We start from the raw sequence: 1153433 nt of genomic DNA on the forward strand, positions 1-1153433 counted from the left end.
GGGAGTTTTCATGAATGCTAAACTCTACCATTTTTCAAAGAGAGTAAATAGAATATGGTATATTTCATTAAGCCATTTATCAGTTCAATAATGTTCCAGGAATCCTAATAACAGAATCCTCCTCCTGCTGCCCTTCCCATAAGAAGTAATGCAAAAGGATACACAACACTTTGTTAAGAACTCAGGTATTGGGAGCATCTGGGTAGCTCAGTGAATTGAAAACCAGGTCTAGAGACAGGAGATCATAAGTTCAACTTTGTCCTCAGACACTTCCTAGCTGTGTGACCCTAGACAAGTCACTTAACCCCCATTTTCTAGCCTTTATCACTCTTCTGCTTTGGAATCAATACACAGTATTGATTCTAAGATGAAAGGTAAGGTTAAAAAAAAAATCTCAGTTATTACTTAACCTTAGAACACAGATCTAATACCAACGGCCAGTGTTTCCAAGCTCTTTGTTCTTCAGGCAATTTAGACCATACCTTGATGTATAAAGTAGTGAAGGGCATTTGAGGGGTGGTAATGCACATGTACGTACACACACATGCAAATGGGGGCATAGAAAAAGATACCAAAGATACCAGAAAAATCATCTTTAGAATCTAGTCTGCTAGAGATGTGCTGCTCTGCTGTAAAGAGACTGTCTTGCTCTCACACTGTTCTTTCCTTCATTTATCCACAGAGTAATTGCAATAATAAAGGTAATCAATATTTTAGAAATGTCCTACCCCAACTCTATCATTTTATAATCAAGAAAATTGATGCTGGGAGAGGAAAAGTGATTTGCCTTTGGTCACAAAGGTAAACCTTAGCAGAGCTCTGACCAGAGCTCAGGCTGGTTTCTGGTTCCTTGCTCATTAAACCATGTTAGAGTCTCTGGGTCCTATTTCTCCCTTGTGAATTTTAGATGTACTCCACCCTGCTTAGTCTTTATAATTTTACACCCCCACTTAAGGATTAAGTGTGGGGGAGGATGGTCTGTGACATGTGTGTTCTAGCAAGTGACAAATCAGAAACAACTGACTGACTCCCTGGGCTGTCCTAAGTCAAGTTTAAGCCACCATTGGTACATGTGAGACACAGGAAGTGATACAATGAATGGCCTTTATATTTCACATCACTTCCTGTGAGAGGGGCTTTTGCGGACTTTGGAGGTGGATCTTGACTTGGTGGAGCATGGGTCCTCAGCCTACTTCCCTGTACAACTACATGGTGAGAGATGAGACTGACTCCCCTTTCCCTGACCTTTCTGAAGGCACCAGCCTCCAAGGATGCCCCTCATATTGGAGGAGGCCCCATGGCCAGAAGCTGAGCTAGATTTAATCTTCTGGTAAGGCCCCTTGGCTGAGGCCTCTGAATTCCCTCTGGTTCAGGCCAGGCCAGAGGAGAAATCTTCCCCTTTCTCTCTCTCTCTCCCTCATTCTTAATTTCTACCTTCTATTGTAAATAAACCACCATAAAATTCTATTCTGACTTGAGTATTTCATTGGGACTTAGAATTTAACTCCCTGGTGACCATTAAATAATATATTCAGTCTCAACCCTAAATTTTACCCTTAAAATCCTAAATATAAAATTATTATACTACAAATAAAGTAAAATCCTAATTATTTGAAAAACATTTTATAGAATCCTAAATGAACCTTTGGAAAAAAATTATAAATTTCAAAATAGAATAATTACATTATATATGTAAAAGGAAATACCCATTTTCAATCTGAAAAACTTTAATGTGTTTTTCCCTCTCTTTTTCATGGAATCTACACAAATAGCATATGTTAACCAGCTCAATTCTGAGAGGCCTAACAAAAGAGAAACCTCTCATAATACATGCCCAGATGACTTCTGTGAGCATTCTCATGGATATCAACTTCCTTTGGGTGGACCTCACCTTGTTTATTAGGACCATATTGTACCATGGAACTGGCTTTATGCCTTTACTAGCTGTTTTCATGCAGGCAGTTAGGCTGAAAACATCTAATTCCTTTGTTATCCTCTCTCCTGCTTTCCCTTTATAACCAATTAATACCCAGCCTCACTGACATGGAGCTGCTGCAGGGATACAGTGTAAGAGATTTGTGTAATAGCCAACAAGTCCTTTATTTATAAGATTTGTGGAAATATAGATGAGTACCAGTGTCCAGGATTGGTGTCAATGTCTAGAGCTGCTCCATTATCCTTACACACACACACACACACACACACACACACACACACACACACACACACACACACACACTACTTGATTTCTTTCTTGGATAATTGGAAAGTAAAGTCTGCCTCCAAAAACATTAATAACTAGCTTGCAAGGACCTAATTTTAATGTCTAGATACCTTTAAAAGTGCTTAATGTTCTTAACTATTTTTCTTATGGTAATGACCTATAGCTTGAAGGATAGTCAGAAAGGATGAATTTGAAAGTTCTGATATCTTCTAAACTAAAAGAGAGGTGAATATTCTTGTTATAATATAGATAATAGATAAGTATATAGAGATAATAGATAATAAAATCATATAGGTAAATGGCACAATAAAATAAAATGAACACTTGACCATTTATAAAGGGTTTGTTGTTCAGTTGTGTTTGACTCTTTATGACCCTATGGACCATAGCTATCCACGGGGTTTTCTTAGTAAGGATATTTGAGTGATTTTTCATTTCCTTCTCCAGTGGATCTAATGAACACTTAATTTTGTGAGTCAATTGGAGATTAAATGATTTGCCCCAAATCACAGAGCTAGGAAGTGTCTAAGGCAGGATTTGAACTCAGGTCTTTTTGACTCCAGGTTCAGTGTCCTTAACCACTGAGCAACAGTTTTATTTCAAATATATTCTCTATTATTCCATAAGGAATGGTGATTACTGGAAACCAGCTTGAATTCACTGTAAGCATGATATACCTAGTATCTCATTTTTGTCTATGATAGGGTATTTAAAGATGGTAGATGAGGATCAGAATGAAATCTATGAGAACAAGAACCACATCTGGGTTAATTATGTTTTCACTCTTGCATCTAGTAAGATGCTTTTGAGCTGGCAGATTTACAGGATGAAAATATAAAATAATATTATTATGGACTCCTTTAGAGCATAGACTTGCCTTTGTATCACCTATGTCTATCACCATACCTGGCCCTTAATAGTAAGTAGCAGTTGCTTAATAAATGCTCACTGATTGATAACATACTAAGTTTTCAGCAAGGGGATTTGACAAAGATTCAAATAACATAGATCATAAGATTTGAGGTTGGAAGGAACTCTGGAAGTAGTGTAGAGTAGCTAGAGAGTTGACCAATGGCATATGACCAATAAGAATAATTGATGGTATTTATGTAACTTTCCCTCTCTCCAACCTCTCTTAATACCCCTAAATGCACCAACTTTTTAATTGTGGAACCACAACAAGATGAACTCTGCCATTATTCTTGGATGGGGTATGGCACTGTTATCCTCTATAGCTTATTGTAACTTTCTAAACTGAAAAATGACTCCTCTGCATATTATTTCCCAGTTAAAATGAGGCAGGCACTGTTTTGAGTTTTGTCTTTGTGTCCCCAATAATTGGTCAAATTCTTGAAACATGAGGAATGATTTCCCTTTAATTTATTCATTTAAGGTTTTCAAAATGCTTTATGAAGGCTCTTACTGGAGCTTCTCAATAACTTAATGAGGTTTGGATATTGCAGCTATGATTGTCCTTGTTCCACTCATTAGGAAACTAGAGATGTCTCAAAGTGGGTGTGTGCATTTCCTATTGTCATATACCTAATGTTACAAGCAGGATTTGAACTTTGGCTGCCCTAATTTTATTTGGAAGTCAACATTGTACCCATTATTCAATGTTCCTTCTTACAGGTATAGCCAGGAATAGGATCCCGGTCTCATGCCTCTCTATTCCATGATCAATCTAATCAAATTTAAGTAAATAAGCATCTCTCCAAAGGTATAGGTATTCTAAATCTTCCTGGGACTATTAGGCAGAGAACAGTTAGTAAACCTTAACATGCTACAGAAATATGAGTTATCAATGAAATCAAATTGTATTGCATCATCATCATCAATATCATTTTCAGCTTCATCAATCCTCATGAATTTGCTCTTTCCATGTCTTTAAAAGCTTACAAAGTACCTTTCACTACACTTAGTCTATAGGAATGGTAGTTAATGATAGGAAGTGAAGCTTCTTATACTGCTTGACAGATAACAAAATGGAAGCCCATGGAGAGGAAATGATTTGTCTAAGGTCACAAAACTCACAAATCTTACTGCTGGGATTTGTACCTTGGTCTTCTCTTTCCAACACCATCACTCTATACTGTACTACACTATCTTTTTGCAAAAGGAAAGGTTTTGTCCCTTAGCAAAGTAATTTCAGGCACTAGTGAAGCAGGTAGGAAAAAGATCTGATTGGTCTGAAATAATAAGATATATATAGGTTGCCACCTACTACACTGATGGCCAAAGTCAGATTTGTAGGAAACTATATTAGTTCCAGATCAAAATGCAAAGATCCCATCACTGTTGTCATGACTTTTCATGGAAAAGTTTCTCTCCCTAAGCTTTGAAATGGCCTCATTCCACTTCCTAATGAATTACTCTTCACACCACTGAGCACCCACCCAAGAGAAATAACAGGTAACCTTTCAGCAGGGACCCTCTAATAGATTGGCAATGGCTGTTGGACAGCCCTTCTTTCACAGCATTCAGGTCTTCCCAACCCACAAATGAGGTAGACTGTTGACACTAACAGGAAAATTACTAACTCTCCATCTTGGTTTACACCTATTTGTGGCTAAAGTGAAGACCATCACTTCAGTAGATTGTCTTTCCCCAATCAAATCTATGTCTGAGCAAAAAGGTTCATTTTAATTCTTTTGTTACATAGGAATACTTGGATATTACTGTTGCCCAAGAAAATTAAGACACCAAATTGTCTGTTCTTCTACCATTAAAAAGCACTTGGATCAATTTCAAGAATTAGTGAATTGTAGTGAGAATAACATTAGAATAGGACTCGAGAAACTCAGATTCAAGTAACAGAAATACCACCCATTTACTAGCTCAATAAAATTGGAGAATGGATAAATGAAAGGGGTAATTGTTATTCAGTCATCTGGGTAAAATATGCAAACTCATCTTAGAGGACTGTATATGAAAGAAAAGTGAAATTCCAAATGTTTTCAGTTGTCTCATGTTGGACCAAATCTAAAAGTATAAAACCATAAAAAATTAAATGTACCATTTTATTAATGAACTCAAAATAAATACCTAACAACAAATATAAGGGGAAACATATTTTAGATAGACTATCCACCTAGAAAGTTGCTTATTTTCAACCAGTTATTTACTAAAATACTTAAGAACAATGAGATTGCTTTTAATTATCAGGTTTAAGAAACAAAAACAACAACAAAAAACAACAACTGTATTTTAAAGTTATAAATTAAAAAGTAAAATGCAAAATGTGAACTTTGGGGAGACATTTGGGTTTATCTGAGTAAACCCAAAGCACACTGCCTAAAAAAGTATTAGTATTGAATGGAGGAGCCATATCTTAAAAAATCAATTCAAAGTTTTAATGAATGGAAACCTTAATATGGGACAACAATGACATTACAGACAAATCTGCTAGTATGATCTTAGTTTTCACTGAGGGGCATAACTCTAAGAAATAGGATGTTTTAGAAGTAATATACTATCCTGTATGCAAATCATGACCAAATATTGTATTCATGGTTGTCACATGATGGAAAGAAGAGGGAACAGCATGGTGATGTGAATAGAGACTATTCCATGTGAATAACAATAGACAAGACAGGACTTATTTAACCTAGGGAATGGAAAGCTTAGGGGACATGATAACTTGAGGGAATTTCATGTGAAAGATGGATAATATTTATTTTCTTGGTTCTTAGGGAGCAGAACTAGAGTGATCGATATCATAGGACTATCTTTGACATGTGTAGAGATTGCTAACAAATGATGCTATTAAAGAAGGGGATGTTCTCTGAGGTAGGTAAAGGTTTTTCTTCCTACTATTTATTAGTCTTCTATAACATATATATATATATATATATATATGATTTGATTTATTTGATTCAGAAAGACTAGCCACCATGGCTTTCTGAATCAAAGACTAGTTTCCTAGGAAGACAGATCAGAGTCACTATGGGTAAGATGTTTGAATGGAGCAAGTTATAAAAATTCTTGGTCACAACATGCTTACCAAGGAGAATGGCCTGGAGAGGCATCAGCTTGTATTCTTGCAATGACATTGATTCATATTTAGTAGTAGATTTAGGTACATATTTAAATATAACCTATCATAGTCTCAACATTTTGTATATTTTTAAAAAACAACTAAACTCAAAGAGAGAAAGCTCTTACTCTTACAAGTTAAGGGTTCTGTCCTCCAAATTTCAGTGCCACCTCATCATCAACCTCCAACATCAGACAGCTGTTGCTTAAGCTACTCTCCCAAAACACAATCCAATGGTATCTTATTATAAACCATGATATTGATGAGGCAGTAGAAGCCAGGCAGAGCTCACCATAAGCATAATAGATGATTTTTTTTTTCCTTTCACTCTCTAGCCAAAGACTTCATATCCTATTTAATTACTTAGAAAAGTGGCAAGCAGAGAGTAAGAGGCGGAGTCAAGATGGTGGTATAGAGGCAGAGAAAGTTCAGACCTCTGAAAACCCTTCCTCACTGCTTAAAAATAAAATTCTCCTTCTGGACTGAAAACCAAATCTAACAACAGGACAGAGCCAAAAAAAAAAAAAACCCTCCTGCTGGTCTCAACTTAAAAGTTAAGCCCCCCCAAAAGCCTGAATTCAAGAACACTCAGGTTTAAGGGGAAGGAAGATGGAAGTTCCCAGGACCCCTTCCCCCAGCCACAGTACTGAGCCTCCAGTAGTGGCTGGAATCTCTGGGCAGGCAAGGGTGCTACTCTGGAGGGAGTAACTTGTGGGCAGAGCTCTGCCAGGTTCAGGGCTCTGAATACGGGTGGCAGGGAGACAGCTCAAGGGGAAGCATAGAGGATGCAGCCTAGTTGCAGCAGCAGATACACTCCATATTGCCACCCCCCCTTCCCAAGGTTTTGGCCTCAGGGCACATCCAGCTCTGAAAATTCAACTCAGCTGGGCTTAATCTAATCAAGCCTTCTGAGGGTGGGGAAGCTCAAGCTCGAACACCCTTCCCCCAAAGACTGCTCTGAGTGCATTGCTAAGCTCCAAGGGTGAAGGCTGACAGAAAAGCTCAAATCCACAGATCCAGCACAAAATTTGAAGATCAAGACTGCAGGCAACTACAGGGTGGAAAGAAGGGACAAATATGAGCAAACAACAGAAAAAGAAAAAAGAAATTACAATTGACAGCTTCTATCCAGGCAATAAACAAAGAGCAAATGTAACAGAGGAAGATCAAGGAACATAAAGCAAAAACACAGAAACTCCAGCAAATTGGACGCAGATTTTGGAAGAACTTAAAATGCAACTCAAAACAAAAGAGAGGCTGAAGACAACCGGGAAAAGAACATAAAAAGCAAGATAAGTCATCTGGAAACAGACACACTTGAACTAAAATGAGAAAATAGTGTTTTGAAAGACAAAATTAATCAGCTTGAAAATGAGGCAAAGAAGATGAAAGATGAGCTTCAAAGAAAATTAGACCAGAAGGAGAAAGATGACCAAAAAGTCAGGGATGAAATTCAGTCTTTAAAAACCAGAATACAACAACTAGAAGCAAGTGACCTCACAAGGCAGCAGGAAACTATAAAGCAAAACCAAAAGAATGAAAAAATGGAGGAAAATATGTAACATCTCATTCACAAAACAGAAGATCTAGAAAATCATTCCAGGAGAGACAACTTAAGAATCATTGGTCTCCCAGAACACCATGACAAAAGAAAAAGCCTGGACATCATCTTATAGGAAATTATTGAAAAAAAACTGACCTGATAATTCTACAATATGAGGGAAAAGTGGAGATTGAAAGAATCCACAGATCACCTCCTGTACTTAATCCCTAACTGACAACACCCAGGAATGTTATAGCTAAATTAAAAAACTACCAGACCAAGGAAAAAATATTACAAGCTGCCAAGAAGAAGCCATGCAGAAATCATGGAACTATAATGAAGATAACACAGGATCTGGCTACATCTTCACTGAAGGATGGAAAGGCATGGAATATGATATTCTGGAAAGCAAGGGAAATAGGTCTACAACCAACAATAAAATACACAGAAAAACTGACTATATTCTTAAAGGGGAATGCATAGTCATTTAATAAAATAGAAGAATTCCAAGCATTTGTAAAGAAAAGACTAGATTTGAACAGAAAATTTGATGGCCCAACAGAGAACTCAAGAGAATCATCAAAAGGTAATTAAGAAAGAGAGAACAAACAAAAACAAAAGAAAACAATAAACAAACAAACTTTTCTTAAGGGACCAATAAGTTAAAATGATATGTATCCCTACAATAAAAGAAGATATTGATAACTCTTAAAAATTGTTATTGTCACCTGGGTAGCTAGAAGAATTATAGTTAGAGGGAAAAGTGACAAATAATATAGAATAAAATTCCAAGACATAAATATGTATATAGATATATATATATGTGCATAAATATATGTGTATATATATATGCATATATATATACACAACTAGAGTTTTAAAAAAGAGGGTAATACAAAGAGAAATGGGGAAAGAAACAAAATGACATAAATTTATGTAAATTTACAGCAATTACAGAATTTTATAGCAAATTAAAGAGGCAAATGGCAGGAAGGGAGAGAACATCAATACACTGGAAGGGTAAAGAGATTGGAGATAGGAAATATTCACCTCTTATGAGCATTGAAATTGATTCAGAGGGAAGAACAATCAAATACATTGGGGCAGAGAAATGATTTCTGCTCTATAGGGAAGTAGTAGTAGTCTCTCGGTAACCAAGGATGACAATTATCTTTGTGTGCTTTCATCTGTGATGTAGATGAGTGTGCACAAAAACACTTGTGCGTGAAAGAGATTTAAGTGGAAAAGTCGATGCACAGAGACAGTCCCACTCTCTTAGCATTGGAAGCCTGGGTCCATTGGCACGAAAAGTTGTTACACCTGGAGACTTCCTCAGCTGCATTGGATGGCCGTGTTGTCTTTTGTGCTCCAACACACCCTAAGTACTCCACAGTACTTTGCTGTGTCGCCCTCTCAGCTGTTGAACCTTCTTATTGGTTTCTTCTGTCTGTTCGGCCCAAGCAGTCTTCACGTGCTGGGTAAGCAAAGCCCTAGTTCACCAGGGGTCGATGACCCGATGGCTACCCTCACAAGGTTTAGCCGGCCTGTCGAAGCCGTTGCCTGGGGTGTGGCCGCTGCCGCATGCTAGCAGCTACTGGGAGCCACAAATGAGAGCTTGGTGTCAGGTGAGGATCAGAGGCTGGAGAGCTGCCCTAAGAGGGCACAACAAGCCCTCCATTCCAAAGATATTACTCCTCCCTGAGCACCCCATACACTTGGGCATATATGCCCTGCTTATACTGCTATTTTTCCATAAAATGTTAAGCTCCTTTAGGGAAGGATCTGTTTTTTCTGTCATATTCCAGGACCTAGTATAGTGACTGACAAATAGTGAACTCAATATATGATAGTTAATTTCAACAATACATTTAAAGCATGGGAGAGACGGAGCTCAAGGATGCCATAGATAGAAAAACTATACTAGTGGGGAACCTGAACATTCCTCTATCAGTGAGAGATCAAACCAAAAAATAAATAAGAAAGAGATAAGAGAAATGAATGAAATCTTAGAAAAATTAGAGTTTGTAGATATGTGGAGAATAATAAGTAGGAACAATAAGGAATACAACTTCTTTTCAGCAGCACATGGTACATTCACAAAGATTGACCATGTACTAAGGCATAAAAACATTGCAAAGAGACTTCCAGGTAAACATGGCAGCAGTCTAAACATAAGACTCGTCCTCTCCTCAGCACCCACCGATATAGACTACCACAAAAGACAAAAAAAAAAACAAATTTATAAGAACAAAGGCACTCTACAGTAGGGAGCAGCATTGAAAGTAGGTGGGATTTAGGAATTTCCACACTAAAAGCGGGTGAAAAAGCTCCCACCAAAACACAAGCTGATCTACCCTCATCCACCCCACCTATGGAGCCAGAGTTAGAGCCAGCATGTGCCAGAATCAGAGAGTGAGTGAGGGGCACTTCTAGAGTGACTAAGGGGCACCTCTAGGTCCTTGGGAGCTGACTAAGACCACCAAAGACCTACCAGTGAGAGCAGCTACACCTGAAACCCCAGTAGGCTGAAGATCGCAGACTGTGGGTGCTTGTGGGAAGATAGCACAGACAAGGGCAGCAAATAGTAGAAGCTGTGGAGATTTGAGAGCTTGTGTCAGGCAAATTCCTTGTTCCTTAACTTCATACACAGAGAGCCTGCCTATCTCACTTATATTTCTGAGAAAAAAGGAAGGAAAAACCTCCACAGTGATGGCAAATTATGCCCAGGAGCAACAACCTCCCTCCAGGAAAAAAAAAAAAACAAGAAGAGGGGATTTATCTTGGAAAATTTTTACACAGGAAAAACCCAAGCTACAGTGGAAATACAGGAGGAAATTCAAATAAATGCACCAAAACATTCCCTCCAAAATGGAAATTGTCCACAAACTCTTGAAGAATTTAAATTTCAGCTTATCAAAAAGATGAAATCCTTCTGGCAAGAAAAGTGGGAAATGGTTCAAAGAGAAAATAACAATTTAAAGGACAAGAATTCCCAATTGGAGAAACAGCCTGAAGCCATAAAAAGCAGGATAGACCAAATAAAAAAGGAAAACCAGTCTTTAAAGACCAGAAATAGGCAACTGGAAGAAAATAATCTTGCAAAACAGCAAGAATTAATAAAGCAAAGTCAAAAGACTGACGAAATAGAAGAAAACATAAAATATCTCACTGAGAAAATGACAGATCAGAAAAACAGGTCATGATGAGACAATTTGAGAATCATTAGTCTACCTGAAAAGCAAGAAATAAACAGAAATCTTGGCATCATACTATGAGAAATTATCCAAGAAAAATAAACAGGGATAAAAATGAATAGACCTTCTTTTCAGCATCACATAGAACATTAACAAAAATTGACCATGTATTAGGGCATAAAAACATTACAAACAAGTGCAAAAGAAGAAATAATAAATGCAACCTTCTCAGATAACAATGCAATGAAAATAATAATTAGTAAGGGTACATGGAGAGGTAAATCAAAAATTAATTGGAAGTTAAAGAATACAATTCTCCAAAACCGGTTAGTTAAAGAACAAATCATAGAAACAATTAATAACTTCATTGAAGAAAATGACAATGATGAGACATCCTTTCAAAACCTATGGGATGCAGCCAAAGCAGTACTCAGAAGGAAATTTATATCCTGGAGTTCATATATTATCAAATTAGGTAGGGCAGAGGTCAATGAATTGGGCATGCAAATTAAAAAAAAATAAATTGGGAAGTGAACAAATTAAAAATCCTCAGATGAAGACTAAGTTAGAGATCCTAAAAACCAAAGCAAAAAAGAAATTAATAAAATTGAAAGTCAAAGAACTATTGATTTAATAAATAAGACTAGAAGCTGGTTATTGATTATTGTAATCAAGAAATAATGTTCTAAATTGACTAAATAAACTAAAATGGGAAAAAATATTTGGAAGTCTTCTATTTTGTTGAATGCCCATGCTTTCCCCTGGATGTATTTAGTCAGTTTTGATTGGTTGTAGACCCAATTCTCTTGCCTTGGAATATCGTATTCCAAGCCTTGCTGTCTTTTAGTGTGGAGGCTGCCAGATCCTGTGTAATCCTGATAGGTGCTCCTTGATATCTGAATTGTCTCTTTCTAGCTCCTTGTTATATTTTCTCCTTAGCTTGGAAGCTCTTGAATATGGCAATTACATTCCTGGGAGTTGTCTTTTGAGCATTTAGTGTAGCAGGTGATCTATCGACTCTTTAAATGTCTATTTTGCCCCCTTGTTGCAGAACCACAGGAAAGTTTTCTGGATAATTTCTTGTAGTGTGGTATGAATGTTTCTATTTGTTTCCAAGGTTTCAGATAGTCCTATGATTCTCAAATTGTCTCTCTGAGATCCATTTTCCAGGTCAACTACCCTCTCAATGAGATATTTGTGTTGCCTTCTAATCTGTCATTCTTTTGACTTTGCTTTATTATTTCTTGTTGTCTTGTGAGATCATTGCCTTCTATTTGTCTAATTCTAGTTTTTTTGGTTTTTTTTTTTTTTGGTTTGGAAATGATTTTTTTAATTAAATTTTATAATATTTTATTTGATCATTTCCAAGCATTATTCATTAAAGACAAAGATCATTTTCTTTTCCTCCCCCCCACCCCCATAGCAACGCATGATTCCACTGAGTATCACATGTGTTCTTGATTCGAACCCATTGCCATGTTGTTAATATTTGCATTAGAGTGTTCATTTAGAGTCTCTCCTCTGTCATGTCCCCTCAACCACTATAGTCAAGCAGTTGCTTTTCCTTGGTGTTTCTACTCCCATAGTTTATCCTCTGCTTATGAATAGTGTTTTTTCTCCTAGATCCCTGCAGATTGTTCAGGAACATTACACCGCCACTAATGGAGAAGTCCATTACGTTTGATTATACCACAGTGTATTAGTCTCTGTGTATAATGTTCTCCTGGTTCTGCTCCTCTCGCTCTGCATCACTTCCTGGAGGTTGTTCCAGTCTCCATGGAACTCCTCCACTTTATTATTCCTTTTAGCACAATAGTATTCCATCACCAACATATACCACAATTTGTTCAGCCATTCCCCAATTGATGGGCATCCCCTCATTTTCCAATTTTTGGCCACCACAAAGAGCACAGCTATGAATATTCTTGTACAAGTCTTTTTCTCCATTATCTCTTTGGGGGTACAGAACCAGCAGTGCTATGGCTGGATCAAAGGGTAGACATTCTTTTGTCATACATTGGGCATAGTTCCAAATTGCCCTCCAGAATGGCTGGATCAGTTCACAACTCCACCAGCAATGAATTAATGTCCCTACTTTGCCACATCCCCTTCAGCATTCATCACTTTCCTCTGCTATCATGTTAGCCAATCTGCTAGGTGTGAGGTGATACCTCAGAGTTGTTTTGATTTGCATCTCTCTGATTATAAGAGATTTAGAACACTTCTTCATGTGCTTATTAATAGTTTTGATTTCTTTATCTGAGAACTGCCTATCCATGTCCCTTGCCCATTTATCAATTGGAGAATGGCTTGATTTTTTGTACAATTGATTTAGCTCTTTATAAATTTGAGTAATTAAACCTTTGTCAGAGGTTTCTATGAAGATTTTTTCCCCCAATTTGATGTTTTCCCTTTTGATTTTAGTTACATTGGTTTTGTTTCTACAAAAGCTTTTTAATTTGATGTAGTTGAAATTATTTATTTTACATTTTGTGATTCTTTCTATGTCTTTCTTGGTTTTAAAGTCTTTCCCCTCCCAAAGGTCTGACATGTATACTATTCTGTGTTTACCCAATTTACTTATGGTTTCCTTCTTTATGTTTAAGTCATTCACCCATTTTGAATTTATCTTGGTGTAGAGTGTGAGGTGTTGATCTATTCCTAGTCTCTCCCACACTGTCTTCCAATTTTCCCAGCAGTTTTTATCGAATAGTGGATTTTTGTCCCAAAAGCTGGGATCTTTGGGTTTGTCGTATACTGTCTTGCTGAGGTCACTTGCCCCCAGTCTATTCCACTGATCCTCCTTTCTGTCTCTTAGCCAGTACCAAATTGTTTTGATGACTGCTGCTTTGTAATATAGTTTGAGGTCTGGGACTGCAAGGCCCCCATCATTTGTGTTTCTTTTTTCATTAATTCCCTGGAAATCCTTGATTTTTTGTTATTCCAAATGAACTTTGTTATGGTTTTTTCTAAATCAGTAAAGAATTTTTTTGGGAGTTCAATGGGTATGGCACTAAATAGATAAAAAAGTTTGGGTAGGATGGTCATTTTTATTATATTGGCTCTTCCTATCCATGAGCAGTTAATGTTTTTCCAATTGCTCAAGTCTAGTTTTAGTTGTGTGGAGAGTGTTTTGTAGTGGTGTTCATATAGTTCCTGTGTTTGTCTCGGGAGATAGATTCCTAGGTATTTTATTTTGTCTAAGGTGATTTTGAATGTGATTTCTCTTTCTAGTTTTGGCTGCTGAGCTGTGTTGGAGATATATAGAAATGCTGATGACTTATTGGGTTTATTTTGTATCCTGCAACTTTGCTAAAGTTGTTGATTATTACAATTAGCTTTTTGGTTGAATCTCTAGGATTCTTTCAGTAGACCATCATGTCATCTGCAAAGAGCAATAACTTGGTCTCCTCCTTGCCTATTTTGATGCCTTCAATTTCTTTTTCTTCTCTAATTGCTACTGCTAGTGTTTCTAGTACAATGTCAAATAGTAGGGGTGATAATGGGCATCCTTGTTTCACTCCTGATCTTATTGGGAATGCATCTAGTTTATCCCCATTGCAGATGATATTAGCTGATGGTTTTAGATATATACTGTTTATTGTTTTTAGGAACGACCCTTCTATTCCTATGCTTTCTAGTGTTTTCAATAGGAATGGATGTTGTATTTTATCAAAAACTTTTTCTGCATCTATTGAGATAATCATGTGGTTCTTGTTGGTTTGCTTGTTGATGTGGTCAATTATGTGGATGGTTTTCCTAATATTGAACCAGCCCTGCATCGCTGGTAAAAATCCTACTTGATCATGGTGAATGACCCTTCTGATCACTTGCTGGAGTCTTTTTGCTAGTATCCTATTTAAGATTTTTGCATCTATATTCATTAGGGAGATTAGTCTATAGTTTTCTATCTCTGTTTTTGACTGCCTGGCTTTGGGATCAGTACCATGTTTGTGTCATAAAAGGAGTTTGGTAGAACTCCCTCTTTGCTTATTATGTCAAATAGTTTGTATAGTATTGGGATTAACTGTTCTCTGAATGTTTGATAGAATTCACTGGTGAATCCATCAGGCCCTGGGGATTTTTTCTTAGGAAGTTCTTTGATGACTTGTTGGATTTCATTTTCTAATATGGGATTATTTAAGAATTATATTTCTTCTGTTAGTCTAGGCAGTTTGTATTTTTGTATATATTCGTCCCTATCACCTAAATTGGTGTATTTATTGCCATATAATTGGGCAAAGTAATTTTTAATGATTGCCTTAATTTCCTCTTAATCGGAGGTGATGTCCCCCTTTTCATCTTTGATGCTGTTAATTTGCTTTTCTTCCTTCCTTTTTTTAATTAGATTGACCAGTACTTTGTCAATTTTGTTTATTTTTCAAAGTACCAGCTTCTTGGCTTATTTATTAAATCAATAGTTCTACCACTTTCAATTTTATTAATTTCTCCCTTAATTTTTAGGATTTCTGCTGGGGTTTTTAATTTGATCCCTTTTGAGTTTTTTTATTTGCATTTCCAATTGATTGATCTCTGCTTTCCCTAGTTTGTTAATATATGCACTCAGGGATATGAATTTACCTCTGATTACCACTTTGGCTGCATCCCAAAAGGTTTGAAAGGATGTCTCACCATTGTCATTTTCCTCAATGAAATTATTAATTGTTTCTATGATTTCTTCCCTAACTAAACGATTTTGGAGTATCATATTGTTTAATTTCCAATTAGTTTTTGATTTGGTTTTCCATGTACCATTACTGATCATTATTTTTATTGCCTTGTGATCTGAGAAGGCTGCATTCATTATTTCTGCTTTTCTGCATTTGTGTGCTATGTTTCTGTGACCTAATGTATGGTCAATTTTTGTGAATGTGCCATGTGGTGCTGAGAAGAAGGTGTATTCCTTTTTATCCCTATTTATTTTTCTCCATATGTCTATTAATTCTAATTTTTCTAAGATTTCATTCACTTCTTTTACCTCTTTCTTATTTATTTTTTTATTTAAAATTTCTAAATTTGATAATGGTTGGTTTAAGTCTCCCACTAATATGGTTTTACTGTCTATTTCTTCCTTCAATTCTCCTAGTTTCTCCATTAGAAATTTGTGTGCTATATTATTTGGTGCATACATGTTGATTAGTGATATTTCCTCATTATCTAAAGTCCCTTTTAACAAAATATAATTACCTTCCCTATCCCTTTTGATCAGGTCTATTTTTGCTTTGGCTTTATCAGATATCATGATTACCACTCCAGCCTTCTTTCTGTCAGTTGAGGCCCAGAAGGTCTTACTTCATCCTTTAATTATGACCTTGTGGGTATCTACCCTCCTCATGTATGTTTCTTGAAGACAACATATGGTAGGGTTTGGGATTCTAATCCATTCTGCTATTCGTCTACGTTTTATGGGTGAGTTTATCCCATTCATGTTCAAAGTTATGACTGTCACTGGTGGACTCCGACATTTTGATATCCTTCCCTAATTCTAACCTTTCTTCTTCAGCTCTACCTTTTAGTCCAGTGATTTACTTTAAATCAGTCCCCCTTGTCCCCTCCTTTGATATGTTTCCCTTTCTAGTTCCTCCCTTTTTGTTCCCTCCCCCTCTCCCCTCTTCTTCCCTCCCTTTTTTATGTTCCCTCCCCACTACCCACCTTGGTTTTCCCTTCTCCCTTCCCTTGTTGGGTAAGATGGAATTCAAGATCCCAATGGATCTGGATGTTCTTTCCTCTCAGATTTGATTTCCCTGAGAGTAAGGTTCAAGTAAAAACTCTCTTCCTCTCCTTCTTATAGGAGTTTTCTTCCCCTCCCCTTCCCATGTGAATCTTTGTGTGAGAAAGATTATTCTATTTGGTCTTTCTTTTCCCCCTATTTACACATTACATTTCCCCCACATGTTAGTATACATAGATTGATATAAATGTAGTCCTTATAGAAGAGAGTTTGAGTAAAAGAAAAAAATAACATTTTTCTCCTTTTCCCTTTCTTTCATATTTACCTTTTCAGGTATTCCATGCTCTTTGTTTTTTTGATAGTGAAGTTTCCACAGAGCTCTGGTCTTTTCATTGCAAAAAGTTGGAAATCTTCTATTTTGTTGAATGCCCATACTTTCCCTTGGAAGTATATAGTCACTTTTGCTGGATAGCTGATTCTTGGTTGAAGACCCAGCTCTCTTGCCTTTCTGAAGATCATGTTCCATGCCTTACGATCATTCAGAGTGGAATTTGCAACGTCTTGTGTGACCCTGATTGGCATTCCTTTAGATCTAAATTGTCTTTTTCTGGCTTCTTGTAGGATTTTTTCTTTTGTTTGAAAGCTTTGGAATTTGGCAATTACATTCCTGGGAGTTGTCTTTTGGGGATTTAGTGTAGAGGGTGTTCTGTGAGCTCTGTCAGTGGCTGTATTGCCCCCTTGTTCTAGAATCTCTGGGCAATTTTCTTTGATTATATCTTGTATTACAATGTCGAGTTTGCTGTTTATTTCTGGCTTTTCTGGAAATCCAATTATTCTTAAATTATCTCTTCTTCTATTTTCCAAGTCTGTCACCTTGTCAGTGAGATATTTTATGTTCTCTTCTAATTTCTTGGTCTTTTGGCTTTGCTTTATTAATTCTTGCTCATTGTCTTCGAGTTGCCTGATTCTGACTTTTAAAGCCTGGTTTTCCTTTTCACTTTGGTCAAACTGGTTTTGTAGATGCGTGAATTTCTTTTGCATTATTTCCCACTTTTCCTGCCAGAAGGCTTCCATCTTTTTTATCCTTTCTGATTCAAATGCTTCAGTGGTTTGTGGAGAGTTTCCATTTCTTTTGGAAGGTTTCAGAGCATTTGCTTGTGTTTCCTCTTCTATCTCCTCTGTATTTTGTATTTTTGCTCCATAAAATGTGTCCAAAGTTGCCCCCTTCTTCTTGTTTTTTTTGGAATTTGGGGGCTTTTGTGCTTCTGTGGAGTTTGCCATCTCTATCTGAGTGGGGAGGACTAGCTTTTCTTATCTCTGTCTGGTGTTCCGAGGTTTTAGCCCTAGGCAGATTGTCCATTCTATGCAATTGTCATTCTATCTTCCCAGGAAAGCCAGGAATTGCTGGTGTTTCCATGTTACTGCCCTCCTTAGTTCCCTCCCGATGCTTCTCCGTTGCCTTACTTCCATGCTCTAAGCCTGGCTTGGCCCTTTCCACGGGGTGTTTGTTTCTGTGCCTTAGCTGGCCAGGAGAGCCAGCACTCTGAGGGGGGAGGGGCCACGGCTTCCCGGAGCTCTGAGGCCTCCTGATAAGATTAACTTTCTCTGGGTTGAACTGAGTATGCTTTGAGGCAGGGACCCTTCCGTGAGACTTGAATGGAAGGATCCAGCCAGGGGGCTGCAGGCTTCCCCCATCTCTCTCTGTTTCCCTGCTGTCTGGGTGCCCCCGCCACTGGGTCAGGTTGTTTTCAGGATATGGCCTTCAGAATAGCTGGCCCTGAGGCCCTTTTGCCAGCCCTGGGGGATACTGTTGTTTCAGATGACCCTGCTCTCTGAGGGGGGGAGGGGCCGTGGCTTCCCAGAGCTCTGAGGGCTGGTGATAGGATTAACCTCAGACTGAGTATGCCCTGAGGCAGGGACCTTCTGTGAGACTCAGATGGAAGGATCTGGTCAGGGGGCTACAGGCTCACCCCATCTCTCTCTGTTTCCCTGCTATCTGAGTGCCCCCTCGACTGGGTAAGGTTGTTTTCGGGAAGCGGCCTTCAGGATAGCCGGCCCTGAGGCTCTGAGGTTCCCTCTGCTGCCTTGGACTCAGCGCTCTGGGTTGGGGGGATGGGTCCTGGGACCTTCCTTCTGCCTACCCCTTAGGTCCGAGTGATCTCATGTTCTGGCTTTTGGGGGGGGTACCTTTTGATCCAGGTCCAGGTCCAGGAGGACGATTCCTGGGGTCTATGCTGTTGTTCATTTTGAATTTCAGTGCCTTAGGAGCATATAGTTTGAGTTTGGTAGGGAAGGGTTTCCAGAGATCTGAACTTTAGCTTTCTCTAAGCCACCATCTTGACTGGAAGTCCCAATTCTAGTTTTTAATGACTAGTTTTCAGCTAAGATTTTTTTATTTTTCCTCTTTGGTTTGATCTATTCTGCTTTTCATGACTTCCAGCAGCTCATTTCTGGTCTTTAATTTTTTTATTATTTCATTTGATTTCTGGGCTTCAGTTTCCAAGTTGGAGATTCTGTCTTTTAAAATGTTATTTTCTTTTTGGACCATTTTCCACTTTTCTTGCCACATCTCTCCCATTTTTCCCTGACAATCTTGGAATTAAAGTGTTCAAGAACTTGTGACCAATTTCCATTTCTTTCCCCCCCCCAAAGGTTTGGGTATGTTTAATTGTCATCTTCTGCTATCTTTTCTTTAGTCTGGGTTTTGGTTTTTTTTTTGAATAAAAATTATCAAGGGTCAATGTTTTCTTCTTGTGTGTGTTGTTGTGTGTGTGTGTATGTGTGTGTGTGTGTGTGTGTGTGTGTGTGTGTTTGTGGATTTTAGTTCCTTGTAATTGGTGGCCATTACCTTGTTCCTTCCTGGTCAGTTGTCTAAGTGAGGAATGTGGGTGATCTTTGTATTGGGCTCTGGAGAGCTTTTTGCCCTGATGATATTTTTCCCAGTCCTCAGCAGTGTCCAGCTGCTCTTAGTGGCAGGTCCAGCCCTTAAGAACTTATAGATTGCCTCCTAGAGGTCTGGGTGTGGAGTGTAAGAAAGACCATATTGAGTGCTTGAGAGGTTTTTACCCACAGGCTATTTTTTAGGTCACTGTGGCATTTTGCTTTGAGCCACCTCTTTCTGCCAAAGCTCCACAGCCTAGCCCTACTTTTTCTCTGCCTCCTGGAGTCCCTAGACTTGCTATTCTTGGTGTTCTTATGTGCCGGTCCAACCCTTGAGAACTTAAAGATTGCCTGGGAAGAGGTTTGGGTGTGAAGTGTAGGAAAGTCTCTGTGTTGAAAGCTGGAGAGGTTTTAGCCTGAGGGATTTTTTATTTTTTTGGTTTTCTGTTTGCTGTGAGCTGCCCCCTCTCCTCAAGCTCTGTAGCCTATCCCAATGTTTCCCAGCCTCTCAGTGTTCCAAGTCTAGTTTCTCTTAGGGATAAGTCTGTGTTGACCTCAGCCATCCTCCCTTCTAGAACTTAGAATTTTGTCCTGTCCTCACTTGTACTGTGGAAAGATAGGTGAAGTAGGTGAGCTAACCCTTGGTGGGGGAAATTTTGCCACCTTTTAGTGTGAAAATGCCCTAACTTTGCCTACCTTCTGTGCTGTGCCCTATCATGGAACTCCTTTACTCATTTGATTTCAGTTTTGTCATTTTGAGGTACTCTGTCTCAACTGGTGGAGAGGAGAGGTAGAGCTTTGCTTCTACTCTGGAGCCATCTTGACCCAGAAGTCTCTCACTGACTTCTTGATTACTTCTCCAGAGCATGGATAGTCCATTAAGGAAGGAACTAGAAGAAAACATGATGAAGACTCAACAACAGAATAAAATCTATTGGCTATAGAACTCCTAGACAGTTGTAGATAGAATAACTAGGAGGTATTCCATTCAACTGACTGTATGGGAGAATAAAATCCTGGCTACATCTGATTAGTGGGACTGCATTCTGATCTGCATCTGACATTTATTTTGACTTGTGAAAGTCACTTATGCAAGTTGGTGTCTTAGTTTCCTTATCTGTAAAGTGAAGGATTTACACTAGATATCCTTGGAAGTCTCTTCAATCACTAAATCAATGATTTTATGGTCCTAAGTTATTTCCCCTCTCTAGATCTCAGTTTCTTCATCAATAGCACAACGAATAAAGCATTCAATCTTGAATCAAGAATTAAGTTTAAATAAAACCTTAGATATTTACTACCTGTGTGACACTGGGAAAGTCATTTAATCAATCTGCCTGCCTCAGTTTCCTAATCTTTAAAATAATGACAATAAGACCATCTACTTCACAGGTTTGTTGTGACAATAAAAATGAAGTAATATTTGTAAAGCATGTTGCAAACATTAAGAGGTTTTTTAAAAAATATTAGCAATAATAATAATAAAAGAAGAAAGATGAGTATTATTAGAATGGATATATTAGACAATATTTCCTCTGAGATACATTCCAGCTTTAAATCAAAGATTCTGGTGATATTTCCACTAAATTATACTACTTCAACAATTTCTGCTCAGATACAGATCAGACTAGGTGACCTCTGGGTGGCCTTCCACTTCTAAGATCCTATGATGTCTTAGTATGAAGAGAGCTGTTCAATTTATGTTATATAGCATTCATATGAGGGTTGTATGTATCCATTTCAAGAACATCCTCCTTGACTAGGTTAAGATATTTCTCCCTCCAGTAGCATTTGCCTCTGAAGCCTATGTACCACTGTTCTTTAGGGTTGAAACATGGCTGACTATTTCAGATGGAAAAGATTCAATACCTCTGCAGAAAGATCAGACATCTCCTTATTACAAAGCATTCCAACAATATTAAGATTAGAATCTTATGAAAAACAAACTCATAAATCACAAAGTCAGATAAAAAAAGAATCCATATTGAATAATGGCAGTAAATAGGCATATTTGGTGTGGTATATATTTCAAGATTTGTGGAAAAATACCCTTATAAAACTCCAATAAATTACTTTGGTTTAATCACCAGACTATAAATAAAATTTATCCTGTCACAAAAGAGGCATCTTTTAAAACTGAGCACATTGATCTCTATGCTGTGACAGTTTCAGATAAAGATGGTATCATTTCTTCTCTAGGCCCTTAATTTATTTGTGAAATTAATAGATCATTATTCCCCTCCTATGAAGGTTTTTCTGAGTCAGTCTCTTGGATTCTTTGGCTGTTCAATGTCAACATTTTTTTTAACTGAATTTCCTATATCCTATCAATATGTTGCATAGATGTCAAATTGATATCTTCAAACCCAGGACTGATTATGTCAATTGCCTGAACATAAGTAGTGACTTCTTTCCCTTCCTCAAACCTCCCCCTAATCTTCTCCTATTTGTGTAAGCTCCTGGAGGGCCACAAACACCTTGATTCCTTCAATATGCCATATTAATCACTTCACAAGTATTTTTTCCCCTTCTTTCTTCCTTTCTTCCAATCCTTCCCTCCACTCCCTCCTATACTTTCCTTAGTTCCTTCTTTCATTCATTCCTTCATTACTTCCTTACTCCTTCCCTCCTTTTCTTTTCCTTCCTTTCTTCCTCCTTTATCTCTCTTCACTTCTTTCCTCTTTCCCATTCCTTCTTGAATAGTTTTCTCATTTATTTTTCAGAGGAAGGTAAGGAAATCTCTCAGAGTGAAATGTTTCATCCAAGGACTGTCACCCAAGTGGTGGAACTGGGTTCCAAAGCATGGTTTTCTGCTACAAACCTAGTTTGCTTTCCACCATGCCACGTGGAATGGTTCTTTATTTTTTAGCATGACCAACTTCAAATCAGCTTTCTAAAAAAGAGTCTTTGTCCTTTCTGAATGGCTTCTGAAAAATATTTTGTTCTTAGAAATTCATGTCAAAAGTTAGTAGAGCAGAGGGAAGCTAGATGACTCAGTGGATTGAGAGCCAGGACTAGAGATGGGAGATCCTAGGGTCAAATATGGCCTCAGGTACTTCCTAGATGGGTCACCCTGGGCAAGTCACTTAGCCCCCATTATCTAGTCCTTATTGCTCTTCTGCCTCAGAATCAATATTGGTTCTAAGACAGAAGTTAAGGTTTTTTTTTTTAAGTTAAAAGAACATTGTCCAAAAGGAATTCATGTCTTTACTATTCCCTTCATGGTCAGTCCTTTTGTTCCTCTACTTTTCAGAAATAGAAATGGATGTGGAGAATGGTTGGCCACTAGTCACTATAATATTCCCTTCCCATATTTGACTGAGTTTACTCTTAATGAATTTGTCTCTCATCACCTTTTGGTCAGTTTGTCAAAGCATAGCCATGCCATTTTTCAACCAAGAAATCTCTTACACAATGGATAGGATTATGAAGAAAATCTTTGTTCATCTCATAGAATCATGGAATCTCAAGGTTATGGAGAGGAGCTTGGAACATCTTCTAGCCCATGCCATGAAGCAGGAATCTTCTCAGTTGTGTTCCAAATGTTCATTCAATATCAATTTAAACTTTAAAATGATAGTGAGCTCTATACCAAACAGAGGTAGTCCATTTATGCTGGTTTTATTATTTGTGTTTCATAGGTGAAGAGACAAAGAGCCAGGTAGATGAAATGAGCCATGCAAAGTCATAGAAGTATTAGGTGGCAGAAACATGATTCAAAGCCATGCTCTTGATTCCAATTTAAATGTCTTTCTACTAATTCCTCCTTTGTCTTTGAGGGGCAAGGTTTCAAGCCTTCACAATCTTTTGGGCACTCTCCTTCTTATGTTCCAGATTGTGCAATCCTATACACTATGCCTTTCTTCATGTTACTTCATGCTACTGTTGTCTTTGATGTCATCCCTCCCCCAAAATGCACACTCACTCACTCACACACACACACACACACACACACACACACAAACTCATAGAGTCTCAGGGGCATTTGAAAGCTACCATCATGTCAGCTCTAAGACTTCTCCTTCTGAGTTCCTACAAGCAATTCTTTTATGTATTCATCACTTGTTTTTTTCAAAGACAATGTGCGTAGCCACAAAAAGTCACAACCAATGGTTTCTTACTCAGTCAGGGTATACCAACTTCTGCCTCTTCTAGAATCATTGATACTTTTTTAAAAAATTAGACATATACAATACTTTGGATCCACAGCCATTGTTTTGAATGGGAAGACTTTTTTACTTTTGTCATAAGTCTTTGATTTTTTACAACTTTGAATAGAAATTCAGTCCAGGGAAGGAGCCAACCTAGTCATAGGCTGGTGGAGTCATCCAGGGGGATCATTGCTAAATATATAAGCAGGCTTCTGCTTGTTACTTTTCTTTCTTTTTTTATTTGGTTAATTTAGAACATTATTCCTTGGTTACAAGAATCATATTATTTCCCTCACTCCCCTCCCCCACCCTTCCCATAGCCAAAAATTAATTTCACTGGGTATTACATGTGTCCTTGATTAGGACTTATTTCCATGTTGTTGATGTTTGCACCAAGTGGTTCACCCAGTCTACATTCCAATCATATTCCCCTCACCCCATGTAATCAAGCAATTGTTTTTCTTCTATGTTTCTACTCCTACAGTTTTTTTCTTTGAATGTGGATTGTGTTCTTTCTCAAAGATCCCTCCAAGTTGTTCAGGATCACTGCATTGCCATGAACGGAGAAGTCCATTACATTCTATTGTACCACTGTGAATCAGTATCTGTATATAATATTTTCCTGGTTCTGCTCCTCTCACTCTGCATCAATTCCTGAAGGTTATTCCAGTTCTGATGGAATTCCTCCACTTTATTATTCCTTTGAGCACAATAGTATTCCATCAACAACATTTACCACAATTTGTTCAGTCATTCCCAAACTGAAGGGCATCCCTTCATTTTTTTTTTTTGCTACCACAAAGAGTGCAGCTAAGAATATTATTGTACAAGTCTTTTTCCTTATTATCTCTTTGGGGTACAAATCCAGCAGTGCTATGACTGGATCAAATGATAGACAATCTTTTAGCACCCTTTGGGCATATTTCCAACTTGCCCTCCAGAATGGTTGGGCCAATTCACAACTCCACCAGAAATGCATTAATGTCCCAACTTTGCCACATCCCCTCCAGCATTCATTACTTTCCTTTGCTGTGATTTTAGCTAATCTGCTAGGCTTGAGGTGATACCTCAGAGGTATTTTAATTTGCATCTCTCTGATTATAAGATATTTAGAACACTTTTTCATGTGCTTATTAATAGTTTTAATTTCTTTTATTGAAAAATTGCCTATCCCTTGCCCATTTATCAATTGGAGAATGGCTTGATTTTTTTTTTGTACAATTGGTTGAGCTCTTTATAAATTTGAGTAATTAGACCTTCATCAGAGGTTTTTGTTATGAAGATTGTTTCCCAATTTGTTGCTTCCCTTCTCATTTTGGTTGCATTAGTCTTCTTTGTACAAAGCCTTTATAATTTGATGTAATAAAAATTATTGATTTTGTCTTTTGTGATGGTTTTCTAGCTCTTGCTTGGTTTTAAAGTCTTTCCTATCCAAAAGATCTGACAGGTATATTATTCTGTGCTCACTTAATTTACTTATAGTTTTCCTCTTTATATTCAAGTCATTCACCCATTCTGAGTTTATCTTGGTGTAGGGTGTGAGATGCTGATACAAACCTAATCTCTCCCATACTGTCTTCCAATTTTCCTAGCACTTTTTTTTTTATCAAATAGTGGTTTGGGGTCCCAAAAGCTGGGATTTGGGGGTTTATCATAGACTGTCTTGCTGAGGTCACTTACCCCAAGTCTTTTCCAATGATCCTCCTTACTGTCTCTTAGCCAGTACCAAATTATTTTGATAACCACTGCTTTATAGTATAGTTTGAAATCTGGGACTTCCTTCGAATTTTTTTCATGAATTCCCTGGATATCCTTGACTTTTTATTCTTCCAAATGAACTTTGTTATGTTTTTTTTCTAATTCAATAAAAAAAAAGTTTTTTGATAGTTCAATGGGTATGGCACTAAATAAGTAAATTAATTTGGGTAGGATGGTCATTTTTTTAAGTTAGCTCATCCTATCCAGGAGCAGTCAATTTTTTTCCAATTGTTTAGATCTAGTTTTAATTATGTGTAGAGTGTTTTGTAGTTGTGTTCATATAGTGACTGTGTTTATCTCCGCAGATAGATTCCTAAGTATTTTATATTGTCTAGGGAGATTTTAAATGGAATTTCTCTTTCCAATTTTTGCTGCTGAGATGTGTTGGAGATATATAGAAATGCTGATGACTTCTGTAGATTTATATTGTACCCTGCAAATTTGCTAAAGTTATTGATTACTTCCACTAGCTTTTTGGTTGTTTCTCTGGGGTTCTTTAAGAAGATCATCACATCATCTGCAAAGTGTGATATCTTAGACTCCTCATTGCCTATTTTAATACCTTCAATTTTTTTTTCTCTAATTGTTACAGCTAGTGTTTCTAATACAATGGTAAATAATAGAGATGATAATGGGCATCCTTGTTTAACTCCTGATCTTATTGGGAAGGCTTCTAGTTTGTCCTCATTGGAGATGATGTTTGCTTATGGTTTTAGATATATACTGTTTATTATTTTTAGGAAAGGCCCTTCTATTCCTATGCTTTCTAATGTTTTCAATAGGAATGAGTGTTGTATTTTGTCAAAGGTTTTTTCTGCTTCTATTGAGATAATCATGTGGTGTTTGTTAGTTTTCTTCTTAATATGGTCAATTATGTGGACAGTTTTCCTAATATTGAACCATCCTTGCATTCCTGGTATGAATCCTACCTGGTCATACGGAATAACCCTTCTGATGACTTGCTGGAGTCCTTTTGCTAGTATCCTATTTAAGATTTTTGCATCTATATTCATTAGGGAGATTTGTCTATAGTTTTCTTTCTCTGTTTTTGACCTGCCTGGCTTTGGAATCAGTACCATATTTGCGTCATAAAAGGAATTTGGAGGAAATCCTTCTTTACTTATTCTGTCAAATAGTTTATATAATATTGGGATTAATTGTTCTTTGAATGTTTGATAGAATTCACTTTTGAATCCATCTGGACCTGGGTTGTTTTTTTTCTTAGAGAGTTCTTTGATGGCTTGCTCAATTTCTTTTTTCTGATATGGGGTTGTTTAGATAGTCTACTTCTTCCTCTGTTAGTCTAGGCAATTTATATTTTCGTAAATATTCATCCATATCACCTAGATTGGTATATTTATTGCCATTTAGTTGGGCAAAATAATTTTTAATGATTGCCTTAATTTCCTCTTCATTAGAGGTGAGATCTCTCTTTTCATCTTGGATACTATCAGTTTGGTTTTCTTCTTTCCTTTTTTAAATTAGATTGACCAGTATGTTGTCTATTTTATTTGTTTTTTTTTTCAATGTACCAGCTTCTATTCTTATGTATTAAATCAATAGTTCTTTCAATTTCAATTTTATTAATTTCTCCTTTGATTATTAGGATCTCTAATTTAGTCTACATCTGAGGATTTTTAATTTGTTCACTTTCTAGTTTATTTTATAATTTGCATGCCCAATTCATTGACCTCTGCCCTCTCTAATTTGTTAATACATTAATGAAATGATATGAATTTCCTTCTGAGCACTGCTTTGGCTGCATCCCATAGAATTTGAAAGAATGTCTCATCGTTGTCATTTTCTTCAATGAAGTTATTAATTGTTGAATCATATTGTTTAATTTACAATTAATTTTTTATTTGCCTCTCCATGTGCCCTTACAAATGACCATTTTCATTGCATTGTGCTCTGAAAAGTTTGCATTTATTATTTCTGCTCTTTTGTACTTGTTTGCAATTTTTTAATATCCAGTACATGGGCAATCTTTGTGAATGTACCATGGGCTACTGAAAATAAGGTGTATTTCTTTTTGTCCCTATTTATTTTTCTCCACATATGTACTAACTCTAATTTTTCTAGGATTTCATTCTTCTCTTACCTCTTTCTTATTTATTTTTTGCTTTGATTTATCTAGTGCTGATAAAGGAAGTTTTCAGGTCTCTCACTAATATAGTTTTTCTATCTATTTCATACTTGAGCTCCCCCAGTTACTCCTTTAGAAATCTGGATGCTTTGCCATTTGGTGCATACATGTTGAGTACGGATATTTACTCATTATCTATACTGCCTTGTATCAGGATAACTTCCCTATCTCTTTTAACTAAATTTATTTTTACTTTGGCTTTGTCAGATATCATGATTGCTACTCCTGCCTTCTTTTTATTGGTTGATGCCCAATAGATTTTGCTCCATCCTCTTACTTTTACCCTATGAGTATCTACCTTCCTCATGTGTGTTTCTTGTAGACAGCATATGGTAGGGTTTTGGATTCTAATCCATTCTGCTATTTGCTTGCAGTTTATCAGTGAGTTCATTCCATTCACATTCAGAGTTATGATTACTAGCTGTGTATTTCCCAGCATTTTGATTTCTACTCCTGGTCATGCCTTTTCTTCTTTCACTATTTCCTTCTACACCAATGTTTGTTTATAATCATTCCCCCTAGTTCTCACCATTATTTTACTTCCCTTTCTATCCCCCTCCCTTCTTATCCCCCCTTTATTTCCTCTGTAGTCTTTCTAAAATTTCCCCCCATCCTCTCCCTCCCTTGTACTGCTTCCCTCCCCACCAGTCCGTTTGTTTCCCTTCTACTCCCCTATAAGGCTCAATTGTATTGGATTGTTCTTCCCTCTTTGGGTCAGTTTCAAAGCATGTAAAAGTTGAGTATTTCCTATCTCCAACCTCTTTACCCTTCCAGTGTAATGATGTTCTTCCCCCTCCCTCCATGAACTTCTTTGTGACATATAAATTTACCCCCTTTTGTTTCTTTTCCCATTTCTTTTAGTATTAACCTCTTTTTTTAGCTCTAGTTGTATATATATATATATACACACATGTATATGCATTTATGCATACATATATCTATATACCTATTTATGTCTTGTCATTTCATCCTATACAGTTTGTCACTGCTCCCTCTAAGTGTAATTCTTCTAGCTGCCCAGTGGAAAATAACATTTTTTAAGATTTACCAATGACCTCTTTTCTTATAGGGATACATACCATTTTAACTCATTGAATCTCTTTTAAAAAGTATTGGGTTTTTGTTTGTTTTCTTTTCTTTTCTTTTTCCCTCTTTTTTAGTTACCTCTTGATGATTTTCTTGAGTTCTGTGCTTGGGCATCAAATTTTGTGTTCAGGTCTGGTCTTTTCTTTACAAATTCTTGGAATTCTTCTATTTTGTTGAATGAACACACTGTCCTCTTTAAGAATATAGTCAGTTTTGCTGGGTAGTTGATTCTTGGTTGTAGTTCCCTTGCTTTCCGAAATACCATATTCCATGCCTTTCGGTCCTTCAGTTTGGATGAAGCCAGATCCTGCGTTATCCTCACTGTGCTTCGATGGTATCTGAATGACTTCTTCTTGGCAGCTTGTAATATCTTTTCTTTGGTCTTACACTTCTTGAATTTGGCTATAACATTGCTGAGTGTTGTCAGTTGGGGATTAAGTACAGGAGGTGATCTGTGGATTCTTTCAATCTCTACTTTTTCCTCTTGTTCTAGAATATTGGGGAAGTTTTCTTGGGTAATTTCCCATAGTATGATGTCCAGGCTTTTTCGTTTGTCATGGTCTTCTGATAGACCAGTGATTCTTAAGTTGTCTCTCCTGGAACAATTTCCTAGATCTTTTGTTTTGTGAATAAGGTGCTTCATATTTTCCTCAATTTTTTCATTCTTTTGATTTTGTTTTATAGTGTCCTGCTGCCTTGTGAGGTCACTTAATTCTAGTTGTTGTGTTCTGGTTCATAATGTTTGGATTTCATCCCTGATTTTTTGGTCATCCATCTCCTTCTGGTCTGATTTTCTTTAGAATTCATCTTTCATTCTTTTTACCTCATCTCTCATCTCCTTTGCCTCATCTTTCATCTTATTTTCCTCATGTTTCATCTTCCTTGCCTCAACTTTCTTCTCCTTTGCCTCATTTTCAAGCTGGTTGATTTTGGCTTTCAAGATACTATTTTCTGTTTCCAGATGACTTATCTTAGTTTTTAAATTCTTATCTCAATTGTCTTCAGACTCTCTTAATTGTGTTTTGAATTGCATTTTGAGGCTTCTAAAGCCTGTATCAAATTCACTTGGATTTCTGTTTTATTACTTGTCTCCTTCTGTGTTGCATTTGTTCTTGGTTCATTGCCTGTGAAGAAGCTCTCAATTATAATTTCTTTCTTCTTCTTCTGTTGTTTGCTCATATTTACACCTTCTTTGCTCCCCATACTTGTCTGTGCTCTTGGTCCTCTTGTTTTTTTTTGTTTGGTTGGTTTTTTTTTTGGTTTGGGGGCTTTCTGTCAGTCTCCCCTATTGGAGTTTTGTCAGATCTCTCAGTGCAGTCTCTGGGGGAGGGTTGTTGGAGTTTGAGCTTCCCTGTCCTCTGGAGGCTTTTTATTGGATTAAAGTCCAGCACTCAGTGAGGGAGGGGTTTTGGAATTCGGGTTCCCCTGAGCTCTGAAGCCATTTGATGGGATTAAGTTCAGCTGAATTGGGCTGGTTGTGCTCTGAGGCCAAAACCTCCTGGAAGGCAGGAGAAATATGGAGTGTCTCAGCTGTTCTGACCAGTTTGTCAGCTCCCTCTCCAGCAGCTTCCCCACCACTTGTGTTCAACACTTTGACCCTGGTACAGCCCTGCCCACAATGTACACCCTCTAGAGCAGTGCCTTTGCCCACCCAGAGTTTCCCACTCCCACTGGAGGCTTAGCACTCTAGGTGGGGGGGAGGGGTCCTGGCTTCCCTGAGCTCTGAAGACTTTTGATGGGATTAAGTTGAGCTTGTTTGGGCTGGAGGTGCTCTGAGACCAAAACCTCCTGGAAGGCTGGAGCAATATGGAATGTCTCAGCCCTTCTGACCAGGCTGCATATCTTTGCTCCCTCTCCTGCTGCTTCCCTGCCACTTGTGTTCAATGCTCTGAGCCTGGCACAGCCCTGCCCTCAAGGTATTCCCTCTAGACCAGTGCTTTTGCCCACCCAGATGTTCCCGCTGCCACTGGAATCTTAGCACTCTAGGTGGATAGGGGAAGGGGTCCTGGGACCTTCCCTCTGTCTTCTCCCTAAACGCAGAGTGTTCTCATATTCTGTCTTTTGGGGGGCATACCTTTTGAATTGAGTCTAGCAGGAGGGTTCCTTGGCTCTGTCCTGTTGTTAGGCTTGATTTTTAGTCTCCTAGGAGTATTTAGTTTGTGATAGGTAAGGAAGGGTTTTCAGAGGTCTGAACTATTGCTGCTCCTAAGCCACCATCTTGACTCTGACTCCCAAATTCGACTTCCAAATATTTGTAAAGAAAAGACCAGAAGTATACAGAAAATTTGACATCAAAATACAAAAACCAAGAGAAACATAAATAGATAAATAAGAAAGAGAGGGATCTTAATTTTTTTGTTCTCTAAGGTCCTAAATTAGGCAAAATTGTTTATATACTAAGTGGAAAAATGTTATTTGTAACTGTCAAAAATTATAACCATTATTATAGTACTTAGAAGAATTATTCATAGGTAAAGAATTGGGGTACTAAGAGTTTAAAATCATTTATAAAAAAAGAAGAAGAAATAAAGGTAGGGAGATGGCACCAAGAGAAACTTGAAGGAATAATAAAATTAGGATAATCTATACTACATAGCAAGGCACATGGGAGTAGGAGGGGAAGAATACAGCTATAAAAAGGAGATAATAAGGAAAAAGACATGTACAAAATTATTCATATATTTTCCTGTGGGGACTGGAACAACCTCCACGAATTGATGCAGAGTGAGAAGAGCAAAACCAGGAAAACATTGTACACAGAGACTGATACACTGTGGTACAATCTAATGTAATGGACTTCTCCATTAGTGGCAATGCAATGACTCTGAACAACTTGGAAGAATCTATGAGAAAAACCACTATTCACATTCAGAGGAAACACTGTGGGAGTAAAAACTGAAGGAAAAGAACTGCTTGCATACATGAATCGAAGAGATACAGTTGGGGATGTAGACTCTAAATGAATATCCTCGTGCAAACATCAACAACATGGAAATAGGTTCTGATTAAGGACACAAGTAATACCCAATGGAGTTTTGCATTGGCTGCAGGAAGGAGGGGTGGAAGGGAGGGAGGGAAATAATGTGATTATTGTAACCAAAGAATAATGTTCTAAATTGACTAAATAAACTAATTCAAATGAAAAAAAAAATAAAATTTCTTCCAGCAGAAAAGACAGTCAAGACCAATTTATTCCAATAGCCATGAAGGTGGTAGAAGTAAGCATTGTGGAGTGCTTAGAGCTTGGTTAAGACATAAAAGATAAAAGGAGCCAGGGTTACCCACTGCATCCCAAACTATCACCAGTCATCCTGGCTTATGTTGTACTGCAGGATTTTGATGACTATGGAAGAGAAAATGAGACTGATGACTTTGTGCAACTCAGTGTCACTTAAATTCAATTTATGTGTGTGTCAAAAGACATCAACAAGAGATGTGTTCTTTGAGTACAAGGGGCAAAAATCATCCAGTATAACTCAAGAAGAAGGGCACTTCATGAGTTTTGGCAGTGCTGTGAGCCACATCAATAAAGGGAGTTCTGCCATTATTGAAGCAATAGAGTCAGTAGCAGTGATGGTTTTATTATAACTACTCTCTCATCTTAAATAACCATTAATCTGGACAATTTAGAATGGTGGAAAGTTGGAGCATAAGCTGACCAAAGATGAAGGTAAAAAAATACCTTTAACTCTGTAGCTCTCCCCAAATACCAAAGCATAAGGAAATCAGTGAAACTATGGGTGTTGAATTCTTGTGTGATGTTCAATCTACTAAGAAGAGACTGCTGCTTCATTGTTGCCTAGATTAACCTTGAAAATGGGTAGTTACCCACATAGCAGATGAGTGACAAGATGAATGCAGCAAATATTGACTCCATACTTCAGAGAAGACCAAGAACTGCTCTCCTTTGAGGTGAGCACTGACCTTGTTCTTTTCTTAATCAATAACCAAGTCTTAGGTCAATAAATCTTAATGTTCCTTTTCAACAAAAAATCGATACCTTTCTATTGTTATCTGAGTCCAAAGGGATTGGAGGAAGAAAAAAATACACATCTCCTTGATGATTTTACAACCTGGCTTTACTCTGATTCTCCTTGTTGAGAAATCCATGGACCCCTCCGGAGAAATTAGAAGGAAAATCATAATTGTTTGTGTCCAAATAGGCTCTTTTCTCCTGCTTAGTAGATGCAAATTCCATACAGAGCTATGGTGAGAAGCTGGAACCATCAATATAGCTGACATTGAAGAATCTCTTTCACTAACTCATCAATGAAATAGATATAGGCTCAAAAGTATTTGGACTATATGTAGATATATATTCAGTTGGCCAAGAAGATGTTCAGCTTAATCAAATAAATCAAGGTCATGCTGACATTTGAGAAGAAATACAAATTTTATATTGTTTACCCTGCTTAGAAGGTTTCTCTCTGTCTTCATATAACAGTATCATTCTTTCAAGTTCATGCTCAAGTCCAATCATTTCCATGTAAGTAATATGTTGTGGTGGGGAGAACTCTAGAAGAATCAGGAGTATAGAGTTCCAGTTCTAGTCCTGCTATTGTCTACCTATGATGTCTAGTTAAATCACTTCTCCACCCTGAATCTCAGTTTCTTCCTCTGTAAAATGAAGAGGTCAAATGAGATGATTAGTTAAGATCTCTTCATGCCATGACATTTTCAAAATTTCATTCTCAGTTTGCCTATATATCTCCCAAACAACAATGCCCAAAAGAAGTGAACACAGGATTTCAGACCCGATAAGGACTGAGAACAGAAGAGCTCTCAGATCTCTCATTCTGTACATTGAAGTTCTTCCATCCACTTTGGCATTAACCATGATGCTGAATTCACTAAAATAAGTGGATTCCTTCTTCATTTCCATGGCCACTCTTCCAGCTTGAGCCTTCATCATTTCACACCTGAGTTACTATACTCACTTACTAATTGGACTCTCTCCATAAGTACAATTTGTTCTCTTTTCCAATTATCCTGCACAAGCTTCTAGTGTTATATTCTTCAAACCCAGTTTTCTTATTGTCTTTCTATTGCTCAGAAGTCTTCAGTGACTCTGCATTGCTGATAACTTCTTACCTTACTCTCCTTTTCCCTCTCTCCTTTTTCCTTCCTCCATTTCTTCTTTCTTCCTTCCTTTGCTTATTTCTTTCATCCTTCCTTACTTCTTTCTATATCTTCTCCTTTCCCCTGTCCCTACTTCTCTCCTTTCTTCACTCCCTTCTTCCCTTGCTCTCTACCTCCCTATCTCTCCTGGAAGATGAAAGGAAAAGTTATTTGAGCCAGTCACAGGTCATATCCATCTCACAGACAATACCCACAATGGCTTGCATCAACATCATGCTTTAAGGTTATAAAAATAACTTGTCCCCCACAAAAAAAAAAAAGGCTTTTGATTTTAAAACTCAAAACAGTTCAATTTTAGGACTGATGCTTAAACTGTTCCTCCCCAAGATTATGTTGGGTCCCCCCTTCTTTTGATTAGATATAAAAACTGACAGAGTGGCTACCTGTTCTTTGTTCATCTGTAAACAAGAAGTTGCTTGGATAGTGCCATGATGGTAGTCCCATGTAGCCACATGTCAGAGTTACTTAGAAACCTGAAGTTCCATATTACACTCTTCTTTTCTTACATTCTTCATTTCCTATGTGGCTGTTGTCCAATGAGAAAGCTCTTAGGATGTGCTGGGGAGGGGTTGAATAATTACATCATGAGAAGTATTTATCGGCTTTCACAATAGAAATTGGGGCTTCCCCCACCTTTTTCTCCCTAATCCTAAATACTCAGCCAATCTTGCTCCCATTTCTCTTAGGGTCACTTACATTATTTTAGCTTCTCTTTGGACTATATAGGGAGTTAGCTGACTAGTTTAAGAATCTTGAGTGGTCTTTTAAATAAAATAATAAAATAAAATTTAAAAATTCAACTTCCAAAGAATTTCATTCCTCATAAAACTGAAGTCTCTTGACCTCTTGAAGGAAAATAACTTGTCCAAGACCATATATTTTGTATTATCAGAACTGGGGAGACCCTTTGCCAGAATAACCATACAGTTCATCCTTTTTCATCTTTATCAGAGAGGCAGGATATTGTAATGAGAATATCCTAGATTTTCAGTGAGACAATATGACCTTAATTCCCTGTTCTGCTGCTTAATCGTTATATGATCTTGAGGATATATTTTCCATTCTCTCAAGCTCAATTCTTCCTCCATAAAATGGAGATTTTGACTTAGAGACTAAGATCTCATCCCACTTTCATTGCTGTGATCTTCTTTCATTTGGCAAGTTATGGGAGTGTGTGAAGTAAAATAGCATTTCATAAGCTAGTGTCTCCTGTCTTCCCCTGGTTTCAGTGTCAGCATAAGTGACAATGTGGCAGAGCTAGTTTCACTGTGGGTGTCCCTATTGAATGGGGAAGAGGCAGCAGAATGTCACCAACGAAGAGAGATGGCATGACGTTTGAAAGTCAGTGCACAAGAAGCATTCTTAAACCCAGGTAGGAAGTGCTCTGGGCTCTCAGCTTCCAGAGCAACCTGGATTTGGGGCTCTCTGGGGCTCTCTGAGCTATCCAGGCTTATTTTAGCCCTTGAGCTAATGCTCAAGTGTGTGCTTTGTGACTGTCTTGAGTTTGCATCCAACAGGGGGTAGTGTAGTAGTAGCTTTTGGTTTATAGGCTTAATGTCAAAAGATGTAAACAAGATTTTATACCACCTTAAACTATAACTTTCTTAGTTAATCCCTAAAATTTTATGAAGCAAACTGTATCACTTTGACTATTAACTCAAAACTAATCATTATGTTATTAAAATAATCATACAGGCTAATACTATTGTAATCATAAAAGGAGTAGAGTGTTTCACATTCACATTATCCCTCCTCTGATCCAAAGAAAGATCAGGGCATGTTTTATTAGATCATTCACAATCTAGGGGCAACATAGATGTTTCAGCGCAACAATCAATTTGCGAGTGGGTACACTTGTGTTAATACAAAGACATTGATCAAAGTTAGTTGTTACCTTAATTGCTAATACAATGAAGTACTAATATATATCTTGGCAACATGGAATCTAGAAACCCCAAACTTTTAGCCTAGTGAGATTTAATGACCCTCAAGTCTAGTTAGCTAAAGGTGAAAACTTCAAGCGTTATCTTCTCTCTAAAGGAAAACTTAACTTCAGAGTCTCAGACTAACAATAGACCTTAAAGTAGTTTAAGTAGATGACTAATCCCATCAGGTGTTCAGTATCTCTTTTTGTCCCTATGGTTTATCCCTTTTGGCCAAAGTCTTTTGGGTCCATTGTAAAGCATCCTCCTCTCACTGTTATTCCTATCTAGGATTCCTCCTTTTCTTTGTTACTATTTTAAAGTCAATCAACTAAACTCTCTCAACCTCAGTCCTCAGTTCCCCTAAAAGGGTCTGGGGACTCTGCATGGATTTATAGTGCACAGATCTGCAAGAAGTCCTAATTTTAGCACTAAACTTCTTTCCTTAACTAAAGAGTGATTTTACTGGCTATTTAATAGTTCTGTGATTTTTCAAGTTTAACTATCTCTATAATGTGTAGGCATAGTTGAAAGCAAACATGAGAATGAAAATATTTGGCAAGGTTACATAGTAGTGTGACTAGGAATATAATCCCCACAGTCTAATCTTTAGGTACTTCTTGCAACTGCCTTACTTCTTCTAGGGCAATACATGTAGCTCAACCTCCATTGTTGTGAATCCAGTCCAAAAGTTTTAATCTCTAGATAGGTAACCATTCTGTCATCCACCTATTCTACTAGTGGCTCCATATTTTTGTTGATACTGTAGATACAAAGTTCTGCTCCAAAGAAAAAGAATCCTACCAAAGGACTCCAGTTGAAAAAGGGATTCAAATTTGTCTCCAGTAGCATGCGGAGCCTGATGCAGGGGGTTATATGCAGGACTCTCCCTGAGTGTGTTTCACAATCATAGCCCTTCTGCTTTAGCTTGTAATTCATAAAATTTACTATTGAGGCTAGCTTATCTGAAGCTGGGACTGGAGGTGCCATGTTAGTGAATAACCATTTTGTCTTTGTCTTCTTTATCTTCATTGATGTCTCCATGGGTGATGATTGACCATATGTCTTTTCCACCTCCTGCCTCAGTGTCCCCCACAGTACTTTCAGTGGATTTCATTGCCCAAGTATGCCTTCTTCTGCTGCAAGCTGAAACCAGTTCTTTTTCTTGGTAGAGAGCTGTCTGGGCATTAAGATTAGGCATAAGAGAAACTAGACCATGAAAATCATGGCAGCTTTGGCACCCCTTTCCCCCCTTCTCATTCAGGAATGTTGAGGGGACACATCTATGAGATTTTGTCAGTTCAATCAAGTCTTCTGCCAAAATGAAGATTTAAGGAAGCCTACATTCAGTGGTCACTGGGTATTGGGGAAAAGTTTCAGACCATGAGAGCTCGAGTGATTTTCTGAGAGAAGCCTTAGTGAGCACAGTTAAGTAGCTTCACAGTCTCTCCACAGGTCAGAGCCATGACAGATAGCCAGCTGCCCCTGATATGGCACATACCTGTTTCCTACAAAACACTTTTCACACAATTAAAACTAGATCTAAATAACTGGAAAAAACATAAATTGTTCATGGGTAGGATGAGCTAACATGATAAAAATGTGCTATTTTACCCAAATTAATCTACAGTGTCATACCTATCAAACTACCAAAAAGCATTTTTTATGGAATTAGAAAAAAAAAAATATATATATATATATATATATATATATATATATATATAATGTTCATCTGGAAGAATAAGAGATCAAGAATATCAAGGAAAATAATGAAAAAAAAATTTGAAGGAAGGTGGCCTAGTAGTACCAGATCTTCAAATGTAATATAAAGCAGTGGTCATCAAAACAATATTGTACTAGCTAAGAAACAGAAGAGGGGATCAATGAAATAAACTAGGGGTAAAAGACCTCAGTAAGCTTGTGTTTGATGAACCCCAAGACCAAGGCTTCTGGGACAAGAACTGACTATTTGATAAAAACTACTAGGAAAAATTGGAAAACAGAATGGGAAAAACTAGATTGGTGATCAACATCTTATACCCTATGCCAAGATAAATTCAAAATGGTTATATGACTTAAATATAAAAAGTGAAATCATACATAAATTAGGTGAACATAGGAGGTAGAGTCAAGATGGTAACATAGAGGCAGAAAACACTCCATATTGACCCCCCTTCCCGAGGTTTTGGCCTCAAGATACATCCAGCAACCCAGCCAGACTTAATCACATCAAAGCCTTCCCTCAAGCTCCAAAACCTCTCCCCCACAGACTGTTGGAATTCATCACATCAAAGCCTCAAGAGGGCAGAGCTCAAGCTCCAACACCCCTCCCCCACGGACTGCACTGAGAGATTTAATGACAAAACTCCAAGGGTGAAGGTGGAAAGAAAAGCCCAAAACCACCAAAAAAAATTAAAGTAGTAAGAGCTCAGGCAACTGCAGATAGTAAAGAAGGGGTAAATATGAGCAAACAACAGAAAAAGAAAAAACAAATTACAATTGACAGATTCTATACAGGCAATGAACAAAGAGCAAATGGAACAGAGACGGATGAGGGAACATCAAGCAAAAAAAAAAAAAAACAGAAAACCCAACAAATTGGATACAGGCTCTGGAAGAACTCAAAATACAATTCAAAACACAACTAAGAGAGGCTGAAGACAACCAGGAAAAGAATGTAAAAAGCAAGATAAGTCATCTGGAAACAGAAAACAGTGTCTTGAAAGCCAAAATTAATCAGCTTGAAAATGAGGCAAAGGAGGTGAAAGATGAGGAAAAGAAAATGAAAGATGAGGCAGAGAAGATGAAAGATGACCTCCAAAGAAAATCAGACCAGAAGAAGAAGGATGACCAAAAAACCAGGGAAGAAATTCAGTTTTTTAAATCCAGAATACAACAACTAGAAGCAAGTGACTTCACAAGGCAGCAGGACACTATAAAACAAAATCAAAAGAATGAAAAAATTGAGGAAAATATGAAGCACCTTATTCACAAAACAAAAGATCTAGGAAATTGTTCCAGGAGAGACAACTTAAGAATCATTGGTGTACCAGAAGACCATGACAAACGAAAAAGCCTGGACATCATACTACGGGAAATTACCCAAGAAAACTTCCCCAATATTCTAGAACAAGAGGAAAAAGTAGAGATTGAAAGAATCCACAGATCACCTCCTGTACTTAATCCCCAACTGACAACACTCAGCAATGTTATAGCCAAATTCAAAAACTATCAGACAAAGGAAAAAATATTACAAGCTGCTAAGAAGAAGTCATTCAGATACCATCGAAGCACCGTGAGGATAACACAGGATCTGGCTGCATCTACACTGTAGGACCAAAAGGCATGGAATATGATATTCCAGAAAGCAAGGGAACTAGGTCTATAACCAAGAATCAACTACCCAGCAAAACTGACTATATTCGTACAGGGGAAAGTATGGTCATTTAATTAAATAGGAGAATTCGAAGCATTTGTAAAGAAAAGACCAGACCTGAACAGAAAATGTGATGCCCAAACACAGAACTCAAGAGAATCATCAAAAGTTAATTAAGAAAGGGGGAGCAAACAAAAACATAACAAAACAATAAACAAACAAACTTTTCTTAAGGGATCCAATAAGTTAAAATGATATGTATCCCTACAATAAAAGAGGATATTGATGACTCTTAAAAATTGGTGAAAGGAGCAGAACCAGGAGAACATTGTACACAGAGATCGATACATTGTGGTACAATTGAATGTAATGGACTTCTCCATCAGTGGCAATGCAGTGATCCTGAACAACTTGGAGGAATCTACAAGGGAAAAAAAAACATTATCCACATTCAGAGGAAAAACTGTGGGAGTAGAAACACAGAAGAAAAACAATTGCATGAATACATGGGTCAAGGGAATATGGCTGGGGATGTAGACTCTAAATGAACACCCCTATGCAAACACCAACAACATGGAAATAGGTTCTGATCAAGGACACATGTAATACTGAATGAAATTGCGCATCGGCTACAGAAAGGGGAGGGGTGGGAGGAATGGAGGGAAATAATGTGATTCTTATAACCACGGAATAATGTTCTAATGTAAAAATTAAATTAGTCTCTAATAATAAAAAGATTATATTTCATGAGGTTTATTTAGTAATATTAGAAATCAAGGATACAAAATAAATAACATGTGCCCATGACTGATTAGCCCATTCAAAATCCCCACACTTAGCTTACTTCCTACATCATTGTAAAAAGGAATGGAAGAGAAGAGTGCATGGGAGGCATTACTGCCAGTTAAATACTAATTGAGATCTCACCCAGGTGGAGACTCAGGTGAGATTATAGGGAATTCTGGGAAATACTAAGGACTTCTGGAGATTGAAGTCTAGGGTTCAAAATATCCATTTTTACGTCCCCTCCTCCTCCCCGAGAGTCAAGGAGGACTAGTCTCTCCGATGGGTCTTGTAAATATACCAACTTTGAAATTACAATAATTTGAGGATAAGATGAAAAGAGAATAAAACCAAAGAATGCTAGGCGCATTGCCAAAAAGCCAGTTAGGGGGCATAAGAGTATACATACATACATACATACAAAACAAATGCATCCAAATACCACACAGTTCAAATCATCACATCCCAAAGTTTACTCTGGATCTTCTGGTGTAGCTGGTGGTCCGTGGAGGCATCTTCATGGTGTCTTCTCCAAACAGTTCATTTTCTGAATTCGGAGAGGTAGCATGTTTCTTATTCTAAAATTGCTCTCAAAAGGAACTTAAACTTTGCAATTTAAAATAATAATATTGTATACATATCCCCCTGAAGAGGGTAATTGAAAAACACAGGGATCATTTAGGGATGTATGGCTGAGTCATGAGGTATATGAATCAATTTGCAAGAGAAATCAAAAACATCAAAAAAAAATCCAAATAAAAAAAGATAATTTCTGGATGAAATATAGACTATCAGTGTCTTATGTGTAAAAATTCTAAGTAAAGGAAAAATAAATCCATAACAGGTCCTTGAATCAGGGCCCAATTAAAATAATTTAAGCAATTGTGCATTTAATCAATCAGTAGCCAGGACTATAGAAAATTTCCACATTATGAAATAAAGAAAAGGGACTACATTATAGGAGCCAGGTAAGAGCCAAATTTGAGATACTTGATAGAATGGAAGACCTGCCTTTAACACATGTTAAACAGCCACAACCTCGAACCCCAAACAAGTTCAAGTCCTCTTGTCATGGCTCAAAATTACATCAATTCCACCAGGATTGGTTGTTCTCTTTGACATTGTGCTAGATTGGCATTATGAAGTTTAGCTTTGTGCTTCTTTGGTACTGTGCAATGGCTCTTTTGTCTTGTCCTGGAATCACACAGAATCATTAAGCAAAGTCCCATAATTTTTTAAAACAATTAATGGCATTATTTTTTATAGTCTCAAGCTTTGGGGGTATGCATTGACATTATAACAAATATATTTTAAACTTATATAACTGCTAAATCAGGGTGTATGGGGTGCTCAGGGAGGGGCAATATCTCTGGTATGGAGGGCTTGTCGTGCCCTTCTAGGGCAGCTCTCCAGCCTCTGACCCTCACCTGACACCCAGCTCTCACGTGTGGCTCCTAGTAGCTGCTAGCATGTGGCAGCGGCCACACCCCGGGCAACGGCTTCGACAGGCCGGCTAAACCTTGTGAAGGTAGCCATCGGGTCGACGTCGACCCCTGGTGAACCAGGGCTTTGCTCACCCAGCACGTGAAGACTGCTTTGGCGGAACAGGTGGTAGAAACCAACAAGAAGGTCCAAAGGCTGAGATGGTGATGCAGCAAAGCAATGTGGAGTGCTTAGGGTGTGTTGGAGCACAAAAGACAACACGGCCATCCAATGCAGCTGAGGAAGTCTCCAGGTGTAACAACTTTTCGTGCCAATGGACCCAGGCTTCCAACACCGAGAGAGTGGGACTGTCTCTGTGCATCGACTTTTCCACTTACATCTTCATGCGCAGGTGTCTTTGTGCACAAAAACGCACAAAGACAATCGTCATCCTCGGTTTGAGAGACAACCAACAACAAACATAACAACTGCTAAATCAAAAAAGTTAAAGAAAATCTTAATACTGGTGACATGTGAATCATAAATAAAAAGGAGAGAAAAAATAAAAAAAACTGAAATAGTATATTGCACATGCAAGAAAAATATAATAATAAAAGAATTTTAAAATTCAAAAATACAGCTTATAATTATTGCCATTCTGTGTCAGCTTAGGAAATGTAGAATACAAGGTTTCTCACCAAAAATAAGATCCATTTTCTCTTCATATCTGGCCATGATCCACTGTGCATATAAGCAAATGAATTTCACAAGGTAACAGTTTTTTTTTTTAATATAAAGAACAGTAGTACAACAGGTAATGCATATTCAAAAGGTATCAAAATCCCCGCAATTTGCAATAGCCCAGTTAATTACAACAGCAAACAAAACTACTATCATATTTCACATAAGTTGCTGTATGACATTTAAAGAAAATGGATACTTGTCACAAGTTTTTCAGGTGTAGCAAATCTTTCAACCTTGGCAAATACATTTTTAAACAAAGTAAAACTTATTTGGATTTAGAACATCATCAAAAAATCTAGATATCATTACAAAAATGTGGCAGAGGAGTCTAAGGAAAAAAAAGTGAGCTGAAGAGTTATAAATGAGAGATGCTCCTCTTTTGGGAGCCATCCAGGGTTACCATGTCCTGGGATTAACTTCCCAGCTCCTTTGGTATGATACTATGATGTCCCATCTGTTTACATTTTTATAAATGTGGGAGGTGGTGATTATAATTGCATTTCACTTCAGCTACTAAAATGGAACTTACCTCCTATTAGAGGCAGGCAAAATGATCAGAGTTGTTGAAAAAAATCTAAAAATCATGTCTAAAGATGCCTTAAATCAATTTGAGATATTTAACTCATTAAATTTTCCAAAGGTTGTTATAAAGTTGTAAACAGTTTTGATGGAGTCCATCCATCTTCTATGTGACAATTTACAAAGTCAAAAATGGAAAAAAGGCTTTTTTTTTTTAACATGGTGTTATTCAATAATATTTGTTCAGTATAGTTATAGGGGAAAAGCAACAGAATTTAACAGTAGTTAAAACCCAGTACATTAGGGACTTCCGGGTAATCATGGCTGCAATCTAGATGCCACACGCTTCCTCTCCCCGGCACCGAACGAAATAGACTACATCAAAGGAGCATAAAATCACCTTTGGAGGAACAGAAGGACTCCCCAGTACCCCACAGAGGCAAAGGTACGTGGGGCTTGAACATTTCCACACTAAAATAAGAAGGAAAAGCTTGCACAGAAAAGTGAACTGAGCCGCCCATCCCCCACCCCACCTCCCCCACTAAACCAGAGTGAGCTACCTGAGCGCTCACCGGGACAGCGAGTGAGTGGGGAGCGTCTCTGTCTGGGGGGGCACTCCAGGGTCCTTGGGATCTGGGGACTGCCAGGAAAAAACGTCTCAGGGCGATTTCACTGGAGAACCCAGCAGCTGTACTTGGGGCGGGCTGCGCTGAACACCGCTGCGCTGATTATCTGGGCGGAGCTGAATACCTGGGCTCAGAGGCTGGGAAGAACTAGTCTGAAGCAACCTAAATTCACAGAAAAACCGCTCATATAACCCAGACCCCAGACCAAAAAGGAAAGGGGAATAAAACCACCAAAGGGATGGCTCACATGGCCCAAAATCAAGCCTCCAGGAAGAAAGGGAAAAAAGTGACTATTGAAAACGTTTATGGTGGAAGTACCCAAGGAAAAGAGGAGAATGAGGAGGAAATCCAAAAAAATTCAGAACACGCCTCCCAAAATAGAAACTATCAACAAGCTCTGGAAGATCTCAAACTGGAACTTATCCAAAAGATGGAAACCTGGAAAGAAAAATGGGAGAAAGAGATCAGCTGTCTGACAGATAAGAATGCTCAATTGGAAAAAGAACTCGAAGCATCTAATAGAAGGGCAGACAAGGCTGAAAAGCAAAACCAGTCCCTAATGACCAGAATTAAGCACCTCGAAGAAAGTGAGATGATAAAACAGCAAGAATCAATAAAGCAATCCCAAATAATTAATGAATTGGAAGAAAACATAAAATATCTCACTGAGAAGGTCACAGACCTGGAGAACAGAGGAAGACGAGAAAATCTCCGTATTATCGGTCTCCCAGAAAAACCAGAGGTAAACAACAAATTGGATATTATTCTACAGGAGATTATAAAAGAAAATTGCCCCCACTTTCTGGAGCAAGGGGGCAAAATAGAAATAGAAAGGATTCATAGAACACCTTCTATACTAAATCCCCAAAAGACAACGCCTAGGAATGTAATTGCCAAATTCAAGAGCTTCCAAGTAAAGGAGAAAATCCTACAAGAAGCCAAGAAGAAGAGCTTCAGATATAAGGGGGCTCCCATAAGGATCACACACGACTTAGCGGCTAACACACTAAGAGACCACAAAGCATGGAACACGATATTTAGAAAGGCAAGAGAGCTGGGTCTCCAACCAAGAATCAACTACCCAGCAAAACTGACTATATACTTCCAGGGGAAAGTATGGGCATTCAACAAAATAGAAGATTTCCAAGCATTTGCTAAGAAAAGACCAGAGCTCTGTGGAAAGTTCGATATCCAAGCACAGAAAGCAAGAGAAACATGAAAAGGTAAATATGAAAGAAAGGGAAAAGGAGATAAATCTTATCTTTTTCTTTAAGTCAAACTCTCTTCTATAAGGACTACATTTACATCAAATTATATATATTAATATGTGGGGAAAATGTTTTGTGTAACTCTCATAAATTGTATCATCATAAGAGTAGTTAGAAGAAACATGCATAGGGAAAGATTGGGGCATTAAGAAGATTTGGGGAAAGTTGGGGCAAAGAAAGGAAAAGGGAGGGGGGAACCGTGATAATACTAAGATTAACTTCAAGAAATAGGGGGGGAATCAATAGAATAATCTTTCCCATATAAAGATACACATGGGAAGGGGAGGGGAAGAACTCTCATATGAGAATAAGAGGAAGAGAGCGTGAAGTGGAATTACTTAAACCTTACTCTCAGTGAAATCAAATCTGAGAGGGAAGAACATCTAGATCCAGTGGGATCCTGAATTCTATCTTATCCATTAGGGCAAGAAAGAAAGGAAAATCAAGGAGGGGGAGGGGGGAGGGAGTACAAAAAGGAGGGAAGGAGAGGGGGGAGGGGAAGGGAGCATAAAAAGGGAGGGGATAGAAAGGGAAGCATCTCAAGGGAGGGGACTAGGGGGACTGACCTAAAGTAAATCACTGGTTCAAAAGGAGAAAGCTAAAGAAGAAAGGTCAGAACTAGGGGAAGATATGAAAATGCCAGCGAATCCACAAATAACAATCATAACTTTGAACGTGAATGGGATGAACTCACCCATAAAATGTAGACAAATAGCAGATTGGATTAGAACCCCAAACCCTACCATATGTTGTCTTCAAGAAACACATATGAGACGGGTTGACACTCACAAGGTTAGAATTAAAGGTTGGAGTAAGACATTTTGGGCCTCAACCGATAGAAAGAAGGCAGGAGTTGCAATCATGATATCTGACAAAGCCAAAGTACAAATAGACCTGATCAAAAAGGATAGGGAAGGTAAATATATTCTGCTAAAAGGAAGTATAGACAATGAGGAAATATCACTAATCAACATGTATGCACCAAATGGAATAGCATCCAAATTTTTAATAGAGAAACTAGGAGAATTGAAGGAGGAAATAGACAGTAAAACCATATTAGTGGGAGACTTGAACCAACCACTATCAAATTTAGACAAATCAAACCAAAAAATAAATAAGAGGTAAAAGAGGTGAATGAAATCTTAGAAAAATTAGAATTAATAGACATATGGAGAAAAATAAATAGGGACAAAAAAGAATACACCTTCTTTTCAGCACCACATGGCACATTCACAAAAATACATCATACACTAGGTCATAGAAACATGGCACTCAAATGCAGAAAAGCAGAAATATTAACTGCAGCCTTTTCAGATCACAAGGCAATTAAAATATTGATCGGCAAGGGTACATGGAGACCCAATTCAAAAATTAATTGGAAATTAAATAACATGATACTCCAAAATCGGATAGTTAGAGAAGAAATCATAGAAACAATTAACAATTTCGTTGAAGAAAATGACAACGGCGAAACATCCTTTCAAACCTTATGGGATGCAGCCAAGGCAGTACTTAGAGGAAAATTCATATCCCTGAGTGCATATATTAACAAATTAGGGAGGACAGAGACCAAGGAATTGGAAATGCAAATCAAAAAACTTGAGAATGAACAAATTAAAAACCCCCAGAAGAAAAACATACTAGAGATCCTAAAAATTAAGGGAGAAATTAATAAAATAGAAAGTGACAGAACTATTGAGCTAATAAACAAGACTAGAAGCTGGTACTTTGAAAAAAACAGACAAAATAGACAAAGTACTGGTTAATTTAATTAAAAAAAGGAAAGAAGAAAGGCAAATTAATAGCATCAAGGATGAAAAGGGGGATCTCACCTCCAATGAAGAGGAAATTAAGGCAATCATTAAAAACTACTTTGCCCAACTATATGGCAATAAATATACCAACCTAGGTGATATGGACGAATATTTACAAAAATATAAATTGCCTAGACTAACAGAAGAAGAAATAGTTTTCTTAAATAATCCCATATCAGAAAAAGAAATCCAACAGGCCATCACAGAACTTCCTAAGAAAAAATCCCCAGGGCCTGATGGATTCACCAGCGAATTCTATCAAACATTCAGAGAACAGTTAATCCCAATACTATATAAACTATTTGACATAATAAGCAAAGAGGGAGTCCTACCAAACTCCTCTTATGACACAAGCATGGTACTGATTCCAAAACCAGGCAGGCCAAAAACAGAGAAAGAAAACTATAGACCAATCTCCCTAATGAATATAGATGCAAAAATCTTAAATAGGATACTAGCAAAAAGACTCCAGCAAGTGATTAGAAGGGTCATCCACCATGATCAAGTAGGATTTATACCAGGGATGCAGGGCTGGTTCAACATAAGGAAAACTATCCACATAATTGACCACATCAACAAGCAAACCAACAAGAACCACATGATTATCTCAATAGATGTAGAAAAAGCATTTGATAAAATACAACACCCATTCCTACTAAAAACACTAGAAAGCATAGGAATAGAAGGGTCATTCCTAAAAATAATAAACAGTATATATCTAAAACCATCAGCTAATATCATCTGCAATGGGGACAAACTAAATCCATTCCCATTAAGATCAGGAGTGAAACAAGGATGCCCATTATCACCTCTATTATTTGACATTGTATTAGAAACACTAGCAGTAGCAATTAGAGAAGAAAAAGAAATTGAAGGCATCAAAATAGGCAAGGAGGAGACCAAATTATCGCTCTTTGCAGATGACATGATGGTCTACTGAAAGAATCCTAGAGACTCAACCAAAAAGCTAATTGAAATAATCAACAACTTTAGCAAAGTTGCAGGATACAAAATAAACCCACACAAGTCATCAGCATTTCTATATAATTCCAACACAGCTCAGCAGCAAGAACTAGAAAGAGAAATCCCATTCAAAATTACCCAAGACAAAATAAAATACTTAGGAATCTATCTCCCGAGACAAATACAGGATCTATATGAACACAACTACAAAACACTTTCCACACAACTAAAACTAGACTTGAACAATTGGAAGAACATTAACTGCTCATGGGTAGGACGAGCCAATATAATAAAAATGACCATCCTACCCAAACTCATCTATCTATTTAGTGCCATACCCATGGAACTTCCAAAAAATTTTTTTACTGATTTAGAAAAAAACATAACAAAGTTCATTTGGAAGAACAAAAGATCAAGGATATCCAGGGAATTAATGAAAAAAAAAATACAAAGGAAGGGGGTCTTGCAGTCCCAGATCTCAGACTATATTACAAAGCATCGGTCATCAAAACAATTTGGTACTGGCTAAGAGACAGAAAGCAGGATCAGTGGAATAGACTGGGGGCAAGCAACCTCAGCAAGACAGTATATGACAAACCCAAAGATCCCAGCTTTTAGGACAAAAATCCACTGTTTCATAAAAACTGCTGGGAAAATTGGAGGACAGTGTGGGAAAGATTAGGCTTAGATCAACACCTCACACCCTACACCAAGATAAATTCAAAATGGATGAATGACTTGAACATAAAGAAGGAAACTATAAGAAAATTAGGCGAACACAGAATAGTATACATGTCAGACCTTTGGGAAGGGAAATACTTCAAAACCAAGCAAGAATTAGAAAGAGTTACAAAATGCAAAATAAATAATCTGGATTACATCAAATTAAAAAGTTTTTGTACAAACAAAACCAATGTAACCAAAATCAGAAGGGTAGCAACAAATTGGGAAACAATCTTCATAAAAACCTCTGACAAAGGTTTAATTACTAAAATTTATAAAAAACTAAATCAATTGTACAAAAAATCAAGCCATTCTCCAATTGACAAATGGGCAAGGGACATGAACAGGCAATTCTCAGCCAAAGAAATCAAAACTATTAATAAGCACATGAAAAAGTGCTCTACATCTCTTATAATCAGAGAGATGCAAATCAAAACAACTCTGAGGTATCATCTCACACCTAGCAGATTGGCTAACATGACAGCTATGCAAAGTAATGAATGCTGGAGGGGATGTGGCAAAGTGGGGACATTAATTCATTGCTGGTGGAGTTGTGAACTGATCCAACCATTATGAACGGCAATTTGGAACTATGCCCAATATATGACAAAAGAATGTCTACCCTTTGATCCAGCCATAGCACTGCTGGTTCTGTACCCCCAAAGAGATAATGGAGAAAAAGACTTGTACAAGAATATTCATAGCTGTGCTCTTTGTGGTGGCCAAAAATTGGAAAATGAGGGGATGCCCATCAATTGGGGAATGGCTGAACAAATTGTGGTATATGTTGGTGATGGAATACTATTGTGCTAAAAGGAATAATAAAGTGGAGGAGTTCCATGGAGACTGGAACAACCTCCAGGAAGTGATGCAGAGCGAGAGGAGCAGAACCAGGCGAACATTGTACACAGAGACTGATACATTGTGGTACAATCGAAGGTGATGGACTTCTCCATTAGTATCAATGCAATTACCCTGAACAATCTGCAGGGATCTAAAAAAAAATACTACCCACAAGCAGAGGATAAACTGTGGGAGTAAAAACACCGCTGAAAAGCAACTGCTTGACTACAGGGTTGGAGGAGATAAGACTGAGGAGAGACTCTAAATGAACACTATAATGCAAACTCCAACAACAGGGAAATGGGTTCGAGTCAAGAACACATGTGATAACCAGTGGAATCATGCGTCGGCTATGGGAGAGGGAAAGGCGGGGGGGGGGGGGGGGGGGGAAGGGGAGGGGAGGAAAAGAAAACGATCTTTGTTTCCAGTGAATAATGTATGAAAACGACCAAATAAAATAATATTAAAAAAAACCCAGTACATTAAAATGATTCAGTGAACAGAATAGTATTGAATACATTAATAAATGAACTTAAAACCAACAAAATTAAGTCTTAAACAAAACAATCAGCAAAATGCAATAAAATACAGAGATTTTTATAAAACATTAGAGTCTGAAAAACCTTAAAAATATCACCTCCAGTCTCCTTAAAGTTTGTTTTTGTGTTGTTTTGTCTTTGTTTTGTTATTTTCCTCCTTTGAGATTCCTTTTGTCAGTACACTGGTGGCATTTTCCATAGCAAGGAAGAACATGGGTTTTAGGAATCTCAAATTGGGCAGGCCCAAATGGCAAAGAGTTGCAGGGAGATGAACTTCTCCCCTGAATCTCAGTTAAGATAAGTAAAAGTATCAGTGAACTCAAAAAATATCCTTTAAAATATGACATGTTTGTAATCAACTTCCTGTTTGGAAAAGTCTCTTCCTTCTCCTCATTTTCCCCCTCCCAAGTTCCCCTGCCACGTGGAGGCTAATTTTTGCCTAAGGAAAGAACACACCAGTTTTTACTAGTTGGTTTGTGATTCTGAAGACACAGTGATAGCTACCAGAAGCCTGGGTCTTGGGGCAATCTGGCTTGGAGGCTGGAGAGTTGCTGGGGCTGGGGCTGGGGCTGGCATCCGGGTTGGGGCCAGGAGAGAGATCTGGGTCAAGCAGGTCCAAAGCGGATGCCTGGAGGCAAGTGTAGGTGGCTGGAGGTGCCAGCAGGCAGCAGGAGCAAGCTGAATCAAGAGAGCCTTGGCAGGAGAAACATGGCTTTAAAAAATTATCTAGGCTAGCTTTAAAAAAAAAAATTGAGAAGTTCTCATCCCTTAGTGGTTGCCATTAACTGTAAAAATTAAATTGGTCTCTAATAATAAAATTGCATTTTATGAGGTTTATTTAGTGATATTAGAAATCAAGGATACAAAATAAGGACAACATGCCCATGACTGATTAGTCCATTCAAAATCTCCACACTTAGCTTTCTTCCTACATCATTGTAAAAAGGAATGGAAGAGAAGAGAGCATGGGAGGTGTTGCTGCCAATTAAATACTAATTGAGATCTCACCCAGGTAGAGACTCAGGTGAGATAACAGGGAATTCTGGGAAATATCAAGAACTTCTGGGAATTGAAGCCTAGGGTTCAAAAATCTCCATTTTTACACTAAATTGACTAAATAAATAAATTCAAATACTGTAATAAATAAGTAAATAAATAAATTAGGTGAACATAGAATAGTATACCTGGCAGATCTGGGAGAAAGGAAGGAATTTAAAACCAAGCATGAGATAGAAAATATTGTAAAATGTAAAATTAATTACTCTGATTATATCAAATTAAAAAGGTTTTATACAGGCAAAACCAAGGCAACAAAAATTAAAAGAGAAGCACCAAACTAGAACTTTTTTATAACAAAACTCTCTGACAAAGTTTGATTTCCAAAATATAAAAGGAGTTAAGTAAAATTTACAAAATATCATGCCATTCCCCAATCAACATTTGTTCAAGGGATATGAATAGGCACTTTTCCCATGATGAAATCAAAACTATAAATAAAACGAAAAAGTGTTCAAAATCCCTACTAACTAGAGAAATGCAAATTAAAATAACTCTGGAGTACCACCTTACACCTAGCAGACTGACCAATATGGCAGCAAAGAAAAGTGATAAATGTTGGATGGGATGGGTAAAATTGGGACATTAATACACTGCTGGTGGAGTAGTGAGTTGGTCCAACCACTCTGGAGGGAAATTTGGAACTATGTACAAAAGGCTTTTTAAAAAAATGCCTACCCTTTAATCCAGCAATACCACTGCTGGGTTTGTACCCCAAAGAGATAATAAGGAAAACATCTTGTACAAAAATATTTATAGCCACACCCTTTGTGGTGTCAAAAAATTGAAAAATGAGAGGGGGTGAGCCTCAAATGGGGAATGGCTGAACAAATTGTGCTGAAAGGAATAATAAAGTGGAAGAATTCCAGGAATTGATACAGAGTGAGAGGAGCAGAACCAGGAAAACATTGTACACAGAGACTGATATATTATGGCACAGTCTAATGTAATAGACTTTTCTATACTTTTCTACTAGCAGCAATGCACCCAGGACAATCCAGAGGAATTTAGGAGAAAGAACGCTATTCACAACTAGAGAAAGAACTGTGGAAACAGAAACACAAAAGAAAAACATATGATCTATCACATGGTTTGATAGGGATTTGATTAGGGTTTTGATGTTTAAAGATCACTCTAGTCACTATGAACTTTAGATTTTCTCCACCCTGCTTAGTCTTAGAAATTGAGAAACCAAGAAATGTCTACACCCCCACTTAAGGATTAACTGTGAAAACATGGCCTATGACCGACATAGAATCCTTATTCTACCACTTACTAACTCTATGATACCCTTGCCTTTCTTTGGTTTCCTCACATCTAAAATGTGAAAGTTAAATGATATGACCTACAGGGTCCCTTACACCTCTAAACTTATCATCTGATCTGCTTATGACTCTTCTAAGATTCAGTTTCTTAATTTGTGAGATAGAAGTAATTATCAATGTCCACTCTCTTTATAGACTTATTTGAAGAATTCAGCTGGCTAACATATTTGAAAGCTCACCTTTTGAAAATAGAAGATCATGTCCTTATTCTCCATGTTTCCTCCTAGAAAACCTAGAAAAGCAATAACCAGCAAAAGATTTACAGAATCTTGGATCTGCAGGGATTTCAGAATCTATCTAGATCACTTCAAACACAAAAGGAACCATCATCACATCCTGCCTCTGCCTGAAGCCCTCCATTGTTAGGAAACTCACTACTTCACAGGGCAACCATTCCATTTTGGAATATTTAAAATATTAGGATTTTTGCCCTTTACTAACATTGATTTGCAATTTTTTTCATTGTCCCTCTCATGCTATACTTGTAACAGCACAAGTAAAATCTCTTATATATGATAATCCCTCATATACTTTAGTCATTCAGTCTAAACATTTCTACTTTTTGCCTTGTCCCCATGAAAAGGACACAAGGCCCTTTATCATTCTGATTGCCACTCCTCTGTCTTTTTAAAGCTATGGTGCCCAGAACAGAGCACGATCTGCCAGATGCTGGGGGTCTCACCAAGGCAAAGAACAAAGGCACTATTTCCTCCCTCTTCCTGAAAGCTATACCTCTTGATGTCCACTTGTAATCCACTAAAAACCCCCAATTCTTTCTCAAACTGCCTTCTCTACTTACCTCCACTCATCACATTGAGTTTTATAACCTGATTATATGATTCATTTTATCTCAAAAGAATTTCATCTTCTCAGGTTTTGCCCAGGACCTTAGCCAATGAAAGCCTTTGTAGGTGATGAGTGTCCCCTGGCAGGCTTGCTCTACCTACCAATTTGATGTCATCTAAAAATGGAGGTGGGGTGGGGAGTCTGTCCTGTATGCCTTTATAAAAGTGATTGATGAAAATTTTCAGGAATACAGGGCTGAAACAGATTTTCCAATGGGAGGCTACATTGTTGGCCAAAGCTCCAGAAGGCTGCTTTTGATAAGATGTGAGCTTCGTTCCCACAGGTTTCACCTTGCTGAAAGATCCTGGTCTGGTTTCATGCTGACCCATCAGGAACAAGTGAAATGAAAACACATAGCAGGAATCCACGTTCTGTCCACATTTACAACACGATGTTAGGAAACATCTGGACTTTGCAGCAGTTGTTGTGAGTTTTCATTTACATATTTGGGGCGCCGTAGGGAGAAGCAGACCCAAGCACTGCCTTAGGTGGCTAATAGCTCTTGAAATCTTCCCCATTTCAAGCACTGAGTGCTGTGGTTACAGGGAAACTCACCAGGAGCTCTGTCAGATACAAAAGCCCATTTCTGTGATTGAAAAAAGATGGAGGGGCCATGTTAGACAGCCCTTTCCCCTCCTCATCCTTCAGTTCTGAGCTACTCACTCCTTAAACAATGCCTGGTATGCTTAATGGGACCCATTCAGAGACACTTACGTCTCTGATAAAGGACATTTTCATTCTAGTGACAGTTATAATACACAGTGTTTAAATTCCTTGAAGAGAAGAAAAACATCTCTTTCAACTCAATCTCACCAGAAATTAAGATAGCATACTGTTTAAATATCCTTTCCTGTGAAAGATGGAGGAACAAAAAGGATGAGGAAATTATTTTGGGCTCAGATGCTTAGAATTAGGCTTGGAAAGGACTTTAAGGATTATCTCATCCAAATTCCTCTTTTGAACAGAGGAGGATATAGAGACTCCAGGAGTTAAGTGACATAACCAAGATGGCAGGGCTGCCTAGTGCTCTAAAGTTTTGTGGTCATGTATGCCTCATGTACCTGCTCATGGAGTTTAATTTCCTCATCTGAAAACGGAGGGCAATAATTCTGTGCCCAACACATGTGATGAGGAAAGTTGTTGTTTTTTTTAATTGCCAAATACTATAGAGACATTCCTTGCTCTTATGGCTTTTTTAATTGTTGTGCTGGTGGTAATGGCCATTGTTAAATAGCTCAGTGATGCAGGATAGAGTTGTGAATCAGGAAGACCAGAGTTCAAATTCTATTATAGACAATTATTAGCTGTAAGACCCTGGGCAAGTCACTATTTGCCTCAATTTTCTCATCTATATAATGGGAATAATAATTGTACCTAACTTGCAGGGTTTTTGTGAGGACCAAATACAGTAATATTTGTAAAGTTCTTAACACAATGCCTGGCACATAGTAGGTGTTTTATAAATGTTAGTTATTAATTTTACTACCAATTTGAAGGAATATCTATATGTACATACATATATATAGGCAAATACTAAGTACTATTTGCTAGAGTGAAATTACCATTTATTCTTCTTTCTCTAACCCTGCTCATCTTCATTAGTAAAAATCATGGCCCTCAGATCCAACAGAGAACCTTGACTCACTCTACAGCATTAACCATGCCATCTGTCAGTTATTTGCACATGTATCTTATAAGACTATGAACCCCGTAAGGACAAATCGTCTTTGAACTCTCTATATCCTTCCCACAGTAGACAGCCTGGGGATCTGCACACAGTAGGTGATTAATCAATGCCTGTGTGCATTGCAACACTTCACTGGTGCTGTGCTATTGATTTCTGTGCTTAGTCCAGCCCTTGGAAATAGAAAATCTCTTTTCTCTAACCCACAAAACAAATATGTGCTGATTGTGTGGAGAGGGCATAACCCGCTGACCACAAGGAAAGGGAAGCAAATTATCAGGGTAGGCTCTGATATCCAGTCCAAGGACAAGTAGCTTACATGAAGAGCAGAGACAAGATGGATTCTGGAGTCGGGCCACCTGTCTTTGGATTCGGTGGTCCTGGAGTTGTTGGGAGCCTAAAATCTTGAGAATAGGGGTCTACCGTGAACATTGAGTCACTTTACACTGGAAGCCAAGAGACCTCATTGTCTCCCCTGTTAGAGCACAAGCTCAGTGTGAGTAGAGATTGCTTCATGAGTTGCATTTTCATCCTCAGTGCCTAAAGCAGGATATGGTACTTAGAGAGTGCTTAATAAATGCTTACTGATGAATTGATAATCCTGACCCTGTCACAGATTTGCCTTTGATTTTGGATTAGTCTCATCCCCTCTCTGGAACTCCCTTTGGCATATATGAGATCAGGGGGCTGGACTAGATTACCTTATATTTGTTAACCAAATCTGGGGTTCTGAAGACCATGAGAGATAGTCATCTGCTCCTCATCCCTAGGCCTGTACATTTGAATCTCCGGTGACCCCACTCTCCCTCATCTTCACAAACACAATAATTTGTCTAGTATCCCAATAACCCACACAATTTAACCATTAAGACAAAAATTAGGGATGGGAGTCATAGGAAAGAGACAATTGATGGGGATATAAGATATAAGGATTTTATTTTTAACCAATAAAGTAACATCAAGAAGATGCATTTGGTAGAGGGAAGATTTTGCTCTCTCTACATCCCAAGTTCACTTAGAGAGCTCATTCACTGGGTAAACATGGATTTGAGGTCAGATTTTAGCTTGGGCCTGCAAAATGACCAAGGTCCAGAGAGGTTATTCAAGCTAGCTTTCAAGAAACTAAGTGAAGAGTTGAGTAAACAAAGACTCAGGGGGCCAAGTAAAGAGGTCAAGAAACAAAAATTCTGTGACTATTCTTGGAATACTTACTTATAGTTTAAGTCAGGTAGGAGGTGCAATGATAGCGTTGAATATGGAGTCAGAAAGACAAAGTCAATTCATGACTCAACGTCTTAGCAGTGATGTGATCCTGGATAAGACACTAAACCTCCTTCAACTCCAATGTCCTGTGATCAAATGACAACTAGCTCCTAGGGTTATTGTAAGAAGCCCATGAAATAATAGATGCAAAATGCTTTGTAAACTCTAAAATGTTATAGAAAACTTAATTATTATGATAACTACTATGGCTACTACTAGTACAACTACTACAATAACAATGATGATTATGATGATGATGACTAACATGACAACAATGATTACTACCACTAAAATGACGATGATAATAGATTATATAATAAAGTCCTTGAGGACAGGATTGTAGTTTGCCTTTCTTTGTATTCTGAGCTCTTAGCACAGTGTAGGCAAGTGTAGGTAGTGTCTACTAAATCTATATTGACTTCTTACCTGCCTCCTACTGTAGTTACCCCTTCATACTTGACCACCTTGTCATTGGTTCTCCTGCCTCTAGTCTTTTCTTTCTCTTTCAATCAATCCAAACAGCTGCAAACATCTCTCTCTCTCTCTCTCTCTCTCTCTCTCTCTCTCTCTCTCTCTCTCTCTCTCTCTCTCTCTCTCTCTCACACACACACACACACACACACACACACACAGGTCTGACTGTATCACTTCCTTTCTTAAAATTTTAAGTGGAGCTCCAGTGATGCTAAGAAAAGACAGAAACACCGCCACCAATAACAACAACCTGGCACTTGCTGACATTCACACCCAAATCCATCTCTTTCCTCAAAGACTAGTCACTTAGTCAACTTTTATTAAGTGTCTACTCTGTGCTAGGCAGGGTGCTAGATGCTGGTGATACAAAGATGAAAACAAAGTAGTCTTTTCCCTGAAAGGCATTGTGTCTGTTGGGGAAACTGAATAGATAAAATATCCATTGAAGGTACATACATGTCTCCACCAATTGCCAAACAAGTGCCACTTACAAGGCAGGAAATTCAGTCCAGCTTAAGCAACAAGACACCCAGAGCAAGAGGCAGGAAGGAGCATGTTCTAGGAAAATGATACCATCATTAACCATCACCTTAAACACAAAATCCATTTTAATCACCAAATGGACACACCTAAAGACCCTGAACACAAGAGCTTTACGAAGAGCCATATACCCCCAAACCATCAGTCCTGCTTCCACCTAGGGTCATGCCACCACCAATTGCTCATCAACTGCCATCAGTGGGCAACTAGATCCAAGAACTCTGGGAGTGGCAACACTGCTCCCCTCCAAACTTTCAACCCTGTGGTGAATCCAGACCCCAAGGCTATCATCACAGGAAGAAACCCTCATGGAGATGTGTCCATTTGACTTTAAACAGAAACATTGTACATGTTTTTTTCTCCCTGGTTAAGAGGTAAACTCCTTGAGAAAAGTGATTGCTTTACTTTTCCACATATATGCCTGGCACTTAGCACAGTGCTTCTCACATAATAAGAATTTAATAAACATTTTTTTCATTCATTCATAGAATGGGAGGTCACCAGGAGGTGGGGATTCAGGGGAAGCTACCAATGAAATTGGTGCATAAATTGCATCTTAGAGGAAGAGGTGAGTTGGGAGACTTGAGGATTTCTGAGCAAAATAGTCATGGGCAGAACTGTGTTTAGGAAAGATCTGTATGGCAGAGATATGAAGGGAGGAAGGAGGTGGAGAGGAAAGGTGATTTGTTAGGAGACAACTGCAGTAATTTAGGGAAGAATCAGAGTTTGTACAAAGGGGAAGCAGCAGGAATAATAAAGAAGGAAAGGATGAGAGATATTGTGGAGGAAGAATGAATAGAACCTGTGGTCCAGTCAGGTATAAAAAGAAATAGATGAAGTTTGAGATATAGATAGTAAAATATATGATGTTCTCATAGCTTGAGCATTGAGAATTTTTTCACTGAATTTAAATAAGAACAATATTGATGCAGAGCCATAAAGGTGTTAAGATTAAAATTAGTTTCTCTCCTAAAAGTATTATATTTTTAGAGGTTTATTAAAGATTAAGAAATAAAGAAAATACAAATATAGAAAGCCTAGGAGGGCCGAAAGGCCCATTCAATTTCACTTACACTACATCTTGAGAGACGCGTGTGCTTGGAAGCGGAAGCAGGGAGAGAGAGCAAGTAGGCGGTACAGTCAGTTTAAATAGCCATTGTGTTCTCGCACTCAGGTGAGGACTCAAGGAGATTATAGTGCAATATGGGAACTAGCAAGGACTTCTGGGGATTGAAGTCTGGGGTTCAAGTCTCCATTTTTGCAAAGGACCTCAGGGATCATTTAATATAAGCCCTTTTATGGGTAAGGAAACAGACAGGAGATGGAGTAACTTTCTTAAAACCACAAAGCTGAGATGTTAACCAAGTTCACTGACTCAAAAGTTAGTTGAGCCTTTTTTTTTTCACTGTACTATGCTACATCTCTACTTCATAGATGAGGAAACTGGGGCCCATGACTTGACCAAAGTCCCACATACAATCCACATCAGAGTAGAGATTTAAGCCCAGCTTATAGAATCATAGATCTATAACTGGAAGAAACTTCACAAGATGTTCTACTTCAGAAGACGTACAAACTTCCAATTTACAGATGTGGAAACTGAGGTCCAGGGAGGTAAAGTAATTTGCCCAAGGTCACACAAATAGAAAATATCCGAAGCAGAAACTGAACCTAGATCCTCTGAATTAAAAGTCAATTGCTCCAGGCCTGTAAGTGGGAGATCTTTGGTTCAATTTGGCCTCAGACATTTCCTGGCTGTGTGATCCTGGGCAAGTCACTTAACCCCACTTGCCTAAGTGTTACCACTCTTCTGCCTTGGAATGGATACTTGTATCAATTCTAAAACAATAAGGAAAGGTTTTTTCTTAAAAAGTGAGTGACTATTGTTAAGCTTTACTGAGCTGCTACCCTATTTTACAAATATCAAGATAGTCATCAGGAACTCATGGAGGCTAAATGATTCACCCAAGGTCATACAACCAGTAAACAGGGAAGGGGGAATGGATTTGAACAAAGGTCCTCAGCTTGCTTTCTGTGTTAAGTTCCCACTTTTCCAGACCTGTTATTTGGTGTTTAATCCCTTGTTCTTTCTGGTACCCTGTTTACTAATCTGTTAAACAAAGGGATTTTATTACGTTATGTCCAAGAATCAAGAATACATCTAGCTCTAAAATTCAGGACCTTCTGTTGTACTTAACTGTGTACAATTATTTTTACATTGATTAGACTATAAGCTACCAAAAGGTAAAGACTATTTTCTTGTTGTTTTTATTGGGGGGGGGGCTTGTTTGTTTTTCCCCTCTGTACTCCCAATTACCAATATAGGATCTTGCACCAAAAAAAAATGGCCTTTAATAAGAGATTGTTGAATTGTATTGATGGATGAAGATGTTGTTTTAGCAAATGACCTCGGACACACAGACTGGCTGCTTTGGGGAGTGGTTCAGCTCCCTTTGCAAGTGGCATCATTAGCGGTGGCAGGGAGTAATGCAATACCCCTTCTCTAATTCAGAGAGGGTTTTTCTTAGTAGAAACAACAATTTCCAAACAGTCTCTGGAATGCAAAATATCAATACCTTTGGGCTAAGTGAAGCCACAGCATCCTCTTTATCACAAACATGTGCTTATAGGTAGAAACATGAATTTTAACTAGGCATTCAGCTGCTTCATCTAATGAAAGTCAGAGTTTAGTATATGCTCTTTTATTAATGTACACCATATTTTTAAAATTCAAATAAAAGGGAAAACTGAAAAGTGATACATCCAAAGGCATTTCCTGACAATGTCTTCACGATTACATTGTTGGCAGGTGGGACATTAAGCTCTGTGATGAGTCTATATCAGCCCCCATCTAGGTATTTCTTGAAGAATGATCCAGGGGAGTACTGAGATAATTAAATCAGTATTAACTGGATTAGTTGGTCAGATTCCTAAGCTCTGCAAGTGTTTTCCCTACAAAAGACGCTAAGCTGAATAGAAAATCACCCCTGTTACATTCAGCCTAGGGGGGCTTGTGTGCAGGTGGTATGGTTCTTTATTGGTTTTCTCTCTGCAATTGTGGGAGTTTTCACGATTAATCACCTTCTGTTTTTTTCCAAGTACATAAAGTGGGGCTTTTTACCCATGACCTGAGAATGTTGGTGGGAGAAGTATAGAAAAATAGAATGGGATGACTGGGAATGATGAAGACTCTTTCGCTGAGCTCATAGTTTATATTTCTAAAGTAACTTTTGTGTTTATTAAGTATTTAGGGAACCCCCAAACCAGGCCAATCCCAGAAAGATTCAACACAGGAATCACAGAGTCAAGTGCCTGGGCTGCCAACAGGACCACTCAAAAGTCTTGTTAGCCAAAGGATCCAGGGGAGGAGCTCAGATGAGGTTTGAAAAACCAGTGTGGGAAGCTTGTGGCTCCCTTGGTTTTCCTCCAGTTCCTAGGACCCAGGTCTTGCTCTTTCCCTGAGCAGTCCTGGTGGCTCTTATCTTTGTTGCCATCTTTGATAAGCAGCACCATGGAGGGAACCACACAGGGCTGGAATTGGGAACCTGATCTTACTTTAAGTTAGAAAGACTGAAAACTTCCTTTCTCTCTTTCTTTCTCTTTACAAATAGGCTTATAACTTTAGTATAAAGCCTCCAAGATTAATTTTTATTCATTATACATTAAAGTCTTGGGTATATGGGGTATACATGGAGGACTAACTCCTCCAGATAAGATCCCTTTTCAGGGTTGGTCATCTACCTTTTGTCATTATCCTGTCACCCAATGATCATCAGTGGCTTCAAGAAGCTATTGCATGCACATAAGCCACACCTTAGTAAAACCATCTTAGCAGATGGACTAAACCAAGTTTAAAGTAACCAACAGGTCTCAAATGTATTGGTAAGTTAGGGAGATGTCTGCTCCTAGCAAATATGAATTTCTCTCAGTGGGAATGGGCGAATTCACATGTCAGGCACTACAGTTATTTTCTTCAGTTTGCTCCTACTTGTAAGTGTGACAGTAGTGCTTATCAGAGGGTGGTTTCATATGGAGCTGTATTGCTTTTCCAATGATAGTTTGGGTCTTACATATGATTGCTTGGGGATCTTTGGGTACAAAGAAACTTTCAATATTAACTGAAAGGGGGAGCAGCTGGATGGCTCAGTGGATTGATAGCCAGACCCAGAGATGGGAAGTCCTGGGTTCAAATCTGGCCTCAGACACTTCTTAGCTGTATGACTCTGGGCAAGTCACTTGACCCCATTGTCTAGCCCTTAAAAAAATATTAACTGAAAGGGGTTTTAGCAAAAGATAGGCTCTTCTAAGATTACTTTGACTTTTCACATGTTTTGATCACTCATTGCATTTTCCATCTAATTTTTTAAAACCCTTACCTTCCATCTTAGAATCAATATCATGTATTGGTTCCAAGGCAGAAGATCAGTAAGGGGTAGGCAATGGGGGTTAAATGACTTAGCCACGGTCACACAGCTAGGAAGTGTCTGAGGTAAAATTTGAACTTAAGACCTCCTGTCTCTAGTCCTGGCTCTCAATGCACTGAGCCACCCATTTACCCCTTCTATCGAGTTTTAATTGATAATTTTTTAAAATAAAAACTAACCTCATTGAAGAATCAAATAAATTTAATAGCAATGATTCTTCTTACTAACTTTTAAAAGAATTTCATCCTTCCAAGTGAAGCCAATGTGATAAAAAAATAACAATTAAAATAATAATAATAATATCTGTTGTGGGGGTGAAGAGGTGCACCCCTGGGGTTTGGGAAGGATACCTTTTGCAAGAATGCAAGACTCCAAAACTTAGCTTAAAAATAAAAAGAGGAATTTATTAATTTAGAGAGTAATGTTGAGAATGGCCAGGGGGATGGTACAGCTGGAACAGCAAGATGGAAGGCTGCTCCTTGGGAGGACAGCATGGATAGAAAAGCTGTCCCCCTGACAACATCAGTTCTGGGGATTTTATACTCTTTACAATAGATGCTGTGCTATGGTGTGGATGTGACTCTAGAGTGGTAAACCCTTAGGCATTCAGTTAGGGGTTTGGTTATCTGACTGTGGTCTGCCTGGAGACAGAGGGAATGACCCTCATAAAATAGTCTTTGATTTTAGGGAACAGACAGATATCTGAGATGTAGCCTGATAGAATTGAGGTACAGCCTAGAGGTGCATCTCTCTGTCCATCTTAAATCTAAAGGAGGATCAAAGGAGGACAATCCTCTCAGGGTCCTATAGGGGTCATTAGATGTTTTAGGCTAGGAGTCACAAGGATGTAAGGGAGCAAAGGAATTTCCCTGATAATAGTTTGCCGGAGTTTCTGGGAGTACAACGCCCATGTCAGTATCAATATTGGGGAAGCAGGCTGGAGTAGTAAATAAAGGAGCAACTAGGAAGTACAGAGGATAGAGTACTGGGCTGGGAGGCAGGAAGATCAGAGTTCAAATCCAGCCTCAGGCATGACACCAGCTGTGTGTCCCTGGGTAAGTCATTTAATTCAGTTTGCCTCTGTTTGCTCATCTGTAAAATGAGCTAGAGAATGTAATGGCAAACCACTCCCATATTTCTGCCAAGAAAACCCAAAAAGGGGACATAGAGAGTCAGAAATGACTGAAATAACTAAACAACAAATAGTGAGTAAAGGACCTATCTAAAAATCAGGGAGACCTGGGTAATCCCAGGAATACAATTTAACTTCATAGTATTCTAGACTTCAGTGGCCAAGAAGTGGTCTTCCTGAGGAGTTCCTTACTCTGTTGAAGCTGAAGAAGGAGAGGAAGAGAAAGAAGACAATGATATGGCAACAAAAATGTCCAAGCATGCTTTACAAAGGGTAGGGTTGAAATTAGTTTTCTCACCTGCAAAGTGAGATACTGGCCTATAAGTTCTCCAATGTTGCTATCAATTTACAACACAAATAGCACATATCCAAATTTTTAAAATTTCCTTTGTCAAAAATGGATCAGCTTTTGCCTAACAACCTAAAGAGAACTCAACCAAACCAAGGAGACCTATGTTCAGCCACAAATCATTTTGTAACTTTGAGGAAGTGACAGCCCTCTTTGGCACGTTTCTGAACCATGAAAGTGGGTAATCTTCCATTATCTAGAATGCCAGGATCAACTCTGAAACTCTACATTCTATGGTTCTATAAATTACCCCCATCAGTGGTCTTTGGCAAATCCTCAGTGCTGGTGGTCATGCCTCAGGCTGCAAGCTCTAACAGCTCACCTTGGGGCTGTGTAAACCAATATGAAGCCTGATTAATTGCTTGGAGCCACAAATCACCCTGAGGGTGAACAGAGTCAAACAAGCCCACTGGAATCCAGCAGGGAAGAGAAAAGTGTAGCCAATTCTTTCTGAGACCTAGAAAAGTCCTCTTTTAGTGATGTGAGCTAATTTCTCTTCCTAGAGTAGGGAATAGCTGGGAGGGAGCAGCCCCTGAGTTAATGTTCAACACACACCAAGTAAGCCCCTTCTTGGTGTAAGAGCCTGTTTAGGGACACTGGGGACAATGTTTTCAGGAGCATTGGAAGTGACCATCTTTATCTAGAACAGTGGAAAGCCTCTCCTCTGTCCCACTGAGGCCATCTCTGGAGCATGGTTCTCAAGTTGGGAAGCCCCAGGTAAGGAACAGAAAGAAGGTAGAGAACAGGCAGAGGGAAGTAACTGGGTGGGCTGATAAGGGAGGTGCCTGGATGCCATGGCATGAAAACCTGATGAAAATGAACAAACATAGAGGTGATTTTATCCTAGAAAAGAGAATGGTGGGGTGGGGGACGTAAGGAATCTCTTTTGGAACTAGAATTGCTATCATGGGGAACAGGAATTCATCTGGTTTGGATTGAAGCCAGAAGATAGAATTGGGAACAATGTGGGGGAGAGACATAGCCAACTTGACCAGATAGGAGCTTCAGAGGAACACACACAGGAACTCAGTCTAGTCTCCACCAAATGGCACGGTTCCTATCCTCTATGCAGTGAGGGTTAGACTCGGTACACTTACAGGATCTCCAAGGATGTTCCTTCCCCTTCACAGCGTTTTAGGCTTTTCAGAATCATTTTCCAATTTATTGTTATATGACCATCTTTCCCTGCAAGCTTGTGAGGCATGCAGGATAAGGATTATTATTCTCATTTCTAATAGGAGGAAACTGAGGCCTAGGGGGTCAGTCAGGTGATAGACCAAGCAGCTTATCAGTGGCAGAGTCAAATAATTGTAGAGCCAGAAGATATTTGAATAATTCATCAGGCAAGCAGAAATGGGATTGGTCACAGTTCAAAATTAACTGAAGTCCTGTTAAACCATTAGAGGATCAAAGTTCTTTATGCTTTTCTTCTTACAGGGAACTGAAGCAATTTTCTTTAATTGGTGACATCGCATGGTCTGTTTTTCCTGAGGGTTTCTTCTACTTTGGCATGGATTTTAGTATATATTCATTCATGCCATGACTAAGACAGAGACTGCTTCAAATGGGGTCCTCCTAATTCTTTGAGGGTCTCTGGCTTTGGTGGTGAATCTATGGCATGTGTGTCAGAGGGGACACTTTCTGTGGGCACACATACCATCACCCCAGTACAAAGTTCACCAGAGTTTGTTACTAGAAAGTCAGAGGGATGCGGGACCAGGCTGCTCCTATCCCCTTCTCCATGGTGTCTGAGGACATCTCTCATATGACCTGCCCCTCTAGAAGTTTTGCCACCACTAGTCTATGGTCACATACCTGATATGGAGGAGAAGGTGGCGTTGGGCTTGGAATCAGAGGAATAAAGTCTAAAAGGGAATCCATCCCCTCCTCATTTCACAGATGAAGAATTTGAGGCTCGGAGACAGGGTTGCCCAGGTCAAAAGGTACACAGTATCTGGCAACCAGGTAGGACCTTAATAAATAATTAAAGCTCATAAGGGTAGTTAGGATAGCAGGTCCAGGACTAGAAAAGATCTCTCCTGAAGGTTTCCACTATCCCACCACCACCATTCAGGTTCTCACAGATTTCAGATATTATCTAGTTCAGGGATCTGAGGTCCATGAACTGCACCTCAGTTAATTTAGTTGTTCTGATTTTAGATATTTTAATATATATTTCAATATTACTGGTTTCTTTGTAACTATACATTTTATTATGCACATTTAACACCTTTCTTTGAAAAAGTCTCATCAGCTAACAAAAGGGTCAAAGGCACAACAAAGGTTAAGAAATATTGATTTATCCAAAGACTATACATACAGTATCTCAATATCATGATTTCTGATTGAATTCACCAAAGGCATGTTGTTCATCCATGTTTTTTACTAGAGAAGTTGATATCTTTTTTTTAAATTTCAATTTATTTATTTAGAATATTTTTCTTTGGTTACATGATTCATGTTCTTTCCCTCTCTTCTTTCCTCCCCCCTTCCAGAGCTGACAAGCAACTGGGTTATACATGTATCATCGTCAACATATCTTTAATTACCAAAAAAGAAAATCAAGGCTCCTAAATCTCCAATTGATACTCCACTCTACCCCCTGTCTCCCTGCTGGAGCAGTAGGGAAGGTCTAAACAGATTTTATATAGCTCTAGCTACATTCTAGATAGATAAAAAGATATAGATGTAAAGAGCTTTATAGGTCTATGTCTATATGTCTCTCTAGAGATGAGAGAGAGAGATTGAGAAAGAGATAGTTAAATACACGGACATATATGAACATACATATTCCATCTCAGTGACCAATTGTCACATACTCTCTTCTTTTCCTGAGTGGCTGAGCCAGGCTCCACCCAGAGGGGCTTTGGCATATGGCAGTCTGTGAGGACTATTGTGGAAGGCAGAAACCCTTGATTCTGTCCTGTAGGATGAGTCACTCGGTTGCTGTTGGCTGTTGGCTAGTAATGAGTGAATCATCATAAATAAACATGGTCTGATAAACTACTCAACTAGGCATACATGTCAGTAAATATTCAACACAAAAAATGTCTCACGATTCAATCAGGAGCCATTGATTCTCTGACTCAGTTAAACTGCTGGACAGAAGCAGCTTTTCACCGCACTGTCAATTCAGAACAAGACTTCCAGGCTGACCAATGACATGGAGAAGAGAGTGACTTGAGAAGCAGCAACCTAAGACCTTAGTTCAACTCCAAACCCTGCCAGTCACTAGCTGAGTGATCTTTGATATCTCAGTTTCCCTCTCATTCTTCTCATTCACCAAATAAGGATATTTGGACTAGATGATCACCAGGACCCTTTCCAGCTTTAGATATATTATCTATGATCTTGTGGATCCCTGTCCAGTCCAAGAGCCTTAGCCACTGATAGAGTGACTTGAGGTGGGGGATGGAGGGAGAAAGAACAGATAGAATCTTGTAGTGGAGGATTCTATCTGCTCTCTTGAGTTCTTCTTTGCATTTCATCTCTTCTGTCTTTTGCCCATTTCTTTCCATCACAAAATCTTCTAAATATTACAAGCCTCATTAGTCAGGATCTGTTGAATCTTGACTGTGGATCCACCCCTCAATTCTAGTACACTTAAACTCAGCTCAACAGCCCCTCCCTCACCTGAACAGAGCCAACGGTAAGCTTTACTATACCAATTAGAGGCAAAGACAGTCCTTGCCATGGATTCGGAGACTAATTTTAAAAACATCATAAAGCAATCTCTCCCAGGCAGGAAACCAATAGTCCTTTTTATAGCCAAAAGGATACGAGTGGATGAATTAATTCCATTCTACAGGGATGACTGAGTCTGTGTGGTGGACGTTCAGGCTGAGATTTCCTTGTTTCTTTATCCTTTTTAAAGTTTTTATCTCTGTCTTAATCTTTCCTCGATCTTTGCTTTACCACCAATTCCAACCACCTACCAAGAGCCACCAATGGGCAGATCTGGCCAAGTTCCTTATGAAGAGGAGTACCCAACCCACCCATCCTACAGCACAGGTCCTGCTTCCACCCCAGCCCTTTCAGACATCATTCAAGGAAACAATCCACTGAAGTCTTTGCAACTGTTTCTGCAGTCCTCATCACCTCATTAGCTGTAGCTATGAATTTACTGAAAGAAGATCTTGCCACCAAAGTCCACTGGCAATTCAACATTATAAAAGAATATAGTTTTATCTGTGTAAATGTCATGAAAGAATACATATCATTGTTCTCTGCCTTGCTCCCAAATCCAAGGGACCATAAGACCTCTCCATTTGCCTGTAGCTAAAGCTTTCTGTTTCTCCCTACTAGAGTGGAAACTCCTTGAGGACCAGGACTATCATGATTTTCTATTTGACTTCCTAGTACTGATCTCAGTGCTTAATCAGTATTAAATAAATGCTTTTTCGTTCATTTTTTTCCAAGTCTGACAAGACTAATTCCACCTCCTAATACCTGAAAGGATATAGCTCGGAGAAAGACAGCCAATCCCAAACATGTCAAAATAGTACTAATAGACTAAAAGCAAGTCTCTGGGGGGGTAATTCCTATATTCACTACAAGTAACCTCACATGGCTATATCAGACTCTTTGAATGGGAAGGGACCTTTAAGTTCATATATTTCAATCCATAATAAAGCAGAGATCCTGTCCACAATATGCTCAATGAGTTAGCCATCCAGTGCCTGCTTGAAAAGCAGGCTACCTCCTTTGAATCTCCCTTCAATGGAGATAGATATAACCAGACCTTCCACTGTTCTTCCTCTAACCCTCAGAAGTCAAAGACACAAAATTCTAATCAATGAGCCCAGAAATGATAAAAACCTCAAAGGTCATCAGTCTATTGGTGGGAATGATAATGTTAATGCTAACAATGACATCAGGGTTACTCAGTTGTCCCAAATATGCTTTCAATCGACAGATGAAGATGAGTTTATATCCCAGTAATTTAATTAAATTACCAAACCCAGTTATTTTAAGTACCTGTGAAATAGTCTGATAAACACCAAACATATAAGAATCTTAAAAGAATGGCAAATTGTCCTTAGCACTATTTGTCTCCCAAATCTGTCACATAAAAGATGAGAAGAACCAGGGAAAAGCAGAAATAATCAGGGACCTTCATTTGGGTGAGCACTCTGACCAGTGTGATGAAATGACTTTTATGCACCCAAGAAAAAGATGAGCTGGCTCAACTCTAAAAAGGGGCAATGGTCAGTATGACATGGATAGAGGAACGAGGAGCATGCAATCAGTCAAATAGCACTGTGCCAGGTACTATGTTAAGCTCTGAGGATACCAAAAAAAAAGGCAAAAAATAAACCCTGCTCTTATATAAAATGTAAATATATTTATTATAACAAAACTGGAAACATATCTCAACCACTATAGGAAAGGTTTTCAAATTGGGTTTTTTTTTATGTCATTAGTAGCCTCAGCTCTAAGTCACAGGACAATGGGTATAAAGAAACAATAAAATTAAATTCATCTCCAAACCGAGATTAGAGAAAATAAAAGATGGATTCAAGAAGTTACTAAAGTCTGAAGAGGATAATGTTGAACATCCTGATGTCACTGTCATGCAAATTACAGAAATTATAACTAACAATCACACACAAAACCAAAGTAACATTGATATTTCAAATGATTTCAAAGATGGGTATGCTTAGACTGGAATTCATAAAAAAGTTGGGTTTTGTTTGTTTGTTGGCATAAAGCCAGCTAGCTGACCAAAACAGAAAAATTTCCCAAATCTGACATCTGGTATAATAATCAAGATTCAACACATTATTCAAAGTATCTGACATTGTAAAAATATTTCAGGACCTGCCTACAGCAGTATATGCCACATGCTAAGACCACAGACACACAATTATCAATTATCATCAATTATCAAACAATATCCTCATGGCAAGCATCAAACATCACTATGGCAGAAGAATATTGAGATTAGTATATTTATGAATTACAGAAAGATGTTGGATGATTAAATCCATATCTATGTGGCATGTGCATGGGCTATTTTGCAAACCATATTCCCTAATAAAAGACACCCAAAAAGGATACTGGGAAAGGAGTCTAGAAAACAAATGCAAATCTGAAATTCTATATTCACTTAAAATGACAATTGAAAGGAAAAAAGTCAGAACATTATTGCCTTATATGGGGAGTTTAAAGATCAAAGAATAAAATAAACAATTCAACTCCAATCAAAATTTAATTGAGACTTGAAAAGTAAACATATAAGTAAAATCAAAGCTGAGAAGGCAAATTCAGAATATTCCTGATCAATCCAAATGATCTAATGAAGTTAAACACAATAAAAATGTATTGTGAATCAATTAAGAAAGAGAATGCTTGTCTACCCCTAATGAAAAGCAAAACCCAACACCAAGGTCTATGACTGAAACTGAAGCCTTTAAGCTTCTTTGAATGGTGGATCAAGATAAGATCCATTATCACTGGCTCGAATGTATAGAGCCTGGCATTTAGGAGGTACTTAATAAATGTTTATTGATTGATTCCATCACAGTGATATATAAAATACCTTAACCAGCTTCTTTTCAGATGCAAGCTTGATTCCATTTTTCTCTACCAAAAGGAGATAACGACTTTAGCAACTCTTCCCCTTACATGTATTCACATAATTTATATGAAATATTCTTAATTTGTAGCACTAAAAAGAAATAACTTACAAACATAAGAAAAATTTTTTTCCTGAGGAATAAAGAGTATACTAGCAATTATGAAACAAGTTGTACAAAATATTAACATTTAAAGTGTCTCTGATGATTATCATGAAATTTTTGACTTATTCCTGTATTCATGGTTTATTCCTATGATGCAAATATAGAAAATAGACAGAATTATAGTGTAAATGTTAAAGCATTTGAGGACCACTTAAAAATGTCTTCTATTTTTAAGAACACACCACCAAAACAATAGTGACAAGAAGAGTTGTGATTAAAATTTGGGTTTTTAGGAGAAATAGTATAAGACCCTTATGGTTCTGCCTAGTATTAAATTCATTAGCAACTCTCTTTGAGTTGAATTAAGTGTAGTTTCCAAAGTAAAAATGCCTATCAAAAATATCTGGTAAATCCTTTCATGTAATATTTTTTCCCTGATGATATCAAAATGTTATTTGGTCTCATAAAGTGCAGAATTTGTAACTGATGCCAAGGATAAGTAGATAGCATCAAGCTAATCTGGAGGTCACATTGAACCAATGGGTGAAGGTAATATCAGCAAATACCTTAGTTTCCTTGAGAAAAAACCCATTAAACATACAAATGCAAATAAGATGATTATGGCTTACTATGTGAAGACACTGGTACTAAAATTAAAGCTGAATAGGAAGAACTGATAAAGAGGAATTGACATCTACTTAATATCCATCTCAATGTGAAATTGAAATTAAAAGTGTACCATAAGAGATTTGGAAAATATCCTTTAAAATGCAATTTTAATGAAACATAGGATCCCTCAACCTTAGGCATGAATCAGAAGTGGGATCAAAAGACCTTCCTTAGGAAATATCGTTATGAAGTCAGCAAAAAATATGTCAACTGGGGAATTTCAAATAAATGATGGAGTCGTGTAGATTTCTTTATGGAAATGGATTTTATGGCAATTCAGGACCAGGTGATGATCAATAGAACTTGCTATATAACCTGATATCCAGGTCATTGTTAGGAAGGTTTTCTTTATGCTCTGAAGCTTGCAAAGTCTAAGGAGAGCACAACTCAAATTCATGTTCCCTAAGACATGTAGGGGAAGTGAGCTGTTGCACCAACCCAAAATCTTGTCTTTTCCATGAGGAAATCATGTCTATTCCCAGTTCCTTCATCCAATGCTCACATATCATGGCATCTATTGTCCTCACCATCATCATTGGCCACATTAGGAGATGCTCTAGTTTGTCACAAAATGTTTTTCTAAAAGTTTAGGGCCCATAACAAAACACACAACACTTGTTATGTGTCTGAGCAAGGAAGAAGGCATTCAAACATGGGCCTTTTCATAAACCTCATCCTGACTCCCATGCTTCTATCTACATTAATGGAATTGAAACATAATTGGTACTATGAAATCCCTTTCAAGGAGATGGAAATGGGAAAAGAAAGAAATCCAATAAACATTTTTAAAGAAAGTTCATGCACAACTCACTGTCAGAGCCAAGTCACTACAGAGCACAAATTCATATCAAACATTGTCTTTGCTCTTAAGGAGCTCATAGTCTTGTAGATACACACACATACACACACACACACACACATATGTGTATCCACAAATATGTAGAAAATAAGAACATATTTGCTATGTTATACATATGTATATTTAGAAAGCAATGTGTTAATGAGATGAGTATACAGAGTGAAAGGGGAAAAAATGGTTATAAAAAGAATGAGGGCTGACAAGACCATTGGCTTTGTCCAACATGGCGGGGCCAGGTTCTGTAGGGCAGTGAAGCCAGCTTGCCTGGGATCAGTGATGGAATTAGTGGTGAGGACATGTATGCAATGGGCAAATATGATTCCTAGGTCATTTTATAATGAAAAGGAAGTGAGATAGGACACTAGCTAGAGGGAGGGGCAGAATCAAAATAATTTTCTTTTGGGATAGAGAATATTTAAGCATGTCTATAGAAAGAGGGCTGGGAGACATGACCAGATAAGGAGAGAAAGATTAAAAAAAAAAAAGAGGTCCTAGGGTAGATAGGAAGGGAAGTAATCCTTGAGTGAATCACTTCCCATCTCTGGGCCAAAGCTTTCTCCTTTTGTAAAGATGGAATTGAACTAGATGGCTTCCAGCTCTGACATTCCATGATTCTGTCTCTGAAATTGTCACAGAACAAAAAGGGGATGGGAAATGAGATACATACAGTCACTTACCTTGAATATAGATTCTTACTTTCTGCAAACCTGGTATTTGAAAATACAAATTTATTAGAAAGGCAAATTAGAGAGAAATTATTCCAATTACAATGTATTCTTCACTTAAAAGAAGATTCCCTCCCACCACTAACCCCTGGGTTCTTTCCTATTGTAAGACAGTCTAGTGAATTTTTTTTAATAATAATAAATGTACAAAAAAAAGAAGTTTTACATTCCATTTCTGCAGAATTATTTTCCCCTTCTAAACTCCCCAATATTATCCTAGTCAAGGAGGCAGGCCAAGTTGATATGTAGGAAAAGGGAGTTAGGGCTGCTGCCAAGAGTCCTAAGAAGGATATTGGCCTCTCAAACACTGTTCGTTCAGCTACCTGAATCCAGCAGGTAAGCCTGGGCCTCTGGTTAGTACCCCATTTATTGATCCTCAGTCTGGCTCCAGAGCTGACCTTTTTAACAAGATGGATAGCAGAAAAATGAGAATTGACCTCTTTCTGGAAGAACAATGTTCTCTGGGAGCTTTGTTACCTAGGCAGGCCCTTCATTTATGGTGCATGTATCTCTGGAAAACCTCATACATCAGACAAGCCACAAGAGGTTTTATACACAAAGAACACAAAAAGTTGAGTGACAAAGATTCTGTTTCAAAAAGCCAATTTCATCTGTGTCCCTGACAATATCTTTTAAAGCCTTTGCCCTCTCCCATCTCTAGTATATGCAGTCCTGACAGCAATGAACTTCTGGCTTCTACTCTTCACTTTGGTAGATTTCTTGTGCTATCTTTTTTCTCATCTTTTCCTACATGCATAACTTAATATCATCCAGTCTCAGAGATGGAAAAGATCTTTAACTAGAGAAGGCAAATCCTAGGAGGGCTCTTAGAACAGAAAATGTCAGAACCAGGAGGGACTTTTGAAAAGAGAATGTCATAGAGACCAAGAACCTAGGAACAAACAATTTTAAAGGTAGGATGCACCTTAGAACATGTATTGTCAAACCTAGGAAAGTCCTTATAACACAGCACCTAGAAAGACAAAAGTAGATGGGACCTTAAAGACCATCTAGCTTTATTTTAGAAACGAGGAAACTATGATATAGACTGCAATGATGATTTTCTTTTAGCATTCTCTAAAGTGAGAGACAGTGGCAATCAAGAAACATGGTCCAGGTCTGGACTTCCCATATGTCTAAGACTCCATGGAGGTCTCCAGTCTGACAAGGAAAAATTGTTGTTTACTGCTCCCTCAAGACATCCCTTCGCCTTCTCCCAAAATATCCTTACCCCCATTTTAAGGGCATGGGCTAGAGATCTCTCAGCCAATCAGAAGTCATGGTTTATAAATAGTAGAGGAAAATTGCTCCAGGTTTGGAAAGAAAATAGGATTACTTTTGTCTCCCTGGTGCCTAGAGCCCTTTCTAGCACATAGCAAATGTATAATAAATACTTCTTCATTGATTCATTCATTGATTGACAAGTATCCATGTCTTTTGGTTCCTAGGACCAGACTCCGCTTTCATTTTTGCTTTCCAAACTAGATAAGAATCTCATTAATCCATCAAAAAATAAAATTCTTATGTCAGGGACTGTTTCAATTTAGTCTTTATATTCTTAGCCCCTAGCATAGTGTCCAGGATATGGTTGGATTTAATTGATTGCCAGGAACCATGTTTTGTTCTTTGTAACCCTCATATTGACTAGTCTTCAACTAGAAAAGTAATACAATCTCTAAAAATGTGTTAATTAATCAGAAAGTTTCTTTTAAGATTAAATGACTTGAACTAAGTCAAAGAGATAGTAGAGGATTAAACTAGGCTTCTCCCCTAAAGCTCTTAATTCAAAGCCCAGTGTCTTTCCCACTAGACTAAGCTGCAATGGGCTAACAAGAATTTTCCTCATGTGATGTACTCCACTGCTCCATCGATATTCATCTCCTTATTCTTTCTCTCCTCACACAGAATTTCATGATTCCTGACATCATTTGAAGTAGAAATTAAAAGCTCTAGCAGCTCTTGGTTGTCCCTTTCCATTAACAAAGGGCAAGCATTTGGGCTGAGAGCTTCTCTATTATTCTTGGCTTTCCTTGTTTCATCTTGCTTTCAACTCAAAGCCTTTGCTTGGTTTAAAAATTCCAAGTTCACAATCAGAAGAAATAAGAGAAACAGGATAGATGCTGTTTTAAAGTATTTGGGGTATGAAGAATTTCCAGAGAGTCTTTGGGTGCACATCAGAGATGTACGATTCAAGGACCTTTACATCCATTTAGATTATTTGCTCAGGCAGTTCTCCTTATCTAAGTGTGCTCTCATTCCCAGCCCAGACTTTCAAAAATTCTAAACATTCTTTGAAGCTCCTTCTAAAGTGCTTCATCCTTGATCCTGATACACTCTGTGTCCACCCAAGGCCAGGGTTCATTATGCTTTAGAACACAGTTAAGTTCCATGTTGCTGAGCAATATCTTCCTTCTCTGATATACTGAAAGAGTATCACAGTTTGATTTAAGTGGTGGCTGCAATATTTGCTTTGTGTGTAATTGTAAGTTATTTTGCCTCCCTGGAACTCAATTTCCTCTTCTATAAAATGAGGGATGGTCAGAGAACCCCATTCCTAATAACATTTCATTATTTGGAGGAACAGGGGTAAAGGGTTGAGAGTTTGTACCTGAGAAATTCCTGCAAAAGCAGTAGACTTTACAGTATTGTAAATCTCACTAGATTCATCTGGGATCCTGATTCCTCACTAGGGAATGAATGGATCAAGGTCTCAAATGCCATCTTCCTGGTAAGGAATGCATTTCTTTCTATCATAGAAATCCTTTCAGATAGCTTCCAGAAAAATGGAAAATGTACACAAGCATACATCAGAAGACATGCGAAGAACTTCCTGGTACTCCAAACTGAACAACAACAACAACAAAAAACCATTTTCCCATCAAAACAATTTTCCCATCAAATATTCTTCCTAAGATTAAGATTCAGAATAGCCACTCTACCAGACTTTAGAAAAAAATAATCTTAATTTTGCATCCAGAGAACTTAGTCTTACAAAATGCTAGAGAGAGAGAGAGAGAGAGAGAGAGAGAGAGAGAGAGAGAGAGAGAGAGAGAGAGAGAGAGAGATCATAATTTGCTTAGAATTCTTTTTTAAATTATCTTCTCATAAGAATGTGTAAGGCTTACTTTTCTTCCGAAGATGCTTGACATTTTTTGTTTTGTTGTTTTTCAGTCATGCTGGACTCTCATGACTCCTTTGAGGGTTTTTTGGAAAAAAAATATTGGGGTGGTTTGTCATTTTCTTCTTCTGTTCATTTTATAGATGAGGAAACTGAGGTGAATAAAGTTAAGTGACTTGCCCAGGGTCATGTAGCTAATAAAGGACAGATGCTGAATTTAAATTCAGGAAAAGGAGTCTTTCTGATTCTAGGTTCAGCACTCACTGAATTACATAGCTGTCCCTACTTGCATATGGTAGGCACTTTGTAAGTATTTATTGACTGATTTAAGGCTGAGGGCATTAAAATACTTGTTTCTTTTTTTTTTAATAATATTTTATTTGGTCATTTTCACACATTATTCATTGGAAACAAAGATCATTTTCTTTTCCTCCCCCCCCACCACCCCTCCCATAGCTGATGCACGATTCCACTGGGTATCACATGTGTCCTTGATTCGAACCCATTTTCATCAAATACTTGTTTCTTAAGAATCGTAAAATAATTGTTTCTTAAGATTCGTAAGACTCTAGGAAGGGACAGCTGGGTAGCTAAATGGATTGATAGCCAAGCCTAGAGATAGGAAGTCCTAGGTTCGAAAATGGCCTCAGACATTTCCTAACTGTGCCATCCTGAACAAGTTATTTAACCTCCATTGCCTAGCCTTTATTACTTTTCTGCCTTGTAACCAATACATAGTATTGATTCTAAGGCAGATGGTAAAGGTTAAAAAAAAAAGAATCCTAGACAGGAAAGTTATAATTCTTGGAATCTAGGCTAGTCTGTTAACGGAAACACATGTTGAATTTTGCACTTGAAAAAAAAAAAAGAACAATGTCAGACATACATGCTGGAAATCAAAACAACTCTGAGATACTACCAGATGCCTAGCAGATTGACCAATATGAAAGTAAAGAAAAATAATAAATGTTAGAAGGGATGTGGCAAAATTAGGACACTAATACATGGATGGTGGAGTTGTGAATTGATCCAAACATTCTGGAAGGCAACTTGGAACTATGCCTAAAGAGCTTTAAAAGACTGCTTACCCTTCAATCCAGCCACACCACTACTAGGTTTGCACTCCAAAGAAATAATGAAAAATGTTTGTACAAAAATATTCATGGCCACACTTTTTGTGGTGGCAAAAATTTGGAAAATGGGGGGTCTCTCAATTGGAGAATGGCCGAATAAATTGTGGTATATGATGGTGATGGCATACTACTGAGCAATAAGGAACAATAAACTGCTTGATTTCCATATAAGCTGGAAAGAACTCCATGAACTGATGTGAAGTGAAATGTCAGAACCAGGAGAACAATGTACACATTGTAGGGCAATCATATGTAATTGATTTTGCTACTGATAAAAAACCAATACAATGATCCTGGACAATCCCAAAGATCTTATGAGAAAGAATATGATCCACATCAAGAGAAAGAACTGTGGGAGTAGGAATGCAGAAGGAAAACATTTGATTTTTCACTTCTTTATATGGGTCTTGGATGCGGGGTTTTGGTTTTCAAAGGATTATTACAAAATGAATAATATAGAAATAGGTATTGAGTTATAATTCATGTATAACCAAGTGGAATTGCTTGTCAGCTCTGGGAGGAGAGAGGGAAAAAGGGAGGGAAAGAACCTGAAGCATGTAACCATGGAAAAATACTTAAATTTTTTAAAAAATTATAAAAAGAAGTACATGCTGTACAAAACAGGACCAGACAAGATACTAGTCCATATAGAAATGATCTAGGGGATTCAGAAGACTAAAAGCCAAAAGATCAATAGTATTGGAGCATCTAGGTAGCTTAGGAAATGAGAGCCAGGCCTGAAGATAGGAGGTTCTAGGTTCAAATTTGGCTTCAAAGACTTCTGAGCTGTGTGACCCTGAACAAATCATTTAGCCCTAATTGCCTACCTCTTACCACTCTTCTGCCTTGGAACCGATACTCACTATTGATTCAAAGTAGGAATGTAAGTCTAAGATGGGAGGTAAACAGTCTTTTGTTTTTTTTTTAACACAAGATGTCTAATTTAGAGGGAGGATTGTCCTATTTTTCCTATGCAGCAATTTTACTACATCTGAAATATTGATTTCTTTTTTGAGTGCCTGCACATAATTTTGATAAGGTGTAGAGTGTTCAGAGAAGGGCTTCAAAGATGGTGAGAGGGATGAAGATCATAGTATATGGAGAAAGGTTGAAGTACCTTAGAATGCTTTTCTTGGGGAAAAAAAAAAGGAGAATGGGGAGAAGGACTGGTTGGATATGATAACTGTCTTCCATAATGAAAAAGGTCCCTAGAGATAAGAAGTCCTGGGTTCAAATCTGGATGCAGACACTTCCTAGTAATGTGACTGTGGGCAAGTCAATTAAACTTCCATTGCCTAGCCCTTACTACTCTGCTGCCTTGGAACCAATACACATTATTGATTCTAAGACTAAAGGCAAGGATTTTTTAAAAAAGAAGAAAAGAAAACAGATGGTCATCAGTTGGAGGAGACATTAAACATCTTCAGTTTTGTCCCAAAGGTGAAAGTTCAGGAAACTAAACTATATGACGTCTGGGACCAGTTCTAGCTTGAAATCCATCATTCTCATGGCACCTTCATGAAGAGAAGAGGAGACGCAAGAAGCAGGTGGAATATATATATATATCGATTGTAGCTTTAATAAAGATCCAAGAATGAGAACTAACCTGAGGAAACAGAAAATGCTCAAGAGTGCTGAAGAGGGGACTTCTACTCAGAAAAAGGCTGGACTATGTATGACAGACTAGATGGCCTCTGTGGTCCCTTTCAGTTCAGAGATACTATGATTCTTCATAAGTGAAAGCCTGTAGAAATTGCAGTTTCTGTGTTATCCACAAAGACATGCCCAGGAACCTCAGAAAGAAGGATTAATTCTCCATTAATTTTTTTTAAACTAAAGCCTTTGATTTTTTTATACCACAGACATATTACTATATACATATATATATATATATATTTATACTCCTTGAACCTTATCCAACACACATAATCACGAACATCAATAGAACTCTGCATTGTAACAAAGAAAAGCAACATTAAACAAAAGAACCTAATTCATTATCCATGACTGACAATATATGTAAAATTTTTCACCCATGATTTCCTACCTTTCTACAGAGAGGAAGCAAATGCTATTCTTCATCTCTTCTCTGGATCCAAAATTGGTAATTCATTTAATCTGAGTTCAACTCCTTTTTAGTATTATTACATATTCTCATACATAATGATTCAGGCTAGAATATGTGATTGATTTCATGAGTCTAGGAAATCCCTACTACCAATACAGGTTGACACCCCCTTTATAACTTTTAAAATGTCAAAGAATAGTCTAGATCTCTTAAAAGTTACATGCTTTACCCAAGGTATCAAAACCAACATGTGTCAGAGATTAAACTTCAACCTAGGTGCAACCTCCCGGCCCGCGAGTGGTTACAAGGAGAGAAGATAGAAACAGGATAGAAGTTTTGGATCCCGCGAAGGGCGTGAATGAGCCGACTTTAGAGATGTAAATAATCGAGTCAGTAATCAATTATTGATTTTTTCGGGAGCCACAGCCTGCTCCGACCACTGGTGGTTACTAATTCAGGCTATTCCCATCCAATGATCTCAATTTAACACTGCACTGGTCAGAGGATAATGCTAGCTCAGAAGGAAAGGAGATCAGAAACTAAAGGCGGTAGATAATGCTAGATATTAGCATTAGAAAAGAGAGAGAGGGGGCAGCTGGGTAGCTCAGTGGATTGAGAACCAAGCCTAGAGACGGGAGGTCCTAGGTTCAAATCTGGCCTCAGCCACTTCCTAGCTGTGTGACCCTGGGCAAGTCACTTGACCCTCATTGCCTAGCCCTTACCACTCTTCTGCCTTGGAGTCAAAATTGACTCCAAGATGGAAGGTAAGGGTTTAAAAAAAAAAGAAAAGAAAAGAAAAGAGAGAGAAACAGTGAGGCCTGGCTCAGGGAGAAAGATAGAGAGGAGAGAGAGAAAGGGGAGAAGTTGCTCCATTGCAAACCTGTCGGTGTCCTCCCAGTGGGCGGGCTGGCTGTGTCACGTCCCTTATATTCTCTTTGATATACAAATGAGCTCAATACATATTGATCAGTTACATGATACCTCAATACATATGGATGAGTTACCTGGCGTATTGCCATTGGATAATTGCAACTTATGACAAGGTGAAGGTGGGGTTATTATCCTCGGGCGAGTGAGACAAAGGGAAGCAAGGTTTCGCGCCTAAACTTCAGCCACGCTGGGAATAGAGCCCATTGCCATGCGCAGGATGGCCATGTGCTCACTCACAATCCTTGTCTCTCCATAATACCTATGGGCTGGACTGCTACATCAGGTATTCTTAGCTCCAAAGCCACCTCTCCAACCATTACTCTGAGACTACCTTTCATATACATATGTCTGACTCACAGAGCTGTCACCTACTTGACACTAAGTGCTTAAGTGATGCTTTCTGAATGAAAACTTTTATTCTTTACTAAAGCTATTTAGGATATTATTTCCCTGCTTCTGTTTTTTTTTTTTTTCACTCTGCATCAGTTTATATGAGTTTCTTCATGTTTCTAAGAATTTAGAAAAATTATAAATAATCCAATTTATATTTTGATTTGTGATCCATTTACCTACCAGATTATTCAGCCAGACTTCAATAGATGTGTCCTAACTTTGATTCTTCTTTGATATAATACTGCTATAAATATTTTAGATCATAGATCTTTATTTCTCTCTTTGACCTCATAGAATATATACCTAGTTGCTTGACTGTTCATCTAAAGAATATCAATCATTTAATAGGTTCTTCAGGAATTTGAAAGGAATTTTTTTTCTAGACTTTGATTTCCTTTGTATCTAATACCATGGAATTAGTACTTTGTTCTCATCTTGGTCAACTATTGTGAAAAATGATGGCCTCTGTGAAGACTAAATTTAACTTTTCCCTGATTATAACAATGAAAATGAATTAACTCTCCCCTGATTATGAAGATTAAATTGTAACCCCTGACTATTTTTAAAACACCTTACTTACAGTTGAATATGGAGATGTGCCCATTTTTAGATCGATTCACCAAAAGTGTAAACATCCCACTTAATCATTGAGTGGGAGGTATGTGACCCACATGTGTGATAGTAAGTGATAAATCAGAATCAACTGACTGCCTTCTGGGCAGTCCTAGAGCAGAGCATCAACTGTGATTGGTAGATATAAAATTAGGGGAAGACACAGGAAGTGATGCAAGAGAAAATGTCTTTAAAAGGGAGTGACAACTTCCTCAAATAATTCAATTCTACATGCTTTCGAGTTGAGGCTGGTGAAGAGGGGCAGAATGATCTGCTGACTGGACCTGAGACCCTGTCTATTAGACTGACACATGGTGAGTGAAAAGCTGACTCTTAATTGCTAGATTTTTCTGAAGAGACTTCCCCAGGTCCTGTGCTACAAGGACCAAAGCCTATCTGGTTGAGGTCTAAACTTCCTTGTCTGAGTTGAGCCAGGGGGGTGGAGATAAATGACTTTCTGTTTAGGCTAGATATCTTACCTCGTCCTCTCTCTGATTTATTATTCCACTCTTTCTACAATTTGTAAATAAATTGTAAATAAATCTCTTTGGAATTAATTAAATTCCTGGTGATCACACTCTTAAATAATCCAGTCCAACCCTTTTATGAATAATCCATTTTCCCCTTTACCTACTAATATTTCCATGCCATAAAGACTCATGAATCCCCTTCACTGAGTCAGTTGCTTTGTTTTTTAGGGTTCTTTACAAGTTGTTGTGGTCAGGAAAAAAATGTGTCCTTTCTAGTCATCCCTCTGCTGATAACTTTAATTTCTTATCAAGGCTTTTCCTTGATTTCAATTCCATATCCAAAGCCTAAGTCAGTGGGCCTTGGCAGATCTTTTGCTGAGTTAATAGAGCATCCCAAAGGCCTGGATCATCTCTATCCCCAAACAAGACCTGGCAGTAAGATCTTAGTATCCAAGGTTTAAAAATCCAAGGGGAAGGGCATCCCAGCTCCACCTCCTCTTCTGAGTCTTGTGGAAAGAGCAGTTGTCATGGAAACCTTACCGTTGTCTGACTAAATTTGGGGACTGGGAATATTTTAGTCAATCAAGAAATTCAATTAGCTAAGCAGCATTTCGTAATTCATAGCTCTACACTAATAACTCCTGCTTTCTGATAGATAATTGGTATATTTGTAAAGAGTTGCGATTCAATATTTATCAACTGCTGGTTTGCAGAAAATGAATAATCGGCTCAAACATGCTCCTTAGAAATGCTATTTCTTAGTCAAACCTGCATAATGAATATATTTTCACACTATGCTGGACACAGTGGGATTAATTCAGGCTGCTCAGTCCTCAGCTGTATCCCTTCTTATGAGTCCTATCTATAATTGGAACCTTAGAACAAGAGAACCCAAGGAGCCCTTAGAGGCCAGCTATATTCCCCCAAAGGCATAAAGATATCTAGGTTGGAATCTCTTTTCAGTTATTTACTGCTATTGTCACCTTGAGCAACTCACTTTGTCTCTCTAGAACTCAGCTTCTCTAACTGGAAAAATAGAAATGACTTGTAAAAAGGCATAAGTGGCATGATTTAAACATTTTCAGATGAATGCAGCCAAGTAGAATGGCTAACCTGTTGAGTGACAGGCTTTCTCTTCAAGAAGATCCATATATTGTTTTACAATTGAGTTAAAAAAACTAACTTCAAGTACAAGATAGAGAAGGGATGATTAGAGTCCAGTTCATCTGGAAGGCAAAGGGGAAAGGATCTGAGATTTTTAGTGGACTATAATATAAGTTCAATGTAAGTCAGAAGTATGATATGGCAGCCAAGGAGTGCAATGCAAATTTAAACTACAGCAAGATAGAACCAGTCTAGAATGACTAGAACTAGAAATAGGGGTTGGGGATACTATTTCTTTTGTAGGCTACCCAATTGACATCACATCTTGGGTGTTGTGTTAAATTAATCCTTGATACCACCTCTAAGGAAACATATTAATAAAATTGAAAACATCCAGAAGAAGGAAACCAATGCAGCGCAGAGCCTTGAGATCATGCCATCTGAGTGTCCAATGAAGAAACTGGCCATATTTGATCCAGAAAGTTTTAGGAAAGGCGTGATAATTGCCTTCCTATATTTAGACATTTCACATGGAAGAAGGATGTCAAATTTTTCTCCTTTCCCTCAGATAGCAAAAGTAGTAAAAGCAAAGTAAAGTTTTAGAGGTATGAACTGTGGTACATTCAAGTTTTCCAGAAGTGGAACTCTGGAAGTCAAGCTTGGTTCAATACCTGCTGGGTTTTCTGTAGGAGGAATGTTTAGTTTTATTCATTTGTTTCTTAATCCATTTGCCTTCAAAGGTTCCTTCCTATCCCCAGAGTCTATAAACATGAAAGCAGTGGATCAATTGTTTTCTAGGATCCTTATCCAGTTCAAAAAATCTTATGATCCAGCTCCTTCATTTTCCAAATATGGAGCCCAAATCTCAGATTAGGGAAATGCTAGCCCAGTAATGGAGTATGATCACAACGCAAATCTCTTTGTTTCTAATCTAGTGATTTGTTACCATGGTCTAGATGTGGATACTTTATGTACCATGTGGCATGGACATTGTACTCCTAGAAACTCAGGCAAAGTATTATCAGGGAAATTCCTTTGTTCCCTTACACCCTCTGATTCCCAACCCAAAACATCTGACCCTGAGAGGATTATCCTCCTTTTATGTCCCATTGATTTTGAGATGGAGGAAGAGATACATCTCATCCATCTGTCCTCCAAATCTGAGAACCACCCCATGCCTTTTGGCAAACCTCCTCCCCAATCCCTTGTCCCAAAGTCATGTTCTCACTGCTGTAAAAGAATATAAAAACCCCAGAACTGAGACATCCTGAGAGCAACCCTCCAGGTTGCTCCACTCATGCTGTCTTGCTGTTCTCCTGAGGAGCAGCTCTTCCACCCATGCTGTTCCACCTAGGAGATAGGCTTCCACCTATGCTGCCAGTCCGATTCAACATTACTTTGCAAATTAATAAATTTCTCTTTATTTTTAAGCAGTTTCAGTCTTGCATTCTTGCAAAAGGTATTCTTCCCTAGCTCTGAGGGTTCACCTCTGAACCCCACACCACAACGCACCAATAAATATGTGAAGAATCTCTCATTTCATCCTGTGAGAGATATCCCAGTTACCTTCTTGTTAGTGACTGCTCCTTCTAGAAAAAAAATCTGGGTAGTCTCAGGTATGATTTACTTCACTCCTTCTCCAGTCATCTCTTCTCCAGTAAGTGCCTTGTCATCCAGAAATACCTTCCTCATTCCCACTCCCCAACCAATTCTGGAACCAGTAACAGATAAATTCTGCTATTATTCCTGGAGGATGTGTCAGTCTATTTCCCTAAGACTCTTCTCATTATTCCAAGGTATTTCCAGACCAAAGTGCCCCTCCATGACTACTTCTCTCATAAGTGTTCATCACATCCTTCATGAATAATAATGATAATGTAGATAATGATGATGAGGATTATGATATAGCTAGAATTGTTATAGTACTTTAAATTTTGCAAAGTACAGTACAAACATTATTTTATTCTCACAACAACCTTGGGAGGGGTATTGTTATTATCCCTATTTTACAGATGGGAAAACAGAAGCAGGATCTCACAGGATCTCAGGATCTCACAGTATTTAATGATGAACTTGTATCCAGGTCTTCCCGTCTTTAGGTCCAATATTCTTTTGAGTGAGTGACTAGTTTAATGTAATTACATAACATTGTATTACATTATAGTACATCATGTTATTTGCATTACATTACATGCTTCCTGAAGGCAGGTACTATTTGTTTTTACATTTGAATAAACAATACTTAGTATAGTATTTGCATATGCTAAGGGTTTTAAAAGTGCTTTTTTTTATTCATTCATTCATTTATTCTCAGTGTGGAAACCTTCCTATTAACATATAAAAGTCTCTCTTTGATTAAGTAGATAAATCCTAAGGCATTGCCTAGGGTTCAGAGTTTAAGTGACTTGTTAAAATTCATTCAATTAATAAGTGTCAGATATGACATTTGAAGCCAAATCTGACAGATGTCAAATTATCAATTACTATTTTTCAACCGACTAATTTAACAAAATAGGTTATATTGTGATGTATGAAAGTAAAGCAGAAAGAGGGCAAAACTTGGAGCCATAAAACCTGAATTTGAATCTTAGCTTTTACATTTATGAAAAGGCCTAAATTAATATTACCTCCAATTCCTTCTATATTGATTTCTATTGTGTTTATTCTATAACGTAACTGATTCTATGCTAAATTGATCTTATAATTGGGTCATCTAGTTGAGCTAATGTAAAGCTAACTTAAAGCTAGTTTAAAAGAAAGGTTTTGATTTTTCATGCTGGTGGTATCCCATAAGACAATTCATGGATAACTGTTTGTTTAGCCACACAAAATTATCATCCCCAAAAGGTTTATTGTTCATCTTTATCTACCTTTGTGAAACCCTTCAAGAAACCAGGAAGACTGCTAACTCAGGTCTAAGAAGTGCTGATGCATCCCATAAAACAGTTAATATTCCTTAATTACCAGAAAACAATGGTCATTAACCCCATTTGGGTATGCTAGCCCATCTTCTTTAAAATAACCAATCATGTTGTTCCCATCCCCACAATGCTCTCTACCCTGTCACCAAGTGTATTATCTTCTTGGCCTACCCGATTCTGTATTCCCCTAAATTATATTAAGGTTGATATGCTCTATCTTGGAGTCTTTTGGTCACAGAGAGAAACTATTGACCCAATTTATTGGTTATTGCTAGCCCAAGTAATAAATTGATCATACTCAGAGCATTCATCTGATCTCATAGTTAAATACACCCTTTCCTTCAAGCAGTTCTCATACAGCTTATACTCAAGGCTCTTCTCTATCCTGATTGCCTTTCTCTATACTCTCCAGTTTATCAATGTCTTTCTTCAATAGTGGTGATCAGAACAGAGCCCAGGATTCCAGATGAGGTCTGAAGAGTGATATATAAATCTAGTTATGAAATTTAAGAATTAGAAAATATTGTATAGATCATTAAATGTGGTCACTGAATTGCAAGAAGGTAAAGATGCTTGCCTAATGTCACACAATAGGTAGCAAAGATTAGATTTGAACAAAAGTATTATGACTCAAAATCTAATGTTCTTTCCACCCCAAATTACCACCATCTTATATTCAGTGGCTATTTTAATTTCCTAGTGGAAATTTGCCTAGCCTCCTCCCAACCCCACCATTGTCAATGAGAATACTAAGGGATCATTGGAATATGCTATGGCCATGCCCATTTGAAGGTGACCTTCTTCAAGATAATGAGCTGAAAACAACACTGAGATCACATGGAGATGAATTTGATGAGGGATTGACCTCATTTTCATCTGAGATGATGAACAGAATCTATAAAGTAACCCTACCCTTTGTGACCATGAAAATGTGGGTTTCAAGACTGTGAATTGCTAAAACTGTAAAGATAATTTTTAGTGTCTTGATTTTAAATTAAAAAAAAAAAGTGGTCACCATGGGAAAATTTCCCAATTGTGAAATACCCAAGTCAGCTGGGTTTTATAGAAATTTTAATTAATATGAATGAAGAAATTAAGGGAAGGGAGAGAGACAGAGTAAGAGGAAATAGTAGGAAAAGGCCTAGGACATGGCCTAAGCCTTAAGAAAGACTAGTCAGTCTTTTATCCACTCACCACAAGATTTTGTCCCAAGCAAAACTCTAATGTTCAGAGAGACCCTCCAATTCAGCTTCCAAGCTCAACTAAGTTCAGAGAGACCAGCTCCTTTTAAAGAGAAATTTCTCTTATGTCACCTCTCCTAAATTTTCACATCTATCAATCACAGTAGACGTTTTCCACAGGACTGACCATTCTTAATTCACATCTTCTTTTGTTATCACCTTCTCTGAGTAGACTAAAACTTCACACCTCTTTTGTTAAGCTTGCCTTTTGTAAGTTGCTTGACCTTTTAGTGATTAATTTAACCTTTATAGGTACTTAGTACCCTTTTGTATTACATCTAAAAATAGACCTAGCTTAAGGTTTTGGCCTCACTATAAGTATGAGTTAGGGACCTTTTCATTGTTCAGTAAGGACTTTTACAACTTTATCTTCCCCTAAAGTATGCCTAAGTATGGGTGGAGTAATGTTAAAATTTCCAATACATTCCTGACTAAGTACCTCCATTGTTTAAATGGGGAATAGCCTTAACCAAATGTTCTGAAGTAGAGTCTGAGAAATTTTAATATTCACACCTTCCCTTTAATTGTCCCCACATAAAATAAATGAAGTGATTAAGAACCCAATGATGTTCAACTTCACAATTTCAGGAAAAAAGTTTCAGTGACTTAATCCCTCATTAATTCTTTCTTTTATTATGGATAGTGTTGGTAATATTGCTATCATGTACACATTCATGAAAATGTGTTCCTTTTGGAACTCTTTGTATCTAAATCTGTCTTTCTCCTCTCTCCTCTCCTCTTTTTTATTGCCAATGACTCTAGTCTTGTTTATTGTTGCTCATTCATTTCCAGAACTTCATGAACTTATTTTAGGATTTTTTTGGATAAAGAAGAGATTTGTCATTTCCTTCTCCAGATCATTTTATAGATGAGAAAATTAAGGAAAGAAGGCTTAAGCAGCTTTCCCAGTATCACACAGCGAGTAAGAGTCTGAGACTGGATCTGAACTCATGAAGATGAGTCTTCTCAAGTCCAAGTTCAGTGCTCTATTCACTGAATTATCTAGCTGCCATTTATACTTAAGTACAAAAAATCAGACTCACAATTAGAAAACCACAGAGGAAGAGCAAGGCAGCCATTCCTCTGAAAGAGATCTGAGCTTTTAGTCTATGTAATGTCAATATGAATCAAAGATGTGATGTGACAGGCAAGAAAGTTTATATGATCAGGAGTAATATTAGGAGAGACTCATTGTCTAGGACTATAGACTCTCATCAGTCTATATCTGGAATATTATGTGCAGTTTTAAGTAGCTCCCTTTAGAAAAGACACTGATTTTTGGCAGAGCATTTAAAGAAAGGCATCAAGGCCATGTTACAAGACAACTACTTGAAAGTGTTGAGGCTGTTTAATCTGCAGAAGAAAATACCTGGGCCAAAAGGGACCTAATAGATTTCTTCAAGTATTTGAAAGTGTATTATATAGAAGAGATATTATTCTTGTTTCACTTGACCCTGTGGGTTGTTGGAGTTATGAGTATAATTTGGAGAGGCAAAATTAACCATATTCATTGGGGGGAAATCCTAATAAGTAGACCTAACAAAAGGTGAAATGAATTGTGTCTTGGGTGATCATGAATTTTCTCTTACTGGTGGGGTCTTTAAGGAAAGAAAAGGTGATCACATATGGATATGCTACAAAGGAAATTCTTTTTCAGAATAAGGGCAAATTAGAAAAGTACTAAAGAGGCACTACTTAGATCCCATAATTATAGGACCTTACCTCATTCTCAATTGCATTAATACTTTATCTCTGCATATGACACATTGCCCTTAGTAAAATGTAAGAACACTGATGACAGGATCATATCAGTATTCACACTGGTGTCCAGCACAGTGCTCTTCATAGTAAGAGTTACTTAAAGTTTGAAGACAAATTGTCAAAGTCAAAGAATACTTATTCCTTTAAAATGAGCTGTTTTCTAATTCCCTTCACTTTTAGTAGGCGTTATGCATAATATGGAACAGGGCCACTTCACTTTTCATGCTAACTATAACTCTAGGGTATGGGGAAGGATTCTAGGAGCATAGAGATATGAATACAATTGTTTTCAACCAACTTCACAAACACTAATTGCTATTGTTTCTAGTCTAAGAGCATAACATGACTAACAAGCTTATAAAACCAAAGAGATTTAAATTCTAATTCCATTTTGTTTTCATTTCAAAGTAAGAAAAACAATTGGAAGAGTAATTCTAATGAGATAGGAAGGATACATTCATCTGGATCCCCATTGGACGAGGAATATGTGTGTCAGATGGTGCCCAATTCTCTTCCAACCAGAAAGAGGCCCAGTCCCCAAACACAATTCCCAGTCTTTCAGGCTGAAGGGATTGCTATGAATGGAAGACTAGTCACATTGTTAATCAAGCAAAGGAATTTTGACTTTCTATTTTACAGATACAAATGTTTTACTCGATTCAATTGATTTCAGCAAACATTTATTAAATGCCTATATGAACCCCAGAATCTCAAAATGGTATGGTACTTCAGAGGTCAGATAGGTTAACATATCCTTGACCAAGAACCCTCCTACACAGTATCACTACCAAGATATCATCCAGGCTCTGATGAAGACAACTGCTGATGGAGGATCTAAAATGCCTGTCCGGCAGCTGCTCATTGTACTATTGAACAGCTCCCAAGATTAAGACATTTTCCTGACATCAAACCTAAATCTGACCCATTGAAACTCTTGGATCTGCTTTCTGGTACTCAGTAAAATCTATCTAATCAATCTTTGAAGCTCATGGCTAACAGATCCCTCCTAACTCTCCTTTTTTTTTTCCCCTCCATGCTAAACATTTTCAAATGATAAGATTGTGAATATATACTTTTAGAAATAAATGGGATGTTAGATATCGTGTAGTCTAATCTCTTCAAATTTCAGACAAGAAAACAAAATCTGTGAAGGGAAAAGATAAGTTCAAGCTTAGTAATTATCAGGAACCAGATCAATACCTACGTCCTATTACTTCAAATTAGGATAGTCCATAATCTTCTTGAGGACATATATCACCTCCTTTTTATCTTTGTGCCACCACTAATGAACTGCATGATTAGCATTTAATCCCTGTTTTAAAAAAAATAATTAAATTGAATTATCATTCTCATTTCACAGATGAGGAAAGTAAGGCTAAGGAAATAAATTGTTTGAAGATCAAGCATACTTGGTCCTCTGATAACTCTTCAATATCCCTCTTGATGTCATAGGATCATATGATTTAGCTGTAAAATATCTAAGTTAAACCAATCTAAACACCTCCTTTCACATACGAAAAACAAACAAGCAAACAAACAAACAGAGCCAGAGAATCTCCTCTATGGGGGGAAAAAGGAAAAGGAAAAAAAAAAGAAACAAATTCAATGGTCCCAGAGAATGGGTAGTTGGGGGATAGGGAAAGTTATCTGAGCTGTGAGTTAGGAACTAAAGGAAGTATGAGACATTAGAAATAACACTGTTATCTGCAGTCAAAGTATACAAGTTCACATCAGCTCTTTGACTTGCTAATTGTGTGTCTATGGGCCTGTCATTTCTGCTGGAAATATGACTTTTATTTACCTATTTATACAATAAGAGGGCCAAACTCTGAGCTTTAAAATCCTTTCTAATTCTGAAGCTTATGATCATGTGACATATTCCTCAGGGGATCCAGGAACCATGAATGCTGTCCAGGCTCAGACTGCCATAACTTCCCTCCATCCTTAGTGCTCAGTATTGGTGATTACTTTCTCCAACATGTAGCAAATACTAGACCCTCAGAATCATAGTATTTCAATTTGTACACTTCCATTAATGAGATCTTGACTACATCATAGAATCTTTATTCCTTATAAATCCTACAGTATTTATGTACTATAGGATTTGAACAGATATGATAAAGATATTAAGGATATGAAACAGCTTCAAAGAACTTAGAAACTAGAAGAGATCTGAGAGACATGATCATACCATAAATAGTGATGAATTTTTGCATGGGTTTTCTCTCTCTTTCTGGACTATGAGCTCCATGAGGTCAGGAGCTAGGTGTTATTCACCTCTAAACAAAAATTTGCCATTTCCGGCTCTGGAAAAGGGTAGAAAAATAAGAAATTCTGGAGGAATATGGATCATTACCTTTTCTACCTAGAAATTTCTCTTTGGCTCCATTCATCCAGAGGCAGGTTCAGAGAACTTCTAAGAATAAAAATGGATCATATGGGATATTGGAAAGAAAGGTTTAGAACTGACTATTAAAGAGGGCTTGCAAGATGTAATGCATTGTTTTCAAATTCAAATAGAAATTGGGACTATTAAATCATACATAAGGATCCCTTTGGGCAGCATAGTGTCTTAGAAAACCACAAAGTGGAAGCAGAGCCAAGATGGCAGAGTAGAAGCAAGGAAGCTCAAAACCTCCATAAGAGTCCTTTCTAACCAATCTTAAAAAACTCCTACCACAAAACATATATAGGAGTGAAAGAACTAACAAGGAGACAGAATGGAGTGGTTTTTATGCAAAGAACAGCTTGAAAGATAGGCAGAGAGCATCTGGGGGTCCTGGGGTGAGAAGGGAGCAAAGCCAGCAGGAAGCTACAGTAAGGAGTAAGGAACAAGCCAACAGCAATCGCCTGCATCTACTGTTCCAGGTCCTGAACTTGGGCTCAAGCAAACATCCATACTCTGATAACCTGCCTGGGCCAAAAGTAGTGTAACCTAAAGCATACCCTTTAATGTTTCAAGAAAACCTGCAGTAAGATCAGGAATTCCAGGGTGAGGCTGTCTATATGTTGCATGCCTAATTTGTGTGAACCCAGAGTGAGACCAGGAATTACAGCCTGGGCTTGTGGCGAGAACCAGAATCACAGTTTGGGGCAGTCAGTAGACAAAGAGCTGGGCCCCTGATCACTGGCAGGGGCAGTCTCCAGGGTGATTGTTTGTGAAAGCCTGGCTGTCCTGTGCTATAAATCAAGGTGGAGCCACAACACAGGGCAGCCTAAAGTATATAGTGTGTACCTGACCCAGAGAAAGACCAAAAAACTATGCTTACATCTGAAGCTAGAATTTGAGCCATTAGTAGTTTCAGGAGGAAACTGAATCAGCAGTGCGAGGTGACTCTCAGAGCTCTCAACCCATAGACCATCATACCACCTTGGAAGAACTGAAACTTGCAAAAACTCTGAATTAAGGCTAAGAGTAGCATCAAGGAAGTATTGAAGGTTAATAGAGTGCCCTATCCTCCTGGAAAACTGTGCTTACCTTTAAAATAAAGGTGAAATTGAAGAAAAATCCTGGGGAAATGTGCAAATATTTTTTAAAAAGTAACCATAGAAAATCATTTATGGTGATAAACAGCAAGGCACAGACACAGAAGAAGAGAGTGAATCCAAAGCAAACACATAAAACTCCAAAGAAAAATATCAAATGAACTCCGATTCTGAGGGATCAGAAAAAGGATTTTAAAATTCAGTAAAGAGAAGCAGAGGAAAAATGGGGGAAATAATTGGAAAAAAATGCCAGAAGAAATGGGCCAAATGAAAAAGGAGGCTCAAAAGCTGATGGAAGAAAATAGAATTGGGCAACTAGAAGCTAATGACTTCATGAGACATCAAGAAACAATAAAACAAAATCAAAAGTGGTTTTTTTTAAGCAAACATGAAATATCACCTTGAAAAAACAAGTGACCTGGAAAATAGGTCCAAGAGAGACAATTTAAGGAGCACTGGACTACCTGAAAGCCATTATCCAAAAAAAAAAAAGGCCTGGACATCATTATCCAAGAAATAATCAAAGAAAACTGCCCAGACATTCATAAACAAGTGAATAATAGAAATTGAAAGAATGCAGAGATCACCTCTAAAAAGAAATCTCTAACAACTCCCAAGAATATAATAGCTACATTCAAGAGCCCTCAAGACAATAAGAAAATAGTGGAAGTAGCCAGAAAGAAAGAATTCAAATACCATGGAGCTATACACGGGGCTTATCATTATCCACACAAAAGAATTAGAAAGTGTAGAATATGATTTTGCAGAAGGTGAAACATCAAAATCATCTATCCAACAAAATTGAGTATATTATATAATGGGGAAAATGGTGATTCAACAAAATAGGAGATTTCCAAGCTTTTCTGATGAAAATAAGAGACCTAAACAGAAAATTTGAAGTCCAAACATGAGACCCAAGATAAGCCTAAAAAGGTAAAAAAGAAAAAGAAAATTTAAGAGACTCACTAAGGTCAAACTGTAGAAAGAGGATATTTATAATTCTTAAAAATTCTTAATAGTATGGTCTACTTAAAGAATCCTAGAGATTCAACCAAAAAGCTAATTGAAATAATCAACAACTTTAGCAAAGTTGCAGGATACAAAATAAACCCACATAAATCATCAGCTTTTCTATATATCTCCAACACAGCTCAGCAGCAAGAACTAGAAAGAGAAATCCCATTCAAAATCACCTTAGACAAAATAAAATACCTAGGAATCTATCTCCCAAGACAAACACAGGAACTATATGAACACAACTACAAAACACTCGCCACACAACTAAAACTAGACTTGAACAATTGGAAAAACATTAACTGCTCATGGATAGGACGAGCCAATATAATAAAAATGACCATCCTACCCAAACTTATTTATCTATTTAGTGCCATACCCATTGAACTACCAAAATACTTCCTCACTGATTTAGAAAAAACCATAACAAAGTTCATTTGGAAGAACAAAAGATCAAGGATATCCAGGGAAATAATGAAAAAAAACACATATGATGGGGGCCTTGCAGTCCCAGACCTCAAACTATATTACAAAGCAGCAGTCATCAAAACAATTTGGTACTGGCTAAGAAACAGAAAGGAAGATCAGTGGAATAGACTGAGGGAAAACGACCTCAGCAAGACAGTATACGATAAACCCAAAGATCCCAGCTTTTGGGACAAAAATCCACTATTCGATAAAAACTGCTGGGAAAATTGGAAGACAGTGTGGAAGAGACTAGGAATAGATCAACACCTCACACCCTACACCAAGATAAATTCAAAATGGGTGAGTGACTTAAACATAAAGAAGGAAACCATAAGTAAATTGGGTAAACACAGAATAGTATACATGTCAGACCTTTGGGAGGGGAAAGGCTTTAAAACCAAGCAAGATATAGAAAGAATCACAAAATGTAAAATAAATAATTTTGACTACATCAAACTAAAAAGCTTTTGTACAAACAAAACCAATATAACTAAAATCAGAAGGGAAACAACAAATTGGGAAAAAATCTTCATAGAAACCTCTGACAAAGGTTTAATTACTCATATTTATAATGAGCTAAATCAATTGTACAAAAAATCAAGCCATTCTCCAAGTGATAAATGGGCAAGGGAAATGGATAGGCAGTTCTCAGATAAAGAAATCAAAACTATTAACAAGCACATGAAGAAGTGTTCTACATCTCTTATAATCAGAGAGATGCAAATCAAAACAACTCTGAGGTATCACCTCACACCTAGCAGATTGGCTAACATAACAGCAAAGGAAAGTAATGAATGCTGGAGGGGATGTGGCAAAGTAGGGACATTAATTCATTGCTGGTGGAGTTGTGAACTGATCCAACCATTCTGGAGGGCAATTTGGAACTATGCCCAAAGGGCGACAAAAGAATATCTACCCTTTGACCCAGCCATAGCACTGCTGGGTCTGTACCCCAAAGAGATAATGGACACAAAGACTTGTACAAAAATATTCATAGCTGCGCTCTTTGTGGTGGCCCAAAACTGGAAAACGAGGGGATGCCCATCAATTGGGGAATGGCTGAACAAACTGTGGTATATGTTGGTGATGGAGTACTATTGTGCTCAAAGGAATAATAAAGTGGAGAAGTTCCATGGAGACTGGAACAACCTCCAGGAAGTGATGCAGAGCGAGAGGAGCAGAACCAGGAGAACATTGTACACAGAGACTGATACACTGTGGTATAATCGAACGTAATGGACTTCTCCATTAGGGGCGGTGTAATGTCCCTGAACAACTTTCAGGGATCCAGGAGAAAAAAAAAACACCATTCATAAGCAAAGGATAAACTATGGGAGTGGAAACACCGAGAAAAAGCAACTGCCTGAATACAGAGGTTGAGGGGACATGACAGAGGATAGACTTTAAATGAACACTCTAATGCAAATACTATCAACAAAGCAATGGGTTCAAATCAAGAAAACATCTAATGCCCAGTGGACTTACGCGTCGGCTATGGGGGGTGGGGGGGAGGAAAAGAAAATGATCTATGTCTTTAACGAATAATGCTTGGAAATGATCAAATAAAATATATTTTAAAAAAATATATATTTAAAAAAAATAAAAAAAAAAGAAAAGAAAAAAAAATTCTTAATAGTATTAGAGCAGTTAGAAGGAGTAAACACTGACAGAGGGTGGAGAAATAAGTTGATTCTGATGATATGCAAAAAAAAATCAAGGATTAAAAAAGAGGATTGCACTGAGAGAAAAGGGAAGGGAGAGATGAAATGGGGTGAATTATTTCACCTGTAATATATGGCCAGTAAGAGGGTCACATACACATACACTGGGGAACTGGAGAGAGGGAGAGAAAGAGTTGAGAGAATGGAGAGAGGGAAGAGATTGATCTTCCCCTCTCTTCCTCTTGGGGAAGGTAACCCCAGCTAATGTCTCCTCAGAGAGTGGTTCTGGGAGGTGGAGGTTAAAACTAGAGGCAAGAGCTTTAGTGAAATGGCACACAGCTTCTCTTCTTGGTCTCAGCTATAGTTGAGAGACCAGATGGACCTTCTTCTCTCTGGGTCTTTCAAGTATACCAACTGCCACTTCTCCTCCCCTGACCCCAAACCCTGGAGTTACTCCTCTGCCCAGAGGAGAGGATCACTACTTTGGATCTAGTTATTTGGATCTCTAGGATCCTGAGATCCTCTTTTTGGGGGAGAGATATGGTTCTCCTCAAATCTGCAGCCCCCTTTCTTAGTAGCGGATCAACTAAAAAACTAGTTGAAAAAGTTATTTTCTTTAGTAAAGTTGAAAGATACAAAATAAATCCACACTAGTATTTCTAAGTATTACTAACAAAGTCCAGCAGCAAGAGTTAGAAATAGAAATTCCATTTAATATCACTCTAACCAATGTAAAATGTCTGGGAATCTCCTTGTCATGACAAACATAGGAATTATATGAACACAATTAATTTTTCACACAAATAAAGTCAGATCTAAATAACTGAAAAAAAATTTAATTTCTCATGGGTAGGCCAGGCTAATATAATAAAAATGACAATTCTACTTAAATTTATTTATTTATTCAGTGCCATACCAATCAAGCTACCAAATAATTATTTTTAGAACTAGAAAAAAGAATAACAAATTTCCTCCAGGAAAACAAAAGATCAAGAATACCAAGGGAACTAATTTAAAAAATGTGAAGGAATGAGGCCTAGCAGTATCAGATCTCAAACTGTACTATAAAGCAACAATCATCAAAACAAGCTGGCACTGGCTAAGAAATGGAATAATAGATCAATGGAGTAGATTAGACATACAATATAAAAAAGTAAATGACCTTAGTAACCTAGTGCTCTACAAACCCAAAGATATCAGCTTTTGGAATAAGAACTCACTCTTTAACAAAAACTGCTGGGAAAATTAAAAAACAATGTGGCAGAGTATAGAACAATATTTCACACCCTATAACAAGAGAAGATAAAAAGGTATGTATGATTTAGGTATAAAGATTGATATCCTCACTAAATTAATGAAACACAGAATAGTTTACTTGGCAGATCTTTGGAGAAGGAAATAATTTATGACCAAACAAGAGATAGGGAGTATTTTAAGATGTAAAATGAATAATTTTGATTATGTTAAATCAAAAAGCTTTTGTACAAACAAAACTAACCTAACCAAGATTAGAAGGGAAATAACAAACTGGAGAGAAAAAAAAATTAGAACAAATGTCTCAGATAAAAAAACCTAATTTCTCAAATTTGTTGAAAACTAGGTCAAATTTATAAGAAAATAAACCATTCCCCAATAGACAAATAGTCAAAGAATATGAACAAACAATTTTCAGATAAAGAAATAGAGACCATCAATAATCATATGAAAAATTATTCTAAATCACTCTGGATTAGAGAAATGCAAATTAAAATAATGCCAAGATACTACCTCACTAATATGGCAGTAAAGGAAAGTGATAAATGTTGGAGGGGATGTGGCAAAATTACCACAAAAATGCATTGTTGTTAGAATTGTGAATTGATCCAACTATTCTGGAGGACTATTTGGAACTATGTCCAAATGGTTATAAAACTGTGCTTGCCCTTTGATCTGATAATATTACTACTAGGTTTATATCTACTAGGTGATAATAAAAAGGGGGAAAGGGCCTACTTGTACAAGAATATTTATAGCATTTCTTTTTGTAGTGGTAAAGAATGGGGGAATGGCTGAAGACATTGTGATATATATTGGTAATGTGTTATAAGAAATGATAAGCAAGATGATTTCAGAAAAAGCAGGAAAGATCTGCAGGAACTGAAGCAGAGTGAAATGAGAAGAACTGGGACAACATTGTACACAATAACAGCAATATTGGATGATGATTATCTGTGAAAACTTGGCTACTCTCAGCAACGCAATAATCTGGGACAATCCTGAATGACTTATGACAGGCAATGCTATCCAACTCCAGACAAAATATTTTTGGAGTCATCTTTCACATCAGGATATGGTGTTATTTTGGTGTTTTGATTATGCATGATTTTGCTCTTAAAGCAATTATCAATATGACCGTGTATTTTGCAAGACAACAAAAATAAAATTAAAAAATAAAGTGGATGAACACACACACACACACACACACACACACAAAACAATTAAAAAAGAAAGCCACAAAGTAACATTATGTTCTATTTTATTGTCATTTATTTTGGTAAATATTTCCCACTTACATTTTAATCTGATTGTAGCCTCATTCCAGAGTGCTATTATGGGCCACAGATTCTGTAATGGATAGGACACTGGATATGGAGTTAAAGAGCTTTTGACTTTGAATTGTATTTTCTTCTATAAAATGGGGGCCCTTGCAGCTCCAAATATCAGTGAATTTTAAGACTGGTTATCACTGAGATCCCTTCAGACTCTGAATAATAAAGTCTTCCTAGCACTTTGGTGAAGGGGCTTGCTGAATGCTTTTCAGTACTATTCATTGTCTTTGCATGTCCACTTGACTCTAAGTTTTCATCTGTGGCCCCAACAAGCTTTAGCATGTGCAATGATCACACTCCAGTATAAACATCTCTCAGACAGGTTAAACCAGGTTGGATGTGTGTAATTAGAATCTGTTCCCCAGGACTCTCTCTCCCAGCGTCCATGTTCCTTCTCACATTATATGCTAATGTAAGGAGGATATAAGTTTTGTGTAGCCCTGCCTCTCTCTCTCTCTCTTTTTCCCTGATCAGAGCTGTGGAAGTGGATTTTTTTGAGTAGGCAGGAGAACTTACTCAAGTGGTTTTATTTTTGTTAGATAATTAAGTTTGAACTTCTATTTATTTTAGTTTATTTACTTTTTAAGTGATTATTAATACACTTTATAAAATAGAATACTTGGAGTTACTGAATATTAATTTAAATCTTACAGGTATATGTGTGTCTACTCCATGCATCGGAATATATCCCCTGGCAGGAGGTGCAGATGAGAAGAATTTGTTACAACATTGATGAAGGCAGTGGAATCAAGTTCTGTGCAATGCTTAGTGGTTGGTTAGACATCAAAGAAGCCAAGGTTGTTCACTGCATCTTGGGCCATCACTGGTAATTTACCTTTTATCTTGCCATCAGACTTTGATGGCTCTGAAAGAAAAAGTGAGAGTGATGGTTTTGTATAACTCTGCCTCATTCAAATTCAACTTATTTGTGAGTCAAAATGCATCACCGTGATGACATTTTGGTCTATCTTGCATACAACAGACAATGACCAACTGAAGACCTTTCTATAGCATGGACATAGGAATAGAGTTTAGAATTAACCATCAAGCTTATGTATTCTGTGTTCTGCCAGTTATATGACAGGGTAATGCAGGGGGAGGGTCCTGACTTGGAATTAGATGGGCCAGATGATGCCTCCTTCCAGCTTTAAGAGTCCAGATTCCATAAGTCACTTAGATTCTTTCTCAAAGTTCTGACTCATTGGAAATTCAAATCAACAAGCATTTATCAGGTACTCTCTATGTGCCAAGCACTGTGGTAAGTGCTGAGGATAAAAAACATAATAATAAAGTGGAAAAAATGTGACTCCTAGTCTCAGGTAGTTCAGAATTTAGTGAGGGAAACAACATGCAAACAACTACATTTAAAGAAAAAAAGCTAAATAAATGGATAGTCTGGAGGTAATAAACAGAGATGAGGCACAAGCATCAAGGGGCATCTGACAAGGATTCTTGTAGATGAGATTTTTACCTGGGACTTGAAGGAAACCAGTGAAACCAAGAGATTCAAATAAGGGGAGAATGAATTCCAGGCATAGAGGTCATTCAGGGAAAATTCTGAGCCTCAGGAGGTAGAGTTTTGCATTTGGAGAACAGCAAGGAGGTCTGCTACTGAGAAGGGAAAGTAGAAAACTAGAGGAGGTGGGATGGAAGTTATGAAAGATTCTGACTATCAAGAGAAGATTTTATATTTGGTTCTGTGGGTGATAAAGAGCCATTGAAATCTATTGCATAGGGAGGTGAGATGGTAAGAACTTTAATTCAGGAAGATCAGTTTGATTGGAAGATGCACTGGGGTAAGAAGAGACTTGAAGCAGCAAAATTCCCCAGGAGGTACTGCAATAATCCAGGCATAAGGTGAGGAGAGCCTGCATCAGTGTGGGGGCAGTATGGGAGAAAAGATGTGGCCTTACCTAAAATATATTACAAATATAGAATTGAAAGGAAAGTAATCCTTAAGAATGAGTAAGGACATGGGAATGGAGCTGAGAGAGTAAACCTGACACATTTCCCTTCCTGACCTTCCAATGACTGACCTGATTTTCCATACTGCCCCAAGGGGAGCCAGAGGGCTTCTCTTCCAGAAGACTTAAAAATCAAGTCAGCTGGGGGGCTTTCTGGATGACAGATTTTAAACCATTATGTTTTTGTGCATTTAAAAATAGAGTGAACTACAGGAGGACATCATAAAAAACTGCATAAAATAGTTGCTTTTCTTTTTTTTTCACCCCCCCCAACTTAGAAACAATGTGGTATGTAGTTGTCTGATATTAGGCAATTCACTCCCCTCTTGGCACCTCAATTTACTCAAGAAAATGAGAATAATGGAAAATTTCTAGTCTCTCTGTTCTGGGGTGGATTCCTTGAATCCACCCCATCAAAAATACTGTTTTCAAATTTTAATTTAATTCAACAAATATTTACTAAGTCCCTGTGCCAAAGGGGGATGTGCCAAGTTTAAATAAAGTATAGATCCTTACTCTCAAGGAATTCAGTCTGTGAAATGGATACAAAACATAGCCAAAGAGCATGTATTCTACATAGCTTAATTGAAGTCAAACATAGGGCTAAGGGGAAGGCATCCTCGATTGGGGGAATCAGAGAGGAACCCCTAGAGAAGATGCTATTGAACTGGCATATCTTCCAGATGGAGCCAAACAGGATCTTGTCTTGCCCCAGAGAAAATATTTTCAAGGGATGGAGAGACTTGTCTGGAGCAGAGGGTTTCCAAAAGAAGTTTGCAAAAAAGGAAACTAGATTGTAAAATAAGTCTCATTCTTATGTCCAGGGTCCAGAAATACCATCCTGCTTTCAAATATATAAAACTAAGGGGATGCCTGTAGTTTGACCATTTATGCACCATCCACCTATCTTCAGATTGGTAACTCACTACAGATAAGCTCATTAGACGTGACAAATCACTCAATAGACATGTATTAACAGCCTACCATGTGCCAGGTACTGTGTTGGTTAGTGGGGATATAAATATCTGAGGGAGAGTCATTACCCCAACAAGGAGCTTATATTCCATCATGAGGAGATGAGACATATTTATTGAAAATTATATAGATACATTAAATACAGGATGATGGGTGGGGCACTAAAACTTTAGGGGAGAAGGAAATGTTTCTCAAGAGAGAACTTGAGTTCCCTTGAGTTGAACACCTGATAGGAGAAAGAAATTCCATAGGACATTCCAGGCAAAAACTCAAAGAGATGATATAGACTGTTGTGTACAGGAGAAAAGTCAATAGGATTATGTGGCTAGAATGAAGTATATGAAGGTGACAGGTATCATCAAATTAGGCAAGTCTCTGTCATTGATTAGAGAACTTAAGTTTCAGTAAAGGGGTCTTGGAGCTCTTTCTTTTTGAAGAGGAAACTCCTGACAGCAGTGGAAATGGGGACTACAGAGGGGGAAAGAGGAAGAAACAGGAGTCAAGTGAAAAGGAGGCTGAAGACTATCTCTACAAGCTTTATACTCTCTTCAAATATCAGAAATATAAGGGGCTTTAGTGCCTTTGAATCCCAAATAGATCTGAAAAAGAAAAAGGTGAGGAAAGAGGTCTAAGAGAGAGTCAGTGTTGGACCAAAATGTGATTCTCAGATGGAGGAAGTATACTTTCATGTTTCTGAAGTGTTCAGACAGGACTATGGCTATATCATCATCAACCCTCACTCCTGCCTCAATACTGACAGAATGTGAAGTCAGTCCTCAGTTGGGATAGATAGATGATAATAACAACACCCACAGGATAGCAATTCTAGCATTCTGAGGTTTACAGAGGACTTTCCTGACAACAATCCTGTGAGAGGACTAGTGAAAGTCAATATCAAGGTGAAAATGAGGAAACTAGAGATGAGAGGGAGAAAATATCTTCACTGAGATTCCCTGTGCTAAATATTGGAGGCAGGATCCCAACTGCATTGGGCCAATGCCAAGCGAAGCTGCCTTCCACTATCACATTGCCACTCCAAGATGGTACATCTAAAGGAGGTTTCCAGATAGCATGAACATAATCATCTAAACTGCTAGAAATGGTAGAAGACTCCTTGTGGCTGTTCATAAAGTCACTCTGAGAGGGGAAATGAGTCAGAGGACCTGGGCTGAAATCTTAGATTTGCCACTTAGTACTAGGTGTCGGGTCCCTCAACTAAAAAATGAAAGGTTTTGGCTAGATGACCTCAAAGGTCATTCCCAGCCCTGGAAGCTTTATTATGCTGCATATTTTGAGAGCCATTTGAAGACAAGAAGATTCAATTCAGTTGAACATGAAGTACCCACTATGTAGAAGGCAATGTATACTAGGTTCTCTAGATACAGGAAGACAAAAATTCCAAAGTCCTTGACCTCAAGAAGCTTACATTCTACTAGGCAAAACAAGAAGCACTCAGAAAAAGTAACTACAAACTATTATAATGCAATAAAAATAATTTCAAGAGGTAGACAGTGCTAATATATGGGTGAGATTAGTAATGGTGCTATGTGGGAGATGGCACTTGATCTTGGTTTTAAAAGCTTGGAATTGTGAGAAGAAAGAGGAAGAAAAAACATTCCAGACACAGTGAATTACTTGTGCAAAAGCTTGGAGGCAGGAAATGAAATAGCATGCTCCAAGAATAGCTACCAGGCCAGCTTGACTGGAACAAAGGAAATATGCAGTAGAAAATAATTTATTTATTATATTATATGATATGATGATAGGAAGAACTAGATGGTACAGCTTACCAACATCAGGAAGAAGATTTTACTGGATGTGATTCTCATATAATGAATAGTGTAGTCCATAAATATTGCTGAGCTTCAGACAAAATCAAGTCATAGGTTTCTGGGAAGATCCCTGAAGGTGGTGGTGCCACTGGATCATATATGAAGTCCTAGAAGACTTTTTAGTCCTTAGAAAAGTCCTTATAAGTCCATATAAGCTTGAAGCCCTGAGAAACAATTTAGTCAAAGTAATAATTATCCAAAGGATGAAATGGAGAAGAAAAATGATTCCCCTACGATTATAGCCCTAATAATGACCGAAAGAGTCAGATTTTCTGATTTGGGTATCTAGTACATATCTAGAGCATCTGGATCATGAAAACCTTTTAATTGCTTACCAATGAATTTCAATGCTGAGGTCCTATTCTTGTAATATAGTTGCTTCCTCAACACAATGCATTTAGAACATTTTAGAAAAGGACAGTTGTTCATAAGGCTGGGAAGTCTTGGGATCCATTGTGCTCAGTATGAGTCTGAGCTTTCTCTTGTAGAACTTTGGGAGCTATGAAAGGCACTTGAGGGTTGGCATGGTCATGGAATCCCAGGATCTCAGAATTTCAGAATTAGAAGAGGCATCCAAAATGCACAAACTGTACCTGAGTAGCAAGCCTTTTTATAATATCTCTTTCAAATGACCCTCCAGCCTTACTTAAAGACCTCTAAGTGCACCTACTTGGTCCCATGACAACCTATTCAACTGTGAGTCATCTCGAATCACATCATAGCACTCACAAGGTTAGTGCAAATCTCAGAGATCGTTTAGTCTAACCTCCTTATTTTACAAAAGAGAGAGGGAACTGAAAGGCAAGAAAGTCAAATCACAAGAATGAGGTAAAACAGCTAATAAAGAGCACAGTCATGTCTTCTGATTGTAAAGGATGGAGAATTTCCGCTATTCCATGGTGCTTCTCATTTATTTTTAGGAAGATGTAAATCTCAGGTGTTTGTGAGTAATTTGAAATGATGAGGGACCTGATAATGGGAACCTAATTAGGAGACTATTGAAATAGTCCAGGCAAGAGTTAATGAGAGAATGGTTATAATAATAGAGGGGAGGGGATGAATACAGTAGATGTTGTCAAATAGGAAAGATCAATGATAGCATCATAGAGTTATTATTGTAAGGAATTTTAGTGACCATCACATCTGACTACCTCTTTTTTGCAGCTAAAAAAAAAAAAGAGGTACTAATGGGTGAATTAGCCATGGTAAAATAATTAGTAGGTGTCTGAGATGCAGTCAAAAACCATGTCTTCCTAACTCTAAGCAGTTCTTTAACCATAAAACCATAAAATGGAGGGAGAAGTCAAAGATGAATGTTGAGCTTGAAGCCTGAGTTAGAGGGAGAATGTCAGGATCATCAGCAAAAAGAAATGAGAGAAGGGTGAATAGCTGACATTGAAAGAAAGACCATATGTTTGGTTCTACCTATTAAATCAGAGGTAAAATGGAATTGAACACCCTGAAGAGAGGAGGAGCCTGGTCCTTAGCTGGTAAAGCTTAGGGTTATCCAAACTCTCTATTTTTCCTAGGACCTTCCTCCTCTTGGACTCCACCTGAATGTCTTACTCTAGGGGGAAAAAAAGCCAGGGAATCAACATATATCATTAATCAATTATGAATTTAAAAAATTAAGTAAAATCTTGACAAAAATATTAAAACAAATTTTGACAACAAATTATTCACTGTGAATAAATGAGATTTATAGAAGGGAGGCAAGAATGATTCAACCCTGGGAACATAATTTATACAATCATTTAACATTTTAAAAAAATCAAAAATCATCTGATTTATCCATTTAGGCAGAAAACCCTTTTGAGATTACACAACAATCATTTTTGTTTAAAACCTCCTATAAAACAAAGCATAAACATATATAATTATAATAAGCCATAGCTATGTAAAACCAAAATCTAACATTTAGTGTGATCAGGAAATATTAGAAGCTTCCTTAAAAATACAAAGGTAAAGCAAAGATGTTCTGTTTCCCTGCAGTTATAAGTCATAATTCTAGCAATACCAATAACAGTCATATAATAAGAGAAGGGAATTAAGCCAATAAGCATAGGCAAACAAAAAGACAAAACAATTCCTCCTGGATGATGGCATGATTGCCTACTTAGAAAACCTAATAAAATCAATAAAAAAAATTAAGAGATAATTAATAACTTTAATATTATAATAAGTTATAAAATATATCTATACACATCAGCAATATAACAAAAAAAATTCAAGAATTGATCTAATAAAGTATTCCTAATGCCTATAAAGATACTATTCTGAAACATTCCTTAAGGAAATTATTAAAATTAAATCTAAAATTAAAAGGAAATTCCTTAAGGAAATTTAAAAAAATAGGGATAGTCCATGTTTGTCCCTGAGAAAAACCACTATCCACATTCAGAGGAAACAGTGTGGAGTAAAAACACCAAAGAAAAACAACTGCTTGAATACATGGGTGGAGGGGATATGATTGGGGATGTAGACCCTAAATGAATGTCCTAATACAAACACCAACAACACGGAAATAGGTTCTGATGAAGGACACAAGTAATACCCAATAAAATTGCGCTTTGGCTGTGGGAAGGGTGCATGGAGGGGAGGGAGGAAAATAATGTGATTATTGTAACCAAGGAACAATGTTCTAAATTGACTAAATAAATTAATTAAAAAAAAAAGAAGAGCATAGAATAGTCTATCTGTCAAATCAATGAAAAGGGAAGAATTTATGACAAGGCAAAAGACAGAAAACATTAGAGAAATGTAATATGGTTAACTCTGATTTTATTAAATTAAAAAGGTTTTGAACAAACAAAACCAATGCAACCAAGATTTGAAGAAAATGAAAAAGCTGGGGAAAAACTTTATTTACACAAAGTATCTCTGATAAAGCCTTTACTTCTTAAATATATAAATAATTAAATCAAATTTATAAAAACACAAATCATTCCTCAATTGATAAATGATCAAAGCTTATGAGTAGGCATTTCAGATAATAAAATTTATATATAATCACATAAAAATGTTCTAAATCTCTCTTGAGTAGAGAAATACAAATTTAAACAATTTTGAGGTACTACCCCAAGCCTAACAGGTTAGATAATATGACATAAAAGAAAAAAAAATACTGGAGGTTATGTGGGAAAATCAAGACACTAATACACTGTTGGTGAAATTGTAAAGTGATCCAATCATTCTGAAAAGTGATTTGTAACTATGCCCAAAGAGCTTTAAAACTGTGCATACACTTTAATCCATCAATATCTTTACTGAGTTTATATCCCAAAGAGATCATTTTTAAGGGAAAAAATGCCTCTTTGTACAAAATTATTCATAGAAGCTCATTTGTCGTTGTGTGCCAAAGAATTGGAAACTCAGGGAATGTCTATCAATTGAGGAATGGCTGAACAAAGTCATTGTATGTTACTGTAAAAGAATACAACTGTGCTATAAAAAATGATGAGAAAGTTGATTTAAGAAAAACCTGGAAAGTCCTACATGAACTGATGTAAGGTGAAGTGCACAGAACCAGAATGATGTACAAAGTAAAAGGAATATTACATGATGAATATTTATGAATGACTTAGCCATTCTTAGCAGTACAGAGATCTAAGAAAATTCTCAAGGACTCATGATGACAAATACAATCCACCTCCAGAGAAAGAACTAATAGAATATGCATACAGAACAAGGCAAACTATATTTCACTTTATTTCTTTACTTTTGTTCGTTTGAGTTCTTTTTCACAAAATGACTAATAGGTAAAGATGGTTAACACTATTACACATGTAAAATCTATATCTGATTACTTGCCACCTCAAGGAGGGGAGGATGAAACAGGGAGTGTGGAAATTTGGTTCAAACTTAGAAAAAAAAGTTTTAAAATTGTTTTTTCATGTAATTGAATTTTAAAAATTAAAAAATATATATATTTGTTTTTGCAAACTATTTTCCATTCTTTTTTCATATAAAGGATCATATTATTCTCTGGAGTCAGGCAAAGTTATGGGGATGGATATACCGGCAAATAGGGATGATATAAGAGCAAAAGATATTAATCAAGAGTATTAAAAAAGAAGGAAATGAGATCTATGAACAAGACTGCTGAAAATTGAGCCAAGCCTGAGCATTCCAGTAAGTTCTTTTCCATGATAGGTTGTGAATCCATCAATAATTGATAGGAAACACTCTGCATTAAGAAAGCAAAGCGTCTCAAATAAAAAATTAATAAAAAGGTAGAATAAAACCCAGTCATAGTTCTTACTGAGTTTTAATCTAGCAGTAAAATAAAACAAAAATGCAGATAATCTCACTACTTACCATAACATGCCAACTGAATCTGAGGGAGAAAAAGTGCTATCTGGGGTACAGAGAGGTAGCTCAGTGGATGGAGAACCAGCTTAAAGACAGAACGTCCTGGGTTTGAATTTGATCTCAAACACTTCCTAGCTGGGTCACCCTGGGAAAGTCACTTAACCCCCATTGCTCAACTCTTTTCACTTTTCTGCCTTGGAATCAATATACAGTTTTAATTCTAAGATGGAAAGTTTTTGTTTTTTTTTAAGTGATATCTAGGTGGAGGTAAAAGGTCAAAGTCTTTGTCAATAAGAGAAGGCTTCCTGGATAGGGTAACCAAGGTAACAAAGCAAAGAATTTGTTTTGGGTTGTAAAGGAAAAGAAGGGATTAAACTGGCTTGGTTGAGAAAGTGAGGGTATCTTGCGTTTTGGGGGGGAGTGTAAGCACAAGCCCTGAGTTTGAAAACTGCACGGTATTTCATGGGCAAGTTGGGGGGTGAGTGGCAAAGGCAAGGGAGTTGGAGTACATCCGCTTTGGCTAGAGAATGGAGAGCAGAGAAGAGACAGAACATCCTGTCCCCTGCCTGGGAGCTGCACATCTTCTCTTGAAATTCTGATGTTTCCTACAGCTCAACAGAAGCCTGGCCACTAATTGGCAGTTCTATTTGTCCCCATGTTTCTGATGAGAACTTAAATGATCCTAACGATGTGGAGAGATGCTAGATACACTTCTTCCTTTATTATCTAAATGGAGCGACTTTGATTTGGGAGCCCATTGAATCTGTGGTTCCAGCTTGTGCCTGACTTAGCATGCTGAGATGTGTCCCTCACAGGAAGCTGTCCTGTATCAACTTCTAATTACCAGGGAAGGCTGGAGAAAACATTTTTCAAACCATTAAGCACTCTCTTTCCAGATGCCTGGGCCACAGAAGCAGTTCTCCTACATTTTTCCCCAAATCTATTCTTTTTCTCATCTCAAGGAAACTTAGCGAGCACAGTGAATTGAAACTTGGGATCTGGAAGATGTGAATTCAAATTTGACCTCAGACACTTACTAACTGTGGGATCCAGGGCAAGTCACTCTGTTTCTGTCTACATTAGTTTCCTCATCTATCATCCAGGGTTATTATGAGGCCTAAATGAGACAATATTTGTAAAATATTTAGCAGAGTGCCTGGCTCATTTTTAGGTGTTTTTAAATACTTGTTTCCTTTTTCCTCCCCTTTTTCCTCTTCCCTGATCCTGGCTTTCATTTCTTCTCCACCCACTTATAGAACAATCTTTCTTTATTTCCTCATAACTTTTTAGTTGATCTGAATGGTGATTATGAAGTTCAAACTCTTCAATTGACATTCAAGGCCTTTCATCATCTGGAATTACCCTATCCTAGTCCCATTGGTCTTCCCCTTTCCTTCCCAAAATTGCATACCTTATTAATACACATTTTATATAATATGTGTTATTACAAGTTGGTGCTTTCCCCCATACTAGACTGTGAGCACCATGAGTACAGAGATTCTTGCTTTTATTTGTAATTGTATCTTTTTTTTTTCTCCCAGAGATACCCTCTTTATATAAGGGGTCCAGGTACAATGTAGACTACTTCTTAATCTATATTTGTCCTATACTTTGATGACCTAGGAAATTCAATATCTCCCATCCATTAAGGCGGTCACCATTTCCATTTGTAAGCACATGATTTCAAAAGAAAAACAAAACAAAAAACACACAAACAGTAACCTGACAGGACTCACTGGAGACCATAGAAATTAATGACAGTCAACAATTAGTAAACCCTCCTCCATTGTTCTGTACAGTCTGAGTCACTTTGAATCCTGGCCTGTGCTTAGTTCCAGTGGGTACCCTGGAATTATTTCTCTGCTCAATCAGATCTCTTTATACACTCCCTCATAGTTCTTACTACCAGCCAGTCTTAGGAGACATCACAGGCACATTTGTTATACTATGTCTCTCTCTCTCTCTCTCTCTCTCTCTCTCTCTCTCTCTCTCTCCCTCCCCCCTCCTTTGAGCCCTCTCTTGCCATAAGCAACAGAAATCTGTCTAATCAGGGTACCATATTGATCATTCCTCTACCTGTACTTCTCTTCAGCTACCAGCTGATGGCAACCACTCCCTTTCCCAGGGGACCTGGGAATATTAAAAAAAAATTTTTTTTCTTATGCCTTCTGCAATAGAAGAAAACCCTTTAGGAAAAGAGCACTCCAGAGTCACTGTCATGGTGGATATATTTTCAACTGAAATCAAACCTCAAAATGATTGAAGTGGCTCCATTCCTATGCCTGTGCCTGTGCTGTAGTCCCAAGCCTCACAAATGAGGGTTTCTAGAATGCTTCTTCCTTTACAATTTATAGGCAGTTTGTTATAAAAAGGGAATATTTGAGCTAAACTCTGAAGGAAGCTAGAGATTTTAGAGACAAGAGGTAAGGAGCTAAGATATTCCAGGCATGGAGCAGAGCCTAGGTATGGAAAGAAAAAGAAAAGTGCTGTTTTAGGGGACTGGCAAATAGTCCAATTTAGCCAAAAGAGCAAATAGAGAAAGGATGGTCATATTTAGTCATTCTGAAAAGACAGGATGGAGAGGTTTCATTTATGCTAGAGCAGTGATGGTGAACCTATGGCATGGGTGCCAAAGATGGCACACAGAGTGCTGTCTATGGGCACACAGCCATCCTCCTCCCACTTATAGTTTGTTACTAGAAAGGCAGAGGGACTCAGGCAGAACTGCTCCCTTTCCCCTCTCCACCATGCTTGATGACATTTTTTGCATCACTTGCCCTTCTGCCCAGCAGTCCAATGGGAATACCAGGGGGTAAGGTGGGCATCTTACAGGTAGCAGAGCTAGAGGGGAGGGGAGTGCTTTGGCCACTCCCCTGCACCTTTCTATACTTGCTGAAGACATTCCTCACATCACCTATTCCTCTGCTCAACAGCCCAATGGGATCACTTTCTCCCTTCCTTGTGTGGGATCAGGGGGGTAAAGGGATGCCTGACACTTAGTGGGGGGTCAGCATGTAGTCTCTGGTGGAGGGTCAGCATGGCACTAAGTCTGGGGGGGGTGGGATGAGGGCTATAAGGGTTAAATTTAATGGTTGGACTTAAAATTATATGAAATAAAATGGTTGCCAGAATTATACCTCAAGTCAGAAGTTTATTTACCAAAACAATAAAACAGAAATGTGAAAGAGGTTAGAGAAAATACCTATATTAGTCCTCAACCAGGAGGGCCAGTGGTGAGTAATCACCTCAGATAGAAACTAGTCTTTCTGGAATCTAGGAAAAGAGTCAGCCCTTTTCACTCACCCACAAAACAGTCCAGGAGTCTGAACCAAGTTGAAGCTGAGATCCAAACCAAAGTCTTCAGTGACGCTCCCTCAAAGACTATCTTCAGAAGACAATCTTCACAAGACTGTCTCCACCAGACAGCCTCCACAAGACCAGCTGAAGGATTCCATGGCTTTTATGGTGACCTCTTGTCCCATCCCTTCTTCACTGGGGCCAATCATAGTTTCCAAATTGTCTAGCACTGCCCAAAGGGCAGTGTCTGTAAGATTGACTACTCATCTTCTGGAGGTGTAAATTCTTATCAAAAGGATTCATAGATTCCTGGCTAATTGAGTTTCTGAGGGTGTGAATTCTCATTTCCTGGCTGATTGAGTTGAAAGGGTGGAGCTCTCTAAGTGACTTGCTAGCTCCTCCACCTAGTGCCAAGTAGAGTGTTCAAGCTTTTGTTGATTCAATTCAAAAGTAGACAAAGGAGAGTTAATCCTTTCTTCACAATCTGGTGAGGTAGTAAGTAGGGGTACTTAAGTTATTGTTAAGCAAGTGTTAACTCAAAATAGACAAAGGGAATAAAGAATTCCCTTTCATAAATGTAAACTCAGAATAGAGAAAGAGAACAAAAAATTCCTTTTTCACAGGGCAGTGCTCAGTATTCCATCTCTAAAAGGTTTGCCATCACTATCCTAGGAGTAAGAAGAAGTCAATGAAGTTCTCTGAGCAAGAGAGTGATAAACAAATATATTCTTTAGAAATACCATTTTGTGAATGGTATTCATCTTAGCAGTATTATTCAGAATGAATAAGAGTGAAAAATGAGGATCATGTGGGGGAAAGATGGTGCAATAGATGCTATTCCTGGCTTGAAATCAGAAGAGAACAGGGCTTGAATACAGCACTAACATTGGCTTGATAAAGTCACTGGCCCTCAGAAGAATGGGAAAAAAAAATTGATTTCAAGGGTGAATGATCTGTTTAAAGGTTAAGAAACTGTGTGGAAGGTGCTGTATAGAAGTCTGGTTATTGAATGGTGAAGGATGGCCAGGTACGTTACCCAGCTTAGACCTCTGGCTGGGCACTAGGCTAAGATTTGGAAGACTTCTAGGGTCCTATGAGTCTTTCTACTCTTAATAATGCTTATGATCTCCTATCCAAGCAGTGAATTCTTGTAGCCTTATTCACAAAGTCTCCCTCTATTTTTTTTTCCAGCTCCAGACACTTCTCCATATAACCAACAAACAAGAACAGTCAAAAGGAAATGGATGTAGGGATTAGTGCTTTATTTTTTTAAAATCTTTCTTTTTTGCATAATCACCTTGCACTGCCTAGCCTGGTGCTGGCAGCAGGGTTCAGACCATCCATTCTTTCCACTCAATTGGGACCAAAGCAAAACTATGAATCCAGGGCATCATAGCTATTGTCCCACTGAGCTAAATGCTAAATATGCTGTCCCTGGCTACATGGAGTGGCTTTGAGTGAATAAGGACGACAAATTGGAAGCCAAGTGTGTTAGAAAGCAAGAAATCCCCTAGGTAAGGTAATGGATGGGATTAGAATACAATATTAAATCATACTGAGCCTTGTGAGCAAATCCTCAGGGTTCAGAGGCAGCCTGCTGGTCACTTCCCCCTCTAGTCTGCTCACTCCATGCTCTCACCCCATCCAAAGGGAAATATTTGTCAATGCTGTTTTGCCTTGAATTTTTAGCAGAAGGACAAAGGATATTAAAGAAGGGTCTCTAAATGATTAAATGATTTGTCTACAGAGCACTGCAGTCTGGAACTTGGCCTTTGACCTGACTACCCCAAGGTTGATTGTGGATCTCAATAGTGGGCAGTGTGCAAGTGGGTCCTGATGAAGTGATTCGGTTTCCAAATTAAGGAGGCCGTTTAATACAATGAAAAGCCATAGAAAATAAAATTAAAACTAAGGTTGCTCTTAGAATCAGAAGACTTTGCTTCACATTCTGCTCCTGTGTCATACTCTCTATGCACCCTTGGGTAATTAACTTCACCTCATTTTATTCCTCTGTTAAATGAAGAAGTTCAACAAAATGTCAATAAGATTCTCTCCAAAAATAAACTGGGAACAGGTTGAAGTGGCCAAGAGAATTCTCAATGGAGTTCCTAGAAGGGCCTGGTTCAAATACCATCCCAGTGACATGATATTAGGGAGAGTACTTGCTCTATGTGGACCTCAGTTTCTTCCTCTTTAAAATGAAGGGATCAGAGTAAAGGTAATTTACAGTTTTCTATAGCTCTAATTCCTATAAAAAGGGAAGCAATGAAACGATACCAGGGACATTTACATATGGCTACTTCAGGTTCACCAAGAAGGAAATCATGTAGCCATTGTGTAGCTATCAAAGATATGGAGGAGGTATCATGGTGGAAGACAAGCAAAACACTGAGCTTGACTATGCCTATCTCTTTCCATGACATCCAAGGCTGAACTTAGAGCCATGGATTCTCAGAAGGTCAGGGCAGCCTGACTTAGGAGAAGGACAATCATTTAAAGAAAGAGAAGGAGGAGGTGCCATCGGATAAGATGGAGAAGAATGAGGCAAAAGCAGACAAAGGAAAATGTCCAGGAGGAGGGGATGGGACACAGAAGCAGCAGGTACAGAGATATTAGGAAGGGGACAGAGAAAGAATAAATGGATCAACCATTAACTTGATCATGGGTAACCTAGGATGTCCATAAAATACTGAGAAAGGTAGGAAGGAGACAAAGTGTTTGGGTTTAATGTCTTCATCTGTAAAATGGGCATTGTCACACCTGCAATACTATACCTACTTGTTTTGCCCACTGGGGTGAGGAGCCATGGAAGCAGCATCTTTGAGTGATGGATGGTGAGGAAGATTCTGTCAGTAAGATGCCTAAAATGATTTCATTGTAAGTCCCTGGCAGGACAGAAATATGAAGCAAAATGGGCCTGCCACGAAAAAGCAGCTAAAATGGAATGAAAAAATGGAAATAACAATTCAGGCACGGATTGTGTGTTTCTAATAAATGGGAATGTCGGAGATTCATCAATCTCTGGCATCCCAAGCCATGGAGGATCACCCGGGAAAAGTCTATACTCAGAAGGGGGGGGAATTTGATTTGCAGAGAGTATTTCTTTTTAAGCAAAGAGTCCAAATGTTAAAAATATATGACAAATGATACTGAGGGGAAAGCAGATGAATTGGCAGCATTACAGGGCAAGTGAAATAAATAACTGGCTGCTTTAGAGCCCCTCATACTTGCTTTGCCAGGTGATATTTCAAAAACACACCCTGAGGCCACCCACAGGCAGGGTAGGACTACCTACCATGAGAGAAGTGAGTTCTTTGTGAAATTACAAGTCTCATCCTACCCCCCTCCCCCATTAGTGTCCCCCAGAACTCTATCCTGGACCTCCCTTTCTCCCTCTCTCTATTCTTTCCTTTGATGATCTCAGAGGATGTTATAGTCTCCATATTTGTCCCTATGAAGCCAAGTCCCAAATATCCAGTGTGAATTCCTCTCTCATATCGGTGATTGCATGCTGATTACTTAGGTCCACTGGGACATCCTATAAACATATTAAATACAGAATGTCCAAAAACTGAACTCATTATCTTTCCTTTGCCCCGAAGCTCTGGTCTCTTTAAGTGCCTTATTTCTGTGGAAGGTACTGCCATTCTCCCAGTCACCAGACTCTCAACTTTGGTCTCATCCTCAACTCTTCCATTTCACATATTCTCCAGAACATGGGTTCTCACATAACATCTTTTTTTTAAAAAAACATTATTTAATTTGGTCATTTTCATACATCGTTCATTGGAAACAGATCATTTTCTTTTCCTCCCCCCCAAACCCCACCACCCCTTCCCTAGCCGACGCGTGATTCCTCTGGGTATCACATGTGTCCTTGCTCTGACCCCATTTCCTTGTTGTTGGTATTTGCATTAGGGCGCTCATTTAGCGTCTCTCCTCCATCATGTCCCCTCAACCTCTAGTCAATCAGTTGCTTTTCCTCCGTGTTTTTACTCCCTCAGTTTGTCCTCTGCTTGAGGATAGTTTTGTTTTTTGTTTTTTTCTCGTAGATTGCTGCAGGTTGTTCAGGGACATTGTAAAGCCATTACTGGAGAAGTCCATTACGTTCTCTTGTACCACAATGTGTCAGTCTCTGTGTACAATGGATGTTCTCCTGGTCCTCTCACTCTGCATCACTTCCTGGAGGTCGTTCCAGTCTCCATGGAATTCCTCCACTTTATTATTCCTTTTAGCACAATAGTATTCCATCACCAACATATACCACAATTTTTTCAGCCATTCCCCAATTGAAGGGCATCCCCTCATTTTCCAATTTTTGGCTACCACAAAGAGCGCAGCTATGAATATTCTTGTACAACTCTTTTTCCTTATTATCTCTTTGGGGTACAAACCCAGCAGTGCTATGGCTGGATCAAAGGGCAGACAGTCTTTTAGCGCCTTTTGGGCATAGTTCCAAATTGCTCTCCAGAATGGTTGGATCAATTCACAACTCCACCAGCAATGAATTAGTGTCCCCACTTTGCCTCATCCCCTCCAGCATTCATTACATTCCATAGCTGTCATGTTAGCCAATCTGCTAGGTGTGAGGTGATACCTCAGAGTTGTTTTGATTTGCATCTCTCTGATTATAAGAGATCTAGAACACTTTTTCATGTGCTTATTAATAGCTTTGCTTTCTTTGGCTGAGAACTGCCTGTTCATGTCCCTTGCCCATTTTTCAATTGGAGAATGGCTTGATTTTTTGTACAACTGGTTTAGCTCTTTATAGATTTGAGTAATTAGACCTTTGTCAGAGGTTTTTGTTATGAAGATTGTTTCCCAATTTGTTGCTTTCCTTCTAATTTTAGTTACATTGGTTTTGTTCGTACAAAAACTTTTTAATTTGATGTAGTCAAAATTATTTATTTTGCATTTTGTGACTCTTTCTAAGTCTTGCTTGTTTTTAAAATCTTTCCCTTCCCAAAGTTCTGACATGTATACTATTCTGTGTTCACCTAATTTACTTATAGTTTCCTTCTTTATATTCAAGTCATTCGTCCATTCTGAGTTTATCTTGGTGTAGGGTGTGAGGTGTTGATCTAAACCTAATCTCTCCCACACTGTCTTCCAATTTTCCCAGAAGTTTTTATCAAATAATGGATTTTTGTCCCAAAAGCTAGGGTCTTTGGGTTTGTCAAAGACTGTCTTACTGAGGTCATTTACCCCAAGTCTATTCCACTGATCCTCCTTTCTGTCTCTTAGCCAGTACCAAATTGTTTTGATGACCGCTGCTTTGTAATATAGTTTGAGATCTGGGACTGCAAGACCACCTTCCTTTGTATTTTTTTTCATTATTTCCCTGGATATCCTTGATCCTTTATTCTTCCAAATGAACTTTGTTATGGTTTTCTCTAATTCAGTAAAATAGTTTTTTGGTAGTTCAATGGGTATGGCACTAAATAGATATATAAGTTTGGGTAGGATGGTCATTTTTATTATGTTAGCTCATCCCACCCATGAGCAATCAATGTTTTTCCAGTTGTTTAGATCTAGTTTTAATTGTGTGGAGAGTGTTTTGTAGTTGTGTTATATAGTTCCTGTGTTTGTCTCGACAGATAGATTCCTAAGTATTTTATATTGTCTCGGGTGACTTTAAATGGAATTTCTCTTTCTAATTCTTGCTGCTGAACTGGGTTGGAGATATATAAAAATGCTGATGACTTATGTGGGTTTATTTTGTATCCTGAAACTTTGCTAAAGTTGTTGATTATTTCGATTAGCTTTTTGGTTGATTCCCTGGGATTATTTAAGTAAATCATCATATCATCCGCAAAGAGTGACAGCTTGGTCTCCTCATTGCCAATTTTAATATCTTCAATTTCTTTTTCTTCTCTAATAGCTACTGCTAGTGTTTCTAGTACAATATTATATAATAAAGGTGATAATGGGCATCCTTGTTTGACTCCTAATCAAGGGAGGGGACTAGAAAAGGTGTCCCAAACATTGCCTGCCCTACAAACACCCGGTCAGCACACTGCGGTTGGCGGGTCATCCCCTTTAAGCGGTCTAAATCAAAGAAAAAATATAAAGAAACTCCTACTAGGAGCATGGAACATCAGGACATTACTTGATAGAGAGAATACCCCAAGACCTGAGAGAAGAACAGCTCTAATCGGTAAAGAACTGGCTCAATATAAAATCGACATCGCAGCCTTAAGCGAAACACGCTTACCAGAAGAGAGATCACTCAGCGAACCCACCATTGGATACACCTTCTTCTGGAAAGGTAGAGCCTCAAATGAAGACAGAATCCACAGTGTTGGCCTGGCCATCAAGACCAGTTTGCTCAAAGAGCTGCCAGACTTTCCTGTGGGCATCAGTGAGAGGCTCATGAAGATCCGTTTGCCTTTCAGCAAAGACTGGTATGCCACAATTATCAGCTCATATGCACCAACACTGACCAGCACAGAGGAGACCATCGAGCAGTTCTACTCTGACCTGAGTGCCATCCTGCACTCAGTGCCCACAAATGACAAGGTGATACTACTGGGAGACTTCAATGCCCGCGTTGGCCAGGACCATGAACGATGGAACGGAGTGCTCGGCAAACACGGTGTGGGCAAAATGAACAACGGCCTACTCAGCAAATGAGCCCTAATGCAAAAAACCTCCAATTCCACAATCTGTGTTGAATGCCTGGAGACTGGCCCAGGTTGCTTTCAAGGTAAGCCCTTTGCCGGCCCTGTTTCTGTTCTTTCAGAAGCTCTGAGGGCTCCTGATAGGATTAGGTTCAGCTGGTGTGGGCCGAATGATCTCCGAGCCAAAAAAAAAAAGAAAGAAAAGAAAAAAAAGAACCTCCTCCTCCACAATCTGTGTTGAATGCCCAGAGACTGGCCCAGGTTACTTTCAAGGTAAGCTCTTTGGAGCAACCCCTTTGCTGGCCCTAAGGTTTCTCTCCTTTCAGTAGCTCTGAGGGCTCCTGATGGGATTGGGTTCAGCTGGTGCCCTAAAGCTGGGACCTCCCTTGAGACTCAGTTGGAAGAACCCAGCCAGGAGGCTACAGGCTTCCCCCTTCTCTCTATGTTTCCCTGCCGTCTGTGTTGGGCATCCCAGAGACTGACTCAGGTTGCTTTCAAGGTGAGTCCTTCAAAATAGCCAGCCCTGGGGCCCTTTTCCCGACCCTGAAGTTCCCGCTGCTGCCTTGGGCTCAGCACTCTGGGTTGGGGGGGATGGGTCCTGGGACCTTCCTTCTGCCTGCCCCTTAGATCCGAGTGATCTAGGGTTTTGGCTTTTGGGGGGCTGTACCTTTTGATCCAGGTCCGGGAGGAGGGTTCCCCGGGTCTATCCTGTTGTTCAGCTTGAATTTCAGTGTCCTAGGAGCTCTCAGTTTGTGATAGGTAAGGAAGGGTTTCTGAGGTCTGAACTTTCGCAGCTTCTAAGCCGCCATCTTGACCGGGCTCACATAACATCTTTTACTTCATCTGCTCTCTCAATTCACATATTCACCACCCTATTTGAAGCCCTGTTCATTTCTCATTGGACTGTTGTAATTACCTTCTCACTGGTGTATCTGCTTCAAACCTCTCCCCTCTCTAGCCTCCACTCCCTTCCGAATTGAGCTTCCTAGTGCTTCAATCTCCTGAAGTCACTTCTCTGCTCCTTTCAATGAACCTCCATCACCTAACAAATAAAGAGCAAAACCCCTTGCCTGACCCTTTGGGCCCTTAGAAATCTAAGTCCAATTTACCTTTCTAGTTCACCTCATGTCTCCTCCATCTTTGTTCCCACTGTATCCTCTTCCTAAGGCATCCTTCCTCTGCACAAGTCAAAAAGCCAAAATAAGCATTTTTAAGCCTCCGCTAAAGAGTTCTAGGCACTGTTGGAAATTTTGACTCCCCACTCTTTGCCCGCTAATCCCAACTGTAAAATGGAGATTTGAACCCCAGACTTCAATCCCCAGAAGTCCTTGGTACTTCCCAGAATTCCCTATAATCTCACCTGAGTCCCCACCTGGGTGAGATCACAATTTGTATTTAAACTGGCTGTAACGCCTACTATGGGCTCTCTCTTCCTCTACTCGCACATTGTAAGATGTAATGAGTAGGCTGTGAATGGGCTAATCAGCCGAGCCACATGGTTTATTATTCTGTATCCTTGAATTCTAATCATCTTTAATAAACCTCATAAAATATAATACTTTTATTACTACAAACTAATTTAATTTTTACACAACTCAAAGTCTGTCTGTCCCAGGAAGGCAGCCCTTAGCTAACAGGGGGACAAACTGAATGCTCCCTGAGGCCTGAGGCCTTGTCTCAGCTAAACTTTGTATCTCCCCCAGCTGTCATCATATGATTCTACATCATATTTGGGGGGCAGCTAGGTAGCTTAGTAGATTGAGAGCCAGGACTAGAGACAGGAGATCCTGGGATCAAATGATCAAATATTGTCTTCCTAACTGTGTAACCTTGGGCAAGTCACTTAGCCCCCATTCCCTAGCCCTTACATTGATTCTAAGTCAGACGGTAAGGTTTTTTTTTTTTTTAAGATTGTATTTGTCCCTTACTAACCATATATGTCCCACCATCATTTGGGCTAAGGAGGATGTCCAAATCTTTTCCCCAAATATTTTGGACATGTGACAAAATCCCATCTAAATAGTTTTATAAAATGGGCCATTGAGTGTTTAGAGAAGATGAAGGAAGTCAATGGACTCACTTGATGTAAATTACATCCTTTCCACTGTTGTTTTAGCACAAGGAAAAATGGAGGCAGGAATAATAGTGCAACAAAACACCAAGCCATTAAAGTTATGAGATTTAAAACTGAATGAAACCTTAAGGATCATCTAGCCTTAACCTTCCCATTTTACAGAGGAGGACAATTTAGTCACAGAAAAGTGATTTGCCCCAGGCTTCCCCGATAAGGAGCAATAGAGACGTAATGTTGTATCAGATGGGCAGGTAAGTTTGTGTGATATGGAGTATTTGAGGACCTTGAGAACCCAGGCCCTGTCACCTATATACTCCTCTACAATGCCTGTCCTGCTAGCCCCCTGGAGCAGACCAGAGTGAAATGAACTCTCTCAAAGATCCTTTCATGTCTCTGAGTCATATCAGAAAAAAATGAGGGTGTCAAGGAAAGGCCTTTGAAGAAAACTAAAGGGAGGGTCCCCTGGAGGCAGCTTGTTTTTCCTCATGCTGGATGCTCTGAGTACTTGGTTCTCTAAGCTAAGAAATCAAGGAAGTGACTTCAAGGAAACTCTCTTGGCCCTAGGAGGACTGATGGTATATTCTAGGCAGTGATGGCAAACCTTATAGAGGGGCAGGTGATGTGAGAAATATCTTCAGGTGCACATGGAGAGGGACAGGCTGTGGCAGCATGTCCCTCTGGCTTTCTAGTAACAAACTCTGTGCTAGAGAAATGGTGCATGTGCCAACAGAGAGGATTCTGAGTGTCCCCTCTGGCACGCATGCTATTGGTTCACTATCACAGTTCTAGAAAAAGAAAGGATCTAGATCCATCTCTGAGCTATGCCTTCTGTCTCTCTGGAGAAGTATGATGGACTAGTGTCCAAAAGAGAGATGAAATGAGGCGTATAGTAGCACATTTGGCCAATATTTTTTAAAAAGTAGGGGACTTTTGTTGGGAACTAACAGTGACAAAAAATAAATTATATGGTTATATAGTTATTTAACAAGAAGAGAGAAAGGGGAAAAAAGGAAAAATGAGAAAGAGAGGAGAGAAGAGATAGGGGAGGGATTTTATATAAAAATAAGATTTTTGGTGCCTTTTGTCTTCTCACTGTTTAGATTTTTCCTGCAGGCATCCCTACCTCCAAGAGCCAACCCTTATAATTCCTCTCATTCTTGAGTCCCACACTCACCTACCTCTGCAGAGAGTTTCTGAGGGTGGGGAAGATGGATGGCCTCTAATTTCTGCTGAAACATCAGTAAGGAGCAGAGGACTGAGCAGGGCAGGGCACCTGAATGCTTACTAATGTACCATATGCTGTCAATATTTGTCCTCCTAGATGGACTTCCTCAAGCCTCTGAGTCTCCAAGTTTAGGGCAATGGTCCTTAGGGGAGTCACTAAGCCCTTTTGAGCCCCTGGCAATATGAATGAAAATAGGTGTAATCATAATTATGACCCCAATGGTGGAAAAAAGAAATGTATATGAGAGAAGAGTGCAAAGAACACATTTTCTTAAAGAGTTTTAAAGACTGGAGAAAGCTTTCCTCACAACAGCCAGGTAGAGAAGCCAGTGAGAGATATCACAAGATGAACAACAATCTAGACTCATTCAGAAAGGCTCAATTTCTCATTCAACTGGAGAAATACCTGTTCTCAGGACTCAGTGTTCCTGAGTTAGTCAAGTCTCTGAGCCTCGTTTTCCTCTTCTCTATTCCAGAGATCACAACATCATCAACCTGTCCTCCCCTTGTCTCCCAGTGATGCTTTTGAGAATCAAAATCAAATTCAGAATATCCCAAAATTCTTACAGAAGTTTAAACTATTAGCTTAAAATAAGGAAACATATCATTCTTAAAGTGCTTTGCAAAATCTATTTAATGTAACTGGCATGTGGTTTCATCTCATAATTGTTTGTTATTTGTTTACTTGTTCCTGGCAATCACAAACATGCTGTTCGAGGACAAGGTCTCAGGTACCTTCTTCCTCCTAAGACCTTTCCTGATGTCCCAGGTATTTCTCTTCCTCAGAAAATTCCTTTGTAAATGCTTTGTAATTTCTTTCTTGGGTACACTATATCCTCTCCCCCCAGGAGATTGTAAGCTCCTTGAAGGGATGTGGAGAAAATGGATAGTCAGATTTGGAGAATGGGCCAAGAGGAAGAAGGGACCACCCAATGGTCACAGAACTTTTATATGGTGTGTATTCTCAGGATCAGAAAGTTCTGACCCATGAAATGGGAAAAGGAAACAATGGATAGAATCAGGAGGTCAGGAAACCTATGCTCTGCCGTGGAGAAGCATGCTCCATTCCATGTTGATATAGGGGACAAAAGTCCTAGCTGCCTCATGCTAGTTCACAGATTTGGCCAACTTAAGGCAGAGACATTTTACCTTGATCTACTACTGAAGTAATAATCCGCAGACCTGGGTTTGAATCCTGATTTTGATTGACTATCTAATTTGGTATCAGTTTCTCCTAATGTCAGTTTCCTCCTCCTTAAAAAGGGGGAGAGGAAGGGAGGGACTAGAGTCCTATGATCTATGAGTAGATGCACTGTCATCCAAAATAGAAAGTGGGCTTTGGAGGTCAAGTCAAAGACAGGCTAAGAGAATTGATAAGGTGATTAATAAACACAGCATCGGGAAACAACCGAGCTCCAGCAAGGGCTGAGCGCCTGATCGATGGAGGCAGCAAGGAGAGCTGCGTGACCTCCTCAGCCCCTGGCAGCCCTGAAGTTCTGGGAATGACAACTCTGATAATTACAGGAATTAGAATAATTGCCTAATGAAGAGCAAGCTAATGGAAGAAAAGAGGGGTTGAAAACCACAAGCCACGTCCTGGTGCAAGGGGGTGGTACAGAAATGAGCAGGATGCATCACAGGAAAATGCTCCCTTCAACACAAAAGAGAACCCCCCCCCAGCAGTAAGAAGGTGGCAGAATGCCCTCTCCAGAGCTGTTGCCTTCTCATTTCTATCTCTTTTCACCCAACATGTAGTTTTATGTGGTATTAAGAAGATTGAAATTTAACTAAAGTTATTAGTCTCCCCTTAAAATGGTCCTCAACCAGCCATCTATCCTAGAGTGTCAGAAGAAATTTTGTATTTCAGTGTTTGAATTGATCAGCTCGCGAGATTCTCTCCATCTCCCTAAAGGAGTAGGGGAATCCGAGGATTCAGACGGGGAAGGGACTGTGGAAATCTAATTGCAGTCCTTTTACAAATGGAGAAAATGAGGCCCAAATAATTAAAGTCACAATAATAGCTTACATTCTATAAACCAAAAGGTACAAAAGCAGTCAGGTGGCACCATGGACAGAGACCTGGGGTTAGGAAATCCTGAGTTCACATCCAAACTTAAACACCTACAAGCTGGGTGACACTGAACAAGGCATATAACCAAAGCTCTGCCTCAGTTTCCTCATGTGTAAAAAAAAAGACTAATAATAGGAACTATTCCCAGGGTTGTTGGTTGTAAGGTCAAAGGAAATCATATTTGTAAAGCACATTCCAAGCCTTAAAGTGTTATAGAAATGTTAGCTATTATTATCAATATGAATATAAAGCATTTATATTATGATATATTGTAACAATATGTTACATCATGATATTTATATATTCTATATTTTTAAAAATATATATATAAATATAATAGTTATATAATATATTTAATATTTATAGTTATTACTAAAGCCAAAGGGCTTTATTGCTGATGGAGTTGTGAATTGATCCAACCATTTTGGAAGGCAATTTGGAATAATGCCCAAAGAGCTTTAAAAGAATACATACCCTTTGATTCAGCAATTCCACTACCAGGTTTGTACAGCAAAGAGATTAAAAAAAATTCTGTACAAAAATATTTTTTGTGGTGGCAGAAATTGGAAAATGAGGAGGTGCCCCTCGATTGGGGAATGGCTGAACAAACTGTGGTATATGTTGGTGATGAAATACTACTGTGCTGTAAGGAATGATGAACTGCTTGATTTCTGTAAAAACTCGGATGACCTTCATAAATGCAGAATGAAATGAGCAGAACCAGGAAAACATTGTACACAGTAATTTGATCATCATGGGATGATCAAATGTAATTGACTTTGCTATTAATAATAATGCGATGATCCAGGACAAATCCTGAGGGACTTATGAGAAAGAATGCTATCCATATCTAGACAAAGAACTATGGGAGTAAAAATGCAGAAGAAAGACATGTAATTTATCACTTGTTTATGTGGGCATATGATTTGGGGTTTTGGCTTTAAAGAATTACTGTTTTACAAAAATGAATAACATAGAAATGTGTATCAAGTGATAATGTGTGTATAACCCAGTGGAATCGCTTGTCAGCTCTGGGATGGGGGAGAGAGCATGAATCATGTATCCTTGGAAAATTACTTTTTAAATTAATTAATTTTAAAAGCTAAAGGATTTTAAAAATTTCCTCATTATACTCTAAAATTGGAGGAACAATTTTTCTTAGTCCCATTTCCTAAATATGGATATTGAGGCCCAAAGAGCAGAATCAAATTACCCAGAGTTATGTTCAGCTAGTAACCAGAGCAAAAGCAGAACCCATAGATTCTGAGTTCAAGTTCAAGGACCTTGACATTCCAAAGAGTGGATGAAAATACATTTGAACCATAGGCTTGTTTGCAAGCAAGCTTGGAGACAAGCTAACCTGAGAACTAGCAGTTCAAGGTAAGATAGGGAGCCCAGGGGGAAGTGGGGTGAGGCAACTTTATTTTCTTGAACCATATAGTGAGATACAAGGGCTGAAATTATATGCTCTAAGTCATACAGAAATTTAGCTTTGAAGCCAGCGGTCTTACTCAGGCTGCAGCAGATTCCTTCCTTCCCTACAACTTCTCACAGGAGTCTGAAGTTCAGTTCTTTTCAGCAAAGTTTCAACTTTTGGCATGTTATCTCTCCCATTAGAATGTCTGCCCCTTGAAGACAAGAACTGTTTATTTTTACTTTTATTTTTGCCTTTATTTTGTATCCCAAGCACAGTGGTGGGCACATTATAGAAGGTTAACAGATTATTGTTGACTGATCAACTAATCTTAAAATAGAATAGAGAATAAGACAATTAGAGGTCATTTGGTGTCATGAAAAGTACAATAAATAGATGGAGGATCCAAGAATCTGGGTCCAATTTCCCAGATGCAGCTAGGAGGTATAATGAACAGTATACTGGACTCACTCAGGAAGACTGGGTATGTCTGAATGCTGCTTCATTTACTAGATGTCTGCTCAAGCACAAGCCACTCAGGCATCTTTCAATGTCAATTTTCTCAACTGTAAAACAGAGAAGATAATATCACCTACCTCCTGGAGTTGTTGCGCTGAGCAAATACAGCAATACAGGGTGTCCCCAAAATCTTAGTACAGTTAAAAGCTTTGATACTATATTATACAAGCTTTTAAGTAACATCGCACAAGCTTGGGTCAATAAAGTCTGATAATGTATCATTGCACTAAGTCTTTGGGGATGCGTTGTGTATGTCCAGCCCTTCTCCTTCCTTAAAGCACTGTGTCAACATGCTAGAGAACTGTTACTCCAGCTCTCATACTTGGGATTTCACAACCAGTAGTCCTTGGTCTCTACTGCACCACATTGCACCTCCAGTCGAGCTAAGCTAAGCTAAGCTGACCTGGTGCTGCAAGCAAAGTGTAAGGATAGTCTACTGACTTTGGAGTCAGAGGTCCAGTGTGCAATCCTGCTTCTGTCACTACTTATGTGACCTTATATGACTCCAAACCTCTCACAGAATCTTAGGTGGTAGAGATGGAAGGGGAGATCAGGGGGAAGCAGGAGTAGCTTACCTGATCCCCTCAGGATCCTCTCCCAGATCCTTCCACCTTTGCCACTAGCTCACTGCATGATCTTGGGGGACATCATCCTTTCAGTCCTAAAATATCTGCTCTGGTAAATAAGTGGATTATATTAGATGGTCTGCAAGGTCCTTCATTCATTCATTCATTCATTCATTCTTCCCACAAAATCCACATTCATCCATTCATTCATTCATTCTGCAAGATCACACATTTGTTCAACAAGCGTTGATTACATGCTAATGGTATGCAAGATTGTACTGTGTTGCCCAGAGAATATGACTTTGCAGCTGGCAGTTATAATGCTCCAAATCCCTGGTTTACCTTAATGCAACAGCAAAATACATAGAGGATTCACAGACACAGCGGCCCAAGGCTAAAGGATGCTTATTTGACTTCCTAATCCATCCTTTTTCATGCTCCCCAGGGAGCACAATTTCTCCAGGCCTGTGTAGTCCCCTGCTGCCACAAAGTACAGACACATATGGGAAACAATGACCCTGCCCAAGGTGGCTCAGCCTGTGAGCATTTACACTGTAGAGGCTCCACTTTTCCGGGATGATGTTTTAAGGGGTCTGGATGTTACAGTCTTGCAATAACAAAATTAGGAAATGCTTGAAAGAATCAAAGAATAGATAGATAAGATAGACACAAACAGATATATATAGACAAATAGACAGACAGACAGACAGACAGACAGACAGACAGATAGATAGATAGATAGATAGATAGATAGATAGATAGATAGATAGATGAACAGACAGATAGATGGACATACAGACAGATAGATAGATGGACAGACAGACAGACAGACAGATAGATAGATAGATAGATAGATAGATAGATAGATAGATAGATAGATAGATAGATAGATGGACAGATAGATAGATAGATGATAGATAGATAGATAGATAGATAGATAGATAGATAGATAGATAGATAGATAGATGAGTATGTATCTGTATATGATCAGAATTCATGGTATCCTTAATACCTTAATACTCTTGTGAGCTATTGTCTTGCTCCCCATACAAATGTCACTGGTGACAGACAGATACCACACAGACCCTCCTCTTGAAGAGTTTGCTGTTTAATGGGGCAAGGGGAAGACTGCATGTACACTGGGCACATAATATAGTCCTTGGGGAACATTTGTAAGCCCTCATTCTTACTACATGAAGGAGTCTTCTGTTATTTTGGTTATATGTGTCCTCACTAATGGTTTCTACACTCTGTTTCCAATGTACCATCATATTAGCAACCTATCAGTCATTTTCTCCTTATCCTTTGAGTTGTCCCAAGAAATTCTTCTAATATCAAGATCCTCTATGATTCATAACCAGATAATATAATTGGAAGAATTTGATCATTAGACAAATGGAGCATCCCAAAATCAAAGAAAACCCTATTTAGTCTCACAACTATAATTGAGCCCATTCTTCCCCTCCTAAAAAAAATGTTGAGCCTTCTTTATGAGTTTCTTGCAGTGCCCATCTAAAACATACATACTATATAATATGTTGAAGGCCTTCCATGTGTAAATATAGGAGAAAATAGTACCCATTCCAAATTAAACCTTTTTTAATGACCAAAAACACACCATGGCCCAGATTGAAACCAATCCCAAAACTGGGACAATATCAAGAAGAAACATTTAAAATCCATCAAACAAAATTTCAGGTTTGAAAGTGCCAGGAATCTTCTAAATAAGGGTATGCCTGGCTCTGAATGAGGTCTCATCCTAAGTCATTAAGTCTTGTCTTCTGAGTTTTTAATGCACACATATGGAGTTGAGAGTCGTTGTGGTCTTACTGCAGAGTCAGGAGAGATAAAATTAGGCAGCATTTGCCAGGAGGCCCAGAAGGGTAGAGCCCAGAGTTTGAACAGGTGGAAGGAGGTTCATGAGAGAAAAAAGGATTGTTGACAAGATAAGAACTATAGAGCTTTTCTTCTACTTCCAGCCTTCTCTGACACCTCATTAAGAAAAGCCCACAAGAGGTTACATTCACACATTCTGTCCAGACATCTCCCTGATTCCTGGAATTTCCATTAAGACATTCAAATATTCCAGCAAGAGCCTTCTAATGGGCTTGTTTCCAGGAATGTCTCTCAGGCCATTGCCAAGGAAGCAGAACTCAGTGGAAGGAGCATTGCATTCCTTGTCAAAGGACCTAAACTCAAACCCAACTCTGATATGTGCCATGCGCCAGCTAAATGATCTTAGACATGATGAAGAGTCAGAGATTCTCAGAGCTGGCAGGAACTGCAGAAGGCATTTCATACAACCTGGAGCCTGAACAGGGATCTCTTAAAAAAACACTGATAAATACTTATTCAATTTTCCCTTCCAATCCTCCCATGACTAAAAACTTCTCAAGATCTAAACCTAAATCTATTTCTCTGTCACTTTTATCATTTGACTCCACCTTGGCACTCTGTGGTCAAGTAGAACATGGTAGATAGAGCATGGAATTTGGAGTAAAAAAGACGAGCTGGAATCTTGCTTCTGACATGTTCTCTATGACTTTGAGCAAATTAACATTCTCTCATTTGTAAAATAAAGATGTTAGTCTCCAAGGTCCTTTCTAGTTTAAAAAAAATTGATCCCAGGAGCTTTCACATAACAGTTCTTTACACATCAATAATAGTAGCTAATATTTTGCTTACTATGTGTCAGGCATTGTGATAAGTGATTTACAATCATTATCTTATCTGATCCTCTCAACAATCCTGTGAGGTAGGTGCTATTATTATCCAATTTTTACAGATGAGGAAACTGAGGCAAACAGAGGTTAAGTCACTTGTCCAGCATCACCCAACTGAAATTTGAACTTGGTTCTTCCTGACTATAGTCCTGACCCTCTGTGAATTATAGCACCATCTAGCTATCCCCAGGATTGAAGAAGGTCATCACACAACCCCCATATAGCACCTCTCTCTCTCTCTCTCTCTCTCTCTCTCTCTCTCTCTCTCTCTCTCTCTCTCTCTCTCTCTCTCTCTCTCTCTCTCTCTTTCTGTCTCTCTCTCTCCCTGTCTCCCTCTCTCTCTGTCTCTCTGTCTCTTTCTCTCTGTCTCTCTCTGTGTCTCTGTCTCTGTCTCTGTCTCTGTCTCTCTCTCTCATTTTTAAAACCCTATCAGTTCTAAGATTGAGGAGTGGAAAGGGCTCGGCTACGGGGTTAAGTGGTTTGCCCAGGGTCAAAGAGCTAAGAAGTGTCTAAGGCTAGATATGAACCCAAGTCCTCCCAACTCCAGATCTGGTGCTCTAAGACTCTCTCATTTTAAAGTATACACTTCTGACACCTTCCACTGATCTTTGTATGACCTGGTCTCAAGACTTATCTTTCTGGTCAGAAACTAGAAAGTGAATATTTGAGTTTCTCACTCACTCACTCTAATCTTCAGTTTCCTCTTTTATAAAATGGGGGGAGGGGGCTGGTAATAATATTTGCACAAACTCCCTTAGAGCTCTATTTTAAGGAAAGTGCTCTTCAGACTTTAAAGTCCTACAAACGAATCCCCTAGCCATTGCATGCTCCTACCTCAGGGAGAACCCCAGGAGGAAGATAGAAACATCCCCTTTCCGGGCTAGAAATCATAATAGAGCACACCCCCTTTCCTCCACAGTAGGGTATCAACCAATTAATTAACAGTGATTAAATGTGTACTTTGAGCCTAATGCTGGACTTCATGCTGGGGTTACAGGGACAAAAAGGACACAATGCTGCTCTGAAGGAGCATATGCATATGTATACAGATCAATATGAAATGCCTTTCAATTTCCACCTATTTGGTAGAGTGGTCTCCCTTTCCTGCTGAGGCAGAGTGTTGAATGTTGAGTCTGCACCACTGGATTTTTGTGCCTCCATCTGTCTTTGCTCCCATACCAAAAGGCCATCTCCAAGTGTGGTGAATTTTATTCAGGGAGACATGTGCATACTCAACTACATGCATGTAAGTTCTCAAGGAGGAACTGCCTTTTAAAAAATTTTATCTTTGGGTACAAGTGAACTGTCAGTGTTTAAAGGAATTTGACCTGGCTACACTGGAAAGACCAAGTGGAACAAGAATATTAATTGCCCAAATCACCAAGTATATTTGATGGGACATCCTAATGAGCATGTCATCATTATGCATGCTGGGAGAGATAGTGAGTTGGTAATGATTTGGGCTCAGGGTTGGACAAGAGGATGAGCTGGAACCTTAGGAGACTGTCAAGCTCTTTTGCTATCCCCAAGTTTCTAATAGAACCCAAGATTCACCTTTTTATACCAGCATGAGAAGAGGGTTTCTCTAAAAGACATTCTTACCTTCAGAAAACACAAAATAAGTAACATACAGAAAAAGATGGAGAAACACAGAGAGTATTGGGCTACAGTATGGAACCATTAAGAGTTCTAAAGAACAGGAATAAAATATGGTATCAAGGAATTGATGAGGGGAAGCAGTGACAAGTTGGCATTGGTATACTTATGATGTTGGGAGAAAGTGAGGAAGACTTCAACACATTGGATGGGTATATTTTGGTGAACTGATGGGAATAAATCATGTAAGATGGGTGGGTAGGCAGAGATTAATTTTAATCAATATCATTAAAGGAAACTTTCAAACCAATGAAACCACATATGATTCAAGGGAATATTTGAGAATCCCCACACAGAGGAACCTGGGTGACTCAGTGGATAAATTGCTGGGCCTAGAGTCAGGTAGTCCAGAGTTCAAATTCAGCCTCAGATATTTACCAGTTTTGTGACTCTGGGCAAGTTACCTAACCCTGTTTGTCTCAGTTTCCTCATCTGTAAAATGAGCTAGAGAAGGAAATGGCAAATGTTCTACTGTCTTTGTCAAGAAAATTCCAAAATGAGGTCATGGAGAGATGGGCATGAATGAACAAGTGATTAGTACAAGGTTTTTCAAATAGGAGGTATTTAATAAATATTTGTTGGACTAGACTACATTCAATGGGTTTGTATTGCTTTTTGAGAGAGAAGGTTGTTTCATTCTTTGTACTTATATACTTATATACTGGCGGAAGAAACCAACAAGAAGGTTCAACAGCTGAGATGGCGATGCAGCAAGGCACTGTGGAGTGCTTAGGGTGTGTTGGAGCACAAAGGACAACATGGCCATCCAATGCAGCTGAGGAAGTCTCCAGATGTAACGACTTTTCGTGCCACTGGACCCAGGCTTCCAATGCCGAGAGAGTGGGACTGTCTCTGTGCATCGACTTTTCCACTTAAATCTTCATGCACAAGTGTCTTTGTGCACAAAAACGCACAAAGACAATTGTCATCCTCAGTTACCGAGAGACTACTACCACCACCACTTATATACTTAACAGAAAGCCTGCCTATATTAGGGTCTAAATATATTCTTGGCATTCACTGATGGACAGATCTCTTTGGTGGTACTGGTTGCCTTGTGTTAGTCTTCAGAGACCATTTTATCCATTCCTAATTCAGACACATGAATCATCCCTCAGTCTTTACATAAGTATATGCATCTGTATACAGATCAATATGAAATGACTTTCAATTTCCATCCATTTGGTAGAGTGATCTCCTCTTCCTGTTGAGGCAGAGTATTGAATGTTGAGCCCACACTGTTGGATTTTTGTGCTTCCATCTGTCTTCTCTTCTATATCAAAAGGTGACTCCAAGTGTGGTGAATTCAGTCTGCAGTGATCACCCAAGCTAGAGTCTTGCCAAAAAGTTACATTAGATGAAATCTGTGTTCCACCATCACCTCCCATCACTGCCTGTCATTAATGATTCCCCATGAAAGGCTTAATCTGCCACATTAAGAAATCACGACTAATGTTGTCAGGTTTCATAAAAGAGCTATTTTATTCAATAATTAATGGGAACATGGGTGTGGGATTTGTCCATATTTTCATGGAGGACTTGGATTCATTTTCCAGACTAGGAGGTCTGTGCATTTCTCCTTTTTTCTGAGAGGCACTGATGACTGTTTGATTCCTGTAAAATTGGACAGCACTAAAGATGCCTCCCAGTTGGGAGTAGAGCTGCTTGGGGTGTGTTCAGTGTCACAAGGGTCTGGTGGCTGCCAACAGCAGAATGAGCCCTGGAATGGAGCATGAAATCATGGAAGACTTTCTCAACTTCCTTTTTTCTGAGTTACTTTTCTCCTCACTCTTCTTAGGATTCATACCCTTTCCTTTCAGAATCCTTGTCTCCCTACCTAACCCTATTATCCCTGTCTCCCTCATATCCCCAAATAACAGCAACCAGAAAATCTGCTCCTGAGATCTGTCCTTGGCCCCTCAGTGAAAATTTCAGTTCCCAGCTCCTTCTGAAAGATTTATATTTGTAACCAAGCTTTCCCCTGGGGAACTGAAAGATCTGTTCATTGGAAAGAATCCTTCAGAGAAGAGTGTCATATAATAGGGAGTGTGTTGAGCTTGGCATCAGAGAAAGGGTAAAGCTGGGGTTTGCCACCACCAAGAATACACTTAATCTTTTTGTCACAGTATAGGAGAGGGGTGGCTAGGTCTTCTTAGTGCTATCCTTTGTTTCTAGAGCTCAAGGGAAATAGCCCATAATCACCTGAATTGCCCTGCCCACATAGCCTCAAAGTGCCTTGGTTATCCAAAGAGCCAAGGGTCTGCCAAGCTTTTAGTCTTGGGATGAATATTAATGTAGTCGGGTAACCCTGTGGTGGAGGGGAAGAGGAAAGTGGATCTCAGGGTTCAAGATTCACTGACCCAACTTGGCTACAGAAACCTAGACACAATCCAATGATGTTCTTAGCTGTCCAGTCTGTTACCTTGAGACTAGAGACCAGAAGAATGGTAGGGAAATAGCAGAGCCTTTTGTCTGCCACTAATTTAAGAGATAGGCGTGGAGGTTACTCAGTGGATTAAGAACCAGATCTAGAGATGAGAAGTCTTTGGTTCACATCTGACCTCAGATACTTCTTAGCTATGTGACCCTGGACAGGACACTCAACCCCCATTGCCTACCCCGTATTGCTTTTCTGCCATGGAACCAATGGAGAGTATTGATTCTAAGATGGAAAATAAGGGATCAAAAAAACAAATGCAGACAGAAACTTATACAAGGTCACTTAGGTATTAAGCAACAGATGACCATGGGACACTTAACTGATCTCGAGCTTGAAGTTCATCAAGTCTAATCTGTCTCACAAGTCTAGGACTAGAACCCAGTTGCACATTTTTTCCAGTCTAAGAATTTTGCTGCTAGTCTGTGCAGACCTCCTCGATTGCTTGGCTAGGATGGTAATTCCCTCCTTGAAATGAATTAGAAGATGGCCTTATTATCATCATTGTTGTCAAAGGTCATTCCTCCCAGGAGCTATGGAAAAACAGATTGGAGGAGGCCTACTGATATAGAAACTTGTCCAGAGTAACCCAATGAACTAGTTACTGAACTGAGATTAGGTTTTCAGTTTTTGGATTTCAAGTTGTCCGTTGCTGCTATCACTTTGTAAAGGTTTCCATAATTCTTGAATCATTCAAACACCCTTGCTTTCTACAAATCAAAAATAAAGTCAAACAAAAACACAGAAGAAATGTGAGCTGGGCTTCTGAATTGTAAACAACTCTTAATACTTTTTGATAATGGAAAGAGGATAGATGGCCAGAGGATCCCTGTAGCAAAAGACTAGAGGCAAGACAAAAACAAGGTCATCAATAGGACTAACCAATTTAATTAACTCGAAATACCTTTAGGTGGCAGAATGGGTATAGTTAGGGAAGGTACAATAATATTTTGGGGATATCACTAAAGATCATTCAATATCCAACCTTGGAATCTGAACTTCACTGGATTTCTCCACCCAATCCTTGAATTCAGAGATGGATGCTTATCAATATTTTAATATCCTCTTAAAAATTTCATGTTTGATACTAAATTAATTATAATTTAATTAATTTAATATAATATAATTAAAAAATTAAAATAATAAACCTGTTTGTATGGTGTAAACCACCATTCCTGTAGAATGTCAACTCCATGAAGGCAAATTTTAAAATTTTATATTTCTATCCATAATGCCTTCAACAAAATAGGTGATTAACAAATGTTTACTGGATTTGAGTGGAATTCCCTTAGTGATGAGCATAATACCTAGCATACAGTAAGAGCTCAATTGATATTTAGAGAATGATTATAATGTTTAAGTCTCATGGAGAAATGGCTTCCTAAGGGTGAATTAAATAGAATGGACAAATAAATGAATAAGTACAAGAAAGGAATGTATCAAAGGAATAATTTACATGAATTGATGGAGTGAAAAAAGAAATTAATCACTTAGTGAACTTGACTTTAAAAATATGGAGTAGAATGGATAAATTAAATTAATGAATGGTAAGTAGTCAGGATGTCTTAAATGTGGCATCAGAAAGGTTTACAGTTTTTGTAACATGGGGACCCAGAACTCTATAGGCTGTATCAATAAGAGTTATCCTGGGGCACAGCTAGGTGGCTTAGTGGATTGAGAGACAGGACCAGAGATGGGAGGTCCTGGGTTCAAATCTGGACTCAGACATATCCCAGCTGTGTGACCCTGGGCAAGTCACTCAACCCTCATTGCCAACACTTGCAACTCTTCTGCCCTAGAACCAATACACAGCATTGGTTCTAACATGGAAGGTAAGGGTTTAAAAAAAAGAGTTGTTCCCCTCATTCATCCCTGCCCACATGCTCCCCTCAAATAAGAAATGTCAAAAAATAACAGGCTAGACGGAACTTGAACTGGCCACAGTCAAAAACAATTAGACCTGGCTCTTGGAGTAGTATATAAAGATACACAGTCTAAAAGGGGGCCTTGATATCCCAATGGTTATCACAGGTTCTGTAGACAGGAACTTGACACCCTCCAAATGGGGTGGGGTGGAGCAACAGAGCTTTGGGAAACAAGGATGAAGTCAAGGGTGAGTTGGAGAGAGAAGGCTCTATGGAATCAATAGTCAAATGGATAGACTTTGGGGACAGAGACTAGAGAACTGGAGAGAACATCACCTCATCCTCCTCTCAGGAGAGCTGAGATGATCTGAGAAAATATTGACTTAAACCCCAGGACTCTTATGACACTTTTTTTCCATTACCCCATGGATCTAAGCCTCTCTTTGGGCCCCCTGGCTCTGAGCAAAGAACACAATGAAGGCAGAAGAAAAATCTTCTCTATTGCCTTACCCAGCACACTAACACAGATAAAGAGCCAAGGGGCTTTCTGGATAATGACTACAAATACAAAGATAGATATTATGAAAAACAGATCTACTCTTCTAATTCCTCTGTGTTCTTAAAGGGCCTCTCAGGGCAGGCTCCCATTCAGTGCTTAATAATTCACTCAGACACCAAAAAACAACACTCACTTCAGTATCCACAGTCTTCAAAGGACAGAAGAGAGAGAGAGAGAGAGAGAGAGAGCTATATTTGAAGAAAACGGGACTAGACATGGTTTTCTAGTTATTCACTAGCTGCTGGGTGCCTGAGAAACCCAGGGAGCTAGGATGTACTGCTCCTCTTAGAGTCATCTTCATCCTCTCTCTCTCTTCCTTTCCCTTCCCTTTCCTCCTTCCTTTATTTTTCCTATATTAATTTCCTTTCTTTCTTTTGGTTTTCTTTAGTTCATTCCTTACATCCCTGTGTTATTTCCTATCTGCCTTCCTTCTCTCTCTATCCTTCTCTTCCTTCCTCCCTCCCTCCCTCCCTCCTTTCTTCTCTTTCTCTCTCTCTCATCCCCCTTTCTCTCTCCCTCCTTTTCTTCCTTCCTTCTTTGCTTATGGACCTTACCTTCAAGGAACTCTGTCCCATGAGGCAGAATAGCAGAGCCAGTCTCTGTAATACTAGAATACAAGGCCAAATTGGGAAGCCCCCTGAGAAATACACAGATCCATGGCATTCAGAGGCTAGCCACCTTACTCCTGGCTAATGGGAATAGGTGAAGAGGCATTGGGTGTGTAAGGGATTAGAGAAGACTTTCTGAAAAAAAAGTAATTTAATTCCCTATATCACTAAGCATAAAGAGAAGCTCCTTTGACGTTTTCCCTTTACTGTAAGATTGGTGAAAAGGGTAAAATGATCTAATTAGTAAATTTTTGGAAAGTGTTTCATCTGCATGGTAGTGGTGGAAAGATAACTGCATTTGGTGCCTGAAGACATGGTTTCTTGCTTTAACACAACATTTTTAGGAAAGTCATAAGCCTGTTTTGAGCCTTAGTTTCTTCATCTATAAAATGTAATATAAATGTCATAACCTCTAAGGATCCTATCACCTCTGATCTTAGAGATTTAGGTACTGAAGGCATCATAGACTCAGAAAGCTGGAATAAACCTTAGCAATCATCTCATCCCTCATACCTCTGCTTTTATAAATGATGACACTGAGGCACACAAAAAGGAAATGTGATCTGTTCCAAAATAAAAGCAAGTTAGTGACACATAGTGAACCAGAGTCCCGAGTTTCACTCTAGTTCTATGCCCATCATTTACTTCCCAACCCTATCCCTATTTAACATGAAATATACCCAGAACTTCATCAATATGTCCTATAGTTATAGGCAGTGGAAGATGGTCATAGACACTGAGAGCCTGAATAACTTGCCTAGGGTCACAAAACTCTATATGTTAGAGGCTGTACTTAATTCCATCTTCATCACTCAGACCCCAGGCCACTAAACTATCAAAATCAGTGATAAATAGAAATAATCCTAGGAGATAAATCCCAAAAGGGTAATAATAACCTGGTCCCACCGGAAAAGGTAAATGGTATTCTCCCAACAGACCAAAGACATGACATCCATTGTACTCTTTTGTAACACAGTGAGAAGAGAACTGATTCTAGAGTCTAAGTACCTGGGTTTAAATTGTCCCTCTGAGGATTTCTACCAGCATGATCATCAACCACTCACTTCAGTTCCCTTCATTGTAAAATAAAGGAGTTGAACTAAACAGCTTTTGAGATCCCCTCTAGCTTCATGTTCTGATAGTTAAGATTCAAAGATCCCAGGATCTGGGGGTAACCAAGGCAAGAAAATAAATAAGAGGAAAAGGAGAAGGCACCAGGAAGGAGTGGTCATCCTCTAGGTAGGTTTATAGACCTGGTTAGGGAATAATTAGACTTACTTTAATTTATTGATGCCATCATTGGATTTACAAAGTACTCTCCCCCACAAGATCCTTGTGAAAGAAATATTATAGGGATTCTTATCCCCATTTTATAGATAAGAAAAATTAAGTTTCCTGAAGTCACAAAATCAGGAAGTGTCAAAAGTAGGTTTTGAACTTAGGAATTCTGAAATATTAGACTAATAATGTTCCAACTACGCCCCACAGATCCCAAAAGGTGACCTAATTGTAGCAGCAAAGCCAAGGAATGTTATTTGCCTGAGCCATATTCTCACTTGGGTTGACCCAACACTCTCTTCCTTTTATCCAAAAGGAGAAGAATGATCCCACTCCTTGCCTTTCATTTAGTCCTTACTTTGACATTCTGTTCTAATAGGGACATTTACCTATTGGATTCCATGGTGTATTGGAAAGAGTGAATTAGTTAGAATCAAGAAAGGTGTGTGCTGAGAGTTTGACGCTCATGAACCTTCTGAGTAAAAAGGAAGAATGAGACCTATAATTTCTACCTCTCAGGAATGTGGCCAGGATGAAATGAGATAATGGAGGTAGTGCTCTGTAGATCCTAAAGGACTTTAGAAATACCAGCTATTTTTATTCCTAGCTAAGCCTGAGACCTCAGGCTTCGCAGAGTGCTAGAGTCCAGGGAAGCTCTCGAGGTTAGAGGATTTAATGAAGCAGACGAGTTGTCCAGTCATGCTTTAGGTAACGAATTTGGCTAACATTGCGTATGCTTTCCTCCACTGAAAAAATATATTGCAACTTTTCTCTTTCTCTTGTCAATAGGCTCTTCCTTCTGTCACCTGCTCTAAAATCTGAGGAATGGGGAGATCCAAGGGAAAAGAAGAGGTGGATATTTAGAATCATATTCACTGAATGGCAACTATCCTTTGAAAGATAGGATGCTGTGTCACTAAAAGAGAAGTCATCTGACCAGGTGTGTTAGGCATGAAGATTCAGATGAGTGGGATGAGTCAAACTCTGAGCCCACAGGCCACACATGCAGTCCTCAAAACTCCGGAGGGGAGCAGAAACAAAATTAAAATCTAAGTGGAAAATGTTTAATGAAAAAAATTCAAAATATAATACAACATTGATAATGAAATCAGCTTTGGATGCAGTTTGAGCCTAAATTCAGGAAGAATTTGTCTTTGAATTTGATCTCAGACAATAATTCATTGTATAAGCCTAGATAAAACATTTAACCTCTCTGGGCTTCAGATTCCTCAACTGTATGTAATGAAATGGAATTTGACTTCATGGTCCCTTCCAACTCTATATCTGGTGACGATCCTATTAAGTCCAACCCATATTCTTAGTCTCTTATACTATGTACTTGACACTAGGCAAGATTTAAAGTTCAAATTGTTCTGAACTCCTGCCCTCTGGAGCCAAGCCAAGCCAAGTCAAAAAAAGTTAAACTCTTCCACATGTTGGCCCTTTAAAGAACTAAAGATAGTCCTCATATTCCACTTCTCTAGGTTGCCCATCTTGTTTCTTCACTCCAGCTCCTTTGGGAGAGTCACTGACCAATATTTCAGAAAGGGTGTCGATCTCTTTCTGTTCCCTGATCAAGAATCAGTAAACATGGAAAGTGAGCAAGCATTTGTTACCAAAGGAATACTTTTTGGTGTTTGTTTTTTTTTTTGTTAGATCTCAAATTCCCAGTGCATATTTCTGAATGTTTGAGGCAAGGTTTACCCCCTGTCTACTAAGGCTCTGAAAGCCAACATGATCACAGGTAATCATTAGTTCCAGTCATTAAATGAGGGATTTATTTAGTTCTAATTCAAGGAAAAACTGACCTGGATCTGGGACCAGTGCCAGGGCCAGGAGAAGGGGTAACTCAATGAAAACCAGTGCATCCCTGGATGATAATACAGTAGGTCTATCTTTATATCTCTTCTCTGACAGCCCAACATCCTCATCATCATATAGACAGCTCTCAGGGAAGCAAATCCAAGGCCAGTTCCATGAAATCTTCATCCCATTTCTGACACGCATTGTACTGCACGCAGCTAATCACTGATGGTTCGTTGGCTGCTCGGAGATAATATTTCTAATACGTAATGCAATTTACTGAGGATGAAAGTGCTTACAATACAGAGCTGTTATTAGGGGTCCCTGACCTATATAGAGATTGATGAGGAAGGCTGTGTCCCCTGGCCTAGGTGGCACTGGAACTTGACGTGCCAACAATACCAATGGGTCCTGTTTATCTGTGCAGAAGGCAGACTTGTAAATCAAGGAGGAGGGGAAATCAATGCATTTGCATCTTTTCTCTCTCCAAAGCCCATTAGCTAGAGTTTATTTAATGCTCGGACTCTTTGGTGTCCATCACTTGGAGGAACGCAGAGATGGTCAGGACCTCCCCATCATTCCAATCTCCTGAAAGCACATTTCTATGCTAATTTTTAATTATAATTAGTGCCAATGTCAGCGGTTACCTTTGGTGGCCAACTTAATTCTGCGTCTGCCATCCACCTCAAATGGGAGCTACAAATAGAGAGAGTGCTAGAGGGCAAACAACATCTCGTCTGTGAGTAAAGTCAGTTTTGACTCATTTTAAGTGAACACCCTGTCTATGTGTTGTTGAATACTAAGACAAAACTAAGGCAAAGGAATCAGTCCTTTGTTCCAGGGCACCAACATTTAGAAGGTGCTGCTCCAGGGACAGATAGAAATAACTGAGCTGGCTAGTGAATTTACAAAGATGCTGAGGTAATATCTTCCTTCGTTATAAATGAGGATTATTAGGGATGAGGGAAATCATGAAATGTCTGGCAGAAAAAGCCAAAAGTATGAATGAAACAAAATAAAAGAATATTCTGAATTGGAAACTACAAAGGTAGGAGACCTTAGGAATGGAACATTATTACACATGATATCAAGTGTGGTCAAGGTGGTTAGTTTTATTGAGTTTCTTCCCCTTGCCTGTTTTTATAACTGTTTTAAGGGATGACTTTTTTGGTAGGAAAAATATATTGGGAAATAAAAGGTATAAATAAAATATTTGTCTCTATATTATATGTTTATACATCTATATGTTATATATATGAAGCTACTTGAAGAAGTTACCCCTTTCCCCCAAAAGATACATCCCAACTGAGCTTCTCATTGGAAGAACACACCTTGAGCTGTTAGGGGAGTAGTATCCCTCTACAGGGATCTCTGTCTCTTTTCCTTGGGGAGAGTCTTTCTCCACCATGGGACCTTGTGTTTTTTGGTCCAAATCTTTTATTTATCTCCATTCTATCTCTATCCCCTCTGCCTTGCCTCTACAATCCTGGGAATGCCATCTGGTGCCGATTGAGAGCTTCAGAATGACCAATTATTATTCTATAAGAAAGAATCCATTCCATATAGTTCAAAGAACTGACTCAAATCTCTGCTGAGGGTTGTGTGTCACTGAGTATAACTTCCTGAAATATAGCCTAGGTCATTATGGGTAGGAGAAAAGAAAGAAAGGGGCAGGGGAGATGGAGGGAGCAGAGTCTTTCTACAAGATATTTTTTCCCTCAAGGAAAGATTTGTGTCCTTATTCCGTATGTCTTGTCTGATATCCTCATGTGATAACATTGTCTTTCCTCCTAGAAGAAAGAAAGGCAATGCCTCTCTTCCTGTCCAGTGCGAAGGGGCAGGACTAATGCTTTGCTGCTTTCTACACACTGTTCCTGCAAATAGGATCTCCATTCATGCAGGACTTCTGGTAACTCAGTTTGCCTGTGGCAGGATTAGTGCTGGTTCAGGGCTCTCCATAATAGACTTTCCTTTCCTCTCCTTCTACCCCAATCCTACCTCTGCTATAAATCTGGGCTCAAATATAGCCTTTCCCAATTTCTTTAATCCACATAGGCTTCTTCTTTCTTCTTAAAACCTATTTATTTCTTTTTCTTAGAGTTTTCCCTTGACTAGAACCTAAAATCTTCCTCCTTGAAATATTCCTCCATTGAACCTATTCCTAGTCTCTGGGACCAAGTAGGATAAAACTAATCCTTTCTCAATATATCAGCCATTTCAAGACTTTAGGTTGATCACTCCCAATTCCTTCAATGGAACCCGAAATTATTTGTTCTTGGGTCAATCTCCTCAGCAATACCCTTCCAAGAAAGGAGCCTGTGGCTATGAGATTCTATATAAGCTCTGGCTAGAGTAGAAGATAGCAGGGCAAAACCTCTCCTTCACTATACATAGAAGGTTTCTCTTAGATCAAAATTTTCCATTAACAGAATGGAATTCCGATATAGAATTCTGTTATGGCCCTTCCAATCTTTCATTCAGGAGACTGACAAAGAACACCAAGAGATACCAAGAGCTGGAAGGTCTCATGCAAACAAGGTTTTCATTAAAGATTTACCATGTTTGACTTTCAGGAATCAACCTGTCTAATCTGCAAAGGATTGTTGGCCAGAGGCCACAACTTTCACAGCACATCACAAAGCAATATATGAAGTTACAGCGGGAGTTGTAATCTGAGTTTGTGAAAGAAACTCCCATTAGTGAAATCATGGCTCAAGGAAGTATTATGGTCTGGAAGGTTCCATTAACTTTTTATCTAATTTGGCTGATTCACACAGTCAACTCTAACTGAGTTCAATTGTAATCCATTAACCCTTTCAGGTTGTTGTTGTTTTCTGCCTAGCTAGTTATTAGCTGGTCCTGCAGCCCAGATCCAACAGTTGGGCAATGGATTCCTTGAATATGACTTCACATTAATTCTGATCACATTTAATCTTCTTAGATATGGCCCAGCTTTTTAAACTACTGAGGCCTTTTTGCATCCCTATTCTATAATCCATGGACCTATTCCTCCTAAATTTTAGGAGTTTACAAATGTGAATTTCTGCCCATCTCTTCCTTTCTAAAAATCTATGTTTCTCAATAAACATTTTTTAAGCATTTACTTCATGCCAAGCACTTGTACTAGGTGCTGGATTTAAAAAAGAAAAAGAAAAGGGAACAGAACGAAGAAGAATTAATTTCTGCCCTTGAAAAGCAACTTGCCCAGATATCATAGGACCCCAAATCCTTCATCTAGTGCTAGAAAAGGCAGCAGAAGCTAGTTGGTTCAAGTCTCTCCTTTATTGGAAGGATTATATGGAAACAAGTCCAGTAAGGTTATTATATAAACACACACATATTCATTAAATATGGAAACAGAACCAGGAAGGCTATCAAATAAACAAAAAATATATGCATATCTAGAAATATACATTAATATACTATATGTATTTTAAATACAAATATATATATATATGTATATTTGTGTTTATTTAATTACCTTCCTGGTTCTGTTTCCATATCTAGTAAATGTGTGTATGCAGTACATATACATACACATATACTTATTAACACAAATGAATTTGCAGGGTTATTACCTGGGGGAATTAGGTCTGGCTTCTTAAAGTAGTTGAGTCTGAAGGTGAGTTAAGGGCTCCAAAAGGTGAAAGAGAAAATAGATTAAATCCTAAACATGGGGGCCAGAGTGATCAAAGGTATGGAGTTGTGAGATGAAATTTTGTGTATTCAGAGCATCAAGGTTGGTCTGAATTTTTTTTAGCTAAACAGAAGAGTCTTCTGCTCCCACTAGAAACCTTGACCAGATGACTAAATGGACACTTTAGGTTTCCTTAGGCCTCTCACTTTTCTTTGAAATAGCCAGATGTTGCTTAGTTGACATTATCAAACTGTAAAATCAAATTCTCAATCATCACAGTCTTCACTGAGATCATACCCTGCCTAAAGTGTGCATCAATTCAATCCATAACAAATGGTCACCAAGCTACCAATTGAAAACCTACAGTGATAGAAAACTCATTACCCACTAAGATAGCCCATTCTTCTTCAGGATAACTAATCATTAGTGAGAGTTTCCCCCCTTTTATTGAGTTGAGATCTCCCTGTTGGAGTCAGCTCTGGGGACTTGGGCTTGAAATCAGTTCTAAGCCCTCATCCCCATCTGTGCTTCCAGCATACAGGACTCTACATTGCCTATATTTTGTTGTGTTGGTAAGCAGATTCGGAATGGCCAGCCTGCACCTGACTCCGCACATATTTCCTTCAATATCCACTGGTCCCATCCCTAATGGAAGCTGACAGAATGTAAATGGGTTTCTAAAGGATCGGCAATTGTTCCTGCTTAATCTTCAGATGAGCTGTCTGTCTTCCAGCCGCCGAGCTGCATTAGGATTCTGAAGCTAATTTCACCTATCAGGACATGATGATTGGGCTGAGGAACGGCTGGGGGACTCACAAGTGAGATCAAACTCCAATGTAGCTATTCCCCAAAGAGAGGAAACTGTAAGCCTTTGGAGTGTCCCACTCCTTCCATGCCAGTTACTGAAATTATCCCTGGAGCTCTCTGCCAGGCACTTTACTTTGGGCAGGATTCCATCTCAAAGGTTCAGTGGAGCTACTATGCTAAGAAGAGATGGTCATTGTTTACTCCAAGACTGGGATGTTAGAAGAAAAGGCAACAGTTCCCTCTTTACAATTGCCTCTACCCCTCACCCCAATTCCAACTGATGGGGCCAAGCAGAAAAAAATCTCTGTGCTTCATACATTTTCTAATATAGAGTCCTTCAGACATGAAGTCAGCTATCCTGCTCCTGATCTGCCCCTCAAATCTAGCCTTCTCTAAGGTAAAAACGAAAAGTTCCTCCCACTAATCCTTAAATGTCAAGAACCTTTCACCATCCTTATTACCATCCACTGGACACTTCACAGTCAGTCATTGTTCTTGAAATGGGATCTCTGCCCCCCAGATTGGTTTAATATGTATTCTCTCACATCCTCTCCATTCCAATCAAATTGGCCCCCCTAAAATAATTGACTATTAAGTCCCTAGTCTAAACTGATGAGGGGAGTCCAGCCATGTTGCCTTCACTCCTAACCCAACTCACTCTCCAGATTTCATTTCCTCACCATCCATCTTTCAACTACCTGCCCTCCCCTGCCTTCCACCTCCACTTTATATGTGGTCATTAGAATAAAAGGCTAAGGATTGTCTTGTTTTCTTGTATGTATCTCCAGCACTTAACACAGTCCTTGAAACATAATAATCACTTGATATTCTGTCTTTCTGACTAATCCCTTAAACAACAGTCTATCTCCTACCTTAGTTGCTTTTGCACAGGCTATCTGCCATGCCTGGAATACTTCTTTATCTCTATTTCAAGGAACCCATAGCTCAGTGATGGCAAACCTTTTAGAGATGGAGTGCTGGGCCCCACTCCCATCTCCACCCCCCATACAGAGTGCTGTGCCTACCCTCTCCCCAAGACCACATATCAAGCTTTACCCCCCACAAGTTGAGTACAACACTGGGGAAGTAGGAAGTACCCCCATTGGTCTACTGGACAGAGGGGTAGGTGAAGTGAGGAATGTTCTTAATGAGTGTAAAGAAGGGGAGGAGCATGGCCCAAGTGCTCCTGTGGGCTCCCATGGGACTACTGGACAGAGGGGCAGGAGATTCAGAAAAATGTCAGGCACAGTGGAGAGGGGGAAGGGAGTAGCTCCACCTGAATCCCTCTGCCTTTCTAGTAATGAACTCTGGGGTCAGGGGTGGGAGGATCGCCAAATGCCCAGAAAGGGCTCTGTGTGCCATCTTTGGCACCTGTGCCATAGGTTCACCATCATTGCCCCAGCTAATTTCAAGACTCTACTCAATTACCATTTCCTTCTGGGGTCCTTTCCTGATCCCCTACTTGTTAAATAGCCCTTAAAAACTTTTTTGTATGTACTTTGTCTTTATTTAATTGTAACTATACAGTTTTCCAGAAGAAGTAAGTTCCTTAAGGGCAGGAACTGTTTCTTGATTGAATTCTACACACAGAATCTAGTAAAGTGTCAAGTACATAGTAAATTTTAATGTTTGATTGACTCTTGGGAGCTTTTGGTAGCTCACACTGTGAAAAATCATGGATTTGTTATACATCAGAAGTGGAAGAGAATTAAAAATTAACAGCATTGAATGACAAAATTTGAGATCATAAAATGTCAGAGAGCAGAAGGGATTTTAAAACACAGAATGTTCAAACTGGTAAAGATATTAGAATATAAAATATAGAATATCTGATCTGGAAGTTAATTAAATGGTTAGCAAGTCAGCTTTTAGTCCTGAAAGAGATGATAACCCAACAATAAATTAACATGTTTTTGGCAATCCAAGATGAGAAGTCCATCTCTTTAGAGGAGGAAAGAAGGAAATAGGAATGTATTAATTGCCTACAGGTATTGTGTGGCAAAGCACATTTGTATTGTGTCAATTGCTTTATAAATATCTCCTTTGATCCTTGTACCAACTCTACAAGTTGGATAGAGAGTGAAGAATAACCTTATGATGTTATCCAGGAATATCATACAACTCCTTATTTCCTGACAGAATTCCCCTTCCCCTATGATTCCTTCCAAAATTGACTGTGTTCCCTGAACAGACTTTGCTGTTAGGAAGAAAAGTCTCTCCATTTGCGCTAGCTCAGTACTTCTACTAATAAAATTGGGTCATAGATTTATCACTTTAATTCTGTAAACCAGTGAATTCTATCCCAAGTAGAATGGGATTCCCTTGGAATGTAGGGAGTACTTCTCCATCACATCCCTCCAAGTCTATGGAAGAAAGGAATTGTAGGGGAGATGTCTGTTCATTTATGAATTCTACTAGATGTTCTCTGAAAACTTTCAAATCTGAAATTCTGTGGTTCTGTGAAGGCTTTCACAACTCTCATCTTTATCTCAAAGAATCTATGATATTCCTTTAGCTTCTATTGCTTTCCCTCCCTTTGTCCCTTAGTATTTATTTGGGATTCATCCTATATATTTGAATTTGTACATATTGTTGTCCCCATTCCAAGGCTCATAGTAGGCTTTTAATAATGCCCAATGATTGATCAATTAATTGAATCTATAAAAATAGGCAAATAAGTTGTGAATGTACTGGAAAAAGGAATGCCATAGGTTTCCCATGGGGCAAATGTTGAGAAATAGTGGTGGATTAAGTCCTGATGCCTGAAGTTAATTAACTAGTTAGTCTTCAAATGAATCACCTCCACTTAGTCTATTCCAGCATACTTATTTAGCCCCATGCAATAGTAAGAATGTGACAGGAAAACCAAAAAAGCAAATTCTACCTTAAACTATACTAAGCGAGTCATGAGGTCTATAATGATGGAAGAGATCATCTTGGCATGCTCCCTAATTTTTTGATGATGCCCTCTCTAGAGTCTTATGTTCAGTTATACTCACAATATCTTTAAAAACCCTTACCTTTCATCTTATAATTATTATATATTGGTTGTAAAGCAGAAGAGCACTAAGGGCTAAGCAATAGGGGTTGAGGAACTTGCCCAGAGTTACACAGCTAGGAAATGTCTGAAACTTTATTTGAACCCAGGATCTCCCATCCCTAGGCCTGACTCTCTATAGTGAATCCCCCTGCTCACTATATTTAAAGGAAGACATTGACTGGTAAGCCTCCTGAGGAGAATAGCCATAAAAGTAATAATCCTGGACACTATACTATATGAGGACTGACTGAAAGAATAAGAGATATTCATACACAATGACTTCAGGGAGGCAGACTAGCTGTCTTCAAGCATCAGGAAGGCTGACTCGTAGAATAAGATGTATATATATATATATATATATATATATATATATATATATATAATATATATATATATATATATATATATATATATACTCTCTTTGGTCCCAGAGAATAGAATAAAAAGCAAAAGGAGGAGATTGAAAAAGAGGCCAGTTTAGACTTCATGTAGGGGAGGGATGGAGAGAACTTTCTAAAAATTAGAGATATCATGTGTAAAAATGGAGATTTGAACCCCAGACTTCAAACCCCAGAAGTCCTTGGTACTTCCCAGAATTCCCTATAATCTCACCTGAGATCCCCACCTGGACAAAATCATAATTTGTGTTTAAACTGGCTATAACGCCTACTTCTTGCTCTTCCTCTACTCAGAGATTAAAACAAGATGTAAGTGAATTGTGAATGTGCTAATCAGCCCTAGGCACATGCTTTTCTTATTTTGTATTTTCTTAATTCCTTGATTTCTAATAATCTTACTAAACTGCATAAAATATAATACTTTTATTACAAGAAATTGTTACAGTTAATGGCAACCACAAAGGGATGAGAACTTCTCAAATTTTTTTTAAAAAAAGATAGCATAGATAATGATTTCTAAGCCACATTTCTCCAAGGCTTTTTAGCAAAGCCTCTTGACTCAGCTTGCTCCTGCCTGCTTGCCTGATTGCCTGTGCTCCTGCCTGCAGCCATCCGCTTTGGACCTTCTTGACCAAGATAGCTCACCTGGTCCCAGCCCTGCCCAACATGGCTCCTGCTCCTGGCCTCTCTCTTTCTCACTTGGCCCAGCTGATCCCCAGCCCCAGCAATTCTGGCCTCCAACCCAGATCAAAGATCGCCCCAGGCTGCTGGTAGCAGACCCAATTTCTTCAGGATCAAAAACCAGCTGGTAAAACCAAGGGGGTGATTTTTTCCTTAGGCTACAATTAGCCTCCACATGGCAAGGGGCAGGGGACCACAGAGGGGGAGAAAGAGGAGAGGGAAGAGACTTTTCCAAACAGGAAATTGATTACAAGCATGGGATATTTCAAAGGATATCCTGGGAGTACACTGATTCTGTTACATCAGGGGAAAAATTCAGCTCCCTGCAATTCTTTGGCCCAATTTGAGATTCCTAAACCCCACCCTCACTATGGGGGAGCAGCTCAGTGGCTCAGTGGATAGAGCCAGGCCTGGAGACTGAAGAACTTAGGTTCAAATCTGACCTCAGACTTCCTAGCTGTGTGGCCCTGGGCAGGTCACTTGACCCCCATCAGCTAGCCTTAGCAATTTTCTGCCTTCCGACAATAGGCATCCAAATGGATAATTTTTTTAAAAAAAGGAACTTTAAAGAGGCTGGAGGTTATATTTTAAGACATTTCAGGCCAATGTTTTATAAAAATCTCTGTATTTTATTGCATTTTGCTGATTGTTTTGTTTAAGACTTAATTTTGTTGTTTTTAAGTTCATATATTAATGCATTCAATACTATTCTGTTACACTGAATCAGTTTAACATACGGGATCTTAACTACTGTTATATTCTGTTGCTTTTCCCCCTATAACTACACTGAACAAATGTTATTGAATAATCCCATATATAAAAACAGCCTTTTTCTGTTTAGACTTTGTAAATTGTCACACAGAGGATAGATAGACTCTATCAGAACATTGCTACAATTGTATAACAACCTTTGGAAAATTTAATGAGCTATATACCTCAAATTGATTTTAAGGGGTCTTTAGACATTACTTTTAGATTTTTTTTAACAATCTATGGTCATTTTGCCTGCCCCTAACAGGAGGTAAGGTCCATTTTAGTAGTTGAAGTGAAATAAAAATTTAATCCCCACCTCCCACATTTATAAAAATGTGAATGCATGAGACATCACAGTCTCATACCAAGGAGCTGGGAAGTTAATCCCAGGGCATATAATACCCCTGGAGCACTCCCAAAAGAGGAGCATCTATCATTTATAACTCTTCATCTCACTTTACCCAACAGCAAGAGTACAGGGGTTTGGGTTTTTCCTAGACTCCTCTGCCATATTTTTTGTAATGATATCTAGATTTCTTGATGATGTTCTAGACCCAAAATGAGTTTTACTTTGTTTTAATATGTTTACCAAGGTTGAAAGATTTTCTAAGTCTGTAAAAACTTGTGACAAGTATCCATTTCTTTAAATGTCATACAGCAGACTCATGTAAAAAAAATGATAGTAGTGTTTGTTTGCTATTGTAATTAATTGGGTTATTGCAAATTTTGGGGATTTTGAGACTTTTTGAATGTGCATTACATGTTATACCACTGTTCTTTATAAAAAACTGCTACCTTGTGAAATTCATTTGCTCATACTCACAGTGGATCATGGCCAGATATGAAGAGGAAATGGATCTCACTTTTGGTGAAAAAGCCTTGTATTCTATATTTCCTTAGCTGACACAGTGTGTCAATGATTGTAAGCTACATTTTTGAATTTTAAAACTCTTTTATTATATTTTTCTTGCATGTGCAATATACTATTTCAATTTTTTTATTTTTCTCTCCTTTTTATATTTGAAGCACATGTCACCAGTATTAAGATTTTCTTTAACTTTTTTTTATTTAGCAGTAATATAAGTTTAAAATACATTTGCCATAATGTCTATACATACCCCAAAAGCTTGAGACTATAAAATGATGCCATTGATTGTTTTAAAAATTATGGAACTTTGCTTAATGATTCTGTCTGATTCCAGGACAAAGATATACAAAAGAGCCATTGCACAGGGCCAAAGAAGCACAAAGCAAAACCTGAATTGTGCCAAGAGAGCACACAGGTCAAAAAAAAAAAGAAAAAGAAAAAAGAAACAAATCCAGGAAGGATTGATGAAAATTCTAAGTCAATACAAAGGTCTTAAACCTAGTGTGAAGACTCAAGGTTGTGATGCTTAACATATGTTAAGACATAGGCCTTCCTTGTATCCACACTCTATGTGAAAATACTTACAGACGAGTATCTCAAATTTGGCTCCTATAATCTAGTCCCTTTTCTGTCTTTTCTAGAGTGTCAACTTTCTGTAGTCCTGGCTACTGACTGGGTAAATGCTTACTTGCTTAGATCATTTTAATTGGGCCCTGATTCAAGGACCTGTTATAGATTTATTTTCCTTTACTTGGAATTTTTACGCATACGACTTTGATAGTCTATATTTTCATCCAGAAATTATCTTTTTTTATTTGGATTTTTCTGATGTCTTTATAATTTATCTTGCCAATTGATTCATATACCTCATAACTCAGCCATGCATCCTTAAATGATCCCTGTTTTTTTTCAATCATCCTCTTCAAGGGGGGAATGTAAAAATACTATTATTTTACATTGCAAAGTTTAAATTCCTTTTGAGAAGAATTTTAGGTTAAGATACATGCTACCTCTCGGAATCCAGAAAACTGAACTGTTTGGAGAAGACACCATAAAGGTGCCTCCAGACCACAAGCTCACGAGAAGATCAAGAATGAACTTTGGGTGTGGTTGATTGAACATTTATTTATATATATACTTTCATGCCAAAGGGGACTGCCCCCAACTGGTTTTTTGTCAATGCGTCTAGCAATTATTAATTCTGTTCTTTTTTCCTCTTAGTCTCAAATTATTGCAATCTTTAAGTTGATTATGTTTTCATGATTCTTTTGAGGAAACTGGTCCCAATAACAATCAAAGAGGGGGAATGTAAAAATGGAGATTTGAACCCCAGACTTCAATCCCCAGAAGTCCTTGGTACTTCCCAGAATTCCCTATAATCTCACCTAAGATCCCCACCTGGATGAGATCACAATTTGTATTTAAACTGGCTGTAATGCCTACTTCTTGCTCTTCCTCTACTCAGAGACTGCAACAAGATGTGAGTGAATTGTGAATGTGCTAATCAGCCCTAGGCACATGCTTTTTTTATTTTGTATTTTCTTATTTCCTTGATTTCTAATAATCTTAATAAACCCCATAAAAATATAATAATTTTATTACAAGAAACTAATTTAACTGTTACACATGAAATGGAATGGTGACATTTTGGAGTAAAAGTTGGAGATTCAGAATTCTTGTTGGAATCCAGATTAGAGGAGATGACTTCTGAGGCTCATTCCAGTTACAGCATTATGGCATTCTGTGATTCTGTGACTCAAGAGTTAGATGTAGACAGACTTTGACTGATGGACTGACTGGCTAGCTATTACCAGAATGAAGATCTGATCTGATCCAAATTTGTAATTTCCCAGGTACTTTGACTAAGTTAGCACCTGCATTAACTCCATAAATCAATGCAAACATATTAATCACTGAAGGAGAGAGTTTCACAGGACCATTTTTATTCTGTGTGTTTATAGAATCTGTGTACTTAATAACCCGTTAACTAACTTTACAGTCAATTTGACTTGTCTGAAAATTCTATTTGGTGGCCATAGAATATGAGCCCTCCGCTCTTGTTATCTTAGCTCTAGCATCTTGGTGAGGAGTTTTGAAAGACGTTAATGGGCATCTTGAGGAGTGGATAATCTTTTAATGTTTTCTGAGAGGTTGCAATTCTCTATTAATATACCTGGAAACAGGAGGCTTTTAGGGAGAATCTCTGATTATTCTTAATCTAATATCAACACTGAATTAGACTTGTAGAGTTCCCATAGTCTCATTTTGATTGAGGTGAGAGTTGTGAAGAATGGCATGCAGATGAACAGGTCAGTGCTCTCCGTATTTGGTCCAGTAGGCTTGGTCTTGCAGTATGTTTACTGGGGTCCCTTTTCAGCTCATTCTTCTAGTTCACTGTCAACAAGGTCTTTAACCTTCAGGAATGCCTGAAAAGAAATGACATGGCAACATAGCTCCATGGGAAGGTACCTGGAAGAAATAAGAGAAATATGATCCAGAAAAAAGAAAAAAGTACACATAGGAAGAGTTAGCACACTGGATGACTAAGGCCAAAATGATCCTGATAGCACAGAATAGGGACCATACTGATATAAATAGAAGGTTCTGCACTTGAGCTTTTAAAAACCAAAGTCATCAGGACAGAGTAGGGAAAGCAAGAACACAGCTTAGCCAACAGAAAGCTCACCATCCGTCAGTAGTAAAACATTAATAACTAGAATTTATAAGGCACTTCAACATTTGGAAACCCTTTTACAAACACAATTTCATTTTATCAATACAACACTGGGAGATAGATGTTAACGTTGTATTCATTTTATAGATGAGAAATTGAAGTGGGCAGAGGCTAAGTGATTTGCCCAGGATTACCAATACATAATATTGTGTCTATGGCTAGTTTTGAACTCAGGCTTTCATCTTGTTCAGTTGTGTAGAAAGGATATCCATGAGAGAAAACATCCAGAATAATAAAGGGATTGGAGATCTCACCACACAAGAAGCAGTTGAAGTAACTGGAAATGTTTCACTTGGAGAAGAAAAAATTCAGGAGGAACATGATCATTGGTTTTGATGGCCTGTCAATGGAAAGAAGAATTAGACATGCCCTATTTAGAATGAATTAGAACCAGAAGAAGGGCTCAGTTGCAAAAAGGAAGACTTGGGATTAATTGGGGGGGGGGGAGTTTTTATACAATCAGAGTACAAGAAACAATGGACAGAGGAGAAGCCTATTGGTTGGGGAATGGCTAAGCCATTTGTGGTACATGAATGTCATGGTTCATTGCTGCAATGCAAGAAAAAAGAAATGTGAAGACTTCTATGAGCTGAGACAAAGTAAGCAAAACAGAGAATACAACACATGCAATGATTACAGCAACAATTTTTTTTAAATAAGGAGAAGAAACACTAAAATTGGAGGTTGCAAATATGAAGCTTGACTCCAAAGAAGGGGAAGAGGTTGCATTTATTCCCCACTCGAATTCCTTTGTTAATTATTTAAAGTTAATTGGTATGTTTTGTCTTTATATTATATCTTATCACTCCAAATTTGTAGTAAAGAAAAAAATAAGAAAAAAATACAATGACCTTATCTGATCATATTGACAATACCACTTCACATCTATCATACTGACTCACATGACAGAAGAGGAAAATAACAAATGATGGGGGAGATGATTTTGAACTGTACCCAAAGACCTTTAAAATTGTGCATATCCTTTTATCCAGCAATTAAGCCTATATCCCAAAGTGATCTTAGGAAAAGGAAAAGGGATCCATTAAAAAAAAAAAAAACACCTTACCTTCCAAGGCAGAAGAGCAGTAAGAGCTAGACAGTGGAGGTTAAGTGACTTTCTCAGGGTCACACAGCTAGGAAACATCTGGGGCCAGTATTTGATCCCAGGATCTCCCATCTCCAAATCTGACTCTCAATCTACTGAGCCACCTAGATGCCCTTGAAAGGACCCATTTGTATAAAAAATATTTATAGCAATTCTTGTGGTGGCAAAGATTTGGAAACTCAGGAGATATGGTTAAACAAGTTGTAATATTTGATTGTTATGGAATACTATTGTGATAAAAGAAATGATTGGGATGATTTAAGAATAACTTGGAAAGTCTACATAAACTGTTGCAAAGTGAGCAGAACCAGGAAAATGTTGTATACAGTAACAGCAATATTATATGATAAAAATTTATAAATTATTTAGCTATTTTTCACACCCTTACCTACCATATTAGGATCAATAGTGTATATTGGATCTTATGCAGTAGTAAGCTAAGGAAAATGAGGGTTAAATGGCTTGCCTAGGATTACACAGCTATGAAATATCTGAGGTCAAATTTGAACCCAGGACCTCCCATCTCTCTGGCTCTCAATTCATTTGAGCCACCCAGTTGCCCCTTAACTATTCTTAGTAATACAGAGATCCAAGAAATTGATGATGAAAAATGCCATCATCCTCCAGAGAAAGAATTGATGGAATCTGAATGCAGACTGAGATGTATTATATTTCACTTTACAGCGATCCCTCATCGATCATGACAATTACATTCCAGAGACCCCTGCAACAGTGAAAATTTGTGAAGTAGTGACATTATATTTATTTTGTTATTTATTTACATTTTAAGGCTTTATAAACCCTTCCTACTTTCCTATAAACCTTTTCCACACTCTTATTAACTTTTCCCACACTCATAAATACTCCATATGCTCTTATACACTTTCTGAATGTATGGGCACAGTGCAGGAAAGCAGACAGATGCTACAATCACTGAGCCAATCAGCGCTCAGGATACAGAACACAGTGCTGTGGTTGGTTGCCTTTCATTCCATCAACCGTGGAACCATGTGTGTGTACAATCTCATGTTGGGAACTTGTGCAAGCCGTAGTGGTATACTGCATTTCCATTGTGTACAGTATGGGACTCATCTGCAAAATCCTGTGATATAGTGAAAACTGTGATACAGAATTTGATAGTTTTTTTTTAACCTTCAATACAGTGAAGCCATGATAAGTGAACTGCAATATGGGATGACTGCATTTCTTTGCTTTTGTTCATTTGTGTTCTCTTTCACAAAATGACTATAACAGACAGATATTATACAGTTAAAAATCTATGTCAGATTGCTTGCCACATCAGGGAAAGGGGAGAGGAGGGAGGAAAGGAGAGTGGGAATTTGACTGAACTTTTAAAAGAAGCCAAAAGATTTTTTAAAATGTAATTAAGGGAAAAATAAAATATTATTTTAAAATAAATATAATTAACTGAACCTAAAACAAACAATTGTACAGTAGTACACTCCCCTCATTCAGGGTCTAAAAGGGGAGGATACATAACATGGGAAGGGATAATGTTAAAGGGAAGAGATTCTTGTCCAGATAAATGTTGTACTATGCACCCTCTGAGGTTCAATAATCTCATATGGTGGTGATGTGATAATGAGCAGTTGGGTGGCAATTAGAGTGAGGTCAAAAAAGGAGATCAATGAGAAGAATTTTCTCCTAACAAACTCTTGTACTTGGATAACTCTGGGCAATTCTAAGCAGGACCATGGTTGTGATCTCACTTCATTCTCTCAACATTATTAAAGAAGGTCAGAGGTGATTTGTCATCATTTTACAGAGGGGGGAAATACTGAGGTCCCAAAGAGAAGGGCTATCTCAGCTCAGTAGCTAGTTTTTGCCTACTTTTCCACTGTTCCAACAAAAGCCAGGGGAAGACTCAAAGGCACCCCACAAATATCATTAAAGGGGGAAGACTATTCATCCAGAAAAAAATTACATATTTTCATAAGCAAAGAGTTCCTGGGAGGAAGGTAAGACAGTAGTTACCTCAATGGTGAAAATACTTGAGAACACTTAGAAGAACATGAGGAATAGTAGAAGAGAATCCAAGGATCTTATATCCTTTCTTGGGGACTTAATGATATGCTTGCTCTGCATGCATTTTTCACTCCCTTATTGAAAAGGGAACACATTCTTCAAGTACATATGATCAATTCATACACATCTTTCTCTTGATACTACACCAAGTGTCTAGAACAGTATTATGAATGTCAGAAATAATATGTTATTGCAAATTGATTTCTAGGTCTAGAATCAGGAATATTTAGGTTCAAAAAGCATCCTCAGATCCTTACTTGCTGTGTGACCCTAGGTAACTTCAGCTCTCTAAACCTCATTTTTCTCATATATAAAATGGGGACAACAGTAGTAGGCATCACAGAGTTGTCATGGAGATTAAATGAGATGATATATTGAATATTATATTTGTAAACTTTAAATCACTATAGAAATTCCAGCTCTTAATATAGGAATTCCAGAGATAGAAAATTAATGCTTGAATGTATGAATGAATCTGTTCTCTCAAGGAAAGAGCCCTTAGAGAAGACTATAGAAGGCATTCCTTTTGTTTACCCAGTTTCTTTTCTCCCTCTTCCTCTTCCACTTTCTTCTTTTCCTATTTTCTTCCTCTTTATTTGGCCTTTCCTCTCTCTTATCTTACCTATCCTCTTCCTTCTTTTCCTATATCTTCTGGTGCACATGGTGATGTGCATGGATCATTGAATTTAGAATCAGAGTACCTGGCTCCACTAACTTTTTTTTATTATAAATCACTTGACCTTCTGGGTCTCAATTTTATCATCAGAAAATGATAACTTTCAAAGCCCTTTGTAACTCGGAAGCTCTGATCCCACACCCATTGCACTTTCTCCCAGTTCTACACATATTCCTGCTGAATGTAAAATGGAACAGACCCAGACAAAGTGGTCAATATATTGGAGTATCCAATCCTTTTGGCTACCTTAACATGAGCCAATTTGGTCCCATTGAGTGATTAGATTCCCAACCCCCCACCCTGCCACATCCACATAGTCATACTTTGTACAAATCTATCCTTTTGTTTGTTTGTTTTTGAGACATGTCTAAAGGTTAGAGCTTCTATGGCCACACCTCGGACCTGCTCCTGGCTGAGTTCCCCTCAAGCTTTTTTATGGCTGATGAATGGCATTCCCAACAGTGGCCCATGGTGATCTGTCTCCTTAATTACTTCATTTGTCAAATGGATGCATTCCATTGTTCAGGGAGCTGATTAAATGGCTTCCTATTCTGTGTGCTGGGGAAAGTCCAGCTGTGCTACAAGTTGGTTTTTCCAGCATTGGCTCAAACCATCAAAACACCAGGCCAGACTAGAATGGGGGAGGTGGGGAAAGGAGGGGAATTGACCAGGCTCTCTGGCTGGCTGGGACAATGCTAATAGGAAAGGAGGAATCACCCCTTCTTCTAGAAGCATTGGAGCTTCCCATGTTTGTTGATAGAAAGACTGTCATGGTCCTAGCAATAATACCTGGTCTAGAATCCTAATCCCATTTTCTCATTAGCATCTGAGAGGTAACATCTGCTATCTTCCAACCAACACGATCCTATTGTCCTTAGAGTGGACAGCTCCAGGGTCTGTGGTAGGAAATATAAAAAAAAAATCTTTTCAGATGGATGGGAAGCAGGAAGACCAGAGTCAAAAGTCTGATAGTTTTAAGTTCAAGGAGGTCAAAATGGGACCCATGCCTAAGCTGAAGCAATCACAGAATATGCCAACTATTTCTTCAATGACAATGGTCTCTGATCTTCTAGGCTCTTTTATCCTTGAGTCCCTGAGAATGATCTTATGGAATCTCAAAGCCTTGGGAAACCTGGATGCCATGTTGCCCAACCCACACTCTGAATCAGGAATCATCTGGTTGGCACTTATGTATTCCAAAAGCCTCAGATTTAGAATCCGAGAACAGAGATTCAAATATTGACTCTAACTTGAATGATCTTTAGTGATTCACTTTTCATTTCTGGGAATCAGTTTGTTCATTTTATAGTCAAGAGAGAATTTTGAGAAGGGATTTGTAGACTTGACAAGACAGCAAAAGAGGACTATTACATGCATGCTCACATGCGGGCACATACACACATAAGCAAGCAACCAATCATGCACCTACACCATTAAGAAGTCCTAGTCCAAATGGTCTATAAAGCTCTAGAAAAGGCAACTCTGATTTGCCCTGGTCTGGTGCTCACTCAGACCTGAAAATCACATCTTGGGTTCCAAGATCTCTCCTAACTCTGATATTCCATGTTTCATATCTAAAATGCTGCCCAACTTTGACATGATATGTTCTAAATTCCATCCCAAACCTAATTTTTCATCTTGAAGTCTTTCCAATATCTATCATTCTATGTACTATGGTGCCTCCAAGTTCATTACTAAGAAGAAATATTGGATAAGGGTTGCTGGATGGGACTGGCTATGGCTTATCTTCCTTTTGTATACATCTTAAAATGATGCACAGCATTCTCTCAGAACACGATAATAATTTAATAATTGTATGTCTAATTGGATTAATTTGGGGTAGATTGTATGGTTGGGGACACTGGGAAGGACTCTAGAAATATAGTGCCTCACCAAGGTAAGCTCCCTGAGAAGTCAGCAAGTTTTCTCAAAGGACAGAGTCTCCCCATCCAAGGTCTCTACCTCTCAGCCAAAGAGCTCAGTGAGAATAAGAATTGTACTTTGTTGAAAAAAGAATTGGGAATTTGAGGTGGGTACAAGATAGAACTTATAAATTGAACTCATAGGATTTGAGATCTGTAGCCAAAAGAGACCTCAGCAGTCATAAATTCCAACCCCAGAGGGAAGTGAAAAACTCATGAAGACAGTGACTAGGCAGAGTCCTATAGGCAGTAAATGACAGCATGAAAATAGATTCCAAGTATGGTACTCTTTTCAGCGTGTCTATCAGTCTGAAAGACCACCACCACAGTAGGAATGCTTCCCTTCTTTTCAGCCTCTGAATCCCTTGTCAGGAGTAGTGAAGGAAAGAGCCACCCAGGCTCCCAGTGGGAAACTAAGCTTTACTTTTTAACACTCATTTGATTTTTTTGAATTGGATCTATCCTTAAACTGTTTTTTTTCCTTTTGCTTTCTCCAAAAATAAATATCATGGGAAGCTAATTGTGGATGATTGATTACAAGTAGCAAAGCAGAGAAAGGATGATGACATAAACATCTGGGATGATACTGGCCTTTCTGCAAAAGTTACATTCTTGTTAGTTCTCTGAACAAAAAATGAGACCATAAATGAGTCCTTTTGGACAGAGTATCTCCTCATTATAGGGCCATAGGAGCATGCATGAATGTAGGGCTAGACTTCAGAAGTTGTCTAGTTCTATCTCTTCCTTTTACAAATGAAGAAACTGAGGCTCAAAGAAGATATGTCTAGTCTGAGGTCATGCAGGTACAGTAATCAATACATATTTTTTACTAACTGATTGACATAGGTAGGCAGTGAAAGGGCCTGGATTTGAATCCAGGTCCTTTGATCCAAGTCCATTTCCACTCTACCAGTCATTACTCTTTGTAGAAATGAAATAATGTCTCAGATCCTATTAGCTGTTCAGTAGAATGATCAAAAGGTCAGGGATTCAGAGCTGGAAGGCTGAGAAGTCATTGAGTATAACCTCATTTTACAGATGAGGATCTGAGACCCAAAGTCATTAAGTAACTTGCCCAAAGACCCACGGGCAGTACATGACAGTTAATATTTGAACCTTGATCCTTTGAATCTACATCTAGCTCTCTTTCTGTTGCACTGAGATGAACTCTCAAGACTGAAAACTCTGAGATATATCAGCTTTTGAAGAATATTTAATTCCAACTTCTTGTGTCACTACTTAAGAACTTCCAGGGGATAGCTTCCAGGGGCTCAGTGGGTTGAAAGACAGGCCTAGAGATGGATCCTGGGTTCAAATCAGATACTTCCTAACTGGGTGACCCTGGACAAGTCACTTAAATTCCACTGCTCCAATGCCCTTACTGCTCTTCTGCCTTGGAATCAGTATATAGTATAGCTTCTAAAATGAAAGATAAGAGTTTATTTTTTTTAATCCATTGATTCTCTATTGTCAATCAAGACAATTTTATTAATCTCTTTATGGGATTCAAAACTTTCAACTATTTGGGTCCATTTGCTGCTACCCTAACTTTTAAGCCCTATTTTAGAAGGGAAAAAAGTGTATGGAACTTGCAGAGAGGTAGATTCAGATTTAACCTAGGGGGGAAAAAACAGCCTAACAATGAGTCAGCAAGAGAAAAGAATCTCTCAACAGATAGTAAGTCCCCCATTGCAGAATGGGGTACTAGTAATTATGTGGTAAGGATTGCTGTTTAAATATATTCTGAATGAAATACTTTGAATTTCCTTTAGGAAATTATTAAGTGCTTTTAATCAACTCAAGTCTTTGATCCTGCAACCTTCTCAAATTTGTGAGTTACTTCCTAGAACCTCCTATATAAGAAAGTCATGCTCATTCCTCTTTTAGCTCCATTCCTCACTCTCCAAACTTCTCTGCCTCGGCTTCATTAGCCTTCTCAGAGATAGCTCTTCCTCAATAGCTTACTGTCTTTGTAATATGCCTCCTGTTCTGTGACACCATCTTTTAATTGGTCAGGTCCTCTTCAGAATATCCATTTGAAGAAATGTTTAAGACAGCCATGCCCAGTCTTTTCCTAGTTTGGGTACTAATTATCTTGGCTTCTCCACCCTTCCATTTTATCTACCTTTCCAACCTTTTTTATGTGTCTTCCTTCCTTAGCATATAAGGTACTTGAGACTTGTATTTTAATTCCTAAAACTTAACAGATTGCCAGTCACACAGTAAGCTGTGAAATAGCAAATGCTTTATCCATTCATATATCTATTTCTTTATCCATCCATTTATTTATCTATCCAAACTTCGCCTTGAAAAGAAATTAACTTCAAGATTCTTCCAGTGGTAAGTAGTCATGAGACACTTCAAGAACTAGGGTTGAGAAAGACCCAAAGTTATGGAGAGCTGCTTGGTAGATGTAATACATCACATTAGGGCTAAATTTGACCCACTGCAGCCCTGATCCTTTGGTCCTAACTCTGCCTTTTGAGATCAAGAAGAAAAAGGTTAATAACTCTTACATGTTATGGACCTCTAAGTACTCAGAGAAAACTAAACCTCTCCACATCTTCAGTGATGCTCATGTAGCAGAGGCCCTAGTCCTCTCACCATCCTAGTCTACCTCCTCTCCATTCTGGGTCCTAAAAATGTAGTGTTTCAGACAGAAAAATTCTCTTTATATGGAGTGTTCAGCACCCATTTCTTGAGCAAATGGAACAAGAATGTCACCACTACTTACTAAAAAGGAGTCATGTAAATCTCAACAATCCTGAATTAGCCTTTCAAAAGTACATTTTACGGGGCAGCTGGGTAGCTCAGTGGATGGAGAGCCAGGTCTAGAAATGGGAGGTCCTAGGTTCAAATCTGACCTCTGACATTTCCCAGCTGTGTGACTCTGGACAAGTTACTTGGCCCCCATTGCCTAGCCCTTATCACTCTTCTGCCTTGGAGCCAATACCCAGTATTGAGGTTAAATGGAGAAAAGAGGAGAAGTCCTGGGTTCAAATCTGGCCTCAGACATTTCCCAGCTGTGTGACTCTGGACAAGTTACTTGGCCCCCATTGCCTAATCCTTCCCACTCTTCTGCCTTGGAGCCAACACCTGTGTATTGATTCTGAGGAAGGTGAGGGTTTAAAAAATAGTACATTTTACTTTGCAGTCATAGAAAACCAGAATTAGTCACAAATTGAAGATGACTTAAGAGCTGCGAAGGATTCACAACCAGGCTTAACCTTGCTAAATAAACTTCTCCTCAGGACAGCTCTATGAGTCTCTGTTAAGCTGTCACTTGGAGAGAACTTGCTTTTCTTCCTTTGTTGGCTCCCAGCCTTCTAATGATTTTTAACTTGGCCAGTGTATTGATTGACCCACAGAAAATACAACTCCTTGACGGTACTCATTTTGATGTGTTTGCCATTCAGACACTTGAGTGAATTTTGAGAATTCTGAAGATCTGGTGTGTTAAGAGGGATGTGTGTTATATATTGAAATGATAAATAAAACCAAGTGAGCCAAACACATCTGAACAGTGTCCATGGTAGGGTGCTAAGGATGTCTGGGAGTGTCTGCAGAGGGAGAAGGCCAAATGGAAAAGAGGATATATATTATCCTAGGTAGCAGTAGGGAGTCACTGGAGCACAATTAGCAGGGGAATAAAATGGTCAAACCTATGGCTGAGATATACACTTGGCAGCGGTGCAGAGTATGAATTAGAGAAAAGAGAAATTACAGGCAGGAAGCGGTAGCAGGGCTAGATAGCAATTAGGAAAGTATCTGAATAGCTTAGGGAAGAGATGAGTAGCACCTGAACTGTAAGGGGAGAAAAGACAGAAATGAGAGATGATGCAGAAATAGAATCAGCAAGATTTCTTGTCTCTTGGTCTCAGTGGTCTCATCTGTAAAATGGATCTAAAAGATTTCTATTGTCTCCTTTCTAGGGCTGTTTTAAGGATCAAATGAGGCAATAGACACAAATTGCTTTATTGTAAGAATGGTTTACCATTAGAATAGAAAGTTCCTTTAGTGTCCTCATAGTACAAAATATACCTAACCTTAAAAATTCGTATAAATACGAATTATTTTATTTCTTTTTTGGCAGAAGAAACTCCTAAAACTTTAATCACCCTAAAATTAACACTGAATAACAGATTCAATATGTAAAAGGGACCTCAGAGGTCACTGATCAGACCCACCCCTGAAAGAAATCCTTACTAATACATATCTGACAAATAATCATCTAGCCTCTGCTCAAAACCTTCCAAGGATTGGAATTTCCTCAACCCCTGAGTCAGTCCATTCTACTTTGGAACAGCTGCCAATTTTAGGAAGATTTTCCTGACATCTGACATATTCCCCACTTTGCAGAATGAGACTCGCCCTTCCTCCACAGGACAGCCTTTCACATAAAATCACAACTATCCTGTTCTACCCAGGTGGATCCTCATAGAACATAGACTAAAGACCCTTCATTATCCAGGTTGTCCTCCTATGTTCTCCAGCTTTTAAATATCCTCAAAAAGTGGTGACCAGAATTAAATACAGTCATGAAGATGTATGACTGGTCTTGGGTACAATGATACTCCTTTTCCCTAGAATTTCCATCTCTCTTAATAAGACATTTATTAACTTTCTGACTACCACATAGTTTTATATAGGATAATACTGAGATTTCAGTCCACTTAAACCTCTAAAGATTTTTTTTAAACCCTTACCTTCTATCTTGGAATCAATATTGATTCCAAGGCAGAAGAGCGGTAAGGACTAGGCAATGGGGTTTAAGTGACTTGCCCAGGGTGACACAGCTGGGAAGTGTCTGAGGCTAGATTTGAACCCAGGACCTCTAGGCCTGACTCTCAATCCAGTGAGCTACCCAGCTCCCCCCTAGAGATTTTTAAAAAAGAAAAACAATTTAAAAAACTGTTATCTAACCATGGCACCCATCTTATTCTCGTGAAATTGTTTGTACCCAAGTGACAAACTTTACATTTACAAACGTAGAGGGGATTGACTAAATGTTACCTTCTGCAGTTTTCAAGAGTCATATAGTAAAGGTCTAATGGTAAAGGGATGGTAGAATCATAATTTAGAGTTGGAAGAGACAATAGAGGCTATCGATTCCAGGCCCCTTAGTGTACAGATGAGAAAAGTGAGACTGAAAGAAATTATATTACTTGTTCAGGGTCACATAGTTATTAGGTATCTAAGAGAGAATTTAATTCAAGTTTTCCTGATTCCAAGCCTAGCCACTGTGCTACCTATATGTCTTTCTAGAAACCACAAGTCTAAAATTACCATTTGAAACAAAACCACAGGGAAATATTATAGGCCTGAAGAACTCTTCTCAAGGGAAGAAAAGATGGTCACAGGAGGGTGAGTTCTCTTCTATCTATTAACTTCAAATGTATTTTGCTTCTGAAGCAGGGAAGAGTTCAACCTTGGGATTACAGAATGAATCTGAAAGATTCTATAGGTCCCTGGTAGGAAGGAGGAACTTACTGGAGAAAGATAGTTATCTTTATTGTTTATAGATTCTTCCAAGTCCTTTGTGGTTTTTAAAAATTCCTTCTGTGGGATGAAAAAAAGCTCTCCTGTATCCAATCTTTTTTTTTGTCTGAGTGGAAGGTAAGGATTTCTTTTTTAAAACTCACCTTCATAGTTAAATACATGTAAGATATATCCTTATCTTCAAGAATTAAAGAGTGATGTTTGGTGAGCTCCCAAGATTGAACTCAGTGCTTGTGAATCCAAAGCTTGAGGATCTGGGCCATGTGTTATAATTGACTCTAGAATCATTCATTGAAGAGCTATTATATGCAACAAACCATAACAAATATTGCATAGTAGACAGAGATTCATTTTTTCCACAGTTTCAGAGTAGGGAATGAATCTTGCATTTGTTTATGCATTTAATTACTTAGCTATTAGTATATTTACCATTGATTTAGCACTTGAAGGTTAAACACATCCAATATAGACTTTCTCTTGGAGATCTTCAAAGAAAGAGTCTGGATGACCACTTGGAAATGTATTAGTAGTGATTCCTTTGGTGTATAGGTTGGGTTAGACACCTGCAGAGGTCCCTTCCAATTATGAAGTTCTGTGAAGCTGTGATCCCATCAACAAAGCACTTTCCCTCCACTAGTTCATTTGCTCTTCCCGGTACTGCAGTGCAAAAATTCTCCCCATTTGACAGTTGAGGGAAATTGAGATTCATAGAAACAAAGAGAGTGCCTGCCTGCTGCTATGAATGAAGCAACATCTTTATGGCTAGATATTCTTGGCTGAAACCCCAGTTGAAACAATGACTTTGTGTGTCAATTCATGAATCCTTATTTGGAACCCCAATTTACCCATCAAATGATGAAGATTTGGCTCTAGAATTATTTTAGATCTGAATCCTGTGATTTTATAACTCATCACAAGTCACCCTGAGACAGTGACAAAACTGTGTCTTTAGACCCATCAATGATCATGAGCACAACAATATCTAAAGTGGCATAATAACTTAACAGTTAAATAACTTTTTAAAGCCCTTTCTTTTTACAAAGCCCTTTCCTCAAAAAAATACCATGAGGTAAAGACAGAAAGGAATTTTATTCTCCTTAAATAGAAGTAGAAACTGAGGTTCTGAATAGTGTAATTTGCAAATCTAAGAGAAGGTTCGAGGACATTGAAGCTCCCTTCTTCTTTCATCCTCTGTCTCTCTACTTCACTCCCTTCCCCATAATGGCTTTCCTTTCCCTCTCAAAGAAATAGAAAATTCAAACAAAACATCTCAAAAAACAGAAAAGTCTGTTATTACACAAGTTTTAGCCATGACCCTAAAACATCTGAAGTTGGGATTTAAAACTGTAAACTTCTAGGAAAACAGTCTGTAACGCTTTTTATTAATTGTATCCCCAGCACCCAGTACAATGCCTGACATATTACTGGGTGCTTCATAAATGTTTATTAGCTTATGTTGAATTAGATTTCATCCTCTGGTAGGCTCATCCTAATGAAGTCCTTGAGTTGAGAGCCAGGTAAGTGTAATAGAAAATGTGCCAAATCTGAAAAAAAAGTTACTCCTATGCGCTTCCCACACTTGAGACATAGTTGAATGAATGCTAAATTTGGAGTCAGGTTCAAAGTCTACTTGTGACACTTACTAGCCATCTGACAATGGGAAATTGATCTTTCTTAACCTGTTTCCTCATTCATAAAATGACCATTAAAATAATTCTAGAATTCATCCCAAACCTAATATAAGGATCAAATATGATAATGTCTGTAAATCCATTTGCAAACATCAAGTTGCTTTAGAAATGCCAATTATTAACATGATTGTTTCAGAACCCTAAGAGACAGATGGGCTAAAGCCCAGGGGCTCCTGTAAAACTACAGTGTGTTGAGTCCCAAAGGAGAAGGTCTATTAAATGGTCCATTGATGAAATAAAGGGTACTCAGTGTTTTCACTAAAGAGAAGGCTTAATCTGTTTTTGTAGTCTTTGCTTCATGAAGTATGGAGAATGTTTATTTTTCTTCCTTGTGAAATCTACTGATATATTAAGGAGAGTCTTATGATGAGTAATTTATTTAGGTCAGGATTTTGTTTTGATTACCAACTTAGAATCAGCCCATCTTAGAATCTCTGGTTTTTGAAAATATCCATTAGCTCCTTTTTGTCCAGTGTCCACCTGAAGCATGAATCCCATCTATTTTATCCCTAACAAATTGCTGTCTATGTACTGCTCAGAGCCTGACAAATAGGTGCTATGGTATAATAGAGAAATTGAGAGTCAAAAGCCTAGATTCCAATCCTGAATCTACTACTTAATATCTGTTTAGTCTTAAGGAAGTTATGTAAAGTCTCTGGTACTCCTTTACTTCATTTACAAAATAAGGGAAGAGAAATAAATTTTAGAGATTAGAGCTAGAAGGAAGTAGTAGGAGTCATACAGAGTCATATTTAATTCATAACAAATAAGACAGTCCAACTGTAAGTGGGTGACCTCAGGAAGTCATGTGCTTCATCTTCCCTAAAATTCTTCAAGCAGAGACTGAATGGCCACTTTTCAAGGATATTATTGAAAATTCTTATGAAGATGGAGGTTGGACTGGATGTAGCCTTTAAAGTCCATCTCAGTTTTGAGAATCTTTCACCTGATGTTCACATAAGTTTCCTTTAAAGTAGAAATATTTTGAAACTTTTTGTGAGTAGTTGTAAACTTATTCCTCTGTTCTTCTAGGATCTGTGATTTTAGGGACTAGAGACTCCTTCTAACCCAGATTGCTATCTCCTATGCCTTCTTAGATGGTTTCTGACATATACTGTAGTACCAAAAGGCCTTACTCTGAAATCAAACTGTTTTAAGAATCTCAGAATTCTAAGATGAAGCTTTGATCATGATTGAACCCTTGGTAGAATCTTAAAAACACACAAAAAAGTGAAACTAAAAGAAAAGGGGAAAATATGGAGGAAAAAATATAGAGTTGTAATGAAAACAAATTTAATCTAAAAAGCAATTCACATTGAAAAGGGGAATGGATGGAGGAGAAGATATTGGCATGGATTATTGAAAAAATCATAAAATTATTCAACTGATATAAATGCATTTCCATAATAAGGAGACTAAAATAACCTAAAATGTTTCAGGCAATAAAGATTTGATCCTCTTCCCATGAGATCTATGGAAGCTAAAGGAAAGGTCAGTTTAGAATATATACTTCTTTGTGAAATACCACTAATACTAGTATATTATTAGAAGTGTGTATGGTGGAGACTTCTGGGGTGGAGCCAAGATAGTGGAGTAATACTTAGCAGTTCTATACAACCATGAGAATACTCTCTAGCCAATGATTAAAATTTTGCCATAAAATAAATACAAGATTGAAAGAACCAACAAGGAGACAGAGCAAAATAACTTTTAAGAAAAGAAAAACTCAAAAGGTAGGCAATGAACATCTGGGGCACTGGGGTAAGAGGATAGGAGACCCAGCAAGAAGTAGTAGCAAGGAGGGAAGAGCAATCCAAGGGAAAGTCACATACTCCCACCCTATATATGCTGTCCACAGTTCAGGAACCTATGCCAAAGTCAACATCCAGATCCTGAAATCCTACCTGAGCAAAGAGAGGTACAAGCCAACCCATACCCCTTGAAATTTCAAACCTGTGGAAAAGTCAGGAGCCCCAGCCCAGGGAATTCTAGTCTGGACTTGGGACAAGGATTTAATTCAAATTTGGGGGTGGATGATAGCATTAAGTACTCAGGGCAGAGCTCCAAGACAGGACAATCAAGGGTGTACCTGATTGGATCAAGTATACAGTGAAACCAAAAAATTGAGACTAAGTCTGAGACTAGAATCTGATCAGTCCCTGACCTGATTAAGAAGTAAGTAAGTTCATGTAAAGTAAGATCATGTAAAACCCAGTGGAATTGCATGTCAACTATGGGAAGGTGTGGGGGAGAGGAGGGAAAGAATATGATTCTTGTAACCAAGGAATAATGTTCTAAATTGACTAATTAAATCAAATTTAAAAAAAAACAAAAGAACATAGTAATATCAAAGGTTTACACATAAGTCTGAGACAAGTCTTTAAGCTATCAGCATCACAAGTCAATTTCATCAACAGGGGGAGAGGCCTCCCAGAGTTTTCAACCCTCAAACCATCACATCACACACACCCCAAGCCTACCTATAATTAGATAGGAAAAACTAGCAAACAACAAAAAAAGGACCTAAGTCTAAAGAATTTTTATAGAGACAAAGAGCAAGGTACAGACACAGAAGGGGTATGAAATAAAAGGAAACACATTGAAAGTAGAAAAGAAAAATACGAATTGGTCACAGATTCTGGAAGAACTCAAAAAGGACTTAAAAAAACCGTTAAGAGAGGCAGAGGAAAAGTGGGAAAGAGAAATGAAAGTGATGCAAAGAGAATGGAAAGTGGTACAAGAAGAAATGGACCAATTGAAAAAGGAGAACCAAAAATGGATAGAGGAAAATGAGGCCTTAAAAATCAGAATCAACCACCTAAAACCTAATGATTTCATGAGAAATCAAGAAACAATAAAGCAGAATCAAAGGAATGAAAAAATAGAGGAAAACATGAAATATCTTATTGAACAAACAACTGACCTAGATCTAGGAGAGACAATTTGAGAATTATTGGACTACTGAAAGTCATGATCAATTAAAAAAAAATCTTGGATATCATATTACAAGGAATTATCAAAGATAATTGCCCAGAAATCCTTGAATAAGAAAATAAAATTGAAATTGAAAGAATTCACAGATCACTTCCAGAAAGAAATCCTCAAATGATAACTTCCAGGAATATAATAGCTAAATTCAAGAACCACAAACCAAGGGAAAAAAATGCTTCAAGCTGCCAGAAAGAAAACATTCAAATACCATGGAGCTACAATCAGGATCATACAGGACCTAGCAGCTTCTATATTAAAGGATCAAAAGGCATGGAATATAGTCTTAAAGAAGGCAAAAGATTTGGGTTTACAACCCAGAGTTACCTATTCAAGGGAAAAAAATGGATATTCAATAAGATAGAAGATTTTCAAGCATTCCTGAGGAATAAGCTAGACCTAAACAAAAATTCTGAATTCCAAATACGAGACACAAGAGAAGCTTAAAAAGGTAAATAAGAAAGAGAAAATTTAAGGAACTCATTAAGGTAAATATATTTTTAGGTATACATGGAAAGAGGATTTCTGTAATTCTCAAAAACTACTCTTAGCAGTAGAGAAGATAGAAGGAATTTACTCAGAAAGAGAGTGGAGAAGTAAGCTAATTATGATGATATGATGTATATGTAAATGTGATGAAATGGAATGATATGTATGATATGATATGCATGCATATGAACAATATGTTAAGATCAATCAAGGGCTGAAAGAGAGAGTTGCACCAAGAGAAAAGGGAAGGGAGAGATAGAAAGGAATAAATTATGTAATATAAAGAGGAGTGAAAAATCATTCTAGAGAGGGGAGGATAAGGGTGGTAAGGAGCAAAGTTTAAACTTTACTCTCATCATAAGGGCTCAGAGAAGGTAAAACAAGTATAATCAGTGAATTATAGAAATCTACCTTACCCTACAGAGAAATAGAAGGGGAATAAGACAAGGGAAGAGGGTAGTAATTGGAGGTAGAGAGAAATAAGGGGGTAACAAAAAGCAAAACACTTGTGAGGAGGAACAGAGAAAGGGAATAGAGCAAGATTTAAAAGGGATAATATGATGAAGAGTAATGCACAATTAGTAATCATAAGGCTGAATGTGAATGGGATGAACTCACCCATTAAATGGAAGCACTTAGTGGAATGGATTAAAAACCAGAATCCTACTATATGTTGTTTATAAGAAACACATTTGAGGCAGGGTGACACACATAGTTTCAAGGTAAAAGGCTAGAGAAGAATGTATTCTGCATCATCTAAAGTAAAAAAAAATAAAAAAATAAAAAAATAAGAGTACCAATCAAGATGCCAGACAAAGCCAAAGTAGAAATTATTCTGATTAAAAGAGATAAGGAAGGAAATCACATTTTGCTAAAATATACCATAAACAATGAAGTAATATCATTACTAAACATTTATGTACCAAATAGATTTTTAAAGAAAAAATTAAAGGAGCTCAAGGAGGAAATAGATAACAATACCATACTAGTGGGGGATCTCAATCTTCCCCTTTCAGAACTAGAAAAATTGAACCAAAACATAAATAAGAGAGAAATAATGGAAGTAAATTAAATACTAGAAAGTTTAGAGTTAATAGATATCTGGAGAAAAGTGAACAGGGATAAAAAGAAATATACCTTCTTTTTAGCAGTACATGTTAGATATACAAAGATTGACCATGTACTAGGGCATGGAAATGTTGCAAACAGATGCAGAAAAGCAGAAATAACAAATTCCACTTTTTCAGATCATAATGCAATAAAATTATCATTAACAAGGGTCCATGGAAGAACATTGTACACAGAGACTAATACACTGTGGTATAATCGAACGTAATGGACTTCTCCATTAGGGGCAGTGTAATGTCCCTGAACAACTTTCAGGGATCCAGGAGAAAAAAAACACCATTCATAAGCAAAGGATAAACTATGGGAGTGGAAACACCGAGAAAAAGCAACTGCCTGAATACAGAGGTTGAGGGGACATGACAGAGGACAGACTTTAAATGAACACTCTAATGCAAATACTATCAACAAAGCAATGGGTTCAAATCAAGAAAACATCTAATGCCCAGTGGACTTACGCGTCGGCTATGGGGGGTGGGGGGGAGGAAAAGAAAATGATCTATGTCTTTAACGAATAATGCTTGGAAATGATCAAATAAAATATATTTAAAAAAAAAAAACAAGGGTCCATGGAAAGTCAAATTTAAAATTAATTAGAAATTAAATAATCTAATTCTTCAAAACTGGTGGGTCAAAGAAGAAATCATAGAAACAGTTATGGACTTCATTAAAGAGAATGACAATGAGGAGACATCATAATAAAACCTATGGAATACAGACAAGGCATTACTCAAAGGAAAATTTATATCACTGAATGCCTATACCAATAAAACAGAGAGGGAGGAGATCAGTGAATTGGGCTCACTATTTAAAAAATTAGAAAAAGAACAAATTAAAAATCTCTACATAAAAACTAAATTGGAAAGCCTAAAAATTAAAGTAGAAATTTTAAAAATTGAAAGTAAAAGAACTATTGAACTAATAAATAAGACTAGGAACTGGTACTTTGAAAGAACAAATAAAATGGATAAAATATTGGTTAATCTAATAAAAAAATGAAAGAAGAGAATCAAATTAACAGTATCAAAAATGAAAAGGATTATCTCACCTCAAATGGAAAGGAAATTAAGGTAATTATTAGGAACTATTTTGACCAATTATATGGCAATAAATATGACAATCTAGGTGAAAGGGTGAATATTTACAATAATATAAATTGGCTAGATTAATAAAAGAAAAGAATCTCATTTAAGAAATAAAGAAATTAAACAAGTCATCTAGGAGCTTCTTAAGAAAAAATCCCCAGGGCCAGATGGATTCACAAGTGAATTCTATCAAAATATTTAAAGGACAACTAATTCCAATACTATACAAACTATTTGACAAAATAAGCAAAGAAGAAGTTTTACCAAATTCATTTTATGACAAAAAATATGGTATTGATTCCAAAGCCAGGCAGACCAAAAACAGAGAAAGAAAACTACAGACCAATCTCTTTAATGATCATACATGCAAAAATCTTAAATAAAATCCTAGCAAAAAGACTACAGGGGGCAGTTGGATACCCCAGTGGATTTAGAGCCAAGCCTAGAGATGGGAGGTCTGTCCTGAGACACATCCCAGCTGTGTGACCCTTCATAAGCCACTTAACCCCCATTGCCTAGTCCTTACTGCTCTTTTGTCTTGGAACCTATACAAAGTATTGATTCCAAGACAGAAGGTAAGGGTTAAAAAAAAAACACAAGACTAAAACAAGTTATCACAGATGGGATTTATACCAGGAATGAAAGGATGGTTTAACATTTGGAAAAACATCCACATAATTGACCATATCAATAATGAAACCAAAAGAGATTACACAATTATCACAATAGATGCTGAAAAAGCCTTTGACAAAATATAACACCCATTCCTATTGGAAACACTAGAAATATAGGAATAGAAGGGCCATTCCTAAAAATAATAAACAGTATATATTTAAAAACTTCAGCAAGTATCATCTGCAATGGGGACAAGTTTGAAGCTTTTCCAATAAGATCAGGAATAAAGCAAAGATAAACATTATCACCTCTATTATTTAATATTGTACTAGAAACGCGAGTAGTAACAATTAGAGAAGAAAAAGAAATTGAAGGGATCAAAGTAGGCAAGAAGAAACTAAATTATCACTCTTTGCAGATGATATGATGGCATACTTCCAGAATCCTAGAAAATCAATTAAAAGACTAGTGAAAATAATTAATAACTTTTGCAAGACTGCAGAATAAAAGATAAACCCACATAAATCATCAGCATTTCTTTATATTTCCAACAAAATTCAGCAGCAGGAGTTAGAAAAAAAAACTCCACTTAAAATCACTCTAGACAATATAAAATATTTAGGAATCTATCTACCAAGACAAACACAGGAATTATATGAACACAACTCCAAAACACTTTTTCACACTATTAAAACTAGATCTAAATAATTGGAAAAACATTAATTAATCATGGGTAGGATGAGCTAACATAAAAAAAGACAATCCTATACAAATTAATCTACATATTCAGTGCCATACCTATCAAACCACAAAAAAAAAAAAACTTTTTTATAGAATTAGAAAAAATATATAACAACGTTCATCTGGAAGAACAAAATATCAAGAATATCAAGGGAAATAATGAAAAAAAATGAGAAGAATGGGGGCCTAGCAATACCAGGTCTTAAACTGTACTATAGAGTAGTGGTCATCAAAACAATATGGTACTGGCTAAGGGTGGATCATTGGAATAGACTAGGGGTAAATGACCTCAGCAAGCTAGTGTTCAATAAATCCAAAGATCCTAGTTTTGGGGACAAGAACTCAGTATTTAAGAAAAACTGCTTGAATAATGCTTGGAAATGATCAAATAAAATGTATTTTAAAAAAAAGAAAAAAGAAAAACTGCTGAAAAAATTGGAAAACAGTATGGAAAAAATTGGGTTAGGATAAACATCATAAACCCTATACCAAGATAAATTCAAAATAGGTAAGTGACAAATATAAAGAATGAAATCATGAAGAAATTAGTTGAACATAGAACAATATACCTGTCAGATTTTTGGGAAAGGAAGGAATTTAAGACCAAGCAAGAGATAGAGAACATTACAAAATGTAAAATGAATGACTTTGAATATATCAAATTAAATTGTTTTTGTACAACAAAACCAATGCAACCAAAATTAAAAGGAAAGAAAAACTTTCTGATAAGGATTTAATCTCCAAAATATATAAGAAACAAAGTCAAATTAAAAAAAAATACAAGCCATTCCTCAATTGAGAAATGGATAAGGGATATGAATAGGCAGTTTTCTGATAAAGAAATAAAAAATATCAATAAGCACATGATTCTAAATCCCTCCTGAATAGAGCAATGGAAATATTAAAAACTCTGAGGTACCACCTAACACCTAGCAGATTGGTCAATATGAAAGTAAAGGAAAATAATAAATGTTGGAGGAGATGTGGCAAAATTGGGACATTAATGCATTATTAGTGGAGTTGTGAATTGATCAAACAATTCTGGAAGGCAATTTGGTATTATACCCAAAGGGCTTTAAAAAACTGCCTGTCCTTTGATCCAGCCATACCTCTGCTACATATGTACCCCAAAGAGATAATAAGGAAAAATACTTATACAAAAATATTTATAGCTTTGTTCTCTGTGGTGGCCAAAAAAATTGGAAAATGAGAGGGTGTCCATCAATTGGTGAATGGCTGAACAAATTGTGGTATCTAATGTTAATAGAATACTATCGAAAGGAATAATGAACTGGAGGAATTCCATGTGAACTGGAAAGACCTCCAAGAATTGATGCAGAGCGAAATGAGCAGAACCAGAACATTATACACAGAGACTGATACACTATGGCACAATAGAATGTGCTACAACAGAATAGAATAGAATAGAATTTCACCCAATTTAATAGACTTCTCTACTAGCAGCAATGCAATGATTCAGGACAATCCAAAGGAATTTATGAGAAAGAATGCTGTCCACATCCAAAGAACTGTGGGAACAGAAAGGCAGAAGAAAAACATGTGATTGATCACATGTTCAATGGGAATATGTTTGGGGTTTTGATGTTAAAAGATCACTTTACTGCAAATATGAATAACATGGAAATGGGTTTTGAACAACAATACTTGTATACCCAGTAGAACTGCTTGTCAACTCCAGGAGTGGGGTAATTAAAGGGGGAAATCAAGAATCATGTAACCATGGAAAAATATTCTAAATTAAAAAAAAAGAAAAAAGAAGAAGTGTGTATGGCTTTGCTAAATTAAAGAATGGAATAAAAAAATGTGGAAAAAAGTTTAGTGAAAGACTCAACTGAATGAAATCTTTCCCAGGGATAGTTTAATCCCAAGGATTAAACTAGAAAACAAGAAGAAACCAAAAATTTTTTAAAAGGAAAATATTTATAAATATTTTAATAACAAACTTTTCACATTCAAGGTCAGTGGGGCTCCCACATACAGTCACAGTCACAGATGTGCTTCTTAAGGAAGTAGATTTGGCATTGAATAAAACAAAGATGGAGAAAGCAGCTGGACTGGATGAATCATATACAGAGGAGGTCCACAATGGAGGTCATGCCATCTTCAAAGGAATAGTCAGGCATTCACACAAAATTGCCAACAATAAGTAACATTATTATCATTATACAATTGACTTAAAACAACAAAGGAATACAAGATGTTTGCCACGTTCATTCGTGGCTGCTTTTAACAAAGCACTCAATTTGTGATAGTGTATACTGTCATAAAGACTTGCTTCCAACAAGGTATACCCTATGCATATGTCAAAATAATTCAAGATTCCTTGAAAAATGTAGTAGAGATAACTTTGTTCATTGACTCTCTGATTATTAATATAAGTATATATGAATCAGGGCACCACCATTGGTCCAGGCAAGTCCAATTCAGAGACCAAGCTGGAAATGAAAGCTCTACATATGTAAAGTTCTCCCAGATGGTCCCATTTGGTTAAGCTATTGGTTGCCCCAAGCTCCATTGTAGTGCAAAACTCACTAAATTAGATCTATAAAATTTCTGTTACCCAACCACATAGGGAAAAAAAAAAAGCAAAATTCATTCTCCAGTTTACAATATATTTTAGATTATTGGCCTATAGGGCTTCTCCATTAGAACCCATATTTTCCAGAGACACTGTAGAAGAATAATTAAACAAAAAATTAAAGCAGGTTGGATTGTCTTTGGAAAATTCCAAAGTTTATTTAATTATTGTAAGTTTGTCCTTGAGACACCCCAAAGACTGATCTTTTTTTAACAACAATGTTCTCCCAATAACTGCATATTTGTGAGTCATGGAACATAGCAGATTCTGAATCCATGAAGTTAAGGACTTCCCAAGCAGCAATTGTGTAAAGTAAAAGCAACACATTGCAAACCAAAAGTGTCACAGGAAGAATGAGGAAGAGGATGTCACCAAAATATCATTTTATTTTGTTTTTATTTTTATTTTTGTAATTTTCAATATAATTGAAAATGAAGACTGAAGGCTAATAACATGCAATGAGAGTGAGAGATTGCTGATGAACAGCCCATGTGTTCCATTGGCAAACTCATGAGAGAATCAAGAGAACCTGAGAAAAATCCTAATGGCAGGCTTATGGGGGGAGACATGGCCATGAATAAATGAGGATGGGCAGGTGTGGATGGGCTCTGTTGTGATTAGTGTCACTAGAGGGAGCAACCTTCTAGATGGGATTATTGTTCCCTTGTCACACTTGAGCAGTAGCAGACTTTGCAGAGGCAGAACTCTACTGGCACAGATTGCACCTAGCCCACCATCACCCCATGTCATAATGAGGCCCCAGGGAAAGACTTTGTCACAGACCCTAACTATGCACAGCCTTTAAGGGTGGATTATTTAGTTCCCTTGTGGACTTCAGGGTACATACAAATTTTCTGTTTCAGGTCTCCTAATCACATGGTGAAGAGACTGACTTCTGAATATCTGCTCTTCTGGAACTAGGAATGCATACGAAATATTTCCTTCAGGACAACTCAGCCCTTAATTTTCCTTCTCAGGTGGAAAGCAAGGGGAATAAATGCTAGTGGCATTTTCTGGGTAGGAGAGGAGAGGCTGGCTTTCTCATCTGAAGCCACCATGAAGCTAAGAATAAGAGAGATGGGAGCAGCAGAAGCATCCACACTGGCTCCCCAGTTTGGTCAATAAGGGATCTCTGAAGATCTGTTGGTCTCCCTTTGTATTTGTTCTTCCTTGCATTTTGATGAAGGAGAGCCCAACTTGACTTGCCACCTTGTGCCAGCCACCAACCATATAGGAGATACAGTCTGAGTCTGATTTTGCAAACAGTCAAACCTAATAGGGAGCAAATTCCCGAGGGAGTTGCTCCCTGAAGTAACGCAGTGGATCCAAGGTAACCAAGAGGGAGAGACAGCAACTCATCCATGAACTATGCCATATTTGGAGAAGAAAAAAAAAAACAAAAAACAACCTTTGCAAGGCAAATGCAGCGGATTTGTAAAAAGCAACTGATTTGAGGTTGAGTGCATTCTCTCTAGGGACCGAGGTAGAACTGGGGAGAATGGGTCCCCAGGCGTGTGTGCAGGTGATATTTATACTTTTATTCAAACTGTTTGCTTTATCTTCTTAGTAAATATCTTAAAAGCTAATTGATGCCAACTGGTTGTTATATTGGGGTACTAATGCCTGCCAAAAGAAATATGGGAGAACACACTGAAATGGGGTTTCAATCTTATATAGCTTTCAAATATGACAGTCTCACTCAAGACTCGCCTTAGACTTTTGTGAAAGAAGCCATCGGTCCTTAAACACTTCCTAACTATGTGATTCTAGCCAAATCCCTTAACCCCCATTGCCTAGCCCTCACCACTCTTCTGCCTTAGAGCCAATACACAGTGATCCTAAGACAGAAATAATTCTAAAGGAAAGAGAGACTTTGCTTAAGGAACCAGCTCAAGTATGAGAATCAGAATTGGGATAAGAATCCTCAGAGCTTAGAAGGACAGTCCTTTAAGAGATTTGAGCCATCTCCTGTCCTAGACAGTCTATTCACCCACAGAGAACTCAGAGAGATATCTTGAGGGAAGGAAGCGAACATTTGATCTGGAGTCAGAAGGTCTGGATTCCATTCTCAGCTTTGCAAGCTCCTAGCTATGTAATGGAACAAGGTCCTCTCTAAACTTCAGTTTCCTGGGCTGTTTGATATGCATCATAGCATTTAGAATAAGCCCTAACTCACAAGAATATTGTGAAGAAAGTGCTATGAAAAGCCGTTGGGACTGCAAGGTATCATTATTATCATTTGTCTCTCTGCTTACACCTTTTTATTTCATCTCTTTCCACTTGGAGATGCTGAACAAATGGGCAAAGGAGGATGAATAGCAATTATGGGACAGAGATGCAGGTGGAAGCCAAGGCTTGGAGTTCATTGCCCCCTGCCAACCCCTGTCTCTGAGATTGGTTTCAGTGAATTTGAAGACTAAATTTAAAGAGACCTCATTGCTATGAGCCATTTCTAACTTATTTTGCCCCTAATCTCCTGCTGTATTAATAGTGTTGTAAAAATTCCATTGGTGAAAGACAAAAGGGGACTCTGCTTTGGGGATCAGCCTTATAAACAGTGTGTGCTTCCCCAGACATAGGATGAATATCATTCTTGGGCCCTTTGAATGTAGGGGAATTGCAAGTCTTGGAAAATCCATTGAAACTGCTGATTGTCATTCTGTGGCCATTGGAAACCCACTGGGTTCCAGACAATATCAGGATTAAGGACTGGCTATGGTCAATTATGAGTTGGCCACATAATTGCCGGCAGATTACACAAGGACAAAGCCTGGTTCACATGGCCTTGTAATAATGGTGGGTTTATGGTCTTTCCCTCATAAAAGCCCATCATGCTGCTTTGTGAAACTGTAGTAAAGAGAAGGCTCCTGGTGCCAGCTTGGGCAGTAGCCATATCCAGCACCCCTATTAAATTGTCCTACTAAATAGCCCAGGGAGGTAGATGATGGTTCTCAGTGGTTTCCTATTTTCAGGGCACAAACCATCTATCATTTCTCAATTTTCAAAAAATCAGATTTCCCAAATCCCAAATTTCCACTATAAATTCAACTCATGTAATTCATTCATATGGAAAATGCTGTACCAGAATGAATTGGATAATATGGGTTCAAATTCTGGATCTGCTCACTATCTGACTGGCTAAGTTACTTTCTTATCAGGTCTCATTTTCCTATTCTGTCCAAAAAATACAATAATATTAGTTGTTTTCTAAAGTTCCTTCCAACTTTAAATCCTATGATTTTCTGATTTAGATAAGTGATTCATTGGATAGCTAATATATGGTACCACCCTCTACTAGAAAAGTCAACCAACCATACTCCCTCCTTTCCATGTTGTTTTCTTTCATATGGTACCAACTTTATGGTCCTGAAGCAGAGCTCTTATCTTGTCCCTTAGTTGCTTAAAACCTTTCTTGATTCCTAACTCCCTATAGAACAGACACAATACACTCATTCAATTACAGAACTGTTTTCATTAATGAGATATAATGATGTCAACAGACACTGGATCTTTGAGTTTAAGCTTAATGTCTAGCAGTTTTGGATGAACTCCAAATTCCTCAGTTCAGTATTTGAGGAACCCCACAACTTAGGTCCAACCTACTTTTTCAGGTATCCCTACTCTCCTCCATTTTAAACAAAATCACTTGTCATTGCATGAACATTTCTTTTAGCCATTTCCCAACTATCCCCTGATGAAATCCTACTTACCCTTCAAATCTGAGTTCAAACATCACACAATACTTTTTTAGGCTTCCCCTGAAGTCCCCCAAACTCAACATACTCATCCCTCCTCTGAAATCTCAAACCATCCTATATTTGTCTTATTTGCTCATCACATGTTTAAAATTTCCCACACTAATCATGTCAGAAAAGATGGAAGGATATTAGATGATTGTATAAGGTAGCTTTGGAACCAGAGAAATATCATTATGGTATAATGTCATCTTGGAAGAAGGATCTAGTCAAAGTATTCTAGGGATCTGCATTTGGTTCTGTGCTAACATTGTTAGCAAAAATGAATAAAGATCCATATAGGTTTTGCCTAATTCAAGCTCATCTTTGTATATGCGAAATGGTGACCCACTCATTTACCACCTCTTCCCACATTCACTCTCTCTCCCAGGGACTCATTTATGGAACTCAACCTGCCTCCATATTTTAAAAAGAAGGGAGTTTCCTCAGTGAGGTTATCTGTTACATTTAATACTCCCAGGGTCCTAGATAACTATTCCTTCTAATGCATCAGCTCATGAAACCTCACAGATCTATTTCCCATTGGAAAATCAATTACCAATAATTAATATTTTAAAAAATACTGAAAATGCAAACATAAAATTTACATGACATTCCACTGATAAAACTCACTCTCTTCCACCAATGGATATAGTCGAGACTTCCATATAGGGAATACATGTAGTCAAGTCAACTTGTAATTCTGAAATCATAGACCAGTATCATGTGTCTATCTCAGGAACTGTCCATAAATATTCCTTGATAATCATGGATTCCATTTAGAACAAATGCTTCCCAGAAAATACTTGAAAACATTGTTAATCTGGGTACATCCAGGATGCACTTGACTAATTTAGTCTCAAAAAGCATAGTGATTCAGTTTGATAAATTTATCCAATTGACTTGCTTGCCTGATCTTCTGCATCTAAGCTCTTTCTCTGCTCAGGTGGGTTTGCTTCTCACCAAAAGAGCTGTGGTGTCCATCACTTCGAGATCCAGATTTAGCTGATGCTTTCAGTTGAGGTAATGTCATTCTCTTTTGAGAAAAGGTAGCAGTCCTTAGACTAATATTGGCAAAAAGCTTCTCCAACTCTGCTCCTCCAACAAGATTCTTCATTTTGCTTCTCAACAACAGGTTCAATGCTAAAAGTGTTGTTTTGTATTCTTTTCTCTTCTCAACAGCAAGTGGCAGCACAGAGCAAATTATATACTCTCCTCCCCTGCCCCCATTGTTTTTTTAGCAGCAAGTACAGAGCAAAATCTACCCTCTCCAAACTCTGATACACAAATCACTTAGAACACTCAACACCTATTTTTTTTTTAGATTCATATGTTAAACAAGAGAACTGTCAAGGGTGACCCTGCCTACCTGTCCTTTATACATAGATGGTATGCTCATCTGATTTACAAATGACAAGGAGCTGGGACTGATGGCTAACGCAATAGAGGATTGAGTCAATATCCAAAAAGACCTCAGCAGATCAGAATGCAGGACAGACTTGAATTCAATGAAATTTAAGGTTGGTTGATAGGTGTCTGATTACAGGAAAACCAACAGATGCAGTTATTTGACTACAGGTTCAGTATGAGTCAGCAGGGTGATATGCCATCCAGAAAGCTCAAGTAATGTTAGTAGGCATGACTGGGGAGATCTTAACCTAGCTGAATTGGGCTCCAATGAAGCCTTTTCCATATGAGTCACTGGGCTCCATTGCAGCTATCATGTTTTAAGAAACACATGTGGAACCTAAATTATGTCCCATCATTGAAATTTACCTCCTATTTTTTTAACTCTTATTTTCTGAATCAAGAACAGATTTAAGAGTCTGACAAGGGCTAGACAATCAGAGTTAAATGACTTACCCAGGGTCACAGAGCTAGGAAGGCCAGATTGGAGCCCATATCTTCCTACTCTAGGCCTGGCTCACTATCCACTATGCCACCTGGCTGTTCCCCATCTTCTCCTATACTCTTTGTTACTTATTGATTGATCCAGAGTAGCCTTTTGACTCTTTGGAATGAGGAACAAGAATGTCCCCCTAAACTCAACTCTTCTCTGCAAACCAGAGGTTTCTGACATAAACCAGGTGGTTGGCTTGAAAAGGCTCAAAGTGTTGGGATTTGTGGATTCAAAACTTTCCTGTTACTTAAAACAGGGGAGCTCCTGTGCCCTGTCATGGCCCTCATGACGCAAGCATAATTATTAGAATTTAGAACCTGTGATTTTGACTCCTGCCCTCTGAGTAGCTGAATAGCAGCAGACTGTGCAGATGCCAAGTCACGCATCCTAAGGCCTACTATATGGTGGACACTTTGCTGAGGGATAGGATACAATGAAAGGCAAAGACAGCCCTGCTCTCAAGGAGCTCACTATCTAATGGGAGACAAGCAAACAACAAGCAAAAGCTATAGACAGGATGACTTGGAAATTATCCAGAGAAGGAAGGTACTAGAATTAAGGGAGATGAGGAAAGGCTTCCGCTAGAATGTAGGGTTTTAGCTGGGACTGGAAGAAAGCCAGGGGAGCCAGGAGGTGGAGGTGAGGAAGAGGTTGGTGGTAAAAGGATTTAGCATTTGTGTAATACTAATTAAGTCCTTGGAGCGGACTTAACTAACTTATGACATGGGTGACAAAGATGGCACACAAAGTGTTCTCTGTGGGCACTTGGCTACCCTCCTTCCCCACCCCTTACCCCAGTCTTTGTTCTTAGAAAGGCAGAGGGACTCCAGTGGAGCTCCCTTCCTCCTCTCTACCCCCCCAGGCCTGATGACATTTTTTCACATCCCCCACCCCTCTAGCCAGCACCCCATTGGGAGCATAGGGGGTTAAGGTGGTTGGCTCACAGGTGGCAGAGCAGGAGGGGAGCAGAGCACTGAATCCTCTTCTCCTTCTCTACACTTGCTGAGGACATTCCTTACTTCACACACCCCTCCACCCAGCCCAATGGGAGCACTTCCCTTCCCTATGTGTAGTAAGTGGGGGCACACCCCACATTCAGTGGGAGGAGGGGCACAGCATATGGTCTCTGGTGGGGGACAGGCAGGGGGTGGGGTGAGGGTGGGGCCTAGTATTCTGACTCTAAAAGGCTCCCCATCCTTGCCCTAGAATTATGTTAAGGTCTAGGTAGTGCAACAGATAGAACTCTGGGAGAGGAGTCTGGAAGAACTGAATTCAAATGCAGTCTGAGATACCAGTTGTATTACCCTGGACAAGTATTTCAACCTCTACTTGCCTCAGTTTCTTCAACTATAAAATGGGGCTAATTACAGCATCCAGCTCTCAGGATTGGTATAAGGATCAATGAGATAAGATAAGAAAGGAGTTTACCCAGAAGGACAGACCAGGACCTTGTGACCCTTCTCTTTCTTTTTGGGGGGATTGTCAGAAGAATGTTAGAACTGTCTCTCTGTCTCTGTCTCTCTGTGTCTCTGTATTTCCCTCTGTCTTTCTCTATTTTTCTCTATCTCTGACTTTCTATTTCTGCCTCCTTTTTCTTACCTCTTCCTAGCACCATCCCTAAGGACACAGGACAACTTGTAATCTAATTTCATCTCTTTGCAAGAATGTATCCTTAGGTGTTAATGATTCTCAATTTTATTGGAATCATTTTTGATGGATTTGCACATTTTTATTGAGCCAGAAGTTCCCTGAAATACCAGGTGCTTTCAAGTACTTATTAGCAATACTTCTTAGTTGCTCAATAGCAAAATCTCTTTTTTGTTTGATGGGGGCGGGGGGGGGGGGACCTGACAGCTGGGAAGAGGCCGTCAGACTTGTCCTCATATCCCTTTCTGGAATGTTGGTAATATGCCATATGGACAAGTTTGTCCACCTTGCCCTGCCTGCTTCTATGGCCTCCCAACCACTTGGGCTCTAAAGTCTAGACTTGAGAGGTTCACCCTTTTGGCTCTAGAATTCCCAGTGCAGAGTGAGTATGTCATATGACTTCCTCTGTTTGGCCAAGTTTTCCATTCTACCCCAGCTGTCTTCCTGCCATCTTCTCTGGGAACACCTTCTACCCAATCTATATCCAGTTCTAGAAGCATAATCAAATATATCCTGCCATTGCCACTAGGCAGGGTGTGTCAAACAACTTCCCATAGCAGGCTTACTCTCTGGGTAGGTTCCCAGAGCAAAATACCCCTCTTTGGTCAGCCCTATATGATTGCTATTAGAATGTAAGCCTCTTGGGGCAAGGACTGAATTACTTTTGCATTTAAGCCCTTAGCACTCACATCAGCACATGTATACATACATCTATGTATGTATGCACCTATATAGACACATATGTAATAGATACGTATGCATTACCATATGTGTGTGTATTTGTGTATACATATATTTCACTAAAAATCACTTAGGACGTGTCTAGCATGTACTAGGCACTTAGGATGCAAACACAAATTTCTGGCCATCTGTAGCAGAAAAAGGAAGATGGTCCGTGATATTCCCATGAAGGTCTCCTCTCAGACAGGATTCAGTCAGTTTATGCCATCTGCTCTTCCTTTCACCAAGCTGGGTGGATACAATGGCATTTTATCTAACCGGGAAAACTCTTGGCTTCAGCCATGACATCTATTGGGAATGTCCGTTTTCCATCTCTGACCTCCCAGGTGAAAGACGCTTCCCATAGGTCAGGACAGATGGATGACAAAGGAGAATGCAGTCTGTGGAAGACAGCTCGCTAAACAGACAGAACAAAAATATACATTTGGGTTCTATAGATATGGATGGACAGATATGGGGTATCTATAGCCATTATCGTTCTTCATCGCTAGATAAATATATATGTAACACACACACACACACACCTGTATGTATACATGTATATATTTAAGGATATGCATATGTGTATACATGTGTATGCAGACATCAAAGGTCAAGGAATGGGGAATAAATCCCATAGCCTCACAAACCAAATCAATAAATGGAACTGTTTCAGCCCAGGTTATTTAGCTCAGGATTCAAGGACTGAGGAAAAGAAGGGATCCCCTCTCAAACAGTGTTTTGTCACTAGATGATTCAGGGCTACTCCAACATTCTCTAGGCTAATCTCAAATGGGATAAAGTACCTTCTGTAGAATGCTATGTTAAATTAATTATATAAATCTTCTTGGTCTTTTCTCCTCCTCTGGCAGCTCCAAGTCTTCTGGGGTTTGTTGCTAGCCAGGTATGCAAAACAAAGACAGGAATTCAAACCAAAGGTTTGAAGTAGATGGCAATGACTCCATTGGCTCCAGCTAAGTGCTTTTTTAATAATTTTTTTTTTGGTTTTTCATTTCCCCCTTTCATTTGCAAGGGAGACAGAAAGAATCTTAGAGTGATGGAAAATTGAGTTGCCCAACACTCACATAGTGAAATTTCTTGTCAGAACTCTTTCCCTCAACCTTCAGTGGATTTAAGAGACTTATAAGGGTTTTCCAAAGCAGAGATTATGTGGCCCTTCTAACCCTCAGTCTGACGGAGTCTTGGAGCAGGGAAGTTTTTCATGTTAAACAAGGACAAATTTTTGAAAGATAGGTTAAGAGACTTTGAGTTTGACACCGTTAGCTGGTGTCCTAGGTTCCAAAAGGAGATTAGGTCCTGAGTTCAAAGAGTCTCCTTTGGGAGAAGAAAAGCCTCCCACAGCTATCTCTGGGTGAAATATCTTTCAATTGAAAAGAACAATTACTTAAACATTTTATTTAATCTAATATGGGATATACAAAGGACCAATCTCCCCAAACTCACTTCTGAACTCTTATGGGGAAGAGCTGGTACCTCAGTTGAAGACTCACTGTATCAAAAATCTGAAGGCAAGAAGAAGCTCCTAGCCAAATGCCTGGAACAGACACCTCTAGAGATACTCATGAAAAGAAGTACCAATACATGTCACATGAGGACAGTTGAGTAGTAGATCCAACATCAACCACCCATTGTCATTACTAGAAGCCCTCAATGCTCCTGAGACATCAGAGTGGCTCTCCTGTGCATTTTATTTATATATATCCTCAACTCACTCAAAATGCTTTGGCCAAGTGTTCCATCTTCCAGAGCTTGGGAAATTTCCAATTTATGATGTGTGCATTGGTGAGAAAGTATTTTTCAGATTTATGGGGGAAATAATATATTACTTTTTCTCTTAGTGCTATTTCATTAAATGCTTTTTCTCCGTCCACGAGTATTGCTAGTTGTATCTGCTGGGCTTTGGCTGGGAGCTTCTTCCTATTTTCAGCTTTTTCTTACAGTGAGCCTTCAAATGATCTGCTATCTCTTCTCCAAGAGTTTAAAAGTGAGTTTGGGGAGATGGGTCCTTTATATATCCTGCATTAACTAAAAAAACCTTTAGCTAGTTTTTACTGACAATATAAAAATGGACATATCAGTGGGGGCATATGAAGTATGATGTTAGAAAGGATATAAACATATAGAGCTCCTGGAGCCAAGGACCACTTTTTCTGTGAGAACTGGCATTTCACAGATACAGTATTAGTTCATATTTCCTAGTTAGAGACTCCCCCCCCCCCCTTTTTTGATAGCTTAAATGGGACTTCCTACAGGAAATCCTTCTATCCTGTACTTGGCATTCATATTGACTTTCCTGGCTTGCAGTATGGTAGTACAGAGAGAATGATAGATTTAAAATGAGTTATAATCTCAGCTCAGCCAATAGTTTATGGATGTCTTTGGACAAATCTCTTCTCCATTCTGTAACTCAGTTTCTCCAAGTAGATGAGTTCCTTCTAAGGTTCCTTCCAGCTCTAAAATTCATGATTTTATATTTCCTGCATAAATGAATTACTTTCCAAATTTTGTCCTCTCCTTTCTCCCCAAAGTACTGAAGACACAAAACAAACAATTTATAGCCACTCCATTGGACAGCCTAGAGATTAGCAAGGGAAATGATTCTTCTCCTTTATTTTCCTGGCACAGAGGAAATGATTTTCTACACAGGTACTTTATGCATGTGTTTTATTTCTTTTCTCTTACAGATTTTTTTTTTGGTGTGTGTTCTGTTAAAATATAAAAAAATCTTCCCTACCCCCTTCCAAGACACCCAGCATAAAAATCACACCCAGGAAGCAAGTGTGTCAGCCCGGTGCCTTCATGAAACACATTTTGTTCTAAGTTATTGTCTCAGCTGCTAAAAATAAGAATCTGTCATGGAAATCACAGATGATTTGTAACCACTGCCCATGAGGTATTTGTTATAGGTGAACAGAACAAAGAAGGGATCAATACTTGATCACCTCCTGTGACCAGAATGTTTTTCTATGTGCTCTTCTGGGCATGTGCTTGGCTATTCCTGAATTCCTGAGCTTTGGCCTATAGGAGTTATTGTTTCAGTTCTAGAGGGGTGGGTCTAGAGTGAATTTTGAATTCTGATTCAGCTCTGTCCCCAACCTCCTGCTGCCCATTCCATTCCAACTTAATCAATACATATTTACTAAGTCTACATTCTACAAAGGGATACAACACACACAGAGAGAAGGGAAATAATAATTTTTGGAAGAGAGAGAGGGCTCCAAGAAGTGAATGGATTGGGAAAGGAGCCAATAGACTACAATAGTATCTGAGCCAAGTCTTGAAGAAAGATGCAGGTTCTAAAAGGTGGAGATGATGCCAACCCATATGGAGCTGGAAGAAAGTTCAAAGAAGTCATTGATACCTAACTTGCATCAGCAATGTAGGAACAATGCAGGATTGTCATTGTCTCTTCATTTCATTTGGACCCTTCTGTACCAGTTGCCTTTTCCTATCAGTGTGTAAGTTTAAGAATAGGACTGAAGACTTTCTAAAATCCCCAAATCTTAACAAAATCCTAGGCACATAATAAATGCTTAATGAATATTATTCGTTCATTCAACCTAGTTCAAAACTTTCATTTTTCTAGAGGAAAAAAACTGAGTCCTGGAGAGCAGAAATGACTTCTAAAAATTAATTTAATTCAACAAACATTAAGTACCCAAGATATACAAAGGATTCATTAAGCTCTAGAGAACTGAGATAAAAACAATATATGCTTTGCTCTTATGGAGCTCATGTTGTACTGAGGGAAGTCAACATATATACAAGTAGAGTGTTCGGCTGGCTGGTAGGAAGTATTTATTAAGTGCTTGCGAATTGAAAGGTAAATACAAAGCATGTAAAAGTAGATCCAAGAGGGAAAGGTCTCTGCAGCATTAGACCCATTTCCTGGGCTGTGAAGGAAATTTAAGTTTCAATGTGGTAGAGGGTAAGAAAGGAAGGCATCCTAGCCATGCCTAGGTGCCAAGGTAGGAGAGGAACCAGAGAGCAAGCCACTCTAATGAAATGGAGTATGAAGAAGGGCATAATTTAAAATAAGACACAAAAGTAGATGGGAATTATAATAGGAAGAAGGTTAGATGCTAGGCTGAAGATTTTTAACCTTACCCTTATAAGCAAAAGAGAGCATCTGCACATTTTTGAATGAAGGACTAACCATGTCAAATCTTCATCACAACCCACACAGCAAAACAAGAATAGAGCCCAGATCTTTTAATTCCCCAAACACTGGTCTTTCCCTAGCACATAGAACTCAGTGATGGGAAGAACCTCAACAATCACTGAGGTCAACATCTTAACTTTACAGCTGAGCAAACTAAGGCACAGTGAGGGACCTTATGTAAATTCAAAGCACAAAAAAGGAATCATATGGAAATAGGTAACAAGTGATAACATCTGTACAACCTAGTGGAATTGCTTGTTGGCTCTGGGAGGGGGAAGGAAAGAGGAGAGGGAAAGGAAATGAATCATGTTAACATGGAAAAATATTTTAAAATAAATAAAAAAGTAAAATCAAAGCAATAGCTCAGGAAATGGAAGGAATGACCTTCTAATGATCAGAGCTGCTTCAAAATGGAAGAAACTACAGAAAGTAGGGCAACAGGAGAGGTTGCTAAAATGTGTCAACTTGGAATCTAGAAACCCCAATCTTGAGATCTTGAGAATCCCAAATTAGTCACCTTTGACCTTATCATGTGAGAATTTAACCCAACCTGGAGTCTCAGATTAACAATAGACCTTAAAGTAGTTTAGGTAGAGCCAGCCAATTCAATCAGGTGTTAACTATCCTTTTTGTCCTTGTAGTTTCTCCCTTAGTGTCAAAGTCCTTTTCCAAGGTAGCCCATCTGTGGGCTGGATCTTTCCCTTTTGTGTCTATTGCAAAGCATCAGCCTCTCCCTGGTAATCCTGTCTAGGACTCCTCATCTTCTTTGTAGTCATTGTGAAGCCAATCAACTATACTCAGTTCCTCAGTTCCCCTAAAAATATTTAAGTTTCCTAAATTCTTGTATTCTTTGGAGCTGCCAGTCTAGCAAGGTTGACCCTCCCAGGAGTCAAGAATAGCCAGAGTCTCACCTTGAGGAATCATGCAGAAGCCCTCTCCTTACAGCTCTGGGCACCTGTGGCACATACTCTCCATCCAAAGAAGGGTGTTCGGCAGGCAGAAAATGGGAATCTTATGAAAGATTAATGCTGCCAGATATATATAGACATGAGAATCAGACGGGGTACCTCAGAGGTCATGTAATCCAACTCCATTGTGTTATAGAAGAAATGGGGGTCCAAGAAGAAAAGAGGCCTATCAAGACTACACGGCTAGCGAGTGTCCATGGCAGAATTTGAACCTGGGCTCTTTCCACTGGATCTCACATCTTGATCCTCTGAAGAGTCATATTGTATTTCTCCTCAAGAAGGTGAGAGGGCAATGAGAGCATTGTTCATAATCACATTGTAAACAGATGTCAAGGGCAGTGCCTGGCTCCTGGGAGATGCTAAATAAATGGGTTTGCTTTGGACTGGATTGGATTCACTTAAAAGGCATTGAACTGGAGGGTCACTAACCCTGCTCTGGGAGCCAGAAAAACTTAAAGCTGGTCTTGTGTATCTTGATGTGTAGTTTGGGGCAAGTCACTGTCCTTCTCTGAGCCTCAGTTTCCTCACTTGCAATCTGAGGTCCTTAGATGAGCTTTGAGGTCCCTTTCATCTCTCTCTATGTTTCTACGCCTCAGGGAGAATGTTCCTGGGCTTCCTTCTTCCCAGCCTGAAGACTGCAGGACCTCTCTCCCTCAGCAGAGTCCTTTTTCCCCTGGGCTCAGGTCCCAGTGGCAGGGAGAACTCGTCCAATCCTCTCTCCCACCCGCCACCCCCTCCCACTGAACAGGAGCGGGCCCTTTGATTAGGGAGTTGGGAAACTATTAAACACAGTTAATTTATACAGGCCATTTAAGATGTTAAATGAACCATAAAGGCAAGATGACAGAGACAAATTGTCCTTCTTCCTCCCTGGTGCACATTTTCAGGGCTGGGGTCTCTCTGACCCATCGATTGGCTGGTGGAAGCACTGGAGGCCGGGGACTGGCTTTCTATAAATGGTTTCTCCTTCAGTTCGACACAAGAGGGCTCGTCCTGACGACTTACAATTAAGGAAAATCTATATCTGGCACTTTTATTCGGAAAATGAAGCGTTTCCATCGCTGGTAAATAATTAGGGGAGATCGGCTCCGGGCCATAATTAACCAAGCTCCACCTCTGGGGGAAGCTGGCCTGGCCACTTAGCACACTATGGTCCAGGATCATCAGATGTCTTTGAGGTCTGTGCAGCAGCTCAGCTGGTCTTGAGAATTCACAGCATCTGAACAGGTGTTCTTCCTTGTCCTTGGAGTGAAGGACCAAGAGCTGGCAGAGACCTTGGAGATCGTGGAGATCATTTCACAGATGAAGTTACTGGCGGGAGGGGAAACCACCTTGCCCAAGGACACAACGAGTAGGCAGCACAATGGGAATTCGAATTCGTGTCCTCTGAGTCAAGATTCGGTCCCTGACATATCACAAGTCACATATTGCCTCCTTTGTGGAGTCGGCTAAGCCACTTCGCTGCATATGCCCAAGCCCTGTGCAGGGTAAGGGGAAGAGAAACTGGGTGTGCCAAGCTCAGGGAGAAGTAGGGGGTGCTACAGCCCCTGCCCTCCAGCAACTCATAGTCCAAGAGGACTGATGAGACTGACTCTGGAGCCTTCAGAACTTGTACTGCTCAAGTCTATCATCCATATGGGCAGATCCTTTGCACAGCTGACTCTAGCCCATTGCTACATTGCCATTCTATATGACTATTGCCTATTCAGTCCTTATAGCCTCTCTTTATGTCTTTTAAAATCTCCATGATTTTATTTTAATGAAATTATTTTTGTTTAATATTATTAATATATTAATATAACAGATAATAAATTAATAAATAATTTGATTATTATTTGATAAAACCATAATAATACATTAATTTTAATTTAATGGAGCATTCTGTTCTCCCTCTCTTGTTCTCACCTCAGGACCAGCCCACCTGTCCTTTACTCTTCTCACGTGTAGCCCAGATGTGGTAACATGACCTTTCCTTCCTACAAGGTGCCCTTCCATCAGCCTTTCTGGTCTTGCACAAGTGGGGCAGGCTCTTGGCGGTCCCTTCATCCTATCCCCTCATTGGATCATTTACCATGTCCAGAGAGGTCATGTTACTTGCTCCAGATCCCACAGGGAACACAGAGATGGAGCCACGATTTGAACCGAGGTCCTCTGACAGCAAAACCAGATCCCTTTCTACTCCTCTGTACTGTAGAACACCATCAGGAAGCTAGATTGGATTTTTGCTAGAGGGAGCAGGTTGGTATTGCTGGAAGACAATTCTCTTCCTACTTAAATCTCCGCCAAGTTCAAGACAGCCACATCTGGCAGACGGGGGACATGGGATGCCCAACTGGCCAGAAGACCTCACTTGGCATTGGGTAGCTCAAAATGAACGTTTGCCGTTCTGTGTCAGTCACTCTACGAAGCTCTGGGGATTCAAAGATGAAAATAGCCATGCCCCAAGATGAGAGATGGAATGGTGAGTCTGGATTCCAAGGCTGGCGGAGAGAAGGAATTTGCACGAAGGCTACAAAGGCATGTTGGATTCAATTCATGAGGAATCAATATGTTACCCTGGATGCATTTGGCAGCTTCTGACTTGGGGGTTCTGATCAAAAGAGTCATGTGATCAGTCCTCTGCCTCAGCAAAAGGATTTTTGCAGCTATGTGGAAAATGAGCAGGAGAGGGGAATAAGGAGGACACTGTAGAAATGGACAGATTCAAGAGAGCTGGGATGGACGTCAAATTGACAAGACTTGACAATTTCCCTAGGTGGCAAAATGGAGAGAAAAGGAGACAGACATGGAAACAGGGAAACCTGAATTTGATTTCTCAGACTCTACTAACTGTATGACCCTGGATAAGTCACTTAATTTCTATCTGTCTCTATTTCCAAATCTGTAAAATAGGGACAAGAAGAGCACCAACTTCCTAAGGTTATCATAAAGGTATTATCAGATAATGTTTGTAAAGTGCTTCTCAAACCTTAATTGCTTTACAAATTATAGCTATTAACATAATATTTATGCCAATGTAATATAAGACTCAGACTCTGCCCTCATGGAATCTAGTGTGACTGATGAGAATGGATGTTAGGCCTTTAATAGATAATTGTGTTCATCAAAGCCACATTATTGCTATGAACACTCCTTTCACATGTGGCTCTTCTCTGAGTTGTATCCATATTTCCCCACAGATCTTCCAAAGAGTGGCTGCCTGACAATCTTTGAAGTCAAAGACTCTTTTATTTTTCTTTGTGTCTTCAATGGCTATCCCAGTGTCTTCCATAGAATAGGTGCATAATAAAAGCCTGTTAACTTCACTGACTGACCCTAGACCCTGGACCTTTGTGCCTCAGTTTCTTTCTCTGTAAAGGGGTAAGAGTAATGGCTTATAAGTTTCCTTTTATTTCCCAATTTGTGATCTCATGATCCCATGAACTTGTCAGATCTACCCCCTATTGTCAGTCACAGGAATGTTGATTTTTAGTTTCATGTCCTGGGAGTTGGTCCGTCCCTCATTGTTAAGGGACTCAGGAACCATTCATCCCTGGCATCAGCTTCCCACCAACTTATCAACTTTAGACACTTGATGAATTTCATGAGCAGAAAAAAGACTTTTTATCTCTCCAGTTCAGATTTTTTTTAATTCAGAAATTAATAATCCAAGATTCCTTTACATATTTCATGGAAAAATATATTATCCATTTAATGGCCTTGATATTAATAATCAGGAAATCAAATCTGAAAGTCCAATGATTTAGCTTATAAAATGAGGGATGGTCCTATGGGACATGAGCAATCACCCAATGAATGAAAATAGGAAAAACTTTGTGGCCACTTGACCTTGGGACAGTCTCAATGAGAAGAATATTTTTGAGGATGTGCTTTGAGATGAGAAGGATAGGAAAGGGGAGCCTATAGGTACTCGGAGTCTAGGAGCTTGGAAACGTGTGTGTGTGTGTGTGTGTGTGTGTGTGTGTGTGTGTGTGTGTGTGTTGGGGGGATTCAGACTGCTGGTGTCTGACTGCTGCTGCTCCTATAGCCCAGGTAATCCCAGTCTAGATGGACTGGAGACTAGTGTGGTTGAAAATATAGAATTGGGAAGGACTGAAGTCGGTTTCAAGAGCCCAGTGCAGAAAGACCACTAGGCTTAGAGACAGAAAATGAAGGCTTGTGTCTGACTAGCTATCTGGCACTGAGGGAAGCTATCTCTTCTTGGTAGAGCTCTCTTTCTTCCCCTGTAAATGTCAATAGCAATCTGGTATTTCTCCATCATGGGGTTAATATATGTCTCAAATAAAATGCATTTGGGGGTATTAACATTACAATGTGCCATGCATATCTTAGAAGGAAAATTTGGTCTATGAGCAAGGAATCACAGAACTAACAACAAAAATAATTAACATTCATAGAGAACTTTACAGTATGCAAAAATACTTTAGCAATGTTGTCTCATTTTAGCCTCACGATAACTCTGAGAGGTCGATGTCATGATGACGCCCATTTTATGGATGAGATTAAAGCTGAGTGGCTAAGTAATTTTCCTTTGAGGTCACTATGTGACACAGTAGACAGAGCACTGAACTTGGAGTCAGGAAGACTCAGGTTCAAATCTAGCCTCAGACATGTTATCTTTGGCAGATCACTTAAATCTGTGTTAGCCTCAGTTTCCTCAATTATAAAATGTAATAACAGTATCTGCCTCACAAAGTTGTTGTGAGGATCGATTGAGATAATATTGTAAAGTATTCAGCATAATGTCTGACACATAGTAGAAAAGACTGAAATGCTTGTTTATTATAAATATTATTATTACCATTATTCTCCCTGGTTGTATGCTGTACAATCTGTACATGTCAATTAACCTTGTTAGGCCTCACTATTCCTGTTTATAAAAGGAACAGATTGGACTACATGGTCTCTGAAGGCCCTTCTTGCTGCATAACTAGGATTCCGATTTCTATTCTGTCCAAAATGGAGTTTTAGAGACCCTCCTGGTGCCACCTCACACACATACACAAGTCTATCCAAAGTGCTGGTCTCTGTCCTTCATGACTCTATTTATTTCCCTTTTCTGCAGGAGTTCAGGGGTCTGACACTCTCCTAATCAGCCAACAGCTCCCCCCCTCCGCAGAGCATAAGCAGAGATTCTCTGCTTCCTCTGGCCCAAATCAAAGATAGGTGAAGAGTTACAGGACACATCTTCAATTGTCAGTGAAAGGCACTCAGACGAGCACTTTGCTGATATTCAGTTAAGTTTCCCAATAAGTTTGCAAAGTCCAAGGTTATTAGAAAATAAAGTCCAATGGTCCATTTTATGATTCCCCATCAGCTACAATCTCTTGGGTAAATGGGACCCTCACAAGGAGCGGGCCTGATTAATTTCCATCCATGCAGTCTTCCCTTCTCCTCTCATGGATCAATCCCCTCATTTTCAGGTGCCTTTCATGTGGATCATCCCCACACCAAGGAGAAGCCTGGAATGGAGCCTACAAGGTTGGACCTGTGGCTGCAGAGTTTGAGCATGACCTCATTTATCTGGGAAGTGTACCCACTCGAGAAAGGAAGTAGGATATCACAGCTAACACCACCTCTAGAGTCCAGAGATACCTATCCTCAATCCTGCTTTCTGGCCCCGACTGGCTCTATACCCAGAATCAACTTCTCTGGGGCTCAGTTTCCCAATCTGAAAATGTATGGAAGCATACTTTCAGTATCTAGTAAAGCTTAAAACGATCTACAAAGGTCAATTATTATCATTTGTAGAGTATAGTGAGGGCACCTGGGAAGGTACCACTTCTCATCTGAGTATCCCAGAGCAGATACACTGATGGAAGGGGATGTATAGAAGTTCAATGGGGACTGGGACCTTAAAGTTAGAGGGATTTTATTTTGGGTAGGCCAAATGGAGGGGAGAGTACATTAAGTTAGAAAGGGGGAGAAGAAGAGAATTCCTTCAGAAGCTCACAGAGCCTGTCCAGTTAGGAGGAGCCTGGGAACCTGATGGGTATTGTCTATAGTCTCTGGGACTCTTGTTCCTATTTCTCTAATATAGATGGTATTAATCTCCCCATTTTCTGAGATGAGGGCACTGAAGATGAAAGAGGAGACTTGCCCAGAGTCACACAGCTTGTCAGGATCCAAGGAAGGGCTCTAGACCCCAAGTCTAATCCTCATATACTGCCCAAAGAGGAAATCACTTGCCCAAAGTCACAGAGGCAGCAAAGAGAAGAATTGGGAATCAAACTCAATCTTTGTGTCTCCACATCCAGCATTATTCACTGCTAAATACAAAATTTCTTATAATAATCCCTTTACATGGGAGGGCCATTGGTAGTCAGTGTCAGGACCTTCTAAACATATCCCTTCATGGCTGATCCATTTACTCTTGGGGACCTAAGCAAGCCCATACATGATGTGGCATTACGTGCTTTCCCACCCAAGTTAGGCAGAGCAAGAAGCAGCTGGAAAAAACATATTAGGTATTGATTTCTTGCTCACTCCGGAGAAGTCCTTAATTAGGTCTAGGCTGTAAACAACATTGTCTTACAGTAACTATGGGCCACTTTACTGCCTTAACTATGTCTACACATGCTCTGGAGTATTTGCAGGACTGACATGATTGTATTCCTGTCATGCTCTAGCTTTACCAGCAGCTCCTGGGGAGTGGGTGTTCAACGGGAACTCATAAACCTCAGGACTGGTTTGCCCTGGAAGTTCCTCATAAAGTCAGTGGCAATTGGGAGTAAAGAGTGAGTGATACTAAGCAGGAAACCCAATGGGCCATGACCTAGCTCAGACCAAGATTCTTGGGCAGGATTCAGCTTTTTTCAGGTGATGGAGTACTGTATACAACTGCTTTGCTGGGCTAAGACCAAGTGATTCTGGGAGAGTTGTTTACTGAGCAGAGACAAGGAACAAGTTACTTTTGCTGGATAGTGGGGATATATTGGCTTTTTCATTGAATATGATCCATGCCAGGATAAGAATCCTCAACTGTTGCTGAAAGTTGCTGGGGACTTCTGGGGTAGTACAATACCATCCCTCTGTGCAAATGCAACAGGGTAGACTGGAATGAGAATGTAGATTGACATTCAGAAGTACCAAGGTCAAAACCAAGTGCTGCTGCTCATATCCTCTACAATCTTATGTGTACATTCTTTTTTCTTCTCAGGATTTAAATTTCCTCAGTCTTCAGACCACATAGACTCTCTTTTCAGCTCTAACATTTTATAATCTTCATATTAATCATGCTTAGAAATAAATGGGGGAACTGCACAAAATGCCCATTCACTAAGAAGTTGCAGAATCACATAATCTCAGAATTGGAATAGATGTTAGAAGCTATCTATACAACCCATATCTGGACAAGAAACCTTCCCAACAACACAAATCTTGTCTCTCTTCAAAGTGACATCTTTTCAGATGCCTCAAGATAGCTATCATGTCCTTCCCTTGTCCTTTCCAATCAATCCTCTTTCCTAAATCTTCTCCAGTCTAAACAACTCCAGTTCCCACAAGTCACTCTTATGTATCCCAGGCTTCAACCCTTTTAGTTAGTCTGTATTGACTGGGCAATCTGACCAAGGCTCACACAGAAATCAGAGAAGGAACAAGATAAGATACAAATTTCTATGATTTTCCTGAGATGGAGTTGTGAATTGATCCAACCATTCTGGAGGGCAATTTGGAACTATGCCCAAAGGGCGCTAAAAGACTGCCTTCCCTTTGACCCAGCCATAGCACTGCTGGGTTTGTACCCCAAAGAGATCATAAGGAAAAAGACTTGTACAAGAATATTCATAGCTGCGCTCTTTGTGGTGGCCAAAAATTGGAAAATGAAGGGATGCCCTTCCATTGGGGAATGGCTGAACAAATTGTGGTATATGATGGCAATGGAATATTGTGCTGTAAGGACTTATGATCTGGAAACTTTCCATATGAACTGGTAGCAACTCAATGAACTGACGCAGAATGAAATTAGCAGAACCAGAAGAACACTGTACACAGAAAGTAAAGCACTGTGGAAAAACCCAGTGTCATAGACTTTGCTAGTAGTAGCAATACAACAAGCCAGGATACTCTTGAAGGACTTACTTAAAAGAATGCTATCCACCAGGAAAGAAGGAACTATGGGAGTAGAAATGCAAAAACAAAACATATGACATCACTTATCACATGTATATATAGGTATGTGATTTGAGGTGTAGATCTTAAACAAATTGCTCTATAGCAAAAATGAATAATATAGAAATAGATATCAAGTGACAACATTTGTACAACCCAGTGGAATTGCTTGTCAGTTGGGGGTGGGGGAGGAAGGGAAGAGGGGAGAGGAAGAAAATGAATCATGGAAAAATATTTTTTTAAATGAATAAATTTTTAAAAAAGGAAAAAAATGTTTTTGCCTGAGATACATAGTTATGGTGAAGAAAGACATTTCTTCTCTTCAGAGTAATCCCTTGTTACTGGGGGGAAAGGAAAGAGAAAAGGAAAACAATTTGTGAGGGAAATGGGGTTCATTATATTGATTCTTTATAGGGAATCATGCTTATGTACTTTGAGGAGACAGAGAGAGGGGGAGAGATGGAACAAAGAGACAGAAATGGACAGGGTCAGAAAGAGTAGGAAAGTCAAAGACAAAGGCAAAACCAGAAAGATGGGAAAAGAGAGAAATAGAAACAGGAGGGAAACAGAAAGAGATATAGTGCCGGAAAAGTCTAAGACAATAAGGGAGAAGTTAAGAAATTAAATCATTCAGCTAATAGTCTCATAAGTTAAAAAAAAAAAAGCATTTATGTCCCTAAGGGTAAAAAATGGAGAATGAGGGTAGGTCAGCTCCCTAGACAGTGTAATTCAGAGGGTTCCCCTGAGATAACAGGGACTCATGGGGACACACATCCTTCAGGGATTTTTTTTGTCTTAATTTATCTCTACAAACAGCTCAAATGCATCAGATTCCATAAATTTATGTCACTTTTTTCCCTTTTGGTTTACATAGATAAGAAAAAGAATAGAACCATTTCTTTCAGCACATCAGGGAGGCCAGATTTCCTCCCTGTGACCATTCCCTCCCCTGGAAAATGAAGTCCCTGACTGTCCAGTGTTCAGTCTCCAAGTTTCTGGAACCCGTTCAGTGTATTCCAACTTCTGGTGACCCTCCTCTTCTCCCTGAGCCAGTCTGGTCCTGAGGGGAGAGAGAAGTCATTCACAAGCAGTCATTGGAACTTTACAGGGTATTTCTCAGCTGCCACTCCTCCTCTGGGAGAGCATCTAAGAGCCCCTAAGCTACAAGGAGTCTCTTAAGGGAGGAACAATAAGTATAATTATCAGAATAGTGATAACAAGAAACCCAAACAGATGTAAAGCACCTTCCAGTATCCACAAAGTGTTCACTGGCATTCTCCAACTTGATCTTTATGATCTAAGCAAGTAAAGAAGAAGAAAAATTGTCCTTTTCTTTCTAGAGATGAGGAAATTAAGGCTTTGGAAAGGGAAAGAATCTGACTCAGGTCGGGAATTTAGATTCTGGTCATCTGACAATAGCTCAAAGATATTCTTTTGTTGTTATTTTTGAACTAGAGCTAATTTATTGTATTTTAAATTGATGTCTTTTTTTTTCTTTCTCACAGTCCCAATGAGTTATCCATCCCTGCACTCCTGTCCAGTGAATTTTCCCTTGTAACGAAGAAAAAGAGTTCAGTGAAACTAAGAGAAACATCTCTGACCAGGCAAACATTTGGTACCAGTAGTCATTCACTTCTCTTATGAAATGAAGATAGACATTCATTTCCTCTTCTCTTCTCTTGCTCTAAGATTAGTCTAATAGAGTTCAGGAATTTTTTAATCTAGGAGACTATGAACTTATTTAAATATTTAGATAGCAATGTGTCAGTATATTTGCTTTCCTTTGTATTCCATTATGTTTCATTTTACACATTTAAAACCATGATTCTGAGATAGAGTTCATAGGCAGCATCAGACAGAAAAAGAGGTCCATCACACATAGAAGGGTGTGAACTCCAGCTATAATTAGGCAGTGTTGACTTTCAGCTTTATTGTTCTTTTCATAGATGCCATCGTCATTATTATAGAATTCTTGTATTTCCAGTTGGCCTTACCTCACTCTTGAACAGTACAAACACATTGACCAGTCCTTGTTTCTTTGACTTCCTTGTATGTGCCATTCTTCTTGGCACAGTAATATCCCTTTAAAGAGCTATCAAACATGCCACACACCTGAGCATGGCCAGAGCCAAATTAAAATACAATTGGGAAATATTTAACAACATAAATAAAAATACAATAAGAGATGAATAATATAGTATTTTAAAGCTAAGTCAACATATAGCCTTCAGGATTCCATCTGATTTCTAGTTGAATTTGATACCACTGTTTTATATTCATGTATCACAACTTGTTTAACCACCCTCTAATTAATGATTATTTGATATTTTAGTGAATGTAGATTCTTTCCATCTTGGATCTTTTTTATTGTATTGGGTTTTCTTGCATAATACAAAATTGTTATCCAGACTAGTCAGATCATTTTGCAAATCTACCAAGAATGCATCAGTCACCCTAAAGTAGTTTGAGAAAGTCTTGGTATCGTCCACTAAATCAGATAAAAGGGACACTATATACCACTTACTGAGTAACCCCAGGAAATTCCAATTGCTCTATTCCTGAGATGTGGTGTGGTGCAGTGGAAAGAATTTTGGAATCTAAGTTCAAAATCTGGCTTTGTTCTTTGCCACTTGTATGACCTTGAATAAGCCACCTGGATTTCAGTTCCTCGTGTATAAAATGAATAGGGCTTCACTTAATGGTCTTTGGGTTCTCTTACTCTAAATTTAAGATCAATTAGTGTTCAAAACTGCTAACTGCTTTTTAAGAAGAGAAAATTTAGGGGTGTCCTCAAAGAATATAAATCCTTTGTTGTCTTCATTAGTCAAATATCATCCCTATATTGATTTTTCAAAAGATTCCTTGGGGCTGTAGCTGTTTTTGCAAAGATATGTTCATGTCATATTGTCTTGTACCTAAAGATGGCTGAATAATTTTATTCATTTTGAGGGAGTATTGTGCCCATTTTACAGATAAGGAAACAGGATTAGAAATGGAAAGGAACAAATCCTGGACTTAAACACAGCTCCATCAACCAAGAAGATTAGAGAACATATTGTGTTCAAGAGAGCCTGCCATTTAAGCCCTCCAAAGTCTGGCCCTCTGATCTTTCCCAACTAGCATCATCTTCCTCCATTTCACATACTCTGTGGATTACAGGATGTACTTTAAAACTCTTCATTGTCTTTCTCCTTTGGGTATCTGGGGGCACCACAGAGCACAGAGTCCTGGGACTGGGTTTAGAAAGAGCTCAAATCCAGCATCAGAAATGTATAAGCTGGTATCCTTGGGCAAATCATTTCACCTTAGTTTCCTCATTAGTAAAATGGAAAAATAATAATACCTCAAAAGATTGTTGTGATGATCCAGTGACATAATATTTGTAAAGTTCTTAGTGCAATGGTAGGCACTATATAAATGCTTATTTCCTCCTCTCCCCTCTGCCTCTTTGTCTTTACCTAGACTATCTGTCCTTGGTGCCTAGATCACTTCAGTCCCAGCTTCATGTTTCAGAGTCCTTCATTTTCCTCAGGGTTCAGCTGAGGAGCTCCCTTTTATGGGAAGTCTTTCTTTAGCTCCTTAATTATTTGTGCTCTTTCTCCCTTCAAACTGCCATCTATATAATTATTTTTGTAGAGGAAAGTTTGTATTTGCCCCCAGTAGAATAAGCTTCACAAAGGCAAGCAAAGCTTCATTTTGCCTTGGTATCCTCAGACCCCAGAAAACAGTAAATGATAAATAAATGCTTTCTAATTGCCTTGAGTATAATGCATCTACTTAATGAATAAAAACATGCTATGAATAAATAATAAAATCACTTGATAAGTCCTTATCAAATGAATAAATGAACTGAAAACTCCAGTTTTTAAATTTATACCATCTATCGACATGTAGGTGAGTGACTTCTGCCCAGATAAGTTCTTCCATCTTTTCCAAGATAACAAGTATTTCAGAGCATTCACTTCATCAAGTTTGTGCATTCCTGTAGGACTGAAGCCAGTGGAGCCTGCCTTGTGCCAGGTTTTGCCCGTTGATCCGGTAGCAACATGCCAGGCAATTTGTACCATCTGCCACCCAAATACTCATTGACAGGAGGGCTATGAGCATGTAAGGGATTTGGAGTGAAAATAATATTGAAAATAATAATTAATAATAACAAGAACTAGCACTTAAACATAACTTTAAGGTTTATAAAATGCTTTTCCAAATATGATTTTATTTCATCCTCATTATAACCTTTTAGGGAAAATAAATTGTAGTGCTTCAATTATATATTTGCCCATAAAAAGAATGTCCTTTCTGGTAGCCCTGGTTTCTAGTCACTTGGTTTCAATGTGATACAGTCTTGTAAAAGAAAAAGAAAAACCCTTATCTTCCATCTTAGAATCAATACTGTGTAATGGTACCAAGGCAAAAGAACCATCAGGGTTAGGCAATGAGGATTAAGGATCACACAGCTAGGAAGTGCCTGAAGCCAGATTTGAACCTAGGACCTTCCATCTGCAGGACTGGCTCTCTGTCCACTGAGCCACCTACATGTCCTTGTGATTTACTCCTGAGAAGGGGAATTCATGACATGGAGGAAAGAATTAAACTTCATTTAGCATCAGAGGACCTGGTTTGAAACTTTAGTTCTTCTGCCTAGTAGGCATGTGGATTTGTTCTTTCTGGGCCTCCAATGAGAAGGTTGGGTTAGACGATCAGGAATACTGGGTCAGACTCAGTAGGAATCCTGAGGTTACTCAGTACAACTTAAGGGAAACAAACCCCCCTATAGTTTATCACACACTCATGAATGAGTAAGCTTTGGGTCCAGTGTCCAGTCAACCAAGTCCAAGTCTATATGAATAGAATTTTATCCAATCCATATTTTCCCATCTTTGGTCCTAGATCTAGAACTACAATTTTGTTGAGAAAGGAGCAGAAGGTCCAATGACTTGCCAAGGTCAAACAAGAAGTAAGCATCATGGCCATCAGTTAGTTCTGATGCCTTGTTTGAATTGTAAGGTAATAGAGTGAGGTAAAGAGACTTACCTAAAATCCTATTGGAGATTGCCAAAGCCAGAATTTGAACCCAAGTCCTCTGATTCCAAAGTCTCATTCTTCCTCCTTCATCACATTGACTCATTCATCTTTATATTCTATCTGATCCCAATAACTAGAATAAAACCTTGGACAGAATAGCAAGTAAGGAAGATTAATTGGATGAATGATATTATAGCATTAGATGCATAGGTTTAATTGCCAAGGATCTGTTTCATTTGTGCCCTAGGGCATTTGTATTCCTCCACCTTTGCTAAAAAAGAAAAGAAAAGAAAAAGAAAGCTGAAACATGCATTTCTCATTATTGCATCTTCCCCATTCCTTGTTGGAGGATATTAAGATGCCTGAGCTTGGTTGGCTAATGTTCAGGGTAAACATCCTTCTTATTCATCTTTATTCAATTTGTTTCAACTTTAAAACTCAACAAACTTTAAAAATAAATTAGATCCTTACCTTTTGTCTTGGAATTAATGAGAAGGACTAGAAGGGCTAGGCAATGGGGGTTAAGTGACTTGCCCAGGATCACACAGCTGGGAAGTGTCTGAGGCCAGATTTGAACCTAGGACCTCCCCTCTCTAGGTCTGGCTCTCCATCCATTGAGTCACCTAACTGCCCTCACAAACATTTTTTAAAGCACTTACTACATGGTAGGCACTGGGCTAGGCACTCAGAAAAATAAGACAAAACCTAAAAGTGCTGATCCCAAGGACATTGAATTCTATTAGAGGGATTTGACATGAACAGGGACAATATATTCAAAGTATATATAAAGAAACTTCAAAGTGAAGGGCACTCAGAACTAGAGGTGGGAGGGGGGAGACTCAAGAAAGAACTCCTGCAGAGGGTGGCCCCTGAGCTGTGCTTTGATCACAGTTAGTGGTTATATGTAGGGGAAATAAGAAGGCATCGCACACCAGACATGAGGGCCAGTCCATGCAAATGCACCAGGATGGAATATTGTGGACAGAGAACATATGAAAGGGAGTAACAAGAAATAAGATGAACTGGGCATTGATGCCAGCATGATGAAAAGACTGGCTACTCCAGGTTCTCAGTAGAACAGCTCAATAAATAGAAGTGCCTCAGCCCTAAACTCCAAGATCACTGGAAAATCACTTGACTCCCCATTCCTGAGGGGGGACAGGGAGGTGGAAAGTCATCTGGCTTCTACCAAGCTCTCATCAGAAACATACTGAAGAGCCTTTCATTAGCTTTGGTTTGACTTAGAAGCGACATCTTCGTTCTCAAGCCTATTAACTCATAACAATAGAAATAATCGCGGTGCAGACAGGTGCAGGGAGTTTAATCTGGGAGATGTGAGCTCAGAATGTTAAAAACCTATCCCAACCCCAGGATGGAAAAGGGTATTAAAATTCATGAATGCCAATGTAATATAATTTGGATCTGCCCAGTTTTTCAAGGTTTGTTGTCAGTTTCCATTCTACTGTCCGCCATCATTAACAGCAAATATGACAGATTCACTAATGAAATCGATTTGGTCAAGTTATCAATTTAATTCCAAAAATGTAACCTCATCTTGTGATCATAGAAGCTCCAAAGGCTTGGCGGCTAAATAGGCCATCACTTCCAAATAATTATACTCACTTTTCTATGACTTTTGAGTCATAAGGTTTCTGATCATCATTATCTCTCCTCTGACTCCCTGCAATTCTCCTTAGCTCTGATCTGGGCCATTGGATGGACCATGACGGTCTTTTAGTAGACATTCAGAGAAGGGAACACAGAAAATAGGTCTTCTACTCACAGACATTTTGAATGTGACCCGAAAAGCAGGGGATGCAAAAAACCACTTTAAGAGTTTTGCATGAAGGGCTGATCAGCTTCCTAGAATGATTACAGCTGTCTTAATAAAGTGGCACGTGAAATGAATTACACCAATCAGTCTTCTGCCTGGAAAAGGGAGAAGGGAGTAACCAAACTTTTAAAACTCACTTGCATGGAGAGAGTTGGAAGTGTTTTCATCCAACTGTTCTTGTGAATCAGATAGGAACAGGAATGTCCCCATTGGACAAGAAGAAAAGAGACTCAGGGGCCTGAAGTGAATTTCCCAAGAGGACATAGCTGGCAAAAAGGTAGAATGACTCTGTGAAGTCTCTAATGTCCCCACTTCCCTAAAGGGGAAAATCATGGAGATTTTGCACCTGGACTCTAAATCTAGTCTTTCTCCTCCTTTTCTTCTCATCATACTATCACCACTGTTACTAACACAAATAGCATATATATATATATATATATATATATATATATATATATATATATATATACATATATATGTACATATACATATATATTGCCTTACATCTTTCTCTTTTCATTTAAATCACCACCTTTTGTTTTTACCTTAAATTCATGTGCCCCTTCTTCCCTTATCTAGTGAGAAATCCATTGTAACAAAGAATAAAAAAAGAGGGAAAAAGTCCAGCAAATCTGACCAACACATGAACCGAATGTGACAGTATATCCAATATTTCACTACCATAATCCCCCACCTTTGCAAGAAAAGGGAAAGAGGTAATGCTGCTGGATTTACAAAGTGCTGATCTCACAATAATGTGTTTTAAAATGTTTTGTGTCCCTACTTCTGATACTCAATAGCAATGAGATCTTGAGCAAGTCTCTTTATCTCACAGATTTCCCCTTTCCTCATCTATAAAATGGGGATATCAATATACCTCCTGCCTAGACAAGAAAGTTGTTGCAGGGAAAAGTCCTTTGCAAACCTCAAAGCTGTGGATTGATGATGCTGGAAATAACATTTATATGGAACATTGAATTTTGCAAAATGCTTTACAATATTTTAATTCTGGGAGGCAAGTGCTGTTGTTATTCCCAAGTCATGCAAGAAGAAACTGAGGTGGACAGAAGTTAAGGGACTTGTCCAGAGCTGCGCAGCTAGAAAATGTCTGAAGTTGTATTTGAATTCAGAGTCTTTCTGACTCCAGATCCAGCACTGTATACATTGAACCATCAAGTTTCCTCTTAGTAGAGAGTCTAGATGATTTTTACAAAGTTCCTTCTGAGTTGTTAGTTGTTGTTTAAAGAGGTTCCCAGGCAATCCAGGTTTGCTTAAACATTTCCTGTATTCCATCTTTCATGATACACTGGATAGAGTACAAAAAGGAGGAGAAAACAGCTTTTATTTGTGGGACAGGGTCCAGCTGAGGACACAAGTTCTGTTATTTCACCCATGTAAAATAATATAAGGAATGAAGGAAATGATTCTACTTTTCTGAAGTGGGCCCTACTATCCATCCAATTATCCATCTACCATCTACTCATTCACTCATCCATTCTTCCATTAAACCATCCACCCAACCACTCACCTACCCATTCACCCAAGAAAAAACTCCCTAATAGTGAGAGCTGTCCACAAACGGGAAAAACTGCCATTAGAGTTGGTGGGTTTCTTTCAGTAGTGGTCTTCTTAAAGCTGGATGACCACAAACTGGATGTTGTAGATGTTGTAGAAGAGAGTCATTTATAGATGCCCTCCCTGTGAACTTCTTTCTTGCTCTGAGATCAAGAATTTATTTTTCACGATTTTTTCTTTATGGGTAGGCTTCAACAAGACTTGAGACAACTTTCAAGTAGTAGACTTTGTCCTAAATTTTCAAACAGGAATCTGCCATAGTGGAATGAACACCCACATCCATGAAATTATGCATCCACCAAAATATTGTAGGGCACACATATTATCTTTAGGATGTGTTTATTAAGGTCCCTCCTATTTTTTCATCTACAAAATTGGTACTCTGCCCTGCTAAAGGGTGTCAGATTGGTTAAGGTAAGGTATAGTTTTTAGGGCCAAGAGAGATACTGCATAGTACAGCACTATGGAGGTAGCCTTCCTATCTCTTATTCTCTACTACTTATTTCATGTTCCAACAAAAACCTAAACAAATGCCCCCCTCTCTTGCCTCTGCTTTTACTCATGCAATTCCTTGTGCCTAGGACACCCTCCAACTCCCTACTGAATTTTTACTTATTCTTTAAAGTCTAACTAAAATGCCACCTCCTCTAAGAAGCCCTTTGTGGTCTTTTTTATGTAATAACTTCCCTCTCTAAGGGAAGCACATTTTGGGGGCAGTTCCAACAAGACTTAAACAGTTCAGAAAGGCTTGCCTGAAGGGAGACATAATAACTCACTAAAATTATCTAAAGAATCATGAAGAGGCTATAATCCACAATAGTGGAAGGACTCCTCATGAGGCTGAAACCACAAAGCCTTTTGGTACGGGGATATGATGAAAATAATCATGACTTCTTTTGTTATGGATCTTTAAAGAAGACCACATATAGCAGCCTGTAAAAGATGGAATATGAAAGTAAATATCCCCATTTCACAGGTATAGTAGTAACTCAGGTTGGGGGAAGAGAACATGACTTGGTTATTTTCTTGTCATGTTATCAGAGCCAATCAGATTTGGACAAAAGTCTCTTGATCCTAAGTACAAATTTATAAGCTGGTTTCCTCACATCATCCCTGGGAGGTAGGTAATAAAAGCTGTCGACAGTTACAAATTTCTTTAATGTTCATAGAGTGTTTTCATTACATGATTTCTTTTGATTTTCATAGCTAGCCAGAGAATCACAGACTCTGAGAGCTGCAGGGGCTTCAGAGGTCACCTCAATCACCCATCCCTGATCAGAGCATCCCTTCTACAAACAATCTCCCTGATGAGTGGTCCTGCAGCCTTGTTTTGAAGACCTTCAGGGGCTGGCCACAAAAACACGTGAGATTTACATCATGCTTTAAGGAAAGCCAATTGTTTTACATGCATGGTTGTTTTCCAGCCTCATGATGACCCTGTGAAGTCAGCACTAGAAATATCATTAGTATCTCACAGAAAAAAAAATTAAAGCTCCCAAGGGGGAATGACTTGCCAACATCACCCTTTTAATAACCATGAGAGTAAGGACTAGAGTCCAGGTCTCCTAACTCCACATCTGGTGTCCTTTTTAATCTACTCAATGGGAATTCTCTACCTCTGAAATCACAAGATCATTTTCTACACCATTTTTCTCAAGACTCTTCTTGGGTGAAGCAGAAATCTGCCTTCTTCTAACTAACTCATCTCTAAGGCAAAGCAGAATACAAGAAGTCCCTCTTCACGATGACAGCTTTTCATATACTTCATTTTTTAAAAATTCACTTCTATTTTCAGTTCTAAATACTCTTCCTCCCTCCAACCCTTCATGCCATTTTGAATGGTCTTTCCTCTACCTCTTGCTGCTAACCTTTTTATCCTGGGGTCTCTTGTCACTGTACTCGCCTAGACATCCACTCTCCTCTGTATTCTTTCCAGTCTTTCCATTTATATCCAGGAACCCATAGTTTCCATCATGGAGGTCTCATCATACTACAGAGAGAAACTGGCTGGTAGATTTAATGTGGGAATTGCAGTGGTATGATGAGGAAGTCAAGTCTATCTAGTGTTCCAGATCTCTATGGTTGGGGTCTGTCATGAAATCTTGACTAAATTTTACTGAAGTGGCCACTTTCAGAGACTCCGAGGTCATGGGCATCTGGAGAGTTATTGACCTGGATTTCTTTGAGCTCCAGACTTGTTCTGGGGACAAAACAACTAAGTGCTCAGCCTCAGAGAACAGAGATATATTCCAAGCATTACTGCCCCCCAGTTAAAAATCTCTCTCTCTCTCTCTCTCTCTCTCTCTCTCTCTCTCTCTCTCTCTCTCTCTCTCTCTCTCTGTGTATTTACACAAACATATATTTATGTGTATTTATATATAAATAACATGAATATATTAAAACATACTATATAAATATCAACATATTCATATGTAAAATATAGATGTATGTGTATCTTATATAGCTAGATATAGATAATGCTAACTACTTGCCAAGTCCTGGAGATACAATATAAAAGCAAGACAGTTCCTGCCCTCAAGGAACTTATATTCTGAAAGGAACAGATGACATCTATTGGGGAATTTATGGCTAAAGAGCGTTTTGAATTGGAAAATCACAGGGATGGTGTTGGAGACAAAGGGGAATCCATGAATGCACTTTCCTTAAGTGGTGGTAGTAGTGATTTTATTTTGATTTCTAAGGAAGAGGTAGAAAAGTCAGTGGTGGTAGTGAAGGCACTTGGCTGGGCAAATGACAAGTAGATGATGAAGATGAAATGAAAAGCATCATCTAGGATCTCAGGTCTGGTGAATAGGGTGGGCTTTGTGCACTGGTAATACCCATCAGAACTCGAATCCAGGGTAGTCATCCAGGGCCCGGGTTAAGAAGTCAGGTAATCTAGAGGGTGTGTGGCCAGAATATCAGGTCAGATGTGATGACATGCTTGAGGTGAGATGGAGTCTGTATCTAGCAGGAGAAAATACACCATAGCCAAATCTCAATTATACTCAATACTACATATATATCTTCATTAGATTTGCTTAGGAGAGGGAGTCCCATTAATCTCACTTTTAAAAGCAGCGGTCAATGAAGAAGTGGAAGATACTGGATCACTGAAAATTATTTCTTCTAAGATGAACTCAGATAATTGGCTCTACTTGGCCCAAAGAAGACTATGCCCAGGGGGACAATGTTGTCTTCCAAGTATTTAAAAGATTATTTGCAGAAAAGGGATTATTTACCTGGTTCTGCTTGGACTTCTGGGGTAGAACTAGGAACCAGGATATAAAGATATCATTGCTCATTGGGAGAGTAATACCCAATTTGGACAGGTTGTCTCTGGAGGGAGACAATCTTCTCTCTCTATCCTTCAAGTCAAGCCTGGAGGACTCTTCATTGACAAGGTAGCAGAGAAAAATTCTGTTCAGGCTTGGGGTGAGACTTGTGGCCTCTGAGATCCCAGCTAGGATATATGCAGCATTATAGCCTCTTTGGCCCAAAGGCAGCAATACCAATGTTTTGACGTCTGTTTTGTCCCTCTTGATGAAGTCTGACTTCCCTTCTCCTCTCCTATCATCTCCTTTTCACCCCTTTTCTGAACATGGCTAACGTGAAATGTTTTGTATCACTACAGATTTGTAATGAGTTTTGTTTGTCTTGCTTTCTCAAATGGGAAGGGAGAGGGGAGAGAATTTGAAACTGAGATTAAAATGAAATGGAATTTAAAAATAAATTTACCTTGCCTGAAGGCCCCATTCCCTCTCATTCCAGGAAAACATTGACAAAAAGAACCTCGACAATAGAGGCCATCCTCTCCTCCTTCCTCTTAACCTTGGCTTCCATGGAATCCCTGACACAGAGTCCTGGGACTTCTGCTTGAAGACCTTCAGGTACATGGGATGGAAAAGCTGATGGTCAAGGGAGGACATTTTTTAAATATCTCAGTCACAACTAGAAGTTTGCCACCCTGAACAACAGAAATTCCTTGTGAACAAAAGAAAAACAAACAAACAAACAAACAAACACACAAAACCAAAAGAAAAGTGGTGATGTTGTTTTGGGGCCAATCATCTCCCCTATTGAAGCCTCTGTTCCCTCATCTGTATCCTGGGAATAACACTCATTCTGCTGACTTATGTGGTAAACATATTAGAATGTTCTAGTGTTGTATGAATAGCATGTGAGATTAAAAAAATAGTCAGAATCTATTACTGACTAGCAAGGAAATTCTGCACAACTTACATTATTAGAGCTATCTGGAAGTGCTGAGATGTAAATGGCACTCTCAGAGTCACACAGACAGTATTTATCAGAGGCAGGACTTGAACTCAAGTCTTTCTGAATCCAATACTGCCTCTTTATTCATCATATTTCATTGTCGTGACATTAATAGCATTGCAATTGCTAATTTGGAAGCGGTACGTATGTAGCTTCATCATTTGTGTTGTCCCAGGGACAATGAGAAGTAGTGGATAGAATGTTGGACTTGGAATCTGAAAGACCTCAATTTAAATTTAGCCTCTGGCACCTGTTAGCTTTGTAACCCTGGGAGAGTCAATCAAACATTGTGTGCCTGTTTCCTCAACTGTAAAATGAGAATCAAAATAGCACTTTGATGAAATAATATTTGTAAAGGACTGTGTACATTTTAAAACATTTAAATGTTATTATTGATATTAATTAGTTATCTTAATAAACAATAATAATGAATGGGAAAAGGCTTAACAATGAAAAGTTGTCCCAAAGTGGAATGTTTGTCTTACAGGGTAATATATCCACCACTCCATAGTGATCTTCAAGCAAAGACCCCCTTACTTGGGGCTTGGCAAAGAGAATCTTAGTCATAAATGGTTCAAGATAGAATACATTGGGAGAGGTGTTTTGGGATTGGAGATGGATGAAGGTCCTGATTGACCAGAAAAAAAAGAAGGAAAGAACATGGTCTCCAATCTCTAGGTCAATGAGTCTAATTTCTGGGAAAATTTTAGCATAACACATTAAAGGTTCAGTCAGTGATGATCAGTGAATATCTTGAAAAGGAAATAGTGGTAAGCAAGAGCAAGTTGGTATTCATTAATGAATAGATTAAACCAAATTAACCTGCTGTTTTTGATAGGATTATTGACTTGGGAGACTGGCAGGATTGAGAAGCTATAGTTCACCTCAATTTCAGGAAACCTTTTGCTAAAGTATATGATGCTATTCTTTTGCAGAAGACAGAGCGTTATGGATTAGACATTGATACAAATGAACAGACTCAGAAATGGATGAATAGTTGGACTCTAAGATTAGCCTTGAAATTAATGTGATAGGAGGTATCTAGTAGGGCACCCAGGGGATCTGAGCTCAGCCCTGTGATGTTTAACATGTTTATCAGTGACTTGTGTAAAGGCACATATAACATATTCAGAAAATTTGGAGATGTCACTATGGTAGGCTTGGCTACTGGAAGACAATTACGATTTCAAATTATCTTGACAGCTAGACTATTAGACTGTATCTAGTAAGATGAAACTCAATAGAAATACATTTAGGAATTGAGCTAAAACAAACTTGACGATTTTTGATAGACTGAACTCAGTCTGAAAGAGAAGCTTCATGTGGAAGCCAGGAAAAGTGAATGGGATCTTCCATGGTATCAAGAAAGACAAGGATATCAGGAATGTGAAAATGATGTCAGGTGCAAGTTAGTAGAGGGCTTCCGAGTTCCTCTTCCAGCTCGGAGACAGTGACAGTTCCACTGTCCTCAGCCTCAGATGGATGGCATGTGGAGAGTGTGGTGTGCAGTTCTGGGAAGTATAGTTTAAAGAGGGCATTGACATGATGGAGAACATTCAGAGGAAATATATTAGACTAGTGAAGGGCCAGAAGTGCATGTCATAAAGGAATCAATTGAAGGAAATGACAATGTTTAGATAAAGAATATTTAGGCAAACATGGTAACTCTCTCCAAGTATTCAAGAAGAAAGAGTTGTTCTCAGAGTCGACAGGCAACAGAACTGGCAGGTTCATTTTAGGTAGAACTGGAAGGAAGTTGAGTTTAGGCTTGATGTCAGGAAAATATTCCCTATAATTTAGAGCTTTCCAAAAGTAGCCTGGACTGCCTTGAGAGATGGTGGATCCATTTCTTTGGAGGGTTTCATGTAGAGGATAGATAATCACTTGTCTTATATGTTAGAATGCGGATTCAATTTGGGTAAAGGTTGAACCAGGGTAGAGGTTAAACCAGAGGTTGAATCTGTCCAGGTCTGGATATTTTTTTACATGAATATTTATCACGTAAACTAAATTACAATAGGTCTCTTTTCCAACTTTTAGACTATTATCTCCATACCACACAGGCCATTAAAAAAATAATTACCTTTAATTTAAAACCAGCTGCCCTCCTCTTATGGTCATTTTTCTTTTCTTTTTTAATTCTTAATTACATGCAACAACCCTATGCCCATTTTTTCAAGTACTAGTTTGAAACCATTATCCAAAAATCTCTCACTCTGGCTAAGTGCTCCTTCTGCTACCATTTATGATCTCCAGAGATATTTCTCCTGTGGTGAGAAGATTGGTACAGGGGGGCAACTAGGTGGCTTAGTAGATTGAGAGCCAGGCCCACAGCCTGGAGGTTCTGGGTTCAAAACTGTCCTCAGATACTTCCTGTGTGACCCTGGGCAAATCACTTAATTCCCATTGCCTGGTCCTTACTGTTCTTCTGCCTTAGAATCAATACCCAGTACTGATTCTAAGACACAAGGTAAGGGTTTTAATAATTTAAAAAAAAGAGTGGTACAGGAAGGCAATTAGCATCATCTCCTAATTCAGGGATGAATGACCCCAAAGGAACATATACAGTCTGGGGCGGGAGGAGAAGGACCTGGGTTCAAATCCAGAGTTTGCCATTTCTAGTCATTTGCCCCTGAGCAACCTGGAGCAAATTCTCAACTCTATTGGGTCTCAGTTTCCTCCTCTAAAAAAACAGATAGTTGGATTAGTTGGCTGAGATTCCTTCTTTCTAGCTCTAGATCAATGATTCTTTGAAAAACTAAATAGGAATGAAAGAGAAAAGGGGGCTGGATAGCCCAGTGAACTGAGAGTCAGGCCTAGAGATGGGAGGTCCTGCTGGGTTCAAATCTGGCCTCAGACACTTCCCAGCTGTGTGATCCTGGGCAAGTCACTTGACCCCCATTGCCTAGCCCTTACCACTCTTCTGCCTTGGAGCCAATACACAATATTGATTCCAAGTCGGAAGGTAGGGGTTTAAAAAAAAAAGAAATGAAAGCGAAGAAACAAAGAGCTTCAGAGCTGAGAAAATCATATTTGATTGCTTTATATCAACTTGGTTCTGTGGAAATTTGATATTCTACTCAATATGCCAGCATCTGAGGAGAAAATCATAATAACAACACATTTACAGTATTAGAGGAATCAGAGCTGGGAGGGGCCTTAGAACAGGGAATCTCAGAGTAGAAGAGGGGATGTTGGAGCCAGGAGGTGTCTTAAAATATAAAATGTCTAAGTTAGTATAAGAGTGGAGTAAAAAGGCATAAATGTAATGGAATATGACTATGTTATAAGAAATGACATGTGCGATGACCACAGAGAAGCATAGCGATACTATGTGTCTATTAATCTATTAGATACTATTAGTGATACTAACTGATGCTGAGTGAAGTCAGCAGAGCCAAGAAAACGATGTATACAGCACCTATAACAAGGTAAATGAAAAAGAATAACCTCTTAAAAAAAACAACTGGAAATGAATGTTGAAGAATTACAAAGAATGAATGTGGCTCTCAAAGAAAATAAGTAAAAGAAAATCCTTCCAGTCCTTTGAAGTGGGAGATGCACCAGTGTGGAACTGAATAGATTTCCAGATTTTATTCATGTATTGATTGTTTTTGCTGATTTTTCTCCTTCCATATAGATGTATGTACCTATGATGTCTACTTGTATCCATGTGTGCTCCCATTATCCCTCATCTATCCTATATACAAAGATATATATAGAAGGGATTAAGGGGGAGGAAGAGAGATGCTAGACAAAGGCAGGTGGAGCAAAGAAAGAAAAGGTATCACTTACAATTCATCTTTCCAAAGAGAACACCAGAGGTCAGAGCAGGAAAGAGCTATGTCCCCCCTCTCCCACCACGCTACCCTACTCAGCCCAGGATTCAACAGAACATCACAGAGTCTGCATTTCAAGTGTTTGGACATTTAGTCCAGTTGGGAAATCAAGGCACCCGTACCTGTGAAAGAGAGCAGAGACCCCAGGCAACAATGCAGTTGAATTTCCCCCTTCCCTCAGCATGGAGCATCCACCTCATCCAGTCCTTGGATACAAATAGAACTCAAGGCAAACACTTACATAAGGAACCAATGTGGGGAGACACTCATGGAACCTGTGCTGGTTCTAGGCTGAGTCCAGTTGGGGGAGCTCCTTCTTTCCCCGCAGGGCCTGTTCAAGGTGTCCTCTTGCTTGGTCAAAGAAAGTCCAAGATTTGCAGCTGTCACCACAAGTTGGCATTGAACAAGCTCACACTGGCTCTTTCCCAGAGGCCCCTTTCCAGGTCCTCCTTCTCCACTACCCCCAGACTCTACCGCCGTTCCCTCCGTGTGCACGTCAAGGCTAGGGAACAAAACGCTCGCTTATAAAAGGATTTTTTGTCTTTATTTCCATAATTTAGCGGAATCAACACAAAAACTGAATATTGTAAAGCAACAGAAAATGTTGTAACATCTTAAATGTTCTCGGTCTTTGCTAAATAAGGCGACTACACTCTCTTCGGAAAGAAACAACCAGAGGTGAGAGGAAGGAGGAGACAGCCTGGGTGGGGGGACCTGTGGGTCAGCGCATCTCCCAGGACTCTCGGTTACGGGAAACCCATCATGGGTCCTTTGTGGGGCAGGAGGGCCGTCCTGCATTACACGGCATAGAGCACACGGCGAGGGATGGTGCTAACCACTATTCGGATACAGGTCAGACCTGTTATACAATTTGAGAAAGGGAAAAAGAAAACATCCTATACATTGGGTTGCCTCAGAGATACCCCTAAATTCATGATTACGGCCTGTTTAAATGAAGTCCCCGAGGCGGATCGTGGGAACAGGCTTGAATCAAATTGGGCTTTAGTCTATGGTTTCTTGACCATCCTCTAAATGCTTTCTCTTCATAGCATAGATCTAAGATAATCCTAATGTTAATTGGACTAATAGGTAGTATACTACAGTGGGGACTCAGAAAGGGCTTGGGGATTGGGTTATAATTCATTGCCAGGGAGAAGGGGATCCAGAGCCAGAGATCCATCAGCTCTTGTGATCTCATCACATACCCAATGTGATCAGAGAGAGGGACAGGAGCTCAGAATTCATCTGGCTCTCCACTTCTTTCCCCAGCCTCAATTCTTCCCTACAGGATAATACGAAGGCTAAATACTTTGGAAGATGGGGGCGTAGGAATCAAGCTGCCGACCAGCATGAAAGTATACTCTTGGGCCAAGGTGGGCAAGAAAAGGGGTGGGAAGTAACTTAGTTATGATTCAAGTATTTTACACCCAAATTTGACCGTACAGAGAGCCCTCCCCCCCAGATTCCAAAGACAAACCTAAAAAAAGCCCCATCTTCCACCAGTGTGTGAAGGTTGGATGCCTTAAAGCGATTGATATAAACGACAGGATTGGTGACTTTCCGAAAGTATCCTCCCTGGCCATGCTTCACGAAATCCCGTGTGGTGTGGTCACTCCCTGGCCTGTCGGGTTTAGAAAGCCCAGGGGAGTCGGACTGTTCATCAGGCCTGCGACAGCTACCACGTTAATTGTTAAATAGTATTCTCTACAAATATACAACATATAAAAACTGTTAAATATATAACTTTAGGATTTTCAAAATACATTTAATGATCTCTTTCAAACAAGTGTTACTTTTTTTTTCCTTTAATTTGCTTTCTGGTGCTAAATGGTGCATCGGATGAGACAGAGGTCACAGGAGACCAAACATGCTCTTTGCAAATACTGGATTATCCAACTATCAAAAATGGAACGGTAGAAGAGGCATGTTTAACTGGTTAAAACGGAAAATGATTTTTAGTACGATAAAGTCAATCTAAGTACAGAGGGATAAAGGGGCCACCGCCGCGGCGCGGCGGCCAGTCTGTGTTCTACGGAAGTCTGTCTGCGTGTGTCTAGGACGTCGGCTCCGGACTCTCCATGCTCTGTCTGCATTCTTCAGAGGCGCGTCTCTTCCTCGGGAGCAGTTCCTTGGACTCCGGACCGCAGCGTTCCCTCGGCAGAGACAGACGCCCCATCCTCCGGACGGCCACGTCCGTCCGGCTCCCGACCACAGGATTCATTCACGTCTGTGCTCCCTCCCCCCACCCCGACCTCCCCTCTACAATTTAACCCCGATAACTTTAACAATAAGATTGTGTCCTCTTTAAAATAGATTTTGCTCTTTGGTCTATTGTATATACTGAAAGTATAAGAAAATAAAAGCGACTCAGACAGTCCAGGGCAGGAGGAGAGACTCTCTCTTGCGCCCGAGTGTCCCCCCATTGACAAAACAGTCTTCTCTAAGGCTGATCGGACTCTTCTCTGCAGGCGACTCCTCGCGTGAAACCACGTGGGTCCCAGGGAGTCCAGCGGCTGAGTGGACCCGGGGATGGGCGCTCACCACGGACTTGGTATGGCTAAAGCCCGAGCATCGCTGTGCTCCCTCCGCTCCCTAGTTCAGTGCTCCGTGGACGGCCGGACAGACTGGAGCGCATGGCGGCAGTCGAAGAATGAGGCTGTTTTGGATGAGATACAGAGAAACAGACGGTGGCGGGAAGGGAAGTACAACGGGCGAGGATCCACGGTGGAAGAAACTTGACTAAGGTAAGGAGCTCATGCGGAGCCTAAAGCCGTCGTCCCAGGGAGATCACGCGCTTGCTCATGCTGCGGCTGTCAGGAGACCTGCGGAGGGACAAAAAGAAAGCACATCAGCCGAGCTGAGGCCACTCTGGGGCTTAGGACGCTGCGGGGCCAGCGGAGGGCGGATCTACCTCCATAGCATCACGCCAACTTAAGGGAAGGAAACAGAGACCTGGAGGGACGAGAGAAGGCGTCTGTTCTAGCTGTCCCTGCAAATGGGTAAACTGAGGCTCAGAGGACGGAAAGGACTTACCTGAAATCACACAGAGTAAATGGTGGTATGACCTGCCCACTTTGCTGAGAAGGCATCGGCGGTTCAAAGTCACGTGGAGCCAGTGAATAGCAAAATCAATAACAATTATAACAATAAGTAGTAATAGAAAAAAAGGCAATTAAAAAAAAAAGGAAATAGGCGTTTCAATAGCTCCTTCTATGTGCCAGGCACTGTAAAAACATCTCATTGGACCCTCACCACAATCCTGGGAGATAAGTGCTTTTGTTATTCCTCATTTTACAGATGAAGAAACTGAGGCTCTCTCTGTCTATCTTGCTAACTGCTATACAGATGTGGTTTATTATTATTGTTATTGTTAGTGTTGTTATTATTATTGTATTATTAGTAATATTGTATTATTATTATTTATTTTTATCATTTTATTATCATTATTTATTATTATTGTATTTTATTATTAGTGTTATTGTCAATATATAACATATATCATTACCAGCATTATTTATTAGTGCTTTGCTTAGAATATATTCATTATAGTAATCATAATAATGACCAATGAGGAGGAGAGTGGCCAGCAGAGGGGAGAGGTGGCCTCAAAGCCTTGAAGACTGAGATTCCAGGCTCTGTCACCCTGAAAAACCCACTGGGGCCCTCAGGACTCTGGGCAGCAAATTGACGCGCTGGATTGCCCAAAAGTATTTCTTTGTGGAGCCAGTCCACAGAGAGTGAAGGGATGAGTGACGCTGTTTGAACAAATAAAACCCTGGTCTTCAAGCTCCTCGTCCATCAAGATAAGGACGGCATCCATGAGGATGCTAAAAGTGGCTCCCAATTAAAAGGGAACGTTAGGCAGCAAAGAGATCTGTTTGGAATTCTCAAAACGTCATAGAAGCAAGACCTACTATTGATATTATCGCCTATTGCAAGGCTCCTCTCAACTCTCGACAGTCCCTATTCCCTTACCCGCTCTGAGACCCTGTTTTCTAAGGTCTTTTCTGTTCTGTGTTATAAGACATCCCCTTTCCAAAATCTCTACTCACTTTGTGTTTCAAGATCACCAATGGCACTTCTGAATATCTGATGCTACAAAGATGGAATTACACATAGTTAAATTCCCACTTCAGGAATCCATGAAAATCCAAGAATTCGTTCCAAAGTGACCACTGTGTGCATCAGAGAAGGCAGAGAGCCCAGAAAAGCACAGGGCTTCCACTTCTCAGTCGGCTGGACGTTCATCCTCGTCCCTCCGAGGTCTGGATCCTCTGAGATCTCATCTCCCACCGAACAGGGAACAAGTCTGTGAGCTTGGCCTCTCCATGATGCCTTTCCAGCCGGCGCGTCAGGACCCGGGAAGACCTCATGAATGTAGGACTTCGGAAAGGGCCATTGCCTGCTTCATTGGACTTTCCCTCTATTATTTTATTGGATTTTCACCACAGCCTGGTGAGGAGGCCACAGAGCTGCTCTATCAGATAAGGAAACTGAGGCACAACAACTCTGTCACTTGACCCCAAGTCCTTCACTCTTGTCATTCTACCAACCTGCCTCCATGTGGCCTCTGGGTCAGGGGAGCACCCTTACAGCAAGGAATTGTCATTCACTGGAAGGAGCACCAAGCCTGGCATCAAGTGATCTGGGCACTGTGGATTCTTTGTGTCACTTTGGGCAAGTACCTCAGTTTACTCCTTTGTCAAAGCCACACAGTGTAGAAAGGGCTCGGCTTGACGTCAGGAAGGCTCATTTCCTTGAGTCCAAAGACACTAACTGTGTGACCCTGGGCAAGTCCCTTTACCTTGTTTGTCTCAGTTTCCAAATCTGTAAAATGAACAGAAGGAAATGGCAAACCACTCCAAGTTATCTGTCAAGAAAACCCAAAATGGGGTCAGGAAGAGTTAGACTAGTTAAAACAGTCCATACAAGCTTATAATTAGGTGCTGTCTGTGTACAGAGGTGATAAAATAAAATGAATTATAATATACAGCTTTACATAAGGGTTTCAGAGTAGGGCAAAGTGTTCTGGGAAGTCTAAGAGGGAGGGTCTTCATGAACTTTGGGGAATCCAAGAATGCTTCTTGGAGGAGGTGGCATTTAAATTGGGCCTCAAAGGATGAACAGGAACGAGAGCTGGGGTGGGGACATAAAGTCATTCTGTGTGTGTGGAGCAAATAATGACTACAAGGCAGTTAGGGAAAATAAGGCTGGAGAGGTAGATGGTGCCAGATGGAGGTGGGCCTTGAATGTCTAGTAAAAGTGTTCCAACTAAATTAGAAACACAAAAGGGAGCCCTTTCTTCTTCTGTTCCTTAGAGGAGAAAAAAGAGGCAGCAGTCATTCCTGTAAGTAGCTTCATCTCAGAATTCCTGTGATATTAAACTGAAATAATGCAGGTAAATCACTTTGCCGCCTTGACAGTGTCCCATAAATGCCAGGTATTGTTACTATTATCATTATTATTGTTTTATTGTTCAAAATTGTTCCAGTCACATAATGAACGGTGAGGGTCCAACTTCAGCTTCCCCAGAAACCCAAAGGCACACTGCAAATCCGAGGCTCAAACCCCCAGACACAACACCTTTGAATGCTATCATGCGTAGAAAACATTGACAAGTATTGGGTCCTGGGAGATTTCAATGAAGAAGGAGGAGGAGGGGAGAGGGGCGGATGGGAAGAGGGTGAGGGAGGGGGAGACCAAGCTATGAAAGGGCCGGACACTTAGAGTATGAGGGATGTAAGCCAGGAGCAAGCCTTGATTTCATCTGTAAAATTAGGCTATCGATATTTGTACTATACACCTCACAGGGTTCTTTTGGATCCGATCTAGAGCTAGAAGAACATTCAAGGGGCCCATGGCAAGCTGGTGCCCTCCTTCCTGCCCCCCATGGCAACCTGGTGCCCTCCTTCCTGCCTCCCATGGCAACCTGGTGCCCTCCTTCCTGCCTCCCATGGCAACCTGGTGCTCTCCTTCCTGCCACCCATGGCAACCTGGTGCCCTCCTTCCTGCCACCCATGGCAACCTGGTGCCCTCTTTCCTGCCACCCATGGCAACCTGGTGCCCTCCTTCCTGCCTCCCATGGCAACCTGATGCCCTCCTTCCTGCCACCCATGGCAACCTGGTGCCCTCCTTCCTGCCACCCATGGCAACCTGGTGCCCTCCTTCCTGCCACCCATGGCAACCTGGTGCCCTCCTTCCTGCCTCCCATGGCAACCTGGTGCCCTCCTTCCTGCCACCCATGGCAACCTGGTGCCCTCCTTCCTGCCACCCATGGCAACCTGGTGCCCTCCTTCCTGCCACCCATGGCAACCTGGTGCCCTCCTTCCTGCCTCCCATGGCAACCTGGTGCCCTCCTTCCTGCCACCCATGGCAACCTGGTGCCCTCCTTCCTGCCTCCCCCTTCCAATTTTACAGATGACAAAACTGAGGACCAGAGAGCGGTCCTGAGACACTGCTGGTAAGAGGTGAAACTGGGATGTGACACAGTCCAGCTCTTCAGTGAGGGTGGTCATGGGGTCTCTCATCCTGTTTGAAGATCTCCAGGGTTGGACACCTTCCTGAATCATTTTTCACCCATGTAGAAGGCAAATACTGCAGGGAGTTTTATAATTATTATTATATTTTGCAGGAGGAAAGAATTTTCCAGAGTCCCATAATTAGGAAGTGCAGTGAGGATGTCTTCCAATCTCCTGTCTCCATTCTTGGTCAAGTAACCCCCCACCATGGGCTTTAGCTCCCATTGCCTTCCCAGCTCCCTTCTAGCAAATGGGATAGCTCAATCCTGGGCTGTTCACATCCAAAAGATGTATCGAGGAGTCCAGGAGCTTGGGATGATCCTTGGCCAAGAAAGCAGGGCCAGGTCTCTTCCTCCCCAGGCATATGAGGATTTCTGGTTTACTGACAAAGAAACAGGCTCTCAGAAGTCAAAGGGTGTGCTCAAGGCAGGGCCCTGGTCTCCTGAGTCCGAGCTCCAGGATTCTCTGCTGCGCACGGCAGATCCTTTCCTGGGATGGTGCCACGCAAGGATAAAGAACAGACAAGCTTAGGTACATCTCTGACACGGCAGGGCATGGCACTGACATCATGAATCTGAAGTGTGACCACCTTCTTGTGACTTAATGTTGTCATCTATAAAATGAGAAATGTAAAAGCTCTGTCAGCTCTGACATTTCTATGAGGGTCTCTCTGGCTTCGATATCCATTCTTCTAGTGTGTCCCTCCCCTAGAGTCCCTGTTCGGAGGCCCTTTCTAGCGCTGAGATTCTTTATTCTGAGTGTCCCCAAAGAATGTGAGCATTGGAGCCAGCCTCTGTCCCTGGCTCCTGACTGTGCCGTCTCATAATCAGAAAATCAGAAGTCTCCCTCCTGGGCGCCTTCAGTGCTCACCTCCGTTCCTGAAATCCTGCCTGTCGTATCCTGGAGGAAGGCTGGACTGCAGATCCTTCAGCCTGGTTGGTTCGCCAGTCTTGCCTACCGCAGTGACACCACCCTGCTTCGTGGTTTAAGCCAGGCAGCCTGGCATCTGTAATGCGCTGGGCAAGAGCCCTCTAGAGCCAGAGCAGAGTCTGCCAAGGGTGGCTGCTAGCCCAGGTGCTGCTGGACACTGTTCTGATCCTTTGCCAGATGAAGCAAAGAGCACAGGATTCTGCCCATGACCCAGATCGACCTTAGCAAGGGTACCGTCATCCCCTGGCTTATCCTGAGGAATTGAGGCTCTGCCTACTGACCTCCCAAACTCCTGCAGGATGTGCAGTGAATGGGGGCTTCCTCAGTGTACAGTGATCTCCCCATCACAGCCATGCTGAGAGCTTTGGATGACAGGGACTTTGGAATTTAAAACTAGAAGGAAGCTCAGGGATCACTTTTATTTTGTAGAATAACAAACTAAGACCCAGGTAGGGAAATGATGTCTGAGGTCACACAGGGAGCAAGTGGCAAAGGCAGAATTTGAATCTAGTCTTCTCATTCTGAATGCCCAGCTCATGCCACCAGACCCCACTGCCCAAGTATTATAGAGGATATTTTTGACTAGTTGTGGGTCAAAGGAGATTTTTGTTTTTTATATTTATACTCCCATCATGTAGAATAGTGCCTGGCACATAGTAGGTGCTTAATAAGTATTGATAAAATGATTAACCATCAAGAGAAAGAACAGGATTGAACTTAGGTCATTATTACTGCCCTGCTAAGTACTCGAGGTAAAGTTACATACAGCCATTTGATCTTGCCCTGGGTATGCTATACTAGAGCCATTAGGCATTCTCAGATCTAATTCTCATTTATTAAAGCACCCACGGAGTGCCAAGTCCAGGGCCAAGGTATGCTAGTTAAGATTTAAGATAAAAAAATATACACGATACATTTCTAAGTCTAATCTGCATTGTTAACGCCTAAAAAATGTCTAGACCATCTGTTTGTGACCATTTGCTGATTTATAAGTTGTAGATGCTCCCAATGACAATTAAACAGTTGGGTCTCATGAGCATTTGGAGCTGTCTCCAGAACTCCCTGAGTTGGGATCCCATGATAATTCCCACCCCAGCAGCACATTAATGCTTATAACTACCTCATCGAGTCAGTGGAATGTGGATTATTATTTTTATTTCACAGAGGAGGAAACTGGATATCAGAGAACTTAAATGGTTTGCCCAGGTCACATAGCAATGGAAGGCTATTGGCTGGACTTGGGAATGACAGGTCTAAAGCTAGAAGGGACCTTGGGGAGTATCTGGTAGAAAGATTTCATTTTAAGAGAATTACAAGGTTGTCAAGGGTCAAGTACTTTGGAAGACTTAAAATGTCACCAAAAAATTAGCTGACAAGAATAATAATAGAGGCAGCTCAGTGTGGTGGATAGAGGGCAACTTGGGGGTCAGGAAGAATGGGGTTCCCCTAACTATTGGCTATGGGTTTAGGAGTAAATTGCTTAAATCCCACATGGCCCAAGGCAACTCTCTAGGATAAGCTATGGAGGTCAATTTGTATAGGGATAGAGAATTTCATCATGGGGAGCCTCATACTCATACCTCATTCCACTTTGGGACCACATTATCATCACCACCACCAATCACATTTTCCCAAAGTTAGTCAGATACAAATAAGCAATGGAGCCTGGGTTCCTTGGGGGGAAAACAACAACAACAACAAAAAAAAACACTCCCAGTATACCCTTAAACCATGTGTCCTGAAAAGAAATTTCTTTCCAAGTAAAATCTATGAAAGGGTCTCAAGATTTTCTTCTGTGAGGACCCCCTTTCAGACTTGAGGCTAGGTGAGGCGCTCAAATGAGGATGACCACTGGAAAGAATCCAGTCCCTGACAGGTAACAACTCGTCTCCACAATGACCAAGATGCCAAACCTTGGGAAGCAGAGCCAAGATGGCAGAAGAGAGGCACAGAATGCTCAAACCTCTCTGAGAATCTTTTCAAAACAAAGCTTCAAAATGAATACTGGGGTTAAAGAACCCAAAAGGGAATGAAGAGAAGCAAGTTTCCTACAGAAGACAAGTTGGAAGGTAAGCACACAGAGTTTGGTTCACTGGGGTGAGAGGGCAGTGCAGCCCACAGCAAGGCTAAACCAAAGAGTATCAGGGCAAGCCAATAGCAAGCTTCCACACCCCACATCTTCTTTTCCAGGTTCTGAATCTGGGCCCAAGCCAACTTCAAGACCCTGAGACTCTACCTAAGACAACAGTAGAGCGCCCCATACTTACACCTTGAAGTTCCCAGCCCTAGCAAAAGTCTTCAGTGAGGCCCTAAGCCCTAGCATAAAGCAGTCCACAGTGTGCATTATGGGTATAGGCATAGAGTAAGACTCTTAGCCTATGCTCAAGTTCAAGGTGCACCAAGCCCCAGTGGAAGGCAGCCCAAAAGGCACATGGCAAATATAAGCCAAAAGTGAGGGCCTGAGTCCCGATACAAGGAAGAGCATAGTGTTCTAAGCCCTACGAGTCATTAGCAGTCCCTGGGGAAGACTGAGTCAGCAGTAGAAGGTGGCTTTCTTAGCTTCCAGACCATAGGCCATCATACTACCTTGTAAGAACTGAAACTTGCAGGAATCAGGAACTAGAGCTGAGGGTAGCAGCAAAAAAAAAAAAATAAGAAGTTTAATAGTGTACCCTCTCTACCCTGAAAATAGAGTCTACCTTTAAGATAAAATAAAAGCTGAAGAAAAAGGCTAGGAAAATGAACAAATATAAAAAATAACACTTAACCATAGAAAATTACTATGGTGACAGAAAAGAACATGGCACAGCCTCAGAAGGGGACAAGGAAATCAAAGCAGCTAAATGCAAAACTTCAAAAAATGGTAATTGGTCTCAGGCTCTAGAAAGAGATCAAAAATGATTTCAAAAATCAAAGAAATGCAGAGGAAAAATATGGAAGATAAATGATAACAATGGAAAGCAGAACTGGCCAAATGGAGAAAAGTTCAGAAGCTCAAAGGAGAAAATAATTTTTTAAAAATTAAAATTTGGCAAGTAGAAGCTTTATGAAACATCAAGAAACAAAACAAAATCAAAAGAATGACAAAAAAAGAAATGTGAAATGACATAAATGTAAAGGTTAAAATTAATGGTTGGATGATGATTATATGAAATTATGTGATCAGCAGTATTATATCTCAATTACAAATTTATTTATAAATATTTACAAAATGGAGAGGAAACAAAAAAGTAGAGAAATGTGAGGAAGTTAAAGATCTATCCTATCAACCTAAATGTTTACTCTGGGTCTGCTTAATCTTGACAGAGATTAATTAGCTCTCAACCAGGAAGGCAGGTGGTGAGTAACCATGTGGCCTCCTCAAAGATGGAAGCTAGTCTCTTAGGAAACTAGGAAAGGAGTCAGTCTTTCACTCACTCAACAAAGTAGTCCAGCAGTCAGTTTAAATTGAAGTTGAGCTCCAAGTTGCAGTCTCCAGCAAAATCCCTTGAAGATTCTCCCCAGTCAGAATATGATCTCTAAAAGACAATTTCTTCATACTATCTTTTCAAAGATAATCTTCTCTGAGGGAGTTTGGGGTTTGCTTTTATAGTGACTTCTTGTCCCTGCTCTTCTTCATAGGGGCCAATCAGAGTTTCCAAATTGTCTAGCACTGCCCAGGGGGGCAGTGTCTGTGGGATTCACACCACACATCCTCTGAAGATGTCAACTCTTATCAAAGACCTCTGAAAGTGTCAACTCTGATTATAGGATTCACAAGTTTGGGATCCATGCCTCTCATTCACTGAAGGTGTAAACTCTTATTAAAGGATTCACAAGTTCCTAAAAGGGTGGAGCTCTCCAAGTAAGTGACTGTGAACTCCTTTATTTAGTGTTAAGTAGGGGTGTTTTTAAGTTTTGGGTTGATTAACTCAACATAGGCAAATAAAATAAAGACAATTGTCTTTTACAACAATAAAACATCTAACCTGTAAAAGAGATCCAGGAGACAATTGAAGAATTATTGGACTATCAGAAAACCTTGAATAGAAACAAACACTTAGATACCATATTACAAGAAACAATAAAAGAAAACTGACCTGTTATTCTTAAACAAGAAGGTAAAACAGAAATTAAAAGAGTTCACTGATCTCCTCCTGAAATAAATCCCTAAATGAAAATTTCCTGGAATATTAAAATCCAATTTGAGAGTTTTCAGATCAATGAGAAAATACTGTACACAGCCAGAAAGAAACAATTCAAATATCACAAAGCTACAGACAGATTACAAGGGATTTAGCAGCTTCCATATTAAAGGATTGGAAGGCTTAGAATATGATATTCTAGAAAGTAAAGGAAGTAGGTCTACAACCCAGAACCATCTACCCAGCAAAACTAAGTCTATTTTTTCAGTGGGAAAATGGTCATTTAATAAAACAGAAGATTTCCAAGCATTCCTGATTAAAAGACCAGACAAAATGATGTTCAAATGCAAGACTCAAAAGAAGCATAAAAAGGTGCCAAGGCAGAAGAGTAGTAAGGGCTAGGCCATGGGGGTTAAGTGACATACCCAGGGTCACACAGCTAGGAAGATTCAGAGGCCAGATTTGAACCTATGACCTCCCCTCCCTAGGCCTGGCTTTAAATCCATTGAGCCACCCAGCTGCTCCTCAAGATGTAGAAAATTTAAGGGATTCATTAAAGTAAAAAGAAGAGAGGGGAAAGTAGAGTTTGATGATTAAAAGCAAAAGTGACAGGACAGAGAGGAAGGAGAAAGAACTGCATCATAAGGGAAGGAGAATACAGAGTTGATAATCATAACGTGAATGGATGAACTCACTCATAAAAAAAGAAGTAGAAAGTTGAGGGAATTTAAAACCAGAATCCTATGATATCTTGTTAACAAGAAACATATTTGAGATAGGTAGTGAAGATGACAGTTTAGAAGCAGCAAAGGTTGATTCCTCTGTGAAAATCCTGCCATATCAATCAAAATCAGGGTTCTTTGAGGGGGACAAAAAACCAAATACAGAAGCAGGACAGAGCCAGGGGACATTCCAGTGGGATTCAAGTTAAAAGGTATGCAGAGAAGATTGAATTCTCAGGTTTAAGGAAACGAAAGAAGGAAAGTCCCAGGACCCTTCCTCCAGCTACTGGACTGAGTCTCAAGTGGTTGGTGGGATCTTGGAGTTAGGACTCCAACCCAGAAGGAGTGCCTTGTTTGAGGAGGAGGGTAACTACCTTCAGCATCACAGCTATTCAAGGCTCAGGGTTCTCACCATAACTGGAGGAGAGGGGCAGAGAGGAGGGTAGCCTGGTTGCAGCTTTCTGCCACTACTCCTCTATCTTGAGCCTTTGACTCTGGAACCCTGGAACCTTTGGTCTCATGGCACATTTGGCTCTGCAAATCAGCTCAACTGGCTTAATCCAGTCTATCAATAGTGCAGATAAGAAGTCTCCAGAGGGCAGAAAAACTCAATCTCCAATACCTCTCCCCCACTTACTGCACTGAGACCCAAGGTAAGAATCTGACTAACTGGGATTCAAGGGTGAAGGCTGAAGCCATGACAGAATACCTTGGTCCCACTAGGAGAAGCTCAAGTCTCTGACTGGGCAGCTGGCAGGGAGGCAGCTGACATAGAGGAAGAGAGGAAGATGAGGGTGACTACCTTCAGTCTCTACACCTTCACTTGCACCTTTAGCTTCTGCTGGAAGCTGGGGAAGATCTGGCCTCAGGGCACATTAATACAACAGGTCAGCTCCATCAGTCTAATCCAGCTAATCAACAGAGCAGAGAAGAAGCCACTTTAGGGCAGAAAAGCCCAAACTCACAGATCCAGAAAATAAACAGAGGGTCAAGAATATAGCCAATAAGGAGGGAGAAAGAAAGGAAAAATGAGTAAACAACTGAAAAAAAATTACTATTGACAGCTTCTATTCAGGTGATGAACAAAGAACAAATAGAACAGAGGAGGACCAAGGAACACCAAGAAAAGTCCATTAAATTGGACTGAGGCTTTGGAACAAGTCAAAACAGAAAATTAAGAGAGGCTGAAGAAAATTAGGGAAAGAACTTAAAAAGCAAAATAGGTCATCTGGAAACAGAGGCACATGAACTAAAACACAAAAATAGTGTCATAAAAGCCATAATTGACCAGCTAGAAAACCAGGCAAAGAAAGTGAAAGATGACCTGAAAAGAAAAATAGATCAAAAAGAAAAGGATCAAAAAAACCAAAACAGGATGAAATAAAGTCTTTTAAAAAATTAGAATAGAACAAGTAGAAGCAAATTATTTTACAAGGCAGGAAAAGTCTATAAAATAAAATCAAAAGAATAAAAAAAATTGAGGAAAATAGATCCAGGAAAGACAATTTAAGAATTATTGGACTACTGGAAAATCATGACAAAAGAAAAATCCTGGACATCATTCTACAGGAAATTATCCAAGAAAACCGACCTGATATTCTTAAACAAGAGGGTAAACTAGAGATTGAAAGAATCCTCCGATCACTTCCTGCATTAAATCCCTAATTGACAATGCCCAGGAATGCTATAGCCAAGTTCAGGAACTTTCAGACCAAGGAAAAGCTATTATAAGCTGCTAAAAATAAATAATTCAGATACCACGGAGCCACAGTCAGGATAAGACAGGACTTGGCTACACCCACACTGAAGGACCAAAAGGCATGGAATATAATATTTCAGAAAGCAAGGGAATTGGGTCTGCAAACAAGAATCAACTCCCCAGAAAAATTGACTATATTCTTGTAGGGGAAAGCATTATCATCTAATAAAATAGAAGCTTTCCAAGCATTCCTGAAGAAAAGACCAGACTTAAACAGAAAATTTGATGCCCAAATACTGAACTCAAGAGAATATCCAAAAGGTAATTAAGAAAGGAAAAAAAATTCAGCAACCCAGTAAGTTCAAATGATTTGTATTTGTATATGAAAAGATAAAATTGGTAACTCAAAAATTGTTATCATTGGAGTAAAAGAAGAAGAGCTAAAGCAATTGTACAAAAAAATCAAGCCATTCCCCAATTGATAAATGGCAAAGGACATGAATAGGCAATTTTCAGATAAAGAAATAAATAAGCAAATGAAAAAGTGTTCTAAATCTCTCATAATTAGAGAAAAGAAAATCAAAACAACTCTGAGGTGCCACTTAACAAATAGCAGATTTGCCAATATGACAGCAAAGGAAAGTAATAAATGTTGGAGAGGGTGTGGCAAAATTAGAACACTTATGCATTGCTAGTGGATTTGTGAATTGATTCAACCATTTTGAAAGGCAATTTGGAACTATGCCCAAAGGGTGCCAAAAGACTGCCTGCCCTATGATACCACTGCTGGGTTTGTACCCCAAAGAGATAACAAGGAAAAATACATGAACAAAAATATTTATAGCCATGCTCTATGTAGTGGCAAAAAAAAAAATGTAAAATGAGGGCGTGTCCATCGATTGGGGAATGACTGAACAAATTCTGCTCTCTGATGGTGATGGAATACTGTTGTGCTGAAAGGAATGAACTGGAGGAATTCCATGCGAACTGTAACAGACTTCAGGAATGGATGCAGAGTGAAAGGAGCAGAACCAGGAGAACATTGTAAACAGAGACTGATATACTGTGGTAAATCAAATGTAATGGACTTCTCTACTAGCAGCAATGCAATGATCCAGGACAATCCAGAGGAACTTATGAGAAAGAAGGCAATCCACATTCAGAGAAAGAATTGTGGGAGTAGAAGCGCAGAAGAAAAACATGATTGATCACATGGTTCGATGGGGATATGACTAGGGATGGTGACTTTAAATGATCCCCCTAACAACTTTAGCAAAGTTGCAGGATACAAAATAAACCCACATAAGTCATCAGCATCTCTATATATTTCCAACACAGCTGAGCAGCAAGAACTAGAAAGGGAAATCCCATTCAAAATCACCTTAGACAAAATGAAATACCTAGGAATCTATCTCCAGAGACAAACACAGGAACTATATGAACACAACTACAAAACACTCTCCACACAACTAAAACTAGACTTGAGCAATTGGAAAAACATTAACTTCTCATGGTTAGGACAAGCCAATATAATAAAAATGACCATCCTACCCAAACACATTTATCTATTTAGTGCCATACCCATGGAACTCCCAAAAATTTTTTTTACTGATTTAGAAAAAAAACATAACAAAGTTCATTTGGAAAAATAAAGGATCAAGGATATCCAGGGAAACAATGAAAAAAAATACAAAGGAATATCTCAGACTATATTATAAAGCAGCGGTCATCAAAACAATTTGGTACTGGCTAAGAGACAGGAAGTCTCAGTGGAATAGACTCGGGGTAAGTGACCTCAGCAGGACAGTATATGACAAACCCAAAGATCCCAGCTTTTGGGACAAAAATCCACTATTTCATAAAAACTGCTGGGAAAATTGGAGGACAGTGTGGGAAAGGTTAGGTTTAGATCAACACCTCACACCCTACACCAAGATGAACTCAGAATGGGTGAATGACTTGAACATAAAGAAGGAAACTATAAGAAAATTAGGTGAACACAGACTAGTATACATGTCAGACCTTTGGGAAGGGAAAGATTTTAGAACCAAGCAAGACTTAGAAAGAGTCACAAAATGCAAAATAAATATTTTGGAATACATCAAATTAAAAAGTTTTTGTACAAACAAAACCAATGTAACTAAAATCAGAAGGAAAGCAACAAATTGGGAAGCAATCTTCATAAAAACCTCTGACAAAGGTTTAATTACTCAAATTTACAAAGAGCTAAATCAATTGTACAAAAAATCAAGCCATTCTCCAATTGACAAATGGGCAAGGGACATGAACAGGCAGTTCTCAGCCAAAGAAAGCAAAACTATTAATAAGCACATGAAAAAGTGTTCTACATCTCTTATAATCAGAGAGATGCAAATCAAAATAACTCTGAGGTATCACCTCACACCTAGCAGATTGGCTAACAGGCCAGCAAAGGAAAGTAATGAATGCTGGAGGGGATGTGGCAAAGTGGGGACATTAATTCATTGCTGGTGGAGTTGTGAATTGATCCAACCATTCTGGAGGGCAATTTGGAACTATGCCCAAAGGGCGATAAAAGACTGTTTGCCCTTTGATCCAGCCATAGCACTACTGGGCTTGTACCCCAAAGAGATAATAAGGAAAAAGACTTGTACAAGAATATTCCTAGCTGCGCTCTTTGTGGTCGCCAAAAATTGGAAAATGAGGGGATGCCCTTTAGTTGGGGAATGGCTGAACACATTGTTGTATATGTTGGTGATGGAATACTATTGTGCTCAAAGGAATCATGAACTGGAGGGATTCCATGGAGACTGGAACAACCTCCAGGAAGTGATGCAGAGTGAAAGGAGCAGAACCAGGAGAACATTGTACACAGAGACTAATACACTATGGTATAATCGAATGTAATGGACTTCTCCATTAGGGTCAATGCAATGTCCCTGAACAATCTGCAGGGATCTAAAAAACACTATCCACAAGCAGAGGATAAACTGTGGGAGGAAAAACACTGAGGAAAAGCAACTGCTTGACTACAGGGGTGGAGGGGATATGACTGAGGAGAGACTCTGAATGAACACTCTAATGCAAATACCAACAACATGGAAATGGGTTCGAATCAAGAACACATGTGATACCCAGTGGAAGCATGCATCAGCTATGGGAGAGGTGGGGGGGGGGGAGAAAATTATATTTGTTTCCAATGAATAATGTTTGGAAATGACCAAATAAAATAATGTTTAAAAAAATAGAAAAGAAAAAAATAAATGATCCCCCGACTGCAAATATTAATAATATGGAAATAGATTTGGAACAATGATACATGTAAAACCCAGTGGAATTGCTCGTCGGCTCTGGGAGCAGGGAGGGAAAGACCATGAATGATGTCACCATGGAAAAATATTCCAAATTAAATAAATCAATAAATCAAAAAAACATTATTTGAGGCAGGGAGACACACATAGAGTAAAGGTAAGGGTATGGAGCAGAATTTATCATGTATCATCTGAAGTAACTAAAGCAGGACTAGTAATCATGATCTCAGACAAAGCAAAAATACATCTAATTAAAAGAGATAAGGAAGGAAATTATACCATAGACAATGAAGTAATATCACTACTATATATATATATATATATATATATATACATATATATATTATATATCTCCTCCAAATTTTTAAAGGAAAAATTAAATAAGCTTCAGGAGGAAATAGTAAAATTGTACTAGTAGAGGACCTCAATTTTCCTCTCTCAGATCTAGATAAATTAAACTAAAAGATAATGTTAGAATAATTAGACTTAATAGATCTCTGGAGAAAACTAAATGGGAATAGAGAGGAATATCCCTTCTTTTCAGCTATACATGCCACATACACAAAAATTGACCATGTATTAGCTTAAAAACTTCGCAACCAAATTGTGGAAAAGCAGAAATAATAAATGCATCTTTTTTCAGATCATAATGCAATAAAAATTATTATCAATAAGGGTCCATGGAAAGACAAATCAAAATTTTAATTGGAAATGAAATAATCTAATTAAAAAAAAAAGGATTGTCAAAAAACAAATGATAGAAACAATTAGTAATTTCATTACAGAGAATGATAATGATGAGAGAAAATATCACAATTCATGGGATATAGCCAAACCAGTACTTAGGGGAAAATTTATATCTCTAAATTCCTTTTTTTTTAGAGAAAGTGCAATTTAATGAACTGGGCATGCAACAAGAACAACAACAACAAATAAAACTAGAAAATGAACACATTTAAAATTACCAATTAGATATTAAGCTGCAAATCCTAAAATCAAAGGAGAAATTAATAAAATTGAAAGTAAGAGATTTAACTAATAAATAAGAATAAGAGTTAGTTTTATGGGAAAAATAAAAAAGAACATTGGTTAAAAGAAAAGAAGAAATTCAAATTACCAGTGTCAAAAATGAATAGGGTGAATTCACCATAAATGAAGAGGAAATTAAGGCAATCATTAGGAGCTATTTTGCTTAATTATATGCCAATAAATCTGACAACCTAAGTGAAATGGATGAATGCTTATTAAAATATAAATTGACTAGATTGACCAAAGAAGAAATAAAATATTTAAATAATTCCATCAGAAAAAAAAAAGGGATTGAACAACCTATGAATGAACTCCCTAAGAAAAAAATCTCCAGGACCAGATGGATTCAAACACTTAAAGAACAAATAACCCTGATATATTCTATATATCATAAACTATTTGGGAAATTGGGCAAAGAAGGAGTTCTACCAGTTCCTTTTTATGATACAAATATGGTGCTGATACCTAAGCCAGGAAGAGCAAAAACGAGAGAAAGAAAATTCTAGGTCAATTTCATTAATGAATTTAAATTTTAAACAAAATACTAGCAAGGAGACTACAGCAATATACCACATGGATCACTCACTATAACCAGGAAGAATATATACTAGTAATCCATGCCTGGTTAAATATGAGAAAAAATATTAGCATAATTTATCGTATTGATAAGATGAACAGAAATCACAAGATGAATTCCATAGATACAGAAAAGGCCTTTGAGAAAATACAACACCCATTCCTATTAAAAACATTAGAAAGTATAAGAATAAATGAACCTTTCCTTAAAATTATAAGAAACATTTCTCTAAAGCTCTCAGTAAATATCATTTGCAATGAGGATGTTAGACGCATTCCCAATAAGATCAGGAGTGAAGCAAAGATGCCCATTATCACCATTATTATTTAATATTGTTCTAGAAATGCTAGCTTTAGCAGTGAGAGGATAAAGAAATTGAAGGAATTAAAGTAAGCAATTAGGAAACTACACTGTCACTCTTTGCAGATGATATGAAGGCATACTTAAAGAATCTTAGAGAATCAACTAAAAAAACAGCTGAAATTATTAATAACTTTAGCAAAGTAGCAGGATACAAAATAAACCCACATAAATCATAAGCATTTTAATATTACCAAGTTCAGCAGCAAGAGACAGGAAGGGAAATGCCATTTAAAATAACTCTAGACAATATAAAAGACCTGGAAATAAACTTGCCAAGATGAACACGGGAATTTTATGAACACAATTACAAAACACTTTTCACACAAATAAAGTCGGATTTAAACAACTTATAAAGATATTAATTACTCATGGGTTGACTAAGCTAATATGATAAAAATGAGAATTCTAACCAAATTAATTTACATATTCAGTACTATACCAATAAAACTACCAAAAATATTTATAGAATTAGAAAAAATAACAATATTCATATGAAAGAACAGAAGTTTAAGAATATCAAGGGAATTGATGGAAAGAAAATGTCAAGGAAGTTGACCTACCAGTACCAGATCTGTAACTATTCTATAAAGAAGTAATCATCAAAATAATCTGGTACTGGCTAAGAAATAGAATGGTGGATCAGTGGAATATAATAGATACATAATATAGAGGGATACATTTTGATCCTAATAAACCTAGGATGTAATGTGCCCCATTTCCATGGCAAGGAAACTGAGGCTACGAGAAGTTTCATGATTTGCCCAAGACCATAACATCTAGTAAGTGCTGGAAGTTGGATATGAACTCAGGTCTTCATGTTTCCAGGTAAAGTGCTTTACTCACTCTGCCACCTAGCTGACTACTCTCTCCAGTGTTTTGTGCTTAACACTTGGGGTGCAAAGGTGGAAAACAGCACTTGTTCTAATAAGGAAGAATCCATGCAAATTCACTACACCTGCACAAAACTCTTTCTTTACTTACTTTTCATGCACTCATATATTCATTTCATGTGAGTATTTGTCTGTATCACATTATCCTGATTATACTGGAAGATCTATGAAGGCAGGGAAGACATCACCTTCAGAATCTGACCCAGGATGCTGTACACATTCTTTTGGAGGCCATTCAGTGAATGTGCTGCCTGAAATGTCCTCCTGGATGTTCCATAAACCAGATATTCCATCTCTAGGTTCAGTCATTCTCTCTGTCTCCCATGCCTGGACTGCTCTTTCTTCTCTGCCCAGACTACTGACCTCCCTGCTTTCCTTTCAGTCCCTACAAAAAATTCTACCTTCTGCAGGAAGCCTTCCCCAGCTCCTCTTAATTCCACTGTCCCACCTCTTTTTAGAAATTAAATGAAATTTAATTATTATTTTTATTTTAATAAAAAATGTCCACATAAGTTTTCCAAGGTTATATGATCCATTTCCTCCCTTCTTTCCTACCCCCTCCTGGAGCTTACAAGCAACACAGTCTGGGTTACACAAATATTAGCATGCAAAACATATTTCCATATTATTCATTTTTATATGTGAATGCCCCCTCTCTTTTAATTGTTTCCTATTTATCCAGCATGTAGCTTATTTTGTATATGTATTTGCTTGAATGTAGTCTCTCGCAGTCCATTGCAAGTTCCTAGAGGATAGAACTGACTCTTTGCTCTTTGTATCTCTAGTATGTTGCACTGTCTGGCACAGTAGCAAGTGCTTAATAAATGTTTACTGAATAAACTTCCAGTGCTAAATCTCCCCTCTTCCTGATTCTCTTCCTCTAGTCTTGCCAATGGCTCCAGGCATTCCCCCAGCACCTACAACATCAGAATCCAAGTGCCTAATCATTATTTGCTGAAGTGAATGATCCTATTCCACAGAGGAAGGACTTCCCAAGTAGGTGGAGGTCCATCCAGGTGACCTCTGGAATTTTTGTCAGCTCTGATGAGTGAGTCGTCAAATCCCAGGGCACTGAAAGCTATTAATTCCAAATTAGAGAGATTCTAAGTACCTTCTTGACCCTGAAGATCAGTTTATAGTGGCCAGGACACACCTCCATGCCCTTTGGAGCCTCTCCGCTGTACTTGATCTCCTAGAGATTATTTCTCTTATGCTCAACACTAAGCTATTTAGCTTACTGTACCTCTCCTCTAACACATTTATAATTCCAGAAAATGGGCTCTGATGACAGGAGCCCCAGGAACAAGGCTAACAAGGAACTATGGAATGACAACGGAAAAGAGTGATGAAGAGACTAGGTGAGGTTCAAGAATGAATATGAACTTTACTGGTTTCCAGGATACCAGCCTAAGGAGATCTACAGTGATAAATGAGAAAACTCCTCCTACTTGCACACCATTCACCTAATCCTATACTGGTACACACATGGCACACACACACACACACACACACACACACACACACACACACACACACACACACAGTCTTGATTCTGGGCTCCAGGAAGCCCAACATATTCTGATTCATCTTAGTCAGAAAACTCCCAGGACCTGTCCTCCAGTGGATATTGCAGTCTTCAACACAATTCTTTAATAAATCAGAGTGCTGTAGCCAGGCACCAATGGGGAGCACTTAGTAGCTCTTGGAGCTTTTGATGTCCAAAGCAGAATCAGTTAAAGACCTGCTCATGCTTCATGGACAACTTTAAAACACATCCTTTTTGGAGGCTATTCTGTGAATGAGCTGCCTGATCCCTTCAGGTGCTTAATCTTTCCCTCTTCTCTATTCTTCTCTTTACATTCATGTTCAATGATTTGTCCTTTGAACACACACCCAAGTAGGAAGGGCTAGAGAGAGGGAGAAAGAAGAGAGGATTGAATGGGATACAGAAGGAGGGAAGCATAAGAGAAAGGGAAGGAGAAAAGAAGAAGGAAATGAGGGAAGGAAGAAATAAAACAGAGGAAGAGAAAGAAGAAATAAAGATGAAAGATAAAAAATAAAGAAGGGAAGATCAGAAGGAAAAGACTGGAGGGAAGAAGGAAGAAGAAAAGGAAGAAGACTGAGGGAAGAGAAAATGAAGTAATATAGGTATGGAGATGGGAAGGAGGGAAGGAAGAAAGTGAATAAAGGAAGAAGGTGAGAATGGAAGAAAGAAGGGAAGGTGAGAGGGAAGAAAAGAGGTATATAGGGAAAACATATATACACAAATTTTTGCTCCTGGGGTAGGGGCTGCAGTAGGTAACAGTTTTGTCTCTTCTCTTTGTCTCTTCTCCTTTTCATGTGACTTGTGCTTTCTTGAGGACTATTGGGACTTCAGGGTTAAACTCAAGGCCTGATTCTAGGCTTTGGTCCAGGAACACCTGGTACTGGCCACTTTAGCTTCCAGCTAGAACTAAGAATTCTTTACAAATTTACTGACTTCACCCAGGATTTGTCTCTTTCCTTTTTTCCTTCTGTTGTTCCTTCTATTATTCTGTTGCTATACACATTCCCATTATTGCTGCCCCTTTCCCTGCTTCTGGGCATTGTATCTCTGATATTAGAAGACAATAGTAGCCTTGACCAATTTGTGCATGGAACTTTTGTTTCTCAATCAGATAGATCCTCCTGGTTAGCACAAAAAAAAAAAATTAAAAAGTCAGCTGAAAAAAACCAAACACTTTTCTTTGCCCATCTCAAGCAAATGTCCACAGTACTTAGCTCCAGCTGAGTTAGAGAGGCTGAATTCCATTCATCTTTACCCTAGCCACCTCCACCCCCAACAAAAAGTCCTTTGAAAATAGGGGAAAATAAGAACAAAAAGCACCTCTTCCTATTTTCCTTATTGGTTCTCATCATTCCACATAGCCTAGTTCAATCCACCCCTAAAGAGAAATCCCTTCTACACCATCCCTAGTAAATAGTTATTTGTTTTTTTTTTTAGTATTTTATTTGATCATTTCCAAGCATTATTCATTAAAGACATAGATCATTTTCTCCCCCCCCCCCCAAAGCCGACACGTAAAATCCACTGGGCATTACATGTTTTCTTGATTTGAACCCATTGCTATGTTGATAGTATTTGCATTAGAGTGTTCATTTAGAGTCTCTCCAGTTATTTGTTTTTGTGTGAAGACCTTCAGCGATGGAGAACCAACATTGGCCATTTCACTTTTTGGATAACTTTAATTACAAGTTCTTTCCTCATCTCAGGCCAATCTCTGCAGAATCTGTGGAACTGAGAAACAAAAGAGCTGGACATATGTAAATCATCCCAGGCTACCCCTGTCTCTTATGAAAGGGCTGTGACACTTGTATAGGAAGCAGGAAATGGGGGCAGTAACAATGGGAAGCTGATGGAGGAATAGCAGAGTTCTTTGGGAACAATAATGTATGTAGTGTGAGGAATAAATGAGATTTGAATACTGGCCTTGAGTCTTCATTGCTGAGTGACACTCAGCAAGCAGGCTACCTTTTTAGAGCCTTGGATTCCCCTTCTGTAAAATGAGAAATTAATTCTAGTCAACAAGCAATTCTTAAGTACCTACTATGTGCTAATCCCTGTGCTACATGCTGGAGCTACAAAGCCCAAACCACTCGCACTCCTTACCAAAGAATTCTTCTCATTAAAATAAACCTTGAGGAATCATTATAAAAATAAGAACTCTATATAAAATTGACACAGAATCAATGTGCTTTAGCAGATTTGGGGGCAAGTTGAATTTCAATAATATCCTTTTTGTTTTCTCAAAGATCCTTCTTCTGAAATCAGGGATGGATTTCCAGATTTCACGTTTCCTGTTTCATGGAGATGAGTTTTACACAGGATTGATATGGAGGTCAGCCTGTGGGGAGGTGCTGGCCTCACCTGAAAGTTCATTTTTCTCTTTTTCTCACTGAAGGAACTCCAAGTAGAGTTGACATTCCCTCTACATCCCAAGGAAGCTGACTTTAATCCCATTTTGACAGTATTGCAGGCTTGCAAAGGGCTTCTTTTTCCACACCAACCCTGGGCAGCAAGCAGGGAAAAGAACCAATGTATTATGCTATGAGCACCATTTTACAGAGCATTTAAGTCAATGGAGGAAGAAGCAGCTGGTTAACAGCACCCCCCAACTGTAAGGGGGGAAGCCAAGACAGGAATCCATTCATTAAATCTAGCCCTACTCAGCCATGCCACATGACTCATCATCAGGAGATGATTGTCTTATAAGTCCTTACTGTCTAGCATAGTGCCTTGGCAGAGAGCAGGAGGGCACTAAATAAATGCTTGTAGATTGATTACTAAAACCCAAATGGTTAGTTTGGTTCTCTTAATCCCTTGGTTAGGCTGCCTGTACTCCAGCCTCCTCTTCCCACCTAGAACTCAATCTGATGCCTTGGGGATGCTGGACTCTTACCTGGTGCCATGTCCACCAGGTATCTTACTGTCATAGCATCACACAAAATATCTACATTTTCCCACTTTCAAATGATAATTTTTTAATGAAATCATCCCAGCCATTCCTGCAAAGGATGTATGAAAGAAATGACTGTCCATTGATTTGTGTTGGCATTCCCTCTGACATCCATATCAAACCTTCTCCTCTCTGCCCATCACTCTCAGATTGGCCTTGTCTTTCCCTATTAGAATGCAGATTCTGGGGGCATGGACAATCCTGTTTTCTTGCATTTTTATCCTCAACACAGCACAATGCAAGGCATACAGTCAATACTTAATAAATGCTTTTTCAAACATTCATTTTCAGGTTCCTAGAGTATTTAGTATCCCCCCACTCTGAGCTTGCTGTTTATGTCTCTGTGTTATGGATGTCCAATTCAGTGCTCCACATGGAGTAGTTTCTTATTAATTTTTCTAAGTGATTGAATCAATAGGCATGGTTGCTGAGTGCCTCAGGCAGGAAGACAAACATAACACAAACCTATCAAATCCCTGATTTGTTTTCCTTAATTTTCAGACCTGGGGCATGGAGAGGATAAGGAGAGTATCCTGGTTAAAGGAGGACACTATATTGTAGTTACATGGGAGCACTCCCACTGCTACACAGAGGAACAATGAGAGAATGAGATTGCTTGGGGGCAAGGGATGCAATTTTAACAGATGGCAGAGAGAAAGGAGAACTACTCAATTTTGGCTTTGCTGTAGTCTTCTGTCAAGAAGAATGATTTTTCAACTGGAAAGAGGAGAACAAAATGGCTAAGAGGGAACCAAAGACCCAGAGAGGAAAGCAGACACTAGGAATGCACCTTGCTGATCTCAACAAGATTCACTCCTGGCCTGAGTGAATTATATCCCAGGGTGCTGAAAGAATTTGTTGCCATTGGTGACTTTGGTGGAATGGAGAATAAGGGAGAGGTGCTGAAAGCCACAGGCACAATTTACAAAAAGGGGAAAAAAAGTTTAATTTCTCTTAATACCGACTGAATGTCAATAATTCTTAGAATACATTATTATTATGGAAATAATAAATAAACAGAAAGAGATGAGATGAGGGGACTGAACTAGATGGTCTTTAAACTTTAAAACTCTTCAAGTCCCATAAGCTCGGTGATCACTAAGAACCAATACTGGTTCTCCAAGACCAATTCACACCATAGGAAGAAGGAGCTTAGACAACATTTAGTTTAACCTCCAGATTTTACAGAAGAGAAAATGAAAGCTCAGAGAAGTTAGCAACTTGCCCAAGGTTACAATGATAACAACTTATTCCAATTAATTTTTAGGCAGAGTGAAAAAAATTGGAAGGTCTGAGGACTATCACAGAGAGAATAGATCTGTATTATTGCAAGGCATCTGTCAAGGTATTTCATAGTCTCCTCATGGGAGAGATAATGCTAGAGTTAGGTGGTTTTGAAACTAGTGAAACCCAAAGAGTAATGATTAATGGATCGATATCAGCCTGGAGAGAGATCTCTAGCAGGATGCCTCTAGGGACCTGTCCTTGGTTCTGTGCTATTCAACATTTTTTATCAATGACTCGCATGAAGGCATAGATGACATGCTTATCACATTTGCAGATGGCAGAAAGCTGCTAGGGATAACAAATATAGTGGATGACAGAAGCAGGATCTAAAAATAGGTTGGCAAGCAGGAATGATGGGTTGAATTTAACAAAATCAAATTTAAGGGGAATAAATGTGAAATCTTACTTAAGAATTATAGGGGCAGGAGAAAGTTTAGTGAGCATGGAGAAGAGAGGATTATTACATTCAGTTTAAAAATAAGAAAGGGATTAGACTTAGAATCTGAGGCTAGTGTTTCTTTTCCAACTTGGCTGCTACCCAGAGTGGTCAAAGTTTTATCTGGAAAATTTCCCCCAAAGTGGTTTGAGCCATTTCAATTAAATAGGCATCTAATAAATGCACAAGGAACTGTACTCATCACCAGAAGCACAAAGACAAAGAAAAACTGTCCTGAATGGTGAATTGGGCATGATTCTACTTACTAACCTGTGGGACCAATGGCTCTTGGCCTCAGTTTCCTTATCTGCAAAATGAGAAGATAGGACTGGATGGTCTCCCCCAATTCTAAATGAGTGATGACTTCTGAAAATCCCTCCCAATCTGAGATTTCTGGGAGAAAAGCTCCTTTCTGACCCAGGGCAGAGAAGGCATCCTGAAGTAGAGAATGGAAGGAATTAGCATGTATATAGTACTAATCATATGCCAGGCACTGTGCTAAGTGCTTTACAAATATCATTTTATTTACCTTTCAAAAGGACTCTGAGAAGAAGGTACTATTATAATCCCTCTTTTTTGCAGTTGAGGAAACTGAGACAAACAGACTAACTGACTTGCCCAGGGCCACACAGCTAGTGGCTAAAATGAGATATGAACTTATGTACACCATTCCAATCCATCTTCCATGCAGCCAAAGTGATTTTCCTAAAGTGAGAGTTCAATCATGTCAGTCATCTACTTGTGGCTCCCAATTACCTCCAGGAGCAAATAAAAATGATGTTTGGCAATCTAAGCACTTCCAAAACCAACCTCCTTATATCTTTCTGGTCTTTCTACTCCATATTCCCAACACATATTCTTTAATCCAGTGACACTTGTCTCCTGGCTCTTCCATAAACAAGACCCTCTATCTCTTAGGTGTAGACCTTCTCTCCAGCTATCTCCGACATGTGGAATGTTCTCCCTTTTCTCATCCATCTACTAAGCTCTTTGTCTTCCTTTCAGTCCCAATGAAAATCCCACCTTATATAGGAAGTCTTCCCTAACACTTCTTAATTCTAGTGTCTGCCCTCAGATAATTATTTTCTATTTATCCTATGCATCATTTGCTTTCTATATATTTATTTATATGTGATCTCTTCCATTAGACTGTAACCTCCTTGAGGGAAGAGTCTTTTGTTTCTTTTTTGCATCCTTAGCACTTAGGACAGTGCCTGACATGATAAACAGACTTTCTAAAGCCAGGAATTAAAGTGAGAACTTTCCAGGCAGAGGCATCTGAGTGAACCCAAGTGGAAAAGGTTTGCACATGAATGCTGGCCATAACCAGCAGGCCAGCTGAATACATCTGATGACTTGATGACAGGTTCGTTACTTTGTGCATCATGGATCCCTTTGATAGTATGGCAGAGTCTTTAAGTCCCTTCCCAGAATCATCCTTTAATGCAGAGGACCACAAAAGAATTCAACTGCATTTAAATAATTATCAACATATTTTTTTAAAAAGTTCTTGAACTCCAGGTTAAGAATTCCTTGATAAGAAGGTCCCTTTACCTGGTGGTAAAATGTAATGCAACTATTTAAATGATCTTACCGTGATGCTACTGGGTTTGAACTAGACATACTTCATGAACTATTTGGTCTCTAGAAACAATATATCTGGGGTATTATTAAGGGCCATCAAGGTCCACCCCCTGCTTTGTGACAATATTAGAAATAACCACATGATTCACGACATTTATCTTTTTTTTTTTAAATGGAATTCCCAGAAAAGCAATCTTAGTTTGCTTCTGTGCATTTATAGGATATTTTTACATAGATAAGTCTCTTAAATACCTCCATCTATAAAAATGGCTGATATTCTCTAAGATTCTTTACTATCCCAACAGTTTCTCAAATCTAGATTAATTGTTGCTTCCAATTATCTTTAGCTCATCTCCTTTGTGCACATATTTTAATTATCAATCAAGATTTAAATAATGCAGAAAATCTCAAAACATGAAGTAGAGCTCACATGTTCAGCTTTGTTCATGCCTCGTATGGGAAGTTCGCTCATCTCCATTTGGGGAATAATGATGCCCAACTCTGAGAATTTGAAAAGAGTGGCACAGGTGGGCAGAAGAGGCTGTGCCTCCATCTGATTAGCTCTGTATGTGGGCAGGGCAGGCCATCTGTATCCCCTGGTAGAATGAGAAAAGTTTACCATTGGTATAAGGATAAAGATGGTCAATATGAATTTTGCAACCAGTCTCCTAGAACCCCTCAGTGAAAGATCCTGAAGTCCTTAGAGATTTGAGTTCCAATTCATGGGATAATTTGTTTGGAAAAGGAATCCCAAGTTCAACCTTTCTTCTTTAAGATCAAAATTGTTTTGCTGGCTTCTCAATGATCAGATCTCAAGAATCACAGGCCTGGAAGCAGCCCAGAAGTCATAAGAATAACTTATTTTTATAGGGATTTGAGGTTTATCAAGAGCTTTCCTGATCTCTGATCTATAAGAAACATAATGTATCATTTATCTACAGATATGAGGTAACAAGGTCAGAGAACAAAAGTGCACTGAGGCTGCTTCTCCAGGTTCTAAGTCCCACATTCTTGGCATCATTTACCTCTTTTATTGTATTCTACTTATCCACACTGAGTAGAGAGGCCACTGATTATGTGCCCAACAAATGGTCATCTAACTTCTGCTGACTATGTCCTAGTTCTAGACACAGAAGACCTTGGTTCAAATCCCACCAGGATAATATAAATTATTATTAAACCTTATTAATTAAAATGTATTATATGCTAATGTGTATCAATAATAATTATTATATGTGTATATATAAAAAGAATACAAAATAAAATGAAAGAGTTAGACTAGAGTATCTCTAGGGTCCCTTGTACCTCTTGATTTGGACCAACTCTGGGAATTATATTCTGCAAGCATATCCCACTATTTTATAGAAACTGAAACCCAGAGAGATTAAGTGAATTGCTAATTAGTGTAATAAATGGCATTTGAACTCAAGTTTTTTTGAATTTTATATCCGGTACTCTATCTATAATGCCACATACAATAAAAGGAGTAGGAGGCATGTTAGCAAGAGCAGAGGGGCCTAAAGAAAGAAGGCCGGGGGTGGGGAGGTGGGGAAATGGGGATTTCTCTGTGCCAAACATGGAATCAACGCAGAAGTACCTCAACTGAAGCATCTGCCTTGTTTCTGTTCTATTTTCATGCCAAGCCTATAGAGGGAAATCACCCCCCTTAGAGTTAGCTTGGTAGTTACAGCTAAGTAGGTTTTTCCTATTAAAGAGTGTATTGGGAGGCAATTTCAGAACTGTAGATGATGGTGGGCTTGGTATTCAGTATTTAGTGGGCCATAATGCTGGGTTTAATTCCCTGCCTTGGGAGCTCCCTCAATGAAGAGAACCTCTTGGGAGCCAGGGTTGCCCTAAACTCTCTCCCTGAAAACAATGTGCATTTTCCAACTATGTCTGGCTTCCAGAGGTCAGGGATATGCTGCCTTCAATTCGTTATAGAAATGGAGGCCCGGACGAGTATGCCCCATGTGCTGGAGGGGAGACGGCAGCCTGAACTAGTAGTAAAACCAGACATCTTTACTCATCTAGAGAGAGCTGTTCGGTTTTCCCTTCAATACAAAGCACGGATGGAGACCCTGCCCACAGGTGAGTGAACCTCTGCTAGAAAAGCCCCAAAAGGGCGCTAAAAGAGTGTCTGCCCTTCGATCCAGCCATAGCACTGCTGGGTTTGTACCTCAAAGAGATCATAAGGCAAAAGACTTGTACAAGAATATTCATAGCTGTGCTCTTTGTGGTGGCAAAAAATTGGAAAATGAGGGGATGCCCTTCAATTGGAGAATGGCTGAACAAATTGTGGTATCTGTTGGTGATGGAATACTATTGTGGTAAAAGGAATAATAAACTGGAGGGATTCCATGTGAACTGGAACGACCTCCAGGAAGTGATGCAGAGCGAGAGGAGCAGAAGCAGGAAAACATTGTACACAGAGACTGATACATTGTAGCACAATCGAATGTCATGGACTTCTCCATTAGTGACAATGCAGTGATCCTGAATAATTCAGAGGAATATAGGAGAAAGAACACTATCCACAATTAGAGGAAATCTGTGGGAGTAAAAACACAGAAGAAAAACAACTGCTTGATCACATGGGTTAAGGGGATATGACTGGGGACGTAAACTCTAAGTGAACATCCTAGTGCAAACATCAACAACATGGAAGTAGGTTCTGATCAAGGACACATGTAAAATCCAGTGGAATTGAGCATCACCTACAGGAAGGGGTGGGGGAGGGGAAGGAAAGAATAGTATTCTTGTAACCAAGGAATAATGTTCTAAATTGACTAAAGAAAATTTTCAAATACATGAAATAAAATAAAATAAAATCTTATCCACCTTGGTGCCTAAAAAATTTTTTTTTAAACCCTTACTTTCTGTCCTTTAATAGATACTGCCTTGGTTCCAAGGCAGAAGATCTTTAAGGACTAGGCAATAGGGTTTAAGTGACTTCTCCAGGAAAACAGCTAGGAAGTACCTGAGGCCAACTTTGAACCCAAGTCTTCCTGACTCTAGGCCTGGTCCTAGTTCAAATATTTATAAATGAGAACACTGTACCCCTTCTTCAGGAGGCCTCAGAACCATACCTCCATATTTGAAAGCACTCTTTTGATATCTAGGCTTGGATTCAACATTTTCAGGAAAGTTCTACAAGTTAGGGAGACCTAGGGTGAGCCAGTATTTCTCTCTGAGCCTCAGTCTCCCCACCTGAGATATTGATATTTGATTGATGTTAGAGATAATAATATTTGCACAGTAATGATTAATAGGATTATCTGTGGAAAGTCCTTTTCAAAACTTAAACTTCTTCTGAGACTAGAGGGGTCATCTATTAGGGATGATGATGCTCCATTGCCTTGCATAGGTCATTGAACATAGTTACTAACAGTCTAGGATAATTGGAATCAAAGCCCACTTTTAACTCTTTTAGCAATGGAGGGCTGTGCTTTAAATCAGACTCTATCATGAAGGCAATACAATAACTCAGAAAAGACAGTGGCTCAAATGTCAAAGGATCTAGGTTCAAATCTATCTGTGTAAACTTGGACAATTCCACTTCACTGGGTCTCTGTTTCCTTCTTTGTAAAATAAAAGAGTTGGACTAGGTGGCACCTGAGGTTCCTTCCAGGTTTGGATCTAGATCCCTGTCACTTGTTATGAGCCATGAAAATATGTGGTTTGGACAAGCTGATGTCCAAAATCCCTCTCGACATTAAATCTAGAGATTCTTTCATCATACTTAGAGAGACCCAGTTTTTCAATGGATCAAGACATCATAGGTTTGAGTACTCCCACCGTCCATGCAGACCCTCACTGATCTACTTGTGCTAAACCTGGGACACTTATGTCCCTGTCTTGCCATAAGTCTGGCAGGTTAAGTGGATGAGTCCACCTTAAAACAAGAGAGTCAGTTAAATGAAGCCTGGGCTGGGAGGTGATTAGTTACAAGGAAGAGGAAGCAAAAAGTAAATGCAGCCCTTCCACATTTTGACTTTCTGCATCACAGTTTTGATATAGTGAGGACTGATATAAGAAATTAAATGGCAATTTTAAGGGAGTTTTGCAGAAGCCACAGATAACATTCTAAGCCAAACAGATGACACACAAAAATTTAGAAACTCAGAAATGCATAAAATATATGTATAGCATTATAGAATATCAACATATTTTATCTTTTAGTACCATAAATATACCCAATTTATTTTACTGTAAATACCCATAAAATAAAATGAAAAATTTCAGACTTCTTCTCTGGTACAAAGGGAGGGCCAATCAATTGTCTGTATTCCAGATCGCAGGGGCCCCGGACCCCTAGTTCCCCAAGAGGCAGAATGGAGACCCCTAAATAATAAGCATTATAGGAGGCAATCTGAGTTCATGAAGGGCTTTACTGGACTTCGGCAGTGACCTCTGACAGGCAATGCAGGACTGGGCTGGGGATACTTGAGATACACATGAATAATTTTGGTCTCCATGTTAAGCTGTGACACCAGAATGGGAGAACTCAGCTAGGACACGGAAGTGAAGCCTAAGAGAGATGTGTTTCATTCTTCTTTCTCTCCTGCTACACAATTCAGTCCAATAAGCATCTCTTAGGTCACCATTATGTCAAACCACCCTGTCCTGCTCTCAGAGCTTTCTATTGGGAAGAACCAACCTGTGCAAAACAAGACAAACTAATTAAAAATATTATTTTGGAGGTTGTAGGGGGACACTAAGCATCTGGGTCATTGAGAAAGATTCCAGGCTAGGCATGCCAACTGTTGGCCAGTATCTGAGTTTCTCCTAGGTCTGCCCCAGCCCCAATCCCCTAGAGAATTCAATGGCATGGCATTATTCCTGCTAAATGACCAGAAATGCAAGTAGGCAGTCTTCAGGTACCATGACAGTGGAAGTCACTACAATTCTGACCATTAAAATCATTTCTGCACAGGTCTGCTACTTTCTCTTTCTTTCTCCTTGAGTTCTCATACAGCCATAATTCTCTCCTTGCCTTGGGCTTAACAGATATACTAGTGGACGAGGTTGGGGGAGGTGAGCTTTGGGACTCCCTCACATGGGTTATGGGTTTGGAATAAACTCCATCCACAAAAGAATCTTATAAGGATCCAGCTGTGAAATGCCTCAACAGCTGCCCGTTCATGCTACTTGAGCTTCTGAAATAGTATGGCACATTCACTCTCAAAGATAGAAGATAATTAATTTAATATTTATTAAGCACATTTTAGGAGCCAAGCTTTGGGCTGACACAGTGTCTGCCCCCCCCCCCCCCAATGGAGGAGACAATAAGCAAACAACTAGCTACTTACAGAGAACTGAGAAAGGCCTGTTGCAGAAAGTCAGATTCAAGTTGGGTTCAAATATGAACTTGGACACACTTCAAGAGAAATGAAAGATAGATTGGTTTGGTATGCTTTGGTCCATAAGGTCACAAAGAGTTGGACATGACTGAATGACTGAACAATAACTTGGGATCTACTAGTTAACAATCCTACAATACCCCCCCAAGTGGATATTCACCTTTGTCTTAAATATATTACACAATTAAGAACTCACTACAGACCGAGGTACCTTGTTCCATTTTTAAACAGATCTAATTCTTAAAATTTTTTCCCTTAAAATGAGCTAAAAATGTGCCCCCTATAATTTTCCAGAAACTAGTCTTAATATTATCAAAATTTACTAATCACAGAGAGAACAGTATTCTGTATTATATGGTACACTGACTAGTCCTAATTTTGCCTTTTGAATCCTAAAGGAACAAGCTTAATCCCTTTATTCAATAAACCCCAAGATGGTCAGAAATGCAGGGTAGATGAATGAAAAGTGTCAACTACAGAAAACTGGCTTCAAATTCCTACCACAGAAACTGAGTATATATGAGCAAATCAATTCACTGGAATTTATTGTCCTCTTTTGAAAATAAAAGGGATGGACTTGATCCCTTCAAAGTTTCCTTCCATCTCAAAATCGAAAACCAGAGGATCCAAACTCTGATACTCTGGTTTCAGATCTAATTATCTTTCCAATTTAACATGCATTTTGAAGGAAGCATTGTATAAGCCTTGAAGTACTACCTAGATTTTAGATCATTATTATTATTTATTGTTGGTGTTTTTATATTATCTATTTAATCCAGTACTCTATCATCCATAAACACAGGCATTTCATTATGCAAAGATCAGAAAAGAAGATTGCACATAAAAGTATGAACTCTTAGTAGTTGTTTTACAGCATATATCAAATATGCCAAGTTTAGTAACAACATTGCTCTGTTTCTCTGTGTCCCCTTTGGATTCTGATCTCATCTTTCATTTGTTTCTCCCCAGGGCTAAACATAGAGTCCTGAACACAACAGAAGGATGAAGAAAAGGGAGAGGATGTGGATTAAGGACTAGAGGCTTGGAGTCCCCAGATACAAGGGATGGATGACCTTTGTAGGTCAGAGGGCAGTGCCTGACATCTCTCCAGTGCCTACAGGATTCCATCCCAGGTCCAGGTTTCTCTTGATCAAATTCACAGAATAGGACTAAGCCTAGGACCCTCCAGAAGGACGTGAGTGAGGAAGTGGGGTTGATGGCTGTTCAAACCATAAAACTCTATTTATCTCCTGACCATTTCAGCTTTGCCCTTAGGTGGCTCCTATAATTAGAAAAAATAGGGAAGAAAAAGCCATTCCCAGCCCCTTTCCACAGCAGAAACTGGGCATTACAGACAGGCAGCCCTTGAAAGAGACCCTGGACAGGAGTGATATGGAGGAGAGGGAAGCCCTATTCTCCTTGACCCTAGAGGGGAAAATCAGAAGCACTGGGTTGGGGAGGGAATTTGCAGTGACAAATGAAGGCTTGCTATCAGGGGAAAAAGGAAAACAGCTTTCCTGCCCCTATGATCTGTCCCAAAGTGAGTTGTCTCAAGAGAACCTTAAGCAAAGAATTGAAATCACGCATCACATAGATTCCACTGAAGATTCCTTCATCTATACATTGAAATAAAGGCTGCTGGAGTCTTCTTTGGTTCTCTAATTCTATAATTTTCTGTCTTCTTCCCAGAAGGAGTTATTGAGATTCGGAAGTTTTCTCTAGTTTTCCAGGCCTCAAGCTCTTGCCACCTTCTCCTCTCTTCCATTCATACCTTCCATACTTTAGTCTAGTCAATCTGGATGACTTGCCAACCTCCCGGGCTATTCCCTGTCATTCAATCAACAAATACCAATGGTGTGCCTTCTTTGTACTAAGTCCCTGAGGTTGGGCTAGGTATGGAGGATAGAAAGGCTGCAAGGAAAGAGCTTCTGCCATCAAAAGCCTTCCCTCTATGAGGGGAAACTTCACGTACACCTAAGAATAGATAACTAAGGATATATAAAATATATGAGCAGGAATCGGCTCCATTTCATCGGTGTGGTCCCAAACTACAATGAGTTAAAAGTCAACAATTAACTAAAAGCATTTTGCAAACTTAAAATGTTACAGGATTGCATGCGAATGACCTGGATTTTGTCATCTAAAAAAAAATCACTTTTCTTTCTGTGTGCATCGTCTCAGCTTCACTCTGCTGCAGAATCCAGGGAACATTACATGAGGCTTTTCCCCTCTGACCTGCAGGCTGTGCCTAGTCTCGCTCCCCTCTCCCAAACTGGCAGATAAAGCCTCGCCTTCTCCAGTCTGACATTTAGTTCCTTTCTTTTCCATTCTCCTTTACAAAAAACAACAGTGCTAGATTCCATAGGCCGATGATAAGAAACTCACCAGTCATGGGGTATTCAGTCTAAATACTTTAAAACTTAATCTACAGAGAGGTGTAACAGCTGAATCTGCCAATGCATTAAATCTTATGAGTTCTGATGCTACTCATTCAGAATGTGTGATCATGGGGCAATTAGGTGGCTCAGTGGCTAGAGAGCCAGAGTCAGGAGATCCTAGGTCCAAATTTGGCCTCAGAAACTCCCTACCAGTGTGACTCTGGGCAAGTTACTTAACCCAATTGCCTGCTCCTTATGGCTCATCTGCCTTGGAAAGGATGCTTAGTATTGATTCTAAAATGGAAGATAAGGGTTTAAAAAATGTGGATCATTTAAGGGGGCAGTTGGGTGGCTCAGTCGATGGAGAGCCAGGTCTAGAGATGGGAGGTCCTGGGTTCCAATCTGGCCTCAGACACTTCCCAGCTGTGTGATCCTGGGCAAGTCACTTGACCCCCATTGCCTACCCTTACCACTCTTCTGCCTTGGAACCAATACATAGTATTGATTCCAAGACAGAAGGTGAGGGTTTTATTTTTTTTAAATGTGGATCATTTAGATGGGGTTAGGTGGATGAAAGTAGGGCCACAGACTCTGAGATGGAAGGGACTGTCATCCAACCCAAACCTGGATGAGAATTCCCACTACAACAAATACGTGGTCCTTCAGTCTTTCCTTGGAGACTTCCAATGACAAAGGACTTAATGCTGTCATTCAAGTTTTCCCATTCCATTTCTGGACATTCCTAATCAACAGAGGGGTAGAACCTTGTCCCTGCTAACTACCTTCCATTGTTCCAGATGCTATTTTCTGGGCCAAGAAGAACAAGACTAATCCCTCTCCCCCATGGGAGCCCTCTTGAAGACTATCATCATAGAGTCCCCAAATCTTCTCTTTTCCAGATCCTATTAAAAAAATAAAACAGTGCTGGTGGTCTTGACAGCATTAACTATGTTAATGAGGACACACTATGTCAATGAACTAACAGGAGTTCTTTGGTAGAGGCAGATCAGGAGGAAAAGGATTCTTATCTCTTCATCATGCCTTGAATGAAGGGTCCTGTGCCAGCTGCCTACAAAGGTCTTCCACCTCTTACAAAAGTCTTCCTGAGAGAACAGGTAAGAGTGAAGGCAGTCCAGGACCCAAAAGTCAGTCACTCCCTACTTTAAAGGCTTCTGAGAGGAAGTCTCTGAGAGAGATGAGGCTCGTGTACTCCTCTGGGCTTCTGGCTTCACCCCTCTACTCCCCTGCCTTCTCAACGGAGCCCATGAGTGGGGCCTGGATCATGTGGTCAATATTTTGCTGGTTCTTCTATGAGATGACATTTACTTTGGCAGTAATAAAACTTTAAAAACATTTTATAACAGTGCCTTGACTTCTCAGATATTCAGACTAGTCTCTGTCCCTCTCTAAGCAAAGTTGGCCAAATTAGTGACATTTTATTACGCTATTAGACATTCACAAATGTTAAGGTCAGTGTCAAGTTTCCCAAAGTAAGGCACATGTTCCGAATGGATAACGGTGTTCTCTCGCAACATTTGTGTCACAGGAAATGAATGAATGTTCCCTGAGGCTTTGGTGAGAAGAAACATCCTGACTGCAGAAGAGCAGGAGATGAGCTAGGCTTCCTGGGTTCACGTGTAGAATGTTACAGTGGGAAGGATCCTTTAGGAACATTTAGAGGAACAAGCCCTGCCTTGAGGGTTTTACAGCTGAGGGAGACTGAGGCTCAGAGGGGTTAGATTTGGGATTCTGTCGTGTGACTAATTATATTTAAAAAGGACACAGGTTGAGATTGAGATATTTTCAGTGAACGGGTTGGGTTCCTTGCTTTTACTGACTTCTATTTGTCCCTTGAACTCATGTATCATTATTCAAATATTTAATTAATCTACCTAAAGAGAGAACTAACATGGAGACTAAGATCCCTAGGAATAGCAACCCCATGGACTCTGCTTGTAGTCATCAATCAATCAAGATTTGTGAAGCACCTATTATGTGCCAGACACTAGGCTAAGTGCTGGAGATAGAAAGAGAGGCAAAAGTTAGACCCTATCCTCAAGCAGCTTATAATCTAGTGGGGGGAGATAAAATACAAACAAATATATACAAAATAAACTATATGCACAATAGAGAGAAAATACTGACCACAGGAATAGCATTTGAATTAAAGGAAGCTTTTGGAGGCTGGCATGGGCACTGTACCCCCAGAAACCCAGGGGAACTGTTACCAGGGAAACTCCCTTGCCTTTGCATCCTTGTGACTCTTAACCTAGAAACACCCAGTGACCCCACCCAGGGTCCTGAGATGTTTACCCTCTTTTGTCCTCTAGATTTAAGGTGGACAAAGAAATGAATCTTTATGCCTCCAGGCAGACCCCAGTCAGATGACCATCTCACCCCACCAACTGCCTGAGGGACTAACATTCTGGTCATGTCCACACCAGGACATAGCATCTAAAGAGTATTATAAACCCCAGAACTGATGTCTGGGGGACAGCCTCTCCATCCATGCTATCCCCATGGAAGAGGAACAGCCTCTCCATTCATGCTGTCCTCCCAGGAAATGCTCCCCATCTTGCTGTTCTTCCTTGCTATCCTTCTGGCCACTCTCAACATTACTCTCTAAATTAATAAGTCTCTTTTTGTTTTTAAGCTAAGTTTTGGAGTCATTGCATGTTTGCAAAAGGCATCCTTCCCGAACCCCAAAGGGTATCCTTCCTGCCCATAACAGAGGCTACCTATAGAAAGTGGGATTTTAGCTGGGATTTGGGGGAAACAAGCCCTGTGGGGATGCAACCAAGGAACAGCTTGTCTCCCAAGCATCAACAGCTACTGAAGGAAAAGAAACTTTAACCCCTAAGTCCCTGGTGCTGTCAAATGATTGAAGAGCAGACATGGGAAATGTCTTGAAAGAAGTCAATGGGATCTTTCTATCCAGTTTGCACCTGGAAACTCCTCTATGAGTTGTCTCCCTCATCCAAATAGAATAATAGCTAAAAAGCTAGTCCTTGGATACCACTTTGAGCTTTACTAAGCTCTTTACATTGACTCTCTTTTTTATCCTCACAATAAGCTTGTGAGGTAAGTGCTTTTCATTTTTATTTTGCATATGAGGAAACTAAGGCACAGAGTAATTAAAGGACTTGCCCAGGGTCACATAGTCAGTAAACTTGAAGCTGGATTTGAACACTCAGCTCTTTCTGATTCTAGTTCCAGTGATTTCTGCCCTGGGCTGCCTTGAGGCTGTAGGAGGAGCTGTCTCAGTTTTTGCATGTATCTCTTGTAACTTAACACATGCCTTGGCACATATGAAGCACTTAAAAACATTTTTTTTTTCCATTCAGAAGGAAAGCATCAACCACTGGTCTTGACAACTTGATGACAGAATTGACTAAATGATCCTTGTATATTATTTAAATCTGCCCAATTAGTATTATAGACTGGGAGGTATGAACTCCTGTACAATCCTGGTTGATATTCTGCACTGTAGCAAATTAACCCTCTGACCTAAGCTTGTCACTGAGCTGCTAGGAAGATCTTTCCCCACTTCTGTATCAGAAAAACTCAGGTAAGCCTGGATTTGGAAAGAAGGATGAGGGCTGATGGTCCTCATCCATGAGTTCCAACCACTCATCCCCTTGTTTACTCTAGAAATGTTTATTACTCTGTTGCTTACTCCAGGTGTTGGACCCCTAGCTGGGGTCTCCCATTCTCTTGCAAATTTGCAAAAGAATGGAATCTAGAGCTATAGAAGTGTGGGCATCAACAAAGTTAGCCTGGCTTGATCAGAGAGTGCACGGAGGAGAGACATGTCCAAGAGGGCTGGAAAGGCAAGTAGGGGTCCTATAGTGAAGGGCTTTAAATGTCAGAGAGAGCTGCATATGGTGCCAGGGAGATTCGCTTCGGTCCATCCAGTATACATTTCTCAAGTGTGTTCTCATGTGTATCCTTTCCCTGTCTAGACAAAACAGATAAAAATGTCATGAATCAATTGTCTTTGCTCCAAAGGACCTCACACTCTATTCGACTTGGGAGTGTGAAGAGGATACTGTGAACACTCAAACCTGTGAATATAAAGTACATATAAAATATATACAAAATACTTTTGAAGAAGAGCCCTGGCAACTCAGGGCATGGGGAAGGATTCCTGAGGGAGGGGGCACCTGGGCTGAGCTTTGAAGGGAAAAGGAAGGAGGACCCAGGTATGAAGTGAGGAAAGTCTGATCCCATCCAGCGTACTACTATCCAGCAGTCATTGCTTATTAATAAACCTTCATTAAGCACTTATCATGTGCCAGAAAGAAAAGAAAACATCCCCTGCCTTTGAGGAACTGACATTCTCCCTACCAGAGCCATATTGTCATTAAATCCTTCCCAATACTATGATGATGCTAGAGTGGAGCCTCCAACATTGAAGGGAAGTAATGTGGAATGGAGAAATTCTAAACCTCCAAGAAAAGGTCTGAAGGGAGAAGATTCTGGCCAGGGGGGAGAAGTACCAGGCCTGGAGTTAGGGAGACTTATCTCCAGACCTGGCCTCAGATACTTACAAGTTGTGTGACCCTGGGCAAGTTACTTAACCCTCTTAGCCTCAGTTTCCTCATCTGGAAAATGAGCTGGAGAAGGAAATGGCCAACCACTCCAGTGTCTTTGCTAAGAAAATTTCAAAATGGGATTACAAGAATTTGACATGACTGAAATGACTGAATAACGACATACCCCGAATGAAGAAAACTTACTAGGCTCTTCATGAATTGGGCCCATGTTTACAAATGTTTTGCCAATTCAACTCTTACTGGTGAGCTCCTGAGTTTATTGTAGCTACTGATTCCAGTGAGGGAGAGAGATTATATTTGTATTTCAAAAGAGTATCTCAATGACCTAATTGAGGCAACACACAGAGGTTGGAGATCTAAGGAATATACAATGTGATTTAAAGTAATAAATACCAAAATATGCACCATACTCACAAAGTCTATACAGATAGCCAACCATCCCCCACCTCCCCAATGCCAAAGAAGCTGGGAAGTAAGAGCAAGCTAAACAGGTAGCCTAGGTTTTTCACCTTATAGGTCACATAATTTTCCTTTTTCTAGCTAATGGGAATCTAGTTTGGAAATGGGAAAATCTGAACAGGAGTCCTGTACTCTTCCTTGACAATAGAACTTGGAACCCATCAATATAAACTCCAGGTGAGAGACAACTGAGCACATAGGGCCCTCAGAGGCCAGAAATAAAGCTCACCCCACACTTGAATGTCATCTACAACCTCCAGAAGGTGAATATCCTTCTCCAGCCTTTTCCTGAAGATTTCAAGGGAGGGAGTCTGCCTTCTAGGAAATTGTGTTTCATCAATGGATGGCTGCAACCAGTAGGATATCTTAGACAGAATTTGCTTTTTTGGTAGCTTTTTCAGATTTCTTCAAGTTCTGCCCTCTTGAGGTCAGAGAAACAAGAAAGACTTCTTCTGTGGGACAGCTCTTCAGATATCTAAAAACAGCTCTCAGGCATCCCCCCTATGTCTTTGCTTCTCTGGCCTAGACATTTCCAGTTCCTTCCACTGTTTCTTGTGAGGTATGGTTTCCAGACTATTAAATATATTCTTTGCTTTACTCTCCTCTGTGTCCCAGTCTATCCATGTCCTAGAGAAAGTGGGTTGCCCAGAACCAAACATAATGCTCCAGTGCTGGGGTTCTTGTCATTTTTTGTGTCATCAACTCCTTCAGAAGTCTGGTGAAATCCATGGATTCCTACTCAGAATGAAGTTTTTTCAATTCCAAAAATAAAATATGCAGGAAAATGCAAAGGAAAATAATTACAACAAAAGAGTCTTCGAAATATATGCTGGTTTGTTTTTTAAGTTCACAGGTGATGCTAAAAATCCACCCCAGTAAATGCAGGACCTTGATCAGAACCAAGGACAGCAGTGCAGTCCCTTTATTTGTCTCAGGCCTTCAGATACTAGGACCAGTAGACACCAAAGTGGAAGAGATGTTTAAACAAAAACAGGGCATTCTCCCCTTTCCCCACTCCAACAACAATCACTTTTCTTCGGCCCCAAGACACTTCTGGTAACTTTCTACAAGAGAGAGAGAGAGAGATCTCTGTCTCACCGTCCATGCAGGGAATTCAACCAAGAATGATTGGAAAAGAAGAAGGGAAGAGGGCAGAGGCACCATCCCAGGTTCATTCCCTACAGGGCCAGTTAGTTTCACACAGAGAAGCAAAGAACTGAATCATATTTTATTCAGAGCATGAAGGAGGAAAAACAAAATTAGGAGTTAGTCTGGACTGAATTCTTGGAACGATACTGGAAAATTATCTGAAAGCGTCTCTCTTATCAATGCAGAACCTGTTCCCTAGAATAATTTTATTTTAAAATCTAATCTCAATACTTCAATTTTGCAAGGTTAGCTGTTAGCCAAGTTGCCAGCAGTCCTTGCTGGAAAAAAAGTCTCCATTTTCCAGCCCAGGGTCAGTCCCTGGAGGAAAAGTTGGGGAGAAAGGGAGGGAGAGGGAAGAGGAGGGAGGGAAGGGGCCAGGGGCCAAGAGAGTAGGCACCTCAGGGAGCCTCAATCTGCCCCTGAAAAGGATCAGTGATTATCTTTGACAATAGGATTTTTAAATGAGCCTTAATGAATGAATTTGATAATTGCAGGCCCTGTTTAAGGACATTAGCTAAAAAGAATCTTGAACATTTGATGAATATGTATGCATTTTAAAAGTATTTCCATTAACTCCACATTCACAGGCCAATCTGTAGGATCCATGGCCAAGTGGAGGCCTCTTCAGAACTGGAGATTCACTCCAGTAATTTCCCAAACACCTGCACCTGCCTCCAAAGTGGAGGTAAACCAATATTTAGTCAAGCATGCAGGTGCCTGCCCAAAGGCCCCTGGGGCCTGCAGCACACCTGGAGCTGAGCAGAGAGGAACCAGATGTGAGCTGATTAGCTCAGGCTCTCAGAAATCAACAAGGCTACTGCCCCAGCCCATGTTCCTGGCAAAACCCATCAAAAGTCTGACCAGAGTTTGAGTAGAGTCTTCTAAGCTCCCAGGAAAGACACTGATTTTCTCTTACCAAGATACAGAGGAATTCCCTCACTTACTGGGAGACCCTCCTCTGGTCTTAGGGGCCCAGTTTCCTTCTCTGCATCAACTAATATCTAGAGTTCCTTCCAGTTCTAAAAATTTAACTCTAATATCCCCAATCTTACATTCTCCCAACTCTGACATTTCCAGTTCTAAGGTCCCTCCCAGTCCTGACATTCCCTGCCCTCTTCCCCCAGCTCTGATATTCTCTCTTCGAAGGGGCCAGCCACTGGCCTCAGCCATCCTAAGCTCGATGTCGCCTTCCATTTTTGAAATATTAGGTTCAAAGATCGAATCCTCCCTCTTATGTTCTGTATTATTTTCTCTCCATTCCAGTCCTGTTTTTCCCCCAAAGGCTAAATACTGCAGAACCTTCACCCCACCATCCTAGAGGGCATAAACTCAACTGCATTCACCATCCTGGCTGCCCTTCCCTAGTTCTCCAGCTAAAGGAGGAAGAGAATCAATTACTTTTTTAAATTTAAAATTAATTTAAACATTTTTCCCTGGTTCCCCTCATCTTCCATCCTCCTCCCAGAGTTCACAAGCAGGAATCAATGACTTTTCACATTCTCTCCATTTCTAAATTGATAAACTGAGTTCAAATTATGGCTCTGAGCACACCGTAGTTTGGTGATTCCATGATTCCATAAATATGGGATCATATTATCCTCCCTCTCACTTTTTTTCACCAGGAGTGATTCTAATTCATGTTTTCCCAGAAATCTGCCTTAGAAGATTTATCCATCATGACACAGAAGTGTGCTCTGGTTCTTCCATTGTCTAAGCCTCTCCCTGAGCACCAAATGACTGGTGGAAGAGAATTCCTGCTCCCCCTTATTACCTCATCTGAAAATCAGGTACATAGAATATGTGCCCGACCTATTTTGCAATTAGAGGAAAGCATGTTGTAAATGGCAAAAGGCTATTTAATAACACAATCAGAATCACAGAAAAATTGTTGTGGCTTTTCTGTTCATCCTATGTTCATTCCACATGTTAATTGCACACATTCATTCCAAAGTCATTACCTTCATTCATTACCCAGAATTACACAGCTTTACCTCATTCCATTTCCCAAACAGACACAGTCTGATTCAAGATACTCCCATTGTCCCATTCCCAGACTCTGATTCTAAGACAAAGGGCTGAGATAAGGAGGACTCCATAACTCATCACCAAAGGTCATCAGCCATTACTGATAATAGCAAGTAACAGATACAGAGTGTTTCTAACTCACCATCTCCTTGGACACAGAGAAGGATCATTAAGAAGGAAACCTGGAGATCTTTCCCACCCCCACACACCTCCCCCCAAGGGCCAATGCTTTTTCCATCACCCAGGAAGCTGCATTCTGGGAAGAGAGCCAAAATGATAAACTTGCTTTCTGTCTAAACTGAAAAGTTCATCTAGTATTTTTGAGGGGGAAAAATAGCCTCCAGCATGTGTAGTTCAAAGGTGGTAAAGTCAGAGAACGCAAAGCCTGTAAAATATGTCTATTCAGAACAATTAGCAAGTGAAATCCCCTCAAACTAATCAATGTCAGGATGCATCTCCTGAGCATGATATTGGGTGAGGAGATACACAGCAGCCCACACTCCCTTTAAGAGGCTTGGAGGAAGGCAGTGATCTTCTTGGCTGATGAAGCAGCCTCCAGGATAATTATTCAGGCTTTCATTTCTTTATTCAAACCAACTGAGAAAATGAAAGAGGAAGGGAGGGTGTGAACTCCACAGAGAAAGGAGCAGAGGCAGCCACAGGCCCTGGCTGCCTCCCTGGCTCCCACAGGAGGGAGGAAGGAAAGAAAGACACAGTAGTGAACCCTGATACCAAAGTGGACTTTGATATTTCTCAGTTGATCGCTGTTCATATCAGTTTCTTGCTCAAAAGCCTTCAATGACTCCCCATTAGACATCAAATGAAGTCTCATCCTTTTTACTCTGAGAAAACAAGATTTTGTCAGTCACTAGAATACAGGCAACCATGGCATGCTCATACAATTCTGTAGGTGACTCATAGATGTGAAGGCTATTGATGTCTGGGGGGGGGGGGGGTGGACAGAGTATTGGGCCTTCAGGCAAGAGATGCCTGTTGAGTGAAATTGTCTCATTCTTTGCATTTTTATCTCCAGCACCTAGACCAGGATCTGGGACATAGTAGGAACTTAATCTCCATTGAATCCTGCCTGGGATGCTTGTTAGTTGTGTGAACCTGAGACTTGGTTTCTACAGTTCTGATAAATGAAGAATGCACTTCACAGAGCTATTACAAAGCACCTGTCATTTTGCAGACTTCAAAGTGCTAAGGAAAGAGAACATGACTTCTGAGGTTCCTTCAAACTCTTGAGACATGAGTTCAAATCCCAGCTCTATGATTAACCAAGTACCAGACAACAGGTTTGCTCAGCCATGAGCAAGTCTCTGGGGTTTGTTTTCCTCATCTTGGAAGGGGGAATAAAGCTTGAAACACATAGTTCATTGGCCAAGCCCGAAGAGCAAAGGAGCTGCTTTAAATATCTCTCTGTCTCTGCCTATCTCTCCAAAGGAAATTCAGTTGAGTGGCAAAACAAATAAGATGAAATTTAATTGGTATGACTATAAAGTCCTACACGGATTTAGGAAAAAAGTCCGTATTTGTGGAAGGAGACTGCACTAATAGGTCGTTAACTTAGCATAAGGCAATGGAGAGACATGGATAAAATAATAATAACAACAACAATAATAATAAAATCGATCCAATCCAAGGCTGCATTAAGGAAAAAATATGTGGAACAGCGGAGGCTCAGAGTTCGTAATGCTGGTCTCATTCATTCTTCCTCCAGATCAGTTTAGTCCTTGGCTGAAACCTCTCTGAAAGCCACCATGAGGCTTCTCTGGCAACTGATAATGGATCAATCAGAAAGTCTAAGCAAAAAGCTATAATCTATCTCACAACTAAAGCATTAGTGTCCGAATAGTAATTTAAATGGAATTTCCTGTAACTGGCTGGATCAGGATTTGGTTTATCCTGCTGGATTACAGGACTGACATGTATAAGGGTCTTGGATATTACTCAGATCATCTCACCCAAAAGAACCTTCAAGGTGGAGTGGACTTCAGGGTCACCTAGTTCAAAGATTTTGAGTTGTTCAATTGTGTCCTATTCTGTGTGATCCCATTTGGAGTTTTCTTGGCAGATACAAGGAGGGGATCAGTTTCTTCTCCAGCTTGTTTGTTCTGAGGCAAACGGGATTAAGTGACTTACCTAGAATCACATAGCCAGTGTCTATAGCCCAATTTGAACTCATGAAGGCTCCTGAGTTCAAGCCCAGCACTTTATCTACTGTGCCATCTAGCATGTAGTCAATGCTTGAACATCCAGGGTAGCCCTTTCCATTGTTAAACTAATAATTGCCAAATGTGAGCCCAAAACTGTGCTAAGCTTTTTATAAATATTATCTCATTTTATGCTTATAGCAATCATAAAAGTTAGATGCTATTGTCATTCCCCCTTTACAAAAGATGAAACTGAGTCAGAGATTGGGTCACTTTTCCAGGGTCAGATAGCTTATGCCTGATGTTAGATTTGAACTAAGGTTTGTGGTAGGCAATCAGTGAGGTGGGCAACCAGAAGAAGACTAAATTGCTATAAGAAACACCCCCTTGAAACATTATTTGGACATCCCAGTTTATTGACCAATAATCAAAGAACCTAGCAAGAGAAAGATAGCTCTTTCTGTGAATTCCCACTGCCTTTAAAGGGTGAAGTTGCCCAGGGGTGAAATGAAGAGGGTGAAGGTAGTATAATGGGACTGACACACCTGGATCCATTCATTTTGTCTTGGGCCTTTCAACTCTGTGATCCTAACTCTATAGAACTCTAGGAGAGTTTTCCTGACACCCAATATGACATGGGTGACCTGAAAAACAATGAAATGTTTGATGATAGTAGCAATGTAGAGTGGAAGGAAAAGAATCAATTTGGAGACCAGAAGACTCAGGTTCAAATCCCACACATATTGATTGTTTGATCCTGAGCAAACTTTTCAGGACCTCTCCAAGATATCAAGTGGGAAGCCAGATGCCAATTTGCATTAGGAGGCTTGGCTTGTGGTTATGGGAGTTCCCTACACCAAGGAATGCATAGGCTGAGACCATAAACAAATGAATGAATAAATAATTAAGCAAATACACAAATTAAAAAATCTAGACTTGACACAGGAAGACCTCTAGTCTCATCTCTGCCACTTTTTAGCTTTGGACAAGGCAACTACCTTGCTTTAATCTCAGTTTCTTTGTGGGTAAAACAAGAGACAGTATCTTCTAATCAATCGAGGGAGTCTTTGGTGACCCTTAGAGGTGACTTGTTTGGATTTCCAGGAATCTCAGGTTGGAGACACTGCTATATGTTTTCTATGTTCAGAAAGCAATTCCTCCTGATCTCTGACTCTACCTCTATTGTGTCAAAGTTCAGCTCAAGGTTGCTTCCCACAGGACTCCATGTCTGGTCTCACACCCATGCAGCCCCCAAATGCTACTTCCAACATCACTTAGAAAGCAAAACAAAATCCTTTGTGTTTATGTGTCTACTTATGTTTCTCGGAAGAAAAATCCTTTTAAATTGTTAAAGGAATAAATTCTGGATGTACCTTTTTTCTTTATTCTGGATTTAGAAGAGAAGGGAGGTGTTGGAAATTAAGGGATGACAAAGGAACTTGGGCAGACTCCTATAGAATCATCGTATAATCTGGAGGTTTCTTTCCTAGGTAAGGACATGACTGAGACTAGAGAAAAGTGTTGGAAGTAGGAGAGTAAACTCAAGCCAGATATTTCAGGTAGGCAAATCTCTCATCAGCAATTAAGTAGCTTTTAGAATGGTAGACATGATTCTCTCTGGGGGACAGATACTATAACTTCAGGTACAATCGAGGGTGGGAGTGGGCTTAAGTAAACAGAAGAGTTTAGGCAGGGGAGAGACCAGTCAATCTGGGGCTGAATTGATTCATTCTTCCTTTCTTCCTTCTTTCTTTTATATTAGGAATCAGAAAATCTTTGTCTCAATTCTGCCTTTGACCTTTAACATCTTTCTTGCCATGAATAAGTCATATTAAGTTTGCTAAATCTTAGTTTAAAAGGGAGTATGACCATGTCACCTGACTCAAAGCTGGCTTGGAGGTTACATCATGATGATCAACTATCCATCTGTATTAGGAAAAAAAACAGGCATAAATCAAAAGGTCTATTATTTTTTTCCAAATAAAAGAAGACTAAATAGAAAGGTCCAAATGGAAGTCTAAAATTCCCAACTATTTTCCATTTTTTTTTGCTACCACAAAGAGCCGTGGCTATAAATATTTTTGTACACATATTTTTCCTTATTATCTCATTGGGGTACAAACCCAGCAGTAGTATGGCTGGATCAAAGGGCAGGCAGTCTTTTAAAGCCCTTTGGGAATAGTTACAAATTGCCTTCCAGAATGGCTAGATCAATTCACAATTCCACCAGCAATGCATTAGTGTCCCAATTTTGCCACATCCCCTCCAACATTTATTACTTTCCTTTGCTGTCATATTGGCCAATCTGCTAGATGTGAGGTGATACCTCAGAGTTGTTTTGATTTCCATTTCTCTAATTATGAGAGATTTAGAACACTTTTTCATGTGCTTATTGATAGTTTTAATATCTTTATCTGAAAATTGCCTATTCATGTCCCTTAACCATTTATTGATTGGGGAATGGCTGAACAAGTTGTGGTATCTGTTGGTGATGGAATACTATTGTGCTCAAAGGAATAATGAAATGGAGGGATTCCATGTGAACTGGAACGACCTCCAGGAATTGATGAAAAGTGAGAGGAGCAGAACCAGAAGAACAGTGTACACAGAGATGGATACACTGTGGTACAATAGAACGTAATGGACTTCTCTGCTAGCAGCAATGCAACGATCCAAGACAATCCTGAGGGATTTATGAGAAAGAACACTGTCCACATCCAGAGGAAGAACTGTGGGAGTGGAAACACAGAAGAAAAACAACTGCTTGATAACATGGTTTGATGGGGATATGATTGGGGATGTAGACTTTAAACAATCACTCTAATGCAAATATCAGTAATATGGAAATAAGTAGGGGAGAGAGTTGGGAGGAAGAGAGGAAAAGAACATGAATCATGTAACCATGGAAAAAGAGTCTAAAACAAATAAACAAACAAACAAATAAATAAATAAACTTTAAAACATTTTCCCAACTAAAGGAAATGGTCTCAGGTATATATGTATGACTTGATCCAGTTTCCCAGAAAACTAGTGTCCCCAATTTTCTCCAAGGAGGTCCTCTTTGGTCTTGATCTTCCCACATCTGGCTCACATACCTACCTAGCCTCCAGAACACTGGATTTAGCAGAGCTCCCTCCATCAGGGCTCTGGAGAAAGAATACCTTGTCCTTCATTTCTCCCTGTCTTGCTTTGGTCTCCTGGGCATGAGCAGATCAAACAGCTGGCAAGTGTATCCCCAGCAGTTTGATTCCTTTCCAAATCTGTTTCCCTTATTTTCCCTTTATCCCCTGCTGTGTGTTCCCAGGTGAGCTGGCCACTGGCACTCTGCTGCCTGCCTTTGATCCCTAAAGGCAGGATCCTGATGGTTTTGGATGCCTTTTTCTAAGAGTTCCCACAGTCCCTCTTGAGCTGAGCAGACAGGCATCTTCAGACACTGAATGCCACACAAGGGGTGAGGAGAGATGACAAGATACTCCTTCCTCCCGCTACATTCCCATTTTGCTAAACTGTGAGGGGAGACTCAGCAGGTTTCTTCAAACCTTGGAAGACAACAACTCTACAACAAGTGTCAGAACTGGGAGATGTCTTGGGTCCCAAACAATCTGAGATGGAATCAACGAATGACTGAATTGGAAGGGATTCAGCAGAGAATGAAGTATAATTTCTACCTGACCTAGACTCCCTTTAACAATATTCTCAGAATGCAGTCTTTAGTTTCTCCTTGGAAATCTCTGGATGTTGGAGGCAGCTGGGTGGCTTCGTAGATAGAGAGACAGGCCTAGAGATGGGAGGTCCTGGGTTCAAATCTGGTCTCAGACACTTCCTAGCTGTGTGACCCTGGGTAAGTCACTTGACCCCCTGTTGCCTAGCCCTTACCACTCTTCTGCCTTGGAGCCAATACCCAGTATTGATTCCAAGATGGAAGGTAAAGGTTTAAAAAAAGAAAAAGAAAAGAAATCCCCTGATGTGCCCCTTCCCTTTCTCAGGCTTCCCTAATCCATACTGAGACAGCTCTGATCACTAGGAAACATTTCCTTCTTTAAAGCAAATCTAAATCTCTGGCATAGTTAGTAGGATATAAATTTGTGTTTAGAATAGAATTCTAGGTCTGCCACTTCTCTTTCTGTGTGTCCATTCCACCTCCTTCCTGGATAACAACTGTGGAGAGATCCCTCAGTGCCCTTTGACTCTGCCTAGCTTGTTCTTCCAAATGTTTATACTGACTAGAAGCTAGGCACTGTTGATTTTTTAAACAATCTCAGCATACTTTTTAGGCAGGATGACAAAGGAGGACATGAAAAATGAAAATCTAAAGGGGGAATCCCGTAAGTATATGCAAAGGACATCAAAGTTAATTTATATAGAAATTATTGACAGCTGAGAAGACCAGGGAGGACCTTATACTGTAGGGGACACTCAAACTGAAATATGGAAGAAAGTAGAGATTTTCAGAGCAGATGAGGAGGAAGAAGGCACGCTAGGTACGGGGGATGAGAATGTCAAAGGCATGGGATGAGAGACAGAGCACTATGCATGAGCAACAGGAAGAAAAGATAATTGAGCTGTTTGAAAATGAAGCAGTATAGTGAGATTGTATCAGTAAGAGATGTGGAGATAACGGAAGAAAATCAGATCATTTAAGATGCGAATGGCTACTAAGGATGGGGGAACCACACCTGGGCCTTAATGGGAAGGAAGATTCAGCAAAGATGAGGAGAGAAGAAATCCAAAGGAGTGAAGATAGTGGATCACTGTGAGGAAGAGGCAAATGATGGTTGTCTCCAAATAACTGGAGGGCTATCAAGGTATTGGATGTCTTTTATTATATGTAACTCTGGAGGGCAGAACTCTTCCTGGAAGATGAGATGGAAGTAAGAGGTCAGGAAGAACTTTATATCCATTATCCCACATGGGAAGGGACCAGCTGGAGAGGTGATGAGGTTGCCATCTCTGGAGGTTATCAGATAGTGGCTGAATAGAGGGGCTCCCTATGTTGGCTGAGAGTTGAACTCAAGGATTTTGGCAATTCATCCCATCTCTGACATTGCATGTTCTAAGCTCCCCTCTTCTGGGCCTCCTTCCAGCTCTTATGGTCTCTGATCTCTGGCTACCCTGATCAGACAGAGCCAATTTGCAGCATGACTAGGACAAGCCTAGGTTGAAGGCATGGGACCAAGAAGCCTCCACCTGTCCTCAGCTGTGTGACTTTCATTCATTTACATCTATCTGTAGCCAACTCCAGGGTGGATTTTCTGTCTCTACTTTTGCAAGGAACTATGTGTGATCTGATGCCCATCCCTTAGGCAGGACCTCTCATGCTCTCCAGCTAATCACTAGAGGAGACAAACCCCCAAACTGCCAAACTCCCCCACCAGGACCCCACACTATGTGTGTCTACGAGAGGGAAGGCTCAGCTTTGGCCCCCAGGGATGCCTGCCCGACCATGGCATGGCCTGGAAAATGCCACTGTTTGCAGGTGGCAGGGAGCTCATTCCGGCTGGCAGGGTCGCTGGCTCAGGTCTTTGCTCTCAAAGTGGTCTGGGAGACTTCCAGCAGGGGCTTTGATTTTCATCAAACTATTAAAGCCTCCCAAGAGGGCGAGATGGATTTGACTTTTAGGAAAGATGGGAGACTCCCTGCCTTCCCTGGCCCAGGAACAAGCCCTGAGATGGCCTGTGTGCCAACATTCATTCCTGAAGTCAGAACCACTGAGGTCTGATTATGGGGAACTCATCGATTCATCCCTAAATTGTTGACACCCGAGCCAAGGGAAAGGGCAGAGGTAAGGGCAGATGGAGGAGCTGTATGAAATCACAGGGGTCACCCACGTCCTCTTGCTGAGCCTCAGCCCTCCCTGGTGTTAGATGGAGGGTTTGACGATCTTAGATCAGATTGTTCAGGCTCTTTCTGATCTTTTAGTCTATGAATTGTCTGGCCAAACTCAGGCCAGGAACAAAATCAGAGAGCAGGCAAAGTATGAAGAGGATGCATGCTTGTAACCCATTCAGAGAACACATTGGAGATCAGGAGGATGCTGAGGCAGAGAGGAAAGAGCCCTAGACAAACCAGGGGGAGGTCTGGGTTTCCTCTTATCTTTGCAGATATGAGGCAATTCTTTTCTCTCTTCTACTATTTAGCCTGGCTTTGGCCAGGTCACTTAATCTATCTGGCCTTCATTTTTTTTCTTAAAAAAAAAAAAAGAAAAAAACAACCCTTTCTTTACATCATATTAACAGCTCTAAGACAGAAGAGTAGGGGTTAAGAATCAGGGTTAAGTGACTTGCCTAGGGTCACACAGCTAGGAAGTGTCTGAGGCCAGAGTCCTCCTGACTCCAGGCTTGGTGCTCAATCCACTGAGCCATCTGGGTGCCCCTCCAGGCTTTATTTTCAAAGAGAATTGATTGCAGTGCCTGACCCCTCAGCTCTCTCTAGTTATAAATCCTGCCTCAGTTTGCTCATTTGTCAGATGAGGAACAAGAAAAGGTATCATGTAAAGTCAAGAAATTCCTGCTTTTTGCAGGGTGTGGAGAGGAGGGCAAGGGGAACTTCATGAAGAAAGTAACAACAATTGAGGTGGAGTCCAAAGGATGGACAGCAATTTGACAAATGAAGGAATTTAATTTAAGACTTGGGAGAGAATAAAGTTGTCAAGTTCCACTGGGTTAGGGAGAGAGTATAAAGAAAGAGGTGAATGATCCAAATTGTCTCCCTCCCTCCCTCGTTTTCCTCCCCATTCCTGGAGATGGTAAGCAATTTAACCTGGGTGAAACATAAATTGGTCATTGTTGTAAGAGAATACTCACATAAATCCAAACCCCCCAAATAAAAATATAAATAAACGGCTTTGAGTTGTATCTGACTCCACCAGTTCTTTCTCTGGGGGTGGATAGTTTTCTTTGTCAGGAGTCCTTCAGAACAGTCCTGGATCATTGTATTGCTGACAGTAGTTAAGTCGTTCACACTTGATCATTGTACAATATTGCTGTGACTGTGCCATAATACTATATTAAGAGATGTGGAGGAGACTAAAGAGTCTGCAGGGACATAGAAGAAGTGGCCTGAGAGGTTGGAGGCAAACAAGCAGTCTAAGACACCCCTGAAAGCCAGCACACATAATATAGGGAATTGGGGGGGTGAGGAAAGTAAGTAGTTAATTGCAGGAACTGAGTGGACCACACTGAATTCATCTTAGCAAGCTTAGTTCCCTTTCGATTCAATACAAGTTTTGTCTTGTGGGAAAAGGCTTTTCTAATGTGGGAATTGGAAGAAAACGTTATTGTATTATTTGACCCAAGCCCTGGGTGGCTGGGAAACTGGACCACCTGCACCAGCTACTTAGAGATCCTTAACCAAGGACCTTATATACATATATGTGTATATATACAATTTTATTTTATTTTTAAATTTTTTCCATGGTTACATGATTTATTTTCTCTCCCTCTCTTCTTCCCTCCTCCCTCCCGGAGCTGACAAGCAATTCCTCTGGGTTATACATATATTATCACTCAAAACCATTTCTCCATTATTCATTTTTGTAATAGAGTCATCTTTTAAAACCAAAACCCCACCTCATATACCCATATAAACAGGTATGTTTTCTTCTGGATTTCTACCCCCAGTTCTTTCTCTAGATGTGGATAGCATCTTTCTCATCCGAATTGAGGGGCCTTAATGTAGTCAGTCCCAAAATGGATGTACGGAGTTTTCTCACAATTGTATGTCTCACACAACGCATATGATTTATTTGAAAGCTGGCCCCGTACGGATGAATCAGTTATTGTTTGTGTGCTTACAGATATTTGGGGAGGACTCTTCTCATTCATTCAGGGAATCGTTCCCCCTCCTCACTTGAAAATCCCTATCTTTCATCCAATTAGAAATCAGATTACCTCATGTTGTCTGGTTCCCTTTTAATTAATTGGTCCTATTTGATCAATTGCTGTATTTGGGGTCCATCCCCAAGTGGCGGATGGGTCTTGGTCCCAACCTGTTAGGCAATGGGAAGGCCTTGCTTAAAAATCAACACGCTCAGAAGATCAAACCTTTGTTTGCTCAGTCGTTTCATCTTTTGCTCATTATAGGAATGGACCTTCTGAGGGACACGGCGGGTAAACTGCAGAGCGGCCGAAGAGCAATGAAAAGGAGAAGTCATTTAGCATTCTCGGGCTCTGCTAGTTCATCTCTCCCTCGGCCTCAGAGGTAGAAGCCTCCTTCTGGGACCCTGGAGGAGGAGCACGATGCTCGGCCCTTTCTCATTAGTGCCTGGACTGAGAAGGCCCTGGAGGCCTTCAGGTGATGGCTCCGGAAGCCCCCATATTTGGGTTTCGTTTGTCTTTCAAGGCCTTGAGCGGGGAGTAATTGCCAAAGTTTGGGAGCAGACTGTTAAACTTTCATGGACTTCCTACCCCAGGCTCTTCAAAGGCAACAGAACAAGGGAAGGCCCAGGCCTTGGATGGCCGCTCACATCCTCCTCCTTTGTGCTTGGCCGGCGGGTGGGACAGTTCTTCCCTTCCACCTGGACAAACGTGACCCAACATGGAGGGCTGGGCCATGGCCCAGTTCAGAACCCCAGAGACTGAGAGTACTTGCACCGGGATGAGGCTGAAGCAGGCGCCTTCAGACGGTGAGACTGGGGAGGGAGGAGTGGATGGGGAGTGACTAACAATAGCTCCAACTCTATGGGCGGTGAAGATCCAATTGAGACCGTGGTGCTTGGGGTCCATCCCCAAGCTGAGGATGGGTCTGGGTCCCAATTTGTTAGGCAATTGGAATGTTTTGCTTAAAAAATCAACTTAAGCAACTTAAATATTTTTAGGAATCTCAGTCGTCCTCATTGTGGCCTCCTCCTTTGCATCCATCATGGCGGAATGTAGATTCAGAACTGGAAGTCGCTGTCATAATCAACTTCAGTTCTCTCATTTGGCCGCTTTGCCCACAGAACTAGTAAGTATAGGACACGGGAATGGAATCTGGGTCTCCCCGATTCACATTTCAGCATTCTATGGACTTCTTCAAGTTGTCCTAGTGATCGCCGCCATGTTGCTATGGGGTGAGGGGAGGGTCCTTGAGGAAACGCCTCCCTCCCATCAAATTGGGTGTTATTTGACAGCTTTTCGAGTTGCCTGGGTCCCTGAGATAGGAAGCAATATGAACGTGCCCCAGATTAAGCAGTCAGTGTGGGTCCGAGGCAGCCTGGAACCCAGGTGCGCTGGCTCTGTGCTTCCTTGTCTATCCACTACACCAGCCCAAAGAGAAATGGGCCATATATCTGAAAAGCACAAATGAACAACATTGGCGTTGCATCATATTTTTATTTATGTCTTTAAACATTTCCCAGCTCCACTTTTATCTGCCTCTGGTCTCACTCAAGTCTTACATTGGCAGCAGCTTGTGAAACTGAGTCACGCCAGGCTGCCTCTCCCAATTACAATGATCATGCCATCTTAAGTCCGGTCTAACCTCCTCCTCCAACCAGCCCCTGCTCCAGCAGACCAGTTACCAATTGGATATGGACGAACCAATGTGGACTGGTTTTAAGGTTGCCTCCTGCCATTGGGGTCTAAGTTCCCTGAGGCTATGGGCTGTTTTTGCCTCTCTTCCCCCCATGACTTAGCACAGTGCCTGGCACTGTTAGGCAAGCCACAGCAATTAAGCAACAAACTGGTATGGATGCCTCCCCTCATGCTAAGCTGTGATGACACCAAGGAAAGGACAAAATCATGGCAGCCCGTCCTGTTGGAGGCAACGACAGGACGTACCCGGGACACACAAATGAAGCTAAAGCTCGTGTTGGGGTGGAGGCAGTGGTGGCTGGGAGGACCAGGCCAGATGTGGGTTGGTCATCTTATTGAAGGGGGAAGTAAGTGTCCTAGTGGGGCTCGCCAGGAAATGCCTGGTTTTAACTCTGCTTACCCGATTCCAGATCTGTCACTCCTGCTGCTACATCACAACTCCTTTATAAGTCAGGGGCTTTCCGGATGCAGAGATCAGCTTTCTCGCTCTCCTCCTCACCCTCCATTGCTCTGATATCCATCCCTCCATCCCATTAACTGCTCAGCCCGACCGTTGTGAGCCTGGACAGAGGAGCCTGCGACTCTGGGAGAGGCGTTTGTGGAAGAAGAGCTTCCAGGCACCTCTGCGCCCAGCATGCCAGGGACCAGCCATACAAACAGCCCTTGGTCTCACAGGCCCCGAGCGCTGCTCACACTCATTAAGGGGCAGCCGGTCCCCCGACTGGTAAATCAAGAAAAATGATGTTGCTACAAAATGGGGAGCTCTCTGGAGGTTCCTACCCTATTTTCCTCAGGAAAGTTATTGGAAAATAGAACATTATACTTACTTCCAGGAATAATGAGGTGATTCCAAGCTAAGCCAAGCTGGAGGACCCCTGAATGCCACCAACCTGTCATGTAGGTTCTCCTTCTCCACTAAACACTCATTCCTGGTACAAACAGTGCTGGATGGCCATGGGAGGAGGGGAGGGCTTTGCCAATCGCACTGCCATTGGATTTCTAGTGGAAGCCTGTATTCCTGACGCCTGGACATCGCGGTGTGCGCCATGTGGCTTTACCGGGTGGTCTCTCCTAAAGGAGGGGGGCGCTAAATGACTGACTTCCTGGACTTCAACATGGAAGCTGGTTGTCATAGCTGGGGATTACTAGCTAGAGATAGGCCTTCTCTGTTTTCACTCAGTTCCCAGGTTCCGAGAGTCTAATGAGAATAGATCAAAGGTGCTCGTGTATATTCTGGGCTGGGAGGCATTCCCTATGGATCTGAGTATGATTGGAGTGTTTCGGTTGAAAGGGATGCTAGGGATACTCAACGCTGCTTGGTCTCCGAGGACAGAACAAGGAGAAACGAGTAGATGCTACAGAGGCCACTGGGTAGCACAGTGGAGTGTCCTGAAGACATGAATACAAGAATGAAATAACATGTATGTATAAAACACTTTGCATACTGTAAAATGTTATACAAATGACAGCAATAATAATGAGGAAAATAACAATTATTATAATTATGTGTAGATGAAAAGGGCAAAAGAAAACTTAGGAGGATTAACTCATGAGGTAATAAGTTGTTCCTCATTAGAACTCTTCAAGAAATTGGGGAATGGCTGAACAAATTGTGGTATCTGTTGGTGATGGAATACTATTGTGCTCAAAGGAATAATAAAGTGGAGGAATTCCATGGAGACTGGAATGACCTCCAGGAAGTGATGCAGAGTGAAAGGAGCAGAACCAGGAGAACATTGTACACAGAGACTGATACACTGTGGTACAATCAAATATAATGGACTTCTCCATTAGTGGCAATGCAGCGATCCTGAACAACCCGGAGGGATCTATGAGAAAAATCACTATCCACATCTAGAGGAAACACTGTGGGAGTAAAAACACAGAAGAAAGACTTCCGTTCAAGATGTCAGCATAGAAGCAGTGAAAGTTCAGACCTCAGAAACCCTTCCTTACCGATTGCAAACAGAGTGCTCCTAGGACACCGAAATTCAAGCTGAACAACAGGATACACCTGGGAAACCCTCCTCCTGGACATGGATCAAAAGGTACAGCACCCCAAAAGCCAGAACCCTAGATCACTCGAATCTAAGCAGTAGACAGAAGGAAGGTTCCAGGACCCATCCCCCCCAACCCAGAGTGCTGAGCCCACAGCAGCAGCGGGAACCTCAGGGCTCTGAGGACTCACCTTGAAAGCAACCTGAGCCAGTCTCCTGGGGCGCCCAACACAGACAGCAGGGAAACATAGAGAGAAGGAGGAAGCCTGTAGCCTCCTGGCTGGGTCCTTCCATCTGAGTCTCAAGGGAGGTCCCAGCTTTAGGGCACCAGCTGAACCTAATCCCATCAGGAGCCCTCAGAACTACTGAAAGGACAGAAAACTCAGGGCTAGCAAAGGGGTTGCTCCGAAGAGCTTACCTTGAAAGTAACCCGGGCCAGTCTCCGGGCATTCAACACAGACTGTGGAGGAGGAGGAGGTTGGTTTTTTTTCTTCCTTTTTTGGGGGATCATTCGGCCCACACCACCTGAACTTAATCCCATCAGGAGCCCTCAAAGCTTCTGAAAGAACAAAAACCTCAGTGCTGGTGAAGGGCTTACCTTGAAAACAACCCCGGGCCAGTCTCCAGGCATTCAACACAGATTGTGGAGGAGGAGGTTTTTTGCTTCAGGGCTCATTCAGCCCAAACCAGGTGAACCTAATCCCATCAGGAGCCCTCAGAGCCCAGGGAGGCCACACACATCCCCCCTTAGAGAGCAGGGTCTTCTGAAAAAACAGAAACCTAGAGGCGAAGTCAAGATGGCAGCCTAGAAGGAGCATAGACCTGACAGCCTGGCCAGAGCTTTGGAAATCCTCCATATTTGCTCCAGCGGACCAGGAAGTTTAAAACTCAGAGTAAATACAGCCCAACTAAGCTGAACTCAATCCCATCAAAAGTCTCCAGAACGCAGGGAAGCCCAGGCTCCCCATCCATCCTCATTGACTGCTGAACTTTAAGCCAATCAAAAGCCTCCAGAGGACAGGAAAGCTCAAACCCCCAACAACCTCCCCCAGAGATTACACCAAGAGATCTTCTGTTAAAGCTCCAAGAGGGGAGACTGATAGAAGTCCCCAAAAAAACAAAAAAAGGAGAGGAACAAGAGCACAGACAAATATGGGGAGTAAAGAAGGGGTGAATTTGAACAAACAACAGAAACAGAAGAAAGAAACTACAATAGACAGCTACTACTCAGCAAATGGAACAGAGGGGGAGAGATCAGCAAACGATAAACCAGAAATCCCAGCGAATTGGATACAGGCTGTGGAAGAACTCAAAACACAACTAAGAGAGGCTGAAGACAATTGGGAAAAGAACTTAAAAATTAAGATAAGTCATCTGGAAACAGAGGCACTTGAACTAAAACAAGAAAATAGTGTCCTGAAAGCCAAAATCATCCAGCTGGAAAATGAGGCAAAGGAGATGAAAGATGAGGTAAAGAGGATGAAAGACGATCTTCAAAGAAAATCAAACCAGAAGGAAAAAGACGACCAAAAAGCCATAGATGAAATCCAATCTTTAAGAACCCGAGTAAAACAACTAGAATCAAGTGACCTCACAAGGCAGAAGGACACTATAAAACAAAACAAAAAGAATGAAAAAATTGAGGAAAATGTGAAGCATCTCATTCACAAAACAGACGATTTAGAAAATCGTTCACGAAGAGACAATTTAAGAATAATTGGACTACCAGAAGACCACGACAAAAGAAAAATCCTGGACATAATACTAGAGGAAATTATCCAGGAAAACTGTCCCAAGATCCTAGAACAAGAGGGTAAAGTGGAGATTGAAAGAATCCACAGATCACCCCCTGTATTTAATCCTCAACGGACAACACCAAGAAATGTTATAGCCAAATTAAAAAACAATCAGATGAAAGAACAGATATTACAAGCTGCCAAGAAGAAGCCATTCAGATACCATGGAAACACAGTGAGGATAACACAGGATCTGTCTGCATCCACACTGAAGGACCGAAAGGTACGGAATATGATATTCAGAAAAGCAAGGGAACTAAGTCTACAGCCAAGAATAAAATATCCATCAAAACTGACTATATTCTTACAGGGGAAAGTATGGTCATTTAACACAAGAGAAGAGTTCCAAGCATTCATAAATAAAAGACCAGACCTGAACAGAAAATTTGAAGTCCAACCACAGAACTCAAGAGAATCATCAAAAGGTAATTAAAAAAAGAGGGGGAAAAACAACAAAAACAACAACAACAAAAAAATTTTAAGAGACTCAATAAGTTAAAGTGATATGTATACCTATAAGAAAAGAGGTCATTGGCAAACTTAAAAACTGTTGCTATCACCTGAGCAGCTAGAAGAACTACACTCAGAAGGAACAGTGACAAACTATATAGGATGAAAGGACAAGACATAAATAGGTATATAGATATATGCATGCATAAATACATATACATGTGTATGTGTATATATATATATATATATATATACACACACACATGACTAAAGCTAAAAAATAAAAGAGGTTATGACTAAAAGAAATGGGAAAAGAAACAAATGGGGGTAAATTTATATGTCACAAAGAAGTTCATGGCGGGAGGGGGGAGAACATCGATACACTGGAAGGGTAAAGAGGTTGGAGATAGGAAATACTCAACTCTTACGTACTTTGAAACTGACCCAAAGAGGGAAGAACAATCCAATCCATTGGGGAAGAGAATAGATTTGCACCCTATAGGGGAGTAGAAGGGTAAAAAACAGACTGGTGGGGAGGGAAGCAGTACAAGGGAGGAAGAGGGTGGGGGGGATTTTTAAAAGACTACAGGGGAAAATAAGGGAGGGAATAAGAAGGGAGGGGGATAGAAAGGGAAGTACAAGGGGGACTGATTTAAAGTAAATCCCTGGACTAAAAGGTAGAGCTGAAGAAGAAAGGTTAGAATTAGGGAAGGATATCAAAATGCCAGGGAGTCCACAAGTGACAGTCATAACTTTGAATGTGAATGGGATGAACTCACCCATAAAACATAGACGAATAGCAGAATGGATTAGAATCCAAAACCCTACCATATGTTGTCTTCAAGAAACACACATGAGGCGGGTAAAGGATGGAGTAAGACCTTCTGGGCCTCAACTGACAGAAAGAAGGCAGGAGTGGCAATCATGATATCTAATAAAGCCAAAGCAAAAATAGACCTGATCAAAAGGGATAGGGAGGGTAATTATATGTTGTTAAAAGGGACTTTGGATAATGAGGAAATATCACTAATCAACATGTATGCACCAAATAATATAGCATCCAAATTTCTAATGGAGAAACTAGGAGAATTAAAGGAAGAAATAGACAGTAAAACCATATTAGTGGGAGACTTGAACCAACCATTATCAAATTTAGATAAATCAAATCAAAAAATAAATAAGAAAGAGGTAAAAGAAGTGAATGAAATCTTAGAAAAATTAGAATTAATAGACATATGGAGAAAAATAAATAGGGATAAAAAGGAATACACCTTCTTCTCAGCACCACATGACACATTCACAAAGATTGACCATACATTAGGTCACAGAAACATGGCACACAAATGCAAAAAAGCAGAAATAAAAAAGGCAGCCTTTTCAGACCACAAGGCAATAAAAATAATGATCAGTAATGGTACATGGAAAACCAAATCAAAAACTAATTGGAAATTAAATAATATGATACTCCAAAATCGTTTAGTTAGGGAAGAAATCATAGAAACAATTAATAATTTCATCGAGGAAAATGACAATGGCGAGACATCCTTTCAAACCTTTTGGGATGCAGCCAAACCGGTAATCAGAGGTAAATTCATATCCCTGAGTGCATATATGAACAAACTAGGGAGAGCAGAGATCAATCAATTGGAAATGCAAATTAAAAAACTCGAAAGCGACCAAATTAAAAACCCCCAGCAGAAAACCAAACTAGAAATCCTAAAAATTAAGGGAGAAATTAATAAAATCGAAAGTGATAGAACTATTGATTTAATAAATAAGACAAGAAGCTGGTACTTTGAAAAAACAAACAAAATAGACAAAGTACTGGTCAATCTAATTTAAAAAAGGAAGGAAGAAAAGCAAATTAACAACATCAAAGATGAAAAGGGGGACATCACCTCTGATGAAGAGGACATTAAGGCAATCATTAAGAATTACTTTGCCCAATTATATGGCAATAAATACACCAATTTAGGTGATATGGATGAATATATACAAAAATACATACTGCCTAGACTAACAGAAGAAGAAATAGAATTCTTAAATAATCCCATATCAGAAAATGAAATCCAACAGGCCATCAAAGAACTTCCTAAGAAAAAATCCCCAGGACCTGATGGATTCACTAGTGAATTCTATCAAACATTCAGAGAACAGTTAATCCCAATACTATATAAACTATTTGACATAATAAGCAAAGAGGGAGTTCTACCAAACTCCTTTTACGACACAAACATGGTACTGATTCCAAAACCAGGCAGGTCAAAAACAGAGAAAGAAAACTATAGACCAATCTCCCTAATGAATATAGATGCAAAAATCTTAAATAGGATACTAGCAAAAAGACTCCAGCAAGTGATCAGAAGGGTCATCCACCATGATCAAGTAGGATTTATACCAGGGATGCAGGGCTGGTTCAATATTAGGAAAACCATCCACATAATTGACCACATCAACAAGCAAACCAACAAGAACCACATGATTATCTCAATAGATGCAGAAAAAGCCTTTGATAAAATACAACATCCATTCCTATTAAAAACACTAGAAAGCATAGGAATAGAAGGGTCATTTCTAAAAATAATAAACAGTATATATCTAAAACCATCAGCTAATATCATCTGCAATGGGGATAAACTAGATGCATTCCCAATAAGATCAAGAGTGAAACAAGGATGCCCATTATCACCTCTACTATTTGACATTGTACTAGAAACACTAGCAGTAGCAATTAGAGAAGAAAAAGAAATTGAAGGCATCAAAATAGGCAAGGAGGAGACCAAGTTATCACTCTTTGCAGATGACATGATGGTCTACTTAAAGAATCCTAGAGATTCAACCAAAAAGCTAATTGAAATAATCAACAACTTCAGCAAAGTTGTAGGATACAAAATAAACCCACATAAGTCATCAGCATTTCTGTATATCTCCAACACAGCTCAGCAGCAAAAACTAGAAAGAGAAATCCCATTCAAAATTACCTTAGACAAAATAAAATACTTAGGAATCTATCTCCCGAGACAAACACAGGAACTATATGAACACAACTACAAAACACTCTCCACACAACTAAAACTAGACTTGAGCAATTGGAAAAACATTAACTGCTCATGGATAGGATGAGCCAATATAATAAAAATGACCATCCTACCCAAACTTATTTATCTATTTAGTGCTATACCCATGGAATTCCCAAAAAATTTCTTTACTGATTTAGAAAATACCATAACAAATTCATTTGGAAGAACAAAAGATCAAGGATATCCAGGGAAATAATGAAAAAAAAAACACAAATGAAGGGGGCCTTGCAGTCCCAGACCTCAAACTATATTACAAAGCAGCAGTCATCAAAACAATTTGGTACTGGCTAAGAGACAGAAAGGAGGATCAGTGGAATAGACTAGGGGCAAGCGACCTCAGCAAGACAGTATACGATACACCCAAAGATCCCAGCTTTTGGGACAAAAATCCACTATTCGATAAAAACTGCTGGGAAAATTAGAAGACAGTGTGGGAGAGATTAGGAATTGATCAACAAGGTTTGAACAGAGGAAAGATAAGTTCAACTGATTCCAGAGCTGGCTGGTAGTATAGTGCCATTTTTACATATAAGGAAACTGAGGCTGAGAGGTTAAGTAACTTGTCCAGGGCCACAGAGATAGTAAATACCCAAGGTGAGATTCAAACTCAGGTCTTTCTGACCTGACATTGTGGTGTAAGGTGGAAGAAGAAGAAGGATCTTTGTGTGTGACCTGGTATTTCAGGGAGGTGGGGAGGGAAGGTGGTCCTTGCATGGAAATTTCTCTTTTGCCAGGTAGTTCCTAGGCAGAACTTTAGGTTCTGTTGTGAGATGCTTGAGGTCTTCGACACGGAGTATATCAAAAGGGTGGTGGCTCCTCCTTGGCACTACCTTTTGAGACCTTCCCTATTTACCCCTGGGAGGAGGAAAAGGGATGGTTTTAGCCCCTCACAATATCACTGGAGAATTCTGAGACAGATCAAAGCCTCACTGTGGGGACCTCAGCAGGAAGTATGCTCCACTTAGGAACCTAGGAATAGCATTTTTTTTTTTCAGAGAAATGAGAGAGGGGGACTAAAAGGGCCAGGGCCTGGTCCTGGATGCCTCAGGGCCACAAAGAATCCAGAGCACCCATCTGTCTTCCCTGCTCCTTCTTATACCATTAGTGCTACATCTGGGGGAGACCCACTTGAGAGCGGGACGGGCAATGATGTATGGCCCTGCTCTGGCTGGCTAATATGAGCAGTGCCACTGGGCCACTCGCATGCTGCCAATGCAGAGAGATGGAAAGCTTATTACTGACACTCGGGAATCTGAATCCAGGGTCATTCCATAAAACCAAAATGAATGCAGAACACAAGCAACATTAGATAGCCTCCTTTAGGAGCTCCATTGCATCCCTCCTGCCTGCTTTGGCTTCTCGTGTACAAGCAGATGGAGGGGAAGGTGCCTGGACTCTGCTTGACGCTGTGGAATTTTCACTGGGAAACCCCTGGGAAGACATGCCTTCAGTGTGTTTAGAAAGAGGATGCCTGGTCAGCTCTGTGTCCACAGGAACTAGGGGCAGTGTGGTACAGTAGGTAAGTAAGGGGACCTCTCTTGGAAGCCTGCCTTCACTCCCTGTGATCTAAAAAGGTGTGAGCAAGCTCCTTCCTCACTCTAGGTCACAGGTATCCCTGTGGATAGCCCAGAAGACCTTCAGACCCAAATCTTATGAATACCTCTCATGGTACCAAGGGTCGTGAAATTCAGATCCTACAAATGCTTGATGGATGGGCCTGACAACCTCACTAATTTATGGCATCATAGGTTTGAGGCTGGAAGGAACCTTAGAGGTCATCAGGCCCAACCGTGAATCACCCAAAATTGCAGAGGTTACAAATGGCAGATCCTTTGACTAAAATATTTCCTTAAAAATGGATCACTTTAATAGATGTTCTCATGAATGGCAAAGATGGCACCTCAGCTAAGCCTTCTCTTTTTTAGCCCACTGCTTCTCCGACTACATCACTGTGGCTTTTGGTTCCATCACCATCACCCAAACTCTCATTCTTGGATTATGTCATTTGGCAGGACCCCCTCCTCACCACCCCTTCCCCAAGGAGCACATCTGTGGTGGCCTGGCCTACTACTACTACAGAACGAACTCCTCACCTCTTTGTGCTAGGGCCGACCTATAACTATTTCAGCAATTGCTCATTTGTGTATTTAAAATGACTCCAAGAACACTTCCTTTGAGGAAAATTGAGACGAATGCCGCTCAATTACAGTAAATAGCTACCAGCATTGTAATAGGGATGCCTTTCATTACCGACTTGTCCAAGAAGGCCACCTGAAATAATGCAGGCTGGGCATTTCTCGGCCCCCATGCTTGCTTCTGCCCTGAAAATGAAGAATATCATTGCTCGGAGTATCGCTGGGGATATGGCGGCTGTATGACTTTTTGTTTACACTCTGAATCTATTAAAAAGTCCATGTTATTATGGTGGTGATAAATAGAGAGAGGAGATCCGAGGAAACACAGCCATGGATTGTAGTTGGGATTCGGAAAGAAAAGCTCATTGATTGAAGAAAAAGGCAGCAGCTCCAAAGAAAGTTTGGAGTTTGTGAGGGTGGGTGGGGTGGGTGAAAAGCCTTGGCAGAAGAAATGTGGCTTAAAAAAATTTTATCTAGGCTGTCTTAAAAATTGAGAGGTTCTTCTCTGACTAGTGGTTGTCATCAATGTAAAAGTTAAAATTAAATCTCAATAATAAAAATATATTTTAAGAGATTTATTAATGATCATTAGAAATCAAGGAATAAAGAAGATACAAAATAAAGACCACATGCCCATGGCTGATCAGCCAGTTCAAACACCCACCTTACCATCACCAAGCTTGGGACAGGAAGTAAAGGGACAGGATCCTTCACATCCTTGCCTAATATCCCCGTCTACAGGAAGTACATAACAACAGGAAGTCAATGGGCTCCTGGGAAATGCAGTTCTTTTTTTAGGGTAACAGATTTTCAGTTATACAGGAGGAAGGCCAGTCTTGAGGACTATCTTGTTAACATCTTATCCAGATGTTTCAAAGGAGAACTTTACCTCCCTGATTAGGATCCTCTTTATCCTCTTGGGGATATTTCAAGGTATAGCATTCAGGGTCAGTGACTGCAAGGGGGAGGAGGTCCAAACTCTTGTTTTATAGAGTTGGAAATAAGTTTAGAGATTAAGTAAGATGGCAAAATTCACAGGAAAAATGAGAAGTAGAACTGGGATTTGAAACTGGTTTTGTACCCCAGATCCACTACTCCTTCCATTCTATTCTTTGCTCTACTGTATCTGATTGCTTGGTCATGAGAAGCACTATGGAGACCCATCATGGGCAGGGACTCCCTTTCTTTCAGACTCCATTGTTATTCCCAGACTTTAGTGCAAGGCTACACAACCAGGCATTTTATTCTCTCCTACTAGAAAATTGTATTTATTTATTTTTTGAATCAGTTAAGAGTACTTTATTGAACAAATCAAGAAATTGTACAATAAAATTTAAAGCAAATGCAAAATGGTTAAAAAATTTTAAAGTTTTTGTGCCTATAAATTAATTCTTCCACTGCTCACAAAATACAGCTGTCCAGAACAACTTATTCCCTAAGGGTTCTAGGCAGTCAAAATATTATTCCATTTCCATTTAACCTCCCCCTTTCTCTTGCAGTTTAACAAGACAAAGTTTCTCATAAATTCTTTTTTGTTTGTTTATTTGTTTTTTTTTTACTTTTAAACATTATTTTATTTGGTCATTTTCAAATATTATTCATTGGAAACAAAGATCATTTTCTTTTCCTCCCACCCTCCCTCGCCACCCTCCAATAGCCAACACGTGATTGATTCCACTGGGTATCACGTGTGTTCTTGATCCGAACCCATTTCCATGTTGTTGGTATTTGCATTAGGGTGTTCATTTAGAGTCTCTCCTCAATCATATCCCCTCAACCCCTGTAGTCAAGCAGTTGCCTTTTCTTGGTGTTTTTACTCCCACAGTTTGACCTCTGCTTGTGGATAGTGTTTTTTCTCCTAGATCCCTGCAGATCGTTCAGGGACATTGCATTGACACTAATGGATAATTACGTTTGATTGTACCACAGTGTATCAGTCTCTGTGTACAATGTTTTCCGGGTTCTGCTCCTTTCCCTCTGCATCACTTCCTGGAGGTTGTTCCAGTCTCCATGGAATTCCTCCACTTTATTATTCCTTTGAGCACAATAGTATTTCATCACCAACATATACCACAATTTGTTGTGTCATTTTCCAATTTTTGGCCACCACAAAGAGTGCAGCTATGAATATTCTTGTACAAGTCTTTTTCCTTATGATCTCTTTGGGGTACAAACCCAGCAGTGCTATGGCTGGATCAAAGGGCAGACAGTCTTTTAGTGCCTTTTGAGCATAGTTTAGAAATTTGTATTTAGAAAGATCTTTTATCCTTAGTGACTCACTCAGTGTCTGGCCAGAGTAAGCAATGCTTTTTGATTGGCTGATTTTATATAGTTTTGTAATCCCAGCCACCAAGAATATAGATTCCTTGATGGTGGAACTATTTTTTTATTTTACTTTTTGTCTTTGTATCTCCAGCATCTGGTACTTAACATTCCTTGATTGGCTATGTATATAATACAAGAATGTTTTTATATATTCATTAATTTTCTGAACTTTTATTTTCTTCTTTCTTTTCTTGTCTTTTTTATCATAAAGGTTAGTTCTCTAGAAAGGGGTCTGTAATTTTTACAGAACACTTTACTCTCAAGAACCTGCAAGGTGCTATTATCATCTCCATTTTATTATTATCATTACTATCACTTATACAGTATTTGAGGTTTGCAAATACTATACAAACATATTATATTATCCTCCCAACAAACCTGGAAAATATATGCTATTATTTTCTTCATTTTATAGGTGGGGAAACTGAGGCAGTTAACTGATGTGCCCGTGTGTCACATTCCTAGATTCAAATTCAGATCTTCTTGATTCCAGCACCCTAACTCTGTGACACCTCGCTTCCATTGGATTTAAAAATAAAATATGACTGAATCAAAGAAAGAAATGTTTATTGGTCTGACCCTCATATTCCATGAGAAGGAGTATGAGATTCCCTCCAACTTCACTTCTGAAGCTGGTATTCTACGACTCACCTGCTGATGAGACCACTCTCTTTGACCTCCATTTTGGAAAAAGAAAAGTAGCTTCAGATCTGGGATAGGTGATCTCCAAAGCTCTTTACACCTGCCAATGTTAGAATGTTCCCACAGAGGTTTACCAAGCTCCAACTATGTGAGTGCAGGAATGGGGGTGGGGAGAAGCATTTATTAAGCATCAACTATATGCTAGGTTCTAAGCTAAGTGCAAAAGTGAGACGGCCCCTGCTCTCAAACAACTCACATCCTAAAATTCGAAGGTGTTTTTGCAAACCACAAGGGACAAAAAGAGAAATAAATCCTTCTGTCCTTGGTGGTCCCACTATATGCTCCTCTTCTCTTCATGTCATTGTCTTATGAAATGGGCACCAACTGGGACTGCCAATGGCCAGGGAGTTAGACGCTTGAGGGCTAGAGCCCTGCACTTGGAGCCAGAAAGACTTGAGTTAATCCTATATCATTTAGGATCCTAGCTGTGGGATTTGGGGCAAATTACTCTTTCAGTCTTAGTTCTACATACGTAAAATGGGGATAATGTTGTACACATTTATTATTATGTGGATAAAATAAGTAAATATTCATAGCAAACCTTAAAATGTTATACAAAGGACAACTTTCTATTATAATTATTATTAATTATATTTATAATATTCTTGCTTTAATTAAAATGTAAATGGAAAGGAAAAAATGACAAATGCTACCAAATTATAGTGACTAAACTTGGGCTAAAGAAGAGATGAGAAGAGGCCACCCCTGTCTCCTATCCCATTTCCTTCCAGAGGTGTTGGACTGTCGGGGCAGAGCTCATCACAGGTTGTCAAAATTCTTTGATATGCTGCTTAGTTTTATTGAACTTCTCATTGTTTTAATGGATGGCTCTCTGGGAAGTGGAGGAAGGGAAGGGGGGATACACAGGGAAATGTAGGTGACACAAGAACATGCAACATTAATAACATCTTTTAAGGGTGAGTAAAAATGGCATAGACAAAGTGCGGATGGGAGGGAATTAGAGGAGGAGAGCACTGTATGTGAATTGTCCCAGAGCCTGTAAGTGAGTTCATTCATTCTGCCTGAGATGTGGTCCTCATAGAGAGAAGTTAGATGAGGTAAGCCTGAGAAGTTGGGGGTGAAAATGAATGGCAGAGGGCCTGGGACATCAGACGTGGCACCCTGAACCCTCTGGAGCCCTAAGAGCATTTGAGAAGAAGAAGGGCATACTAATGTGTGAGGCCATTGCCCTGGAACTCGAAGAAGTCTCAGAGATCATCAAGGTCAATCCTCTCAGCGAGATGCAGAGTGGTCAAGGGATTAAGCCAGTTACACACAGGCAGTAAGTGTCTAAGGCATAATTTGAATAATTGATCACTTGGGCACTTATTAATCACCAGCTATGTGCCTAGCATAAAGCTCAGAGCTGGAAAAACAAAGATAATGACAATCTTGGCCCTAGAGGGTAGCAGAAAGCCAGGGAATTGCAGATTCTGAGAACTGAGAGTGTCCTGGAGGACCTGGGTTCAGTGGCTTCATTTGGATGGGTAAGTTGAGTCCCACTGAGAGGGGGGACTTGCCTAAAATCCCTCAATCCTGCAAGGGTTCAGGCTCTGCCTCGTGGCTCTCCATTGGCTCGTAGGATCTTGGTACTAGAGGAGACCTCAACCATCATCATCTCATCCTGCTCCCTCGTTTTCTACTAGACAGTCACTGGCTGATAAAATAATTTTTCCAGAGCCTGGAAATAACACGAGGGTGAATATGAGGCCTGCCCTAAGATATCTAGACAATTTGAATAGGAAATGGGATTTCAAATGCACTTTCTATTCTGGGAAGCACCAGGAGAGCTGGTGAGTGGGAGCGGGCAGCGTGGGTGCAGAGAGGGAAGGCTTACAATGAAGTCCCATTAATCTCAAGGGGATATTCAGGCTAAACAATCCCGACGGTAGGTTATAAATATCAAAATTCTATTAATCCAAGGAAGGGAGAAATCTTTCAGCAAAATAAGAGGATTAATGGTGAGGAAGAAGTCCTGGCCACAAGGGCTAAGAGGGGCTTAGAACTATCCAGGACGGCAAGTGGGAGCCTGTTTGGGAGAAGGGGACCCAGGGATAACCTGAGGGATGGCAGGAGAGGGAGGGAGGGAGGGAGGAAGGTCATCTCTCATCCAGATGGAGAGGTGCTGCATCTTCTGAACAACTGACTTCACAAATAAACTTTCTATAAAGGCTCCATCCATTGGCTTGGATGAAGTAGAAGGAAGATAATTAAGTGATAAATTAGCAGATCCAGACTCTTAGGGCTGAGGGGAGCTCAAGAGGAGGGAGATCGATGATGGCAAGAATCAAAGCAGAATTCTGGAAGATATGGACAAACTCCTCAAAACTAAGCCCATATTTTATAGAGGAGGTAACCCAGGACCACATGAGGGAAAGATTTACCCCAAGCCTACAGGTATTTTTAAAAAAAAAATCCTTACCTTAGAATTAAATCCCTATTAAGTTAAATTAATTTAAATCCCTTTCTTAGATCTGACACTGCAATCTGAGCTCCGAGGCAGAAGAGTGGTAAGGGCTAGACAATGGGAGTTAAGTGACTTGCCTAGGGTCACACAGCTAGGAAGTGTCTGGGGCCAGATTTGAAGGGTTCCTGATTCCTGGTCCAGCACTCTATCCACCAAATCTTCTATGTAAGTACGAGCTATATATAAATACATACACTTAAATACACAGTTATTTGTATGGGTGTAGAGATGTATATACACCATGTCAATAGGATCAATCCCAGGTCGTCAGTGGAAGGAGGAAACTGGCTGCTGGGATTGGGGTGGGGAGAGGCAGGGAAGGCTTCCTAGAGAAGATGGCCTTCTAGCTGACTCTGGAAGGAAAACGAATGCTCTTCGAGGCAGAGGTAGGAAGGGAGAGCGTTCTAGGCATGGGGCACAGTCAGGGCAGCCGCCCTGGGGACGGAATGTCCGGTGGACTTTGTGGAAGAGCAGAAACGCATGAGGAGGAGCTGGATGGGTAAGGGGACGGGAACAGGAGAAAGGCTGGGGGTGAGTGGATCGCCACATCCACTCCCGGCATGCACCAAGCTGGAGGGGCTGGGCAAAGGCATCCTGGCTGTAGGGCTGGCCCAAGGCTCTCTGCGCTCCGGACACACTCCACAGCTCCTCAGGACCGTCTGAGGAGAGCTACAGATAACGAGGCCCATTTCCACTGCTTTGTAAGGTTTCCAAAGCACTTTCCTCCAAATGACCTGGGAGGGGGAGGGAAAGCTTCCATTCCCCAGGTCTTATTGGTTGAAACCCAATTGGCGATTTCATCTCCCATGATGCACAGGGGCCATCTGCATCCGAGGGTGGGAGAGCCACTTGGGCTACCCAGGCTCACATCATTTGCAGGAGTTGGCAGAGGAAGGACTCGAACACCCATGAGGCCCGCACTAGGTGGAGAAAGCTGACCAAGACTGATTGGTCAGAGGAGGGGGAAAAGGGAGACCCAGGAGGGCCTCAGGGGAAGGGATTAGGAGGCGGGAAGGGAGACAGTAAAAGAGCTTCTAGAAATTTGGAAAAGGGACTTTCTGGACTCCCTTCATGTTGGGGCTGATGGGCAAACATGCCAATTAATCTGCAGATGGAAAGCACAGACCCCCATACCGGGAAGGCAAAGAGGCACCATCGGTTAAAGTGGGGGCCCTGCCTGGCCTCCACTCTGACCCCACCAAGCAGAGGCCTTCAGGAACCCCAGCAGCCCATGATGCTTCTCCTGAATATCAGTGCCATCCTCCTCCGCCCAGGCCTGTGGAACATCCCTGCTGGAGAGGCCATCTGGCAGCTGCCCAGACCTCGGAGCGGCTGGCCCCTGTGCCTGGACACCTCCAACGCTCCCGCCACAGAGCCTGGCAGCCGATTGCCAGGAGGTTTTGTGGAGCCAGGACGTGGGATGTTCGCGCTTGGAGGGCTCTTTGACTCTCAAATACAGAATGTCAGACAGAACAATGGGAGAGGCTGCAGAGGCCGTTGCAACTGATGACACAGAGTGTCTAGACCAGGAGGAATCCCAGGACCCCCGAATACCACTATGTGACATGCCTCAGTTTCCTCATCTACAAAATGAGCACAGTCGATGAGATCATCTTTCATCTCCCTCTCTAGCACCCACGAACACGCAAGAGCTGAGGTCCTGACTGAGGTGGCTGTACAAAAGAGCAGAGCACTCTGGCGGAAACCCGTCCCGAGGAGGAACGGGGCCAGTGATGCTGACGGAATTGACCATGATGATAATGACGAGGAGGACAGCATCTCTATGGCAGCCTAAGGATGCTAGTGCCAGATTACAGATCTACTTGTGATTGGGGTCTCCTCCCTGCCCGCCCTGGTCCCCCTTACATAAATAGGGAGGACACTGTGAGGTGACAGATCCTACAGAATTCTCCCACGTCCCTGGGGGGAGGGTGCCTCGATCTGGTACTGGATGGCATCCCTGTTCCCTTGGAACAGGAAAATCCATCTCATTGGGCTGGTGTGCTCTGGGAGCTGCCCACAGCTCCCTGCCAAGCCACAGAAACAGAAGAATCACGTGGCAGAATAAACTGTGCGGGGAGCGCTTCTGAGGCCAGCCCCAGGCTTCTGTGTGGGCACAGCACCCGTGGGCAGCGGCAGCTGTGAACAAGGGCACTTTTCCCTCTAAATCCCAGAATCTCCGAGGGAGCAAGAGAGGAGGGAGCTCAAAGCGCAGCGTGGGCATGCCTGAGTACTCCCCCCACCCCAATGGAAGAGCAACAGCTTGGGAAGCTTTGCGGTTCTGTCCATGACCCTTTTAGAAGTTTAGAGCTGGAAGGGACTTCAGATGTCTCATTTTACAGATGAGGGAACTCTGGTCTGGGGACTGGCCTAAGGGGACACTCTAAGAGTCAGAGGCAGGATTTGAATTCACATCTTTTCACTTAATCCAGGGTTCTTTCTATTGGCCAAGCAGGTAAGTAGCACCACTGGATGAAGTGCTGGAGTCGGGAGACCTGAGATCAATTCCTGCTTCAGAAATCTGCTAGCTTTGGGACCCTGGTCAATTCACAACCTCTGTTTGCTCAGTGTCTTAATTATAATAATAATAACGATAAGTTACAGCTTTAAGTCTATGATCCCATGTATCATGAGAATTGTGTGGAGGAGAAGGTAGGGATAATTTATGATCTGTATTAATAAACGAATTCAGTGAGGTATTCAAATGATTTCTTAATCACATGGGAAGCTTTTAAATAAAATGGTGGTAGATAAATAAATAATAATATATAATAAATTATATATATATATATATATAAATAAAATGTATATACAACATATAACAATATAGGAAACCTTAGTAGCACCAACCTCTTAGGATCATGGTAAGGATACAATGAGATAATATTTGTAAGGCGCTTTGCAAATACTAGCTAATATTATTATTAGTAGTAGTAGTGGTAATGTTGTTCATTCTCAACCCTCCTGAACTAGTATGAGCTGCCTGCCTCTCATCACAGCTTTCTACCTCCCCCATCTGCATGCATTTCATTGGGCATGACTGAGGAGACACTTCAAAATGTCAAAAGAATTTAAAGCAGTAACAAGTGCGCCAAAAATAATTTATTTTAATCTTATTTTGTAAAAATGCATTTTTCAGATGGTTAATGTTTTAAATCATTTATATATTTAGTTCTAATTTAGGCATATAAACAATCCCAGATTATCATTTTGGAATAGGGATTTTGTACCTTTTTTTTTAAGCTCTCACCTTCTGTCTTAGACTCCATACTTGGAACTAATGTTCCAAGGCAGAAGTACATTAAGGGGTAGGCAATTAGGGTTAAGTGACAGCTTCACACAGCTCAGAAGTGTCTGAGGCCAAATCTGAACCCAGGACCTCCTGTCTCTAAGCCTGGCTCTCTATCCACTGAGTCACTTAGCTGTCCTGATTTTGTAAATTCTGATGAAATAGAACTAAAGTAATTCATATAAACTTTGTCTAAAACTTTTGTTACTGAGGTTCTGGTAGGTGCATTTCGTGAAGATCTCAGAAGATTCTCCAGATAACTGAAGAGACTAAAGAAAATCTCTGGCACTCTAGAGGCCACAGGCTTAGACAATTTAGAAGAATATGGAAAATGTTTAAACCAACACATGGATAGGTGAGTTTTGGGTCCTAATGGGCAGCAAAAGAAAGTCTTTTTCCATGTGCCTGGGAACTATCCAAATGGAATTGGGAAACATTGCTATAGTTTGGGGAAGTCTACCCAGATGACCATTTCACCTAAACAGCATGATTTCTGTCACAGGGACTCTACCCCAGGAAAAAGCAGAAAGACTTCCCCAATTCTTTGGAGTCAATTAGATCACTTAACAAGAGTCAATAAGTGTCTACCATAAGGGCAATGTGCTGGGTGAAAAAAGAGTAAAAATAAGCCCTTCCCTCAAGGAGCTTACATTGCAATGGGAAGAAAATAAGTTTAGTCATTGGTACATCCAAAACACCTGCAGGGTAGATGGAAGGTAATCTCAGAAGGGAAGTTACTAGGAGCTGGAAATACTAGCAAAGGATGCCTACTTGAAATACTCGTTATATCTTGTGTCATGGAACCAGAGTTTACTCAGTCTCCACTAGCCCCTGGCCATCTTGATAATCTCTGGTTGATACAGTCGATAAACTTCAGCACTAATCAATTCTGGCAGATTGAACCAAGGTGGGAAACCTTTAATCAGTCAATGAACATATAAGCACCTGTATGTGCCAGGCACTGTGCTAAACATTGGAAATAAAGTAATAGACCAAACAATCCCTAACTGCAAGGAGCCCACGTCCCGGTGACCAGACCTGGATGGCAGTGGGCTGCTGGAGGAGAGGAGATGGAAGTTTTGGCCATGGCAACGTTGGAATGCCTATTTTACATGAGACTCCCCCTGCATACTCAGTGCTGCAAGAACAATGGCTTCCTTGCCATTCCCTCACAAGATTCTCCATCTGCAAGAGCCCTGATAGCCACTGGCTTTCTCCCATAGCTGGAAAGTTGTCCCTTCCCATCTCCACTTCTTAACTTCCTTTGCTTCCTTCGAGTCTCAGCTAAAAATCTCATCTTCTACAAAAAGCCATTCTCATTTCTCCATAATGCTAGTGCCTTCCTTTCCTCTAAGATCATCTCCCCTTTATCTTGTCTATAGCTGTCTTCACAAAGTCGTTCGTATGTGGTCTCTCCCAATTTGGATTGTAAGAATCTAGAGAGCATAAACTGGCGTTTCTCTCTCTCTCTCTCTCTCTCTGAGACTCTCTCTTTCTCTGTCTCTGTGTGTGTGTGTGTGTGTGTGTGTGTGTGTGTGTGTGTCTCTCTCTCTCTCTGTCTCTCTCTCTTTCTCTCTCTGTCTCTGTCTCTCTCTCTCCCTCTCTCTCTGTCTCTCTCTCTCCCTCTCTCTGTCTCTGTCTCTCCCTCTCTCTCTCTCTCTCTCTCTCTCTCTCTCTGAGACTCTCTCTGTCTCTCTGTCTGTGTGTGTGTCTGTCTGTCTGTCTGTCTCTCTGTCTGTCTGTCTGTCTGTCTGTCTCCCCTCCCTTCAGAGCACTTAGCATAGCACCTGGTCCAGAGAAGGCTCTTGGGAAATGTTTGATTGACTCACTGGGGTCTGTGTTGGAAGATCAAGGGGCTTGAATGGATGAAGTCAGGAGTGTTTGAATACCAGAGACAGAATGGGAAGAGCATGGCATGTGGGGAGTGGCACTAGGAGATTGTGCAGGGGAATCCCAAGCTGCCCAGGGCTGCCAGTATTGAGTGCTTTGACCCCATTTTTTTTTCTTTTCATCACCGAACATCACAGTCTCTGGAGACTTACCAACGTAAATGACCCAAGAGGCCATGAAAAGAGGCAGGCTGGGGATGAGCAGGCTATAGCGCGCCTCTATACAAGATGTGCACATGTCAAGAGACAGAAGTTATCGCTGAAGCCATATGGAACTAGGAGATGAGGAGAGCTGGAGAGAGCTCCCTCTCTGTCCTCCTCTGTCTCTGCACGCACACACTCTCTCTGACATCAGAGAAGGACTTCAGAGTCTCACACAGCTCCTCTAAGGCAGCCTGATGGAAATTCATGGATGAGAATCAGAAAGGATATGGGTGGATGGTGACAGGCACTGGCGAAGAGAGGCGCGCTTGGACGAGACCGGCACGGCTTTGTGCTCTTCCAGGGAGGTCGGTAAGGTGCGCGCTTCTATTCCTCTCTGAGTTGTTCCACGTTTCTGACTCTCATCTCCCTTGGGTGCAGGAGCCCAGCTGCCTTCACGTCCCTTTTCCTTCACAGTGCCCAGGACTGGGGCTGGGCAGGCTTCAGGCATGAATCCATCACGGCACGTGCCAGCATCTCAGGAGAGAGGCCAGATTCTATACACAAGGAGGGGTGGTGGATGTCTGTGTGTCAGCCTGACTCAGGGAGACACAAGTGCAGAATTTAGTCCTCATTTTTCCTCCCAGCAACCCACCGGAGTCCTGTTTCTTTAATGATTTCAGGAGTTTTGTGAAAGCCTGGAGTTGTCTCTGGGGCAGCCTCCCATCATTCTGTTCTCTCTAATTTGGAGGAGTCCTCACCACCTCCGTGTCCCTATGGGCCACACCAGAGAGGGACAGAATGCTGGAGTCCAGGGGAGCCTCAAAGGTAAGAACTTCTACGGGCCCATTCTACAGAGGGCATTGAGGCTCAGAGGCGATGACCTAACTTCACCTATGGCTTCAGCCATTTGCCAACACAAAAAGACTCAATGCCTTCCTTCACTCCCCAGCAGAGGAGGGAATCTTCGTGCTTAGGGAAGTTGCAGAGAGACTTTGAGGGCTGAGTTAACTGCCTCCCACAGTGCTGTACTTTCATTATTTTGAGACCAGGGAATCCTAGGATGCCAGCACTGAATACATCATTGATTCTGACCTCTATATGCCCAAGAACCCCCAAACCAAGATGTCCAGGATGTAAGTCATCGAGCCTTTGCTTGAGGATGTTAAAGCTCACTAGGTTTTTTCCTTTCTTTTCTTTTAAAAAAATTTATTTATTTATTTATTTATTTATTTGTTATTATAGATTGTATATATAATGATATATTATTATTATTAATAAATATATTATTAAATAAATACATTTTTATTTTATATTTTTATTTTTAAAAATATTTTGTATGTTTCCATGATTCATTTTCTTTCCCTGCCCTCTTTCCTCCCCATCAGAGCTGACAAGCAATTCCACTGGGTTGTATAAATGTTATCACCTCATATCTATTTCCATTATTTATTTTTGCTAGAGAGCGATCTTTTAAAGCCTGAACCCCAAATCGCACACCCATATATACATGTACTAAGTGATATCATTTTCTTTTGCATCTCCACTCTCCCTTTGTTCTCCTAACTCCTAGCACACAGTAGGTACTTTATGAAAACATACTGAATTGAATTAACTTCCTCTCTTCATTGCAAGGTAAGATTCTGGGAGGAGAGGGAAGGCCACTGGAAATAAAGGAAGCATTGGCAAAACAGTTGTTTATAAGGTGACCCCCGAGGATGAGTCAAAGTCCAAGTTCTTGAAGCCAGTGGATTTTTCTAAAACGAAAAGTCATGGACCATTGAGAGGAAAGTATTAGCTCTATTAGGAACATTGGGTCTCCCAGAATGGCATGATGGGCGGAAGGTTAGTCATCCCGGCATCAGGACGCCTTGACTCTGCTCACCACCTTTCAAGGCAGCTCATTGACGTTGCTAGAATTATAACCGAGGCCTCCTCTGTCTTTCTCCTTACACATCCCAGAAGAACCTCATGGAGCCTCATGCTAGACATACTGAATCAGAGTCTTGGCCTCATAAGGGACCATCGTCCCTGAATGTGAATAAGAGTTCTCTCTATGAGATTACACACAGTGTGTGATCCAGAATCTAATTACAATACCAGCTAAACCTCTCTCGTGCCAAAAACAATGCAAAATGAAACAAAATAAAAACATGCCACTTCTGGTAGCTTGGAGAGCTGGAAAGTGGTTATTGTGTACATGATCATGTCTGGGTATTATGTCAGACCACTGTAACTTCCAGCCACTGATCCCCATTCTGCCCTGTGGGGCCCAGAAGAGCAGGGCTAATCCCTCTTAAACACAACAGTCCTTCAGATACTTGAAGGCAGCTCTCTCATTCCTCTGAGTGCTCCTTTCTCAGCCTTTCTCTTTTCTGTTCAATAATTCACGCTATAAGGAACTCTTCTGTGTTTATCAGTGCGGCATCATGTGTTCTCCAAATTTCCTTCATTAGGAGAATTCAGACATTTGAAAATTTTGCCTGTTCTAAACACTGAAATGATTTTAGGTTGCTTTAATAACAGCAATAGAGTATGGTGTCCAGGGCCAGGGAAGTGGGTGTCATGATATCCTATGGTTTTTATGCTATATTTGGTTTATTGGGTCTACTGCTAGGTACCACATGATGGGAGATGGCTTTGAGGTGGATGGTCTGTTTTGGATAAATTGAAAGGATGGCCAGGAGAAGATGTGAAAATTATTGGGGAGCAAGGGGGATAGCCAAGGACATTGGGTCTGATTGCCTTACTTCACAGACGAAGAAAGAGAGAAATATGTTAAATGATTATAATGATAATGGCCCATATGGAAGACTTATTTCCTAATTAAAAGAGTGAGAGATTTTTGGTGTCATACAATCCTTTTTTCTATTATATGAGGAAATGCTCATACCTTTTGACATTTGTCAAGTTCATATCATATTTAAAATAATGGAAAACATATTCCTTGAGATCCTTTGGGGGGTTGCACAAGTATTATTACACTCATTTTATAGATGAAGAATCTGGGGTTTGATGATGGGAAGTATTTATCTGTGTGTGTGCTTGGCCTTAGAAAGTGGAAACAAGAACAAAGGGTGGATGGTCAAGTGAATCAGATTTAGGGCTTAATATCAGAAAAAGCTTCCTAAAAATTCAAGCTCTTCCAAAATGAAATTGTATTGCTCAGTAGGAGGAAGTAGATTCTCCATCATTGGAGATCTCAAAATACTCAATGGGCATTTGTTGGGGATACTGAAAAGAGGCTCTCTGCCCAGTTATAGGCTAGACCAAATGATGGTTATTTCCCAGCCTGGAGATTCCATGACTTCTCCAAAGCACATGGAAGAGATAGTGGCAGCCTTCAAACCCAGGTTCCTGAGCATCCTTTCCATAACATCAACCTGTAGTCTAGCCATTAGATAAGAACCTAGCTGATGGAGTAAAAGCTATAGGAGGGGAATGGAGAAGAATATAAGACATTGTGAGGTCAAGGGAGAAAGACAGGACTTAAGAACTCAAGTGCTCCTGGAATATGAGAGAGAGGGAAAAAGGAAAGAAGAGAGAGAGAGAGAGACAGACAGACAGACAGACAGACAGAGACAGAGAAACTGAGAGACAGAGGCAGAGAGAGAGACAGAGGAAGAGGAAGATGGGGGTGGGGGAAGGAAAAAGAATACTGGGAAAGAGAAAGGTTCAAGGAGAAATAGAGAGGTGAACACAGAGAGGGAGGGGGAAAAAGATGAAAGATGAAGGAAGGAGGTGGAGGGAGGGAGGGAGAAAAAAAACTAAGAGGAAAAGAAAATATGAAGTTTTTTTTTTGGGGGGGGGCGGGGTGGTTCAGTTCTATAGACAAGTCTGTAATCACTTTCAGTTGGGTTTAGTCTAATTCTTGCTTTCCAGTCACCCTCCAAACACTCTCCATTCCAATCTGAAAAAAAGACCAGTCGTTTCCCGAACAAAGTAATCCATCTCTCACCAATCTCACACCAATCTCACACCTTTAGCTGTTTCCCCCAATCTGGAATGCCCTCTCTTGTGACTTCTGTGCTTACACAAGACCTTCCTTGATCTAGCCATTAGTACTCTCCCCTTTTTGTACATATTTTGTATTTTCTTAACCCATGTAAATGGGGTATCTTGCTGGTAAAATCTAAACACCTTTAATTCAGGTATTGTTTTACCTCTGTTTCCCAGGGTGGCAGTACAGAGTCAGAGAAGAAGAGCTGTTCTGGAAGGCTGGACGATCTGGGCTTAAATCCTACCCCAGATATCTACAGTGTGAATGACCCAGAACAAGTCACTTTCTCTAGCTAAGGGAACATTCTCCAAGAATGGAAGTGGTAGAAAAGATTCTAAGGTGGAGAGGGTTCCTTCACGTGGGAGCTCCCTTAGACCAGTCAAATGATAGATCCATTTCCTGTCCCTCTCCTAGCCCCATGGCACCTTGCTTATATTAGGAATTTCACCAACATGGGTTGGACTGAACTCTGTTGACTTGGACCTGATTCCCTGAACCCTGGGTCTCCTCGTAGCCTCACAGTGACTCTCTTAGGCAATGTCTTCCCAGGTAACCAATAATCAAATTGTAGGAACCTGCTCTCCACCATGATCTTTAATTGTACATTGGTGATGATGGGAGAGGAATGAAAAGTTTTCATTGAAATTCCAGCCACACTTTCAAGTATGGACCCAATGATTGTTCTGATTCAGGCCATGTGTCACCTGCACTAATGGTGAGGAATGCTGAGTTCAGACATGAGTAAGGGAACTCGATTAAGGAAGTCGTATCCCTGGGCGAGGCTCAAGACTTAGTAAATTTTACTAGCTAAGCAGTGAGCCCTGTGTCAGAGTAATTACACCTTTTATCCACTCTGAGCTCTCTCTTAGCATCTTCAGGCGCCTTAATTTCCTACTTCAGCTAATTTAGAAGTAAAACCACAGAGGTTTAGAAAGGTTAGTTCCCAAAGAACTCAGCTCAGCTCAGCTCTGGGCAATGGCAGTACATCATGGAGGAGAAGAAATTCATTAAGCAACAATTATGGAGTGATGGATCATTGATTTCATATATATATGTGTGTGTGTGTGTGTGTGCATAATATTATATATATATACATGTGTGTGTATATAATATATATATTTTATACATATGAAGTTTTGTAGGAAAAAAAATCTCTTCTGAACATCTAAGAAGCATCTTCTCATTTCTTTGGTGATGAGTTTCCTCTTAAACAACAACAAACTCAGGTCTGAATTTTGGGTGACCTATAATAAGCTAATGGTTCAACTCAAGGGGATTGGGGAAACCACTTGCCACAATTTCTTCAGGAAGCCCTCAGAGGTTATACTATTTTGTAAAAACCTTTGGTTTTAGCCATTATGGAGCACCTGGCTTAGGCATCTCTGGTATAGTTATCATTGAAGTCTGCCATGATTCAAGAGGAGAGATAATCTCTTGGGTTCTGGAATGCCAGCTCAGGAGAAACTTAGCTCTGTTAGCCTAGATCTATAAATGGAGGAGGGGAATTAGATGATCTCAAAGTTATATCAGGCTGGAAAGATTTCCAAAAGACTTTAGCAAAGGGATAATCAAGCTGAGTTCAAGGAGAATGATCAACAGTTGGGCTAAATGTTTGGTCAATTAAGCGCCAAGCATTTATCAAGCACCTATTATGTACCAGGCATCAATACAATATAAAGAAAGAATGAGGGGACATCGTCTCACTAGGATCTTACATTCAGAAAACTGCGTGTGTAAATTTTAAATAAAAATGTTTGTGAATGTTCATGAGGCTACATAACAAGTATAACGAGAATAAATGTATATATAGAGAAAACATCTAAGTACAAGGTATTTTGTAAGAGAAGACACTTCTGGTTAAAGGGGTCAAAATAGCTTAATTTAGAATAGGAAGTTTTCACCTGAAAGAGGGTAGGGGGAGAGAGAACACTATTTCCATAAACCTGGAATGACAGTTTGGGGACGGGTTATAAAGGTCTTTAAAAACCTAAATACAGAAATTCATATTTTGTCCTTGAAGCAATAGGAAGCAACTGGAATTTGCTGAGTAAAGGAGTGAGGCAATCTTATCTGTACTTTACAAAATTCTGCATCTGGATCTAATCCCTTGACCTCTCGATTCTCTCCCAAGTTATCTCTCCTACACTGTCTACTCTCCTCATTTCTCCATCTTGACTCCTTGGCAAACTAACTCTACACTTTTCCTCTTCTCTTACATCTCTATCTTGCTTCTATTGGTGATTATGCTCTGCTAAGCCACAACTTTGGAGGAATCTCACCATTCACCACCTTCACCACTCCACACATACTGCTGAAGAAAGGTGGAGACAATGAGGCAACTATGTTAGCTACAAAACCCTCAACTACAACCTCACTGTTGCTAGGCAATCCTATCATACCTCCATTATCAACTTTCTATCCTACATTCCATAGCAGCTCATCCAAACTTTTTCATCTGTCCTCTCCTAGACCTCTCAGTTGTGATCCTTGCTTTATATTTTACAGAAAAACATATGACAATTCACTGTGACATCTCGCTTCTCCCTTCTTCCTCATCTATCACTTGGGTACCTTCTAACACTATCTTCTCATTCCCCTCTATTTCATATAAAGAAGTGTCCTTATTCAATATCAATACTAAAGCCTCTCCCTGCACACATGACCCCATTCTATTGCATCTTCAGATTGCCCCTCCTCTTATCTCTATTCTATTACTTATTTCCAACCTCTCCTTACCTACTGTCTCATTCCCTACACTCTACAAACATAGCCATGTTTCCTACATCTTGAAACAATTTTCTCTTGACATTTTCTCTATTTTCCAATCCCTGCTATTATCATTCTGTATCTCTGCTCTTTTGTAGATAAACAGCATCTACAATAGGTGTATCCACTTTATCTCCTTTCATTCTCTTCTAAACTCTTTAAAATTCAGCTTCCAATCTAATCATCACTCCAGAAAATGTGCCCTTTCCAAAGTAACCAATGATTTCTCAATTGGCAAATTCAATGATCTTTCTCAATCCTCCTTCTCCTGGATGTGTCTGTAGGTTTTGATACTCTTGATCATCACTCTCTCCTCCTTGCCACTTTCTTCTAAGTTTTCAGGACTTATTATCATCCTCTCAATCAGACCATTCCTTTACTACTTCCTTTGCTGGATTCTTACCAGATCACGTCCTCAAACTGTAGATTTCCCTCAGAGTTCTGTCCTATGTCCCCTTTTCTTCTCCCTCAGTACCATTTGGTGATCTCATTAGCTTCTATGGATTTAATAACCATCCCCAGGCTGAAGATTTTCAAATCTACCTATCCTGCGTCAACCTCTCCATTGAACTCCAATCTTGCATCTCCAATTGCCTTTCAGACATCTCAAGCTGAATGTTCATTAGACATCTTAAACTAAACATAGCTAAAACAGAACTCATTATGCTCCTCCTCTAACCCATCCCCTTCTTACCGCTTTCAAAAGAGACACCAGCTTCCATGTCTCCCAGGCTTACAATCCTAGGGTCCTCACTTTCATTCACCCATTCCTCAAGATGCAATGTGCTGCCAAGGTCTTTAGATTTTGCCTCTGCTACAGCTTTCCAATATGCCCCCTTATTTCCTTGGACTCTGCTATGACTCTAGTTCAACCTGGTCTCTTGCAAGAACCTGATGGTGGGTCTACCTGTTTCAAGTCTCTCTTCATCCTACTTCATTCTCCATTCAGCCACCAAAATGATTTTCCTAAAGCAGAGGTTTGACTATGTCTCTCCCATGCTCAATAAACTCTAGTGGCTCCCTATTGTCTTCCAGAACCAATACAAAATGCTCTGTTTGGCAACCAAAGCCCCTCAAAACCTAGTCCTTTCCTATCTTTCCAAACTTTAAATGAAGTCAATTGGGGCCAGGCTGAGTTTGATTTGGTGACAGTATCTTCAATTTGAAATATATTGACAGTATATTCAGTAAATGTCCAAAAAGCATGTGGATTGAGATCTGTATTGAAATGATAATTAAACTCTTGGCAATTAATGAGGTCAAAAAGAGAGAAAGAATAGGAGAGGAGGCTGTGGGGAAGAGTTACAGGGAATGCAAAAGAGGTGCAATAAGTAGCCATTCTCAAATCATGCTGCCTGTACTCCAGTCATGATCCTCCATTTTCTTTGCTTTTTCCATCTTTTTCTCCTTCCTTCCTCTCTCCCTCCCTCTTTCTTCCCCTCCTTCCTTCCTTCCTTCCTTCCTTCACAACAAAGGAACCTAACGAAAATTAAGAGGAGAGTCTAGAGAGAAGAACAATGTCATAAAAACTAGAGAAGAAAGAGTACTTGGGATATGAGCGTCATCATTGTACAAATGCAGCAGTGCAGTCAAGGACTAAGAGAAGACCTACTAGAGCCACTTTTTGGAGTCTGGGCTGAACGATGGAGGCAGTGCTAACAGTATGTATGTATGGGAGCTACATCCTTTCTAATGAAATCCAAGATTCCAGGATGACTGATGCATTTTGGATGAGTTTTCTTCTTGATTTTCTACTAAACTGTGATCTCCCTGAGGACTTTTCTATGCTCTGAATTGGTCCCAGAACCAGGTGAATGCCCTGTCCATTCCAGATGATTATCAGTTTTTCTCTTGAAGGAACAAAATAATACCAATTCTATTTATTCCTTAAGGAGGAGCTGGAGGGGGGGGGTGCATTAAGTTGGACTGTGAATATTTGGCATATGCTCCAAGGAGAATTTCAAAACCTGGCCTTAGAGCCTATCAAACCAATGTTCCATTGTCAAGATTCTTTATAAGTTTTCAAAGCTGTCAAAGGAATTTTCTTCACTGAGCACCAAGTACTGGGCTTTTCAGGCTGGCCCTATGTGCTAGGTTTCACACCAAATGAGAAGGAAATTCTGGATTCTTTTTATACTTGTGGGAAAAGATGGTGGCATTTAGCCAGGTGGCTTAATGGATAGAGTGCCAGGTCTGGAGATGGGAAGCTCTGGGTTCAATCAAATCTGGTCTCAGACACTTTGTAGCTGTGTGACACCAGGCAAGTCACTTAACCCCAATTGCTTAGCCCTGACAACACTTCTGCCTAGGATCCATTACTCAGTATCAACTCAAAGACAATAGGTTTAAAAAAAAAAGAAAAGACGGTGCAAGATAAGTGTCCCTGTTACAATGTCATCACCGAAAAGTTTTCTATAGATTGAAGTATTCAGGCTGCCAAAATTATTTGTCATCACCAAGTTGTATAAATTGTTCTGATTCTGTTCACTCATTACATATCAATTCATTCAAATCTTCATGGATTTTTTTCTGTATACATCCCTTTTTTATTACTTATTGCACAATATTATTCTATTAATTCATGTACCATCATTTATTCAGTCACTCCCAAGGTGGTGGGCACATTCTTATCTTTCTTTTCTTTGCCACAACAAATAAAGTACACCCCCAAATGACAGTTTATGCGTATTTGCCCTTTATATCTTTTTACAGAATCTCTTTAAAGTACAGGCCACTGGGTCAAATGATATATATATGGCTTATTGATTTTGGATCAGGGTTCCAAACTGATATCTTGAATGCATGGCCTAAGTGACATTTCTGTTAATGGCACATTAGTGTGCCCCTTTCCTCACATCTCCTCCAGCATCTGTCATTTCTCTTTGACATATTTGTTATTCTGAGGTCTGTGACAGAACTTCAGAGTTACTTTAATTTGCATTTTTCTTATTTTTAGAGATATGGGGTATCTTTTCAGATGCTTGTGGATAGCTTGCTTTTCTTCTTTTGAGAACTGATTGTTCATAACCTTTGATCATCTGTCACCTGAGGAATGGTTCCTATTTTTGTAATTTTGAATCAGTTCCCAATATATCTTGCATAATGGAATTTTATCAGAGGCACTAAAAATATTTTTCTGCATATGAATCCATTCCTAAGGAGGATTCCCTGCTGTCTTATAAATCTCAGATATCACCATTCTTCCAATAATGCCCAACTTCCTCCAAGCAGTTTCTATAAAACTGAAATTGGACTTACATGTGTCAATGATCTTATCAAGGTTGCCCAAACAAGCAATTTAGTCTGCTCAAAAGGCAGACTCTTTTTTGTGGCAATTTAACTTTCTAATGGCATTGGCACAGCCATCATACAGCACAGGTTAGCAATGAGTTCTATACCTAAAATCTCAGTAGAACTTTCTCAGAAGCTACTAAAGGATGAGACGAAGTACTTTAAAAATGCTGGGCAATCTTAGATTGAGACATGGAACAGTGGAATCACTCCCATGAAAAGCATCGTCATATCCTCAGTTTAACACATCTTAATGGTTCCATGCCAGTTCCTAACACACATGAGTGGAGTCTACCTGTCTAGCTGAGGCTAGAGTTCTGAGTATTCATCATGTTGCCTTTCATATGCAACATGAAGGAAGAGAAGGCTAGAGGGAGATGGAAAGAGGAAAACAACAGGGAAGAGAAATCAAGGGAAAAGAAGGAGGAATGGGACAGAAGAGGGAATAGGAAAAAAAAGCAGGTGAAGAAAAAACAATGAGTGCTCCCAGTCTTTAAAGATATACTGACAATTTTTGGTTGTTGGTGTTTTTTTAGAACTTCCATTTCACTGTGGGAAAGGAGGGAAATAAAGTGAGTATTGTAACCAAAAAAAATTTAAATTAAAAAATTGTTATCTATTAAAAAAAAACAAACCCTTCCATTTCAGTTCAGACTGAAATCCTAGGAGGGTGGTTGAGCCCTCTGGCTCCCTCCTCTTCAGAAAATGATGGTGGCTATATGACCAACATGCTTTGCAAAAGGTGGATGCTTTGGCCTTGAAAAAGACATTTTAGCAAAACAAACAAACAAACAAACAAAACATAATGAAAAATGATATAAAACTTCCTGACACTTTTTTGTCTCTAATTTAATAAGATGAAGCACAGCTAGTTAGTTAGCCTCTATGGTGCCCAAACTAATATATTCGATTCACACAGAGAAGTCTTGTTTAGGTGTGAAAATCTGAGCCTTGAAACCATACCAAAGAAAAGGACAAATTCTAGTTTAAATGACTCCAGCTTAAAAGCTTCATGGAAGGGAGGAATGATCGTGGACAAGCCAACTTAATAGCCCATCCCTGTTTTTCTCCACTCCGACCCCTTCTTAGACTTTCCCATTGGCCTGAGGTTAGGCTGCAGAGTTCTACAGGTTCTGGGAACCTGTCCTAGCAGCTGCATCTGAATATGAGAAAGGAGAGAGGATGGCTAGAACAGAGGCCAAAAGAGGTGAAGGAGTTTTATTTGTAGAGCCCCAAATGCGGTACAAGATACTTTCAGATTATCTTCCTCTGGCACTTCTGAATTGACCCAATGTTTTGGTAAAATACATTTCTATTTCCACGCTAGAGAGGAAGGAGATTTTTCAGTTCAAGAAAAGTGAATCAAACAGCATTATGAGAGTTTTGTATATGTATATACACACATGACGAGTACAGCCTTGTGGAAGGAATAGAACAGATGCCAGTGAGGTCACTACAGAGAAAACAAACATCTATATTGTCCCCAAGGATGACATTCAGTGTCTCATATCAGCACCTGCCCTCTTGGCCATGACAGTTGAAGAAGGCCCCATTGGATCCCTCTTGGCTAGAAGCACGGTTGGGACAGAAGGCAGCAAGAGAAGAGTGAGAGAGTCTAACTCACCGTGGTTGTCTTTATCCGTCCTCCAGGCTGGGTGCACGTCCAGCCTGATCTATTGATTAACAAGTCGCAGCCTTCTCCTTCTAAACAGGGAAGCATGTCACACCACTGCTTGGTTTTTATGATTCGTGCTGTGAAAGAGAAAACAGAATTGTTGGTAAATGTCCTTTTTCAACTTGAACCTGTGGCTATTTTTTTTCATGTCGTCTTCTCAAAGAAATCAGCCAACTAACCATGGAGGGTTCTTTGGAGATACGGAGTCAGCATTCAGGGAATGTTTTCTCAGTGTTCTGAGACATGTGAAAGAAAGTGGAGAGAGGACAGGGTTCTGAGTGGAAGCCCTCAGTTTAGATGTTTGATATTAATCTGGATCTCCATGGGGAAGTCACTTCCTCTCTCTGTACCCCAGCTTCCTCATCTCTAACACGGAGAGGGAAAGCTCTGATTTTGAGTCCTTTTCTAACATTAGCTCTACAATCCCAAGACCCTTCTCAGTGGCTCTTTGGGATCAATTCAATTTAGGGAACATTTATTAAATACCTTTGATATGTAAGTCATTGGAGATCAAAAGTAGTTCTTGCCCTCAAGGAGCTTCCATTTTACTAAAGAGATGATGTCCAAGATCCCTGCCAGCTCTTAAAGGCTCATTCTAGTTTGTTCTCCTAACTGGTCTTTTTCTCTCCAGTAAACCACAAGTCCAATTTATCTTTTACACTGCTGCCCAAGTGTGATAGGGATCAGAACTGTAACTTATTAGTATAGAAAACTCTTAGAAGAAACCCTCTCTGAAAGTTCAAATTGCTATCTTCTCTGCAATTTATAATCTCAGAGAAGAAAAAAATGTAGAAATAGCCCAGAATATTCACTTATTATCTTCATAACATCCTGAAAGGTTCAATAATATGTCAGGGACAAGACTTGAATCTAGGCATTCTCAGCTTTGAGGTCAGATTTCTATCTATCCTATGTTGTTGTCCAAATCTTCATGACCCCATTTTGGATTATTTTGGCAAATATATAAGCAAATGTTACCATTTCTTTTTCTAGCTCATTTTACAAAGGAAAAAACTGAGACAAATGGGGTTAAATGACTTGTCCAGGATCACCCTGATATTAAGTGTCTGAGGCCAGATTTGAACTCAGGAAGATGAATCTTCTTGACTCCAAGCCTGGCACTCTCCAATGATAAACATCATGTGCCTTTTTCTACCCAGTATGCCCTTAGTAAATTTTTCCACTCATCAATCATCTGTTCTCTCCCCCAAATTCCATATACATCTTGGTTTTATTTCTCCTACTAGCTGGAGGGATAGGACTTGTGTATCATACATATGTCAGAAGAATGGGACAAGAAGGGCTTTGAGTATGGGCTAGGCAGTTTTTTTTTTTTCCTAAAAGAAGAAAAAATTTTTTTCTAAAAGAAGAAAATTAGGCAGTGTTGTATACATGGGGAAGCCTGGAGCCTTCTGGGATACTTTCACTGGTTGTGGAGATGGGTCAGAGATTGAGCTGAGTGGAACTAAAAGAGGAGGCTGGCTAGAGCCAAGCTTTTTATTTTCAATACTTTTCTAAATGCCACATTTTCTAAAATCTGTCCCATCTTTCAATCTTCCTTATTCAGTGTCTTCCCTTTCTTTTGTCCCTCTTTTCTAGGAAGTCAGAAAAACACAGCACTGATGAACTGGACTAGACCTTAGACTACATTCTCCTCATTTGACAAGTGGGGAGGCTGGAGCTTAGACTGGGGAAAACACCAATTTGAGGGGCCCACAGAGAGTCAGTCCTGGAGGCAGCCTCAGGCTTTTTCTACTCCAGAAGACATGTTCCAAAGGAAGCATTGCATATCCCCTGGAATCCTGCTAGTAGAGATATTCATGAATATGAAACTTCCTACTGAGACAAGAAGTGTGTGTGTGTGTGTGTGTGTGTGTGTGTGTGTGTGTGTGTGTGTGTGTGTGTGTGTGTGTGTTAGGAGCATAGATTTAGAGTTAGGAGGGACTTTAAAGGTTAACAAGTTAAACTACTCCCTTATTTAATGCATGAGGAAACTGAGCAAAGAGTAGTTAACTGATTTGGCTTAGGATCTCAAAGCTAGCAAGGCAAGATTTGAACTCAGATATATTACAATCCATGGCAGGCTCTTTATTCGCTGCACCATCTTAGAAGAATTGGAATCAGATGGATGTAAAACGCTGAATGAAATATTCATATATACCCACATATTCATATACATCCAGATACAGCTACAAATGAAAGTATAGCCAATGAAGGAATTTGCTTCACTTGGCTGGGTATATTGCTAAGAGGATTTGATTTTTCTTTCATTTTCTTTCAGTTTTTCAATTGAAGGTGGGTAGATATGGTTGGAAGGGGGAGAAAAAATACTTGTTAATTAATAAAATAAGATCAGTTTTAAATGGGGATCACAATTCTCAGGGTGATGAGGAAAGTGCTTTTTTAAGCCTACATAATTGGGATGCTTAAACTTACCCAGGATTAGTTCTTGAAAAAAATGACAAAAATGAGGCAAAAGGAAGATTTTAAGAAAATCAGGTTTGGACAGCAGGGAAAGGTGATGCATGCCATTTGTAGATCATTTTGGTAGCAGAATACACCTAGACTCCACTCCATGGCAAAACCACTATGTGTATAGATGCCAGATAATGTCTTCCCAGGATGGGAAAGAAGGACTCTGAGATCAGGATGAAGGTCTTCGTTTCCAGGTCAGAGAGAGATATTCGGGCCAGGCAAAGGCAGAATTCTTTGTAGTACTCAGTCCCTTTGCTGGTGCCAAAGCAAATTTAAGACTGTCCACGTTAGGCTGAGCCTGCCTTCCAGCCTTCTCTGGCAGTCCCATTTCACTGGTCCTGCCTGCTACTGGCAGAATCCCATCCCAGCGAAGGAAATGCCCCCTCTCAGCAGAGGCAACAACGCAGAAGCCCAGTTTGGGGCAAAGAGTGGGTATTGGGGAGTCCTGACAAACAAGGTTGGAAAGGCAAGAGAGAGGGGATGGTGAGCTGCCCTGTGTGGCCCCTGAAATGGCAGCCTGTGCAATGGGCATTGCGAGCAACTTAAAGATGCTTCACTAGGGTGGGGGGATGGTGGTAGACCCAGGCATTAGCACGATGAAGATGACAGTTTCACGGAGGACGCATTTGAAATGGAAATAGAATAGGGGAAGGGAGACACTTCAAACCCCCATCCATTCACCAAACACACCCTTGTCAAGCATCTCACTCACACACACACACACACACACACACACACACACACACACACACACACACACATATCCCCTCCCCATCACAGGGTTAAATACCCCAGAGATCTGGAAATCTGTTCCACATATTTTGGTCCTCCCATCATACCAGAGAACTCTGAATTTCTTCTTTTGTTTTGATGGCATGTTTACAGTACCTTATTTGCATATGTCAGTGAAGTATTTGGTTACATGCATGTAGTCCAATGTTAACATTTCTAGCCTTTGTGCATCCTCTGCAACTTCCACAAAGTCCCACGAAATGACCACTTAATTTATGATGTCGACTCAGGATATAGCAAAACCACCGTGCATAAAGTTGTAATGTGTGTATGTGTGTGTAAACACAAATACAGACATGTATATGTATGCATGTATGTATACATGCACATATATGAACACACACATATATAAAGAATGTATTAAGCATTTACTATGTGCTGGGCTCTACGCTAAGTCGTTCACACGTCTCTTCTCATCTGATCCTTACAGTAAGCTGGGACAGGCAGGGGCTATCATTATTCCCATTTTGTAGCAAGAGAAACTAAGGTGGACAAAGGTTAAGCCTAGGGTCACACGGCTAAAAAGTATCTGAGGCTAGATTCGAATTCAGGCTTTTCAGGGGCAGAGACCAGGGACACAAGGGGCTTGATTTAATTCAGTCAGCTTTTATGAAAAGATCTCTAATGTGCCAGGTGATCTGAAAGGGGCAAACGACACATGGAGGGGTAACTTTGACTCCCCCAAAGGGAATGTCATATGTGCAAAGGAGGAGAACAGACAAAGGGCTGGAGGGACTCTGGAGTCAAGGTCCATGTAGGAGGTGATGAGGACATGACAGCAGGGGAGACTAGCATCGAACCAATCTGGGTCTGGACATGTTTGCGCTCGAGTCCTCTGGGACAACGAGCACTGATTGAAGATTCATTTTTCCTGGTACCTACAAAGAGAGAACATGGGGCTCTTCCAATGGAGGACAAATTTCCTCTTCAATTCTCGTGCCACTTTTGGACCTAAAAGGCAGCTTGTCATTTGGAGAGTCAGAGAAGCCTCTTGAGGGCAGGACAGAGGCTGCACCTTCCTCCTCTGTGTCCCAACTCCCACACCTAAGACACTTTGCTGAAAACCCTCTACATAGTCAGCTCTTCAAATAAAAGTTGGTTGATTTAACTGGAAAATGTGATTATAAACACCCACCCCACCTCCAACAATTTCATCTGTTTCTGAAGATTCTTTCCTTTGATCTCTGACTTGGCTAGTCATTAGCGGATGGCTGGAGAGTTCTTTTGCTTGGACATTCATTATTCCTTCAGAAAGATTCCAGCAGATGCTTCCTCCAGTCCAAATGTATCATTTTGGGTGGCAGCAAAAAAAAAATGGAAAGAAAGTCTTGCTCTACATTAATAAATACAAAAAATTTAAACCCATGAAAAAGATTCAGGATTAAAATAGATAGACTCACAAATCCCTGGAAATCCTATTTGCAGTGGCTGAGAAAGGAATTTTATAAATAAGAAAAAAGGATTTGACTGTAGCATCCATCTCCCTGGGATCCAGACAAGAGGAAATGAAGAGGTAGGAACTTGGTTTAGAGAGTCATGTGATGGATGCCCATCCCAGGGAAGAATTCGGGACACAAATGGACAGGCTGGCCAACACAAACGGATAGGCTGGCCAACTACAGCTTCTATTGGTTAAAAGGCACTAGTGCTGACAGGATGCCACCTGGGTCACAGTGATTTCATAACCAGCCACAGTGTGTCTTCAGAGAAGTGATTTGTTGGGCTGGCCCAGTGGCCCAGGGCATTAATCTCCTTTACTGCTCAATGAGGAACAATCACCGTCTGGGACTGTCTTTTAGGGCAGACACAAGTGCTTGGACAAAGCTCAAAGAAAATCTGAAATAGGGCTAATTCACAGAGGGCTGGATGGACTTAATTACAGGCAAATGCATCACTGCACAGAAGGGATTCTGGGGCAGAAACCCCAGGAGGAGGAACACTTAGAATAAATGACGATGTACGAGAAACAGTACTGGAAATGAAGTTGGAGGACCTGGGTTTAAATTCCAGATCTGCAACGTACTTCTTGGGTCCCCTTGAGCAAGAAACTGATACTCTCTGAATCTGTGAGAGGGTCAGTCCCTAAAGGACCCTTCTGGGTCCAAGTCTGCTCGGAGGCCAATCCTTTTATTAGATCTTTTGTCTCCATTCTATACAGTCCAGAGGGATCAAAGTTCCTTGAGGGCAGGACTAGTTTGTTTTTTTTTAATGTGTCCTTTTATTTTGAGTGCCTAGAACATGCTTTCAACTAGTAGGTACACAATAAATAATAGCTGAACTGAACTGCAATGAGCCTTAAGACTTCTTTTACTCAGTAAGAGGGCTCAGATGTCATCTAGTCCACACTTGTCATTTTATAGATGAGTATCCACTCATTCCACAAACATTTCCAGAATATTTATGACTTTCAAAGTTAAAATGTGGTCCCTGTGCTCATGAAGATTACAACCTCCTAGGCAATCCACACGACTTTATTTGAAGCACGACTAGGGGTCAGGTTCTGTCCTAGGCTTCAGACAAGTGACATTCCCTATGTTCGAAGAACTTCCACTCCAGCTGGGTGAGAACGTGGGAATCTTTTCACATATGGCACATCGATCTTACACACCAAACACTACCCTGCAGAGATATAGGTATATTGAGGACATACCTGTCCTCACCTAGTTACTAGTCTACTTGGGGAGATTGAACTAATTAAATGAACTATTTATGAGCTAATTAAATCAACATGTTGCATACAAGACACTGGGTTTACGTTGGGGGCATAAAAAGACAGAAATCCATTAGATCCTAACCTTGACTTAAAATAGTCCCTGTCTTTTGGAGATTTAGAAGTACAGAGGTTTGGAAACAGATAAGCAAATGAGAGTGAACTGAAGTGTGACAGACCTTTAAACATGGAGAGAGTAGAAAGGTTTTATGGGAAAACTGGAACCTGATCTAAGTCTGGAAGGAAAACAATGACTTTGAGAAGCCAAAAAGAACAGAGAGAGCACTCCAGACGTGGCAGATAGTTTAAGTAAAGTCATGGATATGGAAGGTGAGGAAGGTTCTTTCACTCATTCAATAAATGTTAGCCAAGAATGTATTATATAGAGAAGTTCTAATGATGGGACTCTCAAGGAGTGCTTAGCAGCTTAAGACCCCAAATTCGCCCCCCCCCCCATCCATACTGATTGCCCACATCATCAGCTAGCTTGGGTGAGTGCTACTGGAGAAACACAAATATAAATCTCTAACTTGCAAGGGTATCTACTTGTGTGGATTTGTGGGGTGTCGAGAACACAAATATGTATGATAGAAGTTAGATCATGGATGCTGTAAAAGAAGAGTTCTAAAGACTATGAGAAGAAATTAGGGAATGAGGCAAACTCATGGTAGTGAGCAGGACAGGTGGTAAGGGCTGACATAAAATAACAAAATATAAAACTAAAGGGAATGTCATGGGGCACTTATATGATTAATCACCAAATGAATTAATCAACAAAATGATAAACTTTCAGAATTAAGTGAAGATTTGGATTCTGAAGACCTGTATTCTAAATCTGCCTGTCATTTTCTATCCATTTAATTTTATGCTAGTTACCTCCCATTCCTGGGCCTCAGTTTCTTCATCTGTAAAATAAAGAGATTGGCTGTGATAGTCTATCTAACTATGATATGTTATCCTCTGAGACAGCACATAGAAGCGAGGTATTGGAGGAGTGTGGAGAAGGTCAGGAAATCCCTTTTGAAAAAGGAAGTAGTTGAAATGGATAGGAATTAGGAATTAAATGCTAGAGGAAGATTTCTGCTGGGAAAGGGGGGAAAGTTAATGAAACTTGGAAGGGTCTGATCTAAGTAGGGCATCCGCCAAGAGGAAGAACAGGAGTCAGAGCTGACACAACTATGTAGTACATTGAATGTCAAAAGCAGGAGAGTCCAGTCTTCCAAATGTCTTGCAGATTGTACTGCTCTTCTTCTAGCTTCCTCCCACCCTGGGGTTTCTGATGGTTAGTTCTAACTAGGTTCTAACCCACTTTTCTCGCTCTATACTATCCCCTCTTGGATGTTGTTGGAGGGAGAAATAAGTCACAAGTGATGGAATTTCTTGTATTTGACTACATGTATTTATTACAAGGTTCTAGGTATTTTTTCCCCCTCCAAGGAAGGGAGAGTAAATAGCATTAATTAATTGAATAAAATTTAAATTAAATTTAAGGAATGGAAAAGAAAAAGTTCAGAAAGAGCTGAAACAATCAATCAATCAAAAAGGATTTATTATCTCTTCAGTATGCAAAGGCTGAAAGAGTGGGAGTGGTGATTAGGTACAGAGCCTAGCACAAGCTTGTTTTGCATGACTATAAATACAGGATGGAGGACGAGGAAGACCAGTGGTCATGCTGGCATTGACTTTTGCCAGCCCACTTCTGAAGTGGGCTAGTCATTCCTCCAGGAGACATTTTGGGAAGAATTTGACAAGGTCGAGTATATTCAGAGAAGGGCAACCAAGATGGTGAAAGGACTGGGAACTCAGCACAGGAGAGGACTCTGCAGATGGAACTAGGAATGCTGAGAAAAGAGAAGCCAAGAAGATTTGGACTGCACACAAGGTGAAGGCTAGAGCCAGGCAAGGAAGGGCTAGTCTGTTCAGGGGAAATCCAGGTATCATGCTTGAGGATGGTCATTGTGAAGAGAAGCTGTATGGCAGATATGATGGGCATCTTCAAGTGTTTCAAGGGTTGTCACACAGAAGTGGAATCAAGTTTACCTTGTATTTATCTCCTATGTGCCTTTGTTGACTTTATATTTTAACTTATATTATATTATGTGATTAACTTAATATTAATGCTTATGAATATTTGTATAGGAAGGCATTTTCTTCCCTATTACAATGTCAGCTCCCTTTAAGTAGGAATTAAACCTAGGCAAATAGGAGACTCTTAGACTCTTGGTGCCAATCAACTGATTAGTCAGAGGGCAAAGTTTTGAGCTAAATATATAAGAATTTGGACTAACCAAGAAGAGGAATGAGCTGCCTCGAGCCTTCCCCTCATATGATGCTTTCTAGAAATGATCAGGAACCATTCCTAGGGTTTTCTAGAAAGGTAATTATCAGTCTAGAACTTTATAAAAAATGCATGTAGTTAGGATTAACTAGAGGATCTTTGGGATCACTTTGAATTCTGAGAGTCTGCCATGAAATAGGAAACCACTGTAGACAACTAGATGGTACTGTGGCTAAGGTGCTGTGCCTGTAGTCAGGAACACTTGAGTTCAAATCCAGTCTTAAGCACTCACTAACTGTGTGAGTAGGCAAGTTATTTTGCCTCTCTGTTAGGTTTCAGGTGTGTGCTGCTTCTTATCACCAAGCCATGTTTATCAACAGTGCCTGAAACAAACAAACAAACAAACCAAACAAAAAAAAACACTAACTAAATAAATGCCAGTTGACTGACTAACTGCCCTCCCTGGTGAGAAAGTGTGACTCAGATTTAACGGTATATTCTGTCATATTCTGATATTCTTGTTTTTACCTTCTGCTGAGTAAATGCTATATTATGATAATTCCTAAATTTTGCCTTCTAATAAGTAAAAGCTATGACGATTCTTTCTTTTGCCTTCCAGTTTAACAAATAATTTATATTTAAGAGTTAATGGTGTCATGGTAACTGATTTTGCATAAGAGGGTAGCACACTGGTGGGGGCTCAGGAGGTACAATGTTAAAGAGTTGGAGTGAATACCTGCTCTAAACACTGGCTCTGCCAAGAAAAGCACAAATGGGGCCACAGAAAGTCAGACATCACTGAATCGACTGACCAATGACAACAGTGCTCTTATGAAAACCAAACATCGACATGTACACATTGTTACTGTTGTTGCTATTGTAATTAACAGATGCTAGTATGGGTCTATTTCCTAGAGGGGGAGATCGAGGAGGACACGGGCTATTTCTTACCCATTGATAGCTTGTCACTTACAACAACTGGTGCCTCAGTCCATAGCAAGTGTGGAGAAAACAGTGGCTCAGTCAATAGCAAGTGGAGAGAGGAGAATGCTGGACCTGTGATCATGAAGACCTGAATTCACATCCTGCCTCCAATGCTTACTAGCTAATATTGATTTAACCTTTTTTCCTTGGTTCCCTTCTCTTTAAAACAGGGCTAATGGCTCTAGATGATCATCCTAGTGCAAACGCCAACAATATGGAAATAGGTTCTGATCAAGGACACAAGTAATACCCAATGAAATTGCACGTCGGCTATGGAAGGGGAGAGGGAGGAATAGAAAATGATTTTTGTAACCAAGGAATAATGTGCGAAATTGACCAAATAAAAAAAGAAAGAAAGAAAATAAAAGTAAAGAAAAATAAAAATAAAACAGGGCTAACACTAGTACCCATGTCTCAAGGGTGAGGATAAAATGCTATATTTGTATAGTGCTTTGCAAACCTAAAAGTGCCATATAAATGCTAGCTCTAATTATTGTTGTTATCAGTAGCAACAGTACTAATAAAACTTGTGCAGAGGTTCAGCTGTTTGCTTACAGGCTGGTTCCTCGTTTTTCTGAACTCGTTTCCTCATTTGTAAAGTGGTTCCCAGAATGCCTGCCTTCCTTTGCTCACAGGGTAGAAGGAAGAGCGGGCGAGGAGGATAAGTGTGAAGGCTGCTTTGTCTCTTCAAAGGGCTGCCCATTGGAGAGGGGCTGGTCATCAAGGAGAGCAGGGCTGCTCTGGGTGCCCCATCAGCAGGGGTGGCACTGACGGATGCGCCCCCTTCATACTAAATCCACCCCAAATCCCAGACCAGCGCCACACTGCCCATCCATAAAAAGCCTGGCCGATCAGGGGGAAGGGAACAAGGAGATGCCTTTCCCTTCCATTCCAGTGGTTGGGAAAGAGGCCACTGGGCTGAGCGATGGGCTTCTCCTTCTGGGCAGACATGAGCAGTCTGGGAGTTCCTTCCTGAGCACCCACTGCCCTGGGGCATGTTGGCAATGCCTGGCACCATGATGGCACAGAGCCGTAGTGCAGCCATCTTGCAGAATTGCCCCTCACACGAGCCAGGGAATACAGAACCAGACATTTGGAGATGAAAGCGATCCTAGGGAGATGCTGTCTGGTTCCAGCCTCTCCTTTTATAGATGAAGACACTGAGTCTCAGGGTGGCTAAGGAGCTTCCCCAAGAGGAGGCAGTGCAGTGAGCTGCAAAGATAAGAGGTAAAACTCAGTCCCTGGACTCTGGAATGAGCGTCCCATCCCTGCTGTGGACGAGGACACTTAAGTTATTAGCCTGGGGCTTTTTCCATGGTCTATTTGGACTGACCCCCCACAGGAGGGGGAGTAGACCTGTGGGCACCTCCCTTGGACAGTCACAGAGAAACGCTGAATCAATGGAAAAGGTGTGGGGGGATGGAAAAGAAGGATAGGAATTTATTAAGCACCTATTCTCTGCCAGGCATTTTTTAAGTAAGAGCTTTCCAATGATGATCACATTTGATCCTCACAGCAATCCTGGGCGGTAGGTGCTCTCTAGATGTCCATTTTACAGTTGTGGAAACTGAGGCAGGTAGAAATTATGGGATTTTCCCAGAGTTATACAGGGATGAGTGTCCAAGGCTGGATCTGAATTCAGGACTTGCTGACTCCAGACTCAGAGCTCTACCCACTGAGTCAACCAGCTGTCTCACAATATGACCATATTAAGGTGGGGATTTTACATATAATACACACACACACACACACACACACACAATATATATATATATATCATCTACCATAGCAAAATAGAAAAGGATAGAATTATAACCTCTGTTTGTCTTAATCCATCGCAGAAGGAAATGGCAAACCACTCGGTTATCTTTGCCAGGAAAACCCCATATGGGCTCATGAAGAGTCAGACACGACTGAGCAACAAGAATTAATAAACTGAATATACATTCTAAAAATGATACATCCAATAAGCCAACCCAATATAAGCACAAAGGAAAAAAAACTAAAAAAAAAAGAAATAAGAGAAATAACTAAGATAGAAACAAACAAAAAAACTTATTCAAATATTAAAAAAAAAGCTGGTTCTTTGAAAAGATGAACAAAGTGGATAAACTTTTGACCAATGTGATTTAAAGAAATGGGTAGAAAATAGAAAAAAAATCTACAAGAGGATGTTGCCTCTAAAATACTATTTTAAAGGACTAAAATGTTAAAACAAGAGAGAAATACTGCTTTAAGATACTTGTGAACTCATGGGTCAGTTGTGACAAAACAGTGGAAAGAGCCCTGGCTTTAGAGTCAGAGGACCTAAATTCAAATCCAGCCCTGGGAGCTAAGACCTATCTGAATCTTGGCACATTATTGATTTTCCCAGAGGCTCTTTCTTCATCTTAAAAATGAGGAATGAGGATCTTTTATCAGCCTGGCCTCTCTCTCTCTTAAAAAAAAAAATTTTTTTAAACCCTCACCTTCCATCTTGGAATCAATACTGTATATTGGTTCCAAGGCAGAAGAGTGGTAAGGGTTAGGCAATGGGGGTTAAGTGACTTGCCCAGGGTCACACAGCTGGGAAGTATCTGAGGTCAGATTTGAACCCAGGACCTCCTGTCTCTAAACCTGGCTCTTAGTCCACTGAGCTACCCAGCTACCCCCAGTCTGGCCTCTCTTGGAGCAGAAGGAAGACTGAGTAGGTGCTCTGGCTCAGAAATTAGCAATGACTGATATGATATAAGAGATTTCCTCCCTCTGGGCATTACCAAGTACATGGGGAGCCCACAAAGTTAGTGAAGCAAAAAGGAAAACTTCCTGGCCTGCTCCTCCTATCCCCAACCTGCAGTCTAACCACTGTGGTCCTGATCCCAAAAAACTAGGAGGGATCTAATCTCACCAAGAACACAGCTGCCCTGGGATTGTGACTAATAACCTTCCTTTATACCTAAGGAAGGAAGGATAAAAAGGAAATAAATATTGAATAAGCATCGAGGCTATGCCAGGGATTTTACAAATATTACTTCATTTGATCCTCACGGTGAATCTAAGAGTTAACGGCTATGAAGAACATAAGTCAACAGGGGTGGCTAGATAGCTCAGTGAATGGAGAGCGAGCCCTGGAGATAGGAGGTCCTGGGTTCAACTCTGGCCTCAGAACTTCATCGCTGTGTGACCCTGAGCAAGTCACTAAATCTCCAGTGCCTAGCCTTTAATGCTTTGCTGTGGAACTAATATATAGTATTGATTCTAGGAAGTAGGTAAAGGTTTAAAATATATATAGAGAGAGACCCAGTGGTGAACCTTTTAGAGATAGAGTGCTGGTCCCCCTCCCCCAGAATGAGTTCTGCGCCCCTCCCTGCCACATGCTGAATGGGTCCCACCGTTCCCCTTATCCCAGACAGGGGAAGGAGAAAGTGCTTCCATTGGGTTCCTGGGCAGAGGGGTGGGTGAAGTGAGGAATGTCCTCAGGTAGTATAGAGAGGGGGAGGGGAGTGGTTCATGCTCTGCTCTCCTCCAGCTCTGCTGCCAGTGAGTCACCCACTTTACCTCTTGTGCACTCTCACTGGGCAGAGGGGTGGGGGATGTGAAAAATTACCATCAGATGCAGTTGAGAGGGAGAGGAGAGCAGCTCTACCCGAGTCTCTCTGCCTTTCTAGTAATGAACTCTGGGAGTAGGGTGGGGAGGGAGGGCAGCCAAGTGCCCACAGAGAGCACTCTGTGTGCTATCTTTGGCACCTGTGCCACAGGCTCACCATCACTGATGTAGTCTAATGAACAGAATAACCAAGAGGAATATCCATGCAGATAAGAAAGGAGACATAGGGCAGGAGAGCAGCCTCTCCAGAGCCACACTGCTTAGGAACAAAGGGGTCAAATCTGTCTCTTTCCAATACATATAGTTCAATCAGGACTCTTTCGGGGGTCATTTTCAAGCATGCCAGAGGCCTGGACTCTCTGCTTTTTTGTCTTGCTTGTAGGTGGCTGGATGATGTGGGAGACAGACGGGAGTCCTTGCTAGAGCCCTTGGCAGCAGCTGTTCCCTTCTGCTCTAACAGATCCCTGACCCTGCCATCATGACTAAAGTAATAATTTTCCAACTTGGACAGATGTAGGCCTGGACAAGTGAAAGGGGGACAACCCAACCTTCTTCCCTCTCAGAAGGAAGTCATGGGTAAAATGAGTTCCTTTCTGCCAGCAGACCAAGCTTCCACATGATAGAAGACTCCTTTAGGAAGGAGAAGGTATAGAGGCACCAATGTTTTGGTCATTTACCTTAATGAGAAAAGGATTCTGAGATCATGTTCAAAAGATGCCTCTAGACCTAACCCTGTAGGCTCCTATACAAACAAGGGGCACAGAGAGCTTAGCTCAGCTCAGGTCACTGGGATAATGCAGGAGAGAAGGTTGGCCCTACTTTCAACAAAATCAAATAAAAAAAGTCCTTATTTATAAAACAGATGAAGCTTAGGGAGATTTCTTGTACTTGGCTTTCTAACGGATTGCTTTAGGATTTCTTGATGACACTTTCACCTGATTTCTCTCCCAAGTCACAAGAATATTTATTGAGTCACCAGGATTTGATCCCAGAGCATTAGATTCCAAATGGAGTGACCTTTCCAATGGACCACATTTCCCCTCTAGTATCTTGGCTTCCAGTATCTCATGCTTGAAATCAGTTTGCATACTTCCAATGCTAATGGAAGCTCTAATCAAATTACTTTCAAGCTCAATCTCTCTCAGAATGGCATCCAAGTCTCTGGACAATATGACTCCCCAAGTGTACCATCTTTTCATTCGTAGTCTGTACAACTCTCCTTGTGTTCTCTGTTACCTTCCAACTACTAGACCTCTTATTTGCCTTCCCCTAAAATTCCTCCTGCTCTTTTCATACTCTTGGACTTGTTCTCCATCCTCCCTAGAATGGAATATCTACCAGATTCATTCCTGCCTGTTGAAATCCTCCCCTTCCTTCTAAGCCCAACTCAGATGCCATCTCCTCCAAGTCTTCATTTCTCTCCAACATTTGTCCTTTCTTTAAATGAAATCTTGTATTTCTCACTCCTCTATTTAAATCTCTCCAGTGTACCTGAATGAAAATTATAAACCTATTTGTTTATAAATGCTGTGTTAGAGCCATTCCCCAATTGGTCAAGGGACATGAATAGAATAGGCAGTTTTCAGAAAAAGAAATCAAAACTATTAATAAGCACATGAAAATGTTCTAAATCTCTGATAATCAGAGATGCAAAACAAAACAACTCTGAGGTATCACCTCACACATATTGTCTAACATGACAGCAAAGGAAAGTAATGAATGTTGGAGGAGAGGTGGCAAAGTAGGGACATTAATGCAGTGTTGGAGGAGTTGTGAATGGATCCAACCATTCTGGAGGGCAATTTGGAACTATGCCCAAAGGGTGATAAAAGACTGTCTTCCCTTTGATCCAGCCATAGCACTGCTGGATTTGTACCCCAAAGAGATAATAAGGAAAAAGACTTGTACAAGAATATTCATAGCTGCACTCTTTGTGGTGGCCAAAAATTGGAAAACGAGGGGATGCCCATCAATTGGAGAATGGCTAAACAAATTGTGATATGTGTTGGTGATGGAATACTATTGTGCTCAAAGGAATAATGAACTGGAGGAATTCCATGGAGACTGGAACGACCTCCAGGAAGTGATGCAGAGTGAGAGGAGCAGAACCAGGAGAACATTGTACACAGAGAGTAATACACTGTGGTATAATCGAACGTAATGGACTTCTCCATTAGTGGCAATGCAGTGATTCTGAACAACTCAGAGGAATATAGGAGAAATAACACAATCAGAGGAAATCTGTGGGAATAGAAACACAGAAGAAAAACAACTGCTTGAATGCATGGGTCGAGGGGATATGACTGAAGAGAGACTCTAAATGAACATCCTAATGCAAACACGAACAACATGGAAATGGGTTCTGATCAAGGACACATGTAAAACTCTGTGGAATTGTGCAAGTTGGCTATGGGAGGGGTGGGAGGAGGGGAGAGAGGGAAAGAAAATAATTCTTGTAACCAAGGAATAATATTCTAAATTGACTAAATAAAATTTAAAAAATTATCACCCTAGTGCAAATATCAACAACATGGAAATAGGTTTTTATCAAGGACACATGTAAAACCCAGTGGGCTATGGGAGGGGGGAGGAGGAGGGGAAGGAAGGAACATGATTCTTATAACCAGGAGAAAATGTTCTAAATTGTCTAATTAAATAAAATAAGGGGCAGCTGGATGGCTCAGTGAATTGAGAGCCAGGCCTAGAGATGGGAGGTCCTGAGTTCAAATCTGAATGCAGACACTTCTTAGCTGTGTGACCCTGGGCAAGTCACTTAACCTCCATTGCCTAGCCCTTACTACTCTTCTGCCTTGGAACAAAAACACAGTATTGACTCCAAGAAGGAAGGTAAGGGTTAAAAAATAAATAAACAAAATAAAATAAATGCTTTGTTAGACTGTAAGCTCCTTGAAGGTAGGGAATGTGTTGTTATATCATTATTTCTGCAATTCAAAGGGTCTTACACATACATTAGAGACATTCTACTGAATGATATTGGAACTAGGAGAGATCTCAGGTCCCTTAGTCTGAGCCCATCGCTTCACACTTAGGGAAGCTGAGACCCAGAAAGATGAAAGTCTGCAGAGCTAGCATGTGGCAAAAGGGAGCCTCTGACTCTAAGGCACTCCACAACTGATAGGAGGGAATAAAGGGATATAGCAGACATGCTCCCGGTCCTCCAGGACCTTAAGGACTATTAAGGGTTAGAAGACGGGCAGACTGGATGTATTTGGTGTCTCTACCATTCGAGAGCTACTCATTTGCTTATTTGTTTGTTTTTCATGAACGCAGAATTCCACAAAAGTAGTAGGCAGTGAGCACTCATGCAGCCACAGAGCCTCTATAAAGAGTACATTTCAATTGACAGCAATTAACTCTGATAGTCATTTTTCTCCGTGGCAGTTTGAACTAGATTCTCAAGGCACAGACCATTTCCTCTGACTACAACAAAAAGATAGTAAAGAGTCTCATCTTAGAAAGCTGAAACCAGACAGATCCAGGCTTCTGTGCATAAATCAGTCCTTCATTTGCTCCTGATAGCAGCTTTGTTTGACAAAGAAAATGGCAGTCACTTTGCACCAGGACTCCTAAATTGTCACTGTAAACTCAGTTCGATTTTGCATCATCGGAACATCCAAAGCTGCTGTGACATTTGCTGCTAAATTATTCAAGCAAGTATATGCTGGAGTTGAGCTGACTGATCAGCGGTGAAAAAATCCTGGGCAGAGGGCCTTGGTGGATCCTGAGCTCAATATAGGTCAATGGAGCTCAAAGAAATAATAAGAGATTATGCTACAGAAAGAGCAGCAAGGTTTCCAGAATGGCACGGGAGTGGAGTGGAGTGGAGCATCAATTGTCCCTTTAAACTCAATTAATTAATTAAAAAATGTTAAATGCTTACTATGTGCCAAGAACTTGCATACAAAGACAAAAATTAAACAGTTCTTGCCTTCACGGAGCTTATGTTCTGGGTAAAACAACAACATGTACAACTAAAAAACCTACAATGTATAGAAAGTAAAGGCTTTTTTGGAAAGGAAGGTGGAAGCTTTAGCAAAGGAGACAGGGTAGAGATTAGAAAAGTCCAAGGGACCCTGGAATTGAGCTTTGAAGGAAGCTGAGGCCTCTAAGGGGAAGCAGTAAAGATTGGGGCAGGGGAAATGTCTGAAATGAGATACCACTGGAGTAAAGGTAGAGAAGGCAGATGAAGAGCCTGGTGCAAGGAAAAATAAGACGCTCAATTTGGGTAAACCAAAAAGTACACGAAGGGGAGAGCTATGAAATAAGGGTAGAAAGTAGACCAATGTTAGAAGAGGAAAGGTTTTTTTTTTTTTTACTTTTTAAACATTATTTTATTTGGTTATTTACAAACATTATTCATTGGAAACAAAGATCATTTTCTTTTCTTCTCTCCCCCCCTCACACCACCTCTCCCATAGCCCACGCGCGATTCCACTGGGTATCACATGTGTTCTTGATTCAAACCCATTTCCATGTTGTTGGTATTTGCATTAGAGTGTTCATTTAGAGTCTCTCCTCAGTCATATCCCCTCCACCCCTGTAGTCAAGCAGTTGCTTTTCCTCAGTGCTTTTACTCCTACAGTTTATCCTCTGCTTGTGGATAGTGTTTTTTAGATCCCTGCAGATTGTTCAGGGACATTACACCGCCACTAATGGAGAAGTCCATTACGTTTGATTGTACCACAGTGTATCAGTCTCTGTGTACAATGTTCTCCTGGTTCTGCTCCTTTCACTCTGCATCACTTCCTGGAGGTTGTTCCAGTCTCCATGGAATTCCTCCACTTTATTATTCCTTTGAGCACAATAGTGTTCCATCACCAACAGATACCAATACCACAGTTTGTTCAGCCATTTTCCAATGGAAGGGCATCCCTCATTTTCCAATTTTTGGCCACCACAAAGAGCGCAGCTATGAATATTCTTGTACAGGTCTTTTTCCTTATTATCTAGAAGAGGAAAGTTTTTAAACGCCCAGTGGTGGAGTTTATATTCAAGGTAATAGGGAGCATCTGAAATTTATTGAGCAGAGGAGTGATCAGGAAAATTTACTTGGACAGATCTATGGAGAGTTGACTGAGAGGAGACACTAAGGCAGGGAGACCAAAAAGAGGACATTATATTAGGCCAGGATTTAATTAGGACTGTTGTGAGGGCATCCTTTTCAGCAATGGGTTAGACTCGATAACTTCTGAGTATCCTTACAGCTCTGAGATTTTATGATCCTGAGAACCAGTCATTTATTATATCTCTACTTTAGCTATGAGCAATAAAATACAAGCTCTTTGAGAGCAAGGCATGTTTCTTTTTGTCTTTTCATCACCAGCATTTGGTATAGGATCTAGTCCATATTAGAAACTTACTAAATGCTTGATGGATTTCCTTGGTTCGATGGATATATTACTCAATCATACTTAGAATAGCTGTTACTCCAAATGTAACATCTCTACTGGACCCCAAAAAGCCGATTTCCCTGTCTCTCCTTTATAGTGACAGAGATTTCTCCTTCCCTGCCATCTCTGGGGACCAGTTGAATGCACACACATTTTGTACTCAGAGCAGGAGGGGTTTGGCTCCTCCTACGTTCTCAACATCTCAATGATGAAGCTCATGTTGATAAAAATCACTTAAGCTATAAAATTTCTCTCTGAAGAAAATAGACTTAACGTTATTACTCAGGGAAGCCATTAACTCATGGCTTTGTTAAGGAATGTTCAAAACAGCATCCCTTACCTCCCTTCATGAATATAAATTCTCAACATAAAACCCATCCCCAGGCTTTGTGCCATCTCGCTCATCGGCAGATGGGGAGCCTGCATCGTCAGCAGGACTGAGGTCCTTAGGTGTGGGGGCAGGGGACTGATCTGGGCAGCAAACACAACATGGGGTAATTAGGCAGAAGTAATGGGGTGTAACTTACAAAGGCCCACTGGGCATGTGTGTGTGCCTGTGCACGTGAATATATGTATGTGTGTGTGTGTGTGTATTTGTGAGTGAAAGAGAAGGAAAGAGACAGTGAGGGAGAGACAGACAGAGGCAGAAGCAGAGAGAGATGAGGGAGGGAGAGGGAGAGGGAGAGGGAGAGAGGGAGAGGGAGGGAGGGAGAGAGAGAGAGAGAGAGAGAGAGAGAGAGAGAGAGAGAGAGAGAGAGAGAGAGAGAGAGAGAGAGAGAGAGAGAGAGAGAGAGAGAGAGAAGTATCCCTAGTCTCATAGTCTCATCCAAAATGCCTGGAAGGAGAGATGGGCCAAACAGTGGCATAGAAAGCCCTGAGACCTGAAGATTCTGAGTTGAGAAGGTCAAGGTAGAATTCCAGCTTTGCTCTTTCAAAATGCTATGACCTCAGGTGTGCTAATTCTCCTCTCTGGGCCAGTTTCCTTCTCTAAGAAATGAGAGGCATTGACTTGATGACTTCTATGGTCCCTTCTGCTTGGAATCTCTGAGCCAATAAAATTTTAAAACTGGGTGCAGGGTCAGTGGGGAGTTTATAGGATCAGAAACTTTGAAATGTATGTGACCAAAGCACTCCCCTCACCCCTCATTTTATAAGACCAATCAATGAACTGATCCCCAGAAGAAGATTAGGAAACTGAGGCAGACACAGCAAGAAGATATTGATAAGGTTACATTGCCACTAAACATAAGGGAGCTAGTACTGAAAATTCAGCCTTTATTCCCCTTTCAAATATAGTTTACCCTGGCCTGAGCAACTGAGGACCTGGATCTGGGGAGAAGACAGGAGAACTGAGGAATCTTTGCCAGAGGCATAGCAGTTACAGGAACCACCAGATATACTCATCCCTATCTAAAGTATGAAAACCCCCCACAAAATAATTAGCAATCATATCAAGGTTATGATGAAATGTGAGATTACATACATCCTCTGAAAAGTTCAGACTGATATTACAGTAAAGATATAAAAATTCATTTCATAAAGTCAGAAGAAGTAAATAATGCTGATATTAAATTCACTTGGTTTCTTTTTTTTTTCTAATTTAAGCCTTACATTTCAAGGAGAGAGGAACAGGATACCTGGGGTCTCTTTCTACAACACTAATAGCTACTAAATTTTATGCTCAGTCACTAGGCTAAAAAACCTGAATCTTGGAAGGACATGCTACTTTATAGACTATTTTTAGAAACTCTTGGTTTAAAAGCTCATATATTTTATGGCAATACAGTTCTGGTGGAGCTGAGGATTGGTACAGACATTTTGAAAAGTAATTTGGGATGACAGTAAAGAAAGTGACTGTAATGCCAACTCCCTTTGGCTTGAAGACATCACTGTTAGGCACTCATCTCAAGGAAATCACAGACAGAAAAAGGACACACTTATAGCAAGATTTTCATAGCTATTTAAGTACTTGCTCTGTGCTGGTCACTATGCTATAAAAGAAGGCAAAAAAAAATCTGTCTTGGATACAAAGAAGATGCCTATCCATTGGGGAATTGCTAAATAAATCATGGTATATGTATTTCTTTGTCTCAAGGAACAATGGATGTGATGGAATCAGAGAAGCATCAAGAGACATCTGAATTGTCTGTTTATGGTGACTATATAACAGAATTTTCTCCCACTAAAATATATTGTTAGTTTTTTTTTTACATTATCTCCTGTCCAAATATATCCCCCACTGTCGTCTATCCATCTTTTTTATTCTTATTTATTATTGTTCATGAACAAAAGTTCATGAAAATGATGGGCACATTGACTGTAGCAATATCTGTGGGTACAACTTCGCAAATTCTGAAAACTCTATGGTTCTAATGACCAAGTTTGGGCTCAAAGGAAAGATGTGAAAATTGACCATTCTCCCTTTTTTATAGAGGAGGGTAAAAATGAACACCAAATCCACTGCATGAATTGTTTGATTGATGGATTAACTTAGAGAACTTTTTTTCCTCTTTCTTTTTTTTCTCTTGTTATAAAAAAGATGGATAGATGAGAGTGGGGGGTATATTTGGACAGGAGATAATGTAAAAAAAAAAACTAACAATATATTTTAGTGGGAGAAAATTCTGTTATATAGTTACCATAAACAGGTACATGGACAAAAGATATTTTGGAGTCCTGGGCATGATCCTATTTAACTTTTTTAGGCAATTCCAAATTCTGTCATTTCCAAATTCTCTGATTGCATGCAAAAAAATAAAAGCTCACTTGAGGGCTTTTGCATGAAATGATTTCAATATGGTAGGAATGTTGAAAAAACAAATTTAAGACATGGAGAAGTAGGAGAAAAGCATTGCACTTGTAATAAGGGGGTCTGGGTTCAAATACTGACACAAATCCCATAATGGTTATGTGATTTGGTCCTGGATCTGACCTTCTTAAAGCTCTTAAAGTTCTAGGACCTCAATTTCCTCTGTTGAAGGAGTGTTGGGCTGGATGATGTTTGAAGTCTTGCCCAACTATGATATACTATGTTCTTTGTTGGAAAATCCCTTCTAGTAATGACATTCTATTATTCATGCCCAGCCAGTTGTCCTACTTTCTTTAGATCTGTATAGGATTTGCGATGTGTTGTATAGGAGTATGTCTTTGATATGTGAATCTCATAAAGGAGAAAGAAGATTGGGTTTAGAGGCAGGGGAGCTCTGGGTCAGACTACTGACCCTCTTATTTACTAGCTGTGGGACCCTGGAAACATCACTAGTTCCCTTGACCTCATTTTTCTCCTTTGTAAAATGGGAATAATGATTTGTGTGTCATTCACTTTACCAGGCTGTTGCAGGGAACACGACTTTTAAAAGCCCCAGTCAACTGGGTTGATGTCACTACTGTTGTTGTTAGGAGCATTCATATTAGTATTAGCACTCAAAACACATTTTATTATCTTATTTGATTCCAAATTAAATCCAGGGAGGTCGGAAGAAAAATTTTGATTGCTTTTCTTTCAGATGAGGAAACGGAGATCTTGCCAACGTGCACCCTAAACCAGGGCTCCAACACATGTCTTTTGACCTCATAATTTTGCTCTAACACCAGGATCTCTCTTGCTCCACCACCAGGTGAAAAGGGGTTCATTTCCCCTAAGGCATTGCTTTAGAACAGCAGCCCTGAAGTACAGAGGCCATATTTTATATTTTAGAGCTAATGCCATTCCCCCATTTGTTAGCAGAAAGTAATGAGCAGAGAGAAAAGATTCTACAAAGAAGCCTCGTCCTATCTTAAGCTGTGACTTGAGGCAGTGTGAGGCTGGGTGCTTACATTGGAATGGAAAGAAATCAATAGAAATCTAGCTTTGGGGAAGCACAGATTGTTACTGAACAAGCTAAAGAAATGAAGAGTCATACTAACTAAGTGTAAGAGCTTATTGGAGTTCCAGCTTCTTGGCAAGGAGACAAAGACACCCTAGAAGGAATAGCCCTCGTGGGAAGAAGCTGGGAAAGGGGGATCGTTTAACCCTGAGCTTTAGAATCCAGAAAGATTAGGGATGGCTAAGATACTGGGCTGGATTCAATAAAGTGACATGGACCAGAGATGGATAGAGGCAGGACAGAGAAAGGGATGTCTCACTGAAAGGGGACCCACTAGAGGGGAGGGAGAAAGGCAAGAGGAAGGAGTAGTGTCTCTTAATGAAGAGCTCAGGTGGCTCTGGTGACAATGAACCCTTGCTAAACCTCATAACAGTCTCCTTAGGAATATGCAGGCTCTGATTCAATGTAGAGCAGTAACAGGGGAGCAGGGACAGTCTTCAGGAGGAACACCTTCTACTAGGATTCCTCCAGGTGTCTCATGGAAGGCATGGAGGGAGGCAGGTGTGAAGGGTCCTTCCCACACCAGAAAGATCAAGTACAGACCCTGAGATGAGCAGATTTCGGCCAGGCACCTGTATGGAGGAAATCACCTAGAAGGACACGTATGATCAGAAAGGGAAACAAGTTGGTCACATAGGCAGAATGAAAGACAACAGAATTTTATTTGACAACACTTAAAAGAAAATAGAGGGAAATCCTCCCCCTACATTGGACAGATGTTCCATGTGGGACTGATGGACAGATCAAGAGCCTTAAAGGATGAAGAGGAGAAAATCTCTACCAGTGGAGAGAGTGAACTCATCAAGGAAACAAACATACATGGAATTACTGACACACCAACTTGTGAGGAAGCACTGAATTGTGAGGGCAAGCTGAAATCTGTCTCTGTGCAACACTGTGACCTCCTTTCACTTCCTTCCTTCAAGGCTCATTCTGTCCAGTGAGGCCAAGCAGAAAGAGCCCAGACATCCCCCCTCTTTTTAACTCCAGGGATATCTGGGGCTTTACTCCCCCTCATTCTGGAGTATCCAGGTGAATTGGCCATCTGGCTCAGTGCACCACAGACAAGGCTTCTTTTGTTGCTCCTGCTCTCTCCCCTCTCCAATCCATCCTCTGCAATCTGTCAAAGAATGACTAAATACTGTGTCTGACCATGACCTTCTCCTGCTCAAAGGCCTCCAAGGGGCTCCCCCATGCCTTGGGATTCTAAAATTAAATCCTCGGCTTGGCACTGAAGCCCCTCCACAGGCTGAAAATAACATGCAATAATTGCTTTATTTCATAATATCCCCCTTCATACCAGGTACACTGAAAGCAAGTGAAAACTGAGGTGCTCCCAAACTCAACTTCTCATCTGGACCTCCGGGAAAGGGCCCCTCTTGGAGTGCACGTAATTCATCTCCCCATGCCTGGAGTCTTCTCCTTCAGCCCTCGGTCTCCAAAATTCCTCTTTCTTTCTTTCTGATATGACCTTTTCCACAAAGCCCTGTACTACCCTCACCTCTAGGGAGTGGACCCCTGAATGGCCTCCAACAAAGCAGTTGAGATAAGACTCTTCTCTTTCATGTGTGGTCAAGGAAAAGTCCACGGCATCTAATTCGTTACTGTTTGTCCATATTCTTACATTTCTAGCCATCCCTATGGTTTCATCCTCACCTTCTGCCAGTCTCACTACCACCCCCAGACTAGCAAGGGACCTCAGAGAACTGGAGCATCAAATGTCTGCTAATGCACACCAATCCAATGAAAACTGCCATGTTAAACACACACACACACACATGCATGCACACACATTCCGCTGATGTCTAGACAGATGGACAAAGACAAAAAAGTGTGATTTCTCCCATTTAAAAAGATTTATATAGACCTCAACACAAACACTGAGACTGTTTATCCACTTAGCAGGCCCCCTCACAAGCCACATGGCCTCCATTTCCATTCACACACGGTCCTGTAAGATTGGCCCACCAGCTTGGAAAGATGAGTCATGGACGGGCCAACCTGGGGGACTCGGTACGTCTCAGAACACACTGACACTCGTTGTCCATTCAGCCGGCCGGAGGCCAGTCAGCCATTCCCAATAGCCAGTGCTGGCCCTGAAGAGCCGATATCCAAGCAATCTAGGTCCCACCTGAGAACGTCAAAGGCCAGGCCAATCCCATTTGGATGGGAGAGCAGATTTGATCTTTTAACCCAAGAGAAAGGCAGGGTGAAGAGAAGGCCTTGAGGGTCAGCCTTAGCAAGACACAACTCCAGACTACCCCCACTGATGTTTACTGCCTATAGCTGACTTGGGGCAAGTCACTTCCCCTTCTTCAGGCCTCAGTTTCCTCATCTGTAAAATGAGGCATTTTAATGGGGTGGGTGGTGCCTTCCAGGTACATAGCTCTGATCCTACTGATATTTATTTTTTAAAATTTATTTAGGCAATTTAGAACATTATTCCTTGGTTACAATAATCGCATTATTTCCCTCCCTCCCCTCCACCCACCTTTCCTGCAGCCAAGGCACAATTTCATTGGGTATTACTTGTGTCCTTGACCTACTGATAGATTATTGATGACAGGGCTCTGGCTCTGGAAGACTGTGAAAAGTATGACAAAGACGCTAAAATTAAGTGTTCAAGTGCCACCCACACCACATGTGGCCTCATTTGCTCTTCACAACCAAGCTGAAGTGAGCATGAGAAGAGTTATCACTCTCAGTATCCAGATGGAGAAACTGAGGCTCAGAGAAAATAAATGAACAGTCTGAACTCACATGGTGAGTTAGTAGCAGAAATAGGACTGGCCCCTAGGAATGTCCTGACTCGGGGCCTGGGCTCCCCCCCCCTGTATTTGCACCCAAAAAGAAGGGAAATAGCTTTAATCACAAATGAGGTCATTCTTTCATAGACGGGGTGCAAAGAAGAAGAGTGGAAAGGGGCTGTATTGAGGTGGTATGACACGGATTTCAAACAGCCTCGTATTTGATCTGGAGTCTGAAACCAGCACGACTTTCGCCGAGGACTGTGCTCCCCAGTACCAACGCCCGTGGAAGGTTTGTTTGCTCCCTAGCTTCCTAGGAGATTCCTAGTAGAGATTCCCAATAGAGCCCGGGGTTCCTTGCCTGGGGAAGGGGAGCTTGTTTTTCCTCTATATTTTGATCATTATAATTCAGTATAATTAACTTGCTTTGCCCTCCTATGTTCATTTGTTCATTTAACACAATTCTGAGAACTCTACAGACTTCTCCTGTTGAACCTGACAGGCCAAAGGGTTCAGGATGCAAACAACCTGAAGGACCCTTGCTTTAAGGAAACACTAATTCCCTTTCACAAACATTTACCAAGCACTTATTACATGTAAGGCCCCAGGGTGAGCACTAGGATGACAAAATTGGGAAAATACAAATGCACATCTATGTACACAAACACACAAGCACAGAGAAAGACACATTCTGCCTTCAAGGTGCACAATGTCTCATAGGAAAAAGATGAGTATGGTGGGGAAAACATGAAAAAGAAGGCTTTGGGAAGACCCAAATAGCAAGATCTAGCTACTCTTTCCTCCTTCCTTCCTTCCTTCCTTCCTTCCTTCCTTCCTTCCTTCCTTCCTTCCTTCCTTCCTTCCTTCCTTCCTTCTTTCTTCCTTCTTTCCTTCCTTTCTCTTTCTCTCTCTCTTTCTTTCTTTCTTTCTTTCTTTCTTTCTTTCTTTCTTTCTTTCTTTCTTTCTTTCTTTCTTTCTTTCTTTCTTTCTTTCTTTCTTTCTTTCTTTCTTTCTTTCTTTCTTTCTTTCTTTCTTTCTTTCTTTCTTTCTTTCTTTCTTTCTTTCTTTTTCTTCCTTCATTCCTTCCTTCCATGCCCCAGAGTGCACCAACTTCATTGAAAGGAGTTCATTTGGGAGTTACCATGACTCATACCAGTGATGGTATCAATAGTATCAAAATCATACAATTTAATGGAAAAGAAATTGGTTTTCCTTCCCATTAAGTGGCCACCCTCCTTTATGCCTTGAAGTTTGCTCAGGGCTGAGCCTCCTTATTTGAGGAGTGTCCATACAGGGTGCCTAGGTATCTTGTCTCAGTGCAGCCCTTGAGCAGATGGTTGTGGGTGAGGGCCAGGAGGCACTCAGGCCACAGCAAGCAAAGCCAGCCCTTCCCATGGCTGAGCTGAAGAGGTAGCCAGCCAGACAGGTCATCCTGCTGACACTTCATAGAGAGAACCCATCTGGGGCACCATGCATGGCAAGGCTTGATTGGCTAACAAGGAAAGGCCCTTGAAAAACAACAGGAAAGAGTCGTTGCCATGGGGGTGGGAAGGGCAAGTTGGAGGCAATTTCAGGGCCCCAGGTCTTTCCCCAGCTGACCCTGAATAGGATTCTCAGCTTTAGCACTGCCATTTAGCTAGGCATAGGACTTAGAACTGGAATGGACCACAGTTATTTTCATCTTAGTCCTTTCCCCTAACCCTTTAATTCACAGAGGGGAAAACTGGGGTTCTGAGGGAGTAAGTCAAAATTAAATGATGTTATGTGCCATTACCTAGGGCTAAGGCTCAGAGAGCTTTAGTTTGCCTAAGATCCCATGGCAAGTAAGTATTCAAAACTAGATTCACTCAATCTTCAAGCCAGATTGAAGGCTTCCAGGGATCCAGGTCAACCTCATGCCTCAACAAGGATCCTCTCCCTAAAATCTCTCAAAAGTGGCCAACTAGCCTTCATGTGAATGCCTCAAGTGATGGGGAACTCATTACTTCCCTTCTTACCTTTCAATATAAACCCTGAAACAGTTTAAATGTATAAATCTGCTAGGATGTGCAAGATGAGGAGAAAAATCAATGTCTTATTTCACTTTTAAATGACCAGAAAGGTAAAGACACCACACTAACTTGGATACCATGGACAGACCCAAGTCCATTTCTGGAGCTACAAGCCTGGCCAAAAAAAGATAAACTAAAACAAAAAAATATGACAGTACAAGACTTCTCTCTTTTATCCAATGTCTTAAATGCAAAGAGGTTTCCACCCATCTTCCCCTCCCTCTCTGCTTGATGCTAAATATGGGCATGGTTGTGCAGGAAGATCTTTGTTCTCCCTGACCAAGTGCAGCTTCTTTCCAAAATTGGCTATAGCCTAGGCCTGGGGCATTCCATCTGAGGATTTCCATATACTATGACCCACTATTTCTTCAAGGCCCAACAAGGTTAGGTGCTACCTGTTCCATGAAGCTTCCATGAGTCCTACAAACTGGAAGTCTTATCTCCCACCTCAATTGTCCATAGATCACATTGAGAAATCTTTGGAATTAGATTTTGGTACAAATCTGTGTCACATAAATCCAATTCACAGGAGAGTCAAGATGTCAACCCATGATGCCATTGGACCTTTTCAAAACAAAGGACAAACAACAAAAAGATATTTGGGAGCTTGGGATCCTAGTCGAGAGCTGAGAGGGATCTCAGGAGCCATCTGGGCCAGATGCTTCATTTTAAAGAGTAGGAAACAGAAGTTTACACTGGTGAAGTCAGTTGACCAATGACCTCTGACCATAAAGGTAGAGGCAGGATTTGAACATGGGTCATCTGACAATGATGTATGTGCCAATCCTGCTGGCTCATGGGTCTCTTGACCTAATCCTGCTCTGCTTTTCTGTATTCAAATCAGGTTCCCCCCATGGATCATACATTTTTTTATCTGTGTCTCTCCACTGCTTGGTAACATGTCCAGGCATTTAATAGATGAGAGGGAGCATGGAAAGGTGCAAAACCCTGGACGTGGAGATGGAGGGAAGGGCTTCTAGGTTTGCCACTAAGGAGCAGAAGTTCCTTCACTGTCCTGGGTACCATTTTCCTTTTCCATAATAACTGGCAGTTGGATAAGATGACCTCTAGGGTCTTGTACAGCTCCACGTCCTTGGATCCTCAGAAATGTTCAGGTGAATGGGACTGAATTGTTATCAGAAAGGAAAGGAAAGTTCAGAAATGATAAGAGGTGGTTTGTGGGGACAAAATCTCTAAGTTGGCTCTCATTTGAGTAGCCAAACTCTCATGTGAGATGGATCCCAATGCATGTACCAGTATAGCTGCTTGGGAAAACTGCTTCTAGCTTAATGATGCTTCCTCTTCATAGCACACTGATAATGGTGATGGCAACAGAGAAGGCAGTGACCTTGGGGTACACTGCCTGTGAGAGCTTGGGCCAGTCACTTCCTCTGTCCAAGGTGAGATGTTTCATATGTAAAATAAGAGTGTCGGATGAGCTACATCTTGAGGTTCCTTCCAGCTGTTTCTGTGACTATGTTCTGATAAAGCACTCCATGGTGCTGGAGCAGGCATATGGCAGAGAGGAGAGTATGCCTCTAGTCTTCAGTAATTCAGGAAGAAGCTAACCCTGGATCAGGTGCATGTTCCAAGTTCATTGTCTGCCATCCATCACATATATCTTGGAGTTGTCTGACTGTCTTCCAAGCTAGCCATTACCTATTCTGCCAAGGCCAAGGCCTACAGAAGGCTTTGTACCCAGGAAGTATTTACTAAATGCCCACTGGATGCTTGTCAAAGGGCTGAATGAGAAGAAGACAAGCCAGTGCTTTGAAAAAGCTCTGGCTTTTCTTCATGCACAAATCAGCATTTATTAAGTGTCTGCTTTGTGCCAGGGATGCCAACACTGCCCATCAGTATCCAAGCATGACAGAGGGTGATAGCTGGCTGGAGGTCTGGGTACCCTGGTTTTGTTTGTAACTTGTCAAATGGCTTTGTAAATACATGGATGTGTGGCCAGGGGAGGAGGAGAGTTTCCTGTCTGTCAACTAGACATTGTCAAAAGGTGAAAGAGGAAGCAAGGGTCTAAAAAAATACAGTCTGACTCTTAGGTCCAGGAACCCTCAAGAAATCTGGAGAAAGATTCCAGTGGGTCTATGAATGTAAAGAGGGAAACACTTTTGTGATGTTAGCTAAGATATTATAATTATTAACATCATCCATATCTTTATTTCACTAGCCTCTAATTGGAATTTAATTATAAATTTAAATAAATTCATAATTACATATATATAATTTTGAGAAGAGGTCCATTGTATTCATTACCAAAGAAACCAGCACACAAAAATGAACTTGTTTAGAGAATATATCTAGGTTTAGAGAAAAGAACTTGTTATCTTGCTCTAATTTGAAGATTGACCCCAACATAGCTTCTGATCCCTCGGTTACTTTTTCATGAAGGTATCTGGGATTTAAGGGCTTGGATCTGAATCTTGAGTGTAATTTGTCTCATGAAGAAGATCTAGAAATTTTCCTGCTGCTAGAAATTAACAACCAGAGCTCTGTTATCTTTAGGGTGTAAGAGCAGCAGAACCTGGGGAGAAAATGGGCTTTCTTATGTTCCCAATGAATTCATTTATTTTTTTCTCCCATGTCTACCCTATATAGCCACCAATCCAAATCTAAAAGCCTTCTTTTGCAACTGTATTTTAACATGTCTGATTAATAGGACTTAAAAGAGCAGTGGGCTGCAGTAGACTTCATCAAAGAGGACCTGAAGATGATCAAATTCATGAAATGGGGTGAGAAGATACTTTATCCAGTCCCTGAAGGTCATGGCTAATCCTGGGACGTTTGAGGTCTAGATTGATTAAGTCTAACACACACTCTCTCTCTCTCTCTCTTTTTCTCTCTCTCTCTCTCTCTCTCTCTCTCTCTCTCTCTCTCTCTAAGGTGTTTAGCAATCACCTCCATGCTTTGTTCATCACTATTAATGACCAAACTAATCTTGCTGCTTGCAGAAAAGCCACTTTTAATTCAGATGATAATCAGATCCCAATGGGATGCTCTGTTACCTGCGGTCACAAACACCCTGCTTCTCCCTGGGATTTACTGGAACAAACACAGACAACACTTACCCAAATGGGGATGAAAGGCTTTGTTGTTCTTGTTGTTGTTGTTGCTAAATGGGCTTTAACAACACAGGGAAAAGGGAAAAATGCCTCCTGTTCTTAAATTGGAGGATTGAGGTCACATACTAGTCAGGGCTCATCTTCCAGGGCAATTGTACTGGTTTGGGAAGTCTCTTGAGGCTTAGAGAATGTCTGGATATAGCACAAGGATTTTCTCTACCTTAAAATGTCCCAAGGATTATAGAATTTGAGTGGTTAGGGTCTTTAGACATCACCTTTCCCAATTCCATCATTTTACCAAATGGGAAAACTAAGGATAATGAAATCGACTTTCTTAAGGTCATCCAGGTAGCCAATGAAAGAGCCATAATTCCAACCTAGATGACAGGACCACAGGACCATGAACTGTCAGGGGTAGGGGTGGGAGTGAGAGAGAGAGTGAGCAAGAGAACAAGTAGTTATTAAATGCCTACTATGTGCCAGGCACAAAGTTCTAACTACTTTGCCAATATTAACTCACAAGATTCTAAAAACAACCCTGGAAGAAAGGCAATGATTCTTATTTTACAATTGAGAAAACTGAAGCAGAGAGATATCAAATGACTTGTCCAAGATCACATAATTATTAAGTATCGGAGGCTGGATTTGAACTGATTTCCTGATTTCCTAACTTCAGGCTGTACCACTTTGGAGTCTCAGAGGGCTCTTAGTGTAACACTTTCATTAAATAAATAAGGAGGCAGGTTTATCAAGTTAAGTGACTGCTTAGGGTCACACAAATGGCAAAATATAGATATGAAATTTAAACCCATGACCCAGAACAATAGGATGAGCATGGGCAAGGGCTTTAGAACAAGAAAGACCTTCGAGACCATTTAGTCCAACTTCCATACATTATAGATGAGGAAACTGGGGCCCAGAGAAGGGGCTTGATGTTCTTAATGTCATAGACTAGAAGTGACAGCAGTAGGATCCAGCCATAGACCCTCCAATGCCAAATTTAGTCCTCTGGCCATGTCACTATTGCTGACACGTTGATATTGTCAATGAAGACGGAGTTGCCCATGAAAGTTTTAGGAATCCCTTCCTTAAGTCAGATCCAAGGATTCATTGAAGCCTTCCTGTTTTTTTTTTCCAACCAAATTCCATGAAGACCATCTCTAATTAGATTGAAATTTTTTGAAGTGACAACTATACATTCAAACATCTTTGAACCCACCAGGATGGGTTTGTCGTAATTGAGGCTTGGGGGAAGGGGAATGAACATAACCAGTACCAGCCAGACCTATCCCCATCCATCAGTTTCCATTCAGGTGAAGGGGAACTGAGAGTCTGTTCTTGACATACTCACTAAGTAATCCTTGAGATAGCCTTTATAGGACATGCTGCACAGTAAGATAGCAGCAGCAAAGTCAAACAGCATTGAAAAACTTGGGAACTTTAGATCCTTAGAACTTTGACCCATACAACCATCAACCACAATTCCGAGGGACTCATGATGAAACCTTTTTCACCTTCCCAGAAGGTAGACAGGTGACGAATTCAGAGGGAGATTTACTCTGTGTGTAAGTATAGATACCTATGTATATGTGCACCAAATATATATATATATATAAAGTATGTATACGCACATATAAAATTACATATATGTTTGTGTGTCCATGAACACGTTTTTGTTTGGGCATGGTCAATGGGGGAAGGGCTTGACTACATATTTAGGATGTGAAAAAGAAAATGCCATTTAGTTTCTCCAGGAATATTTCCTCTTCTGTACAACAGAAATAATTTTCTGTGTCATGTCTGCCCTACTGAGATTTCTAGAGGTCAGTCACATCACAGTCATAAAATCCCTTCATCAGAAGCTATGTCAAAAGTTATCTGGCCCCATCCCACAATTCCATCTACAACATTACTGGCATCACAGAGACATACCTAGGTTGTATATGAACACAAGTACAAAACATTTCATTGAAATAAAGTGAAAGAAATGTCCACAGGAAGTTCATGGACTAAAGGGGGGAATGGGGTGAGGGAGACATATGGAAATCACTTACTATGTACAAGCCACATACAAGGTAGGTGATATAGTTCAGTATAATGAGCCCTATGTATACATCTTTTAATCACACTTTGTGCCATATGCCCTTTCTGATTGGGTCATTCTGGTGCTGATTTGAGCATCCTTTCAGGGATAGAAAATTCACTTCTCCATACTGTTGTGGTTTAATGGGTTAGTTGTGTTTGACTGTGTGACCCATTTTGGAGTTTCTTTAGCAAAGATATTGAAGTGGTTTGCCCTTTTCTTCTTCAGTTCATTATATAAATGAAGAAACTGAGGCAAACAGGGTTTAGTGACTTGTTTAGGGTCACATCGTTGTTAAATGGCTTGAGCTGGATTTGAATTCAGGTCTTCCTGACTCCAGACTCTACACACTGTTCTACATGGTTTCCATCCTTTTAGGGCACCTGGGCCAGTTCAGATCAGGTCATGAGTATTCCCATGAGAAAATAAATACTCTCAGGGTCTCTGAAGAAAGGCTTTAGGTCTCTGGCCCCAAGTATCCCTGCCATTATGGCAAGACCTCCTTAATTAACTTTGGATGGCAAATAATTTTAAAATCCTCAAAGCCAAGAATTAAGATGTACTGTGCATAGAAAATCCAATTCAGGTAATAGTTACCATTTAAAACTGAACTGGGAGTGCATTTTAAAGGTTTTCAAAGTCTTCAGTATACATTATCTCATTTGATCTTACCAAAATACACTTTGAGCAAAGGTTCTACTATGATCCCATTTTACAGGCAAGGAAACTGAAGACTTCCTCCATGTCTCATAGTTGTAAAGGTCAAAGGTGGAATTTGAACCCATGACACTCTTGATTTTATATCTAGCACTCTTCTTCCTACTATGTGTAAGGCATTTTTCAACATGAATGACCCAGTCTGTAGGGTGGAAGAAACTAGCCTATAAATAGCATTTGAAAGCAAATTAATTCAAGACCAGGACCATGGCATTTCATAATTGGACATAATATATTCTTATATCACAGCCTGTGACAAACACGGCATGTTTCCCAGAGACCAGGGGGTAAATGTTTGCTGAATTTGTCAAAGCTGTATCCTCTGGCTGGCAGTGGGGAAGTCAGCATCAGCTGTGAGGAATCCAATTGGCCTTCAAAAGCTGTCTGGCAATGGCTTTTCTGAGACCCCAAATCTGAGTTATTAAAAGTTCAGAAGTTTCTCTCTCTCTCTCTCTCTCTTCCTCTCTCTCTCCCTCTTCCTCTCCCTCTCCCTCTCCCTCTCCCCCCAAACCTAATCTTATCCAGATGGGCTGCAGTGGAAAAGAGAACCTTGAAAAAGGAGATGAATTCCAATATTGGCTCTGCCAGGAAATGAGGAAATGCTCGTGTGACCTTACAGTCAGTGTCATTCTCTATCCAAGGCTCAGTTTCCTGATCAGGACAATCTGGGGTGCTGGGGCAGATGCTTTCTAAAGGCATGCTTGTCGGGCTCCAGTCAATGGATCTCTGAACTAAATGACAAGTGTTTGGGAAGCAAATAAAGGTATTAAATTCCTTTGCAGTGATCACAGAAGACTTCATGGGTTTTTTGTGTGAAAGATTCTATGGGAGCTGGGAAGGGCCTTAGAACAAGAGCTGGCAGAGCTGGAAGGAGCCTTGGCATGTCACAGGAGGAAGGGACCTTAGAATAGAGGGTATAGAGCTAGGAGGGTCCTTAGACTAAAGAATGTCACTGCTGGGAAGGACACAAGAATGAAAAATGTCACAGTTGGAGGGGGCCTTGGAATAGGGAAGCTCAGAACAGAGAGGAAACATACAATTTACACTATTATAGCTGGATTTTCTTGACAATCATTGGGTCCACTTCCCTCATTTTACAGGGAAAATAATATCGAAAAAGGAAAAGTAACTTTGCTTGTGTGGATGAACGGATCAAGTCCACATTCTCTAAGTCCCCATACCAGTGGTTCAAGTACAAAATGATCATGTAGGATTCCCTGTCCCTGTCACCTCTCCAGACAAAATATTCTCTGTTTCTTTCATTTTTCTCCATGTGAAATAGACTCAAGAGCCTTTTCCATCCTGGCTGTCCCCTCTGAACATTCTCCAGCTTATCAGCATCCTCTCAGGGCAAGTCCCACAACTGAACCAGACTCTTGCTAGGTCTGAGCAGAGCTGAGAATGTGCGAATGGTCCACCGCCCACATTCAAAATCTGAATGCTTCCTCACCTTCTCTCCCCCATGACAGAGGTGTCACTGGCCTCTGTGAGCCCGAACCTTGTATTCTCATCGCCTCATAGGAACATATCCCACAATGACTCATCTACCTCAAGGGCAGAGGGGAAAACGTGTCATGGAGAGGGAGGAGGAGGTCCAAACCTCCCACTCTGAGAGGACAGGACCATCAGCCTGCATTAGATCTCTCTGTGAGTGGGGAGAGGGAGAAAGGAGGCTGGGAGCAGGCATGAGGGGCTTGAAAGCTCTCACATAGCAGTGAGTGAAATTTCAAGGCAGAAAAGTCATTGCTCAATCCATGATGGGGGACAGAGAAGAGACAGGAAGGAGATAAGCATTTATACAGAACCTTCTGTGGACCAGCACTGGGTTACCCAAATGACTTCACAAAAACTCTGTGAGGTAGAGGCTATCATCTCAATTTCACCATTATGGAAACTGAGACAGATAGAGGTTAAGCAATTTGCTCCAGGTTCAAATTATTAAGTGTCTGAGGCAGACTCCAAACTCAGATCTCTCTTCACTGTATAGTTATCACTCAATTCACTGTGCCAATGAGTTGCCTCCATGACCAGAGACAGAATTGTTTATAAGTTCTGTAGTTCCTCCCTATTGTGTCTTTTCTCTCATGACTGGGCTGGGTTTAGGTAGTCTTTTACTTTAGTTATTATTAATAAAACTTTAAAATATAATAGTTATTGACTATTAATTTTCATCTTTACAAGTGGTAAGGGCTAGGCAACTTGGAGTGAAGTGACTTGCCCAGGGTCACAAAGCTAAGAAGTGCCTAATATCATATTTGAACCTATGAACCCTGTTCCTGGCTCTCTATCCAGTAGCCCCAGGAATTTAGATTTATAGAGTTTCCTTTTGAGTCCAACATCCTGAGATTCTGTGTGGCTTCTGGGATTCAACTAGCTGTGTGGCTCTGGGAAAATGAAGTCCCTTCTCTGGGCAATGTAATTACACCGTATTCTTGACCATTACCCAGCAAAATAAATATATAACAATAATCACTAGTCATGTATTATTTCTCTAGGAAAATAAATAATAATATATTTCTTAAGAAATCTTCTAACTACAGAAAATGCCATTTAATATTAAACAGAGAATTTGTTTGAAATGTAACGAGTGTATTTCTCCTCACCCTCATGGTGCACCCCACTGATACTTCCTGGGTAATTTCTATAATTGATTCCATTTACTTAGCTCTCATCTTAAGTGTCAGCTTGTGATGGACTCCTGTTTGGAAAATGAAGTAAACAGTCCTTCTTAGAACAGGGCACAAAGATGGCTCATGTCGCCACTGCTCACAGATGTAATAATTAAAGGCATTGAATACCTGCTACTCTTGATTACTCCTGACAACTGGGCAAGGAGGTGTCATGATTGGGTCTTCACTGGGAATTACAGTGGCTCCCACCCTTCCTGGGGTGATTTTTCAGAGTTCCTTCATCCGCTGCCGAGTGGGGCTTGAGAAAGGGGGTGCAAGCATCAGTGTGGTAAGCTGGAGGGTGGTCCAGGGACTGCTGGGGAGGCCTGAGCAGCTGGAGTAAGTGATGTGTGGGAAAGGTTTTCATCTCCAAAGTCATGCTCAGGCAGGACCTGGTGAGTCTAAGAGGAAATTGTGAGGGCATGGAGTGAGTCATAGAATGGCAGAGTGGAGGGACCTTCAAGAAGGGAAGATCTAACAATGAATCCAACCCTAATTAGAGTGGGGGTGGCAGAAAGATGGTTGGCCTAGCAAACAGAAGCCCTTGTACTGATCCTGGCTTCCTAACGGCACTACCTTGGGCAAACCCCATTTCCTTTCAAGGTCACAAAAGCTTCAAGCCAAAAATGTGGGGTCCAGACTGAGGTTTCTTCTAGCTCAGAATCTCTCTACCTCTGTGAGCTATGATATTATGTCTCTGGTTAGTAACAGTGGCCACAGAGTCCAGTTCAAGTGACTTGCTGAGCTTTCATTTACACAAAAATAGCATCTTAACTTACAAGGACAATTCATATAATTTAAAGCTAGATGGGGCTCTAAGGCCATTTGATTTAATCCTCCCATTTCACAGAAGAAGAAACTGAGTCCTAAAGAATCATGATGTAAGGACTCTAATAGAGAAGAGAGAACAGGAGAGAGACAGAGACACAGAGAAACAGAGAGACTACTAAGCATTTACTATGTGCCTACCATTGCAAAATGTGCAAGGGATGCAAAGACAAAAAATGTGACTATATATTCTAAGATGGGAGATGATATTAACAGAGGAAAACTAGACAAGGAAGGGTATTTTTGGCCTGAGAAATAAAAAGAAATGGTGAACTTTTCCAAAGGACAGTCCATTGGCACATTTTTTTCTTCTTTTTTAAGGTAAGGTGTTTTGTTGTTGTTCTTTTTTTTTTCACTTACATGGAAAACAAATTTTTTTGAACATTCATTTTCTGACATTGAGTTCCACATTCTCTCCCTTCCTCCTCACTCCCTGAGATGGTAAGCAATTTGCTATTGGTTATTCATGGGCTATCATAGAAAACTTGTCTATACTGACATCCATTTCTATAAAAAGTGGTCAGGTTTATTTTATTCATGTGTATAGAATAGAAGTAAGTAAGTAGTGAGGTAGGGAAGAAGGGAGGAATGGGGAAAAACTGGATGGAAGGTCTAAGGTTTCTGGTTGAGGGGTAGAGCTGGGCCACCAACCCATATATACTCTTCCAAACTTAGCCAACTAACCACTTTATGTTGCTTGTATATAAGAGAATGAATCCCTTTTCATCTTTTTAGTTCTTGATTCCATATACAAAAATAATATCAGAGTTAGAAGAGTAGACACAGAGAGCTCTAATGTAAGCTCCATCCTTTTTAGGAATGAATCCCTTTTGCATTACTCTGGCCTGGGTCATACATAGATTCTGGATGAATAACTCCAACAATGGGAAGATTACTATCTGCCCAGGCACATTATTCCATTGCTGGATAGCCCTGATTGTTAGAGTCCTTCCTAAGATTAAGCAGAAATGCCCCTCCTCCTTGTTCTCTTCAATTCAATCCAATTCAATTCCACATTCACTGAGCACACACAGGGGGTTGTTCAGATGCTTATGAAACATCAGTACCATGGACAGCTCATGTCTGTATTATTTCCTTATCTCACAGTGTAGCGTTCTACCCTCCACATAAACAATCATATATATATATATATATATATATATATATATATATATGTATGTATGTATATATATATATATATATATTCTCATTCTTAAGCTAGAAAAGGAGTACAAAGTTTTGAGGAAGTAGGGAGGAAGGAGAAGAAGCATTGAAGGCAAGGGAAAAATGCACACAGGACACAGGTACAGACCCTATCTTGGGTACAGTGAAGAAGATGTATTTGCTTGAATGGAAAATGAATGCTGAGAGATATGATATTATCATTATTGTGAGACCATACAAAAAAGGTCTTGAATATAAGGACAGAGTTGAATTACAGAATATATATATATTTTTTAAATCCTTACCTTCAGTATTAGAATCAATACAGTGTCTTGGTTCTAAGGCAGAAGAGTGATAAGGGCTAGACAATGGGGGTTAAATGACTTGCCCAGGGTTATCCAGCTCAGAAGTGTCTGTGACCATATTTTAACCCAGGAACTCCTGTCTCTGGGACTGATTCTCAATCCACTGAGCCACCCAGCTGCCCCCAGAATTTTCTATTTGGAAGCGATGTCCAGGAATTGAAATTCTAATCCTCTATTTAAAAACCTCCACACTACATCTGTTTGCAGACTTCTAGTTATGGGGCTCACTACCTTATGAAGAAGATTGTCTTGGTGTTGGTCAGCTCTAATTATTAAACATCTGGAACCCAAATTCACCAAAATCCACCTCCTTGTAATTTCCTAATTCTGGAATCTACAGCCAAATAAAACAAGTTTAAATTCCACTTCTGTATGACAGATCTTCAGATAGTTAAAAAAGCTAATACACCCTACTTCCTCCCCAGATCTTTTTCCCGGGGCCAATTATTCCCAGTTCCTATATTTTAGCCTCACTTGGCAGTCTTCAGGCCTGGGACTATTCTGACCAAAGTGATACAAACTCCAGTCATCTTTCTTATAATGTGGGACTCATAACTAACCATGATACTGTTGATGGAGGTCTCACTCGGATGTAGGCATTTCTCTCTCAGGACACTAGAATTCTATTAATGACATCTAAGATCCAAAGATAGTGTGGCATAATGGATAAAGAGCCAGACTCAATCAGGAAGACCTGAGTTCAGATCCCACCACAAGCTATATCAGTATTGCACTGGGTAGATCACTTAATCTTTTAATGGCCTGGGGAACTCATCAAAACATTAAGGAACAGAGTATATGCTAGTTAGCATGATAAGAGGGAACTTTCTCAAGGAGTCCTTTATATTAATAAATAGGTCTCAATACCCTCTGAGCCACGACAATCCTCTTTCCTTTCCAAAAGATTATGCTCTCAATAAACACAGATGATTTTATGTAACTTTGCTTAATCATTTCAAGGAAAAATCCACCAAACCCTTAAATGTTTTGTCACATAAATTATTTTAGAGCCATAATTTAACATTAATTTATAAGGTAAACTTTTTGAACCCAAATATAAGTATTTACATTTACCTTCACTTAAATTACAATTTGTTTGCTGTCATTCTAGACCACTGAGAACATTTTGAATCCAGTCTACCACTTCCTTACTTTTCATCTCCCACAAATCTGATAAGCTTGCTCTTTTTCATCCTTATCCAATTAAAAGTTTAAAAAAATTGAATCACCAAATATCTCTGCCATCAACACAATAATAGGTACGCTTTGGGTCAAATGATTCTGCCAGTTCTTAACATTGTGGCTCTAAAACCAATGATATAGTCCTTTTCCCCCTCCTCTAGAAGGATAGAGAATCACCATCAAAGTATCAGGCAAAAATGTATGTATGCTGTGTAGAACCATCCCTTAGATCTGTCAGACTTGTAATCATGTAAAATAAAATGGGAAGGAAATAGAATTGAAATCATTGTTTGGTTTTTCAGGGAATGAGCAGCAGGGAGCTGGCCAAGATCCCTGAGGCATACACAAAGCTCCCCAGCCCAGGGGATAAATGGGCAAAATGTTCACCTGGCTTCCTAGAGCTTACTCAGGATATTCATTGAGCTTCTATCGGGTTGTCAAAGTAAATCCTAACACAATGGATTTGTAAATGGAATGGTTTTTGTTGTTGTTGTTTTGCTACCTCTTTCTGTCTCTGAGTCAATGAGTCCAGAGATGTCTTCCTCATTCCCACAGAGAGACACTCACTGGCTTGAGATTAGTTGTCTAATCTGCTAGTCTGCTAATCATTTTGTGCCTAGGAAATAAGAATGCTTAAAATACTGGCACCACAAAGGTGTCCAAAGATTAAGAATAGGGAGGATAGCCATGAAGATATTTAGCATGAGGGGGAAGATGGCTGATGGGAGCTACTATCTATTCTATTCCTCAAGTCTCTATCCAATCTTTTTTTGAAGCGCAGAAGCAGAGAATCCAAAAGAATCCCTTTCCAGTGTCTCGGTAAGAACATATTTGGAGAATGCATTCATATTCCATCACCACATCTAAGTCACTAATCCCTGATGAACTGGAGAGTAGGGGATAGTAGAGGATAAGAAATAAGGGCAGAATGAGATCCTTTGAGAGAAATGGGAAACTTTATCCCAGAAAAAAGAAGATTTGGGGCAGGGAAGAGCAATGGATTTTTTTTTAAGGAGCATGTCTTTGGAAGACATGAGTTCTCTTCCACTGGGGATCATAATGATCTAAAACTTATATATATATATTTAGTTAGTTAGTTAGTTAGTTGAGCCTCCCTTGATGGAGAGTGAGGTCTAGACTAAGAGTCTGATGGCCATATGAATTTAAAAACGACCTCTGATATTGATGATATGTATGATGCCAAGAAAGTCATCTTTCAGAGTTTCTGATTCTTATCTCTAAAATGAATAAAATTATATATAGCTCAATATCCCTGCCTTCAAACATCTTGCAATCTCATAAGGGAAAAGAACATCTTATAAGAAGAAGCACATGAGGTAAAATGTGATGAGAACATTGAGAGACCCATATAACATGCTACAAGAAATCCGAAGGTAGAGAAATGTGAGAAGCGTAGATTTGGAGAGGAGAGGATATTAAACAGCATTTTATTCATTCTTCAGAAGAGGAATCAGAGGCTGTGAAAGATGACTTTCTGGGCATCATGCATGTCATCAGTATCAGAGGCAGTTTTTAAATCTTACTGTAGACCTCCCTCCCTCCATCCAGGGAGCTCAGCCAAGGTGCCTTCTTTTCTGGGAAGTCTTCCCTCCTTGTGTCTGATAGCAGTATGTGTGTGGGGACCTCTGCTGGACACTGCCTTTCCTCTCCCATGAAATCATATTTATTCACTGCTGTGTCTTTCTCCCCTACTTGACTGTGACATCCTAGAAAGCAGGCAGGATTTTGTATCCATAGCATGGAGTACAGAGTGGGTCACTCATAAAAGTCTGTCCAATGAATGAATGAATGACAGCAGTTATGCCAGTTATCATGAAGACTCAGCCCAGGCGCCACGGATACAAAAGGATCCCATGCCTACTGCCAACTCCACCTGCTGCACAGTGGGCTGTTGTCCAGGAGGGGCACATACAGAATGGTGGCTTGCAAGATTGACAGTTCCTCTTATGAGCAGAATGGTAACTGCATGGAGGTTGGGTGGGGAGAGGGTTCCCACTGCCCACCCCTATTCTCCCTTGCCTAAGGCCCATTAAAAAAACAATGGGGGCACCAAGCACTGTGGCTCAGGGGATAGAGAGCCTGGCCTGGAGATGGGAGTTTGATCTGGCCTCAGTTACTTCCTAGCTGTGTGACCCTGGGCAAGTCATATAACCCAAATTGCCCAGCCCTTTACCTTTCTTCTGCCTTGGAACCAATATATAGTACTGATTCTAAGATAGAAGGTAAAGACTTTTTTTTAAAAAAGCAATGACGTGTGTGTTGGGGGTGGGATTTGGAGAGGAGAAAAAGAGACTATCAAGTTAGGGCACATCTTTTGAAAGACAAAAGGTTTAGCCCTGGATAGCATTGGGGCAGAAAAAGATGGCCTGTACTTAAAGTAAATCTCTATCATGATACAGTAATGTGACTTAAAAAAAAAAAAATATATATATATATATATATATGGTGGTAGAATGGATGGAGGGTTGGGCCTATTGTCAGGAAGTACTGAGTGCAAATATAGCCTCAGACATTTACTAGTTGTGTAACCCTGGACAAGTCTGCCTCAATTTATTTCACTCAAAATTGAAATAATAATAGTAGCTAACTTCACAAGGTTGTGGTGAGGATTAAATGAAATCATATTCTGAAGATCTTTGCAAATGGTAAAATGCTATGTAAATGCCTTATTATTATTCTTGTTAGTACATGATAAATCTTTTTTTAAAATCCCATCCCATGTAATATATTTTCTTGCTATCTTCAGTTGTGTCCAATTCTTCTGGATCCCATTCAGGGTTTTCTAGGCAAAAGATACTGGATTGGTTTGCCATTTCACTCTTCAGCTCATTTTACAGATGAGAAAATTGAGGCAAACAGGTCTAAGGGATTTGCCCAAGGTTAAAGCTAGTGTCTGAGGCCAGGAACGCAGGAAGGTGAAGCTTCCTGATTCAAGGCTGAGTGCTCTATCCACTGCCCTCCCTTGCAACTCTGTTGTTATTCGAGACACGATACAACACTACACTATATTATACTATGTTACTATGCCTGATCCTTATGCTCTATATAACACTATAGCATGATAAATAATACTACACAGAACAACAGCACAGCACAATATAGCACAGCACAGTACAGTAGAAGAGGAGCTCAAAGAGGAGTCCACAGCTCTATGTCCTACTGTTCATATCTCAGAGAAAAAAAGAAACCAGGTGTTTTCTGGAGCCCTGGAGGTTGTGGATATCACTGTCCCTCACAGAAGCCTATGGAAATGGATATTGCAGAGTATATAAGCTGATTTTTACAGATGGGGAAACTAATTCTCAACAAAGGAAAATCTCTCTCTCTCTCATACACACACACACACACACACACACACACACACACACACACACACACACACACAGATCAGCATCTTTTCCATGACTTAGAGTTGCCCAGAATCCCTAGAAGTTAAGTGACTTGCTTAGGAAGATCCAGTAATTGGAAGTAGGACTTGAAAATCAGGTTTCCTGGGTTCTATGCCAAGTTTCTACCTACTAAGCAATACTGCTTCTCATTTGATCATGTAATTGAAGAGTTATAAAGAGGAAGGAGGTGGCATTAGATGGGTTTAGCTTAGTCCCAAATAGCAAACCCAGAGAGAATGGGTCAGTTTTGCAGAAAGGCAGAGTGTGGATTAATATAAGGTAAAGCAACAATTTTAACAAATGAAGAAGACTAAATCAAACAACAAACAAACAAAATTATTTATTTATTTTTAATTCCTTCCTTTCTGCCTTAGAATCAATACTTTGTATTGGGTCCAAAGCAGAAGAGTGGTAAGGGCTAGGCAATGGGGATTAAGTGACTTGCCCAGGGTCACACAGCTGGAGAAGTGTCTGAGGTCAAATTTGAACCCAGGACCTCCCATCTCTAGGCCTGACTCTCAAACAATTGAGCCACTGAGCTATCCCTGCAATAATCATTTATTAAGCACATTATTATGCTTAGAGTTTGGGAGCATGAGTGTAATGAATGAGAACATTCCTGCCACTGATATAAGTTCTTTTGGAGTAGATAAGTGCACATACAAATCCCTATTCCCTAAATATAAAATAGCAAATTCACCACCACAAGAAATTACTAAGGAAAAGTGGGATGACCCCTAGTCATGGATGTGGCGATGGAAATTCTTGCTCAGGTTTTGTCATCTGCGATCTCTGGGTGTGATGACTTTCTGGATGATCTTCTCAAGCCAGATATTAAATTTAACTGTGAAAAGTATATTTCACTGTAGTATGTCACTGGAGAAATATTGAACCAATCTCAGCTAAATGCTCATTGAGACATGGTATTTTCCTTTAGCACTAGACGCGGCCTCTGATGGAAGGGAGCTGTGATTTTCAGAGGAGAGTGTGAAGGAAAGGAGATCTGAGCTTGGTTCCACTTCTCGTCTCAGTGCTGCCATCGTCGCAGTCCAGTAGGCCTTTCTACAAAAGATGCTTGTTCCCTGGAAGGAAAGCTATGGCAAGTCTGGAGAGTATGCTGAAAACAGACATCACCTCGCTGACAAACGGTATGGTCAAAGCTATGGATTTTCTAGTAACAATGTACGACAGAGAGGAAAACTGGGTGCCACAGAGTCAACATTTTCTAATTATGGTGCTGGAGAAGATTTTGAGAGTTCTTTGGACTGGAAGGAATTCAAGTCAGTCAATACTTAAAGAAATTAATTTAGACTATTCACTGGAAGGTCAAATACTGAAGCTGAAGCTTAAATACTTTGATCACCTAATGAGAACAGGACTTATTGGAGAAGACGCTGATGTTGGGGAAAATTGAAGGCAAAAGGAAAAGGGGATAGAAGAGGATGGTATAGATAGATAGTGTCATAGAAACAACCAACATGAGCTTGGACAGAGAGATAGTGCAGGATAGAAGAGGCTGGCATGCTCTGGTCCATAGGGCCATGAAGAGTCAGATAAGACTGAATGATCACAACAATAACTGGAGTCTGCTCCAAGAAACCATTATCTACAAATGCATTGAAACATCTATCCCACTGAAAGCAGCCCCTGGCTTCTTGATGTCTACCTCCACAGAAAGCATCTTTAACTTGGTTCTATTTGGAGATCCCTCAGCAAGAAAATGTCACTTCCCTTCTACATCCTGATGGAGAGCCAATGGGATTTCTATAATGGGTAAATGAGCTGAAACAGCATTGAATGCAAAACTATCTCAAACTAAAAGACCAATCAAACTATAGACCCTTGTTCCAAGGAGGAAACCTGAGGAAACCTGAGCACTCCCACAAGTAATCTAACTCCAAAAACTAATGGAGCTTCGGCTCAAGTACTCCCATCAACACTACCAAGCAAAATGGAAACCTGCCAGTACTTTTAGGATACCTGCTCAGCGGATGTATTTTTTCTATATGATTAATTACTTTTTACTTTTACATTACTTTTTAAAACTTTTTTACTAATTATATTAGTTTTAAAAATTATTTAAAAAAACTTTTTACTAATTATATTACTTTTAAAAACTTTTGCCTGCCACTTGGATTTGACACTAATTATAAGTTCCAAGGCATGAATGGAAAGAGCAAGGGAATTTGAGGTAGGTGACTTGCTGAGGGTTGCACAGGTAGGGAAGCGTCTGAGGTTGGATTTGAACCCAGGTGCTCTCAACTCCAGGTCTGGCTCTGTATGCTCTGAGTCACCTAGGTACCTCTCAACAATTACATTATTGTTATTGTTTCTGAATAAGTTGATGCCTTTCCTCATACTTTTTTTCAGTAGTGTTATCATCTTCCACCATGTTCAGGACCCTGTTTCCAAAAGGGTATAGCGCAACAATGTCAACTCTAGATCAGAAGTTCTCAACTATGAAATTTTTTTCTTCCAAATATTTAATAATTGCATTTAAATACAATTGATTGACTTTATGACTTTTTATGGATTTAAAATCTTATTCTAAGGAGGGGTCTGAAGTCTTCAAAAGACTTCTAAGAAGGGTCTGGGGAAGAAAATAAAAAGTTAAGAACCCTTGAGTGAGAGGATCCCTCCCACACGGTGAGTGAGAAGACCTTTCAGGTAATCCTGGGAATGGATAATCCATCCCTTTTCTGAGGTGTGGGTGGCCTTGGGATTGATCCTTGGTATTACAATCACCCAGACTTTCAGTTTCAGGGTACATCCTTCAAAAGGGCCTCAGAGGATCTGAGTCCAGCCTTAGGAGATGGAAGTGCCTGTAGGGCAAGTCATCTTTTATCTTTCTATCCACAGTGGAATGTGCTAAATAAATGCTTATTGATTGACTGGTAGATGGATGTCTCTTCTGAAGTAGAGAAGTCCATTATGACAATGGGCTTGAAAACTTCTCTCCATCTTAGAATCAATACAGTGTATCGGTTCCTAGACAGAGGAACAGAAACAGCTAGTGCCTTGGTCAGGTCACAAAGCTAGCCAGGGTCTGAGGCCAGATGTAAAGGCACTAAGCCACTTGGCTTCCCCCTCTATGAACTTAAAAATAAGACACATTTTAGAACAATTGGTTTCCTTTCTAATCATCTGTGCTTTATTTGGGGCATTTAAACATCTTCAGAGAAGGTTTACAGAGGTTTCCCTCCACTCTCAATGGAATCCCTGGTCAGTAAGAGAACAAACATCAGGAAGTCCCAAGTAGAGGCAATCTTTGTGCTAAAGTCAGTGAAAACAAATTCAGGCAAACAGAAGACAATCTTTACCCTCAGGCAGCTACTTGTAGGAGAAGATAGCACAGAAAGGGAAGCAAATTCCTTTCTCTATGGCACAACAACAGCTGAGAAGATCTGAATGAGAAGAAAGTAGGCTGACAATGGGCAGAGGGGAGGAAAGGGGGCCTTTGGATGAAGGCAGCAGCTTCTATCTATGGGACCATCTAGGCAGGTTTGAACTACTGTAGGGCCACAAGCTATCTATCTGGTGGCAGCGGTGGCGATGTCTAGACTTGAACCCAGGTCTTGACTGCAAGCCTGGACCCCCTTCTACAGTGTCCCACTGCCCCTTCATTGGGGGAGGGGGCAATTCTATAATATAATTCCTCTAATTGATCTTATTCTATAATACAAACAAATCTTTAATACAAAAACTAGCTCCTGGTCATTGCTCAGGCTAAGCCCAATTAGCCAGTCCAGTCCCTCTCTCTGCTTAGGGTTGTGATAAAGAGAAAAGACAAGGAAGATTACCTTCAAGAGTCCCGGGGATGTTTGTTCCACAATACTCCGCATACATCAATGAAGCATCCTCCTCCTTCCCAAGAGTTGTTGCAGCTGGGAGGGCCTTTGAAATGTTCTTGTCGTTATGAGGTATTATACAGGTGTATAACCCATCCTTGGGTCTCTGTTCTAACGGGCCAATAGACGCCAAAGGGAGAGACCTTGCTGTTCTGAGTGACCACAAAGAGTCACAAACAAAGAATAAAGTCCCGAGGTTTCATTGAGATGGCAGAATTCCCGAAGCCCTGGCCCCAGAAAAGGTGGCATGAGAACACCTCCTTGTCTTTTTTGTGGTCCATTCAGTACTGAATAAATGCCTGCTGTATGCAAAGCACCTGCGATGAGCACTGGGCTATCCTGCCTTCAGGACGACCATGATCATATGGGAGGGGATGACCCATACAAAGGGCAATACGTCATTACGTGAAGGGGAACTGAGTGCATGAATGAAGTTGGAGGATGAAGAGTGCTTGGAAACTCCTGTGGGAGGTGAGAGAATTGGAAGAAGCTCTCTACCCCAGAGTTCTTTATCTTGTTTCTGCTGCAGGTGCCCTCTGACAGCAAGCTGGTGAAGTCTGAAGCCCTTCCCAGAATCATGTTGTGAAACACATGAAATAAGATGTATGGGATGATGACAAAGGAAACTAATTACATTGAAATGCAGCTCATATAATGTGTTTTTATAAAGTTTATGGACTCCATGTGAAGAAGCAGAGATCTAGACAGCTCTGGAAATAGTCTTATCAGGTTTGCAATGCAGTTACAAAGCAAGACCAGAGTTTATCAAACCTAGATGGAAAGCAAGTCAATGATGCCCTAGGAATGTTAGATCATCACAGTCAGTAGCAATGGCTTCAAGGGTTCCATCCAAGCCAAGATGAGATGAAAATACAGCAAGTTATAAAAATTCAAATAACTGTGAATTATAAGAACAAGCCCAGCTGTATTTAAGGACATCACAAAAAATTGTTTTGATCCTCTGTATCTTGTAGTATCCACTGACATTTAGCTGGCAACAATAACCAGTGGCTCCCGCTAGAGATTAAGTGAATTGGGCTAAGCATTAGGTCTTACTAAAATACTACTGTCAAATTGAACATCCCGGTGGTTTCCTTCCACACTCCCATTGTTTCTGAAAAGGCACGTCCCTCAACTGCTCTGATTCCTCTTTCCATCCCTGTGATAGCACAGATTCAAGCTTCCCTTGCTACTGTCTGCGAACCCCTTCCCAGAACCCCCTTCCCTTCCAGCTTCCATCTCTCTCATGAGATGGTAAGCTTCTGGGCACGGAGGGGTAATGACACCTTTGCATGTCTATCTTCATGTCTTAACAGTGTCTAGCACAGAGAAAACACTTAATGTGTGCTCTTTCCCTTTTCCCCTTTTGATTGATGAAATAAAGTTCAGTGAACAGTTTGTGAAGAATGGACCAAAAGAGGTCAGGTGGAGTAAAAATGCAGGGTTTTTCCTGAATTCTACCCCTACCACATTGGGACCCACTGTGGAAACATAGCTAGTGAGGCAAGTTTCATACTTCCCTCTTTTCTGATTCCTTTCCCAGGGCACACAGTAGAGTTCATCTGTATTTGACAAGTCAAGAAACGGGGTCTCTGATTTCTTCAGTGCCATCCAGAAACCCTGAGTTGGAAGGACCTCCATAAACAATGGAATCTAAACCAAACCAAGCAGGAATCTTCATTTATTTGCCCCCCCCCCCCAGGATGTCTCTTTGTTTTAAGACTGCACTATGACCAAATTCAGAATTCCATCCACCAGCTTTAGGCTGTATTAGCGGGTTAATGAAGAAGCAGGATTTCCCCGAACATCTATATTAGCGGCACAAAGGGGTGTTCAGATTGCCAGCTTATCTTATGTTTCCATGCAGCCTGGCTCCTAATCTACAGAGAGGAAGCTCACCAGAATTCTAGCCAAGGAGACGGCTGTCCTCACTGGGGATTTGATCAAGATAAAAACATGGCCCAGCCAAGAGAGAAGGTAAGAAGAAAAAAAAAAGAAAGAAAGAAATCCAAAAGTGCTTTATGCAAACAACAGCGTGTGAGTAGGGAAACATTTGAAAATCTCATTTCTTATTCAAGAAATCCATATGGAGTCAGTTAATGCGTTGCTGTCTGGGTAACACAGCTGTCCTCGCCAGGCAAGATGCAGCTTGGATGAGCCCAGCTTTGTCCCTGGATCTGGGACTGCCTCTTCTGGGGGTCTGTACCTGGGCAGGTGTTGAGCTGCCCTCCCTCAACCTGACAAAGAAGCAGGAACTAAGGCAGAGAATGGTCAGTGGTTCCTTCCCTGGGCTCAGCAAGGGCTGTCAGATCATCCATCTGTGTGGTGGCCTCAAGGACCACAAGGCTGAGACACCAATTGAAACCCCTGCCTTAGGCTTATCTGTGGTTCTCACAGAAGCCACTCATGTTCTCCATGGGAATTCCCTGAAGACCAATCTCTAATTGACTATTTCTCCTACCATAGAAATAATATTTAGAGAGTCTTATACCCATCTGGGTACCAATGAGGACTGCAAGATGATGCACCATGATCCCACTCCACTGATGCTCTTGGATGGAAAATCTTCATGGTAGCCCCACTGTCTGTCTAGCACAGTTCAATCCTTAGCCTGGCATTAAAGGTTTATTAAATCTAGCCTCAGTCTACCTTGCCCAACCTTCTTTTGTGTCCCTTCTCTACCCCAAGCCCTCATGCATGGGCTGTTTCTTTACCTGGGTTTCCTCATCCTATTTGCTAGCTACAGGTGTCCATTTTCAACACATCTATGAAGGCTCAGCAACATGTCCTTCATCAAATCCACACACACATACATATATATGTGTACATATATATATATATATACATATATATATATATATATATGCCTGTGCATATACACCATAACATGACAATAAATACTACCAACAATGACTGATGTGGCTCTGGCACTTTCTCTGTCTTTTGTCTAAGAAGTGCCTCAAAACAAGACTTTAAAGTTGGTACTACAGATAACATCACCTTCATTTTGCAGATGAGGAAACTGAGGCTAAAAAACGTACCCAGGGTCATGCAGCTAGCAAATGGCAGGTTTTGCATCTTATTTTCTCATTAATTTCAACTTGGCAAACCCTCATTAAATATAGACTATGTTCAGGGAATTGTACTGGGCACCCAGGTGGAATAAGACAATGTCCTTGGACCTAAGAAATGTATAATCTCTCTTGGGCTGTGACCCTGTACTGGAACTATTTCTGCACATGGATCATTGCCCCTGGCAGCCCAGGGAAGGCATTCTGGGTTCTTGTTTGTTCTTCCCTGGCTATTTCCCAGGGGTTGTACATAGTAGGAGGTTAAAAAAGAAAAGATGATGTGAAGTCAGAAGAGGCCATGGCAGTCTCTAAATTAAAAATTCACCGCTAAGTGAAATACCTAGGAAATTATATCTTCTACAGGGAGAAGTTGCTTGCCTGAAAGTATAAGGTAGTAGGAAAACCCAGGAGCAATCGTAGTCTTCTGACGCAAACTGCAATGACTTTCCCACTATTCCCTGGCACTGGACCATGCATGAAGGGGTCTCCTTTGGGTCTCCTCCCCATAAAGCAGTGTGGATGCAGCTTGAGGGTCCAGAACTCACCTCCTTAGGAAAGGATGCCATCTTAGAGTAAGATGCTACAGTGGGGAGGGATGCTCTCCTCTGGCATCTAGTATCATTCTCTCTATTGTATGTCTTCACCTAGCTGGAGCCATGATCACGGATCTGGAGCCCCCAAAATAGACACCAAGTCTTCCTTCTACACAGTAGAGCCTCCCCTGATGGCTTCCCCTAGCCCCATAGCTGCGGTACAAAGGGTTCCAAACATGATGCTTTCTAATCTCATTTTGTTGGTGAGGAAATGGGCCCAGAGATGACTGATGGCCTGCAGGAGGTCACAGAAGACACTGGGTCAAGGATTCAAGCATGGGTCTTTTTTAATACCATTCTGTGAGCCTTCCAACAGCATCTGGTCTGTAGCTGCCTCATTCTAGCCTCCAACTCAACATGAACCCAGTCCATGCACAGCTATCACAATCTAGTGGGTAATATAATGGTTTGTCTTCAAGTTTTATCTGCCTGGCGAGACAAAAAGGAACGTGAAAAGTGACTGACTTGAGCTTCTTTTTGTCACCCTCACAATCTCTCTTCTCAATTTTTCTTCGGACATTTATTTTCTCCAGGACTTTTTCTTGAACTCTACTCCACCGACCTTCTTTTAAACTTGTCTATATTCACATCTAATCTACCAAGATCCCTTACAGCCACCCGTCCAGCATTTCAGAGGAATTGTGCCACTTCTCATCTTCTTTTCCACGGCCCTCCAGAAAGGATCAGGTCTATAACTGGAGCTACAATGATGTCTGCCCCACTGACTTAACTGAGTTGTGCACAGCACGAGGATGGATAGATAGTAGGAGTTTAATGCAGGCTTGGAATGCATGGAATCCAATTACATACACTTTAGCATGGATTTCTTGTTAGTGGGCAATGTCATATTAGCATTACCAATTATACTTTACATTTGATATCTTCCCTTTATAATTGTCCTCCCCTGATGTCACGAAAGCATCCCTTTGCCTCTGCTGTTACTGCTACCTCTAGCTGTGATCTTTGTGGCAACCTGGTAGGTCCCTGGGGGAGAGCCCTTTGGGTTCTTAGTGGCAGGGTGCGAGTTTGTGCCTGGAAGAGGACAGGGACAAAGAGTCTGGAAGCGGTTCCACATGCCACTTCTCTAACCATAAGCTTTGAGGCTTCTGTAACAATCCCTTTCTATCACCCTTCACACTCAGTCAACTTTCAGGTCTTATACATTGACTATACACAGCGTCTCTCACATGGAAACCACCCTAGTTAAGGCCCTAATCCTCTTGCCAGGATTATTCTAATAGATTCCTAGTTGTTCACTTAGCTTTAAAGAATTGTATATAAGGAGAAAGACAGAGACAGAGACAGAGACAGAGAGAGACAGAGACAGAGGGACAGAGAGATAGACAGAGAGAGAAAGACAGATAGACAAAGAGAGAGGCAGAAAGCCAGAGACAGTGACAGAGAGAGACAGAGGCAGAGGGACAAAGAGACAGAGAGAGACAGAGGGACAGAGAGAGACACAGAGACAGAGAGACAAAGAGAGAGGCAGAAAGACAGAGACAATGACAGAGAGAGACAGAGAGAGACAGAGAGAGAGACAGAGACAGGCAGAACGACAGAGAGAGATAGACAGACAGAGATAGACAGAGAGACAGAGACACAGAAAGAAACCGAGAGAGACAGAGACAGAGGGACAAAGAGACAGAGAGAGACAGAGGGACAGAGAGAGACACAGAGACAGATAGACAGAGAGAGGCAGAAAGACAGAGACAATGACAGAGAGAGGCAGACAGACAGAGAGACAGAGAGAGAGAGACAGAGACAGGCAGAAAGACAGAGAGATACATAGACAGAGATAGACAGAGAAACAGTGGAACAGAGACAAAGAGACAGAGAGAGGTGTTTTCTCTACATGGGGAGAAGTTGCTTAAAAAATGATTAGAGTAAAAGTATCTGAGTTCACAACTCCTAGTTCTGCCACAACTAGCTATGTAAATAGAAAAGTCATTACACCAGACTAGATATTATTTTCTTTATCTACAAAATGGAAATAATGTCACCTGGACCATCTAGTTTAGGTTGTTTTGAATGAAATGATTGTGTAAACTTTAAAAAGGTTTAGACTTGGGAATCATTATGGTGGTGACCAGGAGGAAGATAAAGGAGGGAGGGAGTAATTTTCAATGTTCTATTACCTTGAGTGGCATCATGAAAAGAGCACTGATTGGGAAATGAGGGACTGAAGTGCCAAACCCATCTCTGTTACTTACTACTTGGTGATATTGGGCAGGCTATTGAGCTTCTCTGGGCCTCAGTTTTCTCATCTATAAAATAGAAAGGTAGCCACTAATTGACTTCAAATTGACTCCTCCTCCTCCTCCTTGGTTTCAGATCACTTTATTTAAGAAGCCTTTCCTGTTGGCCTTCACTACAAGTATTTGCCCTCTGAGATAATCTCCAACTACACACACAAACACACATATGTGTACATTTGCATTCATACATACATATAAATACATATATCTTTATTTTTTATGCCCATAGCTATAGTCTCTTCTACTTAATTGGGAGCTACTTGAGAAGAGAGATTGGATTTCTACTTTTGTATGTCTAGTGGTCAGTACAATGCCTAGCACACAGTCGGTGCTAATAAGTGCTTGTTCATTTACTTACTTTCAAATCTTCCATCTATTATCACCCTCTGATAAGATCTCTGTACATTCCCAAACAGATTATCCAAGCCGGGAGCCTCATGCACAGTTGGACATGCACCAAATGCAAATAGAAACTGTGAGAATATGACTGGCCTGCCTCTACAGACAAAAGGAATGCTGCAAACTGGTGCTTTCTGCAAGGAGAGTATAATGAGGCTGAGAAAGGCCAACATTGTGTGTGGGGGGGGGGGAAGGGAGAGAGAGAGGGAGAGACAGAGAGACAGAGAGAGAGAGAGAGAGAGAGAGAGAGAGAGAGAGAGAGAGAGAGAGAGAGAGAGAGAGAGAGAGAGAGACAGCGAGAGAGAGAGAGAGAGGGAGGGAGGGAGAGAGGGAGAGAGGGAGGGAGAGGGAGAGAGAGAGAGAGAGAGAGAGGGAGGGAGGGAGAGAGAGAGAGAGGGAGGGAGAGGGAGAGAGAGAGAGAGAGAGAGAGAGAGAGAGAGAGAGAGAGAGAGAGAGAGGGAGAGAGAGAGGGAGAGGGGGGAAGAGAGGGAGAGAGGGAGAGGGAGAAGGAGGGAGGGCGGATAGGTCATAGGAAGAAAATATCACAATAACATTAATTTCTCTTTGGTTTCAAACACTCCAAAGTCAAAGAGAAACAAAGCAGACAAAAAGAGAAAAGCAGCAGCCCACTTGGGCAGCCCGCTCACATGGTATCCATCTCCTTGGGGCCCAGCTGTTTGGAGAGGCTCAGCCTCCACTCTACTTTCACAGAGAAGCAGAGAGAGTTGTGTAAAGCCAGCTGCTGCTTTGGGCTAGGGAAGGCTCTGGTGATCCCAGTTCCCATTTGTACAAAGGGACCCAGACAACAAGATGAAGATCTCCAGGAAATCACAGGATGTAGAGCTGAAAGAACTACAGAAATCATGGATCTATCCCTACCCATCCCATATTTTTTCAGAAAAAAAGAGGAAGAAGTGAGACTTAGTCAAGGCCAGACCTCTAGAAAGTATTTGGAACACGATTAGGAAAAAAAAATGATTTTTACTCCAAATCTAATCTTCCTCCCATGAGCTGCTGCAAATGTGGAAATTATATTTCTGGGGCAGAGAAGAAGATTTAGAGGAGGTCACAAAGAATAGAATACATAAAAAAGGTGGATTGGATTAATGACTCAGTTACCAACTACTTATCGTGTGCCACTTACTGCTTTCTTTAAGTGCTGAAGATTCAAAGAAAAAGCAGCAAGAGTACCTGACCTCAAAGAGTTTCCATTTGAATGTGAGAATAAAGTGAGGAGCTTTTGATAATTATATATAAATAAAAGCCAGAAAGCCATGAGGACTAACCACTGTGGAATGACAGAATGGAGAGCACAAGAGACCAGTGCTGTACACCAGTCAGTTGGAACTTCATTCAAGAGACTAAAATCTGGAAACTTCTAAGCCTGGTGTTAAATATGAGCACTCTAACATGGAATATAAAAACCACATCCATCTTGGCTTCCTGATTGACATAAGGGCCATAAAGGGAAATGTAGTCAATAATGGAATATTCCCCATTCGCAGGTAGCATCTTGACAGAGAATCATGTTCGTTTTTATCTAACATATCCTCAGTGTCATCTCCCCATGTTTCAGTCTTGGGTTGGACAATGACAATGGTCACCTATCAAAGGAATTTTCTGTGTAAACTGAGGCTATGGAAATTAATTCTGTTCAATGGCCAACTTCCGAGGCTGCAGGAGAGAACTCCACAGGGGAAGTCAGAAGGTAAATAAATTTAGATATTACTTCTCCAAAGTGTTGGCATAAGTCTGAAAAAGACTCATTGACATTTTCCCCCCACAATGGATGCAAGAAAATACCCTGCATTATTTTAATATTAGGCCAGTTATGACGAACTTGGTTGAGAAGAAGCATATATGATATTATGTTGGTTCTCTATAAGTGAAGGAATTTCTACCAATCAAAATATAACTACAGCAGAATGGTCTACCAGAGTTGGTTTCCCATGGCTAAAAGTCTTCAAGTGGAGACAGGATGATGATTTATTGAAAGACTTTATGTTCTTTATGTTAATGGACCAGAAGGAGGTTCCTTCCAGCTTTGAGATCCTACGATGCTGTAACTTTGAATCAATTAGAACATTTAAAAATCCTTACTGTGTGAATTCCATATACTTTTCTGTATATGCATCACTATATTATGTAAAAAAAAAAAAGAACAAAAAAGAAAACTCCATGTTTTAAACAACTTCATGGAAAACAATTAAGAAAAAGTGAACTTTTTCTTACTTTCAAACATGATCTTGCAATTATGCAAGAAAGGGGAAAAAATTAAAAACTCGGCAACAGAAGATTATAGCTCAACGAGACAAGGTTGTCTTTGTGCCACAATTCCCCGACAGTGTAATTGAGTGAGAACAGTCCTGATAATTATTTTTTCTTTAAATAGTTACAGTGAAATGTATTAATTTTCAAGAAGGCCTTCAATGTGGGTTTATGATTAGATTGATTCATTAGCTGCCTACAGCAATCCTAGCCCTGCTCAGCGATGAAGAGAGCCTAGCTTTATGATTACTGTACCAGAACGCACTACCATAAAACACTTGAGATTTGAGTAATCAAATTAGATTGAAGAAACAACAGTTTGTCATGTTCTACCTGTTTCATTATTCCGCTAGGATTAAGAACGGTGAGTAGAGGATGAAAAAAATATATAACTCCAATCATTTTTCTTGGGCAAATTTCCACAAATTGACAGCAGTAGTTTAAGAGAGGAGAAAAAGAAGGAAGTACCTTTTTTATTCTAATTTATAGAGCTGCAATCTTCTCTATATCTATTTCCACAAGAGACCTGGAGGATATTGGTAAGCAGAGCAACAGCAGCTATAGGGAAGAGTGAGTGGGTAGCTAGGTATAATGCCAAATCTCACTTGTCTGTGGCAAATTCATTCTTTCTGCATATATTTAGTAAGCTCTGTTCCAAAGCTTGGGGGCCTGTTCAGTGGAGACTGTGAGTAGAATGGGGTCAGAGCATGGGCAGAGTGAAGAAGAGATCTGGACAGAAATGTGGACAAGAGACAGAGGTCAGAGATGGAGGCTGGGAGTAATCAAGGCTGACCAAGACTGGCTTCATGAGGGGGTAAGAGAGTAGCAGATGAGTGGACTGTAATCAGGAATCTGAAGGGAAGCATGAGATAGGTCAAAAAGGAAACAGCAATCAATCACTTGTTAAGGACCTACTATGTGACAATCACTGTGCTGTAGTCCAAGACCAGAAGCACAGATGGTGTTAGACAACCTGAAACCAATAATTCAGACACCTCTAAGGAGACAAAAGGTTCAAGGCTTATATAAATTATTTCAAGGACATACCTAGATCTGACAGCACCATGATGCTGAATCAGACAGAACCTGAGACCAAAGCTAGAAGGTAGGATTTGAAAGCACCACCACAGATAGCTTCAAATATATTGATCGAATAGCACCATGGAGGAGAGACTTGAAGGAGCAGATCTAGGAGGTATAGGAGACAGTTAAGGAGTAAGGCTCCATGGGTAGCACCAAGGACAGCTTCAGGAAAACTCCAGCTCTAAGAGCTGGAGAGTGCACAAGGTCCTGAGAAAAAGAAACTGCTTAAATCATGCTGTTCAATCTGTGAAGTCCCAAGTTAACTGGCCTAGTTATTCTCACAGAGATCTCTTTATTAGTCCTGAATAACAATAACAATTCTGACCACAACTATATACTATTCTAAAGTGTCCTTTTGACCCAGAAGCCCTGAGGATTCTTGAATGTGGTACCAGTGGTTTACCAGCTCTAATAAATCATAGAATTATAGATCTTCAGAGCTCTAAGAGATTTGAAAGGTCCTCTAGTCCAACTTTTACCTGATAATCTTATACACCTGAGAAACGATCCAGCCTTTGCCTGTGAGGAATTCAACACCACATTCCTGGATAATCCTAATAGTTAAATAACATCAAACTTAAATTTTCTTCCCTGCAACTTCCACTCATGCTTGCTAGTTCTTCCCCCAAGGGACAAGTAATATAAATCTATAACTTCTTTGACATAATAATTCTTCAAATGTTTGAAAACAGGCATCTTGTTTGCTCCAGATCTTCCCTTTCCAAGGAAGTTCCTTTAACCAATCCTTCTAAGGCTAAATCTCTAGGATCTTTAGGGTTTTGTCCACCCTTCTCTGGATGTTCTTCACCACCCTTCCTAAAAGGTGGCACCCAAGATTGCATCTGCTTTGGCTGGATAGAATTTGACCTGCAGCACTAGGGCTTCCCTATTGTAGACATTATGGCTCTCTTCATTCACCCTCAGTTCCTGTTAGCTTTTTCAGCATTAGATTGTTGACTCCTATTGGGCAGAGAGTCCACTGAAATCCTCACTCTTTTTCAAAAGGAACAACTTTGATTTATCAAGGTAGAAAAAAGCTTTACAAATGAGCCCAGGAATGAACTGTAAACCTTAACTTCATAGTCTTAGAGCTAGCAGAAACATTGAATGTCTCAATCTAAGACCCTCTTTTTACATACAAAGAAACTGAAGGACATGGGTTGAGTGATTTGTCCATAGCCACACAGTTATTGGGAAGGAGAATTATACTCATTTGTCTACTGGGTAAACTCACAGCCTTCCACAATTTGAAACCACCCTGCCTTCCTGGACTCATACTGCTTTACCTTATATGCCACTCTATGTCCCAGCGAAACTGTACCGCTCTGTCCATAATACAGCTTGTGTATTCTTCAACTTTTTGACTTCGTTCAAGTTGTTACTTATTGTTTCTTTCATTAGAACATAAGGACTTGGAGGCATACATTTTCTTTTTCTTTTCTGTTTGTTCTCCCAGGAGAAGCATACATTAGATACCTGATAAATACTTCTTCATTGACTAGAATTTCTAGACTTCCTTCAAATCTAAATTCAATGCTATCTCCCCCAGGAAGCTTTCATGATTTCCCTGGACAGTAACAACTTTTCTGTTCCTACCCTCACATAAACCTTTGCCTTTTCCTTGTGAATTGATCATATAATAAGAACCTTATTGCTTTTTGAGATTATGAGATCTGAGTTTAAGGATGGTCCCTTGGCTTCAACTTTGATTTCTTTGACATTTAGCATGATATTATGCAAACAGGGGGTGTTCAGTTAATGATGCTTGGATGGATGGTTGTATGCATGGATGGATAGATAGATAGATAGATAGATAGATAGATAGATAGATAGATAAGATAGAGACAGATGAACGGAAAGTTGTTTCTATGAATAGATAGATGGATAGTCAATCTAAAATAGATATAGACAGATGAATGAATGGTTGTTTGGGAGAACAGATAGATGGAAAGCCAGTCTAACTAATTGTAGGGAAGGTCACATAATCATCTGGCACATTGTCATGATATCTAACACTTACATGGTGATTGAAGGCTTATAAAGTGCTTTATACACATCCTTTGTAGCTCCAAGCAACTTTTGGAGGGTATTTTGACATTATTTTGCCCTTTGGCAGATGAGGAAACTTAAATTCAGTAAGACAGTGACTAAGCCCCACACTCACAAAGTTAAAGCCAACCAGATGGTGTCATAAAGTGCTAGATGTGGGAATCAGGAAGACCTGAGTTTGAAAACTGATTCACATGCATATTAGTTGTTCAACTCCTGTGCAAATTGTTTCACTTCTCAGATCCTCAGTTTCTTCATCTGTAAAATACATTCCTCATAGGGTTATTGTGAGGATCAATTGCTATAATATTTGTAAAGAGCATCTGCTAAAGGAGAGGGCTGTCTTGAGCCTAACTTGAAAATGATGGGATACAAGGTGTTACTGGTTGCCAATAGCCTTATAGGTAGCCACAAATAGCTAACTCCAGACAGAATTAGACAAAGAGTGAGCTAAAAAGACAAGTCACTTGGTTGGAGGAGGAGTATAGGTCACTGAGTTTTGTATCAAATTTAGAGTGCCATTAAAGCCAAAGTCAGTAAAACAAATAAAGCAGTGACAAGGTGAGGTGAAATCCCTAACAAAGGGGAGATGGTGAGGCTAAGAACATAAGAAAACACTACCAAGAATCAAACGCATCATGTGTAAGGAATTTAGGGAAGGTGGGCTTGGGAAGGCACTGCATTTTGAGACAGGTTTGAATTCCAGAAGACACTTCATCTCAGGTTCATCAGAATTAGCTTGGAAGGGAACCTGATTATCATCCACTCTGGTTCCTTTGATTTACAGACAAGAATGATGTCCAAAGAAGTGTAGAGACTTAATTAAGATCACTTTGATCTTAATTTGGGAATCAAAAGTAAATCCTTTGACCACAAATTTTATGTTCTCTCCAGATTATTCCTCCAATGTCCTTGCTTAACAGAAAAGAGCCCCAGTACATCCTTCATAGGAATTTGACTGGATAGGGGCACATTCCTTGGATATTTTAAAGGCTTCCCTGGGAGAATAAATCAATTTATTGTTACCATCATTACCACAGATAATGATGAGAACAATGGAATCATGGGTGAGGTGCCTTAGGAGTTGAAGGAAAACTCTTCCTCATAAATAACCCTTTTTAGTATCTGGTAACTGATTTGTTTTCTTCCTTTGACATATGAGGAAACCAAGGCTCAGAGGGTAGTTGTATTGGGAAAAGTCCCATGGTAGGCGTCACATCCAGGAATCTATTCTTGGTCTCTTGAGTTGAAATCCAATAATGGGTGCTTTAAAAATGTTTATTGAAAGGATAGATGGAAAACCAAATGACTTTATTTTATGTTGTGAGATTTCTTAACTCCACATAAACTACAAGGTTTCCTAGAATCCTAATTAATTTCAGAAATACCAGAATTAAATCAGAAGTAAGAAAAACATCTATTAATATTGATAGCAAATGTAACTTCAGGTTGTATCTCCTCAGAATATACAAGGAAGATGATTTAACAAGGATAAATGAAATGTCCTGCACTTAGACTAAAAATCAATACTATAAATACAAGATGAGGCAAACATTTCATGTGAAAAAGGAATTAAAGTTTTGGTAGGCAGCAAGTTTGATGTGTCAGCAGTATCCATATGGTGAACTTGGATTGTTTTAAAAGAGGTATAATAATGTCTAAGATAAAGGGATGAGAGTCCTTGAATGAATAAATGGAAAGACTAGATTTAAGTTAAGTGCTTGGTATAATAAAACATGAAGAGGTAGTTCCTGTCCTCAAGGAGCTCATCTTCAGAAATGAAGACAATATATTGAAGGAACAGTAGCCATTGGAGAGTTGGTTTTCTGTTTTATTTTGTTTGGCAAGTCACAGGGATGGCAAGTGAAAAGTTTATTGATCTATATTTTCTAATACCAATGATGTAGATTTTAGGAAAAGACAAGGAAAAGGGACACAGAGTACAAAATGATGTAGCTGGCTTGCAGGATGAGTGGAATATAAAAATGGCACATATGTGGTCTGGGGTTGGGAGCCACGTAGTAGATATAGTCAACTTTGTGGACCGGTTTGAACTCATTTGGTTACCAAGCCAGGGGCCTGGGCTTCAAGCTCAGCGCCCCAAAGATATATTAACTTTCCCAATGAATAGAGACATGGATTTCTTTTAAAACCCTGACCTTCTACCTTAGAGTCAATACTGTATATTGATTCCAAGGCAAAAGAATGAAAAGGGCTAGGCAATAGGGGTTAAGTGACTTGCCCAGGGTCACACAGTGAGGAGTGTCTGAGGCCAGATATGAAAGCAGGATCTCAGGTCTGGCTCTCAATCCACTGAGCAATCTATCTGCCCCCAGAGACATGAATTCTTAAAGTCTAGCTGCCTTTTTTAGGAGGGACACTAAAAAACAAAAGCAAAAAGCAAAAACAAACAAACAAGAATGTGTCAAGAAGAGAAGTAAGGTAGGGAGTAGATTAGAAACTAAGTCCTATGGAGACTGGATAAGGGAATGAGGATACAGCTTAGAGAAAGTAAAACTGATGCCTTCAAGCATCTGAAGGGCTGTAAGGGAAAAGCAGATAAAGATTTATTCCAATTGGGTTGAGGTTAGAAGTGAGAACAAGAGAGGAGGGTGCATAGAAGAGGCTGATGCTCCAGTATTACCTCACAATCTCCTTTAATTCCTCCAAATGCTTCATGGTCAGTCAGTAAGTAAGCACTAAGTACTAAAAAAAAGTTATATAAGGAGGAGAGAGACCCAAAGTAGATAGTGGTAGTTTCCACTTAGGGATCCCCTGAATACCCAGCCATGATCTCTGGGTATTCTAACCTCTGGTCATGCCGCTTTTCCTCCTCCCTTCCAGACAAGAAGACCCCTACCTCCTACAGGAAGTCACTCAGTACTCTAGCAGTTGTCACTTCCAAACTGTTCCTGCTCTGCCTACTGCTTACTCAAATCCTTTCCCTCGAGTTCCTGGGCTGTGCCTTAGACAGCCTTCCACTTGTCTTAAAGGTTATCCTATTTCTCTATTCTTTTCCCATTACAGCACCTGTACTGATCACTGGAGATTAAAAAGCAGTCTCTGCCCTTGAGGACCTTGACATGTAATGACGGAGATCTCAATCTGATGGTGGTACGGGACATACCTATGCCTGGGTCTCAGTCTACACCAGTGGAGTGAGAACTTTGGCAGGCCATTCTAAGGAGAACTGACAGTCTGCACAGTGAGGACAAGGACCAGACTAGAGGATATCACTGGATAGTTTCCACCAAGAAATATTTTTTTTACCTTTAGTCACTCCACTGCCTGTGAAGATTTGGCATGCTCAATATGGATATTAGCAGTGAGAGTGGCTACACCAAGAGAATCATGGCTCCTTTAAATATTGAAGTATAATGTCTCTGATTTCAGTTTCTACTTAAATAAAATGAGGGACGGACTCAATAAATGCCTGAGATTCCCTTAGCTTTGACATATGAAGATCCTATAGTTCTTTTTTTTAATTTTTAATTTTTAATTTAAAATTTTTTATTAAATTAATTTATTTAGTCAATTTAGAACACTATTCCTTGGTTACAATAATCACATTATTTCCCTCCCTCCCCTCCACCCACCCATTTCCATAGCCAACGCACAATTCTACTGGGTTTTACATGTGTCCTCGATCAAATCCGATTTCCACATTGTTGATGTTTGCACCAGGGGGATCTATATCCCCAATCATATCCCCAGCGACCCATGCATTCAAGCAGTTGTTTTTCTTCTGTGTTTCTACTCCCTCAGTTTTTCCTTTTAATGTGAATAGTGCTTTTTCTCATAGATTCCTTCAAGTTGTTCAGGATCACTGCATTGCCACTAATGGAGAAGTCCATGACATTTGATTGTACCACAGTGTATCAGTCTGTGTACAATGTTCTCCTGGTTCTGCTCTTCTCACTCTGCATCAATTCCTAGAGGTCCTTCCAGTTCTTCATTCCTTTGAGCACAATAGTATTCCATCACCAACATATACCACAATTTGTTCAGCCATTCCCCAATTGAAGGGCATCCCCTCGTTTTCCAATTTTTGGCCACCACAAAGAGTATATTCTTGTACAGGTCTTTTTCCTTATTATCTCTTTGGGGGTACAAACACAGCAGTGCTATGGCCAGATCAAAGGGCAGGCAGTTGAAGATTCTATAGTTCTAAAGATGTGCTTTTGAAGAATGATGTACCAATGGGCCACCATACAGAGCATCTCCACACATACAGAACTCCATCAGAAGTAAGGGGATGATAATCAGGGAGGTTCTTGAGGGGAAGGTAGGGTTACCTTCTTTGAGAAGCATCCTAGAACAGAGGAGCCTAAGGGGTCCAGCCAACACTAAGAATCTGCTTTTTGAAATCAAAGCTCAAGTCCTTAGCTAATCCGGTGTATAAGGCCAGAAAACTGATATTTGGATTCTGGGATATGAGAATGCAATGTCCAGTTGTTTTGTGGGTAGGTAGAACTGAAATGTCACCTTTAGGCTGCTGCTCAAGATCAAAACCTAACTGGGGACATCAATACAACATAGATAATGTCAAATTTGTGGTTTTTGAAGTAGACATGCTTTCCACAGAGATCTTTCTGTATTTAGGTTTGACACCACTGTGTAGATCACAATCAAGTGAGTTAATGTGTTATTTTGGTGAAATGAGGCATTTGGGAATACATTATAGTGCCCGTTTTTATAGCACTGTAAGAGTGGAAGAGCACTTTCCTTCTAATGAAAGATTCTTGAGGTGTTCAGTTAAAGTATTGTATCCATTTTATAGGCCAGATATCTGTGGCTCTGAGACATTCCCAAACACACAGTAAGAGGAAGAGCTGAAATGGGAAGTCAGATTTACTGATTCTGTGCCTAGTCTAGGGCTCTTTGCCCTACAATACTGGCCTCTCTCAATGGAAAGTTATGGACTGAGAGGTTTGGTTATCTTGTTGGTGAGTGAGATAATGCTAGAAAATATGCATCATAATGACCCATGGTAAGGGATACAGGTGAAGTATCAGTCTTGGGATCTGTGGACATGTCCTTAATTCACTTGAGATTCTGTCACCAGGTTCCTCCCCAGACACAGCAGGCAATGGACACCAAACCATGGATAAAGACAATTGGTATTTGACTGTAATGGTCCAGAAGCTCTTAGATGCCTCGGGAACAACTGTGATTACGTGATAACCATGTCCCATTATATCATATTAGTTATCCAATCTATTTGCTCCACCATTATTTTACAGAGTGTTCAACTAGAGGGCCAAGGAGATTAATTATTTAGAGAGAAAGAGCTATCTGCCATGGAGAGATGTCACATAAAATGCTCAACTGAGGGAGACAGTGGGATGGAGGAGAAATACACTGATCTGGATATTAGGAGACTTGGTCTTTTCCACTTATGCACTGTGTGACTTGGGACAATTCATTTCCCCACTCTAGATTTTAGTGAAGGCTCAAGTACAATGAATGGATTTTCTCTAAGGTTCAGACCTTGTGAGCTCTGACATCATCTCATCTTCTTTTTAAGACTTGTTTTTAACTTTAATATTCTTGATCCTCAATTTTCTTGTTAGAACCCTCAGAATTCTATGTTCTGAGGTCCCTCTCCACTCTGACATTTTTAGTTCTAAAGGGCCATCCCAGCTCTGATATTCTATGTTGTGTATTCTAAGGCACTCCTCCCCTCTGATATTCTATGTCCTAAAACACCCCTATTCAACTTTTGATAATCTAAATTATCCCTGCCCTCTGAATTCTAAATTATGTACCCCTTCCTTTCTCATCCACTTTATCTTAGCTATGGTATTCTCAATACTGAAGACCTTTCTGACTCATATTTTCTAGTCTAATGACCTTTCTAACTCTAATATTCATTATTCTCAGGACCTTCCTGACTGACTTTCTCTGCTTTCATTTCTCTGTCCATTCTAGTTTTGAATATCTCCTTTCTATAGAATCCCTCTTAGTTCTGATATTCTTTGTTCTAAGTTCCTCTTAACACTGACATTCCCTGTTCTAAGGACCTTGTTGACTGATGATTTTCTCTGTACTGAAATCCATTCTAGTTCTAACATTCTAAAATAGGTAAGAAAATGAGTGTGGTCCAAAAGGTTCTGTATAATAAGTTTCACATAATGGATGTTCAAATCACACCTTAATAACCTCTACTGACACGTGGGCTAAAATTCTGAGAGGAGTCAGTCTCCCTTCTCTGTGCCAAGAATGGCATCTAAAGCCTGGGACTGGCCAAAACTCTGGGACAAAGACTGATTTAGGGTATGATCATAATCTTCAAACAGACCTCAGCAGATGACTTTAGTTAGACCCATTCCAATGAAAAGTTCCTTTTCTTAGAGAGTTTCCTTATATCAATGAATTTAAAATGATTTTTAAGGGGAAAAAGTCATTCAGCATCCTTCTGCTAATCACAATATGACCCCAATGGACCACTGGGCTGACCTAGAAAATCCAAAGGACACAGTGCTGATTCCCAGGCATCTGAGTCTTAGTGGTTCAGCTTTGAAAATAGTCCCAGTAGAATCAAAGCTCTATTGGACTGTAGAATGAAACTGGAAGGAGACCTAGGGATCATGAAATTCCTTTTCTGCACAATACAGAGAAAGAATCTGAGTCTTAGAAATAAAGAATCTCACAATTGGAAGAGCCTTCAAAGCAACTAATCCAAAAAATGACCAAATAGTAATCTTTCCTACAATATACGTCACAAACACTCACTCAGGATCCATTTGAAAAAGCTTCAGAAATGGTGAATTCATGAACCAAATAGTACTGTTGGACAGCCCGAAATCTGAAGAGGTTGCTTCTGGACTTTACCTGAAATTGAATTCTATTCAAAGTCAACCTCTTTCATTTGCTCCTACGTCTAGCCTGCATGCCCCCCCCCAAAAAAAAAACACAACAAAAAACCCAAAGTCCTTGAATGATTCCAAGAAAGGCAGTGGAATAGAACACTGAATTTGTAGTCAACAAGTTCTGAGATCAAATCCATCCTCAAACACTTACTCCAAGTCATGTTTCTTCATCTATAAAATGGGGTTAATAATAGAAGTCACTTAGTTGGGTTATTATGAGTGTCAAATAAGAAAAGATATGTAAAGGGCTTTGAAAACCTTAAGGTCCTATATAAATGTTGATCATTATTATTTTAATATAAAGAAAGCCATCATGTCTTCTCTTTGAAAAAAAAAAAAGACACATTTTTGCTGGGATAATACTGTAACTTTTCCCCACCATAGCATTAACTCAACTGGCAAGGTACTGATCAGTTGTGATTGATAGGATGGGGGGGAACCTGTGAACATGGATCCACCCAAGTGTGGAAGCAGACTACAAAACGCCATGCTCAGGGTCAGGTCATCCACAAAGCTGTGCTTAAAAGGCGCCATCCTCACCTTCAAAGAGCTAAAGAGAAGGGAGAGGTGATGGAGTGTGGGGGGGTGCAATTTAGATACAGAAAACTCAATTACAAAATGGATTTTTCCATTCCTCTTTCATTCTTCTTGAGCATTAAAAATTAAAAATTGGGAGAAGAAAGGAGCCCTGTGAGATGTGAAGAGAAAGATTATTAACTGGGTTAGGGGTATGAGAGCTTTCTTACAAGAGATCTTTGAATTTGGCTTTAAAAGATGAGTAAGAGGGGGCAGCTGGGTCACTTAGGGGACAGAGACAGGAGGTCCTGGGTTCAAACTTTGCCTCAGACACTTCCTAGCTGTATGACCCTGGGAAAGTCACTTAACCCCCATTGCCTAGCCCTTACCACTCTTCTGCCTTAGAAACAATACACAGTATTGATTCCAAGATGGAAGGTAACGGTTTTAAAAAAAAAAGTTGAGTAAGAATTCAGAATTAGAAAAAGAGGATTGCCCATTAGCTCCTAAAAGTTCTGAAGGGAGCTGACTGTGACATTGGTCAAATCTCTTTTCTTTCATTGACTTCCATTTCCTCAGACATAACATAAGGGCCTGCATGAGTTGGCTCTTCTCATAACCCCTTTTCAATTCTCCATCTAGGATCCTATCAACTTTAAATGATGATTTGGAGGTTTGAGAAGTAATTTCAATAATCATCCTTGATTTCCCAGAAAGCTAAACTAACTTGCATTCCTACCTCCCTTAATATTCTTTCCCTGAGCAGGCAATATAATTTCTCACTGGCCTCTCTTGTTAAGGAATCATGTTTAAGTCAAGAACACAATGGCTCCAGAGATAAGACCTATGACTTGTGTGACTCTGGGCAAGGAGGACCTCTCTCTCTTGACTTCATTTTTCTCTTCTGTAAAGGAAGGCATTGGATTAGACCAGATATTCTTTAACCAGGGTTCTACAAACTTGTTTTTTTTTAATTAATAATGATACTTAACATAGTTTCTCTTTATAATATTATGCATGTTATTTTGTTTTTATCAATATCATTCTGAGAAGGGATCTATAGCTTTCCCCAGCATGATTGGCAATGGGGTCCAGGACACAAAGAAGGCTAAGAATCCCTGCTCGAGGGGCTTTCTTCATCTCTCCCAAAATGACAGTCTCTGATCTAAGTGGCACCCCTAGTTTTGAACATTCCCATTCATTTCACGGTTTCCCTAACAACTCCCAGGAGGTTCCAATGACCCAAGGAGACGAGAACTGGTTGAAGAAGTCATTTCATCCCGATCAATTTTATTTCCAATGGCACTCTTTTGTTTTACTTAATGACCTCTGTCAAGATAAGTGTGGGGGGGGGTAGTAATAGCATTTTGAAAATTATAAATTATAATTTATATATTATATATTATATATATATTATAAATTATATATTATATAATATAAATTATAAATTATAAAACTTCTGAAAAGTTCAAGTATTTTTAATGATTTCACAGGCATTCAGTGAAATAAGATTGCAGATAAAAATTACCAATCCTACCAAGGGGAAGAAGATGAGTCCAAGGTGGGAAACGAGGTATGCTATGGAAATGAATCCACAGGTGACAGTGAGAATCGGAGGATGCTTTCATCAGTCAGGGGGTCCCTCAAGAGCCAGATATGGGCACAGCCTTGTCCTCAGAGCTCAGGGCAGGGGCTACTGCAAGAGGGAGTCAGCTCCTCCTTCAACAAGAGGGTCTACACTCCAGCCCTTCCAGCTGTAAAGCCTATGCCTTGCCCAAGGTCAATCAGGTATTGCATGTGCCCAGGCTGCCTGATTTGAAATGAAATCTTTCAATGAGTTCATCAAAGAGGCTTTTGGATAGAAGAATATGAGTTATTAATATGTAGAAATGTAAGTATACTGATAAGTTATTTGTATTTGCAAAGAAACCAGACCAGGCTGTAGGCATTTATTTCTTGTACAAGACAAGCCTTCTTCCTTAATTTTTTCATAGCTCTATTTAATGCCATCAATAAGCACAGATGGGAATTTCAGGTGGAAGCACAAACGAGATGCAAGAAAAAAATAGCATCGAGTTTATCAGAAAGAGAACAAGCCGCTGTCGGAGTAATCTCGTGGGCAGTCTAGTTAGCTGGCTGCTATTCAAAGGTTACCTGTAATGAGAATCAATGGGCCAGGCCAGCAGCTCCGTAATAGAATGCCTTTGAATGTGAAACACAAATCAATTTGAAAGAATCAAGAACAACAGCCATTGATCAGCACGGTATCTCTTGGCTTTGGCAGAACAATGGGGCGCAGACGTGTTTGCAGGTTTGCTATTATTCCAGGGCGCCTTCTCCATTCTGCCTATGGGGATGATGGGGGCTCAGCCAGATCCATTTAGATAGGTATGATCCCCCAGTGGTCAAGCTTCAGAATACCGATAAGGCAGCAAAGGCCGGAACACAGCCTTGAAGGCAGAGCCCTTTGCCTTTTCCCCCAAGGGTCACCTTTGGGAGACCTTCTTGTTTTCCACAATACTCAGTGCAGGTTTATTGTCCTTGTTTCCCCGGGTTCCTTGCAATGCTTTTGGGAGGATTCATTGGCCATTTATAGTTTGGACCTGCTGCTAAAGAACTTCTCTGATGGATTGCAGAGGTGATGCTTTTGAAGCCTGGATTAGGGAGCCACCAGCTCCGGCCAGTCCTACCATGCTGGTGTGTCCTCCTCTGGGTAAGCAGCAAACTAGATCACTCCCATTCCAGGACCAGCCTAGGGACCAAGTCTAGAAAGTCTAATCTTCAGACGGTTGACCACTAGGAATGGATCCTGGAAGCTAAAACCCGATGAAACATCTCTGCTCCTGCTACAGAATGAACCCAATCTCCTGCCTCAGGGATGCTGCTCATGGTACTCTGCCTCTCTGGAGCGCTTCTCCTTTCTCCTTTGTCTACTAAAGTACTATCTCTTGCCTTGCTCAGATCCTGCCTCCTTCAAGAGGGTCTCTTACCATCACTGGGTCAGTCACAAAGCCCCATTATTGTCTGTGACCCACTCCCCTCCTAGACTGAATTCGTCCTGTATTAACCAAAAGTTTATCATTTATTATTATTAACCATTATTATGATGTATATAATATAATAATCAATATTAATATTAACCAAATAGTACACAGTAACTATTTGATGAAAGTTGCTAATACTGCAGTATTATTACCTGGAAAAACAGGGAGAGGCTCTGTTCTACATCAGAGAAGAGAATATATTCCTCTTAGTGGAGGTAATTTTCCTTACACTGGAATGGCCCCCATGTATGATGACCTGGCTCAAGGTTCAGATTTTGGTGTTGCTACTACCTCTGTGACTTTGGACAAATTGTTTAATATCTCTGGGTTTCTCATCTATAAATGAGAGGGCTGGATTAGATAGAAGGTTTCTCCCTTCCTCATTCCAGATCCCCATTTTTAAGATTTTACATTTACTCTAGCTCTGAAATAATAGAAAAGTCAGAAGCATTGAGAAATGCTTATGTGTCTGAAAGTGCAAATTGATGACCTGATGTCAACAAGGGAGGAACTCTCTAGTGAGGTAATGCTGGGGTCTTCCTTGGTCCCAGAACAGTCTTCATATTTAACAATGATTTTAGAAAGAGAAGAGGAGGCTTCTGAATTAGAATAGACTTCTGTGATATCCATTAGGCCACCCAGCCCAAAGACCCAGACATCCTCTTTGGTGAATATCCCTCTGAATACTTCTGTAACTTGGGACTTTTCTTTTGTCCTCTCCCCACTCTATGCCTTGCACTAAACCAATCCATGTACCAGTTGAATTTGTCCTCATTAAAGAGGAAGCTCCTTCTGGATGAAGGTTGGTTTGCTTTTAGAAAAACAAAACAAAACACAAGCCCTTACCTTTTTTCTTAGAATCAATAATATTAATTGGTTCTAAGGCAGAAGAGCAGTAAAGGCAAAGCAGTGGGGGTTCAGTAACTTTCCCAGGGTCATACAGTTAGGAAGTGTCTGAGGCCAGGACCTCCCATCTCTAAGCCTTCATCTCTCAATCCACTGAGACACCCAGCTACTCCCACTGGTTCACTTTTGCCTTTGCACACCCAAGACCTTGCATGTTCCTGGCATACAATAGAAGCTTTCCACATGTTTGTTAAACTGAATACTGAATTGCCCAACACTGGTTGGGTCCAAGAAAAAGCTGAAGGATTATTGTAGAAAGACTAGAGTCTTTGAAAAAGTTAATCATGTAATTCTAAGAAATTCACAAAATGGAATCCTTAGATTAGATTAGATTAGATTAGAATCCCTCAGATTCACAACAGAGAATACTTAGAAAGTTCCACCCTCTAGAATCAGGTCCCTCATCATCCATTAGACTTCCTACAGCAGAGGGCTGTGTTCTTCTAGTGATGGAGACAGTCCTTCAGAGTGATGGGTGCTCTCTGACATTGCCATCCCCAAGGGCTCCTCAGCTTGCCCATTTCCTTTGTCCACAGGCATATGCTAGCAGTTCTGCTAAAAATATGGGGTCTTAACAGGCTTTCTGCATACTGGGGAGGGAAGAAAGATGAGGAGTTAAGAAAGAGTATCCACTGAAGGGACAGTATACAATAGGTCACAAGGCAAATCTCTTCTTCTTATCCTGTCCTCTTCTTCCTTCCAATTAATTCCCTGCTTCCTATATTTTATTTTCTTCTCCATCCTCCACCTCCCTCCTTCCATCTTCTCCCTTCACCATAAGGAAAGCGATGCACCTTGAGCAAAGCACAATTATATCCTAGTATATTCAATACCCTAATTTGTTTAGCCATTTGAAAACATAAGGTTCCTTGTCATTTGCTACAGCTATGTTTGAGTATATGGGTAGAGGCAGTTTCATTATTTGGGGGGACCTGTTCCAAATCAATTTCCCAAGAGATTGGTGTGTCCATTTCCTGACATTTGCTGTTTTCCAACAATTATCATTTTCCTCTGTTGCCATCTTTGTCAATCTGACAGGTATGTGGTAGGATATGAATAGAGGCTTTGTGCTCAAGGGGAAGAAAGTCCCAGTCCTTCTGTCTTCTTTCTTGCAGCGAAACTGAGTTTTCTGTCAAAAGACACATGTAAAACCCAGTGGAATTATGCGTTGTATATGTGTGGGGTTGGGGGGAGGGGAGGGAAAGAACATGATTTTTGTAATCCTGGAAAAATGCTCTAAATTAATTAATTAAATAAAACTTTTAAAAAAAGAAGGAATCAAGGGGAAGGTTGATGGAGATGTAGCGAAGAGAGGACTGGAAGAAAGGAAGAAAGGAACTGGATTTCTCCTGGGAGCTCTTCTAGTCTCTATTATTCAGTAAAGTTTGGAAAGTCTGATCAGAGCTGTCAGCAGATTTGGGAACAACTAAGGTCCAGGTTCCCTGGGAAATTCAGAAGAGTGAGTGGTTCAGGGCATGTGCTCCTAGGTCGCAGCAGGGAAGGGCACTGAGTTGACGTGGACTCAGAAAAAGGCGAGCCAGCTCTCAGTCCACCTGAAAGAGGTCTGGATAGATTCCACATCCAACTTGACCTGGCACCAGCAATCACACCACACTAAGACGGATAGTCAACTGGAAGCACCCCAGGGACCCCCACCTTTCTGTCTTGAGGACACTATGGCCAAAAGGCCTGAGAGGGAGCATGAGGAAATAAAAGTATTAGTCCAGCCCAGAACGGGCAGGACAGGGTTTTCTTTTCCAAGGTCCTTGGGAGAAAGATGCCAATAGCGCCGGGGACTGCCAAGTAAATGAAGTGGTCTCAGTCCATCAGCATTCCCAAGGGGAGCTCAGGAGGCGACTACATTAGCCGCGGCCTGATTGGCACAGGAAACAGTTTTACGTCCAGAACACGGGAGAAAATGTTCAAGACAAATTTATCTTAATACAGATTTATTGATGTCAATGCAGTCTGCACTGGAATTCTAAGTTCATAACAACTGAGAAGAGGAGATAAATCTATCAGAGAGTGAATTAATAAAGCATGGGGTGATGGAAAAAGCACCAAACAGGGAGGCACAAGACCGGAAGACCTCCCAGTGACTAAGCACGGGATGGTGGCCAAGTCTCTACCCTCCTGGGGCCTCAGTTTCCCTATATGTACAACAAGAGGGGCTCCTCTAAGGCTCCCAGAATTCCCTGTTCCAACCCCCCCCCCCCCCCTGCAGCTCTGACCTTCCTCACCAGGCCTGCCGAAGAAATGCCAAACCTCCTCCAGGGGCACCTTTGTTCGGTGGTTCAGCATCCTGCCTCCCTCCAGTGCCTTCCTATCTGACACATCTCCAGGTACCCAGACTAATACGTTCTGATGGTTCTCTACTGCAATGCCTTTTCTCTGCCAATCAGGCCCCACACCCAGAAGCAGCAACTCGGGCAGAGGCTGCCAAGACTCTTCCTGGCTGCCGGGGCCTTGCCGATGACTTTGCCATGCGGCCCTACGATTGATCTGTAATTAAAAGGCACTGCGAGGGTGGCTAATTGCATTAGCATGGATCCCCACAGATCCCGGCGCAGACGAACGTGCGGCGGGCAGAGGGACGGTCCTGCCGCCACCATCCACCTCCAGCTCCCCAGCACCGAGGCGGCGATGCGGAGAGGCGCCGGCCAGGAAAGACGCCGGAGGCCGGCTCTGACGCCCTGGACGATGGGGAATGGCCTGAATCAAGCGTGAGAACGCCGGACACGAGGAGGACGCGGCTTCTCGGCCTGCCCCTTACACAGAAGGGCTCCGGCCGGGTCGCCGCAAGGCTGCCAGTCCCATATCGGGGCGTCTGCGTTGTCCGAGCGCGGCTTCGCCCCAGGAGTTCTCCACACCCACAAAATCACTGGTTCAAACGATTTTTTTAATCCTTTAGGATAACGATTATAAAGAAAAGTCTCCGGACAGTGGCTTGACCGCACTCCACAGAAATGTCTTTCCGTCGGTTCCCCCCTCCTAGGATGCTCCAACGCCTCTGGCCGGTTAAGAGAAAGATTCATGACTGCCATGTTCTCTACCTCCCCGGGGAAGAGAGGCAGGACACCGGGAGGAGGCCGACTAGGACTTAATAAGCGGGGTCAAGGAGCCTGTCCTCGCCCACCAGTGCTGCCGGCCTTCTGCAAGGCTCCATTCCATTGGGAGGCTTTCTGATACGTACCTGGGGGAGGCGATGGGGCCCCCTAATTTACGTGTAACGAGCGCTGACAGCTTGACTTAACAAGGTGGAGGATGTTCAGACCAGTAGATAAGTTAGTACCAGCTGTCAAGGCCTTTGGATGGAGAGTTTCAAAGTCTTATTTATGATATGGAACACGGTCACCAGAGACCAATAAAAGCCGCTGCCGCGAAGTTATTGTTAATAATAGCCTCCATCATGTAAAATCGCCCTCATACAACTTCGGAGGTGCTTTCAGGTCGTCGGCATCATGATGAAGGAGCTCCGACCCAGCCTTCCTCCTCACACATCCTGATGAGACAGCACGATGGCGGGAGCAGGGCCCACGGCCTTCCCTCGCCGCCCCCCAGCCCCGAAGAAAAGCTGCCACCTGAGCGGGACCTGCTACGCTCTGTGGTTGATGTCGCTGGTGGTCCTTTGGGCAACAGAAACCTCGGTGTTTCTAACCACCTGTATTTATAGGGGTTCTCCTTCCTGTTTGAAAGTCCTGGCAAGGCTCAGCTCAGGTGCCGCTTCCCTAGGGGACTGATCCCCCCTAGCTCCAGGCTGTGTTCCCCTCCCCCTCCCTCTCCTAATGACTTTCTAGCTCCAGGCTGTGCTCCCCTCCCCCTCCCTCTCCTAATGACTTTCTGCTTCTTTTGTTCCCATTCATCATTTCTTTCTTACTGCAGAGACTGTATCCCCCAGGAGAACAGAAGTTTCTTGAGGGAAGGGATTATTTCACTTCATGCCTTTGGTATCTGGCACGCAGCAGTCATTTATATGTTGGATGAGAGAAAAGCTTACTCTGGGTGAAGCATTAAGATTGATTCTATAGATACAAATATTAAAAAAAAACTGAGATCATCCTGACCTTGACCAGCCCACACTTTAATTGTGGGGAAAAACACATAAAAAATTTTAGCTGCAAAGTCCCTGAGGTTCAGTAGAGGGGGATGGCAAGGACCAGACCAAGATCACAAGGCGATGACAGAATGGGGTTTGGGGAAAGGTCTGTAGGCAAGACAGATGAAGGGTCTAGGGCAGTGATGGCGAACCTTTTATAGACTGAATGCCCAAATTGCAACTTCCACACCATATGCAAGCCTCTGCCTTACCCCAGACAGGAGGGAAGAAGCACTCTCATTGGGCTCTTGGGCAGAGGGGTGATGAGAAAAATGTCCTCAGGCACTTTGAGAAAGGGAAAGGAGCAGCCCCCTCCGGCACATGTGCCACAGGCTCAGCAGCATGGGGAAGAATAAAATGAAAGAAAGAACAAATGAATGAAACTTTGGTTGTTTGGGGCTTTGGAAATGCACCATGAAAAGTGGTGCCCAGAGACAGCAACTGGTGTATCTTCACTAATACCAGCCCTGCAAAAATCAGCTTTGCAGCACCTTAGAAATATTCTGGACCATGAGTACACCCACCATTCCCCACCCTAACCTCCTTTAAGGGCTGATCATTAAAAGAGTTAACATCTCAACCTTGGTCCACTGCATCCGCCATAATAGCCTCTTTGGAGGGAATTGCCAGCCAGATAAAGGGAGCATAACAAATATACCATTTATTTACCATAAAAGCCATAATTAAGTAGAGCCAACTTGCAAAACAGAGAGGGTGTTAGTAGGAAATTACAAGATTATGGGTAATAATGGAAATCAAATGAACACAAGGGAAGCGAGGGACCGGAACGTCACCCTTTCAGAAGCCCACCTGACAAGACCCACTGCTTGCCTGGGAACAGCGAGCTGACATATCCCCTCACTAAAGGCCTTTTCCTCTTGGCCTTCTCATGGAAGCAAAGTCTCACAGCTACAAGCAGGCTGTTGGTAATCAGCCATGCCCACTGCCTTAATCCCTGTGGATGATGATAAAAGAAAAAATCATTATGCTCCATGTCTCCCTTTTTCTGCTACTTCCTGGAAATTCCACTGCCTTCAGGAAGCCTTCTGGGATTCCTCCCAATGGATAATCATACTTGAACCTTAGATCTCACTTAGTTTAATCAGAGTTATGGGAATAATGACTAACAAGACATCATCAGAGAAGGGCATGACTAGAAAAGGAAGTTGGAGCACATCCTGTGAGAATTAAGAATTACAGATTTGTAAGTGGAAAGGACTCTAGAGGTCAGAAAGTACAGCATTTCCTTTTTTTTTAAAACCTTATCCTCCATCTTAGAATCAATACTGTGTATTGGTTCCAAGGCAGAAGACTAGTAAGGGCTAGGCTATGAGGTTAAAGGATTTGCCCAGGGTCACACAACTAGGAAGTGTCTAAGACCGGATTTGAATCCAGGTCCTCACATCTATAGGCCTGGCTGTCAATCCACTGAGCCATCTAGCTGCCACCTTACAATGCTTTTTTTTTCTGTCTCTAAAAGGCAGAAATTGAGTCCTTCAGAGGGGCAGTGACAGAGGTCATATTAGGACAAAATAATCTACCCCAAATTAGGACAAATAGTCTGCCTAGCTGAGTCCAAAGGGAATGGGAGCTCCCTAACCCAAGAGAAAGAGGAAACTTGGTGCAGTGGTTAGAGTACTGGACCTAGAGCTAGGGTCTAAGACTGGGGTTGGGGTTCTACCTTGGCTATGTGTTATCTATATGATCCTGTACTTTGTCCATCTGCAAGAGGAATAGATAATAATAGCCTTACAGGGTAAGTGTAAAGTCCAGTCACTCCAACCAAAAATATTTATTAGGAACATATTATATACCAGACCTTGTGCTGGGATCCAGTGAGAAAACGGCTCTCCCTAAAAGACAATAGCCCTTTGGGTGTCATCTAAATGGCATTTACAATTACTAAGAAGTTGCAAGATACAACTAGAGAGAAGGAGAGGTGTTTCGCTCTCCCGATATGGCGAATCCCTTCTCAGATAAAGTCTATCATCACTTGGGGTGGGGGTGGGGGGAGAAGGCATATAAAGCTGGGGCCTCAGGTGCCTGAGCCCTCTTGGGGCTCCATGGCTTGCATGATAACGATGGAGAGAGTGAGGGAAGGGGAGGGGGTGCCAATCCTTGATACTGAGAGTTGGTCATAGAAACTATTGAAGGGAAAAGTAATGAATCCAATCTGCCCTTCCAGAAATGACTTTGAAGCCAGTTGTTCAAGGAACACATCTAATTGGGTCTGAAAATGGAGTCGGCCCCACTAATCTCAGAAGGTATTTTTCCGAATGAATCCGTCTCAGGTTTTACATAATGATAAAGCCTCATTCTGGGAGCTCCTGGTCACCTCTCATTTCTAAGTGTTTGGGCTCCGAATCGATGAGCATTTGCCCATATCAGCCTCCCTCTCCTTCATTTTGATTAATCCATTACAGTTAATGCTTCAGACCTCATCTGCAGCCTCAGCTCCTGAAGGAGCCCAGGAAAGGGAGTTAATCATGGGCGCCGGGTGATGCCCGAATCACACAGCCTGAAACTCCCATCCTGATAACCTGATTAGAGGACCTTCAACACTGGGGAATTATTTTTTAAGCCTACAGATCTGAGCTCACAATTTAAACTTTGCATTACAGGAGCCCAGAAGCAGATTACTTTTGTCAGCAAAGTCAGAAGAGGAGAGGAACAGAATTAAACAAGTGGAGAGTTATAATGTGGACGGAGCCATCCACGTTCACTGAAACCTCGGGATTAATAAATATCAATAGGATACGGCGATACACAAACAGAGGAGTATTCATGCTGAAGACTTCTGCAAATATGCAGTACTGTGTCACAAGCAATAAGGTAGTAAATAGATCAGCCCCCAAGCTTTGCTTATTTCAGGAAATCAGGTAATTTGATTAGAAATTTTCCAGTTCTTCCGCTCTTCTTCCTAGCACCCTTCTTCCTACACTAGGACTCGGGGGCAGGCTTTGGCTGCACTGGGATTCCATCTAAGAGCCTGGAGATCCAGACACAGATCAACAATTCGGTAATCAGAACACTGTGATTTCCCCCTAAAATGGGAGTATTACTTGTATCCTCCGGGCCCTGGCAATGTTGTTCAGTTGTTTCAGTAGTGTCCAGCTCCTCATGGCCTCATTTGGGGTTTTCTTGACAAGGAGATTGGAGTGGTTCGCCATTTCCTTCTCCAGCTCCTTTTATACATGAGAAAATGGAGGCAAACAGAACTAAATGACTTGTCCAGGATCACCCCGCTAATGTCTAAAGGCAGATTTGAACTCAGAAAGACGAGTCTTCATGACTCCAAGCCTGGCACTTGATCCCCTGCACCACCTGGCAAGAGGTTGGGAAAAAGATTCCATCTGTGCCCTCCTGGCCAAGGCTGCCCTCTTTATGAAAGTTTATCTATCCTTTTCCTTCACAATATCCCTAAGATGTGGGATAGGAAGTGGGAGTTCTGTTGACCTGGATTGTCTTCGAGGACACCGAAAGAGTGTCTTACCTCTTGCCATAAACATCCATGACTCAGAGAAATACTATCTTTCTTCAGCAATGCCATAGCCAGTCTAACAACTAATCGTCCTGCTTAATTTAGGGTTGCCTGAATTTTCCTTCCTCTCCCCAAGTAAGAAGTGGGGTGCCCACAAGCTTTGTTGGAAGAACAGACACCAACTAGAGGGTACAGAGTGCTGGTGGCTAGCTTCTTCCTCTCTTGGGACCTCAGAGTTGTAAAAATTTGACTTGAATTTTGGGAGGTAAATGGGATCTCAAAGGCCATTCTCTCCATACATTACTATAATGAGCAGAATTATAATACTTATATAGCATCTACTATGTGCCAGGCACTGTGCTAAGGGCTTTAAAATTGTTATCTCATTTGATCTTCCCAACAGCTCTGGGAGGCAGGTGCTATTATGATCCTCATTTTACAGATAAGGAAACAGAGGCAAACAAGGTTAAGTGCCTTGCCAAGGGCCATGCTGCTATTATCTGAGACGAGATTCAAACTCAGGTCTTCCCGACTCCAGGCCTGGAGCCCATTGGACTACTCCCTGTACAAAGCCCAGCAAAAGCCCATTCTCTGACCTCCACTCTCCTAATGCCTTTACTCTGAGATTATTCCTGTTATCTTTCAAACACACACATTTTCCCCATCAGAATATGAGTTCTTTGATTAATGCACTGCTAGTGGAGTTGTGAACGGATCCAACCATTCTGGAGGGCAATTTGGAACTCTGCCCAACGGGCGATAAAAGACTGTCTGCCCTTTGACCCAGCCATAGCACTGCTGGATTTGTACCCCAAAGAGATAATAAGGAAAAAGACTTGTACAAGAATATTCATAGCTGTGCTTTTTGTGGTAGCAAAAAATTGGAAAATGAGGGGATGCCCATCAATTGGGGAATGGCTGAACAAATTGTGATATATTTTGGTGATGGAATACTATTGTGCTAAAAGGAATAATAAAGTGGAGGAATTCCATGTGAATTGGAACAACCTCCAGGAAGTGATATAAAGTGAAAGGAGCAGAACCAGGAGAACATTATACACAGAGACTGATACACTGTGGTACAATCGAATGAAATGGACTTCTCCATTAGTGTCATTGCAGTGATCCTGAACAACCTGGAGTGATCTACGAGAAAGAACACTATCCACATTCAGAGGAAACACTGTGGGAGTAGAAACACAGAAGAAAAACAACTGCTTGATTGCATGGGTCGAGGGGATATGGTTGGGAATGAAGACTCTAAATGATCGATCACCCTAGTGCAAACACCAACAACATGGAAATAGGTTCTGATCAAGGACAGAAGTAATACCCAGTGGAATTGCATGTCAGCTATGTTAAGGGTAGGGGGAGGGGAGGGAGGGAAAGAATATGATTCTTATAACCACGGAATAATGTTCTAAATTGACTAAATGATTTTTTCTAAAAAAAAAACAAAAAGCATATGAGTTCTGTGAGGGCAGAGACTTTATTTTTTCTCTCTTTGCATCCCTAAGGGCACAGTCATACTGGCCCAGATCTCTTAAAACTCTCTACCTGGGTCCTAAGATAGACTGCATATGACTGCTAAAAATGACACCTTAATTATCAGTCAATTATGTTGTCTGTTAGCCCCTGTAGCTGGATGGGGCAATGAATAGAGCAATGAGCTTGGTGGCAGAAAGAGCTGAAGCCTCAGACACTGACTAGCTGAATGAATCTGTCTGCCTCAGTTTCCTCAACTCTGCAATTGGAGATAATAACTGCACCAGCTCATGGGCTTGTTGTGAAGATCAAATTAGAAAATCACTGTAAAACACTTGGTGGGATGCCTAGTCAATAGTAAGTGCTTAATAAATGTTTTCCCACACCAATTTTCCTGCTTCCAGGACTTCTGATAACCAAGAAATGTGGATTGGGGGTTCCTATGACTCACATAATTTTACTAACTATAGATGGCCCCAGAGTCTTGCTCTCGGATATGTTTGACAAAAAAGAGCTAATAAAGGCTAAGTACATGGCACTAGAATTTATAAAATAAGCCTCTTTGACCTCATTTCCTACAGTCCTAATTTTTGGCTTAAAAGGTATCTCAGAGGTCAATGAGGCCAATTTCTACCACCTAAAGAATCTCCATTCAAGTATCCTTGAGAAGAAGTTATCAAGCTTCTGCTTACATATTTCCAGTCACAGGCAGCTCACCCTCTACCAAGTACCCTCAACAGTTGAATGGTTCTGATTGCTCAGATGGTTTCCCTTTTATTCCTGGTCCAAAAGCAAGAACCACCTCATGCAATCGCCTTGTTTCACAGAGGAGGAATTCAAGGTCCAGAAAGAAGTCCAATGGCTTGCCCAAGCACCAGAGGCGGGATTTAAACTCAAGTTCCTCTGACTGCAGAGCCAGGCCTTCAACCACTGCCCCATTCTTTGGGAAACCCTGCGAGGGAGACTCGTGAAGCAGCATCGTTCCCATTACCACAGAGGAAACTGAGGTTTCCAGCTTGGAGTTTCTCAAAGTCATGCAGTTGGGAAGGGTCAGAAAGAACTCTAAAAGCCAAGCTGCTTGAAGGTCCATGTTCTTTGTCCATTTTGGTACCCCATGCCTCTATTATCAACAGTCAATCAACAAACAACTGTTCAACTGTTCTGTGGCAGCCCTGAGCCATGGTAGGGTTCATCTCACTCACAAGCTATATCCCAAGCACTGGGAAGTCCTATCTCCCAGCGTTCCCCCATCTGGCACTTCCCTGACCTTGTCAGAGAAAGAAATGAAGCTAGCTTGAGATGATTTGCTTTTGACAAATACAGGATGATTGCTGCTTAACACTTTGCTCTCCCTCCAGGTGTTTGCAGGGCGATTTTTAAACATAAATTGCCCTCTAAGCTTTCGAGATAGACCAGGGAAGCTGACTCAGCCAGGCTGCTGCTACCCAGCCTTCATTATTAGGTTTTGAAAACAGTTATGGGGGAGACTCGGAACACTCCATCTCTCACATCTGCAAACATGTCCAATCTGTACTGGGTTCCTCTCCCACGTCCCATAATTCCTAGGAAATAGAGATGGGAATGGCAAGGAGGAAGACCGCAGCTCATCTCTACTGGACACTCTGTATGGTAAGTGCTAAGATTATCCTCCTCAGGAGAGGTCTTTATGGCAGGATCCAGGATGCTTCCCATTCCTTCCATCCAGCAGGAAAAAGGGTGCCTTCCCTTGCTGTCCCTCCTCCATATCCCGAAGGATCATCTACATCACCTAACGTGATTTGCAAAACTTAAAATGCTGTATAAATGTAAGTTGCTCGTTCATTTTTTATGTAACTGATCATTCATTCATTCATTCATGCATGCATCGTGCCTTTATAAGGACAACAGAATGCTGGGTTCTTGAAGGCAAGACCTCCTGTCTTCGTATGCCCAACCACGGCAGCCACTCAGTTCATGCTTGCTAGTCAACTGGTGGTGGTGCTGTTTTCTTAAGTTTATGAGTCTAAAACTTTCCAACACACTGGCTCCTCTTCGACTTCTTGAGCCAGTCATGCCATCAGCACTCAAATGTCAACGTATCTCAACGTTCACTCTTCTTCTCACCTCCAAAGCCTCTTCTTCCTCCTAAGCACCATGGCAGAAAAGCGTTCTTTAAGGCCAGTCCCCTAGAGGATGCCAACAAGGATAACAACAACCAGAATTCGTATAGAACTTTAAGATGGAAAAGCATTTTAATTGATCCTCCCAACCACCCTGCATGGCAGATGCTATTAAGATCCCATTTTACAGTTAAAAAAACTAAGTCTGAAAGAGATTTACTAATTAACCAGTGATCCAAAGCAAGTATCTGGGACTGAATTTTTAACTTGGTTCTTTCTGATTACAAGTCTGGTACTCTGCACCAGACTACCTCGCTGCCCATCTCACATCCTGTCTGAATCACTGCACTAACCTCCTCCTGGGTCTTCCTGACTCCAGCCACCGTCTACCCGGTACATGTCTACATCTGCCCCAATAATCATCTTTGTGGGGGTGGTGTTGGGGCTCACACACATGCACACCCCACTTCAGAGCTTCCCTAATACAATTAAACCACAGCTGCTGTGGAGCTCTCATGAGGCCACCCTACCCCCCATCTTCCAAGGCAAAGCCACATTGAGTGGAAAATTCCTCTCATCAGTCCCATGGCAACAGAAGTTGGTCCACGGTCTCCTGACAAATCCATTGGCTTTTCTTCTTTTCCATCTGAATGCAGAGGCCAGCGAGGATGGGTGAGAACCCTACACACATGACAGTGTGGGGAAAAGGAAGATGGGAGTCAGGCTCATGCTTTGTGCCAAGAGTCACTGAACAGTCTAAAGGGGAAAGACGGTGAAGCTCGTTATGGGTTGCCCGTATTGGAGACCCAAACCTCAGCTGGGAGGCCAGCTAATCTTTCACACACTGAAGCAGTACTCGCAGCCACAGTATCCCTGACAAGTGGTCATCTTTCAAACCATGGTTTTATGACCTCTGATGATAGGGATCTCTATGTCTTCTGATGCCCTCCAGCCCATTTTACATAGCCTTAAACGTTAGAAATAGCCATGATGGTGCAGAGACACGGGGGGGGGGGGGGGGGGCGGCTTGTGTATAAATGGACAACCTCAAATTCAGGAAGACCTGGGCTCAAATTCTGCCTCTCCTAGCTCTAGACCAGCAGAACATTACTGAACCTTTTAGAGCCTTTCGTCTGTTGTCTATGACAAGAAAAGGGATGCAGCAAACACAGCAGAACGTTTATTAGATTTTGCATCAGAGGACCTGAGTTCAAATCTAGTTCTGGATGACTTTAGGTTAGTCTCCATGCCTCAGTTTACTCAGCTGTAACATGATGGCATTTAACTACATGCCCTTGAAGGTGTGTGTGTGTGTTTGAAATTCCAAGTGTGGAAGATCATCATAGTAGTAATAATAGTAAGCTTCTGGAAATTTGGTAATGGGCTATGGAAAGAGCATCTAAGGCAGGTCAGTGGATTGAGAGCCAGGTGTAGAGATGGGAGGTCCCTGGGTTCAAATCTGACTTACACTAGCTGTGTACACCTGAGTAAGTCACTTAATCCCACTGTCTTTGCCATTAATGCTTTTCTCTCTTGGATCCAATACAAAGTAATGATTCTAAGAGGGAAACTAAGGATTTTTTTTTTTTTAACATGGAAAGGCCTGTGTTCTAACATTATTATTTCCCCATCCCAAAGCCAAATCTCAGAGAATTTAAATAATGTGTTCACATAGTCACATCATTAGGAAATGGAGGCCTCTGAGCTCCAAGTCCAACAGGAACGTATGCTAAGTCACGTTAGTTATATCACTGGCATATTTCTTTATATGGATCAAAAATGGAACTGATCTCTTAGCATATACCCTGCCCTTAACTCTTCGTTGTTCTACCTTCTTCAGAAGAGCAAAATGAGCCTGCCATGTTTGATAGCAGGATGCTCTGAGTTCCTTAAAGACACAGGTCCTGGCCCTCTCTCCCCCTGCCATGGCTTCTCCAGGGAAAACAACCCCATTTCCTTTGGTGGCTCCTCTGATGTCCCCGATAGACAGTAGGCCAGAAGGAGTGAGAATCTGCCTTTGATTTGGAAAGACACTCAGCTAAGGAAAGTGTTAGATTGCTTCTTAATGCCTGCTGTGACTGGTCTCCTTTCTTGCCCTTTCTCTGGGCACATCCCATGTTCTGCTGGCTTGATGGGTCACTGGTTGCAGGCCAGATGTTGAGAATCAGATCCAATCCTGAGCCCTCTCTCGAGTCCTTGTTCATCACTGTTTACCATCTGTTCTGTTGGCTCCACCGCCTCCTTGTTCTTTTAAGGCCACCTCTGTAGAGGATGGATGCAGAGGTGTTCTGTCAGCCAGTGACCATGAGCAACCCCATCATATGCTCTTCTCCTTGACTGATCAGAGAAGATTTCTTCAGTGCTACCTCATCAATCACTGCCAGGCTCTCTCTAGACCAAAGGTCCTTCATTTGGGACCCAAAAACTTTAAAACATACAAACCTGGACGTTAGTATTTAAATATTTTGATGACTTTATTAACATAGTTATAATCCCATATGTTTTAAGCATTTGAAAATGGCTTTGAGAAGGGGTCCATCAGCATCACCAGATGCTTAAAAATCTCTGTTCTAGGTGGTCTGAGAGACCCAGCTAGGCATGACTCCAAGACCTACATGGCCAAGAAAACCAACCTCTCTTTTTGGTTTGTGGGGAATCTGGTATATCAGATGAATTGTACAAGCATGAATTTGGATTTTTTTTTTACCTCCTTGCCTTTTCGACCTTGGGCAAGTCACTTAATGAAGTGTTCCTCAGTTCTAAAATGAAGAATTTGTAATAAATAATCTTCGTGGTCCATTTCAGATCCAAACCATGTGATCCTAGAAGGGCTTTTATAAGATACAAGATATTGGGTTAAGGAGGGACAATTCAATAAAATGCTAAGATTATATACTAGACTGAAGGAGGGTGGTGTAAGCAGGGTTGGCCAGTAATATGACCTCTATGAATATCTGCTGTGCTTGATTATACCTGCAATATTCAGCCTAATTCTGTGTGTCTTGTTTTAATAACTGCATGGGCATGCTTTAATAGAATCAGAAGAAGGTAATCCAAATGGCTAAACTGTGCATGAAAACAGGTCATAAAAGTGGAAGGATCTTGGGGTATTTATGACAAAGAAGATTCTGGGGAGACATGATATCTACCTTCATGTATTTAGAGGTCTGTAATGAGGAAGAGGTATTAAACTTGTTCTACTTAGCCCCAGGGACAGAAGTAGAAGCAACAGGGTCTATTGGACAAAGAGGTAGATCTAGGTTCAACATAAAATAAAGGGAAAATCAGCAAACCTCCAATACCAACACATTGGTTCATCTCAGAAAAAGCTCTTTCTTCTCTGAGCCTCAATTCTATTTTGTAAAATATTCAGGTTGGGTTAGACACATTCCAAAATCCTTTTCCAATTCAGGATTCCCTGTGTAAAGAATGACCTCCCTGCTACTCCTTCATCTGATAATTCCCCACTTTACTAATTTTTAAAATTGTTATAGACCTGACAAATATCATCAAACATGGATATTCCCTCATACAAAAAAAAAGGTCAAAGAATATGGTCTATGACACTATGAATCCCTCTTCCTCCAGCCTGTTTCTGTTGGTAGTGTTTCTGTTTTTAATGTCTATATTTAATATAATGTGGTAGACCCAACATTGCCCTCATTAGATTTCTCTTTCTGAATGTCCTTCTTTTCTCTCATGTAAATTTTTCATTGACACAATTTTTGTATATTTTAAACCATGTCAGGACAGACACATCCTTCAGAAAATCTTCCCTCCTCCTACATACTGGGAAATCTCTGCTGCACTGCTCAGAGCTTGCTGAGTCCTGGGGTTGCTTCTCACATGACCTTATGATGTAATATTAGGACTCTTACATGGGTGGGTTTCCTTTCCAAAGTGTGTGTTACATAAAGACAGGGACTATATTTATCTAGATTCTGCATTTCTCTTAGTGCCTGCTACAGAGCCCTGTATGCAGATGATGGCTAATACATGCTTTGTTTATTGATTATGTTGTCGTAGAAGGATGGCTCTGGGATTGAAGCCAACTCACATCTTCAAAGCACATACAAATACCATGTTACCAATGGTGACAAAAGGTGTGGACTGAGGTTTCCAACTGGGTATTTATTAAGACCCTACAAATGAAGTCTGGCATTCATATCTAGATTCATGATTTTCAAAGACCTCTAAGTACACTAATTCATTTGATCTCACAATAACCCTATCCCTGAGGAAATATTATTAGTATCTACACTTTACAGAGAAGGAGAGGTTAAGTGACTACTCTACTATCACACAGCTATCCAGCAGCTCAGCTGGGATAGAAAAGCCCAGACCCAACCTCAGATCTCTCTCTCTCCTCTGCCAACAAAAGGGTCTAGATAGTAGGAATGCAAAGATGAAACACAAAACTGTACTGATGACAAAGAGCTCTCGGACTAATAGAAGGACACGCTGAACAAAAATAGTTCTAATACATTGTGGAGGAGAGAAATTATAAGGCATGCAAAAGGACAAAAAGCAAGACAAGAAGCTGAAGACTGATCAGCTGTCAATCAAAGGAAAATTCCACTTGGAATGTGACTGGGAAAGGCAAATGCCAACAGTGACTGTTTTTCTGGATTTTAACTGATGGTGGTGACTTTGAAGGAAGAAGCTGGGTTTATCTCTGGGACTTGGGATAATCAAGTTGTAGGTGGCCTGGCTGATTTGAAGGCAGAAGAAGAAGGACAATAGTCCATGTCTCTCTCTCTCTGACTAGCTCTGTTTCATGCTAGTGACTGAATTGCCATTTCTCTCAATATCCTCCAACCGAAGGCTCACTGTAGATAATAGGGAAATCCCATCCCTCTTCCCTCCATCCTTCATCTTTTCCTCTTTTCTCTAATAAACCCTTACTTGATAGAAAGAAGATAAAGAGTATTTCCTCTGAAATATCACAGCTCACCCTGAGTGACTTAGAAGGAGACTGAAGAAGAAGAGAGAAGGGGAAACTGAAGGGAAGAAGAGGGGAGAAAGGGAGATTGGAAGAGGGAGGAAGGGGGGTATAAAAAGGAGGAGGGCAGGAAAAGAAGATAACTACCTGATCTATTAGTTATCAAGTATCCATCAAATATACCCTCCATGATTATCTATTACAACATGCTGTAGGAAAGATTCAAGGTGAGAGAAGTGAGAAAGAAGGGCTCCAGTTTGGGGAGCATTCAGGCCTTGAATCAACCATTTAAAATACTTATCAAGTCCTGATTGTTTGAGGAGCCTGTGCTGGACTCTTGGAGTTCACAGTCTAAGCTCAGGGGAGTAAGAAGATCAAGATGGATAACTAAAATACAAGAAGAAGAAAATGGATAGATATCTGGCCTCAGATGGGAAGACCTGGATCAAGTCCTACATTGGACACAAGAATCAAGAATTTACACCATGCAAAGTCTTGAGGGTACAAAGAGGATGTCTGAACAGGCCCTGCTTGCCTGAAAGGAGATCATATTCTAAAAAAGAGAGGGCAAGACAAATAGAGTCAGTGTATCATGAAGATAGAGATGGAGTAGATAGAAGAGCACCAGAGAGGGTTATGGTACTAGTACCTTGGGCTTTGGGTACAAAGCCAGGCCTGATATGCTCATAATTCATTTTGCAAAGGAAATATCTAGATATCTATATTTATCTGAAGGAAATATATATTATATCTATATAATATATTCCTATACAATATATAATATATTTCTATATATGTAATATATAGAAATATAGTACACATCTATATATTATATAAAATCTATACATTATATCATATAAATATGTCAGTATTAATAAAGATTTTAAAGATGAGTTGGACTGGATGACCTCTGAGAGTACTTCAAAATCTAAGATTCTTTGAGTCCCCCCATCACCAGAGTTATTTATGAATAGATCTTACTCTGTTCATTGGACGATAATCTCCTTGAAAATGGGGTTTACATAGTGTCAACTTTCATTACTGAACCTCAGGCCTCTTATCTATGAAATGAGGGTACCAAATAGAATGCCACTCAAATTCCTTCCAGCACAAGATTTGGGATCCTATAACTTCTTCAGGTACCATTTTTGTCCTCTGAAAAATAAGGGGATTTGGCTAAATATACACTGACGTCCTTTTCAACTCCAGATCTGTGATCCTGTGGGTCTGTGAGCTCTTGTACAGTAGGTGCCTTCAAAGGTCTGCTGAATTAAACAGTGAAATGTCTGGAAAGACTGTGGCAAGACAAATCAGATGATTTTGACTACATCAAATTAAAAAGTTTCTGTACAAACAAAACCAATGTAACTAAAATTAGAAGGGAGGCAACAAATTGGGAAACAATCTTCATAACAAAAACTTCTGACAAAGGTCTAATTACTCAAATTTATGAAGAGTTAAACCAGTTGTACAAAAAATCAAGCCATTCTCCAATTGAAAAATGGGCAAGGGACATGAATAGGCAGTTTTCAGTTAAAGAAATAAAAACTATTAATAAGCACATGAAAAAATGTTCTAAATTTCTTATAATCAGAGATGCAAATCAAAACAACTCTGAGGTATCACCTCATACATAGCAGATTGGCCAACATGACAGCAAAGGAAAGTTCTGAATGCTGGAGGGGATGTGGCAAAGTGGGAATACTAATTCATTGCTGGTAGAGTTGTGAATGGATCCAACCATTCTGGAGGGCAATTTGGAACTATGCCCAAAGGGCGATAAAAGACTATCTGCCCTTTGATCCAGCCATAGCACTGCTGGGTTTGTACCCCAAAGAGATAATAAGGAAAAAGACTTGTACAAGAATATTCATAGCTGCGCTCTCTGTGGTGGCAAAAAATTGGACAATGAAGGGATGCCCTTTCATTGATTGGGGAATGTCTGAACAAATTGTGGCATATGTTGGTGATGGAATACTATTGTGCTCAAAGAAATAATAAAGTGGAGGAATTCCATGGAGACTGGAACGACCTCCAGGAAGTGATGCAGAGTGAAAGGAGCAGAACCAGGAGAACATTGTACACAGAGACTGATGGATACACTGTGATTCAATCGAACATAATGGATTTCTCCATTAATGGCTTTACAATGTCCCCAAACAATGTGCAGGGATCTATGAGGGGAAAAAAAAACTATCCTCAAGCAGAGGACAAACTGTGGGAGTAAAAACACCGAGGAAAAGCAACTGTTTGACTACAGGGGTGGAGGGGATATGATTGAGGAGAGACGCTAAATGAGAACCCTAATACAAATGCCAACAACAAGGAAATGGATTCGGCGCAAGGATACATGTGATACCCAGTGGAATCGAGCGTCGGCTAAGGGAGGGGTGGCGGGAGGGGGGGGGGAAGAAAATGATCTATGTTTCCAATGAATAATGTATGAAAATGACCAAATAAAATTATGTTAAAAAAAAAAAAGACAAATCAGATGTTGACATGAAAGACCATTAAAATGATAACTGGGGTAAGCCACCTTAGAGAAAGAAGCCATAGGAATTTAAGAAATACTCCTGGGAGGGGAGGAGGGGGACAATTGTTTTGTAGGGAGAAAAGCCTCAGAGAACTCCCACTTCTCTCTGCTAAGGCTGTCCTCCCTGGAAATGAAAAAAAAAATGAAGGAAAACTCTATGGGCTGACATACCACAGTAAAACTCAACTGGTGTACAATGCATTCTTTACATTATCTTAACCCAAACTTTGAGCTGATTAGAAAGTAAGAGATGATGAGCTAATTAAACATACTGTAATCAGGGATTAAAAACTGTCATTGCCATCCCCCACTCAAGGAAAGAGTTGCTTCAGAACTTTGGAAGAAATCATTGAGGGTGAAATATTATAGATCTGTGTCTTCATTCCAAATACTCAAAAAGGGTGGAACTTCCAAGATCACAGAATTTACAAATTTCCACTTAAAGATGTATAAACACAAGCCAGAGAAGGAAAGAGACTAGTAGTGTATTACACAGCTTTCTTTCCAAGACTCAAAGCTTATCAAGATGAATTTTCCACAGTACAAATAAACAAATGAATTCTAAATGAACGAATCAATTAAATAATGAATGAATAAGGGGGCAGCTAGGTGGTACAATGGATTGAGTACAGGACTTAGAGTCAGGTAGACCTGAATGCAAATCTGCCCTCAGAGTCTTACTGGGACAAGTTGTTTCTCCCAATTGGCCTTAGTTTCCTCATCCATAAAATGAACTGGAGATGGAAATGGCAAACTACCTCATAGTATCTTTGCCATGAAAACCTAAATTGGGGTTGCAGAGAGTCAAACTGAAACAACGGAAAACATCCACAATAAGTAAATAAGTAATTGGTGATCCTTGGTTGAATTTGATGATGATAGCTTTTTGAAGACAATATTTTAGGTAGAGGTCCTCAATCTCTTTTATGTCATGGACCTCCTTTTGGCATTCTGGTGAAGGTTTGTGATGCCTTCTCAGAATCATGTTCATAAATGCATAAAAGAAAATACATGAAATACAGTTATTGAAAAATAATAACAGTTCATGGAACCCATGTTAAGGACCTTTGTTTTATAGCAATGTTTAAATAAATAACCAGGAGATACAATCCTATGTACCTCTTATCTTTACTTAACTTCATCTCTATCAAAGGAATAAAATTATACTGAGAAAATCCAAGAATATAAAAATTGGTAACACACTCAGTAAACATCTAGTCTACCTTCTCCACTAAAATTGAATTCCCAATATGATAGACTTGACAAATGAACTTATATTGTCTTCTTTAAGACCCTAGAGCACTCAATTTCAGGAGAATTCTAATTAATAGGACACTTTACTTCAAATAGATATTTGCCTCTTTGCAACATCTATCCATTACCTGGGCAAATTTGATAAACATGTTATAAATCCATGAATTTCCCTAAATCCTTGTTCGTGAACTGATCTAAAACTTTGTGGAATACCACTGAGTCAAGCCCAGATCCCTGGGGCACGATGCTGGAGCACACTTTCCCTGTTGACACAGCATAATTAATGACTCCTTTTTGAGTCCGACCATGTATCCAGTTCTGAATCGTTTTACTTGGATACCGTCTGGACTACACCTTTCCATCTTTTATACAAGAGCAGCATGGGATACCTGAGCAAATATTTATATGAATCTAAGTAAACTCTATCAGACACTCATGCTATGCAGGCTCATGTGCATCCAATTGGCCTCAATTGGGGACGGTCCAGAAGCCAGGTCTTGCTAGTCAACAAACAAATCTAGGGTGTTTGAGAATTTAAAGAAAAAATCCAAATGGCCAAGTGCATGAATACAAGAACAGAGTCTAGCTGAAATATTATTGAACTAGGGACAGCAAGGTGGCTCAGTGGATTGAGAGCCAGTGATATTTCCAAGGATGCATTGGCTTTGCCCCTCATTTGACATTTTGGTTTACATGCTTACTTCTCTGTAGCTTGTGCATGTGTGTGCATGTGTGTGCTTGTGTGTGTGTGTATGTGTGATTCTCATGGCACTGAAGAGATACAATCCTCCCTATTCTCCTGCTGCTAATACACTTTTCCCAATACACAAGGGTACCTCCACATCATATCACCATTCACTGAGGACATATCACTTCACAGAGGACATGAACACCTATGTTTCCTCTCTATCATGGCAGGACTTTTTTTCAATTAAAATTCATGTCTTCTACAGATAAGTAGTCACAGTTTACAAAATAGGCAATTCTTGGCACCATCTTGGCCCCATAGGAGTTTGAGATGGGAAGGTCACTGCCAAGATAGAGAAAAAGAGAGTACTGGAAAGCAAGTGGCAAGGTTCAGATGATAATGCTAAACTGGGAAGAGAGATATCTAGTGGAAAGAATATTGCATTTAGGGGTAAAAGACTTCAGCATCAAAATAAATTTTTAGAGGTTACTTATACTCAGTGGCCCACTGTTTCCATATATGGGGAAATTAAGAAGATACATTATAAGATCTCTAAGGTTCCTTCTAAGAAGGGATCTGTGAACTGTGGAAGTATCTTTGGGTCATGTGGAAGAAGGGAAAAAAACAACAACATATATTTTCTTTTTTCTAGGGTTGAAACAGAGGCTATTGTTTGAAACTAGACACTAGTAAATATGTAATTAATCAGATATACTTCCCTGTTATTGTTAGAGTTCCTGCTTTAAGAAGAGAATTAGACTATGTAATTTTTTCTCATATTCCCAAAGCTGAAATTCTTGAAAACTATATGGGGGGTGGGGACAGAGCAAGGGAGACTTAATGGTATGGGAATGACTTTTTTCTTTAAAGGAACATTGCTAGAAGTTTTCACAGTAATTATCAGAATAAAGGAAAGGTGGCCTTTTCTCTTGTTATGTATTATAAATACAATAAAACAAGAGAATCAAATTAAACCATTAAAAATAGAGAAGAAAAAAACTATCTCTGCATGCTTTTGACATGATTTGCTTATATAATCCTTGAGAACTTGAAAATAAACCAATTAATCACAGCTTTAGTAAAGTAGTAGGATGCAAATGAGATCTTTAAAATAGGTGGTTAATTCTAATTGAACATGGAAATGCAGCTGGCAGGAGCAGAGTAAAGGGACTCTGAAGAACTGTCAGTGTTGGAGAAGACCAGACTATGACTAAAGAAACATAAATAGAAGTACTAGAGCTGTCACTTGACAGCTTTCTGACCTTGGGGAATTCCCCTTGCTTGCCAGTCCTTAGATTCCTCCATCTTTAAAATGATGGCAAGATTACATAGGAGAAAGAATACTGGATTTTGAGATAGAGACCTTATTGTACTAAATCCTTCCTGTGTGAACCTGAGTATGGTGTTAAGACATGCATTCCCACATCTAGGAAATGTCCAAGTGGCACTATGATCCCTTCATGCCCTAATTCTGATTATGCTATGCTAAGTGGTCTCTGAGAGATCTGACTTCTCTACTTGGTGGTTGTTGATAGTTTCTTACAAGGGCTTCTGGGAAAAGCACAAAGTCCTTTGACTTTGTCTCACTTGTGGTCTGTCCATAGTTTTTGAAATCAATGCAGTGGTCTCTGAAATGTAGAGTCTGTACCTAACCCCACTGAGGGTACCATCTTGCTTAGCATACCATGTCTTGTCTGACTCCAGGAAAAACAAACAAACAAAACAAAAACTCACATCCTTAACACTCAAGAAGACTCAAACCAAAATAAGCAGACTACAAAGAAGTGAGTTTGGACTGAAAAAAAAAAATGTATCACAGTCTTCTTTGAGCAGCAGTAGAAATATTTGACCATAGGAATTAGACTAAAAGAAAGTAATTCAATTCAGACAAAAATGAACAGAGAGAAAGGTGTTTTTCAAGTTTTATTGATGCCTTTTATTTTTGCATCACAATCATTTCCAGATAAAACCACCCAATGAACCTTCTCCAACAGCAAAGAAATTAAAAGTTAAGTCAAACAGTCCAATGCATTGACCAAACCAAAGATGACATCTTACAGCTGTAATCTTAGGGAAACAGCAAATATTTATTAAGAATCTACTCTAGACTCCCATTGCCTAGCCCTTACCACTCTTCTGCCTTGGAGCCAATACACAGTTTGACTCCAAGACAGAAGGTGAGGGTTTAAAAAAAAAAAAGAACCTACTCTGTTCTAGCCAGTGAGGATAAAAGAACCAACAAATCTTTGCCCTGTAGAAGTTTACATTCTACAGAGGGCCATCACAGATTCATAGACCAGTAAAATACAGGAAAAGAAAAACCTTATGGAAAACCAAATGGGGACAGACTTAGGATACATGAATGCTTAATAAACACTTAAAATATTAATAGATACAGGGATATTTTAACACTAGGAAAAACAGGTAGGGACAGTGAACATTTTGGAGTTAGGAAAAAATACGTATTGGGGGAAAGTGTGCCAAACCGTGTGTTTGGCTACCTAGAAACCCTCGTTACATCTCCCCAATGTAAATAGGGGAAAGTTTGTTCTGTAGTTAAAAGTCAACTGTCATTGCAATGGAAATTGTTGGAGAGTTAAGACAACCTTCAATTAACCCATATATTCAATAGATTAGTCAACTGAGCATTTATTACATGTCTGGCAACATGCTTACATGCTAGAGACACAAGTACAAAGATTGAACACTCAAACGAAATTTACATTCTATTGGGGGAGATGAATACTGAAAAATGTAGACAGGAAAAAGGGAAGCAATGCCCATGTATTTGAAGTAGTTAAATGCAAGGTATTTTGGAAGGAGTGGTGGGGCTTGAGAAGCCAACAAGGGAACCAAGCAAGACTTTAGAAAGAAGAGGATACATGAGTTGGAACTTAAATGAAGACAGAGTCTCACTCCTCTATGAGGCTCAATGCACAAGACCAGAAAGAATCACATACAGGCAGGGCAGCTTTCAAGTTACATATTGAGTTTATTATATATTATTAAAATAAAAGTTACTTTTTATACATAATAAAGATGAGAAGATCCATGATGGATTTTTTTCTGCTCTACGGTGTGCATGGAAGTGTTGATTTTATTTACTGTTTAAGTTTACAATTAAAAAAATAAAATAAGTCCAATGTTTCTAACAATAAAATGAGTACATAATAGAATGAGTTTCATGCCCAATCCTCTTTTTATTCTCTGCTATGTATATGAAAGTGATATTATTTGTTTTTATTTTTAATTCAGAATGAAACAAATAAATTTAGGGAAAATTAGACCTTATAATCCTTTCAAATTATCCTCCTTCACTGCTTTTCTTCTCAGCCAAACTTCTTGAGAAATTTCTCTTGGCCTTCACCTCCTTTACTCTCATGCATTCCTTAAGCTTCTGCCTTAGGGCTTCGGATCTCATCACACAAGTACTCCTGCTCAAGTCCAGTGATCTTTTATTTGCCATACCTAATAGCCTTTCTTCTCTTTCTTTAAGTAGAGCTCTTTCTTCTTTCTTTGCCATATCAGATTGCCTTTCTTTTCCAACTAGATACTCTACTTCACACTGTTGATCACAATTTCCTCCCAGATATATTCTCTTCTGAGTTTTCATGACAATATCCTCTCCTAGTTAGGTAAGCTGTCCTCATACTTATCTAACTGCTGCTTCTCCTTCCAGCTCAGCATCCATATCATATACCTTCAGAGTAGATATTCCCCAAGGCGATCTGCTGAGTCCTTTTCTCTCTTCCCTCTATAACATCTCTCAGAGACTTCTCATCTCCCATAGACTAAGTTATCATTTCTGCAAACAGAACTCCTAAAGCTATATATCCAACTATAGTGTTGCCCCTTAAACTTTAGTGCCCCATCACCAATCGTTTAGTGGACATTTCAAACTGGACATGCTGGAGACATCAGAAACTCTACATATCCAAAAGAAATCCTCATTCTTTATCCCACACCACGTTTGCTCCAAAACTGCCCCATTTCTGTTAAAGGCACTACCATCCATCTGCTCACCTAAATTGGTACACTTGCTATTTTTATCCTTTTCTTGAACCCCAAATATCCAATCAGTTGTCAAATTCTAACATTCCAGCTTTCACAATCTCTCTCACATCTGAACCCTTCTCTCTGCTGACACAATGGCTGCTTTTGTTCAGGATTTCATTATCTCTCACCTAAATTATTGCAACATTTTTCTCATGGGTTTTCCTGCCTCAAGTCTTTGGCCATTTCCAAACTGTGAAGTAGCACAGATCTTCTATCCCCTCCCCAATCAACTTAAGTGGTTCCCCATTGCCTCAAGGATAAAACAAGCTTTTTAAGCCTGGTCCCAACCTATATTTCCACTCATTGGACATTACTCCCTATCTTGTACTCTGTGATCCAGCCGAAATGGCCATCTCTCTGTTCCTTATTTACAATCCTCTCTTCTATCTTTGAGACAGAAATCCTCCTTGTTTGGATTAGGTCTTAGTAATGGCTTGTAAAGTCCCTCTTTGAGGTGCAGCTCAACCACCACCTTTTGCATTAAGTGCTTCTTTGTTCTACCAGTTGCTTTTTTCCTCCCTCTCTTTCCTACATTCTGATGTTTATCTTTTTTTTACTTATTAATATTTATTTACTTCTTTATTATTTTTACTTTTTATGGCTTTTTTATGTGTTTTACTTTATATGTATACGGAATATATTTGTATTGCATTCCTCACTGGAATCTAAGTAGCTGGTCATGAGAAAGGACAGTTTCATCCCTTGTCTAGGTATCTCAAGGACCTAGTACAAGTGCCTGCCATATAACAAGTGCTGCATAAATGTTGTATGGGTAAAAACTGAAATACAAGAGCTAGAATTCAAAAGCAAAATCTTGATTCAAAATTGAGGATTCATTCTACTGTACCCAGACACCCCAGTGGGAAAGATCTCTTCCAGCTGGGGGGTGTCATTCACTGAGAAGATGACCTCTGACTTAAGCTTTGAAAAAAGCTTTCAAAAAGTAGCAAAGAGATGGGAATATCCTTGGTCCAAGGAATCAATGTGTGCCCACAGAAAAGGGCACGCTGGGACTAGGAAATTTCCAGGCTTTCACTCTGCCTGAGCATTGGATGGAGAAGAGGAGTAAGCCACTTCCAAAGATGTCCAAGGTAGAAGAAAGCAGATGTTCCAGGTCCCAAATTCATCAGGGACAGCTGGGTGGGAGTGTTCCTCCCACAACACAAGATCTCTTAAGAAGATGCTATTTTCACAAAGCAGGTACCCTGGGGAACCTCAGCTCAAATTTCCTTTACAGAGGAGTGAATTACTTAAGGGTCCAGGCTTCACAGAGAGTAGTGGATTTTGGATAATGTAATCACTCAATAGTCTGAATGGATTTCCCCTAAATCTCTGACAATATTTCTGGATGAAAGGATGTCTATGTGCCTGTCAGCTACTGTGAAGGGGATCCTAGATGGTCTTCAAATCCAAGTTTCAATGAGGACTGAGATTTTAATAAGCAGATTCTTCATTTCCCTAGAAATCAAGATGAATAAAACTGTCTGAATGGGTGAGAGAACAGGGGCAGAGCTTCAGATCTATACCAGTGGTTTTCCAATTATATCCCAAAGCCTGGCATGGGTACTCTGGGATTGCTCACCACCTTCCTACCCATCCCATCAGCTCTTTGAAATGCTCCAGTTGAGAGGAAAAGAGCTGCCTGAGCTGAACCCTCTAAAATGTCTTGTCAATGGTGTTAATCAGTGGAAGGAGACTTTGCAGTGAGAAATTTAGGTTCTATACTCACACAAGAGTATAGAGGTCCAGGGGAAAGAGCTCTGGCATCAAATCCTGCTTTTGATGCTGAGAGTCAAGGTGATCACAGGTGAGTCGGTAAACTCGGCTGGGATGGAGTCTCTGCATCCATTAAATGAGGGGGTTTGGAACAGATATCTGTGAGGTTCGTCCCAGCTCAAGTAGAAAATACCTTGACATTATGACTGATCTAACCTTGGGCAAGGCAATAAACATCTTGGAATTTTAACTTCCTCATGGGCAAGATGGAGATAATAATCTGGGTGCAATCTACCTCTGAAGTGCCATTTTATTTTAAATCTTAAAGGAATAAAGAGGGAGATATGACAACCATTATAATTGTTCTCCAGAATATGAATGCAGCCAGAATGGGACTAGAGCGATGGAGCAGCCTTAGAGAGCAAAGAGGCCACCATACCAGTTCTGCTGCTTGCTACCTGTGAGATCTTTAACAAGTTTGCTCCCTATTCTAGATCTATTCCCTCATATGGAAAAAGAAATATGGAGGTGGTCCATGTGTTCGAGTTTTCTAATACTGATGACTTTCCCTGTTTGAAGACGCCCTTCAGCTCTGATATATCCAGTTCTAAGGTTCCTCCCAGTACTAACATTGCCTGTTCTCAGACCCACCAACAAAATAAGCAACTGAAGTTTGTGACACAACATTGAGGCTATTCAGTTCATCTGCTACGTAAAGAACAAGAACCTTCCCTCATTCCTTTTGGTCAGACTCAGATAATTCCATGGCAAACAATGAGTTTCTCCAAGCATAAAATTATGGTAATCAGGTCAAAATCCTCCCTAAACAGGAATGTTCACAAATATGTTTGTGTCGGGGAAATGAGATAAAATGAAATCATTCTGTTGATCAGAAGCTGGCCTACATTACCTCCCACCAAACAATATGTAGGAATGTATCTTTTAAAGGCTCCAATCTCAGTGTACAAAGGGATCACTCCATGGAGGCACATGAGGACTCTACTTAGTGTGGACGGTTACTCCAGCTTCCTTCTCCCCTGCCAACCAGATAGATATTTCTTTCGTGGATGACTGGCCAACACGGATTGAGATGTCTGAGACAGGTCTGAGCTTTATAAGCCTTCTGAATAATTAGGCAAGAAACCAGACTGGGAGGAGGGCCACTGTGGCTAAAAGAACTCAGAAAAGAGAACTGTTCAATAACTGCATAGGGGATACAGAGGGAAAAAGTGTCCCCTTCCTCATCCCTGGGACCTCTAATAAGCTACTTTTTCAGGGCCCGAGCTGAAAGGGAATCATTAATGGTTTCAAGTTCACAGACCGATTCATACAGTGCTACTCATAAATTAAAGTTAAGAATAACCTTAGCCTTGATGGGTGACGGATTGCCATGGGCTGTTATCTCCAGTAATGAGTGGTTGAGGAAAAAATGGGGGCTCATTGAATGATGGAAGAAAGAAAAACACTGGTTCTTCTACTCAGGGCCTATTCAAAGCTTGGCCACCTGAATATAAGCTCACCAAAGGCAGGGGCATTTTTGGCTTGTTTTGTTTCCTTCTGTAGATGTATCTCCAGTGGGAAGCAGAGAACCTGCCACAGAGTAGGCATTTAATAACTGTTTGCTCAATGACCACCATCCTGACTGAGGCCAGAGTGAGTTTATTTTTTGTACAAAGCCTCCTTATTCTTCAGTGGCCTATTTTTCCACTGGAGTATGTACCTGGAGTCCAATCATTCTCCACCATCTTGCCGCACCCCAACCATATATTAAGAATTTCTTAGAGTCAACCCAAGGGTTATGAAGCAGAAAAGAAAACAATCTTTCCCCTTAATAAGTAAATTATCTGATGTCTGGGGGTTGGGAAGAAATAGACTATTCATATGTACACAAATTAGTATGATACAATATAAAACGAGAGAGATACCAATGCAGCATCCGAATGAAGACATCAGGGAGGACATTATGGAGAAGGCAATTTTCCCACACTGATTGTTGACAGAGAAAGGTAGAAAGATAGCAACAAGCACATATGAGGAGTCTATTCTAGAAACGAATAATGACTTGCCCCAAAGTGGAGATTGGGGAGAAGCTACTACTGAGTGGACAGTCAATGAAAATGCATAGATTCCTGCGTCCCAGAGGGTCTGGCATCAATTGAATTAAATATATACATAATTAATATTAAGTATGTTTAGGAAAGTGTACTTCTTGCTCAGAAGATAGAGGGGAAAAAATGATAGTGCCTGACCTCAGGGAGCTTACAGTCTGATGAAATATATATCTGAGAAAAATGGATGTACAAGCATTGGTTTGCTGTAGATTGTGAGGGTCAAGACATTAGAAAAGAAGAGATCTCATTGGGACAATAAAGAATGTCTTCCCAGATGTGAGCTTTAGATTATTCCACCCTACTTAGTCTAACAAAAACAGGAATGTCTACACCCATACTTGATTAAGTATTTAGGAGGATGGCCTATGACAGACATGCTAGCAAATGACAAATTAGAAACAGGTGACAGAACCCTGGGCTGTCCTAAGTCAAGCTTAAGCTACCATTGGTACATGTGAGATGCAGGAAAGTGATGTAAAGACCGTCTTTATATTTCGCGTCACTTCCTCTCTCTGGCCTCTTTGGCAGAGGAGAGGTGGTTGGCCACAGCTTGCCAAGTGGTGGCAGCTATTGTCTGGTTTATCAGTGAGTTTCCCTTGATACCATACCAGAGGAAGCCTAATAACCTAGTTCAGGTAAGGCGTCTTCTCTGAGCTGTCTCAGAGTTTAGGCTGATTTTTCCTGCTTTATCTTCCAAACACTATACACTTAGAAGCCTCCAATCTTCAGAAACCTTGTGGTGGAGGACTTTGAAACTCCCCCTAGCACAGGCCAGGTGGGTGAAATCCTATACCCTTTGCCTCTCTCTTCTCCTTGATTTCTTCCCTCTATATTGATTAAACCACCATAAATTTCCAAACTGACTTGGGTATTTTATTTGGGATATCCGCTGGTGACTAAAAATGAAACTTAGATTAAGTCACAAGCCTAAATTATCCTTACATAGAAGAGGGTATATCTGGCCTTAGCCTTGAAGGAAGAGGCAAAGAAGCAGGACCAAGGCTAATTCATTCACAGAAGATGAACCCATAAATGCACTGAGTGGGGTGAAAGCACTGTTTTCTTCTCTTGCCAGTGACTAACTCTGAGAATAAGCCTTCTTTCCTGTGCTAGACGGACAGTCATTCTTTATATTTCTTCTCATTTAAGGACAACCAAAAAGATGAGGGAGGTCATCTTTAGGACACCTCAGTCAATCACCAGAAGAACATGTTAGGAAGTCTCTGTCTTCTCCCTGGGTACACAACTGGCTATCCCAAAGGCAAGTGGTTGGCCAGTGTTGAACTCTGCATGGCTGTGTTTTTGTTTATGTGTTATGGTCCTTGCTAAGGATGACTGGGGAAAGACTCATATATTTATATATATATATATATATATATATATATAAGGATGCACTACCCTATGTTCCAGCTGATGCTTTTCTATGCCTAGGCTTACATAAAAAATATGGAATAAAGCCTGATAGGTTTTCTTACTAGACTAAATGGGAGAGGGAAGTGCAAGAATGGGTAATGACGAATTGAATTGGGTTGCTTTTTAAAAGGAAAAATGGGGAATGTAGTAAAAAAAATAGAGAGCAGGATTGGAGTAAGGATATGAGGAGACTTTACTGACCAAAAAAAAGTGTCTATTTTATACTGGAGCTCACAGGAGCCTATGAAAGATTTTGGAACAGGAGGTTAATATGGTTAGGCTTAAAGCTGTAACTAAAGTAGGGCAACCTGGATTATGTTTCAGAGTGCCAACATGTTGAAGGGGTAGATAATATTTGAAATCCTTCAGAAGGCAGATACCAAAAATGAAATCACGCCACAATGCCAGTCCCACCTTACTCAATCTATTCTCCTGTGGGCTTTTCCATAGCCTCCTTGAAGCTCCATGTGTTTTCCTAGTGTGCCTAAGGAAACGTTGCCATGGGTTTATGTCTTCTCTTTTGGGACAGTTTACTACTTCTTCACCTGGAGGCCTTGAGTTCCTCATAAGCAACTATATCTGTTGCAAGGGCAGGTCTGATAGTCAAGAGGAGTATGTTTATCGCATTAGAAAGATTAGGTGAGAGGAGATCTAAAAGAGGGAATAGAGATTTGGAAACTAGACAGAGGGCTGATTTAAATAAAATACCATATATATAATATACAGGAATATATTATACATATATACATTATAATATGTTATAAAGACATAGAGGTGAGAGAGAAACAGAGAGACAGAGAACATGTTTATTTTATAATTTTATGTTCACTTATAATATACATGTGCTGCTGGCTCTTGCAATGAAACTGAAGCTTCTTGTCAGTAGGAATCATTCCATTCTTTGTATTTCTATCCCCAGCCATGAGCACAGGAGCTGGCATGCAGAAGGTCCTTAATGAATACTAAATAACTGAGTGAATGATTGAAGATCATGTGGTTGGATACAAGCAGCCAGGGTAAAAAGGCAAGGAGGGTGCAGTGGCAATACTTCAGGACTGATGGCAAATGGGGCAGAGAGAGGGAAGAGTCAAGGAGGACACTGAGGTTTCAGGCTTGGCTGGCTGGGAAAGTGAGGGTACCATGAATAGAGATATGGAAGTCAGGAGCTGGGGTGGGAGAGATGACTAATTGAATTTGAAGTGCCTTTAGGAGATCTGGTTGGAGAAGTCCAGAAGGCAGGAGGAAATTCAGGGCTGAGACGCTAGACAGAGGGATTTAGAAATCATCTGTATAAAGGAAACAACATGAAGGGAAGGGGACAGAGAGGAAGAAAAGGAAAAGAAGGCACTGAGAAGGGAAGAGGAAAGAAGGAAAAGGAAGAAATGAGATGAGGGATAAAGGAAGAGATGAGGAACATCAACAAAAAGAGAGCAAGAGAAAGATGAGCTATAAATGTAAACTAAAATAAGAGAAGTGTGACGAATGAAGAAATGAGGAGCAACGTCAAATGTGGTGAAAATGGCAAATAGCATGAAAATCAAGAAAAGGTCATGCTAAGAAGGCAGGTTTTTTATTCATTCAATTAAAATTAATTATTTATTATGTGCCAGGAAATCTTCTTGGTTTGAGGAAATAAAACCAAAAACTGTAACAACAACAACAAAAGCATCCTGCTACTAAACTCTTTCCTCAAGAAGCTTATACTCTCCTAATAGAATTTGGAGAGACCTTAAACAGAGACTTAAATGTTCATATCTTCTGGCCCAGCCCCTTAGAATTGCTATTAGTTCTAGGCACCTCAGGATGTGGAAATGGCATTTTTTAAAAGTGGGGTACAGCTCAATTTGATTTAATCAGAGGTCTTTGGTGATCTTGAAGGGAGAAATTGAAGGAAACGAGAGGTTGTTCTGGAACTGCTTGAGGTCATGTGGTTAGTAAGGGAAGTAAATAGGATTCCAAATCCAGCATTCCTGCGGATGAGGGATGATGGAAAGCTGGGGGCACAGGCTACTCTTTCTAAAAGTTTGGCGGTGATGAGGATGAGAGATGGAATGAGAGAATCAAGAAAAGGATGTTAAGGTTTAGAAAGAGCTGAACCCATAGCAAGGCTCATGGGAAAGGGTCAGTAGAGTAAAAGACACTGAATTTCATTCAGCATCATCAAGCATTAAGGACTTGTGCTATGAAAGGTATGGTCTTAAGCACTGTGATGCAAAGCCAAAAACCCAATGATGTCCATCTCTGCCCTCAAGGAGCTTACATTCTATTAGAGATAAATATGAAGGAGAAAAGGAATGATTAAAAGAGCCATTTCCTGAGGCAGGGAAAGGACTTAGAGCAGAGGGTTCAGCCTTCCCAGGAACACTTCACAGGGAGAACAGAGACAGCTCAACGCAGACCTGTTCTGTTCTGAGGATCCTCCCCAAGGTTCTCGGCAGGCTTCTGATAATGCCATCTCAAACTCCGCTTCTTCTCCCACATACAGAAGAGGGGCTGCTGGCTTATCAGGCTTCCAGGAGATGTCACTGGAGGTGGAGCACTGGCCTGAAGGGTAGGTTCTGCCACAGATGTCCGGCACCCCCTTGGGAATGTCTCTGCCACCCTGGCTCTGGGTTTCCTCACTTGTAAAAGAGGGAAGAATGTTCTCTTCCTCCTGAGGGTGGTTGAGAGGATCCCGGGAGCTCACGGACAAGCCGGAGCTTAGGGAAGTGCACGTGGATCCATGGCAGAACAGTTGGTGCCCTGGGAACACCGGCGGTGGGTTGTACCACTGCTGCTGCTACTACTACTACTACTAAGAATGAGAAACATCACATTAGTAACAGTAGTAATAGTAGTAGTAGTAGTAATGTTGGGAGATGAAGATGCCCCTTTGACCATGCAGGAGTGCTCAGTTCCAGATGGTGGTAGTTTCACGATATCAAACATCTTCTGAGTAGCCGATGACCCTGGCTGTCCATTAAGCACAGAGCTTTGGCAGGGGACATGTACAAATGGGATTCCTTCAACTGAAGCCCATGTAGTCATAGGTTTTCTTTTTTGTGCAAGGGACATTTTACCCATTTGACAGAGAAGGACATTTTGTCTCAGAAAAGGGAAATGACTTGCTCAAGGTCACATAGCTATCAAGGGAAGGAAACAGGATTCCAATTGCAATGTTCTGATTTTCAATACAAGCCTCCAGTACCATTCTGATAACAATGGCAAGACTTATAACCTGAGGGAGCTCAGATGGGGCTCAGCAACTGTGTGGTCTTGAGCAAGTCATTCCCCTTCTCTGAGACTCAGTCTCCTTTACTGGAAAATGGGTTTGAAGAGTTGATTCCCACAGTGGTAGCATTCTGGGACTTCTTCCTTGATGATATTACCCATTTACTCTATGAAGGTCTCTATGATTACCTGAGCTTGAAGGGGTTTTTCCTGCTCTGACATCCATGGGCACTCACTCCATGGTTCGCTTATGATTCCTAGCATAGAGTTCTGGGCAACGGTGTTTATATATTGACTTTGAGATATTTCTAGAAGTTCTCATTTTTCATAGGTTCATGCCTTATTTCCACAACTGGTTGATATGCTATGTTAAAGTATTCTTGAAGTGATCATTCACCTAGCAGGTCCCATGTTACTTAATTTCATCCCTTCATTCATTTATTTATCTAATATGTAATAATCAAGTGCCTGGTATGAACCAGTCTTTATGCATAGTATTGAGGACAGAAAGGGGAGAAATGACTTGGGTCCCTGCCCTCAATGAGCTTATAATCTACTAATAGGGATGGAACTTTGACATAGGTGCATGAGATAGAAAATAGAGGGTGAGAAACCCAAGAAGTGATCCAGATAGTCTTTTCAGAAAACTTAAGGAAGAAGAAAATGTGATGAGCTGGACAAACAGGGAAATTTTCCTGGAGGAAGCAGCACCTGAGCTGAGCCTTGAAGGAAGAGAAGGAGTTCAGTATCAATGCATAAGGATTAGAACATTTCTATAGGGCCATCCCTCCCACTCTTTCCTTCTAATCTCTCCTTCACTGTCAATTTATCTACTTAAACTCTAAAGGAAGCACTGGATAACTTCCATTTTCAATGACAAATAACTTCTGGAGAAATACTGTCAATACTGTCAGAGTCTCAGGGACTCCTGAGTCCATTTACTCCAACCCCTATGTGAGCAAGAATGTCCTTGACAAGACCCATGGCAAGGGACCTTCCAGTTTCTGCCTAAAAACTTCCAGGGAGAACCCACTACTTCTGAAGGAATCCCATCCTACCCCTGGACAGCTCTCATCATTCGGACTGTTATTTAAACATCGAGACTAAAACATCCTCTTTGCTCTTCCCTCTCCATTTTTCCTAGTTCTGCTTTAGGGGTGCAAAGTATGACTCAAATCACTATTAACCATAAATTATATTTATAATGATATCAGATCTTTTACTATTGGTCCATTTGGAGAGAGGGACAAAATGGTGGCCTTGGAACCAAAAAGTCCTATCAAGTTTGGCCTTACACACTTAGTAGCAGCATGTAGCAAGTCACTGTCCTTCACTCTCAGCTTCCTCATCTGTAAAATGAAGATTCATAAGAGCTATTTTACCACACAGAGGTAATTTACAGATCAAAGATGAGATAATATAATAGAAAGCACTTTGTAAGACTGAAAGTGCTTAATAACTTATTGTCATCATTGGTGTTTTTCTTTATATGCATGAGACTCTCTATTTAAAAGGTTCTACCACAGGATTCAATTTTACTGCATATCTCAGCCTACAAGAATATTATGTATCTTTCTCATCTATCATCGTGAAACGTTATGCTTATTTTAAGGTTTGGGGGAAAAAAAATCAGATTGCATTCAGAAGACGTGGGTTCAAATTCCATCTCTGCAAATCATTCTCTCTCTCTCTCTCTCTCTCTCTCTCTCTCTCTCTCTCTCTCTCTCTCTCTCTCTCTCTCTCTGTCTCCCCCTCACTCCCATTTTATCATTTCCCTGATGACAATTTGGTCCCTTAGCCTCTTCCTGCTGAAAAGAATTTGCCTTGGCCCAGTGAGCCCCCAGCTGGCTCAGCACCCAACTATCAGTTCACTTTGGGTCATCTACTGCCTTTGGGATACATTTTTCCCTATGGGAAAAGAAGTCCAAGGAAGAAATAGGGAGAGAGAGAGAGAGAGAGAGAGAGAGAGAGAGAGAGAGAGAGAGAGAGAGAGAGAGAGAGAGAGAGAGAGAGAGAGATGAATGAGTAAAAGAGAAGGACTAGGAAAGAGATGGGGAAAGGAGGATGGGATAAAAGGAAAAAGAGAAGAAAGGGAAAGAAAGAAGAGAGGATGGGGAGAGACAGACAAAGAGAGATAAATGCACAAATGAGGGGGAGAGGGAAGGAGAGGAAGAAAGTCAATTAAAAAATGAATGCCATAGGTAATAGGTAATCAAGTTTGGAGAAACAGGCAGGATCAGAACAGCTGTAAAAGCTGGATGCAGTCAACTGGGAAGGAGCAATTCCTCTTCCCTGTCTGCGTTGAAGACCATGGGACATCAGAAGCTGACCACATGCTCCTTCTGCCCCTACCCCTACCCTTAGCCCTATTCCAGAAGAGGATAAAGGAGAGCTGTAGATGCCAGATAAGTAAAGAGAAAGAGGCTCCTTGTAATGGAAAACCCAGGTCACTGGATGAATGTAGGGATGTGGCAAGAATACTAGGTTTGACCTGGATTCAAATTCTGCCTCTGCCATTTATTGGAGGTATTTCCTAAGGCTAGAAACTAGATGTTCTCAAGGTTCCTTTCAGCACCAATATTGTTTCAATGGTGCGCGCACGCGCGCACACACACACACACACACACACACACACACACACACACACACACACACACACCATACTTTACCACATGATGAGAAAGTGGGAGGGAGGAATAAAACCCAGAAAAGAAGACCTGCGGAGCCTCGGGGGCCCTGACCTTGGCTGGGATGCTGCTGCTGCTTCTGCTGCAGAAGGGGCAGTCCTCGGATGGCGCTCTCTCACTCCTAGCGCCCTGGGCCCAGCAAGGCTGCTGTGTCAAATGGATGGGTTACTTCCTGCCTACTCCCAGCATCTGTCTCTAAGCAAACCTTTTACATAAGGCCTGCGTGTGGGCAGTCACAGGCAGGCAAACATCTCACAGCACACAGGCAGGCTCCTCGGTCAGCTGATCACCTGTGAGGGCCTGCATAGGGATCAATTAAAAGTTTAACCCTCTCCTGCCCATCCTGCCTGGAAGCCTGCAGGGAGGCCGAAGGCCCCTTGCAGCTGGCTGGGCCAATGTCTAAGGCATTAAGAGGCCACTATGGGCTGCTTGTGTTCCCTCAATGACCCGTCGAGAGACAGACCACCTCTTCTGAACATGCTCCTACCATTTTCAGGACCTGGACGAGGCTGGGGAGGGCAGGGCAGGGCAGGAGCTCCATAAATGCTCAAGGCTAGAAGGGAGATCGGTGCCGACCAACCCACTTCTGAGAATGGGAATCATCTACCCAAAGTCACCTAGAGGTGTGAGATCCAGATCTTCTGGAGTCCTGCCTCAGGGCTGGTCCCAAGATGCAGCAAGAGTATGCATAACGTATGCTCTGGTCCATTTCCTTCCTCTCCGGAGAAGCTCGACTCATGTCTTGGCTTATGAAGGCCTACCTCAATCCCTCCTTCTCAAGGGTTTAGTTTCAAACATCTAATGAAGTCACTCAACAGTGAAATACCAAGTTGTCCAGGAAACACTTAAAACCCCCCAGCCTACCTATTGTCCAGAACTTCCCTTCATACACTCTAGAGTCCAGCTATTCCCTCTTTGCTTGTGTGCTGTGAGGACACAACTCTCAATCTCTCTCTCCATGACTTTGTATAAAGTAATCCCCATGCTTAGTTAGAATACTTTCCCTTCTCTCCTCTATTTCTTGCAATGTCTTGTTTCCTCTGAAGCCCAGCACAAATGCCTCCTTCCTGCTTATATTTATTTTGGCAGGCCACATGAAGACAGGGACGTCATCAATGTTACTTTTTGTAAGACTTGTACAAAAACACTTATAGTCACGCTCTTTGTGGTGGCAAAAAAATGGACAATGAGGGGATGCTCTTCAATTGGGGAATGGCCGAACCAATTGTGGTATATGTTGGTGATGGAATACTATAGTGCTCAAAGGAATGATAAAGTGGAGGGATTCCATGTGAACTGGGACGACCTCCAGGAATCTCCAGGAATTGATGCAGAGTGAAAGGAGCAGAACCAGGAGAACATTGTACACAGAGACTGATACACTGTGGCACAATCAAATGTAACTGACTTTGCTACTAGCAGCAATGCAATAAGCCAGGACAACTCTGAGGGGCTTAGGAGAAAGGATGTGTCCACATCCAGAGAAAGAACTGTGGGAGCAGAAACAGAAGAAAAACAACTGCTTGATCACATGGTTCGATGGGGTTATGATGGGGGATGTAGACTCTGAACGATCACCCTAGTGTAAATGTCAATAATATGAAAATAGGTCTTGATCAATGACACATGTAAAACCCAGTGGAATTGCTTGTTGGCTATGGGAGGGGGAGGGGGAAAAAGATGGAAAGAACATGAATCATGTAACCATAGGAAAATATTCTAAATCAATTAATTAAATAAAAAATTTCAAATAAAAAAGTTACCTTTTATTATCCCCTGGACTTAGCAGACACATTAGTAGGAGTTTAGTGACAGAGGTCCAAAAACACTAGAGAGAAGTCCCCAATCTTTAGGGTCAGAGTGATGGAGCCCCAGGATGTGAAATAAATGCATGCATAACCTCTGACACAATAAACATACAGTAAGATGACTAGCAGTGAACAAAGTGTGGAATATGATTCCAGGAGAGGGGAAGGTAGAACAATCATTTCTGACAGAGATGATCAGGAAAAAGTTTTCTTTTTCTCCCAGTTCAACTCAATATTTGTTATGCAGCAGCCCAAACACTGCAGAGCCTGTGCCCTTGGGAGCTTACAGGGGATAGGGGACTGGGAAGTCAAACATGTGCCTTTAATAGACTGAACTGAGTATACATAGAAACAGTGTAAGAGGCTAGAGCAACATGGCGGGCAGCAGGCACGAGTCAAATCCTGCCTCTCGTACTTACTAGCTATGGAGCTGTGCGTAAGTCACTTAACCTCTTGGCACCACAGAAAACTCTTCAGATTGGTCTCCTAATTAGTGGCTCCATCACAAAATGTGTGTTTGTGTGTGTGTGTGTGTGTGTGTATGTGTGTAATATATAGATAAATATAGATATAGATAAAGATATGTATATAATTAATATAATTTATCCATAAGCATCCTAGTCCTTCCCCCCTCCCCACATCACAGAAGGCATAATGCAGAAGAGAGACATGCTCATACAAATAATGTGCACAAAGTATATATTAAACATCAACTACATTCTTACCACTGCACTATGTGCATGCTGGGAATACAATGAACACTTCTGTCACCAAGGAGTTTCGATGCTATGGAGGAAAATAACATATGTTCATGAATGTAAGTAGAGAGAATAAATGCAAGAAAGTGATGGATCAGGCTCTCCATGAGTGGACTGAATCCTCATGCCATGAGGTATGCTTTCACAAATTAGTCTTGTCTTAGCATAGGAGAACATGGGAGATGCTAAAATCATCCTTAAAAAATAAAATGGTCCAAGAGCTTCAATGAAGAAAAAAAATCCCCTTTTGGAGAAGGTAGAACTTTAGCTCAGTATGAAAGATGGATAGGAGCTCAACAAAGAAAGATTCCAGGAACAGAGAAAGATGTGAACAAAACAGGAAAAGGAAAGGGGCTTTAAATAGTCTAGCTTTGTTAGAGCAAACCAGATCCAGAGGGCACTGAGAGGATTCTGGGGGAAGCCTAAAAGGGACACCATCTCCAGGCAGATTCCAGAAGGTCTTGAATATCTATCAGGTCACAGAGTTTGAACTTTATTTCAGGGGAAATAGGGAAACACTGAAGATTTGGAGCAGAGGAGTGATGGATCTTTGTATAAGAGAAAGTAATGGAAGAAGACCTAGAGAGAAAGTGGAAAATGGAGGCATGGTGGTAGCAGTCTGTGACCAGAGCCCAGGCACATGGTCAGGATGGTTTGTCCTAGGGGTAGAAAAAAAAAAAGATATCAAAAAGAAACTTGTCAATCATTCACAAAGCTAAGTACTTGGCATACAAAGACAAAAGTGAAGCAAACTGTGCTATCATGGGGATTAAGGACATGAGATAACCTTATCATTTCAATCCCATTTTTGCCAAAAACCCACAGGATTTGGTAACTAACTCAATAAGAGGTAAGAGAAGACAAAGTCAAAGAAGACTTCAAAATTTAGGAACTGAGCAATTGGGAGGATGGGGCAGCCACAGGATGGGATGGGTTGAAAGAGAAGAGGCTATCTTCCATCTGGATTCCTGGGCTTTCTTACCTCCAAAAATTCAGACAGTTTTGGCAGAAGCATAAAATATCTAGAGGAGAAGTGCACAAGAGAAAGCTGGAAAAAATAGGATGATGTCAGATTGGGGACAGAATTGGATACCAGGAAGAAGAATATGATCATTATTCAATAATAATAACAAAAATAATAATTACAAAATGTAGAGATCCTTGAAAAGTTAGTGAACCACTTTCCATGCCTTATCTTATTCATTCTTGGCAGCTTCCTTCCTTCCTCCAGCCTCAGCGTTGGAAGCAGTTATTGTGAATTATTATTTCTATTACTGTAGAGAAGAGAAAGGGGAGGCTATTAGAGATAAAGGGACTTGCCCATGGCCATCCAATCAGGATCTGCAGTGTGAGTCAATCCCAAGGCTTTCTGATTCCACATCCAAAACCCTGGCAACTTGTCCAAACTGGTTTCTGAGAAGGAGTGATAGGGCCAAATCCAAGGGGGAAGAATGTTCATCTAGCAGGAATGGGGAAGATGGGTTTTTGGTGGGGAAGTAAGTGATGCTGGAGAAGCCCGATGGCAGACTGGAACACCGTCCAGGCATTTGGTAATGAGGTCTTCCTAAAGGAGTCAGACATAGGAAAAGGAGATGGAGAAGAGGGGAGCATTGACGTGATGCGCAATAAAGCTGATTTGGCTTCTGAATGTAAGAGAAAGGAGAGGAAATGGGCAGTGTTCAAGATGACCTCAAGGTTTGAACATGGGACTAGGAAGGACTCACAGACAGAAATGTTTATAATATGTGAGGCTCTGAGCACTGAGTGCTCAGGAAAAAAAGGGAAAAAATGTCTATCCTCAAGGAGCTCATATTCTATCGAAGAAGATTATGTGTACTACACTTCATACAAGACTTTTTTAGATATTAATATCTCTAATATTGATGTCTATATCTCAAACAGCTTAAAAGAGAGGGAGGGAGGGAGGGAGAGAGAGAGAGAGAGAGAGAGAGAGACAGAGAGAGAGAGAGACAGAGAGAGAGACAGAGACAGAGACAGAGAGACAGAGAGACAGAGAGACAGAGAGAGAGACAGAGAGAGAGAGAGAGAGAGACAGAGGGAGGGAGGGGGAGAGAAGAGAGAGAGAGAGAGAGAGAGAGAGAGAGAGAGAGAGAGAGAGAGAGAGAGAGAGAGAGAGAGAGAGAGAGAGAGATTTTAATCTGAGAAGAAAGGCACTAACACTAGTGAGGACCAGGAAAAAAAGCTTCTTAAAGCAGGTAGAATGTGAAAGGAACCTGGAAATCAGAAGGAGCAGGTTTAGGGAGAAATATATTCCAGTGAGGTCACTCTAAGCTAGAATTCCAGAATCTCGAAGCTGAGAAGCTTCTCAGAGATGATCTAGTCCAACCTATAGATGACCCCTTCTATTGCATTGCTAAAATGTCACGGTGGAGATCTTTGTTTAGAAGCAGAGATTATAATCCATAGCAAGGCAGGCAAGAAGCATCAGCTAAGCACTACTATTCCAGGCACTGTGCTATCACTGAGGATGCAAAGAAGGGCAAAGATAGTTCTTACCCTCGAGTAGTTCACAATCTAAAGCAAGAATCAACAAGCATAAAGGTACAAACTAGAGCTATAGAAGGGATATATTGGGCATGGTTTCAGAGGAAAGGCATTAGCTTTAGGGGGCATCTGGAAAGGCTTCCTGCAGAAGGCAGGATTTTAGCTGGGACCTGAAGAAGGCCAGGAGGTGGATGTGAAGCGGCAGAAGAAAATTCCAGGTCCTGGGAATATCCAGTTCCCTCCAGAAGGGACTAGATTCAGATTCTCTTGCCTAAAAATGGTAATACACTGAAGGGGGGTGAGGAATGGAAGCCTCAAAAAGCCAAGAGAAAATGTAGTGAATGAAAGAACCTTAAGAAGCAGCAGCCCTTGAGAGTCTAAAGAAGGTGCCTGTTGTCACCGGAATCCAGAGATTAAGGAGGCAAATGAGGGGGAGGGAGAGATTTGATCTGCTGCCCAGAGAAATGAGGTCACTGTGAGTCACTGCTGAGCTGGTGCCGGGAAGGCAATGGGGCCTGAGCTCCAAATGTCAAAGAGCCATCCCCAGGCTGTTTTCTCCTGCACAATTAAAACCTGCATGGGCAGAAAGGTGACAGATTGGGAGAAGTTTCCTTTCCTGAGCCCGGGCCCAGAAATGACCCGGGGAAGTCACAGCCGACAGCATGTGTGTGCAGGTAATGACGGAGGCCACCAGCCCCAGCTGAGTCTCTGGGAATGAGGACTTGCTTTGAGAGCTTCCTCCACTTACTAAAAATGCCTCGAGCCATGGGCCTCGCCAGAGGGCAGAGCCATTATCCATCTGTGGGGTACACTCTGAGAGACTCCAGGATCTGGCTCAGACACACGGAAGGCTCCACCAGGTTAGGGGACAAACCAGTGGCTACATCTGAGCCAGAATTCGGACCACTGAAGAAGACCCTCTGCATTCCCTTCCCCTCCTGTCTCCGTTAGAACCCGCACGCAGGTGCACACAACTAATAATGGACCGAACTCCTCACCGACGGCATTGGGAGCACCTCTCCATCCTAGATGACGGGAAGAAATGACGGATGGCGGCTGCGGAACGCCAGGCTCTCTGGGCACTCTCCGCTCCTTCCGCAGCTCGTCTCGGAGGCTATCAGACACCGCCAGCCTCTTGCACTAATTCAGCAGCGAGGCCTGAAGCAGGCAGCAACTTACTGTGAAAAATAGGAGTGTCATAACAGTTCTCCCAGTGATCGGATCAGCCAACAGGCTTTTGAGCCTTCACCAGCCAGGCGGAGGCTCCTCTCTTTCTTCTCCAAATATCATGTAACCCTGTCCCTGCTGGGAGGTGTTTGATGAGCCAGAAATGAAGAAGGGGGAGGGGTGCAGAGAGGGGACCCGTCGCAGCTAGGAGGTATATGTGAATCCCTACAGCTCTTCCCCTCCACTGAGCACAAAGTAGGAATTGGGGAAGCCTGAAAGGGGATGCACTCAATGAGGCCCTGCTGAGGACGCAGCCAACCAAGGAAAGGGCACTCTACCTCAGTGGGCCGAGGGATTCTTGCTGCTGCTAGAATCCAAAGCCAGCTTGCTTCAGAGCAGGCACCCCCTACTGGAATCATGTCACTCTATTCAAAGCCCACCTTACTCACTCACTGTGTGAGCCTGGATAAGTCACTGAATTCCCCCATACCTCAGTTTACCCATTTGTAAACTAAGTAGGCTGTACTTAAGGTCGATATGTAGGACACCTGCCTGGCTTCAAAGCCCCTAAGCCAGGCCAGCCTGCTGATGCTCAAAGGTGCTCCACCATCTTTACCTACATCATTGACGACCCAGCCAATCCACTCTTCACTATTCAGCTTTACCACCACATTAGATACTCTCATTCTAACCTCACGCCTTAGTTCGCCTTGGAAGTGTGCCAACATTAAGGCCCAGGACATCACTACAAAGGAGGTATATTCTCAAGGGATAAGTAGAATATACATAATTTCAACATTACATTAGCAGGAACAGACCCTCTAACAGAAAATATGGAGTCATGGTCTCCCTCAGACCGTGGGTCATTTTTTAAATTTTCTCCCTCCTTGAAGGGCAAGAACTGTCTACTGCCAAGGTGAGAGCCTGAGACTGGTAATACTTGGATACTGGTTTGAGTTAGATTCAAATGAATTTTAGTTTTTACCACTTTTAATTTATTTAAATCAATATGCATTTATTTTCTCTCCCTGCTTCTGTAAGGTAAAAAAGTGATTCGTTAAACTAATTAATGCACACATTGATCATGTGTACAAATATGTCTCCTTTTGCATACTGAATAAATCATCTCTCAGCCAGGAGACAAAGGACAGGGTTCAATATGAGAAAGGAAAGCAATGGTGGAAGGCATTAACAGAGAAGAGCCAATAAGCAAGTTCTGAAGGAAGGGATACTCTCAATGTCCCTTGCCCTGGTCAGGCCTCATTTAGAGTACCACAGTTAGTTCTGTGGACCCACTGAAAGGGGTAGAGCTTCCACAAGCAAATCAGGATAGTAGGGCACCAGAGACCTTACCATGTGGAGATCACTTGATAATACTAGGAATGCTTATCCTAGAGAAGGCTGGGTGTATTTGGAGGTGGAAAGGGATGGAGAACTGTCTTTGTGTACTGGAAAGGCTCTTCTCTCAGGCAGGTGTTTGATTGGTCTGGTTGAACCCCAAAGAATAGAACTGGAAAGGTAATTGGCTCAAGAGGTCAAAGGGCTAGGCTGTAAGGTGAGATGCCTGGGAGATCAAGGAGAAACCATGGGACCTTTCAGACCCTCAGTTTCCTCATCCAAAAATTGGAGTGATAATATATGTAACCAACCTACATGACAGCTGACCTCACTACCAACCTTACTAACCTACCTTGTGTTGATGAGCAAGGTGCTTTGCAATTCCTACGTTCTGGCTCTGTGACCCGGGCAATCATGCAAATTCACAGTGTTCTAGGTAATGCTCTAAGGCCACACACTACAAACAAGGCAGCCTGTCTAGGTAAAGGGACTTTCTTCAACTGTGAGATATCAATACCAATAAAAATATAGCTCTGGCCCCAACCCCTCTATTCTACAGAGCAAAAACTAACGTCTCCTTTCCTCCTAGTAAGATATGTGTGATTTCCACAAGCATCATCATTCTATGTCTCCAGGTTTGCTCATTTGAGCATATTTATAACTATAATCACTAGCCAAACCTAGATGATATGGAGAGTCTAAGAAAATGTCAGATGTTGACAGGAGCCTCTAGGCCAAGTTGCATCTGAACAGCATTACCCCTGAGGAATTGGAAGATCTCCAGTGAAGGGATAACCAGCTACCTCCCAGGGCACTCTGTGCCTGGATAACCCAAATTCTTCAGCATTGTTTCCTAATATGGCAACATTTGTCTTTCAGATGCTTCTCTTTAGATCTTCCTTCCTTTGCGATGGTCTGTGTACCACGAGGAATTAACTCTCAAGCTCTTCCTCCATCTTGCACTCTTCAGGCTAAGCAGCCCAGTTCCTTGTAGCAGTTCTCCTAAAGTATGATCTTCAACTTCACTGCACTCTTGGTCTCACTCCTGTAGGGACAAATCCAAGAGGACACTGGCAAAGAATACTGGGTGTATATGAAGGCTTACATCTACTAGCCTTTTAGCTTGAGGGGAAAGAAGGAAGGAAGGAAGAAAGGAAGGAAGGAAGGAAGGAAGGAAGGAAGGAAGGAAGGAAGGAAGGAAGGAAGGAAGGAAGGAAGGGAGGAAGGAAGGAAGGAAGGAAGGAAGGAAGGAAGGAAGGAAGGAAGGAAGGAAGGAAGGAAGGAAGGAAGGAAGGAAGGAAGGAAGGAAGGAAGGAAGGAAGGAAGGAAGGAAGGGAGGGAGGGAGGGAGGGAGGGAGGGAGGAAGGGAGGGAGGGAGGGAGTGGGGAAGAAAAAAAATTGGTTTATGGTCTGCCTCTAACCCATGGTACCTGAAGGATGCTGGTTGAGTGATGTCACTCACTGGCTTCTGTTCATTCCTTTACTTCTGTAGGCCGATGCATTGCTACTCTCACAGCTATGGGTACCACCACTTCATCAGGGCAGATTAAAACCCCTTCATGTCTTCAAATCCTAAGTGGTCCATCAAAGATCTTCAAGAATCTGGAAGGCAACTCACTGGGCAAACTGCAATGGGAGATTGTTTTGAGGATAGACTTTAGGGAATGGTGATGAAGGTGAGAGCACTAAAGAGACAGTCAGGACTCATCTTTCTTGCCATGTCCACTGATGAAATCCAATCTGATTCTGAAGTTGATTCATTGGACAGTAACCAGTGCACTGGCCTTATGCTCTGAGTTTAGCACAGTGCTAGTCTGTATAGTTATAAATCAGCATTTACAAAGCACTTACTGCCACACACTGGGCTAAGTCCTGAGTATAGACAGACCATATGTCCTCTAACGACCCTCCCAGGTCAGAATATTATTATCTTCTTTCTCGTCCTCTCTCCTGGCCTCAGTTTCCTGTTCTGGAAAATGAGAAGCCAATGCTTACACACGGTGCCACCCAGAGTCACAGGGAAAGTGCTTCCTTCGTTACCAGTATGAAGCTAAAGTGATGGAAGCTGCTTTTCTCTTTATTATTCTCATCATCATTACATTCTTCACTAAAGAGCAGTCAGTGCTGCCGAGCCACACAAGTGGACCAATGATAAATAAAAAAGAAAGGCTGCAAAAGCAAAGAAATTGCAGCTATTTAAGGAGTAAAACAGTCCTCTTAGAAAACACATAAAAGCATAAAGGACTCGATTCAATAGCTCCCAAAATCTCCCTGAGAAGAGGCTGGAGCTCCGGAGGGGTGAGACCTGCTTTCCCACAGCATGGTAGAGCTTTTATAATGTTGGCCTCCGATGAGTTCCAAGGTGTATGAGCTTATTCACTTGGTCTGCTTGTGCAGGAAGATGAGTGACAAGTGGGACTTAAAGGACAGAGTTGGGACTGTTCCTGGCAGCACGGGGGCCCAAGGACTGTTGCTGTAGGAATACTTTCTGAATCAGAGACCAGTTTTCCAGATGCTGTCCATCCATCTCACTAGTACAGCCAAATGCATACGAGCACTAGGCAAAGGAGTTTAGCCAAGCTGGAAAAAGGGAACTTTAGAGGGAAGTGAGGGAATGAGGAAGGTTCACTTTAGGACAATAAAGGAGTTCCTGAACTAAGAGTTTTACTATTATTCTTTATTATTTTATAGCTTACTTCCATGGAGATCCATGCTACGGATAGCACCAATAGAGAATGTGTTGAAACGAAGCAGAAATGACTATCCACTATCATCCAGGTTGGCTTGTAGTGAGACGGTTTGGGTTTGAATCCCACCTCTAACACTGACTAAATATCTGACCTTGGGCAAATAAGTCGAGTGCTATGAACCTTAGTTGCCTCATCTGTAAGATGAGGATATAATAATGTGCAATCTGGCTCACAGAGTTGCTCTAAGGAAGTTTTTAAGGTGGGAAGCTAGGTGGCACAGCAAATAGAATGCAAGGTCTGGAGTCAAGAAGACTCATCTTCTTGAGCTCAAATCTGGACTCAGACTTGTATTAACTGTGTGTTCCTGGGCAAGTCACTTAACCATGCTTGCCTCAGTTTCCTCATTTATAAAATGACATGGAGAAGGCAATAGCAAACCACCCTAGGATCTCTGCCAAGAAAACCCCAAATGGGGTCATGATGAATCGGACATGACTGAAAAAATTAATGACCAAAAAAAGTCCTGGGTTTAGGTATAAGTAATCAGAATAATCCCTTCTTAAATGCTCACTCATTCTTTCATTCATGATACTGTTATGGGGAATACAACTACTAGGACCACCCAGAGTTTTTCCTGTTGGTTGTAGCCTCTACCACTTCAGATACAAATCTTGCTGCTGCTGCTGCTGCCATGCCTGCTCTTCCATTACTGCTGATGGTAATGCAGATTGGGAAGAAGCAATTTGTTTCATCTGTCTAGTTCGGTAAGGACCGCATGGGAGAGGGAGCTCCTGATGGAAACCTTGAGTAAAGAGAGGGAAGTCAACAAACTCAGCTTTCCATGGATGGAGCCATGAGAGGCAAGAATAAGACTTGGTATTTGAACCAGTTGCTTTGATATTTTTGTTATTACCGAGTCGTGTATGATTCTTTATAACCCCTAGCACATCAGGCCCCTCTACCTTTCTATCAGACTCATCTCCATTTCCATGATAAATCTAAACCCTCCTTTAAAAACAAGGATGGCCAAATAAATCCTAAATATTGCCTTTTCTAGGTAAGGTACTTGTTGGCTTCTTCGGTGGGTCCCAACGTACCCTGGTCTCCAATCCTCTCAGGTTCCTGATCACTGCTGTGGTGATCCAGCTTGTCCTAGCAATAGTATAATGCCTAGAAGCTAACCCAGCATTGAAGTTCAGTCCCAATGTGGAAGAGGTGTAAGGGTTGGGCCATTGTAGTTAAGTGACTTGTCCAAAGTCACACACGTACTTCTTAGACCAAATTTGAACCCAGAGCTTCCCATCTCCAGGTCTGGCTTTCAATCCACTGAACCACCTAGCTAGCTACATCCTCAGTCTTTACTTCAAAGAATATTTCCTCATAGGGTCATTTGAGTCATGTCCAACTCTTTGTGACCCCATTTAAGGATTTTTGGCACAGATGCTGGATTGGCTTATCATTTCCTTCCCAAGTTTATTTTACAGGTGAGGAAACTGAAGCAAATGGGATTAAGTGACTTGCTCAGGGTTGTATATTTAGTAAGTAGCTGAGGCCAGATTTGAACTCATACAGTTGAATCTTCCTGACTCCAGACCTGGTACTCTATCCACTGTACTACCTTGCTGCCTATATAGTTCCCGACTTTGCTGAATTCACATTTCTACTTCCTTTCTCAAAATTCACTGTGCCAGATGCTAGAAATGAAAAAATGGGAGAGCAGGGGAGGAGGAAACAGCCCCTGCCCTCAAGGAACTTACAGACTATTGATGGGACACATGCCCAAATCACAAGGCTTATATGGAAAAATAGACAAGAAACTGGTTCTTAGTACCAAGGGACAATGGATAGGGAGTTGCTAAAGGTTTCTGAGCAGGGGAGTGACCAGAGTCAGTGAGGATGGAATGCTGAAGGAGTGCTGTGGGAAGGGGAGAATGGAGTGATGAAGACAAACTTTGCCACCTGCTGAATTTTTGTTGGGCAGACTAAAGAGTATGGTGGACACTCTCCTGGCCTCCAAGGAGTTAGGGCCATCCATGAGGGTTTTGCCTGCAAGAACAAAAGAAGATGGGGGAGATGGGGATTCTCTTGCAAATGTTTTGTTGTAGCTTCGATTTTTAAAAAGGGAGCTCAGTGGAGCTCAAGAAACAAGAGGCAAGGAAAAAAGAAAAGCTTCATCTTCACAGGGAAAGAACCAAAATCTTTTCATTTTGGAAAATATGTTGGCAATTACTGAAACAAATTCGATGCAACTAGGGTAATGAATATTCCATTTTTGAACATGTGATATTCTGATATTCACACACAATACCAGAGCTGGGAGAGGCCTTAGAACAGGGGGTGTCAGCCTGAAGGACTTGGGATCAGGGCATGGCAGGGCCAGAGGGGGCCTTAGAACATGGCATGTCAGAGCTGGGAGGGGCCTCAGAGACCATCTAATCCAAACCTCTTCCTTGGAACAGAAGCGAACTGATGCTCAGGGAGGAGGAAGAAGTTGCTGGAGGCCAAATGTAATTGCTACAAACTCCAACTTTTACTTTTTCCTTTTATACAAAGTGATTCCTAAAAGCAGCACAACCAGGGATGCTCAGAAGAACAGACATTTCTGCAGCCTTTTAACCAGTAAATCCAGACAACATACCCTGGGATGCTCACAGCAAGCAGAAGTACACACATTTGTGCCCTCTTTGACCAGGGAGGAAAAGAAGAATGTAGACTGGGCCGGACTAAAGTTAGGTAGCTAATACCACAGGGTCAGTGGGCCTTCTAAGCCCCAGCTTGGGAATCAATTTACGGCATATTTGCTCCACTTACTCGGCTGTCCCAGCCCCTCACTCCAGGGTCAAGGTTTGGGGATCAGGTTGCTTTGTGCACTTTTCCATTCCCAGATTGCCTGGAAAGAGCACGGGACCAATTCCTCCTTCAAGTCTATAGCAAAGGCAGTTCTCCATGGGTAGATCCCTGCCCATTTCCAGGAACAGAGGCCCGTCCATGCTACCTACAGAATCATGGAGATGGGCCCCCAAAGGATTCTTTCCATGAAGCTCCACCCACTTTGTAGGTTCCCCCAAAGCCCTGGAAGTCCTCCTTGGGGACTATGGCTCAGGCCAAGAAAAGGAAGGCACAAATCCACACACAGCAAGGATGCCTCTTAGATCTTGAGCTCCCAGATAGAACTATATCTGTCACTGTTTCCAGGATCCCTGCCTCCACAGGTAACTTGGGATGGAAACTCGGAAGATGTGTCCTTCCTCAGTTTTGCTATTGGAAACCTAATCCTCATCCTGATGGAGGCTACATGATTATCAAAATAAATGGGCTGATGGGCTATGAATGTTTGCCATTCATAGATGTTCTCCTCTGATGCCTCTCTGAAGTACAAGAACTCCTGAGATCCCAGACACTACCAAAGGGGTATGAGCTCTGATGGGTGACACTCAGTGAGGAAAGCTGTCCCTTCCCTGCTCAAGAAGTTCCCATGGCTCCCAAATGTTTCATAATAAAATCAAACGTGGCTTTGGAGTCCTTCCCTACCAATCTCCAGCCACCTTTCCAGGCTCACTGAACATTATTCTATTTTACTCTAGCCACCAATGGTCCACCTGTTCTTCTCTGTACCTTGAATGTAACCTTCCACTTCTCTGTCCCTGCACAGGCAAGCTCTCATACTTGGGACATCCTCCCTCCTTCCCTCAGCTTCATGGAATACATGACATCCTTCATGGCTCAGCTAAAGTGCTACCTCCTATAAGATAGCTAGTCTGACCCTCCTCACTACTAGGATCCTCCTTCCACTGCCAAGAAATGGTATTAAAATGCATATATATATATATATATATATATATATATATATATATATTTCCAGAAATATGAATTTATAGTTAGTTGCATAGTATAATTAAATGCAACTCCTCCATTTTACAAAGGAAGGAAGGAAGGAAGGAAGGAAGGAAGGAAGGAAGGAAGGAAGGAAGGAAGGAAGGAAGGAAGGAAGGAAGGAAGGAAGGAAGGAAGGAAGGAAGGAAGGAAGGAAGGAAGGAAGGAAGTAGATGGGAAGGGGTAGGGGAAGAAAGGAGAGAGGTTCCATTTGCACAAGAAAACATGTCAGGGAAGTCTAATGTGTGTATCAATATTTACGCTTTTAATTATTTGAAAACAGCAGATTGTATGTTTCTCTTTTCACATCAGAGAGGAAAGACAATTAAAAAGCAATTCTCCCCCATCTCTCACCACAGAGTTATAAAGTTTAGAGTCAGATCTTAAGAGGTCTAAATTGCTGGGCCATTTACACTATGGGCCACTCATCATTTGTCATACTTGCTCTCCACTTTTTCCTTTCCTTGATAGAGAACCTGCAGAATCATATTGCTCATTCTTAGTATGCAACAATGGGACAGCACGGATGAGAGATTGGGGGATCAAAGAGAGTCACTCAAATACAAATTGCTTTAGGGCAACCAGAGAAGGAATCAATAAATCGAGGCCCCATACATGCCGACCATTGGGATACAGCGTCCCTATCAAATGCCAAGTGAATGATATTATGGGATGTTAGGAACTCATTCCCAGGCACCCAATGGGATTTCTCTGTGGACCCTAGCACTTAGGAAAAGCCCCTTCCCTCCATGCATGTCAGTAGCAGTCAACTAATTTTTGTATATGGTTTTATCCACAGGCATTTATTAAGCACTTACTATTTTTATATTTATTTTATTTTTTTTGAAAAATTTATTTAATTAGTCAGTTAGAACATTATTCTTTGATTACAAGAATCATATTCTTTCCCTCCCCTCCCCACACCCCTTCCCACAGCTGATGCACAATTCCACTGGGTTTTACATGTGTCCTTGATCAAATCCTATTTTCATGTTGTTGGTGTTTGCACTAGGGTGATCATCTAGAGTCTCCATCCCCAGTCATATCCCCTCGACCCATGTAATCAAGCAGTTGTTTTTCTTCTGTGTTTCTGCTCCCACAGGTTTTCCTCTGAATGTGGGTAGTGTTCTTTCTCATAGATTCCTCTAGGTTGTTCCAGATCACTTCATTGACACTAATGGAGAAGCCCATTACATTTGATTGTACCACAGTGTATCAGTCTCTGTGTACAATGTTTTCCTGGTTCTGCTCCTCTCACTCTGGAGGTTGTTCCAGTCCCCATGGAATTCCTCCATTATTATTCCTTTTAGCACAATAGTATTCCATCACCAACATATACCACAATTTGTTCAGCCATTCCCCAATTGAAGGGCATCCCCTCATTTTTCATTTTCTTTTTGCCACCACAAAGAGTGCAGCTATGAATATTCTTGTACAAGTCTTTTCCCTTATTACTGAAGAAATTTTTTAAAGGGAGAAAAAGATATATTTGTGCAAAAATATTTAATGCATCTCTTTTTATGGTGGCAAAGAATTAGAAATTGTGAAGATATTCATTGACTGGGGAATGGCTGAACAAATTTGGTATATGATTGTAATGATTGTTATAAGAAATAATGTGGGGGGCAACTGGGTAGCTCAGTGGATTGAGAACCAGGCCTAGAGATGGGAGGTCCTAGGTTCAAATCTGGCCTCAGACACTTCCCAGCTGTGTGACCCTGGGCAAGTCACTTGACCCCCATTGCCTAGCCCTTACCTTCTGCCTTGGAGCCAATACACAGTATTGACTTCAAGATGGAAGGTAAGGGTTTAAAAAAAAAAAGAAATAATGTGAAGGATGATAACTGAAAAAAGATCTGGAAGGACCCACATGAACTGATACAAAGTGAAGTGAGCAGAACCAGGAGAACATTATACACAGTAGCAACAATATTATATGATGATCATTTATGAATGACTTAGCTTTTTTTAGCAATACAGTGATCCAAGAAAATCCTCAAAGACTCAAGATGAAAAATGCCATCTGCCTTCAGAGAAAGAACTGATGGACTGGGAAATATTGTATTTCACTTTATTTCTTCACTTTTCTTTCATTTGTTCAAGTTCTCTTTCCTCAAAGGATTAATATGGAAAGATGTTTTACATTATTACACATGTAAAATCTATATCAGATTGCTTGTCATCTTGGGGAGAGGAGAAGGGAGAGAGGGAGGAAGGGAGGATGAAAATTTGAGTCAAACCTAAAGAAAATGAAGGTTAAAATGCTTTTTTTCATGTAACTGAGTTAAAAATAAAATATCATTACATTTTTTAAAGATACGAGTAAGAGAAAGTCATAAGAAATATAGGAATTTATGTAGAAAATGATCAAGAATCATATAAATAGAATGAAGGGAACAGTACATAAGACTAAAATAATGTACACAAAAGAACATCAAAAGGCAATTGATCGTAAGCTAATTTCAATGAACAATCTTGGTAGGCAATAACATAGGATGAAAGGCATTGCCTCTTTCTCAGCAAGAAGGTGGGTGACTACAGGTGCAGAATGTGGCAAACTCAGATAGATATGATTGTTTTCTGGTCTAATCTCACTGGTTTTTCTGTTAGAAGGGAGGGTTCCACAGAGGAATACATTAAGAAATCAGTATGTGTATGTGTAAGGAACATATATATATATATATATATATATATATATATATATATATATATATATATATATAAATGTAAGGAAATAGCTAATGTATGTTTAAAGGAACACAAATTTACCATGAGAAAATAACTCTTTAAAAGGTCAGTTTTTTGTACAGGAAATGGGTCTAATAAGCAACAACTTCCTCTCTGCTGCTGAGTCAACGACAAGGAGATATTTCTGGGCTGACGGCCAGCTCCAGATTCTCTAGAAGACTGGGCTAGGCCCAGGTCTCAACCAGGCTGATGAAAACAACTTTCTAGACACAGTCCCGACCACAGGACTCCTCCTGTCCCAAGCCCCAGGGCCCTCAGAATAAATCTAGAAAATATAGGACAGATATGAAAGTCAGCTGTTCATGTCTCCATACAGGTGGAGAGGGACCACATTGTTTGGGATGTCCTCTCTGCATTGGGAAGTCTGAGGAGACACTTGGGCCGATCACAGGAATGCTTACTGGTTTTTATCAGCTTTGTGGAAGAGAGAAAAATGAATTTACAATTATGAGGTAAAGATCCTGGCAGACAGAAGGAAGAACATCTTGTCTGAAAGGATGATTAGACAGGGGGATTCTATGGAAGGAGGCTGAGGCGCTCTCCGTGGTGATGTTTGTAAATAGGACAAGCAGTCACATGGTATGTACCCCTACCCCTCAGGGTTAGGGACCTGCTTGGAGGTAGGGGACTGGACCAGAAGACCTTTCTTTTGATCTTACTATTCCCCTTGAGCAGCCTTGGGCAATGAATCCTGGAGAGACAGACCAACAGAGAGGGGGAGAGACAGAGACAGACAGAGACAGAGACAGAGACAGACAGACAGAGAGGCAGGGAGGGAGAGAGACAGAGACAGAGACAGAGGGGGGGAAGAGGGAGAGGGAGAAGAGACAGAGAAACAGAGGGGGTAAAAAGACAGACAGACAGATAGACAGAGACAGAGAGAGATAGACAGAGGCAGAGAGAGAGATAAAGGGAGAGAGAGAGAGAGAGAGAGAGAGAGAGAGAGAGAGAGAGAGAGAGAGAGAGAGAGAGAGAGAGAGAGAGAGAGAGAGAGAGGCAGGTCATTGCTGAAAAAGAATTTCTCATGGCAAGGCTAAGTTTAATTGAAACTAATTTCAAATTGAGGGGGGAGGGGTTGGGCAGAATGGCCTTGGCACATAGTACTTGTCTGCATTGTGGAGAATGAAGGATTGTGGGTCCCAGACTCCTTGCTACTAAATTTACATTCATCAGGGACATAAACCTCTCTTCGGGGAAACATTTAGTAGTTAAGACTCTACCATCAGTGTTGGCAAGCCCTGTTCTTAAGAGTTTCCTGTCTAAGAGGGCTGGTCCAACATATCCATCATCCAAGTAGACAATGATGAGGGAAGAGGAGAGATTCAGGTGAACTGAACTGAGGATATGGAGCAAGGAGAGGTCACTATTAGGTGGGAAATGAGGGCATGAGACAGATTCAAATAATGTGCAATAGGAATACTGGAAAATGGAGAAGTCACTTTTAACTTGGGAATGGATGAAACAAGGCTTCATGCAGGAAGAGAACCTTAGTTCACATTTGAAGAGGAGTTTATAAACTTTGATGAAGTCACAAGGAAAGGCAGGCACAATTGGGAAAAAAAACAAAAATTTTTATTTAGCAAGGTTTAACTCATCAGAAATGAAAGTATACTCAATGACTTGGATATTATATGGGTTGTTCGGTCTTTTCAGTCATGTTTGACTCTTCATGCCCCCATGTGGTGTTTTCTTGGCAAAACTAATGGAATGGTTTGCCATTGCCTTCTCCAGCTCATTTTACAGATAAGGAAATGGAGGCAAACAAGTTGAAATGACTTGTTCAGGGTCACATAGCCAGTAAATATCTGAGACCATATTTGAACTTGGGAAGATACAATAAAAAAAATAAGATCATCTATTCAGAAATAGGTTGAAAGGCATGGGACAATGGGGCTTTGTGGTCAGAACATATCATAAATATTATGTTCCAGTTGGGATGATGCATTTCAAAAAGAATATTGAGAAAGTGGATCATTTCCTGAGGGATCAGGAAAGTGAGTGAAGGCAACAAACCTTGCCATATGGGATAAGATGAAGGAAGAGGGGATGTTTAACTTGGAGATCATAGAGGGAGAAAATAACAAATGCTTTCAAGTGTTTGAAGGGAAATCTCCAGCACCAGCCTGACCAAAAACACCTTCTCTGGCCTTACTTACAAAAGTACATCTGGGTTCAACTTGAAGACCACCAAGGAGGGTTGGTCCTTATCTCCTGAGCCAGCCTAATAAAATTCTAGTCAACTCTGATTTTTATCAAGTTACTTCTTACATTGATCTTATGCCTTTGACCCCCTAACCCCAGCTCTGTTCACTGGGACCAATAAGTACATGTAGTTCCTCTTTCCCCATGGCAAAACACTTGCCAGAAGCCAATCAACATGCCTTTCATGTTCTCCCCCACACTGGCAAAGTTTTGTGCACTCCAAGCAAAATAATCCCAATTCTATTAATGGATATTCATAAATTGTGGGAGGCAAAGCCTGAGACCCCATCAAGCAAAGCTCTGGGGAACTGGAAGGCACAGCCCTGGGCCATAATGCAACTGAAGTTTGTCATGCATCTCACTTTTTCACCCTGAGGCCTGTAGCACAAAATCACTGATGTATGTTTGTCCTTGAGAATCTAAGTTAGGCTGTTACATGTTGATTTATTATCCTATAGAAATCATTGTGGAGACTTGATGAGGTAAACAGATTACATTCTATCACTTTACCAATCATTTAACTTTATTGTGTATGTGGAAATGTAAAAAATCTCTAGCTTGTTTGGCTCTCTCTAAATATATATATATAATAGTAGTTATTCTCAAAAAACTTTGCCTCTGATAGCTATCAGCTTCAGTGGTTCTCCTGATCCCCATTTGTGTTGGCATCATTTTCTTACCGCCTTCTGAAAACCCCTGATTGTTTTCTGTTGAGTCAGACTTGATGCTGTTTCTAATACTCTTACCTTCTCTGCCACCCTTCCTTAGGCATAGTTCTATTTGCCAATCATACTCTTTCACTGTGTTATCTATAACAAGGGCAAATATTCCGGTCAGACCAGGGAAGACCGACAGGACAATTACCTCCTTCATTCTTGGAAAGTTGAACCCTCTCAATGCAGAAGTACTTCAGCCATAGCACAGATTCTTCTCCTAGCTCTGATTCTGACTCATCAGACTTAACCACCATACTTCAACTGCCTTCTCACTCTGGAATATCCCTCTAATCCTGTAGCCTCCTCATCCTGAAATATCTCTTTACCCCAAGGCCTCTTTCTCCCATTAGAGAGTTCCTATTTTGAGGATGGCCCCAAGACAGGTATCCTACATTCTTCTCCCAACTCATCTTCTGACTCTCTTGGCTTTGCTGCCATGCCTCATGCAGGTTCCTTCCCCTCTTTCCCTATTCTTAGCTTGTCAAATCTGTTTCATGTGCTATCTTTGCTGGTCAAATGTAAGCACTTTGAGATAAAACAATATATATATTTTTTTATTTTTGCTTGTATTTGTAAACACACACACACACCCCTCAGTGTTTAGCACAGTGCCTGGCACATGGTAGGTATTTAATAAATGCTTGATGATTTAACTTACACTGATGTCTAATATTAAGCTTGCATTTGATAAAATAGACATATTTGTTTCTAACACAAACCACTAAGACATGCCTCTCCCAATTCAAACTTGGTGCTGATTTTTTTGAATCCACGTATAGTATTTTACATTTCTCTCTTCTCTTCTTCTTTATATTTTATCTTGATTCAATGCCTCATTCTAGCCTGCCAAGATTGTTTTTGGATCCTGATTCTGTCATCCAATGTATCCATTACTGCTAAGTTTGAAAGCAGTGATTCTTTGCAGATGGGTGGCACCCATCAATCCACCCATACTAGTCTGGTCTCAAAGGATTTAATAAAATAATTCCCAAAGTGACCGATTCAAAAACAATCTCTTGGCCCCTCAGTAAGTTTCTCTGTTCGGCTCAGACACATCACTCCCTAGATGGGCTTTGCCAAACCCCATTAAAATCCACATTATCATGCTATAGTTATAGTTTGTCTTTGCAAGGCAACAGGTGACTGATGTCACTGGTCATCTCTCAAAGCTCTACCTGTCCGTCACCTTCAATGAGAGAAGAAGATGACAGGAATGAACCACTGCAAGAGAAAAACACATCAGGATATTTCCCACCATCTCTTGGTATTGAGAAATATCTTAAAAAGAAAAATAAAAAGCTGTCTCTTCTTGACCTCTAGCCCCATGCCTTGTTCTTTGCCACAGGACCTCTGATTTCTACATTATTTTACAAAATAAGGAAGGATAATCAGAGAACATTGATAATTCCACTGTCCTTGGTCCTGAAGAGAGTCCAGGTGGAAGGCTATATCCAATTCAGAGGCCATAATTCAACAAGGAAATTGACAAGCTGAGAAGAAGTGAGTGTCACATAAGAGATAGAAAATCTGCCTTGAAATCATCAAGACTTGGATTCAAGTCCCACTTGTGACACAAATTGACTACATTCCACTAGGCAAATCTCTAAAACTCTAAGTGCCTTCTAGGAAATTTTGAGATTAAATACAGAACAAGTTAAAAATTAGAAGTTTTTCCCCCCCACTGGAAATCCTCTATACTAATGAAATCACAAGTCTAATTAAAAAAACAACATACAAAAATAACAACAACAACAAAAAAGTCAGAGGAGGGCAACCAGGAAGATCAAGGACTTTAAGGTCATAACACACAAGCATCAGCTCAAAGTAAATGAAAATATTTGTTTTTATTGTTTGTTGGTGTGTGTGTGTGTGTGTGTGTGTGTGTGTGTGTGTGTTTGTGTGTGTGTGTGTTTGAAAAAGAGAAAATAAGGAGTGGAAAGTAGAAAAGGTGGCTATTTTCAAGTCCTGGAGGGACATGTGAAAGTATGTGAAAGCATAGGAAAGATGGATTAGGATTCATCTAATGCCATTGCTCCCCACCCCATTACCCTAGAAAACAAAAACAAAACATGTCATAAGGGACAGACCAAAGGAGGAGCAATATTTCAGAGAGAACTCAAATTCAGTTTCATGCAATGGCAATGATGGTGATGATGACAGTAGTCAGGATTCACACTATGCTCAAAAAATTGTAAAGGGTTATTCATGTTACCTCATTTGATTTTAATGTCAATCCTACAATCAATATCTTTATAGTTGCTATTGCTATTTTATAGATGGCTCATAATTGAGACAACTTGCCCAGTATCCCAGAGCTAAAACAAGGGTCTAAGGCAGGATTTGAACTCAGGTCTCATTGACTAGACATCCAGTGTTTGAGTCACTAGCTTATAACAATGAGAGTTCACCAAAAAGTAGAATGGTCTGCCTAAGGCACTGAGTTCCCCTTCATTGGAAGTCTTCAAGCAAAGGATACCATGTATTTGAGATATTATAAAACTCATTCATGACTTTAATAGCACTAGTATTAGAAGATAAATTATGATAATTCCATGATTCAATGAATAAGGTTAAATTAAAATTTACTTTTCTATAAATAGAAAAGATATAATGAAATAGTGAGTACGGTGCCATATAATATGGACGCTTTTACAGAGAAGATGACCAGACACTTAAGAGACAGAGACACTGAGGGGCCAAGTCCCACTTCTAATGCTTTAGCTCTCTTTATTATTCAATTCAGTGGTCTTAGTTGCTTCAGCTATAAAAGAACTGTTTTGTATTTGATGGCCTTTTAGGTCTCTTTTGCTTAAATGAGATAATATTTGTAAAATACCTTTCACGGTGCCTGCCATATATTATTGTTATTCAGTCATGCTTCAGTCCTATCCTACTTTTTGTGACCCCATTTAGTGTTTTCTTAGCAAAGATACTGGAGTCGTTTGCTATTTCTTTTCTAGTTCATTTTACAGGTGAGGAAACTGAGGTAAATAAGGTTAAGTGACTTGTCAGGGTCACATAGCTAGTGTTTGAAGCCAGATTTAAACTCATGCATGACCCTAGGCAAGTCACTCCACCCCATCATGAGACATTTCTGCCTTGGAGCTGATATACAGTCCTGATTCTAAGATGGAAGGTAAGGGTTTAAAAAAAAGGAAAAAAACAGTTCTCATTTCTTTAGCATATTAGAACACACAAAGGTCTTTGTTCACAGAGACCCTATGATGGAAGCCATCAAGATCAGCTTAGATCTGGAATTTCATTAAAAGATGGAGTCCTCAGATACCAAAAGTCCTTCTACCAGTAAAAGTCGGCAACCCTGCTGCAACTTAGAATTGCTTAGAACAGGGAGAGAGGGAAGAGACTTGTCCAGGGTCACCAAGGCATTGTGGACCAGAGGCAGGATTTGAATCTAGGTCTCACTGGCAGGGATGTGTCTCATCTCTACTGTTTTTTGCCAAAAACTCTGCAGAGTAGATGGGTCACAACTGATTATTACTAAGAATTAATCATGTGCCACAAAGGTCCTTGGTATACAGTGACCAATCTCCCCAAACATGAGGAACACTCACTGTCCCCCTCCTCATCCATCTGTGTTTCAGATGCATAGTCCAGAGGAGAGCCCACTATGAATACTTCCTTCATTCCAATCCCTGTCACTGATTTCTGCCTGGCATGTGCAGGCACAGAAATTAGTCCAGGACAAAACGTTCTTCAGGAGACTCATGAGGGGAAGGGGCACAAGCCTCGGGAGACCTCGGATCAGGCCCCACCTTGGCCAATAACTACATCCTTAGGAAACATTTCGGAGTTTCTATTTTCCCCTCTGAAAAACGAGGAAGTTAAACTAGCTCATCTTTCCGGTCTCTCATTTCTAGGGTTTCTTGTGCTTTCTTGGTTCCAGAAGCCCTGGTTGACTGGGTAATAGCACTCATAAGGGCTCTCAAACCTGGCTTTCCTGCCCCAAAGAGGGATCGTGTGTAGCCTAAACCAATTGTGATAATCACAGAAGGTAGCTCCTGCACTAAATGCTCTCCTCCAAGGGGAAGGGAACCCTCAAGTTCCCTTTTCCACATTCTCCAATGACTAGCTCTGAGAAACACAATTAGATAGGCTCCGACCCTCTCAGCAAAGCCCAGAAAAGAAAGCTGCAATCATCAAGACACCCACCGGCTTCTTTGTCCTCAGATTCCCTCCACTAGACCTAATTTTTTCCCCTCACTTGGAACCTAGAGGTGAGACCACTGCCAGCTGGTTGTGAGTTTGGGTGCCCTCCAAGCCCCTAGACTCCTGTTCCCACCCATTTCCTCCCGTTAAACTCTACAGAGGCACTCATTGAAGGATGGGCTCCTGACCAGACAACAATGGCTTTAGGATCCTAAAGGCAGAGATCAAAAGGGGAATGCAATGTAGCAGGACATCAGTTCTAATCTCTCACCTAGTGCAAGAAAGCTTAATAGAAGCCAAATTTATAGTGATGATTAGTTATAATTCTAGTGGGAAGAGGGAAGTAGACCTTTAAGGTCACTGAGTCTAAATCCTTCATTTTTCAGGTGAGGAAACTGAGGCTGAGAAAACTGATGTGACTTGTCCAAGGTAACAAGATAGTTATGTGATTGAGGCAGGATTTGAACTCAGGTTGCCCTAAACTTCCAAATCAGATTTCCATCCATTCTGCCCCTAGCCAGTAGCTGCCTCATTCTTACAGAAAATTTCCGGTGGAGAAAACTTCCTCAGTGAAATCTATTTGGAATCTTCTGGGTAACTAAGTGTCTTAAAGAGATCCTTGAGTGTTGTAGGTGGGACTTACACTCAGATCTTTCTAGCTTAAAGCTCCATTTTCCATGGACTACACAAAGAATCAAGTCAAAAAGCTCATCGTGTATCAGGAATTAGATAATTCACTGTCCTTGGTCCTGAAGAGAGAGTCCAGGTGGCAGGCCATAATTCAATAAGGGAATTGACAAGCTGAGAAGTATTGAGTGTCAGATAAGAGGTATCAGACAAAGTCTGGTGCTAAATACTAGGGAATTTGACAACATAGAGGCAGCTGGGTAGTCCAGTGGATACAGCATTAGATCTGGAGTTAGGAAGATCTTAGGAAGTTCCAATGCAGCCTGAAACACATACTAGCTGTCCCTCAATGTCTATTTGCCTCAGTTTGCTCGACTGTAAAAAGGAGGTCCTCCTAGCATCTCCCTCTCAGAGCTTTGATGAGGCTCCAATGAAATAATCATGGTGAAGCTCTCAAGGACAGAGTCCAGCAAACCCTAAATGCTTGCTCCTCCTTTCCTCTCCTTTTCTCCTTCCCCCTTCACTTCCTTTCTAGCACGGTGACTTTAAATGTGTGTATCCTAGTTACAACAGTGGTTGCAGTTTCATAGAAATAATGGTACCTGGCGGAAGCAATCTGAGCAGTGACAGGAGACCAGAAACAAAGCTGCTCGTACCAAGCAGAGCCCAGGGGATGGCTGGCTCAATGATGGCACAGCTACTAGTGGGACTTGGACGGTGTGTGTACCCAGGGCATGGACTCAGGGACTCTGGCTCTGAAGGCCCAGGCCTTGCCCAAGGAGAGCAGACTCTCTCCATGGGCACAGATACATACGAAAGCACTCAAATGAGGTTAGGGCTCAAGGAGAGTAACACAAAGTTTGGGAATTCCAGGAAAGGTGAGATCAGCCAGAATGATGAAATCAGGGAAGACTTCCCAGAGAAGGTGCCCATGGGTCTGAGCCACAGAGGATAAGCAGGCTTTTGACAGACAGGTGTTGAGGAGAGGAAGGGGTCTATTATGGCCAAGTACCAGGGCATGTAGAGGCCTCTAACCCTAGAGCCTCGGGGATCATGACTGCAGTAATTACACTATGCAAGGTGGAAGTGCTCAGCAATTGCAAACCTGACTCAGCATGAATGTTCTCTCCTGAGGCAGTTCATCAGACCCAAATGCACTGAAAGCTAATTTTTCCACACGATTTATGGAGTGCAGAGCCTGCCAGGGCCTCTCTGTGCTCTGACCAAAGATCTGAAGGGCTCTGGGAATCACAGAGTCCCCAAGCTGGAGGGCAACTTGGGCCATTCCTGCTGGATTCATGGATCCACCAATGGCCAGCAGATGGCCACTGACCCTCTTTCTGGAGATGCCAACCCTATAAATATGTTCTTGTTTTTAATCTGTGGAGAGACAATGTGAGGTTGTGGACAGAAAGACAACTTCACAACCAAGAAGAACTGGGTTCCAGTCCTGATCCTGATGAGGACTGACAGCTTTAAAATCTTAGAAACACTTTTAAATTCTTTTTATTAAATGGTGCTTTTTGATCTTATGCTTTTTTTTGCCAGTTAGCAGCTATTAGACGCTGTGCTTTCCCAGCTACTCCCAGTTGATGAGAGTTGGTGAGGTCAAGCCTGAAAGAGGACGGGGCACCTGTGCTGTGCTATGATTTTATCCCCTTTGATAAGACTTTGCAAGACTGAGAAAGGACACTCAAGTATGGGAGGGAACATCACCCAGGTACATTTGGAACTCCTTCCCTACATCTACCCCTGGAACACCCACGAGAGGAATAATTAGAGGGTGGATTTCCCAGGAGGGAAGGAGGGTAATGCCCCAGAACCATAATGAAAAGTCCAGAAACCCTAAATCCCCACTATGGCTTTCTCATCACTCTGGCTACATTATCTTTAACATTCTTGAATAAATACTTCATACCTTAGGATGAAGGCATCTGAGCCACAATTCTTTGTATTTGCATTTGCTCTCCTACAACAATCCTAGCTCTGGGACTGTCTAATACTTAAAGTTTCAGAGAAGTTCCAGATTCCAAGAAGTTCTCAGTTCATTGTTTAATACTCTATAAGTTTCATCCCAATGACAACTGGCAGAAAGAATCCCCTCATCATGTAAGGCCCCTCTATAGTCCTCCCAGCTTGGAGAATCTGTGGTGAGAACCTGAACTCTAGGCAAAAGAAAGGAAATCCGCTTCCTAGCCACCCAAGACAAAGCTGAAGGGTGCTGGAGTGGACATCCACATTTGGCAGGCACAATTCCTTCTAGTCCATCTTCAGCCCCATCCCTGACCCTTCAAAGTCACAATGTCGGCTCCTTAAAGGAAGGGGCTGCTTCATTTCTGCCTTTGAATTCCTTGGGCTAGCACAGTGCTTGACAAAACAGCAGGTGCCTAATAAGTGCATGGCAATGGTATAATTGAGGACACTTGGGCTGCTATGTAGGTGACCTCTGTCAGAGCCACAGAACAAGTCAGAGAGTTTGATAAGGCTTTACTTCTTCATTCTCCTGCCTCTCTCTTTACTCTCTCAATAGCCAGTAATTCTGGGAGCCCCAACTGTTATCCATTCTCAGGCTCAAGAAAAGGCCAATTTACCATAAAGCATCCTCTTCCAAAGAAGGGCTTTTTTCCCCTTAATAGAAGGAGCCATATGATGTATAACCCTCCTCTTAACTGCCTGGCAAATCTTTATCTCCTTAATGAAATCCACTGGTCGGGAGCTTTAATCCCAATGCCCAGAGAGCCAACAGCAAATCTCCTATTTTAAATCACAGAGATGAGGGCCCTCTGATTCTCTCCTCTGTCAACAACCAAGAAGAAAAAAAAGTTTGGTGCAGCCCTCACTCCTTTCCAATCAAGACCACTTATGGCTTGCTCACTGGGTTGTTCTCTTTGATCCGATGGGCTTGAAAGATAAGACTGAAGTTTCAATGGTCCAGTCCTTAAGCTCTTCTATTTTCTTAAAGGTCAGAGAGGAATGGGTTCACTGGAGATGAATACGGCGAACTGTGTCTGGTAATTGAGTGACTCAGCTGACATCCATCAGTAGCCATGGGGATGAAATACAAATTCTGAATTCTGGAGACCTTGAGAGGCTATGGAGATGGGATAGGAGAGATACTGTCCTGTGTGTGTGTACAGAAACGCTGAAGCCACTGAGAGGTAAGAGTAGCTAATGTGGCTACACCTCCAGGGAGAGGATTCTGGGGAAGTGAACAATGATGCTGGGACCAGGCTCTCTCCGGTGGGGCAGGGATAGTGGAAGAGACAGCAAGAATGGCCACTTTAACTGTATACAGCTGATGCAGGGAATCTTTTGATTTTCTGAACTGCTAGTGTAATCCATCACAAACTATCTATATTTAGTAATGGTCTTACCTTCCATTTTAGAATCAGTGCTGTGCATTGGTTTCAAGTAAGTTAATTGTCCAGAGTAATGCAGCTAGGAAGTGTCTGAGTCCTAAATTGAACCCAGGACCTCCTACCTTTAGGCCTGGCTCTCAATCCACTGAGCTACCTATCTGTCCCCTACTTCATCTATTTTTATATGAACTTGTTCTTTCATTAATACATTATTAACTCCTGGTGAGTAGACATAATTTTATTCTTTGTACTGGTATCCCATGCTTAGAACTCTCTGGTACACAGATGCTTAATAAGTGCTTGTTGATTAGCAGATGGATTGAACACTTGCTCACTGGGTCTCCACAACCTCTTTCCTAGGCCCATACCTCCTCCCCCAAACTTCAGAAAAGATTGTCCTTCTAGAGCATCAGTTCCACCTGCCTTTCTCTCCAGCTTCTTAGCATCCCTACCTACATAGTGCCTTGGAAGACTGATGCTAGAAAATAGGGTTACAGTGAGGGAGGTGGTGAGCAGGAGACCAGCAGCTTCCCCTCTGGAGAATGAAGATGGGAGTGGAATGGGAGATGAAGGAGTAGAACTTTCTATGAGGGTCACCTGAAGGACCTACGGATGCTTAGCCCTAAAAGACTTGGGGGCAGGGAGAAGGCATGCTAGTGGTGGCATCTGATAAGCTACCATGAAAAAGAGCAAATTGACTGACTTTTCTTGGTCCTAAAGGAAAGCCCTGAGGGGTGAAGCAGATACACGGAGACAGATTGAGGCCTGATATGGAAAAGCTTCCCAAGAATGAGAGTTGCCTCAAAGCAGAAGAAAGAGCTCTTTCCAGAGATGGCGGGTTAGTCCTCCACAGAAATACTGTCTGATCTTTTTTTTTGGGGGGGGGGGGGAGGTGATGTTCTAAAGAGAAATCTTATTCGGCTGCACCATGGGTTTTTAATTATTTTGGTGGGGGAGGTTCATGAACATATACAATTTACATATATACATATATTTTAGATATAAATGTTTATATATTTGTAACTGATTTCTTTTGTCATTCTATACATTTTATTTTATGACTTGGAGGAGCAATTCACAGGCTTTGTCCATCTGTCAGAGGGGCCAATGACATCACCTGGGACTAAATAACCTCAAGAGTCCCCTACAACCCCAAGATTCTGAGATTCTGTGCATGATTGTGTGAAGAGTGAATCAAACGTTCTCTGTCCATCAATCAGCAACTTTTAAATTAATCAACCAAAAACTTAAACATCCCTACTCAACACTAAGTAAGAAAGTTCTCAAGTCATTTACTAAAAGTTGGTGACAACCTCAGAGGTGACTGCCCTGTCCCTGGGCAGGGCTGGGCAAATTTAAAGACTGGTTCCTGTAAAGTGGAGGAAGGGACAGGAAGGGATGTGGAAAAAGGACTAGAAAAAGTCCTGAACTTCCTGTCCAAGGGGTCTTTGGCTTGGAGCTTTGGCTGGTGACTTGCCTCTTGGAGGTGGCTTTGGACTTGGACCTCGGCTTCAACTTGGGAACTTGGATCTTCTCCTTTGGATTTCATCTTGAGTGAGTGAATAGCTGGTCTTCCCTTCCTGGCTTCTGGAGAGATTAGTTCTAAAGAGGCCTCCTTCTACTGGAGGAGGCTGCATTGCTGGAACCTTTGTATAAGACATCACTGGGTCCTCTGTCTGAGGGTTAACGAGCCCTGCTGGGGCTGAGTGGACACCAGAGCAACATTTGGTGTGAAAGGTTAGACATTTTTTCTACTCTCTTCTTACATTTCTTTACTTTCACTCTTTCCACCTGTGTAAATAAAATTTATTAAAAGTCATTTTGGCACGGCTGGTGGAGTTGTGAATTGATCCAACCATTCTGGAGGGCAATTTGGAACTATGCCCAAAGGGTGTTAAAAGACTGCCTGCCCTTTGATCCAGGCATAGTACTGCTGAGTTTGTACCCCAAAGAGATAAGGAAAAAAGACTTGTACAAAAATATTCATAGCTGAGCTCTTTGTGGTGGCAAAAAATTGGAAAATGAGGGGATGCCCTTCTATTGGAGAATGGCTGAACAAATTGTGGTATCTGTTGGTGATGGAATACTATTGTGCTAAAAGGAATAATAAACTGGAGGAATTCCATGGGAACTGGAACAACCTCCAGGAAGTGATGCAGAGCGAAAGAGCAGAACCAGGAAAACATTGTACACAGAGACTGATACATTGTGGTACAATCGAAGGTAATGGACTTCTCCATTAGTGGCAATGCAGTGATCCAGAACAACTCAGAGGGATCTATGAGAAAGAACACTATCCATATTTAGGGGGAAAACTATAGGAGTAGAAACACGGAAGAAAAACTACTGCTAGAATACATGGGTCGAGGGGATATGATTGGGGATGTAGACTCTAAATGATCATCCCAGTGCAAACAACAACATGGAAATAGGTTCTAATCAAGGAAACATGTAAAACCCAGTGGAATTGCATGTCAGCTACAGGAAGGATTGGGGGAGGGGAGGGAAAGAATATGATTCTTGTATCCAAGGAATAATGTTCTAAACTGACGAAATAAAATTTTCAAAAAAATAATTTTAAAAAGTCATTTTGACTTGAGCTATAATATTTTTTTTAATCAGCAACCACAATATTGCTTTAGAAGTCTCATATTTAGTAAAATCCCTAAATTTAATTCCTTACATTTCCTTTCTAATCTTGAACTCCAACCTGTCTCCCAATACTAACCCTAAGTGATTGCTCTGCTCCCATGTATTGAAACCCTTTGTATGGGTAAACTGTATAAAAACTGGGTCTCTGCTATGAGACACAAAGATTCCTATATTCACCCCAAGAAACGTCCCTGTCTAGGGGATATACAAATGCATGTACTGATAAATAGTGCAAAAACTGGCATTCCATGATGAATTTCAACTGTCCCTCTCCCATAAAAACCTTCACCCATAGAAACATCTTTTCTACATGAAAAGTTCATGAAGATTTTGTCCTCTTCCTATAGTGAAAGAACTTTTTGGCTGATCGAATGTTAAATAGCTTTGCAGAGCCACCTTTTCCATTCTCTCTTCTAATGCAAGGCAGAATTTGTTTCTCAAAGAAACATCCCCCTATAAATGAATCTTCTGTTCCTTTTCCCACCAAAGTAAGAATCAACACATTCAAAATTCATTCACAACAGAGCTTCCATGGTCACCATCATGGGCACTCATAGATCAGCTGAGATTATCCCACTGGGGTCCACCGGCCAAATGCACGAGATATGCCATCGGTCTACACTGCATATTTATAAGCGGTGCATTAGTGTCCCTGCCCTTGGGGGTGGGGAACCCCTTTACTTCTAGCCATGAGCCACATCACATGGCCATTCCAGAGAAAGTCAAGACTCCACGAACCTCACATGAGTGGCATGTTCAGCAATCTATCCAAAACAACAACCCTCTTAGTGCCTTTTTTCCCCTTTCCAACAACATTAACTTTCACGCCGGAGAAGTCAGATTAGCCTCCAAGTACCACTAAACCTTTGATTACATATTGCAGTGAGCGAATGTTTTGCTAAGAATAAAGATCTCAGAAATCATTACTCCACCTGTCTTGTCTTCAAGACATTTCTCACAATGGGTTATCCTTTGCATTAGGGCAGCACACAGCCAGACGTTGGCATTTCAAGTCCCGTGACAATACCCGAAATACCAAGGCTGATGCTACACGGAGTCGATTGATTGTTTTGTGGGAAAGGGATACGTAGGTGAGGGGAGAGGTCTGCCCTGGGTCACTAGAATCCTTTTATCAGCGATGCCAGGCTAAGTCACCTAAATCCATCCACTCCCTGACCTTTACGGTCATGGATAATTGGGAGCTCCTCTTCTGATCCCAGACAACCGGCAAGGGGCCGCTTACCGTCCACGCAGGCTGGCCGGGCTCTCGTTGTGCCAGCGATCTGTCCTCTTTTACAAGCACATCGAGCAGTTTGCCGTGCAATAGTCCTTCGAGGCTGGCTACTATCTCTGTCCAGTGTTACAATCTCACAGGTACCAGCAGCCAACTGACCTGAGAAAGGAGAACAAACAACAGAGACTCGGGTTAGTGAATGAGATAGCTGGGGGGGATACCCAGCATGGAATTGCAAATGGTGCTGTTTGGCCAGAGGTTGAGACTATCTAGGAGCTAGGACAGACCCCAGAGCCCAGAGGAAAGGGGACATCTCCTCCTTCTTGGTGGTAAGCTCAGGAAGGTCACAAAAACCAGGAAATGGTTATTGCCTCATAAACAACAACAAGTTAGCATCAGTCTGCTGACCTTTCTAGTTTATGTAGCTTTGTTTAAAGGACCAACCCTGTTTAGATGGAGCAAACACTAAACCCTAAGCAGTCTGGGAATATTTCCATCTGAGGCGCTGCCATTTACCCAGGAATGAACCAAACCTGGGTGAAACCCACCCTGTCAACTAGGGAGGGAAATAGCCCAGAGAGAAGAGCTAGAATGAAGTCAGCTTTTTTTCCCCCAATGCCCAAACCTTGAAGCATTTATTGTAAAAAATAAAATACCATCTTGGGAAAGATTCAATTTATGGAACCAAGCATTATACCCCCTCTTTGTGATTATAGGCCTGTTAATGACAACAACTTCCATACTATAAAATAGGAAAATAGGTCAAATCCTTCTTTTAAAGCTGTTAAAGGTGGCATTTTCCAAACTACCCAGTTAAGAAATCATGCAATTATCCCAGAGCCCCAGACAGCAGTAAAGAAATGATTCTGGATTAAATCAGGCTTGTTACTAGTGGAATAGAGGGCACTGTGTACCCACATCTATGCCTGCTCCCTCTCTTGTAAACCAGACATCCTCCCTGCCCTCCCCCATCCCACCTCCTCCTACAAGGGCTAACAAGTACAGGGTGGGCTACCATCAATCAATGACGCAATTAGCATTTATTAAAGCATTAATGATAGCAAGACAATTGCTGCCCCCAAGAAGAATACATTTCGGTGGAGGAAACCAACCGTGAGAGCCAGCTTAAATAAGTATACAGAGAATACACACAAAATGAAAACAAGGACATGTGGGGAAGAGGGGCAGAAAGTGTCAGAGAGGCAGACCCCATTGAGCAGAGAATGGAACTGCTTAGGAAAGATTTGAGAATCCAAAGCTGGGAATTCAAATCCATACTCAGCCACTCTGAGGGAGGAAAAGGAAATTACTTCCCCTAAGACAATGTGGTTTTGAAGGTCTCTTAAGATCTGTCAGCACATGTTCATGTTCATGGATGTTTTTGATGGCAAATAACCTTTTTTATTGGTTTTCCTGATCTACAGGCTTTGTTATAAATCCAGGCAAAGAAACTCAGTTACCGAAAACTGCTGATTGGAAGGGAATTAAGAGGAAGGATGAGAGCTGCCTGGTGAAATTCATCCACCAATAAACCACTTTTTTTTTTTTTAATTCGAAATGCTGCCTTTCTCTAAAGAGCAGAAAGAAACCCAGGCTGCTCATGGCAAAACATTACACCTGACTAATAAATCTAGCAGCTGTTTTCTACAATAAGACTAGGCAGAGGAAACTCTCCTAAAAGGACAGGTGCTATCACTCTCCTGAGCCCTAAAATAAAACATAACTTCCCTTGATTGGTGTCAGTAAGAAAAACTAATAAGAAGTATCTTGGTAGATAATGAGCACCCTGTCTATAGAGTGTATCACAGAGAGGAAGAATGATTACTTTAGCTCCATGACCTCTAAGGTTCATTCCAAGTCAGAGTGATACCAAAGCATTTTTATTTCCATTTTATAGAGGGAGGATAAATGATCTGAGAACATATGTTAAGTTCATAAATCTTAGGCTAGAAGACACACCTGAGAACATCTAATCTAATTCCCCTCTTCAATGGATAAGGAAACTGAGGCTTGGGTTTCACAATGAACAAATAATAGAACCTGGCCTGGGTTATGGTCTTCTATTTCCATTGAGGAATCCAGAGATATTCTGAGAAGGTATCATCAGGTCCTTTAGGGATGGACCTGGATTGTATTTACCTTTGTAGCAAAATGACCTGTGCCCAGGATACCAGTTTTGTCATGTTCATGGAATATCAGTCTTTGGAGCTGACACAGGTCTTGGACATGACTGGGGCCAATGTTCTTCCAGGGAAGGAAGCCCAAAGTAAAAGACAGGCATAGATTGGAAGTGACTAGGACTGAAGAGGGCTGGGATTAGATGCGTGAAGAGAGATAACGATGAGTCTGAATCAATGGCCATCAAGTAGGAGAGGCCAGTGAGCTCCTCTCTATTCAGGGACCCTATTTTTAGTCTTCCTAGTAAGAGAGGGCCTCTGCCTTCATATTGGTGGCTACTCTCTATCTTGCCTCTCTCCTTGAGGAGAAAGGCCTTTTCGGTCTTTTCCCACAATCTTACAGGACAAAAGGGGACAAAAGGGCTGTAGGTACCTAGTTGGACAGACTCACATCTCTGGGATTCAGATAATGCACATATTGACAGGAAGGTGAAATTATATAATTGAAAATCTGTTACCCTAAAAAAAAAAAGAAAAGAACTACAAATCCCAGGAGCCCACTGACTTCCTATCATTAGAAACTTCCTGTAGACAGGGAATAAATATCCAGTGAGAAGTCCTACCTGTCTCTTCTTTGGGCATGCAGTCAGTGGTGATGGTGGTGAGTGGGGATTTTGAAAATGGCTAACCAGTCATGGGCATGTGGTTTTTATTTTGTATCTTCTTTATTTCTTGATTCCTAATGATCATTTAATAAACCTCCTAAAATATATTTTTTATTATTTGATATTTAATTTTAATTTTTACAGAATGGCCCTTGCCTCTGAACCTTCATATCAGGGATAGATCCCAGGTGTCAACTTGAAATCTGGAGACCCCAATTCTGTCCCTGTCCCTTGAGAATTCAGCCTGAGGGTAGTCCCAGATTTAGCCATTTCAGACTGAATAGTAGACCTTAAGGTACATAACAGTGCTAGTTGGGTGAAACTAGTAGATCTTAATCAAATGTTAAGCACCCTTTTATCCTGTTTCTCCCATTGTATCAAAGTCTTCTCCCAGGTAGCCCAGCCCTTGGCTGGAATATTTCCCTTTGAGTATCTATTATAAGTAGAACACACCCTGATACCCCAATCTCTGGCTATGGTTTCTTTCCCAAACGTGTTTGTACCTTGTCTATGTGGTTTGGACCTTTCCTTTCCTTGTAGCCAAGGTAATGTCAATCAATCATACTTCCCTGTCCTTAGTTCCCCAAATGGCATATAAGTTCCCAAATTCTATTGTTCTTCAGAGAATCTTCTAGCGTGGCAATCCTCTCAGAGATATTGTTGCCAGAGTGCCAGAGCCTTTGGCTCTGTGTGGTTTTGTGGCACTTGACTCTGTGTGGTGGTTGAATATTGAACACTATCTCTTTCCTGATTAAAGACTTGGTTTTGCTGACTATTTTGGTAGTTCTGCGTTTTTCTCAGGTTAACACAGATTTGACCTATCCTATGTTAGAAAAGTCTTAGCCATTCTCAGAGCCATTTTTCCTCATCTATAACATGGAGATGATATTTTTGCTATCAGAGGCTGGGGAGAAAAGTTAATGAGATCATCTCTATAAAGTTGAGAGTTCATGTGGTGGGGTAGAGAGAAAACTGGTCTTTCTGTCAGAAGCAACTGGAATGTAAATGTTGCTCATGACAAATACTATTGTTAGTGATTCTATTTCACTCAAAGGTGTCAAACATGAGGCCCAGGCCACAGTGAAACCAATACTCTCCAGTGTGGTCTGAACTATTCATAAAAATGTAATTGGGAAACATTTATCAAAATAAATACAACCCCAGTTAAACATAGGTGATGTTAATTTATGGTGTTCTAAGTCAATATGAAGTCTCAATATATGAGGTGGGACCCTTATGTATGGTTGAGTGGCCCCACTTCCACTGGAATTTGACACCACTCAATTAATCTCCATGAACCTTAGTCATACTGTCACACGGAATCAGAGCTAGAGGACCTCAGTTCAAAACTCAGCACTACTATTTCACACGTGTGACTTTGGACAATTCATTAAGTCACTAAACACTCCTTTTTCTCATCTGTTTAAAAAAAAAGAGGAAGAATTTGACAAGTCAGCTTCTGAGATCCTTTCTGTCTCTAGAGGACAGCTATGTGGTGTGGTGGATAGAGGGATAGTCCAAGAGTCAGGAAGACTAATCTTCCCGAGTTCAAATCTGGCCTCTGATACCTAATTGTTGTGTAACCCTGAGTAAATCATTTAACCCTGTTGGTCTCAGTTTCCTCATATGTAAAATGAGCTAGAGAAGGAAATGGCAAACCATTCCAGGATCTTTACCTAAAACACCAAATGGAGTCACAGAGAGTTAGACATTACTGAAAGACTGAACAATAACCACTATCTATCAAGGAGCCAATGAGTCAATTATGGGTTAACACTATCCCTACCTCACCTTGTAAATTTTGAAATTTCTCAGACTTGTGAATGTTAAAAATTTCCACATTGAGGAATCCTCCATTAGAACAAATTCCCTACTGGAAACAGTCCCCATTTTGATGTGAGAACTTGCCAGGATCAGAAATGGGAGGACCTCTACTCCACCCATACTTAAGACTGCTTTAGGGGAGAAAACTCCTTACTAAACAATGAAAGTACTTGGACCCATGTTTATAATAAGGCAAGGAGTTCTTTGAGCCATGCCTGTTTTTTAGAATTGATACAATGGGATGCTAGGTACCTAAAAGGGTCGGGCAAGTTTTCTCTTAATGAGATTAGTTGATTCAGCTGTGTTTTCTCTGGTTAAGACATACTGAGGGGATTAGTCGACTTAGCAGGAATTCAGATGGGCAGTCCTTTGGAAAACATCTACAGTGATTGGTAGATGTAAGGACTTAGGGGAGGTGACATAGGAAAAAAAAAACCCTATATAAGAAAAAGTAGAATCTCTTGAGGGAGACAATCCTTTTGGAGAAAGCTGTTACGAGGATCGCTTGGGAAGAATCTCTTGAGAGAGGCTCTGGAGAAGGGAAGCTCTTGGAGGACAATCTCTAAGGAGGTCTCGCTGGAGCTCCTCTGAGGGGACTCTGTCCCTCTGGAGGCTCTGGAGAGAGGCCCTTTGAAACAGTCTCTGGCTGGATCTCTCTTTGAGGAGGACTCTGGCTGGAACTCTCTCTGGTGAAATCAGCTGAGAAGGAGCTGGCCTGGTGTCCCTAGAATCCTTGCTTAGACAGACCTTGTGGTGAGTGATAAAAGACTAACTGACTGATCTCTCTCTTAAGACTCAGGTCTAGACCATGTTGGCTTAAGGCTCTTTATACTTATTTCCTTTCTCTCTCTCTCTCTCTTTCTTTGATTACTCATTGTATTATTAATTAAATTCTCTATAAAACCCAGCTGACTTGGGCATATTGAATAATTGAGAATATATTCCCTGGCGACCACCTTATATTTGATTTAAAAACCAAGACACTGTAGTGAAACATATTTTCTGCAGTCACAATTTACTCATCCTCTCATATCTATCACAATTTATATCTTCCACCATTTTAACTCACTACAGTTTACAACATCAACCATTTTAATTATTACAGTTTAAGCCAAACAACTATTTTAAATCTTACAAACTTCAACTTAATCATGATGTTTCCCCAACTGCAAAATTAGATAGTTAGGCTAACATCCCTCCCAACTCTCAATCTAGACCTCTGCATTCATTTAAAAAATTCCATTAAAGTGGATGGATAGTACTGGGACCCCTGGACCATTTTCACCCGGGGCAATCAGCCGCCTGACCTCCTCCTATTGTCCACAAGGACAGGAAAGCCTTCAGAGGCAGAGAAAAGAATGCCATCCAAGGGCAATGACAAGGGGATAGGATGGAAAGCCATGGGCTTAAAATAGAGAAACCAAGAGAAATCTGATCGACCCTGGGGCTTCACCAACAAGGCTGAAGAGACAGGCTCAAGGTTCTTCAAAGGCTGACTTTTCCTTTTTTAGATCAAGTTTGAGCCTTCTTGGGTCAGACCAAAAACAAAATACCATGCTGAAGCCAGTGGTGACAGGCTACTGGCAGGGAGGGGAGTGGTTTATTCTTACAAAAATCCTTTGACAAGGAGGTGAAAATGAGTGAAGAACCTGGCAAAGACAAAGCTGGATTTGGGGGATATTGAAAGAAATAGCAACCCAACAGATGATTTAGATCAGGGTTGGATTTTTTTGTTGTTGTTGTTCATTTTAATATCATGGACCCATTTGGAAGTTTGATGAAGCTTCTAGATCCCTTCTCTGAAAAAGTTATTTAAATGTATGAAATAAATACAGAGGATTACAAAGGAAATCAATTCTGCTGAGATATAGTTATGAGAGAATCCCGGTGGAGGCTTCATTGTGTCTTTTCTAAGCTTCAGGATGTTGCTCCATCTACAAAGCACATTGATTACAATAAACCGAGCTAGATGCTGGGTACCCCATCACCCCACCCTACCTGTGGCTTCTCTCTCTAGTACCTACCAACCTGTAACTTAGAAATCTGCTCCCATATCAACAGATTTGGACAAGTTTTCCTAAAATTATTTTAGACTGATATTGGATGCTCAACAAGACCAAGGAACGTCAACTGCATCCTGTCTAAAAGTCAACAACTACCAGGTCTCTCCATTTGCAGTGGCCACTGTGAAGGTCAATGTCAGGGCAGCAGAGTGTGGGGATGTTGTGTGGTCAATCCCATCTCTCCCCAGTATACCCAGACCCCAATAAATTCTGTGGAGCCAAAGGGCCTGAGTTTACATCCATGCCACCTTCACTAATTCCAGCTCAGCCAAATCTAGTAGATCAAGTCATATCTCTCTGGATCTTTGGTTTCCTTAGCTGTTCATTAGACTAAATGATCTGTTAGGCCCTTCCAAGTTCTAAATCTTTCTCAAATTATTCATGCCCTCCCCCTAAATGGAAGAAATGCTAGAGATCACAATGAATCCTGCATCCTTTACCCTCATTTGACTGAGGAGGAAAATGAGGCCTAGACCTCTAAATGACTTGCCTGAGGCCCAAAAGGGAATGAAAAGCAAAGCTGGGATTTGAACCCTGGTCTTTGGATCTCTTTCCAGGGCAGAGAATAATAAAGATAAAATACTATGGTTTGCTTACAGAGGCAGTTTAATTCAGAATGATAAAGCCCAGATGTGCATGCAAAGTCCACCTCCACATTCTATCCCCCAGGACTGCAGGGGCTGATATGGGGCCTAAACAAAGCAATCAGGCTGGGTGGGAAGACTTGGCTCAGTCCCCAGGTGGCTCCCTCCCACCTTCAGCCCAGGGCTTCCCTAGTAAATGGCACACCCAGGCCCAAGGCATCATTTCAAGGAAAAACTCTCCTTGCAGCTCCAACCCAATGCCTAGCAACCCTGGCTCCCTCTCCCCAAAAAATCTGAGAGGGAGGGAGGAGTGTTGCCTAAAGCCTCCTCCTGGAGCTGCATTTACTGCCTCTGATGAGACACAGAGGAGCCAGTATATCTAAAACAGAGCATGAGCTATAATAAACCTTGGCATTATTTTGTACTGAAATGTGAAGGGTCAACAGGCAGGACCCCAAGTATCAAACATGGGGAGATGGGCAGTTAGCTGGGTAGAGAGGGAGACACTGGGGAAGAAAGTGAGCATGCCAAACTGCAATCATTGGATTAACAAGCATTTATTAAAGCCTACCAAAAGGCCAGTGCCTCAGTTTCCCCACATGTAAAATAAAGAGGGCAGAGAAGTTCTGAGGTCCCTTCTACCATGAGAGTCCTTCCAGATCTGACATTCTAAACTATCTAGCTAAGATGATTAGGGACAAGATAGAGAAGAGGGTAGGGGAAAGATAAAGGATGATACAACTATGGGTGACTGAAGTGCCAAAGACATTTGGTGGATCCTGAGGTACAGAAGAAGGCAACCAAGGGTATATTTCCCAAACTGTCATCCCTAGGCATGCCACAATGGGGACCTCTCCCTCAGAAATGCCTTGCAGCTTGAGTAGATATGTGACAAATACTGATGTGTTCATAAAAGATGGCAGTCATAGCCAGAATTGGAAGAGGATCAAAGGCCATGGAGCCCAACTAACCTCATTTGGCATATGAGGAACCTGAGGCTCAAGTAGGTTAAATGAAATCTTCCCCAAATCATGGCAGCTCCTTGAAGGTATGGATGGATTCTTTATTGAGTTATTCCCAGTGCCTACCATGGCCACTGCACCCAGTGGGCATTCAGTGATTGATTGACTGGCTAACTCTTCCCACTACCTCATTTTGTATCATCTAGGGGAGGCCCAAGCTCTCTTGGGGAGCATCAGGGACAGGTCCCTGTCCTATTGCCTTGCTTCTTGGTCAGCACATCTGCTGAGCAAAGGTATCCAGAGTTCCTATGGGAGTCTTTCATTCCCCCAAACCAACTTAGTGGTTCTAAAAAACAAGGATGAGGACAGAATGTTTGTCAGGAAGTATTCTAGCCCTTGGGACATGGCTGGGCTAGGAACTTAAAAGCCAGTCAAGGGAGAGATATGGGAGCAAGAACACTCAAGCATTCCTAGGCTACCCAGGGAGGTTGGTGTCCTGGCTGAGAAGGGGGCACATCTTACAAAAGCCCAGAGGTCCTGAGTTCCAGGTCCAAATAAAAGCATATAAACACAAGGAGGAGCATGTGGTCAAGGGAATTCTCTTTTTTATGAGGATCAGCCAAAGATATTGAAGTATTTATTCAACCTACCTAGAAAGGAAGACTTGGGCAGAAGGATGCTCTTTTTTAAGTAATAAAAAAGGAGAAAAGATTAGACTTATAGAAGAACAAAAAACAGTCAACAGAAACTGCATGAGCTCACTTTAAAAAAAGCTGAGGGTTCTTCAATCTCAGGTTCCTGGGTTCAAGCCTCCTGGTATATTGGAACCTTTTGGAAAGGCAGCATAGGTGAGTGATATGCTCTCTGGACTTGGATGCAAGGGGACTTGAGTGTGAATACTGCCTCAAAGCTGACTGATTCCCCCCATTCTCCTTAAGCCTCAATTATCATCATCTATTCAAAGAGGAGCTTGGACTCAATGACCACTAAGATCCCTTCTCACTCTGAATCCATGTTCCCATGAAGTGGCAGAGGTGTCAGTTCCAAGCCAATATGAGAATTCTCCACAAATGGAACTAAAGGGGAACCCTCTCCCCCGAATGGAACTGAAGGGGAACCCTCTCCCCCATTAACTGAACTAGTCAGTCTTGGAGACGCGTAATAAAAGATTCTTGCCTTGGCTGGAAGTTGGACCATTGGCCCTCAGAGACGTGAAGTCCATCATTGGAGAAAGGATTCCTTGGACTCTGGAACCCAGGCTACTGAGGGGCCCGGGGGCTTCTGGAATCCACTTCTCTGTGGAGATCTCTTCCTGCCCTTGAAAGTGATCATGAATTCTCAAGACTTAGCAATAGAGCATTAAGCCCTGGGAGAACCTGCTGGGCTGGAAAGCTTTGTACCTATCCAGAGATTATCAGCACAGTTCTGGACACAGACTCCTGGGGATCTGCATTGAATTCAGACCCAGTCACTTCAGCCAGTCCCTAACCTCATAGTTTCTGGATTTGAAGAAGAGGGTAAGAGCAGGATCATCAGCAAATGTTGGTAAAATCCTTCAAGTGCCACAAAAATATCAATGATTTTTTCTAATATTTCCTCCAAGAAAGATTCTCTTCAATAGCAACTAATGAAAAAACGTACAAAGACTTGAGGGAGGGAGAGGGGAGGAGAACCTACATGCGCTAGGATGTGCCTGATATCAGGAAGTCCCTTCCCACTCCATCCATCCTTCTGAACTCCAGAGCCCTTTCCAAGGCTGACAGTGCCTGTCTAAGGGGGCCAGAGGTTCTCTGCTCAGGAATCCCAGGTGGGGAACGAAAAGCAGAAAGGGAGGCCCGACAAGTTGCAGCTCCCCGTCTGGGAGGGCAGTTGGGAGAGCCACCAAGCATTTGCAGCAGCCTTTCTGACGGTGACAGTAGCTGAGATGCAGAAACACGCACGCTCTCCCGCAGTGGCCAGGTCGTCTGTCACTGTCGCCAGGGTGGCTTTGAAAAAGGAAGGCATCAGAGGACAAAATGGCACCATTAGAAACAATCGCTGCCTAATCATGGCCATTCACACAAGCCTGTCAAGGCCTGACAGAGAGCTCGCCCTCGCTGTTCCCACAGCCCCAAAGGAGGCCTGAGCTGAAGACCTGTGGGGTGCTGTGGAGAGGAGTGGGGGGCCCGGTGTGTGCCCAGGAAGGTGGCTGTGTTTGTAGGTGGAAGGATAGAAACAAAGGAACTATTAGGCAGTTCCAAGCACTGATCTTTCCTGTGTGCCTCGCTCCGTGCTGTATACCACAAACAAAACATTCTTCTGAAGTCCCAAGAGGGACAACACTCTCAGCTGGAACAGAGCAGCAGGCAAAGAACCCAGGAGAGAGAGCATTGAACAATGCACTGCATTCTGAGAGGGTCAGCGTCCAGGATGGGGAGGAGAGCTCCTTGTGACAATGAGGCCCTGAGCCATGGATCAAACATTAGAACTTGGACCTCCAAAGAGGGCAATCTGGAATGATACCCAAAGGGCCACAAAAGAATCTTTTGATCCAGTACTACCGCTAGGGGGTTTGGATCCCAAAGAGATTAAAAAAATGGGGAAGGACCTGCTGTGCAAAAATATTTATAGCTGCACTTTGTGGTGGTAAAGAATTGTACGATGAGGAGACATCCCTCAACTAAGGAATGGCTGAACAAATGGTGGCATGGGAAGGTGACGGAATACTCCTGTGCTGTGAGGAGTGATGAACAGGACGGCTTCAGAAAGACCCACACGAAGTGATGCAAGTCAAAGAGGCAGAACCGGGAGGGCCTTGTACACAGTAACTGAAAGTTCATCTGTGATAGACAGCAATACAATGACCCAGGACACTCCTGAGGGACTGATGAAAAAGAAAGCCATCCACCTCGAGAGAAAGAATGGTGGCAGTCAGAATGCAATGGAAAATATAGAATTATAGAGGATGTATCACTTGATTATTTGGGTATATGATTGGGGCTTTTGGTTTTATGTGATAATACATGTATAAGCCAGACTGAATTGCTTGTCAGCTCTGAGAGGGGGAAAGGAAGAAGGGAGAGAGACAACATGGATTATATGAAAACTTATTTGAAAATTTGTTATCAAAAATAATTTAAAAAGCTAGCATCTGTAGAGTGAAGCCTGGGCGTAAAAAAGATGACTTGTATTTTTTCATTAGGTCCACACAGCACTGGGCACACTACTAGTATTCCCATTTCATAGATGAGAAAATGGAGGCAAAGGAGTAGGAGGTGTCTGAGGCAGTATCCAGGTCTTTCTGAATCCAGGTCTGGGGCTCCAGCCATTGAAGGGATTCATGATACAAACCAGGTTAAGAACCTCATGGAATCAAATGTTCCTCCCAACTCTAATATTCTATAATTCAGTGAAGGACTATAGAAATTTTCTACATGAGAAGATGGGCATTGAGGACCTCCAGTATGTTTCAAGTAGGGCTGCAACAATGAGAGAAGCCTTGGACCCTAGGCTTGATATGGAGGAGTTCAAGAACTTGGAGATGGTTCATGATTGGTCAAGTAAAACTATGGGGGGATGGCAATCATCTGAAGATGTAATTATACAGAAAACTATGCCAAGCTTATTTCTATCTGTCAGGTCTTTCTCTGGAGGTAGACATCTGCAAGTCATTCTTCAAACAATAATGTTCTTTTTTCTGTGTAGTGTTCTGCTCCTTTCATTCATAATTTCACACAAGTCTTTCTATGTGTTTCTAAAATTAACTTGCTCATCATTTCTTACAGCACAGTATATGCCATCACAATCTTAGCTCAACACCACAACTTGTTTGGCCATTTCCCCAATTGGACATCCCCATAATTTCCAGTTTTTTGTCATCACAAAGAGAGCTGCTGTCAATATCTTAGAATATATATCCAATGATGCCTTCTCCAGTGGGGGAGGAAAAGAAGGGAGTTACCTGGGTATTTTAAGGTAATGAACAAACAAATAAATAAGTAAATTTAAAAAAATAAATAAATAGTTGATGGACCTATAGTGGCTAGGGATCCGACTTGGATTATCTGAGCAAAAAGGGAGGAATTAGGGTTAATGGGGACAAGCTTCAGAAAGTCTGATTTCAGCTACACAAAAAGGAAAGGAGGAAAATCCTGAGCATCAGCTAAAAGTACTGGGGGAGGGATCAGGGAGTCTCCCTTCAGTGGAAGGCTACAAACGAAGGTTGAACTGTGACCGTGGAGATCATCTGGTTCATTTTATAGATAGGGAAACTGAACCTCAAAGACGGAGAACAATTCATTCCAGGTAGCAAAGCCTTTCTGCCTGTTTCATTTTTAACCAGTTTGAAAAACACTGAAAGGGGAGCACTGAGTGTTTGAAAAGTATGTGATAATGGACATGGGACTCTAACTGGAGGTAGACCAAGAAGGACTTTAAATGTCCAATAAACAAATTTATTTTTTAACCAAGGGGTAGTAGGGGGCCGTTCACAGTTCCTGAGCAGAGGACAGGAAGTCATCTCTGAGCTTTAGGAGTCTTAAATTGGCAACTTAGAGATTGAGAAAACATAGAGAGGAGAACATGGAGGCCTGGGTGCCCACTGGGTGGTTTTTGTTATAATTCAGGTGTGAGGTAGTGAGGCCTTGGACTCTAGTCCTGGAATGTTCTCCCTCCTCATCTCCATCTCCTGGCTTCCTTCAAGTCTCAGATAAGACCTCCCTTTCTGTGGAAAGCCCTTCTGACCTCTCTGAATTCAGTGCCTTCCTCTACCAATCTCCAATTTATCTTCTCCATATTTGTTTTTACACAGGTTTTTGCATATCACCTCCCTCGTTAAATTGCAAGCTCCTTAAGGCCAATGACTGTCTTTTGCTTTTCTTCATATCTCTAGGGCTTAGACACAGTGGTCTTAACAAGTGCTTATTGACTGACCGAGTCAACTACGGTGGTCATTGCAAGAATAGAGAGAAGGTGACCAGTGCAAGAGATGTTAAGACAAATATGATTTGATGTGGTACCTGGGTGTGGAGGCAAGCGGAATATAACGGGTTGAAATGGACTGAAAAATGGCTCAAATTATAGGCATCCTTCCTTCCTGACTCTTGGCAACATTCTAAAGAGGAGCATTTGGGACCAAGCTGGGTCGCTGGTAGGTGAGACATCCCTGATCTTCTTTGTTTCCTCAGTCCTTGGCATGGTACCAGGAAGGCCAAACAATGGACGACAGATGAAAAAATGTCCTGTGTACAAGGGCCTGGTTTTAGCACCAGCCATAAACATGATTAAATATAGAAATATATCATTAATCAGTGACATATATTATTAATTATTGCCCAGCAAACATGTGCTGGAGGAGATCATTAGAGTTCAATTAGCAAAAGAAGCGGTAGCAAAGTTTTTTAGACTTAGTGCCCTTCCCCAAGGAGGCATGAGGCCTTGATGGAGAGACCCTCCTGGAACAGGATATGTGCTGAGGAAAGATGCTGCCTAGAATCAGAGACCCTTACAAATGGTAAGGACCTCACAGGACATCCAGTTCAACCCACGCCAAGACAATACCCATGCATCATACCTGGCAAGTGGACACTCGGCTTCAGCTAGGAGACCTCTAAAGATGAAGAACTCACTACCTTACAAGGGTAGCCTATTTTTATTCTAGGACAACTCTGGTGAGAAAGCAACTACTGTCCCCATTCCTCCACGCACACACCTAAAGTTGCCTCCACTGACCCTAATTCAGCCCTCTGGGTCTAAGCAGAACAAGAGTCAGCACCCTTCCCCATCACAGTCATTCAAATAAGCAGGTTATCATTGCCTTTCACCCCAAGCCTTCTCTTCTCCATGATAATAATGCCCTGTTGCTCCAAAAGACCTTCATCTTGTATGGATCCAAGGCCCTTCACCATCCTAGTCACCGTGTTTCTTCCCAGGAGGCTCTCCTGATTATCAAATCCTTCCAAATTGTGAGATTCCAAATGAGACAGAAGGCGAAGGAAGGTGGCCTTGTAGTCCCAGATCTCAAATTATACTATAAAGCAGTGGTCATCAAAACAATATGGTACTGGTACAAGATAGAAAGGAGGATCAGTGGAATAGATTCGGGGTAAGTGACCTCAGCAAGACAGGCTATGACAAGCCCAAAGATATCAACTTTGGGGACAAAAATCCACTATTTGATAAAAACAGCTGGGAAAATCGGAAGACAGTGTGGGAGAGATTAGGTTTTGATCAACATCTCACACCCTACAGCAAGATAAACTTAGAATGGGTGAAATAAAGAAGGAAACTATAAGTAAATTAGGTGAACACATAATAGTATACATGTCAGATTTTTGGGAAAGATTTTTAAGACCAAGCAAGAGTTAGGAAAAACAAATCACAAAATGTAAAATAAATAGTTTCGATTACATTAAATTAAAAAGGTTTTGTACAATCAAAACCAATGCAACCAAAATTAGAAGGAAATCAACAAATTGGGAAAAATCTTCATAACTAAAACCTCTGACAAAGATCTAATTACTCAAATTTATAAAGAGCTAAATCAATTGTACAAAAAATCAAGCCATTCTCCAATTGATAAATGGGCAAGGGATATGAATAGGCAATTAATTTTCAGTTAAAGAAATCCAAACTATTAATAAGCACATGAAAAAGTGTTCTAAATCACTTATAATCAGAGAGATGCAAATCAAAACAACTCTGAGGTATCACCTCACACCTAACAGATTGGCTAACATGACAGCAAAGGAAAGTAATGAATGCTGGAGGGGGTGTGGCAAAGTAGGGACATCAATGCATTGCTGGTGGAGTTGTGAATTGATCCAACCATTCTGGAGGGCAATTTGGAACTATGCCTAAAAGGCGCTAAAAAACTATCTGCCCTTTGATCCAGCCATAGCACTGCTGGGTTTATACCCAAGAGATAAAGAAAAATATTTGTACAAGAATATTCATAGCTGCGCTCTTTGTGGTGGCCAAAAATTAGAAAATGAGGGGATGCCCTCCAACTGTGGAACAGCTGAACAAATTGTGGTATCTGTTGGTGATGGAATACTATTGTGCTCAAAGGAATAATAAAGTGGAGGAATTCCATGGAGACTGGAACAACCTCCAGGAAGTGATGCAGAGTGAGAGGAGCAGAACCAGGAAAACATTGTACACAGAGACTGATACACTGTGGTACAATCGAATGTAATGGACTTCTCCATTAGTGGCGGTGTAATGTCCCTGAACAACTTGGAGGGATCTATGAGAAAGAACATTATCCACATCCAGAGAAAGAACTGTGGAAGTAGAAACACAGAAGAAAAACAACTGCTTGATCACATGGGTCAGGGGGTATATGACTGGGGATGTAGACTATAAATGATCACCCTAAAGCAAACATCAACAACATAGAAATAGCTTCTGATCAAGGACACATGTAATACCCAGTAGAAATGCATGTCAGCTATGGGAAAGGGGTGGGGGGAGGAGAGGGAAAGAATAGGATTCTTGTAACCAAGGAATAATGTTCTAAATTGACTAAATAAAATTAAAATAATAATAATAAGATGGAAGACTCTAGATGTGGTCTAACAAAGGCGAAGAACAAAGGAGATCACCAAGGTTTTTGGACCTTGCACTACCACTTAACTTAGCATCAAGTTTTCCAGGTGCCTAAAGACCTGATTGGTGAATTCATCTTGAGGTTGGGGGATCTACTAAAACCTTCAGATATTTATCCTTTTTTACCTTTTTTAAATTAAGAAGTATTTATTTTCTCTAACCCACTCCACAAACCTCTCCCAATGTTTTCTTCAGATGAACTGTTGTGTCGAGTTCTAAGCACACATGCACTCACAGTTACTAAGATCTCCTAATAAGTAAATGATATTTAAATATACCAAAAACACTGATTCCATCAGTATGAGCATTCCCTTCTCCCTCAACCAACAGAAATCCCTGCCTAGAATAAAAATGTGATTCTGATGAGCTACTGTGGCCAAAATAATTAATGGCTAGCATCCTGAGGATAAGAAGAACTTACTGCTAACAATAGTAATAGTAACAGAAGTAACAATAAAAATGAGGTAGTGGCGTGTGGTTGTATTTGGAGTCAGGCAGGTCTGGGCTCACATCTTCTCTCAGACATTAACTCTGTTACCTTGAGAAACTTGGGTAATCTTCAGTCTCAATTTCCTCATCCATAAAGTGATTGTGAGATTCAAATGAAGTAACATGGAAGTGGGGCATCTAGGTGGTTCAGTAGATTGAGAGCCAGGCCTACAAGTTAAAATCTGGCCTCAGACATTTCCTAGCTGCGTGACTCTGGGCAAGTCATTTAACCCCCATTTTCTTAGCCCTTACCATTCTTTTGCTTTGGAATCGAAATACATTATTGATTCTAAGATGGAAGGTAAGGACTTTTCAAAAAATAAGAAATAACATGGATGTGCTTTGCAGACCTTAAAACTACTCTTAAAGTGTTAGCTGATATTATTATTATTAATGACTGCATGATTCCTTATAAATTAATATTTATCATTCATTGGATTTTTAGCAAAGTATTATAAAGATGGAGAAACTTGGGGTTCAAAAGTAGAATGATTTGCCCAAGAGCAATGTCTTGACCTTGGGTCTCTTGTTTCTTGCCTGGTTCCACACTGCTCCAAATGTAGCCAGACTGTATTCTCCTTGTCTTCTCTTATCTTCTCCTTTCATTCTAAGCAGGAATGTTAACTGTCTCCTGAGCCAAACTACAACCAGAATAACCAGTGAATGTTTGCCATTAGCAATGCTCTGAGAAGAAAGTGGCACATGGTAGGCCCTTAATAACAGCTGGTTAAATTGAAGTCAGGAGAGGTTCCTCCACACTGACTCTACTCTTGATTAGTTACTACCTCTGTGACCTTGGTCAAGACCTCTTCTCTCTTTGGACACATCTTCTAAATCCTCTCCTTGTCCTGACATGCTAGGCTCCAGACCTTAGCTCAGGAATGGAAGAACCCAACCAAGGATCAAACTACAGTGAAGGGTCTTTAGGAAGGCAACACCAGTAAAACCCATGAGTTTAAAGAAAAGAAAATTATAATGAAGGTCCTTCCTGTCTAATTAATTCCTCATTGATTGGCTAGATTGGGACAAGGTCTCCAATAGTGTTGTGGGTCAATGAGAACAAGCCAAGTGAACTCGAGTTTTCCAAGAATGACTCTTCTAATGATTTGGGTCTCTCCATTTATATTGTGATTTCCTAATGTATTTGGTGACAGTATCAGGACATACATTTTACTTTGCCTAATATGGGGATAACAATAAAGGTGAATAATTAGCTTAAAACCACAGTCTCAGAGATGGGCTTAGATTTCTGATGACTGTTAGAGCAACAGGTGCCCTGCCAGGCCAGGTACTCTATTTGTATGTATATCTTCTCCCATACACATATATGCATAGACGTGTCTATGAAACAAAAGGCATTCCTTCCCCCAACTTCCTTTGCTTCTGCTCTCTTCTGGTGTCCAAAATTAGCATAAGTTGACCATTAGTCCATTCTGCCCCCTAGTAAGTGTGTCCTCAAATATTGGCAGTAATCGTTCCAAGAAAACCATTTTGGTTTGCTTTGCTTTGTGTTTATTTCCTGCTATTTGGAAACTCATCTCTTAACCTCAAACACAGGAATTGAGTCTATAATTACAAAGGGTCTTGGGCTTTTGAATGTAGTAGTGATTATCTTGTCTGAGGTCATTAATGTTCATGTCACTGACCCACTTTGGAAGTCCAGCGAAGCCTATGAACCCTTGCAAGAGTTAGGCTTTTGGCCTTTCACTTATAAGGGAAGTAAATGCTAAATCTCAGTGAAAGGTTAGTCACAATAATGATGTGATTCTTCAGTCAAGACCATGGACACCTTGGGGAGTTAAGAACCCCTGATCCATCTGTGCACTTTTCCAGATGAGACCACTAAAATGCTGAGGTGAGTGAGAGAAAAAGAAAGGACTGGAATCTGGGTCACTTGACTCCAGATCCAGGATGTCAAGAGCGGTAGATACCATGAAATTGCATCCAGTGCTCTAAAAACAGTGCCAGGAAGAAGGCAGGGGTGCGCATGGACTCTAGACAAGGCCCTCTGAGCTGAGTGACCTGGATAGCTCACTCCCTTCATTCTGCCTCAGTTTGAACATTTAGGATTGATTTAGGTCCCCCAAATTCACTTCTCCAGTAACCACTTGGCAGCTCTGCCTCTTGAGCTTCTTTGTTTCCTCCATCTGAGGATGGGTGAAACCAGAGTGAGAGCACAGAAGCAAACCCAGGAGAGCTCCAAGAATGGGGAGCAAGCCTGGATCTGAGAATGAAATGAAACAAAACAAAACAAAGGCAAAGCCTGGTCAGCCAGCAGGGTAGCAGCCCCTCTCTTGGCCCTTCTCTTGGCCTTGCTATTCTCCATGGTCCTGTCAGGAGAAAAGAGCTGCTGAGAAGCACATGGGCCCTATCCTTAAAGTCCCACTTGTCTCTGTCCGAGGCGTCCATTTGGGAGCCGAGTCTGGGCAGCAGAGGGGGTGAGAAGCCTGGGCCTCCTTCTGTTGCTAAGCAAGGCTCACCCCCTCACTCTTCGGAGTCCAAGCCCAGCCCCGCTGATCAGGATGCGCTGGCCAGTGAGAGGCCCAGCACATTCAGGGGACTCCATCAGCATGCAGGCGGCACACAGCCTGACTGCCAGGCTTGAATGCCAGCTCAGATTCAGGCTTTCATCTCCAGCTCACTCATTCAGCCCCTGAGCTGACAGCATGGCCCAGCTGGCGGATAAACACTCATACATTCTTCCTGGGCCGGCCCCCAAGGAAGCCCTGACCTGCTGGGGACCAAGGGAGGAAAGGACGTCCAAACTGGGATGAGTTAGAGTGCATGAAGGGGAAAGAATATGAGTCCTTCCAAACCCAGGAAAGGACTGTGAGCTGATGGTAAAGCACTTCTGGCCTGGCAACTTGGGTCATAACTCAGGCTGTTTTAGGGGGACAGTAGCTTCCAGAACCTACGGGGTGGCTGGGATTTCCAAGGACATTCGGATCAAACTGCACAGGGGGCAGAAAATCCCCTGTATACACACTGCAAATATGACAAAGTGAAGAAATTGCTTTCTCAAGAAAACACTCCTTTGTAAAAACTCATGAACTGGATCATGCACTTGTTAGGGCAGCCGGTACATCTTTGGTCCTGGCTCTTTTGTGCTCAGGATCATTTTTCTGGGCCTCAGTATCCCTGGCATTAAATTGGGGAAAAACTAGACGATTCCTAGTATTTCTGCTTGGAATCCTTGGACCTTGAAGGCCTGGAAAAAACAGAGCTCAAGGTCACAGAAGGAGGAGAGATTTAAACCCTAATCTCCTCTGTCCCAAGTCATGCCATTCTCTCTTCCATATGCTCCCATCCTGGGGAGCCAAACTTGACTTTTACGCTATTCTCTCCCACCACTCTGCCTGTTCCTCACAGATGGAATGATCTCCTTCATCATCTCTCAACATCCTGACCTTCTTGCCAGGATCACAGGATCCTAGAATGTTAGAAATGCAAGGAAAATTCGAGGTCACTGAAGTCCAGAGGAAGAGAAAAGATTTGCCCAAGATTACCTTGGCTTCCAGGTGGTTTCCAGGAAAAGACCTATGAAGAGGAAGGAACCAAGAAACCTCTGACCCTTGCTTGAGTGCTGCCTCTCCTGGGAAGGCTTTGGTGGTTCTTCCCAGCTATTAATGCTCTCTAACTCCTCAAATTGCCCCATCTTTACCCTTCTGTATACCTAATATATCCCATAGTAAAATGTAATCTTGACAATGAGGCTGGAATTACTTTTATTTTTGTGATTAGCATCCAGAAAAGGTTTTGGCCTGACAATTACTGTTTGGAAATGAATTCAATTGACAAGGAACAATCTGAGTCACCCAAGCACTTCATGTTTCCGAGAACGGCCAACTGGACCTGTGGACCATCTGGGTATGCTGAAGTTGCAGCACACACAATTTTAGAGCTGAAAGGGACTTTTCTCACCCAGTGCCCTCATTTCACAGAGGAAGAAACCTATTTGTAGACATATGGCTGGCTGAGTACGTGAAGATGTTGCCCATGGAGGGCTTTTTGATTCCACTTTTGGCTCTTAACAGTTTCATGGGTGCCATCTGGAAAGAAGCCACTTTGGGACACAACAATGGTAGTGGTGTGAATCTGTTATCAGCTTTTCCTAGTGCCTGGTGAAGCCATGTCTATTCAGCGAGGGAGATCTCATTCTCAGTTTGGGGGGTGAGCTTCAACGAGAAAGGGTACTAGGACAAATCACTCTTTAACTTTATTCGTCTATGTGTAATGTTCCCTATTAATATTATTTCCTTCTCTCAAAGGGAAGAAGGGACAATATCGGATTTATAACTTATAGCTAGAGTCAAACATAGTACAATTCAGATACAAAGATCACAAAGAAACATTCCTGTCCACAGCATCCTAGATCTAGTCAAATGTCATCATTTTATCAGAGAAGAAATCAAACTCCAGGGAGGCAGACTTGGGTAACACAATAGAGGGCTAGAAGTCCTTCTAAGGGGTGTTTAGGTTTTAAGATAATAAGACATTAGGATGGATTCTATATGCCTATATTTTCTTTACATGTAACACTCTCAATAACTCATCTCTGTTCAACAGGGCTCATTCAGACCAGAAAATGTAATATACTCCCAGATTGTCTCCAAATGTGTAGACCCATTAAGAAGAGGCACATACTATATATATAGTTGTTTCATAAACACTGAGGACTAGGAGGAGGTCAAAATTCATAAATATAAAACTGATATGAGTCTTAGAGGCCCAACTAGTCCAACTCCCTCATTTTGAAGAGAAGGAAACTTAGGGAATGTAGGTTAAGTGTTTTCTCCAAGATCACAGTGGCAGATCAAGGATACAAAACTCAGCCATCTAACTCCAAATTCAACAGTCTTTTCTCATGGGTGACCTTTGATGGGTTCACTTATTTGTCAGTACTAATAAAAACGGAAATGGAGGTTGTCTTTCAAATATCAAATGCCTAGAGTTATTCAGGCCAGAGGAGAGAACAAATGATAGAAGTGCAAAAGTGAGGGTATCATTCAAACATTGCTTCAAGCATTTACAAAGTTAGCACATGCTTGAACCCAGGATGCACCACCAGAGGCAATGGGATGGAGGTGAAAAAAAGACAGACAGATTTGATATCATTTCCTAATCACAATGCCTGATGCTGCCTCAAAAAGGTGATAATTCCCATTCCATGGAAGTCTTCAATAAGAAGTTAGATGATCCAAAAGTGGGCATGTTAGAGATATCATTCTTGTGCAGAAAGTAGATGGACTATAGATTTCTGAGATCCTTTCAGACTCCTAACATCTGTGTCACGACTTAATTGCCTTCATAATTTAGTGGTGAAAATGTGAGGAGGCAGGAAGGGAAGACAGATAGGGTTTGTATAGAATATTATTTCTTAGTATTTGATTTCTATTAAAGCCTATTTTAGTATGAATGTTTACTATCAAACTCTCTATCAGACTTAGAATTAAAGAGAGACAATTAACACTCACTATAGATCACTAAAACCAATCCTCTAGTGAGGTTATTACTGAGATTAGCTGAGTATTATTGTTGCATGAATGCCTGAGAATTGGAAGAAGGAAAAGAGTGTAAAAACAATGTGTTCTATTGGTACTACAGCAAGAGAGAATTTAACATGGCCCAGATTGGAAATTACCAAGGAAATAGGAACATCCTAAGTTTGACAGTAAGGGAGCTGTGCTAGAAAGATTATGACCTTAATCTCACTTCTCAGCTTAAAAATTCTGTGGCTCACCATTGCCTAAAGAGTCACTCTCTAAACTCTTTTGTCCAGCACTCAAGGCTTTTCACAATCAGTCACTACACCCCCTTTTCATCCATATCTCTGATGACTATCCATGTTCTCTCTGCTCCTGCCAAAACAGTCTGTTTTCATCCTGTACATGAGCACATGAGCCATGAGCCTTGAAACTGTTGTGCCATGTTTGGAAGTCATTTGTCCTCTTTATCTTCTGGATTCTTTCAAGTCCACCCACCCTCCAAAGCCATAGCTTTAGGAAGTCTTCCTGGATCCTCCTAAGATCTCCCATCCATTAACCCTGAACTGTTCTGATGCTCTTATTCTAGACCATCTACAATGGACTGATGGATAAGGATGCTTCATCCTACTCCTTGACAGTGCCTTGGGACCAAGAACCCTGCCACCATCTTACCAATGAAAACAATATGGTAAGGTCTAGGATACAGGATTAAAACTGAGGCAGATCTGGTATCCATAACTGCTTCTAACACCTCTTATCTGAGCAACCCTGAGCAAATCACTGAATCTTTGCATGCCTCAGTTTCCTCATTGTAAAAATGAGATGATTGGATTCTACAGCCTCTCGGATCCATTCCAGCTCTAAACCTATGATCCCAAGTCTTTTTAAGAAACTATATTATGGTTTCTCTTTTGTCTCATTCACACTCAATATCCTATCATACTTATGCATATGCTGCATTTCCCCTAGTAGGTCTATTAGTTCCTTGAGAACTAATATGTATTATTAGTATAGAACAAGTATGTAATTTTTCACTTACATATACTTGGAGCCAAGGCTTGAGCACTACATTAAAAAAAAAAAAAAAGGTTTACTGAATTGAATTAAATTTGAGCTGGAAAGGACTTCAGAGAGTACCAAAGCCCATCTGCTTATTTTACATCTGAGGAAAGCAAGGCATAGAGAAGGGGAACAATTAGTCCAAGGTCACCCAGACAGTAAAGTATATACAAAATATATAATACATTGTACATACCAAATGAATACAAGGGAGTTTGAGAAGGGAGTAGGTGGCAGGAGGGAAATCTAAAATGACTTGATATATAAAATTATGCTTGAAACGAGGGATTCCAAGGAGCATCCAGATTTAGGAATAAGAGGGTACCAGGTGAGGGGTGCAGGCAATTCAAAGGCACAGAGATAAGAGATAAGGAATCTTTAGAGATACATAATAAAATCAAGGAATGCCCCATCATGGGCACTAGAATTAGCTGCAGATGACATTTGGCCATGGCCAAAAATAAAGTCCCCACTCAAAAGGCAACAAGGAGTCTTACTAAGGATCATGGGACTGCCAGAACAGAAAAAGCAAGCACAGTCCCTCTCACTCTAACTCCAAATATTTAGGGAAGAAACTGAGGCTCAAAGAGGGGAAGGGTTGGATCCAAAGCCACATATGATGACAGTGACAGGATCTGGGAGAAGGTTCTGCAATTCCAAATCCAGCATGCTTTCCTCCACAGTAGGAGATGACAAGAAAATGCTATGAGCTCCAGAGGAAAAGCTGAAATACTCTGAACAATGTCAGTTTCTGAAGAAAGTTCTGGGCGATGCAAAGACAATGAGAATAGGGGGGATTCGAAAGACGTATTGATGGGCAGCCGCAGAAGCTTGCTCTGCCTCTGACATTCATTAGCTGTGTAACCCTGGGCAAGTCACTTACCTGCTGTCTGCCTCAGTTTCCTCAACTGTAAAGTGGGACAATAATAGTACCTACCTCCAAGAGTTGTTGTGAGGACTAGACAACATTTATCAAGCATTTAGTACAATGACTGCAGCATAGTAGGAGTTGAATAAATGTTTGTTTTCCTTCCCTCCCTTCTTTCTTCCTTTTATGGGTCCCATGCTTCTCATAATTAAAACTGCTGTAGTAGCAAAGGAAGTTTTGAGAAAAGGGTTTTGCATTCATCTTTTAATAAGTGGGCTTTACTTTTCTGCAGAGGGTCAAAAAACAGAAGGGCATCATACAAGTAGTGCGCTAAAGCCAGTTCAAATGAGCTCAATGGCCAAATTTTCTGTGTGAACATTTCCACAAAAGAAACCATCAAACATTGCATATCAGAGTTTAATTATTATTATTATTTTTTTTTGGTTCTCCAGACTTAAGCAAGAGCTAGAAGAAAAAGAGCTGAGCTTCTACACATTTTTTAGAGAGTTAAACATTTACCTGTACGCCCTGGTCTAGTGGTTTTTCACCATTCTTTCAAAGACAATACAAGTGTTTGCTTAAGAATGATTGAAACTCAGTTTGAAATATGCTTTGAAGCTTTGGAGGCCTTTGTTTGGGGCCAATCATTGGAGACTGGCTCCCTCTTCCTATTTTTCCTCTCTGGTCTTTCTTCTTTCCTCTTCCCTGCTAAACTGTATTATTCATCTTCAAGAATATGTTGACAAAGGCTTCTCCAATTAATGGAGGGGGTTGGTAAACTCTCCTTTCTCTCAATTCACTAACAGGATATAATAAAAATTTACTATAAAAAGACAAGAAAAGAAATGGGATTTACCCCAATCTAGTGACAGCCCAGGTACTAAGCTAAAGGTATTGTGAATCCCCATGTTTAGGAATACTAGGAAGATTTCATAAGGATTATGTCTTATGGGATAATGGAATATCAGGCAACTACTGACTCCTCCTGGGATTTCCTTGATCTAGCCTCAGGTGCCTATCACAATGTTCTGTGCAAACACCTATTTTATAAGCACTAGAATAAAATCTTTTAGAGATGATTTGTAGACATAGCTGATAAGAGTCCCCATTTACACACACAAAAAAGCTCACAATAGCATTTTTTGTGCTTATAAAAAAAAGGAAACAAAGTAGATGCCCATTGATTGGGATGGGGCTAACCAAACTGAGATTTATGAAGGGAATGGACTATTACTGGGCTGTAAGAAAAGAAAAATATAATGAATACAGAGAAGATCCATCTGAACTGATGCAAAGTCCAAAGAAAATGACAGAGACAATGACTACAGCAATGGCCATGGAAGAGCAACCCCAAATCAGAAATGAATGGGATAAAATGATAAAGAACAAGCTTGTTCCCAAAGACTTAAGAGAAGACTCATCTCTCCAGTGCTTTAAAAGGTCAAGGTCTATGGGAGTGGAATATTGGATGTGACGTTGAACTCCATTTTTCCGATTCATGCATTCAATTTTTCCATCTACTTATTTCTTCCTTCATTTCTTCATTTGTTTGTTTTCTCTTCTTCCCATCAAGAAATTCTTTGTTGTAAAGAATGGCTATCTGGAAGGGAAATTTTAATGATATAAAAATAAAAGATGGCAATAGGAAACATGTGTGTATGTAATCTGTACACAGGTATATGCATACATACGTATGTGCATATAGATATACATACGTGACTCTCTTGGGGTTGTAGGTGGGGTTTGGGTTTTTTAAAATGTGTTTATAACACCTAAGACAATCTCTGGCACCTAGAAAGTACTTGATGGATGTTTGTTGACTGATTAATTTTTTGTCAGGTGTCATGTTTAATTAAGGGCTCATAAAGGAATTAAACTTGGTCGGCTTGACTCCAGAGAGGAGGGAGGGACTGGTAGCATTTGATAAGAATTTCAAAGAAGCAAATTGAGGTACATTTGAAAAATGAGAAAAAGACTCAGAAAAAAAAATGCTAACAATGAAAGAGGGAGGAACTTTATCCCTGCTCTACTGGTACAGGAGATTCTAGGATAAAGAAAATACCTCAACCAGTAGGGGTTGGCACCTCTGCCTGGAGCAGTGAGAAGGGAGATGGTTCGTGTAAGAGATACTGGATGTCAGTCCTCCTGACAGGAAGGCCAGGTAGGTCATGTTGTCCAGCACAAATTGGCAGGCAATGGTGCCCCTTTTTTGGAGGTCTTTAAACCAAGGCTGGTCAGGCATGATGCAGACATTCTTGGTAAATCAGTGGTCGCTGAGATCCCTCTAGCCCCAACCATTTGGGCTGGATTGATTCAGACAATGATAGCCCTCCCCTGATTAGGTTCAGTATTTCCCATTAGGAGAGAAAAGAAACACAGAAGAGTAGGAAGTGACCCCAGAAAGTGTTCTTTGCCAGCTCTTGGTCACTCTCTCTCTAAGGCCCTGGACCCCCAGAGCAGGGGACTGAGGAAATGAAGCAGTAGGAACTGAATGAAAAGCTGGAAACAAAATTGCATTAGGCCAAAACCAACTTTCTTGGTGCCTCAAAATGAGGCCATTGGATCTAGCCCTGCCTCAAAATACCGATGGTGAGCCAGTTAACTCCATCTCACTATATAATTTCATCCCAGTTCCTCAGCCTTTTTCTGCTAACATCACTGTAAAATATAATTATAGCTTCTCCAAAAAAGTTAAAAATCTAGAATTGGCCAAAACTCAAAACAGTTAAAGATTCTGAGGATAAAAATCTAGAATTGACCAAAACTCAAAAAAGTTAAAGATTCTGAAGATGAAAACCTAGAAATGATCAAAACTCAATTACCGATAAAATGGCACCCACTATATTCTGGAAAATCAGACTCCCCAGCAATGAGCCTCTACTGATGGGCCTTGGCCCACCCCAGCAAGGGCTTTGGAACTGATACCTGGGGCCTAAGGATGGGGCAGCAAGATTGAGAGAGTCTGGAATTGGAGAGATAGTCCTCACCTCTAGCCCACCTTCTCTGGGTTCGAGCCAAGTCAGGGAGGGAATGAGCCCCTTAGATAGTGATTTGTCCATAACAGATGCATTCGAATAAAACTTCTCATGAGTAGAATTTACACCTTGTTTGGAGTTGTATTCCCAGAACCTGGCACAGGGACTCTTGTTGACTGATTGATGGATAAATAGGTTGGTTTACTGAACTCACAAGCGAGACTGTCTTGAAATGTTCCTACATTTATTAAAGTAATTTGATTGATGCCCAAAGGGTCACTAAACTGTGGGTACCTTTTGATCCAGATCTACCAGAATTAGGCAAATAATCCAAACTGGTCAAAGACAGGAGAGAGGGGACCCATGTCTACAGAAATTTAGAGCAGCATTTTTGTTTTAGGCAAAGAATTGACAAAAAGGAGGAGAGGTGAGAGAATGAGCTGAGTCACCCACAGTAAGTGCTAAGACCAGAATTTGAACCCAGGTGGCTTGACTAATACTAGTGCCTTTTACACTGCTATGCCCCTGGATGTATACTTCCTGCCCATCTCTAAGCTGATAGATCTTCTTCAGCCCATGATAGCCCAGTGCATTTCCTCTTACACTAACTCAATGTGACTTTGATGCTTTTTACCTCTAGCTTCTTCAATCCTTTTCAAAAGGGCATCAGCTGCAGACGCATTGTTCCTCCAAGGTGCCCAAAGCATATTTCTGACTAGAGTGATGGATGGCAGTAGACATGTCAAGTACCATCCCCCACACCCCCCTGCAGTCCTTTAGTGAGGATCCTAAAGGGCTAGATGATGTCCTGAGAGCACTTCCTCTGACTGGTAGTTGTTTTGGGAACACCGATGGGGGCCTTTCCCCAACCTTCCCTATAAACCTGACACTGTTAGCTATAACTTGTAAGCTATTGTCCCATTCTGTGAAGTCACTTCAGGAACAGATAGGATGCAAAAGAACTTGACAAGATCAAAGATACATGAGACCAGACTCCCTGCGAGAGCTGGGGAAGGTAACTGAAGGCAACTCTATGTGTAAAGACAGGGTTCAAAAACTTTTCTTTGAACTAAAAAGCAGTGGGATTTCTTCTAGGACCTTGAAACTGCACCTACCTCTCCTGTTTTCCTTGTCTCTCTCTCCCTACCCTCTTTTCTTTTCTCTCTCCCTACTTCTCTCTTTTCTCTTTCCCTCTTTTCCTTTTCCCCCCTTCTCTCCATTACACAATTCTTCCTTTACAGTCTCTTCTTATTCTATCTTTGACTTTTTTTTTTCCTCCTATGGCAAACCATCTCTTTGTGTCTATCTGCTTGTCTGTCTCTGCCTCTCTCTATCGGTGAGAGAGAACCTACCCCCTTTTCTTCCCCCCCCTCCCAATAATTTGCATTTATCTTTAGATTTAGTTCCATGTCTTAAGAACAAGGATAGCATAAGTCTGTGGAAAGGACTCTGCCTCCATAGTCAGGAAGAGATTGGGGTTTAAATTTCAATCTTGACACTTACTAGTGATGCCTTGTATACAGTAATCCCTCAATCAATGCTTGCTGAATTCATTCACAAAGAGGTCACACCCACAACATGGACATCCTCAATGGATCCAATGCCTCTTAAACAAAAATCACAGCTAGTAGAGTTTCCAATAGCTTTCCTCAAAATAAAAACAATGTTGTTTTTTAACATTTTCCCCCTCTAGACCTCTGGCCCAGGCTTGGGTTCAAGTCCCAATTCTCTGATGTGACCTTGGGAGGCTCCTTGACCTCTCTTTGTCTCCACTTTCTCATCTGTATGATGAATGTTTTCTGCCAGACCATTTCCAAGTTCCTGCCTACTCTGGGTCCATGATGGAGATGCAGATGCAGTGACATCCTGCCTCTCCTGCTTCCTGGGTGACCCTGGACCTGTGCCTTCACCAACGAGAACAGATGTAAAATCGTACAAGGCACGGGACGGGGCAACACATGCTCTTTGTCTCTCATCATAGAGAACATGGACGGTGAAGCCCAACTGGAAACAGAATTTCCGACCCAAAAAGGGGCCCTGAGGGTGCCCTTTATTATTCAGGATTCATTTCCAGAAATGAGGTGCCCAGAGCCGAGTGTGTCTGGCCACGTCCCTGGGTCGTGGCGGCAGAACATCAGCTGGATCTGCGAGGCTCATGGAGAGGGTCTGGTCCAGCCTCTTCCTCTCACAGATGAAGAAAGTGAGGCCTGAGCAGGGTCCGTGCCTAGTAAGAGGAAATGAGGCAGAGGGAGAACCAAGAGCTCCTGGCACCAGGGTGCAGTTACACAGCTAAAGAAACCCAAAATATGGCTTCCCTAAACCCAATGAAATCAGGGACAGTATGTAGAAAGTGCTTGTGAACTCTAAAATCCCATAGCCGTGGCCGCTTTTATCAACTCCCCACTTCCTAGAAGAACCATGAGACATCCTGCAGGCACATCATCAAATCACAAATTCAGGTCTGGAAGGGATTTCTGAGGCATCAAGTTCAGATTCCTCATTTTAGAGATATGGAAACACTCAGAGAAATGGCTTGACCAAGGTCTCCTCAGTGAGTGAAAAAGGCACGGTCCTAGAGTCACCCATGTGTAGAGGAAAGGGATTTCAAAGGCCATTTATTTAGTCTGACTCCGTTTTGTCGAGGAGGCTATGGAGGCTCAGAGAAGAGGTGTCTCCCCCAGCTCCAGGACCCTCCTGCTCCCCGCTCTCCTCACTCAGTGACCTCACGTCCACTTGGCATGGTTGTGTGGATGCTTCTTTTGAGCGCGTGCAAGGGGCCAGTTCTTAAGAGGCTTTAAGGCCAAATGAAATTATCTATGGGATTCTATGGGGAGCACCAATTCCAACACATACCCCCAGAGGACTAATGTCTAGAATACCCTGTCAGTTTGGTCAACCACTCTCTGCTTAAAGACCCCTCCGCACAGGGAACTCACTCCCTACACACAGGACAAGGTCCATTAGCAGGAAATGTTTCTTTCTACCCACTGGCCCCGATTCTTCCCTCTGACAGAGGGTGATTTAAATCCTGCCTCCGTGTGACGGGCATTTGGATATTCAAGGAGGACATCCCTGTCCCTTCTTCTCCACGCTGCTCTTCCTCAGTTTCTGTCCAAGTGACTTCCATGAATGTCCCTTCTCTTGCCACCCTGCTCCTACTCTTCAAGATGCCCTCCAGCTTCTTCTCAGCATCTCCTTCAACTGTGAAATACAGAAGCGAAGACCACAGTGCCAATCCTGGGACACGACCATTTGTTATAGAACCATCCTGTGGGACAATGAGGCAAGCTCTGCCCGTTAAAGGGAGGAAATTGGCAGATGGCAAGCAATAGCCTGGTGTGAGGGAGGAAGGCATTGACTGACGGGCTTGGAGGAGGGCAGCTTCTGGCTCTGAGGGACGTTTTGAGCTGAGCCCATGGGGTGAGAGGAGTTTGGATTCACAATGGGGAGGGCTCTCCAGGTCAGGCTGCTCATTGGACAGAGAAGGAAACTGAGGCCCAAAAAGGGGAAAGGCCAGTGTCCAGTTGACTTCTTGGGCTTCGATGTCTCCAGCTCTAGAATGAGAGGATCAGACCGGAGATTTCTCTCTGCCTCTCTCAGTTTTGGTTTCTATGCATGTGTGTTATACCCAGGCCCTGGTTAATGGATAGCCCAGATCAAAGCAAGGCTTGGATAACAGGAAGCAGGCAAGCTTTTGGACAAGGCCATCGGTCAAAATCATAGCTGCCACTCCACAGAAAGATAAAACGCATTTGTCCACTGTTTCTAAGATGAGAATCCTGATGATGGAGCCATTTCCCCTGATGAGAAGGCTGTAAACAGTGAGGGGGTATTTATCTGATGCTGCCAGAATGTAAATGTTCACCTGGTGTTCCAGGATGCTTCCTCCAATGTCAGAGAAAACGTTCCCCACGTGGTCAATGAGGCCGACGGCCTGAGGCTGTGGTGGGTGGGGTAGGTGGTTACTAACGGTCAGTATCCAAAGGCTTCATTCCCACAAAGACTTATTCCTGGGCAAATTAATCAGGATTCAATCCAAGTAAAAAGAGAAAATCAAAGAATCGGTCTCCAAGGCAGAAGAATCTGTCCAACGCAGAAGACCCTCCAACCCAGAGACACCAACACAGAAGTCCTCCCTCCACAAGAGTCACCAAGGCAGTCGAAGAAGGAAGAAAACCCTCAGCTGGCTTTTATAAGCAGTTTTCTCTTCTTTCTCAGTCACTTCCTGTCTTTCTGGTTTCCCCTTCCTTTCCCTGTGGGCTGGTCTATCACAACTCAGGAACCAATCAAAGTCTTTTAATTTGCCTAGGACTGCCCAGGGTGGGGCAGTACTTGTGGTCTTTTAGGTCTAACTGTTAATGACTAAGTAAGTGCTCTCTCTCTCTCTCTCTCTCTCTCTCTCTCTCTCTCTCTCTCTCTCTCTCTCTCTCTCTCTCTCTCTCTCTCTTTCTCTCTCTCTCTCTTTCTCTCTCCCCCTCTCCCTCTCTGTCTCTCTCTCTCTCTCTCTCTGTCTCTCTCTCCCTCTCTCTGTCTCTCTGTCTCTCTCTGTCTCTCTCTCTCCCTCTCTCTCTCTCTCCCTCCCTCTCTCTCTCTCTCTCCCTCCCTCCCTCCCTCTCTCTCTCTCCCCCTCTCCCTCTCTGTCTCTCTCTCTCTCTCTCTCTCTCTCCCTCTCTCTCTCTCTGTCTCTCTCCCTCTCTCCCTCTCTTTCTCTCTCTGTCTCTCTCTCCCTCTCTCTCCCTCTCTCTCCGTCTCTGTCTCTGTCTTTCTCTCTGTCTCTGTCTCTCTCCCTCTCTCAATAAAAACCCTTACCTTATGTCTTGGAATCAATACTGGGTATCGGCTCCAAGGCAGAAGAGTGTTAAGGGATAGGCAATGGGGTCAAGTGACTTGCCCAGGGTCACCCAGTTGGGAAGTGTCTGAGGCCAGATTTGAACCCAGGACCTCCCATCTCTAGTCCTGACTCTCAATCCACTGAGCTACCCAGCTGGCCCCAGTGTGAACTCTCTTGGTTACTGACTGACTAAGGGTTAAATAGGGGTACTTCAAGTTCCTGGTTGATTAATTTAAAATAGACACAAACGGAATAAAAAATTCCTTTCACAGTAGCCATAACAAGCCCATGTCTCCCATCTGGTCCCCAAGTCCCTGAGCAAAGAAGCGATGTTTCACAGCTGAGACCCATTCCTGCTATCATGGCAGGACACCAGAATGGAAGCCAGAATGTCTGAGCTTCACATCCTTAGTCTCTGGGGTCCCCAGCCGAGCCATGCCCCCCTCAAGACCACACGTTCCTCACTGGCATTCAGACACATGATGGAGTGTGAAAGGGGCTCCATTTGGAGCCAGGGAGACCTGATTTTAACTCCCACCTCATACACTTCCTAGCTATATGACCCTGGGTATTATCAGCCTCAGATTCCTTATCTATAATTATGGGGATAACAACAGCAGCAAATTCATAGGGGGGTTAACAAGGATCAAATGAGATAATATCTATGAAACACTTGGCAAACTTCAAAGCGTAGGAAGAGGTCAGCATTTATTATTATCAATATTGTTGTTATTCAAACTTACATCTAGCTGAATTTTACTTCCTTGAAGTGCCCTCCCTCCCATCCCTGCTTCTAGACCTGCTCCCTGCAGCCAAATATAACAGACTGAACCTGATGCCATCGTGTGCAGCCATCCCTTGACTCTCTACCATCAGACAGACTGTCAAGAGCTAGAAGAGAGGAGTTTGACCAGTGGGGAGCCATTGAAGGTTTCTGAGCTGGGGGTGACATGAACAGAAATAGCGATCTATGAGGAAGAATCCCGAGTCAATGCAATGATCAAGGATGACTGGATTGGAGAAGAAAGAGAATCAGAGCTGGAGAGTACACACCACGAGGTCAGCCAACACATTGGCTGTGGGGCTTCCTATTTGGCAAAGTGGTGCCTGTGCACAGCTCAGGGGCGAGGAGTGCCCATGCATACCATAGCCAGGCACCCTGACGGGGGAAGAATTAATCGCCTCTGCTAAAGTGACAAGATGAAAAGCCGTGTAAATATGCCTCTGCTCTCAGAAGGATATTCTGCAATCTCATCAATTAATTCAAGGACAGAACCTGCTCTTTCTGCCTCTTTAAGGGGCTTTGAGATCACAGGCAGGCAACAGTGAACCATATCCCTTCCTCCCCTCCTTCCATTCAATTATACAAGATACAAATGGCTTTTTGTAGCTACCCCATCTTTCTTGCTGCTCAGAAATAACGGGCTAAACTAAATTTGCCTTTCAAATGTGACTTTGGCCTCAAGCAGCTAAACTCAGCCAATGTGCAACTGTACAGGACAGGCCCAAGTAAGACTGGGCAAAGGAAGGAGGTTGCCCTGGCACTGCAAGACGTGAGAGCTGAAGCTCAGACTCAAGGCCCAGCAAAAGGACAGAGGACTATGGAAGCCCTTGGGGGATACTGGAGCAGGTTACACCCATTACCTTTCTCCCATCATTGCCCAAACCCCTATAGCCAAGCTTTGCCAACATGTAACTTCTTAGAGCAAAGTGTCTGGACCAGAGCCTCGAAATTGGTGGAAAAAAATAACTGATATGAGAATTTAATTCCAACATTTAGCACGTTGGTGGCCAGAGAAAACTCCCTTCCCCTGTTGGAACCATGTTTTCCTCATCTGTCAAAGAGAGATAACAAACACTCCCATGACCTAGCTCACAAGACTGCTGTGGGGATGGAGCTGGGGAGACAACAGGGGAATGTGGAGATATATGCTGTTCAGCTTAGATTCAGACTATGTTATAGATCTGTCAATGCAATGGGTAGGGAACTCCTCATATGGAAATTTCCTCCACCAGTGTAGATCAGCAACTCATTGGTAACATGCTCCCAAGTTAAGAACATCTAGATCAATATCTCATATTAAAAATGGGGTAACCAACCCTAGTCTGCCCCTCTACATGATAGTATGCTTATTTTAATATATGCATATGTGTATGTGTACACATATATGTATGTACACTAATCTATAAATGTATAAACATAGAAATACACACATACAGTGATGAGAGACTTAGGGGTCTTCTAACCCAAAAGTCATGGCTCTTCCCCCCTCCAGCCTCTCAGATGCTTTTTCTTTTAAAGATGCCATTTAGGACATTAGAAGGGTGAGTGACCTGTCCATGGTGACCGAGCTAATATGTGTCAGAGGCAAGACTTTCAACCATCAAAGTCAGTCCTCTACTCTGACTACTTTAATTTACTGTTCTAGAAGTCTTATTATTACATATTTAAAGTCCAGTTCTATGCCCAGATGTCCCATATCAGTATTGCTTGGCCACCAGAGAACTGAACATTTAAAAAGAAAAGAAAAATGGAAACAATGACAAGGAAATTTGGTTTTGTGAATGTGCAAACTTACAAAGGCATCCCGCCCAGTGAGGGATGATTAACAACCCAAAGGATTCTTGTCTTCAGAAGAGAGTTCACTAAAAGCACTGGCTTCCCTAGTGTGTTTCAACTACATTATGATTTTTTTTTAAGTCTATGTATGTGCAAATTTTGATGGTGCTCTCATGAGGCCCGCCTCCGACACTGACCAGGGGACTCCCTCTCCAACCTCTGAACTTCCAGGGCACATGCTTTGCACATCTCTTGCCTCCCTATCAGATGCTATGCTGTATGAAGATAATTCTGTAGCCACCTAACTTAAAATGCCACCCAAATAATGTCTGCTGTCTAATGATATTGGTCAGTGCTGAAAGTCCCATCAGTACTTGGACAGAGAAACTCACAAAGGCCAAATTCTTATTAGTGGAAAGGGTTAAAATGGATGAGAGAAGACTCAAACACATATGTATTTAGCACTTACAATGCACCAGGCATGTGCTAGGGATATAAATGCAATGCAGGAAAAACATTCTAAGACATTCTAAGATTCTTTGTTCTAAGACTCCTTCCAGCTCTGAAATTCTGTCATCTAATATTTCTCCCAGTTCTGATATGCTTTCAGTGTTCTAAAGTCCCTTTCCATCTTTGACACTCTTCAGCTCTGATGCTGTAATAGTAGTATCTCTGTCTCTTTCTACCTCCCTCTCTTTCCTTTCCTCCCTCCCCTTCTACCTCTCCCCCTTTCTCTTGTCAGGCATGCACAGAGGTCAGTCACTTTTCTTGCATTCAGTACGGCAGAGTCGATAAAAAATTTCATCTTTTCCTGAAAGCTTCTTCCATATATTCTTGTTAACTTGATACCTGCCCCAGTCACATTACTGCTGCTATTAGGGACAGGCTCAAAGCACATTACTGACTGGCGCTTAATTAATGATTTCAAATTAATGATGGATCCCTAGGCATCAATGTCACAGGGAACATTGTCACAAGGTGAAGGCGGCACTGGCTGCTGGGTGGATGCTGAAAGCAAGCAGACTGGCTAATTCAAGGCTCCATTTCCAATCGGACAGGTTGGGAGGAGCAAGGAAGACCTTTTTGGAGATCTCGCACTATCCCAAGGTCTGTGGGATTCACTTAGTATTATCCACAAGGAAATAATCACAGATGCACTCCTGAAAGTATTCAAAGTCACGTGGAATAACAGAATCTGAGTTTGAAAGGATTGGGGTACCACTTAGACCAATATAAAGACAGAAGAAATCCTCTCTACAATACAATCCACAAATATGATCATCTCCATTGATGGGGAAGCTCCCATTTCCCACTTGGATATCTCTAATTCTTAGAATGTCTTGTGCATATAACACGTTATAACATGCAAAGTACTCTCACTGGATCTTCACAGAAGCCAGGAGAGTGGAAGAGGGCAGGGTAATTATCCCTACTTCTGAATCAATGCAGAAAAAGGAAAAATTCTAGAGGCAAAGGAGCTGTCCAAGGTACCTGGGATTGGAGAAAGGACAGAGCTGCTATTTAAACACAGGTTTCCTGACTCAAAGTCCAGTTCTCTTTGGACTCAAGTGCCTTTCCTCAGGCTTTGAACAAGGAACCTCTTAATCAGTATTTGTTGAAATTGAACTGCAAGTAGCTTCAAGGACACGTCTCCACTTCTGATAAAAATGAGTTTCTAGATGAGGAGAGGAGAGCAGAGAGAGGCATAAATAAGAGTCAACTCAAGACATGAATATGTTCCTCCATGGACTTTTCTAACATCATTAACTCATGCATACATTCATTCATTCATAAACAAAGCACTTATAATAAAGCTAGTGCACACAGAACACTACCTGACCTAGCATGGGGGATGGGGGAGGGGGAGGGAGCACAGTGCCATGTAGGCACAGATGAAGCAGGATATGATTTAAAAAAATAAACTGGACTCCCATGTCAGAGGGCATGGGTTCAAGGCCTAGTTCTGAGGCAATCACATGTGGCTTTAGGCTTGTGCAAGGGAATTCTTTATTCTCTTCTGTCTATTTTAAATTAATCAACCAAAAACTTAAAAACACCCCTACTTAATACTAAGTAAGGAAGTTCATAGTTACTTACTTGGAGAGCTCCACCCTTTTCACTCAATCAGTCAGAAATTTGTGAAACCTTTGATAAGAGTTGACTCCTTAAAAGAATGAGAGGGGGATCCCACAAACACTTCCCCTCCCCCCCATCAGTGCTAGGCAATTTGGAAGCTGTGATTGGTCCCTATGAAGAATGGGAGGGACAGGAAAGGACATAGAAAAAGGACCATAAAAGTCTTGAACTTCCTGTCCAAAGGATCCTCAGCTGGTGACTTGACCCTTGGAGGTGGCTTGGGACTTCTCCTTTGAGCTTTGCCTGGGACTGCTCCTGGGATCTTTGGCTTGGATCTTCTCCTGGTGAGTTGGCTTGGACTGGGACTTTGGTGCCTGGACTGTTTCTGGGAGGACTGCTTTTGGATCTTCTCCTGGTGAGTGAGTAGCTAGCCTTCCCTTCCTAGCTTCTGGAGAGATTGGTCCCAGAGAGGGCGTGTGGGTGGAACCTTTGTTTAATTCACCAGTGGGTCCTCTGGTTGAGGGTTAACAAGCCCTGCTGGGCTTAGCCGGGCACCAGAGCAACATTTAGTATGATAGGCTAGACATTTTCTCTACTCTCTTCTTATATTTACTCTACTTTCACTCTTTCCACCTCTTTGTAAATAAAGCTACTAAAAGTCAATTTGGCTTGAGCTATAATATTTTTAAATTGGCGACTACTATATTACTCTAGGACTCTCATTATTTAATCAAACCCTAAATTTAATTCCTTACAGGTGCAACAATTTTACCTGTAAGCCTCAGTTTCTATAAATTTGAAATAAGAAATTTGACCTCTTATGATCATGCTTACAATGATCTGCTCTCATCATGTGTGTCTTATGCCCTAAAGTCCCTTTTAGTTCCGACATCCTCTGGTTCTCAGAAGCTTATTATCTGCTTGTAAGAAACTAAGAACCTTAAGACTAGAAGACAACTTTAGGGGAAAAAAATAGGGATACTGTTAGGGAAGGCTTCTTAGAGAAGAGGATTATTAAACTCAACCTGTTAGGACATGCAGGCATTGAGCTGATGGAAAGAGTAGAGTAGATCCATTAGGATAGAGATTAAAAAGTCTAAAAGCCTTGGTTTCCTAATCTGGAACATGAGGGGGTTGGACTCCATAACCTCTATGTATCAAATCTATGACTCTGTGATCCAAAGGCAGAAAGATAGGGGACTAGGGCAGGTAATGTGGTGGTGGGAGCTGTTAGAACAAACTATTCTATTTCTTAAACCCTTTGGGGTCAGACCCATTATTAGATTAGAGGATGTTAAGCTATAAAACACTCTGAATTTGTGATCCCCTGTTGAATCAATACTCTACTCCACAACAACTCCTTCTTGACTCTTTCCCTTCCCAAACAGTCTAGTTATGCCAAGAAATCAAGGCAGTCCCACAGCTTATCTCTTCAAAGGACATCAAGTTCACAGATCTAGAGTAAGAAGGAACCTCAGAGGCCCACCCTCTCAGCTTAGGCCTAGAGAAGTTGAAAACTTGTTCAAGGTTACACAACTAGTCAGAGCAACTAGGTGGCACAGTGGAGAGAGGTGAGACATTTTCTAGTTATGTAACCCTGTGCAAGTCACTTAACTCTGTTTGCCTCAGTTTTCTCATCTGTAAAATGACCTGAAGAAGGAAATGTCAAACCACTCCAATATTTCTGCCAAAAATTCATCAAATGGGTCCATAAAAAGTCAGACATGTCTGAAAAGCAACTAAGCAACAACATGCAGTTAGTCAGTTGCAGAATTAGGACTGGAATACAAGTCCTCTGATTCCAAACCCAGAGCTCTCTCCACTGCTGCATGCTGTCTCTTAAACTAGGTCATTTCCATCACTTTATCTTACTGATGATAAAGAGTAATTTAAGAAAATTCATAAAAATGCTCAGTGAGGACAAAGCAGTATTTTTTTTTGCATCCATTTTTGCATTCCTATGGGTTGAGGATTAAAGCAAGTAAACCCATGCCTAGAATGTAGTAAGCACTGAATAAATATCGGTGGATTGAATTAAATATGCAATAGTTGACCTCAGTTCAAAACACCATCATTCTTCTGAATAACCAACCAAATTAAGAACATGTTAGGGCAAGAAATGATGGTTGTACACAATGCACTAGAATTTGATGCTCAACATATCTCTTGCACTGAAAATAGTCAACCTTCTTTGCTTGCACATTTTCCCTAGATCCCCCTTCTAAGCTTAGTTTGGACCTATTCCTTCTCCAGAAGGCTAGTCTCAAATAGGCAGACATTGCCCATCACATATTATTCTAAGTCTGTTAACATCTCTGACACTCAATATTTTTTTTTCCTGTACTAAAGCCATAAAATACTTTGTCTCCTCATTTTGCCTGAATCCAACTCTGCTTATTTATTTTGGTTTGGTTTGGGGGAAGGGGGTGGTAATGATTAGGTCATATCAAGTCAACAATATTTTAATGGAATTGAATTCAAAATTGAATTTGAAATTTATCTAACACCTGTCATGACATGGAAACAACAACAAAACAATCACAACTAAATTCTGAGCAATTCAACTATTATAAAATAAGTTGAACAAAAATATCCATTCCCTTTGACCCAGAGATCCCTGATGAATATATATATATATGTGTGTGTGTGTGTGTATATGTGTGTGTGTGTGTGTGTGTGTGTGTGTGTGTGTGTGTGTGTATTCTAGCTGGTTTACTGATAAAAAATAAAAGACCCAAAATATTCACAGCAGCACATTTTGAAGAAGCAAAGAACTAGAAACAAAGTGCATACCCATCAAGTAGGAAATGGCTGAGCAAATGGTGGTACATAAATGTCACAGAATATTGTAGTGCTATTTATTTTTAGATATGCCAGTATAGGAATGTATTTTGCTTAACAATACATATTTGTTATAAGGGTTTTGTTTTTCTTTTCTTTTTTATTTCCTCCCCAAGGAGAGGGGTATGGAAGGAAAATAAATGTTTGTTAACTAGAAAAAATAATATGAAATTGTGATATGTTTTATAAGACAATTAAAATGATGAAGAGAAGTATGGAAAGATATATATGAACTGATTCAAAATAAAATAATCAGAATTAGGAAAACGTTATACATAAGGACTACAATGGTGTAATTTGGCAACTACAACAATAAGATAATTGAAACAGCCTGCTACAGATGTCATAGAAAGACCAAAAGAATACAGACAAAGCAGTTCTGAAAAGAAATTGTGTTAACTACTGACAGAATGCTACAATTTACACATCATAAGACAAAAGAAAATCAAAACCCTGAGGTTTTATCTCATGCCCAGAAAACTTGTAAAGATGGAAATACTCAGTGTTGGAGAACTTGGGAAAAGACAAGCACTCTAATCAATTGTTGGCTGGAGCTGCGAATTGGTCAAATTATTCTGGAAAGTTTTTTGGAATTATAAAAATAAAGTGACCGAAGCACTCATTCTATTTGACTCAGAGACCCTACTTCAAGGCATGTATCCCCAAAGAGGTCTTTGATTAGAAATAAGGGGGTCATATTTATGAAAATAGTCGTAGCAATGCTTTCTTTTGTAGCAGAAAGAACTGGAAATAAATACACCCATCAACTGGTTATAGAAATTGTGGCACATGAATGCATTCTATTATTACTATTCTGTAGAAAATAATGGATATAATAATTACAGAGAAACATGGGAAGACTTATTAATATGAACTGATTCAAAGTGCCATAAGCAGAACAAGAAAATATACACAATAATGACAACTACATGAATGGAATTATTACCACAAAACAAATTAAACTCAATGATGTGAAGTTATGACTGCTGTTAGTTCACAAATTCTGTCTCCTTTCTGTCTTTGTAAAAGTACAAGACCATAGATATAAAACCCTGCAGATGAGGTTAAGCTTTTTTTTAAGATACTGATTAGTTTTGCTAAATTTTTTTTTTTGCTTTTTGATTCTTTCTTTGAAGGGATGACTCTTTGAGGAAGTATGCAATAGGAAATGTGTATGATGTTAAAACAAATGGTCAATAAAAGTATTTTAAGAAAATATCTATTATGTATTTAATAAAAAGGAGGAGCAGGAAGAGGATGGAAAGGAGGAAGAGTTACTGAAGTAATATACAGTATTTTATGATGAGAGCTTAAAATTATTTATATCAAAAGTTCATGTTTCATATAAATATTTAATATATCATTTTGTGTTCTTTTTACATTGCATATTTGTACACTGAGGTATTTCTATATTTAAAGAATAAGTCTAAAGAAAAATATCTATAATAAAATAGCTTTCTACATAAGACTAGAATGCTCAGCTTAGCATTAAGAAGATATAAATTTCAATTCCACTCTTGACACTTGCTAGCTTAATGACCCAAGGCAAGTTGATTAACCTCTCACTAAGCCTCAGTTTCCTCATTTGTACAATGAGTCTATTAATGGCACCTGCCTCCCTAGGCCATTAGATAAGCAAATTAAACAATCAATATATGTAAAGTTCTCTGAAAATCTTGATGTCTACATAGCTACTGTCTTAGACCCTCATGGAGTTTACAATCCAGAATGCCTTTCTTCTGTAAGCCAAGAGCTAGAGGAGATGGCTCACAAAAGGGAGTCTGTGCTCATGTCCTCATGGACACTTGATACCTGCACTCAGACAGACTGATTATAGACACACAGAACCAAACAGATGGGCTTGCCAAATGTGGCATCCAAAGAGCTGGGGCGGGGGATGTTTACACCTTCACAAATTAATGGTTTGAGAATTCATGTCTTCCTTGAGCAGATGCTAACTCTTCTGAATTGACATTCCTTCCATCCTTCACTTCCTGAGTGCTAAGGACTAGGCAGTCTGAAAGGATATCCATCTTTCTAAGAGGCACAGGTAAGGTGAAATTTCTTTAACCATTAATTCCTCCAAATGGTTGCCTGTGGATCCATATTGATCTTGGAATTTTCAGAGTGGAAGGGTTTAAAAAAAGACTGGAAGCCCAAAGATCCATTGGTGCTGAGATTCAAGTTCTGATGACCTCTGAAAGCAGTTCCAACTGTAGGAGTCAATGGTCTCCACTTGGGTTCTAATTCTGCCTCTGTAAATGAACTGCTGTGACCTTGGGCAAGTCCTGTTTCCTCCCTCCAATCCAGGGGGCTTATATGTAAAATGAGAGTGTGGAATTGGATGATCCCCAAAACCGTTCCAGTCCTATAAGTTTGTGAAAGATATCCAGGTCATCCTTCCAGAAGTGGGTCTGGAAGAGGCATGGCGAGTCGATTTCCACACCCTTCTGTCAATGACTCCCTGTGTCACTCTGGACAAGTTCCATCAATTCTTGGGTCTCCGCTTCCTCATCTTAAAAATAGCCTCTGAGGATTCTTTGTTGTTGTTGTTGAGCATTACGCTCAATCATTTCAGTCCTGACTGATTCTTTGTGACCCCATTTGGAGTTTTCTTGGCAGAGAGACTGCAGTGGTTTGCCATTTCCCACTCCAATTTATTTTACAAAAGAGGAAACTGTGGCAAAGAGTTAAGTAACTTAAGTAATAGCTCATTAATGTCTGAGGCTGGGTTTGAACTCATGAAGCTGAGCATTGTGGACTTGAAGCCCAGAACCACTGGGCCACTTAGCTGGACTTCAAAGGTTTCTCCCAACCTCAAATCTGTAATGATAATGTGCACTGGATCCATTATGGCATAAAAATAAATCAGCTGAAATAGACCAGTATCCATCATCAGACAGAAGTAGAAAGTCAGAAATTGTAATTGGCTAAAGTAAATAAATACATGCAGTTGGAGATTCTCTGTTATGTTTACTATCCTGGCTTTAAAAATAACATGTCAGGGAAGTCTGAATACCCACGACCTCTTCGACCCTCACAAGAACCCTAGCCAGGGACAGGGCAGCTAATACCGCCTATCCTACAGACGGAGACGCAGAGGGAGGTCATCCCCCAGCCAGGGATCCATGGCCACTCAGTGGCAGCCCCAGGATGGGAACTCGCCTCTGCCCGCTTGGGGAGCCCAGGGCCAATTCCATTAGAGCACACTCACTGGCTCTGCCCGCGGCCCAAGGCTTTGCCCTCCTCCTGTTCATGTGACCCGCTCCATTTCAATTAGCACATTTCTCAAATGGGGATGAGAAGGTCCAAAGGCAGATAAAAGCCGCAGAGGTAGGAGGCCAGTGCTCTGCCCAACGTCTAACCAAGTTTCAGAGGCCCCGTGGTTAAAGGTCTCTGTGCAGATAGCCGCTTCATAAAGGCTTTTAAAGAGGAGCTTGAGGATGGAGCGGGGTTTATTTAATCTGGACAAGAGCAGGCAGAGGGACGATAATGAAAAAGAGAAGAATGGCTGTATTGGCTGCAATGAACTGGTCCTTGTAGGAGCCCTAAGAAGAGAAGCCAAACCACTCAGAGTCAAGCTCCCTCTGGTGGCTGCACAGCAAGAGCTGGATCCCAAGGCAAGTCAACTTGCAAGGATCGGGGAGCTGCCACGAGGGCCTCTGGGGCCCCTCTCCAGTTTTCAGGGGGTCTGTGACCTCATAGCTGGGGCCACCCCATACTCTGGGAAGTGCCATAAGTCACACAAAACTCAAGTTTTCCCATAAGTCCTTCACTGAGGATCCATCCAAAATGCAACAAGCCTTCCTCTCCATCTCCAAAGACTAAGGGATCGGCCAAACCATCAAGTCCAAATGGAGGTCCAAAGGGGTTATGAGAATTGCCCAAGGTCACACTGCTGGAAAGCATTTAAGGGAAGATTTGAACCCCAAACTGACTTCAAGTCCAGTGCTCTCGCTCGCTCGCTCGCTCTCTCTCTCTCTCTCTCTCTCTCTCTCTCTCTCTCTCTCTCTCTCCCCCCCCTCTGTCTCTCTGTCTCTCCTTTTCTCTCTTTCTTTGCCTCTGTCTCTCTCTCTCTCTCTCTGTGTCTCTCTCTCCCTCTCTCTTTCTCTATCTCTCCCTGTCTGGCTGTCTCTCTTTCCCTCTGTCTTTGTCTCTGTCTGTCTATCTCTCTCTCCCTTTCTCCCTCTCCCTCTCTGCCTCTGTCTCTCTCTCCCCCTCTCTCTCTGTCTCTCCTTTTCTCTCTTTCTTTGCCTCTGTCTCTCTCTCTCTCTCTCTGTGTCTCTCTCTCTCCCTCTCTCTTTCTCTATCTCTCCCTGTCTGGCTGTCTCTCTTTCCATCTGTCTTTGTCTCTCTCTGTCTGTCTGTTTCTCTCTCTCTCCCCTCCCCCCCTCACACACACCTCGTAATGGACACTCAGATATGAATTTCTATTTATGGATATACTCTTTTAGAAGCAGTAAAAAACAATAACTAAAAGTAAAGGAAACATGGGAAGATGAACATGTACTGATGTGGTTTGATGTAAGCAAGAGGAAAAGCACCCTATAGAGAAAGATTATAATAGTGCCAACTAAAACACCACTGGAGGGAAACTGGGTTCTGACAGTGACTCATTTCTGCCCCAGAGAAGATAGAATGGATTATGACACTCAGTCTAGGGATCACAAGTACAGGTCATTGCATAGGGGATGACTACTTTGGTAAAGTATTTTTCTTTGTGAGAAAAGCCAGCTCAAGGGATGAGTTATTTCAGGAAAAGAAAACTAGTGGAAAAATAAAAAGTCACTAAAACTTAAAAATAAAAATATTGGTGGAGGTATTCCCAGAGGAGTTATGAACCAGGTTAATGATCTGGGAACTAATACAGTACTCACTACAGGCCCAGACAAAACCCATTTCCACTGTACTCTGAATTTAGTATAAAGAGAATAAAGTTTTTGTGACAATTTGTTCTAGATTATAACTCATTTCTAAAGTGTTTTGACGTTTACAAATGGTCTTCTATGAAACTACCCTATGAAATATTAGTATTGTTATCCCTCATTACACAGATGACAAAATTGAGGCTCAGAATAGCCAAATGATTTGCTCAAGGTTAAACGGCATGGAAATGCCAAAACTTGGATCTGAATTCATGTCTCCTGATTCCCAGGGCAGTCATCCCACCACATCCTTGCCTAACTGTAAACAAATCCTGAGGTTAAACAAAATCTCAATGCAAACACAGCTCTTTCTGGTTATGCAGCAGAAGTCAAAGGGAAGGTATCATTTGACTCACTTTCTAGTCAATTCTCTGAAAATCTACTCTTCCCTCCTGAAAAGCCAGGAGCAGCCAGAAGTCCTTTCCCCAATCACTGCAAAGTTAATTCATAGCACATCAGAGGAAGACCACTCCCTTCGCTTTGAGCCCAATCAATAGAGGAGCCAAGGAAGAATTTGAAAAGAGTGGCCTGGTGGGGAGGGAAGTCCTCAATATGAATGGAGTCAGGGCCTCATCTGGGGAGTCTTTGGATAAGAATCTTTGATAAGCCTTTTGATTTTAACAAAGGGAAAATTGTCTTAAATTCAGAATACATGCCATTGCAAAAATGACTTGTCACTTATCTTGTGCACAACTGGGCATCACCAAGGACAAATGCTCATAAATCTGGGAGGAGAAGAGAAAAGGAGGATTTTTTAATGTCTCATCCTGGCTCTGTTCTAGCTAACTATGTATCATCCGTCAAGTGAACCTCTGTTGGCCTGAGTTTTCCCATCTGAAAAGGGAGGTCCTTAGGCGAGGGATTATTGAGGGTCCTTCTGGCTCTGAAATCCTGTATCCTAAGACTCTCCTGCGCTCTGAAGTTCAGAATCCTGGGTTCGAGGGCCCTCCCCGTCCCCCATCATTATTCATGAAGACAGTGGTACTTCCTAGCTTTGACATTCTCTCTTCTATTTTGTAACGCACCAACTAGCTGTAATCATGCCCCTTCCCACTCTGGCATTCTTTGTTCTATATCCGAATAGTCCTTGATATTGTCCTAAAAGTCCCGTCCATCTCCAGCATTCTACAAACATCCCGAACCTTGAGAAAAGGACCGTTCATGAATGTCTCTGTGTGCACACACACACGCGCACGCGCGCACACACACACACACACACACACACACGCAGATTCTCCATGATCCTCCGTGATGCCTCCATGTAGAGCAGATCCTAAGTTTGCGCCTCTTCTCCCTCTCCACAAGCATCCACGGAAGCGCTGGGGGATGCTCTGAGAGGCTCTCCATTAACAAACATGGATGAAGCAGTTGTGCCTTTATTATTGGCCATGCATTGATCACAAGTTCTGGGGATACAAAGAAAGGTAAAAGCCATTCCCTGTCCTCTGGGAGCCCACAGTCTAATGGAGGAAACAGCATACAAACAAGTATGAGTAAAATGGGGATCATCTCAGAGGGCTGGGATTACCACTAAGCGAGGCTGGAAAAGGCTCCTAGCGGAGACTTCAAGGAAGGCAGTGGAACAACATGGAAGAGATGAGGTTTAGTGACTCGGCCAGGGTCACTTAGCCAAGATAAGGTCAAGTGGCTGGCGTGAAAATCAGGCCAACCTCTCCATTCCCAACACCGTTCTCCATCCATGTTCCAAGTACCTACATGCATGACTCATTGTTAAAATTACTAGAGAGCTCAGTGCTCATCCCTGTAGGCAGGCAGTGCTTAATAAATGTCTATGGAAATGGATTTAACTCCTCTTCTAACCTTGTCATTGCTGAGGAAACACTAAGAGGATCTGGCAAAGAGAATTTTCCCCAAATGCCTCCTTTTGGGGGGAGGATGTGGAGAGCTGAATCCACACTCACAATAAATAGCTCTTGGCAGTCCCAAGCCCTTCCTTCCATCCCAGCTTCCAAATAGATTTTGAAAATTAAAGCCTGCTCTAAGGCCAACCTACCCCTTTCTGACCACCAGAAAAACCAACAGGTACCGTGGAAAGACAGGGAAATATCTCAGTATCCTTCTTCCGCCACAGCCCCCTGCCCTGCGCTGTTATTTTTAAGTTAAGAAAAAGTCAAGAAATTTTATGCCAAAGGACTGATCCGATCATGAAGGAAGGAGAAAAGGAGCATGGAATATTGAGAAAACAACTGGCCCAATAGCACTGTTCTCCCTTGATGACTCACTAACCCGCCAAGTCACATTACTTCCCAAGGGGCTAAGAAAAACAGTAACAACCAAAATAATAATCTGATTTTAAATTATGGAGGGCATCAATGGATTTCATTCATGGGGTCACACCCTCCACTGATATATATCCCAATCCCATGTGCCTTAGGGGACTGTTTTAAAGACAAGCTATAATCCCCAAATAAATAAATTAAAATAAATTAAAAAGGATTCTTCAATGGGCCCTAAGCCATTAGTGTGGGGTCTCTCCTGCTTTAACTGGGCTGGTCCTCAGAGAGTAGGCAGAGTCCAATACCAGATCTATGCTCCCTGTCCTGCTTGACAAAGCTTTCCACTTGAGTCAGTCAGTTAATAAGCATTTATTAAATGCCTACTGTGTGTCAGGCACAGGGCTATACCCTGGAAGAGCCCTGGGCCACCATCAAGCCATCAAAAAACGCCAGAGAATGACACCCATAAAAGAAGTCCTGCGAGCAAGAATAAATTCCTACCATTCTGCATTTTCCACTCTTTGCACCCTAAGTCCCCTGCACCTCTCAGGCTCTCCCACCCTTCTCACCGCTCCCTTTCAAAATCAGAGCAAGCTCAAAAGCCATTTCCTTCAGAAAACCTTTCCTGATACCCCTTAATGTCAACTGATTCTTCGGGATTCCTCCATGGTCCTTTAACTGTCATCTCCCCCACTGGAGTGTAAGCGCCTCGAGGGTGGCGCCTCTTTTACCTCTGAATCTCCAGCCCCTAATTAGCCAGAGAAAGGAGGTGCTTAAGAAGGGTTTCACAGGTACAGAGGAGTCGCCCTTGGATCCCCTGCCGCCATTGTGAATACTCTTAAGGTGAAATGACTTTCTATCCTGTTCCATTAAACTATCTCGCTAGGTGTCTGTGTCTCTTGTGTTCATTCATAATGTAAAATAATAATATTTGTCTAATGGTACTATAAGCCATTCCATCAGAGTATTGTGGGCCCAAGATGAAAGCCCCTCAGCAGTCACCTCTGGAGAACTCAGTGGCCCCTCCGAATCCCTTGGAATAACACTAGGAATCAGGACATGCTCATTTCATCTCAACTCTGCTGCTATCTTGATAGGTGGCCTGGGGGCATCGCATCTCTCTGTGTCAAATGCCCTCATTTAGATAATGGAGATGATCATATTTTCCTATTTCCCAAGGGTGTGTGTGTGTGTGTGTGACAGAGACTGAACACAGCCTAGAACACAGTCCAAGACTATCTCAAGAGGAAAAAGTCACGGTCCCCCCAACTGTAACCCCCTAGAAAAGGCTCAGAGAACAAGGAGCCAGGCTGCACGCTCACGTCCCTCATCCCCCATCCCTTTTTTCATGAAGACTTCCTTAAAAAAGACTTGAGGCTGATCATCTCCATAGCATTCAGGACAGAATTATACTCAGGCAATCCTCTTCCTTATTTGAAGTTGTGAGGAAATAGAAAGAAAATGGAGCCCAGATCTGAGTCCTGGGATCAACACATTTTAACTGGGAAGTGATTGTCCTAGAAAGGGGTCTGGTCTTCCAGAGCAGAGATGCAAAGGCAAGAGGACCAGGCCCTACCCTCCAGCAGAATGCCTTCTCTGGAGGAAAAGAGCAGAGACATAAATAATCTATGCAAGATACAGGAAAATGCGCATGGACATAACCAAGTACACATTAGACACATAAATCATAAAGTAAAGGTAATTAGCAGCAAAGGATGGGGAAGAAAACCCAAAGATGGAGGGCAGCCAGCAAAGGTTTTATGTATAAGGAAGTGATTGAGTGTCCTATTGAAGGACCTAGAACCCTCAAAGGCGGTTCCTGAGCCTGGACAAGTTCTCTTCTCTCCTCTCCTCTTCTCTCTCCTTCTCCCTCGCCCTCTTCTTCTCCCTCCGCCTCTCTCAGAAACTTAGCGCTTGAGGTGCGAATGCCACTCCACCTTGTTGAGAACTGAAGAGTTTTGATTCACTGGATGAAAACCCAGAAGTAACTGTTGTTTTCTCTGACCTGGAATGGAGTTTTCTGTGAAGAATCACGCACAACCCAAGCCCTGTTCAGGAGCTGCAGACATGCCTTGCTGCAAGTGTCCAGACAACTGCTTGGCATTAATTATCCTAATGAGGAGGGAAGAGCGGCTGCTGTTTACTCTGCCTTTATAATTTCCATGTTTGCTGTTTGGATTCAGGAAAAGCACAAAAGGGGGTGAGATTCATAGCCCTGACAAAGTGTTTGCTCTCTTTTGTTCGGGAGTGCCCACAGCCTGGGAATTTATCACCTCTTTGATTTAGGGAAGCCTTGTCCTGAGAGCTCACACACGACAGCCCAGTTTGGCTTGCTAATACACCTGCATACACAGCGATTGTTCTCCTTGAAGCTGCAGAGGCTGCCTTGAGATGGTTCCTATTAGACTTTCTGACACTATCCAACTGGCAGCCAGTCAATTATAGTCAGTGAATGTGAATATTAATGAAGGGCCTGACATGCCGTGGTGATCACGCCTTGCCAGCTCCCTGCCCACCATCCAGGCCCAATTGGTATGTGGCTCGCATAACAGCAGCAATGACAGTCAACTAATTCTCAGGTTTATGACTCCACAAAGGTCAACAAAAGACACTGGCCCAGGCATTTTACTGGTAAGACAATCTTTGTTTGTGTTGTAACAAAAATAATAATAATTAAAGCACGAACCCAATCATGTCACTCAGCTACTCAATAAAGTCCAGTGGTGCCCTGGCACCCTCAGAATCAAACAGAAAATTCTCTATTGGGTTTTCAAAGTCCTTTAGGATCCAGTCTGCCTCACCTCTCTAGACTCCTTACACACTGCCCAGAGGGGCACTGGCCTCCTTCCTTTTACACAAGCAAGGTCCATCTCTCATGTCTGAGCATTTTCTCTGGCTGTCCTCCCACCCCATCCACAGCCCTTGGCTTTCTTGACTTCTGTCAAGCCCCAGCTCAACTCTCACCTTTTCCAGGAAGCTTTTCCCAGTCCCTCTTCTTTCCAGTGGCTTGTTTGCCCATAGGTGCATATTTGGTGTCTCCCCTATTCGATTGTGAGGTTCTTGAGGGCAGGGACTGTCTTTTGCCTCTTTTTGTATTCTTAGCCCTTGGCACAGTGCCTGATACAGCAGGTGCTTAATCAATGTTTATTGACTAAGCAGTAATTAAATGGCACTGCAGATAATAGCAATGCTAGGAGAATTAATAATAATACAAGACAGAAGGAAGAACATAATTCTAGGAAACTATTGATTTTTTTTCTTTTGGCTCTTTCTCCTTCTTCCTTTATTAAGAATGGGACTTAAAACACAGGAAGCCAAACATACAGTGAAAGGAAGTTAAGCATAGTCAGAGCCAAGTGGCACCATAAAGAAGATATCAGAGAATTTTAAACCAACTAAACTAAACTAAAGGGTTCTCAAATAGGAATGTCAAAGTTGAATTGGATGAGACCTTAGAACACAAGTTAGAGAAGATCCAAGCTGGAAGAAATGAATGTCATAGACCATTTGGCCTTTCACCTCTGAAAAAAATGGGAAATGGCTTGTCCAAGGTCAAACAACAGTTTAGTGGTATGGTTTTGGCTAGAAAATGAGTCTCTCTCCATCCTTCAAGGCCCAGCAAAAAGCCCCTTCTTTCCGGATGGGCTGTCCAACCTGAGGATCCTCACATAGTTGCCAAATCTTCTGCTGATGAATAAAATACTTCTGGTCTACCTTGGTATACTTGACTCTGGGGGTTACAGGATGGATCACATATTTCCAACTGATCTGCATTTTCCAAAGAGAGGGGAAGAAAAAATACACCCTCAACAAGCGCCATTGTTATCCATGTATGAAGACCCATTTTTTTCAGAGAATTACATAATGTTCAGCTAGAAAGTATCTGGGAGACCATTCAGACTTCACCTCCATTGTCTTAATTTTAAGAAAGGGAAAGGGAGGGGGCAGGGAGGAAAAAAAATCCAGAGAGGGAAAAACAATGACCAGTGTCACAAACAGAATTAGTGAAGGAGAGAGACTTGTCTACAGGACTTTATCATTCCATTTGGGCCTTGTGGAAAGTCTGTAGAATGAACTGGTCATCACAGGAGTCATTTTGAAGTTGAAGAAACAGAGCTTCAGAGAGTACCCCACCTTCCCTTAGGCCTCAAGGAGAGTAAGTGCTGGAGGGAAGATTTGCACATAGTCCTTTCTGAAGGTCCATCCAGTACTCTATTCTGTGTGCCCTGCTACTCCCCTCATAACTACTCCATCCTTCACCAGGGATGCTGGAGAAGTGATGCCATAACTGGGTAGAAATGAACACCCAATGTCAAGATTCTCCCAGCACTATCCCTGGCTCTCTGCTTTCATTCTCTGTGGCTTTGTAAACTGTAAACATGCCATTTCCCCCCATTAGAATATTATCTCCTCAAAGGCAAGGACAGGTTTATTTTTCCTCTATGCCTCTCCAGTGCCAAACATATCGGCTTACCCACCCATGTCAATGAAACTAGATTGACTGACTCAGAAAGAGGGGTGGGTTAAATGATGTCTAAGATCTCTTCTTGCTCTAAGATTTAATTCCACAAAATTAAATTCTAATTACTTCACAAGTCTTTTTTTTTCTTTCCCCCAAGTTGCCAACACCAGAATGCTGACCAGAGAAAGAAGACAGCAACTTTAAAAATTAATAAAATAAATAAACAAACAGGCATATTCAAGAGAGCCAAGTCTACTCCGAAATTCAAAACAGCCTCATGAACATACCCTGCCTGCCAGACAAAGGTGCCAGTGGTTTGTCTAGTGAGGGGCTGGACTGGATGGCCCAGTCTCAACATGGACTCCTGGATTTCAAGGAAGTCTGGCCAAAATCAGAAGAGTCTAGATAGCTTGGTCACAGGAACCAAGATTGAGAACTGAAGGAAATCTCAGAGCTCATCTAGGACAAGCTCCTTATCTTCTAGATAAGGAAACCAAAGCCTAAAGAGATAATCAATTGCTCAAATCCTGCAGGTAAATAAACTTTCAAAGTTAAACCTATCCCAGAAATCCAAGGGAAAGGGACCCAGAGGGGAAAGAATAACAAATTTGTTGAACTGAGTTCAGGAAGGACCTGGAAGACTTCTTCCTTCCGGCTTCCCGCTTCCGGTGTTTCTGGTAACAAGGTCAAGGAGAAGAAAAGTATGCATTGGGTCCCAGAAAAGGGTACTGGCCCAAGACTGGTCCCCTACTGACTCTGGAGACTTTAGGCAAACTACCTCCCACTTTGCTCCTCCCTAACCTCATTCATAAAGACAGAGTTAAAACAAGTTGAACCCACCATGCCTTTCACCTTGAACAATCATTATTCGATTTACTATTTGGAGGTCTGCCATTTGGAGAAGGGAGTAAATAAATCCAGCTTTACCCCAGGAGGCAGGCTTGGGTATATTTAGAGGGGGGAAATGGGAAGAGGGCAGGATAGGAATAGTTACCGAGACTCATTTCGGCTAAAAATAGCATCCTATCAATTGGTCCATTCAAGAAGCATCTATTATATGCTAGGCACTGGAAAGGCAAAATAAAAATAATAATAATAAAGTCTGCTTTCAAAAGTTCACAGTCTAATGGAGAAGATAATATACAAACATTTTATGCCAGAAGAGGGGGAGCCATTGTAGATGTTTGAGCAAGAGAGTTTAATTCATGAGTTTAATTTAAGATTTGTGCCTTTGGACTTAGGAGAAAGAACACTATCCACATCCAGAGAAAGAACTGCGGGAGTGGAAACACAGAAGAAAAACAACTGCTTGATCACATGGGTTGATGGGGATACAATTGGGGATGGAGACTAGTGCAAACATCAACAACATGGAAATAGGTCTTGATCAATGACATGTAAAACCCAGTGGAATTATGGGTTGGATACAGGAGGGGGTTGGGGGGAGGTAGGGAAATAACATGATTTTTGTAATCCTGGAAAAATGCTCTAAATTAATCAATTAAATAAAATTTTAAAAAGAAAAAGATTTGTGCCTTTGGAAAACCTTTCCGGCAATTGAGTGTTGGGGGACTGAAGAAGGGAGAGACTGAAGTTAGGAAGTCAATGAGGAATGGAGAGCAATAGCTCAGGTGAGATGTGATGGAAGACTAAGCTCAGCTTGTGGGGGCATGAGGAGCAAAGGCATCCAATGCCACAGACTTGGAGGAGGAGGAGGAACTGTCAAGATTGGCAAGGGTCTAGAGAAGGAAAAAGAGGCAGTGCTCTCTCCAGCCCTCTCCCTCTCCTACGGAAACCTTACTTTGCGTTGTTCCAGCAGGCAGTCATATTGCTGTCCCTGGAAATGTCTGGAACAGGAGCTGGATGAGCCCCGGTCAAGGCGACTGCAGAAAGGGATACCCTGCGAAGCCCCTTCAGATCCTGGCATCCCCTGTTTCCTGAGAAGTGATGCTTTCTAGAGTTGGCACTTAGCAGGAAGGAAGGAGAATTAAGCCTCCCGACCTCATCTTTTCTATCCCATTCCCCCTTTTTTCCTGAGCCCAGTTAAAAGGAGGGGGTTCTCCAAAGCTGGGTTCCCCCACCCCTAGATAGCCCTGGGGCTCCCATCCCTCGAGCTCCACCAGAGCACGTTGACACACACAGCAGGCCTTTCTGACAGCCCCGCGTAGCGATCTGTAGCAACAGATGCACTCATTAATAGAGAAAGGAATTTGCAGTATTTTTAGAAAAATAGGTTGGCATGCACTCTCTTCCCAGGCCCTGAATTCGCTTGAATTTAGTTAGTTCCTTTGCATTCCGAGTCCTACAAAACCTGCCGTCCCCAGGCTGCTGAATTTCTACCCGCTCCAAACTCCACTTGTTTTCTAGGGAAAGGAAGCTCACCCTCCTGAAGGGTCCGCTCCACTGGGGGACAACATCGAGCCCAAATCCACCTCCCAATGACTGCCTAGCGCTCTGACTATCCCCTCTGGAAAGAGGCGGGCCATTCTGGCTCTCTCTTCTCTCGCATGGGCACACGTGGGGGAGTTCTGCACTTTTCCCAGCTCTCACACACGTAGAATGTGCCTCGTCTGGGTGGCGTCTATGCAGCACCCAACTCTGTGCCCAGGCAGGACTAAATTGAAGCTCCATGACTCAATGTCTACTGTTGGAGGGGGGAGAAGGCATTTCTCGGAAAGCATTTGGATGTATCTCCTGGAGACCAGCAGAGGAAAGGGGCCACCGGTCCTGGGAGGAAGGCCCACGATGTAGACCCTGAAAGGGGAACGGCTACCACATATCAAACCAGTCTCTTCCCCAGAAAAGAAATGACTGGCCCAAAGTCACAGAAGCAAGAATGGAACCAGAATTTGAACTCATCTCATGTGACTCCCCATGAAGACCTCTTTCCAGCACAGGCTATTTCTTCTCCCTGAATGGATTCCCCTTAGTGTGGCCGGGTCACTGGTTCTGCTAGAAGGGCCTGAGCTCCAGTAGACACGGCCATGGCACTGAGCTTGCTCCTTCTCGTCAGGCCGTGTTGTACTTGAGGCTTCAGACATCTATAGAAATAGGCCTGAGGGATGAGGAGGATGGTCGTCTCCAAACTCAGAGCAGCCGCATTCAGGCCTTCCTGCTATGCCTTTTTTTTAAACCCTGATCTTCCATCTTAGAATCAATACTGTATTGGTTCCAAGACAGAAGAGTGGTAAGGGCTAGGCAATGGGGGTCAAGTGACTTGCCCAGGGTCACACAGCTGGGAAGTGTCTAAGGACAGATTTGAACCCAGGACCTCCCATCTCTGGGCTGCTCCCTCAGTGTCCTTTTGTATAAAATGATGTACTTGGTTTGGATGATCTCTAAAGGCTCTTGGAGTGCTGGAATTCCACAAAATTTGAGACAGTAAACTAGGTGGGAAGGGCAGGAGGCTATGATTTCTGTTAATTAATATAACGAGAAGCATGTGACAATACTGTGCATTTCTTTGGTTATCAATAAGCTTATCCATCCATCTTTAAAGGCCATCCATGCTTCCCTGCTCTGGTACAACAACAAAAAGCAGATTTGCGTTCCACGGGCCCTAGTTTGCAAAGCACTGAGCGCCGTCTGATTATTTCTCCTAATTAATTTAACTCACTCAACCTTGTGAGATCAGCAACAATATAGAATGTTTGGCAAAAGTTCCAGCGTCTCTCCTATTTCCTGGAAGTGCTGGCAGGGGCTCCTCTCTGGAGCAGTGGCTATTTATCTTAGAAAGCAGCGTCCCTCCCACTGACCCTGAGCCACAAACGCTTGTCATTGCCTGTATCAGCTCTCGCTAAAATAGACCCTATCACCATGGCAGGCCCAACCTAGCCAGAGGCTGCAGTCCCAAAGTTTGTTTGTGTGTAGGCTGAGTGGAAGCAAGAGAACATTTCCCCAGGGAAAGCATCCGAGTGGGGACAGTGTGGTTGCCAGGACAACCCACACAAGCCCTGCAGCTTCCCCTCCATACCAGGAGAACACTGGAATGTGGAAGGCAGAGCTTTTAGGCCAGATGAGTTTTAGAGGCCTTAAAACCGGGGATCGTTACCTCGTTTTCATTTGGGACCCCTCGAACAGTGAGTCCAGGAAGCCTTTGGAGCCCTTCTCAGAATCAAGATTTTAAAAGGAGAAAATATAGAGGATTACAAAGAAAAGCAATCATATTGAAATATAATGAAGGGGGCAGCTAGGTGGTTCGGTGGATTGGGAGATCCTGGAGATCTTTGCTGTGTGACCCTGGGTAGGTCACTTAACTCCCATTGCCTAGACCCTACCGCTCCTTCACCTTGGAACCAATACACCTAAGAGAGAAGGTAAGAGTTTCCAAAAAATAAAGAAAGAAAAAGAAAAAATGCATTAAAAATGTAATGGACCCAAAGTTAAGAATCCCCCTAGTCTGGGGGAATGGCTCTGAATTCTAACTGGAGATAAAATGATCACTCCCAACAATTTGTACTTGACCAAAGTTCCACCCAAAAAATTCCTCCGGGCATGTAGTCAGGTGCTCATAAGTTCTGGGGACTCACCCAGTCTGAGATCCCTGATGGACCGTCATGTCTCTTACATGAGCAATCTCAAGGATGGCCCAGCACACAGGAAGCCACAAACAACTGCTCGAAGATGGCAGGAAAGGCCTGAAAACCTTGCCCCACCTCACCTCTCTTGTTCCTGATCCCATGAAATGGGGCCTCTGGCCAGCTCATGTCCTTTCCCCAAGCCTAGCCCACGCCTCTATCCAACTTAACCAAGAGTGAAAGCTGCTGAGAGCCAGCAATTTCATCTCCACAACTCGCTGCTGACTCCCCAATATGGCACCTTCCATTACATGCACCTGCTAAACAGTTAATAAGCTGGTTAATGCAACAACGTGTCATGAGCTGATGACTAACACGCATTTATGGAAAGAGATAAAATCACAAATTAATTTAAGGTGAAGCACCAGGGAAAAGATAGATCAATACTTCGGGCACTTCTCTTGCCATAAAATATAAGAAAATATGCCATTGCATGAATCTTTCGTGAAGCACTTCCTGTCCCACCTGGGAAGAGGATGCTTCCTTTCTCCAGTCTCCCACGACACTCTCCACACTGATCTGCCCAGTTTGACTGATGTCGGGGCTAGGCGTGTGATGGCATCAGGAATGAGAACTCCTGGGTGACAAACTCCCTCTCCCAAGGCTGCCTGGCACCTTCTCCACAATTTGCTATCCGAGAAAGGTGAATGGATCACTCAAAGGGTGAGTGGCTAGAGCGAGGCGTCAGAGGTGAGATGGGAACTCAGGTCTCTACCTAGGACCAGCTTTCCAAAGGGACATTGGCCAGATTGTACCTGCAGTCCATTTCCCTATCACTTGTGCATCAATAAATCTGCAGCGTGTATCAAGCACCGTGTGTGGGTGCTTGTGCATTTGGCCCCGAGGAGAGAGACAAAAATGAAGCAGGGCTACCCTCAGGAAAGTCACTCCCACTCAAGAGAAAACAACATTCTGAAGGAAGCCAATAGTGATGGGAAAGCAAGAAAGAAGAGTGCAAAGAAGGGGGGAGGAAAGGGGAAGGACAGGGATGGCTTGAGCTTTTCCAGAATTCATAATATAAAAAGAGCCAGAGGGAAGCGGTCTCCTGTGTGTCAGATATTTGGGGATTTTGAAGAATTTACAGACAGATATAACGAAGCTCCACAATAGAAGAGATGGAAAGTCACTTAGATCTGCCCCAAGGAGAAGAGCAGCTACACAGATGAGAGAAAAGACTCAGGGAAGGGCCCCAAGTGCGTAATAGTCCTTCTTCATCTCTGCAAGAGGATCACAAGCTATGCTTTATTCCCATGTGTATTCTGCCCTGCCTAGATGCCTGGAATGTGCATTTCATGCAGTCAGAATTGAGAAAATATTGGCCAACGTCCCCCGCTTGGCTACTGAGACCAGCAGCAAGAATGTGGTTAGATGTGGGAACAACTGAAGCCCTGCCTGATGGCCAAGTCATAAACATTCCCATTGGGTTGGGGGTCACGGATGTTTCATCACTGGGAAAAGCAGGAAAGAGAAAGAAGAGCCATAAGGAGACGGTTGGCCAAGGGAACCCAGGCCAAAGAAAGAGCCAACTAACTGACTCCTTTGGAGCTCTGGACCAAGTCCCGGCTCAGCTTTGGCACATCAAAGAAGGGAAGTTTTCTGGGCACCCTTAGACCCAGGGGCATTAACTGTTGCATTCTGAGAATCCCCAAAGGTGTCTTCTCCATGCTTCTCTGAAGCATCTCCATCAGAAGGTCAACCCACTTTCACATCCAGTTTCCCACATGATGACAAATATTAGAGCATGAATGTTTTCTATCTAAACTCAACACAAGCTCATTTGTTTTTATCATCAGTTATATGGCAAATGACTATTGAACCAATAGGAATTCAGATAGGGAGCAATTTGGGAGTGCTATTCAGATGTCAGGCTGTGCTAAGAGCGACTGAGTCCTCCAAACAAGGGAGATAACAGCCCAATTTCCCTGTGTTCTCGTTGGAAAATATCTGGTTCAGTTCTGAGAGTCATGTTCCAGGGAGGAAGGCTCTTGACCAACCAGATCATATTTTGAACAGGAAACTAGAAGACGCTGAGAAGAATGGCAACCATACCCCAAAGGGAGCAGATGAAATACCTGGAGATATACCCTGCTGAAGGGTAGACGCAGGAAGAACGTGATGGTCATGTTGACATTTCAAACATTTTATCATGGGGAAGAGGAGTTATTTTTTTTTTCTTCTTGGCCCCAAGAGGGCAGAAATAGTTGGCAATGGCTAGGATTTCAGAGAGAGTGGGCTCAACATAAGATAAACTTTCCTACCAATTAAAATTCGCCAAAATTAGATAGGCTGCTTCAGCAGAAAGTGAGGTCCCCATTATGGGACAGCTTCAAGGGGAGACTGGGTAAAATTGTGTAATAGTTGATATTGCAGAAATGCAAATATGGATAGGAGGAGGGCTAGAGGGCCTGGGAGAGCCTAGCCATCTTTGAGATTCTATGATTAGAAGGGGATGAGCTGGCACAATCCAAGCCGAGCATAGACGAGGCAGGACTTGAGATATGCCTGGAATGATTTGGACTGACAAAGATTTTAAGAGAATAGAAATTGTAGGTAAGGAAGAAAGAAACCTCAGGGAAGACGCTGACCTTAACTAAGCTTTCTCTCTTCCACCAACTCTCAACCAAGAGTGAATCACATTTGTTCTCTTGGGTGATGTCTCTTTATAAATGAAATAAAAGGGTGAGATTAAATGGGTCTCTTCCAGTTGTAGGATTCTCAGTCTGGCCTAAGTCTTCAAAGGCCCAGGTAACCCCTAGTATGTCTCTGTTATCATAGGCAGACTTTCAGGACTGGACAGATGGCAACTGGGCCACTGCCACTACAATGATCTTCCCTTTCAGAAAAGTGAAAACACCCAAAGGATGATGCAAAGGGGACAGAGAGCTCTGGCAAGTGGGTTTCCCTTCCCAGTTCATTCCCTGGTTCCTGAGATTTGGAATTCTCCTTTCCTTGGTTCCTTCCTTCTTATGTCACCACCTTAATCTAGTCCCCTACTCCAGGATTCCCATTTCTGGTGTTCTGATTGTGGGCTGTGATTCCTATTTCTACACCCCTAAATAGTCTAATTTTATCAGCAAACCAGGCCCCCGACTTCTCTTCTTCACACAAGTGGACAGAGACAGAGAGAGACAGAGAGAATTTCCAACTGACCAGCTCAGGACTTATACCCAAAGACAGTCATAGTATCCCCCTGCAGAGCTCCATCTGCAACGCTTCCCTCACTCCTGCCATAATCTCAGCCAAAGAAACTTGGCTGCAGGAGTAGAAATTCCAGACTGTTCCACTGCACACTGATTGGAGGACCTACTACAAAAGGAGCAAGGACCTGTGCTTGTGGATGAGGATGAGAGAGAAGGGAGGGCAGCTAGGTGGCTCAGTGGATAGAGGGCCAGGCTTGGAGAGAGGAGGTCTTGGGTTCAAATCTGTGTGTCCCTGGGCAAGTACTTGACTCTTATTGCCTAGCATTTACTGTTCATGTACCTTAGAATCAATACTTAGCATCAATTCTAAAAGAGAAAGTAAGGGTTTAAAAAAAATAAAAAGAGCCTACTAGTGAGTCAAACAAGGGCTAAATGACTTGCCCAGGGTCACACAGCTAGTAATGTCTGAAGTCACATTTGAATTCAGCTCTTCTTGACTTTAGGCTTAGAGCTTTAACCACTGTACCACCTCGGTGCCCGATACTAAGCCACTTGATGATGTCTGAGGATGGAATGATAGGAGTGTGGATATGCAGGGGAAAGGAGTCAGGGAGGCAAGGCGTGAGGCTAGAGGCCAGAGATGATGAGGGTCTAAGCTCAGATCAGAGAGAAGGGACAAACCTGTATAACGGAGGCAGGATGGACAGGATGCCTGCCCCACATCAATGAAAAAGATTCAAAGACAAGGACGAGATTTCAAGCCTGGCAGACTCATCCAGGCAAATAATCCCAACGTGCGCCCAGTCCATGGGGTGAATCTGTGAAGTCAGAGCCTGGAACAAGGGCGAGTCCCCTCCCGAGAAAGGGTGAGGGAGAGCAGCCCTGAGCCATCCTCAGCCCTCCTCGGAGGCAGCCTGGCGCTGTTTGCAGGGAGCGCCTGGATCCTCATTTCCCCAACACTGGCAATTACCAGCCTCGCTTCCTAATTGCTCACTGCAAACAGAGACATCTATTTTTCCGTGATATGTTCATTGCTGGGACAAATCATCCCTCATCTTTGAAGACAACAAACATCGCTGGTTAAAAGCACATTTGTTAACGATAATGCAGAGAATCCTGGGATTAGAGGCTTCTCAATATGGAGCTGGAAAGAACTTCGGAGATCCTGTAATCCAAGTTCCTCCCTCATCTTACACAGGAACAAATGGAGTGGTAGACGCCTACCCATTGTAAGTGGCTTTAGCCAAGGCCATGCAAGGTGTAGAACCATGATTTGAACTCATGACCTTTGATTCCATGTCTGCCTTATTGCTCAATCCTAAAGATGTCAGGGTTCTTCTGTTTGTTTTGTCTGACTTTCTTTGCCTTTTAGAATGTGGACAGTTAGGGGGTGCTGTGCCAAGCCTGAATTCAGCCACAATCATCTTCCTGAGTTCAAATCTGGCCCCAGACCCTTGCTAGCTGGGTGACACTTAACACTGTTTGTCTCAGTTTCTTCATCTATAAAATGTGCTGGAAGGAAATAGAAAACCCTTCCAGGGTCTTTGTCAAGAAAACCCCAAAAGGGGCCAGAAAGAGTTGAATATGACTGAAAGGACTGAACAACAAAATTAGAATGTGGGGTCCTTGAGAGTAGGGATTGTCTTGCTTTTCTGCTCATATTCCTAGTTTTTGCACATAGTAGGAGGTTAAGAAATGAGTTTTTTCATTCATTCATTCATCTATTACACTTCATACACGTAGGCAGTAGAGAAATGGCAACTGGGGTTGACCCCTGTTCCACTCCAGACTCAGTCCTCTTAAAGATGATTGAGAATAGTCAGGTCACTCCCTCCCCTCCCCAGGCCTTATTTTCTTCATCTTTAAAATGGGTCCCACAATCCCTGCCCAGCCTCTCTATAAAGGCTGCTGTTGGGATGCTTGAACAAAATAAGAACAGAGAGAACAGAAACGTAAGGCATAATGGTTGTGATCAGCACTACTCACCAATGGGAAATAAAGGATACACAGAGAGGAGAAGGACAAAGGATGCCTCGTGTTCATGCTTGAATTTTGCAACTCTTATTTGAGAGATAAAATGAAATTGTCCTCAGCAATAAAAAAGCATCATTTTTCAAAGGCATGAGCAGAACTAACTGATTAAAAATGGTCTCCCAGATTCCAGGGACATCAAAAGACTCAGACCCCAAATTGGACAATTTCCATATAATGAACTCCAAATATGTGGATGCATTTACAACATATCAGAATAAAAACAGCAAAAAGCATTCTTGGCTCAGTGAATCGAGAGGAAGGCGCATAGGCAATTACAGAGTTCCAGAAGAGAAGGCAAACCCCACAAGTGGTAAGTGGTAGGGATTAAAGTCAAGGCCAGAAAGCAATTAGCTACCATTCTCTGATGAACCTGGATAGAGAAATGACTGCCAAAGGCAGTGGGACAACAGTGGCCCAAGTAACACCATCACCTGCCTAACAACACTACAGAGAGCTCAAGGAGCTCATTGATGGAAGCAATAACTGAGGCCCATGTTTGGGGGAGACTGCTCCCTTTCCCTCTCCACCACATCTGAGGATATTTCTCACATCACCTGCCCCTCAACCCAATAGCCCAATGGAAATACTTCCTCCTTACCCTGTGTGGAGTGAGGTGGGGGCTCACATGCAGCGTGAGAAGGCAATTTGGGCACTCAGTCTCTAAAAGGTTCACCATCTCTGTTCTAGGCCAACCCCATGGCTCAAGAGAAGGTCCCTCCACAGTAACAATAACAACAGCAGCAGTAGCAACAATACCACTACCAAAAACAACAACTAAGCTTTCTGTAGCACTATGATTTTCAAAGGACTTTACATGTATTACCTCAAGTGATATCAATATCCACAAGTGATACGGAGGGAAAACTCACTACCTTCCAAGGCAGTCCATTCTGCTATGGGAGAGCTCTAATCCTTGAGAATGTTTTCTATATCTGGGACCAAAATCTGCTTCTGAAACTCCTTCCCCTGCTCCTTAGTTCTGGTTCTTTAGGGACAAGAAGAATAAGTCTAATCTCATTCTCTACACTGCTTTTAAATACTTAGAAATGCTCTCATCCATAGCTAATTGGTAATAATAGCTAGAATGCTGGACCTGGGGTCAGAAAACCCGAGTTCATGTCCAGACTAAGACACTTACTAGATGTGTGACCTTAGGCTTCACCTCTGTCTACCTCAATTTCCTCTTGCTTTCTTTCATCCATCCATCCATCCATTCTTTCCTTCCTTCCTTCCTTCCTTCCTTCCTTCCTTCCTTCCTTCCTTCCTTCCTTCCTTCCTTCCTTCCTTCCTTCCCTTCTTCCTTCCTGGTTAGAGGTTATGGAAGAAGAGATTAGACCACATAATCATCCTTCTATAATCCCTCCAACAAGTAATGGGAGACTTGTGGTGGGAGAATGAAATAGACCCTTCCCTTGATCCCAGAAAGAAACTAGCCAGCTGACCTGATCAAAAAAGAATAAAACAGAGGAAAAAATTATACTTATTTCCTAGGCTAGTGTACACTAATGGGTATACATGTTTTACAAGATTTACTCCTCAAAAACCCCTCCCAGGGGGAAAGAAATAAATTTCTCCCCTAAAGCAAAACCTGGTGCAGCAGAAAAATTCAAGCAAACTCTGTTAACTCTTGACATTAGCAGGCCAAAGAGATTGCTACTGCTTTCTGCTACTGGTTCCTTCTTTGTCGCCATTATAAAAGATTAAAAAACAAAACAAAACAAAATTATTCTATGGTGCTTGGGCAGGACTGGAGTGGGAAGGAGGAGAGTAGCTCTAGAGACAGTGAACTAAGAACCAATCAGGTTAAAGGTTCTTGACTTGGGATCCATGAACTTTTCAAATATATATGTGTGTGTGTGTGTGTGTGTGTGTGCAAATATATTTCACTAACTGCATTTCCAGATAATTGGCTTGTTTTGCACTCATTTGTATTATATTCATTGAAAAGCGTTATTTTGAGTAAGAGAGTCCACAGGCATCACCAACTACCAAAGGGATCCATGCTACACAGAAAAGCTAAGACTCCCTGCATTCAGTTGAGGGAATTAGATGGCAGATCTGAGGAAATGGGAAACAGTTCAATGGGCAGGCAGCAAAAAGTCTTGGCCCAGGCATCTCATCAGGAAATGGGGTGGGAGGAGAACTCTCTCTTCAGATTTTCGTTTAATTTGTTACTTATCTAATAAGTTAAATAGAAATCGCTACCTTGCTAATCACCCCAAACCAAATGCTTTGAGAAATCCCTGTGGGGGAAGGGTGGCGTGTGCAAAGCTACTGTGTATGAGTAATTATGACAATGGCTGGGACATTTCTCTGCAGAGATGGAGCCTGAAAACAGGCAGGTTGGATTTATGACTGTTAAATGGCTTAGCCAATGGCACCGATTCAGAATGGCGACCTAGGACAGCAGAACTGGAAAGGGCTTTAGAACAAAGAAAATTAGAATTGGGAGAAGTCTTGGAATTTAGGACGTAAGGCTTGGGAATGGCCTCAGAAGAGGCACTATGAGATCTGGGAGGGTCTTAGAGAACAGGGAAACATCAGAATTGAGAGGAGCCTTGGAACATGGAATAGCAGTCTGGAGGGAATGTCAGAGATGGGAAGGTACAAGTGCCAAGGGCTTGAAGGGATCTCAGAGATCATCAGGGTCCTAAGTGGACAAGAAGGAATGTCTGCGGTCACTCTCTTATTTTAAAGGAAGAACCCTAGGCCCAAAGAGAAATTGATGGCCTAATCCCTAAGAGTCTGGTCCATGGCGATAACACCCAAGCCTGAGTCAAAGCTTTTAACTTCTCCAGGGAAGGTGCCATGAAGTCTCTGATGGTCCTCCTTTTTAGTCTCGGGGGCACGTGGCATCCAGTACCAATCTGAGTAGGGGCTGGGGAGCACCTTAAGCCTACAGAAATCCTCAAAACTGTGGAGGCTATTTGGCTTCCAATTCTTTCTAGGACCCAGAACCACAGAACTGGAGGGGTGGAAAGAATCTCAGCATCCATGCAATCCAGTTCATAAATCAAAGGAATCCTGACAATCCCAGACCCAGCTGGTGGTTGCCCGGCTTCCATCTGAAGATCTCTCAAGAAAATTTCTTTCTCTCCTCTCCCCATTCTCAACCTAGAGACCAAGTTCTGGGAAGCTCAGCCCTCTCGGGAATGGGTGCCTTCTAAAAGATTGTTGGACTTGCTTGAATAACAAAGGTGAAAGATATCTTAAATCAAAGCTTAGAGAGAAGGGTTGGATAACAGTCCTCACCCTGACCAAGGCTGTGGCTTGTCCCTTTTCCCTTGCTGGATTCTCCCCCCACAAATGGAGAGCTCATGTCTCATTTCCTTTATTGCTGGGTGTTTATATGCAAAGTACAGCCAGGCTAAAGTCTGAACAGAATTGATTATACCCTGCAGGGCATCACAATTAGCAAATTCATTCATTAAGGGCCTGCTTACATCCTCCTTGCTAGGAATTGAGTCATTACTAGAGGCCAATCATAGCATGTTTGCAGTCCCACCTGTATTCCTTTTCTCACAGGATTCCCTGTTTTGCAAGAGGCCTTTTGCACTCAGAGAGATGGAGGTTTGGGGGAAGGGAGAATATTTAAGATACAACCTTTCTTAAGCTAATAAATGATTATGCTTCACATCCAGCGAATGGGCCCATGCCCAGAGTTGGCCAATCCTTCAGTATAATTAGGAATATTAGTGAGGATGGCATTGCTATCAGAGAATCGCAGATATTCAGACCTAGTCTCAATCTATGCACAAACATTATTCAGGACCATCTACTCCAACCTAGACCTAACCAAGACTCTCCTGGAAGAGTAACTGCCTTCTCCTGAGTCAAGGGAAGAAAGGCTAACCCAGCAGCTTGGGGACAACTTAAATAGCTAGGAAATTCTTTTCTTCTAGCAAGATGAAATCAGCCTAGATGCAAGTCCTTCTTCTTGCTCCTAGATCTGCCTAATGGAGCCAAGTAGAATGAGGCTAATCCCTCTTCTATATGACATGCCTTCAAATGGTTTTTACACCTTAAATCTGCTCTGCTCCAGCCTAAACTTTCCCAGTTCCTTCGAAAGCTCCTCACAAACATAATCCTCAGGTCCTTCATCCTCATGATAGTTCACCTCTGGAGATGTCTGATGCCTAGAAGTGAATGCAGCCCCTGGGATTGGATCATACCAGGGCAAAGAAAAGCAGGATGATCCTGGACCTCCCTAGCCCTGGACACAGGAGCCTCACTCTCCATGAAACCCAGGAGTGCTTTGGTTGGCTGCCCCATTACCCAGTGGATTCATTTGGATCTAGTGGTCCATAAACCCTGAAGTCAGGAAGACCTGAGATCAAATCCAGCTTCAGACATGTACCAGCTGTGTGACCTTGGGCAAATCCTCAATATTCCTAGACAAAGAGGTATCTTCAAGTGTCTTTCCCATCTTAGGACATGCAAAGTTGATTGCTGGGCTTATGTATAAAATATTAATTTTCCCTAATTCAATTCTCCTGAGAGATTGTGCCAGAAGTTCTAGCCTGTCAAATTCTTTAGGGATTCTGATTGTGTCAGTCAGCATTATCTATTCCCCTTACATGTCTTCTGTAAATTGGATAATTCTTCCATCTATGCCTTTGGCCAAGTCGTTTTTAATCATGGACCCCATGGTTGTAATCTGGCTCATCATGGGGCTGACAGGTTGCTGGTCTGGCTTGGAGGGAGACACCCTCCATCTCATCCCTAGCCTTCTAGCTGTGTGACTTTTCTAGGTTTCCCTCTTCTTTTTCAGGTTTTTTTTTCCCCTTGTCCCACAATGTGGGACTAACAATGCTTCCACTGGCCATGTTTAGGTCCCTCGATCAGTAATTGATTACTCTTGTATCCACCTAAACACTCTACTCACAGGGGTGTTGTCACAAAGTCGCTTTGCATAACTTAAATTACTATAGTAAAAAAAATAATTATTACCTAAGCCTAGACACAGCTAGATGGTACAGAGGATGGAGGGCTGAGTCGAGAGTCATCCACACTTCCTTGTTGTGTGACTCTGGGTAAGTCACTTAGCCCTGTTTGCCTTAGTTTCCTCATCTGTCAAGTGAGCTGGATAATGAAATGGTGAGCCACTATAATATGAATATATTAAATAATATAATATGTAAAATATATAATATATAAAACCCCAAATGAGGCCATGAAGTATTGGAGACAACTGAAGCACAACAACAAAGGACTCAGGTTTGTAGACGAGTCTAACAGGACTTTTCCTCTTTAAAAGGTTTAATTTTCCCCCATATTTAGGTCTTCTATATATGAAGACTTGAGATAATTCTGCCCAGCAAAATTAAACCTCAATTAATGTTTAAAGAAAGAGGAGAAAAGAACACAGCTCACAGGGCTATACATCAGACCTCTGCCTTGTGTGCTGTGGGGCTTTGGACAGGCCATGTCAGCACTCTGGGCTTCTGGGGAATGAGGGGGTTGGACTAGATCGGCACTATCAGTCACATGGAGCCTAGACAACTTCCAACCAATTGTTCACCAAAACCAGGTTAAAATATAGCAGGAAAATGTTTGCCAAAATAATAAAAAAAAACAAACAATGATGTGAGTTTGTGGTTTTCTAAGTCAATATGTGGCCCACAGTGGGTCTGAGTCTATTTGAGTTTGACCTGGTTGGTGTCTGAGGTTTCTCCTTGCTTAAACAAGAATTCTAGGGGGCAGCTGGGTAGCTCAGTGGATTGAGAGCCAGGCCTAGAGATGGGAGGTTCTAGGTTCAAATCTGACCTCAGACACTTCCCAGCTGTGTGACCCTGGGCAAGTCACTTGACCCCCATTGCCTAGCCCTTACCACTCTTCTGCCTTGGAGCCAATACACAGTATTGACTCCAAGACGGAAGGTAAGGGTTTAAAAAAAAAAAAAAGAATTCTAAATGCTCTTTTATGGCAGACCTGTGATTTAATTGGGAACAATAAGGCCGTTTTGTTTAGGTATCTGCCCGATTGTGAGTAAATGATCATGCCCAGTCACACTGGCAAACATTCCAAAAAGAACTGGCATCTTCACAAGGTAAGCCCAATACAAGAATCAGAGGTCCTAGAGCTGGGAGGGCCACCAAAATTCCCATTTTCCAGATGATGTCAATGAGTCTCGGAGAGGTTAGCTGGCTTCCCTAAGGAATTCCTTCTCCTTAGCACCATGTCATGTCATCATGGCTTCAGAGAGACCAGAGATCCCTTTTGCCCCAAGTCCAGACATCAAGGAAAACACGGATCTAGTCCTTCAGCCAAAGCAATCTACAGAAAGTCTATGACACATAGGACTCTCTCCCCATCCCCCACATACTTCGGGGTGGGGGTTCCCCTTGTTACAAAGGCTGAGAGAGCAGGAAGGATGCAGCCCTGGCCAGCTCCAGTGCTCTCAGTGTGCACCTCTAGAAGGCATCGAGACAACAAGGAAAAGGAGTCGAGTTTACTAGGGATATTGTACCTCTAGACAAGGGGACAAGGTGTGGGTGTGGACAGGGTTCCCTCTTGTGCCTCTCTTCTACAATTGGGTCTTCTTATTTTATAACGCCAGCTCCTTGGAACGACATTTACTTCATTCTTTATATTTGTACGTCTGGCACATAGTAGGCACTTAATCAATGTTGGTCGACTCACTGGGTAGCTGTTTTACATCAGATGTAGCTCTTTGCTGCCTGAGGTCTTAAACACAGCACTCACCAAAGGGCTACCCACTGGGGACTCTACATTCCTGTCAGCACCCTGCAAGTCCCTCCTTGTCCTCTCTGGCATGCCACAGGGCCCCATCCATCGCCTCGCTTCGTTTGGAGTCCGTGCCCGTGGAGCAAGGAGATGCCCGTGCTGTCACTGACGCAGCACGGGAAACAGAAATGAGCAAAGGGAAACTCACCAGAAGGAGGTAGCCCGAAGCTCCACGATTCTGTGGAGGGCTGCTTAATCGACTCGGAGAGGATGTGCCACTTCCGAGAACTTCCTAACCTCACCTAGCTACTTGAGAGGGGCACGGAAGCCCATGGAGGGAACGTAGGGGACAGGCAGCCAAGCGCAGCAATGGCTGAGCAAGAAAAGGCAGATGGCAGGAGATACAAGAAGATGGGAGGCAGTGAGGACTCTGCCATCTCAGAGATGGAGACGAGCCTGACCCCTACCTAAATCGTGAGAATCCAACTCAAAGAATTGGAGTTGCCTGGCTGACTTTGGAGGTAGTGAGCTCCCCATCCAAGTTTGTATGGTTGTTTGTAGGGAGGTTGTTGGAGAGATTCAGACATGGGCCACAAGGTGGGCCCTATCCCCCCTTCCCAATGCTCAGTGTAACATGCCCAGATTCTTGGAGCTCCAGTATGCCAGGTCACTTCTCTGAGAATGTTGTTCCAATAACCCTCCCCTAAAAGGTCTGATATTTACGGCTGCTAAGAACATAGAGCTCAGGAGCCTATTTCAATGACAGGCAATCCATCCATTAGGTCCCCAACTGGAGATGCCTCCATTTCAGGGCTTCGGGCAGAGGCTGCCAAATCGAGCTCCCACCTTCATTCGCCACAAATGTTGGAGACTGACCCCTTATTCCCAGCCCCCATTTCTCCAGCCTCTCCAAGGCTCCAAAGTCCTCTTTTATATATATATTTTTTAATATATTTATTATTAAAATATATAAATATATATTATATATATAAATATATAAAAATATAAAAATTTTTTAATAACCATGAAATTTAATAACCAGAAGTGGTGCAGGGATGATTAGGTCCATTTTACAGATGAAGAGATGGTAAGCAATCTGCCCAGGGTCATCCAGCTAGCCCGTGATGCTAGCTCTCCTCCTGACTCCAAATCCTACATTCTGCTGGGTTTCAAGAGCTTTGTCGAATGTAGCATCTCTTGTCAGCTTCTTAGACCCTCCCCTGTAAAAGGACCCAGTGAGGCAGAGGCACCAGAGATCCCTGGCTTTGTTTTACAGCTGAGGAGCCTGAAGGGAGCTGTTCATGGTAGGGATGGGGCTAGAAGAAGCCTCCTGCCCAGAAAACAGCTGCCCTTTCCACCCTGGGAATCACTGGGATGGGATAAGGAATGTCTGTCCCCAGGATGCCCTTTCTGCACAAATCCATCTCAGGCCCTTTAACCTCCTTCCTCCCAAATTTGCCATAACCCAGAAAGCCTTTCTTCTAAGGAGTTCGCAGAATGTCAGCCATGGTGGCCAAGGCCACCTGGGAGCTTTCTGGGAGTCAGAGCCATCATTCCCATTTTGTCAGGGTCAAGGAAGAGCATGAAGAGAGCAGTAATTCATTCATCCAATAGGTGCCTGGAGCCTGGCAGCCTGACCCAGAGGCTCATGGCCACAGTGGTCAGGATAGAGGGCATCAAAAGGGGAGGGAGAAGGAGGGGACTTCTCTGAGCTTCCCCTGAGAGGCACGAGGACCAGTCTGCACAAAGGCAAGCTGATGGATTCCTAACCTTGGATTTGCACACTGGCTCAAATCCTAAATTAGGGTGGTACAGTGGCTAGAGTGCTGGGCTGGAGACCCGAGTTCAAATCTGACCTCAGATATGTACTAGTTGAGTGATTTTACTTCAGTTTCCTCAACCATAAAATAAGGATAATCATATCTATATATGATTATCTATACTTTGTATAAAATATATATAGATATAAATATAGATATAGATATAAAAATAATATTTATTTATTAAAAGTCCTTACCATGGTGCCTGGCACCCAATAGGTGCTATATAAATGTTTATTCTCCTTCCTCCTTCCCTCCCTATGTCTGAGATCCTGTGTTCCTTCTGCATGAGGAGTACTTCTCTCCATCTGTTAGGAGAGGAAAATGTCAGAGACAAAACTGGTCTGGTCCATTGCAACCGTCTCACCAATGGGGAAACCAAGGTGTAGGGAGGGAAAGATACCCACCCCAGGGTGTGCAGCACTTAGGGACAAAGCAAGAATTCTCCCATCAGCACCCATATTCCTGTAACATCTTGGAAAAAAAGGAAATGGGGAAGACTCCATGTTCCTGAAAAGCTTCATGGAAATCACATTTCATCAGTCAAATGAGAAGAGCCCTAAAGACCAGCGAGTTCAGTCCCCTAATTGTACAAAAGAGAAAACGGAGGCTCAGAGAAATTCAGGGATGTCCCCATGAGCACCAAGGAGGCCAGCACCAGACTCCACACTCAGTGCCTCTTCCATTTGGCGTGATTCACAAATTCCCATTTTAAAAGAGCCGGGGGAGCTGCCTCCTTAAAGACCAAGCCAGGAAAGGCCAGTCCATCCCAGGAAAGGCCAGGCCATCCCAGGAAAGGCCAGTCCATCCCAGGAAAGGCCAGTCCAAGCCAGGAAAGGCCAGTCCATCCCAGGAAAGGCCAGTCCATCCCAGGAAAGGCCAGTCCATCCCAAGAAAGGCCAGTCCATCCCAGGAAAGGTCAGTCCATCCCAGGAAAGACCAGTCCATCCCAGGAAAGGCCAGTCCATCTCAGGAAAGGTCAGTCCATCCCAGGAAAGACCAGTCCATCCCAGGAAAGGCCAGTCCATCTCAGGAAAGGCCAGTCCATGCCAGGAAAGGCCAGTCCATCCCAGGAAAGGCCAGTCCATCTCAGGAAAGGCCAGTCCAAGCCAGGAAAGGCCAGTCCATCCCAGGAAAGGCCAGCCCAGGGCAAAGGGTTGACAAGGGCAGGCTTGGGGTAGGAAATGCTGAGGTTGTCCAAGGACCAACCCAGCTCAGTGTGGGAAGATGAATCACTGGATGTTGGATTCTGGAGGCTGTTGACAGCTCAGTCAGGTTAACATGTGTCCTGGGGCCAAGGGTACCCAGGCCAATCAAATCAGGAATTCATTTCAACCTTTTAAAGATGTTTAAAAAGAAGCCATAATTCCATAATTTAGTTACATTAAAGGCCCTTCTAGAACTACTATGTACATCCATACCAGTAAACCAGCCGTGGAAAGAGGCGTGGAAGAGGGGGATCAAAGAGATGCTAGAGATGGGGGGAGGGGGGTTGGGGGAGGAAGTCACAGAAAGATGGGAAAATAGGTCTACTTTAACACTGGAAACAGATGCCAGCTCCCCCACGTGCCCACCAGCCCAGAAGCTCCTGGCTCAGCTTCATTTCAAACCCCCTCTCCCTTATTCAGCAGCAAAGGGAGTTGGGTTGGGAGAACTCATCTGCAAGAAGGCTTGGCAGTCTCTTTCTGACAGTTGCTGTCCTTCATTTTAGTGAGAAAAATTGGCTCCAGAAAGTCTGAGAACCACATGGGGGTAAGGAGTAAGTAAGGAAAGGAGAAAGGAACTTGGCCCAGAAAGAGAAAAAGGAAGGGGGGCTGGGAAGGGGGTCCTGCAGGGACAGAAAAGCAAGGAAGGGGAAAAATATCTCTAAAGACTCCTGTGTTCAGCTCTCGATTTCCACAAAGCTGCTTCCCACCTCCACGCACTTGCCCCGACAATCTCCTGTGCGTTCTCTTCTCCTCTCTGCCAAATTAAATCAAGGGGCTTTCTTGAAAGTCCACCTCCTGGTCCTCCTCGGGGAGGTGTTCCGGTCTGGATATCCCTATGCCCCAGGGACGTCCTACCTCCCATCTTGCTTCTTTTCACGTGTGCAGAGCCTGCATTCGATCTTATTCTATCTTAGCTTCATCCCTATAGTAGCACTAGCACCAGCAGCGGCAGCAATAGTAGCAATAATGGCAACAACTTACACTTACAAAGCTCTGTCTGGTTTCCAAAGAGGTTTATCTATAAACCATGTTATCCTTACCTAGAAGGGAAGGGCCATTATTAGTCCCATTTTGTTTTATTTTATCTTTGGGAAAAATGTTTATTAAATTAATTGATTTGGAATAATTTTCCGTGGTTACAAGACTCATGTTCTTTCCCTCCCCTCCCGTAGCTGGGTCGTACGTAGGTCGTTGTATTATCCCCATTTTACAGATGCAGAAAGTGAGGCAGATAGAGCTAAAGTGACTTGCCCCAGTGGTACCCAAACAGCTCCAAGGCTCGCTCAGTCGGACTCAGCCGGGCACCTTTTCCCGAGGGGTGACCCGTCCTCCCCCACCCTGGGAGGAAGCTCAGTGATGAAAAGGGAAAGCAGAAGCCCGCTAGCAGGGGTCCCTCCAGCTGTGGCTGACTGCAGGGGATGTCAGCACGCTGTGGGCAGGAGGAAGCCCGGCAGGCTCTGGGGGGGGGGGGGGGGGCTCTGGACCCCTCGTTCCCTCAGTCTGTGCCAGACGACCGCTTTGTCTGTCTCTTCGGGGGTGCCCCCTCCGTGCAGGCAGAGCCAGGCTGCCATCCGCCCGCCCGCGCCCACGGCTCCCCGATCTCTGCATCTCCACTTTTTTCAGTTGAGGTTTCACACTCGCTTTTAATTTGCTAAAATCACTTCACAAAGTCTACCTCCTAAGTGCAGTGTTTGTGCTCATTTCGAATGTCAGTCCACACAGCTCCTGATGGGGGAAGAGGAGCATTACGTGTGGGTGAGCCTGGATCTCCCGCCGGTGTGACCTTACGCAAGTCCCTTCCCTTGGCTCGCTGCACTTTCTTCCCGAGATGGCGTAGTTTGAGTTTCTAATGACAAAAGTCACGTCTGACCATGGCACGAGGCAAGAGAAGCGCCTCCCTCCTTGGCCTGTATCCAGCCGCCAGAGGCCTTCTCTTGCCTGTGAGCCTTTGATGGCCAAAAGAAGGATGCTGGAGGCATCCCAAGAGCCACAGGACAAGGGCTCTCTGCCACGGCTGCCCCCCGAATCGGTCATCCCCACAGATGCCATCTCCCACCAGACAAACTCCCAGGATCCAGTGCAGGAGCCAGGCTCCCACTTTGTTACTGTTGGGGCTGCCATCTCCATTCTCCCAACTGCCAAGGCCAGGCCTTCAGGGCCATCTTGAATTCCTTTTGGCCATGTGCTGCTGGGACGACCATCGTCATTTTAGGCTCCTCATGGCTCACCCGATTCCTTAAAAAGACCCAAAACTTTCTGGAAAAAGAAAACGGGGCCCAAAAATAGGTCTAGGCTCCTGCCCTGGGATCTCTCTTTTCTAGACGTGTGCTCATAAGGGGATGCCAAGGGGCCACAGGGAGGGGAGGGGGCAGGAAGTAAGAGTATCCTCTGGCTTTCAGGTCAGGTTTGAAAGACATACATCCGGCAAGACTCGAGGAAGCTACTTCCTGGGGCAAAGGCACCCGGAACAATTCGAGGTGGTCAATACCTGCCTCCTGGCAGATAAATTTCATGGAACTACTTCAGGAAAGTGAGCAACCCCAAATGGAGGGAGGGACGGAATCCTCTGCTAGGAAATCGTCTAGGAAATCGTTGGATCCTCTTGGCGTCATACAGGAAAGCCTCTGCTAGGAAATCATCAGATCCTCTTGGCATCATACAGGAAATCCTCTGATAGGAAATCGTCGGATCCTCTTGGCATCATACAGGGAATCCTCTGCTAGGAAATCATCTAGGAAATCGTCGGGTCCTCTTGGCATCATACAGGAAATCCTCTGCTAGGAAATCATCAGATCCTCTTGGCATCATACAGGAAATCCTCTGCTAGGAAATCATCAGATCCTCTTGGCATCATACAGGAAATCCTCTGCTAGGAAATCGTCTAGGAAATCGTCAGATCCTCTTGGCATTATACAGGGAATCCTCTGCTAGGAAATCGTCTAGGAAATCGTTGGATCCTCTTGGCATCATACAGATCCTCGGGGCTGTCTAGAGCAGCATCTTCAGGACCTGAACAATGGCTGGTCCAGTCTTCCCATAAAGACTTCCAAAGAAGGTGCTGGAGACACCTGTTCCACTCTGGAATGACTCAGGATGATCAAGTCCTCCATGACACCAAGCTTCATTTCCTAGCTTTGCCATTTCCACCCAGTTCTGCCCCTTGGGGCCAAGCAGAATGAGCTGGATGCCTCTTCCACCTGACAGGCCTCCAGACACACTTGCTCTCACGTTTGCCTTTTCTTCTCCAGGCTAAACCTCCCCAGTTCCTCCCAGAGCAATTCCCCTGGACCTGTTCCAGCACTTCAGGGTTGATTTAAATGCACCAACCACTTTACATCCATTAACTCATTGGATCTTCACTTAGCCCTGGGAGGTGGGAGGTGCAGGTGGGATTGACCTCATTTAAGAGGTAGAGACAAATGAGCCTCTTTCAGAGAGGTGATGTCACTTGCCCAAGGTCACACAGCTGCTAATAGCCAAGCCAGAACTTGAAACTCATGTTTGTTTGTTTTTTTCATTTCAAATTCAGGTCTCTTTCTGTGGCATCACAGTGATGATGGTGGTGGTGGTGGTGGTGGTGGTGATGATCATGATGATGGCGGTGATGACCAAAACAACCCAAGAAGTTAAATGTTTTTCCAACATGTAAGGAAATCAAGTTTGGGGACCCTGGTTTGTGTCATGTAGTCACTGCATCATTCCCCATCCCTTTGTACCCATCTCTGAGGCGGGGTACAGTAGGCATTTAGGAATGCCAAGCTTTAATGGAAAATACTCTATTTCTTCCATAGTAACCCACCACAAAACAGATGAATTCAGTTGGTGATTATTCATCCCCGAATCTGGCAGGACCCCAGATTAATATCCCTCCTCTTCTTACAAATCTGCTCTGGAAATTTTAATGACCAAGAATGGGAATGAATTCCAATTAGCCCAGCAAATCTATGTAGTCAACCAAAAATACTGGGGTTATGGCCTCCCTTTTTATAATCATGACTCCCTCATTCCCCCCCTTCCTCAGCTTCCCACCATCTCCAGGAGAGAAAGTGACATTCTAGGAGAGGCAGCCTGGTATTGTGGACAAACTATGGACCCTGAGGGACCAAGGCTCGAGTCCCAAATCTGCAATCAACCAATTAAAATACTTAAAGATGGAGGTAAGGAAGTATACAATCTTCAAGCTGAAAGGGACCCCCAAGGTGAGTGCAGGCCTGGACAGTGTTCTCTAACTTAATGTTCCTGGGTTGATTTACATTTCAGTCATTGAAACCATTATTTTAAGAAATATCCTTGAAATCAGGAAGACCTGAGTTCAGATCCAGACAGTTTTGTGATTCTTAGTAAGTTCCAAACATCTCAGTGCCCAGACAACAGTCTGACTGTTTTTTTGTAGAGAAGAATGTCCATTGTCATGGATACAAGGAGTTATTCTCATCAGGAATACCTCATACCAATAAATTATACCTCTATTCCAAAAAAAATTTAAGGGAATTACAGGATTGTAGTGTATTACTTGCAAGGGCACATTAAAAGTTACTTAGTCCAACTGCTTCATTTTTTTTTTAATGAGAAAACTGAAACCAAGGGAAGATGACTTTTCCAAGGTCACCTAAGTTGTGATGGAGGCAGGATTATCTGGCTTCAACATCAAAGCTCTTACATATGTATCACATACACTTCTCTTCCTTTGACTTATACTCATAAGAAAAGTTAGTGTGGTGCCCACTCACCCTGATCCTCACACCTGAATGTGACTTTGGGCAAGGGACTTTTTCTTTCTGAGAAATACAGATGACAAGAGGAATGGGGCAGAGCAAAGAGAGGCCCTCCTGAACTCCCTGGGGAGTCTGTTCAAAAATCAAATGAGATCATGGACTCTACAGAAACTTTGAAAGCTGGGGAAATGCCCCCACCCAGAACTGGAAGGCTACAATGACGAGGTTCTCCATATCGTAGGTACATAATTCATATCTGTTGAGTGCCCATAAAAAGGGCGCATGCACATTTCTACACAAACATTTCTCTGTATTTCTGCAAAAACACCCCCTCATGTCTATGTGGTGACACCCTCTCCTCCAGGGTTTCACTGCTGATTTTCATCTCCAATATTTACTCTTATGGCTCCTCTGCCCAAGAAGAGTCCCAGACCGCCAGTCTCTCTTTCTCTACAACTCTAGGTCCCATCCATCCTTGAAATCCTACAGCCTCCACCGCCTCCACTCCCCCACCGAAGGTTGGCCCAGGCTCTTTTCTCAACGATCTCTTCTAATACAAATCCTTGAGATCCCAGCGGTTAGTCATTCATTCATGAGCTGGGTCCCTCATCAAGCCCATTAGAAGTAAAGGCTGGCCACTGAAGACGTTCTCTCTGGGTGACATGGAACAGAGGAGACGTGTCTCCCCAGTGAGGATGCCTCCAAGCCCTTTCTAAGGGAACACACCAGACAGAACCCTCCCCTCCTCTGTCTCGGAGCTTACAACCTAGGACAGGACTGCACCTGGACTAAGGAGAGAATGGTGTCCCCTGGTAAGAATCCCAGCCCACAAGTGGGCACATCACAAAAGCTCATGATCTGAAAAACGTGAAAACCCTTGTGGGTGCCTTCTCTGGTGCACTGAGCCTTCTCTACCCAGTCCAAATGGTGCCCAGGAATTTTCACCCTGAAGTTTCCTCTGATAACCCTCCAGCCTCAGCCCTTCCATTGGAGTTTGGCTTTTTTTTTATATCCCTAGAGATTAATACAGTATTTGGCACATAGCATGCAATTAATGAATATGGCGGCCTTGTTTGCGACCCATTTGAATGTAAGCTACTTGAGGGTAGGGACAGACATTTTTGCATTTTGTCTCCCCACTGTCTGACACACAGGAAGTATCCAATGGAGGTTTGTTTAATATGATTGAATTCCAGCTCTAAATTGATGATCCTCTGGCAACCACTTGATAGAGGGAAAGGTGAGCTCTGGGAAGGGATGGGACCTGCCCACAGTCACAGACTTACCTCCACACTATCTATCCCTCCCTGTGGAGGGAGCTCCCTCCTCCTGAAGGGTTGACTCGCTTCTGATGCTTGTGGAGACAGAAGTGCCATGAGGGCAAAGCCATCCATTCCCCCCACCTCCAGAGACACTTTCATCTCCTCTTCATCCTTACAGCTCTGTCCCTCAGCATACAGTCGATAGATTCTGTTCCACTCAAGTGCTAGGAGCCCAGGCTTATCTAAGCTGAACATGTGCTCCAATGGAGAACACCATGTAGAACTCTGCACACAAGTTCTTTAGTCAATGGCTGTTGCATGAATGAGTGTATGGATGATAAAAGGAGACTGGATCTACCTGAGAAGGCTCTTGGGCTTGATGCCCTCAGCATAATAGTCTATGCAAATAAGAGTACCTAGAGGACCTCATTACGCACAGGGAATCCCACTTCAACTAGACTTTGGGCAAGATATCCCCATTTGGGGTCTAGTAATAACTAGAAGGTCATCTACAGAAGTTATCTCTACTGTTACATTGATCTTAGAACTTCATGATGTTCATATACACATAGGAAACATTTCCCCATGGCCAAAAAAAAAAAAGGAATAAGTTGTCCCCTATCCCAAGAAAGAAGTAGAAACAAAAGCCCTGAAGCTCAAGAGATGGCCCTGAAGGGGGTGCATGGCCACACAATAAAGAAAAGTCAAACATCCCCTATTTCCAGGAACCTAGTAGGATACTGAAGCTTTGAAGACATTCCAGAGGCTCCAAAGATGAACAACTGTGGATTACTATGACTGAGGACACGACCAACTCACCACCCACCCCATGCACTGGGCAAGTCATCTGATGTGCAATGACAACATTGGATGAGGTCAATAAAATTGTAATCATCCTAGCCAGAAGGATCAAACATGGGACCCATAGATCGCATGAAGCCCTGAACACTCCCAAGTCCAAAAATATATTGAAATGGCAAAAATAACAAATAAAAAATAAAAAAATGACAAAAATGTTAAAAACACAAATAATATTAAAATGTGATTTTCTAAGTTAATATACAGCCTACAGAGATCCTTATTTACAGATCATTGGTCCTCATTCCTATATGAGTTTAACATCAGTGCTCTAAACAACACTCAGCCAGCCTGGCTCCTCTTAAGTTTTCTAGAAGTAAAACACACACACACACACACACACACACACACACACACACACACACACCTTTGAAAAATTTTCTCCTATAGTTAGATTTTTTGTTGTTGTGTAAAATCAAAATTTATTTTTGGGTTATGTACAGAGCTCCAGGGCTTCATAAAAATTTCTATTAGTAGCAGTGAGTTCATGATAAGTATAGTTAGATTTAAAAAAAAAAACAAAAACAAAAAAATAATGACATTTTGCATTCTGTAACACTCTAGGTTTATTTCTGACCAAAGGTTTTCTTACAGAAAAGAGCTTTGAAGAGCTGGCTACACTGATCTCATATCTTTATGAGTTAAAAGGTTCATTAACATAAAAATTTTACATGGAAGAGAAAGATATTCTCTATCATCTTCCCTGGGAAAGAATAAGGTTGGTCATGTTGTATCACTACATGTTTCCTTCCCTTTTTCAGCTCCCTGAAAAATCAACCCCCTCAAGCCTTCCAAAATCATATTAATGGAAGCCTGGGTCTCTTCTGTTTAGATTTCACCTGGTCTCACCATTCCTCGTGCTTTTGTTATCTCTTTTAGGATCATTTTCACATCTTCACTTAACCTACCATGGACTGAAGCCAAGCATGGTCATTCCCTTGTCACTACTAATGAAAACAATCTGTCATTAAAATGCCCATTAATCTGTTATATATTTTGTCACGGTTGCTCTCCCTCCAATTTTATCCTAAAATGTTCCTAGGTCATCTGGGTCTCTTCTCAAGGTTTTTGAAAAAATGCTTTCACCTCCAGTCCACTTTGTTCTCTGAGGCAATACTTCTCTTAATCACTCAGTATCTGCCCATATAATATTTTACAAGGCTGTCTTTGGCTGACCTCTAGCAAGAGCATCTCGCATTTGATGGCAGAGACATCTGAGGTAGATGGTGGCAAAGGCAGACAGCTGAGACAAAAGAGGCATTTTAGGCCTCTTTGGGGCAAATACTTCACATCAATAAAAATTGGATAGGAAATTACGACAGCCACTTTTGACATCATCTTTTTATCCATTTCCCATATTGCAACATTAATAGGTCATTTGGATAGGCCAGGTTATGGCTCCCTTGTGTATCTTCTTTTTTATCTTTAGACCTTCAATTTATGGTCATTCCAGCTCTGTCTGTGTGAAAAAAGCACTTGTCATATTCATGTGTGTAAGTTTTATGAAATTCAAAAGCTTTGGGCATTTTTTATTCTTATTTCTTATTTATTCTTATTCTTTTTATTTATATCTTTATTCTCGTTGTTTTATTTATCCTGAACCATATTTTCAACATATAATTCTCACCAAGCTCCTATAGGTCCAACTTTGTATTAAATCCACTGACTATCAATATAGGTGTTGGCTTGGAGAGTTGTTGCCTTCCTTGTCTTTTTATTTTTTCCTTCTCATTCACCACCAAAGCTATGGTGGTGCACAAGGTGTGGCCATTCTCATGGTGCCATTTTTGTTCCTGCTCCTGGAAGGTAAGATGGACAAATCCCCTATGAAATATTTCCTGTTAGCTTTGAGTGCCAAATACATCCTTCTCTGTCAACATCTTTCTTTGACTCTCCGAGTAGAAGCCATAAGCCACCTTTCCATTTATCCCCGACTTCCTTATGTCTTTTGGTTTCACTGACAGACGAAATGCCAATATTGACACAGCTCCACTCCCTAGAATGTCAACTCAAACGTTGTCAGACAAGGGTCTTACACTTAAAATGTGAATTTTAATATTTGTAAAGGGTCAAAACAAAAAGGCTGCCCCATTTGTGCCACTTGGACACACTGAATGGGGACCGTGATGTCTGCTACGCCATCTGGAAGTTGTTATTGTGGTAGGGGTGATGCTGTTTTTGTTTCATGGGTGACCATAGGCAAAGGATTCCTCACCTACTGACCAACTTGAAGGTGATAGGGTTCTCCACATTTAGCCCTCACAGAGTAGGCAGATTATATGGCTTATGCTCTGAAAGCACAGCTTGCTTTTTAAACCTTACTTTCTGTCTTAGAATCAATTCTGTGTGTTGGTTCCAAGGCAAAAGAGAGGTAAGGACTAGGGAGTGGGGGTGAAGTGACTTGCCCAGGGTCACACAGCTAGGAAGTATCTGAGGTCAGATTTGAATCCAGGACTCTCATCTCACCTTACTGCTCCCTAGCATAGCTTTCAAGAGCATAGGAGGCACTTCCATGGCAAGATGAGGCATCGAAAAAAGCCATGGAGCAAATCCCCGATAATTTGCCTCAACCCTACATTTAAAGTTAAAACAACTAGAGAAAGATACAAGTCTCGATCATTCCTCATCCGTGACATCAAACGTTATAAAAATAGGATGGATAAAAATTCATGTTGTTCCAACCAGACCAGCAGTCCATCAGAGTCACGACTGGCCTCGGGTCCTCGGATTTCAGACTCTGTAGTTGAGGCAGACCAGTTCTAAATTCAGGACTCTCTCTTTTTTCCCCACCAATTATTAGAATGATGCCAAGATAACTTGCAGCAATGAAAATTAAAGTATTTAACAGCTTGTCTACAGCTAATGAAGTGTAATAAAATATTATCCTAATGACATTCCCACTCCATACACAGCTAGGATGTCAGCGCTGTTCAAGGAGCGTCTGCCAGGCAAATGGAGAATTCGTCAAATGGATACAAATTCTCTCGACGGCTCTGGGACTCCACCAATGAGACGCGGCAAGTTGAGATGATCCATCTTTTTCTCAACAAGCAAAGGGAAGATATTTGGGGGAAGAGTTTTCTTTGTTCTGTAAATCACATCCAAATATCTTCTGCTTATGACAGATAAGGCACAAATTGTCTCTCAGGAAAAGGTCCCTTGGATCAGCTCCCATTTTCCTGTCTCTAGTAGAATGCAAAATTATAACTTACCAGAGTAGGTTTTCTCATGGGTCAGCACCCCAGCACTGACTGACCAGGGACCCCTCTCTGCCCATCCTAATAACTGAGGACTGGTTCACTGAGTACCCACAGAACTGAGCTTACACCTGACTCCGGGGAGAGGGCATCACTTCCCTGCAAGAGATCAATCCTATGATTGATCAATGAGTTAATGGATGGATTAATTAATGAAACTAAAGCTCATCCATCTTCTCTCTCCATTAGAGGACAGGGCCAGTTCAGCCAGCTCCTTGACCACGGGTCACCCTGCTACGGCAACAAGGTGTGGGCAACATCCCCATTAGAGAGAAGGAAGGGGGAGGGGACTCCTGCCAACCTGTCCCCATGCCAACTCCAGAGGCAGCCAAACGCTAGCACACTGTGCTGCCCAGAGAGCCGCAGCCTGAGCAGAGGCCCCTGCTCATTGGCATTCTGAAGGGCTAGGAAGCCTGCTCGACAATTTGCAATCCTGTCTCAGGCGGACACTGTAAAACATGGTTCCCAGGGTCTTCCGAGGGCTCTTCTCCCTCACTGAAGCCTCTACTATCTCCTGCCATTCTGCCCAGCCAGGCTTTGGGGACTGGGGCAGCTCCAGTTCTCACCGTATCTTGGGCCTCCCCAAGGATTCAGCCTCGCCGGGAGACTTCATCTTTGGTATATGAGCCCTCCTAGAACAAAGGGAGGTTTTCTTCCTCTCCGGTCTACAGTACAGAACAGATAGGGCTTGGGCAGAAACTATTTGGGAGCTTGGGACTCAAAATGCCTGCCCTGGTCACTCCCATGCCAAGCCAGTTTTTTTCCCAAGTTTTGGAAAATTTTGTTTAATTAATTAATTAAGAATATTTTCCCACGGTTACAAGATTCATGTTCTTTCCCTCCTCTCTTCCTTCCCCCTCCCATAGCTAACGAGCAATTTAACTAGGTTTTACTTGTATCATTCATCAAGAATTATCTCCATATTATTAATATTTGCATTAGAGTCTCCATCCCCATCATATCCCCATCAGCTCATGTGATCAAGCAGTTGTTTTTCTTCTGCATTTCTGCTCCCACAGTTCTTCCTCTGGATGCAGATAGCTTCTTTCTCATCAGTTCCTCTGAATTGTCCTGGGTCATTACATTGCCACTAATGGAGAAGTCCATTACATTCGATTGTGCTACAATGTATCAGTCTCTATGTACATTGTTCTCCTGGTTCTGCTCCTCCCACTCTGCATCCATTCCTGGAGGTCCTTCCAGTTCACACCACATGCCAAATTTTTGTTTTTCCAAAGGAATAAGAAATCCTCTCCCAGCTGAGGCCCAGGCTCCAAGGAGCAGATCTTCTCTCTAACAACTCGGAATTTTACCATGGCCTTCATTCCAACTATTTTAGTCCCTTTAGAAACATTGTAGTATAGACTATTAGAAGGTCTGGAGCTACTAAAATAAGATGTTGGACCAATAAGGGCTATCCCCCATTTGATAGAAGCCCAGGAAGATGAACTCAACTTCCCCATCTGCTTCTGTCTCAAACTCTCAAATTATTGGTTTTTTTTTTAATTTGGAAAATTTTATTTAATTAATTAATTTAGACTACTTTTCCATGGTTACAAGATTCATGTCCTTTCCCTCCCCTCTCCCCGGCCCCCTCCCATAGCCAACACGCAAATCCACTGGGTTTGAAGAAGGCTCAGATCTACCTATATTTGTATGTGTTATCTCTCCCTAGTAGAATTCCTGGAGGGCAGGGACTCTAGATTTTCTTCCATATCCCCAGTGCCAAGCATACTATTTAGCACATAGTGGGCACATAATAAATGCTTGCCAGTTCATTGATCTTCCCAATAGCCTGGACTACAGGACCAAAAGTATTGGGTTAGAGAGGGAGAAATTGAAGCCTAGAGAAGGAAAGACTTGCCTAAGATCACGAGCACACTCCGAGGGGAACCCAAGTCCAGAGGTCCAGTGTGTTTGGGGGCGGGCCTGACCTCTTTCTTTCTTTTGCTCTTCCTCTAATGTGAAATGCAGCCTTCAAGTCTGGGTTAATCAAGGGTTTGTATTAATTGGGTTCTGGTTCACCAAGATCTTCTCCAGATGACCTCAATGAGATTTTTGAAATCTATATTATTCAATGTCCACGATCTTATAATTCTTTGTCCGCTACTAGCAGAGAAAATTGAGAGCTCAGGAAATTGCCCAATTATCCTTGTCAAATTAGAGCTGTCCAACAATGGAATGGGCTGCCTTCTAGGTGGTGAGCTCTCCACTCCCTTGAGGTCACCCAGAAGAAACTGTCTGACCACTTGTTGTAAGTGTCAGGAGTAAGATTCACCCCTCAAAAAAGAGACTTGAACAGGCTGAGCTCTGAGGTCCCTTGTAGCTCTGAAATTCCATCAACCTAAATAGCTGAATCCCTTTGAGAAGGAAAAGGAGTTGGGAGAGAATTTACAAGTTGAACGGAGTGCCAGACTAGCTGGATGGGGGATCACCTTCTAATATGATGGAAAGTATTTATGACTGCTATCCGTGAAAATCATGAAAAGCAATGATTACCTTCAAAGCCAAGGACAGGACCTGCCTCCCTCTGAGCTCCCCCAATGCCTAGCCACCTCCCTAAAATGGCATTTCCAAAGGCTCTGAGCAGCTGATTACTCCCTAATCCGGTGTGTGGGTTTCCAGCCAGGATTTCTGCCCATTGTCTAAAGTCCTTGCATGGCTTATCACTTGGTCTGGTACACTCTGCTGTGAGCTGGTCTCTTAGGACTAAGCCCTTTGCCTGTCGCTGCATTCAAATAAAAGTAATTTTAATTAGTTCTGTTGGCACTAATTTATAGCCCGTAGATTCTTGCTAATTAAGAACTCTAATCACTGTTTCAATCTTTCCCATGGCACCTCTGTCACCTGTGGTGATTCATACCTGCTGAGTCCCTTCAGGCATTGAAGCCCCTTTTTTTGTAGGAAGATGGCATTCTTCTAAGAATAAAAAAAAAATTAAAAATTTAAATATAGCCTCAACTCCTTCCTAAATACAGCCTTTGGGGGCTTTCATCCCTCGTGGGTGTCTATACATTTTGGTATACTCTTTAAGTTGTGTCACTCAGTAATTCCAGACTACCTCCTCAGAGATTCCTGCATGAAACGGTGAAGCCAATAGGTGGGATAATGGTTTGGCTAGTGTAGACACAGTCGTTTGGTGCCTTCTCATCCAGACATTCTTATATCTTCGCAGAGAGCCTACACAGGAGAGTCCACAGTGCATTCTGGAGATTTGCTTTTGGATGTTTTGAGAGCCCTGCGCTATCTGGGTAGCACTGGGGTGCTCTTGGAGGTGAGAATGATCTAAAAGCAACTCCCCTAAGCAGGGAAATGAGGTGACCATACACCGGGACCGTGTATGGACTCGCATTTTGGCTATCTCTACCACAAAGCAGGTTGGGCTCCCCTTTTGAGATCCCAGCTAGCTCTGACATCCCCTGATCCAGAATTCCTAAATCCATCTTCAAAGGCCTGTTGTTAGACTCTGATAAGATACAAGATTCAGAAACATGATGAAAATTCTCAAGTTCTAGAAAAACGTAGGCAATGATTTATTATTATTCATTTTATTTAATTAAGTAAGTCCGGCATACGTTGTAAGACTACAGAATGTAACCAAGGCTGGCAAGCCTCCCCTTGCAAGAATATAGGGGCAGCTGGGTTGCTCAGTGGATGGAGAGCCAGGCCAAGAGATGGGAGGTCCTTGGTTCAAATCTGGCCTCAGCCACTTCCTAGCTGTGTGACCCTGGGTAAGTCACTTGACCCCCATGGCCTAGCCCTTACCACTCTTCTGCCTTGGAGCCAATACACAGTACTGATTCCAAGACGGAAGGTAAGGGTTTAAAAAAAAAACCTGAAAATTTCACATTCAAATTTAAAAATTAAAAGGGGGAAGTAAGAGAGGGGAAAAATGCTGGATGATCAAAACATTTTTAAATTTAAAAATACAAATAAAATGGAGATAATAATCTCTGCCCAGCTTCTCTCACAAGGAGATTGAGAGGATTCCACGAAAGAAGTTTACAACCATAAAACAATGTACATGTGCACGATGCTTATTAATACATCTGAGGCCGTTTGGAAATGTTCAAATGAATATTTAACGCAAGAACTTGATGTTGATCATTTCAAAGAGTGAAGATCCCAGCAGGATAGAAACTATTTGCTTTGATTTGAATAAGCAATCCGCAGCTGATTTTTTTTTAAAGGGCAAGAAAAACTTATCTGATCACTCAGAATTAGAAACTGTACTGGATCCTCCCAATTGTCTTTTAGGACTTTGTCCTGGCCCTTCCCCGCTTTTCCCCTCTCTGTAAAGGGTCTCTGGGTCTTCCCTTGAGACTGCAAGTTTCCTGAGGGCAATTCTGTATGCCCCTGTCCACAGCAGTGAGTGTTTTCAAAATCACGAGATTCCCGTTAGCTAGCGTACTACAGCAAAGAATTCTATACTGTGTCGAAGTTCTGCTCGTTCTTTTCTTTCAACATCAAATCCCAAGGAGAGACTGGTGAGGAGACGGCTACTCTCCAAAGGCTAAAGAGGGACAAAGAAGCCAATGAGACCCCAGGCTCCTCCTCCAACAAGGACCCACAAGCCGGGTCCTCCTCCTTGCCAACACAGGCGTTAATTATCGGCTGTCCTGCTGCTTGGCAAAGGAAGATTCTGAAATTGATTCATTTAATCGCCCAACAAATCCATTAATTACATCTACCTACCTTGTTTATGACTTTCCACTAATTAATGTGCCAGGTGCTACCCACAGACTTTGAGGAGAACGATGAAGAGAAGACAAATGTGGCCCTAAGACACGTTCCCTCTTCTTCCTCCCGTGGGAGCCCAGAAACTCAAAGTCACTGCTGTGCCATGCGCTTAATTCAATGCCCAAACTTTGACACACAGTGTGATCTGGCACAGATCCAGTCTCCTCTCTAGATTTCAGTACATACATTACCAATTGAATGGAGAGGACAGAACTCAATCTCTCAAAAATGTTCCCTCCTCTGACATTCCCTGTTTTAAGGCTTCTCCCAGCTCTGACATCGTCTATTCCTGATTCCTTCTGGGCTCAAATTTGCTAGGTTCTGTGTCCCAGCTCCAGAGGAGCTTCCAAAATCAGACCCTCCCTATTCTAAAGCCCTTCCAAACTCTGGCATTCCATGCTCTCATTACCTAGTGTTAACCACAGGAGTATTTGCCAAACTTTTCCTTTAATCCTTTCCTTTAATTCCTTTAATAAGATTCATTTCAACCGTGGTGGTACTTGGATGAGTGGAACAAGATGATTTCCTATTCCATCCCATCTGGTGGAATTTTGTGGATCACTGACAGGAAAAACTCTCTGCCCTGTCCTGAAGGAGTCGCTGTTCTAATACTCCAAGGCTGGAAGGAACTTGATAGACTGGAGTCCAGGGGTTCATCATTCAAGGTCAATGAGCTTTTTAAATCTTCTTTAACCGTCTGGTAACTAAATGTTGATCTAAGCAGCTTCCCTTATGCTTTTATATATTTTATTTTGTGCATTTTAAAATGTGATTCTGAGAACAAAAATCTCATCAGCTCTTCCAGACTATCAGAGTACAATATAGTCTCCAAAAACAAAATAAGTGAAGAAGTCCTGAGCCAATCTGACGTGGACCCGAGCAAGAATCTCCTCTAATATTGTGAATGAGAGTTCATCCAACTTCCATCTTGAGGCTGCCAGTGCCAAGGAAGCCATCTCATCCCCTAATCTTTGGATGGATCATTCCCACTCTTAGGGTTTGGCCCTTGACAGCAACCTTCAGTCTGTTTCTCTGGAATATCCCCCCATTGTTCTGCCCTCTGGGGTCAAAAAGGAATCTCTTTCCTCTTCTCATGGGGTTGGGTCAAGCAAAGATCAAACTTTGATAAGAATCCAAGGTAATAAAGTCCATAAGCTGTGACATATCCAATGGCATTACCAACTTATAATTATCATAAGAGAGAATGCTTTTAATTCATATTATAATTAATGCAAATTAAATAATTGCTTACTAAGGCAAAGAAAAAAAAAAACCACACACAGTCAAGCTGCATGGTGAGCCTCCTGCATTGAGCCCAAAAATACTCCTAGCTGATTCCTGAATGGAAATAACTTCAAAGCTTATCTAAGAATCCATATGAGAAAAAAAAAACAAATAGATAACAAAATTCCCATTTTCTATGTTATGGCATATACTTGGCTGAGTAGCCCAATAAGTTGATACACTGGATCATATACATTATAGGTGGACAAAGAAATGGTCTCATAAAGTGAATGGGAGAAAGAAACCAGACTTCATTGACAGGGAATGGCAGAACAACATGTGGTATATAATGCAATGGGATATTACAGCACGAGAGAAGAGATGATTTGATGAATACAGAGAAGTATGTGAAGACTTATATAAACTGATGCATGGTGAAGCAATTCCAACTCAGAAAACTCTATTCATACCTGATAAAAATAAGGTCAAAGGAAAGAAAAGTAACTAAAGCTGAAAGATTATAATGTTTAGACTTGGCTGAAAAGGAAAGATAGAAAAAAAGTTTTTCCCACTTTGAAGAGATGGAGAACAGGTATGAAATGCTGTGCAGGCCAAACTTTTTGATCTGCTTCCTTTTTTTTGGTTATTTTTTATCATCAGGGACTTTCTATCAATAACAACCTTCTAAAAACCTCATATAAACTGTGGATTATACACCTCCAACACAGATATCAAGGAAAATTTCATTTGCATTTTTTCTGAGTGAATGCTATCGCCTTTCTAGACAATGAGCTCCCTGAGAACAGGAATGGGTTTTTTTCTAAATGTTTTGTCTCCTTACAACACCTCACACTGTATTCTGCTCAAAGCAAGAAATGTTTTTCAACTCCATCACAGGAGATGGTGAGCACAAATTAGGAAGTCCAATTAATTGCTGTGTCCTCTGGAGGCAATGAGGCTGACTACTGGTTAAGTTAATGTTTGTCATCAAGAGAATTCCTACTACAAAATAAGGTTAGATTAGCCAACCTCAAAGGTCCTATTCAACTCAGAAATTCTAATGTTCAACACCATAATGAGTTTATATGATGAAAAAACAAAATTAAATAAGGTAAAGCATCTGGTTTCATTAATTGGATATTGTCAAATAAAGAGCCATTAATTTCATCAGAACAATTGTAGTTATCAGGAAGAAACATGAATAAAGGAAGGCTACTTTTAAAAGACAGAACAAAAAATCAGAGCTGGGAAGAACCTTACAGTCTCATTTCTATTCCAATGTTTCCATTGTGCATAAAAGTAAACCGAGGCCATGGAAGCGAGATGTTTTGCCCATTATCAAAAACTAACAAGTATCAGGGCCAAAAGGTGAGCTTAGCCCCTCAGGCTCCAAATGGAGTGCATTTTCCATCATGCTACTTGGCATAATGAGAGGAAGATGAGGAAAAAAGATAGAACTCAAAGCTAAAGGAGGCACACATTACAGGGAAGGGGTTCCATAACCAAAGACTTCCCAGACAACAAGGTGCCAGCACTTGGCCTTTACCCTGCTTTGTATGCCCCAGGATTTATGTCATCTGTAAAACATTATGGGCTCACAATGAATTTCATACTTTTTCTTTTGATTATACATCAAGACATAAATAAGTACAATCTTCTTGTTTCTAAATCAATTGCCTCATTATTTTGATAGGTCATTCACTTCACAAGAAGGTCCAAGGGCAGCTGGTGGTAAAATGGATACAAGCAGGACCCATGTGTCTAGAAATAGATCAAAAGGTCCAGAAGCAGTTAACTGTCTGCCCCTCTCCTCTTCATCCATCCTGACCATCCCTGGCTCCTCTGTTCACAGTTCAGTCTTACTTCATTTGAGCTCAGGAATATGCAGCTCTCTACATGTGCCCTATTGTACCCAGGCTCAGTCTCCCCAATTAGACAGTAACCTCAGTGTCTCCTATTATTCTGCTCCTCCTCCCAGAGCTTCCCCCACAGTTCTCCACTATGGTATGGTTTCCTCCACTCACTGACTGATGCAGCTTCCAACAACTGAAATATTTCCCCATCAGTTCAATTCAAAGAATAATTGCTGAACACCTTGGAATGGTGCCCAGCCACTGTGGTCAGCAGTGGGGAGCTGCTGACCATCACTCATTTCTCTCTGTATCACCTCTGCCTCTGGGAATCCTTAGCTTCTTTTAGTTCCTAATAAGATCTGCTCTAATCCCTTCCTCTCCTCCAGACTGTCTGTCCAAGGCACTGATGTCTGTTGGTAGAAGGACTTTCCTACTTGGGAGCTTACTCTGCCAAAAAGTCTTGGTTCCAATATCTGTCCATATCTGTATCTCTATCCCTGTATTTTATATTTACTTATCCATTTATACCTCTCATCCTGTGAATTTTAAAACTACTCTACCCTAGTCAGATCTTACTTTAGAAGATTTGATTTAGCTATCTCCTGAGTGTAACAATGAAGACACTCTCTTTAACAGAATCAGGAATGTCTTGAAGTACTTTATATTACTCCACCCTACTTAGACATACTTTAGGTCAGTGGTTCTCAACCTTTCTAATGCCGTGACCCCACAATACAGTTCCTCATGTTGCAGTGACCCCAAACCAAAAAATTATTTTGGCAGCTACTTCAAAACTGTAATTTTGCTACAGTTATGATCCGGAATGTAAATACCTGATATACTTTGTGTATTCTCATTGCTACAAATTGAGAGGTTGAGAATCTCTGCTTTAGGGGAAGATAAAGTTGTAATCTCCTAATTGAGCAATTAAGGTACTTAGTTCTCTCCTTATAGTGAAGCTAGAACATTAAGCTAAGTCTGTTTTTAGACCTTAATACAAAAAGGTGTTAAGTAACTATAAAGGTTAAATTAATCACAAAAAGGTCAAGTAACTAACAAAAGGTGAACTTAACAAAGAAGTGAGAAGTAGTTCAAAAGATATAAACTAATCAAAGAAGGTGAGAACTAAAAGTATGAGCAGTCCTGGAGAAAGCCTTTGATGTGATTGGTAGACGTGAAAATTTAGAGGTGGCGACATAAAGTTGAAAGGTTTATATATATGGGATTTTTTCACCTCTCAAAATCTCTTTCCCCAGAAAGTTGGATCTGGCTGATCACTTCCTGTGAGCAGCCTGGGCGCCAGTTCCATTCTGAAACTCGGCCTGGAAGAGCTCACTCAAACAGCTTCCTTGAAACTGTCTCGTAGTGAGTGATAAGATTGACTTCCTTTTCCCTTGGGCTCAGGGAAGCCCCTTTGGCCAAGGCCTTTAACTCCTACCAGGCTCAGCCTGAGCAGGAGCAGTTTAAATTAACTCTTTTTTTCCTCTCCCTCTCTCTTCTTAAATTCCTTCCCTCTATATTAATTAAATTACCATAAATTTCCAGACTGACTTGGGAATTTTATTTATCGACCATTTAAATCTAGATTTAAAGTCACAACTCTAAATTCATCTTTATAATCCCAAAAAAGAACATAAACTCCTTGAAGGCAAGCGCTAGTATTTTTTCTTTGTTTGTTTGTTTCCTGAGGGTCTAGCAATGTCGGGCATATAGCAAGTACAGAATTAATACTAAATTTATCAAGGACTTTTCTTGATGGATCAGAAGATAAGAAATGGACAATGCAGTGCTGGGTGATGATCTTCAGAGAACCATAGAAATCCCCATGACTTTGGACAAACCTGCCTTGATGGATTTACAAGGAGAAGATTTTGGATCTACGAGAAAGACCCATTTTGCATAGGCAAAAGGAAGTCCCATGTAGACGGGGCAATGCTTCATCCTTGGGATTCTGAGCACCATTCATTACTTTTTTTCATCATAAAATCACATGTTTTTCCAAATAATGAGCATTTATTCTCCCTCCATAAAGGAAAAAGAGAGAAAAATAATTTTTTTGTTCAAATATGTAGTCAAGCAAATGAAATTTCCATTTTGGCCTTGTCCAAAAATGTGCTTCTCTTTCTGCAACTTGAGTCCATCACTTCTCTCTACCAGGAGGAGATGAAAAATGCTACCCACTTTTAATTGATGGTGTCAGTTATTATAGCTAAACAATGTGGTGCTCCAATGGAAAGCTGCAGAGATAACTGTCTCATATGGCACCTGGTTGCTCCTCTGAGCTCCTCCCACAGGGCGGAACATGCCCAGACTTGGAGTCCTATTGGGATGCTGTGTGGCCCAGATCAACTCCATGTCACGTCAAGGTCTCGCCGCCACACTATGGCAGATGCTCTGAAGACTGCACACGGGCAAGTGCCATCAATATGAAATACCCAGACCAGTTAACCAGCCAGTGCCATGGGAACTAGGAAGCGAGTGCCCGAGACTCGTCTCTTCTGAAACAGATTCTTTCAGACATATTTCTCTTCAAACCCCACAGCAATCAGGCAATGCCACCCAGGCTCATAATCCCTGTCACTCTTCCCATCAGCCTCCTGACAGGCTTTTGACAGGATCCAGAGGGTCACTTATGCTCAGTGACACTCTGTTTTCCCTTCAGCCTAGTTAAGAGTTTATTAATTTCGTCCATGAGAATCTGCCTCTAGGCCAGGGATGTCCACACTCTCTGCCACAACAGCAATTATCCCTTTCTCACCATGACCCCCAATTCAGTTGCCTCTATTTGGATACAAATAGTAATAGGAAGACTTTTTTTTTTTAATCTAGGCAATTATAAGCCTTGGGTTCTAGTCCTAACTCAGTCATCCTGAGCTCTGCATCTGCTCTTACTTTCTCTGAGCCTCAGTTTCTCCCCCTATCCAATGAGGATTTGGACAAGAAAACATCTAAAGCACTTTCTGACTCTCCACTGTAGGATCCTATCTTCTCTACTGTCCTGCATTACTCTCGATAGCTCTTGGGTGAGTCATTTACATTCTCTGAGCCTCAGTGTTCTCCTCTGTTCAATGTGGCAAGTAGAGTAAATCAGAAAGTCTTGCCTTGAACTTATCCTACATGCATGCTCCTTTGCAAGCCTGTGTATTTTGTGGGGTGTAAGCCTATTCACTGGCTGCCTCCTCTTAGTTCTGGCGCTTCATCTCTGATGATGATCTCCAATTTATCCTGTCTACAGTTGCTCGAAGAGAGTGTGAGCTCCTTGAGGGCAGGCAGAGCCTTTTCTGCCTTTCTTTGCATCCTCAGCCTGTGCCTGGTACACAGTGCATTCACAATAAATGCTTGTTAGCTTGATTTGACTTTACCTGGGCAGGGCTCCATCCCCAGATTGGTAATCAACACATCTGGGGTACACACGCATGCACACACACACGGAGAAGAATTTCCCTCTGCTAGACCCCCTCTAACATCCTTCCTCCCAGCTCCAGCATGAAGGCCCTTCAACTCTAAAGAACTGTAGTCTCTACTATAGGACGTTTTTGTTTTGTCGATGAAAGCTCTCTTCAAATGGCAATGCCCTTTGCAAATATGATCCATTAGGAATAATTGTTGGCACGACCATCAATCAGCCCATAAGGAGACACTGAGCACTGCCTATGTGGCAGGTATTGTGTGTGCAACTGTCTTCCGCAGGACATGCCAAGCTGCCTCTCTGAACGGTCCAAGTCAGAATCTCCCCCCTTGCAGGACTTGGCTGGTTGGAATTAATGGAATGATGGCTGGATTTGGAGTCAGAATCAGGGGGTTTCTGTTACTCCCTGGCTGACCTTCTCTGAGCCTCAGTTTCCTCATCTGGAAAATTGGGAGAAGCCTCAGACTAGTTACTTCACAGGGGTGTTATGAGGCTGCAGCAAGATAATGGATGGGGAAGTGCTTTGTAATTGGTATTTAAATGTAAGCTGTTATTATTATTATTGCAAACACCAAAACAGTTTACTCAGTTAATACTCCATTAACTGCATTCCTTTCAAGATGCCTTCCTATAAATTAGAACTGGCAGATTCAGGTCAGAGTTAACCTCATGCTGCCGGGACCCGTCTATTTCTTTACTAGGGCGAGCCAGGGCTGCCGTCTCCAGGCTGCACCATCAAAGGGCCTAAAGGCTCACCTGGGTACCCCAAAAGATGGAGGGGTGTTCCAGTCTTTCAGAGACCAAGCAACCTTCCTTTCCCCCCCTTTAAATGCCAGAGAGCGGCAGGGCTGCTATTTATAACGAGGCTCAGAACATCAGAGATAGAAGGGTAGAAACCACTTGACCCCATTATTTTACACGTGAGAGAATAGAGCCACAGCCCTAGACACGGTGCCTTTTTTTAGGGTCACACAATAAGTAGGTGACTAAGGCAGGCCTCTCCAGATCTCTCACAGTTGTTGGAGGCCTCCTTCAATCTCCAGAAATTATTTGGGATTGATTTGACTGTGATTTCATCATTTTCCCTGACAGAAGGTAGGCATCTGGACAGCAGGGACCATTTCCCTTTTTGGTCTTTGTATCCCCATAGCTTCAGGCAGCAGCAAACACAAGGTGCTTAATAAATGATTATTGCGTAATTAAACGAGTGAATAAATATTGTCAGAGTACAGCAGTGAAAAATGACTCAAGAGTCTGACACAGTGGCCCCAGAAACTACCACTGCCCTAGGTTGCATTTAGAATCCAACTGAGAGCATCCAAGACTTGGGATCCTCCCAACATCCTCTGTTGCCCTGTTCCAATGCCATTTGGAGAGTTGGGATCATGTCTGGCTACCATGTTAGGGGAAACCATTGTCAGGCTAGAGCTTGTCCATGGAAAGACAACAAGAATGGGAAAGGGATACCAGATCTTGTATGTCAGGGACATCTGTAAGGGGCAAAGGGAAGGGTCCTATTAAGAGCACCCACCTCCCAGGCTTGTCATAAGGAGCTAAAAAAAAAATACCATGAGACAAGGGCTTTTTGAACCTCAATGTGCTACCAGCATGCAAGCTATTATTCTCATTGGTGTTCTTGTTGCAGGAGGATGAGCAGAAGGAAACGGGGATGTTTTTCTACAGAAAGATGTGCAGATTTAGAGGAAACAGGAGAGTTAAGTGTGTGGACTTCAATTTTTCTGTTTGGCCCCAAAGAGCACACCATTGCATTCTAGAATTAGAAGGGGCTTTAGAGATCCCCTGGTCCCATCCTGTCACCTTCCAGTGGGGGAAACCTATCGATACAAGTTACAGAAAGAAATGTTTCAATGTGACGGAAAGAAAAACTCTAACAACCGGAGGGTCCAAAACAGGATGTGTCGTCTTGGGAAATACAAAGGAGATACCCCACATTCTATAAAGTTACCAAAATAGAGTCTGGATGAACTTGCTGGGAAGAGTGGAAAAGGAATTCCTGTCTGTACAAAAGGGAAAGAGTACAATCTCTGAGGTCTCCTCCAAAGCTAAGATGCTATGATTCTGTGTATTAACTGTGCAAAGATGCCCCCAACAAAACCACGTCATGACTAAGCATTCATTACAAGAATGGCATTTATAGCACTCAGTGGACAGAGAGCCAGACATGGAGACAGAAGGACCTGGTGTCAGATACATCCTCACTGTGGGACCCTGGGCAAGTCACTTAATCCCAATGGCCTCGTCTTTACCATTCTGTGTTGGAACCAATACTTGCATTAATTCTAAACCAGAGGAAAATGGCTTATAAAAAAGAACCACATTAAAAATAATTGAGATCTCTAGCACAATTTAAAGTTTCCAAGATGTTTTCCATCTATAATCACACTCAACAAAGCAGGGAGGTGCTCCAGGAGTTTGTTGTCTTTGTTTTACAAGGGAAGAAAGTGAAGGGAATAGAGGGTTGACTTGGGGGACATGAAACAACCCCAAGATCAGAGGAAGGAGGCCCCATGAGGTGAAGACGATCCAGCCACTGAGTCCCAAGTCTCTTTGCCTCCATATGAACAGAATGAGCTGTCCACCTAACCCACTACAAAACTTCTGAAATGCTACAGTGAAGGTGCCCCATGAGGACAATTCAACAAAATTCCTTGACAGGAACTTCTTGGGTTTTTAACCATGCATTTTTCCCGCAGGAAGGAAAGGCAATGGACCCAACTGGGGGAATAATTGTGTGAACCAAAGAGAGCTGTTGATCTTATGAGCTAATTTCTTTGTTAGTTTTGGAAAGATAGCAGAATAGTGTTCCTGGGAGGATCCCTGCTACAGAGTTCTGTGACTATGGAAACATTTGATGATTTTCCATTTAGTCCAATGCCATAACATGGAGAAGCACTTAAGCCTCCCCCTTGTAAACTCCCAAGAAAAGACTAGTGGAGGAATGATTCTGGGACTAAAACACTGTGACTTCATTGCCTCCTCTCCCTCCATCCCCCATAAAGCTGGGGTAGGATAAAGACACTGATCATACAGAGCCAAACACTCACCTAGACATCTATTCACTCCCCTGTGCCAGATGTTAGACCTGTGGAACTCAGAAAGCTCCTTCTGGGCTATACATGTCCAGGGCTGTTCCTCACAAAATGAACTTTTCTAAAAATGGTCTTTTAAAAAATCACAGAGAAGACATGTTTAAATGTGCATGGAAGGAAGGAAGGAAGGAAGGAAGGAAGGAAGGAAGGAAGGAAGGAAGGAAGGAAGGAAGAACAAAACAGGGAGGAGTCACAGTAACTCTAGAATCTGAAGGGAATCTCAGGAATCATCTATTCTAATCCATTTTCCTTATTTTACACATGAAGAAATTGAAGCCTGGGGAGGTTAACTCACTTTTCTAAGGGGTATACTCAATAAGATAGCAGATATGAAAACAGAAGATATTAAAGAAAATGAGATTTTAAAATGAATAGTAATGAGCTTGGCACCCTCAAACCTTACACATAGTACTTTGTACTATCACAGTGAATAGAGAGCTGGTCCTGAAGTCAGGAAGACTCATCTTCATGACTTTAAATCTGGCCTTAGGTGTTGACTAGCTGTGTTGACCCTGGACAACCAACTTTACTGTTTTATCTCAGTTTCCTCATCTGCAAAATGAGTTGGAGAAGGAAACCACTCCAGTATCTCTACCCCCTCCCAAAGTCCAAAATGGGGTCACAAAGAGTTGGACATGACTATAAAATGACTCAAAGATGACAAGAACAACACATACTTCTTTCACGTTCTTGAAGTCAGCCACCACATCCTCCCTCACTTTCTTTTCTCCCAGGTAAACATCACATAATAGTCTGCATTAGTTTTGGTGGTCTTTTCCTCTACTAGATAGTAAGCCCAGTGAAGGTAAGGAGTGTATCTTATATAAACTATCTTCTCCTTTCCACACTCCTCCTCAAGACTCTGTATACAGCAGGTGATTAATCAAAGTCCAGTGCTCCAATTTGGGCCCTCACATAACCATTACCCTTAGTTATTCCTGCAGAAAACCGCATCAATATTTCTCCTGCACTTCCTTCCCCACTTTAATTCCAGGTCTTGAGGAGCTCCAAATTCACAATGCTTAAGAGGTATCAAGTCCAAGACTACACAAAAGATGTATTCATTTTTTTTTAACTGTGGAAAAAGCCATTCCTTCAGAAGAATTTTGCAGTGACTTACAACAGAAGTGAGGTCTCAGAAAGAAATTAAAAACCAACTCACTCTTCCAGTTGGAGACATTATGATATTGATGTTTACACACTGACAGTGTTCATGGTTTAATCCCCATTCTTTATAAACATCAATGTGGGCATCACTGAAATGAGTTTCAGACCCCAAGAGGTAAGGGACAAAAGAATGACATTCATTTTTACTCAGTACAGTACACTCCAGATGGAAAATCGAATCACCACTAATAGCTTCTACTAAAGGAGAAGGGTCACTGTCCTTAGATTTCTCCTTAAAGCAACTCCAACTGCCCATTTCTGAGTACCATTTTGCATGTGGGCTCATCTCCAGGATCAAATTCTAGTGAGCTCTGATCTTAACCAACTGGACAGCAGAGATCACAATTTAGCCACATGCCTATCCTACATGGATCTTTTCTATACAGTTCCATTAAGCTGACCAGAGAGTTAGAGGCATCTTTCCTCTTGTGTCTCACTGAGGGATAAACGTAACCCTAGGTTCTCAAAGGGTATGGCAATAGAAATGGGTTCTTGGGGGGGGGGGGGGTATCAAACTATAAAACCATAACCCACCATTCTTGCACCTTGATAAGTTTTTCAAGTACAAGCCTAGAAGGAGGTTGATCATTTTCCTAGAGAACTTTTTGGTAACCTTAGAAATATGCAAACAATACTTCAATGCTTGATAGATCTCTCCAAGTAGAAATTATCAGTCCTTCTCTTGGCTCCCCAATGGACTCTACCTGTTTTTCTTCTATGCATTTATCCAAAAGTTTTGGAACCACAGAATGACAGACAGAGCAGGGAGGGACTTCGCAGGGCATCGATTCCAACCAGTAACTAAAGGAGAAATATGTACCAAGATACAGTCCAAGTAGCTTTTATGGAAGATCCTTGAGAGTTTGGACTGGCTTATCTTTGGTTTTATATTTCTAGAACCTAGCAGAGAGCCCAGGACAGAGTAGACTAATAAAGAAATGTGTGTTGACTGACTGATCAACCAGCATCTGCCTAAAATCGTTCTAGTGAGGACAAGGTGGATTACCCTTGTGACCAGTTTCCTTAGAGCAAGCCAAACTAAACTCCTCCTTCTCTGAGTTCACTGACCACTCTTTGGAGGATGACTTTAGCTTCTCCAAACACTGAGGAGAAAAGTATAATCCCTCCTTTCCCTTGAAGGTCATGATTATAATAGTCCCCCAAAACCTCCTCTCCTATCGGTCAAGCATATGCAGTTCCTTCAGCCAATATACATGTGACATAATTCCATCACTATCCAGTTTCCATTCAACATTCAATGTACATGCATTTGTAAATGACTGAACACATCTTTTCTCTTACTAGTCCAAAAGTTCCTCATTATTTGGGGGTATGTGTAATGTCACAGATGTCTATGTACCCTTTCTCAGAATGATTTCTAAATATACTAAATATATCAGATCACAAAGAAAACCAATTATTCAAATTATTGAATTTTAAGCCCCAAATCAAGAACCTAATCATGTGTGTGTGTGGGGGGGGGGTGTATTCTATCAGCTCCTACCACACTTTTCCAAGAGCTTCACAAATGTTTTAAAGAAGAGTCACAAATGTTTTCTTGAAAGAATTCATGAGCATTGAAAGTATATGAATTCAGAACCTACTATTGTCTATCACAGGAAGCAGAGGCCATAGAAGTCTACAGTCTTGACCAGAGGGATGCAGAGGAGGACCATTGCCCCTTCCAGTCCTTACAAAAATTGTTATTAGCTCATACTGAAAGCTGCCATGCTACAGAATCACCTATTCGTCATGATCAAGCGTCCTTGGAAAAGGAGAAAAGAATCAATTCAAATCTAATAATATATCATATAATCAAAAGAAGATGTGCTGTAGGCACATGCTCCAAAATTCAATAACTGTCAGGATGTCCCTCCTATGCCAATATTTCAATAGGACAAATTTGGATTTTAAAAAACACAGATTTCTTCCATCCAATATGCTTCCCGTTAAACTAGCCCTGAAATATACAGCAACGTTAACAGAGTTGGATGGAGCCCTAAGTGTGGTTCTAAAAAATGGGTAATGGGGTGGGATATTTTCCCTAAAAAGACAGGGAACTACATTCCCTGTACAACTACATTCAGGGAACATGGAATGAGCCGTAGGTGCCCCAATAGGTCAGCATCACTCTAGTAGGGCTGTCAACATTCAAGGATCCCCCAACTGGCCAGACAAATACACACTCCATTGCAGCAAAAAATGGAAACTGCCAAAGTGGAAATGTGTCCTCATGACCACAACAGCTTCCAAACGCAGAACGCAGATGGGCCTATTCATCCTAGGGGCACGGCTTTTCTCCGCCAGCCGTTCAATTTAACATGAGTTTTATTTTGATTATCTCTGGATTCAAAAGGCAAGTTATGGAACTTAGTCGATAATCTCTATCGATTGATATATATTCATAAGCCATCAGGCACCAGGTTTTGGCAGGTTCTAATAACTTTTCAGTAGGGCATTATTAGCAAAAGAACAGGAAAGGCCTTGGGTCCCTTATGAGAAAAATTAAGAAAAATGACTTCAAAGGAAAGGCATTGTTTTCGAAGTGGGCAGGCCAAATTATGGAAGCACTATTGGCCTTGGTGACTGACCTTCTTTTCCCTTAAGAAAAGTGGCAGCTCCTCCATGGAAACGCCAACACAACCTCGTGGCTGTGCCACCCACAAAGGCCGACTCCATACATTGCAATAACAACAGATTACATACTCCTGATAAGTCAGCTAATGAACAGGAGATGCCAGCCACTGCTGAAAAGCATCCAAACTCATACAGAAAACCCAGCGGCATCCAGCTGCCTCCAAAACACTCTGCAGATTAATGAAAGATATTGCCAACGTTCTATGCTTCAAAATTAGATTTCCTAATTAATGGCAAACAAAACCAATTTTCTTCCTCTGCATAATATTGCATATGTATACTGTCTCAAAAAACCAGTTTCTCTTTGACATAAAGGGGAATCATCATAATGTTTTCATTGCAGGAAGTTTATGATCTAACCTATGATGGGCATGGACTCATAACTCTGGAGGTAGAGAAACCAAGATTTGCACGATCCAAGATGGTGGGAGAAGAAAGGAAGCTGGAAACATTTTGTGGAAGCTCCAGCTATCATAGAGAAAAAGAAACAATACACAGGACTCAGGAGATCTGGCTTTGGATCTTCCATCTTTGCTCCCTTAGACAGGTCCCCCACCTCTCTGGGCCTCCCACTTTCTCCTCTGTGCTAGCATGTGGGTTCAGAGTTTTCTTTCTATTGTATGCTAAAATATAAAAGCACAAAATCCACCAGTAACCATCAAAGGTGGGCCATGTTGGAAATAGAAATGCTCTTCTTTCTATGGCATTTTGTAATGAAAAAGTGAATCCCCACAACTGGGAGAAGCATCAATGGCAAGTAGAATATTCCTTTTCTTAAATTAAGGATCTGAAGATCAAAGAGATTCACTATTTCCCCAAGGTCAAACAATGAAATGGTAATGCTAAAACATGGACCAAGAGTCTCCAAAATCAGATGCAAGTACTCTTCATTCATTACCCCTCGATAAGTCAGGGGATGTTTAATATCGAGCAGACTTTGGAATCCTGTTAAAATCTTCCTTTTAAGATACAAGATAGACCTGAAGGGCAGGTGGTTATGCCACTGGCATGAAATGCCACCTTCTGATCCTACCAACGTCCCTTCACGTGTTAAGGCTGAAGAAGCCTAAGATGATTGGCCTTTGGAACAGAGAGCTAAACAGAAGTATAATTCATGAACTTGCTGATGGCTCTTGAATCACTGATGGCCATTAACCTGAGTTCGGTCTTTAGTACAGACAGGGCCATTACAGAAAATGAGGATCGGAAAAGGGAAGGGATAATATTTCATTACTGAGCAAGACCTCCTAGACTCAGCATCTACGGTAGTCTGTACATGCCTTTCCAAATGTCAAAGTACTGGGGGAACAGAAGGGATTCTTTTTTATCAAATGAACTGAAATTTACCTATCCAATCCCACAAAAAAGAGGATGAGGAAGATGGAAATATTTGTAATGAGTGCAACTATCTTTTTTCTGACATCTAGAATTTACAAAGAACTTCCCAACTTTTGTCTCATACTCTCATAACCCTCCAATGAAGGCACTGAAGGCATTTTCATCTCCATTTTACAGATGGGTGAAATGAAGCTTGCCCATGAACCCAAAACTACTGAGTGTCTGAGATTCAAAACGGTGTAATTCCTGCCTTGAGGTCCAGCACTCTACCCAGTATTCTACCCCGGACTCTAAGTAAATTCTCAGAACTAATGAAAGTTAAATTTCCTAAAGAGAATGAATGGCAAACACTTCAAGGAGCACCCATTTGGATGCAATTAGTATGTTCATCACAAATGATTCTCATTGATGTCACAGGAGACACAGACAAGATGGGAGAGGATGGAAGGACAAGATGGAAGAACAGCAAGTTTTCTCCCATACACCACCACCATAACTCCTCCAAACATACCTAGAAAACATACCCAACCAAATCTGATTGGGAAGTCCAAGAGAAATCACACTGAGTCCTATTTCCCATCCCAGGTTGGCAAAGGAAGCTAGACAGAGCTATCTACAGAACCTGGGGACAGGCTCAATTCAAGAATGACCAACCACAGCATCCTAGCAAAAGGCTAGGAAGGGATTCCAGAGAGAACATGAAGGGGCTAAGACTTGAACAAGACCCTCAATCTCTCATCTCTGAGTATTTTCTTTTTTACTTTTTAAACATTATTTTATTTGGTTATTTACAAACAATATTCATTGGAAACAATGATCATTATCTTTTCCTCCCCCAACCCCCTCCCACCACTTCTCCCATAGCCGGCACACAATTCCACTGGGTTTCACATGTGTTCTTGGTTCGAACAAATTTCCATGTTGTTGGTATTTGCACTAGAGTGTTCATTTAGAGTCTCTCCTCAGTCATTTCCTGTCAGCCCCTGTAGTCAAGCAGTTGCTTTTCATCAGTGTTTTTACTCCTAGAATTTATCCTCTGCTTATGGATAGTGTTTTTTAGATCCCTGCAGATTGTTCAGACACATTGCATTGTCCCTAGTGGAGGAGTCCATTACCTTCGATTGTACTACAGTGTATCAGTTTCTGTGTACAATGTTTTCCTGGTTCTGCTCCTTTCACTCTGCATCACTTCCTAGACGTTGTTCCAGTCTCCGTGAAATTCCTCCACTTTATTATTCCTTTTAGCACAATACTATTCCATCACCAACATATACCACAATTTGTTCAGCCATTCCCCAATCAAAGGGCATCCCCTCATTTTCCAGTTGTTGGCCACCACAAAGAGCGCAGCTATGAATATTCTTGTACAAGTCTTTTTGTCCATTATCTCTTTGGGGTACAGACCCAGCAGTGCTATGGCTGGATCAAAGGGTAGATATTCCTTTGTCGCCCTTTGGGCATAGTTCCAAATTGCCCTCCAGAATGGTTGGATCAACTCACAACTCCACCAGCAATGAATTAATGTCCCAACTTTGCCACATCCCCTCCAGCATTCATTACTTTCCATAGCTGTCATGATAGCCAATCTGCTAGGTGTGAGGTGATACCTCAGAGTTGCTTTGATTTGCATCTCTCTGATTATAAGAGATTTAGAACACTTCTTCATGTGCTTATTAATAGTTTTGATTTCTTTGGCTGAGAACTGCCTGTTCATGTCCCTTGCCCATTTATCAATTGAAGAATGGCTTGATTTTTTTGTACAATTGATTTAGCTCTTTGTACATTTGAGCAATTAAACCTTTGTCAGAGGATTTTATGAAGATTGCTTCCCAATTTGTTGCTTTCCTTCTGATTTTAGTTATATTGGTTTTGTTTGTACAAAACCTTTTTAATTTGATGTAGTCAAAATTACTTATTTTACATTTTGTGACTCTATGTCTTGCTTGGTTTTAAAGTCTTTCCCTTCCCAAAGGTCTGACATGTATACTATTCTGTGTTTACCTAATTTACTTATAGTTTCCTTCTTTATGTTCGGGTCAGTAACCCATTTTGAATTTATCTTGGTGTAGGGTGTGAGGTGTTGATCTAATCCTAATCTCTCCCACACTGTCTTCCAGTTTTCCCAGCAGTTTTTATCTAATAGTGGATTTTTGACCCAAAAGCTGGGATCTTTGGGTTTATCGTATATTGTCTTGCTGAGGTCACGTATCCCAAGTCTATTCCACTGATCCTCCTTTCTGTCTCTAAGCCAGTACCAAATTGTTTTGATGACTGCTGCTTTGTAATATAGTTTGAGATCTGGGACTGCAAGACCCCCTTCCTTTGTATTTTTTTTTTCATTATTTCCCTGGATATCCTTGATCCTTTGTTATTCCAAATGAACTTTGTTATGTTTTTTTCTAAATCAGTAGACATTTTTTGGAAGTTCTATGGGTACGGCACTAAATAGATAAGTTTGGGTAGGATGGTCATTTTTACTATATTGGCTCATCTTACCCATGAGCAGTTAATGTTTTTCCAATTGCTCAAGTCTAGTTTTAGTCGTGTGGAGATTGTTTTATAGTTGTGTTCATATAGTTCCTGTGTTTGTCTCAGGAGATAGATTCCTAGGTATTTTATTTTGTCTAAGGTGATTTTGAATGGGATTTCTCTTTCTAGTTTTTGCTGCTGAACTATGTTGGAGATATATAGAAATGCTGATGACTTATGTGGGTTTATTTTGTATCCTGCAACTTTGCTAAAGTTGTTGATTATTTCAATTAGCTTTTTGGTTGAATCTCTAGGATTCTTTAAGTAGACCATCATGTCATTTGCAAAGAGCGATACCTTAGTCTCCTCCTTGCCTATTTTGATGCCTTTAATTTCTTTTTCTTCTCTAATTGCTACTGCTAGTGTTTCTAATACAATGTCAAATAGTAGAGGTGATAATGGGCATCCTTGTTTCACTCCTGATCTTATTGGGAATGCATCTAGTTTATCCCCATTACAGATGATATTAGCTGATGGTTTTAGATATATACTGTTTATTATTTTTAGGAATGACCCTTCTATTCCTATGCTTTCTAGTGTTTTTAATAGGAATGGGTGTTGTATTTTATCAAAGGCTTTTTCTGCATCTATTGAGATAATCATGTGGTTCTTGTTGGTTTGCTTGTTGATGTGGTCAATTATGTGGATGGTTTTCCTAATATTGAACCAGCCCTGCATCCCTGGTATAAATCCTACTTGATCATGGTGGATGACCCTTCTGATCACTTGCTGGAGTCTTTTTGCTAGTATCCTATTTAAGATTTTTGCATCTATATTCATTAGGGAGATTGGTCTATAGTTTTCTTTCTCTGTTTTTGACCTGCCTGGTTTTGGAATCAGTACCATGTTTGTGTCGTAAAAGGAGTTTGGTAGAACTCCCTCTTTGCTTATTATGTCAAATAGTTTGTATAGTATTGGGATTAACTGTTCTCTGAATGTTTGATAGAATTCACTAGTGAATCTATCAGGCCCTGGGGATTTTTTCTTAGGAAGTTCTTTGATGGCTTCTTGGATTTCATTTTCTGATATGGGATTATTTAAGAATTCTATTTCTTCTTCTGTTAGTCTAGGCAGTTTGTATTTTTGTATATATTCATCCATATCATCTACATTGGTGTATTTATTGCCATATAATTGGGCAAAGTAATTTCTAATGATTGCCTTAATTTCCTCTTCATCGGAGGTGCTGTCCCCCTTTTCATCTTTGATGCTGTTAATTTGCTTTTCTTCCTTCCTTTATATCTTTATACCTTTATACTTTTATATATATATATATATATATATATATATATATATAAAATCATTATTTTTATTGCCTTGTGATCTGAAAAGGCTGCATTTATTATTTCTGCTTTTCTGCATTTGTATGCCATGTTTCTGTGTCCTAGTGTATGGTCAATCTTTGTGAATGTGCAATGTGGTGCCGAGAAGAAGGTGTATACCTTTTTGTCCCTATTTATTTTTCTCCATATGTCTATTAATTCTAATTTTTCTAAGATTTCATTCACTTCTTTTACCTCTTTCTTATTTATTTTTTGATTTGATTTATCTAAATTTGATAATGCTTGGTTCAAATCTCCCACTAATATTGTTTTACTGTCTATTTCTTCCTTCAATTCTCCTAGTTTCTCCATTAGAAATTTGAGCGCTATATTATTTGGTGCATACATGTTGATTAGTGATATTTCCTCATTTTCTAAAGTCCCTTTTAACAAAATATAATTACCTTCCCTATCCCTTTTAATCAGGTCTATTTTTGCTTTGGCTTTATCAGATATCATGATTGCAACTCCTGCCTTCTTTCTATCAGTTGAGGTCCAGAAGGTCTTACTCCATCCTTTAATTCTGACCTTGTGGGTGTCTACCCGCCTCATGTCTGTTTCTTGAAGACAACATATGGTAGGGTTTTGGATTTTAACCCATTCTGCGATTCATCTACGTTTTATGGGTGAGTTCATCCCATTCACGTTCAAAGTTATGATTGTCACTTGTGAATTCTCTGGCATTTTGATATCCTTCCCTAATTCTAACCTTTCTTCTTTAGCTCTACCTTTTAATCCAGTGATTTACTTAAAATCAGTCCCCCTTGTCCCCTCCCTTGATATGTTTCCCTTTCTAGCCCCTCCCTTTATGTTCCCTCCCCCTCCCCCCTCTCCTTCCCTCCCCTTTTGTTTTCCTTCCCCCCCTTCCCCCCTTGGTTTTCCCTTCTCCCTACCCTTGTTGGGTAAGATAGAATTCAAGATCCCAATGGATCTGGATGTTCTTTCCTCTCAGATTTGTTTTCCCTAAGAGTAAGGTTTAAGTAAAAACTCTCTTCCTCTCCTTCTTATAGGAGTTTTCTTCCCCTCCCCTTCCCGTGTGAATCTTTGTGTGAGAAAGATTATTCTATTTGATTTTTCTTTTCCCCCTATTTACACATTACATTTTCCATATATTAATATATATATATATATATATTGATATAAATGTAGTCCTTATAGAAGAGAGTTTGAATAAATGAAAAGGTAACAATTTTCTCCTTTTCCCTTTCCATCATATTTACCTTTTCAGGTATTCCATGCTCTTTGTTTTTCGATATTGAACTTTCCACAGAGCTCTGGTCTTTTCTTTGCAAAAACTTGGAAATCTATTTTGTTGAATGCCCATACTTTCCCTTAGAAGTATATAGTCAGTTTTGCTAGATAGCTGATTCTTGGTTGAAGACCCAGCTCTCTTGCCTTTCTGAAAATCATGTTCCATACTTTACGATCATTCAGAGTAGAACTTGCAAGGTCTTGTGTGACCCTGATTGGCATTCTTTTATATCTAAATTGTCTTTTTCTGGCTTCTTGTAGGATTTTTCCTTTTGCTTGAAAGCTTTGGAATTTGGCAATTACATTCCTAGGAGTTGTCTTTTGGGGATTTAGTGTAGAGGGTGTTCTGTTAGCTCTTTCAGTGGCTGTATTGCCCCCTTGTTCTAGAATCTCTGGGCAATTTTCTTTGATTATATCTTGTATTACGATGTCAAGTTTGCTGTTTATTTCTGGCTTTTCTGGAAGTCCAATTATTTTTAAATTATCTCTTCTTCCTCTATTTTCCAAGTCTGTAACCTTCTCAGTGAGGTATTTTATGTTCTCTTCTAATTTCTTGATCTTTTGGCTTTGCTTTATTGATTCTTGCTCTTTTACCTGCTCGTTGTCTTCCAGTTGCCTAATTCTGACCTTTAAAGCCTGGTTTTCCTTTTCAGTTTGGTCAAACCGGTTTTGTAGTTGCATGAAATTCTTTTGCATTAATTCCCACTTTTCCTGACGGAAGGCTTCCATCTTTTTGATCATTTTCTATTCAAATTCTTCAGAAGTTTGTGAAGAGTTTCCATTTCCTTTGGAAGGTTTTGGCGCATTTGCTTGTGTTTCCTCTTCTATCTCCTCTGTATTTTGTATTTTTGCTCCATAAAATGTGTCCAAAGTTGCCCCCTTGTTTTTCTTGTTGTTTTGAGGCTTTTTTGCTTCTGTGCTGTTTGCCATCTGTATCTGAGTGAGGGGGGCTGGCTCTTCTGTCATCTGTCTGGTGTTCAGTGGCTTTAGCCCCAGGCAAATTGTCTGTCTTCCCCAGGAAGCCAGGAATTGCTGGTGCTTCGGTGTTTCGGTATTACTGCCCTCCTCAGTTCCCTCCCGATGCTTCTCTGTTGCCTTACTTCTATGCTCTGCGCCTGGCTTGACACTCTCAGATGTATTTCAATGCCCTTGCTGGCCAGAGGAGCCTGCACTCTGAGGGGGAGGGGCCGTGGCTTCCTGGAGCTCCAAGGACTGGTGATAGGATTAACCTCAGACTGAGTATGCCCTGAGGCAGGGACCTTTGGTGAGACTCAGATGGAAGGATCTGGTCAGGGGGCCACAGGCTCCTCCTGTCTCTCTCTGTTTCCCTGCTGTCTGGGTGCCCCCTCGACTGGCTCAGGTCGTTTTCAGGGCGTGGCCCTCAGAACAGGCAGCTCCCGAGGCCCCCCTGCCTGCCCTGAGGTTCCTGCTGCTGCCTCAGACTCAGCGCTCTGGGTTGGGGGGGATGGGTCCTGGGACCTTCCCTTTGCCTACCCCTTAGATCCGAGTGATCTAGGGCTCCGACTCTTAGGGGGCCGTACCGGGGTTTCTGGAACTCCAAACTTTAGCTTTCTCTAAGCTGCCATCTTGACCGGAAGTCCCTCTGAGTATTTTCTATGGCTCACCCCAATCTTGGAATACTCTCTCTTATTTGCTTCTGTAAATCTTGAAATTTCTCAGACTTGTGAATGTTAAAAATTTCCCCATTGGGGAATTCTCAATTGGAACAATTCCCTACTGGGAACATTCCACATTTGGATGTGAGAACTCTATTTAGATTAGAAATGTGAAGACCTCCACTCCACCTGTACTTAAGGACTGCTTTAGGGGAAAAAACTCCTTGCTAAACAATGAGGGTACTTCGGCCCATACTTATAGTGAGGCAAAAAGTTCTTTAAGCCATGCCTATTTTTAGAAGTAATACAAAGGGGTGCTAAGTATCTATTTAAGGTCAGGCAACTTGTAAACTTGCCAGGAGCAAAGAGGTGAAAACTTATTCAGAAGTTTTTCTGGTTCAAATGTACTAAAGGGATTAGTCGACCCAGCAGTAATGGGTTGTTCTTTAGAAAACGTCTACTGTGATTGGTAGATGTAAGGACTTAGGGGAGGTGACATAGGAGAAAACCCCCTATATAAGAAAAAGCAGAATCGCTTGAAAGAGATGGCTTGAGAAGAATCCTTTTGGAGAAGCTCTTGAGAGAGGCTCTGGAGAAGGGAAGCTCTTGGAGGACAATCTCTAAGGAGGTCTCGCTGGAGCTCCTCTGAGGGGACTCTATCCCTCTGGAGGCTCTTGAGAGAGGCCCTTTGAAACAGTCTCTGGCTGGATCTCTCTTTGAGGAGGACTCTGGCTGGAACTCTCTCTGAGGAAACTCTGTCACTAGAATCCTTGCTTAGACAGACCTTGTGGTGAGTGATAAAAGACTGACTGACTGATCTCTCTCTCTTAAGACTCAGGTCTAGGCCATGTTGGCTTAAGGCCCTTCATACTTATTTCCTTTTACTCTCCTTCTCTCCTTCTTTAATTCCTCGTTGTATTATTAATTAAAATCTCTATAAAACCCAGTTGACTTGGGTATATTCATAATTGGGAATATTTCCCTGGTGACCACCTATTGATTTAAAACAAGACACTGTAGTGAAACATATTTTCTGCGGTCACAATTTACTCACCCACTCTTATATCTACTACAATTTATATCTTCCACTATTTTAATTCTTACACTTCCTAGCTTCCTCCAAGTCTCAACTAAAATCCCTGCTTCTGAAGGAAGCCTTTCCCAACCCCTCTTTCTGTTGATTATTTCCTTTTTATCCTGAAAACAGCTTGCTTTGGATAAATGTGTTTCCTTGTTAGATGGTGAACTCCTGAATCAAAGGGTCTTCTTCTGGGCCTTCATACTCCCAGAACTTGGCACAGGGATTGGCACACAGTAGGTACTTCATAAATGCTCATTCACTGATCTATCTAGAAGAGGTAAAAAATGATAAGCACTATCACACAAACTCTTTAAGCTCTGCCAACCTCCTTTCTAAGGCCTCTCCCAGCCTTCACGTTCTATATTCAAAGTTCCCCCAGCTTTGCCTTTCCACTGACACGACCCAGTATCTCACCTCCCACAGATGAGAAGCCAGAGAGAACACAGGCCATTTTCTTCCAATGGGGAAACTCCAATCCAATAGAATGCTAAAAATCCTGCAAAGTTCCCCCTTCTAATGGAGCTCAAGTCTCCCTCCTCATTAAGGCCCATCACTCTGTCTGAATTGATATATTTAGAGCCAGAGTTACTTGAGTCATGCAAGCAGAGGAAAGGTCAGAGTGCATCCCCTGGAGATGGAAAAAAATATATTCCGTTCTGTGCATAATTAAAAATGGCTTGATTGACTTTTCCACCCCCCACCCCCCAAAAGGAGGCCAGCCTTCATCTCAGGGCTCCATCCCACGCTGCTGAGTCCCCAGAACTCCCCTCTGCACTGCCCCCCAGCTCCAGAGCGAGGAAGGGGCTTCGCCCAGAGGCTGCCCACCCCCTTCCCTTCCAGTCCACAGGAAAAACAAATGCATCTCCTCAGCCTGGCAGCTGGGAGACGCAGCACCTCATTTGTATTCAAGAAGACATCTGGCTGGCCACTGTCTCTTATTTATCTCCAGCTAAATATCCCTTCCTTAGTCAAAGCACAGATCCCATCGGGCTGCCCATCAGCGAGGATCGAGGGGTGCTGAGTGCCGGGCACAGCCCGGGGCCAGGGTCTGCTGGGAGGCACGAGGAGGCCTGGACGAGGCCCCGTCCTCAGAGAGCTAACAGTGCGCAGGAAGAGGCCAGAGGACCCAGGCCGGCAGAAAGGGCTCTGAAGAGGGAATGCTAGGAAGGGAGGCCCCGGCCTGCCACCTCATCTCTGGCTGAGTGCAAGCACTCTGCCTCCCGGGCCTCAGTGTCTCCATCTTTCAAAGGAGAGGTTTGGAGTAGGAGAGCTCTATGGAGTCGCCCTAGTCAAGTCAAGGAGCATCTAACAAGGTCCTACGACGTGCTGGGCCCTGCGCTAAGGGTGGGGGGCAGAAATAATGCCGAAATGATCAATAATATGGAAATAGCTCTGGATCAATGACACAAGTAAAACACAAGGGAATTGCACGTTGGCTCGGGGGAGGGGGGGGAGGGGAAGGAAAGATCATGAATTGTGTCACTGGGGAAATAGTCTAAATTAATTAATTAAATAAAATTGTTCAATTCAAAAAAAAAGAAAGAAAGAATGCCAATGACAGCCTCCTCTCCCCTCTGCCATCCTCTCTGAGGAAGGGATCAGGGTGGGAAGTGCCACATCCGGATGATACCATGTCCTCACCTCTATCATCTAAGGTTACAGGGAAGACCCAATGAGACAATCATCATCAAGCAGAGCCTGGCCCCTAGGAGGTGCTAGACAAATACTAGCCAGAGTCACAATGTAACATGCCCATTTTGCAGATGAGGAAAATTAAGGCTCAGAGAATTCAAAATTTCCTGACATATTCAGGCAGGAAAAATGACAGAGCTCTACCCCAAAGCCCTTTCTTACTGCGTCAGAATGGACATCTCCTGCTCCACTTCCCTCTGGCCAACCGCAAGGAGCCAGAGCACTCAACAGTTTGAAAAGATCCGCCTGGATCTCTGCACATGAGGACCTGGGAGGGAGACAGCAACCAGCAAATGTCACTTTTAGGAAAACAGGAACTTGGGTAGGAAAGGAAGTCCCAGAGTGAATTTCACTGCATTCCCCTTCACCAACGATCTCTGCCAGTGTGGACAGCAGAACGTGAACCCCAATCCACCCCTGGGCCTTTAGAAGAGCCGCCCTTCCCCCAAAGGGGGCAACATGAGAGGGAACGGTGCCCCCATGTCTGTCATGGAAGGAGGCACCCCTGAAATGAAGGGGGAAGAGCATCCCAGAGGGCTGGGGTCTTCTCCCCAAAGGGCCCTTCTTTTCTGAGGCCAGGCACTTCCAGAAGAGGCCATACAAGGCTGGGCTCCAGCCTAGGGAATCCCTCTGAGATTCAGAAAGGAGCCCTTTGACTGAATCTGAGGGAACTCTTGCCCAACCCTCTCAAGGTGCGCAGTGACCGAAGTGCTCTTGGTTTAACCCTTCCTGGAACAGCTGAGAGCCTCCTTGATATGATGCTTGCCTCGTGCCAGGCTGCCAGGGAGGCGCTCCGTTCCCTGTCCCTACACGGGGCTCCCCTCAGCCCTCTGGCACGCATGAGGAGGGCATCATCCTCTCTCCTCCACCATCAGCACGACAGCTGGGTCCCTGTAGGTCAGCCCTGATCCAAGGAGCCCGACCGAGGATTCTCTGACGGCAGCTTCTTGCTGATAGATGGGGGGCTCCCCCAAAGTGGGCTTCTGTGGACAAAGCCAGGCCCTTCCTCCCTGCAGCCAGGGGCAGCCTCCAAAGCAGGCCAGGGATCGCCATCATCCTTGCTTGGAAGGGCACCTCACAGCCCTGCTCATTTCCGCAGCCCAAAGAGACCTGAGCAGGGCGCCGGATATCGGACTCCGCAGGACACAGTGTGCAGTCAGAGCCGGACACCGGACAGAGCAGAAGACAACTCAAATGGAATTCTAATGGAATCACAGATGACCAGCCACCAAGGGAGGGTCCAGCTCACGAGACATCATGAATGTATTCTTTTAAAAAATTTTTTATCTTGAGAAAATGTTATTTAATTAGTTAATTGAGAGTATTTTTCCATGGTTACAAGATTCATGTTCTTCCCCTCCTCTTGTACCAACCCCCTCCCGTAGCTGACCCCCCTGGGGTTTACAGGAAAACATCAGGAATTTAAAGAGGACCCAATGAAGACAAAGTTTGGGACCTCTTCCCGTGAGGAAATGAAGGAAACCCCTTGGTGGCTTTTGAGTAGGAGGGGCACAGGTAAGTGGGGAGCTCCCAATGCTGGGGATTATTAGCAGGAATGGAAGAGCAGAGGACAAGGAAGTCAGTGGTACTGAAGCTGGTGCCCCGTGGAAAGGACAAATGAGATGATGGAGGGCAAGAAGAGGTGCAGTCCTAGGAGACAGCGACATCCACACTGGAAATCCTGTCCCACTCTATTTGTTTTCCTCCTGTCTGGATATATTCTACAGAATCAATAACTTGGAAGGAATCAAGCCAGGGGTTCCGAGAGGGGGTATTCAGTGTCTCTGAGCAGAGAATCCATCACTCTGATGCAATCTCTAAAAAAAGTTGAAGGAGTCTAAAATAGCGATTTTAAGAGCAGCAGTTACTATGGTTATGGAAGCCCATTTCCATTTATTCAGAGGATGTTAATGCCGTCTAAACTGTAATCGACACCAGGAAAAGCACATCCTCCCCTTTCCCCCCAGTGAGCCCCTTGAGTCTGTGCAGACTCTCAGATGAAAGCCAGGCTCATCACAGGAGGTGGCTGGTTCAGAGCAGGCTCCATAGTAGGGGATGCCGCCCAGGGACAAACTCTGCATCCTGGTTCTTATTCCACCGCCGGACGTGGGACGTTGGTCCCACCGCATCGCTTCCCTTCTCTGGACCTGGGGAGGCCCATCAGGAGATGACAGGAGGTTCCAGTTCTCTTTCTGGTCAAGCCTTGGGCCGCACAACACTTAATGACTGGAGCAGAGAACCCCAGGGCTTGGGCGCCTCAGAGATCCGCAGAGGCGAACCTTATTTCTCAGGAGAGCCAACTGCAGGCACCGGCGAGAGCAGCATCTTGTTCAAGGTCACCCAGCAAGGTCGTGGCTGAGCCCTGCCCAAAGGTCCCATATATATATATATATATACATATAATCCAATGTTCCTCCTTCTCCATTACCTTCCCTAGGATACAGCCCACAGTGACAACAATGTCAAAAACAGGAAGAAAGGACCCAAAAATAGAACCCAAAATAAAATTATAGTCTATAATTCCACCAATTAGGGGGAAAATAGAAACATTTTCACACAAAGCAGGTTTGAATTATTCTGGGAAGGAAAAAAAAAACACATCTGTTCTTTGGTGTTCATTAAGGCCCAGCTCCTGCCTGCCTGCAAGTCCCTGGGCACTGATTGGAACTCAAAACTCTTCTGACTTCCAATCAAACACCCCCGCTTAAGCGGCTCTCTGGAGCCACACAGGAGATGAGAAAGAGCCTTCCGTGTCCCAACACATCAGAATTTCAAGGGCTAAGTTGGGTTCCCTTCAGAACACAGTCAGTTCTCTACAACTAACTACTCCTTTGGTATCTGGGTTCCTGAAAGCAAACCTCACTTTATGGGCCTCCCCATCCACACACACCCCCAATGATCCAATTAAGATGGCTAGTCTTGATTAAGTTTCCATACAAGAAAGCTGTCTTTCCTCATTAACATCCATAGAGGTATCTGGAGATAAGAAGCCCACAGAGGCACCCAGGAAGTAGTGTGGGTACACCCTCTCACTGCAGGCCCCTTAGACAGGTACCATGGGGTCCACTTGGAAAAGCCAATTGCTGGGTCGAGGCCCCTTCTCTCCCAAGGAGCCATTTCCCTACTTTCTATTTCTGTAGCCATTATCCCAACAATCCGGCCAAGACCTCGGACTACAAGTACGTTATTACATCCACATGAGTCAAATGGGGCTTTTATTTCACACGATCAACTTCCCTGTTGTAGGCACCAGATAAACCTATTTACTGAATGCACAAAAAAGGGTACCTCATCTCGCAGCCCTAGTTTGAGGAAGAAGGACAGGAGCTCAACGCAAGGAGGAGCAAAGTAGACAACCACGTAACCCAAGAGCACCTGGCTGTCATGGTAAGCCCCCAGAATATAAGAAGAGCAAGTCCTGCTCCCAAAGCCCTTCCATGCCAACAAGAGGGACAGCACACACAGGGGCTCGGTGGCCAGAGAAAGGGGAAGTGATCAGCCCAATGAGTGTTTCCATAGAGTGGGCCATCCAGAAGGAGCAGGTTATGAATTCAATCACTGGTCATAAGGCAAAGAGGATGGGAAATGATGGCAGGAATACAGACAGATCTGACCATGTCTCTCTCCTACTGAAAAATCATCACTGGATCCCTATTGCCCAGAAGAGAATTCAAAATCTTCCCTTTCAATGAACCCACTATTCCTTAGCACATGACATTTCTCCCTTCTGCCTCTCTGGTTCTGGGCATGCTGTGTATCTAAAATGTTCTCCCTTCTCCCTTCAAAGCTGTAGAATGCCTCATGTCCTTCTGGGCTCAGCTTAGGCACCCCCTTACCCCTGCCATAGGAGGGAGGCATTTCCTGACCCTGTTCATTCTCCCAGAATTCTAGTCTGGCTAAAAGAGGAGCCTCAGAACCCCAGTGATATCTATGCATCTTCCCCAGCAGCCTTCCTTCCCAACCTAAGATGACCAGACAGGTCACTAACTCTTCGGGTGAAGCACTCCACTTTTGAAAGGAGTGTAGTCTCATGGAGAGAGCCTTGAGTTTGGGGTCAAAGAATCTGGGTGTAATCATGGGAAAGTAATTGAACTTCTGGGCCTCAATAAGATAACCATAATGATAGCTAAATTCCTATGGCACTTTAAGGTCTGAAAAGCTCTATATTAAATCTATAGCTGTATAGAATGTACCCTTGATTCTACTCCTTTCACTCTTCGCTGTCTCATAGTTCTTTCCAAGTTTTTAAAAAGTCAATCTGCTCATTGTTACTGATGGCACAATAGTTAGTATTCCATCACCATCAGGTACCACAATTTATCTAGCTATACTTTATGTATTCTCTCATTGAATCCTTACAACAGCTCTGCAAGGAAGGTGCTGTAATTATCCCTATTTTGCAGAAGAGAAAATTAAGGTGATGAAATGTTAAATGACTGACCCAAGTGCACTAAAGCAGTGTTTGAGGTAGAATTTGAATTCAGGTCTTCCAAATCTAGATAGCTACCAACTATGCCATGGAGCTGCCTACTCTAAGACCTCCTTTATCTCTTCATCCACAATATCCTAAAGCCGTTTCTGATTACTATAAAGATATTATTTACAGATAAATAGATAGATTGCTAGATGACATTTATCATTGCATAATCATATATTCTATTAGGATATAAAGATTATTATAAAGATAATATGATCGATTTTTGTGGCCCTGAGCCTTCCCATAATTCCCAGTCACTGCCTCCTGTTCTGCCCTCCGGAGGCCAAGCTGAGTCTCTCTTCACCTCTATCCTTCAGTAGAACAACACGAACAGTTGGAATTCCAGGCAAAGGAGAATGCTGGCTTTTTTTTTCCTCCCTGTAATTAGAGAAGAAAATCTACTCACACAACTCCAGTCCTTTCTAAAGATTAACTATGCTTTAAGATTTCTCGCATTCGCCCCTTGTTAAACCTGTTCAAATCCGTGCATTGCTTTCAAGATACGTCGAGGGAGCTCCAAAACACGCTTCCTTGACAAAAAAAAGTGAAGAATCCCGCAGTAATGCCACTAATTCCTTTGGAATGGAGCTTAACGAGAGCAAAGAGAAGAAAATGAGCACCCCGCGTTGAAATTCTCATTATCATACCTAACTATTTCTGCATAATCTCACCCCTTATTAAGTCTACCCAGATATCCATAGACCCAAAGTTTGGATGTATTCACTGCCGAAGTCATCTGTCGCCTTGGTCCGTAAGGGATTAAGGCACACTATCGTTCGGTGGGGCTGCAGATACTAATTAAACAGGGCATCGCTTCTCTTCCCAACAGGCTGGGCTGGCGTGGAAGGATGCTCGCCTCTGCCCCCGTCCTTGTGGCTGAATGGGGAAGGGTGCCTGCACGCCTGCCCCTGCCCAGGGGAAGGAATTACTTTTCCACAGCTTCAAGACCGATTCACTGATCCCATCTCAAGACTCATCCAGGCAGCATTTGGACAGATCCTCTGGTTCCCAAAGAACCCAATTTGGCTTTGTTGGCAGCCCAGATTTCAGTTCCATTAAACAGCAAGTATCTCATCACTGCTGGCAGCCTCCACATTCATCTATCTAACAAAATGCATCTATTTTCTCCGAGCCTGTCGATATGACAAGAACATAGTCCAGAAGCTCGTAAGCAGGATTCACTCCAGGCAGTGGGGGGAGAAGCCTCGAGTGGGGGAAAGGGGGCGTGCAATAGCTCTAGATTATTGGTGGGATGCTCTATGGCCTCCCTGGCTAAGGCAGTGCTAAGGCAGTGAGGGGTAGTAGGAAGCGCCCAAGGTCAAGAGTTAAGGAGAGCAAAGTTCCAGTTGGGTGGAATAGGTAAGTCACTCCTCCAGAAGGAAAGATAGGATGGTCCTCGGAGGCCATCTCTAAGTCCAACCCACTCATCTGACGGGAGGAAACAGAAGAAGTGCAGAGGGGTGACTTGCCCAAGATCATCCAGTTGGTAAGCCTCAGGGGCAAGATCCACTATCGCCATCGGCATGCTCAGAGCAAAAGTTTCCATGAGTCCTGTCTAGATTTAAAGACTTGACTTATGGGACTGTTTTATCAAGGTTCTCACTCACTGCTAGGCTGCAAAAGGAAGGTGTATTTTTCAGCTAGAGAAGTTTTCAAAGATTAACTAAAGGAGTCACCATCAGTGGAAGGAATGCGCATATTAACACAATCCCAGGTAGGTGAAGAAGCTGCCCCCCAAAAATATTAATATCTATTTCTACCTGTTGTTTAGTCCAGTCTGAGAGGTCAATAGAGCCAAAGCTATGGTTTTTCCAACAATGATGTATGACTGTGACAGCTGGACTCAGGAAAGCAGAGTGCCACAGAATTGACACTTTCAAATGAGAAGACTTTTGAGAATCCCTTGAATAGTGAGAAAATCAAATCTGTTAATTCTTAAAGAAATTAGTTCAGATGATTCATCAGGAAAGTTGAACACTGAAGACGAAGCTTAAATACTTTGGCCACTTAATGAGAAGACAGGAGTCAAATGGAAAAGACTCAAATATTGAGAAAGATTGAAGGTAAAAGGAACAGGGGGTGACAGATTATAAGAGGGATAGAGTGTCCTGGAAACAACGAGCATGAACTTGGACATATTTCAAGAGATAGTGTAGTATGGAAGAGCCTGGTGTGCTATAGACCAAAGACCAAAGGTCACAAAGAGTGAGTCACATCTGAATGAATGAACAAAAACATTTCTGCCTTATTTCAAACCACAATAATCATGGATCATAATATTTAGTGATAAAAGGAATCTTGAAAATAATCTAGCCCAAGAGTCCTCAACCTAGAATACACGAATTCATTTTTTAAATATTTGACTCTTCTATTTAATGTAGATAGATATCACATTGGTTTATGTATATCACTATAATTTGGTCTCCTTTTTAAAGCCAAGTATTTTATTTGATGGATTTAAAAACAGTATCTTGAAAAAGATGGTCAAAGGGGACCAGCACACACACAAAAAAGGAACAATCCTTGATCTAGACCAAATCACTGATTTTACCAAGTAAGAATGTGGGGCACAGAGTGAGGTTAACAGGCTCAGGTTTATGCAGAAAATACCACATAAGACAAAAGTCAAATAGGGTCTGAAAAGAGGTATTTTGTTTCCATTCTGCCATACACCCAAGCAAAGAGAACTAGAGGGGTCTAGTTTTCATGGACACATCATTCTAAATATTCTTTCTTAACTAACCATTCTTAGCGAATGTCATCTATCACCAAGCCATCTCTGTTTGGGACCACACCATGAACCTCTGTGGCTCCAAATGCCAATCCAAAGCCTTGTGAATCTTCCTGATGTGCCAGAACCCTGAATCTTCTTCCCATTTGCTCAGCTGTTGGGCTCTGAATGTGTGTGCATGTGGGTGTGTTTAATTCTGGGAACAGACACAAAGACTTCAGCAGCAGGGAAGTCCTCCTCCCCCTCCCTAACACCCCAGCTTCACTTTTCAGTCTTGACTGGGCCAAAGTTTCCCAGGGTTTTCTGGAGAATTTGGTGCCTGATGAGCTTCTGAATCCTGATGAGAGATTGTCACAAGTCCTGGTGCTAAAAACAGCTACAAGCAATCACATACACCCCTTGCCTGTTTCCCTCCTTCCTGTTAACCTCTCCTAAATTAGTCTGGTTGAGGCAGAGGAGGTTGTGCATACATCATATCTCATGGAACTAGCTCAAGCCCAAATCTTCATTAAGAGACAGGCAGATGTTTTGTGGATGGCCGACAAGTCCTCCTTGTCATGACCTAAGACATTTCCTAATCCCAATTCCAGCTCATCCTGGACTAATACCCTCCAAGGCCAGGTTCTACTTAAAGATGTCCAAGAACTCTTTTGGTTGAACAGAGTGGAATCATCATCGCATGCCAACGAGTTCTTTGTCTTCATTAGCTCACATAGCTCCAATAATAAGCATCCTACGAATCACTTTAATTATAATTTCCTCCCAAGGTCCTTAAGGTAAGCCCAAGATTTTTCACAGAAGATGCCTGGAGGGCACAAGAGCTCCCCAGGATGAGCGTAGGACATCAATGCCAAGGGAGAGAGTCTACAATATAAATATCAGGAACCCATTACATCATGCAAGCAAAGGCACTAGCTAGCTATCTTCCCCCAATGCCTCAGAGGGCTTCAGGGGAGATATGGGACCTGCAAAGACTAGAGAAGGGAACGAGGTCTGACAGATGTTCACAACTTGCACCAGAGGCAATGCCTGTGTCCATCATCCTAGAACAGCATGTGAGGAAGGATCTAAAAATCAGTCACATCAGTCTAATTTAAGGAATGTTGCTCTATGGCTGGGGGAAAAGAAGACTTAGAGAGATCATTCTAGTGGCCCTCAGATGTTTCAAAAGCTCCCCCACAGAAGAGGATTGAATTTGTTCTTAAAGTTGTTGTCAAGAGACTAATTTAGGCTAGAGAACAAGAAAAACTTCTTCTCCATTAAAATTATCCCAGTGTGGAATGGGTTGCCTAGAAAAGTGAGCTGTCCTCCTGGGAGGTCTTCAGGCAGAAGATGGAGGGCCTGTTGTTGTATATTTTGGAGAAGAGATGTGTTTTCAGTTAGGGAGTGAAATACACAGCCACCGAGGTCACTCCTGACTCCCATATTCTGTGACTCTGAGTATATCAGAGGTTCTTACTCTGTGCGTATGGCAAAACCTTTTAGCAATCTGGTAGAATCAATAAATTCCACTCTCAGAATAAACTTATTCACTACATAAAATAAAATAACAGGGATTATAAAAGCAATGAAAGGTTAATGGAAAAGATATATATTTTTCCCATCCAAGTTCATGAAGCTTTGAAGAGCCTGTGGGTCCCAGATTAAGACTATCTGGTAGAGATTCACTTCTTTTTTAAGTACAAATTGGACCGGTTGCCCTCTGAAATCCTATCCATCTCAGACAGTCCATCACTAGACTAACACTATTATCAACAACAGCATCACAGTGACTACATAGCACATTACTATTTGCTTTAAAATATCATCTCATTTGATCTTCATGACAACCCTGAGAGGTAGGTATTATTATCCCTATTTTACAGTTGAGGAAACTGAGGTGAAGTGACTTGGACAGAGTCACACTGCTAAGAAACCGCTGGGTTACATTTGAACTCCAGCCCCAATGCTATGTGCATTCTGGCACCACTTTGTGGCCAAATGGGGAAAGACTTATTTCTTGAAGGTCAGCCAACTAACTAGGGCAAATAATTGGGTTCCATATTAGGGAAAGGACTATTCAGAATAAGAATCAAAGGTAGCAGAATTGTTAGAAGGAAACACAGAGGTTATCTGGGTCAAGAGTCTAGACAAACAGAGGAGGGAAATTGTACTCAAAGGGGGAAGTGTTTCAGCCAAGGTCTCACAGAAGGGAAGTAATATCTTTAAAAGGAATGTCATGTCTTCACAAGCCTATGAGCTAATGATATTATGGTTGTATTACAGATGAGGAAACTGAGGCTCTGAGAAGCTAAGAGGACATGTTAAAGGTCACACAGCTAATAAATACCCAAGCCACCAATCAAATTAGTTCCTCAGACAGAAGTCAAGATCCCTCTCCTCATAACCCCAAGCCTGGTTCACTGGCTACCCAGTCATCAGAAGCAACTTCCTCTAAGTCTATCTCTAGAGTATGGAGGGAGGGAGGGAAGGAAGGAAGGAAGGAAGGAAGGAAGGAAGGAAGGAAGGAAGGGAGGAAGGAAGGAAGGAAGGAAGGAAGGAGAGAGAAGGAAGGAAAGAAGGAAGGAAGGAAGGAAGGAAGGAAGGAAGGAAGGAAGGAAGGAAGGAAGGAAGGAAGGAAGGAAGGAGAGAGAAGGAAGGAAAGAAGGAAGGAAGGAAGGAAGGAAGGAAGGAAGGAAGGAAGGAAGGAAGGAAGGAAGGAAGGAAGGGAAGGAAGGAAGGGAAGGAAGGAAGGGAAGGAAGGAGGGAGGAAAAGGAGGGAAGAAGGGAAAGAGAGAAGGGAAGCTTTTATATATAGCAATAGAGAAAAATTTAAAGAACTGATTCAAATTTACATTTAGGCAGCATACACACACGTTTCTTTCTTGCTAATTATTTAAGAAAATTGTTTTACAATATGGGTTCTCACTCAACACATACTCTCCACCCCCTCAATCCTGCTGCTGGGTGCTTGTGTTCAGAACACCTCCCTTAAATTAAATGAACGACCCTGTGAGGTCAGGAACTCCCTGGGTGAGTGAGTGATCCCAATCAAGCTGGAGCAATGAGATGGCCAAGGAGGGAGAAAAAGACACATACATGATGCAAACAAGAAAAATCGTATCTGTGTTCACATTGCTTGTTGTGAAATCCTTCAATCCAAGTCAGTAAAAAAAGGGAGTGTGATTTGCAGGAGGTGGAGAGAAGAACCCTGGCTCAGGGTTTTGGCAGCCGGCTGGAAACTCAGGCTGCCGAATTCTAACACCAGCAATTCCTAGGCATTCCGTAAACGTTTCTTAAATGAATGAATGAACAAGTGGCTTCCCTGTGGCACAATCTTCTCCTTCTGAAAAGCCAGCTAAAGAAGGGTTCAAATTCTGGGTATTTTCCTAACTAGTTATGTAACACGGGTTGGTTTCTCCACTACAAAATGAGGGGATTGGATTAGATGATCTCTGAGGTCCTTCTCAGCCCTCAATTGTTGTCGATTGCCCTAGTGACGATGATGGCAGTCCTTGCAACTGACCTGCGCAAATTCTGATCTTGCCACTCTTCTACCCATGTGACCTTGGGTAATGTCACCTCCCTGTACCTTCCCTTTCAACTATAAATCCTGTGATTCGGCCATATTAGATGATTCTAAACTAATCTGGATCAAGGTATGCCACAGTCCCGAGTACCAACATTCTTGTAACAGCAATCTATAAAATGGGGTCATAATACAGATGTACTGCACTGACCTCACAGGTTAGTATGAAGAAGGCGCTTTGCCCATCAGAAAGTAAGTCCTCTAGCAATGCCCATTTCTTGATTCTTTCAAGGCTCTGACCCTCCTCCCTTTCCTTTTCCAGTCATGAAGTCTGAGGCTCAGAGAGCAAGGAAGACTTGCCCCGACTCACCCAGGCTTCCAGGGAATGAGCTCAGGCTTGAGCTCCTGTCTTCTGAAATCAGATTCTGGACTCCTCCCAGGGCTGGTTCATCCTGGCTGAGGAGGAAGTCTCCAGCCAGAGCCATGGCCATTTCCCGCCGCTCATCTTCTTCCACTAGTTCCCAAGGCCCAATGGAAACAGGGGCTTCTCTCTAGCCCCCAGGCTTCACCCTCCTTCCTGGCATATGACCACATTCCCGCCCCCTTAAAGCCCTTTCCTTATGGTTAATTAGGGAAATCTACACATCTCCGTCTGCTGTGTCCCTATTAGCTTGGACAGCGCTGAGCACAATGTCAATCAATAATCAATAAATGCTAAGTAAGTCCCACTCCCTCTCTCGCCCCTTCATTAAAGGTCACACTTGCCAGCCTCGCTTCACCTACTCTGCAGTTTGCAAATTCCCAAATTCCCACAGCCCCAATGGGGAGAGGGGACCCACCGCCATCTCTCGCCTCCCCCTCCCCACCCAAGTCCCTAAAACCTCAGAGAATGCATTACCATCACCAGCCTCCAGCTGATGCTCAAGAGGCCCACAAGTCACTCGCCCCAGCCTCTCCTACGGCACTGGTCCAGTCTGAGAAAGGTCTCGAGGACCTCAGCACTTTTTGAGCGCCACATCCGCCCTCTGGCCGACGGCCAGATCTCAGAGTTGAGCTGGACGGAGCCTAGACAGTCAGCCAAAGCTCAGTGGCTGCGGACAGGACCCCACCTCGGCCCCCCTCGGCCCCAGGATCAGGTCAGCCACCCTGGCTTGGAGACCCCATGGGGAGAGCCCACTCCCTCTTCCAGTCTCCATCCTGGTTGCCCTCATTCGGGGGTGACTCTCATCAAGGTCCAGCCAAGACCCAGGAGAGTGAAACACCCACCCCTTACTCCATCTGAAGGCCTCTGTTTGCTTTATCTTTTCCTTCTGCCTTTTTTTAATCTGCCACATCATAGTGCTGACTCATGGTAAGCTTTGGGTCAACAAAGGCATCACGGACAACTCCTTTGAGAAGACACTCGGCTTCACGGGGACTGAGGCTCAAGGGACTCGTTTTCTGACCTCTTCCCCACTCGGAGGGGGCCTGACACTCACCCACTCCACCATCCCCCACCAACTTCTGGATTACCTGCTGTAAAGATTAAAACTTGAGGTGGGGAGCATGTGGAAGGGGCCAGACCGCTATGTGGGCTGCGGCATGAAGGGGGGAGGGCTGCCATGTCCGACCCATCCCCCAGAATCCTCCAGGATGGCTACAGCTCATCCTGTCTACACCCAGCCCGGGTCCAGTGGGGGGAATTCCAGGAAATCGGAAAATGGCTCCCAGAATCAAGCTGGGCAAGTGTGGCCGCCTTCGGCTCAGCCAGGGGCTTGGCAGGCTTGGCAGCTCGTTTTGGGAGCAAAGAAGGCAGAGAGAAGGATCCAGGGAAAAGTAGGCGGCAATTCCAGCCTCCCTGAGAGTCCTGTCATCCCCCAATCCCAGATCTTCTCACATCCACACTAGCTTTTACTACAAATACTTTCCACGGCCTAGTAAACACATTCAATTTTGAGTGAATCTGTTTTGGAAAATTATCATTAACTCATCGTTACTGTTGATAACATCCTAGCAACAAAGGGAGGAAAAACCAACAAACAAAATTCTCCTCTGCATTTTAGCACTAATCACTTAAGCAGTAAAACTAATGGAAAACAGAAAGAAGTGAGCTCGCAGTACCAGAATTATTGCGGGAGTGAGAAGATGCATATTTTAATAACCCACCAGATAACTGTCAAATTTCAAACAGCAGCATCTTAGAATCAAATCAGAACTTACATGGCCCTTCAAGCATCCTCCCAGCCACATTCGGGCATTTACAAAATATTCTCTGAGGGGCTTGAGCTCAAAGTCCCCAAAAGCATGAAATCTCTCAACAATACTCCCAACGGGTCATTCAGGCCACACCTGGATACCTGCGCTAACGAGGAGCTCACTATCTACCAAGCCACCTTGGTATTATTAAATATTAGAAATTAAAATATTAGAGCTCCTAACGCATCGATTTCTATCCTTCTCCCCCTTTTTCTCTCCGTCCATCCCCCTTCTCTCTCTTTCTCTCTCACACAAATACACATATCCACACACACAAAATCAATAGGCGTTATTATCATCATCATCCTATTTCACAGATGATGACTCTGGAGTAGAAACAGACTAAGGGACCTACACAGGGTCACACAGCAATTGAGTGTCTAAGGTCAAATTCGAACTCAGGTCTTCTTGACTCCAAGCTTCACATTTTGTTCATCATGTACCCTGACGAGAGATCAGAGTTTTAAACCAGCCCTCCCATTCCTGGATATCTAACTGACCAGGGACAAATGACTGGATCTCCCTGAGCCTCCTTGTGACAATAGAGTGAATCAACTGAATTCATGCATGGACACACACAGAACAAGGTAGGAATTTTCTTCTTTGTGTCCTTTGTAACTGGCTGGGTAGGTCCAGCATAGATGGATACCCCAAATAGGAGTGGATTGCTTTGTAAACCTAAAAATGCCATTTCGTGCTTAGCAAGGGAGATGCTAGCTTCCTCCTCATCACCTCTGCCCAGGAGCTTGTACCTAGGAGATGCTCTGGTGGAATCCACCCAGGAAGGAGGCAGGTACAGTAGGGCCATCACTAGGACAACTGCCTAGATGATGAGAAAAGGGTTGTTATTTTGAAGCTGCTCCTTTCTGGGCAAGAAGGCGAACTATAGGGGTTTGCAAAGCATCCAATTATTTATAAGCAAGGTCTCTGGTTCTTTCCATCACTGAAGTAGCTCGGAAAGCCTGGACCGCTTGGCTGCCTCCATAATTGGTGAAAGATGGAGATTGGTTAATATAATCATTTGACAGCTAGCCAAAAATTGATAAAGAAAGGCTGGCATTACCTCTCCTAGTGAGACTTGGGTGGAAAAGGATGAGCTATGTGCTCTCGGAAGAAAAGAATGCCTGTACCTGGGAAAAGGAAGAAATGCCAAGGAGTGGTTTGGGCCATAGGCATTGAGACTTTGGGGGAGACTAGGCGAATCAGGAGCCGGTGAGAGCAATAATGACATGCCTCCCTTTGTACCAAGGAAAAGGTCAAGGAGACACGGACTCACCCTACTGGAGAAGGGAAAGAAAAAGCATCATCCATTTTATATTGCCAATAATTCCTCATTGGGACTTTGAGGCATTCAGTAGATGGAGTACCGCACCTCAAGAGAGGAACTGAGTTCGAGTCATTCCAGGGATGTTGTTTAATACCTGGATGACTCCAGGCAAAATGACAGCTTCAGCTCCCTCATTTTTCAAACGGAGACACTATTAGCACCTTGTAGATTTATTCTGAGGATGAAATGAGAGAAAGTTTCTAAATTAAGTTGCAAATGTTAAAGAGCTTTTTAAGTTTGTTGGGGTCTCAATGTGCTGAAACAAGTCATTTAAGAAAAAAACAAAAAAACTACCTCAGATCAGGTGGCCTGGGAAAACAGTCCATTTCTACAAAATTACAAATTAGGAAGCAAACTGATAAACAGCTGAAATACTGAAAACAAACTAACAAGGCTGGTTGAGCCTGTGAACACGCCGGGCTCCTCAATATAAAAATGGACTTTTTATCTGTGACAACAGATACAGAACGGGGTGGAGATGAGGGGGCTTTGCCACAGCTTTGGGAACAGGGGATTTTTTTTTTCAAACAGAGGAGGGGAGAGGGGTCATTGAAGATTGAGCACTTTTCACTCAATTTTTAATGTTTGGGGGCAATCAAAATAAATAGAACTAGAATAAGAGAAATGGTCAGTGGAGTGGAGGGTAGCTTCATAGTCTATCTCTTGAGGTTCTGCTACCCAAGACTTAGAGAACTGAGATACACATGTAAGAACAAGAGCCATCATTCACCAACTGATCAGTGGACAGGAAGTGGAAGTTTTCAAAACCAGAAGCATGAGCTTTCAAACAGCCAAACAGCAAAAAAGAAAGCCCTGAATCCTTCATAATAAGAGAAATGACAAATCCAAGCTGAGGTCTCTCTCTCTTCTCTTTTGAAGCTTGCCAAATCTAGATAATACACATGAAGGGGCTGTGGGAAGAAGATGAGCCCCTCATCACTGCTAGGGAGGGATTCGGGTGCTCTGGGAAGCCATTGGAACCATCCTAAAAAAGAGCATCCCTCATCCATGCACAGGCTGCGATTCAAGAACACATAGGCAAGGAGGTGAACGAGACTGAAGGAATGACAGCATGTGAACAAGCTAGCTGGGCAAACATGGGTCTCCATTCACCGAGGAGGGGCTTAAACCAACTGTGAGAGCAATTAAGAATCCAAGAACCTGGAGATGGGAGGAATTTGGAGGAAGCGGGCACATCTTACCACTTGCTGCAGAACAGCAACAAATGAACAAAATACTGTAAAGATTCTAGGGAGACAGGGTATGTGCAGTGCTTTGAGATTGTACTTTAGGAAGGATGCTCTGGAAGAGACCTCACAGCTATGAGGACTGGCTATTTCTAAGAAACTGTGCAATTACAGGTAACTAGGGGGGGCCACAGTGGACAGAGCACTGAACCTGGAATCCAGGAGACCTGAGTTCAAATCCTATCTCAGACATTTACTGCCCAGTTGCTTAACTTTTTTGGCTCAGAGTCTTTGTAAGGATAACATTGTAAAGTACTTTGTAAACCTTCAAGTGCCACACAAATGTTTGCTACTATTACTATAACATCATTGTTACTATTATTCTATAAAGAGAATCTGGAACAGAATGTCCCCAAACCCAGGCTCCTTCCCCAGCTACTAAGCACAACCTCAGTGAGCAATTACATTTTTCTGGAACTTCACTGGAACAAAAGCCACCAAGCAAGACGAGGAGGTGTCACAACCTGCCACCCGCGCCATGTGGTTAGAGATCAGAAGGTTTTCGGATGAAAGGCGTTGAGTAAATCCAAAAGGGATCAGAGTTACTTGTTAATGGAGCATGTTCGTTGGCCATATCTGGATTCTGCATTCTCGAAATGACAATTAGCCTAAGAACAAGTGTGGCTTTTCCAACACCCCACAAGGACTCTCTAGGTGGAAGCATCAGAGCACAGGGGAAGGGGCAAAGGAAGCTGCGGCCACCACACTGATTTGCTGCTAAACCATCAGCAAGTCCCTTCAACGTTCCAAGTCTCACCTTCTCTATATGTAAATCAGAAGCAATAACAGTACTCCCTACCCAAAGGGCTGTTAGGAGATCAGGGTTTTAGGGAATTTTAATAGCCAGCAAGATATGGATAGAGGACCTGAATTGTGTTATTTTTCCCCATCCAAGTTCACCTGGACCAGATGGAGGACCTGAATCATGGCATGAATCTCCCACTAATCATGCTCTACCCCTAGGTAACAATCTGGACATGAGTTAAAAGCTCAGGAGTCAGGAGAAGCTCAGTGGATTGAGAGGCAGCCCTAGAAATGGTAAATCCTGGGTTCAAATTTGATCTCAGATGCTTCCTAGTTGTGTGACCCTGGGCAAGTCACTTAACCCCCATTGTCTAGTCCTTATTGTTCTTCTGTCTTAGGACTAATTGACATTAAGAAAGAAGATAAGGGTTTAAAAAATGCTCACAAACCTCATAAATTCTGCATCATGGGCACCCTCTTCTCATCCAGGGACAAGGGCTGGCCAGCCACAGATGCTTCCTCCCCTGCTATGATGCCCATTTTAGGACCAACAAGTGATCTCACCTTATCTCTTGTCAAATGGCATCCCTTGCTCTGGCCCAGTTGCTCATTCCACAGCCTCTATCAGAGCTGGTACCTAGGAGCCTTCTTCCTGGACCCAGTCCTGCTCATCCCAAATTCAGTTTGTGATAGCTTGGGCTCGAGCTAGAGTTCTTTGTCAAGTATCCGGGAACATTTCTTCCTTCTTTGGTTTCTGTGAAATTGGTGGCAGAAGGCTCTTGGAGCCCACATCCCCAGAAACCAAATTTGGGGAGTAGCAGAAGAGGGTCTGTTCTCCCCTGGGCCTGGTGCAAAGGGCCAGTTTTCTTGCTGATATCATCTTTGCCATTTGCAGACTTCTTGTCAGCACTTAGTAGCTTAGTAACCACCTGGAGGATGGAGATGGGCTCCCCTCATATACAGTGATGATGTTGGAGCTATCCAAACAGATCTGCATGGTTGGAAAATCTCAGTGACTTTCCAGTACACCCATTTAATTTAGAATAAGAGAGTCTAGGAGCTGCAATCAGATTGGGGGGGGGGGGGGAATGAGCCTCAGATTCATGTCATGCTGGAAATCATCAGAGCATCTTCTCTCAACAAGGAAGGGACAGAAAGACCTGTATGTAGAGAGCTTGTAACAAGGGGTTCGAGAAGCCAGTGGGACCCCTTCTTAGGTTAGGGCTTTGTTTTTACTGAATCATCAGTGGAAATGCTTCAAATGTTCAGTTATAGTTACATAAAGATGTTATTTTCCCCCATCCAAGTCTGCAAATTTTCCTGAAACCTATCCGCAGAGCCATTCCTCGTCCACAGATCCAAGGTTCCAGTTCTAAAATGACTCCATATTACTGTGAAGATGGGATTAACTCTCCCTGCCCATTTTTAGATTTAATCACCAGAAGTGTATACATCGCACTTATCCTTAAGTATGGGGAGGTCTGTGACCCACAGGTGCTATGAGTGATGAATCAGAATCAACTGACTGCCCCGCCCCCAGCAGTCCTAAGCAAAGCTATAGCTGCAATTGGTCTCCGTAAAGTGGAAGGAAGGCACAGGAAGTGATGAAAGGAAGTGACTTTAAAAGTGGCAAGAACTTCCTGTGACCAGCTCTTTTGCCTTGTGACTTGACCTTGAAGGAGCTCCAGCTTGGGACCTCAGATTGCTCTTGGATCTTCCCTTAGAATTATCACATGGGTGAGTGGAAAGGCTGACTCCTCTTTCCTGGCTCTTCTGGAAGGACTAGCCTTTGGGAGAGGCCCCTCATCTTAGAGGAGGCCTCATGGCAAGAACCCTTGTTTAAGTTACCTCTGGACCCTCTTTGCTGGGGCCTCTGAAGCCCTGCCTGGTTTCGACCTGGATGGAACCTACTCTCTCTCCTTTCCTCACTTTCACTCTTTCTCCTTTTGAAAATAAACTACCATAAAATTCATTCTGACTTGAGTAATAATTTTGGTGACCACATTTTATATATTTAGTACAACCGTTTCATTTTTAACCCTTACATTACCTTGTCATACAGTTTCCATTCCAACCAAAAATAAAAAAAGACAAATTAATTTTCCTGAGTACAACACTAAATCTCTTCCATCTCTCTGTCAACAAGCTTGTGAGGTAGGCATGATCACTGTCCCCATTTTACAGATGAAGGAACTGAGAAGTTAAATTGACCTGCCAGACATCACTAAACTAATAAGTGTCTCAGGCAAGACTCAAACTCCGGTATTCTTTCTTCCACACTTGACACTGTATTAATTCTGACAACAATGGACTTCGGGAACTTCTTTTTCCAAAGATTTTTTTTTCTACTGATAATGTCTATAGCTTTTCCACAATACCCTATGTCCTATGTCAGAACCTTTTCTTGTCCTACAAGAGACCTTGATTACACAGACATCCTGCTCAATGAGAACCACCCTGGGATATGGGTCCTGGACCAACATGGAAAGGACTAGAGTGCAGAGCCAGGGATACCTAAAGATCTGTCTGTGGTCCTCAGACCAGCCCAGTTCTCTCTCTCTCTCTCTCTCTCTCTCTCTCTCTCTCTCTCTCTCTCTCTCTCTCTGTGTGTGTGTGTGTGTGTGTGTGTCTCTGTCTGTCTCCTTCTCTCTCTCTCCCTCTGTCTCTCTGTCCCTCTGTCTCTCTCTGTCTCTCTCTGTCTCTCTCTCTCTCTCTCTCTGTCTCCCTCTTTCTCTCTCTATGTCTCTCTCTCTCTCTGTCTCCCTCTTCTCTCCCTCTGTCTCTCTCTGTCCCTCTCTGTCTCTGTCTCTTTCTCTCTCTCTCTCTCTCTCTCTCTCTCTCTGTCTCTCTCTCTCTCTCTCTCTCTCTCTCTCTGTCTCTCTCTCTCTCTGTCTCTCTCTCTCTCTGTCTCTCTCTCTCTCTCTCTCTCTCTCTCTCTCTGTCTGTCTCCCTCTTTCTCTCTCTATGTCTCTCTCTCTCCTCTGTCTCTATCTCTTTCTGCCTCTTTCTCTTTCTCTTTCTCTTTCTCCCCCTTCTCTTCTCCTATAACAACCCCTGAAGGCCATTGATACAGGCATGGGAGGATCACCAGACTCAATCACTGGAACCTCAAATGATCGTCTCTGAATATAGGGGGAAAGGAATGATATCTCCACATCACAAAAAGGCGATATCCTGATACTGGTTCTCATGTGGCTTGAGGACTAGTTCAGTTCCACTCCATATGCCTTGTCCTGCCCTTTCTCAATATTCACAAATGGAAGGCAATGAGTGAGGCTGACATGAAAGAGGGGAAAAGCTAGATCTCTGCACCCAAAGGAAAGAGCCCGAGTTCTCTACTCCACATGTTCTTAATCTTCTGGATGTCCTAAACCCCTTTGGAAGTCTAGCGAAGAAAGTCTATGGACTTCTCAGTCATGTTTTTAAATTCATGAAATGAATAGGATTATAAAGGAAACAATTATATTAAAATAGTCATCTATCTATATTATATAGCTCTCTATCTAGAATATATGTATCCACACATACGAATTATGTACATAGATACATGTATTGTGTAGATAGATATAAATATAGAATGGGCAGCTAAATGATACCATGGAGTGTCAGGCTTGGATTCAATTTGAGTTCAAATTTGCCTCCAATGATAACTATGTGACCCTGGACAAGTCACTTTGCCTCAGTTTTCTCATCTATAAAATAAGCTGGAGAAGGAAATGGCCAACCATCACAGTATGCCAAGGCAACCCCAAATGAAGTCTTGAAGAGTCAGGCACAACCATAAATGAATAAACAACAAAATACATCATAAACATATATTATACATTGTTTCTAAAGTTCATGGTTTTTCTATTGCTCTAATTTCTGGAAATATCTCCTTGCCCCCTACCCCCACTCAAAACAAAAACAAAGTAAAAAACAAAACCAAACAAATAACAAAGCTCCCCTTAAACAACAACCAATTTAGCAAAAGCATGTGCTTCTCATACGTCGATAACATACAGATGCTGTTGTTGTACCTGACACCACATATCCAATTGTTCCCTTCTAGATCCCCATTTCTCTGTTGTGAGGAAGAAACTTTATTTAGATTTGTCCTCAGGGTCTGTTAATGGTTTCTCAACTCCATGCATATTAGCAAAAAGTTAATTTTATCACCCAGATTTTTTTTCCCCCCAAGTTAGTTGGAGGCGAGGTAGAGAGGTCTGATGGGTAAGGTCGTTACTGAAAAGGATAGGATGGGACAATAGAGAGAGTGGTGGATTTTGGCTGGGGTCTTTCTGGGGGGAAAGGTATCTCATTGATCTTTGAAGAATGGGTAAAGAGGCACTCTGGGAATAGGTGAGATCTGGGAGGCTCTGACAGAGAAGGGCAACTGATTTCCTTCAGTAGGAAGTTGTTTGCTTTTTTAATATGATTTTTATAGATGTGGAAGTGGAGGTCATTAAATCCACAAGCATTTAATGATGCTTTCTCTATATCAGGCATCTAAACTGAGGAAGTCTAGGCATTGGGAGTCAAGTGACTTACCTAGGATCATACAGTGGGGGTGATTCTTGAAGGAAGCCAAGGATATTAGAGAAGTGGACGTAAGGAGAACCCATACATCTCTTTGAATGACAGTCTTATTAGTGCCAAATCAAATAATAAGCACAATGCAGGGACATTAGGCACAGAGTTCCAAATTGCTTCCCAGATTGTCTCAAACAATGGCGCGTTGGTATGCCTGAATCCTCACAGCCCTTCTAATATTTGTCATTTTTCTTTTCATCAAATTTTTCAATCTTAAGATGATGCAGTGATTCTCAGAGTTGATTAGTTTTCATTTCTCTTACTGGAATTAGTTTTTGTTGTTTTTTTTCAATAACTTAGATATCTTCTCTAAAATAACTGCCTGTATACTTCCTTTGACCAATCAGTTGCAGAATTTTAACCTCTTACACTGGAATCAATTCCTTATATATTCTGTAAAGAGGACCTTTATCCAAGGAACTTGCTATGAAAGTCCCTTCCCCATACATTATCCTATTGCCTGCTTCCTTCATAATTTTGGTTGCATTGGTTTTATTCATGCAGAATCTTGTAAATTTTAATCTATCCACTTTATTTTGGAATCTAGGAAAAATCTTTATTTTTATAATTCTTTTCATCATTAGTCAGCTTATTAAGAGGTAGTTATTTTTGCTATTGTTGCTGTGATAGTTGTTATTCAGGAACAGCCAATGCAGGGATTTTTCCTAAACTATGCATACCGATAACAAAGCTCTTCTCTTTTTTTCTAATAGAAAGGTTGAGTATTTAACAAAATCAATTTTAGTTCATAAAAATAATTTAAACAAAAGATATCATTAAGGGCCTACCTACCAAGTAATGATAGGTAGGCATTATGGTAACTATTAAGAGAAGGGGAAGATCAAGTCCTTTCCCAAGGAATGCAGTATAGTTAGTTGGTAGGCTTCAGATTCTGGAGAAAGGAGAGATAAAGGTTGGGGAAGAACAGGCTTACCATGGGCCCACAGGCACAAGTCCAGGTACTTGGGGAAAAAGGTGGCTGGACATTGGGAAGTACTTCAAATATTAAGAGCTATTTCAAAAGTGGAATGGACTTCCTCTGGGGCTAGTAGAGTATGGCTCCCTGGAGGTCTTCAGCCAGAGGCTGGATGACATTGGCTACTAGTATATAGCAGAGTTTGTGTTGTCGAGGTCTAGGTTTGACTAGAGTGTGGTTATAGTTAGAGTTCTCAACTTGGGGACAAATAAAGTGTATTTTAAATAAAAGTTATAGAGATTATGTCATTTTTACAATTTTTCTGATAAAATAATACAGGTAAAGGACAATATGGAAAAAAAATCTACCTATGTCTTAGCTCAAAGAAATATATACTAATATACCAAGAAGTTTATCCTGATAAACCAGAAATGAGACTTGTTTAGAAGGTTTTTTTGTTTGGTTGGTTTTGTTTTATTGGAGAGAGAGGTGATAAGACTCAATCATCCCCAACACTGGGGGGAGGGTCCTCAAATTTGTATAGAAATGAGATGGGAGAGGGAGAAACGATTATTTGGTTCCAAAATAATCATTATTGGCTAAATTATGACCTTGGCCCCCTCACAGGACTAACTGATGTGCCAGAGCTTAGGAAAGTCTTGGTCAGAGCTCAGAACCAATCCCAACAGCAATAACTAACCTGGCCCTTTGGGAATCCTTTGCTATCTTTCGAAAATACCCCTCATTCTTTCCTGATTCCTAGATGAAACTCCATTGAAGAAAGTGCCAGGCAGCTCCCCGGCACCACCATCTGCCCAAGAATACAGACTCCAAGGCAATATCGTGGCTCCTTTGTCAAAGAGGAGGTGGAAAATATTTGCACAAATTCTAAGCTGAAATACGGTTGCCAAAACACAGGACAGTTCTTCTCGGGTCCCACTGGAGCCCATCATTGCCCAGGCCCACTTACACGCTAATTAGGCCCCACTAATTTATCTGCTTAAGGCTCCCCACTGCCCCCATCACCACCACCAAAACCCCATAGTTTAACTGTTCTCCAAGAATGCATCAAGTTTGAATGGTGGATCTCTATTGAGCAGTGAAAGGGACATTTCCTTCACGGAAAAGGTCAAGAGATTCAGTAAGCAGCATCTCTGAGCATCTCTAAGCTGGGAGCCAAATGGGATCAGTTATCACAGGAGGCACCCCCTCCTGCCTGCCTCTCCAAGGACCAGACCATCGCCTATTTTCCAATCCTCTGCTTACATCTGACAACATCCTCAGCATTTCTTAAACATTTCTATTTTCCACGGAGTCTTGCGAGGGCTCCGTTCAAACCGTTTTGTACCGAGATCAGACAAGCATGGGACTGCAATTACAGATCACAATGCTCGGTGCTGAATTCACAGCTCTATTCATCTCTTAGAAACCCTGAAAGACAGATTGGCCACAGGGGGACAGATTAGCCAAAGGATGACCTGTATTTCCCCACAAAAGGCTAAGTGTGGAGAAATAGCACCCTGTGTCACCCGTTCTTTACAGTCTGAAAAAAAATCCTTCATGAAAATCACCCTCTGAGCAGCCCTTTCCCACTCAGGGCCGAACAAGTCTCGATTGTTCTCCACTCCCCCAGATCACCCACCAATGTGTGGCCATGGCCGAGTTGGCTTGATTTTCTAAGCTGTCACCAAATAACTCTGTCCATGTCTGTCCAAACCGGAAACAGGGAGGAGAGGGGAGAAGAGGAGGAAGAAGAACAAAAAAGATTGGAGGGAAGCTCCTGTTAGGTAGATAGAGCCTGTGTCCAGACACTTCAGCCCAAGAAGCCCTCAGTTGCCCAGCTAAGAATCCAGCTTCTTTATCCTACACTAAATGGTCTCTTTCTCCTGACACAAGGAGACCTCCTTGAACTGGGGAAACATGGCCCTCTCCCCAGGCTCAGCCAGGGAAGGGGGTGAGGTGCCTGTGGAATTCTCATGCCATGTAGGGGTTTGCTACAAGTCCCTCGTTATCATTTAGTCCACAACTCTCCCTGCAGGGCCAGGCACTGCACACTGGCTTCCGCTGGCTGCTGCTTCAAGGGAAAAACAAAACTGAAAACATGGTTGCGGAGCTGGAAGGCTCGGGAAGCAGAGTTGCTACCAGAATGATTCCTTCACAGCCATTTCCAGGCAGACATTCTGTTTTCTGACGTGGGCTGCCGAATGTCGGCTCGGGTCCTAACCCTTCCTCCTAACTCCGCTTGGGGCTCGGAGGGCCCCCGAGCCTGGCTGGAAGAAGGGGGGGGCGCCTGCATCTCCTCAAGTCAAACCATTCCCTGGCACTGGGAACATCTGCAGACTGGCTGCCCCAAGAACACACCAGAGGTGCCTCTGGTCCCTTTTTCCTGGGCCTCCCAGGGCTTAACTGTGTTTTAAGAAACCTCCACAAAGAAAGCAGAGAAACAGGCAAAAGAAAAGCCCTCCACAGTCAATGAAAGACAAAGACAACTGCCTCGGTGGCCTGAAATTCCCAAAGAAAAGGGGCTAAAGGGAGTCTGTGCCCTCCGCAAAGAGAAGCACTGGGAAGGGAAGTTACAGACGACTGGGGTGGGCAGAGGGTGGACGGGAATATTGCCACTGCCTTCCTTGGGTGCCTGCCTTTGTGGAGAAAAAGTGTGGCCAGGCATGTCCCCTTTTAAGTCGGAAAAGCTGAGCAAACCAAGGGGCTCTGGCTAAGGGAAGGTGACCCCGGTGGGCATTAGCCCCACAAAAAAGTACTGCCTTCCCCTGGAATTAACCCACACACTCGCACACACAGAGGGCACTACACCGGCTCCCTACCCACCTGAAGTCAGGGGAAGATCCAGTCCAACCGTGTGGGGGGAAGCAGCTCCCCACCTCATCCCCAAACACCCTTTCTATCCCGTCTGCTCCCAGGCTCCCCGCCTCCGCTTACCCAGCTCTCCTTTTCACTCTTGTACCCAGACTCAATAAGAGTCATCAAAATGAAAGTAGCCAAGAAGTCCTTCCACCTGAGGGCACCTCCGAAGAAGCCCGGAGCCCTCCCAAAGGAGGGCCACACCTCAGCTCGTCCTCCAAGCCCGACTCCCCACAGCTTGTCAAGTCATTAGGCAGAACAGCTAAATGTGGCCGATGTTTTTTATGAACCTGAAGCTAATGAGGATCTGGGAAGCCTTCTCCTTCAGTCAGAGCCGAGCTCCGGAACTCTCCAAAGCAAGCAGGACACTCAGCCTCCTAGAGCTGGGTCCCGGCTTGGACCCAAAGCTTTCCTTCGGGCTAAGGGGAGACGGAGTTCGGAGCCCTGGACGGACTGAGGAAGTCCAGAGACCACTTCTCTCTCTCAGAAACAAGTTTTTAAAAGCACAAAACAAAGTACAGAAGACTGCGTGGAGGAACCAAATAAATATACTGAAATGCTGATATCAACATTCTTTAAAAAAAAAAAGTCTCAGAGCCCAGGCTAAGGTCTATCTGGCCAGTGACGTGCCCCGGAAAACCAGTGCACGACCAGACCGTCCTCCCCAAACTGGCCGGGGGAGAAGGGAGGGGAATGACGGCTGTATTTGCTGCCGGAGACTCTGCAGATGGCCAGGAATAGGGCAAACTTTGATGTGGTTCCCAAGAAGTTTCTGGGTGTCTCTCCCTAGCTGTCCTGGCTCTGCGGTGCCAGGAAAGCTGCGTCTGAACTTACCTAAAACTCCGGCCAGCCTACTCCCCGCCCCCCACACACACACACCTCGCACCCACCCGGGAGAAATAACCCTAAAGAGCTCAAACACCCCGAGGAGAAACACGCTTTTTCCGGGAAGGGTCTTTGGCACTTTCGGGAACTAGCCAAGGAAATACTAGTTGGAAATTAAAGCGAGCACTGGCCAAGTTGGCTGGAGCTGCCCCAGCACTAAGTAACTCCAGAAGGAGCAGGAGAGGTAGGAGGGGGCTGGAAAGGAAAGAAAGGGCTTTACCCAAAGGGAGCCCCGTATCGCGCTGCGCTGCTCGCTGCCTGAGAACCCTGGAAGGCCAGCCACTTTCCTGGCTCTGCCCAGGGACGAGCCCCTCCACGTGGACCTTCCTGCCTCCAGCTAGGTCCTAGGTGGATCACCCTGGGGAGCTGGATGCTCCACGGAGGTTAGAAGACCGCCCAACCCAAGCCAAGCTCCAGGCAGCTTTGCTAGCGTTGTTGGAAGAGGGTGAGGAGGCTGGGGCCGGGGAGCCGGGGCCCAGCGCGGGCCCGGCTGCCCTCCGCCGGCTCTAACAGAGGCCACCCTGCCCTTTGCATAGAACTGGAGTGCCATCTATTGAGAACTTGCTGAATAGAAAGGGGGGGGGGGGGGTGAGGGCACCGGCGGATCCGCTGTTTCTTGGAGCCGAAAGAAAAAGGAAAGAAGGCAAGCGAGGGAGCCCCAGGAGCCGCGGGGACCTGCGGCTGGGTGCCAAGCCCAGCACCCCGGGGGACAGCCGGGCAAGGGCCAGGAGCGTCCCCACCGGGCTAACCTCCGCGGGACACACACATCCCCAGACAAGCACGGGAGGCTCTGCAGGGGAGGATGGAGACGGGAGGAGGGGATCCAGGCGAGCCCCCTCCCCAGGGGTGCGCCCCCAGCCCCGGCCCCTCGGGCTCACCTTCCCGGCGCAGGTGTGCGTGGAGAGCCGAGAGCAGCAGGCAGCAGAGCGCCGTCCCGGCCAGCGCCCAGAGCGCCCGGGGCAGCTGCATCGCGGGGGCCGCCCGGGCTCCGCATCCGCGCCTCCAGCCCGCCCGCCGCTGGGGCTCCGACCGACCGAACGACCGACCGTCTGTACGCCCGCCAGTCAGTCCGTCAGTCCGCGGCTCCCACTCCTGCTCCGGCTCCGGCTCTGCCTCCAGCCCCGCCGCGCGCGCACACTCGCGCACACACACTCACACACACACACTCACGCACACACTCACAAGCATACACACACACTCTCTCACGCCACTGGAGGGATGAGATCGGGCAGGCTCCGGCGGCGGCGGCGGCGGCGGCGGCGGCTGTTCCCGTGCCGCCTCCTCCTTCTCCTCTTCCTCGTCTTCTTTTGGGAGGGGGGGGGGGGGGAAGGGGAGCTGGGGGGAGGGGCGGCTAGCGCCGACTCTGGGGCTGCGGCTGCGGCAGGGGCGGCGTGGGCAGCGGCTCAGGCAGCGGCAGCAGCGGGGGCAGCCTGGGGCTAGCGGCCCCAGGAGAGGAGGAGGAAGAAGAGGAGGAGGAGGGTGGGGGGGGCCTGGGGCTCCATGAATCAGCCTTCCCCGCCCCCAGCCCCCGGAGCCGGGCCGCCCGGGGCGGGGGCGGGGGGCCGGATTGCGCAGGAGCTCTCCCCCCGCCCCGGGCCTCCGCTCTAGCCCCCTCCTCCTCTTCCTCCTCCTTTACCACCACCACCACCACCACTACCTCCTCCTCCTCCTCCTCCTCCTCCTCCCGCCAGTGCCGCTGCCTGGGCTGCCGAGCCGGGCCGGGCCCCCTCCTCCTCCTCCTCTTCCTCCACCTCCTCCTTGCCGCGGGCCCCGCTGATGCTGGTGCTGTAGCTACCGCCTCTGATACTGCCGGGCCGGGGACAAGGACCCGGACTCGGGCTGGAGCGGGAGTGGGAACGGGGTTGCACCCACGGGCCGCGCAGAAACCGGGGCGGGGGCTGCGAACCCAATGAGGGTATAACTTCTCGCGGGGCCGACAGCCCCCCCCCCACACACACACACACTACACCCCTCCCGCAGGCGGCTGCTCCCCCATGCGTCCGAGGAAGCGCTAGGCACTGGGGGAGGGGGGGAGCGCCCCACAGGTGCAGGGGGCTGGGCTGCAGGAGTGGGGGCGGGGGACCAGGAGTAGGGGGCGGTGGCGATTCCTGGAGCGACCCACCCTTTTATTTATTTATTTTTATTTTGGCAGTTAGAAGGAGGTGGAAGAGACGGAGGCAAATGGGGAAGAGGCTAAATAGAGGGATGGGGACGAGAAAGGGAGGGGGAGGGGAGACGAAGGGGGTGAAGGCAGAGGGATAGGAGGAAGAGAAGAGGAGGGGGAAGGCGGAGAGGAGGAAAAGAGGGAGGGGGACGTGGAGGAGCGGGAGGGGGACGAGGAGAGGGAGAGGGAGGAGCATTGGATACTGGGGGAAGAAAAGGGCTGCAGGTTGCAGGGTTCTGGGAGGCCGGGGGGCGGCAGTGCAGGTGCTGGTGCCCGGGCCTCCTTCTCCCCTCGATCCTTTCCTCCCTTCTTTTCCCTTCCTTGCCCGCGCCACCGCCGCTGGGAAGCCCGTCAGGCTTGGCCCAAGCTGACCCGGTCCCCCGCCAGGTTCCGTCTGCGCCGCAGTCGGGCGGCAATGAGTGCCTGGAGGCCGCCTGGGGCAGCCGGGCCTCCTCAGGCCATCCTCTAGGGTAAGGAATTGGAAGGGGAAGGGGGGATCGTTGCTTCACTGCCCTCCCCTCCCCTACCAACTGTTGCCCCTGGGACCAGGAGGTTTCGGTTTTTGCAGTAGTTAAAGAGGCCAGGCACTGTGCCCAGGGCTGGGATGAAGCCGCTTGTTTGCCCCCACCCACCCACCCAAGGAATGGGGGCAGGAGAAAGCCCCCACCCCTGAGGCCTGGGACCTGAGCATGCCCAGATCTCGCGGAAGAGCCAGGAAAGAATTTCCCGAGAGTGGCTGGATCGCAGCGGAGCACGATCCAGGGTCTGGGCACGATCCTGGAGAGGAGCGGACCGGGTGGGAGACACGGGCCAGAGCAACAAGTATCGAGACGCGGTGGTCTGAAAAGGAAAAACCAGCCGCCCACCTTGTGGCAGCCCAGTCTGCTCCCTCTGAGCCCCACAGCTTTGGGTCTCAAGGAAGAGGATCGAGGTGGTACCACGGGCCAGCGGTTTGGGAAGGACACCTGGCCCCTGAGAAGCGCGCCATGACCTTGGCGCGCGTCCCTGAGGGAGGACCCAGGGGTTCGGGGCCCCGAGGTCAGCCAGAGGAAGGCCACTGCCTTTTATCATTTACAACTATAAACAGCGCGGGCAAACGGGAGGGAGGGGGCCCTGCGCCTTCCCCAAGGTCATAAGGAAGGGCCCCCAGAACTTGAACTCGGGGTGTTTAATTTCAGACCTAATGCCCCTGCACTCCTGCACTTTCGCCTGGTTAGTTTGTAACCAGAGAATAAAGTGGGCTGCCATTCCCTAAGAAGGTATTAAGCTCTGCCACTGCCGAGATGCCTGCCCCAGGGGTACACACTCCCAACCCCCAAGGAGCTTAGAGGCTGGCCCAGGGACATCAGAAATGCAATCAATGGCAGCCTCTCTCCGGGTAGGAAGGCGCCTCCGAGGTAGGCAGCCTCTACCTGAGCAGTCATCCTTCTAGAAGAGCCCCAGCTAGTGGTCATTTCGCCTGTTTTCACTTGGTGTTAGCCAGGGATGAGGAACCGGTGGTTAACTTAAAAATAATCTAGCCCCAAGCCCTCATTTTATGAGCGAGGAAACTGAGATCCAGCCAAGGGAAGGGTCCAGCCCGAGATCACTCAAACTGCAAACCGGAGCAAGGGCAACCAAGGTCTCCTCACAGGCTGTCACCTCCACGGAGCCTCACCAGATCCCAGAGGAAGCGCCACCACCCAAACTTTCTGAGCACACCTGGCAGCCTTCCCCAGAGGCTCTCCAAAGGCCTGGGTTCAGAGCCCGGATGACTTACCCCCTACCCATTTGTAAAGCAGAGACGATGCAATTGGTCCTGGGGGAGTTGGGGGTCATCAGGAAAAGTGCACAAGCTTTTAAAGCCATCAAAAGGGTGCTTCGGAGCCAACAGTTAATAGGGTTCTTTAAGTGACTCCGCTCTCCTCCCTGTTGCTTCAGGACAATCCCACACACTCAGGGTCTAGTCCCAAAGAGGGTCACTGGATCATTAGCCTTTCCCCATCCTTGGCCTCAGTTTCCTCATCTCCTCAATTGCTGGGCTAGAATTGTGTCAGCTACACAAGACATAGGGAGTCAAGGGAGAGGAAAGGGTGTATTAAGTATCTATGCTGGATACCTAGCGTAGATGTCCCTCTAACTGTGCCATCCCATTAATCTATGCCCAATGATGCCTGGCACAGATGGGAAGACTGAGAGGTGTAGTCACCAACTTTGATGGGCTATATCCTTTGGGGGAGGGATGACTTACTCTGTTTGGCCCCAGGAGCACTGGAACAGCTCAAAGAAATCACTTCAACTTCACTCCAGCAGTTCAAAGAATAAATGTATTCCCTTTGTCCTTAGACAGGATAAAGATGATGACTTGACCTATGATTTCACTGGTCCAAAAAAAGGTGGATACATTCCCTCTGCTGATGCAGATCTCAGACAATCACAACTGACTTCTAGAGCTGACTGAATCCCTTGGTTATTCATTGACTTTCCTTGGGTCATGGCCAAGAGAAGATGATCCAGTTGAGACTGGAACCCAAGTCTTTGCTAATTGCCTGACCATTTTGACATATCCTTTCCATACATGGGGAGCTCTAAACCTGAACTCTTGGAACTTGTTTTCATTTTTATGTTCATAAACATCTTTCAGAATAATTCAATAATCCTATACATTTTTTTGTCTTACACTTACATACATAGTCCTGATGACTCTATGGGCTTCACTAGCCTGACTGCTAGATTGGTACAGAGGAGAAAAGGGCCAAGAACCCTGGCCTTAGATGGAAGCAGGCCAGAGTCTTCACTGATTCCCCAGGCAATCATCACCTTCTATCTGGGACTTTATGAAGCACTGGAAGTGCCATTACCCAAACAGGCACTTAGCCCAGGAATGTTGGGCATGGCAAATTGTCTGGTCCCTCCAACCTCATTGTATAACATCAGGGATAGAGGTCAATAGAAACTCAATTCAAATATTGCCTCAGACAATTTGTGGGACCATGAACAGGTCATTGAACCACTCAGCCAGTTTCTCCATCTCTAAGATGAGGATAATAATACCGACCTCCCACCTTTGACATTTTCTATTCTAAGGCTCCTCTCAGGTCTGATATCCTATGTTCTGTGTTAGCTTTCAGATTTTACATTCCATGTTCTATATTCCAAGGTCTCTCCTACATCGGACAATTTGTTCCAGGACCTTTTTCTAGTTCTTCTATTCCATAGGATTTGTCAGTAGAAGGGACCCTTGGGGATCATTTATTCCAAGATCCTCACATATCCTGGACCACCCTGAGAAAAATGATCTTTTGTTCCTGATTATATTCTATCATACTCCATTCTGGATCTTTTCACTGGTGTTCATGCCTATAATGTCCTCCCTTTCTGACTTTTACTTTCAAACTTATCTCTAGCATCACCATCCATGTGAAGCTCCCCCCTTTTTAAACACCAATCGTCATCCCACCCCATAATCTGAATTACTTGTATTTCTTTTGTATGTACTCCAAACCACATATAAGCATCCCTTCCACATCTTGGGAGTTAGGGGAATGGTGGTCCCCCTCTTCTGAAAATCTATGTAAATTTTTTTGGCTTTTGCATTCTTTTTCCCAACTGTAGCTTTTTACTTATGTTAACTTTAGAAAAGAAATTGCGTATACCATAGTATTAAAAATAAAATATGTTGCTATTATACAATACTCTGTGTATATTTTATGTGTTTCTGAACTGTCTTCTGCTGGCCAATGTGTGTTGTCTGCAGTTTCCACAAAACTCGCCTCTAAATTTCCATTTAGTTTCTTATGCCAAACGGCAATACATCCAAATCGTGATGAGGAAAGTCGTGATGTGGAAGGGAGATATATAAATATATATATAATCCCAGAACCTGGAATAGTGCCTGGCCTACAATTGCAGCAGGTGCTTGATAAATGGTTGTTGATTAATTGATGTATGGGTAAATGGTATTTCTGAGGGCAATTCCAGTATCCGGGGGCAATAGTCTGTTCTATGATCTATAATCCCCAGCATACAGAGACTGGGGAAACCTGGTCAAAGTCCTCCAGAATGAGGCAGCAGAGCACAGTGGACAATGATGAACTTGGAGTGAGGAAACCCTGTGTTCCAATCCTGTCTCCATCACCTATTAGCTATGTGACTCTGAACAAGTCACCTCACCTGTCCATGATGCAGTTTCCCCATCTATAAAATGAGATGGCTGGGACTCTAAGGTCCCTTCTAGTTCCAATCCTATGAAAAATAGGATCTCAATTGGTTGAGAATGGGGCAGAACACTCAAGTCTCATCTAATATCCCCTTTCCAGTCCTCCTTAAAGCTAGTGACTTCTGTCTTGATTATTAGCAATTGATCTGATCTCTATCTATGTTTGTAGAGGGTTGGTTGTATGTTATCATCTTCATTTGATTATGACCTCCTGAGAATGGGGATGTTACCCCTTCTTGCATCCTCAGCATTTAGTATGGTAGGCGCTTAATAAATGCTTTTTGACTCACTGCTCAGAGGTAAGAACAGGAATCTAGCAGTCTTTGTTTGGAAATGGACCAATTGTCTTTGCTCCAAGCCTACATGCTATATCTTCTTTTTTGGGGCTTCTAATCACTGTTGCACAATGCTTTCTTGCTTTTTTTTTTTGGTAGACCTTGCCCACAGTACAGAAACACATTACCTAGAGCATGACCTGGAAGGTTTTATGTGCTCAGTGTCCTGAGCATGGGCCAAAGGAACAAGGAGAGGACCTGAAAACACACAGATGACTCATTTAAAGCTCTGAAAGGAGTGAGGGTCCTGGACCCAGGGGAGGAGGAAGAATCTCTGAGAAGTGTGGGAAGTTCCTGAGATGTGAGCCCAGGCTCAAAGAATCATAGACTTAAGACACCAGCAACAAAGTAGAGGTCATCTCATCCAACAAAACTTGCCTCCTAACACACTCACAAATTATCCTCTACTTTCAAATCAATGGTAATGCCTTTCTTACATTGAATAAAAGATTGAGCTCCCAGTATCCTGTTTCTGTACTTCCAAGTCTTGCCTTGGGCTGCACACAGTAGGTACTTAATAAATGGTGAATGGTTGAAAGAATGAACACATCCTCTGAGAACCTCCAGAATCCACCCAATCCTTCTTGCATATGCAAATCTTTCAAATAAATGAGATACTGTCCCCTCAAGTCCTTTACATACCTTCTCTAGGCTAAACATTACTAATTCTCCCATGAAATGATTGTGAAACACATCCTCCTCCTCTTCCTCTTAGCAATGCTGGGGGCTACAACCCCTCTACCACATGCCTCTGCCCACTGGGCAAACATGTCAAAACATGAATTAGGGTTATTAGGATTATGACCTAGTTCCTTTCCTTAACTATTCCTGTGGGAGACAATGAAACATGGATGTTGAAATGGAATTGAATTCTTTCTCTCTGCCTAAGATGTAGGCCCTCTTGTGAGTTGTCTCCTTCTTAGGCCCTCACTTCTTATCATTCCCACCCATGAAGAAAACTGCCTTTTGTGAGAGGCAAGGCACCAAACTCTGAACTGTTGCACAGGAATCTTCCCTGACTCCCTATCGCCTAGGAATTAAGGCTCTGATTGCTTTACCGTTCTCTCATGTTCCTTGGCAATTCATCCCATTTTTCCAGTCTTATCAGTCAGACAAGTTTCTCATATATGGCAGGTACTGGGATAGGCAAAGAGAATACAGAGACAAAAAGACTGTTCTCCATGAGCATCCATTCCATAGGAAAGAGAGAATTCCCTAGAAGCTCAAAGTCTTTTCTCCAATGAACAAGTTATTCTTCACCCTGGCCCAGGACCTAATATGCTGCAGGCTCAGGACGATAAAGACAAAAACAAGAAACTACTATTCTCCTGGAGGAAACCACATCAGTGGGTCAGTGATCACTTATTAAAAACCTAGTAAGTTTCAAGTACTGTGCTGAGGTCTGGGGATACAAACAGAAGCAAAACAACATGGTAGCCCCATTGGCGTCTCCAAAAGAGGGACACAGTAAAGACACAATAGCGGAGGATATAGAGTCACTGCCATCTAAGGAAATCAGGGGATGGAGTCAAAAGCAATATCCCAGGACCATTTGCCTCATCGACTCAGAGAATGTAGTTGGGGGGGGGGGGAATAGGAAATTTGTAACCAGATCACTGGGGTTCAAACCCTGACTTCCATTTATGAAGACATGACCTTGGCTAAATTTCTTTCCCTCTTTGCATCTCAATTTCCCCATCTCTACAGTAAGGGCCCTGGACTGTCTGGCCTCTGTGCTCCCTTCCAGCTTTAAATCCAGTGATTCTATGAAGCTGTCAGAAGAGAAACCATGGGGGAATAATATCCCGAGTGACCTTCATCTGAGGAAAATGGCTAAGAAGCTGTTCCCATAAAGGTTTTTGATTCCACCAATATTTACAAACTCATCTCCTTACAAACTGCCAAGTGAGCAGCCCAGAAGCTCCCAGGAGAAGGGAGGGAAAGAGAGAGGGAAGGAAGGAGGGAGGTGGAGGCTGACTCCTTGATGCACACACAGGGCTGGGTTTAACTCAAGCTGCTTGAAAAGCCAAGGAGGAATGTTTGAGGCTAAAGATCACTGTCAGAGTGTCATCCTCTGTCTACTCACACACACACACACACACACACACACACACACACACACACACACACACACACACACATCCCTGCCTCCTCCTGCTGAGATACTTCCAAGTCACAGGATACACTTTTCATCCTAGAGAGAATTTAAAACATGCTAAAAGCATGACTTCTCTCCCCCCAATACATGATAAAAACAAAAACAAAACTCAGCACTCATCTCATAAGGACAAGAAATACTGTGTCTCCCTTGTCATGAGCACAATATCCTGCATGCAACATGATCTTAATTTAACTTAGTTTAGCACAATTCAACAAACTCCTAAAATGTGTCAGAACTATGCTAGATGCTATAGAAATTTACAGAAAACAAATGAACTAGTCCCAGTGTTCTATGAATTTACAATCTAATGGGACAGACAAGATGGTCTGCTATGATAGAATCATAGCATCTCAGAGGGCATCTGATTCAAGTTGGGTAAAACCCAGAATCTCCTCTATTGCCTCTTCTGACAAATATTCATTCAGACTTTTCTTGAAGACCACTGACCCAGGGGCAGCTGGGTAGCTCAGTGGATTGAGAGTCAGGTCTAGAGATAGGAGGTCCTAGGTTCAAATTTGACTTGAGATTCTTCCTAGTTGTGTGACCCTAGGCAAGTCACTTGACCTCCATTGCCTAGCCCTTACCACTATTCTGCCTTGGAACCAATACACAATACTGATTCTAAGTTGGAAGGTAAGGGTTTAAAAAAAAAAACCCAACCATCCCCCAACCCCCTCCAAATGAGGGGGGCTTCACTATCTTCCAAGGCTGTTCAGTCCAGTGCTAGAAAACTCTCTTAGGAAGTACTTTCTTCCCTTCTTCCCTTCCTTCTTTCTTCCTTCCTTCTTCCTTCCTTCCTTCCTTCCTTCCTTCCTTCCTTCCTTCCTTCCTTCCTTCCTTCCTCCCTCCCTCCCTCCCTCCCTTCCTCTCTTCCTTCCTTCCTTCCTTCCTCCCTCCCTCCCTCCCTCCCTCTCTCCCTCTCTTCCTTCCTTCCTTCCTTCCTTCCTCCCTCCCTCCCTCCCTCCCTCTCTCTCTCTCTCTCTCTTTCTTTCTTTCTTTCCTTCTTTCTTTCTTTCTTTCTTTCTTTCCTTCCTTCCTTCCTTCACTTTACTTTCTTTCTTTCTTTCTTTCTTTCTTTCTTTCTTTCTTTCTTTCTTTCTTTCTTTCTTTCTTTCTTTCTTTCTTTCTTTCCTTCTTTCTTTCTTTCTTTCTTTCTTTCTTTCTTTCTTTCTTTCTTTCTTTCTTTCTTTCTTTCTTTCTTTCTTTCTTTCTTTCTTTCTTTCTTTCTTTCTTTCTTTCTTTCTTTCTTTCTTTCTTTCTTTCTTTCTTTCTTTCTTTCTTTCCTTTCTTTTCCTTTCTTTCCAACTTTATGTGAAGCCTAATTCAGCTTCTCTGGGGCTTCCCCTATTGGTCAGGATTCTGCCCTCTGGAGTCTGATATCATCTTGCACATGAAAAACCCTTTCCACTTGAAACCATCTCTCATTTCACCCCCAATCTTCTCTTAGTCAGTCTAATCATCCCCATTTCCTTTAATGGACACTCTAATGGCCTGGTCTTTAATTTCATTACTTCCTGCCTTTGGGTACACCCCAAATGGTGATGGCTTTTCTAAAAAGAGTCAGCCTATCTGAAGCAGCCTATAGAGAGGAGAGCAGTCCTAGTTCCAGCCTGATCTAAACACTAGGTTTCTTTCTACTGAAGTAGCTCAAGATCCCTCTCTTCTACCTGTTGGTGGAGCAGCAAACCCAGGATTTTCAGCAAATCTCATGAGTGACATTGGGGAAATCTCTCTATTGACTATATGATAGGAGGTGCCAATGAGCAGAAGAGGTGCTTTGCTGCACTGGAGATTACCAGATGGGGTGAGCTCCCCATCAGTGGAAGGATGCAATCAGAGACTAGAGGACCATTTGTCAAGGATTCCTCAGAGGGTGGGAAATTGCTCCAGAACTCTTAAAAAGTGCTATGATCTTGAAATTCTATCATTTAAAGATTCTAATACTTAGTATTAGAATATACAAGCTTAGTATTCTATTTCATGAGAAGTCTCATCAGTGTTAGCCTTTAACATTTCTCTTTAATTCGCTCTTACTCTGCCTCTCTATACCCAACCACTCTACCCAAATTCAGAACCTCATGTCAGGACCTCTGAACTAATCACTCCACCCCAAGCCACATCACACCTGCTATTAGATTCCCCTTTATGTTGCACCAGATTTCTTTTTAGAGCTCTGTATTCATTTTGCCACTATCATATTCCAGAACTTAAAATACCTTCCTATTGCCCTTCAAATCCAGTGCAAATAAATGTATTCTTCAGTTTAAGAAACAACTAACGATTTCCATCTTCTTATACTTTATTTCATGACTTATCTAATTCTTTTCTCTTTGGAACTCAGTTCTTTCACAAAATGAAGACTGTAAAGTTGATATTCTCTAAGTTCTCTTCCATCTTTGACATTCTGTGATAATACGATTGGATGTGAGGAGACTTGAAGAGTTCACAGCATCCATCCACCTGCCTCAAAACTGTCTCTGGTCTCTGCCTCCATCTCTTCCTCCTCAGCATCCTTTTCTTTTTCTTTTCCTTTATTTCTGTTTTCTTAGAGGAAGGAATACAGTTGCCAGTGTGTATGGGAGGAGATGGGGGGAGGCTACCCCCAAGCCATCTGAAAGCAAAGCTCTCAGCAGAGAGGGCTCCCATCTCAGTGGGGGCTGAACTGGATTTCTCATTATTTTTATAACTAAAATTCCTCACAAATAGAGGATGATCGATGAGTTGCCTAGAGCTATCTCAGCTGGGACTGAGCATTCCAGGGCTGTTTTCAGAAAGCCTTACGGGGTCATGGCGGGGAGGAGAAAAGGGAATCAGGCACACAGAGTGGGTACCTCCTCCTTCCAACAAACCCTCACTAGTAGCACCACAGATTGAGTCAGAAATCAAAGTTTCCAGAATCACTGCTGGATGAAGTGCCCAAGTCCAAATCTATTCAATCCTACAAATGTCTTTGGGCTAACTGTCCACCCTCAGTGTATGGAGTCCTGGGTTCAGGAATGAGAGGGATACAAAGGGAGAATGGCAGGAAGGAGGTTGTATGGCTACAACCTCAATCAGTCAACATACAGTAAGCACTTACTGTGTGCTAGAGACAGCAAGTGATTCTAGGGATGCAAAGACTAAAAAGAAATAGTTCAGGTCTGCAAAGAGCTTACATTCTATCAGAGAAAACCATGTGTACAATGAAAATAAATGTGTAAGTACATACAAAAGAAAATAGGAGTAAGGAGAGGCAATGGCAGCTAAGGAAATCAGGACAGGCTTCAAGTATCCATCCACATAGACTCAGTGGCAGGAGGTAGAGAGGAAGGAGAAAGAACCCTGGTTTTCAAGTCAGAGAATCAAATGTTGTTATACCCAAATGACTAATCAATAGAGGATCTAAGAATACGTCCAATTTATTGTGTTTTTAACTTGTTTATCCTGTTGTTTCCTTATGTAACAATTAGTTGTTTGCATTTAGTCTCATTGCTTTTAGACCATGAGCTCCTTGAGAGAAAGAACTTCCTCCCTTTGTCTCCTCATGACTCAGCACAAGATGGCACATAAAAAGTACTTAATACATACTCATTGACATTAAGTCACTAGGGACCTTGGAAAACATGGGATCTGACTGGCTCAAATTTGAGATGAAGCCAGAGAAGTGACCAAGTGGAAATATCATTGGACTGGCAACAAAGGGAGCTGTATTCTAATCCCAGCTCAAATTCTTTCCATTGTGTGACCATGGGCAAGACACCCTGCTTGTATTGACATCTATTTCTTCATTTCTAAAATATGATACATGAACCTGCCTAAAATGATTTTATTTAGCAAATGCTCTGTAAACTTCCATAAAACACAAAGTTCATTGTTAAATTGTTGTTACATTACACAACAGAATGGGGACCAGCCAATGGAATTCCCTCATCATTGGTGTTCTGGTTTTAGTTGAATATGTGGGAGCTCTGGAACCTACTTTCATCAATTCCTGAACCAATGTGGAAAGTACTTTTCACTTTGATAGATCATGATAAAGCCCTTAGTCAAACTCATGCACCAGGGATAGAAGCATCAATTAAAGACCCATTTTCAACTGAGCCTCTGGACTTCAAGTCCCTCAAGTGACTAGTAGTGAATTCCAGAAGAGGAGGGAGAAGGAGGATAGTCTATGATAGAGGAGAAGATGATGGTCTCCTCACCTCTGCTTCAACTGGAGGAACCAGTGCCTGAATGCCAGGCGGCTTTTTCTGATTTCGATTTGATCTCTGAAGTAGATGACTAAATGTGTTTTTGAGTTGGGCATGCCCCAAACTGGAGGTAACCTGGTGAGCTGGAGACGCTTGGTAAGCTTCTGAAAGTGGGTGAGCTACTTGGTAACAAGGGGAGTTTCTTTAGCAGAGAATATGACCACTGACAAGAGGATTGGTCCAAATCTGGCTGTTTTACCAACAAACATTGTAGGAGTTGTTTGAACAGGACCAATTCAAGGTGAAATGTAAAACATATAATTCTCAAAAAGTCCTGCTTTATGTTCTGATGAGGACTAAATATTAGCCTCCCAGCAGATTGCCATTATAAGCTACTGATTCTAGTACTGCTCATTGTGAATTTTTTCATGATTCACATTTCTTGGGAATGTACAAATAAATTACCTGTCCCATACCTGATTCACATTGTACTCTGGGTATCTTTGTTACTCATCCTTTTAGCAGAAACCCTAGATGAGATCCAGAAGTTAATTCATCCTGAGGCACCAGGATGGGAGACTTAATGAGCCAAAGATTGTGAAAATAGAGAGATTGACCCCCTTTTCGCTAAAGGGAGGTTCCATGGGACTCAACCTGGTCTAAAATACATGCCTGGATATAGAATATGGAAAGACACAACACTGGATCCTCAAGATTAGAATGACACCAAATGTACCAAAAGTGTCAGTGCAGTTTGGGATTATGGAACACTAAAAGTACAAGAAGATTTTGGGGATACACACTATTATACTTTATGACATATTGCAAAATTTGAATATGATGTACAAACAAACTGATCTATTTAAGGTAGTGAAGAATGCTCTGGACCTGGAATCAGGAAAGTAGTTGTGTGACCCTGGGCAAGTCACTTGGCTTCTCTCTGCCTCAGTTTCTTCACTTGTATAGCAACCCCCTCATAAAGTTGTAGTGAGAATTAAATACAGTATTTGTAAAGTGCTTTAGTACAGTGCCTGGAACCTAGGAGGTGCTAAGTAAATTCTAATTCCTTTCTCTTCTCTTTTCTTGCCTTTACTACCTCTGAGACTCTGGACAGGTCTCTTAACCTTCAAACTTTAGGTTCTTCATCTATAAAATAGGGATAATCAAATTTTTAATGCTTACCTCAAAGAATTGTTGTAAGAGAAGTACTTTGTTAATCTTAAGGCCCTATGGAAATGTGAATATTATTTTACTATTATTATTATAGCTATTGCTATTTATAAAAGTGAAGTATTTCTATTTGGGGCAAAGTGGTAAGATTTCAAGGAGGGGGTAGCTTTGAGCTGAGTCTTGTAGGTTCAGTAGAAAATGGACAGGGACATGCAATTGATTCCAGTATCAACAAAGCTATGGATTTGGGAAATGGCCAGGTCATGCTCAGCATCAGTCATCAAATGGCAGGACTAAAGGGGACTTTGTCCAAGCACTCTAATCTACAGATGCTGAATCCAAGGTTTAGAGAAAGGAATTTGCTGAAAGTCACTTGAAAAAATAGCTGGGATTTGAACCTGTGTCTTAGATCCCAGGACTTAACTACCTTTCTGTATGGAGAGAATCCTATGCAGTCCAAGATGGCCAGGTGAATGTGTGGGGATAACTCCTGACACTGTTTTTAAGTGGCAGACCACCTTCATCTGTTGTGACAAGAGGCATTTAAGGACCTAACGAACAGGACCAGGTACAGAAAGGAGAAAGGGAAGAGTTGTCATGGAAACTGATTCCAAATGACTGGACTAAGGAGGGCAGGGATGGAGAACATCAACCTGAGGGAAGTCTGAGCCCCAAGCTCCTCTCTGTAGTTCAAAGCTGGTTCACTCCCTTCCTTTCATTTGTGCATTCAGGCCCTGTGCTCTGGCACATCACTTCCAGCTACATCACCTCCAGTGGCCACAGGACTTGAAACAGCCTGGCTTTAGCTGTCACAATGGGAGACCAATAAGCAAAAGGAAGGGAAATGTTTCCTCTCATCCTAACAAGGCCTTCTTGTGGACTAATTACACCCCATGGACAGTGGCCCTCCCCTTGCTTCTAAATCCAAGAGGAGTGGAATCAAAGTGTCCTTGTTTAATGCTATGGGGTGTTGGGCCCCTGCAGCCCTGAGATTTATCCATCCAAAAGGTTCTACTGACATCAAGTGGGCATTAGAGTCTCTGTGCACGCTCGCGTGTGCATACACACACACACAAGTGTGTGTGAAGGTTGGCTTGTTTCCAAAGGCTTCCTGTGTCATCTTCCTCCACAGAGTTGTTAGGTTTTGTCCATCACCCCCTTCTTTACTTCCCACATCTCATACATATTCCTCGCCATAGAAATAGAGATTCTGGAAGGGATCTTAGAACATGGACTATCAAAGATAGAAGAATTTTCAGTACACAAAATTCCAGAAGAAAAATACCAGATCTGGGAAAGACCTTAGAAAAGAGAACACTGAATGCTAGAACTAGGAGGGATCTAATAAAAAAGAACATGGAATTCCAAAACTCAAAGCAACTTCAAACCATAAGAAATGAAATGCCAGAGCAAAAATGAGAACCCAGAGCACAGAATATCAGAGCTGGGAAGAACCTCCGAATATACAATACACAATTTCTGAGCTTAAAGAGAATTTAAAATGTAGAACATAAACCATCAGTCTGTAGAGAGATCTTAACATATAATGGGAAAAAGAATATCACAGCTGGAAGGAAACTTAGAACTCAGAACCCAGAAGGTCCCTGGCAGAAGGGCACACAGAACATAGATTATGGAGTTCAGATCTGGAAGGGAACATTAGAGCATCAGAGCCAAACTTTAATAGAAACAGAAGCCACCAAAGCATACATGAGGACCCCTAAGGGTTGTATACTCACTTAATATAAAAATGCACTGTTTTGTTACGCATTTATTCATTTTTCTAAATATTTTGGAACTGTATTTTAACATGGTTTAGGCTGCACTCCTGTGGTATTGTGGGCTGTGTATTTGAAACCTTTGCCTTGGAACACAGAATTTTAGAGCTGCAAGGGAACTTAGAGGTTACTAGCCTAGTCATCTCATTTCACAGGTGAGGAAACTAAATCCAAGAGAGAGAAAAATACTTGCCCAGGAACTTACAGCAAAAGAGTGAGCTTTAGAGGAGTTGAGTTAATGGACTTCAATTGGAGAACTATAATTTAAGAAATAATTTCCTTTAGAGAAATGTCAGGTTTTCTTCCAGATTAGATGATCTGATAGGCTAGCTGATTCCCTTCAAATTGTTGCTGACAGTGATTTTGTGGGCCTTCTCTTTCGATTTCTTTGTTACTGTTTGTCTGCCATTCCCTCTTCCCAAGATCCCCAGTTCTTCCTTCCTACAACCTGTTCACTCTCAGAGGACCAGGCAAGCTGACACCCTTCATCTTTTTCCAAATCTCCCCTCCATTTATTGAGATCCTGCCATCTTTTCCCCCTCCTTTTCAGCATGGAGGCCAGCCACACTGCTAGAACTGCTCCCTTCCTCTTTGTTCCTCCAAGGGTTACAGGCTACTATAACCTAGATGGAGAAAGAACCCTGAGCATGGCGACTTAAGAACTGGGTTCTACGTAATGGACTTCTCCATTAGTGGTGGTGTAATGTCCCTGCACAATCTGCAGGGATCAAGGAGAAAAAAACACTATCCAAAAGCAGAGGACAAACTGAGGGAATAGAAACACCAAGGAAAAGCAACTGCCTGACTACAATGGCTGAGGGGACATGACAGAGGAAAGACTCGGAGCGAACACTCTGATGCAAATACTAACAACATGGCAATGGGTTCAAGTCAAGAACACATATGATACCAGTGGAATCACACGTCGGCCACGGGGGGTGGGAGGGAGGAAAAGAAAATGATCTTTGTCTTTAATGAAAAATGCATGGAAATGATCAAATAAAATACTATAAAAAAAAGAAAAAAAAAGAACTGGGTTCTAATCTTGACTGTAACTGACTTGACTATCTATGGGACCTTAGAGGTTGAGATGAATAACTTTTGTTCTGATTCTGACTCCTTTCTTAAAGGTGCTATGCTTTTTCTAATCAAATATTCTAGTCTAGTAATTTGAAGGGATGCAGATATGTGTGTAATTTACAGGCACATCATTAGTTTGAGTAAATAGGCTACATATCATGAGACATGGGGGATCTGGAATGTAGAGTAACAGGAATCATTAGATGTATAGAAGAAACAATGGGTTGTCATCTGGTCAAACTGAGGATGAATGGATTGACAACTCATGGCCATAACTGGCATAATTCCAATGTCAAGTAAGAATAGGGAATATCAGTGGATGGAGAGCCAGGCCTAGAGATGGGAGGTCCTGGGTTCAAATCTGGCCTCAGACACTTCCCATCTGTGTGACCCTGGGCAAGTCACTTGACCCCCATTGCCTATCCCTTACCACTCTTCTGCCTCGGAATCAATACATAGTATTGATTCCAAGACAGATGGTAAGGATTTAAAATAAATTAAAAAAAGAATAGGGAATATTGTTCAGCCTATTGACTCCTCCTCCACCGTGTGTCTGAGTTATGAGAGAACATAGACAAGAAAGAGTTCCTCAGGCTTGGCAGTTAGAGTTGGGTGACAACCTTTATTTTTTGAAGGAGTGACCATTAATGAGCTCATGTATCACCTCAGAGGAGACTTCTTAATTTTAGATTGTAATAAGGAGACTGAACTGAGGAGACCAGGAAGCTGGTCTTGGAGACTCTATGTATTTCTCCCAGTGGCAAGCATGCGTGCTACACACAGTAGGTGCTTCATAAATATTCTTTGAATTAAAATGGCTGAAGTTTACCTTGCTCATTCTATGGATGACCTGCATTAGACCTCACCATATTCTTAGAGAAGCACTCCAGAAATAGTTACCTCTCTTTTGCTGATGAGGAAACTGAGGTCTGGGAAAGTTAAGGACTGTCCAAGGTCACAAACTGGTCAAGCATCCAACCCCCTGATCTCACTTGGCTGAAAATTCAATGCTCTCCCCACTTCAAACCACTGCCTCATGCTGAACAAAACCAATCAAACATCCATTTATAACTACACCAACTTCAATCAGGATGTCAGAGCATGGAAATAACTATAACTGCATGAATAAGATCTTCAGTGTCCCCACCCTCTCCAGCACAGGTTCATCCCTTTGATCCCTGTCTCTGGGCAAATTCAGTCCTTTCTCCTCAGTGGCTGGTCTCTCCCACTTTTCAGATTTCTTCTCATTTCTCCTGTTTATCATTTAAATGACATATTAAGGGCTGAGAACAACAGAACACTGAGATCTTAGAAGAATCCTAATTAGTAGTGACCAAAAGGGCAGTGGAAATGTTGGTACAATTGTATTGAATCCAGAAAGACTTGTAGTCCTTGTCATCAGGCTGTAGCATACTGCCAACAAAGAAGTTAGCAGGGGTAGGGAGGAAGCAAAAAGGAGTCATACAAGGATCCAGAGTCTGTAACATCTATTGTAGGCAAGGGCTGGACCACATAAACTTCCAGACCACTGGGTGGTTTTTTCATGGCTACATGGAAGCAAGGGCTTGGAGTAAGGAAGACCTGAGCTCAAATACTGGGCAAGTCAATATTTCTAAGCGTTTTAATTTGCTCATTTTTAAAATGAGAACAATGGCATCTCTTTCCAAGGGTAACTGTGAGGAGCAAATGAGTTTATGTGAAAAGTACTATGCCAATTTTAAAGCCCTACATAACTACTAGATCTGTTGTTGTTGTTGTTGTTCTTGATGATGATGTTGATGATGATGATGATGATGTTGTTGTTGGCAGCTGCCATCTTCAATTCTGACATTCCTTGTTTTTAGGTCTCTCTCATCTCCAAAAGCCCTTGGTCTAAGTTCCCTCCACTCTAATAGTCTCTTCTAAGGTCCCTCCCAGCTCTAAAAGTCTGTTTCTATACTTACTTGCTTCTCAACAGGTACCTGGCCTGGCAAATTATTCTAGCTGGTGATTTTCCAGCCAAGTTCTGGAGGGTCTCCATAGCAATGACCAGTGACTGGGGTCTCCTTTTGAAGTTCTCCCCTGCCTTGTTTCTCCTTCTTTATTCACATTTCCTGGCAGTTTTACCCCTGAAGGATGGGGTTGGTAGAATTAGCTCTCATCACTATACAAAGCAGACTTCTTTGGCTTTCTTTCCTCTCTGATCCATTAGTACCAAGCATTAAGAGGTTCTTGGGTTAGACTTAATGCCTTTCTTCTATTCTAAGCTGTGTTTGTCTTTTAAAAATGTAAATGAAGCTTGCTGTTTCTGAAGAAATCCCCAGTGAAACTGCAAGCGGCTGTTTCAGGCCTCTCCTAATTGTCTGTCCTTCACCCCAGGAATCCTTGGCACTCACACAAAGACTGCTGAGGAAAGAACTCAGGGAAGTAGGTCCTTCTACCACCTTGTTCTATCAGATCAAAGGGGAGAGCCCAACTACTCTTTAGGCTGCTTGACATCCCCTGCCTGGCTTAGACTGTGGTAGAAACCAAGTTGGAGTCCAGGCCCTTCACAGTATGATGCGATGCTCCATCCTCATTCTCCAACCTCATCTCACAGTATCCCTCCCCAATTTTCCGCGTACACCATCCTGTGTAGACAGTAAAGGGAAGGAGATTTCCTAGCAGTGCTAACGCCACCCAAATGGATAGCCATTATTCCCTTCACAGATAACGTTCTCCCTGGTAGAGTGAAGTGAGCTGAGAATGAATTGGCCACTGGCCTCCTGATAGCAAAACGTGGGAAGCTGCTCACTCCATATGACTCATCTACCTTCTGCTCTGCTTCATTCATTATTCCTATTCTTTTCAGAGAAGGTAGTGTTCAGGAAGACTTTTGCTTCCTTTGAAGTAAGCCGAGATCTGCCCCAGCATCCTGTCCTTGAACAAAGGGAGAGTGAAGATAAATAACTCCACATAAATGGATGAACCCACTAGACTGCTGGACCTGGGACTGTCTGCAGGAGGCCAACAGTTCAAAGTTGTGCTAGTGGATGGAGTCATAATGTACACTTAAAAATTATTTCCATTTCTAGAGCTGCTTGAGAGGTGGTATACGTAGCCTTGTCCAAACGGCATCAATGAGGATCCAGGTTCCGAAAGGATGTCTTCCTACTACGTGCCACAGTGCATGTATTGCTGTAACCCAGGCATGGAATGTGTCTGTGCGATTTAAATGGGAGTCACTAGGCACCATTTGAAAGCACAGATAAATATGCTGTGATATCTCCTGCTTGATTTGCTGGGGACAGCAAACATTGAACTAGTGGGAGAATATGGAGGGCTGGCCCTTGAGAGTACTCTGCTGATGTAATCACGGAAAAAAGGGTCATATAATGAGGTGTTCAACTAACTGAAAACGGAGCCACTCCAGGTGATCCTTTTATGAGGTTCAAATTAGTTCTTTGAATGAATCAAAGGGCCAGCCTCAGGGTGACCTTTAAAAGGCAGTTCGCTGAATCCAGGAGACAGCTTGGAAAAGAGAACCACGAAAATGGACTCAATTAATAGAAGGCACGTGGGCCTAGAGAGGAATCCATAAGATGTAACCAAAAGCTAAGAAAGTGGAAGCAGGCACAGGTGTGGAGCACAATTGGGATGGAAGCTGCAAGGGCAAATGGGGATGGATGATGCACAGCCAGATGCCCTGTTGCTGAAACTACTGGGACTCTAGAGCTTAAGAAGGGAATCTGGTATTCCCTTTCCTCTCCCAGACATCTTTCATGAAAGGTGGCCTGACACACCTCTTGTCCTGTGGCCAGGGATGGGAAAGGAGAGGGAGTTTGTTTATTTTAAATGTTTACTTCAGGAGAAAATAAAGAGTACCCTCCACTTAGCAAACACTAATTTGGATTATACTTATTGATAATACATTTGGGAGAAAGTAATTGAGGAAATATATTCAGAAGAGAGAGGTAGATCTCACAGTAAAGTATTTTGTCAGAAGTTCTATCTCTAGTTGGGGGCTCAAAGACAATAAAAATATAAAGAGAATTATATGCCTTTTTGAGACAGCTTCCTAAAGTAGAAAAGGATCCATTAAATGGGGAGAATCCATCTGAATAACAAGTTCTTAGTAGGGCAATGGGCATTATCCCCTTTATTTAGAACATTATGTTCTCACCAGGGATGTCCCTCCATTGGGGAACAGCTGGACAAATTGGGGTACACGATGGTGATGGAATACTATTGTGCTATAAGGAATGAAGAACTGCTTGATTTCTATATGAACTGAAAAGACTTCCATGAACTGATGTGGAGTGAAATAAGCAGAACCAGGAGAATGTTGTACACAGTAACTGATACATCGTGGGACAATCAAATGTAATCGAATAGATTAGTCTTACAAATGTAATATTAATAGCAATGCAATGATCAAGAACAATCCAGGGAAACTTATGAAAAAGGATGTTATCGGCATCTAGAGAAAGAATTCTGGGAGTAGAAAGGCAGAAGAAAAACATGATTTATCCCTTGGTTATATGGGTATATGATTAGGGTGGTGGTGTTAAAAGATTATTATTTTACAAATATGAATAATATGGAAATAAGCTTTGAGGAATAAGACATGTATAAACCAGTAGAATTGCTTGTCAGCTCTGGGAGGGGGAAGGGGAAAAGGGAGGGAGAAAACATGAATTTTGTAACCATGGAAAAATATTCTTAAAAAAATAAAATAAAATCCCTCTCATCTTCATGCTCTGTTTTAAAATCCCTCCCAAATATGGCATTCCAAGTTCTAGACTCTGTCATCCATGTTCTAAGGCTTTCCCTGCCTTTTGTTTCCCTGTTCAAAGGTACCCCTAGATCTAACATTCTCGACAGCTTTGTCTAGTTTTGACATTTTCTTTTCTGAAACCATTTCTATTTCCAATTTCTATTGTAAATTCCCTCCCAGCTCTGATGATCTCTGTTCTAAGACCCTTCCAAGCTCTGACATTTTGCGATTCCGACAAGTGGCGTAAGTCACAATCTTTTGTTCATAGCCGTTCATGGAAAAGGTTTCCATTCAGTATCTCACTTTTTCTAAGCAACACCCCTGTGAGCCTGATCGGTGGAGATGGGGCGGTGGAGATTGTTGTACCATTTAAGGGGAAAAATAAGGCTTCAAGAACCAACTCTCAGAACAGCTACCAAGTGACAGAGGAAGGAGTTTCAGTCTTCTGTTTCTAAAATCAGAGCTTTTTTGGACACAACACTAAGCTGGTAGAGTGGAGATGGGGGGGAATGTGTCCTCTCTTCACAAAACTGGCATTTTATTGGGCTAAGAGACACAGAAGTTGAAAATCCCCAGTGATACAGAGCAACCAGAGGTTGGTCCAGTCCTTATTATATGGAGTGGAGGCTTACTACAGTTGCTTTTAAGCATAGTCTTCTGTCTAAGTAGTTTTCAGATATCCCAAGATTGGACCTAATTGATGAACACCATTGGAGGAAGTTTTACGCTCAGTCAGTGAGTCATCAAGCATTTATTAAGCACTTTCTACGTTCCAGGTTTAGAATTGTTCCCTAAATAGTATCTTACTCAATGTCACTGGGGTACACTAGGAGGGGTAAAAGACCTTCTCAAAGGGTCCACCTGACTTACCAAGACCAGTTTAGTCATTTTCAGTATCTGGCTCATCTCATTCGAGCATGTTACCAGAATAAGAAATACTTAGCATCTCCTCTTTATATACAGTTTCTTAAAGGGGAAAATGGTGCATTAAATAGGATTCCAAGTTTCACTTTGAGCGCAAATCCTGCCCAGGCCTCCTTTCATGGGCACCAGGCAGTTTACTCAATGCACAGGGGACTCTTTATTTCTCTTTTTAACAGGCATGAACCTCTCACTCTGCCCCCTGGAAAAATGCACATAATAAAACCAACAGGATGTGAGGAGGATCATTTATTTGTATCTGCAGGACTTGGAAGAACACTGGTCCCAGAGCCCAAGAATGAGTCTAAGCCTGAGCCTGGAGTAAAAAGGGGGATGAGGGGAGTATGGGCAAAGCAAGGAGCTTTGTCTGTTCCTAAATACTAGGAAAAAATGTTTGAAGGTCAAGATATTCAGGTCGGTTTGAGTGAGAGGGAAAGGACAAGGGGAGATTGGAAATGCGGCTGCTTCCCCCAAACCCACAGGGAATTCTACCAGGGAACAATCAAGGCTGCTGCTCCTTAATCCAGACAGCCCCAAGCAGCCAGTGAAGGCTGAGTGTATCCCACATTCCTTCTGAATGCAGCCATGAACTCAGGGATCTCCACCAACCTATGAGAAGATAGAATTATTGTAAAGGATAAAAGTAGGGGAGGAAGACAAAATAAACAGTGAAGAAGGAACAGAGGGAGGGAGAGAAGAACTAAAAAAGAATGGAGGGAGGAAAGAAAGAAGAAAGGTGGGAAGAAAGGAGGGTGGAAAGGAGGATGAGGTAGAAGGAAGAATGGAAAAGGCATGAAGGGAGGGAAAGTGGAAATAATAGAGGGGAAGAAAGGGAAAGGAATAGAAGAAGGAAAGGAGAGATGGGAAGGGTGCTTTTAAAAAAATAACAGATTGCTGGAAGATGGGAAATGTATCAGTCCCAGGCTTTTATTTTTATTTAAAAAAATTTTTTTAAACCCTTGCCTTCCATCTTGGAATCAATATTGGTTCCTAGGCAGAAGAGTGGTAAGGGCTAGGTAATGGGGGTCAAGTGACTTGCCCAGGGTCACACAGCTGGGAAGTGTCTGAGGCTAGATTTGAACCCAGGACCTCCCATCTCTGGGCTTGACTCTCAATCCACTGAGCTACCCAGTTGCCCCCAGTCCCAGGTTTTTAAAGAAAAACAAGTTAAAGCTTTTAAGAGACTAAATTTATGCTACATATTACAGTGGAAAAGCCACTGGATCTGGGATCAGTGGAAGTGGGTTTAAATCATGGCTCTGTTATGTATTTTCTATATTAATAACCTCCAATTTACCCATTTCTAGCTTTACATACTTGTTTGCCCGGTGTCTCCCCTAATAGGATATGAGCCTCTTGGAAGCAGGGATTGTCTTCTTTCTTTGAATCCCCAGCACTTGGCACAGAGCCTGGCATATAGTAGGTACTCAATAAATACTTGTTAACTAACTGTAGCATTGAACAAGTCATTTTGTTTATTTGGAACCCCATTTCCTCCTCTGTAAAAGGAGGGGGCTAGATTAGATGACTTCAGAGATTCTTAACAGCTTTTAACCTCTGGTCCTACGAATGACTTGCTCACAGTCCATTAATGTCAAGGACAGGGCTTTGACTCTGAGACTGGAGCTCTTTTCAGTATGGCATGTTGCCTTGCCATTATACAGATGAGGAAACTGAGGCCCAGAGGGTGACGCCACTGATCCTGCAGCTGGTGGATGGAATAGTTAGAACTCCAACCCCTATCCTTCCACACCTGCTTTTCTACCACACCATTCTCCTCATTCTACAGGACTGTTGTGAGGATCAGAGAGATAATCATGTGATTCATTCTATTCCCGTATCTTAATCCAGGCTTTTAAAAGTATGAAGCCCTGCACCAGAGGAAGGGATTACTGGATTATTATCCATCCATTCAACTAACATTTATTCAACAAACATTTAATGAGTCCAAACCATCGAGAGTCCTGGTAGCAGAAAGAACATGGCCAAAATGAATGGGGGATTATAAAAAGGTATTCCCCTCCCACTGATATTGAGAATTAGGATTTCCTGCTTGAGCTACTGAAGTCTGGGCTTCCACTGTCAGATGCAGGCTCAGGGTGCTTCTAGGCATTCCATTGGCCCTCTGATGCTTCACCTTGGCTTGAGGCTGACTCAGGGTCCATTGGCAGAGCACGAGCTCTGATCAATCCTATGAGCCTGGAGAGGCACCCAGTCAAGAGCCCCAGAAATGGACTGTTAGCCATCCAAGGATCAGGCTGGCTAAGAGCAGAGATTCAGCCCCAGAGCAATCATCAATAGGGGAGGAGATTGCTCTTTTCCAGGCACAGTAACCCATCAAGACTGTCCAGTGGGGCATAGAGGAGTTGAGATTCGTGTCCCTGGGGTCCAGTCACAGAATAAAAAAAGGCAATCATTTAGATGAGGTCCAGAAAGGACCTCAGAGACCCTGTAGACCAACGACTGCTGAAAACAAAACTTTGTTGCTTTGTGACTCAGTTTCTCTCTTTGTCTTTCTACATCTCTGTCTCTGCCTCTTTCAGCCTCAGGTCTCTATCTCTATCTTTCCCTCTCTATCACTATCTCTGGGTGTTTCTCTGTGGCTTTATCTCTTTTTGAGTCTGTCTTTTGTTTCTCTTACTCATTTACTCATCCCTCTTTCCTTCTCCCAATTCTTCCTTTTTAATTTCCAGGTAGGACACCGATGAAGGAATTTGAATAGAACCCACAAGCTGAGCCTGACTTAAATCTCTAGAACTACCACAGGTTGGCTCTAATGTTTCCATCTAGCGATAGGAAACAAGAGGAGATAAAGGGATCTGCCAAAGAGAAATAGGCACCTCTCAGAAGGGGTTGCATGAGATGACCTCTGAGCTCCCTTACAACTCTGCTACTCCATGTCTCGGAGGAAAGAAAAATAATTAAAAGCAATTTGTCTTTTTTTTTCCCTAAAATGAAAATGGCCACAGGCAATTACTATATTGAGCCTTAAAGATTATTATTCATGAAATGCATTATTTATTTTACACACACACACATACACACACCAGACATCAAATAGAGACAATCTTTCCATATTATTATGTTCCTAAAGTATGAAAGCTCCTTGAGGGCAAGGATATGTCTTCGTTTTGTCTCTTGATCCCCAGCACCCTTCATAGTTGCTACCACAAAGTAGGTGCTTATTGAGGGAATCTGAGAACCATTCTGGAACTCCTCTATGTCTTACTTACTTCAGCATTTGAAGCTTGTGATTAGATAGGACAGATTCTCCCTCCACATAGGCAAATTCTCACTTCTCTGGTCCTTAGCAAACAAAGTATGAGTCCAGTTGGGGACACAAGAAGGATAAAAGAATGATGATCATATAAAACACATATTGCAGAGGGGCAGCTAGGTAGCACAATGGATAGAGCACAAAGCCTGGAATCGAGAGGATCTGACACTTCCTAGCTGTGAGACCCTGGGCAAGTCACTTAATCTTGACTTTCTGCCTTAAAATTGTCCCTGAGACAGGAAGTGAGAGGTTTGAAAAAAAAGTACATGAGGGCTCAAGAAAGGTACAATGACTGAGAAGAAGTAAAAGGAAGAACAGTCACCTCCGTCTTGACGAATCAGGGCAAGCTTCTAAGATGGACCAAAGAAGACAGGTGGGGTTTGAATAGCTTCCCAGACTTATGGAGCCACACATCTCTGGGACCCAGCTAGAACAGGGCATCATTGATTTAGACCAAATCCTCCTGCATCTCCATCTGGTTCTGAACTTTACTGTCCATGTGGCCTATGGAAAAGGCATTATTTTGTTTGTTGGCCAAAACCATCAGCCATAGGAAGTGGTGCGTGTAGTCAGGAATGGGTTGTGGATCACAAGCTTGGGAACTGAAAATATTACAGCTCTTAGTGAAATAAAGGAGATAATTCATGATAGCAATTTCATAAAATGGAGGCATCCATCTAGTATGGGATACAAAGGACCAAATCAGGATCCATTCCATTAGAATATAACTTCTTGAGAGCACAGGCTGGTTTTTTTTCTTCCCTTTTCTCTGTATTCCCCATACTTGGCAGAATTCTGGTCACACAGGCGTTAGCTTAAATGCTTGCTTCCTTTCATAAGGCTGCTGTAACTTCTTGATGTCTATCCTTCCAAAGGGTTAGGATATAAGGCGAGAGTCTAGTCAGGGGAGAAAATAGGGTTAAAGTTGTTGGTTTTTTTTAAGTGACTATTTGCCTAAAGCAGAGGATCTTAACTTGGGCCCTTTAAGCTTGTTTTTGTTTTTTAAAATCAGTAATTGCATTTCAATGTAATTACTTTCCTTAGTAATCCTACTTACTTTATTTTATGCATTTAACAACAACATTATTCTGAGAAGGCATCCGTAGGCTTCTGGAGATTGCCAAACAAGAATAAGAACTATTGTCCTGAAGGATCTCCTAGTATAATTAAGTTATTGATTAAATAAGCAGGGGATTCTAAGCTCTGAGATACTGAATGTTAAGATGAAAAGTAAAGCATAACAAGTCAGTTTTAAAGATGGGCATATTCTAATTCCAGATTTTCTTCTTTTGAGTTATCAAATAGGAAGGAAGGAAGGAAGGAAGGAAGGAAGGAAGGAAGGAAGGAAGGAAGGAAGGAAGGAAGGAAGGAAGGAAGGAAGGAAGGAAGGAAGGAAAGAAGGAAGGAAGGAAGGAAGGAAGGAAGGAAGGAAGGAAGGAAGGAAGGAAGGAAGGAAGGAAGGAAGGAAGGAAGGAAGGAAGGAAGGAAAGGAAAGGAAAGAGGGAAGGAAGGAAGGGACGAAGGAAGGGACAAAGGAAGGAAAGTAGGAAGGGAGAAGAGAAGGAAGGGAGGGAGGAAAGAGAGAAAGAAAAGGAGGGAGGAAGGAAACCAGTTGGAAAGAAAGAAGGAAAGAAGGAAAGAAGGAAGGAAGGAAAGAAGGAAGGAAGGAAGGAAGGAAGGAAGGAAGGAAGGAAGGAAGGAAGGAAGGAAGGAAGGAAGGAAGGAAGGAAGGAAGGAAGGAAGGAAGGAAGGAAAGGAAAGGAAAGAGGGAAGGAAGGAAGGGATGAAGGAAGGGATAAAGGAAGGAAAGTAGGAAGGGAGAAGAGAACGAAGGGAGGGAGGAAAGAGAGAAAGAAAAGGAGGGAGGAAGGAAACCAGTTAGCCAAGGCCAACCAGAAAGAGTTAGTGTCTTGTAAAGGGGTGGGGACTGATTTGTACTACAAACAAATAGATCACAAGCTCTTTAAAGGCTGTGGTGATACACAACATAGTCCTGACAATGTTTAACTCATTCAGCATCTGGGATTTCCTATATAATCTTCCCATTCCCAGGGACTTGGTGCTGAGCCTCCTATTGGGGAGAAGCAAGCAGGGACTTGGGGATGGCACTAGAACCTGACCCTCATCCCCTGCCATAAGGCTCCTGAGATCTTTCTAACTCTTGCCTAGGGAAAGGGTTGGTTCAACATAATGCTTCAGATCAATCCTATTCATTTCCCCCAAACAATTACTCTGACACTGCTGCCTGTCAAGTCCTAGGCTAAGAGCTGGGGAAGATTGAGTCTGTAAATGATGATGGAGTCATGGACTGACAGCTTCAAAGGTCCTTAGGAATCAGATAATCATAGATTTATAGATAGAAGAGACCTCTCTGTTCTTCAGATTTTTTTTGACATTTTACTGATGAGGAAACTGAGGCCTATAGAAAATATTGTTTATTTCTTTTCATGGATGATTAAACTAAGATCTAGTGAAGGGAGGAGGGAAAGAAATTTATTCAAGGTCCCCAGGATAGGAAATGACAGAAAAGAAATTCAAAACCAGATCTTCTGATGCCAAATCCTAAACCACAGAATATAGTCTGTGTCCTCACAGAGTTCAGTGTGAAAGAAAGATATCATCTTGAATATACAACATTACAACATGGGGAAATAGAAATCTAGGGGACCTCTGAGGGGGAAGATCCATTACTCATGGGGAATCAGGGAAGACTTCTGGGAGGATGTGGTATTCAAGTTGGGCTTTCAAAACTTGGTAAAGAGGGAGAAGGAGAAACTCTAAAGCACACAAAATAGCCCGAACAAAGGTGCAAAGGCTACAGAGTACAGAGACAACTTCAAGGAAGTAGAGAGGGATCCAGTTTGGCTGGTATCAAGGAGAATGGCCTTGCAGGAGAGTTAGCAATTTGGAGTGCTGAAATATCAGTCAGAAGTGTTTGAACTTGATTCTGACCATCATTGGAAGGGTTTTGTTGTTGTTTTAACAAAGCAATATGTAGGAGAATCACAGGGCATCGGAAGTGGGAGAGATTCTGGAAATCCAACTTATTCATTCCTACAGATGAGGAAAAAGGCCAAGAATGAATTGATGACCTGATCTGAGTCACATGGTTTCTATAGATGATTGCTTAGGGCACTGAAAGACAAATTTCTCTCTGGCTTCTGGATATTCACTCTCTAAACTGACCAGACACTGTTTACCCCGGTCATCTGTTTCCTCTCCCTCGTCCATCAGCACCTGATTCTGCAGCCCCAAAGTCTTGCACCATTCTCCACAATGAAATGATCAAAGGCTGAGCCAGCACTAGTGCCCAAGGCAAGACTCTCAACTAGGCTTCTTTCCATGTGTTTGGGGACATTGTCTTTGTTCTTTCTGCTTCAAATGCCCATTCCTATACCCCAGAGTCTTTGCAAATGCTGACATTCCTTTCTTCCCTAATGTGACCAAGACACCACCATTTTCCAACACTTAACTCCATTCTTACATCTCTCTCTTTTCTGACTTTTTTCAGTTAAATTCTATTCCTCCTCAATGAACACTTGTTTTTCCTCTAATTTAATGAATGTAAAGTTTGTAGATGAGCTCAGCAAAACTCTAAGTTCCTTGAAAGAAGGAACCAAGTCTTCTCTATCTAATGCCACTCTTCAGTCACTCTCACAAGACTGAAAAGGACAGATGGGTCATTTGGACTGACCACTTGATACCTTCGGAGGTCCCTTCCAACTCTGACATTCTTTGATCTAAGGTCCTTTCCATTTCTGAAAAAAAATTCTTTATTCTAAATTCTTCTCTCCTTTCTACATTCTATGCCCCCTAATTTTTCGACCTGCTCTGGTTCTAGGCTTTCCCTAAATATTATAACTGGGCTTCCCTCTGAAGAACCTTTCTATTACTTTCACACATCTCTTTGGATTTTCTGTGTTTTCTTATTCCAGACCCCCAGCACTGCAGATTAAGTCCCGATTACTGAACAAGACGATACATGAACTAAATCAGCTCTTTTCTCTGGGAGGCAACATTAGTATTCCATATCCTGTGTCGAAAGCAATGTCAACAGAGCACAATTATCAAATATCCCTCCTAATATGAAGTTGCAGACACATTTTATTAAAGATTAAATCATTCATGCCCTCGGTTCAACAGCAAAAAGAAGACTTGTCATTTTTCCATGCACGGAGGCACCTTCCTTCACAGCACAGCCGTGTTCCTGGAAAAAAATGCATGTTAATCGAATTCTTGTAAAATATATTCAAATTAAGCAGAGAGGCGATGTGATCTTTAGTAGAAAGAGAATTGGATGTGGAGTAAAATGGCATGAATTCCAGTCTAAGCTTCGCCATTGAGTCACTTGCATTTAATGTTGGCTAAATAGTTTCCCTTCTCTGAGCTCACATCATTTGATGGGGGCTGAACTGGATGTCCTCTGAACTTCTCCTCAGCTCTGATATTCTGTGGTTCATTTTCCAAACGAGAAGTCAGAATAGTCAGTCTTTCATACGTGTAGAATCAGTGGCCCACTTTGGTGAAATCCAGATCTTAGATGTTGGATTGCTTACCAACAGGCTAGAAAATGCTAGTACAGTGACCCATGATATTTCCATGGCCTGACTGCTTCAAATAAAAGCAATTATAAGCTGGATCATAACCTTCTTTTCTTTGAGGTCTTTTCCAAATCTTTCCAGTTTAAGTTTGACTCACCCTCTCTTAGAACAGGTAGTTAGTCCAAAATAGTGTAAATGACCGGGAATTTGAGGAAATGAGTGGTGGGTGCCTCAGCCCTCCATGAAAAGTCTGGGACCCTCTCCATCACTTACCTAAAGTGGGGAGGATGAGGGAAAAACTATAGCTGGAAGAAACTGAGTCAAGATCCCATCCCATTTGTTAACAAGATAGAGATGGCAAGTGTAGGTTGATGGTGAAACTAAAGCTTTCTCTCAACCCTCTATTTTGATCATATGCCTTACTCCAAAAGTTGTTTCAATGTTGGGCCGACATCATGGTTTTTAGGATTGTCCTTGGCCACAACCCTTGTGGAGTGCCTGGACTATTGGAAGGACTTGGTGGGAAGACCAGCTTTTGAAACCTTGGACTGCCTGTTGGCATCACCTTTCCTGTTCTAACTGGAAAATGTTGGAAAGGCTCTTTAACTGGCAAGGAAAATTTACCAACTTAACAAAATCATCAAAGATTAAAGCAAGATTGGACATCTACACCAACTTTCTCAGTTTATAGAAGCCAGTGACTTGGTCAGAAAGATGATAACAGATTTCAAACTAATCTTATCACCAAATCCTAGGGCTAGGGGCTGCACCTTGGATGTCACTGCCATAGGGAACTCTAAGATGAGAAAAGTCCCTCTGTGGATGCAGGTTAGCAACTTGTTTGCACTATCTAGTCTGAAGGAATTCTCTCAGGCATTGAAATGAGGCTATCATTTGCCCAGGATCACACAGTTAAAATGAGCCAGAGTGAGACTTCAACTTAGATACATAATTCAAAGTCATCTTTCTACCTGTTATGCCACACTACCTCCAGAGGTTCACAGAGTATCAGGACTGAAAGGGACTTTCATTGTCTGGTAGAGGGACTTTTAACCTGGGACCCCTGCATTTGGACCTCAAGAGTATGTGGATTTGGCTGGGAATAAATATATTTTTACTAATGAAGCAGTCAGGTAGCACAGTGGCTATAATTTTGGATTCAGAGTCAGTAAGGTCTGAGTTCAAATTCTGATGCCAAATAACTCTAGGACCTTGGACAAATTCACTTCTCTGTCTTCATTTCTTCAGCAGCAAAATGAGGATCATAGTAACACATACTTTCCAGGGGTGTTGTGAGAATCAAATGAAATAACATCCATTAAAAGCCTTGCAGATATTAAATTGATATATAAACACCTGCTAATATCATTACTAAAAATTGTTCTGAAATTGAGAATTTCCTTCCATTATTGAAAACATGTTTCTGACTGAGAAGTGGGGGCAACTGGAGGCTTCTCCAGGCTGCTCAAGGAGTCTGTTACACACAAAAAGATCAAGAACCAATGAATTCTAGCTCAACTGCCCATTTTAGATAGGGAAACTGAAATTGACCAATGGAAATGACCACAGCAAGAAGACTTGAACTTACAATGAAACAGGAGAGACATGTTGGATAAAAGAAAGAACTGTTGATGGTTACAGAGGAAGGCTAAGAGTCTTTCCTTCCCTACAACTGTCTCTCTGGAGTTATTTATTTGAAAAAGGAGACTGGAGTAAATGATTCTTTAGATCCTTTGGAATCTTACAAATACATGATTTTGGGACTTCAAAAACATTAAAGTCTTTCCTCAAGAGAATCTTGCCTGGTAATCAAGGTCATCTAAAAACTGGAACCCATTGGACTCTTCCCAACCTCTTATCCAATACTTCTTAACATTCTTCCTTTCCCAAGGTACATGTGTCTATTTGTCATCTCCAAGAATCTCCTTGAAGACCTCTGACCTTGAAGACCTCTACCTTTGGGTAGATACATCCCAGCTCTTCTTGATTACCACAGACTATCACAACCTCCCTCTCCTGGTGGTATTACTGGGTCATAGGTTATACACCCTTTTATAGCCTTTTAGGTGTAGGTTCAAATTTTTTTTCCTGAATGGTTACACCAATTCACAGTTCCGCCAATAGTGTTCCAGTATTCCCATATTCCTTCCAGCATTTGTCCATCTCCTTTTCAGCCATATTAGCCAATCTGACAGAGAGTTGTTTTAATTTGAATTTCTCTAATCAGTACTAACTTTGTACATTTTTATTTGACTATTAATAGTTTTGATTTCTTCCTCGGAAATCTGCTCAGGACAGTTAGGTGCTATGATCCTTACTTTACAGTTGAGAAAATTGAAGCAAAAGTGAAATGACATGCAGGGTGACACAGCTAGTGTTTGAAATTTAATTTGAGTTCAGCTCTTCCTGAATCTAGTCATCCTCTACCCACTGAGCTACCTATTTGCCTCAGTAAAATTCCATCCCAGAGAAATGAGCTCTGTCCAAGGTCATACAATTAATTGTTGGCAGAGAAAAGATTTGAACCCATGTCTCTTGACTTATTGTCCAAAGTTCCCAGATGGTAGAGAGGTCTTAAGGAGTTATTGAGGAGCCTGACCTTGAGGAATTCTCCAGGGGACAGTGGTTTGTATTTAATATTCATGACCTAGAGAATACACATCCCTTTACTAGCCACTGGTTCTTATCCAAGCCAAGCTTTGAACTGCTGCTGCCTTTCTTGCTCCTCAGTCCAAAATGATACCTTCACCCCTTCCAAAAAATATTCTCCCCCTGAAAAGTAACCCATTAATAACAAAATTTTAAAACTGGAGTTGAAAGTGTTCCCCTGATGAATGATTTAAATAAACCTATTAATTATCTGAGGCTTATCGTGCCTGTGTGTGTCAGTGGCAGCCTCTAAATAATGTAAGTTTGGAAGCCTCAGCATCTATTACGTTTAATTACTTTTCCCCTGTGGCGTGCATGATAAAGACGCAGCAATAAACAAGCTCGGGTCCCCCCGAAACCCATATACCAAAGGTGACTCTCAGCGCCTGGTCTGGGAAGGAGCATGAGCCTCCACTGGCTGGGAGTGATTCAGCAGGGCTGCCGCTGAGCAGGGACAGTGGGAGGGCAGGTCTGGCAGCCAGTGGGAGAAGAGAGCCGGGGTCAGAGAGATGATGGCCAGAGAGCCCTGGACAGTGATGACTGCCTTCAGAAGCTGCGATATCAACTTGGGGCTTCCTCAAAGTATCTTTTTCTTCTTTCATAACCTTCAATCCAAGGGACATCTGAGGGCAGCTGGGTCCCTTGGCTGTGCTTGTGGGTTTCTCAGGGGCCACATCCATCCTCCTGGACTTTCACAAGTCTTTCACTGAGACATTTACATTCCTATTTCCACCGTAATGGGAAAAGTTATAGAATCAATTAATTAATCAACTTCTTTTGCACTTTTTCCATTATCTCTGCCAGTTAAGTATAAAACTCAGAAAGTCCTACTCCCGGAACTCCAAGGAGCATCAATTCCCCCACTGCCTTCTGAAGGAATGCAAAGTTGTCAGCCTCTGTTGTCTCTTAGCTCACTCCCCATCATTTTAAATTCACCAGCTCCATCCATTTGCCTCTCAGACTGGACCATTTAGCCTCCATTCACCTGTCCTACACACTCCCACAAAATGACTTCTTGTCCATCCCCTCAAAATGACTTTGTACTTTCTCCCTATTTATTTTGTATCACTTCTCTATCTGTGTATGGTATATCTTCACTGATAGATGGTATAAGGTCCTTGGGGTCAAGGAGAATTTCATTTTCATATTGATATTTTTTCCTGACCAATGGGAGCTACTTTCAACAATGCTTGTTAGCTTGAATTAAATCCTGCCTCTGCCACTTACTCTGTGACCTTGGGCAAAGCAGATTCTCTATCTGTAAAACGAGAGCATTGGACTAGATGGCCTCTCAGGTCCCTTCCAAGTATGAATCTACCAATTTTGTAATTAGTGAGTGACTCTGCCACTTATACTTGGGAACAAGTTACTTATAATCTCTGGACTTTTTTCTTCATCCAGAAGTGAGGAGCAGGTTGCATGTTGATTTAGAATACCACAAATCAACATTATCTATGCTATGTAGTATATTTATTTATTTTGTTAAATATTTCCCACTTGTATAAAAAAAAAAAAACCCTTACCGCTTACCTTCTGTCTTGGAATAGATTCAAAAAATTGGTTCCAAGGCAGAAGAGTAATAAGGGCTAGCTAAGCAATTGAGGTTAAATGATTTGCCCAGGGTTCCACAGCTAGGAATTCTAATTACATTTTAATCTGGATCTGGCCACTGGGCTCTTTGGAAGCTTGACATTTCTGGAGCAGAAACCTTCTGAAGTCCCTTGGACAACTCTGTAACTCACAAGAGCCCCCACCTCTGTCCCTAATAGACAAGAGATTCCTGAGGAATCAGGAGAATTAATTTCTCTCCGAAAGTCTCCAAGCAGAGGTGGGATAATTATTTGTCTGAGACTCTGCAGTCCTCTTGAATAAGATGCCCCTAGAAGGCTCTTTTCATTCCAAAGTTCCAAGACTCTGTGGGAGCACAAGATGCTAGAATGGGGGTCGGAAGAGCCTTTGAGATTGGCTAGTTCAGTGCTCTCAATTTTGATAGGAGACAGCTTTTTAGAGCTTTTAGACTGGAGACCTTAGAGTCAAGAAGACTTCATGTCGAGTCTTTCCTCAGACACCTACTAGCTGTGGGACCCTGGGGCAAATCTCTAAACCTCCTTCAGCCTCAACTTCTTCACCTTTAATTATACCCACAAACTTCTCAGGGTTGTGGTAAGGAGCAAAAGAGGTGACTGGAAAGTGCTTTGCTAATTTTAGAGTGATAGATAAATGCTAGCTATTCTTATAATTGTTACAAAGGGGGAAACTGAGGCTTAGAGAGATTAAAGGGGCTTTCTTAGCATCACCCAACAGAGCTAGTAAATATATGATAGGATTTGAATTCAAGTTCTTCTCCTCTGCTGTCAGGGCTTGTCCCATTCTGCCATGCTCCCCAGTGTCCAACCATAGCTCTGCTTTGACTCCAACATGAGCATTCAGAAGAGGTGTCTTCAGACAGCTTCCCTCCTCTTTCTGCCCTCCATGGATCTCCCCCTCTGGTAGTTACCACAACACTTATTGTGGGAACTCCTCAGAGAGGTGCCTGCCCTTCTTGCCCACTCTGGGCTAGGTTACTTCCCACAGGAGGTGATGATCTTCCCCTAGGTGACCCATGAGGGGTCTCAGGAACCCCAAGTAATTCCTTGACTCACAGCCCACCAGGACACTTGGGCCTCGATATTTCTACTGAGCTTCAATTTTCCTTTTCCTCCCCATGAAAATGTATTGCTTAAAAAACCACACACACACACACACACACACACACACACACACACACACACACACACACACACACACCTACGGACTTGCTTGAATATATATCGTATAAAAAGGATGGATGTCAGGGGAAAGCTGTCGGGAGGAATGGAAATGCATCGCCCCTGACAGAGGAGCTGGGATCGCAGCTGAAGCCCTGGCAGACGCTGGGCCCCCAGCCCCCACACCCCTCCTCAGAAAACTAGGGGGACAGATGGAAAGGATTTGGAGATCTAATGCATGAGAAATGAAATTACTGAGAAGGGGAGAGGGAGAGTGGGGATCAATGGGGAGTGTCTGGGGAAAACAACAGCGACAGCTTTATGTATATTTAGAAGGAAAGCAAGAGGAAAAATCCAGAATGGCCCTGCGCCCAACAAAGTGCTGGGAGATGCTTTAATGAATAGCAAAAAAGCCACAGTGGTGAAAATATTCAAATGTGGGCCCCTTCCCAGGGAAGACAGTGGGCAAAGAAAGAGGAAAATATTTGGAAAAGGCGACTTTAACATCTCTCTGGTCTCTTTTAAATGTTTCTTAGATCCCTCAAGATAAGGATTCCATCCCTCTGATTATCTGTCCTTCCTTCCTTCCATGAGTAGGAGGCAGCTGATGGGGAATGCTGAGTGAGACGGGAGTGGTTCAAGGCTCTTTGCTTGGGCAAATGGGGCATATAAAAGGAACTGAACACAGAGGCCATGGTGGCAAATGGTGGACCTAAGCCTGAACAAAGACCTGGACACCATTCCAAGGCAGGACTGATTCACTGTGTGACGGTGGGCAATTGATTTCCTTTCTCTGCACCTCAGTTTCCTCATATAGAAAATGAAGGGAATACTTGCATGAGTTTTCTCACAGGGGCCTTAGGAGACAAAGGGCTTTGTGAGCCCTGAAGAAGCTTAGGAACTGTGAGCTATAATTGTTATTATCAACTGTATCTCAACCATAAGGCAGGGAAAGAAGCCCCAGCTTAGGAGACTTAGAGGAGCAGGGATGCAGAGGTGAAACAGACCTTGGGAATCATCAAGCCTAATCCCTTCGACTTGCAGAGGCCCAGATGAATCAAAAGAATTTTTCCAAGGTCATAGCATCATCAATTTAGAGCTGAAAAGGTCAGAGAGCAGAAACTAGGCCAACCTTCTAGAGTTACAGTTGAGGAAACTGAGGCTCAGAGCTAAAAGTGGCAGAGCCACTGAGCTAGAGATCTCAGGGATCATCTAGCCTGACCCCTCTCTTTACAGATGATCAAATGGAGAGCCACAAAGTTGAAGGGACTTTCCCCAGATTTCACATCAGTGGTTGGATCTGGATCCAACTTCTGATGGGCACTGCTTCTCTATGTAGTCATTTATGCTCAATGAAAGAAAACCTGACTCTGCTCCAGATTTGTAGAGTCACTTTGGGAAAAGAATTCCTCTTTCTGGCCCTCAGTGTCTTCTTTAGAAAGTGAGGACTCTGGAATAAGTGACCCTGTCAGTCCCTTGGAGATTTGCCATAATTCTCCACCCTGCTTTGATGTAACAGCCTTGTGGTGATCTTTCTCCTCTTGCTGGGAGTCTTTAAACTTTCTGGATGGTGATTTGCCTGGTTTAAACATCTTCATAGGGATGGAAGGAACTTGGCTTTGGAGTCAGAAAACCTATATTCAAACTCTGTTTCTATTACCAACACCAACCGACTACCTGTGTGGTCTTGGGCAGGTCTTTGCTCTTCAGTGAGAACTCTAAGGTCCCTTTTAGTTCTTGATCAATCCAGAAACATTTTCTTAGTTTTCTTTTTTTCTTTCCTTTTTAATAACAGTATCTTAGATCCTGAGTTACCGAACACCAAAGCAAAAGAGCATTTCCATTTACAAAGTAGAACTGAAAAAAATGGATCATACTTGAAACTGGGAATCTCTATCATATAAACCTTGCTCTTCCACTGAAGTAGATAACAAAATCAGTATGGGTTTTCAGAGTGGTCCTGTTTGTATTTCCTTGTGGACTTCCTTCTATTTTCCTGGGCATTCTTTTCAAAAATGCTTCAATGATCTGCTTTTCTTTTTTTCCTTTTTCTTTCTTTCCTCCACCCCCCTTAATTGCCCTTCCCAAATGGAACCAAAAAAAATCTCCCTTTTATTTATTAAAGGCTTACAACAACACTAGGTTCAAGTTAGATGCTGGGGATACAAATACAATGAATGAACCAATCTCTACTCACAAGAACATATATGTGTCCTTGTATATATAGGCATATTTGTATATCTATGTTTATAGATATAATATTGATTTATTATGTGTGTGTGTGGTGTGTGTGGGGGGAGAGAGAGAAAGAGAGAGTGAGAGACAGAGAGAGAGACACACACACAGACACAGAGAGGGAGAGAGAGACAGAGAGAGAAAGAGAGAGACAGAGAGACAGAGACAGAGACAGACAGACAGACAGAGAGGCAGAGAGTCTGATAGCAGTAGGAACATTTCCTATAAGATAGACAAAGCTATGGTATTTTCTAAATTGCCTAATAAAGAGTGGGGGGAGGTAGAGATGTTAGGGAAGTTAGCTTTAATTGTACCAATCCAGCAAGACACTGACAAAGGAGGAGGAGGAGACATTCCTACTCCATCTCTGGGTTTATTAGCCTTGCTATATTTGTATCTTGGATTGCTAGAGCTTTGTCAGTCCAACTGGTTTTCCCTGTCCACGCCTCAGAAATAGATATCTCATTCTCCCTCTTGAAGCCATGTGGAAGAAGGTTGCAGGGAACACTTGAACAGGGGAGATCCCCGTTCTCTATGTCTCCATGATCCACACACATACGCTTGGTCAAATCATGCTCCCAACTTCTCCTGAATTGGATTGAAGTTGTAGGATCCTATATCAGACAATCTGCAAAAAAGTTCAGTGATATGTAAATTCGAGACAATCATCGGAAGGCAGAGACCACTTTGCTCAATCTTTAGATTGAGGTATAAAAGGAAACCCTTGTGAGGCCGCACATGGGAATCCTGCCACCCATGCATGTGGCACCCCAAGAAATTTCTTCATGGTCCATCTGCTGGCAGGCTCTACTTTCAGCAGAACTGCCTGTGGTAACATCCTGTACTTTACAAGCAAAGATGATGGTGTAGACTTGCCATCACACCCAGAGCTTTCGAATTTGGGGTGTGGGATGCCCTGAGGAATTCACCTGATTATCCAGATCCCCTTGAAACTAATTATAAAGCTCAATGTGAGAAAGAGACAGAAAGACAGAAACAAAGCGAGTGAGAGACAGACAGACAGACAGACAGATAGACAGAAAGAGAGGGAGAGATAGAGAGAGACAGAGAGAGGGAGAGACAGAGATAGGGAAAGAGGGAGAGAGAGAGAGAGACAGAGAGACAAAGAGAAAGACAGAGACAAGAGACAAACACACACGCAAGGAGGAAGAAAGCAGGAATCAAGGCCAGTAAATGTGACACTTTAGGTAAATTTCTACCCAACAAACATTTATTAGTCAATTGAGAAACATTTATCCATCAATCAATCCACAAACATTTATTAAACACCTGCTATGTGCCAATTGCTAGAGAAGGAAATGGCTAACTGCTCCAGCATCTTTGCCAAGAAGACCTCTAATGAGTTCAGAGTCAGACATGGCTGAAATGACTGAACAACAGCTTCTTGTCGTGGGCAGCTAGCTGGTCCAGCGTATAGAGTGCTGGGCCTGGGTCATGAAGACTTCTCTTCTTGAGTTCAAATCTAGTCTCAGACACTTATGAGCTTTGGCAAGTCACTTCATTCTGTTTGCCTCAGTTTTCTCATCTGCAAAATGACCTAGAGAGGGAAATGGCAAAGCGTTCCATTATCTTTGCCAAGAAAACCCCAAATGATGTCCCAAAGAGTTGGACACAACTGAAACAGCTGAATAATAACCAAAATGTGCCAGGTGCCGGATACACAATGACAAGAGCTGAAACTCCTTTTTCATCATGGCATTGAGCCTCTGCTAGCAAGATAGCTGGTGTCTGCCAGGGACAGTGAGATGAAGGGGAGGAGGGAGGGCATCCTAGTTATGGGAGAGCCCCTGGACCAAGGCAGGGGATGAAGGGCAGTTATCAGGCTAGTCTGGCTGAATTGTGGTCTGTAGGAAGAAGGGGAGAAATAGGAAATCAGACCAGAAAGTGAGACCTAAAATAAAATAAACACTGCCACCATCACCATCAGCTCAAATGGAAAGAGTGATTTAGGAGTCTGAAGGGTCTTATGTTCTTTACCGGTGTGTAGACAGATTTTTGTTATTTCCATTTTGCATTTTGTGGCATGAGACATATAAGAGATCTTAGAAGTAATTTATTCCAATTTTCTAATTTCATGGACGAAGAGTCAGCCAGACTGACTGGGGTCAGCCGAAAGGGGCAGTGACTTGTCCAAGAACCTACAAGTAGAAAGGAACAGGCTTAGGGGTCAAACCATCATTCATCCTCTCATTTCAAGCTCAGCTTTCGTGTGACCACAACACCCAGAAGAAGAACACAGGACTCAGGGAGGCAAAGAGACTTAACTAGGATGAGAGAATCATAAATCTATAATGAAGGAACACCATCAAGTCTAACCCTTTCACTTTACATATGAGGAAACTGAGGCTCAGGGAGCTTATATGGCTTGTCCAAGGTTCCACAATGAGCAAGTGTGTCAGGCAGGGCTTGAAAGCAGGTTTCCTTCTCTTTGAGTTCTATCTATTCCATCATGCAGCAACGTAAGTGACAGAGACAAGACTTCCCCCTAAGCCATAGAACCTCCAATTTAGTGTTGTTTTTAATACTATGACTGCTTGTGAATGGCGCTAACAGGTGATAAGTCCCAAGATACAGTCTTTGTTGCAGTGGTAGTGTGAGGGTCAGAGGACCTGGGTTCAAACCCCATTTCTGACTCATTCCCTCTGTGACTGTATGCAACACTTGTACTCCTTCTGGGCCTCAGTTTCCCCATTTTTACAATGCAGATAAAAATAGCACCTATCTCATAGGGTTCTTGTGAGACTTAAGTGAGATAATATGAAGAAAGTGCTTTGCAAACCTAAAATCTCTACTTATTCTCAATGTCGTCATCATCATTATTGCTATTATTACTATTGTTAGAATTGCTAATGGACACAAGGCCTTCACAAAATTTCTGGGTTTCTCAGTCACAGCCTGCCATCTCTCAATAGAAAGATTTCTGTCCAAATAGACAACTGAATAACAACAGGAGTGAAAACAAGCCCCCAAATCCATAAGTCTCCTGTCCCTGATTTTCACAGATAAGGACAGCAGATTTCCAGAAGTTCTCTCTTATTGACTAATTCCTAAATAGTTTTTTTTCCAGCTGGAAAATTTGGCAAAAACTATAACAATTCTAGAATCCTTATATATGAAAATGTTTTAAAATAAATTTTCCTTTTTAAGAAATGGCCATAATAAATTGATGATTTGTTATCTCTGACCTTTACCGAACCTAAAAGATTCTTGCCTGTATTTTTATTAAAAAGAAAGTCTCAGTCTTTTCAATTGATACTCCTTTCCCAGGTAGGTCTCCCAAAGGTTCCCCAAAGGGAAACGAACTCATAGGATTCAAAATATAATATATTGTGGAGACTTTTTTCCTACATGAAAGCACCCAATTTTGTTTAAAAAATAATTTTCCTAGATCTGGAAATGAATGGAAAATATTTCATATCAATGACTAATTCTGATCATTTCATTATGAACTGAATTTTTATTAATGGAAATAGGATGAACTTGAGACATTTAGGGAACTTTGTCTTTGAACCTTTCAAGTGTCAAACATGGTCAATATTTCTTTTTCCTTGGGAGGATCCTTTTGTCTCGGGCTTTTCATAATATCCTGAATTCTTTTGTTTTTCCTAAATGACCAAAATTAGAAGACTAACTGCCTACCTAGAAGTAGAAGGAATCAAAGAAATGAAAGCTATAAATCATATCAGAAATAAATTTGTCCAAAACCTTTGTTTCACAGATAAGGAAACTGAGTCCCAGAGAAGTCATAGAATCACTGATTTAGAGCTATATGGCACTGTAGAAGTCATCTTACACAAACCTTCATTTTATAGAGGCTTACTTGATTAACCCAAAGTCACAGTGGTAGGAAATACCTCAGATGCCATCTAGACTGACTGCTACCTCAGTAAAAATGCCATATAGAAAGACTGTCAGATAAAATGGAAAGAGTACTGATTCAGTCAAAAACTGATACTGGAAGACAACTTGGACACATAGAAGAATCTCTGTCTCCTCAAACTGGGCTAAGAATGCTTGCATTGTCTAGCTCAGGTGGGTTTTGCAAAGAGAGTACTCTGTGAATCCTAAAATGTCATCTTCATTTGAATTATTATTATTTTATCATCTCCTACAAGTGGTCCTGAGCAGCAACCTGAAACAGATAGATAGATACCTTGATGATGACTGGAGACAAAATGGTAATTAATGTCTACACTAGGGAAATACAATTAGGAAACTGCTTGATTAGTCTGCTGTCTAAACTTCCAATCTCAGTTTCAATTAAGTAAAGTCTTATGCATTCATTGTAAACATTGGCACTGAAAATATTGCCTCAGACAATGCAGCTTCTAAAGATGATCAGAGAACATGCCAGCTTGCTTTGGTGATCTCAGACGTCAGCATAGAATAATGGAAAAGCAAGTGAATTTGAAGACGGGGTGTCTAGATTTCATGGCCAGATCTGTTCCCTATTTCATATGGATCCCTCAATGGGAAGATGGGCCTGAGCAAAATTTTGTAATGGAAGTTGGCTAATATCTGAGAAATCAAGGAGGCCAAAGTCTTTTAAGCTATTCAAGGGCCTCATTCCTATGTAGCACTCTTGCTTTCTTCTACAAAAAGGGTGGGAAGGTACAGGAGAATAAAATCTCTGTCTGTCTGTCTGTCTGTCTGTCTGTCTCTCACACACACACATCTGAAGTTGACCACATTTAACAGAGAAAACTGCTTATTCTTATTGTTAATCATATAAGAATTAGTTTAGTTTTCCAACAGCTATTCAGTTCAATTCAATTCAATTCAATTACACAAGTATTTATTAAATAACTTGGACTCAATGATAACAGTGTCAGGCTTTTGCCTGAAACCGATAAATGAAAGGAACAGGTTATATATTTACTCAATTATTTATAGTAACTCTTTTTATATTGGTAAAGAGATAGAAGTTAAGAGGGTGCTCATGTATTAGAAAGTGGCTGAAAAAAGTATGTTATAAGAATGTAATGGAATAATTTTGAGCCCTAAGAAATTAAGAAAGATGGTTTTAGAGAAATCTCAGAAGATTTATCTGAACTGATGCAGAGGAAAATGAGAATAACCAAGGAACAATTTATATCAATATCATAAAAATATACAATTGTGAAAGACTTAAGAACTCTAATTATCACAGATTACAGATAAGCAGTGATGAAGAATGCAACCAAGTTTATGAAAAAGAGGAGATGGACAAACATGGAGAATATTCCAAGCACTTGTGTTAACAACTGGGAATTCAAAGACTAAAGCTGAAGAATCTAAGCCATTAGGTATTTTACATTCAGCTGGGGGTGGGGTGGAGGCAGGTAACTTTTATGCAGAAAGCAAGTACAAAGAAATTTGCAGTAAATCTGAAAAGGTATGAACTTCTGTTGGCTAATGGACCTCCCAGGAGAGATTTATTTGAGACTTTTAGAGACATAATATTCTAAGAGAAAGAGCTGACAAGGGGAAGTTATTAGAGCAATGGGCAAATTGAACCTCAACTAAGGAGAAAGGAAAAGAAAAGGAAACATTGAATATGGCTAAAAGAGCTTCAATCCAACAAACTGAAGAGAGCTTTTGATGCTAAAAAAAAGAAAAGAAAATGGAAAAAAATGTAATAACCTTGATAATCACCATTTCCTATAATTTAATTTATGTAAACCAATTCTTATAAAAAAGGAGGCCAAATGATTACAAAAACTGCTTTGGCTAAGAAAACCTTGACCTTGAGAGATGACAGTTAAGGGCAACATTGGTTTTCAATACAAATTCATTTATAAAACACTACAGGGTCAGATGGTAGAAGATTGGGAGCAGTATCACTTTATGAAAAATAATAAAATAGGAGAAATGAAAACCATTCTATAAAGAAAGCTTGAGACCCAAATGAGCCATATGAACTCAAGAGCATATTCTTGGATGAAACTGGTAGGAGGAAAGCAAAGAGACTGAAAATGGAACAGATCTGTGAATATTTCTGCAACCACCTATTTTTATCAGTAGGGACAGTGGAATTATCACATTTGGACCCTGACACCTCAATTTCTGCTATGAAAAAGTAGAAGCAGCATCTAATAGGATTAATTAAGGGAAAGAGGCTGGACCAGACCAGTTAATACCATGGGACTCTATGGTGGGGGAGATACAATCTAGAAAGTATGGAGGGAAGGTATCTGAAGGTATCTGAAGCAGGCAAAGATTTACAAAAAATGAATTCAAAAAGAGAAATGTAGTAAGACAAATTATGGTGTGAGAAAATAATGACACATCAATAAGTACTGTCTCATTGGTCTTATATCTAATCTTTTTAGGATTGATCTATATCTCAAACATATTGAGAGTATCCTTGCTGAAAACATTAGATGGGATCAGGAAGTATTTTGCCATGGATTCTCAACAAGATATCCCACAATTTTGCAAAAAAATTAAAAGTACATATCTTGCATTTGTTTTAAGATTACAAACAAAACAAAAATAATTCAAAAACAACTGACACAACAAAGTGTAAAATTAAATGTTCTTTTCTACTATGAAATATCATATAAAATTACCTAAGAGCATAAAAATTATTTGATAAATACAATAAAGGTAGTGTCATCAATGACTATCTGATTATTAATATCAATAAGTTCTCTCTGTCATAGACAATATCCTATATTGAATCTAGATGTAAAAATGGTTTTCCATATGGGTTGACATAATTCCAGATACTCCTGTATATGGATAAAATCCATTATTACTCAAAAAAATTGACCTAACAATTCATAGGAGAAAAACTAGATGGATGAAAAATGTCTATTGCCCAGACTATGACATGGAGATGTATCATCAACCTGTTAAGTTTATGTATCAGGGCCAAGAATTGTAAAGGAATAATGGTTTGGGTCCAGAATTCATTGGAAGTGGAGGTGGGTAGGAAGTGAAGCAGATGGATTTCATTTGGGAAAATGGGCAGTGCTTTAAGCATCTCACACTGCTCCTTGGCATGAACAGTTTTATTTTCCAGACAACTGTTCTCTTGGTGTTGCTGTATGTTTATGAATCTGTGAACAACAGAATCCCAGGAAAATAAGGTTTGTAGGACACTCCAAGAGCAGGGGAGAGATGGAATGTAGACACAAGTAGGCTGCAACAGATTCTCAATGGTATACTTGGGACATGATTTGTTTTGGGCCATGGATCCTACGGGAAGGCTGGTGAAATCTATGGATCCCTTCTCAAAATCATGCTTTTACATACATATGCATGCATATGTTTATATGTGCACATGCATTGTGATATATACACATATAAAATTTCATAAATATAGGAAATGCAAATTTTCACTTAGATGTTAGTGAAAAATAAATATATATATTTTTTCCTCTCCAAATTCATGAGTCCCTTAAAAACTATGATTGGACTCCAAGTTGTGAACCCTTCTTTAAAAGATAAGAAGTGATATAAGAGATGTGACTGAGCAAGTGCTCAGGGTCACCATGAAAATGGGCTAGTTCTATATCAAAAGAAAGGGATTAACTGGTAAACAGACTGAGAGCTTCTGTGGTTCCCAGGAAATGTGAAGAGACTAAAAATCAGAATCCTGGCATAATAATTCGATTCTCTTTAGAAGATCTATGAATTGTGGCAGACCATGAGAGACTGCCTATACATGGGCTGTGAACTACCCCAGTGGAGGTAAGAGCTACTTCAGGGCACTCACAAGATCATCACTCTTTTGAAAAAGAGCTGCAAGAGTGGACAGGCAAGGTAACCTTCACGAACCTCAATCTGCTCACCTACGAAAAATAAAAGGGTTGAATTAGATCTCTTGAATCTAATCTTTTTAAAAATCTAATATTCTTTCCTGATCTAAGCCAAATGACCCTATATGAAATATAAGACTCTTGACAGTTGTATACACTTGGAAAATACAAACATGCATCCAGTCATCTTGAAAACCTGTATGCCCTAGTCCCATGTTGCCAGATCTATGGCATGTGAGCTGGAGCATTCCAGAGGGGGCTGCTCTCTTCCCCATCTCCAGGCATGTCTGAGGATGCTTCTCACATGAGCTGCCCACTGGGAGTACGTCTTATCTCCTCTGTCTGGAGTAAGGCTGGGATGCTGGTGGTGGTGGTAAAGGATGGAGCTCACATGCAGTGTGAGGGTCACAGTTTGGGCACTCAGTCTTTAAAAGGTTTGCTATCCAAGGGCAGCTAGGTAACTCAGGGGATGGAGAGCCAGGCCTAGAGATGGCAGGTCCTGGGTTCAAATCTGGCCTCAGTCACCTCCCAGTTGTGTGATCCTGGGCAAGTTACTTCACCCCCATTGCCTAGCCTTACTGTTCTGCCTTGGAACCAATACACAGTAGTGACTCCAAGATGGAAGGTGAGGGTTAAAAAAAAAAAGGTTCGCCATCACTGCTCTAGTCAAACAAGCATGAAACAGGAAGTTGGAAGATTCGATTGCCATGTGTGTTTCTGCCACCACGCCTTTGGCAAATCTCTTCTACTCCTGGAGCCTCAGTTTCCTCAACAAGAAATAGGGCTACCAACACTTGTGCTGCCTCTTTCACTGGGTTGTTTGTAGGGAAAGTCTTAATAAACTGTGGATTACTGTATAAACATTAGTTGTTGTTATAATAATAATTATCCTTCTCTAATGGCCTAATCAAGGCAGAAGTCTTTGCTTTGGGAAACTAACAATTAGCTTTGCTAAGAGAAGTGTAAACAGAGGACTAAGAGTGAATTTGCTAAATTGTCTTTTCCAGTGGCAGACATTAGTCAGACTTTATCTGATGTCACATACAAAACACGTTCCTATGGCCATATACATGTGTTTGCTATCTAAATAGTGATAGTAATGAGATTGACTTTGAATGATATACAAAATCTCTCCCTCAGGGGAATCTAGAAAGAGAGCTTTTTATGGTATTCTGTGCAGGGCTGAATAAGCCTGACTGTTTACCCAAGATTTTTTTTTTTCTAATTCTTCCCCTAAAGAGAATGAGACTGATCATCTGATGATAAATATTTATTTAAGATTTTTTTCCCAGGCATCAGCGTGATAAACTGAACCTTGACATAATCAATAAAGCCAAGAGGATCAGTTAATCTACATTAGGACCTCCTGAAGATATTTCAGCAGTGCCCAAGATTCTAAAGTGCTGAGGGGGCTTAAAAGGATTGACCCAATTAAGTACATAGCCCATGCACTTAATAAATCCTACCACAGTTGCAAGGCTACATGGAAAGCAAGGGCTAGATGTTGGGAGAATGCTTGCCTGCTTGCCACTGCTATGCAATTTAAATGTGCTTGAAGACATTCTGCCAAAGCTGATGAAGTATCTTAGAAAAGTCATCCCAATTCAAAAAGGAAACATAACAATGCTGAAAGGAATTTAGAAATCATCAAGTCTAATCACCTGCAGATTGGGAAAGAGGCAAGGGGAAGGGAAGGAGTTAGTATCAGGACTGACAGGGTCTTGGAGGCAGATTCAGATTTTTCTCATAATCTGTTCTACATGTGAAATTTCATAGTAGGAAGAAAAAAGAATTCACTGGAGCTCTCAGCTAATTTGCTGGAGCTTCTCTGCATATCAGAATGGAGCCTAAAATTGGGTTTTTGCTGTTGCTGTTGTCATGTCTCACTGTTTATTCATACATTGAAGTGATAATACACTATAATCCCTAGTTCTTTTTCAAATGAAATTTTGTCCAGGCACACTTAACTCATCGTGTACTTGAGAAATAAAGAATTTCCAATTCCAGGGTAAGACTTCATATTTACCCTGATTGCATTTCATCTTGCCAAATCTGGCCCATTATTCTTTGCATCAATATCTTGTTGGATCCTGATTCTGACAGACAAAATGTTAATTGTTGCTCCCAACTTCCTGTCACTGGCAAATTGGATAAGGATGACATCTCTATGGTTCTCTGAGTCACTGCTGAGGAGTTTTGCATACCATGTGCTAAAGGTAAATCTCTGGACACTACATAGGAAATGTCTTTCATAGTCAACAAGAACCACTCTTTTGCCCTTGCCATTCAACTTGTTTCTGTTCCACCTTTGGGTTCTGTCATAGACCACATCCCTTCATCTTATTGATAAGGATAGTATGAAATCTTGGTCAAATGCTTTACTGAAATCCAGGAACATCGTGTCTCCAATATTCACCTTATCTACATTTAAAATTCCTATCAGAAAGGGAAAGTAAGGCTAGACTGGAATACCATGTTTTTGATGAAGTTTTATTGGCAATCTGTGATAACTGTCTTTTTTTCAGCTAACCATTCATTTAATGCTGTGGTTTGGATTTTGCTAGGAAATGAAGTCACAATTACTTTAGAAGAGTTTACCATCTCTATTCTCTTTCCTTTCAAAAATTAGGGCAATACATACCCTTCTGCAATCTTGTAGTACTTCTCACATGGAGACCATGACCATTCAGACTTCACTGCAAGCAGCTCTACAATCAACCATCACCAGATGTTTCAGTATGCCCAAGGTTCATCTGGGTTTGATAATATCAAGTCATTGAGAGCATCAGGGTGACCTCTTACTGCCTCTTGTCTTAGATTGGGCATTAATTCCTTATTAGCCATATTTTATTTTTGTCTTTTCCAGGTCAAAGACTTTTTACCCCTGGCAAAGAAGACTTAAGCAAATTCTGAGATAAGCATCTTCTTCACTTCTATGTTGTCAGTTATTGTTAGCCTTTTCATCTTAAGCAGCTTATTTTATCTTCCCCACTTCCCCCAAGTTTAAGTATTTTGTTCTCTTCAGCTTTTCACACTGACCTCAATTATTTTTCTAAGCTTAAGCAATCCTGAAACCATTCCTACATATGAGTGTCATGCATTGCACCCATTCTGCTTTACCTATTCTTGCTTCCATCTTCATTAAGAAAAATTGATCTTGATTGGTGAATTTCCATTTCTTTTTTTTTTTCTGTTTAGCCTCAAAAAAAGGTTCAGTACATTGAGGACAGTAGAGTGTACAAGACTTGGACTTGGAGTCCCAAGAGATCTAGGTTTGATTCCCAATTCTAACAATTTGCAGCGCTGTGAATTGGAGCAAGGCACAATGAGTTTCATCTTTTTTCCTCAGAAAAATAGAGAAGATCATAGTTGCATTTAATAATTCTTAAAGGTTTTGTGAGAAGAGAGTATTATGCAAATCTTAAGACCCTACAGAAAGGTGATGGTTATTATTCATAATTTCCGTTGGAGTCACTTTTTAGTAATTGCAAAGATTCCAATAAATTACCTATGGCCAAATGCTACTATGATGACATCTCATGATTTAATCTTCCTCTTCTCTTAGGCATATAACCCATGATCTACCCCAATGGAAGTAGTCTCTCATCTGTCGACTACCATAATACCATAGTCTGCTTCCTATGTAGTTATTGTTCTACATGCCACATTTCCTCTGTAAGCACCAAGATAGCAGAGAGCATGTTTTATTCATCTCTCTATCTCCCGGAGTGCTCTGAATGTTGTAGTCACTCAATTAATGTCTGTTGAGTACAATTGTATTGATTGGGCTGTTTCCTGAGGTGGTGAGTTCCTGGTCATTGCAGGTGTTCAAGCAGCTGGATAACTACCTGTCAGAGATACTGTGGTGGAGTATTCATTCAGAGAGAGGTTGGATTAGAACTGATTTCAGCTCACTACACAGAATCCCAGAGGCAACATACCCCAACTGTTGTCTATCCAAAAATAAATTTTATAATGGCAAAAAAGGAGTGATGTTTCCAAACTCCTCTTTAAAATAATAAAATAAAACTTTAGTGAGAGGGGCACCCACTACCTCCCAAATCAGCTTTGTCTTACCTTTTGAAAGTTCTAATTCAATTCTTGGAAAAGTATCCATGACATCCAGTCATAATGTGCCTTTCCAACTTCTACCTGCTATTCCTAGGTAATCCAGTGGATAGAGCACTGGGCAATCACCTAACTATCTCAGTTTCTTTACTTGTTCAGGGGAGATAATCATAGTATCTACCTGTCAGAGTTGCAAGGATAAAGGAGCGATTTGTAAAGCACTTTGCAAGCCTTAAAAATTCATATACATGCTAGTTATGATTCAAGACCCAAGCAGAACAAAGATAATTCCTCTTAAGTCTAATGGTTTTTAAAATTCTGGGAGGCAGTAGTCATCCTTCCTGCTTAGTCTCTTCTCCAGGCTAACGCGTCCCTATTTCTTTTAATTGATATTCAGGGTCTTGGATCCCTTTGCCATCCCACTTCAGCTCAGTCATGTCTTTCATGATGTAACTTAAGTAACGTCCTTCCCAACCTTCCTGACCTCCCCCATTGCTAGTGCTCTTTCTCCTCAACCTCTGTAGTTAAGTTCTTGGATTTGTTTTTTTGTTTTGTTTTTACCTATTTATCCTATATCCAAAAAAGTTCCATCACCAAGATCCTGGCCTTAGCTAGGAGAGTGCTCAGAAAATGGACTTGGGCTATTTCTGTTGCCAAACCTGAAGCCTTTCCAGTTTTGCAGAATCTGCACGGCAGACCTTGAGCTATGGGAAGAAGAATCTTGACCCTAGGGTCACTTACTAAACGACAATCAAGCATAAGAAGAGGGATTTCCAGAGAACGTTAGTGTGGCAAATCAAACCTATGTCCCTTCTGATCCTAAACCCAGAGATCATACAATTGCCCCATACTGCCCTCCATGCGCTCAGCCTTAGTTTGAGCTTTCACAACAGGAACAAGACAAGTAGTTGAAAATCAAGATGAGGACACCCAGGGATTTCACCCCAACTCACAGGAGCTTCCCACAAGCACAAAAGGTCCATCTTTCCATTAAAAGCATTTTCTCAGTACTGCCCTATGTGAGTCCTCTAAAGATAGGCATCCCAGACAGGGAAGAGAGAGGTGCCTCTTGTTCTCAAGCAGACTACAAGAGACAACCAATGCAGAACAGGAGGAAAGGAGGCTACGGAGGAACTGTATGATGTGAAGACAACGTGGGCTGGCCAGAAGGTCAGAGCAAAGAATGATGAGTGAAGAAATAGCCAAGATACTCCAAGGGAATGCAGGGGTTGTTTCCTTACCTTAGGAAAGACTCCACCAAGTGCAATGAACAACTGAGAGGATCTGGACCAGAGTCTGGGAGGATCACAAAGCATGGGTAGATCTGCACTGCTGGAAGCAGCCCTTGAATCAATGGTACCAAAAGTATATTTGCCTATTGAAAAGACATGTGCATCTATATACACACATAAGTCTATATGCATACATATATGCACACACACATATATGTGCACATATGTATATACACATGGAGGCTAGGTGGTACAGTAGAGAGAGTGCTGGCTTGGAGTCAGAAAGACTCTTATTCTTGAGTTCAAATCTGACCTTAGACACATACTAGCTATGTGACCCTGGACAAGTCACTCAACCCTGTTTGCCTCTGTTTCCTCATTAGTAAAATGAACTGGACTCCACTTCAATATCTTTGCCACAAAAACCCAAATGGGGTTATGGAGACTCAGACACAGTTGAACTTACTGACCAACAACTATAATGAACATAAATTATATATAATATATATATATATACATATACACACATGAGAATGAGGGAATATACATTGGAGATGGGAAGATTATTGCTGGCCTCTTTTGGAGTCTTTAATTGAATACAGCCATGTGAAATGAGACACAAGGGTGGTGGGTAGCATCTGTCCTTGCCCACATGCCCAGGTAGGAATGTCAAATTGGAGTTACCTCTTTCTTCTTTAATCCCCCTTCCTGCCACCTTAGAATCAATTGATTTTAGGCAGAAGAGTGCTAAGGATGAGGCATGGTGATGAAGTGACTGTGTCAGGGTAACGGAACATGGAAGTGTCTGAGGCCAGCTTTAACCCCAGAACCTTCTGTCTCCAGAAGCTGCTCCCAGGATTGATTCTTTAAGTAGCAATCTCAAATCAACTCCAGGAATTCCTCACTGTCCCCACAGAGGGAATGTGTGAAGTCTTTTCTCTTGTAGTTTTGTTTTAAAAGCACAGCATCCAAAGAACTACCACCACGCACACAAATGGTCCTTCTGCTGATTGTGTGCTTCAAAGCTTGGTAGAAAATTCATGTTGAAACGGTGGCTGCCCAAAAAAGGACTTTATATCACTATATCATGCAGCATTACCTCTTCACTAGTAGCAAAGAGGGCCGTCTGGAGGGCCTTGGACAAAAGGACTGAGTGAAAAACCTGAACCCACCCAAAGCTGAGACATGGCAAAAACTTCTGCTCGGTAGTCTCTCATCTGTAGCTTATAAACTCTACAGCTCCTGCAGTGAGAGTCGAGGGATGGCATTGCATGCCTTGGCACCTCAGGATCCCTCCACCATGCCCCACCTCTAACTAGCAATTTGTGCCCTGTGACTTTAAAAACGAGCATGTGGTCAACAAATGTGGTCCATCCTACCAAGAATACCAGTATTTCTCGTAGAAGCCAACATCAGGAATGCCCTGGTACCTAGCATTGGCCCTCATTATTAGTTATTTGAACTTGCTGCCTCTACACTCTTACTTAGCTAATTCATTGTACACACACACACACACACACACACACACACACACACACACACACACACGGAAGGGCTTCCAGATTGATCTCCCTCAAGCGCTGATTGAACCATTATTCTAAAAAATCTTCCATCTTCAGAATCTTCTGCCTGACATTCAAGGTCTCCCATCATCTGGCAAAAGTCTCCCTTTCCAGCCTCATCTCACATTAGCCCCCTCCATGTGCTCTATGCTCCTGACCACATGTATTCCTCTTTGTACCCTTATCATTTTTGATACATTACCACTGTTCATGCCTTCCCTTCTGCAGAGAATGCCCTTCAATTGCTCATCTAATTAATTCCTACCTGGTCTTTCTAGCCCAATTCAAATGCCACATCCACAAAGAGGCTTCCTCTGATTCCTCTCTCTGCTCTCCCCTTCCCCTTCAGACCAGACAAAATTTGAGGACTCACTGTCTAATTCATCTGTATTTGCATCTTTTCTCCATACCAGCTACAGAAGGGCAGGGATGATACCTAAAATATACCTTGTCTGTCTTCCAAAGGCTTCCTGCCTGTAGTAAGTTCCTGAGGGTATTCTTGCCCTGTTGTACTGTAACAATTTTCATGCCTATGACCGACATCCATATCCAGGTGTTGTCGCAGGATTTAAATCCTAGGAAAGGCAGATGGCACTCCAAAATGAGGATGTCTTCGGGGTCCTTCTCCCCTCTAGTTGCAAGAAACCAGATCCATGAAATAAAGAAGTCCTTGTATGATGTAAGATTTGTGTGTAACAAGGTCCCTCTTGGCAGCCTGTTGAAACCCATGGACTTCTCAAAAACACACATAATAAAATATACAGAAAAACCAAGAAACCAACTATATTGAAATAGTTATCAAAGTGGTACCACATATCCATGGACTCCATATTAACCCAGATTTAGAGCAAGACCTATTTTTCTTCCCTGGAAAATGAGGGAGTGCAATTCAAAATGTGGTTGTGGTTGTTGTTGATGATGATAATGATGGTGGTGGTGGTGATAGATAATAGCTAGAATTTGCATAACATTTACCAAAGGGCTTTCCAGATGTTAGCTCATTTGATCCTCACAAGACCCATGAGAGGGAAGTGCTATCACTCTCCCCACTTAGATGAGGAAACTGAGGCAGAGAAATTGTACAGACAAATAGCAAATATAAGAGTTAGCCTTCTGGACTCTAGGTTCAACACTCTGTGCACTACATGTCTTTCAGCTATGGTATCTAGATGCTAAGTTGATTTGTCATGTCCCTTCCCATGTTGAGATTCTATCAAAGAACAAACTTCCTTTTGCTTGTCCATAACTGAAAGCTTTCAAGCCCAAATGGGGACCCCAATGCTCCCTCCCTCTGGGATGTGCTGAGCAGTTGCATGATCATCCTACACTTTTAAAGACTTATCAGATCATAGGACTGGAAGATAGAAAAGTCTTTAAAGACCAACCAGCTCAGCTCTCTCATTTCACAGAGCAGCAAACTGAAATCCTGAGAGGGAAAGACCTTTAGAATATAAAGAAGCAATGTTTGATCAATTATGAGATAAAATTAGGTTGGTTAAATGCCCACCTGATAAGATGTTTTGTATGAGTTTCTTTGTAATCAGGCAAAGTCATGAAATTGATTTACTTATCTCTAAAGACCCAGAGTAAGTGAGCAGCGGAGTCCAGATTTGAAGCCAGGTCCCTTAACTCTTAATCCAGTGCTTTATTCATTTGAAATCAATCATCAAACCTTTACTAATTCCTACGAGTCAGGATCTGTACAAAGTACTGAGAATACAAAGAAAAAAAAAAGAAAACTTCCTGACCTCCAAGTGCTTACATTCTAATGGAAGAGACTGCCACCACCCCCTCTGTCAGATGCCTCTTTTCCTGTAGAGCAGAACTATCCTACTCACTCTAAGTCCATGAATCTTTCAGAACTGTCTCTCAGGGCATGATTCCATCCTGTCCCCTTCTGCTATATACAGTGGCTCAGATGGGGCCCACCTGAACATAACTGTTGGACCAGCATCCCCACCAAACCCATTTCCTGCCATAGCCTAGTCACCAGAAGAACTAGAACATGGTGGGCAACTCAGCCATTTATTACTATATCCTGGCAAGGCGACGAGAGTGGCAATACCAGGGTCAGATGCCTTTAATATTTTCAGCTACTCACTCACTTTGGGTGAACAGACTCATTTCCGCCTCACTGTGTGTGCCCCAGTTTGGGATGGGTGGGAAGGAAGGGGTGGATGGATGCTGACTAAATGGGTGGGTGAATGAAGCCATGTAGGCAGCCCTGCAGAAAGGAAAAGCTATGGCAGTGAGAGAATTTGCAGTGCTTGGGTGGTGACAAAGCACTGGGCAGAGGGGAACAGGGAAGAGTGTCAAAGGAAGAGCAAGAACTTCACTTCCACTGGAGTGTGGCAGGTTCAGCCATTGATATTTGCCTTCCCTTGGCAATGAGAACATCAAATCCTTTTCATGTTATCATGTTCTTTATCATCATGGCATTTGGGGGTTTACTCAGTTGGTCTTAGAGAAGCTGTAATGGATTCTCCATTTCTCCTATAAACATATTAAATTGGGAGGTGTCAGTAGTGGGGAAAAACACAAGTTAGGGAAACTGGAGAAGTCCACACAGCTAAGTAGCTGTATCACATAATTCTCCAGACTCAGAGCTGGGAGAATCTTGGAGTTGGATTCATTCCACTTTTATCTAAACTTATCTAAACCTTATCTATCCTTTATCTAAAGAATCTTCCTTGTGTCATGCATAACAAGTGGTCATGCACCATCTACAAGCAAACTTGCAAGGAAGCTCATGATCTCCCAAGACATCTCAGTCCATTTTTAGATAGTTCAAACTGTTAAAGAGTTTGCTGCTTTCCTAGACTTTTAATCCTATGCATGTCTCTCCCTACTGTTCCTATTTCTGCCCTGTGGGGAAAGGCAGAATAAGTCTAATCCCTCTTCCCCATGACATTCATTCAAATAGTAAAAGATAGCTATCGTGTTCATCCCAAGCCTTCTCTTCTTTAGGCTAAACCTAGAATCTTCTCAGGTTCTTGGTGCCTTCATAATCCCCCTCTTACTTTATCTCTGCTTCCCTCCTACCATCAAATCCCCATATTGATGAGAATTCTTTTTTTACTAGCTTCTTCTAAAATGAAGTCACATATACATTTTTCCATACCTCGAATACTCACATATATTTGCCTATGAAGCCACATATGTCACAAAACAATAGCTTTCATTCTGTCCCAATATGCCTCTGGGCTCCAGATAGCACTTTTCACCAGTAAGATAGTTTTGCCTAGAAGATGAGAAAAGAGGAATACCCACTCTTGATTTAAACTACTGCTCTCCCTGGGGCTTCCCAGCATCCTGAACTATATCTCTTCAATTGTTCTCTCTTCCAAAGGATCAGACCTTCTCTGTGCCTGACCTAATCTCTACTTCCTTAACCCTTGGTTCCCTGATGGTATTTGACATTTTTTTAGGAAACAGAGAGCTTTCGAGAACAGAGAAGGCAAGTGTGGCTCCAATTTTAAAAAAATAAAATAAGATAAAAGATGAAGGAGGAGTCTTCAAATTATAGATTGGTAAACCTGACTTTAATGTTCTGGTGGAAAAGTCTGGAATGCAAGGCATCTATGTCCATAGGATGTAAATATGTGGACTAAGTCATAGTATACTTTAGGAGATCCAGAACTAGTTAAATGACTGGACCCAAACAAGCAGCCATTAAAAGATTGAAGATAATGTGAAAGGGGGTCTCCATGGGAGTACCCCAGACATCCATGCTTAGCTTTCAATATTTACATTTTTATCAGTGATTCTTCTGAAGAAATAGATGTCCTGCTGACCAACCTTACAGAAGACACAAAACTAGTATGGATAGCTAACACAACGGATGGCAGAGTCATGATTCTAAAAAGTCTTAAAGAACCAGGCTTTTGGTCCAAAGAGGACAAAAATGACATTTCACAAAGTAAGTGTAAAGAATTATACATGAGTAAAAATTTTATCTCCATCATTAGATGTGTGGTTGGGTTACTTATGAGAAAGACCTGGGGATGCTAGAGGACAGAAAGTTCAACACGAATAATGAGTGTGCCCTGGCAATCAAAGAATAGTCATATAACACTGATTGACACAGAAATCTGGGGGAAGGGCTGAGAGTAGTCTTTTTGGCCTCATGGAGCTAATAAATCTTGAAAGAGGATAAAACAGCACCATGAATATATTCAATCCATCAAGAATACATTCATTTTGAAGCTGGACTTGTAATTCCATTGGGATGGGGAGCTCTCTATGAGTAGAGTCTTTCTGCCAATATGAGTTGTCACCTTTTCTACAATTTATAGTCTTAGAGACATACCCAAGGCACTGAGAAACTGACTTGTCTAAGGTCCTACAGTAAGAAAGCATCAGAAGGTGGCCTTGATCTCAGGGCTTCTAGACTCTGAGGTCAACTCTCTACACACTATATCCAACTGCCCTATTCAGGAATGTGTGTGCTATTATGTCATGTAATAAAGGATTTAATGTAACATAATACCATGTAATAAGGGAATGGATAATGTATTATAGCATTAGGCAACCTGTAATACAAGCTAACAGCACAACACAACGTGTCCTGGTCATCTTTTCTGATGTGAACCTCAGAGACAAGGACCACTCACCCCCTAACCCCCACCCCAATTCCTGGATTTTTCCTAATCCTGTGCTATGGATCTATCATCCTTGAATTTATCTAGATTTTTTTTGTGAATCTTTCTATTCCAGTTTCATTGTTTGTGTTATAATATATACACAGCATGTGTGTCATGCAGATAACTGCTTAAAAATAGCCCCACATTCCCCTTTGAATAGCCCTGGTATCTGCTCCTCTTCTGCTCTCTGTGTATGGCTACAGAGAGATTCAGAAAATGCAATTCAGGCTTTTCTGGGTTCCATAGCCAACCTATCCAAGGCGGGGAAAGTCCTTGCGTGGGGCTCTGCTTGAGTACACACATGCTCGCAGAAATTCAATTACATTTTTTTCCTACTTTGCAATAACCTCAGTGGTTTTGTACAGAATTGACTACACAATTTTGTATTTATAATTCAGGGCCTTCCCAGTATAGCTTTGGCCAGAGCCTGCTCATTTATTTCTCCCATTCAAACCTCTTGGACAGCCTCTAATCTCACAATGTCACTTTCCATGTAGCTTGCCATTCTCTGAAAACACAGAAGGCAAGAATCATTTTTCGTTGTGGGCCTGGCAGCCTGAGAATTGTCTGACAAGCAGATTTTACTTGACTGCTATTGTTTTTGTTTTGAACTTTGTTTTGTTTTGGAACTTTCAGTATTGATTTTGGCAAGATGGAAGTAAGGTAAAGCTTCTCGGTAGTCAGCGTTGTCCAAAAGAAGACTGGAATAAGTCTTTATGGAGCGAGGTCTATCTCCATCGTTGAAGATCTCCAAGGGTCAGCTGGACAGTTCCTTGTGGCGGATAGTGGGATCAATCAGTCAACAACAAAACAATAAACACCTACTATGTGCCAGGCACTCTTTTACATTAAACGGGATGCTTATTCAATATAGTCTCGATATGATGAACTCTGAGACCCCTTCCAATTGGGAAACTTGATGATTCTGATTATTACTCCCCTTCCCCCTGTTATGACATCTCTTAGGAGTGGTCATGTAGCATCTGCTTGGACATCTCCCAGGAGAGCTGCTACTTTTCTCAGCAGTTATCAGAAGGTTAGTTTGTTTGTTTCTCTTTTTACATATTAAGGAAAATTCAACTTCCAAATAATATTTCGTCATTGCTCTTCATGCTACATTCCAAGGACAACTTGTAGAAAGCTGTTCTGGTCAATCAATTGAAAACTACCCCTAGATCCTAATACACACACACACACACACACACACACACACACACACACACCATTATTTTTATAAATTGAATTTTTCTTATGTCAAAGGATACCTCTAAGTGAGTCATGAACTCATGAATTCAGGTTTCTATCACAGAACAACTTCATATCACAATATATGGTGTTCTCTGTGTGTGTGTGTGTGTGTGTGTGTGTGTGTGTAGTTTCACAGAATTATTGGTTCTCAGAGCTGTGAGGATAGGTTAGGGGCCATCAGACCCAAAAATCAATTTCCAAGAATGCCTTCTTCATCATCCATATCTGATAATTGGGCATCTAGACCCTGCTTACAGACTTCCAAAAAGAAGAGACAATAACAATAGCTGACATTTCTATATAGTGCTTTAAGGTTTGCAAAGCAGAATATATTATCTCATCCAATTCTCACATCAACAGTGAAAAGCTGGTTCAATTGTTATATCTGTTTCACAGATAGGGAGACATGATTTGCCCATGGCCATCCAGTTAGTAGGAAGATTTGGGTTTAGGTTTTTTTTTGGCTTAAAGCCCAAAATTTTAATCCATGACACTTATTTCAGGATCTTCACATTTTTTTTCTCTTATGATAAAACCAGTTTGCAGTTTAGACCTAGTGCTTTTTATATCAGTGAGGGAGTCAAGTAGAGCAAAGAAAATCCCTCTTTCCTGTGATACCCCTTCAAAAATAGCTGCCATCTTCCCCTGAGGTTTTTCTCTCTATCACCCAATTCTCATGTTGACATAAACTTGAGGTCCCTTGCACTCATGGTTGCATCCTTTCTTGAACAGCTCTAGCCACTAAAATGGATCACCCAAAACTTTATACAAAACTCAAGATATGGTCTAGCTAGAAAGATTATCAGTCTTCATTCCTAGAATTTATTCTTTTCTTAATGAAGCCCAAGATTCTACTAGTTTGAGCTGTTATTGTCATTGCTATTGTTGTTATTAGCTTCCACGTCAGTGTGTTGGCGTGTGTGCTTGTACTGAACCTGAAAATCTTCCCAAGCTCTAAGACGATTTTCATGCCCATTTGGGCCCTCCCTTTGTGTGTTTGTGACAATTGGAAATATCAGCCTGCTAAATGACATCTAATTTGATTTGGCACCATGCTTTAGCCTACTGGAAATTTTTTTGGTTCTTATCAGATAGTTGAGCCCTTCCTTCATAAGCTTCCCCATGGTAGACTTCACTCCCCACCCCATGCCCAAGGTCCTAGATTCTGTTACTCCTTGCATTCTGGGGCTATTGTGATGATACTGCTTTGGGAATGGTGAAGGCCTTTGGGAATCAGAGATTGTTGAAATCTGGAGCTTCTAGTTCTCAAAGCCTGAGTTATCTGAACACAGAGGTAGTAAAACTTAACCAGAGCCCCTCTATGCTTCATTCCTTCCTCCTACCAATGGCGTAGCGTCCATTTGGATGCAGCCATCCCACCAGTGGCAGCTAACCCAGGCTGAAGATGATGCTACCTGTGTTCAAATTCTGCTACTCCTGCTTACTACTGTGTGAATTTTGGTAAGCCCTTGAAGCTCCTTATCTACATAGTAAGTCAGATAGACTGCATTTCCTCAGATGCCTCTTCTAGTTGTAGCTCACAGTTTCATAGAATGAAAAAAAAAAAAGCAATTAAAAAACTGTGCTTGGACATACTATGCTTGGACAACCCTTCAGACAGAGAGCTCACCACCTCACAGGACTGATGTAAGAAAAAGGATAATTCCAGCTCCCAGACTGACTCCTAAAACCTATTTAATATTATGAGGGCATCAGCCCTCCTCCTAAGGCCACCACTTGAAAGCCATGAATAATATTTAAATGCAAATTAGGGCCACTTTCTGAAATGAATACAGATTAGTCACACTGAAAATCAGGATTGAAATGTATCTGGGACTTGGAATCTCTTCTGTGGTGTTAGCAAAACCTAGCTGCAGGACAATCCACTGGATCTTAATTTAAGGCTGGGAGGGACCTCAGACTCTAATGCAACTTCTTCATTGTCCAGAGGAGGAAAGTGAGGCCCAAGGTGGGTGTGGGGTGACATTCTCTAATATTACAGTAGCAGTAAGTGGTAAAACCAAGATTGAGGAGAGAGATAGAATGCCCTGATATTCATGCCTTCATTGATGATTCACATAATTACCACGTGCTTGCTTAAGATAAGGAATATCATGCATGAAATAGAAATGGAGAGCATAACATGGCGTGGCTGGATTTAACAGATGTCTAAAGAGAAGAAGGCATTAAGAACAGAAATCACATTACCTGAGACCTTCAAGTACAGGAACTGGGAGGAGCCTTAGAACAAGGAATGTCAGAGTTGGGTCTCTGAGTGGACAAGAAAAGAGCTGGGAGAAACTTTAATGTGAAACATCTAAAGTGGAAGAGAACTTAGAATCCAGAACAGAGAAGGTCAGATTTGGAAGGAACACTTTGGAGCCATCATCTTCTCCAATACTCTTTTTGTAGACTGAACTAACAGACCCAAGAAGGGCAAGTAACCTGCATTTGGCCCAAAATATGAAAAAAAAATTGTCTCCCTTAAGGAATCCTATTAGTTATATTTATTTTGTATATTCACATTCATGGAATGACAAGATGGTATTGCCAACTTTGTTCCACTACAATTACATTTCCATTTTAATCTCCCTGGTGGGTAAAAATTATTAAAGTGAAGGATTTCATTCTTTAATTGTAGGACTGAGGGATGAGGTACTAGGGACTAGTGACCGAGGAGGGTATCCTAGCTGTCCAGAGAGTGTAAGCAAGCTAAACAAACTTGGCTTTGACCAGTCATCCATAGATGTCCTGTTGTTCTATGTGTCTGCAGTCCAGGGGCCATCCTGCCCTCTTTGGGCGCTCTCTCTGACTAGGGAGATGAGATTCTAATGCCTGGAAAACACACAAGTAAGAAACTGTATGAATTAGGGCAAGGGATTGTGGGATCTACACTTGGGCCGTGGCCCTCACATTTCAAAAGGGCTTTGCTCAGATGGATTGAGAAGGTAGAAAAACAGGAGGAAGAAGAGGAAGAGGAGAAAAAAGGAGGAGGAAAGGGAAGCAGGTCACACAATCCCTGCCCTCAGAGAGATTATAATCTTGATGAGGAGATGGAAATCGAGGCCACAAAAAGGCTAATTAGAGCAAAGTTCAGTAGCTAAGTGATATCCACCACACATACACAGGCCATCAGGAAGGGGCCAAATGAGAATGGTATGTCTGTGATGCAGGAAAGGGATGGGATGCTTTTTCCATCACAAAGTGGTCTCTACTTGTTATTTCTCTTGGTATCTTCCTCATCGTTGAGCACAGGGCTTTGATTATCACTCCTAATCACACCCTGTTTCTACAGAATGCTACCCTTCAAACAACTTTATGAAAAATAGAATGCAGATATTATTATTCCCATTCAACAGATGCTGAACCTGAGGCTTTGAAAGAGCTTCACTGACTTATCCACTGTGCCATAGCTGGGGATAGGATTGGAATTGAGGTCACAGAATTACAATGTTTCAGAATGGGCAGATTGCTCAAGGATAGCCCAAGTCACCTAGTAGGTCACATCCCTGGAAAGGAATCCTTTATCCAGCATCTCATTCATATCCAGCAGTCATTCAAACTCCCATGGAAGAGAGTACATTCCCCCTAAACTAGGCATGCTGAGATAGCACCTATTGTGAGCTGGCTGCACCTCAGATAAAGTCAAAATTCCTTTTTCTCAGCTACATTCACCCTTAGTTTCTAGTTCTCTTCTCTGGAGCCAGCCTGGTCCCAGAATCTCAGTTGAAAGAGACTGAGGTCCATCTCATACTCCCAAAGAATCCTCCCTATGATATATTGGATCCACAACCTTTTTCTTAGGTCAGATTCTCTCTTCTATCTCAGGACCCTGAAGCCACGGTTCTTCCCACATTCTCCTGGTATCTCTGGTGGTCTTTCTGGAGGGTCTTGAGTGCCAGAATTAGACTCTTTGTCCTGTAGGCAGTGGAGTGGACTGGCTCAAGGTGCAGCAGAGGGGGAAGTGATTGACTTGAAATCAGGACATCCAGATTCATGCCCCAGCTCTGCTCTTTACTAGATAATACCTTAATGGTGATTGAACATGTCACTTCTTTCATACAAATCAAGGTTGATGACATTTTGCAAGCTGCATAGATGTGGCCCTTCATGTCTCTTCCCATTACTCTTTAAGCCCTGTATAGCTGCTGTTATTAACATTATTATTATTATATTATTATATCATAGGCAAATCTTTTATTTCTCCAGATCTCAGTCTTTCCATTTGTAAAATGGGGGGGGGGTTGTACTAAAGGTCCCTTCCAGCTTTCATTCCCCTGTGCCAACTTTACTGGAAGCAAATGCCTCCAAACTCAGCTGGTTTTCACAGAGCTGCAACAAGTCCCCAAGTTAGCGCTCATGGCACCAACATCAGTGTTAAAAAAAATGTTGGCAATTAAAAGGAAGGAGAAAGAACATCTGGCCGCTCTGCTCTTTTCTAGCAAATAGGAGGAAACTGACATAGTGTTAATGTAATTAACACTGTTTCCCCCGCCCCTCTTTGCTGTAGTATTAATTTAAATAAAACCCGATCTGCATTCTGTGCAGTGGTTTTCATACTCATGTCAATAGAATTAATGCCACGACACTTGAAAGGTGAGTAGGGGGCCCCTGGGTCCCCTCAGCACCCTAGTAATGGGAAGGACAAAGTCACCACCCTCTTAACATGGGACTTTGTTTAGAATGATGGTGGTTCTGCTAATGATGTAACCACTGACCTTTGTGGAGGGCATTACTGTTCACAACTTTGCCGAGCCAGCAGAGTAGGTCTCATTATCCTCATTTCATAAATGAGGAAATGGAGGCACTTGGCTGTGGAATGCTTTAGGATCATAGATTTGGAGGAAGAAGAGACCTTCGAGGGTCATCCAACCCAAGCCTTTCATTTTATAGATGAGGCAAGCTAGGGACTAGGAAACTAAGTGACTAGCCCAAGGTCACACATCTAATATATGACTGAAGAAGGATTTGATCTTGTACCTTCTTGTCTCCAAATCTAATTCTAATCCAAGTTTGACACAAGGAGCGCATAGATTTGGAGAAGAGACCTTCAAAATCCCAGGTCTTCTCCTTCCAGAGCCCAGGCATCGTGTCACAATATTCCAATGGCTTCAGACCCTCTTACACTGTACCCCAAACCTGTCCCTCCTCTCCTCCCTGTGTCTGACTGTGGCATTCACTGACAAGTTCCCAGGCACCCAGGCCCAGCTGCTCTTGGTGTCTTCCTCTTCCTCAGCCTCTCCAGCCATTGAGTCCCAAAGTCCTGCAGTTCTAACTTTGTACCTTATCTTAGTTTCATCTCTCCTCTCTGCTCCCACCCCCCTGCCCTCCAGCTAGTGCAGATGCTCTGCTCTCCTCCTCTCCCATCTCCAGCTCCGCTCAGGTGTCACTCTAGGATGCTCCCCTGGGCACCAACGTTTCTCCCCGATACGCCTTTGTGTACACATCGTGCCTCCCTCCCGGCAGCATGAACACTTTTGGAGGGAAGAACTCTCTTGTTTCCATCTTTGTGCTCTCGTAGCCCACCCCATACCAGGAAGACACTTGGCGCTCAATAGATGCTGGAAGAATTTCGTGAAGTTACTTCTTCATAGTTCTGCTCATCTCACCCCCCTGTGCAAGACCCTTCAGTGCCTTGTTACCTTCAAATTCCTCTTCATTCAAGCCCCACAAGAATGGATGCTCCCCTCCCTTCTGGCCATGCTTCATTCCAATCCCCTCTACACAGTCCATATTTTTGCCAATCTATATTCTTCTGTGCCCCCCCCCCCAACATGCACTTTCCCACTACAGAACTATCTGGAATGTTCTCTCTACCACTTTCCAAACTCATACAGATCCTTTAAAGCCCATCTCCAAGGCCACCTCCTCCAGAAAGCCCTCTCTGAACCTTTGTGACAGGAGTGACCTCGGCTCTCTGGCTCTTGATGTTCTTATTACATCCATACGTTGTTTGGTTTTACTCACGTGTATGTGTGTTAGTGTAAATATCCCCCTGTTGTGTCTGAGATCCCCAACAGCCCAGTGCTCTGGATGAACCAATAAACAGCCCCGCACTGGAAGGGACAGCTCCCCCAGAGGCTCCCTGCCCCCTGGATTGACCTCTTCTACCTCACCAGCTCCCTGCTGTCCCTCCCCTTCTGGCCACTTTCTTCTGGGCCCCCTGACCTCTCTCCTATCCTATTGGTCCAGGCTTCTTACCTTTGTCTCTGCCTCTAATCTCTCCTCTTCTCTGACAGCAGCTTGCAGAGGCTCCTTCTTTATGCCCAGTCCTAAGTATGTCACTCTACTGCAGCATCCTTTCTATGGCTCCCATCACAGAAAGGATGCGGTACAAACCCTGCCCCCGCCCCAGCCTGGCATTCAAGGCCCTTCACCATCTGCCTGCCTCCAGCCCACCTTTCCAGCTTTCTTCTCCACTCCTCCCACTCACATATTCTAACTCCAGCCAAACCAGATGACTGTTCCCTGAACGCTCTCCCGCCTCCACACCTTTGCTCTCCCCATCCCCTGTGCCTTTCATCTTTCCACTTTGGCTCAAATTTGTATTTTTCTGTAGAAATACACATCACTTTTGATGCCCTAAAATAAAAATCCCTGTGCTTTTCAGGCATGCTATTAATCAAAATAAAAGCCTTTTTTATGACGAAATGAATTTTCCAGGAGGAATACAGCCCATCGATGGAGCAATTCTGCTCAACGGAGGTGAGCCAGGCCTGAGGAAGTGGCTCTATCTGCTTGTCCCAGAGGCCTGTCTAAAATGTTGCCAGACACGAGGGATGGAAGAGCTAGAGCTGCCTATCTGTCTCTGGGTCTGAAGGATGGACAGAGCCCAGTCGTAGGGCCAAGAGACCTTCAAATACATCCCAAGGGTGCCTGTCTCTTCTTAGGGAATTTCTGAGAGGATGCCTTCAGCCCCCGAGAATGTGTGTCTCTTCATTCTTACAGATTAGCTAAGCCCTGCCAGAACTCAGCAATAGGGGGAGCGCCAGCGGTTGTGTCCCTCCTCAGGACCATCCGCCTCAGAGCAGGCAGAGCTTGTCTGTCTCCCTCTGGAGACAGGAGATAGGAGAAGGACCAGGACCATCCCCATGTCATCACCGCCAACCCCAGCTTTCATGATGTGCCCACGACGTGTCAGAAACGATGCTCAATGCTGGCCTGCATCTGCTGTCCCTGTCTGGAGATGGTCTGTGGCATGGTTTCAGCCAGAGGAATGACTCCCCGACTAAAAGGACTGTCAGAGACGTGGCTGGACATCAAGGGCGGGAGAGAATGTGTTTCTCCATGAGCCTCGGCACTCCGTGATAAGTAAGCCCTCCGGGACACGGTCATCTTTCTGGGTGACATTTGGTCCCTCTGAGTCGGGCTCACAAAGGTTACCTTTCCCCAAGGTGTCAAGACAATTTCATCACCATAATTACATTTTACGATTTTTTATGAAGGTTTTTGTCTTTAAACTCCACAAATGTTATTGCTAAAAATTGTTCCAGCCCTATTTTTCCCCTCTCGGGGAGAATTACAACTCTGATGGGTAGATGGAAGATAATAGAGGTGATAACGGCTTAATGTCATTTACAAATGCCTTACTTTCAAACTGCTTCAGGAAAGATAAAAACCAAATGGCAGCTCCTTAATCCACTTCACTGGTAATATGGGGCCAATGTGGAGAGGAGCAGCAGCCTAGGTGGGACAAGAACAATAAGAAAGGCTCCCATTCAAAGCGGCAGCAAAGGCCAATGGATAGCACACAGGGATTAGATCACAGATTCATTGATTTCCACATGGAAGGGACCTTTTTGGTCATCAGGTACAATGCCCTCCTCTTGCAGGGAAGGAAACTGAGGCTTAAGGAAGTAAAATAACTGGCCAAGATAATATAGGAAATAAAGAGTTGAGCTGGGATTCAAACCCAGCTCCTGTGACCATAAATCTGGTGACTGTTGTTGCTTTTCTTCCCCCACCATTCCAGACCAGAAGGATAGACCATTCTGTCAAATTTTCATTTACAAATGCAAAACTGAGTTCCTGGGAGGTTAAGGGATGGGTCAGGTAGGTAGTATTATCAGGCAGGGACTGACACTCAGATCTCTAGACTCCAAATGTTGTCCTCTCTCCCAAACAATCCCCAACAAAACATGGGGATTGGGAAGTGTCTTGTGCTGCTGGGCTTGGGGCTACACCAAACCATCATTTGGACCAGGAGTGAAGACAATATCTGAGCTCAGTGAGAGGATGTCTTTGGAATGCACAGACTGTAGAGGAAATCCCAAACTCATAATATTGGCCTCAAGAAAATATTCTTTGCTTTTGTAAAACGAGTTTTTATTGATGATTTCTGTTTCTTACATCATCAGAATTGTCTCAAGTATCCTTCCCCTTCCTTCTTTTAGAAAGTCATCCCCTACAACAAACAGAATTTTTATAGAGGAAAAAAATATCAAAACAACTCTAGAAAAATGTTCTTTATAGTGGAGCCAAGAACCAACAGTGTAGTGTGGGCTCAATGGAAGGAAATGTGTCCTAACAATCAGAGATTGTTTTTTTTGCTCAAGTGTGGTGTGGTGAATAGAATATAGGACCTGGAAGTCAGGAAGACCTGAGTTCAAATCTATCCTCAGACACTTACTAGCTGGGCAAGTCACTCAAACCCTGTTTGCCTCAGTTTTCTCATCTACAAATGAGCTGGAGAAGGAAATGGCAAATTATTCCATGATTGTTGTCAAGAAAACTCCAAACCGGGCCATGAGGATGTGACTAAAACATAACTTAACAACAACAATAGGAACAAGGGTCCTAGACTGCCCTGGGCAAGGGGTTAGTAGGCTCCTCATAACTACTTAAGATTTTCAAACATAAGTCAGATGAACTCTTAATGGGGAGTGTGTGTGTGTGTATTAGAAAATTAAATGTCAGAGTTGGGAGGGTATCTAGATGAGAGAATGTCAAAACTAGAAAGGAACCTAGAACAGAGAATGTCAAAGCTAAAAGAGAATGCCAGAGATGGAAGGTAACCTATAACAGAAAATATCAGAGCTGAGGGGGAACCTGGAACAAGGAATATCAGAATGAGAAGGGGATTGAACATAAATAATTTCGGGGAGGGAATTGATGGGCAGATGAGTTTGGTTTTCCATGGTTTGGTAATGAGTCTTAGGACAGAGAATGCCGGAGGGGGGGGGGGGGTTCTAGCACAATGAAAATCACAGCTGGGGGGGGGGGCTCAGAACAAGGAATGTCAGAGCTGGACCAGCTTGAGAACAGGGAAGGTTGAACTGGGAGGGATCCTGGCACCCTAGTCTTCCTGGCCCTCTCCATCCCTGTTCCATCCTCCAGGATGCTCTGCTTCTTCCTAACAAAGCTATCAGAACAAAATCCAATCTCCCATCGTGCCAGGCAGGTCCTTGAAACAGTAGCCCCCCATAAAGATAAAACAATGTTATGCTGTCTCCCAAGCAAACTGTCCCATCACTCTTTGAGTTACAGAACGTTTTTATATGGAATTTGAACCATTCTCTATTTCATGCCCCTCTTAAAACCTAGTGCTTAACGTCAGGGCAGCTCGCTCTCTTGCAAAGGGAGACAATATACAGGATGGCTCCACTGGAAATAAAAACGTGCAAAACCCTTCTAGCCTTGGCAGGCAGGGACAGGCTGTTAAAGAGGCTAGAGATGGTGGGAGTCAATTCCATTGCCCTCTAGCAGCACAGATCTGGGCTCCAGAAAGCAGCAGCCAACACCACCGCCCAGGAGCATTTCACAGGACTTTGGCAACAAAATGTTGAACAGCATCACATCATTGGTGAATTATGGAATTCTTTTAGATCAGCAGCTTAAGAGCTAAAAGAAGATCAATCGAGGCAGGACCCATCATGAATGGAAATCTACATTTTAGGCAACAAAAGCAATCTGGCACTACATCTGTCCTTGATATTAAAACTGGTAAAGTGGGTCAGTTTAGGTTTGGGAGGGGCCTTAGAACAGGGGATGCCAGAGCTGGGAGGGGCCTTAGAACAGGGGATGCCAGAGCTGGGAGGGGCCTTAGAACAGGGGATGCCAGAGCTGGGAGGAGTCTTTGAACCCAGGTCAGAAAATATCAAAGCTACAAAAGATCTTAGAACTTGAAATATCTGAGCTGGATGAGAACTTAGATCAGTTTTGGCCCCTAGATCCAGGCCGTAAAAGTTCTTCAGGGGTCATTTAGTCCAACTACATCATTGACAGAAGAGAAAAATGAGACCCAGAAAATGTCAATGTCTTGTCCAAGGGCAGAGTCAGAAAGAAGACTATTTGAATCCAAAAGGGAGATGGACAGCTCACATAGTAAGATGAAGGGATACCAAAGAAGCTAGGTGGCTCAATAGATAGAGTGCCGGGTTTGAAGATGCGAGGTCCTGGATTCAAATCTAGCCTGAGACACTCCTTATCTGTGTGACTCTGGGCAACATCACTTAAACTCAATCACTTTTCTGCCTTGTAACCCACACTTAGTATCGACTCTAAATCAGAAAGTAAGGGTTTTATAAAAAGGAAAGGCTACCTGATGGCCACCCTTCTGATACCAGGAGGCAGCAAAGAGGATGCCCAGAGGGTCTGGAGGACCCAGCTGTGGCCCTCAGATGGCAGGACATGAATGAGAATGGTGATTGGGAAGCACAGATGGGTAGCGACCTCAGTTACTGGAAGTAACTGATCTACTGGCAGATTTGAGTCAAGAACTTCAAGGAGGGATGCTGGACTATTTATTCATTTCTGTTTCTCCTCCTAATGTGGTCTTGTCATACTGAAGGTCTCCCAACTCCTGGCCTGCTTCCTGACCCACCACTTGCCATATCTTGACCGAACTCATTGGTCCAGGCTGTGAAAACAATCGAAGCTTGGGGTTGGCACGCAGAAGGTCTGCTTCAACACTTTCCCCACCTGGACAAATATTTTGACCCAATGGCTCCTTGTAAAGAACCAGGACTATTCAGTAATCTGGGGCCACTTTGTTGGGCTCATCCATGAAGTGCTGAAAGTTCAGCTGTCTTCCCTGACATGAGCTAAATGGTTCAGTCTTGTCTCACTCGCTTGGCTACTGTTGCCTTTGAGGCTCTTGCAAAACAGATAGACTTGGAAAACCAAGGTCCCCTCATCTCAAAGAGCACAGCCTCTGTCCCCCAGGAGCCTACAAATATGCACATAGATTATGTAAATATTTCCAATTGGGATGGTTTGTTCTCCCTCTCCCTCTCCCTCTCCCTCTCCCTCTCCCTCTCCCTCTCCCTCTCCCTCTCCCTCTCTCTCTCTCTCTCTCTCTCTCTCTCTCTCTCTCTCTGTCTCTCTCTCTCTCTGTCTCTCTGTCTCTGTCTCTGTCTCTCTCTCTCTCTCTCTCTCTCTCTCTCTCTCTGTCTCTCTCTCTGTCTCTCTGTCTCTGTCTCTGTCTCTGTCTCTCTCTCTGTCTCTGTCTCTGTCTCTGTCTCTGTCTCTCTCTCTCTCTCTCTCTCTCTCTCTCTCTCTCTCTTAATCTCTCATGCTTTGTTCTCTTATTGTTTTCTGATCTATTGTTCTGTGTTCTAATGCACTTTCCAGACCCCTGCTCTGACATCTTGTGTCTCCAGTAACAGGTTGGATTCACCCAATTTGATTCGATTTATTTTGAAAAAAACAGCCCCAGTTCTCCTGGGCCACAGGTTGGTTTCCCCATTTCTCCCCCAGTGTGGCAGCTCAGTTCTTGGTCTTTCCCATAAATGCATCATTCAAATTGCCGTTGTTCAACCATTATTCCCTGAAAATTATCTTGTTTCCTCTAATTTTATGAGACTGGCCAGTCTCTTCATGCAACAAAGTTGAATACGGCCTTTTTGACTTTCAATATGCTGTCGCAAGTCATCTGCACATTAAATTTGATAAAAACTTGCTAAAGCCCACCATAAAAAATGAAAATTGCCTTTTTAAAATCGCATTTGTATGCAGATGTGTCTCGGCTGCTTCCTCCCACTAACTGCCAATGGCCAGGCGAGCACCAGAGCAACATATATCCGTGGGTCCCATCTGTGTGCCTTCAACCCGCTCATCTGCCAGAGACATTAAACAAGATCCACTGAAGAGGGAACCCATGTGAGGGTCCCTTCACACATCTCCTGATCAGGCACTGCTCCATCCACAGCCCCAAAATACCTGCCTAGCCTCTGCCTCATCTGGCAATGCATCGGAAAGATCTCAGGAATCAGTGTGAAAGAAAGAGTGGAAACCACCTTGGACTTGAAGTAGGAAGAGCCTGATTGTGCTTTGCTTTGGATTTGGGCAAGTCAAAGTCTTCTCTAGCTCTGAGCTTCCTGAGGTGAAATCTATTCCACTTGGATGATCCATTCAGGATGGATTTAGAGATGGTTAGGAGCCATCAAAGGAGTGTTGGCTCCAGTGTTCAATGACCAGGTCTGATTCTTCTTTCCTACTTTCATTTCTATTTCCTGGGTCCCATTTTCCACATCTCTAAGTGGATGGACTCCATCTTCAACTCCACTCCAACATCATCATTTCTATGATCCCGTAACCTCTCCCACTAATAGAGTACTTTTACCAAGGGGTTTTTCCCAGCAACCTCAAGAGATATAGGGTGCAAAGGAGAATGTCCTTATCTGACAGGAAACTGAGGCAGAGGGCGGTTCCTTAGCATGCCCAGGTTCATATAATAGTCACTACTGGTGCCAGGAAGCTAATCCCAAGACCCTCTGACCTCAGCGCAGCCATCTATCCACTCTGTCCACCCTTCCAAAGGAATGTTTCCCTCTTCCCTTGGAGAGCATCTCAGGAAGAGCAGGGAGAGATAACTGGCTATGCCATCCCAAGTGGTCAATCTCACTCCAGTGCCCTCGTTTTATATATATAATATATAATTTTAAATGTGTGTGTGTGTGTGTGTGTGTGTGTGTGATTAGAGGCTTTCTTTGTTCTTACATCATATTTACTTCTGAATATCTCTCCCCCACCCCTTACTCAGCAAGTCAGTCCTTACAGTTAGCATTTGTACAGGTTAGCAAAGCACTTTACATTTGCTACCTCATTTGTAACAAAGAAAAAAAGAGTTCAGCAAAACTGACTAACACTTTGGCTGCTTCCGCCAGGATCCACCCCTCCTTGCAAGTCTTCACTTCTACAGAGCAGGGAAGTACATTTTTTCATCATCTCCTCCAGGAACAAGCTTGATCAGGTGCATTCTTCTTTTCTCTCCTCTCCTCCTGGTCCCTTCCTCCCCTCCTCTCATTTCCCCTTTCCTCTGCTCCTCTCCTCGTTTCTTTTGTTTTCTTTTTATTGGGAGGTGCAAGGTGAGGGGACAGCATTGTCTAGATACAGGTGCAAATGCTGCCTCAGACTCTTACTAGCTTTGTGACCCCGGGCAAGTTTCTTCACCTCCCTTTTTCTCAGTAGCCTCATCTGTAAAATGGGGATGGCCTCTTAGGTCTCTTCCACATCTAAATCTCTAAAAGATTGTATTTCTGATGAGGTTCTAGCCTTGGCACCTTTTGTTCTCAAATCATCATTTTCTCTACTTTGTATCATTTCACAAAGATCTTCCCATCCTGTATTGTTCTCTTCTAAGTTACTGGAGCATAGGCAGTGCCACCTTACTAAGGACAATGTCTTATCCAATTTCTATATTGCTCAGTGCACCCCCCAAAAGAACTCCATACGAAGCACTCCCACAGTTCTTCACATAGAAGATATTTAAGGGAAGTTTGTGGGTTCAAATGAAATACATATTTGATCCTAGGAGCTATTTGACAAGCATGGATATGTATGCATGGCTGAACTCTTCCCCATGACCTTCCCCACCCCCAGTTAAGGTCTCCATACTACAAAGACACTTCCTGGCAGGAATAGGGGAGGTGACCCTTCCTGCTGCATTCCCAGCTATCAATCACCTCATTGTTTGTGTGGAGAGCCAGTGCTCTTGGAGACTCACAATGCCTCCTCTTCATTAACAGCTGGGTCCAGATCATCAATGCCCTCACTGAAAGCCAGAGCAAAAGAAGACTCCCCAGTTTCCCTGGAGGTCCCCAGAGCCAGCCCCTGTCCAGATGTCATAGCTTTTACCCAAATTTCTCCCCCATTTTCAAGTTTTCTACTTATGTGTCTTATGAAGTAAAAATGAGGAAGTACCATAGAGCTGTTATTTTATACTGTACTGCCAGTCTTTCCCATTTGAATTCCCATTTGAGGAACCCAGATAATTAGAAACAGTTCATTCCACCATAGTACACTGTCAAGCACACTAGCTCTGAAGTCTGAGGATTTGGGTTCAAATCCCACCTCCACTTCTTACTACTGTGTGACCTGGGGCAAGTCCCTTCAATTCTCTGGACCTCAGATGGACTAGTTGGCTGCTGAGATCCTTTCCATCTCTTTGCCTCAGTTTACACATCTGTCAAGTGATAAGGGTAGACTAGATGTTTGCAGAGATGGCTCCCATCTCTAGACCCAGGATCCTATAACCTTTGTCATAATCTCCACTGGATTCAGACTTTTCTGTAGGATCAGAGCCAGAAGTGACCATAAAGGTCATTCAATTTTCTCATTTTGTTGAAGAACAAACTGAGGCATTTGATGGGAAGAAATTTGCCTGAGATCATAGGGCATATGTAAAGATAGATATGTAGAGGTAGAATTTGAACCCAGGTCCTCTACATCCAAATCCACTGCTCTCTTTATAGCACCAAAAAGTCTTTGTCACTACAGAAATCCCAACCTTCTTCTAGGCCTAGCTGAGGAGAAAAAAGGAATCCCAGTGTAGTGAAAAGAGCATTGGGTTTGGAATCAGAGGAATCAGATCTGTATACTAGCTGTGCCTCACATCTATGGGATGGTGGGAGGACCCATAATTACTCCTGGACTTCCTTGATGTCTTCCTTTGTAGACTAAGTGAGTTGGACATGAAGATGGACAGGAATATAGGTGGTACCTCACCACAAGTCGTGGGAAATTTGGAGGTGTCCATGATAATGGACATCAGATCAGATTGGGATTCCAACCACTGCTGAAGGAGAGCTTCTTGGGTGCTCCCTGGGTGTCTCATTCTGAGGTCAGTTTTCAGTGACAGCAATTCAATGGGCATGACTCATGTAGATTTTACCATTTTCAGATAGAATTGCTCACTAATGGGAGAGAAACTCAAAGGGCATTCACTCCAACACAGACCTGAACAAAGAGAGCCCCCGAGAACACCTCTGACAAGTGGGCATTTCTTTGAAGGACTCCAGTGATGTCTTGGCATTTCTATTCATTTAGTCACCCTGGGGTTATTAGTGCTCTTCACACTCTCTTACTTCTCAAAACCAATTATTTACCAAATCCTATCAATTCCAACTTAGCAACATCTCTCCAGCCAATTTCCTTCTATTTTCAATGCCAGCACCCTGGGCCAAGAACTTTTTTATTTCCTGTCTGGACAATTGCAATATTCTCTAAAAAGGCCTTCTTGATTCCTTTCCCTCTTTGCCAATCCAGGCTTGGGCTGATACCACAATGATCAGTCTTCTAAAGAGGATGTAAGCTTCTAGATGACTGACACTAGTTTGCCTTTCTTTTTGTGTGTCCATTGCTTAGCGTGGTGCCTGGATCATAAGACCTACTCAAGAAATGTGGATTCCCTGATACTATAACCAGTCATAGTCCTCCTCTCCTTTAGAAACAACATATTGCCTTTTGAGTAATGTTGAGAATCTTTTGCCTGGTTTCAGGGTTTCCCCTCAAGTCATCTTGTCTTTCAAGCCTTAGTAAATATTACTCAGATAATCATTGAGTTTAAGAAAAAATATCTTTTTAAAATGTGTAGCACAGTGCCTGGAACATAATAGGGGCTTTTCATATGTTCTTTTCTTCCTCCTTTCCTTCCCTCTTTCCTTTCCTTCTTTTCTTTCTTCCCTCCCTCCTTCCTGATATTTGTTGCTTTCAAAGTTTCTGTTCCCCAGATGCATCATGAATTTTCCTGTCCCCTTGCCTAATATTGGTCTGCATTTTGAAAATAATACCAGCTGGCCCCTCTTTCATCTATTGAACCCATCCTTTTAAGTCAAATTCAAGTGTTGACTTTTCTAGGAGGCCTTCTCTGAAGCTTTTGTCTCGGACTTCCCATTGTATTTTGATTGTTCATCTGATATACAATTGAATACTGTGCATACATTATTGTGTATGCTTCTGCAATATTCTGAGCTCTGTTAGTGAAGAGCAGGGTCTGTAGCTCACTCAATGGCCAGCAAGGGACGGCTCTAGACCTACCAGGGACTTAATAATAATTGCAGATTGGACATATGACTTTATTGCATGCTTCCATAGGATGTCTGTTATATTATTAAAAACCTTAGCATCCATCTTTGTGTGTGTAGCTTTGCGTTATTCTCCATGAGACACCCATAAGATCATGATGGAAAAGATGCCCCAAAGGTTTGAACCTTCTGCTCCTTTTGTGGGGTTGATAAGACCATCAGAAGAATCCTGGAAATAATGTCCAGACAGTGACCTCCTGAACACGCAACATTGGCCAAATTAGATTTCTGAAAACTTTAGGGGCACAGGTGGTATTTGCAGCACCGTTACTGACCCAAGGTGCTGGCTTTAGGAACATAAAGGAGAGTGTGAGAAATGAAGAGGAGAAGATCATGTCAGAGAATGGACTACAGACACTGGCTTTCTGAAGCAATACTTGTGTAAGCAGAATAATGGATTCTTGCCCAGGCAGAAAGAGAATATATCAATTGGTCATCAGGAAATATATATTAGTTCATGGTGGTTCTTCAGAGGTGGGACATCAGCTGGACTTTGCACAATGAGGAGGGTTGGGATGCAAATTCCTCAGAGAATTCCTTCTTCTCAATGCTCTTCATCCACTGCATGGGGAGGCAGTGTTGTGGGGGTGTACGCTGGGATTGTGCTAGATGGAGAGTCCAGAAACTTAGAGTGTGACCAAGATATTTCTCCCAGGGGACTTAAATAAGGAAAGAAAGCATGTAATGCAAAGCTTGTGTACCCTTTGACCTCAGACCATGAGGTAGATGGAGTCTGGTTGACCCTTCTCAGTCAGCCACATGCCTGGCTTGCTTTGAAATTGATGGGAGAACTGGGTATAGAGGGGATTAATGGAGTGGATGGGTGAACCCATTTTGGATCATTTTGGTCTGATTGAGACCTGTTAGGGAGGGAGGGAAAGGATAAAGATGGAAGAAAATGGCAAGTTGGTTTCTATTAAGTCCAGCTTTTATTTACTTCCAGCCTTGAACAGGACATATAATAAAGACATACGAAAAGTATATATAAAAAGGAAGCACTTTTGTATTTCTTTCAGATCAAGCCAACTAAGCACCAACATCTCTTAATCATTCACAGAAGGAATGTAGACTGATATTATCAAGCTCATCTAACAATCCTTTACCATTTTTGTGCTAGGCTTTGGCAACAAGGGGGAATCTATGGCAGCCTCTATCTTAGGATCATGTTTTTCATTTGTTAAATAAAAAGACATAGGGTTACAAAGGAAATAAATCATCCCGAAACACAGTCATCAAAATTAAAAGAAAATAACTTAATGGATCTCAGGTTAGGAATCCTTGACTCACGTGGAAATTTGTCAACATGAGAGATTCTCTAAATTGTTAGGATCTCAGGCAAGAAGGGAGAACTGCGAAACCAAATAAATCTGGACCCTTCCTACCTCTGCCCCTGCCAGACTTGAGCTTGGTGGAGTGGGACTGGGGGCTCCTCTCTGCCCCTGCCACCAGCCTGGATTGCACCTGTTCAAGAGATCCCTGTCTAGATCCCTAATAGTTCACTGCAAGAAAGATTTTGGTTTTTTCAAATGGAATTTCCAGGAAGGGAGGGCAAACTGTCTCATCCCAGCACATGGACACCTTGTTCTGAGCTGCTTCTCCTGTTCCTTACTGAGTGGCACAGCATTCAGGACCAAGTAGCCCTTCTCCCTTCTTAGCTACCTTCTGTCCTACTCACCCCTTGCTCAGGCCACATTTCAACAGAATGAAATCATGCTACCTCCTCTTCCTTTGTCGTGCTTGTACCCAGCTCCCTCTATAATGCCTTGGCCTCCCTGCAGATCTTTTGGACCATTTTATTTGTCTGCTTTCTAGTATTCGGAAGAGGAATTTGGCGGCTTCCCGGATATCCTAAAATACTTTTCCTTTGCTAGGACTTTGAAGGTTATTGAAAGTATAGGGAAAGGGACATCTAGATGGCTCAGGGGATGAAGAGACAGGCCCAGTGACTGAGTTCAAATTTGGCCTCCAACACTTCCTAGCTGTGTGTGTGACCCTGGACAAGTCACTTGATCCCAAATGTCTAGCCCTTACTGCTCTTTTGTCTTGGACCCTATACTTAGTATCAATTCTAAGACAGTAGGTAAGGGTTTAAAAAAAGTATAGGGAAGAAATAAGAAGGGGTACAAAAGAGGCCTGTGCCCTTCAGTTTGAAAGTGGGCAGGATGGCTTTCCTTATACCCTCTGGTCACAGAAATGAGGCACCTTCTTCCTCCATGAGAGCCAGCCCAGTATTTACAGAGCAGGGATGCCATAGGTAGGGCTTGGTTGGTCCAAATGAGAAGGGGAAAATGTGCCAAGAGCATCTGCACCAAAATGCAGGCACGGGAAAAAATAGAAAGCGAGAGCCTGTGTGAAAGCTGAATCGTGCAAATGTGTGCTGGGGTGTAAAGCAAGGGAAAATTCCTCTCTGCTGGGACTGCAAACCACAGAATCGCACAGTGTTGGCCTTGAAAGGGGCTTAGAGGACATCAAAGTTTCAGGAACCTCTTGGGAAGGCTCCTGAGCAGGCATCTCCATGGGACAAGCTGGCTGGGCAGCAATTCACCGAGATCTGAGCTGGGGCTTCTTGTTGAACTCAGTATGAGTCACCAGGCTGCAGAGGAGTTCCAAAGCTAATCTGAGCTTGGGCTCCATGAAGAAGGGCATGGTTTCCAGAGGGAGGACAGTGACAGCTCGAGGGTCCTGCTCACCAGACCCCATCCAGAGCACTGTGCTCAGCTGAGGGTGCGAAGACAAAAGGAGCGCTTTGAGAGAAGGGCAAGGGGAATAGAGGCTGCCCTCCTGGCTGAAAGAACTGGCCTGGGGGGCATTCATCCAAGGGGTGGGGAGGCTCGGAGGACCCACTCACAGTTATCTTCAAGTACAAAGTATTAACTTTGTTCTGTGGCTCTCCTGCAAGACCTGCCTAGCTGCTAGAGCATCTTCCACCTCCTCCAAAATTACCTTCTATTTACTTTGCATAAAATGTGTGTGTGTGTGTGTGTGTACATTTTGTACCTGTTTCTTGAGGAAGCTATTTTGTATCCCTGCTTCCTGGCATGGCGCCTGGCATACAGTGGGTACTCAATGAATGCTTCTTCATTGGCTGAAGAGAAGGAATCTAATGAAGATCACGCTATGTATTAAGCTTTAGAGATGGCAAAGCAGGGTCATCCCTACTATTTAATTTGATTCTCATAACAACTTCATGAGATAAGAAGAAGGTACTTTTACAGATGAAGAAATTAAGGATAGGTCAGCTAGATAACTAAGTGGATTGAGAGCAGGTCTAGAGATGGGAGGTTGTGGGTTCAAATCTGGTCTCAAAAACTTTCTAGCTGTGTGACTCTGGGCAAGTCACTTCAGCCCAATTGCATCACCCTTACCACTGCACTCTTCTGCCTTGTAACCAACATTCTAATGATTCTAAGATGAAAGGCAAGGGTTTAAATTTTGTTTTAAGAAATTAAGGTACAGAGGAGTGTTGCTGAGAGGTCATCTATCCCTCCTTGGAAGACTCATGGTACTTTGCTTGGTATTCTACTTTGCACTGAGAATATTCTAATTATTTTGTTCGTCTAATCTCCCATTGGACAAGTCTAGCTGAGTTCAGGGAAGAGCATCCACTGGGTAATGGGCTTTTTCATTCTCCCTCCACAAAGCAGATCACAAAGATTGTGTCATAATGCATGGAGGGCTTGTGCTCTGGTTCAAAGGGAAGATTTCAGTGGATGAATGAATAAAAAGCATTTATTTACTGGGTCAGGCACTAAGCTGAGTTCTAGGAAGAACAATATGAAAAGGATAGCCCATGCCACCAAGGAACTGACATGCTAACAATAGAATATATAAGGTCATAGTGGCCAGAGAGGGCTTTTTATTTTTATTTTTCTGAGGGGGGCAGAGTTGGGATATTGCAGGACAGATGAGTAGCATAAAGGGCATAGGATGAGCATGACCTCTTCATACTTGGATATGGTAGTGTGGCTCTGAATACCATTCCCAACAGGGAGGTAGAATCTGCTTTCTTGGGATTGGCATGAAGAGAGTCACAGACACCATATTTGCCGTAGGTTGTTCATGGTGAATTCTTACCAGGGCAAAGTGGCAGGAGGAGAGCTGGAGAACTAACCAGGTAGGAGAGCATCAGAAGCGCAGGATGGAAGTGGCCAGAGAGCTATTTGTGAAATCATAGATTTCTGAAGTCATCGTTTCCTTAGATGGAGCTGTAATCTCCCTGAGTATGACTTTACCTGCTGCTCCTTATTCTACTCTCCAGGGCTGAAAATAACAAAGTGAGATTTGCTCTTCCAAATGAAAGCCCTGAAAAGATCTGAGTTGGTGATTGTGCCATTATATCAGCCCACATTTCAGTCAAGCCCATCTTTTACGAAGTTAATGAAGCCCCCCCACCACCACAGACACACAAGATTCATAGTATATAGTATATATTCATCACTCATTTTAATAAAAGGGGTAACAGTCTCAGGATGATAAAATGATTTGCTCTAGGTCACATGATTAATAATATGAAGAGCTGGAACTAGAACCCCCTTCTCTTATCTTCAGGTTTGCTGCCTTTCCCATTAGTCTTCTTTGTTACAAAAATAAAAAAGGTTAATAGTGTAAAAGAGTGGTCTGAAAATACCACTAGCTCATATTTTTCAAATTTAAGTTTGGCAAAATTTAGCTTGCATTGGTGCAGGGAATTTCTTCCCTGGGAGTTCCATATGCCCCAAATATCACAGGCTCATGATGCTTCTTTAGCTGTCTTCCTCCTTTCTCAAAAAAAAAAGAGTTAGAAAAGCTGTCTACTTATAACCATACTGAAAGGCAGGTAGTATGAGCAATATTTTCCCCATTTTAGAGATAATTAAAAAGAGGTTCTGAGAAGCAAGTGGCAGTATCACTCAACAGGACTGTACATCCTGCTTTTTTTTTAGATAGTAAGGAGAAGATAATGAAGATGAAGAGAACCAGCAAAGGGCAAAGGGTGGTTAGGCTGTGATTCCTGATGAGTTTCACTAGGTACACAACACCCCGGCCCTTCAAGCATATGAGGCAAACGTGAGAGTTTGTCTTGTCAAGTATGCCCTCTCCAAGGGCACCTTTTCACATGGCTCATCATGGCAGGAAGGGATCTCTAACTGTAAATGTTTAAACAAGTGAATTCAAATACTATTGTACCAGGGCTATTTAAAAAAGTAAGTTTGTAAAAAAAATTATGGGTTCATCATGCAAATAACTATTGAATTAAAAAAATCTAAGAAGTAGACCTCAGAGGATAGGTAGATCAAACCATTCCTAAATCAAATTCTTCCCTCTATGATCTTTCCAAGAAGTGGACATTCAGTTTTCACCTGATGACCTCTAGTTGCACAACTATTATCCTTCTCATGAAGAAATTAGGCAATATGGTAGAAAGAATCCTGGACTTGGAAACAGGGGAGCCTGAATTTCAGTCAAGCCTCAGATACTTACTGGCAATGTGAGCATGTGCAAACCATTTAACCTCTCTCTGACTCAGTTTTCTCTTATGTAAAATGAGGATAATAATAGTGTCTATCTGCCTTTCAGGATTGTGAGGATCAGATGAAATGAACCCTAGAAAGAGCTTGGTAAAACTTTAAAGCACTATATAGTAATCATTATTACTACGACTATTAATACCATCATTCTCAGGTCATCAACATCTTCACTAAAATGTGCCACTAAAGATGGTGTCTGGAATGAGCAGGACAGATAATAACAGGATTATTGCCTCCCTGGTCTTGGACTCTTTTAAAGCAGACTCACAGCATATTACATTGTATGCTCTAAGGACATTTACAGGGAAACTAAATGGAGGACAATAAAGAGATGAAAAATGGAAAAGATTTGTTAAATTTTTGTAACACTCCTCTTCCTGAAGGATAACTGAACCATCACATGTAGACTTTCATAGCACATACTGTTGAGTAATATGAAGATGGTAAAACAATACCAAAGAAAATAAAGCTAGTCAAAAACAGATGCACAAGAATTTGAACTGGAGGTGGCACAATTATGGCATAAAACAAACTTGGAGATTGGGTTGCAAGTGCAAAAGTGGAAAAAGAATCTCATGATTTTTCACTGCTGCTTTGCCAAATCCTTGGGAGTGTCCCACTAGTGACTCATCATGCTTGGGTTCAGATCTGTCCAATATATGCTGTGTCCATCCTGCATTTAACAAACCGATTTTCCCACATCTCCAACTTTAGTTAAGATTGTATTAAATTTTATATGATTACATTTGACTCATCCTTCTTCCTTGCATTATTGAATTTGATAGTAGCCACTTCGAGTGTCTTGTCATCTCCAGATCATGTTTATTTGTCCAATGTGATCCCAATGTGAGAAATGATTTGTAGGTCTAGAAACTACCACTTCCTTTCCCTTGACACAGGTTGTTACTGAAACTTGGGATAATTATTCTCTTCTTACTTCCTCCTATTGAAAGCTTACCCCTCTTCCTAGCCCCAACTCAAATACCTCCATAAAGCCATCTACAATTCTTCTAGTAAGAAAGGATCTTTCATTTTTATGAATGCACATGCATCTTGTTGAATATGTCTCTTATGCATTTATTACTACCCTCATTAAGTCATATTCTGCAGATGTGATAAGCACATATTAGAATGTAAACTCCCATGAGGGCAGGAAGGGACCACACCTTAATTATTTTTGTTTCCCTAACAACTCCTAAATGGGAGGGAGGGGTAGAAAAAGACAACTAGATGTAGGTCTTCTCACACCCAGAGCCCCAAATGATTTCCTTTGGGATTCTCTCTCTTGGAAATGGGGCTGAATAACAATGTACCAAGACTATAGAACTGGAACCAAATGCTCCAGGCTCATCTGCTGGAGCAGCACAACCCAGCTAGTGAGGACATCTCTTTCTGCATCCACAAATCGGTCTCCAGAGCTCAGAAAAGAGAGGGTTTAGATTTCTAGGCTATAAGATTGCAAGGCTTCCTAATGATACCACTGGGGAACACAGCATGGCTGTGTCTTTCTCATTTTCAAACTAGGTTCCCTTGGTTTCTTCTCAGGTCTGTCATCAGATGGGTTTCTATTTTTTTTGATTGCACATCTTTGTGAAACAATGGAATTGTGTGGCCTTAGAACATCAGAGATGGAAGGGTCCTTGTATCTTATCTAATAGCATACCTCACCACTTAAGAGAAAGAGAAACTAACAATGGGAAGGTGATAAAAATAAAACTTAATTAACACATAACTTTTGACTCCTGGATCAGTATTGTTTCATACCCCTTTCCTAAACAAGGTGTTTCTCTCTGAATGTGACTTTTTAAAGAATCACAGAATTTAAAAAAGCTACACTTAAGACCTTTAAGATCCCAATGCCTATTCCACTCCTAAGATCCCATAAGTTTATCCTGAGCACCTGTAATTCTTAGAGTCCTCTAACCCCCAAGACAACCATTCCATGCTCGGATAGCTCCATTTGGTAGAAGCCTATTCCCCAGACTAATCTAAAATCTGCTTCTCTGCAATCTCCACCTTCTGTGAATCCCTGGATCTCAGAGAAATCTGAAGGATTATGAATTTCACTTCATATCTAAAACATGTATCATCACACATTGAATAAAGATTCATCCATCTTAAAGACCTTTGGTGATAGGGAATTTATTTTTGAGACAACCTGACCAAGTTTTCTGTTGGGGAGATTTCCCTCAGTTCCATACAAGCCTCCTTCATAGACCCATCGATGCCTATCTCTGGAATCAGAAGAGATCTTAGAAATGATTGAGCCTAATGACATCATTTTCAAAATGATGAAAGTTTGGCTGGGTGAGAGGCAATGACTTGTCGATGGTCATCCAGGTAGTAAGTAATAAAGCCAAGAATTCAAATCCAGTTCTCTTTTTACCATCATCTCTCCTTGAGACCCCTTCCCAATCATATACAAAAAAAATGCTAGGGTCTTTTAAGTCCTGAGAGGTAGAAAGGCCTCCTTTTGTTTCTCATCTAACAAATACAACCTTCTACACCTCCTTTTCACAACCATACTCTGCAGGGAAAAAAAAATAATCCACCCCTAGGAATGGTGTTACTCATGATCCAGCTACCTATAAGACTGAGGCTAGCAGATCTCTTGAGTTCAGGAGTTCTGAGATGACATAGGCTATGGTACCTAGGTATCCACATTGGGTTTGGCATTAATATGGTGAATCACCAGATTGACTAAAGAGGGATGAACCAGGCTAGGTTAGAAACACAGTAGGTCAAATCAGTGGGATTAGGTCTGTGAAAAACATCTGATCATTCATTCTTAAAAAGAAAAAGAACAGAAAAGATCACATACATTTGATGCCTGATCTCCTAGACCACCAATGTCATACTAAATTGTAGGCAAGGCACAGATACTATGTTTCTTTGGAGGGGAAGAAATGGGCCATTATGGGATAAAAGCTCCAGAATATCTGCTTGAGAGTACTGCTAGAAAGTTTAGGATACATTAGGAAAAGGAGAACAGGACAAGTCAAGGGAAGAGGTAATAGTACACCAAAACTACAAGCTACCATTTATTTATACAGGTCTTTAATGTTTGCAAAGAACTTTATATATATTATCTGATTTGACTGTCACTACAATCCTATGAAGTAGATGCTATTGTTACCCTTGTTTTATAAATGGGATAATTGAGACCAAAGGAGGTTTTGAAAAAATAATTTTATCAGGGTTATACAAATAGTAAGTACCTGGAATAGGATTTGAACTCGGGGCTTCCCAAATCCACTTACAAAGGGCTCTTTACACCCTCTAATTTGGCACCTGGGGGGAAGATCACAGTTACCTATAATTTGGCCTCAACTGAACCTCTTAAATTGGACTTTAATTCTGGCCCCCAAGTCCAGTAACACAAGTTCAATTGCTTGTCCATTTCCAAGTCTGTTAAAATTTACTTCAGATGCAATCTGGTCAGGTTTCTGCCTCAAAACCTCCATGGAAATAATCCAGGCACCCAGTCATGCCTGGACTCCTGAACTAGGCTGCTTGTACCCTTTAGGCAACGTTCATCAAGTTACTGCAGTCATAAAATATCACCAAGCCCCTCTTGTGGCATCAGGTTCTATGTGGAATCCAAATCCTCATTGGTCTACAGGAAGTAGGATTTACTCAAAATAAGCTTGTATGCCCTATCTGAAGGTATAGCTATATCCATACATACCAGACACATACATCTCTCCCTCTCTCTCTCTCTCTCTCTCTCTCTCTCTCTCTCTCTCTCTCTCTCTCTCTCTCTCTCTCTCTCTATCTCTCTCTCTCTCTCTCTCTCTCTGAGAGATCTATGTATCCATAGATCCATATAAACACATGCATGCATACATATCTAGCTCTATATTCATTAGCTGCTGGAAACAAAGACACTCTGTTCTCTAACATGCTGAAAGAGAAAGGGGAGGGTGGATCCTGCAGCTGTAAATGAAGACAGACATGCTGTTGACATGGAAACCCAACAGTTAAAAAAACTCTGCAGGCAGTTTCAAAATGTCAGATTTTGATAACCAGGTTGGAGTCCTTGTTCCTCTGTAGTGAAATGTTTGGCAAAACACACGCTGCCATGAATTTTTGACAACACATCATCCCTGCAACATCAACAGAGCCATATGTCTCTACGACAATGAGAGAAGCATGGGCTAACCATTGCCCGAGACTGACAGCATGGAGAAGGCTCCCACTTGGCGGCCAGGGAAGAAGGTTTTGTTTTTATTTTTTAAATCAGGGGTGTATTTTATGGCCACATCATGTTCAGGTGAGTCGACTATTTTCCACTCTATTCTTGTCTGAGTGAAGGAAAAGGCTTTTCAAATGTCTAATTCTCCTTTTACAGTTCTCAATAGACGCATCTTGGACTGCTTCTGAATTTGCCTTGAGCAAGTGATTGTATGTGTCCAAACCTTTGCTAATTAATTGTAAGTGAGGGGAGAAAAACACATTAAGGAGCAGTCAGCCACCTACACAGCCAGAGTTGCCAGAGCTTGAAGGATGAAGGGGAAGGGAACAGTCACTCTTTGGCCCCCTGTCAACTTTACTTCTGATGGGGTCCAAGAGCACATTTGTTGTCATTCTTTGCTTGACGGGATTATTGAACAAAAGCAAATATATGTGTGTGTATGTTATATATGTAGACATATATGTATGTGTGGATGTGGATGTGTGTACAGACATATAAATACATGTATATTTGTATACATGCTCATGTATATATATATATCTACACACTTAATCCATATTTATGTGAGCCCCACTAATCAATCTAACTAAGCACAGAGAAGATCTTCATTTGAAGGTTGACAACTAAGATATGACTTGGGCTGGGGTTGGGTGGAGAAAAGCATATCAAGATGAGCAATGCCAAAAAAAGAAAGCCTAGAGTAATTGGAATCCAAAGTGGTGGTTTGAAGAAGTCATGAAATTTAAGAATCATAGGATCTAGAGTTAAGAGGAGCCCCAGAAACCATCTAGTCTTGACTTCTCATTTTATAGAGGAAGAAACTGAGTTTCAGGGAGGCGAAGGGACTTATTTCACAAGCAGAGGTCAGATTTGAAGCCAGGTTCAGTGGCTATGGAAAATAATTATAACAATAATGAGCAATCATGTGAACATAGGGTGTGCCTCCCCTTTTATATTTGCTCTCCATTAAGAGCTTTGCTTTTGCTGAGGGGAGGAAACTCCTTCTTAAATTTAAAATCTTAGGTAATAGCCTGAGGCCCTGAGACAGTATGTGGTTTCCTCAGACTGCAGCCAGCATGTGTCAGAAGCAGCACTTGAACTCAGTTCTTCTTGGCCCCACAGATCCACCCACTACTCTGTAATAGGCTTGTTCTATGATCTATCAAAGGACGGAATTGGACCAGATTTCTGATGTCCCTTCTGGATATAAATATAGTATTCTTTTATTTATTTTGTTCTGAACCTTTGGTTGCATTGTAGGGGGAAACTCCTCAAATGGAAAGTGCTTTCATTGATGTGGATGATGACTCATTGGCAACTTATTGTCTTAAAGTTGGAGTTCTTAACCTGGAGCCTATGAATAATTTTTAGTAGTTGTAAATATTAAGATAACTATTTCAGTATAATTGGCTTCCTTTGTAATACTTTTTAAAATTCATTTGAAAACATTGTTCTGAGAAGGGGCCCCAAGGCTTCTCCAGACTGTAAAGGAGTTTGTCACACACACACACACACACACACATACACACACACACACACACACACACAAACTCTAGAAGACCTTTCTTAGAGGGTTTGCCAGGGACACTGAGATGTAAAGGAATTTTTCCAGGGTTACTCAGGACATTTGTGTCAGAGGGAAAACTTAAATCCAAATCTTTCTGACTCCCTTCTGCCATGATCTTATGATCTGTGAAATGATGAATACTGATATAGCAGACCTCTAAGGTTCCTTTCAGCTCAAGTTAGATGATTCTGTGACCATAGACAGACATCTGCATTGCAGAAAGGTTGTGTAGAAAATATGTTTTGCTTCTGAAGAGATCCAACAGCAGACATTCAGGGTATTTTCAATGGTCCCAGTGGTAGTGTTCCACCATTTGTTGGGTAAATGAATGGCTGTTGGTCAAGGGCTCAGACTTAAACAACTGCATTGAGGAGGGCAGAACCTATATCAGCCAGCAACTTTCATATAAGAATCACTTAATAAATGCTGGTTGTTTTTTTTTAATGTATTATAATAAAGGACAAAGAGAACATATTGTGTGCTGTCAATGTGGGTCTCTATCATTGGGGCCAAACACAACTCATACAATCCCTCCTCCACAGAAAACTCTTTAAGGCTTAAACATATTAAATCAACATGGTGCAATCAGAAAGACACACGCACACACAAATACAATTACATATCTTAGAAAAGTACTGCAGGTGAAATATAGAAAAGAATAAAAGAGAGATTGGAATGGATGGCATGTGAGAAATGGCATAGCCCTTCCAATGAACTCAAGTTGCCACTGGCTATGAGAGCCTCTGATCTACTAACCAATATTTTCCTAGTGATGTATGTGGATCAGAATTGTGGAACAACATAATCTCCCAAAAAACCCAAACTGCAATAGATATAAGGTAATGAAGAGATATGAAATAGGCTGAAGTACCCTACCAATATTTGAAAGCTAATGGGGGAAAAACATGCTCAAGGACAATACTGGCCAGAAAAAGAAATGTCTGGCATGTAGGGAAGAGTGCTAGATAAGAAATAGACTTGGAGCTATACTGGTATCCACAGAATGGTAAAGGAATCAGATAAGACCCTTCCTGGTTGTGTGACTCTGGGCATGTCACTTAACCATCATTGCTAGCCCTTACTGATCTTCTGCCTTCCAACCAATATACAATATTGATTCTAAGACAAGGTAAAGCTTTAAAAAATGAGAGAAGAAATTCCAGCACCATGGAGAGATCACAGAAAGACAATGACCCAGAATTTTAGTCTGAATACAACCTTTATTGAAGGAACTTCCTTTATTTTTCATTTTCATTTTTTTTTACCTATCTTTGTATCCCCTGCATTTAGTGTCTGACACAGAGTAGGTGCTTAATAAATGTTTGTTTAATTAACTTGATTTCAGTAGCTACTAGTCTAACCCATAAATGACTAAAATGTTCCTCATAAGAGGTCATCTAGCTTCTGCTTAAGAACTTCAAGAAAGGAAAGCTAACAAGCCCCCAGCCCAAATAAAGCAGTCCCTGGCTATAAAGATGTATTGTAAGATCTAGCATTGAATTTTCTTTCTCAATGAGACCTGTTGAACTTCCTTTAAATTTCCCAATTTGAGAGAATGGTGCCCAGTGATGGGCATTGACTATGCCTGACCACTTTCATGATTTGGCAGACATTAGGCAGCTGGATGTCTACTCACTTAATGTGAGAGCTAAGGTCCATTTCTATAGGATTTCTATAGAATTTCTCTTTCTCTCCTTTAAAATGAAGATTAAATGTCAAAGAAAGCAGTCACACATCAGTTGAGCTTGTACAGTTTTTGCACATCTAATATTATGGGCTTCGTGCTTTTCACTATTCCTCACTTCCAGAGAAGAAGAGCGATGGGGAAGAAGAAAAATAGGAAAAATGCAAAAAACTAATTAAATTAGCAACAACATACAATGAGATTTAACTTTGGCTGTTGTTCCAAAAGCCTTTTAAAATAAGAAACCCAATAAAACTTAACAAAAAAACTGTAAGTTGTCTGAGGGGTGTTCTCACTGGTATTCCAGAATCATCAGTCTTGATTTAGAACTGGACATGAACTTAGAAAGCTAAATCAATTTCATTAATTCCATATGAATCCCAAGACTGGGAAAAATGAAAGAGGTTCCAGGAACTACCGAAATTCTTCTAATTCTAGTAAAGATCCCCATTTCTTTATCCCATAATGTTGGGTTAGACTGGGCTGTTTTTTCTCTCTCTTCTCCCTTAGGTCCCTGACACCTCTAGCTCACTCTTCCTCCTTATCCTTAAAATGTGCCCTTGTGTTCTCTGCAGCCCCTTTACTTACACTGAGGTCCCTAATAACAGGTGAGAGTAAATATCTCTCCTGGGCTTTCTATATTCTGATAAAAATGAAATACAGAAATGAAAACAATCAGTATTTGTTAAAATACTGATTAAACAAGGAGAGAAGAAAGTGAAAATCAGAAGGAATTAGGAGTATCATTAAGTTGCTAGGTGGCTATGAACATGCCACCTTACCTGTGCAAAGGAATGCCATTTCAGTTTCCTACTCTGAAAAGTGAGGGGGTTGAATGTATGTATCTAGAATGTATCTAGGTCCTTTTCATATCTGTTATTCGATGGGCTTAGTATTGAATCATGGTCTCTCTACTGATTAAAAGATAGGATAGTAATAACTACAAGATCTGAGAGCTGGAAGGATCCACTGAGGGCTTTGATTCTACACCTTACCTGAGCGACAACCCCTCTATGGCAGCCCTAACAATGGTCAGCCTGTCTCAGTTTAGAGAATTCCATTGACACAAATCCACTACCTCATATGAGAGTACCTCAATCTACCTTTGCACAAACCTACTTGTTAAGAAGTGTTTCCTGCCATGAAACCTAAACTTGCCTCATGGCAAGAATATGTGACTCCTGGCTCTGTCCCCAAGATTCTGTTTCTTGTGTCTAGCTTTTTGAAGCTTAAAAATTACTTTTATATCTCTGAGCCTATTATAGCTTCACAAGAGTCCTGGCAAATAATAGTTAAGACATTCTGTCTATTTTACAAGTAAGGAAACTGAGGTATAAGGATATAGGTTGCCTCACTCATGGGCATATAGTTAACAAGAGGCAAAAGTGGGACTTGAAAAGAATTTCTTTTTTGCTCCCAATCTGGTAATTCCTTCTTCAAATACCTACTACCTCATTGTGCTCAGACTCATCATACCTGAAGCACATGGAGCACAAAATCCTAGCTACCCTGAGCTGGGCAAGAGCACCCAATCCAATCTTGATCTGAACATGAACGACTTCTTTAAAAAAAAAAACAACAACCTTATTTTCTGTCTTATAATCAATATTCTATATTGGTTGCAAGATGGAAGACTGATAAGGACTAGGTAATGGGCTAGGAAGTCTCGGAGGCCAAATTTGAACCCAGGATATGCCCTTTCTAGTCCTGGCTTTCAATCCATTGAACCATCTAGCTAAATACACATGAATGACTTCTATCACAGTTGGACAAGTACTCATGCAACATTCAATGGAAAACATTAAATGGTAGGGTCTGCTGTGGTTCCCAGAACACTGAATTCAGAGTCACACAACTTGGGTTTCAGCCCTAGCCCTGCTACTTCCTATACATATGGCCTTGGGCAAATCACTTCCCTTCTTCAGGTCCCTGTGTATTGGTCTCTAAAATGGGGAGGTTGGGTTAGATGACTCTTTGTTTGTTTGTTTTTAAACCCTCACTTTCCATCTTGGAATCAATACTATGTATTGGTTCCAAGGCAGAAGAATGTTAAGGGCTGAGCAATGGAGGAAGGGGGGAGTTAAGTGACTTGCACAGAGTCACACAGCTAGGAAGAGTCTGAGGCCAGTTTTCAACCTCTTGTCTCTAGGCCTGGCTCTCAATTCACTGAGCCATCCAACTGTCCCCAGGTTGGATGCCTTTTGAGATCTCTTCAAAGTTTCAATCTACCACAGCATTCTATCACATCATGGGGCAGATGCAATAGAACTGGTTAAGACACTAACATGATATGATGAGGGGACTATTGCAGATATAGTATTAGGAGGAAGCAAGAGTATCTGAAGGGCTGGTGCATACAGAGGGCATTGGACATGTTCTGCTTGCCCCTGAGAAGGTACAGTTAATAGAAATGGGGAGAGACTGTAGAGGCAAATTTGGGATTGGGAGAGAAAATATTTAAATTGTAACTCTTAATAATTGAGATTTCTCTAAGGGTGCAAATTCAAGCAAATGGTAGAGGGCACCTGGTCCCAGATGTTTTTGAAGGGATTCTTGCACAGCTATAGGTTGGACCAGGTGGATAGTTCTATTATTTTTTCTGATTCTGTGATTCCTGTTGGGGAAAGACTTTGGTAGCCTCAACCTTGTTAGCACTGGGGGTACTGTCACTGCTGCGGTGGAGGCAGGTCTATAGCAGAAAGAGCTAGGTTTGCTTATGTGGTTTAAAAATAGGAAAAAACCATCATTTCTTGGGCTCTCTCTGTTTAAGAAACCTGGGAATCCGAATGAATGAATGAATATGATATGTCTTTCAGATAGATTAACTTCTGGAAACAAGAGGGCTAGAGAAAGGCACAGCCAAATGTGGCTACCTATCTGTGTTACTAGGATGGAAATAATTTAAAGCCACAGTTGACTTCTTTCAGCCTGAGTACAGGGTATGGGGGTTAAAGCTGTCTTCCTTAATTAATAGAAGGCAATACAGTGAGGAGAAAACAGCCATGGATACCTGGATCCTGGGACTGATCTCAGGTCCCTGGATGACCCTTGATAATGAGTCTCTTCCCTCTCAGGGGACCTTAGTTGCTTCCTCTGGAAAGCTAAAAGTTTGGATTGCATGATCACTAAGGCCACTAAAAGGCAGCAGGGGAAAAATACTGAATTTAGAGTTAGAGGCCCTGGTTTCAGTCCCTGTTTTGCCACTGTGTGACTATACAAGTCATTTAATTTCCCTTGGCCTCAGTTTCCTCATCTGTAAAATGATAGAAAGGAGATTGGATATCTTAGGACTTTTTCAGATCTAAATCACAGATTTTTGAGAGTTGGAAAGGGCCATGTAGTCCAATCTATATACAAGTCAATTCCCATAAATTTATACACAAAGAAATCTCCTCTAGAATCATCTCAATATGTGTTATTCCAGACTATACTTGAAGACTACCATGGATCAGGAGCTCCCTTCCTCCCAAAGCTGCCCATTTTAACTTCTCATTGTTAGAAAGCTTTGGTTTTTGTTTTGTTTCCTGAATATTCTAATTGGTCTTTTTATTAATTCCTCATGTTGAACTTTGTTATATACCTCTGAGGCCAAAAAAAAAATTAAATAAATAAAAGCAATAAGTCGACAAATTTATTAAGTGCCTACTATGTGCCAGACATACTGTGCCAAGCTCTGGACACAAAAAGAAAGGCAAAACAAATAAGCACAACAGTCCTCACTCTCAGAAAACTCAGTCTAATCAGTGAAGCAACATTCAGAATAAATCTATGACATTAATTAGGGGCATGACTTGAAGGCAATGGAAAGCCTCTCCTCCCCAACTAATTTCTTCCCCAGAATTAAGACTTTGGCTACCAGCTACTCAGCCCTTGTATGACCTGCTCTCTCACCATCTGGTCCATATTGCATTGATAGTCCATCTTTAGCTAATCTATACATTCCAATTGCCTATCTTAATAGGAAGTTGAAATGGTTTCCTAGCAGAAAGTCAGATACATGGTCTGTGCCCAGAAAACAGAGTTAATGGCCAATTGGGCATATTGGCAGAACTGCTCAACAGCCACACATGAAGACTCAAATTAATGAGCTGCTTGAGGGAAACAAGGAGGGGAAAATCTGACCTGATTTTTCTCTGGCTTCTTCTGACTTCAAATGGCTCATGTTTCCTGAAGTGTTTTTCATGCTCTTATTTGACTGGGAGATTCTCCCTCTGATTGGGCCCTTGGTCAAATCATTTCACCTATCTCAACTATAGGTGTTCCTTATTTGGAAAAAGATCACAGGTATATGGAATAGAGCACATAAGTAATATAGTCCAGTATTCTCTTTTTACAGGTGATGAAACTGAAACCTCAGGAGCTTGTTACTTACCCAAAGTTAGTAATTATCAAGGATTTGAAGCCAGGTCCTCTGATTCCAGAGCTTGCTGGGTTCTTTGCAATCCCTACCTCACAATATTGTCGTGAGAAAAAAACACTTTGCAGAACAGCATACAATTAAAGGCTGAAATTCTTCCATTGTTATCATTATTCCCATTTTAGCATAGAGAGAAGTGGACTTTCATAGTCTTTGGTCCACAAACACCTGAATTCCAGTCATTCCTCTAATAATATGTGTGACCACTGACAAATCTCTAAACCTCTCACTGTTCCTGCAGCCTCAATCAAAAGGTCGGAGAAAGATGAATGCATATAGTAGTGGGATAATGTCCCTAAGAAGGGGCAAGTCTTGGCAAAAGCATGGCTAACTTGACTTCCTAGGCTGGCTTATATCTAGGTCACTCCAGGGAAGGTCCCAGAGACACGACTCCAAAAAGGATATCAATTTTGTCATTTATCAAAGGACCCAGAGGGAATCTCATTTCAGTGGAGTATCTCTGTAGAAAGTATAGACAAATCCTCTCCCCTACCTCCCCTCCCATCTCCATGACAACTGAGCTGGGTGTTCCAGTTATGACTGTAATGAAGGATTGCTAAGCTAATGATTTGTTCTAGCCTAGCCTATGGCCCCCACACCCACCTCATCCAGTTGGCAGAGATGAGCAAAGGGTGATTCTGTAAGAGCTAGAGGAATGGGGACATGCAAAGCCCTTTGGTTACCCTGTCTCACTTGACATCATCAGAGGATTTTAGCCCAGCCAATAAGTAAAAGTAGAACTTCTACTGTATGTGGACTCTTAAACAAGATTCTATAGGAAAACCCAAAGGAGGAGTTTGAGTCCTGCTCACAGTATTGTTGTCAGACAAGACATAAAAGTATATAATGACTTATTGATAGTTAATAAGAATTCACATGTACCTACAGGGCACCTGGCAGAAAACTTTTCTTCACATTCATTGTCTCAGCTTAATTTTTTTATAATACCCCATGAACAGCCAAAGTGATGTTCTTACCGTCCAATTTTGATTGTGCAATTACACTATGCAATAACCCCTAGTTGCTGCCTATTGCCTTTGAAATTATAAGAGTTAAAATTGATTTTGGTCAAATTTAGAGTTATAAAAAGTTGATGTGGTCACTGTTTATAAAAATTAACTCAAGTCATGAAGCTGTTAATAACTTTAGTAGCTTTGTTACGGCAAAGTAGAGATAGTAAAGGGGGAAATGTAGGAAGGAGGTAGGAAATATTGCCTAGATAAATACCTTAATCTGGATCCAAGTAACACCAGACCACTCATGAGAATCCAAATGCAAACCTTACTATCCCACAAGTGTCTCCAGCCAAGCATTTCACCAACCAAAGGACTGAGGCTAAAGAGACTGAGCTGCAAAAAGCAAGAGTCTAACCAGAGTAAGTATCCTTCTTCAGCTCGAGTTCACAACACAGCAAGCCAAATCCAAAAGTCCAGAATTCAAAGTCTGAGTCAGGAAGCCAAAATCAGAAGCCACATCCAAAATGGGAATCCAAAATCAGAGTGTCTGACTTCCTGTTGGATCTCACCTTATAAGCACTTTTCTCCACCCAACAGTTCTCCCATGTCACATTTCAAAAACCAATCATAGTTCCCTAATTTGTCTAGCACTGCCCAAGGTGGGGATCCACTTCTTATAGGATCCACTTATGGTCTTTGAGGGTATGAACTTTCTTTTCTAGTAAAAGGTACTTCAATTGCCTAAGTGTGAGAGGGGCACTCTAAGTTCTTGATTAAGTTAAAATAAACAAAGGGAGTTAAAAATTCCTATTCACAGAATTATATATAAAACTCTGGATGGCAAATAAAGTCCTTCACAGATTGGATACAAGCAACCTTCCCAGAACCTATACAGTAAGTAAATCTACTCTGAGCTTGTGTTTGCTTTTTCTTCTGATATCCTCAAAATGTAGGTATTTCCTTAAGACTCTGGCTGTCTCCTGGACCTTCTCTTTCTCTGTCTCTGTCTCTTTCTCTCACTTTTCTTTGGCTTTCTGTTCCATTTCTGTCTCCATCCCCATTCCTATCTCTCTGTATCTAGCTCTATTTGTCTTTTTGTCTCTTTCTTTATAATTTAAGTTCTCTACAGCCAGAGAATGGCTCTAGCATTTAAGTACTAAGTAATCTTGAGCTTGGGATAGTCAGCACTTTTTTTTTTATTATTTTTCATGCATTCCTTTGTTCTGCTTTTCTTTTTCATTTTACCATACTGATCTCAGGGTTTCTGATTCTTCATCTACTCTTTATTCTATTACCCTTGCATATAATACTCTTGAGACCCTTCTCTGGTGATTGTAAGCTTATAGAAAGCAGAGGAAGACTTTGATATTTCTAGCACTTACATCTCTCCTGGTGTGGGTATTCTTGTCCCCTCACTCAGATCAACATGCCCCACCCTTTAACTTAGTCTCTGTTTCTATGATTGAGAACTTCAAGTTCCTGCTTTCAGTCTGATGAGGAGCCCTTCCCTGAAGTTAGCTGAGTAGAACTTCAGAGAATCAGCCTCATATGTTCAAGAGAGCAAAAATGTCTTTTTGTTAAACTTCCTAGATGTGTAACACGCAAACTAAATAAAAGTGCATTGAATAAATGAAAGAATTAGTCTTCTTTGTTCATGATGAATAAATAGGGTCTTTTTTCGAAATGGATCAAATGAAAGAATCTTTAATTAGCACACAAAGCACCATACCAATGGCAGCTGATAGGATGTCAATTATCTTCTTGGAATATACATACAGCCATGCTGCAATTTCCCCTTGCCCTTCTCACTAATCCTTGTCAATTTTGAGAAGGAACATTTCATTGTCCATCATATTACTTCCCTGACAATCTTAGTTGTTAGCCACTTTGAGGGTGGGGTTAGAGTCACTGGAAAAAATAGGAGGAGCCTTAGATTTTGTAAGCCTAATAATGACTCAGTCTGAGGTTAACTCAGAAAAGGCTTAAAGATACACCAAGAGTGTCTAACAGCTGCTCTGACCATCTCCATTAATTTGACTGTTGGAATGAGGCATCTGGAGGATTGGACGGGGGAGTGGGAGGTGAGATTAATATGTTCTGGGCTACAGAAAGCTATACTTACAGGTTCACCCTGTCAACAGATGGAAGTTAGAAACACCTTGGTTACTGGTAAAGGGATTTTAAAATGTCTTAAATGTTATTTTTCCTTAGTAAAGTAGCAATTCATTTCCAAGCCTAGCCTGGATCCTACCACCAGTATATATGTTCTAAGGTTTCTCCCAGCTCTTACCTTCCCTTTTTGAAGGCTTCTTTGACATTCCATGCCTTATAATCAAGTTTTAGTTTCTATTTATATTCACTTAGTGTACTTTCATTTATAGATACATTCAAATGCAAGGGGGATAATCTAAGCTCTTTGAATGGGCTGTTTTGGTTGGTATTGAGTTTCTCATCACTGGAGGTGAGGCCACATGGTGACTAGTTAAAAGTAAGATTGAAAGAATTGTAACTCAGTCATGGGTTCTCCAGGTCCTCTCCAACTCTGAAACTCTATCTACTCTTTCTTTCTACTCTTTTGATCTTTTCTGGACTTGTTTCCATGTTGTTTTCCCCCCTTTGAATGGGAGTCCCTGGAAGGGCAGAGATGGAGTTTTTGCCTTTCTTGACAGAACAATACTTAGTCAATACTAGTTCATTAACCAGATTCATTGTCTCACCTGAATGTGACTTTGATGAGGTGGCATAAGGCAGGTGTGCTAAATCTCCCTGACAGACTTGTGACTCAGGTTCTGAGTAGGCTGGATCCTCTAATCTTAGAAGATACTGTCGACAATCCATTGACACTCATTCCTCTCCCCTCTTCCAGCTCGTCAGATTTTCATCTAATTGTTTCTTGATTGAATTTGGGGCATTATACTCTGTAATCTTGCCCAGCTCACAATTCTGCATATTGATGACTCTGAATGGGTGATCATTTCTTGATGGCACGGCAGCCCCCAACCTCCCTTCTCTTCTCATTTGCATTTATGTCTCTTGCCTTTCATCACTTTCTCTTGGAAAACACCAGGCTCTGGCCCACACAGTGTATTCCAATTAAACAAGAAAATGAGAAATTTCAGAAGGGGAAAGGTCAGTTAATCTGTTTTGAAATCACAGAACCTCATATTTCTATCTCACCCCAAACGTTCCCACTTGTTCTGCTCAGGGTCTGTCTTCTCCCTAGCTTCCCAGGTATAACATTAGAGCATTTCACTACATCTTCAAATTTCAGGTCATAGATCTAAAGGTTGAGGGAATCTCAGTAGCCAGCAGATTCAACTCCATGTTTGAAAATGAGGGAACTGAGGCCCAAGGAGGATAAATGGCTTACTTAGAGGTTAGGCTCAGGGACAAGATTTGAACTCAGGTCCTTTAACTCCCCAATCAGCATTCTTTCCTTTGTACAATGATGCTTTCCTTAGTAACCATCTTGTCTGATCACTCTTTACAGATCAGGCTCTGCCTTGAGGTCTCTTTCCTTTTCTCTTTACACCCTTGCCCTTTGTGACCTCTCTCAGCCCTATAAGCTCAAGTGCCATCTTAAATTGAATCTCTCATCTCTGTGTAGATAGGACTAATCTCTAATCTGAACTTCAGTTCCACATCATTAACTTTCTGCTAAGCACAATCAGCAGCTCTAATTCAATATTTTCCCCATGGAATTATTATCCTTCCCCCAAACTACCCTTCCTCTGAACTTGAAGGCAGCATCTTCCCCCAAGTCATCCATGTTGATAATGTTAGAGTCCTTCTTCATCAGTAACATACCAAGTAATATGCCAGGTTTTGTGGATTTTACCTCCAAATTCCATCTTAGTCTTCCCCTTCTTTATAGTTATGTAGCCAGTGCTGAATAATTCCTATTACTTTTTTGAAAACCTTAAAGTACTATAGAAATGTGTGCAATTAACTGAGGTCTTTATCACTTCTCCTATGGATCAACATTAATTGGACTCATTGCTCCTCCCAATTTTCTCCTCTTCAGCCAAATTAGTCTTTCTCTGACAAATTTGCCTGTATGATGTCCCTGCTCAACAACTGTCAATAGCTCCCCATTCCCTCTTAGGATAACATATATTCCATAAAAGGCAGCACAATCTGGAGTCTGACTTCAACTTACCCTTTTAGCCTTATTATTCCAGGCAAAACGGACTTCTTCCTGTTCTCAGACCTTGGAATGACAGCTTGCCTTCATGCATTCGTGGAAGTTGTCTCAGATGCCTCAAATGCACCTCTTCCTTATCTTCACTTTTCAGAATCCTTATACTGGTCTCCTTTCTACATCACAACTGTCTCTATTGTGTTTCAATATTTGCAGGTCAGCATAAGAAATTAAATGGGAATTTTGGGAGAGTTTTGCAGAAGTTGCAAATGACATGCATTGGTGAATAATGACAGAAAAAGTTTAGAAACTCAGAAATACAGAAACATATGTACAGTAATTTATAATATCAATATATTTTATTTTTCAATATGATTAATATACTGTAAATACCTCATAAGAGAAAAAGAAAAAATCATACTTCTTTGATAGGGTCAAAAATTTTAGGCAGATTTTCTTGATCCTGGACTGGGAAAAAAGAGGAGCCCTAGTTCCCTTAACCCTGGCAGTTTGGAAAGGATAATTGTATTTTCCTTTAATCTTAATTTAAGCGATACTTCCTCTGGGAAAACTCCCTTAACCACTCCCTCCCCCCATTGTGAGTAACAAGCTTTTTTTTCCCCTTGGATACTCCCCAAACACTTTGTTTTACCATTCATTTATGGACTTATCATGAAATAATGAAAGTGACTTGAGTTCTCTTCACTTTCCACTAATCCCTTAATTTGCCAATTGAGATCCTTCAGGACAAAGCCCCCGAATTCTCTAAATTCTTGATCTCTTTCAGCACTCAGGATATGGCTCTACAAAGAGTCAATGTTTTATATTTGTTTTTTTTTTTTTTCAGATACAAAGAGGGCCAGAACATTTGGTAAGTGGATCCTAACTATATACATTTAGCCTTTGAAAGATTACTCCCAGAGAGAGTCCCAGAGAAGTTACAACAAGCTCTCTCAGAACGTAAGGAGTTGAGGCAGAATTTGAAACCAGATGTTATGATTCCCAATTCAGTGTTCTTTTCCACTACAGCATGCTTCTTTCAGTTCTCTTTCAACCCTTCTGCTTGGTCAGAAAGCTTGCTGACCATCCTAACACAAAATGTGTCTGGCCTGCCCACTTGATCAGCCTTACAATCGCCTACAAACCCCATCCTTGTCCCCTGCAGCCACCCTTTGAGCAGTGTACTTTTGTTAGAGAACAGATGGATGACAGTCAAACAAAGGAAACCCTCAGAACGATTCACCAAGGATAAGAATGTCAGGTCCAGAATCTACTAGCTCCATAATTGTGTGTCTAAAAATTAGGCTTGTCACCCTGGGAGAATTCTTCCACCACAGAGGCTGCTTGCAGCATCTCCATGCTCACCGGAGAATGCGTCACCCAGAGCCAGTGAGGCATGTGGGTGGGTAGAAGTGGAGAGTGCCAGGAGGGAGAGGAGCCTCTGAGTGTCACATCAATGAAAGCTGCTAAAGGAGGAAGACAGATAACTCACCTTTATATGAAGATATTAGCCCACAAGCAGTCCTTTGGGAAAACCTACTATGTACCCAGGTGCCATACTCTCCCTCCACTACCCACCTCCCTCCCCATCAAGTCATTACCCCACATCCATGGACACCCTAAAAACAAACTTCCTAGCAACTGGAGCTGTCCAGCAACTCAATCCAACAATGTAATAGCCACTAATTAGGCACCAGAGGCAGTTAGGTAACCCAATGGATAGAATGACATCTGGAAGCAGAAAGACTTATTTTCCTGAGTTCAAATCTAGCCTTAGATGCTTATAGCTGTGTCACTCTGGGAAAGCCATTTAATCCTGTTTGCCTCAGTTCTTCATCTATAAAATAAGCTGGAGAAGAAAATGGTAAACTACTTCAATATCTTAGCCAAGAAAACACCAGATGGGGTCACAAAGAGTCATACATGACTTAACAATATGGGCAAGGCATCAGAAAGATAAAACAGCCTCTGCCCTCAAGAAGATTTCATTTTATTGGGGGGAAACATTAGGAATACAGAGAATATATACAAATAATGTAAAAAGTCATTTTGAGTTTCTGGTGAAAGCCCTAATCACTAAGAGGGAGTGTGTGTGAATGAGGAAATAATTTGTGTAGAAGGTGACTCCAGACCTAAAAGGAAACTAGAGATCCAACAAGCTAGAGATGAAGAGTGAGGGCATTCCAGGCTTGGGAGACAAAGATACAGAGATGGCTGATGGGAGAGATGGGAGTATATATGGTCAGAAATGCATGAGATGTAAAACTAAAGGTGTACACAGACACACACTTGCATGCACTCACATACACAGAGCAATGAGTTAGCATAAAGCCCAAACAAGTATGAACACAAATGTTAAATTGTGTATGATGCTGAGTGGAAAAATGAAAATTCCTGGGAGGGAGGGATTGCCATGGATAGTCTGGTGTTTGGAAGCAGTGTGGGATGTGGTATAAGGGCAGCTGGATTTGAGATTCAGCTCTGCCAACTACTACTTACTTGTATAACACTGGACACATTACTTCATTTTTTAGAATACAATATTCCCATCTGGAAAATGAAGAGTTGGCCTGGATGGCCTCTGAGGTTCCTTTCTGCTCAAGATCCAGAATTCTATGAACCCAGAAGTCATGTCAGATGGAGCCTCAGCGGCCATCTAGATCAAATAGGCCAAGTACTATCATCCACAATAATCCTGATCAGTTGCTAACTAGCTTCTGTTAGAGACCTCTAGTGGTGTGACCTCTTCCCTTACTGGGGCTAGTGGTATACACAGTTTGGAGACAGTAAGAAGACAGGGAAAGGTAATGTCAGGAAGTTGCCTCCTTCCTGATGTCTCTCAGACATTATTAGTATTTCAAGGGACAATGAGGTCCAGGAAGTGCCAGGACCAGTTTCAAGATGGGGCCAGTTACATAGAGTGACTGGTCTATAGGCATACCAATAAATCAATTAAGAACTGATGGAGAGCGAGGCACCCAGCATATTAACTGCTGCTACCTGTCCTCTCCCCTTCTCAAAACAGTTTCAGCAAATATTCCTTCAACAATTGACTAAGCATTCACCAAGTGCTAGCTACTATGCAAGATATTGAGTAGACAAATCCCCAAATGAACCAGTCTCTGCCCTCGAGGAGCTTCCAGTCTGCTGGGAAGAAGCATCATACGCATTGATAGGAAACGATGGGATGTCTAGAAAACGAGTATGCACTTGTGATGGGGTGGGAGAGTGGGGGCACCAGCAACCGCCAAGGACTGTTTGCTCATGCCATTGTGTCCCCACTGCCTAGAGCAATGCTGGGCATATAGCAGGTGCTTAATAGCCATTTGCTGATTGGGTGATTGTGATCACTGTTTCCTCCATTCTCTTACATTCTTCATACTCATCTTTTTCTTTATGTGCATTCTTCATTCATTTTGTAGAACTCCAAGGGGCAGCAACATCTGCTCTTGTTCCCCTTCACAGTTCCCTGTGGAGACAGCTGCCTGCCTTGGACATGCAGAAGCATTTATGCCTATCTAGCTTTTATGTGCAGCCACTTGCCTGCTTTGTCTAAGGGCTGGAGACAAGTAGAGACCTTCAGCTAAGGTATGCAGTGAGCTTATCTATGTCTTGTTGCCCAACCTTTACTCATCCTTCTTGCTGGAAGAGAGATGCTATTTTCAACAGACTGTATTTGGCCATGAGACTGTGGCTTCTACTTCTGCCCTCAAATCCTGAGGGGGCTCTCCAAGAGACCTGCTAAGCCTGCTTGGCTGCTTGTACACATTAACAGAGATGAAAAGGGACCCATAAGTTTTACTAAAATGATGAAGGAAGCAATGATTCACCAAAAAAGTTTAGGGACTCCTGCAAATCTAAAGAATTTAAGGTCAGACCTTAGTAAAGTTTGGTAAAGCTCTCTCTCTCTGTCTCTGTCCTCTCTCTCCCTCCCTCTCTCTCTCTGTCTGTGTGTGTGTGTGTGTCTCTCTCTCTGTGTATCTCTCTCTCCCTCTCTTTCTCCCTCCCTCTGTCTCTCTCTGTCTCTCCCTCCTCTCTGTCTCTCTCTCTCTCTGTCTCTTTCTCCCTCCCTCTCTGTCTCTGTCTCTCTGTCTGTCTGTCTGTCTGTCTGTCTGTCTGTCTCTTTCTCCCTCCCTCTCTCTCTGTCTCTGTCTCTCTGTCTCTATCTCTGTCTCTCCCTCTCTCTCTGTCTCTCTCTTCTATGTCTCTCTCTCTTTCTCCCTCCCTCTCTTTCTTTCTGTCTCTCTCTGTCTCTGTCTCTCTCTGTCTCTCTCTCTGTCTCTGTCTCTGTCTCTCTGTCTCTCTGTCTCTCTCTCTAAAGTGATTTAAGAGGGTAAGGTATGCCCTCATAGGTAACTGCCCAATGTCCCAAATTGAAATCTGGTCTTGATGGCCCTGGAAGGAGGTATGGCAGCCTGAGATCCCAAAGCTTTAAGGACTTAATGGGAACAACATGAAGATATGATCAGGAGGGATTGAAGACCAGACAACCTGAGGATCCACTGTGGGCAATAGAAGCCTTCATTTGTCCCAGCCTACAGAAGAGATCCCTAAGATAGACTAAATCCTTTTCTTCAAATATCTGAAAGGTTGCTATTGGGTTATCAATGCATTTAACTTGTTTTTCTTGGCCCCAGATGGCAGAGGGAAGGTGAGAAGAAGAATGGGGCTTGACTTAAAAATACATCTAATTTTTAAAGTAGAATGCATTGTCTTGAGAATTAATGGGCTCCTCTTCAATGGAGCTCTTGAAACACCCTGAAGGACCCTTGGTCCAGCACATTACAGAAAGAATTGATCCCAGCTCAGGTACAGAGTTAGACTTGAAGACCTCTGGATTCCCTTTCAAAGCTGAGGTTTGCTTACAAACATTGACCACCCTTAACTTATTCAGTCACACAAGGCTACAACCCTTGATTTCTCCTCTCTATCTCTTTTCTCTACAATACATCCCTGAAAGGCTGGATGCAGTGTGGTCTAGGGGATAGCATCTGGTACAAGGAAACCATCTGCTCACCCTGGGCAAATTACCTACTTGAATCAAGAATCAGTTCCTTCATCTGCAAAATCATGATATTCCCTTAAACTATTGTCGTAATAAGACATATTTCATGTATCCAGATGTAAACATATGTGGTAGTCTTACCTATGTGGGACTTGTCCAATAACCCAGAAAGAAGCAAAAAGGTTCCTGAGCATCCAGAGTGAATGTTACAAAATCTGTACAAGAACTCATCCTCTTTACTCAGAGGCCAATCCCTCTGTCAGGCAGAATCTGTTTATTCTTTTATTGTTTTTCAGTTGTTTCACTATTGTACAACTCTGTGACACTCTTTGGGATTTTCTTGGCAAAGATCCTAGATTGGTTTCCCATTTCCTTCTCTATTTCATGTTTCAGATGGGGAAACTGAGGCAAAGAGGTTTAAATGATTTGTTGCACAGCTGACAGGTATTTGAGGCTACATTTGAACTCAGATCTTCCTCTCTGCAGGCCTAGTTCGCTATCCACTATACTCCAGTGTTTGCTCCTACTGAACACTCAATTCAAGCTCACATAGAAACAGGCAGAAGAAAGGTAACTAACTATGAAGCTCACTAATGGACATAACTGACTGACAGTCAGACATTTAGGCAGAATGAAAAATAATATTTAAAATAATGAGGAAACCACTTGTTTTTCACCTCCCTAGACTGGAATACTCTGCAGCCTGTCCTTCTTAAAGGTGAAAGGCAGGAGAATGGCCCCTGACTATAGATCAGGAGCTCTGGGCTCAGGGTTCACCCCCACCACTATGAGGCTGTCATTGTAGTGATGTAGGCATGATTTCTATCCTCCCTAAAATGAAGGGATCAAATTTGATGATGATGATCATATGGTTACTAGTAGTCACACACACACACACACACACACACATATTCTATGGTTTACCCTTTCAGATCCTTCCAAGGTCTTCTATCCTTAATTCTAAGGAAGGATGAAGGAAGAAAAAGAAAGAAAAGAAGAGGAAGAGAAGGGTCAAGAAATGAGGGAAGCAGGAGATAAAAGGCCCTGCCCCATTAATCTAGACCTAGAAAGGGAAGCAGCAGCTCAGACAGAGCTAAGTCAATGTTATCAACAATTGGAGAGGCCCAAGGTCAGCTCTCTTTATCTTTCTGTCACCAGAGGCAGAGGAAAGCATTCAGTAACCAGAAAGACCAGCCTCACACATGCTGTGTCAATGGCAGCCCTGAGCTTCTGGTTCTGTGCCAGGGTTTTGAGTCCCATAGACCCCTGCCTGCCCTTCTTTCCCCTCCTTCTCCCCTGCTGCCTCAGGAATGGATGGGCCAGCCTGGACCAGAGAGAAGCATCACAAACGGACTAGCTGTGGTTACTTGGTCTTTCAGAGGGAAGCCTTCTACACAGAGAACAAGACCTCCTCCTGCTAGGGGTCAGGAAGGAAAGGGAAGGGCCCTCGTGTCTATAGAAGCCTGAGGATGCTTTTCTGTAGACCAGAGAAAAAAAGGTGTGTTCTGATCTATCCATTAGGCCAGATCTGATTTCTGCCCTGAGCCCCCAGACCATAATTTTCCAGCCAAAAGATAATGACATCAAAATGACAAGAAAGTATGGGGTGGCTTAAGGTAAGACCTTTCCTCCCACTATAGGAAGCCTATAGTTTGGTTTGGGGGATTTGAAAGGCTTTGTGGCTGCCATTTGGGCACGGATCCTGCCCCTTCCTCAGTAAGATCCTCACCCTTTGAGGGGATGTCTCCAGTAGACACTTCTATCTCTTTTTGGCCAGACCCTCCAGGGAAGGTCCCAGATATAGGAGAGCATATATATGTATAGTTACTCTGATTTCTTCCTTGGAGATGTCTTCTTGGTTTTAAGGGAAATAACATGATTATTGGGTTGAATTCTCCAAACAACTATTATCTTAGGGCTCTAATCTGTCTTTATTTCAAGGAGTGACATGTGAAGGAAGTGGCCGCCTTCCCAAATCTTTCAGGAAAATGAACCATCTTGCAGATAAGGCCAAGGCATCCAAGCTCAGAATGAAAAATGAACTCAGCCAGTTTCTCTGACCTCCCTCCACTCTCCATCACCATTTGGTTTAGTCAAATAAACATTAATAAATAAACATTCCTTAAGCCTCAGACCATGGCAGCTGACCTGTTACAAGGACTTTTCCTTGTAACTACTCTGTGAGGCAAAGGGTACAAGTCATTTTATCCAGATTAGAGATAAGAAGTGGGGATCAGAGAGGGGCAGCAGCTGGTATGTGGTAGAGGCTGGCCATGAACCCAAATCCTGGCCTCTTTCCACTCTACCAGGGTCCATACTGGGTACTAAGAATACAAGATGATTACATGGTCCATGCCCTTACAGAGCATACAATCAATCTAGCTGTAAAAATTGCACACAGAAAAATTACCATCATATAAATATGATGTTAATAAGCATAAAATAAAGATCAAGGAATAGATCATGAGAAATCTGAGAAGGAAGAAAATGCTGAAGGGAATGAAGAAAAACTTCAAGTTGGGTCTTAAATTTCAATAAGCAAAGATAGAGGAGGTCTTCCCTAGAGAAAGATACTTCCACCTTGGTCAGTCACAGCTTTACAATGGCTGTGTCTTGTGGCTTCTTTGGGATGGGATGATGTAGGGCTCAAACACTCCTATCTTTCTAATATAAACAAATAAACATAACAAAACAGGTTTAAGGAGATCTAGGAACACCTTAGGTTAGGAATGCTGTGTGGCACTAACACTATTTTCTGTTCAGTGTTTTCTTGGAGAGTTTCCTGGATTCCTCAGATCCTTACCTCTTACCCCCTACCCACTGAATTTTCTCTTGAATTTCATGGTGATTTCCTTTATCATCTTTTAGAAGAATTAGCATATTTTCTGAAAGCCACTCATTCTGAAAGCCATTCATTCATCCACACATGCATCAATCCATTCATTCATTCATTTCATTTCATTTATTTGTGTATTTTATGTGTTCATATATGCATTCCTCCATTTAATTTCTGTTGAATCATTTGTTCAACCATTCATTCATGCCTTTATCTGTGTAATCATTCATTTGCTCATTTATACAGTCATATGTTTTCATTTATTTTTCCTTCCTCCTTTTCCTCTATTCCCCTTCCTTTGATTCCCTTCCCCAAAGTGGAAGGCAAGCTTCTTGAGGGGGCATGATTTTTCCATTTTGCCTTCAATCATTAGTACCCAGGCCCAATTTTTGTTGAATTGAATTTATCCATTCAACTACTTGCTAATTCATTCATCACAAATCCATTCATTCATTTGTTCAGCCATAGATCTGTTTAATTATTTATCCAATCACACTTATTAAATGCCTCCTATCTACCAAGCAAAATTTTTAGTTCTAAACGTGTCAATGATAAATATATAATACTTTACTAAGGAAATTTTAGAAGTGTGTGTTGGGGTTTGAGAGGAGTAGGCAGGGAAAAAGGTCCCATATATCTTACACTCAAATTATTCAGCCAGTCCTATTTTCCCCTGGAACTTCCTAGAAGTAGCTTCCTCAGAATTTTTTTTTTTAAAGCAAAGCAAAACAAAACAAAAAGACCCAAAAGGAGGCTGGAAGAGCAGACCTGGAAGGAGAAAAGAAAGTTCCCCATTTCTTTCATTCTTATATAATGGTTCTCCAGGAACTGTACACTTAACTCTCATGAAAAACTGAATTCTATGAGCATCCACAATGAAAGAGATAAAACTTAAGGGGAAAAGTGTGCTCCCCCAAAAAACAAACTCACAAGGACTCTTCAAAATCTTCTTCTTTTTAGACAAATGGCAATTGCAGCCCACAGTTGATCCATTGTTAATTCTCCTAATGACACATTCATGAATTCATGAAACAAAGCCAAACAAAGGAACTATCAGCTCAGCATTTAGAAAAACATATTTTGACAGTATATTTTTAAACTAATTCCCCTCTTCCAATGGAAATGCTGTCTTGCAATCTTCATAAGACTATTCAGTTTTTACCAACATGATCATCTCATTCTTCTCCTGATAGGAACTGGGGCTCCCAGAATGACAGCATAATCAACATTTCAATGGTTTTGCCTTTTGTTGAATCAGACCAGAAAAGAGGCAAAATGGGAAGGTTCCAGCATGGGTAAAGCAACCTGGCACAGGTATTATTTCAAACCTGCAATGGATTAAACAAATGCTGAAATCCAGGAAACATCTCCTAAACCACCCCCCTCCCATTTTGTCTAAATCAATGCATTTATAGTAGAGGTTATATGCAGAGAAATATATAATGGAAGCAAAAAATCTTTTCAGTAGAAATCTTTGTAGAATGGCATTTCTACTACCAAAAGGAGAGTCTCTATAATAACAGGGATCCATTAGCTATCGAATTGAAAAGGACTTAAAATCACTCAGAGAGTTCTGTGAGTCTCAATCTTGGTAAGTCAGAGTTTTTGCAGGGAGTCAACAAATTCATACTTAGAGCCAATACTGCCCCTTTAATATTTCTAAAAGTCCACAGATTCCATAGATTTCCAGTGGAGGTCAATTCTATTATGAACAACAAAATACACAAACTTGCTGAAAAATGTTAGAGAAATTCTAGTAGATTTTTGTTATCATGCATTTCCTCAACTGATATACACAACTTGTGTAACTACTGGGCTACAAAAATTAATAAGTTTGTAAACCATAAGAACTCTCATTGATGGCAATGAGCAACCACAATTGCTGAAAACTGAGGAACATGTTTACCCAACTCCTAAAAAAAGAAGTCATATGTGTAGGCCAGTGATTGGAGACTCAAATAAAGAAGGGTCCACTAAACTATAAGTATCCCTGTGGGCTGTATATTCCCCTGGAAAACCACATATTAATATTATCTATGTTCTATTGTATTTTATGTGTTTTTCTGAATATTTCCCCAATACATTCTTTTATTAAAAACAAATTTATTCCTTTAATATTTGATTATGAAAAATTTCAATTTCCATATTCTCTTCTTCCCCTCTTGTCTCTCTACCACCTGTTGACAGGCAAGAAATATGATCTCAATTATACAAGTCAAAGCATGCAAAATATTTCCATTATTAGTCACATTGAAAAAAAATAGAGTGGAAAAAAATTATGTTTCAATATGCACTCAGATTCCATCTCTCTCTCTCTAGAGGTGACTAACTTTCTTCATCATAAGTCCTTCAGAATTGCCCTGGATGATTGTATTAGAAGAAGATTGATTAGAACAAATAAGTCAATCATAGTTGGTCATTGTATGACATTATTGCTTCTGTGTACAGTGTTGTCCTGGTTTTCCTCACTTTACTCTGTATTAGTTCATATAAGTTTTCCCAAGGTTTTCTGAAATGATTCCGCTTGACATTTCAAATAGGACAATAGCATTCCATCCCACTCATATACCACCATTTACTCAATATTCCCCAATTGATAGGCATCCCCTCTAGTTCCAGTTTTTTACCAGAAGGGGAAAAAACCCAACTACCATAACCTTTTTTATTTTATTTTTATTTTTATTTTTTGCTTTTTCTTTAAATTTCTTTGGGAAATAGAATTAGTTGTATTGCTGGGTCAAAGGGTATGCAGAGTTTGATAATCTTTTGGGAATAGTCGCAAATTATTGTCTAGAATGTTTGAACCAAATCCCAATTCCACCAGCAATGCATTAGAGTCCCAATTTTTCCACAACCCCTCCAACATATGTCATTTCTCTTTTCTGTGGTGTTAGGCAATCTGATAGGTGTGACATGCTGCCTCAGAGTTATTTTAATTTACATTTCTCTAACCAATATTAATTTAGAGAATTTTTTCATGTCTCCAAATAACTTTTATTTCTTCTTCTGAAAATTGCCTGTTGATATCTTTTGACTAATTATCAACTGGGAAATGACTCAGATATTTATAAATTTGACTCAGTTCTCAGTAATCAGTCAAGATTGTTGTAAACAAAAGTTCATTTCATGCTTTCCTTCTAATCTTGACTGTTTGTGCAAAACCTTTTAAATTTCATGAAATCAGTATTATCCATTTTACTTCCCATGATCCTTTCTATTGCTTGTTCAGTCATTAATTCTTCCCTTATCCAGAGATCTGACAGGTAAAATATTGTCCATGCTCCCCTAATTTGCCTATCTATCACCCTTTTGTTTAAATCATGGACTCTTTTTGACCTTATCTCAATATACAGTAGGAGATGTTGGTCTATACATAGTTTCTGCAAGACTACTTTCCAGTTGTGAGAGCATTTTTTTTTCCAAATAGTGAGTTTTTGCCCTAAAAGCTCTCAATTACATTCTAATCTACTTCAGGCTAAACTCAGAGAGTTGCTTATGAAAATGCCACTTTGTGCTTGATGCTTCATTTTTGGACACAGTCAAGGGTGTTCATATTGCTTAATTGTGCATATATACCATGAGGGTTTTGTCTCTCTCCCTCCCCAACCATGGAGTAGGGAGAGGAGTGGGAGGGAGAGAAAATAATTATTAATTGAAAAAATAATATAAACTACTAAAAGTTATGGTAAACAACCATAGTTGTTTCTCAGTCATGCTTGTCTCTTCATGACCCCTTTGTCATTTTCTTAGAAAAGATAATGAAAGAGCTTGCCATTTCCTTATTCAGGTCATTTTACAGATGAGGAAATAGAGGTAATTGTCCAGGGTGACACATCTAGTAAGTATCTGAGGCTGAATTTCAATATAGGAAGAGGTATCTTTCTGACTCTAGGCCCAACATCCTATATACTGCATAATCTCACTGTTCTAATAAAACTACTAGCAGTAGTTTCCACTATATGAAAATCTACATTATTTTTTAATCAAAGAAGTATATTCATATTTTTTAAAATGGGAATCATTAACCTAGTCTAGATTTTATTTTCATCTGAGGAAATTGAGGCAGAGAAGTTAATCAATTAGTAATAATTTATTATTTCTTTGATATGGACCCGGCACAGGGCTAAGCACTGGAGATGTGAAGAAAAATGATAAACCACCTCCTGCCATCAAGAAGTTCCCAATCTAGTGGAAGAGCCACCATATAAGTAAATACTAAATACAGAATAGATGGGTCATGATCTGAGAATGGAAGACTAAATTAGCATTCATAGGACCAGGAAAGGTTACCTGAGGAGGGTGGGATTTGAGTGGAGTCTTTAAGGAAATCAGGGAGATTAAGAGGCAAAGGGGAGGAGGAAAATCATTCTAGTATAATGGAAAGCCAATGAAAAGACAGGAATGAGAAACAGAGTCATGTGTGCTAGGAACAGCAAGCAGGCCATTTTGAAGGTGGAAATGAGTAATATGGTATAAGAAAGCAGAAAAGGGAGAAAGAGGCTAGACTATGAAGAGCTTTAAATTTTGAAAATAGGATTTTATATTTTATCCTGGCACTAACAGGGAAGGTAATGGAACTTATGGAGCAAGAGTGAGGGATGGGAGCTAGTGTGTCCTCAACCGTGATAGAAAAGTTAGGGGAAAGGGAGAGTTTCTTGGGAAAAGATAATGACTTGTGTTTTGGACATGTTTTGTTTTGAGATGAGTTTGGAGCATTTAGTTTGAGTCACTGAAAAGGAAATTGATGATGTGAAACTAGTACCCCGGGAAAGAGTTTAGGATTCAGTATATGGATCTGGACATAACCTGCATAGAGAGAATATTTGACCACATGGGAACTGATGAGATCTCAAGAAGGAGAAGAAAAGGAAGCCCAAGACAGATGAGTCACCTCTGGTTCCTGAGAGTGACCTGGATGAAGATCCAGCAAAGGTGACTGACAAGGAGAGGTCATTCAAGCACGAGAAGAATGAGGATGCAGCAGTCATAAACACCTGGAGAGGACTGGAGTATGATTGATAGTATCCAAGGTCGTAGAGAGATCAAAAAAGGACAATGCTTGAAAAAAGAACATCAGATCTGGTAATTGAAAGATCATTGGTAATTTTGGAGAGAAGATTTCAGCTTAATGATGAGGACAGAATGCCAGGTTAAGGGAGAATTTAGAAGAGAGCCAGAGAAGAGGAAATGGAAGTATCAAGTGTAGATGGCTTGCATTCTTCCTCCCTCCCTCCCTCCCTCCTTCCTTCCTTCCTTCCTTCCTTCCTTCCTTCCTTCCTTCCTTCCTTCCTTCCTTCCTTCCTTCCTTCCTTCCTTCCTTCCTTCCTTCCTTCCTTCCTTCCTTCCTTCCTCCCTCCTTCCTTCCTCCCTCCCTCCCTCCCTCCCTCCTTCCCTCTCCCTTCCTTCCTTCCTTCCTGCCCTCCCTCCCTCCCTCCCTCTCCCTTCCTTCCTTCCTTCCTTCCTTCCTTCCTTCCTTCCTTCCTTCCTTCCTTCCTTCCTTCCTTCCTTCCTTCCTTCCTTCCTTCCTTCCTTCCTTCCTTTCTTTCTTTCTTTCTTTCTTTCTTTCTTTCTTTCTTTCTTTCTTTCTTTCTTTCTTTCTTTCTTTCTTTCTTTCTTTCTTTCTTTCTTTCTTTCTTTCTTTCTTTCTTTCTTTCTTTCTTTCTTTCTTTCTTTCTTTCTTTCTTTCTTTCTTCTTTTTTATCAGTGTTAAGTATCAGCTCTAAGGCAGAAGAGTGGTAAAGAACAATCTGTTACTTTTAATTGCCTTGCCCAGGATCACATAGCCTAAAAAAGGTCTGAGGTCAAATTTGAACCCAGGACCTCTCATATTCGGGGCTGCTTATCCTTATCCATTGAGCTACCTAGCTCCCCCTGTACATGGCTTTCTCTAGAAGTTTAACAAAGTTGGGGAAAAGAAATATAGGAACATAGCTGGTGAAGAGGGTAGAACCATGTTTTTTTTTTTTTTTTAATGATTGAAAATATATGGGAAAAGTATAGATGATAAAAGAATGAGAGGGGATGATAGTAGGGGCAATCTATTGGAGATTATAGGAGGAATGGAAACAAGGGTATATATGTAGAAGGGTGGGCCTTGGCAAGGAGAGGGTAGGCCACCCAAACTAGAGCCACTCCCTAATTTTTCCTTTATTTTATTTAATAGAGCCTTCCCTCCTATCTTAGTATCAATTAAAGACAAAGAGGAGCAAGGGCTAGGCAACTGGATCTAAGTGACTTGCACAGGGCCAGAGGTTATATTTGAACTCCGTTCCTCCCATCTCTAGGCCTGGATTCTGAGCCCAGAGTGACTTTCTGAAAGCTGAAGGATTGTAGCATTGTCGATTTAGAGCTGGAAGGAAACTCGGAGGTCTAAACTACCCCCTGGAAAGTTCCTATTCCGGAATAACAGAACATGGCAGAGTTAAGAAAGACTAAATAGAGAGTGCATGTAATGTAAAGCCTAAAAGTCAAGGGATCAGTTCATCAGGGCAAACTTAAATGTGAAAGTACAGAGAAAGGTTAAAGAGCTTCCCCAGGGTCCTTGTCCTTATACTTTGAGGAACTCATGCAAAACCTAACTCTAGTTTAGCAATGAGTTCTGAATATCTGCTTCTCCTCTTCATAATAGTTTATAAACTAAAAAAAACAAAATCAAAATCAAAATCAAAAATAGAAAGTAACAATTGTCCTTTGTAACTGAGAACAAGCTGCAAGACAGAAAAACTATCCAAAGCGGACACAAGAACAGAGGGCACAATGCCGGAAGTACCACTAAGAGACCTTCAGAACAATGTCAAACTATCTGTGTATCAGTTTCAGATGAAGTCATTTGAAAAAAGTACTCCTGTGATGATGATGGAGAAGAGAAGACATGCTGTGTGAGTGTGTACCTTAGAATAGAACTAGAGAATGTCAGAGATGGGAGGGGCTTTAGAACGTAGAATGTCAGAGCTGAGAAGGACTTTTAAATGTAGAATATTTGAGCAAAAAAGGGACTTAAAAAACAGAATATAAAACACTTTTATTGAGAGAGAGAGCTTAAAATAGAGGAACGTGTAGTGTCAAGACTGGGAGGTGCCTCATAAAAGACTGTTAGAGCTGGAAGACTCCTCAGAACACAGAATATAAGTTAGGAAAGAATTGACAAAACTTCACTTGCCCAGAGTTAGTGTGTTGAAGTAATGACCTTTGGCAAAGTTCTGATTCATTTTTAGGTGGAAAAAGAAATGAAAGAATGATGTGTTCTGTGCTGGGTACCAGAATTCAGCCATTTCTGCCAGAGTACAGGATAAATGGAATCCTTTATGTCCCTTCGGTGAGTACCACTGCATCAGACAAAAAGAAAGCCTGACTTAAGCCCTGCCATATCTTTCAGTTCCACATGCTAATTTTCCAGCACGTAACTTCTTAGTTGTTGACTGCCCAGAAGATCCTTACCTGAAGAAAAGTACCCTCTGATTCGTAAACGTGAGCTCAGGGCTGGATGGTTCCCACCATGAGCCCTCCAGACCTTCTGCACAGCCAGAGTTGGTTCTGGTTCCACGATCTCCCAAGATTCTGCTCTTCTTCAACTTGGCCTCTCCTCCTTTGCTCCCTCCTTCTGAGCCATCCTTGTGTTTAGGACTCAGGAAGATGAGTTGGATTTATTACTTTCAAGTTTTTGTGGGTCAACTTGAACACATTTCTATCCTTCAGGAGAACGTGGCTGGGAGGCTGACGTGCCTCCTACCATATTGTTAGCAGATATGTTGCTTGGCCTCAAAGTCTTGGCCTGCCATCTAGTGGGGAGTGCCATCTAAACACCATAGTCAGTCAACATTTACTGCCCTTCCCCATCCCCTTTCTGTCCTCTCCATGCCATAAGACATTCATGGAGAACAAGAAGGAACAGGAACTAACTCCAGGGAGCAGAAATAACAGATTAAAAAGCAAAGGGCCTGGACTTTGATCCACTCTCCACATATAACACTGATGTGTCATTGGACAAAACATGGCGTCTCCCTTGGCCAAATGAGTGGACTAAATTAGACAGAAAACTTCTCAGGCTCCTTCCAGTGATAGGTCTTTTATTGTGTGTGCAAAATATGTATGTTTATGCAGGAATGAGTATGTATCTTACACTTAAATATATAATATTTATAATTTCAATATAGTTTTCTTATAATTATACTAATAAAATGTAGTTATGTTATTCTAATGAAATTTATGTAACAAATTTATAATTGTAACATATAACATTCAGATTATAATTATAACTCATATTTACAATGGCTGTGTTTACATTCTAATTTTAATAGATTGCATTTCTATTTATAATACAGACATGGAGTGGTCATATGTCATAGAGGGTGAAAAGATGGTTCTCATGTTAGGAAGACCTAGGTTCAAATCTTCTCTTTGATCACTACTGGTTGTGTGACCCATGTCAAGTCACTAAAACTCTCAGTGCTTCAGGCAACTCTCTCAACCTGTAAATCAGGGCACCACTCTGCAGTAGTGAAAGAACTTCCCTCACTAGTTTCTCCTACTAAGGAAATAGCAGGGTCAGATTGTTTTTTAAAAAAACATTTCATTAAATCTGTTATTATTATGCTTATATATTTAAAGATTCAAACATTCAAAGACCCCTGTGATCTTCTCACTTTGCATGTCCCTTCCAAAAACACAGATTTTGGCTCGTCCGTGCCCTGTTTGCTTTTTATCCTTGGGATCCATGATTTTGTTTCTTTATTTTTCTCTGTCTCTTTTTAACTGTCTCTATCTTCTTCTCTTTCTTCCTCTCCCTCTCTATGACACCTTCTTAGTCTCTATTTCTGCCTGTCTTTCTCTGTTTGTCTCTCTCCAAATCTAAACAACCTATCATTAAACTGATACTCAGAGAGATGAAATGACCCCCATGGTCACACAGGCAGGAAGTGGCACATCCAGGAATTGAACCAAGGTTCACTGATGGTTGACTACAGCCCTCTTTTCATAATAAGATCCTTGTGGCCTTTCTTCAGCATCCCAAAAATAAACAACCAAAAAAGGCCAATTCTTCTGCTTCATTTGCCTTCATATCTTTGATAAAAGATATCATGCTGCCCTGTCTCCTCTCCTCTACCCTGAACATCTTCATTTCCTTCAAAAAGCCGAACCCATGCATGAATTGGTCTCTAACCCCTTTCTAGGTTTGTCATCTATCTCTAGATCAATTCCATTTAGTTAACCACTTTTCCAAAAGATGGTATCCAAAAATGCACCAGATGTAATAAATATGGTCTAATCCAGGCAACTTGGATAATGTTGGAGATTTACACTAAGGCTAAGGGTCAAGGTTATTGACCATAAGTACTATAATTTCCAAGATACTGTTCCGAAAAAAAAAATCATCACTATTAAATATTGAGTCCCTAGGAGCAAAGAATCCCTGTTACCACTCACAGCCCCTACCTTTGCTTAATTGATACTAATAGAATAAAGAAAGGATGGAGCATTTTCCAGCATCCCTCCCTCCCAAATAGCACCACCTCCATGTTGATAGACCATTTTCTAGTATTAGGATTTCATAACCAGCATTAAACTTTAACATGAGCCATTTTAATTCATTAAATCAAACATTTCAATGGAACCATCGTTGAGATAACAGATTGTCACAGTGTGAGTCTAATACGCAGCTGAACCCATCAAATATGAATCTATTTCCAGACATTATCATGTATAATTATACAGGGGAAATGGCTTCGGAAACCAATCACAGATTGACTGACAGAAATGTACTGGAGCCGATCACATCCTAAATCAGAGGTTTTTGAGGGTAATAAAGACAGTAAATGGAAAGAGTAAATATCGAATGATGAGTATGTGTGTTCATTAGATTATTGTACTGATACTCCTTTGCACCAAATTCTATTAGGAATAATCCTCCTGACTTTCAGGGTATTGGATGTTTCTCCTTAACTCCTCAACATATCATCGTTTTCTCTTCTTTTTGTAAGCCTTGCAAATACTTTAAGTGCCCATTCTTCATCTCCCCCAAGAAGTATTGTGATTGACTTTAGAAATGGTTAATTACTAGGTGATAGTACTTAGTGATGCACAGATTCTTGAGCTGGAAGTGAATGCAGATTCACTTTTATAATTTTCTTTTAAATGGCGAAACTGAGGTCTAAGGAAGGTAGATGATACACTCAAGGTCCCTCTAACTGGCATGTGTTGTTTTTGTTGCTATTATTATTTGTGTTATTATTAATCAAGCTAGCCACCCTTCCACCATGCAGATCATTTCCTTCTGAGGATTATTAAGTTGCCATGGCCAAAAATCTATTACCTGGTGGCTGACATTGAGGGATTTTCTGCCATGTAGGGGCTGAGAGCCCTCACCAAAAAAATGTTGAAAAGGCTAAAGAGTAATAACAGAGTCAACACAGAGCACAACAAAGGAATTTTTGTCAAATAAAGTCACAGAGCTTTAGTGGCAATTCAATGTAAAAAAATAAATATTTATTAAGTACCCACTTTTTTTTTTTGCTAGGGTTTGTGTTAGGAATGAAAATAAAAAGACAAAAAGGAAACTGTCCTTGCCTCTATGGAGTTTTACAGTATCCTGGGCATGGGGAGGAGGAACAACATAGGAAGCTGAGAAGAAAATAGCTGGGAAGAATAGCAACATCCTTGTGTGTTCCCCATGGGCAGTGATGTAACTGGCTGAATTGCTCCCTCCATCACTTCCCTTGGGGATAGATATTATAAGCATGAACCCTAAAATGGAGGATTTTAATTCAACAAATATTCATCAACTGCCTACCATGTAGGAGAACCTGTGCTTAGACAGGGCACGAAGATGAGACCTGACCTGAAGGAACAGACAACTTACGAGGAGTAAGGAATAAGGATATAGAAGGTAGAATTGAGAGCTACAAAGAGGAACAGTTGAGGAGGGAAATATGCATTTCCAAGTTAAAAAAAAATAAAAATTGGGAAGATAGAAGAGATGAAAGAGTTTCAGTTCAATTATTCAGTCAATACCCTTTGAACTGCAGTCAATTTACACAGAGAAGACCATGACAGGGAGGAGAATCCATTGTGAAGGTTGTTTCTCTAAGAGACACTACCTCACAATCTGATTTCTTTTTAGCTACTCTCATCTGTTACTGAGATCTAATTGGAAAACGAGGAATACGATGACATTCAATATTTCTTTGAACACTGAAAGTGTATTGTCCTAAGACTTTGGTATTCTCGAATTCTATGCCTCAGATTCCTTCCATCTCTCACCTTTGATATTCTGTGATTTTTAGGTCCCTCCCACCTTAAACACTGCTTGTTCAAAGGTCCCTCCCAACTCTGACACTGTTCTAAGATCCTACCCAGCTTAGCTATTTCCATATACTAAAGCTTCTCCCTGTTCTGATAGTCCATGTTGTAAGACTCCTCCCAGAGAACCTCAATGAACTGATGCAGAGGGAAATGAACAGAACCAGGAGAACATTGTACACAGAAAGTAAAACATTGTGGAACAATCCAATGTAATGGATTTTGCTACTACTAGCCAGGGCATTCCAAGACTTATGGGAATGAATGTTGACCACATTGAGAGAAAGAACTATGGGAGTAGACATGCAAAAGAAAAACATATTATGCCACTTGTCATATTTATATATGGGTATGTGATTTGGGGTTTAGACTTTAAAAGATCTCTCTATAGCAAAAATGAATAATATGGAAATAGGTATCAAGGGATAACATTTGTACAACCCAGTGGAATTTCTTGTCAGCTCTGAGAGTGGGGTGGGAAGAGAGGAGGGAAAGTAAATGAATCATGTCAACATGGAAAAATATTCTAAAACAAAAATTAATTAAAAAAGATTCCTTCCACATTTCATATTCTATGTTCCAAGAAAAGCTCCTCCTAGTTCTGTCATTCCTTATTCTAATATTACTCCCAGATCTGAAATTTTCTGTCCTAAGACTCCTCCAAGCTCTAGAATTCTCTCCTAGGTCCTCTTATGTTTTCTCCTCTTAAGGTCTTTCTCATGTCCAATATTCAATGCCCTAAGTTCTCAGTTTATTTCCAGCTTTGGCATTCTCTAAAATTCCTGTTATCTTTGATATTCTATCATTCTATTGAGCCTCCCTAAAACAGAATTTGGGTCAATTATTTCACACTTTCCCAGAACACAAAAAATACAAATTTAAAGCTGGCTTTAAAAACATGTGAATGCTCAGACTGGTGGTAAACAGGGCCGCCCCCACAGAATAAGTTAGAGAAGACTGGGCTAGGGACCCCATCCCAATTCTCTATTCTCAGGCATCCTGCCTTCCCGCAGAGCTGCTTTCCCACTTCTGCCCTGCCTCCCATCTCTAAGAATCTCAGTGCAAAAGGGAATTTAGGGCGATATCTCTAACCCCAACCACACTGGAGCAGGACTAGTCTCCATAGCATTTGTGAGAAAGGATCATCCAACCTTCCCTCCAAGACTCACAGTGAGGGAGTCAGATTGGCATATTTTGCTTCTGGATAACGCCAATCAGCAGGACTTTTTTTTCCTTTAAGTAGAACGTAAGGTTGCTTGCCTGCAACTCCCTCCATATCCTACCCATTGCTCCACTTCAGGGTCAAGTAGAACAAGTCTATTCCCCTTCATAAAACAGTGCTTCAAATACATGAAGGGAACTAGCTTACCATCCCCACCCCCTATCAGCAGTTTTCCTTTCTTCAGGCTCAGCACCTCTATTTCCTCCAAATGATTATTGAATGGCATCAACTCCATAGCCTTAATCACCCTGGCCTTTGGATGTTCTCTGTGAGCCCAAACTCTGCAGTCCACATTCAATGTGACAGGATGGGGAAAACCGAACATTTGAAAGGGAGCTCCCTCCACAAGACTCTGTTTTCCCTCTGAGAGTCTTCCATAGTTCAGCAAAAGAGAAATCGTAGATCAAAAATGAAGAGGAGAAAACCAGAAACACACATTCACTTAATCCTTTATGTTCTAACAGTCCCATTCATATCCAGATTCTCCTTTGATCCTTTTAGCTGCTTTGGATAGGAATCAAGGCAAAACTGATTATGTGCATTCTGCAGAAGCATAAATTGAGGCACTTTTACGCTTAGATTTCCATACTACCTGCCTCAGTGACTTTGCCCCATTCTGGGCTATCAACAATTAACTAAATTTGACATGCTACCACCTTTTTTTTTCATGGAGGGAACACTGGATCAGTAATCAGAAAATGTACACATTTGAGAGTACTGCTCCTGAGTGACCAATGAGATGCTTTAACTGTTCCTCTCTCTCTCAGCCTCAGTTTCTACAATGGAGAAATGGGGCTAACACCTGCCCCATGCAACTCATTCAGAACTCTTGTGAAGGTCAAATGATGCCAAGGATGAAATAGTCCTTTGGAACCTGCTAAGTGCTTTGCTTCTTGCCATAGACTTAGTTACTCATCTAGAAAATAGGGGTGCTGTCAAAATTATACCATCCATCTCCTAGGGCTGCTGTGGGGAATGCTTCATAACCCTCAAGTTTATAGAATTTAAACTAATTATTAGTTTGAAGCAAAGGAGACTTTAGAGCTGGAAGGGGCCTCAGAGATCATGTAGTCGAACTCTCGCCATTTTATAGAGAGATTGAAGTCAAGAGAGGAAAATCAGTTGCCTGATGTCAAGCAGGCAGGCAGCTCTTTCTCTGACAGAAAGGAAGCTCCTTGAATATAGGGAATATTACAGTTTTGTTAACATATCTTTAGTATCTGGCATACCGTGGGTGCTTAATGAATGCTTGTGTGTTTAATAAATTCTTGACAGATTAGTAGCCAGGACTAGAATCCAGATTCTCTCACTCCCAAAGCAGTGTAGAACCCTTCCCCTTCTACTTAACAGCCTCTTCTCAATCCAAGACATAATTAATGCCTTGAGTCATCTGTTAGCTTTTGACTGAGAGAAGAAGGTTCACCCAACCCCAAGTAAAACTCCTTTTGATTTCTGTCCTTGGGCTTGCACAGCAAACATTTGGGAGCTTCATTAATGTTGACATTTTATTTCAATTATCATCTGAGCCAAAAAGCTCAGGTCTTATTTTTGAGGCTAACACTGCTTCTGTCCCCATCACAACATTGAAAGCCTTCAGGAGAGGAAACGTTTCCATTTCTACCCTGACACTGAGCTGGCAAATGTTTCTGTGTGACTGAAAGGTAAGCATCCCTTCTCTCAGAATGCAAAAAGAAAATTAGGGGCCCTCGATGGAGGCTAACATGAAGCTGAAATGGCCTAAGCTTTTGAAATAACATTTGAGGACCTGCAGAGAGAGACAGAGACAAAGACAGAGACAGAGACAGACAGAGACAGAGAAGAGAAGAGAAGAGAAGAGAAGAGAAGAGAAGAGAAGAGAAGAGAAGAGAAGAGAAGAGAAGAGAAGAGAAGAGAAGAGAAGAGAAGAGAAGAGAAGAGAAGAAAAAAAGTGGCTTCTTATTCAACTCTACTTCTTACCTACATCAAAAGACAGAGCCAACACTTTGGCAAGGGGGTTTCGTGTAAAAAGTGCAGAAGGGGATTACAAGGCTGCATTTGTTGGAATCAAGCACAGGTTGTCTTCAAACAGCCCCAAAGCTCAGCATTCCCCAAACTAGCCTCTTTCTTCACTCAATTACTGTTTTTTTTTTTTAGTTCTACTTTTGCCTTTGTTTTTACATCATAATAAGCTCCAGATAGCCCTAGGTCAGTAAACCTCCCTTTGGAACAAAAGAAAAAAACCCAGCAAAGCAGAACCAACCCAAATGTCCAACTGTGCAAGCAGCATCCAGATTTAGTGTCCCCAACTCTCCATCCTAAGGAAGGAGGGTCTCTGGGGCCAGGCCTAGTTATTATAATAAATAATGTTTCTTTCACTTGAAGTAATTTAGCCTGTAATCCCTACCCACCCCATTCAGCATCCCAGACTAAAAGAACTTTGCTCTTGGCCATTCTGGGTGCTTATATGAATGATTAGGACTAGGAGAAACAATTAATGGAAGGACACAGGGATGTTCAGTCCAGAGAAGAGGAAACTGGGGTACTGATTTCTGGGAAACATAGAAGCATTTTTAGAGTTTTCTATTTGTCCTCAAAAGGTAGAAGTAGGAGCCAGTCATAGATGCTGTAAAATAGAAGATCAAGGCTTCATACTAGGAAAACTTCCTCACAAATTAGAGCAGTTCAGAAATGGACTGCATTGGAAGGTACTGAGTTCTCCGTAGCTACAAATCTTCAAGCACAACGAGCAGAGAAGCTAGATAATTACCTCTCAAGGCTGTTGTGATGGAATTTATCTCATATTCAGGGTGGACTAGTAGTCATCTGAGGTAATGGATTCTAATCCTAACTCTGACATTAAATTGTTGTAAGACTTGAATCAGTTGTCTTCATCTTTAAAATGAAGGGACTAGAAAAAGGCTCTTTCCAACCCTAAAAATCTATGATTCGGTACCAGAGGAATGTAGCTGGCAGAGATCAGAGACAACTCTATAAATTGTCCATTTTCTATTTCCCTGCTATCAGCCTCTCAGTGTTGTGCAGCATGATGTCCAGTTCTTTGGGACATTTAGAAGAAATACACCTTGACCTACGAGACCATAGAGTAACTGGGGAAACAAGAGCAATGCTATAATTGGTGGCTCTGAAGTCTGGAATAAATCCTGAGACACACCACCATACCTATTCTAAGCAGCAGCAAAGTAGCCTGAAAACCATCTTTTAAAGACAATTGCATTATGGATAGAGAGACCTTAGACCTGGGACAGTAGTTCTCTTGGGTAAAATACCCCATGACACATCGAGGATGCTGACAGGAAAGCCAATGGGAAAGGGAGCAGAGTAGAGGCTGGGAAAAGGAGAATCTATTTATTAGCTTCCTATTTTGATTAATTATTCTTGCTCCCTACTCAGGTACCAAGCATTTATTAAGAGCCAAGTCCACTATCCTCCAGGATGTAGTGAAATAAGCCCTGGGCAGTCAAAGACAAAACAACTCCTGAACATCCATTGACTTTTGTCACATAGAGTTGTGGTGAGTGATATCATATCATATCACATGGGTGAGATCACATAAAATGTGTAAAATTTTTAAAAAAGCTGTAAAATAACTTAGACTATGACCTCATTGTCACCTGAGACAATGACCTTCAAGACTCTTATCTCTAATTTTCCTCTCACATGATGGTTCTTCCAAACTGGGGATAAAAAGACAAAACAAACTCCTTCCTATCTTCAAATTGTATTTTAATATGCAGGAATAGCATGAACACAAGAGAAGTCAATACAAAGCCTTCCTAGTGTCAAGATGTGACTTTCCAATATGATTGCTTTTTCTGTTTGTTTGTTTGTTTTTTTTTAATTGCCCATTCTTCTTGAACCTGACCTCTTCTCTTTTTGAGATTTATTGTCCTTTGATCTCTTCATCTTTTCCATTCTATCATCCTTTCCTAACTTCAGTTCCTTCCTTTCAGACTTTCCTCAATGGTCAGAAATGTCACCAATACTTGTCGTCATCATCATCATCATCATCATCTTCTTCTTCTTCTTCTTCTTCTTCTTCTTCTTCTTCTTCTTCTTCTTCTTCTTCTTCTTCTTCTTCTTCTTCTTCTACCCTCACCTTCTGTCTTGGAATCAAGGCAGAAAAGTGGTAAGGGCTAGTCAATGGGGATTAAGTGACTTACCCAGGGTCACACAGCTAGGGAGTGTCTGCAGCCATATTTGAACCCAGGACCTCCCTTCTCTGGGCCTGACTCTCAATCCACTGAGGCACCTAGCTGCCCCCACCAGTACTTGTCTTCTGCCCACAATTCCCTAACTCTGTTATTTACCTTTTTTCTGACCCTTCTAATCCCCAACCTTGATTCAGTCATTCTAAAAAGTAGCCTTTGTTCCAACTCCCTGTCAATAAACACTGTTGGAGGAAGTCATGAAATTGTTTCTCCTGAAGCCCCCTAATCCCTCCCCCTCTGTCTAGAGACATACTCAGGTTTCCCTATTTCTTTCAATCATATTATCCCTTCAGACTGGCCTCTTCTCCCTCTTTCATTTTGCTTCTAAACTCCTGGAAAGAATAATCTATATTAATTGTCTCTACTTCTTCACCACACATTCACTCTTCAGACCCCAGCAATTTGGCCTTTACATCACCACTCTACTGAAGTTACTCTCTCCAAAGGTTATCAATGACTTCTTTGTCATTTTAAATGGCCTCTTCTCAATCTTCATCTTCTTTGACCTTTGAAAGGTTTGTGATACCTTTGATCATCCTCTCCTCATGGATGCATGTTCTTCTTTAAGCTTCTCTTCTAAGACTGCTCTCTTCTTCTATTTGTCTAATCTCTTCCTTTCTGTCTCATTCACTGAACTAGGAATAGTATCTATCTATCTATCTATCTATCTATCTATCTATCTATCTATCTATCTATCTATCTGTCTGTCTGTCTGTCTGTCTGTCTGTCTGTCTATCCATCTATCTGCTTATATCTACAAACTCAGCCAGTTAAATTCACACAGAGAAACCTGATACTACTTTTAATAAATATAGAAATGGAAACAAAGCCAATGCTTGTGATGATTCATATCCTACCTGCTTTTTCTATTAGATGCAAGTGACTGAGCTGTGGACATCTCTTTAACATGAAAAGGACTTATTCTCCACATACACCTTTACCTCCTCCTCCTCGAACATGAAGAACATCGTGTTCATTTCTGATTTGGGGAAACTTTTATTTTTTATATGTTGTATATAAAAGGTTTTTGCTAATATGACCTATCTGCAAGTTTAGCATTGCATATCCAAGTCTATTCACAGGCACAGGGGCATTGTGCCACCTCAGCCAGTGGACAAAACACATGATGTAGACATTTAAAATATAAAGTTGTCACCTCCAAAGACTATGAAATGACCAGTATCTTACATACTATGTCTGCAGCTGTGACTGAATTATTGTTCCATGGGTTGTTAACTCCTAGCTGCATTATCTGCATATGCAAAATGCAAAAAAAAACTATGAATAGTTGACTGTCATCTCAGTTCACACCCTATATGATCATGGTTCAACTTGAACAAGTAATACAATAACAATATTAAAAGAAAAAACCCCTTAAATGAGTCTGTCTTCACTCCTTCATTTTTCTCCTTTATACTCTCTTTCCCTGGCTCTCACAAGATACTAAAGGTCTAATGATAACTTCGGTAACGATGAATCCCAAAACTATATATTCAGCTCTTATCTCTCTGCTGAGCTCTAATCCTTCATCATTAAATTATATCAAGTTCCCACTCCTCTATCTGACTGTCCTTGATGGAAATTTTCACCTAGGTGAACTGATGACATCTCTAATTCAATAGCGACAAAATGGAACTCATTAACTACTGCCCCTGAACCTGCTTTCCCTCCAAACTACCTGTTTTTTTTTTCTTTTGAGGGCACCACTCTTCCTCCAATCAAGTCAGAAACTTCCAAGTCACTCTTGACTACTTCCTTTCCACCATTCTCAAATCTCACTGATCATTGATGTATCTCCTGTGTCTAGAAAATGCTTTCCTCCTCTCCTCTCTATTAGGTCACAGCTACTCCAACTCATGACCTCATTTCCATTAGTTTAGATGAATGAATTAACCTACTATTAAGTTTCTTCTCTGTACCGTCCATTCTCCCCCTTCCCCCCCCCCCCCCCCCGTCCCTTGTTTCAATCCCCTAGTCAAAAATATTCAGTGGTCCCTATTTTCTTTGAACAAAATGCCAACACCTCAACCTGGCATTTAAGGTTAAACTGGCTTCAATTTCTCTTTTCAGGCTCACATCATATTATTCTTCATCTTTCATCAAATTTCCCAGTACAGATAGCCCAAATATGATCTTGAAGGATGGGGATTGTTTTATTTTCATCTACACATCTCTCAGTGCCTTGAACACAGTGGGTGCTAAATAAATGTTGACTGAATTAAATTAACAATCATTTATCAGTCCAATATAGAAGATAAGATAGGTAAACAAATTAGCATGATGTAGTGCACAGTGTGATAGGAGCACAGGAGAGTTCCAAGCTAAATAAGCCAGAAAAAAGCTAACAATGGAGAAATGACTTTCAGTCCGGAGAAGGCACTCAAAGCCTATGAACCTAGAAATATTTACCTCAGCTGTTAATGGTATATGGGCATATGTGTGTGCATGTAAGTGTGTACCTGTTTATGAGTAGCTAGGTGGTGCAGTGCAGTGGGCTTAGAATCAGGAAGACTCATCTTTATGAGTTCAAATCCAGCCTCAGACACTCAAGGCACTTAGCCCTGTTTGCCTCAGTTTCCTCATCTATAAAATGAGCTGGAAATGGAAATGGCAAATGACTTCATTATCTTTGCCAAGAAAAGCCCAAAATGCAGTCATGGAAAGTCAAACATAACTGACACAACCAAACAACAATAATATGTTATGTACATTATATATGGATTGTAGGTGTATGTGTACATTTATATATATGTACATATGTGTGAATCCATTCATAACCACATATATGATGACACACAATGTAGAAATATGTGTTATATATTATATATCTATTACACACATACATATAAAATCAGTCAGGCACCAGGCACATGCTAGGGAAATGGAGTAAAAGATGCTGCACTCTCACAAGCTTGCAATCTGTATAGGTAAGGAGGAAGAGGAGAAGGCATTTACACCTATCCATACATAGGAGCACTTGTGCCATAGACTTTTTTTGGGGGGTTCTTTTTATTAATTCTTTTAAAAATTAATGTATTTAGTCAATTTAGAACATTATTCCTTGGTTACAATAATCACAATATTTCTGTGCCATAGACTTCTAAAACTGGCTAGGGTCACATTGTTTGTTGACCGATTGATGGATGGAATAGGGGGTTGGCAGGCCTGACAGCTGGCCTTCCTGGAATGTACCCAATCTGGCTGTCTCCCCAGGGCCAGCACCTTCCATCTAGTAGTGTTATGCTTGGCTTAGCTCTCCTAAGAGGTGGACTGTTTGTAGTCACCAAAGGGTGAATGGGAACAGCTGCAGTGGCCCCTGATCCTTATCCAGGGATGAGAATGGAAAGTGATGTCATGAGTGCATATTGGTGAGAGCTGTGTCCTCCAGGGATGAAAGCTGGGGCCACCACTGTGGAAGGACAGGCTGGATGGGGACTTGAGCTGTTCTGCTTGATCTCAGAGCACCCTCTGACTCCCAGGGAATGAGATCTCTGAGAGGACCTCAAACTTCTCCTGGCACAAAGCCTGGATTCCTCCTCCTCTGCCCTTATACATCCTCCCTTTTATTATAGTTATTTGAGGCTGTCAGCTTGAAGTCATTCACTCAGCAGCCCTTTGATAAAGGTTTGTGGACTTGATTTGAAATTCGAGTCCCTTCACTCCAATGACAAGGAGTTTGGAGAAAACAAATGAGGTGCAATGACAATATCGGAAGGGTCCTTGGAACCCCGAACTGCAGATTTAGACTCAGAATATAGACTCTCAAGGGCTGGGAGGATCCTTAGATGATAGAACACATGGAAGAGATAGAAAGAGCCTTAGGACACAGAATTGCTGAGACAGAAGGGAGAGCTTAGAATACTGGATGTCAAAGGTAATACACCAAATATTAATAATATGAAAATAGATCTTGATCAATGACACATGTAAAACCCAGGGGAATTGGGCGTTGGCTATGGGGGGGGCAGGGAGGAGGGGAAGGAAAGAACATAAATCATGTAACCATGGAAAAATAATTTAATAATTTAATAAATATTATAATACTATTAACACTAAATAAATAAAATATTAAAATAATAAATAAAATTAATAAACACTATGTAAATAAACAAATAATTTTTTTCAAATGAAAATAAATAAAAGAACAAAAAAAAAAAGAATAGAAGATGCCAGTGCTGGGAGAAGCCTTAGAACTTAGAAAATGGAAATGTTAAAGCTAGAAAAGTCCTTAGAACATAAACTTGCAATGTCAAAACTGAAAGGGATTTTAGAACATGGAATGTCAGATCTGTGAGTGGGGAGTTTAAAAGAGGGAATGTCACAGCCAAGAGTGAGCTTAGAACAGGGAGAACTGGGAGTGACTGGAATAGAAAGTGTGAGCCATGTGAGTGACTTAGAGGGAGATCATAAAAGAGCAAAACTAAGAAGGATCTTAGAGATCAGCTAGCCCATCCCTTCCACCACACAGCAGGACAAATCCAGACCTGCAGAACCATCTACATTGTCCTAACCCTGGCCATATCGTTGCCAACACCTGGGCCTGCCCTCACCAGTGAGTGCCCTCACCTACCTTGTGGGCAGGTTGCCTGGGCTTCATTACCCAGCATGGCACTGGTGGCCTCCTTCCAGCAAAGCTTCACAAGGCTTCTCCAATCTCCCTTTGTGTCTGTCAGACCTCAGCAGAGCTTCCTCCAATCCTCTCAAAGGACAGGGAAGGAAATTGTCCGATGGATGGCCTATCTCTCAGCTGATCTCTTGAGAATGCTAATGAAAGGGAGAAGAGTACCTCCCGGGACCCCGAGAAGTCACTGCAAGTTTGCCCAAATGAAGTGAAGGATCGCCACTCTAACAAGGGGCCCTGAGCAGAAATGACGATGGTGTTTTAATGACAAACTCAATAAATGCCGAGGTAATTTTCAAAAAAGGCAATTTGCCTCTCTCATCATATTTACCTTTTACACTTAATGGATCGGGGCTATTTGCAGCAGGGCTGCTGCAGCCGGCTCCAACTTCTATTTGTTGGTGATAAATTTCAGAGCTGGCACATTTGTAATAAACACCATTCACTGCAGACACTGCACAGCCCAGCCTGGAAACCGGTCTTTAGAATTTTTTGTTTTTATTGTTGGCTTAATGATGACTAATGCCTGGGTGATTATTGTGGGCTTTTTTTGTGTGCAGAGACGGGAACAAACAATATCATTAACATTACTAAGGGGGGGGGGGGCGGGGTGGATCAAGAGAGGGAACGAGAGAAGAGTCACCTAAAAGGGAGAATCAAGAGAAATACAGATCAACCAAGGCAAGCGGACATGAGCCAGGGCTCCTTGCTAATGATTCCCTACTTCTGGAACCTGCTACCTCAAGCTGCTAATTTCTCCCTCCTTGCTGGCAGCAAAATAAGCCTAAACTGGGAAGCAGCTCCTTCCAAAAGCACTGCCTTTTTTTTTAAGGCACCCAGATGTGCATTTTCAGAACTCTACCTCCCCCCCCCCCCATGTGTCAAAAGCACCACCGGAATGACAGCCCAATAAAGCACTAATTGGTAGAGTGGATCAAAGGGGAAACTGATGCATAGTCCTGTTTTTCCCCTTCTCTCAGCACCCTTTGCTTTCTACCATGGAGTCTACATTTTCTTAGTCTCTGTGGGAAGAACTCAGCAGACAATTAAACTCAAAGCAAATTTCTAGCCACCCTCCAAGTTTTCCTATACCATTGTTTAATCTCCAAATGAACAAGCAGCCTCCAAATTAGTTGTTTCTTGTCAGTTGGTAATTTGGGACTTGGAATTGATGAGGGCTAAGGAAAGGTGCTTCTCTCCATGGCAACCAAAGCAACACCCAGACAGAAATCAGAAGAGCTGGACATAAATCCAAGGTCAAGGTCCACCCACTTTCAACAGTAAGACCCCGGGGAAAGTTGACCCCTCTAGATCTCAGGTTATTTCTCTGTAAAATGGAGCTAATAGTCCACCCACTACTCTGCCTAAGGTAGGACAGAGCAATATTGGATTTGAAGACATTACTTAGAGTTGGGAAAAAATTATTTAGGGCTTATCACCTCCAGTTCTGTCTGGACTGGGAGAAGATGGAGTGTTGATGCTGTAACTCAGGAGTGTTTTGAAGCCAAGGAAAGATTGAATGAGATAAAGGAATGCCAGCAAAGCACCATGGGGAAAAGAACTATCCTTGTGGTAGAATGGATTAACTTCTCTGAGCCTCAGTTTCTTCAATTTTAAAAAGAGGGGGCTAGGTTGGGTGGCCTTGAAAGTCTCTTCCAGAACAAATTATATGGTTGGTTCTATGATGGTATTTGGTGGTTGTAAGAGAAGACAATGAAAGGTCCTTGAGGAAAAGAGTTGTCTCACGTTTGTCCTTTTTTTGTGTGTGTCCTTTTTTTGCCCTTGCATACTCAGAATCCAGAAAGAAAAAAAAAAAAACCTGGCACAGGGTGTATGATTGATAAATGTTTGTTGACCAACTGATTTTCAACTTGTATCTGCTACAGATAATATAAGTGTTGCATAAATATGATTAGATTGTATTAGTAGAGTATTGTGTATGGAATCCAAAGAATTATTGTTTGAATTCTCAGCTTAGCTGTAAAACCTTGCCCAAGTCATTTTCCAATGATCATTTTTCTCACTAGATAAATGGACAAAATGGACAGAGTTCATCTTATTCCATTTTACATATGAATAAACTGAGGTCTGGTGAAGTTGTGACTTGATTATGCCAAACAGGTAGTAAAGGACAGACCCAGGATGTAAATCCTCTGATTTCAAATCTAATACTCTTATCCCCATGTCAAACTCCTTTGTGATTAAGATAAGGCTTTGAAGATCACCAACCTCTACAGAAATCTCTACAGTGCCTTTAACATTTGACATACCCCAGAGCTCTCAAGAAGAGGGCTGGGAACACAGGTGAGCAGGGCTCAGGAAATGCTTCCTGACTGACTGGTACTCTTGTTGGAATCTTCCACTTCACAAAAGGATGCTTCCTGCCCGGGTCATGTCTGATGAGGTCTGTCTAGGTCCACAAGTTGGATATCTTTGTAGTATTTTCCTGTAAGTCTATTAGTCTGTTCAGATACAAAAAAGGGGGGCTTTTGTCCAGTCCTGGAGAAGTGTTCAGGTTGGGGAACAGGGAAATCCATGGGGACAGAATGAGAATCACAGTACCTTGGAGGCAGAAAGGGGTTTTTGAAGCCTTTAATTCACTCACATTTAAAAAGGATTTTCTGCTGCAATGTCCTTCAGGATAGCTTCTGCCTAAAGACTTCCAATGACAAGCAGTCCATTCTGCTTTCTACATTTGGGGCAACTTTCAATATTAGGAACCTCAAACTTAAATCTGCCTGTAGGGAATTTATAAACATCATTCCCTTTTCTACCCTGAGAAACCAAAGAGAACAAGGCTCAGCCCTCCTCCACTTCAGATCCTTGAGTTCAGCTGTCACATCCCCCCCCCCCCACTCTCTCTCTTGGCATCTCTACATTTATGATTCTTTCAGTCAATCCTCTTATGATATGAGCTCAAAGCTCTTCCCCACTACGGTTGGTGTCCTCTGGACTCCAGTCTATTTTGGTCCTCCTTTCCTAAAACACGGTCCTCAGATTTGAGCAGAACTACTGTAGAACCATAACAGAAATCTTTGGGGAGGTGACCAGCTGTGATTCTTCTGCCCAGACAGACCAGTTGTTGCCCTCAAAGAGGAGGTTCATGTTCCTCGTTAAATCACTGCATGATAACAACATTAGGGTACAAGGCTGAAAATTATTAAAAGTGAAAGAATCTCAAAGCAAAGGCAAAGGATTCTCGAAACCTCTCCTTCCAACCAATGCATAATGAAATTTAAATTGAATCTAGTTTAAAATCATTTACCTTTTGACATCACATATCAGTACACTAAGCGCTGGTGGGGAAAGCAAATCACCTTCCAAGCAGAATGAAAAATTACTCTGTCTCTTCTGATTTCACGTTAATTTTCAAATTCCAGCTTCCCTCTCGGGGTTTTCTTAGGGTCAGCCATGGAGGGATCAGTTATTGCCTGAGGAGCCCCCTATCCAGACTGGAGAGGCTCCTGCCCGTCCAGTGCTGTGGAGAGCACAGGCTGGCCTGGAAGTCACTGGACGATATACATGCGAACTGACTTTCAGATATTGATTCCAGTTTGCTAAGAGTTTTTCCTATGGCTCTCTTCAAAGGAGAGGATGCCAGGTATTCAGAGCATGAGGCCATTGAGTCCAACCTCCTCACTTTATAGATGAAGAAACTGAGGCAAAGCACGGTATTCCACCCCAGCCACTTTTCTCTTCTCCTTCTCTGCTATGAGGCTTGGTGATCACACTAACTCTCATGGGTTCAATGATCATTTCTGAGTAGATCATGCCCAGATACACATATTCAGCTTGTGTTTCCCCCAAGCTCCAATCCTGCATCACCGATTGACTATTGGCCAGTACAAACTGGAATTCTCACAGACAAGCCTAACTCATGTTAAATCACTTCTCAAATAGAAGTCATTTTCTTTTCTCCTAATGTTTTCTTCCTTTCCAGCCTTCTGTAGGAGGCACCACAATTCTTCTAGTCTCCAAGGTTCAGAGTATTGGCCTTAAGCAATACTGCTGACTCCTCACTTTCTCTCATCCCACACATCCAATCAGTTGCCAAATCTTCTCATTTTTACCTTCACAGCATCTCTTACATCTGACCTCTTCTCTCACTTTCCTCACTTGGCACACAGCACAGACTGCCAGAGTATCATTGCTACTACTATTAATGGCATTTATACGAACTTTGAAGATTTACAAAGCTCTTTCCATATCTGAGCCCAGTTGTTCCACATGACAATCCTTTGGTAGGTGCTAGGCGGCCCCAATTTGACAGATGAGGAAACCAAGGCACAAAGAAGTTAAGTGACTTGCTTTGGAATCATGCAGCAAGGAGTGTCTGAAGTCACTGGATCATGGATTTAGATCTGGAAGGGATCTTAGCATAGTGCCTGGTATATAGACAAGGCTTTAATAATGGTCTCTATCTCTATCTCTGTCTCTGCCTCTGTCTGTCTCTGTCACTGTCTCTCTCACACACACATGCATGCACATGTACACACCATTGTCTCCAGTATCCTTATTGTAAATGAATATAACCTCTGGATTTACTCTCCTAACCCTGTCTAGTGTGCCCAGATGGCAGTTATCATGTATTACATCAGAGTGTGAAATTTGCACAATTAAAGATTGTGTTTCTAATTATACAGTACCTGAACCCCCATTGTTGTAATTATTGGTTTATACCAATTGGTTAGTCATTCTGAGTTTTTTTTTAGAAAGGAAAAGTGGGCTAACACTTAGAGAGGACCTGTATCAAAGGGATGACTTGAAGCTCCTAGATGTCTTTTTACAGGAGTTTTCAAGGTACCTCTCTTAGGTATACTGTAGATTTTCTTTTGAGTTTCTTTTAGAAACTTGAATCTAAGTATCCCCATCATTTCTAGGCTGTCCTCAGATCCTGACGCGGATGCCATGATCTGGGGGCCCACAGAATAACAGAAGTTCAAAATCTTCTGGACCTTTCAGAATGTATGTGGTCTTCTTTGGCCAAAAAGAGTAAAAGAAGACTTAAATCAAGATAAAGACCAGGGCTCTGCTTCTCAGGGGTTTAGCTAGGATGCTCTCTCTTCTTCACTGGCAGGCACTCCCTCTCTTGAATTCCAAACCAGTTCTTCATTTCATAATGGCCATTTTACAGTGAACATGGCTAAATACTTTTGCCAATCCATATCCATTTCGGGCCACACTTCAGGAGATGTTTAGCTTCACATCTAATGAAAAATTTAAAATGTTTCTTCACCTGATAAATGGTGGGATGTCAACCCACCTGCGTATGGATGATTTAATCACAGATCAGACATGGGTAAGAAACCTACGTGGGTCTTCCTGATTCCAAGTCCAACACTGTCTACATTGACATGTGGTCACTTGAAAATTGGGAGGCACCTTTTCATGTGTGTTTCCTGATTCCCCACCAAGACCATGTTCACCATGTGGGTCAGCCCAGATGTCATGCCTGGACTGACTTAAAAACGGGATAGACAAATTGATGTGAACATTCCTATTTGGGAATATTTTGGATATAGTCCCACGAGAAGCCACACTTCTATCACCGGCAGAGTTCTCACTGAAGGCAAGTGATATGAATAATGGCTAAGCTCTGACAGCCTTTCTCTTTCTCTCCATCTGGCTCCCAGGGAGTCCTATTGAAGGGCAGAGGGCCCTTGTTACAGTGATAGAATCCTGACACCCTCCTGGACTCCAAATAGAGATCCCTTCTGGGACTGGGAAGCTCTTCTTGGCAGACACTGTCCCCACCCCACCCCCACCTCATGCACAGCTATCAGGGATGCTCGAAACAGCAGCCCTGTTTTCCAGTTCAGAAATATTCACATGTAGGATACTGGGAACAGCTTCATTAAAAAGGACTCTTTGTTTCTTCAGACAAGTTAAAAAAAGAGCAACAGTTGCCTTGGGGGCTATCCAGATGTCAGACACTTTATCAGGTGGGTAGGATAGGTGGAAAGGATGGTGCAGCTACCCATAGGGGTGTGATTAGAGGGATTGGAAGAAGACCTGCCTTGCCCAGGCAAAAAAAAATACCTTTTCCACCAACAATCTTCTTGTCAGAAACCTTACATTAGAAATTCATTCCTTTCAAAGTGATGCCAGTTTACCTTTCCAGCCCTTTCATATTTCATTCCCCTCTAGAGGTAAGACAAACTGGTGATCTGGTTACTTCTTGGGGAATCCAGAAATGTCCTGCTGCCTCTATCTAGGCTTTTATTTACATTTCTACCTATGTCAAGAATGCCTTCCCTTCCTTCTCTTCTTTGGAGAATTACTAATAGTGCTTTGAAGCCTTCCACGTAAGCTTCTCTGATCACTTCTTTAAAAAAATTACATTTTGATACAATTTTTAGTAATTGTTTTTTGACATTTTGTGAATCATGTTCTCTCCTTCCCAACCCTCACCCCTTCCCAAGACAGCAGGTAATATGATATAGGCTATACGTGTGCTATTATACAATACATATTCCCACGTTCATCATGTTGTGAAAAAAGACACCTATTGCTTACACTAGAGAAAATTTCACCAAGGAAATAAAGTGAAGAATGCTATACTTCAATCTGCACCCTGATGACTGTTAATTATAATAAGGATGCTTTCAGGTTTGCAAAGTGCTTGGAAAACAACAACCCTGTGAAGTAGGGGCTTATCTGTGTTTGAAAGTGGAGAAAACTGAGGTATAGAATGGTTTAAGCAACTTGCCTGGGGTCACACAGTTAGTAAGTGACTGAAGCAACAGTGGAACTTCAGTCTTCCTACTGGCAGCATTCTGACCACCAGCTGTGCTGTCTCCTGAGCTTTAATTCCTGCCTCCTTGCTGTCTTCAAAACTAAGCCTAAATCCTATTTCTTGCAGATCTTTTTTCTAATCCTCCTGGCCTCTTCTTTCAAATTACCTTCCATTTAATGTATACACATATATTTTACATGCATATATACATTACATATAATACATATAAACATTTGCTTCTATACCTATAATCTCTTTGTTGTTGTTGTTCAGTTATTTCAGTTGTGCCCAACTCTTAATGACCTCATCTGGGGCTTTCTTGGAAAAGATACTGGAGTGGTTTGCCATTTCCTCCTCTAGCTTATTTACAAGGAAATTGAGACACACAGGTTTAAGTGACTTGCTCAGAGTCACACAGCTAGTTTGAGGTCAGATTTGAACTCAAGCTGAGTTTTCATGAGGGCAGGACCAGAATTCTATCCACGACCCACCTAAGGTACCATTTGTATCTATGTCTATATCTATATCTATATCTATATCTATATCTATATTTACATCTACATCTCATATGCACAAAGTTTCATCATTAGAAATGGGAGTTCCTTGAGTGAAAGGACCACATTATGTCTTCCTCCTTGGCACTTAGCACAAAGAATATGTTTGATGGAGGATTGTTGACTGAATGGCTGATCTCAGCCCTCTCTTAAACATTGAACACAAAATGTAATGTTTTCCGGTTACTTATATTTGTGCTTCATTTTCTTACTAGGATGAGAGTTCCATAAAGGCAGATCTGCCATATTATAATAATTACCCACTTCCCCAGTGCCCAGCACAGAGCTGTGCCTAAAATGAATGCTTCATAAATTTTTATTGAATTCAACTGAATGGAATTCAAGCATGAAGGCATTTCCCTTATCAAAAATATCTCTTTCCTATCCATGCCACCTACAGAGGTTAAGGTTCTAACAAAATCCTGCCTATGAGTATCTAAACTCTTCTTTAAGCTGCTTCTATTTTCCAAGTGTCCCTCTTGGAAAGATGTATTCTGGTAAGTTATTTATTGCTAAAACAATCCAATCTAATCAGATTCAACATAGTATTATTAAATGCCAAGTAGATGCAAAGCAATGCACCAGTTTGGGCACATAATGACATAAATGAAAACTAGTCCCTCCTTCTGTGGAGTTTACATTATCTACAGGGGGAAATATATAACAAGATGTATGCAGATGTGAACATATGAATCAGAGCACTGTCATCTAGTGATAGGGAAGGGTGTCATGGAGAAAGTAGAATACTATCGGCATAGGTAAACATCTCATGTTAAGGATGGAGTACTGAACCTGGGGAAGAGCAAGAAGGAGAAGTAGAGGGACATAGCATGCATGAAGGAGAGGAATATGTAATAAGGCTTGCTTGGCATGGCCAGTGGAGCCAGATTACAGAAGCTTTAGCCAGATTGCAGATAACTTTGCATTTTATTCTGGTGGTAATAGGGAGTTGGTGAAGGTTTCCAAGAAGGGAAGTGAGAAGTTCAAAGTTGTGCTTTGGGAAGGAAGTAATTCTTTCTGTGGGAATTTCCCCTCTATAGACTGTAAATGTTGAAGGCAGCAGTTGTTTTGATTTTATCTTTGTACACCCTTGCATTCAGCACAGTGCTGAGCACACAGTAGCTGCTTTATTAAGCTTGCTGAATTGAATATAACATGGAAAATCAGATGAAGCATCATATAAGATATGTTATTGCTGTCATTAATGCTGTAATAATGAGAAATAGAGAGAGAATACTATTCTGCAGAAGAAACAATGAAGGGGGTGGTTTTAAAGAAACCTAGGGAAACTTGTCTGAACTGATACCTTGTAAATTGAGCAGAACCAGGAGGACAATGTATGACAATAATGACATTGTTAAAATGAGGAACTTTGAAAGATCTAAAAATTTTCAATAGCATGAAGGCCAACAATGATTCCAGAATACTAGTGAGAAAACAATGTATCCATTTCCTTATAGAAAGGTGGACTTTAATATTCATAGCTGTGCTCTTTATGGTGGCAAAAAATTGGAAAATAAGGGGATGCTCTTCAATTGGGGAATGGCTGAACAAATTGTGGTATATGTTGGTGATGGAATGCTATTGTGCCCAAAGGAATAATGAACTGGAGGGATTCCATGTGAACTGGAATGACCTTCAGGAATTAATGTAGAGTGATAGAAGGAGAACCAGGAGATCATTGTACACAGAGACTGATACACTGTGGCACAATTGAATGTAATGGACTTCTCCACTAGCAGCAATGCAGTGATCCAGGCCAATTCTGAGAGACTTATGAGAAGGAACTGTGGGAGCAGAAACACAGAAGAAAAACAACTGCTTGATCACATGGGTTGATGGGGATATGATTAGGGATGTAGACTCTAAACAATCACTCTAATGCAAATATTAATAATATGGAAATAGGTCTTGATCAATGACACATGTAAAACCCAGTAGAATTGCTCATTGGTAATGGGAGGGGGGTAGGAAGAGAGGAAGGAAAGAATATGAATCATGTAACCATGAAAAAATATTCTAAATCAGTTAATTAAATAAAATTTTCAAATAATAAAAAAAGAATACTTAAGATGCAGAGGAGGCTAAGGTGGGGAATTATTTTGCTTGACTTTTCATTTTTTTAAATAATACCTTTTGTCTTAGAATGGATACTTAGTATTGGTTTCTAGGTGAAAGTGTGTTAAGGATTAGGCAATTGAGGTTAAGTGACTCACTCAGGGTCAAGCTGCTAAGACGTTTTGGGGGTCACATTTGAACCCAGAACTTTCCATCTCCAGGCCTTGCACTATGCCATCGAGGTGCTTTGAATCTTTGTTAAATGGATAGTTTTGTTTTGTCTTGTTTTTGAGTGGGAAGCAGCGAAAACAAATGTTGGTTAATTGAAAAAAATAATTAAAAAAGAAAGGAAACAGAGGACTATCAAATTGACAACCCCACAGGTGATATGAAGCTTAATCATCAATTTGCAGAAGTTAGGAAAAGATGTTTCTTTCTTAATCTATGTGGGGAATTCTCTAGGAAAAAATTGGCTTTTCCTCCAGGGCTGAGAATTTGCCCTCTGTGGCATTCTACAGAAGCGTTTGTAAAAAAGTCTTTTTCACTTGGTTACCCACAATGGCATATAAGTGCCCCAATAAGCACATAAGATTTCAGCAATGGAAAGGAACTCAGGGTTCATCTTATTGGATCTTTATTTGACAGAAATTCCCTCTATAGGCTCCATAACAAGTGGTCCTCCAGCATCTGCTGGAAGACTTTCAGGAAGAGAGAACCCACACCCTTCTCAGACAGCCCGCTGTCCTTTCAGGGAGCATTAATAGTATATTTTCCTTCTGTTGAATAGAGAATTTTCCTCTGCAACTTGTCCCATGTGATACCATTTCAAATATTTGAAGACAGCTATTCTGCACTGCCTCCCTCCCCACCCACTCTTTTCCCCAGGTAAAATAACCCCACTTCATTGAATAGATCCTTATATAGGTTGGCCTCTAATTTTCTAACCATTCTAATTATCTTCCTTTATTTAATCAGTCAACAAGAATTTATTAGGCTGCAGGTCCTAAGCTTAGCACTAAAGATATAAAGAAAGGCAAAAACAGACCCTGCCCTCAGGGAGCCTTTAGTACACACTCATTTGGTGGAGAAAATATGCAAACCACTACATGCAAGCTATGTGTGTATAGGGATAAATTGAGAAAGTACTAACATGAATGGAGACCGTGAAAGGCTTTTTGCAGAAGGTGGTAGACTTAAGTGGATTTTAAGATTTTAAATGGAGATTTAAAGGAATCAAGAAAGGCAGAAGGAAAGGTAAGGAGGGGGAGTCTTCCAGCTTGAAGGACAGCCGGCAAAATACCTGCAGACATATTTGAACTCATCAATATCCCAACATAGAGAACTGGGCAAGATACCCTGGATGTGTTCTGATTGCTGCCAAGGACAGAAGGTCTTCTTAATGGTGCAACCTGAGTATAGAGTCAGAGAACTTGGTTCAAATCATGGCCCTGGGAGTCCCCCTCTTGCATGACCCTCTTTGGGCCTCAGCTTCCTCATCTATTTTGGATCCTCTGCTATCTCCCGTTCTGAGCTCTATACATTTCTCAATGCAGTCTGAAATAGCATCAGCTTTCGGGCTTCCATGGCACACTCTTGACTTGTCTAGAACGTCCTGTCAGCTCTAAAACATTCAGATCTGTTTGGGAGTCTTTCTGGATACTGCCGACTGCTAGTACCCTCCTTTCCAAACTTCTGTGTACTTAATTAACATAGGCATGTGTGTAGACTTTAAATTTATATTGTACATGTTTTTACATGTAGCTTTTATCTTACCCACTAGCATGTAAATTCATCCTAACTAATGATTTTTCATTCTTTGTATGTATTCCCAGGCTTTCTGCAGTGATTGGTACACAGTAGGTGTTTAATAAATCTTTGTTAATTGATTGATTGATCTGGAACATGTAGAGTTGGTTTTTATTTTTACATCCCAGTTCAGGACTTTTCATCTATCTCTATGAAAATGAACTCCCTTTGATTTTGCTCATAGTGCCATTTTGTCAAGACCTTTTTTGGAGGGAGAGGAAAATCTGAGCCAGCAGGGGAGCCAGAGAGAGCCTGGATCTTTGTTGCCTCCACTCCATTGGCCCCAGAATGTCACAGAATTTGAAATGATGGTCCCATTGTACAAAACACTTGCTTAAATTACAGCAAAGCAGAAAGGCCCTAAGGCTTCCATGCCAGGAGAAGAGGGGCACGAAGAATTAAAAGAGTCTAAAAAGGGAAGGATTGTGCTGAGATCACCAGGAAGAGTATTAAGAAAAGCCGTTAATATGTAGTTAAAAAATTCTTAATCTACATGAGCATATGCTGTTCTACCTAATTTTGATCAACTTAAATGTAAAAATGTCTCTATTCTCCCAATTGGGTTTATACAGCCATCTGGTTTAATTAGTCCTTAGGTAGCATACTCTAAAGTTAATAGGGAGAGTGCTGCTGAACCAATCAGGAGGCAGGTTATGTCCCGATTCTTGCCTGAGTTTGTTGCTGTAAAAACACACTTACTAGAGAGGTCAATGTTGTAAGTTTGCAAAGCAAGACTAGCACCAGCCCCAGTTCTTAGTAGATGTTAGAGCCGTAGTGTCCCTGCTTGGTCTGGACCATTTCTTTTACTATTGATGGTTCCATGTCCTTGCTTTATATCACCCCTCCATCTCCTAATATGATGCCAATGGTGCCAAAATTAATAATATTAATAATTATTAACAATATTGCCAAAATCTCTCCAGGATCCATTCCTTCTTCTAATTCTCATTGTTCTATTCTACTCAGAATGGGAAGAAGGCTTTAAGGGAATTCCTATATATCTATTCAGACCCTCATCACTTCTCACCTCCACCTCCATGACTGTAAGTCTCATAATTAGTCTCCGTGACTTCACTCTTTTTTAAAACCCATATGAAGAATTTTGTATTTATCCCTATTAAATCCATATTAGATAATATTAGTCATTTATTACTAATTAAAATTAATGGATTGATTTCTTGTAGGATTCATCAGATGGAGTAGTCTTCTTCTTAGCAGACAGCCACCAAGGGGAAAAAGAGTCAGATTTGCTCTGCTAGTCTGAAGAACTGTGGGTGGGACTGTCCACAAAGCCAATTTCAGCCCAATGCAAGGTCAGTCTTCCCTGTAGTGAGAACTGTCCTTAAGTGGAATGGGCTGACTTAGTAGGGGAAGTCTAGAGTAGATTTATATCCAGGTATGAATTCCTCTTAATGTCTATTGACATTTCTTCCACAACTCTGGGATACTGTGAAATGAATGACTCAACTACCTAACTTTGGGGGATGGGAGAAGAATAATATGTTTGGTAGGGAAATTAGGGTCAGTGATCTCAAAGCCCCTTTTTATCTGCAGAGTGCTACAAATACCAATTAATGATGCCTTAGAATTAAAAACAAAATCAAACCAGGATAATTCCACTTCGTAAGAGTCCATGTGCTCTGCTCACCCTAGTTTTGGTTCTTTAGCTCTTTAAAAGAATTATAAAGCAAGCCATTTGAGGTTATGTAGTCCAACTTCTCTCTCTTAATTCAATAATCTCATGTGGAACATTCCCAACAAGGGGTTAGCCAGTTTCTCACTTCTCTAGTCCATTCGCTAATTTTAATTGTTAAGATGACTGTCCTTTCTTTGTTTCAATAGAACTTCTTCCTGTCAGACCTAAATCTCCAATCTGGGTTCCAGTGGACAAATCCAATTTTTTTTTTTTACATGAGGGAAGCCTTTAAAGATTAAGATCATGGCTAAGTATTCCCCTCGGTTCGGTCTGGTTCTGGTTCAGATTCCAAGGAGGAGACACACACGGTAATGAAATACACAACAGGTACTTTATTCAAGCTATAGCTTGGGCCTCCACAAGAAACGGAAGACCCTGAGCATTGCATTGGTCTGGTTTATATAGTGGGGCTAGGGGTGGGGGATCGTCTTGAGAATCAGACATATCAATCTTAGTCCCAGATGATTCCTTTTTAACATTGGTCGGTCAGTGACCTAGGTCAGGTCAGTGAAACCTGAAGACTTGAGATAACATATGGCAGTACATAAATAAGGACATGGTAGTTTTAGTTCTTGGGGACAAGGGGCCCCATTAGGGTATTATCTGGAGGGCCAGTTCCTATGACATCAGTATGTTTCTCCACCTCTACTACTTAAAAATAATTCATTTCTCCAGTAGATCCTCATGGGGCACATTTTGCAGTCCCTTTACCAACTCAATTGTCCTGCCCTATAAGTTTTCAGCTTATAAATGGCCTCCTTATGTAGTGGGCTCCATCCATTCCAGAAGGGAAGTCCAGTCCAAGGCAGAAAGAGGACAATTGGACATTATTTGCATTCATCTTAATACTTTATCTGAATCAATGCCAAAGATTTAGAGCTAGGGGAGATTTTGGAAATTGGAAGGAAGGTCCCATAATGCTTCTTCTGTGATCCCAGGCTGCCTCAGTTGTGGGCCACATATACAGAGGTCTCATTTCCCTAATTAGTTTATAATCCAGAAGCAGAGATTGATTCTCCTTTACACATAGCACAGTGCTAAGCACACAGAGTAGAGGTACTTTTAATGCAGATAGTCTGAATGATGAATTAAGTGAGAACCAATATGGGGCCATGCAGAGACCTAGACTCCAGCTCTCATAGACTGGCTCTCATAGCCTTGGGGAGCTTCATTCTCCTCTCTGAGTCTCAGCTTTCCTTGGTGAAATGTTTGACCAGGAAGATAAGAAGTTCCTTGTGACTCCTGCTAGTTTATGTTGTCAGGTCCCTCCCAGCTTTGATGTTCTTTGTTCTTGGGCCTCTCCCACCTCTGACATTCTAAATTGGATGGTCCATGGAGCTCTGATATTCTGTGCTTATAGTATCTTGATACAGTAGAAGGAGCCTTGATTCTGGAGACTAAGAAATCGGATTTAAATCCCTTTTCTGAAACTGTGTGGTGACTTGGCAAGTCACTACATTTCCCTGGACCTCAATTTCCTCATCATTAAATCAAGCAATTAGACAAATGAGCCCTTGAAATTCCTTCCAGTTCTAGTTCTGGGGCCCTTCATTTTAGGCCACTCAAAACACTAATATTATGTGCTCTAAAGGTCCCCTAACTCTGTCTTGCTGTGACTCAGTGAGTCTGAGAAAAACACATCTAAAACTTGTTTTTAGTAAATTCTCCTTTGACCCCTGCCCTTCCCTGCCCTGGAAAGGGGCAAAGGAAACTCTATTTCTCTGTGTGTCCAGTGGAATGGAATGTTAGCCTTTGTAAAGACTAGGAATAGGTGTGGACTTACCTAGGCTATCCCTGAGACAACAAGTATGAGTATGTTTGCACGTTTAAACACCTGAGCAATTGCCTCTGGACAGCTCTGCATCTAGACATCTAAGCTTAATAGGTTCAGAAAGGCCAGCTTGATTTTAAAGGTTTTTTTTTTAAAGAAATGTTTAGTTGACTTTTTTTATGACTAGAGGAAAAAAAATACACAAAACCAAAGTCTACTAAGATGGGAAGCAGACACCAATACAGGATCATAGAAGCATTTTACAAATGGTCTTGACAGAACTCATACAGACAAATAAATAGCAGACATAGGATTTAAATCTAGTCCTCTACATCTCATCTTAACACTTGCCATGACACTGCACTGTCTCAATAACAAGAGGAAAAAGAGACATGGCAAAATGGCTGCACATATTTCAGATCTTTCAGGGTTGAAGTTAACTTTGGAAAGAGCCCAGCCAAAGGTGTTCTATATGTCCAAAGGCTATGTCAGCCTGGAGCTGACTAGCAGGGCTATCCTTTGTGAAGGACATTTTGGGATCAGGCTGATGCTCTGTCAACAATCATTCCCAAGCTCTGAGTTCTAGTGAGAGTCAAAGAATGTTCATTCTCCTTGTTCCACTGAGTCCCAGAAAAGAAAAATATCATTCAGGGTCACCAAGGAATTTAAGAACATGGCCAGAACCCCAACCCAGGCTGGTCCCTGGACACCAGATCAGAGTTCTGTTCCCCTTTTCCATATTGTCTCATCAAACTCTGCAGGACACCTGAGTTCGCTACTGGCAATTAGGAGCATGTGAGGCTTTCCAATACCCATTCTTTTGGTGATTTTTTTCCCTTAATTTTTCTCCAGAAAACAATACCTAGAGCTGAAAGGAGAAAAATGACTGCTCAGTTAGTGAAATTAAATGTATTACCATGTAACTGGGTTTCAACTAATTTATTAATCTATTAAAAAAAAAGAATCACACATTGTAATGCAAACATAATCTCTTGGCCTTCTCTCTGATAAGTGTTGCCAAGAAGGCACAGTTTCCTTTGCCAGTAGGTTCTGTAGCCTCCAACAGTTCATGGTTACTGAAAGGTAAAAGAAAAACTGCCCATTGGGAACTCCCAACTGAGGCCCTAAGTGTATGTTCATTGAAGAAAGAGCAGCAAATATTTATCCATCATCTGCCCTTGTGACCAGTCAGGGAAGTGGAGCAGTGGCACTGTAAGAGGGTGAAGGCAGTGGCTATTGCTATTAGTCCTAACTAGGTAGTAGGATCTCTCCCTCTTTGGAGTCTGCCTGGCAGCCAATCAAAGCAGTGTTAATAGGCAAGAGAGCAAAGAGGGCTTTAGGCAGTCAGTTACTTGTGTATCTCTCCTTATGAGTCTTTGTTTATGGATTCTCTGTTTTGTGTGTTCCTGGAGAAAGTCTTGTATACTGGACTATGTTGTGATATGACTGGGGGCTCAGAAGCAGAGAAGGGGAAAGGGCAGGCCAGGGATGTGGGAAGATTGGATTTAGCTCTCCCGGGATTGTAACAGTGAAGGTACTTAGCTCTTCCTTGATTACAAAGATTGAATTGTAATCCTCTATTTGTTAATTTAATCCCCAGAAATGTAAGCACTGTACTTGAAGTTGAGTGGGAAGATCTGCCCAAGTTAGATCTGATCACCAAGGGTGTAAATCTCCCACTTTCCTCATCTATGCTTCCACTTGATCTTCACAACATGCCATGGAGAAGCCCCAAACCAAGGAGTTGATTAGCACCCTTCATGCCCAGGAGGCAACTTTCCCATGGGCAGAGGAAGCAGCCTGCTTCTGAGGAGATCCAGCAGGAACAACAGGAAAGCCCTGTCTCTAGGGCCCCTCCTCCTTTTGCTGGTGCTGAAATCTCTGTTGGGGACAAAGGCTTTCATCCCACAGGGAGAGTTAGGGCTGAGATTGCAGCTCCCTCCTGGAAATGCAGAATAGTGAGTGACTCACTGTTCACACTGATTGGTAAATGACTAATCACAGATTCTTTGCCCCAGAATTGGATTTGCTAGAGAGGTGGGGGTGGGGAGAGCAGGAGAGAGGATAGAGAATCCAGGCAATTAAAATCATAGTATTTAGAGCTAGGAAAGACCTTTAAACTGGGCTGGTTCAATACTTTCTCATCTTACAAATGAGGAAATAAAGGCCCAAGGATGTGGATGAATATCTCCCTTTTCCCACAAGGGAGCCAGGCCCATCATCTATAGACCCCATTATTTCCTTTTCCAAATGGTATGGAATGGGACACTCCACAAAGTGGGTCTAGGGAAAAGTGGTTGGGGCTAGAAAGAAAAATTGTACAAATATCACAACTTGGCCAATAGAATCTCATGACAGAGGTCTTGGCCATCCATTCCTCCAGTCCCTTGGTTTTACTGATGGAAAACCTAGAGATGAAAAATTAATTACTCAAGTTTCCATAGCAAGTAGAGTTTTGTTTCTCTACTCCCATGTCCCTCAGAAATTAATGTCCTCCTCCTAGGAGGAATGGTGGCTTATAGAGAGAAAAGGGTCTTTGCTGTGGCTTATTTAGCTATGTTCTCTTGATGCCCTCCACTGACCTGCCCACCTTACCAGTTGTCCATAACTTCTTTGAGGAATGATCCTCATCCCTGGCCAGGGCCTTCTAGGAAATCATAATTTCCTGTCTTCTTTTCTCTATCCACCCCTCTCTACACAATTACAATTGATCTGATCAGTGCCCTCTTCCTTCAGGCCTGAATGCTGACTGAATTACACAGAGCTACTGTGGTTCTCTTCACACTAAGTAGCACTGATGATGACAATAGAGTGTATTTCCTCTTCATGACATGTGACTTTTTGGAAGATCCCATGCAATGACTCCTAAAGGACTCTGCAGCAGAAATTTCTATTCAGAAATGAATCAGAGTAGATGCCCTCTGAGATCCTTTCCAATTTTGAGGCTGTTGTAAGGGAAAGATTGTGGAAGACATGATTTTTTATTTTCTTCATACCCAACCACGTAGGCACCCTCCTACTGCACCTATATACAAATCCAAATGCTACTAATCCCAGGGACATAGCTATTGAAGTGGCCACAAATAATAGAAGAGTTATCATAAAATTAACATGTTTTACTGTCTTAGAACACTGAATGCAGAGTCTTTTATTTCTGCCTCCAATCCCTCTTTTGGAACCAAGTTTTACTCTCAAGATGGGAACATGGCGTATTTGAGACATGTGTTTCATCTTGTCATTTAAGGTAGCTCAACAGTGTGTCATCTTCTGAAATGTCAGAAAGATGAGAGATTGGCAAACACATGCTCAATTATCAGGACAGCTTCCAGCCAAAACTCCAGCCCAACTTTCCGTAAAAAGGACGTTAGACCAGCCTGCTGCTCTAATCTTCCTCCCTCTCAGTTTCTCCCTAGAAGACTCAGTGGCCATACCAGAGAGGGACAGCATCTCAAGATGGTCTATGATTCCTTTAGCTCTAACATTCTCTGTTTTAAGGTCTCCCACAGATGTGACATTCTCTTTTCAAAGCCCCTTCCAGCTTTAACATCCCATATTCTAAGGTCACACCCTATTACATTCAAGCAATGTATGTCTATATACTTTTCTCCTTCATAGATTTTCTCTCCTCCACCCCACCAACATTGTGGGCCCAGTAGAATGTTAATGGAAAAGCAATGTCACGTGAAAACTAGTTGATGAAATGGGCCACATAGCCTGGAAAAGTGGAGGCTTAGGCTAAGGGTGGTCATCTCATCACCCTCAAATACTTCAAGATTTGCCTTGAGAAGTATTTTTTTGGCTACTGGTCTCAATCTGGTTGGCTCTAGAGGGAAGTAGAGGGAATAAGGAACACAGAGTCAGATAACAACTGCAGATTAAGAATTTCTACCCAGAGGGGTCCAATAAGGGCACTGACAGTATGCTGGATAGTCATGAGATGGGGGTGGGGGGGAGTTATAGAAGGTTTCCTATTCATATGCTTGTTGAAACATGTCTTCAGCTATACAGCATTCCCTTATCAGCCAGTCTGGGCCAATGGGTCTCTACCATAATGCTTTCTGTTCTTATTAGCTGAAATGCACAACTAGCAATTCACTGACAACTCTGGTCTCTGACTTTGTTTATTATACAATTTTTCCAACAGGTAATCATGTGGTCCCATATTATGTTCCCTTATTCTTTCATTATTTCAACTGGGAATATCTTATCTAGGAAATGGGTTCCTTGGAATCTTAGATTCTGAGATGTTCTTTTCTATTTTTCTCTTATCTTGAAGAGACTAGTCCTACCTATATAATCAGAATCCCAGAATTCCCCATTTGAATGGGATGCCCCAAACCATGCAGTGTAACTCATATGCCAAAGAGCATAATTCTCTAGAGTAGGACTCTAATGTCCTTGAGTCTTAGATACTGTGCTTGTCATTGTGGCTAAAGATTTTATTAGTTATTTTTTTCCTGCTTTTTCACATTTTTTGGCTTTAATTGAGCTTGAGGTCCACTAAGGTCCATAGATTCTTTATCAGATGAATTGTATAGTCATACTTACTATAATTTCTCTTTTGTAAGTCAATTTTTTGAAATTCATGTATACAACTTTATTTGTAATCCTATTAAAAGTTATCCTATTCAACTTGGCCCAGTGTTCTACCCCAGCAAGATCTTTTAAATCCCAGTTCCTTCATCCCTTATATAACCTTTCCTTTTCAGCTTTTGGCCATTTGCAAATTTGATAAGTATGCCAGCATCTAAGTCATTGATCTCTGGGTCATTCCATTGGAGAACTCTTTACAAGTTGATGTGGAAACATTAATAGCTATTCTTTGAATGAAGTTATTTGAACAGTTGCAGATCCATTCATGTCACTTCATCTTTCTCATAAGAGTAGCATGAGCGATTTGATTAAAACTTTTGCTAAAATCTAGATGAATTATATCTATAGTGTTTTTCTGATCTAAGAGTTTGGGAGGGACAGAGTCAGAGAATTGACCTGGCTTTCCACTGGTAGCATGGAACACCCTGATGAGAAAACTCCCTCTACTAATACAACTCAGCATTTTGTATGGAACTTAAGATTGGTAAAAAGAGCTTCCTAGAGCACTGAGAGTCTATTTCCTGCACAGGCTAGCACAGCCACTCTGTGTCAAAGGATGGTCTAGAATAGTGATGGTGAACCTTTTGGAGATAGAGTGCCAGCCCTCACCCTACCCCAAACCCCCCAGGCTGAGTGCTGTGCCCACCCCCACCAAGAGGCTGAGTGCCATGCCTTCCTCAGACAGGGTGCCAAGCCATGCCCCTCCACCAATTGTCAGGTGTGCCCTGCACCCTCTCTCCCCTCCACCCAGGGGAGGGAGAAAGTGCTCCCATTGCACTGCTAAGCAGAGGGGTGAGGGAAATGAAAACATGTGGAGAAGAGGAAGAGAGTAGCTCTGCCCAAGTCTTTCTGCCTTTCTAGTAACAAACTCTGGAAGGGGGAGAGAGGCATGTGCTCACAAGAGAGCTCTTTGGCTCACATGTCATAGGTTTGCCCTCACTGTTCTAGAAGAACCCAAGACTTCCTGGCTCCAAGGCCAACTCTCCATCTACTACATGATACTACTCTGCAGTTCAGAAACATTGCCACACTATAGACAGGATTAATCTTGCATGGCCTGCTTTTGTGAAGCCATGTCAACAGGCTAAGAAAATGACCTCCTTTTCTAGAAAGTCACCATCTCTCCTAGAGCTCATTTTGGAAATTTATCCAGACATCAAAGTCAAACTCAATGGCCTACAGTTTATAAACTCCATTTCCTTTCCATTGCAACCGATACCCCTTCTAGATTCCAGTCAAGTCACTTGCCTGTTTTTCAGAACCCATTTGGATCCTTCTTAAATAAAAAATCCAACAGATTTTCAGGATGCACCCATAGAGGATGGCTGACTGGTATGTTAGAGAGACCTCTTGACTTGACTCCCAGCAGTAGGAATCAAGAATTCCTGGGAATACTTTAGGATGAATTGTCAAAAGCTGAATGTGCTGCTTTAGGATGGGGGGGGGGGAGTGAGCTCCCCATTGTTGAGCACCAGTAAATAGAATCTGGACGTTCTAGGTACATGAAGCCTAGAAGCCTTTGAGGTCCCCGGAAGCTTGGGTACACCATGATTCCAGGGCCTGACCATGACTTGGAACCTCAAAAGCCTCTTTGGCTCTGAACGCCACGATTCTATATTTTCTTGACACAAAAAGGTAAAAAAGCAAGAACAAATGTTCAAATAGAGAATCTGAGTAGGTAGAGACCAGCAAGTCTTCTTCAGCCCTGTTGCACTGCCGCCCTTGGAGGACAGAGAAATCTCATGCTTGGGCTCTGGCCCACAATATATCCTGGGCTTATTATTTCCCCAGCCCCCTCCCAGTATTCAACAGGAAAAGTGCTGAAGTCAGCAGTGCAGGCTAACAGCACATAGATGTTACCAGACAAATGGAAGCACATTTTCACAGTGAATTATCAGGAAGGCTGAAAAGAGGAGCCCTGGGGAGGGAGCTCTTCCTTAGCCAAGGAATCCTTACCCAGCCCTGCCTGGCTCCCTTCTGGAAAGAATAGCCACTCCTGGGAATGGCACAGACCAGGCTTGTGCTTGATTCTGGAGGGTCTCTAACCTATTTTCCTTTTTTCTTTACACCCTTACCTTCCATCTCAGAATCAATACTACCTATTGGTTCCAAGACAGAATAGTTAAACAAAGCAGTTCACATCATACACCTAAGAAATGGCTGTGATCAAATTTGAACTCAGTATTTCCTGTCTCTAGGCCTGGCTCTCAATCCACTGAGCCACCTAGCTGCCCACTCTGAGGTATTTTCAGGAACAGTTTTCACCCCCAAAATATCAGTAATCAATTTAATAAACATTTATTAAGTACCTAACATATGCCAAGCCCAGTGATCAACAATGGGGTGCTGGCTAACTAGAAGCGGTTTCATTTTTATCTCAAATGGAGGAAAGAGTATATAGAGGAAGGCATATTGGCTCTGAATACTGAGGCCCTGGGTTCAAATTCTGACTCTGATACTTATTATTTGTATGAGATCTTGAGCAGATCACTTATCCTCTTGGGACTTCAGATTCCATAAAATGAAAAGCTTGCATTTGACCAGGGAGTCTTAACCTGGGTTCCTTAAGGCTAGGAGACATGTAATGACTGGGAAATCCAAGGAAAACAGAGAGTTTTCCCAGAAACATATTCAACTCACTTTATTACCTATGTAAGATCCATTTTGTGGTCTAAGACTACAAATAAGAAGTCTACTTGGGTTCTAGAAAAAGGTCTACTACACTGGCAAAGGGCTTTTGAGTTGGCAAAGCCATAACCCACCTATGAAGCAATAAAGTCTTCACAAAAGCAATTTTTTTCAAGGGAGAGTTCAAAATATGCACTCAATAATACTGGATGAATTGAGTTAAATTATCTTGTTTGCAAGAGCTCTGTGAGATGCACAAAGACAGAAATATCACTCTAATTTTCCAAATGACTAAACTAAGTTTCAGAGAGTTAAGTGGCTTGCACCAGGTTCTATTAGAACAGAAGAGCTGAAACTCCAGGCTAAGTCTTTAGTCTCAAAGCACTCTTGTTCTTTCAATTAAGATTTTTTGTCACCTTCTTTACTCTGATGTGCCAATCTCACCCAGACATAAAGACCTCCCCTGCCCTCAGGAAACCTCATAGTCTTCAACCTTCCAGGGATATTGAGCTCATCCCTGGCATCTTTAGGAAAGGATGAGATCCTCTCTCCAGGAATCCCTTGCTTTGGCTCCCTCTGCAGCCCCAGCTGTGCCATCCCATCAGTCATCTGAGAATCAAATGGGATTGGCTTCTTTCTTCACATTAAGTCTCTTCTCATTAGCTGTAATTGAGTTAAGGAGACCCATCCAACTGTTTATAGACCATACATCAGGCCTCATCTAGGGAATAACAAATTGAGGCCAAAAGCCATTTCCCTCTTTTTTCTTTTCTTTTTCTTTAAGCAAATCATCACTTCATCTCTTTCAGTGGGTAGCAAGCAAAAAGTGGAGGGAGCAAAAAGAAAAGAAAATTGGAGGCATTTGAAAATTATTCTGGGAATCTTTTCCTTTTAGCAGCCAGTGGGGGACATGAGAACTCTTTGTCACACACCCCAGTTAACAATCTGAAAAATTAGCCATTAAAAGCACCCAGGGTTGGTGACAACTTTGGCAGGAGAGCAGAAAGTCCACTCAGCAAATTGAGGAAATCATAGAGAGTTCTGCCATGGCCTCTGGAATTATCAAGGATGAAATGGAATCTCAGCAATGACTTGTCCCAGCTCAGTAAGGTGGGTGTCTGTATCTCCTGCGCAGCCCAGGCTAATTTCCCTCCCAAAGTGTCCCTGCCCCATTGAGGCTTCAGTAATCATAGATCTTAGTGAAGAATGGTTCCTTGCCATTTCCAGTCAGCAGCCACCTTCCTCTGCAAATTGAGGGGGTTCAAAGTTCAACCTTGAAAACTAGGGAGCTAGAATTTCACCTGCCTCCTAGGCTAATATCTGCTTGTATCCTTTGAGGGAGAATGCCTGGTTGAGTGACCCAGATTTTGGAAAGTGAAATGGTCCAAGATTAGAGAAGACCAGAGATGTGTGAAGGAAGGGTTTACAAAATGCTTTGACTTCTCTGGCTGGTGTCTTTTTGGCTACTAGAGAGCTGAAGCAGATTTGCAAAGCCAAGCTGATTCCATGTAGACAATACTCACATGAGAATCTAGTCCAGGGTTAAGAGAGAAGTACCATTTGTGGGTCAAGCTACTATCATCAGATGTGACCTGCTGCTATCATGGCCCCACATCTGGAAAATAGCTATAACTTGGCCAAAATTCATTGCTTTACTTAAGACAAGTGTGCAGAATCAGTTTTTGCCTAAAATACAATCTTAACATCTTACTGATGGCTACAATATGTACGCTGATGAATAAAGACAAAGTGATCATGGAAGAAGGAGACCTTTAATAGATAGGCAAGTGATTGGCCAGGATGGTAAAGATCCCAAGAGTCAAAGGTGAGAAGGGAGTACATTTCAGTCATGAGGGATAGCCTGGACAGAGAAAGTAGGATGGCGTATGGGGCTCAGTTCAGGGGACAGCTAAAGTGAGATGAGGAGAGTATTAGACTCACTGGCCTCTAGAGGTCCTTCTAGCTCAAAATCAATGACAGGCTAGGACTGGAGAAGATAGGTTTAGCTGGAAAGAAAAGTATGTGAATGTGGATCATGTTGAATCAGGCTGGAAAGGGAAGTTGGAGTCTGAGTCTGAAATGCCAGACTGAGGAGTTTGGACTTTATCCTCTCAATAAATCAACAAACATGTATTGTTCAATGCCTGTGACAAGTCAGACACTATGCTGAGCACTGAGGAAAAAGAAGCAAAGAGTGGAAATAGTCCCTGACCCAGAGGAGCTCAATTCTGATGGAGAAGACAAGCTAGGAATTAGTTGACATACATAGGAGGCAGAGGCTAGTTTTGAGTGGAGGCAAGATAACTCAGAGGGCAAAGTGCTAGGGGCTGAGAGGACTGGGAATGGCCTCCTGCCATAGAGGGTGCTTCAACTGAGTCTGGAAGGAAGCCACAGAGTCCTATGAGCATTATGGAGGCATGGAAGTTTGTTGTTGGGTTTTTTTTTGTTTGTTTTCCTAGAGAATGACAGGGTTTTTTTTTTCCCCTTAAAAATATTCTATTTTCTGTCCAGTCAAATCCAAGGCTATTCCAGTTCCTACTTCCTCCTACAAGAAGCCCTCCCTGACCATTAAAAACATCTTCCAAGAATAATGCCTCTTGTGGCATTACAAAGTGCTTCCCTCAAAATATATGAGGAAGCAGGTGAGCAGATGAAAGGAACCTAAGGGTTAGGATATGAAGTGGCTTGCCCCAAGTCATATAGCTAAGAAGGTCTGATCTGGAATTCAAATTCTGATAAAAATTTGAAGTCCAAGACTAAACCTTTTTTTTTCTACCACCTGCAAGTGGCTCAATCATTAGACAGCTAACTGATACATTGAAAGGAGTGCTGGGCTTGGAGTCAGGATGATATGGGTTCAAATTGTGCCTCAAACCTTGGCAGTCACCAGACACTTCCAGACCCTGGTTTAACCTAACTTCTCCATAATTCAGTTTTCTTATCTGTAATATGAAGAGGATAATACCATCTACTTTTCAGGTTTGCTGTGTGGATCAAATGAGAGATTTGCAAAGCACTTTATACACTTCAAAGTGCTACCTAAATATTTATGCTTATTATTAGCATCCTGTGAGAGGGAGATGAAATTCCTTCTGCTTGACCCTGAAGAAATTCAGGGGGCATGTAACTGATCCCCTTGTGTTTTTGAAGACTTCTCTTCTGGCAGGAAGATTGGACTTGGTTTGTTTGGTCATGGAGGATGAAATTGGAAGCAAAGAATATAAGTTGCAAAGGATCAATGTAAAGTGATAATTGCCAGAGACTGATAATGACTTCATTGTGGAATGGGCTTCCCCAAATGGTGGTGAGCTCTTCATCACCAGATTTCTCTAAAGAGAAGCTGAAGGATCATTTTCCAGGCATATTGTGGAGGAGATTCCTTCTTGGAGATGGGCTGAACTCAATGCCATCTAATATCTTTTCCAATTCTTCATTTTGAAAATGTTATGATCCTTTCCCAGCCCACACCAAACTCTCATTTCTTTGAACTCCCCATAGCATCTTTATAACCTACACCATGCAACCCATCACCTGATTATATAGTCTTTTATTATGTCCAGTTTCATGGCTAGGTCTGAGCCCCTGGGAAAAAGCATCAGAGTCTTCGAGCTTGTCCTAGACTATGCCATAAAAGAAACTCTTTGGCTGCCACCACTGAGGTTTGAGCCACTTCCAAAAAAAGGACTTAGTAAGCTTATGACTTCAATTATTCCAAGAGATATATCTTTAAAATATCTTAACCACTTTGGAAGGCAGGCTTCTTAAACATATATTATAGACTTCCTTCCCCTAGAAGAGAGGCAGCAAAGTGTCTAGAACACTGAAACTGGACTTGCAGTCAAGAGGAACTGGTTAACATTCAGTCTCAGGTACTTCCTAGCTGTGTGACCATGGGCTAGTCACTGAAATTCTCTGTACATCAGTTACCTCTTCTGAAAAAAGCAATACCGTTGGATTCTAACCCTTTTGATTCTCAATCGATGATTCTATGATTCTGATTTCTTAATCAGTAGGCGTTTCAATATCATCCACCTCTACTCTTCAGTATGTTGCCCACAAACCCCCAAAACAGAAGATTCTCACCTTTTTGCTTGCTGGACATGTTGGCTTAGTCCAGTCTCTTACCTCTCCAAGGCATCCGTCAATCAGTTACTTAGGAAGATAATCCTACTTTATATCTATCCAGGTCTCAAACAACTCCAATCCCTGCCTCCTCCAGGAAGCCTTTTCTGACCACTGAAATTGAAAGCATTTCCCTTTGGAAATGAAATTCACAAAGCTTAGGTCTGATCAGGTCACTTCCCTCTTCAATAAACCTTTAGTAGCTCCCAAGTACCTCCAAGTTAATAAGTACTCACTCCTCTGTTTGGTTGTAAAGACCTTTATAAGCTGGCTCCACTCAAACTTTCCAGGATGATCACACATTAGGCTCTCTCAGAGTCTGCTCCAGCCCAAACAGTCTTCTAGCCACCCCTTGTACACAGTTGTCTGCCTTCCTCTTATGGCTTTGCTCAGACTGTCCCTGTAAGCCTGTAAGCCTCTCTCTCCCTCCTCCCTTCTGCCTCTTGTAAGCCCTATCTTCATTCAAGGATCAGTCAGCAAATTATCATTCTTATACAACGTTTCTTGATGTCCTTGGCTGTTAGTCCCCCCTGATCCCAGTCACTGACCTTGCTTTCCCTTTCTGTGGCCACACTGTAACTACAGTAATAAGACAGCTCCACAGTGAGCCTGTGCCTAGTCCATTGCTGGGTATATCCAAGATGTTCAATGGATGCTTGCGGGTCCATCACAAAGCGAATGCCCTCCATCTCCCCATCTCTCTCAAGCTTTTCATATCATTTTCACACCCATATTCTGATCTGCTCTGTGAAGCAGGCAGAGTAGGGCAGGAAAGATGTCTACAGATGACCAAGGCCCAGAGAGAGGCAAGCTAGCCAAAGCCACGCAGGCTGCAGGCGATGCAGGCACACTAGAACCCAGATCTTCTGGTGCTGAGATGAGTTCTTTCTCTAATATGCCACCAGCTCTGGGTTAATATCATGAAGGTTAGTAACCCAAACTAAAGCAATGTACAGGAAAGCCTTAAAATGAAATGAAGCAATGAGACATGGGATAGAGGGGAAGGTGCGCCATTATGGCAGAACTGAGGGGAGCCATGCTCTCTAATGCAAAGAGCAGGGTCAGAGGGAAGAGAAAACCCTACAAAACCCTCCTCACTGCATTCTTCTGGAAGTAGCAGGAAGTGGCTGCTATTTCTGTGCAGGAAAGTCTGCAGCCTGGCCCTGGGGCTTGGGAGGTGACCAGAGGCAATTCCTCACTGCAGGCTCTGCTTGGCCCCATTCCATGTGAATTGTGACTTCCCCCCATCACCCCATTATCTTTGCCTCCCTCTGCCTCAATCTGATTTTTTGACACTGCTGAAATGGAAAAATCAATGAGTACCTGTGCTGAAATTCTCCTTTGTGTCTTTGTTCCAGGACCTGGCTGGATCAGCCCGTGCTTAGGAGAGCTGCGGGAAGCAGGAAAGGGCAGTTGTGGGGAATGAGAGAAACCGAGGCTGTCTGAATTTGTGACAGATCTGAACTTTAGACAGTTTCCAAGAAAACAGTAGTTGTACTTCTAGACCCAGAGAGTACCACACATTAAGAGGAACAATTATTTTTGGGGGGATGGGCAGAAAGGAAAGCATGATACAGTACAGAGATAGCTGAGGTTTGAGACAGGGAGATCTGAGTTCAAGTTCTGCCTTTGACAAATCTTGACTGCGTAAACCTTTGGCTAGTTATTTAACCTCGTGGTACCCTAGAACTTCTTCTGGCCAGACAGTGGCAGAGTAGGGGCAGTGGAGAATTTTTAGAGGTTGTTCATCACTGTATAGGTCTCTTGGTGATACAATGGATAGAATACTAGTCCTGGAGTCAGAAAGACCCCAGTTGGAATCCTCAGACACTTACTAGCTGTGTGATCCTGGACAAGTCACTTAAACTCTGCCTTAATGCACTGTATAAGGAAATGGAAAGCCAGTCCAGTATTTTGGCCATGAAAACCCTAAGGACATCTTTGGTGGGCTCATGACAAGTTGGATATGACTGAGTGCCTGAACAACAATAATAATGTTCATCACTAGTTGTATCTGACATGGCTGAAACTACAGGTCCAGTCTGACCCCCCACCCCCAAGCAGCAACGGGCTGCTCTCTTTTGATGAACCAGCTCCAATGAATGTGACTCCCTTGCTGTTAAAGTAAATTTGGTAAAATTCTCTGGAAATTTGTTGAATAATTTAATTCAACAAACATGAATAAATCACCTACTACATACAAAGCACTGGGCAAGGCCAGAGAGGGGGGATGTGGCAAAGTTTAAGTCTTGATCGCTGCCCTGTGGAAGTCCTCGTCTAGATTAGTCTAGAGGGAGGAATGGAAGTGGGCCAAACCCTCTCCAATATCACATGCTCTGGGGGCCAGAGAGGAGTTAGGGGGTTCCGTGGGGGTGACATGGGAGAGGCATTACTAACTGCAGGGTGGAGGAAGGAGCAAGGGGAACCGGGACAGCTTCCTGGGATGGCAGCAGTGGCACTTCATCCCTGAGCTCAGGGAAACTGAGGACCCAGGCGCAGAGCCCAGAGCTTCTAGAGGGGCTACACAGAGAGACAGGTGCCTTGGACCCTTGTAAAGACAGGACAGCCACTCCTCAACACTCGAAGATGGAATTTTTTGCTCTAAGCATGGGCTGGATAAGATGACCTCCGATGTCCTTTTCAATGCTGGGATGCCAGGATTCCAACTAAAATAGATTTCATATTTGAATCTGGAAGTCATAGGGAACCACGAGAGCTTACTGAGAGTGTGTGTTTGTGAGATATAGAGGGCCAGGTCTGGAGTCAGGAAGATTCATCTTCCTGAGTTCAAATCTGACTTCAGACACTTACAAGTTGTGTGACCCTGCGCAAGTCACTTTACCCTGTTGGCTTCGGTTTCCTCATCTGCAAAGTAAACAGGAGAAGGAAATGGCAAACTCCTTTAGTATCTCTGCTATGAAAATCTCAAATGGAGTCACAAAGAATCAGACATGACTAAAACAACTGAGCAAAAACAAAAATAAAAACTTCTAGGGACTAGGTCCAAGAATCGTTTTATTTGCATTGAAATGTGTTTTCTACACCATGATTCTTTTTTCTAGACATCTGAGCTGGAAGGAACGTGAGAGACCATCAAGTCCAAACATCTTTACAGAAGAGGGAACTGAGGCCTGGAGAGTTGTCCATAGTTACAAAAGAAGACAGCACCTGAACCAGGGAGAACTCAGGTCTCCGGCTTCCCAGTTGAGTACCTTTTCTGTCACACCACCCTCCCTTGCCCCAGAGCAGCAAAAGACAGGTGAGAACTAGGCCAGGGGAGAAAGATGATTGATATCCCAAATATTCCACACACATACAAGAGCCTTGATTTTGGACATCAGCAACAAACAGAATCAAATCTCAGAGTATTAAGGAGGCATCCTGGCTGCCTCTGAAATGAACTTAGCCAAAATTTCCAACTGAACCCTTCCCAGCATTTTTTTGTGGATAGAAATTAGTAAAAGTAACCAAAAACCATTCCCTTGGAGGCTGAGAGAGAGAGAAATGCATCAGAGTCAGAGATAAGCCTGTAGTCCCAAGCTGGGGGTTATAGCATGCCAGCCATCCTTGGGCTCTCTAATCCTCTGGCACCCATAGTAGGGGAACAAGTGGCTGTTGGAAGGCCAAGGATGCCCTCCAGACTAGTCATCATCTACATCCTGCGTTCAGGCTTCAGTGATCCTAACAGGGAAGCCCCTGCACCAACTCTAGGGCTAGACTTTTTTTTTTTTGCAAGATCAAGTTACATAGTCAAGTTAACAGTCATTTGTTTATTAAGCAATTTCTGTGGGCCAGGAACTAGACTAAGTGCTGGGGATATAAAGAAAGGCAAAAATTCAGTCCTTGCCCTTAAGAAGCTAGGAATCTAGTGAGAGAGACAACTATGTATAATTAATTGATGTATCTGTAGAGTAAATGTATGAGTGTGTATATAACTAGGCATATGTGTATACACATATGTACAAATATATGTAGAAATACACATATATTCATCCATGTATATTTATATATACCCACATACATATGGAGACAGAAAGAGGAAGGGGAGAGAGAATGAGAGAAAGACAGAGAGAGATCAAGAGAGAGAGAGAAAGAGAGAGACAGAGATAGAGACAGAGACAGAGAGAGACCCAGAGAGAGAAAGAGAGAGACAGAGATAGAGACAGAGACAGAGAGGGACCCAGAGAGAGAGAAAAAGAGAGACAGAGAGAAAGAATATCAATAGATCAGAGTCAAGACACTAGTATTAAGGGATACCAGAAGGACTTCTTCCACAAGATATAATTTCAGCTGAAAAAGCCAGGGAAGTCAGGAAGTAGGTGTGAGGAAGGCATTCCATGCATGGGGAAACAGATAGTGAAAAGGCAAAGAGATGCAAGATGGAGTTTTATGTCCAAGAAACAGAAAGGAGGCCAAGTGTCACTGGATGATAAGTACATGTGATTGGGGAAAAGGGAAGAGGGGGGCAAGGTGTAAAATATAAGGTAGGAGGATGCTGGGTTTCAAGGACTTTGAATGCTTGCTTCCAAAGGTGATAGGGAACCACTGGAGTTTACTGAGTGTTTATGTTGGGGGGGGGGCAGGCATAATCTGAGCTGCATTTTAGAAAAATCACCTTAGTGGCTAAATGAAGGATGGATTAGAGTGAAAAGAGACTAGAGACTGGCAGCTATGACAATAGTCCAAATGTAAGGTGATGAAGGCCTACATGAAGACATTAGCATCATCAGACAGTGTCCAAGGAGAGAAGGAGACATATTCAAGAGATGTTTCAGGAGTGAAATCTAGACTAGATATGGGCAGAGTAAGAACTAGTGAGGAATCTGGGATGATTTCTAGGTTGTGAACCTGTAAGACTGATAGGATGAGGGTACCTGGAGAGTAAGAGAAAAGGTTGAAGAGGAAGAGGGTTTAGAGGAAAGGGAAGCAAAAAAAAAAATGATATATTTAACCCAGAGGTCAAAGGTGAGAAATCTAGGTGAAGACAGAGAGAGCAGATGGGAAGAAGATATGGTAGAAAAAGTCACATTTCTCTTTTGGGTTATCATGACAGACAAGTCCTCACTACCTTCTCCTATAATGCACCCCATTGCTACTTGTTATTACTGCTTATTGTTGCAATAATTGCTGTTGCTGTTGGAGTTTGAAGGGACCTTAGAGTACTACAAGTACTAGCTCCATTTTATAAAGGGAGAAACTGAGACTAAGTAAGTAGGAGACAGTGTTCCATGAAAGAGAAATGCCAAGTTTTCTAACTTTAAATTTAGTGCTATTTGCAAAGTTATTTTTGGCTAGACAAATCCACACATGAATAATCTCTTCCAGTATCACACTGTTCCTGCTTTCATCAACATCACAATCATCAACATCACCATCACATCAACATCATTATTAATATCATCACCATCATTATCATCACCATTATATTACCATCATCGTTATTACCATCACCATCATCATTTTCATCTTTGTCCAAGAAGGAAACATGAAATCTTCCAAAATGGAATTGGCAGGTGGTGTGCTTCACTGGAAAGATCATTGGTTCAGGAGTTAAAAGATTCAGGTTCAAATCCCATCTCTGATAGTGTTTCAATTATCTTGGGCAAGTCACTTTCCCTCTGTGTATCTCAGTTGTTTTATGTAAAAAATGAGGAGGCTACATGTTCTGTGAAGTCCCTTACAGCTCTAGATTTAAGAATCTGGTCCTCTTTTTCTTCATCTGTAAAGCAAAAGAGTTGGGCTTCATCATTTCTAATATCTCTTCTACCTTCATATCTATAAATCACTTTACCTTTGGACCACTTCAAGTCCTGATTCACTGGAGAGCATAGTGCTCCAGAGCTCATGATATTGTATCTCTGGGAGATGATTAATGTTCAAAAGATAGATTTGTGGGTCAGAGAGCAGCTTGGGATCACTGAAAGAGCTGAAGAGTTTCTCATTGCAATGTAGGTTATTTTTGTCTTTCTATTCCATTCCAGTCAACCTTTTCTCCTGTGGCTGCCCAAGGTACATGTACTGATATAGATGTACTCAGTGGGCTGACTACCCAATTCTATGCCATAATCTCAACATTTATTTTTCATTGATTTTGTTTTGTTTGTGAGGATTACTCAGCTATTGTCTTCTGAGTTGCTTTGGTCAATCTTGTATTCTCTATACCTGCCAGTCAATGGTGATATGTGGGACATCATTAAAATTTTATAGATGAATGCAAAAATAGGAGAAAGGAAACTCATCTGCCTGGTTAGTGGTTAGGAAGAACCAGTTTTTGGTCTCTGGTCCTGAGCTCTTCCTACTACTTCACAGTAGATATTTCTACTCTAAGATGATCTACTAAATGTATTTGATATAACATTTCTACCTGGTTCTTATCACTCTATTCTGCTACTTGTCACATTATAAAGGGATCCTGTCATTCAGTCATATCTCCATGACCCTATTTGGGATTTTCTTGGTTTGTCATTTCTTACTCCAACTCATTTTATAGATGAAGAACTGAGGCCAATAGGGTGAAGCAATTTGCCCATGGTCACACAGCCAGGAAGTGAACTTGTGAAGATGAACCTTCCTGACTACAGGTATAGCACTTTTATCTACTGTGTCATTTAGCTTAAGGAATACTCACAACCCACCCCTGGGCTCAGCTTTGGTCTTTGAAGTCTTAAGTATGGGCCAAGGGATGGACTGTGTGTTTAACTTAGTCCCATGTAGCTAAGTTCAGAGAGCCTTACCTCCAGATTAGCCTGAGACTTTCTACTTGCCTGAGTATCACTTGTAAACTGTCTACCAAGGCAGAGAGAGCTCAGGAGGACTGGCACTGATGAAACGACTATCTCTGGAAACATTGAAGCAGATGTCTTTATGTTGAAAATGTTTTAGAACCCAGGCAGGGGTTTAAATTGCCATTGCTCCTATCAGCTCTCCCCTCTAGCTGCAGTCCACCTCCACAATTGGGCACAGTTAGCCACAAGGCAGGAGTTAATCCTGCTATTCCTTCCTTGGGGGAGGGAAGCACTGGACTCCAAGGACATGACTTAGGAAAGAATCATATTCATTCTTATTGTTCACAAATCCTGCATCAGCCATTTTCCTTAATTCCTCCAAAGGCTGCATCAAGTCCATGTTTGTAAAGTATGCCCCCAGCAACAGAGCCCAGACATAGTTGGGTTAGAATGAGGCAAAGCCATGTTCCTCCAAGTGATATTTGTTTCTGAATACCTCAGGGAGTGCCAAATGGATCTTCCTAAGTAAGCAATCTGTGCATAATGGTTTTCTCTTTGGGAACAATAAATACCAGAGAGCCCTGGTAAGATAGGATATGCAGAAAGCATCTGGGCAGCATGTCCATGCATGTCCACATCGACCCAGCTGCCTGTATCTCTTGTCAGCTGTTCTCCATCCATTCAAGCTTTTTGAACACAGGATATCTGAAAGGTCTTTCCTTTTTAGCCCCACTTATATACCACTGAGCATAGCCCTAGCCCCATGGAGGGGAAATCAAACATGTGAACAAAGAAAAAACCTGGAGACAAAACCTCACCATTACAAAGGGCCTTAGATGTTAGGACAGATTAAGGTCAGAGATGGAAGGGACTTTAAAACATGGAAAATGGACTATTCCATCTGGAAATTAGATTTTAGAAGATAGAAGTTCTGATATGGTTGGAACTTCAAAATATTAAACATAGAAAGTAAAAAATCAAGGGACCTTAGAACCTAGTATGTCAAAGATGGTAAAGGCCTTACAACATAGATTGACATGTATGAAGCTGACCTGCTCAACAATGCAGCACCAGAAGACAAGAGCTATCAGTTCAAATTGGCAGAAAGGAGTTGAAGAAGGAAGGAGTGTAAAATCTTATAGAAAGTGGCCATCAGTAATGAAAATGGCATGTAGATTGGTTACTTGCTATCTCTGTGACTAAGACAAATCCTTTATTTCTCTTTGGGCTTCTGTTTCCTCACCTATTAAGTAAGGAGGGTCAACAAAATGTTTACTGATATTTATTCTAATTCTCTATAGGAGGAGATGACTTTAAGGTCCACTCCTGAACCTTGCAACTCCATTGTGGGAGAAAGTGAAATGAATATAAGTGCCTCAAAGAAGTCAAGGAGAAAAAGTAAGCAATGTTTAATAGCCAAAACTGTTGTCTTACACATGATATACAAGCCTATAACATCACTAGTAATTATCCAAAACATGAGAACCCTACTGTATATCACCAGAAGGCAATAGTGACAGTTATAATCTCTGCTTTCAGGTTTCACATAGAATGTCATTATAGGAACAGGATGATTGTGAAAACTAGGGGAGAGTGTAGGAGAAGAGCAAGAAGCTACACATTGGATCCAATTTATTCTTCTCTTATTTCAGCAAGGAAGCAACTGGAAGGACTAGTCAGACAGTAACTAAGAGGAGTGAGTAGTCAATAGTGTCAAAAGTTCCAAAAAAGGACTGAGGAATAGGTCATTCATTGAATTTGATAATTAAGAGAGCATTGGTAACCTTGGGTGGAATCTATTTCAACTGGATGATGAGGTCCAAAGAGAAACTACAAAGGATTAAGAAGTGAACAAGAATAGAAAAAGTAGTAGTAATGAGAATCAATAGCTTTTCCAAGGAGTTTGACTGAAAAAGGGAGAAGAAAGAAATATAATATTGCTGCTCGCAGGGTGTGATAGAATCTAGTCAATTGTTTTGTTTTTCTTTGTTAAAGATGAGGAAACTCTGAACACGTTTGGAGATGGGAAGGAAGGAACCAGTAGTTAGGGAGATACTACTTAAATCATTTAAAATAAATTCTGTAAAGCTTAAGGAGGGAAGGGGATATGGCGACATGGATAGTCAGAACAGGCAACTGTATCATAGCAGAAAGAAGGTGAAGAGAAGACTTCAAGGTTATTGAGGTAAGAAGAGGTAGAAGTGGGATTTGAAGCCTCTGAGTGAATTTGACCTTTCTTCCACTGCACCAGGCTGATACTCATTATTCTTATTTCTATCAACATCATTACTATGAAGGTTATTAATTCTTACTAGTATTTCTACTGATTTTCTATAATTGCTACCTCTACTCATTTTTCCTCCTTTTCCTTCTTACTATTATTTATTTTATTAATGATTGAATGCTTTGTTGTTACTCCTATCTCAGATCAGTTACTGTTACTGTTGCTTCCTCAGTTCTCTTTAATGCTGCTTCTGTTACTGTTGCTTCTTTTTCTTCCTGCTCTCACTGAGTTGGTTATTCTTATTACTTCTGTCATTATTGTTACTTATTATTCATCACCAGTCTACTAGGGAAAGAAGATCTTTAGGTGAAATGGAAAGTATAATACATAGCGAAGGGTTGAAAGCAAAGGCTCATTATCTTTCCTCAAAAACCCTTTCTTATTTCTCTAGTGGGCACCCCCATGCTTCTAGTCACCCAGCTTCACAACCTGGAGTCATTCTCAATTTCTCACTGTTCCATACAGAGTACATCCAATCTTGTCAGTTCTCCTGACACAATATTTATTCCAATCCCCCTCCTCTCTATTCACAGAGCCACTACCACCCCAGGCTCTCATCACTTCTTGCCTGTACTATGGCAATAGTTAACTGAATTATTTCTATGTACCCAGTTTCTCTCTTCCCCTCCTCTTTTTCATATAACTACCAGAGTGAAATTCTGAGGTCATTCCCCCAGTCAAAAAGTCTTTTTCCTCTAGTATGAATCACAAACTCCTCTAATGAACATTTCAAACCTTTCACAAAGTAGCACCAAACTATCTTTCCTGGCTTGTTCCTTATTTCTCCATTTCCTATCTCTGTGCCTTTGTATAGGCTGTTCCTTATGCCAGGAAGGCACTAATTCTTCATCCTTGTCTCTTAGAATTCTTAATTTTCTTTTCTTTTTTTATCCAAAGATTCTTTTTTTTTTTAATTCAAAGATTAGTTCAAATACAATCTCCTTCATGTAGCCTTTAGCTATTCCCACATTTGATAGCACTCCCTTGAAATCACTTTCTCTTTACTTAATTTTTATTCATAAAAATAAAGAACATAGAATGTGCATTATCAGGTCTGGGAGAGCCTTCAAACATGTCAGAAGTAGGAGGAACCTTAGGACATTGAGTATTAAATGTCATTTCTGGGTTGACCTTTAGAACGTGGAGTGTCAGAGCAGAGAGGGACTTTAGAGCAAGGTCCTTAATAGCTGAACTAGTTTGGATCTGAGAGATGATCTAATTCAACCTCTCACTTTATAGGAGATCAAACTGAAGTTCTGAGAAGAAGAGGGCTTGCCTGAGATTACCCAATGACACGACAGCCCATATTCTCTCTTCTTCATCTTGACAATTCCCTTTGCCATCCTACTGGAGAAAGAAAGGCTGCCCTTTCCATCTTTGCTAATGACTTTCATAGCATTTCCTCTTGCTAACTTTGAGTGTCTTATGATTCTATTTGTTAATTTTGCTTTGAAAATTGCCAGTCCTACCAACAGGCCTGAGTCATCAGCACTGGCTAGGAAGGGGGAGACTCCGTTAGCTTCCTTCATCACTCTGCCTGGCTGGTGTTGCTCCTATCCCAGCTACATCCTCTGAGCTGGTTGGTTTCAGAGTGTCTCCTCAGCATCAACTCCCACTATCCCTGATGAGAATTGGCTAACTGATACAGGTTGGGTGGTGGGGCAGAGAACCATGGAGTGAGGCCATGACCTCTTCAAGGAAGTAGTATTTTATGGAATGTAGTTATAGACACATGGATGAAACTGGAATGGCCCTAGGACTTGCAATCTTGATGGAGCTGGGACCACTTGGACCATTCCCAAGCAGTCCTGTGAAAGATGGCATATTGGAACTCTACCAGGGGGAATCTGGAAAGGGATAACAAACGGTCTTGTAAAATGCTTTCAAAATATAAACATTCGTGGTGTGATGGGAGAATCACAGGGCTCGGAACCAGATGCCTAACAGAGTGGGATGAAGACTGACTGGGGAATTAGAGGACATGAGTTAGAATTCATCCCATCTCAGACAATCAGGGCCAATATGGCTTTGGAAAAGGTACTTGAAATTTATGAGACTTGGTCTTCTCACCTATAATATGAAGATGGCTATACTACAGCCTGGGCTTCCTTCCAGATCAAAATCTTCTTTCCTATCAATCTATTCCTTTGAATGTATTCCTCAATCTGCTACTTAATCTATGACCTGGGCATATCATTACCTTTTTCTGGGTCCTAGACTCCTCATCTGAAAAATGAAGTTACAAAGTAGGAGTTAGAGGCAACTAGGTGGTGCAGAGCAAAAAAGGCTTAGAGTAAAAAAGGTTTCAGTTCAAATTATGTTTCAGACACCTACTAGTGTTGTAACCCTGAGAACATTTAATGTCTCTAAACTGCAGTTGTTTATCTATAAAATGGGAAGAATATAGGCCCTACCACCTACCTCATAGGGTTTTGATAAGGATCAAGCGAGGAAAAAATGCATCTTTAAAACCACAAAGTATTATATATGTGTGTGTGATTGTTATTATTTTGCTGTAATTCTAATGGTCACCATCAAAACTTTCTCTTGATGCCCTCCTCTAGAAAGCTTTCCTTGACAATCCTACCCAGCCCCCAGCTGATAGTATACCCTCTTTCCTCCTCAGATTATCTTTACTGGTACATTAATGCATCTGGCAGAATGGAAGTTCCTTGATGGTGGGGACTGTTATTTTGGAATAATAAAAAGTAAAATAATAGCTAATGGTTTTTAGAGTATGTTGACATGGTTATTTGATTTTTGTCTCGCAATGGCCCTCTGGGTTAAGTGCAATTTTTATTTTCATTTTACAGATGAGGAAACTGAGCCAGGAAGTCATCTGCATCCCCGGTATCTGGCACAATGTTCTCCATATTCATTTTTGGGACCTGATCTGTGGTTTCACTCTTCCAGGGAACTACCCCATCAGTTGCTCTGACTTGGGCCTTTGTTGCCTAGGGACACTGAGAGTGAAGAGATTGCCCCCAGGTCAAGCATTTAGTAATGGCCAGACATCAGCCTTGAGCCCAGATGCCTCTGTTTGACTAGGAGGCTCACTCTTCAGCCACCATTCCACTTTACATCAGTCCTACACACAGTAGGTGTTTAATACATTGTCAATGACTTGAGGTGACTTTAGAAGCCATAGGAAAAGCATCAAAATAGTCTTAATTTTGGCAAAATGTACACACTTAAGGATTGTCGCAGATTCAAAGAATATTCGAATTCATGGAAACCAAGTCACTCATTCCCCAGAGGAAGTGCTTGATTGATGCCCAGAGAGGAGAGATGACTCTCAAGCGCACACAGCACCTGCTTCTGGAAGAATTAGAACTGGAAGTCAGGGCACCTGCCTCTCAAGCCAGCTGATCTAGTCTCAGTTTTGGTCACGCTGCTTCCAGCACTAAGGATCTGTTCCTTTCATCTTGAAGCTCCAAGACAAAGATAGAATTGAAAAGATTGTTCCACTCAGCAAAAGTATTTCAGTTTATAAAGCAAAGCTGATTATGATTGCAGTGTTACCTTTTTCAAGAGGTAAGACTGTTTCCATCATGCTAGTTTCCTAAGTGCTGAAGGACTGTGAAACACATCGGCTCCGACAATATTTTTAAAAGCTGAGCTGATGAACAAGTTGGTTCCCCATTATCTTCTAGAAAACAATTTCTCTTCTGACCTTTGTCTAGGGTAGCATGCATCTTGCGTGGGCAGGAGGAGGGAGCACAAGAGGCACGTGGCGTGTGTGCGTGTGTCTGTGTGTCTGTGTGCGCGTGTGTGGTGGGGAGAGAGAGAACCCTTTACAACTCTCGTAGTTCTGTGGGTGGATTTTTGCAAGCCTGGCATTGTCTGCTCAACTGAAATTCAAACCTATTTTAATCCCCGAATGCTGCCAACATAGTGAGCTGGGTTATTCCCTACATCCTCAGATGATTTCTCTAAGCCACGAGTTCTTCATTTGGGGTCCATGAACTTCTTTTTAAAAATCTGTTTGGATAATCATTTTACTACAATTGCTTTCCTGATGGACTTTATGTGAGGCTTTTGCAAACATGATTCCATGATTCTTCAATGGCAGAATGACTACCCCTAATCTAGATGAGATGAGAAAGTTCTACGACTGGAGGCCCCACACCTATTCAGTGCCTCAGTTTCCTCCTCTGTTACATGGGAAAGTTAGCTTAAAGGACAGCTTGCAACTATGATGAGCCCTGATTCCAGACAATTTTCCCAAATGAACAAATTGGACTGCAAGATCTCCAAGGCCCCTTCTGACATCACATCTTTATCAATAATAACCTTGTTTCTCTTATTCTTATCAACATTCATATAGTTCCTACTAGGCATCAGGCACTGTGCTAAGCACTTTACAGTTATCTCATCTGATCCTCACAACAACCCTGGGGGGTAGGTGCTTTTATCATCCACATTTTACACATGAGGAAACAAAGGCAAGTGGAGGTTAAATGACTTGCCCAGGGACACAGAGTGAGGAAGTAACTGATTCTGGACTTGAACTCAGGTCTTCCTAATTCCAGGTGTCCAGCCTTCTCTCCACTATAGCAACAAGCTGCTCCCAAAGGACAGAACAGGAGAGTCATGGTCAGCTGGAAGGAACATTGAACTGGAAGACAGGAGATCTGGGTTCTAATACTAGCTCTGCCTCTAATTCAGTATGGGAAAAGTGGGGCAGATGCCACTAAAATATGCAAGTACTTTAATGCCAAGCATGACTCTGAATTCTACTCAGAAGCAATAGGGAGCCGGTAAAAAATTATGAGTAAAGGAGGGAATGATTGAGGCAATCTTATTAATAATTAGTAATGATATTAACACTAATAACTGAATAGAGCTTAAACTGTGTTAGGGAAAGGCCAAAGGAGAAGCAGATCCTGGGGAAAGTATCCCCCACTCTTCAGACCTGAGATTTTGAGTTTGCGGTAGGCAAAGGTATCTGAGTAATATTCTGCAAGCAGCTGGAGCTGGGGGTTGAGGGATCAGAACAGCAGCCTGGCTTGGAGACCTCCCTTTCAAAATCATTTGCAAGGACGTTGGAGTTGAAACCATGGGATTCTGTCAGATCTGTAAGAGAGAAGAGGAGGAAGGGAAAAGAGGACCAAGGACAGAGCCTTGGCAGCATATACTCAGCCTCTGGAGAAGGACACTGGAGAAGCTGTGCCCCTCAGATCCCCATTTAGTAGGCCAGCAGAGAAACATACATCAGCTGCAATTTGCAGTCATATTTACTTAATGAACTGAACTTAGATCTGGGGAAGGGAGGAGGGAATAATAATTAATTGACCCCCAAAGGGGAAAAAAATGCCAAGTCCCTTGATTTCTGGGGACTTGACTTCCACATTTGTCAAGACATAACCCAATAGCAAATTCAAGGGCATTAGCATTTTAACAAGGAAAAAAATAATAATATGAAAACACTCCAGAGAGCTGTTGCTGTTCTTCCCCTTTCCCCATCCCAGTGAAAACCAAGCCTTCAGGCCTCAGGCTAGTTTCAAACAATTTGCTTCCGTCTTTATTAAAGTCAAGTATGCCCCAGATATTGAAAATTCCGCCAAGCCCAGCAGCACCTCTGCCCCAAAGTCATTTCAATATCTCTGACTACTCCACTATTGACCTCAGTGTGGCCTAGAGCAGGATTTCTCAGGCTGAATGAGCTAGAAAGATGACTCAAAATTATCTTGTTAACCAATAGATTTTTTAAAAGAGAAATGTCGAATATTTCATTTGCATCATTCGGAGATTTTAACCTACTTCAGAATCACAAATAATGAGATTCAATCCTAGTTATAAGCCATTAAAAAGACATTCTCCAATGTCAGCAATAATGATGTTCCGGAGTTACTTTCTTTGGAATCAATTAAAAAACAAGTATTTAAAAAATACTACTATTTTCTCTGTAATTCTAAGGTCCAAGAAGGTGAGGAGGTTACTACCAGATCCAGAATGGAGTCTTGTTGAAGCCTGTTTCCTCTTAGAGTACATTCTCCCACCATTACATTTTGGCATCTCTTCCTAGTAAAGCCTCCCCTTACTACTACAGCAGGATGGAAGGAACCCAGGAACTAGGACACTTGAGTTGGAATCCTTCCTGATGCACCTCTATAGCTGTGCAATCCTGGGCAAATAACTGCCTCTGGGAACTTCCTTTGTCAAGTGCATGTAATGGTGTTCGGATTTCCTTCCTCACAGGCATTGTGATTGCTATTTCATTCCACCAAAACTTACTGAGAGTGTTCAATGAGAATCTATATCTAAGTGCAGAAAGAGACAGACAGACAGAGAAAGAGGATTTTGAAGTTTGTGAAATTTTGCATTCACATTTGAGCTTCACAAAAGTGCATCCTTCTAATAAATGTCCTTGCCATCTTTTGTCTTGTGAAGTTCTCCCATTCCCCCCTCTCCCTCCCTCCCTCCCTCCCTTCCTCCCTCCCTCTCTCTCTCTCCTTCCCTCTCTGTCTCTGTCTCTCTCTTCCTCTCTCTCCCTCCCTCTGTCTCTGTCTCTCTGTCTCTGTCTCTGTCTCTCCCTTCCTCTCTCTCCCTCCCTCTCTCTCTGTCTCTCTCTCTGTCTCTGTTTCTCTCTGTCTCTGTTTCTCTCTCTCTCTCTCTCTCTCTCTCTCTCTCTCTCTCTCTTTCTCTCTCTCTCTCTCTCTCTCACACACACACACATCATTCTATCACATGTTGCTAAAAACCTTCAATAACACAGTCTTGAGAGCTCAAAACCTTTCCATAGCTTCCCATTACTTAAAAATATATCCTAATTCTGTTTCCTTGTATTTAAGGCCTTTCACAGTTCTCTTTCCAGCTCTGGAATGTCTACCAAAGCCCCTGTCTGACTCATACTACCTTTGTGTCCTTGGAAACATCATGTAATTTCTCTAAAACTCAGTTTCCTCAACTATAAAATGAGGCAATTAGCTTCCAAAAACCCTTCCTCCTTTACATCGATGAGCCTTCTCCCCAACTGCTTTTTATTTGAACTCCCTTTCAGAGCGTAGACAACCTTTCCCTCTTCACATACCAGGCTTGTTTTGTTTGTTTGTTTGTTTGTTTCTACACCATAACTCATACTCACTCTCTCCCCTTGCCTGGGCATACCCTGATCATATCATCTACATATCTACATATTGAAACCCCATCAGGTTCAGTTCAAATTTTCCTCTATGATACAACCTCCAGACCATTCCAGCCCATGTTAGTCTCTTCTTTTGCTGGACTATTTATTGTGTTATCCTCTCATTTAATGGAGGATGACTCACTGGTGATACAAGATCAGATGAATTCAGGCTAGATTGGACCTTACAGATGAACTGATTTCATCATCATATTTTACAGTTTAGAAAACTAAGGCCCATATCATACACATGTAGTGACTTTCCCAAAAGCTCAAAATGAGCAAGTAGTGAAGTGATTTTGAACTACCTCCCAATGATATGTCACAGAATCACTGCCATGAAAAGTAACCTGATGTTCATCTAGTCTAGCCCCCACCAGCATAGGAATATGTTTTGCTTACTTCTCTGTTACCTTCTGCAAGTTTTCTGGGCTTTGGACCTTAGTCTCTTCCTCTGTTCCTTGGAGGAGAGGGCATAACCTGAGAAAATGAATCTCCCCAAATACTAGAGGTCTTGATGGAAAAGCTAGACGACCACTGATGGAGATGTGGAAGCAAACACATCTAGGCATTTCCTATTCATTTGGATTAGGCTGTACTAGGTTCTGCCCCTCATTTCAGCTCTCATATTGGTGAATTCTTTTTTTTTTTAAACCCTTACCTTCCATCTTGGAATCAATACTGTGTATCAGTTCTAAGGCAGAAGAGTGGTAAGAGCTAGGCAATGGGAGTCAAGTGACTTGCCAAGGGTCACACAGCTGGGAAGTGTCTGAGGCCAGATTTGAACCTAGGACCTCCCATCTCTAGGCCTGGCTCTCAATCCACTGAGCTACCCAGCTGCCCCCTCATATTGGTGAATTCAGTGTAGTTCTGCCATATGAGAGAGAGCCTCCGGGTACTAATCTGGTTATAAGAAAGAGGAATCTTTAACAAAGGACATTGGAATGGGTCGGTTGAAAACTACCCATTGGAACAATAATGCTAGCAAGAGCAAAGACAACAAATGTCAACAGACTCTTTGCAGAGGGATTTACAGACTCTGTCTCACTTAATCCTTATAACTGACAGGTATTTGGTATTAACCTTGTAAATGAAGAAACTGGTACTCAGAAAACTTAAAAGACTTTCCCTTGGTCAGAGACCTAGTGAGAAATAGAGGCAGGTTTTGAACGCAGTTCTTTTCAAATACCAAGCCCAGAACCCTTTCCACTGAATTGGCTGCATCTCACTTTTTGGACTTTTGGACTAAACTACACATTAGTGTAAGGAACTCAGTCAGGAAACCCCCTCTGCAAATGCAGATTAGCACTTACTTCTCAACCCAGTGTTTAAAAAGATAAATGACTGATCCAGAGTTACACCAAAAATATGTGGCAGAGGTAAAATCTGAACCCACATCTTTCTGATTCCAAGAGGGTTTCTCAATCCATTATGGCACACTTGCCTTTATTCCCAGGCTTCAAGAGACAGCTATATATGCCTTATTTTTAAAAGGAGGAAAAGTCTTATTATTTTTCCCCTGAGCGAATACTGTCAACCCCAAACTCTCCAAAGGTATGTATTACTTATATCCTAACTGACTTCCTTCCTGTACTGGCTCAATACTGATTCAATTGTCTCTGGCTGTGTAGGGGGAAAGCCAAGGAAACAGCTGAAAAGGGAAAAAACAGAGTCAGGACACCACTCATCCACGGCACCAAGTGGCTGCTTGGATTTACTGTCTTATTTATTACTTTGGTGAGTGACTTCTCATCCTGAGTTGACTGGGTGTTCCAAAACCTGAGCAGAGGAGGCTCTGCCTATGAATTCCAAAAGGATAGATCTTGGGTTCTTCTCTGGTTTCCCCTCAACCTGGCAAACACTGCCTGAATTCCTCATAAGCTCAAAGCGCTGTACTTTGCACTTGGGAGATGGCGGTAGGGGTTACAGATATGTTTATGAATCTCAGATGATCTTAAGTCTAGCAAGAGAGAGATGCCGCCATATAGAGATGAACATAAAACAACAACAGTAATAACCTAAGTGCATAGGACATTCCACTAACGTTTTCTGATGCCTTACTGTGATGGAGAGCAGATCCTGTATTCTGGAAGGCACTACCACCCTATAGTTGGGGAAATATAGTCACTTAGTGGGTAAGTAGCAGATGGAGAATTAGACCTAGAATTTCCCCCAAAGCAGGACTTTCCCCACTGCATCTATGTGTGATTCACATTTCTCTCTACTGAAGTTCATCCCTAGTGTCCCATCATGGTAGGTAGTAACCCAAGTTTTTTAAGATTCTGCCAGTCCTTATGAGTTCAAAATTTTCCTGCTAAGATCCATCTGAGAGAGCTTTAAGAAGTTACAGTTAGTTAGAGCTGGGCTTTTTGCCTAGGTATACAAGATATTTCCTTTTCTTTCATCTTCCTGACCTTCATTTGTTCTCCATTTTGGTCAAACTGGCCCACTTAACAGATCCTTGAAAATCCTATTCTGGCTCTGACCCATTCGTTATCTGGGCTGTGCTCCATTTTTTAAATATTTGCTCTCCTTATATCCAAGTCATAAAATCCCCCGTATCTTGAAAACACAACTCAGGAACCACATCCTACATGGATCTCTCTTCTCTCTCTCTGTCTCTCTCTGACTCTCTGTCTTTGTCTCTCCCTCAAAAAATTCCTTTTTATTGTGAGCTTGATAAATATCAAACAAATATTCTAATATTAAAAAAAAAACAAAGAGCACCATAAACTTCTTTTGTATATAACTCTCAAAAATGTATATTACATTTAGCACAATAGTAACAAAACTGTCCCTTTCAATCCTTCCCTCTTCCCTCATGAGGTCTTCTTGATCTGGCCAACTATTAACACTAACTCTCTCACTGTCCACATGACTCTGCACACAGCAATTGGGAACAGGTTTTATCTCCCATCTCCATTAAAGTATTGCTTTCTCAAGGGCAGAAACATTTTGGTTTTGCCCGTTTCCCTATGATCATGGATTGTGTCTTCCCTATGGTAAGTGTTTCATAACTATTGGTTGAATTTCATTGAATTCTCTAGAGAGACATCACAGTTTGTCATACAAGAAGTATATCTCAACACAGGTTTTCAGTCACAATATTTAAATTCAGAATGGTCTTCAGAGGCCATCCAGTCCAACCCAATGTGGAACAAAGAGTCCACCGGTATGTCCTCCTAACTCTGTCATTTCTGTCAAGGACACTACCATCGGTATAGTAAAGGAGCATTAATTCAGTGTCAACTGTGTGCCAGGCACTCTCCTAAGCACATCAGGTAACTCAGGATTATAACCCTGGTGTCATCCACACTACTTCTCACTAACTCTGCCTCTCACCCAAGACACTGACTTGCCAATTCCACCTTCTTTACAGATTTACCATCTATCTCTTTCTTCTTACTCACATATATCCAAGTATTTCAGGCACTCATTGTCTTTCACCTGGATGACTGGAATGGGCTCTTTCCTCTCCCACCCAGTGCTCACTCTGCTCCTAAACTGATATTCCTGTATCAGTATAACTGTGTCATTTTTCTGTTCAAAGAGCCTCAATTGTTTCCTTTTACCTTAAAATGGGGGTTCTTCATCTTTTTCTGTGTCCTGCATTATATTTTAAAATGTATAAAACAAAACATATAGGATTACCAAGGAAATAAATTTAATGGAAATACAGTTAATGAACATAAAATTAACAATGACAAAGTCCACAGCTTCCAGACTAAGAATACTTGCTACAGGACAAAATATAATCCCTCTGTATAAAACCCTTTATACGCTATCCCAGCTTATCATTCCGGGCTAACTGCACATTATATTCCCATATCTGTCCTGGAAAATCAAATATGTAGTTGTATTGACTGCTCAGCTTTCCATCTCCTTTTTCTATGACTTTGCACAGCTTTTTTCCTGCTGGATAACTCTCCTTCAGATTGTGGCTGATTTTTCCCCTGTAGTTAGTGCCTCCCACAATCATTTCATATTCATGAGGGAAAAAAATCAATCTTTTATTTACCTGTCAATATGTGCTCCACTATTTGCTCCAGCTATCAGAATGTAAGTTCTCTGAAGACAAGAACTCTTTTACTTTTGGGTTTCTATCCCCAGAATTTAGGGCAGTGCCTAATACATGGCAGGATCTTCAGAAATTAAAGATTGGTTCCCAACCAATGGCCACCTCCCCTCTGCTCTAAAACTCCAACCTTCACTAGGCAGATCATTCTAAGTGTAGAGAATTTAAATTCATAGGAAATTCTGGATGAACCCAGGAGATCCAAGAAGACTTTTGGTGATTGTTACTTTTTTTTACTACATGTTCACTGATTATTCATTTAATGTTACTGTCTAGAAGCTTTCCAGGACTTGAAGTTAAGCTCACCAGCCTAGAGCCTGCAGATTCTATTCTCTTCCGTTTCTCTATGACAATATGAAGAGATGCCCTTCTCTAACATGTAGTACCATTTCCATTCCCCATGATATTTCCATTATCATGGACATTTTGCTGTTGAACAATTCAAATGTCTTCTTCACATCAGTCCTCTCATTTGATCCTCACATAAATCTTGTGAGCAAGGCAGGACTGGAGTTCTTATTTTAATTTTGCCAGATATAAAACTGAAGCTCAGAGATTGGGAATGGTTTGCCCAGGGAAACCCTATGGGTAAGCACCAGGGCCAGAATTTAGGCCCAAGGCTTTTGGCTGCCAAGTAGAGGAGCCAACCTCTTACACAATAGTGAAAAATTGACCCTATTTTGGATATCTTTGTTAGCCTCCTCCCATTGGCCTATGGTAATCATTTGTGTCCCAGGAATCATCCAGGATCAAGCCCAGAGTTGTTGACTGCCAATGGGACACATACTTGCAAAAGTGTTCCAACCTCTTCCAACCAAGATGTTCCCATGAGTCATGAGCTCAAAGAGGGAGGCGTTTATGGGAAGAGTGAATAATCTCTTAGAAGCGACAAGGAGTGTTTTGACAAGATCGATTTTCCAACCCAGCCACCGTGTTATCTGGGTACAATAACAAACTTCCAGGGGCCTAACTTGTTTTACGTTAATGCTAATCACCGCGATTGTGCAGGCTGAGCAGCACATTCCACAGCCCCCACCTATCACAACAAACCCATCGTCCTGAGGCCCGACAAAGCCCAGCTGGCTGGGGCTCCTGCTGCCTCACCATTTCAAAGCCTGCCATGCTCCTCCAGAATCATTTCCACATATTTAAAACCACTCGAGCAGACATAGGACAACCCTCTTGGCTAAACAGCACTTCAAGTCTGTTGTTTAAATTATATATGTAAAAAATAGGGGAAAAACAGATTTGCTTCTTGAATGCCTGAAGCTCTAAAAAGCCACAATAATACAATAATCTCTTATCAAGCACATAGCTCTTTACAGGCTGTGAGGCACATTCAAAATCATTAACCCAGTTGATTCTGCCAACAGCCCTGTGAGGGCATCATTATTCCCATTAGACAGGTGCAGAAGTGGAGATCCAGGGTACTGTCATGGTTTGTCAGGGAAAGGGGCAGAGGAAGGATTTGAATCCAGTTTTCTGACTTTTGGACTCTTAGAGCTGGGACATATCACAGGATGGAACATTAGAGCTGGACGGGTCTGAGTAGCCAAAGAGTCACCCCTTCTCATTGTATGGAGGAATAAATAGAGTCCTTTATTGCTAAAGTTACCTCCTCAAGGTCCTCATGGAAGTTCTTGTTTAAGAACTGGATACTTCTGAGAAGTGGCATCAAGCATCCATGCAAATATGCACAGGATTAAAGAGCCTATCACCGCATTAGGTAATCAGTCTTCTTTTATTCTTGGACAACTCTAAGTGTTATGAAGGTCTTTTACATATTGATCCCAAACCTGCCACCACTGACCCAACCTGCTACCCTCATTACTTCTAGTTCTGCCCCTGGGGGGCTTCGCAGAAGCATTATAAGCCGTCTTCCTTATGACCCATCAAAGTCAACCATTCCGGGGGACCCTAAATTTTCCCTCTTCTAGGCTAACCATGTCCAGTTCTTTTAATGTAAGATTCTCCAGTCCTCACCTCATCCTGGCTGCCTTTCTCTGGACTTGCTTTAGCTGATCAATATCCACCCTAAAATGTGACCCATAGAGATGACCATTTAAAATGCAACCCCAGTCAATGCTAGTAAAAATGACATCGCCTAACTGAGGGTTAGGGTCTCAGGGAGGAGGCACAAGAGAGAGAGTTTGGTCCTACATTCAGGAAGAGAGGAATCAGACACTAACACAGATGCTACAACATACAAGGGAACACAGCTTGGTATAAGAGCAATATGCAGAAAATTCTTTCTGACAGAGAAAGCTCTTGCCCTTCAGGGAAGGTTTCCTGAAAGAAGTAGTTTTGAACTGGGTTTTAAAGATGTCTAGAATTAAACTGATAAACAGCAGGCAATTATGATATAAAATTTTTTAAAAGGTAAAATATTTCTGAGCAAAAAGCATGAGAAATTCTGGCCGTGGAGTCTGAAGACTCTTCCTCCTCTTTGGGAAGTAGGGGATAATTAAGAACAGAGTTGGGAAAAAGGGATGAGTGGATCTGTCCTGGTGTTACCAGCTGGAAAAGGAAAAATGCTTGATTACCTCGAAATGGTTTTATCACCTTGGCAATATTGTTATGGCATGAAATATGAAGGAATTAATGAGCAGGGGAGATGGGATACCCAACTCTGCCCCTTTTTTGTTGTTTCCCATTCCTGTCTAATTAAGAAAATACAAAATCACGTGAACAAATGCTCCCTGCCCTGCCAGGAATATTTCCTCATCTTCTCCAATCCAGATTTCTGAGCCTACTTTCTATATTGAACATAAGATAATTGATCATTCAAACATTTATTAAGCACCTGCTGTATACAGAGCTTCTGCTAAGTACCGGGGGGGGGAGGGGCAGTAAGAATTTCTATAAGGCTCTCTTGGAACTCAGAATACAAGATGGGACAATGATGAGTTGCCACAAGATTCAATGTTATAGGATAAGCACCTTGAAGAGAGACACAGAAAGTGATTAAAGTAGGCTTCCTGGAGGAAGTAACATCTGACTTAAACTTTAAAGAATAGGGAGGAAGCCCACAGGTAACGAAAAAGGAAGAAAAGGATTTTTTTAAAACAGAGTATAAACAGACCTAGAAGAAGATGAATTCAGGCGGAGATCAGAAATCGCCAGCAGTCTAGTTTCCTGTATTGTGACATACATGGAAGAGCAATAATGGGTGATAAGTCTGGGTCGTAGGGTAGTTCCTAACTGTGGAGGATCTTGAATGTTGACAAAGAGGTTGAGCTTTGTCTGGATTATGATGGTCTAAGTAAGGTGAGTAGGAAGAGTAAGTGCCTCATTAGAACAAATAATGGGAGGCACTGAGGAAGGTCTCAAAATTGGAAAGTTGAACAAATGTGGTCTGACTAAGGCTGCAGAAGCCTGGGAAGGCTATAAGCCACTAGCTATATCAACATCAGCTCCCAGTGTCACCACTATTTCAAAGTCTGTACCTGGTACACTATGTTTCATGGGGGACCTGGGACCAAGGTATGAGCAACTAAAATAAAAGAGAAATCAAAGTTCATTTTGAAAATTAAAGAAGTGACATTTTCTCTAAAACTGATGTGAATATAGATCTCCCAGGACAAAGAAGAGGACATTTTCACACTGGCAAAATTCAAGAGTTGTTTGGAACATGATTATATAGTTGACAAAGTATGAAACATGGGATTCCTTCTGCCTCTTACTCTGAATTTAAGCTTGGCTGAGTTAATTAATATGATTCAATTAAACAATTAAAGAAAAGGCAGACCATGTACTCAGTGCTATGTTCAAGACCACAATGAAATAAAAGCACAACTCTTGCCCTTAAGAAATTTACCATCTACAGGGTCACAGATAAAGATAATATAGGGCAGATGGGTAGAGAGACATAACATGTTAGGAGAAAATCTGAGGAGGGAGAAAGAACTTTCATGAAGAGGAGGTATCAGGGAAGACTTCATGCTTGAAGTGCCAACTTGGACCAGATCTTGGAGAGAGAGAGAGAGAGAGAGTGAGAGAGAGAGAGAGAGAGAGAGAGAGAGAGAGACAGGAGAATCCAGTCTTTTGTTGAGGTGCTTGGGACAGCTTAGCCAAATAGAGAAACAGGAGAGAACCTATCAAGACAGATAAGTGGCAGTTATTCCAGTTCTCTTGGAACAAAAAACTAATCCAAAAAGGCTAGAAAGATGAGGCAGAGCCTGATTTAAAAGGCCTTAAATATTAGTTGATGTATTTTCTTTCTATCATGTAGGCAATAGGGAGGCAAAGTTAGTTCTTGAGCAGAAGAGTTGGATGATTAAGCTTGTGTCTTAGAGAAAATTATTTAACAATCATATGAAGGATGCATTGGGGAATGAAGTGAGATATTCTCTCAATAGTAGTGGGAAAAGAATTAGGATGTAGCTATAACATCAGAAGCAGTAAGAAGTTGAAGGAAGGAGGTCAGTGGATGTCAGTTGAAAGAAAGTGATCAGATATAAGGGGATATTTCAAAGACAGAAAAGATAAGATATATCAGAAGAGCATGGAGAAGGGAGCTGAGCAACCTAAAGATGCTTCAAAGTTGCAAGGCTGGTTAACCAAAAGGAGATTGATGGCACCAAAAGAAATAGGGGAGCTTGAAGGGAAAGCACATTTCAGGCAGGTGAAGAGTTAAGTTCTGGGAGATACTTCACAGTTACCAGGAGATGTAGGGATGGGGACAGGGAAAAATGAAGGCTAGATGTGTCTATCTGGGAGTCCTCTGCATGGAAGAGAGCATCAAGGTACTGAAGACATGAACAAGATCATGAAGGGAGAAAGTCAAGAGAAGAAGAGAACCTCAGGGAGACCTCAACACTGAGAGGAATAGAAAATGAGGATAATCCACCCAAAAGATGACAGGATGCAACAAGTGGACAGGGAGGATGAAAAGGGACATTTGGGGGCAGAGAAAACACCAAGGAGTGGGCACTCAACAGCATTAAACACTATAGAAAAGTCCCAGAGAATAGGGATGGAGAAAAGAAAATGAATATAGAAGAGATCATAGAATCATAGCCATAAAGCTGAAGCAACTTTAGAGGTCATCTAATCCAATCTCCTCATTGTATAGATAAAGAAATGGAGACATAGAGATTCTCTGACAGCTTACCCATGGTCTTGGAGAGGATATTTTCAGTTGGTTGAAAGATTTGAAAGGAGTTTACAGAGAACTGTGAAAATAGAAGTAGTAATCATAAACTCTTCTTTCTCAAAATTTAGTGGAGAAAGCTGGTAGAAAGAGGATACCCTTCAGCAGGTCAGTCCCAGTTCTTGGTCAAGGAAAGAGGGTTTTGAAATGGTTTACAGAAGCAATTCCTGACCTGTGTGAGCTATAGTTATTGTAAATGGAAGGGGTAAAGTCTTCAAATCCATATGTGTATCAAGCTTTATTATTTTGTTCTTTTTTTAATGCCAACAAAAATGCAGTGTGAGTCAGTATAATAATCAAACATACCTTCTGTAGACTGAATAAATTATATGCCTTATAGACATTATGATTTTCCCAATGTTTGTAGATGTCATTGTGTGAAATAAAATATAAGCTCATTTAAAAGTGTTACTGAATTCATAGAAGGCTTTGTTATCATGCATTTTCTTAATCACCACATTCTCTAGTACTACTATTGCCATGTGAGGGACTATGAGAGTTTATGATGTGAAGGAGTGCTCATCCATCCTCAGAGAAGCTAAGGAGCACAAGTCTCCACGGTCTGGACAGTGAAGCCAGAGATGAAGGGATCATGTATTGACTATTCAATCAATAATGTTATTATATACAAAATGGCACTCTCCTGGGCACTGGGGCAACAGAAACACTAAGATTCCATCAAGGACACAACAAGTAAATATAGACTATGTATACACACACACACACACCTATATATATATATATATGTATTTGTATGCATGTGTGTGTATATATATATATGTATTTATATATATATATATAGGTGTGTGTATACAAGGTATACATGTAATATTTTATACATACCTACATAGTAGAGGTAGCTAGTAAAAAGAGAGCTAAACTTGGAGGCATTAAGACTGGTCCAAGTTCAGCCTTTTGACACATACAAGCTGCTTGTATTCTTCATTTAAAAAATCTGTTATGATGATTGGATGGACAATCACATATATATATGTGTGTGTGTATATGTGTGATATGTGTATCTCCTCTCTCTCTCTCTGTCTCTCTCTGCCTCTCTCTGTCTCTCTCTGTCTCTCTCTGTCTCTCTCTCTCTGTCTCTCTCTCTCTCTCTCTCTCTCCCTTCCTCCCTCCACCTCCTTTTCTCTGTCTCTATGTCTGTCTGTCTCTTTCTCTATCTCTCTCTCTCCCCTTTTAACTAGCACACTGATTTCCTGAGTCTTTTTTTCTTTCTTTTGCTTTTAACTCCTTATGGCAAATAACTGTCAGTGTCAATGTAGTGCCCAAAGCACCAAGATGCCTGGTGTTACGGTGCCAGCCCTGTCAACAGTCTTTATAATCTGGCTCTGCGGGAACAGAATAGAGAGGTTATGCAAAAAAGGAAGACAATAATAACTTTCAGTAATTCATGCAGATGCTTTGAGAGGGACAGAGTCAAAATCTTCCAGTGAAATATGATGAAATGAATGTTTGTTAACCCTGAGAAACATCAGAAAGGTAGTCATGCCCTCTCTGCCCTGCTGGGACTGCTGACCATCCTGACTTCACAGAAAGTCAACCTGGAATGCACTAAGAGTGGGGCGAGGGTCAGAGGCTTGGGTCTAGCCCTAAGCAAATTTCTATAGAGGAGGTCCTAGGTAGTAGATGCCTGTGGTCTGATCAAGGCAATTCTCAGAGCAAAGCCCCAGAAGGCAGGAACCAGGCTTCTATCCAGACCCTACCCACCACTAATGTGCAGTGTGAGTCCCAGGATGCCAATCCAGGAAGCTCAACCTGTCTTCTCATACATAGAGTTATAGCACTGCCCTGCTCACTGTGCAGGGAATTTGTGAGAATGGATGAGAGGGTGGAAGAAAGACCTTGAATGTGCCCATGAGCAGGAGGTTCTCATTCATTTCATTAACAATATCTTTGCGACATCATGCTTCTTCCATTGGTGCAGGGGGAAGAATGATGACTGGCAAACTGGGAGAGCTCAGATTTCATGCTGACTTCATTATTAGGTACCTGGGTGACCTTGGGCTGGTCAGCTATATCTGAAAGCTCCTTGAGGGCAGGGGCCATGAAAAGATACCTTGTCCTGTTCACATTGCCTTGTACATCATAGGGGTTCATTGATGTTTTGCTGAACTTAAGTTGCTTTGTCTCCTTAGACTCAGTATCCTCAGCTATAAAATGGGGATTATAGGATCCTAGATCAAGACCTGAAAAAGATTTCTTGGGCCATGTAAATCAGCCCTCTCATTTAACAAAGTTTCCTAGCTGAAACTCAAGGAAGTTAATAGATCTGGAATCACTAAGATCTGGGTTTAAAATCTGCCTCAGGAATTTCCTAGCTCTGTGACCCTGGGAAAATTACTTTAATCTCTGTCTGCCTCAGTTTATTCATTTGTAAATTTAGGAGAATGGATTCAATAGTCTCTAAGATCCTGTTCAGCTCTAAATCTATAATCCCCAAACTGACTTACCACACAGGTGGTAAACATAAAATGTGGGCCCGAACTCAGGACTTCTGACTATATATACTGCCTTTGCCCTAAGGATGGAGCAGGGTTATTTAGCTCTCTGTGTAACTGTGAGTTATAATGATGCCTATAGTGACATCTTCTGCTTGGATGTGGGGTAGGCCAATCCAGGACAGGCTCTATGGCAGCCAATTTGAATTATTTTTTTTGCTCTTTTTATTTTTATTTTTTTAAAAACCTTTATGTCTTAGAATGAATACTATTGTATTCCAAGGCAGAAGAGAGGTAAAGGCTAGGCAATGGGGGTTACGTGACTTGTCCAGGGTCACACAGCTGGGAAATTTCTGAGGTCAAATTTGAACCTAGTACCTCCCATCTCTAGAACTAGCTTTTAATCCACTGAGCTACCCACCTGCCCCCATATGGCAGCTAATTTGGACATCTCAAAGGGGTTTATTAGCCCAAAGGGAGAGCCAGCTGCTTCCAGGAAGCTGTGGGTGGGGAAAAATCAGGAACCCCATACTCCAGGCGCTTCTCATTGAATGGCACAAAGGCTTATCCAAACTGAAGACTGCCTGAAAGGGCTAGAGACTCTCCTTGCTTCCTAGAATATTTCTGGCTGGAAGCTCAGCAGCTAGATATCCCGGGATTCAAGAAGAGTTCTACTCACCTAGTTGGGGATAAAAGAAACTCCTTCCAGCCATCTTAATAAATTAACAAACTTTAAAAAGCCTTTGGGGACTCTTGAACCCCGGAGCTGGTGTGGAAGAAAGAAAACAGTAGCCACATGGAGGGATCTGAGCCCAGAGCTGAGGCTGCTAATTTGGGGGATGAGGAGCATGTATGTCAATGGAGATAGTTACCGAATAATTGTATTGCTTTTCCTCTTGATTCTGAGGCCAAATCAGTTTGATTCAACGAATGCTGTATTTGATCTTGTCCATACACAATTGTTAGGTTGTGAGGTTCTTGAGGGCAGGGATAGCTTTTGATCTACTTCATATCCTCAGCACATAGCCCAGATATGCAAAGAACCTAGTAGGTGCTTAATAAATGTTATTATTGACCAGCAGTGTGATTTCTAGAACTTTGTTCATTTTAGCCCAGGGCTAGGACATTGAAAGAACTTGCCTGATACACCCTGTACCCTGGCACAGGATCTCCATACCGAGTATGCTCGTGGCTATAAAACCATTTTTGCTCCTGCAGAGGCAAAAAATGATTCTTGTCTGTGCAGAAGGTCAGAAAATTGGTCAACCAAAGTCATGGCGCCCCTACTCACACCTCACCCTGTGAGCAGCACTGCGTTCTGAAAATGCTGGATGCTTCTCTATGGAAAGGAAGCTTTCACCACTGATACTGGGGAGGAAGAGTGCTCCTCTCTCCTTCCTGAGATGTGTTCCAGCCAAACTGGACTGGGACAAGCCCACTGGGGGCTGGGGTCCCTTCTCATTATACACATTATATGTACTTAATCAATGGTGGTTGATGGACAGAGCCAGGTGCTTGGCTCCATGCTCTGGACACAAAGCAGTGAGGACCTGCTCTCAAAAAGCTGATATTCTACTGTAGAAATGGAGCAATACACAATAAATAGAAGGCAAACAGAGTAACATCTAATAGGAAAGGCTAACAATTGGGGACAGTATGGCAAGAAAGGCTTCCCTACTAGGAGATAACTGGAATGATCTGGGAAGTGCCACAGAGGTGGTTTATTCGATTCCCTGTTCTAAGGCTCTTCCCAGTCCTGACATTTGTTGTTCTAAGCTCCTTCCCAGTTCTGTCTGACATTCCCTGCTCCCAGGTCCCTTGGCATATGATATCTCATTATTACCTCCCTAGCCTTAGATGGCGGATCGGGTCTCCTCCACCTTTACTGTTCTTAATCCTATGAATCCTTGAGGGCAGAAGCCATGCCTTTTCCTCTGAATCTCCCTTAGTGTTGAGCCCAGGACCTGGCAGTCTGTAGGCAGCACTTACAACATGTATATTGGATAGAATGGAAGCATTCAATCACTGCACACCACCAGGCAATCAGGGACTTTTTTTTCCTAACAAAAGAGCCTGAAGGGCCTTCAGGACACACACCCCCTTCAAAGAGCAGTGGGTCACATCTCCATCATCCATCTCCCGCAGTCTCCTGCTCACCACCCCGCAGGGCACTCACCTAATGGGTCCCCATAGGACATCTCAGGGCAGGGGGTGGTGACGAGCAGGTGGCATTTTGTAGAGGTCATTAATTCTTGGCCATCGCCTTTCCATTCCAGACTGAACCCTCCTAAATAAGGTGCAGCTGTGCTGCTCTACCAGGAAACGGGGGCTTTAATGCTTTGTTTTCTTTCCCTTTTTTCTAGTGTCCCATTATCATAACAGTTCTCCATAATGACACCCATAAAAGTCACCTGAAAATGTTCTATGCCAAGAAGTTGATCTATATATTTCATCACCATTGTGAGTCAGGAAAGAGAGCCAAATGAGCACATGGGAATTTAGCCCCATAGATTTACTAGGATTAGCTTTTCCCTTCATCCCTCTTTCTTTGGCTAAGTCAAGTTTTTACCCAACAGGTATAAGTGAAATATGTTGGCACATGTGGCCCAAGCTTGACATGTGCCCATAGGTTGTATGTTCCAACCTCAAGGCTAAAACTCACAGAGAAATGAAAAAATATGAAAGTGTCAACAAGTTTATTACCCTTCCCTGGAACTTGTTACAAAATGGCTTTCACAGCCAAATTCCTTTTTAGCAAGGAGGAGATATTAATCAGCAATGCATCTCATTTGGGGGATATAAACTTTGTGGGTGTGGTTTAATTTCATATTTTATCAAGTATTTTTCCATTCACTTCCCCTGAAAAATTTCCAGGAGTCATTCTTTTGTGGATACGGAGCATGAGAATCCAATGGTCTATGTTAAAAGTCTTTGTCACTTTGCCTGTATGATCCTGAATGAGTCATAACCCTTTGCTGGGCCTCAGTTTTCTCATCTGTAAAATAAGGGGGTGATCTTACAGGTCCATTGTGGTTCTTCCAAGCCCATGATTTTTTCTATGTGATTAAAGCTTCAAAAGGCACTGATTAGCATCCCTCTTTTCCTTCAGAGACAGGTGCATGAGATGTTGTGGGACAATAGGAAGAGGGCTGAGTTCCAATCCTGATTCTTACCTCCCTCCTCTGGGTGTCATTCCTGATCCTATAAAGCAAGGGCTGGATGGCCTCTAGGAGTCATTCTAGTGCTAACCTTAGGAGCCTTCTCCCCCTTTAGAGCCTTTCCTCTTCCAGTGGCCCAGCCTCCTTTCCCTTTTCAGCTAGTCTGGACTTTGACCAGCAGACACCAAATACATTAGCAAACTCTTATCTCAAGATGGATAGGATCTGCCTAACATTGTTCCTCACGGATACAGCCCCGGAGAGGCCAAATTCACCTCTGCCACAGGCCTCAGCAGCTCTCTCATTAAGCCCCACAAATGCTAAGCCCATGAGTTTCTCTCCTTTTCTTCATATCCTAAGGTAATTGAAAACAAATTATTTAAAATGTCCAAATCTGCTTGATAATTGTTTCCCCCATCAGAGTTCTCTCAAGCATGTATTTACAAGAGGATGGAAAAAGGGTGCTGAATCAGTGGATCTCCTGGCCTTGGTGCCAACACTAGGTCTGTTCCACTTGATTTCTCCTCTGACAGGAGTTCAGATGCCAGCCAGTGTCCTTTAGGGTGCCCTCTAATGGGAAGCTGACAGAAACAGCCAAAGAGCTGAGCCCCTCTTCCCCCCTTGGGTCCTGTCAACAAGAGGTAGGTAATTGGGGTGCTTTCATTGAAAGAGGAGAAAAAAAACGACATGGAATTGAAGGCTCCTAGAGTGTCCAGGACATAAAGGCTAGTCCCTGCCCAAAGAAGAAATCTTCTGTCCCTGGACCCCAAAACAAAGTGTTGCTTTGCCTCTGCTTGAATATCTCTAATGATGAAATACTATGCTAAGGCATTCAGCCCCATGCCCTCTCCTACAGGAGGCTCCTCCTGATCCCTTTCCCATCAGTGCTCTTCCTGTTCAGCTTACTAAGTAGATTCTTATCTGTTTGCCTGCTTCATTTCTCCTGTAGACCAGAAACAGATGGAGGGCAGGATTTGTCACCTTTGGAGTCTTTAGATTCTCAGCATTATACCTTCTATACAGCAGGCACTTAATATGTGTCAAATTAAATTGAGATTCTATTAGAGAACTGCTGATTTATGCATTCTATCCATAGGACTGTCAAGTGCCTGCTGTGTATGAAGGGCTCTGGGCTATGTGATGAGAGGATTACAAAGAAAAGTTAAAACATGATCCCTGGTTTTGAGCTGTTCACCATGCAATATATTCCTGCCAGTCCCAGGACCACTGACTCCAATTACCTCTTCTGCAAGGAAGGATTCTTTTCTGGGGAAAATTGCCTTTGTATAATGCCACAGACACTCTGATGTCCAGTTTGCATAATGTACATTCCCCAGCAGATTTCTTTGATTATTTTATTACACTGTTGGGGAATAGGGAGGAGGTAGAGGGAGGCAGAAGAGGAGGAATTTAAGGCAGGGGTTCTTAACATGAGGTTGATCTTGCTTTTGAAAATATTTCAAAATAATTGGTTTCTGTTAATTCTCTATATTTTATTTCATGTAATAAAAAAATCTGAGAAGTCATTCTTAGATTCACTAGATTGCTAAAGGATCTATGAAACACAGGAAAAGATTAAGAGACTCTGATTTAGGGGAAAGGGAAATAGCCAATCCTATCAGTGCTAGAATTTTGGCAGGTAGAATTCTGTTCTTCTAAATGGAAAATTAAATTCAAGAAGAAGGAAAGCAAGATGAGAGATGAACTTCTAAATAGCCCTGCTTTATAGCATCGCCTGTACTTTCAATTTTATTCAATCAAGGAGACCACAAATATGATCTGAGCAGCAGCAATAAGACATCTTTTAATCTTTCTCAAATACAGAGTAAATAACAAGGATTAAAAAAAAACACGGCATCAAAATGCCTGTTCTTGGGAAGGGTTTTCAATAACAGGTTAGTGATGTGCCCAAATGATTTAGAGCATGGACTTACATTTTGAATCTGTTAACTGCCTTGAAGAGAATAGTAGCAAGTCACATTTGCATGTTGTATTTCATAGCTTCAAAGTAGTTCCTATGCATTTTCTCATCTTACTCTCATAAGAACCCTGGAGGTAGGAAAGATGGTTATGACTATCCTCAAGATGACAGATAAGGAATCTGTGGCCAGAAAGGGGTGATGGCTTGCCCCATGGTAGAGGCAAGAATTGCACTCAATGCTTCAGATTCCTTGGTATCACTGGATCCTCAGTAATTAGCACAGTGTCCCACGGTGAATGTTTAGTAAATGTTTATTGATCCACTGACTCTTCTTATCTGGTTACATTTTGGTGCCTCTCAGGGCAACAAAAATAAATCAAATTTAGGAAATTTTCATTCAGATTTTATTTCCCCATTCAATATTCTGAGCTTACACAGTAACCTTTGACCTCCCAACCTCATCCCAATCTATAACACTTTGGTGGGTTCAAATGCATTTTTTCTTTTTGCGTTGTATGATCTTTTGTGCATTATTCTGGGGGTTTTGTGTGTGTTTAATGTAATGCCTCCTTTGATTCCCCCCCACATTCCTAACAGTGTTTCCCCCAGATCTCCCACAGTACAGACAATGTTTGTCCCAGTCTGATGTGTATCCTGTGTCATTCTAAGCATCATCTGATGTCTGGGTTACATACCCTTCTTGAATTCAAGCTCGAAGAAGGCAGGGTACGTCCTTTCTCTCCATATTATGTCTTCCTAGCCCTGAACACAGGGCTTTTGCAGAGCACAAGCACTTTATAAATGTGTGTCCAATTTGAATTTAGTATCCTGCGCACTGATGAACTAGAGCACAGCCAGAGCAGGGTGCCTGAGTGAAGAGATTTTGCATCCCACTGCCTAAGGACTATACCATCTAAATTGTGTATACAGCACCCCACCCCACTCCTGCCCAGTGCTCTGTACATCACTGGCACTTAATCCATGCCTCATGAACCCCTGAATATCTACTGTGTAGGTCCGAGTCAGAATGAAACATAAATGCCCCAGAGACAGCACGTACACCATCGTTCAATTAACTGCTGCATCTCCTCTGTTGTGCTTATGGCTTAAAGTACTATTATCTTCCCTCTCATTTGTTTCTGACAGCAACAGATATTGTCATCTCATTTTTGTAGCTCAGCAGAATTGAGTGACCTTATCATAGTTGGAGTGAGTGAGGATATTCGGCTAGGACAGGATTGCCACAGAAATCACCCTGCTGCTGCTGAGCAGAACAAGCCCCCAGCCACGTGTCCTTCAGAACTGCTGCCAAACTTGACTAGCCCCCCCCCCCCCCAAGATGCCCGATCTGTGATCTGTTTATCCCCATTGGCTCTGGGCTTGTCGCTCTCATGCTCTGAGAAGCAGTGGGGTGGTGGCTAGAAAGGCAGCCTTGGAGTCAGGAAGACCCAGGGGCAGGCACTTCTCCTGACCCTGGAGGCTGGGCCAGGTGACTTTCTAAGACAGTAACTTACAATGTAGGTACCAATCTTCATCAATGGATGTCTGCAGGGGGAATCTGCAGTCATGTGGAATCGCAGGTCTCCTTTCTCCATCTATGGATTCATTATGCACACATACTCTACATAGCCATACAGAAGATATACACAGAGAGTGGCAATGCAAGGGAGCAGAATCTTTAGCATTTTAGCAATGAGAACTGTAGAATGTCAGAACTTGAAAGGACCTTAGTCCAAGTTTCTCACTTAATGGAAGTCCAGAGAAGGGAAATAACTTGCTCGTGGTCACACAGCAAGGCAGTGGCATAATACAGGTGATCCCTTGCCTCCCAGGACAAATTTTGTCCACCATAACATTGGGGCCTCCCTACTTCCTGAATTCCCCCAATGTATAGATATTTTTACATGACGGCTCTTATTTCCTATTCACTGTGGCATGGACAGATGCAATTTGATGGTTTAGATGCACTTTGAGAGACATTTCCTGGCAAAATGACAAATGAATGTTTCGATTCCACGTCTATCACCTAGCACCCGCTGTAGGACAATGAGAGCCCCAGGGTGCACAGTACAGTATGAGGATGTTGGCAGGGTCTCTGCACCTGCTGCAGAGATACATATCCATATTAAAGCTAGCACCAGTTGTTCCCCTTTGGCTTTCAACTGTTTATGTATCTTCCTCCCCTCCTCCCCTCCCCAGTAATGGGGGGGGGGAGGCAAGCCTTGGTTTCTATGGCAACACATCTAATTAGTGGGATGCAGGTCTCTGTCCAACCATAGGGTGGAGCCAATCTCCCTAAATATGAATCCAAACATTTGAGAAAGGAAGACTCTTTCATAGAGGCCAAGCAAGTCCCGGATTTCCAAATTCAAAGCCAGGCACAAACAGAGTCAGTGCTGTCTTGGTGGTGAGGGAGAGGGAGAGGGAGAGGGAGAAGGGGAGAGAGAGACACAGAGAGACAGACAGAGAGAACCTTAAGCTTTTCCCACACAGACAAGAATTTAATAGAGAGAATAACTGAACTCTTGCATCATGCTTATCAGTGTTCCCAAGACTAGAATAAGAAGGAAGCAGGTCTATAGGATAAGAAACAGGCTGGCTAATATAATTTCTAGCTGCTTAGTCAAATAACTTGCCTTCAAGTACATTAAATATCCTTCCTCAGCCCAAATACATTGGAGACACCAATAGGAAATATGAGACCCATTCAATTTGCATTTTTATCGGTGTTGTCAATAGAGTGAAAGTCAGGCATTTCCTCATGGGACTACAGTCCCAATGGGAGACATAAATGATCGGGGTTTGAGCAGGTTTTCATTTTGCTTAGTACACTGACATTGTTGTATGTGTTTGTATTTGTGTAGAAAGACATAGGGGTGGGGTAGGGAGAGAGGGAAGAGTGGGGAGAAAAGGAGGAGAGAGGGGAAAGGAGAAATGAGGAGGAAAAGGAGGAGAGAGATATGAAGGGGTTTGTGTTTGATATCATTGTGTCAATTTTATCATGGCAACATGAAATAGATCAAAAACATATAGTAAACACAAGCTTTGCATCACTCAAGGTTTTCATTGCCCTGGGGAGCAGACCTTGCCGTAATGTTCCTTAACATTAAATTTTCTTTTCTTTTTTTTTCTCCTCCCTCCCTCCCGACCACATTCAAGAGGCTTTTCAGTACCAGGTCATGGATGAACAAGAGCAGAGACTCTCCCACTGGGTTCCTCCCAGGAATTTGCATCTCTGCCCCAAACCCCACTACCCTGCTTCCTTTCTTGGTGGCAGACTGGATGCCCACAAGTCTCCCAAGGCATTAGCACTCAGGAGCTCCTAAACTAATTCGGGTGAACATTGGAGATGGCACCTCCAGTCATTAAGTCAGGGAACCAGGCGCAGAGATGCTGGAGTGAGTTGACACTGCATATTTTAGACATTGCTGGTGTGCAGTGAGCCCAGGGTAGCAGAAAGGAAATTCAGGGTGTTTGAGTAACAGGAGGCTGGGTGAGATTTGCTTAACAAAACAATTAAGAGGTTGTTCTTTTGAACACATCAGGAAGCTGATCCATTGCTTGTAGCAATGAGTTTTCAAAGCAGGGGCTCACCTTGAGAGCAGCAACTTTCCAGGGCAGAAATCAGCCAGTGTGTGACACAAAAGAGCGTAAGTAATGACAGAATGGAAGATGAGGGCTCTCATTTTCCAACACCCTGGAAAGAATTCATTCCTGTCACCTCAAATAATGGTATGACCAAGTCCATGCACACTGCTGGAGTCCTTCTTGGTTAACCCACTGCAATCTCATAGAGCTGCACTGTTTTTCCCCAGGAAACCTGTGGCTAGGTAGATGTGTATGTACCAAAAAGGAAAACAGGGAAATGGGTGCACCTCTGTTCACTCCACCCCTTGCCCTGACCCAAGGCCAGAAATAATGTTTTCTCCCCTGCTCCTGGTAAAATTCAGGGGCCACTGGGTTCTCTGCAGAAGTCAATCATTTATGCCAACTCGTAGACACCTCGACTGCTCCTTCTTCGAAAAGCCATTGCCACAGCAGAGGCCTTGGCAGGGAACCCGAGTGCAAAGGAAACAAGGACGCCTATATTCAAAACAAGGGTAGCCTAGTGAAGGGAGTCAGGCTGCTAGGAGGCTGTCCGAGGGCTCCAAATAGGAGCCGAGTAGAGAAGCAGGTTCCCTCTGCTCACTGCAACCTCATTTCAGAGGCTGCTGAAGGGTGTTGCATCTGCTCAGTCGGGGAAGATGGGAAATAGGGGTGAGGGAGGGCCAGAGCTGGCCTCTTTTGGAAAGGGAAAAAGAAATAGACAGAATCCATTTTCCTTCCTCCTCCCACCAGTCCCTGTGGCAATTCCCCTGGCCATGTCCCTCTCCCTAAAGGATAAGGAGCTATCTAGATGAATGTCCCAGGCAGCAGGACCGGTGGCATTGATCATGGCCTCCCCCAAGAGAAAAGAGAACTCCGGATTAACTCCTAGCCCTACTTCTCTATACTCAAGTAGCCCACGTCCTAGGAAGCTAGACAAGGGCTTGCGATTTATTTAACTATCCCAGTAGGTTCCAGCTCAGTCACTGTGGCTTTGTCAGGGAGGAGATTAGGGAAGCCCAGAAGGAAAGAACCCAAGCAAACAATGTTCCAGCCATGTCTCCTAAAGGATGCTTACTCCCTATCTCTCCCCCAGCTGTGCCTGTTGGCTTGTTCTCAGAAACCTCTGCCCTTACTCCAAACCCACTAAGCACCAGGCAAGAATCAAAGTGGTACAGGCCAATACTGACAGAAGACTTCTCCCCTCTCCCCATAATCCGCCTCCCAACTCTTCCAGTAAAACCAAAGCAAAATAGCCTCCAATTTGGAAACCAGAAGCCCCAGCTCCCTGCACCAGGCAGGACTTCTTTGGGATACGTCAGTGTGGAGATGGCGTCTTTGAGAGAATATTAACATCCAGCAATCAAAGGACACAGCAGTTATGATGGGGGGGGGGGGGGGGTGCAACCCTTTCACTCGGAGCCAGAAATCTATGGAAAGCTAGATAGGATAGATGCATGTCAGAGGACCCATCCTGGGGTTCCTCCCAATCAAAGAGATTCCACAGTCTGGGAGCGGTTTCACATTACCCTAGTGATATGAAGCCATCTGTCACTCCAGTATGACTGTCTATCCACTTTGCCCAAAAGCCAGAGGAGAAACGGGAGGGGGAAAGGCAAGAAGGAAGGCTAGCCACTAAAAGAACCATCCTTAAGTGTGGCTCAGTGGGCATCCATGGGCAAAGAGCCCTCACTCCTGTACAAAGTGGTCTCGGGTGACCAGCACGGAACTCCTCGGGAGGTGAGCTTCCCAGCCCGAACGTGCAGCTCGCTTTCGCTAAAAGGATGTGCCCCTCCTGCCCTAAGAGCTAGGATTAGCCAGCATAAACTGCTCCCCGTTCCGGAGCATTTTCACACCAGGATCACTGCCATTTTGGGTCCAGTTTCCCGTTTGGGCAGAGAGGGGAAGGGAAGGAATGACCTGTCCTGTGGGGGCATCGGGCTTTCCTGCGTGTGGCTCCAGCTCTTTGGGGAAAGTGGAGATGCTATTTGGGGATTTGGGGTGGGGGTGCCAGGACACATCTTCTTTACCCAGGGCACTGCCTCGGGGCCAGGTCTGGGGCACTGAATGGCGGGCAGGGAATGGGGGATTGGTAGAGGCAGGGATTGAAGGGGGGGGCAGCGGGTACTCACTGCAGTAAGCGATTAGCAGACTCGCCAGGATCATGAAAGCCCAAAAAGTTGAGGACATGCTCGGCAAGGCGTTGGCATCTTTCCGGCGGCTCCTCTTGGGGGATGGCGCCATTGAATCCGCTTCTCCGGGGCACAAGGGGGTGGGGGGGCGCAGCGCGTCTCACCAACCGGCGCTCCCCGGGGCCGATCCCGATCGCCTATCTCCACGTGTAATCCCAAAGAGCCACATCTTCACGCCTGGCCTCCCGCGGCACAGGCGGCACGGGCACTGGCACGGGCGGTGGCACCGGCGGCGGCGGCGGCGGCAACCCCGTCACGTCTGGAGGCGCATCGTCGCCCCCTCCGCGCCACCCCGCCCCCAAACTGCTGAGGCCGCTCGCTGAAAGGATCTCCTAGCGCGCCCTCGGACAAGCGGCTCCCTAGCCTCCGGCCCACGGAGAGGAAAGGGGCCCAAAAGAAGAGAGCGGACAGGTCCTCGAGCTGGTTTGCCGGCCGACTCCAAGGACGGGGTAGGGGCAGTGGGCCTGGGGGTGTCGGGGGATCGGAGAGACGCGGCCCCCACTTGGCTATCGGGGAGCAGGAAGAGAAGTTGGCAGGCTGGAGGGCGGCCCTATGATGCGGAGCAGCCAGAGGGGTGCTGGGCTGGGGCTGGGGACCTGAGCCCCGGAGGGGCTGGCGGAGCGTCCCCGGCTCGAGCGCAGAGGAATGGGGAGCGGAGGAGACGAGGAGCCGAGGAGGCAAGCGCGGTGGCGGCAGCGGGCCGGGAGAGCAGCAGGACCGGGCCGAGGGGGCGGGGGCGGGCCCCGGCGCTCCTCCCTCCTCCCTGGGCCCGCCCCTCGGCTAGACTCCACTGGAGGGGGAGGGAGGGTGCTCCGGCTCGGACCCGGTTCCGGCTCGGGCTGGTTCTTCTGTCTTTTTCGCCGCCGCCGCCTCAGCCACCACAGCCGCAGCCTCCGGAGTCCGGAGGCTTTTTTCGGGCTGGGGGCGAGGCCGAAGCACCTGTCTCCTGCTCAGGCTGAGGCTCGGGAGCCCCCTTCCTGAGAGGATGGGGATGAGGATGAAGATGAGGATGAGCAGTAGGAGGAGGAGAGGACGGGAGAGGGAGGAGACCAGGCAGCGGGAGCCGAGCGGCGCCCGAGCCTGTGGATGGCGACAGAGACGGTCGTACGCGCTGCAGTCAGACTGGACCCAAGAGCTCTAGCCACCCAGCCCCCTCCCCCAGGGAAAATACTACCGGGACGTGGGCGCTAGCAGGAGGAAGGCCCAAGACGCCTCTTCCCCACCCTATCCCACAGCCCCAGCCCCGCGCACCTAGCCACCGGAACTGACCAGTTTAGGTGCTGGTCAGGCAGTGGGAGTGTGAGGAAGGTGCAGTCGAAAGTTATTCCTCAAAAACTGGCTCGGAGAGCAGCTGGCTGTTTCTCGCAACCACTGCGCTCTCCTTCCTTTTCTCCTCGAGGGATCCTCATCCCATCCTTTTCTCTCCTACAACTCTATACACAGAGTAAAGCTCTGCTTCCAGCCCCATTTTATGCAGGAGATAACTGAGGCTTAGAAAAGAGAGGAAGTTTGCTGAGAAGTTTCTCGAAGCTTGTGTTTCAGCTGCAGCAGGGCGGGAATGGAGGGAGGCCTTCTGCTTCCAAGTCTCAGGTTTGCTTTTTAACATCTCCTGAGCATCAGATTCACCTCTTCATAAACTCCTGCTACACCCCCCCCCCCACACACACACACGCACACATACACACTGTAACATATATTGCTTTCTATATGTCAGGCCTGAGCTTCATTGTTATCCACATTTAGATAAGGAAATTGCGGCAAATAGAAATTAAATGACTTACCCAGGGTAACATTGCAAGTGACTGATTTTGGATTTCAACTCAGGTCTTGCAGACTTCAAGCACTGTCAACTAGGATGACATAAGAAGAGGAGATGACATCCAGGCCCTGTCCTCCTAGAATCCTTAGTGTGGTGGTGATGAACGGGAGAAGAGAACATAATCAATGAACAGTCAAGTCATAAACATTTATTTAGCAAGCAGCAGTGTTGGTCTTTGAGGACATCCAGGTGAAAGCAGGTGTAGGGCAGTCCTCAAAGGAGTTCCACTCTAATGGAGACGACTACACAGTGCTCTTTGACTTGGGGCTGGGGTAAGTAAGGTAAGATTTTTTTTTTCAAAATGAAAGTTTATTATCCAAGGGTCCCAAATTAAACCAGCTTAGAAATGAGAACTTAACCATAAAGAAGTATAATTTTGATTGCTGGAAAGATAAGATAAGGCTATTACTGACCTAAAGGATCAGAAGGAGCCATTTAAGCCTAGACCAGAAATTCACTAGCCAAGAGGGGAAGGGAAGAATGCAGTACAGTGAAAAAAGGGATGAATATGAAGTGGGAAGATCTGCCTAGGGATCTTTACCAGATTTTGATCAAACCATGTCCCCATTCAGTGCCTCAGGTGGTCAAAGGAAGGTGTAGAACTAAAGGACCTCTATTACATAGAGAACTTAAGAGAGGAATTGGATGGAAAAGATTTAAAGAACTTGACTAATAAATACTAATAACATGGCATGGGGGCACATGGAAACCTTGATAGAAAGTGATGTCATATCTCAGAATCAATTTCAGAGCTGGATGGAATCTCAGAGAGCATCTTAATGCAACCTTTTACTGGAACAGAAACTTTTCTATTTTTTCCCATGGCCTTTGTTTCTGCATCTTCACTTGGGGAGTGACATGGAGCTTGATACAAAGGTGCCCTACTAGCCCTGAGTTCAAATTGAGCTTCAGACACTTAATGTTTAGCTGTGTGACCCTGGTCAAGTCACTTTATCTGTTTGTCTCAATTTCCTCATCTGTTAAATGCAGACAATAATAGCCAGAGCTGTTTCAGAATCAAAAGAAAGAATAATTGTAAAGTTTTTTAGCACAGTGCCTGGAACATAGTAGGTGTATATAAACACTAGCTGTTGTTGTTCTTCTTCTTCTTACTTCATGATGTAACCTGCCCCATTTTTGAACTGCCCTCGTGGTTACACAGTTATTCTTTCTAGATAGACAAAAATCCAACTTGGACTCATTTATTTCTAATTTTCCTTCTTATTCCTTGGACAATGTCTACACCCACAGCAAAGCAGCAGGACAGAGTGGAAGGGGCTGGAGTGTCAGGAAAGACCCTGAATTCTTGACTTTTGTCTGTATTCCACCTCAGATATTTACTATGTCAACTTGGCCAAGTTCCTTCATCTTCCAAAGCCTCAATTTTTCTTACCTATAAAATGGGAATAACAATAACACTCATCTCACAGTTATTGTGAAGATCAAATAAAATTGAGAATGCAAAATGCTTTGCAAGTCTTAAAGTTTTCTATCACTATGAGGTTTTATTATCATCACATATTATTAGAGACTTGCTTTGAAGACCCTGGGATATTAGTTGTTTCTGAATCTACCAATGTCCTCTCCTCTTTTCCTTCCCCCCAATTATTTTAGCTTCCCATTAATCCTGACTACTGGGAGTGCTTTGTAATCCTCATAGTATAATAGAAATTTATTATTAATTATTATTATATCCATCTGCCTACTTTCTCATCTCTGTAAAATCTTAGTCTACACACTTAAAGAGAGACTCCTTGATGAATTCATGGGAAATACAAAATCTTTTGTGAATGATTTGCTATAGCATATCACGCCTTCACAGCCACACAATTGACTGTGAGATGTGGAGCATCCTGTGATGTTTATTTACTAATATTAAAAGAAAATGAAGATTTTAGCTTGGTGGGACAAGATTTAGTCATTAAAGTTTCTGCTTCAATAAGATGTCTCACGTGCCTATTTTAAAACTGAGAACAATTCTGTAAAAGATGCTGGTAAGATATCAGCTCTTAGACAAGAAGAGGGTATTTTATTCTTGTCTTTACACCCTTAATACCTAGCAGAGGGCTTAGCCCATTTTTTTTTTTTGCACCAAATGTGATTTCATTGGAAAGGAAGAAACCAGTTCAATCTTGAGGAATAAGTGCTATCATTACCCCTGTCTTACAGCTGAAGAAACTAAGGGAGACAGAAATGAAGTAACTTGCCTAGGGTCCCATAACCAGTGGATGTCAGAAGCTGGATTTAAACTCAGATCTTCTTGACTTCTAGACCCAGTTCTCTAGCCACTGCACTGCCACCTAGTGGCCTCATTGGAATACAGAACTTTAAGAAGATGGGTATGCTATAAGAAATGATGAGCAGGATGATTTCAGAAAAAGCAAGAAAGACCTGCAGGAACTGATGCAGAGTGAAATAAGCAGAACCAGGAGAACGTTGCACACAATAACAGCAATATTGGATGAAATTGGACAATATCGGTGAAAACGTGGCTATCCTCAGCAGTGCAATGATGTGGGACAACCCTGAAGGGATTGTATTGGAGAGAAAGGACTGTTGGGGTCATCTTTCACATCAGTGTATCTGTGGGTTTGGTTATGTATGAGTGTGCTTTTACAACAGGACCAACATAGAAGTGTGTTTTGCATGGCAATAAAAATAAGATTTAAAAAAGAAGCAGCTTGGTAGAACCTGATCTTTGAGAAGGGCTCAGAGACAGGTAGCCTGTGCCTGTTGATGATGCTCTGTTCCATAACACACTCCAGTTTTGCCCTCTGCTCTCCTGTCCCACCTGGTTTTGTGATTGCATGATCAAGTCATTCTGTTCGAGACCCCTGGAGGATGAAAGGACCACTGTCTTTAACCAAAAACAACAATAGCAATAAGAAGCCTTGCCCTCATGTTGTCATCGATCATATCCTCCATTCAAATTTCATTTCTTTTGATTGGAACAGGATATTTTGCCTTCTAGTCACCCCTGTTCAAGTACAAATAGTACTGGGAGAAATAAAGTCCCTAAAATGAGTTATCTTAGAGTTTAAACATTTAAACAAGATGGAAAAAAATCCTTAATACCTCCTGGGATTGCAACTTTGCAGATCAATGGGCCCCTCCCTGATCGATCACTGTTCCATCTATTTGAATGTCAGCTCAGCTCAGAGAGGTCAAGGACTATCTTTGCTTTTACATTTGTATCCTCAAGTCTTAATAGTAGTAGTTGGAGAACAGTAATTGCTTAATTAAAGTGATTTAATTCTTTTGAAATCAGGGGTTTGGAGCAAACCTTCTATCACCCATTCTAGTTGAGTATTTGTTGTTGACAAGAACATTAAGAGAGAACACAGAATATCAGTTAATGAAAGGACCTTACGATATGGAATATCCTAGCTGAGTGGGATGTTAAAAATTAGATTTAGAATATCACCTGAAAGCATACTTAGAAAGTTGTTGAGGGGGCAATTGGGTGGCTCAGTGGATTGAGAGCCAGACCCAGAGATGGGAGGTCCTGGGTTCAAATGTGGCCTCAGACACTTCCTGTGTGACCCTAAGCAAGTCACTTGACTCCCTTTGCCTAGCCCTTACCACTCTTCTGCCTTAGAACCAATACACGGCATTGATTCTAAGATAGAAGGTAAGGGTTTTTTAAAAAAAGAAAGTTATTGAGCAGAATTCAGTCTAACAAAAACTGCTGGGAAAATTGGAAAGTGGTATGGCAGAAGCTAAGTATGGACCAATACCTCACACCCTATAAAAGATAAGGTCAAAATTGATATGCGATTTAGTTATAATGAGTGATACCATAACTAAATTAGGAGAACATGGAATAATTTACCTCACAGATCTTTGGAAAAGGGAAGAATATATGACCAAAAAAGCGATAGAGAGTATTATAAGATGTAAAATGAATAATTTTGATTCTATTAAATTAAAAAGCTTATTTACAAACAAAACTAATCTAATCATGATTAAAAGGGAAGCAAACTGGGAAAAATTATAACAAAAATCTCTGATAAAAGTCTAATTTTTCAAATGTATAAAGAACTAAGTCAAATTTATAAGAATATGAGCCATTCCCCAACTGACAGATGGTTAAAGGATATGAACAAGCAACTTTCAGATGAAGAAATCAAAGTCATCAAAAATCATATGAAAATTGTTCTAAATCACTTGATTACAGAAATGCAAATTAATTAAAGAAAATAGAGTTTTATAAGTGGTCATGTCAATCCCATAGATAAAGACCCAGGTCATTTATGATAAGGAGTTCCCGGAAAGCGACAATCTAGGGGAGATGGTTAGGCTTTGTGGTCCAAAATCCTACTAGAAATATTCTAGTCAGGAATTGAACTCCTCTCCCCCACGTATTAGTGGCTATCCTACTTCTCTGCTTTCTGGAACACTTGGCCTTGCCATCTGCCCTGTCATGGCATAGTAGGGACCACCAAGCTCAGTAGCTGAGCCCTGCTCTAAATGTTGCCTTCTTCATTGGAATGTAAATTGCTCGAGGGCAGAAGGCATCTTCATTTTCTATTTATGTCCTTAGTGGTTGACACAGCACTTGGGAATTTTTTTCATGCAACAAAGAACCTACAAAGTCTTAGCAGGACAAGTCTAAAGAATGCTAGATTTCCAAGGGATTTTAGACCATAAATCCGATGATATCATTGGTGGGAAGGGTCTTAGAATCTGGGATATCAAGCATAGATAGGATCATACACTATTGCTCAGATGACACCAGACCCAAGAGGGATGTTATAAACTGTCTGGCCCTACTCTTCATTGGGAGGTGAGACCCAGAGAGGTAAAGGGACATACAGACACACAGGAGGATAGTTGCTTTTTGATTTAGTCAATGACTAGACTCCTCAGCTGAGGAGTCTCCCCAGAGCCTTCCCCATCAAATGTGGCCTCTTCGAGTCTTGCAGGTAGGCTTTGAGTTTATTATGTCTTATATATCTTGGACTATGAATGTTTATAATATGCATGTGTCTATGCCCTCCCCACCTATAACCCCCACCAGCATGAATAATTTACTTGTGTTTAATTAAAACAAGAAGACCTCTGGTGGCTTGAGGTCTCAACAAAAGCAGCATCTTTCCTCCCCATTAATAGTCCTAGAAAATTATCTCTGCTATGACATCCTAGAGTTGAGATACTGGGGAGGCAGTGGGGGCAGGATCAGCCTTTGCCCCCTCTCCCTACACCCCACCACAAGGAGCCCCGAATCAGAATCACAACAGCTTAGATGTCCATCTCAGTTTAATGCAATATTCTTATGAAAACCTGAATGGCATGGGGGATAACTGTGGATAGAGAATTGGAGCTTTAGTCACAACAATCTTGCTCCAGTTACCACTGCACAGAGAGCTTGGTCCTTTTTGGGTATCCTTGAAGATATCATGACCTCTCTGGGCCTGTTTGCTCATCTCCATAATGAAAGGCTTGACAATGTAATTTCCAAGGTTCCTCTTAGTTCTGATATTTTCAAATCTATTATCTATGATTGTTATCTAAACAAGATATTTTGCCTCATCTAAGCCTCAGTTTACTCACCTGTCAAATGGGAATAATCCTATCTGCAATGCTTACTACACAGGGTTATTATGAAGTGGAAAAGAGAAAGGCCTTGGCAAACTTTCCAATGCTCTATCAATGCTAGTTAATTATTTTTCTGCACCTAACACATAGCAGGGGCTTAATAAATGATTGTTAAATGAATGGATTACATCATTCAAATGTTATCTTAATTTTACAGATAGGGAAAATGAGGCTCAGGGAGGTTCAGCAGTGTTAAAAGCCTCAGAACTAGGTAAATCAGAGGCAATATAGATCCTGGATCCTCTGACTTTAGGGCTGGTCCTCTCACTTTTGTATTTTTGCCTTACAACGATCTGTTGTTACAAAAAAAAAAATCAGTGTTATATAAGGAAATGAATGGCTCAAAGTCCCCATTTCCTGGAAGAGTTGGAAGGAAAACAATATTCCCCAGTTCCAAATCTGATGTTCTTGGGCTACCTCCCATCCACCTCTCTTGTCACCTGCTTCTAATGAATGTTTGAAATGCTACCCCTTGTCCTTTAGCTTAAGGTTTGGATCCAGCTTAAATTGCATCCCCCTTTATCGCTGCCTTATTAGGTGAGCTTTTAATGACCCTAACCTCCCATATTTCCAATGTGACTATTCTTCCAGGTACACTGTGTATCAGAAGTCATGGTATACCACTGTCTCTGCAGAATTCTAGGAGATGCTGCCCTGAAACACAGCAGAGCTTCCTATATTAGTTCCACAATCCAAAAGAGTTCTGTCTAACTATCTACATAGGAAGAACTAAGTGGATGAAGAATGCCTGCTATCCAACCTTGGATGGATAGAGCAGGTCTGTCATTATGGATATCTTGGAGAAACACTGAGAATGTACAGAAAAAATGGATGCAGAATTGCATAGAAAAAGGGCACTATGTTTGCTTGCCTTGAAGAAATTTGGGCATCATTTCTGATGACTCCAAGTTTCTTCTGGAAGCAAAAGTCTACCTTTGAAAAAACATAATCCTTTCAGTGATGTCTTAGTGTGAGTCACTGAATCCTAGTGACATCTCTCTATGGGACAATTTTGCTGTTCTTTGTCGGCACAGTTTCTCTCCTTTTTCATCCCATTCAACAGATGTCAGCAAAGAAGCTGCCATAATTTTCCTTGTGGTCTCTCTGCTTGGATTCATCACCACTGGTTCAAGGCAAAGTGACCAAGTGTTTCATGAAATGATGTTTCTTGTTGCCTTTGAACACACAATGAAGGCAAGTCAGCCAACTCCTTTATTTGCCTCTCCAGGGAGAGCCTGTGAACCATTCTTCCACTTAGCTTTCTTTATGTCTTCAGGTTTAATTTACAGCAGGAATGTCAATATTGATGTAGCTCAATTCCCCTGTAATATGTCAACCGATTCACTGTTGGACTAAGATTTCACATGTGGAGCACCAACCATTAAATTAATGTTTATAGATGGTTTGAAATGTACAATTCTTAGAACCATTTTCAGCTACTTTATCTACTATACCATGGAAGCAAAGGAGACAGCACAAGACTTAGGGCCCTTTCTACTGGATTTTTTTTAGTCAATATTCACAGTCAAAGAACTTAGGGCAATGGATATATCAGTGAGATGAGTTCAAATCCTGATTCTGATACTTACTAGCTGTGTAACTGGTTAAGTCATTTAAACTCTTTATTCTAGTTTTCTCATCGGAAAAATGAGAACAATAATAGGATATATCTCAGGATTATTAAGATAATAAAATGATATAATCTTTGCTAAGTGCTTAGCATAGTGCCTAGCACATAGGTGCTTTATAAATGCTCTTCTCCCTCAGAGGCAAACTTGCTGATGATGAACCTCTCTCTCCTTAGTTATCCTTGTTGATCCTTAAAGAGAAAATATGATCTGACCCTGGGATTGTCCACCTAGACATTTTAGTTTAGTAGAAATAGTCAGGGCTTTCTGGCAGCTTCATCTTTCTACCACCAGGAGGCATCAGAGATGGATTTTTGTGGCCCTCTTGGGGGCTGCCTCTATTGATCAAGCCCCAAATCACAATAGCTCTTTTTGGGGGGAGGTCGGTTTGATTTTTTTTTGCCCACTCAAACTGGCCAGTCTCTCCTTTCTGGCTGTGGACTCCTCCCTCTTTGGATCATGAAGTTAAATTTTGGAAACAAGAATAAAACTTATCATTTGCACTTAATGAATTTAATTTTATAACTTGCAAACCACTATTCCAGTCTCTTGATATCTTTTCTAGATTGTGACTCCACTAGGCAGTATGTTAGTTACCTCTCACAGCTTTATGTTCCTGGCAAAGTTTACAAATATCCCATCTGTGCCTTTAAGTCCAGGCTAAAGAGGTTAAATTAAATAACCATAATTAGTACTTATCTAGTGCTCTGACTTTTGCCAAGTGTTTTATGTATATATTATCTCATTTGTCCACACAATGACTCTACAAGGTATTTATTCATTTTGTAGATGACGAAATAGAGACTGAGGCATGAAATGACTTGTTCAGGGTAACAAAAATAGTACATATTGAAAGCAGGACTTAGAGGTATTCCTGCATCCAGACACCACCTAGATGCCTTTGGGAAAATATTATTTGTTGATCAAATGATAGTGAATAGGGTTGGGCCAGGCAGAGCTTTCTCAGAAACTCAGTCAGCTTTTCCTTCCTAGACATCATGCAGGGATGACTCTGGGTCTGAGCCACTCAGCTGCTTCTGAATCTGCCTAGCTTGTTGTTAACCAGCATCTCTCATTGTTTCACACAGGGACAGCATGAGAGACTATTTCATGCTTTACTGAAACCCAGATTCATTTCATTGAACAGTATAATAATCCTGACCAAAAAAATAAAAAAAGAAAGAAATTAGGTTAGATCAGGAATGACCTCCTTTTGACTAACCCCCCTCCCCTTCTTATATCATCCTAGGGCTTGCTAGAGATCCAAGTCAATGGCAATCACTAGTCTGTACCACAAAATCTTCATTGTCTTTCTTAAGAAAAGTCCAGCTCTTTTCCTCTCTCTGGGTCAGGCTCCATTCTCCGAGATCTTTCCAAGACTGCCTGAAAGCAGAGGCTCAACAATCACATCCTGCAGTGCCTTCATTAACCTGGGATGTAGTCCATCTGGCTCTAGTGACCTGAACTCATTGAAGGTAGTTAAGTGCCCTCTTGCCATATCGTTCCTCATAATGGGCTCCAATTCCATGCCAGCCCTTTTGGTTCTATCTTTCCCAGTCAGGGAACATTCACCTTCACAGAGAAAAGGGGAACAAAAATGCCATTTGAGTAGTCATTCTACCTGCACTCATCATTATCTGCTCTTGATTGCCTGGTACTTAGTGCCATTCTCCCTTGTACTACAATTACTTGGATCTATGTCTCCAGCTCTTACTCCCTTATATACCTGCAGGAAAGCCATGCTATCCCTTTGGCTTTTTAGACCCCCAGCACCTAGGACGGTGGGCAGAGTAACTACCTAATAAGCTTTGACCAAATTGAATGAGAATTATCCTATTTGGCCTCACGGTGCAAAGCAGGGATAAGGCAGTGGAAGTTGGAGGGAAATAGCATTTTTTTTTTCTGAATGGAAAAGTGGTACATCGATGGAAAGGACTATGTCTTTATGTCGTGAACATTCCATGATTAGAGATGTTTAAGGATGCCTTTTGTTAGACAGGAGAAAAGAGATTATTGTTCAGGCGCAGGGTGACCGAGATAGTTGCTAGGATCCCTTCCAGTTCTGAGATTCTGTGATATCTCCTCTATGTGAGCAGATAGGGCAAGAGTGATAGCCTTAATCTGAATCTTACCGGTATATTACTGGATGTCCTTTGGGGCTTTAGCTGTTAAGACAGGAGGTAGCAGGAGATCCTGTTCCTTCTGGTCTCTTTCCCTTATTTCACCAGCCACCCAAGATGCCTACAGCTGAGATCTTTCCATTTTAGTAGGCATTGTGCTTCCCGCCCCCAATGTTATGGGATTTATTGTAAGGAACCTCTCTAGATCGCTTCATGACAGAGCCAGGAGGGCGCTTAGAATAAAGAATGTCAGTGCTGAGAAGGGCCTGATCTGGGAAGGACTTCTACAGCAGGGAATATTTTAGCTAGAAAGAACCTCAGAAAGGGCAGAACTGGGAAGACTTTAGAACAAGGAATATCAGCGCTAGGAGGGGGCTCAGAATAGGGAACAGTAGAGCTAGGAGGGGCTTAGAAGAGATATTGTACAAATAAGAGGGACCTTAGAGCACAGACTAGAGAATATTTGAATGAGAACTCACCTCAGCAGCTGAGCAGTTCTGCCTTCTTACTTTCCAGAAGAGGAGAAAAGCCTCAACAAGGGGGAGACTATTGAGTAAGTGACAGAGAGCTGTCTGGGACTGAGATCTCATTTCCAGTGCATAAAAGTTTACACTCTACTTGGCTACAGGACCTACAGAACAATGAGGGGCCCAGAAACAGGTGCTACCTTCCATTTTCCTCTCTGGCTGCTCTGGGAGCCCATTTCTTCCTGTGTCACATTCTACAGATCTCACTGTATGTTGTTAGTTCTAGGGAGGCTGTCTCCTTTTGGGAGCACATAGATTTCAGATTAAAAAACCCAGCAGAGCCACTACGCCATAAAGACTGGGTGAATTCACAGCCTGCAGACTGGAAGACAATCTCTACACAATCTGCTTTGGTTCTCGGACTTTGGGGCTGAAAGATTTATCAGCTGCATTTTTCTGGGGAGATGTCTTGTGAATTATCGTGCAATTAAGATGCTAATGGCTGTTTATAGAACCTTCTCCATCCAACTGCTTTCTGAATAACAAGAAATGTCCCTTTTCTTGCAGGCTGAGAATAGCATTGAAGACAGAATCCTTCATTAAATCAATGTGTTTAGATTGTAGGGGGTTTTTTTTGTCTTCACTATAAAGGAATTCCCTGATGCTCATTATTTTCTGCTATTGTGTGAATGCATCCTCATGCATTTTTCTCCTCCCAGCCCCAATTTCCTTTGTGAAGACAGAGAAACACCTTAATTCCTTCTTGGTGCCTTGGAGGATTCCCTTAAAGAGCCACTACTTAATCAACTTCTTTAATAAAAAGAAAGGCGTGGAGGCCTTTCTAGCTTTATTCCGAAAAGCCTCCCCTGGACATGTAAGGGAATGGAAACATCTTACTAGGCACCACCACCAGCCCCCATGGAGGGTCCACTTCAGCCCCCATCCTCACTACTTTAAAGGGATGGAAATTGCAGAGGGTAGAGCTGAAAGGGACCTTGAGGCACAGAATGGAGACTAGCAAGTGCTGAAATGGACCTTTCATTTTACATGTGGGTTAAACAGAGGGATCCTCCAGTAGGTAAACGACTTCCCCAAAGTCACAATCACTTCATGGAATCATGAGTAGTGGTTAGTCCTCACTACAGGTAGGAGTCATTTGTTAGGATATATTTTGGATTGGAAAAAGAAAAAGAACTTCCAAAAAATAAAATAGTCAAGTTTCCTCACTCTCAAAACAATTTTCTTACCATTATACCATAGAAAATGAAGCTAATTGTTCTTTATGCCCTAGAAAACAAATGTATGACTAAGAGAGGACTTTCCCACCCTTGTTTTTTTTTCAGTCTTCTTCCTGCCTATCACTTTCTTCTCCTCCCCCTTCCTTGCCCCTGCAAACTTCTGTCTGCTTCAAGCATCCTACCTTTCATTTTACCAATAGTCTCATAACTTGTATCTCCTCCAGTCTACTTCCATCTCATACAAGGATTGTCACACCATAGACCCAAATCAATCTGGAACAAAAGCTGAGACCTATGGGTACAGTGTCTCTAAGTCTGACTGTGCCTGCCAAGCAATTTTTCATTAAATGTTTCCTCTATACCAGGCACTGCCATCTCTAAAAAATAAATAAATGAATAATAACAATAATAACAATAAAATAGGCTTCCTGAACACAGCCTCTACTCAGGCATGATCAGCAAAATCCAACACCAAGCAGAAGACAGCTCACAATCCCCAGACATGGTCCTTTCTTCTCCCTCCATCATCAAGGCAGTGGGTTCAAGGAGGTTACTCTCTGAATTATAGAGATACCCTTAGCTTATATACTTCCTCCTTAGCTGATATATTTCCTTCCCTTCAAGGTTGTCTTTGATATTGATTCTAATCATTTTTTTCCCAGATAAAAACATTACTAGTATGAGTTTGCTTCTGTCTGCTGAGAGGCTTCTCTTTCTTCCAGGCTAAGGGAAACTTTTGCCTCTTCAATGAAGCCATCTCTGATGGTTCTAGGTGAAACAGTTCCTCTTCATGTCAAAGTACCTTGAAGCCTTCTGTCTGGGTCACCCCTTGCCCACCATAACCTTTTAATGTCCATCCTGTTTCTCTCTGTGTAAGTTGCATTCCCAAGGAGGAAAGGTCCTGCCCTGTTTTGCATCTGTGCATCTCCAAAATCTAGGCAGTCTCTGACACAAATCAAGGGCTTAACTAAGGTCTGTCCTTTCTACTCAATTGTAGGGTGCCTGAGGCCTGGGACCTTATATTATTCATCCAGAGCTTTCAACACAGAGCAATAATAGGAATAGATTCAGCAAGAAGTTTTATTAAACCAAGACTTTCCATTGTCAAACTCAGCCTCATCTTCCAACTCTGAGGGCTATGGGTCTGTCTTCTTCAGAGCTAGGAGCAGAGAAAATCTTCCTTGAGTCATGCCACTACTGGAGGAAGGTCAGCAGCTAAAATCTTTTTCCTCTGTATGCATGTGTGTGTGTGTGTGTGTGTGTGTGTGTGTGTGTGTGTGTGAGTGAGAGAGAGAGAGAGAGACAGACAGACAGAGACATAGAGAGAAAGGGAGAGATAGAGAGAGGGAGAGAAAGAGAGAGGGGGGGGAGAGAGACAGACAGACAGACAGAGAGAGAGACAGAGAGACATGGGGGGGGGGGGTGTAGTGCATACAGGCTCTTCCTGGCCAAAAACCTTTAAAATATTTCTCTCATCCACTTCCTCCTCTGTTTCCCACAGCCACTAGCTTAGAGCAGGCCTTAATTGCCACTTTAGCAGACTATGACCCAACAAGCATTTATTGGACATTGACTGAGCATTGGTCCTGGTAATATGACCCCTAAGAAAAAAACAATCCAGAAAACAGAGGCAGACTGGTGTAATAACGTCATAATTGGTCTTTCTCTCTACTCTCTTCTCTGCTTCCAAATCATCTTTTAGCCATCTAGCACAGTTATGTTCCTAGGACACAAGTCCAGCTATTTCATCCTACATCCTTCTGTGATTCTCTAATGCCTCAGGACTTCAGTTCAAACTCCATCCTTTATCATTCATCTGGTTCCACTTGATCATTGCACCCCCATCTCCTATTCTTCTTTTCCATCTTTGAATTCTTTCCACCTCATCTTATACTATTGAATTCTTCCTTGGTCATTAAAGTTGAGAAATAATTAAGAAATGCTTTGTGCTTACAAGTAGGGAGGGGGAAGAGTCCCATTGCCATGGCCTTGTCACATCAACTTGGGAATACCAGGTTTCATGCTGAGAATCATGAATAAAGAAAGATATTGTTAGGTTGGAGAGTATTCAGGCTAGTGAAGGATCTGGACAGTAGGTGATAGGAACAGTCCAAAGAATCAAAGATACTGTACCTAAAAAGGAGAAAACCTGAAATATGGGCACACATTGCCATCAGAAACCTCCCACCTTTCCTTGAATCTTTTTCCTCTCTAGGTTGTACTCTAGACTCCTTATTATGCTGCATCCTAGACATTCGTTCCAGCCCTGGTTTCTTTACCCTGGCACCAGGCACCTTTCTTTTCTTACCTCAGTTCCCCTTTCAGTTATCTTTAGATGCTATCTTTCCTTTTTAAAACGGGAGCTCCTGGAGAGGGATTGTCTTTATTTCTGTTTGTATTTCCAGCACTTATCAATGCTAGGCATGTGGGAAGCATTTAACAAATCCTTATGGATTTGACAATGGAAAAGAGGGAGCATTCAAACTCAGGTCTCTTTGACTCCAAGCCTGCCTCTATATATGCCATGTGGCATCAAGTAGCTAACCTGGGACCTCCAGGTCATTGGAGCCAGATGACCATTTATCAGGGCTCCCTTAAGGGGCATTCCCACTTCAGGTAAGAATTGGATGAACTGCCATCTGAGTACCCAAAGCAGAGCTGGAGATTCTGGGACTTCCACTAGGCTCTATTGTAGAAGGCCACCTGGTGCTCTAGAAAAGGATTTGCATTTGAAGTCAAAGAAAGCAGGTTTGAATCCCAGTTTTGCTACTAATTTCCCTGTTGTTCCTTAGGGGAAACACTTTCTGGGCAGTTTCCTCATCTATCCAATGAAGAATTAGACGTGATTGATAATCCCCAAGTTTCCTTCTAGACCTACCTCAAACAGGAACATCTAATGATGTAATAGTTCTCCTAAGGTAAAGAAATTATTCTAATATTAATTGAACAAGAAAACCACCTAGAATCAGAAGACCTCAGAGTGTACCTGGTCACTCGTTACTGTGCTGAGTTCAGCTGCTTTTTTGCAAAGCCCCAGCGATCCATTACTAGTGTCTTATAACAATGGCAGGGGCATCTTTGCTATAGGAACATTATAGAGGGAACTTCTGTGGCTCTGTGACAGATCATCAGTAGCTAGCCAAGCACACTGAGCCGGAAGATATTTAATCCTGAACGATAATAGAATTCAGTGCTCATTATTCAAAAGCTGGCACAGAATCCAGCCCGGGGTCCTTATTAAGAGCATGTTTACGCCATGTAACGAGATGAACAGCACCTATTTCTGACCTGAATGCTCTGTGAAGGTTGGGGCAGGTGATGTTAACATCTTACCAATTTGATTTAGGAACGTGGCTATGCCACAGCCAATGGCATTAGTGAGAGGGCTTGGATAGAAATGAATACAAGTTTTTCTTTCCATTAGAATAATCTTGTTCCCCCACCCTCCATTGGGGGCACACATGGTCTGACTTGTTTAATAATGGATTCTTATTGCCTACATGAACACCATATCAGAACCCAAGGCCTCCCATGGCATAAGATCTTCACAGTCTGGTCCCACCCTAACTCTCATTTTCTTTGCATTTACTTTCAAGCTCTGCCAAAGTCTCCATTGGTTATATGTTAAGCATATGTTGTGGTTTCCCATCCCTGGGTCTTCTTACCTCCCTCCAGGCTTCAATTAAATTCAATAAATAGTAACTAAGTACCTGCTCTCAATCAACAAGCATTTATTAGCTACCAATTATGTATCACTGCAATTCCTAAAGGTAGCAGAACCAAATAAAAGAATCCCTACCCCAACAATCAAAATAAAGAACGTCTGTGGAAATTTCTTTTACTGTTCTATGTTCCAGAAAAATTGGCTACATTCTGTTCAACAAGTGATTTTACACCTCCATACCTTTGTTCAGGTCGTTTTTCATACCTGGGATGCTTCTCCTTTTCATATGTACCTTTTGGAACTCCTAGGTCTTCTTGAGGTTTAACTCCAGTGCTACGTCTTACCTGAAGACCTTTTATGGTTGCCCTGGTTGCAGGCACCATCTTCCTTATATTCCTTATCCCGTACCCTCTTCACCCTGTATTTCTATCTAGTTATCTATACTGTTTCTATCCTGTCTTTACTATTCTGAGAATATGGTGTATCCCCACAATAGTTTAATATGTGTATACATTCACATATGTTTGTAGATACAGTTTGTATACTATAGGGCATCTAGGAGGAACAGTGGATAGAGTTCTGGTAAGGACCAGAGAAGTGAGATATTAATGAGCATCTTTCTTGCCCTCATGCTCTCAACAGTATCTAACACTATGCTGTGTACATCAAAGGTTCTCAATAATGATTTCTGGGTCGATCACACAATGACAGACTTCATCTTCCACATTTCTCTATAACTTTATAAATTATACCTTTACAAATGCTAGTTAGTGTTTTAAAGCAAAATATTTCCGTATTCTTGGCCTCATTGAATCCTTCCATTAAAAAAATACTGTCATTGAGTCAAAATTTATTTTATTATAACTTCAATCTGTTAACTGGTTCTGCCCTCTGGAGCCAAGCAAAACAAGTCTAGAACCCCCATCATGAGATAGATGTTCTTTTCTTTTCTTTTCTTTTCTTTTCTTTTCTTTTCTTTTCTTTTCTTTTCTTTTCTTTTCTTTTCTTTTCTTTTCTTTTCTTTTCTTTTCTTTTCTTTTTAAAAACCTTTATTATATATTGGTTCCAAGATAGAAGAGTGGTAAAGGCTAGGCAATGGGGGTCAAGTGACTCACAGCTAGAAAGTGTCTTGTCTGAGACCCAATTTGAACCTAGAACCTTCTGTCTCTAGGTTTCACTCTCAGTCCACTGAGCCAACCAGAGACAAACTTTCAAATACAATAAAAGAGCTCTCATGTGTCCACTAAGCTTTCTCTTTTCCAAGTTCAATACTTCTAGGTCCACTAACTATTTTTTTGTGATTTGGTCTTTGGTCCCTTCACAACCTTTATTTCCCTCCTTGTAATATACTCTATGTCAGGGATGGCGAACCTTTTAGAGGGGTGGGTGGGGGGAACAGTCCAGCCCCATATCCCTCTGAATTTCTATTAACAAACTCAGGTGATCTCTGTGCTGGGGCAATGGTGGTTGGGCCCACAGAGAGAGCTCTGAGTATTCCCTCTGGTACGTGGGTCAAAGGTTCACCACCATGTCTTGGGTTGTCAATATTTTCCCTAACAAATGCCCAGAGACTTAATATGTTTCTCAAAGGTTCAAATATTCTCATGTTTGAGTGGCATCTGCCTTTATAGTAAAACAAAATGATTTACATCTTAGAGATAAGTAATAAGCAGTCATCGGCTGTTCATCCATTAAAAAAAAGGCTGTTGCCTGCCATACATCAGAAATGTCAAAGGAGCTCACTAAACTTTATGTGGCATGAAAAATAAAGGTAACAACTTGAAGACTTTGGGTGCAGGGACATCTAGTCCTCTACAGTTTTGAGAATGAGGAATATTGACCAGGTCTCAAAAAAGTATCTTGTTCCTAGATTAAACCTGCAACAAATTTTATCTTGGTATTTTAAAAATGTAGCAGAGTAGATGGAGCACCACACCTGGAGTTGGGAAGAGTTGGCATCAATATTACAGTGTGTCCAACTATGGTTGATCAGACCAGTGTGAGTTTAGGAGATTCTTCCACAGATTAGGCACAAGATAGGATGGGACTAAGGTAATTTAAAAGACTTTGAATGCCAAAGATAAGATTTTGTATTAAAACACCAGGCTGGAAGGGAGTATAGTCAGGAAACGTTGCAAAGGTGAAAATAGCTGGCCTTGGCAACAGCCTGTCTTTGTAAGTCTGAGGCCCTGGGACTATGGTGTTGCCTTCTATGCTCACAGGTTGAGGAGGACAAAGGAAAGAATTTAGGGGCAAAGATAATGATTTCAATTTTGTACATGTTGAGCCTAAGAAGTCTGCTGGACATCCAGTTTAAGATAACCGAAAAGCTATTGGAAATGAGATATCGGAAGCACAAAACTGGTATATTTGCATAATCAATAACTGGCACAAAATATCCTTAAACTACATTTATTTTGCCTACAAAATCCTTGGAAAAGTGGGCTCAAATTTAGAACACAATGGTAGAGAATTACATAATATGGATCATGGCAAAGGGGATAATTCACAACTTTAGTTTACTGGAAGACCTTTCTTGAACCCATAATCAATGTTATTCTCTAGTATAAGAGGCTGTGCTCTTTGAAGTTGCTTTCTCCTTTGGGTCTCTATCAGTCTGCATCCATCTGTACATGTTTGTTGATGTTTGTCCTTATTGTGTCTATTTTTCTATTTAGCTTCTTTCTCTGCATGACATGTCCACACATTTTGATGGAGTTATAGGAAAATTCCTTAATACATAGTTTCTTTACTCTGATTACTGGTTGATTAACCAGCACAAATGTTCCCAAAAGACAAAAAAAGCCTGATCTTCCAGGCTTTACCCAGACTCCAACTTTCATACTTACATGGATACCAGATTTCTTTAATTTCTCATCCTCCTTACATCAGAAAGAGATCAAAAAGTTATTTAAAGGTTATATGATCTTCTTCTAACTCTGTTGTCTACTCTCATACCACTTTGATCTATCACAACCCTGCTCAAGAGTTCACAGGTTCTCCCTATTGTCAAAAGTGATCCTTTTTTCCTCTAATTTCCTCATATTACCTGAATCAATTTCTTCCTTGCCCTTATAACAGTGTCTTTTATATTGTACCTATCTGTGCATGCTTCATATCCCTATGCTAGATTTCAAGCTTCTTGAGGAGGGAAATGAGGGCCAGGAAATTCTTAAGAATTTATTTTTCATATACTGATTTTTTTTTCTGTCAGGACCCTGGGTTAGGGGGGATCCCTCCAGTCTACTGCTTCTTACATTTTTGTTGTCTTTAGGAATTTCTAGAAATGTCTTCCTTTGAACAAAATGTAGTTAATAGAAAAGTGAGATGAGGATTCTCTTCTTGCCTATGAGACCTTTATCATCTGTGGTTTGGGGAGAAGGGGAGGTTTATGAACTATCTCCTAATTAGCTGTTTACCAATTATCAATGTCTTGGGAATGTTCATGGGAGGGAGTGAATAATGAGTTTCCATTGCAGATCTGTAGATCTGTCTGATCGTTTGAGGGAGCCACTGACCTATAACTTTGTTGGTTATAATACTAGCCCAATCAAAAAATTGGTATTGTTACCCTAAAACCAGTCTCTCAAACAATTTTAGTCAAAATAACACTTCATCTTTGAAGCCTGAGTAGGGAGAGAATCTTTGTCCCCTGTACGCCATAGCTATTTGTCAATTAAAAAAAATTATTCACTAAACTTAATGTCAAATTGAAATTCCATGTGATTTTGTAAAAACCCTATTTTGCAAAAAACTAATACTAAATATTGGTTCTAAGGCAGAAGAGTGATAAGGGGTAGGCAATTGGGATTAAGTCATTTGCCCAGGGTCACACAGATAGGAAAGTGTTTGAGTTCAGATTTGAACTCAGGATCTCCTATTTACAAGCCTGACTCTTTATCCACCAAACCATCTAGCTACCCTTTCATTTGACTTTCTAAAAACTACTTCATAACCTAAAGTCATCTATACTGTTCAACATTATCTATTGCATTTAAAATTCATTCTAATCAGATTAACCCTAAATCTTTGCTCTCAGTAACTCATGAAGCCTCATACAAATCATCTCTCAGCTTTCTCATCTATAAAAGGAAGCAATTGGACCAAGTGATTTTTCAAAATTTTCTCAGCTTAGAATATCTAGGTATATAGCATGAATATCACTATCAATCAGTGTAAGTCAACTAGTTAAGAGTCAGAGCTGGGATAATTTAGCCTTCTTTCCATTAAGCTTTGCTAGCTCTCATCTCTAAGTTCTCTTCAGCATGCTTCCCATTTTGGCCAACTTGCTCACCTCATGACTCATACAAATATAGACTGCTTCTTCCCAACTCCTTACCTTTTCATATGTTGTTCATTCCCATTCCCCCATTTTCCCCTTCTCTGCTATTCCAGATACCACCAAGCTTTCTTTCTAAACCCTGACCACAGCTTTTCCTGATTGTTCTACCTCAAGTCTTCTTCCCTCTATCTGGTTTCTTCCTATGCTTCTTGAACAATTTAGTTTTAATAGCTCTACCAAGAGGTCACATGATCAGTACTTAACACTCTAACCAGACAGACTCTAGATGGGGATGGGGAACAAGTCTGTGACCTCCTCTGTGTCCCCTCCTCAAATATGGACTCTTGATGAATAATTTCAGATTCACTAACTAATTTATTCCCTCATCAGAACCTTTTGTTTGAGTTGGCAGAATTCTGTAAAAGAAATTTAGATCAAGGTAACTTGTCATTTTGCTTGAAGAACTGGAATTCTACTTGATACTCTAGCAGGCTCAGCTTCCAACATCACTTGAGGGATTCTTAACATCTAGTGATGAATGCCTCCCCTAATTCTAGTCTGAAAGATGGCTAGATCTCAGCATCTAGATTTTCCAGAAGGTCCATGAATATATATGGTGGAAGTTTCTAAATGCTGGGAATATTTTCCTATCTATTCATCTCCCATCACAGGAAATTACTTTAACAGTGTACTAAATCTAGGGTCTTGATAGAAGTAGTCCCTCTGCCCATAGAGATTATAGACATGGACCTTAGAGGCCACCTAGTCAAATACTGCCATTTTACAGAGAAGGAAAATGGAGACTAGGAAATTTAAGTGACTTGTCCAAGAACATAGTTTAAGTCATTTAAGTCAGACTCAGTATGCAGTTAGATATAGAATATTGAATTTGGAACCAGAAAGAATTTTCCATCTAATCCAATATTGCCTCCATTTTACAGACACCTGGGGAAGTGAAGTTCATGTAACCATAGGATCATTGATCCAGAAGTAGGAGAGACCTAAGAGATACTCTATTTCAATCTCCTAATTAGACAGAAGAGGAAACTGAAACTCATAGGTTAAGTGACTTATTCAAGGTCACACAGGGAGTTGGATCAGAGGATCACAGATTTAGAGCTAGAAAAGACTTCAGAACATCCTGTCCCTATTCTGCAAAGAGAAAACTGAGAAACCGAGATATTAATAGAACCATATGATTATAGACCTAGAGCTGGGAATGATGTTGGTGGCCTAATGCAATTTTGTCACATTAGAAATGAAGGAGTTGAGGCACAGCAAGATTAAGTGATTTGCCCCAGATCACATAGGTAGAATTAGGCTGAGTCAATGTTCAAACTTAACTTATCAGACAGTAAACCCAATGTTTCTCTTTTCCTCATTCACTGCTGTTTTCTCATCCTGCACAATTTTTGCCTACACAGTTCTCTAAATCCTGCATAAAGTATTGTTCCACCCAACAGATGTCTTTGTCTGGTACTTGGAATGTTAAATTCCACGTCTCAACATACATTTCTTGAGCTGCCTATCTGTTCTCCCTTTCACTGGCTGCCTGTTCAGCCTACCTTGTCTTTCAATTATATGTCTGATCATTTTTTATGCCACCTCTCACATACTCAATTCATCACTGGCAAATGTAGAAGTCTTTTTACATGTCTCATGTGTCTCTCCCGTAGTCTTTCATTTACCCGTAGTTGAAATTCCTCTGATCTCATGGCCTTCCACAATTTGTAGCAATAAATGCCATTGGAAGATGTTCAAAATATTGGGCATTGAAGGCAATGAAAACTCAGATCTTCAAAAATGCTTTTCATTTTCCCAAATGTTATGCAACTTGATCTTCTTCCCTTCAGCTCTGGGCCCAGCCCATTGTCCATCTGTACTGTCTGTTCAAAATTTGTGTTCTGAGAGATTCTAACTGGGTGATTCCTATTCTTCCCCTATTTTTTTTTTCCTTTGTGGATTGCTAGTCTGATCTCTTTGACTGATCATGATTTCTACTGCAATAAGCCTGTCAACATTTGGGATTTATGCGTAGAAGAATGTTGCAAAATTAATTCAATTTTATAATGTTATAAGGGGTTTTAGGCCCCTGTAATTGGTCCCATAGAGTAAGTTCCCATCCTATGAGCTGTAGCTTCTTGGTTGGGGACAGAGTTATTTCGAAGGGCCTAGAAATCCAGGAATGCTCCAAATATTGCCCTTTTAGCTTCTGTTTATTTTTAACAAAATATGCAGTGTGGCTGGTTCAATTAATAAGCAAATGTACCTTCTGGAGAATGAATAATGAATATGTTTCACACATATACATCGCTATTTTTCAAATGTGTGTAACTATCATTGTGATGAATGAAATATGATTACATTTAAAAGCAATTCGTGGTTGTTATTTATCATTGCATATTTTCTCAATGAAATTGTATAACTAATATCATGTCTGTGAAATTTTTTGATGTTAAAAAGTGCCCTGCAGAGTGCCTAGATAAGGTTGAGAGTCGCTGACATTTAGGAAACAACATTATGAAGTCCAGGTCCCAAGTGCTGCTTTCACAAGACCTCAGGGCTGAGAGATAAAAGGTGCCTGTAGAGGAGCTCTCTCTGATACATTCTCCTGGTGATGGTCAGAGCTCTATGATCCTGTTGTCTCAAACACGAAACTGGGGCCCCCAAAAACTGGCCCCTTCTAAAGTTCCATTCTAGGAACTGTTACCATTGGAAAACTCCTTTAGCAGCAAAAGGCTAATCACTAGTCAGGCTATCTCCCATCTTTCCAATCAGAGTTTATGTGCTTCTCCAAAATCCTCTTCATGCCTCATGGCATATTGAGTGGTTCTCTCAAAATCAGGGAGGCCACATCTCCTCTTGGTATCTCAGGCTACCCTGAGGGGTTTGGGCCAGTTTTCAAGCCCCCCCACCCCAACTTTGTTCCACCCCTTCTCGAGGGACCAGAGACCAGCATCACAGTTGCATTTATCCACTCAGCATTGATGAACATTTACAAAATTATAAAACATTTCCAATTCTCCTGGAAGCAGGCTTCCCGAGTTCTCCATATGGAGAGATGCTGTCCCAGGCCCACTGCTCATGTGTTGTGTCTGGCGCCATTATATCTGTTTCAGTCACACTGATCAGGCAACTATTTCTCCCTCCCCTTTTTAAGGAACTTAAGGGACATCAGCAAATATGTACATTTCAATATACAAAGAAAAAACAAAGAATTGAATTTTAAAATGAACTCTTGCTAAGTGCAATTTTTAAAGTAGATTAAATTTAAGACAGAAAATGACCACTTCCTTGATTGCTTTTTATCCCCATTTCACTTCCCGGTGCCTTTCCCCAACCCCGTCCCCTTTGCCTATATGTCATCACCCAGCCCATGCCTTTTCTCAGGCTATCTGCTTGACCTGGGATGCCCTGGGCTTGGCTTCAGAACTCCCAACCTTCCTTCCAAGGCAGAATCAAGTAGCCCTGCCAGTAGGAAACCCTGGCTGCTGCTTCTCCTATCCCCCCACTTGTTAAGTTCTTTGACTATTCAAATCTTCCTGTAGATTTTACTTACTTGTCTACATGCTGTTGTAATCTTGCATTAGAATGCAAGTGCCTTCAGGGCAGGGATTATCTGATTCTCTGGTTTGGTTTTGGTCTTCCAGTTCTCAGTATCTAGCCCAATTTTTCAGATCTAGTACACAGGTACTAGTACACAAACTTCTTGACTGGAATTGGACTTAGGAACTCAGAGAATTGTTTTTTTTCATTTTAGAAGGGACACCCCCCCCCACACACACACACACACATACACAATCCATCAACAATCAATCAACAGGTATTTATTAAGCTCCTGCTGTGTGCTGGTGTAAGGCTAGGGAATGACCATTCCATGAAATATAGGAACTAGAGTGACACAAGTACCTAATGCTAATGAGAATTTCAGGGAGGCAGAAGTGCTAGGAGGGGATTGAAGAAGGAAGCAGTCACTTCTGGCTGGAAACGTTGGGAAAGATGTCCTAGAGAGAGGACAGCTGAACTATTTATGTGGGCTTGACCTGGTCATTCATTTTCCTTGAATCTACTTTCTTCTTTTCTAAACAAAGTTTTTTTCTTTTAAAAGTCCATCCTGACTATAGGAGTTGAGAGAGAGAAAGAGAGAGAGAGAGAGAGAGAGAGAGAGAGAGAGAGAGAGAGAGAGAGAGAGAGAGAGAGAGAGAGAGAGAGAAAGAAAGAGAGAGAGAGAGAGAGAGAGAGAGAGAGAGAGAGAGAGAGAGAGAGAGAGAAAGAAGAGAGAGAGAGAGAGAGAGAGAGAGAGAGAGAGAGAGAGAGAGAGAGAGAGAGAGAGAGAGAGAGAGGTTTGTTGCTGATCAGCAAGATGTTCTAAAATAGACAAATATTATCCATGCCTTCCAAAATTTACAATTAATTGCCATTTTTGTACTGCTGAAGTTGTCAAAGAATTTGATTACTATTCTCAATTATACACTTTGCAAATCATAAAGAAAATGCAAGTGACATTTCTAATTGCTGATCTAAGAATCTGCTTCCCAAAATAGATCCGGGAGACAAAAATAAGTGAGATAGATAACGATATTTCATCTCACAATGTTGAACAACTATCGTGGAATTAATTACCAGCACACAGCGCAGGCGGGTTTCCAAAGGAACCTTGGATCAGAGGTCACAGACGTCATCCATGCTAGAACATTTAGCTTTAGAACTAAACCTCTTTTCTTCTGTTATCTTCACCGTACCAATGTCCTTTCAGTTCTACTGTAATTAAAGCAAAAGGAGATTTCTACTTTAACCACGAAAGGTGAACAACGTGGAAGAAAATGCAACAGAATGTACTCGTTGTGAGCAAACACAGTCTTGCCTATTAGGCTTGTCTAAAGCCCTTAGGTTTGTTTAAGTTAATGTTTATTGTATCAAAAACATATATATGTATATGTGTCACATACAAATATATGTGACATATATATTCATACACAACACAGACATAAATTTATGTATTATGTGTTTGCATTCAATCGAAAGAGTACATTATTTTTATTCCTGTAACAAGTAATGGAGGATAAATTCTAGGATGATGACAGTTATAATTGTAGAGAGTATCATGTATGTAATGTCCTTTCTTGTCAATAAAAGTAAATACAATAGAATTGAACTGAAATTCAATAAAGCAAATATTTATTAAGCATATGAAAAGCCTATTTCCAGAGCTGGAAATATACAGACACAGTCCTTGCCTTCTAAGAAGTTATAATCTAATGGGGGAGTGAGGTGAAAAGATATAGTCCCCAAAATATGTGGAATACCCTTTAAAAGATGATAGGTAGAAAAGAGCACTCTAGAATGTGATAAGCATCTGGAAGAGTCAATTGGTAGGAATCAAAGGAGCCTGCTGGGAGGAGGTAATATCTGAGGGGGCCTCAAAGGAAGGGGAGGGATGTGTAGGGAAGGAAAGATGAGTATTTTTGTATGTGTGCTAGGGTATCTGTCAATGAAGAATTATGTAAGCAAAAGCCTGGAGTGTGAAGGAGGTGGTAAGTAGTGGGACTCATTTATTGTAGTACCTTGAAAGGAGAGGAAATTGAAACAGTGTTCATCCATGACATCCAGGCCAGAATGAGAAACCATGGAGGGTCCTATCAAAAGACTTTGGCTAGCATTTTATTATTTGTGGTATTTTAGCAACAGACATTATAGAATTCAGTCCCTTGGCTGGTTATTGTCATGTATTCAATAAACAAGCCATTCATTCATTGATGACTATTGCACAAAACTCTATGTCATTGGATTTCAGAGGCCAGGTAGGTTACCCCTTGTTGGGGGGGATTTGGGAAGACTGCATGGAAGAGGTATCCTTTGTTGGGGGCCTTAAAACAGGTGAGAGGCAGGGTGGGAGTACCAAGAAGAGAGAAGTACAGAGGTAAAGAAGATAGATTTTCATTAATTAAAAAAAATGTTACAAAAAGAGGACAGAAGTTCAAAAAGTATGAGTGAATATTAAAGGCACAGGAGTATGGAGCATATCCAGGGAAGAGTGAGCTTTTCAGTTCTGTTGGAGCATAGGGCCCTTGAAGAGTCATAATGAGAATAAAGCAGAAAAGGTATACTGGAGTTAGGTCTCAGACTGAGGATGATGAAATTCTTGAGTATATTAAAATGCCTAATTTTCCTGAACATTTTTCTTTCTAAACCCTTACCTTCTGTCTTAGAATCAAAACTGCATGTTGGTTCCAAGGCAGAAAAGTGGTAAGGGCTAGGCAATGGGAGTGAAGTGACTTGCCCAGGGTCACACAGGTAGGATATGACTAAGGCCTAATTTGAACCTAGGACCTAGCTCTCAATTTATGGAACCACCTAGCTGCCCTTCCCAGAACAATCTTGATATTAAAGTCACTTAAAAATCATTTAATTTATTTAAAATGTAGGAATACTAGGTTAGGAATTCTTCTCCAAGCTTAAGGTTATTACAGATAATAAAGTATTTCTCAAAGACACAAACACAACTGTAAGGTCTTCAATGGGAAAGCAAAAAAGGGGGAGGGGGGAGATCTGAGATGAGAGAAATATCAGATCTGTGTCAGAAGGATGGAGAAACACATTCAGGGAGGAAGCATTTTTAATTAATTAATTAACTTATTTAGAATATTTTTCCATGGTTACATGATTCATGTAATTCTCCTTTCCCCTTTCCTTCCCTGCTCCTACAGCTGATGAGCAATTCCACTGGGTTATACATGTATCTTTGTTCAAAATCTATTTCCATATTATTCATGTTTGCAATAGAGTGATCATTTAAAGTAAAAATCTTCAATCATATCCCCATCAACCCACATGATCAATCATATATGTTTTTCTTCTGCATTTCTACTCCCACAATTCTTTCTCATAAGTCCCTGGGATTGTCCTGGATCATTGCATTGCTACTAGTAGAGAAGTCTGTTACATTCGATTGTGCCACAATGTGTACAATGTTCGTTCTCTGGTTTCTGTGTACAATGTTTTCCTGGTTCTGCTCCTTTCGCTCTGCATCACTTCCTGGAGGTCGTTCCACTCTACATGGAATTCCTCCAGTTTATTATTCCTTTGAGCACAATAGTATTCCATCACCATCAGATACTACAACTTGTTCAGCCATTCCCCTATTGAAGGGCATCCCCTCATTTTCCAATTTTTTGCCACCACAAAAAGCACAGTTACGAATATTCTTGTACAAGTCTTTTTCCTTATTATCTCTTTGAGGTACAAACCCAGCAGTGCTATGGCTGGATCAAAGGGCAGACAGTCTTTTAGCGCCCTTTGGGCAGAGCTCCAAATTGCCCTCCAGAATGGTTGGATCAATTCACAACTCCACCAGCAATGCATCAATGTCCCTACTTTGCCACATCCCCTCCAACATTTATTACCTCCATTTGCTGTCATATTAGCCAGTTTGCTAGGTGTGAGGCAATACCTCAGGTTGTTTTGATTTGCATTTCTCTAATTAGGAGGGATTTAGAACACTTTTTCATGTACTTATTGATAGTTTAGATTTATTTATTTGAAAACTGCCCATTTATCAATTGGCAAATGACTTGTTTTTTTGTACAATTGATTTAGCTCCTTATAAGTTTCAGAAATTAGACCATTGTCAAAGGTTTTTGTTATAAAGGTTTTTTCCCCAATTTGTTACTTTATAGTACAGTTTAAGATCTGGTATTGGTAGGCCTCCCCCCTTCACATTTTTTTCATTAGTTCCCTTGATATTCTTGATCTTTTGTTCTTCCAAACGAACTTTGTTATAATTTTTTTCTAATTCTAATTTTCCAAAAACATGTTTTTTGGTAGTTTGATACGTATGGCACAAGGAAGCATTTTTTAAGGATTTTCTTTGTGCCAGAGATCTATGCTAATTGCCAGTAAGTAAGTAACATAGTGCCTACCCTTAGGAAGCTTACACTTTAATAGGGGATATAATGTGTAATTAACTATGAACCTACAAGATACATACAGAGTAGATAGAAGGTAGTCTCAAAGGAGATGACGGTTGGGGGTGGGAGAAATGCCTTAATGTAATTAAGAAACATGGCTTTCATCCCAAATAGCACAGAGCTTTACATTGATGAAGAAGGAGTTGCATATACTCGAGAAAAAGATGCTGTGATTCCTTGGGTGCTTTTATATAGGAGACCATCCATCAAGGGTCAGAGAATGAAATGGAGAGTCATGGCAGTAAGTGAGACTGCCCTGACACAAACTTCTGTCAGCCTAATAATAAGAGAGACATCTACTATCTCCTCAGGGCTCATATTTAAGATGTGACAGAGAACTCAAGATTTGTCACAGTGAATGTCATTCCACACTGGCACAAATGATACTGCCAGAAGGAACCTATAACATATCTGAAAATTTATGTAATCTTGGGCAGGACACTGAAGACTTTAGGAGAGCTAGAATTGAAGGTATTTCCATCAATAGCAGGCAATTCAGAAACAAAAGTGAGATTTGGGGAAATGGACAGCTGCCTAAGAAGGTGGAATTTGAGAATGAGATTTGAATTTCTGGACCATAGCTTAGAATTTAGGAATGACAGACCTTTACCCAGGGATGGAACCCACTTAATGAGGAATTCTTGGAATTCTTCCAGTCAAAAGACTGAAAAAGAAATGAAAGGAAAAAGAAAAGAAAAAGAAAAAAGACTATAATTATATTCTCTACATCAAGCTAAAGGCCATAAAGAATAGGTGAGAAGTAGTAGTTGAAAGAAGAATGGAATGATGTGCTATGCTGAATGCAGAGTGAATGAGCACAGACTCACAGAAATCCATTCTATCTGGCTGATCTCAGACCCCTGACCATACTTCTCATGGTCTGTTTCTTTGGTAAGTTGTTCTGCCATGGCACTCTCTAAAAGACAATGCCTAGAAGAATCTAAGCAAATAAACTTTGGAACTCATGCCCTGGGGCTATACCATTTAGACTGGTGAGTGAATGAATTTGAACTCATGGAGCCCATTTTATGTAACCAGTACCAGACCCTGACCACACTTCACCTCAGCCATTTTCCTGTCATGTCATCATGTGCTTTCCTTATTCTTCCCCCATCATCATCTCTGCCTCTAAAATGGAATATAATGATAAAAGTAGCATTACCATCATTTTTATTTCATTTTTTCCCATTTAAATGAGTTTAGTCAATTTAGAACTTTATTCCTTGGTTACAATAATCACATTATTTCCCTTCCTCCACTCCACCCACTCTTCCCTCAGCCAACACGCAATTTCATTGGGTATTGTGTCCTTCATCAGGATCTATTTCCATGTTGTTGTTTACACTAGGATGTTCATTTAGAGTTTACATCCCCAACCAAATCCCTTTGACCCATGTATTCAAGCAGTTGTTTTCTTTGGTGTTTTTACACCCGCAGGGTTTCCTCTGGATATGGATAGTGGTATTTCTTGTAGGTTCCTCCAAGTTGTTCAGGATTGCTGCATTGCCACTAATGGAGAAGTCCATTATGTTCGATTGTACCACAGTGTATCAGTCTCTGCGTACAATGTTTTCCTGGTTCCGCTCCTCTCACTCAGCATCCATTCCTGGAGGTTGTTCCAGTCCCCATGGAATTCCTCCACTTTGAGCACAATCCTTTGAGCACAATAGTATTCCATCTCTAATTTATACCACAATTTGTTCAGCCATTTCCCAATTGAAGGGCATTCCCTCATTTTCCAATTTTTTGCCACCACAAAGAGCACAGCTATGAATATTTTTGTACATGTCTTTTTCCTTATGATCTCTTTGGGGTATAAACCCAGCAGTGCTATGGCTGGATCAAAGGGCAAACAATCTTTTATCGCCCTTTGGGTATAGTTCCAAATTGCCCTCAAGAATGGTTGGATTAATTCACAATTCCACCAGCAATGAATTAATGTCCCAACTTTGCCACATCCCCTCCAGCATTCATTACTTTCCTTTGCTGTCATATTAGCCAGTCTGCTAGGTGTGAGGTGATACCTCAGTGTTGTTTTGATTTGCATCTCTCTAATTATGAGATTTAGAATACTTTTTCATGTGCTTATTAATAGTTTTGATTTCTGTAACTGAAAATTGCCTAGTCATGTCCCTTGTCCATTTGTCAATTGGAGAATGGCTTGATTTTTTTATATAAGTGGTTTAGTTCTTTATAAATTTGAGTAATTAGACCTTTGTTAGAGGTTTTTGTAATGAAGATTGTTTCCCAATTTGTTGCTTCCCTTCTAATTTTGGATGCATTAGTTTTGTTTGTACAAAAATTTTTTAATTTGATGTAATTAAAATTATTGATTTTACATTTTGTGATTTTTTTTTCTAGCTCTTGCTTGGTTTTAAAGTCTTTCCTTTTCCAAAGATCTGACAAGTATACTATTCTGTGTTGGCCTAATTTGCTTATAGTTTCCTTCTTTATATTCAGGTCATTCACCCATTTTAAGTTTATCTTGGTTTGCGTATGAGATGCTGATCCAAACCTAATCTCTCCCATGCTGTCTTCCAATTTTCCCACCAGCTTTCATCAAATAGTGGGTTTTGGTTCCAAAAACTGGGATCTTTGGGTTTATCATAGACTGTCTTGCTGAGGTCATTTACTCCAAGTCTATTCCACTGATCCTCTTTTCTGTCTCTTAGCCAGTACCAAATTGTTTTAATGACCACTGCTTTATAGTATAGTTTGAGATCTAGGACTGCAAGTCCTCCTTCCTTTACATTTTTTTTTTCATGATCTCCCTGGATATCCTTGATCTTTTGTTCTTCCAAATGAACTTTATGTTTTTTTTTTCTAATTCAGTAAAAAAGTTTTTTGGTAGTTTAATGGGTATGGCACTAAATAAATTAATTTGGGTAGGATTGTCATTTTCATTATATTAGCTCATCCTACCCAGGAGCAATCAATGTTTCTCCAATTGTTTAGATCTAGTTTTAATTGTGTGGAGAGTGTTTTGTAGTTGTGTTCATATAGTTCCCGTTTGTCTCGGCAGATAGATTCCTAAGTATTTTATTTTGTCTAGGGTGATTTTAAATGGAATTTCTCTTTCTAATTCTTGCTGTTGAAATGGGTTGGAGATATATAGAAATGCTGATGACTTATGCGGGTTTATTTTGTATCCTGCAATTTTGCTAAAATTGTTGATTGTTTTGACTAGCTTCTTGGCTGATTCTCTAGGATTCTTTAAGTAAAACATCATATCATCCTCAAAGAGTGATAGCTTGGTCTCCTCATTGCCAATTTTAATACTTCAATTTCTTTTTCTTCTCTAATTGCTACTGCTAGTGTTTCTAGTACAATGTTGAATAATAGAGGTGATAATGGACATTCCTGTTTCACTCCTGATCTTATTGGGAAGGCTTCTAGTTCATCCCCATTGCAGATGATGTTTGCTGATGGTTTTAGATACATACTGTTTATTATTTTTAGGAAAGACCCTTCTACTTCTATGCTTTCTAGTGTTTTCAATAAGAATGAGTGTTGTATTTTGTCAAAGGCTTTTTCTGCATCTATTGAGATAATCATGTGATTTTTGTCAGTTTGCTTGTTAATATGGTCAATTATGTGGATGGTTTTCCTAATATTGAACCATCCCTGTATTCCTGGTATAAATCCTACCTGGTCATAGTGAAAAAGCCTTGTGATGACTTGCTGGAGTCTTTTTGCTAATATCCTATTTAAGATTTTTGCATCTATATACATTAAGGAGATTGGTCTGTAGTTTTCTTTCTCTGTTTTTGACCTGCCTGGCTTTAGGATCAGTACCATGTTTATTTCGTAAAATGAATTTGGTAGAACTCCTTCTTTGCTTATTCTGTCAAATAGTTTGTATAATATTGGGATTAGTTGTTCTTTGAATGTTTGATAGAATTCATTTGTGAATCCATCTGGACCTGGGGATTTTTTCTTTGGGAGTTCTTTGATGGCTTGTTCAATTTCTTTTTCTGATATGGGGTTGTTTAGAAATAAATTACCTAAACAACCCCATATCAGAAAAAGAAATTGAACAAGCCATTACCATCATTTCTGAAAAGAATGTGTCAACTGGCTTGCCTTAGGATTATACTTAAGTTTCTGTGACTTCCTAGACCAAAATTCTCTTCTTCAGCCCCCATTTTCCTTTGTGTCTAATGTCCTCATTAGAATGGACATTTCTGATGTCTCTTTTGCATTTTATCCTCCAAACTTAGTGACTGATGCATGTTTGTTTTTTTAAACCAGAAACACAATTCAAGAAAGGAACTAATAACCAAAACCCAAGGCTATAGATGTCTGTGCATAAATAAGTATACGTAACCATGGCTGGCAAACAGGATGCATTGCTATCCTCTACTTTGGTGAGACCACATCTAGAGGACTGGGATCAGGTGGGGAGGATGTATTTGAGAGAGAGCATTGATAACTTAAGAAGCAGCTAAAGAGAGGAAACTGGGTAGTAGAAGGCATCAATCCTAGGACTTGTGAGGTTCAGGTGAAAGATGCGGGGGAAATTTAACTTTGAGAAAAGACTCAAGAGGGTGAGGGTTCAGAATTGTCTTCAAGCACTTGAAACATTATCATGTGGGAGTCATGTTCTACTTCATCCTGGGAAGGAGAAATAGTTGGGAGTTACCTAGGCAACATTAGGCTTGAAGCTGACTTCAAAATAACAACAGTAATAGTGATAGCAATGACAGCAGCAGCCTTTGTAACAAGAAGAGTCATACCAAAGTAGAAGGAACTGATTTTTGAGGTGGTGAACTCTCTTTCACTGGAGATCTCTCAAAAAAGTCTAGGGATGAGGTTGGAATGAAATCTCTTATTCAAGTGTTCATCGGAGTGGATGGTCACATGGGTCTCACACGTTGGAAAATGCTGAAATTCTATGAAATATGAATCAGGATATGATGCATGGTCTCTGCGAAGACTGGGAAACAAACCCATTAGCATGTTTCCCAACTGGGAAAGCTTTAATCTTTTTAATTCATGTAAACAAATGGATTGGGACTACTCAACTCCCTGACTCTGAGAAGAAAGTGCCTCTTCAAGAGTTCAACAGCAATATTCAAAGCTTCTCCTTCTCTCATTCCCTCTGCTGTTATCAATAAGTCCAGGTCAGACCTGTTATTAAAAATTAGAATTCCTATTGAATAATTTGTATTGCTCTGACTCATATCCCAAAGGTTTTCATAATTATCCATAAATTTTAGGGCATATTTTTAACAAATTCTACTCTAGAAATGTATGATTAATTTTGCATAAAACATTTTAATCAAACATAAAGCTAATAAATATTGGCTCGGTGAAGGTTCTAGAATGTATGGGTCTAGAATAGAGGGCAAGAGCTCACCTTGCCATCCTTTATTGAAAGGACTTCACTATCTCCATATAGAATGTTCTTTATATGGATGAGAGGATTACAGACTGTATTACAAGGACAAGGTTTGCAAAAACACCAGGAAGAAAGAGGATGGAATTCTGCTGTCAACCAAGACATGGGGCTAGAACCTCTAACCAAGAAAAGCAGATCAGCAGTTGGAGAGAGGGTTCTTCTCTCTTTTGAGCCATGAGAGAGAGGAGCATCTTGCTGAGCTCAATCTGTTGTGGTCCCTCATTTCATCTAAAGAAAATCAGATTAGCCATCCATTCCTCAGCAGTGGATAGAGACTTTTCCCTGTGGGAAACAGAAGAGACTATCCACCCAAGATTTTCAATTGACCTCTTCAATAACTGTACATCCCTTTAGATCAGGAAAATCCAACAGCCTGACTCTACATATCTTCAGGGACTCAGGTTCCCAGACCTGAGCCCTCAACCCCTGAGGGGAATTTAGGTTAAAACAGTAATTGAGGATTACTAATTTTCCTCTTCTCTAAACCATACCATTCATAAATACTCCAAAGAATAAACAGATCTTATTAATCCAGAAGAAACAACATCTTATTCATCTAATGTGCTAAGGGGGTCAGGATAATATCTATCAAGGGAAGAAATCAGAAACCAGAGACTGAAGGGGATTTCCTCCTTACCTCTCAGCTCTGGACCTTGATCAAATCTTTCCCCTTCCTTTGTGTGGTGTTACCTAAGAGAGGAAGTAGTGCTTTCTTTTACCTGTTCCTCCTCTCTCTTAGACCTTTCTAACTTTAGTTCCTGACCTCTCTAGTACATCTATTCTCCTGGGAAGAAAGACACAGGATGAATACAGGGCAAGGAGTCATAGACTACCACACCAACCAGATAAGATGGGAGAGCTTGAAGGGACCTGGAATCTTGAAGGTCAGAGATTCTCTCTAAGGGGGAACTTCAGAAGAGAGACTATCAGAACTGGGAAGGGCCTTAGGACAGGGAAAGTGAGAACTTGGAGGGGCCTAAAGCAGGGGATGTCAGAGCTAGGAGGGCCTTCAGAGACAATTGAATACCAATTTTCATCTTACCCATGGAGGGCCAGAGTCCCAAAGAGAAAGAATGATATTCTTGATGTTACACCACAAACAAATGAAAGATCCAGTACTCTGTTCTTGCTATTTTGATTCCTGTTCTGTGCTCTTTTCCCTAAAGCACATCACTTCCAGTTACATATTCCAAAATTTAACACATTTGAGAATAAACTAACCAAAAGATGTGACAGGATCCTCAAAAGTGCATGATTCACATGCTGAAGTCAATTGAAGGTTTCATAATTGTCTTGGACATTTTTCTTTTTTTTAATTATACAGTCATTTTTTTTCTCACCTCTCCCCACCCACTGAAAAGAAATAAAAAAGGAAGTCAAATCCTTCTTATAACAATTGTTAAGCAATTATCATATTACCAATATCCAAAAGTATTTTCTGATTTCTCTGTGGCAAGATATGAGCAAGCACTGTTCATTTGGTCTTCAGAAATCATGATTGGCCACTGCAATGCTAAAAAGTTTTCAATCTTCCTTAATTGTTCATTCTTTCAATGCTGATTATGAAGAAGACATTGTTCTCTTGGTGACTCTCACTTCTTTCTGTTTTAGTTCATATAAAATCTTCCAAGACTCTGAAAGTCTCCTTTTTCATTTCTTCTCATTTACCCTAACTTGTTCAGCCGTTCTCCAACTGACAAGCACCCATATAGTTTCTAGTTGTTTGCCACTACAAAAAGAGCTGCTAGAAACACTTTTGAACATAACAGGCTTCCAAAAGTTTTCCAGCTTCAAACTGCATTAAAGCTCTTGGAACATCTTGCATAAAACCTTTTCCCCTGTTAGTCAAAAAGCATTTTTAAGCACCTCCTGTGTGCCAGGCATTGCGTTACACGTTGGGATACAAATAGAAATAAAAAGAAAGTTTCTGCCTTCAAGGGGCTAATGAGGAGAAAACAATGCATTAAAGGAAGCTGAAAATGAGGGAAGAGGTTCAGGCAAGGAGGGGGAGGGCATGATGGAGGAAACCAAAGGAATGCAGCAGTCAAGTGAATAGAGAAGACATGCCTGGCCTTGGTATCATTCGTAAATTGAGATTTGGAGAGGAAGTCATGTCTCTGTCTTCCAAGCTGAGGAGTAGAGGGTAATGATGAGGACTGAGTACTAAGTCTGATATTGCCTTGAAGGTGGATGAATTTCCCAGGGCATGATGGAAAAGTTCAAAAGACTTAATTGAGGCAGGAGTTTTACCTTACACTCTTCTTTTCCAATCACAGATAGAGACAGCATAAAGAACTCTCACTGATTGGAATCAGAGGATCTGGGTTCAAATCCTGCCCCTGACATTGAATTGTATGCCCTTGCACAAATTACCTATGTTCACTGAGTCTGAGTTTTCTCATTTGTAAAATGGGGGATTGGACTCTGAGATACCTTCCAATTCTAGATCTTTGATCCTCTCTGACTGTACTTTGTATGATATTGTGAAGATGGGTTTAACTCTCCCCTTCCTACTTTTAGATTTAATCACCAGAAGTATATATACCCCCACATTTCCTTAAGTGAGGGGAAGTCTGCAACCCATGTGCTAAACTGTATGACAACTCAGAAACAACTGACTGCCCCCTGGGCAGTCCTAAGAAAATTCTAAAACTGCAATTGGTCCACATAAAGTGGAAGAAAGGCACAGGAAGTGACACAAGGAAGGGTCTTTAAAAATAATTGCAACTTCCTATGAGGAGCTCTTTCACCTTTGAGCTTGACCTTGGAGTGACTCTGGCTAGGGACCTCAGACTGCTCTTGGATCTTTCTTTAGGACTACCACATGAGTGAGTGAAAAGGCTGACTCCTGGAGGGACTAGCTTCCAGAGTTGCCCCCTGTCTTAGAGAAGGCCTCTTGGCTAGAACCCTTGCTTTATTCACCACCAGAACCTCCAAATTATGGTTCTCTGGTGGAGGGTTAATGAGTGCTGCCTAGTTTGAACCAGACTGTATTAATTATCTAGTGTGATAGGATAATAATAGGATAACCTCCTCTACTCGTTCATCTCTCTACCTTACTCTTTCCATCTCCATTTTATAAATAAATTGCTATAAAGTCATTCTGACTTGAGTAATAATTTTGGTGACCACATTTATCTTATATTTAGTCCAAACTTAATTTTTAACCCTTCCAATATTTATACTGTTGTTTGATTTGAAGACTTCAAGGGGGAATATGCTGGATTCTACAAATCATCTAAATCCAGAAGAACACTTTACTAGTATCAAGGATTCATGTTCTCCTTACTTTGGGGCCACATCCACCAAGGCAAACCCCAACTCATCTACACTTTAATAACATGAGTTGCTACAGTTATAAAAATTCAGCCCCTCTGGGGGTTCTAATCCCAGCTTTGTCACTTAATACCTTAAGTTCTTAAGCAAATGGCTGCCTCTCTTGGCCTCCATTTCCTCATCTCTGAAATGAAGGAATGGCTTCCAAAGTCACTTTCAGCCCAGAATCAAGAGTCATATGATTTACATACCAAGATGAGATATTGGAGAAAGTCACTAGTGGAGGCTTTATAGTACTACAAGTTGACATTTCTAATATGCTCTACATTTAACAAATCCCTTTACACTCCTATGTCCTATGTGGAATGTAAAAGAATTATATCTATTTTCTGGACGAAGAAACAAGTTCAGAAATGGGAAGTGACTTGTCAAAAGTCAGGCACAGGGAATAAGGGGGATCTGTGTACCTGAACATCTGTGGGAAATGTTTTTTGGAGGAGTGGGTGGTTGGAACCACACATGGTAGAATTAGAAACCAGATGAAAAAGGTAATAGAATATCTCTCAATAAGAAACAGAGAGAATCTTTCCTTTTCTTCCAAAGTCTAAGATGAAGACATCTATATAGAGTCTTATGTTCCTACCTCATCCAAGCACTCCCCAGGGCTCCCCAAACTGTGGAGGTTCTCAGGAATGCCTCCTGCCTCTGAACTCCTACAACTTGTCTGGATTCAGAAGCTAAGCACATCGTCAACTCATTAAACATGAAGTCCCATCATTAAGTGCCAGCTCTCCTGCTCTGCATTTTTCTCCATTTGTTTCCTTATCAGTCTCATATTTCCAGACTGTGAACTCATTGACGACTATGACATTGATTTATATATTTCTTCCATGTTTGTAGCACTCAACTACCTCAGTGTTGGGCACCTAGAAAAGAGACAGAGTGATGTCATGCTGAGACCACTAGGTGTACCTTGAAAAGACTTGAATTCTGACTCCAAGTTTTACCAGGTGACCTTTGGAGATTTCTAGTCTCAGTTTCTTCAGCTATAAAAATAGAGAACCGTCTAACTGCTTTGTACACTCATAAAATAAATAAATAAATAATAAATCAATAAAACCCTTGAGTTGGGTAAAGTGTAAGATCATTTAGAACAGAACTTATTATTATCTGGGTTTGTGGATACTATGAATTTGGATGGGAAAAATTTTATATCTTAATTGTCATTAATCTCTAACTGATATTTAGTGCATTCTTCACTTAAATGTAATTCTGAGAAGGCATTCATAAGTTTCAGCCAATTGCCAAAAGGTTAAGTACATACAAATAAGTTGACAAGCCCTTACTCTAGAAGGAAGCTCCTTCTACAAGTATCTGATCTGGCTCAACTTTTTGATAACAAGGAAATAAAACTGTTTGGTCTGATCCATCACATATTACCAAGTATGATACTTGAACAGGTTTGGAGGAAACTTGAAATGATATCATTTTAATTACTTTAAAAACTAGGAGATTTATTCTGGAGAAGAGAAGGCTCATTGGGAGAAGAGAGAAGGAGGAGAGAGCACTGCCAACAAATATCCAGAGGGCTGTCACTATTTCTTTCTTTCTTCACCTTCCATAGGAAGCCTTTCTGATTCCACTCTAAATGCTAGTCTTCTCTCTCTCAAGTCCTTTATTTTTGAACTCATTTACATTTATTCTCTTTATGTTCATTATGTAAAAACATATGGCATATGCCTATCCATCTATCTATCTATCTATCTATCTATCTATCTATCTATCTATCTATCTATCTATCTATCTATATATCTATCCACCTTTTTGTTTCTTTAGTTAGAATTTAAGCATCTTCAAACAGGGGTCATATCATTCCTTGCATTCGTATCACCAGTGATTAGCACAGTACCTAGCACATAGTAGATATTTAATAAATATTTGTTGATTGATTGTCTAGCTTCTGCCTTTAGGGAAGACCTAGGAAAATAGGAGACAACTAACTGTGGAGCCACTTTAAGCTCAAAGGAAGTAAATAAAAAATTCCAAATAATGAGAGCTATCCAATAGAGCAACGAATTGCCCTTGTCACTATATATGATCAATTGCAATTGACCATTATCAAGGATTTTGTAGATTGAATGCTGCTGTGGAAAAGGATTGGACTAGATGCCCTCTGAGCTTTCTTTGAGATTTTTAATCCTATGATATTATGGTACAGTGGACTTGGAAACAGGAAGAATTGAGCTCAAATTGAGCCTTGAACAGTACTAACTCTATGATCCTGGATAAGTCATTTCATGTCTATCTGCTTCAATTTTCTTATCTGCAAAATGGGGACATTAATACTACCTTCCTCCCAGGGCTGTAGTGAGGAAAAATGATATAATCTTTGTAAAGTGCTTAGCAAATCTTGAGGTGCAATAGAAATTTTGTTAGTCTTTCTATAATCAAGCATTTGTTCAATGACTACCATGTGCCATGAGGACACCAAAACCCAAAATGCCAACAACCTCTGCTCTCCAGGAACTGACAGTTCAGAGAATACACTATGAATACATCCTTCCTTTTAGATCTATAACTCTAGCACTTGGTACCACACTTGGTACATACACAGTAGGGACTTTATACCTTTATCCATTCATATATTTATGTGCCAAAAAAAAGGGAATTTCCTAAAGGAAAAATGCTTTTGATTTTCACTGGACAAAATGGTGTCAGATGGGACCACAGCATGCGGAAAAAAATCATTTTTGCCTTCTTATTAACAAGAACTTTAGTCTATAAACATGGAGGAAAGGGCATTGAGTGGGATAACATGCCACCCTGCATATGTGTTTCTCTGTATCATGTAACATTCATGAGTCGTTAGGTTTAATCTGGGATGTAACGAGTGACTTGCTATTGATTCATGAGTTTTGATGCATTAATGATAATGTTACTAATACATTGCTAGTTTCTCCCAGAAGGAGGATTGAGGTCATTTTTCATTAAACAAAATAATTTGTTGCATTAGTATGCACGGATGGCGGTCACTGGCGGGTCCAACAACCTTTTAAAAAAATAATATAGTGTGGTAATTCATGAGCTGAAGGCTTGCTTTGAGAATATTTCTCATTCTGACTTAAATGCGTCTTCTGCCCACTCAAACTAAATGTAATTTCCTTTTTTATGACTACCAGTTATTTACATGCAAAAGTTTCACTGAGGCCCCTGCTGCCAAATTGTTCCAGTTCTGTCCCAAGCTGGCTTTGGATTAACTGTGGAGTCCATCGATCATTTTTATCATGCCCATATTTATCAGCCTAATGGAAAAATGAAAGAAAACCAGGACAAAGTGAATTCAGGGGAAAGACAACTAGAGTTCCAAGTAGGCTCTCTGACCGTGTGAACTGGTAGTAGAATCCATCTTAGAATCCATCTTGTGATCCCCTCAGCTGGCCCCTACAAGGGGGCACCAGAAAGGAGTCCAGGGAACCCCTGCTAATAAAAGTTGGGGCTGTCTACTTAAGAAGAGGAAACTTCTTAAGGAAAATCAGTCCTTATCTTTCTTTTCATTTCCAACTTACATTCTGCCTTCTCCTTTGTGTGTGGATTTAAGAACCATTGTTAGAGGCAGCTGGGTAGTGCAGTGGATAGAGCACAGAACTTGGAGTCAGGAAGACCTTAGTTCAAATGCAGCTTCAGATAAGTAATGGTATGACTCTAGGGAAGTCACTTTCTATCTTCCTTAGTTTCCTCAAGTGTAAAATGGAGATGGTGATAATACCTATCTTTCAGAGTCATGAGGACACTACTGCTACTAGCATTTATATAGCATCTATTATATGCCAAGCACAGGCTTAAACACAGTAAATATTCTTATATTATCCTTAAAGGATTGACACTGAAGTGTAAAACAAGTTATTATTGGTGTAGCATTTAGCCAGTGCCTTGCTTATAGTAGGTGCCATATAAATGCTTATTCCCTTCCCTTTCCTTTCCATCTCAATGTGGTTCAAACCATCCAGTTGCATGCTGTCTTACTCTATGATCCAGATACTCTAGCCTACTTGCCAATCCCTGTACATCACAGTGTGTTTCCCTTCTGTTGGCCTCAAAGGCTATCTCTCTCATGCTTGTGATGCCCTGCTTCCTCACTCTCTTGGTTCAGACATCCTAGCTTTCTGTGGCTGAGGTTTAGCTCAAGTTATACTTTGTAATGGGGGGGGGGGGAGGAAAGATTTATGATAAGGGAAGAAAGGTGATAAAGGGAATGGAGTCTTTCCCCCTCTAAGACAGGGACAGAGTGAGGAGGTGGTATTGATAAGCCAAGAGAGAGAAAGGAGAATGGCTTTGTCTTTCTCCCTCAGCACTCTCTGACACCTGCTTCCCCCCCAACCCCCACTATGGCTGCCTTTAAACTCTTAACTGCTGGGTTCTATGAAGGATCTCGTTGAAGAGGCTTATGATGATAAGCCTCTCTTCTTCCTGGAGAGAGAAATGTCACTTCTCCTCCCCTCAATCTCAAGTTTCCCTCTAGTAACAGTTTGAGTCAGTTCCTGAGTCTTATTAACTAAAATTTATTTGAGGGAAACAGAAAGGGAACAGGGCAGATGGAGGGTAAGGAATTGAGGTTCAAAAAGGAAGGAGGGACAAGGGATCCCTGTCTAACTATATTTCCTTCCCCCCAAAGTCAGGCAGATCAGGGTTTTGGTTCACCTGACTCCTTGGGGTCAGAGTAAGAGACTCTGGTTCCCGGCAGCATAGTGAGTGTCCCCAAGTTCAAACATCAAGGAGGTTGATGGAAATCTTTTTCTTTAGTGGACAGCTTGTGTTTCAAACTCCTGTCCAATTGGCTTGTCTTCTTATGAAATCTAGATCAGGAATCACAGAGAAAGAGATCACTAGATCAGGGAATTAGCCTCAGCCAACCGCTCTGATGTGTGTTTCCAGACAGAAGTTCATTTCCCAACTGATGGATTAACTCACTTCCCCCTCTCTCTCCAAAGTTCTGTGTTCCTTTTTTGTCCATCCCCCACTGCTGTAGAATACTGCAGTTCTTCCAAGTCCATTTCTTTCCAAGATTTCAAACCTTCTCTTACAAATTCCTGAATGAATTGCCTCTCTTGATTCTTGAATCAGAATAATCTCTCTGATTGCTCATATCATTAGTGCTGATCCCCACCCCGACCAAAGGCAACTGGATTTCCTCCTGGTCAGATGTAATTCGTGAGGATAGGAATTGTCTTGCTTTTGAATTTCCAACTTAGCAGAGAATCTGACCACAAAATTGGGGCTTAATAAGTATTGATTGATTGATTCCTTTATGACTCCTCCCCAAATATGTCTCCCCCACGATCTCAAAAAACAACAAAAAACAATACAATTTGTCTTTCTCTGATTCCTTTCAGAGTCATGTGTCACAGAACATATATCCTGCTGACCTGTGGCTAGTTTCCTTATCCCTCCACACCAGGACTTGAACTCTACCCAGTGATCCCAAGCTCTGATTGGGGAGCTATTGCCTCATGTTGCTTGTAACTAGATAGTTAGACTGCTTGCTTGACATTTTGGATCCATGCAAGTAGATGTGAAAGAGACCTGGATTTGGAATCACGAGACTTTGGTTCAAATCTTGATTCAGTTTCTTAGTGTCTGTGTCATCTTGACTCAGCCCCTTGACCATTCTGTAAGACTCTCATATGTAAAATGAGGAGTTTTGGTACAGAGATTTCTTAAGATCCTAGACAACTCTAACTCCTATGATCCCCTCCCCACCTACCAAAATAAGCTTATCTAAATTCTATGTCTCCTGAAGCCCTGAGAAGAAGATTATGCACAAACATAGATTTTGAGCTGGAAGGAACCTTATTGTTTTTCAACAGTATCTCTGTGACCCCATTTGGACCTTTCTTTTTTTGCTTACATGATTCATGTTCTCTCCTTCCTTTCTTCCCTCCACACTCCCAGATCTGACAAGCAATCTCACTGGGTTATACATGTATTATCACTCAATACGTATTTCCATATGTAAAAAAGAGAGGGAGGCTTTTCCTTCTTTTAAAATGAAGAGTGTTGGATGGTTTGTCGCACTGGTAGGATGTAACACCAGTGAAGAAGTTGAGTGGACCAAGTGGTGAGGGAATATGGGGGTTGAAGTGAACCCTGTTGATGGAGGGAAGATGGAAGGCTCTCTCCCTCCCTAGGATGAACTGGAGCAGGGGTTTGAGGTAACCTCCAGTGAGAAAGAAAGATGACTTTCTCAAGGGATATCTAATAGACTTAATCTCTTGAGTTCCTGTAAGAGCAAAAGCTGAAGGGAAGAGATGACGGTTCTCCTGTCAGTAACTTCTGAGGAAGAACTCCAATTTGGCTTCCTCAATGGAGAATGTGTGGCAGACCTAGTCTGTTTCTGCCACAGATAGGAACTAGACTCAAGCTTTGAGCCCTGTCCCCAATTGCCCAACTCTCTTCTTGTTGAAGAGATAGGCCATAAACAAATCTGACTTATAACTAAAGATTTATTTGAAGGGAAGGGGTAGAAACAAGGTTGAAGGAAAATGGGAGGAGGTTGCCCTGTCAAGATAAACCCACAGCAGCTGGATCAAGGGGCCAGTGTCTGAGCCCACAAATGCCTTAGCTCCTTTCCCAACTGACTGCTCTCTTTATGATCTCTAAGCTATTATATCTTAAAACTAAATCTAAATCAGTTCAGGGAAGGTTAGGAGAGACCAAGAAGAAGCAAGAGAGCAGAGCTCAGGTTTTGTGTGAGTCCTTTACAGCTCCTTTTCAGGAACAGAGATCTTGATGGCAGGTGGAGGAAAGAGTAGAATGGATTTTTTGGGAGAATACAGCTTCAGAAGTTAAAGGCAGAAAATCTGAGTCCTCTAGTAGCTTTGGGGGGGAAGTCCCTTAGCTGCTCAGAATTGAACTTCACAGCTCTCAGTCCTGAATCAGAAGACCTAGGGCTCTCCAGAATCTCCCATAGCCAAAGGTTCTCTATCCACAATCCTTTGCTGTCCAAACTGTCACTCCAGCTCCTGTCCACCAATTGTAGAATTCCAAAGGTTTCACTTTTCAATCCCTACACATATTATTCATTTTTGTAATAGAGTAATCTTTAAAAAAAAACCCAATACCCCAAAATCCTACACCCATATAAATATGTGATAAAATGTATATATTTTTTTCTGTGTTTCTACTCCCACAGTACTTTCTTTCAATGTGGATAGCATTTGTACTCATAAGTCTCTAGGGGTTATCCTGGACACTGAATTTTTATTAGTAGCATAGTCTATTACATTTGATAGTCCCATAATGTTTCATTTACTATGTACAATGTTCTCCTGATTATGCTCATTTCACTCCACATCAGTTCATGGAGATCTTCCTAGTTTTTATAGAAATCAATCAGTTCATCATTCTTTATGGCACAATAGTATTCCATCATCATCATATACCAAAATTTGATCAGTCATTCACCAATGAGGAAACCCCCTCATTTTCCATTTTTTTTTTTTGCCACCACAAAGAGCGTGGCTATAAATATTTTTGTACAAACTTTTTTTTTTTTTATCTCTTTGGAGTACAAACCTAGTAGTGTTATTGCTAGATCAAAGGACACGGATTCTTTTAAAGTCATTTGGGCATAATCCATTTGGACTGTTCTTGCCATTTCCTTCTCTAGATCATTTTAAGATGAGGGATTGCCATAAATGGCTTACCTAAGGACACACAGGTAACAAATCTCTGAGGCCGGATTTGAACTTGGGAAGAGGAGCCTTCCTGACTCCAAGGTACCAGACTCTCACTAGAAGAGAAGTATAACATCTGCAGAGATGATTTTAAGACAGTCTTTAAAAAGAAGTCCTGATACTTCAAACCTTATTCTTGGAAGAAGGGAGTGGCAGTAAATAAGGTGAGACCTAATCACAGAAGAGTGCTATGGTTTCAGAACTCTAGTGTTTTTCTCTATTTCCTTCTGCTCTGTGCCCCTGGGAAAGCCCTATTTTGGCATCTGTCTGATGTTTCAACCACAGAAAATATGGAAGGGTGTGGCCAAACTGTGTCACCACATCAATAGAAGCTCCCTCCTTGCCAACATCATCAAAACTCTTCCCTCTTCTATAAAGTTTGCCTGCTTCAGAACTTGATGCTTTCATATCTGAAATCCAGGATTAATATCTAACATGGATAGCTTCCCATTGGTCTCTTGAGAAGAAGGTATTTCTAACCTAATTCCAAATCCCTCTGAGTCAAGTTCTTTCTTAAAAGGAAATCAACATCATGTTCATGTAATGAACATGTACTAGAAACTGAGTGAATAACCCCAATTAGACCCTGCCCAGAGGTGATTATTATTAATGGAAACAGGACTAATGACTTCATCACTTCCTTATTTGTAAGCTATTTGAAGGCAACCAGCAAGCATTAGCCTATGTGTGCCATGGAACATAGAAAGAAAAAAAAAAAGAGGAGAGAGCACTAACCTTCATTCTGTCCAAAAGAATAGCCTAGATTGCAGCCCTCAAATATGAATGCTGGAGAATTCTTTAACTTTATAGCAACTCTCTTTGTGGTGGCAAAGAATTGGAAATAGAAGGAATGCCCACCAACCAGGGAATGGCTAAACAAGTGGTGGCATAGAACTGTGATGGAATATTACTCTGCCATAAGAAATGATGAACAGATTAATTTGGGGAAAACATGGAAAGACCTACATGGAATTGATGTGGACTTTCATGACCTTCAAAGACCTTCATGGAGTGAAATGAACAGAACCAAGAAAGCATTATATACAGCAACAGAAATATTATTTGAGTAATGATGGGGAGTAGGAAAAAAAAACCTTTGTGGGAAATGGAAATGTTGAGAGCTCTACAGTTGCATGAGGCAAGAACAGCATTTGGGAATTGAGCAAAGACTTCTGAGAAATTCTCCTGAGGAAGGGGTCTTGAGGGCGGAGACACAGAAGGGAGTGGAAGGAGGAACTGTTTCTCTGGGCCATTTGCAAGACACCCGTGTAGATTTCTGATACTGTCAGAAATCTTAATATCATGGGTTCCTGTTTAAAATATCGCTGGTTCCTGTAAAGAAAACTCAATTTCCCTGAAGACTTTCATTCCATGAACTATTGAGATACTGGACTCAAATCGGTGAGCAGTGCTCTCCCCTTTTCTACCTCTTCCTTGCCTACAAGAAAACCTTTTACTTAAGTAATTAGATTATTTAGAAAAATATTTAGGGTGACCTACAATCCCTCTAACCTCTTCCCCTTTACCCCAATCAACAATTAAATCAAATAAACAATCAGATAGCAAATTCAATCTCATTTATTTACATCTAGAAAGTAAGCCCATTGGCAGACTCCATCTTGTTGTTAGTTTTCAAGAAGACACAAGGGGGAGGCTTGTGAGCACCCCAAAGCAACGCATATCCAGATTGAGGTTTCACATACCTCTCCTTGTAGAGAAGGCTTCCTCACCACCTTTGAGGGCCAGCATGGACACCAAGGGGCAAGCCTTCACCAAGGAAAGATCACCATTTTGTCTCCCTCAAGTAATTCAGGGGCTCCGAGAGTGAGTAGTGAGGGAAGTCATTTTCATCAACCCTTTTCTCACTGCCTTCAATCTTCATTTCTCCATCTAAGGAGTATGAGTCCCCCAAAATTACATGTGAAAAATGACTTGTCTGTGTCTACCCACAGAAAAAGAACTGATAAATAGAAATAAGGAAGACATAATTTTATATGTGTGTGTATATCTATCTATCTATATATATCTATATATCTTTTTGTCAAATGAGGCTTAAAAAAAAAAAAAAACCCTTACCTTCCTTCTTAGAATCAATACTGTGTATTCATTCCAAGAGTGGTAAGGGGTAGGCAATAGTGGTAAAGTGACTTGCTGAGGGACACACAGCTAGGAAATACCTGAGACCACATTTGAATCTATGACCTCCTGTCTCTTGGCCTGGTTCTCAATCCACTGAAACATTCAGCTGCCCCAGTGAAGTTTTTTCTAAAGGAGGAAGGGGGAAAGGCTTAGGGTTACTTATCTGAGTATTTTAATGTAACAAATAAATACATACTTTTAAGATAGTGAGTGCTGGAGAACTCTGACTTTTATCTTTTAAACACTGCTTTGAGGAGAATTTGTGAAGAATGTATGTGTCTTACTAGATGATGCCAAGTCAATCAGATCTCTCTTGAAAGGGAAAAGGCTAATGTCTGTAGTATCAGATGTATTATCTACAGTTAGGAGTGAAATAAGTCCTGGGCTCAGCCATAATAAGCTATGCTATCTTGGATGAGTCCCTTAAATTCTCTGGATCATTTTCCTCCATTGAATGAGGTGACTATATTCCTAGACTATTTTTTTTAGAACTAAAAGGAAACTGAGAACATCTAGTGAAGTCTCTCCATTTTCATTTTATAATTGAGGAAACTGAGGAACTGAGGGGTTGATAGGACTAACCCAAGACCACACAACTAATAAATGTTTTTCAGAATTTGAATCTGAGCCTCCCTGAAATGCTGAGTCATCTTCTCAGATCCCCTCAAATTCCAGTTTAATTCACAAATGCCATTGAAACTTAGGAAAAACAAATTCTTGTATGTTTATATGAGACAGAGAATATGTCTTTACCATAAATAAATTTAAAAATAAAATAAATAATATGTGGTCTAGGTCTTTTTTCACTCTGCACCTTCAAAAGCTAACACTTTTTCCTTGTCAAAATGATATTTTTATGTTTTTCTAGGGCTTGGAAGAGCCACAGGCCTTGATTGAGGGGTCTTGAGTAATGCAAGAGCCATAATGGAAATGGAGTGATTATTATGTTGCATCCCTACACAAAACTGTGTGTTTTAAACAAAGTTTTCCTGTCAAGAAGTCATTGATTATTGTCACCATCTGAGGGAGAAATGCATCATTGGTCAGTGTGGAGTGGGTTGTTTTTGCCAAAGGATTCCAGTCATCTCTTTTAGTTCTGACCTGTCCCCAAAGCAATATTTCATCCCTTTTGTCCTAAGGCAATATGAAAATGAGACTTGTAAATGCATCAGAAAGACATCTTTAATTTTAAGTGAAGTCATCTCAAAAGATGCAAAGATCTCATTCCATTCATAGACAAAAAGAACCTTGGTAGGAGGAAGAAAAACCCTGAAAAGGGCTTGGCAAGCCCTCACAACAGAGGTACTAATCTTCCCTGAACATCCCATATACTCTGGGCATATGGCTTATAATATCATATGCCATTCTGGGTACCAGTTTTAGGGAGAGCATCAATAAGATGGAGACAAAAGCCATTCAGAAAAGGTTGCAGAAGGGTCTCAAGATCCTGAAGTAAGGGCAATGGTTGAATGAACTCATTGAATGTAGAGAGCAGAAGACCTAGAGAAAATGTGATGAATATCACTGAGGATTTGAAGAGATGTCTTGTGATAGAGGAATTAAGACTTCTTTTTGCCTCCAGAGGACAGGACCAAATGGGATGGGGGAGAGCTAGAGATTAGAGCTACAGATTTGAGTTCAATGAAAAGGAAACTTTTTTTGAACAGTTACAGCTATACAGAAATGAAAAGGGAGGCAGTAGGTTAATTCTCATTTAATTTTCCTTTATTAAGTAATTAGAGATTTAAAAAATGGGCATTTCCATACACAGTAAAACACAATGAAAAGAGGATTCTAAGTAAAAATGTGAATTCCCACTTCCTTCTACTTGCTTTTAATGAGTTCACTTTCAATAGAATTCTTCAAACAAAATAGACATGATCAATTTGGTAGGGATGTTATTCCTTCTGAATCATGTGGTGATTCATACTCTCTTAGCTCCTACCTAGTCACATTTCTCTCTAATTTACATCATTCCCCTTTTCTCTGTATGGTCAATAACTGTCAACAGACTTCATCACAAAAATGCAAGGGAGACCATCCTGATTATTCCTTCATAACCTCAAGGTAATTAACATTTCCTGGCAGGTATGAATCCACTAGGGCATGCAGCCATTCCTCCATCTGGATCCATCACTAAGGACTTCAGTGGCTAAGAGAAAACAAAATCATGGGATGCTAAAACTGGAAAGATCTTAAATATCATCTAATCAGGTTACATAACATCCAGAATTTCTTTCCCCCATCATATCCATACATACATTCCCAATTTACTCCTAAAGGGAGTCAAAATGAAGGCTTAGAGACAACAACATCTCAGACCTCTGTAAACCCTTCCTCACTGATCAAAAATACAATGTTTCGAGGGGACTGAAAACCAAATCCAACAACAGGACAGAGCTAGGGAACCCTGCTCCTACTTAAACTACTTAAAAGGTATGCCCCCCCCCCCAAAGCCTAAACTCTAGAACATGCGGGTTTAAGGAAGAAGGAAGGTCCAAGGACTGAGTCCTCCCATACCTACAGTGCTGAGCCTCCAACGGGGGCTAGAATCTCTGCACAGGCAAGGACTCTAGTCTGGAGGGAGTAGCTTGCTGGCAAAGCTGTGCCAGGCTCAGGGCATAGAACACAGGAGGCGTAGAGGCAGCTCGAGGAGACATGCAGAACAGGCAGCCCAGTCACAGACAAGAGGCTCCATCTTGGCCCCCTCCCCTTTCTGGAGGTTTTGGTCTCAGGGCACAGCCATCTTTGCAAATCAATTCCTCCACCTCCACCCTGGCTCAGTATTATTAATAGGGCAGATAAGAAGCTTTCAGAGGGCACCCCTCATCCACAGATTGATCTGAGAGCCTTGCTGACTAAGCTCCAAGGGGCAAAAGCTGCAGCAAACTATAGGAAACAACCTTGACAACAGGGAAGGAAGCCCAGCTACTTTTCAGCTTCTGCTGTCAGTCTGGTCTGATCTGGTAACCTGATCAATCAGCAGAACAGAGAAGAAGCCCCTTCAGGACAGAAAATCCCAAACCCACAGATTCAGTACACAATGAGAGGAACAAGACTACAGGCAACTATGGGGGGGGGGGGAGGGAATGAAGGGGAAAATATGAATAAACAACAGAAAAAGAAAAAAGAAATTACAATAGACAGCTTCTATCCAGGCAATGAACAAAGAGCAAATAAAACAGAGGAGGATCAAGGAACACCAAACAAAACCACAGAAACTCCAGCAAATTGGACACAGGCTTTGGAAGAACTCAAAATACAATTCAAAAAACAATTAAAAGAGGCTGAAGACAACTGGAAAAAAACTTAAAAAGCAAAATAAATCATCTGGAAACAGAAAGGAGTGTCTTAAAAGCCAAAATTAATCAACTTGAAAATGAGGCAAAGGAGATGAAAGATCAGAAGGAGAAGGATCACCAAAAAAGCGAGGGATGAAATTCAGTCTTTAAAAACTAGAATCCTGCAACTAGAAGGAAATGACTTCACAAGGCAGCAGGAAACTATAAAACAAAATCAAAGGAATGAAAAAATTAAGGAAAATATGAAACACCTCATCCACAAAATGGAAGATTTAGAAAACAGGTCCAGGAGAGACAACTTAAGAATCATTGGTCTACTGGAAGATCACGTCAACAGAAAAAGCCTGGACATCATTCTACAGGAAATTATCCAAGAAAACTGCCCCAACATTCTAGAGCAAGAGAGAAAAGTGGAGATTTAAAGAATTCACAGATCACCTTCTGTACTTAATCCCCAACTTTCAACACCCAGGAATGTTATATCCAAATTCAAGAACTACTAGACCAAGGAAAAAATATTACAAGCTGCTATGAAGAAGTCATTCATATGCCATGGAACTACAGTTAGGATAACATAGGATCAGGCAGCACCTACACTGAAGGACTGAAAGGCATGGAATATGATATCCTGGAAAGCAAGGAAACTAGATCTACCACCAAGAATCAACAACCCAGCACAACTGACAATATTTTTGCGGAGGAAAGTATGGTCATTTAATAAAATAGAAGACTTCCAAGAATTCATAAAGAAAAGACTGGAGATGAATAGGAAATTTGATGACCAAAAACAGAGTTTATGAGAATCATGAAAAGAAAATTAAGAAAGGGGAAAAAACAAAAAAATTTAAGGGATCCAATAAGTTAAAATGATATATATCCCTACAAGAAAGGAGGATATTGGTAACTCATAAAAATTGTTACTATCATCTGGGTAGCTACAATAATTATACTTAGAGGGAACAGTGATAAACTGTATAGGATGAGATGCCAAGACATAAGTAGGTACATATATATGCACACACACACACACACACACACACACACACACACATATATATATATATATATATATATATATATATATATAGAGAGAGAGAGAGAGAGAGAGAGAGAGAGAGAGAGAGGTAAAAGAGATAAATACTAAGAGAAATGGAAAAAGAAACAAAATGGGGTAAATTAATGGCATAAAGAAGCACATGGAGGAAATGGGGAAGAACACCAATACACTGTAAGAGTAAAGAGGTTGGAGACAGGAAATGTTTAACTCTTATGTGCACTCAAAGAGGGAAGAACAATAAAATCCATAGGGGCAGAGAATTGATTTGCACCCTATAGAGAAGTAGAAGGGTAACAAATGGAGTGGTGGAGAAGGAAGTAATACAAGGGAGGGAGAGAACAGAGGGGTAGTTTAAAAAGACCATAAGGAAAATAAGAGGGTAATAAGATGGGGGGGGGAGTAGAAAAGGAAGTAAAATAAGGGTGGGAATTAGGAGGACTGATTAAAAACAAAACACTGGTGTAGAAGGAAATAGTTAAAGAAGAAAGGACAGGACTAGGAGTGGAAATCAAAATGTTGGGAAATATAGCTGATAATCATAACTCAGAATGTGAATGGAATGAACTCACCCATAAAACTCAAGCAAATAGCAGAGTGGATTAGAAACCAAAACCCTACCATATGTTGTCTACAAGAAAAACACATGAGGAAGGTAGACACACATAGGGGAAAAGTAAGAGGATGGAGCCAAATATATTGGGCATCAACTGAGGAAAAGAAGGCAGGAGTTGCCATCATGATATCTGACAAAGTCAAAGTAAAAATAGATCTTGTTAAAAGAGATAGGGAAGGTAATTACATCCTGATAAAAGGCAGTATCGACAAGGAAATAGAAGTACTCAACATGTATGCACCAGATGGCATAGCATCCACATTTCTAAAGGAGAAGCTAGTGGAGATTAAGGCTGAAATAAATAGAAAAACTGTACTAGTGGAAGACCTGAACCTTCCTCTAGCAAAATTAGATAAATCAAACCAAAATCTTAGAAAAATTAGAGTTAGTACATATGTGGAGAAAAATATATAGGGACAAAAAGAAATATACCTTCTTTTCAGGAGCACATGGTACATTCACAAAGATTGACCATGTACTAGGGCATAAAAACATTGCAAACAAGTGCAAAAGAGCAGAAATAATAAATGCAACGTTTTTGGATAACAATGAAATAAAAATAATAATTAGTAAGAGTACATGGAGAGGCAAATCAAAAATTAATTGGAAATTAACACAATTCTCCAAAATCAATTAGTTAAAGAACAAATCATAGAAACAATTAATAATTTCATTGAAGAAAATGACAATGATGACACATCCTTTCAAAATCTATAATATGCAACCAAAGCAGGACTTAAGGGGAAATTTATATCCTTGGATACATATAATAACAAGTTAGGGAGGTCAATGAATTGGGTATGCAAATTAAAATAACTAGAAAGTGAACAAATCAAAAATTCTCAAATGAAAACTAAATCATAGATCCTAAAAATTAAAGGAGAAATTAATAAAATTGAAAGTCAAAGAACTATTGATTTAAAAAATAAGACTAGAAGAAACAAAATAGATAAGGTACTGGTCAATCTAATTTAAAAAAGGAAAGAAGAAAACCAAATTAACAGTATCCAAGATGAAAAGAGAGACCTCACCTCTAATGAAGAAGAAATTAAGGCAATCAGTAAAACTATTATGCCCAATAAAATGGCAATATATATGGCAATCTAGGTGATATGGATGAATATTTACCAAAATATAGATTGCCTAGATTAACAGAAGAAGAAATAGAGTACCTAAACAATCCCATATCAGAAAAAGAAATTGAACAAGCCATCAAAGAACTCTCTAAGAAAAAACACCTAGGTCCAGATGGATTCACAAATGAATTCTATCAAACATTCAAAGAACAACTAATCCCAATTTTGTACAAACTGTTTGACAGAATAAGGAAAGAAAGAGTTCTACCAAATTCCTTTTATAACACAAATACGTTACTGATTCTAAAGTCGGGCAGGTCAAAAACAGAGAAAATAAAAACAAAACTATAGACCAATCTCCTTAATGAACATAGATGCTATAGAATAGTAGCAAAAAGTCTCCAGCAAGTGATCATGGGGGTTATTCATTATGAACAGGTGGGATTTATACCAGGAATGCAAAGATGGTTCAATATTAGGAAAACCATACACATAATTGACCATATCAACAAGCACACCAATAAAAATCACATGATTATCTTAATAGATGCTGAAAAAGCCTTTGACAAAATACAACACTCGTTCCTATTGGAAACACAAGAAAGTATAGGGATAGAAGGGCCTTTCCTAATAATAATAAACAGCATATGTCTAAATCCATCAGCAAACATCATCAGCAATGGGGATAAATTAGAAGCATTCCCAAAAAGATGAGGAGTGAAACAAGGATGCCCAGTATCACCTCTATTATTTAACATTGTACTAGAAACACTAGTAGTAGCAATTAGAGAAGAAAAAGAAATTGAAGGTACTAAAATAGGCAATGAGGAGATCAAGCTATCACTATTTGCAGATGATATGATGATCTACTTAAAGAATATTAGAGAATCAACTAAAAAGCTAGTAGAAATAATTAACAACTTTAGCAGTTGCAGGATACAAAATAAACCCACACAAGTCATCACCATTTCTATATATTTCGTACTTATCTCAGCAGCAAGAATTAGAAAGAGAAATTCCATATAAAATCAATATAGAACTAGAATGACCTTCAGGAATTGATGCAGAGCGAAAGGAGCAGAACCAGGAGAACATTGTACACAGAGACTGATACACTGTGGTACAATCAAATGTAATGTACTTCTCCATTAATGGCAAATCAGTGATCCTGAACAACTTGGAGGGATTTACAAGAAATAACATTATCCACATACAGAGGAAGAAATGGGGGAATAGAAACACTGAAGAAAAACAACTGATTGATTACATGGGTCGAGGGGGATATGATTGGGGATATAGACTCTAAATGTACATCTTAGTGCAAACATCAACAACATGGAAATAGGTTCTGATCAGGGACACATATAATACCCAGTGGAATTGTGCATTGGCTGAGGGAAGAGTGGGTGGAGGGGAGGGAGGGAAATAATGTGATTCTTGTAACCAAGGAATAATGTTCTAAATTGACTAAATAAAATAAAAAAATAAACATCAGAAAACTAAAAAAATAAAATAAAATAAAATCACCCTAGACAATATAAACTACTTAGAAATCTATCTGCTAAGACAAACACAGGAATTATATGAATGCAACTACAAAACACTCTCCACACAATTAAAACTAGACCTAAACAATTGGAAAAATGTTAATTGCTTATCGATAGGATGAGCTAACATAATAAAAATGACAATCCTATCCAAACTAATTTACTTATTTAGTGCCATTCCAAAAGAACTACCAAAAAAACTTTTATACGGACTTAGAAACAAACATCACAAAGTTCATTTGGAAGAACAAATGATCAAGGATATCCAGGGAAATAATGAAAAAAATTCAAAGGAAGGTGGCCTAGCAATACTAAATCTGAAATTATACTATAAAGCAGTGGTCATTAAAACAATATGGTACAGACTAAGAGACAGACAGGAGGATCAGTGCAATAGACTTTGGGTAAATGACCTCAGCAAGACAGTCCAAGGCCAAAGATCCTAGCTTTTGGGACAAAAATCCACTATTTGATAAAAATTACTGAGAAAGTATGGACTGGACAGTATGGGAGAGATTGGGTTTGGATCAGCATCTCATACCCTACACCAAGATAAACTCAGAATGGGTGAATGACTTGAATATAAAAAAGGAAACTATAAGTAAATTAGGTGAACACAGAATAGTATACATGCCATATCTTTGGGAAAGAAAAGATTTTAAGACCAAGCAAGATTTAGAAAAAATTGCAAAATGTAAAATAAATAATTTTGATTACATTAAATTAAAAAGGTTTTGTATAAACAAAACCAATGCAACCAAAATTAGAAGGGAAGCAACAAATTGTGAAAAATATCTTCATAACAAAAACCTCTGACAAAGGTCTACTTACTCGATTTTATAAAGAGCTAAATCAATTGTACAAAAAATCAAGCCATTCCCCAATTGACAAATGGACAAGGGACATGAATAGGAAATTTTCAGATAATGAAATTTAAACTATAAATAAACACTTGAATAGATGTTCTAAATCTCCTATAATCAGAGAGATGCAAACCAAAACAACTCTGAGGTATCACCTCACACCTAGCAGATTGGCTAACATGACAGCAAAGGAAAGTAATGAATGTTGGAGGGGATGTGGCAAAGTTGGGACATTAATGCATTGCTAGTGGAATTGTGAATTGATCCAGCCATTCTGGAGGGCAATTTGGAACTATGCCCAAATGGTGCTGAAAGGCTGTCTGCCCTTTGATCCAGCCATACTCTGCTGGGTTTGTACCCCAAAGAGATAATAAGGAAAAAGACTTGTACAAGAATATTCATAGCTGTGCTCTTTGTGGTGGCAAAGAATTGGAAAATGAGGGGATGCACTTCAATTGGGGAATGGCTGAACAAATTTTGGTATATGTTGGTGATGGAATACTATTGTGCTCAAAGGAATAATAAAGTGGAGGAATTCCATGGGAACTGGAACAACCTCCAGGAAGTAATGCAGAGCAAAAGGAGCAGAACCAGGAGAACATTATACACAGAGACTGACACACTGTGCTACAATTGAATATAATGGACTTCTCTGTTAGTGGCAATTCAGTAATCCAGAACAACTCAGAGGGATTTATGAGAAAGAACACTATCCTCATTTAGAGGAAAAACTGTGGGAGTAGAAATATAGAAGAAAAACAACTGCTTGATTACATGGGTTGTTGGGGACATTATTGGGGATGTAAACTCTAAATGATCATCCTAGTGCAAACATCAACAAAATGGAAATAGGTTTTGATTAAGGACACATGTAAAACCCTGTGGAATTGTGCATCAGCTATGGGATGAGTTGTGGGCCCATGAAGAAAAGAATATGATTCTTATAATCAAGGAAAAATGTTCCAAATTGACTAATTAAATAAAATTTTCAAAAAATAATTTACTCCTAAAGTACAGGTCTCATCATATGTCCATACCTCCTGATCCTTGGACACTAAAATCTGACCTTCTAATGAATCCTCAGAGTGCCTAGGCCTTGACATAAGCCTCATCACTGCATCCTTGGGACTTTTGGATTTTCCTATTTGCCTCATAGGTTAATTTTCACTCTATATTGTCTCCTCCAATTAGAATATGATCTTCTGGAGAACAGAAACCATTTCATTTCCCCCCTTTCATTATGTTAGCATAGTAGTTGATAAGCATTTCTCCCTTTCATTCATTCATTCTTTCAATCATCTCACTAGACTATCCTAGTTTTTTTGTCTTTAAGGCAGAAGTCTCTCTTCTATATTTCTTTCTCTGAATATATGCCTTAACAATATTGCTAAGCCATTGGATTCACCATGTTACACCCTTGCTCAAGCTTCAGTCGTTCCCCATTCCCATGACGTACAAAGGCATTTGTTTTGCATTTAAAGCTGTGAACATACTGTTTCCATCCTTGTTTCACATCACACCCTATCAACCAGTCTGCATCATAGCCAAACCACTCCACTATTGTTCCCATGTAATGATATGCCATCTCCTGCCTTCCCTAAATAAATAGTTACTAGCCCTGTTTGTGAAATGTCTCTTTTCCTCTCTTCCACCCTTCAGAATCCTTTTTCCTTCAAGGCTTGGTGCTGGTGCCATTGCCTCTCTGAAGTCTTTTGGGACCCATCACTTTTCAGAGTTCTCCTCTTTCTTAAGTCCCATAGCGATGGATGTATTCCTATGTCCACTTTATTACTTTCAGATACACCATAAGCTTATTGAGAGTAAGGCCTGTTTCATTATTGACTTTGGATCCTTAATACCTAGCATGATGCCAGCACATTTACAGGCATTCAATTTTTTAAACTTTATTTGAATTTCTATCATTGTAGAACCTTCTGGAACTTGTGTTCAACTGCCAGATCCATAAGTATCTATGGCCCCTCCTTGACATGAGAAGGCATCAGGGTAAAATTATGGAGGAGGAATTGTAGAAAAGCTCCTTCTTGTAATATATGGGACTGTTTTATAATATCTTAAACAATTTAAATAAAGATGCTTTAAGCATTGTGATCTTTCCATATTTTTCCTTGTTTTGGTTATTTTTCATTGTTTTTTATGATCAGATTATAAATCTTACTCAGCTTTTATGGGAGGTGGATTTGGGTGAAAAAATATTGCCTATATTCATACCAATTAGTTTTAAATTCATACATTTATTTATTTTATATCACCTTTCTTTTCAAATATATCCTTCCACAACCCTTGCCATTTCATGTAGCAAAGAATTAAAAAAAAAAAAGAATTTGGTTGAGTGCAAACACAAGATCCCAGAACTAAAGGCCCATGAGTTTCTAATTCATTCACACAGAATCTCAAACTCTGGAATTAGTTAATAGAATTTAAAAAAAAATCACTCTGATTCAATAATAAATAAAAAGATTAAATATAATTATCTGATTTTTTTTAAAAACATATTTCCATTGTAGTCCTTCACCCATGACATCTTTAAGTTGTTTCTCATTTGAAGGGTGAAAAAGATCAATTAGCTTAATTATGTGCTTAATCATAGGTTTTTTAAAAATTTCCTAAATTCTCATGAAAAATATCTAATTAGGAAAGGTAATTGTGCTCCTGGAGTGAAATATTATTTTTAAATGATACATATATCACCCCTGAAGGGAGATTCATCAGGGATCCTGGGCCCACAGCTCTTACAACCACAAGCTCCATTCCTGGGTAATAACCTGCCTTGTTGTTTTACCAAAATTATCTTCTTTGTGAAGACAGACCTGCCAATTAGAATGAGATTATTTGGCAGATCATTTCAAGTATTGGGGTCAATAAATGTCTCTGAGACAGCTCATTTTGGACACTTCCTAAGCTCTCTAGGCTTGGCTATGTTCTTGGCCAGATGTTGTTTCAGTTACAAGTGTGACTATGGATATGTGTGTGGGGAGGGGTTGGGGGGTATTTTAAAAAAATAATTGTAGTTATAAAGCACCATGTTAGGGAGGACAAAAGAGAGCTAAGCCACTGCCTGGTGGGTGATTTTTAGTCATTACACAATATATTCCAATATATTCCCTCTAGGATTGATTTTTAAAAGGCATAATAATTCTCAAAATACCTTACTACCTCTTTTCAGAGATGTGTGTATTTTTGTGGGGGAGGGGAGAAGGAGAGAGAGAGAAATGAGTTTTTGGTTTCAGAGGAGGAAGGTTGTGTGGTAGAGGGGGCTTGAGAGGGATCAGAGCTTGGTCAGGATAAGGAAGGGAATTGAACAGGTGTTTTGGAGGGTTTGCTATTTGTAAAAAAAAAAGAAATTAAAGGAGGAGGATTTGGTAAGAACTTATAAAAAAGCTGATGGAGGAAAATGAGGAGAAGTCAGTCAGCAGTAGGGACAGGAGAAACAGAAGAAAAAGACCAGAAAAAGATGTGAAAGGACCTAAGAACCCAAGGAGTCCACAGTAGGAAGGGTGATAGATTTCTGCCCTATAACAGAGGTTGGAAGAGCTAGAGACAATACCTAAAGAGCTAAGCTGGGCAGTCAGTTTTCTTCAAATATTTTAAGGACAGTTGAATAAAAGAAGGAATAGCCTTGTTCTATTTAACTTCAGTGAACAGAATCACAGGAATAATGGATGCAGATGACAAAGAAGAAAAATTATATGATATTAAGGAGAAAAATCTTCCTGTATAATACTTGCTTTAAGGTTTGCAAAAGAACTTTAGCTACTCTCTCCCTGAATGAAATAGATGGTATGGCTACCCCATTTTCTAGGTGAGGAAATTATGGCTGAGAAAGATTAAGTAGCTTGCATAGAGTCAAACATCTATAAGTATCTTGATTAGCATTTGAACTCAGGTCTTCTTGACTCCAAGTGCCACACTCTCTCCTACCTGACCCATGCCACATAACTTCATTTCTTCAGAATTGAAGCTGTCCCAAAGTAGAAAGAGCTACCTCAAGAGATGATATCCTCTATTTTCTAGTAAAGTCAGGACTATTCCTTGGTGATTAGTTTGTTGAAAGGTTTCTTTTACTCAATGTAGGTAGTACTAGATTGTCCCTCACGTCAATCACATTAACTCATTTGTGCTATCCAATGGTTCTTTGGGTGTGACTTAGTTTCCAAATTTCATAACAAGCTTACTGACTGCAGGGACTCAGTTCCCTCTTTCTGTTGTAGTCCCACAGTGCCTTATACAAGGATAGGCACACAGGTAGAAAGTTTTAAAATGGTTATTTTAGTAAATTGACAAAAGATTTATTAAGCTTCTAATATGTGCAAGATGGTTCTGAAAATAAAAGGATTGGGGTGAGAGAGATGGATGAAATAAGGTTTCAGTCTTCAGAAAGCTTAACTTACTGTCTAGAAAAGGATTAAGTATGGAAAGACAGACACTGATAAATAGCTGGAAAATGTCAAATGATTGGAAACATACATTTATTAAATGCCTATGATGTGCATGTTCCTATGCCATAAGCTGGGGATGCCAAGTCAAAAAATGAAATAATGGAAGGAAGTGGAGGGATATAGGGGGAAATTTAAGCCATCTTAAAAATCATAATGAATTTTTTTCAAAGCAAAAATTATGTAATGTAACTTACATTCTAGGGAGAGAATACAGAATGTTTCCAGATAAGTCAATTCTGAGTTTACCTTGAAATAATAATTCTATTGGTAAGATGGAAGCAAGATCTGAACTTAGTCAAGTCTTCTAACTTCAAGCCCAATACTTTTGAAAGATGCTTCAACATCTAGCCAAGTCCTGTGTGTTCATAAATGAAGAAACTTAAGTATAGTGACACAGTCTTCTGATAGGATCCTACTGAGAGCAATAAGAATTCTGATAGACTTTGAGTCAGGGTATTGTGAAGATTGGATTTAGCTATTTCCTGATTTTAAAAATGAAGATACTTAGTCTAACAAAATCAAGGGGGATTGTGAATGTTAAATTACTCCACCCTACTTAGAACATATTTTAGGTGAAGATAAAGTTGTAATCTCCTGATTGAACAATGAAGGTACTTAACTCTTACCTTATGTTGAAGCTAGAACTTTAAGTTAAGTCTATTTTAAGATCTTAATACAAAAAGATGTTAAGTAACTATAAAGGTTAAATTAATAAAAAATAGGCTAAGTAACTCACAAAAGGTGAACTTAACGAAGAAGTGTTAAGTAATTATGAAGATATAATCTAATCAAAGAAGATGAGAACTCTAAAAGAATAGGAATTTAGAGGAAGAGACTACTCAAGGGTGAAAGGTCTATATATTGGCTCATTTCCTCTCTCCAGTACCATTGCGGCTGAGAGTTGGCTGATAGCAGTGTGCTGGGCCTTTTGGCATCTTAGCGTGGCTACAAGCTATTGTCCAATTTGGTGGTGAGTTTCTGGCTGAGTTTCCCTTCTTTACTTTTCCAACTTTATCCTCTTAGAAGCCTCTAATATTCTTCAGAGACCTAGAAGCATGAATTTTAAACTTCCCCTGGCACAGGCCAGGCAGGAGAAATCCTATATCCTTTTCCCTCATTCCCCTTAAATTCCTTCCCCCTATATTAATTAAATTACCATAAATTTCCAGATTGTCTTGGGTATTTTATTTGGGATTTTTCCCTGGAGGCCAATTAAATCTAGATTTTAAATCACAACCCTAAATTTATCTTCACAGTCTGGCTAATCCATGAAAGTTGTGACCAGGACCCTCAAATTTCTGTGAAATCTCTTTTTTTCTTTCTTTCTTTTTTACTTACTCAAGTCAGCCTTTTAAACAGTTTGAAACTCAGCTACTAGAGCAGGTGAGTATAAAACATTTTTATTTCTCTTGGTTCTCCATAATTTGAATTGAACACAGCTGTTTTACTTTTTTAAAACCCAAAAGCGGCAGGACTGGGGGAAGCTGTTTTCCTTTCCCTCAGGGAACAAACAACTTTAGGCAACCTTCACTTAGAATATTGCCTAGATTACTCTTAATTAGGAGTGAGGGAGACCTGGAGAGAGTTTTGGCCTTGTCCTGCTCCCCACATGTTTTGTGAAGCCAGCTAGGAAAATAATTAATATATGTATATATATATATGTATATATACATATATATATATTGTATATATACATATATATATATGAATATGACATTCTTCAACATTTATATGGCAGTTGAAGAATTAGGGACATTGAAGAATTCAGGATACCTCCAATTTTTTATGTGATTAGGTAATGTCAGTTTTGTACTCCTCAGTACTGTGTTAAGAGATGCTAAAATACAAAAAAAATATGCAAAAATCTGAAAATAAAATACAGAAAGACATAAAAAACACACAAGAGAACATGCAAGCCCAATTGGACAATCTAAAATGCTTCTTACAGGATCAATTGGCAAATATCCACCCCACCAAAAACAGGTCTGAGCCTGACAGACCTGTTTCTGAATCACTAAATGAGGAAGTTCTCTTTCCTGAAATGGAGATGGAAAATACCTTTCCTATAGCTCAGCTAACAGACTTATTCTCTCATGGTCTACAAATCTTAGCTGAACTTACTACACAAGACCCTTCTCCTGAAATCCCAGTTTCTTCTGTTCCTTCTCCTACCCAAAAACCAATTCTAGCTCCAAGGAAATCTTGTCCTTCTAAAGAAACTCATATTAGTCAAACTGACCAACAGGTACCAAATTCAATTAGAGGCCTGTTGCCTCTAAGAGAAGTACCTGAAATAGGATGGAAAGGGGATGTGGTGATTTTAAGGCACAATATACCATTTACACCCAAAGAAATAAATGAATTTACATGAAATATTCCCACATATGAACAAGATCCATTTCTAGTAACAAAAAAGATGACAGACATATTTTTTGAATATAATCCGTCTTACAAAGACATTGAGAACTTGCTACAGGCTTTCTTAACTGAACATGAGAAAAATAAAATAATTGCTCATGTCAACAAAACCCAGGGGCGCAATACAGCACACTGGCCATCACAGGATCCCGAATGGGACTATAACAACTCTGAGGATTATTTACAACTATACCGTTGTAGAGAGGTCATCTTAACAGTAATGAAAGAGTGTGCAGACAGTGCAGATTAGTGGACAGAATTTGAGAGAATTAAGCAAAATGAGGAAGAGACAGCCTCCAGATTCATGGTCAGAAAAATCAAGTTTGGGGGTAGATAACTGGATTTTGACCTATCTAAAGAAAATTGCATACGACAAGTTAGAAGGCACTTTGTCAATGATTCTTGCAAAGTGATTAGGGATTATTTTTAGAACACATTGCCTGAGATGTTCAGAGATGGACCTTGAAGAATTGTGGAAAACAGCTCTAAATGTTTCAAAGGGAAACAAAGAAAAAGAGGAAAAAAACTAATAATTTCATGGAGGAAATGAAGAAAGAATTGAGATATTTAAAAGATATGATTACTAAACTGAGCAGTGGGCATGATACTCAACCAACGGCACTTGCTCCTCTCCAGGAATCCAATTATCGATCTGTTACCTGCCAATTCTGTGAGAAGAAAGGCCACAGAATTGTAGAGTGTAGAACTTTACTCAAGGCACTCAGAAGGAATCTGCAGTTTAATAACTGCAGAAGTGATAATTATAGAAATAACTATAATAATGATAATGTAAACCACAACTTTAGGAATGATAATTATAGGAATAGATATTGGGAAAATGATAACTCAAACAAAATGACTATACAACAATATAACTTAAGTATTGCTTGTCCAAAAAATACTGGAGGTGCTAATGCTCCTCAGGGGGGTTCCCTTCAGGGGGGTGGCCAAGGAAGTTCCCAAATACAATGAAGTTGTCTCGGGGAGGGGCCAGGGCACAGGAATAAGAGGATACAACCTTTGATTTTCTGGACCCTGATGTCCTACTACCCATTGTCCCTATTCACTTCCCCCCACCCCATACTAATGAATCCCATGTTACCTTAAAGGTGGGTAACACCTATTATGATTGTCTTTTAGACACTGGAGCTTCCAGGTCTATATTAAAGAGTACACCTGATTTACATTGTTATTCCATTGGCTCAGAGAATGTAATGGGAGTGTCAGGAATAACCCAAAGAGTTAAAAAACTTTCCCCTAGAATGGTGTCTGTAGGACCCCTAGAGGTACAACATTCCTGCCTAACTCCCCTTTAAATTTGCTGGGGAGGGACACTCTATGCAAACTCAGAGTCACAATAACTTGCTCCCTAGATGGTTCCTTATCATTGGAAGTACCTGAGGAATCTTTAAATTTACTCCCTGTAATTCTTTCAGAGAGTCAGGAGGGGAAAGAACATCCCACCTTTGTAGTACCTGAAGATATACAGGAGTCTCTTTGGGCCACATCTTCTTCCAATGTAGGCTTACTTAAGTTGGCTGTTCCTGTGCAGATAAAAATGAAATCTAGTCCACCTCCTTTCATTTCTCAGTATCCCCTCTCAAAAGAGGCAATTGAGGGTATTACCCCAGTAATAAACTCATTAATTCACCAGGGAATAATAATCCTTTGTAAATGTGAATACAAAACGCCCATTCTGCCCATTAAAAAACCAAAAAGAGGGCTCGATGGAAAGCACCTCTATAGATTCATACAAGATCTGAGGGCTGTGAACAACCATGTTATAAAGAGACACTCCATAGTTTCCAACACACATATGATTATTTCTTCTATTCCTAGCACAGCTACATACTTTAAAGTAGTAGACTTGTGCTCAGCCTTCTTTTCCATACCCATACATGAGAACTCCAGGCATATTGTTGCTTTCACCTGGAAGGGCTCTCAGGATACATGGAGTCATCTGCCACAATGGTTCATGGGAAGTCTGAGTTTATTTGCACAGATTTTGAGCCAAGACACAGATAATAGAACATTTAAAAACAGCAAAGTAATCAAATACATAGATGATCTACTATTGGCTTCAACAGAGGCAGAAGCATATCAGGAAAATAGTAAACACCTTCTTTTGGAATTGCACAAAAGAGGACATAAGATCTTGAAGGATAAAATTGAGTGGTGTCTCCCTAAAGTAGAATATTTGGGATTCATCCTGACTGCGGGTGGCCACTCTATTTCTCCCAAACGAATTGGAAATATTCAAAATTTAAGCTCTCCTTCCACTAAGAAACAGTTGAGAGCAATTTTAGGAGCAACAGGGTTTTGTAGACAATGGATTCCTTGCTATGGGGAAATTACTAAAACCCTTATAGCACTAACAAGGGATTTGGTCCCTGAACCCCTCAAATTAGAGCCAGAACACTTTTTCAGCTCTATCAGATCGAAAACAGGCTATCCTGTCTGCCCCTGCTCTAGCATCCCAGATTACAACAAGCCACTTACTTTGTATGTACATGAGTGAAGAAGGGTAGCTTCAGGTGTTTTAACTCAGACTTTGGGGCCTTCTCAGTGCCCAATTGCTTATTATTCTGCCCAACTGGACCCAGTAGCATCAGGAGCACCACCATGTCTTAGAGAAGTAGCTGCTACAGTCTTACTAGTGGCAAAAACTGTTGATCTAGTATTAGGATGCCCATTAACAATTATGTGCCCACATGAGGTAGAAGCATTGTTGCTAAGGCATAGAACACAGGCATTCTCAGATCAACGGATTACAAGGTATGAAATAACCTTGTTAAATAATGGAAACATTACCTTGAAATGCTGTATAACACTTAACCCTGCCACCTTGCTTCCAGATTTACCAACTTCAGGAGAACCATTACATAGTTGTGAAACACTAGTGTCCATGGCAGAAAAGCCTAGAGATAATCTCTTCAACACTCCCTTAGACAATCCAGATCTGGTCTTATTTACTGATGGTTCTTCTTTTATGAGGGATGGCATATGCTACACTGGAGCTTCTGTAGTCATAGAATTTGTCACTAAGTGGTCAGCTTCACTGCCCTCTAAAATTAGCGCTCAAGGGGCAGAACTCATAGTTCTGAAACACGTTTGTATAATTGCCAAGGATAAAATAGGCAACAATTTATATGGATTCTAGATATGCTTTTGGCATTTGTCACTCAGTCAGGATGCTATGGCTCCAGAGAGGATTTTTAACCTCAGCTGGAAAATCTATAGCTAATGCAGAAATTATTAATAAAGTTCTTTCTGCTCTCCAGATGCCTGAAACCCTAGCTGTAGTTCATTGCTCTGCCTATACAGGTAGCACTGACCTTGTCTCTAGGGGAAATGATCGAGCAGATGCTGCTGCAAAACTAGCAGCTGTAGAAGTGCCTGAATTAATTTTAACATTAACAACCACTGATGACTTAAATTTATCACTTTCCTATAATGAAAAGAGAGTGGAAAAATGGAAGCAAAAATTCAAAGCAAAACAGATTAATGGAGTATGGGTGTCATCTGCAGGAAAACCTCTGCTCCCTAGAATTTTCTATCATCAAATTTGCCAATCTATTCATACAAATGGTAACTTTGGCACCCAGGACATTGTGGACTCTGTTAAGAGAGTATGGATAGCCCCTGGTATAACCACTATAGCCTCTAAAGTGTGTATAGCCTGCTCTACCTGCCAAGCATATAACCAACATGCCTTTCGTGGCAAAGCCTTTTGTGGGCATCCTCTGGCTTACATGCTTTTTGAGTATCTACAGATAGATTTCATTACAATGCCAAAGGCTGGACATTATAAATTTTGTCACAGTAGATCAACTGACCAGATGGCTGGAACCATTTCTTGTGACCTGAGGCACAGAGACTTTTGTTGCTAAGGTGGTTTTAAAAGAAATTATTACTCGCTTTGGACTACCAACACGTATTGACTCAGATAGAGGAAGTCATTTTACTAATTCTGTCTTAAATCAGATATATTCTGCTTGGGGATAACTCCCAAATTCCATGTTCCATATCATCACCAGAGCTCAGGACAACTTGAAGGAATGAACAAAGAACCTAAAATTATGCCTGGAAAATTATGCTCGGAGATACATTTCAAATGGCCTGAAATTCTCCCTCTGGCCCTATTTCATCTTAGAAGCAGGCTAAGAGGAGACCTACACATCTCACCTTTGAGATGCTTTTTGGACATCCACCTACACAGGCTAAATCTTTCTCCCCTGCATATACATCACAATTAGGGGGAGATACTACTATGGCTTCCTATATACAGGAATTTAAGCACAAACTGCTTGAACTCCATGAATCCGGAGCTGCAACACAAGCAGGACCACTAGACTTTTCTCTTCATAACCTGAACCCAGGAGCCAAGGTGTATAATAAGAATTTCCAGCATACTGGAGCAAGTCAGACTTCCTGGAAAGGGCCATTCCAAATATTGTTAACTACTCCAACATCAATAAAGATTGGAGAGAAAGGCTCTTGGATTCATTGCTCACATGTAAATAGAGCCTCTTCTGTTGACAGTGATTGACTGTATCCTATCATATGCATCAGAGATAATAATCCATTGTCAAGTGGATGCTGTTATTCTTTTTCCTCTTTTATCTAACTATTGTTATTTCCTCTTAGAAATTGAATATTGTATACATCTGTAGTTAGAAGTGCCTTAGGACTACAATATAATTATGTTAAATGATCAGTGGGGAGACTAGTCTGCAAATGATCATGGGGGGGGGGAGGTTGTGAAGATTGGATTTAGCTATTTCCTGATTTAAAAATGAAGATACTTAGTCTAACAAAATCAGGGGGGATTGTGAACATTAAATTACTTCACCCTACCTAGACTGTATTTTAGAGGAAGATAAAGTTGTAATCTCCTGATTGAACAATGAAGGTACTTAACTCTTACCTTATGTTGAAGCTAGAACTTTAAGTTAAGTCTATTTTAAGATCTTAATACAAAAAGTTGTTAAGTAACTATAACAGTTAAATTAATCACAGAGGTGGAGTCAAAATGGTGGCCAAGAAGGAGCAGAAGTTCAGACCTCTGAATACCCTTCCTTATCAATCACAAACTGAATGCTCCTAGGGGACTGAAAATCAAATCTAACAACAAGACAGAGCCAAGGAACCCTCCTGCTGGACTTAATTCAAAAGATATGCTGCCCCCCTACCCACCCCCTGCAAAAGCCAGAATCTAAGAACACTCGGGTTTAAGGGGAAGGCAGAAGGAAGGTCCCAGAACCCCTCCCCCACCTAGAGCGCTAAGCCTCCACCAGCAGCGTGAACCTCTGTGCTGGCAAAGGTGCCAGTCTGGAGGGTGTACCTGTGGGCAGGGCTGTGCCAAGCTCAGAGTGTCGAACACAGATGTCAGGGAAGGAGCTGGAGAGGGAACATAGAGCTGGAAGCCTGGTCAGAGCTGTGGAGGTCCTCCATATTGCTCCAGCCTTCCAGGAGGTTTTGGCCCAACCCAGCTAAACTTAATCCCATCAAAAGACTTTAGAGCTCAGGGAAGCCCAGGCTACAACACCCTCCCTGATTGACTGCTGGACTTTAATCCAATCAAAAGCCTCCAGAGGCCAGGGAAGCTCAAACCCCAATAACCCTCCGCCAAAGATTGCACTGAGAGGCCTTCTGTCAAAGCTCCAAGAGGGGAGACTGACAGAAGCACCCAAACCAAAAAAAATGAGAGGAGCAAGAGAGCAGACAAATACTGGAGAGCAAAGTAGGGGTGGATATGAGCAAACAACAGAAAAAGAAGAAAGAAATTACAATAGACAGCTTCTATACAGCAAACAGAACAGAGAGAGGGAGGGATCTGCAAATGATAAATCAGAAATCCCAGTGAATCGTATACAGGCTTTGGAAGAACTCAAAATGCAATTCATAGCACAATTAAGAGAGGCTGAAGACAATTGGAAAAAGTACTTAAAAACTAAGATAAGTAATCTGGAAACAGAGGCACTTGAACTAAAATGAGAAAATACTGTCTTGAAAGCCAAAATCAACCAGCTGGAAAATGAGGCAAAGGAGATGAAAGATGAGGCAAAGAAAATGAAAGATGACCTCAAAAAAAATCAGACCAGAAGGAGAAGGATGACCAAAAATCCAGGGATTCAATCCAGGCTTTAAGAACCAGAATATAACTAGAATTAAGTGACCTCACAAGACAGCAGGACACTATAAAACAAAACCAAAAGAATGAAAAAATTGAGGAAAATATGAAGCATCTCCTACATAAAACAGACAATTTAGAAAATTGTTTGAGGAGAGACAATTTAAGAATCATTGGTTTACCAGAATACCATGACAAAAGAAAAAAGCCTGGACATAATACTATAGGAAATTATTCAAGAAAACTGCCCTGGTATTTTAGAACAAGAGGGAAAAGTGGAGATTGAAAGAATCCATAGATCACCTCCTGTACTTAATCACCAACTAACAACACCCAGGAATGTTATAGCCAAATTCAAAAACCATCAGACCAAAGAAATAATATTACAAACTGCCAAGAAGAAGTCATTCAGATACCACGGAACCACAGAGAGGATAACACAGGATCTGGCTGCATCCACAATGAAGGACAGAAAGGCATAGAATATGATATTCTGGAAAGCAAGGAAATTTGGTCTACAACCAAGAATCAACTACCCAGCAAAACTGGCTATATTCTTACAGGGGAAATTATGGTAATTCAACAAAATAGAAGAATTCCAAGAATTTGTAAAGAAAAGACCAGACTTGAACAGAAAATTTGATGCCCAAGCACGGAACTCGAAAGAATCATCACAAGGTAATTAAAAAAGCAGGAAAAAAAGAAAAACAAAACAAAACAAAACCAACAAAAAAAAACCATCTTTTTTTTAAAAAGAGACTCAATAAGTTAAAATATTATGTATCTGTATAAGAAAAGAGGTCATTGGTAACTCTTAAAAACTGTTCTTATCACCTAGGCAGCTAGAAGAATTACACTTAGAGGAAACAGTGATAAACTGTATAGGATGAAAGGAGAAGACATAAATAGGTATATAGATATATGCATGCATAAATACATATACATGTATATATGTAAGGAAAGGAAATACTCAACTTTTATGTGCTTTGAAATTGACCCAAAGAGGGAAGAACAATCCAATCCATTGGGGCAGGGAATAGATTTGTGCATTATAGGGGAGTAGAAGGGTAATAAATGGACTGGTGGGGAGGAAAACAATACAAGAGAGGGAGAGGGTGGGAGAGGGAAGACTACAGGGAAAATAAGGGGGGGAATAAAAAGGGAGGGGGGTAGAAAGGGAAGTAAAATAAGGGTGTGAACTAGGGGGACTGATTAAAAACAAACATTGGTGTAGAAGGAAAGAATGAAAGATGAAAAGGCAGGATCAGGAGTAGAAATCAAAATGCTGGGAAATAAACAGCTAGTAATCATAACTCTTAATGTGAATGGATTGAACTCACCTACAAAATGCAAGTGAATAGCAGAGTGGATTAGAATCCAAAACCCTACCATATGCTATCTACAAGAAACACAGATGAGGAAAATAGATATGCATAGGGTGAAAGTAAGTGGATGGAGCCAAATCTTTTGGGCATCAACTGATAAAAAGAAGGCAGGAGTAGCAATCATGATATCTGACAAAGCCAAATTAAAAATAAATCTACTTAAAAGGGATAGGGAAGGTAATTATATCCTGATAAAAGGCAGTATAGATAATGAGGAAATATCTGTACTCAATATGTATGCACCAAATGGCATAGCATCCAAATTTCTAAAGGAGAAACTAGTGGATCTCAAGGATGAAATAGATAGAAAAATTTTTATTAGTGGGAGACCTGAACCTTCCTCTATCTGAACTAGATAAATCAAACCAAAAAATTAATAAGAAAGCGATAAGAGAAGTGAACAAAATTTTAGAAAAATTAGAGTTAGTAGATATGTGGAGAAAAATAAGTAGGGACAAAAAAAAATACACCTTCTTTTCAGCAGCACATTCACAAAAACTGGCCATGTATTAGGGCATAAAATCATTGCAAAGAAGTGCAAAAGAGCATAAATAATAAATACAACCTTCTCAGAACACAATGCAATGAAAATAATAATTAGTAAGTATAACAGTCCATCCAGCAGTTGCTATATAATTTTTCTTTGTGGGATATAAATTTAGAAGGAGGAAGAAGCCTGAGGAAGATGGGTGATAAAGACTCAAAGACAAGTTAATTGATATGGGGAGTGGCACAGCCCCTGATAATATTTTCCTTAGAAAATTAATTAAAGGAAAATATGGGAAATAAGAGAAAACGTGGAAGTAAAAATTCCGAGATAGAAAGCATGTGGCCAAGAGTGGCACTAGGAAAGATAAAGAGAGATAGAAGAAAGAACTCCAAGGTTGCAGGAAATCAAGAGGAAGAGCAGCGCACCTCACCCCAGCATTTATTGTGGATTGAGAGGTGATCAATGAATACATAACATAGCACTTATGTCTTAACATTGGTTGGATAGACAATGACAAGATCAGAGTAGGTGGGGATTCACCTGATATGCGCTTTTCAGGGGAATGAGGTATGACAAGGTGAGGGCTAAGCCTTTGTGGCTTAGGCCCAGTAATTCTCTTGCCCTTAGAACTGCCTATATATTGATCATTAACTGATCAGATCAAGTATTTAATACATCAACCATACTTTCATGCCTAGTATATTACAGTAAAGGTACATGGAAAGGTAAATCAAAAATTAATTGGAAATAAAACAATATGATTCTCCAAAACTGGTTAGTCAAAGAACAAATTGTAGAAACAATTAATAACATCATTGAAGAAAATGACAATGAAGAGACATCCTTTCAAAACCTATATGATGCAGCCAAAGCAGTACTCAGGGGGAATTTATATCCTTGAGTTCATATATTAACAAATTAGGGAGGGGAGAGATCAATGAATTGGACAAGTAAAGTAAAAAAACAGAAAGTGAACAAGTTAAAAATCCTCAGATGAAGACTAAATTAGAGAAACTAAAAATCAAAGGAGAAATTAATAAAATTGAAAGTCTAAGAACTGTTGATTTAATAAATAAGACTAGAAGCTACTACTTTGAAAAAACAAATAAAATAGACAAAGTACTGGTTAATCTAATTAAAAAAAAAGGAAAGAAGAAAACCAAATTGACAGTATCCAAGATGAAAAGGGAGACCTCACCTCAAATGAGGAGGAAATTAAGGCAATCATTAAAAACTACTATGCCCAATTATATGGCAACAAATATGGCAATCCAGGTAATATGGATGAATACTTACAAAAATATAAATTGCCTAGACTAACAGAGGAGGAAATAAATTACTTAAACAACAACATATCAGTAAAAGATATTGAACAAGTCATCAAAGAACTCCCTAAGAAAAAATTCCTAGGTTCAGATGGATTCACAAATGAATTCTATCAAATATTCAAAGAACAACTAATCCCAATATTATATAAACTATTTGACAGAATAAGCAAAGAAGGAGTTCTACCAAATTCATTTTATGACACAAACATGGTACTGATTCCAAAGCCAGGCAGGTAAAAAACAGAGAAAGAAAACTATAGACCAATCTCCCTAATGTATATAGATGCAAAAATCTTAAATAGGATACTAGCAAAAAGACTCCAGCAAGTGATCATGAGGCTTATTCACTATGACCAAGTAGGATTCATACCAGGAATTCAAGAATGGTTCAATATTAGGAAAACCATCCACATAATTGACCATATTAACAAGCAAACTGACAAAAATCACATGATTATCTCAATAGATGCAGAAAAAGCCTTTGATAAAATACAACAGCCATTCCTATTGAAAACACTAGAAAGTATAGGAATAGAAGGGCCTTTCCTAAAAATAGTAAACAGTATATATCTAAAACCATCAGCAAACATCATATGCAATGGGGATAAACCAGAAGTCTTCCCAATAAGATCAGGAGTGAAACAAGGATGCCCATTTATCACCTATATTATTTAACATTGTACTAGAAACACTAGCAGTAGCAATTAGAGAAGTAAAAGAAATTTAAGGTATTAAAATAGGCAATGAGGAGACCAAGCTATCATTCTTTGAGGATGATATGATGGTTTACTTAAAGAATCCTAGAGAATCAACCAAAAAGCTAGTCAAAAAAATCAACAATTTTAACAAAGTTGCAGGATACAAAATAAACCCACATAAGTCATCAGCATTTCTACATATCTCCAACCCATTTCATCAGCAAGAATTAGAAAGAGAAATTCCATTTAAAATTACCTTAGACAATATAAAATACTTAGGGATCTATCTGCTGAGCGAAACACAGGAACTATATGAACACAACTACAAAACACTCTCCACACAATTAAAACTACATCTAAACAATTGGAAAAACATTGAATGCTCATGGGTGGGATGAGCAAACATAATAAAAATGACAATCCTATCCAAATTACTTTACTTATTTAGTGCTATACCCATTGAACTACCAAAAAACTTTTTTACTTAATTAGAAAAACACATAACAAAGTTCATTTGGAAGCACAAAAGATCAAGGATATCTAGGGAAATTATGAAAACAAAAGAATGCCAAGAAGGAGGACTTGCAGTCCCAGATCTCAAACTATACTATAAAGCAGTGGTTTTCAAAACAATTTGGTACTGGCTAAGAGACAGAAAACAGGATCAGTAGAATAGATTTGGGGCAAATGACCTCAGCAAGATAGTCTTTGATTAACCAAAGATCCCAGTTTTTAGGACCAAAACCCACTATTTGTTGAAAACTGGTGGAAAAATTGGAAGACAGTATGGGAGAGATGAGGTTTGAATCAACATCTCATACACTACACCAAGATAAATTCAGAATGGGTGAATGACCTGAATATAAAGAAGGAAACTATAAGCAAATTAGGCAAACACAGAATAGTATTCTTGTAAGATCTTTGGAAAAGGAAAGACTTTAAAACCGAGCAAGAGCTAGAAAAAATCACTAAATGTAAAATCAATAATTTTGATTACATTGAATTAAAAAGGTTTTGTACAAACAAAACTAATGCATCCAAAATTAGAAGGGAAGCAACAAATTGGGAAACAATCTTCATTACAAAAATGTCTGACAAAGGTCTAATTACTCAAATTTATGTAGAGCTAAACCAGTTGTACAAAATAATCAAGCCATTCTCCAATTGACAAATGGGCAAGGGACATGACTAGGCAATTTTCAGTTACAGAAATCAAAACTATTAATAAGCACATGAAAAAGTGTTCTAAATCTAATTTAATCAGCAAAATGGACATCAAAATAACTCTGAGGTATCATCTCACACCTAGCAGATTGGCTAACATGATAGCAAAGGAAAGTAATGAATGTTGGAGAGGATGTGGCAAAGTTGGGATATTAATTCATTGCTGGTGGAGTTGTGAATTGATCCAACCATTCTGGAGGGCAATTTGGAACTATGCCCAAAGGGCAATAAAAAACTGTCTGCCCTTTGATCCAGCCATAGCACTGCTGGGTTTGTACCCCAAAGTGATCATAAGGAAAAAGAGGTACACAAATATTCATAGCTGTACTCTTTGTGGTGGCAAAAAAATTGGAAAATGATGGGATGCTCTTCAATTGGAGAAATGACTGAACAAATTGTGGTATATGTTGGTGATGGAATACTATTGTGCTCTAAGGAAAAATAAAGTGGAGGGGGACTGGAACAACCTCCAGGAATTGATGCTGAGTGAGAGGAGCAGAAGGAGGAAAACATTGTACACAGAGACTGATACACTGTGGTACAATTGAATGTAATGTACTTCTCCATTAGTGGCAATGCAATGACCCTGAACAATTTGGAACCTTTGACACAAACCACTGTCCACATCCAGAGTAAACACTGTGGGAGTAAAAATACCAAGGAAAAACAACTGCTTGAATACATGGATGGAAGGGATATGGTTGGGGATATAAACTCTAAATGAACATCGTAGTGTAAACAACAACATGGAAACAGATTCTGATCAAGAACGCACCCAATGAAATTGCACATTGGCTGTGGGAAGGGTGGGTGGAGGGGAGGAAGGGAAATAATGTGATTATTGTAACCAAGGAATAATGTTCTATATTGACTAATTAAACTAATTCAAATGGAAAAAAAATAATCACAAAAAGGTTAAGTAACTCACAAAAGCTGAACTCAGCAAAGAAGTGTTAAGTACCTCTGAAGATATAATCTAATCAAAGAATATGAGAACTCTAAATGAATGGGCATTTAGAAGAGGGGACACAAGGGTGAAAGGTCCACACATTGGCTCAATTTCTCTCTTCGGTACCTTTGAGGCTGAGAGTTGGCTGATAGCAGCGTGCTGGACCTTTTGGCATCTTAGCATGGCTACATGCTATTGTCTGGTTCGGTGGTGAGTTTCTGACTGAGTTTCCCTCCTTTACTTTTCCAACTTCATCCTCTTAGAAACCCCTAATCTTCTTCAGAGAACTAGAGGCAGAAATTTTAAAGTCCTTCTGACATAAGCCAGGCAGGAGAAGTCCTATATCCTTTCCCCTCCTTCTCCTTAAATTCCTTCCCTCTATATTAATTAAATTACCATACATTTCTAGAGTGACTTGGGTATTTTATTTGGGATTTCCCCTGGCAGCCAATTAAATCTAGATTTTAAGTCACAACCCTAAAATTATCTTCATAGTCTCCAGTTGTATCCTTCAAAGTGTGGGTGGTATCCCAAGACACAGGCATTGATATCCATTTCTATTGTTGTGCCTTGGCCCTTTAGTGTAAGAAAGCTAAACAGATTTCTTGGGGAGAGAGGCAGCATGGTGTGTTTTGGATTTGTGCCCTTCCTATACAAGTCCTTTAATCTCTCTAGATCATGACCGATTCATGGGAGGAAAGTGTTTTACCAGTCTTTATGGATGAGGAAGTGGGAGCTATTCTTACCTGAAGAAAAAAATGACAGCGTCTGGCCCAGGATTTGGATCCTACCTGGAGGAGTTTGGGTTTCAGTTTTTCCATAGTGACAGTGACACAAATCATTGTTTCTTACACTATCTCTCAGCCAAAGAAAGAGTTTTCAAAGCACTCTCAGCTTTGAGTAAATATTTGACAATGATCGTGGGGAAAGAAAGAGTCTAGCTCAAGGAAGGCATCCCTGTAATTCCGTGTATTTATTGATTTATCCTGAGTGCTGTCATGTTCTTTGAAGAGAAAAAAGAAGGCCCAAGAACTGTCTGTTCCCCAGCTCTGTGTGCATTAGCATCATCATAAAGCCTGCAGAGGTCCAGGCTTTAAAGTTTAGCAATGGGTAGGGAACAGGAGAGAGGGTAGAGGGAGACAATGGGGGAAGGTTCCTGGGTAGAAGGATTGCTCTGGAGGGAGGACATTTGAGCAATTATCAGTTTCCAGATAGTAGGGGTATAACTCCCTTACAGGATCAGCGTAAGAAAGCAATCACCTAATAGTATGATCAGAGTACAGACTTTCCAAACCAGACTTCTTGACTGATTCTTTAAATGACAGAGATGGGACAGATGGCTTTTAAGGTCTCCTCTAAATTGAAGGTCATAGGATCTTCCTATTATATCACTTTCATCACTATCACTCCAGAGTTTTTCTTGGAAACATTAAATAGCTCTCAAATACTTATAGGATATAAGTCCAAGTTCTTTTACTTGTTACCTCTGGAATTGGTCTCCAAGCAGCCTTTCTAGTCTGATTTTGTATATTCAATGGTACAAATACATTATCAGTTGATCCAACCTTGTTTTTGCTACATTTCACCTCATTTTTTCTACATCTCTCAAACCCATCCACTTTCTCTTCCCAATGTCACCCCACCTAAACCAGATCTTCATTCCCATCATTGTGCAGAAGAACTATAATAGCTTCCATATAGATATTTCCTGTCTCCAATTCATCTTTTATGTAATCCAACCAGAATGATATGGGGTTGTATTTTGTTTTACTTTCTCTGTCATCAAGACAGTGATTGAGGTGTTAAATATAGACATTTTCATATCCCTCCACTGCTCATAAGTCTACTCTTTATGGTCTGGGCACATTTCTTTGCCTAGAATTCTTGTTTCTCCATAGTCAACTAGTGCTACCTTTCTAGATCTATTTAATGACACTCATCTTTATGAATCCTCACTCATGCTAAGCTGGGCAATATTCTGACTGTGGCCCATGTTTTCTCCACCCTGTATTTCTTGGCTCAGACTATTCTCTATGCCTAGAGTTCTCTCTCTCCTCTTCCTCTCTGATTAAGACCAAGATTCAATGCTGTCTCCTCCAGGAAGACATACCTGATTCTCTTCATCTATAATGATCTTCCCCTCTCAGAACTCAGCTTTAGGTTTACACTTCTCTAATGACTTGTTTATTATCGTGATATTCCATGAAGACATGAAGCTTCTCTAGACCCTATATTTGTCCTAGTCCTAACCTAATGCTTAAAACTGTGTAGGTAAAATATGTTTCTTGTATGATGTTATAATAAGAATGACTTATAATTCTTTGTAATGTTCTGTGCTTTTCTGCCTTAAGGTCTTTGCTTAAATTTTGTTTCCTTAATGGGCACTAATTATATTTCTACCAACCACTGCCTATTAAAATCCTGCCCATCCTCTGAAGTACATTAAAATGCCACCACTTTCATGAAGCCATCTTGTATACTTCCAGGTGGGGAAAAAATATCTCTCAAGAATTATGAAATTGAGAAGAGCCATAGTAACTCTTCAATTCAACCTATATTCCTCAAAGGATCTCTGTAATGTAGGCTACAAATTTTCATCTGTCCCCTGCCTAAATCTTTCAATGGGAGGGATCCCCAAATCAGCCCACTCCATTTCAGAATGCCTCCCATTGATAAGAAGAAGTTCCTGACTTCAATTCAAAATCTTTGTTTTTGCATCAATTTTCCCTTGTACCCTGTTTTGCTCCTTAGGATGAAACACTGAAATTAAGCCTTCATCTAGAAGCCCTTCTTTGAACTAATTCAACTAAGTTACTCTATGATTGCTTCCTCTTCTGAAGCCTCACAAAACATCATAACTTTCCTTTTCTATCATATAAAAATAATTTACCAAGTAGCTAATGTTTTTAAAATATTGTGATAGGCAGGGAGTAAAGACAAAAATAAAAATTTGTCTGCCCCCAGGAAAGTTACATTCTATATGATATTTAGCATATCAACTCTCTTTTGGCCACACTTTATCTCCCAGTAGAATGGGAACTTCATTTATCTCATTTCCTTCTATATACATGTATTCATTGCTTAGTAAATATGTGTATGAATGAAAATGTGTCTCTTACTACTTGTTTAAACATGGGTGGTGGAGATGGAATTTGTCCAGGGTGTCCCGAAAGACTTAGTGTACTTCTTGTCTAGATAGTACCTCTTTGAGGGGAGGGAAGGTGTCATTTCTTTTTTATGGAGAAGTGACATAAAAGACACTGAAGTGACCAGAAAGTGAAGTGGATTTATCTTATGATGAGATTAAGAAATAGAACAGGTGGACAGCAGAGGGGTGATATGGTTCCCAGTATTATTCCAATTAAAGCACCCAAGTTTGACCTTTATAATTTTGAGTGACTTTATATGGGTAAGTTATGCTAAAATAAGGAGGAGAAAGCATCCTACTCTCCTACTCTTCAGTAATAGGAGGAAGATCCAGAAAATGAGCCATGGGACACATAGATTGACTAAATGATAAAAGTCAGCATCTTTCTTAGTGCCTTGTATATATGTGTTTGTACACAGCAGAAATTTAGTAAATGATTGTTGAACCAATGATTAATAAATAAAGCATTTATAAAGTACCTACTCTATGATGTATACCATGTTAGGCATCTGAGATTCAAAGGCAAAAATGAGACAAATCCTTTCTTCCAGAAACATTCTATCTCCTAACACTAATGAGCCCATTACAGTATTTTGAACCAACCAGCCAGCCAAATTAAAAGGGAGGTTGTAATAAATTATAGAACTACAGAATGTCAGAGATAGCAGACAGAATAGTGTGATATAGTGAGAAGAGTCCTATTTGGGGGGCCAAAGGACCTGTGACTGAATCCTAGCATTTATGATCATTTACATGAGTGGCTTGGCCAAGGCACTCTATGGAATCTCAGACTGGAATGGGTGGCCCATTCCTACCTACAACTGACCAAGAATTTCTTCTATACCTTGCTAATAGTTATCCAGTCTCTAAAAGCTTTCAGGGAGAAAGAACACAGCACATCCTGTGGCAGCCCCCTTCCATTTTTCAGACACCTAAGCCTAAAGGGTACAGTTAACCATGTAACCTCCCTATTCAATAAACTACAATCGATCCCTCTTAACTATAGTAGCAAATATAAAGTCCTTAATATCCTGGCCTTTTTCTACCCTTTCAATCTTCTTCTACCCTGCTAAATCAATTTATGCCTCATATACTGCTATATATTATGGCACTGGGATTCTCTCCACATACTCTATAATTCAATAACTCTAGACTCTTCTTTCTCTCCCATAAGATGTTCCATCTACCAACTATGTATTTTCACTTTCCTTTGTCTGGAATCTTCTCCCTCCATGTCACTGCATTCTGACTTTCCAGGCTTCCTTTGAATCTTAGCTAAAATTCTTTCATAGGAAACCTTTGCCAGTCACACGTTATTCTAGCTTCTTCCCTTTGTCAATTATTTTCTATATGTGTGTGTGTTTGTGTATTTAAATTATATATATATATATGTATGTATGTATATCTTTTTTCATGTTTTCATGTTATTTCCTCCCAATAATCTGTGAGCTCCACAAGAACAGGGACTGGTTTTCTTTGTTTTTGTTTTTTTTCCCTTATTTTGTGCCTGCACATTGTAAGTACTTAATAAATGCTCCTTGAATTGAACATTTTAATTATATTTTATTTTTAAAAGTTTATTTTTAATTAAAAAACTGTAAATCAACTCATTGTTTCTAACTCTGCCCTTTGTGAATAGGCAAAACAAATCTAATTCCCTTTTCACCATGTATCAGACCTTCAAACACTTGAAGCCAAATATAATGTTTATTTCTTCATTGTAAACATGAAATTTCTCTTTTAAAACTCCCCAGGTCCTTCAAATGATTCTTGTATAGAATGGTGTACAGTTCTCTCACCATTCTGCACTTTTTGTAGACACACCATAGTTAGTCAATGCTTTAAACTGAATACAAAACGTCTAATATGTTCTGTTGATGGCACAATGGCTTGAGCATTTCCCTCATTATGAATATTACCTCTCTTTGAATGCTGTAGAAGATAACTCTAGTATTTGTCTGCCTAGCTGTTGACCCACATGAAGATTATAATCTACTTAAACACATGATTTCTCTATTCCTTTCTTCCAGCAAGGAACTAATTTCTAACTACACTTTCTCCATCAAATGCTTGAGAAGCTGATTTCTTACACCAAATTGAAAATTAATTTTTCATTTATTCTTATTAACTTTCAGCTTCACTGATATGGAACATCATTTTGTCATTATAATCAACATGTTAGCAATCCATCCCATAATATCATGGCATCATAGAATTATAGGATTTTGAACAAGAAGAGACCTAGAAGTCTACCAATATTATTTTCCAGAGGACTGTAAGGTTCTTGAGGGAAGGGCTAGTTCACTTTTGCCTTTTTATCTACTTAAGCAATGCTTGACACAAATAGGTTTTTAATAATGATTTCTGTTTTATTGAAGGGAAAAAAAAAACTTCTGTTCCTAAGTTGTATGATGTTTTCACTCTACCATTCTCTTAGATTCATACTTCTACAAATTTAATCAATATACCTTCTATGGCTTCCTTCAAATGTGGAACAAAAATTTTGGACAGAACAGAGTCAAGAACAGATTCCCAGGGCACTTTAATAGAGATGAACCTTCAAGTTTACAGGATCACAGGATCATAATATTTGTTCTAATGTTAAATGCATGTTTGCCCAACAGACTAACACCAGAAGAAGTTATACAAGAACACTTTCAAGAACTCTCTGAAGAATTGTGATAACGATTGTGAAACTTGAGAAACAATGATGTAGAATCATTCAATATGGTATGCCCCCATCAAAGAAGGCACTGTGTTCTATGAGCAAAGCATAATTGAAGTAGTTCAAAAGGAACACTTTATGTGAAAATTCAGAGAAAGCTCCATCCCAAATGTTCATATAGGCTACTTGTGCTTTACCTGTGATAGAGCCTTTGAAGCCACAGTCAGAGACAAACTATACATCGGCTGTTCATTACAAAGTTATATAATTTTCATTTTCTTTGAGTAAAAAAAGACAACAACCAATCAAATACCTTCAAATTTACAAGATAGAGATTTAGATTTATAAGGAACCTTGGAATTAAGATAATTACCTAGCTTTTAAAAATCAAAAGTAACAGAGAGCTTGTTATTGCTACTATAATAGGTTTTTATGTCATATTAAAGTTTATTGAATCTCAGAGGAGGAAAGGATCATGGAGGTCCTCCAGATCAGTCCAGGGCAGAACAAGAGACTAAATTATGAAGGTCACAGGGACACTGTTAACAGTGAGAGCTCCATCCTTTGCTCATTGTACAGAGCTCTGCTTGTTTACCTGGCTCAGCTAGGAATTTTATTTACAGATTATAAGGAAACCTTCCCATCCAAGAGTTTTCCATTCAGGAAAATTCTTAATGCTCAATTGCCTAGGGTTCAAAAGTTGATGAATGTAAAGGTTCATGCACTTTATCTTTCAAGATTTGCTTTTGCTTGTGTATTAGTTCTATGTTGATACAGTTTTTTTTTTAAACAGTCATGCTCCTCTTTAAAAATAGGGGAGATATTTTGGGTTCATGATATATTTTTTTACAGATTCAATACCCACAGATAGTGCCTTTTCACATTTTAATAGACACAGTCAAGAGAGGCAAGAAGAACCTTAGACTTTGAGTTAGAATACTGTGATTTATGTTAGATAATCTGGTATAGATCACTTAGCCTCTCTTCCCTTAAATCTCACATTTGTAAAATGAAGGTTTGGCCAGTAACTTGTCTAGAAGGTGACTTCTAGCCTTGAATTCTCCAACAATTCCCTCTGTCATGGATGCCATGATTGCAAGTAAGCACATCTACAAAACACATCTGTTAATTTTGTGGGTTTGTTTATCAACAGTACAATTTAAATTAGTCACTGTTTCACACTGTGGATCACAAATAAACATGAGAGAATCAACATATTCAAATAAAATTAGGGGCAAAGTTATTATTCAGGAAGGCAATGAGCAAAGACAAAGTAAACAATAAAAATCTTAAGGGAAAAGGAAACATGGTAGTTTCCTAGAGGTCATTAATTTGGCTATATGATGACCATAGATTGATGCCATTGCTGATGGTGGTATTGATAAGAATAATAATAATTTGCATTTAAATAGTAAGTTTTGCAAAGCATTTCACAAATATCTTATCATTGAGAGCTAGAAAAAACTTTACAGATCATATAATTATTAAACAACTTGGTTTTACAGATGAGAAAACTGAGTCACAGAGAGACTGGGCAAGTTGGGACCAATTGGAGAACATGACAGAGGTATATTGGGCTTGATTTGGAGTGAAATGTCTTCAAAAATTACAGTTCTCTATGAATGTATTGGACTTCCTTAGGTAATAGTGATTTTATTCTTATTGGAAGTCACTGACCTAAAGGTAAGGGATCATTTGCATGTGTTGTACATTGGATTCTTGTTATGGTATGAATGATTTTGGTGGACCCTTCACGCTGTGAGATTTGGTAAAATTTAATATTACCTAGGAATAAATCATGAGTTAAGTGATAACATCAAAATCATTCAAGTGGGGATGGTAAAGTAGGCCTTGAGGTGAAGTCTTCTGAGTTCAGATTCTGAGTTTCTTCCAATCTACCACAGTCAAACAGCTGAAGGAGAAAGAAAACATATCTTTGAATACTGAAACAAGGAGACTGCCCTAAGGTATTAGAGAAATGCAGAGGCAGCTCCCGGTGAGTGACTGAGAGACACAGATAAGGGAAGAGAGAAGGAAGGAGTCACCAAAAATGGAATTCAGATACAGAGATCCAGAATCTGATTGATTCTGGGCACACCCATTCTGGGAGTGGAGGGTGCCATCTGTGAAAGGATGTATTCCTCTCAAGTGGCAAAGCCAATTTCTATCAGATAAATGCCAGAGGGATGGGCAGTTTCAGCAATGAAAGAATCTCTCTGGGTAGAGAATTACAAATCTTGAGAGTTTAATTACAAAAGTACTGTCACTCCAAGATTAATGGTGAGTGGTTTTTTTACTTCAAATGATTGCAATTGAATTAAGATATTGCCATTATTCTTTAAGAGATAAAGATGAGGAAATGAGGCAAAAGAGAAAGAAAGCACAATTGAATCATCTTTTTGTGGGGAAAAGGAGGACAATGTAAGCTATGTTTTCTGAAAGACATTAATCAAAGTAGTTTTCTTGGAATGGTTGGTAACTGAAAGAGAAAGCTAGGGATTTAGATCTGGAATGATCCATACAGATAATCCCAGTTCAACCTCTTCAATTTATAGAGATAGAAAAACTGAGGCCAGGAAAATAGTAGCAGAGATGGGATTTAAACCTATAATTATATCTATTCTGAATCTAAAAGTGACCTTAGAGCTAGGGGAAAGAATAGTGGACTCCTTCAGGTTACGTCCCATTTATTTGCAGTTCTCTTATTTCACTGGGGGAATGGTCTATCCTCTTAGAAAAGCCTTAGCTTTATAGCTAGAAGAGATATTTGAGGCCATCAAGTCCCAATGCCCATAGAAGAATTAAATTAATTGCCCAAGGTCATACAAGATTCAAAATAGAATTTGATCTTTAATTTTCTCAATTGAGTGCCCTATTTATCTTCTACACCATGATATCTTATAAGTTCCCTGAAGAAAGAAAATGGGAGGGGGAAGCCAAGATGCTGTCTTAGTAGCAGTTAAAGCTAGAACTTGTCTGAGAATCCTCCCAAACCACCCTTAAAATAGCACCTCAAAACAACTGAAGTCACTAAATCAACAAGGAGGTGGAGTGAGAAGTCTCTCCTGTGCAAAACAACTTAAAAGATAGGTAGATAGAGCTTTTTTAATGGGACACTGGGGAACTGGAAGTAAAACTGCAAACAAAGGAGTATTTGGCTGACCATCCTCCATCTACTGCACCAGCTTCCAAGTCTGGGCATAGGAAAATTTTGGGATCCTAAGATACCACCTAAACCAACATCAGAGCACTCAATACCCATATCTTGAAGTTCCAAGCCCTGGTACCAGCCTGCACTGAGACCTCAAAGTCCTTAGCATTTGGCCCTTTCAAGCCTGCACTGAGGTGAAACCCCTAGTCTCTCACAGAGCCCTAAGTCCTATAAACCATAAGCAGAAGAAACAGAAACAATAGTTTTCAGGAACTCCCTGTACACAAGCATAAAAATTGCTGGGAAAATGAGCAAACAACAAAAGAAACACCTAACCACTTACAATTTTTATGGAGACAAAGAAGATTAAAGCATAGTAGTGTAAAGGATAATTTTAGCATTGTGACCTAAATTATGTTAATTATTGGTCACCATGGATATCCCAAATAATAAAATAAAAATACCCACGTTAGTCTGAAATTTTATGGTGATTTAATTAATAAGGTGGAAAGAAATTAAGAAGAAGGGAGAAGGAAAGGGTGTAGGATTTTCTTCTGCCTGGCTTGTGCTGGGTGGGAAGATTAGGGGATCTAGAAAGTAAGAGTTTGGAGTGTGAAGGAGGAAGGAATCAGCCTGAACTCCAAGAGGGCTCAGCCAAGATGCATGAACCTGAATTAGCTCAAGGACAAAGTCACTGCCAAAACCTAGACAAATAGCTGCCACCACTCCAAGATGTTGGAATGCTTAGCATGCTGCCAGCCAGAGATGCCTCTCTGGGAAAAGAGACCAAGAAAGGAAGTGATGTGCCATATATAGACAATTTTATGTCACTTTGCTGCATCTCATCTGTACCAATATTAGCTTAGCTTGACTTAGGACAGCCCAGGGGTCTGTCCGCTGTTTCTGCACATGTCTGTTGAAGGCCATCTTCTTAGATAATTAAATCTTTGAGTATGGCACAGACATTCTTGACCTTGTTAAACTAAGTAGAGTGGAGAAATGTAGAGTTCCCAAGTCTTGATTCTATGAAACCAAGTATCTCCATTGTTACTAATCAGGAGATAGCTAAATCAGATCTTCTAAAGTACAGTCTGAGTAGGGTGGAATTGTTTTAAAATTCACACTAGGGAATAGTGAGAGCAAACAACTACATGCAAAACTTCAACAAAAAATGGGAATTTGTCTCAGGCACTGGAGGAGCTTGAAAAGAATTTTAAAATCAAATAATAAAGGTGGAAGAAAAATGAGGGAAAGGAGTGAAAGCAATGCAAAACAAATAGCTTAAAAATTAAGCTTGGTCAAGTGGAAGAAGAGGCACAAAAAATCCAATGAAGAAGAGAGTTACCTATAAAAACAAAACTGATCTACAGGAAAAAGAGGTAAAAAATCCAGTGAAGAAAAGAAGTTCATGAAAAATAGAATGGACCAAATGGAAATGGAAGATCAAACGGTCATGGAAGAAAAATCAGGCTTTAAAAATCAGAATTGAGCAAATAGAAACTAATAACTTCACTAGACCTCAAGAAACAATAAAACAAAATGAAAAGAATGAAAAATAAAAGAAAATATGAAATCTCATTAAAAAATGACCTAGAAAATAGATCTAGGAGAGACAATTTAAGAATTATTGAATGATCTGAAAGTCATAATAAAAAATCCTAGACATCATATTACAAGAAGTTATCAAATAAAACTGCTGTAATATTCTTGAATAAGAGGGCAAAATAGAAATGGAAATAATCCACAGGTCTCCTCCTTATATAAATCCTCAAATGACAACTCTCCAAAATATTATAACCAAGTTCAAGAAATTCCAGGTCAAGGAGAAAAAAACTCCAAGCAGCCAGAAGAAACAATTCAAATATTATGGAACCCCAGTCAGGATTAGATAGGGTCTGACAACTTATACTTTGAAGGAATAAAAGGTCTGTAATATAATATTCTGGAAAGCAAGGGAAATAGGTTTACAACCAAGACACACCTACCCATCAAAACTGACTATATTTTTTTCAGGGGAAAATATGATTATTTAATAAAATAGAAGATTTCCAAACATTAAATTGATATCCAAATATAAAATTGAAGAGAAACATAAAAAGGTAAATAAGAAAGAGAAAAATCTTAAGTCATTCAATAAGATCAACTTTTGTATACTCTTTTATGAAAATATAATACTTCTAACTTAAAGATTTTTATCATTATCATAGTTGTTAGATGAAGTATACACAGACAATAGTAGTAAGCTATTTAGGATGAAATACAAAAAATATCGAGGGGTGAAAAAGAGGATTGTACTGAGAAAAGTGGGAAGAGAGAGGTAAAATGGGGTAAATTATATCACAAAAAGAGTCACAGAGAGAGAAAAAAACTTTTCCAGTGGAGGGGAGGATGAAGGTGGTAATGGGTAATATGCAAAACCTTACTCTTTTATAAGAATCAGCTCAGAGAGGGGTATAGAATTCTATATTACCCGATAGAGAAGAAGGAGGGGAATGAGAAAGGTGGTGGTAGAAAGGGTAATAATATAAGGGAGCGGGAAATGATAGTAGTGTATATAGATATATGTATATAAAAATATATATTTATGTGAATTTTAGTTTTACTACACCCTGCTTAGACTTTAGAATTTTAACAACTAGGAATGTCTACACCCCAACTTAAGGATTAACTGTGAGGAGGATGGCCTATGACCAACATGTGCTAGCAAGTGACAAATCAGAAACAACTGACAGACCCCTTGGGCTCTCTTAAGCCAAGCATAAGCTACCATTGGTACATGTGAGACGCAGGAAGTGATGTAAAGAACTGTCTATATATTTTGTGTCACTTCCTCCCTCTGGTCTCTCTCTCTCAGAGACATTGGGCTCTTTTGGTAGCTTTCTTGGTGTGCTTTCGGGTTTTTGCTCTGTATTGTGGTTTAGATGAGGCATCGTCCCTGAGCAAACTTGGTGAGTGGTTAGGCCGATTCCTCCTTTCCTTTACCCCCTAAAGCACTATCCTCCTAGAAGACCCTTCATCTTGGAGGCTATGTGTCTGGAAGGTGAGCTAGATTTAATCTTCTGAGGAGGCCTGGTGGCTGAGGTCTCTGAACTTCTCTTATCTTAAGCTAGGCTGGAAAAATCTTATACACTTTCCTCTCTCTCTCTTCTTATTAATTTCTTCCCACTATTGTAATTTAACCTCCATAAAAATCCCAAACTGAATTGAGTATTTTATTGGGATTGAATTTAAATCCCCAGTGACCACTAAAATAATATATTCAGTCAACAACCCCTAATTTTACCCCAAACATTTATAAAACTAGAGGCAAAAGAAAAGAGGTTAATACTAAGAGAAATGGGAAAAGAAACAAAATGGGGTAAATTAATGTCATAAAGAAGCACATAGAGGGAATAGGGAAGAACATCAATACACTGGAAGAGTAAAGAGGTTGGAGACAGGAAATACTTAATTCTTACATGCATTGACATTGACTCAAAGAGGAAAGAACAACCAAATCCATTGGGGCAGAGAATTGATTTGCACCCCATAGAGAAGAATAAGGGTAACAAATAGACTGGTGGGGAGGGAAACAATACAAGGGAGGGAGAGTGTGGGGAATAGTTTAAAAAGACCATAAAGAAAATAAGAGGGGAATAAGAAGGGAGGGGGTAGAAAGGGAAGTTAAATAAGGGTGGGAATTAGGGGGACTGATTAAAAACAAAACATTGATGTAGAAAGAAATAGTGAAAGAAGAAAGAGCTGGACTAGGAGTAGAAATCAAAATGTTGGGAAATACACAGCTGGTAATCATAATTCTGAATGTGAATGGAAAGAACTCACTCATAAAATGCAGGCAAATATTAGAGTGGATTAGAACCAAATTCCTACCATATGTTGTCTTCAAGAAACACACATGAGGAAGTTAGACACACATAAGGTAAAAGTAAACAGATGGAGCAAAATCTATTGGGCATCAACTGAGAAAAAGAAGGCAAGAGTTAATATCATGATATCTGACAAAGGCAAAGTAAAAATAGATCTAGTTAAAAGAGATAGGGAAGGTAATTACATCTTGATAAAAGGCAGTATAGACAATGAGGAAATATCAGTACTCAACACGTATGCAGCAAATGGCATAGCATCCAAATTTCTAAAGTAGAAACTAGTGGAGCTCAAGGACAAAATATATAGAAAAACTATACAAGTGGGAGACCTGAACCTTCCTCTATCAGAATGAGATAAATCAAACAAAAAAAAAAAAAGAAAGAAGTAAGAGAAGTGAATGAAATCTTAGAAACCTTAGAGTTAGTAGATATCTGGAGAAAAATAAATATGGACAAAAAGGAATACACCTTCTCTTCAGGAGCACATGGCACATTCACAAAGACTGATCATGTACTAGGATAGAAAAACATTGCAAATAAGTGTAAAAGAGCAGAAATAATAAAGGCAACTTTGTTGTATCACAATGAAATAAAAATAATAAGTAGGTGTGTAAGGGTACATAGAGAGGTAAATCAAAAAATAATTGGAAATTAAATAATGTGATTCTCCAAAATTGGTTAAAGAATAAATCATAGAAACAATAATTTCATTGAGAAAATGACAATGATGAGACATTTTTTCAAAATCTATGGGATGCATCCAAAACAGTACTTAGGAGGAAATTTATATCCTTGATTTCATATATTAACAAATTAGGGAGGGTAGAGGTCAATGAATTGGACAGGTAAATTAAAAAAAAACTAGAAAGTGAACTAGTTAAACATCCTCAGATGAAAACTAAATCAGAGGTCCTAAAAATCAAAAGAGAAATTAATAAAATTGAAAGTCAAAGAACTATTGATTTAATAAATAATACTAGAAGATGGTACTTTGAAAAAACAAATAAAATAGAAAAAGTACTGGTCAATCTAATTTAAAAAAGGAAAGAAGAAACCAAATTAACAGTAGACCTCACCTCTAATAAAGAAGAAATTAAGGCAATCATTAAAAAGTATTATGCCCAATTATATGGCTATAATTATGGCCATATTTAGGTGATATGGACAAATATTTACAAAAATATAAATTCCCTAGATTAACAGAAGAAGTAGAATACCTAAACAATCCCATATCTGTAAAAGAAATTGAATAAGCCATCAAAGAACTCCCTAAAAGAAAAAATCCCCAGGGCCAAATGGATTCACAAATGAATTCTATCAAACATTCAAAGAACAACTAATCCCAATATTCTACAAACTACTTGACAGAATAAGCAAAGAAGGAGTTCAGCCAAATTCCTTTATGACACAAATATGGTACTAATTCCAAAACCAAGCAGGTCGAAAAAAGAAAACTACACATCAATCTCCTTAACAAATATAGATGCAGGGGGCAGTTGGGTGGTTCAGTGGACTGAGATTCAGGCCTAGAGATAGGAGGTCCTAGGTTAAAATTTGGCCTCAGACATTTCCCAGCTGTGTGACACTGTGCAAGTCACTTAATCCCCTTTGCCTAGCCCTTACAACTCTTCTGCCTGAGAGCAAATACACAGTATTGACTCCAAGACAGAAATTAAGGGTTTTTAATTAAAAATAAAATGAACATAGATGCAAAAATCTTAAATAGAATACTAGCAAAAAGACTCAATCAAGTACTCACAAGGGTAATTCATTATGACCAGGTGGGATTTATACCAGGAATGCAAAGATAGTTCAATATTAGGAAAACCATCCATATAATTGACCATATTAACAAGCAAACTGACAAAATTCACACGATTATCTCAATAGTTGCTGAAAAAAAACCTTTGACAAAATACAACACTCATTCCTATTGAAAACACTAAAAAGTATAGAAAGAGAAAGGCCTTTCCTAAAAAAATAGTAACCAGTATATATCTAAAACCACCAGCAAACATCATCTGCAATGGGGACAAACTAGAAGCAAGGATGCCCATTACCATCTCTAATATTTAATATTGTACTGGAAACACTAGCAATAGCAATTAAAGAAGAAAAAGAAATTGAAGGTGCTAACATAGGCTGTGAGGAGACCATGCTATCACTCTTTGCAGATGATATGATGGTCTACTTAAAGAATCCTAGAAAATCAACCAAAAAACTAGTAGAAATAGTCAACAACTTTAACAAAGTTGCAGGATACAAAATAAACCAACAAAAGTCATCAGCATTTCTATATATCTCCAACCCATCTCAGCAGCAAGAATTAGAAAGATAAATTTCATTTAAAATCACCCTAGACAATATAAAATACTTAGAAATCTATTTGCAAAAAAAAAAAAAAAACACAAGAACTATATGAACACAACTAGAAAATTCTCTCCACACAATTAAAACTAGATCTAAACAATTAGAAAAACATTGATTGCTCATGGGTAGGATGAACTAACATAATAAAAATGACAATACTACCCAAATTGATTCATTTATTTAGTGCAATACCAATAGAACTACCAAAAAACATTTTTACTGAATTAGAAACAAACATAATAAAGTTCATTTGGAAGAACAAAAGATCAAGAGTATCCAGGGAAATAATGAAAAAAAAATGCGAAGGAAGATGGCCTTTCAGTACCAGATCTCAAACTATACTATAAAGCAGTGGTTTTCAAAACAATTTGGTACTGGCTAAGAGACAGAAAGCAGGATCAGTAGAATAGATTTGGGGTAAATGACCTCAGCAAGACAGTCTATGATAAGCCCAAAGAACCCAACTTTTGGGACATAAATCTACTATTTGATAAAAACTGCTGGGAGAATTGGAAGAAAGTATGGGAGAGATTGGATTTGGATCAACATCTCACACCCTATACCAAGATAAACTCAGAATGGGTGAATGACTTTAATATAAAGAAGGAAACTATATGTAAATTAAGTGAATGCAAAATAGTATACATGTCAGATCTTTGGGAAGGGAAAGATTTTAAGACCAAGCAAGAGTTAGAAAAAAATTACACACTGTAAAATAAATAATTTTGATTACATTAAACTAAAAGGTTTTGTACAAACAAAACCAATGCAACTAAAATTTGAAGGGAAGCAACAAATTGTGAAAAAATTTTCATAACAAAAACCTCTGACAAAGGTATAATTCCTTGATTTTATAAAGAGCTAAATCAATTGTACAAAAAATCAAACCATTTCCCAATTGACAAATTGGTAAGGGACATGAACAGGCAATTTTCAGATAAAGAAATCAAAACTATTAATAAGCACATGAAAAAGTGTTCTAAATCTCCAATAATCAGAGATGGAAGTCAAAACAACTCTGAGGTATCACCTCACACCTAGCAGACTGGCTAACATGACAGCAAAGGAAAGTAATGAATGTTGGAGAGGATGTGGAAACATTGGGACATTAATGCATTGCTCTTGGAATTCTGAATTGATCCAGCCATTCTGGAGGGCAATTTGGAATTATGCCCAAATGGTGCTAAAAGACTGTCTGCTCTTTGATCCAGTCATAGCTCTCCTGGGTTTGTACCCCAAAGAGATAATAAGGAATAAGACTTGTACAAGAATATTCATAGCTGTTCTCTTTGTGGTGGCAAAAAATTGGAAAATGAGGGGATGCCCTCCAATTAGGGAATGGCTGAACAAAATATGATATATGTTGGTTATGGCATATTATTTTGCTGAAAGGGATAATAATCTTTCATGTGAACTGGAACAACCTCTAGAAATTGATGTAGAGTGAGAGGAACAGAACCAGGACAACATTATACACAGAGACTGATACACTGTGGTACAATCAAATGTAATATACTTTTCCACTAGTGGCAATGCAGTAATCCAGAACAACTTGGTGAGAGTTATGAGAAAGAACATTATCCACATCCAGAGGAAGAACTGTGGGTGTAGAAACACTGAAGAAAAACAACTGCTTGATTACATGGGTCAAAGGGGATATGACTAGGGATGTACACTCTAAATGACCATCCTAGTGCAAACATCATCAACATGGAAATAGGTTTTAATTAAGGAAACATGTAAAACTCAGTGGAATTACATGTCAGATACAGGAAGGGGGGGGAAAGGGGAGGGAAAGAAAATGATTCTTGTAACCAAGGAATAATGTTCTAAATTGACTAATTAAATATTTTTAAGTATTCTTTTCACTTAAAATTCTAATGACCTCAGCATCACAGAACATCAAATTTGAAAGAGACCTTTGTTGATGCCAAGTCCATTCCACCTTAATTAAGAATCTCTGATGTACAATATCTGACAAATATTGTGTGGCTTCTTCTTGAAGCATTTCATGGAGAGGAAACTTATCACTCCCTAAGACAATCCATTCTACTTTTGAACATCTTATTTGTAAGAACCATAGAATCTAACTTTGGTTCTTTGCTACTTTTACTCATCACTCCTGGTTCTTACCCCAGGAGCCAAATAGAACAAGTCTCATCCTTCTTTCATATAAAGATACTGGTGCGAGGGCAAGATGTTGGCGTAGAGGCAGCAAAAGTTCAGACTTCTGAAAACCCTTCCTGATCAATTAGAAACTAAATGCTCCTACGGGACTGAAAACCAAACCTAACAATAAGCAGAGCAAAGGAACTCTCCTATTGGACTCAACTTAAACTGTATGCCCCCAAAAGCCTGGATTCGAGAACACTCAGGTCTAAGGGGAAGGAAGAAGAAAGGTCCCAGGACCCCTCCCCCACCTAGAGAGCTAAGCCTCCAGTGGCAGCTAGAACCTCTGGGTGGGCAAAGGTACTGGTTTGGAGGGAATACCTTGGGGGCAAAGCTGTGCCAGGCTCAGTGGGAAAGGCAGTTAGAGAAGAAGTGCAGAGTGCAAAACAGGTAGCATGGCTGTAGCAGTGGAGAGACTCCATATTGCCCCCCCCCAGGTTTTGGCCTCAGGGCACATCTAGCTTTTCAACTCAGCAGGGCTTAATCTCATCAAAGCTTTCAGAGGGCAGGGAAGCTCAAGCTCCAACATCCTTCCCCCCACAGACTGCTGGACTTAGTCCCATCAAGGCTTCCAGAGCATAGAGAAGCTCAAGCTCCAACACCCCTCCCCAAGAGACTTACTGAGAGATTTGTTGACAAAACTCCAAGGGGAATGATTGACAGAAAAGCCCAAACTCACAAAAAAAATGAGAGGAGCAAAAGCACAGGCAACTGCAGGGAGTAAAGAAGGTGTAAATATGAACAAACAACAGAAAAAGAAAAAAAAATTACAATCGACAGCTTCTATACAGCCAATGAACGAAGAGCAAACAGAACAGAAAATGATGAAAGAATACCAAGCAAAAACACAGAAACTCCAGTGGAGTGGATATAGGCTTTGGAAGAAATCAAAATCCAATTCAAAACACAATTAAGAGAGACTGAAGCCAATTGGGAAAAGAACTTAAAAAAAGTAAGATAAGTCATCTGGAAACAGAAAACAGTGTCTTGAAAGCCAAAATTAGTAAGCTTGAAAATGAGGCAAAGGAGATGAACTATGAGGCAGAGAAGATGAAAAATGACCTCCAAAGAAAATCAGACCAGCAGGAGGATGACCAAAAAGCCAGGGATGAAATCCAGTCTTTAATATCTAGAATATAACAACTAGAAGCAAGCAACTTCACATGGCAGCAGGACACTATGAAACAAAACAAAAAGAATAAAAAAATTGAGGAAAATATGAAGCACCTCAGTCACAAAACAGTAGATTTAGAAAATTGTTCCAGGAGAGACAACTTAAGAATCATTGGTTTACCAGAAGACCAGGACAAAATAAAAAGCCTGGGCATCATACTACAGGAAAGTATCCAAGAAACAACTGCACTGATATTCTAGATCAAGAGGCAAAAGTGGAGATTGAAAGAATCCACAGATCACCTCCTATACTTAATCCCCAATTGACAACACCCAGGAATGTTATATCTAAATTCAAGAACTACCAGACCAAGGAAAAAAATATTACAAACTGCTAAGAAGAAGTCATTCAGATACCATGGAATGATAGTGAGGATAACACAGAATCTGGCTGCATCTACACTGAAGGACCAAAAGGCATGGAATATGATATTCCAGAAAGCAAGGGAACTAGGTCTACAACCAAGAATCAATTACCCAGAAAAACTGGCCATATTCTTACAGGGGAAAGTATGGACACTTAACAAAATAGAAGAATTCCAAACATTTGTAAAGAAAAGACCAGACCTGAACAGAAAATTTGATGCCCAAGCACAGAACTCAAGAATCATCAAAAGCTAATTAAAAAAGAGGGTAAAAAGAAAAACAAAACCCTCCCAAAAAAACATATAAAGATACTAGGACTGAACCTATGATTTCATTGGTGTAGGAAACTTTCAGGTGAGAGAACTCCCTTTTACAATTCTAGTTAAAGCCACTCTACAACTAATAGTCTTAGCAAGTTTCTTGGAATCCTGAGAAGTTAAGTTGTATATGACAACTCTTTATATACTTGAATAATAGAATTAAATTAGAGCCCAAACTAGTGAGGTTTTCCCCATTATCTTTAACTAAATTTGACAAAAAGAGAAACATTAGCAACCATAGAAACTCAAAATGAGAGACCACTGTTCAGTTGCAAAGCATCTGACTCTCCTTTTCTCACTTGAACTAAACACTAATCCTATAAGGTGTGTATTAGTATTCTTGCTTCACAGGCTGGGAAATTGAATTAAAAAAATTTCTTCATCTCCATGAGCTTGTTTCCTCATCAGAGAAGTGAGAATAATAATATTTCCATTACTCCCTGAATAAAGTTCTTGTGAGGAGAGAGTTCTTCTATTATTACTAGTGATATTACACTGCTACTACTTCTACTACTACTGGTACAAATTTTCTTGGTTCTACTGATGTAAATACTGGTTGTAGTATTGCCATTATTTTTCTTCTTGCTATTAATATGACAACCATTATAACTCTTCTACCATTGCTACTCAGTCCATGTTAGATGATTATAGGATTATATTATTATGACAATTCTCTCCAACAGAGAGGATGCCTCCCTTGCCATTACTTATCATTCTCTGTGGTTTGTCCTCATATGTCTTCCTATCAGTCCTTTTAAGGATATTCTTTATAGACCTTCCTTGAGATCCCTTCACATCATCTGGGTGTCAATGAAGTACCCCATTCACAGGTAACCTTTCATTCTTGTTTTTTCAAGACTGGTTCATCTCCATAAGACAACTTTCTTCTCCATGATTCTTGGCTGGGAAAGTATTGCTGGTTCATTGTACCTATGAAACATACTCTATGGACTTTGGAGTGACTTTCAGTTTTAAGTTCTTAAAAACTGTCACCACTTGGCATTGGGTAAAAGGTTTAGCAGGAGCTGCTTTTGTGGCTTTTGATTTCAGGAAAATTTTCCACACAACTAGGTGACCCTAGGGAAAAGTTCCTTGGCCAAGTACTTCTCAATTTTGGTTACAGTCTCTCTATTACTAATACAAAATCCTCTGAGATTCCTGGGATGTACTCAAAGATCCTTGGTACATACTCAAAACTCTCCTGCATAAAATCCATTCAGAGAATAGACCCTGTAACATCATCTAGGTTTCTGGCTTCTGAATGTGAGTCCTCTTACACACTCTATGGGTAGTCCAGCATCTCTGCAGAGGCTTCTTCAGTCTGGTGGATGCTAATGAAGCCCATTCCAATTATTAGTGGGGAATGGATCAGTGACTTCATTTGTTTTCCCTTTCTTTCTGCCTTGGACACCTGCTTCTTGTACTCTGCTCATAACTAGCTACAGCCCTGTAGTCCTTTGTCTTCCTTGCACTTTCTTCTGTAAATTATCATTGAAGCATTCATTTGCTACCAGGTAAGGGTCTTGTTATTTGCTGACTTGGAATTTTCCATGCAAAGTCCTCATTTCTGCAGTCGATATGAATTCTTTAGAAGATTTCTGGCTCCTCATTAGTATCAACAATGCTCTCTAGACCAATCATCTTGATCTGATTAGAGAAACCTGAAAGAAGAGAAGCCTATAGATTAAAAAGTGACATAATGGAAAGTCTCACAATAGTGTAGGGGTCTGAACTTCTAGCTAGACATGAGAAAAAAAAATCAGTGGGATGAAAATCAACCAGGCAGACAGCCTAGTACCTAAACCAGTGCCAGGAATATGGTAGACACTTACAGAAAAACAAACAAACAAACAAAAACTTTATCGATTGACAAAGGTAAATGCAGCTAGTAAGGGATAGTAAATGAAATTTGCATGATATTATAAAGTTTATAAAAGGGATCATCTCAGTCTCACAGAAACACTATGACACAGGCATTATGGGCAGTATAATAACTATATTGTCGTTGTTGTTCAGTCGTGCCTGACACATCATGAATCCATGGACCATAATATCCATGTGGTTTTCTTGGCAAGGATACTGGAGTAGTTTTTAATTTACTTTTCCAATGAATTACTTGTTTTTCACATGAGGAAAATGAGCCACGTTACATTGCTAGGAGTTAGGTGAGATGAGTTTGGAACCCAGATCTTCCTGATTCCAAAATCAACACTATTCACTCTGATTAGTGGATTGATTTCAAATCATTTATAGAATCACAGAATTTAGAGCTAGATGTAGATATCATCTATGTTTTTGCTTATTAATTTTCAGGCACAGAGAAGCGAATAGATATGGTAAAAGCTGTGCCACTCCTCAGTCTTCAAATCCTGTTCTCCTCACTAAACAGTGTTTTCTTTGTAACAGCCTACATTAACATTCAAATATGAAAATACCTAAGAAAAGCTGACATCTCTGTAACAAAGTCCTGACATTTGACACTTTCAGGACAAGGAAAATCTTTCTGAGTTCTACAATAATCTCAAAGTGGGATGGACTATCTTGGGAGGTGGTGGGTTTCCCTTCACTAGAAAATTTAGGGCTCTTTGTTGGGGTTATTTGTTTTATTATCTGGGTTTGAGGGGCTATTTCTGTACAGGGACTAGAGAGACTAGATGTTCAATGAAGTCGCTTTTAAGTTTCTAAGTTTCAATGACCTTTTCTTTTACGCCCCTCCCAACAAATTGGAATGGTGGGTACTTGTACAATTTTCCCCATTTGACAGATCACGAGATGTGATGCCCCTCATCATTTCCCCATTTTAAAGATGAAGAAATGGAAATTCATGCAGGTTTCATGGTTGGCCCAATGTCAGAGTTGGTGAGTGTCAAGAGTATTGACATCTGGAAGCCCTATCTATGGGTTAAACTTAACTCAGGGTTCTCCCCATTATACCATACTGAATCCTGATTTCCATCTCCTTTCTCCCTTACTAAATAATTCCCCTGAGATTAATTCTCATCTCATCTTCCTTTACCTTGGGTAGCATTTAAAACACAGTGGGAATGTGGATAAATGCTCACAAAACATGGAACCCAGACTCCACTCTGTGTGAATGCCTCACCTCACATCGGGTGTCAATGAAAGAGGCACATCTATCATCCTGCTTACTCACAGCCTAAATTTAATTACACAAACCTGATTTAAAGTCTTAATTAAATTTTTTAAAAATGTGGCATGCTCACTCAGGGAACAATGGGGATAGTTTTTCCACCCCACTTCCTTCATGAATTAGCTCATCTTTGGAGCCCGGTGGATTCAGAGATATTTGAAATGCGAATCACTGTGACAAAACATTCCTCCTAGATGCTCCCTGCACATTCTCATTATCTGGCAGTCTTTGTTCCCATTATAGTGGGGGGGGGGGACGGGGGGTTGTGCACCCTTGACAGGCACCTGCATATCAAGAGCGCATGTCAAACCATCCCTGTTTGTCAATTTAATATCCTAGAACACGCCAGTGAGAGCTGTGTCAACAAGCATTACATGGAATCAAAGCAGCTTCCCTTTCTATAAATCCCATTCATTACCATATAGGATAGTTTTTGTACCTCCATTTCTGATTTCCTTTGTCTTATTTAGAGTAAACTTGGCCATTTTCTTCTCATTTATGGGACTATTTGATATGGTATAGAATTCCACTCTATTCTGCTAATCTAGGAAAGATTAGACCAGAGAAATAAAGAATCTCAAGGAATAGCTTGGCTAGAAATGGTAACCATGTCTATGCAGCTAAAGGAGTGTCACAGTTTAGTGTTAGAGACAGATTAGGATCCTGGATTTAGAGCTAGAAGTGGCTTTGGAGGCCACTGAGTCTAATGCCCTCATTTTACATATGAGGAAACCAAGGCTAAGAGATGTTAAGTGACTTTGTCAAGATCACTGAAGCAACTGAGGTAGGACTTACCTTGGAGTCTTTCTCCAAGGCCAGATCTCCATCTACTACACCATGCTGCCTCTCATACAGAATGGATGTTTAATTTGGTCCCCAAGTAAAGAGCTAGGAGTAATAGGTAGAAATTACAAGGAGACAGATTACTACAAGATTTGGTGTTCAAATATTGGGGCTTCAATCCTGGCTTTATTACTTACTACCCATATGACCTTGGACATTCACTGAAGCTATTTGGACTTCAATTTCTACTGTCTGAGTGATAGGAGTGTATGACTTCTAAGGTGCTTTTCACCTCTAAATCTATGATCTCTTAACCCTAAAAAATTAAAGTTGTCCTGTAGTAGAATGGGCTAGTTTGGGAGGTAATTCCAGAACAGGTTGGAGGACACTTCCTCTGGACTGTTGTTGCTCAAATAAAAATTGAATTAAGTTGCCACTGAAGCAAGCCCCTTCCAGCTTGGAGAGTCTGAAATTCAGAGAGCATTGACATTCTTTCTTTTAGTTTTATAACAAGAAATTTTGTTTGTTTCTAGGATAGAGGATATCTTAGATGGAATATTATCAAGGAGACGCACTCAGCCTGCAAGTGAAACTGAAGTAACACACCTCTCCTGGTGTTAGTAAACCCTTGTTCTACAGAAAGAAAATGAAAGGAATGTTCTGCAGTCCTTTGGATTGGGGACCAACACCATCCCCTTTCTGCCACCTCCAATGCTGCTTGTATTCATTTCCAATCCTCTGTCTTTCCCCGCTGTATACTCACCTCTCCAGCTCGAACATATTGATGCTCTGTGCTTGGCTGCCTTGATGGCCTCTCCTGGTGTATTATCCCATATGCTTCTCTGACAATGTTTGCATAATGGGCTCCAGTATTGGTGCCGTTTGCAAATGGAGCAGGAAGAAGTTTGCCCAGATTAGATTTGTCAGATGGCTCATAATTACAAACATAAACTTCCCCAACAAAATACTTTTCCCTTTTCCCCTTCCAAACATTCCCACCTCTACCCTCACCCTGGCATTATGGAGAAGATGCCAAGGTGAAGTCATTTGGGGATGAAACCCAAAGGCTTCATAAGCTATCCCTGAGATCATGAAGGCAGCATTATGTTTGCAAAACGTGTACACATACTTTTGATTCCAATTCTGGACCCGGTGTTTGACTTTTATAAAGTCTGATAAACAACTAATCCCAGGGAAGTTGGCTTTTTTTCCCCTCTTATTTTTCACAGTGATTTGTTGTAATAGTTATCTTTCTATAGAGCATTGCTAGTATAGAGTTTTACATATATTTTAATATTTAGGTTTCATCTCCCATCTATACTACTTGAAGGTTTATAAAACACTTTCAATGCAATATTCCTTTGGTATAATAAATAGGAAATAGTGCTGGCTAGTCAGAGGATGTGGATTTGAATCCTGTTTCTGAAGCTCCCAGTCTGAGCTTGGGCAAGTGACTTAGCCTCCCCCAATACCAGTTCCTTGAGAGAGTTCATCTTTTTTGCCTTTGTATTGGCTGTTTCTCATGCCTGGATGTTCTCTCTTTATTTCCTAGTTTCAAGCTTTGCTTAAGTCTTCTCATCTTTTATATGAAGTCTTTCCTACAACACCCCCACCCCTAGCTACTAGTACATTCTCTCCCATCCCTCAAATAAATTATCTGGTATCTATTTTGCATTTATATGTGTATGCATGTTTAAATATGTATGTGTAGAAGTATATAGTAGTAGTCTCTTGGTAACCGAGGATGACGATTGTCTTTGTGCGTTTTCATTTATGATAGATGAGTGTGTACGAAGACACTTGTGCGTGAAGGAGATTTAAGTGGAAAAGTCCATGCACAGAGACAGTCCCACTCTCTCGGCATTGGAAGCCTGGGTCCAGTGGCACGAAAAGTCGTTACACCTGGAGACTTCTTCAGCTGCATTGGATGGTCATGTTGTCTTTTGTGCTCCAACACGCCCTGAGCACTCCACAGTGCTTTGCTGCGTCGCCATCTCAGCCGTTGAACCTTCTTATTGGTTTCTTCCGCCTGTTCCGCAGAAGCAGTCTTCACATGCTGGGTGATCAAAGCCCTGGTTCACCAGAGGTCTATGACCCGATGGCTACCCTCACAAGGTTTAGCCGGCCTGTCGAAGCCGTTGCCTGGGGTGTGGCCACTGCCGCATGCTAGCAACTACTAGGAGCCACAAGTGAGAGCTGGGTGTCAGGTGAGGGTCAGAGGCTGGAGAGCTGCCCTAGAAGGGCACGACAAGCCCTCCATACCAGAGATACTACCCCTCCCTGAGCACCCCATACACCCCAGAAGTATATATGTGTATACATATACATACACACATCACAAGGCATATGTGTGTTTATACACATATATTATGCTTGTGTTTATGTACATGTACAAATGTTTATGCATGTATTTATACATACATATACACATATTTATCTGTATTCTGTCTATCTGTTCATTTATCCATCATCTAGCTATTAGGTCATGTAAGTATGACTAAAGATCCAAATGCAAGAAAATGGTTCCCTTGGGTCCTACAGCTAGTTGATCCCAGAAGCCACCTTCCCTTCCCTTGTCCTCCACCTCCTGGTCTTAATCAGTATATAAAAACACCCATTTTGGGGGACTTAGTTTGTGAAGGGGTTTCACTAAACTCTTGATCATCCCCTCCACCTCAAATGTACTACAGCTATTTGAATCTTTCCTGGTGGTAGGGCCCCCATCCACAGGCTGATATATTGGGGTATGCTTCCTAAGACCCTTAGCTAAACCCTAGGAGCTCAGAGAGGAGAAGAGGGCTTTCTTCTTTCCAAGTAAATGGCAGAGAAAGTTGACTTTTGGGCTGTTGTAACTATAGGCCCTGCTGGGAATTCTTGTAAAGAGAAGCTATAATCAGAGAACCAGTCTGCATGTAGAGAGGTAAGGAGAAGAGAAAGCCCTTGAGACCTGGTTGCTGTTTCCTTGGATGGCCCAGCACCTTTCATTAAGTATGGATTTTGCAGTAATATTGGACAAGAATGGGATCCTGTGGGTAGCTGTTTAAAAATGACATCTTATCCTTGGCTAGGCTCCCCTTCCTTTTGACCTTTAGATCATTGATTCTCTCCCTATCATTGGCTCTTTGAGCCAGCTTTTCATGTATTCCATTCCTCTTCACCTTAGACATTCATCTGTGATATGGAATTTTATCAAACATTTTTAAAAAAATTCTCCTTCCTCCTGACTGCTCTCCCCAGAGATGCACTCTTCTTTCACCATTTGTTACCAGCATCCCATTATAAGTGAGCTGGTAGTTCATGGACTACTTAGAACAGTGGTTCTCAACCTTTCTAATGCCGTGACCCCACAATACAGTTCCTCATGTTGCAGTGACCCCAAACCAAAAAATTATTTTGGTGGTTACTTCAAAATTGTAATTTTGCTACAGTAATGATTCGGAATGTAAATACCTGATATGCATCATGTATTCTCATTGCTACAAATCAAACATAATTTAAACATAGTGATTAATCACAAAAACAATATTTAATTATATGTTGAGAAATATTAATCCAGCAGGAGGCAGCCTGAGCACTGGGGTGGGAGGTAAGTCCTGCCTGGGGAGGGGGTCCGCAGACACTGTCTTCTTCCTCCTGTCGGCTCCCTCCAGCTCGAGCTGAGGCTTTACTTTGCAGGGGTTACTCGGCTCTGTTATCCAGGAGTTATCTGCTCCAGGACTCATTCTTAACTCCTCAGCAGTGCTCGGGTGCTCTCTTTGGGTCTCTGAGTCCGGACTCCAGGCAACAGGGTAAATCCATTGCCCCTCATAGGGGGAGGGCTGCTGATAGGTAACTAATATTAGTACAATGTGTGGGCAGCAGGGTCCCCATTCTTTTTGAGATCTTACTGTAAAGTAGCATGATTTCTCAGCTGCTAAAGCCATTGGAAATATGTATTTTCCGATGGCTTTAGGCGACCCCTGTGTTTTGGCCGTTTGACCCCACCGGGGTCGTGATCCATAGGTTGAGAACTGCTAACTTAGAATCATTTGTATTCCCCCAAGTCTCTTTTCATGTGGAGGTGTTTTTTTGTTTGTTTGTTTGTTTGTTTGTTTTTCCATTTTCAACTAATTATACAATGAAATGTTCTTATTAACATTTGACTCAGCTCTTGATATCTGGACTTCATCAGATTTGCATCCTCCCATTTTCTTGACACTTTCAAGTTCCTTGACATAAGCATAACTACTTTACCTGTGTTCCGTTTCTGTTCCCCCCAACCCAAATCTGGGCAATCCCATCCCTCTTCTCATGGTGGTCATTCTTATACCTTATGATGGGCTGCTACCTTGCTGAGGGCTGAAAACTTAAAATAGACATTCCATTGTATCAACCTGCTACTTCAAACCATCCTCAACTGAAAGTTCAGACTCCCCAGTCTGGTATTCAAGCCCCAGTCACAGCTTATTTTAACTTCTAGATAGTAGGGCCTATTTTAATTTGATTTTTTTAGGCTCAAAGTTGATTACAGTCTCTGAAATATAGTAGGTTCTTAATAATTTTTTTTAATTACATTAAATTTGGACTTTGCAGTTCTGTTTCCTTGGATGATCTCTATTCACTTTGGTTCAAAGGCAGAAAAGTGTTAAGATTTAGGTAATGAGGGGTAAGTAACTTGCCCAGGATCACACAGGTAGGAAGTATCTGTGGCCCAATTTGAACCCAGGACCTCTTTTCTCTTTCAATCCACAGAGCCACCCAGAAGTCCCCCTCCTATTCACTTGAATAGCCAACCACATCCTCCATAGGGCAGCCAGGGATTATATTACCTTGCATTAACAGGACCCTCTGTGTCTTTCTGGTGCTCTTCTCTGGATTGCCAGACCCTAGACCTAGACTCTCAGTTCTGAGATCATGGGATCCTACAAGTAAAAATTGTAAGAAGCTTCAAAGATCCCTCCTCTAAAAGAGAAAACGGAGGCCCACAGGCAGGGATCTACTTCCCTGAGGTCATAGAGGTCTTATGATTCCTGTGTCTGGGTTTACCCCACACACACACACACACACATTATCCTTATGAAGTATGGCTTCTTTGGGCCCATCCCCCTTGTTTTCCCAAATGGCACTGAAAGAGTGAAGAGAGTATGTCTCATAGCTAGAGCTCCTGACACTGAACTTAAGCTTCCTCTTGGAGTTCTTTCTGCATATGGTAAGCACCCTGAGGGCAAGGAGAGATTTTTGTCTCTATATTTCCAGCACCAGTCACAATGCCTGGCACATATCTTCTTAACAAAGACTTGATGGATTGAATTTAATCATCTGTCAAGTGAAATAATATTTGTAAAAGAGGTTAGCACAGTGTCTGGCACATAGTAGGTATATAAAAATGCTTGTTCCCTTCCTCTGCATTCTGTTCCTGGGCATTACCCAAACTAGCATGTTTACTCCTGAGTTACAACATGTTCTCAAAATATTGAAATAAATACATCCAAATCCCTGTTTGAAGTTTAGAGAAGATACACACCTTACCCTCATGAAGATTACAGTCTAAGAGAATAATGAAAGAAGAGGGGGGTGGAGAAGGAGAGAGTGGGGGAGAGAGAGGAAGGAAAGGAGAGGAAAAAGCGAGGGAAAGGGAGGGAGGTAAAGATAAAAGAATTTCAAAATATTGAATGGTAATTGCCTTGTTAAGGAATGTTTATGACCTGGGCACCTTGGGTAATTGGTTTAACCTCTGTAGATCTTAGGTGCCTCATTTGCAAAAGGAGGGTGATGGTGGTGGAGTAAATGGCTTCTGTAGTCCCTTGCAACTCCAGCTTTAGGATCTTATGAAGTGCTATGTAAGGTCTGAGAGGGAAAGTTGTTGTGAACCAAACATTCATGGAAGGCTTTGAATATCAGACAAGGATGAATAGTGACTCTTGGCATTGACCCAGTTATAGAATAATTATTTAAGGACCTGTTCCCTAAGGTATAAGGAATGTCTCTTGGAATGACTATGTTATAATAGAATGAGCATCGTCTCTGGAGGTAGTGGACCTGCATCTGTTTGAGTTCTGGCTTTGCAAATGACTTGCTGTGTGATTGTCACTAAGACCTTTCCTCTCTCTGAACCCATGTAAAATGAGGAAGTTGGATTAGATGGTCTCCAAAAAGTTCCTTACAGCTGATATTCAATGTTCTCAAACCTTTGCCCACTTTCACATTCTCTGTTCCTGGATGTGAGCTCTCTCTCTCAGCTTTGCCATTCTTTGTTCTCAGGTAACCGGATTCTGAGATCACAAGATTGAAACTTCATCTAGATCAATACCCTAATTTAGCAGATAAGTGGCATGAGTAATGCCCAAAGTCACATGTGTGGTAAGCAAAGGTAGAATTTGAAACCAGATCCTCTGACTTTCAAGGGCAACTAGGTGGTAGAGTGGATAGGGCACTGGACCTGGATTCATGAAGACATGAGTTCAAATCTTGACTCATATTTTCTGACTGTGTGACCCTGGACAAGTCCCTTTACCTTGTTTGCCTTAGTTTACTTACCTGTAAAATAAGCTGAAAATGTCAAACCACTTCAGTGTAGTTACCAAGAAAATCCTGCATAGAGGCATGTTGTATGTCACCAAAATAACTGAACAACAACCTCTGACTCCAGTCAGGAGTTTTTACATACTGTCTTCCATGGTGTTAACATTCTCTCTTCTCTGTTCAAAGTCTTTTTCCAGTTTGCATCTTCTGTTTGATCTTATGTAAGAGGACATGTCGAAGATAATATTATCACCTAATTTTATATATGAGGAAACTAAAGCTTAAGAAAGTATTCATGAAGGGTCACAGAGGAAGTAAGAGAGCTTGGTGAAAAACCTGAGGCCTCTGATTCCCTCCAGTTGTTGACCCCTCTTTCTCCCAAAATTACTTTGTATTTTTTTGTGCTCTTTGCATTTCTTTTTAGTCCCTGCCCCTCATTGTTTCACTGAAGCAGAGTAACTCTAGCTCTGTTCTTTGAGAACAGAAATGCTTTTTGTTGTTGTTGTTGTTTTTCTTTTTTTTTTCCTTTTTTTTAATAACCAGTGACTTCCACACAGTCTGTCATAGAGCAGGTTCTTAAGAATTGTATACTGAACTTAATTTCCAGGATACATGGGCTACACCTTTAGGTCTCTTTCATTTCTGACATTTGATAATTTTATAAAGCTTCTGATTACCCATGCATAAAAGAGGAACTCAGTAAATGTTTGTTGAATTGAATTGCTTTTAAAGATTTTTTAAAGAAAAATAGTTTCTCAAAGGAAAAAATATGTACTACATGCATACACTTAGCTCATGTGACATGGAAACAGCCATCATGTTTCATGTTTTGACATGTTCCTCTGAGCTCTGCTCTTGTAAAACTGTGATTTGTTTAAATACATTGAGCAATATTTTGGGGAACTAGTAAGTAAGTGGCATTTCACGGTAACAGCAAATCACAAACTCTCTAAGCTAGAGGAGAGCTCAGAGGCCAGATAATCCAGTCCACTTCTATGGCATGAATTTCCTCCTACTACTGCATGGACAAATGACCAGTCACCCTCCCATTCAAATAGCTCCAGTGGTGGGGAACACATTCTCCCATGTTCAGCTGCTGGATAGCTCTCCTAGTGAAAAATTGGTGCTCATTTCTTCTATTGCTCCTAGCATTGCCCCCAGAGGCAAGGCAGAATAAATGGGGATTCCTCTTGTATATGACAGCCCTTCAGATATTGGGAAAAGCATCCCAATCCTCAGTCTCATTTGTTAGCCCTAGTTGTCTTTTGTTTTATATATCTTGCCTTTGAGATGGCTTTGTTTGAATGTCAGATCCCTCCCTTCCCAGTCATCTCCTAGATACTTCTGCTAGTCCTGAAAATGAACAATTAATATTCTAAATTGTTCTAGATTGTTTGAGGTAGGCATCCCAATGAGCTTGAGTGCCTGCATCCAGTCCTATGGGTCACTGGAGAGAGAAGGCAGTACATGGACTTGGAAGCTATAAATCCAAAGGCTTCATTTAGCAATTTATGGTGAGGAATTTTCTTCCCATAAATTGCATTTCTAGTGGACAGAAACGATGTATTTTCTTTGTCTGCTGTGGAATAGGGGACCGACGGCCATACATCTCTATACCCAGGTAGGACCGACTACTTGCTTTAGCACATAAATTTCGTAAACAGCCGAGTTTCTGAAAATATATAAAGTAGAAATAAGACTCCCTGTAGACAGTGGAGTATTCCTGTAACAAGGAAGCCTCCCTGCTCTTGAGCCTTTTATGGGGACGTATATTGCAGGCCTGCCGCAATCTATCCCAAATTAGGCACTGGCTCCTATATCATTTTCATTGGTGAGGCCAAGATGAGTGATATTATTTTGATGCACTTTTCCATGAAATGCAAAATATGTGATAATCATTATTTTAATGTCACTTGGGGACTCTTGGTCAAATAAAGATATTTCAAAGACTGCATTTTCTACTCAAACATACCTACAAAATATTTAAGGAACCACAAGGAAAAACAGCAAAGCTGTGAATCACTGGCTTCTAGACTAACGGACTTTTTAATCCTAGACAGGAGAGAAAAAATAAAATGAATTCAAATTCTCACTCTCATTGTGACCCTTTTTCTGTTCTGCACTTGATTAGAAAACTTCCTAAGTCATTGTTTATATAACATTTCAGCATCAAGATTCGCTCCTTCAGCATAAGTAACCACAAATAGCCCATCAGAGATAAAGTACCACAGTGGTTAGGAAATGGAGTCATGAGACCTGATTTCAAATTCTGAATTGCTACTTGATACCTTGGTAATTTATTGCAAATAATAAATACTCAGAATTCAATTTTTCTCACCTGCAAAATGAAGTTGGGTTAAATGGGCTTTTAAAATCCCTTTTGGCCCCCAAATCTAATGATATCCTGGTGGTCTATAGAAGACAAGAGATACACTGGAATGTCAATAGTTGAGAAGTAGCAGACTCATCAATATTATTTTTTTCTTTATTCTCCCCACCCAGGCACCTGGCCCTGACCTTTGAATGAATATACATGGCAGCCACTTAATGAAAACTTATGCTTGTTATCACAAGATTGCCTAAAACAGAAATAGGAAATTAGTCAGTGCCCAAACTTTGGCACTGACATCCTAAGTAACCTAGACCAAGGCATCTTCCTGTCTCAGACACAATTTCTTCTTCTGCAAAATGATGATGGCAAGGTATAAGTAACCTGTACTTGGCCAGGTAAGCTGGCATGGATTTGTATTTCCAGAGTGTATCTCTGTACTCCTGCTTTTTTCTTTGGCTAATAAAAGGAATTCTATATGTGTGTGTATAAGTATATGTATTTTTTTCATAATGGATCATCTCTCTTCATTGATGGAAACCCTCCTCCCTTCCAATGAAGATCAGAACCTACTCTCAAACATGTAATCATAGAGTCACCTGAGGCCTCAGGAAAGTTAAGCAACTTGCTCAGCATCCCTCAAATAGTAGATGTCTGAGATGAACTTTATTTAGACCCTTCCTACTATTTAGTAAGCTGGTACTCTAACCACTGTTGCTTACATTGCCACTCTTAAAAATTATATGGATTTATATCCATTTTGCCCATAAATCCTATACGGGGGTGGGGGTGGGACACAAAGTGCTTGTGGTTTCCCCTAATATTTCTTGATATTGTATAGAATCTAATGGATCACATTGACTCTTCATAGAGTATCTTTTTCTCTAGCTGGCCCATTTTCCCCCTCCACTCATACCTCTCTCTGATAGCATCTCTTATGCTGCTATTTTGGTATAATACACCACTTATAATGTGTTGTAGCCTACACACTCAAGGCAAGAGTCACTGAGGATGGGCAGTGATGGATGGATTGTGATGTGTATCATTGGAGGGCACACCTGGATGGACTAATGAGATCATAGATGCCTCATCATATCAAAATGAGCATATTTAGATCTAGGTTTATATATAGAGAGAAAATTTGCTACTCATTCCATGTTTTCTTCTATCTAATCTTTCCATTATTCCCCACCATCACCACCATCCTCCATAATCTTCTCCTTTCCACAAATTGTGACTAGGCATATGATTCTTTAAAAGTTTCAAATGTGTTCATTTTATCTAAATATTTTCTGTGATGTTCAGAAGGCTCTGCAGGGATTTTTTTAGGTGCCCTAACATGGCAATATCAAGTTCAAGTAGAAATGAATCCCTGTTGGCCTCATGTTGACTTAGAAAATCAACATTTGTGTTATTCTGCCAATATAGGATTTTACTACCACCAATACTGATATCACTCCCTGTCCCCAGGCCTTGAATGTACAGATCATCATGAGTTATGGTGGCTAACTTAATTCATCTCTAGCCAGTGTTCTGATGTTAAGCACCCTTCTCTTTAGTTTAGTTGCTCCTTGGAGAATAGCCACGGTGTACCCTTTAAGACTAATGCCAGGGGCTTTGTGGCTAAATAGGAATTTAGGGTGATATGGAATGATAAAAATAGCCAGAGAGGCTTTGTGGATGAGAAGAAAACCAGAGAATACATAGGGTCACTATTTGGGATGGATGGAATTTTGCTCATAAAAAAATGAATGAACCACATTTCATAAGGATTTACTCTTTACCAGCACCTGGATTAGATACTAGGAGGACAAATAGAGCCACTATCCTCAAGGATACTAAATTAAAACAGAGAGATACAACCCATCTAGGGGAGTGGTGACCATGGAAAGAAACAGCATAGAGAGAGTGGTCATAGGGCTAGATACAGTAATGAATGCCAGACAAAAGGCAAAAATTAGCTTGAAGTCAACTCAAAGTCAAGTCAACAAGTTTATTAGGGATATATTATGTGCCAAGTACTTAAAAACAAACAGAAAAAAAGTACAGCTTTTACAGAGCTCACTAATGGGAAAGATAACTAGCCAATAAGTATGTACACATTAGATCTCTAAAGATATTGTAATTAATTAACTGAGGAAAGGCATTAGAATAAAGGGGAGTTTGGGAAAGGATTTTTTTTTTTTTTGTAAAAAGTGTGTAGTTACCTGAGATTTAAAGAAAGACAAGAAAGCCAGGAACTGGTTGGTGTAGGGGAAAGGAAGGAGAGAGCATGGAAGATCTCCAGTGAAAACATTCAGTAGAAAAATTTAAGTATCATGTTTGGGGGATATTTAGGAGTCCAGTGCCTCTGGATCACAGAATATATAGAAGGCAGTAAGGTGTAGGAAGACTGAAAAAGTAGCAAAGAATGAAATTATGAAGGGCTTTAACAACCTAATGGAGAATTTTATATTTGATCTTGCAGGTAAAAAGACACTGGAATTCATAAAGTAGTACAAGTGTCATTGCCAACTCCTGAGTTCTAGGCTATGACAAGAGCAATGATTGGACTGCTCAGTCACTTCCTGTGATATTTGTAATATGTAGAGAAGGGGAGGAGTGTCATAACTTTGCATAAGGGCAAGGGTCATCCTGATTTTCAAAATGAAGAGCAAGATAAGTATTTTGAATGGCTGGTTTTGGAAATTGATTCCATTCTTACTAAAATTCTAAAAATATTATGAAAGCACTAACTTGTAAACTCTGAGGGAGGGCACTAACAATTACTCAGCATGACTTTTCTCATTTCCTTTTTAAACAATTACTAGACTTGTAAACAATAGGATAGTCATAGATATTAAGTATCTTAACATCAGCCCATTATGTGAGTGAGTTTTCCCTGTTACAAAATAGCTGAAGAGATGTGAACTAGATGTTAATCTAGTTAGGTGGGATCAGAACTGGATGATTTATTAGGCTCAAACAGTGCTCATCAGTGGATCAAGGTCAACTTGAATGTAAATGATGTCTAGTGAAGTGCCCCAAGTACCTTCCACTGGCTTTGTTCTAGTCAGCATATCAATGACTTATCAAATCCCATTCTCAGATATCATCTTTTACAACATCTATTTACTTCCTATTTCATATTTTTTTCCTACTGCCTCTAATTTCAATCAGCAAAAGTGACTAAAACAGAAGAAAGCAAAACAACAACAAAAAATCTCTGTTTCTAACTCTATGTTGCCTACTGAAGTCTACACAATCTATGGAGAGGTTTTGCAGGTTCCTCCTGGTGGCACCTTCTTCGGTATGAACTAGCAGGAAGGGGAAACAGTCATCAGGCTTGGCAAGTCATGGGGTTCTCTCCATTCCATGCCAGACACACTGTTCAGAGTGAGAGTGTACCCCAGTCCTTTATGTGAAATCAATAGATTATTATCTTTTTGACAGGCTTTCTAGACATCATGATTTAATCTCTTATTTTTTTCTGAAATGAATAATAAATATTTATGCAGATTACTCTTCTACTTATGATGAGTATAAGAAACTTGTTCCAGCCCAGGTTCTGATAAATACTCTGTGGGAAGGACTTCAGATCTTTTGTAGAGTCTCAGCTTGTCAGAGGTGCTTTGGTGTAGTATGGTGGGTAGGAAAATTAATTTACAGTGGAGGACACCTTGTTTTAAAACCCATTTCAGACACTTCCTAACTATGTGATGCTGGGAACAACTCTTAAGCTCCTGAGGCACAGTTTTCTCTTCTGTGAAATAGGAATAAGCACCTATCTTACAGGGTTGCTGTGAAGATAGCATCAGATAATGTCACAAGCCCTACAGTGCTACAGAAATGGGAACCATTAACCTTTCACTCTCAGGATTATATCTTAACCTCCTGTGAATAACAATTGTAGGTGCGAGATATACAATAACTTTTCCATATGTGACCTGCTTTATCCCTCATAACAATCCAGTATGATCCATGCTAAAGGAGTTACTAATTTCATTTTTATATCTGAGGAAACTGATACTCAGAGAGAAGTGGCTGGCTCATGGTAACTGAGCTGGAGAAGGAGACAGAGGAAGGGTTCCAACCAAACTCTCCCCTAATTTTACTTCTAATTACCATTTCAAATTCTCTTCTTATTCTGGAATCTTGTGGCCTTGTTTGGATCTCCCACCTCATTTAGGATTTTCCCTTCTCTTCTTCTCCCCTTATCTCAGACTTTTTATCCAGCCCCAAAACAGGCTCTTCTTCTTCCCCAATGAAATAGAGGGTGGAAAAAAGGCAAAGTTTTCTCCAAGTCTTTCAGATCCTTTTCTCACAAGAAGATGAGACTTGACTTAGTGTCCTTGTGCAGACTGATCCTGGGAAGATCCCAGATGTTGCACTATCTCTGAAATAATACCCTATCCCCTCTCTACTGGAAACATTTTGATTCATTTTTTTGTTTCAGTCTCATTACCCATCTTCCCTCTTCTCCTGGAAAATTTCCTGTTTGCCTAGTTGGTTGCTAGGAACCTGGAACCTGGAACAGAGAAGGCTTAATGAGGACATGGTCGCTAGCATCAAATACAAGGATGACTGTCATACTGAAAAGTAATTAATCAATTATGGCATAGTTGGAAGAACCATGGTTTGGGAGTCAGAACTGGACTGAATCATACTTGTATGATTGAATCAATTTGAATCTATTTACTAAGATTAAGGGCAAGTACCTCCTTTTCCTTGGGTTTCAGTTTCACACTTAGTCAAACACATGAAGAATATTTTACTAGAAAAGGAAGTTCACACCCTTAAAGACCTGAGGAAGTGGATGCCACAAGCACTCTTTCTCCCCTTCCCCCCTCCCCCAGTGCCAGGCAAATTAAGAATAAGAAACTATGATTGGTTTCTGAGATGTCATAGACCAGCCCACAGTAAAAGGAAGTAGAAACCAGAGAGATAGGAAGAGACATGGGAAAAGGTCTATAAAAGGCAAGACTGGAGAACTAAATGGACATTTCTGCATTGCACTACTTCTGCATGGGAGGATTTCTACTTCAAATTCTGCATTGGAGGGATTCTGCTGAGTTGGTGTCTCTGTGATGCTTCAGAGATTCCACATTCGTGATTCTGTCTTGGTGGCTCTTGCTGAGAAGACTACCATGACTCCTGGTTGGAGATCAGGACCTGAGGGAGCCTTTGTCAGAGTTGAGCTGGCTTTCTTTGGATCTGCATTTATAGGGTATTTAGCTAGGCAATATGTTCTGCCTCCTTCCTACATTTCCCTTTACTATCTCTACCTTGCTGTAATAAAGCTATTAAAGCTACTAACAGCCTCGTGACTTGAGTTAATTTTTATAAATGGTGACTACAACAACTTTTTAAAAACTCTTAATTTGACCAAGCCTAATTTGAACTCTTACAATAGGAGGTTCCTACCTTTTTACTACGTGTTTATTTGATCAGTATACTGTGAATGTCTTAAAGGCAAAGATTATTATTTTTACCTCAGCACATAGTACAGAGTCCTACACATAGTAGGTATTTAATAAATATGTGTTGACTTGATCATCTGGTAAATCTCATAGCCCAGCACTGTGTTTGGTGAATATTCAGAGCATCTGAAGACTCAGTCATGTGTGACTTGGCAAATGGCTCTAAAAACTGAGAACATAAATACAATTTTGAAAAATTTTCAGGAATTAGAAATAAATAGGAAAAAATGTGATTTTTACTGGTGACAAAGTCATAGGTAATGATAATTCTATTGTAGTTTGTTGACTATATTCGGCATTGGAGGAAATGTTAAATTTCAGTTAAAAATAAATGAAAATGAAGATGGCATTTTTTCCCTATCCCAGTTCAGAGACTTCATAACATCTTTTAGGGGGTGAAGAATATCTGAACTTGGTGGCCAAACATTGGAAAATGAGGGGATGCCCTTCAATTGGGGAATGGCTGAACAAATTGTGGTATATGTTGGTGATGGAATACTATTGTGCTCAAAGGAATAATAAAGTAGAGGAATTCCATGGGGACTGGATCGACCTCCAAGAACTGATGCAGAGTGAGAGGAGCAGAACCAGGAGAACATTGTACACAGAGACTGATACTCTGTGGTACAATCGAAGGTAATGGACTTCTCCATTAGGGTCAATACAATGTCCCTGAACAATCTGCAGGGATCTAAAAAACACTATCCACAAGCAGAGGATAAACTGTGGGAGTAAAAACACTGAGGAAAAGCAACTGCTAGACTGCAGGGGTTGAGGGGATAGGACTGAGGAGAGACTCTAAATGAACACTCTAGTGCAAATACCAACAACATGGAAATGGGTTCAAATCAAGAACACATGTGATACCCAGTGGAATCATGCGTCGGCTATGGGAGAGGTGGTGGGAGGGGGGGTAGAAAAAGAAAATGATCTTTATTTCCAGTGAATAATGTTTGGAAATGACCAAATAAAATAATGTAAAAAAAAAAAGAATATCTGAACTACATTATGCATAAGGAAACTTCTATAATGCATCTGTTTGGCCCTAGAGGTCAGAACTAGAAACAAATGGCAGAAGCTATCAAGGGGAAGATTTCATCAAAATAAGCCAAGATTTTCAACAATTTGAGTAGATCCAAAGAAATTTGGGGATGGGAGGCAGAGAGGGCCCCAACACTAACAAAATCTAGATGACCTTTTGTCAATGATTTGTATAGGAAATTCCTGATTCATAAAAGGTGATGGACCAGATTCAAACAATGAAGCAAATATTAATTAGCACTTGTGTGCAGTGTTTTCTACCCTTACACATCTCATAATCCAAGATGAGGAGTAGACAGCAGCTCAAAGTACTCTAATGCAAATTATTGCATTACAAGTACATCAGAACCAAGACAAACAGGACTGAGTGCCATCTGACAGAGAAGGTTATGGCTAACAGTTATCTCAGGGAAGCCTTCTAGTTGAGGCTGCCTTGGAGATGAATTTGGAAAGCTGAACAACAATTCCAGAGATGAAAGGGATGGGGATGGAAGTCAGCAGTGTGCTGTGTGCTACTTTGTGCCTCTGAGATTCTTAGACTTTGTGATGCTCTGATCCTGAGAACGATGGAAGGGTCACAATGGCTATCCTGCAGGACAGCCAATACTTGAATCTCTCCTTTTCTTTCAGCTTGATAGTATTGAAGATTCTAAAGCTAACCCAAGAAACAGACGCCAGTGTTTCCCTTACGTTCACTGGGGACTCACTAAAGACACTGTTTGTGGGCACATTTTCATTACCCTAATTTAATAAAAAAGTTTATGACCCAATATATGGTCAAATATGTAATCATCCCTTGTGCAGTAGGAGCTAACACTGCACTAGTAAAAGAAATTCGAAGAAAGCATTCCCATGGAAAATGGATCAGCAAAAATATCTGAGGATGAAAAAGAAATAGAAATACTGAGGAGTTGCAAGGAAAGGAGGGAGAGTTTTTCTTTTTTAGAATCTCCAGATCTGGGTTAGAAAGGGTCTCAAAATCTATGTTGTCCAAACTGAACCTGACCAAGATTCCCCTCAATGATAATCTATAAAATGGTCATCTAGTCACTGTTAGTGGAAGAGATTTCTACCTATCCAGGCAATTAGTGAAAAAGTATATTTCTTAGTCCTTGATACATCAAGGTTCAATTGGTTTCACTGCAACTTGATCCAAATAGTAACTCTTTTATAATATGACTTGTTGCAGGGGAACAAAAAGAGGTCATACACTGAAATGTTTCTATATAATGGCAACGGGTGGTTAATAATAATATTCTGAGTCATCTCAACTAATTATCCTTTGTATAGTCTCTGGATAACCTTGTTTATTACTCTAGATCAATGATGGTGAACCTTTTAGATACCATGTGCCATGTCCTTCCCCTCTCCCAGTCTGGGTGCTATGCCCTGACCCCCCCATAGACTCAGTACCCCCTCTTTTCCCCTTTCACCCCCCTACCTCCGCCACCATCACCCAGACAGGGATGGGTGGGAGAAAGAGAGGGAGTGGCCTAGGCACTCTGCTCAGGGAAGAGAGTAAGCTCTTCCATTAGGCTGCTGGGCGGAGGGGCAAGGAGGTATGGCAGAGAGGGGCAAGGGAGCAGCTTTGCCTGAGTCCCTCTGTCTTTCAAGTAACTAACTCTGGGCAATGGTGCACATGCCCACAGAGAGGTCTCTGCATGCCATCTTTGGCACATGTGCAATAGGTTTGCCATCACAGCTCTAGACTTTGCCTGTGGTCTAGAAATCAAACGACATTCATAGCATCTGAAGAGCTGAAAAAAAAAAGGCTGACTCTGATCTTTCAAAAACCTTATTTTAAAGAAAAAAACCTGAGTTCCCCTAGACTGCAATTGACTAAACCTCCTCTAAACTTTGAACCTTGTCAAGGGTCCTCCTTGGTGTGGGATTAGTCCTTATGTAGACCAATCTCATGCCTGGAAGTAGGGGGGTGTGGTCCCTCCCTAGCATTGGATTGGTCCAATTCAAGACCAATCCCACACCAGGAAGTAGGGGGAGGAACCCCTGGGGTATGGGGATGTAGTTCTCCTGGTCACAATATTTTAAAAGTCACACATCCATCTTATTAATCAGCTGAACACTTCCCAAGTCTGACTTCCCTAACTTTTGTTATCAGCAATAAAGGAAAAAAAAAACTACCTTTGCTTTAAAGTCAATAACATATCAATCCATTATCCCACACTCTACCCAGGCTATTCTAAACCTTTTTTATCTCTTTTCAAAACTCTATAGCTTCTCTTCCCTACCCTCTCAGCTGAAAACTTTGCCTTATATTTTATAGGAAAAAATATGAGGTCATTTGCCACGAGATTCCTTGTCTCCCCTCTTTTTTATCTTATATCACTTATATTGACTTCTGTAACTTTATCACTGTTTCACATGATAAGGTGGCCTTACTCCTTACCAAGACTAACCCCTTTACCTGCTCAACTGACCCCATTCCTTCCTGTCCCCTCCAACAGATTGCCCCTTCTGTCATTCCTGCTCAGTTACTTATTTTCAATTTTACCCTGTCTACTGGCTCATTCTCTGCTGCCTATAAGCATGCCTTTGTCTCTTCCATCCTCAAAAAAAGTCCTTCTATCCCCACTATCATCCTCTGTCTCCTCTGTGCTTTGTAGCTAATCTTCTCAAAAAGGCTACCTACAATAGATGCCTTTCTCTCTTCTCACTCTTTTTTTACCCTTTAAAAATTACCATTCCATTGAAACTACCTTTTCTAAATTTACCAAAATCTCTTAGTTGCCAAGTCCAATAGCCATTTCTTAATTGTTATTCTCCTTAGCCTCACTGTAACCTTTGATATTATTGATCACTCTCTTTTCCTTTACACACTCTTCTCACTAGATTTTTAGGACATCATTCTCTCATTAGCTTCCTATCTGTCTGACTACTCCTCAGTTTCCTTTGCTGAATATTCATCTAGATCTTGTCCTCTAACCATAGATCATCTATAGGGTTCTGTCCTGGACCTTCTACTCTTTTTTTTCCTCTATATTACTTTACTTGGGGATGTTATCAATACCCATAGATTTACCATTTGCATGCTGATGTCTCTTAATCTAATTTTTCTGCCCCAATCTTTCTGCTGATGTCCAAGTTCACATCTCCAACTGTCTTAAATACATATCAAGCTGGATGTCTAAAACATATCTTAAATTCACTGTGTTCAAACTAAAATTATCTTTCCCCCAAAGCCTCACTTCTCTTCCTACCTTCCCTATAGTAATGCAGTAGTACTCTACAGTAGTAGAGGGCAATACTGTCTTCTAGATCATCATGTTCACATCGAATACATCATCCTTGACTCATTATTTCTCACTCCATCTCAATATCCAATCTTATCCCACAGAAGGTCAATGTCACTTCCATGGCATCTCTCCAATATACTTTCTATTCTACTCTGGCCCTATTTTGGTGCAGGCCCTCATCACCTCACACCTGGACTATTGTAATAGCTGGTATGGGGTCTGCCTGCTTTAAGTCTCTCCTCACTTCAATCCATCCTTTATCCAGTCACCAATATGATTTTCCTTAAGCATAGTCTTGACCATGTCATACGCATACTCAAAAAATATAAGTGACTCTCTGTAGCTTCCAGAATCAATAATAACTTTACCACCCCTTATATGGCATATTGTAATAACCTCCTAATTAGATTTTTTGCTTATAGTCTACCCCCTTTTCAACCTATTTTCCACATTATCTGTCAAATATTCCTACAGCACAGATCCAATCATGTCAAACTCGTTTATTTCACCTACTAAAAAAAAAAATCAGTGATTTCCCATTATCAACCCAATTAGCCTTCATACTCTTCTTCACACATAGTGCTCAATGTCCCATCTCCATGCTGTTACAGCCCTGGCTGCCCTTCATACCCATAAGGCTCTTCTTTATTATTTCTGCCTTTTGGAATTCTATATTTACCTCAAGGCTTAGCTCAGGTACCACCTTCTACATGAAGTCTTTCTTGATTCTTCCAACTACTGGTGCTTTCCTAATAATCTGGTATTTCTATTGTACCCATATGTATAAATAAAGTGAATATATATGTATACACACACACATATATATATATATATTTGATATACTTTTAGATTTGCATGCTGCTACCCATCCTTAGATTGGAAGCTCCTTATAGTCAGGGAATGTCTTCTTACTGTCTTTATAGTCCCAGAATGTAGGAAAAGGATTTTTTGGTGCTTAATTATTGTTTGATGAATTGAACAATTAAATGGAATCTCTTTTCTACTTTCTGGTTGAGTAGACTGTGATTACAATGATTGCTTGCTTCTTTATACTAACCATCCAGGGAGAAGTAACTAGAACATCTGAGTGAATCAGTCCTTCATCTAGTGCTATATCATTGAGAGAGACACAGAGAGACAGAGACAGAGAGAAACACAGAGACAAACAGACATATATGTAGAGAGAGTGTATATGTGCATATCTGTTATCATCAGGAATCATTCTGCTTTTTGGACCCTCAACCTGGGCTTCTGGCTCACAGTTCCATACCTTCACTGGATTCAAAGATCATGGAGGGCATCTAGTCTAACCTCCTCATTTTACAAAAAAGGAGACTGAATAACAGAACAATGAAATGACCTTTTCCCGGTCACAGATATAAAAAAGACCTAGTCAGAAGTCTATCCCAGGTCCTGGGGTAGTCTTTGAAATTCAGCATTTGGGCTCCTTTACCTTGCCTATTACATTTCTCCTATTTGAGATTAGGGGATTGCATGACATGACTACTAAGGGCTCTCCTGGTGTTAAGATCCCATGCTTCACGATTTGATAAATCTTAAATAAATTCAAAGCTTGAATTTCAAATATTTGATCATGACTGTCCAACAACTGAACTTTGAAAAGAATGAATTGGTTAAGTGGTGGAGACCAGAGCATTCATGCTAAGATAATTGTCAGCACAATTGTACTTAGAGCTGAAATAGACTGAATAGGTAAAGAGAGATGAGGCTTTCTCATCTCTCTAAAGAGCAGAACTAAGAACAAAGTGGGGAAGCTACAAAAAAGGAGAACTAATCTTCATGTTCAAGGGGGGGGTGGAATCCCTAATAATGAAATCTATTAAACAAGGAAATAAGCAGGGAATGTCCACTTACTAGGGATCTGAGGGTAGGCTTGGGTAGGGAGGGTGATCTCCAGCGGTAGACACAATACCTACTAGTATCTGATATAAGAGAATGGATTCTTCAAGTGATTTTTGTATTAAATGTTATCTGAAGCCTCTACTGGCACTGATTCTGGCTAGTCACAAGAGAGCTATTACTCATTCAAGTCTTTTCCTTGTTTTAAACTTTAGCTGACCAGATTGAATCCTGGTAAGAACACTGTTGACATGGAATCTAGAAACCCCCAAACTGGTAGCCTAGTGATATCTGATGACTCCCCCCCACCTCCTCAAACTAGTTAGCTTGGAGGTGAAAACTTCAAGTTTGACCTTGTCACATGAGAATTCCTCCCTGAAGGAAAATACAACTTCAAGAGTCTCAGACTAGCAATAGACCTTAAATAAGTTTAGGTGAAGATGGCTAATTCCATCAGGTATTAAGTATCTCTTTTTGTCCCAATGGTTTCTCCCCTTAGGTAGAAGTCCTTTACCAAAGTGGCCCAGCCCTTGGCTGGATCTTTCCCTTTTGTGTTCATTGTAAAGCATCAACCTCTCACTGTTATTCCTATTTAGGAATTTTGTTATCATTATAAAACCAATCAACTATACTCTCCAGTCCTCAGTCCCTAGTTCCCCTAAAAGGGTTTATAAGCTTCCCAAAAAATGGCTCCTCAGAGTTGTCAGCTAGAGCTGTGTCATTCCAAGGGGTCAGTGATCAGAGCAACCAGTCTTGGGACTCTGTGTGGGTTTATAACATGCGTGTTATAAGTGTGTAAGTCTTGAAAGCACTGAACCCCTTTCTTTAGTTAAACAGTGTTTTTTGTGGCTATTTAATAGTCTATGTTTTTTTTTTTCCAGTTTAACAACACTAAGGTCCAGAATCAAAAGGCTTGGTTTCAAATTGTGTCACTGACTTACTACCTATATAACTTTGGGCAAGTCAATCTCCAAATTACTACTTCAATGTCTTTATCATTACTGATGACTTTCCATGGTCTAAAACTCACCCTGGAGTACAGGATATTCATGTGAGAGTTCTTTGATTGTCTGGATTGAATCATAAAAGGCCCCATAACAGAAAGCACCCCAGAGACAATTGTAAAAATGGAGATTTGAACCTAGGACTTCAATCCCCAGAAGTCCTTGCTCTGGTTCCCAGGATGCTTTGTAACCTCACTTGAATTCTCACCTGGGCAGAGAACAAATTATTATTTAAAGGAGCTCTCCACCTACTGGGGTCTCTTCCTACTTCCGCTTCCAAGAAGACACATCTCTCATGATGTAAGTGAAATTGAATGGGCCTCTCAGCCCACCTAGGCATGTGCTTTCTTACTTGTACTTTCTTAATTTCTTAATCTTTAATAAACCTCATAAAATATAACACTTCTAGCAGAGGGAAACTAATTTTTAACTGCCCCAGTTTGGCAATTTTAATTTTAACACAATCTAATTAAATATTCTAATTTTTTGTTTAAGAGGAAATTCAGTCCCACAGAGAGAAAGAGACCTGTCTAAGGTCACACATTTATAAATACAGATCTTGGATTCGGAAAGAGTAAATAGCATCACTAATACATCTGTAGTAAGTAAGTAGCATGTCTGGGACCCAAAATCAGATCATAGGAGCATAGCAGGAAAAGATCTTTTTTATAAAAGGGAAGGTGATTCCCTAAGAAATGGAATGATTCTGTCAATGTCACCTAGGTAGGGAGTTTGAGAGAGGGTCTTCAACCATATACCAGATTAGTTAAATGCATAGCCTTGAGTTCTTACTGATTGGGAGTAGGTGGGGGGGGGGTGTTCATTTGGAGATGCAGGGAAGGAAGTTGGAAGAGGGACAGAAACAAGAAAGCAAGGGCCATATTTGGGGGAACTATTGTCAATATTCTATAATAATGGTGTCAAACTAAAAAACAAAACAAAACAATGCCTGTCTGCATATTGACTTTAGAAAACCACAATTTAATATTATATATGTTATATTACCTTTCTAGTTATTTTATTAAACATTTCTTAAGAGTTTTACAGGCCACATGCATAGCTAGTTGGCCCAAAGTTTGACAGGTAGAAGGAATTCTTTTTCCCTTTCATATAGTTTGGTTGGCCAGGTTGGTTTGAGTAGATTGTGTAGTCAGGCCAGAGAAAGGCAGCATCACAACAATTTGTCAAGAACTGGCATTCTAACTAAAACATGTCAGTAAAACATACTATCAACTTGGAAAAACACAGAACTACTAAAGTAGTCAGAAAAACCAAGTCTTTAATTGAGAAAGAGATAGGTCCAATATAATTAACTGCTATCACAGAGCCAAGTGCCAAAAACTACACAGAGGCAAAATCCTGGGGCTCTGGGGACAGTATCTCTGGAATTTAAGGACTAGAAGATTCTCCAAAGAACAATAGAAGTTGGGGAACTTATGAACCATTTGGGGAACTAAGGACAGGGAAGTAAGACTGATTGGCATTACCATGGCTGCAAGGAAATGAGAAGTACAAGATAGGATCATCAGGGAGAAGCTCATGTTTTACAATGGATACAAAAGGGAAAGGTCCAGCCAAAGACTGGGCTACCTGGGAGAGGACTCTGATAACAATGGGAGAAACTACTAGGACAAAAGAGTACTTAATATTTGATTAGATCTGCCAGCCCCATCTAAGCTGGGGTCATCAAATACTTTAAGGGGTATGTGTATGTTTAGTCTGAAATGGGTGAGTCTAAGAATTCCCTCAGAGTGAGTTCTTGGGGGACAGGGGGAAGAATTGGAGTCTTCAGATTTCAAGTTGATAATACCAATTAAAACATGACAGGGTACCTTGGGATATGTATGAGGAAGTGATAGGAAATCCTAACCTCCTCTATTTCTCAGAAACATTTCTCATTCTGTCAACAAAAGGTCCATTTGTGTTAAATTGAACATTCTCTGGAAGATCTAGCATTTATGAATTAGTAGTAATTCTTTTAAGCAATCTCTTATTTTTCAGTTGAAAAATAGAGTACTGGAAGGTAGGGTGTGTTCTATCTGGTTCTGCTTCATATTCCAAGGAGGAGACATACACGGTAATGCAATACACACTGGGTACTTTATTCAAGCTATAGTCTGGGTCTCCACAAGAAGTGGAAGACTCTGAGCCTTTCTTAGACCTGGCTTATATAGAGGGGATAGGGGAAAGGAGGTTGTCTTGACACCCAGGTGCCAAAAGGGAATACACATCAATCTTAGTCTTTGCTACCAGATGTTTAACATATGGTTATGGTCACCTAGGTCAGGTCAGTGAACCCTAAAGTTCTGAGATAATATATCCTTGTGAAACTACATAAATAAGGACATGTCAATCTTAGTTGTTGGTATAAGGGATCCATTAGGGGGTCATCTTGAGAGTAAGTTCCAATGATATAAATCTATTTCTTCAGGTGTAAAAGGGAAGAGTCTAGAGATGTAAGGGAAGAGATGAGTCTGCGTATGTGTGTATGTACATCTGTGTGCTTATGTGAAACTCCTAGCTTTGCAAATGTCAGGGAAGACCTGAGAGGGCATTTGATGGCTCCAAAACTCAATGTATGACTTCCTTCTCTGTCCAGTCTTTTCTTGAAGATCTTTAGTGAAGATTAACCTGTTCCATTCTTAGGCATCCTTTCCCATCTTTGGACAGTTTTTATCAGTATAAATTTCTCCTGACATCTACCTTAAATAGGCCTCTCAGTCACTTTTACCTATTTCTTCTAATTTGGTTCTCTGGGGTAAGCAGAAAAGTCTAAACCCTCTTTTGCAAAACAGCCCTTCCGAAGCTCAATTATTTCCTCCCAAACTTTCTCTAGGTTTATATATTGCTAGTTTCTCCAACTGGTTTTATGGCATGGTTTTTTTAGACACTGGATGAGAAGGAAAGACTCTAAGGGGGCAGGTGTTAGAAGAAGCATTTGGAGGATTTGGTCTCCTCAGCAAATTGGCCCCAAGCTCTGGTAGTGGTTCATGCCAGTTTACCTCTGGGAGGCAAGATGTGTGTGACTCATTTACATATAAACAATTGCATTCTAATTAAAATTCTGTCTTATCTATTCATTAAAGCAAGCCCCCAATTGCCTTCAATTAAAGGGCAATTTATTTGCCTAATCCTAGTTGAGAGACTGCCACCTTTGGAACCAAGAGTCTTGTATTGGAAAATAAAGGCTACATGGCTACATTTTAAATCCCAACTCTGCTACTCTTTTTACTTTTGTGACCTTGGACAAGTCACTAAACATTTCTTAGCCTCAATTTCCCAATGTGTAAAATGTAAATTAGTGTGCTAGGTCCAGGGTTCTTCACCTTGATTATAAACTATGCACCCCTTGGGAGACAATCTAGTGAAGTATGCAGACTCTTCAGCCTCATGTTTCTAAATTTATAACCCAAATGCATAGGATTAGAAAGGTTTTGTGAAAGTTCAAGTCTTCAGATCATAAAAATTTATCATGAACCACTATGTGTCAAGTATAGTGCTAAGCTCTGGGGAGATGAAGAAAAGCAAAAGAGGAGCCAGACTTTCAAGGAACTCAAGCATTTACTAAGTGTTTACTGTGTGCCAGGCACTGAACTAAAAACTACAAAATACAAGCAGAAAGAAAAACATTCTCTACCCCCAAAGAGAATACATCCTAAGTAGGGAAGACAACACAAGAAAAGAAGCTAGAAAGGAATGGGGCTGCCTGTGTTAGGGCATGATGGATCAAGTAAAGTCCTAAAAAGTCTAGTTAGTAAAGTGGATAGAACTTCCAGCCTGGAGTCAGAAAGTCTTGAGTTCAAATCTAACCTCAGACACTAATTATCTGTGTGACCTAGGGCATATCATTTATCCTGTATTTACCTCAGTTTTTTACCTGTAGAATTAAATGGAGAAGGAAATGGCAATCTTTGCAAATATCTGTGCCAATAACTTTGCCAAGAAAATCCTATGGACAAATTCACAAGTCAAAAAGAGTTGGACAAGACTAAACAAAGAAAAAATCCAAAGAATCAGATATACATTCTTGAAAGGAATGAAGACATCAATGGATTGAGTGTTCTGCTTAAAATGGAGGTCCTAGGTGGCATGGGAGATTCTCAGGACTTATTATCACACATGGCATACATTAGGCACTAATAAATGTTTATTGATTGATTCTGAGAAGATAAGTCAATCTGTTTTTTTAAAATTTTATTTGTTTTACATATATAAGCAAAAATAGACACAAAAGAATAAAAAATATCTATGTGCATCTCTGTACATATATACATATATGCACATATATAAAAACAAAACTACATAGAAATCTATTTCTAGATGTCTACAGCTCATTTCTCTCTATAAATGCTCATGTTTATAGCTAAACCTTGATCCATTATTATTTATCTTTGTTAATGGATCTATAGGAATATACAATCTATACAATCAATACTAATTTTAATGTAGAGGAGGGTGATTTCTTTTTATGAAAATTATTAAAAAGCAGTCATGTTTTCCCATATCCTTCCTTAGTCACCTTATCATGATCACCATGATCAGAGGAATATTCTCATTTATCTCTATCTTAGCAAAGAATTTTGATGAAGAACTCGATGAATCTGTACATGCTATTTTGGTGAAGCCATATGGGCAGGATAGGCACAATATATAGATTTAGAACTAGCTGATTAGCCAAAATTAGAGGGGTCTATATAGTTAGATTATATTTAGATTCTTTCTCTAGATTGGGGATTTAGGTATTTGTAATACATAAATCTATTAAAAAGCTAACAACTATCTCTTGCTGTAAATATACATAGAAACATTCATGCAACATTTGTATATGCAGACATGTATAGATATTTATGTATCTGTTGTTCAGTAACTTCAATGTGTCCAACTCTTATTTATTTTTTCCAGATTGCATGTGGATACAACTTTTAATATCATATCCTGACATTTTATAGACCATGTTGTTTCCATTCCTCTACAAGAAGGCAGGCTATATGATATAGATCAATAATGGCAAACCTTTTAGAGATGGAGTGTCATGCCTGCCCATACCACCACATGTCATGCCTCTCACCCCAACAAGTACCAGGCACTCCCTGCCCTCCCACACAGGGGAGGGAGGAAGCACTCCCATTGGACTGCTAAGCAAAAGGGCAGGTCATTTGAAAAAAATGTAGTCCAAGCACTGTGGAGAGGGGGAAGGGAGCAGCTCTACCTGAGTCCTTTTGCTTTTCTAGTAAGGAACTCTGGGGATAGTGCCAAAGAGTGCTCTGTGTGTGATCTTTGGCACCCATGCCATAGGTTTGCCATCATGGATGTAAGTTGTCCATTTATTGACATATTTTGCTGTTTGTCATATTGTAAAACAAGACACTAGAGAAAATATCACAGAGGTTACAAAGTGAAGAATGATATAGTTCAATCTGCATACAGACTCCATTTGTTCCTTCTGAAGGTAGATATTCTTTTTTTGTCATGCATCCCTTAGAATTGTCCTGAATCCTTGCCTTGTTGATAATAGTTAAGTCATTTGTGACCCCATTTGGGTTTCTTGACAAAGATACTGGAGTGGCTTGCCATTTCCTTCTCAAATTAATTTTATAGTGGAGGAAACTGAGGCAGAGTCAAGTGACTTGCCCACAGTCATACAGCTAGTAAATGCCTGAGGGCAGGTTTGAACTCAGGAAGAAGACTCTGAACCTATTGCTCTATTGGCTAATAGCTGCCCTACGTTTTATTTTACAAGTTTTATGCTTAGGTTGCTATTGATAATCAAAATGAATTTAATTGAATTCCTTTAAAAACTTTATAATTTAAATGTTTGTTATTGCTCAGGTCTTTCTATCAGTTACTCCATGGGGTTGTCTATTGCTATTCTTCAGTAAGGTCACCTGGTTCTTGGTTACTCACCATCAATGTCTATCACCTGAGCCTCAAAGGGTAAACTTAATTTATCTAGTCTGTTGTAGTGGATACCAAACACAACCATGTAATAAAAAAACTTTCTAAAAACCCACTAGTTTCAGAGGCAGGAGGGATCTGAGTGACCAATTTGTCCAATCCATAACTGGAAAAAGAGTCACTTTATAATCTACCTGACAAGTGCTCATTCACTCTTTGCTGGATGACTTCCCAAGAAGACTCACTCTCCCTGAGGGGGTGCATTCCTCTTGTGGAAAACTTTCATTGCTTGGAAATTTTTTCTTCCTTCAAATTATTTTTCTTCTCTGTGACTTCTACCTATTATTCTACCCAAACTTTCATCCATAATTCTATCTTCTGAAGATAAGCAGAACAGCATAAATCCATATGAAATTCCTTCCATGAATATAGCTATTATTTGCCCCCTGAATCTTTTTTCCCAACTATTTCTTCCTTTGTTCATTCAATTCAAAGATAGCATGAACTCAAGACCCTTTATCATTTAGGTGGATCACTTCAAGGTGTTCCCCTTACTTTTCAATGACCTTAGTGAAACATAGAACCCAGAACTGAACTGAACAGTTCAGATATAGGAGAAGTCCAATGGGCCTACTTCCTACCTTCCATCTTGGAATCAATACTGTATATCCTTTCCAATTTGGCAGAAGACTGGTAAGGACTAGTGACTTGTCCAGACTCATACAGCTAGGAAGTGCCTGAGACTGGATTTGAGGCCAGTAATTTCCATCTCTAGACCTGACTCTCAATTCATTGGGCCACCTCACTACCCCTAAAGTAATTCATTCCTGTTCAGAGCAAATTCACCTGTTACCCTTGCTTCTGTTGCCTTTGTTTTGAATTGTCTTCATTACAAACAGAAATGCAATTAATTTATGCAAGAATTGAATTCAAAACTACATTGTAATTTTAAGAATTCTGTTTCTTGCCCCCAATTTTATGCCCCATCCCTTCCTAGTGTGGATTGTGTACTTCACAATTTGGGAAATTCTGTCCTGTGAAGTTCATCAGGGGGCTTCTTGAGGCTTTTTTTTTTTTTTTGGATCAGAGTAAGCTGAACTCACCTTGAAGTCAAGGGCAATGTTTTATTTGAACTCTACTTATTTCTAGCATAGGTCTTGTGCTCAAATAGGAAGGGAACAATTATGCTGCCATTTTCCTTGAATCTATCTACAGAACAGTCTTATAAATAAATGGCATCTACTTTATTGTGGCTTTCATTTCATTTCACTAGTTTTTTATTGGGCTTTTCTTACTAACTTATGACCCCTTCATCAAGTCTCTCTCATTGGGGTCCTCAGTTTCCTCATCTGTAAAACAATGGCTTTGGACTAAATAATCTCTAATATGCCTCCTATCTCTGATGTTCCATGTTCTAAGGTCCCTCCCACCTCCAACATTCCCTCTTTTAAAGCTCCTTTCAGCTCTGATAGTCTAAATATTAAATTCTAGGGTCCCTTCCAGTCCTTTTTGCTTCTGTAATGCTAAGGTATCAAATTAGTGATAACAAAATCATCAGTCACATGGGAGCTCTCCTTTTTCAGTTTCACTATAAGGGAGTTTGGATTAACAGTCATGTCTAAATAGTATTTCTCTTTCATCAATCCTTTCTTAGAATGGCAGTGAAGGTGAACAGGTAGGAATTTAGTTCTGGCCTGGTGCCTAGTTTGACATAATATGCAATTTCAGTATGCAGGTGTTCGGTCCGGTTCTGGTTCAGATTCCAAGGAGGAGAAGCACACAGTAATGCAATACACAAGAGGTACTTTATTCAAGTTATAGCTTGGGCCTCCACAAGAAGTGGAAGACCTCGAGCATTGTATAGCTCTGGTTTATATAGTGGGGCTAGGGGTGGGGGTCATCTTGAGAATCAGGCACCAGAAGTGAAGACACATCAATATTAGTCCCAGATGTTTCCTTTTAACATGTGGTCAGCTGCTGACCTAGGTCAGGTCCGTGAAACCTGAAGACATGAGATAACATATGGCAATACACAAATAAGGACATTTCTTGGGACAAGGGACCCTATTTATTTAGGGTATCATCATTTATTTAGGCAAGTTCCCAAGATAACATTATGTTTCTTCATTCCCCACTTCTTTTAGGGCAATAAGGAATCCTACTCATGAGTACAGTGTCCTCATAGGGGCATGGATGTCATTTAGGGGCAGGAATTACTGACTTAGGACCATGAGCTGAACTGTGTTAATGTGCTCCTTTACAAAGCCACAAGTCTATTGATAATACAAGGGCCAAAGGTCAGCAAGAGGAAGAGGATGAAGAGGGGGCTCAATAAAGTGGAAATGAGGGTTGTTAGCCACAGGGATTTGTGAAAGAGCTGCTCATATCAGGATTTCTGGGTCTCATGTTCTTTCTTCCTGATGGCCAGGCCTTCTCGTAGTTTTATCATGGAATCTCTAACTAGACCTGTGTGGTCTGCATAAAAACAGCATTCTTCTCCTAAAGCAGCACAGAGTCCACCCTGCTGGAGGAATAGAAGATCTATCCCTCTCCAATTAAGATCCTTGCTGTTATAGAGTAAGACCTTAGGAAAAAACAGTCACCTGTAAGCAGAGATCTTGGTTGGAGTCTAAGGAGTCTTTAGCTACATAGGGAGTCAAACCTGAGGATGCACACAACCATCAGGCATGCCTTTGGGTGGGAGAATGTATTTACTGTTGCTAGGAGTCACGAGGATGTAAGGGAGCAGAAGAATTTCCCAAGTTTTCCCAAGTTTATGGGGGTACAATGCCCATGTCATCTTCCCCCTCTCCAAATATCTAGGGGGAAAGGGGTTATGGTCTCAATATTCTGTAGCTTCTTCAGAGTTGAGAATGGTTCTAGAGCTATTCCTGCCTATTGTCAGGAGAGAGGTATTGGCTGTAGGCAATGTCCAGGTCTTCAGGTTGGAATAGTTGCTGAGGTTACAATGGCATCTGGATGACTTCCAGGAGTGCTTCTATCCTAGAAGCAACTAGAGAAGTGACAATGTAAGGTTCACATATCCCACAAGGGAATATCCAAAACTTGAACAGGGAGGGAAAGGCTGTATGCACAGGGTCTTTAAGGGCATGTCCTCAGTGAATGCTGGGTCCTAGGTAGGTGGGGACCTGCTTGGAGATCTGAAGGATGTCCAGCCACTGCTTCCCTGATTGGCAGACAGGTCACAAGGGGGAGAGTCAGTCCCTAAGATAGAAGTGTAGAAACCAGGAATGGGGCAAAAACTAGAGAGAGAAACAGAGAAAATTAGTACAATAGTAATTGGAATTACACATTTGCATTTGGGTATCTTAGCCAACAGACTTCTTCAGAAATCATCTTCTAACAGGAATAGATCCCTTTAGGAAATCAGATTCCTGAGTTGTTTGCAGAGTTGGTATGTGATGTTTCTGTTAAAGAATATCCTTTTGCAAAGTGCCCATTAACTATAAACATCTATAAACACTTGAGTAACAATATTTTACAGATGTATCCCTTTACTCCAAATTCTGGGAGAAATTCAAGAAAGCTTTGGCCTATATATTCAGGCGCAAGGTCCAAACTTCAACTGTGGTAAATTAAGGCTACACATATGAGCCATCTATTATTAATAAACATCTGTTTTTAATAAAATTCACTTACTTTTCAAAGTATGTTACCTAACAATTTAAGAATTTTCAATTATTAATCTAATAGGTTGTTTGGGGAAATGGAAACCCCAATTTTACAATTTGCATTACATGCTGATTATGGGAATTTGTCACAAAGGAAAAGGCAGACAGGGAAAACATTTCCTCATGTCCCAGAGGACACATAGTGAGTAACTTCATGTACAGGCCAAAGCTATCACTGGCTCATGCCATCATTGTATCACTCAAGGATTAACAGTCTAGATGATCAGAAAAGGTCCATTCTCAGGTGAGCCCAGAATATGCCTCTGTAATCATCCCAGGACATTCTCTGTCCTTTGTGTATTTTGTCACCATTAAATCCCAGAAGCCTTTTTTTTCCCTTAAAAGACAAGTCTCTCCCATTTTAGCTGAGAGAAATTCTGCTTATCAGCAGTCCAGAAACATTTCCATTCCCTAAAACAAGCCTTTTATGTCCCTACAAGGCTGATCACTCAACTATTCTTATGTATTTTGGCAATAATTTACATATCACACTTTAGTCACAAAACCTGAAATAAAGAACATGAGTGCTGAATTGAGTAGCTCCATAGTAATATAAATCAGAGCTGTATCATCTCTTGGATCTAGGCTATCTGAAAGACTAAGACAAGACCATACAGGAATCACTTCAGGTTAACTGTTCAGAGAAATTAAAGAAACATATGTGATTTTCCAACAACACATACATTAATTTTAGAAATTATCCCTAGGTCAGGGATCTAATTATAAGAGTAGAACATCTATCTGTTCTCTTTCCCCTCCCAATGTGTCTCCTCCCTCTCTCTGTCTCTCTTTGTCTCTCTGTCTCTCTGTCTCTGTCTCTGTCTCTTTGTCTGTCTGTCTCTCTCTCTTCCTTCAAAACCCTCTGCTTAAAAAGCAGAACAAGACTTCTATTCTTCCTTCACAAATCTGCATATTCAAGCTTTATGGGCTTTAGATCAAAGTCCCTTTCTTCTGAATTCAAATCCAACATACCTATACCTTCCCACCTTCTCTGACTTGCTTAAGTCAAAGAAACATTCCATTGGTATCACTTCAATTGCTAATCGGTAAACCAAAAGAATTCTGATTTAAAGGATTATATCATTGAACCATTGCTTCTTTAGCATAGTGCTCATCAATTATAAATTTCATTTCATAGTACAAATTGGTAATCTGAGGTAACCACTGAGTATTGAACAAAATCTATGGTACAGTTAGGTTTACAACGAGCTTTTGTTTGCATCCAAACAACACTTAAAACACATGTTTTAGCAGCAACTCACATAACAATCATAAATTTCTGAGCAAGCATTTTTCACATATATGCCATTTTTAACATCCTACCCACTCCTTGGCTACTGTTTGCAACATATCTTTATATTAGTCAAAATGTAACCAAAGTATCAACTAGCATATTTCCAGAGTTCGTGTGAATTAACTTATCAATTACATATCACTCAACTCATTTTATCATTCTGGACATGGAATGTTTGCATTAAGATTCCACAGCCTCAAACAAGCTTCTTGGTCAGACAGGGATGGCAATGTTTGCTTGCTTGAGCATCTTAAAGTCTCCGAAATATACAATTAAAATATACTCATCTTTAAGTTCTATCACACAGTGGTTGTCAAATCTGTGAGGTCCCTATTTCAGTCCCTAAGTAGCAGTGTGGAACACTTATAAGCACTTCTTTCTCCTTCCTGTGTGCAAGGAAGGGGTTAATAGCTTCTGAGCAATTTATCCTAAGGCTGCTTGACTCAATTTAGATTTTATTACTTAACAGCCTTGTCCCATCCTTCTTTAACCAGCGAACTTACTATAATTTAAAATGTTGAATGCATCAAACCCCTTTCATAATAATTTACTCTCAGTGGATTTCAGTTTGAACTCCGCAACTTCCAAATAACTTTGATTAAGTCCTTTAGCAATCTTTCAGTGTGTAACCAAACTGAAGTGCAAGACATTTCCCTGTATTCCTTTCAAATCTCTGTCTAAAGTTGAATAGAACCTCCAGTTTAATTTTCTTTTAGCTCAAAACATTGCCACATACCTGATTAAATTCCATCAATGTTATTCCAATTTATAATTTGTTGTGTCTATTTCACACTAGAATTCATAGCATCAACTAGTATCTCTATCCATTACTCTTATTTCTTCTGGCTTCTCCTCTTTACCATTATTGTAAGTGGAGGAAAGGTACTATATTGAATTGTATTTAATCCTCATGACAAACCCTTCTTGATTTCAGGACTGGTCAAATTTGTCTTGTTAAGGACATACAGTTTGCATATCATATACCCTTAACCTATTTAGGTGTAAAACAATTTGTATAACCTTAGTCAAAGACAACACTATTTAGAAATTCCCTCTTTTCTTAGTTCTTGTATTATTAAGTCCCAAGCACTTGTACCATATCAAAACCATTAGCAATCCTCCCAAATTTCTTGCATCAAGCCTTAGAATTAATCTTAAGTGAAAAGTACCTCTAACTGTAGAGTAAAAATCATCCTTTTCTGCTCTAAATTTTTCTCTTTTTCTCTCCTTTGGAGGCCCATCCAAAGGAAGAAAGAGGAAGAAATCATTGAATATATATTTGCTTTTGTCCTCCACTGAGGATTTTTGATTGTGGGAAGTTCAATCTTGCAACTTTCCCATTTTCCTTTTTGTGAGTGTCCAATTTAAGACTGTGACAAAGACAATGATAAACAAAAACATCCCCAAAGTAGGTGTGTCTCACCAGTTGTCTTTCTGTTCAGAATCAACCCTCTTCCTCCCTGCAGCAGAGGAGGAAAGCAGATCTGATCAATGAACTGATAGCACCCTGTTAGAGATTTTGGGCTCACGCCTTAAAGACAGAGAAGTGAGCCAAGACCAAGTCTAAAGGAGTAGATGTTTGTTGGCCCATGAGGACTATTAAGGGTCCAAATATAGAAAGGCACATGAGACAAACAGTAAAAGTCAGACAACAAGTAAATGTAGAAGATGAACAACAGAAATGCAGACTTTCGCTAGGTTTCGGGGCAGGCAAGAGTACACTCCCCTGACCCCAGGGGCTTATCTTACAGATTCTATTCCTCAGCACATCTGCCAGAGTGGAAATTTTTCACACTCACCATCCAACGGTGCTCCTTAGGATGTATTGGATCCTCAGAAGACTAGAGCTTCTGTTGCAGGGACCTGGTCCCTGTCCCAAGTCCAACTTAGGTGGGGGGCCTCTCAAAGTTCCTCCTGAGCACTCTTAACAAATCCTCTAGAAGGGAAATCTCTTAATCTCTCAAAACAATGCTTCCACTTCCTAACCGTTCTCTCCTGGCCTCTCGAGGGAATTGGTAACCACGTACTTGGCAGGTCCTCAATGAGAAAGAGGTGAAAGGGAGTCTTAATGGATCCGACTTGACAATAGGCCATCTCTGTATAATCTGCAGAGGATGGAATCTGCCAGCCACTTAGCCTTGTGCCTCGATCCAGACTCTCCCTTCCCCGTACATATTCACAAATACAGATGCAATCAGATTTCCCTTCAGGGATATAAGTACTTCTACCACTGTGTGGCCCAAACCTCTGGAATACTGGACGAGCCCCCAAATGTTCTGTCCAGTTCTGGTTCAGATTCCAAGGAGGAGAAGCACACGGTAATGCAATACACAAGAAGTACTTTATTCAAGTTATAGCTTGGGCCTCCACAAGAACCGGAAGACCTTGAGCATTGTATAGCTCTGGTTTATATAGTGGGACTAGAGGTGGGGGTCATCTTGAGAATCAGGCACCAGAAGTGGATGCAGCCAGATCCTGTGTTATCCTCACTGTGGTTCCATGGTATCTGAATGACTTCTTCTTGGCAGCTTGTAATATCTTTTCTTTGGTCTGATAGTTTTTGAATTTGGCTATAACATTCCTGGGTGTTGTCAGTTGGGGATTAAGTACAAGAAGTATTCTGTGGATTCTTTCAATCTCCACTTCTCCCTCTTGTTCTAGAATACTGGGGCAGTTTTCCTGAATAATTTCCTGTAGTATTGTGTCCAGGATTTTTCTTTTGTCATGTTCTCCTGGTAGACCAATGATTCTTAAATTGTCTCTCCTCAAACAATTTTCTAAAACCTCTGTTTTGTGAATGAGATGCTTCATATTTTCCTCAATTTTTTCATTCTTTTCATTTTGTTTTATAGTGTCCTGCTGCCTTGTGTGGTCATACTTCTAGTTGTTGTATTCTGGTTCTTAAAAACTGGATTTCATCCCTGGCTTTTTGGTCATCTTTCTCTTTCTGGTCTGATTTTCTATGGAGGTCATATTTCATTCTCTTTAACTCATCTTTCATCTCCTCTGCCTCATCTTTCATTTTCTTTGCCTCATCTTTCATCTCCTTTGCCTATTTTTGCAGTTGATTAATTTTGGCTTTCAAGACACTGTTTTCTGTTTCTAGATGACTTATCTTGCTGTTAAAGTTGTCTTCAGCCTCTCTTGATTGTGTTTTGAATTGCATTTTGAGTTCTTCCAAAGCCTGTATCCAATTTGCTGGGATTTCTGATTCATCTTTTGCTGATCCCTCCCTCTTTGTTCTGTTCACTGTATACAAGCTGTCTATTGTAATTTCTTTCTTCTTTTTCTGTTGTTTGCTCCTATCCACCCCTTCTTTGCTCCCTGTATTTGTCTGTGCTCTTGCTCCTCTCATTTTTTTGGTTTTGGGGGCTTCTGTCAGTCTCCCTTCTTGGAGCTTTGACAGAATATCTCTCGATGCAGTCTGTGGGGGAGGGTTGTTCGGGTTTGAGCTTCCTTGTCCTCTGGAGGCTTTTGATTGGATTAAAGTCCAGCAGTCAGTGAGGGAGGGGAATGGAGCCTGGACTTCCCTCAGTTCTGAAGACTTTTGATGGGATTAAGTTCGGCTTGGTTGGACTAGGTGTGCTCTGAGGTCAACAACTCCTGTAAGGTTGGAGCAAATATGAAGGATCTCCACAGCTCTGGACAGGCTGCCAGCTCTATGCTCCCTCTCTACCTCCTTCCCTGCTGTCTGTGTTCAATGGTCTGAGCTTGGCACAGCCCTGCCTGCAAGGTACACCCTCCACACCAGCAGCTTTGCCCACCCAGAAGTTCCTGCTGCCTCTGGAGTCTCAGCACTCTAGGTGGGCAGGTAGAGTCATTCTGGGACCTTCCTTCTGCCTTCCCCTTAAACCTGAGTGTTCTCAGATTCTGGCTTTGGTGGGGGAGCAGTACCTTTTGAATTGAATCCAGCAGAAAGCTTCCTTGGCTTTGTCTTGTTGTTAGGTTTGATTTTCAGTCCTCTAGGAGCATTCAGTTTGTGATTGGTAAGGAAGGGTATTCAGAGGTCTGAACTTCTGCTCCTTCTAGGCCATCATCTTGACTCCAACCCCAAATCACTTTCTAAACTAAAACAACAAACCATCCTTTCATTTTATGTTCTATGATACTCTATCATTAATTGCACCCAAATTCATTGAAGTATTTGTACTCAACACATCTCTCTTCAATCTTCCCACTGGGTAATTTATTACAACTCTTAGTATCCAGAGTGGCCATATTGTAATGTCTTAAGGAGATCAGGATGGGTGCTCCCCTTCTTCATCTATGAATTTTCTGTTCACTGACTCAATTATGGATTTCCTGTCATGCTCCAGCATGATTGGTAATGATGAAAAATTCAATGAATATATAATATTGAATATTTGCATGTCCACAAAGAGTCCCAGATATGAATTTACATATATCTCTATATAAAAGATAGAGAGAAAATATTAAAAAAAAGAATGACATGACAATGCCATTAAAAAAGTAAAATAAAAACATCATACCTTGTTTGAGTTTCAAGCTCAAGCTCATATGTGTTCTCTTATTATTAGGGATTTCTTAGAGTCTTTCATATGCTTTTCAATAGTTTACATTTCACCAATTGGAATAATTTATCTATTGTAGAATGGCCCTTGGTCTTATATTTTTTATCAATTACCTATGTACCTTTGACATCAGACTTCATTTGAAGAATAGATTTCCCCTTCAGTTGGCAGTTTACCTTGGTTGCATTGGTTTTGTTCACTTTCCAGCTGTCTGAATCCTGGGGTATACAGCATGTTTAGGGAAGACAGGTACCCTTGATGAAAGGACTTGCCAAGCCCTTTTCAGGACTCCTCATCTCATTTGGTGTCCTCTTGCCATTCAGCTTTCTTCTGTGGTTCCAAGAAGCTATAATATACAGAGCAGCCACACCATGGTAAACTCTCTTGGCAGGCAGGTTAAACCATGTTGAGGATAACTAAAAGGTTTCAAAGCCTCCCGTGAGTTTAGAGTGTTTCTATGCAAAGATGGCAAAGATCTTCCCCAGTGGTGGATTAGAACAAATTGTTCCAGTGATCGCAAAGGTGGCAGAATCAGATGCTGTGAAGTACTTAGAGTTTGGTTAGACATTAAAGTAGTTAATTCACTGCAGTCTGAATCATCATCAGTCATCTTGATTTTTGACTTGCCACTGAACTTCAAAGACTTTGAAAGAGAGAATGAGCCTGATGACTTTGTAACTGTGCCTCATTTAAATCCAATTTATGCCCGAGTCAAAAGACATCACCCAGTGATGTCACTTTAGTTTTCTTTATGTACAAAACAACAGTCATTCTGAATGCTCTAGCAGAATAATGTGTAGTAGAAAGGTATGAACTAAATAATAGAATTTAGATCCATAATGAATCTAAAAGATTACTTAATCCAATTCTGTCTTCTATACATGAAGCAACTAAAGCCCAGGAAAGGGAAAGAACTCATCTAAAGTCATATAAACAGTTAGTGGCAGAACCAGGATTTTAAGCCAGGTCCTCTGATTTAACTCATCTCTTTTCACTACATCATACTTTTCTCCTCTATAAAGGTTGTTTGGTGCCTCCACCACCTATATCCTGGGTACAATGACAGTAATCTTTTCTTCCACAAAACAAAATACACCATATGTATATTATGAATGTATTGTATATGTATATGTGTGTACTTAGCTAGATAGATAATGGTGTTTATTTTTCATTTTCAAAGAAGAACAATGAGATCACAATGTGAGAGTCAGGGTGCTTGCACTGTGTTTGGTTGTGACTTCTCAGATCAATATAAATTCATAAATTATATTTTGCATATTCTGTATGAATTGGGTATTCTTTGTTTTCAGTAAATAGAAACAAGTTATGATTTATTAAAAATGATTTTTAAAATATGTGGATGAGTCTATCCAAAGTTAGATGATTTGATTTGTTTGGAGAGTATCATACAGTTTTGGTCCTTATTTTGGAATGTAAAAGTCTTCAAAATCTGGCCATTTTTCTAGACTGACTTTACATTGCTCCCCTTTACATGTATTATATCAGTCAAATTCATCCACTCATTCTTTCTTGAATTAGGCATTCCATCTTCAACCCACATTCTTTTTCACAGATTATCTTTCATGCTTAGAATGTACTTCTTCCTCCTCTCACTGTCTTAAAATCCTAAAATCCCTTTAAAAAGTCAGCTGTTATGCCACCTCCTACTTCAGGGCTTCCTTGATGATATTTGGTTGTTATTGCCTTTTGAAGCTTCAAATGATTTCTTAGGTGTGCATCTCTCTCCCTTTCATTCTTTCTATACTCCCATTTTCTTCTCTCTCCCGCTTCTTTTCTTTATTTCCCTCTTTTTCTCCATTTCTCCCTCTCTCTTCTCTTCCTTTTCTTCATATTTCTCTTTCCCTCTTTTTCTTCTCTCTCCTTGGTCCCTACCATCTTCTCCTCTTCCCCTCTAGTTTATGCTAGCAAGAGAAAAGTGGCATGTAAGTTCTATGGCAATGACTGCTCTTCAGTTTTATTTTCTACTCTTCCTCTCCCCTGACCCAGTCGCTTACTTAGAATATGATTTTATATAGAGACATGTATATTGCTTATATGGGCTTGGAAAAAACTTATTACATTAAAACAACTTTTCCTTGGTCTTATGTAATCCTTGCTTCTCTACAATCTGTCAGTCTTCAGCCTTCAGACTTTTGGACAAAAACACATTGTCACTAAAAAGCACCATCTTTTTAGAAATGCTAATGCAAGGTTTAGAAGGTTAGCAACTCATAGGTATGAAATTCCTCTTGCAAGTTACAAAAGAACTGTGTTAGGGGTAAAGAGGTATGAAAAGGAATTGGGAGAGAGATGAAAACATTACCTAAACTCTAACTGCTCCATGTAGCTTTGGGAGCTCACATGTATTCATTTTTGCATACAGATGCTGAAATGATCCACCTGTGACTGCAAAAGTGTGAGAGTAAATTGAGACAAGCTGTTCAATAGTTTGCACCTTTACTCCATGTCTGCACTTCCTCATATAAAGGGGATAACAAGAAATCTCCAAACATCAAAAGAATGAAACAAAGAGGTATTTTTAAGCAAATGAGGAAAAATAAGGCAAAAGCAAACATCTAAACTGACTATAGATGTCCATACAGCACTGCATCCCAAAGCCTGGAGAAGTACAGCTCCAAGACCAAAAATTCTGCCCCTTCTCTATTTCTATTGTGTTCTCAAAATGTATAGTATTTTTTCCCCTACAGTAACCCTATGAGCTCAGTTGTGTAAGCATTATTATCTTTCCACCGCTTAGTCTATAACTGAGTTTTAGAGAAATGTCTTCTTGCCTTAGGACCCATGGCTAAGAAGAGATGGAGTCAGGAACTCAACTCAAATGTCTAGAACAATTTCTAAAAGAGCTTTTATGCCCAAAGTCATGAAGTAGACATAATAAATGTTTGTTGAATTATGAACATACTATGTCTCCCAGTGCATGGGTTATAAATGAAATTCTTTTCTCTTCTTCTCTCTTTCCCCTCACCCCTTTAAGCAAGCAGCCTGCCTGATTTTGTAGAACATGACTTTTCTCTCTGGGGAAAAGAGAAGGTTTCTGGAGCTTGGAATGGTAACAACTATGAAATGAACTCCACTTTCTTTCTGAATATCTTTCTAAGCTATTTTCCAAAGGACAGGAACGAAAATTTCTCCTAAATGTGATTTCCTTTTGATTCAAAAGCTTCAATGATGACAATTATGCACATTCATACAGTACTTTAGGACTGCAAAGCTCTTAAATGATCCCACTAGAGATCCTTAACACTCCTTCAGAGCAAGCAGGCAGACAAGTAAGTAGAGAACAGAAGGGAAGGGGTCCCACTGATAATAAGTTATGGAGATGAAGATTGAACCCAAGCTTCCTGACTCAGCCTGTATTGTTTCCCGTACCCCTCTCTGTCTCTCTAGGTGGCAGCCAGAATATATTATAAACTGCATGGATGTGACCAAAGTCAATTTCTCCCTTATCACAATATTTACCTCACTAAGATAAATGGTCCCATTTTCCAATCATTTCCATCGGATGCTCTGTGAAGATGAACTCACTGAAGAAAATTAAACCCTGTGGCTTTTTTTGTTCTTTTTAAGAGAAAAGAAATGTGAATAAAGACAATCAGCATATTGGCTTTATAATGGAATTGTTATAATTAAGAAATGGATTTCATTATGAGGTGCTAATCATTGAATGTTAAAAATTTCAGTCAGAGAAAAATCTAATGGGGAAAGGAATTGCTTGAGGCTATGTTGACAGTGTGAGATGAGTTCTTCCCCCAAAAGTGATGCAGACTTAAAGTGGTCAGTCAGAGAGCCAACCAGTGAATTGTTTCTCTTTTCTTCAGACAGCTGAAGCAGCTGCTTGATAATAGTGAGAGAAGCAAGGGGAGTCTAAAAACTCAGAAGGAATAGATAACAACCCAAATATTGAGGATCTGTTTATACAACAACAGAAGACAGCAATCACTGATTATGGGACTTTCACTGTGAAGAATCCTATCCTTTGATGGAGGATATTAATGGAAGCCACAAGTCATGGATGAGTATTATTATTCATTCTCATCTTTTGGTGGCATTCTTTTGGAAACAGTCATATGACAAAGTGTTACATGGCTATTATTCCATTATATTTAATTTTCTTCAGCCTATCCCACAGTCAGAAAAAATAATCCTCTTTTAGAACTGAATAAAAATTTTGCAAAGTCTGAGGATCTATTGGTACACAGACAACATTATTGGGACCAAGTCCGAAAAAGACAGAAGAAAATGGATGATGAGACCTAACCCTGCTTGCTCCCATGTGGTTTTGATTTCTCTGGTCTAATCTCTAGGTTTTGAGAGTTTTCATTACATGTAGTTTGGAGGTTTTATGTGTTCAGCATGATGCCACCTATTATACATATGATTTTTAAAGTTTTATAGGTCAGTGTAATGTCCAGGGGATTATGGACAAATTTGGGCTGTGATGATGTTCTCATTTTACCTGAGTTTCCTGAGTTACACTTTCCTGGATATTTGGAAGTTTATGTTTACAGCATGGGGTTTTGTACCTTTACTTTTTGAAAAATAAAAAAAGCTTTCACTGTTTAATTTTAGCTGGCTTCTGGGTATTCTATACACCTAAATTTTTTCAACCTAGAGTGATTTGTTGTAGTATTTCTTTACAACTTGACCCTTTCCTATTTTTCTATTAAGGTTATTAAATATTATTAAATAATTATCTGCTACACTCTTTAAGGTCCAACCACATTGGCATGGCTCCTGTTTATCACATATGATACTCCATCTCTAAACTTTGTCTTCACTACCATTATGAACCTCGTCTACCCATTGACATTACCTGGCATATTCTCCAATCTTCTCTTTAGCTCTTAGAATCCCTAGCTTCTCTTAAGGCTCAATTCAACTCAACTCAACTTAAATTTCAACATTTGTAGAAGCATTTTGCCAGTTTCTCCAGTTTCTAGTGTGTTCCTTGTTAAGGTTACCCTATATGTAGCTTGTGTGTATTTATTATATAACTTTCTATGTACCTATTGTCTCTCCTTGGGGTGGGAGTTCCTTGAGGGCTGGGATTTTTTTTTTTTTTGCCTTTTGGTTGTATCCCCAGTGCCTACCAAAGTGCCTGACACATAGAAAGTACTTAATAAATTTCTGTTGATTGATTGGCCACTTTTTCCAGGATTCTGAAAGATCAGTCTAGATTCTTTTCTATATGTGATGACAATGACTGAACTTCTATTACTATCATAATAAAGCTTTTTTATTCCTATAAACAAACCTGGATATGAATTAACACATTTTTCTTGATATATTGTTGGTTCAGGACATTAAAATGTCACTCATGGAATTTCTTTTGATTCTTCTTATAAATATTATCTGTTTTACAGACTCTAAACAGAGATAAACTATTTTTGATAACCTTAAACAAATTCTATGGTACATTACTATTATTAGTGGTAGTCATGCTATTAGTAAGTGTTAGTATTAATATTATTAATAGTTGTACTAGCAGTCATAATACTAGTAGTAGTTGTAGCAGCTGCTGGTGGTGGTAGTGGCAGTAGTAGTGGCTGTTATAATCACAGTACTCTTCCACGGATATACTCCTTCAATGCCTCATCATGGTATTATAAGGATGATATTAGAAATTGCCTTGTTACATTAGTTTAGAGGTAAGAAGTGGCGAAGGTGGCTTGAGAAAGAATTGGAGTTTGGAACAGATCTGAGGCAGAGTGTCAGTTTTAAATGTTGACTGTGTGTGGGAGATGTAATGGTTTTTCTGTGGAAATTACTCTGGGAGTAGCAGTTGGTCTCTCTCTGAGTGCTGGGAGCAGGTGACATCTTTTCTCTCTCTCCTCACTATCTGAAGGTAGAAGGAAAAGAGGAAAAAGCCCGGAGGAACAAAGTGATTGCCTTTTCCAACTTGGGAAACACTAGTGACAGTCTATTGTTGCTTCATAGATTGTTTTATATCTGAGAAGACCAAAGAAAGACCTGGTCTTTGGTTTGGACTCTGAGTCTGCTAAGGCTCAGAGTCCTAACTTGGTTCTTGCTGAGGCTAAGCCAGCTGTCCTTTGTTATTTTGATAACTTGGAAACAATATTAAGAATTATATACTTCTTATAAGGACAGTAGTGTTAGTTTATTGTAGAATAGGGAAAATTTAGGTTAGTCACATCAGGAAGAATCAGTACAGTCTGTGGAAAGAGGAGAAGCACCTCCTTGCAGAACTGGGGAGTTTTATTTGGGTGGAGTTAGAATCTTTTAGAATTAGAAATCCTTTTATATCCTTATATTCTTAATAAATAGTTTATTTTTGTATAACAAGAGTATCCTTCGTGTCCTTGCCCCAGACCCTGAAGAGAAGTTAATTTATGAGCTTCACTTCACTCATATATACTGAAGATACTTTGTAAATACAGCAAACAGAGTATCTAATCCATGTATATCCATAATCAATTCATTCACTTATTATTTTGGTTTGGAAGTTTGGAAGTTTGGAAGTTTGGAAGTTTGGAAGTTAAAATGGACTTGCAAAGCCCATGTCAGTAGACACAAAGTCTTGCAGATCTAACCTGCAGATTCTACCTATTTAGAAAGATAGATTGTTATTATCTATCATCTGAGAATCAACTACTAATATTAGAGAAACCTGTGTAAACACCCTCACCCAGAAATCATATACTAGGGTCATCCTACCTGTGTCCCTGTGCTGTGTGAACTACATCACCTGAGAGGGTTCTAGTATGAGTCAGAGGACAGTGAGCTAGGTACATTGACCCAGAAAGGAAAGGTTACAGATCCAGGGATAAGGGAGAACATTTAAGAAGGGGTTCCAGGAAGTGTGTTCTCTCTATTCCCATGGATGCAGTGGTGAAAGGACTGTGGCTAAGAAAGAGAGCCATGAGAGGCCATGTGGCTAGTTTGAGAATAGACTTCAATCTCTCTCTGTGTCCTCTCTTATTCAAGTAAATATTAATAAACTCTATGGAAATTAAGGACCGGAGTTTTAATTTAGTTGTAATAGATGGCAACTGTAGTCTGGAAAAGGACCCTCACTTCTCTCTAGGCTTTGTAGATCAGTTTTAAAATAGACAAGAGGGCAGATTAGTCTCAGGTCACTGCTACCATCTTTCCCTTTTTTTTTGTACACCACCAAAAAGGTGCTACTACCCTTGCCATGCACACTGTTGATTCCCCCAGAGCCTTGAAAAACCTGCTGCCACAATCAGTGAGATTCCCTCTCCCAACCTCAACCCAATGCTGGGCTCCATTATCTTGCCTTTCCAGCAACTGCTTCAATAGTCTTTCATCAGTGGGGGGTTGGAGCCCTAATGCATTCCCTTGCTGTAGGTGCCCTAATAGCTCTCCTGAGGCCCCATGTAGGCAGAACAAACATCGCTCTAAAACTGTACTGTGGCTTCTTCTGCAAGGGGGCTCCATTCCCTAACTCCACATTTATCTGTGCTAGGGTACAGCTTAGGAATGCAGTTCATGGGACATATAAATACATGATTTTTATGGTTGTTATGATCTCATCCCTCAGGAGGGACAATTTCCCTTGAGGTTTGGTGACCCCTGGACCATTCTATATTTGTAACTCTTCAGCTTACTCTATTCTTCCAACAGGATGACATGGTACTTGTGGCTTAGCCTATGTAATTCTACCTGTATCTGTCCATGATCACTATATTGGATGGATTCACAAGTCCATGATCAGAAATTTAGGTTCTTGGTGACATTCTAGACCCAAGAGGTTGAGGTCAAATTCTTCATCAGCAGTACAGAGATTTTTATGGGCACTCCTGCCAAATTTTGGAATGATGGCAGTGATAGAATCTATTAGAAACCTCTCAGCTGAGGCTGAAAGATTGACTTAAGACAGAGCTCAAGCCATCTCCCAAACTACTTAGCTACAAGAAGAGATTGACCCCTTAGCAAAAACAGTTCTACAAAATCAGCTGGCTCTTGATATGCTCACAGTTGCATCTGGAGGTGCATGTGCCTTTATTAGTCAATCCCATTGTTCTTATGTTAATACATCTGGAGAAATTGTGACATATTCATGAGCTTCAAAGGATTTTAAATGACACACAACAAATGTCTGTAGAGATTCATCTGACTCCTAATGATAACAGGTGGAACTTCTCATGGTTGTAGGGAACTGGTTTACTTGTAGTAATCATCAAATGGGCTCTTATACATTTGGGGATTGTGGCACTTCTTAGAATTTGCATTAGTTGTTGTACTACTATTTGTAACAAGCTTTTACCTGGTAAAAAATTACATACACTCACACTGTGGATCATGGCCAAGTTAGAAAGGAAATAGAGTTCCCTTTTGAGTGAGAAACGTTTCTATTGTGCCTCTGGTTGGTTGACACATTGTCACATGGAATGTGAACTATGAATTCCTGATTTATTATTATTCTTTATATTTGTGATAGGTTTATTATTATTCTTTATATTTGTGATAGGACATTTGATTATTATTTTTTATTTTTTTCCTTCTTTTTTTTTGTACTTGGGTACATGGAATCAGTATTAATGTTTTGTTTTGTTTTTATTTTGAAGGATAAATTTACAATATCTATTAGCCCTAATACCACTGAACAGTGCAAAGAAACACAAGGTCAAGGAGATCAACAATCATTGTGGATTGATGAGGATCTATGCCAAGACAGAGGACTTGTTTTGAGGTTCGAGGAAGTGGGGCTGTTTGACAAATTCAGACATTGCACTTCCCCATGCCAGGTTCCTACAAGTACCTCCATTTGGCTTTCATTTTGGCTCCCCATTCCCTGAGACTGAAAGTAAAATCAGACCAGGAAATTGTAAACCTCAAAATTTCTTAGACTTATAAATGTTGGAAATTTCACCATTGGGAAATTTCATACTTGAAAAATTTCCTATTGATAGTGGGTCTTGACTATTGGAATGTGAACCCCATTGGCATGGGAGGTTCCTTCTCTTTCCTTCTTAAGATTACTTTAGGACAGAAACCTTTTGCTGAACAATGGGAAGGACTTTGACCTATGCTTAAGCATAGAACAGGAATTTCTTTGAGTCATGATTGATTTTAGAATTGATGCAATGGAGATACTTGGAATCAATCTCCACCCTATTCAGTCCTAACAGGATTGAGTAAGGGCTGCAGCCTAGATCAAAATTTAATTATTCCAATCTCTACCCTACTCAGGTTAACAGGATTTAGAAAGGGCTGTAGCAAAGGATCAAAGATTTAATTATTTGAAAATATGACCTTCAACAGACATGTGCAAAAGCCAGAGACCTCTGGGCGGTCCTGGGTTAAGCTAGAGCCTCCATTGGCACAGGGAAATTGATGGACAGAGTGATTGGTAGATGAGAGAACTGAGGGGAGGCAACTTGGATGGTTTCCTTAAAGAGAGAGGGGCTGAAGACTGGAGGGGGTTGAGAAGTTGGTCGGGGTGGTTGGTGTGTGCTCTGAGAAGCTTGCTCTGAAGGAAGCTGAAGGTGGAGGCTCTGAGACTGTTTCTCCATTTTGGTCACGTGAGTAATAGGGACTGATCTCCTTTCTTTGCCCCAGCTATCTAAGGGCTTGGGCCTTTTGGCCCAGCCTAAACAGAAGGGGTATTTAAGCCCTATTTCCTTCTCTCCCTTTTCTCTCTCTCTCTCTCTAATTACTTCCTCCTATTGTAATTAAACTCCATAAAAGATTGACTGCTGAGTTAAGTTTTCATTTAGGAATTACATAGCTGATTCCTTGGCGACCTTAAATTAATATATATCAGTTTTTTAAAGTGATTTCCTTGTCACAAAATCATACTTTCCTTTTTACTTCAGAATCTAGTCCTCTTCTCTTTTATATAATGGCAATTTTCTATAGTTCTGCCTGCCAATGGGTAAGTGCAATATTGCTCCAATTGTCCTACATGCTTGTAGGACATTAGTCACTTTAATTGGGCCTTGCTGGTGATTCAAGGACCTGTTATGGTTTTCTTTTTTTATTCATAATTTTATACACATAAGATTTTGATATATATTTTATTCAGATTTAGTTTTTTTCTCTTCTATTTGACTTTTGGGTTTGGGTTGTTTTTTTTTTTTCAGAATTGATTCATACACTTTATAACTCAGTCATGTATCCCAAGGTGATTCTAGTATTGGTCAACACCCTCCTAAGGGGGGGGATTGTGTAATTATCTTAATTATCCAATTATCCTAAAATCCAAAGTTTAAAATCTTTTAAAGAAATTTTAGGAAAAGAATATTGCCAACATCTTGAATCAAGAAAGCGAATATTTTGGCAGGGGTAAGGAAGAAGATTTAAGAAGGGGTTCCAGGAAGTGTGCTCTCTCTATTCCCATGGATGAAGTGGTGAAAGGACAGTGGCTAAGAGAGAGAGCCATGAGAGCCCATGTGGCTAGTTTGAGAATAGACTGTCTCTGCCCTCTCTTATTCAAGTAAATATTAATGAGTTTATTAAGGACTGGAGTTTTAATTTAGCTATAACAAATCAAAGGGTTGGTCACAAAGAGACCACTTTTTGTAATAATTCACAGAGATATTTTATAAAAAGGGAACAGTTTTATAGTTAAGAAAGTTTAGCAAAGATAGAATTCCTGCTTCTAAAGAACTTTCACTCTATCATGTGAATAAAGAGAAACACAGAGCATTATATGCAGCACTTGGGGTACCCCACTTTTCACATGGGAATGTGCCCGAAAAAAAATACTACTCTAGGGTCAAGATACTCTGTGATTTTGTTTAAACATAAACACACACACACACACACACACACACACACACACACACACACACACACACAAGAACTCATAAGCCCCTATCAATGTGTTTACTTTTACTAATCAGCCAGAGGAAAAAAATTAGTTCAAAGAAAAAGTTTAAAAAATAGACATAAACATTTCTTCTATAAATCTAGAGTATACTTTTTTTGGGGGGGAGAAACCTCTTATCTTCTATCTTAGAATCAATGCTGTTTATTGGTTCTGAGGCAGATGAGTGATAAGGGCTAGACTATAGGAGTTAAGTGACTTACCTACTATCACACAGCTAGGAAGTATCTAAGACTAGATTTGAATCTAAGCTTTCCCATCTCTAGACCTGTCTCTCAATCCACTGATCCACCTCATTGCCCTGTACTCTAGAGGGCAAATATAAATAATTTCTTGAAAATAAAAAATATTTTTCAGTGGGAAAAAGGGACAAACATGAAAAAAACAGCCCTAGGATATTTGTTCTCAAAGCAGCAACTCTTTTTAAAGGATGCCATGGCACTGATAACTTTTGGTGATGTCAGTTTTTTCTGTCTCTCTCTTCCTGGCAGCCCTACCACCCATTCTCTGATGGGTGCTGTACTCTACTGGACTTACACAATATATCTTTGGCTCTAATGCTTCCCTGCTTGGTGTTGTCTCTGTAGCTATTTGACTTTTCTAGACTTCTCTGTTCTTAATGGGCAACTGAAGTCTTTTAACCTCAAAATCTTTCTACTGCACATTGCACTGAACTAAATGATAAAAGATTTCTTGGAGCAAGTGCATTGAGTTGAACCTTGGATAAAGACAAATACACTAAAAGACAAATTTTATGAGGGAACATGTTTCAGCCATGGGGCATCATCTGAGTAAAATGATTGAAGCAGAAAATTTCAGGGCAATATCAGGAAACAGCTAGAAATCCAATGTGAATGGGCTCCTAATACCACTCAGGAAATCCTTGTTTGAGGAATGACTAAAGTCAGAGAGATGAGCCGAAAGCTGTTGCTAAGAATATTCATTTTGAGGTCCTTCCGGAAGACCTTTAAAAAAAATACTTCCATGTAAAGACCTAACAGTGTGATGTTTGTCCTCTGAACAATTTAGAATTCCTCTCAGAAACAAAAGGGAGACAATACTTCAAAATGTAAGCTGCGTCCTGGAATGCCAAATGCATTTTACTACTAATTTTGGATCAGGCAAGATAAGAACTAATCTGGGGGCTCAGTGACTCTACACTAGGAACAGAATCCTTTTTACTTCTTCCCTGGAGTGCCAACACTGAACAAGAGCTTTGGTTTGCATACCTCTGCCAGTCTAGTCAGACACACTATTGAATAAGTCTTCCTAATTAGATGTTTATTTCATAGTTTAGCCCTGGTCTGAATCATCTTTCAGGTGAAGAGCTAATTAAAGCATCTTCAACAATATGCACGTTAGAGACATGTTACACTCCTTTTAAAAAACATAATATACTTAATGAAAATTTCCAAGTCAAAGTGAGTATATTTTAAGTATCACAGAAGTCCTACCTGTGGGGGAGATGAAACTAAAATTGGATTGCTAATGATTACTATTCTTGATGAACACTGAAGCAATGATGTTGGGATGTAAGCTCACAGAGTAGGGAATGATGTAAGAAAGAAGGTGCTTCCAAGCTGGCATACCCAATCAAAGGGAGCCTGGAAACATTTGGCTACCATCTTACTCTCATTACTGATGCTTATTCCTGAATGTGCATTATGGATCCGACCATACACCCCATTGAGTACCACTTTTTCCCTTTATTCTCCCAAGGCTAGGTAATCCATTGAATAATATTAAGTTATATTGATCAATCAATTAACAAACACTTATTAAGCACATACTATGTACCAGTCATTGTGATGTTTTTAGAAAACAAATATATAAATGAAATAAACCTTTTCCTTGAGGTCTAATCATTCTATGAGGGGAAGGGGGCAAGAAGAAGATAGAATGCACACAGAAAGCATAAATAAAACATTTATAGGACAAATACAAGATAATAGAGATAAATACACTTTTCCTTATGGGTTTTTAAAAATAACAACTTTACAAATAAAGGATAGGGATGAGTGGCCAAACAACTATTAAAAAGATTGAGTATGGGTAAAAGCAATATGGTAAATTGCTGCTCAATGAGAGTCATCAATACAAAATGGAACCCAAGGAAATTAATGCCATTTTACGTTGTATTGAAAGAATTCTATTTTTCACAACAGGGGGATATAATAATCCCAGAATTCTAGAGTACTATACTATCTTTGGAAACTGGAGAGACAGATTTTGATATGATATAAGTAAAACATTGCTAATAATTTGAGCTGTTACAAAATAGGCAGGGTGAGGTCCCTATCATGAAGTTGTTCTAATGAAGACTATGTGGTCACTTTTCAGGGATGATACAAAGAGAACTTCAGCTCAGCTAAAAATGGTAAGAGATGATTTCTGAGGTCCCATAGAGTTCTAAGATTCTGTAAAACTGCTTTTCATCGCTTTTGTGTCTGTGAACTGAAACCCTCCTGAATGACTGTGCCTGCCATCCAATGGTCTGCCCCTTGGATTTGACATCTTGATTCTTCCCTTCCATCCCTACTCTCTTTGCTGTACTTAGCAAGAGGTTATTTTTTCTGTGTAATTCACCCTCAGAAATTAATAAGCACTGATAAATTTACCAGTTTTGTAGATATAGCTGCCATCACCACCAATCCATTCTATACCATGATAGCTTTCTATGTATATGTCCACTAAGTGACTTTGCTGCTTTCTGACCCAAATGGTGGTGACAGGATAAATTCATCTTCTTTACTTCCTAAGACTATATGGCCTAAGTGATGAATTTCTCATAGATCCATCTAATTTAACTTTCTCATTTTTGTAGCTAAAGAAACTGAGGCTCAGAGAGGTTAGATGACTTGCTCCAAATTACAGCTAATAAATGTTAGAACTGGGATCAAAACTGAGGTCTTTTGACTTTGAACACAGTTGTTATATTATAAAATATAATATTTATAGAGGTAGCATAAATATTAAATTTTGCTAACCTCCAAAAGGCACTGATGACCATTGCGTGAAGGTGTGATATCTTAATTTGGAGATGGTAAGATAGATAGGACAGTTTCAGATCACAAAGAAGGGAGGGGAATATCTTAAGCAGAAATATATAGTCCTTTCCTGTGTAGCAGTCAGCATGCTTGATGGTGCCAGGAATCCAGGTGTTCAGTCAGCCCCTCCTCACCATGTCCCCTCTCTCTGCTCATCATCTTTGGTTGAATCACTCAAATTCCCTTTCAGATGGGAAGAATCAGGCTTGGGAGTCCCTATGATTGCCCCAATCATAGATTCCAAGCCCTGCTGAGACAGAATTGTCTGTCACTCTGGTAGAATGACAGCAAGTGAACATCTTTCTTTGTCTGAAGTTTAAGGCAACCCAAGACAAGGTCATGGTCTGGAGTCAAGCATTCTGGTTTTTTTTCAGTGGATATCCTGACCTTGACCCACCATTATCAACAATAGCCTTGCTGAGGGCTCTTTACACATAAGTTAATATGTGATGAGAAAGTCCATTTCCAGAAGGTGCCACCCTAAGATAGAAAACTCATGCAATCACCCTCTGAGTCAAGCTGTGTGACCATTAATATCAGGTCCATTTTATAGATAAAGAAAGGGAAACTCAAGAAGATTTTAGAATAATTTAGGAAAGGGGGAAAAATGGAAAATTACTTATAAATAACTGAGTTTATTAACAGAGAAGGAACAAGATGGGGGAGGATAAAGGGAAAGGTTTGCATCTGAATTTTTACCCCAAGCCACTATAGTTAATTTCTAAGATTAATCCTTTTCTAAGCTGCACTAAACTAAAGATTACTGAGGGTTTCTAAAGTTAAGTCCTAACAGGGAACCCAAATTCTCACTTAGAGAGTCCTTGAGTCAGGTAATCTGTCCACCAGGATGACTGGAGATTTCCTTTCAACCTCTTCTAGTTGATCTTCACAGGCAAACTGCTCGATAGATGGTTTGTCCAGGAGAGTCTCAGATCAACAGCTTCAGGCTTTACCTCCAGCTCCAGACTTTTGGAAACCTCCTCCTTCAACAGCATAGAACTTTGACCCAACCAGCTTTTGGAGAATTCTAGGCTGTCACTCAAACTCTTCCTACAAAGGTGAAATACCTCAGAAAATATGATAAATAACGGAATTTAGACTGCAGAAAATTCTGTAATCTCAGTGTTAGAATGACTTTTAGAGAATGTCAGATTCAATCTACACCTCAGACAACTGAGACATTCAAGTGTTTAGAAGTCTGGACTTGGAGGAGTTAGATTAAACTGAGTTCTAATCCTGCTCTCAAATGCTTGGCAGTTTGGTGACAATGAACAAGTCACCTCATATCTCTGAGTCTCAGTTTCCCCATATGTAAATTAATTATAATAATCTCCCAGAGTTGTAAAACATAAATGAGGTAAGTTATGCAAAGTACTTTGAAGACTTAAATGTGTGTGTGTTTGTGTTGTATAATGCATGTGAATTATTGTTGTTATTGCTATATAATTTATAGTATGTCCAAGTGGATATCTATCATTCAATTAAAAACCACTAGCAATAACAAACTCACTACCTCCTACTTTGATACCTGGTCTACTTTGGGACATACTTAAATGTTAAGAAGTTTTCTTCATTTCATTAATAAACTTTCTCTGAATCTCTCCCTCCACCCCATTTTCTATCCATCATTGCTTTTAGTTCTTGTCTACTTTGGGTCTGAAGACTTCTTAAGTCTTCACATGGTCTCTCTTCTATGACTTTTCTAGGATTCTACTTGTAAAGGGTTCATCAAGGCAGGAATGATAAAGTTCCAGAAATGGATCATGGAACAATGGGAGGGAGGGATTCTGAAGCAAGGTGACCCCATGTCAGTCACATTGACACCATTCTGGGTTTAACCTATGTTCCCTGACTTCCTTTGTAGAAGTTGTTCATGTGAAATTCTGTCTGCTCATCTGCAGGAAGCCAACGTCTCTGCTTTAAAAAACAGACTTTGGGGAGGGGTTGAGGGCATCTGGGTGACTTCAAATATGGCCTAAGACATCCTAGCTCTATAACTCTAGGCAAATCACTTGCCTTCCATTGCCTAGCCCTTACTGCTTACACAGCATTGATTTTAAGGTGGAAAGTAATAGTTTTTTTTAAAAAGAGAACCTGGGGCCCTGAATCTAGAGAGAGCCACTGACCTAGGAAGTGAAGAAATGGTCTGAGGAGAGATTGTTTCTTTCATATGATAGCAGTTTTTAGCTAGATAGGATGGGAAAGAGATGACTTCCAGGCAACAATGACTTTTGACCTGGAAGAACCCACTTGCTACGTGCACAGACCACTGAGGCTCATGGTAGATATTTAGTACTGAATAAAAAAGTAGACCTGATAACTCATGTAAGTGGGTTGCTGGTATGAAAAGTGGGTCATTAGGACTAGGAAAAAGTGACCTAATTGACAGTATTTACTGTTGAGGAAAATTTTGGGGCCATGGAAGAAGGAGAGTAAAGTGCTGACTCCTCAGAAGAGGCAATAAGTTTATCAATTGTTCAACTTTTAATGGCAGCTTGAGATGGTTTGCCTGGAGATGTGTGACAGTCACTTATCTGGAGAGTGATTGAAATGTGATTAATTGCATTTACAAGCCATAAATGAGGCACACTGGATGCTTTCACAGGGTGTGTGTTAGCTAGATTATATTAGAAGGAATAAACTTGAAAGAATGGAAATGGGGTCAGAAATGTGGCCCGTCACACTGTGTAGGAACTTGAAGGGGTGAGCATGTGTGCATGTGTGTGTGTTTTTTTATGTATATGTGCCAATTCACAGGGAGCAGAGATGGAATGGACAGAGCACTAGCCTGGCTGACCCTGGGTAGGAGTCTCAGTGCTCCCATTTAGTAACCACACAACAATGGTCAAGTCATCTTTCTTAGAAGAACTATCTAATCCTTTGTCAAATGGAAATAATGACTACCCTGCACCCAGATGGCCATGATGAAGTGACTGCAAGGGCCATATGAATCATTCTCTCCTTCATTTCTTCCTCCATCACCTGATCAAAAAGAGGTTTCTTTCATAGCTTTGATAAAGACACTCTCCTGCTCAAGAATCATTGGTGACTCCCTATTGCTTCCACAATAAAATGCAAACTCCTACATTTCTCTTGTAAAGTCCTGCACACTCAGCTTCTTATCTCTTTTTCCGAGCCAATTTTACAGCACATATTTGGTGCTCCAGCCTACTTGTTACTGCTATTTCCTGCCTCAGAGTATTTATACAAGCTAGGCTTCCTGTTTGGAATGCCCTCCATCTTGTCTTGTGCCTTTTGGACTTCCTGGTTTCCTTCACAATCCACTTCAGGTGCCATCTTTGTCCTTGGCAGAGACCCTCTGGGAACCCTGAGGTTGTTAAAGCTTCCCTCCTTCCAGGTACCTATGATGACTTTGCATGCATATATCCATACCACATTAGATTGACATATGTGGGGAGACATTGATTTTTCCCAGTAGAAGGTAAGCACCTTGTGCCATGGGTTTACTTCTTTTTCTCCTTTTTTCTTTGCAACTTCAAAGCCTGACACAGAGGAGGCACTTAATAAATAGTTATCAGATGAATGAATGATGGATAAAAATACTTAGGAAGTGACAGATTCATGTAATACGTAACTATAAACATACCAAAATGTATATGTGTGTTTGTAGTTTAGTCATTTCAGTGTCTGGCTCTTGTGATCCCCCCTTTTTTTTTCTTGGCAAAGTTATTGAAATGATTTGCCATTTCTTTCTCAAGCTCATTTTACACTTAAAAAAACTGAGGCAAAAAAAGGTTAAGTTCCTTGTCCAATGTCACATGACTAGCAAGTGTCTGAGGCCAGATTTTAATTCAGGAAGATGAATCTTCTTGTCTCCAGGCCCAGCACTCTATCCATCACACAACCTAGCTGCCCATGTAGAAGCATATGTGTATATCTATACTTAATATGTGTATATGTATATATATTTTTCATGTTTGTGTGCATGTGTATACGTATATACTAAACCATGACATTGTAAATTTTAAAAATGTTTTTCTTCACTTCTTCATTCTACAACAAAATTTTGGTGCTCCTCAGTGTTCCAGCCCTTACCAGCAATCTTTGGACTATTGGAGATATCACAAAAGAAGTGGGCAGATCACCATTAAATGGAGTGTCAAAGGGATCCTAGATCTAGAACTAAAGGGGACTGTGGAGACCATTTGCTGAACCTCCTCATTTTGCAAATGGAAAAACTGAATGTCAGGGAAAATTTATAATCTCCCAGCTTTGATATTTGCTGTTTTAAAACTTACCTTAGTCTGACATTCTTCCTGGTGGGTCCACCATAGCTTGTCCATACCTTCGACTATGTCAGCACTACCATTTTGTGATTTCATAATTCCATCATCTCTTGCCTTGCTTTTCTTAGGAAGTGCATCTTTTTTTTTTTTTAATTTTATAGTATTTTATTTGATCATTTCCATGCATTTTTCATTAAAGACAAAGATCATTTTCTTTTCCTCCCTCCCACCCCCCGTGGCCGACGCGTGATTCCACTGGTATCATATGTGTTCTTGACTTGAACCCATTGCCATGTTGTTAGTATTTGCATCAGAGTGTTCGCTCTTAGGAAGTGCATCTTGTCTGAGCTGGGACTCTCTTCCTCTGTACTGCTGCCTCTCAAACTGGGCTACTATGAGTATCAAAGGGGATAATGGGGTGTGAAGGTACTACATAAAAACTTTACCTGAGAAGGGAGCATCCAGAAGGGGCTGTTAGTTATGGGGAAGTGACTATGTGGAATCATTAATTCAATATCAAAAACACCCTGGTGATCAAGGAATTTATTAATGGGGTCTCATTAACAAGGAGCAGATTGATATATTGATTACCTTCTTGGGAGAGAGACAACCTCCTTTCCCCAGTGTGTCTTTTCTAGAATTTCACTCAAGGCTTTTTTTTTTTTTTGTACTGTATTTAGACCAGAAAATACTTTTATTACAAACTGAAAGAGCTGAACTCTGGAGAATTATTATATTGGGTCAGGACTAATATCTTGCTCACACATGGAGTCTATGAGCCTGTTGTTTTCTGAGATGATTTTTTGGTGGGGAGGGAGGAGGAGTGGGGATATAGTTTATCCCAGAGAGGGGTGACAGGATCTAGAGAATTGAATCAGGTCTATTTGGGTACCTTGGGGTAGACGGGATGGATCATAGTATCTTTGAACCTCAGGTGGCTCTCAGTGACCCATCTATTACGATATAGATGGGTTTGGATTTGTTGTGCATAAAAGGATTCCCTACCACGGACATCGTAGATCGCTGGTCTATTTATTGAGAGACTCATCTACCACATATAATGACCTCTCTGGTCCTCAGGTCCTTTGGCTACAAATGGAACTGAACTTGAAGATTTCAAAGGTCAATTCCAACTCTAGCTCATTCCCTGCCCTCCCTCAGATAAGGTGATTTATGCCAATATACCACTATTTCTTCAAGAAATTTGTTCCAATCACAGGAGGAAAAGGAAGATGAAGAGAAAGAGGAAGATCTGAACATTGTTTAGATAGTAAGAGAAACATGACCAAGAGTGAAAAAATAAACATTTGAAATGAATTTGATAAGATTTCTGGCAGATATTTTGGAAAATTGTAGATATAAAACTCTGTGGCCATCAGTTGTCTCTGTTTAGCAGTGTTTTTCACAAGAAAATAATCTGAGAACTTTGGCTTATATATATCATCATTTAGTCTTAATTATAGCTATTAGATTTTAGAGACAGACATGTTAATAATAATAAAATATTTTAAATCTTTATTTCTTTAATACTTAAAATCTCATCCTTAAAAAAATGAGTAAATTGCACAATATTTTATTACACTAATTTCCTGAGTTCCGAATTCTTATGAATTATTTCTATTTTGAACTAATTAGATTTTTAAGTTTTATGAGGAAAACTATCATGTTTTAGACTTCATTATCTTTCCTTCAAGGTTTAACACATAGTAGACATGAAATTTAGGTGAAAAAATAAATATCAATTTCTTTATCCTTTCTCTCCTTCTTCCTTCCTTCTTTCCTTCTTTTCTTCCTGCCTGACTTCCTTCCTTCCTTCTTCTTCTTTATCCTCTAATGCTTTTCAATCAATCACCTCTCCCCATTATTTGTCCTTCACTTACTTCTAATTCTGTTTTGGAATTTTCATGGGTCATATCTCTGAGGAGTGTCCTTGGTCCTGTTAATAATCTCATCCGATTCCTTAGTTTTCCAGCCAATGCCCTGCTTTTCTCTTAAAGTGGAAACCGTCTCATAACTTCCTATTTCAAAAACTATCTCCTGTAAATCTCCATAACAAAAACAAAAAAAAAACCTATCCAGAGTAGGAGAGGTGATAATTTCACTGTCACTAGATATTAAGAGGATTTGTGATCAAATTTGTAGGAAAATATTTTTTCAGTTGTAATATGTACATAATGCTGAGTGGAGTTCTTTCATCTCTATATATCCATGTTTCTGTGAGCACTATAATCAATTCTTCACAACTCATTTTAGAAAAGACATTGGCTAACTGGAAGAGTTCCAAGGAAGGTAACTAGGATGATAGTGGGCTGGAGGAGATGTAAGAAAATGATTTCTAGATGGCAATGGGAATGTTTTCCATATTGCCGAGAATGCTTGCAGAACTAGGAAGACTGGCTTGTGAAGAAGAGGTCAGACTTATTCTGATTAGCCCCAAAATACTGAACTAGAAACCATTCATGGCACTTGAAGGCAATCAGATATCAGATTTTAGGGAGGAACTTCTTTTTCAGAACTTCCCAATAATGGAATGAGTTTTCTCAACAAGTAATGAGTTCCTTTTCTTTGGAAGTGTAGGTTTGATGATTCTTTGTTAGGAAAATTATAGAGAAGATTCCTGCTTCAGTTATATACCTGACTCTGTGCCCACTGGAGCCTTCAGGTTCCAAATTTGTGAATCCTGGCACTCTAAAAATTCTCCAAATCTGGGGTTTAGGTCTTTAAAATATTTCTCTATAGTAAAAATGAATAATATGGAAATAGATATCAAGTGACAACATTTGTACAACACAGTGGAATTGCTTGTTGGCTCAGGGAGGGGGGAGAATAGAGGGGGAAAGAAAATAAATCATGCAAATATGGAAAAATATTTTAAAAATAAAAAAAAATTAAAAATATTCAAGTCTCTAGCTGGAATTGTTGAATTGTTGGAATAATTAAATTGTGTGAGGTAGTCACAAGCAAAAAAAAATAGATAGAAATAATAATATTAACGGTAGCTGACATTTATAGAGTGCTTCCTATATCTGTAATGCAATTTATCTATATTCCATTAGGTATCAGACAGTCTGTTTGGGAACTAATCTCCTGAGGAATTTTGTATGTCAGCATCTGAGGTCAGTGTCTCTGTTGGCAAAGCACAACAATATGACCAAGTGGCCAGAACTAGGGAGCAAATGAACATTCCTTCTCCTATACTCTTTTCCAAGACCTTATCAAGTTTATGATGGGGCAATCTAGAAGGTTGGAGAAAAGGAAAGGATTAGCCATTCTGGGCAAGGAGGAACCACAAATTCTGGGTGTGAATCATGATTCTACTACTTACTTGCTATGTGACCTCAAGGATGTCTTTTGCTTTCTCTTGGCTTCAGTTTCTCATCTATTCAGTGCAGAGAGTTGAATTAGATGATCTCTTAGATCTCTTCTGGACCTTAATCAAATGAAACTTCTGTATTCAGAGCCTAGAATTCTTTCTCTATGGAGTTTCTTACTTTAACTATGGTTTCATGTGAATAAGTTTCGTGTAAATAGAGAAGAAATGGTCTATACCCAGACTTGGTTAGCTACTTAATCCTGTAGCATCCAGAACTAGTATTTTTAGTGTCTTAATGCATTCATTCAACATTTTATTATATACCTACTTTGGGAAATATACGTATTATGGGTATTTAAGTCTATGTTCTCATTGTTGGGGATATTCCTTTGAATGCAGTAGAATGGAGTCTTGATGTTTTAAGTTATTCTTTTTTTTTAAACCCTTACCTTCTGTCTTAGAGTCAATACTGTGTATTGGCTCCAAGGCAGAAGAGTGGTAAGGGCTAGGCAATGGGGGTTAAATGACTTGCCCAGGGTCACACAGCTAAGAAGTGTCTACAGACAGATTTGAACTCAGGACCTCCCATCCCTAGGCCTGACTCTCAATCCACTGAGCCACCCAGCTGCCCCCTGTTTTAAGTTATTCTTCTTCATGATCTTTTACTAAATAACCCTTCCCAGTATTCTTGCAGTATTCTACTAGGTATATCTCTTACCATTACATCTATACTAGTGGTTCATGTAGACTACCCTGTATTCTTGTCAAGAAGCTCACCTTCTTTCCAGATATAATTTCATCTTCTGATACCTTCAATGACTCTTTTCTGTGCAGTACTTGCCTCTCCCCTCCCCATTGAGCTATGGAGATGGCTCCAAGTCTTCAAAGGTGATAACAATGGAATGAAAGTCTGAGGGGGAAGAAGGAGCAGTTATAAGAAGGAAAATTTTGGATATAAAAGCTTAATGAAAGACTCTATCTGTCACCTAAATATGAGCCTGACTAAATTTGGAGAAGTAGACTCATCATATGATTTGCTGGCAATGCACTTGTATGGTTATAGCAACTCTCAAAGACAATCAACTAAGTCAGGATGGAGTTGGTATTTGTATCTGTGGAGGACAACCTACATCGTTGAAGCATTGTTATAAATTGTTTCAATGGGCTATAATAAGTTGGAGAAAGGATAGTTCACTTTTGTCCAAGGTAATCAGAGAAGGCTTCTTAAAGGAGGTGCCACTTGAATAAGGATTTGAGGAATAAGTAGGAATTCAAAAGGAAGAAATAAGTAGAATTGGAAGGGATTCTAGGCATAGAGAACAATGTCAAGGAAGGCTGTAATCTCTAAAAACTCTTCAGGCATTGTTTGATATTTTAAAAAGTTAGTTCACATAAAGTCCTAACTCCATCATTCAAAGCTATCCACAATCTGATTTTATTTTGCCAATATCATTTCGCACTTTTTTCCTTTTTCATCTCCTATGTCCCATTGAAATCTGAATGTTTCTTTGTTCCCTGTTTTTGACCTTCATTTACATCATTTCCCATGCTATAAATGGGCTCATCTCCAATCTTTATGGAAGTCCATCCTTTATGTCCATTAGCTTCTACTAAGGAAATGATTTTGGGGAAGTTAAGACAAATCTGTCTTCTGTCTCCAGGGTTGAGAAACTGTTTTCTGTAGTGTCAAGAGGGCTGAGGAATGAACTCTCAGCTAGGAGATATTATAAATACTTGTCAGTGATTACAGATAGTCATATTTTCCTCTTGCGGGACCCATCTCCTCAATAAATCTCTCCTATCTAATGTCTGTCCCCAATCAATCAGTATGGTATTGTTACCTAAGAAGAACTCTATAAGGAAAAAGCCCTTCCTTCTTTTCTTCCTTTCATTTTTTCCCTAGGATATTTTATTTCTTCTCGGAAGAAGATTGTGCATGTATGAGTTTACCATAAACTCCCCAAGAATCAACAATGTATGTGATGTGGCTATTTAAAAATCTAATCATCATTTCTAGATTGCATTAACTGCTCAGACTGTTCAGTGTCTGGAATGAATGAAATGATAGTTCTACCATCCGGACTTTATGACTTTTGGTATTCAATTCTTGGCCTCGTGTATTAGGTAGGATATTGACAAACTAGAGAATCCCAGAGGTGGGAAATTAGCATGGTGAAGTGCCTCAAGATCTCAAGGCCATGTTGAATAAGGGTCAATTGGACTGGAATTGGGAAGGTTTAGTCAAAAGAAGAGAGGTGGGTTTTTTGGAGTCAGTCAATGAATTGGGAAGAGATAATACTTTCAAGTTTTGAAAGGGTTTGAATGTGGAAAAAATAATACATTTTTTCCACTTAACCCCAGAGCATAAACATAGACCTGATACACAGAAATTGCAGATAGAAAGACTTATCCTTGATAGAAGGATGAATTTCACAGCTCAAAGGTCTATGTGATGATGATTGGAGAGGGAGTGAGTGGGTTCTCTATTGTTGGTTTTTTTTTTTTTTGAGCAAAAGTTGGAGGGTTACCTATCAGGGATATCACAACAAGAGTGAGAAGGCTTCACTTATTGTAATTAAAATTCTCTGAGATTCTTTCCTGCTCTGAAGCTCTGGGATTACTTGGTTATTGCTCCATCTGGATAGTTTGCCTTCACTTAAAGATTTGAGTTTCCAAGTTTGGCATATCAGTGTAAACTGGTCATACTTCTAGGTATATCAACTGTAATTTAGGTAGAGAAATATAACTTTTTTAAAAACCCTTACCTTCCATCTTGGAATCAATACTGTGTGTATTGGTTCCAAGGCAGAAGAGCAGTAAGGGCTAGGCAATGAAGATGAAGTGACTTGCCCAGGGTCACACAACTGGGAAGTGTCTGAGACCTGATATGAACCTAGGACCTCCTGTCTCTAGGCCTGGCTCTCAATCCATTGAGCAACCCAGCTGTCCCCTGAGAAATATAACTTTTAAAATGACTCAAATTGTTATTTAGTCACTGGAAGGCACCATAATAGAATGAAACGAATGCTGGCTTTTGAGCCTTAGGACTTGTATTAAAATTCCAACTCTGTCTCTTCTTTACTATCTGGCTTTTGGTACATCATCTTTATCTGATCTTCAGTTTGCTAATCTATATAATGATTGCATAATCATAGGGGACAAATTCTGAATACAGAGTGAAAAATATCCTGGCTTGGGAGTCAGAAAACATGGGTTTTAACCCCAGATCTGGCATTGTCACTGTATGACCTCAGATAAGTCATTTTACTGCTCCCAGTATAATTTTCTTTTTTCTTTTTTTTTTCAGTTTCTTCCTTGCAAAATGATGGAGTCACTGAGTAAATGAAAAGCTCATGAAAATTCTAGAGAGAAGAAAAAGGAATACATATCCTCCCCTCAAAGCAAAAAAAGGTCTGGGTCCACTAAGAGAGAATATTGCATATATTGTCCGAGGCAATCATAGTATAACCAGGATTTTTACTTGCTTTCATTTGTCACAAGGAAGGTGTATGTGTTTATGTGTCTCCTCTAAAGTCTCATTCCTCTCTGAGTTTGTGATCCTACAATATAAGCACTTGAAATCACCATACTAAACTTGATTTGCTCCTAGAATGGACTCAGTGAAGACTGTTTAATTGGTTTACCACCACCACCAATGTTGTTGGCTTCTTATGTGACCTAACTCTTAGTAGGATCACATGCTCAGTAATTAGAACCCAATGGGTAAGTTGAGACTAGCTTTCTTGTAGATGATAGGATAATCAAATGTCAGAGTTGGAAGAGATCACTTTAATAAGCACTGACTCCAACCACTTAATTTTTGCAGAAGAGAAAAAGGACACCTGGAAACATTAAGTGAATAGCCCCCAGTTGCACAGTCAAGGGAGGATTCAAACCCAGCTCTATAATATTACATTCTCTAGTCTATGACAGGAAATGTGACTTCTAAGCTGCATTCACTAAAGTACAGCAAGCCACAAATAGAAATGGGCTTGCCATCTTCCCAGGGGCCATTTTGTTCTATAGACATAATATGCCTGGTTTCCAAATAAAAGGTAGAACCGGGGGCTTTTGCAATCATTTGGGCAGCAAGGACAGGAGAGGACAGTGACCTCACAAATATATGTGAAAATTTTGGACCCTCATTTTTAGGTTCATAGAAATGCCTTTGAACTCTCAGGATTGCCACAAAGAATGAATCTCCAGGCGACATACCAATGCAAACATGTACATGTAGCTCACACATATCTGAGACCAAACCTGAGACAGTGTTTGGAAGAAAGGGCAGGAAACCTTGTGAGATGCCTGATTCAGTCTCAGCTGCTGCTGCTGCCTCTGTCTCTGTGGGCAGGGAGAGGCACGAACCCTCCTGCTATCTGCACTGCAGATCTCCATTGTATATTCTGCAGTCATTCACAGCACAGCCCCCACGATAAAGAGCCACACTTTGAATAAGAGACTTGCAGCACATGGCCAGCTGAGAAGCCAATGTTTCCCTGGGTCCCTGGGTGCTCGTTGTTGGCTTGGCCTCGAGTAAATTAGGGGCTTGGGCATATGCACCTACATTGTATTCCCCTCCTCCCTGGAAATAATGCCATAGAGGGATGCACCATCCCAAATGGGTAAGTCTGAAAAGTAGTCCTGGGAAAAATACATCTGTGGTCTGAGTGCACAAATACGACACATTTGAAAATCTTGAAAAAGCCAGGCAGTGAAAATATATCAGGACTGCTTCATGTTATCATTTGAGTAATGCTAGATTCTATCTACAATCTCAGGAACTAGAGGATATCACATCTAGAACAGGCCTTAGATTATTGAACATGGACTGCTAGAGATAGAGTCTTAGAACATAGATCACTGTGTGTCAAAGTTAGAAGGAGTCTCAGAACAGAGAATTTAAGAATTGAGAGGGACTGGAGAATAGAGTAAGTCAGAGTTGGAAAGGGTACGTGAATGGAGAATGTTAGGACTGAGAAAAATCTTACATGACAATGTCAGTGATGAAATGAATCTTCAAATGGAGAACAAAAAATATCAGAGCTAGAGTGGACTTTAGATGGTAAGTCCCAGAATATTTGAGCTGGAAGACACCTAAGAATATAGAATATAAAATCTCAGATCTGGAAGAGACCTTAGAACATGTCACATCAAAGGTGGGAAGGATCTTAGATTATAGAATACAATGTCAGAAATGGGAAGGATCTTGGATTATTGAACACGAGGTCAGAAATGGGAAGGATCTTAGATTATAGAACACAATGTCAGAAATGGGAAGGATCTTAGATTATTGAACACGAGGTCAGAAATGGGAAGGATCTTAGATTATAGAACACAATGTCAGAAATGGAAAGGATCTTAGATTATAGAACACAATGTCAAAAATGGGAAGGATCTTAGATTATTGAACACGAGGTCAGAAATGGGAAGGATCTTAGATTATAGAACACAATGTCAGAAATGGGAAGGATCTTAGATTATAGAACATGAGGTCAGAAATGGGAAGGATCTTAGATTATAGAACATGAGGTCAGAAATGGGAAGGATCTTAGATTATAGAACACAAGGTTAGAAATGGGAAGGATCTTAGATTATTAAACACAATGTCAGAAATGGAAAGGATCTTAGAATATATAATATCAGACCTGATAGTAGGGAGAGGATATGGAATGACAGGACTAGAAGACCCTTATGTGTCATTTAATAACTCCCATGCCATAAATAAAAGGCTCAGAGATGGGACAGTATTCCCCAAAGAGATCACAAAGCTAATGATGGAAGGTGAATTGGAGCTTAAGTTGTATTTCCCATCTTCCAACGCATTATTCTACTTCTCCCAACAGACAAGCTCTAAGTAAGTCTAAAGCCTGAGACTCTGATTAGAGCCTGCAATGGCTGGCTGCTGTTGAGTATACAAATGAAATGGAGCTGCTGCCCCCAGCCATCAAGGATTTCCTGCTTTAACTGGGAAATTAAGCATAAAGCAGCATAAGATTTTGGTATGTACAAAGGCTTAGTCTGCTAACCCAGCCTCAGTACTTCAGGGACAGGGTGAAGATGTCATTGCTTTGGTGAGGCTTCCTAGATGAGGTGGAGTTTGCCATTTTATAGAATGGGTGGGATATAGACAAGTGCAAAGAAAGGAAGAGGGGAAGGGCCAGATTGGGGTGGAAAGTGGGGGAGTACCAGTTAGGGAAAAGGCCAACATAGAAAGGAGACTGTGTGCAAGGTGGGCCGTTGGTCAAGGTAGAGACTCTAAAGATAATGAGAGAGAGAAGGATTGTCCCCACACTGACCCAGAGAAGAACTTGCTTGCCCTCAGAGGAGGAGGAGGAGGAGGAGGAGGAGGAGGAGCCCTTCACAGCCTCACTTTTCTGCTTGCCTCAGACACTCTGCTACCCAGCCAGACCAGCCTGCTCTAGTTTGCTCTCATAGGACACTCCATTTCCCATGCATTGGACAATGACTGTACACCATGTCTGCAAAGCTCTGCCTCCACATAGAACTGCCCCACTTCTTTTAAGTCACAGCTGGTTCCTCCCATTCTACCTGCTTTCCTCATCTCCCCAACTCCTGGCAGCCTCCATCTCATATGTATTTGTTTCTATTCATTCACTTTATTTTTATTCTGTATATATTTGCTTATGTCTAGCTTTGAGGTAAGTGTCTGTCTCAGAGAGAATACCAGTGGCCTGGTTTCCCTAAAGACTCAATTGGATCTGGAAGGAACAGTTTAGTCAGTGCCAAACCGAGGTGAAATGTTAAAATGTTTACCCCCCAATCCCACAAAATGCTTGTAGTTTGGGGATTCCACTTCCTGGGAGAACATAAAAGTCATTATAAGTTACTCTATCCTAAGTTTACTGCCAATATGTGTTTTGGGGACTTAAGCGTGTTAAATGTTTCTTTTGTGAAGAGGAAATAAATAGTCATCCTGTATATGTTTCAAAGTGTACACTGACTATTTTTATGCTCTCCACTTCGGGGAGACCCTGGCTATTAGCCAAACATAAGCTTCATGCACTCCCTGCCACCAAGGCAATGACTCTGTATATAATGAGTCAAACAGTTCTTTTGGAGATGTTACTGTCTCCCTGGCCTAGGCTTGATTGCAATGTGAATGGATTCAGAGCTGAGAAGGGCTCCTTAATGTGGATGGTGGGAGCACAGGAACCCATCCCCCAGAGCTCAGCAATGGACCGGAGTGTTAATATCTATTGCTAATGGTCCTTTCTTTATATCTGAGGTTGGCTGTCACAAGAAGCAGAGCATCAAGCCCTCCATCTCTTGACCAGTTTATTGGAAATGAATAAAGTGAGGTACAGGTACAGGGGGAATTGGTAAGCATTCATTTGTAAAACCACCGGCCTCATCTGCTGCTAGTTGATTAGGGGACAATGTCAGTCTCCTCAGAATAATTCTGTAAGAAAAAAGAGAGAGCAGATGCTTGACCAGACCAAAGTTAGGTGTTGTGTTTTTTTTTTGGTTGTTGTTGTTGTTGTTTTTATCTTACCACAAACTCCACTAGGCTTTAAAGAGAGCAAAATTCCCACTATAGAGCCTGGATATTATTTCAAAAGACTTAAAATCAATGAGGGAAAGAATAACATTTTTTCCTGGCTTTTGTCTGTTTTCTCTTTCTTTTTCTTCTTTTTCTTTGGAGCCGACTTGTGATTTCTTTACTATGGGGAACTTTCCATCAGCAAACCCCCTCTTATAAGGCAGATTGCTACATCCTATACAATTTAATAGTCTTAAAATTTGTTGAAGAGCACTGAAAATGTAAGTGACTTGCCCAGGGTCACACAAGATGTTCTGAGCCCAAGGCTGAATCACTATTCACCCATAACACTGCTTCTTTCTTGTGACTTGTGATTTTCTTTTCTATAAAACTTCCCAACCAATTATGAAGTTGGATTATATCCATATCCCAACTCTTATACTTATTAGTTGAAGAGCTTTGGGTGCATGTTTTGCCTCTTATGAATATCAGTTTCCTGAACTGTAAAATGCAGCAGTTGGACAAGTTTACTATGTAAGTAGCTTACAATATGTCAAGCACTTGCTAATCACTGGGGATATGGTCTAACAATGGAGGTGATCTTTGTCTTCAAGTACTGGGCATTCTAAACAAGAGGAGCCAACACAAAGACAGAAGCAGTGGCCATGACTGATTCAATTGGATTCAACAAATATCTACAAAACTGATAAGCTTGCAGCTGGAGATTGGAAAACAAAAAATGAAAATATTCCTGCCCTCAAAGGCCTCATGCTCCCTGTTAGGAAATACTAAGAAAATGTCTAAGTAACTGCAAGGTAGGAAGTACTCAGAGCAAGGGAAATGATTGGCAAAATACTTGAGGAAAACCTGAGCAGGAAGACAGCACTGGCAGTGGGAGGGAGGATAATTGAAATCTTCATGATAGATGAGGAAGCTAATGCACAGAGCTTGGAAGGGACATAAGAATTATAAGAGTGGAGGTGAGTAATAATAGATGGAAAGTGTTCTGCAAACCTTAAAGTGGTTAATTAAGCAATTCATAATAAATTAAGTATATTAAAATTAAATTAATTGAAATTAATTTAATTAAAGAACGATTGCCATAATCATCATCATTAAAGGAAGAATTGTACCGAGGGTGGGAAAATCAGGGATTTACTCAAGGGTGAGGGATTTAGAGAGCAACAATAACAACATCTAGGGAGTCCCTTGCTCCTGTACCTGCCCTGCATTTATTGGAGATAGATATAATTACCATAGACTTTTCCTAGCAGCATCTTTTTTCTTCATCAGCATTACTTTGAGCCTATACTACAACCCCATCATCCCCTCCCTACTGTATTTTCCTTAGGGACAGAAATGTACAATTAAGGTTCTGATTCCAAATATAGGAGATACTTTATACAAATAAATGTAAGCTAGAGATGAAGCGCTGCATTTAGGAGGCGGCTTATAGTTCAACTGAGCTATAATAAAGTGTATGGCACAGCTGATAAAACCTACATCTATAACAAGCTAGAGTTTAGAATTGATTTGGATATTGATGACTCTTGACCCAATGGAATTGGAAATCAAGCTGCTAATTGGAAAGCAAGAGTTCCTTCTCTAATAGATCTGTAAAGTGGGTGTGCATGGAAAGGAAACTGTTGGGCCAGTGGTCTAGTTCTCCCTCCTTCTCAGAGGTCTTAAGGTCCCGAGTGCTACATTGGAAAGAACCCTGGATATGAAGTAACAGGTAACTGACAATATCTGTGTGATGATGTCATTGAAGTTTCTAGGACTTTAGTCCCTTCAGTCATAAAATGATGGAGAAACAGGACTCCAAGGTCACTTCCAGCTCTATATCTAATTGACTATCAAACTAGAAGTATAATAAATATAGTAACAAAGGATAGATAGAGAATCTGGATCCCAATTGTGAAGAGTCTTAAATGCTAGACTAAGCCATTTATATTTTGTCCTAGGGAAAATATTATGGAGATATTGCTGAAGCAAATTATAAAGGATAAAGAACTTTCATTTTCTTAGTAAAGCAGAGGGTGAGGTTCTTTGTTGAGAACTAAAGCAACACTTAGAAGTTTAAGAATCTAAGAGGAAAAATTGAATAGGTGATGCTCAGAGTTTGATAGAATCAATAAGAGAAGTCCAAGATGATGTTTGCCATGCAATAGTGAAAATCTATTCATATTTAGTATCATGAATTTCTAGTGGATTCTTGTAGCATAACATTTTGTCTTCCTTGATCACTGTTCAATCACTGAGGAATGGAAGCAAAGAAGACAAATGGTGAATATAGTCCACTAATGAGTGTCAGTGACAAGGAATGCAAAGGTAGAGACATAGAGACATAGGAATGTACTGAACATAGTTCTGGTGTGCTGGTTCATTTACCTACACGTATCCTCTGCTCTAAACATTCTTGTGTCGAGATACTAGTGAATAACATCATCAGATCAAAGATTTAGAGCTCAGAAGCCATTGAAGGCTTCAAGTCCAACCCAGTTATTCAAGGGATGAAATAGTTCTCAGAGAGGATCAGTAACTTCATTGAGTACCACATTAATAAGTTTCTTAGGTGGGATTTGTATCTGTCCCCCTGACAACACCCTTTGTACTATACTACACTGCATAGTTAACTATAGGAATAAGACTCCAAAGGGAGGAAACTGAGATCAGAACAAAGGTATTGGACTTGGAGAACAGAGAGAGAAAGGATGAAGTTTTATGAATGAAGCAGAGGGAGAGAGAAAGAACAGATTGGTATGATCAGAGGTCAAGATCACAAAGGTATAGCAATTTCAAGTGATGCTGAGAATTAGGATATGGCCATCCCTGTTAGTGGTCAAAATGAGTAAAGATAGAAGCCATTTCTAATGAATTGGGAGGTCAGTAGATGACTGTGAGAAGGATCTGGATAAGATAAGATGGATGTTTGCAATAAAACTCAAAAGGTTGCTAAAGGATGACACTAGAGAGAAGATTTTAAAGGGTTGGGTAAAGTCAAGAGTACACTTAGTCCTCTTCCTGTTCTGGAAGGTAGCTTCATGTGAGTGAGATTATAGCCTAGAGAAGAGAAGACTTAGGAGATATGTGATATCTTTCTTCAAGTATAAAATGAGCTCTCTTGTTCAGTTCGATGTCAGAGGGCAAAATGAGGAGAGATGAGTTGTAGTGGTCCATTTCAGATTGATAGAAAGGGGGAAAAAAGACCAGTGAGAACTCTCCAAATATGGAATTGACTGATTTAACAGGTACTGGTTTCACTTTCATTGAATCTTTGAGCAAAGAATATATGACCACTTGTCAGGAATATAGTGGAGGGGATTATTTTAATATCTAGGGATGAGCTAAACTAGAGGTTAATAACATCTGTTTGAGCTCTGAGAATCAAAGGTTGTAAGTATTGGCTGTTCTAATTCTCTCGGCACAGTACCACACTACCTTTCAGGGATAGTGCCCATACTTTTGTCAACAACTGTCTTTCTTGAGCTGGAAAGACCTATGTGAACTGATGTAGAGTAAACTAATCAGAACCAGGAGATCATTATACCCAATAACAAATACTGGGGAATGATCAAATATAATAGACTTTGCTACTAACAGCAATACAATGATCCTGGATAATTCTGAGGACTTATGAAAAAGAATACTATCCACCTCTAGAGAAAGAACTGTGGAAGTAGAAATGCAGGTGAAAACATATGATTTCTCACTTCTTTATTTGGGTATGTGTTTTGGTTCTATACGATTATTAGCTTGCAAAAATGAGTAACATGAAAATATGTTTTGCATGATAATACACATATAACCCAGACTGAATTGCTTGTCAGCTCTGGAAGAGTGGAGGGAAGAAGGGAGGGAGACAATATGGACAAAATGTATGTGGAAATTTTTTATTAAAATAAAAAAATTAAAAAATAACTTTCTTATTTAAATTCTGAAATCTCAGCCTAAAGTTGGCATCCCTGAAGAACTTGCCTCAATTGCCCTACAGCTTCTGACTTCCAAATATAGTTCAGAAGACAATATGCTGGTCACAACTGCCCCACTCTGCTCCTATTCTTGGTGCTTCATTTGATGCATACCAATATGTAGTTCTGGGATGTTTTCTCTTTGCATATTGCTAAAAAAAACGGAGTTTGATGGCAAATATGTCACAATGTTTCCTGGTATTTTTAGATGAGCTGAAGAGTACATTGCCTTTTAATCTATTTCCTCAGCTTTACAAATGGATGTCCTCAGTAGCTTATTTAACTAAACATTTTTTTCTTGTTTTCTTCTACTCCTATACTCCTCCCTCCCTCCCTCCCTATCCAAATCCATCCCTAGAAGTTCACAGTGAATTCTCCTGCAGGCACAGAACTCCCCAGTGAAATGACAAATCACTTTGTTTCCAGGATTGAGAACCTCACATTCTTTCATCTGGTAGAAACAAATATTCACATTCCAGTCAGTGGCTTTTTTCTGGGGCCATGGAAGGGGAAAGTTATGCAGATTGAAAGACATTTTGGACTAAAATGGAAAATGCCCGGTTGTATACATTGAAACCCCACTTCATAGAGTGTTCTATCTTAGCCAAAGAGTCAGTCAACAATCATTTGTCAACTGTCTTCTTTTTGTCAGATAGTGCCTTTGGTACCAGGGATACAGAGACATGAGACAGTAGGTCTCCTCAAGGAGTTCAAGAAAAACAATAAAGACATGTATAAGTATGTGTGTATCGATATATGTACATAAGTATTTCTATACACCACATAAACATAATGACTGCAAAGAAGTATAACAGAGGTAAATACAGGGTAGAAAGGGCACTAAATCAGGGTTACAGGAGTAAGGAAAAGCTTAATGAGAAAGGAAATCAGCCTGGTGACTGTGTGTGGGGTGGCCTGGAGTAGGGAAAGACTGGAATTAGTGATAGAAGAAAATAATACCATCATTAGACAGTGATGTCCATAACATGCTCTCCTTACCTGAGTTATCATTACATCATGGAAAATGCCTCTGATCTGTAATCTGAAGCCTGAGATTCAATTCTCCAAACAAGGTCATCTTTAGGAACCGGAGCAACCTTCTATCTATTTGTCCATCACTAAAATGGGGAGATTTGACCCCATAGTCTCTCTGGTCTCTTCTATCTTAACCAGATGGAGTTTGATGAGGTCTGAAGCCTTCTGCCTATATAGTAGTTGACCTTAATCTGCTTGCTGGATTACATTTTTTATAATCATAATCAACAAAGAATTGCCTGATTCTTTTTCTCACAGCTTCATAAATGTTAAAAGAAATGTGAGCTGATATGTTTGTCTTTAATTCCAACGATAGCTCCAGAAAGTACATAAAGTAAAAATTTAGTATCCCTATTTCACTGAAAAGCAAACTGAGGTTCAGAGGAATGAAGGGATTTCCCTTAGAACACAGAGGGTCCCTCTAGGGAGCAACACAAGAGCCTGCAAGTAGAAGTGGCTTGCCCAATATATTAACAGGTAGAACTAACATTTGAATGAACTCTAGCCCTAATTTATTGATTTATCTAAGTTTACTTCCTTTGTGAGGTATTAGTTTTACTATAATTAATTGCAATAATAATAACAAGTATTGTTAATAGTTTTAAAGCTTATGAATCAATTTTCAGGTATCATTTTACACTTGTAGGAGGTAAGTACCATAAATATTACCTCTTTTTTATATATGATGACACTGGGGTTCAAAAAGGAGAAGGGATTTGCCTAGAGTCTTAAATTAGTAATTATTGGGGGTGGGGTTTGAGCCTGATAATCTTGACTCCAAACCCAGTATTCTATGTATTCTACCCTATGGAATAAAAGAATTTTACAAGAGAGTCCTTTTAGCTCTACAATTCTATATTATTTTAGAAATGATATTTTTCAAAGTTCATATAATATCACACCTGCTACTATAATCTTTGTGAGAGAAGAGACCATATTTCATTCATTTTAATCTCATAATTCTGAGTTTATTACATGCAGTGCCTACAATATTCATTCAATCTCTTTAAGTGGGGTTAGTTAACATATAAAAATTATAAGGTGCTAACTATGAACATATATTTATATATATACATCTAATAGACAACAACATAGTAAATGAAAGGGACCTTATGGGCAGTGAATCCAACTCTTTCATTTTACAGACTTGGAAAGACCACAAGAGTTAAAGACACTCACCCAATGTTACCCAGTGGCTGGATGGTCAAGTTACAATGAGTAGGAAGGTCTCCTGACTTTGTTTCTAGTGTTCTTAGCCTTTTAGAACTCAACAAACCTTTAATTCCTGACTCAGGTCCGATGATTCTCTATATGGACTTGGATAAGTAACTTCCACTACATGAGCTTTGCTCATTTTCAAACCGAGGGCATGGGATGAGGTGATATCTAAGGATCCTCTTGACTTCAAACCCATGCCCATGTTGAATATTAGAGTGACCTATTTATAACATGTTACTCCACTTGCTTGACTTGGCTAATATGAAAGAGGTAGGGGTCCCATTCTACCTTCAATGTTCCAAGTCTATTCATTTAGAAGAAGTAAGCTTGGCTAGACACGAGAATGCTCCTCAACAGAGGAGTGCTACTCTTCAAAGGTGCGCACAACTTGTGCTTCCTTGCTCAATCCAGTTCCCAAGATCCAGGGGTAACACTGACTTTGAAATATGATATAATTTGAAATGAATGTTTGGTGCATAAATCATTGGGACTTAGTGCCATTCTTCCCCATCAGAGGTTTTGAAATGGTATCTAAGAGTGAAAAGATCAGGGGTCTTCATGGCAGCTGACATGGGTTTGAATCCCACAGCTACCATTTTTTTGTTCTATAATATGGTAGAGTGAATTGAGTGCTTTAGAAAGAGGAAGTCTGAGGGTACAGTTTTGCCTCTGCCACCTATCTGTGTGGCCCTGGGCAAGTCACTGGACTTTAGTTTCTTCATTTGTAAAGGGAGGTGATTAGATAGACACTTTCAGTCTCCACTGCACCTAACCTGCTTTGTTGGTCAAATTGTCTTGCAATCACAATCATGTCTACCTCATATGGACTTCAGTAAGCAGATGACAGGACAGCTGTGAGATGATGTTTGTAAACTAAGTTTTTATGGAAATGTGAACATGTTTTTAAGAGAGGGCCTTTTGGGTGCCCTCTCTGAAGAGCTTGGATGACTGAAGGAGACAGAACAAAGAATATAAAGAATTGTCCCCAGGCATGTGACCTAGGGTGGTCTCTGAATGATCTAACTTTAAAAATAAGTTAATAATAGCTCCTGGGCATGAAGCCTAGGAGGTCTGAATGGAAGAGAAACAGCAGAAAGAACCAAAGCAATGATTCACTAGTCTGCAACTAAGAGGTAGAGCATTAGTATTAGAAGTGGAGAAAAGTGGCAATAGTTCTGCAATAAATTGTTAAGGTTAGGTTTCAGTGATTGACAACTCTGGGGAGAAAGCTGAAGTAGCTAACAAGTAGAGACAGGACTGGCTGTGATTAAGAGTGGCAGAGGCAGAGACTCCACAAATGTGGAGGCAAGAAGCTATGGGGTATGCTATTCCACTAGTGATGCCAGGAATCCCTTCTATATAATCTTTAGATAATATTTCCCTCTCCTCCCCTCCCAAGAAAAATCATTCCCTTTTCCCTGCTAGGAATCTGAGGGGAATTTCCCCCCTGTTTATTTGTAATACCTATTTTAGTAGTCTTTCCTAGAAATAATGTGAATAGTGTGGCTATATCTTTAAGAGGCAAATGGAATGATGTTGTGGGTGAATTAGGAGTTTGGGCTTGCAGTTTTGGAGTTAGAGAAATAGCTATCTTTCATTGATATGTTTCTCTTACTAATTTAGGGACAGCGATTTTTACCTGTGATCTCTGAGGATTTTTGAGATAAAATTCCAGAGAAGACAAAAAAAAAGGTGAGAAGAAACAACTATTTTTGTGGGGCCTATATGTCATTATTTTCTTAAGAAATATGTTAAGGGGAATTCTATGAAAAATATGAGGAATTAACAGTTTACTTTGATTTCTGGAAAATCTGTTCCCTGTACTAGTAAATGAAACATAAAAGAAAAAGGAATAGAAATTGCTTTCATGTGACAGAATTTTATTCTTGTCTTGAGGAGAAATATAGAGGATTCCTAAGAGACTTTTATCAGTATCTGAAATCAACTGAATTGTGAAACAGTATTTTCCAAAAGATAAAAAAAGGAATCTGCTATTAAGGTAAAGCTTTGAGGTGACTGACTGTGATATTTGTTACAGCCAAAATCTTTTAAATAATCATTTTTCCTCTGACTTATTATTCATTTCATTCATTAATAAATTGTTTAGTAACTTTAATTTTTATTCCTAGGACTTTAAGTAATTTAACATAGAGGAAAATATATTGTTTAGTTGTATGAGATTTATGATTCCATTTGGGGTTTTCTTGGCAAAGATATTTTTCATTTCCTTTTCCAACTCATTTTACGGATTAGGAACTAAGGCAAACAGGGTTAAGTGACTTGCCTACAGTCACACATTTAGTAAGTGTCTGAGACCAGATTTGAACTTGGGAATCTGAGTGACCCTAAGTTCAAGGGCAGCACTCCATCCACTGTGCCAGCTGCCCATATAAAATATGAGGAAGTATTTTTGAGAAAGTAATTTTCTCTAGTTTATACAACAAATAATATTTCATGAACTGGGATAAGGGATCAAGATATTGAAACTATATTAATTAGAAGAAAAAATATGCAAATGTATCCCTAGAATCTTCTAGAGAATGGGTTCATATTTGTTTTTTGTATCCTAAATTACTTTGACTTTTGGTGAAATATATGAATCTCTTCTCAGAATAATTTTTTTTTACCCTTAATTTTTGTCTTGTAACAACTCTGAGATAGAAGGACAAGAGTTATGTAAATAAGATTAAATGACTTGTCCAGGGTTTACTCCTAAGAATATTGTTTTGAACTAATTGAACAAAATTCTAAATTTCAATTTCAGATAAATAAAAATAAAGATATGTATGTATATGTGTAATATACGCATATATATTTTCATCCAAGTTCATGAACTGCCCCAAATCTATGCATAGAAATTGGTTCAAAACTTATGCTCTGGGACTTGAAATGATCAAATATTGAAGCACGTTATATATCAAGCTGAGGGATAAATACACCTGAGCATGGATGACCCATTTATTATTGAGTGTGTCATCCCCTTTGTTATAGTTGACTAGTATGTTTCAATTAATTTCTCTATTATTTAATTTCTGCTGAATTTGTGGATATTGGGCAGAATTGATATTTGATAGGGGCTTGGTGAGAATGTATGTCTTTTTGCTACTACTGAACCAAATTGTAAAATGGAACTACCTAAGATGGAAGGGGAGCTGCCCATTACATCAATGCCACACACACACACACACACACACACACACACATACACATACAGACACAAATTTAGTTCCAACTATATAAAGAAATTCATGAAAAATATTGGATGGAAAGTTCTGCCCAGAAAGCAAACAATCCCACGGGCTTTCTTGCAGGTGTTCATATGAGAAATGTGCAGGCCATAAATAGAATATTTAGCTTGAATGATGCCTACCTTTCTAGGACAAAAGTGGTAGTTGGTTAATCCTTGATAAGTGGTAACCTGCCTGTATTTGAAATTCCCATTTCCCTTGTTCCAAAGAATGATGTCAGCAGATCCTTATGTGTATTTATTCTTTGGCAATCCATAAAAATCCCAGATAAAGGAAGATTCTCTAAAACCTGTTAATATCTGAAGACATTGAACACTTATCTCCTTGGCAATGTAGACAAAGATACAAAGCCAGATGCATTTGGAGGTATTGAAGTTCAGGCTCACAAAGAAGTCATGCTAGGAGAGACGAGAATTAATACTTACACAAAATACTATACTTTTGGAATATCTTCATTTAAATGTAGATTTTGACTTTCTGTTCCTGACTAGGTAGGAATACTAATTAGAAGGAGTACTTGAATCATTTGAACTATAGAGCATCTGCAGAACTGACATTTTATTTCTGGATTAGAAAAATGATTCCCCCCAGTGACACTGATATTCAAAGTAAAATCTAAAATCTCCAACTGATCTTGGAGGTCTGGAAAAGGAGACATATATGTTGTGATATTTGCCTACTTTCAAAATTGAACAGTGAATAGGATTGGTTATATTTTGTCCCAATCTCACTAATTCTGTAAGTTTGAGAAGGTTCTAATTTCTAATTCCATTAAGAATGCTAGTTCCTGGAGAAGAAATACTATCTTTTGTCTTTCTTGGTACCTCTAGCACTAAACATAGAAGCACTTAATATATTATTAATTGACTGACTGACTGAAGGACTAATTGGTTCAAAAACTAGAATGATGTCCTACAAATAGCAATGAATTGACTAGATATGTACAAATCCCATTTTGGTCCCTATCTGCCTATGTAATTTTGAGGAAAGACTATGACTCAGCACACTGAGACAAAAATGAACAAGATGAAAGAAAGGGCAGGCTATGTACATTGAGGCACTAAATTTCTCATGAGGAGATCCAGAAAGAAGAGAGATGTGATAACCAGATCTGGAGACGTTCATCGGAGATAGCAGGGGGGGTCAGACTTGGCAGGAGTCTTGAACAATGGATCAATTTGAAGCTTGGGAAAGACATTTAAAATATGATATGGGGAAGACTAGGGGCAAAGGAAATGTTTCTGCTAATGGAGGCAGAAAAGAAGTCTGTATCTTCAGGATCCTATACTCAGGTCTCCCTTGTTCTTAAGAAGCATCATAACTTTACAATATCATTACAATTTAATTTCACATTCAATCTCTCTTTTACAGCCGAACTCTTCCAAAGATTTGTTTTAATTCATTTTTTCTTTTTCTATTTCCTTACTTCTTACTTATTTCTCAGTACCTTGCAATCTGGTTGATGAAGCATTCATGACAAAATAGACTTGGTAAACACTTAGGTAGGGAAATAGACATTATTAAAAGCTGACATGACTTTTTAAAAATTTTTATTTAATTAGACAATTTAGAACATTATTAATTGGTTATAAGAATCATATTCTCCCTCCCCCCCCCCCTTCCTGTAGCTGACACACAATTCCACTGTTTCTGAAGTGGTCCATTTCACAAATGAGTTCAAACACCTAGAATTTCGATTATTGGAACCGTAATTTATTAATAAGAGAGAGAAATAAAGAATCTACCAGCTGGGACAGAATTCCCTAACAGAAAACTGTGCCGGTTTGACATTAAGGAACAGATTATATACATTACAGAGTTACACAGGTTCTTATCTGACAACAAACAGACTTTAATACAGGAATGTAATGTTGGAGACAAGAAGTCCATCCTCAGGTTGTGATCTAAGGAATGTTTATCTTCACTTAGTCAAATGTTAGTTCACTGACCCTTTGATATTCCTGAAATTCCTCTTTGTCTGCTGCCCCCCCAAGCTAAGTAGAAACCAGTTTGTTATCTGCATAAACAGCTTGATCTCCTGGGGGAGGGAAGCCAGGTCTGTCCCCTAAAAATGTGGACAGGGGTCTATCTGATTTATCTCTTTTTAATTTTTCCATCTTTGGTCCTTTTGGGGCTACTTCAGGTTTTACATGTGTCCTTGATCAGAATCTATTTTCTTGTTGTTGATGTTTGCACCAGGGTGATCCTTTAGATCTGCAATCATATGTCCCTCAAACCATGTAATCAAGCAATTGTATTTTTCTTCTGTGTTTCGATTCCCACAGATCTTCCTCTGAATGTGGATAGTATTCTTTCTCATAAGTCATGCAGAACTGTCCTGGATTATTGCATTGCCGCTAATGGAGAAATCCATTACATTCGATTGTGCCACGGTGTATCAGTCTCTGTGTACGATGTTCTCCTGGTTCTACTCCTTTCACTCTGCATCAGTTCCTGGAGGTCATTCCAGTTCACATGGAATTCCTCCAGTTTATTATTCCTTTGAGCAAAATAGTATTATATCACCAACATATAGCACAATTTGTTCAGCCATTCTCCAATTGGAGGGCATCCCCTCATTTTCCAATTTTTAGCCACCACAGAGAGTGTAACTATGAATATTTTTGTACAAGTATTTTCCCTAAATATTTCTTTGGGTTTTAAGCCCAGCAGTGCTTTGGCTGGATCTGTCTCTTAGCCAGTACCATATTGTTTTGATGACCACTGCTTTAAAGTATAGTTTGAGATCTGGTAGTACAAGGCTCCCTTCCTTCACTTTTTTTTTTCATTATTTCCCTGGATATCCTTGATCGTTTGTCCTTCCAAATGAACTTTGTTATGTTTTTTTTCTAATTCAGTAAAAAGTTTTTTGGTAGTTCAGTGGGAATGGCACTAAATAAGTAAATTAATTTGGGTAGGATTGTCATTTTTATTATGTTAGCTCATCCCACCCATGAGCAATCAATGTTTTTCCAATTGTTTAGATCTAGTTTTTAATTGTGTGGAGAGTTTTGTAGTTGTGTTCATATATTTCCTGTGTTTGTCTTGGCAGATAGATCCCTGGGTATTTTATTTTGTCTAAGGTGATTTTAAATGGAATTTCTCTTTCTAATTCTTGCTGCTGAAATGGATTGGAGACATAGAGAAATGCTGATGACTTATGCGGGTTTATTTTGTATCTTGCAACTTTGCTAAAATTGTTCATTATTTTGACTAGCTTCTTGGCTGATTCTCTAGGATTCTTTAAGTAGACCATCATATCATCTGCAAAGAGTGATAGCTTGGTCTCCTCATTGCCAATTTTAATACCTTCAATTTCTTTTTCTTCTCTAATTGCTACTGCTAGTGTTTCTAGTACAATAACAAATAATAGAAGTGATATTGGACATCCTTGTCTCACTCCTGATCTTATTGGGAAGGTTTCTAGTTCATCCCCATTGCAGATGATGTTTCTTGATGGTTTTAAATATATACTGTTTATTATTTTTAGGAAAGGTCCTTCTATTCCTATACTTTCTAGTGTTTTCAATAGGAATGAATTGTATTTTCTGAAAGGCTTTTTCTGCATCTATTGAGGTAATCATGTAATTTCTATTGGTTTGCTTGTTTATATGGTCAATTATGTGGATGGTTTTCCTAATATTGAACCATCCTTGCATTCCTGATATAAATCCCACCTGATCATAATGAATAACTCTCATGACCACTTGCTAGAGTCTTTTTGCTAGTATTGTATTTAAGATTTTTGCATCTATGTTCATTCATTAAGGAGATTGGTCTATAATTTCCTTACTCTGTTTTTGACCTGCCTGGTTTTGGAATCAGTACCATATTTGTGTCCTAAAAAGAATTTGGTAGAACTCCTTCTTTGCTTATGTCTAATAGTTTGTATAATATTGGGATAAGTTGTTCTTTGAATGTTTGATAGAATTCACTTGTTAATGCTTCAGGCCCTAGGGATTTTTCAGTAGGGCAGTCTTTGCTGGTTTGTTCAGTTTCTTTTTCTGATATGGGAGTATTTAAGAATTCTATTTCTTCTTCTGTTAATCTAGGCAATTTATATTTTTGTAAATATTCATCTATATCACCTAGATTGCCATATTTGTTGCTATATAGTTGGGCAAAATAGTTTTTAATGATTGCCTTAATTTCCTCTTCATTAGAGGTTAGGTCTCCATTTTCATCTATGATACTGTTAATTTGGTTTCCTTCTTTCGTTATTTTTTCTTTTAGATTTACCAGTACTTTGTGTATTTTGTTTGTTTGTTTTTGAAATGCCAGCTTCTAGTCTTATTTATTAATTCAATAGTTCTTTCCCTTTCAATTTTATTAATTTCTCCCTTAATTTTTAGGATATCTAATTTTGTTTTCATCTGGGGATTTTTAATTTGTTTGCTTAGAAGTTTTTTGACTTGCATGTCCAATTCATTGACTTCTGCCCTCCCTAATTTGTTAATATATGATTTCAAGAATATAAATTTCCCTCTGAGTACCATGTTTGTTGCATCCCATAGATTTTGAAAGGATGTCTCATCATTGTCATTTTCTTCAATTAAATTATTAATTGTTCCTATGATTTGTTCTTTAACTAACTGATTTTTTTTAAATATATTTTATTTGATCATTTCCAAGCATTATTCGTTAAAGACATAGATCATTTTCTTTTCCTCCCCCCACCCCCCATAGCCGACGCATAAGTCCACTGGGCATTAGATGTTTTCTTGATTTGAACCCATTGCTTTGTTGTTAGTATTTGCATTAGAGTGTTCATTTAAAGTCTATCCTCTGTCATGTCCCCTCGACCTCTGTATTCAGGCAGTTGCTTTTTCTCGGTGTTTCCACTCCCATAGTTTATCCTTTGCTTATGAATGGTGTTTTTTTTTTCTCCTGGATCCCTGAAAGTTGTTCAGGGACATTACACCGCCCCTAATGTAGAAGTCCATTACGTTCGATTATACCACAGTGTATTAGTCTCTGTGTACAATGTTCTCCTGGTTCTGCTCCTCTCGCTCTGCATCACTTCCTGGAGGTTGTTCCAGTCTCCATGGAACTTCTCCACTTTATTATTCCTTTGAGCACAATAGTATTCCATCACCAACATATACCACAGTTTGTTCAGCCATTCCCCAATTGATGGGCATCCCCTCGTTTTCCAGTTTTGGGCCACCACAAAGAGCGCAGCTATGAATATTTTTGTACAAGTCTTTGTGTCCATTATCTCTTTGGAGTACAGACCCAGCAGTGTTATGGCTGGGTCAAAGGGTAGATATTCTTTTGTCGCCCTTTGGGCATTAACTAACTGATTTTTAAGAATCATATTATTTAATTTCCAATTAATTTGTAATTGACTCTCCCTGTACCCTTGTTGATTATTATTTTTATTGCATTATGATCTGAAAAGTTTGCATTTATTATTTCTGCTTTTCTGCATTTGTTTGCCATGTTTTTATGCCCTCGTATGTGGTCAATCTTTGGGAATGTACCATTTGCTGCTGAAAAGAAGTTGTATTCCTTTTTGTCCTATTTATTTTCCTTCACATATCTACTAACTCTAATTTTTCTAAGATTTCTTTCACTTCTCTTACCTCTTTCTTATTTATTTTTTTATTTGATTTATCTAGATTTGATAATGGTAAGTTAAGGTCTCTCACTAGTATAGTTTTATAATCTATTTCCTCCTTCAACTCCACTAGTTTCTTCTTTAGAAATTTGGATATGCTGTCATTTGGTTCATACATGTTGATTACTGATATTTCCTCATTGTTTATACTGCATTTTATCAGGATGTAGTTACCTTTCCTATCCATTTTAATCAGATTTATTTTTACTTTGGCTTTGTCAGATATCATGATTGCAACTCCTGCCTTCTTTTTTTCAGTTGAAGTCCAATAGGTTTTGCTCCTGTGAATTTCAAAACTACTCCACCCTATTCAGACCATTCTTTAGAAGATGGGATTTAGCTATTTCCTGATCAATAACAATAGAGATACTTGGAATAACAGAATCAGGTCTTGGAAACTACAATCTCCACCCTACTCTGGGTAATGAGATTAGGAAGGGCTGCATCAAAACTCAAGATTTAATTATTTGAGAATATGGCCCTCAACAGACGTGCAAAAAAGGACAGACCTCTGGGCAGTCCTAGGTCAAGCTAGAGCCACCATTGGCACGCATGAGATGCAGAAAGTGAGGTAGAGAACAGCCTCTGGGGTTCTTGGGACTTCCTGTGAGGAGGGCTAGAGTCAGTTGGAGACTGGTGCTTGGAGTTGGAGGAGCCCACAGACTGTTTTTCTCCAGTTTGGTCACATGAGTGATAAGGACTGATCTCTTTCCTTGCCTTGGCTACCCAGGGCCTTGGGCCCGCTTTGGCTCAGCCTGAGCAGAGTGGGTATTTAAACCCTCTTTCCTTCTCTCCCCTTTCCTTCTCTCTATCTCCCTCTAATACTTTCTTCCTCCTGTTTGTAATTAAAACACCCTAAGAAAAAAGTTGGCAGCTGACTTGAGTGTTTCATTTAGGAATTACATAGCTGAATTCCTTGGTGACCTTAAATTAATATATATCAGTCTTTAAAGTGATTTCAATATCACACTCTAACTTTTAATTCTAAGCTTTTGAGTGTCTACCCACCTCATGTGGGTTTCTTGTAGACAACATATGGTAGGATTTTGGTTTCTAATCCACTCTGCTATTAGTTTTCATTTTATGGGTCAGTTCTTCTCATTCAAGTTCAAAGTTATGATTGTCATTTGTGTATTCCCCAGCATTTTGATATCCTCTCCTTTCTTCTTTTGCTATAATCTTTTAAACAAGTGGTTTACTTTTAATCATTCCACCTAATCTGCACCCTTTATATGCTTCCCTCTCTTCCACCTCCCTTTTTGTTCCCTTTTTATTATTTTTTAGGGATTGTTAATTGTTAATAGAGATTCCGTCTCTTTTTTGTACTCCCCGCCCACCTTGCCCCCCTTAGTTTTCCCTTCTCAATTTCCCTGTAGGGTAAGATAGAATTCGATACCCCAATGCATCTAGATGTTCTTCCCTCTCACAATTGATTTCACTAAGTGTAAGCTTTAAGTATTACCTATCAGCATTCTCTTGTTCTCCTTCTAATAATAGCATCCTATTATAATGTGCCTCTTTGTGTGGTATAGATTATCCTATTTATTTTATTTCTTCAAGTTTCCCTTGGTGCCATATTTGATTTTCCCCTCTCTTTTTCTCTTTTTTTTGCATATCATCTTATACCACTTATTATCCCAATCTCTTCCTGTAAATGATTCTTCTAATTACTATAGTAGTGAATATATTTTTGAGAGCTACAAATAACATTTCCCCCCTATATTAATATAAATAATTTGATCTTATTGAAACCCTTAAAGAAGAAAGTTTGAATGAAAAAACATTTTTCCCCTTTCCCCTCTCTTTCTTATTTACCTTTCCTTGTTTCTCTTAATTTTTGTGTTTGGATATCAAACCTTCCACTTAGTTCTGGTCTTTTCTTTACAAATACTTGGAAATCTTCTATTTTGTTGAATGCCCATACTTTCCCCTGGAAGTATATAGTCAGTTTTGATTTGTAGGTGATCCTTGGTTGAAGACCCAATTCTCTTGCCTTTCTGAATATCATATTCTAAGCTTTGCAATCCTTTAGCGTGGAAACTGCCAGATCTTGTGTAATCCTGATTGGTGCTCCTTGATATCTGAATTGTCTCTTTTGGGCTTCTTGTAAAATTTTATCCTTTGCATGGAAGCTCTTGAATTTGGCAATTACATTACTGGGAGTTATCTTTTGAGGATTTAGTGTGAAGGGTGTTCTTTGAACTCTTTCAATGTCTATTTTGCCTCGTTGTTCTAGAACATAAAGGCAGTTTTCTTGGAGAATTTCTTGTAATATGATGTCAAGATTTCTGTTTATTTATGGGTTTTCAATTAGACCAATTATTCTCAAATTGTCTCTTCCTGATCAGTTTTCCTGATCTGTCATCTTGTCAGTGAGATATTTTATGTTTTCTTCTATTTTGTCAGTCTTTTGACTTTGGTTTATTAATTCTTGCTGTCTTGCAAGATCCTTGGTTCCCAATTGCCCAATTCTGGTCTTTAAGGCTTGGTTTTGTGCTATAATCTTTTGGTTTTCTGCTATAATCTTTTGATTTTTCCTTTTTCATTTTGTCTATCCTGATTTTTGTGGCTTCCAGCTGTTTCTCCAATTGGGAATTCTTGTCCTTTAAACTGTTATTTTCTTTTTGAACTATTTCCCAGTTTTCTTGCCAGACAGCTCCAATCTTTTTGGTAAGTTCCAATTTGAAATTGTCAAGAGTATGTGGCCAATTTCCTTTTTTTTTGGGAAGTTTTGGAGAATTTATTTGTATTTCCTCCTCTGCTATTTCCTCTGTAGTTTGGATTTTTCCTCTGTAAATATTATCGAGGGTCAACCTCTTCTTATTTTTCTTGATTTTTGGAAGTTGTTCCTGGGCACTGTTTGCCATCACTATGGCTGTTTTCCCTTCACTTTCCAGTCAGAAATCTGAGTGAGGAGGGCAGGTTCTCTGTGTATGGAGCTAAGGAACTAGGATTTTGCCTGAGACCAGCTCTCAAGTCTCTGCAGCTTCTGCTGTTTGCTGCCCTTCTCTGTGCTATCTCCCTGTGGGAGCCCATGGTTTGTGATATTCAACCTGCTGGGGTTGCAGGTTTAGCTGTTCTCAGGGATAGGTCTTTGGTGGTCTTACTTAGCTGCCAAGGACCTAGAGGTGCCCCTTACTTGCTCTATAGGTGCCCCTCACTCACTCATTGATTTTAGCGTGTTTTGGCTCTGACTCTGGCTCTTTAGTTGGAGTGGGGGAGGGAGGGTGAATCAGCTCGAGTTTTGGTGGAAGCCTTTTCACTCCCTTATGGTGTGGAAATGCCCAAATCCCATGTACCTTCAATGCCGCGCCCTACTGTAGAGTCCCTTCATTCATATGAATTTGGTTTTTTTGGCCTTTTGAGGTAGTCTATATCAGTAGGTGTTGAGGAGAGCCCTGCGTCTAGACTGCCACCATGTTTACCTGGAAGTCTGACACGACTTCTTTGAGAACAGCTAGTACTTAATTTATTTTTTGACAAATTTTCTATGACTTAGAGACTCATAGACTTTTATAGACAAGGTACCTTTGGATATCAATGAATCATTTGAACAAGTTTCTGATTCTAGCTAGCCTTGTAGATAAAAAAATAAGTATTGGTGTTAGGTGCTTTTAAAATGGTGGATTAAAACCAGTCGTAGCACAAGGTCACCAAAGTGGAATTAATGGTTTGATATCAAGTTGGAGGGAAGTCTCTAGTGGACTGGCACAGGGATTAATTCTTAGCTCTGTGCTATTCAATAATTTGATTAATGATATAAATGAAGGTATAGGTGGCATGGGTATGAATTTTATGCACAATATGAAGGTAAGGTAGATAGCTAATACATTGAACAATTCAATCATTACTCAAAAACATATCAGACAAAACCTGGTGAACTGAAACTTAATGAAGTTGAATATAAAGGTTTATTTTTTTCCAGAAAATAAGCTGCATAAATCAATGTAGCAGAAAGTGTTGGTAGACATAATCAAGTCTATAAGGGGAAAGAAAGATCTAAAGATGGAGTATAAACAATGATCACAAAATCATAGTCCCAGAGCTGAAAGTAATGTTAGAAGCACAAAGTTCACCCAACAAAGTGAGGCTTGGAGAGGTGAAAGACTTGCCCCAAGTCCTTTAAGTATCTCTAATGGTATCCTAGACCATTTCTTCTTCCTAATTCCATATCCAGTATTCTAGCCAGTGCATCTCTCCAGGTAGACTCCAAGGCTTGTAAGATCCCTTTCCAACTTGAAAATACACTAAATCTAGGATTTTGTGACTCTGGAACTTTGACATATGAGAGTGAGTTCAAGGCTCCAGTCTGTCTTTTTTCCATTCTCCTTTCTATCAGAGTGAAAAGGAACAAAAAAGAGCCTGACAAAAGGAAGGCAGGCAAGCTCCAGGAAGCTTGGAAACAACAATTGGTACTTTCCCAGTGTGTTTCTTACTTGTTTCTTGCTCCCACCCACAAAATTTAGCATGACAATAGGCCTTCCTTTTGTTTCCCTTCTCTCATTAAAACTAGCTGAAAGCTTCTCCCATTAAAACTTGTTCTGAGCTTTAGCACCAGACCTCATGGATCCCAAGGAGTTTAAATTTCTGGGTGTTTACTCAAGTTGGATAGCTCTTGTGACAATTGAGCCCAAAAATATGGAGAAAGAAAGTAAAACCCTGGCCGAGTAAAGGCCTCCCAAAGAGACAAGGGAAGAAAGATTGGGATGAGTGGGGGTGGGGGGGTTGCTTTTCTGAAGTCCAAATACCTCTGCAATCTCTGACTCTTGTTTCTGCTTCTGCCCTCTGTACTCAAACAGAACAAGTCGAATCCCAGACCCCACTGAAATCTTTTCAAAAGCTTAAAGCCACCTGAAAGTGATCTTTTTCATTCTAATCCTTCTTCTTGCTTACAATTGATCCTCATATGGCTTCCAGGTCCTTTTATTTCCTATTTAGCTTCCTCTGTTTATGTGTTTGTCCTGTGACACTCAGTTAATCTTAGTTAATCCTAAAATGTGGTCTGATTAGGACCCAGGACAGGGGATGATCATTTTCCTGAGTTGTGGCCTCTCTCTTCAGATGCTTTCTTTCCTTCTTAATGCAAACTGCTGAAATCTTTACATCTTTTTTTAAACAGAAATTGTTTTGCTAGTTCCTTAACTAGTAGTAATGAAGTTGCCTTGTGACCCCAAAATGAATAATTTTAATTCTTATTAAATTTCATCTCCTCATATTTGGCACATGGTTCTGGCTTGTCAAGACATGTTTGGATCCTGAGTTCTTTGTTTAATCTATTATCTGTAACTCTCAGCTTCATGCCACCTGAAAATTTGATAACATTGTCTTCAATGTCTTCATTTATGTCATTAAGCAACATGTTAAATAACCCAGGACTAAGGACAGATTCTCTGGGGCACCTCCCCAGGAGATTTCAGTTAGATTACATACTTTGTCTCAATTCTGAGTCCCTATAAGTGCACTATCATCTTGCCCTACTTCTTTAGTTTGACCCCAACAGCATCACAGGAGCTTTTGTCTAATGTTTTGCTAAAGTCTAAGAAAACTTAGTTAATACCAGTTGCATATCTAGTAACCTTGTTACAAAAGGAAATGAGGCCAGCCAGATGTGGCACATTCTCAACAAAATCATTACAGGCTTTGGTTGTCACTGCTTCCCTTTCTAATACCTACAATCACCCTTTTAAAAATATTGGGGAAATGACTGTAATTTCATCACAATAGCAAACCCTGCTATTGTTACTACAGATGTGAAACAATCTACAAATTAGATTGTTAGAGAGTTGCCAGACATACTAAGAAGACCAATGACTTGCCTAGCCATTATCATGTAGCAGCTGGCATGTGTCAGAGTCAAGAATCAAACCCTGGTTTAGAGTCTTCCTGACTCCAAGGCAAGTCCTCTATCAATTAGACCATGCTTGAGATGCAGAAGTGCTTTCTCCAAACTGACTTTTACAGGAAAAATTAGCTGCCAAGGCTGGTGCAATTAGGTTAGCTCATAATGGCAGTGACAGAATACAAAGCGATTAGTCAAAACTTATCAAAAAGCATAACAGATGTTATCCAGCCCAAACTACAGCATCTTGGAGGTTTAATAATAACAATAACAATAATAATCATAATTATTGGGCGGCTGGATCTCATTTCAAGGCTTTGGGGAAATTGTCCACTGTGATAATAGTATGTATTTAATTAATAAGTTTCATTATTGCCTAATATGCACTCCCACTAACACATCCATTAGACAAATGCCTCTGTGAGCATATGGTTTGTCCTTAAGTGAGCCTTGGTAGGAAAGGTAGGACAAGAGAAGATAGGAATCTCACAGAGTCAGCTCCTTAGGCTAGATTGCATGGAGGAAGGCAGATAATACATTGGACTCAGAACAGTTCCAGTTCTGGTTTAATACTGGACAAGTTGCTCCTACCTCTGAACATCTATTTCCTCCTCATACTCCTTTTCCTTCCTCAACTTCACAAGACTGTTGTGAGAGCTACATTTCTAGAACAGAAATAGCCCCGAACTGAACAAAAGGAGATTTGGGTTCAATTCTGGCTCTTCTACTTTGTGCCAGTGTGACTTGGGCCAAATCCTGCTTTTACTCTGAACTGGAATTTCCTTATCTGGAAAACAAAGGGATTAGATCTAGTCATTCCTAAGTTTCCTTCATTTCTAATAATATATGAAATAAATGAGATATTGTGGAGAAAAGACTTTACAAATGGTAATTTGAAATAGTCATGTGAATGATTTTCCTTCTTTAGGGCAAGTTCCTTAGAGAGGTCAGGTCTGCGTCTGCCAAGCAAATCCAGTGAATCTTGGGATGTTTTAATAATCCAAATCTTCACAATGGGCATGCATGAGCTTCTCTTTCAGGTTTGTAGAACAAAGCTCCCTGAGCTTTCCAGCCAGACTAGCAATAGCTAAACCCTTTGTTGGCTCTAATGCTATGGAAAATCCATACACTGAAGGCCATCCAGGAGGATCAATTCTTATCAGACAAGCACAGCTTGGGTAGGGGGACAGAGGGAGGAGAGACTCTTTGGGCAAGCTGGTACAGCACATGTAAAAAAAATGGAGAAAGACGGGATTTGTCTTCAATAGAAAAGGCATTGACAACTGTGATATCTATCGGCAAGCATAGAAAGTATTCTCCTGTGGAAGACATGGCCAGACTGTACAGCTTGGGCCAGGAGGGAAGAACAAAGAAAAGTAATGGGTGCATGCTGAAGAGAAAGATAAGTTTAGGTTCAAATTAAGGTGAGGGTGGGAACACAAATAAGAATATGCTAGTGTGGAATGAGTTTGGAAGTGGATTCCCTCTACTCACTGTTAGATATGGAGGATGAGGACTTGACCTGCTTCCCCTCATTCCCCCCACCCCCCCACCCCCCAAGAGAAGAGGAGGCAGTAGGCATTCATCACACTAGTGTTATCAAGCACTTCTTGGCCAATTTAAGAAGAGTTTTCCTTCTCAAAAGTAATTAAAGAATAAGCTACTGGAAGGTAGGGACTGTCTTACCTTTTTCTCTCTAGCATAAGTACGTGGCAATAAGAATGCTCCTGATAGATGCTGAACTATTGATAGGTCTGCTCAAAAGATTCAACTTTGTGGTTGTTCTTTGTACTCAGAAGAGAACGAAAACCACTGTTGAGGTCTTTTGACTTATGCATAAATTGGATTTAAATGAGGCAGAGTTGCATAAAGTCATCAGTCTTACTCTCTCTTCCAAAGTAATCAAATTTTAGAGGCAAGACAAAAGTTAAGACAGTTAGTGATGGCTCAAGGTGAAGTGGATAACTTTGGTTTCTTCAATGTCTGATGGAGCTCTAAGCACTCCACAGCAACTGTTTCCCCTGCATACATGACTCTTAGAACAAATTAGTCTCATCTGCCCTTTTTGTCTTGGAAAAATCTTCATATGTCTGGAGTAGACACCTCCCTAACCTGCCAGTGAGTATTAGACCTATTGGTTACCCTCAACCTGGGTTAGTTTTTCTGCTGAAATAGTTTTATCAGTGAGTGGCAGTCACTCATTCTATAGCTTCTTAGAGACACAGGTGAGAACTTGAGTGGCAATTAGACATAGGAGGCGGGCAGCCATGAAAAAGGTTTGGCAAGCATTCATACTAGAGATAGTAATCTTCCCTGAAGAACACTTCATACTCCATGTGTGAGTAGAAAAAGATTCCCTCCAGAGAGAGAAGCCCCTTAGAGTTTGAGAGCTTTACCACCACCTCTATCCTGTAAAGGAAATAAGAAGGAGAGGAAGCTTCTTTTTTTTCTGAGATCTGCTTCTGGAAATGAATGAGAGTTGTAAGCTTATCTGCAGCTCTACAGTGGGAGGGTTCTGAGGAGAACCTGGAGTGCACATAGAACAAGGAATGTGACAGATTGTAATTCTTTGGGTTTACCACAGTAGCATCCTTTCAGTGGTTTTGACCTTAACTTTTTATTCCTGCACTTTCAACTTTACCTTTTCTGCCCACCTCTGATTCTATTTTACTCTAATTTTCTCTACTGTCACCAGACAATTCATTTCCACAACTGGCAAAATCTGCTTACTAAGACAGGGTAGCATGCTGGAAAGAACACTGCATCTGGAGACAGAGTAACTGGGTCCAAATCTCAGCTCTATTTCTTGCTGTGTCTTTTGGAAAATCAATTAACTTCTCTGAGTAACAGGGTCCACACAAGATGAAAAGATTATGCATGATCTCTTTGGTTACTTGTAGCTCTAAAGTCAATGATCAATGATTTGAATTGGGTTTTGTTTTTTTTTTTTATATTGACACATCCTATCCTTTTAGTGCTATAATTCTCTTCCCCTTGTCCCACAGTCACTGCTGGAATGCTACAATTGAAAACTCTCCGCATTCTTCCTCTACTGAAGATACCCATATGTATTTTCATGAAATCTTCCAAGAGTAAGCTTCTGCCCAGCTTCAATTTGAATGATAGATTGTTATAGCAGGGCACCCAAATCTTACAACTATACTCAAGTGGGTTGATGGGTATCGGCAGGCACTGAAGTAAACCAATGCCCCTGACTCTCAACTTCTTGGCCTCTTCTCCAGGGAATGGAGAACTGAAGAACAGTTAGAGAAAATTTAAGACAGAACTGGGAGACAAAGAGTGAAGAGTGATCTCTATCTTTAAATATCTGAATGGTGCCCATAAGGAAGATTGATTGGACCAGTTTCTTCAGGAACAGCAGAAGGGAGGTTATGAAGGGGGTGGATTTCAATTTAACAAAATGAATTTCCTACCTATGAGAAAGCTATACAACAATGGAATAAGATGCCTTGAGAGGAAGTGAGCTTCTAGTTTATGCAAGTGTTCAAGAAGATTCCAGTTTATTCCTTGTCGATGAGGCTGGAGAGAAAATTCCTTCTTTGTATCATAGACTGAACCAAGTAATCTCAGCAATACCTTCCAGTTCAGAGTGTCCATAATACAATACAGAAATCTCCAGCTCCAGTTAACATTAGAATAGATTTCATGGCTGTTGTCTCAGTGACTAATATAATCTATCATCCCTCCCATTCCTGTAATATCTCACAGTTTATAAAAGTGATTCTTCCTGTTCTCTAGCCGCTTGTGGGGCAGACAGGGAGAATATTATCCCCCTATGACAGATGAGGAAACTGAACTTCATTAAGAAGTCACTTCCCCAAGGTCAAACAAATAATACAAATAACATTTATTCATGGCCTATCCCACGTGCAAATGAGCTGTCCTTTGCTTTGGTCCTCTGCTTTGTTCCCAGTGTTCATTTCTACTTTTTTGCCTCTCTAAGAAGACTACCTTACCTTCCAGAAGTCACTGCTCCACATGTAGTGCTTCCAAAGCCTTCCCCTTCCCTTGACCTGAAGGCCTAGGACATTTTGAGATAATAATAACTAATAATAATAACTTATTTTTCTGGAACACTTTCAGCTTGGATTGCCCTCAGGAATGCCTATGGCTTAGCAGGTCCCAAGGGGGCTTGAACACCTGGGTCAAGAAAAACAGTTTTAAAATGCCAATCAAGCTTCCTTTTAGTTTATTCTTCTCCAGGAACTGTGTTGGCTGAAGCTGTGAGGGTGGAGCACACTACAAAACTGGCACCTGCCAGAATAATGAGTCTATTATTATTCATTTTTATCAGAGTGACTCTACCAAGTGATTTATGAGGCAGTTTTACCAAGATGAAAACTTCTTCATGAATCTACAGAAAATAAAATCATGAAAATAATCCTTGGACTGTGGTTATTACATTTTTCCATCCTCGGGCATCACCAGGAGCTCCCTCAGTAAGCTGCTGCCACATAGCTGCTGATGAACACTCCAACCTATATTGGCTTTTTGGAGAAAGAAAATAATTAATAAAAATAATAATCACATGGGCAATAGTCTGGAGAATATTAAATATTAAACGTAAATAGAAGGACAATGATTTGGCTTAGGAACATTTCTATTTGATTTCTATTGATAAAAATGAAAATACCACAATGGCAGCAGTGGAAACCAACAACAACAACATCTCTTTCTCTATTACATCAAGACCTACAAAATGTTTCCCCAAGATTTCCTTGGGGACCTCACTGCCTGATGGAGTAACATCTTCCACTTTTGGACAGCTCTGAAACTTCCACCCACAACTTCTGATTCTGCCCTCTGGTGGCTAATTAAAAAGCATCTTATCCCATGTTCATATGGACAGCCTTTTAAATTCCTCAAGATAGTTCTCTTGCTCCTTTACCTATTTATTTTCCTTTTTAGTTAGATAGCCTCCCTATCTTTCAACTTAGCTAAGTTAGATTTTTGTTCTGAGACTATTCAGATTGTTCTGTTCTAGTGTGGCAATGTCCTTATGACCTTACTAAAATATAATACCTAGAACTAGAAAAAAATATTCTAGATAGGGTCTAACTAAACAGTCAGACAGATCACCACTTTTAAAGGCTATCAAGATTGCATTAACAGCTCTCAACTGAGGAAGGGCTGCATAAATTATTATTTGAATGGCATGGAACATCATTTTGACATGAGAAATTACAGAAAAGTTAATTTTCAGAAAACTTAGGAGGTCTTACATGAAGTGATTTAGAGTGAAGTGAAGAAAACTAGGATAATGATAGATCCTATTAGCCTTTTCTGGTTGCCATCATCAAACACTGTTGATTCTTTTTGAACATAGAATCTATGTTTTTGACACTTTTAAAATTAAATTTTACTTTATTTTCAAATATTCACCTCATCCTCCTTCCTCCTTCAAGAAAACAGAACCTTTTTAAATAAATACATGTAGTCAAGCAAAAGAAATTCTCACATTGGCCATGTCCTCTTTCTCCCAAATGAACATACAATCTACTATCTCTTATCCTCTCCTATCCCATCTACCTAACACCCTGGCTAATTATTTTTTCTCTTCACATAGACTGGTGGCCATGTCTTTTCCATCCTGTGGCTACAGTCTGTATATGTAGAGAGAGACTTTTCTTTTTGAACCCTCAGTATTTCTTTCTCTTTTAGGGTATCCTTTCCTGGAATCATCCCCAAATGAGGGAGGTCTCAGCTCCTGTTTGGTAAAATAGAAAGACTAAAATTGAGAAGGTACTGATTTTTCTCATGGTATACTTTCTAAATAGTGGAAAGGGATGACCAAGCCTGCACTTTCAGAAAAACCTTAATAAATCATATCATAGGTCTCTTTTCATCAAAAATGAACAATTTCATTATCCTTACTTTATAGGAGAGAAAATGGAGACTCAGGAAAGAGAGGGACCCCATGATTCCAAACTAAAGAGTAACAGCTCAAACTGGAAATTCAGGTAAATGCTTCTGTTTCTGCCTCTCATCCTGGACTTCCTGATTTCTTCCTGACAGGTGAAATGGTTAGACATGGATTAATCTACATCCAAGTTTCCTTTAGTCTTCATTTTCCAAAGCACACAGCAATATATCACATTTCTCTTGAGACAGGCTTGAGTCCAGACCAAAAGAGAGGCATATATTCACCAAAAAGGTACAATGGGAAAAGGAGTATTGGACAGTAGGGGTTTACCCTCCCTTCTTCCGGGTTACAGCTCCACACCTAGAGAAACTTCCACTGAAAATGGTCTTCCCCAGCAAACATCAGCAGCATCAAATCCTTCCCTAACATGACCTGGCCTAAGAGACCTATCTGGGCTATGGAAAATGACTAGGAGGTAGCAGTTGTCTAATTGTTCTTAAGGACTCCCAAAAATATGCTTTAGGTTTTCTCAGCCTTTGAAATCTGTTGACTAGTGAGTAGGTGGACTTCCAATTAAGGCTGACAAGAACTGTTTACCTGCTGGTGAGGTCCCTAGCTTTGCAGCCCAGTGTATATATTCTGGACGCCTGTTCACAAATCCTGAAAATTTTGGACAAGCAAGTCCTCTACCTTGAGATGAAAATCCTCCAAAGCAGTAGCCTTTTGTGGGGCAGAGCCATCAGGCAGGGTCACATTTCTCTGCCACTCCACGAGCTCCTCAGGGACAGGTACCTACCTTGCCCACGTTTTGTGCCTCCCCAGGACCTAGGGCCTTAGGATGCTGAGCAGGGATGAATAACATAAGACATTGCACAAAACGAATTCACAAAGTCCTCAATTATGTAAACTTCTTTTGACCATTTGAACCATGTTGTGATGTGGGCTTTATAGGCACCATTATTTCCTGTACCTACTAGGTATAGATGAATGTGTATTTGTTGAATTGATGAACTAAACTGAAACAATCACTCAGAGAGGAGACAAGTAAGCTCCTTGAGGCCAATGCCAGCTGACTAGTGGTGGAATTGGGACTAGGAATAGGAACAGTTAGAGTTGGAAGGAACACTAGAGAATCTCCTAGATTGTTCCATGAGCCCAAGGGCCATGTCTGATTTCCACTTCACATTAGCTCCAGACTCTGCATGCTAACTGCATGCAACTAGAAACTCTAAACTATTTGAAAGGACTGGGAGTTATGTAGCCTGAGGAAGAGAGGATTTTCCCCCTGGGGGAGAGGGGTATGATAGATATAGCCTCCTAAATGCTTGGTGGTGGATTGGCTTTGTTGATCAGTAGAATGTTCATTTTTGTCTTCATAGTCCCAATATTTAGAAGAGCATCTAGCATCTAGTAGTCACTTTAAAATTCCTGGATGACTTGAAATATGTTGAACTAATTGAAATTAAAAATGACCTCACTCCTGTTTACAATATCTTCAAATGGCAATCCCATTGCATCTCAGAGTAGCCTTAGGAACAAGGAACTCAGTACCTACAGGACATTTCCTTAGGATAGATTGAATGGTTAGGAAATTCTAGCTTGGAATTCAGGTCTGCCTACTGGGTCACACAACCTGCCACTCTAATGGCCGCATAAGCTCCTCCTCTGTCTGGTTTGTCATTAAACACTTATCGAGAGCCTCCTCGGAGTGGTAATGAGAGTTTATTAAGCTTCAAACATCACAAAATTAAGATCTCAAGGCCATTACTATCAGTGCTTCGGTAATGTAAAGGCAACAATTTAATTTTGAAAGGTATAAATTTAAATTTACAGAAACTCCTGTTCCTTTGTTAGCCTACTAACCCCGGAGTCCTTTTTCCATTATTCAGAATGATTCTTTTATCCCTATTGGCAGGATAATAGAAAAAGCTTTTAAGTCATGATTGCACTGTGTCCATAAAAATACAGAAAGTCAGAGAGGTTCAGAAGCTTCTTCATCCCACTGTAATACATTCTGGTCCTTTGAGTGCAAGACGACCACAGTGAGCTTGGGATCTGTTTAGACTTCTAAATTCCCTTGACCCCAATTTCCTGGATTGCTTTACCATGAGAAGGTCTGGGTTTGGTCATGCCTGTTTCAAGCAACTAGAAACTCTAAACTATTTGAAAGGACTGGGAGTATATAGCCTGAGGAAGAGATGATTTTCCACCTGGGGGAGAGGGGTATGATAGTTATGGTCAAGTATTTGAAATCCTCATATGAAAGAGGCAATAAGTCTTGTGCAATTTAGTCAGAGCAAGAAGGCTTAGGGATGAGAACCAACCCTAGGTCTCTAAAATTGTGAAGATCTCTTGTAGCCAACACCTCCTCAACATTCTTAGCTGCTATGATTGGTTTCAATGCCACAAATATCTTTTCTCCCCAGAGTAAGGATAATCAAAGGTAAAGACTGATTCAGTTTTGATGCTCAATATTTCATCAGTGCCTCCAGTGTGACCTGTCCTCTCTAATTAGAGACCTGGAGAGGATAGCAATAAATTCTTCCCAGAGCCTCCCTTTATATGGAACTCCAAATTGTCCAGTTAACTTCATTTTCCATAAGTTGTTCTCTTTGGTTTTGACTCAACAAACATCATACCCCTGCACTAGGTACTCTCTAGTTGCACCCTTCCCTTTTCAACTTTTTCTTGTGTATTGTCTTCCCTTATTAGATTGTAAGTTACTTGAAGACAAGGACTATTTGACTTTAACCCTAACTAAATTAATTCTGCCTTTTTCTTAATGTATCCCCAGTACTTCGCACAATATATAAACCCATAGTAGGTACTCTATGACTATTAATTATTCTGAAAAAGTCATTGGTTCCAGACCAATGGAAAAATTCAGTGTTAACTCAAACAATGTAACCAGTTCCTGGGATTACTTATTTGGACTAATCAAAATTTGGTATAATACAACTGCTTAATAATTTATACTATATCAAACAAGAATGGGCAAGAAGTAGTTGGGTCCCCATATACCTTTTACCACCCTGTCCCCTCACCTACCCATACACATGCCATGAGACCTTCACTTCACTTCAGGAAGTGCCTGGATAACCACTCATTAGGTGTGTTGGAGAAGGAGTCAGGGACAGCCAGGTCATAGACAATCTTTTCTTCAGCTGTTCATTCCACAGTCTCAGCATCAGAATCACACAAATTAGTATTTAAGAGAGTAAGTAAATAAAGGAAAATAGGAGACCGCTTACTGATCACTTCACTCCCCTGTGCAGAGTTCTCAGTCTGGTGTAGTGGAAATAGCTATGAATCACGAATCAGGTGAGTTCAAGGTCTAACAATTATACCCTTCATTCACCAAATAGTCAATAATTTCCTACCTTATACAGAGTATGTGCTAGATCTAGGGAGATTATTTTTTGAAGAAAGGTAGATTTTCATCAGTGAATGAGTGGGTATCCCTTGCCTACACCTAGTACAGAACATCTGTCTTTTCCCCTTCTGGGCTGATATTTATCATATCTTTGCTGCTACAGTCTAATAAACCACACCTGGAAAATCACAGGAATGGCTCAATTTGGACCAGTACTGTTCAGTGGACTCTCCTTTATTCAAAATTATTAAAGGAAAAGAATTCTTTGATACTATGGTGCTTTCAAGTTTACAAATGGCTTTCCTTAAGCCGGTCAATTTAGGAAGGCAGGGAGAGCTAGAAGGATTATCCTTATAGAATCACACAATAGCAGAGTTAGGAGAAATCTCAAAGGCTGAGCTGAAATTAAGAAAGGGCAATTGGAGCCTTTACCAGGCACTACCACTAGGAGTTGGGAAGGGAAGTAAAAAAGGTAGTAGACACCATTTCTCCCATGAAAGGGGTTATCAATTACCCCTTCCTGCAATTTGGACACAGGTATCCCTTTGCCTTGAGTTGTTCATGCAGAGGTTTGAGAGAGGTGACCTTGGGAAAGAGGAGGGAGTTGGAACAGTAATAAAAAAGAATAGGGACAGGACACAAAGAGGAACCTTCACCTTCTGGAACTATATCCCTGCCCCATGATTCCTAAGTGAGTAGGGTCCAGATCAGAGAAGATTAGGAGACTCCTTCTATACCATTTTCCCCATGACTGTGTCCACTGCTAGGCTATCTCTCTGGCCTTTCCCTAGTGTTGGCTTTCCCACAGGTGTTATTTCTTCTTTTAGAACCCTGTCCTCCTTTGTCTTCTTTTTTTCCATAATGTCTTTGTGAAACCTCTATTGCTCAGAAACTCCTTATTACCAGAGATCTGATATCCTTCCATTTTCTGGTGCTCACGAAAACTTAGTTTTCCTTTTCTTTATTTTTTTCTCCATATGTCTAGGGCTAATGTTGAAAGCTAGATGTCTCTTCTCTCATACCTCTGGGCACCCTGGACTAGGAGGAGATGACTTGCTCTATGCTTTCCAGGAGCACAGTTGGTCCTATCAGTCAGATGCCATCTCTTCTCTAAAATTCTCAACGTCACAGCTCTTGATGATATTTTTGTTGGACCTTGCATGTTTCTTCCCTTCTTACCAATAAAGCTCAGCAAATGCCTTGAAGTCTTCCTGTCTTCCTTGAGGTCTCATAGGTGATCAAGCTTTAGATAATCTCTTCTTCATTCTCAAATCAGTTGGCTGAACGATCAGATTCCTGATTAGTACTATTCATAGCCTGTGTAGTCTCTCTTTGCCTAAAGAAGATTTCCTCTTATAAGTAATCATCCAGACTGTACTTGAAAGTCCTGTGACGGGATGTCCATTATATCCCAGGGCATCCCACTATACTTTGGGAAATCTCTTAAGTGTTGGGAGGTTGTACTTCTCTTGCCCCTTACATTAAACCTATTTGTCTTCTCTGAAATTTTCACTGATTCACCTTAATTTTGCCTTCAAGGTCAAACAAAACAAGCCATAGCCTTCTCTTACATGAGCAGTCTTACATGGATTCAAACACTTGAAGACAGCTCTCATGAACTACTTAAATCTAATTCCTCTTCCATATGACAAATAGGGGCTTTGAAAAAATAAAATTAAGAGATCAGCTTTTAATAATTTAAGTTTTAATGAGAATATAGTGGAGTTGTAAATTAATATTATCCCTTTAAGCCAGAGAAACAAAAACTTCTAGCTGCTTTTAACAATTTCATTTTATTAAAATAGAGATAGTAAAATGAATATAGTAAAGGATGGAAATATAGGAAAGAGGTAGAGAAACTTCCTAATGTCTATACTAGTTATGCTATAACTATCTATAACTGCCTATAATTACTATTTAAAACTGTCTATAACTACCGCTAATAACAACCACCCCACAAAGTTCCAACCCAATCCACCCAATCAAAACCAACTCAATCAGTGTTTAATCCAACCCTAATTAGGTCTATCAGTGAAGACCAGTGACCTTCCAAAAAGTTCAAGGAAGGGAAAATAAAACCTAACAGTCCAAACGAAAAGCCAAAAACCCAAAAGGCAAAAAGCTTTCTAAAGGCTAAAGCCAAAAGTCCTGTCAGTAAGCGCAGCTTTGCCTTTATATGTCAGCAACTAAACACCAACCACAGACTAATCACTAACCCACACCACCAGCAACCAACTCCCACTGACCAACTCAAGCCCAGCAGCCAATAATTTATCTGCAACTGCCAGCCTTAACTGTCAGCAATGGACAGGCTGACCAACTGACTCTCTGCCCCTTTTATATCCTCCATTCTACTTCACTTCCTTTCTCTATGGTTCCTCCTTCCTGTCTCTATGGTTTCTACTTCCTGTCACTGGGGGCTGGTTAATCCCTACACATCTCTATGGCAAGAGGACCTCCAGGTACCCCTTTAAATTAAAAAAATGAAAGAATTCCTTTTTACACTTTTAACACTAGAAGAATGCTAGAAGAGTTTCTTCTTCTCCAGGCTGAAGTGGAATCCTTTACCTATCTGAGTCTCAGTTATCACATCAGTACAATTTGGATAAAAACACCTTCCTTGACTAACAGCAAAGGACTATTGTAAAGATAATATGAGTGTAAAATAGTCTATAGACACCATCAAACAAATTCACCTTTTATTTATTATTAATATTCTAGCAGGATGAGAACTTGGAGATTTTTGTAAGCAGTGTGACTAGAGCAGTAACCCAGGCATTAGAAACTTTGTCACGTGAGTATCAGTTGAAGAATATGAAAGTATTTATATGGGTGAGGAGAAGTCTTAGGGGAGACTTGTTCTCCTTGGCTCCACAAGTCAGAACAGAACTCAGTGGGTTGAAGGTTCGAGGAAAAAGATACCAACGCAATATAATAATCCACTTGCTCTACAAAAATGGAGTGGTACTCAAAGGGTAATAAGTTCTGCAATTTTGGAGGGCTTCAAGTAGAGCTTAGATGATCATAGATCAAAGAATTCATGCTTCAGGTATGACCTGGGGGAAGGACCTCTGAGGTCGCTTCCAAATGTTGATTCTGACACCTTCATTTTGCAGAATGGGAAACTGAGACCCACAAAGGGATTGGGACTTGTCAAAAGTCATCCAGTAAGTTAGTGGCAGAATATAAAGTACTTGTTTTATGATTGTTCATTTTCTTGAATATGAGCGGCCCCTAGAGAGAAATAAGAGATATTTTGGGTAAGTAGGGCTGCACTTAATACAGCTTCATTTTCCATGGAACCAAATGCTATCCTGCCTAAAAATACTCTGCTAGAGATGTTTCCAGTAAATAGAGGATTAAAGGACCTGCCATGGACTTATTGTTCCAGGAGGTTATCAGCCAGCACCTCCAGTGTTTTCATTAACTAAAGTGTGATAAAGTTAATTGGTTAGTAAGCGACAGTTTACCTAGATAAACAACTATAGACCTGCCCAGCATCTGGGGCCAGGTTTATCTGGCTGGCCACAGCTTGCTCTCCATTGGAGGGGAGAGATTGGGAAAGGAGGGGCACTGTAAGATCTTCCATTGGAGGAAGTACCAGTTAAAAAGAAAGCTATGTTTATATTCTTCCTGACACAGCACTCATTTTCAGAGCACGGCTGGTTTATTTTATGGCTATAAACTCTTTACCAATAAGGAAGAAAAGGCTCATGCAAATTGAAAGAGAATTGGTAGGCTCTTAAATCTGCACCAGAAACAGTGGGATAGAGTTGCGGATTCTGCCTTTGCAAACACAGTGGCCTTGAAGCTCTTCCCCGTGGTCTTTTATTTTGAGCAGCTTCTCAGGCTAGCCCAGAGAAGGAGATCCAGAGAGGTAGACAGGGGACTATAAACTCCTCAAGCTTCTGTCCTCTTCCTCTTCATGTTTTCTTCCGGCTGAGGAAAGGGGAAAAATCCTATCTATATACAATGGGTACCTAATAAAAGCTCGTTGAGTTTAAATGGATTTTTGACTGTGAGGGAACTTTCCTTTCATACAATAGATGTCAAATTTGGACTCTGTCCACAAATTCATTGATATATCTGGAAGAGACTCAAGGGTTCATCTTGTCTGCCATGACTTACTGTAAACCATTTAGGGATAAGAATAGTTCTTCCTACTGTAGAGTGCATTAAGATTTGGCCAATACTATTATTCACAGTAGCACTGGGAGGGATGTGTCCTCCATTTTGCACATGAGAAAAATCAGACTTGCTGTGGTACTTAAGGTATAGTGGAACTCATGGCTAAATGACATAGTAGATAGAGTGCCAGGCTTGGAGGAAGGAAGATCTGAGTTCAAATATGACTTCAAACACTTAACAACTGGGCGACTGTTTCTTCATCTGTAAAGTGGGTATAATAATAGCACCCACCTCCCAGGATTGTTGTAAGACTCAAATGAGATAGTAATTATAAAGGGCTTAGCAATTCCCTGGCACATACTAAACACTATATGGATTTTTGGCTATAATTATTAATATTATTATGTATCTAAATGATTCTGTGGGTAGAATTTTGGGTCTGGAATCAGGAAGATCTCGCCTCAGATACTCTGTGGCCCCAAGAAGGTGTAGCATGTGCGGGTGCCATACCTTGGTAAAACTTTCTTGTTAGATGGGCTAAATGAGATTAACCTATAGATGTCAGACTTATAGGTGAGTTGGGAAGGTGTCTACCTGAAGCATGGGGAGACTTCCTCCAGTGGAAGGGAGGAGAACAATTTGTTATGAGTCCTGAAGGAAGTTGAAGTAAGCACTATGGAGTGATTAGAGTTTTGTCAGACATCAAAGATGCCAAGGTCATTTCCAGTTGTTCAGACTTTTGTCTTGCCACTGGATCAATGACTGGAAAAAAGAAAGACTGACACTTTGTGCACCTCCACCTCACTAAAATCCAATTCACACATAAAGCAAGATATCACCCAATGATGTCATTGGTTCTCCTTGAAAATGAAAGATGAAAAAATTATGATAAAAATAATTGCATAAAAAATGAAGGTTGAACATCAGCAGCAATAGCAGTTATGTGACCCTGGGCAAGTCACTTAAACTCTATTTGCCTTAATCCTCTGGAGAAAAAAGAAAACAAATTCCTCTAGTAACTTTGCCAAGAAAAGCCTATCTGGTGATATGAAGAATCAGACTGAACTGAACAACAATACATTATTATTATTATTATTTATTACTATTAACGCAAACTCAAGGTCAGGTCTTAACTCAAAGTCAGATTTCTTTTATCATGGAAGGACCTGATGGGAAGATTTATGATGAGTCTGGAAGGTGACATATTAGTGAGAGTGGCTTTAAACCTCTTTCCTCTCACACATTTCTTAGATCATATCCTTTATATTCCATCACCTTAATTCCTTACTAGGAGAAAGATGCCTGAAATGGGAGGCATTTTGTGGGTCACCAGTCACTTAGAAAGCATAGAACATGATTTCCTTGAAATGTGCTTTTTTCTTAGTAGGCTAATCCAAGGTCACATTATCTCAAAAAGAGTCAATCAAACAAAGTAGCAAGAAATCCTTGCCAAAAATATCTCTCAATAATCAATAATGGTGCACACTCTAACAGATTAGCACAACACCTATGCATGCGTGTGCATGTGTATGTGTGTATGATGTATGCAAGCAATATGCATAGGAAGACAAAATAGAGGAACATGTGTGACCAGAGAAGATACCTGACTAGGACAAGTCTCCAAAATTGTAGAGCCATCAGAGTCCAATGATAACATTGTCACATTCTGCACTACTGAGTTTCCTTGCTGGGTTGATGCTGCTGTCTGCCACCATCAGATACTTTTCATTCAAATCATGTAGGTTTTTGAAAATAGGTACCAAAGTTTTCTAGCTCTTTATCTGAGAGATGGACAAAAAGGCAGACAGAGAAAGACAGAAACAAGAACAGAGAAAGCTACAGAGAATCAGTGACAGAGAAATACAGAGAGAGAAATAGAAAATCTATAAAATATTTATTAAGTGCTTGCTAGTTGGTAAACATTCTTCTTAGTTCTAGAGATAAAGCTACAAGTGAGAAAGACAGTCTTTTCCTCTGAGGAACTTACAGTCTGATGGGAGAAGACATAGAAAAGGCTGCTGGAAAGTAGAGGGGTTTCTGTGGGAGAGGGTATAGCTTAGAAATTGTGAGGAAGGAAGTAAATGCCTGGATTTGATTGATAAAACGTGAAAGCTACCCATTTATCATACATAGTCTAGAAGACTTTTAGGAGGAGAATCCAAGTTTCTGTTTGGAAGAAAATGTGATGAAGTTTGGAGTGGAGACAGTATGGTCTTGAGGTAGATAGGAAATGTATCTTCTGTTCTTTTCTGATGCAAACTGTGCCTTCTCTGCAAACTGTACCTAGCCAGCTGGCTATAGAAAGCCCTGGACATTTTGAAATCTCTCTTTTGAATTGTTCATTCAATGGTGACCAATAATAACCTCTCAATCTGAGTTCTGGTCCAATATCCAATCTAATTAATTAACATATTACAATTATATGTTAATTCATCTATATATCAATTTAATTAATATAATAAATTAATTCAATTTAATTCCAACTAACTTTATTTTTGATACTTGTTATATGAGATTTTTGGCAAGCCACCTCATCTTCTGGGACTTCAGTTTTCTCATCCATATAATGATAACCTTTCTAGCACTGTACCTAAGATCCTATTAATTATGGTGGTTATAGCCTCGTATTGTAAGCCAAAGTCACCTGGTAGCCTCTACTATTGGACTTATTGAAATTGTCCAGGGGCTAAGTGAGACTGGGGTCAGGAGCGTCTTTTCAATCCCAGTGAAGTCATGTAAGTCAGCCAGAGAGTGAGATGGAAAAGGACTGGGTGGAGCAGGTAAAGCTGGGGACTTTTGTTCGATTTCTTTCCAGAAACCAAGATCACCTTTGTGTGATGTTTATTTGGACTATTGGCATAATGCAGTGGAAAGAAAGCTTGATAGAGCTTCAAAAACTTAGGTTTGAATTCTAGTTCTTTCTCTTCATCTGGATGAACATCATGTATGGAATGCTCACCATCCCCATCTCCATCCACTGGCTTCCTTGGTTCCTTTAACAGCTCAGTGAAAAACTCCATCTTTTATGGATGCAGAGTGAGAGGAGCAGAACCAGGAGAACATGGTACACAGAGACTCATACGCTGTGGTACAATCAAATGTAATGGGCTTCTCCATTAGTGGCAATGCAGTGATCCTGAACAACTCGGAGGAACGCTATCCACATCCAGAGGAAGAACTGTGGGAGTAGAAACACAGGAGAAAAACAACTGCTTGATCACATGGTTCGATGGGGACATGATTGGGGATGTAGACTCTAAACAATCACACTATTGCAAATATTCATAATATGGAAATAGGTCTGGATCAATGACACATGTAGAACCCGGTGGAATGGGCTATGGGAGGGGGTGGGGAAAGGGGAGGGAAAGAACATGAATCTTGTAACCATAGAAAAATATTTTAAATTAATTAATTAAATAAAATTTAAAAAAAGAAAGAAAACTCCTCCTTTTGCAATAGGCCTTTCCTGACTCCCTTTACTCCTAGGGCCTTCCCTCTGAGACTTCCCTCAATTTATGTATGTTCATAAACACACACAATTGTTTGTATACAGTTGTGTTATTTTCATGTTGTTTCTCCCATTAGACCATGAACTCCTTGATTTTTTCTTTCTTTTTCTTTTTCTTTAACCTCTTATACTTAGCACCATACCACACAGTGCACTTATTGACTGCAGAATGGAAGAGCTCTAAAGGGACTTAACAATCAACTAGTAAAGCCTCTTTATTTTAAATGGGGAAACTGAAGCCCAGAAAGGAAAGGAACAGTCACTGCTACTAAGTACTAGTGAAAGCCCCAACTTCAAACTTGAATTCGGGTCTTTTGACTCCAAATCTAAGGTGACAGTGCACTTTTTCTTTCTAAGGACCTCAATTCCTCATTCTTAAAATGACAACAAAAATTCTTGCATATCTTAGCTTGTAGGGTGGCTGTGAAGACTTTCTACCTTGACATCTCCACCGTAATAGGACTTATTATTTTTAAGATTAAGGAAAGGAGTCTGGATGCAAGAGGCAGGAGAGGGGAGAGAGGGGGGAGATGGAGAGAGGGAGAGAGGGAGGAAGGGAGAAAGAGAGAGAAAAGGAGAAAAAGAGAAAGAGGAAGAGAGGGAGAGAGAGAGAGAGAAGGAGAGAAAGAGAGAAAGAGGGAGAGAGAGGGGGAGAGGGAGAGAGAGAGAGGGAGAGAGACAGAGAGAGAGAGAGAGAGACAGAGACAGAGAGAAAGACAGAGAGAGACAGAGAGAGAGGGAGAGAGAGAGACAGAGAGAGAGAGGGAGAGACAGAGAGAGAGAAAGAGAGAGAGAGAGAGAGAGAGAGAGAGAGAGAGAGAGAGAGAGAGAGAGAGAGAGAGAGAGAAGGAGAGAGAGAGAAAGAGGGAGAGAGAGGGGGAGAGAGAGAGGGAGAGAGAGACAGAGAGAGGGAGAGAGAGAGACAGAGAGAGAGACAGAGACAGAGAGACAGAGACAGAGAGAGAGAGAGAGAGAGAGAGGGGGGGGGGGAGAGGGAGAGAAAGGGAGAGAGAAAGAATGCTGTTGTCTGAGCAAATAAACAGTTTGCTTTTGTGACAGCTGGAGCAGGCCCCTCTCCCCTTTCTCACACCCCTTTCATGTTTCTGAGCCCTCCATTAGCTGGCAGAGGAAAGTTAAGCAGAAGCCTTGCTCCAAGGCCTCATTAAACTGCAAACACTGACTCTAGAAGGGGAAGTTGGCCGTCTGCACAGCTCTGTACTCATCCATGCTATTTTTACAAGGTTCACCCTATTCTTAGTGGCTTTTAAAAATAAAATTGTCGACAGCCCTTTTCCTCTTTCCATGCCCCCTGTAATATTTCCATTGCTTCCAACGATCTTAATGAACTAAGCATTCAAGTGCAGGCAAGCGGAAGGAGAAGGGACTGGGGAGAGAGAAGAGGTGTGTGTGAAGGTTAGACAAAATGTCTTGGCTTCGGAAACTTCCATCTAGAGGGCTTTGCTTTTAAAGCAATAAGGTGTCAAGGAGAAAAAGAATCGTTTGTCTTTTACATACATCGGAACAGTTCCCCAGTGCTGTCAAACATGATGTTTTTGGTGAAATGTCCCCAAAGTGGTTCAGAGCTATTTCTGGGAAGAAAAATACCTATTCTTATCCCAATTTCTCAATAGGCAATTCTCAGTTGGCAAGTAGGGGGAAAACCCTATCAAGATAAGTTGATAGGTAAGGCTGGGAGCCCAAACCTGTGAAAGAATCACTAGGAAATAGAAGAGGGAGACAACCATTGTATTCTGATCTGCAATCAGGCAGAGGATGCTGGGTAAGGACAAGATGGTGCTTCTCTCAGGCTCCTTCTTGGTTGAAAGCACTCTTTCCCTACTTGAGCTTTTTGGAGGAAGCTATCTATTCTCAAAGGCATACTGAGGCCCCTGGAGGAATGGGGGGGGGGAACCTCTCAAGATGTATTTAATATTTTCCTTTTAGGGACAACACTTTTCAGTATTACAGACCATTCTGGCAGGTGAACATATGGCTCTGGGAAACAGTGTATATTAGTTGGTCTGGGCAAGGAATCAAGTGGCCAAGTTAAAGGTTAAGGTAGCCTAGATCTTGAGCTAAAAGAGAAAATTGAGAGGCCATCTGCTTAAACCCACTCTTTTGGCAGATTAAGAAATAAGGACTCAGGGCTGGGTGCCTCAGCTGATTAAGAGCCAGGACTAGAGATGGGAGGTCCTAGGTTCAAATTAACCACTTCCAAGCTGTTTGGCCCTGGTCAAGTCCCTTAACCCCCATTGCCTAATCCTTACTGATCTTCTGCCTTGGAACCAACACACAGTATTGATTCTAAAATGAAAAACAAGGATTTAACAAAAAACAAGGACTCAGGAAATCAAAATCATGTGCCTGAGGTCACACAGCAGTAAGTAGCAGCCATGATTTGAAGCCCTGTCCTCTGTCTCCAGGTCTTTTTCCAATGTCTCACACTGCCTCTCCTTCTGAAATCCTTGTGAGGGGATGAAAATCAAGTCATTGATTTGGAAGCCAGGAAATCTCACACCCCTTTACAAACTGGCTCCTCCCCTCCTTTTCAGCTTTATTTCCACATTCTCCCCTTTTTACAGCCTCAATTGAGTCAGGCTTGCCTTTTTGTTCCTTACTCACTTCATTCTATCTACTGCCTCTAGGCCTTTTTAAGACTGTCTTCCATGTTTAGCTTGCACTTCCTTTTGCAACTCCTCATTTTTTTTAAAGCTCAGTTAAAGTGCCATGGCTTACATTTTTCTTTTTCTAATTCTCCAACTAGTGGCTCAATTCACTTGACAGTTTTTCCAGTTCAATTCCTACAAATCATTTAAATCCTTAAATTTTATTTTTTCCTCAATTTCATGAAAAAAATATTTTATCCTTTTTTTAACTTTGAGTCTCACTTTCTCCCTCTTTCCTCTCCTCCCTCCCTGAGACAGCAAGCAATCTGATATAAGATTTTACATGTGTACATGTGTATGAAGCATCTTTCCATATTAGTCATTTTGTGAAAGAGAGCTTGAAGAAACAAAAGTGAAGAAACAAAGTGAAATATCATTCAGACTCATCAGTTCTATTTTTTTTGAGGCAAATGGCATTTTTTATCATGAGTCCTTGCATATTATCTTGAATCACTGTATTGCTAAGAACATCTAAGTCATTCATAAATGTTCATCATATAATATTGCCATTGCCATGTCCAATGTTCTCCTTGTTCTGCTCACTTCACTTTACATTAGTTCATGTAGGACTGTTTTTCTTAAACCCTTACACCCTAAAACCCTTCTCATCACTTAAGTCCTCCTTCTTATCACTTCTTTTTCTTTTTCTTTTTTTAAACCCTCACCTTCCATCTTGGAATCAATACTGTGTATTGGTTCCAAGGCAAAAGAGTGGTAAGGGCTAGGCTAAAGGGGTCAAGTGACTTGCCCAGGGTCACACAGCTGGGAAGTGTCTGAGGCCAGATTTGAACCTAGGACCTCCCATCTCTGGGTCTGGTTTTCAATTCACTGAGCCATCCAGCTGCCCCCTCATCACTTCTTAGAGCACATCTACCCAATTTTTAAATTTTTCCTTTGGTATTTCCATCATTATGTGATCTTCTCGATGTAATTACCTTCCCCCCATTGGTACAGAAGATGACCCTCCCCCCTCCATGCTTTATTCTCCCCAGAGGTCCATGCTGAGCTCTCCCAATAATTCTTTTTGTTTTCTTTGTAATTTCTGGGTACCACAAAGCACTTGCCTAACCTTTAAGTCTAATTTAAGTTCTAGCTCCTCCAGAATGACTTCACTGGCATTCAAGTCAATAACACTAACCTTCCCTCCTTAGATCTTTCTTATACCTTTCTGATGGCTTCATCATGAAATAGTGTGCAGTATCTGTATCAATTCCTTGCAACCAATTAGACTGGAAACTCCATGAAGGCAGAGACTGTGTCTAAAATAATCCATCTTCCCAATTCCATGCATGTATGCAAAAAAGAAAATCTAAATGCTTGCTGTATTGAATTGGGGTATCTCACATCTCACACCTGCCTATCCATGGTAGGAAGGAAATTGTATGCATGAAGTATAGCAAGGGCAAAAGATCGATGAGAATAGGCCACTGAGGATTTCTGGTGGGATGGAGCAAATGAAGGAGATTTCATTGAAAAGGTAGGTTTGAGCTATCTTTCACAATGGGTATCTTTTGGAAAAGAAAGGAAGAGTGAGGGGACGTGAATTTACAAGTTACATTTAGTTAATGAGGAGTTTGATTAGCCTCTTGTAGACCCTTGATTCATGAGCTGGGCAGTGGCACAATGAACTTGATTTACAAATATGAGTCATCTTCAGTGAGAGACTATGTACATGGTTTGAAGACATTATAAGGCAGTGGCAATGTCAGTTGGTATTCTACCATATATTTGGTTTCCCTTAAACAAGACAGAGTCTGAAAGGATTTCAGGAGATTCATATGTCAGGGAAAACTGGGGAACAGAGAAGTGACTTAGGCAAAGTTAGAAGGCCATTGAGTAGTGGAGAAGAAATTTGAACCCATTGTTCTTTCTACCCCATACCAGTGCCTGGTAGACATTAAAAAACCTAGAACTCACCCATGAGCCAGTTGTTGATTTGAGAATGAACTGTCCCGTTCCACATTGTTGCAAGGGTAGCTGGAATGTAGAAGTGATTGTTAATTGCAATTCAAATCAAAGTAGTCATATAGAAGTAGTTATTAATTATAGAGTTTGATTAAATAACTATTAATGTGTAAGCCCAATTCATCCAAGCAGAAAGATTTTTAATTATAAAGGCAGAGGTGAGTGAGCATGAGTGTGTACCCATGTGAGTGGGGAAAAGTTGTCAACTATGGAAAAAGAAAAAGTGATGCCTGGCAAGATTTAGAATCACAGACTTTCACATTTTGAGGGCAGCTCTAAGGCTTTCTAATTGTAACCCAACACTGATCAACAAATTGCCTCTCCAATACCCCCAAAGATGGGGCACTCAGACGCTGCCCAAACATCTCCAGGGATGAAGTGTCCATGACCCCTTAAGGCTGCCAATTCACTTCTTAGACATCTGGACTCATTAAGAAGTTAATCTTTACATTGAGTCTACATTTTTCACTCCTTCACGTTCACCTATTACTTCTGATGCTGTTTGCTGAGGATAAAACGTAGTATATAATAGCCCTTCTTATAAATGCAGATAGTTACGTCCCACATGAATATTTCCTTCTCCAAGCTATGGATTCAGTCTCTTCAAAAATCCTCACACTGTATGACCTGGAGATCATCCCCCATCTTTGTCTTCCTCCTTTGAGTGCTCTCTGACTTTTCATTGTCTTTCTAGAATATGGTGTCAGGTCTAGAACCAGAAGCCCAGAAAACATCTAGTGAGGACAGAAAAATAAGGAACTGTAGCATCTCTAGACAAGGACACTTTACCCTTCAGTGTAACCTAAGATAAATGAGGGTTTTTTAAAAAACTGTTCACACTGTTCATTCATGTGGAGTTTGTGATAGATAAATGTATCCAATTCTTTTTTATAGGAACTTCTGGAAAACAATCATTTCCCCATTAGCAAAATTGATGTTTGGACTTCAAATGTACAAATTTGTACATATGATTGGTATAAACAAAATGATAAACACCAAATCTCATCTTTAAAAATTTACAGGAAGTCAGCAAAGTGATGGATCCAGAGCCAGGCCTAGATATGGGAGGGTTCTGGGTTCAAATATGACCTCAGATACTTCCTAGTTATGTGACCCTGGGCAAGTCACTTAATCCCCATTGCCTAGCCTTTACCACTCTTCTGCTTTGGAACCAATACAAAGCATTGATTCTAAGTCAAAAGGTAAGAGTTTATATTATATATATATATATATATATATATATGCATATATATGGCATATAGTTCGTAGCATAATACATAATAGATTCATAGCTTTAAAGCTCGAGATGACTTCAGAAACCATCTAGTTCAAACCCCTTCATTTTATGGATGAGGAAATTAAAGCCCATGTCACATAGAGATTAAGCATCAGTGAGATTAGAACATTTGCACATGAACTACAAAGGTCATGAATCAGAACTACAGTGACTTCAACAATGCAATCAATTGTGCCTACTATGTTCCAGAGACTATGGTATGCACTATGGGCACAAAAAAGGACATGAACCAGCCCTGACCTCCAGGAAATTACACTATACTGATAATAATGAACCATGTACACTAATAATCTGTGAATAATCTTTTATATTTAAATTTTATCACCTACTATGTGTCAGACCCTTGCTAGGGACAAAGGACAATAGCAGCCATCTAGGCAAGGTTACTTTACATGACTAAGTAAAATCGCATCTATCTGAATGGTGCAACTGGGAGAAATTTGAAAACTATTGATGAGAGGAAATTAGTACCACGTGGTAACTATTTGGTATGGGACTGTGAGATGGGGTCATGAATAGTCAGATATGATTGAATAAGCAACTGCAAAACAACAAAAATAGAGGGAGCAGAAATATATAGAGAAGTTGAGATTTTACACACACACACACACACACACACACACACACACACACACACACACACACACATGAAAGAGAAGAAGAGTCTTGGAGACTAAGTGGTCTATGTCTTCTCCCAGCACTAAGTCCTATGAGCCTATGATTTCTTATAGCTCCTCTAGCTTGAACAGTATATGGTTTGAGGATGGGATCATGTACATGGCAGGCATTTAGTGATTTAGGATTGAAGGCTTGAGGGATACAAGAGTGAAGATATAGATGTTTCTTAGAAAGAGTTGAGCCCTATGGATTACCACAGCCTTTTGACAAAGTTTCACACACCAAGAAAAGATAATTAGAGGTTTTCACAAGCACACATTGATGAATCATAGTTAAATTTTCAATAATTCAATTGGTCATTCAACAAATGCTCAGCAATTGCTCATTGTGTGTCTGCAATAATTATTTATTATATTTGAGAGATTATCAGGGTGAAATTAACAAGATTTGGAAACAGATCGGATAAGGGGATAGGAGAGAATGTTGATGCCTAAGTTGTGAGACTGACTTAATGAAACCCACAAATGAGCGTTATCCTAAAAATATAGAACATAAAAGATTGCAAATGAAACGTGTTTCTATTTAGTCCATTTTTAGTCTTTTGACTTTTTATGACCCTGTTTGGTGTGTTCTTGACAGAGATACTAGGATGGTTTGCCTTTTCTTTCTCATTTTCCAGATAAAAAAAACAGAGGCAAATATGGATAAGTGATTTGTCCAAAGTCCCATGACTAGTAAATGTCTGAGGCCAGATTTAAACTCTGAAAGATGAATCTTCCTGATCTGAAGGCCAGCAATCTAACTAAAAATGTATGACTTAACTGCATATAAAACTACAAATCTCTTTTAAGCAATGGTTTTCTTTTTGAAATGTGTAAGAAGTGTAACATGTAGTTTTCTAAGCTGTCCTGTTTGTCTATGATTCCACCTTTCATTTCTTAAATTCTCTTCTCTTTTTTTAGCAGATGTTGAACATTTTTTACATCAACAACTTGAAAGAGAAAATCAAATTTCTTTTAAAAAGTCAAGAAATAGGAGGAGAAGCCAAGAATGGCAGAGGAGAGGCATGTACAACTCAAATACTTCTGAGAATCTTTTCTAACCAACCTTAAAATAACACTTCAAAATGAATACCAGAGGATAGAACGAACAAGGGAATGGAATTGTAAGAGTTTAAATTTAGGTTTTATGTTAAATATGATAGTGATAAAGTAATATTGTGGTCACCAAATTTAAACTATTATAGCTTAAGTCAAAATGACTTTTAGCAGATTTATTTATAAAGAGGTAGAAAGAGTAAAAGTGGAAAAATATACCTAAAGAGACAGATTTTATGAAGCCTACCAGTCCTTCTCCAGTGAAGTGAAGCTCAACCCCACAGGAGCTTGCCTATGGCTCTTGTGCCCACATGGATTTCCTGGTAATCTGCAGCCAGATGTCCTGGTGATGTCTTCAGACAGAATTCCACTCACCAAGCAAGCCAATGCAGGATCCAGGGAAAAGGTTTCCTCCAAGCCAAGATAGGCATCTTCAGAACCAATCTCTCCAAACACCAGGAAGGGAATGAAATGCTTGACCCTAATGGCTTCTTTTTATACTCCTTTTTTCCTTGTCACTTTCTGTCACTTCCTGTCACTCCTCCTTCTTCACAGAAACCAATGACAATCTTTAAATATGCCTAGTACTGCCCAAGGTGGGGCAGTGCCCTTTGGAATTGCCACTTATTCTAGTAACTGACTTGTTGTGATAATTAAAATAGTGGAAGACATAAACTGATGGCATATAAAAGAGTGGATGAGTAAATTGTGACCACAGAAAATATGGTTTCAAGACAGTGTCTTGTTTTTAAATCAAATATAAGGTGGTCACCAGGGAAAAATTCCCAATTATTAAATATACCCAAGTCAGCTGTGTTTTATAGAGATTTTAATTAATACAAATGAGGAATTAAAGAAAAGGAGAGAGAGAGAGGAAAAAAAGGAAATAATGAGGAAAAGATAGGCTGGCCCAGGCCAGCCCTGGCCAACCCAGGCCCAAGCCCTAAGAGAAAGATCAGTCAGTCTTTTATCCACTCACCACAAGATTTGTCCAAGCAAAGATTCTAGTGTTCAGAGAGACACCAGTTCAGCTTTGGCCAGTTCAGCTTTCCTAGTTGACTTTCCCAAGAGAGAGAGACCCCAGAGGGACAGAGTCTCCTCAGAGGGAGCTCCAGCGAGAGTTTCTCTGAGCCTCTTCTGAGACTGTCCCTTGCTCTCAGTTTTTCCTCTCCTTTTAAAGGGAATTTTCTCCTTTGTCACCTCCCCTAAGTTCTCACATCTACCAATCACAGTAGACGTTTTCCAAAGGACAGACCATTCTTAATTCACACCTAAGAAGGCTTGAACTTTTGATTAAGTTCACACCTGAAAAACCTCTGAGTAAGTTTCTCACCTCTTTGCTCCTTGTAAATTCACAAGTTGCCTGACCTTTATAGGTACTTAGCACCCTTTTGTATTAGATCTAAAAATAGGCATAGCTTAAGAACTTTTGTCTTACTATAAGTATGGGTTTAAGTACTTTTTATTGTTCAGCAAAGAGTTTCTTCCCCTAAAGCAGGCTTAAGTAGGGGTGGAGTAGAGAGAGGTCTCCCATTCCTGATCTAAGTAGAGGTCTCACATTCCTGATCTAAGTTCCTTCATTGTTTTAAAATGGGGAATGGTCTTAACCAAGTGTTCTGAAATAGGGTCTGAGAATTTTTAAAGTTCACATTGTGAACTCTCATACTTAATGGCAAGTAGAAGTACTTTAAATTCTTGATTTGATTAGCTAAAAATAGATAAGGGGATAGTTAATCCTGTTTTCACAGAGTGAAGCAATTATCCTGCAGAAAACAATTTGGAAGGTAGGCAGAGACGGTTTGGTTCACTGTAGTGTGAGGGGAGTACAGCCTGTAGCAAGGCCACCCAAGTAGTACCAGTACAAGTCAACAGCAAACCATGACACTCTAACTCTACTGCACCAGATTCTGAACCTAAGCATAATCCCACTTTGAGACCCCCAAGATCCTGCCTAAGGCAACAGCAGAGCACCCCTCAATCCACCCAGTCCTAGTACACAACTGCAGTGAGGCCCTAAGCTCTAGTGTAAGGCAGTCCATAGTGTGCCTGTCCAGTGTAAGCCCAGAATGAGGTCAGGAAGCCTTGCTGAAGCCTGTTCCAAGATCCCAAATCAGTTTAAATGCCTGGCTGGTGTAAGACCAGAGTGAAGTCCTAAGACACAGCACAAGGTAGCTTACAGTACACTAAGTCATAAGTAGTCCCTGGGGAATACTGAATCAGCAGTGGGAGATGTCTTTCAGTGCTTCCAGTTAATACATTATCATACCATGTTGGAAGAATGGAAACTTGCAGAAATCCAGAACAGGAGCTAAAGGCAGCAGCAAAGAAAAGCCAAAGTCTAAGAAAGTACTGCCTCTACTCTGAGAACAGAGCCCACCTTTAAAATAAAAATAAAAACTAAGAAAAAGGGTAGGAAAATGATCAAAATTTTAAAAAAAACCATTTAAACAGGAACAAATTATGGAGACAAAGAAGAGACATCATATTATAATAAATTATCAAATAAAACTGCCCTATAATATACATGTCAGATCTTTGGGAAAGGAAAGACTTTAAAACCAAACAAGAGCTAGAAAAAAAATCACAAAATGTAAAATCAACCAATTGTACAAAAAATCAAGCCATTCTCCAATAGATAAATGGCCAAGGGCCATGAATAGGCAGTTTTCAGTTAAAGAAACCAAAACTATTAATAAGCACATGAAAAAATGCTCTAAATCTCTTTTAATCAGAGAAATGCAAATCAAAACAATACTGAGGTATCACCTCACTCGTAGCAGATTGGCTAACATGATAGCAAAGGAAAGTAGTGAATGCTGGAGGGTATGTGTCAAAGTCAGGACATTATTGTATTGCTGGTGGAGTTGTGAATTGATCCAACCATTCTGGAGGGCAATCTGGAACTATGCCCAAAGGGCGATAAAGGAATGTTTGCCCTTTGATCCAGCCATAGCACTGCTGGGTTTGTACCCCAAAGAGACAATAAGGGAAAAGACCTGTACAAGAATATTCATAGCTGTGCTCTTTGTGGTGGCCAAAAATTGGAAAATGAGGGGATGCCCTTCAATTGGAGAATGGCTGAACAAATTATGGTATATGTTGGTGATGGAATATTATTGTGCAAAAAGGAATAATAAAGTGGAGGAATTCCATGGAGACTGGAACAACCTCCAGGAAGTGATGCAGAATGAGAAGAGCAGAACCAGTAGAACATTGTACACAGAGACTAATACACTGTGGCACAGTTGAATGTAATGGATTTCTCCATTAGTGGCAATGCAGGGATCCTAAACAACTTGAAGGAATCTTAGAGAAAAAACATTATCCACAATCAGAGGAAACACTGTGGGAATAGAAACACCGAAGAAAAGCAACTGCTTGAATACATGGGTTGAGGGGATATGGTTGGGGATGTAGACTCTAAATGAACATCCTTATGCAAACATCAACAACATGGAAATAGGTTCTGATGAAGGACACATGTAATACCCAATGAAATTGTGCATTGGTTGCAGGAAGGGTGGGTGGAGGGGAGGGAGGGAAATAATGTGATTCTTTTAACCAAGGAATAATGTTCTAAATAAATTCATTAAAAAAATAAATAAACTAAAAATAAAACTGCCCTGATATTCTTCAACAAGAGGGTAAAATAGGAATTGGAAGAATCCACACATCACCTCCTTCAATTTTATTGCAAATTTATTTGCCAAAATTTTGCAAATTGCAAAAAAAAATGCAAATTTATGGCAGTATTATTGCCAAATTCAAGACTTCCAAGGTGAAGAAGGAAATACTTTAAGCAGCCAGAAAGAAAAAATTCAAATATCATGGAGCCAGGAGTAAGGATTACACAGAAATTAGCAGATTCTAGATTAAAGGATTAGAAAGCTTGAAATATAATATTACAGAAGGCAAAGGAACTCGGTTTATAGCCAACAATCATATACCCATCAAAACTGAGTATATTTTTTCAAGGGGCAAATGGTCACTTAATAAAACAGTAGATTACCAAGCATTTCTTTGTGAGTTTTTAAAAATTTTATTTTATCATGCAAAACACACTTCCATATTGGTCATTATTGTAAACTCACACTCATTCATATCCAACCTCCCCCCAATAAAAACATAAATACACTTATATGAAAGGTGACTCCAACAGTTCTTTCTCTGTTGGTGGATATCATTCCCCATCATAAGTATTTCAGGATTGTCCCATATCATTGCATTGCTGAAAGTAGCCTAGCTTTCACAAATAATCATCATACAATATTGTTGATATTGTGTACAGTATTCTCTGAGTTCTGCTTATTTCACTCTGCATGAGTTCCTGCAGATCTTTCCAGCCTTTTCTGATGTCATCTTGCTTATCTTATTTTTTATAGCACAATAATATTCCAGCACCAATATGTACTACAATTTGTTCAGGCATTCCCCAACTGATGGACCACCCAATTTCCAATTCTTTGCCACTACAAAAAAAAAAAAAAGCTGCTATAAATATTTTTGTACAAGAAGGCATTTTCTACTTTTTTATTATATTTTTTGGGATACAGACTCATTAGTGGTATTACCAGATCAAAGGGTATGCACAGTATTATAGCCCTTTGGGCATAGTTTCAAATTGCCCTCCAAAATGGCTGGATCAGTTCACAACTTCACCAACAATGCATTAGTGTCCCATTTTTGCCACATCCCCTCCAACATTAACCACTTTCCTTTACTACCATGTTGGCCAATCTGATAGGTATGAGGGGTACCTCAGCATTGTTTTCATTTGCATTTCTCTAATCACGAATAAGTTGGAAATATTTTTCATATGATTATTGATGACTTTCATTTCTTCATCTAAAACTTGCTTGTTCACATCCTTTGACCATTTGTCAATTAGGAAATTACTTGGATTCATAGAAACTTGACTTTGTTCTCTATAAATATGAGAAATTAGACCTTTATCTGAGACATTTGTTATAAAAATATTTTCCAATTTTGTTGTTTTCCTTCTAATCTTGGTTATATTAGTTTTGTTTGTACAAACCTTTTTAAAAATTTTATATATTCAAAATTATTCATTTTAAATATTATTATACTCTCTTTTGTTTGGTCATAAATCCAAAATCTCCAAAAATCTACCAACTAAACTATTCTATATTCCCCTAATTTAGTTATAGAATCACTCTTTATATCTAAATCATATATGAATTTTGACCTTATTTTGGTATAGGGTGTAAGATATTTGTCTATACCTAACTTTTGTCATACCATTTTCCAACTTTCCCAGCAGTTTTTAATAAATAGTGAGTTCTTATTCCAAAAGCTGGGATCTTTAGGTTTATCAAACATTAGGTTGCTAAGGCCATTAACCCCAATATATTGGGTATCAAATCTACTCCACTGATCTACCATTCTATTTCTTAGCCAGTACCAGATTGCTTTGATGATTGCTGCTTTATAGTACTGTTTGAGATCTGTAGGCCACCTTCTTTACATTTTTCATTTTTTCCTTTGATATTATTGATCTTTTGTTCTTCCAAATTAATTTTGTTATCATTTTTTCTAGTTCTATAAAATAATTATTTGGTAGTTTGATACGGCGCTGATTAAGCAAATTAATCTAGGTAAAATTGTCATTTTTATTATACTAGCTTGGCCCAACCATGAGCAATTAATATTTTTCCAATTGTTTGGATCCGACTATATTTGTGTGAAAAGTGTTTTGTAATTGTGTTCATATAATTCCTGTGTTTCCCTTGGCAAGTAGATTCCCAGATATTTTGTATTGTTTAGAATGATTTTAAATGGAATTTCTTTTTCTAAATTTTGCTGCTGGGTTTTGTTGGTAATATATAGAAATGCTGAAGATTTATTTGGATTTATTTTGTATCCTGTAACTTAACTAAAGTCATTAATTAGTTCCACTAGTTTTTTAGTTGATTCTCTAGTATTCTTTAAGTAGACCATCATGCCATCTTCAAAGCATGATAGTTTAGTTTCCTCACTGACTACTGTAATTTGTTCAATTACTTTTTCTTTCCTTATTGCTAAAGCTTGCATTTCTAATAAAAGATTAAATAATAGTGGTGGCAATGGTCATCCTTGCTTCACTCCTATCTTACTGAGAATACCCCTAACATTGCTATTGCAGATGATAATTGCTGAAGGTTTTAAATAGATACATACTACTTATCATTTTAAGGAATGACCCATTTATTCCTATACTTTCTAATGTTTTTTTTTTTTTTAAAGAATGGATATTGTATTTTGTCAAAGGCTTTTTCTGCATCATTGGAGATAATCATGTGATTTCTCTTAATCTCATCATTGATGTGGTGTATTATGTTTGTAGTTTTCCTAATATTAAACTAGCCCTGCATTGATGATATAAATCTCACCTGGTCATAGTGAACATATTCACTTGTGATATATTGCTATAGTCTCTTTGTTAGTATCTTATTTAACATTTTTGCATCTATATTCATTATTTAAATTGACCTATAATTTTCTTTCTCTAATTTTGCTCTTACTGGCTTAGGTAGCAGTACTATATATGTTTCATATCAAGAATTTGGTAGGATTCCTTCCCTACTTATTTTCCAAAATTGTTTATATAGCATAGGGATGATTTGTTCTTTAATGTTGGATAGAATTCACATGTGAATCCATTTGGCTCTGGGGATTTTTTCTAAGGGGAATTCAGTGATGGCTTGTTCAATTTCTTTTTCTGATATGGAATTATTTAAGGATTCTATTTTCTCTTTTGTTAATCTGAGCAATTTATATTTTTGTAAATATTCATCCATTTCACTTAGATTGCCATATTTATTGGCATATAATTGGGCTAAATAGCTCCTAATGATTGCTTTAATTTCCTCTTCATTGGTGGTGAGTTCACACTTTTCATTTTTGATACTGATTATTTGATTTTCTTCTTTCCTTTTTAAAAAAATCAAATTAACACATGCTCTGTGTATTTTATTTGTTTTTCCCCCCATAAAACCAACTCCTAGTCTTATTTTTTAGTTTAATGGTTTTCTTACTCTCAATTTTATTAATTTATTCTTTAATTTTTAGGATCTCTAATTTACTTTATAAATGATGATTTCTAATTTATTCTTTTTCTAGTCTTTTTAGTTGCAGCTCTAATTCATTAATCTGCATTTTTTATGTATTTTATTGATGTAAGTGTTTAGAAATATAAAATTTCCCCAGAGTACTGCTTTGGCTGTATCCCTTAAGTTCTGACATGTTATCTCTTCATTGTCATTCTCATTAATAAAATTTTTTATTTTTTCCTATAATTTGTTCTTTGCACCATACATTTATAGTATTGGATTATTTAGTTTTCAATTAATTTTTAATGTCTTTCCGTGGATTTTTTTATTACAATTTTTGTTTTGATAATATCTGAAAACGATGCATTTATCATTTTTAAAAATTTGACTGTGAAGTTTTTATGCCCTAATATATTCTAAGTTTTTGGGTAGGAGGCATGTACTGCTTAAAAGAGGTATATTCCTTTCTATGCCCATTCACTTCTCTCTGGTGATCTTTTAATTCTAACTTTTCTAATAGTTTATTCACTTCCTTTACTTCTTTCTTGTTTAATTTTTGTTTCATTTATCTAGATCTGAAAGAGGAAAGTTGAAGTCCCCACTAGTATAGATTACTATGTTTTTCCTCCTGAAGTTAATTGACTTTCTCCTTTAAAAAGTTAGAGGTTATACCATTTCATGCACATATGTTTAGTACTGATATTACTTGATTGTTTATGATAACTTTTGGAAAGATGTAATTTCCTTCCTTATCTCTTTCAATCAGATATATTTTTGCTTTAGCTTTATCTGAGATCATGATTGCTGCTTATACTTTTTTTTTACTTCATATTATGCACAATAAATGCTCTTTCAGTCCCTTATCTTACTATCTGTGTATCACCCAGCCTCAAATATGTTTCTTGTAAACAACATATGATAGGATTCTGGTCTTTAATCTGCTATCTGCTTTCTGTTATATTGGTGAATTTATCCTATTCCCTTTCACAATTATGATTACCAATGTTGTACTCCCTTCCATCTTATTCTCCCTGCCTTTTAAATGTTTTTTATTTAATTAATTAAGAATATTTTTCCATGGTGACATGATTTATGATTTTTTTTCCTTCCCCTTCTCTTTCCCCCTTCCTGGAGCCAATGAGCAATTCCACTGAGTTTTACATGTATCATTTATCAAAACATTTCCATATTATCAACATTTGCAATAGAGTGATCATTTAAAATCAACATCCCCAATTATATCCCCATCATAACATGCAATCAATCATATGTTTTTCTTCTGTGTTTCTACTCCAACAGTTCTTTCTCTGGATGTGGATAGCATTCTTTCTCTTAAGTCCCTCAGAATTGTCCTGGATCAATGCCTTGCTGCTAGCAGAGAAGTCCATTACATTCAATTTTGTCACAGTGTATCAGTCTCTGTGTACAACATTCTTCTGGTTCTGCTCCTCTCACTCTGCATCAATTCCTGGAGGTCTTTCAAGTTCACATAGAATTTCTCCAGTTTATTATTCCTTTCAGCACAATAGCATTCCATCATCATCAGATACAACAATTTGTTCAGCCATTCCCCTATCAAAGGACATCCCCTCATTTTCCATTTTTTTTTTTGCCACCACAAAGAGTGAGGCTATAAATATCTTTGTACAAGTCTTTTTTCCTTATGATCTCATTGGAGTATAAACTCAGCAGTGGTATGTCTGGATCAAAGAGCAGTCATTCTTTTAAAGCCCTTTGGGTATAATTCCAAATTGCCTTCCAGAATGGTTAGATCAATTCACAATGCATTAGTGCCCCAATTTTGCCATATCTCCTTCAACATTTATTTCTTTAATTTGTTGTCATATTGGCCAATCTGCTATATATGAGGAGTTTTTTTTTTTTGATTTGCATGTCTCTAATTATGAGAGATTTAGAACACTTTTTTGTGTACTTATTGATAGTTTTGATTTCATTATATGAAAACTGCCTATTCATGTCCCTTGTCCATTTATCAGTTGGGGAATGACTTGTTTGTTTGTTTGTTTGTTTGTTTTTGTACAATTAACTTAGCTCCTTATAAATTTGAGTAATCATTCCTTTGTCAGATGCTTTTGTTAAAAAGAATTTTTTTTTGCCAATTTGTTGCTTCCCTTCTAATTTTGGTTGCATTGGTTTTGTTTAAAACCTTTTTATTTACTATAATCAAAATTATTAATTGAACATTTTTTAATATTCTCTATCCCTTGCTTGTTCTTAAATTCTTTCCTTTCCCATAGATTTGACAAGTATACTATTTTGACCTAATTTACTTATGATTTCCTTCTTTATATTTAAGTCAATTACCCACTCTGAATTTCTCTTGGTATATTGGTGTGAGATATTGATCTAAATCCAGTCTCTTCCATACTGTTTTCCAATTTTCCCAATAGTTTTTTTTTATCAAAACTATTGGTTCTCATCCCAAAAGCTGGCATCTTTGGGTTCATCATCTTGCTAAGGTCATTTATCCCAAGTCTATTCCATGATCCACCCTTCTGTTTCTCAGTCAGTACCATATAGTTTTGATGATCACTGCTTTATAGTACAGCTTAAGATCTGGTACTGCTAGGTCCCCATTCTTCAAATTTCCTTTTTCATTAGTTCCCTTGATATTCTTGATCTTTTGTTCTTCCAAATGAAATTTAGTATAATTTTTTTTCTAATTCAATGAAAAAGTTTCTTGGTAGCTTGATAGGTATGTCATTAAATAGGTAAATTGATTTGGGTAGGATTGTCATTTTTATTATGTTAGCTCATCCTACCCATGAGCAATTAATGTTTTTCCAATTATTTAGATCTAGTTTTAATTGTGTGGAAAGTGTTTTATAGTTGTGTTCATATAATTCCTGTGTTTGTCTTGGCAAATAGATTGCTTGCTAAATATTTTATATTGTCTAGGATGATTTTTAATGGAATTTCTCTTTCTAACTCTTGCTGCTCAGTTGTGTTGGAAATATATAGAAATGCTGATGATTTATGTGGGTTTATTTTGTATCCTACAACTTTGCTAAAGTTGTTGATTATTTCCACTAGTTTTTTAGTTGATTCTCTAGAATTCTTTAGGTAGACCATCATATCATCTGCAAAGATAACTAAAGTCTCCTCAATGCCTACGTTAATTCCTTCAATTTCTTTGTCTTCTCTAATTGCTATTACTAGTGTTTCTAGTACAATGTTCAATAATAGAGATGATAATGGGCATCTTTGTTTCACTCCTGATCTTATTGGGAAGGCTTCTAACTTATCCCCATTATTGATGATACTTGCTGATGGTTTTAAACATATACTGTTTATTATTTTTTGGAAAGGCCCTTCTATTCCTATACTTTCTAATGTTTTCAATAGGAATGAGTGTTGTATTTTGTCAAATGCTTTTTCTGCATCTTTGAGATAATTTCTGCATTATTTAGATAATTATGTGATTTCTGTTAGTTTGGTTGTTGATATAGTCAAATATATGGATAGTTTTTCTACTATTAAACCATCCTTGCCTTATTCTCCCCTTTTCACCTTCTCTTTTTCATTTCACTTTGTCCCTCTTCACTAGTATTTTGCTTTTTTTATCACCCTCCATTTCCTCCTCTCTCTTATTACTACCTCCCCTTCACTTGTTTTAATTCCTTCCTATTTCTTTATAGGGTAAGATAGTATTCTATACATCAATGAGCATGGTTGTTATTGCCTCTTTGAGCAAGTTACCATGATAGTAAAGTTTAAGCATTGCCTGTCACCATCCTCATCTTTCATTCCTCTTTAGATGAAATAATTTATCCCATTCCATCTCTCTCTTCCTTATTCTCTCAGTGCAATTTTCTTTTTCACACCTTGATTTATTTTTTGCATATCATATCATCTTAAATCAGCTTATGTTCACATATTCTGTGTATGTATACTCCTTCTATGTTCAACTACTGAAATTTTTTAAGAATTATAAATTTTCTCCTTCCATGTAGATTCCATGATACCTTATTGAGTTCCTTAAATTTTTTTTCATTTTTATTTACCTTTTTAGGCTTCTCTTCTGTCCTGTTTTGGATATTAAAATTTCTGTTTAGGTTTGGTTTTTTCCTCAGGAATCCTTGGAAATCCTCTATTTATTGAATGGCCATTTTTCCACCTGAAAGAATATACTCAGTTTTGCTGGATAGGTGATTCTGGTTTGTAAACCTAGATCTTTCACCCTTCAGAATATTCCAAGCCTTCCAATCATTTAATATGGAGGCTGCTAAGTCCTGTGTAATCATTACTACAGCCCCATGCTATCTTAATCGTTTCTTTCTGGCTGCTTGCTATGTTTTCTCCTTGGCTTGAATGCTCTTGAATTTAGATATCATATTCCTGGGAATTGTCACATGAGGATTTCTTTCTGGAGGTGATCTGTGGATTCTTTCAATTTCTATTTTACTCTCTGGTTCAAGATTATCAGGGCAGTTTCCTTTGATGTATAGTTATATTTTTATGTTCCGGATTTTGTTTATCATGGCTTTCAAGTAGTCCAATAATTTTTAATTTGTCTCACTGAATATATTTTACAGGTTAGTTTTTTATGAGATATTTCATTCTTATGTTTTTCCCCATTCTTTTGATTTTGTTTTATTGTTTCTTGATGTTGCCTAACATCATTAGCTTCTAGTAGCCCAATTCTAATTTCTAAAGAATGATTTTCTTCCATGATATTTTAAGCTTCCTTTTTCATTTGGCCCATTTCTTCTTGCATTGCTTTCATTTCTCTTCCCATTTTCCCTCTGCTACGCTTAATTGATTTTTGAAATCCTTTTTTAACTCTTTGAGAATCTGAGTCCAATTTATATTTCTTTGAAGATTTTTGTGTGTCTGCTTTGATTTCCCTGTCTTCTTCTGTGTCTGTGCCTTGCTTTTGGTTTCCACAAATTTTTTTCTCTGTTCAGGTATTGCTTTTTTGTTGTTTTTGGTGTTTGTTCATTTTCCCAGGCTTTTTCTTGTCTCTCACTTTTATTTTAAATGAAGGCTCTGTTCTCAGGGAGGATAAGAATACATATAACTCTTGTATATATATGGATATAAACTTCAGTTCTTCCTTGATGCTACCCATGGCCTTATTTCTGGGTTTCTGCAAGTTTTAGTTCTTCCATGGTGGAAGATGGCCAATGGGTTAGGAGCTCTGAAAGCCACCTCCCTCTGCTATTTAATCATCCCTAGCCTGCTGATGGTTTAACTCCTTGCCTCATTCTTGGACAGGAGCTTTTGGTCTCACTCTGGGTTTGATCAGGTGAGGCACACTGTAGACTGCTTTGTCCTGGGCTCCACCTTGAACTTTAATAAGTGGTAGCTAGGTCTGGTCTCCCATAGTCTATCACCCTGGGGATTATTTTTTCTGGGAATATGGGGACCTAGCTTTGGACATATAATGACTTAGAGTGCCACACAGACTGCTTCAAACTGGGATTCAGGTCCTCACTACAAACTTGGGCTGGGACTCCTGGTCTTGCTCTAGGATTACATAGACCAGGCATGCAGAACAGACTGCCTTGGGTTGGAATTCTCAACCTTACTACAGGTTTTCTTGGAACTTTATGGGGGTACACTACTGCACTGTTCAGAATTATAGTAGATATGAGGTGGGGGGAGACTTACTGTTGACTTGCTCCTTAATCCTTGTTGTAGTCTCCTTCTGGTTATGCTCCTATCTCACCCCAGTGATTCAAACATTCTCTGCTTACCTTTCAGATTGTTCTCTGCATGAGTTTCTTCACTTTGTCTCCAAGTTGGTTCTTTCACTCCAATGTTCATTTTGTGGCATCATTTTAAGATTGGTTGGGGAAGATTCTCATGGTGGTTTTGAGTTTCTCTGCTTCTACTCCACCATATTGGCTCCACCTCCCCCATTAGAAATCATTTCTGATGAAAAGACCAGACCTAAACAGAAAATTTGATGTCCAAATACGAGACTTAAGAGAGGCAAAAAATGTAAAAAAGGAAAAAAATTAACAGATCATACTTCATATTCCTAAATGGAAAGATCATATTTATAACTCAAAATTTTTTTTATCACAATGAGTAGTTAGGAGAATACATAGACAGAGGATGAGTGAATTAATTGATTAGGATGGTATGACATGCAAAAAGATGGTTGAAAAAGAGGATTGCACTGATAGCAAAGGGTAGGGGGATGAGAATGGGGTAAATTAACTCACCTAAAGAGGCACAGAAACAAACTACTACAGTTGAGGGGAGGATGAAGGTGGTGATAGGAAATGTTTAAGCTTACTGTCTTCAGAATTGGTTCAGAGATAGAAAAACCAACATACTCATATTGGTATGGACTCCTATCTATGCATATAGAGAAGTAGGAGGGAAAAAAGAGGGGATAATAAAAGGGAGGGGGAGTTTAGGGGCAGTGATTAAAAGCAAAACATTTGGGAAGTAGGACACAGTACAAGGATAGAGAAAAGCAGGATCAAAAGGGGGAAATAAGATAGAGGAAAGAATGTGAGTGAGATGACCTCACCCATAAAATGGAATCAGATAGCAGAGTACATTAAAAACCAGAATCCTACACTATGTTATTTACAGGAAACACATTTAAGACATGAGATACTCATACAGCAGAGTAAAGGTGAGGAACTAGAGCAGAATTTATTGTGCTTCATGGGAAGTAAAAAATTCAGGAGTCTCAGACAAAGCTAAAGCAAAAATAGATCTAATCAAATGAGATAAAGAAAGAAATTACATCTTGATTATAGGCACATAATCAATAAAATAATGTCAATATACCAAATGGAATAGCCTCCAAATTTTTAAAGAAGAAATTAAATCAGCTTCAAGAGGAAATAGATAGTACAGCTATAGCAGTGGGGCACCTCACTGGAGAACACTGAATGAGAATAGAAAGGAACATACCTTACTTCCTTTTTTTTTTTTTGGAAACCCTTACCTTCCATCTTGGAGTCAATACTGTATTTTAGCTCCAAGGCAGAAGAGTGGTAAGGGCTAGGCAATGGGGGTCAAGTGACTTGCCCAGGGTCATACAGCTGGGAATTGTCTGAGGCCAGATTTGAACTTAGGACCTCCCATCTTTAGGCCTGACTCTCAATCCACTGAGCTACCCAGCTGCCCCCAACATACCTTACTTTGAACAATACATGGCACCTACACAAAAACTGACCATTTATTAGGGCACAAAAACCTCATAATCAAATGCAAAAAAGGCAGAAATAATAAATACAGCCATTTCAGATACAATAAAAATTATATTTAATGAAGGTTTTCTAAATAAATTAAAAAATTAATTGGAAATTAATTAATATAATTCTAAAAGGGGATGTCAAAGAACAAATTATAGAAATAATCAATAATTTTGTTAAAGCGAATGACAATGAGACAACATAGCAAAATTTATGGGATAGAGCCAAAGCAATGCTTCAGGAAAAACACATCTATAAAGAAAGAAAGAAAAATAGAGAAAAAGATTAATGAATAGAGTATGCAAGAAAAAAAACCTATAAATAGAACAAATTAAAACTCCCCAGTTAAAGATTATATCAGAAATCCTTAAAATTAAAGGAGAAACTAATAAAAATTGAAATTAATCAAACCATTGAATTAATAAATAAGACTAGAAGTTGGTTAAAAAACAAATAAAATATAGTATTTTATTTTTAAAAGAAACGAAGAAAATCAGATTATTGGTATGAAAAAAGGGCAAATTCTCCACTAATGAAGATGAAATTAAAGTAATCATTAGGAGCTATTTTGTGTAATTATACACCAATAAGTCTGACAATCTAATCACTTTAGATGAATATTTACAAAAATAGAAATTGCCCAGATTAGCAAAAGAAATTGAACAAACATCAATAAACTCCCTATGAAAAATTTGTCAGGGCCAGATGGGTTCATAAGTGAATTCAATTAAACATTTAAGGACCATTTAATCCCAATACTATATAAATACTTTGCATATATACACAAAGGAGTCCTATCAAATTATTTTTTATGTCACAAATATGGAGCTGATACCTAAGCAGGAAGAGCAAACTTAGAAAAAGAAAATTGTAGGTTAATTTCATTAATGAATGTAAAAGCAAAAATTTTAAATAAAATACTAGCAAGGAGAATACAGCATATATCACAAAGATCATTCTTTATGATCAGGTGGGATTCATATAAGGAATGAAGGAATGGTTTAATATTAGGTAAACTATTCACATAATAGACCATATCGATATCCAAACTAACAGAAATCACAATTAACTCAATAGATAAAGGAATAGCCTTTGTCAAAATGAGACAACCACTCTTTTGAAAACACTAGAAAAACCAAAGGAATAAATGGGCCTTTCCTTAAAATGATTAATAATATCAGTCTAAAACAATCAACACGTATTATCTTCAATGGGGAGAAGTTAGAAGCCTTCTCAGTAAGATTAGGGGTGAATCAAAGATGCCTGTTATTACTACTAATACTTAATATTCTATTAGAAATGCTAGCCTTAGCTATAAGAGAAGAAAAAGGGAAGTGGACAATGAGAAAACTTAACTATCACTTTTTGCAGAAGACAGGATGATATATTTAGAGAATCATAGAAAATCAACTAAAAAACTAGTTGAAATAATAGTTTTAGTAAAGTTGCAGGATACAAACTCACATAAATCATCAACATTTCTATATATTACCTACAAAGTTCAACAACAAGAGCTAGAATGAGAAATTCCATTTAAATCTCTCCAGGAAATATAAAATCTGAGAATCTACTTGCCAAAACAAACCCAGGAATTATATGAACAGAATTACAAAACACTGTTCACACAAAGTCAGATTTAAATAGTTGGAAAAATATTCATTGTTTATGAGTAAAACTGAGCTAATATAATAAAAATGACAATTCTCCCTAAATTAAGTTGCTTATTTGGTGTCTTACCAATCAAGCTACCAAAATTATTTTATAGAACTAGAAAAATAACAAAATTCATCTGGAAGAACAAGAGATCAAGAATATCAAGGAAATTAGTGGGAAAAAATGTGAAGGAGGGTGACCTAGCAAACCAGTTCACAGACTTGAATATAAAGTAGTAATTATCAATATAATTTGATACTGGCTAAGAAATAGATTGATATATATGGAATACATTAGATAAATGATATACAAGGGACAGTGACCTTAGCAATCTAGTGTTTGATAAACCTGAAGTTCCCAGCTTTGGGGATAAGAACTCAGTATTTGAGAAAAATTAATGAGAATAGCATGGCAGTAACTAATAGAGCAATATCTCATATCCTATGCCAAGATAAGACCAAAATTGGTACATAATTTAGACATAAAGAGTGTTACCATAATAAGTAGGATATAAATTTACATATATGGAGAAGGGAAAAATTTTGATCAAATAAGAGAGAGAACATTATTAGACAGAAAATGAATAATTTTGATTAAATTAAATTAAACAGCTTTCATACAAACAAAAGCAATGTAAGCAAGATCAGAAGGAAAACAAGAAACTGGAAAAAATTTACAGCAAATTTCTCTGATAAAGGTCACATTTCTCAAATATATAGAGAACTGAGTCAAATTTATAAGTCACTTCCCAATTCATCAATGATCAGAGGATATGAACAAGCCACTTTCAGATCAGGAAATCAAAACTATCATGAAAAACATTCTATCTTTAAAATTTTTTATTATAAACTTAACAAATTTTAATAAACAGACATTTCAATGTACAAAGAACATAAAAGACAATTGTGTATGCAACTCTAAAATGTTTTATAATATATTAAATTCAACATAAGAACCAAACTTTTCAACTTCTTGTCTTCTTCCAAACCTCTTTATGCTTTCATTATATTTTGTCATTGATGCTTTTTTCTTTTATTGAATCATTATTACTATCATTTATGTTTTCTAGCTCCAATCCTCTCTCTCTCTATGAGTATTCCATTTGAACAAATTAGTGTAGTTAAGCAAAACAAATCAACTCACTGACTAGAGCTGAAAATTGATGCCCCATTCTGTATTTCTCTACATTACCACTCTGCCAAGAAGTGGGAGCCATGCTTCATCATCAACTTATGGTATCATAATTAGTAATTACACTCATCAAAGGTACTTTAAAAATAATTTTCCTTTATGCTACTGTTACCATTGTGTAAACTGTCCTGTTGCACTCATTTCACTCTACATTTGTACAGAAAAATCTTTCTAGGTTTTTCTGAATCTACCATATTTATTATTTCTTACAGTACAATATTCTATTATGTGAAAAACATTCTAAAAAAGAAATTTAAATTAAAGTAATTGAGTTATTACCTCATACCTATCAGATTGGCCAATATGACTGTAAAGGAAAGTGATAAATGTTGGAGGGATGTGGCAAAATTAGGACACTAATACATTGTGAGTGTAATTGTGAACTGATCAATTAGTCTAGAGGGCAAATTGGAACTATTCTCAAAGAAGTATAAAACTGCCCATATCCTTTGATTCTGTAATACCACTATTAGTTGGGAAAAGGACCTAATTGTACAAAAATATTTATAGCAGCTCTTTTTGTGGTGGCAAAGAATTAAAAATCAAGGGGATGTTCATGCATTAAAAAATGGTTGAGAAAATTGTTGTATATGAAGGTGATTGTGCTGTAAGAGGAAAGACCTATATGAACTGATGCAGAAATGAGATAAACAGAACCAGGAGAACACTGTATCAACTGTGCATGACTTAGCTTTGCTCAGTCAAAGAATCCTATCCACCTCCAGAGAAAGAACCATTGGAGTAAGTATACATATCAAAGCACACTATTTTTCACTTTAGTTTATTTGGATTTTTATTTGATGGTTTTGGTTTTATATGAGTATTCTCTTACAACAATGATCAACATAGAAAGTATGCTCTCCATGATAATGCATGTTTCACTCTCATAAAATTGCTTACCATCTTCAGGAAGGGATAAGTAAGGAAAGGAGAGAGGCAATTTGCATTTAATACTTTCAGAAAATGTGCATTCAAAATGTTATTACATGTAATTGGGAAAACAAATACCTTTTTTAAAAAGAAAGAAAAAATCAAGCACCAAGGCCTGCCTTTACTGTGTCCAAAAATGCATCCTCATCCTGCATTTCAAGTCTATTAATTTGGTCAGGTGGTGGACAGCCTAATTCCTAATTTGTTTTCTGTGGCTGTTGTTGTGTTATTGCATTAATGAAAGATCATGAGTTTTCCAGTGTTGTTGTTTTCTTTCATTTCATTATAGCATTTCACCTAACTTTGTTCACTTCACTCTGCATCAATCTATGCAGGTCTTCTCAAGTATCTTGAAATAAAGTTAAGGTAAGTAACAATCCCTGTCCTCATTAAGTCTAATAGAGAAAATGATAATTCACAGTGTGCCATGATGTTTTCTGTTATATTATGTTTTTTTTTCCTTTGTTTCTTGGCTAAACGTTTTGAGAAAACAATACATTCTAGGTTGTCTTCTATTTTACTTGCAAATCCTCTAAAGTCTGATTTATGATCTCATCTTTCAAGCAAAATCATCCTCTTCAAAATTGCCAATAATCTATTCCTCCATTTTATTTTTCTCAATTACATGTAAACAAAAATATTTAACATTCATTTAAAAAACTTGTGTTTCAAATTCTCTTCCTCCTTGAAAAGGCAAACAATTTGATAGAAATTATACCTGTGAAGTCAGGTGAAACATTTCTATATTAGCCATATTGTGAAAGAAAATTAAGACAAAAAAGAATAATAATGAAAATAAGAAAAGCATCTTTCAATCTGCATTTAGTCTCTAGTTCTTTCTCTGAAAGTGGACAACATTTTTTTTATCATAAATCCTTCAGAATTGTCTTGAATCACTGTATTGGTAAATGATCTCTTTATTGCCAAATATAATAGTCTTAGAAAGCTTCATCCATCTTGACCCCTTTACAGACAGTCAGTCAGTCAGTCGACATTTATTAAGTGCTAGAGCTATGGCATTGTCATGATTGCTAGTGATACAAAGAAAGAGAAAACAGTTGTTTCCTTCAGGCTGTTCTCAGTCCAACAGGGGGCAGAAAACATGCAAACAACTATGTTCAAAACAAGTTATACAGGTGAAAATTAGAGATAATCAGTAAAGGGGAAAGAACTAAAATTGAGAGGTATCAGGGGAAAAAAATCTTCTTTGAGAAGGTAAGTTTTTAGGGGGCACTTGAACGAAAACAGGGAAGCCAAGAGGTGTAGTTAAGGAGGGAGAGCATTCCACACATGCAAGACAGCCAGGGAAAATATCTGTAGGTGGGAGATGGAATGTCTTGGTCAGGGAATAGCAAAGAGGCCAATGTTACTAGATCACAGAATGTTTAGAAGAGAATAAGATACTTGAAATATTTGAGAGACAAGAGGGGGTCAGGGTATGAAGGGCTTTGAATGCTAAACAGATAATTTTATGTTTTATCCTAGAGGTGTTAGGGAGCCTTTTGAGTTTATTGACTAGGAGGATGACATGGTCAGACCTGCACGTAAGGACCATCAATTTGACAATATGTGCAGACTAGAATAAAGAGGCTATTGCCATTGTCCAGGAAAAGGTGCTAAGGGACTGTTAGTAGCAGTGTCAGAGGAGAGAAGGGGGTATATTTGAGTAACTTTAAGGTGAAATTGAGAAGACTTGGCAACAGCTTGGATGTGGAGAGTTAGAGAGAAAGAGGGATCAAGGATGATGCCTAAGTCATGAGCCTGAGGGATTGGGGAGATGGTGTAGCCCTTAGCAGTAATAGGGAAATTAAGAAGAGAGGATGATTTCAGGGAGATATATCTAGTATTTTTTAGATGCTGGGTTTAAGACTTCTACAGAACATCTAGTCTGAGATGTCTCATAGGCAGTTGGAGATGCCAGTCTGAATGTTAGGAGAGAGATGAATGCTGGTTAAGTAGATATGAGAATCATCATCATAAGAGATGATAATCAAAATCATTGAAACTGATGAGATCATCAAGTAAAATAGAACATATAGGGAACAGTTATACCCAGGAAAATGCTGGTAAATGTTTTAACAAATGGCTCTCTGTAGAAAAAAATAAACCCATGACATACTTAAATTTAGTCTGTATTATGAACATTTCTCCATCACTTTCTCAAGTCTAGAGATTAACAACAAAAAATAAATCAAGCTGTTTGTACCATTTGCCAATTTCTGAGATGTGAATTCTCACAGTGAAAATTTAACAATTGTCTTACATGAGTCTATTCAAAATGACTTCATGCCAGCCCTGAGGACCCCCTTCTTTAGCAGGCATAACCTTCATCTAAGGATCTGTAGGTCTTTGACAATATAAATCACTCTTTTCTGGATATTTTCTTTTATATAGGTTTTAGTGATGTTGCTCTTTCTTGGTTCTCTCCTAAAATTGGATTGGGCTAGTTAAATGCATATTAAACTCAACATATCTAAAACAGAACTCACTTTGCTTGTCCCTCAAAGTTTCCCTTCTTTAGAACTTTTCTTCAATTCTCATCTCCCCTTTCCTCTCTGTCTCAAATCTCTTCCCTCTAAAATACATCCTTCACTCACCTACCTAAGTAACTTACCTAATGTAAAGGGTCTGATCACACCTTACTGAATAATTCTAATGGCTTCCTATTACCTATAGAATCAAATAGAAAATTCTCTGTTTGGCTTTATTTATTTTTCCACTTTAATTTATTTATTCATTCATTTGTTTTTTGTTTGATTTTTATCAACTTGGTCCCTTCCTTTCTGTTCAGTGTTATTATACGTTACTCTCTTCTACATATTCTATGATCCACTATACTTATTTGGAATTCTCTTCTCCCTCTCTCTCTGCCTCCAAACTTCTTTGACTTCTCATAAGACTCAGCTCAAGGATACTTTGCATGAGTCTTTTCCTGGACTCCCTTAATTTAGCCTTTCTTTTGAAATTATTTCCACGTTACCCTCAACATAGTTCATTTTTGAACCTATTTTTATTACATGGTATCTTTATGATTAGAATTTAAGATTCTTGTAGTCAGAAAACTTTATTTTTTCTTCTTTTTTCCTGTAGCATTTAATATATGGCCTGAAACATAGTCTATGTTTGTTGACTAATTGAATGAAATAATGATGTAAATTATCATAGGAGACCCCAAGAATGTTCATGCCACTTGTCAAATTACTTTACCCCTGTTTCAGAGGATTTTGAAGCTATGTGATCAAGGAGCTCATCTTTCTGGAGTCACCATGGAGCTTCTTCTCTCTGTTAAGTCAACAGAAATAACTTTGATGATTGCCAGTGATTGAGAAGACTGAAGAACCAGCCTGCATTACTAAAATTCCCATCTACTGTTATAATTTCTGCATGGACACTAATTGACAGCTTCCTCAAAAGGACTTTATTTTTTTTTCCCATTTGAATAAGTTTATTTAGTCAATTTAGAACATTATTCCTTGGTTGCAATAATCACATTATTTCCCTTCCTACCCTCCAACCACTCTTTCTACAGCCAATGCGCAATTTCATTGGGTATTACTTGTGTCCTTGATCAGAATCTATTTCCATGTTGTTGTTTACATTAGGATATTCATTCAGAGTCTACATCCCCAACCATATCCCTTCGACCCATGTATTGAAGCAGTTGCTTTTCTTCGGTGTTTTTACACCCGCAGTGTTTCCTCTGGATGTGGATAGTGGTTTTTCTTGTAGATTCCTCTGAGTTGTTCAGGGTCATTGCATTGCCACTAATGGAGAAGTCCATTACATTCAATTGTACCACAGTGTATCAGTCTCTGTGTACAATGTTCTCCTGGATCTAATCCTTTCACTCTGCATCAATTCCTGGAGGTCATTCCAGTTCCCATGAAATCCCTCCAGTTTATTATTCCTTTGAGCACAATAGTATTCCATCACCAACATATACCACAATTTGTCCAGGCATTCCCCAATTGAAGGGCACCCCTCATTTTCCAATTGTTTGCCACAAAAAAGAGCACAGCTATGAATATTTTTGCACATGTCTTTTTCCTTATTATCTCTTTCGGGTACAAACCCAGCAGTGCTATGGCTAGATCAAAGGGCAGACAGTCTTTTATCACCCTTTGGGCATAGTTCAAAATTGCCCTCCAGAATGGTTGGATCAATTCACAACTCCACCAGCAATGCATTAATGTCCTAACTTTACAACATCCCCTCCAGCATTCATTACTTTCCTTTTTCAATTGGAGAATGGCTGGATTTTTTATACAACTGGTTTTAGCTCTTTATAAATTTGAGTAATAGACATTTGTCAGAGGTTTTTGTAATGAAGATTGTTTCCCTATTTGTTGCTTCCCTTCTAATTTTGGAAGCATTAGTTTAGTTTGTACAAAACCTTTTTAATTTGATGTAATCAAAATTCTTGATTTTACATTTTGTAACTTTTTTCTAGCTATTGCTTGGTTTTGAAGTGTTTCTTTTCCCAAAGTTCTGACAAGTATACTTGGTGTTCGCCTAATCTGCTTATAGTTTCCATCTTTATATTCAGGTCATTCACCCATTCTGAGTTTATCTTGGTGTAGGGTGTAAGATGTTGATCCAAACCTAATCTCTCCCATACTATCTTCCAATATTCCCAGAAGTTTTTTATCAAGAAGTGAGTTTTGGTCCCCAAAACAGGGATCTTTGGGTTTATCATAGACTGTCTTGCTAGGGTCATTTACCCCAAGACTATTCTACTGATCCATTTTTCTGTCTCTTAGCCAGTACCAAATTGTTTTGATAACCACTACTTTATAGTATAGTTTGAAATCTGGGACTGCAAGTCCTATTTCCTTTGCATTTTTCTTTTCATGATTTCCCTGCATATCCTTGATCTTTTGTTCTTCCAAGTGAACTTTATTATGTTTTTTTTTTCTAATTCAAAAAAAAAGGTTTTTTGGTAGTTTAATGGGTATGTCACTAAATAAGTAGATTAATTTGCATAGGATTGTAATTTTTATTATGTTAGCTCATCCCACCCATGAGCAATCAATGTTTTTCCAATTGTTTAGATCTAGTTTTAATTGTGTGGAGAGTGTTTTGTAGTTGTGTTCATATAGTTCCTGTGTTTGTCTCGGCAGATACATCACTAAGTACTTTATATTCTCTAGGGTGATTTCAAATGGAATTTCTCTTTCTAATTCTTGCTGCTGAAATGGGTTGGAGATATATAGAAATGCTGATGACTTATGCGGATTTATTTTTTATCTTGCAACTTTGCTAAAATTGTTGATTGTTTCGATTAGCTTTTTGGTTTATTCTCTAGGATTCTTTAAGTAAACTATCTTATCATTCACAAAGAGTGATAGCTTGGTCTCCTCATTGCCAATTCTAATACCTTCAATTTCTTTTTCTTCTCTAATTGCTACTGCTAGTGTTTCTAGTACAATGTTAAATAATAGAGTTGATAATAGGTATCCTTGTTTCACTCCTGATCTTATTGGGAAGGCGTCTAGTTTATCCCCATTGCTGATGATGTTTGCTGATGGTTTTAGATATATACTGCTTATTATTTTTAGGAAAGGCCATTCTTTTCCTATACTTTCTAGTCTTTTCAATAGGAATGGGTGTTGTATTTTGTCAAAGGCTTTTTCTGCATCTATTGAGATAATCATGTGATTTTTGTTGGTTTGCTTGTTAATATGGTCAATTATGTGGATGGTTTTCCTAATATGAACCATCTTTGTATTCCTGGTATCGATCCTACCTGGTCATAGTGAATAACCCTCGTGGTCACTTGCTGGAATCTTTTTGTTAGTATCCTATTTAAGATTTTTGCATCTATATTCATTAAGGAGATTGGTCTATAGTTTTCTTTCTCTGTTTTTGATCTGCCTGGCTTTTGGATCAGTACCATGTTTGTGTCGTAAAATGAATTTGGTAGGACTCCTTTGCTTATTCTGTCAGATAGTTTGTATAATATTGGGATTAGTTGTTCTTTGAATGTTTGATAGAATTCATTTATGAATCCATCTGGACCTAGGGATTTTTTCTTAGGGAGTTCTTTGATGGCTTGTTCAATTGCTTTTTCGGATATGGGGTTGTTTTAGTAATTTATTTCTTCCTCAGTGTAGGCAATTTGTATTTTTGTAAGTATTCATCCATTTCACCTAGATTGCCATATTTTTTGCCATATAATTTGGCATAGTAGTTTATAATGATTGCCTTAATTTTGTCTTCATTTGAGGTAAGGTCTCCCTTTTCATCTTGGATACTGTCAATTTGGTTTTTATTTCTTTCCTTTTTTTTTAATTAGAGTAACTAGTACTTTGTCTATTTTATTTGTTTTTTCAAAGTACCATCTTCTAGTCTTATTTGCTAAATCAATAGTTCTTTGACTTTCAATTTTATTAATTTCTCCTTTTGATTTTTTTGGATCTCTAATTTTGTCTTCATTTGAGGATTTTTAATTTCTTCTCTTTGTAGTTTATTAATTTGCATACCCAATTCATTGACTTCTTCCCTTCTTACTTTGTTAATATATGAACTCAAGGATATAAATTTCCCCCTGAGTACTGCTTTGGCTGCATCCCATAGGTTTTGAAAGGATGTCTCATCATTGTCATTTTCTTCAATGAAGTTATTAATTGTTTCTATGATTTGTTCTTTAACTTACCAGTTTTGGAGAATTGTATCATGTAATCTCTAATTAATTGTTGATTTACCTCCCCATGCACCCTTACTAATTATTATTTTCATTTCATTGCGATCTGAGAAGGTTGCAGTTATCATTTCTTCTCTTTTGCACTTGTTTGCAATGTTTTTATGCCCTAATAAATGGTCAATTTTTGTGAATGTACCATGTGCTGCTGAAAAGAAGGTATATTCCCTTTTGTCCCTATTTATTTTTCTCCACATCTACTAACTCTAATTTTTCTAAGATTTCATTCACTTCTCTTAACTCTTCATTATTTATTTTTTGGTTTGATTTATCTAAATCAGATAGAGGAAGGTACAGGTCTCCCACTAGTAAAGTTTTTCTATCTATTTCATCCTTGAGCTCCACTAGTTTCTCCTTTAGAAATTTGGATGCTATGCCATTTGGTGCATACATGTTGAGTACAGATATTTCCTCATTGTGTAAACTGCTTTTTATCAGGATGTAATTACCTTCCTTATCTCTTTTAACTAGATTTATTTTTACTTTGGCTTTGTCAGCTATCATGATTGTGACTCCTGCATTCTTTTTATCAGTTGATGCCCAATAGATTTGGTTCCATCCTCTTACTTTCACCCTATGTGTATCTACCTTCCTCATGTGTGTTTCTTGTAGATAGCATATGGTAGGGTTTTGGATTCGAATCCACTGCTATTTGCTTGCATTTTATGAGTGAGTTCATTCCATTCACTGTCAGAGTGATGATTACTAGCTGTACTAGCTATTTCCCAGCATTTTGATTTCTACTCCTGATCCTGCCTTTTCTTCTTTCACTATTTCCTTCTATACCAATGCTTGTTTTTAATCAGTCCCCCTTGTTCCCACTCTTATTTTACTTCCCTTTCTACCCCCTCCCTTTTTATTCCCTCCTTATTTTTCCTGTAGTCTTTCTAAAATTACCTCCCATCCTCTACCTCCCTTGTACTGATTCCCTCCCCACCAGTCCATTATTACCCTTCTACTCCCCTATAGGGCGCAAATCGATTCTCTGCCCCAATGGATAGGATTGTTCTTCCCTCTTTGGGTCAATTTCAAAGCAAATAAGAGTTGAGTATTTCCTATCTCCAACCTCTTTACCCTTCCAGTGTATTTATGTTCTCCCCCCTCCCACCATGAGCTTCTTTGTGACATATGAATTCACCCCCATTTGTTTCTTTTCCCATTTTTTTAGTATTAACCTCTCTTTTTTAGCTCTAGTTACATATATCTAGTGTGTATATATATACATATATATACACATTTACATGTATTTATGCATACATATATCTATATACCTATTCATGTCTTATCCTTTCATCCTAAACAGTTTGTCACTGTTCCCTCTAAGAGTAATTCTTCTAGCTGCCCAGGTGATAACAACTGTTTTTAAGAGTGTACAATGACCTCTTTTCTTCTAGGGATATATATCATTTTAATTTATTAAAAATTAAAAAATTATCATAAAAAAGGATTTTTTTCATCTTCCCTCTTTCTTAATTGCCTTTTGATGATTCTCTTGAGTTCTGAGCTTGGATGTCAAATTTTCTCTTCAGGTCTCATCTTTCTTCTCAAATTCTTGGAATTCTTTTATTTTGTTGAATGACCATCCTTTCACCTGTAAGAATATAATCAGTTTTTCTGGGTAGTTGATTCTTGGTTGTAGACCTAGTTCCCTTGCTTTCGGTAATATCACATTCCTTGCCTTTCGGTCCTTCAGTGCAGATGCAGATCCTGTGTTATCCTCACTGTGGTTCCATGGTATCTGAATGATTTCTTCTTGGCAGCTTATAATATCTTTTCTTTGGTCTGATAGTTCTTGAATTTGGCTATAACATTCCTGGGTGTTGTCAGTTGGGGATTAAATACAGGAGGTGATCTGTGGAGTCTTTCAATCTCCACTTTTCCCTCTTGTCCTAGAATATCAGGGCAGTTTTCTTGATTAATTTCCTGTAGTATTGTGTCCAGGATTTTTCTTTTGTCATGGTCTTCTGATAGACCAATGATTCTTAAATTGTCTCTCCTCGAACGATTTTCAAAATCTTCTGTTTTGTGAATGAGATGCTTCATATTTTCCTCAATTTTTTTCATTATTTTGGCTTTGTTTTATAGTGTCCTGCTGCCTTGTGAGGTCACTTGATTCTAGCTGTTGTATTCTGGATTTCATCCCTGACTTTTTGGTCATCCTTCTCTTTCTGGTCTGATTTTCTACGGAGGTCATCTTTCATCCTCTTTACCTTATCTTTCCTCTCCTTTGCCTCATTTTTCATCTTCTTTGCCTCATCTTTCATCTCCTTTGCCTTTTTTGCAGCTGATTAATTTTGGCTTTCAAGACACTGTTTTCTGTTTCCAGATGACTTATCTTGCTGTTAAAGCTGTCTTCAGCCTCTCTTAATTGTGTTTTGAATTGCATTTTGAATTCTTCCAAAGCCTGTATCCAATTTCTCTGGAGTCCCAACTCTGCTATATATCTTCTGGGCTACCTTATACACATTATTTGTAGCCCAAGGAGATAATAAGGTAAAAGACATGTACAAAAAATATTTATAGCTGCACTCTTTGTGGTGGAAAAAAAATGGAAAATGAGGGGATGCCCTCCAATTGGGGAATGGCTGAACAAATTGTGGTATCAGTTGGTGATGGAATACTATTGTGCTCAAAGGAATAATAAAGTGGAGGAATTCCATGGGGACTGGAACAAGCTCCAGGAGTTGATGCAGAGTGAGAGGAGCAGAACCAGGAGAACATTGTACATAGAGACTGATACACTGTGGTACAATCGAATGTAATGGACTTCTCCATTAGTAGCAATGCAATGACCCCAAATAATCTGGAGGAATCTATAAGAAAAACTACTATCCACATCCAGAGGAAACACAGTGGGAGTAAAAACACCAAAGAAAAACAACTGCTTGAATACATGGGTGGAAGGGATGTGGTTAAGGATATAGACTCTAAATGAACATCCTAGTGCAAACAAAAACATGGAAATAGGTTCTGATCAAGGACACAAGTAATACCCAATGAAATTGAATGTTGGCTCCAAAAAGGGTGGGTGGATGGGAGGGAGGGAGGGAAACAATGTGATTATTGTAATGTAAAAATAGACTCGAATCCAGGACTTCAATCCCCACAATTCCTTGCTCCACGTCCCCAAAATGCTTTGTAATCTCGCTGAATTCTCATGTGGGCCAAGATCAAGAAGGTATTTAACCTGACTACAAAGACTTTTGTTTCTCTTTTGGACTTCCGTTTTGGAGCAGACGCGTCTCTTTCATGATGTGAGGTTATCTTGTCTAGGCCTCTGGCCTAGGCACATGTTTTTCTTATTCTGTATTTTCTTTAATCCTTAACCTTTAATAAACCTCTAAAAAATATAATACTCCTTGCAGAGAGAAACTAATTTCTATCTTGCCTCAGTATCCCCTAAATTTTAATCTTTACAGTTGGCGTAACTACTTCTGGGAAACGAAATATCTCAATCTTCTGATTCTTTACTGATCTTAAGTTCAGCTTTTAATAGCTAGTGCCTAGAAATTCTTTTTGATCCACTTTTCTCTGGCCAAGGTTTTTTTTTTACCCTCGCAAGGCTGCTGCTCATTCCAGCCATTAGCTCCCTGCCCTGCCTGCCTGTTTGCCTCTCACCTGGTTCCCGGCCCCTTCTCCCTGCCTGCCTGTGTTCCTGCCTGCAATCCCTGATCCTTACCTCTCTCCATCCTCACCTGGTGCTCTGGCTCCAGGCCCTACATTTCTGCCCCGGCCCAACCCAGTGGTCTCTCACCCATCTGGCCCAGCTGATCCCAGTCCAGCAAAAACTGGCCTCCAACCCAGATGTCTCATCGGCCCAGCCTCAGCCCCAGCCCCAGAACCGAGGCTGCTGGTAGCAGATCAAGTTTCTTCAGGATAAAAAACTATCCGGTAAAAAACAAACAAAAAAACGAAAAAAACCAAAACTGTGGTATTGGCCACATGGGCGGAAGGGAGAGACAAGAAGGAAAGGAGAATGGGTAATTTTCCCTTAGGCTAAGCCTCCACGTGGATGGGGGTATTGACCATGGGGGGGGGATCATAGCAGAGGAGAGAGAAAAGGGAGAGAAAAGAAACAGACTTTTCCAAACAGGAACTTAAAAGCAATGAGCTGTTTAAAAGGATACCTTTTGACTGTCCTGGTAATTTCATTGATTTCACCTGTGTGCCAGAAGAAAGATTCAGCCCAAAGATTCAACTTTGAAGGGGCAAATTGGTGGCTCCATGAACTGAGAGCCAGGCCTAAAGACATGTGGTCTTGGGTTAAAATCTGGCCTCAGATACTTCCCAGCTGTGGGGCCCTGGATGGGTCCCTTAACACCCATTGCCTAGCCCTTACCACTCTGTCTTGGGACAATAGACATTTAAATGGATAATTAATTAAAAAAACACACCTAAGGAACTTTAAAGACTGGAAGTTATAGAATTTTAAGGCATTTCAGACTCCAATGGTTTATACAAATCTCTGTATTCTACCTTATTTTATTGTTTGTTTTGTTTAAGGTTTAACTTTGTGATTTTAAATTCATATATTACTGGATTCAATATTATTCTGTTATGCTGTTCATTTAATGAACTGAGTTTTAAAATTCTGTTGCTTTCCTCCTATAACTCTTGAACAAATATTATTGAATAAGCCCATATATGAAAAAAGTTTTTCTATTTTTGCCTTTGTAAATTGTCACATAGAGGATAGAAGGACTTCAGAACTCCTCAATAATGATCAAATGGGGAATGTAAAGATAGACTCGAATCCAGGACTCCAATCCCCACAATTCCTTGCTCCACTTCCCCAAAATGCTTTGTAATCTCACTGAATTCTCATGTGGGCCGAGATCAAGAAGATATTTAACCTGATTGCAAAGGCTTTTGTCTCTCTTTTGGACTTCTGTTTTGGAGTAGATGTGTCTCTTTCATGATGTGAGGTTATCTTGTCTAGGCCTCTGGCCTAGGCATGTGTTTTTCTTATTCTGTATTTTCTTTAATCTTTAACCTTTAATAAACCTCTAAAAAATATAATACTCCTTGCAGAGAGAAACTAATTTCTATATTGCCTTGGTATCTCCTAAATTTTAATCTTTACAGTAACCAAGGAATAATGTTATAAATTGACTAAATAAACTAAATCAAATGGAAAAAACATAAATTGTAGAGTCTTTAGCTTCCACTTGATAATTTTTCTAATTCTTCAGACATGATTTTATTAAGTAAGCTTTTGTGCCACTTTTTTCCAGTTGGCCAATTCTACTTTGTAAAGAATTCTTTTTCTCAGTGAGTTTTTGTACTTCTCTTTCCAAAGGGTTATTCTGTCTTTCAAGAAGTTTTTCACTTCAACACATTTTTATATATCTTTTCCCATTTGGCCAATTCTGCTTTTTAAGGAGATCTCTTCTTTGGAATTTTTAAAACTATTTGGCCTAATCTGTTTTTTTTAAGGTATTGTTTTTTTCAGAATTTTTTGTGCCTCCTTTACCATGCTATTGACTCCCCCACCCCCATGATTTTCCTGTATGATTCTCATTTCTTTTCCCAGTTATTTCTTCTACCTCTCTTATTTAATTTTTAAAATTCTTTTTGTGCTCCTTCATTAATTATTTTTGGGTTTGAGAGCAATTAATATTTTTTTGGAGGCTTTGGATGTAGCAGCATTAACTTCTGTTGTCTTCTTTGAGTTTTAGTCTACCCTGTCACCAAAATTACTTTTGATGTTGAGTTTCTTTATTGTTGTTTTTGTTTGCTCATTTTCCTGTTTTTTTCTTTTGTTTTATTTTTTAAAAATTGTTAAAGTTGGATTCTGTAATTGTGGTGAAGGGAATACTATTTCAAACTTCAGGTTCTTTGTATCTTCAGTGTTCTTCCAAGGTGGAGTAATGCAAGGAGAGGTGTGTTTAATACCCTTTGGGCCTGTGTTCTGACCTATGAATAACTTTATGCACTCTGCTCTAGTTTCAAGTGTTGTTGTATGTTGACGGCCCTACTCACCCTGGCACTGCATTCTGGTTCTGCATATAGGCAATGAGAAAAGAGTCTTGTACCCAGGGCCAGCAAAGGGACATCTGTAATCTCTTTCTGAGTAGTTGTCTAGCCTCTTTTATCAACAGTGGCTGGAAATTCCAGAAGCCCTGGCTGCTGCTTTAGTTGTACCCAAGGACTTCTTCTATGGGGTCTGCCCTGGTGTGCTGCATTCCACCTCCAACCTGGTGCACTAGATTCTTTGTGCCAGCATTCTAACTTATTTAGGGCTGAAAAATTACTTCACCTTGTCTTTTTTGTGAGGTTGTGCTGCTCCAGAATTCATTTTGAGGCATTTTATCATTGCTTTTTGATGTGTAATTTGGTAGAAATTAAATGGATCCCTGTGGTTTCTCTGCTATCTTAGAGCTGCCCCCAGAGGTAGCATTCTTAGGCTTTAAGTTTGTCCCAACCACCATTCCTGCTAAGCCACTGTTAGTTTTAGCCACAATTGAACAAACTTTTATTATTACACCTATTGTGTGCAAAGCCTTGTAATTTGAGATAAAAGTTTTGATGAGATACTCCATGTCTTCATAGAATTCCCAGTCTAGGAGACAGAGAACCACAGATACTTATCTCTAATGTATAGTGAAGTGAAAACACTGGAGAGTAGCAAATATGGAACTATTTGGAGACTAAGAAGCAAGGTCTTTATCAACTGGAAAGACCAAGGAAAGCTCAAAGAGCATTAGTCTTTTAACAATGGATAGGAATTCAGTGAATCGTTTCGGAGATGAGAGACATTTAGTCCAAGGAATTGTGTAAGCAAGGCCATAGAAGTACTATCCTTCAAGGACAGAGAATAGGATATGGAGGAGAGTCCTTTAGTTCAGTTGGACCACAGCCTGAGATCTGAATTCTGGTCAAGACCCACTTTGCTTAAATCGTGGCTATTGGAATTGAATGATGCAGACCTTGTGAAGGCTGTTGGGGAAGCATTTTCTCAGCTTGCTAAGGATTGGGGGGGGGGAAGAGGGAATGTAAAACAAAACAAAACAAAAGTCACCAGACATCTCAATGCATTTGGCTAGGCTCTAGGTACTGAAGTGATATGAGTTGCTGATGTTTGTCTCTTTCCAATCCCCACCTCCCCTAGGGGCCATGAGGTGCCAGTGGCTGGCAGGAAAAGAAATGGAAAGTATTTTAAACCTTGTCATCTGCAGTCAGCTTCCCTGATAAATTTGTTCGGGCAAATATGATCAGTCATAAAAAATAGATATTCCCAAGCAGTTCTGTCTGGTAACAGTAACTTGCTTTCTGCTTTTCCTCTAAGGCAGTGTGTCAGTACGCTTTATTATCTTGGATTTTAAAACAGAAAAACAGGACTTTGGGAGACCTGGCTCTCATCTTTGGAGGGGAAGAAGCATGCAGAATATTTATCTATTGAATGCATTTATACCCAGTATTTTCAAGGCATTGTATATATTTTAAAGTATTTTCTCATTCTGCCTCTCACTGTATTCTCTCTACAGGCAGGTTGGGGATAGTTTCTTCATTTTCTTTAGACAGGGTCAGACAGAGAGGGACTCAATGTCTCTTGACTTGATAGTGTCAATTCTGGGCCCCCAAAAGTCTGAGACCTTCTCTTTTAATGCCCTTGAGCTGTTCTATAGATGTGTATTTTTTCCATGCAGCCGATACTTGCCACTGATTGAACAAGCAGGCTTTAATTTTTTACCTTTTTTTTTAAACAATGGAAATATTTCTCAGTGGGCACTCAAAAGCTCTATACTTCAGGGAAAGGAGCAGCATTTTTCTCTATGTGGATGACTGTTTCATCCTGAAGAATACCACTTCTCATCACACCATCTCTCATTAAATATTTGAAGAATTACTATGTCTTTTCCTCTCACCAAACTCTGGAGGTAGGAAATAAGAGTTTTCTAAAACCCATTTTGCAGAAGAGAAAAATAAGACTCAAAGAAGAGAAGCAACTTACCCATGGTTGTATCTTGTAAAATTCATAGCTGGGACTGTTCAGTTCCTCTAACCCTAAATCAGTTCCTTCCTTTTGAGAGAGAGAGAAACAATAGGTACAAAAAATGACATAGAGTCCCAGTAGGAGAGATGTATTAAGAGACATAGATTTTATTTAAATTTTTACTTTGTGTCAGGAATGTGTTAAATACTGAAAATACAAATATAAGCAAATGAGATAATCTCTGCCCTGAAAAAGCTTACAGAAATATAGAAGACAATAATACATAAAAGGAGAACTGGAAAGTGAAGACAGAATTGGGAGAAGGGGAAACAAGGCTTCTAGTGAAAAGTTAAATCTAGAGAGGGAGGGAGTACTGCATAAGGGAGTACTGGATTAGAAAGCCAATGACCTGCTCTCACATCTTGACTCTGACTTCTCACCTGGTTGAAATTAGGAGCAAGTTCTTTCTATTTTCTGGACCTCAGACTGAATCTGCAACATGAGAGACTTAGAATAGAAGAAATCTAAGGAATGTCCCTTCTAGCTCTGGAATTATGCTTTGAAAGTGTCTAATATAGGTACAGACTAAGAATTATTAGACTCTCAGAGAGGTCTAGGACCTGATTGGGAGTATGGCTTCATTAGCTCTTCTGGGCATTAGGCATGATTATTTTGTACCTATGTCCACATAGTCAGTTGTTGACTATACCAGATCCTTCTGGGAAAGAAAGCACACTTTTAAGAAACTAACAATGAATCCCTCCACTGCCCATAGTGATGGGCTTTCAGTGTCTTTACTACTTAAATGCAAGCTGCAAGAGGACCTATTAAAACAGAAAGGCTCTGAGTTTGAGGACCAACTTGGCTCAGTTTAGAGATGTTTATCACCTGATGCTTGGTCACCCACAATTCCTGAAGCCACTGGCTGGGAACTATCTGTGCATGTGGAGTAAATATGCAAACTAATGAAAACATGGATGTTTTTAAAGAGCAACCACGGACCAACAGATTCTTTGAGGTGGAAGGAACCTTAGAGGGAACATAGTACAACCTTTTTCTAAGTAAAAATCTTGAAATCATCTCTGACAAAATGGTTGCCCAAGCTTTACTTGAAGACTTTTTATCATGTGGAACGTATTACTTGCTGAAATAAGCATTCTATTTTGAAGAGAAAGAAAATCAATCTTTCTACATCACCAGTAGAATTTGGCTGTCATATACAACCCTCTTATCACCGAATTCTAGGTGTTCCATTTCCAACAGAAATTAGGGGAAGAGAAAGCTTACAACAGAAGAGTAAATGATGGCTCACCAACCCTTATTGCCTAACTCACCTTAAAGGCATTCTAGTAAAAGAATTAAAATGCTCTCCCCTCAGACACTGCACAAAGCCAGTGAGAATTGATTTTTTAAAGTGAGTAATTCATAGATAACAGCCCTAAGCAGCCAGGCTTTTGGATGCAAATCAGAAAGAAAACCAAGCTCCAAATCCTCAGTCTGAATGGAAAAAAGGACTAGGCATCCATGAACTAATGATGGATAGGAACAGCTGGACCCCATCAATGAAAGCAAGATCATCAGTTGCCTTTTCTACAAACATGTTTTAAACACCTTCTGTGTACAAGAGAAAATGAGCCTGAATCAGCTGTATACATCTTCTGTCAGGTATATCAATCTAGTCAATAGGCTGTTTCCGTTCTGAGCCTTTGTCAGGTATCATTGGATAAAACTCTCAAAACAGCTGCTTTTTGGTCAGAGGACTTATTGAGGAACAATATCTCTTTATGCCTATGTAGTTGCCCTTTAGTCTCGGAATGTTCTTTCTTTAGGATACAAAGCTACAGAACTTCCCTTCAGTTTTAGGCTATCAGGAACTACTGAAGAACAGTTCTGGGCACTTCACTGGCTTAGCGACTAGAGAATGAGTGCAAATTCATCTATGAGCCTTTTGTCTCTCTCTGTACACCTAGCTCTAATATGTCAATGGTTAGTAAAAAATTGTTGACCGACTGACTTGCTTATAATAACTACAGTGGTACAGCACAAAAGCATCCATAAGCAATAACATCAGCTCACAGGGAGTCTCCAACAGCAACCATTTCCTACTGTTCTTAGCCAATAGTGCTTATTGCTTTTGATTATTTGTTTATATGTTCTTATCTCCCCTTTTTTGAGATCTGGCACCTTGCCCTTTTTACCATGGTATCTCCAATCCCTACCTTGCACAGTGTAAGTACTGAATGAATGCTTTGGGGGTTGAATTGGATGAAGAATTTCAGTTTAAGCAACCATCATGAGAAACTGACCAAGAAATGAGCACTGTGACTCTGGAAGTATGTCAGAAACCTCAGGGGCACAACACTGGTCAAGACACAGGGTGATGCCATGCCTTAGAACAAGACAGTCTGTTTAGTAGCTTTCATTACTCTCTGCAGACTAAGCAAATTATACTCCCCAGAGTGACACAGATGTGGCCCCTGCCTTATGAAGCTTACAATTTGTAGCTGAACAGATTTTCCATGATTCTGTGAAAAGGCTGTTGTCCTCTCTCAGACATGTAAGAACCACTCTCTCCTTTGCCATTTATATGCTGAGGGAACTATCTTTCCAGAGTTAGTGCAAAGGGAAATTTTTGTCCAGAAGTTGCCAAAATGTGGTCCATGAAAACCTTGAGGTCTCTAAGACCCATTCAGGGGCCTGAGAGATCAACACTATTAATATTTTGATTTTATTTGCCTTTTAAAATATTCATCCTTTACACATTATATAGCTATATAGCTATGTGGGTTTTCTTTACATGCTTCTAACCAAGACAACATACTGTAACAAATGCAAGAGTACATATGCGATCCATCTGTCTTCTTTTAAGATAGATATTAGATTTATAAAAATATATAAAACAACGCCATTCCTTTCATTCTCTTTTCATTTTTGGGAAAAAAATTATTTTCATAAAGTGGGTTATGTTAACATGTGATTTATTTATTATTATTGCTATTTTAAATTAATTCATAAACAAATATTTTAAAGGCATCAGCTTAATTTTTAACAAATTAAATATTTACCAATATAATCCACATAAATAAAAACTCTTTGGAGGGTCTTACATGATTTTAAAAGTATAATTGGTAACCATTAAAACAACCCAATACAAGTTAACTAAGAGTGGTAGATCAGTGGAATAGATTAGATACATGTAGTAGGAAATGACCATAGTAATACTTGAGGATCTAAGCTTTTGAGACAAGAATTCACTATTTGAGAAAAACTGCTAGGAAAATTGGAAAACAGTTTGGCAAAAACTAGATGTTGACCAAAATCTCAAACCACATAACAAGATAACATCAAAATGGGTATGTGATTTAGACATAAAAGGAGAAGCCGTAAGCAAATTAGGGAAGCATAGAATAGCTTATCTCTCATATATACAAATAAGGAAATAATTTATGACCAACAAGAGAAAGAATATTAAAGTTTATAAAAATGAAATATTTCAATTATTTTAAATTTTAAAAGCTTGTGCACAAACAATATCAATGTAGTCAAGATTAGAAGGAAAGTGGAAAACTGAGAGGGGGAATTTATAGCAAGTTTCTTTGATAAGGGCTTAATTTTCTATTTATAGAAAAATGAGTCAAATTTACAATAATACAAATTCCTTTTCAATTATTAAGTGATTAAAAGATATGAATAGACCATTTTCAGAAGAAAGAAAACTTTCTATAGATATATGAATAAATGCTCTAAATACTTATTGATTAGAGAAATGCAAATTAAAATCATTCTGAGGTACCATCTCATATCTCCAAGATTGGCTAATATGACAGAAAAGGAAAATAATAAAAGTTGGAGAGGTTGTGGGAAAATTGAGACACATTCCCTCTCTGTCTCACTGCTATTGTCACTGAGATGGATGAATAAATTCTGCTCACCACACCACTTCCTGCTTCTCCATTTGGCCCTCCTGCCAACTGAACAAGACAACAAACAGCTCCATTCTTCATTCCCCAAACTAACAGCACTAGAGCAGAATGCAATCAATACATGTGATAGCATTAGGTTGATAAATGTAATTTTTTATTCAATTAGGTGAAGGTGATTGAATTACAGGGTAAACATGTGGGTTGCTCTGGATTTCTGATTGAAACAATAGCCACAAAGACTTATGCATGATGAGGTCATTATGATGACCAGCTCAGCATTCCTTGGAGTCTGCACACTGAAGTTCCTGGGTATCTGACATGGCAGAAGATCTTCCCCAGCCTTTTCTGGGGCATAGTAGAATCTTTCTTCATCATATAAAGCCTCAGTATTGCTAGAAAATTGTTGAATTCAAAGACTATTTCTAGGAAATATCACTGGAGAATAGAGGAAATAGACAGTTTGAGCTAGGAGGGAATTTAGAAGAGAAAATTTCAGGGTCAGGAGGACCTTTAGAACAGGGAAAGTCAGAGTTGGGTGGGGCCTTAGAACAGGTAATGTTAGGACTGGAGAGAGGATTTACAAGGAACATCAGAATTGGGAGGGAACCTTGGACAGAGAAAGTGAGCTAAGAGGAGGCTTTGAAAAGTGAATATTAGCCAGAAAAGGGCTTATATATAGAACCAAAACTAGGAGGGCCCTAAGAACAGAAATATGGGAAGGATCTATAGATAGATAGATAGATAGATAGATAGATAGATAGATAGATAGATAGATAGATAGATAGATATAGATGTAGATGTAGATATAGATATAGATATAGATATATAGATATAGATATAGATATAGATATAGATATAGATATAGATATAGAAAGCAGTAAAGAAACTATAACATAGAATTCTAGATCTAGAGGAAACTGAGAATGTAAAATTGTGACTGGCAAGCTGGAAAGGAGCATCAAGCAAAATCTAGAAAATAAGAACTAAAAGGAAATATGACATAGAACACCACAGCTGGAAGAAAATTAGAAGATAGAATATCAAAGTGTGAAGGTTTGATTATAAAATATTTGAGCTAGAAAAGACTTGAAAAAATGGATATCGTAACTGAAATGCCCTTTGAACAAAGTATGTCAGAGCTGAAAGAACCTTAAAACATAAGTGAGCATAGGACCTTATGGCTATAAACTACCTCAGATCATGGGATGCCAGATCTTAGACCTTAAGACAGGTAAGAAAGAATGCCAAGACCTGATTAAGAGTAAATCTATGAAGGAATTAATTCATATTTATTAAGAACTTAACAAGAACTTGTCTACCAAGCAGTGTGGCAAACTCTGGGGTTCAAATGCAAACACATTAGTCCCTACCATCATAAAGCTATTGATATAGTAGGAGGAGAAAACACAGAAAAAGGATCTAGTATTGGGAAGTGAGATGGAGAATCCTCAAAGAGTGGATGATTTGGAAGAGTTGAGAAGCAGGATGGTGACCTGGTTCTGGATAAAATAAAGTGAAAGCTCTCCTTGCCATATCCAAAAGGCATACAAATAAAAAGTTTACAAATTGTTTTGAATTAAGTAAATAAGCCTGTCAACTCACTGTCTTTAATATTCACATACAAAGGAAATGCAAAAAGGCTTGCTTGCTATGATTGTGTTCAGTTGGTCTATGCTCACATAGTCATGCTCCAGGAGGAATACGTAACATGGTTCAGAGATGGTCAGTATATAATCACCTCACTCAAGATCATTATTTTAAAGAGTAGGAAACTGGATCCAAGAGAATGAGAAGAATTTTAGTAAGGTTTTGCTTGCCACTTAAAAAGAAAATGGAATGTTTGCCTTCATCATTCAACATAAAAAATATCAAAATTACTAATACTCTTTTGCATCTATATAAAAGAGCAAAAATATTGTTTTGAGACATTGGTAGTTATTTTTTAAAATCCTGCTTAGTTAAAATGTATAGTTAAAATGAATTAAACTTTCTGAGACTTTTTCAAATATTAGTCTCTGTAAATGGATTTGATATCGGTTTGTTTGAGAAATGGCCCCATATAGCATTGTACAACTTTATCCAGTATAACCACAGCCTACTCCACCTACCTTCCCCACAGCAACAAACACAAGTAGAAGCTGATCCCTAAACACTGAAACTTTCATTTGCTAGCCTCATCCTTTAAAAACATTGTATAAGTTTAAAATTATATTGATATCTTTTGTTTTACATTACCTAGAATTGCCTCCCTTTATCCCTCATCATCCCTTTGGAACTTTCTCAAAAAAATAAAGTATATCAGAAAAGCAGATGGAGGAAAACAGAAAAATCAATTAACATATTTTTTTAAATCTAAAATTAGGTGGTCAATATGGTGACTTAGAAGCTGCAAAAGTCAAGTCCTCTGTGAAGTCCCTTCCATACCAATCAAAAACAAAACACTTTGAGGGGGACACAAAACCAAATACAACAACAGGACAGAGCTGGGGGACCCTCCTGATCAATTCAACTTAAAAGGTATGTAGAGAAGGTTGAATTCCTAGGTTTAAGGAAAAAAAAGAAGGAAAGTCCTAGAACCATTCTCCCATTTACTATGCTGAGCTGGGATCTAGGGATGAGGGCTCCAGCCTTGAGGCAGTGCCTTGGCAGTTGGAGGAGAGGGGCAGAGAGGAAACCAGCCTCTTCTCAGCCTTCAGCCACCATTCCTCCATCTTGGGCTTCTGCCTCTTGTGGTAAAATTTTCTCTAAGAATAATCAATTTTAGATACATAAAGTCAACATTTGACAAGGCAGGTAGTTAGGTTTTATTGGAAAAGGGCCAAGTCCTCCAACAAAACCAGACCCCTGATAAACATCAGGAGACCCTGCCCACTTGAAGAGACCTTCTTTTATAACCTTAGAGTAAGGATCTGATTTTTCCATACAAGTATACAAGATTATCACAAGACTTCAAACAACACAGTCACCCAGTTGCAACCCTTATTGGCCAGGTCATCTAGGAAACAACCCATATTTGTCCATAGGTTAGGTCATGTAGGAAGTACCCCTTATTTGGTAAGATAGATCTTCTAACCAGCCTTTTGACCACTACATAAGAGTCACTTGATGGCAATCGAAAGGGAGAAGGATGCTACTTGGGGCTCACTCCAGACAAGGATGGGTAGTGATTTTCCATATTTGGTTGTGAAACTTAAAGGTTAGCACAATGATGCACATCATCATCACAAGGAATGTACATGAATCAACTGAAACTCAGAAGGGTGAGGGCTGACTCCAAGGCCAGAGTTAAAGCAGTTTTAAAAACTTAACTAAGATATAAATGGAAAAGCCTTATAAAATCATGACTTACACTAATTTTCTCATAATTACAATTATGATTATCTTAAAACTATCACTAACATTAAATTGTAATCATGTATGAGGGGGTAGGAGTCTAATTCTCACTCACAGTTCTTTCACTCCTATATTCATTTTGTGCCAATATTTTACTCTTGGTAGGAGAGGATTTTCAAAGTGAAACAGTGCTGCTATTTTAGGTACTCCTCCATCTTGGCTCCACCCCCCCCAAAGTCTCAGGTGATTTCTTATAGTGGTAGGTGCTATATATCTGTTAGAATCTCATACTACTCTCCTCCATAGTCTGTGAGCTCCCCTAGGGTAAGGATATATATATTTTTTCATTTCTACATCCCTGCAGTGCTAAAGCCAGGACTTTCCACTCTTCTGTAAGTATTTGGTAAGTGTCATTGAGTTATTTAATTGAATTGGAGAAAGAAGGAAGAAACTCAGTGACAAGAGATGGAGTGGAGTTGCTTTCAAAGGGAAAGATATTTTAGATGAGGAGGGACATTCATGTGAACCAGGGAGGATAAGTTATATCAATCACAATTGTGACTGATTGTTTTGCACCTTAATTGATTCATCCACTAGTTTATAATTGTAAAGCTTCATTTAAATGTCCCTCATTTAGGAGAATAGAAGATTGGTTCATGTGACCACTTTTCAGTCCAGTGCCTACATTCACTAAAACAAAGGATTAGACTCTTCCCTCTCCCAGACAGATACCCAGATAGAAACTTTCTACTTTTCCATAAAGCAAAGAAGTGGAGATATGTCTCTCAAGAATTAGTGCTCAGAATAGAATTCACATATTCATGACATTGTGGAGTAAAGTCTAGCCGCCAGCTGTTGCAGGGTTCCTTTGGGAAAGCAGTTCTGAAGAGCTTTCCTTCATGTAGCAGGTAACCAGGAAAGAAGAGAACGTTGTTTTGTGAGAAGGATGGTGAACTTGGAGTCAGCTGAGGACCTGGGCTAAAATCCTGCCAAATGTGCTACCAGTGTGCCCTTGAGGAGATCACTTCTTCTCTCCACATCTAAGTATCCCAAGGTACAAAATGGATAGGAGGGTTTAGAGTATCTCTAAAATACCTTCCAGCTTTAAAAACTCCAATTGTTTTATGCTGAAGACACTTATTTGCAGTCAGAAGATCTGGGATCACATTCCAAAACTGCCTCTTATGAGCTAGGGAACTTTGGACAGGTCACTTTTCCATTATCCTCAGTTTGCTCATCTATACAAGGAGATAATTGAATCATACCTTTAACAATCTATAAAATTTCTTGAGGAGCAGCCAGTGTGAAAGATAGCTGCTTAATAAATGTTTGTTGAATGTTATTGGATGAATAACCAGCAAGACATCTGGGATCCTTGCTGTGTTTATGGATGAAACAGCATAGGACCTCTACTGCATGGGTGAGATTGCAGAGAATCCGTTCAATTGACTCCAGCTGCAGGGCAGAGCACCTATTTATGGAATCCACACCTGGACTCAAAGTACATGAACAGCATATAGGCAGTGCTTCAGTGACTTCCCCTCACAGATTCAGGACCATGGATAGCTATCCATAGTTGTTAAAGCCATATCCCGACAATCCCTGGCATTGATATAGTGCTTCAGGGATTGATATAGTGCTTCAGGGGATAATACACACTCTCCAGGTGTATTATCTAATTTGATCTGCATGACAACCTATTGAAGTAAGTGATATTATAATTCCAGTTTAGAATTGTGAGATTAGAGTTCCATAGAGGTGAAATAACTTGCCATGGGTTGTACATAAAGTAAAATATCTGGGTCAGGATTTGGATCTGGGTTTTCTTGACTTCAAATGTAACACCTTATTTACTAAGCCATACGTTTTCCTGATCTCAGTCAGACTTCTTTATCTGCTCCTTCCATGCCTTAAATTCACTCCTTGCCCATCTCTGCCCAATGATATCCTTTTCTTTTTTCAAGGTCCAGCTTTAGAACCAGCCTCTTCCTTATTTCTCCACTCTTCTAACTGCCAGCTAAAAACTGCCTTTTTATATTCATTTTTTAGTGTTTCTTTGATGCTGTTCTTTGACTTCTTACACTCTAATATTTATGTAATTTTTTGGTACATGTCTATAAGCCTTATTACATCGAATGCTTCTTGGAATAAGGATAGGTGGTATTTTCTATCTTTGTAATTTTAGCTCAATTAACAGGTTCTTATGTTCAACAGGTCCTAAATCCACTAAATAAATGTTAGTTAACTTGGATTAAATTGATGAAATCCAAAGTTTGGCAATGGATTAATTAGTGCCTATGGGGAAGGTGGCTATCACATAACCTGTAGGCTTTCTAATGCATCATCTTCTACTGTTAGGAAAAATCATAACTTCCCCAAGTTTTTTCTTCACATAGAATTTAAATTTAAATTTCCTGGGGGCAGCTGGGTGGCTCAGTGGATTGAGAGTCAGGCCCAGAGATGGGAGGTCCTAAGTTCAAATCTAGCCTCAGACACTTTCTAGCTGTGTGACCCTGGGCAAATCACTTAACCCCCATTGCCTAACCCTTACCACTCTTCTGCCTTAGAACCAATACCCAGTACTGATTCTAAGAAAGAAGTTAAGGGTTATTAAAAAAAAATTAACTTTCCTCTCTCTCTCTCTCTCTCTCTCTCTCTCTCTCTCTCTCTCTCTCTCTCTGTGTGTGTCTCTGTCTCTGTCTGTCTGTCTCTCTTTCTCTCTCCCTCTCTCCCTTGCTCTGTTCCTCCCTCTGATAATGCTTCCTTTCCTGGACCTAACAGAACTAACCTACCATCTTTCCCACATGATATTCCTTCAAATATTTATTCAAAGAGAGATTTCACACCTCAGGCAACCTCAGTTGATTTGTATATGCCTTGGACTCATCTCTCCCATCAAACTATTTTCCTTTGTTTGCAGTCAATGTCCCTCATAAAACATAATACTCTAGTTTTAACATAATATTTTAGAACTGGGGAATCAAAGGAAATGACATCAAAATTATCATTTTCCTTATTCTGGAAAACCTGCGTATTCTTCCATGCAGTCCAAGATCATACAAGAATTTTTCTGTCAAACCACTTGGTTGAGAAATATTGAGTCTGCAGTTCTTTAAAGCCACCACATCTTTTTAGACAAAATCCATTTTTCACTATTAGCTCATATTGACTTAAACTGAGCTTGGAGAAGTTACTTTATTGAATCTCAAAACTAGAACAGAATGTAGCGATCACTTGAGTTAGTAATTTCTAAACCGTTTTCCATGGATCCTTGGCATTTCACACAATGTAATGAGTTATTTGAGAAAATGTACATGCTAGCAATATTTTTACCTTTGACATATTAATTAAGAAATTATTCATGTAGGAAAATATACTTTTCTGTCAATCTTTAAAAGTATAAAACATTATTTTCTTCTTTCTTTATATCTACTCTTTATCCTGAGACTCTGTAATAAACCATTTACTATAATTTATAGACTCCTTCAATGTGTTTCACAGTTCCAGAAAGAAATTAGATTGGCCAACACTAATCTAATCCTTCATTTTTTTTCCATTTTAGGAGAAATGACTTGCTCAATTAAAAACAGCCATTTAGTGTGAGGATCACCTCTAATATTGTATCCATTTCTGGCCATCACATTTGGAAAAGTATATTAGAGAATCTTTAGGATGTCCATGGGAGAGAAAACATGATAGTAAGGGGGGATTTAGATGTTGATATAAGAATACAAATTGAAGTCATTGGATGTTTTGGGGGAAGAGAAGACTTGAAGGTCTTGGCATTAAAACCATATTGATGATTTTAAGCCATCAGGAAGGCTTTTAATGAGGAAGAAAAGACTATTGACTTCTTTTACTTGGTCCTGCAGAATATGAGGGGAATTGGGGGAGATGTTGTTTGATGCAAGGAAAATTTATTATTGATTAGAGCCACCAAAAATGGTGTGGCTTCTTCTAGAATTAGAACCCTCATTGGCCACGATTATTTGTCTACGATGTCACAGAGGGGATTCCTGTTCAGGTAATATTTGCACCAAATCTATACTCGGGTAGCCTTTATTTCTGAAATTCTGTTTTCTGAGAGCCAAACCAAATAAGAACAGAGTGTAATCACCAGATGACAATCAGGTTTTGGTAACTCATCATAACTGGAAATGTAAGCATAGTATTTACAGAATTATCCTTTGAGTTAGGAAGCTTTGGGTTCATGCACCTTCTTGCTTTTTGTCACTGGGCAAGTTATTTAACCTCTCAGTTTCACAACCTAACCTCTAAAATTACTTCAAAGTTATAGAATAGGTGCTGATCTTTATTGGTTAGGGAGTTCCTTCACTTGTATTTTCCTGTGCCAGTGAAATCTCGGTTGTAGAAAAAGAAAATAATAGTAAAATGTAAAGGGGCTTGCTGAGCATATTAGGGAGAAGTCATAATTACTCCAAAAAATAACACCTTTTTGAAATATTGTTGTACTACCTGGTAAGGGATAGTGACTCCTCTATATTTTGTAGATAATGGCACTTTAGGAATGGGAAATACCCCTTTTCCCTTGAATGCACTACAACATTTTCAATCCATCTATTTCTATTCTAAGCTCTTTTTCCACCTACAACTCTAAGTTCATTCTGAGTTCATTGAGTCAGTAGAGTTAATCTGCTTTTGTTAGAATTTCATTAGCTGAGAAGAAACTTAAGATGGCAAAGTAAAGGCATGGATTTGCCTAAAGTTCTCAAAATTCCCCTCCAAACAACATTAATATAACATCTCACAATGAATTCTGGAGTAGCAACACTTAACAAAAGGATGTGGTATAATAATTTCCATCCCAAGACAACTTAGAGAATTATCAAGAAAGGTCTGTCTCACTGGGGTGAGAGTGGAGTGTACTCTAGTGCAGGCCATACCCCAACAAGCAAACAGTAGGCTTTGAAGACTGAATCACTAGTTGTGGCTTCTGGACCTCTTATACCATAAATGGCAAAGCAATCCAACATGATAAGAAGAGATTGCAGGGAATCCTTTGCTGACATTAGAAGCAGAAGTCTTTTTCAATGCATATATATGGTTCTAGGTTGAAGTCCCAGAGAGAGAGAAGGAACATTAGTAGGCAAAGAGACCCTGGTCACAGTTCCAGGGCAGAGAAGAGTACTTATGGTCATTCACAAACAAGAGCACAAGCTAGGAGAGCAGTGACTACACCATTCATCAGATCACACTATCTTGGTAGAACTGAAAACTTGCAGACCTTCAGAAATAGCTCTGAGATCATCAGCATGAAAAACCTGAGGCTTGCAATGGTACTCCCTCCATCAAGGGAGCAGAGTGAAACTTTACCATAAAATTAAAAGTCAAGAAATATGATTGGAAAATTTGCAAACAAAAGTGAGTAAAATCATGAGAACAATATTTACATTACAGATATATTATACAATGATCAACTATGATGGACTAAACCATCACCAGCAAAGCAAGTCTCTAAGATAACCACAAGGGACTCATTATGAAATAGTAATCGCAACCAAAGAAGGAACTGTTGGTTGGAGTGAAAATGCAGATAAAAGCACACCATTTTCTACTATATTTCTTGATGAGATTTCTATTGTATGTGTCATATATCACTTCTATCATGACATGAACAATATGTAAATATTTATTACATAAAAGTACAGATAAAATCTATATCAGACTATCCACCATAACAGAGAGCTGAGGTAGGGTAGGGAAGGGAAAAATTTTGAATTCTAAATTGTCAAAAAAAAGTTGTCAAAATTTGTTTCTACATGTAACTGATTATTTCTTAATGGGGGGGGGGGGAGAACTAAGCAAACAACAATATACAAACTGTCCATAAAAGGTTACTATGGTAGCAGAGAAGCTCTTAGCATTAGATAACAATGTAAAAATGGATAAATGAAAAGCCTCAAAGCAAAATGTGAATTGGTCTCAAGCCTCACCCCTGCAAAATCCAGGAAGAGGTCAAACATTTTTAAAAATCAAATTATAATAAAATTAGAAATTAGAGTGATGCAATAAAATCATGAATAAAATTTTAACAGCTTGCTAAAGGAGGCAGGAAAATGCTAAAGAAAATAAAACCTTAAAGCAGAATAGAATAAATAGTAAAGGAGGCACAAACATCCATTAAAGAGAAATCCATAAAAAGCAGAATTGGTTATATAAAAAAGATTTTAAACAATTCATTGATGAGAACTTTTAAAAAGTAGAATTGACCAAAAAAAAAATAGGGATAAAAGTTCACTGAAGAAAATAATTTCTTAAAAATTGGAATTGGGCAACTAGAAACTAAATTATTCCATTAGATATAAAAAACCAAAAACATAAAGTAAAATCAGAAGAATAAAAAAATTTTAAGAAATTGTGGTTATCTCACTGGAAAAAAAACAATTGACATGAAAAAATGGAAAATACAGAAATAATTTAAAAATTATTGGACTACTTAAAAACTATGATTAAATAAAGAGCCTGTACATAATTTTTCAAGAAATTACCAAAATTACCAAGAAATTACTAAAAATTTATACTAATATCTCATAACCAAAGGGCAAAATAAAAACTGAAAGATTCCATAGATTACTTCCTTAAAAAGATCCCAAAATGAAAATTCCCAGGAATATTATAGTCAAATTTAAGAGTTCCCAGGTCAAGGGGCAACTATTGTGAGCAGTCAGAAAAACAAATCAAATATAATGGAGTCACAGTCAGAGTAATACAAGATTTGGCAGTTTCTATATCAAAGGATCAGAGAGCTAGTGAAGTAGCAAGACTTAAAAATCACCTGTTCAGCAAAACTGAGTATAATGCTTCAGAGGGAAAAAACCTGTCAGAACCTGTCAATAAGAAAATAATTTCTGATCAAACAAGAGACAGAGAGCATTCTGAGATATAAAATGAATAATTTTTATTAGATTCAATTAAAAAAGATTTTACAAAAACTATATCAATGAAGCCAAAATCAGAAGGAAAACAGAAAACTGGGGGAAAGTTTTATAGCATTTTTTTCTTATAAAGGTCTGAGTTCTGAAATATACAGAGAACTGAAACAAGTTTTAAAAATATCAGTAATTCCCCTATTGAAGTGGTCAAAGGATATGAGCAGGCAGTTTTCAATGGAAGAAATCAAAACTATTTATTGTCATATGGGGAAAAATGCTCTAAATCGTTATTGACTGGAGAAATGAAAATTAAAACAATTCTGAGGTACCACTTCACACCTATCAGAATGGCTAATATGATATAAAAAGGAAATGACATGTTGAAGGTGATATGGGAAAATTGGAACACTGTTAGTAGAGTTCTGAACTGATGTAACCATTCTGGAGAACAACCAAAAGGCTATAAAACTGTGTATTTTGACCCAGAAATATCATTACTGGGTCTGAACCCTAATGGAATCAAAGGAAAAGAAAATGGATTCTATATGTACAAAAATATTCATAACAGCTCTTTTTGGAATTGGACATTGAGGTGATCTCTATCAATTGGAGAATTACTGAGCAAGTTGTTTTATATGATTTGATGAAATACTATTGTGCTATAAGAAATGGAACTGGAAAAAATAAAATACTAAACTATATAAAAATAAGAAGTTCATCATCTCTTTCATACCTCCTATTAATAATACTGAAAGTGACCACCCACTATGGGTCCCATGATTTAAGTGCCTTACATACAGGAAACAGTTATATTTTCATGTAAAGGAAGTTAGTAAATTGGGGAGAATCCAGGTGTATCATATAAGCTGTTAGGTTGTTGTTATTGTTGTTGAGTTATTTCAGTTATATCTGACTCTTTGTGACCCCATTTGGAGTTTTCTTGGAAAAGATACTGGAGTGGTTTGCCATTTCCTTCTCCAGTTCATTTTACAAATGAGCAATCAAAAGGAACAGAGTTGTGACTTCCCCAGATAAAACAGCTAGTTGAGTGTCTGAGATTGAATTTGAGCTCAGTTCCTCCTGACTCTAGGATTGAGCCAATCTATTCACTGTACCACCTAACCCACTATGGCACCTACTGCTATTAAGATAGTAAGCCAAAGAACCAGAAAAATGCTAGTTTCAAGGATATGTTTGGGGCAAAAGGAAGAATGTGTACTTAGATGAAGGGAGAACATAGAAGAGAGATCTGTGAGGCATGTGATATTTTGAATTGTGTATCCTTCAGAACCATCCTGCTTCAAGTACTGCAAGCTATGGAAGATCATTAAGCAGAGGTTTCTTTTGGGACATGAGGAGTCTTCTTAATTTCCTATGTAGATATGTTGATTATTTGTGAAATGTGTAACAAATATCACATAACACTTTAATCATCTACTTTATTAAAGCTTTCAGTGATTGTCAAGACAATGGGCATAACACTTACAAAAAGTGTAGAGATGCACAAATAAATCTAGAGGCTTCATAGATTGCATTCACATGCTATGGTCCTCAAAGTCATGAAGAATTGTCCTTTTATCCCCAACAATCCTATCTACTTTCTGTCTAAATCACGTGCCTAGTATTTTGATATATGATGTGAAGTATTTGTCTATACCTGATTTCTTTCAAATCACTGTCCAGTTTTCCCAGGAATTTTAATGAAATAGTAAGTCCCTATCTCAGTAGGTAGTATATATAGGTTTATCAAGCACTAAATTAAAATTACCCCCCATGTGTTGTATAAGCTTTGGTGACCTTTCTCATTTTATTTTCTTTTAACCAGTACCAAAAGATTTTGGTGATGATTTGATTTGTAGTACAGTCTTATCTGATATTTTCAGGACCTACTATTTTTCCATAATTTCTACCACATGAATTTTGTTATAATTTTTCTAATTTCCTAATTCTATAACATATATTTGATTGGTATGAAACTGAATAAGCAAATAATTAAATTTTTGATAGTTTCACTATTTTTAGAATATTAGTTTGCTCTATCCATTAGCAATGAATATGTTTCTAATCACTCAAGTCTATTTTTTCATGAAGAGTATTTTTCATTTGTATTCATATAATTTCTAACACCTTCATTTTACAGATGAAGAAACTGATGTTAAATGAGTTAGACTCAGAGGAACATAGGATCATACTGTTTAGAACTAGTAGAAACTTAAAGGTTAGGAAGGCCAATCCCCTCATTGTACAGAGAAGTAAGCTAAGGCACATAGAAGTTGTGAGTTAAATAAAGTCACACTGTGAGTCAGTGATCTATCTAGGACTGAATCCAAGTCTTTTCTCATTCAACTCAGTGCATTTGATATTCAATCTCTGCATGTTGCTTAAGGATGACACTCTGTCCATTATACCCCCATGCCTCTTCCTCTACAGAAAATATTATCAACTCATTTTCACAGAGCTTAAATATTTAGAGAATTGGATTCAATTTGGTAACATGCTAAGATCATATGGAAAGGCTACCCATCCATCTTCCCATGGGCCCTTCCCCCATGACCCTTTCATTTGCCAACATGAATTTCAGTTGGAGCTCAGATTCCGCTGCCACTGCTCTAGCAGGTCAGCCAGCCACATGTAATTTCCTTTCCAAGGACTCCGGGAAATGAGCTTGCCTGTGATGTTTGTCACTGATACCTGACTAATAGGCATAATACCCAATCCCCATGGTCTCCTCCCTAGGGAAAAATCTGTTTTTCAAATCTCTGGTAGATACAGAGATTTCTTGATATCAAACTCTGCTATCTTCAAAGACTGAGCTCTCATAAATTAAAACCAACCTTTATCACCTCATTCATGGCATGACAAAAGGTTGCAGGAAAATTACACAACAGCAGCTAACTTAAGACTCAAATAAAAATTCCACAATATTTCATGTGGATGGAGAAAATAGACATGTTGGAAAAAATAAAGAAATAGACAAGCTAGAGGAAACAAATTTAGAAGAAAAGCAGAGGTAAAGAATGGATCCTGAAATCTGATCTGAGAGATGCAGCAAGTCTTTGGAGGGAAAACCTGGGCTCTGCAATAAAAGGATCTCAGTTTGAATGCAAACTCTGTTACTGACTCAATGACCTTGTTCAAGTGCCTCTTCATCTATGGGCTTTATTTTCTTTATGTGTTAAATGAAGGGAGTTAGTGTAACTAGCCTCTAGGTCCCTCCTTTGTAAATTCTAGGAATTGGCTCTGAGAGGAATAGTGATTTTTGAATAATGAAAAAAAAATATCCTAGACTTATAGCTACCTACCTTTCCCAGTGGTTTCCAAATTAACTATCTGGGAGGAGAAATACTATCATTGTAAGTACTCCAGTGGATCCAGTTTGGTGTTTCGTACATGTTCAAATTTTCTCTTCAAAATGGGGGAGCAGGTCATTAACTGTCCATTACATGATAATCCCTTCTCCTTTTTTTGAAGTATTCTGTCATCCCATTGGCCATCCTGATAACAACCCAATATCCCTAAGTGATAAAGGAAAAAAATAGCCCACAGAAAAGGACTAGAGGAAGAGTGGCATTTTTGACTCAGGATTTGGAGTAAAGGAAGCTGCCTTCTCAGTCTGACTATTCAAAGAGTTACTTTCCAGGCTACTTTGAATATGTTGCTCAATGCACCCTGAGTCTTAGTTTCCTTATTTGTTAAATATCAATGTTGGATCAGATGCTTTTAGATTCCTCTCAGTTCTGAAGACCTGAGTTTGTGGGAGTAGGAAAAAACAAACAAACAAACCTCTTAATAATTCTCTTAGTGAGGCAGTGTTGCACAATCAAGCCAGTCTTAAAAGTAGGAAGACCTGGATTTGAGTACCATCTCTGGAATGTATTAGCTATGTTATCTTTCCCAAGTGGCTTAACCTCAATGCTCTAATCTAGGCTAATCATGTCCAATTCAAATAAAGGATTCCTCTGACCACATGTTCACTTAGAAAACCACAAATTAACATTATCTAGATCATGTATTTTTGTTTATTAAAAATATTTCTTAATTACATTTTAATCTAATTCTTACAGCATTCAATTTTACAGGCTACTTATAGCCTCTACTATGAGTTTGACACATACTCTGGATAATTCTTTAAGACTGAATTCCAGAGAATTGGTTCTCTTCTGTTACTCTATCCTTATAACAACAAATAACAACAATTAAACATACACACATGCACACAAGCATTGCCACTGAAACTGTATGTATAGCATTCATTATCCATAATTCATGGATTCAGTGTTCTAGTCATCTTGCCCTACCGACTTTTATTCAGCTTGCCTTGCGCTCTTTCCTGTTTACAGATGTCTCCTCCCTGCCTTGAAATCTCTCCCTCCTCATTTCTACTGGTAGAAATCTTTCTCTTTCTTAGTGACCTAGTGAGCTCCTTTCCTCCCCTAACAGGAGCATCTCCTCTGCTTTCTTCAGTTCCTTTCTAGCTGATGACTTCTCAAAGGCCTCAAGTTTTCTGGGTATCCCATTTATCCCCTTGGGAGGCACATTCTAGGCTTTTTGTCAAAAGGCTCTGCTAAGTGGGTTGCATAATCAGATTATGCATTTAACAGATTATCTCCACAACCTGCCCTTGGTCCTTCCTTTCCCACCTTGGACTCCAGGCTCTGAGATAGAATCCCTCACCTTATCTTGTCTGAAAACCAGCCTCCCTATCACTAGCTGGCCACCTCTACTCCATGGCACAAGAGCATGTACTTTCTCTCACATTTTTCCAAGTTCTCTTTATGTGTTGGCTTCCCCTAGTAGAATGTAAACCATTTGCATGCTTACATTTGTACCCCCAACACAGAATCTTGCATATACTAAGTCCTCCCTCTCCCTCCCTCCCTCTCTCCTTCACTCATTCCCTCTCTCTCTCTCTCTCTCTCTCTCTCTCTCTCTCTCTCTCTCTCTCTCTCTCTCTCTCTTTCATTTTTCACTGTCTGTCTTGGTGTCTCTGTCTCCTTATTTCACGGTATCTCATCACCACTACATGTAGGGTTCTGACTCCAACCAACTCATCCTGTGAATAGAGAGCTGTTGCAGGGGATAAGTGAGGGAGATGCTTGCATTTTGGCATTGTCCATACCTCTCAGAAGTCACAGGACTGGGAATGAAGAAGGCATTCACAGCCAAGTCTCTTATTTTACTTTTTCAGAGGAAGAAACTAAGTTCCCAACGAGGTTCAGTGATTAGTCAAAGGTCATACAATTAGGTAAGCCTGAGATGATATTTAAACCCAAGCCCCTTGTCATCAAAACTGAATAGGCTTTTCACTCTGCTCAGTGCCCCTCCTCTCAAAAAGCATAACTTGCATAAGACCACCTAAGAACAAAATATAGAAATATCCCAGGACCCAAGAGAAATGACTTCCTACTAAATGGCTTTTTTCAAAGAGTCTCTGATAGGAATAACCTGGCTATCAGTATCTGGGTCACAGACATGGGGATGGGGGCAGATATATGGTGCCTCTGAAATATTTCACTGAGACTGCCACATTATTATAAACAATAATATACAATCATAGAAGGTAGAGCTGGAAGAGGTCTTAGGAACAGGAATATCAGAGGTGGAAAGGGCCTTAGAACAAAGGATGTCAGAACTAAGAGAGGCCTTGAAACAGAAAATATCACTATTGGGAAGGACCTAGAGCAGGAAATATCAGAGCTAGGAGGAAAAGGATTTTTTTTCCAAATAGGGGTCCAGAGATTTATGGCTACACAAGGCCCCTTAAGTTCTATCAGTCCTTTTTTCCATGCTACCATGCTAATTTCCTCATTTCTGTTCTCTGATCAAGAACAACCTTATTTTCTCCTTTCAATAGTGTTATCTGCTATCCTATGCCCAGTTCCTTAGGGAGGGAGGCATCACTTGCTTCCTCAGCCTTTGTCAGCTTCTTTCTGTGCTTTGAGATCTGCCCTCGGGGCTCCAAAGTTTAGGAGTTTCTTTGCCAATGAATGGAGATCACCTACTTCCAATGGTCCCTAAGCACCCATGCAATTAACATCTTTTTGTATCCTTCATCCACAAAGATTAGCACAGGATTTTTTTGCACTAAATTAAAAAAATAAAGGAAAACAAAAACAAAAACACCAAAAATCCAAAATGCAGGCTGAAGCCAGTTTTGCTAACATCAACTCATTCCCTCACCCAGAGTGAGGAGCAATTTCTGCCAGGTGTGTGGAGAAAATGCCAAGTTCATTTCTTTTATTCCCTGCCAACTTTCTGGGGGGATATTAGACTAGTGACAAATCTGTGCATGTTGGTCAAGTTTGGGCACTGACAGTCAGCTCAACTTCAATTCCACTAAAGGATGAGAAAGACAGAGATGATACATACTACCAGTCAGGTTAGACACCCAATGGGAATGACTTGAGAATGCAGTCAGCTAGGCATAGAGATGCAAGTGAATCCCATCCTTTATTAAACGCCCCCATCCTCTTGTTGATTCCCAAACTTAACTTCCCTGGGATGTGTGTGTGTGTGTGTGTGTGTGTGTGTGTGTGTGTGTGCTGGGTTGGGCAGGATGCTACCAGGACCCTGTATCTTTTCCACAGACATCAGAATATATTAGATAGGAGCATATAAGTAACATTGAAGGTCTCTCAGAACTCACTGTGCTCCAGCAGGTAACAAAGCTTTGTTCAATACCTGAGAGACTCGGGTTGAAAATGATTCCACGAGAGTCAACTGGCATTAGCAACAGAGAAAGTTTCAGATTCATTGATAAGCTCAGAGTCACTTTCTAGATCCCTCTCTCACCCCATAAAGACTCAGGAACACACAGTTCTGTTCTTTCTGAGGGGTTGTTTTTTCTGAGACTGCCTGGCCACAAAACCAGTCTTTCTAGGTGACAAGCCCAAGACCTATCACTGAGAGTCCTTAGAGAAAGCTTTTTCCCTTTGAGCTATACAAGGCATGCTCATGTTGCTGGAACACAATAATAATAATAATGACATTTAAATCTCTATAGAACTCAAGATTGAATTCCATTAAGCTTTATCTTAGACCTTGAATATTGACAAACATGACAAAAAGTGGGAATAGTCAATATATAGTCAATATCAGAGGGCTTGTATGAAGACAAGTACACTAGGGCATTGTGGATGGAACTACAACCCAGAAAAGCCACTTAGGGAATGCATTTGGAATTATACAAAAAATAAAGGGCTCAATATGCCCATATCCTTTGACCCAGAGATTCATTATTGAATATTTTTGGATAGCAAAGAATTGGGAATAAAGAAGATGTCCATTGATTAGGGAATGGTTAAGTAAATTGTGCTCCATGGATGTAATTCCTATGCTGTAAGAAGCTATAAATGTGATAAATACAGAAAAATGTGAAAAGCTTTACATGAACTGATATAAAGTCAGAAGAGCCAAGAAAACAATAAACACATTGACTTCAATGATGCAAATGGAAAGGTTAATAATTTCAAAGGAATTAATAGGGAATGATACAGACTTACCACGAACAAGTATAGTTCTAGAGAAGATATTAAGAAGCCATCCCTACCCAACTGCTCAGTAGAGGTGGGAGGCTGATGAGCATGGCACACTGCACCTTTTGTCAGACATTTTGAATGGATTGATTAGGTATGTTGATTATATAAAAACATTTCCAAACTATTACTTGTTTTATAATTTGACCTATTGGTGAGGGAAGGGGAATAGTGGAGGAAATTAGGTGATCAAAGAAAATACATCAAGTCCAAAATTTATTTTAAAAAAAATTTCATTCCATTACAGTCAACAAATATTCATTCATTAATCATTAATATACCAAGGATTGTTCTAAGTGCAAGGGATAGAGTGACAAGTAATTTCTGTCTTCAAGGAGATTTCCATTTTATTAAAAGAAATAAGAAAAAAGAAATAAAAAGAAAAAAGATTGTATATAAGAATATACAAAATGGATGCAAAATAAAGATGAAGTAATTTTGGAGGCAGAATGTCAAAAATTAATACAACTGTTCAAGAGGCTCCAGGTAGGAGGTGACCCTGGAAATGAACCTTAGTGGATGGAGTTATAGATTCTAAGCATCAGAGATGAGCAACAAGGTCACTCCAACTATGGGAGAAATTTTGCGCAAAGGTGTGAAGTGTGACACAAAATACTTGATTGAGCGCTTTCCTTATAATAATCCTGTTTTTATAGGTGTGAGTTTCAGATAAGGAAACGGAATCATAGAGTGTTAATGACGACTAAAGTCACATAGTTAGTGTCAGACAGTATGTAAGGTTGAGTCTGCTAGTTTAAAGTTCTGGACTTCTGCTATTATACTGTAATAAACAGTGCTATGGGTGTTTAGCAAAGGTTTGGTTCCTATCTCAAAGCTAGCATCCTTTGTTCCAGAGAATGAAGACAGTGTCCTTTTTCTTGGTAGTGATGGATCCACCCTTTCAGCTTTATCCCTCCTTCTCTTGTCCCTGCTGGAAACTATTAGATATCAAGTAGTCACTACTTCAAGGAAATAAAGGGTGCAAGTGATGGATTTCAGTCATTTCATTAGGCTGCGTGGCTGCTGTCATCCATAGATGCCAGAAGGCCTTTTGTCTCATTCTGAAATATATATTTCAGAGCCATTCAGTTCTATTTATCCGTAGGAGAGAAAACCTGATATTCTCAATATGCTCAGTCCTCAGAAGTAGTTGTGTGACAGGCACAGGCTAAAATAATCATACAACTCATTTTTGCATACCTCTTCAAGGTAACTATTTCTCCTAAACAGAATATTAAGAATACCTCTTTGTTCCCATTTGCATAGCCCTTTAAGTATAGCCATGTGCTTTCCCCATAATAACCTCAGGAGCTAGATACAGAGGGAAGGAGTCCATTTAAGTGATGGGGTGTTTGAATTTGTAGTCAAAGTTTCTGGATTTGAGATTGGCATTAGTATGTGACCTTGCCCAAACAATTCCCTCTCCTTGGCCTTAAGTTTTCTGTTCTCTATAATTGGAGGTTAGATTAGGTGACCCTTGAGTTCTCTTCTGACTCTCAATCTAGTAATCATATTTTCATTCTCATTTTTCAGATGAGGATGCCAAAGACTCAAAGAATAGAGGTCAATTAACAAATATCATCATGTAGGCAACATCTGAGGTATGATTTAAATCCAGTTGACCCTACACACAGTATTCATTTCACTGAGCAGCAGTACAGGAGAGCTTTCAGAAATTGAATCATCTTTAAAATTCTATAGGAGGCTTTTTATTTAATGGGGCTCTTCAGTGGATTGCCTGGTCAAATGAGGAGATCATTCTTTTATGAAGACAGCTTCTGTGAGGTCAAAAATGTGTAGAGTAAGTATGTTTTAAGTGGGTATCATCTATTTGGACATTATGGGAGTTAAGGAAATTGTATCCCTCCATTGTGGCAGCCCCACAAAGACTCAGAACCAATGGTCTGGGTCACTGAGGTGAATCACTGGGGACAAAGGAGTTATCAGTACCATAAAGGCTGGTGAAGTAGCTCCATCCTTAGTAACAGAGAATGAAAGATTGTCAGAGAGAGTCCTGGATACTGTCAGAGGCAGGAACTGATAGAATATAGGCGACTTTGGAGTACTCTCAAATCCAGGAGTCCTATGCTGAGGAAATTGACTTGGGATAAATGTTAAATCCCATAGCTGGATTCCAAAAATCAACTGCACATCAAGGTGGGTGAAGTAAAGTGTTTAAAAACATATATTGATTGATTGGAGGAGACATACTCAGAGATACTCCGCTAGAGATTTCTCTATAAATTGATATAGGGCAGTGATGGTGAACCTATGGCATATGTGCCAAAAAGGATACACAGAACCCTCTCTGTGGGCACACTTATAGTCAACCATTAGAGTTCATTACTAGAAAGCTGGAGGGACTCAGGGCAGAGCTGTTCTCCTCCCCTTCTCCATGTGCCTGAGGACATTCCTCACTTCATCTGCCCCTGTGTCCAGCAGCCCAATGGTAGTACTTCCTCCTCCCGTCTGGGACAAGGAGGGTTTCTGGGGGTAAGGAGAGGGGGGCAGTGAGTGGCACTCATTTTCTGGGGGGGGGCAGGCATATCACTCAGTCTGCGTGTGTGTGGTGGGAGTGGGACCTGGAACTCTGTCCCTAAAAGGTTTGTCATCACTGAATCAGGGCATTTTCTCAAGAATCGGCGGATCTAGCTCATATATCTTCAAAACTGCCCCCAAGATATTTTATATAGCATCTTCTACCTCTATAATATAGGGTTAATACTCCTAAAAGCGTCTAGGCTATATAGCCCTGGGAGGAGTTTATTTTTCTTCCTGGACAATATAAGAATGAGTGAATCTCTTTAGGGCTGACGGCAGAGGAGCTGTGCCTGGCTGAGGGACCCATAAGAGAGTCAGGTAATCACAGAGTTTCTGAGTCTCCGGCACTGGCTCCTGCTGTTTTCACATGCTGCAAACCCTGCAGGAGTCCTTTGGAATAAACTCTCTTATATTCAGACTTAGAAAAACTGGGGCCTGGAGGAAATGGGTCCCCTACTTCACCCTGCCCATGCAAGGTGGGTGTGAGATGGTCTTCTGCCAGTGCACTCCATGTTAAATAAACATGATTTCTTCCCTCCACTTCTTCACAGCTGGGCCATACTAAGTCATCCAGGAGGAGAGACAAAGTCTGCAAGGCCAGGGAAGAATGTAAAACAAGGATTGGCTCATTCTCAGGATTCCAAACAACAAGCTATACATAAATGCAAAAATGATTTTCATAAATTCTTTATGCTATTTACTCAGAGCCATGTTTATTAAACTGGTAGGCTTCCAAAAAACTCCTGCTAGACACACTCTCTCATTAAAAAAAAAAAAAGGTTTTACTTTCCCAACACACTATGAATTAAAAATAGGACTTTAATACACTCAGCAGTTCTTTTTTCTTCCGCTTTCCTTTCCCCTCCGATAAGTAAGAACTGTATGACAGCCATCATTATAATGCATGAGCACATGCACACACACACACACACACACACACACACACACACACACACAAATTTGGGGGGGAGATAAATTGAGTGATATCCCATTTTAATTTCTTTTGTTGTTGACTTGTCTCTGTTTCTTAACCAATGCCTCCCTTTCGCTGCTGCTTGAAAAATAAGGATGGATTCTTTAGGTTCCAAGAAGTCCAGGCTAGAACAGGGAAGACCTCTTTGGAAGGCTGATGGCTAAGTCAGGGCAATGGAGAGTAATAGAACAGAAGCAAACTGTCCTGTAAGATAGTTTAGAATATGGAGAACATACTGAGACTGGATTGTAATTCTTGTTCTAAATGGTGAACCAGAAAGGGCCCTTGCAACCAGTTCACTCCTGCCATTTTGCAGAGAAAGATGCTGGATCCTGGAGAGCTTCATTGACTTTCCCAAAGTTGTTTTGATAGAACTAATCAAAACCAGGCTTCTGTTTCCAAATTCATCATAGTCACCATCATAATATATTGCAGGGAACATTCCTGGCCAGGGTGGATAGTGAACTAGACAGCAGGAAACAGGAGGATTAATTGAAGAAATTGTAGGCATTTATTTAGCCTGAAAAAGCAATTCAGTCTTCAAGAACTTCTAAGGCTATTATATGAAAAAGAAATTAGCCTTTTTTTTGGCCTGTCCTCAGGGATTATAACTGAGACCAGTGTGTTCACTTTAGATATAATAAAGGTTTATATTTATTTAGCACTTTAAGATTTGAAAAACACCCTTTGCATATGTTTTGTGTCCAGTTCTCACAGTAAACCTGTTAGGTAGGTACTGTCTCCATTTTTTGGATGAGGAAACCAAGACTGGAAGATGTTAAGTGACTTGTCCAGGGCAGCCTAAATAGTGAGGAACCAAGGTAAGAATAAAACTCAAATCTTCATGACTTTATCCACTAAACCACAACATACAGTCATTCCTGGAATCAGTTTATTCAAAAGTTTATTAATATCATCTGCTATTTGGTCACTCAAATATTCCTGTTAAACTAGAATCAATTTCCAACTAAGTGTTTAACTAGGTTAATGGGTTAACTACTGAGATATATAAATTGAAAATTGGGCTAAGAGCTCAACCTTTATCTAAATATTAAGAAATTTCTCTATATGGGGACACTGAGCAACTGTGATTGAACTTACAACTTTTCTCTTTAAATCAACTCCCTTGAGAAAAAGAGAAGAGAACCATGTGAATCATTATGACTATTTTATTTCCCATAGTTTTAAATGAGTAATTATCAAAATGATGTTACAAGTTATAGGGGCAGATAGGTGACCCAATAGAGGGGGTACCTGGCCTAGAGGCAGGAATATGCATCTTCCAGAGTTTAAAACTGGGCTTAAACACTTACTAGCTGTGTAATCCTGGGCAACTCTGTATCAGTTTCCTTATCTGTAAAATGGGCTGAAAAAGGAAGTGGAAATTTTAGGAAAGCAATAGCTACATTCTAATCCCAGAATTAACATGGAATGATAAGAGGCCCAGTCTGGCTTGGTATAAGGACATATTTTTTTTTAACCATCTTTTTTTTGTTTTAACCAACTATTATGTCCTGCTGAAGGAAATGAGAAATGCTGTGATTTCCCATCACTGGAGACCCTCCAGGAAGGGTAGATGTCCACTTGACTGACTGCCATAAATTAGAGTCCTTTTCAGGACTGATAGAATTATTAAATACCATACTTTCGGGCTTACTTGCTCTTCAAAGGGTCCTCAGTGGCATCTAGTCCAACCCAAACCTGAATTGTAATGACTTACAAAATATTCTCAACAGCTAGACAACTGTTGAGCCCAGGCCCCCTGAACAATCCTTTCCTACCTTTGGTCAACAAGACTATCCTCCCCCAGTCTGATGGTAATCAGCAAGACAATTTGGACCCTAGGGGAGAGGAATTAAAGAACTAGTCAGCCATGTGGCTGGTGGTAGGTTTTAGGGACAGGGGCGGTGAGATGCCACTATACTGCTAAAGTAGTAGGATTCAGCAAACATTTTAAAATTTCTTTTATGGCCACAGAGATCTGCTCTGCTGTAGAGGAGGAAACTGAAATTATTGAATTATATCCTTTGCTCTCAGGAAGGATCCCTCCTTGACCTCTCAGGCTATATTATTGGCCTCTCCTCTGAATTCTGGCCCCTCTCCTTGCTTGGGTAAATCAGGGGAAATTTTATCTGCATTGCCTTGAGTTTCTTTGTATCCTTTTAGATGGACTTGCCTTGTCTCTATAGATAACTTGCACATGAATTTCTTAAGGGCAAGGACCAAGTAGAGGTCATCTATATTCTCCAGTAATATTCACGGAAAGGACCTAGATATTAATATTAATTTGCTATATATATTAATTACTGACATATCTACAGAGATTCCTAATGTATAAAACGCATTACATACAATACTTGATTTAAACTTCACAACAACTTTGAGTGGTAGGTTCTATGGGTATTCTTTCCCCCCATTTTCAGAGGAGAAATCTGAGCTTTCTCATTGATTGAGAGGTGGAGAGGATCTCAGAGTTAATCTAGTTATTCTCCCAGATTTTACAGATGAGGAAACTGAGGCCTTGCTACAAAGTTATATGGGCAGCCGTACCAAAATCAGAATTCAAACTTTGATCTAATGATTTCTAAATCTAGCATTCTTTCTATTGCATCACTTTTCTGTGAGGTCATATGAATGGTAAACTTCTGAGAACCCAAATCTTTCTATCATCAATTATTCTCTCATTCTTTCCAATTTGGCTCAATTGATTATTACAGAGATGTTAACTTTGGTTGATTCTTGTTAACATTGAGACAGACGATAAATTAAACAGATACGAAGGGAAGCAGCTGGGGGAACGGGTTTCAGTTGGCCAATAACTCAGCACTACTCCATCTCTAGGCTGTCCTGACATCACGGATGGGGCCCTAGCACTAGAAAAGAACAAATAAATAACACAACTTGTGTTAATTTCAAGCCCCATTACAATCCCATTAAAAACAAATCAACATTGGCCTGGCCACACAGGGAAGGGTCTGTTTGACAGGGAAATAACTTTTACCTTGGAGCACCAGGCTTATAAGAAAACAGAAGAAGATGAAAATTAGCAGCCAGGGGCATTGGATTCTCATAGATTGTCCTATTCCAGCTGGATTCTCCTCTGCCAGCTTTATTACATCACTAATTTGGTGGCTTCTGTGATTTTTCCCTCTCCTGCTCTTCTGTCCTAGCTTTTGTGATGTTTCCTTCCATAAGAGAAGAGTGTTGAGAACAAAGAATGGAAGTAGAATATACTGACATGGAAGTGATGTGGGTCTCCCACCAGGCAAGAAGACAGTGTGATGCAGTGGAGTGTTCGCTGAATTAAGACTGAGGAGATCTGGGTCTAGTCTTCGCCTACACTATTTCACCCACTAGATGTGCACTCAAGTCAAGATCAAGGCACTTCTCATTCTAGGCTCCAGAATTCTCATTTGTAAAAAGCAGATGTTAGATTAGATTCTTTCTTTATTAAAAAAAAATATTATGCAAAACACACCTGCATACTGGTCATTGTACCCATACAAAATCAAAATTCCAAAATAAAGCCATTGATATGCTGATGTGAAAGATCCACAGTCACTGAACCCCAAAAGTTCTTTCTTTGGAGGTAAATAGCATTCCTTGTCATAAGTCTTTCAAGCTTGTTCCAGATCAATACATTGCTGAGAGTAGCCAAGTTTTCATTGTACAATATTGCTGTTACTGTGTACAGTGTTCTCACAGTTCTACTTATTTTGCTGTGCATCAGTTCATGTAGATCTTTCCAACTTTTTTCCTGAAATTATCTTTTTCATTTCTTGTAGCACAATAGTATTCCATCACCAAAATGTGCCATAATTTGTCCACCCATCCTCTCAATTTCCAATTCTTTGCCATCACAAAAAGAGCTGCTACAAATATATATATGTATGTATATATATATATATATATATATTTTTTTTTTTTTTACAATTAGGTACTTTCCCCTTGTAGGAATAGAGGGCTAAGGGCTAAGGGAAAATGTAAAAGTTGTCTCTAAAAGGGATTGAGGAGAATTTAGCCATGAACCCTGGGAAAAGATTCTAGAAGGAGAAGGTACTACAGAGGAGGGTTTGGGGGAGTTAACTGAGTTAACTGTCATTACACAACTGTCCTATCCCTGAGCTGAAAGGGAGAACAGTTGCTCCATTTGCTCCTAAAACCTGACTAGTTTCATGGAGAAACTTGGAGGGTTTGGGCTTGGAAGATACCTAGGAGAATATCTAGGTTTCCCTGCAGTACTGTGGACAATTTGGTTGAGGCAAATTGCCTAAGGTAAACCAAAGGGTTTAACATCTGGGACTTTGGGTTTTTTACTTAAGAAGCCAAACCCAGGCTTGGGGAAGGACTCAGTCCATCTGTGAGTCCATTCTCACTAGCCCTTTTAGGGACAATTAAAGTTAGAATAGTTAGATGGTTTGGGGGGTTAGATAAGATCAGGGAGCTGATAAGAAGGGTTGTAGAAGATCAGAAGAACTCTCTCATGAGAGGGGCATAGAAAGTGGGTGGAAATAGAGCTCTATAGAGTCATGGACATATTTAATCTTAACTATCAGTTCTCTAACCTTAATAAACAAAATAAAATTGTGTTTTCATATAGTCTCAAGGGGTTTTGCACTTTACTGGCCCTGGGAAGGTCCCTAGGTGGGTTTTTCATCACCGGTCCATCTGGGTCCTTCTCCATCCACACATTTCCTTTTGAAGATACATTTCTTTTCCACCTTTTTTATTATGTCTTTGGGATATAGACCTAATAGTGGTATTACAGTATCAAAAGATATATTAAGTTTTAGGGGGCAGCTGGGTAGCTCAGTCAATTGAGAGCCAGGCCCAGGGACAGGAGGTCCTAGGTTCAAATCTGGCCTCAGATACTTCCCAGCTGTGTGACCCTGAGCAAGTCACTTGACCCCCATTGCCTAGTCTTTACCACTCTTCTGCCTTGGAGTCAATACACACTATTGACTCCAAGACAGAAGGTAAGGGTTGAAAAAAAAGATATATTAAGTTTTATAGCCCATTGGGTGTAGATCCAAATTATCCTCTAGAATGATTGTATCAACTCACAACTCCACCAACAATGCATTAGTGTCCCAATTTTGACACATCCTTTCCCACACATCACTTTTCTTTATTATCATACTGGCCAATTTGATAGGTATGAGGTGATATTTCAGTGTTTTAATTTGCATTTCTCTAATCAAGAATAATTTCAAACATTTTTTCATATGATTATTGATGGCTTCATTTTCTTCATTTGGAAATTGCTTCTTATCCTTTGACATGTTGATTTGCATTCTTATAAATTGGCATTATTTCTCTATACATTTGTGAAACGAGACCATTATCAGAGAAATTTGTTGTAAAAATTTGTCCAGTTTGTTGTTTCCCTTCTAACCTTGGTTATATTAGTTTTGTTTGTACAAAAGTTTTTAAATTTAATATAATTTAATTATTCATTTTATATCATATAATGATCTCTATCTCTTGTTTAATCCTAAATTCTTCCATTCTCCAAAGATTTGCTATTCTATGTTCCCCTAATTTAGTTATGGTATCAATTTTTATATATAAATATTTATATATAAATAAATTTTATATATAAAAATATATATGTATGTATATATATCCATGATCTTTATATATAAATCTTATAACCATTTTGACCATATTTTGATATAGATGTGAGATATTTGTCTATATCTAATTTCTATCATACTGTTTTCCAATTTTCCCAACAGTTTTGTTAGACAGTGAATTCTTTTTTTTTTTTAAACCCTTACCTTCTGTCTTGGAGTCAATACTGTGTATTGGCTCCAAGGCAGAAGAGTGGTAAGGGCTAGGCAATGGGGGTCAAGTGACTTGCCCAGGGTCACACAGCTGGGAAGTGGCTGAGGCCAGATTTGAACCTAGAACTTCCCATCTCTAGGTCTGGCTCTCAATCCACTGAGCTACCCAACTGCCCCCGACAGTGAATTCTTATTCAAAACCTGGGGTCTTTGAGTTTATCAAGCACTAGGTCATTTACCTTTATATATTATAATATATATATATATATATATATATATTCTATTCCATTGACCTATCATTCTATTTCTTAGCCAGTACCAGACTATTTTGCTGATTACTGTTTTAAAAAACAATTTGAGGTCTGGCACTGCTAGGCCACCTTCCTTAACAATTTTTTATTAATTCCCTTGATATTCTTGACCTTTTGTTCTTCCAGATTAATTTCATTTTTTTTCATTCCTATAACATAATTATTTGGTAGTTTGATTGGAATGGCACTGAATAAGTAAATTAATTTAGGTAGAATTGCCATTTATATTATATTAGCTCTGCCTACCCATGAGCAACTAAAATTTCTAATTTTTTAGATCTGACTGTGTGAAAATGTTTTATAATTTTATTCATATAATTTCTGTTTTTCTTGGAAATTAGATTCCCAGGTATTTTATATTGTTTATAGTTATTTTAAGTAGAATTTCTCTCTCTATCTCTTCCTGCTGGACTTTGTTGATAATACCTAGAAATGTTGATGATTTATGTGGATTTATTTATAACTTTACTAAAGTTACTATTTCAGTTAGTTTTTAATTGATTCTCAAGAATCAAATGCATCATATCAGCTGCAAAAAGTGATTTCCTCATTGCCTATTTTAATTCCTTCATTTTTTTCTTTTTTATCACTAAAGCTAGTGTTTCTAATATGATATTATATAATAGTTGTAATAATAAGCATCCTTTCTTCTCTCCTGATCTTATTGGGAATTCTAACTTATCCCCATTGTGGATTATATTTTCTGATGATATTTATATAGATGATACTTATTATTTTTTATTATTTATTATTTTGGGGTGTATGGGGTGCTCAGGGAGGAGTAATATCTCTGGTATGGAGGGCTTGTCGTGCCCTCCTAGAGCAGCTCTCCAGCCTCTGACCCTCACCTGACACCCAGCTCTCACTTGTGGCTCCTAGTAGTTGCTAGCATGCGGCAGCGGACACACCCCGGGCAACGGCGTTGACAAGCCGGCTAAACCTTGTGATTGTAGCCATCGGGTCATCGTGGACCCCTGGTAAACTAGGGCTTTTCTCACCCAGCATGTGAAGACTGTTTCGGCGGAACAGGCGGAAGAAACCAATAAGAAGGTTCAACGGCTGAGAGGGCAATGCAGCAAAGCACTGTGGAGTGCTCAGGGTGTGTTGGAGCACAAAAGACAACATGGCCATCCAATGCAGCTGAGGAAGTCTCCAGATGTAACGACTTTTCATGCCACTGGACCCAGGCTTCCAACGCCGAGAGAGTGGGACTGTCTCTGTGCATCGACTTTTCCACTTAAATCTTCATGCACAAGTGTCTTTGTGCACAAAAATGCACAAAGACAATTGTCATCTTTGGTTACCGAGAGACTACTACTACTTATTATTTTAAAGAAAATCCCATTCATATCCTTTCTAGTGTTTTTACTAGGAATTCCTTTTTTAATTTGTCAAAGGCTTTTTCTGCATCTATTGAGATAATCATGATTTCTGTTAGTTTGTTTAGTAATATGGTCCACAATACTAATAATTTTCCTAATATTAAACCAAACCTGCATTCATGATATAAATTCCATCTTGTGAATGATCCTTGTTGTAGTTTCCTTGCTAGTATTTTATTCAAATTTTTTTGCATCTATATCCATTAATGAAATTGGCTTCTAAATGTCTTTATCTTCTGACTTAGGTACCAGTACCATAATTGTGTCATAAAAATAATTTGGTGAGATTCCTTCTTTGACTATTTTGCCAAATAGTTTGTATAGTATTAGATTTATTTGTTCTTTAAATGTTTAATAGAATTCACTTGTAAATCTGTCTGGCAGTTTATTTATTTATTCCCCCCACCCATAAAACCAACTCCTAATCTTATTTATTAGTCACATGGTTCTCTTATTTTAAATTTTGGTAATTTCTCCTTAAATTTTAGGAACTAACTTAGTCCTTAGGTATTATTAATTCTTTCTTTTTCTAATTTTTTAATTGCATACCCTATTCACTAATCTGCTTTCCTCCTATTTTATTGATGGAAGCATTTACAGATTAAAATTTTCCTTTAAATACTGCTTTGTGATATGTTGTGATATGTGATGCCTATTCTTTCTTTTAAATGAAATTATTGATGATTTTTTATGATTTGTTCTTTAACCCACCCTCTTTTAACTTTAGATCATTTAGTTTTGAATTATTTTTATTCATCTTTCCAAGGATGTTTATTGATTATAATTTTTACTACACTGTGATCTGAAAAGGATGTATTCATTATTTCTGCTTTTCTGCATTTGGTTTTGAATTTTGTGTAGAAGCCATGTGCTATAGAAAAAAAAGTATATTCCTTTCTATTCACATTCAGTTTTCTCTGTAGATGTATTAGTTCTAAAATGTAATTGACTTCATGTAAATATGTTTTGTTAATAGTTTTTACTGTCTCTTTCCTCCTTAATATCATTTAACTTCCCCTTTAAAAATTTGGAGTCTATACCATTAAGCATATAAGTTGAGTATTCGCATCATTTCTTATTCTATCGTACCTTTTAGCAAGATGTAATTTCTTTCTTATCTCTTTTAAACAGATCTATTTTTGCTTTGGCTTTGTCTGCTATTCCTGCTTTTTTTTTTACATTAAATGATGCACAGTAAATTATATTCTAATCCCTTACCTCCCTGCCTCAAATGTGTTTCTTATAAACAAAATATAGTAGAATTCTAGTTTTTAATCATCTCTGTGATACAATTCTATTTTATGGGTTAGTTCATTCCATTCACATTGAGAGTACCAACTATGTGTATTCCCCATACCTTTTGATTTTGCTTATTTTCCTCTTTTGATCCTGTTCTTTCTCTTTCTCCTTTCACTCTGTCCCTCTTCACACCACCCTTTCCTTCCCCTTCCCTTCTAAGAACACACCCCTTGTCTTGCTCCCCTCCTACTTCTCTATAGGGTAAGATAGGATTCCATACTGAATGAGTATGGTTATACTTGAACTAATTATAGAGATTTAGGTTAAGTATAACAGTATAGAGATTATAAGAAACAGTCCATTGGGAAGGGGGCTGAGGCCCAGAAGCCTCAAGCCTGAGCCCCTGAAATCCAACTGTTGTGGAAATACTTTTGCAGGGCATCCTCTCCCACCATCCTTCTCCCCTATTCCTCAAACCTGACTATACCCTTTCCCTTCAATAAAATCTTTAGTATAAGTCAGATCTGGGTTTGGGCCTTTTTTCATAATATGGGAAAGGATTAGACAAATGGAAGACAGGATTCAAAATAAGCAAAAAAATAATTTTACCAAATTCCTTTTATGCCACAAATATGGTACTGATTTCAAAGCTCGGAAGACCAAAAAACAAAAACAAAAAATACAAACCAATTTTTTTAGTGAACATAGATGTACAAATCTTAACTAGAATACTAATAGAAAGACTTCAACAAGTTTTCACAAGGATTCTTCCCTATGATCAGGTAGGATTTATACCAGGATGCAAGGATGAGTTCATATTAAGAAAACCATCCATATAATTGACCATATCAACAATCAAACCAACAGAAATCACATGATTATCTCAAGAGATGCAGAAAAAGTCTTTAAAAATACAACATTTACTCCTCTTGAAAATACTAGAAAGTATAGAAATAGAAGGGTCATTCCTCAAAATAACAAACAGTATATATTTAAAACCATCAGGAAGTATCATCTGCAATGGGGACAAGTTAGAAGTCTTCCCAATAAGATAAGGAGTGAAGCAAGGATGTCTGTTATCACCACTATTATTTAATAGTGTATAAGAAACACTAGTGGTAGCAATTATAGAAGAAAAAGAAACTGAAGGGATTAAAGTAGGCAACGAGGAGACTAAACTATCACTCTTTGCAGATGATATGATGATCTATTTATAAGGGAAGATTTTACACGGAGTTGAAATGGAATGCTGGACAAACAAAGTGACAGACAGGCGCAGTTGGAATAGCAGGGGCCAGGGAAATCTAGGAACCAATGAAGTCTCCGGAGTTCAGTTTTGAACCCTGGAGTGAAAGCAGCTCTGATTCCCACCTCAGGATTCAAAACCACCATTTTCCTGAGGATTTCCAGATCATATCAGATACCCACAGTGATTATGAACCTATCCTATCTCTCCATTAAATCAAGACCTGTGTGGACTGCCTGGACATTGAGCTGCCTGAGAGGGTTTTACCCTTAAGGGCAGGCTGAGTCAGTCCTGAAGCCTGCAATATCTCCTCTGTCAGCTTTACCTAAAGACATTTGCTGTTCCTTTAACGCCAAATTATTTTAGCCAGCATAGAATAACTAAAAGATCGATAAGTTTTCCAGACTGGTTCCAGCTGTTGGCCAAAGCTGAAGGACCCACCTTTAGTCTGGGCTTTTAGTTTAGGGAACCCTTGGTGACTTTTTTCCTCGTCCTCTCCCTTGTTACCCTTTCCCAAATAAATAGCAGTTGTACATAATTAGCAGTCAGATCTTTAAGGGGAGAAGGAGGGTTGGTGGTTGGAGGGTTTTGATCAAGGAAGGAGATCTCTAACAGAACCAGGTTAAGCAAATTCCTGGCTTGGATGCCATTGATCTTCTTCCAGCAATGGGTTTTACCAGAAGGACATCCAGCGCAATTAGGTTTTGTAAAACTTACCTAATCAACTGTCATTCTCTACTTCTATGGTGTTCCCTAATCTGGTATAGACCTCTTCTAGACCTGAGTCTCCTTCATATCGAAACAAGATCAGAGAGTGGCCACCACCTCTCTGTCCGAGCAAGGAAAAAATAGCCTTCCATTTTACCATCATCCCAGGGGCTCCTCCTTTCTCCTTTTTAACAGTTGGCCGAACCAGCCAGGTTTCTAACCTACATATTTAAAATTTGGGAAGAAAAAAGAAAGTGGGTAGTCATTGTGGTTGAGGCCTACTTACAACAAAAAAGCCAGTGTGGGAGTTGGAGGTAGCCATATTGAAGCAGTTGGTTCCAGTCAGTGTTACTCTGCCCAGCAACAATAGAAACCAATAGGAACATACCACTAGACACAGGGAGGGGCAAGCTCTTAAAGGCATAGACTTAAAGACATTTTCCTTTGGGAAGGGGTTTTTCAGATCACAATGGCAAAAACACTGGTAGTGGTCATGGGATACTTAGCACATATGGGGCAATTCACATACATGTGTTATTCATTTTTTTGTGATGATACCAAATTACATCTATTTTTTAAATCTATATGACAGCCTACAATGGTTAAAGATCGGGCTGGATAGAGTGATTTCTTACATGCCAGTGATACTAGGAATAATTTTTGCCCTGATTAAACTTTACTTTAAGAAGAGTAATAAGGATGGTGGTTGGGAACATAGGCAAAGACAATGTGATGAAAATAATAATACTAGCAATGAGGGAAGATATCACCCAATTAAAGCGAATAATTAAAAACATGGCTGAGGAAAAGAACAATAAAAAAGAAAACAACACACAACAAGAAATTCCAAAGCCACAGTGTAGTCGAAGATGGCAAGAAAGATGAGGCTGAAGGGGCAATACCAATTCTGCCATTGAAGGATTGCGCTAGTTTACAAGGGGACCAAGGAATCATCCACATAAAGACACATAAAACATTTTTGCTGGAGATTCAGAAAGTTTGAAGAAAAGAATGCCAAAATGGCATTCAGATGGATGTGTTGTATTAAGGAGTCCAAATATTCAAACCGTTTGTATGACCTTACATTTACAGACACAGAAATACTTTTATCAAAGTTATTTACACAATGTATAAAGATTAAAATTTAGAGGAGACTGAGGCAGGTAGAAATTAGTTTCTCTCTGCAAGGAGTATTATATTTTTAGAGGTTTGTTGAAGATTAAGGAAAATACAGGATAAGGAAAACGTGCCTAGGCGAGGGACCTCACCAAATTATGGAAAGAGCCACATCTGCTCCAAAACGGAAGTCCAAAAGAGCCACCGCCTACGGGGAAGACCCTTTAAATAAAATTTTGCTCTCATCCCAGGTGAGAATTCAGTGTGATTAGAGGGCATTCTGGGAGCTAGCAAGGAATCCTGGGGAATGGAGTCCAGAGTTCAAATCTCAATTTTACAAAAGAGAAAAAGAACAGTTTATTGGGGAAACAAGATCAAACCCCAATATAACATCTTGGCCTGAACAATGGCAAGATTTGGAATTGTCTAACAACCAGAATTTGACATACTTACATAGGGCCAGGGAAGATATTGTAGAAGCAATGAAACTATTCTCAAAATGCCCTGATACATGGGGATTTTTTTGAAAATCTGAAACAGGACATGGGTGAACATCCATCAGTGTTTCTGGATAGGGTTGTTGAGGCACCTGAGGATGTTATCAGGTTTCAAGATCTCAGTGAGCAAAATCTCCAACACATCAGGAGACAATTTTTGTTAAAGGAAGTAGTCTGCCTATAAAGGCTTATTTCAGTCTTCATTGCCCTGAGTGGGAATCCCTTGGATTGGAAGATTTAAGATGTATGACTATATATATATATATTAGGTCATAAGGAAAAATCTCTTGAAAAGGATGAATTAGTCCAGGATCTTAGAAATCAGCTCAAAATCCATGCCTCTCAAAGAGGCAAATGACAAAATTAAACAAAAAGAGATAGATGAGATTAAAAATTTGGCATCATTACAATCCTATAGACCAAAAAGAGATTTTATACACAAATTAGGCAAACAACTTGCCAAAGTGTTTTTTATGTGGCAAATTAGGACACATAGTTAGGAATTGCAATCTGAAAGCACAATTAGACTTAACAAATAACAAGAAGGGATCCTGGAGAAACAACATAACATACAACAACAAAGAACTACACAATTTTGTAACCACAATTGCACAAGTTCTAAGCATGCTCCTGACTTAGACACTATGAAAAAATTTATCCAATAGGGCACAAAACCAAAATATTTGTTGGTACTCTCAGAAGCTACAAAGGAAAGTCAATTATGAAGCCAGATACTGGGAGTGACAGCAATAAGTAATGATGGGAGAAGGAATGGAAAAAAAAATGATTCTGAGGGAAAATGCATTGACATAGAACAAGTGGGTACAAAAAGAAAACATGAAACTAAAGAACAGGAAGATGAGGAAGTGCAAATGCAAAATGATATTGAGGAAATAAGGTGTAAGTTTATGGAAAAATGGAAAAGGACACAAGGGAAAAAAAGGAATGGAGATATTGTTTCAAGAACTTACACTTGCACATACAGTACATTTGTTAGTGAACAATGATTTAGCAAACAACGAATGCAAAGAAACAGCTTCTGATGATAAGTTGTTACAACTTTTCTCAGCACAAACCAAAAATAACTTACTAGATGACATGATGGTTTTCTTAAAGAATCCTAGAGAATCAACTAAAAAGCTAATGGATGACCCCCACTGACTAGCCCTTAACACTCTTCTGCCTTAGAACCAATATACAGTATTGATTCTAAGAAGAAAGATAAGGGTTTTAAAAACAAAACAAAACAAAAGCTAATGAAAATAATTAACAACTTTAGCAAAGTTGTAGGATACAAAATAAACCCACATAAATCAACAGTATTTCTATATATGTCCAATACAACTCAGCAGCAAGAGTTAGAAAGATACATTTAATTTAAAATCACTCTAGATAATATAAAATATGTAGGAATCTATTTGCCAAGAAAAACATAGAAATTATATGAACAAAACTACAAAACATTTTCCACACAATTTAAACCAGATCTAAATAATTAGAAAAACATTAATTGCTCATGGGTAGGATGAGCTAATATAATAAAAATGACAATCATACCCAAATTAATTAATTTATTTATTCAGTGCCATACCTATTGAACTACCAAGAAACTTCTTTAATGAATTAGGAAAAAGTCTAACAAAGTTCATTTGGAGAACAAAACCAAGGAAATATCAAGGAAACTAATGAAAAAAAATTTGAAGGATGGAGTCCTAGCAGTACTAGATTTTAAACTGTACTATAAAGCATTAATCATCAAAACAATATGGTACTGGCTAAGAGACAGAAGGGAGGACCAATGGAATGGACTTGGGATAAATGACCTTAGCAAGATAGTATATGATAAACCAAAAGATGTATATACCAAGATAAATTCAGAATGGGTAAATGACAAATATAAAGAAGCAAATTATAAGTTAATTAAGTGAACATAAAATAGTATACCTATCAGACCTATGGGAAAGGAAAGAATTTAAGACCAAGCAAGAGATAGAGAATATTAAAAAATGTAAAATGAATTATTTTGATTACATTAAATTAAGAAGGTTTTGTACAAACAAAACCCATGCAACCAAAATTAGAAGGAAAGCAACAAATTGTGGAAAAATCTTTATAACAAAAACCTCTGACAAAGGTCTAATTTCTCAAATTTATGAGAAACTAAATCAATTGCACAAAAAAAATTAAGTCATTCCCCAATTGATAAATGGACAGGGGACATGAATAGGCAGTTTTCAGAGAAAGAAATCAAAACTATCAATAAGTACATGAAAAAGTGCTCTAAATCTCTCTTAATAGAGAAATGCAAATCAAAACAAGTCTAAGGTACCATCTCACACCTGGCAGATTGACAGCAAAGAAAAGTAATAAATGTTGGAGAGAATGTGACAAAATTGGGACACTAATGCATTGTTGGTAGAGTTGTGAATTGATCTAACCATTCTGGAAGATAATTTGGAATTATGTTCAAAGGACTTTAAAAGACTGCCTGCCCTTTGATTCAGCCATACCACTGCTGGGTTTTTACTCCAAAGAAATAATAGGAAAAAATATGTGTAAAAAATATTCATAGCTATGCTCTTTGTGGTGGCAAAAAATTTGGAAAATGAGTGGGTGTCCTTTGATTGGGGAAAGGCTGAACAAATTGTACTATATGTTGGTGATGTAATACTATTGTGCTGAAAGGAATAATGAACTGGAGGAATTCTCTGTAAACTGGAATGACCTCCAGGAATTGATGCAGAGTGAAGGGAACAGAACCAGGGGAACATTGTACACAGAGACAGATACATTGTGACCCAATCAATTGTTATGGACTTCTCTACTAGCAGCAATGTTATGATCCAGGATAATTCTGAGGGACTTATGAGAAAGGACAGTATCCACATCCAGAGAAAGAACTGTGAGAGTAGAAATGCAGAAGAAAAAGATATGATTGATCACATGGTTAAATGAATGCGGATGTTGACTTTAAATGATCATTCTATTGCAAATATTGATAATATGGAAATTGGTATCAAAAAATGATACACGTAAAACCCAATGGAATTGCTCATTGGCTCTGGGAGAGGGGAAGGAGGAGTGGAGGGAGGAATGTGAATCATGTAACCATGGAAAAATATTCTAAGTTAATTAGTTAAATAAATAAAAATTTAAAAGACATCAGAATTTCATGGAAAGGACATGGGGCAGAGATTGAGAAAGGCCAATATATGAGTCTCTCTCTGGAAGAAACTTAATAAACTGCATCAAATGCCTACTATAAGCAAAACATTATCAATTTAAATCAAACACCAAAATAATCATTTCTTCTCTCAAGTTATTTATATTTCTTTTGGTTGGACCAAGAATCATAGGACCAAGATGTCTTATATGTTGGAAGGCATCTTAGAAATCATTTAATTCAAATGCTTTAACTTATAGATTTCCATTAAACTGTATAACTACAAATTAATATATATATATATATATACATAGCTACATGTCTATAGATATATGTATACAGTAGGTTGGGTCCCCCGGTCCAGCATTTGGGGGACCAGTTTTTTCCAGCCCTCAGCTGTGCTTCAGTGATTAGAATTTGTGTATCAAAAGTTGCTGTTTTTCTGAGAGAATCTATGTTTTCCCTCCTTTTATAAATTTGGATTCTGTGGATATGACTTTAGTGGGAAAAGGGTTAACCAGGCTTTTTTATCTGTTGTATTGTATTGATACAAATACACACACATATACTCAAAGTGCTTTTTTAATCACAAAGTTTATTTTTTAATATCCAATATATAGTTTTATTATGTGTGTGTGCATGTGTGTCTGTCTCTCTATTTTGTGTTTATGTAGCCAAAGTGCTTTGTAGCCATGGAGATCTACGGAAACATGAATTTGTTTTTAACAAAAAGGTGTTGGAAATTCGATATGAAAGCTTGATTTGTGGAATTATAGACTCTATGACTTGAATGGGAACCTCAGAGAGCATCTAGCTCACCCTTAATCTTAAAAGGAATCCCTTTTACAACATCCTTGAAAAGTGCTCATCTCATCCAAACCCCTTACAGAGACCTGTATTAATGGGGAACTCACTGTCTCCATTGGCAGCCCATCCTACTTTTGGACATCTTGAATTATTAGGACCTTTGGTCTCTTCATTGCTATGAAATCTGTCTCCACGCGGCTTCTCTCTATTGTTTATAAGTATCAGAGAATTATAAGAGTTAGAGCTCATCTGGTCCAACTGTCTCATTGTACAGAGAACAGTGAAAACCAGGAAGGTAATTGAGAAGTTAATTGACCTGTGCTACATCACAGTGTCACTGAGGGAAAAATTTTGACTTCACAGGAACAAATGGTGGCAAGACTAATTCCATATTTATGTAATGACAGATTGGCAAATACTTGAAGACTGTGGAATCCTTTCTACTCCAAGTTGACTATCCCTAGAACTTTTAACCCATATTTCTATGTCAGAGTTTAATGGAATATAGGAAGCTTCATAAAGACAGGAAGTGAGTCTGACATATCACTTATATCTATGACAGTATCTACTGCTGCTCATTATAGAAGCTTCAGAAATATTTGACTGATTGGTTGATTGATTGAATCAATGAATTGTCTCTATTTTTCTCCTTCTAACCACTTCCTTTCAGATTCCTTGACAATATCTATCCTAAATTTTGTCCCTGAGAACTGAACTCAGTACCCCAAATTTGATTTGATAGTTCCTTCTCTGTTGTTTTGTTCATCTTTCCCCAATCTAATTAATGCTGCTTGTCCCAACTCTAACCAAGCATCTGAAACACGAATCCAGGCAAGGCTTCTGTACCATGTAAATCCTTGGGATGTTAATGAGATTTGGCAAAGGCTCAAATTATAATCTGCCTTCCTGGGCCAGAGAGTAAAAAAATGTCAAATTTTGGGAGCACACTTTAGGCAGATGCCATCATGGAGCTGCTGCTAAGAACAGATCTAAGCTCCCATTCTGGCTACATAAATGGAGTTGGGATGGAAAGCCCCAGGATGTACATGTTTCTGGAGTGTAAATTTCAATTCAGGTGGATTGAGCTGGAAGTAATCTAACAGAAGAATAAGAGATGTATCTTGAAATTAAGATATGGCAATGAATGGAATAGATACAGGAAATGTCCACTGAATGAATGAGTGAAGGAATGAATGAATATTTATCCCCAACCAATCAGCCAATAAACATTTGCTAAACACCTTGTAAATGAAATCTTTTGTTTTAGTCACTAGGGATATAAACATGAGTTAAGATCCAGTCTGTTCCCAAAGAGAATTTATTTGTTTGTGAGCAATAAATTAGGTGTATAAGACACCCCTCAGATTGAGAGAAATAGTTACACACACTACTTCTAGTTGGCTTTATGGTTTACCAGTAATTACCTTCATAGACACAGTGATAGACAATATAAATGTCATTATCCCTTTTAATAGAATCAGAGCAGTGAGTGATTTGGCAGCGTCATGCAATTTATCTTAGGGCCAGGACTGAACCCAACACCAAGTCCTACATTCATCACTATGTCCCTTTTTGGGTTCTATGGATCCAGATGGCTACAAGACATTAGAAAAAAAAATTTCCCAGAGAAGTAAGATATGTGTTTGATTGATTGATTGATTTTGTGTGTGTGTTCATATGCATGCTGGAGCCAGGGTACACGATCTCTACTAGCCTCTGTTCTAATCATATTTGGTATAGCATATTGTATTCAGATCCATAGGAAATATTTTTTAAAGAGTATTGACAAGTTGGAGGGAACCCAAAAGAAACTGATCAGGGAAGTAGGAAAGGATTGGGGTCCATTTCACCTGAAAATTGGTTGAAGGAGCTGGGACTGTTTATTCTGGGGGGCGAGAGGGAAAGACTCAGAACAATATGAGAGCCCTTCATCTATCCTAAGGACTGTCATATGGAAGATGGATTCTCTGGCTCCTACATAGGCTCAGAGGTCACCACTGGAAGGTCAATTTCATTTCATAGAAGAAATAACTTGCGATTGCTGCACTGTAACAATTCATCAATCCCACATTTAAGGTTTACAAAAATAATTTTTTCTCACAACAACTCATGAGGTTGACAATACAATATTATGATATTATGACCCCCATTTTGGAGAGGATAAAACTCAGACTCAGAGAGGTCAGGCAGCTTCCTTAAGGTCTTACAGTTAGTAAGGAGAAGACTCAGGTGTCCTGATTTCAAGGCCAGGGATCTTCATATCATTCTGTCTCTACATACAATAGGCTGCCTTAGCAAGTTGAGAAGAATCAAGAAAACCAAAATATCTTTTTGATTGGTAGATCTTAGCAGGAATTACTACAATGGTCTTTGTGAAACCAATACCTGAAAGTCAGTAGGAACACTAAAACCAAGCTCAGAACATTAGTTACAACTTGAGTGAGGCCAATAGATTCCATCAACTTTTCTCAAAGTTTCCAGACCCTGGTGAAGCTTCCAGAAAAGCCATTTGACACTCTGGATTCATTGTCTGAATATAGAGGCAAAACTTATGTTTCATGTTGATCTAGCTTCCAGTTTAAGGATTGGTTGTGCCTTTTATGTTAAGAGGGAAGTTGAGAGGATAAAAGATATTTGAGAGAAAGATTGTAATTCAGGTTTGTACTTACTTAGTTCAACATTTTAGATCTTTCTCTGGATGTGGATAGTGTTCTTTCTCATAAGTCCTTCAGAATTGCCCTGGATCATTGCATTACTGCTAGTAGAGACGTCTATTACGTTCAATTGTGTCATAATGTATCAGACACTGTGTATGATGATATCCTGGTTCTTATCCTTTCACTCTGCATCAATTCCTGGAAGTCATTCCAGTTCACAGGGAATTTCTCCAGTTCATTATTCCTTTCAACATAAAAGTATTTCATCACCATCAGATATCACAATTTGTTCAGCCATTCCCCAATTGGACAGCCACTCATTTTCCAATTTTTTGTCACCACAAAGAACATGGCTATGAATATTTTTGTACACATATTTTTCCCTAGTATCTCTATGGGGTACAAAACCAGCAGTTGTATGGCTGAATCAAAGGGCAGGCAGTCTTTTAAAGTCCTTTGAACATAATTCCAAACTATCTTCCAGAATGGTTAGATCAATTCACAACTCTACCAGCAATGCATTAGTGTCCCAATTTTGCCACATCCTTTCCAACATTTGTTACTTTTATTTTCTGTCATATTAGTCAATGTGCTAGGTGTGAGGTGGTACCTCAGAGTTATTTTGATTTGCATTTCTCTATTGAGATAGATTTAGAGCACTTTTTCATGTACTTATTGATACTTTTGATTTCTTTCTCTGAAAACTGCCTATTCATGTCCCCTGTCCATTTATCAATTGGGGAATGGCTTGATTTTTTTGTACAATTGATTTAGTTCTTTATGTATTTGAGAAATTAGACCTTTGTCATAGGTTTTTGTGTTAAAGAGTTTTCCCCCATTTTTTTGTTTTCCTTCTAATTATGGTTGAATGAGTTTTGTTCAAACTCAACCTTTTTAATATAATGTAACAAAAATGATTATTTTACATTTTTTAATATTCTCTGTCTTTTGCTTGGTCTTAAATTCTTTCCTTTCCCATAGATCTGACAGGCAGACTATACTATGTTCATCTAATTTACTTATAGTTTCCTTCTTTGTATTTAAGTCATCCATTCTGAATTTATCTTGGCATAGGGTGTGAGATGTTGATCTAGACCTAATCTCTCCCATACTGTTTTCTAATTTTCCCAGAAGTTTTTGTCATACAATGGGTTCTTGTCCCCAAAGTTGGGATCTTTGGGTTTATCATGCATTATCTTGCTGAGGTCATCTACCCCAAGTCTATTCTACTGATCCAACCTTCTGTCTCTTAACCAGTACCATATTGTTTTGAAGACCATTGCTTTATAGTACAGTTTAAGATCTGGTACTGCTAGGCCCCCACCCACATTTTCCCCCATTAATTACCTTGATAGTCTTGATCTTTTGTTCTTCCAAGTGAACTTTGTTATGCTTTTTTTTTTACAGTTCAACAAATTTCCTGGCAGTTTTATAGGTATGACTCTGAATAAGTAAATTAATTTGGGTTGGATTGTCATTTTTATTATGTTAGCTCATCCTACCCATGAGCAATTAATGTTTTTTCCCAATTATTTAGATCTAGTTTTAATTTTGTGGAAAGTATTTTGTAGTTGTGTTCATATAATTCCTCTGTTTGCCTAGGCAGATAGATTCCCAGATATTTTATATTGTCTAGAATGATTTTAAGTGCAGTTTCTCTTTCTAACTCTTGCTGTTTTGTTGGAAATAATATAGAAATGATGATGATTTATGTGGGCTTATTTTGAATCCTTCAACTTTGCTAAAGTTATTGTTTCCATTAACTTTTTAATTGATTCTCTAGGATTCTCTAAGAATATCATCGTATTATCAAAAAAGACCAATACTTTAGTTTCTTCATTGCCTACTTTGATCTCTTCAACTTCTTTTTCTTTTCTAATTACTACCATCAACATTTCTAGTACAATATTAAATAATAGTGGTGATAAAGGACATCCTTGTTTCACACCAGATCTTATTGGGAAGGCATCTAACTTATCCCCATTGCATATGATATTTGCTGATGGTTTTAAATAAATACTGCTTATTATTTTGAGGGACATCCCTTTTATTCCTATACTTTCTAGTGTTTTCAGTAGGAATGAGTCCTTTTTGTCAAAGACCTTTTCAGCTAGTTTCATACTTTACCAGGGATTCAGTTGAAGATGTCTAAAACATCTTTGCAGGTGTGTGACTGTTTCTCAGGAGAAAGATTAGAATAGTTAGATAAATCTGGAGGGAAATGGGTATGGAAATGATTATTGAACCCATGGGAATTTATAAAATTGAAGAGTGAGTTATACAATGGAGGAAGAAAAAAAGAACATCCAGGACAGGGCTTTTTGAAAGACATCCACATATGGTGATGGTGTCATGAGAAAAGACCCATCCATTCATACTTAGAAGGAGTAATCAGACAAATAGGAGAAGAATGAGAAGAAGGCAGTTACAAAAACCCAGAGAGAAGACAATATTTAAAAAGACATGGTGGGGACTTCCGGTTAAGATGGCGGCTTAGAGAAAGCTGAAGTTCAGATCTCCGGAAAACCCTTCCCGACCGATCTCAAACTAGAAGCTCCTAAGGCTCCGAAATTCAAAACGATCAACAGCACAGACCCTGGGAACCCTCCTCCTGGACCTGGACCCGGTTCAAAAGGTACGGCTCCCCTTAAAAGCCAGAACCTGAGATCCCTCGGACCTCAGGGGTAGGAGCGCAGAGTCCAAGGCTCCCGGAAGCGGCAGCCGCGCAGGGCTCAGAGAGCAGGGTCTGAGGAACAACAACCCTCAGGGTCTTCTACCCAAGTCCCAGTCCGGGTGAAAGTTACTGCCTGGGGCTTCCGCTGCAAAGAGCCGGTCGGTCAAAGAGCCGGTCGGTCCGGGTGAAAGTTACTGCCTGGGGCCTCCGCTGCAGAGAGCTGGTCAAAACAACAGCAACCCTCAGGGCGAGCAAGACAGCCTCACGGGCTGGATCCTGCTATCCAAGTCTCAGTGAAAGTCTGTGCTCTCGGAGCTTGGGGAAGCGGCAGCCCATCCCCCCGCAGGCCGACGAAACAGCCTCACGGCCAGCGATTCTGAAGGCAACTTCCGGAAATCGAGCCAGGGGGAGAGTGTGGCCTCGTGGTCCGACCCTTCCATTCCAGTTCCAGTGAGGCATATTCAGTTTAACCCAGGGAACGCTCATAGAACCAACATCTGCCCAGGACTAAAGCCTCTGATCACCAGACAAAGACAAGAAAAGCCAATCCTCCACGTTCAGAGATGACAAACTCCACAGAAGCACAGAAGCCCCAAAATACCAAGAAAAATAAGAAGAAAGGGGCGACTCTGGACACATTCTATGGAGCCAAAATACAAAATACAGAGCAGATAGAAGAAGATATACAAGAAAATTCTCCAAAATCTTCCAAAGGAAATAGAAACTCTCCACAAACCCATGAAGAATTTGAATCAGAAAGGACCAAAAAGATGGAAGCCCTCTGGGAGGAAAAGTGGGAAATGATGCAAAAGAAATTCACGCATCTACAAAACCAGTTTGACCAAACTGTAAAAGAAAACCAGGCTTTAAAGCAAGAACTAATAAAGCAAAGCCAAAACACCAAGAAATTAGAAGAGAACATAAAATATCTCACCGACAAGGTGATAGATCTGGAAAACAGGGGGAGAAGAGAAAATTTAAGAATAATTGGACTCCCAGAAAAGCCAGAAATAAACACCAAACTGGACATGGTGATACAAGATATAATCAAAGAAAATTGCCCAGAGATTCTAGAACAAGGGGGCAATACATCCACTGACAGAGCTCACAGAACACCTTCTACACTAAACCCCCAAAAGACAACTCCCAGGAATGTAATTGCCAAATTCCAAAGCTATCAAACAAAAGAAAAAATCCTACAGGAAGCCAGAAAAAGACAATTTAGATATAAAGGAATGCCAATCAGGGTCACACAAGACCTTGCAAGTTCTACGCTGAATGATCGTAAGGCATGGAACATGATCTTCAGAAAGGCAAGAGAGCTGGGTCTCCAACCAAGAATCAGCTACCCAGCAAAACTGACTATATACTTCCAAGGGAAAGTATGGGCATTCAACAAAATAGAAGACTTCCAACTTTTTGCAAAGAAAAGACCAGAGCTCTGTGGAAAGTTTGATACCGAAAATCAAAGAGCAAGGAATACCTGAAAAGGTAAATATTAAGGAAAGGGGAAAAATGTTATCTTCTTTTACTCAAACTCTCTTCTATAAGGACTACATTTATATCAACCTATGTATACTAATATGTGGGGAAAATGTAATGTATAAATAGGGGGTAAAGAAAGACCAAATAGAATAATGGTTCTCACACAAAGATTCACAGGGGAAGGGGAGGGGAAGAAAACTCCTATAAGAAGGAGAGGAAGAGAGGGGGGGGGGGGTTACTTAAACCTCAATCTCAGGGAAATCAACTCTGAGAGGGAAAAACATCCAGATCCATTGGGATCTTGAATTCTATCTTACCCAACAAGGGTAAGGAGAAGGGAAAACCAAGGGGGGGAGGGGGAGAGGGAGAACAAAAAGGGAGGGAAAGAGAGGGGGGAGGGGGAGGGAACAAAAAGGGAGGGACTAAAAAGGGAAACATCAAGGGAGGGGACAAGGGGGACTGATTCAAAGTAAATCACTGGACTAAAAGGTAGAGCCGAAGAAGAAAAGGTTAGAATTAGGGAAGGCAATCAAAATGCCAGGGAGTCCACAAATGACAATCATAACTTTGAACGTGAATGGGATGAACTCACCCATAAAACGTAGACGAATAGCTGAATGGATTAGAATCCAAAACCCTACCATATGTTGTCTTCAAGAAACACACATGAGGCGGGTTGACACCCACAAGGTCAGAATTAAAGGATGGAGTAAGACCTTCTGGGCCTCAACTGATAGAAAGAAGGCAGGAGTGGTAATCATGATATCTGATAAAGCCAATGCAAAAATAGACCTGATCAAAAGGGATAGGGAAGGTAATTATATTTTGTTAAAAGGGACTCTAGACAATGAGGAAATATCATTAATCAACATGTATGCACCAAATAATATAGCACCCAAATTTCTAATGGAGAAACTAGGAGAATTGAAGGAAGAAATAGACAATAAAACCATACTAGTGGGAGACTTAAACCAACCATTATCAAATTTAGATAAATCAAATCAAAAAATAAATAAGAAAGAGGTAAAAGAAGTGAATGAAATCTTAGAAAAATTAGAATTAATAGACATATGGAGAAAAATAAATAGGGATAAAAAGGAATACACCTTCTTCTCAGCACCACATGGCACATTCACAAAAATTGACCATACATTAGGTCACAGAAACATAGCACACAAATGCAAAAAAGCAGAAATAATGAATGCAGCCTTCTCAGATCACAAGGCAATAAAAATAATGATTAGTAATGGTACATGGAAAACCAAATCTAAAACCAATTGGAAATTAAACAATATGATACTCCAAAACCGTTTAGCTAAAGAAGAAATCATAGAAACAATTAATAATTTCATCAAGTGATAGAACTATTGATTTAATAAATAAGACAAGAAGCTGGTACTTTGAAAAAACAAACAAAATAGACAAAGTACTGGTCAATCTAATTAAAAAAAGGAAGGAAGAAAAGCAAATTCACAGCATTAAAGATGAAAAGGGGGACAGCACCTCCAATGAGGAGGAAATTAAGGCAATCATTAGAAATTACTTTGCCCAATTATATGGCAATAAATACACCAATTTAGGAGAAATGGATGAATATATACAAAAATACAAACTGCCTAGACTAACAGAAGAGGAAATAGAATTCTTAAATAATCCCATATCAGAAATTGAAATCCATCAAGCCATCAAAGAACTTCCTAAGAAAAAATCCCCAGGGCCTGATGGATTCACCTGTGAATTCTATCAAACATTCAGAGAACAGTTAACCCCAATACTATACAAACTATTTGACATAATAAGCAAAGAGGGAGTTCTACCAAACTCCTTTTACGACACAAACATGGTACTGATTCCAAAACCAGGCAGGTCAAAAACAGAGAAAGAAAACTATAGACCAATCTCCCTAATGAATATAGATGCAAAAATTTTAAATAGGATACTAGCAAAAAGACTCCAGCAAGTGATCAGAAGGATCATTCACCATGATCAAGTAGGATTCATACCAGGGATGCAGGGCTGGTTCAACATTAGGAAAACCATCCACATAATTAACCACATCAACAAGCAAACTAGCAAGGACCACATGATTATCTCAATAGATGCAGAAAAAGCCTTTGATAAAATACAACATCCATTCCTATTAAAAACACTAGAAAGCATAGGAATAGAAGGGTCATTCCTAAAAATAATAAACAGTATATATCTAAAACCAACAGCTAATATCATCTGCAATGGGGATAAACTAGATGCATTCCCAATAAGATCAGGAGTGAAACAAGGATGCCCATTATCACCTCTACTATTTGACATTGTACTAGAAACACTAGCAGTAGCAATTAGAGAAGATAAAGAAATTGAAGGCATCAGAATAGGCAAGGAGGAGACCAAGTTATCACTCTTTGCGGATGACATGATGGTCTACTTAAAGAATCCTAGAGATTCAACCAAAAAGCTAATTGAAATAATCAACAACTTTAGCAAAGTTGCAGGATACAAAATAAACCCACATAAATCATCAGCTTTTCTATATATCTCCAACACAGCTCAGCAGCAAGAACTAGAAAGAGAAATCCCATTCAAAATCACCTTAGACAAAATAAAATACCTAGGAATCTATCTCCCAAGACAAACACAGGAACTATATGAACACAACTACAAAACACTCGCCACACAACTAAAACTAGACTTGAACAATTGGAAAAACATTAACTGCTCATGGATAGGACGAGCCAATATAATAAAAATGACCATCCTACCCAAACTTATTTATCTATTTAGTGCCATACCCATTGAACTACCAAAATACTTCTTCACTGATTTAGAAAAAACCATAACAAAGTTCATTTGGAAGAACAAAAGATCAAGGATATCCAGGGAAATAATGAAAAAAAACACATATGATGGGGGCCTTGCAGTCCCAGACCTCAAACTATATTACAAAGCAGCAGTCATCAAAACAATTTGGTACTGGCTAAGAAACAGAAAGGAAGATCAGTGGAATAGACTGGGGGAAAACGACCTCAGCAAGACAGTATACGATAAACCCAAAGATCCCAGCTTTTGGGACAAAAATCCACTATTCGATAAAAACTGCTGGGAAAATTGGAAGACAGTATGGGAGAGACTAGGAATAGATCAACACCTCACACCCTACACCAAGATAAATTCAAAATGGGTGAGTGACTTAAACATAAAGAAGGAAACCATAAGTAAATTGGGTAAACACAGAATAGTATACATGTCAGACCTTTGGGAGGGGAAAGGCTTTAAAACCAAGCAAGATATAGAAAGAATCACAAAATGTAAAATAAATAATTTTGACTACATCAAACTAAAAAGCTTTTGTACAAACAAAACCAATATAACTAAAATCAGAAGGGAAACAACAAATTGGGAAAAAATCTTCATAGAAACCTCTGACAAAGGTTTAATTACTCATATTTATAATGAGCTAAATCAATTGTACAAAAAATCAAGCCATTCTCCAATTGATAAATGGGCAAGGGAAATGGATAGGCAGTTCTCAGATAAAGAAATCAAAACTATTAACAAGCACATGAAGAAGTGTTCTACATCTCTTATAATCAGAGAGATGCAAATCAAAACAACTCTGAGGTATCACCTCACACCTAGCAGATTGGCTAACATAACAGCAAAGGAAAGTAACGAATGCTGGAGGGGATGTGGCAAAGTAGGGACATTAATTCATTGCTGGTGGAGTTGTGAACTGATCCAACCATTCTGGAGGGCAATTTGGAACTATGCCCAAAGGGCGACAAAAGAATATCTACCCTTTGACCCAGCCATAGCACTGCTGGGTCTGTACCCCAAAGAGATAATGGACACAAAGACTTGTACAAAAATATTCATAGCTGCGCTCTTTGTGGTGGCCCAAAACTGGAAAACGAGGGGATGCCCATCAATTGGGGAATGGCTGAACAAACTGTGGTATATATTGGTGATGGAATACTATTGTGCTCAAAGGAATAATAAAGTGGAGAAGTTCCATGGAGACTGGAACAACCTCCAGGAAGTGATGCAGAGCGAGAGGAGCAGAACCAGGAGAACATTGTACACAGAGACTAATACACTGTGGTATAATCGAACGTAATGGACTTCTCCATTAGGGGCGGTGTAATGTCCCTGAACAACTTTCAGGGATCCAGGAGAAAAAAAACACCATTCATAAGCAAAGGATAAACTATGGGAGTGGAAACACCGAGGAAAAGCAACTGCCTGAATACAGAGGTTGAGGGGACATGACAGAGGATAGACTTTAAATGAACACTCTAATGCAAATACTATCAACAAAGCAATGGGTTCAAATCAAGATAACATCTAATGCCCAGTGGACTTACGCGTCGGCTATGGGGGGTGGGGGGGAGGAAAAGAAAATGATCTATGTCTTTAACGAATAATGCTTGGAAATGATCAAATAAAATATATTAAAAAAAAAATAAAAAGACATGGTGGTCAACAAAGTTGAATGTTGCAAAAAGGTCAAAAAGAATGACAATCCATAAAAGACAATTATATTTGGCAACCCAGAGATCATCAATCACTTTGGAAGGAATGATTTCAGTTGAATTATAGGATGATGAACCTTTTATAGGAGTTTAACTGAGAAGATAAAAATATATAGGATAATCATTCTTGCATGATAGGATTTGGTGAGTAATTTTTAAGAATGTGGAAATTTTTGACTTCAAAATTTGGAACAGGGAAAGAGTCAGCAGATAGGGAGACTTTGAAGAGTAGAGAGAATGTCGATGACAATGGGGAAATCTGCTAGAAAGAATGGGAAGGGATGAAATGAAGGGTGAATGCAGATGGTACAGCCTTGGCAAGAGGCAGAGGGAAGAAAGTTAGAGTCCCAGATGAAGTTAGATGGATGTGAGAGGAGGAGGAGCAAAGAAGTAGCAGCAGCGACCTTAACTGTTTTGGTAAAGAACAAGGCAGGTTCTTCTTCAGGGGTGGGAATTGGAAAGAGAAAAGTAATGCTTGGTTTAGCTGCCATGGTAAGTGAGACAGAGAATGAATTAGAGAAGAGTAATATAATATAGATTGCAGTAAACAAGGGCTCAGTTCAGATAAGTTAGCATAAAGTTGTCATGCATCCATCCAGTAGAATTTTCTAATTTCTATTATTTCCATTCAGTTGCATGTAGAGTTGGAATAAAAGACCTGAATAGTGGGATTGATATATGATTGAAATTTGGCAAAGGTTTATCATTGATAGAATGATAAACTCAACAGTAAGCAGACTGAGTGGAGTTGACCTGCTTCATCAAGGTGTTAATACCTACAAGGATTAAAATCCTGCTTCTGACACTCTTTATGTGATCATGGACATTCAGCTTCACCATTGGGAGCCTCAGACTAGTTCTGCAGATAAGATTAGTAAGTTGAAATTTATTTTGTTGGTTCCCAAATGGGAATTCCCCCTTCTATGAAATTATGGGTTCTTAAAGTATTGATACTATATCCAAGGATCTACACAAGTTTACCAGACTGGGATGAACTCTGTTCTAAAGATTTGCAGGGAATATTCACATGAACCATTTAAATCTTGATTTAAAAAGTCACTGAGACCACTGTCTCTGTACTAAAGGGAATATACAGGCTTAACAGGTATATCTATGCCTTCAAAGAGTTCACAGTTCAGTTGGGATAATAGGACAGGGCCATGAATAACTCTAATGCTAAGTATAGTATCCTCTATGACACGAGAAATATTGTACAAGTTTTCCAAAAGTTTTTAGAAGAAGGTGAGGTCTCTTTCAGTTGAGAAATCTCAGAAACCTTCATAGATCCAGTTGAATTTGGTCTAGATTTTTAAGGCTGGACAGGCTCTTGGCTACTCCCATGGCCTCATATTTTATATTTATTTTAATATCCCTGTGACTTTTTGCTCTGATGAATAACATCAGCAAAAGTTTCTTCATATTGCTGGAGGACTCTGGAATCTATGTCAAATCATTGGAGTTCATATGAGGTAACAGAAGCAAAGTGGAAAAGAATCCCATGACCATGAGATTCATTCTTTGCGTAAAGCATAGTCTATATGGCTTCTGATGCCCTCATCAGTTCTAAAGAACTAGGATTTTGTGACTCACATACAAACTGCATTAGCCACATGGAAGATTATAGGATGGCAAAATAGAAGCCATTGGATGATTAACCTTAACTCTATTTTTGTAGATGAGGAAATGGAGGCACAGAGAGATAAATTTCTTGTTAGTTTTGTTGACTTTTCAGGGATCACACAGCTATGAAGGTTGTGAGGCAGTATTTAAATGTAAATCTTCTTGACTTGAAATAACTCCACTCTATCCTCTATTGCATGTGTGTCTATGCCACAATGGGCAGGACTAGAACTAATGGTTAAAGACACAGGGTGGCATATTTTACTCACACCAGGAAAAAATAAAACAATTGCCTCCAACTTGCTAATAATTAGAATGATACAAAAATGGAATGGATTTTTCCTGGATTTGTCAGTTTCATTTGGCTGGAGAACCTAAGGCTGAAGTCAGAGGACCTTTTCTCAGGCTAAAGAGGGTGCTCCTGTTCAGTTACAGGAGGGACTGTGCAGTCATCTAAGTCCCTTCCAGCCCTGAGATTCTGGGATTGTATGTGTATGTAGTCTTGGTTCATAAAAGGGATGCCAAGGACCAGTTGATAGTCTGCCAATGCTTCCCCTCAGGTGAGTGAGACCACTGTCAGGCTGCAGCTGCTGATTTGGTGGCTCAGCTCCTGCCAATCACTTGGCACTGATTTGAGGCTACTAATCTATGTCTTTCTGCCTAATTGACTATGGACAAAAAGTGGCCATGAAATATAAATAATCCATGGTAAGAGCCTAATCCAAGTGGCCATGGAATATAAATAATCCGTGGTTAGAGCTGAATCCAAGTTCCTGGCATCCAGCAGGCTAATCCTTTCTCCCTTTTCCCAGAGAGGCAATCCAGTCTGTTATGAAATTTCACATCAAGGCCCCCTTTTCCAAGGCTAAGCCCAGAGCAGCATTCTCTTCCACCCCATCTCACTTAGCTATGTGGTTCCGTGAGAACAAGATTCTTCTGACAAGTACAGACACGGAGATGGCTGGGAATAAACTCCTAACAAGTTGCCAACCTGACTGGTGGGGCCCAGGGAACCCATATCCATAAGCAGACCTTAGCATATGTACGGAGCTGGCTTCAGGAACTGGCAATTTACCATGTGGACTTTTTATTTCCTAAAGGCAGCATGACATAAGTCAAAGTGAATTTCTAAATCTTTCTAAAGTTGTCCCTTCCCTCCTCCTGAGTCTAGTATCATGCAAAGAATATGTAGGTTCCCCATAATCTGAGGAGGAAGGGCCCAGGACTCCAAGGGGACATTTTTGCTTGAATGCTCGTGTTGACTCCAAATTCTGCATTTCTCACACAATATGGCCTCCCGCTGCCCCCTCCACCTGTCTTGAAACTAGTTCCAGAATGCCGTATATTCCACCATTTGCTCAAATGTTTGCTAAGGACGGGAGGCCGTCTGGTTTGCCATTTGTTGTTCAGAGCACAAACAATATGGAATCCATGAGAACACTCAGCCCTTTGGTGGGTGAAGGCAGGGAAGGAAGCAGAGCCAGTGATGCAGGCAGGGCATGACTTTGGTCATCAGGGAGGCCATTGCAAAGTACTTTTCTGTCTGTATTCAAAGGACTTCAACCTGTGGAACACTTCAAACTGCTGGTGACTTGCCAAGGAGAGAGATGTGTCTGAAAAAGTCGAGCTCGTGAAATATTCTCTTCTCATTCATCAAGTCCATTCCAAGTCAGCAAAACATTTCAAAAATACATGAGCCTGTTTCACATCCAAAGCACCATGTTAGAGGCACTGAGTGCTTTGCTGTCCACATGGCTAGACATTTGGTGTTTTCCATTTTTCGTAGCAGATGGAATTTGCTAAGTGCAGGAGGCTCTGGTGTTCAAAACTGAGTCACCAGCAGTTCACACATGTTAACAAGTCCGTTTCTCCTAGACTTTGGTCGTGCATTGCATATGCTAACATGGAAACCCTATGTCTGACTGACTGGCATTGGCAGGAGGTCTAGGACATGAGCTGGGGGTAGCAGAGGCAGCCAATTTCCTAATTGGCATTAATTTTGTTAAGTATCACCCTAAAGGTCAGAGCAAGGAGCAGAGATTTATGCTCACATGGACAGAGATTGGGTAGTAACAATAAAAGGAGCTCTAATAAATCAAGCTATCTAAAAGTGGAACAATTAGCCTCAGGAGACAGTGCGTTTCCCATCACTGCCAGTCAGCATCACAGACTCTCAAGGCTGGAAGGGATCTCTAAGTATGACTAGTTAGTGTAGCGTGTCATTGGGCCATTAGTCTCCAGACAGCAGCCTTGGCAAGTGACTTGCAGACCGTTTGGAGACACTCACACTACCTTCCTCCATAACCACTTTTGAACTCACTTTTGTGGCTTGAAGTGCTATCATTTCAGAATGTGGGTGTTGAACTGGTTCCTTCCATCTCTAATTTTTATGGCAGCTCCAGTTGTTCTAAAGTTTTCCTTAATATTAAGGCAAACTATCAGAGTACAGAAATACATTCCCCTTGGTCATAATGGCATTGAATAGCAAAGCCAGGGGGTGTGCATTGTGTGTGTGTGTGTGTGTGTGTGTGTGTGTGTGTGTGTGTGGTTCTATTTTGCAGAATTGAATGAGAAGAAATAAGCCTGGATCAAATTTGGGAGATGGTACAGTGCTTTCCATGAGGCTGAACTGTCCGCACAATGGAAAACCATCTTCATAAAGCCATTCAACCTCACGGATACTACATGGTTGAAGATCACCATCTTCAAATGCTCAGAATTTTGAGTAACTTGAAGGGCATAAGAAACAAATACATTTTTTAGATATGAGGTCACAATAGTTCACTAGTAATAGGGGAAGATATCAACTAGGACACAAATGCTGAAAGAAAGCATGTAACAAATATGGGGGATACCTGAGGGGCAGTCCGAATGCTTATTGATTATTGGTCTTCTGGTAATACTTAAAAAAACCTGGAGCATAGATGTGATACTCATATCCACTTGAATCTCAAGGTGTAAGCAATGGTTGTGTCCTGTGGCAGCCATGGTGGAAGCCGGGATAACTTCATGGCATCTGCATGAATGTCACGCCAATCTGGGGAATACATTTGGTACTCGATGAACCCCAGGATGGAGAAGAGCCTCTGAGGCATAAATGACTCTAGTATCCCCAGTGAACTGAGCTCAAGTCTACTACCCTCCACACTTGATCTGTTGCCTAGAGACAAAAGGTGAGTTTAAGATACCCTTTCCCATACCTGAGGGTGTAGTCTCATCAGCTTTTACAAAGGTCTTCACCTATATAGGACAAACTTATAATTCGGGTTACTGTCTTAGAAATTAAGGTATTCCTGTAATCCAGGTAGAACATGGGGGCTATTTATTTAGGATTTAGCACCTTAGATAGGAATGTGTAACCTCTTTTGATAGGGTTTGCTTATTTTTTTTTCTATCTCCAGTGCTTAGCACAGCAATCAGGATAGGTGCTTAATAAATATTAGTGGATTGATTGTTTATTCCTCTCTACCTCAGTGTTTCTTCCATTTAAGCCTATGCAAGGATGCCAATCATGGATATGCTCCATTATGTTGGAAAACAAAAAATCCTTTGAACCTAAAATCAAAACTAGACAGTGCGATTTGAATTTCAGCAAAAATCCCCTCAACGGCATCCCTGGCTGGTTGGAATGATACTTATACTGGTGAAATTCCAGACAGAAGTAAGAATTAAAACACACCTCTGAATCGCTCCAGAACCTGATATTTTCTTTTCATCACATTAAATAAAAGGCATTTTTTCATCTTAAAGTAACTTTTTAAAAAATAACACAGCATTGCCTTTTTTTTTGAGTTTTTGTTTATGTCACAATCAAAACACCTTTAATTATTTCAAATTCTTATACACATTTCTCTGTTATGACATAAGGTTTCTACTATTGGGTACCTCACAGAATACAGCTCTGGAAAAAGGAACACAATTATATGCATTGTGAGTGCTTGAAGAGGTCCACTGGTGCAACAGGGTTCTTTTTGCTCCCTATGTGGTCTTGGCTGAGCCACTGCCCCTAGTTAGATGACCCTCTATTTCCTTCTTTCTGTATTGGAAAATAATAATCCTTGCATTGTGTGCTTCATAAAGTGGTTGAATTTATCAAATGCTATAACAGATATTGTAAATGCCTGGGAAATATCAAGACAAGAGGATGTTGTGATTCTTGTTGGTTCAGTCTAACCAAGGTTCACAACAACAAGCATTCACACACAACACTTTCAGATTTGCAACATTCTATTATTTTTTCCTGGAAGGCATGCATTATTATTCTCCATATTCTGCATATTTTGCAAACAAAGAAGGCAGCATTTGAAGGGTCTTCAAGCTCTTTACATCATTAGATCCTCAACAATTCTGGGAGGTACGTGCTATTGTAATTCCCATTTTGCAGATGAGGAAACAGAGAGAGCAGGTAAAATACTTGCTCAGGGACATATGACTAGTGAATGTCAATGATCAGATTTAATTGAGGCCTTTCTTATACATGTCTAATACCCTATCTACTAGGCTACCCAAATTACCCAGGAGTGAAGATGATCTTTTTAAATAAAATAATTTTCTTTTTTACACAGTACAAATAAAGTAAGAAGGGAAATCTTGGCTCTTACTTCTACACTTGAGAAAGTATTTTCCACTCAACAACTCCCAGAGTTAGGGAGTATATTATTAATGTCCATTTTATACATGAGAAGACAGAAGCACAGAAAGGTGGATCAAGCTGATGAAAAAGCTAGCAAGTTTCAGAGCTAGGATTTGAACACAGGTCTTCCTGGCTTCCAAGCCAGCATATTTGCATTATTTCCTGTTGCTTCCTGACTATCAAGAATGGCTTTGATGGAAAATATTCAGTGTAGCTTAGAAAATGGAGTTTTTTCAATGACTACAGTCTTATATTAACCAATGGTATCTGACAGTGAATGATCAGCTTCCCGACAGGGCCCAAGGTTGAAGACCCAGGCTAGGAAAGGCTCAATTGAATTAATCACCAGTCTCTGCCTGGTGAACAGAATTGAGAATTTGGAAGGATGTCTATCAATTGTAGGTTGTTGGCAAGAACAACAGTGGGCTCTGTGAAGGTCGGCCCATTAAAGGCAGCAATGGTTTAACAAGATAAATAACAAGTCTTTAATGATACCAGAAAAGCCTGAATAAACTGCTGCTGGATGGATCATCTATTACATACAGATGGCCATCAGGATCCATGAGGATTTCATGGTACCATCTGCCTACATCCATTGAGACTGGATTCCAAGATGGTGGGATTTCCTCCAGATTTCATTATTAGTAACACGTTGTCTTGCTTAGCTTGATTCATGGGCTGTTTCAGGACCTCATCTTGTCAACTGCTGTTTCATGTAACTGGCTTGGATGGATTACAATTGCCTAGGGCAAAGCCAATAACTCATTTTACATTAGAAAAAGGTATATTCCTTAGTATCACAAGATTTAAAGGCAATGAAATTAATTTAGATCAACCATGCCATTTTACAGTGGAGGAAAATGAGGCACAGAAAAAGAAAATGAATGCTTTATAGGATCCTAAATTTAGTACTGTAGGCTTAAAAGGCAATCAAATTTACCTAGAACCTCTCTTTGTTTAGATGTTGAAATTGAGGCATTGAGAGGTAAAGTGACTCACCTGGGATCATAATGAGTAAACTTCACAGGCTAGGCTTGAATCAGTCTTCTTCTGGACGCTAAGTCTCTTATCTAAGGTTAAGCAAGAAAAGCAATTAAGCAAGAAAGCCAGGATTTCAATCTTAGTCTTCTCTTTTTAAATAATGTGTTTTTCCCCACTGCTTTCTACTATTACTTGATAGAATTGATAGGATCTGAAAATGGATTGAATATTAGATACATAGATGTATTCTAGATAGATACATAGACGTGACGTAGGTATGTTAGCATACCCTTAGAGAAAAGCATGGGAATCTTCCTTTGGGAGAAGGCCATGAGAATCATATTTCAGAATGTATTAACATACCTGTTCAGTCTTTATCAATGCTTTGGCTGAAAAATGGAAAGGCTCCAAAAGTCCTGCCATTTTGAACATAGGTAATACATGAATGCTCATGAATGATAGTTCAACAAGCAGAAATGTTGAAGACATTAGAAGTAGCAGAGTTGTTTGTTTGTTTATTTTGGAGAGGGAGCAATAAGCAGGGATACTGACATGAATCTCTTTGTTGACCACTTGGAGATGGCTGGTATATAAATGCCAAGTGAGGAGTGAGCCTCTCCATTAGGGTCCAGGTCCTACTCTTCCTATACCATCTGGGATTTTAGTAGGAACAGGTCCCTCATACTCTGAAATCTTGCATTTCTCACTAGTTAGCAGTGGTTAAATATCAACTGCAAAACCTGGAGTTTTAGCATTACTCAAACATAAATTGTGGATTGTTCAATTACCCACTTTGTGTGCTAGATCTATATTCTATACTGGTTCTCAACTTTGTACCTACTCTACTTTATTAATTATTCATATTGTTCCTAAAGATATTTAATTACCTATAGTGGTCTTCCAATGTATTACATCCCCCTCAACAGGTTCTCATTCTAGAAGGGCAGTGAGACCTCTCCTGCATTGACAAATGATGACAAGGTGGATGAGGGAGGAACATAGAACCTGTACATTGGGGACTCTGACATTCCAGAAGAATCCCCTAATCTTGGACATGCTCTTTATTCCCTATGGCCAACACATCCCTCTACCTAAGAGAAGACTAAGATTGAAATTCTGGATTTCTCACTTAATTGGGTGACCTTAGATAAGAGACTTAGAGTCCAGAAAAAGATAGATTCAAGCCTAGCCTCTGATGTTTACTCATTATGATCCCAGGTGAGTCACTTTGCCTCTTAAGGGAGATGCTAAGCTACCGAACCTCAATAAATATGCCAATCCTGAAGCTGCCACTCACTCCTCTGTGAAAGCTGTCATTCCTCTGTGGAAGCTGCCACTCTACAGTGGAAGTTGCTACTCTACAATTGAAGCTGTCACTCTATAGTAGAGCTGCTACTCCATTCTATCAGCTCCAAAAAGGCTACTCTACTAGCTCCCGAGCTTATTCACCAGCTTTAAAGCTAACTGATTAGCCCTCAGACTATTCCACTAGCTATTGGGCTATTTTGCCACCAAAAACCACTTCTTCTTTTGGATTGAATGCAGTTTGAGTCTCCCATTCTTAGGATGAGACCCTGGTTCAAACTTGAGTGTTTCTTCCACATCAAGCTTAGATTCCACCAACCTTTAGTAAGAAAGTTCTCCTTCATTTCTAATCCAGAGCAACCTTTCTGTTGTAAAATCCATTTTCGCTTGTCCTTACATGAGAAGAGTTAAATGAGTCAATTTAGTGTATGCTATTTTTTCCCCTAACCATTTCAGGGACATGCATGTATCCAATAAACATTGATTAAGTACTTTCTATTTTTGAATTCCTTATACTGAAACACATGCACTAGATATTGAGAATATGAAGAGAGAGAGAGAGAAAAGAAAATATCAGAGATGCCTTATGTTGGAGCAAAATTCTTGTCCCTGGATTGGTTCAAACCAATTGCTTAACTAGTGAGAGAAGGTAAGGAGGTAATTTTTGACCTCAGAGGTTTATCTCTTCCCTGGATTCCTGGATTTCCACTTTCTGCAACATTGGGGAATATATATCATAGAAATGTGTTGGACAATAAGAGAAACAATCCCAGTACTACAGAAGCAGAAAAAGGGAGGAGTCACTTCTGGTTAGTAAAATGGTACATGGGATGGGCAATTGGTGGTAGAGAAATAGATTTCCTGGAGGAGGTAACATTTGTATTTCCATTATATTTCCATTATAGAATAGAAAATTTAAATAGTCAGAAAAAGGAAGAGGGATTCCAGGCTAGAAACATGTTTATAAGTTCATAATAACACCCCACCTCAGTTTGCTTCGGCTGAACAGATGGAAGAAACCAATAAGAAGGTTCAATGGCTGAGATGGCAACACAACAAAGCATGTTGGAGCACAAAAGACAACACAGCCATCCAATGCAGCTGAGGAAGTCTCCAGGTGTAAGGACTTTTCGTGCCAATGGACTCAGGCTTCCAACGCCAAGAGAGTGGGACTGTCTCTGTGCATCGACTTTTCCACTTAAATCTCCTTCACGCACAAGTGTGTTTGTGCACACTCATCTATCATAGATGAAAAAGCACAAAGACAATCGTCATCCTCGGTTACTGAGAGACTACTACTAATACCCCACCTTTCACAAATGCTCACACATACATAAAATAGGCACCCACATACTCTAATTCACTTGCATGCATATGCACAATATGATTGTTCCTTCTCTTCTCCTGATTAAATGTGTCTAGAGCACTTTGGATTTCTCTTTTGTCTTTGTCAATCTACAAGAATCCACTAAATGTCTACTATATATTAGGTTTAATGCTTGGTTCTTGGGATCCAAAGATAAAGATGGGCACCCTCCTATCCCTTGCCCCCTCCTTATTTATGTTTATTTTGATTCACTGTCACTGTTTTATTAGAAGTTCCTTGAGAGAAAGATGGGATTGAGTTCATCATCACTTTCCAGAGCCCTTGAATTCTGTTCATTCTTTATCTTGTGGATATACAATATCACCATAGAGGAAGGAAGGACATTCCCTTTATCCATGAAGACTGTAGCATTCTTTCTCATCCTGTTTCTTTATAAAATCTCTACAATAGATCTACACATCATGTTATATAGGCCTTCCTCTTTCTTTCAAGTAGGTAGTATCACAACCCTCAGGTGATCCATATGTTATTCCCCACTATTCTCATATATCCTGAATGACCCTTTCCCAAATCATATGTTTTTATCAATGATCTCTCTTCCATCATTTCTTATATTTAGATCTTCCCTAGGAGTATTCAAGTCAACTTACATCTACCATGTGTTTCTGTTGTCCTTTGGGTCATATTCAATTCTGGTTCCTCAGAGATGGTGATGCTTCAAGATTCATATACATATATCATCCCTCAGAGGATGCTAGCAACAGATGAATGGGCCTCTGTATTGGGAGCAGCTTGGATTATTAAGGTTTCCCAAAACATAACACCTATATGCCAATAGAATTGCAGAATCACTTTTGATATTCCCTGCAATGCTGACTATCCTGGATAGTCAAGGTCTTGATTTCTAAGGTCTTGAGATCTTGATTTCTAAGAGCACAGTACAAGTTTCCATTCAGTGTGCTGGGGCCCCTCATTGGTTTTTTCCAGACAATGTAAGGATAGAGCTGTAAAAACATGAACATGTAAGAACATTCATTATCCCTCAGTCTTTACATGAGCCCACTTTTGTTTTTTTTTCACTCCTGTTTTTTTTTTAATGATGTTCCTTACTCTGTGTAATTATTAAAATTGATGGCCAAAGATAATACTGGTTTAAAAAAAGGAACCGTGGTCACCATAGGTAGAGACATTAAAGTGGGAAATATAGGAAGGAGGTAGAAAATATCACTTAGCAAAAATGCCCCAAGTCCTAATCCTAGTGCCTCCAGACTATGACTGGAAATCTGAATGTGAATCTCACCAGAATCCAAAGTCCATATCAGGAAGCCAAAAGAGCCAAAGACACTGAAAAATTGCGGAGAAACTTCAGTGCACACGAGGTCAAGACCTCCAAGAATTCTACCAGAGCTCACACTCACTAGGCTAAGGTCACCCAGAAGAGCACCCAAATGAGCCAAGCATGAAGAATGACAGCAAAAATACCTCCAAGAATGAAGAGCTAGGATAAAGACCCTGAATCTCTCTCAGGCTCCCGCTTATTTATAATTTTCTCTACCCATCAGCTCTCCTCGTCACATCTCAGGAATCAATCACAACCTTTCAATTCGCCTAGCACTGGGGGGAGGTAAGGGGGCAGGAGGGAGCAGTGCTTGTGCTCTTTTAGGGCATGAACTTTCTTTGTTAATGACTTACTAAGTGTTAAGTAGGGATACTTTAAGTTCTTGATGGATTAAATTAAAATAGGCAAAGGAATAAATAATTCCCTTTCACATCTGGTTCTTCATTTCCATGTGTGACAATTCTCTCACACCTATATAGGGTTACTCTATTGTCCTTTGGATGAAATACTTTTTAACTCCTCAGATATTTATGACAAAATCAACATATCCATGACATAATGCCCATAATTTTTTTTATATTAACAAGATTTACTGGAAAACATTTTGGGTCATTAAGGGAGTTGTACAACTCTTTAGTTTAAGCTCTTTCTGTTTAATACTGACCCCAGCTCACAAACAGGTGTGCAATATATATGTATTGAATTATTGATACATTTATTGTTTAGTAGGAATGGGCTGGCTAAATGGTTTAATGGTTTAGTGTGTTGGGGAGGAATGTAGGTGAAAGGGGAGTAGTGAGAGATAACATTATAATGGCAGGGAATAACAAGATCATAGTTTTGATTACTATTCTATTCTCTCTACCTTAACTGATTTCTCCTTTGGGGCATAGCCTTGTAGTGGCCACAAGACTTGGGCTGACTTCATAGATTCACTTATTGTAGACATAGGACCCTCAATCCCTAATCAATACAGAGCTTCCTAAAATAAAGTCAGCTTTAGCTCAGAAGCAGTAGGAGATGTGAAAAGGAAGTGACTCTTTTTCAAGGATATGATATCCTCTTCCCTTTCGCTCTCCTTCTTTCCACTCTGTAGTTCAGCAAGGATAGTATTGGATTTTGAAAATCATTATGTTGGAGTTTACATCAGTGATTAGGAGAATCCTACCTTCTAAGGACCTATTAGGAAAGTTAGGGAAGGCAATCTGATCACAAAGTCTGGCTAATGATTTCCAAAGGGCAGAGTTTAGTGAGACTAAAAAGGTCACTTTTATTTTTGAGCCTCAGATTCCTTCTCAGTATAATGGAAGTAAACAAGTTGTATACCCCAGAAGAAGATAATGAAGATTCTCCAGAAAGGCTCTCCAAACTTACTAATAGGGATATCCTGTCCAACAGTATAGATTACAACCCAAGTTTTCTCATCCTACATAACTTTTCCCTATATCTTCAAATGAATTTGCAATGGAGTTCCTCCCAACATACTGGTAGTCTCCCCCAGTTGTTGGATGTAATCATGGAGGACTTCTGCTATCTTATTCATCCTTACTCTTGCTCTTTTTTATTGTGAAGGAATAAAGATGTTCTACAAGAAATACTTGAGTAAAAAAGAAAATGAGTTGATCCTGTGCTTGTATGGATAGCACTCGGTAAATCTTATAGTATGAGAAAAATGGAAATATTTTTGTTTTAATTTTTGTATGGTATAGAATTTAGAACTAGATGAAACTTTAAACATCATCTACTAAGGCATTTGGTGAATCTTTTAGAGATCACATGCCCAAATTATATCTTCAAGTTGCCTGTGAGGCCCCCCCCCCCCAATTACCCCAGACAACAGAGGAAGTGCTTGCATTTGGCTGCTGGGTGGAGGGACAGGGCACATGAAAAATATCCTCAGGTACCATGGAGAGGGAAAACAGAGAAGCTTCCCCTGGCATACTGGGGCATACATGCCATGTCTTCACCAGCATGGATCTAGTACAACACTGTTCATTTTATGAAAGAATGTGTGGCCCCAAGAAAGATTTTTCCAAGGTCACAAAAGGAGAATATCAGAGATGAATGTAGGACCCAGGTCTTTCATCTCATAGCTCTAGCCTCTTTCCCTAAGAAACATAGGCTCTCTGAACAAGAATTTGGCTTATTTTGAACCAATGCCAGTAGCCTGTCAAATTTACTCCAATGTCCATAAGTATCTTATTTCTGGACCTGCCCACTTAAAAATGTTTTACACACTTACATGTCTGTACCAAACAATCTGTTCTTTAACACTGGAGAGGAAATGGCATGCTGCAGAGTCCAAGTGGGAAAAGCTCATTGAGTCATGCCCTCCTTGCCACCTTCCTCAGCTAACTCAAGCATGCTTGATAGAGCTGCATCAGGCTCTGTCTCAATGAACAGATGGGTGGGAAAAAAAACCAACATTCCATCAGGAAACACACACTGAAGCCAACACAAACTTGCTTCTAAGTCCCCTGAGGGATCTCACAGAGGGGAAGCTTGTCTCTTTCTGGCTTCCAGTTTCAAGCAATAGGAGGAGAGCATGGGGCTCACTTGAAACCACCTGTCCATCAAAAACACCTGCAGTTTCCTCAATCCTGTCACTCATTTCAAGTCTATGAGTCAGGAAAGAAAAGGGATATGTCTGAATGATTTAATGAGATTAGCTCCATACTCCAGCAAAGCAAGATATGAATCCAACCAACTTCTATATTTAACCACTTTATGAAAAAGGCTGAAGTTGATCCATCTCTTTCTTTGTCTTGGTCACTAGTTAGAGAAAGATCATAGGTGGTACAATGGATGGTACTGGACTTGGAATCAAGAAACCTGAATATGCATGTGGTCTCGGACATTTATCTTGGGCAAGTCAATGAACAACTGACAGCTAACGTGTCCTTAACTATGATGTAGGAACAAACAACCTCTATCTCTAAAAAATGTTATAAAGATCAAATGAGACATTTAGTGACCTGCAGACTTTAAAGTCCTACATAAATACCTATTATGGTAATAATAGCAACTTTATTATCTTTAGAAGTACCCTTTTTCTTTTTATTGGTTGTTAATTTTGTAAATTTCATGTAAAAAGAATTGTTAATATTAAGTTAAAATTTTTTTGAGTTTCAAATTCTCTTCTTCTGTCACTCTTGAATCCCCTCCATGAGAAGGCAAGCAACTTGATATAGATTATACATGCTTGATTAAACAAACATATTTCCATATTTTCCATGAAACAAAGAAAACACAGAACAAAAAAGAATGTTTAAAAAGTATGCTTCAATCTGCATTCAGGCTTCATCAGTCTTTTCTTGTAAGTCCTTCAGAATTCTCTTTTATCATTGTATTGCAGGGAATAGCTCAGTCATTAACTGTTGTTCTACTGTGTACAATGTTCTCCTGGTGAATGTTCATTCACTTTCTATCAGTTCATATAAGTCCTCCCAGGTTCTTTTGAAACTACCCTGCTAATAATTTCTCCTAGAACAATAGTATTTCATCAAAATCACATACCAGAACTTGTTTAACTCTTCCTCAATTGTTGGGCATCCCTTCAATTCCAAATCCTTTGACACTAAAAAGAGAGAGAGAGAGAGAGAGAGAGAGAGAGAGAGAGAGAGAGAGAGAGAGAGAGAGAGAGAGAGAGAGAGAGAGGAAGAGAGAGAGAGAGAGAGAGAAAGAGAGAGAGAGAGAGAGATGTTTTAAACATTTTTGCACAAATAAGAAATTTTTCTTTTTTCTTTAACCTCTCTGGCACACATTCCTACTAGTGGTATTGATGAAACAAAGAGTATGTATAGTTTCATAGTCTTTTGGAAATAGTTTCAAATTGTTCTGTAGATCATGTATCCCCACCAGTGTGTTTACTTTTACCATCTAAATAAAGTTCACGTTTTATTCAAAGCAAAAGACATTTAATCAAGTAGCATAACAAAAAAAGATGAGAAAATATTTCTCTATTTACATATCTCACAATCTATTGTTCATTATCATGCTACTAATAGGGGAGAGTTCATTTGCAAAGCACACAGAAGACCAGGGATCAGGGGGCACATATCTAGTGAACACATATGGCCAGGGGGAATACAGTACGGCATAGACATCAGCAAATTGTGCTGGCATATATTTGGGAGACACACACATAGGGCTATATTGACATAGTCATGACACATGCATAGTAAAGATGTGCTTCTGTCTCTTATCTCTGATGATATGCTTTTGAGGCATTCTAATATCATTGAATCTATCTCAGTTATTCTTCGGTGAACACTGACTTAAGTGTCAAGTTCCTCTGAGTCATCTTGTCTAGGTATCTCCCCTGATATTGTTAACTTCTAAATTGCTCTACAAAAATATATATTGGGCTTTACTTATTTAGCTCACTTCTGGATCATCTGCTATACTTTACTACCATTTAGTAGAGATGTAATGGTTGGCAGGTCTCTCTCTGAGAAGGGCAGGCTGATGTTCTTTTGTACATAACCTAGAGCTATATCATAATACCTAATGAGGCAACCAGGATATGACCTCTAACTAAAATTGTCTACCATTTTGACTCTCTTCTCTTGGTGCTGATTTGAGATTTCTTTGTGCAAAATAATTCTATGTCATGAGGTCTTTTTTGTTGGTCCTATGAGATTTACTTTGATTGAGTTTGTGCCCTATCAAGCTCATTTGATAAAATATATCACCTTAAAAAAACATGGGGCTATGCATGTAATAGAGTGGGATAAATGTGAGATTACTTTCACTTTCATTTTGTTCCCTGATTGATTTAGAAGTGAAGTTTGGGACAAGGACAAAAGGCTAAGTGAACAAGCAATATCATCAGCTTCATTTTTTGTTTCATATATTCCTCCCTTTATTGTGTATATATCAACCAACCAACTTTTATCTTACATTTGGATGAATACAAACCCATGCAGTCTCCTTCCTCTTAGAAAGAACATAGGGTTAAGAATTATAGGAATTGTATTCAAACCCAATATTTGACAATTACTTAATACCTATGTGACATGGAAAAAGTTGTTCAACCTTTCTGTGCCTCAATTTCTCTATCTACAAAATGATGGTCTATTTGGCCTCTAAATTGGTTTTTTCTTCAGGTTCAAATCGTATATCTGTCATTTTAAAAACAAAGAAATGGAAACTCAAGGGAAGGAAAAAATCTTACCAAAGGTAATAAAGCTGGGTATGACCGATGTTCAAACCCAGGTCTATCAGATAGGTAGCATAATAATAATGACTCTTCATTACTCCATTATTTCTGGCAATTATATTGGAATAGTTAGCCATTTCCATTTCCAGTTAATTTTAGAGATGAGGAAACTAAGACAAACCAGGTTAAGTGACTTGTTCAGGGTCACACAGATAATAAATATCTGAGACTAGATTTGAACTCAAGAAGATGAGCCTTTCTGACTCTGGGCCCAGTGCTTTATCTATTGTACTACCTACTGCCCAGAAGAAACTATAGTAAGTATAGTATTTTTCCAGCACAGGTATACATAGGTAATTTCTTGCAATATGAAGTCTAGACATTTTTTAGGGTCATGACTTTAAGGTAATCTAATAATTCTTAAATTTTATCTCCTGAATCAATTTTTCTGGCCAGATTTTTTTTTTGTGAGATATTTCATAGTTTCTTTTTTTAAAATTCTTTTGATTTTGTTTTATTACTTTTTGATGTCTCCAAGTCATTACCTTCTATTTGACCAATTCTAAGATTGAATTTCTTTCATAACCTTTTGTTCCTTATTTTCCATTTGGTCCATTCTACTTTTCATGGCACTCTTTTCTTCACGGGATTTTGTTGTTGTTGTTGTTTATTTTTTTCCCAGTAGGTCAATTCTGTTTTTTAATTTTTTTCTTCATTGGATTTTTGTGCCTCTTTCCCCAGTTGAATAATTTTGCCTTTAAAGCTGTTATTTTCTTTTTTCATTACTTTCATTTTTTCACACTTTTCTTTAACGTCTTATTTGATTTTTGAAATTTTTAAAATTTGAATTTGAATTCCTTTTTTAAAAGTTATTTAAGAGCTTGAGACCAGATTTCCCACCCAGAAAGTTTTCCATGTGGTTTTTTGATTTCAGAACCTCCTGTTGATCCTGTGCTTTGCTCTTTGCCCCTATAGACATTTTCAAGGGTTAAGTTTTTTTTTCTGCTGTTTGCTCATTTTCTCCTCAGTCTTTTTTTGGCCTGTGGATGGGGAATTACAAAAGTTGCTTGCTGATTCTGTCTCCGCTGCTGGCTTGCTGGGTTTTGCCCTGGGGCTAAGTCTTTGGTGCAGTTTTGGAGGCTTGAAAAGGTCCAATGCTATGTATGGGCTTCTGGATCTCACTGTAGGCTGGTGCTAGGGTATAGGACTTTTAGGGGTGGGTCTGAAGTGCTCTTTTGCTGATGTATCCCTGTCTGGGGACTCCAAAATTAGCTTATGTCTAATCTCAGAATATAGCACAATAGGTGTGTGTGTGGCGGGGGGAGAGGGGTTGGCCAGAATTCTTCTGTGTGCAGTTTTGCTTCTAGTCCCCTATTTTTCCCTGGGAAAATCAATTCTCTCTGCCTATTTTTTTTTTGTGTTCAGCAGGAAAGCTCCCTCACACCTTCTTGCTGTTCATTTTAGAGTCCTGTCATTTTGAGGTGGTTTTTAAAGATTGGTTTTGTGTAAAGTGGAAGTTTAAGGGGATCTTGAAATAACAAGAAGTTCCTTTTTTTAGCCACTATTCAAAATGAGAGCAGGGAGAACCATCAATTAAAAGTGCAATGCTTTATTGGAGGAGAGAGAAAGAGAGAGATGTGGGGTGATGCCTCAAGTCGCTGACCTGAGACAAATGCCCAAAGATTTAGAGAAAACCCACTTTATTTGTAGGAAAATACAATCCCTCAATTTAAATGACACCAGCTTGACACATTCAAGTCTTCCTGAAGGGAATATCCTTCAAATTCACATTTTTAAGGAATGGTTGGAAACTGTTTAAAAAAATAAAAGAGGGGGAGATTTGTATCCTGAGGGAAGCTTGGACTTTCAATATGAAGAGGGAAAAAGAGAGGAGAATCCCCTTCCACAAAGTAGGGATGAAGGTAGACAGCAAATGTAATGGGTTGGCTCAGAGACAGGAAAGGGATTTTGGCCTCAGGAGGTTTTGGCCTCAGGGCACATCCAGCCCAACCCAGCTGAACATAATCCCATGAAAAATCTTCAGAACTGAGGGAAGCCCAAGCTCCAACAATGCTCCCTCACTGACTGCTGAACTTTAATCCAATCAAAACCCTCCAGAGGACAGGGAAGATCAAACTCCAACACTACTCACCCAGATAGTGCACTGAGAGATCTGACAAAGCTTCAAGAGGAGAGACTGACAGAAAGTCCCAAAACCAAAAAAATGAGAGGAGCAAGAACACAGACAAATACAGGGAGCAAAGAAGGGGTAAATGTGAGCAAAAAACAGAAAATGAAGAAAGAAATTACAATTGACAGCTTTTGCACAGGCACTGAACTATGAACAAACAATAGATGGGAGAAGACAAGGAATAAAACAGAAATCTCAGCAAATTGGATACAGTCTTTGGAAGAACTCAAAATGCAATTCAAAACACAATTAAAAGAGGTTGAAGACAATTGGGAAAAGAATTTAAAAACTAAGATAAGTCACCTGGGAACAGAAAATAGTGTCCTGAAAGCCAGAATCAACCAGCTTGAAAATGAGGCAAAGGAGATGAAAGATGAGGCAAAGAAGATGAAAGATGAGGCAAAGAAGATTAGAGATGAGATAAAAAGAATGATAGATGACCTCCAAAGAAAATCAGATCAGAAAGAGGAGACCAAAAAGCCAGGGATGAAATCCAGTCTTTAAGAACCAGAATACAACTACTAGAATTAAGTGACATCACAAGGCAACAGGACACTATAAAACAAAACAAAAAGAATGAAAAAAATTGAGGAAAATATGAAGCATCTCATTCACAAAAAAAGAGGATTTAGAAAATCATTTGAGAAGAGACAATTTAAGAATCATTGGTCTACCAGAAGACCATGACAAAAGAAAAAAGCCTGGACATAATACTACAGGAAATTATTCAAGAAAAATGCCCCGATATTCTAGAACAAGAGGGAAAAATGGAGATTGATAGAATCCACAGATCACCTCCTGTACTTAATCCCCAACTGACAACACCCAGGAATGTTATAGCCAAATTCAAGAACTATCAGACCAAAGAAAATATATTACAAGCTGCCAAGAAGAAGTCATTCAGATACCATGGAACCAGAGTGAGGAAAACCCAGTATCTGACTACATCCACACTGAAAGACCAAAAGGCATGGAATATGATATTCTGGAAAGCAAGGGAACTAGGTCTACAACTAAGAATCAACTACCCAGCAAAACTGATTATATTCTTACAGGGGAAAGTATGGTCATTCAACAAAATAGAAGAATTCCAAGAATTTGTAAAGAAAAGACCAGACCTGAACAGAAAATTTGATGCCCAAGCACAGAACTCAAGAGACTCATTAAAAGGTAATTAAAAAAGAGGGGGTGGGGGAAGAAAAACAAAATAAAACAAACCAACAAAAAACAACAACACTTTTTCAAAGAGACTCAATAAGTTAAAATGATATGTATCCCTACAAGAAAAGAGGTCATTGGTAACTCTTAAAAATTGTTATTTTCAACTGGGCAGCTAGAAGAATTATACTTAGAGGGAACAGTGACAAACTGTATAGGATGAAATGACAAGATATAAATAGGTACATAGACATATGTATGCATGAATATATTTACAAGTATATCTATATATACATATATATCTACACAACTAGACCTTTAAAAAGAGGTTACTACTAAAAGAAATGGGAAAAGAAACAAAAGGGGATAAATTTATATGTCACAAAGAAGCTCATGGCGGGATGGGGAGAACATCAATACACTGGAAGGGTAAAGAGGTTGGAGATAGGGAATACTCAACTCTTACATGCATTGAAATTGACCCACAGAGGGAAGAACAACCAATTCATTGGGGGCAGAGAATACATTTGTGCCTTATAGAGGAATAGAAGGGTAACTAATGGACTGGTGGGGAGGGAAGCAGTACAAGGGAGGGAGAGGGTGGGGGTAATTTTAGAAAGAATGCAAAGCAAATAAGGGGGGGGGGAATAAGAAGGGAGGTGGGTAGAAAGGGAAGTAAAAACAAACATTAGTATAGAAGGAAATAGTGAAAGAAGAAAAGGCAGGATCAGGAGTAGAAATCAAAATGCTGGGAAATACATAGCTAGTAATCATAACTCCGAATGTGAATGGAATGAACTCACCCATAAAACACAAGTGAATAGCAGAGTGGATTAGAATCCAAAATCATACCATATGTTGTCTATAAGAAACACACATGAGGAAGGTAGATATGCTTAGGGTGAAAGTAAGAGGATGGAGCCAAATCTATTGGGCATCAACTGATAAAAAGGAGGAAAGCCAAAGTAAAAATAAACCTAGTTGAATGTAATACTACAAAATCAGTTAGTTAGAGAACAAATCATAGAAAAAACAAATAAAATCGACAAATTACTGCCAAGTCTAATTAAAAAAAGGAAAAAAGAAAACCGAATCGACAGTATGGAAGATGAAAAGGGAGACCTCACCTCTAATGAAGAGGAAATTAAGGCAATCATTAAAACCTATTATGCCCAATTATATGGCAACAAATATGGCAATCTAGGTGATATGGATGAATACTTACAAAAATATAAATTGCCAAGAATAACAGAGGAAGAAATAGATTACCTAAACAACCCCATATCAGAAAAAAAAATTGAACAAGCCATCAAAGCATTCACTACCTAAGAAAAAATCCCCAGGTCCTGATGGATTCACAAATGAATTCTATCAAATATTCAAAGAACAACTAATCCCAATTTATACAAATTATTTCACAGAATAAGCCAAGTAGGAGTTCTGTCAAATTCATTTTATGACACAAACATGGTACTGATCCCAAAGCCAGGAAGGTCAAAAATAGAGAAAGAAAACTATAGACCAATCTCCTTAATGAATATAGATGCAAAAATCCTAAATAGGATACTAGCAAAAAGACTCCAGCAAGTCATCACAAGGGTTATTCACTATGACCAGGTAGGATTCATACCAGAAATGCAAGGATGGTTCAATATTAGGAAAACCATCTACATAATTGACCATATCAACAAGCAAACCAACAAAAATCACATGATTATCTCAATAGATACAGAAAAAGCCTTTGCTAAAATACAACACCCATTCCTATCAAAAAAACTAGAAAGTATAGGAATAGAAGGGCCTTTCCTAAAAATAATGAACAGTATATATCTAAAACCATCAGCAAACATTATCTGCAATGGGGACAAATTCGAAGCCTTCCCAATAAGATCAGGAATGAAACAAGGATGCCCATTATCACCTTTATTGTTTAATATTGTACTAGAAACACTAGCAGTAGCAATTAGAGAAGAAAAATAAATTGAAGGTATTAAAATTGGCAATGAGGACACCAAGCTATCACTCTTTGCAGATGGCATGATGGTCTACTTAAAGAATCCTTGAGAATCAACAAAAAACTAGTGTAAATAATCAACAACTTTAGCAAAGTTGCAGGATACAAAATAAACCCGCATAAGTCATCAGCATTTCTATATATCTCCAACCCATATCAGCAGCAAGAACTAGAAAGAGAAATTGCATGAAAATCACCTGAGACAACATAAAATATTTAGGGATCTATTTGCTAAGGCAAACACAGGAAGTATATGAACACAACTACAAAACACTCTCCACACAGTTAAAACTAGATCTAAATAATTGGAAAAACATTGATTGCTCATGGGTGGGACGAGCTAACAAAATTAAAATTACAATCCTACACAAATTAATTTACTTATTTATAGTGTCATACCCATTGAACTACCAAAAAATTTTTTTGCTGAATTGGAAAAAACCTTAACAAAATTCATTTGGAAGAACAAAAGATCAAGGATATCCAAGGAAATCATGAAAAAAATACAAAGGAAGGAGGACTTGTAGTCCCAGAACTCAAACTATACTATAAAGTAGTGGTCATCAAAACAATTTGGTACTGGCTAAGAGACAGAAAGGAGGATCAGTGGAATAGACTTGGGGTAAATGACCTCAGCAAGTCAGTCTATGATAAGCCCAAATATCCCAGTTTTGGGGACCAAAACACACTTTCTAATAAAAACTGCTGGGAAAATTGGAAGACAGTATGGGAGAAATTAGGTTTGGATCAATATCTCACACCCTACACCAAGATAAACTCAGAATGGGTGAATGCCCTGAATATAAAGAAGGAAAGTATAAGCAAATTAGGGGAACACAGAATAGTATACTTGTCAGATCTATGGGAAAGGAAAGACTATAAAACCAAGCAAGAGCTAGAAAAAAAATCACAAAATGTAAAATCAATAATTTTGATTATATCAAATTAAAAAGCTTTTGTACAAACAAATGTAATGCATCCAAAATTAGAAGGGAAGCAACAAGTTGGGAAATAATCTTCTTTACAAAAACCTCTGACAAAGGTCTAATTACTCAAATTCATAAAGAGCTAAACCAATTGTATAAAAAAATTAAGCCATTCTCAAATTGGTAAATGGGCAAGGGACATGAATTGGCAATTTTCAGTTACAGAAATCAAAACTATTAATAATCTCATGAAAAAGTGTTCTAAATCTCTTATAATCAGACAAATGCAAATCAAAACAACTCTGAGGTATCACCTCACACCTAGCAGATTGGCTAGCATGACTGTAAAGGAAAGTAATGAATGCTGGAGGGGATGTGGCAAAGTTGGGACATTAATGCATTGCTGGTGGAGTTGTGAATTGATCCAACCATTCTGGAGAGCAATTTGGAACTATGGCCAAAGGGCACTAAAAGACTGTCTGCTCTTTGATCCAGCTATAACACTGCTTTGTTTGTACCCCCAAAGAAATAATAAGGAAAAAGACATGTAAAAAATATTCATAGCCGCGCTCTTTGTGGTGGCAAAAAATTGGAAAATGAGGGGATGCCCTTCAATTGGGGAATGGCTGAACAAATTGTGGTATATGTTGGTGATGGAATACTATTGTGCTCAAAGGAATAATAAAGTGGAGGAATTCCATGGCAACTGGAACAACCTCCAGGAAGTGATGTAGAGTGAGAGGAGCAGAACCAGGAAAACATTGTACACAGAGACTGATACACTGTGGTACAATTGACTGTAATGGATTTCTCCATTAGTGACAAAGTAATGAACCTAAACTACTTGGAGGAACCTTCGAGGAAAAACACTATCCACATCCAGAGGAAACACAGTGGAAGTAAAAACACAGAAGAAAAACAACTGCTTGAATACATGGATTGAAGGGACATGGTTTGAGATGTAGACTAAATATACATCCTAGTGCAGACATCAACAACATGGTTCTGATCAAGGACGCGAGCAATACCTAATGAAATTGGGCGTTGGTTGTGGGAAGAGTAGGAGGAGGGGAGGGAGAGAAATAATGTGATTATTGTAACCAAGGAATAAAAGAAAAGTCCCTTCAATTGGGAATTGTTGGGAGGGGGGGAAGATTTCCAGTCACCAGCAGGAAAAGTGGGTAACCCTCAGGAAAAAGTCTTTTCCCCAACTTCTCTCTTAGACATCTCAGGAAGGAGAGACCCTCAGTGTTCTCTCAGTCAGAGTCTCCTCCTTCTCAGGATTCCACTCCTCAGGCCCCTTCCCCATTGAGGTGATCAATTTCACATACTCTTCAGACTTGGTACTTTTTCTGTAGTGCCAGTCTCTGTCACAAGACAGAGGTTTTAATCTGCATATAATACCAAAACAATTTGTGATACATTTTGGGTGCCAGGGATGCTTGGGAGATTGCTACCTCTGACAAACCACTATTGTGTTTTCCCAAAGCTTCTAGCCCACCTGGTCTCTCAGACAGACAACCCTTTTGAATGCAAAGTGCACAAGCTGGGGAGAAATAGGTGAAGGGAGTGAGAATGCAAATTAAAGCAGCCAAAGATTTCTTGTGAAAGAAACTGGGGAAGGGACCCATAGAGCAGGCAGGAGGCTATTATCATTTGGTTCATAAAACTTATTTCTAAATCACTAGACTACAGTTTTAAACATTTTAAAAGTACAAACTTAAAAAATACACATCCTAAAACATTCCTATAATAATAAATATTCCTATATTTAGAATAAAACATTCCTATAGTAAAGACACTGGTTGTTTCTGATAGTAAAGACGTAAGTTGCTTTTGTTTCACTCAGCCCAAAGGAGATTAACTTCCACTCCGGTCCTAGGGATATTGATTTTGGAGATATTAATAACTATTACCTTGAAAATAACACACTAATTTCTCACTCTCCACAGTTTGGACTACTGTCAGAGTGGTTTAGGCTTTGGCTGCTGCAGAGCTGCCATCTTGGCTTCTCCCTTTATTACAGGTCTACATAAAAAGACACCCCAAAGACTTCAGGTATGAGGGAAGAAATCTAGACAAAAAAAAAATCAAATTGTCCAACACAGAGGAGTCTTTCAAAATCTGGATCAAAGGTGAGCCAGATAAATTTGAAACCTGTACCTGTGGGCAAGAAGATGAAGGCATGACTACCTGGAGCCTATACCATTCTGAAACTGGACCATGTGTTGGAATCCTATAATGTTTTGACCAGATAGATTATGCTGGCAACATTCTGGACTTCTGCATTTTCTTGGTATATGAAGGATATAAGTGCAAAACCCCAACTTCAAATATGATAACAGCTAATAATAGCTATCTACATAATACTGTGTACCAGATACTATGATAAGCACTGAAGGTTCAAAGAAAGGGAATAAAATGGTTTTTACTCGAGGAACTCATCATCTAATGGGGTAAAAAACATTGAAATAACGTTATACTAGCAAGCTATGTAAAGGACTAAGAATATTCCTATTCCCTTCAGAAGAACGCAAAGTACAGACTTAACACAAAGTCCCAGTTCAGTTGAAAATAGCAAACAAATGGGGGCATCTGGGTAGCTCAGTGGATTGAGAGCCAGATCTAGAGATGGGAGGTCCTAGTTTCAAATCTGGCCTCAGACACATCACAGTTGTGTGGCCCTGAGCAAGTCACTTGACCCCCATTGCCTAACCCTTACCACTCTTCTGCCTTGGAACCAATACACAGTATTGATTCGAAGACAGACGATAAGGGTTTAAAAAAAAAAGAAAAGAAAAGAAGAAAAGAAAAGAAAATAGCAAACAAATGAAAACAGCAATGATGAAGAGATGGTACAGATTTATGGATTCCCAAAACATAAACCCAGAAGAATATAACTCTTCTATATCTGCAGGTTTATCCTATAACAGAAATATAGTTCTATCAATAGTTTTGGTAGAATTTCTGGAAGAAATGGAGCAAAAAATTAAAAATGATATATGAACTCTAGAAGAAAGAGTTAGAAGGAGAATAAATAGTTTAGTACAAGAGGTATTAAAATCTTACCCACATAATAGACTTCTTAAGAATTAGAAAGGACCAAGCATATGTCAATTATTCCATGACACAAGAAAAATGGACTAAATTGAAAGGCAAAAACGTAGAGGTAAATTTATGATTTATTCTATCAAAATAATAGCCTTGAAAATGGATCAAGAAAAGATACTTGAAAATTGTAATCTAAAAACACCTAGATGACACATAAAAACCATGTGGTATGTAGATGTATGCATGAGGGAGAGGGTCGATATATATTTATTGTGGGTCAAGTTAAAAAAGAATGGATCCATGGGTTACTGGCTGAAAAACCAAAAACAAACAAACAAACAAACAAAAAACAAATGAAAAGTCCCAGGAATGTTATTATAAAAATCATGTCTTTGAGGCAATGAAAAAAAATAGTTCAAATAAACAAGATGAAAAAGTTAAAGTACCAAGGAGTCACAATCACTATCACACAAGACCTAGAAGTTCCAAACATATAATGGAGAGGTGAGAATTGGATACTTCCCCTAGGATATAAAAAATAATGACTTTTACTACCAAGAATAACCTCTCCAGAAAATTAGCACATAATTTTACTAAGAAAAAAAGTGTTTTTTTTTAAATGAAATAGAGGATTCCCCAGCATTCCTGATGAAAAGATCATTTCTGATTAAATATTTTGGAGTTCAGGCAAAGAAGTTTAGAAAATATAGAATATGACATAAACATGAATAATTCAAAGGGATTATACTAGTATTAGTATTAGTTATACTAGTATGAATTATTTGCATTTTAATAGGAAGAGGAAAAAAGAGAGTCCCATCAGAACCCTAATAGCTTCAAGGGTCATGAAGAACATAAGCAAAATAGGACAGAAAAATTTTGTTTATCTTATCTCTTTTAATTATCTAAACATAAAAAAATAGTGGAAGGGGAAATAATGTTCTAGGGAAGAAAAAGGGAAGAAGGGATAGAACTTATCACCTTACATAATTAGTATGCTCAAGAAGAATATTGTACAAACATGGAAGAAGGGTGAGTGGGAGCAGGATGTACACAACCATCACTTTCATCGGAATAGGGCAAAGAAGGGTTGAATGCACACATAGAAAATTAGAAAATTGTTAAGGTGGAAATACATTAAAAATCAACAGGGAAACAGGCTAGAACTTGAAGAAGAGAAAGAGAAATAAAAGGGATGGAGGGGTGAGTCACAAACCAAAGGAACTATAGCTTTAGAAGATATATCACCAAAGGAAAAATAACAAGAAAGAAAAGGAAAAAGTAAAGGACCTGTGATCAGGGACTAGGCAATGAAAAGAGAAGAAGAATTGTGGACAAAAGTGCATTACATCAATTATAGATCACTAGTGTGGCACATACTTCTTTCTTACCACTTTTTTCTTTGTAAAGAGAATAGAAAAGGATCAGTTGGAGGGAAAATGAAAAATCTCAACCATGCATGTGAATGGGATAATCTCATTCCTAAAATAGTAGAAATTAATAGAACAGATTAAGAAGAATTCACCAGTATGTTGTTATACAAAATATACTTGAAACAGAAATCAGGGAGTTAAAATAATGCAAGATCATTTTTTCTTTCAGGTAAGTCCAAGAGGTAAGCACAGAAATCATGACTAGATATAAGATTTTACTGAAATTTTACTTGATTAAAATGAATAAATAAGAAAACTATGTCTAAATATACTCCAAAAAATGAAATAAAATAATAATAATTATTATTATACATGTTCTTTTTCTCATACACACATTTACATATCACATGGTAGAATATCTAAATATCTAAAGGGAATGTTAATCAATTTACATAAAGAAATAATCATTTTTATAAATTTTATATAAATAATCAACTTTAATAGTTAGGGATCTTAATAAATTCCTTTTACTGCCTCTAGGAGACGATAGGAAAAAGCTAAAACCCTGAGTAGAATTTCAGGAAAGTTTAATATGTTAGAGCTTTGATGAATACTTAATTAATTAATTAATTAATTTTAAACTAAAAGGGATATTTCTCTTTCAAGACTCTCAATGATACCCTTGCAAATCCCTGCTCATGTGGAAGGCAAAAATCCAAAAAGACAAAATATTAAAAATGATCTTACAAGCAATGTACAATAAAAATTAGATTTGATGAAGGGTTTTTGAAAAAATAATCACAAATTAATTGAAATCATTTGGTTTTAATCCAAAGAAATGGTAGGTTTAAGAACAACTCTAAGGAATAATGAATAATTTAACTGGAGAACATTACAAAAATAAGTTAACATGCTAGAATATTTGGAATTGAATCAAAGTAGTTCTTATTTTAAATTTATATCTCTAAAACCATTTATCAACACAAGAAAGAACAGATGAATGAATTAACTTTACCAAAAATTCTAGGGGAAAAAACTATTAAAAATGCCCACCCAAACAATAAAATAGAAATCCTGAAAATTAAGGAAGAGAGTGACAAAATTAAAAGCAAATGTCATTTAATTAAAACTTAAGTAGAAATTTTAAATAGATAATATCTCACTTATTTTTTTCAAAGAGAGGAAATAATTTTTCACTGTAATAATGATTAAGAATTCACAAAATCTGAATGTGTTAAAGGATATTGTTAGAAATTATTTTGCCTAATGTATGTTATCAAAAATGACAATTTAAATATAATATACAAATATAGGAAGTGTACAGAACACTCAGATAAACAGAGCATGAAATATAGTTTATTTTTATTTATTTATTTTTTGAAAACCCTTATCTTCCATCTTAGAATCAATAATGTGTTCTAAGACAGAAGAGGCTAGTCAATGGAGGCTAAGTGTCCGAGGCTCAGATTTGAACCTAGCACCTCCCATCTCTAGGCCTGGCCCTCAATCCACTGAGTCACTGAGATGCCCCCTGAAATATAGTTTAAATAACCTAATATTAGAGAAAATAATTTGAACAAGTCATAAATGAACTCATCAGGAAATGGCAAAGAACTATATGGATATGCAATGAATTATATTTTTAAAATAATTCCCATATTGCATAAACTACTCAAAAAATTAAGAAAAGAATTGTTTAGGTACTGAAAATGTGGGATTGATGACTATGTTAGAGAAAAAAAAGAATGAAATTATACATCAATATTCCTAATTAAGATAAGCATAAAATTTTAAAGAAGATGTTAGCAAAGATATTATATCTACCAAATTAAATTGATTTTACATCATGACTAGCTTAGATTCACATCAGGAATAGAGAATTTGGCCATCATTAGGAAAAAACTAAAAACCTAACATGAAATATTAATGACAAAACAAGAAAATTACACAAATAAGGAATCTTGAAACATGGGAGTGCCTGCCACACATTCAGACAGCTTGCTAGTGACAGGGCCAATACTCAAATCCAGACTAGTCCTCCTTGTTTGGCCCCAAATAAGTCTGACACAGTTTAAATAATTTTAAAAACACCACTTCGACTTTACTTGTCCTGAACGCTTCTCTCCCAGCTTTACTAACTTCTTCAGCACCATCTTCATGCACATTTCCCCTGTTGGGGCTTGGGTAGCCCTAGATAGACTCCAACCCAGCACCAGTCCCTCATAAAAGACACTCATTAGTTCTTTGGTGAAATGACACAGCAAGCTAGTCAGTCCATATTCTGTCCAACATGAACAGGAATTCTCTACTTCACAATGACTCAGAGACCTCTGTGGGGAGAGAGTCTAAATGCCCTCATAAGGTGTCCCATCTTGTCAACACAAGACCTGAATAAGGGCTGAAATTTGTAACCTACAAGATATCATAGAAAAGGAGGCTTTGCTCAGGAGTGGGAGGGCAGCATGTAAAATGCACACTTTATTTTCAGTATTTATGTTGAGATACTTCGGAAGGGAAATGCCCAGAGTATTCAAATTAACTAAATTCAGCAAGCACTTTTAAAAAGGCCTACTATGTGTCAGGAGCTGGAAATAAGACCATAATAAAGAACTTGCATTCCAAAGGAAGGACATTAAGCACATTAATATAATATAGAGAGAGATTAGGTCCAAATGATTTTTTCGGTGGAGAGAACAAATTGTGGGTTGGGGACAGGGTTAGGAGGAGAGATCTTATAAGGGGATGGTATCTGAGATGAATCTTGAAGAAAGCTAGAGATTCCAAACCGATTCTGCAACTTTCAGGTAGTAAGATTGGTCATGGATGAGTAATGAAATAGAGAAATAAGAATTTATTATTGATTCAAAGGTGAAGATGATCTTTCAGATCATGATCAAATACAAATGCCTCCTAGAAACTGCTGATTCTGTAAGTCAGCATAATAACAAATCACATTTCTAGGGCAATTCAGATTTTATTAAACACTTTGCTCACAACACCCTGTCAGGGTAGGGAGCATATTTTTCTCTCCATTTTGCAGATGAGGAAAAAGAGACTCAAATGTTAAAGGACTTGCCCAGAGTAACAAAATCTCTCAGTTTCAGTGCTAGGATTTGAACTGAGGCTATTTCAAGGGCACAGCATCAGTCAGAAGTGACTTTTCCAAACTGCTTGACTACAGGGATATGATTGAGGAGAGACTCTAAATGAACACCCTACATTGGAATCCTGCGTTGGCTACGAGAGGGGTGATGGGAGGGGGGGAAGGAAAGGAAAAAAAAAAGAAGTGGCTTTTCCATCTTCTAAATCTCAAAAGCAGAAATAGAATCTCAGTTCTGGAGAAGTCAGAGCCATTCTAGAACCACCTGTAGACATAAAGATATCTCAGTTATAGCATCACTAACGAATGATCACTTAGTACCTCTTAGTGAAGGACTTATAGTAAGGAGAAATCCATTATATCCCAATATTACCCATTCCATTTTGAACAATTGCCATTCTTGGGAAGTTTGAAATCAGCCTTCTGCAATTTCTTACCCCCATTGTTGCCCCAATTTTGGATCTACTATCCAGGATGAGTCAATTACTTACTTCCCCCTTCCAAATGATGGCCCTTTAAATACTTGACTATAGCTGTCATATGTTCTCCCCCCCCCCCCCATAAAGCCTAAAGCCTTCTGTTCTCTAGATGAACAATCTCCATTTAACTGATTTCTTATATGGAACAATAACAAGGCTACCATCACAATCATATTTCCAATCACCAATTAAATGAATAATATGCTTCCATTTATCAATGTGCTTCTTGAATTTTCATGTTCATAAAGAAAAGCAAACAACACTACAGCTATGTTCTGCCAGGACAGAGTACAAAAAAGAGTTTCCCTCTGTATACTAGACCTCTCTAAATGTAATCTAACATAATATAAGCTTAGTGGGCTGTCCCATCTTACTGGTGATTCTTAAGGTTTTCCGGGGATTTTTGTTCCCATTGAACTAATCTCCAAATCGCATCTTGATAAGTTTTTGAACCAAACGGTAGGATTTTATATTTATTCCTATTCCATTTAAACTGATTGCATTTCACCCAGTATTCTAACTCAGTGAGTTGTTTTTGCATCCCCAGTGTATTATCTGCCCCTCCCAGCTTTGTGTAATCTGAAAGCTTGACAAGTATGCCTTCTGTGCCTCCATCCAAGATAGACTGCAATCTGTGTACGACATGTGCCAAATGAGTACTGCAAACAAGAATGTGTTAGGAAATCAATGGGGAGAGAGACAGAGATTTCATTGTGCTTTGGAATGATCAAGTAAGACTTCATGGGTAGGGGGTAAGGGTGGGAATCATGATGATCTGGACCTTGAGAGATAACTAGGGTTCATAAAATTGGAAATGATGGGAAAAGGACAACCCAGTAGGGGAAATTGCATGAATGTATCTCTCTAGTCATAATGAATGTAGTATGCCAATGGAAAGTTTGGCAGGAGGTCATGAGGCATGGACCTGCCTCTCAAGTACCAAAAAGACTGAAGCAGGGAAAATAAATTCATTTTTCTACTTTACCCTAGAAAGTAGGATCTATAACAAAATAGAATTTTATGAACAAATATTTCTTCCCCAAATCCCTAAAAAAGATTGAAATAATTTTAATACCTGACCCCAAAGTAGAATGATCAGTCTCAGATATTCTTTTTAAAAGAATAGTCACTTATTAGAGGTGCCCTTGGAGCTTTTCTTTTCCTCTGGAAAAGAGTTTGTGAGGATTTGCTCACAATTATGATAGAGATGGCATTAGTGCTGGAAATGCTGAAGGTAATGGGGACAGGGATTAGGATGAAATAGAGAAAAGATGGAGGACAAAGGCTATTACCCTTAGGTATCATTTTTTATTACTATTGGGGTATTGGTGCAACATTTCAGGATTTTTAACAGCTCTTCTCAATCCACATTCTTGGGAAAGGCAGACTAAGATCCAGTTGTCTTTGCTAATTAGATTTTCTCCAATCACCTCCAATCTCCCTGACTCCATCTTTTGTTGTCCATGATGAATACATTCCTCTTCAGTGAATGCATTCAACATTACAGGATTCATCTCCATATGTCCAATAATGATAGGAAGCTTTTCTATTCAATTAAAAAAAAAACAAACATTTTTATAGAGCCAGTCTGGCTTGGTGGGATTCCCTTCCCCTTAGAAACAACCAAGTAAATATACCAATTCCACAATAAAGGGTGTTCGGCTTATTTTCATTGTTTCAAACACTGTCAGCTTTGGGAAGAATCACTGAATATGAGACAGAGAGTGTTAGAGTCAGGAGGGACTTTAGAACAGAGAATGCCAGAGCTGGAAAGGGTCCTGGAAGATTGAATTTCAGAACCCACAAAGGCCAAAGAATGTTGAACAGTGAATGTCAGAAATAAAAGGACCTTAGAATATCATAAGTGAGAGGAATCTTAGAATATAGAAGGTCAAAGTTGAGAAAGACCTAAGAACAGATCATTTCAGGACTGGGATGGTACTTGATGCCACCTTATTCTGAGTTTTCATTTTACAGATTAAATTGTATAATGGAATACAAAACTCCTGACTTGGAATCAAGAGACCTGGGTTTTCCTCTTGGCTCCAGTTATGTACTTTCCTGCCCATCATCTGCCTCTGGGTAAGAAATGGTGGACCAGTTTATTCACCTTTCCCAACTGGCAATTCCCCAGACTTTTTCAACAGTGACAGAGAATACACTGTCATTGATAGAAAGAAAAGAGAGAAAAAAAATAACATATTTGTGAGAAATTTCTGTCTATGCACTTTTAAACCCTTTACATACGATTCAAAAATTGAGTATAATTATTATTTTGTTAATTTTAATTTTTATTATTTTTAATTTTAAGATTTTTTAAACAATTAGATGTAATAATTCTCTATGTAAGTTTTCTGAAGCTTAAAATTTTCTTCCTTCCTTCCTTTCCTTTCCCTTCCTGGAGAGGGTAAACCATTTGATCTAGGTTATACATGTAAAACTTATTTCTAAATTGTTCATTTTTGTAAGGAAATACTCATAAATCAAAACTTAAATAAAAACTAAAGTAAAAAATACTATGCTTTGATCTGCATTCCAATTCCAACAGTTCTTTCTTTGGAGGCGGATCATATTCTTTGTCATAAATTCTTCTGAATTGTCCTGAATCATTGTATTGCTGAAAGTCCTTCACAGTTGTTCATCCCACAATACTGTTGTTACTGTGTACAATGGCCTTCTGATTCTTATTTCACTTTGCATCAGTTCACTTAGATCTTTCTAGCTCTCTCTGAAATCATCCTGTTCATCATTTCTTACAGCAAAATAATATTCCACCAAAGAGTATAATTCTTAAGAATAACTCAATCCAACATCCCATGTCCAATGTAGAATGAGATATGCCAATACTTTATCCTTCTTTATTCTACCTCCATGTAAGTAACAGATCTAAAATATGGGAGAATCCTGTCAGTCAGTGATTCAATCACTGTCAGTCAGTCAACATTTATTAAGTGAAGTGCTAGGAGTACAAAGAAAGGCAAAAACCAAACTCAACAAAAAACAGTTCCTGCTCCAGAGGAGCTCCCAATATCCTAGGGTGGACAATACAGAGGAACAAGGTGAAATGGGATAGGTGGAGAGAATACACATTTTGGAGGCAAATGAAGTCCAGAGGGGTTTAGTCTCTTGGAAGTAAAGGGATGGCTAACCTAGGCACCTTCCTTCCATGGAAGATATGGAAGGATCTTCTACCTTCTCCAATCAGAGTCAAGTGAATATAATGAGGAAGACTTCCTATTATTAAGAAGTTTAGACCTTCTGAGTTCAACCTAGACATTCTCACTAAACAGATCCTGGCTCACCCTACCCATTACCAGTTCAATTGTTTAAAAACCTGGAATGAAGTTTCAATTTTCCCTTCAATCTTCAGGAGTACTGAGGAACAGGACACAGATGTGGGGAAAAGAAAGACACAAGTTGCACAAAGGGCTGTCAGCAAGACACTAGATTCTCTTCATCTGGAACCTTCCATTCTAACCCTAATTCTAATTTAAGTAGTTCCCAATCTAGCAGCTGTGGGAAAGATTCTACCTATTCTTTGGAGCATTTTATAGGTCTCAAAGTAGGATAGAAATAGAATTCTTTGTCTGATGATAAGATAACTGTTGGAATGAGTATCCCTGACAGAACTAGGCCTCTTGATACCTCTGCTAATCCCATGTAAATAGTCATTAAAAGAAGACTTTTTTTCCTTCAAACTGAATTTCATTTCTTTCTTGGGAATACTTGTCAAGGAGCCAACAGATCCTTATTTGCAGACTAAGCATCCAGTTTGTGCCTAGTCCTAGACAATATTGGTACCTGAAAAGAAGCAGAAATTGCCCCTTCCCTTTAGGAGCATGCAATTTCATGGACATGCCATCCTTTGGAACTGACTCTAGGGTATACAGGCAGAAGAAACCTCAGAGATAACTTGAGCCAATGCTTTAGCTTTTCAAATGAATGAAGTTTGTTGATTGACCCCAAAAGCATCCTTTCCCTTTAGCCTTCAATGCATACTCACCAGTTAGGATCCCTGTTCCCCCTCCATGCTATGTGGGCTGTGAGCCTATGTGAAGGAGAATTCTAGCTTAAATGAGGCTGAGCCAGTCACAGTTTGTTCTGTGGGAGAATAGCCTACTCTTGGAACCTGCTGACAAGAGTGGGGCTTTTCTCCAGCTAATTTAAAGAAAATTACTCTTAACCATGTATTCACAAAGCCGGCTGAGTTGTGGTTGTGAAAATTCACTGCCAAGACTACATTTCCACAAATGGCTGTCTATAAAAGGCAGGCAGCCAGAGAAGGGGGAATTTCCCCCTCCCTATTAAAACTGATTTCAAATATTTAAAAAGTCCTCTTCACCTTTTCCCACTGATTTGTGTTGAAAATCCTTTAAACCAGTAGTAGAACATTGTTGTTATTGTTTTGTTTCAGTTGTATCTAACTCTTTGGGACACCTTTTAGAGGTTTCCTTGGCAAAGATATTGAACTGGTTTCTTAGTTCCTTATATAGCTTATTTTATAGATGAGGAAATTGAAGGAAACAGGGTTAAGTGACTTGCATACAGCTAGTAAGAGTCTGAGACTGGATTTGAACTCAGCAAGATGAATATTTCGGAGTCCAAAGCCAGCATAGCATTGTTGGTGAGCTCTATTGTATGGGGGCATGGCATTCCTATTTCATGGAAGGGGCACTGATGGCATGTTGGAAAGGAGGTTAAGGCTGGAGGAAAGGGAAGAGCCTTTACACAGAAGCTCTAGTGCAAGGCAACAATCTACTCAATACTGTGCTATTTTTTTAAACATCTCCCTATTGCCTATCCAATATATGAGTAGGAATAATTGAGTCAGGTGGTGAATAGCTCCACTCCACTTAAAGCGTCGAGGCTAAGTTCTGATATTTTAACCAGATAAGTATACTTCTCTATTGAATAAATCGATCCGATTTTTGTCAAAAGTTGGGACGAGTCCTTGATTAAATATAATGACTGCATAGGAAGTGGGTTCAGATTGACTGAGGTATCTTGGGCATGCTGTGAGGGTAATCAATAAAGTGTTAAGTCATTTTGAGCTTGAGAAGACTGGAATGGGTGTTGAGCAGAAAAAAATCTGCTCAAATACATGACAAAGAGTCCCTTCAGTAAGAAAGGAGGGGAGAGAAGAGCACAACAACCTAGGCTTTGGGTTCCCTCTGTCCTCCTCCATCTTGGCTGCAAGAGAAAATTTCCATTTTTGTAGGGTCAGGAGGCTTGTGGACTTCCATCTTCCCATCAACATCCCAGCAGAGACTCTGGAACACTGGACAGGTACATCTTAATCAGGAGCCCAGAACAGAATGGACACAGATGCAACCTTCTACATGAAGACCAGAAGAAAATTTACAACATACCGAAGGAGAAGATCTTTTGAAGGCTCCAGCAAGAGTTTCTAGAGCCGTGAATTATCCATTTTGTTATATGTGCTCTCTAAGTTTGAGTGCAGTTTTTCATGGATGCTGCATATACCTGTAGGGGATGCTGTATACACCTGTTTATACCAGTCTTTTGTGGTGATATTTTGTAGAACAGGTTTTTTTTTTTTCTGTATCACTTTAGTAAATGACAACTAAATCTTCCTAATTGGCATCACTGAAATCATGAAGGGGTGCATACTGGTTCAGGAGCTATAGCACTAATAAATACAACCATTCAGGGCTAACTGAAGAATCATTAAAAGATGTAGTAGCCATGCTGTGAACCATTACAGTGAATGGGAGTTGGGAGAATATCCCAATTGCATATACGATACCTATGAAGTATAAATTCCCTAATCTGTCATTTAGTGCTCTCAACAATGTAATGTTATTTTACCTTCTTCATTTACTGCTTTCTATACTCTGTACTGACCATAGAGGAGGATGCTCTATGCCACATACTTACAGAATCTGAGAACTGGTAGAGACCTTAAAGGTCCATCTTGTGCCTGAGCTGGAGTTCCCTCTGTAATATCACTGATAGGCATTAATTTAGTCTCCACTTGTAGATCTACAGAAAGCATAAATTCATTATTTGCAGAAATAGCTCTTAATGCTTTTGAAAAATTCTAGGAGTTGGGAAGGTTTTCCTAACAGAGAGATTAAATATAAACTTTCTTTTAGAATACATAGCTCCTCTTTATGTCCTTTGGATCAAATGGTAAAAAAAATCTAATGCTTATTCTTTTTAATAGCCCTTCAAATATTTGAATAAAGCTATCATGCCCAGGCTATCATATCCCAGGGTCTTCAGCTAATACTCACATAGAATGATTCAAGTCCCTTGACCATCCTTCTTGCCCTCCTCTGAGTTTTCCACAGTTTATCACCATCACCCAAATGTGTTCAATAGAACTGATGATGGTACTCCAGATATCATTTCCTGCATTGTGCTTTCCCATCTCTGTGAATTTTTGTAGATGTATCTCATCTCTAAAATACTCTATTTCCTTTATTGAACGAATGAAATATTTTGTACCCTGGAAAATCTGAGTAAAAAGGCCTCCTCTCCATCAATCTCTGTATTTTCTCCCAGTTTTTTTCATCCTAAGCTCACATGTCATTTCATTTGTAACTCTCAAAGGCATGCATCCAGGAAGATTTTACTACTTGTAAAATCACAGAATTGTGGAATCATGGGATGTCAGAGTGTAAGAAACTTAATCATAATCAGAATGCCCATAACTCCTCATGTGATTGAGAGAAATATGTAAACTGTTTAGGAATTCAGTCACTGAGCATTTACTAAGTTCCTTCTTTGTGTCAATCACTGTACTTGATACTAGATATAGGAAGATAAAAACTAATTAATCAATTCCTTTTTCCTGTTTTGTCACACCCACATCATGAATAATCAACCAATGCTTGTTTATGGAAGACCTCTAATACATAATACATTGTATTTAACATCAAGGAGGTGGGGGATATATCAAAAGGTAAGATATAGGCTGACTCTTGGGGAACTTATTGTTTAGCAAACCAATGGTCTACCTAGAGTTGACAGGCTCTCATGGCAGGTACTTGGTAGGTTAAGGCAGGAGAAAGATAACTGTAAGCCAAACCTAGAAGGTCAAGGAGGGATTTAAAAGAGTGTTGAAGTAGGCAAGGGTGCCAGAGGTGTAGGGATGGTTTGAGCAAATGCAAAATCCCAGAATTTGAGAATTAGAAGGGATCTTAGTGAGCATCTGGTCCAATCTGTACATAAAAATTATCAGCATTGTAAGACAGGCATATAACATAAACAAAGGTAGAAATAGAAGGATGCCTAATCAGGGGACAGTGAGGCTGGATGGAAGGTGGGGATTTGGGGGAGTATTCAGGTGGAAATATAGTTTGAGATAAAATTATGGTAACCCCTGAAAGTAAGTCCAAAGTTCATGCTCTAAATAATGAAATATAGGAAGAGATGTCAATGTAATGGGAAAAGTTCTGGACATGGAATCAGGAAGGGAGACATGAAATTCAATAAAAATTCTTCCATTTGCTGTTTGACCATAGAAAAGTCACCTTACCTCTCTGTTTTTCAGTTTTCTTCTTGGTAAATTTGGAATAATTATCATATACTTCTTCCTTCAGTGTCACCAGCAGAGAAGAACAGTTCCATGAAGACTATTTTTATTGTATATTTATCTAAAGTGACAGAAATATATTTGAGAGGGGTGCAATAGGGTGGGGTTGTGAATTAGACAGGAAAAGAAGCTTACAAGAAATTGTAAGAGAAATTCAGAATAAGTAAGGGGGCAGATGAGTGGCTCAGAGGATTGAGAGCCAGACCCAGAGATGGGAGGTCCTAGGTTCAAATGTGGCCTCAGATACTTCCTGGCTGTGTGACCCTGGGAAAGTCACTTAACTCCCATTGCCTAGCCCTTACCACTCTTCTGCCTAAGAACCAATACACAGTGTTGATTCTAAGATGGAAGGTAAGAATTTAAAAAAAAAAGAAAGGGAGGTAAGCTAGTCAAGAACTAGGAGTCAGTGTTGACAGAGAAACAACCTTCATGATCTGTCAATATCGATATAATTATGAGAGCATCCCAACATATTGCATCGCATACCTAGAGCTGAGTTATAACATGTAGCAAGCTTTTAGTGAATATTAATCATTCATTCATTCTCCTCCTTCCCCTCCCCCTTATCCATGGATTTATGGACAAGATCCTCAAGATACGATGATATGAACAGGCATTATACAGATACATCAAAGAAAAAATTGTGCTTAGTGAATTATTCCAGTGAATTACCTCTTTGTATTTCATTATAAGAATTGTCTCACCTAAAAAGATGTATTTGGACTAAAATATTTAAAGCAACTCTCTTTGTGGTGACAAAGAATTAAAAATATAGGAGAAGTCCATCAATTGGGGAATGACTCAACAAGTTGTGATACATAATTGTGATGGAATACTGTTGTTTGCAATGGTTAGCAGGATAATTCCAGAAAAACCTTGAAAAACTTACAGGAACTGATACAACGTGAAGTGAGCAGAACCAAAACATGGTACACATTAGCAGCAATTTTGTACAATGATCAACTGTGAATAATGGTAATTCAATGATACAGGACAATCCTGAATGACATGATAAAAAAGCCATTCCCCTGAAGAGAGAAAACTGATGATGTCTCAGTGCAAATTGGAGCATATATTTTTCACATTATTTTTTATGCTTTTTATTGTAGTCTAATACAAAAATGTTCTTCATGATTTTTTCATGTATAATTGACATCACATTTCCTGCCTTTTTAATGAGTGGGGGAGGGCTGAGAAGAACTCCCCAAAATTTAATGTTAAAATAAATAAATCATAAGTTTCTTTTTTATACAAATGACCTAATTTGAGTTCATTTTTTAATCATATGTGAGCAAAGGCATATCAGAAATGAAACACTTCCATACATCGATTGGGTGGGTAGTCCCTCCCCAGATTCAAATCTAAAATTCTCCACATGTTAATTAACTATTGGTTTCATGAATTACTATAGCCAAAATAATAATCATGACGATGATGGCTAGCATTATATAGTACATATCTATTTCAATTAGTCCTCACAACCCTAGGAACTAGGTGCTCTTCATATCCTCATTTTATATAAGGCTTTTTAGGCTGCTGAGGAGGAGAGAGGATAAATGACTTGCCTTCAATAATGAAGGAAAGTGTTTGAAATGTGATTTGAACTCATTTTCTTGACTTCAGTTCAGCAATCTTAGCCACTATTGCCCTTAGCTGCTACCTCTGATTACAAGACTGAGACTTATCCCTGGACCATTTCTATCTGAAGCCTATTAAAAAGATGAGATGATTGAGAAGAAGAATAATCTCCCAAAGGTCAGATTTGGGAGATGATCCAAGAAGATACAAATATCTTACAAAAAAAATCCTTTGATTCCCATTCCTGTTTGTGTTATATTAGGTTTGCGTCATGAGCATGAAATGAGATAGAATCATTGTAAAGTGCTTACTTACCACACTGCCTAATATGGGGCAGCAAAGTGGCACAGTAGATAAAGCACCAGGCCTGGAGTCTTCCTCCTCTTCCTCATCTTCCTGAGTCCAAATCTAACTTCAGACACTTACTACCTGTGTGACCCAAGGCAAGTCATTTCACCTGTTTGCCTCAACTTCCTTATTTGTAAAATGAACTGGAAAAGAAAATAGAGAACAACTCCAGGATCCTTGCCAAGAAAACACCAAATGGGGTTGTGAAGAGTCAGATATGCTTTTTCTTCATTTTTTTTAATTTATATTTTTATTTGGTCAATTTCAAACATTATTCATTGGTTACAAAAACCATATTCTATTCTTCCTCCCCTCCCCCCGCCCTTCCCATAGCCGATGCGCAAATTGCACTGGGTTTTACATGTGTCCTTGATCAGAACCTATTTCCATGCTGTTGATGTTTGCACTAGGATGATCATTTAGAGTCTACGTCCCCTCGACCCATGTAATCAAGCAGTTTTTCTTCCATGTTTCTACTCCCACAGTTTTTCCTCTGAATGTTGATATTCTTTCTCATAGATCCCTCTGGGTTGTTCATGATAACTGCATTGCCACTAATGGAAAAGTCCATTACATTCGATTGTACCACAGTGTATCAGTCTCTGTGTACAATGTTCTCCTGGTTCTGCTCCTCTCACTCTGCATCACTTCCTGGAGGTCGGTCCAGTTCACATGGAATCCCTCCAGTTTATTATTCCTTTGAGCACAATAGTATTGCATCACCAACATAGACCACAATTTGTTCAGCATTCCTCAACTGAAGGGCATCACCTCATTTTCCATTTTTTTTTGCCACCACAAAGAGCGCAGCTATGAAATTCTTATACAAGTCTTTTTCCTTATTATAAGTGTCAGAGATTTTGAAATAACTGAACAGCAATTATCTTAGCTCCTGTCACTTATTAGGGGCTTAATAAAATACTTGTTTCTTTGCTTCATCTACCTCTGTAATTCTGAGTTTGCTCCAAAATCCAAAAGAAGTTCTCCTTTGGTTTGCACTGGATGTTTTCCAAAGTGTTTTCCTCAAAAAGCCAAGAGACTATCTACATTCAGAGAAAGAACTGTGGGAGCAGAAACAGAGAAGAAAAACAGATGCTTGATCACATGAGTTGATGGGGATATGATTGGGGTTGTAGACTCTAAGTGATCATCCTAGTGTAAATATCAATAATATGGAAATAGGTCTTGATCAATGACACATGTAAAACCCAGTGGAATTGCTCATAGGCTTTAGGAGAGGGTGGGAGGAGGAGAGGGAAAGAACATGAATCATGTAACCATGGAAATTTGTTTTAATTAATCAATAAAATAAATTTTAAATATTAAAAAAAGTCAAGAGACAGTATGCGCTTCTTCAGAGAAAGGAATTGAGTCTCAGAGAGAAAGTAACTTACTCAAAATACTATACTGAAAGTTGAAAAACAGTATTCTAGATCTGGGAAGCATTTTGAGATCACCCAGTCTAATTCTGGATTAACTGAGGACCCAGGTTAGCTAGAATGTGCTATAAAAAGAGTGCTGGGCCTGGATTTGAATCCAGACAGTCACTTACTAGTTGTGAGACCTTGGGCAAGTCACCTCACCTCTGTTTGTCTTAATTCACTAGAGAAAGAAATGGCAAACTATACTAGTATCTTTGCCAAGAAAACTCCATGGATAATATTGGTGTGCTCTAGTACATGGGGCAGTGAAGAATTGGACCTGACTGAACAATGGAACAACAACCAACTGAGGTCCAGAGAGTAGGAAGACTTTGGCCAAGGTCAGCCAGGTAGCATGGGGCAGAAATGGGATTTTCTGACTCTTGGTCCAGCTCTCTTTCTTTAAAAGATGATGTCACTTTTGGCAAATCACTTCCCTTTTAAAGAGCAAAAGTAGAACTTGAACTCAGATCCCCTGTCTCCGATAGGAGGTCTCCCATAAGATAGGAAGTGTCTCCTTTTCCAGATTTCATCAAATGTTCAGGCAACTCAATGTCCGTGGTTCTGGCAGGGTTGAGCAGGAATGAATAGTATTTCTCCAGGTTTGTTGTGTCTCCCTGGATGGGGCCTGAGGCTCAAGGGCTCTCTTCTCTGGCTCTTGTCAGTGAATCTGCAGAGATCGTAGATGGGGCCAGTAAAGATGTTCGACACTTGGCAGCCTAATGAGGTCATAGTTTGCAGGATATCAGGTAGGCTTCTAAGAACCAAAAAGAGTGGTGATTATCCTAATGCCTGAGGAAAGGTAATCTTTTTAGTCTTAAACCCCCAAAAAACAAACCACTGCTGTCATTATAGAGCCATTCCCCCGGCTGTCCGGTGATTTGTGTGATAAAAAAAAAAAAAAATTATTTTTAAAGGAGAAATTGGGTGAGCTCCGTGGCACAATCAGCTTGGAGAGCCTTGCTTAGGAAGGGACCAAAGCATATTGAGCTGACATTAGGGGCTCAGACTTCCCCACCCTCTCCTCCCTGGGTGCTTTCATGTAAGCTGATGGAGCCATGGTCCAGAGAAGCAAAGCATCCCAACGCTGGGGAGCCATGGTCCAGAGAAGCAAGCATCCCGATACTGGGGAGCCATGGTCCAGAGAAGCAAAGCATCCCAACACTGGGGAGCCATGGTCCAGAGAATCAAGCATCCCAACACTGGGGAGCCATGGTCCAGAGAAGCAAAGCATCCCAACGCTGGGGAGCCATGGTCCAGAGAAGCAAGCATCCCGATACTGGGGAGCCATGGTCCAGAGAAGCAAGTATCCCAACACTGGGGAGCCATGGTCCAGAGAAGCAAGCATCCCAACCCTGGGGAGCCGTGGTCCAGAGAAGCAAGCATCCTGATACTGGGGAGCCATGGTCCAGAGAAGCAAGCATCCCAATACTGGGGAGCCATGGTCCAGAGAAGCAAACATCCCAAAGCTGGGAAGGACCTCAGGGACTGTCTGCACAGGAGCATCCTCAAACAAAGGGCTCAGCTTGAGCCAAGAACAAGAGCCTTGGCCTCCTATCCTAGCTTTGCCTCACACCAGCCTAATCCTCTGTCCTCTCCGAACTCAGTTTCCTCATCTGTATAATGAAGTTTTGGGCAGATGTCAGTCAGTCATTAGGAATTCATTAAGCATCCATTATATCCCAGGAACTGTTCCAGGCCCTGGGGATTCCAGACAAAAGGGAGAAAAGCTGAAACTTCCAAGAGAGGGTCACCAAGACTGGGCTCAGAGCTGTCTTTAATCTTGTAAGTGCTCCAAGTCATCTTCCTCTCCCTAAACCCCAGCACTGAAATACCCTTTCTAAAGCAGTGTGCAGCACTAATGTATTACTGGTGCAATTGTGAACTGATCCAACCATTCTGGAGGGCAATTTGAAATTATTCCCTAAGGGTTATGGAAGAATGCATAGCTCTTGATCCAGTAATACCACTACCAAGGGGGCAGCTGGGTGGTTCAGTAGATTGGGAGCCAGGCATAGAGACAGGAGGTCCTGGATTCAAATGTGGCCTCAGACACTTCCTAGCTGTGTAACCCTGGGCAAGTCACTTAACCCCCATTGCCTAGCCCTGACCACTCTCCTGCCCTGGAACCAATACACAAGGTTGATTCTAAGATGGAAGGTTGTTTTCATGGCCCTTCTGCTTCACTTTGCATCCATTCATATTAAGTGTCTTTTCAAGGCTTCTTTGTTTCCATCATATTTGTTGCTTCTGAGCACAATGAAATTCTATTGTATTCATATAAAAAATAAGATGGAAAGTAAGGGTTTTGAAAAATAAATAAATGAAATACTATTAAAAATACCACATTTAAGTCTGCATCCGAACAAGATTTTAAAAATGGGAAAGGACTTATTGGTCAAAAAATATTTATAGCTGCTCTTTTTGTGGTGGCGAAGAATTGGAAACTAAATGGATATCCCTCCAATGCTGAACAAATTGTGGCAGATGATGGTGATGGAATACTATTATGCTATGAGGAATGATGAACAGGATGATTTACAAAAGAGCCAGAAAGACCTCTATGAACTGATGCAGAATGAAATGAGCGGAACCAGGAAAACATAGTACACAGGAACAGCAACATTGTGATAGACTTCCCTACCAATAGCAATATGGTGCTCAAGGACAATTCTGAGGGATTTATGGCAAACAATGCTGCTATAAATCTCCAGAGAAAGAACTATTGGTGTAGGAATACAGATGAAAGCATGATTTATCACCTGTTTATTTGGGTATATGTTTTGGGCTTTTATAAGATTACTTACTTTAAAAATGAATAATACGGAAACAAAACAAAAGCAAAATCAAACAGACATTCTCCTCATGCCTCGAAGAGTCTCAGGAGCTAGGTCAGTGTTCCCTAGAGTTATATCTCATCCTGGAGACAAGAAAGTCTGACTTTAAAAGCAATTAAGAATCTAGGCTCTTTTAGGATTATTATCTGACCACCTGGAGTATCTTGTTAAAGCAGAGCTCAGATATTCAAAGGAGGTTCAGCTTGCTATTCCCTAATTCTCCCCCAGACCATAGTTAACACTTTATTTAAGAAGATGTTTGTTTTGGTTTGGAGTAGAGATGGCAGAGGAGACACGATCTTCTAAGTATATAAAGGGATGACATTTGGAAGAGTGGTTAGTATTTTTCTGCTTGACTCCTAAGTGAAGAACAAACAAGGACTAAAAGGTGGAAGGCACAACAAAATTGTTTTGGGGGTCCCTGGAAGTATCAAGATTAGAATGGGCTAAGAATGAATGAACTGACTCCTTAGCAAGTGGTGTTTCCTCTTGGTGAAGGTATTCAAGTAAAAGTTAAATGTCCCTTACCTGAAGCTGTCATTCAGAAGCATTCAGCCTAGAGCTGGACTAGATTGTCTCTAAGGTCCCTTCCTGCTCTAGAATTCTAGGAAAATAAAAGAAACAAGTCATTAACTAAAACATTTTAAAAATAACGAGGTGCACAGGACTTAATGGTGCATCCCAAAACTTCTCTGACGTAGGGTAAAGGATAGATGGTCCTTCCATTCCAATAGTCTGACGATTTGGATACCTTAGGGACTACCTAGTCCAGCCCCTCACTTTATGAGCAAAGAATTTGTGACCCAGAGATGGGAAGAGACTTATCTAGGGTCATGCAAGCTCAGGTCCTGTGTCTGTGATTTCAATGAACCTGCACTCTAACGCTGCCTGCTTTTCACTTGGGGAGAAGACCCCCATGTCTCACAGATGCTGCTGTGGGAAGGACCTGAGGTGGGCTCAAAATTAACCTCTTCTGAAGGGACCTGATTTTTTTCAGTCTTTCTCTGGCAGGTTCTGGGCCCCAAGCTGGCCATGGTGACCACCCTGGCAGAGCTCTTCTTCGCCGTTAGAGTTCACCTATAGTAGGGACCTCCACAAGGTTCAGGATGTGGAAATGGACACTGCCACAATCTTGATATGGAACTGATGGCAGACCTATTTATGCTCCTGGCAGTCATTGAGGCACTAATGAATGCCCGGAGGCAAATCTCACCTCTGGCCCCTGTGAGTGAAGCTGGGGACAAACAGCTGCTCTACAGGCCCTCGGAAGGGAGCTCACCGATCCCAGCGCAAATGTTGGCTGCCCAGATAGCTCTTACCAGGACACTCAAGTTGCCATCTGTTAGATGGCACTGGGCCCATGTACTCAGGTGGGATGTCAGTTTTGTTATGGGCGTAGGTTTCACATAAAGGCTGTCAGGAAGTAGAAGTCAGTCCAGACCCTTACTGGGGTGGGGTGGCCCCCTCCTCTCCCCAAGCAGGCAGCAAGGACTTGTACCAGCATCAATGACAGCTCTGCCTCAGGACTGACAATAGGGGATTTGCTTTCAGCAGAGAGTCTGGGAATAAGTGTGTCTCTGACAAATAGGCCCATCACTTTGATTTCCCCTAGATGCAGGGCAACTTCTCCTTCCCAAATCCCTCAGATTCCTTCACCTATATTGGATGCCATTGGATGCTCCAGTGTTTAATAAATTCCTTCAAATTGGAAACTATAATTTGTTCCATCCAAGGAGCCCCAGAACCAAGGACTAGACCTCGTTCCCTGATAGGAGGCACTTACTGACTGCAAAAAAAGGTAATACGGTGTAAAGAGCCTTGTAGCTCCATCTTCAGTTTTCAGTTCTCTTATTGTATTAGCTGTCTAACTTCATACAAGGCAAGGTCCTTCTCTGGGCTTTAGTTTCATCCTTTGAAATGAGAGGTTTGGAAAGGGTCATTCTTGGGTCAGTTCTATGATCTTATATGTCTATTCATTGAAAGTATGCACCATTGGGAAAGAATTGGGCAAAATTGACAATCTTTTGGGGTTTGCATCTGTGGGGGTATATGGGAATCCAGCCTTCTTCTACTCTTACCTTTATCTTTACACCCTTGTTTTTTCCTGCTTCCCTTCCCACTTACAATGGTGCTGCCTAACGACAAATGTGTACTCTTATAGAAGCATAGACTCAACTGGAAGATACCTCAGAATCCATCTAAACCAGGGTTCTTAGTCTAATTGTGTCTGTCTAGGGAAACGGAGGGAGGTTTCTCAGAAAAACACATTTAAATGCATAAAATGAAGTACATTGGATGACAAAGGAAATCAACAATAGTGAAGTAGAGTTCCCTAAACAGGAAAAACAGTATTCATGGACCCCTGGTTAAGAACCTCTGCTTTAGGCAAACTTATTCATTTAACATTGGAGGAAAACAAGGGCCAAAGGAAGGGGATTAGAAGCTTTGAGGGAATTTCATATTACAAGCAGTTTTTGGCAATCTTGTTTATCTTGCTCACTGGCCCAGAAAAGATCACAAGCAACAAATTCCAAGAGGTCAAGAAGTAGAAGGGACCCCACATGGACAGTAAGAAGAGGTGCATCACTGACATCCTCAGAATATACCAAAAAAATCAAATAAATAAAAATATAAACCAAATGAAAGAAAAAGGTCCATTAAAAACTCTGATCTGAACTATCAAAAGAGGAAGGGAACCCAACCCCTATGTAGCCATCCATCCCAACTCTTGCTAAATAAAATTCAGGGCTCTCCAATTGCCTTTAGGATCAAATAAAAAGCCTCTCAGTCTGACCTAAAAAGATCTTCAGAACCTGACTGCATTTTACCTTCCAGATCTCAGTTTAGACCTCTTCTTTTCATGCCATCTGGGATTCAGACAAATTGGCCTTCTTGCTTTTTCTCACTCATAACATTCCATCTCTCCTGTCCCAGTCAGTGGATATGTTCAGACTGTCATCTATGCCTAGATTGCCTGTGGTCTTGACCTTACTTCTTCTTGAATTCCTACTTTCTTACAAGACTCAATTCAACTGGAGAATAATTTGGAATTATAGCCCAAAGGTCTATTAAATTATTCATACCATTTGACTCAGCAATGCTGCTACTAGTTCTATACCCCAAGGAGATCAAAGACAAAGGAAAAGAACCTATATATACAAGAATATTATAGCAGCTCTTTTTGTGGTGCCAAAGAATTGGAAACTGAATGGATGCTCATCAGTTGAGGAATATCTGAACAAATTGTGGCATATGATTGTAATGGAATCCTATAGTACTATAAGAAATGAGAATGTGAATCTTTTTAGAAAAACCTGGGAAGATATATCCACTGAGGTAGAACAAAGTAAGCAGAACTAGGAACATATTTTCTATATAAACAACAATGTTGTAATAATAATAAGCTGTCAATGCAATGATCCACCACATTTCCAAAGGATTCATAAAGAAAAATTCTTTCTGCCTCTAGAAAGTGAATTATGAACACTGAGTACAGATTGAAGCATATTCTTTTCTTTATTCTTAATTTTTAATTTTTTAAACTTTTTTTTACATTTGTACTAATGTGGAAATATGTTTTGCAGGACACATAAAATTACTTATTTATTTCTTGTCTTCTTGATGGTTGGGGGGAAAGGGAAAGGAGGGAATAATTTGAAACTGAAAATAAAAATAAAAATTCTTTAAAAGGCTCAATTCAATGTGACAAAATTGGGATACTAATGCATTGCTGGTGGAATTGTGAACTGATCCACCAATTTTGGAAGGTAATTTGAAATTATGCCCAAAGGGCTATAAAACAATACATATTTTTGATCTAGTAATACCATTACTAGGTCTGTATCCCAAAGAAATTGAAAAAGAATGGGGAAGGATCTTCTTGTACAAAAATATTTATAGCTGCTATTTTTATGGAAGCAAAAAAAAATGGAAACTAAAAGGATGCTGCTCAGTTGGGGAATGGCTGAACAAACTGTATATGTTATGGTGTTAGAATATTATTGTGCTATAAGGAATGATGACCAGGATAATTTCAAAAAGAGCTGGAAAGACCTATATGTACTGATGCAGACTGAAATAAGCAGAATCAGGGAAACGTTACATACAATGACTGCAATATTGTGTAACAATCAAATGTGATAGACTTTAGGAAAATTTTGAGGGACAAAGACCACTATCCACCTCCAGAGAAAGAATGGTTGGAATATAAAGACAAATAAAAACATATGATTCACCATTGATTATCTGGGCATTTGTCTGTGGGGGGTTGATTTTATAAGATTATTTGCTTACAAAAATGAATAATATGGAAATGTGTTTTGTATGATAATACATGTATAATCCAGAAAAATTAAAATTAAAAATAAATTACAAATAAAGACTCAATTCAAGCCTTACCAAAAATGCAAACCTTTTTTCTACATGTCTCAAGTTGCAAGGATTTTATTGTCTTTAAAATTTACTTGTTATTGTTTTTCTAATTGATTTTGCACATAAATATGACTGTACTCATTCTTTGATAGTATGTGAGCTTTTTAAGGACAGAAACTGTTTTATTTTAAATAATTATTTTTCAAGCATTTATCTTTCCCTCCTATCACACACACACACACACACACACACACATGCACATACACCAAACTACTTATTGTTATTATTTTTAATTTTATTTAATTAAGAAAATTTCCATGGTTACATGATTCATGGTCTTTCCCTCTCCTCCTGTTACTCTCCTCCTGTAGCCAAAACTCAATTCCACTGTGTCGTTGATCAAGACCTATGTCAATATTATGATATTTGCACTAGAGTGATCGTTTAGAGTCTCCATCCCCAATCATATCCCCATCCACCCATATGATCAGGCAGTTGTTTTTCTTCTGTGTTTCTACTCCCACAGTTCTTTCTCTAGATGTGGATAGTGTTCTTTCTCATAAACCTCTCAGAATTGTCCTGGATCCATTAATGCATTGCTAGTGGAGTTGTGAATTGATCCAACCATTCTGGAGGGCAATTTGGAACTATGCCCAAAGGGCGCTGAAAGACTGTCTGCCCTTTGATCCAGCCATAGCATTGCTGGGTTTGTACCCCCAAAGAGATAATAAGGAAAAAGACCTGTACAAGAATATGCATAGCAGCACTCTTTGTGGTGGCCAAAAATTGGAAAATGAGGGGATGCCCTCCAATTGGGGAACGGCTGAACAAATTGTGGTATATGTTGGTGATGGAATACTATTGTGCTCAAAGGAATAATAAAGTGGAGGAATTCCACGGAAACAGAACTGGAACGACCTCCAGGAATTGATGCAGAGTGAGAGGAACAGAACCAGGAGAACATCATACACAGAGACTGATTCACTGTAGTACAATCGAATGTAATGGACTTCTCCATTAGTGGCAATGCAGTGATCCTGAACAATTTTGAGGGATTTATGAGAAAGAACACTATCCACATTGAGAGGAAACACTGTGGGAGTAGAAACATTGAAGAAAAACAACTTCTTGATTACATGGGTCAAGGGAATATGATTGGGGATGGAGACTCTAAGTGATCACTCCAGTGTAAACATCAACAACAAGGAAATAGGTTCTAATCAAGGACACATGTAAAACCCAGTGGAATTGTGTGTTGGCTATGGGAAGATGTGTGGGGAGAGTAGGGAGGGAAAGAATATGATTCTTATATCCAAGGAATAATGTTCTAAATTGACTAAATAAGATTAAAAAAAATTGTCCTGGATCATTGCATTGCTGCTAGTAGAGATGTCCACTACATTTGATTGTGCCACAGTGTATCTGTTGCCTGGTTATAAGGTGGAACAATTTTTTTAAAAAAAGAAAATCTTCATAAAAAATGGCATAAAACAACTAACCAAATCCCCCAAATGAACATGCCCCCAAATGTATGTATCATTCTGTATCTTGAATCGATCATCTCTCTGACAAGAGGTCTGTGATTGTGTTTCATTTTTGGATTTTTGGCATTATTATTTATCATCTCATTCATCCAAGTTCTAAAGTCTTCCAAAGTTATTTTCTTTATAAGGATGTTGTCATTGAGGAATTATTCTAGTTTTGTTTACTTTCTTCAGTATCATTACTTAAAGAAGGACTTCATATTTCTGAGAAAGTGTTTATCTCATAATTTCCTGTGAAATAGTAATGTTCCATTACATTCACATTGCCTTATTTGTTTAGATATTCACTTATATATAGGTACTCCCTTACTTTTTTGTTCTTAAAAACTATTGCACCTTAATATATAGCACAATGGTTACACTTCTATCTTTTTCCTAATATAGAAAAGAGAAGAACAATTGATTAATCAAACTCCTACTTGGTTCTCCAGGCTGTGAAGGGTTAAAATTTTGTGGTAGGAGTTTGAACAAAGACCTGTTTGGTCAACACAAAACAATTAGTTATTTTGAGGAAAGTTCAGATCAGAAACAGAAAGGAGGAAAGTGAGAGAAATCTCCTAACATCTTATACATATACCTAAAATCCGAATCCTAACTAAAAATTTCTAAGAAAACCTAAATCCATTTGCCTTCTGGGACAGTTTCTTCTGCCAGGCCCAGACCTAAACTTCTCTACACTGAATATCTAATAATTTATTCACTATCTAACTACATCTCTACCCAAGATGATCAATAACGATTAATCCTTACAGGCTGTTAAGGCCTTAAATCTATTTTCTCTATCTCCAATTGTCAGTCCGTTGAAAAACTGCCAGTCTCAAAAAGAGCAAGACAGACTCCTCTGGACCCCAGGGAACCCAGAGACAAAAGCCCCTTCCAATGGTCACTTTCTCCCATGTATCCACTTATCTCCTGAGTAACAGAATCTTCAGCACTAACCACAGAAGAGTCCACTAACTGACTAACTGTGAAATGTTTTCATTCCTCTGCCTCTTAAAGAGACAGAGGGAGAGATTAAGAAAGCTCTCTTTAACACTATGAAAAGATTTGCTAAAAATATTCACAGATATATGAGTCATTTTCTATTTCCTTGAGGTTATAGACCAATTTGGATACTGACTTCTTCAAAAAGGGGTCACCAGAATCATGAGAAGACTTGACAATCCTATTGTATGACTGAAGGAACTAGGAATGTTTCCTCCATAAGAAGAAACTTAGGGACATATCAATATATTCATTATTTGAAGGGCTGTCATTTCTAGGAGGAGATCGGATTTCTGTTTGTTTTCAGGAGATAGAACCAGGTGTCAGTGGTGAGGAGGTAGGAATACATTTTTCACATTGATTTAAGGAAGAAAAAAAAATCTTTAACAATGAAATCCATCTGAACATGGAGTGGACAGCTCCAGAAGAGTTCTCTATTACTGTATAGTATTCAGCAAATGGAGTGATGATCACTGGTTGAAGAATCTATGGAAGGAATTAATTTTTTAGTTTGGTGTAGATGATGATGGCTTAGTTTAATTATCTGATTCCTCCCTACTATGTAGCCATAATGCTATGATTATATGACCTTCAAAATCTGTTCCTTCCAGTTCTAATATTTTATTGTTATTCCATTCCATGGGTGACAGATTCCTATGATTATCTTTGTATTTTCTCTCATCAGTAGCACTGTAGTCTCCTATTGTTTGTGATACTCATATCATGCTCCATATTATCCATGACTAAGTTACTCTGCCTTTTAGTCATCTCACACTCAATATCTTTCATTGATAAATTATTCTGTTTTCATGTTTGAATGTTTATTCTGCCTTTTCTTCAGCTTTGAAATTCATAAGCATCTGTCATATTTTAAAATTGCTTCAGGTCCCTAACTTATTAGTAGTTCCCTAAAGGAACTCTTGCAATTGCTAATGCCCCAAGGTTTGATTTAAAATGTGGATCTCCTCTCTTTCTATCTCCCATTTCCTAAATGTAAACACATGAAGCAATAGATGCCAGAGAAGCACAGGAAGTATCCCCTCTCTTCCATGTAGGCTGTAGGCATCTGAGACATCCTTATTAATGCTTCTTGACTTGATGAGTTTTAATATATATTCTAAGTTTTACTCTTTTAGTGTCAGTGGATATCAGGACATGGTCTAGGAATATGAAAGGGAAAGAAGTTATATAATATATATATATAGTTATATAATATATATATAATATAAGTTATAGAAGGGTTAAATGAATGGAAAATTGTATATGATGCCAATCTTGTTCTTCACACATTATACTCAGTTCAGTTTAGACAAATTATATTATATATATTATACTCAGTTCAGTTTAGACAAATGCAACATAACCTAAACCTACCTAACAACCTGCATCATGTCTATTCATTTCAATTTAGTTCAACTTAATTCCATCTATTCTTATATAACCTAATTTAAAAATAACTATCTGAACCCAAGTCAACCCAATACAAATCACTGTTCAACTCAGTCCAATTCAATTCAACTCAAGATGATTGAGATAACGTAATCACAAATCATTAACCAAAACTAAACTAAACCTGTTAAATTTGACTCAGTTCAATTCAACTCAGGCCAATTAAGATTAACTCAACTCAATTCACCTTAACTAAAATCACTCCAGCTCAGTTTAGTGCCAAAATAAGTTAGACCAAATTATCTCAGCTCACTTCAACTCATCCCACTTCAACCAAACTCAGTTGAACTTAACTAAACCCTACTTCACTCAGGTTATCATGATAATTCAGTAGGTCTTGTGTAGAGCAAGAGTCCAAAAAAAGATCCATGAGGGAAGAGTCATAGACAATGCTTGTAAGAAGTTCATATTCTCACCCAATAATCCACCTATGCATATAATTAATGATAATTAAATAGAATCTTAAGAGGCACGGTGGGTAAGAACTTGAACTTGGAGTCAAAAAGACTTGGGTTCAAATCCTCCTTCAGTTGTCTTCTAGTTGTATTAACACTAGACAAATCATTTGCTCTAATAGTAAGGCACCTATCTCACAAAGTTGTTGTGAGGATAAAATGAGGTAATATATGTATGAATCTAAATGTACAATAAAATTTTGTAGGCTATTATATACCTTGCTGAATGATTCTTGCTTAAAAGACTTCATTGGTGGTATGAATTCAAGCAGCAGTTCCTATGGTGTATTGAAACTCTACTTTTATTTACTTCTCAAAGCCATTTTGTATGGTACTGTGGACAACCTCTTCAACCTTTCCTAGGAAACACCTCAAAGAGCGAGGTGTGTAAAGGTTCTTATTTTATACCCACTGATTCCCAGCAGACACTAACATGACTAGAGAAAAAACAGAGCAGATACAAAGCTGGTATTCAATATTGTGGTGCTTTATAATCTCAATCATGTGGGCACTCCTTCCACTGGGGAAATTTTAATTGAACCACATTTTGTCATTCTGTGCAATTCTTGTCAGTGACCTTTCATCATGCTCCACCATGCATCTACCCAATGTTGTCTAATCCTGTGACTAGGAGAGTGAGGACATCAGTGCAATACCCAGAAAGTCCATCTGTTATTAGGTTTGTGTGTGTGTGTGTGTGTGTGTGTGTGTGTGTGTGTGTGTGTGTGTGTGTGTGTGTGTGTGTTGCTGCATGACTGGTTCATTTCCTTTTCTGATCTTAACTATTTTGGACAATATCTTTTACATGACCTCTTCCACATAGTCATCATTAACAGAATGATGGAGGGAGCTGTATCCTTACATGTATTTACTCATTACTCCTTAAACCATCTCTTTTTTGATTCTCCTGAGATCATGGCATGTTACTTTGTCAGGAAGAATAATGATAATTATTGTTTTTCCTTCATTTTCAAAGAGTGTCTATGATAACACGGGGTGAAGTCTTGATGTGAGCATGAGTTGGATTTAAGTGAGACAGAGTTGCATAAAGTAATCAGTCTCCCTCTCCCTTTGAGACTTATTGAATTATTGGACAACAGTCAGAATGACTGGAGATGACTCAAAATGCAGTGGTTGACCTTGGTGTTTTGGATGTCTGACCAAGTTAAATGTGTTCCGCACTGTTGCTTTAATGACCTTCATGGCTATTGGAACAAATTGTTCTCTTCCTCCCATTCTGCCAGGGGAAGTCTTTACCTGCTTGGAGTAGATATCTCCCTGATTCACTGATGATAGTTTTGAGGTTTGTTGGATACCCTCCACCTGGCTTAGCCTGTCTACTGAGATGGTTTTCCTTGGCCATGTTTGTTGCCCATGCTACAGCTTCTTGGAGTCACAGGTGAGAGATGGTCATTAGGCTGACACCAGAGGTGCATATGCAGCCCTGAAAAGAGCTCAAGAAACCCTCACACCAGATGTGCTAGTCTTCCTTAAGGATCTCATACACCAGTAATGATAATGATAATATCAATAACAACAAAAGCAATCAAAAAAGACATTTCTATAGGTTCTGTCCATATATTCCATCCTCATAATAGCACAGTTGGGGATATGGCTAACATAAATACTAGCAGTTGACTTTTAGAGAAGAGGAAAGGGAAAAATGAGGAGACTTTAAGGTATTTGCCCTCAATCCCCCAATAAGGAAGTAGCAGATGTGGGAGTTAGCTGCAAGCATAAAGACCAGAACTGCACAGACTTCCAAGAACCATACAACTCTCCTGTCATTCAGTCCAGTATGGTTTCATTGCTTCCATAGCAACTTGTCAATTTTGCTTTTTGAGTGAATGCCTATTAACTTTGGGCATGCAGGCTTGAGATTAACTTGACCACCTCAATGGCTAAAGGGCTTATAAGGCCTAAACAGAGGCTTAGATTGTATCCATAAGAGAAAAGTTAAGGGAAGCATTGAACCAGCATCTTTTTTGCTTGATCAGGATAGATAGACTCTCTGGGTCTTATACTGACAGATAATTCTCCAGAAGAGGAAAAAAAAATCAATATTACTGAGTCAAAAGTAAGAAAAAGAAGAGAGATTGAGGCAGAGACAGAAAAAGAGAAAGAGGAAATAAGAATGGAAATCCCCAGCTTTGAAGAGTGACCTGCAGACCAGACCAAACTTAGTTAAAAAATGCTGTGTGTATGGTATGATTTAGAGGAAGAGATTGACAGGAGACATCCAGGTTTGGAGGACTGGGTCTAACAGTTATTAGCTTTAACTTTGGAAACTTCACTTCTTGGTAACTCAGTTTCCTCAGTAACCTGGGAAAATGATGACTCTTTTTGGAAAAAAAAATTCCTGGAGATGTAAAAGACTTAGAAAATTGTCAAGAACTACCCTAAAGTCAGGTACTATAAAATACTGAATATAACAATTAAAAATTAAAGCAATTAATTTTATTTTTCTGGCAAAAGTACCACTAAAACCTGCCCTAGGTAGAGAAAATATTGGGGACTAGTGCTATACAGAGGGACACCTACAAAGATCACTCAAGCTGGGTCATGGATCTCTTCTCCATTTTTCTTTTCTCATTTGGGCTCAACATGAGTCTGATTCTGAACACACAAACCCTATGATGACTTAGCAATAGGAGGGGTTATCATCAGTCTTCTTCTTCGGTCAGTTAATTTTTGTATCTGTTTGTTTTACTGGGCTACAATGATGGATGAAAAACCTGAGGGAAATAAAGGGTGTATTTTTTAAATTGTGTGATTCCAGATTAAAAGAAGTAAATCTCTAATTATGAAATTTCAGACCTCATGAACCTATATAAACAGTTCCGCTTGTGTTATACCTTTGTGCAAATGAAGCCTCTAAAACTAAAAAGGGACATGGTAGAAAATACAAGTCCAAGAGCTCCTGTAGTCTTGGAGACTGTAAAAAATACTACTATGCTATTTTTACTATCCAAGAGAATTGGTCTCTGTACCCATAAAACTTTTTGATCTTCTCAGTAGGAGAGGAAAGAGTGGTTCTGAGAAATACAGGAACTATCTTGATCAGCTTGGGGAATGCTGTTGATCTTAAATCAGAACCTTTGACAAGGGCTGGATGTGTTTTCTTGAAGGTTTCTTTGAGTCTTTCCCTTTCCCCATTTCTTAATGAATGCCAGAGTTGTGTGGGTAATTGAGTCTGTGCTAGACTTTTATAGGATCATTTGGGTAAAGAGTAGAAAAGAAATGTCAAGGAATTGGGGAGAGGTGGGTAGGGAATGTTGGGCTAATAAAAATGCCATTTGATGCCTGTAAAAGTTTATAGAGTTTTCCCAGCATTTGATGTGGATAATAACACTACTTTCTTTTTCAGTAATTGCCAAGATGGCAATCCACAATGAAGCAAGTCTGACCTTTCTCAAGAAGGCTAAACCTCCTGGTCCATGATCATGGGTTCTAGGGCATCAGAGAATCTCTTCATTGGGTTAAAAGTTGGAAAGAGCAGCAACTCAGACCACACAAAAGATTATCTCAAAGGAGAAGCTTGGGAAGCATAAAAAAGAATCATGAACTTGGGTTGAAGTCCAGTCTTGGATACTTTCTAATCACAACGCTTCTTCTTAGACCTTCTTCACATATCAAATTAACAAGATAACATAGCTGACCATTGATATTGATGACCCTTCTTAAATTCCCCAGGCCAAAAATGGTATGCAGCATTATTAAGCATAAGCTATGACTTTCCTTAGGTGAAGGGGATGCAGGTAATAAAAACCCACTCTATCCCAAGTACCTTTTCTACCTTGGTCTGCATGAGGCTAAACCTGACACTGCCATACTTCAGTTATAATCTTTCCCATCTCCATGGCACTTTAAAGTTCAGGAAGAATCATCTTCTCAAAAGTCCTTATGAAACAGGAGGTAAAGGTTTGTTGAACTCAAGGGGATAACAAACAGACAAGGAAATGGAGTCCCAGAAAGATGGGCTCTCTAGCCCAGTGATGGCAAACCTTTTAGAGATGGAGTGCTGGACCATGTCCCTACCCCCACCCCAGAACAAGTGCCCTGCCAGCCCCCTTATCCCACATAGGGGAGAGAGAAAGTGCTCCCATTGGGCTACTGGGCAGAAGTGTGGGGGATGTGAAACAATGTCATCAGGCATGGTGGAGAGGGAGAAGGGAGTAGCTCCACTGGAGTCTCTCTACTTTTCTAGTAACCAACTCTGAGGATGGGGAGGGAGAAGGCAGTCATGCATATGATGTCTTTGGCAACTGTGCCATAGATTTGCCATCACTGTTCTAGGCTCAGATTACATAGCAGCTACTTAAGAAATTGGCCTCCAATTTAGATCTCATTCTTCCAATTTCAGCAACCTCCCTACTTGCACATAGTATACACTTTATAGATGTGTATTCAAGCACATTGGATGGTATAGAGGTTCTCAGAGGCACCCTTTGAAATCTAGGTGTCTAGGGAAAATTCATTTGGGATGGAGGAGTTTCAGAATATACTCCAGGCTAGGCAAATGATAGCAAGTAGGGTCAGAAGGTGGCTTGGGAAAAGGTAGAAAGACTGAAGCAAGGGAGAAGAGTGTCAGATGCTCCAATACGTAGGCCACGGAGCAGAATGCTGTTTGCTTCACCTTCGGTACAGCTTTGGTAGACACGATGACAGCTGTTTACTATGCCTTCTGCATTTCTTTGCAACTTCTTCAAGCATTTTCATCTGTGGGAAAGCACAGCATGTGTTCAGGGAATGGTGAGTAGTCAGTTGGCTCTAAAATACAGTGATTATCTCCCCTAGAAGGTCAAGGGTAGCAGATGTAACTAGAGGCGGTTGACATGTCGTAGAAATACTGAAAAGGCTATTTGGCAAGGATAGCAAATATGAGACAGGCTATCGATGCACATCCTACAGGGACTGAAGGATGCCAAGTGAGAGGCAGGGACTTCAGCAGTACAAACCAATGCCTCTCTTACTTGGATCAGAGAAGTAAGAACAGAATGTAACTTTAGAGGCCATCTATTACAACTCCTTTATTTTACAGATAAGGAAACTGAGGCAAAGTTACGAGTAGATTAGGGTAATGATAATAACCATAGCTAACATTTATATAGAATTCAGAAGGTTTACAAAGTGCTTTACAAACATCATATCATTTGGTTTTGACAATAATCCTGGGAGGAGGTGTCATTATTATTTCTGTTTTAGAGATGAGGAAACCCAGACTTAGACTGGATAATCCTACTTAGGGTCACATAGTTAGGAAGCAACTGAGTTGGAATTTAAATGGAGGTCTTTGGATTTCCAAATCAAGTACTCATTTCACTGGGCCATTTAGTGTCTCTGAGATGTAGATGCAGATGTATTTTCAGGTGGGTTCCAAAGGCCATGCATTCCAAGCCCCTACTTTACAAATGAAGAAAGTGGTTCCAAAAAATCTACAATGTCCTCCAAGTCAGAAAGCATCTACTACAAGGTCAAGGTTACTCAAGTTATGACAATGGAAAGGCAGTGAGGATAGCATACTGGGCGTCAGACTCATCTTCCTGAGTTCAAATCTAACCTCAGACATTTAACTAGCTATATAATCCTGGGCAAGGCACGTAATGCTACTTGCCTCAGTTTCCTCATCTATAAAATGAACTGAGTAAGAAAATCACAAACCACTCCAGGATCTTTGCCAACAAAACCCCAAATGAAGTCATGAAGAGTCAGACATGACTGAACAACAATGACAATCAACATAAAAATGTGCAGTGTGTTTTGGGGTTCAGTGAATCAGAAATAGAGTAGAAAGGATTCATGACTTCTGAATCATAGATTCCTTCCAGTTCTGGGTTCTAGGTCTATGGGGAGATGACAACTCTGATTAAATAAATATATGAAATATGACATACAAATGAATAATTAGTCTTACACTTGTAGTAACGGAAACATCCCAGGGTGCTCATCCCTTCACTTGTGGAGGCAGATAAATCCAGATGGTAAGATTATAGATATTATGTAGATTTCCTTTTGTAGCTATTTAATAACACCTAAAACATTTATTTTTCCTATTATTGAGACAAAGAAACAAAGACATTTTGGCCGAATTCTATCTAAAGTTCATAAACCTACTTATGTCGAATGATACTCATGCTCTGTGATCCACGTTAGGTCATACAGTCATTTGCTTAAATCAGACCATCAGCTAACTGAAATGTATTATACTGTCTCCTTAATGGACTCTCTGATCCTAGCCTCTGCTATCTATGCTCCATCCTTTATCTACTTAGAAAAATAATTGTCCTAAGGCCCAGGTGAGAGTCTGCCAAGCTATATAATCTTCCTGTACCTGGAACATTTCAAAATCCTTGGCTGGGTTTCAGAGATACTCCACAGTTTACGGCTGCCCCGTCCCCCCTCTAGCTTTTTCTCACCTTACTCTGTACCAACACATCCCATATTCTAGGCAAGTTGGACCCTATACCATTTTCCAAGCACAACCGATATTTTCTTTTCTCCATAGCTTTGCCCACCACATTCCTTACATTGGTAAAATGTGTCTCCCCTCTTTTGCTCTAATATCAGTTGAATACCAAGCATCAGAATTAATGCATATCATTCAGACACATCTCCACCATGATTCAGAGAAATGTTATGTGCACTGAAGACGAAGTGAGGGTTTATAGTCTATGTTTCTTCTTCAATTCTCTAGCCACTTCTCTAGATGGAAATTGCTAGGACACATCCAGGCTAAATCCACATGAGCATGTATATGTGTATAAATATACAAGCACAAAGATCCATGCATAATATCCCCAGCCTGTGGGAACCCCTGGAGTAGCAAACGTAGAGCGTGACACAACACAATGTGATCAAACACATCAGTACTAGATATTGTCCCTGCCATTGCTCCTCTGATGGCCCTCAGATGCAAAAAGTATACTTTTCTTCCATTTGAAACCTTCTCCAAGAGAGTCTTTTGCCTGGAGAAAATCTTTAATCTTTAGCCAGAACTATCCTTCTTCATTCCTGATAACAAGTGAGTGCAGAGATTAAATGGGATTTCTGCTTGGATATAGGAGAATCTTCATTTAAACTTCTTATCCCATAGAGTTCTTGCAGAATGCCTTTGAGGCCATTCACTTTCATCCATGCCCTAAACCCTATAACCACTGGCTCCTTGAGTAAGATGAATGAATATTAACATAGCTGTTTAAGGTTTGCAATGTACTTTCCTCACAATAACTCTGAGAAATAGGTAGTCTTCCTCCTGAAGTCTTACATCGTAGTTGAGGAAAATGAGACTTCAAGATGCTAAATAACTCAGTAGGCATTATAGAGCTAATATTTTTCAGTGCTGACGTTCAAGCTCATGTCTCCTTTCTCTATGAATGATGACTGCTGTTGTATTTGGTTGTGTCAGAGTAAAAAGACAAGAAGCACTTTGTTTTATCAGTTGCCTAAATACGAACAATAATAGCCAACATTTATATAAAACCACTGGCTAAGTCCTTTATAATTATCACACTTGATCTTCGTGACAACTCTGTAAGATAGATGCTATTTGTATTTCCATTTTACAAATGAGGAAACTAAGCTAGATAGAAGTAAAGTGACTTGTTTAGAGTCATATAATTAGTACTCATCTGAGACCAGATTTGAATTCATGTCTTCTTGATATCTCACTTGCTGCTCTAGCTACTGTACTGTCATAACAGGACTAGTTTTAAATGGAGAAAAAAAATCATATAACTTACAGTGGTGACATTAGGAACCTTGGGAAAATAATCCATTCTATGGTGTTTTGTTAACACAGGGAATAGATTTTTTTCCATTCCCCATAGACAGATAGAGATTTTAGGTTCATGAGTTTCATCCTTTGCACATTGTCTGACCTATACCCTTGGTTTTAGGGGAATGGACTTCAAAACGCTTAAAGAAAAGTTAGACAAAGGTGGGAAAAATAATTTATTTTGATAAGGAATAAAATTGAGGAGAAACAGTGTGAAAGTACAAGAACTCATCTTCAAAAATAAACTTTATGAATACATGAATGATGGGCAGAAAAGATAGACAACCAAGGGTGAATACAAGAAGGGTTGATCTCCAAGAAGAATAAAGCCAAGAGTTATAAACTTCTTAATAAAACTAGTTGTCTCAATGTTAAACAAAGAAACCAGAGGGCAAAATGGAAAAAAAAAAGGTTTGGCCCAGTCTGAAGTGGAAGAATAATAACATGACAAAAAGAAGACAAAATTCCTTGGTTATTGATTCTGTTTTCTAGATGAAGGAAAATTATTTTAAGATTGCAGAGGGAAAATAAAATTAGCTAACTATAATAAAATCCTCAAAAAAGCAGGGAGATAATAATAAAGGCCCTGGATATCCTCAGTAAGATTAAATCACTAAGCTCTGATGAGTTACAATTCCAGGCACTAAAAGAATAGTTAGATATGATTGCTGAATCACTGACAGTGATCTTACAATCACATACAAGAACAGAAGTGTGAGTTTTCAGATGAGCAATAAATAGACAAAAAATAAATTTTCTAAAAAGGAAAGAATGGAGAATTTCAAAACTATGGACCAATGAATTTTACTGGAATCTTTGGCAATATTTGAAGATTTCTTACATATGGGATGCTTTGAAAAAATGCTGATAAAAGGAAATGGTGATGAATACGAATGAATATGGCTTCAGTAAGAATAGATCATGCAAGATAAACTTTATTTTCAGTTAAGATACAAACTCAATGGGTCAATGAGGGGAATGACATAGTGAAAGAATTCACCAAAGTATTTAACAAAGGTCTCAGGTTATTCCTGTGGACAAGATGGAAAGAAATTTGTCCAATTGTGGTACAGTTAGTTTGATTCAGAAATGGCAGAGAGACCATCTCTGTGGTGAGATGTACTGGATTCACAGAGAATAGAGTTCGAAGTGATCATAAAGATTTTCTAATCCAAAATTATTATCCAGTTGATGAAACAGGCCATTAGAAATTAAACAACTTGCCTAAAATCATACAGAAAGTGTCTACGTTAAGATTTAACTCAAGTCTTCCTGACTAAATCCAGCAACCTATTTACCACACTAAGCTACTATTATGGGTTGAAATCCCTCATTTTGTAAACTTGAACTAGTCATAACTCCTATGTTATTTAAGGTTATTAATATTTGTACTATCTCACAGGGTTCTCATGAAGAATATATTTAGTAAACCTGAAAATAACATAACTAAAAATTATAATTATAAAGTGCATACCAAATTATTAATTACATTAATGAATTATATTAACTGAAACTATGACAGGACTTCAAAATCTCTTATAAAAATATATAATATAACCTGGTGGTGTGTTGTTACTGGAGTAGATAAGAATTTGTCATTAGTCCTAGCTTGGATGATAGCATAAATGTCAGGTTTATCAGATGTGTAGATGACCCCAAAATAGGAAAGAGAGATGCCACATTGGGGGACATAGGATCCAAGAGGAACTTGAAAGCAGTATTGAATAGATATATTGCTAGGCTTAGAATTCACATAGTATTGCATTTGAATCAGTTTTAAAATTAAACTAAAAAGCTTTATGGCCATATGGGAAAATCATTTAGTGACTCTCTGACTCCTGGTTTCCTCATCTGCAGACCAAGTATCAATGCTAATTTTGTACTAATTACTTCCCAAGTTTATTTTGAGGATGAAATGATAGAAAGTCTAGGAAGCATTTCACAAACCTAAAAATACTTTATAAATGTTGGCTAGTATTCTTTTTTTTCATCTTAGTAAGGATTATGGATACAAGCTTAATCAACCAATTTAAATATATTACATTAAAATCTAATTAACCAATAAACATTTATTAAGCACCTACTATGTACCAGGCACTATTCTGAGTCCTGAGGATACAAAAAAAAGAGGCAAAAGACATTCTCTGCCCTCAATCTAATGGAGGAGATAGCATGCAAACAAATATATACAAAGCAAGCTATATACAGAATAAATAAGAGATAAATGAAAAAGAAGGAGTTAAAAAGGATTGGGGAAGGCTTCCTTTAGAAGGTGAGGTTTTAGTTGGAACTTGAAGGAAGCCAGATAGTTCAGTTGTTAGAGCAAAAGATGGAGAGACGTCCAGGTAAGAAGTATAAAGAAAATGCCCAGACCTCAATGATGGGGCACCTTGTTTGTGAAACAGTTGGGAGACCATCATTTGGCAGCTAGATAGAGGTATGGATAGAGTGTTGGACTTGGAAGTCATGAGGACTTGAATTCAAATGTAGCTTTATATGCTTACTAGCTATGAATCCTTGGATGAATCACTTCCCCTTAATCTGACTCAGTCTCCTCAACTGTAAAATGATGATAAATAATTTTATCTTCCAGAGCTGTTGTGAGGATAAGATGAAGTAAGATCTGTAAAGTTCAAAGCAAACCTTGAAGAGTTACATAAATGTTAGTTATTGGTGCAAAAATAAAATTTGCTCTAGATATATGTCAAATCTGATACTGTTTCAAAATATAAAAGGATGGATAGACAGTCATGAAAAGATCTTGTTCTCTATTAGCTTGAAGGAAATCAACAGTCTTAAGCTGCATTGATATAAGCCCTCTGCTCCAAAGGAAGGAAGCAATGTTCCCACTGTCTTAGTCAGACCTCATCCAAAGCAGGACAGTCATTCATTCTATTCCCTGCACTTTAGGATGCTTCTTGACTATCAGGCTGATCAGAGAGAAGTTCCCAGGTTGTTGGAATGATTGAACACTCTCCTATGTGTCATCTTGGATAGATAATTATATTTGAGAAGAAAGGAATTAGAAGAGAAACAAACTGTCTATAAATATGTGGAAGAGTAGCACATGGGTATGGGATTATCTGGATTATGTTTGACAGGAAGAGGAAGATTATGTATTCTATAAACCTTAAAATACTATAGAAAAACTAGTCATTTTTGTTGTCATTGTTAACAGTAGGAGGAAGTTGTAGAGCGTCAGATAGAGTTTATGATATGAGGGAAAAAAATTTAGCAATCAGAGTGGTCCAAAGTAAAATGAACTCCTCCAGGAGGCAGTAGGTTCACCATGATTGATCTTCCAATGGAGAGAAAATGGTTCCTGTTCAGTGCGGTGCTGAGGGGAGTGGTAGATCCACAGAGCTCCCTTCAAGTCCTGAGCTTCTGTGGTTGATTTGTCAACAGACTAAGAAGTCAGAAAAACTGACTTGTAGGTTGTTCCCTGATCCTTTCTTTAAATGATACATTCCAATTGAAGACTGCTTTTTATGAGCCTTTCTTATAACGCTGACTCCCTAGCTAGAGAAACTCTTTAAGTAGAGAGAAGTCAATAGAAATCTATAAATTGTTTTCATAAGGGTGGCTAAGTGGCACAGGAGACAGAGTATCCAGCCTGGGGTCAAGAAGACTCATCTCCCTAAATTAAAATCTATTCCCAGATGTTTATTTGCTGTGTGTTTCTAGGCAAGTAAACTGACCCTCTTTGTCTCCATTTTCTCTTCTGTAAAATAAGATGGAGGAGGAAATGGCAAACCACTCCAGTATCTTTGCCCAGAAAACCATAAGTGGAATCATGAGGAATCAGCTATGACTGAAGAACAAAATTGTTTTTAGACTCAAAGTGGGTAAAAATACTTGTTTGACACGTTCTTCCCATTTTTCAAAAGAGTTGATGAGCAGGTGAGATATTTTGATAGGTAGGGAAGAGACAACTATTGGAGAAGCCTTCTGTGTCCTGAGAGATTATCTGCCCCAGCATCCATCCTGATCCCAAGACATTTGTAACCAAGTCATGGTAACAAATTGCTCTGCTGTTTAGCAGATTAAAAGCTTCACAAGGTCCTCATTATAAGAGGGAAGCAGGGTATAAGGAATAGTGTGCATGACTAGAAGTCCAGAACTCTGGGCTCTCTTGCCATGTCTGCTGCCCAAGCACCTGCATGACCTTGTGCTGAGGCTTCCCAAAGCCTCAGTTTCCTTCCCTGGCAAATGAAAGGGTTGAACGAGAGAGTCTGACTCAAGTCCTCTCCAGCTCTTTGATTCTATGAGATCAAAGTGTTAGGTTCTGAACCAGAATTAATAAAGACATTTTCACCAAAGAGGAAGAAATATCACCCTCTGTTCTTTTCTTTTTTCTATTATCTTTTTTCCTTTTTCCCTTGTAATGAAACTTATTGTGTCAGGTGGCTTTCTTGGAATTTCTATTAGGAAGAGGACTACTATAAAAAGATAACAAATTGAAGGGTCTCACTGTCTCTTCCTCTTTCCTTCTTTCTACTTATGTTTTCAGCTCTGAAATGTCACAGGTCATCTCTCCTCTGACTGCCCGCTTGGGAGCAGTTAATCACCCAGGTAATAATTTATACAATGGTATTCAGGTGAGTCTGCCCTGTTTCATACATCACAGCTACAAGGCCAAAGCATAGATCACCAGCTTGTCAAGGGGCTACTGAGCCTTCCCTGAATGTGGGGGCTTTGCTCAGGCAGGAGGTTCCTGCTATCCTCTTTTCCTTCCTCTCAGATCGCTAACATTTCAAAAGAATCTTAGAATGTTAGGGTTTGTGTGGGGAAGAAGGGGTTAGAATATAGAATAGAGTGGAAAAGGACTTTAACACAGAGAACATAGAATTCCAGGGTTGGGAAAGGCCTTAAAATATGCCAGTCAGAACTGCCAAAGACTGAAGGGAATAGAATGTCAGAACTGGGAAAGACCTTAAAACAGAAAATTTCAGAGCTCGGAAGGGGGCTGAGAACAGGGAATATCAGAGCTGGGGGGGGGGGGGACTGAGAACATGAAAAATCAGAGAGATGAGGGACTTTACAATGTAGAAAAAACTCCATCTATTCCTTGACAGTAGGGTTTAATATCTAAGCAGAGAATAATAAATAGCTAGTACTCAGATTGTATCTTAACATGTACAAAGTACAAAGACTTATCTCGTCTAAGCCTCACAACCTTGAGAGGCTGGTGTTATGCTTTTTTATAGATGAAGAAACCAAGGTTTAGAAAGTCCATGACTTGAGTCAAGTCACAAAACTTATGTGTCTGACAGGATTTGAACTCAAATCTTCCTAATGATTACCATTATTATTATTATTATTATCATTACCTAGCTGCCTTGTGACAAAGATTCCTTTGACAATTTGGGGAAGTATATGGACCCTTTCTCAGAAGCATGGTTTAAAATGCATAAAAGTAAGGGCACTCATTTGTAAAGGGAACCACTTATAGTCCAAATAGTTCTTTTTTCAAGTTTGTGAACCCCAAGTTTAGAACTCGTGCTTTGATACATTTTTGCTTTAACTGGGATGTGAATGTTATCAGTTTTCATTTCTCTTAAGCTGTTTGTTTCTATTTTTCTGATGACTAGAACATTTTGGAAAGTCTATGATAAAGCCAGTGTGGAAGCTCTTCCCCTTCTCCTAGCCTCCAAACCTCAAGTGGACCATTTTCACTATTTGCTCTGACCATAAGAGTTCTTGCTCTTATACACTGGGAGCTCAGCTGGTCATCCAATGACATTCATAAGCTCTACTCCTGGACTCCCACTTGAAACCTTTCTAGTATTCTCTTGGCATTTCCTTTGAGAGTTCAGGGCCATCTCCTTGCTAGGAGGGCTACTTAAATTTTTAATAAATGTTTGAAAAACTGAACTGGAATGAACTGGTGAGAAGACTTACAAGAAACACGAGGTTGGGACACTCATTTCATTTGGAAACAAAAATTACATTGACCTATAGTTGGCCATATGCCTGAAATATTAATAAGGTAAATATTCAAAAAAGTGAGGAACACACACACATAGAGTAAAATAAAATCCTGGGTGAACCAGAGTCCCTGAGAACAAAGCACTAGACTTTAGTGCTTCCAACAACTGGAGTAAATGGTCAGCATCAAGAGGCTTAAGATAAAAAGAGTTTGGAACCTGTAGGCAGCATATCTGGAGTCAAATCTGTACTGAGATTTTCTAGCCAGATGATTTTAGCATGCCACAGCAATATCTACTGACATTTGAGTGTTTAGACATTATAATATATTCAAAGGACTCAAAGATAACATGAAAAAATTCCTGCCCTCAAGTAGCATTTATAAATATTAAAAAATAAATATAAATATAATAAAAATATAAATATAAAAAAACACCAATTTCAAATTATCTGAGGCTCAACAATATTTACTTAGCAAACAAGTATTAAGTGCCTAACATGTGCAAGGAACTGTAGTGGACATACGAAGACAATAGCAAATCAACTCTTACCCTCAAGGAACTTTCATTCTAATGGAGAGATAAACGTGTGTATTCCTTTTGTACTGCCTCAGAGATGCTCAAGGCCAGTGAAGAAACTCCATCCTCTAACAGATTGGCATGAGATCTGAAACTTACACTCTTATTGAGTTACCTAGAGGTGCTAAGAGGACAAGTTACTTGTCAAAGATCACTCAGGCAGTAGGTGTTAGAACCAGGGCTTGAATATGTCTTTTACATCTTTCCCATTTCCATGCTGGCTTTATCTCTCACCACCATAGCACACTATTTTCTCTCATCTGCAGAGATATAATATGGCTTTGTGAAGAGCATACTGCCTGAAGTCTTCTGAGGACTCCAAGGACAAGGGGACTCGTTGCCCAAGTCTTTGGAAATGATGAACCTTCTGAAAGTTCCCAGCCATGGGACCCATGTGACTCAATGAATGAGCCAATTCAAAGTCCATGTAAGAGCATTGGGTCTGGAGTTAGAAGACATCAGTTAGCCTCAGATGCTTAGTAGGTATTTGATCATTTTTATCTTAAAATAGTGATAATAATAGTACTCACCTTCCAAAATCATCATGAAGATAAAATATCGTTTTTGTAAAATTCTTTGCAAATCTTAAAGTATTCTATAAATTCTTGATGCTATTGATATTGTTATATTATGCTCTGGTTCACTCTCAGAGTGGAGAAGATTGGATATATGGGGGTTCTCATCTGAGATCAAATTTGGTCTGTCAAATTTGTGAAGACTTCTGGAAAAATTTCCCACCTAGTTTGTGGAATCCTAGAGAAAATGACATTTCATCCCATTTTATTCTAGGCTATAATTGCACAGTCATTTTCTAGAGTATGTTCTCTTATACATTGGTTCATTTTACATTAATTTTTGCAAGTCAGCAATTGTTATTGTGCTGAATTGTGCTGAAGTATCATTACAGGCTCTGTTACTGAATCTTATGTAATCTGTGATATCAAGATTTTTGAGAAAAATATAGTTTGCATCATGGAAATGTTGATTCCTAGTGGAGGAGTGTTCAGAATCTCTTTGACTTAAGCTCCTTGCCTTATTGTGAGATCCTTATTTCTTCCATATAAGCTCTGCCTTTCTTCCTGGAAACCCAAACAATCAACCTTTGGTGCTTGTCTTGGGAGTCACGGTCATCTCTGAGGACCATTAGAACTTGTTTCAATTCATTTTCTCTTGTCTCTAATCCTATTTGTCATATTTGGGGGGATGAGTTTAGAATCCCACTATCATTCCCCTTGGGGTGGCAGTGATCCATTTGGGTATATTTCAAGCACCCTTTAAAAAAAAAAGAACCAGAATGATTTCTTGATCTTACTTCCATTACAAGAATCCCTGTGATTTATGTAGCATAAAGTAATTAAAAAAATTTTAATCCAGACCCCAGTTAAATAGCCTTATACTCTGAGAAATCCAGATGTTTGTCACCACAAACAGCTGATTTCTCACCTAAAGAGGAGGTAATGATATCCAGTGCTCCTGAGGTCTTTAAATCCCTTCCTCTGTAGAAAGGATAACATGTACCCTGGGACTGTAGTAGCAACTCACATTCTCTGACATACAAAATTTATTTTTTTTCTTTGAAATTACTCAGTGACTAATCTAAGTTTGAGTGTGAGTCCAGAGCAGACGGAGAGAAGCTAGTGGAAAAGGGTGGCAATGAATGACCTCAACCACCTGGGACCCAGAGAAAGTTTGCAGGCACCAAGCCAGTCAGGTCCCTTTCTTGTGTGTTTTACAGGGTGAATTTGAGTCAAACCCAGTCCTAAATCCCAATGAAGAGACTCTTTATGGTCTGGAATGCTCTATCGGGATTTATAGTCCTTTCAGGATTTGAAGGCAATTTTCTTTATTGCCTTTGACTTGAGGGAAGGCTGTTCTGAGTGCTAAGACAGGTCTTTGTTGAGAATAAAGTCAATAGAAATCTTTGCTAAGCTATGTGAAATGTTCTTTGTTGAATTTGCATTCCTTCGTGTTTGGGAACATGTGATACACATCCAATTTATGTGGGACTGTACAAGATACTGTCACATTGATTGTTTTGAGACTCTTTCCTGGTGGTAATAGAGAAACAAATGAAAGGACAATGATTATGCCTTCCCAGGATGTCACATTACATTTCAATTGGAGATGTGGATAATGTGTTCAAAATATATCCCTGCCAATATGCCAAGCACAGAAAAAGATTCAAATGGGAGAGAAAGGAGGGAAGAAAGTAACAGATGAGGAGGGCCTTATGTATGTGCAGAATACTCTGACATCTGCCCATGTGGTGAAACTAGGAAGCCCATTTCCAGGGGGTTGAAGTGACATATAATGGGAGTGAGTACCTAGGATAGGCTGTAGAACCATGTGTAGACATCCCATAACTGGTTCTACTCTACTATTAATCACAAATTGTGAAAAACATTTTTACTCAATTGTAAAGCAAGAAATTAAGCCACCATCAAAAGGGCGTTAGTAGTCCTTAGCCTTCTTCTTCCTATCTTTAAACGCTCTGTTCCTGGTTTGAATCCACTTATAGCATCTGATGAAGGACAATAATGTGAAAAAAAATAAAAAGAAAAGAAAAGAAAATTGGGTAGAAAGCCCAATGTCCCTCTGAAAAAGGCCCCAATTTAATGCTTTCTCTAATTGATGGTTCTTTTATTTTTAGTAAAGGGAGGGCAGAATTCAGTATCCAGATTTTGAAACCAGCTCGTCATTGATTGGAGCAGCTAGATGGCACAATGGGTGGAGTGCTAGGCCTGGAGTCAGGAAGACATCATTTCTGAGTTCAAGTCTATACTCAGACTCTTATTAGCTGTGTGAACCCTAGCAAAGAATTTTCACCCTGTTTGCCTGTTTCCTCAACTGTAAAATAAAGAAAAGAAAAGAAAAGAAATTACCAAGAAAACCCCAAATAGAGTCATGATGCATTTGATATGCCTGAAACAACTGAGCAACATGATTAATTCCTTTAGCAATAAGAAGTGACCTTTGGCAATAACCTTTGATATCATTTTTGATTACTCCATTTATTCAACTTGGAAAGTCCTCAACAGCTTTAGATCCTACCAATCCTTCCAGGCACAACCCAAATTTCCAAGAAGTCCTCTCTCACTTCCATTAATCATGGGGGAATTTTTCTTTACCCTGAATTTCCCTGTACTCCTCCTCATTCAACCATTGACACAAACTGTCTAGCATTTATTGTAAATTTTCTTTTGTGTCCTTTTCCCTGAGTCAAATTTTGAGCTTTTGAAGAGACCTTTAAGTGGATTCTGAGTTCATTCTGAAACAAAAGTCTGATAAATAGCCAGAAAGATTTATATGGTCTTAGGTTGCATCAAAAGAGACGAGATATCAAGCAGTGGTGGTCCGTCTAGGATGGGATTCCTATGGGTGCACTGGTTTCTGTTCTGGGTGCCATCTTTTAGGGAAAGTTAACAAGTTCCTTATTGATGTGCTAGGTGACTCTGAATTTTCAAAGGCAGTGCCAAAGGGAACCAACTCTAGTACAGCATACCAAAGTGTGAAGTTTCTATGCATAGGTCTGCCATTGTTCAAAGCTTAATCTGTCTACGTATGAATAAACCCATAACCTGGTTGATTGCCCTGGCATATTTTAAGTCACATTAACCCTTAAAGTCTGCCTATTGTTATTAATCTGCATTTGTGGAAGGAATAATATAGATATAAATGCCACTGCAGATGCAGAAAAAAAATGGAAGAGGCATAGGAGAAGACAATCAGAATGAGACTGAGACCATGTTATATGAAAATCCAAAGGACCTTACAATATTTAGACAGGAGAAGAGAAGCCTTGGAATGAGGTGTCACAGGAGTTGTCAAAGTATTCCCAGAACCATAGTAGGAGGCATAGCATAACTCAATGCATGCTGGATGCAGTCAGAGGATTTGGATTTGAATCTTACCTATCCTACTTACTACCTCTGTCTCTTACTGAATCTCTAACCTTATTAGTAAAAGGAGGTTGGATTAGAAGACATCAAAGAGCCCTAAATTGATGACACTTTAACTAGGACTGCTTGGCTCCAGAAGAAAGACCTAATAGCAGTGGTTGGACATGTGGAGACATAGTTCAGCTTCCTGTAAGGAAAAGTTTTCTAACAATGACAACTAATCCAAAGTGTACTGGTCTATTATGAGGGCTGGCAAATTCCTCCTCCCTGCAAATCATACAAACCAAGACTGGACAGTCACTTCTATGTTGGTCAGGCTAAATGGCCTATGAGTATCCTTTAAAGGCTAGCATCCCTCTGTTCTCTTATCAGTCCTTTCAGGAAACGCTTATGCATTTGGCTGAGCACCCAGGATCTTAAGCTATCCCCAAATCCCATAATGATGACAACAGTGATACTGCACTGACAATGAATTTCTCATTCCCTGAGCATCATAAACATCATCATTACAACCAAACTGGGGTACAAGTCCTTCAGCTGTTGCTTGAATACTTTGATAGAAAACCTTCAACATCCTAATGCAGTGAGTGTCACTTCAGGATTGTTGTTGTTGTTCAGTCATTCAGTCATGGTTGACATATTGTGACCTTGTAGACTATACTATCCTCATGAACCTGCTGTTTCCTAGTTCATGTCCATTGTTTCTATGACACTATCTATCTATTTCATCCTCTGTAATCTCCTTCACTTTTTGCTTTCAATCTTTCCAACATCAGGGTTCTTTCTAATGAGTCATATATGGTGATACAGTTAAACTTCACCTTCAGGAGCTATAAATATTAGGAATTTTTTTCCTCAATTCAATTCTTTACCAATGAAATGATTTCACATCCTTTTACCTGTTGTAATTCTTCAACTTTTTCACCAACAAACTATCATCAAAGAAAAAATCAATATGCATAATCTAGGTCATCTATTGATATCAAGTTCAGTGTTATAGTTTCCTCCCGCCATCTTTTACTCCCCGACATTCAATGACCAGCCTTTTTCTAGTCATACATCCTCTAGTGTCATCTTCATTGACAAAGTATAATAGCTTTTCTTTGTCCATTGAGTATCTCCCCCCAAAAATGATATCTCAGAGTGGGTAGGGGCTTTAGAATCTATGTTTCAAACTGTACTTGAACATGACTCCTCTCTCTACAATAAATGTAACACATAGTCACCTAGTCAATACTTGGATTTAAAAATTCTAGTGATTTCTGAATTTTCCTTTGGAGCATGTTAAATTTTGATTGCATTATGTTCAATTTTGTACCTTTGTGGCTCAATGTATATAGAGAGAAGTCTAGAGTCAGGAATACCTGAGATAAAAACTGGTTTCAAACACTCAATATCTATGTGACCCTAGCTGGACAAGTCACTTAACTTCAGTTTGCTTCAGTTTTCTCAGCTATAAAATGGAGATATCTCCTATGTCACCTGCATCTCAAGGTTTTGGGGAAGATCAGATGAGTAGTGTGAAGTCCTTTTCATAGTGCCTGGCACATAGTAAATGATTAATAAATATTCCTTCTTTCTTTCCTTGACTCTTTGAATATCATGATTTGTCATGCTCTTCAACTATGTAATATCAGAGACAATAATATGTAAAATATTCCCCTTCTTTGAATTCTTCCCTGATTCCTAGCAATAGCTTGTAATCACCAAAAGCATTATAAGATATCTAAAGGGCAATCATATCAGCTTTCTTCTCCTTGCACATCTAGATTCTCTATCTGAGAGGTATAGATTAGTTCAATGGAACACCACTTGAATATGTTATAATTTAAGCAACAAATATTCTTTATCTCCTTTGTTTTTTTACGTGTGAATGATTATGGTGTCATGGCTAGGTCAATAAACTTAGAATCAAGACCTGTCTTAAAAATATTAAACTTTAAATAGCTATGAGAACCTGACCAGATTTCTCTGGTTTCCTCATCTGTAAAATATAGACATTGGGCTTCAAGCTCTGTTATAATTTTTGAGGGAATATGGAATTTTATATAATCAAGATAAGAATTCATGTAGAGGACTTCATTTTCTAAAGAGAACTCCTCTTCCACTTCGAAATATCATAGGATGTCCCCCATGACCATGTTGAGACCCTTTCTGGGTACATATCTCTAGATTTGATGTGCCCCTAGAAAAATGATATTCAAAATTTTCTTCAACATAGCTATTACTATAGTTATATTTGAGCTGAAATCTGTTCTTGGCAACTCCACCTCCTCTCTTCCACCTGACAGGAAATATTCTTAAAGATAGTTTTTTGTTTTTTTTGTTTTTTTGCTTCCCTAGATTTTGTCTTCTCTGAATTAAAAATGTTAATTTCTTTAATATCTTCTCACAGGTCTGGCCTTCAATCATCTTACTATCTTAGTTATCCTCCTCTAGATACTCATCAGTTTTCTCTCAGTGTTCTTCCTAAAATATCATACCCCTAAAAAAATAATACTCTAGTCAAGAGTCTGATTAGGGTAGAAGGCAAAAAGATTTTCTTTTCCCTCTCTGGATTGTGTCCTTTTGGGTAGGGAGGTGGGTCTGAAAGTCTTCATCTTATCCGGAACACAACTTGATATTGGGCTGAATGGGATCTCTAAATGAATGACCCCATGCAGATTAATTGACCAGCCTCAAAGGGGCAGCAGAAAGCTAGGTTCTCTGATCAGAGATTTTAGCATTTTTCTTCAGACAATGGCCATATATCTCAAGGGCAAAGTGCCAGGCCTGACACTGACAATTCATTGAAGTCTGATGTTATTCAGCAGTGCAGTGGAGTATATAATTAAATGTAGTCTTTTTGTTGTTTTTGTTGTTGTTTTTAAATTTCAATTTGTAGCTGATGTTTGAAATAAAGTGTGTCTGCCTGAAGACTGATTTTAGGAATAGCTGAAGTCTCCCCTCATCCTCCAAAGTTCTGTCATCAGCTCCAGAGTCCTGGGATGACTTCTAGAAAATAAAATGTCTATGCTACTAGTTCCATTTTTACCAGAAGTCCTCACCTTCCTTGTCAACCCTTTTTTGCCTTGACTTCCTAGGAATTTTACTTTTAAATGTACCCTACTTTCAATAGGAAGATGGTCCTCCTGATTTTCCAAATTTTCAAACCCTTATCCTCTATCAAGGCAGAAGAGCATTAAGAATCAGACAAGTGAGCTAAGTGACTTGCTTAGAGACATGCAGCTTGGATTTGAATTCAAGACACCTCATCTCTAGGCTTCACTATCTATCTACTAAGCCAAAAAGCTGTCCTTCTGACTTTCAATTCTTATGACCTGAGCTTTGAGTTATGTTTTCAGATGTGGGGATCCACACTCTTTCTCAAGGGAAATATAAAGATCTGAAGGTTGGATAGCTGGAAGAGTGACTTAGGGACCAGAGCTTGGATGACTCACCTACATGGAAAGAAAAGAGAATAGTTTCCACTTTGGTGGAGGGAATAGATTGTTGGACTTGTAGTCAGGAGGACATGGGATCAAATCCATCTTGCACACTTCCTATCTGTGTTATAGTCCCCTCACTTCTCTGGCTCTGAATATCCTCAGTTATAAAATGATAATAATAATGAGAATACTTGTTTCCAGGGATTTTGTGAGGATAAAATGAATCAATTGACATAAAGTGCATTACAAATAGCATAGTACTACATTTACAATGAGCAAATTAGTATTTCTTGACCACATACAATTCTCTGTTTTAAAAATTTCGATTATAAAATTTACTATCAATTTCATACTGAGATGCTTCCCTGACCAGTTATCCATCTATCATAATTTGAAAAGATCTCCAATATGTTCTCTGATGTCAGAAATGTCTCCATTAAATCTAACTCAATTCAATTCAACTCAACTCAATTCAATTCAATTCTAAGACACCTGGGGCCGGGACGAGGGAGAGAGCCAAAATGGCAGCTTAAAAGCAGTGAAAACTGGAACTACTCTGAGAATCCTCTCAAACCCACCTTAAAATAGCACCTCAAAATGACAAGAGTCAGAAAAACAACAAGGAGATGGAGTGAGGAGATTCTCCTGTGGAAAACAACTTAAAGGGTAGGCAGATGGGGTTAATTTTCATGGAATAAAAGGGAACTGGAAGTAAAACTGCATATAGAGGAGTGTTGGGTGACCACCTCCACCTAATGATCCAGGTTCTGAGCCTAGACAAAGGCCAACTTCAGGATCCTGAGACCCTACCTATAACATCAGGGAAACCCACAGCCATCTCATAAAGTCCCAGGCCCTGGGACCAGCCCACAGCAAAGGCCCAAAGTCCATAGCATTTGGACCTTATAAGCCTAGGCTGCAGTGAAGCCCCTACCCCTAGGACAAAATAGCTCATAGTGCTCTAAGTCCTGCAAGCCATCAGCAGAGGAAACAGAACTAGCAGTTTTCAGAACTCCCAGTCCATAGGCAAAAAATACTGGGAAAATGAGCAAACAGCAAAAGAAATACCTCACCATAGAAAATTTCTATGGTGGCAAAGAGGAAGGCACAGATTCAGTAGGGAATGACATGAACAAAGCAACCACATTCAAAATTTCAAAGAAAAATGAGAATTGGTATCAGGAAAAACTAAAAAAGGAATTCAAACATCAACTCAATTCTGCAAGCAATTATGGAACACTGATTCAACATGCAATTATAACAATTGTTGTATTTATTGTATATATTGCATACAACAATTGTTGTATGCAACAACGTAGTATATGGTTTCTGTCTTCTTGGACCTCCCAGTCTAGGAGAAGAGAAAGAGACTTGTTTGTACATCTCTAATTCAGTATCATGTTTGGTGGAAGTGACAGGCCTTGGCTGCAGGAGGCCTGGGTTTAAATGCCTATTTATATGGCTCTGGGACCCTGACACATCCAATTTGTCTTTTTGAGAACCTCCACTTCCATAACACACAACTGGTAGGATAGTTCAGGAGATGCTGAGACAGCCTTAGAGTCAGGAAGACATGGGTTAAATGCCACTGGCAACTCACACTTCCCATTACCTTCAAATAAACAAGTTACAACATATGTATTTTCTCAGCTCTTGAAAAATCTGCTTGGTTGGAGAAGTTTCCTATAATCTCTATCACTCTCTGTTTTATTATCATTTTAACAATATATCTCTTGCTTGCCATCAAGCTTTATTAAGAATGAGAAGCCCAATCTAGGCTTCCAAGGAGGGGAAGAGAACACAGATTCTCTTACAAATCTCTCTAAGTTTCGAAGCAACTATTTTTTGCCCTTTATCACTTCACCTCCCAATAAGTTTCTATCCCATGATGTCTCAGTTATTTAGCAAAAGCAAGGCAGTGGCTCATGAGGCTTTGTTACCTCTACATGTGATACAAACCACTCACTCAGGTTTCTTCATGCCTTCATCCCTGTTACCAGCTCATGCAGCCTGATCAAATATTCATGCCGAGTAACCTTGTTGGGCGGGAAGGCAGATTACAGCAGCCTTTCAATAGAAGAAGCAAGAATATTGCCAAATACATAAACCCCACACAGTTATGCTATAAATAAGGAACAACTGAGAAATGAGAATTCAAGACCAGAATTTATCCTTTGCACTTTTTTAAAGACACGATCCATAAACTGTATCAGCCAGAATAGACTTTTCTACTTAGAAACCTCATTTGCCATTCACACCAACAATTAAACAGAATTTTCCAGCTAGAAGGATTCTCAGAAGATTAACTAGAGAAAACCTCTCATTTGCAGATGAAGAAACTGAGTTCCAGAGAATTTAAGTGACTGGCCACAAAATGGTGGTTGGAGTTTGAACTATAACCCTGCTCTTCCTACTCCCCACCACCACTCTGCTTAACAGCTTTATTTTGCATGTCATCTTTCCCATTTAGATTGTAAGGCCAGGACTGCCTTTTCCTTATTTGTATCCTGAACACTTAACACAGTGCCTGACACAAATCAGAAACTTAATAACTTTATTGTATTATGTTGAACTTAAAGGGCCACCACTATTCCATCCTGCCTGAGCCAGACTTGACAGGCATCTATGCAAGTTTCCTTTAGAATGTATAACAAAGGGACCTCCAGTGGAACTGTGATTTTCTGGGTGTGGAAGTGATCTCCCATATTAAAAGATTTCATAGTATCAATGGTTGGCCATTCTGTATGCCTCTTCCAAATAAACTACTATAAGGAACCCAAAGAAAAAGTAGTATTAGAACAATTTGGAAATAATGCTTGATTTGTCCATTTGAAAGACTGGACTATGTAGATTCAAATCTTAAATCAGCAAAGACATATTAAATTTATACTAGGTGCAAGATGTTGGGGAAAAAAGAAGAAAAATGACCCAGTTCATGTCTTTAGGAACTTAATATTCTCCTGAGAAGACACAGAATGAGTACAACCAAGTGAGTACAAGATGATTTGAAGAGGGACAGAAGTTTAATGACCAGAGGGATCAGGAGAGTTTCTGTGGAGGAAATTGCACTTCTTGGAAATAGTCAGATATTCTAAGAGACATAGATGAGAAAACTCTGCCCTCATAGCATGGGAGAGATCCTGAGTGTAGCCATAGAGATGGGAGCAGTATCATCAAATTCAAGGAATAGCAATCCAAATAATCCAGTGTGTTTGGAATGTAGAGTATATGGAGGACAGTAATGTGAAACTAAACTGGAGATAAAGGTTGGAGATAGACTGTAGAAGTTTATATTGTAGACTCATATTAAACTGAACATCTTCAAAATGAAAGATTATATATGTGTGTATATATATATATATTTGCAAACATATTCCTCTGTCATGCTTTAAGACATTATTAAGAATTTAATAAACTATACTTTATATACAATATGATTAAAACATGACTTACTATTAAAGTGAAGCTTCCCGATCCAGTGAGAAGCCTCAAGGTAGGAAGATAGAGGAAGGATAGAAGTTCTGGATGCCGCGAGGGGGATGGTGGAGCCAAGTTAGAGATATGAGGTGGCAGGAATGAGTCAGAAATCCAGGCCTTATTAATTATCAAGGAGCCACAGCAAAAACTCCGATCAGTGGACTACTCAGAAGGCTTATACCTGTACAAAGATCCAAATTTAATACCACACAGGTCAGAGACATGATAGAGAGAAGAAAGTGCCTGGTCGAAGGCCAGGTCCCAGGTGGGAGAGGTAGATAAGGAAAGGAATCTTTGGCCAAGCTCCAGCAAGGACAGGCATCAGTGAGAGCTGAGATCCAAGAGAAAGAGAAGGCGGAGCTTGCTGTGGCCCTGTATTTAATCTCTTTGATATGCAAATATACACAATACATAGGGATGATTATCATTAGTCAATGACAAGGTATAGGTGTGGTTTCTCTTAGCCAGGTGAACACAAAGAAACCTGTTTTCCCCCCTAACCTGGGGGAAGTTGCGGTCAAGGGTCAGAGGCTTTCCTAGCTCAAGACTGAGCATGCTGTCTTCTAAGCCACTCTATACATACTAACTGCTTCCCTTGTCCATAGCTAGGGGTGGACTGCTACATAAAGAGTTAAAAAACATGTCAATTTTTAAAAATTCAATTCCAAACCATGAAAAAGAAGTAATTGCACAAAAGAAATATATATGGCATATTAAAAGTTTTTATGAAGATGTAAAATGTCATGTTTTAGTATATGCCAACAAATTGAACTATTTTATAAAAGAAAATAAACATCAACAAAATGAGCATTTCAATATTTGAAGAAAAGATTTAAACACATTTTAAATAAAATTGAAATGTGGCTATTCATAGTTCATTTTTTACCCACTTTAAGTATTTTATATTTAATGCCATCCTTTCTCCAAATGTTGTTTCTGTTGAAGGCACCACTATCCTTCTAGGATCCAACTTTTCCTATCCTAGAGTCATCCTTGACTCTCAGTCATGCCACAGATTCCCATCAGTTGCCATATTTGTCAGTTCTACTCTATACTGTCTCTTGCCTTAATTATCTTTCTTTCTCTCATAGTCATAACTTTAGTTCTCCCTCTCTGAGCCTCAGTTTCCATATCTGTAAAATATTATCATAATATTTATACTACCAACCACAAATTTCTACAATGAAAATGCTTTATAAAGATTATATACATGTGAGTTAGTGATATCCTGCCTTGGAAGTATACTCAAAGTATCTTTCTTTAGCTGTACCATGGTCATCACCTGCTTAGTTCATGATGCCACTTCAGAAGGCCAATTTAAAAATAATACCAACTGAACCTAAATAACTCACCTGATATTGCTCTCAGCCTCAGAATAAATGTCCTCTCTTTCCCTAGAATCACACAGTCTTACACTGAAGAAAGTGTCAATTCAAAGGCCATTCTAGTTGATAATACTGCAAATATTTGTTTTACTGTATTGTATTATGACATATAAATGGACCTGAGACCTTGTTGACATTGATGATTTCACCAATGGTGCCTATCACAACCCATCCATGCCACAACCCATCAGTGTAATTTTTGCCCATGTCCTTTCATGAAGTCTCCATAGAGGGTCCACTGCAACCTCAATGAAAAAGGCCTCCTTCTTTGTCTTTTCCCCAGTCTTGGTTGCCAATATAGGACCCAGTTTCCTGCTTACTGGAGCAAGCATTTCAGTGTTCTTTCACCTATTTACCAACTTTACCAGTCATCAACATGCTGGGATATATTCCACACATTTGGATCCAAATCATTTTATGATTATCTCCACTCACCTAATAGGTCTCCCACACATTGGATGCTTCTAAGATCATGAGATCCCATTATTCTGATCCAGAAAGCATCACTGACATAGTCTCATATAATTCCTACCCAGAAAAAGGTTATGGCTAATGTTTCACAACATCATTTTGTCATTAGTGATCATAATAGATTATTTGGATAAGGAGTAAGAAGCTAAAGTACTAAGAGGTGACCAGTTGGTCATTGACTACATCTCTGAAACTGAATATGAGCAGATGGAGAGTAGAGTTTACTTTTATTTCTTTTCCTTTTCTATTATAAATTTGAGAAACATTGAAAAATGAACATTTCAATAAAGAACAGAACTATAATTCTCTATTATTACATTCAATTTGTTATTATTGGAGTAGTTGTTTTATACTAGGAATTTTTAACCTGTTTTATAGCCCCCTTTGGCAGTTTATAGCAAAGCCTATGGATTTCTCTTAAGAATAATGTTTTTAAATATATAGGCAGAGAAAGAAAAACAATTGTATTGAAATACACTTATCAAAATGAAACAAAAAAGTTGATACATCCTAGGTTAAAAAGCAAAAACACATTTAAAAACTGACTTTTGAGATGAAAGTAGCATGTGATAGGAAAAGTCCTGAACTTCAAGGTCACAACATTGGGTTCTAGTAATAGGTTGATGACCTTTGGGAAGACAATCTCTCTCTGGACTTTGTACTTTGAGCAGTCTGATCTTGAATATTTTCAAGATCACTTCCAAGTTTAAAATAATGTGATTTTTGACAAGCAATGGGAGGCATAGTCAAGATGGCGGCCTAGAAGGAGCTGAGGTTCAGACCTCTGAATACCCTTCCTAACTGATCACAACCCAAATGCTCCAAGGGGATTGAAAATCAAACCTAACAACAAGACAGAGCCAAGGAACCCTCCTGCTGGACTCAATTCAAAGGGTATGTCCCCCCCCCCCAAGCTAGAACACTCAGGTTTAAGGGGAAGGCAGAAGGAAGGTCCCAGGACCCCTACCCCCGCCCACATAGAGCTCTGAGCCTCCAGTGGTAGCGGGAACCTCTGGGCAGGCAAAGGTGCTGGTCTGGAGGGTGTACCTTGTGGGAAGGGATGTAACAAGCTCAGAGCATCAAACACAGATGACGGGGAAGGAGCTGGAGAGGGGGCATAGAGCTGGCAGCCTGGCCAGAGCTGTGGAGATCCTCCATATTTGCTTCAGTCTTCCAGGAGGTTTTAACCTCAGAGCACACCCAGCCCAACCCAGCTAAACTTAATCCCATCAAAAGTCTTCAGAACTTAGGGAAGCACAGGCTCAGCATCTCTCCCTCATTGGCTGCTGGATTTTAATTCAATCAAAAACCTCCAGAGGACAGGGAAGCTAAAACCCCAACAACCCTCCCCCACATACTGCATCAAGAGATCTTCTGTAAAAGCTCCAAGAGGGGAGACTGACAGAAGTCCCCAAAACCAAAAAATGAGAGGAGCAAGAGCACAGACAAATATGGGGAGCAAAGAAAGGGTGAATATGAGCAAACAACAGAAAAAAAAGAAATAAATTTCAATCGACAACTCCTATACAGCAAACAGAACAGAGGGGGAGGGATTATCAAATGATAAATCAGGAATCCCAGAGAACTGGATACAGGCTGTGGAAGAACTCAAAATGAAATTCAAAACACAATTAAGAGAGGCTGAAGACAATTGGGAAAAGAACTTAAAAACTAAGATAAGTCATCTGGAAACAGAGGCACTTGAACTAAAATAAGAAAAAAGTTACTTTAAAGCCAAAATCAACCAGCTGAAAAATGAGGCAAAGGAGATGAAAGATGAGTTAAAGAGGATGAAATATGACCTCCATAGAAAATCAGACCAAAGAGAAGGATGACCAAAAAGCCAGGAATGAAATCCAGTCTTTAAAGAACCAGAAAACAACAACTAGAATTAAGTGACATCACGAGACAGCTATAAAAAAAAAGAATGAAAAAATTGAGGAAAATATGAAGCATCTCTTTCACAAAACAGAGGACTTAGAAAATCATTTGAGGGGAGACAATTTAAGAATCATTGGTCTACCAGAAGACCATGACAAAAGAAAAAGCCTGGACACAATACTACAGGAAATTATTCAAGAAAACAGCCCCAATATTCTAGAACAAGAGGGAAAAGTGGAGATGGAAAGAATTCACAGATCACCTCCAGTACTTAATCCCCAACTGACAACACCAAATTCAAGAACTATCAGACCAAAGAAAAGATATTACAAGCTACCAAGAAGAAGTCATTCAGATACCATGGAATCACAGTGAGGATAATGCCGGATCTGGCTGCATCCACACTGAAAAAAAGAAAGGCATGGAATGTGATATTCCGAAAAGCAAGGGAACTAGGTCTACAACCAAGAATCAACTACCCAGCAAAACTGACTATATTCTTACAGGGGAAAGTGTGGTGATTCAACAAAATAGAAGAATTCCAAGAATTTGTAAAGAAAAGACCAGACCTGAACAGAAAATTCGATGCCCAAGCACAGAAGTCAAGAGAATTATCAAAAGGGAATTAAAAAAGGGAAAAAAGAAAAACAAAACAAAACAAACACCCCCTCCCATTTTTAAGAGACTCAATAAGTTAAAATGTTATGTATCCCTATAAGAAAAGAGGTCATTGGTAATGCTTAAAAACTATTTTTATCACCTGGGCAGCTAGAAGAATTACACTTAGAGGGAACAATGACAAACTGTATGGAATGAAAGGACAAGACATAAATAGGTATATAGATATATGCATGCATTAATACATACACATGTATATATATATATATATATATATATATATATATATATATATATATATATATATATATATATACCTAGAACTAAAAAAAGAGGTTAATGCTAAAAGAAAAGGGAACAGAAACAAATGGGGGTAAACTTATATGTCACAAAGAAGCTCATCATGGGAGGAGGGAGAACATCAATACACTGGAAGGGTAAAGAGGTTGGATATAGGAAATACTCAACTCTTACCTGCATTGAAATTGACTCAAAGAGGGAAGAACAATCCAAGCCATTGGGGTAGAGAATATATTTGTGCCCTATAGGGGAGGAGAAGGGTAACAACTGGACTGGTGGGGAGGGAAGCTGTACAAAGGAGGGAGTGGGTGGGGGGTTATTTTAGAAAGACTACAGGAAAAATAAGGGTTGGGAATAAGGGAGCCAGGTAGAAACAGAAGTAAAATAAGGGTGGAAACTAGAGGGACTGATTAAAAACAAACATTGTTGTAGAAGGAAATAGTGAAAGAAGAAAAGTCAGGACCAAGAGTAGAAATCAAAATGCTGGGAAATACACACCTAGTAATCATAGCTGTGAATGTGAATGAAATGAACTCACCTATAAAATGAAAGCAAATAACAGAGTGGATTAGAATCAAAAACCCTACCATATGCTGTCTACAAGAAACACATGTGAGGAAGGTAGCTACGCATATGGTGAAAGTAAGAAGATGGAGGCAAATCAATTGGGCATCAACTGATAAAAAGAAAGCAGGAGTCACAAGCATGATATCTGACAAAGCCAAAATAAAAATAAATCTAGTTAAAAGAGATAGGGAAGGTAATTACATCCTGACAAAAGGCAGTATAGACAATGAGGAAATATCCATACTCAACATTTATGCACCAAATGGCATAGCATCCAAATTTCTAAAGGAAAAACTAGTGGAGCTCAAGGATGAAATAGAAAGAAAAACTATACTAGTGGGAGATCTGAACCTTCCTCTATCAGAACTAGATAAATCAAATGAAAAAAAATAGGTAATAGAAGTGAATGAAATCACAGAAAAATTAGAGTTAGTAGACATGTGGAGAAAAATAAATAGGGACAAAAAGGAATATACCTTTTTCACAGCAGCACATGGTACATTCACAAAAATTGACCATATATTAGGGCATAAAAACATTTCAAACAAGTGCAAAAGAGCAGAAATAATAAATGCAACCTTCTCAGATCACGATGAAATGAAAATAATAATTAGTAAGGGTACATGAAGACGTAAATCGAAAATTAATTGGAAATTAAACAATATGATTCTCCAACACCAGTTATTTAAAGAACAAATCATAGAAACAATTAATAACTTCATTGAAGAAAATGACAATGATGAGACATCCTTTCAAAACCTATGGGATGCAGCCAAAGCAGTACTCAGGGGGAAACTTATATCCTTGAGTTCATATATTAACAAATTAAGAAGGGCAGAGATCAATGAATTGGGCATGCAAATTAAAAAACTAGAAAGCAAACAAATTAAAAATCCTCAAATGAAGACTAAATTTGAGATCCAAAAAAATCAAAGGAGAAATTAATAAAATTGAAAGTCAAAGAACTATTGATTTAATTAATAAAACTAGAAGGGGTAGTTTAAGCAAACAAATAAAATAGACAAAGTACTAGTCAGTCTAATTAAAAAAAGGAAAGAAAAAACCAAATTGACAGTATCCAATATGAAAAGGAAGATCTCACTTCTAATGAAGAGGAAATTAAAGCAATCATTAAAAAAATATTATGTCCAATTATATGGCAACAAATATGGCAATCTAGGTGATATGGATGAATACTTACAAAAATATAAATTGCCTATACTAAAAGAAGAAGAAATAAATTACCTAAACAAACCCATATCAGAAAAAGAAATTGAACAAGCCATCAAAGAAGTCCCTAAGAAAAAATCCCCAGATCCACAGGGATTCACAAGTGAATTCTATCAAATATTCAAAGAAAAACTAATCACAATATTATACAAACTATTTGACAGACTAAGCCAAGAAGGGGTCCTACCAAATTCATTTTACGGCACAAATATGGTACTGATCCCAAAGCCTGGCAGGTCAAAAACAGAGAAAGAAAACTATAGACCAATCTCCTTAATGAATATAGATGCAAAAATCTTAAATAGAGTACTAGCAAAAAGACTCCAGGAAGTCATCACAAAGGTTATTCACTATGATCAGGTAGGATTCATACCAGAAATGCAAGGATGGTTCAATATTAGGAAAACCATCCATATAATTGACCATACTAACAAGCAAACCGACAAAAATCACATGATAATCTCAATAGATGCAGAAAAAGCCTTTGATAAAATACAACACTCATTCCTATTGAAAACACTAGAAAGTATAAGAATAGAAGGTCCTTTCCTAAAAATAATAAACAGCATATATCTAAAACCATCAGCAAACATCATCTGCAATGGGGATAAACTAGAAGCCTCCCAATAAGATCAGGAGTGAAACAAGGATGCCCATTATCACCTCTATTGTTTAACATAGTACTAGAAACATTAGCAGTAGCAATTAGCGAAGAAAAATAAATTGAAGGTATTAAAATTGGCAATGAGGACACCAAGATATCACTCTTTGGGGATGATATGATGGTTTACTTAAAGAATACTAAAGAATCAACCAAAAAGCTAGTTGACACAATCCACAATTTTAGCAAAGTTTCAGATTATAAAATAAACCCGCATAAGTCATCAGCATTTTTGTATATCTCCAACCCATATCAGCAGCAAGAATTACAAGGAGAAATTCCATTTAAAATCACCCTAGACAATATAAAATGCTTATGGATATCTGCCGAGACAAACACAGTCACTATATGAACACAACTACAAAACACTCTCCACACAATTAAAACTAGATTTAACAATTGGAAAAACATTGATTGCTCATGGGTGGGATGAGCTAACATAATAAAAATGACAATCCTACCCAAATTAATTTACTTATTTAGTGCTATACCCATTGAACTACCAAAAAACTTTTTTACTGAATTAGAAAAAAATACAACAAAGTTCATTTGGAAGAACAAAAGATCACTATATCCAGGGAAATCCTAAAAATAATTCAAAGGAAGCAAGACTTGCAGTCCCAGATCTCAAACTACACTATAAAGTCATCAAAACAATTAGGTACTGGCTAAGAGACAGAAAGGAGGATCAGTGGAATAGACTTGGGGTAAATGACCTCAGCAAGATAGTCTATGACAAACCCAAAATTCCCAGTTTGGGGGACCAAAACCCACTATTTGTTTAAAAAAACTGCTGGGAAAATTGTAAGACAGTATGGGAGAGATTAGGTTTGGATCAATATCTCATACCCTATACCAAGATAAACTCAGAATGGATGAATGACCTGAATATAAAGAAGGAAACTATAAGCAAATTGGATGAACACAGAATAGTATACTTGTCAGATCTATGGGAAAGGAAAGACTTTAAAACCAAGCAAGAGCTAGAAAAATCACAAAATGTAAAATCAATAATTTTGATTACATCAAATTAAAAAGCTCTTGTACAAACAAAAGTAATGCATCCAAAATTTGAAGGGAAGCAACAAATTGGGAAACAATCTTCATTACAAAAACCTCTGACAAAGGTCTAATTACTTAAATTTAAAAAGAGCTAAACCAGTTGTACAAAAAAATCAAGCCTTTCTCCAATTGATAAATGGGCAAGGGACATGAATAGGCAATTTTCAGTTAAAGAAATCAAAACTATTAATAAGCACAAGAAAAAGTGTTCTTAATCTCTTATAATCAGAGAAATGCAAATGAAAACAACTCTGAGGTATCACCTCACACCTAGCAGATTGGCTTACATGACAGCAAATGAAAGTAATGAATGTTGGAGGGGATTGGCAAAGTTGGGACATTAATTCATTGCTGGTGGAGTTGTGAATTGATCCAACCATTCTGGAGGGCAACAAACTATGCCCAAGAGTCAATAAAAGACTGTCTGCCCTTTGGTCTAGCCAGAGCCTGCTGAGTTTGTACACCAAAGTGATAATAAGAAAAAAAAGACATGTACAAGAATATTCATAGCTGTGCTCTTTGTGGTGGTAAAAAACTGGAAAATGAGGGGAAGACCTTCAATTGGGGAATGGCTGAACAAATTGTGGTATATATTGGTGATGGAATATAATTGTGCTGAAAGAAATGATAAAATGGAGGAATTCCATGTGAACTGGAACAACCTGCAGGGGAATGGCTGAACAAATTGTGGTTTATGTTGGTGATGGAATACTATTGTGCTCAAAGGAATAATAAAGTGAAGGAATTCCATGAGGACTGGAACAACCTCCAGGAATTGATGCAGAGTGAGAGGAGTAGAACCAGGAAAACACTGGACACAGATCATACCATAGAACTGTGGTATAATCGAATGTAATGGACTTCTCCATTAGTGGCAATACAATGACCCTGAACAACTAGAAGGAACCTATCTAGAAACCTAGAAAACCACTATCCACATCCAGAGGAAACACAGTGGGAGTAAAAACACTGAAGAAAAACAACTGCTTGAATACATGGGTCTAAGGGATATGGTTTGGGATGTAGACTCTAAATGAATATCTTAGTGTAAACAACAACATGGAAATAGGTTCTGATCAAGGACACAAGTAATACCCAATGTAATTGGGCATTGTTTGAGGGACAATTGGTGGAGAAGAGGGAGGGAAATAATATGATTATTATAACCAAGGAATAATGTTCTAATTGACTAAATAAATTAGTTCAAATGGAAAAAGAAATTAAATCTTTCCCTTCCCCAAAAAATAAAATAAAAAAATAAAGTAATGTGATTTTCAATTGTCATTGTGAATGAAAATTAATGAAAAAGTAATGAAAAGTGAAAGCAAGACAATAAGTTTTCTTTCAACAAGGATCTGAGTATTGTGAGCTCATTTTGCATTATAAGCTTGAAAGGGCATCCAAGAAAAATAATTCTAATGGAGATGAAATTATAAGCAACAGAATATCTAGAATAAGGGAAATGATGGTCTTACAATGTTCTGTCTTAGACAATATTGGCGATTTAGTCTTCAAATAGGCATGATAGGCATGATAGGCAACATCAATATCTACATAAAACAATCAGCAAACATTATTTGTAGTGGGGACAAGCCAGAGGCCTTCCTAATAAGACCAAGAATGAAGCAAGAATGCCCATGATCACCACTATTATTTAATAATGTACAAGAAATACTAACTATAGCAATAAATTGAAGGAAAACAATTGAAGAAATTAGAATAGGCAGTGAAGAAACAGTTACCACACTTAGCAGATATGATTATATAATAGAATCATAGAGAAACAGCTATAATATTAATTGAAATTATTAACAACTTTATCAAAGTTTCTGGATATAAAATAAGCCCACATAAATCATCAGCATTTCAATATAGTCCAACAGCAAGAGATGGAAAAGAAATTCCATTTAAATTAATAGTGGATATTATAATCTACTGGAAAGTCTTTCTCCCAAGACAGTTACAAAATATTTTTCACACAAAGTCAGATCTAAACAATAGGAAAAATTATTAATTGTTCATGTGTAAGCCAAGCAAATATAAAAATGATAATTTTACCTAAACCTATCTATTTAACTATTTGTTGAGTGTCATAATAATCAAACTGTGCAAAAATTATTTTTTTGGAGCCAGAAAAGAATAATAACAGTATGTATCTAGAAGAACAAAAGGTAAAGAATATGAAGAGAATCAATGAAAAAACATGTGAAGGAAAGTGACCTAAGAGTACCAGATTTCAAAATGTATTACAAAGTAGTAATCATCAAAACAATCTCCTACTGGCTAAGAAATAAATTGCCACCAGTAAGTGAAATAGATTAGGTATGCAATCCTTAATCAATAATAATAATAATAAATAACCATCAAATTTAGTATTTGATAAATCACAAGATTCACACTTTGGGGACAGGAATTACATATTTATAAAATCTGTTAGGGAAATTGGAAAATGGGATGGCAGAGAGTTGAGATAAACCAGTGTCTTCTACCATATACCAAGAAAAAATCAACATGGATGCTTGATTTATCCATAAAGCATAGAATAGTTTACCTATCATATCTATGGATAAGGGAAAATGTTGGGACCAAACAAGAGATAGAGAGGATTGTAAAATGGATAATTTTGATTATATTAAATCTAAAAGGTTTTGTATAAACTAAACCAATTCAACCAATATTAGAAAGAAAGTGGAAATCTGGATGGGGTAGGGTATTACAGTAAGTATCTTTGATTAAAGGTCTAATTACTTAATTATATAGAGAACTATGTCAAATTTTTAAAAATAAAAGCTATTCTTCAATTGATAAATGGTTGAATGATATGAACAATCAGTTTTCAGATGAAGAAATCAAGTCATTCCTAGACATGGAAAAATGCTCTTAATCATTCTTTTTTAGAGAAATGCAAATTAGAGCAACTCTGTAGTGCTACTTCATAACAATCAGATTGGCCAATATGACAGAAAGGAAAAATTTTGTCATATTGGCAAATCTGGAGGGGATATGGGAGAATTAAGACACTAATGTATTTTTAGTGGAGTTGTGATCTGATCCAAAAATTCTGAGAGCAGTTTGGAACTATGCTTAAAGAACTCTAAAATTGTGCATACTCTTTGATCCATCAATACCATTACTAGGTCTGTATGCCAAAGAGATTTTTTAAAAAAGGAAACAAACTCTGTACAAAAGATTTATTGCAACTCTTTTTGTGTTAGTAAAGAATTGTAAATTGATGTGTTGTCCATTAATTGATGAATTTCTGAACAAGTTGTGTCATATTATTATGTTATGATGGAATATTATTGTGGCATAAGAAATGACAGGCATGATGATTTCAGAAATATCTGGAAAGTCTTACATGAACTGATGCAAAGTGAAGTGAAGAACTATAACAGTCTACAGAATGACAGCAATATTTCCTGATGAAGAACTATGAATGACCTAGTTATTCTCAGCCATGCAATGATCTAAGGCAATCCCAGAAACTCATAATGAAAAATGCCATCTGCCCTCTGAAAAAGAACTGATGGATTCTGACTGCAGACTGAAATACATTATAGTTCACTTTCTTTTTTTTTTTTGGTTGGAGATTTCATCCACAAAAATACTAATATTGAAAAATGATTTACATGATTACATGTGCAAACTATCTCAGATTGCTTACCAACTCAAAGAGGGTAGAGAGATGGAGGGATGTAGGGTAGGAAGGATGGAGAGAATTTGGAATTCAAATTTTAAAAATGAATGGTAAAAAATGTTTTTACATGTAATTGGGAAAAATGAAATGTTATTTTAAAAAGTTATAGGCAGCATATTTGGGCATGTGAAATTAACACTTGTGTGTCCAAGGAAATGCTAAAAGGATGGGGAGAAGACTGGGAACTGACTATTGCATATAAGAAGCCATTTAAAAGCCTTTATATATATTTTAACCTGGAGCAGTTATTTGAAGAACAAAAGCTTTCTTGAAGAATGTGAAAAGATAACTTGGGGAAGGGGGATTATTAGCTCAATCTAAAGTGAAGATCTTGTAGAAATGGAAAGTGTTAAGAGGTAAATATAAGTTTTAAATAACTGGGAAGAACATTTTTGTAATGGGGACTGTGCAAATGCAGAACAGATTAACTCAAGACATGATAGGATTGCCATCTCTTGAAGTCTTCAAGGCAGGACTAGAGGACTAATTCTTGATTATGCTTTACAAGGGATACAAGATAGGTACTAGACATTTTTTTCAATTTTCTCTTGTTTATGCTTTTATTTATTTTCTTCTGATTTCTCTCCCAGCTCAAAATTCTAATTAAATAATTAGTCTCTCCAATTGTTAAATGTTCAAAGGAGATGAATAGGCATATATTAGAAAGAATAATTAAATCTCACTATAGTCATGCAAAAATGCTCTAAATCACTATTTTTTGTTGTTTGTTCATTTTTCCTAATTATAGGTAGGCTCAGAGGGATGATGTGATGGTTTGAGGGCTGAGAGCTCTGAGAATCCCCTCCCCCTCATGATTCAGTTGACCCTTGAGATGCCGATATCTTAAAGATTTGTCCCAGGCTTAGGTGTAAGCTTTTGATCTCAATATGATCTTGACCAGGTCAGGGGCTGGTCAAATTCTAGTCTCAGGCTTAGTCTCAAGTTTTTGGTTCTACTGTGTACTTGATCCAATCAGGTACGCTCTTGATTGTCCTGTCTTGAAGCTCCACCCTGAGCTTTAGGCAAAAAGATCAGTACTTAGTACTATCATCCACCCAAAAGTTTAAGTCCTGGTCCCCAGTTTAGATTAGAATTCTCTGGGATGGGGCTCTGGACTTCTCCACAGGTTTGAATTTCAAAGGGTTTGGGTTGGCTTATGCCTCTATTTGCTCAGGCAGGGTCTCAGGATCTGAATTTTGGCTTGGGCATAGATTCCCAAACCTTGGACACCAGATGTAGGGAGGAGAGTTGTGGCTCTATCTTGGCTTGTTCTTCCCTCCTTGCTACAGCTTTTTTCTGGGTCTGCTCTCTTCTCATCCCAGTTCCCCAGATGTCCTTTGAATTCCTTTTTAGTTTTTCTGTTCTTGAAAGTTGTTTCACCCTGTCTCCTTGGTTCTTTCACTCCTATATTCATTTTGTGGCAATATGGCTGTAGAGGATTCTCATGGTGGCACAGAGCTGCTGAGGATTACTCAGTAATCTTGGCTTCACCCCTGGAATAGCACCTAAATTACTATTAATTAGAAAAATACTCATTAAAACAATTCTGGGTTATAACCCTAATCCTATTAAATTGACTATTATGACATAAAAGGAAAATGACAAAACTTGGTGGGGATGTGGGAAAATTGAGACATTAATGAACTGTTGGGGAAGTGGTGAAATGATTCAATTATTCTGAAGAACAATTTGGACCAATGCCCAAAGGGCTATAAAATTGTACATACCCTTTAACACAACAATACTATTACTAGGTTTATATACCAAAGATATTTTGAAAACCATAAAGAAGGACCTATATGCACAGCTCTCTTGCGGGGTCAAAAATTTGAATATGAGGAGATATCTATCAATTGGGGAATGGCAGAGTAAGTTATAGTATAGTATTTTAATGAAATACTCATGCTATAAGAAATAACAGGCAGGAGGAACTCAGAAAAGCCTGGAAAAAATTACATGAACTGAAGCATAATGAAATAAGCAGAACCAGGAGAAAATTCTGTGCATTGACAGGAATATTATATAGTGAATAACTGTGAATAACAGCTATTCTCAGTAATTCAATGATCTCACACTATCCCAAAGAACTCGTGTTTTGAAAAAATACTACTGCTTCCAGACAAAAAGAACTGATAGAGTATGAATCTAGACCAAAGGAAACACTTTTTTTGACCATCTTAAATTTTTTTGAATTTCTTTCCACAAAAGTATTAATATGGAAAAATGTTTTACACAATCGCACATGTAAAATGTGAGAACTGAGACTCAACATCCTTTGGAAAATTTTGCAAACATTTTACATTTTTATATTGGGGAAAAATTAAAAAGAAAACTTAGAGACCAATACCTATGGCTAACTCATGATTCAGACTACTGAAATGTGGAGAGTCCTTTCTCTATAATATCCCAACCTATTTGCCATCTAGTGCTCCAGTAACGGGAGCCTGGCCACTTTCTAAGTAATCCCATAAATGTCATAGCAGCTCTACTCACTTTCTTCATGCTGAACCAAATAGCCCAGTTTCAGAATGAGATCCCAAATGATGTTCATTCAAATCTGCAAGGTCTAAACTGTTTCATTGGAAGAGTTTAGAGGAAGCTCTGGTTAACCTTCAATAGCCATATAAGAAAGAGGTAGAATTCTGGGTTTCTAGAGCTCTTTGTCCTTGATCTTTCCTATTCTCTCTTCTTCTTTTGCCATATGGTGACCATGATCTCTGCAAATATTGGCAGTGGTTACTGTGAAACTTTCAGAATCCCCAGATTGGTCCCCACAGCCATTCCGTCTAAGTAGAAATCAAATAATCAGTCAACCAACTAGCATTTATTAAAACACCCACTATACAAAATATATTACAATGCCTTGGGAATAACAATACCAAGAATGACAAAATTCTTACTCTCAAGAAATCGTGTATTCTGATGAGGAAAACAAACATAGACTAATGCTTTCCATTTCCAGGATAAAATCCAAGAGAAAAAATATACATAAATGCCAAGTAGCTGTGTACAATGTAGTGGAAGGAATGGCAAGACACTGTCTCATGCTGATGTCAGATTCTTTTTTCAAATGATCTTTGTAGTCTAAGACATCCACACCAGAAGGCAAGAATGATTTCTATGTCTCCCAACCAAATACACAGCACTTTTATGAAATGGAAACTTCTCATGGTGATGGGGAACATAAGTTTTATCTATTCCTCACAGTTTTTATCAGAAATGCACCTGCACACCTATCTTTTCATTTACAGAAAATTACCAGGGCTGTTTCCAGATATATGTCAGGCCACATGCTGACCTAAAGAGAGGCTTGCATATCCACATGGCCCCTGCAGGGAGTTGGAGGTCCCATAAGAGCCAGAATCATGCTGGGATGCCAAAACAATATGAGAGATACAATAGGTAGGAGCAAAAGTGAAGATATTAACCTTGCTAATGTTGGAGAGGTCATCTCAGCAAAGAACTTTGTATCCTGGGAAACAGTACAACACGGAGTCAGAGTAGGAGGAGAAGACCCAGAAACCTAGCCCCTTTCAAGAGCCACAGTAGCAGGAACATCTTTGACCTATCCCCTTAAGAGTAAAGGGAATCATGTGGTGCCAAGAAAATTTGGATCCCACCAGGATGAAGAGTGTTTCTGAAAATTCTCTAGAAAGGAGTAAAAAGTTTTCCTGATAGTCAACATGTTTGAGTAGGAGAATGATATTGTTGTTAAGTTCAATGAGTCCTATCCTTTATTTGATGACTTCTTATCCTCTATTCAGTATAATTGTCATAGGGATTTTATAATTGCCATAAAACTAAAAAATAAATCTTTTGAGAAAGAAACATTTCAGGAAAGAGTGCTCAATAACTCTGAATCTAGAAGATGAATTGTTTGAGGGCACCATGAAGATGCCCAAAGAAAAACCTCCACAGCCTCAGAAGATCCAGCATGAACTTTGGAGTATAACTGATTGAACTTGGGGAGAGGGGAGGGTTGAACACAAGTATTTTCAATGTAAACTTGCATGCCACAGGGGATTGCCCCCAATTGGCTTATTGTCAATGTGCCTAGCAAACACTGGTCTGCTAGATCTTTAGAGATACAAGGTGGTTATATAAAATGATTCATTAGGGAGACTAGTCTCCCAAAGAATCACAGGAGGAATTGTGAAAGGAAATTCTTGGTTCTCTTTGTCTATTCTGAGTTTGCATTTGTGAAAAGGGAACCCTTTGTTCTCTTTGTCTAGTTGGAGTTAACACTTTGGAATAACAATAACTTAAGTACTCTTACTTATAGTAAGAGTTTGTGGACTTATTTACTTAACCCTAAAGTAAGGGAAGTCAGCAAACTCTTATTACTCCTAGGAGGAGAGTTAACACCTTTAGAAGTAAGAAGCCAGTAAGATACTTGGAAGAGCTCCACCATTTTTTTTCTAACTGAAACAGTCAGAAACTTTTAAAAAAATCACACACTTAGAAACATGTGGTTCCAAAGATGTGAATACTAGGAGGAGAGTTGCTACCTTCAGAGGATGAGAGGTGTGACAATTTTGGAAACTGTAATTGGCCTCTGTGAAGAGGGACAGGGATAGGAACCACCATAAAGACACAAAATCCTTGGGCTGGTAGTCTGGTGAAGTTGAGTCTTGTGGAAAGTGTCTCCTGGAGATAGTCTTCAAGGAAACCGCATTAGAGACTGCAGAATGGATCCTAAATTCAACTTAGACTCTGACTCCTGGACTACTTGGTTGGGTTAGTCAAAAGACTGACTCCCTTTCTAGTTTCCTAAAAGAATAGCTTCTATCTTGGAGGAGGCTACGTGATTACTCACTACTGGACCTCTTGCCTGAGGACTAGTATAGGTATTTTCTCTAACCTCTTTCACATTTCTCTACTTTATTGTTACCCCTCTATTTTGGTAAATAAATTGCATCCAACCATTAAATCACCTTTACAGTGATTGTATGGATGCTGAGTGCTCCATATGAGATGGTAACATGAGTCAGACATTTTTTCCCAGAGTTTCTCTAGGTGACATAAAGATCATGTGTGAAAAGCCCAACAAAATTACAATCTGGTCTTTGTGTATCAAGATGGAGTGAGAGGAAATGATTTGACATGTAGGTTTTCAATGTTGAATTTTGTTGCCCAAACATTCTAGATGTTTTATGAATTTAGCTGGACAAATGGGATAGAAGGAATGGATACATAAAAACAAAAGCAGAGAATTGGTTATATCTAACAGGCAGAGGAGATGATTATATGTTGAATAACTGGAGAACTGGTTGATACCCTGATATTTCAAGTAACTGGAAGCAAGATGTTGTTGAAGGTTCTGCTTGTAGCTAGCTGCGACATAAAAAACTTAACCAAAATGAACTTTTGTCTTCTTATCTGTAAAATGAGATCATTATGACACCATCAACTCTTGATCTTTTTAACAAGGAAGCCCTGAAGTAATTCTCCAATCAGACATTCTTCATTAATGTGAATCTTAGAATCTATAATTTAGAATTAATAAAATACAGATTGGTTCAAAGTTCAAATATATGGTAGGGGAAATGTTCATGGCATCCAAGGGTTTGGGGTCATCTTGTTTGACTCATCCTAGCTGGACACTTCAATCATTTCATATTCTTGTCCATAATTTCCTAAAGTGTGAAATGAGGGTAAGAATACTTATGCTTTCTCCCTCATAGAAATGTTATAGAGAATGGCAGCTGGGTAGCTCAGTAGATAGAGAACCAGGCCTAGAAACAGGAGGTCCTAGGTTCAAATTTGATCTCTGACACTTCCTAGCTGTGTGACCCTGGGAAAGTCACTTAATCCCTATTGCCTAACCCTTACCAGTCTTCTGCCTTAGAACCAATACACAGTATTGATTCTTAGACAGAAGGTAAGGTTTAAAAAAAAGAAATGTTATAGAGCCATGATGGTGAAGCTATGGCACATGTGTTAAAGATGACACACAGAGACCTCTCTGTGGGCACGTGCCATTGCTCAGCAGAGTTAGTTCCTAGAAAGGCAGAGGGACTTGGGTGGAGCTGCTCCCCTCCCCCTCTTCCATATGCTTCTTATCATTCACCTCTCTGCCTAGCAGCACAATGGAAGCACTTACTCCCTCCCCTGAGCCAAGTGGTCAGGTCACTCCCCTCCCTTTCTCCCTTCCCTGTCTGGGGTGAGAGGTAGGGGGGACTCAGTCTCTGGGGAAGCAGGGCATGGGATGCAGTCTGAAGGGAGGGCACAATATGTGGTCTTTAAAAGCTTCACCAGCACTGTTATAGAGAAACACCTAAAGCTTTCATAGATTTATAGGCATGGGGGCTCTTATTATTATAACAAATGTAAAAATAGCAAAATGGCTATTTACCCTACAGAGACTCAGCAGCATTTAAAGTTCAACCCATCCCACAAACTTATCTAAGCATTTATTTGTTACATAGCCCTGTGGTAGGCAATGGGGAAGATACAAAGAAGATATGAGAGAGGGGTCTGGACCTGATGACCTCTATGACTATTTCCAGTTCTGATTTTGACACTAAATCAATAAAAATTCATGGAAAGTTATTGAAGAGGAGAAAATACCAATAGCTTGGTGAATAAGGATGATTGATTTCATATAAGGAAGATCCATAGAGATTATCTAATGAAGTTCCAGTCATTTTACAAGTAAGGAACCTGGGGCCCAAAGAACCTATTTGACTTATTCAAGGACACATTAGTTTCTACAGCCCTGAGACTGAATCCACATCTTTTTAATCCAAATCTTACCCACTTTGCATTCTAACATGATGCTTCAACAAACTGGAATGAAAGAATCCCCCAAACTGAGAGGTTTTGCAAGGATCCTATTACTACACGGATGAGGAAACTGAGTCTCAGTGAGAACTTGATCAAAATCACACAACTGCAGAAGTAAATCAAGAATTCATGTCTTCTAACTCTTATTATCTCATGGGAATGCTGATCATTTGTGTAAAGGAAAAAAGCAGAAAACATGCCAAGAAAAAGAGGCAAGGAACCTGAGAAGAAGCTAAATTGGCTTTTGGAGCAGAATCCTCAAAGTGTCTTTTAATCAAAGCCAATATTTGATTCCAGTCAATTGAGTGAGTATTTATGTGGTGAGCCCCTGGCTAGCCCATTGTTGTGCCAATAACTATTAGCCTAAATAAAGGAAAGTAGGCCTGAAAGGAGAACAGACTCCCAATGAAAGAAGGGCTTAGAAATAGCTAAAGAGGCAGCTGGGTTACCTATAACATCAGGGCAGCTATGCTGTAGCTTGTTCAATTAGCCTAAAGAGCAAGCCATTGGGAGAGCTAGCTAGTGGAAGCAATGAAACTTGGGCTATACAGCTCAAGTGATTTTTAAACTGATCCTAATTACATTTTCTAAAAAGCAGCTTGGAAAACCAAATGAGATCTAATGTAGGACTCCAGGGATCTGAGATCCTATACCACCTCCCATGGGCTATCTGACCTTTGCTACTTCTTTTTGGACCTCAGTCTCCTCATCTGTAAAAACAAAAGAAAAAAAAAAACCAACCTTCTGGCCCCAATGTTGCTGTAAGGGTGAAATGAGATAGTAAGAATATTTTATGAAAGCTAATGCATAAAATACTTTCAAATTTATAAAGCCCTTTATAGGCTAGGCTAATGAATCGAATACATTAAAATGATGCTTTATAAGAATACAGTGGATTTGCTTTAAAATAGCATTTTTATAAGCCCAAAATGGGGTGAAGACAACAGTGGATATTTTTAAAATATGGAGAGAGATTGGGGGTAGGAGTGAGGGATAGTCATAGTGATGAAAACAATGAAAAGAAAATCATAGTAACCCTTAAAATAATACAGATGAGAGTAGGAAGGGAATTCAGAAGAAAAAATAAGCAAGCAGGACAAATTTGTTATTGTTGTAATAAGTGTGTAGCAGAAGTCTCATGTAATGTGAAATCTCATATAGAGACATTTTCCTATTCAATATGAGATGTAATATACAGATGTTCATACACAATCCTCATTTCTATTCTTTGGATATTGAAAGTTCATTTTAGTTTTCATAATTAAAAAGAAAAACTATATTAAAAATGAAGATGGAGGATGTTTATGGATGAAAGCTCTGTTTAAATTAACAGTGTGATATAACCACCAAGAAAACTAATGTAATTTAAAAAGTCAAAGTTTTATTAGTAACCACATTAAATATCCATACAAATAAAAGCATTCCCTCAGCAATTATTTACATTTAATTAATTAATTTCAAAGTTTAAATATCATAACACTTTTTTCATTTCCTTTCTCTAAGTCCTTATCTGGATATTTTTCTCCATCCCTTAACATTCACATTTCCTTAAATGAAGATTGCTAGCCTGTGTTCCACTCTTATGGTTCAACTTCCCCTCTCCCCTCACATTATTTCACAATGGTCTTTGCAGCTTTCTTTGTATTCCATGTAATTGTCCATATAAATTGCTTTTTTATAATGCAATTACATCAATGGGCCACAATTTATTTAACCATTTACCTAAGCTAATGAAATCTTAGGCTACTTAAGAGAGCTCCAGTAAGAGCAAAGGACAACCTCTCCACAGCCTATGTGTGGTGCATTGATATTCAGTGCAAGTCAAGGGGATGAGAGAAAGTATTTCCATGTTGTCTTCCACTCTTACTTCTCTAGGACCCTCTCCTATGTGAAAGAAGATT

At 40.1% G+C, this 1153433-nt stretch overlaps 1 protein-coding gene and 2 long non-coding RNA genes across 5 annotated transcripts; 2 read left to right on the forward strand and 1 right to left on the reverse strand.

Moving 5' to 3' along the window:
- The first annotated feature begins 172365 nt into the window (after window positions 1–172365).
- LOC130454298 (uncharacterized) lies at window positions 172366–188797 on the forward strand. The gene is made up of 4 exons (XR_008911960.1): window positions 172366–173184; window positions 176783–176916; window positions 180536–182330; window positions 186725–188797. It is a non-coding gene; the product is annotated as an uncharacterized LOC130454298 (long non-coding RNA).
- Window positions 188798–210002: 21205 nt separating this feature from the next.
- On the reverse strand, window positions 210003–760908 carry TAFA5 (TAFA chemokine like family member 5). 3 transcript variants are annotated; one of them, XM_007502516.3, is made up of 4 exons: window positions 759780–760893; window positions 433938–434087; window positions 296970–297097; window positions 210003–212299 (listed from the first exon to the last, which is right to left on the reverse strand). In XM_007502516.3, the coding sequence occupies exons 1-4, from the start codon at window positions 759889–759891 to the stop codon at window positions 212291–212293; spliced, it is 399 nt and encodes a 132-aa protein (XP_007502578.1). In that variant the 5' UTR covers window positions 759892–760893; the 3' UTR covers window positions 210003–212290. The 3 variants fall into 3 exon arrangements, with proteins under 3 accessions (XP_007502578.1, XP_056653579.1, XP_001375309.1); XM_056797601.1 differs by lacking the exon at window positions 759780–760893 and adding an exon at window positions 569446–570215; XM_001375272.4 differs by lacking the exon at window positions 210003–212299 and having other exon boundaries at window positions 296961–297097; window positions 759780–760908.
- A 295575-nt stretch (window positions 760909–1056483) lies between these two features.
- Window positions 1056484–1059931, forward strand: LOC103099126 (uncharacterized). The gene is made up of 4 exons (XR_008912599.1): window positions 1056484–1056764; window positions 1057760–1057872; window positions 1059160–1059377; window positions 1059679–1059931. It is a non-coding gene; the product is annotated as an uncharacterized LOC103099126 (long non-coding RNA).
- The last annotated feature ends 93502 nt before the right edge of the window (window positions 1059932–1153433 follow it).

Source organism: Monodelphis domestica, chromosome 5, assembly GCF_027887165.1.
Source record: "Monodelphis domestica isolate mMonDom1 chromosome 5, mMonDom1.pri, whole genome shotgun sequence".
Classification (NCBI taxonomy): domain Eukaryota; kingdom Metazoa; phylum Chordata; class Mammalia; order Didelphimorphia; family Didelphidae; genus Monodelphis; species Monodelphis domestica.

Bases quoted from the DNA above. Each gene is read 5' to 3' on its own strand.
- TAFA5 (XM_007502516.3), bottom strand. From the start codon at position 759,891: ATGGCGCCATCCCCCAAGAGGAGCCGCCGGAAAGATGCCAACGCCTTG. The intron at 434,088-759,779 runs GTGAGTACCCGC...CTCCTTTCTCAG, and splicing joins TCTGCTAATCGCTTACTGCA to GTCAGTTGGCTGCTGGTACC. The intron at 297,098-433,937 runs GTAAGCGGCCCC...TCTCTTTCACAG, and splicing joins CCGGCCAGCCTGCGTGGACG to CACGAATCATAAAAACCAAG.